This window comes from Lissotriton helveticus, chromosome 2_1, assembly GCF_964261635.1.
Source record: "Lissotriton helveticus chromosome 2_1, aLisHel1.1, whole genome shotgun sequence".
In the NCBI taxonomy this organism is placed as follows: Eukaryota; Metazoa; Chordata; class Amphibia; order Caudata; family Salamandridae; genus Lissotriton; species Lissotriton helveticus.
This window is the reverse complement of record NC_136059.1, coordinates 2,009,356,991-2,010,510,423: the sequence shown is the minus strand read 5'-3', so window position 1 is coordinate 2,010,510,423 and position 1,153,433 is coordinate 2,009,356,991. Positions and strand designations below refer to the sequence as shown.

Sequence of the window (1,153,433 nt, the reverse complement as noted above, 5' to 3'; positions counted from 1 at the left end):
TCTCTTCGCCCTGTTCATCTGCTGCAATGTGCAATGTCCATGCCTGTGCTCCATACAGGAAACATTCCATAGCCTGTAGGCATCCAAGACACCTGAAGGAATCTCCATTGAAGTGAAGGAGTCACTTCCCTGCATTTGCAGGCACCGTAACCAATCTGACCGGTCTGCCTAGCCTGGGCTCCCACGGACTCTGTAAGCTGTAAGGTTCAACAACATAGGTAGTTGTTCTTTACTTCCCTTGAGGCCTTCCCTATCCTATGAGCCGCAGGAACCGAACCCCTGTGTACTATGTTGACTTGCAGCTGCAAAGGCTTGTTTGCTTTCTTCCACCAAGATCTTCAGGCTCCAAGTAGCCCCAACCTCACACATCTCCAGTGACCAAGATCTTTGTCCTCTCCACATCACTTGCACCGTGGGCCTGCATTTTTGGTGAGCTGCTTCAGGTCCTCTGTGACTCTAGTGCCTTCAGCCTGTGTGTCCTCTTGAGAGTTACCTTTAAATTCTTTTGGGCTCCCCTGATTGCTGAGGACCTGCCCTGACTCCCTGCTTGTGATGAGTCTCCTGGACCTTGCTGGTTCCAACATTGTACCTTCTGCAATTTCCTCATTGGTTGCAGTTTCCAAGGCTTGTTGGTGCTGCCGCCGGACACCCACGTGGTACAGCGTGTGTACAGCTCCTGGTCTTCCACAACATTGCCTAGTCCACACAGCTGCAGTTGCAAGGTCACCATCAGCTCCCCGACATCGTTGGACATTCGTCTTCTGTGCCTCTTGGTTACTCCTGAGTGGCATAGACTATGTCCCCTCTGCTTGCAGGTTCTTCACATCTTGATTCCACCTTTGGGTTCCACTGGACACTTTCACCTTCTCCAGCAGTGGCCTCTTCCTGAAGTCCTCCATTGGGTTTGACTGCGATTTCCAAGGCCATTCACACCTATGCACCCGGCTTCTCTGGTGCAAGTGACCTGGTTACTAGGGTATCCATGGGTGGGGTGACTCTCCAACCTTCTGTCGTCTAAGGGGTTTCATCAGGGTCCACAGGGAAGGGTCTTTCTCCTTTAAAATTGCAACCACAACTTACCCATTGACTTGCATTGATCCCACAGCTGTGTTCCCACTCTTCACATGGCCTCCGTGGGGCTCCTGGTTACTTTCCTTGGGTGGTTCCTTGGGTCCCTTGAACTTCTAAGTCTTCGGGGTATAGTCTTAACTTGAGTTGTGGTTAGCATATCACTGTTTTAGCATATCGTTTGGTCTCCTCCTGGTGACCACTGTGTATTCTGTGCTACTTACATGTTTTGATTGTAAAGTATTGTGTGTATTGTGTATATCTCCGGCTAGGAGATATCTGAATGTGTTAGTAAATTTCTTATAATACATTCATATTTTTATAAATACTCTGTGTGGTTCTTTTTCATTTAATCTATACCTATAAAATTATGTTTTGGTAAAACAAGCTGATTGCACTCCTCTGGACTAAGCCTGAAGGCTGCTCTCCACAGCTACCACTTAGATAGCTTTCTAAGGCTGTCTAAGACCACTAAAGTCACCATAAGGGTGGTGCAGGGTGCACATTTACATAAGTGTGCATCATATACCAGGCCAACCTCTCACAGATGGTATCTCCTATTTGGATTCTACAGAGTCCCCCACTTCTGGAATTATAGACATTTTCAGCTTTGTTACATGTAGTAAAATCCTGGCATAGAAACTTCAAGGTTGCATCCTCTATGCTGCTAACATTGCTTGGACGCCTATGGACTTTTCTGATGTTGAATGTAGAAAGCATGTTTACCTGCCATGTGAACTAGAAATGGAAAATATTTTCTTGCAGCGGAATTGTTCGGCATTGCTATAGGTGCAGATAAAAGTCAAGCTTTTGCTATGAAACAGTTAAGAGAGTGAAATATTAAAATATACACAAGCAGCCAAATCAGCGCCATAATGGAAATTGGATTTCTCAGTAAGTAGGCTGAACTTTTCATGGACTATACCAGCAAACGTGACATGGCTAATATGATTTAAAAGAGAATAAAAAATAACAAGGGGCTGCCATTGTTAAGCAGTATGAAAAATGCAATTTGGATCAAGTAACAATAGTTAGACCTTATTAAGACTTTTGCAGACCACTATGCAAGTTGATTTTGGGATCTGGGAAAAAACCTTGGTAGTTGCATGGGAACACCCATGCAACGTGGATTGAACATCTATTTGGCACAAAGTAAAGCAACACAGCAAATAATTAAGGCACTCAAGGCCACTCAAGGTGGCCTTGCGTGGGTTCAAAAATTAAATTTTTGAGTTACGTCGTTCGTGCACCATGTTGATTGGTGCAAGAGTGACGCAACGGGGCTTGTAAATATGCCCCTATACATTCAGATTACAATCCACAGATTGGAAATAACCCAACCAGCATCTACTTTTAATAGGAAGGTAAGTTAAAGGTGGCCAACCTATGGATCACTGTGGTAATGTATAGTTATAATTTCATATATCACATTTCTGGTCACACTAATACCATAACACTGCAGCAGTGTGTAACATACAGCTTTTACATTCACATAAGACATATCTGCTACAAGGACAAGGGCTGTCCATTACCAGTACTGTGCAGTCACTAAATCAGCCATCAGTAAATTAATTGGCATTGAATAACTGAAGAGATCTGTCACAGATTACGGGTCAATAGGAAGACTTTAATATAGTACACAACTGCAGGTCCCAAATAACTGCACATTGTGGCTGCTTCTTTATATCTCCCAATGACGTTCAGATATGGGATAATAGTAACAATGAACTTTCCAGAAGATCTCTTCATTTGTGTCTCCCTCTAACCATGCTAGCACAAGCCCACTATAGAAAAAAATCAGATTGGACAACCCAGTGCAGTAACCAGCTAAGCAGACTATAATCATATGAAATACCAGAAATGGACCTGCAGAGATTTTCAAAAGCTGCCTGCACACTGAAAAACCATTAACTGAGCATCTGTTTCTCTCACACCTCATCATCGACCACATTGCTACGTGCTGTGTTCCATAACATAAGAACCACAGCTTGGCAGTCATCGTGCACAGCATTGAAACACTTTCCACATAGGATCACAAAACAATGACAACACCGTTCCAAGCACACACACCATATTTAGCCTAGCTTGCTGACCATGTACATAAGCACTTAAATGCCACATAAAGGGGTAGACATATTATACAAATGCTGCAATATAATTTGTACAACACCAAGATTTGCTTTGATCCTATTAAAACCTTTATTTCCATAACACTTCAAAATTCCAAAATAAAATGTGCTTAATTTGTGCTTTTATAACTGTTGATATATGTTGCAATATTTGTACAGTTGCTTTACACCCATTTACATTTCTGGTGTATTATAAACAAATTGCATTCTGCAGTCTTTCTTTTCAAACTCCCTGGTAGGTGGGCCACTGGAATTATGCAATTCTGCAGCTGCAGCATTTTGCACATAATTATGAATTTGCTACTTTTGCCACATAATCCATCATGTACTGCAGAATCTCAAGGACGCGGCAGGACAAGGTAAGTGGTTTTATAGTTATTTCATAAATTATTGTAAGCATTTAGGGAGGGCGGGAGGGAGGCGGGTGTCGGGCAACTTCGCTACGCCCACGAAGTGGGCGTAGTGTTGCCTGCTTCGCATACTTTGCATAGGGCGAAGTAGGCAACACTACGCCCACTTCGTGGGCGTAGAAAAGTTGCCCGCCCACCCTTATTTAAGAGTGACTTATTTGAACTTTCTTATGCAGTGAATCATATATTGAAAACGGGTGTACATCTGCAAAATGTTTCGGCAAAGGAATTTATGGATAAAGTACGGCAGAAAGATAATGTTTTGGAATCTCAGCTAATTAATCTCATACCATGTCAGCGTGGTACTAATGAGTACTGGTACCGTCGTCATGGAGAACTTAAATGTTTGCTAAGGAACTTAGGAACCCCTACATGGTTCCTTACTCTAAGCTGTGCTGAATATGCTTGGGATGATTTACTTCAATTTCTTCGAGAAGGAAATCCAAATATACTAAATATTAAATACAACCACCTGGAGAATTGTGCTCTTTGGATCCAGTTAATGTATGCAGGTATTTCAATCATAGATTCGAAGCTATGATGTATTTTATCATCAATAAAAAAATCCTCCTCTTGGAGAGGTTTTGAAATTTCTTTTGGAGAAAGGAGTATCAAGCAAGAGGTGCTCCTCACATACATATGCTAATATGGATCAAAGATGCTCCAAAATTTGGAACTGAGTCAGATGATACTGTGCTGTCTTTTATTGAAGAATATGCTACATGTGATATACCCAAAAGTACACAAGATAAGGACTTAAGACAACAAGTCTTACGATTCCAAAGCTATTGTTGTGGGAAATACTGTCGTCGAAAGTACAAATCTAAGGACAAGTTCTACACCAAATGTCATTTTGGATTTCCACGTCCTGTAATATCGAAAGGAAGAGTGAACCGTTTTATGTCATCTTTGCGACATACTATCACAAGAAAGTCTCCAAAAAATACCTATAACTTAAAAAGAAATGAAGAGTCAAAATACATAAATGATTACAACCCAGTCATTTTCTCCATGTGGAATGCTAACATGGACATTCAATATGTTGTAGACAATTCCATTGCTGTTGCTCGATATGTAACATCCTACATAACAAAATCAGAAAAGACAGAATTGAGGGAGATGTGGGAAGAGATTTCCCACGAGAAGAGTCTAAGTAAGAAATTATATAGTTACAATTTCAAGATGTTATCTCATCAAGAAATTGGAGCGTATGAATGTTCAGATCGCTTATCATCTGCAAGTGTTTACCCCAAATCTAGAAGAATCATTTGGGTGAGTTCAGGTCTTGCTGCAACATGAAATCGAGTACTTAAATCTGTACAAGAAATTAAATATTTAGCTGAAAAAGAGCCAGAAAGTACAGATAATTTGAAAACAAATATGTTGGATACATATTATCCAAATAGAAGTCATCATCTTGAAAACATGTGTCTCTATGAAGTGCTTCAAATCTATGGGGCCAATCATGATAGCGGATAATCCGCATTCTCCGGGCCGGCGGAAGCCACCGCCGGCCCGGAGGGTACGGATTATCCGCTGCGGACTGGAAAAAGACCCCCCGCCAGATTAGGATGGCTGGAGGATATTTTTTCCGTCCACTGCTTTTCCGCCGCGGTCTCCTTCCGACCGCAGCGGAAAAGCTCTAACATGGCTGGCGGTGTCTATCAGACACCGCCAGGCATATTAGGATGTCGGGGGTCCTATGCCTTTCCACGGCTTACCCCCCTGCCTTTGCGTGCACGAAGCGGCAGGCACCGCGCGGTGCCTGCCGCTTTGTGCATGCAAATGCACTGCATTCATTTTTAACCTTGCGGCGGGTGCTGCTTCAAGCAGCACCCGCCGCAATGTTAAAAATAGAAGATGTGACCGCCAGCGTGGCGGTCACATCCTAATTTGCACGGAGGGACCGCCGCTGCCCCTGCGGACGGTCCCTCCACCTCTGGGGTCCGCCATCCTAATAGGGCCCTATATTTTTTAACGGAATGTTATAGAAAACATCAATAATGGTATATATGCTGTGGCTGGTTCTGAAGGATGTTTGGTGAAACAAAGAAAAGGACATTTGATTAATCACCGTAAACTGAGTTGCGAAACTCCGGACAAAAGGGAATTTTACTATTTATCTCTTTTGCAACTTTTCAAGCCGTGGCGTTCAGAATTGGAATTACTTAGAGATTTTCCGAGCTATGAAGATTCGTTCAACGCTAGTAAAGATACTATAGAATGTCCTGTTTTTGCTAATTATGTGAAAATGTTGAACAAAGAAATTGAGCAAGAAGCTACAATTGCAGCTGAGATTGCTAGAGACAGTTCCCAAGACAGTCAAACTTCTGCTCCGTTGAGTCAGGACCCACTAGGAGAACCAATTGTTCAAAATGAAGCAGCAACTGCTATGGAAGAGGTGGAAACAGCAATGTATCAAGCTCAAGAAGATGTAACAAACTTAGGAAACTTGGAAGAACAACTAAATGTTGAGCAGAAACAAATATATGAGCAAGTGAGAAAACAGATTGACCATGGATAACTTCATGAGAAGAAAAAGTGCTCTTGCTCATCATTTGAACCTATCCGAATGTACGTGAGTGGACAACATGGAACAGGCAAAAGTTTTTGAATTAAAGTAATCACATCTTTTCTACAGAAAACAACTGAGTCGAATTTGTCTTGTGTTGTCACTGCTCCAACTTGATTAGCAGCCCACAATATAAAAGGAATTACTTTACATCGTTTATTAATGCTACCAGTAGAGCATGAAAACAAATTAGAATACCACAAGCTATCTGGAGAAGCTTGCGTGAAGTTTCAAGAGTCTTGAGGAAAATGAAACTTCTCATTATTGATGAGGTAAGCATGGTATCAAACTTAATGCTTGCCTTTGTGCATTTAAGAACGCAGCAAATTCTTAAAACCGAGTATGACGGATTATTTGGAGGAAAACACGTCATCGTTTTTGGAGATCTTCTACAACTTACTCCTGTAAAAGGAACACCAGTGTTTAAAACACTGGCGCATGAAGATACCAGAAAGTCTTTGGGGAGCATTGGAAATGTAAAAATGTGGTCATATTTTGAGTATAAGGAACTTATTACAAATATGCGACAGGCAAATGATGCTGATTATGGTACTATTCTTCAAGATATAAGAATTGGAAAAGTGACTATACATGGCAAAGAAGCTTTACAGAGACAATTACTTTCTAATTTGTTTCCAAATGAAAATATTGTCCCAGAGAAAATATATATGAGAATTGCAGAAAACAAATCTGTAATCTGCTTAATGCCAACACTGCGTGAATGTTCTCTATCCAATGAAGAAATGTTAAAGTTGGAAAATGAAGAAATTATAAAATTGGAAGCTATTGATAAAATAGAACATGAAGGAATCACTATTATTTTGACTGAAAAGTTGAAGAGAAATTGGATTCTGTAGAGAAATCGATAAGTAAAAATGCTGGTGCAAAAAAGAATTTATTTGCATGTGTAAACTGTAGGGTATTTTACGACTTAATTTGCATGTGGAAAAAGGTTTAGTAAATGGAGCAATGGGTAAAATTGTTGATTTTGCTAATTATGTAAATAGAGATGGTATAGAATTTTTGAAAATCAAATTTGATTAAATTGAAGAAGTGTAACAATTTAGTCGCTGTTCAGCTCGGTTTTTGCCTGTAAAAGATTTGTATGTTTGCAGAAAACAGTTCCCTATTTCTTTGGCGTATGCAGTGACCATTCATAAATCTCAAGGTTTAAGTGTAGATAGTGCTTTAGTAAATATTGGAAGTACTGTGTTTAGAGACGGTATGGCATATGTTGCTTTGTCTCGAGTGAGAACTTTATCTGATTGTACTTGATTGATTTTGATGAGACAAAGATTAGTGCAGATGCAAGTTGTGTGAAAGAGTATGATAGGTTAAGAAGAGAATAGGCACCCAATCTAGGTCAATATCCAGTATTTGAAAAGTGTGTGGTAGGTAGAAAAAGAAGATTTGAGAATATCTGTAGTGAAGCTTTAGAGAAAGAAAAAAACCAAGGGGGCATATTACCAAGGGCCATTATCGCCGCCTTAGCAGGACTTTTTCCCGCTAAAGCGGCGATAATTTTATCGCCCTATTACCTAGCTGTCGCTAAAACCAGTTAGCGACCGCTAGTAGGAGATAGCGAGCATCTGGGGGCCCCTTTGCATGTCAGTGATATATATCGCTAATGACATGCAAAGTGGGCGTGCCAAGATGTTAGCGACTGGAAACAGTCGCTAATATCACTATCTCCAATTATCAACAAAGCCTTACTTTTGGAAATATTTGCGCTAAGCGCGAATATCTCCAAAAGCTAATGCCTGCCCAGAGCAGTTCTTAGCCATGTTATCCAATGGAAGGTGGATAACATGGCTAAGAGCACTGTCACGATAATGCATGAATATCGATGATTTTCCAGCGATATTCATGGATTTCGCTATATTTTTACCGCTTTTGAGATAAACCTTGATAATATCAAGGTATCTCAGCGGTAAAAATCGTTGGAGCGCGGCGATATAATTTTAGCCGCTAACCATGCATAGCGATAATTATCGCTATTGCTTGGTAATATGCCCCAAGATGAAGTTGTGATTGGAGGCAAAAAGAAAAAGGACAGTGTTGAAGAGAATGTTGGTTATCAGTTTGAAAATAGTTCTGGTGTCAACTGCTATGCTAATGTAGTTATTAATGTTGTTTTTTTTCTTGAAAGTTTGCAACAACAAATTGTCGAAAATCGGGAAAAAAGATTCTGTTCGTTGTTGTATTCTGTTTATGAGAAATGTAGTAGTGATAAAAGTAAAATACAAAGTGTTTCTTATATTCATCTGGTTCTACTCAATTTACGCAGAACATTCAGCAAGATTGTCAGGAATTTCTAATGTATATGCTTGTTGTATTGGAAGATGAAGGTATAGATATTGAATACCTTTTTGGCCTTTCTTATAAATGGCAACATGACTGTGAAAATTGTTTGTTTACATGTAGCAGTGACATTGACAGTGAAAGATTAATATATTTGACTTTACCTGACTGTGAATCAGTGTCGTTTAACAATCTATTTAGAGGAGCAAGTCAAAACATGGAATGTAGCCAGTGTAAATCAGAAATGTCATCAACATTATTTATACAAAGATATGGACAGTATGTAATTTTAATGCTGCCACGTTGTAGAGCTGATGGAAGAAAATTGGAATCTTTAATTACTGCTGTTAAGGTAGGATGCACTGGTGTTCTAGAGTACTTTGTAAGTGAGGGTGAGGAGCTTAAAGGTGATCCTCTTGTTGACGTAGAGCCAGTGTAGGTGTCTCAGGTGGTGGGGGATGTGGCTGCGCCTGGGGACATTGATGATCAGTCGGGCAGAGGTGTTCTGGAGTTGTTGAACTCGTTGTAGGTGTTTGTCCGAGTTGAGATTTAGAAAGTTGATTCTTATGCAATTGGTTACGTCTTTCGGTGGTGTGTGGCTCCTTGTTGAGGGAGATGAGTTCAGTGTCGTTGCCTTAGCAGATAATGTTCAGGTTGTGATGGTGTACCATTTGTGTAAGGGTGCCATGTAGATGTTGAATAGCGTCAAGTTGAGGGATGAGCCCAGGGGGGCATTGCAAATAATGTCTGTGGTTTTCGATCTGAAAGGTGGGAGACGGATGCTGAGGATTACTATTGAGGAACTTCTTTACTAAGAATTTGAGATATACTATTTGGCCATGTGGAAAAGTATATAAAACTAATAAGGACTATTTGTTGTATATTTTCTCAGCATATATTTAAAAGTAACTTTGTTTACAGTGTATGAAAATGAATGATAGTGTTTTGGTATTTTAAGATTCTTTGAGATATCTCATAGTTACGTAAGAAATTGTTTGAAAAAAAACATTTAGCATATGTTTTATTTCAAATTTATCGATTCTTACTGTAATGTTACAAGAATAAATTTATTATTATTAAATAATAATGGTTTGAGACACTCTGCTTGTAGAATTGTAACCATTCAGCTACTACCCAAGTACTCATTGTGCAAAGTGGGCATTAGGGTATGGACTGTTTCAAACCCTTATAGACTACGTATGTATTTTTCTATGCACTGGCAAACTTGTCTTTTATAGCTTCTATTCCCCAGTCTGTATCATTAGACTGTCAAGAAATACTCTCACACTACTCTTTCAATGTTGTAGTGAGCCATTCCGCAGTATGTGATTATCTATACACTGTTCTAAAAATGAACCTTGTATACATTCAACGACACACTCTCCTTGCAGAATTATAATAATTTAGCCAGTACCTAATTAGTCATGGTGCAAAGTGGGCCTTGGGGCATGGACTGCTTCAAACGCCTATAGACTATGTGTGTACTGTTCTATGCACCACCAAACTTGTGTGTTGTACCTTGTATTCCCCAGTCTGTATCCTTATACTTCCAGCAAACTCTCTGTGATTGCCGATTCATTTTTGTACTGAGCTATTCCGTAAAATGTGCTTATCTATGTACTGTGCAAAAAAGGAAGCTCTTATAGATTCACTCATGCACTCTCCTTGCAAAACTGTAATCATGCAGTCAGTACGCAAGTAATTATGGAACAAAGTTGGTCTTAGGCCATGCACTGTTTTAAACCCCTATAGACTATGCTTGCAGTGTTCTCTGCACCTGAAAACTTGTATTTTATACCTTCAATTTCCCCAGTCTGCATCTTTATACTTCCAGCAAACACTCTGTGATTGCTTATTCAGTATTGTACTGAGCTATTCAGTAGAATGTGCTTATCTATGCACTGTGATAAAAATAAAGCTCTTATAAATTCAGTCATACACTCTCCTTGCAGAACTGTAATCATGTAATCAGTACCCAAGTAATTTTAGTATTTTAGTGAGTCATGCAGCAGTATGTTCTTATGTATGCACTGTTCTAACAGTGAACGTGCTATATATTCAGCCAGACAGTCTTCTTGTGGAACTGTAAGCATTTAGTTGGTTCCCAAGTACTCATGCACCAAAGTAGGCCTTAGGGCATAAACTGCTTCAAATCCCTATAGACTATGCATCCACTGTTCTATACACCGGCAAGCTTGCCTTTTATACCTTCAAATCCCCAGTCTGTATTGTTACAGTTTCATCAAACACTTTCACACTACTGTTTCAGTATTGAAATGAATCATAGAGCAGTAAGTGCTTATCTATACATTGTTCTAAAAGTGAAGCTGCTTTTTCAAGCAGGTGCAAGGTTTTGACGCAGCATAAGCCGAAAAGTGACTGGATGAAACCTTATAGACTTCACTAAGTCACTTTTAGGAGGCGTTCAAACGCCAGAACACTCCCCCCCCCTGCACAGGAAAGCCTCCTTCTGGCGCAGGGTTTTACAATGTCAGATAATGTCTTCCCTTAATATGTGCATTAAATACATAAATATATGTTTTTGAACAATTAGAAACTTTCGTGCCGAACGGGGCCCCGTATATGCCGTCACACGGAAACGTGGATGCGACACGTAACATCAAAGCGCATGCGTAACGTATGCCCGAGTACGCGCATATTACGATTTACGGTACAAAGTGTGGTGCGATCACGGTACGCGTACGGTACGATTAACCAAAAAAAAAAACAATGAAAAAGGAATCATATAGAATTTAATTTTATTATATTGAAAAAAAAAAACAGTAATAAAAAAACGTTTTGCATTTACTTTTGTTATTATTTTTACATAAAAAAATTTAACTTAAAAAATAAAATAAATATAAGTATTTGTAATAAAAATTTAGGGAATTAGTATAAAAAGAAAGAAACATAATAATTAATACATTTAAAAATTATCATTTACAAAACCTTTGAAATTCACTAAAAAAACATAGGTTTGAGCCACGTTATAGTTAGGAATTAGCATTTAAAAAACCCTACAAATTCACTGAAAAAAAACATAGGTTTCACACACGTTATAGTTAGGAATTAGCATTTAAAAAATCTTGCAATTATATTGAAAAAACTATAGGTTTCACACATGTTATAGTTAGCTGGACATTTCACTCATACAAAACCATTGAAATTCCCCCGTTATATTTAGTTCAGCTAACTATAACTCTCGCGCCCGCAATGCACTGCTGATGATGTCACATATTGCATCACTCATGACATGGTCAGTGACATCACTCATGACATCACTGCTGAGCAGGGGAAGGCAGAAAAATAGGCATCTTGTCACAGGGAGGTGTGACCACCTCCAAGACAGGATTTAGTGTATTGGGGCGGGTGGGGGCACTTGCCAGTGCCACATAGTCTGCGTGCAGGGCACATTTGGTGCCCTCCATGCATAGTCCAGTTGAAACCAGTTCAGGAAGCCGGTGGCTCTTGTGAAATTGGACAAAGGACAGGGGAGTATCCTCCCCCTTGTCCCGCCCCTCCTTGAGGAGGGACTCCTGGATCATCTCAACCCTTTTCTTAGGGTTTTTAAGGATTTACCTGAGGGTGGTTCCCTAGATTCATCGTGGGACATGATCCAATTCAGACACCACTTCAGCTTCGACAGTCTGGGAATTGTGGACATCACTGGACTTGGCTCTGGGATGCAACCAGGAAGACTCCTGCTGCACCTTATCTCTTCGCCCTGTTCATCTGCTGCAATGTGCAATGTCCATGCCTGTGCTCCATACAGGAAACATTCCATGGCCTGTAGGCATCCAAGACACCTGAAGGAATCTCCATTGAAGTGAAGGAGTCACTTCCCTGCATTTGCAGGCACCGTAACCAATCTGACCGGTCTGCCTAGCCTGGGCTCCCACGGACTCTGTAAGCTGTAAGGTTCAACAACACAGGTAGTGGTTCTTTACTTCCCTTGAGGCCTTCCCTATCCTATGAGCCGCAGGAACCGAACCCCTGTGTACTATGTTGACTTGCAGCTGCAAAGGCTTGTTTGCTTTCTTCCACCAAGATCTTCAGGCTCTAATTAGCCCCAACCTCACACATCTCCAGTGACCAAGATCTTTGTCCTCTCCACATCACTTGCACCGTGGGCCTGCATTTTTGGTGAGCTGCTTCAGGTCCTCTGTGACTCCAGTGCCTTCAGCCTGTGTGTCCTCTTGAGAGTTACCTTTATATTCTTTTGGTCTCCCCTGATTGCTGAGGACCTGCCCTGACTCCCTGCTTGTGATGAGTCTCCTGGACCTTGCTGGTTCCAACATTGTACCTTCTGCAATTTCCTCATTGGTTGCAGTTTCCAAGGCTTGTTGGTGCTGCCGCCGGACACCCACGTGGTACAGCGTGTGTACAACTCCTGGTCTTCCACAACATTGCCTAGTCCACACAGCTGCAGTTGCAAGGTCACCATCAGCTCCCCGACATCGTTGGACATTCGTCTTCTGTGCCTCTTGGTTACTCCTGAGTGGCATAGACTATGTCCCCTCTGCTTGCAGGTTCTTCACATCTTGATTCCACCTTTGGGTTCCACTGGACACTTTTACCTTCTCCAGCAGTGGCCTCTTCCTGAAGTCCTCCATTGGGTTCGACTGCGATTTCCAAGGCCATTTCACACCTATGCACCCGGCTTCTCTGGTGCAAGTGACCTGGTTTCTAAGGTATCCATGGGTGGGGTGGCTCTCCAACCTTCTGTCGTCTAGAGGGTTTCTTCAGGGTCCACAGGGAAGGGTCTTTCTCCTTTAAAATTGCAACCACAACTTACCCATTGACTTGCATTGATCCCACAGCTGTGTTCCCACTCTTCACATGGCCTCCGTGGGGCTCCTGGTTACTTTCCTTGGGTGGTTCCTTGGGTCCCTTGCACTTCTACGTCTTCGGGGTATAGTCTTAACTTGAGTTGTGGTTAGCATATCATTGTTTTAGCATATCGCTTGGTCTCCTCCTGGTGACCACTGTGTATTCTGTGCTACTTACATGTTTCAATTGTAAAGTATTGTGTGTATTGTGTATATCTCCGGCTAGGAGATATCTGAATGTGTTAGTGAATTTCTTATAATACATTCATATTTTTATAAATACTCTGTTTGGTTCTTTTTCATTTAATCTATACCTATAAAATTATGTTTTGGTAAAACAAGCTGATTGCACTCCTTCTGGACTAAGCCTGAAGGCTGCTCTCCACAGCTACCACTGAGATAGCTTTCCAAGGCTGTCTAAGACCACTAAAGTCACCATAAGGGTGGTGCAGGGTGCACATTTACATAAGTGTGCATCATATACCAGGCCAACCTCTCACAGATGGTATCTCCCATTTGGATTCTACAGAGTCCCCCACTTCTGGAATTATAGACATTTTCAGCTTTGTTACATGTAGTAAAATCCTGGCATAGAAACTTCAAGGTTGCATCCTCCATGCTGCTAACATTGCTTGGACGCCTATGGACTTTTCTGATGTTGAATGTAGGAAGCATGTTTACCTGCCATGTGAACTAGAAATGGAAAATATTTTCTTGCAGCGGAATTGTTCGGCATTGCTATAGGTGCAGATAAAAGTCAAGCTTTTGCTATGAAACAGTTAAGATTGTGAAATATTAAAATATACACAAGCAGCCAAATCATCGCCATAATGGAAATTGGATTTCTCAGTAAGTAGGCTGAACTTTTCATGGACTATACCAGCAAACATGACATGGCTAATATGATTTAAAAGAGAATAAAAAATAACAAGGGGCTGCCATTGTTAAGCAGTATGAAAAATGCAATTTGGATCAAGTAACAATAGTTAGACCTTATTAAGACTTTTGCAGACCACTATGCAAGTTGATTTTGGGATCTGGGAAAAAACCTTGGTAGTTGCATGGGAACACCCATGCAACGTGGATTGAACATCTATTTGGCACAAAGTAAGGCAACACAGCAAATAATGAAGGCACTCAAGGCCACTCAAGGTGGCCTTGCGTGGGTTCAAAAATTACATTTTTGAGTTACGTCGTTCGTGCACCATGTTCATTGGTGCAAGAGTGACGCAACGGGGCTTGTAAATATGCCCCTATATCTTCGGATTACAATCCACAGATTGGAAATAACCCAACCAGCATCTACTTTTAATAGGAAGGTAAGTTAAAGTTGGCCAGCCTATGGATCACTGTGGTAATGCATAGTTAGAATTTCATATATCACATTTCTGGTCACACTAATACCATAACACTGCAGCAGTGTGTAACATACAGCTTTTACATTCACATAAGACATATCTGCTACAAGGACAAGGGCTGTCCATTACCTGTACCGTGCAGTCACTAAACCAGCCATCAGTAAATTAATTGGCATTGAATAACTGAAGAGATCTGTCACAGATTACGGGTCAATAGGAAGACTTTAATATAGTACACAACTGCAGGTCCCAAATAACTGCACATTGTGGCTGCTTCTTTATATCTCCCAATGACATTCAAATATGGGATAATAGTAACAATGCACTTTCCAGAAGATCTCTTCATTTGTGTCTCCCTCTAACCATGCTAGCACAAGCCCACTATAGAAAAAAATCAGATTGGACAACCCAGTGCAGTAACCAGCTAAGCAGACTATAATCATATGAAATACCAGAAATGGACCTGCAGAGATTTTCAAAAGCTGCCTGCACACTGAAAAACCATTAACTGAGCATCTGTTTCTCTCACACATCATCGACCACATTGCTACGTGCTGTGTTCCATAACATAAGAACCACAGCTTGGCAGTCATCGTGCACAACATTGAAAAACTTTCCACATAGGATCACAAAACAATGACAACACCGTTCCAAGCACACACACCATATTTAGTCTAGCTTGCTGACCATGTACATAAGCACTTAAATGCCACATAAAGGGGTAGACATGTTATACAGATGCTGCAATATAATTTGTACAACACCAAGATTTGCTTTGATCCTATTAAAACCTTTATTTCCATAACACTTCAAAATTCCAAAATAAAATGTGCTCAATTTGTGCTTTTATAACTGTTGATATATGTTGCAATATTTGTACAGTTGCTTGACACCCATTTACATTTCTGGTGTATTATAAACAAATTGCATTCTGCAGTCTTTCTTTTCAAACTCCCTGGTAGCTGGGCCACTGGAATTATGCAATTCTGCAGCTGCAGCATTTTGCACATAATTATGAAGTTGCTACTTTTGCCACATAATCCATCATGTACTGCAGAATCTCGAGATTTTCTGAAAAAATAGTTTCTAGCTCAAATGGTCCAAAAGGTACTAAAAATGCAGAAACACATGCTGCTGCTCAGTAGAAGGCCCTTCACAAAGGTTGACTGCTCACCTTTCAGTTATGTATAGGTGTATTTCGATATGGAACTGGTACTAATGATGTCAAACCTTTGCTCAGATAGTGATAAATTTCAAAAATGAAAAAATTATGACGTAATACTATAACAAAATGTGGTGCAATAAAGAGACATAATTTGTGTTTTCTTGCTGCATTATTTAGTAAAACTTGCTTCATAGTCCATTGTATCTACATCATGTTAAGATGCTCATGGCACTTCTACCATCGGATCTCCACATTCCCATCCTCTTTACTGCCTCAGGGTGAAGCCATGCCAGGAGGGTGATGTTGGAATTTATGCATGTGAAATGGACCAATAAGAAGATGGATGCCTCCTGGGGACTGATCATTAGGAATCTGTGCATTGCAGACACTTGAGACCACCAATCATACCTCCTTGATTCCCTTTACCGTCTTGTGATGCTCCAGTAAATTAGTATAAGGATAGCAATCAAGGTTTGGCCTCCCATTACAAATTCAAATTCCTTCACATTTACAGAGCGTTTTGAGCTTTTACATTTTTGTGAATAGTTGTGTACCCCCTGAGGGCACTGTATGTCTCAGAGTTCTGTGCCCCCCCCCAAGTTAAGAACTGTTGCATTAGAATGTTAATCAGTGACATCAGCTGAGGGGAGGTCTGAGCAGTTTTACTGGTATTACGTGTTTTAAACATGCAATAGTGCTACTTCAGTTGGTAATGCAAATATGTGTTAGAATTAGATTACAGTCCTTGACTCTGACAGAAAGGAGGCTACTGTGTTTTCTGGAACAAATGCAATAGGCAACCACCAGCCTGAATTAATGTGGCCCCTTGTTAACCCAGACCTACAATTTTTGGAAGTAAAGTCAGTCACTTGGAATGAGTATGTCAGCGCAAGTACCCAGATACTATTGCTGTGTTGCTAAATATTTGGCTGAGAATTATAAACTCTGGTCTTGTTGCTATTTTTGGCTAATGTGAGGCTCAACCTCATGGCTTTGAGATTATGGAGCAAATTTACAGGAATTTGGCATAGGGCAGGGAAGCAAGTCATCTTACTGTGCTGCCCTGTGTCAAAGGGAAAGGGCAGGAATGCACCATACTTATCTAATAGAGTGCATTCTTATCCTTTCCCCCTGCACTGGCCCTGTTTTGGCAGCCTAGCACCAAAGTGTGCACCCTTCCACCATGAAGCAAGGGTGCCTGTGTTGTTGGCAGGAAGTTTTTTGTGTATGAAGGGGCCCTTCCCGCACAAAAGCAATCCTTGGAGGCTTTTTCCTCTCACCCTTTACATAGAAAAAAGGAAACAATGTGGAGAAATAAAGTTCTTTATGCTTGTTGTGCCTTCCTGGGAAGGTGTAAGGTTTTGGCGTATCCCCAGGTATACATGTTCTTGTAAATCTGGGGAATGTGTCAAAGTCCACTGGTGTTGCATAGGAACACCCACCGCATCAAGGCTCTCGGTGCATAATTTGACTTGAATAGGGTTTTAGTCAAATGGGAGGAGGGAACACCTTTGTAATAGAGGTGATTTTTTAGTTTTCATACACATCTCACATGTAGTATATTTTACAATGATATTCATTATTTAGACCAAAGGTTCACAGTATTTGGAATAACTATATAATTAAGAGAAGTGCGACAGCTTTAGGTTACTTGTAATATGTGTTTTTACCATTTTCTTTGGTTTTATATTGTACACGTTTTTAGTTTGTTTAACATTGTTTTTGCTGCATTTTCTCTATGTGTGTAATTACTATTTATGAACTGAACAGTATCTCAAGAAAATTGTGAAGTAAGTTTAGTAAATTCTTCATTTTATCTTTATAATTGCATTGGAAACTACTTGGATCTACTGTTCGCTTACAAGACACAACATTAGGCATTCTTGGTTTGTGAGCAAAATTAAATGCAAATGCCAAGTTTATAATCTACTATTTGAATTTGGTCTAAACATAGGCTTCTCAAATAAACTATAGACAGAAACTATTGTAAACTTGACACCTTCCAAATAAATAAAAAAAAATCCAGCTGAGTACATGAAAAGGAAACATTCATTTGTGGCAGCAGGAAAATGTCGCGCTGGTCATTTAAAATGGATAACGGAGATGCCTCATCATTGCCGTGCTTACTAAAATGTAAACTTTGAAACTCTCACTGTTTACTGAATCAAATGCTTGAAGCATTTAAATGCACTGCAAAAAAAGCTACAAATAGCGTGCAGAACCATAGATTGTTGGCAGAAATCGACTTCCTTTCAGTGGTGTCACTCATATGTAAATCGCAATTTTCTATTCATCCTGCTCCCGAGATAGCAAAAGATGACAAAAGAAAACCTGTTCCTACTTTAAGCAACAATTATGTGGGTGGTTTTATCATGAACTATATTGGGAAATCATTGCTCTGCTTTAGAATGTATATGGTTTAATCACCATCAATGATGCTTCTTAACATGAGGCCACATGACCTGTGCTGCTGTTGACACACATTTTATTTGCTGTCAAAATGCTTTTATTAATAAAGTACAATGTTACGTTCAATAAAACATGTTTGAATGCTAAATGTGTAGCTGATCATCATACTTAACTGTTATATGCCTGCAAATGAATAAAAGTGCTGATTGATGTTAGACTAACTGTGGATGCCATGTTAAATGAAAAATAATACATTAACATTGAAAGGCCTGTTTATCACGATGAATAGTTGTTTGAGCACCATGTTTTTTTAATTTCAAATGCTGTATTTTTCCAGAAGCCTTCTGGTAGCTAGTGAAAAGGTGTTTGTTATGTATTATACAACTGATAATGGAAAGGGGCGACCATTCGGTCCCCCCGAACGTATGGTGGAGTACCACGATCCCCCCGGGAAGCCATCTTGGGCGGGAGGCGAGTCTCGGCTGGTATGCCCGAAGCGGCGTAGCCGGGGCGCGCCTTTTTCCGCCCTGGAGTGGGTTGTCCTAGACACTGACGCACTCGGCCACGCCCTCGGTGGCGGGCGGGGGTGGGTTGACGCCCGCCCCGAAGACGGATAAAAGAAGCAACAAGCCAAGAAAACATCCTCTCGTTCCTGTGCTCTGAAGCTGCACCTCCCCACTGCACGTGAGCTCAAGACGGAACGAAGAGCCAATTTTGAGCGTTGTAATCTTTCTTTTTGTCTTACAGATATCCGTCTGGGAATGCCTAAGAAAGTCGGACAGCGGGTCAGTACCGATCAGATGCTCCGCATGCTCATGAAGGAGGTAGCCGATTTGAAGAAGCAGATGGCGGCTACGAACGGGGAGGGAGGACCGAAACGGCCTTTGCCGGGAGTAGTTCCCGGTGGGAGAGGCAAGAGGTCCAGAAAGGGGACGCTTGGGGGTGAAACTCCGGTCCCTGATACCCCACTTGAGGAGCCAACCCCGGTGCCGAAGGGGGGGAATCCGATCCCCGTGGTGGTCACCCCCGTGACCAGGGAGGATATGCCTCCCGAGTTAGCGGCACAATTGGCAGCGTGGTTGGGAAAAGAAGACGAGGGCACCACGGCTGACGACGCCCGGGCAGTAATGAGACAACTGCGGGAATCTAGGGAGGCTGGGAAGACACCAGCTTCTGTTACCCCGCCAGTTACGGCGGCGGAAAATGCAACGGGCCCAGTTTCGGCGGCAAAATGCAGCTTCTGGTTCAGGTAAGCGGCCATTGCCGATCGCGGGGGAAGGGTCTGTACCTTCACGAAGGGAGAAGGTGGCTCAGCATGTTCCACTGGAAATTAAGGAAAAGATTTGGGCGAATAAGTATGTTAATATTTTTTCTTTGCTTACCGACCATTACGAGATGGAGCATGTTAAGAGCCAAAAGGAGCTCATGCATCCGAGTGTTTGGCGCGCAAAAATGGCCGCCTTTAAGGTTGACGAAAACATTGGTACTTGGGGCAGAGCGTGGGGCATTTTTACCTCCATCATGGGTGAGCGCAGGCCCGAGTTGCTGACCGAGTTGCCTATTTATCAATCGCGTATCATGGAGTACTCCGTAGCGTATGGGGGCAATCAGTGGTTCTGCTATGACAATATTTTTAGAAAAGCTAAGGAACATGACCCAGTTTTGACTTGGGATTGTTACGACTCCGTGTCATGGCAAAAAATGGAGAGTACTGGAATGTTAAAAGTACCATTGTCAGGGAGTAGCGGGGGTGAATCTTCCCGCCAATACTCTGGGACACCCTTTCGGACGGGTACAGGTAGCGAGTACCACTCGAAGACGAGTGGCAACGCAGGTAAAAGGGGAATCTGTTGGAATTTTAACAGAGGTAAATGTACGAGGCCCCAGGGGTCGTGCAAGTTCAGACATGAATGTGGGGGGTGTGGGCAGCCATCCCATCCTGAGTCCATGTGCAGAGCCAAAACGGGTGATAACAGTGGTAAGGGAAGCGCCAAACAGGTCTGAAATAGTCCGAGGGGCGACTATACCTACTCCGATTGATACCATGGCAATGATTCCTTGGCTCAGTGAATACCCGGATCATGCTTCCGCTGGGGTGTTGCGGAACGGGTTTTCATATGGTTTCCGCATCCCAGTGGGGGATTTTCAGGGTGTAGCTAACTGTACGAATCAATTATCGGTCCTACAGCATTCGGCTGTGGTACAGGCAAAGATTGGGAAGGAGGTGACTCGAGGTCGTGTCGCCGGTCCATTTGACTTGCCACCGGTTGATAATTTTGTTTGTTCCCCTCTAGGGGTGGTCCCCAAGAAGGACCCGGGTGAGTTTCGGCTGATACATAACTTGTCAGCCCCACGTGGTCTTTCCGTGAATGATGCGATAGACCCGGAAGTATGTTCGGTGCGGTACGCATCTTTCGATGAGGCCGTCGCCATGTTGCATCGCCTGGGGCCCGGGGCGCTGATGGCAAAATCAGATATCGAGTCAGCGTTCCGGTTGCTCCCGGTACACCCAGACGATCAGCGTCTCCTTGGTTTTAGGTTTCAGGGTCGCTATTACATGGACAGATGCATGCCAATGGGATGTTCTATATCTTGTGCCTATTTTGAAATGTTCAGTTGTTTTTTGCAATGGGTCTTCACAAAAAAGACGGGTTTTCAACATGTTATGCATTATCTCGATGATTTTTTGTTCTTGGGGGCAACCGGGGATCCAGAATGTGGACAGGCTTTAAATGAATTTTGTGTCTTGATGAACCAATTTGGTGTGCCATTGGCGCCAGGTAAAACCGTGGGTCCCTCGACTTCCCTCGAGTTTCTGGGGATCGAGCTCGACTCGGTAGAGGGTTGTTTTCGACTACCAAGAGATAAGGTTTTGAAATTCAGGGCATCCCTTGAAACATGTATCAGTGAGACTAAAGTAAAACTGCATCAATTACAACAAGTGGTGGGCCAGTTGAATTTTGCCCTGAGAGTAATGCCGATGGCCCGCCCCTTTTCCCGCTCGATTGCACAAGCCATGGTCGGCCTGAAGGAGGGCCATCACCGCACGAGGCTCTCGTTAGAGGTTCGCCAGGACATGCGCATTTGGTTGGCATTTCTGGCGGATTTCAATGGTCGAATTGTCTGGATAAAACCGGCGGTGTCCTCTGAGGAGCTGGGGCTGTGGACAGATTCGGCGGGGAGTATAGGTTTTGGCGCCATATTCGGCACACAATGGTCGGCTCAAAAATGGCCGTCATGGTGGCATGAGTGCGGATTGACGAGGAACATTGCTTTTCTCGAACTTTTCCCTATTTTGGTGGCCCTGAAAACTTGGCCTGAGGGGTTCCGGGATCAGTCTGTGGTGTTTTGGTCTGACAACATGACCGTGGTAGAGTGTATCAATAGTCAGGCAGCACGTTGCAAATGGATGCTGAGACTGCTTAAAGAAATTGTGTTATTGTGCATGCAGTTGAATGTGCTCTTTAGGGCAAGACATGTCCCGGGGGTATTGAACCAAGCGGCTGATGCGCTTTCTCGTTTCCGTATGCAGGCCTTCTGGGGTTTTCTGCCCGCAGCGGACCCGGTGGCAGCACCCTTTCCCGAAGCTCTCTGGTCTCTCGGTGCCCCGAACTACAAAACCTCGTGGGAGAGAGTTTAGCGCCCAGGACAAGGAAGGCATACGAAGGGGCGTTCCGTTCCTATTGGTCCTTTTTGGGTTCTGCTAGGGGGGAGCTTTGGGGCCAGGAGGAGCTTGTCGTTAAATTTTTGCTGTCTTTACATCAGGCAGGCAAATCAGTAGCTACGGCCCAGAGGCATCGGGCCGCCATTTCCTTTATGGCAAGGGCTCATGGGATCCAGGACCCGACAGCGTCTTTCGTAGTCCAGAAAGCGCTACGGGGGTGGCAACGCCTGGAGGGTCGCAAAGCAGATGAGAGGCGCCCGATAGGTCTGGATAGGTTGGCCCTGTTATTTTCCGTACTCCCGGCAACGTGTTCATCACAGTATGAGACAGTGTTATTCCGAGCCGCTTTTGCGCTAGCATTCCATGGGGCTATGCGGGTAAGCGAACTAGTGGCGAGGAACAAGCGGGATACGATGGGGGGATTGTGCCAAGAGCACGTTCAGGTCAAGGGGGAGACAATGACTGTCTCGTTTGTCAGGTCCAAAACCGATCAGGGTGCGTTTGGGGACTGCATAATCATACAGAGGATTCCCGGGTCCCCCATGTGCCCTGTGGTTTGCATAGAGGAATATTTAGCGCAGAGAGTGGCATCATGGGGGGGACCTTTTTGAGACACGCTGACACCACCCCACTGACAAGGTTTCAGTTCCAGCGGGTGCTTGCGATGTCGATTTCGGCCGCGGGCTTGAACCCCGGCGAGTTTGGGACCCATTCTTTTCGGATAGGGGCTGCTACAGAGGCTACAGCCAGGGGTCTGAGTGTAGAAGAAGTAAAACGTGTAGGGCGTTGGTCTTCGAACTGTTATAAAAGGTATGTGCGGTTGCACATGTTATGAAGCTGTAATGATGTACTCACGCTTCTTGTTTTGTTTGGTTTTCAGTTGCGCAAGCCTACGAGGCGGGGCGGACTGTGCAGTCGACCCGACACATGGGGACCAGCGGTCAGACATCACCGGCTGGGAAAAAGGAGGTGTGGGTCGTGGGCCACTCATACGTGAGGCGTGCCGCGGACGTATTCAAAGCAGGTGACATGATTCACGTGGCTGGGGAATACGGGTACAGTGTGTCCTTCTACGGAAAGGGCGGGCTCTGTATTGACCAGTTTCAATCCTTTTTCGAGGATTTGTTAGGGCGGACAAGGTCACCGCCGTCTATAATCATAGTTCATCTTGGGGGCAACGATTTGGTGGCCACTGGTAGACGACTTCTTCTTGAGGCAATGCTTTCCACAGTAAGTTGGTTGGCAAGGAGAGTTCCAGGGTGCACAATTGCATGGTCCCACATGATCCCACGAAAAGTGTGGCGGGGGGCTATTTCTGTTTCTGCTCTGAATCATTCAGTAAGGAAAATAAATAACAAAGTGAGTAGATTGTTTCGTTCAAGTACTCTGCATTCTGTCTCACATGGTTGTATCAGAGGGGACAGTATGTATTTGGGGGACGGTGTTCATTTGTCCCGGGTGGGGAATGAGTTACTCATAGGGGACCTCATAGCTTGGTTAAAAAGTTTATAACATGACCTTTAGGCAGGAGTTGTTGTGGGGGGTCCGGATAGCCGGTCAACTATCCGGCCTGTGGCGGTAAGGTCATGATCGGTGAGCAGTAATTGGAAGATCCCTATGGGGGGGCGTCACCCATTACGGATGGGAGCGCTCGGGGGAGGTGGCCATTGGCCCCTCAACGGGGAGGCGGTCCCGTCTAAGGATAGGCCGCCGGAAGGAAAGGAAAGGTGGTCAAGGCCCCTTCCTGGATAGGAGGGGCTACGGGCCCTCCTGGGGAATTTCCCGGGGCCAGGACATCTGCGACGGCAGATGGGTAAGTTGTGTGGGGTTCGGGAGGGGGTTTACGCTACCTCTTAGACACCTCACACGAGTCCTCGGACGACCGTTAAATGGCGTCGAGTTCATTGGGGCCCCCGTCAAGTCCAAGGGAAATTGGTAGATGCACTTGAGGTACGCCTCTGTGCGGTTGGTCCTCTCACAAGTGAGGGTTGTATTTCTGGTTTAGGGATCTGACACCGGTTACGACCTTGCCGTTGGCCCTTAACGTTAGGATGTACAATTTCAAGTCAAATGTTTTGTAGGATGTTGGATCGGCTAGGAGAATCTTTGTATTAGAGATCTGTTAAGGTTAGCCAAACATCGTAATGTGGAAATGAAATTGTACATAATATGAAACTGTTATTTTAATGTTTTTGATTTTGTTTCATATTTTAATAAATACGGCCGGGAGGGTCACTCCCTCCCGCCTTCCAAAAGTTCAGAACCGTTTCGGTTTCCCATCCTTGGGGATTGTGTCGAGAGGGGGTGGCGGGTATCTCAGCCATATGGAAAGGGGCGACCATTCGGTCCCCCCGAACGTATGGTGGAGTACCACGATCCCCCCGGGAAGCCATCTTGGGCGGGAGGCGAGTCTCGGCTGGTATGCCCGAAGCGGCGTAGCCGGGGCGCGCCTTTTTCCGCCCTGGAGTGGGTTGTCCTAGACACTGACGCACTCGGCCACGCCCTCGGTGGCGGGCGGGGGTGGGTTGACGCCCGCCCCGAAGACGGATAAAAGAAGCAACAAGCCAAGAAAACATCCTCTCATTCCTGTGCTCTGAAGCTGCACCTCCCCACTGCACGTGAGCTCAAGACGGAACGAAGAGCCAATTTTGACCCACCCACCAGCCCCTGAGGACAGCTAGTTGTTTTGAAATAAAGTTTTGATGTGGTAACTCTATTTTCTTACAGGTTGTGACGATTGTCGTGATAATTTTTTGAGTATGCAATAAAGATGGTCACTTTCAGTATGTTGTGCAAATAAAGGATTTTGCAGTGGTGTTGATCAGTAATCATGCCTTTAATAGGCTATAATTGTTTCGTGATTTAGTAATTTAGGTAGATTTGTCGTATTTATTGTCGGGCAGTAAGGTCATGATCGGTGAGCAGTAATTGGAAGATCCCTATGGGGGGGCGTCACCCATTACGGATGGGAGCGCTCGGGGGAGGTGGCCATTGGCCCCTCAACGGGGAGGCGGTCCCGTCTAAGGATAGGCCGCCGGAAGGAAAGGAAAGGTGGTCAAGGCCCCTTCCTGGATAGGAGGGGCTACGGGCCCTCCTGGGGAATTTCCCGGGGCCAGGACATCTGCGACGGCAGATGGGTAAGTTGTGTGGGGTTCGGGAGGGGGTTTACGCTACCTCTTAGACACCTCACACGAGTCCTCGGACGACCGTTAAATGGCGTCGAGTTCATTGGGGCCCCCGTCAAGTCCAAGGGAAATTGGTAGATGCACTTGAGGTACGCCTCTGTGCGGTTGGTCCTCTCACAAGTGAGGGTTGTATTTCTGGTTTAGGGATCTGACACCGGTTACGACCTTGCCGTTGGCCCTTAACGTTAGGATGTACAATTTCAAGTCAAATGTTTTGTAGGATGTTGGATCGGCTAGGAGAATCTTTGTATTAGAGATCTGTTAAGGTTAGCCAAACATCGTAATGTGGAAATGAAATTGTACATAATATGAAACTGTTATTTTAATGTTTTTGATTTTGTTTCATATTTTAATAAATACGGCCGGGAGGGTCACTCCCTACCGCCTTCCAAAAGTTCAGAACCGTTTCGGTTTCCCATCCTTGGGGATTGTGTCGAGAGGGGGTGGCGGGTATCTCAGCCATATGAGTTCTCACCAGGAGAAGAGGAGTTGACCGGAAGAATGATTCATGGGAAGAACTGTCTTTACCGCAAAACATCAATGATGTAACTTTGCCTGACTCAATGTCTCAATGTCTGAAGGCTATTGTGCCCCTCTGAGAAAATGGGAGATTGCTGATGTTCTTTTGGAGGATGAAGAAGAGGACAGAAAATAATGTTGCAATCCAGAATTTGTGTTTTTATATTTGTGCCTGTTCCAAGAGTAGGATAGGACTCGTTCCCAGACTCTCTGACAAGAGACTCTTCATGTAAGACTACTTTATTCAGATTTTATTAAACATTGACTGCTGACATGTTTGACCTGAGAATACTTTCAGCCTATAATGCCAAGACTTCATGATTTATGCTCATCACAGCTCCTTACTGAGTTTCTGAACCAACACCTTTTTTTTCTCATTATTCCAAACTATTTAGAATAGGGAATTTTCCTTTATGGAACAAGTTTACTTTATTATTACTATATTACCTGTGATTTAAACAATCATTTTGTTCTATTTTATAATCAAATATCGATTGTTGGATCATATTAACTTTTAGTGTTGAAACATATGGATTAAAATCAAATAAACAGATTTATGAAATGCTAAAAGAATTAAAACTAAAACCCTATAACTCACACTAACTTTCTTTATTGACTGAACTAAAAGTATTTATTGATGTATTGTTATATAGATGATTGCTCCTCACTCTTCTTTGTTTATGAACAAAGGCCCATAAGACAAGTGGCGTGTGTTATTTAATGATTTTATTCAAAGGTTCAGCCCTATAAAATCCTGCTCCCTCAAGTGGTAGTGAGAGGATGGTTTAGGTCACAAGACAGAGGAGCTGAAAAATGTGCCCCAATTTAGAATTGCCCATGTCAAGTCCAAAGCTTGAACCTGAACATTGAAGGAGTTGTGGTTTTGAAGGCAGTTGCCATGGTGTAGGTGTGAGTATCAATAGGATATGCATCAAAATTGTTTAATTAAGAGAGTGTCATTGTGTTGAAGTTGTGTATTTGTGTTATGGTAAACCCGTTGTGTTAGTTGTGTTTGTGTTGAGATGTTGAGCAGTTCAAGTTGTTTTCCGACTCAAAGAAGTCCAAGATCCCTGGATAGTTGAAATTGTGGTGTAATTTGTCTGCTAAGGATTGTGCTGCAGATCTAGTGAGGTACCATTGACTACACAATTAAGATAGGGACAATACCAATTGTTCTGATTACACTAATATTAATTGGTATTAGTGTAACCGGCTGCACAAAAGCTATATCAGTCAAGGTGATTTTACACTTGTCAATTTTTCCTCAGTGTGTTTATGTGTGAGTAGGAAAGTCAGAGGTAGTTAAAACCTTATTACTGATTGTGTCTTGTATGATTTGTCTATTTTGAATTCTTTAGCATAGAAGACAAAGTCATCTGTTTATTGTGCTTGCTTAGAATTATAGAATTTGTGTATGAGAAAAGTGCAAAGGAGGATGAACCTGTGCAAAGAGTGAAGAATTACGTCAGAGTGTGCCACACTGGGATAAGTCAGTTGGTGTGAAGTGCCGCACTGATATTGGTTGATGAGTCATCAATGAAAGAAAACAAGGTGACAGGGTTCACAACTTGTTGCCTGGACACCTCAACAACATTTTCAAACATTGAGAGAAGGGAGAAGAATTGTTGTTACGACACCAATCACACAGGGAGTGAAAGACCATTTGATTATTGATTTTTCTCCTAAGGTTTTAAGAAACTTTGAAAAATAAAAGGGTGACAGAAAGTGAAACCTTTGGATGTTCCCAAATTAAAGATGGAATTAGAAGAGATTATTAGAGGATGCCTAGCCATTTCAAATTTGATTTCAATACTAGGATACTCAATTGTTATATCTGAGTAAAGAGATCACAAGACTTATGGCTACCACCCATCACAAATTAACTGAATTGGTAGGAAAATATAAGGTGGATCTTCCTAAGAATGTTCCTTTACAAAAAAGCTTCAGGGCACCACTAGATGATGAAGCTATTGTGACAATGAGGTCTTCAGGGATGAGATTACACATTGAGTAATTGATAACGTGCTATCATAAATGGTGCTATTTTGACAGGTTAGAGAGTAAGTGGGCAAAGAAACAGGGAAATAAAAAGAAACAATCAAATAGCATAGAAACAAATGGTAAACCACCACCACTACCCCAGATAAAGATATGGCTTTAACCTTTCCTAAGAGGGAAATACAAGGTGGAGGGCGTGTTCATGTACTGTGAAGTAGTGGTGATCTTGCAACATTTACGAACAATTTTCCAAAGCGGAGAGAGAATCCCAAGCATACTTAAATACTTTCTTCATCATTGTGGTACAGAGTGATCTGAGGGCTGAATGCAGGATAGCTGTCCAATGGGCTGAATGCAATATAGCTGTGCAATGGCCACCTACTGAGCCACCAAGCGATGTGCATACTCTTGCAGCTTCACCTGTGTTAATGACCAAGTATGGTGAGGTGATTACCTTTTTGAAAGGAAAAGTGTTCTAATGAGAGTCATTGATTGGCTAAAGAGCAATAGAACTACAGAAGATTGATTGTTAAAGGAGTTAAAACAGCATAGTGGACAAGAAAATCCCAAAAAGGGAGATATGGGAAGTTTTGTGTCACAGTTCATCCTTGGATTGCAATCAGAGATCAGTACACACATCCAACAGAATGTCATTTGTTTGCAGACAAACCCTTTAGATGAGACCCTGAGGTATAGAAAATACAGTAATGATAAACGAGAAATAATGAAATATAGGACACTTGGAGAGAAATGTATGCTTGCAGCAAACAAAGCTGGCTCAAAAGGGGTTTCAGAATCAATCATATGGAGGAAATGTCATTAGAATGCAAGGTGTTGGTTTACAGGTTGGAAGTTAAATTGCACAGGGCAGTGTTGGTGTTTCACAGGGTATAGGTCGAGGTGTACTGGTTGATCAAAATTCAGTGATAGACATTGCAATGTTAAAGAAATAGACTCCTCGTCATTATTGTAAAAGGCTTAGGCAATGAAAGACAGAGTGTAGACAAAATCCAAATTAAGTGAGCTGTGATGGACGACTGCAAGGGAAAATCAAATACAGATGCACAATGTTCCAATTTAGGCTCCAGTCCAATGAATGAAGATGCCAACACAATCACAAGTCCCATAATGCAGGTTCCACAAACTCCAATGGCCCCACAGAACATTGGTCATCCTCGATTATGTGTTAATCAAGTATCAAGAGCTAATTCAAATCCATTCCAAAATCACAACCTATTTAAAAAATGTCCTATGTTGGAAATTGAGAGTCTGAATTCTGACAACTCACAATGGCGGTGCCTGAGTAGGAGCGAATATTGGGTACTTGGTGCAGACTTAGAGTTAGATCAAGTTGTTCTATTAGATCAAAGTGGACCATTTGTAGAATGAGAGGTTAATGGCCATCAAGTGTAATTTCTCTTCCATGCAGGAGCTACCCATTCCACAGTTAGAACAGTGGAAATCCCAGACCTACCCCTCTTGTGAAAGAAGATCTAAGTTATAGGTACCACACATAAACAAATAACTAATCCTACTAAGTGCCTGTAAAACTAGATTTATTTGACAAAAAATATCTATTTGTGGTATGTGATTCAAGTCCTGTAAATCTGTTAGGGAGAGATCTTTTGTGCAAGTTAAATTGTGCTATTAATTGCACACCAGATGGTGTTAAAGTTCAAACATATGATGAATATGTGGAATTTAAAATGGCCAGACAAGGAACAGCAGCAGGATTATATCCTTTGAGAGTGATAGAGGGCTGACTTCCTGATTTTAGATATACTGTAACAAGTGTATGGGATTTTGTAAAGGTGTAGAGCCCGTCCAAATCACAATAAACCAAAATGCCATTTTTTAAGAACATCATCTTACAATCTAATACCAGATACAGTGGCTGGAATAACTCCAGTGATTGAAAATATGTTAAAACAAGGATCCTGAAGAAAATTGCCAGAAGTCCTTGCAATTCACCTATTATGGGTTTACCAATAGAAAAAAACGGATTGTACAGGACCTTCCAAAAAATAAACAACATAGTTGTTCTATTTTTTCCTGTTGTACGGAATCCAGCTACAATACTATTTCAAATTCCCTGCCCTGCAGAGTGGTTTACTGTTGTGGATCATGGTAATGCTTTCTTCTCTATTTCATTGCATGAGGACAGTAGATGTCTTTTCTCATTTGTGGTTAGAGATAGAGTTTAGGCATGGTTTTGAGATCCACAAGGGTATACAGAAAGTCTTTTAACTAGATCTTGAAAAATAATTGTTTGACTCTGCAGATGTCTTGCAATTCAGTACTGGTGCAGTACATTGATGGCCTGCTTGTGGCATAAAGTATGCAAAAAGCCTGTAAACAGGACGCAATTACATCTGGCTGAGTGCGGACCCAAGGTGTCTCTGAGCAAGTTACAATACTGTCAATAAGAAGTCCTAGATTTAAGACATATCATTGAGCAGGGAATCAGAAAGGTGTCACAGGAGAGAATAGAGAAAATTCTAAAGATGAGCTTGCCCAGGACTCAGAGAGCAGTCAGAATCTTCTTGGGAATGGTTGGTTACTGTAGACAGTGGATACCAAACTTTACTGTAGTGGCCAAGCCTTTACTGAGGCTGATTCCCAAAGATGTGCCTGACCCGCTTCCATGGGGCAACAATTGTGGGAGAGAGGACTGTGCTCCTCTTACAGTCATTGTCCCTTATTTGGTGGAGATATTGCTCACCCATACAAAAACACAGTATGTGACAAACAACAGTCTTGCAAAGTACGAACAACAAATACTTGCTTCTGATAACATTGTTTAAAAAAGGTGTTGAACATTCAATCCAGCTACATTGTTACCATTGCATGAAAATTAAATTGATGGGGATGAACCTGAATATGACTGCCTAGATGTCACAGACTCATGTACCAAGTAAAGACCAGACAGTAAAGATGAACCTCTCAATGAGCCCAACGAAGTAACTTTTGTGGACAGGCTCATGTTTTAGAGATAATGAAGAAAATTTGAGAGCAGCTTATGCTATCTGCAGAATTCAAGAAGTAGTGCAAGCCACCGAGCTTTGAGGTTTTACCTTGGCACAAGTGGCAGATTTATTTGCCTTTGCAAGAGCTTGTTGTCTTGTAGCTCAATTGAAAGTGACTATATTTACAGATAGTCAATACAGCTTAGGTATAGTCGGTCAATTTGGGCAGTTGTGGTCACAAAGGGGATTTAATAAATCATCAGGCTCCCCCATTAGAAATGGGAAATACATATTGAAATGATTGTAAGCTTTGCAGCTACCCCAAGAGATTGCAATAGTTAAACGTGCAGCTCACAAAAGTGGCAATGACTATGCCACTGTTGGAAATCGATATGCACAGCATTGTGCACTTCTGACATGCACATTTAATGAAGAATATACAAATGAATCTGTAGAAGACAGTATGTTTTCATTTTTGTTGTCAGTAGCTCACACTTGGGAAGAAATCAAGAGACTACAGTACGAAGTTTCAAAGGCAAACAGCAAGGGTGGGTTAGCACAGGATGTGTTAGAAATGCAAAGGACATTTGGTTTACAGCTGATGTAAGTCCAGGGTTGCCAGATAATTTTCTGCTCCCCATGACACAATATTTCCATGGTCCTGCACACATTGGAAGGGACGCAATGGTTAGACTGTTTAGGTACAACTGGTTCTGGGCTGAGAAATATCCTTGTTATAGTGGTATTTTCTGCCAATGGGCGGACGCCTATTCAATGCGGATGAATGACAGTATGGCTGTAGATAAGCTGTTGTTCCTTGAACTCATTCCGCGGTTCAGATTCCCAGTTTCTCTAGAATCAGATCAAAGGAATCGTTTCAATTGTGAAGTATTTAGAATGCTGCGTGTGGCTCTTCAAGTGGAACAGAGATTACACTTTAGCTATCGTCCTTAGGCTTCGGGGAAAGAGGATCAGCTAAACAGGATGTTTAAGTCTCGTTTGGCCAAAGTCTGTCCATCCACTTTGCTGAAATGTCCTGAAGATTCACCACTGGTTTTGATGTGTCTTGGAAGTGCCCCTGACATGAGAATAGGATTATCACTACACAAAATCCTCATGGGTCGTGCTATGAGACTGCCTGCTATGCCTGCAAATGTGCTTGTCAACATCACAGATGGCATGATGCTTAATAACTGCAAGGGATTGGCTGATGTGGTGCATTCTGTTTTTCACCAGGTTGGAGCTGACCTTGCCAGTCACATCAGGAGCAGTGCCACGACCTTAACTCAGGTCTCTGGGTTTCGAAGAAAACACATCTATGAAAATCTTGCCTGGAGCCAATGTGGAAAGGCACTGAACTGATATCAGAAACATTTGTGCCTCCATGATACTCGGCACTAAAAAACAACATTGACTAAAAACAAATTTCTGAAACAAATATTACAATCAGTAACTTGACAAACACTATTTAGTGAATTTAAAATTGAATTAATTTCCATGACAAATGATGAACTGTGATTGAAGCCGGGAAAATAAGGGAATAAAATAAATGAAATTGACAATAAACAGTTAATTAAAGTGAATAAAAAAGAATTAAGAAGAATTCCCTAGGGCCAAAGTTGCAGTAGAAGAGTAGGGATAACACATTTAGAAGAAGATGGAGTAGGACTAGGGATGCTTCACAAAGATGTTTGTATATAAACTGAATTAAATAACTATAAGTTGATCATCACAGGTTTTGCATGGTTACAGAAGTAGAAGACAAGACAGAATATTGAATCTGCTTGCTGCGATATTGTACTTAAGGTCTGATTGTAGATAAACATGTCTATCCTTGACAAAGATAAATGTAGAGTAGGGATTATTGTCACGTTAATAGTTGTTACATTAGCAATAATATTCCTTTTAGTTGGAATTAGTTTTATACCAGAGATAGAAGCACTGAGGCCTACAACTGAATCTATGATGCCTGCACACGCAATAGATGAGGCAAAATTAAAAGCTCTGTTTATTGACTATTAAAAAAAAGAGCTTTTGACTGATGTTTGTTCTAGATTATTTCAGGAATACACTCAAGTTTTAGATACTAAAGACATCTATATTTGTGCACAGTTACCTTCGTAAGCCGCAGAATAAAAGACATATTATCACATTCCACTGTCATATGCAGTTACATGTAGTATCTTACTGAGTTCTTTTTATAGACAGGAATGTTTTGAATGTTATTATCGTTCCAATTATGGCATGATCTTTTCTAAAGTTCCTTTTCAGAAAAGAATGAATCCTCACCCACAAGCAAAGGATATGGAAGTTGCATGATATTTATTTACATCACCACAGTTAGAGACACTGTGAAGGCATAGAAGAATAATGTAACCTGCTTATTGAGGCCATTATAAAAAACGTTTGTTTTAACATTGGAGCGAAGAAGAGCTCTCATTTTTCATAGTGTAACTTTAATTTTGGGTAAACCATTTTCAAGAAGAAAATGGTTTACCCAAAATTAAAGTTACAAAGATGACAAAATTGGTATCAGTTTAGAAAGAGACACATTGGGATTACTAATTGTGAACACAAATTCGAAATTATGGGAGGACCTGTTCAAATTTTAACTCGGGAAGAGAAAGTTATTCCTGGAGTTTATTTTGTGTGTGGACAGGATGCCTATTTTCAGTTGCCTATAGATTGGTTCAGTGTTTGCTCTTTAGCTTTGCTATTACCTAAGATGGATCATGTAAATAGCAAAGATGCCTTAACAATGATACCACCCCATTGACACCCATGTACTACAAACAGTGGGACACAATTAGTGGGAGATATTTTTGGCACAATCATACCACCTGTAGAAGTAGCCTTAAATTATGAGAAAATCTGAAAGCTATCAACAGTAGTAGATGATTGGCTATTGATACATCTGGTGCTTTGCTGGCAGCTAACACAGAATTTGAACTTATTAGATCAATGGTCTCCCCATATTGAACAGCTTTAGACATATTGCTAGACGAGAAAGGTAGAGTATGCAAAATGCTGAAAGCTCAATATTGCTGCTCGTACATTCCTGACGATAGTAAAAGATGAAGAAATTTGCAAAGAACATTTCTAACCTGAACTCTGAATTTGAACCTTTAGAAACCATTTATGTATTATGCAAATTAGGCAAAGAAGCTTCTTTCATTGGCAACTTCTTTGCAACAGTAAGTGGAGGACTCTTTAGGGTGATTCAAAGACCAATACTAATCATTGATATTTGCCTCAGGAGAATTAGAAATGGAAGACTGAAAGAATAGATAGTGTAAAAAATTGAAGGGAATTTATAACCTGAAAATAAAAAGGATGATTCAACGGAAATTGAGAGGGCACTGGTGAAATTGTGTTGGTTTTTTAACCATTAGAGGGGGGAAAGTGTTGACACAAATTTATTCACTTGTGGTAGATCATCATACTTAACTGTAATAGACCTGTACATGAATCAAATTACTAATTTAAGTTAGACTAACTGTCGATGCCATGGTTTTTTATTTTTTTATTTATTTATTAAACTTCTTCTCCCCTTTTTTTACAGAGCACGTCATCATAATAAACTGTACATATAAAAGTAAATAACATATAATCCATTGCACATGTAAAGACAGGAAAAAAAACAATTACAAAACATACTTTGGAGGATATACCAATATCAAATGCTAATCAGACAATGTAGTCATAATATAATACCCATAAATAAACCTAAGCCCGAACTTCCTGTCTTGTTTTCCAGTTATTGATAGGCTCCCAGATTTGCTTCCCCAATCTTCTACTCCTTTTACCCTTCCTTGCATAGATTCCTTTCTCCAAATTATAAACCGAAAGCAATCTAGCCAACCATTGATGGAATGTAGGTGGAGTTTTATCAAACCATGCCGCAGCAATACAGATTCGTAATACTGCCATTGCCAAAAACATAAAATAAGATGCCGGATTGTCGGAGCCATCCCTATCTACCCCAAGCAGAATTCTTGTTGGCGTAAGGGTGATATCAATTCCCAGTGATCTCCCTAGGAAGGCATCTATAGCTCTATGGAGTGGCTGCAGCTGCGGGCAAGTGTCAAGGACATGCACTATCTCAGCATCTGAGCTATCACATCGGGGTCAAGTAGTGGCCGCTGTACTTCGCCACTGTGCAATCCTAGCAGGTGTATAGTTTAGTGAATAGATTGTTTTAAAATGCTGGGCCTGAAGTGCAACCGAGCAAAGAATGTTTTGCCCTAATCCTAATGAAATTTGAAAACATATATGTCCTATCCCCAACTTCCCAGCCCACTTGCTCTCATATTTCCCAAGGTTATCCTTCTTAATCAGAATTATTTCAGCATAAAGTCTTTTAATCGTGCAGCAAGCCCTTCCCTAAATAATTTCCATGATTGCATTTTTACCAAATCCAGCAGAGCCACTTTTTTTAGTAGTTAAAAAACTCCTAACTTGTAGATACTTAAAAAAGTTTCTTGTCTCAACTCCATAGCCCGACTGGATATCAGCAAACTGACACATCCCATCCATCCCCATCAAATCCCCCACCTTAGTGATCCCTCGCCGCCCCCAGTCTGCAAAAACAGATTCTGCAGATATTTCCACTGGGAGGGTGTGATTCCTATATAATCGAATATATGCATGGAACCTTCCCAGTCCACATTTTTTCCTAAATGATAACCATATTTTGTGTGCCGCAATCAGCGTCTTAAACTTGATTCTTTTAAAATAACTGGGGTCTGTATATTTCAAAAAGACATTATCTACCTCCCCTCCAAGCGGTAGGGAGTATATAGCAATAGAGCCTATAGTATCTTCTACTTCCGACCCTATACCCCCTAATAGTTCAGACATATACTGCAAGGCTACTGCCCAGTAGTACATTTTCAGATCGGAGACACCCCAGCCTCTTCTCTCCCCGGGAAGTACCATATATCATAGAGCCCTTCTAGTCTTCCCTTGTGCCCAAATAAATCTATTTATTACCTGTAACAAACCATTTAGTCTCAAATGTGAGTGGGATTGCCCTAAAAAGATAAAGGAACTTTGGCAAGAGTATCATTTTAATAACATTAGTACGTCCTACTATAGAGAGGTGAAGGTTATGCAACCTATCCAAGTCATTCTCTGCCTTATTTATAATAGGTTCTATGTTTGATTCCACAATTTTATCCAAATTCGCTGAAATTCTAACCCCTAAGTATACTCCAGATTCCACTACTCGCTTATCCGAATATTCTGTCTTCATTAATTATCTGCTTCTTGGGTACATTCAGGGCATATCCAGAAATTTGGCCAAAAGCTACGGCTTCCAACTCCACCTCAGTTATGGCCTCTGTAGGTGCCGGGGTACGAATTGCCACATCGTCGGCATATGCCAAGATTTTACATTCTCCACCAGGGGTCCTTATAGGAGGAATCCTATCGTTTGCTTGCAACCTGCGGATCAAAGGGTCTATATACAAAGCAAAAAGTAGTGGCGAACACGGGCAGCCCTGTCTGTGCCCCGTTTGATCTGCAAGGGCATCGTATGGCCAGTGTTCAGTTCACGCAGACACGAGCTGAGGGGGCTATATATAATGCATGAAGAGCTTTAATAAAGCCTAGTCCGACTCCATACCATCTTACAGTGGACCAGAGGTAGTCCCAGGAGACCCGATCAAAAGCTTTCTCAGCATCCAGTAACATAACTGCCATCGGGACTCCTGGAACCTCTGTGGCATCAAATAAGGTGATAACTCTGCGAATATGTTGTGTCTTGCCCCTTCCTGGAACAAAACCATGCTGAGTGGTACTAACCATTATATCTATAACTTTTGCAAGCCTAACTGCAAGAGCCTTGGAGTAGATTTTTGGCATTAAAATTTGTCAGCGTTATTGGCCTATAAGACCCCGGCACTGTGGATGACTTACCCTTTTTTAGAATAACTACAATATCTGCTCCTGCCCAAGAAGTAGGGACAGATGCCCCAGTTTGAGCCTGTTGTATCGTAGCAATCAAGTCAGAAGAGATCTCGTCATGAAAAGTATCATAGAATTCTATTGGGATTTGGTCAGGCCCTGCCGCCTTACCTGACGGTAGACTTGCCAAAGCGGCAAGAATCACTTCTACCTTCAAGGGGGCGTCTAAGCCTCTCTACTCTCCTGAGAAAGAAATGGGGCTGAAATATCACTAAGGTATGATTGAGCCTCCAAGAGACCCTTTAATGGTTCCTCATCATACAATGTCTCATAAAAGTGCCTAAAGACCTCGCGGATGCCATCCGAGCCCGTATGCAGTTGCCTCGAGCCATCACTAATCCCTTTAACCTCGCCTAGAGCTGCTTTTTGCCTTGCACGAACATCTAATGTGTGCCCCACACGCTCGCTCAATTCATAACATTGTTCTCTTTTGGCTAAGTATGCGCTAGCCACCTTACTAGATATGTTCTCCTGTGGTTCTGCTTTTGCCCTGGCCAGTTTAATAAGTGCCTGATCCAAAGATTAACCTGCTGCCGAAAGCAAGACCAAATCCTCCTCAGCCTCTACAAGGACCTTGGCCAGTTCTGTGGCCGTAAGACGTTCCTGCCTTTGTCTGAACAGACTAAAACTTAGTGTTTCACCTCGAATGCCTGCCTTAAAGGCATCCCAAGAAATCCCGGGGGAAGTGCTGCCTCTATTAATTTCCCATATCCTTTAATCCAGTTTCTCATATGTGGAATATAGTTCTCATTCTTTAATAATCCCCGTTCAAATGTCCACATACGCTCATACCTAATTTCCTTTACAGTATCTAATGGGAGTATTAAAGGATTATAGTCGGAGACAATTCGAGCCAGTTTTTCTACCTGGGAATTTGCCAGCAGACAGTGGGATACCAAAAAATAATCCAATCTAACGCATATTTTATGAGGGGCTGAATAATAGGCAGTCCCAGAATCGCTAGGGTTCAGGTGCATCCACACTTCTGCCAATACATTATTCCTCGCTAGGCTCAGAATTGCGCGGCAAACTTTCTTCTTCCGACCCTGGTAGCTCTCAGTCGGACCCATGCCCAAACCTCCAGCCCCATTGATATTGAAATCCCCACAGAGAATTACATGTGGGGCCCATGTTGCTAATTCTAAATCTAAAAAAATCAAATATTTCCGGTCATCCTCAGTAGATTTGTATATAGACCCCAAAGTAACCCAATCCCCATCAATCATACACTCTATTAATGCCCACCTACCCCACTGATCCTCAAGCTTCTTCCTGACCCCCATATTTTTTAATCTAGACAGTATTGCCACCCCTCTAGTTTTAGCCCCTGCGCTTTGAGTGGGCTAACAAATGAAACCCCAGCTGTTCTAATAAGAGACCCTTGTTCATCTCAATGTGCGTCTCCTGTAGACAAACACAATCGGCCTGCCATGTTTTCAGTAGTACCTAAACCCGTTGTCTCTTAAGTTGGTCATTCAGGCCATACACATTAATTGTAACTATTTGTTTATGCATTTAAAATACATTCGGTGCCAGTCCTAACCATTTAACCGGCAAAAACATAGACAAGCTCCTACTGTCATCTCCTGGTCCTCCAATACCCATCTCCCCAGTCATTTCATTCTGTATACTTCAACATGTGCATTCCCTACAAACCCCATGTCTGTGTGTGGTGTGCCCTGTGTCCTTACTCACCCCTTCTCCCCTCCCACCCCCCTCCCACAGAGCCCTCCACCCCTTACAGGCAAATAGGTCAATCCTGATCTATGTGTGACAGCTGTAGGCCATAGTGAGTCGTGTGTCCCGCCCCTACCTTCATAACCAACCTAACCTGATGCTGTGGCCCCCCACTATTTCACTATTTTGCTGTTTGTTCTATCTATAGCTCATTATACAACCTATATTTTATCTCAGTTCGAGATTGGTGCCCCTTTTTTCCTTCCTCTCCTTTAGTTCTGCCTAATATGCTTGGGCTTTGATTTCCGAGAAGAACATCCTAACTTGCCCGTTGACCAACACTTTCAGGCGAGAAGGAAAGAACAAAAAGGCCTCGCAGCCCAAGTTCTTAATGGCACGTATCAGTTGTCTTAACCACCATCACCTCTCGACCGTGGCGTGACAAAAGTCTGGGCGGGCGAAGAATGTCATACCCTCAAATGAGCGCCTAGCCTCGGGTTTTGCTTTGTCCATGACCTCATGTCGGAGAAGATAGTTCGATAAACACAGAGAATCCAACCAAGAATGGGAGGGGAGGGGAGTGTTATCAACGTGTGTTGAAGCACTCAGTGTTTTGAAAAATACCCCTCACACACCAAAAGGCCCCTTGGTGTCATGCTTCATCATCGGGGTCTTCGCACCCCTCTATCGGGATGCGGCGTGCTGCGACCTACGACTACGCGGGAGCACTAATAGTAAAGACTATGTGTGGTGTTGGTGTGTGGGGTGTCTTAGGTTAAGTGAGTGGTGGGATGTGGTGAAAAAATTAAAAAATACCTGGCGCATGAGTTTGAGGAAAAATTTATTCTGAACTCTGGCTGGTATTATTAAAAGAAGTGCAAAGTGAGGTCAGGGCTGTTATATTAGGGAACAGGACCTCTGGTGTGCGTTGTCGACATGTTTCGGAGCCAAGCTAAATGACCTAAACTGGACAATTATCGAGCAACTACCCTCTGAAGCTGGGCTCTTCCAGAAGGAACAGAGATGGGTTTTCAGGCTTGGAACCCATATAATTGGGCTTAATGACGATGTACCGTGGACCCAATTGACCAATGACCAATGACCGGTGAAACGGTCCTTCAAGTATGTCAGAAAATAGAACTTCAATTAATAAATATCTCTGAAATTGAAGACTATTATAACTAAGCAGATAAATACAGCGCGACCACAATCATATGTCTGAAGTAACTCAATCGGGATACTTCTGAGACCAAAACAATGAAGTTTTATAAACCAGCCTCAATAAGAAAGATATTGCCCCATTGAAAGCGCAGACAGTACTGAAAGGACCGCCGGAACCTAAGAAGCACATGCGCGATAATCAGTGTCTGTCAGAAATGACAATAGCAATCGCGCATGCGCCATTTATCACTGGCGTGCGCATGCGCGAGTGATCAGTTACCATACGCCTACGGGGAGAATCACCAGACGCCTATGCCATGTCATTACATGACGGAGAGACATGCGCGAGGCTTGGCAAATTAGCGGGCGTTCCAAACATGGGCATCTATCAATTAACATGGAGCGGAACACCCATGTTAGGAAACACAGATACTTCCGCCCATTAAGAAACAGGGTATAAATAGCATGACCACTGGTCTACCATTCAGAACCAGCGGAGCAGCGTGTGGGGGTAGACGGTGTCCATAGCGTCCTGTAATCGTGAGTAATCCACAGACTGATCAATTAAGACCATCCTCCTAAAACCAAAGTGAGTAAGAATGAGTTATTAAATCTTACATCATTCTTCCCAACAGATTGCAAAAATAGCAACACCCCAGACGTTCTCTATGCTCATGAGGCAAAAAAGCAAGCTTCAAAAGTATGACCAACAATAACTCTAAGTACCAGTACATGTGTGTTCTATGTTGTGAGTGTTGTGAGTCTTTTTTCCTTCCACAGGCTTTAAAACAAGCATAATGGTAAGGTTCCAGGTGACTGCACCTGCTTGAACTACCCGCTACAAGGGTAACCAATGTTGTTTTCTCCTTTTTGTCTTTCTGCAGGTCATTGTACTTGTAGCAGACCGCTGTAGGCACACTTAGCCTATATTTTCGTCACTTTTCTGTATAATACACTTTTTAATTTTAGAAAAACGTGAGTAAGGTGGGGAGGTTGTGCCCCCGTCCTGAAGAAGGAGCTTGGCTCCGAAACATGTCGACAACGCACACCAGAGGTCCTGTTCCCTAATATAACAGCCCTGACCTCACTTTGCACTTCTTTTAATAATACCAGCCAGAGTTCAGAATAAATTTTTCCTCAAACTCATGCGCCAGGTATTTTTTAATTTTTTCACCACATCCCACCACTCACTTAACCTAAGACACCCCACACACCAACACCACACATAGTCTTTACTATTAGTGCTCCCGCGTAGTCGTAGGTCGCAGCACGCCGCATCCCGATAGAGGGGTGCGAAGACCCCGATGATGAAGCATGACACCAAGGGGCCTTTTGGTGTGTGAGGGGTATTTTTCAAAACACTGAGTGCTTCAACACACGTTGATAACACTCCCCTCCCCTCCCATTCTTGGTTGGATTCTCTGTGTTTATCTAAGTATCCCAGTGGAGCAAGAATCCAGTCGTTTCGCTCTACCTCCCTTCTTTGTTTTTGACGGAGAAGATAGTTCCCCACATAAACAAGAATAGCTCTGGGCCTTTCAGACTGGGATGCAGCATATCCTTTCTTTTGCGTCAGGAAGAACCAGTGCGCACGTTGCACCTCGCTGTCCTAGTTCCATGTTGATAATTCCGGAAAAGCCCCCCTCAGCAGAGAGATAACAAATGCCCGGATATCCTGCCCCTCTACACCCTTCGCCACACCCAGAAGTCTAGTATTGTTCCGGACGTCTTCAGCAGCCTTCTCCTGTGCTTCCTTAAAAGCCTGCCATTTGCTGACATCATCCTCAAGTTTCCCTGTCCTTTACTCTACTAGCGTAACTCTGCCTGCAACATCTGCGTAAAGTTTATTCATCTTCCTTTATGAACCTTGTATTTTTTTTGGTTGCTTGTTTGGCCCTCCGACTTTCTGTCCTGGCCTCCCCCTGCATTTGCTTCAGGGTGTTATATAACAAGTCCGAAGTGGGGGCCTGCGGCGGGCTGGTAGGATTCTGTTGTGAGCTCTCAAACCTTTCTTCTTGACTGGCCGAGTAATCCCAGTCCAGTTTTTTAACCACCTCTGCTTGTGATGGGCTTCCTGTCAATTTGGATTAGAACGGGATCTGTTTTTCGTGGCTTTACACGCTGGATGGCTGGCACCGCCTGAACTGAAGCACTTTCTTCGGGCGAGTATTCAGAATCAAAATCCCCCGAAAAGCTATCCTCACTCAAAACCGAGGATCCTGAATCATCATTCAGGGAAAAGAAACAATCATCATTAGGGGAGCCTGGCATTGAGCTAGGAAATCCCACCTTCTGCCCCTGAGTAGGGGCAGCCAGCCCTGCAGGTGAATGTGCCAGCGGAATCAAACTTAGTTCCCCAGGGAGAGTCTCATGCCCAACAGCAGCAACCACAGCATTAGGGCCAACCATTTTATCTGAACTTGTGCACATAATGTCCAGCCCAGATCCCTCGTTGATAGCCAGAGGAGCAGCCCACGCGCCGGATGCCCATACCACTTCCGATCGCTTCCCGTACCTGCACTTCTTGTGTAGCCTTGGGTACCACATCAATCATTTGTGTCCCCTGTGAGGGTTGTTCAGGCTGGGGGTCAGAGGGAGCAGCCCCCACGCTCTGGAAAACTGTACCGCCGTCTGACGCCTCTCGTGGCTGATCCTCTAGCTCCACTGTCTGAGAAGACTGCTCATCCGCCTGCTCGGCACTCAGCTCGCTTTATCCCTCTGTCAATCCGAGAGCACGCTGCATCTGTGTGTCATCCAAGAGTTTAGTATGCCTGGCTTCGCCAGCCTCGGCTTTCCCTGGAGCATCCTCCGCCATGGAGAATGATTCAAGTAAGGTGAGCTGCCGGAGCGGGTTTTCTTTACTTTTAGTATTTCCATTTTGCTGGTTCTTTGCACCTTTACGAGCAGTGGCAGCGAAAGCGGTTGGGTTGTCCTTATCTTCGGTAGTACTTTCAATGCCTTCGGCTGCCTCTGTGTTCTTGGCAGCCAGTCTTCTTGCCTGCTCGGCGCATCGCAAGTCAGGTCCCGGAGTGGGAGTCGGTGCTGCATCATCTTTTTGCACCTCCTTGTGCATCAATGCCTCTTTCTGCTCTTTCGAAGCCTTGAGCCCTTTCGGTGGCATACTGGTCTGAAGGCTGAAATGACAGGGGACCCTTAGTGATTTTGCCACGAAATTCATGACTCGTTGATGGAGCCTGCCCTGCTGTTTTCCAAAACCATATGCCCAATTCAATAAGTGCCGCAGAAAAGTAGAACCAGCCAGCATACTACAGCATCCTAGCGTCCTGGCATCTCAGGGAGGGGAGAAGAGTGCGACTACTCCCTACGGCCGGTCAGCGGCCATCTTTTTCGATGCCATGTTAACTGAAATATAATACACTTACATTGAAAGGCCTTTTTTTCATATTGGATAGTTGTTTGTGTACAATGTTTTTCTTATTTCAAATGCTGTATTTTTCCAGAAGCCTTCTGTTAGCCAGCAAATAGGTATTTGTTATGCCTTAGACAACTGATAGTGAGTTTTCAACAGGAGAAGAGGAGGTGACTGGACAGATAATGCATGGAAGGAACTGTCTGGATCGCAGAATGTCAATGATGTAACTTTTCAAGATTAAATGGCTGAAAGCCTTTTGTGCCCCTATGAGAAAATGGGAGTGTGCTTTTTCCCAGGAGTTTGCTGATATTCAGTTTGAGGATGAAGTAGACAGAAGAAAATAATGTGTCTATATCAATATGTGTTCCTGGAGTTGGATAGGATTCCTTCAACAACTCTCTGATTGGACACTCACCTTTGAGTTTCTGATGCCATTGCTTTTTGTGAGACTGCTGTTTTAGATTTTAATAAAAATTGACTTTTAATATCTTCTATCTGAGCATGCTTTCCAGCCTATAATCCCATGGCTTTATGCTTGTACATAGATTTATTTCTCATCAGAGCTCTTTATTGGCTTTCTGAACTGGCAACTTTTTATCTCATTATTAGAAATTTTTTAGAATAGGAAACTTTCCTTTGTGGAACATGATTGCTTTATTATTTCTATACTAACTGTGAATTTAACAAAAATGTCGTTCTATTTTATTTTTAAATATCAATTGATGGTTCATATTAACATGTAATGCTGAAATCTAGGGATTAGAATCAAATAAATAGATGAAAGAATTAAAAAATTCAAAACAAAACCCTTTAACTCACACTGTTTTTATTGACTGAACTAAAAGTCTTTAATGATTTCTTGTTGAGTAGATGTTTGCTCCTCACTTCTCTTTATTGACTAGCAAAGGTCCATTCGACTAGTGAAGTTTGAATATAGGAAACCCTGCTCCCTCACAGCCCATCTCCCTTTCCACCATAACCTCTATTGTGCAAAATATGCTCTAACTCTTCAGGGCATGTTTGCCCAGGTAACCTTACCAGGGGCGGTATTACAGAAGTGCCCTGGGGGCGTAATAGGTGTTAGTGCCAACTTTGTGCAGTACAGGGGCACTTTAGTATTAAAGAAGAGGTGATAGATGTTTGTGCAGCCCCTTCTGTAATACAGATAATGCTGGCACACATATAGTGCTAGCGCTATAACAAGAGGGCATTCCCTCTAATGCATGGGGGCATGGCCCCATGCACATGAGGGTTGCCTCCGCACCCGTGCCGTATTTTAGATGCAGGCGCAGAGGCAAAGAAGCTGTCAGGAGGCACACTGGCAGTGTCTCCTCTGAAGGCTGCCCTCTGGAAGGGGGAACAGGGATCCTATGGAGACCCCAGACATCCCTTTCCTGGTGGGTGCAGTCACTCACTGCACCAGCCTGCAAGGGGATCTCTAATCCCCCTTAAAAGTGCAGACAGGTTGCCGGCTGCACAGTGACACACAGAGCGTCTGCTTCAAAGATTTTCCACCTGAATGCGCTGACCCCAGGGCAGCACAGGTTCTCAGCTGCCCTGGGGGCAGCACAGGTTCGCAGCTGCCTTGGGGGCAATGCATTTAATATAACAGGGAGCACTTTCCCTGTTCAATCAATCAATCAGGTCATTTGTAGAGCGCACTACTCACCCGTAGGGTCTCAAGGCGCTGGGGGGGGGGGGGGGTGCCGCTACTGCTCGAACAGCCAGGTCTTGAGCTTCCTCCTGAAGGAGAGGTGGTCTCGGGTCAGGCGCAGATTGGTCGGAAGTGAGTTCCAGGTCTTGGCGGCCAGGTAGGAGAAGGATCTTCCTCCTGTTGTCGCTCTTCGGATGCGGGGGACGGCAGCGAGGGCGTGGTTGGTTGATCTGAGGAGGCGCTTGGGAGTGTAGAAGTTGATCCGGTTGTTGAGGTAGGTCGGGCCTTGGTCGTGTAGGGCTTTGTGCGCGTGGGTGAGGAGACGGAAGATGATTCTCTTGTTGACCGGGAGCCAGTGCAGATCTCTCAGGTGTCCGGAGATGTGGCTGCGTCGGGGGATGTCGAGGATGAGTCTCGCCGAGGCGTTCTGGATCCGCTGGAGTCTCTTCTGGAGTTTGCAGCAGGCTACCTGTTTAAAGGTAAACTGAGGTGCAAAAAGGAAAAACGGGCCCTATACATAATACAGCCTCCTGATGTCCAAAGAAAGGATGTACTCATCTAGTTTCGACTAGCAGCAGACATAGCAGATACTATCCCATAGCTTCACTGCAGTCTTGATCAATAATAGTGCTCTGGGACTTTACACAGCTGGAGACTCCCGCAGGGTAACCATGTACTATCAAAGTATGTTTAAGTTGAATTGGATTGAGTAGAATTCAACTTAATGCTTCCACTAAGAGCAGAAAGAAGACAGTGGTCGAACTGGTGAATACTGGTTACATCATAGTACAGAATATCATATTACATTTCATATCACATCATGCCCTCAACCCATATACTCTTTTTTTTTACAGAAATAGTGCACTTCCTCCAAATGTTTTCCTGCATTTTACTGGCAATATCTCATTGGCAACCTACTAAAGGAAAGTGCTAAAGGGAGTTATATAAAAATGTTCTTGTACGGGTGCTCTCATGGCACAAACCATTGTGTCAGTTTACTTTCCATTGAAAAACTCTTAGGCACACTGCAAAACTGAACAATGCCATGCAATTTCCAGCTCAATCCTTAGTAAATCTAGGTCTAAGTAACAACTACATAAGGCACAAATTTGCAATTACCATAGGCAGCTTGGATCTGCAAAACTGCACTCGTAAGATTTGATATTTTTCTCAACTGCAATACATTCTTGATATATTCTTTATATATATATATATATATATATATATATATATATATATATATATATATATATATCTATATATATATATATATATATATATATATATATATTACCTACTGGCGGTCGAAAGTAGGTAGTTATAGTTAGGACCTAGTTTCCATAGGAAATCTGCATCATTCTATTGGGAATAACTTTGGCGTTGATGGACGGAATTGGCTGAAGTTCTCCACGAAAATGGACAGCTCCGCTCTGCTCCATCTCTGAAAGTTTGGGGGGCATTCGTCAAGCGGGGGCCGAGATAAAAGGGGGGTTCCAAAACGTGTTTTCCCCATGTTAATTTCCATAGGGCGGTTGGACTCACTTTTAGCCCGAACGGCTGAATGGATTTCCACCAAACTTGGCAAAATTGTAGGGACTGGTAGCCCGATGTGCCTTTGCTATGTCTCAAGATATGTGCTACAGTGGATTTCGAGTAATTTAGGTTAAAAAAATATATATATCTATAAGTGCGCCCCGGTACGCGCACCAGGGCGCGCACCGGGGCGCGTACCAGCGCGCTACGCGAGTTCGCGAGCGGAAAGCTGATTGGCTCTCGGGTGTCTGTCAACATTCCAAACAGTCCGGAGCGGCCGCCATCTTGTGTCTCGGTAGGATCAAGACACAAGAGGTGTCAAAAACAAAGGGGGAAATGACCAAAAGGGGGCAGAGTAGACCCCACCTGACCCCCTAGGTTTGATTTACACAGGGGTAGCGCCCGGCACGCGTACCAGGGAGCGTACCGGGGAGCGTACCATGGAGAAAAAAGAATGACAGAGTTTTAAAAAATGTAGCAATTTTTATAAATTGGAGGTAGTTCTAAAAAGAACTGTTTTTTTATTCTTTTTGTTGTTTTATATATTTTTATTGTTTTTTGAATTTTTTTTACTTTTTTTGGCTTTTATGAACAATTTTATATTGTTTTTTGTAATTTTTATGGGGACAAACAAAAAACAGGGAATTGTAAATGGCTCAACTGGAGCAAAAAAAATCTGAAAAAAATTAAGGTTTCTTTCTGCAGTTGTGGTTGTCTCCAGCACGGTTGATGAATTTGATGCTTTGCTCCCCATAGGAAATTGTTGTCCCGCAAAATATACAAACTATTTTGTAATCTCCAAACAGGCGTTGGATGTTTCGAGCCATCTCCCTTGTCTCTGGACCCAATGGAGTGGGTTGTTTGCTTTTTGAGGTGCTCGGAGAAGATTGGGGAGGGTTTCTGGTCAGTTCTCTGACCTCTGCCGCAGCATAGTTGTTTGGGTGCCTGCGTTGCATGTGGCGAAGCATTGTATGGTTCCCAAATGAATATTTTTTTGCAGGGTTCCCCCTGGAAAGTACAGTGCCACAGATGAGACATGTCACCTTTTTAGCATTTACTTTCTTTGCACCCCTTGGGATTTTAAAAAACTCCCACACAAAGTGCTCCTTAGGTTTATAGGGGGTATTATCTTCAGGCAGAAACTGCCTCTCCTCCTCCTCCTCCTCCTCCTCTTCTCCTTCTTCACCACCGCTGTGGTGTTGTGGTGGTCCTTGTGGTGGTGCTGGTGGTGGTGGTGGTTGAGATGATCCTGCTGCTGCTGCTACTGTAGCCATTTCTCAGGTCTGCAAACAGGTCTTCCTCAGTCAAAGTACAAAGTAAGAATGAGGAAAAAAGGTGGGGGCTTTTATCATTTGGAAAAAAAACTGCTCTGAACCAATGAAAAGTTTTATATTCAACTAACATGACGCGACACGCTTACGCTACGCGCCCTGGTGCGCGCCCGGGGGCGCTTACGTAGCGCGATCGTATGTGCTTGGGCGCTTACAGATGCGCTTACGCCGTGCGTCATAAGACGCATCACGCGGCTACGCGATACGTCACGATGATGTTTTCGTTCGCGGAAATAGCTCTAACAGGACGCTCACCGGTACGCGCACTGGGGCGCGCCGCAAGACTGCGCTTACCGGTGCGCTCACCGGTACGTGCACCGGGAGCGCTCTAGGGCAAAAAAGAAAAAAATAAATAAACATGAACAATATACGTAAAAAACAATAGTATTACATAAATATACAATATAGGATTCATTATAAAAAATATTATATTTCATAGCTATAGAAATTAGCTATTATAAAACCTATGAAATTCACTGAAAAAACCATAGGTTTCACACAAGTTATAGTTAGGAATTAGCATTTAAAAAACTTAATAAATTCACTGAAAAAACCATAGGTTTGACACCAGTTATAGTTAGCTGGAAATTTTACTGACATAAAACCATTGAAATTCCCACGTTATAGTTAGTTGGACTCACTATAACTCGCGCGCCCGCAATGCACTGCTGATGATGTCACATATTACATCATTCATGACATGGTTAGTGACATCACTGATGACATCACTGATGACATCTCAAATGACATCACTGATGACATCTCAAATGACATCACTGATGACATCACTGATGACATCTCAATTGACATCACTGATGACATCATCCAGTGTCTGTGTGTTTCTGTAAAGTTAAAATATGTTTTACATATTGAAGAGTGAGTGTATGTATGAGTGTCTGGATGAAGGATTTAGTAGGTGCGTGACTGACTGTATGAGTGAGTGATTAAATGTGTCTTAGTGAATGCATGGGTTAGTGACTAAACTGTCTGAATGTTAACATCATTATGTTTGTAGTTGTGTAAGCTGCTGCATGTGAGAGTTGTCATATATAAATGACTATATATAACAGCCTGTGATTGCATAAGTGACTGTATCTATCAATATGTACTTGTATCAGTGATTGTAAAAGACAGTAAGTATGTGTTAGTCTATGTTTAAATAAGCAAGGTTTTGTGTGTATAACTGTATAGTTGTGGAAATGGGAGTGTGATTGATTCTTTACATGACTGACTAGGTGTATGAGTAACTCCATGGATGAGTGGCAGTGTGTGAGTCTCTGTATAGGTGTATGAGTGCATATGTTGGTCTTGTATTGATGAGTGACTGTATGTATTAAAGATTGTATGGGTGAATGAGTGGATGTGTGTGTAGACCTAGTAATCAGATTCAAAATACTTTATTCGGTTAAAAAGACAAAAATAACCATAAAAGTAGCATATAGAAAATACAGTTTACACAGGGAGTCATGTATTCATTTTTTTAAAATACCTATGTACAATAAGGAGGTTAGTTCATTAGAATCGATTTACGGCATTTAAAAATAGATTTAAAAAATTCACCCATTGAGGCTACCATAAAAACAGTTTCCAGTTTCTGGCACTCTAAAAACGCTAAGCGACATCTTCGTAAATTTAAGTCTTTAAGAATCGGGATGATACATTTCTTTCGCGCAAAGGTATAAAATTTACAAAAGAATAAAATATGAATATCAGACTGTGGGGAAACATCATCACATGGGCAAAAGGGTAATTCTTTCAGCCAACAATTCATCACGGGAAAAGACAAGACTCTAAAAACAATATTGAGTCTAAACCGAGTTAAAAGGAAACGTTCGTGATTGGACATATATAGGGACAGGTAAGGCTGTAATTTATCTCCGCATAAAATATCCTGATGGGCAGAGACAGTCTTTTTCCTTGCCTCCTCTAAATGTCTTTTATCCTTGAGATGAGCAATACACAGATTTTTCAAGTCTCTTCTCGATATGTATGCCATAGTTGGTGGGTCCTCAAAATATTGAACACAATTCATTTCACTGAGAAAGTCCTTGACATAACATATCCATTTAGAATCATTAATATTGTCCAATACTAAAACGTCCCTTAAAATAGCCCGATTAACCAAACATTCATCATTTGTCCACACCCTATGCCATAGGAGGATGGGTTGAATCTTAATAGTATCAGTAACATAAATTACTCCCAACTCAACATGGCAAATCATAGTTGCAGTACTTTCAGGTACAGACAGTATGTGGCGTAAAAATTTATTTTCCATGGTTTGAATTTTGCTAATGTTAGAGTAACCCCACAGCCCTGATCCATAGGTAGCAACTGCCAAGCAGGTTGCCCTATAAATAGTTAAAATCTCTTTTATGGGTTTTTTCCCTAGTTTTCTCATAAAACATTTTAAGGCCATAATAGTTTTGGAAAACAACAAAGATCTAGCCTGGATTGCACTAGTCCATGAACCACTTTCGTGGAACAGAATTCGCAAATAGGGAAAAGTGGAGGTTTTTTCCAGGGGATTGGAATTTATAAAAATAGGTTTCAAACGCTTATTTGATCTCGGCCCACAAAACATGGACAGTGTTTTTGAACAATTTATTTTTAGATCTAAACCAAGCATGAAACTATTAAAAGAGGAAACCAAAATTTGTAACGCCATTGGGGTTCGTGCCATCAAAACGGCATCGTCCGCGTACATCAAGGCTGAGACAGGCCTTCCACCCACCATAGGCATGTCCCTACCCTCCTGCACGAGTCGTTTCTCAAAGCCATTTATGTATAGCAAAAATAAAAATGGGGCTAAAACACACCCTTGGCGTACACCCCGGCCAATCCCAAACTGTCTTGTGCATTCACCATTTTTCCCAAAACGGACACTAGCATTGGCCCCAGAATATAGGTCTCGCAAGAAGCAGATAATAGCATTGTCAACCCCCAATTCAGTCATAATTGACCACAATTTACTGTGTGAAACACAGTCAAAAGCTGACGATAAGTCAACAAATGTGAGGTATAGACGTTGTTTTTTAACTGCTACATACTTCTGCTGCAGGATTAACAGATTCAATCCCTGCTCTATCGTTCCTAAACCTCTTTGAAACCCAAATTGGAAATCACATAACACCCCGTTCTCTTCTGACCAGATTCGCAATTTGTCTAAAACAACTCTCCCTAAAATTTTAATTGAGGAGTCCAATAAAGAAATTGGCCTATAACACATGCAATTCTGCCTGTCACCTTTCTTGAATATCGGGACTATGATTGATGTAAGCCAGGTAGGAACTAAGCCCTTAGCCAGAGCAACATTAAAAAGCTGGACAAGCAGAGGCCCCCATAGATCAGTATTGGCCTTGTAGAGATCTGCTGGTATGCCATCTGGTCCAGCCGCCTTACCCCCTTTGGTTGCCTTTAAGCTCGCCAGAACTTCGGGCAAGGTTACGACCAGGACTTTAGTTGAATCTATGTTTGGGCACATAGAGTCCTGACTTATGTCACGGACTGGTTCCACAGCTTTATAGAGAGAGGAAAAGTGCGCCACCCACTCATCTTCAGGGATGGCGATTTCCATCCGCGCCTTTTTTTCATACAGTAACGGGGTATTAATTACCCTCCAAAAAGCTGCCGGATCCTTTGATTGTGAGGCCTCGCATAGATCGTCCCAGGCCTCTTTCCTTATTGCCACCTTCCTATCCTTCAATGCTATGTTATAGTCCCTCCTCAGGATTCTAATTTGATTTACATCCCGTGGTCTTTTATGGATCGCTTGTCTAAGCTTTGATAGGGCACTGGTACATTTATTATCAAACCATTTTCTATTGTACTTTAGGGAGTTTTTCTTTGCAACCCATAACGCCTCCTTGATTGCAATAGAAATAGTATAAAAATTATTTAAAATTTCATTACTGTCAGCATGCTCGTTGAGGCAGGTCAAAAAATTACTCCTGCACTTATTCACTAATTTAGATAGAAAATCTGCCGGGACCACTCTACTCCATTTAAGACTATATCCATTTTGGGTACCTAAAATCACGTCCGGCGCCTTGATATTGGGACCTGCTACATGGCCCACAAGAGAAAATAAATTTTCCATTTTTAGTACCTGTGGGTAGTGGTCACTTAGTGGTAAGTGCATGATACTAGAACTAATCAGTCTGCCCGCCGAGCTAGTTGTACAGAGACTAAAATCAATAATGGTCGAAGCCCCCCGCCCCACAAAAGTTGGAACAAATGGCATTGTGTGGTGGGCTAACTCATTCGTAAAACCCAAATCAAAATTAAAAATCATCTCATTCAATGAATCACCTAGAAGGGTATGTTCAAAATGCGTCAAGCTAATGTCCTGCTCCAACATCAAACCACAAATACCCTTCTGACCCTTTTTGCACAAAGAGCAATTAAAATCACCCCCCCATAATACCATGACTTCACCCTTTTTTTCCTCAAGAGTATTCTGTATATCTGCACTTATGTTAACAAAAACATCCTTAATTACGCTACTTGAACAGTTATTGTAAAAGTTAAAAAGAACAATCGTTGGACCCTTCCTTGTATCAATAACAATTTTCTGGTAATAACTGGAACCAGGAAGAAAAGTAATTTTATCAGTAACTAGGAGATTCGATATATACACGGAGAGTCCCCCCTTTGGTCTTCCGTGTACTCCTCCCACTGCAGGTGTAAAATAAGTGCATGTGAGAGTTGTCATATATAAATGACTATATATAACAGCCTGTGATTGCATAAGTGACTGTATCTATCAATATGTACTTGTATCAGTGATTGTAAAAGACAGTAAGTATGTGTTAGTCTATGTTTAAATAAGCAAGGTTTTGTGTGTATAACTGTATAGTTGTGGAAATGGGAGTGTGATTGATTCTTTACATGACTGACTAGGTGTATGAGTAACTCCATGGATGAGTGGCAGTGTGTGAGTCTCTGTATAGGTGTATGAGTGCATATGTTGGTCTTGTATTGATGAGTGACTGTATGTATTAAAGATTGTATGGGTGAATGAGTGGATGTGTGTGTAGACCTAGTAATCAGTGAGTGCGTATGTGGTAAGTGGTTTTACTGTGTCAATGGTTTCAGGAATGGTAGTTGTATTTAACACTAGGTGTATCATGTGTTAGATTAGAGTGTGAGGAGGTGTATTGTATTATCACATGGATGATGTCATCAGTGATGTCACTAACCATGTCATGAATGATGTAATATGTGACATCTTCAGCAGTGCATTGCGGGTGCGCGAGTTATAGTGAGTCCAACTAACTATAACGTGGGAATTTCAATGGTTTTATGTCAGTAAAATTTCCAGCTAACTATAACTGGTGTCAAACCTATGATTTTTTCAGTGAATTTAATAGGTTTTTTAAATGCTAATTCCTAACTATAACTGGTGTGAAACCTATGGTTTTTTCAGTGAATATATATATATTTGCAAATCATAGATTGCACGTAGCCCGCAAATGAATTACTTCCACCTAGCATCCTTGTTAGCAAACTTGAATTATCTCTCAGTTAACATTTTCTTCCTATTTATACACAACCCCAATGCTTTATGCACTGTGCTCCACTGCTTCTTCAGGGTGGTGGGGGCTCAATAAATACAAAAATAAAAATGTAAGTTCATTAATTGCTTAGTATTTAAAAATGTTTTAGGATCAGACACTCCATATGGCTGACATCTCCACAAGGGCATGCAGTCTATTATCCTCTCTTGCTCCAGTTTGCAATTTACTGCACAGTCTTCTTTGTTTCAGTAAATGCCTGCACGTTAATATCCTGTCAGCAGTAATACAATAATTAGCTTTATGAGTTAGTGCAGCTACAAGTTGACCTCAGCTGCTATGGAGGAGGTAATTTTCCTCACTGTACATTGCTCAGCTTGAAGTATCTCAAATGTGTCTGAAGGCCCAGAATGACTGTTCACTTCTACTCAAAAGATGGCTGTCCAAAGTACATCTCTGGATAAGTAGAGGAATCTTCTCAAACCTAATCATCTGCAAAGAAAATTGATAGTGGAAACACACAAGACCAGGTTCTTAAACCCAAGGAAGATTATTTTTGGACTTTGCAGTGACGTAAATCATGGAAGTCAACTTCTACATTGCCCAGGGGAGGCTTAGATATAGGACACAATGTTTGACCTAAATGACATCACCAGACGTGGTGTGACAGGACATGGTGTCATCTGTATGTATATGGCACTGAGGGAGCCATTGGACATGTAGAAAATTGTTTCTGAAATCCTTAAGGCAAAAGTAAATATCACTGTTCAGAACCATGTCACAGAAGCTCTAAGCTACTGTTATTAACTGCTCTATTACATAAATCCACACCTTATTTGCACCAACCATTTCTGACATAACTTCTATCAATGTTCTACAAATGCTCACACATAGCTATATTTATTTAAATGCTGAATATATTTGAATTGAAAACTGAAGAACAAAATGTATCTAAAATTCCTTTAACATAGATGTTTTCCTTAATGTATACTTGGTTTCTTTAAGCATATGTGAAAAAGAACTGCACAGTACCATCTGTGAAAGTCATCGAGAAGACCGTCAACAAACAACTGACCACCTTCCTCGAGGACAGAACCCTGATGGACAATGGGGAAACAGCCGCCCTCATCCTCCTAGACATCTCAGCAGCCTTCAACACCGTATGCCACCGCACTCTACTACACCGACTCAACAACACGGGCATCCAGGGGAAGGCCCTGGAATGGATCTCCTCATTCCTCACCGGCAGAACCCATAGAGTCCGACTCCCCCCCCTTCCGCTCCCCAGCGACAGAAATCATCTGCGGCATACCCCAATGTTCCTCACTCTGCTCTACACTCTTTAACATCTACATGAGCCCCATCGCCACCATCGCACGGAAACACAACATCAACATAATCCCCTACGCCGATGACACCCAGCTGATACTCTCCCTCACCAAGGACCCAGCCACCTCCAAATCAAACTTACAGGAAGGAATGAAAGAAGTAGCAGACTGGATGAAGCACAACCGTCTCAAACTCAACTCTGACAAGATGGAGGTCCTCATCCTCGGACCATCCCCCTCGGCTTGGGATGACTCCTGGTGGCCCCCAGCGCTGGGCACCGCACCGACACCCACAGACCAGGCACACAACCTGGGCTTCATCCTAGACTCCTCGCTCACAATGACCAAACAAGTCAACGCCGTCTCATCCTCATGCTTCAACACCCTACGCACGCTCCGGAAGATCTTCCGATGGATCCCCACCGAAACCAGAAAAACTGTCACCCAGGCCCTCGTCACCAACCGACTGGACTACGGTAACGCCCTCTACGCAGGAACAACCGCCAAACTCCAGAACCGCCTCCAGTGCACACAAAACGCCTCCGCACGACTCATCCTCAACATTCCCCGCCGCAACCACATCTCTACACACCTGAGAAATCTTCACTGGCTCCCCGTCAGCAAAAGGATCACGTTCAGACTGCTCACCCACGCACACAAAGCACTTCACAACTTGGGACCTGAATACCTCAACAACGGACTCACGTTCTACACCCCCACCCGCCAGCTGCGGTCCACCAACCTCGCCCTCGCCATCATCCCACGGATCCACAGAGCCACCACTGGAGGAAGATCCTTCTCCTACCTCGCAGCAAAGACCTGTAACTCCCTCCCCACTCACCTCCAACTGACCCAGGACCACCACAGCTTCAGGAAGCACCTCAAGACCTGGCTCTTCGAGCAGTAGCAGCACCCCCTCCCCCAGCGCCTTGAGACCCTCACGGGTGAGTAGCGTGCTCTACAAATTCTATGATTGATTGATTGATCTGTTAGTAATAAACAAAAAACTAAATTTACAACACTCATAATAGGACTGGCACTCACCAAAAGCCTTCAGTAGTGGGTTTCAATTGAAACATGAATCAGTAGCCCTCCCAGTGCATTGTGGTTAATGTTGCACATCTTTGCAAAGTTGCAATTCTTAAAGTGAAGGAAAGCTTGATGACTAATAATTTCTTCCAATATTTCTTTTTCTTAGCTTGAAAACTATCAGTTTATTTTAGTACTGCTTTGAGTGGATCAGCATAGAGGTTGTTTCATATAAATTGTTCCTGACGTGAATGGTTCACACCAAAGGGGGAAAACTCTTTTAGCTACATACTGTTTGTCACACATAAGAAGGCACTGGCCTTTTAACCCTTTCGGTGCTCATGACGGCCCCCGGTCGTCATGAGTCATGGTGGGTGTGTGTGCATGATGGCCGGGGGCTGTCAGAACCACACCCAAGAATGGAACGTCCAGCACCACGGCGGAATTTGCGCCGCAGCCAAGGTGTTAATGGTATGCTGCAAACAAATTTGCCACTCGATACCTGCTGTGCTCCACTAAAGATCTTATGAAGAGCAAAACACGTATCTTGGGTCAAGTAAAATGATTTATTTTTGAAGAGGGCTTTGATCAATTGGAAGAACGGCAGCTCTACAAAGATGGGCCATATTGACCAGAATACAGTGGGAGGGCTATTGAGTGTAGTTTCACCTTAAATTCCCAGTTGAAGGATATTGGTGAATGCCAGTCCAGTTTGGAGTGGAAGAAAGGGTCAAAGTGGATGGTGAAAGAACTGGTGATCTTCTGTGCCAGAGATACAGTGCTAAAATTCTCGAACTTGAATGCTGATTTTCTCTATCTTTTCATCTATTGCTGGCATCTACTGTTTCAGGGAATTGGCTGTCCCAGTTTGGCTGTTCTTAATCAACTTTATCTCTGAGAGTAAGTTTCTTAAAAGGTGTAATACCACGTTTTCTGTACCTCCTGGATTGACAGAGCAGCTAGTTGTAGTCTCTTGTCCTACAGTGCCTTTTGGTATCTTCGGATTGTCACCCTCTTACTGTTGTGAAGATGCTGGTGAACAGCAAACCCCTACTTTCTTATTTTATGTTGTGTTTGAGTTATGCTCATGAGTGTAATATAAAGATGAATACACACAGTATAGTGTGAAAGAAGGTTTATTGATACCCAACAGTTAGGCAAGTTGTTCCAATCAAGACCAAGTAATAACTGATCCCAACACCCTCACATCACATTCCAATGTAATGACATAGGTACATTCTTGGCAAGGAATGTACATAATTAAAGGAGAAACTACAACACATTTCCCTTATTATAATAACAAAAACAAAAAGAATGAAGACAAGGAAAAACAAAAGGAAAAAACAAGAAGAACAGAAAACAAAAGAACAATTCACTTTGAGCAGTAATCCTGAAGATACAAAGGAGGTCTTCTAACTCTTGTGCTAGTGCTGCGAAAAGGAACATTCTGAGGTAAGTGATTGGAATCCCTCATCCCAAACGGAGGAATCAACCTGTCGCCCCTGAACAATTCACCATGGACAATGTTTAATTCATCCCTCACATTCCAGTACCCCTTGGCAGTATCAGGAACTTCCTTCAGAATAGGCCAACCATTGACCGTGGATTCCAGTACAAATTCTCTGGCCGGATCACTCGAAAAACTATCCTTCCATTCTACTTCATTCAATGCAGATTCCCTCACCCACGAAACAACAGGTGGCTCAGAATCATACAAGACCAACTTATCAAGGGGCGATCTAGAGAGGAAATCAGTAGGAATGTTTTTGAGTCCAGGTAAATACTCTACACAAAAATTGTATTCCATGAGTCCTTCGACCCATCTCCTGATCCTTGGAGTGGTACACTCTACATTCCTACAGGAAAATAACTGCACAAGAGGTATGTGGTCAGACTTGACAACAAAAGGTAAACCCCATAAGTAAAACTTGAAGTGCCTGATAGCCCAAAAACAAGCAAGGGCTTCACGCTCTATAACTGAATAGCGCTCCTCGGCACCCTTCAGAGAACGTGAGGCGAAACCAATGACTTTCTCCGAACCATCCACCAACTGAGAAAGAACAGCCCCCAAACCACGTAAAATCGCGTCAGTGGACAGAATTGTTTTCCTGTGTACATCGAAATGCCCCAAAGTTGGCATCTTCGCGATCTGAGACTTAACAGTTTCAAAAGCTAACGAGCATTCTTTGTCCCAATTGAAAACCGCGCCCTTCTTTAAAAGCAGTCTAATAGGCTGCATAACGCTAGCAAAATTAGGGATAAATTTAGAGTAATACTCAGACAAACCATTAAAAGATTTCACTTGATTTTTGTTAGAAGGGGTTTGAGCTTGAAGAATAGCCTCTGCCAGATCAATTTTGGGACTGATACCTTCCCCAGATATATTGTGCCCCAAATAAGATACCGATTTGACTCTGAACTTGCATTTCTTACGTTTCAAAGTCAAACCAGATTCCTTGAGCCTAGCTAAAACTCCAAAAAGAACATCACCATGCCTGTCAATATCACTTCCGTACACAAGAATGTCGTCCTGAAAGAATAAGACGGAATCAATTCCAGATAAAACGTTCTTCATGATCCTCTGAAAACATGCAGCTGCACTAGCCAGCCCAAAAGGCATTCTGATAAATCTGTAAGCACCAATGGGAGTCACAAATGACGTTAGATGCCTTGATCCCTCACCTAACAAGACTTGGTAGTATGCTGCAAATAAGTCCATAACACTAAAAATAGTAGCCCCAGCCAACCTAGTCAAAATCTCATTAATATTAGGCAAAGGCTGCCTGTCCACCCACATTGAACTATTTAGACTCCTGAGGTCCACACACATCCTAATCTTGGTACCCTTATCCTTAGGTGCCAAAACAATTGGTGCAAGCCAATTTGAGCATTCAATTTCTTCCACCACACCCAACTTTAACAATACCAGAATTTATCACTAATAAGGGTGTACAATGAAGCAGAATCAGCTAGAACAGGAACAACCTTGTTGGCAATGTGAATGTCACAAGAGGGCATGACCACAATATCATCATCCACTTGATTCACTCCGTTAACAATATCATTCTGTGAATCAGTAATGCAATAAATAGAATCTTGAGAGTACTCTACTTCGTCATCTACAAAATTAACTTTGCTGTTTTTACACATTCTAGCGTAATGACCTTTTTTACCACAGTTCCTACAAAAAGTACTTTTAGCAAAACAGTTTGGGTAATTTGGTCCATGTTTCTCACTTCCACATCTGGGACATCTAAATTTATTTTCTCTGTTAAAGCTGTAATTTTGTCTGGGTTTCTCAGTCTTTAAAGATGGTTTCTCTAACTTTGAAGGAATTTTGCTTACAGCAGCCACACTCATTTCAGGTTGAAACATTTGTCGATTCTCCTTGTTAATATTGGAAACAGGATCAGACTGAGTAGGACCCTTCCTAATCTCTTTGACCCAAGTAGAGGTATGCTCAACACTTTCAACGATAAGTATGGTTTCTTTCAAATTTGGATTTTTGGACAAGAGTTTTTCCTGGATCTTCAGATCATTAGTGCAACGAACCAGTCGATCACGAATGAGAGAATCAGTTAACAGTTCAAATTCGCAAGCTTGTGCAAGAGATTTAAGAGCTGCCACGTAGTTTCCAACCCTTTCAGTCTTTCCTTGTGTACGCATAAAAAACTTGTGTCTCTCCATTACAACATTAATACGTGCACCAAAATGGTTTTTCAAGAGTAGTTCACTCATTTCATATACATTAGAAGGTTCACCAGCCCCTCTACCAATAGGTATGGGATCCAAACTATCGTAGATGTTTCTTCCTTCAATACCTAAATTGTTCAACAAAACAGCCTGTTTCCTGATTGCAGAAAACTTTTCACCACCAATAGCCAGGAGATAAGAGTCAAAAATTGGTTTCAATTTTTTCCATGGCAAAATTGGTTCACCCTGTTCACTCAAAAACTGAGGCGGTTGGTTCATCCCACTTGCAGAAGAAGACATCCTGAAAAAGAAAAGTTAACTAACCAAGCTAGCACAACAATTTAAAAAAATTGAAGGAAAAATTAATAAATTGAAAATGAGAAAATGAAATCTGCTAAATTTTCCTTCTGAAGGAAGAAAAAGTCACAAAATCAACTGTAGGAAAAATAGTCACACAATCCACTGTATTTTCTTTGTACTTCCTTTTCCTTGCAAACAGTATTGATTCCTTCAATATTCAAAAAAGAAAAATTAATCTGTATTCCTTTTCATTTTTTACTTTCTGCATACCTTTGAATAGATAATCTTTACCACCTCTCACCGTTTCCTTGGTCGAATTCGCGCAGAAACAGTCAAAATGCGGTTCGAAACATCCAAAAACTTGCCTCATATAAGAAATGCGAGTGAAAATAAGAATATCCTCGCTAGATGCGTGTAAAACAGTATGCGCGTCACTATTGAGCATGCGCGTGAAGTCAGGAGACGTCGTGTGACGAGCTGCGTGCCTACTTCCCAATACGTCACATAAACAAAGATTCTCGAGGTACAGTTTGTACGGCTAAAGGAAATGCGCCTGCTTCCAAAGGCGTCACACAAACAAAGACGCTCGAGGCACAGTTCGTACAGCTCGTGGGGAATTTAAAAAATGCAGCGAAGAAGGTAGGCACTTTTTAAGCAAATTATAACTTGCACAACGTACTTGCCAAAAATAGTTTCACCGCTTTAGGAGCTGCTCCCGCTTCTCTCGTTACACTCGCTTCAGTCGATAAATCCACTTCAGATTTAAATTTCCTTCGTTTTCAAAAACATGCCGTTTCAGAAATTTCTTAGTTGCGAGTCACGCAGGGTTCTTCAACACCTGTTAGGTCCATCGTCGCTAGTAATATAAAGATGAATACACACAGTATAGTGTCAAAGAAGGTTTATTGACACCCAACAGTGAGCCAAGTTGTTCCAATCAAGACCAAGTAATAACTGATCCCAACACCCTCACATCACATTCCAATGTAATGACATAGGTACATTCTTGGCAAGGAATGTACATAATTAAAGGAGAAACTACAACAGAGTGTTCCATATAAAAATGCATTTGAGCAGAACTCTAAATGACGGTTATGTGTGGACAGTTGGTTGCAGCTTGTAGAGAAGGAGGTTGTGCTGTTCTTTGTCTCCCGCAGCATCTTGTGTTACCACGTATCTATGAGTAAATCTTGCATGGAAAACTTAACTGCCTATATTGTCTTTCACCTCTGGCGATGAATGACATAGCAAATCCATGTTGGAGTCCTGAATTCATTCTTCCAAGCCATGATTCTGTTATGTAGAGGGATCTACATTGTAACCTTTTCTGGCGGCACATCATTACTGATGTAGGCAGGAGACAACGCATTTGACGGTAACATTTTGGGTGTGGGGGTGGAGTTTCCCCTAGTGGGTTTTTGTATGTGCATGTCATGTTGACTGGCAACCTTTTTCCCTTGGTCTCAGACTTGGCAATACACACACCATTTGCCTTGGCATACTGATTCTCTTACCTACATACCACGTTGCCTGGCGGCCATGTTGTTGTGGTTACAGACATGGAACTGCACAAGCTATTCACTTTGATATATATATTTAGTGCATTTCACGTCTATTACCTGCCATTTTAATTGGTCTTGAGAACGGTGATATGCACGCCAGGCAAGCTTTGGTCACAAATATGGCGATATGCATACCATTTGCTTTGCCATACATATTTTGTGTCTTTCACGTCTGAGAACGGCAATACGCACCCCAGGCATAAGTGTCCTTGTATGTCACTTGGCGACCATTATACATTTCAATTGTAGACATAAGAGCACCATTACTTTTTGGAAGAACTTTGATTTTCAATTTATGGTGGTACGCACACACATTTTGCAATTGTCGAATAACACATTCTCAGATATATGTACACTATGTAAACAACTGTACATCATTAATTCTACTGTATTTCACAGCAAATAGCTTCTGTTCTTCTGCAGGCACGGCCCGTGCAGGGCGTTATACCGGGGCGGTGACGTCAGGTGGGGGAGGGTCAGGGTGGGGGGTTGTAAAATGCGGGATATGGACCATTACAGGTAAGTACTGAAAAAAAAAACGAATTTTGTTGCCCGCGCTGCATCACATTTGGCGATGCAGCGCAGGTAACGATATTCTTTTTTTTTTTCCGGTACTTACCTGTAATGGTCCATATCCCGCATTTTACAACCCCCCACCATGACCCTCCCTCGCCTGACGTCACCGCCCCGGTATAACGCCCTGCACGGGCCGTGCCTGTTCTTCTGTGCAATTATCTGTGGAGCATAGTTTGTTATGCTTACTGGATCCTGAGTTTAAATTGTATACTGGCATTATATTAGTATTACATAAGACATTACACTACTAATACATAATGATTTCATTATAGCTACGTTTCTATTTTTTGTTTATTAGTTGCACTATTATTATTAGCATTATGCAAACTATCAATCCAACTTCACCACTTTGGCAACTGCCTGGTGACCCACTAATTAAATGGAAAGAGTGGTTCAGGGTATTTAATGCATAGTTAGGAGTTAAAGAGGGGTTAAGATTCAGGCCCAAAAGGAAAAAATGGGTCTTAGAGCATTCCTTAGGGTAAGAAGATCAGAATATTTGTGAGCATCTGCCTAAAATAGTGAATGATGATTCTTAGAGGAATACTCGGAGGCTGTTTGATGCTTGGACACAAATTCTGATAAATCACCCAATTTAACTGTAAAAATCACTAATTCTTTTCACAAGAACAATCTAGAGCAGAATCTATGGATATGTATGAAGCATCTTTAGGAGTGTTAGCAGTGAAATGTGGATTTAGAATTTTGCTGATCAGTCAATTAGGGATCAATTAGTTACTAGATGCTTCAACAAAAATTTCAAGAAGGTCTTTTGACTTATTAGAACCCATCCGTTGAAGAAACTATTGGAATACCCAACAGCACCCAAGATTGCAAAGAATATTTGAAAGAAATTGGCAAAGAGTTATCTGATACTCTTCTCCTTGTTAAAAATTAGAAGGCTGGTTTCCCTAACACTGGTCCACAACAAAAACATAAAGACGCAAGTGATTCCACATGTTTCAGGTGTGTGTCTAAAATGCTATATGGATTGATGGGCATCCTCTTTCCAAGACTGATGTAATTTTTTGGATCGTCTATATTTTCCAAATTGGGCTTACACTCCTCATGTCATCAGCTTGTTCTCATTAAGGAGTCCAGGCATTTTGCTGCTTTTGTAACTACGAATGGTGTTTTTTAGTTCTGTAGAGTACCATTTGGTTTGGCTTCAGTGGCTTCTACTTTTCAGAGAGCGATTGAGGCTGTGCGAAGTCGTATTCCTGGTATTTCCATTTTTCAAGATGATGTGCAAGACCTTTGCACAGATGAATTTGAACACAATAACAGGTTTAAAAAGGTGTTAAAAGCCATGGCTGGAAAAGGTTTAAAATTGAGAAAATAAAAATCTGTATTCGGAGTAAAAGAGGTTGAATACTTGGGACATGTAGTGTCGTGCAAACCATCATTGATGTAGCCAAACCCAAAGATCACGAGGAACTGTGCATTTTCATGAGCATGTGTGAAATTTATGCAAAGTTCATCCAGAATTTTGTGTTGATTGCAGAAACTTTATTAAGGTTATTAAAAAAGGAGTACCAAGTTTGCTTGGGTGTAGAGCGGCGATATGCTTTTGATGTTATCAAGAAGAAATTTAGTGCTGCTCCTTTACTGAGTCCTTTTCTGTTGGAGGGGGGAGATGTGTATTACAGTAGATGCCAGCACTGTGGGGGTTGGAGCTGCATTAACACAGTAATGTCCAGGTAAAAAAAAACACTTCAAATGTTCAAATGATATGTATCGGGTACTCATTTTGTTATTAGAACGGATCATAACCTATTGATTCCCATTTAGTGTGGTTCCAATGTCAATAACAGTAGTGCTACACTTAAATTCATTAGATATATCTAGAAACTTTTGGAGCATCATTTTGAAGTCATACACATCCCGGGAGAGAAGAACAAGAAGGCGGATTGTTTTTCATGTCTTCCGGTTTTATTGGAACCTGATGTGTTATTAACCAGGCTGAAGAGGATGTGAAATGTTTGGTGGCTAATATTTATTTAATGTTAAAAAGGACTACCGTTTAATTTAGAAATGACCGCCAAGTTGGTAGTAATTTCTCAAGCATTGGCAAGAACCGCCATCTCTGTCCAATGGAGCCCTGCACCAAACAGTTTTAAAAAAAATAAAAAATCCAGAAGCATAGGAAAATACAAAATAAAATCATCTGTTCGCCATGGGATTAATCTTCAATGGCGAGGGCAGGATTTCGCAGTTTACACTGCCCCTTAATGCTAGGGTTTTCCAGGCAGTGAAAGGCAGGGAAAACTGGCCCCCATAACGACCCTGTGGGAGTGCAGTTTCCGCTCGCTTGCCTGTTTGTTGTGCGGCTTCTCCGGCCACTTCGCCACCACGCCTCGCGGCCCCCGCTCCGCGGGTGCCGCTCGAAGGTGAGAGACTTTCCTGGGGAACCAGCCCCGGCTTCTGGACGTGCTAAGGAGCACCAACGCCGCTTCAGGGACTTCACAGCAGGACAGTTTGCACTGAGGCGGGACTGCGAGGACCAGCGTGCCCAGCGGCGCTGATCGGCCGCAGCTGGTCCTCTTCCCGCCCCCTCCACTTATTCATTTCCCTGATAAGCAGTCATAGCAACGCGCACGCGGGACGCGCGCGGGGCAAGGGCCGGGGCGAAGACCGGGCAAAGAGCGGGCCGTTTGAGGCCGTTCGAGTACGGCAGAGTCCGGCCTAGGCCCACCCCCCCGGTCGATTAGAAGGCCATTGAAAATGCCACTAAGATCAGGGAAGGAACGTACTGTCCAAATCAACACCACCAAGGGCGTCGTCTCTGGCCCCCTTGATGCCTTCATAACACGGGCCACTGGAATCCTGGAAAAGGAAATCTCCATGGTAGAGAAAAGACTCTCAATAGACCTTATTTGTGGAAAGCGATCATCACTGGGGGCCCGAGCATTATCCATCTCCTCTGCGCCCTCCGCTCCACATGCTGCCTTTAACTGCGTCCATACTACCTCTACGGACGCAATAGTCCATCTAGAAAACATAGGGGGTAGTATAACAGGGGATATACCAAGGGAAGAAAGGCCTAGTATAGACGCTTCCCAATGTAGCCAGGGGGATCGGGATGATGATAATGACTCATTGATCAGTGGGGAGTCGGATTTTAGCCAGCCTTCCGGATGTCTTCCCCTTAATCATTCTCACATGTCCAACTCTGCCGAAATCATTAACCATCCTATACACAATTCTGGCCCCAACACTAAAAATAGAAAGATGGACTCTAGATTGTCGGGGGAAAGAGACTTAAAAATCTGCAAAGTAAACAAAGTTCAAGATGGTGGGATCCAGGGGTCCGAGCTCCCCCCAAACCCCTTAATACCCTCTGTATTTAATAACATGTTATGTCCTTCCCTTTCGGCATTGGGCTCTTCAAGCACCTGCCCTATGTGCCTTAATAGTGACGAAGTTTTGCTAGCTAAAATGGAGGCCATGTTTAAAACATTACTCTTACCAGTCCTGGAGCGGACTAGGCTCATGACCTCAAAAATTGATAGTATGGAGGTTCTGATCAATTCAAACCATACGATGCTACAAACACTACTTGGTCCTAATACTACGGGTGCCATTAAAACTTTAGTATCTACTAAGGCCATTAGTAATAACAATATGGAAAAAGGTAAATCTATCCCTAATAAAACCATAGGAATGAATAGTACCACACTTAAGGGGGGCGAAAAACTTAATACTACATCTTCCAAATCAGGAGCTAGCATTCACGCCCAGGTACCAAAGCCCCAATCGAAACCAGCGGCTAAACAAAATAGTGGTGGGAGCCAAATAATGGGTCCTCCCCCACAACCTACTTTAAATCTTCCCCACCCAAGTACCCCTAGAGTCCAACGTACCGCCCCCACCAACAACAGGAATGGGGGACGTAAAAGACCAACCATCCCTAGTGTTGATTTACCACCAGAGGCAGCCCAACATACCATCGTTTTGACAGGTGTAGCACCATTAAAACCGGGTGCCAGGGAGTCATATGGCGACCTCCGCAATAAAATCATCTTTTGGTTGAATAAAAATCGCCCATTACCCCCCTCCACTCCCACGGAGATATTATATGCGAGGAGAGTGGACTGGGTGGGGCCGGAATCAAAAGACTTAGAAGGAGATTGTATCCTTATCTCGTTTAAAGATTCGTGGGTGGTAGATGCCATCAGACGAGAACCAAGGTTTGCAAGGCAGGGGGATGTACAAACACTAGCCTTATCATACTTTTATCCGCATAGGCAAATACCCCTTCAATCCTACCCTTTATTTCGTAAGGACCCTACAGTAAGACACCCCCTGGCATTAACACCGCTTGACTGCCAGCGCCCCTTTCTCTTTAACCATTTTGGCCCCCTCTCTGGCCTTGAGGCTATTGATTGACTCAACGATCCATCTAGTGAGTCTCTGTTTGGAAGCGCAGTAGCCAAAGAGCCTATTGAGCATAGCATGGTGTGCCCAAATCAAACCAGCAATCGAGTAGATGAGGAAGTAGGTCAAGCCTCTCTGTTATCTAGCCCTCTACTATATGTAGGTGTCCAGGGGATCTCGACTAAGGATAATCTTATAGTACCAGCGGATCATGCTAAGCATATAGTGGTTAAAGACGATAAAGGGACGTCTTATGGATTTGTACAGCCCTTACACCCTTCATTAATGGAAAATCTGAAAGACCACTTGAAAATCCTGTCCTGGAACATAGCGGGTATCAAGGCTCGCCTTGCTTCTACAGACTGGTCGAACTTTATGGACACTTATGACATTATACTGTTGCAGGAAACGTGGGCAACGGAGCCTGTTCACAAGCTGGGCTATATTAACTTTTTCAAACCTGCAACCAAAGGGGGCAAAGGGCGGGCTTCAGGCGGTTTGCTGATTTGGGTGAAACAATCCTTGGGCTTTTATCCAACCGAACTCCCTGTGGAGAACCTGGATCTCCTCTCCATCATACTAAACAAAGGGAATAATCAAATCATGAACATTGTTAACATCTATGCTAGAGGTCTGCCTGGTGGTCGAAGCCCACCATTGTTGAACTCTATTGACCATATAATTACGAAAATGGACAGAGGCATTATTACTATCCTTGTTGGCGATCTAAATTGCACTATAGAACCTTTGTTTGATATGGGAGACACTTGGACTATGGCAGACGATTCTGTATGGGGTGTTCCGGACTTACAAGTGGATAAGAGGGCAAAAGCAACAGAGGCGGCAGTATCCTGGATGGCATTTTGTTTACAAAATGGGTTCCGTGCATGTAACGGTCGCTCTGCCTCGGATATCAAAGGAAATTGCACCTTTGACAATGGGCTGAGGCAGAGCCGCATTGATTACATCTTATTGAACATGGAACATTGGTTATCATTAATAGACATGGCAGTTCTACAGCGACCGGAAAGTGACCACAACCCGCTGTCATTGTCGTTGAAGACACCAGGTCTAAATAGACAGGAGGAGCCATCTGTCACTTACACAGGTGACGTCCTACTCACCAATGACAGGAGGAGATTGAAGTGGTCCCGGGTCTTGGAAGATGAGTGTCTACTGGACAACATTAATGTTGTGGTTGAAAATGCGCTTAATGTAATGTCGCAAATAGATTTGATGGGGGTGGATCCTGGACTAGCTAACAATGTGATGGGAGTTCATACTAAATGCTTTGACCACTTAAAAACACTTATTTCCCTACCATGTGGAAGTGCTCCTACTTAAACAAATCCATTGCCCCAAAAATGGTACAATAGGAAATGTAGGGAGGCACATGCAGCTCTCATCTCAGCCATTAAATCCCGGGACATGGTTGGAGTGAAAGCTGCAAGGTTCAATTACAAGAAGATTCTTAGAGAATCGAAACGGGAGTGGGAGGATAAGTTTTGGTCAGACCTCCTGGAGGCATCCTCCACTAACAACCAGAAAAGGTTTTGGGATTTGGTTAAATGGGGAAAAAACGCGGACTCTTCTACCCCGGGAAATAATGTGCCCCTTGAGGATTGGGTATCGTTCTACTCGGCCCAATTTAGAGCTGATGACTACGATGCTACAAATCCCTTAGGTAATGCACTCTTGCTGACCCCCCTAAGCGAAAAGCTCACCTTCACAGTTGCTGAGGTTGAGCTAGCCTTGGCATCGACCCTCAGAGGGAAAGCCCCAGGTATGGATCTGATCCCGGCAGACTTATTTAAATCTAATCCTGCCTTGTGGCTCCCTTATATAACTAGGATAGCTAACACCTTGGCCCTTGGAGCCACGGTCCCGAATTCATGGAAAGGGGCCGAAATTGTTCCAATTTACAAAAAGGGCGATAAATCCATCCCAGGCAACTACCGCCCTATTAGTTTGATCGATTCGATTCAAAAGATAGTGGCACGCATGGTTTTAGGACGGGTCCAGGGATGGATTGAAACAGAGAATATCCTGTCACCCATGCAGGCGGGCTTCAGATCAGGGATGAGCACCATAGATCAGGTTTTTAGATTCTGCCTGATCTATTGGAAGGAGGTGTGGCTCGGCGGCGGCACCATCTATGCTGCATTCATTGATCTGAAGTCCGCCTTCGATCTAGTGCCAAGGTCCAAGCTATGGGGTGTTCTTGAAAGCCTGGGGTGCCCATTAGAACTTTTAGACCTCATTGTTAGACTCCATGAGGACAACTTTGCGAGGGTGAGATGGGGGGGCCAGGGACAAGTGACGGAGACATTTCCTGTAACTCGAGGTGTCCGCCAGGGGTGTGTCCTGGCCCCAACCCTCTTCCTCCTCTTCATCGATCAAGTTGTCAAGTTTTTTACGGACACCCCCACTGATGCACCAATGCTGGCTGGGATGAGATTTACTTTACTCATCTTCGCAGATGACACTTTAATCCTCTCAAAAACGCGTAGCGGACTTCAGCGGGCTCTCGACCGCTTTGAGGAGTACTGTGCCATCAACAATTTGGTAGTCAATGTGGGGAAAACAAAGTTTATGGTTTTTACAAAAAACCATCCAGTTCGTAGTTCAGTGAGGATGAATGGAGTAAACCTTGAGCAGGTCGATACCATGACCTATTTAGGGGTTACCCTCGATAGTCGCCTAAGATGGAAGGACCAGATTAATATACAACATCTTAAACTTGCCAGGCTGACTGGTTGTCTTATCAAAGAGCAAAAGGAGTCAATTACAAAGCGGGTCCTCCCAGCCCTTAAGATCTATGATGTTAAAATCTCTACAGCCATTTTGTATGGCGCGGATCTGTGGGGCCACATGGACTTGCTTAATTTGTTCAAAATCCAATGCAGATTCCTTCGAAATTTAGTAGGCCTCCCGCAGTCAACACCCTCGATTCCCCTCTGTTTGGACCTTGGTTCCCCACCTATTAATGAGATGGCTAGATTTAGGCTAGTGGCACTGTGGAGACGGATATGGACATCTCCAGATTTATCACTCTTTGCGAAAGAACTTGCGGAGGTCAGGTCCATTAGGGGCTCAGGGAAAATACCATGGCTTTCTGCTGTTAAATCTATCCTTAATGATATGGGCCTGGAACACCTTTGGACATCCCCTCAATCCAATGCCTTTCCTTCCAAAGATGAGTTCAAATCCTTGTACTGGGCCACAACCCGCGTAAAAAGAGTTCTGCTTTCTAATCATAACAGCCTTACAGGCAGGTTCTTAACATTCAAACTTGACCTAGAGAGAGAGCCATATTGGGATGTAATAACCCGTCCGTTAGACAAGAAGCTGTATCATCAGTTTAGAGTGGGCGCTTTGCCCTTAAACGCTTTTTTAAGCAAATGGTCTACAGGGTTATCGCCCTACTGTACATGCTGCCCAGGTCATACTGAATCTGAAGGACATTTTCTTTTTGCTTGCCCAAGGTACGGTGCACCCCGAAAGAAATGGCTAAAACCTTTGTTCCAAAAACTACCTTTTAAAACATCAATGGAAGCCATACGGGTGCTTAGGACTAACACCTCTGAACTCTTTGTAGTAACTCTGGCAAAATATTTGGGATGGGCCTGGCTCCTAAGGCTAAAAAACAGCATGCCTTAGTCCTAAGGACCAAGATGTTCTAAAATTGATCATAATCTGTTTGACCATGTTTTTGCCAACTGTTCCATGACTTAGCTGCATCATCTATACCCCTTTCTTTTCCTTCCCATACAAAAGGCCCGCTTACAAAGAACTTGAATTGCAATGTTTTCTTTTTAACTTAATTTTACCTTTTTTATAAAATAATCAGGTATTTTTATTAATTGAAATTGAATTTAATCCGGTTTTATCCATTTGTCTTAAATGTTCCTCTTTTTGAATATTTTTCTTTTAATTTGGTGTTTAATCTTTCTTATAGTGTTGCTTTTCCTGTTTTTTTTTTTTTTTTTCTTTCTTGTTTAAATTGAATCAGTCAAATTCTTTTGTATTTTAATGCGTCTTTTATGATTTGTTAAAAAACGAATCAAAGACTTTAAAACCTGAAACCTGGCTTCTGAGTCCACCCATCTAAATTTAGTTGGCAGAATTAGAGGTTTGTCTCTGACAGTGCTTACTCAACAGTCTGCCAGAGGGAATTAATCACTGCAAGATGGAATAGTCACCTCCATGATTAAACCTATTGTCTGCCCACATCTAAATTGGGTGGGTGGACCACATTCTTGCCAGTAAGGATACTCCATTGCTGTTGCAACAGAGTATCCTTATTGACAAGAATTAAAGCAGTCCCCTAACTATGAAATAAATCTTGAATTAATGAAACTATATTAAATGAAATGAAAACTATTTTTCTGATGTTTAGTGTTACAAATACATCCCCACCTTCTGAAAAAATATAGTATGCACCAATAGCTATAAAAATTGATGTATAGGCTGAATTAAATTGAATTTAGTTACATTTTAATAAGTATTGTTGTTAAATTAATTTTTAAATTCAAAATATATTACAATATTTTCAATTAAATATGCACTATTTTATTTATTGTTCAACATTAAAGTATTTTAAAAAGTGTTTTTACCTATGTTGAACAATGTAAATTATTTTAACAAAACATCTTATAGGGTTTTATTTATTCCCCTATCTCCATTATTTTCTAACGGAGAGTGTTGCATTACCAGTAATTGGCCATATTTGATTCTGGACTTACTACTGTTTTATCTAGTAAATTTACACTTGAATTGTGTGACTAATCAAGTAGTAGTAAACTTTCTCAGAAGTGTAAATTACTCAAAAGTGTAAATTACGTTTGTGAATGGAAAGCATTTGAGTCTTGAAGCTATTCAAATTAAGCTGGTTTTGAGTCATCAACCCTTGCACATTATCGTGTTTCAACCTTTAACAATTGTCAGGATGATATGAAAATTATCAACATAGATAACAGAGTGAAATCAAATAATTAGTTTGGTTTGGCCTATGGACCCCTGTAAAGGTTAAAAGGTAAGGGAGATAAGAACTGATTACAGGAGGACCACACATGGTGGTGTCTTTGGATCTCAGACATTTTGACTCTCATGAAGTGCTCCGACAGAAAATGTTGGAACCTAGAATGAACTGTTCCAACATACATTTTAGCAGGTCTGGTGATACAAGGCATCTAAAGCTGCAAACAGGGCTAATAAAACCACACAGGAGGCATGTCTTGATCAACACAGCTTCATATATCGTTCACAAGAGCTTTCCAGTACACATTCGGTGCAACATCCAGAACAAAACCCTGCGTGGGCTGGATGAAGTACTTTTTGTGATTCAGTAAAACAGGAAAGCTGAATGAATTGCAGACTCAAGTATTTTATACAGATAGGGAAGTCAAGAGTTTGATTTTAGACAGATAGGCAAGGCAGGAGTTTGGTCTAGATTTAGCCAGCGATTACAGTATTTTTTAGAAAGCAGGTTTACCACCTGTGCTTTTATTTAAATCTCTTTGTTCATTTACTTAATTCAATGAATAATTAAAAAAATAGGCTGGACATGAAATGTGACACTGACAATATTTTGTTAGGCATTTTATCTAAAAAAGAATCAATACCTGAACCAGGTAATTTCCATATCTTTGTCAAGGCTTATTAATTAAAGTGAAGTGAGTGAAGCCATTTTTTTTTTGTACAACATCAAAAGTATTAAGACTTGGATCATATGTAAGGGAATCTTCATTAGTCATATCTGTTTCTGCATAATTAACAGCAAGAAGATTGCATTTAAAAAATCGAGAAGCACAGAGGAGAAGGTTAGGGCGAACATACCCAGCACCAGTCGTTATGACGTATTATGGCTGCAGTTTTGTTGTTTGAACTAGGTGCAATTGGTCCAGGACGTGACCTTCATGCACCCCAAAGGGTGGCATACAACCCCCCAAAAAGCAGATTTAAACAGAGATGGCCCTGCACTCAAAGCAACATATAAGTAATTAAGCAATGCAATTAGTGTCCGAAGTCCAACACAGAGAAATGAAGTTATATCTTCCAAAAAGAAAGAGTGTCAGTCAGCGTTTTGGTTGTAGAAAATGATTCCTTTTATTCTTTGATTCCAATAGAAACTTCTTTAAAAATACAGCACACAAAGGACAAGACAGCTGATGTGTTTCGTCCCCCTTGGGACTTCTTCAGGGCTTTATGATTATACGGCATATATCATATGCTCTTTGGGATATTTTCCCTATATAAACAAAGACACGCAAACTAATAGTGACGCAAGTGGATGAAATATGTATCTCCCAGAAATTAGTAGTGGTGTCCGGTATAACTTCATTTCTCTGTGCTGGACTTTGGACACTAATTGAATTTATTAACCACTTATATGTTGCTTTGAGTGCAGGGCCATCTCTGTTTAAATATAAATTTAAAAAACCGACCAAGGTTCAATTAGTTGCAGTGCTTTTCCTTTAAGATCATGTACTTTTGAGCTATTAAGAGGTTTTGCATTTTTGCTGTTTGCATTGCTTTTTTATAATCACTATTAAGTGTAAGCCAGCCTGGTTTGGGCTCGGATGAATAGCTGCAATACCAAACAGGTCCTAATGAGAGCTGTTTGTTTCTCCTTGAGCTAAGGTCTTCAGATTACAGATTTCATTTAGATAAAGGCATTTGACTTGTCAGGGGACCAACTCTTCAATAGCCATTGTGAGCTACTAATTATAATTAGCCAAAGGTCATTAGGATTGTTTGTGAAATTGGTATGGGGCCCTGTTGGCTGAAGTCTCTCTGCAAATTTGTTAAACTCCAGTTTGTTCCATTTTACAAACTTGAAGGGTGGTCACTCGTTTAGGTTGTACTGGGGCAGTTTTTAACATAGACCAACTAAATGGTAGAACAAAATAGCCCGTGGCACAGAATAAGGATGATTTGTACAAATGCTACTTTCACAACATTTTGTATCTGGGATATACGTGTCATATATGAGGTTTTGACGACGGGAGCACCGCAAGGAATCTTGCTGTCCTGCCCTACCTCAAAAGAAAAGGGCAGGATTGCGCTGTATCTATAAGATACGGTCCATTCTTGTCCTTTTCCCCAGCGCCAGTGCACAATGGGCTGCCATGCTACAACACACGCACCCTTGCAGCATGGTGCAAGGGTGCCTGCGTTGCAAGGCTGATTTATTTTGCGTAGGAAGGGACCCCTTCCTGCCTAGAATCAATCAATTGAGGCAATTTTCTCTTTCTATGAGTGTTGCAGAATGCAGCACACACAGAAAGTGGAAAAAACGAGGAGAAATTACAACATTTCTCCTTGTTGTGCCTCCCGAACCCCACCCTTGGGATGGTGTTAGATTCTGATGCATTCCCAAGTTTAAGATTTCTCGTAAATCTGGGAATGTGTCAGATTCCATGGGTGTTGCACAGGAACACCCACGGAAGGCCTCTTTCACGCAGTGTTCTGCATGAAAGGGGCATATATTTACAAGGCCATGAAAAGCCACGTAAAGTGACTATAAGTGGCCTTGTAAATATGTCGGAGCACATTGCGCCACCCGAACATCTGCGGCTATGTTATAGTTAAGTAGGACAAGGGCTTCTCTAACTGTTATCTGCACTGTGTTATTTAGAACATCGAACACCAACATTTAAATATGAGCACTTAGTGAAAAAAGCGATTCTGTGCGATTAACTCCTGGTAGTTGTTACCATAAAAGTACATGCCTTGATTGCTTCAGCATGCACACTAGTCTAACATGGAAAAGGCCTAAAACAGAATGAATAGCCTTTTTTTATTTGTTGATTAATTATAGATAGTCTACAAGCTTGTTTGCCTTCACTTCATGCCCAATTTCAGTACATACTTTCATAGTCTCATTAATATGACTCATACTTTTCAACATCCAGATGCAACATTAATGACGCATTCATATCTTCTCTTCTCAAACATCCCTCCAGCTTGCTAGCAATGTATGGAGTTGAGGCTGCTCTGTGTTATTCCTTGAAGTGATCCAGGAGATGCTGTGACTGATACAACTCCTGTGTGAGGCTCCACTATGGACAGATCCTCTGCGGGACTGTTCATTAATTGAAATCATTCAGTATTCTAGTTATCCCCTCCTGTTACAAGGAAACTAGAAGGCACATTTTTCAAAAGTGCAAATGAAGACTTTGTTTGATGATTTCACTAGTGTGAAGCCGTACATTTCCTGGGAAATGATAATATTTAATCTCAGCTGCGGTCGGTAGGGGAGTACCTGCCGGGGCGGTGACGTGGGGAGGGGGAGGGGGAGGGGCAGGGTGGGGGTTAGTAATGTATGGATAATGGAGGTTTGCAGGTAAGTAAACATTTAAATAAATCAAACGAATTTTGTTGCGCGCACTGCATCCCCAAATGCAATGCAGTGCGCGCAACGAAATTAGTTTGATTTATTTAAATGTTTACTTACCTGCAAACCTCCATTATCCATACATTACTAACCCCCACCCTGCCCCTCCCACTCCCCACGTCACCGCCCGGCAGGTACTCTCCTACCGACCGCGGCTGTTTAATCTAATATGGAATCTGGGGCAAATAATGCAGTTTGATATGCATATTGATATGTTGAATATGTATTATCTTTCGGAAAAGTAGTAAAAGCAGAGCTGTTTGGCAAATAAGTTTCAGTGGCATAGACGGTCACTTACATTTGGGTTTTCCATAATGTTTAAAAACAATTTATTAAGTAGGTTAAATTTTTACAGTGGCATCCTTCAATGCATGAGAAAGGGTTTTAATCTCTGTAATTAAAACATTTCTCCTCATTGAGCACCTCTAATCCCACCCCTGGGGTGGCGTTAGATTCTAGGTTTACGTTTTCTTGTAAATATGGGAATGCGTCAAATTCCATGAGGGTTGCACGGGAACGCCTCTTTCATGCAGTGTTCTAAAGTGACTTTACATGGCCTTGAAAATATGTCATGGCACATTGCGCCACCGGAACATCAAAAAAGTACCGCTCCCTCCCATGCATCAAGGCAGTAGTTGCCTCCTCAAGAGAATCGGCTTTACCAAACTCCAAGGAGAAGATGGCTGGTTGCAAACTGAGCCTTAAAATATATGTTTAGGTTGGTAATAAACAAATAGTTGTAATCGTAAACACAACAACAAAGGATACATTATTGCATTAAACATTCACATATTCAGGGACTCATAATTCTGAATTTAGGAAAAAAGCAATATTGCATGCTATGCTTAGAAGTATTCCAAAATAAAACTGAGAATAAGATCTTAGCAATATTTCACTGACACTTAAAAGAAAGAGTGAGACCCATGTATGTCATAAATTTGTACCAAGGATGTCCATTGAGTTTATGGGACATGCAAAGTCCTAGGCCTCGCCCTATGTAGCAGTTCAGGCAAATGAAATGCCACTTTAACCAATTAATTGTAGATATAAATCATTTTCAGAGAGCATTACTCTGAAGAGAGGTTGATTAATAACCAGTTAGATCAATGATTTATGATCCACAAGAATCCAATATATTTTTTGAGGATTCCTGCTGAGGTCTAAGGCCTTTACAATTTTAGAAACAGGTCAAACACTCATGTTGAAAGAAATGTGGTCCAGCGTAGATTCTTCTGGAGTTTAGAAAAATTCCAACTGGTTAACCCTCCTCATGTTTAAAGTAGTATGCTCCACCGCAGCTTGGCCCAGATTTACGAACACCTTGCATTGCCATTGCATCACGCAAGATGGCAGAAGGCAACGCAAGGGCTTCAGTTCATTTTCGAACCATGCAAAGCCACCATGTATGGTTCTCCATGGCTTGGGAAAACCATAGATGTCAAGGTTTCAGATTGCTTATGTGTGGCATTTCCATGGTTTCAATGCACTTATGAGTGACATTTAACTGCTGTATGTGTGCCACTGGGAGTGACACTTTTTCACAAGTAAAATCAAGCACTAAAGTCCATTGAAAGAGGAAAATATCAAAAATTACAACCAATAAAGCAACGAGAAGCTCTAAAAATACATTGTATCAAATGCAAAACTCCTGAAACAGAAAGTCACTTACCTACAGCCTCTTTTTAAGATGACAATACTGAAAAACAGTTGAGCGCCATCATCCTTTGCAATTAAAACAAACCGTGAGAACATTTGCAGTGGGCCTGTGGAGCCATTAGCTTAGCCTGACATGACATCAATTGGCGATCAACACTACTTAATAGGCACTGAGTAGGTTGTAGAGACCAGTGTGTCTCAACATATAATTACATTAAGAATAACTAGTCTTTGGTTTTCAGTAACATATAATTAAAAATGGCAGGCCAGTCTAGTAAATTTAGGCTCAAGCTGCAGAGGTGAATGAAATTCAGTGCAGAGAAAACGCATGACTCACCTCGCTAGTCTATGCCACCGTAGTCTATGCTTAAGAAATATGTCTTCATGAATGTGCCCTTGCCCTGAATGTCTTCCAAGCTCTTCTGCTGTGCTGGGCAGTGGGGCCAAAAGGTTTCAGCAGCAGCTCTTTAATGTAAGCATAAGAGCAGCAGACGGTCCAGTCCTGAGCTGTCAGAAAGTTCACCTGTGTCCATCAGCCAGCCAGATCACATAGGAAATTTCTCCCCCAACCCCCAAACCCTGCCAAGCCTGGACTTGAACAGAAAAATAGTCTGGAAACCAAAACAAAAGTGGCCCCAATTAGAAAATTTAACAGCTAAGAGTGACCCTCATTAGCAAATTGGGGCACTTTTGAAGTTGTCAAAACATGCTATATAGGAATTTTTCAAGGTATAGGAGACTGCATGCATGTATGCTTGCTGTAAATCAAAATTTGTGGCAATATCATGAAAATAAAAAGTAAACATCGACATACCAAACCCAACAGGCCTGTAAACAACCAAAATATCAGCCCACAATGTGTCCTGTCACATCTACTCTTCAGAGGCATTGCTGGCAGCGGGTGAGGAAATGAAAAAGAAACTGCCTCCTGCTCATCATGTAGGTGTTTTCCAATCACTCCGTGCATTTGAACTTGCTGCAGGCAAGGACTGGTTTGGTGTAATATCAGGGAAATCAGCAGTAAAACCCTGGTGCAACAGACCCAACAAGCCTACAACAGCCAAAAAAATCAGCCTACACCAGTTAGGTTTCAAATTCATCATTCATAATATTAACCTTAGAAGTAGACAATTTACACGCACATACAATGGCAGAAGCCGCTGGTCTCATATTCCACAAGGCTCTGCAGCAAACCCTGGTGGAACTTCAGGTCACCAGTTACATAATGGTTTCTACTGAATCCACGTCCTTACACCACTTTTTTAGACATGTGCCTAACTCTTCTGGAGTTAATTGCAGTTGATTCATGCCCAAATTATGTCAGTGACTGGGATAAGATAAGTGGTATATTTGTTTACCCAGCAGAATTTATCTTGTTTTTCTTGTCAGTGGATATAAAAGGTTTCCAAAACTAGAGATGTGCAGGTGTATCAGGTAGAAGTGCTTGTAGTTGGTCACCTTTGGATTTTTCAGCACAGACCATTTCAAATAATGGTTCTTCAATCAGTCATCCATTATTCTCCAAGTGACCCACTGGGAACAAGGGCAGTCAAAGGAAACACGTTCTTTAGCAGCCTGTGAGTTGTCAGATATGTGCTGCCATAGAACTTGTTCCCTTTGGCTGCCTAGACATCTTTTCACAGAAACAGCAGTTGATTGACTTGTACTATGATGCTCTCAAATTCAGGCCTGGGCACATCCGAGCTACACCGTGCAGCAGAAGCAATAACAACAGCTCCCTCCCCCGCCCCCCTGCCATCAACCCCTCCCTCCACTACCCCCCCACACACACAGGAAGATGCTCTTATCCAAACACTCTTATAGGAATGCCCTGCTGTTGTGCTTTCAAACTCTAGGCACGAAAAAGTGCACACACTTTCTCGACACTGTTCAAAGGAAACAAGTTTGTGACCGGTTTCCAGAAATCTCTGGCGTTTATGTAATATTTTCTAGATTATTATTTTTTGTAGAGCGTTAGCTGTGGCCAGAAGCTGCTTCACAGTGCTTGCTCCAGCAATTAAGAGAGTTCCCAAACTCTGTGATGTCATACCAAACTCTATGAATTATACTACACAGCAAGCGGGCACGGAAATAACATTACAGTTCATTGGCATGTCTGATTGTGAGTTAAGGTCACATCCTATTTGCTTCAGCATATTAGCAGACGGGAAACGTCGTTTACAATGCGGTGTTGACACCGCACGACCTTTTCCACGCAGCTTTACAACGCAAGTCGTTACTACGACTTGCGCTGGATGGCGCTGTGGGATAAGGAATGTTCTAATTTTATATTCCAACACCTTCCCTACTGTTACGGGGACTGGTGTTGGAATATAAAGTTATAAAATTCCTAAATCCGTGCCCTCCAACGCAAGTCGTTGTAACGACTTGCGTTGTAAAATCTGCGATGTCAAGTACCGCGATCTAAAAGATCGCGTTGTACTGACATACATCCTTAGCAGACAGTACTAGCACCGGGCTCGGTGCATACATAAAGCTCCTCATTGAGCACACCTTGCACACTTGGGGTATTCAAGGCACTTTAAACGTGTGAATAATGCATTTTAATACAGTGATGCGGATACCACGTTAAAATGGGTTAGTCTAATGCCTGATGCATGGTACTCGTCAGGGCTGTAAATGAGGAGTAACACATGGTAGTACGCACAAGTGGTTGCCTTGCATCACTCTGCCCTGGAAAGGCGTTCCGTGGGTGGAGTGTGGGTATTACCAAGCATCCACCCATCGATTTTGATGCATTTCCAAATTTAGGGCCCCATTAGGATGGTGGGCGGATCGCCCCTGCCGGGCCAGCGGTAGCCACCACTAGCCTCCGTCATATTAGGATGGCTGGGGGGTCCGCGGCGGATGGAAAGACCGTCTGCCACTTTTCCGCCGGTCAACACGTCGACAGGGTGGAAAACATGTATAATATGGTGGCGGTGTCTGCAAGACACTGCCATCCATATTATGATGATGGCGGCAATTGGCCTTTCCATGGCGGTGATGCCGCATTGGAGAGGCATGCAATCTTCTGTGTTGGGGGCCCATTGTGGGCCCCTGGGGTGTTGGGGGTGCACTTGGGGGGTACCCAGGGTAACCCCAACATTTGCATGCACAAGGTGGCAAGCACTGCACGGTGCCTGTCGCATTGTACATGCAAATGCACAACATGCAGTTTTTACATTGCGGCGGGTGCTGCTTGCAGCACCGCCTGCCGCAATGTAAAATATGCAGGATGTGCCAGCCAGATTGGCTGGCGCATCGTGATCGGCACAGCGGGAACGCCGCTCCCCTGGCGGGCAGCCCCACATATCATTAAAGTGGCGCCTGACTTTGTCCGCCCGCCCTCGTAATGATGCCCTAACTAAGGCTAAAAAACCTGGAAATGCATCAAAATGCTACATCTTCCCTCCTAAGGGGTAACACGGTGAAATATGTTTATTTTTGCTTGTTTTTTCGTCTTTCTACATGTGCTGCACTTTGCAGCACATGTAGAAATAGTAAAAAGCCTCAGAGGATTGTTTCTGTGCAGGAATTTGCCCCTTCCTGCACTAAAACAATCTTCGCTGTAATGCAGGAACTCTTTCACCATAGAGCAAGGGTGTCCACATTGGCGCTAGGCTGCACTAAGTTCACAGGGGAGGGAGAGAGCAGGAATGCGCCATATCTTAGCAAATATGACACATTCCTGCCCTTTACTTGTCACACAATGCTAGGCTACACTAAGTAAACAGGGGAGGGAGAGAGCGGGAATGCACCATATCTTAGTTAGACAACACAGTTTGACTTTCTGCGTTGCATTGCATGACTTTTTAGAAATCTGCTTCTGTCAGACTCTTAAAAATCTTACCTTCATAATTTACATATATATATATACATATATATATGTTCACCGTTTACTTGCACGGGAACAGAGATGCTTAGTTTCCAAATCCTACCTGGCAATGTTCCAGAGGTCAATTTAAAACAGAACCCCTAGTCCATTCCCATGGGGGAAGGGGAAATTGGATAAATTAACAAAAGAGAAGAGACTGGTCCGGGTAGCTTCCTCTAACTCCTGGTCTGTCCCGCAGACTGGTTCTTAGATGAGGAAACCTAGAAATGGAATTGCACAGTTAAGCTTTTACTCCTGACTTTCTTCCTAACTCTAAAGGTTCTAGAATTTTCACCTACCCTTATCTCCCAGATTCTGTGTCTCTCTTCTATTCTTTTTCTTGATGTATTTCTAAGTTGTTTCTATTGTTCTCTTGGGTAGTAGATTTTATCTGCAAAAGAATTTATCTTTAATTTCTGCAACTCACTTCAGTGGGTCTATTTACCTAATTATTATTCTACCCCTACTTACTTCACTACTGTTCTTCTCTCTCTTATCTATTCATTTCCAGTTGTTGGGTGTCTCTTTTTATTCTGGCTTTACTCTCCCTTTTTTCTAGAACACAAAACTTCTGTTAGACTCTTATTAATGCCTCCTAACACTATAGTATTTCTCTCTCTTTCTCCCTACTTACTTGCGCTCACTTGGACTGTATTTTTCTACTGCCTTTATATCTTGTTCTTGTCTCAATGAAAGTATTAAACCTGCTTTTCGTTATTGACTTCTTTTCTTTCTTTTCAGGAATAATATCTCCGTATACTTCAAACGAGTGTTCTATGAGGTAAGTGTTCTAGCCTTAGTCCATAGGTTCAATGGACTAATAACATTATGTACTCTAAATTGTATTGTTCACTTAGCTTGTGTTATCCGCATGCTCCTGCTCCAGGTCTAGATATGAACTTGCCGACCGTTGTCTTCTATAGGGTTTTTCAGCTGTCTGACGTTCCTTCAGAGTAGCGACTTAGTCATTTGTATTCCGTTTTCTTCCTTTCCTATTCTAACTCTCTTATACCTTAACTAGAATTTGAATTTTTAAATTATCACAGAATTATTGCCTAAAATACTTCGACGAAACTCTTCTCCTCACAAAGGGCTGCTGCTCAGGTTGAAAACTCGGTGAAGTGCGCACTTCCGACGTTGCTCGCGCATCACCAAGATTCCCCGCAGCTCTGGATCAAAAGACTAGACCGCTCCTTGAGTTTTCGGCTCGGCAGCCATCTTGGTATGCCGATTCTGAACTAGTCCTGTCCATGAGCCTATCTCCCGTGTCTTTTGGCTCTCATGTCTCTGCGCTGCACCAGTGATCGTCGCTAATCGTGCTGAGGTCCTGACAGTACCCCCCAACAAGGAAGATTCCTTCTTCCTTGGTTTCATGGGAAAGCGTTGGTGAAATGACTTAATCATTCTGGGAGCATGAACATCTTCTGACTGCTCCCAGGATCGCTCCTCTGGACCGTAAACCTTCCAGTCAATCAGATAATATAATTTACCTTGTGGAATTTTAGAGTCTAAAATTTCCTTGACTTCAAACTCGGTCCCTGACTCTAGCTGAATAGGTTTAGGAGGTGAACTTGTCCGCAATTCTGAATTCGCCTTTTTCAACAAGGAAACATGAAAGACAGGATGAATTTTAAACTTAGTAGGTAGACCTAATCGATAAGTGACTGGATTCACCTTTTCTTCAATTGGGTATGGGCCAATAAACCTGGGTTGAAATTTTCTATTTCCTTTTAGCCTCAAGTTTTTTGTGCTCAACCAAACCTGATCTCCTTTGTTCAAGGGGGGGGCTTCTCGTCTCTTTTTATCAGCATAGCCTTTATACCTTTGCTTAGCTAGTTCTAGGTTCTCTCTAGCCTCCTGATGGACCTGCTCTAGATGAGAAACTATGTCGCTAACCGCTGGGACTGTTACATCAGTTTGCCTAATGGTTGAATTTGGATGTCTACCAAAATTCAGATAAAATGGGGAATAACCTGTAGACACATTTTTAGCGTTGTTATAGGCAAACTCTGCTGCCCATAAGTAATCAGACCAGTTTCCATCTTGCTTTAAAAGGAGTAATCTTAAGTACTGTTCCAGCTCCTGGTTCACCCTCCTTGTTTGACCATCTGTTTCCGGATGATAACTAGTGGAGTATCTGACTTCTGTATCCAAACCCTCCATGAAGGCTTTCCTGAAATGTGATAAAAACTTGGATCCTCTGTCTGAAATAACTATTTTTGGAATTCCATGTATCTTTACAATTTGTGCGCTAAACTGGGTTGCTAGTTGTTTTGCTGTGGGAACCCCTTTTAAGGCTGTAAAATATGCCATCTTTGAAAATGCGTCCACTACCACCAATATTGTGTTGTAACCTTGACTAAGGGGCAAATCTACGATAAGATCTAGTGTAACCGTATGCCATGGATAAGGGGGTGTGGGTAAGGGTTGGAGTAACCCCTTTTTAGCCAGCCTCTCCGATTTTCCCTGAGCACAAATCTCACAAGTCTTTACGTAGTTCTCAATGTCTTTATTCATGTCTGGCCACCAATAATGCCGCTTAATTAATTCTTCAGTTTTAGCTTCTCCTTTCTGTCCTGCCAAAGCATCGTCGTGACATTCTTGCATTACTTGTTGTTGCAATTCTTTAGTAGGTATGTATAGACTTTTGTTATAGTAGGGCAGTTGCTGGATGATTTCTCTATCTGTTCCTTCCTTGATCCAATCCTGCATCTCTTCTGGACTCATTATTTCAGAAATTTTTGTTTCCAGATTTATTGAAGTCGTGGCTCCTATTATTTTCGTACTAGGAATGAAGGTCTGTTCTTCCACATGATTTCTTAAATTTTCTGTATCCATTCTTGATAGAGCATCAGCCTTCCTATTTTGAGCTCATGGCCTATAGGTGATCACAAAATCGTAATCGGCAAAATACAACGACAACCGCAATTGCCTTGGTGTGAGTGTTCTTGCAGTTTTCAGGAATTTCAAGTTACGATGGTCTGTGAACACGGTCACTTGATGACGAGCTCCCATGAGATAATGTCTCCATTCCTTGATTGCGTCTTTTATAGCCAATAACTCTTTTTTCTTTATGGTATAATTGGTTTCTGCTGGAGATAATTTTCTCGATCTATATGCAACAGGATGGAGTTGTCCGGTCACCTTGTGTCTTTGCGACAGTACTCCTCCGACAGCTTGATCTGACGCATCTGTTTCCACATAGAAAGGTTCTGAGGGGTCAGCATGTTGCAGGATTGGAGCTGTGGTGAAGTCCTTCTTCAAAGATTGAAAGGCCTTTTCATACTCCGTTGACCATTCAAATTTATTTCCTTTCCTTAACAGTCGTGTGTTGGGGTTAACACAAATCCCAACAACTCTACTTGAGTTACGATAAAGGCACATTTTTCTAGCTTCACGAATAGCTTGTTCTCTTTTAACTTCTGCAACACGCCTTTCACTTGTCCTTGATGATCGCTCTCATCAGAGGAGTAGATCAGTATGTCATCGATGTATACAATCACACACTGCTCGAGGAACTCTTTCAGGACATCGTTGATGAAATGCTGAAAGGCAGCTGGGGCATTACACAATCCATATGGCATGACCTGCTATTCGAATAATCCAAATCTTGTTCTGAAGGCCGTCGTCCACTCGTCGCCTTCACACATCCGCACAAGATGGAATGCCCCTCTCAGGTCCAATTTGGTGTAGATTTTCGCCCCTTTTACTTGGTCTAAAAGGACGGAAATGAGGGGTAGCGGGTATCGATTCTTCTTTGTGATTTTAATAATAGCTCTATAATCGATGCACGTCCGCAAATCCCCTTCCTTTTTTGGCACGAAAAACAGAGGCGAAGATACTGGAGATTGTGAATGCCGAATGAACCCATTGGCCAAATATTTATCTAAATATTCCTTCAAATGATGGTGCTCCTTCTCTGTCAAGGCGTACACGCGACTGCACGGTAAATTTGAGCCTGGTTCAATTTCTATTTTGCAGTCGTACACCCGATGGGGTGGGAGTTGTTCTGCCTCAGCTTCGCTAAACACCTCCTCAAATTCTCTGTATTCTTCGGGAATTTTTTGGGCACTAATTACGCACACTGAAGTTTCCGCTGCACATAATGAAAGGGCTGGATTGCATTCTTGGATTCTTTCCTCTCCTCCAAAACAGTTCTCGAGACAATATTCCGAATTAATTTCTATTGTTCTGGTGCTCCAGTTGATGGTGGGGTTGTGTTCGGTAAGCCATGGTAGACCGAGGATCAGTTGAAACTGGGGAGCATCAATTAAGTTAAAGTGAATCTTCTCTTCATGACCTCCACTAAAAATTAGCCTTATTTGTTCCGTATGGCTCACTATTGGTCCAGAAGATAGATTTGTTCCGTCTACTGCCCGAACCGGTTCACTCTTGAGTTTCTTTATTGCTTGAATGCCAACTCGGTCTGAAAATTTTAGGTCGCAAAAATTCCCGGTAGCTCCGGAGTCAATCATCACCGAAACCTCTGTCAGGGTTTTATGTCGAAATTTGACCATCATGGATAAAATCAGATGCGGAGCCGAGGACTGTAGCGTATTTGCTATTTGATGTTTATCTGGAGTCGTCTTTTGATTCGCACCCACCTGTTCAACTCCGTCCACAGGTGGTGCCGCTAGTTTTCCTTCGGCTTATAAACTGTCTTCGGCTTCTTCGGGCAATTTCTGACAAAATGTCCTCTCTAACCACAATACATGCACAAATTACTGGACCTTCTTTTTTCTTTCTCTTCCTTTGTCAACGGCCCTCTTATCGTTCCAATTTGCATTGGCTCAACTCCTTGTTGTCCTTCCGTACTTCTGACATTTTCTGATCGAGCTCTGTCGAACCTTGGAACCAAAGGCCTGAAATCTTTTCTTCTTTCGCCTTTCCTTTCTCCTTGACGAAAATCTATTTCTAGTACTAAATCCACTAGCTCTGAAATTTCTGTTGGTCTATTTGGTATCTGGGCCAACGTATCCTTAAGCTCATCCCGTAGACCGCGATGAAACACTGCAGCTCTTTTACTTTCTGGCCAATCAGTTTGTTAAATTGGGCCAGGTAGGCTACTAGGTCTCTATTTCCCTGCCGTAAGTCAAGAAGCTCATTATCAACCGCTTGGGATATCCTACTTCGATCAAAGATTCGGAGGAACTCTTGTTTAAATTCTTCGTAATTCCGCAGCAGAGGATCATCTCTGGTAACCAGGGGCATCGACCAAGACGCAGCGTCGCCACTTAAAAAAGACAACACAAAGGCTACTCTAGATTGAGCATCTGGGAAAATCGAAGGGCGGCACATAAAGTGTAGAGAACATTGTGTAATGAAGATTTGGGCCTTTTGTGGATCTCCACTAAATCGTTCTGGGGCAGCTAGTGGAATGAAGGGTGATAGGGAGTGAATTCTTTGTGTGGTCAGTCTGTTTGCACTCTCTAAGGTAGAATCTACATTGGTGATGTCATCAGTGATGTCACTGACCATGTCATGAATGATGTAATATGTGACATCATCAGCAGTGGATTGCGGGTGCGCAATATATAGTTAGTGCAACTAACTATATATGGAATTTCAATGGTTTTGTGTGAGTAAAATAAGGTTTTTTAAATGCTAATTCCTAACTATATATGGTCTATAACCTATGGTTTTTTCAGTGAATTTTCAAGGTTTTGTAAATGCTAATTCCTAACTATATATGGTCTATAACCTATGGTTTTTTCAGTGAATTTCAATGGTTTTTTAATAGCAAATATCATAAGCTGTCGAATGTCAAGTACGTGGTAAGAATTTTTTTTTTCGTGTTTATGCACACTGATCTGCTTTGATTGCTGCCCCCCACCCCTCATTTCTATTAGGAGTACTCTCTCTTTGCAGATAGTGAAGGGTAGTTAACGCAGCCCTTTCCCCCTTTGTAATCCGTCGTGCCTGCTTCTCTCTCCATTTGATTGATTGTTCTCTTTGGTTCATTCTCTATTTACAAACAAGCACAGAGTCGCAATACTCTGTTTAGTCTTTGCAGATAGCGAAAAATCGTGTAAAAAAACAAAAGGAATCGAGCAAAATCAGTAGGCCACTAATGGGATCTCTTTTGACCTCGCTAAAATAGAAACATTAGGAACAACCTGTTGAAAATAGCAATGCGTATGTATATAAGCGGCGTTCATTTGTGTTCACAGTACCCCTTGTTGATTGTTTCAATCGAGCATTGAATTGTTCGAAGTTAATTCTCTTAACGATCTTCTCTACCTGCAAACGAGGAAGAATAGGAATATTCTATCTCCCTTTGCAGATAGTGAAGGGTAGGTAACGCAAGCCTTTAACACGTCGTACCTATTTCATTCCTCATTGATTGATTGATTGTCCGAACATTGACTGTTTGGGAATTAGTTCTTTTTGGAGGTATTCCCTGTTTGCAAATAAACGTAGGAAAATCTTTGCAAGTAGTGAAAGGGTACGTAATGCGGACCGTTCTCCCCCGTTGTAATCTGTCATGCCTATCTACTCCCCACTGATTGATGCACCTTTTTCACCCGGACCATTTACTAGAGATACGTCATCTGGCCCGACCAGAGAGCACCCCTAGTGAAAAGGACATATGCAATAATAACGAAGTGATCACTGTATCCTGTTAACAGAAACTTTACCATGAAACAACCTGGAAAGAAAAAAATAGGAAAACGAAAATCAGTAGGCCACTGATGAACATGAACTTTTATTAAACAACGAACAAAGAAACGATAACATAACGTAATGATAAAACCTATTAATGTCCTAGAAACAAGAAAACGTTAAAATATGCCAGTGGTGAGAGACCAGAAAAACAGTAAGAGAAACCAAATCACCCCTCGCTGTCCCACCGCCTGCCACGCCAAAAAAATCGATAGACTAGGGAAAATGCAAGTCAGTAGAACATCCACCCCCACTCTGGAAACTTCCAAGGTGGGGCAGGGTTCCGGCTACGCCCAGCCGGGAGCAGCCCATATAAGGCAGGTCCTGCTGCCACGCCTCGGCCAGGAGATCCTAACGTAGGGTGTAGCCGGAGGAGAGGCCGAGACCAGCGGGACCCGGCCAGGGGATTGCCTTTACAACGCTGAACAGTTGCAGGGGGGGGGAATGTCTCCTCGACCCTCCCCTCTCTCTCCCAGTCCGGCCGCGGTGGCCCTTGAGAGTTGCAGGTAGTCCCGCCACATGCTCTTCCGGTCCGACCACCAACGGTCGGGGGGCCGAGGCCGACGGGATCCGGCTGCAGCCGATAAACCAAGAAACCCGTTCATGGGGCCAGAGCCAGGGGCGTCCGGCCGACATCCACCGGAAGCCCGGCCCGAAGACGGACGGGACACTTCTTTCTTTTATAATGGCTGCGACAACACTGGAGGGGGATGTCTTGCACATGCCTCCGACCCCCCCCTCGTCCTCATCGCCTGGTCCGGCCATAACAAATCTCAAGCGAGACGCCGTGGGGTGCACTGGGAGGGAGAGACGGTGCGAACAGGCCTCTCCCGCCTCCCCAGGTGGAGGCTTCCCAGCTGCACCCTCAGCGCTCCAGGCGGTGGCATCCTAACAACTACAGTGCTGCACAGTTTCGGAACGACCTAGATAACGGTTCTTCCACTGTGGCCATGCTGCAACGTCTCGCCCGGCAGGGTGGAGCCCGTCCGCTCATGTGACCCCGCGATCGCCGGTAGCTGCCGAACTCTCAAAATGGCGGTCGACCTGGCAAGAGCGGGCCCAACATAAAGAAATGGCCCGGTCACTGGTTGACTCCACCACCGTAGTCCTCCACGACCTTGAAGATTCTAGAGGAGCCGCGGGAGTCTCCGACCCCCGATGGGGAATGACTGCCATGATCGCCCGTGGAGTGACGAAACTGTATCCGCGGGACGTCGGCGCTCCCATGCTGGCGCCAGCCTCACTTTGAATTACTACAATCCTGCAGACCTTACTTCCGGTGAAAGCACAGTGTGACCCGGTAGGAAAAATTATTGCACCCCCTCCCCTTTTTGACTGATAGTTCAAACCACCGATCCTTTCCTTTGCCCTTTTAACGGAACTTTGGACTGCCTCCCCCTCTTTTACATTTTCTAGAGAAAACAAAACATTAACCACTACATTAGCATAGCAGTTGACACCAGAACTGTTTTCAAATTGAAAACCAACAACATCTTCAACAGAATCCTTTTTGTTTCTGCTGTGACCCTGCTACAGCACAGGCATTGTCCCCAGCAGTAATTCTGCAATGCCGGTAAGAATAGCTGTGGTGCCTACTGGACTCACTCACCCCCGCGGCGCCCCACGCCGTTTTTTGCTGGGCGGCAACTTACTAGACATCACTTTCGTGCCATCTAGATTTCAGCGCGTTCTGCTGCCTTGGAACTATTCGCACAACAGACCGCTACTGACAAGAATATTTCATTATTGGTGCTGTCAATTTCAATAAATCTATTGGATAATTAAAAAGAAATTGCCACGGTCTCTTCGTTGTTTAAATGTTTTTACTGTTTTTGTTTTGTTGTATATATTTATATGTTATTAAAGTTTTATATTCCTACTACTTTGTTGGAGTGCTATATATTTTTAATGTGACACATAATTGTAAAAACTTTGATGTACAAAGAGTCATTCCTGGAATCTTCCGCTTCAGGCTCGGTCCCCTCCCCAATCACAATACAGGATGGTTTTCAGATAGTAGGAACGCGTGTGCTGTGACGGATCACATCGGGTGTGGGCCTTGATCTACTATAACTCCTTTGAAGAGGGGTGATTCTTTACAGCTGGGGCCATAAACTACATCTGCAGGGCTAGCTGATAGCCTAGGACCGGCCTGGACATTCGGACACAGAGGAAGAGGAGTGTCAGAGGGTGCGGTAGTGAATAGGGCGAAAGGGAGGTGTCGGGCGGGCACAGAGTGTGATTCTCAGGGAAGAGCAGCGCAGATGGGGGAAGGTTTATTGCCCATGCATAAGACAGAGAGCGGTGGTGACCAGTGCCTGGGGGAGATGCTTACGAGGGTGAGGAGCCATGCTACGAATCGACAGCGTGCAGAGAGTGGGTCTGGTCAAGACATCTAAAATGGCTGCCGTGCACGACAAAAGTGTGGCATTTCAAAAAAGGCAAGATGGCGCAGACAATGTTTTTCAACACTTCCTCATTTCCTTCGAATCGAACGTTAACAGACGTTGGGGCATATTACCAAAGTTAAGCGATATTTATCGCTAACGATGCTTACCAACCAATTTTTTACCACTAAGCATCGTCAGAAATTATCGAAGATAAACCTTACTATTATCAAGGTTTATCGCAAATGCGATAATAAACGGCCGCAATGCATGAATATCGCTAAAAAGTCAGCGATATTCATGCATTACCGAGCTAATACTCTTAGCCATGTTATCCACCTCCCATTGGATAACATGGCTAAGAACTGCTCAGGGCAGGTGTTACTTTTTGGAGATATTCGCGCTTAGCGCGAATATCTCCAAAAGTTGGTAATAGGAGATAGATATCTTGCATGTTGTAATGCAAGTTATTGTGGTATATGGAACTCATACCATAATCTCTCAGGAAAGCAGAAACTGATCCTTTTGGGACCGCCTAAAAAGGCCTAGGGGGTGAGGAGTACTCTACTTTGCCCCCTTTTCACGTTCCGAACTATTTTATTTTACTCTCTTCTGTAATTACACAAAATACCAGCGATAAGATGCATCGGAGACACACAGTGAGAGAAAGGAGGCCGGAGATGAAGAAGACATGTCAAATACACATTGGAGATAATATAGTGGCAGAAGGGAAGTAAATATGAGTAAACTTACCATGTAACATAAAAATGTTGCACTCTATACTATAAGTCTCATTTTATACTACAATCACTTCGCTACAACCTCATAAATTAAAAATAAAAATAAATAATGTCTCAAACAATTTTTGATTTCTAAATATAAATTTATTCTTCAGAATTTTCTAAATTTGAAACAACTAGTAACATGTCCTCATCAGTAATTTCCTCTTCAATCATCTCATCTGGAATCTCCTCATTAAAAGTCTGCAATGATGATTCTTGTAACTCTATGGTCTCCAAACACTCGATAAATTCGCCATCAAGAGATTGATCAAAAAAATCATTCAAGTCATCTCCTCCTTCTGACAATATTTCATTATTGGTGCTGTCCATTTCAATCAATGTAGTGGAATCATTCAAGTCATCTCCTCGTGACAATATTTCATTATTGGTGCTCTCAATTTCAATCAATGTAGTGGAATCATTCAAGTCATCTCCTCCTTGTGACAATATTTCATTATTGGTGCTGTCCATTTCAATCAATCTAATGGAATCATACAAGCCATCTCCTCCTTGTGACAATATTTCATTATTGGTGCTCTCAATTTCAATCAATGTAGTGGAATCATTCAAGTCATCTCCTTGTGACAATATTTCATTCTTGGTGCTGTCCATTTCAATCAATCTAATGGAATCATACAAGTCATGTCCTCCTTGTGACAATATTTCATTATTGGTGCTCTCAATTTCAATCAATGTAGTGGACAATTCAAAAGAAATTGCCACGGTCTCTTCATTGTGAGCCATTTTATTTTGAAATTGCTTGCTGTAAATTGCAGAAAAAAATAATCACTTTCATTTATCGTTTTTAGTAATACATAATATAAAACTAACTTCATCAAGTATTTAGTATAACAGAAGGACTGCAAATAAATAACAGAAAACATTTTTCAAATTATCTTCAAGTGTACAACATAGTTCCCCTTACAAATTAACAACCCACCTTTTTAAAAGTAGCAGAAGTGTTAGTACTGTGTAAATCAAACACCAGAAATTCACCACCAAAAATTCCTCACAAATGTACCTCAGACAGTAGTATCACAAAATGGCTGTGGTTTCCTCTCATTTGACATATATACATAACCAATTAACTTTCATCACACACAAATACAAAACCAAAGTAACATTTTAATTGGTTCTAAATTTCAACACTTTCAAATGTGTTTTCCCCATGCAATTTTCCATAGGACATTTACATACGTCTACAGCCTGAATGGCTGAACGGAATTACACCAAACTTGGCAAAATGGTACATCAAACCTAAGAGGTCAGGAATGATCTACTATGCCCCCTTATGGTCATTTCCCCCTTCGCTTTGGCCTCCTCTTGTCTCTCAATCCTACCGAGGGACAAGATGGCGGCCGCTACGGACTGTTTGGAATGTTGACAGACGCCGGAGAACCAATCAGCTTCGCAAAGCTCCGTAACGCGAAAAGTACGCGAAGCGGAGCGCTGTTACAGATATATATCTTTTTTTCAACGTTAATTTCTCAAAATCCACTGGAGCACATATATTGAGACCTAGCAAAGGCACATCGGGCTACCAGTCCCTAATATTTTGCCAAGTTTCGTGCAAATCCATTCAGCCGTTCGATTATTATTATTTTGTTTTTTTTTTGCCCCGCGGGGCCCTTTTAAAACCTCCACATCAAACCTAGGGGGTCAGCGAGGATCTACTATGCCCCCTTATAGTTATTTCCCCCTTTGTTTTGACCTCCTCTTGTCTCTCGATCCTACCGAGAGACAAGATGGCGGCCGCTACGGACTGTTTGGAATGTTGACAGACGCCGGAGAACCAATCAGCTTCGCTTCACAAAGCTCCGTTGCGCGAAAAGTCCGCGAACCAGAGCGCTAACCGGTCCGCTGTTACAGATATATATCTTTTTTTAAACGTTAATTTCTCAAAATCCACTGGAGCACATATATTGAGACCTACAAAAGGCACATCGGGCTACCAGTCCCTACAATTTTGCCAAGTTTCGTGCAAATCCATTCAGCCGTTCGGGCTAAAAGTGAGGCCAACCGCCCTATGGAAAACTCAATGTTAAAAACACGTTTTGGGACCCCCCTTTTTTCTCGGCCCCCACTGGACGAACCCCCCCCAAATTTTCAAGGGCTGCTCAGAAACAAAATGTGCCATTTTCCTGAAAATTTCAGCCGATTCCGTCCACAAACGCCAAAGTTATTAGACATAGAATTTTCAAAAAACCCATAGAGAAAAAATCCTAACTATATATACCTACTGGCGACCGCCAGTAGGTAATATATATATATATATATATATTCACTGAAAAAACCCTAGGTTATAGACCATATATAGTTAGGAATTAGCATTTACAAAACCTTGAAAATTCACTGAAAAAACCATAGGTTATAGACCATATATAGTTAGGAATTAGCATTTAAAAAACCTTTTTTTACTCACACAAAACCATTGAAATTCCATATATAGTTAGTAGTACTAACTATATATCGCGCACCCGCAATCCACTGCTGATCATGTCACATATTACATCATTCATGACATGGTCAGTGACATCACTGATGACATCACTGATGACATCTCAAATGACATCACTGATGACATCACTGATGACATCTCAAATGACATCACTGATGACATCACTTATGACATCTCAAATGACATCACTGATGACATCACTGATGACAACATCCAGTGACTGTGTATTTCTGTAAAGTTAAAATATGTCTTACATATTGAAGAATGAGTGGATGTAGAAGTGTCTGGATGAAGGATTTAGTAGGTGAATGACTGACTGTATGAGTGAGTGGTTAAATGTGTCTCACTGAGTGCATGGGTTAGTGACTGAACTGTGTTAATTTGTGCATCATTATGTTTGTTGTACTGTAAACTGCTGCATGTGTTGATCAGTAGCTATATGAGTAAGTATATGGGTTATTGATTGGTTGCTCAAGTATTTGTATGGGAGACTGAGTGTGTGTGTGGGTGGCTGGGAAGTGTATGACTCTGTGCATAGATGTGTGAGCAGTTGATTCACTAGATGTATGGGTTCAAAAGTGCACGTGGAAACAGCTGTATGGGTGGTTGACTGTGTGCATCAGTGTATTGGTGAGTGAATGGATATCTCAGTGCTACATGTCAAAGTAAGTACATATGTAAAACACAGTACATGTGAGAGTTGGCATATATAAATAACTGTGCATAAGAGCCAGTGAATGTGTGAGTGGCTGTATGGATGATTGTGAACTTGTATCAGGGATTGTAAAAGAGAGTAAATATGTGTTAGTATATGTTTGAATAAGTAAGGTGTGTATAACTGTATAGTTGAGGAAATGGAAGTGTGATTGATTCTTTGCATGACTGACTAGGTGTATAAGTAACTCCATGGATGAGTGACAGTCTGTGAGTGTCTGTTTACACTGAGTGTATCTAAGGTTATATTAGAGTCTGAAGAGGTTCATCGTATTATCACATGAATGATGTCATCAGTGATGTGATCAGTAATGTCAAATGAGATGTCATCAGTGATGTCATTTGAGATGTCATCAGTGATGTCATCAGTGATGTCATTTGAGATGTCATCAGTGATGTCATCAGTGATGTCATTTGAGATGTCATCAGTGATGTCATCAGTGATGTCACTGACCATGTCATGAATGATGTAATATGTGACATGATCAGCAGTGGATTGCGGGTGCGCGATATATAGTTAGTACTACTAACTATATATGGAATTTCAATGGTTTTGTGTGAGTAAAAAAAGGTTTTTTAAATGCTAATTCCTAACTATATATGGTCTATAACCTATGGTTTTTTCAGTGAATTTTCAAGGTTTTGTAAATGCTAATTCCTAACTATATATGGTCTATAACCTATGGTTTTTTCAGTGAATTTCAATGTTTTTTTAATAGCAAATATCATAAGCTGTCGAATGTCAAGTACGTGGTAAGAAAAAACATTTTCGTGTTTATGCACACTGATCTGCTTTGAATGCTGCCCCCCCCCTCATTTCTATTAGGAGTACTCTCCCTTTGCAGATAGTGAAGGGTAGTTAACGCAGGTCTTTGCCCCCGTTGTAATCCGTCGTGCCTGCTTCTCTCTCCATTTGATTGATTGTTATCCAAGCATTTACTGTTTTAGAATTGGTTCTCTTTGGTTCATTCGCTATTTACAAACAAGCACAGAGTCGCAATACTCTATTTAGTCTTTGCAGATAGCGAAAAATCGTGTAAAAAAACAAAAGGAATCGAGCAAAATCAGTAGGCCACTAATGGGATCTCTTTTTGACCTCGCTAAAATAGAAACATTAGGAACAACCCCTCATGAGAAATACGAAACTAGTGAGATGAACTGAACTCCACACCATGATGGCTGCAAGACAGCTCGGCTCCGCCACCCACCCCGCCCAAAATAACGATAAACTCTATGCAAATATTACAAATATATACAACACACCAGCAAAGTAACAGGGTAAAACATTTTATTAAATAACTATTTACATAACTATTTTATACTTTTTGTTGCCCGATCCGGCTAGCTCAATCGATCGAGCATGAAACTCATGCACTCTGATGGTTCAAAGTTTTGAGGAGTGCTTGTAACACTGTCTGAAGCCTATTTGCACTTGCTTCAGCTCCACTATTCTTAATGTAAGTGGGGGCTGTTTGAGGAGGTGACTGCATTTGAAAACAATGTGATGCGGTGCCACCCTGAACCGCTTGACGGAGGCCCCCGAGGGACGGTGTCATGGCGCGGACTCGGAGGGGGCTCTTGGCTCCGGCCCCCTCCCCAAGTCGTGTTGCCCTGGTGTGGCCTGAGATCGCCCCGGACATAGGTGGCCGGCTTCCGGGGTCAAGCGGAACTTTTTGCCTTTTGGTGACTCTTCCATTCTTCACCTTGTCCCACAATCCGTTTCACCTAAAGACACGCTGTAGTGGGGCGCCCCTTTTCCGTTTCAGTTGCCATTCAGCCCGCTTTTGCTACACTGTGCCTCTTCCGCTATTCAGCTGTTTACCGCCCGCTCTTTCGACTACAGCGTCTCGCTCACCATGTACTTGAGTTGCTCCCGCTCTTGCGGTGCAGCGATAGGCGGCTGCCACAGGACTCTCAAAATGGCGGCCGGCTCTTCAGATTTGGGCGTGGTCCACTAAAATGGGCCTGCGACACCTTGGAACTCGGACGCTTGTCTGCTAGAGCTTGGGCTCCATTCTCGAAAGCGTCCCCTCAGCCTTGAAGATTCTACAAAAGTCTTGGGGGCCCCCGACTCCCACAGGCTTCTGGTGGGGAGCGCCTAGCATGATTGCTCGTGGAATGGCCATGACGGAGCTACGAAATGGTGGTGCTCTCATGCTAACGCCAGCTTCAGTCTGAAACATCCAGAAACACTGTAGACTACCAATTCGATCAGTTCCGGTAGCGCCCCAACGTGACCCGGTAGAGAAGAACTTGCCCTCCCCTCTTTGACTGATGGTTCTTGTTGCCTGCCCCTTCTGTTGTCATTTAACAGAACTATTTAGCCTGCTGAAAGGGGTTGTGTTCCGACCGCTGGTTGGTGGAGACATTTTGACTATATTCTGGACCTGCGTTGTCGCGTAATGCGTCATATGACGCGCCGCGTTAGCGCACCCGGAAGTGCTCCGGAGCGCGAAGCGCAGCTTCCCGGAAGCGATCCGGGGCGCAGCGCGCAGCGCGTAACGTAAGCATAACAGGTCATGTGACTTGTTAATAAAACTTTTCATTGGTTCATTTTACCTTTCTTATTCTAATGATGAAAGGCTTGGTCATATGACCTAAAAATTACGCTTTTTATTACTTTCGAACATTATTTTTTCTTAAACATATGTTATAATGTTCCAGGCTAATGCACTTTCCCGGAAAATTTACAACTGTCCTGCAAGTAAAATATATTCCTTTTTCGAGAAAAAGGGCGTTTCTTCGTCCCATGACGGAGCCGTTGAGCAAAAGAGGCTCGGCCTGCTGTCTTAGTCGCCGATACGCCTGAATATCAGATTCTTATCGATCACTTTATGTTGCAGGAGTAGAAAACACAACAGCCCTCGACCATTTATCTTTACTGCGTTCCTGCGTATTATACCTTTTACCCTTCATGTAATTGGACTGCTTTATTTCACTTGCCTTTTACTGATTCTAAAACAGTGACTATTATTAAAAACTTTACCAATGTAAAAACTACTACCATGTTTTCTTTTAAAAACCTTTATTGTGAAAACGTCAGTATACAAATACGGGCCTATAACCACGTGGGCCGGCCACGGAGCAAACTGTAATCGTATATGATGAGTAGACATTTACACTGTAGAGGAACGTAACGGGCGGGCCATTAGGTTGCAAGAACTAAGGTGTCTAACAGTTGCGGAATCGGTGGACGTACATTTAATAATTAAAATACGACAGAGCCAGTTACAATAAAATTATCTAGATATACATTTGCGGGCAAGTACCATGGGTGACGTTAATTCGAACTTTCAATAGTACAGTAATCAATAACAAATCAGAACTTAATATCAATAGGGATGTCGAAATATTCAATCAATTCTCGTCCCCGCCCGCCATGTGCTTCAAAACTGCATACGTATCTCGTGATTTCAAGGTTCTGCAACCAGTACACAACAAGGAGTTACGAGTCCCATTTATTCCGGCGCCATTTTGGGCGAGGACGGGCAGGTCCAGGATATAGTCAAAATGTCTCTACCAACCATCGACTATGATGATGTTCATATGCTGTATTTATTAGAGTAACACTCATCTGTCCACATGAAATTAATTTGCCACAATCTAAACATGTCATTTTAATCTTTCCAAAGTTCTTCTAAATATTTGGGACCGTTTCCCTTGCCTCTGATGCTGTCAGTGCCACTTCTTTGGTGAATGTACTGGCAGATCGGGGGTTCTCCTCCAAATCTCTCTTTTATGCAGCACTATAATTAATCGGTGCCACCTCTCCATAGTATAGTTACCATAACTATATTTTTTTTCGGTTCCTCTGGAGAGTACATCGTGGCAGATGAGGCGTGTAATGTACCGGGCATTTACCTTTTTTTGCATGTAGAGGAAAGGAAAAAAAATTCGAGCGTCCGAGTTCTAAGGTGTCCCAGGGCCATTTTAGTGGACCAGGCCCAAATCCAAAGAACAGGCCGCCATTTTGAGAGTCCTGTTGCAGCCGCCTGTCGCTGTAGCATCAAGAGCAGCCGAAACTCAGCTGAATGGCAACTGAAACGGTAAAGGGGCGCCCCACTACAGCAGACGAGCCTCCACCTGGGAAGGCCCGTTCACGCCGCCTCCTCCCCCCCCCCCTTCGGGCACCCCACGCCGTTATTCGGAGCAGGATTGTAGGATGGCCACACCAGTGCGGCAACTTGCTAGACACCACCTCGGTGCCAACTGAATCTCAGCGCCTTGTGGTGTCTTCTATTCAGAAAATATTGTTGTGCTGCCTTCGACCTATTCGCCGCAAGTGCGCACGCAACTCAGCTGCATAGCGAGTGAAACACCAAGGGGCGCCCCACTGCAGCCGAGGAACCTTCATCTTGGGGGCGACGCACAGCATCACATTGCTTTCCAATGCAGTCAGATCCTCAAACAACCCCCACTGACTGACGCGAACTCACAGGCCAACGGAGCGCCCCACGCCGACTTTCGGCGCAGCATTGTAGGATGGCCACACCAGTGCGGCAACTTGCTAGACACCACCTCGGTGCCATCCGGATCTTGGCGCGTTGCGCTGCCTTTGGCCCTATTCGCACATCGGTCCGCTACTGACGCCACCTCACAGGCCAACGGGGCGCCCCACGCCGACTTTCAGCATTGTAGGATGGCCACACCAGTGCGGCAACTTGCTAGACATCACCTCGGTGCCATCCGGATCTTGGCGCGTTGTGCTGCCTTCGGCCTATTCGCACATCAGTCCGCTACTGACGCGAACTCACAGGCCAGCGGAGCGCCCCACGCCGACTTTCAGCATTGTAGGATGGCCACACCAGTGCGGCAACTTGCTAGACACCACCTCGGTGCCATCCGGATCTTGGCGCGTTGTGCTGCCTTCGGCCTATTCGCACATCGGTCCGCTACTGACGCGAACTCACAGGCCAACGGATTTTCTACGCTTTTTATACCCTATGCCGCATAACAGGTCATGTGACTTGTTTATAAAACTTTTCATTGGTTCATTTTACTTTTGGTTTCCTAATGATGGAAGGCTTGAACATATGACCTAAAAACAACACTTTTCATTGGATGAAAACTTTTTTTTTTCCCAAACGATGAAAGCCCCACCTTGTTTCTGGATGTTTCAGACTGAAGCTGGCGTCAGCATGAGAGCACCACCATCTCGTGGCTCCGTCGTGATCATTCCGCGAGCAATCATGGCAGCCGCTCCCCACCGGAAGCCTGCAGGAGTCGGGGGCCCCCAAGACTTTTGTAGAATCCTCAAGGCTGAGGGGACGCTTTCGAGAATGGGGTCCAAGACCTAGCAGACAAGCGTCCGATTTCCAAGGTGTCCCAGGGCCATTTCAGTGGACCAGGCCCAAAAAGGAAAGAGCCTGCCGCCATTTTGAGAGTCCTGTGGCAGCCGCCTATCGCTGCACCGCAAGAGTGGGCGCAACTCAGCTGAATGGCGGATTTTGACACAGTGTACCAAAAGCGGACGGAATGGCAACTGAAACGGTAAAGGGGCGCCCCACTACAGCAGACGAGCCTCCACCTGGGGAGGCCCGTTCACGCCGCCTCACCCCCCCCCGGGGCGCCCCACGCCGTTATTCGGAGCAGCATTGTAGGATACCAAAACCAGTGCGGCAACTTACTGGACATCACCTGGGTGCCATCCACATCTCAGCGTGTTCTGCTGCCTTGGGACTATTCGCACAACAGACCGCTACTGACGACCCACCCCCCGGGACGCCCCACGCCGTTATTCGGAGCAGCATTGTAGGATACCCAAAACCAGTGCGGCACCCAGGCAACATCACCTGGGTGCCATCCACAACTCAGGACGTTGTGCTGCCTTGGGACTATTCGCACAACCGACCGCTACTGACCATTGTTCCTTCTTTTTTCCTAAAAATTTTAAATGTTTTTACTGTTTTTGTTGCGTTGTATATATTTATAAGTTATTAAAGTTTTATAATCCTACTACTTTGTTGGAGTGCTATATATTTTTAATGTGACACATAATTGTAAAAACTTTGATGTATAGTATTTATAAGTTATTAAAGTTTTATAATCCTACTACTTTGTTGGAGTGCTATATATTTTTAATGTGACACATAATTGTAAAAACTTTGATGAATAGGTTCAGCGCTGGGATACCCCTCGGGGTGACTACGCGCTTTAGAAATCTTTAAATAAATAAATGTACAAAGAGGCATCCCTGGAATCTTCCGCTTCAGGCTCGGTCCCCTCCCCAATCACAATACAGGATGGTTTTCAGATAGTAGGAACGCATGTGGTGTGACGGATCTCATCGGGTGTGGGCCTTGATCTACTATAACTCCTTTGAAGAGGGGTGATTCTTTACAGCTGGGGCCATAAACTACATCTGTAGGGCTACCTGATAGCCTGGGACCGGCCTGGACAATCGGACACAGAGGAAGAGGAGTGTCAGAGGGTGCGGTAGTGAATAGGGCGAAAGGGAGGTGTCGGGCGGGCACAGGGTGTGATTCTCCGGGAAGAACAGCGCAGATGGGGGGAGGTTTATTGCCCATGCATAAGACAGAGAGCGGGGGTGACCAGTGCCTGGGGGAGATGCTTGCGAGGGTGGGGAGCCATGCTAAGGATCGACAGCGTGCAGAGAGTGGGTCTGGTCAAGGCATCGAAAATGGCTTCTGTGCACGACAAAAGTGTGGCATTTGAAAAAAGGCAAGATGGCGCAGACAATGTTTTTCAACACTTCCTGATTTCCTTCGAATCGAACGTTAACAGACGTTATCTCTCCCACACTACCGGTCCCCCTGGGCTTAAACGCCGAGATGGTAGGGACTGCATCCCGTGGAGATAGGCCGAGACGTCACTCAGCAGAAAAAAAAGAAAAAAAGTCTATAAACATACAATAAGTTAAAAGTCAATCATTCTTGTTTCCTTGTAGTACGCTCCCCAGTCCGCTTCCCGTTACGCTAACCGGGCGATTTTTTTTTTTTTTTTTTTGCCCCACGGAACCCTTTTAAAGCCTCCACATCAAACCTATGGGGTCAGGAAGGATCTACTATGCCCCCTTATGGTCATTTGCCTCTTCGCTTTGGCCTCCTCTTGTCTCTCGATCCTACCGAGAGACAAGATGGCGGCCGCTCCGTACTGTTTGGAATGTTTACAGACACCGGAGAGCCAATCAGCTTCGCTTCACAAAGCTCCGTAACGCGAAAAGTACGCGAAACGGAGCGCTACCCGGGACACTGTCACAGATATATATCTTTTTTTGAACGTTATTTTCTCAAAATCCACTGCAGCACATATATTGAGACCCAGCAAAGGCACATCGGGCTACCGGTCCCTACAATTTTGCCAAGTTTCATGCAAATCCATTCACCCGTTCGATTTTTTTTTTTTTTTTTTTGCCCCGCGGGGCCATTTTAAAACCTCCACATCAAACCTAGGGGGTCAGGGAGGATCTACTATGCCCCCTTATGGTCATTTGCCCCTTCGCTTTGGCCTCCTCTTGTCTCTCGATCCTACCGAGAGACAAGATGGCGGCCGCTACGGACTGTTTGGAATGTTTACAGACGCGGGAGAACCAATCAGCTTCGCTTCGCAAAGCTCCGTAACGCGAAAAGTACGCGAAGCGGAGCGCTGCCCGGTGCGCTGTTACAGATATATATCTTTTTTGAACGTTAATTTCTCAAAATCCACTGGAGCACATATATTGAGACCTAGCAAAGGCACATCGGGCTAACAGTCCCTACAATTTTGCCAAGTTTCGTGCAAATCCATTCAGCCGTTCGGGCTAAAAGTGAGGCCAACCGCCCTATGGAAATTAACATGGGAAAAACGCGTTTTGGGACCCCCCTTTTTTCTCGGCCCCCCCTTGACAAACCCCCCCCAAATTTTCAGGGGCTGCTCAGAAACAAAATGTTCCATTTTCCTGAAAATGTCTGCCAATTCCGTCCACAAACGCCAAAGTTATTAGACATAGAATTTTCAAAAATCCCATAGGGAAAAAATCCTAACTATATATACCTACTGGCGACCGCCAGTAGGTAATATATATACATATATATATGTTCACCATTTACTTGCACTGGAACAGAGATGCTTAATCCAACCTGGCAATGTTCCAGGGGTCAATTTAAAACTGAATCCCGAGTCCATTCCCATGGGGGAAGGGGAAATTGGATAAAATAACAAAAGAGAAGAGACTGGTCCGGGTAGCTTCCTCTAACTCCTGGTCTGTCCCGCAGACTAGTTCTTAGATGAGGAAACCTAGACATGGAATTGCACAGTTAAGCTTTTACTCCTGACTTTCTTCCTAACTCTAAAGGTTCTAGAATTTTCACCTACCCTTATCTCCCAGATTCTGTGCCTCTCTTCTATTCTTTTTCTTGATGTATTTCTAAGTTGTTTCGATTGTTCTCTTGGGTAGTGGATTTTATCTGCAAAAGAATGTATCTTTAATTTCTGCAACTTACTTCAGTGGGTCTATTTACCTAATTATTATTCTACCCCTACTTACTTCACTACTGTTCTTCTCTCTCTTATCTATTCATTTCCAGTTGTTGGGTGTCTCTTTTTTTTCTGGCTTTACTCTCGCTTTGTTCTAGAACACAAAACTTCTGTTAGACTCTTATTAATACCTCCTAACACTATAGTATTTCTCTCTTTCTCCCTACTTACTTGCGCTCACTTGGACTGTATTTTTCTACTGCCTTTATATCTTGTTCTTGTCTCAATGAAAGTATTAAGCCTGCTTTTTGTTATTGACTTCTTTTCTTTCTTTTCAGGAATAATATCTCTGTATACTTCAAACGAGTTTTCTACAAGGTAAGTGTTGTATCCTTAGTCCCTAGGTTCAATGGACTAATAACATTATGTACTCTAAATTGTATTGTTCACTTAGCTTCTGTTATCCGCATGCTCCTGCTCCAGGTCTAGATATGAACTTGCCGACCGTTGTCTTCTATAGGGTTTTTCAGCTGTCGGACGTTCCTTCAGAGTCGCGACTTAGTCATTTGTATTCCGTTTTCTTCCTTTCCTATTCTAACTCTCTTGTACCTTAACTAGAATTTGAATTTTTAAATTATCACAGAATTATTGCCTAAAATACTTTGACGAAACTCTTCTCCTCACAAAGGGCTGCTTCTCGGGTTGAAAACTCTGTGAATTGCGCACTTCCGACGTTGCTCGCGCATCACCAAGATTCCCCGCAGCTCTGGATCAAAAGACTAGACCGCTCCTTGAGTTTTCGGCTCGGCAGCCATCTTGGTATGCTGATTCTGAACTAGTCCTGTCCATGAGCCTATCTCCATTGTCTTTTGGCTCTCATGTCTCTGCGCTGCACCAGTGATCGTCGCTAATCGTGCTGAGGTCCTGACAGTCTCCTGGCATCAGGCACAGGGTGCAAGTGGATGGTAAAACAGAACTCAGTGCTTGAGTCTGAAATATTTTTTGGGTGGGTACATGTGACTTATTCTTGTAGTAGATAAACCCTTGAATAAAGACATGTCTACTACTGTCTTAATACTTACTGCTGCTATAATTGGGCCGGGAAATATTGCAGTTGTAATTGCAGCTCCTTTATGTCTCTGTCATACTTTCCCATCTGCACGTCACCTTTCTCTCTGGTCCTCCGCGGTCTCAGTGTTTAAGCGGAGATAGTCGTTGGTTTTAGCTTACTTCCGGGTTGACAAATAAGCCCGCCCCTTTTGGAGAGGTTTACAGTCTAGGTGCTATATTCCTTACGAGAGTCACCTATGTTAGACCGATAGGAACACAGACGTACAGCAGACCCGTGCGGCAGGCACGCTGCTGGTGCATGGAAAGTGCGCCAAAGGCAAGTCCGTCTGCGCCCGCCCATCCCCGAATGGTGCCAGGTGCCAGACACTCTGCCTCTTTGATTAGAGATGCAGTCACTACACTAAATTATGTTATTACTCAATCGGACTCCACCATCTTAATCCCAAAACCTGGTATTCTGTCTTCTCATTCCAGTGCCTCACTGGTCATTTTCTTTCCATTTTGGAAGGTCCAATTTCCTGCCCTCACTATAAATGTTCCTGTTTCGTGAATTCTGACACCTCCCTAAGCTCATACATTAACAGAGACTTAAGACCTACAAACCCAATTTTAGAATGTAATTACCTTTCCCCCTCAGATTCTTATACCCTCAAACTATATTCTATAATATTAGATCTATGGCAACGCACTCAACGGAACTCTGGGATTTGCTAACTTCCCTTTCTCCGGACCTGTGTTACCTAACACAAGCAAGGCTGAATGAGGCAGCTTTACCATGTATCCCTTTAGCTCTCCCAAAGCCATATCAGCTGCTTAAACTGGATAGAGATTCCTGGCCAGGTGGAGGTGTGGCAACTGCCTTCTAAGACACAGTAAAAGGAGTTGTTATTGAGCGTCAGTTAGCTGAATGGGTGAAAATATGTATGATCAGAATCGAGCTTTCAGCTACAGATTTCTGGAAGGGTGTGCTAATTTACAGTCTCCCTGGAGCAAAGAAATATTTTAGTCACCACTTAGTGGAATATATCACTCCTCATGTTTTGGCATTTAACAATTGTTTAATTCTGGGTGATTTTGATTTTCACGCAGAAGACATTCTAAAATATGAGGTAGCACTTCGCCTGGCTGATATGGAGATGCTAGGTCTGAAACAGGTAGTGGTGGGACATGCAGACTCGGCCCGCCAGACCTTAGACTTCATCTTTACTAATTCGCAGGAGCTTAGAAGTGAACTCCCTTTACTGCTTTTCTGGCCTGATCATTATTTGATTAGCATTCAAATTCCAAAAATAAATGAACTGATTGACATTAACAAGATGCCCTGTCTCCTTTGCCAAGGCTTGTCTCCTCCTGTATCTTCCTGTAATGCAAATATGGAGAATACTCTGGGAAACGTTCAGAATTCTTTTTCCCAGGTACTAGACCAAATTGCTCCTCTGAGACAGAACCCTGCCACTCCTAACACAAATGGTGCACCTTGGTTTTCGGCTGACCTAAAATTGGTGAAATCCAAGTGCAGAAGATTGGAAAGGTGCTGGTGAAGGACTAAAGATCCCACAGATAAAAAAGAATTAAATCTGCTCGTGAAGAAATATTCTAATCAAAAAGGCCCATAAAAACTTCCTTATAAATCAAATCAATCAAGCAGGCAATTCCACAAAAATTCTCTTTAGATTCCTTAATGAGTTTATTAAACCTAATGTGCACATATGATCCCAGCCTCATGAGAGTTATGCAACCTATTAGCTAATTTCTTTGAAGAAAAGATTATTAATTCATATGTTAATTTTCTCCAAACTGGGAGTCAACTTAATAGTCTTCCTGATTTTGACATGCCTTCTCCTAAGGCCACTTTTCATCTGGAAAGTGTTGTACCTTGTACTTTGGAGCAAATCCAGAGGCTGTTAGAGACTGCCCAATCAGGATCACCCCTGGATCTGTGTCCGCCCAAGTTCATGGCAGGTGTCTCCACCCTCCTTGTACTCAGCCTTAGTCCTTATCAACTGGAAAACTGCACTAGTCTTCCCCATCTTGAAAAAGCCAAAAGCTGACCCCAATATTGCTTCTAATTTTTTCCCATCTCGCAGCATCCTCTCCTCAGTAAACTTTTGCAGACTAATATAAATAAGCACCTTTCTGCATTTTTTGAAGATCACAGGCTCTTTGATCTGTCACAGAGATGACATTAGTTTGTGTCACTGACACTATTAGATCCCTGGATGACATTGGGGTCTGCAACAAAGCTCTTAAATTGTTTGTTGGCTTTTTGATAGCCCATTTTCAAACCATTTCCTTGAAATCCTTTAAATCACGCAGGCTACCAGTCAGGTAAGGAGCACCGCAGAGGTCTAAATTTAGTCCCACATTGTTTAATGTTTATGTTACCCCTTTGTAACAAATCGTCAAGACATGTGGTTTTGAGATATCATTTATGATGATGACACACAGCTGGTCATCTCCTTTGGCCCCGATGTGGAAGGGGTGAAAGTCCACTTCTCTGATTGCACGTGAAGGATCGCTTCCAGGATGTCTAGCAACTGCCTGCAATTTAAGAGAGACAAAACCGAAATACTCTTATTCTGGGAAGCCCAACAACTATGGGAGTCGGATTGGTGGCCATTCGAATTAGAACCACCCTATCCCCAACACAAGTAGTTAAAAACCTTGGAGTAAAGCTTGACATGTCTTTCATCATTGAAGAACATGTTTCGACCCTTTACAGAAACTGTTTTGCTACCATGTGACTACTAAAACCATTTCCATGGCTTCCTGCTACCTCTGTAAAAATCCTAGTTCAAGCCTAATTACAAGTTGTCTCGACTATGGAAATGCTTTACGTGCCAGTGCAAACGAGACTTTACTATCTTAATTGCAGGTGGGTCAGAATAGTACAGCCAGACTGGTGTGTAATCTACCACGGGCTCTCCCTCTGCCCCAATACTTCACTAACTACACTGGCTACCAATAAGTAAAAGACAACATTTTAAGATGTGCTGTCTTACCCATAAAACCCTGAACTGTAAGGTTCCAATCTGCTTACAAAATAAAATCAGTTATTGTCAACCGACTAGAGTGCTGAGATCTACAGACAAAGACCTTCTTCAAATTCCATGAAGTCATACTTTCAGATTTGGAGGGGGGTCTTTTTCCTCTCTGGCCCATTTCTACTGGAATAAACATCCCCATACTATTGACATATGCAGAGAGCCGGGTGAGTTTAAAAAACTCCTAAAAACTTGGCTGTTTTAGTCAGTTTTTTGCTAGTCGTATATTTCAGCAAAAGCGCCGAGATATTCCTTCGGGGATGATTCGTTGTAGGAGAGCATAACATGACAAAGCATAACAATTCCATGTGCAAACTATGAGTTCTACAAGACATAGAGCCTGATTTAGATCTCGGCGGATAGGTTACTCCATCTGCCGAAATATAAATCCCATTATATCCAATGGGAGATATAATTCGTTGGACGGAATATCTGACAGCATTGTGATGGATTAACCCATCCAACAAGATCTAAATAAGGCCCTTAGTCAAATTATTCACAGCCAAATCTCTGTTAATCAGGCCTGTAGTGTTTGGGGTGGATCAGGTATTCTGAGGAAACTAACAGCAGCCTCACCACCCGAAAGTCAGTAGGAGGATAGGAAATTATTAGAATGTGAAGTTATGACCTTCGCTGTGGGTCAGGGAAACATTTGTAAGCCAAAATGTTATTCCAGAAATATTGTGTGATATACAAATTGTGCCTTAAATAAAGTTTCCAAAAATGCCATTTAAATAGGTGCAGATTTTCTATAATTAACTTAAATGGGGCAACAGTTTTGTAAAAAATATTAAGGCTGCAATATATCAGGCAATCTTTTGATCCCACACCCAAGAAATAGAAGGATCACTGAAACAATATCGACAGACCGGATATCGACTACCCAAAATATCGAAGCAAAATTATCGACTACAAAAATATTGACTACCAATACTTAAACAAGTAACTAAACAAATATCGGCTTTACAATATCGCAACAAAAAAAATCGATTAGAACATAATCAAACCCAAAAATATATCGCAATCAAAATATATCGACTTTCAACAAATATAGAGACATAAGATAAAATATCGAAAACAAAAATATAGAGTACTAAAATATCGCAAAAAAAAAATATCGACTTCTCTATAGATCACAAATAACACAACATATAACGAAAAAAACATCGTAAATAGTAACATAACTCACCATAATTATATAAAAATGAATATACTATAATCATTGAGTAAATAAACATCAAGAAAATTATAAACAGTAAAAATTCGAAAATATAATACATTCACATAATTTTAATATATAAAACATTATACATCTCACACTATAAAAGAATTATAAAAAAAGATAGAAAAAAAGGCTCCACCATAAAAAAAACATTAATTGGCGTCTTGCATATAAGGCACATAACTACCAAAACAATTCGAACACTCTCAAGCAACCAATAAAAAACACCAAATAATTATGCAGTCCAATGAAAACAACCAACACATTATAGAAAGACTATAAAAAGAAAGAAAATACACAACTAGATAACACTTTACGCCACCAAACGTGAAGAAGGGGAAACTCTGCCAGATTTTCACCAGAAGAGAATCCTGCTACATTTAAAAATGGGATACACAAAAGAAAAGTAAGTGCCACTACCTTATAACTTCTTACCATGTCGTGCAGATATATCAAAATTACCGAAAAAAAGGCCAACTTCTACAACTCTATCAACTCTAAAACAAAAGTAAGTATTTAAACTAAAATAACAGAGAGAACTTTTAAACATAAAACTATCAAGAAAACGTCCTTATGCAAAAAAATCCAGTAATACAAAATAGAGCATATACAATAAATCTCATTTTCTTTTCCCAACAGAACCATCGACAAAATAAAGAGAAGTAAAGCATCCAAACACACAGCACAGCCCTCCAAGCAACTAAGAAAGAGGTACAGATATAGTTAAAATGTTATAAATGCAAATGATTAACCTAGAAACCATACTAAATATCTCTATGCAACATTTATTTACTGTAGAAAGAAAAAATAAACATGACTGAAGGGGCCACATTTTTAACTTCACAGAAAGGAAAAATGCTTTTATGTTATATGGGCTATATATATACACAAAAAAAGCAGCATGAACTGAAAGTGTTTTGGAAATGCAGCAAATACTACTCTAATAAATGCTATGGTCGAGCTATAACACACGAAACAACTGTAACCAATACGACAGAACATAACCACCCTCCCAACGTGACAGAAATAGAAATTAGACAAATGCTTGACTCACTAAAAGAAGCAAGTACTAGCACAGACCTACCTTCTACAACTATCCTTAAAGAACACCTAAACGTTCTCCCCCAACATGCATCAAGCCAATTACCTTCCATTGAATCTCTAAAAAGGACAATAGCTAGGTAAAAAAGAACAACTTCCGCTACTCCACCTGCCCCAAAAACCTTTGAGCAAGTCCAAATTCCCCCTGAACTGAGAATAACTCATAGTAACAAACCTTTCATCCTGTATGACAATACATCTAATGAAAAAAGAATTATAATGTTTGCTACAGCAGACAATATGGTGAAATTACACCAATGTGAAACATTGGATGATGGATGCTACATTTTCAGTATGCCCTAAACCTTTCTATCAACTATACACCATCCATGGACACTGTCAGAAATGCAATATTCCCTTCATATATAGCCTACTGCCCAACGAACAGCAAACAACCTATGTTGAGCTCCTAAATAAAATAAAAGAACAAACCAATAATTACTTCCCCCAAGAAATTATCATTGACTTTGAGAAAGCAATGGTAAATTCAGTTCTAAAAACCTACCCTCACACAGCAATCCAAGGTTGCTACTACCACTTCAACCAATGTATATGGAAACATATACAAAAATCTGCCCTAAGCTCCCAATACTGCAATGACAGCACTTTTGCCTACCAGGTTAAAAAAATTATTGCCCTAGCCTATGTTCCTGTAACAGACGTAGCAGAACATTACAACCTACTAATAGATAGCCCCTATTATTAAAAAAACTAAACAAAATTAAGCCCTCTAATAGATTACTTCAAAGACACATGGGTAGGAAGGCTACACAGATCAGGACATAGAAGACAACATAAATTTCAAATTCCCTGGTGGAACGTCTACCTAAGTACATTAATTAAACAGGCTAAAAGTAACAACACAGTTAAAGGATGGCACAATGCTTTCCAAGCAACTACAGGCAGAGGTACCCCTACACTACATAAACTACTCCAATTGTTACAAAAGGAACAAAGTTATCAAGAACTCCGAATGGACCAATCTGTAACACTAATTGGCCCTAAGCTAACTAAACAAACTAAAAAAAATGTATAATACCTTACAAGACCAAGTAAACCTATACCCAACTACCAGAGGCCTACAATATCTGTCTATGATAGCAAAAACAATTCTTTAAACATATCTAACATACCTATACTGAGCAAATATTAAGCATAAAATATATATAAAGATACATGTTAGAAACTGTAACAAAATTGTCAAATACATTTAATACATTTTATTTAAATATATATCTTATATATATTTTATTTAAATATATATAAATATATATCTGAACAGTTTTCTTATCATTTTTGACATATAACATAAAATATTTAAACAAATAAAATGACAATCCCACCCAAAAAATAAATAAATAAAACTTACTCGCTTTGTTGCTGAAGACAAACCTTTGTAACGGAAGAAATCCTTCCATAGTAGTAAGTCATCCAAACAATCCAAAGGAACCCATAAAAAAATGCAAAAATGCAAACAAATCCAAAACGATTCTTCTCCAATACCATCCAGTCGAGAAACCTTTAAAAACCTGAAAATAGTTAGCTTAAATAAAAAAACGCTCCTAGGAAACCAAATGTAAAAAATAAAAGTAAAAACACATCCATAACGATTTTTCTCCAAAATCGATCCAACGATAAACCATTAAAAACCCAAAAATAGTTTATTAATTACAGAAACGCTCCTTGAAAATGCAAAAATTTTAGAAAGTGTGTTTAAAAAAGAAAAAATAATATTCTATACACTTCTTAGAAAAAAAAATGCAATCTTCTCCCAAAAACAACATCCACATGAAGTACCTGAAAAATAGAAATAAAACATACCCACTTACACACAATGCACCCCAACATACATTTTCAAACATTATTAAACATTATACATATCATTTAATTAACATTTCTAACCCTATTCCTACCTCAACCTAGTAGGCCCAAAACGAGTAAAACGGAACCAAACAAAAAACGTAACTACCGCCTAAAACACACACATCCGACAAGTACCCAACTCTAGAAAACCTATACACACTCCACAAACACTCAAACTATATATCTAACTTAAATAAAATACTTAAAAATAAAGGTACCCTTCCTTACGCGACGCAGCCTCCAACCACGAGCTCTTCAAAGTCGAAATGACCCAAAATAACATTACGCGGTTACAAAATAGTCCCTCACAAACAAATAGTCCCATTCTTATTAACATTAAATAATCTCCTAAAATTATTTAATATATGTTTCAGTCAATATTGTCAAACTATTATATTTTTTTGAATTAAAATAAAATCTAACAATGTTAAAAAATTATTTACAATGTCCTATGTTATTCTGAAATACTTTATATTAATCAAACAAACATTTACTTTAATAAACAATACTTACATGACTGTATGAATGTGAAATACTGTAATACATGTTACTATTATTTACTCTTTATATGTACAAATAATGTACCTAAAAACATTTGGGGGCCCATTAGGATGTCGGGCGGATTGCCCCTGCCAGGATGGCGGTAGCCACCGCCGGCCTGGCGGGGGCAATCTGCCCGACATCCACTCTCAAATGCCCCCCCCACCATATTAGTATGGCGGGGGGGCCACGGCGGGCGGAAAGACCGTCCTCCGCTTTCCCGCCCCGGTCGCCTTTCGGCCGGGGCGGAAAAGGATTAATGTGGTGGCGGTGTCTAATAGACACTGCCAGCCATAATATGATGGGCCAAATCAGGATGCCTTTCCGTGGCGGCGATGCCGCCACGGAAAGGCATGCGGTCTTCACCCTGCGGGCCCCCAGAGTGAAGGAGGGGTGGGGGTTGCATACGGGGGGTACCTGTGGTACCCCCCAGGCATTTGCATAAACAAAGCGGCAGGCACCACGCGGTGCCTGCCACTTTCTTTATGCAAATGCACGCATACATTTTTGACATTGAGGCGGGCGGAGCAGTGAGCACTGCCCGCCACAATGTTAAAAAAGGGGGGTGCGCCCGCCACTGTGGCGGGCACATCCTAATGCAAACATCGGGACCCCCGCCCTTAAGCCGGGCGGTCCCGTTTTCCGCAAGGGTGACGGGCGGCATCCTAATGGGGGCCTATCTGTCTAATAACTCTTTACCTCTGTAACAATTATTATTATTAATATTTTATATATTAATAATAATAATGTCTTGGGAAAAATACAATTGTAAATTATATATCAATGTGAGCAATACCTACTTTTTTCCTGATATATATATATATATGAATATGTTTGAATATACAGACACTGTATTATAAAAATATTTTTTAAAAATTCTATACGACAGTAATAAATGTGAATTAAACAAACAAATGTACACTGAATAAATGATACTTTTCTTAAAAATTATTGTATTAAAAATGTGTCTGCAATAAAAATCAATTTTTACCAATATACAACTGTAATTATAATACAAATATGTTACTACACTATATATCATCAAAATAAAAATGTGTACTTAACAGTGAAAAATGTCAATAAAATTACTTTCTCATTTTATTACCCTCTTATGGACATAATAAAATCTTTAAAACATGCTTTGAGTCTGATTAATTTAATTTCACTTACTGTCAATTATAATAAATAATTAAGATTGTTTAAATAAATTTTACTGTATGTTATGTATTTAAATACTGTAAATATCATTGTATTTATTTACCTCTCACATTACTATTCTTATATTTACTATAAGTACTTTTAACACATAAACGTATACATAAATATAACTACTTACTTACATACTCCTAAAACACAAAGGGGTCGATTCCGGAAAACCGCTCCGAATAGCCGTACGTTTTTTTTTCCAATACGAATCGTACCCTGCAACGTCCCCCGTACGTACGACGAAGTATGATTCGTACCAGGAGCTGGACTTCGTACGCATTGTACAGAGACCGTACGAATCAAACCCCCATACGAATCTCCCTCGGAACCCGCTGTACGCGACATCCGTACGGTTCGCGGCTGGTTTCTCCGACCCAGCAAGTACGATTTGTGTCGGGTACGCACCGTACATCGTTTTTTTTACGGGAGCCGAAAGCATCCGGAGAAGCAGAGTTCGCCTCGAAAAAGGTATGGAAAGCCCCGATCGCAGGGATATGGTGCGTACCCCTGCGATCATTGGGTGTACGCACCGTACCCTGCGATCATGGGGTATACGCACCGTACCCCATGTTCGCTGGGTGTACGGTGCGTACACCCTGCGATCGCGGGGTACGGTGCGTACACCCTGCGATCGCGGGGTACGGTGCGTACAGTCCATGATCAGAGGTGTACGGTGCATACCCCTGCGATCATGGGGTGTAGGGACCATACGGTGTGTATGTGATTGTGTACTTTTCAATACGAATCGGCCTTACCTGACGTGGACCGTACGATTCGCGTCCTCATACCCCGGTCCGGATCGTACTCGTCGGGTCGTACGGCATGTTTACGATTCGTACGGAGAGGGCTCCGGATACGAATCGTACGGACGTTTTTTTCCAGGATCGGAAGTGACGCCTAAATATAAACACTACTAACAACTAAACACAACACACATATAATGTAATATTACCAATCCCAAAAACACAAAGTCTTAAAACACAATAAACACCACACATATATCACATTCAATTCCTCCACTACAAATTAAAAACCTAAAACATAGCTCCTCATAATACACATATAATTCACAACGCTTTGTCCACCCTACAAAAACTCTCAAAAGGTGCTGGACAGTAAACCCTAATAATGTACTATTCTTACTACACCAAATATAAACTCTGAGTAGGTGCTGGACAGTAAACCCATCTAATTTACTATTCCCACTCCACAAATTATATTCTCACAAAAGGTGCTGGACACTAAACACATATAAATTACTATTCCCACTCCACCAAGTATATACTCTGGCAAGGTGCTGGACAGTCAACCCATAGAAATTACTTTTTCCACTCCACCAAGTATAAAGTCAGGGAAGGTGCTGGACACTAAACCTATATAATTTACTATTCCCACTCCCCCAAGTATAAAGTCAGGGAAGGTGCTGGACACTAAACCCATATAATTTACTATTCCCACTCCGCCAAGTATAAAGTCAGGGAAGGTGCTGGACACTAAACCCATATAAATTACTATTCCCACTCCACCAAGTATAAAGTCAGGGAAGGTGCTGGACACTAAACCCATATAATTTACTATTCCCACTCCACCAAGTATAAAGTCAGGGAAGGTGCTGGACACTAAACCCATCTAAATTACTATTCCCACTCCACCAAGTATATACTCTGAGAAGGTGCTTGATACTAAACACATATAAATTACTATTCCCACTTCAACAAGTATAAAGTCAGTGAAGGTGCTGGACACTAAACCCATATAATTTACTATTCCCACTCCACCAAGTTTAAAGTCAGAGAAAGTGCTGAACACTAAATCCATCTAAATTACTATTCCCACTCCACCAAGTATACACTCTGGAAATGTGCTGGACACTAAACCCATCTAAATTACTATTCCCACTCCACCAAGTATATACTCTGACAAGGTGCTGGACAGTCAACCCATACAAATTACTATTCCCACTCCACCGAGTATAAAGTCAGGGAAGGTGCTGGACACTAAACCCATATAAATTACTATTCCCACTCCACCAAGTATATACTCTGAGAAAGTGCTTGACACTAAACCCATATAAATTACTATTCCCACTCCAACAAGTATATACTCTTGAAAGGTACTGGATAGTAAACACATTCAAATTAGTATTTCCACTCCACCAATTATATACTCTAGGAAGGTGCTAGACAGTAAAACCATATAATTTATTATTCCCAACTCCACCAAGTATATACTCTAAGAATGTGCAGGACAATAAACCCATATAATGAACCTTCATAAATATTACATACCTCTTGCATCGCAATTAAAAAAATATATAAAACATAATTAAAATTCAAAATTAAAAATAAAAATTACTGTTAATTTTTTAATTTTGTATCATTATTATATATTTTTTTTAAATATATTTCAAATAATTTTACATGATTTTTTAATACTTAGTACCTCTTTAATTAATTACAAACAATATTGTAAAAAAAATGTAAATTAAAATTACATAATAACATTATTTTTCACAAAACTTAACAAAAAAAAGAATTATGTTAAATTATTGCCAAATGTTACACAATTCTTAAAAACATATAACTTTATTCACACTTAAATGAATTTTTACATTTTGATATTTTAAAATTTAAAATTTTTGTAAAACTTATTTAAAATTTTTAATTTGAAAAATTAAATGTGAAAATGTAATTGAAAAAACATACTATTACACTAAAAGCACACAAAACCCCCAAAATAAATGTCAAAATTGTAATTTTTATATTTAAAAAAAAATATGTAGTAAAACATTTTTAATTTTTAATTAAAATTCACATTTCCTAAATTAAAAATTCTAAATAAACAATGTTTATATAAAAAACAAAACATTTTTTAAAACAATTAAATTTTAAAATTAAAGAAAATACAAACCCTACACGCCTAAAAACAGAAATAACACCCCTAAAACAAAAACAATTTTCAATTTCTTCAAAAATTAACATTTTACATTTCAAAATAAAATTCACATATTTTAACACACTCCCCACCCATTTCCCCTAAAAACACACATCCCACCCCTAAAATATAGACAATTTTTTTTATAAATATTTAAAAAATCCCCACCCTATTCCCCTACAAATCCACAACCCGCCACTAAAACATATTAATAATTCAATAAAAAAAAATCCCATTTTTAAAACACTCCCCACCCTATTCCCCTAAAAACCCACAACCCGCCCCTAAAACATATTAAAAATTTAAATTTAAATAAATAATTTAAAAAACTGCCATCCTCATATATTTTAAAACACGCCTCACCCTATTCCCCTATAAACACACAACCCGCCCCTAAAACATACAATTTGTCAAAAAATAAAAAAAACATTTTAAAAATTAAAATATATAATTTAACACACTCCCCACCCTAGTACCCTAAAAACTAAGATCTCGCTGCTAAAATGTATTATACATGTTTTTAAAATAATTACAAAATTTAAAATATTTATAAAAATGTAAATTAAAAAAATACATATATATTTAATTTTATGAATTAACAAACATCATTTTTTTTATAAACACTTAACTTTTTCGACATTATGAACAGTTTATATTTCACACATCGATATTCTGACACTCTATATTTTGCCTTTCGATATTCTAACACTCTATATTTTAAGTTTCAATATTTTTAACTAACAAAAAAACGATATTTTAAACAGTCGATATTAACTACTCGATATTTCTAACTTCGATATATATATATATTTTTTAAATCGATAAAACTTACCTCGATATTACTTTCCTCGATAGTACTGCCATCTCGATATTACTAGGTCGATATTCTGTCCCGTCGATAAAAATAACTCGATATCTAGACTGCAGACCGAAATAGAATGAAGTGCCTGGTTAGATTAGAAATCCAGTGAAACAAATAGCAGCTATAACCACCACAGTAGTCATAGAGGGTCATGATGGAACGCCTCACTCCTTCCTAGAAATCAGGGGTGGAGAGCAGTGGCTTAGCTAGACCATTTGCCACCCCTCGACAGGTGTAGGTAAGAGCAGGGGATGGCAAAGGTCCCTGCGTTTGCTGCCCAGCAACGGCTGCAGGTAAGAACAGGGGTTCCGCCGTCCCCAAAACTCGTTCCGCCTGGGGTGGCCCCCACTGCCCCCGCCTTGTTACGTCACTGGTGGAGAATAAACTGCTGGAATAAACAGCATTCATTATGAGTAGCAACAAGAAATGTTAGGAAAGAAGTCACTCCATTCTCTTCGAAACCTAATACATTTATCATAAAGTAGCACATTACGCTTCTTTTCTAATAAGGATATCGAATAAGCGAGTTCAAATATCTTCTATTGTAGTCATCTTGCAACAAAAGAAGCAATATTCTCGCTCTTTCATATATTCATGTTTATGTGAGTAATCATTGTATGTTGAAATCTTCATCTCATCACATTTCCAGCAAATCTCTACAGCTGTAACTAGAAGAATATGTATGAGTTTTGGCAGTCCCTATTGACCATCATGGTTTTAATTCTTCTTTGCAAAATGATGCATTCTAATCAAATCTGTTTAAATTAACCCTTCGGGTCTGCCGTTCGTCCTGTCAATAACTTGCCTACGGGGATAAAAAGTCATGACCTGCTGACACTCAGTAAATCTGCACCACTAATAAGGGATTGCAAAAGAGCTGTTACGTATCTTTGGCTTTATGTATGCTTGTTCTGTATTTCTGACCTCTTTTCTTGCACTATACCGAATGACTACTTAAAATTTCGAAATAACCTTACAGAGCAGTCCCTGCTCTCGTTTCTGGCCCTTGCGCCAGTGCTTCATTCGAGCTGCTGGTTGCAGGTGGTGCCCACAGGCACTCATGTTTGAGGACCAATACTTCTTTTTTCTCATTATAAACAAATCGACATCATTCACATTTTGGAAATTACAAAAGCATAAATGATATATCGATAATTTTTCAAATGTCCAAATAGTTAAATGCAGAAACTGAACACACTATAATATGTGGCCATGTTTACGGTTTAGACAGTGAAATATGATCGATATATCATTTATGCTTTTGTGAATTCCAATATGTAAATAATGCCTATTTTTTCATAATAAGTAAAACATACACTATTTGACTAATTCACTTGTTGGTGTCAATAATTTCTATTGTTGATACTGTTCCTATACTCCCTACAATTTATTCTTTATGCCTATGTAACGTGTCAGCTGGATAAACTTTAATTCCTGGGTGAGATTAGCGAAGGGCCATTTATCAGTTTATCCATTTCTTTATTCTGAACTTCTTTTTCCTCAATAGTCTTTGACCCAGAGAAAGAGACAGAAACACACAAGCACTGGCGTTGCCAATAGGTTTCGCATTTGGAAAGTTGGAGCTATTGGTTTTGTAAATGACATTTTATATTTATATATTGTTATTGACAATGCCAATAACGATATATAAATATAAAATGTCATTTACAAAACAAATAGCTCCAACTTTCCAAATGCGAAACCTATTGGCAACGCCAGTGCTTGTTACCCTTTCTGTTGATAAAGAACAGGCCGAATAGTTCCAGCATTTATGCTGTTCTGAAAAGCACAACTTTCGAATGCAGTGACCGGTTTCCATGGGTGGCCACTTCATGCGCTCACTGACAATTTCCAGGCGCGCCTATGTGTTTTAATGCCGCATTACAGACTTAAGTGTTTACTTGTGTGGGCGCACGAGGAATATGGGCTCTGTAAGATTACTTTTGTCTGATGACAGGTCTGTGGCCAGAGTTCAGTTACAGGGACTCCTAGTGGCAGAATCGGGGTTGACACCATCCAGCAACAATTTACAAAGCTCGATTGAAAAACTTGGCAGCTTAGGTCTGTGTTGTGTTAACATAAATTGTGCAGCGCCTTCTGCAATTAGTGTAGCACGGCATCGCTATGGGGGCTTACTAACCCCCTATAACAACCCAAGCTGTTACACCGCTAAGTACACTTTAAGAGAAGACAACGACATGACAGTTCCAAGCCGGAGTCTGAGTTACCTCAATTCACACCAATGGAGCACTGAATGTGCCTTTTCGGTGCCCATTGCCGGCGTATTAACATCTATGAATGTCTATTCTGTTACTTGCACTGGGATTCCCGCATTGACATGTCCACAATTTTCTGCATTTCGCTAGTGTGTTTGCCTCGTCTCTCCGGAATGTAAACTCACGGGAAGCCTTCTTTTACAGAATACATATTTTACCCCATCCCTTACCCTATTGAACGTCGTTTCAGCCGACATATGGTCACTGAGCTGGTCAGCTAATGTTTAAGTCCTCATGCAAGGTCTGGGCGCAGCAGACTTCGGACTGTACTTTCACAGCCTGGCACAGGTCGCCGCGGCACAAAATAGTTGTAGGACACCGGCAGAGAAATTCAAGGCAGAAGGAGGGTGAGGTGGGCACAGAAACGCCCCTGCATGTAGCAGCGGAAGGGCTTCGCGCCCTCGACCACATAGCTGCCAAGGTTTCAGATTGCTATGTGTGACAATTTCATAATCCCAGTGTAATTATGAGTTACATTTCAACAACTATGAGTGACACTGCCTCGCAAGCAAATTCAAGCAATGAAGACAAAGGAAACATAAATATCAGAAATAAAAGACATGACGAGCGTCTCATACCCACACACCCATGTAGCCTGTGGTTTACTTTAAAGGTATTGGAACGTTTTTCCGACCTCAACGTTATAAGCAACGGCCTATACCTTGAACTGACTGTAGGATGTGAGAAGCTTCAAAGAACAACTGTACTTTTCAATTCAACTTTGAAATTAAAATTATGAAGTCGTAAGCATGACTAGAAAATCAATATTTTCGCATCAGACACAAAAGCTAATATGAGTCCCTCTCTCATTTGAGCCAGTAGGCCAGCACGTCAGAAAGGTTGGACCTGGGAAATAACTGCCTTGTCTATGCATCAACAATACATATCTCGGAATTCAGAATTAAAGCAGATGGAACATTTTAGCTGTTTTATCTTATGCCCGTAGCTACTGACAGTCCAGGGGGATTTCCGTTACACTTTCAAAGCCGACACCTGGTTCCCATTTATACATCAAAAACATGTGCTGAAAGGAAGTATTTCTGCGAACCTCGCTGCCCCTGTAGTAGCTGCACACTTTTCCGACCGGGACCATTAAGCAGTGTGATTTAAACAATTAAATCAATAGATGAGCATTGCCCCCGGGGTCAGTGTACGTCCGCCCGTTATTATTAACGAGTTTCACGGCTTCTCTGGTCAAGCACCCAACACCTACCAGCAGTAAAAAAAAATCACAGCCCCCCACCCCCACCCTTTCTTCTCTCTTCCCATCTCAAACTACCTCACGCGAGGGCATGATGTCTGACCCCTGGATTTTATTTTCTCGCAGACTAACGCGTTTTATGTATACTCTCTCAAACCGACTCCGGGGCGCATCCGTGTGCCCGGTTCCACACATGGAAAAGGTCAGTCTGCCGAAGCAAAACACAGATGTATTATAGCGCGTGTTTTACATTTCACCCTAACCGCAGGCCGTATGCAATCCTGACTCTTTTCCGCGTTGTACCGAAGGCATTAAATAGAAGGATGTCCTTTGAAATGCTAAGTTACTTTTCTCGTGCCTCTGTTTTCATTTCCACCTCAAAGGTTGCGTAGCAGCGCTGCATCACTCCAAAAGAAAGCAGTTTTGAAAACCCAAATAACTATATTGCTGCTTGTTAAAACCACAAGAGGGAATTATGCGGCTCATAATGACGCTTTCGGTTTTCTCTTTATTATTGTCGTCGCTGTTCATTCAGCCTCGCCATCTGTGAACAGGCATGAGCAGCTCCGCGCCGTACCTTCCCGCTGAGGCTGCGCCGTACCAGCTTGATTGCTTCACTGCGGATCTGACCTATCTCCCCAGCCGGTGAAGGCGTACTGCACTGCACTGCACCGGGAGAGATCCCCGAGGCCGCGCCGCATCAAGAGGAGCTGCCCTGTACAACGCGTACAGGCTGCTCCATGTGGCATTTCCGCCCCAGATCTCCCTAAAGCTTCGCGTCGAAGGGACACCTACGCCCGGACACAGACAGCGTCCCTGAAAGCCCGCAGAGCCCCTCGGAGGCCCCGCTCCAGCGCCGCCCGTCTTGACGCCGTAACGAGCCGGACCCACATCAGGCGCCCTGCTGAGCCCTGTCCCGGTCTACCGCTGTCCCCCCGCATTTGTCCACGACAACCCCTACCAAGGTACTGTACAGTGTGTGCTCGAGGGCGCAGGTCCACCCCTCGTGAAACCTGTTGCTGGATGTTAACCCCTTGCAGGGCCGAGTAATCTGCCAATGCCCCAGTAACACACAGCGGACGAATAGGCTTACCTCATGGCCTCGTAGACGCTGCTCGGAAAGCACAGCGTCCTGTAGGGATTCGGGGGCGTGCTCTCCCCTTCCTATTGGCTGGAAGGTAAAATTCCAGCCAATGGGAAGAGGAGAGGGCGGGACTTAAAAAAAGACCCAGAAACGCCCCCGAATCGCGTCAAGGCGGGCCCTGAACTCAGTGACGCTCCTCTCCTCCAATGGCTGGCCAGCATTTACGAGGCCAGCCAATCGAGAAGAGGGGCGTGTTCAGGCCCCCATACTACAGACATAAGATTTCGGCTCCGCCCACTGCTACGCAGTGGGACGGTAGCCGAAACCTAAAAAGGGGGAAAAAGAGGAAAGAGAAAGATGTAAAAACAGTGACAAAGGGGGTAAAAGCAGGGATGTAAAAGAGATTGAAATAAAAGGGTAGGGGCTAAGTAGTGGTGGATTAAAGATGCCTGAGATGGATTCCAAAACTATTCAGCTTGGGTTTTGGGGGAAATTCAGGCAATGCTTTTATGAAGTTCACCTTCTCATTTTAGGTGGATTTTGTGACCAAGTCCAAAGTTCTAGGAGGAGAAGCTCAGGAGCGTCCCGGATTAGACGGGAGCAGCGTGCTGAGGGTCTTGGAAATGTGCACAAAGATGAAGGGGACCATTTGAAACACTGCACTGAGGGACTTGCAGGTAAGTTCGGCAGGTCTCCTTAGAGGGAGCAGGTTGCAAGGGCCTGGGCACCATGAGAGCAGAGCTGCTTAGTTGGTGCTGGGGCTGGTGGGGCTGAGTGCAGAGCGTAAAGGTCAGCCAGGCGTTGTGCGTCTTGAGGTCCTCGCGATCACAAGCAGGAAACTTGGAGAGGTGATCTCGGGACAGTTGTTCTATGTAGGAAGTGGGCCTCGGGTATCTCAATGACCCTCGATGGGTGCTTGCCTCTGGTGCTTTGGGAGTCCGGAGGGGACTCTTTTTTATTGGTGTTTGACATTGGGAGTGCTGTACCCTGTTTATTAGTACGCCACGGCTCATGTAGGTCCTGGTATCTCCAACCTTAGTGAGGAGACAGATCTGACCCTGTAGTGTGTTTATCTAGGTACCTATATTGATACTCCTATTTCTGACCCTTGTCCGGTACGATACCAACCCTCCAGCCTTCTAAATCCCAGGTACTGAACTGACTAACCCCTTACAGAGAATTCTTAAGTCAGATTCTTGGCAAAGCAAACTTAACTTAAACTGCTACTTACTTACTCCCTCCCAAGTATTAGGCTTAGGTCAGGTACACCGGGGTAGGCGTAGTTAGAAGCACCAGTTGAGTACGATTAGTCAATGTATATATGTATGTATATCTTTTATCCATTTTAGTATCATATGGCTAAGAAACCATATAAATGCTTTTACAGTATTATTTTATAATTCTGTTTTTACTGTATGCACTTCACTTAACTTTAAGTATTGCAATAATAGCGATTCATTTCTCTTGTATGAGAAAAGAGACTGATCAATAAATCACATCTTTTATTGAACCACGCCCATCTCTTATTTCTCTACAAACTGGTGAAACTAAGAATGCACGTACTGACCTGAGTAAAATAAGTTGTCTTTTGTTTTCACACGACTCTAGAGATATACTCTTGATTAGGGGAGAGCAAAGTTGTCATGTTCTATGGTTGTCAGAAACTAAATCCCTTCTTGTCTATCCAGGGAGGTTAAACTCCTCCTTGCCTATTCGAGAAAGTTTCTAGTGAACTCTGAGCTAGCTGGCACACATAACTTTAAGTCTAATATCGTCAGCAGAAGACCTAGTTAACCACAGTCCTACGTCTATACTATTGAAGATATTATTCCAATGCGCAGAGCCTATTGGGAAAATAGGAACTACACTACAACCCTTCAGAGCGGTTGTACTTTTTCTTGCTTTGGTGCTGCATTGAGATCATGAAAACGTGAGCAATATTTTATTAGCAGTTGGAATATCCTGGGGAATTCTTGACTCCTACACTGACTCATTTATGTGTATCAAACAACTACTGAAGCTGGAACAGAGATGGATCCACCGTCTGTCAAGTACCACGAAGGGATTGAACGAAGAAATCCTATGGACTTCTCTGACGTAGACCCTACCTGTTCGGCACACACCTCTCATCGCCCACGGGATTACTAGGTTCGCAAAAGTCCATTGAACTGGACTTGCTCGTTGATGTGATAAACAGTACAGGGGAAGCAAACTATGGGGCCGATTATGATGGCGGACGGACCTGCGTCCGTCCGCCACCCCAGAGGTGGAGGGACCGTCCGCAGGGGCTGCAGCGGCGGTCACATCCCCTATATTTAACATTGTGGCGGATGCTACTTAAAGCAGCACCCGCCGCAAGGTTAAATCTGCATGTTTTCATTTGCATGCACGAAGCGGCAGGCACCGCGTGGTGCCTGCCGCTTCGTGCATGCAAAGGCAGGGGGGTACCATAGGTACCCCCCATGTGCACCCCCGACCCCCAACACCCCTGAGGGCCCGCAACGGGCCCCATACTCAAAACACCACATGCTTTTCTACGGCGGAAAACCCGCCGGGGAAAAGCATGTCTCCGCCGGCATCCTAATATGGCTGGTGGTGTCTGATAGACACCGCCGCCATATTAGAGCTTTTCCGCCGCGGTCGGAAGGCGACTGCGGCGGAAAAGTGGCGGATGGAAACATGACCCCCCAGCCATCCTAATCTGGCGGGGGCCTTTTCTGTGTCGGCAGTGGTGAATCCGCATCCTCCGGGCCGGCGGTGGCTTCCGCCGGTCTGGAGGATGCGGATTCACCGCGATCCTAATCGGGCCCTAAATATGCTCCACCTTTTGAAACACGAAAATGAGTTGGTGTATGAGCCAGGAATTCCCCAGGATATTCCAACTGCCACAAAAATATTGCTTACTTTTTGCTTACTTTTTCCAAGTATTCAAAAACTGATACCCCTTGTGATAACATAATCCCCTTGAGAAACGTTTTAATCACAGAAGATTCAATTGCCTTTTAATACTAACAACACACAATAATAAAAACAACATTTGTTTCTTTCTTGAAAAAAACGATATTGTCCAGAATACAATAAAAAAATGGACACTGCCTTCTGTTTTAAACATTGCTCCTTTGTGAGAGCTATGCAATTAGATAGACTTGAATTCTGTATCAATACAATATGACATGCCTTTCTCCTAAATAAACTACACTGTGACCACTAAAGACAGAAACCAGTACCAACACATGGTGGGGATGAAATAATCACAAGGAGACCGAACTAGCTAAGAGTCTAGGGTTATTTGATCCCTCTTTGGCTACCCCGTTGTTCTGAAGAACGGGTCAGGTTACCCAACAAAAGATTAAATAATAACAAAGTCTTGAAGCTGGACCTACATGTTCCAGCATGCCGTTAATGGCTTACGGACACAACCTGATGACATAATAGACATGAAGGAGATAGAATGTTTAAAACGGACCGCCGACGCAAAACCTGTCATTCCATGGTGGTCGGAGCGGAACCACCGAGGTAATCCTGTGGTGCCTTGGTCTTTGACAAAGTAAGTGAAAGTTTGATTGTGAGACAGAGGGTCGGGCCGCCGGTTCATTCCTGACATGCCGCCGTCCCTCCATTTGGTTGCCAGAAGGACACCTGCTGTCAAAAAGAAGGGGACTAAATTCTTAAGAACTCAAGTGAAAAAGAGAATAATTTCTTACTTAAATGATGCACGAATGACACAAGATGGCTAAATGTGATACCGTGAGTTCGGGGTGGGAACCAGGTACAACACTTCGGAGGCTGGGGTTGGGTGAGCTTAGGAATTCATAATTATACGAAATATAGACATAATATGGATATGAGTACAGATTGCTCAGCCCATGGTAAAATGGAAGTGGGCTCTCTGCTACCGCTGTTGTAACTGCCAGAGCAAAAGAAGGCTCCATCCAAAAAGAACGATAAGGAGAAAGAAAACAAAGTTTTTTTAGAAAAATACAAAATAAATAGTAAAGTATCATGAATGCAAACCATCACGCAGGCCATCGGTTATAAACTTATATGCTCGTTCTCTCCCTTCAAGTGTGTGACTACAAGACGGCACCACCTACACGATCCGCGTGACCCTTGACAAATACACCAGAGGATAAGAGAAGAAAGATAGGGTATGACTGACACAGTATGTGAGGAGATTGTAAAGGTAATTTCACAACGTAGACCTTTCACCCTAGGTCTGGACCTAGAGTTTATCACGCAATAAAGACCAAAACACAAAAACATAGTATTACATTCACAATAGGAGCACCATATTTATTGTTTAAAAAAACGGAAATAGAAAGGAAGAATGCTGTCAGGTTTGATGACTGTGGATTAATGACACCGATGATTTTTAGAGAATGGTCCAACACTATAGGTGGTTGAGATGCATGAAAGTAATTAGGATGGTTAGGGAAGTAAAATCTGTCTCACTATATTTTTCTGTTTTAGAAAATCTTTTGGAAACAAAACCAAAACAAAAGAGAGCATTAGGCCTCCCAAATGTGCATGTGTGTGTGCACAATACACAGCAGGGATACAAAAAGACCCAACTGGGCTTCTTTAAAGGGTCGAAACATGTTGGCATAGTAAAAATGTTTTAATTGAATAATTGATTTCAATAAAACCCAAATATTCATGTTTTTGGCTATACCCCAGGTACCCTCTCAATAAAGCAGAAAGCTTAGGGTATACCTAGAGGTATTTTTAAATGATCACTTAAATTAGCACTCTTCTGGATACATGCTTATCAAGTTTTGCTTTATCTAAGAACTCCCACTCTATCTATGGGTGAGCCGACCCGGGTAGTATGATCTTACCCGGTGTGGATAGGAACCAATGATGAAGCATGTCACGATAAGTGAGTGAGGCATCTACTTCAATATCTTTGGATATCCAAAACTTGTAGGACAGAGCAGAAACTAAATCCAACTTCCTGACAAAAACAGGAAATCAAACGTTTCTTAGCAGAAATTTCAGAGTGTACGCATTGACAGTGGTAGAGTGCAACTGATCCGACTTTCTCTCGCTCACCATAGTGAAAAAGAGTTCCCAATGGCTACCTATCTTTATGGTATTTATACCCTCTAGTGGCCACTTCCTGTGGGAAGAGGCACTACCCTGACCCTGATAGGATGTTTTCCTACAATCCTAAGATGGTGTAATTTCAAAAGTGGGGGTCACCTCATCTGTCCCACCCTATGGGGGGTGTAAGATAAGTGGGGACCCACCTCCTAATCTAAATCATTTTTTCGCCTTTCATCCTGCCAAAAGTGGAGTAGGAAAGAGGGCTTGGCTTCCCCATTATCCGGAAGTTCCTGGATTGGATTTCCCGTCCACCAAGGCCATTCTGTCCTAGAGGAGGTTTGGAACCCCCTTCATGCAAAGTAGGCTTTGCTTCTGTCCTCTGAGAGTGCTGATCTCATCCTATGAAGTCAGAAACATGTCTGGTAGTGGCAGGCTGGCAAAAACAAGTTAGGAACCACACCAGTGCTTGGTAGATTCTCAGGGGACCCTTTAAAGGGTCAACTATTTGAATGTATTTATAAACCCACCACTGGCATCAGTGAGGATATTTTTAGACAAGATGTTTGGTATCAAACACCATAGGAATCAATGAAGCCCTCATGGAGCTTTGAAACTCATATTGATATGATCCAGCCCATGTACTCTACATAGCTTCCCTGTGCACTTACGCAATCTCAGAATAGACTGGACATTTTAGGGGCGTATCTGCTCATGGTGATATACCCTCACATAGGATATATCTTGCAACAATTGTCCTTAGGGAAGCAATATATACATCAACAAATGAAACATAGACCGTGATAGGTACTATATTTATGCAATGTCCATCCGGCCAAGAAATTTAGGGGCCGATTAGGATTGCGGACGGAAACTGGTTCCGTCCGCCAAGGAAGCGGCCAAGATACTCCGGACCGCTCCGCGGAGAAACCTCCATAGCAATTAGGATGAAAATGGGACTAAAGTCCGACCGCAGCGGATGGACCACATCAAACTCCGTCCGCGGTGAACGGAGTACACCGGAGACCGCCGCAAGCGGACGGAACCTAAGTAACACCCACCGCCGCGGACGAACATGACCGCCGGAACAGCCACAACCACCGCAATACCAGCGAAGGCTCCGTGGCAGCGATTAGGATAACGCACCTCCATCCACAGCCGCAGCGGAAACAATGCAACGAGAAACTGTGCATCCCAGCGGAAGGGCAACACGAACAACATCCCTACCGTCAAACCAATGGCAAAATGTCTGACGGAAGTTTATAGAAAACACACGAAACAGGACTACCACCCACCTGAAACACCCACACCAATCACAAGCCACAATGACATCCCCCCAAGCAACTACTAATCCACACTAGTCAACACACCCACCTAGCACCTGACTGCCAACAACCATTGGGACACAACCACGACACAGACTATAAAATTACTCCCACCCACTACCACAATCCTTTGCATCACAGCATAGCTGCTAGCAAGAGGCCCGAGACGACGGACAGCAGACACAAATTGCACACATACAACCACCACCCAAACACACCCACCACACAAACACCCACCACACCATTCCTACACACCACACACCTGCACCTCCCAAACCAATAAACCCACACCTTGAGCACCACACACCATGGCACCCAAGAAAAACCCGAAATTCACGGAGACAGGGTTGAAGGTCATGGTGGATGAAATCATCCGTGTTGAACCCCACTTATTCGGGACACTAGTCCAGCAGACCACCGTGGCCAACAAAAATCACATGTGGGACAGGATAGTAACTCGGGTGAATGTGTCAGGGACCGTGCCAAGGACAAAGCACGAGATCCAGAGGCGGTGGCATGATCTAAAAACCAGGGTCAAAGGCATCCGTGCTAAAAACCATCTGCGAGCACATCACACTGGCGGCGGCACACCCCCGGAGCCCATACCCTATACTGATTGGGAGGAAAAGGTGCTGGGCATACTGCACCCAGAGAGCCTGGAAGGAATTGAGGAAGGAGAGGAGGCTGGTAAGTACAAACCAAGCACCACGAGCACATAGACATGGCCTGCCTCACACAACTGAGAAGAAAAAGCTCCCAGGCTCTAACCCATGCATGTGGGCTACATACTCACCAAAATGTAAACGACTCCCAACAGGCCCCCATGTCCACAGGGAGGGTGGTGGAGGGTGGGGTGTGTGAGAGAGGTCACAACTACAACTCCTAACAGGCCCCCATGTCCACAGGGAGGGTGGTGGTGTGTGGGGTGTGTGAGAGAGGATAGTACTACAACTCCCAACAGGCCCCCATGTCCACAGGGAGGGTGGTGGTGGGTGGGGTGTGTGCAAGAGGTCACAACTACAACTCCCAACAGGCCCCAATGTCCACAGGGAGGGTGGTGGAGGGTGGGGTGTGTGAAAGAGGATAGCACTACAACTCCCAACAGGCCCCCATGTCCACAGGGAGGGTGGTGGTGGGCGGGGTGTGTGCGAGAGGTCACAACTACAACTCCCAACAGGCCCCCATGTCCACAGGGAGGGTGGTGGTGTGTGGGGTGTGTGAGAGAGGATAGTACTACAACTCCCAACAGGCCCCCATGTCCACAGGGAGGGTGGTGGTGTGTGGGGTGTGTGCGAGAGGTCACAACTACAACTCCCAACAGGCCCCCATGTCCACAGGGAGGGTGGTGGTGTGTGGGGTGTGTGAGAGAGGATAGTACTACAACTCCCAACAGGCCCCCATGTCCACAGGGAGGGTGGTGGTGTGTGGGGTGTGTGCGAGAGGTCACAACTACAAATCCCAACAGGCCACCATGTCCACAGGGAGGGTGGTGGTGTGTGGGGTGTGTGCGAGAGGTCACAACTACAACTCCCAACAGGCCCCCATGTCCACAGGGAGGGTGGTGGTGTGTGGGGTGTATGCGAGAGGTCACAACTACAACTCCCAACAGGCCCCCATGTCCACAGGGAGGGTGGTGGAGGGTGGGGTGTGTGAGAGAGGTCACAACTATAACTCCCAACAGGCCCCCATGTCCACAGGGAGGGTGGTGGAGGGTGGTGTGTGTGAGAGAGGATAGTACTACAACTCACAACAGGCTCCCATGTCTACAGGGAGGGTGGTGGTGTGTGGGGTGTGTGAGAGAGGATAGTACTACAACTCCCAACCGGCCCCCATGTCCACAGGGAGGGTGGTGGAGGGTGGGGTGTGTGCGAGAGGTCACAACTACAACTCCCAACAGGCCCCCATGTCCACAGGGAGGGTGGTGGTGTGTGGGGTGTGTGAGAGAGGATAGTACTACAACTCCCAACATGCCCCATGTCCACAGGGAGGGTGGTGGAGGGAGGGGTGTGTGAGAGAGGATAGTACTACAACTCCCAACAGGCCCCCATGTCCACAGGGAGGGTGGTGGTGGGTGGGGTGTGTGCGAGAGGTCACAACTACAACTCCCAAAAGGCCCCCATGTCCACATGGAGGGTGGTGGAGGGAGGGGTGTGTGAGAGAGGATAGTACTACAACTCCCAACAGGCCCCCATGTCCACAGGGAGGGTGGTGGTGGGTGGGTTGTGTGCGAGAGGTCACAACTACAACTCCCAACAGGCCCCCATGTCCACAGGGAGGGTGGTGGTGTGTGGGGTATGTGAGAGAGGATAGTACTACAACTCCCAAAAGGCCCCCATGTCCACAGGGAAGGTGGTGGTGTGTGGGGTGTGTGCGAGAGGTCACAACTACAACTCCCAACAGGCCCCCATGTCCACAGGGAGGGTGGTGGTGTGTGGGGTGTGTGAGAGAGGATAGTACTACAACTCCCAACAGGCCCCCATGTCCACAGGGAGGGTGGTGGTGGGTGCGGTGTGTGCGAGAGGTCACAACTACAACTCCCAACAGGCACCCATGTCCACAGGGAGGGTGATGGAGGGTGGGGTGTGTGAAAGAGGATAGTACTACAACTCCCAACAGGCCCCCATGTCCACAGGGAGGGTGGTGGTGGGTGGGGTGTGTGTGATAGGTCACAACTACAACTCCCAACAGGCCCCCATGTCCACAGGGAGGGTGGTGGTGTGTGGGGTGTGTGAGAGAGGATAGTACTACAACTCCCAACATGCCCCATGTCCACAGGGAGGGTGGTGGAGGGAGGGGTGTGTGAGAGAGGATAGTACTACAACTCCCAACAGGCCCCCATGTCCACAGGGAGGGTGGTGGTGGGTGGGGTGTGTGCGAGAGGTCACAACTACAACTCCCAACAGGCCCCCATGTCCACATGGAGGGTGGTGGAGGGAGGGGTGTGTGAGAGAGGATAGTACTACAACTCCCAACAGGCCCCCATGTCCACAGGGAGGGTGGTGGTGGGTGGGTTGTGTGCGAGAGGTCACAACTACAACTCCCAACAGGCCCCCATGTCCACAGGGAGGGTGGTGGTGTGTGGGGTGTGTGAGAGAGGATAGTACTACAACTCCCAACAGGCCCCCATATCCACAGGGAGGGTGGTGGTGTGTGGGGTGTGTGAGAGAGGATAGTACTACAACTCCCAACAGGCCCCCATGTCCACAGGGAGGGTGGTGGTGGGTGCGGTGTGTGCGAGAGGTCACAACTACAACTCCCAACAGGCACCCATGTCCACAGGGAGGGTGATGGAGGGTGGGGTGTGTGAAAGAGGATAGTACTACAACTCCCAACAGGCCCCCATGTCCACAGGGAGGGTGGTGGTGGGTGGGGTGTGTGCGAGAGGTCACAACTACAACTCCCAACAGGCCCCCATGTCCACAGGGAGGGTGGTGGAGGGTGGGGTGTGTGAGAGAGGTCACAACTATAACTCCCAACAGGCCCCCATGTCCACAGGGAGGGTGGTGGAGGGTGGTGTGTATGAGAGAGGATAGTACTACAACTCCCAACAGGCCCCCATGTCCACAGGGAGGGTGGTGGAGGGTGGGGTGTGTGAGAGAGGATAGTACTACAACTCCCAACAGGCCCCCATGTCCACAGGGAGGGTGGTGGTGGGTGGGGTGTGTGCGAGAGGTCACAACTACAACTCCCAACAGGCCCCCATGTCCACAGGGAGGGTGGTGGAGGGTGGTGTGTGTGAGAGAGGATAGTACTACAACTCCCAACAGGCCCCCATGTCCAGAGGGAGGGTGGTGGAGGGTGGGGTGTTTGAGAGAGGATAGTACTACAACTCCCATCAGGCCCCCATGTCCACAGGGAGGGTGGTGGAGGATGGGGTGTGTGAGAGAGGACACTGAAAAGTAATATATGGCAAACAAAACATGTCATGTCCAAAGTATTGATCATCAAAATCTTGTCCCTCAGTTGAATGCAATTTGACAGGTGAAACCAGCAACCCGCCGCAACACTCTCCTCACTCACATCCAGGACTCTCCTGGGACGATGCCACAGCCAGCTCCGGTGCGGAGGAGGGAGCGGGCCAATGCAAGGTGCCAGGGCCATCTGGCTCACTGGAAATCGCTGCCTCAACAACCGTGGCCTGTGTCACTCCTGCAAGACCTGCCACAGTGAGCTGTAGACCCACCACCACCACCACCTCCACCACCACCATTACCACCACTCCTGCCTGTGCCACCCTGCCTGACCCATCGCAAGATGCAGGGCCATCAACATCCCAGCCAAGCAGGGAGAGTGGATGGGAAAGGAGAGAGCCGAGGCAACATCCCCCAGCAGGAGTACCTCACACCGGCGAGCTGGGGAAGGACACCCACCCCATCCTGGCGCTGAGACACTGGAAGCCCTAGGCAGAGTCCAGGCTTCCTATGAGCGTGGGCAGGGACAGGCTGATCGTGCCCACCAGGACTCGGTTGATAACACCATGTGTTGCAGTCCATTGACAGCCGCCTTGGCCAAATAGTGGACCTCCTGGGCCAGCACTCATCACTGTGGAGGGAATGGTTAGACCGCAAACCCCCCCCTCAACCAAGTGTCCAGCCGCCACGGTCAGCAACGCCACCGCCACCTGTGCCCCTGGACACGGATGTGGCCCCTGAGCAACCTGCCCCACAAGCTGACTCCGTACCGGCTCCAAGACGGAGGGGCCGTCCGAGGCTGGATGGAGGTGAGAGCAGTGGAGATGCTCCAGCTTATAGTAAGTTATGGCATAAATATACAAAAAAGGATCCTAAAAATCAATGGCCACTGATAGGTTCTTTTGATAAAAATAAAATAAAAACACTAGAAGCAGCTGTAAAAATAAACAAGGCAACGCCCACTATGCTCGATAGTATTGGCATGTGGCGCAAAGAAGCAGAACATCGCAGGAAAAGAGAGGATGCGAAAATAGTGAAAGAGTTACGAAAAACAGCCCATCTGGCCGCAAAAGAACTAGATGAAGAAATAAGAAGAAGAGAGGAAGTTAGACAAACGCAAGAATCAGGACTGGCAGGCCAATGCCCTGTCAGGACCACCTCCGCGCTCTACCCGGAGATGCCCTCCAAACAGCGGGCAAATGACGAGTTACTACTCGGTCCTCCAATTATCTACATGCCTCCTCCTTATGCTCCCAGCCAGCCTCTAGCACAACACTCACCAGCCCAAAGTGCAGGTATGGGTGACTCTAGCGCTAGTGCCCCGGCTCTTACGGCCTTCGCACCAGCCGCATTGGTAACAACAGCAGATGAACATGAGACTAGCAGGCACCTAACAGCCAGACCAAATAGGTTGAGCAAAGATGAGCGGGATGGAATCGACAAGATAGCAAAAACATTGGTAGAACGGAAGGAGAGCGAGGAATATACGATGAATATGCATAATTCACATGCCGGTAGTCACAGACGGCATTTCATTTTGCGGTTCAGCTACCACACCCTGAACGCGTATGAGGATAGGTACCAGAATAAAGGTCCTGCTAAATTGACGGCTCTATATAGAAGGGTCGATGTTGGAGATGGAACTGAGGGCGATGTGACGGACCTCTTCATGCAAACGCTTGAGGTCTTCCGCCACCTCGCGGAACAGAAACCAGAGGTCAAGATCACAGTCCCTGAGACGATTGAGCCCTCAGTAGAAGCAGCCAACACGATGATGCCCATCAGAGAAGCCGCCCCCTATTGGGTTCCCCCAAGAGGTCAGGGAACAAACGATGATATCAACCACGCAGATGCAAAAGGGAGGGTTGTGTACAACTGGGTTTACCAACCATGGGATCGGCAAGATATTTTAACCTTTAGGCAAACCCTGCCCGATCTGCGAAAGAACCCTACGGCATTTTATACAGAACTAGGCACAGCCTTGGGCTCAACCATAATGACTCTAGCGGACATTGATTTGTTTTTTGGGTTGTGTCTGCCGGCTGATGTGTGGAAGCAAATCCGGAAAGCCGATCACACAGACCTGTTCGGACACACCTGGAAACAACTCGATGACCTAGATAGGCAACGAGAGCCCGGAAAGAAACCTGTAAAAGACATACTGGAACTCCCCGACAAAATAGTGCAGAAGCTAAAGACGTTGATCCCAGAAAAGAAGGTAGACTGGTCGGTAGTCACGGCTTGTCGCCAGAAGCCTCAGGAAGATGTATCAGAATACTTCTCACGATTTGAAACAGTGTTCTCCGACTACAGTGGCCAAGATATGACCACCGCAACCGGACAACACCTATTCGTGCAAAACTACGTAAAGGGGCTATCGCAAGAGGTCTCCCAAAAGTTACAAACTAGCGAGAGTAGTTGGGGAGCCTCTAAACCTGCAGCTATCCTTCAGATGGCTCAGTATTACGAACATCAAAAGAACAAGAACGAAAGGGCAACTGAGAAAAAGAAAAAGGACTTAAAGGAACGAGTAATGATTGCTCAACTGCAGGGAGTGACTACAGGAAGGGAACGGTATAGGGGAAACTACCAGTCGAATGCCCCTAGGAATTCGGCCCCTAGAGACCGCAACCCCACACCTGGCGCTCCACGAACCGACCTCGATGAGAACCAGTGTGCATTTTGCAAAGAATTTGGGCACTGGAAGTCTCAATGCCTGGCCCTTCGGGAAATGATTAGAAATAAAGAAACAAGGGACATGACCAATGGCTCCAAATCTGGAGGGCAAGGACGAGGGCAGACCCGCGACACCACCAATGACCGATCTGACAGACCAAACACATTTGACCGCCCCCGACAGAATCAGTGCCAACAGTCCGACTGCAACAATGCTCACGACTCTGCATAGGACTGCCAGGGGCAAGGGAGGGATCCAGTTGAGCTCTGTGTTGACCAGCAAGGTCCTTACGTCACTGCTAAGGTCCTGGGTACAAAGTCTCCATTTTTGGTAGACACTGGAGCGACACGTAGTGTATTATCAAAACGACTGATTCCAAGGGCACCCTTGTCTGGCTCACACATTACCTCGATAGGTTTCGATGGAACGCCCTCCACTAATCCCCTGTCTGTACCTATCTTCTTTGACCTAGGAAGCAATCCCACTGACACAACGTTTCTGCTCTCCTCCAGCTCCCCTGACGCCATTATGGGTATTGATTTACTGAAACATTTCCGAGCTACTATTAGGTGTTCCCCGGATGGAGTCCGAGTCATCCTGTACGACAACCCGAGCATGTCCAGACCCCACCCCGCACGACATATGTACGCCATAACAGATGCTGACCTATCCTTGCTCGATACTCTACCCCTGTACCTCTGGGTCAGAAACGACTCGGATGTAGGACGAATGATGATCGATCCTGTACACATAACTGTTCGACCAGATGCAATACTCCTGAAACTCCCACAGTACCGGATATCGCCCGAAGGCGAGAAGGCATTGGTAGCGATTATTCAGTCCTTGGTAGATGCAGGAGTGGTAGAGGAAGTGGTTAGTAATGTCTGCAATAGCCCTATCCTACCCATTGTTAAGAAGCAAGGTGAGGGAGATGAGAAAGCGTACCGCTTCATCATCGACCTGCGAGAAATCAACAAAGTGGTGGTGCCACAGTACCCCGTAGTCTCAGACATCGCCACCATCCTGACTCTCATCCCGTCCACTGCCACCACCTTCACCGTTATAGATCTTAAAAGTGCATTTTTCTCTATCCCCATCCATCCAGACAGCCGTTATCTCTTCGGCTTCACTTTAAAAAACCGTTCGTACCGATTTTGTAGAGCTCCCCAGGGCTACACTGAAAGTCCCAGCATTTACAGCCAGGCCCTCAAAAGACAGCTGGACGCCGTCCAGCTACCAGATGGAGTGGTGTTGATCCAATATGTTGACGATATCCTTTTGGCGGCCGACACCACTCCACTTGCAATCACAGCCACTATCCAACTCTTGCACTTTCTTGCGGAGAATGGCCACAAAGTCTCCAAAAAGAAACTGCAGTTCTGTCAGCCCCAAGTAACATACCTAGGCCACCTCCTGTCCAAAGAAGGGAGAAAACTTACGCCCGACCGAATCCAAACCATCCTAGACACCCCCATTCCAAAAACACAGAAGCAAGTCCGTTCATTAGTGGGCCTTACTTCTTTTTGCCGACAATGGTTACCAAATTTCAGTCTCATTATAAAACCCCTACTCTCCCTGTTGGCCAAAGATGTTCCGTTCCCACTCCCTTGGACTCCCGAATGCCAAGCATCCTTTAAGGAGTTGCGGGATGCCCTTTGCTCGGCACCCGTTCTAGGAACACCAGATTACTCCAAGCCCTTCTCCCTCTTCACTCACGAAAGGGAGGGATGCGCATTGTCTGTTCTAACTCAGCCCATCGGCGCCAAACAACGCCCTTGTGCCTACTTCTCTGCCACTCTTGATCCAGTCGCCAGAGCTCTACCTGCCTGCCTTCGAGCAGTAGCCGCTGCTGCTGTCTCTATCCGCCAGAGTAAGGGAATTGTGCTTTCAAACTCCCTCACGGTATTAGTACCCCATGCAGTTGACACCCTTTTGAACCAGACTAAGACTCAACATCTGACTAGCGCACGACTAACAGGGTACGAATTGACTCTACTTGCACCCCACATCACCCTGAAGAGATGCACGACATTGAACCCTGCTACACTGTTACCCTTGCCCGAAAATTACCCCGATGTGCCCCCTATACACGACTGTGTGACCCTCACGGACGAACAGACTAGGAGTAGAGTTGACCTCCGAGACATTGCTTTTACAGATCCTGATGGAGAACTATGGGTAGATGGCTCTTGTATCAAACTCCCAGACGGCACCACTTCTGCTGCCTATGCGGTGACGACAGCTCGAACAGTAGTTGAAACCGCTCGCATCACACAACGATCCGCACAGGCAGCAGAACTAATTGCCCTCACGCGAGCATGTATCATAGCAGCAGGAACCACGACAAACATTTACACGGACAGCCAGTACGCCTTCGGGGTGGTTCATCATTTTGGGCTCCTGTGGAGGGAAAGGGGATTCCTGACGTCCCACGGTACACCCATCCTTCACGGAGATTTAGTCTCCGCCCTGATTGAAGCAGTTCTTCTCCCCAGACAATTAGCAGTGATCAAATGCCAGGCACACAAGAAGGTGACAGATTTAGTTGGACAGGGAAACGCACTAGCCGACACCACCGCCCGAACCACAGCTGAGAATAGGACAACGACACGCATGTATGTGACCAGGTCACAAGCAGAAAAATGGACCGACGCTAGGGAAACAATCAGGGACATCCAATCGACCAGCACACCACACGAATTGACTGAGTGGGCGCGGGTGGGTCTAAGGGACGATGAAGGCTGCTGGCGGACAAAAGACACGAACAAATGGTTGCTGCCTGATGCATATTTGATCGCCATACTGACAATGGCACACTCCCCTGCACACATAGGCTCTGCCCCCATGATTGAACTCATTTCCAAAGTTTGGCACAACAACAAGATCCCTGACTCGGCCAAACGTCTAGTCCAGCAGTGCCTCATCTGCTTACAACACAACCCCGGGAAAGGAACTGTGGTACCCCGGGGAGGGTTTGGGATTCCCGACCACTCCTTTGAGGTCCTTCAGATGGATTACATCCAGCTAGAGAGGTGCCAAGGCTTGAAGTACGTATTGGTCATTGTATGTGCCTTCAGCAAATGGGTGGAAGCCTATCCGACCCGTGATAACACTGCCATGACTACTGCCAAAGTACTACTGAAAGAGTTTTTCCCTCGCTACGGCCTTTGTCGAATTCTATGGAGCGACAATGGCCCCCACTTCGTAGCTGAAGTTATCCAACTAATCCTGAAGGGGTTGGGGGTAAAACAAAGATTCCACGCAGTCTTCCACCCCCAATCTGCTGGCCTGGTTGAACGACACAACGCTACACTGAAACTGAAACTGTCAAAAATAGTGGCCACCACCGGACTTAAGTGGCCAGATGCCCTTCCACTGGCATTACTATCGATGCGCTCCACTCCCACTAAGCACCACTTGACCCCCTACGAAGTTGTGTTTGGGCGGCCTATGAACCTCTGGACTGCCCCCAAATCGACCTCCATTCACGACGTCCCCGACGTCCTGCTGTCAGATTATTTGTGCAAATTAACTAAAACATTGTCTGTCATTCATCAACAGGTGCAGCAGGCCATCCCCGATGCTTCCAGGGGTCCCGGTCACGATATCCAGCCGGGGGACTACATCCTAATCCGGAACTTTCAACGAGCGAAGAGTCTGGAACCCCGGTGGACGGGCCCCTGGCAAGTACTGATCACCACTCGGACGGCTCTTCGAGTGGAGGGGAAAAAGAACTGGCTGCATGCACACCACTGCAAGAAAGTTTCCTCGACCCTGGCCACGACAGACAACGTCAGCACCCAAGAAGAGCTCCTGAACAAAGACCGACCATCACTGAACTGCTATCCTGATACCGAGGCACTTGAACTTGCAAAACACTCTGATCCCACTGTGCCATCCCGAGAAGGGTATTTCCTGCGTCGAAAGGAGGGAGCTTCGGCTAAGTAGGCCACTGACTAAGTTAAAAATCTCAGAACGGTGACCCAAAGCAACCAAGGGTTACCCGGAGAGAAGCTAAACGAAGATTGTGGTTCTGCCCACTACCGAGCACCTTGAAGTTGAAGATGATGGAAGCGCCAGATAAGAAGATGATGGAAGCGCCAGAAAAGAAGACGTCGGAAGCAACAGGAAATACCCACTACAGGAACCCAAAGACTGACAATTTGCACAAATCTAAGACAATCGCTTTCTTCATTGTCTTCCTCTTTTGCCTCCTCCTCATGACTTCCTTCTGGATCTTGGAGGAAAGCACACCCGCTCACCAGATGTTGCCAACCACTGTCCAGCCAACCACGAAAGAGCACCACCTGATCACCCTTTCACCTCAGCTCCGAGAAAGGCGTAGGGAGTTCTGGAACAATTCTTTCGTACAACTGTTGCACCAGCACAACCTTGCTGCAAATGCCACGAACTGCTGGATCTGTGGGTTGCTCCCACATGCTACCGGACACTCCATCCCCTTCATCCCCTCTCCTTTCTCAGTTCACGGCTCCTGCCTCGCCTGGTTGATCCTCATGCAGGAAAGCCACAAGGACAACGCCACTTCTGGTCAAACCGTGTCACACTTCTACTATGGGTTCTGGCTGAACAAGACAGGAAAGCCCTTTTGTCCTGCAATTTCAGGTTCAACCTTCCTTACGAACATCCCTGCCAAAGAAAGAGTCGAAATGCAAGTGCTCCACAATCCAGCCAGACCCACCTTCTCCCACCTGCGGAAACAAACGGCTGCCACCCTGACCGTGGCCCTGTCTGTCATCAATGTCACAGGACTCGTATGCCTCGAAGGATAAGGAACGCAGCTGGTGGGTCACAGTTCTTGTCGCATCACCAAAACATTGGTCTCAGCTGACCCCCCCACCTTTGTTGCTTCCCCGAATATGTACTTTGTTTGTGGCACCAAAGCTTACACTTGGCTCCCAAGAGGCTGGAGGGGTACATGCTACATCGCCTTCATTCTTCCTCCCACATATGTGGCTTCAGCCAACCACCACCGGCAAAAGCGTGCCGGAGATGTTGAACAAGCCGACTCCACCGGAGCACAGTTCCTGGATGCAGCAAAGGGACTTGTTCCTCTGTGGGGACCAATGGCAAATAGCCGCGCTATCCGACACCTGACTCAGGCATTAGAAACAACCATTAACATCACCGCTGGCATCCTTGCTAACAACACGGCTGAGCTTCAGGCCGACCGCCTGGTGGCTCTTCAAAACCGTCTTGTTCTAGATGTGGTTCTGGCCGACCGCGGAGGTGCATGCCGCATCATCGGCTCCAGCTGTTGCACCTACGTGCCAGATAACTCACCTTCAGTCTACAAAGCAATCGAACACCTCCAGAGACTGTCCTTGGAGGTTCACCAGGAGCAGGAAGGATGGTCGCTTGGAGGCTGGTTCTGGGACACTTTGAAGAACTGGGGGTGGAGATTGTTCACGTTTTTATTGATACCAATCATGATACTGTGTGGGTGTTGTTTAGGTATTCAATGTTTACCATCTTTATGTGCACTCATTTCCAACTGTATGTGCCCAAAGACTTTGAACTTTAAAACTGAGCACATGAGTCCCCTATACGAGATAGAGGTGCGTGGTCTCATGGGAATCGATCTGAACTGACAAGCTGGCGAGACATGTTAAAGGGAGGACTGTGGAATTTTAGTTCGTGTACTGAACATTATCTACGCCATCTTGCAGACTCACGTATGAACACACACGACAGCCATTTTAGGTACCACGGTCTCCCTGTTCACGATCGCCCGTCAGCACACTTCCCTGAAACTTGCAAGTCTTCCCCGCGCACCCTGGCTGCCCCCGCACTCACATGCACAAGTCATGAACCCTCCCCTCCCATGACTCTGTCTCAAGGAATCACACCCCGCGCCTGACCAACACCTCCTTTCCGTCCATGAATACCCCTCCTTTGATGACCCCTTCCTCTGAGCCCGACTGCCTGTACGAACCGCTGGTCATCCCTTAGCCCGAGGATACAGTTTATTGCCCATTACTGTATTCACTCGCCTCTCCTGAAAGGAGCCACTATTGATCACGACCTCCCCATCCCCTGAGATTCGATCAGGCGCACACATTCCAAAGGAATCGGCAGAACACTCAGCTGCGTGATGGCCCCTCCCAATCATATGAGGGGAAAGGGCCTCTACTGTTGTCATGTGTTGGAATGGGCCGGAACTGGGGGGGGAGGGGATTGCCGGTGATGTCGTTCTCATACTTCACAATGTCCCTGTTGTAATAAAGGACGTTCACATGCCTTAAACCAGTGTATAAAAGACCAGGTCTCAAAGAGGTTGGAGAGCACCTCGAGACGATACCTTGTTGTCTGATCTGATGTGTTCCACTCCGACGGAATAAACTTGTTTCCTGTCTTCCTGTCTCCAGCGCCTGCCTCTTTATTGAATAACTTCGTATGGTATTAGAGGCGTTTTACGCCGGGCAAATTTAACTTAGGAAACATCTACTGAAATCGCCTGACCATTTTGAATTGATCGTTAACAGTTGGCCTGCACCTCCCCCGCGGAAGGCGTGCACCACCATGGTGGCGCCACTGATTGAACATTGTTGCAAAAGATGCAACCGTCGCGGAAGTGCGCACGTGCGGTTGCCGATGTGTGTCCGTGACGGCATGTGCACAGGCAGCCAATGGGAAGAGGTAACGCGGGGCACGTATGCGCCATCGACAATGGCGGAAACAGTGCACTGCCACACCAGGGCCTTTTCGAATGAGGCATCCAGGGGGAACCAATAGCTGGCCACGTGTGCCACTGACATGGGCTCTGGGCCCTATATATGTGTGACTTTCACAAGCACACATTCACTGCTTTGATCCAGTGCTGCCTGTGACCATCACCTCGACCTGCTGCTGCTGAGCTGACCAACGACTGCTGCCTGTGACCATCACCTCGACCTGCTGCTGCTGAGCTGACCAACGGCTGCTGCCTGTGACCATCACCTCGACCTGCTGCTGCTGAGCTGACCAACAGCTGCTGCTGTTGTGCCACAGTCCAGGACCTAGCCATGCAGGGAGTGCGAGAGACCCGGTGGCGTCCCTTCACCACAGCGGAGCTGGATGTCCTTGTGGACGGTGTGCTCAGCCACTACCAACGGCTCTACGGTGCGCCCGGACAGGTGGTAAGTACAGTGGTGTACATGTTGTTGGTCATGAGGTGTTCTGTGGCTCCTGTCTTCTGCAGGCCTGGCGGTGTGCTGTGGGACCTTTACATGTGTAGTGCTGAGCATCCTTGCATGTTGAAACGTGTTACTACGATGTTTGTGCATGTCATACTGTCCACTTACGTTGCCCTCTTGTCTCCCATCATGGCAGGTAAAGCTGCACCATCGCAAGGTCGTGTGGAGGACGATAGCACGTGATGTACGGGCTGTGGAGGGGTTCAATAAACGACACACACACTGCCACAAGTGCTGGGACGACATCTCCAGGCTTAGCAAGAATGTGTTGGAGATGACACTGGGGATGATTCCAAGATCTACACGTCTGGCCCGCCGCACCATGACCCCTCTTATGCACCGTATCATTGCTGTGACGCATCCTGACCTGTCCACCCAGCTGAGTGGGGAACCTCAGCAAACTAGCGGTGAGCAGATTGTATGTGTATGTTACTTGGGCCTGTAATGCATGTATTGCTGCTCAGACACAGTAGTGGCTTCCGTGGTGCGTATGTTCATCTGAAATACCATGCTGGTGCCATTAGCGGAGTAGGCGTTGGCATCCATGTCCGACTGGTGGACAGCCCACTTGCTTGGTAGTTGAGGGTTCCAGGACATCCCGTTGAGGTCTGTGGTCCCATGGCATGACATGTGTGCAGATAGTAGGGGTGGGACGTGTGCAGGATGTGTGCTACATGTACAATGTATGTAATGGAATCCTAGATCTGTTGTCCTTCATTACGTGAGTGTGGCACTTACTCACACAGCGTTTCTCTCTATTTCAGCTTTGGCAGAGGGCACTGACCCACAGACGACGGAGATGAGTGGTGGCAATGCTTCCGAATCAGAGGTCACACACACGCAGACTGACACTGAAGAGGGCAGCCACGGAGAGGGGGACAGGACCGTCCCTGAGGACTCACATGTGGAAACACCATCGCCCTCATCCTCAGAAAGTGTTGGTGAGTCCGCACTGTTGGCACAGACAGGGAGTGGGCAATCAACACCTTCAGTCGGGACACAGCACACAGGGCCCACACTGCCACCCACTGCAACATGTACTGCTCGTGCTCGCCAGAGGAGGGGGAGCAGAGTTGCCTTCGGTGCAGGAACCGCCGCCCCTGCCCCAGTTACACAAAGTGCACTTTGTGCAGAGGCTGTTGATCTGCTGCGACAGCTGTGTGTAGGGCAGACCAACATGATCAATGCATTCCAAGACTACGATAGGAAGTTGGGGCAGGTGGTGGCATTCATGGAGGGGATGCATGGCGATGTTGCTGGTCTCCACAGAACTGGTCAGTCATTGGCGAACACTGTGTCCTCAGCCATTGTACAGTCGCATAGACAGGGTGCTACCTCTGTACAACCATCCACACCACTTGATGTTACAGGGGAGAGTGAGTCTTCAGATCAGGCCTCTTATTCTGGTTATTACACTAGGAGCAGCCACAGGTAGCACGGCAGGGCACAGAGGGCACAGACACCATCCCCTAAGCCTGTGATCTCTTTATCCGAAGACGACGTGTCCAACACTGGAGTTGACAGACAGGATCATGTAGGGGTGTGTATGGAAATTGATTCACATGCTACACAGCCATCCCCACACCAAAGTGACTCCCAAGCCAAGGCCACCTCCCAAGAGCAGGGACACTCCCAAGGACAAGGACAGTACCAAGGAAAGGGCACCTCCCAAGAGCAGGAACACTCCCAAGGACAAGGACAGTACCAAGGAAAGGCCACCTCCCAAGAGCAGGGACACTCCCAAGGACAAGGACAGTACCAAGGAAAGGCCACCTCCCAAGAGCAGGGACACTCCCAAGGACAGTATCAAGGAAAGGCTACTTCCCAAGAGCAGGGACACTCCCAAGGACAAGGACAGTAGCCAGGAAAGGGCACCTCCCAAGAGCAGGGACACTCCCAAGGACAAGGACAGTAGCAAGGAAAGGGCACCTCCCAAGATCAGGGACACTCCCAAGGACAAGGACAGTACCAAGGAAAGGGCACCTCCCAAGAGCAGGGACACACTCCTGTTTCTGGTGCTGGCGGTGTGTCTGGGTTTATGGCACATGTGTCAGTCACCACAGCTGTGGCTGTGTCTCACACTCCTGTTTCTGGTGCTGGCGGTGTGTCTGGGTCTAGGGCTCATGTGTCAGTCAGTAGATCGGTGGCTGTGTCTCACACTCCTGTTGCTGGTGCTGGCGGTGTGTCCGAGGTGAATTGTTCAAGCACTCCACCAGATTCTGTGGTGTGAGGTCTAGTTGCCATCAGTCACATGTCATTTAAGTTTGTGTGTAGATTGACGAATGTAACCACGTAGGTTTTATTAATCTCCTTGTGACGGGTCGCTTGACACACGTACTTGGGTAGCCTCTGATGTACCTGCTCTGTTGTCCACAATGCCCTGTTGCTGTTCTGATACTGCATTCTGCCCTCTCACGTGCTGCCTCTGATGTACCTGCTCTGTTGTCCACAATGCCCTGTTGCTGTTCTGATACTGCATTCTGCCCTCTCACGTGCTGCCTCTGATGTACCTGCTCTGTTGTCCACAATGCCCTGTTGCTGTTCTGATACTGCATTCTGCCCTCTCACGTGCTGCCAATGATGTACCTGCTCTGTTGGGCACAATGCCCTGTTGCTGTTCTGATACTGCATTCTGCCCTCTCACGTGCTGCCAATGATGTACCTGCTCTGTTGGGCACAATGCCCTGTTGCTGTTCTGATACTGCATTCTGCCCTCTCACGTGCTGCCAATGATGTACATGCTGTGTTGGGCACAATGCCCTGTTGCTGTTCTGATACTGCATTCTGCCCTCTCACGTGCTGCCAATGATGTACCTGCTCTGTTGGGCACAATGCCCTGTTGCTGTTCTGATACTGCATCCTGCCCTCTCACATGCTGCCTCTGATGTACCTGCTCTGTTGTCCACAATGCCCTGTTGCTGTTCTGATACTGCATTCTGCCCTCTCACATGCTGCCAATGATGTACCTGCTCTGTTGGGCACAATGCCCTGTTGCTGTTCTGATACTGCATTCTGCCCTCTCACGTGCTGCCAATGATGTACATGCTGTGTTGGGCACAATGCCCTGTTGCTGTTCTGATACTGCATTCTGCCCTCTCACGTGCTGCCAATGATGTACCTGCTCTGTTGGGCACAATGCCCTGTTGCTGTTCTGATACTGCATCCTGCCCTCTCACATGCTGCCTCTGATGTACCTGCTCTGTTGTCCACAATGCCCTGTTGCTGTTCTGATACTGCATTCTGCCCTCTCACATGCTGCCAATGATGTACCTGCTCTGTTGGGCACAATGCCCTGTTGCTGTTCTGATACTGCATTCTGCCCTCTCACGTGCTGCCTCTGATGTACCTGCTCTGTTGTCCACAATGCCGTGTTGCTGTTGTGATACTGCATTCTGCCCTCTCACGTGCTGCCAATGATGTACCTGCTCTGTTGGGCAAAATGCCCTGTTGCTGTTGTGATACTCCATTCTGCCCTCTCACGTGCTGCCTCTGATGTACCTGTTCAGTGCAATGGACTGTTGATGCACTTAGCCCCTCTCATGTGCTGCCTCTGATGGACCTGTTCAGTGCAATGGACTGTTGATGCACTTAGCCCCTCTCACGTGCTGCCTCTGATGTACCTGCTCTGTTGTCCACAATGCCCTGTTGCTGTTCTGATACTGCATTCTGCCCTCTCACGTGCTGCCAATGATGTACCTGCTCTGTTGGGCACAATGCCCTGTTGCTGTTCTGATACTGCATTCTGCCCTCTCACGTGCTGCCTCTGATGTACCTGCTCTGTTGTCCACAATGCCCTGTTGCTGTTCTGATACTGCATTCTGCCCTCTCACGTGCTGCCAATGATGTACCTGCTCTGTTGGGCACAATGCCCTGTTGCTGTTGTGATACTGCATTCTGCCCTCTCACGTGCTGCCTCTGATGTACCTGCTCTGCTGGGCACAATGCCCTGTTGCTGTTCTGATACTGCATTCTGCCCTCTCACGTGCTGCCTCTAACGTACATGATATGTTGTACCCAGTGCCCATGCTCTTGGATATTCTGATATTATGCACCTATTATGTTGAATAAAGCTAATAAATCATGTTTTGTGGTTTGTCGCTGTCATTCCTGGTTGTGTACTTCAATTGTGTATATTTTGGTGCGTTCGTCAATATATTTCCTGTGACATGACACTCCCCCTCCCAACGTCACAGCCCTGCCAGGTACTCCCCTTCCGGCAGTAAATGGTGTGTAGCGTACCTGCGTCGTCGTCGATGATGGTCCATGACTTGCTGGCGGAGGATCGCGAAGAGTATCGGAAAAGCGTGTAGCGCTGGGTCCATGTGGGCGAGCTGCTTGTGGTGGGTATCTTCGCAATGTGTGGTTTGTTAGCTGTGGAGAATCCGCCATGTTCAGGCAGGTTGTTTTTCCGCAGCGGTTTTATGTGTGTTTTCCGCCATCGTGATTTGGGACACGGTCGGAGACGCCATTCCGTACGGCGGTGTCTCTGGATTGGTTACGTCCGCCGCGGGGTCGGGTGTAATTCCGCGGCGGTGCGTTCTTTTCCGCCGCGTACGGAGTTTTGACAGTTTTTCCCATCCTAATATGGCGGTCGGACTGTCCGCGGCAGGCGGACGGAAAAGGGCTTTTTCCGCCTACTCCAGGACGGCGGTCGTCCTTCCGTCCGCCCTCCTAATGAGCCCCTTAATGTGCACAATCAAGTCACTTAAATATAGTTTCAGCAAAGACAACACAAGAGCGGGACGCAATCCTGCATCCAGTACAGAAAGAAAACAAACAGATAAATAACAAACAAAAAGATTTTCAGGCAAAACAAAAAATGGAAGCTAGGTTTAATCAAAGAATGAGCAAGCTATCCACAATAACAACTACACTCAATTGAACACAATGGTTATGCGTGGAGCGATTGAAGCGGTGGGATCATCATCAGGACTATTTGATGAAATGCCTGAATGTACAAACAATGCCTGTATAGGAGGAAAAGGAGAGAAAAAGGTGAAAAAAAACCTGTCATAAGCTGTGATAAAGTAAGCTTAATGCAGTCAGCCAACACCACTACTGAATGAATTAGGTGTGACTAGGAGAAAAGGATGACACATGTGAGGCGCAAGGCAACCAAAAGAGGTCCGTGGCGCGACTAAGTGAGGCCGGAGTTTAACTGGAAGTGATATATAATTGCGGCCGAGTGCTTGATGGCATGATGTTGTACAATCTAGTGAAAAAGGTGAATTTATACCGGTGTACCTCAATAGCACAGACGTGAGGATGGCGTCTATGTTTCATGAATACATGGGTATACAATATGAATAGCCAAGTGATGTAGCGGAAGCACGGGCAACATTGTCAGCGGGGAATTAAGGTGCATAATTGATTGTGAGCCAGTTAAAAATTAACACGAGCCTACACCACTGAGGGAATGGATGGAGTGAAAGTCATGTGGTGGAAATAAGGTGCATAGTCACACAGGAGCCAAAATTAGCCAAAATCTGCAATGCACGAACCTCCTGGCATCTCAAAGCATGCCTAAATCCAAAGGGTTTAATGCAGCTAGGACGATGACTCTGAGAATAAACGACAGGAAACCACAGGGTCAATGCCGGGATGTGCAAGTGGAAAACTGGAGACGCGGTGAAACCGGCATGGAAAATTACCTGGTCTTGGCGGATGTCCGGGATCAATTGGTATAAGGGAGCGGGGCAGTGATGCCGGTAGAGCAGGAGGTAGCGGGCTAGGGACAGGAACGGTACGAATTGACCGTTTTTCTGTCCGGTCTATCTGGAAGGGAAAAGTAATGCACGGGTCAAGGGGTGCCCAATAACGATGACACTAAGTGAGTAAGGAGTGAGGGGCTGGCGTGGTTAGACTTACCGATGGAGCTGGCGGCGAGGTGCAGCCTTCGGTTCCAAGCGCGATGGCAGGAATTCTACCTACTCGGGCGTGCGCATACAAAATATATTGTGTGACGTGAGCAAAAAACGGCAGCCATGTTAGGTCAGTGTTAAGAATAGAGAGCTAGGAAAGACTGGAGGCATAGGATAAAGTCCTCCCTGCCTAAGGGCTAAAGACTTGCAGTAGGGGTCACTTACCTTTACTTTATGCAGTGTAAGGTAGACATGGCACACAGGGCTGTGTGCCATGTTGACTCTTCGGATTTCTCTGCACCATGACACACAGTCTGCAATAACAGAGTGCATAGAATAGGAGAGATGTCCCTGGGGTGGCACAGCCAGTGATGCAGCCCCAGAGGACCTTCTTTAGTACCCATGCCATAAGTACCATTTACTAGGAACTAACAGGGGTAATTGACGCTGTGCCAATTGTGATGAATATTTAGGGAAGGAACCCTGGTACTCAGAAACTGGACAGCAGGAACCCAATGTTCACACAAAACCCCAAAAGTAGCAGAAACAGATTTGCAGGACTATTCTAAAGTGTAAGGTTTTCTAGAGGAACTATAAGAAGTTCCCATTTCTGCAAGTCAAAATGTAAACTTCAAATGTATTTCAAATATTTTAATTCATTCATCATAGAGCAACAATTTCAGCTGCATTTCCTGCATCTTCCATTGCTGGAAATAGCTTTACTACTGCTGCTCATGGGACTAACAATCTTCATGTATTCAGGATGGGAAACCACCTCTGCAAGGATTTGAAATACCCACAAATTGGACAAGTTGTAGAAAAAATATATAATTATTATAGTTATTAATATTTGAATAGCATAGACCTAGACACATGGAATACTTTATAAAAGAAATACAATGGAGAATAAGTAGCAAACGTAATAACAATAACAACATGGTAAGGTTAAATACAGCTGTGATGATCACATGAATATTTTGACTTTCTCATAGGATTTGTGCAAGTGAGGTTTCAGATTTTTGATATCAGGTTACTAATAAGTCTGAAATCCTCAGGCAATCTGTTACAAAGTCTTGGTCTAGATATGAGAAGAATTGACTCTGTATTTAGGAATTTCCTACTTTTGTGATTTCTAAGGTCAGCTGTGATGTGTGTCTGGTACTTCTGTTTCTTCCTGGGATCAATGGTTGTCTTTCACCTGAATAGGCAGCCCAACATGTAGGTCTTTGAGCATAATCATGCTCATTTGTGATTTATGGCCTCTAGTAGGAAACTGTGAAGTAAACTAAAGATGAGAGTGATATATTCTGTTTTTGCTACTTCACCAAAATGGTCTCCAACATGTAGTATGGTTCTCAGAGTGGCTACATTGATTTGTGAAAACCTGCAAGTAAAGCACGGCCACCATCAAGGTGTGAGAGGACCAAGGAATTATCAGTGGTCCTGAAATTCTGGTTGAGAGTGATACCTATGTAAGTTAATTTTACTAGCCTGTTGTGAACTGGAGGTGATGTTTGTGTGGTGGGAAGAATAGGTATTTTATTTCAGCTTGGTTTAGCTTAAGGGTGTTCATCAATTTTGAAAGATAGTCTAGGAATAATTTTAGGGGAGTGATAACTCATACATTTGACATTCTATAGTAGAGTTGAGTGTGCAATGATTCTGTGGTGTTATGTATTTAGTGTGAAGCATCTGTTCAAAAGGTTCAATAAAAATGATTGAACAGAAGTGATTAAAGATTATATCCTTGAGGGACACCACAGCAAAGTGTAGAGTATGCAATCTAAGAGAGGGTTTACAATTTAGGTTAAGGATAGGAACCATATTAGAACTGGTCCTTCCTTTCCCATTCCTAGGGGTATGATGTTATGTAGTGTTCAATGGTCAATGATACTGAATGCTACTGAAGATTCAAATATCATCAGAACTGGTGTTTCTCCTCTATCCAAAGTACTTATGTTTAGTAGGATAGCTTGGTCTGTGCTGCCTTTTAAACTGACCCTAGAATGGAAGGAATTTGCAAATTCTTGTTTAAGAAGTGAATGATAAATTGGTTAGGTGCCTTTAAAAGAGTAGCAGCATTTTACATTTGAGGAAATCAAGTGTAAAAACTCAACATTCTTTACTCTAAATCTGAGACCTTGATTATGCTGCAGTCACTGCTACTGTAAAGCACACTTAAGTAGAACTATGGTGTATAAATAATTGTGCAAATCAGGCTCTTAGTTGAAGACGTGTGTGAGAAAGGGCAGGGTTAATACTAATTTTGCCTTGCTATGCATGCTTAAGACTTTATACTTGATATGTTGCTGCATGGGGGTACATTGTTAGTGATCATGAACATACTATTTATGTTGCCATCTTAATCAGTTATTATATATATATATATATATATATATATATATATATATATATATATTAACTGAAAAAACCATAGGTTATAGACCATATATAGTTAGGAATTAGCATTTAAAAAACCTTTTTTTACTCACACAAAACCATTGAAATTCAATATATAGTTAGTTGTACTAACTATATATCGCGCACCCGCAATCCACTGCTGATCATGTCACATATTACATCATTCATGACATGGTCAGTGACATCACTGATGACATCACTGATGACATCTCAAATGACATCACTGATGACATCACTGATGACATCTCAAATGACATCACTGATGACATCACTGATGACATCATCCAGTGACTGTGTGTTTCTGTAAAGTTTAAACATGTTTTACATATTGAAAAATGAGTAGATGTAGAAGTGTCTAAATAAAAGATTTAGTAGGTGCGTGACTGACTGTATGAGTGAGTGATTAAATGTGTCTCACTGAGTGCATGGGTTAGTGACTAAACTGTCTTAATTTGTGCATCATTATGTCTGTTGTTCTGTAAACTGCTGCATGTGTTGATCAGTAGCTATATGAGTAACTATATGGGTTATTGATTGATTGTCCAAGTATTTGTATGGGAGACTGAGTGTGTGTGTGTGGGTGGCTGGGAGGTGTATGACTCTGTGCATAGATGTGTGAGCAGTTGATTCACTAGATGTATGGGTTCAAAAGTGCATGTAGAAACACCTGTATGGGCGGTTGACTGAGTGCATTGGTGAGTGAATGGATATCTCAGTGCTACATGTCAAAGTAAGTACATATGTAAAACACAGTACATGTGACAGTTGACATATATAAATAACTGTGCATAAGAGCCAGTGAATGTGTGAGTGGCTGTATTGATCATTGTGAACTTGTATCAGGCATTGTAAAAGAGAGTAAATATGTGTTAGTATATGTTTGAATAAGTAAGGTGTGTATAACTGTATAGTTGAGGAAATGGAGGTGTGATTGTTTCTTTGCATGACTGACTAGGTGTGTGAGTAACTCCATGGATGAGTGACAGTCTGTGAGTGTCTGTTTACACTGAGTGTATCTAAGGTTATATTAGAGTCTGAAGAGGTTCATCGTATTATCATATGAATGATGTCATCAGTGATGTCATCAGTGATGTCATTTGAGATGTCATCAGTGATGTCATCAATTATGTCATTTGAGATGTCATTTGAGATGTCATCAGTGATGTCATCAGTGATGTCATTTGAGATGTCATCAGTGATGTCATCAGTGATGTCACTGACCATGTCATGAATGATGTAATATGTGACATGATCAGCAGTGGATTGCGGGTGCGCGATATATAGTTAGTACAACTAACTATATATGGAATTTCAATGGTTTTGTGTGAGTAAAAAAAGGTTTTTTAAATGCTAATTCCTAACTATATATGGTCTATAACCTATGGTTTTTTCAGTGAATTTCAATGGTTTTTTATTAGCAAATAACAAAAGCTTTAAAATGTATTTTTCTTTAAATCAAAAAATATATTTTACATGTTTTTAATACTTTTTTTTTAAATTATATTTTTTGTTTCGCTCCCGGTACGCGAACCGGTTAGCTTCCCGTTAGCGCAATTTGGTGCCGCGACCCGGTCCGCGAACCGGTAAACGTTCCGTTTGCGCAACTGCTGCGTTAGAAAACAACATCGTGACGCGTCGCGTCAGCGTGACGTATCGCGTTGTCGCGTAATACGTCATATGACGCGCCAAGGTAGCGTACCCGGAAGCGAACTGGTACGCGAACCGAGGCGCGAAGCGCTGCTTCCCGGAAGCGATCTGGGACGCGGCCCAAAGCGCGTAACGTAAACACAACAAGTCATGTGACTCGGTAATAACACTTTTCATTGGTTCATTTCACTTTTGGTTTCCTAATGATGTAAGACTACGTCATGTGCCCTAAAAGTAACACTTTTCATTGGTTTAGAACTATTGTTTTTCCCAAATGATGAAAACCCCTCCTTCTTTCCTCACTCTGACTTTCATCTTTGTGAGAGAAAGACCCTTTGTTATTAGTGAGCAATGGCTTCATTAGTAGCTTCAGCTGGTGCTTCCCCACCACCTCCACCACATCCAAAGAAGAGAGGACCACCTGCTGAAGTTATTATTCAGCAAGAGGAGGAAGAAGAGGAAGAGCAGCAAGAGAGGCAATTTTTGCGTGAGGAGCCCAGAAGGTCTCATGTGAAAGTAAATTATATTTGGCAATTTTTTAGTTATCCCCAGGGCCAAATCAAGTCAAGTCAATGCACGGTATGTAACTTGCCTTATATGTAAAGAAAGCCTGTCCAGAGGCACCGAGAAGAAGTACAGTTACGGCAATTACACGATGCATCGCCATATGAGTAGGTGGCATCCTAACAACTACAGTGCTGCGCAGTTACGTGACCAGCAAGATAATCCTCCTTCTATGGCCAGAAGATCAGTTGTGCCGGAAGTGACGGGACCAGAGGCGAGGGAGTTGGTCCCAAATATTCAGATGAAATTCGGGGAAGTGAAACAAGTGTGCGTGCATTGCAATGGGTTCATTTGCTACAGAGAAAGTAGCATCACTCTGATCAACAGAGCTATCGACAATCATGATTGTCCGAAACGCCCCAGACAATAAATTCTTTTTTTTTTTGTTGCTCCTGTTGAGCCCTTTACAATGAATCGTTTTCGTTTCCCCCCCCCCCAAAAAACCAAAAAATATATAAAACTGTTCAGAAAATACAAAAAAAGTAAAAAAATGTTCAGAAAAATAATAAAAAATATATAAAACAACAAAAACAATAAAAAAAAAGTTCTTTTCAGAACTACCTCCCTGTTATAAAATATTGGTAGAATATTTGGAACTCTGCCAACCTCTATTTCTTTTGGTTCGCTTCCCCGTTCGCTCTCCGGTACGCGAACCGGGAGCGAACCCAAAAAATTTTTTTTTAAAAAAAGAAGAGTAATTATAAGGGAAGGAAACAGACAGTTATGTTAACAGAAAGACAGCTATAGGGAGTAAAGTAGAGATACTGTTTAATAGATCTATTTACTGAAGAATAGATTTAAGAGAGTATAATTGTGAAAAACAAAATAGATAAGGAACTGAGAAAAAAAAAGAGAGTAGAAGAATAACAAACAAGAGTTTCTTAGAGAATGTGAATGAATAATCAAATTAAGATTAAAACATCGGAATAACAGAGAGAAAAAAACACAATGCAGAAAAGAAGAAGTAACAGAAAAGGAATGATTGAAACAGCAAAGAAATGTAAATAACATAGGGGCATATTATCAACATAGGTGATAAAAATGTTGCTGCTTTTATCAGCAGAAATCTGACACTAAAGACGCTTTTGCGGCAGGTTTCTGCCAATAATTACTGCTTTTATCGGCAGAAAACTGCCGCTAAAGCCGCTTTTCTGGAAGAAAACTGCTGCTAAAGCCACTTTTGCGGCAGTTTTCTGCCGATAAAAACACTGATAAATGTATTGCCTGTGTTGATAATATGCCCCTTACTGTGCTTGAACTACAGAGAGAAAGCATAATGAACAAGTAGTGAAAGAGTGATCAGTCAGAAACAGTGAGAGTAATAGAGACAGAGTGAGTGAACAAGAGTGACGAAGTATGAGAAGAGAGGGACTGACAAAAATAGTGGAAGGAGTAGAGTAAGTAAGTAATAGAGAAAGGATTGAGAGAAGTAGCAAAGGCAGGAAAGTGAGGGTTAAAGAAATGAAGTAGTGAAACTAATAGAAGTTAAATGTGATAGAAATGTAACGAAAAGAGTACAAAACATTTACCTTATAATTGTCGTTAACTTAGTCACTTGTAATTTTTATACTTTCAATCTGTGAGAGAGAGAACAAACATTTGAAAAATATTAAAACATGTATTTAAAAATTAGAAAAGACAAGGGAAAAGATTGAAGGACAAACAGTTTTTCAATAACTTTGACACTTACAGAAGCCTCTGCTTCTCCATGCCCCTACACAGTCCTAAAAATATACATTTTAAACTAACAGTATCTTGATGCAGATGAAGTGAGACCTATCTTGCAATATGGTGCATCTTTTGCACTGCTGCTGTCTCACAACAGTGATGCAATGGCAGCGCAAAAGAGGTGCAAAGCCATCATAAAATTGCCCTTAACATTTTAAATAATTGTTTCAGGATGCCAATAAGATGTGTCCTATCCAGAGGTTTGTTTCAGGTGAGGCCTACTCAGGGTTCCAAATGAAATTTCGAGTTGTTGAAGAGTACAGAGGAGATAATACATGTGAAGGCCTACCAATGAAGTAAGTCATGTCCAGTTCACTCTTGAACAAAGGCCAGACCTCTTCTGTGTCCGTGGACAGACCTAAACTTCATCTGCACAATGTCATTCATAAACTTATGAAACACAGGTGATGTAATTGAAAAATGTGGAGTTTCTTTTCCTCATTTCACAATCACATCACCTGTGTTGCCTTTGGTTAGGTATCTATGGTGCAGATGGAGTCTAGCATATCAAAGAGTACATAGAAGTTGAGCAGTATATACAACAATTTTGACATTTACAGAAGACTTAGCTTCTTATCTTGTTGGAGATGAAGTCAGGCCTGTCTTGCAACATGGTGCATCTTTTGCATCACTGCTGCATCGGTTTCATGTGGCACGGGTTTTTTACAGCATGACACATCTGCCTAGATGCATCAATTTGTAATTTTGTCGCCTCATAGCAAATCTTTTGCACCGCCGCTGCATCACAAAAGTGACGCACAGTGGCGCAAAAGAGGCATACACCTATCATAAATCTGTCCCTAACATTTGAAATGATTGATTCAGGATGATGATAAGGTGTGGCCTCTCCAGAGGTTTGTTTAAGGTGAGGCCTACTCAGGATTGCATATCAAATTTATGCTTGTTGAAGAATACAGAGGAGATAATACATGTGAAGGCCTACCAATGAAGTAAGTGATGTCCACTTCACTCTTGAACAAAGGCCAGACCTCTTCTATGTCCGTGGACAGACCTAAACTTCATCTGCACAATGTCATTCGTAAACTTAGGAAACACAGGTGATGTAATTGAAAAATGTGGAGTTTCTTTTCCTCATTTCACAATCACATCACCTGTGTTGCCTTTGCTTAGGTATCTCATAGTGCAGATGTAGTCCAGCATATGAAACAGTACCCAGAAGTGCAGCACTGCATGCAACAACTTTCACACTTACAAAAGCTTCAGCTTGTGCATGCCCCCTACACAGTGCTAATTATATACATTTTAAACTGATGGTATCTTGCTGGAGATTAACTGAAACCTATCTTGCAACATGGTGCATCTTTTACACAAAAGTGACCCACAGCGGAGCAAAAGAGGCGCACGGCCATCATAAATCTGACCCTAACATTTTAAATGATTGTTTCAAGATGCCGATAAGGTGTAACCTATCCACAGATTTGTTTCAGGTAAGTCCTACTCAGAGTTGCAGATGAAATTTAGGTTTGTTGAAGAATACAGAGGAGATAAGACATGTGCAGGCCTACCAACGAAGTGAGTCATGTCCACTGCACTCTTGAACAAATGTCAGACCTCCTCTGTCTCCAGGAACAGGCCTAAACCTCATCTACACAATGTGATGTGTAATGTTAGGAAACACAGGTAATATAATTGAAAAACGTGCAATTTTTTTTGCTCATTCCACAATCATATCACCTGTGTTTCCTTTGCTTAGGTATCTCATTGTGGAAATGTAGTCTATCATATGAAAGACTACGTAGAATATGAGCATTGTATGCAACAACTTTGACACTTACAGAAGCCTCACCTTCTCCATGCCTCCTACACAGTTCTACATGTACATCATAAATGCAAACAGTACAGAATTAATTATACATGTTAAATGGTTTATTTTTGCTGTTCTCAGAATGTATCAAATTTCACTAAAAACAGTGACTTGAAGGTATTCATCATATAACAGCGGGGAAAAAAAAACACAATCAAAATGATTGTGTTTAAAAAACCCATACAACATAACAAATCAGAATTCAGAACTCCTTAAAGTTAACTTACTTTCCATGACGTCGAAGGATGTCCTATGAACAGCTTACACTCTGTTGTGCTGTTATTACTTTCAGCCCGCCACTTTCTGAAAGAAAACCTCCATCGTTTTGAAAAATATGTTACATACAATAAATGACTTCTCGCTCTCTACCACACGTTTCCACAAGGCCAAATCATGTCAGAGCCATTTATAACTCTTGGAATTCTTGTAAGCCAATCCCGTCATGTTGTATTTCCGCAACTTTCAGAATTAAAATGTTGAAGATCATTTTCACAATCCTGGACTACTAATATCTTACCCTTCTTGCTCACTCATGTTCTACATTTCCTATGACACTGATACTGCTTACTATGAAGCAGACTTACACTACCTCTATGACTACTACAATTATTTAATTCTCTACATCACTTTTAATCACAAAGCAATATAAAACAGTAGACAGCATTGCAGACTTACATTCCCTCTACTCCATGGTTTGATTGGCTGCTTGAATTAGCTTATAAAAAGAAATAGTTTTTCTGAACTCATTCAAAGTGCAGTTATTTTTCCAGGACGTCCAGTGTTATGGTAAGAAGTTATGTCTCTGTACTACACTTATCCTCAAGGCCAAATCGTGTAGGAGCCATTAGAACTTCTTGAAATTCCTCAGAGCACATCCCGAGATTCTTTCCCTAAAATTTTGGTTTTAAAAACACCAGGTAAGAATTTTTAAGGTCATACGGCAATTTTTTGGGGAAAATTAAAACAGAATCGTTGCAGAATGACCAGCCATTTCTAGACTTTAAATAAGCTGTGTAATGTCCTGATGTTATTGAAGGACCGTCATGATATATAATTGCTACAGTTACAAAAGTCCTTCCTGATATTGACAACTGTGAAGCCACAACATTTTTAATTAAAGTTGTCAATTTTGTTCCATCAGGCCTACATCGTTGGAACATTAAAATGACATACTGGCCATATGTTCGTATAAATAATGTGGACAACTTTTCAGATTTACATTGGCTACATTCCATGTTGTGATCATCTGCTTTTACTAGCTTATTAAAGGAGACTGATTTACTGTCTGGCAAAGTTAAATATATAAATCGTTCTGAGTCTACACTAGTAGTACTTGATTCCCTACAGTTCTCGCAGTCATGCTGCCATTGATAAGAAAGCCCAAACAGCTGATCTACATCTACACCTTCAGCATGCAATACATCAAGCATATACATTAAAAACTCCTGACAATCTTGCTGAATATTTTGAGAGAATTGTGTTTGGCCTGAACATCTGTCTAACAGATTTCGAATTTCAGACACACTTTCTATTTTTGTTCTATCAGTGCTACATTTCTCTAACACAGAATTTAACAAACTGCAAAATCTTTGATCAGAATTGACCACAATCTCTTCTTTTACATTTTCTAGAGAAAACAAAACATTAACCACTACATTAGCATAGCAGTTGACACCAGAACTGTTTTCAAATTGAAAACCAACAACATCTTCAACAGAATCCTTTTTGTTTCTGCTTATAATTTCAGGTTCATCGACTTTTCGTCTTTTTGCTACAACCTCCCTAGTATTGGTCACATTTCTTCGTTTCCGGCCTACCACACGTTTCTCAAACAAAGGATATTGAGGCAAATGTGGCGCATACTCTCTTCTCAACCTATTGTATTCCTTAACACAATCTAGATCCGCACAAATGTTTGTGACATCACACTCAATCAAGTACAATCCCGATAAAGTTCTAACTCTTGACAATGCCACATATGCCATACCCTCCTTGAACACAGAACTGCCAATATTCACCAATGCACTGTCTACACTTAAACCTTGCGATTTATGGATTGTCACTGCATATGCCAAGCAAACAGGAAACTGCTTACGGCGAACATATAAGTCTTTTACAAGCAAAAATCTAGCAGAACAACGACCAATTAGCTGTACTTCCTCAATGCCATCAAATTTAATTTTTAAAAATTCAATTCCATCTCTATTTCTGTATTTCACAAAATCAACAACATTACCCATTGATCCATTTACCAGACCTCTTTCAACATGTAAATTCCTTCTTAAAATTATACGGCAGTTTAAGCACACATTCAGAGTCTTTTCAAAACCTGCAGTTTTAGATATAGTCTTCTCTAATGAATCCAATTTGGATTTCAAATTCTCAGACAAAATAATTGTTGATCCCATATGCTCTACTCTGTCAATAGCTTCCAGTTTCACAATCTCTTGGTTTTCTAAATGCAATATTTTGTTGTTGAAGATGGCACATTCTGCAAGAGATGGCATCAAACATATTCCAGATTTCTTCTCAGTAATTTTCTGAAAAATATTCTCAGGCACAACATCTTGTTCTGGATATAAATTTGACAGTAATCGTGCATGTAAAGCTTCTTTCCCATGCTCGGTCACTTTTCCAATTCTAACATCTTGTAGAATATTCTTGTAAACTTCATCCTTCGCCTGACGCATATTTTCATGCAGTTCAGCATAATTGAAGTTTAACCATATATTGACGTTGCCAATGCTCCCTAGGCACTTCCTGGTATCTTCATGCGTGAGCATTTTGAACACAGGTTGCCCTTTCACTGGTGTCAGCTGCAGAAGATCTCCGAAAACAATGATGTGTTTGCCACCAAATAACACATCATACTCTGTTTTGAGAACTTCTTGCATTCTCAAATGCACGAAGGCAAGCATGACATTGGAAACCATGCTTACTTCGTCAATGATAAGAAGTTTCATTTTCCTCAAGATTCTTGAAACTTCACAACAAGCATCTCCAGATAGCTTGTGATATTGTAATTTGTTGTCATGCTCCACTGGCAGCATCAGTAAACGATGTAAAGTAATCCCTTTAATGTTATGTGCTGCCAGTCCAGTTGGAGCGGTGACAACACAAGACAGCGATGACTCAGTCCTTTCCTGCAAATAACATGAAATTGCTTTAATGAGGAAACTTTTTCCAGTTCCCGCTTCTCCACTCACGTACAGTCGGACAGGCTTCAACGACGTACATGAGCACTCTTTCTTCTCATGACTTAATCCATGATCAATTTGCATGGTAACTTCGTCATATATTTTCCTCTGCTCAACGTTGAGTTGTCTTTCCAAGTCTTCTAAGTTAACCGCATCCTCCTGAGCATGTGCCATGGCTCTTTCCACTTCATTCATGGCAGTGGCAGCTTCATTTTCGATAACAGGTCCTCCTAGTGGATCCTGACTCAATGAAGCAGAACTCTGACTGTCCTGAGAACTGTCTCTGGCAATCTCGGCTGCAATCGTTGCTTCCTGCTCGATTTCCGCATTCAACATTTCTACATATTTGGGAAAAGCAGGACATTCTATGGTCTGCTTGGCGGCAGTGAAAGAGTCTTCGTAACAGAGGAAATCTCCAAGCAGTTCCTCTTCTGCACGCCAAGGCTTGAAAAGTTGCAAAAGTGCTAAATAGAAAAACTCCTTTTTTTCAGGAGATTCGCCACTCAATTTTCGATGGTTTACCAAGTGGCATTTTCTTTGCTTGACCAGACATCCCTCACTTCCAATTACAGCATACACTCCTTTCTCAGTATCTTCTTTGATGTTCCACTTGAATATGTAATTTTGAAGAACCTCATACAGACAAACATTCTCGAGGTGACTGCTTCGATTTGGATAATATGTATCCAACATGTTGGTCTTCAAAATGTCGGTACTGTTTGGCTCCTTTTCCGCCAAATACTCAATTTCCCGCACAGGTTTCAGAACTCGATTACGCGTTGCAGCAAGACCAAGACTCGCCCAAACGATACTCCTAGATTTGGCATAGAGACTTGCTGAAGACAACCGGTCAGAACATTCGTAAGCTCCGATTTCTCGATGCGACAACATCTTCAGACTGAAACTGTACAACTTCTTACTGAGGCTCTTTTCATGGGAAATGTCCTCCCACATATCCTTCAATTCTGTCTTCTCTTTTTTGGTGATGTAAGATGTCACATACCGAGCCACAGCCATACAGTTATCAGCCACAAACTGTATATCCATGTTAGCATTCCACATGGACAAAATCACTGGGTTGTAGTCGTTGATGTACTTGGACTCTTCGTTCCTCTTCAAATTGTATGTGTTTTTCAGTGATTTCTTCATCACATTATGTCGCAGCGAAGACATCAAACTGTTTACTCTTCCTTTAGAAATCACCGGTCGTGGAAACCCGAAACGACATTTGGTGTAGAACTTGTCCTTGTTTCGGAATTTACGACGACAGTACTTTCCACAACGATGGCTTTGGAAACGTAGAACTTTTTCTCTTAGGCTTTTCTTCTCCTTTGCGTTTGGAACAGCACACGTAGAATACTGTTGTATGAAACTCATCACTGAGTCTTCTGGATCAGTTCCAAATTTAGGTGCATCCTTGAGCCACAACAGCATATGTATGTGAGGAGCACCTCTTGCTTGGTACTCCTTTCTCCAGAAGAAATCCAACACCTCTCCAAGAGGTGGATTCTTCTTATTCATGATGAAAGACATCATAGCTTCAAATCTATGATTGAAGTACCGGCATACATTGACTGGATCCAAAGAACACAGTTCTCCGGGTGTCTTGAATTCGATGTTTTCGATGTTTCCATTTGCCTCTCGTAGAAATTCAAGTAAGTCTTCCCAGCCATACTCGGCACAGCTCAGAGTGAGGAACCATGTGGGACTTCCTAAGTTCCTCAGCATACATTTTAAATCACCATGACGACGGTACCAGTACTCATTAGTACCACGCTGACACGCCATGAGATTAATCAGGTGAGAATCCAAAATACTGTCTTGGACATTGACTTTATCCATAAAGTCACTTGCCGAGATGTTTTGCATGTGTATACCACTTTTCAAGATGTGGTTCACTGCATATGACAGTCCAGACAGATCGCTTTCAAACAGGAGATGAAACAAATAGGGAATACATTGTCGAAACCTAGCATCTCCTGCATACAATCGCAAAGTCCGGTATTCAGAAGCAGGAATTTGATGAGGTCGCTCATCATATCTTCCTCCCTGACCTGTTGGAAAAAGCTGTGGGAAACACCGAGCTTCCAAACTTTCCTCCCAAACACTAATGGGACTCCCTTTGGCTTGTTTCATTTGAAACAACTCAATAGCATTCCCCATGACTTCCTTGGAATGCAAAGGATGAACACTATAATGTTCATATATTTCTTCACTAGTAGAGGGTTCTAATTTCTCAATTTGACCAGCACACAAATCGCTATCCTCTTCCTCACTTACTTCCTCTTCTGCAACATATATATTCTTATAGTACTTATTATTTTTTTTCAAATACAATGTTGCCTTTTTGACTTTCCTAACATCCACTAAATCTTGCCATATTTTCTGATTCTTTGTCGGAACCCCATTAACTAAGATAACCAGAGGGTCCTCTTCCACTTTTTCTACTCCAATTGTGTTAATGTTTTTCTTCCATTCTAGAGGCAAATAAACAACTCTTCCCTTTAATCCTCTCTGTAAATCTGATGGAGGCAATTTCCCTGTCTTTGGCTCCATTCTTACAATAGCCTGAAAGGGATGGATACTTTGAATCAAAATAGATTCATAAGTATTTAAATCCTTCAATTCAGAAGGAATCTCAACCAATTCCAGATTATTATGAACTGCTCTAGCAGGCATCTGGTTTTGATTTAATTTGTTATAACAATAAGTACACACACGTTGATCCGATCCCAAATCAAAACAATTTTCTACCATCAAGTATGTTGTGAAATCATTCCATTCACTATTATTTTCCCTTTCACTTTTTGCATATAAATCCACTAACTTAGTCTGATTCTTATAATAAGTGCGTCGACAACACACACAAGTGAAATTAGGCCTCTCACTTGCTTTCACCTGAAACGTCGCAATTTCCCTCTGAAAATTATCTGTACTGGAAACCTGTACACTATCTTCCACATTACCTTCTTCTTCTTGGTCAATTTCAACATTCTCCTCTTTACTTCCAAAGTAACAAAACTCAATTTCTTCACAAATATTCTTCACATCTATTTCAGAACCATGCAAAAGAGCAGCGCATAATTGTTTAAGCATAATTGCTGGACTCTTAGCATAATACAACATTCTAACTAATTTCCTCACTTTATTATGATGCACTGCTAGCATCCTGAAATGATGAAAAACACTCTGGCATACTCTCCTGGAAAGACAAGCCAGTGAATGACCATGCAAACCTGTCACTTCTCTCACTCTGCAAGGATCTAATTCTTGCAACAACTTCATTTTCTGCTTCAAACTTTTCTTATTAAATGTCCGTACAAAATCACAAAGCAAATTGATGGAATCCTGTCGCACACTGCAAATACTACTACACTTCCAGGTGTACACAGGACCCTTAGGACGTCTTCCTAAAACCTCATTACCTAACACCTCTTCTGTCTCTGTTGTCACAAGTTTTTCTTTTTCAACTGCACAACCATCTTTCACTTCATAAGCTCGACCACTGGTGTCAACTGCATGCACCAAATCATTATCCTGGAAATAACTCTCCTCATTAAAAAATGCCTCACAACTTGAACTATGCATCCATTCTCCGGAAAAAACTTCACAAAAATTACTACGATTAACTATTCTCTTCCATCTACTATTTCTTTTGAAATCATAAATTGCCTTGTTTAGCTTCCTAATTCTATTGATTATCAAAATAAATAACTTACGTTTAATTTCAAATGCCTGATCAATAACTTTCTCAACTTTTTTTTTTCTCTTATAAAAAACAACTTTCTGTTGACCTTTCTTAATAATTTTTTAACAAATTGCCAATTATCCTGTTGCGGAACATTCGTTTACGAATGTCCCTAATCTGTTGTTTCCTTCTACTATCATGCACAGAGTTATCTCTTGCTCTAGTAGTAACATTTTTGATTGGCCTTTCCTTTCCGTTTAAAATGCTTCTCTTTTTCTGGACTGAAACATTTTCTGTAGTAATATTTTTTTTACTACAAATATTTCTTATGAATGTTTTTGTGCTCTTACCCGGTGCTTTCTTGGTGACTTGACAAGTTTTTTTGGTAGAGGACTGCTGCATTATTTCATGTACCTGCTGTCTTTGACGTTTTGCAGCCTTTTTAAGTCTATCCTTGGTTGGCATGCTGAAATCTTGAAATGATATGCAGTTGAATCTGTGGTAAAATATAATAAAAAATTTTATTAACCACTATTACCAAACAGTAAATCAATAACAGTCATCAAAAACTTAACACACTACTTGACATTTTTTCATTGAACATTTTTTAGTGCTTTGGCAAATATATAATACACAAATAGCAGAAAAGAAATAGAATTCTTCTTCATTTTACCTCTACTATTTTATATGTGATTCTGATCTAATTTTATGAGCATATTTTAATATTTTATTGAAGACACTAGACATAACCTGTTTTTAAAGGTGTTTTTAATTATAAATCAAACGGTTTACATTTTTACTTTTCATTTATTATAAATTTTAAAAATAAATTTTTATAGTTCCATAGGCTCAAGCACGTCAGCTTCCCAACCTATGTCATACAATTCTGACAAATCGGCATCCTCATCATGTTCTTCATCATCCTGAGAATTTAAATCATCCAATGGATCTACTTCCACTGACGTTTCAATTACAAGTTCAATGATAAAGTCATAATCAACTGATTGCTGATTGTCACTCATGGTTGATGTTGTCGTTATCTTTAAAGAAAGAGAACAACAATGAGATGTTGCAGAGTAAGAGACAAATCTCAGAGATTATAATAGTAAAATTGTTTAACAAGAGTAACATTTTGCAGCTATTATTTAGCCATGACCAGCGATGCTGAGGAGGTAAGGCCTATGTCCAAGTTTTCAGTGAACAGGACTCATCTCTTCTTAACCTTGGATAAGCCTCACCAACTCTGTGTCCCCTGCTCATACTTAAATGTAAAGGGGCAGATTTATGTTAACTGACGCATTCCCAGGGATGCACCAGTTAATGTGCACCGCTGCTCTGCCACCCACGGTGTGCCGCATTTACAATGTGGAGCACCATTGAGTGAAAACAGCACAGATGCGTCACGCATCTGTGCCGCAAAAGCAGCACATTGCAGGAATCACGTCGTAAGCGCAACATGTCTACTGCAATGCACAGGAGCAAGCCACACATTGCATGGTGCATCACTCCTTATGCCTGTTTCAAACAGGCGTAATGATTTGATTCAGCAATGCTATAAAGCTGAGTCAGTGAAATCTTCTAAATTTCACTGTGTTAGTTTTACAGGGCTTTCTTGCAAATTAATGCATACCTTGCAACAAAACACCTATATGAAAACTGACGCAGGTTTCATGTGGCACAGGACTTTACAGCATGACACATCTGCCTAGATGCATCAATTTTTAAATATGTCGCCACATAGCCAATCTTTTGCACCGCCGCTGCGTCACAAAAGTGACGCACAGTGGCGCAAAAGAGGCATACACCTGTCATAAATCTGTCCCTAGCATTTTAAATGATTAATTCAGGATGACGATAAGGTGTGGCCTATCCAGAGGTTTGTTTAAGGTGAGGCAAAGTCACAAAAAAAAAACTCCAGCAATGCGCCACCTTTACGGCACAGATGCGTCACGCATCTGTGCCGTTTTTGCCCCATGGTGCGCCGCATTGTAAATGCAGCGCACCATGGGTGGCGGAACAGCAGCGCAGGATGACTGGCACATCCCTGGGGATGCACCAGTCATCATAAATCTATCCCTAAGCTTCTTATCTTGTTGGAGATGAAGTGAGGCCTGTCTTGCAACATGGTGCATCTTTTGCATCACTGCTGCATCGGTTTATGTGGCACAGTTTTTTTACAGCATGACACATCTTCCTAGATGCATCAATTTGTAATTTTGTCGCCACATAGCAAATCTTTTGCACCGCCACTGCGTCACAAAAGTGACGCACAGTGGCGCAAAAGAGGCATACACCTATCATAAATCTGTCCCTAGCATTTTAAATGATTAATTCAGGATGACGATAAGGTGTGGCCTATCCAGAGGTTTGTTTAAGGTGAGGCCTACCTACATTCATGGGGAAATGACTCAAAATGTCCTTAAGACACATGAAAGCGTTTTTTGATTGCCTTTGCAGCATTTTTGGGTCACTTTTAACATCGCTATGTAACTCAAACAATCAAAATCTAAATTTTCCAAGCACAGGTGCGAGCATATTTACAAGGAATTTGCACCACGGGGAAAGGTCTTACATTAAAATGGGAAAAATAACACCAGAGACACTCAAATGCCTTATAAAGAAGCATACACCATTATGGCCTTGTCATAAATTTTAAAAGCATTCCTTTTCCTCAAAAAAGATTTTCAAGTCTTAATTTGAAAACACTGCACATGGGGAAATGACTGAAAATGTCCTTAAGACACATGAAAGCGTTTTTTGATTGCCTTTGCAGCATTTTTGGGTCACTTTTAACATGGCTATGTAACTCAAACAATCAAAATCTAAATTTTCCAAGCACAGGTGCGAGCATATTTACCAGGAATTTGCACCACGGGGAAAGGTCTTACATTAAAATGGGAAAAATAACACCAGAGACACTCAAATGCCTTATAAAGAAGCATACACCATTATGTCCTTGTCATAAATTTTAAAAGCATTCCTTTTCCTCAAAAACGATTTTCAAGTCTTAATTTGAAAACACTGCACATGGGGAAATGACTGAAAATGTCCTTAAGACACATGAAAGCGTTTTTTGATTGCCTTTGCAGCATTTTTGGGTCACTTTTAACATGGCTATGTAACTCAAACAATCAAAATCTAAATTTTCCAAGCACAGGTGCGAGCATATTTACAAGGAATTTGCACCACGGGGAAAGGTCTTACATTAAAATGGGAAAAATAACACCAGAGACACTCAAATGCCTTATAAAGAAGCATACACCATTATGTCCTTGTCATAAATTTTAAAAGCATTCCTTTTCCTCAAAAACGATTTTCAAGTCTTAATTTGAAAACACTGCACATGAGGAAATGACTGAAAATGTCCTTAAGACACATGAAAGCGTTTTTTGATTGCCTTTGCAGCATTTTTGGGTCACTTTTAACATGGCTATGTAACTCAAACAATCAAAATCTAAATTTTCCAAGCACAGGTGCGAGCATATTTACAAGGAATTTGCACCACGGGGAAAGGTCTTACATTAAAATGGGAAAAATAACATCAGAGACACTCAAATGCCTTATAAAGAAGCATACACCATTATGTCCTTGTCATAAATTTTAAAAGCATCCCTTTTCCTCAAAAACGATTTTCAAGTCATAATTTGAAAACACTGCACATGGGGAAATGACTTAAAATGTCCTTAAGACACATGAAAGCGTTTTTTGATTGCCTTTGCAGCATTTTTGGGTCACTTTTAACATGGCTATGTAACTACACTCAAATGCCTTATGAAGAAGCAGACACCATTATGTCCTTGTCATAAATTTTGAAAGCATTCCTTTTCCTCAAAAACGATTTTCAAGTCATAATTTGAAAACACTGCACAGCTCCTATGCACAAAAACACCCTGTCAGTACTAATACTTCACATTTTCTCAAATTACAATTTCTCAAAGAAACAAAATCTATTTGTAAAACACTTGAGACAAAGCAACATTTTAAAAACACAACTTTCTTCATAATTTTCTCCTTAAAGCACACTATTCTCTATCTAAATTAAATAAATCTTTTCTCACCTTGGCAAATACTTTATGAGTTTCAAAACAGTCTCAGAAACACACCAATTTGTCTTTAGCAGAGCAAAAGGTATGCACACCAGAGGCTGGAACCAACAATGGCACAGAAATGCTGAAATTCATCACACATATCTCTCATGTCACCCAATCAAAACTCTTCCCTCACTTTTTTCAAATCAAAACCCTTCCCCCCTCTGCCCTCTCTGCCTTTTTTGCATAGCAACCACCTCCTGGAAGACCTCTGGTGTTTGCAAATTCACACAACAATGTTTCAATTGAACTCTGAACTCTCAGTGCACCTGCATATCCAGTGCAATCTTTCATTTAATGATTTTTTATTGACCATTCAAAATACATCTTTCAAAGAACTCATCCATGCACCCTAACTTTCTGTTTTCAGCAATCAAAATCCACCAATCACTGTTACTGCTTCATTAACACAGAAACTCCACAGTTTTTTTCATTTTAAACTCTTATTTTTTCAACTGCCATTTCATTGCCACACTTCATCTGACTGCAGCAGAACCTTCTCTCACCATGTTTTCTGTCTGGATTGTTGAACATAGTTACATCTATTGGGCTCAGAGGTATGCTGAGAACAGAAATTTACCTAACCTCAATTTACAAGATGTGGAAATTAAGTGGTTTGGCCACAGAGGATTAAAATGTCACCAATTGATACCATTGGTGAAAACCTTTATGCATTTGCCAAAACCTGACAGGTTAATTGTGCACTGTGGAGGTAATGATTTGGGCACTTTGACTGGGGTAGGTCTGGAAATGCTTTTAAAGGACACCTTTGAGCAATTAATGGCACTTTTTCCTCAAACTGCCTTGGTATATTCAAATATATGCCAAAGACAGAAATGGAGGTGGTCGAACCAATTTTGTCCACAAATTGAGAAGTCGAGGAAGCATGTAAACAAATCTGTTTCAGCTTACATGAGAGACCATGGAATGGGCTCCATGTACAGCAATAACTTGCGTTACTACATGCAAGATATCTACAGAGGAGATGGAGTTCACCTCTCAGATGAGGGCAACAGAGTTTTCATTTTGAATTTAAGACTGTGCATTGGTACCTACTTATAAGTACCTAAATGTACCATAAACCCAAAAGCTCTTCTCAGAGCTACCCTACATCTGATCACTCACAATTATTATTTTACTCTAACTGTGTTCACTAATTTTCAACAAAGTACGCTCCCCGGGGCGCTACCCGGTACGCGAACCGGAAGCTAACCTCGCGAAATTTTTAAAAAAAATGTTTTTTTTTCGCACATATGGGCCTCCTCAGCCACCCTCAGAAAAACTAGGGGGTCAAGATAAGTCTACCGTGCCCCCTTCTACCCATTCTGAACATTATTTGCCCTCCATCTTGTATCTTAATTCGACCGAAACACAAAATGGTGGACTCCCGTAACGCTTCAGGTTCGCGTACCGGGGCGCTCGCCAGTTCGCGTACGGGGGCGCTCCCCGGGAAGCGCTCCATCAAAAAAGGTGGGAAAGTAATTTACAGAAAAACGACTGGAGACACTTTCACCAAATATAGATTAGCTCATACTACATACCAATCCCTACCATTTTCACAAATTTGATTGAAATTCCATTTAGCCATTTAGCCTGTAGACCTTTCTAAATACCGTGAGGTAAATTACTTCACAGAACACATCTGAAGTGTTGGAATTGACAACCAATGAAAATGTTACTTTCATTTTCTACTTTTTTTACCTGACATTTGATTCGTTATATACCTGAACATATTTAAAGGAAGAGAAGGGAACACAGCCATTTTGACTACTACTTCCTGGTGTACATTTCAATTGGATTTTCACTAATCACTTCAACTTCTTTGTAAAGGTAAGTTGTTATTTTAAAAACTGAAGTATATTGTGCACTATCAGTTAATATGGTAAACTTTTTCTGATAGTTATATACTATCCCTCTGTAGTAGTTATAGATTTAAATAGACTTCTCTGTTATAGTTATGGATGGAGTTAGGTTTCTCTTGTATAATTATGAATTTACTTACTTTAAATCACATACACTTTTTTATGTTCCTACTTCCAGTCTGATACTATACACTGCCCAAAGATAAATTCACTGATAAAAACTGCCTATCTAAAATTAATCCCCACAGTGCCCTATCTCTACTAATATATATTTTTTTTATCCAAATTTCAGGCAACATGGAAGGCGAACAGAAAGTTTCATTTCAAATTGTCCTGCAAGAGAGCAGCCAAGAATTAATTGATCCAAATTATATAGAATTTATGGATGAAACTTGGGACCAAGAACTACTGCAATGTGTGCAAGCAGTAGATGACCTCCTTCAAAATGAGGACATTTTACACACTCAGAGATTACAAGCTATGTTCAATGAAAATAACGACATTTCAGACAGTGAAATGTTAGAAATGTTATTACATTTTGAAACACAATCACAATAATAAATAATTGCTTAAAAAATAAAGAAATTAAAAAATAATCAACAAAACCAACAATCAATTAACATACAGTATTTGAAAAGTCTATCATTCTTTTTTCCTTATAGTACGCTCCCCAGAACGCTTCCCGGTTCGCGGACCGGGCGCTCCCCACGCAAAAAAACAAAAAAACATTATTTTTTTTTTGCCCTGCGGGGCCCTTTTAAAACCTCCACATCAAACCTAGGGGGTCAGGGAGGATCTACTATGCTCCCTTATGGTCATTTCCCCCTTTGTTTTGGCCTCCTCTTGTCTCTCGAGCCTACCGAGAGACAAGATGGCGGCCACTCCGGACTGTTTAGAATGTTGACAGACACCGGAGAGCCAATCAGCTTCGCTACGCGAAGTTCCGTTACGCGTCAAGTACGCGAACCGGAGCGCTGCCCGGAGCGCGCTTACAGATATATATCTTTTTTTGAACGTTAATTTCTCAAAATCCACTGGAGCACATATATTGAGACCTAGCAAAGGCACATCGGGCTAACAGTCCCTACAATTTTGCCAAGTTTCGTGCAAATCCATTCAGCCGTTCGGCCTAAAAGTGAGGCCAACCGCCCTATGGAAATTAACATGGGAAAAACGCGTTTTGGGACCCCCCTTTATTCTCGGCCCCCCCTTGACAAACACCCCCCAAATTTCCATTGGCTGCTCAGAAACAAAATGTTCCATTTTCCTGAAAATTTCAGCCAATTCCGTCCACAAACGCCAAAGTTATTAGACATAGAATTTTCAAAAATCCCATAGAGAAAAAATCCTAACTATATATACCTACTGGCGACCGCCAGTAGGTAATATATATATATATATATATATATATATTATATATATATATATATATATATATATATATATATATATATATATATATATATATATATATATATATATATATTGTGGAAGCAACTTGTCCTGTCGCAGCGGGTGCACAATCCAGTGGGTGCCTGCGGCGAGACCAGGGCAGTGTCTCGGATTAAATCAATACCAAGAAATTAAATCGCAGCACACTTCTTGGTTGTTTAGCAGTTATTTATTTCCAAACGTGACAACTCCTACGCGTTTCGAACCGTAGTTCCTGTTCACGGCAGTGTTTGGTCACTAGTCCCTTTTCACTTTTCATTTTTATATCAAGGCATGCAAACATTTTACTAGTGCATCCTGGACCTCGTAGTTTTAGAACATATACATTGCCTGGGACTGCAAATTCTGTTGTTTTGCATTGTGGGCGGTTTGTCCAAAGCATTGGGGATCGTCCATTGATCTCGTATCGAAGAGCGCCGAATCTTTCTGACCATCTAGTTCGAAGCCACTTTGAATTGAAAAAAACAGTATCTTGGTTTGACATCAGGAAAAGAGGCTTTAGTAAATGTATGACATGCAAAGCCTGCAAAATAGGCCGGAACATCAAGAATCTCCAAGATCCAGGAGGCAAAAACTTTGAAATTAAGATGAGCATTACATGTGAATCTTCGTATGTCGTCTACATGCTGCAATGCTTTTGTGGAAAGGCTTACATTGGCAGCACGACGTGCCCCCTCAAAATACGGATCTTGCAACATATCCGCGCCATTCAGAATGGGGATTTTACATATGCAATAGCCAAACATATGGCCAGTCACGAAGGAAAAACTTGGCTGGACGTAAAATATTTTGGACTAGCAAGTTTCCAACTGCATGAAAGAGGGGGAAACCGGACACAAAAATTGAGACGACTTGAATCGAAACTAATAATAAGGTTCAAAACCAAACAGCCGGCTGGCTTGAACGGAGATGAAGAATTGTATGTTCATTTGTGACATAATGCTGAGAGACATTAAGAAACTGAAAAAATTGGAACAATATGATAATCCAGTTATATTGTGCATGATTGTTGATATCGATTGTAAGGAACCCCCTTCTCTTTAGTAACCTATATTGGGAGATTGAAAAAATGTACAGGTGGGTGGATATAACAACGGGGACTCGGGGCACTCAGCCCTTTATTGTTGGTGACACTAAGTCTAAAGTTATTTGCACGATCACCCGTCGGGTAAATTGACGTCTGATCTATGCTGTTCGTGTAAATCACGAATAAACATAAGCGACTGTTTAAAAATAATGTACACCGCTTATAGTGCAGTAACGAATCACATACCCTGTTGGACAAACCGCCCACAATGCAAAACAACAGAATTTGCAATCCCAGGCAATGTATAATGTTCTAAAACTACGAGGTCCAGGATGCACTAGTAAAATGTTTGCATGCCTTGATATAAAAATGAAAAGTGAAAAGGGACTAGTGACCAAACACTGCCGTGAACAGGAACTACGGTTCAAAACGCATAGGAGTTGTCACGTTTGGAAATAAATAACTGCTAAACAACCAAGAAGTGTGCCACGATTTAATTTCTTGGTATTGATATATATATATATATATGCAGCTCCACTCGTCCCTCTTTGCAGAAACGATAACGCACTCCTGGGGGTTATTTTCTGAAAGCAATCCTTTATTCGGCTTCAGGACAAGAAAACAGACGCGTTTCAGACATCACGTCCTTCGTCAGTGTTTACATGCGCCACATTCCCCAGCACAATATATACAATACACTCTCTGTTTCATGAAAAGGAAAGATGGACAGCTCGTTCTACATCCAAAAGGGGCAGCCATTACTGAGTGGGTTATACTTCACACAATCGCATATTTACATTGTGTTGTTTACCAGATGTTATACTCATGCCGGTTTGGCTGTTAAAGTAAATTAAATCTCGCCGTGTATCGGCATGTAAATGGCATTTCAGAAGCCCTATTTACAGATATTTACAATGTATATACAAGATTCAACCCCGTTATTCAAATACTATGATCAACTACTGTGATCGGATCCTCGTTGTTGGGGAATTAAATGTCTTCCATCATTTATTGATCAACCATAAATTCATAAGATATAAATTAAATTAATTAATTAATTCCCTAGTCGGTGAAATTTAATCAAATCCAGCCGTGTATCGGCACGTCACCGACTGGTACACCTAGGACAGGACCACAGTATAAATGAACCAACACCTTTCTAACACAATTAATTCCTCATGGTTTCCAAGTTCAACAAATCGTTTCTCCCGCTATACTGTTACAAATCAAGCTCACATAATTCGGCCATAAATCAATATTTACAGATTCACAATTATATGATCAATCACAATTTCACATTGAAATGCTTTAAATCAACATCAACGTATCCTTTACTCTTCAGACAATGTTGGACCTAATGGTCTGAAATTTCATTTTAATCATGTGGATATGTATGGAGATAGAGGGAGCCTAACCACAGGATCTATCTATCTGGTTGGAAGAAAGAAATATTTCAATGGAGAGGAATAAATCTTGAAAAATTAAGCAGAGGAAAGTTAGGAATATGAGCGAGTGAGGAAGAAAAGAAGAAAAAGAAAAAGAAAAAGAAAAAGTAAAGAGAAGGGCAAGGAAATGAGAGAATAAAGGCAGGACCAAAATAACGAAACAACGTTATAAGGAATAAAATATGGAATATGCATGGAATAGGCATAAGGAGGACAGGGTACAACAAGAAACGGGAGAGGTCGTGGTCAGGACAATATGTCTGCAAGTAAATTAGTTCTTAGTTCATTGAATTCTACTTGCATGTCCCAATTTGAAAACAGACTTTCCATATAATCTGATTATCTCCCCAGGTGTACCCCAAGTTCCTCTCCAATGTTAAGCCCGCCCGGCTGTTTTGTCTGCATGTCAATTATGTGACGCGATTCTAATCTGCGTAGGCGTAATAATCTGTCCCCCCCTCTGGTATTCGATGGTACGTGGTCTAAACCAAAGTATTGGAGTAATTCTCGATTGCTATGGTGGACTTGGGCAAAGTGCCTCGCCACAGGGTAGGACACATCCTTATTCATTATGGCCCGTTGATGTTCTAAGACTCGCATCTTAACCCCATTAATCGTACTCCCTATATACTTGAGACCACAGGGACACATAAGACAATATACCACATATGGTGTTGTACAGGTGATAAAATGCTTGATCTTTTTCGGTTGGGCTAGACCTGGAATAGAGTAAGAGAGCACCCTCCGGCTGTTTTCGTATGCGCGGCATTTCCCACACGGGAAAAATCCCGCCATGTCTCTCAACGTACTCTGTCCGGTTGTTTTAATTGGTGAGAGTTGGCTGTGGACTAGCATATCTTTTATAGATCTTGATTTACGGAAAGTGCTGAGCGGTCTGTCTGGAACATCGCATCCAATCACTGGATCCGTCCGTAATATATGCCAACTTTTTGAGAGCATACCCCTAAGAGCATTAGCCCCATCTGAAAATGTAGTGATCATCCTAAATTTATTTGCAGTGTCAGAGTCTTCCACTCTTTTAGGGCTGGATCCCAGAAGTTGTGATCTGGGAATCCATGTCACTTTTTTGAGGGTTCGAGCTAGCATGTCTTGATCATACCCTCTCAGACGGAACCTCTGTATGCTCTCATCTGCTGCTTTCCTGAAATCCACATCACGGGAGCAGTTTCTTTTAAGCCTCAGTAATTCGCCGTATGGTATGCTTTTTACTAGGCTAGGTGGATGACTGCTTTCAGCATGTAATATGCTGTTCCCTGCCGTCGGTTTTCTATAGAGGGCAGTCTGTAGTTTGTTCTCACTAACAAAAACTCTAAGGTCCAGGTAATGTACTTCCTTATTACTGATTTCCGATGTAAATTTCAGATTAAGATCGTTACTGTTGAGATCCACGATAAATTTATTCGCTTCTGTGGAGGAGCCCCTCCATATTACAAACAAGTCATCAATGTAACGACACCACATCACGATGTTTTCTGCCCATTTGCTGTTATGTCCGGCGAGGGCCACCTGCTCCTCCCACCAGCCAACGAATAAATTCGCGTAGCTGGGGGCGAAGCAGGTTCCCATCGCTGTCCCTGAGATTTGCTTAAACATTGTACTTTGAAAAAAAAAGATGTTATTTTGTAAACAAAACTCTAGCATCTCAATTATCATTGTACCATGCTCTCGGTATTTTCCTGATCTCATATCAAGGAAGTATTTAACAGCCTCAACCCCCTTGTCATGCTGTATGCAAGTGTACAGGCTAGTGATGTCTAGAGTAATGAGCAAGAATGAGTTGTCCCATGTGATGTGTTCAATTTGTTCGATGAAGTGTTTCGTGTCTCTTACATACGATTTTAAATCCACAACAAAATTTGATAGAAAAGAGTCAATGTAAATCGATAAGTTCTCCGTCAATCCCCCCTTGGATGACACGATAGGTCGTCCAGGAGGGTTAACCAGATCTTTATGAACTTTTGGAAGTTGATAAAATGTAGGTGTGACAGGCTCTGGATTCCGTAGAAACAAAAATTCATTCATATCCAGCATAGATTTATTACACCATTTCGTCAACAGATCATGATATGACTTTCTACTTAGTTCATATTCCTCTTAACTGGTAACAAGATAATTGTCTTGATTTTCTAACTGTCGAAGAGATTCTTGGCAGTATTGGTCTCTGGATAGTAGAACAATGTTCCCACCTTTATCAGATGGTTTCAGAATGATCTTTTCATTCTTCTCAATATTGTCCAGGGCAGATATTTGTTCCTTGGTCAAATTGTTTTTGCTTTTCCAGTTCACTCCTTTGTTGGCATTAGTTCGAAATTTTACTAGATCCTGGATCACGGCCTCTGAGAAGGTATCTATAGCGTTGTATGGCATTTGGGGGTTAAACTGTGAAGGTGCTCGAAAGTTCGTGAGGGGTGATTGTTGTTCTACAATGGTTTGAATTCCAATTGTTTGAGTTTGTTCCTCCCTAAGTTCTTCCAGTACTTGGACTGAATTCAAGTCCCTTACAGTTAACACGTCAGTGATTTGTTCAATTACTCTCTTCTTTGGTTTACGTGAGTCCGCGACACATGGTTTAGTTTTATGAAATTTGTGCAGTTTAATTTTCCTGATTAATTTAAACAGGTCAATCCTTGTTTGTGTAAATTCAAGTCGGTCGCTGGGGCAGTAGCTGAGGCCCATTTGCAAGGTGTTTTTCTCAACCTCAGTTAGATCCTGGTTGGTTAAATTGATGATGGTTAGATTTTCGTTACAATCTACCACCTGTTGCCCTTCTTGCGGGTGTTGTAATTCATCACCTTGCCTCTTCCTCTTCCTCTGCCAGCCGCCCCTCCGGGTTTGTCGTCGTCTTCTGGGGGTTTGGTCTTTCCCCCTCTCAGCCACGTCTTCTGGATGAGATTGAACTCCAAGTGAAAAGGGTTCTTCCGCAGTTGGCTTGCGGTTCCTTGTTCCTCGTCTGCGGAGGGCTCCTCATCTGTAACACTTGATTCAGAGGTTGCTGCTTCAACAGCTGGCTCTGTGACCTGTTTTTTGTTCTTATTTTTCATGGCTGCTCTAATACCATCATATTTTTTAGAAAATGTTAGTATTCTTCCCTGAGCGTAATCCCGCTCATCCCGCTCAAATTTCTCCTGTTTTCGTGATCTTATTTTTAACTCATATTTCATCAACCTCTTCTTCATATCCTCTCTTAGTTGCTGTACTCTGTTTTGGTCCTCTTCCTTTGAAAGCTCCTTCTTCAGGGAGGCAATTTCTTCAAGAGCTTTTGTTCGATCGCTCCAGGCAAATTTCACAAGTAGGTCCAGCATTGCTTTACAAGATGCTGCTATTAATTCTGCCCATTGCTCCAGTAACATGGGGTCCAGGTTTTCATAAGCCGGAACCGTATATATTCTGAGCCCTCTAGGGACTCTATCTACATCCATGTAATTCTGTAGTGAGGTGGCCTCCCACCATTTTCTGATCTCCTTTTCACTACTGTAACGAGGTAGGGACGGGAGGCCGGGATGACTGGTGGACCCCTGATCATAATTCCCCTCCTTCCCCACAGACTGGCACCTCGAGGGAAGACTGGGGAATACAGCCGGTGACAGACGAAGGAAACGATACCGGCTCCTTTAAGTGGGCGTATGATAACTACACCGTTCCAATTTGTTAAATAGCGTTATAGGGGTATTATGGGACTTTGTCCCTTCACCCCCCTGGATAGGTGTGGTCCGTACATTGGGTGTTCTCCTCTTGAAAATGTCCAATGCCGCCTCGCGGCGGTCCGTTTCATCACACATCTTGTCCCAGATTTCCTGCCGACGCGGGAACTTCACCGCGTTTAGCTCTCCATAACCCCCTCGCCCTGCTTGGCTATCAGTCAGACTGCAATGTTTGTTAAGAAAATGAGAGGGACTCACGTTTCGTTATTCGCTCCCAGCGCGACCGTGTTGCACGTCTCCTCTCTTTCTCCTCGCTGACTGTGCCTTTGCGGTGCCCCGGTACACGTAACTTCCAGCTCCAAAAGTGTACCAAGATTCCCGAGGCACTCACGGGCGGGTGTCGTTTGCGCGTCGGTACAAACGCGTAAAATATGCAGCTCCACTCGTCCCTCTTTGCAGAAACGATAACGCACTCCCGGGGGTTATTTTCTGAAAGCAATCCTTTATTCGGCTTCAGGACAAGAAAACAGACGCGTTTCAGACATCACGTCCTTCGTCAGTGTTTACATGCGCCGCATTCCCCAGCACAATATATACAATACACTCTCTGTTTCATGAAAAGGAAAGATGGACAGCTCGTTCTACATCCAAAAGGGGCAGCCATTACTGAGTGGGTTATACTTCACACAATCGCATATTTACATTGTGTTGTTTACCAGATGTTATACTCATGCCGGTTTGGCTGTTAAAGTAAATTAAATCTCGCCGTGTATCGGCATGTAAATGGCATTTCAGAAGCCCTATTTACAGATATTTACAATGTATATACAAGATTCAACCCCGTTATTCAAATACTATGATCAACTACTGTGATCGGATCCTCGTATATATATATCCATTCGAAATCCAGTATACGAGAGAAAAGAACTCACTGGAGCCGTGGCCTCCTAATTCAGAAAGATGCTTTATTAACAACGGGTGCCCAACGCGTTTCGGAGTTACTTCACTCCTTGATCACGGGTAATGTTTTGCAAGTGAATTTACATTTTTAAAGGTACAGTGGTTCTCTTTTTCATAAACATAGAAGAAACATTTCGGGAAACATTTCACAGAGTAAAGTTTTGACAGAAAATTAACTTTGAATTAATGAGCATTTTAGCAGCGATTTAAAAAATATAATAGTGGAAATCAGAAAAAGCAATTTGTACTTTATATGTGAGTCCAAAAGGGCATTTTGCAAATTGTATTGTCCCCAAGTGGGGTTGCCTACTTTCAAAAAGAAATACGCATCATTCTGTAGTCTCTATCAAATCAATCACGCCCCAGCTTGTAATTCTTAATCTTCAGAAAAAAAAAATATGGATCCTAATTGCATTATCTTCCCACAAAATAATGGATGAGTTCCAATTCCATCAAATCAAATGCATTGATTTAAAGCCCATCTTCTCATCTGTAACAAAACCATAATATTTACAATTATTAAAAATAAAAACCACTGTGTGTAACACAAAAAGTGAAAAAAGAAACTTGATAAAAACATTAAAAGCAAAGAACAACAGCGTAGAGGTACGGTTCAGGTTAGTTCATTCCTTATCTCAGGTGTATTGCCATTTCCTCGTCCTGATTTAACCCAAAAGGGTTCATGGTATTATTCTTAATTATCATTCTAGATTCCAGTTTGCGTAACTCCAATAACCGATTCCCTCCCCTTTCCTTTAGAGGGACCGAGTCTAACACACAAAAATTTAACACATTTTGGTTTTGTTTGTGTGTTGTGCTGAAATGGCGGGCAACTGGGTACTGTTTATCATTATTGGTGATAGCTCTTAGATGTTCAAGGATGCGTAATTTGACCTTTTTGATAGTGCTGCCTATATAGAATAGGTTGCATGGACACTTTAATGCATATACTGCATACTCGTTTTACAATTAAAGTGTCTCATAATTTTGAATCAGGTTTTTCTGAACAGAGTTCTATTGATTTACAGTTAGTACTAAATCTGCACGCCTTGCATTTGGTGCATGTATAGAAACCTTGTATCGGATTGGCTTTCTTAGTATCTTTAATCGAACATGTCATAAGGGTGTCCTTAAGAGATCTATTTTTCCTGAATGTTAGTGAAGGGAAGTTGGCAATACTTTCTTTTAGACCTTCATCTAACTTCAAAATTTCCCCAAATTTAATCAGGCTCCTCCGTACTTCCCACGATTGTGTATTGTACGTAGTTATGAACCTAATCTGACTGTTCGATTTTTCAGGGGGTTTATTGTTAAAAAGGTCTTCTCTTTGAACTTTGGATACCTTCTCAACAGCTGCATTAATGGTGTCAGTAATGTAACCCCTTTCGCCAAATCTCTGTAGCATTACCTTCTTTTCTTCTTCAAAATCCCTCTCTGTATTACAGTTCCGTTTGGCCCTCAAAAGTTCGCCATACGGGATACTGTTAATCAGATTCCTGGGGTGGCAGCTCTGGGCTAGTAGTTTGCTCTCAATTGTGTTTCCTGCTATTCTCAAATTTAGATCTAGAAATTGAATTTCATTCGTGCTCATCTCACAAGTAAATTGTAAGTTTAGAGCGTTCTCATTAAGCCTCTGTACGAATTCTTCTGCCTGACTTTGGTCACCATCCCAGATACAGAAGATGTCATTAATGTACCTGACCCAGAGGACGACGTGACATATATATTACCTACTGGCGGTCGCCAGTAGGTATATATAGTTAGGATTTTTTCTCTATGGGTTTTTTGAAAATTCTATGTCTAATAACTTTGGCGTTTGTGGACGGAATTGGCTGAAATTTTCAGGAAAATGGCACATTTTGTTTCTGAGCAGCCCTTGAAAATTTGGGGGGGGTTCGTCAAGGGGGGGCCGAGAAAAAAGGGGGGTCCCAAAACGTGTTTTTAACATTGAGTTTTCCATAGGGCGGTTGGCCTCACTTTTAGCCCGAACGGCTGAATGGATTTGCACGAAACTTGGCAAAATTGTAGGGACTGGTAGCCCGATGTGCCTTTTGTAGGTCTCAATATATGTGCTCCAGTGGATTTTGAGAAATTAACGTTTAAAAAAAGATATATATCTGTAACAGCGGACCGGGCAGCGTCCTAGGACGCGTACTTTTCGCGCAACGGAGCTTTGTGAAGCGAAGCTGATTGGTTCTCCGGCGTCTGTCAACATTCCAAACAGTCCGTAGCGGCCGCCATCTTGTCTCTCGGTAGGATCGAGAGACAAGAGGAGGCCAAAGCGAAGGGGCAAATGACCATAAGGGGGAATAGTAGATCCTCGCTGACCCCCTAGGTTTGATGTGGAGGTTTTAAAAGGGCCCCGCGGGGCAAAAAAAAATAATAATAATAATAATCGAACACCTGAATGGATTTGCACGAAACTTGGCAAAATATTAGGGACTGGTAGCCCGATGTGCCTTTGCTAGGTCTCAATATATGTGCTCCAGTGGATTTTGAGAAATTAACGTTCAAAAAAAGATATATATCTGTAACAGCGCTCCGCTTCGCGTACTTTTCGCGTTACGGAGCTTTGCGAAGCTGATTGGTTCTCCGGCGTCTGTCAACATTCCAAACAGTCCGTAGCGGCCGCCATCTTGTCTCTCGGTAGGATTGAGAGACAAGAGGAGGCCAAAGCGAAGGGGGAAATGACCATAAGGGGGCATAGTAGATCCTTCCTGACCTCTTAGGTTTGATGTACCATTTTGCCAAGTTTGGTGTAATTCCGTTCAGCCATTCAGGCTGTAGACGTATGTAAATGTCCTATGGAAAATTGCATGGGGAAAACACATTTGAAAGTGTTGAAATTTAGAACCAATTAAAATGTTACTTTGGTTTTGTATTTGTGTGTGATGAAAGTTAATTGGTTATGTATATATGTCAAATGAGAGGAAACCACAGCCATTTTGTGATACTACTGTCTGAGGTACATTTGTGAGGAATTTTTGGTGGTGAATTTCTGGTGTTTGATTTACACAGTACTAACACTTCTGCTACTTTTAAAAAGGTGAGTTGTTAATTTGTAAGGGGAACTATGTTGTACACTTGAAGATAATTTGAAAAATGTTTTCTGTTATTTATTTGCAGTCCTTCTGTTATACTAAATACTTGATGAAGTTAGTTTTATATTATGTATTACTAAAAACGATAAATGAAAGTGATTATTTTTTTCTGCAATTTACAGCAAGCAATTTCAAAATAAAATGGCTCACAATGAAGAGACCGTGGCAATTTCTTTTGAATTGTCCACTACATTGATTGAAATTGAGAGCACCAATAATGAAATATTGTCACAAGGAGGACATGACTTGTATGATTCCATTAGATTGATTGAAATGGACAGCACCAAGAATGAAATATTGTCACAAGGAGATGACTTGAATGATTCCACTACATTGATTGAAATTGAGAGCACCAATAATGAAATATTGTCACAAGGAGGAGATGGCTTGTATGATTCCATTAGATTGATTGAAATGGACAGGACCAATAATGAAATATTGTCACAAGGAGGAGATGACTTGAATGATTCCACTACATTGATTGAAATTGAGAGCACCAATAATGAAATATTGTCACGAGGAGATGACTTGAATGATTCCACTACATTGATTGAAATGGACAGCACCAATAATGAAATATTGTCAGAAGGAGGAGATGACTTGAATGATTTTTTTGATCAATCTCTTGATGGCGAATTTATCGAGTGTTTGGAGACCATAGAGTTACAAGAATCATCATTGCAGACTTTTAATGAGGAGATTCCAGATGAGATGATTGAAGAGGAAATTACTGATGAGGACATGTTACTAGTTGTTTCAAATTTAGAAAATTTTGAAGAATAAATTTATATTTAGAAATCAAAAATTGTTTGAGACATTATTTATTTTTATTTTTAATTTATGAGGTTGTAGCGAAGTGATTGTAGTATAAAATGAGACTTATAGTATAGAGTGCAACATTTTTATGTTACATGGTAAGTTTACTCATATTTACTTCCCTTCTGCCACTATATTATCTCCAATGTGTATTTGACATGTCTTCTTCATCTCCGGCCTCCTTTCTCTCACTGTGTGTCTCCGATGCATCTTATCGCTGGTATTTTGTGTAATTACAGAAGAGAGTAAAATAAAATAGTTCGGAACGTGAAAAGGGGGCAAAGTAGAGTACTCCTCACCCCCTAGGCCTTTTTAGGCGGTCCCAAAAGGATCAGTTTCTGCTTTCCTGAGAGATTATGGTATGAGTTCCATATACCACAATAACTTGCATTACAACATGCAAGATATCTATCTCCTATTACCAACTTTTGGAGATATTCGCGCTAAGCGCGAATATCTCCAAAAAGTAACACCTGCCCTGAGCAGTTCTTAGCCATGTTATCCAATGGGAGGTGGATAACATGGCTAAGAGTATTAGCTCGGTAATGCATGAATATCGCTGAGTTTTTAGCGATATTCATGCATTGCGGCCGTTTATTATCGCATTTGCGATAAACCTTGATAATAGTAAGGTTTATCTTCGATAATTTCTGACGATGCTTAGTGGTAAAAAATTGGTTGGTAAGCATCGTTAGCGATAAATATCGCTTAACTTTGGTAATATGCCCCAACGTCTGTTAACGTTCGATTCGAAGGAAATGAGGAAGTGTTGAAAAACATTGTCTGCGCCATCTTGCCTTTTTTGAAATGCCACACTTTTGTCGTGCACGGCAGCCATTTTAGATGTCTTGACCAGACCCACTCTCTGCACGCTGTCGATTCGTAGCATGGCTCCTCACCCTCGCAAGCATCTTCCCCAGGCACTGGTCACCCCCGCTCTCTGTCTTATGCATGGGCAATAAACCTCCCCCCATCTGCGCTGCTCTTCCCTGAGAATCACACTGTGCCCGCCCGACACCTCCCTTTCGCCCTATTCACTACCGCACCCTGTGACACTCCTCTTCCTCTGTGTCCGATTGTCCAGGCTATCAGCTAGCCCTGCAGATGTAGTTTATGGCCCCAGCTGTAAAGAATCACCCCTCTTCAAAGGAGTTATAGTAGATCAAGGCCCACACCCGATGAGATCCGTCACACCACACGTGTTCCTACTATCTGAAAACTATCCTGTATTGTGATTGGGGAGGGGACCGAGCCTGAAGCGGAAGATTCCAGGAATGACTCTTTGTACATCAAAGTTTTTACAATTATGTGTCACATAAAAAATATATAGCACTCCAACAAAGTAGTAGGAATATAAAACTTTAATAACATATAAATATATACAACAAAACAAAAACAGTAAAAACATTTAAACAACGAAGAGACCGTGGCAATTTATTTTGAATTATCCAATAGATTTATTGAAATTGACAGCACCAATAATGAAATATTCTTGTCAGTAGCGGTCTGTTGTGCGAATAGTTCCAAGGCAGCAGAACGCGCTGAAATCTGGATGTCACGAAGGTGATGTCTAGCAAGTTGCCGCCCAGCAAATAACGGCGTGGGGCGCCGCGGGGGTGAGTGAGTCCAGTAGGCACCACAGCTATTCTTACCGGCATTGCAGAATTACTGCTGGGGACAATGCCTGTGCTGGAGCAGGGTCACAGCAGAAACAAAAAGGATTCTGTTGAAGATGTTGTTGGTTTTCAATTTGAAAACAGTTCTGGTGTCAACTGCTATGCTAATGTAGTGGTTAATGTTTTGTTTTCTCTAGAAAATGTAAAAGAGGGGGAGGCAGTCCAAAGTTCCGTTAAAAGGGCAAAGGAAAGGATCGGTGGTTTGAACTATCAGTCAAAAAGGGGAGGGGGTGCAACAATTTTTCCTACCGGGTCACACTGTGCTTTCACCGGAAGTGAGGTCTGCAGGATTCTAGTAATTCAAAGTGAGGCTGGCGCCGACGTCCCGCGGATACAGTTTCGTCACTCCACGGGTGATCATGGCAGTCATTCCCCATCGGGGGTGGGAGACTCCCGCGGCTCCTCTAGAATCTTCAAGGTCGTGGAGGACTACGGTGGTGGAGTCAACCAGTGACCGGGCCATTTCTTTATGCTGGGCCCGCTCTTGCCAGGTCGACCGCCATTTTGAGAGTTCGGTAGCTACTGGCGATCGCGGGGTCAAATGAACGGACGGGCTCCACCCTGCCGGGCGAGACGTTGCAGCATGGCCACAGTGGAAGAACTCTTTTCCGGGCGCCTGGACCGCTGAGGGTGCAGCTGGGAAGCCTACACTGGGGAGGCGGGAGAGGCCTGTTCGCACCGTCTCTCCCTCCCAGTGCACCCCACGGCGTCTCGCTTGAGATTTGTTATGGCCGGACCAGGCGATGAGGACGAGGGGGGGGTCGGAGGCATGTGCAAGACATCCCCCCCCAGTGTTGTCGCAGCCATTATAAAAGAAAGAAGTGTCCCGTCCGTCTTCGGGCCGGGCTTCCGGTGGATGTCGGCCGGACGCCCCTGGCTCTGGCCCCATGAACGGGTTTCTTGGTTTATCGGCTGCAGCCGGATTCCGTCGGCCTCGGCCCCCCGACCGTTGGTGGCCGGACCGGAAGAGCATGTGGCGGGACTACCTGCAACTCTCAAGGGCCACCGCGGCCGGACTGGGAGAGAGAGGGGAGGGTCGAGGAGACATTCCCCCCCCCCTGCAACTGTTCAGCGTTGTAAAGGCAATCCCCTGGCCGGGTCCCGTTGGTCTCGGCCTCTCCTCCGGCTACACCCTACGTTAGGATCTCCTGGCCGAGGCGTGGCAGCAGGACCTGCCTTATATGGGCTGCTCCCGGCTGGGCGTAGCCGGAACCCTGCCCCACCTTGGAAGTTTCCAGAGTGGGGGCGGATGTTCTACTGACTTGCATTTTCCCTAGTCTATCGATTTTTTTGGCGTGGCAGGCGGTGGGACAGCGAGGGGTGATTTGGTTTCTCTTACTGTTTTTCTGGTCTCTCACCACTGGCATATTTTAACGTTTTCTTGTTTCTAGGACATTAATAGGTTTTATCATTACGTTATGTTATCGTTTCTTTGTTCGTTGTTTAATAAAAGTTCATGTTCATCAGTGGCCTACTGATTTTCGTTTTCCTATTCTTTTCTTTCCAGGTTGTTTCATGCTAAAGTTTCTGTTAACAGGATACAGTGATCACTTCGTTATTATTGCATATGTCCTTTTCACTAGGGGTGCTCTCTGGTCGGGCCAGATGACGTATGTCTAGTAAATGGTCCGGGTGAAACAGGTGCATCAATCAGTGGGGATAGGCATGATAGATTACAACGGGGGAGAAAGGTCCGCATTACGTACCCTTTCACTACTTGCAAAGATTTTCCTACGTTTATTTGCAAACAGGGAATACCTCCAAAAAGAACTAATTCCCAAACAGTCAATGTTCGGACAATCAATCAATCAATGAGGAATGAAATAGGTACGACGTGTTAAAGGCTTGCGTTACCTACCCTTCACTATCTGCAAAGGGAGAGAGAATATTCCTATTCTTCCTCGTTTGCAGGTAGAGAAGATCCTTAAGAGAATTAACATCGAACAATTCAATGCTCGATTGAAACAATCAACAAGGGGTACTGTGAACACAAATGAACGCCGCTTATGTACATACGCATTGCTATTTTCAACAGGTTGTTCCTAATGTTTCTATTTTAGCGAGGTCAAAAAGAGATCCCATTAGTGGCCTACTGATTTTGCTCGATTCCTTTTGTTTTTTTACACGATTTTTCGCTATCTGCAAAGACTAAACAGAGTATTGCGACTCTGTGCTTGTTTGTAAATAGAGAATGAACCAAAGAGAACAATCAATCAAATGGAGAGAGAAGCAGGCACGACGGATTACAAAGGGGGAAAGGGCTGCGTTAACTACCCTTCACTATCTGCAAAGAGAGAGTACTCCTAATAGAAATGAGGGGTGGGGGGCAGCAATCAAAGCAGATCAGTGTGCATAAACACGAAAAAAAAAATTCTTACCACGTACTTGACATTCGACAGCTTATGATATTTGCTATTAAAAAACCATTGAAATTCACTGAAAAAACCATAGGTTATAGACCATATATAGTTAGGAATTAGCATTTACAAAACCTTGAAAATTCACTGAAAAAACCATAGGTTATAGACCATATATAGTTAGGAATTAGCATTTAAAAAACCTTATTTTACTCACACAAAACCATTGAAATTCCATATATAGTTAGTTGCACTAACTATATATTGCGCACCCGCAATCCACTGCTGATGATGTCACATATTACATCATTCATGACATGGTCAGTGACATCACTGATGACATCACTGATGACATCTCAAATGACATCACTGATGACATCTCATTTGACATCAATGACCACATCACTGATGATATCATTCATGTGACAATACAATGCATCTCCTCACATTTTAATATAACCTCTGTTTCACCCAGTGTTAAAAACAGAGTATAATTTTTGAAACCATTGACACACCAATACTAGTTACTACATACGTACTCACTGATTCCTACGTCTACACACACATTCACTCATTCACCCATACAATCATTCATACATACAATCACTCATGTTTACAACACAATCATATGCACTCATACACCTATACAGACACTCACACTCTGCCACTCATCCATGGAGTTACTCACACACCTAGTCAGTCCTGTAAAGAATCAATCACACTTCCATTTTCTACTCTATACAGTTAAACATAGAGCACCTTACGTTTTCAACCATATACTAACACATACTTACTCTCTTATACAATCATTGATACAAGTACACATTGATCTGTACAGAGTCACACACCTCCCATCCAGCCACACACACACTCAGTCTCCCATGCAAATACTTGGGCAATCAATCAATAACCCATATAGTTACTCATATAGCTACTGATCAACACATGCAGCAGTTTACAGAACAACAGACATAATGATGCACAAATTAAGACAGTTTAGTCACTAACCCATGCACTCAGTGAGACACATTTAATCACTCACTCATACATTCAGTCATGCACCTACTAAATCCTTCGTCCAGACACTTATACATCCACTCATTCTTCAATATGTAAGACATATTTTAACTTTACAGAAACATAGTCACTGGATGTTGTCATCAGTGATGTCACTGACCATGTCATGAATGATGTAATATGTGACATCATCAGCAGTGGATTGCGGGTGCGCAATATATAGTTAGTGCAACTAACTATATATGGAATTTCAATGGTTTTGTGTGAGTAAAATAAGGTTTTTTAAATGCTAATTCCTAACTATATATGGTCTATAACCTATGGTTTTTTCAGTGAATTTTCAAGGTTTTGTAAATGCTAATTCCTAACTATATATGGTCTATAACCTATGGTTTTTTCAGTGAATATATATATGTATATATGTATTACCTACTGGCGGTCGCCAGTAGGTAGTTATAGTTAGGACCTAGTTTCCATAGGAAATCTGCAACATTCTATTGAAAATAACTTTGGCTTCGGTTGATTAATCTTCGTGAATTTCTCAAAGAAGATGGCCCGCTCCGCTCCGCTTCTTCCCTAAAAGTTTTGGGGGGATTCGTGAAGTGGGGGCTGAGAAAAAAGGGGGGTACCGCCTGAATGGCTGAAAGGAATTACATGAAATTTGGCAAAATGGTAGAGTCTGTTTCGCAGATCGGCCTTTTGTTTAAATGGTGTAAATCCTTTCAGTAGTTGTTGGGAAAATTAAGTTTAAAAAATGTTATATATCTATCTGCGCGCACCGTGCGCGCACCTATGTGTGTGCGAGCTGAATTCTGATTTGCTGTCTGTCAACATTCGAATCGTTCGAAATCAGGAAGTGCTGGGCACCATCTTGTCTTCGAGGCAGGAGGGAGCCCCCATAAAAAGTGGGAAACATGAGAAGGGGCCAGGGTGGAGACCCCCTGACCCCCTAGGCCTTCTGAGGGGTTCCTGAAAGGACCCCAAAGGTCCAGATTTTATTTTATTTTTTTGAAAAAATCGGGAGGTGCGCGCACGGTGCACGCTCCCCACGAGATAGAAGAGTTTTGAAAACTAAAGTGGAGAACGTGAAAAGGAGGCAGAGTAGAGTCTCCCTGACCCTCTAGGCTTTCTCAGGGGGTCCCTGAAGGACCCCGAAGGTTACAAAATACTTTTTTTTTAAAAAAGTCGCGAGGTGCGCGCACGTTGCGCGCACCAAACAGCCGCCATTTTGTGTCGTTTCAGAAGAGAGTGAAAAAAGAAAGCGGAGAACGTGGTGAAGGAGGCAGTGAAGAGACTCCCTGACCCCCTAGCCTTCTGAGGGTGTCCCTGAAGGACCCTGAAGGGCACAAAAAACTATTTTTTTTCCCAAACAAAAGTCGCGAGGTGCTCGCACGTTCTGCGCACAAAACTTCCGCCATTTTGTGTAGTTTCAGAAGAGAGTGAAAAATGAAAGAGGAGACTGTGGTGAAGGAGGCAGTGAAGAGACTCCCTGAACCCCTAGCCTTCTGAGGGTGTCCCTGAAGGACCCTGAAGGGCACAAAAAAAACGTTGCGCCCACCAAACAGCCGCCTTTTTGTGTAGTTTCAGAAGAGAGTGAAAAATGAAAGCGGAGAACGCGGTGAAGGAGGCAGTGAAGAGACTCCCTGACCCCCTAGACCTTCTCGAGGGGTCCCTGAAGGACCCCGAAGGGCAAAAAAAAGTTTTTTATTTTTTTTTAAAAATCGCGAGGTGTGCGCACGGTGTGTGCACATCAGAAAAAAACAAAAAAAATACAGTTAAATAACAAGTTAGAGTGTTTAGATTTTGGTTGGCTCTAAAAAGAGCCGTTGTGTTCATTGAGTGTTTTTTGTACCTATAAGTAAGTACTGATGCAGAGTCTAAAGTTTAAAAGGAAGACTCTATTCCCCTCATCTGTGTAATGTACACCATCTCTCCTATAGATGCCTTGCATGTTGTAACGCAAGTTGTTGTGATAAATAGAAGCCATACCATAGTCTCTGAGGAAAGCAGAAACAGATTTATTCACATGTTTCCTTGTTTTCTCAATCTGTGGACAAAAATGCTTGGACCAGTTCCATTTTTGCCTTTGACATATATTAGAATATACCAAGGCAGTTTTTGGAAAAAGTGACATCAATTGCCCAAAGGTGTTCTTTAAAAGCATTTCCAGACCTACCCCAGTCAAAGTGCCCAGGTCATGCAACCACAGTGCACAATTATGAGGTCAGGGTGTGGTAGATGCATAAAGGATTTTACCAATGGTATCAATTGGTGTCATCTCAATCCTCTCTGGTCAATCCACATAATATCCACATTTGGTAAATCAAGGTTGTGAAAGCATCTATTTGCAGCATACCGTTCACTCCAGAAAACATAGCTATGTCCTACTATCCAGACTTTGAGCATCTTGAAGGCAGATCTGATTGTACTCAGATGGGCTGTGGAAATGAAATGGCAGTTTGAAAGTAGGAGTTTAGAAAAAATGTGGTTGAGATTCAGTGCACTTGAATAACAAGAAATGATTGGTGGTTTCTGATAATTTAAGATTGAAAACTAGGGTGCTTCCTATTGTTTTTTAAAAGGAATAATACTATAGGTTTAGAAAAAGTGATTGAAAAGAACATCACACAGGATAAGCTGGTTTATTGAGAGGTCAAACACAACTGCTAGTTTGGTTTGCAACATTGAGAGATTAACTTTTCACCTTTTGAATTCAGTTAGGTGGTCTATGGAGAGTTACCATGGTAACAGGCAGAGAGAGCAGTGGGGGAAGGTTGAACATTATGTGTGTTTGAAAGTGTTGAAATGTACAACCAATTAAAATGTTAGTTTGGTTTTGAATTTGTGTGGGAAGAAATTTCATTGGGTATGTACAGAGATATGTGTGTTTAATGAGATTGAATCAGTGCCATTTGTGGTTGCAGTGTCTGAGGTACATTTCAGAGATTCTGCTTAAGAAACTCTGGTGTGTGATTGACACTGTTCTAAATCTTCAAAAGCATTTTTAAAGGTGAGTTATTAATTTGTAAGGGGATATATGTGGTGTACTGTAAGTTAATAATTAAAATGTGTTGTAATGTGGAAGTTACTCACTTTCCCTGTCTTTCATTCTCTCTCACTGTCTTTCTTTCTGTCCACCACTGTTCTTTTTCCTTCTTTTTTTTCTATAAATCCTTCTGTTTTACTTACTCCTTTTTCCTTTTTCTTAATATTCTTTTTTTTATCATTCTCCTTTCCTTACTCTCATATCTTTTTCCTCACTGGCATTATCCCTTTCCTTTACTCCTATTTTCTATCTCCCTTTCTCAATTTGATTTACTTTTTTTTTGTTTATTCCTTCCCTCTTATTGTCTCTCTCTTTCTCTCTCCCTCACCCTTGCTCTCTTTATACAACACTACTAGCAAGACCCCCTCCTCCCCCCTTTCACTGTAGTATTCATTTGACTGAATTGAAGGATTTCTGTTATGTGTCTAAGGTCACAGTGTGAGTCTCATGTTTGGATGTAATGCTGAAAAAAGAGTAATGCTGTAAATTGGAAATGTATTTTGAAAATGACTCATGTTTCTGCACTGTATTGTAGTTCTGAAATAGATAGGTTGTGTTCTGTCTCTTACACTTTTTCGTGTGGTAAATGTGTTGTGGTACAAAGTTTGGTTTTAAACATTTTGTCCAAGATCACACTGAGTGTCTGTGTAAATTTAAGAATTATATTTGCACCCTTTTGTATAATCTCTTCTGTCTCTCCTCATAGAGTACCTCTCTCTGCTTATACTGTATTCTTTCTTCTGATATTGTGTCTCATGTTTATAGATAGGTAGATACATAGATAGGCTGTGTTCTGTCTCTTAAACGTTTTTGTGTGGTAAATATGTTTTGGAAAAATGTATGGTTTTAAACTTTTTGTCCAGGATCACAGTGAGTGTCTGTGTAAAATAAAGAATGATATTTGCACCTTTTTGTATAATCTCCCCTGTCTCTCCTTACAGTCTACCTCTCTCGGTTTATCTCATTTTCTGTCTGTACCAACCCTCTCCCACTGCCTGCATCCTCTTATGTGTATCTGCAGAGACCTATTATGATATGGGTGCTGGTGTGTATTAGACAGCGTTTGTATGTTAAATCTTTTCCTGCTCTGTCTGTAATCTTGCACCCTCAGTGTGTATCATGTTATCTTTGTCTTTACTAACTCTCCCTGTGTATGCTCCAATTAGCCTCTGCATGTAACATTGTTCTCACTGTTTCCAGTATTTCTTCTCTGTTGTACCATGTTATCCTCTGTGTGTACCATGTCTGTGTCTGCTTGCATTATCTGAGTCTCTGCTTGAACCATCTCACCCTCTCTCTGCACCATGTTTTCTCTGACTGCACCATTTCTTCTTCTGCCTGTAGCCCTGCATCATTTATCCTCTGATTGTACCAGTTTACTCACTGCCTGCAGTATCTCATTTTCTGTCTGCTCCAACCCTCTTCTTTTGCTTGCACTGTTTCATGTGCCTCTGTAGATATGGCTGCTGGTGTGTGTTAGACAGCGCTTATATGTTAAATCTTTTCCTTCACAGTCTGTAGTCTTGCACCCTCTGTGTGTACCATTTTGTCTCTGTTTGTACTTTTTCTCCCTCTGTGTGGTAACTCACCTACATCATGAAGTGGGCCATGGTTTAGGTGATGTAGTTGTAGAAAGTCCTATGCAGTATGTGTTTCAGGCGTCTTAATTTTCAAATTGGGTTTATGCTGTGCAATTTAGATGCTGGGTGTGTTGTTGAAATGCTAAAGCAACTGTGTCTGTAGCATGTAGTAATCATTTCAGTGAATTTGATTTCTACATTCTCAGTCCCACCTTAAGTCACTAAACTGGTTTAAGTTCACTTCATTGTGGTAAATCCTGAAACTCCATTCCTAGAAAAATATTAAAACCTCTTGCAACACAACTGCAGTGTTGTAAATCCTAAAAGATTATTTCCAGAAAGACTCCCTTTCATTGTAGTACTCATTTTACTGAATTGGAATGGATAGTGTTGTCTCTTAAAGGTTTTTCTGTGGTATATGCGTTTTGGTGAAATCTATGGTTTTAACATTTTTGACTAAGATCACACTATCTGTGTAAATTAAAGAATAATATTTGCTTTTTTTGTATAATCTCACCTGTGTCTCCTCACAGTCTATTTCTCTCTGATTATCTCATTTTCTGTCTGCACCAACCCTCTCCCACTGTCTGCACCTTGTCATGTGTATCTGTAGAGGCCTATTATGATATGGTTGCTGGTGTGTATTAGACAGCGCTTATATGTTAAATCTATTCCTTCTCTGTCTGTAGTCTTGCACCCTCTGTGTGTACCATTTTATCTCTGTCTTTACTAACTTTCCCTGTGTATGCTCCAATTAGCCTCTGCATGTAACATTTCTCTCACTGTTTCCAGTATTTCTTCTCTGTTGTACCATTTTATCCTCTGTGTGTACCATGTCTGTGTCTGCTTGCACTATCTGTGTCTGTGCTTGAACCATCTAATCCTCTCTCTGCACCACCTTTTCTCTGACTGCACTATATTTTCCTCTGCCTGTAGCCCTGCATCATCTATCCTCTGATTGTACCAGTTTACTCTCTGCCTGCAGTATCTAATTTTGTGTCTGCACCAACCCTCTCCTACTACCTGCATCCTTTCATGTGCATCTGCAGAGGCTTATTATGACATTGTTGTTGGTGTGTGTTAGACAGCGCTTACATGTGAAATCTTTTTCTTCTCTGTCTGTAGTTTTGCACTCTTTCTGTGTACTATTTTATGTCTGTCTTTAGTAACTCTCCCTGTGTGTGCTAAATCACCTAAATCATGCACTGAGTCATAGTTTAGGTGATGTAGTTGTAGAAAGTCCTATGCAGTATGTGTTTCAGGCGTCATCATTTTCACATTGGGTTTATGCTGTGCAATTTAGATGCTGGGTATGCCGTTGAAATGGAAAAGCAACTGTGTCTGTAGTATGTAGTAATCATTTCAGTGAATTTTCATTTGTACATTCTCAATGCAACCTTAATTCAGTACACTGCTTTAGGTCCAGTTCATTGTTCTAAACCCTGAAACTCCATTCCTAGAAAAATATTCAAAACTCTTGCAACACAACTTCAGTGTTTTCATTAAATGTTGGTATAGAAATAGTGCTGTGAATTGGAAAAGATAGTGCAGAAAGAGGGTGAAATGTTTCAAGTGGAGACACAGATAGTGCAAGCAGACACAGACATGGTACACACAGAGGTTAAATGTTGGAGTGCTATAGGCAGAGGTACAGATAGTGCATGCAGACACAGACATGGTACACACAGAGCGTTGATGGTGTAGGGCTGCAGGCAGAGGGACAGATGGTGCAGTCACAGAAAAGATGGTGCAGAGAGAGGGTGAGATGGTTCAAGCAGAGACTCAGATAGTACAAGCAGACACAGACATGGTACACACTGAGAATAGAAGATGGAGGGCTGTAGGCAGAGGGACAGATAGTGCAAGGAGATACAGACTTGGTATACACAGAGGATAGGTGGTGTAGGGCTGCAGGCAGAGGGACAGATGGTGCAGTCACAGAAAAGATGGTGCAGAGAGAGTGTGAGATGGTTTAAGCAGAGACTCAGATAGTGCAAGCAGACACAGACATGGAACACACAGCGTATTGATGGTGGAGTGCTGTAGGCAGAGGTATAGATAGTAGAAGCTGACACAGACATGGTACATACAGAGCATTGATGGTGTAGGGCTGCAGGCAGAGGGACAGATGGTGCAGTCACAGAAAAGATGGTGCAGAGAGAGGGTGAGATGGTTCAAGCAGAGACTCAGATAGTGCAAGAAGACATAAACATGGTATACACAGAGGATAGATCGTGGAGTACTGTAGGCAGAGGGACAGATAGTGCAAGCAGACACAGACATGGTACACAGAGAGCGTTGATGGTGTAGGGCTGCAGGCAGAGGGATAGATGGTGCAGTCACAGAAAAGATGGTGCAGAGAGAGGGTGAGATGCTTCAAGCAGAGAGTCAGATAGTGCAAGCAGACACAGACATGGTACACACAGAGGATAGATGGTGGAGTTCTGTAGGTAGAGGGACAGATAGTACAAGCAGATACAGACATGGTACACACAGAGGATAGGTGGTGTAGGGCTGCAGGCAGAGGGACATATGGTGAGTCACAGAAAACTTGGTACAGAGTGAGGGTGAGATGGTTCAAGCAGAGACTCAGATAGTGCAAGCAGACACAAACATGGTACACACTGAGGATAGAAGATGGAGGGCTGTAGGCATAGGGACAGATAGTGCAAGCAGATAGAGACATGGTACACACAGAGGGTAGATGGTGTAGGGCTGCAGGCAGAGGGCCAGATGGTGCAGTCATGGAAAAGATGGTGCAGAGAGAGGGTGAGATGGGTCAAGCAGAGACTCAGATAGTGCAAGCATACACAGACATGGTACACACTGAGGAAACAAGATGGAGGGCTGTAGGTATAGGGACAGATAGTGCAAGCAGATACAGACATGGTACACACAGTGGATAGATGGTGTAGGGCTGCAGGCAGAGGCACAGATGGTGCAAAAAATGCCTGAAAGAATATTCCCGGCAAGACTTCCTTTGATTGTAGTAATCATTTTACTAAATTGGAAGGGATAGTGTTATGTGTGTAAGATCACAGTGTGAGTCTGTTTTCATTTAAGAGGAAGGTGGCAGATTAATTTGCGTAGTTAGTGTGTTTAAAAATATGGGAATATATGTGCTTATGAAATTGATTAAGGTAGTTTTTATTATCTAATAGTGAAAACGATATAATTAATTGTTTATATTTTTTTGCAAGCACCAGCAACATTATTATATTGGTGCAATGGAAGAGCATCAAGAGAACGTTGCTTTGAATTTTGAGATCTCAGGCGAATTAATAGAGGATGTCAAAGATGGACCTTTTCCAGAGGAAATTGATATTGAAAATGAAGATTTCTTTGATGAGAGTTTGGACAGTGTTTTTGTGGAAGCGGTAGAAGATTTTGAATTTGAAGATGGTAATTTTGTATTTGATGAAAATGAAATACAGGATAAAGTCATGTTGGAAGTTTTATTGGAATATGAAGTGTTTCATGAATATATTTATAAATTATAATTAAAAACTATTCGAGTGAGTCTTTTTGTAGTATTGTAATAATTTGGATCGTTGATGTGTTTTAAAAAATGGGAATAGATGTTCTGATGACGTGTGTTAGGGTTTAGGGTATGTAGTATTAAAAACTGCTATGCAGTATGTCTGTCAGGCCTGTTAATTTGGAAATAGTCTCCATGCTGTGTACTGAAGATCGTGGCTGTGCTGTAGAAATGCCATAGACAAAGAGATGGTACACACGGAAGAGAGATGGTGCAGGCAGAGACACAGATAGTGCAAGCAGAGACAGAGATGGTACACACAGAGAATAGATGGTATAGGGCTGCAGGCAGAGGGAGAGATAGTGGAAGCCGACACAGACATGGTACACACAGAGTATAGATGGTATAGAGTTTCAGGCAGAGGGACAGATAGTGGAAGCAGACACAGAGATGATACAGATAGAGGATAGATGGTGCAGGCAGAGACACAGATAGTGGGAGCAGACACAGAGATGGTATACACAGAAGAGAGACGGTGCAGGCAGAGACACAGATAGTGGAAGCAGACGCAGAGATGGTACAAACAGAGGATAGATGGTGCAGGCAGAGGGAGAGATAGTGGAAGCAGGCATAGAGATGGTACACACAGAAGAGAGATGGTGCAGGCAGAGACACAGATAGTGGAACCAGACACAGAGATGGTACACACAGAGGATAGATGGTGCAGGCAAAGACACAGATAGTGGGAGCAGACACAGAAATGGTACACACTGAAGAGAGATGGTGCAGGCAGAGACACTGATAGTGGAAGCAGACAGAGAGGTGGTACATGCAGAGAATAGATGGTGCAGGCAGAGACACAGATAGTTGAAGCAGACATAGAGATGGTACACACAGAGAATAGATGGTGCAGGCAGAGATACAGATAGTAGGAGCAGACACAGATATGGTACACACGGAAGAGAGATGGTGCAGGCAGAGACACAGATAGTGGAAGCAGACACAGAGATGGTGCACACAGAGGATAGATGGTACAGGCAGAGACACAGATTGTGGAAGCAGACACAGAGATGGTACACACAGAGGATAGATGGTGCAGGGCTGCAGGTCGAGGAACAGATGTTGTAGTCACAGAAAAGATGTTGCAGAGAAAGGGTGAGATGGTTCAAGCAGAGACACAGATAGTGCAAGCACACATAGACGTGGTGCACACACAGGATAGATGGTGCAGAGCTGCAGGCAGAGACTGTATGATTTGCTACTTTGCTCAGACACTGTTGCTGTACCTTCAACTTTATTATGAAGTGAATCATTGTTTACATCATGTAGTTGTTGTAATTGCTATGTAGTATGTTAGTAGTGGTCTATAACATGTTTTTTTTTACTTCACAATAGATTTAAAGAAAAGACTAAAGAAAATCAAGATGCCTACTAAAGAGGTGAAGAGAAGAAAGTATAAAAAGACTTACTTTTCCAAGACTACACAATTATAAGATGCATCCAGACAACATTGTACAGAGAAAAAGAAGAATGCTCCTGGTAAGAAAACCAAGGATTTTCTAAGGAAATTAACTGTAAGGACAAAAAATACGGATAATGTGGCAAAGATGAATAAATCTTCAAAAACAACGAAAAGAAAAGTATTAGAAAGAAAAGAAGGTGGAAAAGTGTGTGGCAATGAGAACATCTTTAGTAATAGACGAAGGAGTCAATTTGTTGAAATTCGTAAGAGAATGATTTATAACAGAATTATCTTAAATTTATTGAAAAGTGGAGATTTCTAAAAGGAAAACTGCTTTTTATAAGCAAAAAAAATAGTCGAAGGTATTGTGGATGAAGCGTTAGAATTAAAAAAGAAATGATATATTTTAGTAATCAATAGACTTCGTACACTAGACAAGGCAATTCATGTTTTGAAAGGGAAAAGTAAGTGGAAAAGACTAATTAATAGAACTCATTTTTGTAATGTTTTTTCTGGAGAATGGAAGCATAGTTCAAGTTCTGAGCCATTTTTTAACGAAGAGAGTTACTTTCAGATTAATGATTTGTTGCATGCAGTTGACACCAGTAATCGAGCATATGAGGTGAAGGACGGTCGTCCGATTGAAAAAGAGAAAATTGTACCAAGAAATGCAGAAGAGGTGTTAGCTGATGAAGTTTTAGGGAGACGTCCTAAGGCTCCAGTGTACACTTGGAATTGTAGTAGTATTTGTAGTGTACGTCAGGATTCAATAGATTTTTTCCACAATTTCTTACGTAAGTATAGTAAGAAAAGTATTAAACAGAAGATTAAGATGTTGCAATAATTAGACCCCTGCCTAGTGAGAGAAAAAACAGGTTTGCAAGGTCATTCACTGGCTTGTCTTTCTAAAAAAGTATGTCAGAGTGTTTTTCACCATTTTAGGATGTTAGCAGTGCATCATACTGAAGTGAGGAAATTAGTGAGAAGGTTGTATTATGCAAAAAGTCCAGCACTTAAGCTGAAACAGTTAAACAGTGCTCTTTTACATGGATTTGTATTAGATGTAAAGAACATTTGTGAAGAAATTGAGGTTAGTTATTTTTCTGAAAAAGAGGGCAGTGCAGGAACTGATACAGTAATAGAAGGAAATGTGGATGAAGTTGTTTAAAATTTTGGTACAGAGAATTTTGATCAAGAAATTACAAGGTTTAAGGTCACTTCAGGAGAAAGGCCCAATTTTTCTTGCATTTGTTGTAGAAGAATTCATTATAAAAATCAGACCAGGTTAGTTGATCTATATTTAAAAAGTAAAAAGGAGAATAATAATGAGTGGAAGGAATTTGCAACTTATTTGTTGGTAGAGAATTGTTTTGATTTGGGTTCTGATCAACGTATTTGTAAATATTGTTATAAAAAAATAAATGAAAACAAAATGCCAGCTAGAGCTGTATATAATAATCTTGAGTTGGTAAATATTCCTTGTGAACTGATGGATTTAAATACTTATGCGTCTCTTCTGATTCAATGTGTGCATCCATTTCAGGCTATTGTCCGTATAAAGCCTATTACAGGGAAATTGCCTCCTTCAGATTTATTGAGAGGTTTAAAGGGAAGAGTTGTATAGTTACCTCTAAATATAAAGAAAAATACTGAAACAATTGGTGTAGAAAATGTGGAAGAGGAACCTCTAGTTATTCTAGTTAATGGCGTTCCTACAAAGAGTAAGAAAATCTTCAAAAATTAGTGGATGTTAGGAAAGTCAAAAAGGCAACGTTGTATTTGGTAAAAAACAATCAATACTACAAAAATGTATATGTAGAAGAAGAGAAAACAACTGTAGAGGAGGACAGTGATTTCTCAGCTGGACAAATTGAAAAAGTGGATGTGTCCAGAAGTGAACAAATCTACGAACATTACAGTGTTCATCCACTGCATTCCAAAGAAGTAATGGGGAATGCTATTGAGTTATTCCAAATGAAAGAAGCAAAAGGAAGTCCCATTAGTGTATGGGAAGAAAGCTTGGAAGCTCGTAGTTTTCCTCAGTTATTTCCAACAGGACAAGGTGGACGATATGATGACCGACCCGTGCAGATACCAGCATCTGAATACCGGACAACAAGATTATATGCAGAAGATCCAAGGTTTTGTCAATGTATTCCATATTTGTTTCACCTTCTGTTTGAGAGTGACTTGTCTGGACTTTCTTATGCAGTGAACCACATACTAAAAAGTGGAGTACATCTGCCGAATGTTTCGGCAAGGGACTTTATGAATAAAGTCCTACAGAATGTCACTGTTTTGGAATCTCAGCTAATTAATCTGATGGCATGTCAGCGTGGTACTAACGAGTATTGGTACCGTCGTCATGGGGAATTGAAATGTATGTTAAGAAACTTAGGAACTCCTACATGGTTCCTTACTGTAAGCTGTGCTGAGTATGCTTGGGAAGATTTACTTCAATTTCTTCGAGAGGCAAATGCAAACATAGAAAATATAGAATACAAAACACCTGGAGAATTGTGCTCTTTGGATCCAGTTAATGTATGCAGGTATTTCAATCATAGATTTGAAGCTATGATGTCTTTTATAACAAACAAAAAAATCCTCCTCTTGGAGAGGTTCTGGATTTCTTTTGGAGAAAGGAGTATCAAGTATCAAGCAAGAGGTGCTAATCACAAACATATGCTGCTATGGATCAAAGATGCCCCCAAATTCGGAACAGATTCAGATGATACATGTGCTGTACCAAAAAGTACAGAAGAAAAGAATTTAAGACAACAAGTCTTACGATTTCAAACCCATCGTTGTGGAAAGTACTGTCGTCGAAAATACAAATCTAAGGATAAGTTCTACACAAAATGTCGTTTTGGATTTCCACGTCCAGTAATATTGAAAGGAAGAGTGAACAATTTTATGTCATCTTTGCGACATACTGTGACAAGAAAATCACCGAAAAATACGTACAACTTAAGGACAAACGAAGAGTTAAAATACATAAATGACTATAACCCAGTCATTTTGTCAATGTGGAATGCTAACATGGACATTCAATATGTTGCAGACAACTCTATTGCTGTGGCTCGATATGTTACATCTTACATGACGAAATCTGAGAAGACAGAACTAAAGGAAATGTGTGAGTAAATTTCTCATGAAAAGAGCCTAAGTAAGAAATTGTACAGCTACAGTTTGAGGATTTTGTCTCATCGAGAAATTGGAGCATATGAATGTTCAGATCGCTTATCATCTGCAAGTCTATATGCCAAATCTAGAACAATTATTTGGGTGAGTTTAGGACTTGCAAGAACACGAAACCGAGTTTTGAAATCTGTACAAGAAATTGAGTATTTAGCAGAGAAATACCCAAACAGTACAGATATTTTGAAAACAAATATGTTGGATACATACTATCCAAATAGAAGTAATCATCTTGAGAAAGTTTGTCTCTATGAAGTACTGCAAAGCTATATTTTTAAGAGGAATATTTCAGAAGATATTAATAAAGGAGTATATGCTGTGATTGGATCTGAAGGTTGTCTGTTGAAACAAAGAAAAGGACATTTGATTAATCATCAAAAACAGAGTATGATGTGTTTTTTGGAGAGAAACACATCATCGTTTTTGGAGATCTACTACAGCTAACACCTGTGATAGGACAACCAGTGTTTAAAACTGTTACACATGAAGATACCAGAAAGTGCCTGGGAAGCATTGGAAATGTTAATATATGGTTATATTTCAAATACACAGAACTGACTCAAAATATGCGACAGGCAAAGGATGCTGATTAGAAAAGTATTCTTGAAGATATAAGAATTGGAAAAGTAAGTGAACATGGGAAAGAAGCTCTACAGGCACGATTACTTTCTAATATGGTACCAAAGGAAAATGCTGGTGAAGAAAATATATATAGAAAAATTGCAGAAAATAAATCAGTAATATGCTTGATGCCAACTCTGCAAGAATGTGGAATCTTCAATGAAAAAATGTTGAAGTTAGAAAATGAAGAAATTATAAAATTGAAAGCTATTGATAGAATAGAGCATGAAGGATCTACTATTATTTTGTCAGAAAAGTTGAAGTCTTAATTGGATTCTTTAGACAAGTCAATATCTAAAACAGCTGGTTTAGAAAAGAATCTATATGTATGTTTAAATTGTTGGATCATTTTACAACGTAATTTAGATGTGGAAAGAGGTTTAGTAAATGGAGCAATGGGTCATGTTGTTGATTTTGTGAATTATCCAAATAGAGATAAGATTGAAATTATTAAAATCAAATTTGATTAAATTGAAGAAGTTCAACAATTGTGTCGTTGTTCAACTCGATTTTTGCTTGTAAAAGATTCATATGTACGCCGAAAACAGTTTCCTGTTTGTTTGGCATATGCAGTGACTATTCATAAATCTCAAGGTTTAAGTGTAGATAGTGCTTTGGTAAATATCGGAAGTACTGTGTTAAAGGAAGGTATGGCATATGTTGATTTATCTCGAGTCAGAACTTTATCTGGATTATATTCGATTGATTTTGATGAGACAAAGATTAGTGCAGATCTGAATTGTGTGAAAGAGTATAATAGGTTAAGAAGAGAATATGCTCCAAATTTACCTCAATATCATTTATTTGAAAAGGTTGTGGTACGTTGAAAAAGAAGATTGGAGAAAAATTGTAGTGAGGTTGTAGAGAAAAGAAAAAAACTAGATGAACCAGTAATTGCAAAGAAAAAGAAAAAGGATAGTATTGAAGAGGTTGTTGGTTTTCAGTTTGAAAACAGTTCTGGTGTCAACTGCTATGCTAATGTAGTGGTTAATGTTGTTTTTTTCTTCAAACTTTACAGCAACAGATTGTTGATAATCGGGATGAAAGATTTTGTTGTTTGATGAATTCTGTGTTTGAGAAATGTAGCAGTGATAAAACAAAAATAGAAAGTGTTTCTGATATTCGAAATGTTTTAGATATATGTTCTGGAGTAAATCAATTTTCACAAAATATTCAGCAAGATTGTCAGGAATTTCCTATGTATATGCTTGTTGTATTGGAAGACGAATGTATATATATTGAAAATATATTCAGTGTATCTTATAAATGGTAACATGACTGTGATAATTGTTTGTTTTCAAGTAGTACTCAAATAGACACAGAAAGATTTATATATTTGACATTACCAGACTGCAAATCAGTGACTTTTAATAATCTAGTTAGAGAAGCAAATCAAAACATGGTCTGTACTCAGTGTAACTCAGAAATGTTATCAACATTATTTATACAAAGATATGGACAGTATGTAATTGTAATGCTCCAACGATGCAGACCTGATGGAACAAAATTGACAACTTTAATTAAAAAGTTTGTGGCTTCTCAAATATCAATTTCAGGAAGAACTTTTGTAACTGTAGCAATTATTTTCCATGATGGTTCTTCTACAACATCAGGACATTATACAGCATACTTAAAATGTGCAAAAGTCTGGACTTATTGTAATGACACTGAATTAACTTTTAAACAACGTTTGCCTTTTGACTTACCAAATTCTTACCTAGTGTTTTTGAAACCCAAATTTTAGGGAAAACAATTGGCCTAGGAAGATTAGTGCTGCAAAAAAAGTTTAATCTGCTGCTGTGAATTACTTTGTAAGTCAGGGTGATAAAGATAAATAAAAAAACTTAAACGTGTCATAGAGGTAGTGTAAGTGTATCATATAGTGAGGGATATGAGAATTACATGAAATGCTGATCATAGGTGAGGCAGAGGTGTTTTAGATTTGTTGTTGTTGTTGGGGAGGTTGGTGAAATTTTTTATTCCCTTGAAGAGATTTCTTTTAATGGTATACAGCTCCTTGGTGAAATAAAGGATGAGCAGAGTGTGATCAACATACCATATGATGTTGAGGTTCTGATAGCATGCTATTTATTTAAGGTTCTATGTTCATGATAAATACTATTGGGTGGAGGTATAACCATTGTTAGATGGACCAAAAGATGTGGGTGCTTTTGTTTCAGAAGGTCGGGAGACGGATGCTTAAGAGTACTATCACGTAACTCCCAAACTAAGTATTTCACAGATACTATTTGGCCATGAGGAATAGTATCACAAACAAACGACTATTTCGGGTAAATTTTGTTAGCATATGTTTGGATATTAGTTTATTTAGAGTGTATAAGAAATAAGTAGTAATGTTTTGTTACTTTGTGATTGTTCTTCACATTGTTTACTTAGATAAGAAATTGCGGTTTGAAAAATACATTCAAGACATGTTTTTTTCTAATTGTTACATTGTGAATGAAAATGTTGTATGGGTTTTTTAAACACAATCTTTTTGATTGTGTTTTTTTTGCCCGCTGTGATATGATGAGTTGTATTGAACTCACTGTTTTTAGTGAAATTCAATATATTCTGAGAACAGCAAAATAAAATATATAACATATTGTACAAATTATTTTGTATTTTGTATTGTGAAAAATATATTATAACTCAATTGTTTCTTCTTTTCCACAGATATTATATTTAGGTAAGTACGAGAAACAAAAAATACTTTTTTATTTTTTTTTACTTCTATTTCTCTCTATCCTTTCTTAACTGACTATCTTATTTCTTCACCTTTCCTCATGTTACTCCTCTTCCCTCATTCTACTTACTCCCCTTCATTCCCCTTTACTCTGCCTCTGTCACCATCAGTACTGTACTTTCACCTTTACTCATGTTGTTTAACTCCCTCTTTCCTCTGTCTGTTACTCACTTCTCTTTCCTAACTTCCTCCATCACTACTGTTGTCTTGCTGTATCAATCAGTCTCTTGTCACTGCCCCATTACTCTTTTTCCTTCATATGATCACTGAGTGACCTTCACTCATTCCACTTCTTTCACTTCCTCACTCTCTTTTGCTCACTGCCCTTTTCTACATTTGTGTCTAAGTCTGTTCCTCTGTGTCAGTTAGTATAACTGATTTACTACTTCACAGTCTGTCACTCTCCCTCTGTTTCTTTCTTGTACTGTCTCATTCTCTCTCCACCAGTGTTCCTTTTGTTTTCTCTCTCTTTCCTTACATTCTTCTCTCTGACTTACTTCTTTTTCCTTTCTCTTAATATTTGTTTTTTCCTTCACTGTCTTTCTCTCACTGTTATATACCTTCCCTCACTATCCCTACACTTCATGTTCTCTTCTCTCTGCATCACTCTCATTCCATTTCTCTTGCACCCATTCCCTCACTCTTCCTCACACTCTTTTGCTTACTCCATCCGTCAATTCCTTTCCCTTAATCTCATTTCCTCTATCCCTTTTGGTAACTCTCATTCCTTTAGTCTCTTACTCCTTTCAGTCCATCACCCAGTTCCTCTCTTCCTCTGTGTTTCTCCCTCACCCTTCCTTTATTTCCCTTTCTGATTTTTTTCACTTGTACTTTCTTTTGTATTATGAATAAATTTGTTTGTAATTTATTTTTTTCTTGTGTTCTACAGATACTATATTTATGGAAAATAATTCTATTAAGCTGTCATGTATGACAAACAGAAAAATAATTTTTCTTCATTCTCTTACTTGTGTTTCTCTCTTTCTTCTTCTTTAATGTCTTTCTTAATGTTCTTCCTCTAATCGTCTAACTTTCCTTTTCTCATTCTAATTATTGCCCTTGATTCACTTTTATAGTTTTTTGTGACTATGAGTACTGTGGGTTTTCAGTCAGTCACCTTGCCCTACTCCTTGTTTACCCTGTCTGTCTCTCACTTCTCTTTCCTATGTTCCTACATCACTATCTATGTGTTACTTTGTCATTTAGTCTCTTCTCACTCCCCCTTACTCTCTTTCCATAACATTAACTCTCACTGATCTTCACTTACTCCATTTCTGTTACTCCTTCACTCCCTTTTGCTCAATTCTCTTCCTTTATTCCTTCCCTCAGTTACCTTTCCTCCATCTGTTTCTAAATCTCTTTTTCTGTGTTAGTCACTGTAACTGATTTACTCCTTTACACCCCGTCATTCTCCTTTTGTTTGTCTCTTTTACTGTGTTCCTCTCTCTTCATTACTCTTTCTTTTATTTTGTTTCTCTCTTTCTATAAATATGCTTATTTTTGATCCACTCCTTTTCCCTTAATCTTATATTCCTTCCTTCACTGTTACTGCCCTTTATTTAATCTAAGTCCTTTTTCACACTTCATGTTTTCCTCACTATATATCCAACTTTGTCTTTACTCTCTCTGTTTCTCAATTCCCTTTCTATCTTCCTCCATTACTACCTTTGTCTTGCTGTATCACTCAGTGTCTTCTTAGTCTCTCCTTACTCATTTTTCTTCACATTATCTCTCATTCTCATTCACTCACTCCCCTCACTTTGTTTACCGCACTCTGTCCGGCAGTCCCTATTCGTTACTCCTCTTTGCTCATTCATTTTTCTTAAGTCCCATTTGTTTAGTCCCACACTTCCTTTCACTCCTTTTCTATTTTCCTTTCTCCCTCTATCTCAGTCAGTCTAAGTGCCTTACTCCCTCTCAGTCACTTCCTGTCCGTCTCTTTCTCTCTAACTCTCCCTCTCTCTTTCTCTCCCTCACCCTTCCTGTCTTTCTCTTTCTGTTTCCTTCATTCTTACTTTAACCCTTAGTGCTCTTTCTTCTCTCTTAATGTTGTTCCTTCTCTTGCTTTGTCTTTTGTCACCTGTCTACCCCTTTTCTCAGTGTTACTGCCTTTCACTCACTTAGTAGTTTTCCCTCAGTCACCTTGTCTCACTCTCCTTTTCTCACTCCCTCACTCCATCTCATTTACTCCCCTTCACTTATTCTTTCCCTCTTTTTTTCATCTATTTTTATCTCCCTTTTTCACTCTGTGTCACTGAGACTCACTGGCTCACTCCTTCTCAGTTGTTTGCTCTCCCTCTCCCTGTCTCTCACTCTGTCCTTCTCTCTCCTTTACCCTTAAACTCCTATTCTCTCTCTTTCTATCACTCTTGTTCTTTTCCTCAATCATTATTCCTATCTCCTAATTTTGTTCCTTCTCATTCATTTTTCTTTTCTCTTCCTCATACTACTTCCGTAACTATCACTGTTGTTCAATGACCATCATTCACTTTCTCTCTCTGCACTTCATCCTATCTGTATTTTTCACCACTTTACTTTCCCGCTCCTTTTTTGTCACTCTCTCTCTCTCACTGTGCTTCTGTCACTCCCTTTCCCTTACTTTCTTTCCTTTATTCCTCTTTCATTACACCCTTACTCCATCTCACTTACTCACTTTCGTTTACTGCCTCTCTCACTTTTTTTTCTCTCTGTCTACCTCTGTCTTACTCACTGTAACTGCTTTACTGATTCTTACTTTACAAATAATAAAGAATATTATTGCACAAGTTGCTTTGGAGATGGACATTGGTGAAAAGTGGCCAGATATTTACAGCAGTCGATGAAGGGGATGCTCCTGTAGATGAAGTGCTGGGAACAACAACTGGAAGGTTCACTGCAAGGGTTTGGGTAGATGCCCTTGCATAATTGTTAGAATGTACATTTTTACTGTTTTTACATGTGTAATCAATGTGTGTATAGTAAAAGTCTAGTGTTTCTTTTGGTGTGCTCTAGATATGACACTACCACACATTTTGCAGGTGAATTGTGGTGGATTTACTTTCTAGTGCCCCTCTAGAAAGGTGGAAAACTTCCAGATAAACGACACCTTGGTGTTCTTCAATAAACTCCACATCTGAGTCAGATGATAAAGTTTATTTACTCCCCCATTCTCCTTAACTCGATTTCTCTATCCGTTTCTTTTTCTGTCTTACTGAATGTAACTGCTTTACTCCATCTCCATCTCAGTCACTCACTCTCCCTCTTTTTCTCTCTCACTCTATCTCTGTCTTTCTCTCTCTATCACTCTTCCTCTCTTTCCGTTTCTGTTTCCTTCACTTCTACTTTTTTCTATTATGAAATATATATTATACCCAAGTTTTTCTTTTGTTTCATAGATAGTATTTTTTTTTTAAATAGTATAAAGTTGTCATTATTTGGAAGGTAAGTTTGATAAACAAAAAATACTTTTTCATCACTCCCTTATTTTTCTTTCTCTCTTTCACTTTCTTTAATCTCTCTCTTACTAACCTTCATTTTCTGATCTTACTGTGCTTATGTCGTTGTTATTACTGCCCTTTATTCACCTCTACACTGTTATTCTCTCCAAAAGTACTTTTCCTTTACAATAACTGACCTTGTGTAACTCCCTCTTTCCACTGCTTGTCCCTCACTTTTCTTTTCTATCTTCCTCAATCACTACCTTGTGTTGCTGTATCTTTCAATGTTAGCTCACTCCCCCTTTATTCTTTTTCTATTACATCCTCCCTCACTAACCTTCAGTCACTCCACTTCTCTCACTTATTCACTCCCTTTTGCTCACTTTCCTTCCTTTATTCCCTCCTTCGCTCCCCTTTCCTCCATCTGTCTCTAAGTCTCTTCCTCTGTTTTAGTAACTGTTTTATTTCCCTCTATCTGTGTCTGCGTACACTATCTGTGTCTCTGCTTGAACCATCTCACCCTCTCTCTGCACCATCTTTTCTGTGACTGCACCATCTGTCCCTCTGCCTACAGCCCTACACAGCCTATCCTCTGTGTGCACCATGTCTGTATCTGCTTGCACTATCTGTCCCTCTGCCTACAGCACTGCATCTTCTATCCTCAGTGTGTACCATGTCTGTGTCTGCTAACACTATCTGAGTCTCTGCTTGAACCATCTCACCCTCTCTCTGCACCATCTTTTCTGTGACCGCACCATCTCTCCCTCTGTCTGCAATCCTACACCATCAACGCTCTGTGTGTACCATGTCTGTGTCTGCTTGCACTATCTGTCCCTCTGCCTACAGCCCTGCATCTTCTATCCTCAGTGTGTACCATGTCTGTGTCTGCTCACACTATCTGAGTCTCTGCTTGAACCATCTCACCCTCTCTCTGCACCATCTTTTCTGTGACTGCACCATCTGTCCCTCTTTCTGCAGCCCTACACCATCTACCCTCTGTGTGTACCATGTCTGTATCTGCTTACACTATCTGTCCCTCTGCCTACAGCCTCCCACTATCTATCCCCTGTGTGTACCATGTCTGAGTCTGCTTGCACTATCTGATTCTCTGCTTGAACCATCTCGCCCTCTCTCTGCACCATCTTTTCTGTGATGGCACCATCTGTCCCTCTGCATGCAGCCCTACACCATCTACCCTCTGAGTGTACAATGTCTGTATCTGCCTACACTATCTGCCCCTCTGCCTACAGCACTCCACCATCTATCCTCTGTGTATACCATGTCTGTGTCTGCTTGCACTATCTGATTTTCTGCTTGAACCATCTCACCCTCTCTCTGCACCATCTTTTCTGTGACTGCACCATTTGTCCCTCTGCCTGCAGCCCTATACCATCAACGCTCTGTGTGTACCATGACTGTGTCTGCTTGCACTATCTGTACCTCTGCCTATAGCACTCCTCCATCTATCCTCAGTGTGTACCATGTCTGTGTCTGCTTGCACTATCTGAGTCTCTGCTTGAACCATCTCACCCTCTCTCTGCATCATCTTTTCTGTAACTGCACCATCTATCTCTCTGCCTGCAGCCCTACACCATCAATGCTCTGTGTGTACCATGTCTGTGTCTGCTTGCACTATCTGTCCCTATGCCTACAGCCCTCCATCTTGTATCCTCAGTGTGTGCCATGCTTGTGAGTGTTTGCACTATCTGAGTCTCTGCTTGAACCATCTCACCCTCTCTCTGCACCATCTTTTCTGTGACTGCACCACCTGTCCCTCTGCCTGCAGCCCTACACAACCTATCCTCTGTGTGTACCATGTCTGTATCTGCTTGCACTATCTGTCCCTCTGCCTAAAGACCTCCATCTTCTATCCTCAGTGTGTACCATGTCTGTGTCTACTTACACTATCTGAGTCTCTGCTTGAACCATCTCACCCTCTCTCTGCACCATCTTTTCTGTGACCGCACCATCTCTCCCTCTGTCTGCAACCCTACACCATCAACGCTCTGTGTGCACCATGTCTGTGTCTGCTTGCACTATCTGTCCCTCTGCCTACAGCACTCCACCATCTGAGTCTCTGCTTGAACCATCTCACCCTCTCTCTGCACCATCTTTTCTGTGACTGCACCATCTGTCCCTCTGCCTGCAGCCCTACACCATCTACCCTCTGTGTGTACCATGTCTGTATCTGCTTGCACTACCTGTCCCTATGCCTACAGCCCTCCATCTTCTATCCTCAGTATGTACCATGTCTGTGTCTGCTTGCACTATCTGAGTCTCTGCTTGAACCATCTCACCCTCTCTCTGCACCAACTTTTCTGTGACTCACCATATGTCCCTCTGCCTGCAGCCCTACACCACCTATCCTCTGTGTGTACCATGTCTGTATCAGCTTGCACTATCTGTACCTCTGCCTACAGCCCTCCACCATCTATCCTCTGTGTGTACCATGTTTATGTCTGCTTGCACTATCTGAGTCTCTGCTTGAACCATCTCACCCTCTCTCTGCACCATCTTTTCTGTGACTGCACCATCTGTCCCTCTGCCTGCAGCCGTACACCATCAACGCTCTGTGTGTACCATGTCTGTATCTGCTTGCACTATCTGTCCCTCTGCCTACGGCACTCCACTAGCTATCCTCAGTGTGTATCTGCTTGCACTATCTGTCCCTCTGCCTACAGCACTCCACTATCTATCCTCAGTGTGTACCATGTGTGTGTCTACTTGCACTACCTCACTCTCTGCTTGAACCATCACACCCTCTCTCTGCACCATCTTTTCTGTGACTGCACCATCTGTCCCTCTGCCTGCAGCCGTACACCCTCAACGCTCTGTGTGTACCATGTCTGTATCTGCTTGCACTATCTGTCCCTCTGCCTATAGCCCTCCATCTTCTATCATCAGTGTGTACCATGTCTGTGTCTGCTTGCACTATCTGAGTCTCTGCTTGAACCATCTCACTCTCTCTCTGCACCATCTTTTCTGTGACTGCACCATCTGACCCTCTGCCTGCAGCCCTACACCATCAACGCTCTGTATGTACCACGTCTGTGTCTGCTTCCACTATATATACCTCTGCCTACAGCACTCCACCATCAATACTCTGTGTATACCATGTCTGTGTCTGCTTGCACTATCTGAGTCTCTGCTTGAACCATCTCACCCTCTCTCTGCACCATCTTTTCTGTGACTGCACCATCTGTCCCTCAGCCTGCAGCCCTACACCATCTACCCTCTGTATGTAACACGTCTATGTCTGCTTGCACTATCTGTCCCTCTGCCTACAGTACTCCACCATCTATCCTCTGTGTATACCATGTGTATGTCTGTTTGCACTATCTGAGTCTCTGCTTGAACCATCTCACCCTCTCTCTGCACCATCTTTTCTGTGACTGCACCATCTGTCCCTCTGCCTGCAGCCGTACACCATCAATGCTCTGTGTGCACCATGTCTCTGTCTGCTTGCACTATCTGTCCCTCGGCCTACAGCACTCCACCATCTATCCTCTGTGTGTACCATGTTTATGTATGCTTGCACTATCTGAGTCTCTGCTTGAACCATCTCACCCTCTCTCTGCACCATCTTTTCTGTGACTGCACCATCTGTCCCTCTGCCTGCAGCCGTACACCATCAACGCTCTGTGTGTACCATGTCTGTATCTGCTCGCACTATCTGTCCCTCTGCCTATAGCCCTCCATCTTCAATCATCAGTGTGTACCATGTCTGTGTCTGCTTGTACTATCTGAGTCTCTGCTTGAACCATCTCACCCTCTCTCTGCACCATCTTTTCTGTGACTGCACCATCTGTCCCTCTGCCTGCAGCCGTACACCATCAACGCTCTGTGTGTACCATGTCTGTATCTGCTTGCACTATCTGTCCCTCTGCCTGTAGCCCTCCATCTTCAATCATCAGTGTGTACCATGTCTGTGTCTGCTTGCACTATCTGAGTCTCTGCTTGAACCATCTCACTCTCTCTCTGCACCATCTTTTCTGTGACTGCACCATCTGTCCCTCTGCCTACAGCACTCCACTATCTATCCTCAGTGTGTATCTGCTTGCACTATCTGTCCCTCTGCCTACAGCACTCCCCTATCTATCCTCAGTGTGTACCATGTCTGTGTCTGCTTGCACTACCTGACTCTCTGCTTGAACCATCTCACCCTCTCTCTGCACCATCTTTTCTGTGACTGCACCATCTGTCCCTCTGCCTGGAGCCGTACACCCTCAACGCTCTGTGTGTACCATGTCTGTATCTGCTTGCACTATCTGAGTCTCTGCTTGAACCATCTCACTCTCTCTCTGCACCATCTTTTCTGTGACTGCACCATCTGACCCTCTGCCTGCAGCCCTACACCATCAACGCTCTGTATGTACCATGTCTGTGTCTGCTTCCACTATATATACCTCTGCCTACAGCACTCCACCATCAATACTCTGTGTGTACCATGTCTGTGTCTGCTTGCACTATCTGAGTCTCTGCTTGAACCATCTCACCCTCTCTCTGCACCATCTTTTCTGTGACTGCACCATCTGTCCCTCAGCCTGCAGCCCTACACCATCTACCCTCTGTATGTAACACGTCTATGTCTGCTTGCACTATCTGTCCCTCTGCCTACAGTACTCCACCATCTATCCTCTGTGTATACAATGTGTATGTCTGTTTGCACTATCTGAGTCTCTGCTTGAACCATCTCACCCTCTCTCTGCACCATCTTTTCTGTGACTGCACCATCTGTCCCTCTGCCTGCAGCCGTACACCATCAATGCTCTGTGTGTACCATGTCTGTGTCTGCTTGTACTATCTGTCCCTCTGCCTACAGCACTCCACCATATATCCTCTGTGTGTACCATGTCTGTGTCTGCTTGCACTATCTGAGTGTCTGCTTGAACCATCTCACCCTCTCTCTGCACCTACTTTTCTGTGACTGCACCATCTGTCCCTCTCCCTGCAGCCCTACACCATCTACCCTCCGTGTGTAACATGTCTATATCTGCTTGCACTATTTCTCCCTCTGCCTATAGCCCTCCATCTTCTATCCTCAGTGTTTACCATGTCTGTGTCTGCTTGCACTATCTGAGTCTCTGCTTGAACCATCTCACGCTCTCTCTGCACCATCTTTTCTGTGACTGCACCATCTGTCCCTCTGTCTGCAGCCCCACACCATCAACGCTCTGTGTGTACCATGTCTGTATCTGCATGCACTATCTGTCCCTCTGCCTACAGCATTCCACCATCTATCCTCTGTGTATACCATGTCTGTGTCTGCTTGCACTATCTGAGTCTCTGCTTGAACCATCTCACCCTCTCTCTGCACCATCTTTTCTGTGACTCACCATATGTCCCTCTACCTGCAGTTTGTCTCTTTCACTGTCTCTGTCTGTCTTCACTATTTTTCCTTTTCTTGTCTGTCTTTCCGTAAATAGATGTCTCTCACATACTTCTTTTTCCTTTCTCTTATTCTGCTTCTTTTTCCATCACTGCTCTCCCCTCACTCTTATATCCCTTCCCTCACTGTCACTGCCCTTCACTCAATGTCACTCCTCTTCTCCCACTTCATGTTGTCCTCTCTGTGCATCACTTCCATTTCCTTTTCTCCTGCTCCCTTTCCCTCAGTCCCCCTCAGTTTCTTTTCCTTACTCCATCCGTGAATCCTCTTTCTCTTATTTCCGTTTCCTCATTTCCTTTTGCTAACTCCCATTCTTTTAGTCTCTCACTCATCTTCTCTACATTTTTCTATCCCTCTCTCGCTGTGTCTCACTTGCCTTTCCTCCTGTCTGTATATCACCTCTCTTGTATTTTCCACTCTGTTTCCCTCACTCTCCCTAACTCTCCTTCACTCATTTAAATCCTCAGACCCATTATCTCTCTACGCTTTCATAAGTCCATCCATTCCCTCACTCAATTTTTCTCTTACTCACCCCCCCCCACTTCTCACTTTCACTTACCTCCCTTTTTTCATTCTCATACCCATTCCCTCACCATCATTTCACTTCTCTTACCTTCACTCCCCTTACCATACTCTATTTCCCTCTCTCGGTCTGTTACTCCCGTTCCCTGTGTCTGCCCCCGCTCTACTTCTCTCACTCTCCCTCCTTCACTCTCTTTTCCTTAGTGCCCTTCCCTTACTTTTTCACTCTCCCTAACTCACTCCCCTACCCTTAGTCCCCTTCTTTCAGTCATTCTTTGATTCCCTTTTCCTCACTCACCATACTCCCCTTTCCTCACTCATTCCTTTAGTCCCTTCCTCCCGTTCACTCTGTTATTTCAGTCATTCATTTATACACTACACATTCATTCAAAAAATGTATGACACAGTGTGTTAGAAATACAGCTCTTTTTGGAGAAGTGAGTTAGTTCTGAAAAGACTTTTTTTTGGTTTTGTTGTTTTAAATATTTTTTTGTGAAAGTTTTATATATTTTTTTCTTTTAAAACAGGAACAACAAACTGGAATGGCAAAACTGTTCAACAAGAACAAAGTAAATCAAAAATTAAAAAAAATCACTCTTTGCTGCATTTGTGCTCTCTAATTCTAATATCTACTAGATTAACACTTTGCTCTCCATAGCAAATAATTTCATTGCAGTTAGTGCAGGAAATATACACTTTTCTGAAATTTGGATGTATGTCCAGTTCTGTTGTACTAGGAGATTGTATTCCTGATGATGTGCTTGGTACAGCAGGTGGAAGTTCCTTAGCTTTTTCTCTGGTCGCTGCACGAGCATAGTTTCTAGGATGTATTTGTTTAATGTGCCGAATCATAGTATGAATACTAAAGCTGTATTTCTTCTTCGGATCTCCTCTGGACAAAACACTTCCACATAGCACGCAGGTCACTTTGGGGGCATTTACCTTTTTTAGCCCCTCTGGTATTGTAAAAAATTGCCAAATGAAAGATATTTTTTTTTCTCTTTCGGTGGCTCCACAAGGACAGATTGGATATCACTGTCTGATGAGGACTCCTGTGCCATCTTCACAGTTCAAATGAACAGGATGTATGCAGAGGTGCTTCTCCAAAGAAGTGAAAGAGATAGTGAGAGAAGTGGGTGGGGTGTTTGAACATTCTAGAATAGAAACTGCCATAAACCAATGAAAAGTGGTGTTTTCAAGTCGCATGACTTGACGTGCGCGCAACGTGCGCGCACGCATGCGCACATGGTGCACGCACACCGCTTCAAAATGGCGTCTTGCTCGATTTCCTAAAAAGTTACAAAACACAAAAAGAAGGCACAGGAGAGAGTCCCTGGCCCCCTGGGCTTACTCAGGAAAGGCTTCCTTATGCAAAGAAAAACATCCATTTCTTTGCATATACAGCTATACACACACCACTACACTTACTTTCACAGAAACGTACACATATTTACTCTCTTAAACAATCAATTACAAAAACACATACTAATTTACACAGGTACTCTTCCAAACTGTCACATATACTCAAATATATACATCAATACTCACATATACTAGTTTAAAACATATGTAGTCACTCTTGAATACACTATTGAGACAGTCATTCACTCGATAATCCACGCATACAAACAATCATCCATGCATACAGTCTTGCACACATGGTTTCTTCAAAACACATAGAAACAGTGAGTCACTCATTCATGCATCTGTGCGCTAAGTAATATCCCCCACTGCATCATACAGACATTCATACTGATATTCAAAAAAACGACTAATAACCATATACACTCTCATGCAACTACTCAGCAACCCATGCAGCTACTTATTTACAAAGTGAGACACTGATACACATATTGACATTTTTAAATATTACTTGCTAATATATATATATTCACTAAGATACATTTAATAAGTCGGTTAACCAATCAATTTTACAAAAAAACATCCATATAGACACTTATTTACCCATTTATTCTTCCATCGACCTTTAGATATACATATAAAAAACATTTTTATTTTTCAAAAAGACCATGTCATGAGTTATGTAATACGTGACGTCATCAGCAGTGCATTGCGGTCGCGCGTGTTATAGTTAGCTGAACTAACTATAACGGGGGAATTTCAAAGGTTTTGTATGAGTGAAATGTCCAGCTAACTATAACATGTGTGAAACCTATAGTTTTTTTCAGTGAATTTACAAGGTTTTTTAAATGCTAATTCCTAACTATAACATGTGTGAAACCTATTTTTTTTCTGTGAATTTGCAGGGCTTTTTAAATGCTAATTCCTAACTATAACGTGTGTGAAACCTATGTTTTTTCAGTCTATATATATATATATTCACTGAAAAAACCATAGGTTATAGACCATATATAGTTAGGAATTAGCATTTACAAAACCTTGAAAATTCACTGAAAAAACCATAGGTTATAGACCATATATAGTTAGGAATTAGCATTTAAAAAACCTTATTTTAATCACACAAAACCATTGAAATTCCATATATAGTTAGTTGCACTAACTATATATCGCGCACCCGCAATCCACTGCTGATCATGTCACATATTACATCATTCATGACATGGTCAGTGACATCACTGATGACATCACTGATGACATCTCAAATGACATCACTGATGACATCACTGATGACATCTCAAATGACATCACTGATGACATCACTGATGACAACATCCAGTGACTGTATGTTTCTGTAAAGTTAAAATATGTCTTACATAATGAAGAATGAGTGGATGTGTAAGTGTCTGGATGAAGGATTTAGTAGGTGCATGACTGACTGTATGAGTGAGTGAATAAATGTGTGTCACTGAGTGCATGGGTTAGTGACTAAACTGTCTTAATTTGTGCATCATTATGTCTGTTGTTCTGTAAACTGCTGCATGTGTTGATCAGTAGCTATATGAGTAACTATATGGGTTATTGATTAGTTGCCCAAGTATTTGTATGGGAGACTGAGTGTGTGTGTGTGGGTGGCTGGGAGGTGTATGACTCTGTGCATAGATGTGTGAGCAGTTGATTCACTAGATGTATGGGTTCAAAAGTGCATGTAGAAACACCTGTATGGGCGGTTGACTGAGTGCATAGGTGAGTGAATGGATATCTCAGTGCTACATGTCAAAGTAAGTACATATGTAAAACACAGTACATGTGACAGTTGACATATATAAATAACTGTGCATAAGAGCCAGTGAATGTGTGAGTGGCTGTATGGATCATTGTGAACTTGTATCAGGCATTGTAAAAGAGAGTAAATATGTGTTAGTATATGTTTAAATAAGTAAGGTGTGTATAACTGTATAGTTGAGGAAATGGAGGTGTGATTGATTCTTTGCATGACTGACTAGGTGTGTGAGTAACTCCATGGATGAGTGACAGTCTGTGAGTGTCTGTTTACACTGAGTATATCTAAAGTTATATTAGAGTCTGAAGAGGTTCATCGTATTATCACATGAATGATGTCATCAGTGATGTGATCAGTAATGTCAAATGAGATGTCATCAGTAATGTCATCAGTGATGTCATTTGAGATGTCATCAGTGATGTCATCAGTGATGTCATTTGAGATGTCATCAGTGATGTCATCAGTGATGTCACTGACCATGTCATGAATGATGTAATATGTGACATGATCAGCAGTGGATTGCGGGTGCGCGATATATAGTTAGTGCAACTAACTATATATGGAATTTCAATGGTTTTGTGTGAGTAAAATAAGGTTTTTTAAATGCTAATTCCTAACTATATATGGTCTATAACCTATGTTTTTTTCAGTGAATTTTCAAGGTTTTGTAAATGCTAATTCCTAACTATATATGGTCTATAACCTATGGTTTTTTCAGTGAATTTCAATGGTTTTTTAATAGCAAATATCATAAGCTGTCGAATGTCAAGTACGTGGTAAGTAAAAACATTTTCGTGTTTATGCACACTGATCTGCTTTGAATGCTGCCCCCCACCCCTCATTTCTATTAGGAGTACTCTCTCTTTGCAGATAGTGAAGGGTAGTTAACGCAGGCCTTTGCCCCCGTTGTAATCCGTCGTGCCTGCTTCTCTCTCCATTTGATTGATTGTTCTCTTTGGTTCATTCTCTATTTACAAACAAGCACAGAGTCGCAATACTCTGTTTAGTCTTTGCAGATAGCGAAAAATCGTGTAAAAAAACAAAAGGAATCGAGCAAAATCAGTAGGCCACTAATGGGATCTCTTTTTGACCTCCCTAAAATAGAAACATTAGGAACAACCTGTTGATAATACCAATGTGTATGTACATAAGCGGCGTTCATTTGTGTTCACAGTACCCCTTGTTGATTGTTTGAATCGACCATTGAATTGTTCGAAGTTGGTTCTCTTAAGAATCTTCTCTGCCTGCAAACGAGGAAGAATAGGAATATTCTCTTTCCCTTTGCAGATAGTGAAGGGTAGGTAACGCAAACCTTTAACACGTCGTGCCTATTTCGTTCCTCATTGATTGATTGTTTCCCCAAACATTGACTGTTTGGGAATTGGTTCTTTTTGGAGGTATTCCCTGTTTGCAAATATACGTAGGAAAATCTTTGCAAATAGTGAAAGGGTACGTAATGCGGACCTTTCTCCCCCGTTGTAATCTGTCATGCCTATCTACTCCCCACTGATTGATGCACCTGTTTCACCCGGACCATTTACTAGAGATACGTCATCTGGCCCGACCAGAGAGCACCCCTAGTGAAAAGGACATATGCAATAATAACGAAGTGATCACTGTATCCTGTTAACAGAAACTTTAGCATGAAACAACCTGGAAAGAAAAGAATAGGAAAACGAAAATCAGTAGGCCACTGATGAACATGAACTTTTATTAAACAACGAACAAAGAAACGATAACACAACGTAATGATAAAACCTATTAATGTCCTAGAAACAAGAAAACGTTAGAAATATGCCAGTGGTGAGAGACCAGAAAAACAGTAAGAGAAACTAAATCACCCCTCGCTGTCCCACCGCCTGCCACGCCAAAAAAATCGATAGACTAGGGAAAATGCAAGTCAGTAGAACATCCGCCCCCACTCTGGAAACTTCCAAGGTGGGGCAGGGTTGCGGCTACGCCCAGCCGGGAGCAGCCCATATAAGGCGGGTCCTGCTGCCACGCCTCGGCCAGGAGATCCTAACGTAGGGTGTAGCCGGAGGAGAGGCCGAGGCCAGTGGGACCCGGCCAGGGGATTGCCTTTACAACGCTGAAGAGTTGCAGGGGGGGGAATGTCTCCTCGACCCTCCCCTCTCTCTCCCAGTCCGGCCGCGGTGGCCCTTGAGAGTTTCAGGTAGTCCCGCCACATGCTCTTCCGGTCCGGCCACCAACGGTCGGGGGGCGAGGCCGACGGGATCCGGCTGCAGCCGATAAACCAAGGAACCCGTTCGTGGGGCCAGAGCCAGGGGCGTCCGGCCGACATCCACCGGAAGCCCGGCCCAAAGACGGACGGGACATTTTTTCTTTTCTCCTTCGTAATAGCAGCGGCAACACGCCAGGCACCACTTCTTTCTTCAAAAATGGCTTTGACAACACTGGGGGGGATGTCTTGCACATGCCTCCGACCCCCCCCCGTCCTCATCGCCACCGGCCATAACAAATGTCAAGCGGGGCGCCGTGGGGTGCACTGGGAGGGAGAGACGGTGCGAACAGGCCTCTCCCGCCTCCTCAGGTGAAGGCTTCCCAGCTGCACCCTCAGCGCTCCAGGCGCCCCGAAAAGTGTTCGTCCACTGTGGCGATGCTGCAACGTCTCGCCGGGCAGGGTGGAGCCCGTCCGCTCATGTGACCCCGCGATCGCCGGTAGCTGCCGAACTCTCAAAATGGCGATCGACCTGGCAAGAGCGGGCCCAGCATGAAGAAATGGCCCGGTCACTGGTTGACTCCACCACCGTAGTCCTCCACGACCTTGAAGATTCTACAGGAGCCGCGGGAGTCTCCGACCCCCGATGGGGAATGACTGCCATGATCCCCGTGGAGTGACGAAACTGTATTCGCGGGACGTCGGCGCTCCCATGCTGGCGCCAGCCTCACTTTGAATTACTAGAATCCTGCAGACCTCAGTTCCGGTGAAAGCACAGTGTGACCCGGTAGGAAAAATTGTTGCACCCCCTCCCCTTTTGAAGTGATAGTTCAAACCACCGATCCTTTCCTTTGCCCTTTTAACGGAACTTTGGACTGCCTCCCCCTCTTTTACATTTTCTAGAGAAAACAAAACATTAACCACTACATTACCATAGCAGTTGACACCAGAACTGTTTTCAAATTGAAAACCAACAACATCTTCAACAGAATCCTTTTTGTTTCTGCTGTGACCCTGCTACAGCACAGGCATTGTCCCCAGCAGTAATTCTGCAATGCCGGTAAGAATAGCTGTGGTGCCTACTGGACTCACTCACCCCCGCGGCGCCCCACGCCGTTATTTGCTGGGCGGCAACTTACTAGACATCACTTTCGTGCCATCTAGATTTCAGCGCGTTCTGCTGCCTTGGAACTATTCGCACAACAGACTGCTACTGACGACCCACCCCCAGGCAACATCTTCTGAATTTTCATAATTTGAAAGAACTAGTAACATGTCCTCATCAGGAATTCAAAAGAAATTGCCACGGTCTCTTCGTTGTTTAAATGTTTTTACTGTTTTTGTTTTGTTGTATATATTTATATAAAAGAACAAGAAAATGCCCATTGAGGCTTACATGAATTGTGACTTGCCTGTAGTTTACATCAACACAGAGACAGATACCCACAATATGTGGTGCATGTTAATAGACTGCTGATGGATACGCGCCATATGGAAATGTTGTAAATATATGATGATTGTTTGAAATAGTCACAGGAATTTTTTACACCATGTGGTATCATGTAACTTAACTCATTACTCTTTTCTTATTTAAGAATGTGACTTTTCCAGAATGCGCGAGGAAAATCCATATGTGTAAATATATGAATTGCATGCACTGTTACAGAGAAGATTTTCTCTTTCTCCACGCAAGTCGGGTATTCAATGATTTATTCTTTGCGAGTTTCTTTTTAAATTGTTTTTGAGCACGAGCACTTTATTTATCGCCATTACTCTCCATGTATGAACGTAAAGAATAGCATTTTGCACCTTACAAGATGTCTGCCATTATCAGTATTAACTGTCGGCTCAGTCCTCTTTTGATGTTAATGGAGAGGGGGAGATATAATGGCGTATGCACTTTATCACATTGACACTGAGGAAGCCGTTTCTCGGCGAAACGCGTTTGTCTTTTCCTGGGGCAGGGGGTCTGCTATTAAATCCTTGAAACATCTACAGTTTGGAGTGCCGTCTGCTTTCTACGATATCCAGTGAGCGTGCGTTGATATTTATATGTTATTAAAGTTTTATATTCCTACTACTTTGTTGGAGTGCTATATATTTTTAATGTGACACATAATTGTAAAAACTTTGATGTACAAAGAGTCATTCCTAGAATCTTCCGCTTCAGGCTCGGTCCCCTCCCCAATCACAATACAGGATGGTTTTCAGATAGTAGGAACACGTGTGGTGTGACGGATCTCATCGGGTGTGGGCCTTGATCTACTATAACTCCTTTGAAGAGGGCTGATTCTTTACAGCTGGAGCCATAAACTACATCTGCAGGGCTAGCTGATAGCCTGGACAATCGGACACAGAGGAAGAGGAGTGTCAGAGGGTGCGGTAGTGAATAGGGCGAAAGGGAGGTGTCGGGCGGGCACAGAGTGTGATTCTCAGGGAAGAGCAACGCAGATGGGGGGAGGTTTATTGCCCATGCATAAGACAGAGAGCGGGGGTGACCAGTGCCTGGGGAAGATGCTTGCGAGGGTGGGGAGCCATGCTACGAATCGACAGCGTGCAGAGAGTGGGTCTGGTCAAGGCATCTAAAATGGCTGCCGTGCACGACAAAAGTGTGGCATTTCAAAAAAGGCAAGATGGCACAAACAATGTTTTTCAACACTTCCTCATTTCCTTCGAATCGAACGTTAACAGACGTTGGTGCATATTACCAAAGTTAAGCGATATTTATCGCTAACGATGCTTACCAACGAATTTTTTACCGCTAAGCATCGTCAGAAATTATCGAAGATAAACCTTGCTATTATCAAGGTTTATCGCAAATGCAATAAAAAACGGCCGCAATGCATGAATATCGCTAAAAAGTCAGCGATATTCATGCATTACCGAGCTAATGCTCTTAGCCATGTTATCCACCTCCCATTGGATAACATGGCTAAGAACTGCTCAGGGCAGGTGTTACTTTTTGGAGATATTCGCGCTTAGCGCGAATATCTCCAAAAGTTGGTAATAGGAGATATATATCTTGCATGTTGTAATACAAATTATTGTGGTATATGGAACTCATACCATAATCTCTCAGGAAAGCAGAAACTGATCCTTTTGGGACCGCCTGAGAAGGCCTAGGGGGTGAGGGGTACTCTACTTTGCCCCCTTTTCACGTTCCGAACTATTTTATTTTACTCTCTTCTGTAATTACACAAAATAGCAGCGATAAGATGCATCAGAGACACACAGTGAGAGAAAGGAGGCCGGAGATGAAGAAGAGATGTCAAATACACATTGGAGATAATATAGTGGGAGAAGGGAAGTAAATATGAGTAAACTTACCATGTAACATAAAAATGCTGCACTCTATACTATAAGTCTCATTTTATACTACAATCACTTCGCTACAACCTCATAAATTAAAAATAAAAATGAATAATGTCTCAAACAATTTTTGATTTCTAAATATAAATTTATTCTTCAGAATTTTCTAAATTTGAAAGAACTAGTAACATGTCCTCATCAGCAATTTCCTCTTCAATCATCTCATCTGGAATCTCCTCATTAAAAGTCTGCAATGATGATTCTTGTAACTCTATGGTCTCCAAACATTCGATAAATTCGCCATCAACAGATTGATCAAAAAAATCATTCAAGTCATCTCCTCCTTGTGACAATATTTCATTATTGGTGCTGTCAATTTCAATCAATGTAGTGGAATCATTCAAGTCATCTCCTCCTTGTGACAATATTTCATTATTGGTGCTGTCAATTTCAATCAATGTAGTGGAATCATTCAAGTCATCTCCTCGTGACAATATTTCATTATTGGTGCTCTCAATTTCAATCAATGTAGTGGAATCATTCAAGTCATCTCCTCCTTGTGACAATATTTCATTATTGGTGCTGTCAATTTCAAATAATCTAATGAAATCATACAAGTCATCTCCTCCTTGTGACAATATTTCATTATTGGTGCTCTCAATTTCAATCAATGTAGTGCACAATGCAAAAGAAATTGCCACGGTCTCTTCATTGTGAGCCATTTTATTTTGAAATTGCTTGCTGTAAATTGCAGAAAAAAATAATCACTTTCATTTATCGTTTTTAGTAATACATAATATAAAACTAACTTTATCAAGTATTTAGTATAACAGAAGGACTGCAAATAAATAACAGAAAACATTTTTCAAATTATCTTCAAGTGTACAACATAGTTCCCCTTACAAATTAACAACTTACCTTTTTAAAAGTAGGAGAAGTGTTAGTACTGTGTAAATCAAACACCAGAAATTCACCACCAAAAATTCCTCACAAATGTATCTCAGACAGTAGTATCACAAAATGGCTGTGGTTTCCTCTCATTTGAGATATATACATAACCAATTAACTTTCATCACACACAAATACAAAACCAAAGTAACATTTTAATTGGTTCTAAATTTCAACACTTTCAAATGTGTTTTCCCCATGCAATTTTCCATAGGACATTTACATACGTCTACAGCCTGAATGGCTGAACGGAATTACACCAAACTTGGCAAAATGGTACATCAAACCTAAGAGGTCAGGAAGGATCTACTATGCCCCCTTATGGTCATTTGCCCCTTCGCTTTGGCCTCCTCTTGTCTCTCGATCCTACCGAGAGACAAGATGGCGGCCGCTACGGACTGTTTGTAATGTTGACAGACGCCGGAGAACCAATCAGCTTCGCAAAGCTCCGTAACGCGAAAAGTACGCGAAGCGGAGCGCTGTTACAGATATATATCTTTTTTTGAACGTTAATTTCTCAAAATCCACTGGAGCACATATATTGTTATTGTTATTATGGGTTTATATAGCGCCGGGTCACCTACAGGTCTCAGGGCGCTTTGACCACAGAACATAACAACCGAGAAAGAGAAGGGGTGGGGTGCCTAAGCTGGACTAAGTGCTGTTCGGAACAAGCTGGTCTTCAAGGCTTTCCTGAAGCGGAGTAGATTCTCCTCCTTTCGGAGTGTTTCAGGCAGGGCATTCCAAAGCTTCGGTAATACAACCGAAAAAGATCTCCCACCCATTGTGGCCAGCTTAAAACGAGGACATACAAGGAGTTTGGCATCAGAGGACCTGAGATTTCTTTCTGGTCTGTATATCTCGATCCGTTCCTTGATGTAGGTCGGGGCCTTCCCGTAGATGGCTTTGTGGGCTATGCAGAGGCCTTTGAAAACAGACCTCTGTCCAGTTGGTAGCCAATGTAGATCTTTTAATAGTGGAGAGGCATGCGTTCTCCGCGGGAGATTGAAGATAAGTCTTGCGGCGTCATTTAAGACTACCTGAAGTCTGTTTGTTAGTATTTTTGGCAGGCCTAGGTAGAGCGCATTGCCGTAATCTAATCTTGACACTATAGTGGCCGAGACCACTGTGCGTAGCATCGACTGGGAGAGAAGAGGGACCAGTTTACGCAGCTGTCTTAGAAGACCTGTACAAGTGCCAACCACGGTGGAAACCTGGTTGGTCATTGAGAGGCCACTGTCCAGTTTAATGCCCAGACTTTTAACCGTGGCTGCCGGCTGTGGGGTTGGGCCCAGCTCCTGGGGCCAGTACAAATCGCTCCAGGAGGTGCATTTAGATGGTATTATCAGCACCTCTGTCTTTTCCGGATTGATTTTGAGCTGGTTGATGGACATCCAGTGGACCGTGTATCGGAGTATATCTTGCGCATGCAACTGGGCATGTGTTGTATCATCTATGCCCAGCAGCAGCTGTGTGTCATCAGCATAGTTGAATACTCGACAGCCCATTCCCGCTAGTGTGTTAATCAGGGGCTGCAGATAAATGTTAAACAGGAGTGGGGAAAGTGCTGAGCCCTGGGGGACGCCACAAGTCAGACTTCCCACTCCTGATACACTATCTCCCATCTGGATTCTCTGCGTTCTCCCAGATAGAAATGATTCCAGCCACTGAAGGGCTAGACCCTGGATCCCAAACCCAGCCAGCCTGTTCAGCAGGATGGGGTGGCTGACAGTATCGAACGCCGCCGATAGGTCTAACAAAATCAGGGCGCTCGGTCTTTTACTGTCAGCCATCCTTCTGAGCTCATCCAGCACCGAGAGCATGACCAACTCGGTGCTGTGGTGTGCACGAAAGCCTGCCTGCCTCTCATGGAGTAGATGGTTAGACTCCAGATAGCTAGACAGAGATTTAAGTACATGCTGTTCGAGTACTTTAGACAAGAAGGGCAGCTGGGATATGGGTCGATAGTTTTTTAAAGCATTAGGATCTCCCCCCACTTTTTTTAACAGTGGCCTTACACGAGCTTCCTTGAAGCCAGTTGGGAGCCTGCCAGTGCTCAGGGATTTATTGAGTGTGGCTAAGATATGGTTCTCTAGGATTGGGCCTGCCAAGCAAAAAATGCTTGGGGGGCATGGATCTGCAGGGGAGCCGGACTTCGTCTTTCTCATCAGTGACTCAAGGGTTAGTGGATCCATGGGGGGAAATGATAATAAGCAGCTAACCGTTGGCTCTAAATCGATGTACTGCTCAATTAAACTGCACCCCGTGCTTTTTATTTCACGCCTAATAATGTCAACTTTATCCAGAAAATATTTCTGGAAGGTGTCACAGTCTATGCTACTTTCTGCATCTTGGGCTCTTTTTGTAAGTTCTTTCAGAATTTTGAATGTTTCCTTTTGAACATTATTCGCCTTATTTATACGGACCTCGTAGAAAGCAGCTTTAGTTGTCTGGATAGATTTTTTATAGCTACGGAACGCCGTTTTGTATTGTTCGCAAGTGGCTATATCCTTATTCCTTCTCCAGTTTCTCTCTGTGTTACGCAGGGCCTTCCTTTGGTCCCTCAAAGCAGATGTAAACCAAGGGGCTCCCTTTTTCCCACTATTTTTTGTCTGGGGTTTCTCAGGGGCTATCTGATCAATGGCCTTTACCAGATAGTCCATCATGTTTTTACAATCCTGATCTACATCTTGGTTAAGCATTATTGGCTGGGCAATTCCTCTAAGTGATGTAGTCAGCGTATCTTGGTCTACGTTTTTCCACTGACGAGTCAGTCTAGTTTTAGGTACTGGACGTGAGGGTATGGTGTCCAAAGGGATATCACAGTAGATCAGATGGTGATCTGACCACATACAGGGAAGGATTCCAACTAGTGCCACCCTGGGATGATATTGAGACCTAGCAAAGGCACATCGGGCTACTAGTCCCTAATATTTTGCCAAGTTTCGTGCAAATCCATTCAGCCGTTCGATTATTGACATTTAGATACGTCTACAGCCTGAATGGCTGAACGGAATTACACCAAACTTGGCAAAATGGTACATCAAACCTAAGAGGTCAGGGAGGATCTACTATGCCCCCTTATGGTCATTTGCCCCTTCGCTTTGGCCTCCTCTTGTCTCTCGATCCTACCGAGAGACAAGATGGCGGCCGCTACGGACTGTTTGGAATGTTTACAGACGCCGGAGAACCAATCAGCTTCGCTTCACAAAGCTCCGTTGCGCGAAAAGTACGCGAACTGGAGCGCTGCCCGGTCCGCTGTTACAGATATATATCTTTTTTTAAACATTAATTTCTCAAAATCCACTGTAGCACATATATTGAGACCTACAAAAGGCACATCGGGCTACCAGTCCCTACAATTTTGCCAAGTTTCGTGCAAATCCATTCAGCCGTTCGGGCTAAAAGTGAGGCCAACCGCCCTATGGAAAACTCAATGTTAAAAACACGTTTTGGGACCCCCCTTTTTTCTCGACCCCCCCTGGACGAACCCCCCCCCAATTTTCAGGGGCTGCTCAGAAACAAAATGAGCCATTTTCCTGAAAATTTCAGCCAATTCCGTCCACAAACGCCAAAGGTATTAGACATAGAATTTTCAAAAATCCCATAGAGAAAAAATCCTAACTATATATACCTACTGGCGACCGCCAGTAGGTAATATATATATATATATATATATATATATATATATATATATATATATATATATATATGTATATATATATATATATATCAATCACACAACTCTTGGCGTGCTCAAGCCACTTTAGCAGCGGGCTCACGGCGGGGTCGCCGTCCCCTCAAAATTACTCACACTCCTGGTGCAGATAGTCAATATTAAATTCCAAAGACCAGAACCGGAGCCCAAATATCGTTCAGTGCTGTATTTATTGGCACACGGATAAACAAACCCTATGCGTTTCGAAGCGTTAAGCTTCTTGCTCACGGGTACATTTGTTAAAGCGGCCATTCCATTTAAAGTGACAGGTTTCAAAACGTTAAGTGCACGTGATTACACCGACATAGAAAAGTTACTCTGTAGCAATTGCAAATTCACATCATTTTAGCAATGTTGCTTTTCAGAGAATGGTATCTATCTTCCCAGTTCTCACTTTTCAAAACGAAAATAAGGCTGACAGCATACATTTTGCACAGCTAATGTTGCATTATAGTGATATTACGCCCTAGTGGGCAAACAATATGTCAGTTATCAAAAAAGCATAACTCAACATTTTACATGTCCTGTAATTATTTCACCATATTTAGTGACCATATATTCAAATTATTTAGCTGATTCAGCAGAAATTCGATTTTAGTGTTGTTGAACCCAAGTGGGTTATTATAGTTCAACTGTAGATTTTCCTCTCCATCTGAAAAAATAAAAACGGAGTACTTTATTTAACTATGTCAATGAAGTTGCTGTGAGTATAAAAACATTAAAATATATACAGAATGGAAATATTTTAGAAAATTAGGCAGTTAATTAGACATTACATTACGTTTACAAATGAACTGAAAGTTCTTCCCCCATGTTGTGTCCTTCGGGCTGCATTGTGTTGTACCTGATGATGTAACGGGATTCCAATCTGCGGAGTTCCAATAGTCTATTACCCCCCCGTACTTTCTGTTCTACACAGTCAATTACGTAGAATTTCAAAAGATTGGAGTTCTGTTGGTGTTCAGCTAAGAAATGCCTGGCTACAGGATATTGCGGATTAGCATTTTTAATGGTCCTCAAATGTTCCAATGCCCTTAGTCTGGCTTTCTTGGTGGTCATGCCAATATAAAATTTGTCACAAGGACATTGTAGTGCATACACTGCGAATTCAGTGTTACACCCCACCCTTTTGTTGATTTTATGGTCTGCTTGGTCTTTACATAGTTTTACAGTTTTACACTTGTGGCTATTTTTACAGGCCTTGCATTTAGTACAAGGGAAAAACCCCATGATGTTGTCAGATTTACACGGTTCCTTAATTATGGCATTGCTTAAGTTGTCTTTAAGCGATTTTGCTTTCTTAAAAGTGATGGATGGTTTTTCATTAAGTACCTCTTTGAGATCGTCATCCAAACGGAGAATGCTCCAATACTTGTTCAGACTTCTCCTTAGTTGCCATGATTGATTATCAAAGCCTGTGATGAATCTGATTTGTTCAGAATTCTCACGATTTTTGGGTACTAACAGATCTTTCCGTTGCATTTGATTAACTTTGGCTTTGGCTTGATCAATTACAGATTTGCTATATCCTCTTTCTTCAAACCTGTGACACATAATGTTCTTCTCCCTGTCATAACCTGCTTGTGTGCTGCAATTCCGCTTTGCTCGAATCAGCTCCCCCAGAGGTATACTCCGTATTAAATTCTGGGGATGGCAGCTTCCTGCGTGTAATACACTATTACCTGCAGTAGGCTTACGGAACAAAGAACTGATAAGCTTTCCATCCTTCACCTCAAGAGTTACATCTAAAAACTCTAATTTTTCTGCACTCATTTGACTCGTGAATTGTAAATTCAACGAGTTATCATTGAGTAACAGTTCGAATTCCTTCGCCTGATCACCTGTTCCACTCCACACACAAAAAATATCATCGATATAACGGACCCAGAGCACAACATGGTCGGTGAAGTGGGAGATGTTACTCACCACTTGCTCCTCCCACCAGCCCAGGTAAATACCTGCGAAATACCTGCGAAGCTGGGGGCGAAGCAACTTCCCATCGATGTGCCCTGGGTCTGCTGGTACATTTGTTTGTTGAAAATAAAAAAATTGTTTTTTAAACAAATCTCAATCATGTCTAATAACATGTGAGTGTGGAGTAGATAAGACATTGATCTACCTCACTATAATGCAACATTAGCTGTGCAAAATGTATGCTGTCAGCCTTATTTTCGTTTTGAAAAGTGAGAACTGGGAAGATAGATACCATTCTCTGAAAAGCAACATTGCTAAAATGATGTGAATTTGCAATTGCTACAGAGTAACTTTTCTATGTCGGTGTAATCACGTGCACTTAACGTTTTGAAACCTGTCACTTTAAATGGAATGGCCGCTTTAACAAATGTACCCGTGAGCAAGAAGCTTAACGCTTCGAAACGCGTAGGGTTTGTTTATCCGTGTGCCAATAAATACAGCACTGAACGATATTTGGGCTCCGGTTCTGGTCTTTGGAATTTAATATTGACTATCTGCACCAGGAGTGTGAGTAATTTTGAGGGGACGGCGACCCCGCCGTGAGCCCGCTGCTAAAGTGGCTTGAGCACGCCAAGAGTTGTGTGATTGATGTCAAAAGAAACGCTCTTGCCCGCCAGGAAAATCACTTAAACGGCTTCCGAAAAGCGAGAGGGATTCCCTGCATTCTCCGGACACCGCGCTTGGAGCCGATCGAGTCGGCTGACTACGAGGCTTCAAAAAACGTGAGTGAGGATTGAAACAGGGCGCGCCTCCTATACGGAATAACCGAACGAAGTTAGCAACTTGGGATTTCCTGGGCAATACAGCTGTAGGTTCAGTGCGATCGGTGAAGCACAGGCTGCACACCGAAAAGTATCTTGATGGCGGAAACACGGAATAGTAAAAGAAAAGAGGCAGCACAAAAACTATTCGGAAACAATGGAACTGAAAACAGCGCGGATGCGCTACCAGCCGAACCAAGGGTGGATGATGTTAAAAAAATATGGGACACGTTGTGGAAAGTGTTAAAACGTGAACAATCAAAGTGGTGGGAGGCAGCTGCCCTCACAAAATACGTGGAATGCAATAGAATTCCGCGTGGCCTTCGCATTTTTATAATTCCTACTTTTCAGAAACCCGACCCTGATTTAATTGACAAATGGATGAAGAACAACCATTCCTGTTCAATGAACATGCTCCACATGCTCATTGAAGATGCAGAGAAGGAAGTTGTAAAGCTAAATGCTGAGAGTGAAACCCTGATAACGAAATTAAAGGAAAAATACAATGAAAGTGAGTTTTTGTTGGAAATGACCAAAATGGAAAAAAGGCTTGAAAAAATTGAGGAGGAAATAAAAGCAAAAAAGCAAAGAAAATTCCATAGAGACGAAATGGATTACAAAAAGGGACAAATTCTGACTTTTGCAAAAAAATTTGATGCTTTGCGTGGTTCAACGAAAACACCAAAGAAAGCTAAGACTGACGTGAATAAAACACCAGCTCAGGAAGAAACAGAAGTTGAAGGTATCACTCCGCTGGCACAATCGGATGGAGAGAGTGAAAGTGATACTTCGGATATACTGGAACCACAAAATGGTAAGGAACGCATTTTAAACGAGGTAGCCCTCTTGGCTCGTGGACGCCAAACCCCACCAAGAGGGCGTGGAAGAGGCGGCAAAGGAGGCAAAGGAGCAAGAGGAGGATTGGCAAAAGCAAGTGGAACAGCGAGCCCTGTGGGAATGGTAACAAGGGGCAAACAGGCAAGAAAATGAATGGACACGAAGATAAAACTGTGGTAAATCTTTCTAATCACACTTTATCACCTGAACAGTTATATGTTTTATCACGAGGCCTTTCCTTTTGTCCCACTGCCAAGTTTAAATTCACTGATGCGCGAATAGATTTGTTTCGCTTCACTAGAAAGCTTAAGCTTAGAAAATGGTTCGCCAGTAAACCACATTTAAAACAAGACATAATTGTGCAAAAGAAAAGTACTTTGAATATTAATGATGCGGAGACATTACAAATAGTGCATGAACTGGCAGATTGTGAAGAGATCTTAGAGGATCCGGTTCTAAACCTTCTCAATGTTAATATTGACATTGGGGCCAGCAGTGCAAGTAATTTCAAGCCTAAATCTTTATTTGTTCCTCAAATTCACAATAACAGCATTGAATGTTTTGAGAAGGGGATGATTGGGGAAATGAGAAAGATTGAAAAACATGCCCCACATTTAAATTTCAATTTGAATAAAAAACAGTATATGGCGTTGCAAGATATGAGAGATTGGACAGACGTTGTAATAAAAAACTCCGATAAAGGAGGCAACGTCGTTATTTGGCCTTTGGACATGTATCTTAAAGAAGGCCTCTTGCAACTGAATAACTGTGATAATTATAAAATTTCAAACATTCAGGAGTTTAATGTATCTAAGCAAATGTATATCTGTAAACTGTCAGATTGGAAAGACAGTGGAATAATTGAGGATGATGAATATAAGTATTTGTTATGCAAATATCCAAGAATTCCGGCACTTTATCTACTCCCTAAGTTGCACAAAAATATTAGGGAGCCCCCGGGAAGGCCCATTGTATCATCAAATGGTAGCCTATTGGAAAATACTTCCCGTTATACAGATCATTTTCTCCAGCCACTTGTTCAAGCCCTTCCTTCTTTTATCAGGGACACATCTGATTTTTTGAGGGTAATTAATGAATTGACATGGAATGAAAAGTATTTGATGATTAGCTTTGATGTCATGAGTTTGTACACATGCATACCACACAATTTGGGCATTGATGCATGTAAGTAATTCTTACGAGGTAGATCAATGTCTTATCTACTCCACACTCACATGTTATTAGACATGATTGAGATTTGTTTAAAAAACAATTTTTTTATTTTCAACAAACAAATGTACCAGCAGACCCAGGGCACATCGATGGGAAGTTGCTTCGCCCCCAGCTTCGCAGGTATTTACCTGGGCTGGTGGGAGGAGCAAGTGGTGAGTAACATCTCCCACTTCACCGACCATGTTGTGCTCTGGGTCCGTTATATCGATGATATTTTTTGTGTGTGGAGTGGAACAGGTGATCAGGCGAAGGAATTCGAACTGTTACTCAATGATAACTCGTTGAATTTACAATTCACGAGTCAAATGAGTGCAGAAAAATTAGAGTTTTTAGATGTAACTCTTGAGGTGAAGGATGGAAAGCTTATCAGTTCTTTGTTCCGTAAGCCTACTGCAGGTAATAGTGTATTACACGCAGGAAGCTGCCATCCCCAGAATTTAATACGGAGTATACCTCTGGGGGAGCTGATTCGAGCAAAGCGGAATTGCAGCACACAAGCAGGTTATGACAGGGAGAAGAACATTATGTGTCACAGGTTTGAAGAAAGAGGATATAGCAAATCTGTAATTGATCAAGCCAAAGCCAAAGTTAATCAAATGCAACGGAAAGATCTGTTAGTACCCAAAAATCGTGAGAATTCTGAACAAATCAGATTCATCACAGGCTTTGATAATCAATCATGGCAACTAAGGAGAAGTCTGAACAAGTATTGGAGTATTCTCCATTTGGATGACGATCTCAAAGAGGTACTTAATGAAAAACCATCCATCACTTTTAAGAAAGCAAAATCGCTTAAAGACAACTTAAGCAATGCCATAATTAAGGAACCGTGTAAATCTGACAACATCATGGGGTTCTTCCCTTGTACTAAATGCAAGGCCTGTAAAAATAGCCACAAGTGTAAAACTGTAAAACTATGTAAAGACCAAGCAGACCATAAAATCAACAAAAGGGTGGGGTGTAACACTGAATTCGCAGTGTATGCACTACAATGTCCTTGTGACAAATTTTATATTGGCATGACCACCAAGAAAGCCAGACTAAGGGCATTGGAACATTTGAGGGCCATTAAAAATGCTAATCCGCAATATCCTGTAGCCAGGCATTTCTTAGCTGAACACCAACAGAACCCCAATCTTTTGAAATTCTACGTAATTGACTGTGTAGAACAGAAAGTACGGGGGGGTAATAGACTATTGGAACTCCGCAGATTGGAATCCCGTTACATCATCAGGTACAACACAATGCAGCCCGAAGGACACAACATGGGGGAAGAACTTTCAGTTCATTTGTAAACGTAATGTAATGTCTAATTAACTGCCTAATTTTCTAAAATATTTCCATTCTGTATATATTTTAATGTTTTTATACTCGCAGCAACTTCATTGACATAGTTAAATAAAGTACTCCGTTTTTTATTTTTTCAGATGGAGAGGAAAATCTACAGTTGAACTATAATAACCCACTTGGGTTCAACAACACTAAAATCGAATTTCTGCTGAATCAGCTAAATAATTTGAATATATGGTCACTAAATATGGTGAAATAATTACAGGACATGTAAAATGTTGAGTTATGCTTTTTTGATAACTGACATATTGTTTGCCCACTAGGGCGTAATATCACTATAATGCAACATTAGCTGTGCAAAATGTATGCTGTCAGCCTTATTTTCGTTTTGAAAAGTGAGAACTGGGAAGATAGATACCATTCTCTGAAAAGCAACATTGCTAAAATGATGTGAATTTGCAATTGCTACAGAGTAACTTTTCTATGTCGGTGTAATCACGTGCACTTAACGTTTTGAAACCTGTCACTTTAAATGGAATGGCCGCTTTAACAAATGTACCCGTGAGCAAGAAGCTTAACGCTTCGAAACGCGTAGGGTTTGTTTATCCGTGTGCCAATAAATACAGCACTGAACGATATTTGGGCTCCGGTTCTGGTCTTTGGAATTTAATATTGACTATCTGCACCAGGAGTGTGAGTAATATATATATATATATATATATATATATATATATATATATATATATATGAAAAACAACCTTTCTCCTTGAAGAAGGGAAACGAGCCGCTACCTCAGCAGTAAAGGAATTTATTTATTGGTGAAATTGGTTAGGCATTCCTGACGCGTTTCAGTCCCCATGGACTTTTCTCAAAGGATTGCGCCTATTAGTTACGTGCAGCAGAATTCCACAAGCTTGCTGATTTGTAAAAAAGTTCCGCCCTTGTTTTTTCGCGGGCTGCCTCAGTGGGTCAATCTGTCATCTTGGCTCGCAGGACCGGCGTTGAATAAATCCTTTTCCTCCAGTGGTGTAATGTGGAATCACTTCCTTTGAAGACGGAGTGTCTTATAGGTCCTGTGACGTCGATGGCAATCAGATTTGCTGTTCGAAGGTTTGGCTGGGACTTGTAGTTTCATGTTGCACAGTTCATTGGGGTATTGTAAATTAAAAGAAAGTTCATTTCGTTTTTCCTTTTTTCCTGGCTGACTCCATTGCATGCCTCCTTTGAAAGGCTGCCTGGACACCATCCCGAAGCCAGTCTTCGGGGTCACCTGCTGAACCCTATTCGTTTGCACGAGTCATCCTGAATGGTTCATTTGCGGGCAGCTGTGGTGCGCTTTGCTGGTGGTGCGATCCTCATGGCTGAACCACGCCATATTTATGAAAAACAACCTTTCTCCTTGAAGAAGGGAAACGAGCCGCTACCTCAGCAGTAAAGGAATTTATTTATTGGTGAAATTGGTTAGGCATTCCTGACGCGTTTCAGTCCCCATGGACTTTTCGCAAAGGATTGCGCCTATTAGTTACGTGCAGCAGAATTCCACAAGCTTGCTGATTTGTAAAAAAGTTCCGCCCTTGTTTTTTCGCGGGCTGCCTCAGTGGGTCAATCTGTCATCTTGGCTCGCAGGACCGGCGTTGAATAAATCCATTTCCTCCAGTGGTGTAATGTGGAATCACTTCCTTTGAAGACGGAGTGTCTTATAGGTCCTGTGACATCGATGGCAATCAGATTTGCTGTTCGAAGGTTTGGCTGGGACTTGTAGTTTCATGTTGCACAGTTCATTGGGGTATTGTAAATTAAAAGAAAGTTCATTTCGTTTTTCCTTTTTTCCTGGCTGACTCCATTGCATGCCTCCTTTGAAAGGCTGCCTGGACACCATCCCGAAGCCAGTCTTCGGGGTCACCTGCTGAACCCTATTCGTTTGCACGAGTCATCCTGAATGGTTCATTTGCGGGCAGCTGTGGTGTGCTTTGCTGGTGGTGCGATCCTCATGGCTGAACCACGCCATATTTATGAAAAACAACCTTTCTCCTTGAAGAAGGGAAACGAGCTGCTACCTCAGCAGTAAAGGAATTTATTTATTGGTGAAATTGGTTAGGCATTCCTGACGCGTTTCAGTCCCCATGGACTTTTCTCAAAGGATTGCGCCTATTAGTTACGTGCAGCAGAATTCCACAAGCTTGCTGATTTGTAAAAAAGTTCCGCCCTTGTTTTTTCGCGGGCTGCCTCAGTGGGTCAATCTGTCATCTTGGCTCGCAGGACCGGCGTTGAATAAATCCATTTCCTCCAGTGGTGTAATGTGGAATCACTTCCTTTGAAGACAGAGTGTCTTATAGGTCCTGTGACGTCGATGGCAATCAGATTTGCTGTTCGAAGGTTTGGCTGGGACTTGTAGTTTCATGTTGCACAGTTCATTGGGGTATTGTAAATTAAAAGAAAGTTCATTTCGTTTTTCCTTTTTTCCTGGCTGACTCCATTGCATGCCTCCTTTGAAAGGCTGCCTGGACACCATCCCGAAGCCAGTCTTCGGGGTCACCTGCTGAACCCTATTCGTTTGCACGAGTCAACCTGAATGGTTCATTTGCGGGCAGCTGTGGTGCGCTATTACCTACTGGCGGTCCATAGGAAATCCGTAACACTCCATTGGGAATAACTTTGGCGTTGATGGATGGAATTGGCTGAATTTCTCCAAGAAAATGGCCAGCTCCGCTCCGCTACTTCCCTGAAAGTTTGGGGGGATTCGTCAAGCGGGGGCCAAGATAAAAGGGGGGTCCCAAAACGTATTTTCCCCATGTTAATTTCCATAGGGCGGTTGGACTCACTTTTAGCCCGAACGGCTGAATGGATTTCCACCAAACTTGGCAAAATTGTAGGGACTGGTAGCCCGATGTGCCTTTGCTTTGTCTCAAGTTATGTGCTCCAGTGGATTTTGAGTAATGTAGGTTCAAAAAAATATATATATCTATAAGCGCGCCCCGGTACGCGTACCGGAAGCGCTCCAGCGCACACCGCGAGTTCACGAGCGGAAAGCTGATTTGCTTTCGGGTGTCTGTCAACATTCCAAACAGTCCGGAGCGGCCGCCATCTTGTGTCTCGGTAGGAACGAGACACAAGATGTGGCAAAAACAAAGGGGGAAATGACCAAAAGGGGGCAGGGTAGAGCCCCCCTGATCCCCTAGGTTTGATGTGGGTGCCATAAAAGGGCCCCGCGGGGCAAAAAAAAAGCGGGGGGAGCGCTCGGTGCGTGCACCGGGGAGCGTACCGGGGAGCGTATTTGGTGAAAAATTGTGAAAAAAGTTAGTGTAAAATAATCATTTTCAGTGATCAGAGGTAGGGTAGCTCTGAAATGAGCTTTTGGGTTCTGTGGCTGATTTAGGTACCTACAAGTACATCCCACACACACCCACACGCACACACCCCACACACACACCCACACACACCCACACACACACTCCTCACACACACACACCCATACATCCCACACACACACACACCCCACACACATAACCCTCACACCCCCACACCCACACACACCTTACACACCCACACCTCCACCTACATCCAAACACCCCACACACCCACACCCACACCCACACACACACCTCACCCCCCACACACAAACACACCTCACAGACACACCCCACACATCCCCCCGCCACACCTCACAACCCCCCCACACACACACCTCTGACACACACCCCACACACACACACACACACCACACACACACCTCTCTCACACCCACACACACACCCACACACACCCACACACCGCCCCCACACACACACACCCCCCTCACAGCCACACATCCCAGCCACACCCACACACCCCACATACACACCATACACACACCCCCACACTGCCAAACACACTCCCACACACACCCACACACCCCATATACACACCCCACACACACCCACATATCCTACACACACAAACACACCCCACAGACACACCCACCCACACACACACACACACACCCACACATCCCACACACCCACACACACACTCCTCACACACACACACCCACACATCCCCCCCACACACACACACACATCCCACACACATACCCCCCACACCCACACACCCCCCACACAAACCTCACACACCCACACCTCCACCCACACCCAAACACCCCACACACCCACACCCACACCCTACACACCCACCCCACACACCCCACACCCCCCCACCCACACACACACCTCACCCCCCCACACACACACACACCTCACAGACACACCCCACACATCCCCCAAACACACCTCACCCCCCCACACACACACCTCTGACACCCCCCCCACACACACACACTCACCACACACACACCTCACACACACACACACCCACACACTCCTCACACACACACACACACACACACATCCCACACACACACACACACACACACCACACACATACCCCCCACACCCACACACCCCCCACACATACCCACACTTCCACCCATACCCAAACACCCCACACACCCACATCCACACAGACACCTTACACCCCCACACCCCCACCCACATCCACACACCCCACACACCCCCACCCACACACACCTCAACCCCCCCACACACACACACCTCACAGACACACCCCACACATCCCCCCATCACCACCCCCCCACACACACACCTCTGACACACACCCCCCCACACACACACACACCACACACATACCTCTCACACACACACACACACCCACACACACCCCACCCCCCACACACCCACACACACCCCCCACACACACCCACACACACACCCCACACACACACCCACACATCCTACACACACACTCCACACACATACCCCCCACACACACACACCCCACACCCCCCACACACACACACACACTCATTATTTTTATTTTATTTTTTTGAGGGGGTGCGCGCCCTGGTACACGTACAGGTACACGTACCGGTATGCGTACCCTGGAGAAAAAAGAAAGACAGAGTTTTTTGGAGGTAGTTCTGAAAATAACAGTTTTTTTATTCTTTTTGTTGTTTTATAATTTTTTTTATTGTTTTTTTTGAACATTTTTACTTTTTTTTGGCTTTTCTGAACAATTTTATATTTTTTTGTAGTTTTTCTGGGGTCAAACAAAACACAGGGAATTGCAAACAGCTCAACTGGAGCAAAAAAAAATCGAAAAAAATTCAAGTTGCTTGCTGCAGTGATGGTTGTCTGCAGCTCGATTGAGTAAAGTGATGCTTTGCTCACCATATGAAATTGTTTTGTTGCAATATATGCAAACAAATTTAAATTTTGCAAACCTGGTTTGTACATTAGGGACCATCTCCCTAGCCTCTGCACCCGATGGAGTGGGTTGATTGGAGGCGCTTGAAGAAGAAGGATGGGGAGGGTTCCTGGTCAGTTCCCTGACCTCTGCTGCCGAATAATTGTTCGGGTGCTTCCTCTGCATATGTCGAATCATAGTGTGGTTCCCAAAAGAGTACTTCTTCTTCGGGTTCCCTCTTGACAGTTGTTTGCCACAGATGAGGCAAGTCACCTTAGCTGCATTCACTTTTTTTGCACCCCTTGGCATCGTGGAAAAATGTCACTGACCATGTCATGAGTGATGTAATATGTGACGTCATCAGCAGTGCATTGCACGCGCAAGCTATAGTGAGTCCAACTAACTATAACGTGGGAATTTCAATGGTTTTATTCCAGTAAAATTTCCAGCTAACTATAACTGGTGTGAAACCTATGGTTTTTTCAGTGATATATATATATATATTCACTGAAAAAACATAGGTTTCAGGGGTGTTATAGTTAGCTGGACATTTCACTCGTACAAAACTATTGAAAATCCACCGTTATAGTTAGTTCATCTAACTATAACTCGCGTGCCCGCAATGCACTGCTGATGACGTCACGTATTACATCACTCATGACATGGTCAGTGACATCACTCATGACATCACTGATGACATCTCAAATGACATCACTGATTAAATCACTGATGACATCATCCATTGAATGTGTGTTTTTCTGAATATTAAAAATGTTTTATATATGTATATCTCAAGGTCGATGGAAGAATAAGTGGCTATATAAGTGTCTAAATGGATGATTTTGTTTTGTAAAATTGATTGTATAATGGACTGATTAAGTGTATCTTAGTCAATACATGGGTTAGTGAGTAATGTTTAAATATGTAAATATCTGTATCAGTCTCTCACTTTGTGTATAAGTGACTGCATGGGTTGGTGAGTAGCTACATGAGTGTCTATATAGATTATTAATTGGTTTTTCAGGTATCAGTATGAGTGTCTGAGTGCCTGTATGGTTCAGTGGGGGTATTGCTTAGTGCATAGATGCATGAATGAGTGCGTCACTGTTTGTATGTGTTGAGACAGTATGTGTGCAGGACTATATAGGTGGATGAGTGTGTTTATGGGTGTGTTAGTGATTGAATGACTGTCTCAATAGTGTCTTTATGTGTAACTACATATGTTTTAAACTAGTATATGTGAGTTTTGGTGTAAATAAGTGAGTATATGTGAGAGTGAGAGATTGGTAGAGTTCTTGTATAAATTAGTCTGTGTTTCTATAAATTATTGTTTAAGAGAGTAAGTACCTGTGAGTTTCTGTACTAGTAAGTGTGGTGGTGTGTGTATAACTGTATATGCAATTTAATGGATGTTTGATACTTTGTTTACATGTGTGACTGTGTGTGATGAACTCTATGGATGAGTGTCATTGGGTAACAGGATGTATATGTGTATGAGTACATATGATGAGGGAGTACATGGATGAGAATCTGTATAGGACTGTTGGTGAATGAGTGGATGTGTGTGTAGATCTTGGAATTACTAAATAAATGTCTTGTAAGTGGTATTGGTATGTCCATTGTTTGGAAAATCTTATTTTCTATTTTTGAGTGTGTGTCTCAAAGGTTATATTAGGGTGAGAGGAGGTCTGCCACTCTATCATAAGGATGATGTCATCAGTGATGTCATTTGAGATGTCATCAGTGATGTCATGAGTGATATCACTGACCATGTCATGAGTGATGTGATATGTGACGTCATCAGCAGTGCATTGCGGGCGCGCAAGTTATAGTCAGCTGAAATACCTATAACGGTGGAATTTCAATGGTTTTGTACGAGTGAGATGTCCAGCTAACTATAACACCCCTGAAACCTATGTTTTTTTCAGTGAATTTCTAAGGTTTTTTAAAGGATAATTCCTAACTATAACCTTTCTGAAACCTATGTTTTTTTCAGTGAATTTCAAAGGTTTGTTAAAAGATAATTCCTTAGTATAATCTGCCTGAAACCTATGGTTTTTTTCAGTGATTCTGAAAGATTTTTTCAATTACAATTTTTAAATGTGTTAACTGTTATATTTATTTCTTTGATACTTGATTTACTACATTTTTTTGATCTATTTATTTTTAGATATCTTATTTTTTAGATTACATTACACATTTGTTTTTAAATAATATATATATTTTTTTAAAATATTTTTTAAAATATTTTTATAATATATTTTGTATTCTTTTTTTTCAAGTTTTTTGAGGCATCGCGCAAGCAAGAAGCCCCTTTTTGTCAACTACTGCGCGGAACGTAGCCGCGATTTTACAATTGCTCTGCAGGATCCACGTAGGGTGTGCGATAGGTGCGTATTTTCATGCGCAATCGCTATGCGACCCGTACGTGACTTCAGGGGCATACGCAACATATACGTAACACAGCACAACACAGCACAACACGCGCGCGCGTTTCCGCATGACGTCATCTACGTGTTCAATGCGGTGGGCGCGCGACTTCCGCGAAATGTTTTCCAGATACAAAAAGATATATATATATATATATTTAATAAAAATATTAAGGCAAAAAAATAATAATATTCTTTTAGTTTTAATAAACTTATATTACTTTTAAATGCAATTTTGTGCTGTCGCGCTAGGTGCGTGCTGCATGTACACACCCAACGCGGATCCCATGTGACCAAAAAAAAGAGAATTGATTGGTTTATAACACTTGCTGTTCTAACTATTGAAGAACCCTACACATTTTAATTACTCTTCTTATACCTTCCTTAGGAGAAGACCTGTTTCTTCATTGTAAACCTGAATTCCTTTTTTGGAGACAAAAATGGCTACACCACTGCAAGAATCATCTGATTCTGATGATTTTGTTGCAGAACAATTTCTACCAGAACCTCCCCCTCCCGAAAGATACACTTCCATCGTATGGTAATTGTTACCCCTACACTAACATGCACTTACCCTACTGATGCACCCCCGTGGAGTTAGAATAGTAATTGTTACCCCTACACTAACCTGCACTTGCTCTACAGATGCACCCCCATGGAGTTAGAATACTAATTGTTACCCCTACACTAACCTGCACTTACCCTACAGATGCACCCTGCTCTCTCTTTCAAAATCCAAACCAGATTTACAACACCCTTGCACCACTTTTCAATCGAAGCCCATGTTCACACCAGAACATGGATTTCTATTGGAATTCACAAGACCATATTATCAAGCCCATTAAAACGGCGATAATCTTTATCGCCTTGCTTGATAATATGCCCCTTGGTTTGGATTTTGAAAGACAGAGCAGTGAAAACTGTTCTCACTTTCAAAATACAAACCAGATTGCTTTTCAACATGCAAGTTAGCATCTCCCCCATGTGGAAAAGTAATGCCGGCTCCCGAAGGACACGAGGAGCCGGTGGGACGTGGGGGCATTGCGACTCCACCCACGGTCCCCAACATTTTTTATAAGGATCCCCGGGAATATTAGAAATTACTGACAGGGGCAATTTTTTTACGGTAAAATTAGAAGCCGCGCACCAAGCACAGTGCTCAGTGCGGCCCCCTGGTGTGCACACGCTGGATGCATGGCTCATAATCTGTAGGGTGCACAACTCCAGTGCCTTTGGTGCACAACTTCTACACGTTTGGGAGCCGGCATTGCTTTTCCACATGGAAATCTACTAACATGCAGCTCCCCATGAGGAAAAGCAATCTGATTTAGATTTTGAAAGAGAGAACAGATTTCCTTGCTGTGGGAGGGCGGGATAGACACCTCGGGACACTGCAGGAGCCGGCCCTCCCACAATACATAAAGCCCCTGGGAGTGGTGGTCTCAGGAGCTTTGGAGACATTGCAGCCCCCCCAAACAATTTGTTTTGTAGCCCGGGGGGGTAACGGGGCCCTCGAGTGCTCATGGAGGGGGACCAGGCTGTCCCCCTCCCGCAATACATAAAGCCCCAGGGTTGGTGGTCCCCGTGACTTTTGGGACCTTAGACCCCTCCCCCCACCATTTTTCTCTGGACCCCCATAACATGTTATAATATCACCCCCGGTATTTAGCCCCCCCAGGGGCTAATTATAAAAAAAGCTCTGTTTCATTTTTTTTTTTTTTATTGCAGAGTCCGCACACCCTACACGCACCTGCCGAGTCTTTAAAAAAAAAAAATTGTGGGACCCCCTAAGCAGGTCTAGAGAGTAAAAGTATTTCTACCCTGCCCCCTGTCTACATTTTGCACACATATTCCACTGACTTCTTAAGCCTTGCTTCTACCAAGGCACAAACTGCTGCCAACAGTTCCTGGTTTCGAATGTTGACAACCACTTGACAGCCAATTAGCATTCAGCGCTTGAATGGAAGGGTGCACTTATGGTGCACTCATAGTGCGCTCAGGGTGCGCGGATCCACCGTGGCTATAGATATATAAAGGCTTTTAACTGTCATTTTCTCAGGAACTACTGAACAGATTGACACCATTTAAGCAAAAGGCACACGTCTGAAATGAGGAGTACATCTTTGCCAAATTTGGCGTAATTCCGTTCAGCAGTTCGGGCTGTAGCTGTGGCTAAATGTCCTATGGGAAATTGCATGGGGAGAACACGTCTTGGGAACCCCCTTTTTTCTCGGCCCCTGCTTAACGAATCATTGTGAAACTTTCAGGATAGGAGCAGACCAGAGCTGGCCAAAAGTTCCAAACATTTCGCAAAGATTCAACAATCTGTGCCAAAGTTATTGGGAATAGAATGTTGCGGATTTCCTATGGATAATAGGTCCTAACTATAACTACCTACTGGCGATTGCCAGTAAGTTATATATATATATATATATATATATTCACTGAAAAAACCATAGGTTATAGACCATATATAGTTAGGAATTAGCATTTACAAAACCTTGAAAATTCACTGAAAAAACCATAGGATATAGACCATATATAGTTAGGAATTAGCATTTAAAAAACCTTATTTTACTCACACAAAACCATTGAAATTCCATATATAGTTAGTTGCACTAACTATATATCGCGCACCCGCAATCCACTGCTGATGATGTCACATATTACATCATTCATGACATGGTCAGTGACATCACTGATGACATCACTGATGACATCTCAAATGACATCACGGATGACATCACTGATGACATCTCATTTGACATCAATGACCACATCACTGATGATATCATTCATGTGACAATACAATGCATCTCCTCACATTTTAATATAACCTCTGTTACACTCAGTGTTAAATACAGAGTATAATTTTTGAAACCATTGACACACCAATACTAGTTACTACATACGCACTCACTGATTCCTACGTCTACACACACATTCACTCATTCACCCATACAATCATTCATACATACAATCAATCATCTTTACAACACTATCATATGCACTCATACACCTATACAGACACTCACACTCTGCCACTCATCCATGGAGTTACTCACACACCTAGTCAGTCCTGTAAAGAATCAATCACACTTCCATTTTCTAATCTATACAGTTAAATATAGAGCACCTTACGTTTTCAACCATATACTAACACATACTTAGTCTCTTATACAATCATTGATACAAGTACACATTGATCTGCACAGAGTCACACACCTCCCAGCCAGCCACACACACACTCAGTCTCCCATGCAAATACTTGGGCAATCAATCAATAACCCATATAGTTACTCATATAGCTACTGATCAACACATGCTGCAGTTTACAGAACAACAGACATAATGATGCACAAATTAAGACAGTTTAGTCACTAACCCATGCACTCAGTGAGACACATTTAATCACTCACTCATACATTCAGTCATGCACCTACTAAATCCTTCGTCCAGACACTTATACTTCCACTCATTCTTCAATATGTAAGACATATTTTAACTTTACAGAAACACACAGTCACTGGATGTTGTCATCAGTGATGTCATCAGTGATGTCATTTGAGATGTCATCAGTGATGTCATCAGTGATGTCACTGACCATGTCATGAATGATGTAATATGTGACATCATCAGCAGTGGATTGCGGGTGCGCGATATATAGTTAGTGCAACTAACTATATATGGAATTTCAATGGTTTTGTGTGAGTAAAATAAGGTTTTTTAAATGCTAATTCCTAACTATATATGGTCTATAACCTATGGTTTTTTCAGTGAATTTTCAAGGTTTTGTAAATGCTAATTCCTAACTATATATGGTCTATAACCTATGGTTTTTTCAGTGAATTTCATTGGTTTTTTAAAAGCTAATATCTGTAGCTGTAAAATGTATTCTTATTTAAATCCAAAAATATATTTTATATGTTTATTAATATATATGTTTTTTTTTTTTGTTTCGCTCCCGGTTCGCGAACCGGGAAGCTTTCCGTTAGCTCAATTTGATGCCGCGACCCGGTCCGCGAACCGGTAAACGTTCCGTTAGCGCAACTGCCGCGTTAGAAATCAACATCGTGACGCGTCGCGGAAGCGCGACGTATCACGTTGTCGCGTAATGCGTCTTATGACGCGCTGCGTTAGCGCACCCGGAAGTGCTCCGGTACGCGAACCGAGGCGCGAAGCGCAGCGACCCGGAAGCGATCCAGGGCGCGTTCCGCAGCGCGTAACATAAGCGTGAGAGGTCATGTGACTTGTTAATAAAACTTTTCATTGGTTCATTTAACTTTTGGTTTCATAATCATGTATGTCTAGGTCAGGTGACCTAAAAATAACACTTTTCATTGGTTTAGAACTATTGTTTTTCCCAAATGATGAAAACCCCTCCTTCTTTCCTCACTCTGACTTTCATCATTGTGAGAGGAAGACCTTTATTCATAGTAGAGCAATGGCTTCAGTACTTGCTTCAGCTGGTGCACCCCCACCACCACCTCCACCTCCTCATGGGAAGAGAGGACCACCTCCCCAGGTCATCACCAACACAGAGGAGGAAGAGGAAGAAATAGAGGAAGAGGAGAGAGAAGGACCACAGTTCTTGGAAGAGGTGCCCCGAGTTTCCCATAGGAAAGCCAGTTTCATTTGGCAGTTTTTTTCAATCCCTCCTGGGCAGAAGAAAGTGAATGCGAGGTATGTCACCTGCCTCATTTGCAAAGAGAAATTATCAAGAGGGACTGATAAAAAGTATAGCTATGGGAACTATACCATGCATAGGCACATGAACAGGTGGCATCCACTCAATTACAGCCGGGCGGAAATTCGTGACATGGAACAAAACCCAACAGCAACTCCTGTGGCCAGGTCAACATCGTTAATATCATTGACAGCAGCAGAGGCACGGGAAACCGTGCCAAACATCCAGGAGAATTTTGGGCATATGAAATATACTTGTCTGCACTGTGGTGCATTGATATCATGTGGTAACATGAGTATTAATTCCATCAACCTGGCTTATAACAATCATAATTGCCCTAACCGCCCCAGACAGTAATTTTTTTTTTGCTCCTGTTGAGCCCTTTTCAATGCCTGTTTTTTGTTGTTTCCCCCCCCAAAAAAACCAAAAAAAATATAAAATTGTTCAAAAAATACAAAAAAAACAAAAAATGTTCAAAAAATAAAAAAATAATATAAAACAACAAAAACATTAAAAAAAAAGTTCTTTTCAGAACTACCTCCCCTTTCAAAAAAAATTGCTAGAATGTTTAGTACTCTGGCAAGCTCTATTTCTTTTAGTTCGCTTCCCAGTTCGCTTCCCGGTTCGCGAACCGGGAGCGAACCCAAAAATAAAAAAAAATAAAAAAAAGAAGAGTAAGTATAAGGAAAGTAAACAGAGAGTGATGTTAAAAGAAAGACAGCTATAGGGAGTAAACCAGAGATACTGTTTAATAGATCTATTTACCGAAGAAAAGACGGAAGAGGGTATAATTGTGGAAAACAAAATAGATAAGGAAGTGAAAGAAAAAAAGAGAGTAGAACAATAACAAAGAAGAGTTTCTTGGAGAATGTGAGTGAATGTTCAAAATAAGATTAAAACATGGGGAATAACAGAGAGAAAAAATAGAAAACAGAAAACAAAAAATAACAGAAAAAGATTCATTGAAACAGCAAAGAAATGTAAATAACATAGAGCCATATCATCAACATAGGCAATAAAAGTTTTGCAGCTTTTATCGGCAGAAATATGTCACCAAAGCCGCTTTTGCGGCAGAAAACTGCCGCTAAAACCACTTTTGCACCAGTTTTCTGCCAATAAAAACAGCAATAATTTTATTGGCTGTGTTCATAATATGCCCCTTAGTGTGCTTCAACTACACAGAGAAAGCATTATGAACAAGTAGTGAAAAAGTGATCAGTCAAAGACACTAAGAGTAATAGAGACGGAGTGAGTGAACAAGAGTGAGGAACTATGAGAAGAGAGGAACTGAGAAAAAGAGTGGAAGGAGTTGAGTAAGTAGGTAATAGAGAAAGGAATGAGGAAAGTAGCAAAGGCAGGAAACTGAGGGTTAAAGAAATGAAGCTGCGGAACTAATAGTAGGTGAATGTGATAGAAATGTAACGAAAAGAATATCTTATATATAATTGTCGTTAAATTACTCACTTTTTGTTTTTATACTTTCAATCTGTGAAAGAGAGAACAAACATTTGAAAAATATTAAAACATGTATTTAAAAATTACAAAAGACAAGGGAAAAGATTGAAGGACAAACTGTTTTTCAACAACTTTGACACTGACAAGAGCTTCTGCTTCTCCAGGCCCCCTACACAGTCCTAAAGATATACATTTTAAACTAACAGTATCTTGATGCAGATGAAGTGAGGCCTATCTTAAAACATGGTGCATCTTTTGCACTGCTGTTGTCTCAGAAAAGTGTCGCAAGACACTAACATTTTAAATGATTGCTTCAGGATGCCAATAAGATGTGTCCTATCCAGAGGTTTGTTTGAGGTGAGACCTACTCAGGGTTCCAAATGAAATTTCGAGTTGTTTGAAGAGAACAGAGGACATAATACATGTGAAGGCCTACCAATGAAGTAAGTCATGTCCACTTCACTCTTGAACAAAGGCCAGACCTCTTCTGTGTCCGTGGACAGACCTAAAGTTCATCTGCACAATGTCATTCATAAACTTAGGAAACACAAGTGATGTAATTGAAAAATGTGGAGTTTCTTTTCCTCATTTCACAATCACATCACCTGTGTTGCCTTTGCTTAGGTATCTCATAGTGCAGATGTAGTCCAGCATATTAAACAGTACCTAGAAGTGCAGCACTGCATGCAACAACTTTGACACTTATAAAAGGTTTTGCTTCTGCATGCCCCCTACACAATGCTAATTATATACATTTTAAACTGATGGTATCTTGCTGGAGATGAACTGAAACCTATCTTGCAACATGGTGCATCTTTTACACAAAAGTGACCCACAATGGAGCAAAAGAGGCGCACGGCGACCATAAATCTGACCCTAATATTTTAAATGATTGTTTCAAGATGCCAATAAGGTGTAACCTATCCACAGATTTGTTTCAGGTAAGTCCTATTCAGGGTTGCAGATGGAATTTAGGTTTGTTGAAGAATACAGAGAAGATAATACATGTGGAGGCCTACCAACGAAGTGAGTAATGTCCACTGCACTCTTGAACAAATGTCAGACCTCCTCTGTCTCCAGGAACAGGCCTAAACCTCATCTACACAATGTGGTGTGTAATGTTAGGAAACACAGGTAATATAATTGAAAAACATGCAAATTTGTTTGCTCATTCCACAATCATAAGACCTGTGTTTCCTTTGCTTAGGTATCTCATTGTGGAAATGTAGTCTATCATATGAAAGACTACGTAGAATATGAGCACTGTATGCAAGAACTTTGACACTTACAGAAGCCTCTCCTTCTCCATGCCTCCTACACAGTTCTAAATGTACATCATAAATGGAAACAGTACAGAATTAATTATACATGTTAAATGGTTTATTTTTGCTGTTCTCAGAATGTATCAAATTTCACTAAAAACAGTGACTTGAAGGTATTCATCATATAACAGCGGGGGAAAAAAAACACAATCAAAATGATTGTGTTTAAAAAACCCATACAACATAACAAATCAGAATTCAGAACTCCTTAAAGTTAACTTACTTTCCATGACGTCAAAAGATGTCCTATGAACAGCTTACACTCTGTTGTGCTGTTATTACTTTCAGCCCGCCACTTTCTGAAAGAAAACCTCCATCGTTTTGAAAAACATGTTACATACAATAAATGACGTCTTGCTCTCTACCACAAGTTTCCACAAGGCCAAATCTTGTCAGAGCCATTTATAACTCTTGGATTTCTTGTAAGCCAATCCCGTCATTTGGCATTTCCGCAACTTTCAGAATTAAAATGTTGAAGATCATTTTCACAATCCTGGACTAGTAATATCTTCCCCTTCTTCCTCAGTCATGTTCTACATTTCCTATGACACTGATACTGCTTACTATGAAGCAGACTTACACTACCTCTATGACTACTACAATTATTTAATTCTCTACATCACTTTTAATCACAAAGCAATGTAAAACAGTAGACAGCATTGCAGACTTACATTCCCTCTACTCTATGTTTTGATTGGCTGCTTCAATTAGCTTATAAAAAGAAATAGTTTTTCTGAACTCATTCAAAGTGCACTTATTTCTCCATGACGTCCAGTCTTATCGTTAGAAGTTATGTCTCTGAACTACACTTATCCTCAAGGCCAAATCGTGTAGGAGCCATTAGAACTTCTTGAAATTCCTCAGAGCACATCCCGAGATTCTTTCCCTAAAATTTTGGTTTTAAAAACACCAGGTAAGAGTTTTTAAGGTCATACGGCAATTTTTTTTTGAAAATTAAAACAGAATCATTGCAGAATGACCAGCCATTTCTAGACTTTAAATAAGCTGTGTAATGTCCTGATGTTGTTGAAGGACCGTCATGATATATAATTGCTGCAGTTACAAAAGTCCTTCCTGATATTGACAACTGCGAAGCCACAAAATTTTTAATTAAAGTTGTCAATTTTGTTCCATCAGGCCTACATCGTTGGAACATTAAAATGACATCCTGGCCATATGTTCGTATAAATAATGTGGACATCATTTCAGATTTACATTGGCTACACTCCATGTTGTGATCAGCTGCTTTTACTAGCTTATTAAAGGAGACTGATTTACTGTCTGGCAAAGTTAAATATATAAATCTTTTTTTTTTTTTTTTTTTTTTTTTTAAATATCTTTATTCAGACAAAGTTTTTCCCCCCCCAAATTTTTCTTTTACATCCGGTGTGTTTACAGCATTACATAGTCATTTGCAACAAATACAGATTTGTATTACCAAACAAATAAACAAAACAGCAGATAAGAAAATAAAAAAGTAAACAAAGCAAAAGGGAAGAGAACCAAAATACATATTCAAGCCATCCAAGAAGAGAGGCATCCAAGACCACCAGTCTTCAAAATAATACGTCCTGCGTTCTCTCCATAAACCTTATAGAGTTAACAAATTTCTCAGCTGCCATCAGAGACAAATTTCCTGCATTTCCATTTCTCAATAGGTAGCCATATCTTATCACCCAGAGCTTTTGCCTTCCTTCCTCTTCTATCATATATGGCCCTCTCCAGGTTATATGTAGATAGTAGTCTAGCTACCCACGTTTGGAATGTCGGTGCTGTTTTCTCCTTCCATGCTTTGGCTACAATTATCCTAAATACTGCAGTGACCATGAATAAAAATTCTGGATAGGTTGTATTTACATCTAGGCTTACCCCCAAGATTATCAGCTCCTCAGTTAATTTTGTTTGTATTCCCAGTGATTTATCCAAAAACTCTTCTATCGCCAGTTTACAGTTGTGGACAGTTTGCAAACATATGTGTTATATTAGCCTCTGTAGAGTTACACCTTGGACACGTTATTCCAGAGGAGCCGCCCCAACTGGCTATTCTGGCTGGTGTGAAATATAATGAATAGACTGTTTTATAATGTTGAGTTTGAAGCGTCGCTGAGCATAAAATAGTTCGACCATAATCTAAAGAAGTTTGTAAATCTTCCGGTCGAGCCTTTACCTGTTCTCTCCATTTATTACTGTATTTTTCTCTATCGTCTATCTTATAGACTTGGAGCTCTGCATACAGCTGTCTTATTGAGCATGCCAGGCTGCTTCCCAGGTATTCCATTACCCTACAGCTCTTCATCCCTCCTACACCCCCTGTTTTTGTGTGAAAGTAACTCCTCACTTGGAGGTATTTAAAGAAATTATTCCCAGCTATGTTATATCTTTGCTGTATATTTTGGAATGTTAAAATTACCCCCTCTGCATCCATTAGGTCCCCCAGTTTCTTAATCCCTTTTACATCCCATTCCCTCATAACTGTGTCACGGAAGATTTCCATTGGAAGATCGTTGTTCATATAAAGCCTTAAATACCTGTTATACCTTCCCAGTCCCAGTCTTTTCCTTATTGCCTTCCAGACTTTATAAATCGCACTCAGGGTCTTAAATTTTGTATGCTTAAAATATGCGAAGTCCACTGTTGTTACTAAGGCGTTTTCTGCCACTTTACCTAAGAGGGCTTCATATACATTAGCCGGACCCTTTCTTCCCCCCTCCTCCTCCTGAGCGCTTCCACCTAATAGTCCTTTGGAGTATTGAAGAGCTGTTGCCCAATAATAGAATCTAAAGTCAGGTGCTCCCCAACCTCCCCTTTCTCGTGAAAGAGTTAAAAAACGGTATGCCCTACGTGTCTTCCCCTGTGCCCAAATTAGTTTATTAATTACTGATTCTATTTTATTAAACCATATCCCTTCAATAAAAAGTGGAATTGCCCTGAACAAATATAAAAATTTCGGAAAAGTAACCATTTTGACAAAATTAATTCTACCCATGAGAGTCAAGTGTAAGTTATTGACCCTCTCCAAATTGGTTTTGACTTTGTCTAATAATGGTTCCATATTTATCTCTACTAACTTTCCCAAATCCGCTGTCACCTTAATACCCAGGTATTTTGTGTCTGAGACAACTCTTACATCTAAAAATGTACTATGTCTATTCTGAACTATTTGTGTTTTTCCCTTATTTATTGAATATCCCGATACCTCTCCAAATTTTCTTGCCTCCTGTTCTATCTCAGCCAATGACTCCTCTGGTGTAGGTGTTATAACAGCCACGTCGTCTGCGTAAGCAAATATTTTATACTTCTTTCCATGCAATAAGACTGGCTTAATCCGCCTATTTTTTGTAAGTCTTCTCAGATAAGGATCTAAATAGATTGCGAATAATAGAGGTGAAGCTGGACATCCCTGCCTAGTTCCCCGTCTGATCTGTACTGCGTTGGAATATGATCTATTAATGCGTATCCTGGCACTAGGATGTTTATATAGTGCCTGAATTGCGGTTATATACCCTCGACCAATACCAGCCCACTCCATAGCCTTCCATAGGTAGACCCAAGAGACCCTGTCAAAAGCCTTCTCAGCATCCAAAAAGATAGCCGCGACAGGGTCCCCCGAGGCTGCCTCAGCATCCAGAATGGTAATTAGCTGTCTAATATGTTCGGTAGTTCCTTTCCCGGGTATAAACCCATGCTGCATGGGGCACACCACCCTCTCTATCACCTTACTCAGTCTATTAGCCAATGCCTTTGAGAATATTTTTGCATCGGCATTGAGCAGAGTGATAGGTCTGTAAGAACCCGGCTCAGTGGGGGATTTATCTTTTTTTAATATAACAATTATATCAGCGCCCGCCCAAGATTGGGGAACTATTCTACCTCCCTGTGCCAAGCAGCAAATTGACCAAATATCTTTAGCTAATGTCTCCCAAAAAGTTTTATAAAACTCTACCGGGATCTGATCCTGGCCTGTTGCTTTACCAGAGGGTAAGCTAAATATTGCGTCCCTTATCTCCTGCACCGTTAGCTGCATATCCAATTTGTCCCTTTCTTCTATGCTCAATCCCTCTTGCAGGCTTTCCCTTAGATATTCCAGGCTTTTCAGCTCTATCTCTCCATCATTTTTATCCTGGTCATAAAGCCTCTCATAAAATCTTCTAAACACCTCCTGTACCTCCTCAACTTTATTAACAGTTACTCCGTTGTCGTCCTTAATTTCTTTAATCTCACCTGCAGCTAACGATTGCCTAGTTCTTATTGCAAGCAGGTGCCCCACCCTCTCGTTGTATTCATAGCATTTTTCTTTATTTGCTAGGTATTTTCTTGCTGTTTTTTGTGCCAAGGTGATCCCTGTTTCCGCCTTTTGCGCCTCTATAGCCACTAGTATCTGATCGATGGGCTCTCGTCTTTCTATTGCATCTAATAGCATCTTCTCCAGCTCGATCAGAGTTCTAATTTCCTCTTCCACCATTTCTTTTTCTTCTTTATTTCTTCGTAATGTATAACTCAGTGTCTCTCCTCTTATTCCCGCTTTAAAACTATCCCAAACCATGTCTGCCGAGGCTGAGTATCTATTTATATCCCAAAATTGAGTCATCCAATCTTTCATCCTTGCAATATAGTCTTCTTCTTTCAGCAAACCTCTCTCAAATGTCCATATTGATTTAGCTTTCCCTACTTTTTGTGTCGATGCTAGGCTTAATACCAACGGATTATGATCCGACATTATTCTTGGAAGACATTCTATTTTAGCCCTGCTAACTAAAGAGCTAGAGATAAGGAAGTAGTCCAGTCGAGCTACTGTTTGATGGGGTGCTGAGTAAAAAGTACTGCCAGTGCCTAATGGGTTAAATTCCAGCCATATATCCACCAGCGAGTTATATCTAGCGAGGTTTAGTACAGCTTTATACACCTTTTTTTTCCTTCCCTGATATCTACCTCCACTTGCCTCTAATATTCCATTCAGCCCATTGATATTGAGATCCCCACAACAGATCACTGGCTCTGGCCACAAGGCCAACTCCCTGTCAATAAAATCTACTAATGCCGGATCATCTTCATTTGGACCATATAGCGAGACCAAAGTACATCTTCCCATGGCTGTTTCTATGTCTAGTATCACCCATCTTCCATCAGAATCCTCTTTTTTCTTTTTAATTTGGGCTACTCCTTTTCTGGCCAGAATTGCCACCCCCTTATGTCTTCCCTCTTGACCTGTACTAGCAAGAATCTCAAATCCCATTTGGCCAAGTAGAAACTTTTCTTCAGCTGCTATGTGTGTTTCCTGTATACAGGTTATATCTATATTCCAGTATCGCAGCAATGAAGATAGCTTCTGTCTTTTTTCCATATTATTTAGCCCGCAGATGTTAATCGACATTATCCTAACTGCCATAATTCAGATTTAGAACTTGCCAGCTCCACATCCACTTTTTTGACTTTTTGTCTTTTTCTATGCATTCTTTAAGTGTTACACACCAAACTTTACAAATCTGTATTTTTTTAAACCACCACCTTACACCCATGACTTCTTCCCTTCCCTCTCCCCCCCCCTTGACGCCCCCCACCACGAAAGCCCCCCCTCTATGACAGGCAAATAGGTCATCCCTGACCTATGCGTGTCCGCTTAGCACTGTAGAGTCGCCCCCCCTCCCCTGCCCTCTTATCGCCTACTACATTTTCTTGTCAGGCATAATCAGGTACCCTTCATTATTTTCTCCTGGCCCCTCTTTGTTCTTGTAGTTCTGTCAAAAATTCCCCCGCTTTTATTTCAGAAAAGAACATTCTAGTGCGACCTGCGACTATGACCTTCAATTTCGCTGGGAACATTAAGTATGCCTCTGCTCCATGGGACTTAAACTCATTAATCAGTTGTCTTAGCCTCCAACGCCTCTCCACTGTTATGTGGCAAAAGTCGGGTCTTGCAAAAAAAGTTACCCCATCCACTGATTTTTTGGCGTCAGGCCTGGCTCTCTCCATAAGCTCTTGTCTTGCCAGGTAGTTCCCAAAAAATACGAGCATAGCCCTGGGTAGTGTTCCTGAGCCTTCCTTATGATTTTTCTTTCCAAAGAGTGGATACCTATGGGCCCTCTGCACCTCCTGTTCCCAGTTCCATGGTACCTCCGGGAATGCTCCCTTTAGCAGCTTAACAACAAAACCTCTGGGATCTTGTCCCTCAATCCCTTCCTCAATTCCCAGGAGTCTAGCATTGTTGCGTCTCTGGCGATTCTCCAAATCCTCCACCTTCCACTGTAGATCTTCCATGGCCTTATTCTGTCCCTCTTTGGTCGCTTGCCACTCATTTACTTCGTCCTCTAAGCGGCCAGTTCTTTCCTCCACTTCAATGACTCTTTCCTCTACCTCTTCAAATTTTTTATTTATTTTCCTAATTGAGGCTTGGATTTTTTTTGTGTCGTGTCTGGCTCTTCGGCTTTCCGCCCTTGCCTCCATTTGTATTTGTTTCAATGTGGCAAACATCAAGTCCAGCTTCCCCCCCTCATTTGGTGTCTCTTTTTCATCCTCCTTGTATAAACTAGAGGTAGCGGAATAGTCCCATACAAGCCTGTTAGTTGTTCCCTTATGCATGTTCTGTGGGGAGCCTGCTCTTCTTGCTGCAGATTTACGCTTCTTTTGCGTGCTTCTCCCTCTAGAAGTGTCGCTATCCTCAGAGCTTGAAAGTGAGCCTAACATGTCATTTTCCTCCTCGCTACTTGCAAGTGTTGGCTCTGATTCTGACTCTGTTTCCTCTGGGACAGAAAAGAAACCATCGCCATCAGCCACTTCAGCCCCATCAATGCAGACTGCCCCTTCCATATTGCCATCGTATGTCTCCTGCACAGTAGCCTCTTTGCCTTTGGCTTGTAGCTGCTCTCCCCTGATTTCATCCTCTACCTCTTTAAGGGCTTCCAGCATTTGCCCTGTATTCGATATCAAAACCCCACAACTTGCCTCTCTCACCTTTTGAGCCTTTTGAGCCGGGTCGTAGTCCTGCAGTGCCAGCGTCTGTCCATTCTCCAAAGCGCCGCCGTCTGACTGTGCCTGAGCTGCCGTCTGGTGTTCCAACGCGGGAAGCGTGAGCTCCGTAGGTTCTGGTTGCTTGGCAACGCTTTGGCTTGCGTCCTCGAGGACGTTCTGCGCTACTCCTGCGGGCGGTTTGACAGGCGCGTCTTGCCGAGATCCTGGAACTCCAGGGCTTTCCGATGCCTCCGCTCTCACCTTGGCACCAAAAGCCTCGGACACTAGAGGCTGCCGATACACGGTATCACTCCTCTTTCTTTCCGCCGCATCTCGTATCGCTGGCGCGTTGGTAGCGCTTCTCAAGTCTTTGTTTTGATTTGTCATTTTCTCTTTTTCGCCGGCTTTCTCCAGCTTTCTTAGTTGTGTCTTAGTTACGGTGGAGACCGTGGGGGTTACCTTTTTGTTATTAGTTGGCACTTTTGTTTTAGGGATAGCGCCTGATTTGCTCGAATCCTTTTGAAATGATTCCTTGCTTGTAACGCTTGTAGTGCTCGACATGGATAACTGTTGGGCTTTTTCTTTTCCTCGTGTGGCCATACCTGCAGTCAATACCTTAAAGATTCTGAAGTACCACGATTTTGTTTTCTTGACTAGATTTGCCAAGTTAATAAAGCCTCCGCGGTAGATCGAGACTGTAGATTGCATCCTGTTTGTGGTTCTCCATTAGCGCCTGGATTCTTTTCCCAACAGCAGGAGAGGGGTCTAGGTGCGACTTACTCCCACAGTGCCTCGGCGGCCATCTTGCCCCCTACGTTTCTTTAAAATGACATACTGGCCATATGTTCGTATAAATAATGTTGACATCATTTCAGATTTACATTGGCTACACTCCATGTTGTGATCAGCTGCTTTTACTAGCTTATTAAAGGACACTGATTTACTGTCTGGCAAAGTTAAATATATAAATCTTTCTGAGTCTACACTAGTAGTACTTGATTCCCTACAGTTCTCGCAGTCATGCTGCCATTGATAAGAAAGCCCAAACAGCTGATCTACATCTACACCTTCAGCATGCAATACATCAAGCATATACATTAAAAACTCCTGACAATCTTGCTGAATATTTTGAGAGAATTGTGTTTGGCCTGAACATCTGTCTAACAGATTTCGAATTTCAGACACACTTTCTATGTTTGTTCTATCAGTGCTACATTTTTCTAAGACAGAATTTAACAAACTGCAAAATCTTTGATCAGAATTGACCACAATCTCTTCTTTTACATTTTCTAGAGAAAACAAAACATTAACCACTACATTAGCATAGCAGTTGACACCAGAAACTGTTTTCAAATTGAAAACCAACAACATCTTCAACAGAATCCTTTTTGTTTCTGCTTATAATTTCAGGTTCATCGACTTTTCGTCTTTTTGCTACAACCTCACCAGTATTGGTCACATTTCTTCGTTTCCGGCCTACCACACGTTTCTCAAACAAAGGATATTGAGGCAAATGTGGCGCATACTCTCTTCTTAACCTATTGTATTCCTTAACACAATCTAGATCCGCACAAATGCTTGTGACATCACACTCAATCAAGTACAATCCCGATAAAGTTCTAACTCGTGACAATGCCACATATGCCATACCCTCCTTGAACACAGAACTGCCAATATTCACCAATGCACTGTCTACACTTAAACCTTGCGATTTATGGATTGTCACCGCATATGCCAAGCAAACAGGAAACTGCTTACGGCGAACATATAAGTCTTTTACAAGCAAAAATCTAGCAGAACAACGACCAATTAGCTGTACTTCCTCAATGCCATCAAATTTAATTTTTAAAAATTCAATTCCATCTCTATTTCTGTATTTTACAAAATCAACAACATTACCCATTGATCCATTTACCAGACCTCTTTCAACATGTAAATTCCTTCTTAAAATTATACGGCAGTTCAAGCACACATTCAGAGTCTTTTCAAAACCTGCAGTTTTAGATATACTCTTCTCTAATGAATCCAATTTTGTTTTCAGATTCTCAGACAAAATAATTGTTGATCCCATATGCTCTACTCTGTCAATAGCTTCCAGTTTCACAATCTCTTGCTTTTCTAAATGCAACATTTTGTTGTTGAATTTGGCACATTCTGCAAGAGTTGGCATCAAACATATTCCAGATTTCTTCTCAGTAATTTTCTGAAAAATATTCTCAGGCACAACATCTTGTTCTGGATATAAATTTGACAGTAATCGTGCATGTAAAGCTTCTTTCCCATGCTCGGTCACTTTTCCAATTCTAACATCTTGTAGAATAGTCTTGTAAACTTCATCCTTCGCCTGATGCATATTTTCATGCAGTTCAGCATAATTGAAGTTTAACCATATATTGACGTTGCCAATGCTGCCTAGGCACTTCCTGGTATCTTCATGCGTGAGCCTTTTGTACACAGGTTGCCCTTTCACTGGTGTCAGCTGCAGAAGATCTCCGAAAACAATGATGTGTTTGCCACCAAATAACACATCATACTCTGTTTTGAGAACTTCTTGCATTCTCAAATGCACAAAGGCAAGCATGACATTGGAAACCATGCTTACTTCGTCAATGATAAGAAGTTTCATTTTCCTCAAGATTCTTGAAACTTCAAAACAAGCATCTCCAGATAGCTTGTGATATTGTAATTTGTTGTCATGCTCCACTGGCAGCATCAGTAAACGATGTAAAGTAATCCCTTTAATGTTATGTGCTGCCAGTCCAGTTGGAGCGATGACAACACAAGACAGGGATGACTCTGTCCTTTCCTGCAAATAACATGAAATTGCTTTAATAAGGAAACTTTTTCCAGTTCCCGCTTCTCCACTCACGTACAGTCGGACAGGCTTCAACGACGTACATGAGCACTCTTTCTTGTCATGACTTAATCCATGATCAATTTGCATGGTAACTTCGTCATATATTTTCCTCTGCTCAACGTTGAGTTGTCTTTCCAACTCTTCTAAGTTAACCGCATCCTCCTGAGCATGTGCCATGGCTCTTTCCACTTCATTCATAGCAGTGGCAGCTTCATTTTCGATAACAGGTCCTCCTAGTGGATCCTGACTCAATGAAGCAGAACTCTGACTGTCCTGAGAACTGTCTCTGGCAATCTCGGCTGCAATCATTGCTTCCTGCTCAATTTCCGCATTCAACATTTCTACATATTTGGGAAAAGCAGGACATTCTATGGTCTCCTTGGCGGCATTGAAAGAGTCTTCGTAACAGAGAAAATCTCCAAGCAGTTCCTCTTCTGCACGCCAAGGCTTGAAAAGTTGCAAAAGTGCTAAATAGAAAAACTCCTTTTTTTCAGGAGATTCGCCACTCAATTTCCGATGGTTTACCAAGTGGCATTTTCTTTGCTTGACCAGACATCCCTCACTTCCTATTACAGCATACACTCCTTTCTCAGTATCTTCTTTGATGTTCCTCTTGAATATGTAATTTTGAAGAACCTCATACAGACAAACATTCTCGAGGTGAATGCTTCGATTTGGATAATATGTATCCAACATGTTGGTCTTCAAAATGTCGGTACTGTTTGGCTCCTTTTCCGCCAAATACTCAATTTCCCGCACAGGTTTGAGAACTCGATTACGCGTTGCAGCAAGACCAAGACTCGCCCAAACGATACTCCTGGACTTGGCATAGAGACTTGCTGAAGACAACCGGTCAGAACATTCGTACGCTCCAATTTCTCGATGCGACAACATCTTCAGACTGAAACTGTACAACTTCTTGCTGAGGCTCTTTTCATGGGAAATGTCCTCCCACATATCCTTCAATTCTGTCTTCTCTTTTTTGGTGATGTAAGACGTCACATACCGAGCCACAGCCATACAGTTATCAGGCACAAACTGTATATCCATGTTAGCATTCCACATGGACAAAATCACCGGGTTGTAGTCGTTGATGTACTTGGACTCTTTGTTCCTCTTCAAATTGTATGTGTTTTTAGGTGTTTTTTTCATCACATTATGTCGCAGCGAAGACATCAAACTGTTTACTCTTCCTTTAGAAATCACCGGTCGTGGAAAGCCGAAACGACATTTGGTGTAGAACTTGTCCTTGTTTCGGAATTTACGACGACAGTACTTTCCACATCGATGGCTTTGGAAACGCAGAACTTTTTCTCTTAGGCTTTTCTTCTCCTTTGCGTTTGGAACAGCACACGTAGAATACTGTTGTATAAAACTCATCACTGAGTCTTCTGGATCCGTTCCAAATTTAGGTGCATCCTTGATCCACAGCAACATATGTATATGAGGAGCACCTCTGGCTTGGTACTCCTTTCTCCAGAAGAAATCCAACACCTCTCCAAGAGGTGGATTCTTCTTATTCATGATGAAAGACATCATAGCTTCAAATCTATGATTGAAGTACCTACATACATTGACTGGATCCAAAGAGCACAGTTCTCCGGGTGTCTTGAATTCGATGTTTTCTACGTTAGCATTTGCCTCTCGTAGAAATTCAAGTAAGTCTTCCCAGCCATATTCGGCACAGCTCAGAGTGAGGAACCATGTGGGAGTTCCTAAGTTCCTCAGCATACATTTTAAATCACCATGACGACGGTACCAGTACTCATTAGTACCACGCTGACACGCCATGAGATTAATCAGGTGAGAATCCAAAATACTGTCTTGGACATTGACTTTATCCATAAAGTCACTTGCCGAGATGTTTTGCATGTGTATACCACTTTTCAAGATGTGGTTCACTGCATATGACAGTCCAGACAGATCGCTTTCAAACAGGAGATGAAACAAATAAGGAATGCATTGTCGAAACCTAGCATCTCCTGCATACAATCGCAAAGTCCGGTATTCAGAAGCAGGAATTTGATGAGGTCGCTCATCATATCTTCCTCCCTGACCTGTTGGAAAAAGCTGTGGGAAACACCGAGCTTCCAAACTTTCCTCCCAAACACTAATGGGACTCCCTTTGGCTTGTTTCATTTGAAACAACTCAATAGCATTCCCCATGACTTCCTTGGAATGCAAAGGATGAACACTATAATGTTCATATATTTTTTCACTAGTAGAGGGTTCTACTTTCTCAATTTGACCAGCACACAAATCGCTATCCTCTTCCTCACTTACTTCCTCTTCTGCAACATATACATTCTTATAGTATTTATTATTTTTATTCAAATACAATGTTGCCTTTTTAACTTTCCTAACATCCACTAAATCTTGCCATATTTTCTTATTCTTTGTCGGAACCCCATTAACTAAGATAACCAGAGGTTCCTCTTCCACTTTTTCTACTCCAATTGTGTTAATGTTTTTCTTCAAATCTAGAGGCAAATAAACAACTCTTCCCTTTAATCCTCTCTGTAAATCTGATGGAGGCAATTTCCCTGTCTTTGGCTCCATTCTTACAATAGCCTGAAAGGGATGGATACTTTGAATCAAAATAGATTCATAAGTATTTAAATCCTTCAATTCAGAAGGAATCTCAACCAATTCCAGATTATTATGAACTGCTCTAGCAGGCATCTGGTTTTGATTTAATTTGCAACAACAATAAGTACACACACGTTGATCCAATCCCAAATCAAAACAATTTTCTGCCATCAAGTATGTTGCGAAATCCTTCCATTCACTATTATTTTCCCTTTCACTTTTTGCATATAAATCCACTAACTTAGTCTGATTCTTATAATAAGTGCGTCGACAACACACACAAGTGAAATTTGGCCTCTCACTTGATTTGACCTGAAACGTCGCAATTTCCCTCTGGAAATTATCTGTACTGGAAACGTGTACACTATCTTCCACATTACCCGCTTCTTCTTGGTCAATTTCAACATTCTCCTCTTTACTTCCAAAGTAACAAAACTCAATTTCTTCACATATATTCTTCACATCTATTTCAGAACCATGCAAAAGAGCAGCGCATAATTGTTTAAGCATAATTGCTGGACTCTTAGCATAATACAACATTCTAACTAATTTCCTCACTTTATTATGATGCACTGCTAGCATCCTGAAATGATGAAAAACACTCTGGCATACTCTCCTGGAAGGACAAGCCAGTGAATGACCATGCAAACCTGTCACTTCTCTCACTCTGCAAGGATCTAATTCTTGCAACAACCTCATTTTCTGCTTCAAACTTTTCTTATTAAATGACCATACAAAATCACAAAGCAAATTGATGGAATCCTGTCGCACACTGCAAATACTACTACACTTCCAGGTGTACACAGGACCCTTAGCACGTCTTCCTAAAACCTCATTACCTAACACCTCTTCTGCCTCTGTTGTCACAAGTTTTTCTTTTTCAACTGGACAACCATCTTTCACTTCATAAGCTCGACCACTGGTGTCAACTGCATGCACCAAATCATTATCCTGGAAATAACTCTCCTCATTAAAAAATGCCTCACAGCTTGAACTATGCATCCATTCTCCAGAGAAAACTTCACAAAAATTACTACGATTAACTATTCTCTTCCATCTACTATTTCTTTTGAAATCATAAATTGCCTTGTTTAGCTTCCTAATTCTATTGATTATCAAAATAAATAACTTACGTTTAATTTCAAATGCCTGATCAATAACTTTCTCAACTTTTTTTTTTCTCTTATAAAAAACCACTTTCTGTTGACCTTTCTTAATATTTTTTAACAAATTGCCAATTATCCTGTTGCGGAACATTCGTTTACGAATGTCCCTAAACTGTTGTTTCCTTCTACTATCATGCACAGAGTTATCTCTTGCTCTAGCAGTAACATTTTTCATTGGCCTTTCCTTTCCGTTTGAATTGCTTCTCTTTTTCTGGACTGAAACATTTTCTGTAGTAATATTTTTTTTACTACAAATATTTCTTAGGAATGTTTTTGTACTCTTACCCGGTGCTTTCTTGGTGACTTGACAAATCTTTTTGTTAGAGGACTGCTGCTTATTTTTCATTAACCTGCTGTCTTTGACGTTTTGCAGCCTTTCTCACTCTTTCTTTGGTTGGCATGCTGAAATCTTGAAATGATCTGCAGTTGAATCTGTGGTAAAATATAATAAAAAATGTTATTAACCACTATTACCCAACAGTAAATCAATAACAGTAATCAAAAACTTAAAACACTACTTGACATTTTTACATAGAAGATTTTTTAGTGCTTGGCAAATTTAGAATACAGAAATAGCTGAAAAGAAATGGAACTTATATTCATGTTACCTGTGCTATTTTATATGTGAATCTGATCTAATTTTATGAGCATATTTTAATATTTTATTGAAGACACTACACATAACCTGTTTTTGAAGGTGTCTTTATTTTTAAATTAAACGGTTTACATTTTTACTTTTTATTTATTATACATTTTTAAAATAAATGTTTATAGTTCCATAGGCTCAAGCACGTCAGCTTCCCATCCTATGTCATATAATTCGGACAAATCTGCATCCTCATCACGTTCTTCTTCATCCTCAGGATTTAAATCATCCAAGGGATCAACATCCACTGATGTTTCAATTACGAGTTCAATGATGAGGTCAAAATCAACTGATTGCTGATTGTCGCTCATGTTGATGTTGTCTTTATCTTTAAAGAAAGATAACAACAATGAGATGTTGCAGAGTAAGAGACAAATCTCAGAGATTATAATAGTAAAATTGTTTAACAAGAGTAACATTTTGCAGCTATTATATAGCCATGTCCAACGATGCTGAGCAGGTGAAGCCTATGTCTAATTTTTCAGTGAACAGGACTCATCTCTTCTTAACCTTGGATAAGCCTCCCCGACTCTGTGTCCCCTGCACATACTTAAATGTAAAGGGGCAGATTTATGTTAAATGGCACATCCCCAGGCATGCACCAGTTAACGTGCACCGCTGCTCTGCCACTCATGGTGTGCCGCATTTACAATCAGATAGGAGAAAGCTACGTCAAAACCCTGCGCCTGCTTGAAGCAGGCATAGGTCTTGACGCAACATTGTGGAGATGGGGCACCCCTGAGCCTTGCTGGAGCTGAATCACACTTGCGATACAACTCCAGCAATGCGCCACCTTTACGGCACAGATGCGTCACGCATCTGTGCCATTTTTGCCCCATGCTGCGCCGCATTGTAAATGCAGCACACCATGGGTGGCGGAACAGCAGCGCAGGATGACTAGCACATCCCTGGTGATGCGCCAGTCATCATAAATCTATCCCTAAGCTTCTTATCTTGTTAGAGATGAACCGCCATATGTATCATCAAACTATTTTGCATTTCCTAAATAGCGAATTTTAAGGGATAAATAGCAATTCTTTACCATTCCTAATTTGCGATGAGCAAATTGCTAATTGCAAATTACCCATTCATTTCCATGGGCCAGGAGGCCCATAGGAATGAAGGTGCAATTTGCGATTAGCAATTAGCTCATCGCAAATTAGGAATTTTTCCAAAGGTGCAGGGGTGTCTCAAGAACACCCTGCTGCACCCCTGAAAAAGAAATGTGGGGGCATATGGCGCACATACATGCCCTAAGGGCATGTATGGGCGTCATATGGCACCTTTTGTTTTTTGGAAAAAAAGCTTTTTGAAAAGAATTCGCAAATTACCACCAACTTGAAGTTGGTGGTAATTTGCAAATCCTTAATGGCATTTTTTGCATATTTTTTGTTTGATACATTGCATTTAAGGAATCGCAAAATTTGCAAATCCTTCAGTACAATCGCAAAATAAGGAATAGCAATTTTTGCTATTCCTTATTTTGCATCAAACTTGTTTGATACATACCATTTGTCTAATTAGCATTCGCAAAGGCCGAAATTCGTAGAATTTTGACCTTTGCGAATGCTAATTAGCTTGATACATATGGCCCCAAGTGAGGCCTGTCTTGCAACATGGTGCATCTTTTGCATCACTGCTGCATCGGTTTCATGTGGCACGTTTTTTTTACACCATGACACATCTGCCTAAATGCATCAATTTGTAATGTTGTCGCCTCATAGCAAATCTTTTGCACCGCCGCTGCATCAGAAAAGTGACGCACAGTGGCGCAAAAGAGGCATACACCTATCATAAATCTGTCCCTAGCATTTTAAATGATTAATTCAGGATGACGATAAGGTGTGGCCTATCCAGAGGTTTGTTTAAGGTGAGGCCTACTCAGGATTGCAGATGAAAGTTACGCTTGATGAAGAATACAGAGGAGATAATACATGTAAAGCTCTACCAATGAAGTAAGTGATGTCCACTTCATTGCGCCAGTCATCATAAATGTATCCCTAAGCTTCTTATCTTGTTACAGATGAACCGCCATATGTAGCATCAAACTATTTTGCATTTCCTAAATAGCGAATTTTAAGGAATAAATAGCGATTCTTTACCATTCCTAATTTGCGATGAGCAAATTGCTAATTGCAAATTACCCATTCATTTCCATGGGCCAGGAGGCCCATAGGAATGAAGGTGCAATTTGCGATTAGCAATTAGCTCATCGCAAATTAGGAATTTTTCCAAAGGTGCAGGGGTGTCTCAAGAACACCCTGCTGCACCCCTGAAAAAGAAATTTGGGGGCATATGGCGCACATAAATTTTAACAACATTCCTTTACCTCAAAAACGATTTTCAAGTCATAATTTGAAAACACTGCCCACGGGGAAATGACTTAAAATGTCCTTAAGACACATGAAAGTGTTTTTTTAAAGCCTTTGCAAGTTTTTGGGTCACTTTTAACATGGCTATGTAACTCAAACAGTCAAAATCTAAATTTACCATGCACAGGTGGGACCATATTTACAAGGAATGTGCCCCACAGGGAAAGGTCTTTTAATGTAATATGGGAAAAATGACATCAGAGACACTGAAATGCCTTATAAAGAAGCATACACCATTATATCCTTGTCATAAATTTACAAACCATTCCTTTTCCCCAAAAACGATTTTCAAATCATAATTTGAAAACACTGCACATGGGGAAATGACTTAAAATGTCCTTAAGACACATGAAAGCGTTTTTTGATTGCCTTTCCAGCATGGTTGGGTCACTTTTAACATGGCTATGTAACACAAACATTCAAAATCTAAATTTGCAATGCACAGGCGGGAGCATATTTACAAGGAATGTGCCCCACGGAGAAAGGTCTTTTAATGTAATATGGGAAAAATGACATCAGAGACACTGAAATGCTTTATAAAGAAGCATACACCATTATGTCCTTGTCATAAATTTAAAAACCATTCCTTTTCCCCAAAAACGATTTTCAAATCATAATTTCAAAACACTGCACATGGAGAAATGACTTAAAATGTCCTTAAGACACATAAAAGCGTTTTTTGATTGCCTTTGCAGCATGTTTGTGTCACTTTTAACATGGCTATGTAACGCAAACATTCAAAATCTAAATTTGCCATGCACAGATGGGAGCATATTTACAAGCAATTTGCTCCACAGAGAAAGGTCTTACATTAAAATGGGAAAAATAACATCAGAGACACTCAATTGCCTTATAATGAAGCATACACCATTATGTCCTTGTCATAAATATTATAACCATTCATTTTCCTCAAAAACGATTTTCAAGTCATAATTTGAAAAGACTCCACAGCTCCTATGCACAATAACACCCTGTCAGTACTAATACTTCACATTTTCTCCAATTACATTTTCTCAAAGAAACAAAATCTATTTGTAAAACACTTGAGACAAAGCAACATTTGAAGAACACAACTTTCTTCATAATTTTCTCCTTAAAGCACACTATTCTCTATCTAAATTAAAGAAATCTTTTCTCACCTTAGCAAATACTTTGAGTTTCAAAACAGTCTCAGAAACACACCAATTTGTCTTCAGCAGAGCAAAAGGTATGCACTAGAGAGTCTGCAGCTATCAAAAGCACAGAAATGCTGTAATTCTTCACACATATCTCTCATGTCACCCAATCAAAACTCTTCCCTCACTTTTTTTCAAATGAAAACCCTTCCCCCCCCCTCTGCCATTTCATGCCTTTTCTGCATGGCAACCACGTCTTGGAAGACCTCTGGTGTTTGCAAGTTCACACAACAATGTTGCAATTGAACTCTGAACTCTCAGTGCACCTCATATCCAGTGCATTCTTTCATTTAATGATTTTTTCTTGACCACTCAAAATACATCTTTCAAACAACTCATCCATGCACCCTAACTTTCTGTTTTCAGCAATCAAAATCCACCAATCACTGTTACTGCTTCATTAACACAGAAACTCTACAGTTTTTTTCATTTTAAACTCTTATTTTTTCAACTGCCATTTCATTGCCACACTTCATCTGACTGCAGGAGAACCTTCTCTCACCATGTTTTCTGTCTGGATTGTTGGACATAGTTACATCTATTGGGCTCAGAGGTATGCTGAGAACAGGAATTTACCTAACCTCAATTTACAAGATGTGGAAATTAAGTGGTTTGGCCACAGAGGATTAAAATGTCACCAATTGATACCATTGGTGAAAACCTTTATGCATTTGCCAAAACCTGACCTGTTAATTGTGCACTGTGGAGGTAATGATTTGGGCACTTTGACTGGGGTAGGTCTGGAAATGCTTTTAAAGGACACCTTTGAGCAATTGATGGCACTTTTTCCTCAGACTGCCTTGGTATATTCAAATATATGCCAAAGACAGAAATGGAGGTGGTCAAACCAATTTTGTCCACAAATTGAGAAGTCGAGGAAGCATGTAAACAAATCTGTTTCAGCTTACATGAGAGACCATGGAATGGGCTCCCTGTACAACAATAACTTGCGTTACTACATGCAAGATATCTACAGAGGAGATGGAGTTCACTTCTCAGATGAGGGCAACAGAATATTCATTCTGAATTTAAGACTGTGCATTGGTACCTACTTATAAGTACCTAAATGTACCATAAACCCAAAAGCTCTTCTCAGAGCTACCCTACATCTGATCACTCACAATTATTATTTTACTCTAACATTTTTCACTAATTTTCAACAAAGTACGCTCACATATGGGCCTCCTCAGCCACCCTCAGAAAACCTAGGGGGTCAAGATAAGTCTACCGTGCCCCCTTCTACCCATTCTGAACATTATTTGCCCTCCATCTTGTATCTTAATTCGACCGAAACACAAAATGGTGGACTCCCGTAACGCTTAAGGTTCGTGAACTGGGGCGCTCGCCAGTTCGTGTACCGGGTCGCTCCCTGGGAAGCGCACCATCAAAAAAGGTGGGAAAGTAGTTTACAGAAAAACGACTGGAGACAATTTCACCAAATATAGATTACCTCATACTACATACCAATGCCTACCATTTTCACAAATTTGATTGAAATTCCATTTAACCATTTAGCCTGTAGACCTCTCTAAATACCCTGAGGTAAATTACTTCACAAAACACATCTGAAGTGTTGGAATTGACAACCAATTAAAATGTTACTTTCATTTTCTACTTTTTTTACCTGACATTTGATTGGCTATGTACCTGAATATATATAAAGGAAGAGAGAGAAACACAGCCATTTTGACTACTACTTCCTGAACTACATTGCAAGATCATTTTCACTCACAACTTAAACTTCTTTTTAGAAGGTGAGATATTATTTTATAAATTTGAAAACATTTTCAGATAGTTATATACTATCCCTCTGTAAGAGTTAGACATTGAGAAAGGCTTCTTTATTATAATTATGGATTGATTTAGGTTTCTGTGGTATAATTATAAATTTACTTAGGCTTCTTCACAGGCACTTTTTAATAGTACTACTTCACGCCTGAAACCATACAGTGCCCATAGATTACTTCTCTGTTATAAACTCACAAGTACCTGTCTGAACTTAAACCCAACAGTGCCCTATCTCTACTGATATATTTATTTTTTATGCAAATTACAGCAATAAAATGGAAGGTGAGCAGAATGTTTCCTTCGAAATTGTTCTGGAGAACAACACAGAAAAAGATATTGAGGACAAAGATGACTCAGATTTCATGGATGAATCACGAGACCATGAATTAGTTCAATGTGTAGAATCTGTGGATCATTTACTTCATTATGATGACGGTCAAATGTGGGAACTTATGTTCACTCAACAAGAGGACATATCGGACAGTCAAATGCTAGACGTTCTATTAAATTTTGAAAAACAATCCGAAAAATATTATTGTATGTAATATTAAAAAATTGTTTGAGTCTTTAATCATTTTTATATGTAATTCATAAACTAGTTAAATGTTAGAAATGTTATTAAATTTTCAAACACAATCACAATAATAAATAATTGCTTAAAAAATAAAAAAAATTAAAAAATAATCAACAAAACCAACAATCAATTAACATACAGTATTTGAAAAGTCTATCATTCTTTTTTCCCTATAGTACGCTGCCCAGAACGCTTCCCGGTTCGCGAACCGGGCGCTACCCATGCAAAAAAACAATTTTTTATTTTTTTTGCCCCGCGGGGCCCTTTTAAAGCCTCCACATTAAACCTAGGGGGTCAGGGAGGATCTACTATGCCCCCTTATGGTCATTTCCCCCTTTGTTTTGGCCTCCTCTTGTCTCTCAATCCTACCGAGAGACAAGATGGCGGCCGCTCCGGACTGTTTAGAATGTTGACAGACACCGGAGAGCCAATCAGCTTCGCTACGCGAAGTTCCGTTACGCGTAAAGTCCGCGAACCGGAGCGCTGCCCGGTCCGCTGTTACAGATATATATCTTTTTTTGAACGTTAATTTCTCAAAATCCACTGAAGCACATATATTGAGACCTAGAAAAGGCACATCGGTCTACCAGTCCCTACAATTTTGCCAAGTTTTGTGGAAATCCATTCAGCCGTTCGGGCTAAAAGTGAGGCCAACCGCCCTATGGAAAACTCAATGTTAAAAACACGTTTTGGGACCCCCCTTTTTTCTCGGCCCCCCCTTGACGAACCCCCCCCCCCCCCAAATTTCCAGGGGCTGCTGTTGTTCCATTTTCCAGAAAATTTCAGCCAATTCCGTCCACAAACGCCAAAGTTATTAGACATAGAATTTTCAAAAATCCCATAGGGAAAAAATCCTAACTATATATACCTACTGGCGACCGCCAGTAGGTAATATATATATATATATATATTCACTGAAAAAACCATAGGTTATAGACCATATATAGTTTGGAATTAGCATTTACAAAACCTTGAAAATTCACTGAAAAAACCATAGGTTATAGACCATATATAGTTAGGAATTAGCATTTACAAAACCTTGAAAATTCACTGAAAAAACCATAGGTTATAGACCATATATAGTTAGGAATTAGCATTTAGAAAACCTTGAAAATTCACTGAAAAAACCATAGGTTATAGACCATATATAGTTAGTGAATTTCATTGGTTTTTTTAAAAGCTAATATCTATAGCTATAAAATGTATTCTTCTTTAAATCCAAAAATATATTTTATATGTTTATTAATAAATTTTTTTTTAATATTTTTTTTGTTTCGCTCCCGGTTCGCGAACCGGGAAGCTTTCCGTTAGCTCAATTTGATGCCGCGACCTGGTCCGCGAACCGGTAAACGTTCCGTTAGCGCAACTGCCGCGTTAGAAATCAACATCGTGACGCGTCGCGGAAGCGCGACGTATCACGTTGTCGTGTAATGCGTCTTATGACGCGCTGCGTTAGCGCACCCGCAGCGCGTAACATAAGCGTGAGAGGTCATGTGACTTGTTAATAAAACTTTTCATTGGTTCATTTAACTTTTGGTTTCATAATCATGTAAGGCTAGGTCAGGTGACCTAAAAATAACACTTTTCATTGGTTTAGAACTATTGTTTTTCCCAAATGATGAAAACCCCTCCTTCTTTCCTCACTCTGACTTTCATCTTTGTGAGAGGAAGACCTTATTTCATACTAGAGCAATGGCTTCAATGGTAGCTTCAGCTGGTGGACCCCCACCACCACCACCTCCTCATGGGAAGAGAGGACCACCTCCCCAGGTCATCACCAACACAGAGGAGGAAGAGGAAGAAATAGAGGAAGAGGAGAGAGAAGGACCACAGTTCTTGGAAGAGGTGTCCCGGGTTTCCCATAGGAAAGCCAGTTTCATTTGGCAGTTTTTTTCAATGCCTCCAGGCCAGAAAAAAGTGAATGCGAGGTATGTCACCTGCCTCATTTGCAAAGAAAAATTATCAAGAGGGACTGATAAAAAGTATAGCTATGGGAACTATACCATGCATAGGCACATGAGCAGGTGGCATCCACTCAATTACAGCCGGGCGGAAATAAGAGACATGGAACAGAACCCAACAGCAACTCCTGTGGCCAGGTCAACTTCGTTGATTTCTTTGACAGCAGCAGAGGCACGGGAAACCGTGCCAAACATCCAGGATAATTTTGGGCATATGAAGTTTACTTGTCTGCACTGCGGTGCATTGATATCATGTGGCAACATGAGTATCAATTCAATAAACCTAGCTTACAACAATCATAATTGCCCTAACCGCCCCACACAGTAATTTTTTTTTTGCTCCTGTTGAGCCCTTTTCAATGCCTGTTTTTTGTTGTTTTCCCCCCCCCAAAAAAACCAAAAAAAATATAAAATTGTTCAAAAAATACAAAAAAAACAAAAAATGTTCAAAAAATTAAAATAAAATATAAAACAACAAAAACATTAAAAAAAAGTTATTTTCAGAACTACCTCCCCTTTCAAAAAAAATTGCTAGAATGTTTAGCACTCTAGCAAGCTCTATTTCTTTTAGTTCGCTCCCAGTTCGCTTCCCGGTTCGCGAACCGGGAGCGAACCAAAATTTAAAAAAAAAAAAAAGAAGAATAAGTATAAGGAAAGTAAACAGAGAGTGATGTTAAAAGAAAGACAGCTATAGGGAGTAAACCAGAGATACTGTTTAATAGATCTATTTACCGAAGAAAAGACGGAAGAGGGTATAATTGTGGAAAACAAAATAGATAAGGAAGTGAAAGAAAAAAAAGAGAGTAGAACAATAACAAAGAAGAGTTTCTTGGAGAATGTGAGTGAATGTTCAAAATAAGATTAAAACATGGGGAATAACAGAGAGAAAAAATAGAAAACAGAAAACAAAAAATAACAGAAAAAGATTAATTGAAACAGCAAAGAAATGTAAATAACATAGAGCCATATCATCAACATAGGCAATAAAAGTTTTGCAGCTTTTATCGGCAGAAATATGTCACCAAAGCCGCTTTTGCGGCAGAAAACTGCCGCTAAAACCACTTTTGCACCAGTTTTCTGCCAATAAAAACAGCAATAATTTTATTGGCTGTGTTCATAATATGCCCCTTAGTGTGCTTCAACTACACAGAGAAAGCATTATGAACAAGTAGTGAAAAAGTGATCAGTCAAAGACACTAAGAGTAATAGAGACGGAGTGAGTGAACAAGAGTGAGGAACTATGAGAAGAGAGGGACTGAGAAAAGGAGTGGAAGGAGTTAAGTAAGTAGGTAAAAGAGAAGGGAATGAGGAAAGTAGCAAAGGCAGGAAACTGAGGGTTAAAGAAATAAAGCTGTGGAACTAATAGTAGGTGAATGTGATAGAAATGTAACGAAAAGAATACAAAACATTTACCTTATAATTGTCGTTAAATTACTCACTTTTTGTTTTTATACTTTCAATCTGTGAAAGAGAGAACAGACATTTGAAAAATATTAAAACATGTATTTAAAAATTACAAAAGACAAGGGGAAAGATTGAAGGACAAACAGTTTTTCAACAACTTTGACACTGACATAAGCTTCTGCTTCTCCAGGCCCCCTACACAGTCCTAAAGATATACATTTTAAACTAACAGTATCTTGATATAGATGAAGTGAGGCCTATCTTAAAACATGGTGCATCTTTTGCACTGCTGTTGTCTCAGAAAAGTGTCGCAAGACACTAACATTTTAAATGATTGCTTCAGGATGCCAATAAGATGTGTCCTATCCAGAGGTTTGTTTGAGGTGAGACCTACTCAGGGTTCCAAATGAAATTTCGAGTTGTTTGAAGAGAACAGAGGACATAATACATGTGGAGGCCTACCAACGAAGTGATTAATGTCCACTGCACTCTTGAACAAATGTCAGACCTCCTCTGTCTCCAGGAACAGGCCTAAACCTCATCTACACAATGTGGTGTGTAATGTTAGGAAACACAGGTAATATAATTGAAAAACGTGCAAATTTTTTTGCTCATTCCACAATCATATGACCTGTGTTTCCTTTGCTTAGGTATCTCATTGTGGAAATGTAGTCTATCATATGAAAGACTACGTAGAATATGAGCACTGTATGCAAGAACTTTGACACTTACAGAAGCCTCTCCTTCTCCATCCCTCCTACACAGTTCTAAATGTACATCATAAATGGAAACAGTACAGAATTAATTATACATGTTAAATGGTTTATTTTTGCTGTTCTCAGAATGTATCAAATTTCACTAAAAACAGTGACTTGAAGGTATTCATCATATAACAGCGGGGAAAAAAAAAACACAATCAAAATGATTGTGTTTAAAAAACCCATACAACATAACAAATCAGAATTCAGAACTCCTTAAAGTTAACTTACTTTCCATGACGTCAAAGGATGTCCTATGAACAGCTTACACTCTGTTGTGCTGTTATTACTTTCAGCCCGCCACTTTCTGAAAGAAAACCTCCATCGTTTTGAAAAACATGTTACATACAATAAATGACTTCTTGCTCTCTACCACAAGTTTCCACAAGGCCAAATCTTGTCAGAGCCATTTATAACTCTTGGATTTCTTGTAAGCCAATCCCGTCATTTGGCATTTCCGCAACTTTCAGAATTAAAATGTTGAAGATCATTTTCACAATCCTGGACTAGTAATATCTTCCCCTTCTTCCTCAGTCATGTTCTACATTTCCTATGACACTGATACTGCTTACTATGAAGCAGACTTACACTACCTCTATGACTACTACAATTATTTAATTCTCTACATCACTTTTAATCACAAAGCAATGTAAAACAGTAGACAGCATTGCAGACTTACATTCCCTCTACTCTATGTTTTGATTGGCTGCTTCAATTAGCTTATAAAAAGAAATAGTTTTTCTGAACTCATTCAAAGTGCACTTATTTCTCCATGACGTCCAGTCTTATGGTTAGAAGTTATGTCTCTGAACTACACTTATCCTCAAGGCCAAATCGTGTAGGAGCCATTAGAACTTCTTGAAATTCCTCAGAGCACATCCCAAGATTCTTTCCCTAAAATTTTGGTTTTAAAAACACCAGGTAAGAGTTTTTAAGGTCATACGGCAATTTTTTTTTTAAAATTAAAACAGAATCATTGCAGAATGACCAGCCATTTCTAGACTTTAAATAAGCTGTGTAATGTCCTGATGTTATTGAAGGACCGTCATGATATATAATTGCTGCAGTTACAAAAGTCCTTCCTGATATTGACAACTGCGAAGCCACAAAATTTTTAATTAAAGTTGTCAATTTTGTTCCATCAGGCCTACATCGTTGGAACATTAAAATGACATACTGGCCATATGTTTGTATAAATAATGTGGACATCATTTCAGATTTACATTGGCTACACTCCATGTTGTGATCAGCTGCTTTTACTAGCTTATTAAAGGAGACTGATTTACTGTCTGGCAAAGTTAAATATATAAATCTTTCTGAGTCTACACTAGTAGTACTTGATACCATACAGTTCTCGCAGTCATGCTGCCATTGATAAGAAAGCCCAAACAGCTGATCTACATCTACACCTTCAGCATGCAATACATCAAGGATATACATTAAAAACTCCTGACAATCTTGCTGAATATTTTGAGAGAATTGTGTTTGGCCTGAACATCTGTCTAACAGATTTCGAATTTCAGACACACTTTCTATGTTTGTTCTATCAGTGCTACATTTTTATAAGACAGAATTTAACAAACTGCAAAATCTTTGATCAGAATTGACCACAATCTCTTCTTTTACATTTTCTAGAGAAAACAAAACATTCACCACTACATTAGCATAGCAGTTGACACCAGAACTGTTTTCAAATTGAAAACCAACAACATCTTCAACAGAATCCTTTTTGTTTCTGCTTATAATTTCAGGTTCATCGACTTTTCGTCTTTTTGCTACAACCTCCCTAGTATTGGTCACATTTCTTCGTTTCCGGCCTACCACACGTTTCTCAAACAAAGGATATTGAGGCAAATGTGGCGCATACTCTCTTATTAACCTATTGTATTCCTTAACACAATCTAGATCGGCACAAATGTTTGTGACATCACACTCAATCAAGTACAATCCCGATAAAGTTCTAACTCGTGACAATGCCACATATGCCATACCCTCCTTAAACACAGAACTGCCAATATTCACCAATGCACTGTCTACACTTAAACCTTGCGATTTATGGATTGTCACCGCATATGCCAAGCAAACAGGAAACTGCTTACGGCGAACATATAAGTCTTTTACAAGCAAAAATCTAGCAGAACAACGACCAATTAGCTGTACTTCCTCAATGCCATCAAATTTAATTTTTAAAAATTCAATTCCATCTCTATTTCTGTATTTCACAAAATCAACAACATTACCCATTGATCCATTTACCAGACCTCTTTCAACATGTAAATTCCTTCTTAAAATTATACGGCAGTTCAAGCACACATTCAGAGTCTTTTCAAAACCTGCAGTTTTAGATATACTCTTCTCTAATGAATCCAATTTTGTTTTCAGATTCTCAGACAAAATAATTGTTGATCCCATATGCTCTACTCTGTCAATAGCTTCCAGTTTCACAATCTCTTGCTTTTCTAAATGCAACATTTGGTTGTTGAATTTGGCACATTCTGCAAGAGTTGGCATCAAACATATTCCAGATTTCTTCTCAGTAATTTTCTGAAAACTATTCTCAGGCACAACATCTTGTTCAGGATATAAATTTGACAGTAATCGTGCATGTAAAGCTTCTTTCCCATGCTCGGTCACTTTTCCAATTCTAACATCTTGTAGAATAGTCTTGTAAACTTCATCCTTCGCCTGACGCATATTTTCATGCAGTTCAGCATAATTGAAGTTTAACCATATATTGACGTTGCCAATGCTGCCTAGGCACTTCCTGGTATCTTCATGCGTGAGCATTTTGAACACAGGTTGCCCTTTCACTGGTGTCAGCTGCAGAAGATCTCCGAAAACAATGATGTGTTTGCCACCAAATAACACATCATACTCTGTTTTGAGAACTTCTTGCATTCTCAAATGCACAAAGGCAAGCATGACATTGGAAACCATGCTTACTTCGTCAATGATAAGAAGTTTCATTTTCCTCAAGATTCTTGAAACTTCAAAACAAGCGTCTCCAGATAGCTTGTGATATTGTAATTTGTTGTCATGCTCCACTGGCAGCATCAGTAAACGATGTAAAGTAATCCCTTTAATGTTATGTGCTGCCAGTCCAGTTGGAGCGGTGACAACACAAGACAGCGATGACTCTGTCCTTTCCTGCAAATAACATGAAATTACTTTAATAAGGAAACTTTTTCCAGTTCCCGCTTCTCCACTCACGTACAGTCGGACAGGCTTCAACGACGTACATGAGCACTCTTTCTTGTCATGACTTAATCCATGATCAATTTGCATGGTAACTTCGTCATATATTTTCCTCTGCTCAACGTTGAGTTGTCTTTCCAACTCTTCTAAGTTAACCGCATCCTCCTGAGCATGTGCCATGGCTCTTTCCACTTCATTCATAGCAGTGGCAGCTTCATTTTCGATAACAGGTCCTCCTAGTGGATCCTGACTCAATGAAGCAGAACTCTGACTGTCCTGAGAACTGTCTCTGGCAATCTCGGCTGCAATCATTGCTTCCTGCTCAATTTCCGCATTCAACATTTCTACATATTTGGGAAAAGCAGGACATTCTATGGTCTCCTTGGCGGCATTGAAAGAGTCTTCGTAACAGAGAAAATCTCCAAGCAGTTCCTCTTCTGCACGCCAAGGCTTGAAAAGTTGCAAAAGTGCTAAATAGAAAAACTCCTTTTTTTCAGGAGATTCGCCACTCAATTTTCGATGGTTTACCAAGTGGCATTTTCTTTGCTTGACCAGACCAGACATCCCTCACTTCCTATTACAGCATACACTCCTTTCTCAGTATCTTCTTTGATGTTCCTCTTGAATATGTGATTTTGAAGAACCTCATATAAACAAACATTCTCGAGGGGAATGCTTCGATTTGGATAATATGTATCCAACATGTTGGTCTTCAAAATGTCGGTACTGTTTGGCTCCTTTTCCGCCAAATACTCAATTTCCCGCACAGGTTTGAGAACTCGATTACGCGTTGCAGCAAGACCAAGACTCGCCCAAATGATACTCCTGGACTTGGCATAGAGACTTGCTGAAGACAACCGGTCAGAACATTCGTACGCTCCAATTTCTCGATGCGACAACATCTTCAGACTGAAACTGTACAACTTCTTGCTGAGGCTCTTTTCATGGGAAATGTCCTCCCACATATCCTTCAATTCTGTCTTCTCTTTTTTGGTGATGTAAGACGTCACATACCGAGCCACAGCCATACAGTTATCAGCCACAAACTGTATATCCATGTTAGCATTCCACATGGACAAAATCACCGGGTTGTAGTCGTTGATGTACTTGGACTCTTCGTTCCTCTTCAAATTGTATGTGTTTTTAGGTGACTTCTTCATCACATTATGTCGCAGCGAAGACATCAAACTGTTTACTCTTCCTTTAGAAATCACCGGTCGTGGAAAGCCGAAACGACATTTGGTGTAGAACTTGTCCTTGTTTCGGAATTTACGACGACAGTACTTTCCACATCGATGGCTTTGGAAACGCAGAACTTTTTATCTTAGGCTTTTCTTCTCCTTTGCGTTTGGAACAGCACACGTAGAATACTCTTGTATAAAACTCATCACTGAGTCTTCTGGATCCGTTCCAAATTTAGGTGCATCCTTGATCCACAGCAACATATGTATATGAGGAGCACCTCTTGCTTGGTACTCCTTTCTCCAGAAGAAATCCAACACCTCTCCAAGAGGTGGATTCTTCTTATTCATGATGAAAGACATCATAGCTTCAAATCTATGATTGAAGTACCTACATACATTGACTGGATCCAAAGAGCACAGTTCTCCGGGTGTCTTGAATTCGATGTTTTCTACGTTAGCATTTGCCTCTCGTAGAAATTCAAGTAAGTCTTCCCAGCCATACTCGGCACAGCTCAGAGTGAGGAACCATGTGGGAGTTCCTAAGTTCCTCAGCATACATTTTAAATCACCATGACGACGGTACCAGTACTCATTAGTACCACGCTGACACGCCATGAGATTAATAAGGTGAGAATCCAAAATACTGTCTTGGACATTGACTTTATCCATAAAGTCACTTGCCGAGATGTTTTGCATGTGTATACCACTTTTCAAGATGTGGTTCACTGCATATGACAGTCCAGACAGATCGCTTTCAAACAGGAGATGAAACAAATAGGGAATGCATTGTCGAAACCTAGCATCTCCTGCATACAATCGCAAAGTCCGGTATTCAGAAGCAGGAATTTGATGAGGTCGCTCATCATATCTTCCTCCCTGACCTGTTGGAAAAAGCTGTGGGAAACACCGAGCTTCCAAACTTTCCTCCCAAACACTAATGGGACTCCCTTTGGCTTGTTTCATTTGAAACAACTCAATAGCATTCCCCATGACTTCCTTGGAATGCAAAGGATGAACACTATAATGTTCATATATTTCTTCACTAGTAGAGGGTTCTACTTTCTCAATTTGACCAGCACACAAATCGCTATCCTCTTCCTCACTTACTTCCTCTTCTGCAACATATACATTCTTATAGTATTTATTATTTTTTTTCAAATACAATGTTGCCTTTTTAACTTTCCTAACATCCACTAAATCTTGCCATATTTTCTTATTCTTTGTCGGAACCCCATTAACTAAGATAACCAGAGGTTCCTCTTCCACTTTTTCTACTCCAATTGTGTTAATGTTTTTCTTCAAATCTAGAGGCAAATAAACAACTCTTCCCTTTAATCCTCTCTGTAAATGTGATGGAGGCAATTTCCCTGTCTTTGGCTCCATTCTTACAATAGCCTGAAAGGGATGGATACTTTGAATCAAAATAGATTCATAAGTATTTAAATCCTTCAATTCAGAAGGAATCTCAACCAATTCCAGATTATTATGAACTGCTCTAGCAGGCATCTGGTTTTGATTTAATTTGCAACAACAATAAGTACACACACGTTGATCCAATCCCAAATCAAAACAATTTTCTGCCATCAAGTATGTTGCGAAATCCTTCCATTCACTATTATTTTCCCTTTCACTTTTTGCATATAAATCCACTAACTTAGTCTGATTCTTATAATAAGTGCGTCGACAACACACACAAGTGAAATTTGGCCTCTCACTTGATTTGACCTGAAACATCGCAATTTCCCTCTGGAAATTATCTGTACTGGAAACCTGTACACTATCTTCCACATTACCCGCTTCTTCTTGGTCAATTTCAACATTCTCCTCTTTACTTCCAAAGTAACAAAACTCAATTTCTTCACATATATTCTTCACATCTATTTCAGAACCATGCAAAAGAGCAGCGCATAATTGTTTAAGCATAATTGCTGGACTCTTAGCATAATACAACATTCTAACTAATTTCCTCACTTTATTATGATGCACTGCTAGCATCCTGAAATGATGAAAAACACTCTGGCATACTCTCCTGGAAAGACAAGCCAGTGAATGACCATGCAAACCTGTCACTTCTCTCACTCTGCAAGGATCTAATTCTTGCAACAACCTCATTTTCTGCTTCAAACTTTTCTTATTAAATGACCGTACAAAATCACAAAGCAAATTGATGGAATCCTGTCGCACACTGCAAATACTACTACACTTCCAGGTGTACACAGGACCCTTAGCACGTCTTCCTAAAACCTCATTACCTAACACCTCTTCTGCCTCTGTTGTCACAAGTTTTTCTTTTTCAACTGGACAACCATCTTTCACTTCATAAGCACGACCACTGGTGTCAACTGCATGCACCAAATCATTATCCTGGAAATAACTCTCCTCATTAAAAAATGCCTCACAGCTTGAACTATGCATCCATTCTCCAGAAAAAACTTCACAAAAATTACTACGATTAACTATTCTCTTCCATCTACTATTTCTTTTGAAATCATAAATTGCCTTGTTTAGCTTCCTAATTCTATTGATTATCAAAATAAATAACTTACGTTTAATTTCAAATGCCTGATCAATAACTTTCTCAACTTTTTTTTTTCTCTTATAAAAAAGCACTTTCTGTTGACCTTTCTTAATATTTTTTAACAAATTGCCAATTATCCTGTTGCGGAACATTCGTTTACGAATGTCCCTAAACTGTTGTTTCCTTCTACTATCATGCACAGAGTTATCTCTTGCTCTAGCAGTAACATTTTTGATTGGCCTTTCCTTTCCGTTTGAATTGCTTCTCTTTTTCTGGACTGAAACATTTTCTGTAGTAATATTTTTTTTACTACAAATATTTCTTATGAATGTTTTTGTACTCTTACCCGGTGCTTTCTTGGTGACTTGACGATTTTTTTTGTAGAGGACTGCTGCTTTAAATGATGGACCTGCTGTCTTTGACGTTTTGTAGCCTTTCTCATTCTCTCCTTAGTTGGCAATCTCAAAATTTGAAATTATCTGCAGTTGAATCTGTGGTAAAATATAATAAAAAATGTTATTAACCACTATTACCAAACAGTAAATCAATAACAGTCAACAAAAACTTAACACACTACTTAACATTTTTACATATAATATTTTTTAGTGCTTTGGCAAATTTAGAATACAGAAATAGCAGAAAAGAAATGGAATTCTTCTTCATTTACCTGTCCTGTTTTATATGTGAATCTGATCTAATTTTATGAGCATATTTTAATATTTTATTGAAGACACTACACATAACCTGTTTTTGAAGGTGTGTTTAATTTAAAATTAAACAGTTTACATTTTTACTTTTCATTTATTGTAAATTTTAAAAATAAATGTTTATAGTTCCATAGGCTCAAGCAGGTCAGCTTCCCACCCTATGTCATATAATTCGGACAAATCTGCATCCTCATCACGTTCTTCTTCATCCTCAGGATTTAAATCATCCAAGGGATCAACATCCACTGATGTTTCAATTACGAGTTCAATGATGAGGTCGAAATCAACTGATTGCTGATTGTCGCTCATGTTGATGTTGTCTTTATCTTTAAAGAAAGATAACAACAATGAGATGTTGCAGAGTAAGAGACAAATCTCAGAGATTATAATAGTAAAATTGTTTAACAAGAGTAACATTTTGCAGCTATTATTTAGCCATGTCCAGCGATGCTGAGCAGGTGAAGCCTATGTCTAATTTTTCAGTGAACAGGACTCATCTCTTCTTAACCTTGGATAAGCCTCACCGACTCTGTGTCCCCTGCACATACTTAAATGTAAAGGGGCAGATTTATGTTAAATGGCACATCCCCAGGCATGCACCAGTTAACGTGCACCACTGCTCTGCCACCCATGGTGTGCCGCATTTACAATCAGATAGGAAAAAGCTGCGTCAAAACCCTGCGCCTGCTTTAAGCAGGCATAGGTCTTGACACAACATTGTGGAGATGGGGCACCCCTGAGCCTTGCTGGAGCTGCATCGCACTTGCGATACAACTCCAGCAATGCGCCACCTTTACGGCACAGATGCGTCACGCATCTGTGCCATTTGTGCCCCATGCTGCGCCGCATTGTAAATGCAGCACACCATGGGTGGCGGAACAGTGGCGCAGGATGACTGGCACATCCCTGGTGATGCGCCAGTCATCATAAATCTATCCCTAAGCTTCTTATCTTGTTACAGATGAACCGCCATATGTATCATCAAACTATTTTGCATTTCCTAAATAGCGAATTTTAAGGGATAAATAGCGATTCTTTACCATTCCTAATTTGCGATGAGCAAATTGCTAATTGCAAATTACCCATTCATTTCCATGGGCCAGGAGGCCCATAGGAATGAAGGTGCAATTTGCGATTAGCAATTAGCTCATCACAAATTAGGAATTTTTCCAAAGGTGCAGGGGTGTCTCAAGAACACCCTGCTGCACCCCTGAAAAAGAAATTTGGGGGCATATGACGCACATACATGCCCTAACGGCATGTATGTGCGTCATATGGCACCTTTTATTTTTTGGAAAAAAAGCTTTTTGAAAAGAATTCGCAAATTACCACCAACTAGAAGTTGGTGGTAGTTTGCAAATCCTTAATGGCAGTTTTTTGCATGTTTTTTGTTTGATACATTGCATTTAAGGAATGGCAAAATTTGCAAATCCTTCAGTGCATTCGCAAAATAAGTAATAGCAAATTTTGCTATTCCTTATTTTGCATCAAACTTGTTTGATACATACCATTTGTCTAATTAGCATTCGCAAAGGCCGAAATTCGCAGAATTTTGACCTTTCCGAATGGTAATTAGCTTGATACATATGGCCCCAAGTGAGGCCTGTCTTGCAACATGGTGCATCTTTTGCATCACTGCTGCATCGGTTTCATGTGGCACGTTTTTTTTACACCATGACACATCTGCCTAAATGCATCAATTTGTAATTTTGTCGCCTCATAGCAAATCTTTTGCACCACCGCTGCATCACAAAAGTGACGCACAGTGGTGCAAAAGAGGCATACACCTATCATAAATCTGTCCCTAGCATTTTAAATGATTAATTCAGGATGACGATAAGGTGTGGCCTATCCGGAGGTTTGTTTAAGGTGAGGCCTACTCAGGATTGCAGATTAAAGTTACGCTTGATGAAGAATACAGAGGAGATAATACATGTAAAGGCCTACCAATGAAGTAAGTAATGTCCACTTTATTGCGCCAGTCATCATAAATGTATCCCTAAGCTTCTTATCTTGTTACAGATGAACCACCATATGTATCATCAAACTATTTTGCATTTCCTAAATAGCGAATTTTAAGGAATAAATAGCGATTCTTTACCATTCCTAATTTGCAATGAGCAAATTGCTAATTGCAAATTACCCATTCATTTGCATGGGCCAGGAGGCCCATAGGAATGAAGGTGCAATTTGCGATTAGCAATTAGCTCATCGCAAATTAGGAATTTTTCCAAGGGTGCAGGGGTGTCTCAAGAACACCCTGCTGCACCCCTGAAAAAGAAATTTGGGGGCATATGGCGCACATACATGCCCTAAGGGCATGTATGGGCGTCATATGTCACCTTTTGTTTTTTGGAAAAAAAGCTTTTTGAAAAGAATTCGCAAATTACCACCAACTAGAAGTTGGTGGTAATTTGCAAATCCTTAATGGCATTTTTTGCATATTTTTTGTTTGATACATTGCATTTAAGGAATCGCAAAATTTGCAAATCCTTCAATGCAATCGCAAAATAAGGAATAGCACATTTTGAATTAATGACATTTTAAGTCATTTCCCCATGTACAGTGTTTTCAAATTATGATTTGAAAATCGTTTTTAGGGAAAAGGAATGGTTTGTAAATTTATGACAAGGACATAATGGTGTATGCTTCTTTATAAGGCATTTCAGTGTCTCTGATGTCATTTTTCCCATATTACATTAAAAGACCTTTCCCCGTGGAGCACATTCCTTGTAAATATGCTCCCACCTGTGCATGGTAAATTTAGATTTTGACTGTTTGAGTTACATAGCCATGTTAAAAGTGACCCAAAAAAAGTTGCAAAGGCTTAAAAAAAACACTTTCATGTGTCTTAAGGACATTTTAAGTCATTTCCCCGTGGGCAGTGTTTTGTAAGTGGCGCAAAAGAGGCATACACCTATCATAAATCTGTCCCTAGCATTTTAAATGATTAATTCAGGATGACGATAAGGTGTGGCCTATCCAGAGGTTTGTTTAAGGTGAGGCCTACTCAGGATTGCAGATTAAAGTTACGCTTGATGAAGAATACAGAGGAGATAATACATGTAAAGGCCTACCAATGAAGTAAGTAATGTCCAATTCATTGCGCCAGTCATCATAAATGTATCCCTAAGCTTCTTATCTTGTTACAGATGAACCGCCATATGTATCATCAAACTATTTTGCATTTCCTAAATAGCGAATTTTAAGGAATAAATAGCGATTCTTTACCATTCCTAATTTGCAATGAGCAAATTGCTAATTGCAAATTACCCATTCATTTCCATGGGCCAGGAGGCCCATAGGAATGAAGGTGCAATTTGCGATTAGCAATTAGCTCATCGCAAATTAGGAATTTTTCCAAGGGTGCAGGGGTGTCTCAAGAACACCCTGCTACACCCCTCAAAAAGAAATTTGGGGGTATATGGCGCACACACATGCCCTAAGGGCATGTATGGGCGTCATATGGCACCTTTTGTTTTTTGGAAAAAAAGCTTTTTGAAAAGAATTCGCAAATTACCACCAACTAGAAGTTGGTGGTAATTTGCAAATCCTTAATGGCATTTTTTGCATATTTTTTGTTTGATACATTGCATTTAAGAAATCACAAAATTTGCAAATCCTTCAGTGCAATCGCAAAATAAAGAATAGCAAATTTTGCTATTCCTTATTTTGCATCAAACTTGTTTGATACATACCATTTGTCTAATTAGCATTCGCAAAGGCCGAAATTCACAGAACTTCGACCTTTGCAAATGCTAATTAGCTTCATACATATGGCCCCAAGTGAGGCCTGTCTTGCAACATGGTGCATCTTTTGCATCACTGCTGCATCAGTTTCATGTGGCACGGTGTTTTTTACACCATGACACATCTGCCTAAATGCATCAATTTGTAATTTTGTCGCCTCATAGCAAATCTTTTGCACCGCCGCTGCATCACAAAAGTGACGCACAGTGGCGCAAAAGAGGCATACACCTATCATAAATCTGTCCCTTGCATTTTAAATGATTAATTCAGGATGACGATAAGGTGTGCCCTATCCAGAGGTTTGTTTAAGGTGAGGCCTACTCAGGATTGCAGATGAAAGTTACGCTTGAAGAAGAATACAGAGGAGATAATACATGTAAAGCTCTACCAATGAAGTAAGTGATGTCCACTTCATTGCGCCAGTCATCATAAATGTATCCCTAAGCTTCTTATCTTGTTAGAGATGAACCGCCATATGTATCATCAAACTATTTTGCATTTCCACAATAGCGAATTTTAAGGAATAAATAGCGATTCTTTACCATTCCTAATTTGCAATGAGCAAATTGCTAATTGCAAATTACCCATTCATTTCCATGGGCCAGGAGGCCCATAGGAATGAAGGTGCAATTTGCGATTAGCAATTAGCTCATCGCAAATTAGGAATTTTTCCAAAGGTGCAGGGGTGTCTCAAGAACACCCTGCTGCACCCCTGAAAAAGAAATTTGGGGGCATATGGCGCACATAAATTTTAACAACATTCCTTTACGTCAAAAACGATTTTCAAGTCATAATTTGAAAACACTGCACCCGGGGGGAAATGACTTAAAATGTCCTTAAGACACACGAAAGTGTTTTTTTAAAGCCTTTGCAAGTTTTTGGGTCACTTTTAACATGGCTATGTAACTCAAACAGTCAAAATCTAAATTTACCATGCACAGGTGGGACCATATTTACAAGGAATGTGCCCCACGGGGAAAAGTCTTTTAATGTAATATGGGAAAAATGACATCAGAGACACTGAAATGCCTTATAAAGAAGCATACACCATTATATCCTTGTCATAAATTTACAAACCATTCCTTTTCCCCAAAAACGATTTTCAAATCATAATTTGAAAACACTGCACATAGGGAAATGACTTAAAATGTCCTTAAGACACATGAAAGCGTTTTTTGATTGCCTTTCCAGCATGGTTGGGTCACTTTTAACATAGCTATGTAACACAAACATTCAAAATCTAAATTTGCCATGCACAGGTGGGAGCATATTTACAAGGAATGTGCCCCACGGGGAAAGGTCTTTTAATGTAATATGGGAAAAATGACATCAGAGACACTGAAATGCCTTATAAAGAAGCATACACCATTATATCCTTGTCAAAAATTTACAAACCATTCCTTTTCCCCAAAAACGATTTTCAAATCATAATTTGAAAACACTGCACATAGGGAAATGACTTAAAATGTCCTTAAGACACATAAAAGTGTTTTTTGATTGCCTTTGCAGCATGGTTGGGTCACTTTTAACATAGCTATGTAACACAATCATTCAAAATCTAAATTTGCCATGCACAGGTGGGAGCATATTTACAAGCAATATGCTCCACAGAGAAAGGTCTTACATTAAAATGGGAAAAATAACATCAGAGACACTCAATTGCCTTATAATGAAGCATACACCATTATGTCCTTGTCATAAATATTATAACCATTCATTTTCCTCAAAAACGATTTTCAAATCATAATTTGAAAAGACTCCACAGCTCATATGCACAATAACACCCTGTCAGTACTAATACTTCACATTTTCTCCAATTACATTTTCTCAAAGAAACAAAATCTATTTGTAAAACACTTGAGACAAAGCAACATTTGAAGAACACAACTTTCTTCATAATTTTCTCCTTAAAGCACACTATTCTCTATGTAAATTAAAGAAATCTTTTCTCACCTTAGCAAATACTTTGAGTTTCAAAACAGTCTCAGAAACACACCAATTTGTCTTCAGCAGAGCAAAAGGTATGCACTCCAGAGTCTGCAGCTATCAAAAGCACAGAAATGCTGTAATTCTTCACACATATCTCTCATGTCACCCAATCAAAACTCTTCCCTCACTTTTTTTCAAATGAAAACCCTTCCCCCCTCTGCCATTTCATGCCTTTTCTGCATGGCAACCACCTCTTGGAAGACTTCTGGTGTTTGCAAGTTCACACAACAATGTTGCAATTGAACTCTGAACTCTCAGTGCACCTCATATCCAGTGCATTCTTTCATTTAATGATTTTTTCTTGACCACTCAAAATACATCTTTCAAACAACTCATCCATGCACCCTAACTTTCTGTTTCCAGCAATCAAAATCCACCAATCACTGTTACTGCTTCATTAACACAGCAGGAGAACCATCTCTCACCATGTTTTCTGTCTGGATTGTTGGACATAGTTACATCTATTGGGCTCAGAGGTATGCTGAGAACAGGAATTTACCTAACCTCAATTTACAAGATGTGGAAATTAAGTGGTTTGGCCACAGAGGATTAAAATGTCACCAATTGATACCATTGGTGAAAACCTTTATGCATTTGCCAAAACCTGACCTGTTAATTGTGCACTGTGGAGGTAATGATTTGGGCACTTTGACTGGGGTAGGTCTGGAAATGCTTTTAAAGGACACCTTTGAGCAATTGATGGCACTTTTTCCTCAGACTGCCTTGGTATATTCAAATATATGCCAAAGACAGAAATGGAGGTGGTCAAACCAATTTTGTCCACAAATTGAGAAGTCGAGGAAGCATGTAAACAAATCTGTTTCAGCTTACATGAGAGACCATGGAATGGGCTCCCTGTACAACAATAACTTGCGTTTATACATGCAAGATATCTACAGAGGAGATGGAGTTCACTTCTCAGATGAGGGCAACAGAATTTTCATTCTGAATTTAAGACTGTGCATTGGTACCTACTTATAAGTACCTAAATGTACCATAAACCCAAAAGCTCTTCTCAGAGCTACCCTACATCTGATCACTCACAATTATTATTTTACTCTAACATTTTTCACTAATTTTTAACAAAGTATGCTCCCTGGGGCGCTTCCCGGTACGTGAACCGGGAGCTAACCTCGCTAAATTTTTTAAAAAATGTTTTTTTTTTCGCACATATGGGCCTCCTCAGCCAACCTCATAAAACCTAGGGGGTCAAGATAAGTCTACCGTGCCCCCTTCTACCCATTCTGAACATTATTTGCCCTCCATCTTGTATCTTAATTCGACCGAAACACAAAATGGTGGACTCCCGTAACGCTTAAGGTTCGCGAACCGGGGCGCTCACCAGTTCGCGTACCGGGTCGCTCCCTGGGAAGCGCACCATCAAAAAAGGTGGGAAAGTAGTTTACAGAAAAGCGACTGGAGACAATTTCACCAAATATAGATTAGCTCATACTACATACCAATGCCTACCATTTTCACAAATTTGATTGAAATTCCATTTAACCATTTAGCCTGTAGACCTCTCTAAATACCCTGAGGTAAATTACTTCACAAAACACATCTGAAGTGTTGGAATTGACAACCAATTAAAATGTTACTTTCATTTTCTACTTTTTTTACCTGACATTTGATTGGCTATGTACCTGAATATATATAAAGGAAGAGAGAGAAACACAGCCATTTTGACTACTACTTCCTGAACTACATTGCAAGATCATTTTCACTCACAACTTAAACTTCTTTTTAGAAGGTGAGATATTATTTTATAAATTTGAAAACATTTTCAGATAGTTATATACTATCCCTCTGTAAGAGTTAGACATTGAGAAAGGCTTCTTTATTATAATTATGGATTGATTTAGGTTTCTGTGGTATAATTATGAATTTACTTAGGCTTCTTCACAGGCACTTTTTAATAGTACTACTTCACGCCTGAAACCATACAGTGCCCATAGATTACTTCTCTGTTATAAACTCACAAGTACCTGTCTGAACTTAAACCCAACAGTGCCCTATCTCTACTGATATATTTATTTTTTATGCAAATTACAGCAATAAAATGGAAGGTGAGCAGAATGTTTCCTTCGAAATTGTTCTGGAGAACAACACAGAAATAGATATTGAGGACAATGATGACTCAGATTTCATGGATGAATCACGGGACCATGAATTAGTTTAATGTGTAGAATCTGTGGATCATTTACTTCATTATGATGACGGTCAAATGTGGGAACTTATGTTCACTCAACAAGAGGACATATCGGACAGTCAAATGCTAGACGTTCTATTAAATTTTGAAAAACAATCCGAAAAATAAAATTGTATGTACTATTAAAAAATTGTTTGAGTCTTTAATCATTTTTATATGTAATTCATAAACTAGTTAAATGTTAGAAATGTTATTAAATTTTCAAACACAATCACAATAATAAATAATTGCTTAAAAAATAAAAAAATAATCAACAAAACCAACTAAGCATGGGCGTAAAATCCGCTCCGCTCGCGGATTTTTCGGATTTTCGGCAAATTCGCAATCCGCGAACTCTCGCGAATTTGTCGAAAATCCGTGAATCCGCTCGCGGCGGATTTTTTGCTTGGTTGCGGCGCGCGGCGTGGTGCACGGCGTTCACTTTCCGTCATTTAGCGTTTGCCGAGTTGTTTTTCTTTGCGAGTGACGCGCCATTTTAGATCTTGCTGCGTGTTCCCGCGGGAGTTTAGCGCCCGCGAATACGTACTCGCGGCTTGCCACCTTGCACACCACACCTCGCGAGAGTTCGCAATTGCGAACACGTAGTTGCGGCGGAAAGGAACAATCTCGCACTTGCGAAATAGAGATTTTGCAATTTCGCACAAGAAAATCACCAGCAAACAGGATAAACCTTCAGAAAATTATGATTTTTATCAGAATCACTCCTCAGGTTGACATTTGCATGGCCTTTTTTTTTGCAAGGAGTCCATTTTGGGGGGGGGGAGGAAGGAAGTGCCCCACAGTCTCCAACTTCCTGTTCCTGTCCAGCAGGCTCCTCCCAGTGCTTTGTCCATCTCCTGGTCACTTTCATTTGAATCTGGAGCTGGAAGGATTACTTTTTGTGGGTGCTGCTGGATATTTGGATTTGAGGCCTTTTTGACTGTCTTTGGATCACTTTTGGATTAGAAATCAACTTTCACAAGTAAGTTTGTTTGGGGCATTACAGTTGCTGCAAGTAAAATTTTGGAACTTTTTCAGAACATTAAATAAATTATATTGTGGGTAGCCACAGTATCCAGTAGGACCAGGGTTGGTTAGGGGTGCATGATACAAATGTTTTGTTGAATTTAAACACCATTGAGGCCATGGATGGGCTGGGATTGTGCTGATTTTTGTCGTTTTTTTGGGCCTGCTGGTGGGGCCCTTTGCCCAGGGGTGGTGAGTGTTGCATGGGCCTAGTCTTTCTGTGGGGTCTCTTCTTGAATTTAAACATAATTGAGGCCATGGATGGGCTGGGATTGTGCTGATTTTATTGTTTTTTGTCGTTTTTGGGGGGGTGCTGGTGTGGCCTTTTGCCCAGGGGTGGTGGTGCATGGACTGAGTGTGCCTGTGGTGTGGTCTCACTCTCTTTAATGTAAACATCATGGATGGCATTGGATTGTGGTGATTTCTGGCTGTTTTTCTGTTTTTTGGGGGTGTACTGTTGATGTGGACTGGCCATGTGGGTGGTGGTGGTGGCCATCTTGAGTGCTGGCTGGTACAGGCAACATGTGCTTGGGGTGTAAGGGAGGGGCCATTTTGAGGAGAGGCAGTGTCTGAGGCCTGCACTTATTTTGCCTACTTTTCATCCATTATGCCCAGGGGTGGTGAGTGTTGCATGGGCCTAGTCTTTCTGTGGGGTGTCTTCTTAAATTTAAACATAATTGAGGCCATGGATGGGCTGGGATTGTGCTGATTTTATTGTTTTTTGTCGTTTTTGGGGGGGTGCTGGTGTGGCCTTTTGCCCAGGGGTGGTGGTGCATGGACTGAGTGTGCCTGTGGTGTGGTCTCACTCTCTTTAATGTAAACATCATGGATGGAATTGGATTGTGGTGATTTCTGGCTGTTTTTCTGTTTTTTGGGGGTGTACTGTTGATGTGGACTGGCCATGTGGGTGGTGGTGGTGGCCATCTTGAGTGCTGGCTGGTACAGGCAACATGTGCTTGGGGTGTAAGGGATGGGCCATTTTGAGGAGAGGCAGTGTCTGAGGCCTGCACTTATTTTGCCTACTTTTCATCCATTATGCCCAGGGGTAGTGAGTGTGCATGGGCCTAGTGTTTCTGAGGGGTGTCTTCTTGAATTTAAACACCATTGAGGCCATGGATGGGCTGGGATTGTGCTGATTTTATTGTTTTTTGTCGTTTTTGGGGGGGTGCTGGTGTGGCCTTTTGCCCAGGGGTGGTGGTGCATGGACTGAGTGTGCCTGTGGTGTGGTCTCACTCTCTTTAATGTAAACATCATGGATGGCATTGGATTGTGGTGATTTCTGGCTGTTTTTCTGTTTTTTGGGGGTGTACTGTTGATGTGGACTGGCCATGTGGGTGGTGGTGGTGGCCATCTTGAGTGCTGGCTGGTACAGGCAACATGTGCTTGGGGTGTAAGGGAGGGGCCATTTTGAGGAGAGGCAGTGTCTGAGGCCTGCACTTATTTTGCCTACTTTTCATCCATTATGCCCAGGGGTAGTGAGTGTGCATGGGCCTAGTGTTTCTGAGGGGTGTCTTCTTGAATTTAAACACCATTGAGGCCATGGATGGGCTGGGATTGTGCTGATTTTATTGTTTTTCGTCGTTTTTTTGGGCCTGCTGGTGGGGCCCTTTGGCCAGGGGTGGTGAGTGTTGCATGGGCCTAGTCTTTCTGTGGGGTGTCTTCTTGAATTTAAACATAATTGAGGCCATGGATGGGCTGGGATTGTGCTGATTTTATTGTTTTTTGTCGTTTTTGGGGGGGTGCTGGTGTGGCCTTTTGCCCAGGGGTGGTGGTGCATGGACTGAGTGTGCCTGTGGTGTGGTCTCACTCTCTTTAATGTAAACATCATGGATGGCATTGGATTGTGGTGATTTCTGGCTGTTTTTCTGTTTTTTGGGGGTGTACTGTTGATGTGGACTGGCCATGTGGGTGGTGGTGGTGGCCATCTTGAGTGCTGGCTGGTACAGGCAACATGTGCTTGGGGTGTAAGGGAGGGAGGGGCCATTTTGAGGAGAGGCAGTGTCTGAGGCCTGCACTTATTTTGCCTACTTTTCATCCATTATGCCCAGGGGTGGTGAGTGTTGCATGGGCCTAGTCTTTCTGTGGGGTGTCTTCTTGAATTTAAACATAATTGAGGCCATGGATGGGCTGGGATTGTGCTGATTTTATTGTTTTTTGTCGTTTTTGGGGGGGTGCTGGTGTGGCCTTTTGCCCAGGGGTGGTGGTGCATGGACTGAGTGTGCCTGTGGTGTGGTCTCACTCTCTTTAATGTAAACATCATGGATGGCATTGGATTGTGGTGATTTCTGGCTGTTTTTCTGTTTTTTGGGGGTGTACTGTTGATGTGGACTGGCCATGTGGGTGGTGGTGGTGGCCATCTTGAGTGCTGGCTGGTACAGGCAACATGTGCTTGGGGTGTAAGGGGCCATTTTGAGGAGAGGCAGTGTCTGAGGCCTGCACCTATTTTGCCTACTTTTCATCCATTATGCCCAGGGGTAGTGAGTGTTGCATACTTGCATGTCCCTAGTCTTTCTGTGGGGTGTCTTCAATGTAAACATCATGGATGGCATGGGATTGTGCTCATTTTTCTGTGTTTTGTCGATTTTTTGGGGTGTATAACTGAACTGATGTTCCTCTGTCTTCCATTGCTTTTAGGTGCACAAGAAGACTCAAGAGAACCACCAGTGCCAGGAAGAAGTCCTGCAGCGGTGTGTGCAGCATAACGTCACGCGACGTCACGTCTGGACACAGAACCCTCTGCAACTCGTGCAACTGCTGCCTGCTGACCTGCTCTGAAGAAGATGGCCCCAAAAAAAGTAACCCGTAGCTCCTCTAGCAAGAAAGGTGCCAGTAAGGACCAGAAGAAGCAAGTTACCAAGGACACTGGTGTGCCGCCCGCCCCTTTTTTTGGGAGTAAAAAAAAAAGTATGCCTGCAGCAGCAGCAGCGGGATCTGCTGGGGACCAAGCTGGCAGCAGCACCCCCGCTTCATTGGGCTCAGTGCCACCACCACCACCACGCCAACTTAAGTCCAAGCCCTTGAGTGCTGCAGAGGCAGCCAGTATAGTTCTTCAATCACCATCGACCAGTGATGTTGGCTCATCGCAAGAAAGCAGCAGCAATGTCCCTCAATCAACACAGGTTGTTGTAGCTCATCTGACGAGTGTTGAACAACCACAGCCGCAACAACAATCACATGTGCAAGTACAAGCCCAAGTACATGTGGAAGGAGAGGCAGCGCAAGGAGATGCGCAAGCAGAGGTGCATGGAGGGTCACAAGTGCCCACAATAGTTGTTCCTCCCGAAGTAGGGGCACATCAGGAAATCGACAATCAAGGCGAGGTATCATTTGAGGAAGCCACTCCTCCTGATGATCCTTCATTGTCTTCCACACCCCTAGCAAGGAAGAGATCAAGGGTGGTGTCTACATCCTCTTCAAGCACACCTCCTTCTGATGATACGGATCAAACTTGGGAACCAGCACCACAGCCGTCTGAGAGTGAGGCACACCATGATCCAACAAAGGTAGTTAAGCGTAAAAGGAAGCTCGTCCAAAGTCTCAGAGTTATGGAGTGTGATGAGGCTCAACAAGAAGTGGCGGATACTGCTGCTGATGAAGACTCTGCCAACGACGACCCAGTCATCATAAAGGTCACTGCAGCCCCAGCGGGCATGCAGCAAACAGACATTTTGACCCTAGCCCGAAGAGCTGCTGAGCGTGATGATGATGATGTTGTCGATGAGGAGGCAGTGGAAACACCACAATCATTGGAGTTAAGTAGTACACCAACTCGTCCCGCTTCCATATTTCTTTCTGGCAAGAAGAGACCTCCGTCAACCTCGACCTTAATTAGTGGCGGTGAAAGTGCAAAACGTACAAAAGTTGGGCAATCCAGATCCTCCACTTCATCTGGCATTAGCTTCATGACCACCACCACCAGTATCGCCGCCTCCTCCAGGTCCCACAGACACTTCAAGTCCCCAGTTTGGGACTTCTTTACTGTTTGTCCAAAAAATCCAAAGTTTGCCATTTGTACCCTTTGTAAGCTTGCAGTTAGTCGTGGTAAGTCAGGTACCAACTATGGTACCGGCGGCCAGAGAGGTCATCTTGAGAGAAAGCACACTGTCAGATGGTTTGCGCACCTAGATGCGATCAAGAAAGGGCAAATTCAAGGAAACGTTGATGTTTCATCTGATGATGACGAGGAGGAAGAAGACGTGTCAAACACTTCCCTTACACCCAGTACCCCTGTCAGCAGCACACCCAATGTGAGGCACACTAAGAGTGTTGGAGCGAGTGAGACACCAACGCACAAAAGTTCACCAGCGAGCAAAATTGGGTCAACGAAGTCATTATCAGCCCGTAAATGCTTGGTCCAGGGCAACATTAGAACAATGCTTACTTCAGACGTGCCATATGAACGCAACCACCCACTGACGCGTCTGTATAACACTAAGCTGGCTAAAATGCTAGCTGTGGACCTTCTACCTTTTTCTTTTGTAGAAGCGGTAGGTTTTCTTGAATTAGTGGCAACGCTCTGCCCTAAATGGAAGGTTCCGAGCCGGTTCTATTTTGCCAGAGTTGCGGTTCCAGCACTACATGAAGATGTGCTGCAGGCGATTGTGGCAGCTTTGCAGAAGAGTGCTGTTCACACAATACATCTGACAACAGACATGTGGACCAGTGGCCCAGGCACTGATTACATGTGCATCACTGCACACTGGGTCTCTTTTTCAGGTGTTAAAGCAAAGCTAAACGCAGGTGTTGACCCGGACAAAGTTTTCAAAGCTGCTCGGAAACATGCAACACTAGCCATGTTTGGCTTGGAGAAAAGTCACACAGCAGAAAACCTTTTGGAAGAGTTTAACAAAAATGTCTTGACAATGCTATCCCCCCTAAAACGCAAGATTGGTTATGTTTCCACGGATAATGGCGCCAATGTAGTTAAGGCCATGTTCATGGGTGACCATGTTAGAGTGCCGTGTTTGGCGCACTGTATCAACCTGGTAGTTCAAAAATTCTTGAGTGATAAACAGAGTCCAGCGTTCGAGGTAATGGCCACCTGCCGCAAAATGTGCAACCATTTCAGCCATTCTTTTAAGGCCCGGAAGCATCTGCGGAGACTGCTACTTCAACGTGGAATGCCAGTGAAAGCACTCATCCAGGAGGTGGCAACACGTTGGAACTCAACCTTCTACATGCTTGAGCGTCTGTATGAGCAGTATACGGTACTCGATCACTATTTCTTCACAGAGGGTACATCTCAGAAGGAGGACCTGCGGATGAGTGCGGCGCAATGGGACATAGTTAAAAGCCTGACAGACATGCTTCGTCCTTTTGAGTTCTTCACGCGTGCAGTCAGCCAGGAGGACTGTAATTTGGGAAAAGCTATCCCATTGTTGTGCATGCTGGAGCACCAACTGATGGCGGTGTCTTCTGAGTTTGAAAAAGATGAAAAAAAAAAGACCATTTTATTTTGTCTGAGAAATTATTAGAGCGCCTACGTGGTGATGAACGTCTTCAAAAGATCAAGTCAGATCAGCATTACATTTGTGCTACTATTCTGGATCCACGCTACAAAAAGGCGCTGGCAGGCGAAGCATTCTTTCCTTTTGCTGATGCAGATGTTCAAAAATACAAACATTGGTTAGCCTGGTCAGCCAAGAGGTTTGAAAAAGAACGGCAGGTTATTGAAGGAGAAGCCAGTACATCAGCATCAGCATCAGCAGGCCATCCCCAGTCACAAGAATCCACTTCTGCACCTGTGGCTGGGGCACAAGTGACCTCTCAGCCGTTAAAGACACCGGCAACTGGATCATCTGCACCACACACAATGACAACACTAACAGTGGCTGCGGAGGAGGATTGGCTAAGTTTGATGGGGTATGGTTCTCGAAAAAATGTCACAGGCACAGCAAAAAGTAAGCAAAGTGGAGGAACAGTTGATGACCTTGAGTCGATGGTGCAGGACTATCTGAATGACTCAACAGAGGTCTTCCTTAATGATGAGCCATTGCAGTATTGGCATGGCAAAAAACAATTGTGGCCACAGCTCTTCAACCTGGCTATAAACTATTTGTCTTGCCCACTCGCAAGTGTGTCTTCTGAACGTGTTTTCAGTGCTGCTGGTGGCATTGTAACTCCCAAACGGAGCCGCCTCTCGCCCAAAAATGTGGAGCGGCTGACAATGATCAAGATGAATCAGCACCTCATACCACCAGATTACAAAGTACGAGAAAGCACGCCGCTTGAAGACGAGGAGGACGGCAACGTAGATGAGGGGATTTTTTCTCTGTTCGGTGGCACTGACCTCATCCAGCCTGAATTCGCAGAGTATGATGACGAAATCTTGTTCTTATTCCCTGACACCGAGCCCTGAAAATGAGACAATCAATCAAGAACTTTCTTTTTCGTCCTTATTCACTTTTATTCCTGTGTGCTTTGTGTCTCTCTTTCTTTGTTTTGCACAGTTAATTTAATTCAAACTTTAATCACCTAATCCCAAAAACAAGACCATCATCAGAACTGTCTTCACTTGTTTGCTTATTGATTTGAAGGTGCCGCAGTCTACTTTCCTCAGGTTCACAAGTTCTGAAGAACATGCTCCTCTATCCTCCTCCTCCAGACTGCGATTTCCCTCCAAGCAGAGTGCTGGATTACGCCCAATGAAGAAAGACTCAGCACTTGTGGGGGTGTTGTACTTCTTTGCGGGTGAGTTGACGGATTTGGGCCCATTGCTGTGAAGCTCTAATAATGGACAAAAGTGTTTTGGACCAAATATGAGGTGGAAATTTCTTGCCATTTTTGCTGACTTGCTTGACTTTGAGGTGCTCTTTGGCGGGGTTCCGGGTGTTTGTGGGTAATTTTTGTTGTCTGTCGAAGCACTGCTGCGAGCCTGCGACAGTCTAATCTTGATTGCATTTGCTTTTCAGGAAATCCGTGCTGGAAAACAGGAGTTATGATGATTGATGATGATGATGATGACCTAGCTGCACAGCGCCGCGTTTGGACCGAAGGCCGAGAGACATTGTAAGTATGAGATTTAGCTTTTTCGCTGTTTGGGGGTGTTGTCGGGTGTTTTTTTGCGGGTGGGTTGGCGGGTCTTGCCTGGGGCATTCCTGGGAAGGTCTAATACCGGATAGAAGTGTTTTCGACAAAATCCATAAGGAACAGCCTTTTTTTTGCTATTTCTTCTGACATCTTGCTCAATGTAGCGTTTTGGGGGGCTTCCTGCTGTTCGTGGGTGGGTTGCGGCCGGGGTCTCTGTCGAAGCACTGCTGCGACAGTCTAATCTTGATTGCATTTGCTTTTCAGGAAATCCGTGGTGGAAAACAGGAGTTATGATGATTGATGATGATGATGATGACCTAGCTGCACAGCGCCGCGTTTGGACCGAAGGCCGAGAGACATTGTAAGTATGAGATTTAGCTTTTTCGCTGTTTGGGGGTGTTGTCGGGTGTTTTTTTGCGGGTGGGTTGGCGGGTCTTGCCTGGGGCATTCCTGGGAAGGTCTAATACCGGATAGAAGTTTGTTGGACAAAATCCATAAGGAAACACCAGTTTTGGCACTTTTTGTAAGTTAGGGTTCGTTAGGGTTAGCCCTAGCAGCAGGATTGCATGTGTTTCGGGGGGTTCTATTGCAACGCAGTTCTGTTGTTGTAGAGCACTGTTGGAGCGATGCTGGCTATGGATACTTTTGCTTGCTTGCAAGTGGTTTGAATACAATCCACGGTCTGTATTTGGGCCTACTGTTACTTTCAAAGTACGTTTTGTAACCATTTTTCTGCTAGGCATCGTTTTTGGAGATCTGATTGGGGTTCTTCTACATTTTTGCGACTGGCTTTAGTAAGGGTCTTGGTGGGAGCATTGCTGGGAAGGTCAAATTTTGTTCTAAAACACAGTAGTACACCTACCTTGAGGGGAAAGATCCGCTATAATATTTTGGCCATACTTATTGATCCTTAAAAAGGTGACTCAGACAGAGCACGCAATTTCAAAAATATTGTACTGTCTATTAGGGAAATCAAAGTGTCACTTTTTGAACCACACAGCGTACATACCTTTTATTTATTTATCAGTGGTATTGTAATAGCACTTCCTGTTTTCCGTTCAATAATTACAGGCCGGGTTTCAGTCAACATCCGCCAGGCAGGCAGTGGACAGGGTGTCTTCTGTCAGTGGTCACCACATTGATGGACGAAGCGTCAGCTGGAATGGAGGAGTGCCGCCAATAAGAGGAATTGTTTGCTGCATGCAACTTACTTACCAAATTCAACAGGACAACTCCAACAACATACGCAATACAGATACAGTATCCATTGTTGTCTTTTATTCTATGAGTGTGACTGCATGTGCTTACCTTTAGTTTGTAACCAAAGATTGTCTGTATCTTCAATTATTGTTTGTCCATGCTCTGCTTTTTTTTTCTTCTCTCAACAAAACCTACCCAAAAAGAAACCCCCATTCCCATCCATTTTACAAACCCTAACCCTCTTCCCCCGGGCTGTGTTGTTTTGCTTGATGTCTGACTAAAATGACATCAATAATTCCACACACTTGCTGGGGAGGATAAGGTCATAGCAACAGGCTGGTGAAGGAATACGAGGATATCTTCTAGACTTACTCAGCTTCAGTACTATATCTTCTAGTAGTAGTAGCCAATGTCAAATAAATTCAACGCAAGTACTAGTTATACTTGCAAGCAAATACTTTACCATTTGTTAGGCTACATTATGGCACTGTTCTAGTGTACTGTCACCTGCTATTTTCTCGATCGTACCGTAACCGTTGTAATGCTACAGTAAGGAGGACAAACAAGGTTTCGTTTTCTTTTTTTCCATAGGCATGCAACTGCCACTGTGTCACACCACTAGTACCACCGCAATGAGGAAATGTCACCCGCCCAGGATTGACAACGTTAATCCCCATTTCACCTGGAGCCAGCCCTGGGCCTAGCCCTAATTTCTAACACAAATTACAGGTAAAATAAGCGTTTGGTGGGAGGTAGTATAATGGAGTATTATTTCGGAGTAGACAAGAGATTGACGGTTGTACTACTAAAGTCCTACGACTGTTCAGGAAAACAAAGTTACTGTTACACCCCCGCCCCCCACCCACCAGACTGAAAAGCAGTAAAAAACAGGTATGGTCAGATAAAGTTTAAAAATATATTTATTTAGCCCTAACAAAATAATCTCCCTCACCCACCCTAACCCCAACGATTGTCTCTGAAACGTCCCAAAACGATCCCAACTCCCAAATCCCACCCCCCAAAAGTCTATAAAAAAGGGGCAAGGGACACTCCACTACTGGAGGGTGCTGGTGCTGGTGCATGATGCGGCATGGGCATCATACTCCTTGCGGAGGGTGGCAAGCTCGGAGCGGAGGCCCTTAACCAAGTTCTTATACTTCAGGACCTCCTGCTACAGGTTGGACATGCGGACTCGTAGGCGGCGTTGGCGGTCCTTGCAGCTCCTGTGGGGGGCAGCTGGTATTTCGGTTGCTTGGCGGTGGCGGTCATCTTTCTTAGCCCGGCTCGGTCCTGCTGGCTTAGTCACGGAGGAGGATGCAGTGGTCACAGTCGAGGATGTCGTTGTTGCCCCGCTCGACTGCGTGTCCTCCTCCTCCTCCAGGGCCACCAGCCGCCGATATTCGGCGACAGTGGCCTCCAGCCTCCATTGCCGGGCCAATCTAGCCTGCTCCCTCCTTGTTGTTGATTTGGAAGGAGCAACTATATGAAGAAAGAAAGACATAGTCTGTAACCAATGCTCCTTATTAATAACACAAAGTGATTGAGCCGAAAGTTGGGTCACAGAGTACAAGTAGCAAATTGAAAGCACAGTACATAACTATTGAGGACAGTATCTATGTAACCTCCCACTTCTGCATCCTTGCTCTAACATTAGTGGTAGTTTAATGAACAAATTCTACGACCACTATGGACTTCCATTACAGTCGACTATGACAGTACACCAGTCTTATTCTTCTTCTTCTCTCTTGTTTAGGGAAATTGTTACGTTATCTTATGCAAGCCGGCAGAATGACATGGACAGCACAGTGAACTTGCACCCGAGAAAAAAAGTTGCACACCATGATGAGTGAGACAGACTTGCGTTACTGTACCGGTCCAGTACATGCAGGTGGTGAAGCTATTACTTTTCTATTACGGGTGGCACTGAGAATACTCTGTTACAAGGGCTACTGCTTAATTAATTTACCTTTCACCCTACAGTGCAAATGAGTACTAGAAAAGAAAAATGAAGAAGCTAACTAATTTGATTATCTATCACTTCACATGGGACGTATTTGATGACATATGAGATGACTTTAGGTGCTTTGCTTAATATTGAGTGAACAGTGATACACCCACACATGAATGACGTACTACAAGTAAACTAAAGTTATTAAGAGAGGTACGGAGTGTCCACCGTAATAACCAGATATATGCTGTAATTGCAAACGCAATACAAAGTACTGCTACTATTCATGGTAGTATTGGACACATTTACAATTTCTTTTCCTTGCCTTCCCTGCACTGGAACGGACGTGCGGGTGCGGTGGTACATGCTCTTCAAGGTAACACTTACTTCACCTGGCGACCATCTACTCTCTCTAGATACACATGTGCTATCTAAGACTCAGAGAATACCATGCTCCGGGCATCCATTCAGTCAAAGTATACGCACACATACAGTTTCTGTTTCACCCACCCAGGCTGCTGTCCTTCCACCCATCCTTGCTTCATCATTGACCCAGCCATGCACCATACCATATTCTTTCCTTCCCAGCCACCTCGGGGGCCAAGCAAACACATATCGTTCTTCTTTGCCAGCCATCATACAAGTTCGCGTCCCACTTACTTACACCCTTCTTTCGCTTTTCGTTCATCCCATCCATCACGTTCGTCTAAGAACTTATTGGGATTCTTCTCACCAAAAACTTCACAGCTAAGTCGAAGTACATTTCGAGGAGGCTACTACCTGGTTGATTTGTAATTGTAATACACCCGTGCAGAAAGCACACTATGCAGTCTTCAATCTCAATAAGTAAGGAATATATAGCTTACCTGTTTCCGCCACCACCGTTTGAACCCCCACAGGACCGTCCGCCGGCTCTTGCACCGCCTCCTCCCCAGAGTCCTCCGAGTCCTCGCCCAACACAGCCACCTCCGCGCTGGCCCCGTCACCAGATGTTACACCTACGAAGTACATTTAAGAATGTTAGAATACACCACTCACTACTATATAATATTTGGTCTAGGAGAAATGTTAAAAAAACAGAATACAATGTAATAATTTGTGACTGTCTACTCCATAGTAAAAATGTCCCATTTTCCAGGGAAGGCTGTTGTCTTGCTGCACTTTTATGCACAACTGATGAATGCTTGCTTTTGATTTTTAACACGCACCACTTTTTCTCCTAACAGACAGAAGCTTGACTCCTAAGAACACGACCAGGATCAAGTTCAAACCAGGTGAGAGCGCGGCTCGACCACAAGAAATGTGTCCAATTTATCGTAAGCACTAACCACTTTTCCATTTTCAGTTAAATAGTTTTATGACAAAGTAGATTTTAATAAATGTGTTTACTTTTAATAAAGCTTTTAAACTTAAATAGACTCTGTGGTTTTTGTTCCTCCAGACTAGAGTGGATGAGCTAAAGGTTTTGGAATTTTTGCAAGCATGAGTGCCTCTGACACTTCTTGACTGTGCTGTGACTCCGTACTACTCTCTTGTCCTGCGTACGATAATCTAGAGATCATTGGGGATCTATAATCGGTGACTTCGGGAGCTGAATGACTCTGCCACACTATCTAGTCAGTAAGGAGACAGTGCATAGAGGTATTGCTGAATATAATGGGAGTCCAATGGAATTGCCAAATGTCCAATCTTAGTTAGCTACACAGACAGACTAATAAGAATAGTCTAGTAATACCACAGGGAGTCATATTCGAGGCAGGATAAGAATTTATATCCAGTCTACAAGAAGATCAAAGACGATTTAGAAAAAATCGAATGAGGAACGCTAGGAAAAAATAGGTACTGTTTATTAAAATGTAAACTTACTGGGGCCAGCAAAGGAGCCCTCGCCTGCCCGATCCTGGCCTGCATCCTCAGCACCCTCCTCCTGTGTCCTCTTGCCCTTGGGGGGAGCTGATGTACAACATGAAAGAAAGAAAAACCAGAAAACATGAATGAGATTTTTCAACCAAATCAAACATTTCAAAAGAACAATAACAAAATATTTTGGAAAAATAGCAAATAGATAGACAACTATTCCACGGGATCTATCTCATGTGGTATACTACGTTATTCGTATTGCCTGATTTGCGGAACGTTGACTTAGAAAGTTCCTATGTAACTCAATAAACAGACTACTAAAGAGGTTTGCCTAGGCCTGGCACTGCAGGCAGCAGTGCGCAGCACGCGAAGTGACAGACAAAGTCCATCCTGCTTGCAGATCAGTGAATACTCAAACTATCAATCCACCCGCCACCACCGCCACTATTTCTTCTTATAGCCATGTGTCTAAAGGAAGGACTGGACTTCAGTCTGTTGGGGCTGATTTAGAAGTCCCTTGCGGAAGTTGCGGCTCATTTTCCTCCATTGTTGCGTGCCTTTTGTGACGCAACGGCAGAACAAAAGACTCGCCATGGTGTTGGTGCGGCGTATATATTAAAAAAAAACACATATGGGCATATGGGCGATGCATCACGTTGTAAAGCCCTGCGCCATCAGGGGGCGTTCCGGCGCAAGGGAGGGCGTACCTGCGCAGGAACGAATCCTAAAAGTGGCTGAGGGAAATCTACAAGATGTCAATCAGTCACTTTTAGGACAATGATGCATGACTCAAACCCTGCGCGCTTGAAGCCGACGTACGGCTTGATGCAGCATTGGGGAGATAGGGTACCCCAGAGCATTGCTGGAGCTGCGCCATCGTTGGCACGCAACTCCAGCAATGCGCTGCCTTTACGGCACAGATGCGTAAGGCTTCTGTGACGTTTTGGGCCAATGGGTGGTGGTGGCATGGCACACAATTACTGCCGCATCCCTGCTACTTTGCAGGGATGGGCCGGTAATTGAAAATATGACCCTTACTGTCTAGCATTACGCAGTTCTTATCTTTACACTACACTCATACATAATTTCTCAGGCCAATGAAATGCTTCTGAACACAACATACAAAACAAAGAAGCATAGTAGCAAGCAAGGCTACTGAGAAGGAGAGCAGTGCACCTGAAATGCATACAAGATTTTGAAATATAATTTACCTCAATGTAATCGGCAGCATTATTGCTCTTGGTAAAGAACAAAGATTTGCAAATAACAGAGCAGGATAAAACAGAGTAGTAAATGTACTACTACTACTACTCACCAAGCCCGGGGACCTCTACGCCGAGCGCGTCCAGCAAGTCCCGCTCCCGGTCCATGACATCGGTCCAGCGGTGGGTGGCCTGGTTATATGTGCGCCGGACCCCAGAGATCTTGTACATGGCCCGGCACACCTTCTCCCACCGCTTGCGACGCTCCCGGATGCCATAGCCAGTCGCGATCTTGCCGCCTCCCAGGATCGTCTTGGGGAGGCGGCGCTGGACGTGGAAGATCAGTGCCGCCACTTCCTCCGCGCTGAAGATCTCCCTCGGGACCACTTGCTCCCCCCTTAAACGCCCGCACGGGAGCCGGGCACGGGGTGCGGGACCCTTCCCCTTCTCAGGGTGCTTCCCGGCTCCATTTACCATGGTCTGGGCAGAAATAGAGTTAAATGATAAACAAGAAATAGAATAGTGAAGAAGAAAAGAAAAGAGTTTAAAAAAGTAGTTTAAAAGTAACTAAAAGCTGCAGAAAACACAAAAATATAGAGCTAGAAAAATAGAGGGATAGATAATAAGTAAAATTAGATCAAAAAAACTTCAAACAAGCAAAGGATGGCAGAGATTGAGAGAGGATAGAGAAAGCATGCCCAGAACCATAGCAATGAATGAGAAACAAGATGGCCGCGCCCGTTCACGACCGCGTGGGTAAGTTCGCGCGAGATTTTCCTTGCGAGTACGCCCGAAATTGTACTAGCGAGCAGCACACTTTGCGAGATTACACATAGCGGCCGGAAACGGAATAACGTCACGCCAACAAGATGGCCGCGCCCGTGTACGACCGATAGGGTAACTTGGCAAACGTATAGCTAGAAGCGCCTCGCGAACACGCGCAAGATCACGCGAACATACACGTCGCACAAAAAACAATTTTGTATTCGCACGTATTCGCGGCTTCCGAAATCGATCTCGCACGGATTCGAGCCCCAAAAAACGCGCGAAATTGCAGAAAAAAACGATTTTAGCTAAACTGAAAGCAATGAGCAGGTGCAAAAGTTCAAACTTAACATTAGTAACATTCAAGGTAGTGCTTCCTGAGGGGCCCCTCCAGAGTTTGCAACTATTCTATGACCCTGCTTTGACCCAAACAGCAGGCTCATAGAATAGCTACAAGTAGACCATAAAGGTCCTGTGAAAAAAAATTTCACTGCAACAAAAAGCAAATTACAGATAAGGAAGGAAGCAGGTGCCAGCCAGACTGGAAGTTTCAAAATTACTGACACATTAATGACCCACAAATTAATTGATGGCAGTTGAAGAAGGGCAGGTGTGCTTGCTTTTTTCAACCACCATAATCTATAGTGATAAATAAACCTAATGGGTGGCAGTGAGGATGTACCAGAGGGTGGCATGGGTGTCCCAGAGGGTGGCAGTGGTGAAACAGAGGGTGCTGTGAACCTGTGATGATAAACCAGACGTAGAAACAACATAGTCGCGGCCGTTGCGAGCCGAAAAGTAAGTTCGCAATTGCGAACTTGTCCCAAAATCGGCGTGAACGCGCGCCAACACAAAAAACGGGAAAATCCGCAAATCCGCTAGAGTTCGCGGATCTTCGCGGATTGCGAATCCGTAAATCCGCAAGTTCGCGTACGCGAGATCCGCTAGATCCGCCCATGCTTAAAACCAACAATCAATTAACATACAGTATTTGAAAAGTCTATCATTCTTTTTTCCTTATAGTACGCTGCCCAGAACGCTTCCCGGTTCGCGAACCGGGCGCTACCCACGCAAAAAAAACAAATTTTTATTTTTTATTTTTTTGCCCCGCGGGGCCCTTTTAAAGCCTCCACATTAAACCTAGGGGGTCAGGGAGGATCTACTATGCCCCCTTATGGTCATTTCCCCCTTTGTTTTGGCCTCCTCTTGTCTCTCGATCCTACCGAGAGACAAGATGGCGGCCGCTCCGGACTGTTTAGAATGTTGACAGACACCGGAGAGCCAATCAGCTTCGCTTCGCGAAGTTCCGTTACGCGTAAAGTCCGCGAACCGGAGCGCTGCCCAGAGCGCGCTTACAGATATATATCTTTTTTTAAACGTTAATTTCTCAAAATCCACTGAAGCACATATATTGAGACCTAGCAAAGGCACATCGGGCTACCAGTCCCTACAATTTTGCCAAGTTTCGTGGAAATCCATTCAGCCGTTCGGGCTAAAAGTGAGGCCAACCGCCCTATGGAAAACTCAATGTTAAAAACACGTTTTGGGACCCCCCTTTTTTCTCGGCCCCCCCTTGACAAACCCCCCCCAAATTTCCAGGGGCTGCTCAGAAACAAAATGTTCCATTTTCCAGAAAATTTCAGCCAATTCCGTCCACAAACGCCAAAGTTATTAGACATAGAATTTTCAAAAATCCCATAGGGAAAAAATCCTAACTATATATACCTACTGGCGACCGCCAGTAGGTAATATATATATATATATATTCACTGAAAAAACCATAGGTTATAGACCATATATAGTTAGGAATTAGCATTTAAAAAACCTTATTTTACTCACACAAAACCATTGAAATTCCATATATAGTTAGTTGCACTAACTATATATCGCGCACCCGCAATCCACTGCTGATCATGTCACATATTACATCATTCATGACATGGTCAGTGACATCACTGATGACATCACTGATGACATCTCAAATGACATCACTGATGAGATCACTGATGACGTCATCCAGTGACTGTGTGTTTCTGTAAAGTTTAAATATGTTTTACATATTGAAGAATGAGTAGATGTATAAGTGTCTGGACGAAGGATTTAGTAGGTGCATGACTGAATGTATGAGTGAGTGATTAAATGTGTCTCACTGAGTGCATGGGTTAGTGACTAAACTGTCTTAATTTGTGCATCATTATGTCTGTTGTTCTGTAAACTGCTGCATGTGTTGATCATTAGCTATACGAGAGGCTATATGTGTTATTAATTGGTTGCCCAAGTATTTCTATGGCAGATTGAGTTTGTGTGGGGGTGGCTGGAAGGTGTGTGACTCTATGCATAGATGTGTGAGCAGTTTATTCACTAGGTGTATGAGTTCAAGAGTGCATGTGGAAACAGCTACATGGGCAGTTGACTGTGTGCATGAGTGTATTGATGAGTGAATGGATATCTCAATGCTACATGTCATAGTAAGTACATATGTAAAACACAGTACATGTGAGAGTTGGCATATATAAATAACTGTGCATGAGAGCCACTGAATGAGTGAGTGGTTGTATCGATCATTGTGAACTTGTATCAGGGATTGTATAAGAGAGTAAATATGTGTTAGTATATGTTTCAATAAGTAAGGTGTGTTTAACTGTATAGTTGAAGAAATGGAGGTGAGATTGTTTCTTTGCATGACTGACTGGGTGTGTGAGTAACTCCATGGATGAGTGGCAGTGTGTGAGTGTCTGTATACACTGAGTGTATCTAAGGTTATATTAGAGTCTGAAGAGGTTTATCGTATTAGCACAAGAATGATGTCAAATGAGATGTCATCAGTGATGTCATCAGTGATGTCATTTGAGATGTCATCGGTGATGTCATCAGTGATGTCACTGACCATGTCATGAATGATGTAATATGTGACATGATCAGCAGTGGATTGCGGGTGCGCGATATATAGTTAGTGCAACTAACTATATATGGAATTTCAATGGTTTTGTGTGAGTAAAATAAGGTTTTTTAAATGCTAATTCCTAACTATATATGGTCTATAACCTATGGTTTTTTCAGTGAATTTTCAAGGTTTTGTAAATGCTAATTCCTAACTATATATGGTCTATAACCTATGGTTTTTTCAGTGAATTTCAATGGTTTTTTAATAGCAAATATCATAAGCTGTCGAATATCAAGTACGTGGTAAGTGAAAACATTTTCGTGTTTATGCACACTGATCTGCTTTGAATGGTGCCCCCCCCCTCATTTCTATTAGGAGTACTCTCTCTATGCAGATAGTGAAAGGTAGTTAACGCAGGCCTTTGCCCCCGTTGTAATCCGTCGTGCCTGCTTCTCTCTCCATTTGATTGATTGTTATCCAAGTATTTACTGTTTTAGAATTAGTTCTCTTTGGTTCATTTTCTATTTACAAACAAACACAGAGTCGCAATACTCTGTTTAGTCTTTGCAGATAACGAAAAATCGTGTAAAAAAAAAGAAAAGGAATCGAGCAAAATCAGTAGGCCACTAATGGGATCTCTTTTTGACCTCGCTAAAATAGAAACATTAGGAACAACCCCTCATGACAAATACAAAACTAGTGAGATGAACTGAACTCCACACAATGATGGCTGCAAAACAGCTCGGCTCCGCCACCCACCCCGCCCAAAATAACGATAAAGAGCGGCTGCCATGATTGGTTGCGGAATGGCCACAACGGAGCTACGAAATGGTGGTGCTCTCATGCTAACCCCAGCTTCAGTCTGAAACATCCAGAAACACTGTAGACTACCAATTCGATCAGTTCCGGTAGCGCCCCAATGTAACCCGGTAGAGAAGAACTAGCCCTCCCCTCTTTGACTGATGGTTCTTGTTGCCTGTCCCTTCTGTTGTCATTTAACAGAACTATTTAGCCTGCTGAAAGGGGTTGTGTTTCGACCGCTGGTTGGTGGAGACATTTTGACTATATTCTGGACCTGCGTTGTCGCGTAATGCGTCATATGACGCGCCGCGTTAGCGCATCCGGAAGTCATCCGGGGCGCGCAGCGCGTAACGTAAGCATAACAAGTCATGTGACTTGTTAATAAAACTTTTCATTGGTTCATTTTACTTTTCTTATTCTAATGATGAAAGCCTTGGTCATATCACCTAAAAATTACGCTTTTAATTACTTTCGAACATTATTTTTTCTTAAATATATGTTATAATGTTCCAGGCTAATGTACTTTCCCGGAAATTTTACAACTGTCCTGCAAGTAAAATATATTCTTTTTTCGAGAAAAAGAGCGTTTCTTCGTCCCATGACGGAGCCGTTGAGCAAAAGAGGGTCGACCTGCTGTCTTAGTCGCCGATACGCCTGAATATGAGATTCTTATCGATCACTTTATGTTGCAGGAATAGAAAACACAACAGCCCTTGACCATTTATCTTTACTGCGTTCCTTCGTATTATACCTTTTACCCTTCATGTAATTGGTCTGCTTTATTTCACTTGCCTTTTAATGATTCTAAAACAGTGACTATTATTAAAAACTTTACCAATGTATATACTACTACCATGTTTTCTTTTAAAAACCTTTATTGTGAAAATTTCATTATACAAATACGAGCCTATAACCACGTGGGCCTGCCACGGAGCAAACTGTAATCGTATATGATGAATAGACATTTACACTGTAGAGGAACGTAACGGGCGGGCCATTAGGTTGCAAGAACTAAGGTGTCTAACAGTTACGGAATCGGTGGACGTACATTTTATAATTAAAATACGACAGGGCCAGTTACAATAAAATTATCTAGATATACATTTGCGGGCAAGTACCATGGGTGACGTTAATTCGAATTTTCAACAGTACAGTAATCAATAACACATCAGAACTTAATATCAATAGGGATGTCGAAATATTCAATCAATTCTCGTCCCCGCCCGCCATGTGCTTCAAAACTGCATACGTATCTCGTGATTTCAAGGTTCTGCAACCAGTACACAACAAGGAGTTACGAGTCCCATTTATTCCGGCGCCATTTTGGGCGAGGACGGGCAGGTCCAGGATATAGTCAAAATGTCTCTACCAACCATCGACTATGATGATGTTCATATGCTGTATTTATTAGAGTAACACTCATCTGTCCACATGAAATTAATTTACCACAATCTAAACATGTCATTTTAATCTTTCCAAAGTTCTTCTAAATATTTGGGACCGTTTCCCTTGCCTCTGAAGCTCTCAGTGCCACTTCTTTGATGAATGTACTAGCAGGTCAGGGGTTCTCCTCCAAATCTCTCTTTTATGCAGCACTATAATTAATTGGTGCCACCTCTCCATATGACGATGCATGGTATAGTTACCACAACTATATTTTTTTTCGGTTCCTCTGGAGAGTTCATCGTGGCAGATGAAGCGTGTAACGTACCGGGCATTTACCTTTTTTGCATGTACAGGAAAGGAAAAAAAAATCGAGCGTCCGAGTTCTAAGGTGTCCCAGGGCCATTTTAGTGGACCAGGCCCAAATCCAAAGAACAGGCCGCCATTTTGAGAGTCCTCTTGCAGCCGCCTGTCGCTGTAGCATCAAGAGCAGCCGAAACTCAGCTGAATGGCAACTGAAACGGTAAATGGGCGCCCCACTACATTTCAGCATTGTAGGATGACCACACCAGTACAGCAACTTGCTAGACATCACCTCGGTGCCATCCGGATCTCGGCGCCCCACTGCAGATGAAGTGCCTCTCAACTATGAAACCACCACGGTGACATCCGGATCTTGGCGCGTTGTGCTGCCTTCGGCCTATTCGCACATCGGTCCGCTACTGACGCCATCTCACAGGCTAATGGGGTGACCCACGCCGAGTTTCAGCATTGTAGGATGACCACACCAACTTGCTAGACATCACCTCGGTGCCATCCGAATCTTGGCATCTCAACGCCTAGTGGTATCTTCCATACAGAAAATATTGTTACGCTGCCTTTGGCCCCATTCGCACATCAGTCCGCAACTTAGACATCACCTCGGTGCCATCCGGATCTTGGCATCTCAGCGCCTTGTGGTGTCAGTCAGAAAATATTGTTGCGCTGCCTTTGGCCCCATTCGCACATCAGTCCTCTACTGACACCATCTCACAGGCCAATAGGGCGCCCCACGCCGACTTTTACCATTGTACGATGGCCACACCAGTGGCACAACTTGCTAGACATCACCTCGGTGCCATCCGAATCTTGGCATCTCAACGCCTAGTGGTATCTTCCATACAGAAAATCTTGTTACGCTACCTTTGGCCCCATTCGCACATCGGTCCGCAACTTAGACATCACCTCGGTGCCATCCGGATCTTGGCATCTCAGCGCCTTGTGGTGTATTCTCTTCAGAAAATATTGTTGAGCTGCCTTTGGCCCCATTCGCACATCGGTCCGCAACTTAGACATCACCTCGGTGCCATCCGGATCTTGGCATCTCAGCGCCTTGTGGTGTCTTCTACTCCGAAAATATTGTAGAAAATATTGTTGCGCTGCCTTTGGCCCCATTCACACATCAGTCCGCTACTGACACCATCTCACAGGCCAACAGGGCGCCCCACGCCGACTTTTACCATTGTACGATGGCCACACCAGTGCCACAACTTGCTAGACACCACCTCGGTGCCATCCGGATCTTGGCATCTCAGCGCCTTGTGGTGTCTTCAAATCAGAAAATATTGTTGCGCTGCCTTTGGCCCCATTCGCACATCGGTCCGCTACTGACGCCATCTCACAGGCCAACGGGGCGCCCCACGCCGACTTTCAACATTGTAGGATGGCCACAGAAGTGCGACAACTTACTAGACACCACCTCGGTGCCATCCGGATCTTGGCGCGTTGTGCTGCCTTCGGCCTATTCGCACATCGGTCCGCTACTGACGCAAACTCACAGGCCAACGGGGCGCCCCACGCCGACTTTCAGCATTGTAGGATGGCCACACCAGTGCGGCAACTTGCTACACACCACCTCGGTGCCATCCGGATCTTGGCATCTCAGCGCCTAGTGGTGTCTTCTATTCCGAAAATATTGTTGCGCTGCCTTCGGGCCCATTCACACATCGGTCCGCTACTGACGCCATCTCACAGTCCAACGGGGCGCCCCACGCCGACTTTCAGCATTGTAGGATGGCCACACCAGTGCGGCAACTTACTAGACACCACCTCGGTGCCATCCGGATCTTGGCGCGTTGTGCTACCTTCGGCCTATTCGCACATCGGTCCGCTACTGACGCAAACTCACAGGCCAACGGGGCGCCCCACGCCGACTTTCAGCATTGTTGGATGGCCACACCAGTGCGGCAACTTACTAGACACCACCTCGGTGCCATCCGGATCTTGGCGCGTTGTGCTGCCTTCGGCCTATTCGCACATCGGTCCGCTACTGACGCAAACTCACAGGCCAACGGGGCGCCCCATGCCGACTTTCAGCATTGTAGGATGGCCACACCAGTGCTGCAACTTGCTGGACACCACCTCGGTGCCATCCGGATCTTGGCGCGTTGTGTTGCCTTCGGCCTATTCGCACATCGGTCCGCTACTGACGCCGCCTCACGTGCCAACGTATTTTCTCCGCATTTTACACCCTATGCCGCATAACAGGTCATGTGACTTGTTTATAAAACTTTTCATTGGTTCATTTTACTTTTGGTTTCCTAATGATGGAAGGCTTGATCATGTGACCTAAAAACAACACTTTTCATTGGATGAAAACTTTTTTTTTTTCCCAAACGATGAAAGCCCCACCTTGTTTCTGGATGTTTCAGACTGAAGCTGGCGTCAGCATGAGAGCACCACCATCTCGTAGCTCAGTCGTGGTCATTCCGCGAGCAATCATGGCAGCCGCTCCCCACCAGAAGCCTGCAGGAGTCGGAGCCCCCAAAACTTTTGATGAATTCTCAAGGCGGAGGGGACGCTTTCGAGAATGGGGTCCAAGACCTAGCAGACAAGCGTCCGATTTCCAAGGTGTCCCAGGGCCATTTCAGTGGACCAGGCCCAAAAAGGAAAGAGCCTGCCGCCATTTTGAGAGTCCTGTGACAGCCGCCTATCGCTGCACCGCAAGAGTGGGCGCAACTCAGCTGAATTGCGGCTTTTGACACAGTGGACCAAAAACGGACGGAATGGCAACTGAAACGGTAAAGGGGCGCCCCACTACAACAGATGACACTCCACCTGGAGAGGCCCGTTCACGCCGCCTCCCCCGGGGCGCCCCACGCCGTTATTCGGAGCAGCATTGTAGGATACCAAAACCAGTGCGGCAACTTACTGGACATCACCTTGGTGCCATCGTTCTGCTGCCTTGGAACTATTCGCGCAACAGTTTGCTACTGATGACCCACCCCCCGCGACGCCCCATGCCGTTATTTGCTGGGTGGCAACTTACTAGACATCACTTTCGTGTCATCTAGATTTCAGCGCGTTCTGCTGCCTTGGAACTATTCGCACAACAGTTTGCTACTGATGACCCACCCCCCGCGACGCCCCACGCCGGAAATCTGGACGTTGTGCTGCGTTGGGACTATTCGCACAGCCGACCGCTACTTCGTTGTTTTTCCCTAAAAATGTTTATATGTTATTACTATTTTTGTTTTCTTGTATATATTTATAAATTATTAAAGTTTTATAATCTTACTATTTTGTCGGAGTGCTATATATTTTTAATGTGACACATAATTGTAAAAACTTTGATGTACAAAGAGTCATCCCTGGAATCTTCCGCTTCAGGCTCGGTCCCCTCCCCAATCACAATACAGGATGGTTTTCAGATAATAGCAACGCTTCTGCTGTGACGGATCTCATCGAGTGTGGGCCTTGATCTACTATAACTCCTTTGAAGAGGGGTGATTCTTTACAGCTGTGGCCATAAACTACATCTGCAGGGCTAGCTGATACCCTAGGACCAGCCTGGACAATCGGACACAGAGGAAAAGGAGTGTCAGAGGGTGCGGTAGTGAATAGGGCGAAAGGGAGGTGTCGGGCGGGCACAGGGTGTGATTCTCAGGGAAGAGCAGCGCAGATGGGGGGAGGTTTATTACCCATGCATAAGACAGAGAGCGGGGGTGACCACTGCCTGGGGGAGATGCTTGCGAGGGTGGGGAGGCATGCTAAGGATCGACAGCGTGCACAGAGTGGGTCTGGTCAAGGCATCTAAAATGGCTGCCGTGCACGACAAAAGTGTGGCATTTGAAAAAAGACAAGATGGCGCAGACAATGTTTTTCAACACTTCCTGATTTCCTTCGAATCGAACGTTAACAGACGTTGGGGCATATTACCAAAGTTAAGCGATATTTATCCCTAACGATGCTTAGCAACGATTTTTTTACCGTCAGAAATTATCGCAGATAAACCTTGCTATTATCAAGGTTTATCGGAAATACGATAAAAAACGACCGCAATGCATTAATATCGCTGAAAACTCAGCGATATTCATGCATTACCGAGCTAATGCTCTTAGCCATGTTATCCACCTCCCATTGGATAACATGGCTAAGAACTGCTCAGGGCAGGTGGTAGCTTTTGGAGATATTCGCGCTTATCTCGAATATTTCCAAAAGTTGATAATAGGAGATAGCGATGTTAGCGACTGTTTCCAGTCGCTAACATCTTGGCATGCCCACTTTGCATGTCATTAGTGATAAATATCACTCACATGCAAAGTGGGGCCCAAGATGGTCGCTATCTTCTACTAGCCGTCGCTAACTGGTGTTAGCAACAGCTAGGTAATACACATATAATTTTATCTCCGCGAAGCGGAGCGCTGTTACAGATATATATCTTGTTTCTGAACGTTAATTTCTCAAAATGCACTGAAGCACATATATTGAGACCTAGCAAAGGCACATCGGGCTACCAGTCCCTACAATTTTGCCAAGTTTCGTGCAAATCCATTCAGCTGTTCGATCCTACCGAGAGACAAGATGGCGGCCGCTACGGACTGTTTGGAATGTTTACAGACACCGGAGAGCCAATCAGCTTCGCTTCGCAAAGCTCCGTAACGCGAAAAGTACGCGAAGCGGTGCGCTGTTACAGATATATATCTTTTTTTGAACGTTAATTTCTCAAAATCCACTGGAGCACATATATTGAGATCTAGCAAAGGCACATCGGGCTACCAGTCCCTACAATTTTGCCAAGTTTCGTGCAAATCCATTCAGCTGTTCGATTATTATTATTTTTATTTTTTTTTGCCCCGCGGGGCCCTTTTAAAACCTCCACATCAAACCTAGGGGGTGAGCAACAATGTACTATGCCCCCTTATGGTCATTTGCCCCTTCGCTTTGGCCTCCTCTTGTCTCTCGATCCTACCGAGAGACAAGATGGCGGCCGCTACGGACTGTTTGGAATGTTGACAGACGCCGGAGAACCAATCAGCTTCGCTTCACAAAGCTCCGCTGCGCGAAAAGTACGCGTCCTGGGGCGCTGCCCGGTCCGCTGTTACAGATATATATCTTTTTTTAAACGTTAATTTCTCAAAATCCACTGGAGCACATATATTGAGACCTACAAAAGGCACATCGGGCTACCAGTCCCTACAATTTTGCCAAGTTTCGTGCAAATCCATTCAGCCGTTCGGGCTAAAAGTGAGGCCAACCGCCCTATGGAAATTAACATGGGAAAAACGCGTTTTGGGACCCCCCTTTTTTCTTGGCCCCCCCTTGACGAACCCCCCCAAAATTTTCAGGGGCTGCTCAGAAACAAAATGTGCCATTTTCCTGAAAATTTCAGCCAATTCCGTCCACAAACGCCAAAGTTATTAGACATAGAATTTTCAAAAATCCCATAGGGAAAAAATCCTAACTATATATACCTACTGGCGACCGCCAGTAGGTAATATATATATATATATATAATATGGCCATAACTAACCAACTTTCTAATACATTTAATATCAAATGTTAACAGAAAAGTAAAGTTAAAATTCGAAAACATGCATATAACGAACAAAAATCTAATCTAGTTAAAGTATTAAAATTAACATATAAAATCCAGTTTCACTCAATATACAAATTATATTATATATTTTGTATATATGTTATATATATATACATATATATACACAATTTAACAAAATTACAAAAGTGATATTAGTTATCACAAAATAAATATAAAGTCAAACACATAATCATTAATTAAATACATCTTATAAATATAAAATATAATTTCAAATAAAAGTAAATGTTTCTAAAAATAATATACATATCTAAAAATATAAAAAATGAAAACACATAAAAGTAAATAACAATATAAAAATAATTAACATAAAACTAACCAACATAGGGGAAAGTGTTGATTTTCAAAGGGGTTAGATTTACTAATCTCACTCCAGTAGTAGAGAAAGCATTGGACTTTATAGAGGGCACATTTACTATTCTCACTCAAGAGTAAGAAACAGTAGGGAAAGCGCTGAACATCAGCAGGTTTAGATTTACTTTTCCCACTTCAATCCAAGCAACAGTAGAGAAAGTGTTGGACTACTGAGAGGATATATTTACTATACCCACTACACGGTATGCAACAGAAGGGAAAGTGTTGGACTTCAAAGGTATACATTTCACTACTTTTGCTCTGGTCTAAGCAACATTGAGTACGTTTTGAATTTCAGAGGGGTTATATTTATGAATACCACTCCAGTCTAAGAAACAGTAGGGAAAGTGTTTGACTTTGGATGAGTTAGATTTACTGTTCCCACTCCAGTCTATGTGACAGTGGGGTAAGTGTTGAACTTTGGAGGGGTTAGATATATCATTCTAACAGTAAATCTAAGCAATAATAGGGAACATGTTTGACTTCAAAGATGTTATATTCACTAATCCCACTCAAATACATGCAACAATGGGGAAAATGATGGACATCATAGTGGTTAGATTTACCATTCTCACTCTAGTCTAAGTAACATTAGGGAAAGCTTTGAACTTCAGGGAGTTTTATGTTTTATTCCAACTCTAGACCAAGCAACGATAGGGAGAGTGCTAGACTTCAGAGGGGTTAGATTTTCTATTTCCACTCTAGTCCAAGCAACAGTAGGAAATGTGTTGGACTTCATAGGGATTACATATACAATTCCAACTCATAATCATTTTATAGACAATATTTAAATACCTAACTATGGAAATTTATCAAATCATATCTTATATAAAACATATACTTTATATACTTAAAAAACAAACAATTTGTCAGAAATATAAAACTTTAAATTAGGTAAAATTAGATACATTTATTTCCCTACAACTCCATACATCTTCAAACACTGAAAAACAAATAATAAATAAGTCAATATTTAAATTAAAATGTTACTTAAATAAAGCAAATAAGATGAAAGAAATAACAAATACAATTTAAAACAACATTAAAAACATGTAGAAAAAAGTATTGAATAATTAATTCAAAGCAAATAATTGAAACATACATAAATAATATAAATGAAATAATAAAGAATTCCAATTAATATAAAAAATAATATAATTTGAATAACTTCCCACCCTACTCCCCTACAGATCCAACAGTCTGCTACTATGATATACATTACTAGCAAAAGTATAAACCATTAATTACAAAATATCTTTTAAAAAATAATAATAATTATACTAAAAATACTAATACCCAAAATTAATATACATTTATTTAATACTAAAAAGATATTCATTATATAAAAGTGACCAATATTAAATACATCAATCGTCTTCAGTACAATATTGTAGACAAAAGCAAATGGTATTCTTATCTTAGATATCTATTCAATGATAGTTTGGTAGTGACAATATTTTGACACAATATTCATGTCACACAATATTTTAAAATTGATATTTGTGTCATTCACCATCATTTTGTCTTTACAAAAATAGATGTAATCTCTTACTTCCCTTTGCACAAAGTTTGAATTTTTGGAGCTGTACTTAGGTATGTCGGTTGAGCTTAATTTTCTTTAGTCGGACTAGTTGATGTTATTAATACGACACCCATAAGGAGGGGGGGCGTGACTTGCGCGCCGCTGTAACATGGCGGGTCGCGCTTGAGCTCTGGGGTGACAAAGGCCGGCAAGGCAGATTACGGTCCCCACCTTCAGTGTTCTTCTTCAGAAACCGGAGCTTTTGTTGCCGGAAGATGCGGTGAGCAGTTTGTGCTGTTCTTCGCTGCTCCCGCTGTCCGGATTGAGTGTCCCTTCGCTGCGGTGCCATTCTCCTCAAGATTATCGCGGTCGGCCGCCATTTTCTGTTAAGGTGTTGCCGCTCGCGTCTATCTCCCGACGCTGCGCATTTTGCTGGAGACCTGCGCTGTCCTTTACCGCAGAGGTGTTCCTTCACCAACATAGTGCCTGGGTCTCCCTGCAAGGGATTCTTCATTTTAAATTATGGAATTTTAATGCAGTAGAGACTTTTGGTCCCCACACAAGACAGGCTTCTTTATGATGGTGATACATGACCTGCTATAGAAGGTGAGCAGTCTGTGTTTTTTTTTTGCTGCCTCCTCTGCATGGTTTGAAGATCCTTACGTTGTGGCTCCCCTCGCCGTAATATTTTCGTCATTTTGTGTTCTCGAGAATTTCTGGACATCATTGTGGAGGTGATATTAATGACTGTGGTTCCTGGGTCTTTCTGAAGGAGACCTCCTCTGTCTCAGACGGCTAATGGAGCTCCAATGAAGACCTCATTTTCAGTCATGTGGAACTGTGCTGCGTTGGTCCTCCACAAAATGGCGGAATCTGTATTTTGAGTGCAATGCTGTTGCTGCTTTTGTCTAACAGGTGCCTGCTGACATGTTTTCACTAAGTTGTCTCACTGGCGACATTATGTTGGGATCTTCTCTGTAAATCAGTCAGTATTTGGTCCTATACTGCGTAAATACTATATTTTAGGGTACTCCTTTTGTTTTGTGAAGTATCTGGAGCTCTTCTCTTCCATACTCTAATGGCTGACAACATGGGCCTTTCTCCCAAATCCAAGGACTTGAAGGGTAACCTTAAACGATCTAAGCAAACTTCTCCTACTCCAGAGCTATCTCAGAAAGATGCTGGTACTACGTTGGATACTATTTTGTCTCGTTTAAACGCTGTTCATGACATTGCGCAGTCGACCAAAACTAACACTGACTTACTTCAAGTTGAGGTTGCAGCAATCAGAAATGACTTTAAATCCCTATCACTTCGTGTTTCTGCTGCTGAATCAAAGATAAGTACTGAAATTGAACGAGCTCATCGAGTTCCTACCTTCCGGTCTAAATCTTCCTCTCATCCTAGAGCGGTGATTTTTAAACATCTGCGTCATCAACACTCTGAGCAAATCCTAGCTCACATGAGGAAGATCAAAGCGGTTACTTGGGAGGGCCACAAGATTGCTATTTCCCAAGTTTTTGCTAGAGACAATGTTATCAGGCAGAAAGGTTTTCTTAATCTACGAAGATGACTATTTGATATGAACATTCCGTTCTCCTTTGCTGGTCCTTCAAGATTTTGTATAACTTTTACAGGTCGCACTCAGATCTTCTATGAGCCTTCGGATCTTTCCACCTTCCTGGATAATCAGATTGAATCCCAGATGGATTCTGCACCTTCTCCTGGTCCCTCTGGTTCCTGAGTGTTCTTTGAAGAGTTTTTTTTTTTTTTCATTCTTCTTGGCTTGGTCTGTTTTCTCCTTTATGATGTATTCCGTTTATTCTTAGGTCGTTCTTTGTCTTTCTTTTTCTGAGATTTTGTTAATATGTTTCTTACTTCATGTGTTTAATTTCTTTTTCTGTTCCTGTGTATGTATCCCTCTGTGGTGGTTATGTTTCTTTGTTTTTAGACTGTTTGCTGTTTAAGACTTGCTGTATGCTATTCCTATGGTTTTTATTCTTTTTGTTATGTAGCTGTTATATGATGGGTTCTTCGGTTGTCATGTTTTCAATCTTTTTTTTTATTCCAGGTTCTTTTCTCTGTTCTGTTGTAGTTTGTTTATTTCTACCTTTTTGTTTCTCTTTTCTTCTCTTGAGGTCCTGGTAATATGTTTTTTAATTTTTGTGTTTCATTCTTTTTCCATTAGGTGATTCTCTACATCTGTCTTTATTTGTCTTCATGTGAGTATAACATTAGTTTCTATTCCATGCCGTTCTTATTCTTGTTGTTTTGGTTTTATATTTCTTGTTTTGTATTGGTTATTCTTCTGATTAATATATTGCAATGTGAATCAATTGTTCTTTTGTTATCTGTTTACGGTTTGTGAGATATGAAGTAATATCTCTTTAGTTTTCATGGTCAATTGATGAACTTCTATTTATTTCTATTTATGGGTAGAGTTTTTTTTTTAAGCTAATATTTCTGATGTTATGCATTACGACTTAGCTTTTAACTGTTTTTATGAACTTACTCTATAGCTTTTTCTATTGTTGTTGGTCTCTGTTTTCGCCGAGTTTGCTCTTCTCTTCCTTATCACTGGATATATTTGCGCAGTCCAGGGTAGGGGCAATCTCCGATACAATCTTTCCTTCCTCTTCTTCCCTGGTTGGTGGGGCTCCTACTCTTTGGGAATTTCCGCCGCTTTCCTGTCCAACATCATTGGATTTTCTCACCAAACTAAAATCAGGCTCTCCTTTGGACCCCTGTCCGGCCAAATTTTTAGCTAGAATGGTGGAAGTGATAAATCCCACAATAAACCCGGTCCTCAATCTATCTCTCAGCAAGGGAGTGGTCCCTCTAGCCTGGCAGCAAGCCCTGATCATACCGCTTCTAAAAAGCCCAATCTGGATCCGGCGGAACACGCCAACTATAGGCCTATCTCCCTTCTGCCAGCTTTAGCCAAAGTCGTGGAGAAATTTGTACACTCCTCCCTCTCCAACTTCCTTGAGTCCAATCACATTCTGCATTGCACCCAATCCGGCTTCCGCACCAACATGAGCACGGAGACAGCGCTACTAGAAGTAACGGAGGCAATCAAGGAGGTTTTGGACGTAGGGGGCAAGGCGAGGCTGGTGATGCTTGACCTGTCGGCGGCCTTTGACACCGTCCCCCACACTGGTCTCCTCTCAAGACTCAGTGATATCGGTCTGCGGGGGACGGTGTTCAGCTGGTTTAAGTCCTTTCTTGCGGGCCGGCGTCAAACGGTCTGGGCCCCTCCTTTCTCTGCCGCGGTGCCGCCATTAGAGGTGGGAGTTTCTCAGGGCTCTATTTTGAGCCCGACTCTCTTTAACATCTTTATGGCCCCCCTGGCGGCACTGGCGGAGTCGTTTGGTGCCCAGATCGTGTCGTACGCTGACGACACCCAGCTCCTTTTCACTTGTGAGAAGGGGTCTGATTTCGACGGGGAGAGCATCAGAGGCTGCCTTGGGGTGGTGTTTAAGTGGTTCCTGCAAAACAGCCTTAAGTGCAACTCGGATAAGTCTGAGGTGCTCTTTTTTGGCTGTCGGTTCGATCCCGGGTGGCAGTCTTGGTGGCCTGTGGACATGTTCCCTCCATTGGCTGCTTCTGCCGTGGCCAAGAACCTTGGAGTAAAAATTGATAATAATCTCTCATTGAAGCCCCAGATTCTTGGCCTAGCTGGGAAATGTTTTGGCCTTCTTAAAATGCTCCCAAAATTTCTTTCTCTGCTCTCGCAGGTGCATAGAAAAACCAAGGTGCAGGCTCTAATTGGGTCTCGCCTTGATTACGCCAACGTCCTGTACCTCGGATTGCCAGAGTATCTTCTCCAACGCCTGCAGATAGTTCAAAATTCGGCTGCCCATGCCCTCTTTGGCCTCCATCGGAGAGCCAGAGTCTCTGGTCTCCTGAAGACTCTTCATTGGCTCCCCATCCGGAAACGAATCATTTTTAAGGCACTTACTCTGGCCTTCAAGGCTCTCCATGACACTGGCGGCAAATACATCCAACGGCGGTTGGCCTTCTATCAGCCTTCTAGATCTCTGAGGTCAGCATCGTTGGCTTTAGCCTCAGTCCCTGTTATCAGGAGAGCACGGATCGGAGGTCGGTCGTTTAGATGTCTGGCGCCTCAATTGTGGAACACCCTGCCTGTGTCTTTGAGAAGGACTACCAACTTGTTAGCCTTCAGGAAGGATTTAAAATCTTGGCTGTTTGTTCAGTAGTGCCTGCTTCCCTTCTGTGCCAGGACACTCCTCGGAGTAGCTGAGCGCTATACAAAACATCCCCTAACATAACATAACATAACATATACTTCTGTATTGCCATATCGTGTATTTGCGAATTTCTCATATGATTTTTTCCTGATTCTCCTTCTCTCTCCCTTTATGGTATGGCGTGATGGGTTCTTAGTTCTTTTTCCTTGTTGACCTTCTGCTCACCTCTCCATGTTACCCCTTCGTATGGATTTGGTCCCTTTTAGACCTCCCCTGGTGGGTCTCTTTCTTCTTGTCGTCCTGTTTCTTTTTTCCGGTTCTCTTTCTTCTCTTTCTCTCTTTTTCTCTTTTATATCTCCTCTTCCCTTCTTTCTTTTCCTGGATGTCCTGTACAGTTTATTATCTGTGGTGTCTTTCATGTTGCTGTGTATGTGTTGTTTTTTGCTTTTGGTTTCTCTTCTTTTCTATCAGTGTTTAGTGGATTTTATGTTCTTCTGTTTTTATGCCTGGATTGAACGTATTGTCCCTTAATGTACGTGGATTGAATCACCCAGTGAAAAGGGCTAAGATTTTAGAATATTGCAAGCATCTTTCTACAGGTTTAGTGGTACTACAGGAAACGAAAATATCTTACAAGGAAGCTTTGTTATTGAGGAAAGAATGGGTTCTTGATGTGGTGTGCTCTGATGCCTCTGGTAAAAAGAATGGAGTGATAACATTAATCTCTAAAAATTCAGGGTTGTCTGTAGTTTCTGCAGAACATGATTTGGAAGGGTGATGGCTGCTGTCCCAATTTTCTAATGGCTCTCTTGATCTTTACGTGATTAATATTTATGCTCCAAATAGTGACGATCCTTTGTTCTGGCGGGTCGATCACCAAAAAATTGTCTGAGGTTCCTCATAAGGGTAATCTGATAGTAGGTGGAGATTTAAATCTTCCTATGGACCCGATTTTAGATAGACAATCTGCTTTTAAATTCCGTCCCCCTAGAGCTCACAAACAGATGATCAATATGTGTGATTCTGCTAATCTTCAAGACCTGCAGCGCCTACATAACCCTACTGGAAGCGATTTTTATTTTTTTATCTTTGTCTCACTCTAGCTTTTCTCGTATTGATTATCTTTTAGTCCACTCAGCTCTTTTACAAGTTTTGTCGTCTCCTTACATCCATCCTGTTCTTGTTTCTGATCATGCTGCGGTATCTTTTTCTCTCCTCAATCTTATTGCCAAGAAGGAACCTCGTACCTGGAGGTTAAATATGGAAATTCTGCATGATCAGACTGAGGTTGCGGCTTTGAATGCGGAGATTGATGATTATTTTTCTGATAATGAGGGCTCAGTCAGTTCTACAATAGTTTTGTGGGATGCTTTTAAGTGTATGCCTAGAGGACAAATTATTAAACGTATGGCAAGGAGGAATGCTGAAATTAAAAAAGAACTTACAGACTTAGCTGATGATATTAAGAGACAAGAGTCTCTCTATCGCCATTCTAAAGACAAACAATTAAGAATTTGAAATATTCCTTCAATACTATTGTTACTAAAAGAGCTCACATTGGGGTTCAAGCTCAGATATCCAAACGTTTACTTTTGGAAAACCGTTCAGGTAAGATTTTGGCAGCAACATTAAAATTTCAGGATTCTAACCTTAGGTCTTCTCAGATTTCTTGTATTACTGATAGTTCTGGTATCAAGAAATTTCACACTAAGGAGATTCTTGAGGTTTTTCGTGATGTTTATAGCAAATTGTACACTCCTCTTAAACCATCCTCATTTGATCAATGTCAACAATTTTTGAAGACGCTTCCTATTCAGACTGTTTCGGACAATGACGGTATGAAGCTGGGAGGTTCGATTACTGCTGAGGAGATTGTACATGCAATTAAAGCCACACGCTCGGGGAAGGCTCCGGGACCTGATGGATATCCCATCATGTTCTATAAGACCTTTCTTACTTCTGTTGTCCCTCGCCTTAAAACTGTCTTTGACACTTTTATATCATCAGGTTCGGTTTCGTGTTCTGCTGCTGATGCAACTATCGTAGTGATACCAAAAGAAGGCAAGGACCACTCGGATCCTAAGAATTTTCGCCCCATATCCCTCCTCAATTTGGAGGCAAAGCTCTTCGCTAAAATCTTGGCCAAACGTTTGGAATCCTTTATCCCACTGCCTATTCATCCATCTCAGACGGGCTTTGTTAAAGGACGGCTAGCTAGAGATAATATTCATACCTTTTGCCACATCTTAGGGAAAGCAAAATTGTCTACCCTTCCGGCAGCTGCTCTTGCTCTTGATGCCGTTTAGGCATTTGACAATGTTTCTTGGCCTTTTCTACATGCTGTGCTTTGTGCCCATAATCTTGGTGATTCTTTTGTCAATATGGTTATGTCCTTATATACACATCCGAGAGTGAATATCAGAGTTAATGGTGTTACGTCCTCGTTCTTTAATCTTTGTCAAGGCACTAGACAAGAGTGCCCCTTATCACCTCTTTTGTTTTTATTGTCTATTGATCCACTTCTGCGGTTAATTTATCTTCATCAAGATATTAAAGGTTTTAATTTTGGTTCACACTGCATCAAAACAACCGCTTATGCAGATGATGTACTTATTTTTCTGATGATATCGTTTCTGCAATTCCTGCTATTTCGGATACTATTAAAGTTTTTTCCAGTGTTTCTGGGTATTCCCTTAATAAAGACAAAACTGAGCTGTTCCCGCTCAATGCTGATTGTTTTCCAGCTCATATGGGGAATGTTGGCTTTAAATGGCAATCGAAGCAGATTAAGTATTTAGGGATTTGGTTTCGTAGTACTCTTTATGACACTGTAGCTTATAACGAGGCTCAAACCTTACTCAAAATTTGTCAACTTTTAGATACGTGGTCTCCTAAATATATTTCCTGGTGGGAATGCCTTCAAACTATAAAAATGATAATAACGCCCATTATTAATTTTGTATCTTCTATGATTCCTATTAGGCTTTCTTCATCTTCTTTTCATGAAATTGATTCTCTCACCTCTAAGGGCTAGATGTAGGTAATTCTCATTTACTGACTCTAGAATACCGAATTTTACCGATTCGGTAAATGACATGTAGTTAAAAATTTGGGGCCCATAGGAATCAGTGTCAATTACCGAATCGGTAAATACCGATTCGGTAAAAATACCGAATTTGCAAGGGGGACAGGGTGTCACTTTGACACCCTGGAGCACCCCTGATTCTGGCTTGTGACACACATACATGCCCTTAGGGCGTGTATGTGTGCCACATGACACAGGTGTACATGCACAGATGTGCATTAACACAGGAATTCGTTATTTACCACCAAATAGTATTTGGTGGTAAATAACGAATCAGTAAGGGCCTGTGCCACCTACATGTAGATTTACCGATTCAGTAAATATACCGATTCAGTATTTTACCGAATCTGTAAATTTACATATTCGGTAAATATACCGATTTGTCACATTTTCAGGCCCCTACATCTCCATTTGCCTTCCTACATCTGGCCCAAAGTTCCTTTTTAGCGATAAGAGAGTTAGAATTGCTTATAGGTTTTTGAGGAAAACCTACTATATGGGTGGCTGTAATTTCCCCAATTGGGAGAAATATCAAGTGGCTTTCTTAGCCTCTCAAGGTGCCCTTTGGTTCTCCTCAGATACTCCCCACACGCCCTCTTGGGTGTTGATTGAACAAGACCTTTCTTCCCCCTTACCTTCCTCCTCTTTCTTAACTACATCCACGTTGTCTATTCCGTTTTCTCGTTCCATTATCTTAGACACCATTGCAGCGGTGACAACTATTGATAAGAAAGTCTCTATGCCAATTCATAAATCTAGGTGGTCCTCTTTATGGCGCAACTCTAAAATCAAAATTGCTATTGATTCCAATTTAATGACTTATTGGGCTAATAAAGGAATTATGTTGGTTCATCATCTTTATGATGCCAATAATGATCCATTACTTTTTTCTTCCTTAGCTCAACAGTTTTCTCTTACTAATTTGGATTTTTATACCTTTTTAAAAATAAAAGTTGCTCTTGCTAAGCTGCGTCTTTATTCAGTCTTACCTACTATAGCTCTATTACAATTGTGGATTAGAGCTGGTCATGTGGCTTCTAGAATTTATAATTTTTTGTCTTCCAAACCTCCTGTCTTGACTACTGGTACTCAACAGAAATGGTTGCATCATTTTGATCCTGCTCTTACCTCGCATATCTCCTCAGATACTTGGCAGTTGATTGGAAGGCTTTCTCTTCGTAACAAAATTGCCCCTTCAATCTAAATTTTTCTCTCTTAATCTATTACACTGGACTCTAGCACGCTTGCATTCTCTTGGTCTTAAGGAAGATGATCTTTGTTGGAGTTGTGGTTTGGCTACAGGTAATTATTCTCATATGTTTTTTGAGTGCTCTTTAATCCAGGCCCTTTTGGGATTTAGTCCATAAACATCTAATGTTAATATTTAAGATTCACTTTCAGCTCTCCTTTACCATGGTTTTGTTGGGCCCATGGGCCTCACCTATTCCATTACCTCTGAACCCTTTAGATTTGCAAATACTAGACCTACTATTGTCAATTGCGGTGAAAATTATCCTTATGGAATGGAAATCATTTCATTCTATCTCTTATCATACTTGGTGGGCGTGGGTATCTTTTTTACGTGGTGCACATACCTCGGTAGATGAGGCTCATCTCTCTCCCTCTATTTCTAGTAGAGTTTGGAGAGCTTTAGCTGAATATATGGATTTGCTTCAAAGGAATTGGTGGAGCAATATCCCTTTGTGGCATCTATATGATTATTGTTATTTCTTTTATTTTGTAGTGTTACAGGAGATCCTTCCTTCCTCCCTTCCTCCCTTCCCTCTTCCCTCTCCCCCCCATGATTTTCTTTCTTTTTCTTTTTCTTTATGTCTTCAACTTTATATCTTTCTCTTTTTTCTTTTTTCTCTCCCTATTCAATTTTCTTTATCATAGTGATACTTTTGACTTTTATTATGCTTCCTGGTTGTTCTTCTTTTCTCTCTCTTTGCAACACATTGATGAAATGGTTGGAGGAGCTATATGAGACATATTTATATTTTTAGCTGATACCTTGTATTTCTTTTTTGATCAATTGTATCACTTTCTTATTATATTTAACTTTTTATATGCTTCTTTGCAAAACGAATAAAATTGTAAGACACCCATAAGGAGTTTGCCGTAGACCCTACTCACAAGGAGTTTCCTATTCCCATTACTTTGACAGACAGATGGCTTTTTGTCCTAATGAGACCTGCGGATTGCTGACTAGGGTCAGAATGTATCACCAAGATTTTAGATATTTTCTGGGTGGAGCTGCCATTATTTCAACTCACTTTTTATACTTTATCACTTCTCACTGCACTGTCAGCAACATTCGTCTGGATGTCCTCTACCATATATCAAATGAATATTGAAATAAGTTGCATTTGAAATATAGGGCCTGAATATGACTTTGGCAGTCTGGGAATAGGTCACCATGCCAGTGACCCGTTCCCAGACCACCAAAGTCGACTGCCACCCGCCCGCCAGATTATGAGTTTCCGCGTTGTATGGCAGGCAGGTGATGCAGTGGAAGTGCCTGAGGCCATTCCTGCACAGCATGGACTGTGCAGTCTATGCCATGAAGGAAAGGGTGTGCATGCAGACAATATGTGCCCCCCTGCATGTTTCCTGATCGCCAGCCTATTTATGGCAGGCTCACTGGGAGTGGGGAAACTCACAATATGCTTGGTGGTGCTGTAGCGGCACCACCAAGCATATTGATTCCACAGACCACTGCAAGACAACCAGAGATCTGACAGTTGCTTAGTCCCCTGGGGGTCCGACTGTCATACTCATAATATGGTGGTCGGACCACTAGGGTGGTGGTCTCCGACTGCCACCATACCCCACCAGAAGTTTGACGGTCCTATGGACAACCAAACACCTAATTGGGCCCTAAGTCTTGTCTCTGTGTGTGCCCCTCTTTTTTTTATTATTCTACAGTCTTAACTATAACTGATAGCCGAGGAGATATTGTTTTTCGGTGAGACAGCTAAATGAAATTCATTATGGCTCCTGCAGGGATTAAGTAATATCATATTGCAAACCCAAGTACTCAAAGGCCCTTTTGGTTCTTGTAGAGTTCACTATTTCATTCCTTCTACTTGGTGACATCAACCTACATCTTTCCATGACTTACATGCTCTTCAAATTAATATAATTTCTGACTCATTCTTTCTATCTCATGTTTGTTCTCATACCCACAATATTAGCAGCGTTTTTAACCTTATCTTCACCTTTCTTCCTTCCAGTCTGATTCATCTCCTGTTCTACTCTATTTTCCACCATCTAACCACGTTTGACCTTATGCTTACCTATTCTTCCTTCTCTTCTAGTTCCTCTCCTCATCTACTCTATCTTCAACCATCTGATCACTTTCTTTTTTCTTCACCTTTCTCTTGCTCTCCTATTTCTCTGGTTCCCACATATAGCAAACATCAATTAATCTGCCATAACCTACACTGAATTACCCAGGTTTTTACATGTGCCAAGAAATATTGACGACACCCTGTAAATTTCCTTTGACCTCCTCGTACTATATGTATAACTGCCTATGTTATGCAGAGGAAGAAATTGACATATTTCACGGATCCGTGACACCAAATCTGGATAAGAACAAAGTGAGATGTCTAAATGTCTTTGTCACTTCTCTCTTGGGGTAGTTCATGAATTGATGAATTCTTGAATCTATTAGACACCGTCACCATATTACGTTTTTTTTCGCCCCGGCCGCAAAGCGACCGGGGTGGAAAAGCGGCGGACGGTCTTTCCGTCCGACGCGGTCCCACCCCGCCATACTAATATCGCGGGTGGCATTTGGGAGTGGATGTCGGGTGGATTGCCCCCGCCAGGCCGGCAGTGGCTACCGCCAGCCTGGCGGGGGCAATCTGCCCAACATCCTAATGGGCCACAAAGTGTCCTGTTTCCCAAGAGCTGGTATGAGTGGTCAGAACATTAACCTAATGATGTTCTTTTAGAAATTCCTAAATTAGATCTCCCATTCCCGGGAGCTATTCATCAGCAACCTTAGTTTTGTAAGCAAACCTGGAGAACTCTTTGTTGTAGGTAGTTTATTTCTTATTTCTTAGAGAGTCTGCAACAAATAAGCAAATGGTTTAGCTTCTGACACCACCTTCCCAAGAAATGGGGTATCTGCAACATTCTTAGTAATATCAAGAAATATTCTGTAAGACAACTCTCAGCAGCTTATTCAGTGTCTCATAAAAATGATGGTATGGTAACAATGATGTAGCCAATTCCCTAGAGGTCTAGTCTTGTTTAAGCATCTAGTTGTCTTTCTTGACAATTCCATTCAATTGCACCGGCGAAGAGATGTTAGAATAGCAGTTGTAGCAGCAAATGGATTTGCGGCATACACTAGACCATTGCTCAAACCTCTCTGCTGGCTGCAAACAATTGCAAGAATAGAGAGTCTACGTCAGAGCCCTCTGCATGACTCACAAGATCCTCTATGACCTTGGTCCTCGAATCTTGAGCGATCTGTGCTCTTTGTACCTGCCTGCATGGGCATTGCGCTCTGCAGATCTGCATCTGGCTCGTGTACCACGGGTGCACAGGACAAGAGCAGGGGGCACTCAATTAGGGCACTGGCGCCTGCCATCTGGAACTCCATCCCACTTGCCGCCCGCAACTCTCAAGACCACTGGATCTTTAGGAAATTGAGCAAGACATGGCTATCTTGCAGATACTAGCTTCCTCGCTATTCGCTTTGCTAGATATATTGCTGGGATGCCATGTTGCTGGGGCATCTGTGCGCTCTATAAATTCACATAACATATGATCGGTCAAGCCAGGGTAGTCTTTTGAGTAGATACCTGACTGGAATACAGAACATTGATCAACTGCAACTCGGATGGATAAATACTGATGGACTCTAGAAAAGAGATGGATGTGACCAGGATAAACAGTATCACTCAGACTATCTGTGTATGTGAGTGGGCCTGACACTGGTAGAAGGCTATATTTGTTGGAAAAAAACAAACTTGCAGTATATATTTTATAAAAAAGCTTTGGGCCTTTATGGTTCCCACTATTATTGAGGTAGCATACATAACACAGCACTTAAGCCTGCATGGGTAGATGCAATGCCCTCATGAGCTGCTACTTTCATGACGTCCATACTTAATGTCTCATTTAGTGCCTGTCTATCTCCAATACCTGGCATGGAAACCATTAAAACATTGACATGTATTTAGATGAAGAAGCACTTAGATGAACAGCTCACTGGGTGTGTATCCCCTTGTTAGGTTGTTTGCTTGCCTTGGTGATAGATGCATCGACCTTAGATTGACTAATAACTGCAACATTAGACCTCTCAACCACTGTCTTAGCAACTAAATCAGCTGCACAATTACCTTTAACAATAATGGTTTCGCTTTTATGGCCCATTGTGAGATCTATGAGGACCAATGGCAGCTTATCCTGCAGGGCAGCAACCATTCCTGAAAGCTGCTTGGTTTTAATCGGTTTGCCTTTTGAATCTCTGATTCCATGTATGGGCCAGTGAGGTAGGTCAGTATGAGATAGAAAATGATAAAGACACAGACCTCTTGGTGTCCTTTGATGTCGAGAGTTTATATACCTCGATACCCCAGATGGATACCCTTGAAGTGGTGGAGGCCCTTTTAGCTGAGAGAGAGCTAAACACCATAACCCCAGTCAGGTTGATAATGACATTGGCAACCTTGGCCATGGCTGAGAACTTCTTTCAGTATGAAGACTCACTCTATTTGCAAATTAGCGGGACTAGTATGGGCAGTGTTTTTGCCCCTAGTCTCGCTAATCTGTACGTGCATAGATTTGAGCAAGACCACATCTTCACAGACACCAACACCTTCGCAGGCTGCTTGCGCCTGTGGAAGCGCTACATCGATGATGTCCTAGCAGTGTGGCGAGGTACTGTGGATGAACTTAAGAACTTCCATAAATGGCTGAATGAGAGAAATCGATTCCTAAAGTTCACAATGGAATACAGCAAACAACAACTGGCGTTTCTAGACCTTTTAATTACATCTACTCCTACAGGCCTAGAATCAGAATTATATCGAAAACCCATGGCAAGAAACTCATTACTTAGCTACGAAAGTTGCCACCCGAAAGCGCTGCGGGACAATTCCTGCGAATACAAAGGAACTGTTCAACTAAATCTGCTTTCGAGACCCACGCTAAGAGCCTGGAAACAGATTTGATAGTCAAAAAATATCCTAAACGCCTGATCCAGAAATCCAAAAAAAGAGCCTCTAATAACAACAGAGAGAGCTTGTTAGAAATCGTGCCTCCTAAACCTTATCAGGAACGAATAACCTGTGTCAATAATTTCTGCACCCAGTCCAACCAGATCCAAAAGATAGTGAGGAAACACTGGAGCATTTTAAATAGAGGTACAGATACCATACCTGCTCCCTTATTCGCATGCAAGAGAGGACAAAATCTTAGGGACCAATTAGTCCACACAAGACCTAAATGCGAGATTCCGCGAGCTATAGGGACTCCATGGGATATGCCAGCAGCCAGAGGTCATCATCCCTGTGGCAATTGTGCGGCTTGCCCACAAACATCCAAATCGCTGACTATTGACATTGGTACGGGCCGACCATGGCAACAACAAAGGTTTACCAATTGTAATAGTACCAATCTTGTGTACTTGATCACATGTCCCTGCAATAAAAAGTATGTAGGGATGACAACCCGCAGAGTCAAAGTGCGCATCTCAGAACATAAAAGTTCAATTAGATGCTCAAAACAGTCAACAAGAATGACTAATCATTTTATAGAAGTACGACATACACCTACAGACCTGCGCTGGACAGTACTCGAGCAGCCACTGATTCCATCCCACATAACAGATGTGAGTACCTTTCTATTCAGACGGGAACAGAAATGGGTATACAGGTTACAGACTGACAAAACTGGACTCAATGAGGATATTCCTTGGATGTCACTATAACACATGCATTGATAGATTACATGAGTTTGTAAATATTCGTGATTTCTGAAAATTCATCTGGCACACTGGGGTTTGGACAAATCCATTTCGTAAAATACACAGTGTTTGATAGCACTCCGTGAGTGACTATACTTGCTTTAGGAAATTATTGATGTCACAAGGTCTCGACCTTGCTATGGATCAATATAGCTACCACCTGTCTCTGCTATATGACATTACTATACGACAAAATTAGTTTTTTCCCCCCGATTTTTACATAATTTTTACATAATGCCTTAGCCTACAAGAAAAATAGTAAGCTACATGACGAAGTAAATGTTCGTCATTAATAGCAATTATAACTATGTATTTTGTTTGACACATAAAGGATGATGCCATGAGAAATGCTGAGCAATCTTATGGCTGCCGCCAATGTCTGCATAACACTATCATAGGTGAGAGTGCTAAGTCCACACAAGAATAGAACATTGGTTTACTCCCTCATTCAATAATCACGCAATAACGTTATGCTTCTCGTAGGAATGAGGTGGGGACATACTAACACTGACCTAAGAGCAACAAACTACATTTCCCAGCCTCCTATGTGGCGGCAAGGGATCACGTCATTGTATACGCAAACGGGCCAATCCCATTAAGCAATATAATGGCCGTTGCCTGTCCATCTGGTACCTCCCCACAGACAGCCCAGAAGGACGTCCGGAGTACTGACGGACAGGTAAGCACCAACGTGGGCCGAAATGCAAGCATTCGAACTATTAGCGCGAACTGTTCTCAGTGTAGATTAACGATGTTGACATCCAGGGTGGACACACCAGTGGCTGCCTCTTGCCACTCAGCATCCACGATGGCGAAATGCTAAGCGTATGACCATCGATCCGTTATAATCACGAGAGAGTAAGATCGACAGTGACAAACGCCTACATACCAATAATAGTGGCCGCACTGATTTGATATGCGCAGCACCACCAATACAGACAAAACGTTTCTACAAACCTAATTGGTAATGATTCCTCAGTCGGGTTTCTCAATGGTTGGCGCGCTGGGACATTTAACTGAGACATGATAAGTACATCGAGGGTCAGTCAAATGCACTCGTGAAAAGTTAACATAGTCGGACGTATGAAAGTCTATAAGCGATTCTTGTGTAGCTTTGAGGTTCTTCTTTTGATCCTCGTCTTCTTTCTACCTAACTAGAGCGGTGCTCCGTTTTACCTGCGCTGTGGCCAGGTGAGGTGGGGCTACATTCTCCTACCATTTAGGTGAGTGTCAATGTATTAAAAGTTGATACACTCTTACGGTATATTACTCAAGATTACCATGACATATTGTAATGTCCAGCCTTGATTTGATCAATGAATCATGAAGGAATTATGTGATATATATACACCACTAATGTTGAGTATGTTTTTCTTGTATTTTTCTTGTATGTTTCTGTCTGTCTATTCACTCTAACACTTTGGCACACATTGGACCCCAAAAACAGGAGAATTTCAGGTGATAAAAAATTCTTTTTTACACTTATTTCACAATATTTGAGCAGTAGTATACATGGTCCTGATGAAGCAGTAGGAGACCTGAGGGCCCCGGTTAACTGCAGAAACATGTCGACCTAATACCTATTCTAGTAGTTATTTGTTAATACTACTACTTGCACTGTTTTTTTAAAACTTGGGAATAAGGAGGTGCCTATTAAAAATATTTTTCCTCCTTATTACTCAATTTTACACATTTCACTCTAATCACTTATGATTTTCACTAGTTAGCACTGCTACTCAGTTACCACTTGATACCCAGTAAGATCATACTGACACTGGGACATACCAGTGAGATTCGGCTAAGCCTGGCCAAATCTTCTGAGGGTACGAGTATCTACCTTGATGGTGAAGGCTCCCAGATGATGTAGGGCGGTACAGGTTGGTAATCTGATGGGAATTTTCTTTGCACAGAGAAAGTACCCGAGGTTTGATTTCGCTGTTTATCATTTACAGTTGAGGTCACCCATTGACAGACACATACAATATAGTTCCCTTCTTGACCCATTGTTACATTGTTGTTGGTAGGTATACATGTATAGGGACAGTAACAATGGCCGGTCGTTAAATATTCCCTAGGACCCCCCCTTTTTTCTTGTAATTAAGGTCAGTATGTCACCATGTACACAAAAGTCTAAATCTGACACTATTAGTTTTAAAACTGAAGGATCTGACTTCTAAAGGGCTAGCGGGAAGGCTTGTATTTGTGAAATCTGAATATTAAGAGTCGCCTGATGTTTCAGTGTGAGTTTGTACTCTTGGTATCTCCATCTTGGAAAACGCCCGGAAATGCACATCATTCAGCAGAATGCTTCTGCTTCGCACCCACTGCTGGCTGAATGGATCCATCAGTATAGAACATACTTTTCTGTTCATGTGTGGGTAGCATGTGTGGAGTTTGTGGCGTTGCATCTTGGTATGGCATACATTCTTGCGACCATGTTATTGAATGTGCCTTTTAGGCATCACAGGAGTGTCCTCCCCCATTTTGTTTCTCCAGGGCACTTTGGTGTCATAGGCTCTTACTTTTAATATGAGCATGTGTTTTCCGTGTAGATTAACTAATGTAAAAAGTGGGAGAGTACAATATCAGTCCTAAATATTGGAATGCAATTATAATGACTTCTATATCAAGCTTGAGGTGCTACTTCAAATGGGCTTGAATCTACATTTCACAGGCGGCATCCATTCCTTATGCCAAACTGATTGGTTCTTTCATAATGCGAGTGCTTCCTTAAGAAACCACTATTGAGCATAATTAGTCTAAAGCTATTCCAGTATTGTAGGGAAAATTACTTCAACTATAACTTCCATCCTATCATCCTCAGCTACAATGATATTATGTGCCTTTAATAGGTGTGATCAGAAAGCCATTTTATTAGTGCATAAAACGTCACGTTCTATTTTAAACTTTGTGTTATGTCAAGTGAATTTAAGTGACAGTCCGGTGTTTCAAGTTGAATGAATTTATAAGTTGGTATTGTAACCTGAAGTTCTTGGAGAGACTGGAGGAAAAACCTGAGCTGGTCTGTACTGTCTAGTAACACCCCCACAATGTTGTGCTATCTCCAAATTATTAGGGTCATATGCAGTAGATTTCCCAAATTCCATAATAAAACTATGGCCTTTTTTGGGAGAAAAAAAAGGTGTCTCTCGCTCTTTCTCTAGAGAGTAAAGCTCATGTAGACGACACTATTACAAAAACATGTCATAGTATACCTTAGCATGCAGGTGTTACATAGAGTGCCGTCTTGAGTCCTGCAACCAGTAAACCCAAACAAAAAAGCTTGAAATATTACAGTACATTACATAATTACCTATTATACACTATTTGACTCCCTATCATGTGTATCAGAATGAGTGTAAACATTACAACAAATTTAGCAAGCCATAGACGTTTGTGTTTGTGCCCGTGGTTTGCAACATCTGTTGTCTAAACTGCCTGTGGACTGACATGGGTTCATGTAGCACTGGTTGGTCTGTTGTGCAGTTCAAGTTTCATGTAAGGGATATGGCATTTAGCCAGGATATTTTGCAATTTTGCAACCGTGGCATTTTCGACAAAATTATGGATTTGCTGCAGTTCCCACATAATCTACCTTACCTGCTTTATAATCTGCAGATTTTAACAGGAAAAAAGGTATCTTGCATTGTGCATCTATTGCCCAGGTCTGCGACGTGAGCACGTGAACCCACTGGCGTATAGACTGCCTTATAATCTGACAGCACATTATACTACATCATCCAAAAAATTCCCCCACTCTAAGATGGTGCCACGATGGTATCTTAATCTTGGATTAGTACAGCGGGGATATATTAGCAAATTAGACCAGCTACACAAATATATATATAATATATTTAGTTATATCTCACACTAAGTAACAGTGTGGCTCACTGTAGGAGGAATTTGGCGCTAGGACGATTGATTGTAGTCAAGTGAGAAAGAAGGAAATCGTCCCCCGGCCCCATTCCAATATGGCGCCACCGTTCAACGTAGGAACGTATCCCTGTGCGCATGCGCGAACAATCACGTGACCGGACCCTCGCCGGCGAACTTTAAATACAAACGCCAGCAAGAGCGCGGTGTTCCTGGGATGATACATGGTCCTGGTTCCGTAATGTACGGTGAGGAGTCGGGGGTTCAGATGGATGCATGAAGCGGTAGTATTATATAGGCAGTCACATTAAGTGACGTCGTAACTAGCGATTGATAAAGAAATCAAGAAGTTGAGTGGTGTGCATTACGTTCGGGTGCCTTGAGCCCCACATATGGTAAATGGCACGATGATGACGTTATGCATTTGGCCCTGAGAGCCTGGAACCTTCCTGGATCACACCCGGTGAGGGTTGCCTGGGGCCCCATGTCAAAATACCACTGCATAACATACCATTGTATAACAGAAATTAGCGCTGCTGTTGAACCTCGATTCCTAAGTGCTGGCTGTTTCAAAAATTTCAAATAATTCTTTTTCACTTCCCATAGATTGATATCTCAATCGTTTTTAAGCGAATCGGAGTGTGATTCGGTCAGGCGGTATGAGATGCCCATGCTGGCCTGGGGTAATTATAGAGAATTATAGTTATATTTGTAACCATTACTCAATTGTGGAGACCTAATAATTTACATTGCCCATGGGGTGTGTCTCTGGTTTTTTAATCTCTCGACTCAACAGTGTCCAGAAAGGATGTTCCAAAAATTGGTGCAGTGACCCAGTGTTGAATACCCTGATGAATCTGCCGAAATTATTGGGGCAGTGAAACATGTCGGTATCAGGTACTGGTAGGCGATATTAAGCTACCAACCTACTTTTTTAACTCATCAGTACACACTAAAACGAAGAATAAAGTAATTGAGTGGGTGTGTCTGTTGATTTTATGTCACTCTGTCCTTTATGAGTTAATGTTGTAAAAGTTTTTATTTTGCACCTTTACACGCATTTCATTTTATGTGTTGTACCTAGTTTGTTTTCTTTTTGGGACTGGAAGGCAACCGATGATGAGAAAGGGGCATTGAGTTGGTAACATCTGCCAACATCCCCGAGGGTTGTTCGCCCGTGAGGTGCCTTCCGCTCCACCACACATTTTCTCTTAGTTTTGTGCACATGTGGTTGAGTGTGGATACATGTACTGCCGGTAAAGAAGGCAGACATTTGTTGGACATTGTCCTGGACACTGTTTGAGTTGAGAACTCCGTAACCTGTTTGGAACAATAGTCTATGGGGACAATAAGACATTAGAGGATCTATACCCCACTGCGATAGATAGCAGGGGTCTACTCTGGTATGTTTGAAAAAATACAACCTGAGTTATTTATACTCATGTCTGTTAAATGTATTAATTGTCCCAGGTATAGGGATCTTGTTGTAGATTGATTGCTTAGAGTGGAGGGCGATCCCTTATATACCTTTCCGTTCCCTCTTGGCTCCTTTTTGTTACTATATCTTGCTCAAACGTATCAAAAGTTACTCAAAACATACCAACAGGTGTTTCTGCACAGTGGAAGGCCATTCACACATGTGGACTGGTCATCTTTCTGTTGCTGATTGCTGTGTCTGGGTGTCAGACAGGCACTAATGAGGTGAAACCTTTATCCATCTCTGTCAAAATGTCAAAATAATGAGCTAATACTATTACAAAATGTGGCGCATCATGCCACATAATTTGTCTTTTCTTGCTGCATAATTTAGTAAACCATGCTGCATAAAGTATTCTCCCCCCTGCATAATTTCCATGGCCCTGCAATTAGCCTGCTAAAACTGGCCAAGAATGACTTTTTTAAGTAAATGGTGCAGCAACACCCAAGCAAACCTCTGGGTATGTTTAAAAGCAATGCTCTCGTGAGAAGCTTCTATGGTAGAGCAGGGGGCTCCTATTTCATCTGATGAAGGGACATTTGCCCATATTTCAATAGATGTTTCCATATTGATACTGTGTGTGGCTTCTCAGGGCAATCGACTTACCAAGTCCCACAGAATGGATGCAATTATCACACTGCAAAGAAATCTTGGTTGCATTTGGTAGATTTACTAATCTACGTCGTGGAGCAGAATAAATGGATGGCGTGCCATGAGCCAATTTCCATGGCTTACCTGAGATTTGATACATACAGGGAATGTAAATAGACCTGTCAGAAATAGGCTGATTATAGATGGATTTCTCGTACCCTTTCACTTGAATCAGTACACACAAAAACATCAGGAGTAGTGGTAATATAGACTTATATTAGAAGTCAACCTAGTACAAAATATATCTGAAACAAATATGGCAAATACAAACCTGCAATATCATCCATAACAACAAGTCACTTACTTTCCATAATGTTCTTGCTGATAGATACTTGTGAATATCCATAAGAGCCATACTGGATCCAGAAACTCAAAAACAGCGGTCCTGTGCACTGGTAGGTAGTGCTGTGTCAATCTGAGTTGACTTCATTCCACCCCGGAAGAGATGAACAGAGACACATGTAGGCAGCAAACATGCATGCTGTTGTTAGGTTTTTTTTTGTAAGCTTGTCCACGCCCTCATATGCAGAGCCCATCAGCAAATTGGAAGGACCACTGTGCAGAATCCTAAACTGGAACCTTTTTAGATGGGAAAAGTAGCCATTCCACAGAATAGGGAGGTGGGTGGGTGGTGAGGAATCTGTGGTTATATTTCCATCAGGAAGGTAACTTATTTTGATGGATACTTTCAACCGCAGATTCCTCACCTTGTGAATAGATACAAAAATAATACCTACCAAGTTGATAGGTCTGTGGAATGGCTCAGATCAAAATGTCCAACAGAGCCAAACAGGTGAAATGGCCATTTCAGCAAACCTGATTGTCAAAATAATAATTCCTAAGGAATATGTGCACTGATGCCTAAGAAGCAGCCTGAAAGATATCTAGGGCAGGCACTTCACATGACAACACAATGGTAGCAGCCTTGGTTCAGATGGAATGAGCCATTAGACCTTCTAGAGGGTGCTTCTTAGCCAGTGCGTAGCAGATCTCAATACAGAGGACTAGCCATCTGGAGATGGTCTGATTTTGCCCCGCCTTGCCTTTCTTTGTTTCCAAGAATCCCACAAAGAGCTGATTGCCCACTTGACTGTCTCTAGCACAATCCATGTAGTCTCTTTTGGGATCCAATCAATTAAGTTTCTCCTCCTCTATCTCAGGGTGAGGCAGAGTAAACAATGTTGGAAGTGTGATGGTTTGGCCAACATGAAAAGGTGAAACGTAGGAACGAAGATCGAGGTCTCAACACTAGTTTGTCTGGTAAAACGGTGATATAAGGTGGCTAGATTGAAAGGCACTGAAGGCCATGAATGTGTCAAGAAATACCATATTCAAGGTCAAGAGGCACAATGGATACTTCTGCTCGACAGGGGCATACATTAAAGTAGGAGGAAATGGTATCTTCGATCATACTAAAAGTGACAGCTGTCCCACCCCGGAAATAAGGTCACTTCCGTAGCTGGGGCTTTTTGGCCCCTGGGAGCCCGGCCCAGATGTGACATCACATCCAGATCACATGACTGTGTCGGTCGTGTGACTTGTGCGGTGGTCACATGGGGTGTAACATCACCTTAGTCATGTGACCTGTGGGCTGCTCACGTGGAGTGTGATATCACCTTACCAGGTGGTCTGTCACATGGAGTGTGACATCACCTTAGCAATGTGACCTGTGGGGTGGTGATGTGGGGTGTGACATCAACTTAGTCATGTGACCTTGTGGGGTGGTCACAATGGAACCCTGACCTGGAAGAGCATGAGTTCTTGGTTGTGACATCAGGTTAGTCAGCTGACCACCCTGAAGAGCAAGTGACTATGATGTGATGTAGGGGCAGATGTCCCTTTTTGCTGTCCAAGCAAGCCTGTGCATGTTGAGCCTTCTGTTCACTCTGTTATTATGCATGATCTTGGTAGGTGATCTCTTTTTTCAGGTTGGAACACACTGTGCCTGATACTTGTAATATACATGCATAATTGGGTGCCCCAGCTTGATTGGGGCTGAGGGAGACAGAGAAAGAAGGTGAGGGAAAGAGAGCGGGAGAGAAAAAATGAAACAGATGCAGAGGAAGAGAAAGAGAGGGAGAGAGAAAGAGAGAAAGAGAGAAGCACAGAGGTAGAGGGAGGCAGAAAGAGAGGCAGAGAGAGAAACAGAGAGAGAGAGAGAGAGAGAGAGAGAAAGACAGTGTGAGAGAGGCATAGAGAGAAAACCAGAGGGAAAGAGATTGAGAGAGACATATACAGAGGGAGAGAAAGAGATGGAGAGAGAAAGACAGAAGCACCGAGGTAGAGACAGATGGAAAGAGAAAGAGAGAGAGGGACAGAGAGAGAGAGAGACAGAGAGTGAGCTAGAGGAACTCAGTGAGAGAGAGGGAAGTGGGGTGGTCTGCAGTGGTTTTACAAGCATCTTTTAATCAAATCTGTTTTTTGTTTGTTGTGCAGCTTGTACAACCATCACAGTGGTGGAACACCTAGGAACTACTTGCCTACGCAACAGGTGCAGATATGTGTTTAGGTCTGCGTAGCTCTGATTCCATTACGAACCTTAAACTTGCACCATCCCGCATGTAACAATCCACATATTGATGCACAGATTGAGGAGCTATTTGACATCCTTACTTCAGCGAAGGAGGGACACACACCTCCCAGTTTAAACAGCATTCTGTGCAACCTTCCGCTTACAGGTACATAACACAATCTTGTTTCCTAAAGTTCTGTAAAAGTGCTCTTGTGTATCTTTGCCTCCCTATGCTCAACATCTAGGCACCGAGACAACGATGATAGAGAGTTTATTATGATGACAATAACACTGTGCATTTCTGCTGCTCTGTGATTTATCTATACACAGATGCTAGCTCTGAGCATTGGATATTTGAATGTGCCCTTCCTAATCTGCCTAGGGCACCTACCTATAGTATCAGCACACTGCTGCTGGGTGCAGATCTATTCAGGCAAGCAAGTGACATGCGCAGGTTTGTTTTGCCTCTAGGGGCCATATTTATCCTGTTTTTACACAGATAAACACAGCAAGACACCTTGCTGCACTACACTCCGATGTGGAAGGGAAAAAATCCTTCGAAAAAGTCATAGCTCTACAACACAAACAGAATTGAATTTCCCTCTTCATTCTCAAACGTAAAGTTTACTTAAGTTTAACCGTGGTTGCTGCTTGATTAGAAGAAAAGTCTTGAGGAACTATTGAGATTTGGCCCTGAAGAATTATTCAGAATATACCCAGGTTATAGAGAACACCTATCTTATCTGGCGGGTCCTGATGAAGGTGGTTTCCATCGCTGTTCAATCCCACCGAAAAGCGTTGACCGAGTCCTTTTAAAATCCCACCAATCAGAGTGGTTACATATTGGGCAACAGAGATAACAGCTAATAGATGTGTTTATAAACCTAGATATGTGAAGTTGTGAATGTGAAAGAGTGAGAGTGGTGTGTGTGGTACTGTTCTCTACTTGGTGATATATGTATAGGGGTTCAGGAATAATGAATTGTGGATTTTGAATAATTTCTTGATATTTATGATGTAATTTTGATATGAAAGAAAACTTTTTTTAAAGAATCATGAAAAAAGAAAATTCTAAATGAAGAAGTAATCTCAAAAATAAAAATAATGAAAAAGTAAAACAATTGTGTTGTATTGATATGATAATGCCTGTATAATTGGAGTACTTACCCTGAAAAATGAATAGGTCTCGAGGGAGCTTTTTCTATTGTGTTTGCTCTTGTTTTCTCCTCTTCTCCCTGACCTTAAAGAAATTGCTTTAGAGGGGGTCCCCCAAATTCTTTACTTGCTACACTCCGATGTGCTCCATAGAAGGGAAAGTGCTGGAATGCTCTGTACTACCAAGATATGTTGCTTCCTTCTCTCTCTGTGTGCTGTCCCACTTTTGGCTTCTTAGCGTCAACGAAGGCACCATTACACCATGATGCAAGGGTGTCTGCGTTGCAGACAGGATTGATTTTGTGCAGGAAGAGACACCTTCTTGCACAAAAACAATCCTCTGAGGCATTTGTGCAGAATGCAGCACATGTGGAAACATTTCTCCTTGGGATACCTCAGTGGGCAGGTGTAGCATTTTGAAGCATTCCCAGGTCCACCACTCATGGTAAATTTAGGAAGTTGCCAAAATCCATGGGTGGATGAGTGGGAACACCCATTCTCCACCCATGGAATGCCCCTGGGGCAGTGTAATGGAAGGCAGCAACTTGCGCTGCCTTGCGTTACTCCAGATTTGCCAAACCCTCAGTACAAGGTGCACTTGAGTGGCTTCATAAATCTAATTCAAGGTTTTGTGTCCCCTTATGTGGTGCAAGAGCGACGCAAAAACCTTTGATGAATATGCCTCCAGGTGAGCCATGTTTCTTATGACCAAGTCAGTTATTGTTGGAGTAGTGCCAGATTGCAGTGAAATCATCAATTGCTTATATGTATAAAAGTTTCACCATGATGATGAGGTGTAGTGATACCTTTTGGGCAAATAATTGTCTTCATTGCTGTGATACTTGTTATTTCGGTATGCTTTGAGGAGTGTTGAACAGTGGTGAAGTTTTTAATCTACCTGTTTGGTTAAACAATAACATGAGCATGGCTTTTTGGTTCTTGTTAAGTCATGTGGCTCATCTCATGTTGTGATCATGGAGGTTCATCCAACTCTGTGGCTTCCACTTCGCATGGTTTTGTAGAGTCCCAGCATCCTCCTTCTGCCATACCATGCACATGGAAGGAACAATTAATTCTCTGGTTACTTAGGCAAGCCAAACAATGTACTTGTTGTAGAGAATATCCAATGACCTTGTCCCACTAACAAGATCAATTTCTTAATATATATCAGCCTTTTCATTTAAATAGTGTATAACCAAGCCCAATACATTTTGTTAGGCTAAACTACTAAGTGCAGTCTACCCTGGTTTTTCCAATTTCCAATTGTTGCCTTGCATGGCCGTTTTTAAATATATATATATATATATATCTTTATGCTGCATTGCTGTTCAATCCATGCATGATAATATGATCAATTACAGTAGAGCAGTCCAAGTGGTCCTGTGTTTATTCTAGTCAGCCAGGCTGTATTCTCATTTATCCACATTGTGTTTTCAAAAGGCTCCAATCAACTTAGGTGCACCTGATTTCAGTGCATCCAAACATAGACAACCTGGATTGAATGTGCTTGGGACTTAAAACATCCAACACTGGCGAGGCAGTTGGTTAAGTATTTGCAGAGCACGTAAAACACTGTTAGCTTAAGAGTGGGATAAAATGGTGGCGCATCTCATAAAAGCGGAGAGATTTCTACGTACCAGTAATCTACACCCAATGAAAAACGAGGTCAGCTCCTGATTTATTGAGTTTGCACAATCCAGATATTGCTTACCAAGCGTTATTCTGTTGGCAGCTCTGATATTGAAGTTATTGTCGACAGTGAAAAAATCAGTCTTTGTAAATGAGAGATTGGGCTATGACAACATTTAAATTAAAGAAACCGTCGCTCACACTGGGAGTTTCTGTCAAATGTCAAAGCTGTACATGCACATATTGCTTACTGACAGAAAGTCTAGACTTCTGTTAGAGTTTAATTCGCAGTGACAGCAAAATCGATCAGTAAGTCCCGTCGGACAGCAGTGAGTGCTGAGAGTGACATAATCTGTACTTTCACCCCACATCCACGCGTGCATCCTCGGATGAACTTTTCTCTTTATCGTGTATCTAAGAGCTTTGCGAAGTGACTTCGTTACCAACTTGTGTATTTGTAACCTTATATTGCAATGAAAATAGTCTTATAGTGGTGATTTCTAAAGTGATACTTCACATGCACTTCACTCCAGAACTTGTCTTTTTTTAGAAATAGGACATGCCAAAATGCTGGAAAATAGTATAATAATGGGTTTTAGGCTCCCATTAGGTCAGTTTAATTTCTTTCTCTGCAGTATTGGCCTCAATCACACCACCAGTAATCGTTACAGCGGACAATAATTTCACTGTCACCGTATGTTCCATTTTGCTATACCATGGAGGGACTAATGAATAGGATAGGAGTCACTGCGCGCATGCACTGCGAAGCACCATATACCAAAACGATGGAGGTCAAGGGTGAGTTCAGCACACAGCAGCAGACCCTTAAATAATTGAGCCTGTAGGTCTCACTCCAGGGATACAGGTTAAAAGTAACTGTTCACTCCTACCGATTACTGCATGGTGTGCTGTCACCATCTCACTCGTGCTGCTCAACACCTGGTAAAGGGAATAGCCTTTCACCACTATGAAGGTAGCGCTTGGGACGCCCCTTCTGGTTCATTAAGAGTGCATGCTATGAGACAGGGCTATGTTATGGTGATCCGTGTTTGCATGAACCGTGTTTGCATATGACAAGAAAAACCAGCATAAGGGATTCAGATAGCAGTGTAGTTGGAGAATTTAGTGCAGGGGTGCACGTCCATCAACATGCGAGGGACCTCACAACCTCACTCCAGGGTTATAGCATTTTCTACGTGTAGTAAATACCCAACATATTCTGCCTAACTAATAATAAGGACTAAGGAGTCCTAATCAAGTTAGCTGTTGTGGCTTACAACAAAAAATCCAGCAAGGTTTTTAACAGATAGGGTTCCGGAGTCTGACAAAGTTGTGCTAAAAACCAATCAGTATCCAACTGTCTCTGTAAGGTTGCCAAATGGAAAACAACCTCTCCTTTCATCTACCCAGGCAAATTGCTTGAGTAGATCTCTAACATATTAAGGATTTATTTTCTTCAAATTTGCAACATGTAGCAAATATTCTAACAAGGGTTTATCACTCTCCAAACTACCCTCTAATTTGAAAAAACGGTTGGTCAGTTCTTTCAATGGTTAGGAGAAGGACCTGCCAGAGCTGGGTAACATAGTGGTCTTCACTGAGGGCAACTAGCATGCTACATTGTGATGTGATAATAATCATAGTCTTACTCAATGTTAGATCTTTATGAATAACTATTTCCTTATTTTTTTTCCAAGTTCCACTTTTCTTAGCCTCACTTTTGAGTGAAGGATTTACTATGCTTATTGATATTTTTTTTAATTTTGGAAGTTTGTCCATACACACAGTTTATAAGCACTCCCAAACTTCAATCTGACTCCTTTCCCTTCTGGAAATGATTGGACATTTACCCATCCCATGTCCTTCCAGGATGATCTGCCCTGATTTGGCGAGGGTCATGAGGAAGAGGTTTCTCCACGGACAAAAATGTCCCACAGATAAGGAAAAAAGAGTGTGTTTGAACATGGTGCGCCATTCCCCATTGCGAAATTCCATGCTACATAGAAAATTGATGTTCTTTTAATCTTTAAATTATGTCAGTTTACCAAACATCTCTCTCAAGTTGACCTCACCAAGGACACATTTTCCGCTATATATTTTGAGAGAGAAGTAAATTGTGTTGCAAGTAAATGTCTCTTGCACATTACTTTAAACTGTACTCCTTTCAATTTTTCACATTGGCCCCTGTACTCCGTGGCTGCTTAAAGCACATACATTACTAAAACTAAGCATGGACACTTTTTCTATAAATGGGCAGTGGCTGCCTACTCATGCTCTGATGCAAAGTAAACTGTCTCAATATTAAATAAGTACTTAACTTCTCTTCATGTTGCATGCTGATACTGGGGTTTCTACTTGTCAGAGTATGCACTGTTAGACCTGGCACCTTGGCGTGGGTCTCCCTTCCATTTTTTGCTGTTGCCTAATGTGTTTTTGCTGGTGATAGATGCTTTGGGTACTGTGCTACTGCTGTCCAGTGCCACAGTGCAAGTGCTCCCTGTTATAAATTGATTTATTTATTAGTGATTCCATGATTGGCTGATTTGGTTTATTGGTCAGACCCTAGTACAGTGCACTGAGTGTGCCCAGTGCATGTAAACCAAATGCTGCTAGTGGGCTTGCAGCACTGGTTGTACTACCCACAGAAGCAGCCTGTAAAGTATGTCTCAGGTCTGCCATTGCAGAGCCTGTGCGCAGTCTGGTACTGCCATGTTGACTGGGCACGTGCAGCCACTTGCCCGTCCCTAAACCTTCCCTTTCCTTCCTATCAGACACCCCTATTGTAGGCCCAAGGGCAGGGTGCATTGTAACTATAAGGTAGGACAAGCCCTGATGTGTGTGGCATGTCCTAATAGTGAATTACAGCCATTTGTGTTTTTCACTATTGCAAGGCTACCAATTCCCCACAGGCCAGAAGGGGCAGTTTGATTATTACCTCTTATAATCCTAACTGACTCGGGAAACTAGGTAAAAATTCGAGTTTAGTATGCCTGAACTCAGAATGATAAAATACATCTTTTAGTGCAGTTGGTTTTAACATTCTGTGTTTGAAAATACCACTTTTAGAAAGTAGGTATTTTCTTGTCTAACTATCCAAGCCTGGCTCTGCTAAGTTGTGTAACACTTGTCTGGAGTTTGAGTGACAGGGGCTGGGGGATTCCAGGAGACAGGGTGAGTCAGCCCAGTGGTGAATAGAGAGATCTGCATCTAGATGGGAGGGAGGAGTTGCACCTGAGACCTGAATAGGACTGTGCCTGCATTCCACAATGCTGGCTCCACCCCCTATGGTGCGTCTGATGTCTCTGCCCAGCATTGTGAAAGGAAAGAAGGAGTCATGTCAACAGAGTGCTCCAGGACTGACCAGAACTGGTTTAGACTAGGCAAAGGCGTCTCTGCCTTCAGAGAACAAAGAGAAACTGTGTATAAAAGAGGGGACCCAAACCACAGAGAATTAGATCACTTTTGGGAAACAAGAAGAAACCTTTCCCGAGGTGCGGAACCGGAGAGACTGAGGAGAGACTTTCCCTAAGCTGAAGTGCTGCATGTGGGATTGGCATGCAGTGGTTGCCTGACTGCCAAAGAAAGGAGAGAGGAACGTTGTGTGTACTTTCATCAGCTTGTAAGGATCTCCAAGGGCTTGAGAAAAGAGCTTACCTCCTGCTGAAGTCTCAGGGACAACAGACTTCACCCCCCAGCTCCCCAATAGTTCTTTGGAAGTGCCTGCAGTTGTGGAGGACTTTTCTTTAAAAATCTTTTTATTGCAAAAACAGCTCACATATAGACATTAGGACCTCTCATAAGACGCAAGACATGCAAAACATAGGAAAATGGAAAGGAAGTACAGCAACAAGAACATCTATTGAGCCCAGTTAACCTACGAAGCTCCCTCCACGCCTGACAGTGCTGCATGAACAAGCCTATGTTAAGAAGAAAAAACAAAAAGAAGATCCAACCCCTCCGCCCCCACCCCCACACCATTCCCCCGCATACCCCCATACCACCACCCACGTTCCAGGTTTAGAGCCCCCCCTGTCTACACACCCATCCACTTCAAGCATCTCAGGAACTGACCTGTGACAAGCGCAACAAACGCAAATATCGGGGGCATGTCACCTCTCTAAATTCTGTAGCCAGCAGGGACAAGAACGTCTGCCACAGTTCTGCATACTTGGCCCCTTCCCCTGCCTTGATTAGTGATAACTTTTACATACCCAGAACTGACCAAAGGCGATGCAACCAACCTTGGAATGTGGGGATATGCTGGGTGCGCCAAAAGGCCAGCACGTTCTGCACGGCGGAGCCCAATGCAAGAGCGATCAGTCTACCCCTGCGTGATTTCAACGGGTAGGTGATAGCATTAGGCAAACCTAACAATATGTAGGCAGGGAACTTTGGGACTTAAGTGTGCGTCTATCTCATCAAGGACCGTCTTCCAGTACCCCTGTCACAAAAAAGGGACAACGTACCCCTCTCCCCACATCCCCGCCAGCAGGAGACCTCCCTTGTGTGATCCATCTCGTGCAACCACTCAGGCGTGTTGTACCAGTATGTCACCAATTTAGTGAAGGTGTCTGTCAACCCCATATGATAGGCAGATTGCAAAGCTCGGTAGTAGATGCCCTCCCATTCCTTGGTGCTTAACACCTGCCCCAGGTCCCTCTCCCAGCGGGCCCTTCCTGAGTTATAAATGCGTGAGTACCGATCTAGTAGCATGCGGTATAAGTCCGATATGAGCCATTTATCCGCCTTCCGCGTAATTAGCCAATATTCATAAGGAATCTGCCCCTCCCTGACTTGGGCATTAAGTGCCCAGTGACGCACCTGCAGATATCAAAGCCGTTTCCGGCAAGCCATACTCCCGTATCAAATTCTCGAAGGGTGCCACTCCCTCCCCTGTATATAAGTGGAACAGAAATCTACACCCCGCTGGGCGCCACCAGGCGAAAGCCTGGATGTCTCGCCCAGGCCCAATATCCGGGTTCTCCAACAACGGCGTAAGGGGAGACTGAAATCTCGTCAAGTCGTGTTTCGTGCTGGTCTGGTCCCATACCTCCAACGGGACTCTCATGTTAAACGAGGCATACAGGTAGGGAGGTCAGTGCTGTCTACGGAGGAAAGGAACCTCCTGTAACGGGCGGCCCGCCACTGCCTGATCCTGAAAGAGGGGCAATGTTTTTCTGACTCCCACCTGCTCCACTCCACCAGGGTCCGGAGTTGGGCCGCAATGATATAGAGCATCAGGTCAGGCAGACCTCGGCCTCCCTTCTCTGGCGGCAACATTCTTGGACGCTTACCGTTCCAAATGCTCCAACTGTGTTTGGCGGACCCAACCCTCGGGGGGACGAAGTGGAATGATGAGGAATATGTACAGGATTTGCGGAAGAATGGTCATCTTTATGGCAGCTACTCTACCCAGCCAAGAAAGCGGGAGGTATCTCCATCTACCCAATTCCGTACGGAGTGTCTAACGAAGCCCGGCGTAATTGATACGTACCGTGTCATGCAATGTGACCGCCAATTGAATCCCCAGGTACGGGATAGCCTCCGACGCCCAGTGGAAGGGGAAGCGCTCATGCAAGTAGGCTCTGGTGTGCCCCTCGAGTGAGAGGTCCAACCCCACCGATTTCATCATGTTAACTTTAAAGCCCGCCACACCAGCAAACTTTTCCAGAATCTCCACACAGGCCGGCAGAGAATCACTAGGGGAGGCCAGGGATAGGAGGACATCGTCCGCATATAAGCTGATCTAATGCACGAATGCACCAAACTTAATCCCCTTCACTCTCTGGTCTGCTCGCATTGCCTGCGCCAACGGCTCAATATAGAACGCAAAGAGCGGAGGCGACAATGGGCACCCCTGCCATGTCCCCCGTTCAATGGGAAAACAGGGTTAAGAAGGAGCACCCGTTGACTCATACTGTCGCCGTGGGGAAGGTGTAACAATTCAGGACCCAGGTTCGAAACTTCACTCCTATCCCCGCCTTAGTCAGGTCTTGCTCCAAATATGGCCAATGGACCCGATCAAACGCTTTTTCGGCGTCGATCGCGAGCATCATGTATTCCCCTGATGTCCGCATAGCCTTCTCTATCAAGTGCAGGGCCCTCTTGGTATTGTCAGCAGTTTGACGCTCCGGAATAAACCTTGCCTGGTCTGGTTCAATCAGCCCCTGCATGAGTGGAGCCAGCCTCGCTGCCAGGATGCTAGTATAGAGTTTGAGATCGACATTAAGGAGGGAAAGGGGGCGATAGGCTCCACACTGCGTGCGGTCCTTCCCCGGTTTAGGGATGACCGATATGGTGCTGTCTAATAAGTCACGTGGGATTGCGCCAGTCTCCGCAAACGAGTTAAATAGGGCAGTCAGTAACGGTGCTATCTGAGGACAGAACGTTTTGTAAAAAAATGCTTTAAAACCGTCCGGCCCCGGAGCCTTCACCAATTTAAGACGCGAGATCACCGATATCACCTCCTCGGGACGGATCTTGCTGTCCAGGAGATCCGCTTGGTCTTTTGACAAAGCAGGGAGATGAACGGGCTCTAGGAAAGCTTCGCCGTCGGTGGGGTCAAGATGCACCCCTGCATAGAGGAAGTTATAGAAGTCGCTAAAGGCCTTTGCTATGTCACCGTCTTCGGTAGCTCGCCCCCCGCCCCGTGTGACAATCTCCTGTACCATGTGTCGCTGTTGAGTTTCCTGGAGTGCACGCCCCAACAGGCGCCCGCACCTGTCCCCCCCAGTGTAGTACATGTGCCGTACTCTCAGGGACGCGAATTTTGCCCTATCCTGATCAAGTGCAGCCAGCTGCTGTCTCGCCAGACGAAGCTGCTTCCATTCCCGAGGTGTGCCAGTTCTTTGGTGCATCTGTTCCAGTTCTCGCGTCCGTAATGTGAGCTCTTCGCATTTGCGGGCCCTCTCTGTGTTTTCCGCCGCCGAGACCACGATAAATTCGCCTCACAATACCGCCTTCAGTGCCGCCCAGTGTGTGGCCAAGGAGGTGTCTGAGGTGTGGTTATGTGATAAATAACCTGTAATGGCCCCTTTGATTTTCTCTACAGTGTCCTTACGGTGGAGCAGCGTGTCACGCAACCTCCAACAACGCGCAGCCCTAGTCACCGGCGGGAAGGAAAACACCACTGAGAGCGGTCAATGGTCTGAAAGCGCCACAGCCCCCATCTCTACTTCTGTCGCAAGCGCCTTAAGGGATGTGGAAGATAAAAAGTAGTCCAGCTGCGTATAGGTTTTATGGGCATTAGAATAATATGAATATTCCCTGACTCCCGGGTGAAAGCTGCACCAGAGATCCACCATCCCCAACTCCTCCAGTCTGGCCAACCCCCCTCCTGATAAAGCTCCTGCTTGTGTGGAGCGCTGCCCCGATCTATCCAGTAAGTTATCGAACACCAGGTTTAGGTCCCCCCCAACCAAGACGTGCCTATCAGATGTCGCAGCCGCCTCACTAAGCGCCTGGTGGAAAAACTGCTCCTGACCCACGTTAGGTGCATTAACAGTGCAAACTGTAAATGGAACTTCCCCCAGGGAAAATCTATAGGAGAGCAGTCTCCCTCGTATCTCGGCTACCTTCTGTAACACCTTCCTCCTGAAGTGCTAGGCCACTAGTATCGCCACCCCCGCCGTCTTAGTGGGGCCTGAGGAGAAGAATTGGAATGGAAAGCTGCATGATTTCATCCTATGACAATCTTTGGATAATAAGTGCGTTTCCTGGAGAAGACAAATATTAGCTTTTGAGTTCTCTAGAAACGATAGAACTGCCCTCCGCTTCACGGGATTGTTGAGGCCCCGGACATTTAAAGTGAGAAGACGTAATTCAGTCGCTGGCATAGTTAAACACTAATCCTGTACCTTCTGTGTCCCAGCTCTGCAATGCTCCTGTGGCATATCTAGCCCCGAGGAGCTGTATATTCTGCCAAGGGCCACCCCTCCAGCACCACCGATCAAACAACAGGAACCCCCTTCTACCGCTCACATACAAGCACTCATGGACCTGGACCCCACCCTTCCCATAGTCGTTAGGTTCTCCCAGGATGTCCCTGAACATCCCCTGTAAGAAGCTCGTGATATTGTCCCCTTCTGTGTTGGATGGAACGCCTCGGACCCTGATGTTGTTCCTCCAAGAACGATTCTCGAGGTCCTCCGCATGCGCCTGGAGGTCTACCTGTTGCTCTTTCAGGCGGATAACTTCTTGCTGCAGCTGGTCGATCTCCTCGCTCCTGGATTGTGTTGTTTCCTCCACCGCTGCCACCCGTTCACCCAGCCCATCTACATCTCGCCTTAACTCGCGGTGCTCCCCGGCCATTTCTTGTTTTAGCGCTTGGAAGTCCTCCCTTAGGGAATTGAATAAAGTTTCCAGGAATTATTTCGTGATGGGCATCTCTTCTTCCCCCGACCCCGGGGTCCCACTCTTCACTGCCTGTGGTGTGGATGAGGGGCTCTTCTCCCCTTTAGGAGTGCCCTTAGCCAACATTTCTGTGATGGAGCGTCTGCCTCGGCATTCAACGTTGGCCATGGTTTACCGTCTCCCCCTCCTCAGTGTCGCTTTCACTTTCTGCCGGACAGGGGAAAGTGCGTGGCTCGTTGTCTCCCCACCCCACCTGTGTACAGCCTCAGCTAGGTTCCTCAAAGGCCTCCCCGGAGTGACAGTGCCCACGGGCTGGTGCGGTCGCCGCTGTGGCGGGGAGAATAAGGGCAGGTACCCCTTTTAGCAGTTCGGACTGGGCTTCAGGAGTTGCCCGCGCCGAGATGAAAGGTGGTGCCCAGAGGAGCTTCTCAGTGTCGCCTTCCCGTATGCCCTCAGGCGCCGCAGGGGGTGCACGGGGACACAACCTCCCCCGCTCTCCTCACCTCGCAGACCGTTGGACCGGGTCCCAGGCAAAGGAAGGTATCCATTTAGGTCTAGGCCCCAGTCTCTCGGATGTCCGCTCTGGGTCCCGTGGCTCATCCCTGACTCCTCTGGTTCCTCCTCCAGCCACTCGCCTTTTGTTACCTGGCCCGGCGTGCTATAAGGAGTGCCAGTCCGGCAAGGCCACGTGCATCTCTTCCGGGCATGGCCGCTAAGCCACAGGCTCTGTTTTCATGCCCGCCGCTGCCTGATCTCCGCCGCCCCGTCTGCGGCCCTCTGCTGCAGTCCGGCAGTCTTGAGTCCTGCCACTCCGTCACCTCATCTCGCCTCTCTAGGTCCGCTGTGTGGGGGATTTGGGCCGGGCCAGGACCAAGCCGATGGGTGTTCTAGGCGCTAGGCCACAAAGCCAGAGGCTCAGGCGTTGCGTTGCCCCCGGCCAGGCCGCCCGGGATGCCGCAGGCAGACCCCTCCGCCGAGTCGCACAGAAGGCGGGGGGGGTGCGCTGTAGGGTGTCTGATTCCAGTTGTAGGCACTGCCAGGCAACGCAGATTGTGTGTTGTGCCTCTCAATCCGACCGGGCCGGAGCCCACATGGCTCCCATGTGTTGCCCTATGCTCCCGCTTCTCGTCAGCAGAACGTCTTGTGTGCCGGGCAGGCCTCATCAGTCCCACAACGCCAGGTCTGGCACTGCTTGCGTTGGCCCCTGCTCCCAGGGCTTGCGCGGGTGAGGGACTGTCCTATATCCCAGTGCCCCTCAAAGGTGAGGTCTCTGCGCTCCTTCCTCGCCTCACCGCTCCTCCCCAAAGCTGGCACTGGCCGTGGGCAGGCCATGCTAGGCCCCGGGCCGGGGGCTCAATTTTCGCGCCACCTGCGCCTCGTGGTTGCCACCGCTGGCTCGGCCTGCTGCTCCTCACCTCTATGGCAGGGACGCTGCAGCCGCTCACCTCGATGCTGGCGGTCTTCCGCTGCCCGCCGGGTGGGTGGCACCTAGCTCTGGTTCGCGCTCTATGGGACAGAGCGCTGATGCACCAGCTCGCGGTCACCAGGACTAGGCCCCGATCCCGGGCCTCGATTTCTGTGCCTCCCGGCGTGCACCACCGGCGCCTCCCACTGTGTGCTCCGCTCGTCGTAGCTTGCGCCGGGCGCCACCGGCACTCCGAGGTAACCTGGTCCCAGCAGGTATCACCGGGCACGTGCCCGTCAGAGGGGGGTCACCTGGTGGGTTGCTGTGGGTTGGACTCGTAGCTTGCACTCGACGGGCTCAGCCGCCATTTCCTCGTCGCCGCAGCCTGGGCGCTCTCTGCGAGTGAAGTGGTGGCCCCCGGCGACTACTGCACCGTTGCTCGACCCCAAAGAAGCTTTTGTCAGTCACCCCGTCACATCTGGGCAAGGTGCACGTCAAACTGGGGGTTCGAAAAGCTAATTAAGGGGCCTAAAGGGGATCCAGGATGGGGAGCCTCCAGCACAAGCGTCCTCTCAGGCCGCCATATTAGCCACACCCCTCTATGTTGGAATCGAAGCCAGAAGCGAGCGGGTTTTACTAGTCCATGTAAATGTAAATGTTTTGTACTTGTATAGCGCACAGCTACCCGCAGTGGGTTTCCCGGCGCTTGTACGAATACCGCAAGGGAACCCTTCCTGGCTTTCCCTGTGAAGTGTCCACTCCTGGGCACCCCCATGGTGCAGACCAGGCATCCCTCACGTTGTGGGGGCCGTTATGGAGACTAAGCAAGCTAGTGCCCAGAGTTGCAGCGCGGGACCCATGATCAGAATAGGCACTGAGGCGAGAATATCCGGTCAGGGGAATTAATGAGGCCGAGACCCGCTGACGCGGGAATTGAACCCTGGTCCCTGGCCAGAGCTCTGCATCGAGGTCTGCCTGCTCTAACCATTGAGCCACACTTCTCCACTCTGTATATGCCCCGGAGATCCCCCTGGGCATGTGCACGGCCCTCCCGCATGGAGGGGATTGGTCAGCGTTGGCCGGTTGGGAGGACCTTGGGGTCCACATGTTAGGAGATTTATACAGGGGTGGAGCCCTCTTGCCATTCCGGGAGTTGCAGAGTGCCTTTGAGTTGCCAAGGGGGGATTATTTATTACACTCTGCCCTTGTTGCAGGGATTCAGAAACAATGGAGGATGGGGCTATCGGAGCCCCCGACCTCGCTGGGCTGCCAATATGTCACTATGGCAGCCGGCATGTTTAAAGCGCTAACCTGTTTATATAGGCGATTATCGACGGAGAGGCTACCGCCCCTGGCCACGTTGAGAGTTAAATGGGAGGAGGACCTTGGCAAACCCATACCTGAGACGACGTGGCCTCAGTTGTTGAGAAGGACTTGGAAGGGTACGCGCAATGCCAGGTTTCAACTGGTCCAATTTTTTACTTTGCATAGGGCTTATTTAACACCGGTAAAAATCTTACAGTATTTCGGGGGAACTCAATAGAGATGCCCTAGGTGTAACGCAGATGGTGCAGATTTCGGTCACATGTTTTGGTCTTGTACGGGACTAGGGCCTTACTGGACAGAAGTGGTGACGTGTTTGAACCGGGTGACGGAGCGTACACTGGAGGTGGAAATGGGCACTTGTCTTTTGCTTTGGTTCCCGCACACTCCCAATACTAAAATTACAAGCAAGTTCTACGACCTGGGGCTGATAATGGCAAAGAGGGAACTTACTATGCTTTGGAAATCAAGGACGGGGCCTAGTTTCCAGAGATGGAGGGCGAGTTTTTTTAATTGGGCGGTTCGACTGCAACTAGCTAGGCGTACTGCTAATGACAAAGAAATGGAGGCAGCGAGGTCGTGGGGTGCCTTAGTAGCAGAGCTCCAGGCTCCGGTAGATGAACAGGAAGAGGACGATGGTGACACACGAATAACACACAGGGAGGGAGCTGAAATGGGGCACACTGAGGAGAACAACGAAGATGGGGACACCCAAGCGCGCACTTAGAGGAATCAACCTGCACGTTCTGGGCTAGGAAAAGCTGTGATTGAAGAGCTGAGGCACAAGACAAGCAGGGTCGGACTCTGGCATTCCCTGCGGCTTCGAGATCGTTTATGCTGTCTTATCCGGTACATCTATGTTGGATGATTTTGCGCAGTGGGAGGTTTGATTTGTGAGATGGTGCTAAGTAAGAAAGGGCACACTGACGGGTGGGGTGGGGGTAGAGAGGGAGGGGGAGGGGGATACTATGAAAAGAATGTTGAGAACTGATTTATCCTGGCACTCAGTTGTATCTGAGACCATTTATGAAAATGGTCTGAAGTGGATTATTGGAGCGAAGTGTATGTTGAATGACGAAAACAATAAAAATTCTTGTTAAAAACTAAAAATATTAGCCACACCCCCGTGTAGGACTTTTTAAGGAACTACACATGGCAAGGAGCGAGAAGTGTGACTCACGAGCAAGAAGCGTGATGCCGAACTGCCGCTGCCACTTCACAACATGAGAGCGCCTCGCATCACCGGAGAAGAGGATCGACGTCGCAGCAAACGCCGCCGCATCATTAGGAAGCGTGTTGCAGGGCCTGTCGAGGTCCAGAAGAACCACTGAATCATCGCAGGGTCCAGGAAGCGCCTCGCATCGTCGGAGAAGAGGATCGATGTCGCAGCAGATGCCGCCTCATTTTATTTATTTATTTTATGCGTTTTTATATAGCGCAGACTTTATCCAAAGGTGTCAGAGCGCTTCACAATAGGAACAGTAGTGAAACATGAGGAAAAATTACAAGTCAACATGTTACAAGAGCAACAGGTGGTTAAAATGGGTGTGATGTGGTTGCTTCTTTTGGCCCCATATATGAAACGAGCTGCTAAATGGAGAACAGATTTAAGGGGGGACAGGTGAGATTTGGGGAGGCCAGTAAGAAGAGAGTTGCAGTACTCCAGTCTGGAGAGAACCAGCAATTGGACCAGGGTTTTAAGGTCATGCTCCAGGAAGACGCGACAAATCTCCATAAGAAGGCGCAGTTGGTATCGAGCAGACTTTGCAATGGAATTAATGTGGGAGAGTAGATTGAGTTTTGTGTCAAGTATGAGACCAAGGGATTTTGCGCTGGCGACAATTATGGGTTTATTGTTAAGTAGATTCATCTGATCCATCCATGATTGAACGGGGGGAGGAGAAAGTGAGGAGGAGAGGAGGAGGAATTCATCGTTGAGAAGAGAATCGATGTTGCAGCAGATGCCGCCGCATTACTGGGAAGCGTGTCGGAGGGCCTGTCGTGGCTCGCAACGTATCGCACCTAGAAGAAGACATCTTTATTTCTTTGCACCAAAACTTCATCGCATCACGGCGTTGCTCGCCGCATCGCCACAGAAGCGCAGTAAGGAACCAACGCATCACCTTTCCTGCAACACTTTCATTTTATTGCGTTACGCATCTTAAGGTACTTTGACTAAAAGTGTCGCATTTTAAGATCTAAAGAGAACTAAGCAAATTCTACCATCTTAAGCATAGTATTGTGGATTTTTGTTGTTTGTGGTCCTGTGTTAAATCTATATAAAATATACATATTTTTAATATACAACTTGTGTGGTGTCCATCTGTAGTGTTGTCACTGAGTTACCCAATGTGTACACACTGCCTCTTGATATAAGCTTGTCTGCTCGTCCCAAGCTACCAAGGGGGTGGGCAGGGGTTACTTTAGGAGTGTACTCCCTTACCCTGACTAGATGCAAGGGTCCCTATTTGTCACAGGTACCTACCTGTGCCAACTAGAGACCCCCGAATCTAACATGTACCATGTACAAACAGGAACCACTACTCTAGTCAAGGTAAGGTAGAAACACACTAAAAGATAATCTGTGCTCACCCCTGGTAGCTTGGCACAGAGCAGCCAGGCTTGTCTAAAGAGGTAATGTGTAAAGTACTTATACAATGCGCACACACAGTAACTCAATAAAAGCACCACAAACATACTTCACACAGAGTTTGAAAAATAGATCATATGTTTATGAGTAAAACCATACCAAAATGACAAACATCCAATAAGTAGAACCGAAGTTAAGAATTTTTAAAGGATACATCAAAAAGTAGTGCTTAGAAGCAAATAGCGCTTAGGGATTGCTTGAGATCGTGCTGGACCGGAATTAATCCAAAGATCAGGCTGACGGCGCTGGAGGGCAGGCTGGCTACAGGACTCACACAGGTCCTGCTGAAACATTACCTTGGATTGAGCAACCGTTAACGTCAGAGACTCGTTGCATTGGTTCTGATCTGCCAGGCAATGAAGGCTTAGTTGACGAAACCCTTTACATTTCAGGCACTGCATCATCGTCATTGAGCCACACTTTCCGTCGTCATCAGGCAGCGCAGTCCGTCGAAGCAATTTTCATCAAGCAGCTCCTGCGTCAGGGTTGATGGGCAATACGTCAGTTCCGGTCAGAGCAAAGTGAAAACTTTGATTGCTCTGTATAGCAGAAGACATCTTTCAAGGACCCAGGACTGTAGTGGCACCACTTGGCAGGGCAGGAGTCACAGTAGCAAGAGCCCAGGTGCTGCTGTAGAGTTGAAGGAAGTCTTTGATGGCACTGAGACTTCATAGCAGGAGGCATTCCAGCAAGCATTTGGAGTCACCCTGGGTTCAAGTGAGATGGATCCAGTTCTTGTCCTCAGCAGGGCAGAGATCAGCAGACAGCAGGGCAGCACAGCAAAGCAGAAAAGCAGTTCTTCCAGAGCAGCAGACAAGCTGAGTGGCACATCAATCTTTACTCCTGGAAGAGTTCTTCACAAGTCCAGAAGTGTACTGTCTTGGTAGTATGAGATGCCCAATACTTATGCCCAGTTGTGCTTTTGAAGTGGGGGTAACTTCAAAGTGGGCAGAGGTCCCCCTTTCTTCCCAGTCCTGGCTCCAGGCTATCAGTAGGAGGTAATCAGCCCTTTTGCGGGGAAACAGGACACTGCCTATTCAGATGTGTCAGCTCCCCCTCCCTCTTCCTGCCCAGGAAGAGCTATCATAATACAGATGAATATGGATTAGTTCTCGGTCACATCACACCTCCTGTGTTTGTGGCTGTCACCCACTCCAGATGTGTGTTGCAGACAGGCTACACAGCACACAGAGCAGTAAGATCAGACAAATGCCCACTTTCTAAAAGTGGTATTTCTGAAATAGTAATGTTAAATGCAACTTTACCTTTAATTATGGCTTGTCATTACCATTCCAAAGATATGAAACATGATACAGCTATTCCTTTCTAATCAGGAATTAAAACTTAAAAGTGTTTAAGGAATTCCAAATGCTAGCCTATGGAGGAGTAGGCCTCACAGTAGGAAAACATGAATTGAGCTGTTTGACACTACTAGGACATGCACAACTTACCAGTACATGTCCTAGCTTTTACTTACACAGCACCCTGCCTTAGGGTTACCTATGGCCTTCCTTAGGGGTTCACTTATGTGAAATAATGAGGACGTTAAGGCTTGGTAATACTTTAAGGCTTTTTCTACTTTGTATGTGTACTGCAACAACACCAACAACTTTATTCGATTTGATAGACAAACCATAAAAGCATATAAATAACAATCATTAAAAAAGGGATATTTCACAGGAATACATTTGGCTAAAACTTGATTAAGAAAAATTGTGGTTTACATTATTCCATCTCTTAATGTGTATCACAGGGGTAGTATAAGTACATCATGGATTACAGTCCCCCCTCGTTAATCGTAGCTGTAGGGCGGTTCTTAAGAAATGTATCACACAAAACAGAGTAAAAACATTGGTTGACAACTTTAAAAACAACAAGGCTACCCATGCCTGCCTAAATCTGGCTTTCCTTAAAAGGTCCTTCAAAAACATTTTCCTAGGGTAGGCATAATACGGGCAGAGTAAAACTAGATGAAGGGTATCCTGTGGAGACCTACTGTCGCAGCCACAGGGCCCTCTATCTTCTGCCTTTATAATAAAACCTGCCAGAACTGCCAGTAAATGATTGATACAATTTAATCTAAAATGAGTAATCATAAACCTATCATGAACACTTGTCTTTAGTGTTAGATATGGTTCTATACCCTGAGATGTTTTGACCAAAACATGATCTTGCACTGATTGTTTCTCCAGTTCCATAGCTTCGGGCTGCGCCATGGCAAATTTTAAATATATCGCTTTAATGTCACCCTTATCTTTTGACCTTATTGTCTCCGGTTTATAAAACAGGTCTGTGCGCCCTAAATTAACAAAAGAATCCCTGACATATTTTATCCATGGAATTTTCCACGCGTATTCTAAGGAGAGACAATCCTGCATTACCAGCCTTGTCAAACCCACCTCTGCATTGGTCCAGATCTTCAGCCAGCAGACTAAGGGCTTCACTCCCACCATATCTAATATGTACCTAACTCCCAGTTCTTCGTGTACACTGAATGCCGGGGTGCTATGAGGGACCTTAAGTATCCGCCTTAAATACTTATTCTCTTCCCTTTGCAGGTTAATAGTCTTAACAAATCCACACATCTCGCTTCCATACACAACTTTGGCACAACAGATGGTATTATATCATTTTAAAATCAAGCCTGGTGTCCAATACCCTAGCCTCTGTGCAAAATTTTCGATTGAACCTGTGTACCTGTTCAGAGTCAGACACTTTTTCTCTATTAAGTGTTTAAAGTTCAGGCAATTATCAAAAAACATATTCAGATATGCAAAAGCTGGAACTTTGCCTAAGGTGCATGAGCCAATGCTGTAATTATAAGATTTACTAGGCTTCTTTCCCATCTCCATAACATAAGATTTTGCGAGGTTTGAAGACATGTCCAGGTTACCCATTAATTTCATAAAACCGTCGATTAGAAGCTGCAAACTGTGTTGGGTGCGGGCCAGTAGCACTGCGTTGTCTGCGTAAAGCAGAACCGGGACTGTTCTCTCGCCTATTCTCGGTAGATCTGCCTCAATCTTACGCAAAGTGGCATCAAGACCATTGATATGTATGGTAAACAAAAACGGGCCTAAAATGCATCCTTGTCTGATCCCACTAGAACACTTAAAATAATCTGTTTACTTCCCCTCCTGCGTGTATCTTACAGCAGCTGTCGTATTGGAGTGTAATGACTGAAGGATGTTTATTATTGCTATGTCTACCCCAAGGTCCCTCATTAAAGCCCACAATTTGGTTCGATTCACACGGTTGAAGGCCGCGGTGAGGTCCATGAAGGCTAGGTAAAGTGCCCCAGCCTTCACTACAGTATATTTTGCGGTGATAAGGTACAGGTTAAGACATTGATCTACTTTTATACAAAACAATGTGGGCAGTGGACCTTCCGGTAAAGGATTTGGCGCGTGGACTATTGAGACGCCAGCTGGGGGTCCTACATTTTGACCCCGACAGGTTACTGCCTTTACATAATTGGGAACTGAAAGTCAACTGAGGATTTAGAAGTCTGACTAAAGTAACGGTGCAGGACGTGCACGTTACGGTATCCAAGGTTAGTGCCATACGGAAAATAGAAAATATCAAGCATATCGAAAATCATGATGAAGAAATAGAAATACTTTCCAAGAGATACATCCGTTGAAATCATAAGGTATACGTTACATCGTTAATAGATATTTTGAAATAATTGGCAAGAAATAGTCTATTTGTGAAGAACGAAAAAACAAAATAAACGAAGAAAAAACAGATAAAACGAAAATCCTTGATTCTGGACCCACTTCGTTTGTTATTTACCGACGTTGGGTGAACACACTTGCATCCCATCTCAACATTTAGTGCGCCCTGAAGAAGTTCCGCTTGACGGAACGAAACGCGTTGGCTGGTACCTTAATGGATTATTAAAGGAATTTTGAACTTTTTGGCATTTACGGATACAGCGTCTTTCATTTTGAAACATCCTTGCCTATAGACTTTATCAACCACATATGGTGGAGATCTAAAATTTGTTGGCGGTGCATTTCAAAGTTTGGTATAATACATTGATCTACTGTAGATTTCCATGGACGAAACCCATATTGGGCGTCCAAGATAATTTGTGTCTACTCTGCCCAGTCCATCAACCTGTTTAAGATCACCCACCCCAGGACCTTTTTACTGCCACATCTATCAGAGATATTGGTCATAGCAATGTGGGCTGTCACTATTGCCCTTCTTAAAGATTGGCACAATGATTGCAGATGACCAGGATGCTGGCATAGTGGTATTTATTGCTGAGTTTAAAACCCTAGTTAGTAATGGGGACGGACCTCCGTGTTGGACTGAAAGAGATCAGGTGGGATCCTGTCTGGCCCCGCAACCTTATTCCTCATCAAACCCTCTATTCATAACGTTACTTCATTCAGTGAGAAGACAACAGGGTAACTACTTGGTCGTACAATTAAGGTCTGCTGTTTATCCTGACTAGGGAGATTGTTATACAAACAGTGAAAATGCTGCTGCCATTGTATGTGTACTATATACCATGCATCTACAAGAGCTAGCTGCATGTGTGCTTGTGAATTGCGCAATACATGAAGGATGTAGTGCTGTAAAATACATGTATGCTGGATGCATATTCTGGATGTATGTGTGCCTGTTAATGGTACAATGCATGTAATACTCTGGGTTCCAATTTGGGAGACCCAGGGCTGCATGGTGAAACATGAGGAGAGGCGATAGAGGGATTACCCCAGACAGATGTGGGCATTGCTGCATTCCTGTTAGTTGGGTGGAAAACACTGGAGCAAAGGAGAGCCAGGCTCTCCAGTACACTTCAAATGGTGTTCTTTGATTCAGAGAGAGGTCATAAGGAAGGGCCCTTGACACCTCTCGGGAAGGAGATTGGGCTGATAAGAGAATCATAAAGACAAGGGGTGAGGTGTAGGGGTATCCTTTTGATACACATATCACTGTGGTTGACATCCAGGTGTGAACCCCAACGTCACTCCCCAAGGCCTGTGTTGTGGGGCTATCAGATTTGGAGCCACTACTGCTGTAACAGACTACCTTCAGGAGGAAAAGAGAACATAGGAGTGGGCACTTCAAAAGGAAGCAGACCCCCAACATAAACTTTAAAGACTCAGGGCCTCTTTTACAAAAAACTGGCAATGGCAACGCTGCAAGTCTTTTTGCTGTGCTGCCCTATGCCAATTTGAAAGGGCAGGATTGTACAGCATTTACGAGATACAGTGCATTCCTGTCCTTTTAGCCAGTGCCGGTGCACAATTTGGTGCCTAGCTCCAATGTAGGTGCAAATGTGTTTGCGTTGTTGCATTATTGTTTTTGTGCAGGAAGGGGCACCTTCCTGTACAAACATCATCCATGGAGGTGTTTTTTTCATTCTGTGTGTGCTAAAGAATGCAGCACACATGGAAAGAGAAAAAAATTAGAAAAGAAAACATCTGAGAAGCGCAAGATGTTGGTGCTGCCGCAGATTTATGTCATATTGCAAATCTGGGGGAGCATCAAAATCTATGGGTATTGAGTGGGAACACCCACCGCAGCATCCACGGGATGAGTCGTTGACGCAGAGTAAGGCAAGGCAGTGCTTTGCGCTGGCTTGCCTAACTATATAGCTATGAGGCCAAGCAAAGTCATGCAGTGTGGCTTTGTGATGTCTCAAAGATATGATTGAGAGGGCTGTGCTACTGGAGCATCAAAAAAAGTGATGCAGGACTCTTGTAATTAAGCCCCTTAGACTCTAAATCACATGTGATGTCTGAAAATGGACTACAAGAAAGGGAGCTTGTGCCCTCAAAAATTGTCAACTGTCTATCAGTCAGTCAGGATGTGCGTGGAGGAGAAACTCTGCCAGACTGCTGCCTGTAACCAGGATTGGGGGCCAATGGTTGCTCGTCTCCAAGCTGGCTGGTAGGACATCACCCTGGAATCCAAGCACCACCTGCTTTGGAGCCAGGAACACTAGCACCTGCCTGTTTGCAAAGACCAGTATGCCCATGAGTAAGAAGAGAGCGTTAGAGGGAGCGGGGTTCAGAGGGGAATCCTGGTGAGTGAATCCCCATAGCGAGGTGTGAGGAGAAGACTGCTACTCCATTCAGGATGTTGCCTGTGTGCAGGGGAAGTCAGTGCCCCTTGTATGCCATGTGGGATCACCATGAAGAGTATTGTTGTGCCAAGCAGGTCATAGCCTGTGTGTGATTATAAGCCTATTGCCCCGTATGCCATGTGGAGCCACCGCGAAGAGAGCCACTGTGCCGATCAGAGCGTGTGTGCAGTCGAAGGACAGTCGTCCCATGCTACCACTGAGAGTCATGTGCTTAAGGGTTACTTAGCCCATTTGCTCAGGATTCATTGTAGGTCGGGTCCAGGGACATCAGGAGTAAAAATCCTCAACCTCAATGGTTGGGCGTAGTAACCTCTACTTGCCGCAAGGACCTTTGAACATTATTCTGACAGAGGTTATTTATCATGTGTGATTAATATATTCTATTTTTTAACTTGAAAATGAGAAATAACACTTGAAATCGATATTTATCAAATTCAATGTTTTGAAGGCCTAAGTGCCCTATTCACAAACATATTGGAGTAATAAAGTAGCATTCCAACAGTCCTCTTTTATGTACTCCTACATGTTTTTTGTGAATTGCCCCTAAAACATCTAAAATGGGTCAAAATGGGGATATTCAAGGAATATTCATATTCACTTCTTACAAATAGGAAAGATGGCGCTGTCTTTATACTTTTACTAATGGGGACGTTTCTGGATCACACACTCCTGCCAAGAATGTGTACAACTGTACTCCTGTAGTAATACTTCCTGTGCTCCTAAGTGCTTCTGTGTGAATCAGCACAAAAACTGTCTAGTGCTGCCGTTTTCAAAGCAGGCAAAGGATGTCTCCATTGAAGAAGATAGAAGGTCTTACAGGGGAAGCAGGGTGACACAGTACCGTGATTTTTCTGTACACGTCTCCATATGCATGCACAATCCAGGAGTCATCCTGGAGAATTTATCACAGCATCAACATTACCATTAATTTGTGGCAAAAACAAAACAATCTCAAAGGTTGTTTAACAAATGTAGTTTTCCACTTTGGGGACTTGCAGGCCTCTATGGCTCGTTTATCATGAGTCTCTGGTGTCTTGCCAAGCCACAGATGAATGCATTCTAAAGCGATTCGCTGGAGCCGAGCCACCGTGCAGCGTGGGTAAATCATTAAATGGATGTGGACAGTACTTCTCGCCCAGCACGCTGTGACTGATTTAAAGAGCACAGAAACCTTCGTGTCAATATTGATGAAGTTGGGCCACAATAAGACCGGCTAAGTGGGTTGTTTTAGATATCTACAGATGTGTTGTATTAGCGATTAGAAACATCGATAATTGGGTGATATCAGTCAGTTTGTTGTTTACGTCGCTCAGTAGCTGTACAATGAAAATGTGAACGTTATTCACTGATTATCCATCTTCATTTTCATCGGAAGTCATTTTCAATTTACGGACAGTCTTTTCAAATACACCCGTGTTATAACCGTTTCCGTGCTGTAACTAACTACACAGGTGAAAGTAATTATTATATTTTTTAATGCCCCAGTACTAATATTTGATGTAGCGCAATAGCTTGGTTGCTGGGCTGCCTTGCGTCAACGGAAGCGAGAACTAAGCGCCATACCGACTAAGATATGGCCACTTTTTATTGTTTCTTTTCCCAGGCTCTGGCGCAATTTTGGCTGCTATGTAATTCTTCCAGCCCTAAAAGTATCCTTTAAAAGCGTTTCCTACTTTATAGGTGTGTTGTGCAATCCAGCACACAAGCAAATTTAGAGAAATAAAACATTTCTCCTTGTTAATCCTGCCTCTAGAAGGTGTAAGGTTTCAGTGCAAATCCCTGTCTATGAAAGTTAGTGGATAGGAATTTGCATCAAAACCCTTGGATGGGTGGATGGGAATTCACTTGTACCACCGATGGAGCGCCCCCTTGATGAAAGTAGCACTTTAGTAATCTCACAAAGACATATATGCACATGCAATGTGTGCTTAGATTTGTGTATATACTATCATCTGTATAGTTCCTATTGGTATTCACACACAAGATGAATAGAATTTGTAGTTTTTGTATATGTGTGCATGCTTGCGTGTGTCTGTGTGTGTGTGTGTGTATGGATAGCTAGCAATCCCCGTTGTAGTCATGGATTGGCATGTAAAAATAAGGAACATTTACATCTTCTTCTGCATGCATAAATCTTGCAACTGTTTATGCTACTCAATGTAAATTGTGTAGTTCCAATATTGCACCGCAGACACATACACTGTCCAATATTTTGAATGGAGCTAATAAAGCAGGTACAGTGTAATACACATCGAAACAACTCCCAACCTCTGCCCTCTTCCCATTGTGCTTCATAACAATGCTATACAAAAGGGGGTGGTGATGGACGGAGTATCTGAATCAATGAAACACTCACACCCAGTCAAAAGATCTGGGTTTGATCCAACACCGTTCTTTAGCCCACTCTGCCACCCCAGTTCAAACATGGCTATATGCAAATCAGTCTGACCCTGTGCCTCATGGGAACAGTCCAGCCCGAACTGCCAAGCCATGTCTTCCCTGGACCGGAAACAATCTTCAGAGGACCGGTTTCTGGCATTCCAGCCGTCTTCAGCCTGCCTTGCTTGAATCCAGTGGCAAAGTGAGCAAGGGACTCACGTCTGAGCATACCCTGCCACACTTATGGTGGCCAAAAGCGGTACAAAAGGGGGTGGTGATGGTCATAACAATGCTAGGCAGAAGCAAGAGCTTCCGATGATGCAAGTCAACAGAAAGGGTAGCTTAGCAAAGCAAAAGTCAGACAGTGATAAAGCTTCTGGAAGGCCACTATCAGCCAACTTCATAGTCTACATCCACTCATCCTCAGTGGGGCAGTGACTGGCCATTTGGCAGGAGGTCACCGACAAGGTGAGTGCCGTGAGGGAGGTAAAATGCATCATAAAGGAGATACAAAAATAGACATGGGTGAATGAAAAGAGGAATGAGTAAGATAACAATGCCAGACGCATAGGATTATTCTTGGCATCAGGCATACCGTGCCACCAGCTAGATGGCTTGAGTGTCCTGGGACTACTCTTCTTAAGCTAAGAAATCTTCGCACATAAGACTTAGTACAAGTGTCTGTCACTGCTCATGGTTTCAAACCTTCAAAATGGATGAGAGCAAGCCTCAGGGCCTTGTGTCCAGCCACGGTCGGTAGTGGGTTGACCTGCAGGGTGGTGACGTGGGGTGGGGGAGGGGCAGGGTGGGGGGTAGTAATGTATGGATTACAGAGTTTTACAGGTAAGTAAACATACAAATAAAGAAAACGAATTTTGTTGCGTGCACTGCATCACCAAATGCGATGCAGTGCACGCAACAAAATTTGTTTTATTTATTTATATGTTTACTTACCTGTAAAACTTCGTAATCCATACATTACTACCCCCCACCTGTCCCTCCCCCTCCACACGTCACCGCCCTGCAGGTCATCCCACTACCGACCACGGCTGCTTGTGTCACATGTATAATACAAGAGTTTCACATAAACAAAAGTAGCAGTACAAATGTGTTAGAAATGGGGGTCTCTAGTTGGCAGTGGCTTTCACCCTGTCCAAGTAAGGACCCTTACTCGCCACTTGCTAGCTTGGCAGAGCAGTCAGGTTTATCCCAGAGACAATGTATAAGCGTTTAGGCAACACACACACACACCAGTGACAAAATAAATGCACCAAAAAAGAGACACCACACAGTAGTATATAAAAATACGTATCTGTATTGCGTATAGATATAGCTCAAAACAACATAAACCAATAGTCACTTTGCCAACCAGGCAATTTTCATAACATCACGGTTAGTGAAATAAGATAACGAGTTATATGTTGCACATGTCACTAAAACACCATCACTGTACATATTATGCAGATCCTGAAATAATACTTGTTATCCTGTCACAACAAAGCATAAATCAACACATATCATAACACCACGGCATAAATGCAGCAGTTAAGTTAGATAGATCACATAGAATCATAAATACTGTGCCTACCTGGCAATCCTGCATTAGTACTCGTTATCCTGACTGTGCAAGGCATAAACACGGCAAGCTTCCTCACATCAGGGCCCAAATATACAACAGTTTATGAAATAAATCCCACAAATCATCACTTGTCACCATAACAGCATAAATCACCAAATATACCCATGAGAATATAGGTTGCTGTGCATGGTAATACAGTAAACAATCACCAAGGGTAGGGCCCAGAGCTCCTTTGTGCATATTCCATGGGATACAGTCGTTTTCAGCTTCCTTACTCAAGAACGCAGGGGCCTCCATCGAGGACTCTCCCTGGAATTGCCATCACTGTCAAACAAATGGCCCCAAGGTAGGAGCTACCAAAAGGGGGGACACCTGTATTGTAGATTTACGAGAGGCCTTGCAGGGTCCTCCCACGCGAAGAGTGGTCAAAGGCAGCTGCCGGTGAACATACGGTGCAGTTGCTACCAAATCCAGCCTTTCACTGGAACCACACCGCTCACCTGGGCAAAGCTGCTCGCGACGGAGTGCAATACTTCCCACTGCCTATTCCACGGGGACAGTGGATATCTCCGCAGGAACCCCTTGGAGCCGTGCAGGAAGCACCGGTGTGTCAGGCGGCCTCGGGGGACGCAGGCCTGAAGTCATGGCAAAAGCTCTTGGATCTGTGAAGGCGAAAATGGGGCTGCCAACCAGACACTCAGTGTGGAGTTTCTCGAGCGGCACAGGGCTTGATCAGGAGCCAGCTGAGCATGCTGCACACACGCTGGCCAGGGCACCCACTACTCCCAAGGAACTGCAAGGCACTGGGGCACATGCTGCTCTAGTGGCCGATAGAAGCGCTTTACACTCCTAATTTTGAGCAGACTGCCACCAATGAAGCATTCACACGCGCTGACTGCAGGGAAAGTATCAAGTAATCTCTGTTCGCTAAGCTTGGCACAAGTAGAGTTGTCAAATTCAGCACTCACTGTGCACTGATGTAGCAAGAGCCAACGGTATTCAGACAGAATATCAAGTTGGAAATGTCGACTTACACAAATATCGAGTTGGAAATATCATAACACAGAATTATCGACAGCAATAATATTGTGGTCAAGAATATCGAATTTAAGGTAAGAAATATAGTTTTCAGAAACATAGAAGTCATTACAATTGCAAAAATATAATTGTTTAAAATATCGATTTTTTTAAATAGTGGCATGTATTTTAGTTTATATTTTAAATATATGAGATGTATGTTTTTTGTATTGTTTACGTCTTTTAATATATGTGTTAATTTGTTAGTAGTTATCAATTTTAATTTAACTACATTTTTCATTTCTGAGTTCTGTAGTGGGTTATGGGTTTATAGGGGAATAGGGTGCGAAGTAATTTAATTATAAGTAATTAATGATTATTTTTTTATTTATTAATATTTATTTAATTGATATTCTATAGTGTAAATTGTGGAAAGTCATTTATTTGTAATTAATTATTAATTGGTTGTTAATTAATATTGAATAATTAATTCATAATTAATTATGGTAATGTGTAAGTTGTTTTAGGTGCGGGTTGTGGGTTTTATATGGGTAACGGGTGGGAAGTAATTTGATTCATTAATACTTAGTTGTTAATTTAAATGAATTCATTGATTGAAAATTAATTATGGAAATTGTGTAATTAATTATTGGTGCGGCTTCTGGGGTTTATGGGGCAAAGGGTGGGAATAAATGTATGTTTCATTAATTAATAATTAGTTGCTAATTTATATTAATTAATCGATTGTAAATTAATTATGCAAATTGTGTAATTTTATGTGCGTGTTGTGGGGTTTATAGGGTAAAGGGTGGGAAGTAATTTATGTTAAATTAATCAATAATTATTTGTTAATTATTGTTAAATAATGAATGCAAAATTATGTATGGAAATGGTGTAATTAATTTTAGGTGTGGGTTGTGGGGTTTATAGGGGTAAAGGGTGGAAAGTAATTTATGTTTAATTAATTAATAATTAGTTTATCATTAATATTGATTAATTAATTGATATTTAACCACTTTGCTGCGGCGCACATTTCCCCGCTATGTGTGTAGGTTTTACTTTTATATTTTTTTTGTTAATATTTTGCTTGTTTTTAATTTTAAAGTGACTAGAGTGAGAATATTAATTGTTACTCCTCCGCAATCCAACACTTTCCCTACTGTTGCACTCATTGAAGTGGGATAAGAAAGTTTTTACCACCCGTTATCCAACACTTTCCCTACTGTTGCACTGACTGAAGTGGGAAATTTAAGTTTAAAGATTTTTAAATAGTTTAATGTTTTAATATATAACGCTCTGAATAAAAATGATATACTTTTTGCACTAAGCTGTGGTCTGTGCCTGTGATATGCAGTGCAGTGAGATTGGGAATGAGGAGCGGAGAAGCCTTTGATATATCGGCTGACTTGGTCTTCTCGGATGCACATGGACCCCTCTCACATTTTGGGCCAAGCGGAGATGAAATCAAACCCGACGAGGAGAAAGTCAGAAACAAAGCACTCTATAAGGAGGATTGACCACAGAGGCCCCCCAACAGCACTACTGTCCTCCCATCGTGACTTGTGAGGTTTGGGTCGAAGGACGCAGAAATCGCAGTCAACTCTGAGGTAGGGACAGTGCTTAGAGTCGGGTGATGAGGTGTGCATTAGATGTGGGTAGTGCGCACTAAACAGATACTCCGATTCCTCTAACTTAAATATTTTAAACAGAGAATCAAAATGTCTGCCGACACGCTGTGGGACTGGGAAGCAGCAGCTATAGAAATGTTTAACAATGCCCCCAACTATAAGTTCAGAATTACAGATGAATGACAGAGCACAAGGTAGAAATACAAGTAGTCTAAAAGAAATGATGAAAAAAATTGAAAAGTTAATGAAACAAGAGCAATCTAAACTGGGGCGCAAATATCTCTGCAGTGCTACTTAAATGTGGGGAGAATCCCCTGGGGATTAAGAATTCTCATTGCCCCCAGCTACGAAAATCCCAACTCCACCATGATGAAGGAAGGGGCAGAGTGCAATTTGGAATCTTTAAGAAGGCTTCTCCAGATCTTGGTTAAATGTGCGGAATTGGAACACAGAGATCTACAGAAACAGCATGGTCAGCGACTGGCTGCCGCCCCCCCCCAATCCGGCACCCAACACCCAGAAACGTGGACATGAGACTTCTTTACTTTTTGGAAGGCGGGGGCTAGTCCCCCGGCCGTATTTATTAAGATATGACATTAAAAAAGGTTTTAATTGCATGGTCAACAATTATACAAAAATCAGCAGGACATTAGATACAAATATCGTCAACAAGTTTGAGAGGCTAACCTTAACAAAACTCTAATACATGTTGTTTCCTAACCGAATCTAAGATCCTCATCTTGATTTCTGTACATTTCTGGCCATATGGCAAGGTCGCTAACCGGTGTCAGGTCCTACAAGCTGCGCCTCACCTAGAGCTGTGCGCATGCGCAGTCGTGCCCCGGGAATTGCCCGGTCTACGCCGTGAACTCCATTTACCCACTAAAGGAGGGCCCTTACTCTGCGCCATCCGGTGACGTCATGAGTATACGCGCGCGGGGTGGCTACCAGCCTAAGGAAAGCGTGACTACTCCGACCCGCGCCCCTTTGAAGCATCAATTACCTTGCCCCTGGAGTTCTAGGAGTGGCCCAAAGGCCCCTCCCCCTGGGCGGGAACCTCCATAGGATGATGCCCGCCCCCTCAGACCTTAAATATGTGCCCACCGGTCATGACCTTACCGCATGCCCCATACCTAATAAATACGACGACCTATGGGAAAAAATTCTAAAGGACAGCTACACTGGCTAATAAATAACAGTATCAACGTAAAGCTACAAAGGGAAAAAAGGCCTAAACACACTTGGCATCAAAGCAAAAGCACTTCACACACAGTTCGCTAAAAAGGGGAAAAATTCCTAAACCACATCACATCATCACAATATACCGACCCGATCAAGTTCAATTACGTATGTAAGACATGTTAACAGTATACTAGCAAAATTCCGCTCAAACCAGACATAGTGGAGCCACAAGTCTTTTGTTCCAGGGATGGTGGGTGGGAAAACAAAGAAGCCCCGAGCGCGGGGCACACCGTGTTGTGAGGGAGCATCCAGGGACAAGGGGGTCTCCTGGGCGCTCCCCGCCTCTTTATTCCCAAGGGGCCAGGCGGGGGGGCAACGCCCCCCCGCCCCACCCCTCCAGTAGCCCGTCCCCCCTGACCCGGACCTTCTCCACTGGTATCCGGGTCAGGGAGGTCGCCGGCCAATCGGTGGTGGGTCGCGCCCAAGGGCCCGCCCCCACCACCGAGAGGCACAAAGGGGGGAAGGGGGGGAAGCGGTCGCCGCGCCGCCATGCGGGCGGGGGGGCCGAGGGCCCCCCTTTTCACATGGTCAGCGACTGGCTGCCGCCCCCCCCCCCAATCCGGCACCCAACACCCAGAAACGTGGACATGAGACTTCTTTACTTTTTGGAAGGCGGGGGCTAGTCCCCCGGCCGTATTTATTAAGATATGAAATTAAAAAAGGTTTTAATTGCATGGTCAACAATTATACAAAAATCAGCAGGACATTAGATACAAATATCGTCAACAAGTTTGAGAGGCTAACCTTAACAAAACTCTAATACATGTTGTTTCCTAACCGAATCTAACATCCTCATCTTGATTTCTGTACATTTCTGGCCATATGGCAAGGTCGCTAACCGGTGTCAGGTCCTACAAGCTGCGCCTCACCTAGAGCTGTGCGCATGCGCAGTCGTGTCCCGGGAATTGCCCGGTCTACGCCGTGAACTCCATTTACCCACTAAAGGAGGGCCCTTACTCTGCGCCATCCGGTGAAGTCATGAGTATATGCGCGCGGGGTGGCTACCAGCCTAAGGAAAGCGTGACTACTCCGACCCGCGCCCCTTTGAAGCATCAATTACCTTGCCCCTGGAGTTCTAGGAGTGGCCCAAAGGCCCCTCCCCCTGGGCGGGAACCTCCATAGGATGATGCCCGCCCCCTCAGACCTTAAATATGTGCTCACCGGTCATGACCTTACCGCCACAGGCCAGCATTGTTAACCGACGATCTGGCCTTCCCCCTCTAGACCCTACCTCAGGAACGCGCTTGTTTGGCAAACCCCTCCAACCAGGCCCAGATATTGTCCGACCACAAGACATTCCCCGCTCCGTTCAAGTGAACTCCATCCCCCAAGTAATACCGTTCTCCCCAGATACACCCATGAGGTATCGTTTGCAAAAGGGGGGCTCGAAACAGCTTGTCCAACTGTGTGTTGATCCTCTTTACCGAGTGATTCAACGCTCTGACCGAATCCCCCCCGCCACTGCCATCGGGGTATGATTAGCGACCATACTACCGTGCAACCGGGCAGGTCCTGGCTATCCACCCCGCAGTTGAGATAATCTCTTCAATCAGAATGCGCCTTCCCAGTTTGGCCAAATCATTCTCCCCCAGGTGAAGTATCACCACTGACGGGGGGAATTGCCGGCGCGCCAACAGTCCCTGGAAGAAGTCCCTAAACTGGTTGAGACATAAACCCCCTCTCCCGAAGAATAAGATGTCAAACCCCAGTCGTGCAGCCCTTTTCTTACGGTCACCTGAAATAAAAACACATTCGGCCCGTCTCACATAGGAGTGACCCACAATCCAAACAATTTTTTTTTAGTTTATCCTGATCGTTGGTCCACGCCGGTGTAGGTCATTGCTGCCCGACGGCAAATTCCTCCCCTGCGTAACAGGTCTGAGAAACTGCAAGAAAGCGGAAACAAACCAGGCGTGAGTACCATCTAATCACAACATGTCAATTCGTACATATCGTTTGTAGCATTCTGAGGACCACCTCCCAATTTTCTTCACTCTCTCCACTGGGAGGCCCCCTGCTACCGCCTCTGTTGCTGCCCCAATTCTAAAGGAATGAGAGCCAAACTCTTTAGGGTCAAGACCTGTTTTTCTGACCACCAGCTCCAATACCCTCCTGAACTGGTACTTGGTCAAGGGGGTACCGTCGGCGTGACAGAGCAGTGCCCTGCCCGCTGCGCCCACCAGCCGCCCATGAAATAATTCCACGTGCCTCACTGGGCAGCAAGGGTTGGCGGGGGCCCGGTGGAGCACTATGGTGTGACCCCGTGACTCCTGGTCGGTCTTTGACTTCTGAATGGTCACCCACATGGTGTCCTCCTTTATCCTTACACCCGCCCTTTGTACGCCGCCCTGTAGGTCTGACTTGGACCCTGCCACTAGTTCACTAATTCTCAGTGCCCCATAGAATGCCAAGGAGAATGCTGCTTTGAAAAGAAGTACCTCCCACTCCGAGCTACAAACAGTGTCCAGCGCGCCCAGTAAAGCCGTCAGCCGTGCTAGCCCGATGGGCCTTCTCTTATCTTTATGATGCCCTTGTAAACGGCGCCAACCCCTCAAAGCCTTACGCACCATAAAGGTGTTAGTGGGATCACGCAAGCCCCTAGCTTGAGCAAAGAATGATACCGCTGCCCTATGCCTGTTTGCAGCTGCCACTGAGCGTCCTTCCTTATGCATCCATTCTAAATAGGCCGCAAAGCCATCTTCCTGTGCCCATAGCACCTCCCATTGCTGACCCAAGAAAGCACAGTAAGACAAAAACGCCCCTTCATAAGCCGTCTTGGTCCTGGGGGCTAAGCTAGCAACCACGAGGTCCTGTAATCTGGGGCACCAATCTGCCAAAGCACTGCTGGGAAGTGCGCTGGCGAGGGGTCTGCTGTAGGAAGATGTTCCCTGAAAACCTGCATTTTGAAGCGAGAGAGGGAGTCAGCTGCATTGTTCAGAATACCAGGGACATGCTTGGCCTTAAAAACTACATTCCATCTTAAGCACTGCAACACAATTTCTTTCATCAGACGAAGTATGAAAGGACATCGTGCCCCCTGTTGGTTTATACATTACACTACTGTCATGTTGTCTGACCAAAACACCACTGATTGATTACATAGGTGTTCGGGCCAGACCTTCAATGCCACCCATATTGGGAAGAGTTCCAGGAAGCCAATATTAGTGGTCAGACCCCATGTTCAAATAAACAAGAGAAATCCAACATTTAGTGGGAAAAGGAGAGTGATCAATGGATATTGAAGCACTCAGTGTTTGTGAAAATACCCCTCACACACCAAAAGGCCCCTTGGTGTCATGCTTCATCATCGGGGTCTTCGCACCCCTCTATCGGGATGCGGCGTGCTGCGACCGACGACTACGAGGGAGCACTTACAAAGTTGGCTATGTGTGGTGTACAGTGTGTGGGTTGTGTTACAAGTGAGTAGGGAGTGTTGTGAAAAGTTTTAAAAGGTACCTGGCACTAGAGCGGAAAAGAAAAAAAGTTTTATTCTGTGCTCTGGCTGGTACCGTTAAAAAGAAAGTGCAGGGCGAGGTCAATCTGTTGTATTAATGAACAGGACCTCTGATGTGCTTATGTGTCGACATGTTTCGGAGACAGGCTCCTTCTTCAGGACAGGGGCACAAACTCCCTTCCCTACTCACGTCTTTTGTTACGTAAAACTGTGTATTTACAGAAAAGTGAATTTTACTTTAAATAGGCTAAGTGTGCCTACAGCGGTCTGCTACAAGCACAATGACCTGTAGAAAGACAAAAAAAGAGAGATTTGCCTAATGGTTACCCATGTAACGGGTAGTTCATGCAGGTGCAGTCACCTGGAACCTCACCATTTGCTTAGCGATAAGCTTCCATAAAAAAGACTCACTACACATACAACATAAAACATATAGAGCACTAGGATTTTTTGTAAACCTGAAATTCGTACTTGTGAAGCTTGGTTGTGGGCTTCATGAGCAAGATAGGAGCGTCGGGGTGTTGCTCCAATGGCAATCTGCAGTAGAGGATGAAGTGGCCATTACTAATCATTCTTTAACACTTACTTCCGTGGATGGTTAGAGATGATCGTGGCAGAATGGTACTCCTTTGGTGTTATACTCACATAGTAAGGACGCTCAGATCGCCGCCTTACCCCGTCCGCAGCTCCGCTGGTTGTGGAGTTGCTAGCGGTTTAGGCTATTTATAGGCTTTTTCGTTAATTGGGCGGAAAGGAAACTCATCCCATGTTTGGGTATTCCGCTGTGTGGCCATACAGGGCGCCTGTATGTTCCAGATGCGCTGACATGGGATAAGTGTCTGCAGGCGCTGGAGGTATTTCGCTGCGCATGCGCGTTAGCCTGCCACTGTTCAGCGGCGCATGCGCTGTTGGGAGTGTCTCGTTTTGTGCGCACGCGCATTTGACACACGCATCTCTTGTGCGCTGTCTCCAGTGCGCTTGTGAACATGAGCCCGGTATCCAGTGACTGTCAGATGTGATGAAGTCACAGACGTTCTCATTGTCTGGGTATCACACACGGACAACGATGGCAGATATAAATAAATGAATGAAATAAATTAAGAGTCAATGTCCATTTCTTCATTTGTAGTTGTAATTCGGCGGACACAGTTGTGTGGACTGGGAACCAGTTGTAGTTCGGTTTTTCGCTGGGTTCGTTCATTGGGTGGTCTTTTACGTGGATAATTGACTCCACGGGACATCGTCGTTGAGCCCGTTCAGATGGGTCCCCAGACGGAACACCCATCGCTGTTCTTTCTGAAAAAGGCCCACCTCAGAGGGTAATTGTTCGATGATAGTCCATTTTAAATCATTCACACAGTGTTCGGATGTCAAGTAATGTGCGTCCACACAACCAACCATAAGTGTTAAGGGACACTTTCCATGTGGTAACTGCAGTAGCTGCCATCTGACTGACAAAAGCACGAGACTCAGCTTCAGCAACGGCACCACATGGGAACAAAGAAGGTTCACAAATTGTAACTCCAAAAACGTGATCTACCTCATCACGTGCCCGTGCAACCTCGAGTATGTAGGCATGACTACACGAGCCGTAAAGACAAGAATGAACGAACACAAGAGTAATGTACGGTGTAAAAAAAGCACCACAAAAATGGCCACACATTACTTGACATCCGAACACTGTGTGAATGATTTAAAATGGACTATCATCGAACAATTACCCTCTGAGGTGGGCCTTTTTCAGAAAGAACAGCGATGGGTGTTCCGTCTGGGGACCCATCTGAACGGGCTCAACGACGATGTCCCGTGGAGTCAATTATCCACGTAAAAGACCACCCAATGAACGAACCCAGCGAAAAACCGAACTACAACTGGTTCCCAGTCCACACAACTGTGTCCGCCGAATTACAACTACAAATGAAGAAATGGACATTGACTCTTAATTTATTTCATTCATTTATTTATATCTGCCATCGTTGTCCGTGTGTGATACCCAGACAATGAGAACGTCTGTGACTTCATCACATCTGACAGTCACTGGATACCGGGCTCATGTTCACAAGCGCACTGGAGACAGCGCACAAGAGATGCGTGTGTCAAATGCGCGTGCGCACAAAACGAGACACTCCCAACAGCGCATGCGCCGCTGAACAGTGGCAGGCTAACGCGCATGCGCAGCGAAATACCTCCAGCGCCTGCAGACACTTATCCCATGTCAGCGCATCTGGAACATACAGGCGCCCTGTATGGCCACACAGCGGAATACCCAAACATGGGATGAGTTTCCTTTCCGCCCAATTAACGAAAAAGCCTATAAATAGCCTAAACCGCTAGCAACTCCACAACCAGCGGAGCAGCGGACGGGGTAAGGCGGCGATCTGAGCGTCCTTACTATGTGAGTATAACACCAAAGGAGTACCATTCTGCCACGATCATCTCTAACCATCCACGGAAGTAAGTGTTAAAGAATGATTAGTAATGGCCACTTCATCCTCTACTGCAGATTGCCATTGGAGCAACACCCCGACGCTCCTATCTTGCTCATGAAGCCCACAACCAAGCTTCACAAGTACGAATTTCAGGTTTACAATAAATCCTAGTGCTCTATATGTTTTATGTTGTATGTGTAGTGAGTCTTTTTTATGGAAGCTTATCGCTAAGCAAATGGTGAGGTTCCAGGTGACTGCACCTGCATGAACTACCCGTTACATGGGTAACCATTAGGCAAATCTCTCTTTTTTTGTCTTTCTACAGGTCATTGTGCTTGTAGCAGACCGCTGTAGGCACACTTAGCCTATTTAAAGTAAAATTCACTTTTCTGTAAATACACAGTTTTACGTAACAAAAGACGTGAGTAGGGAAGGGAGTTTGTGCCCCTGTCCTGAAGAAGGAGCCTGTCTCCGAAACATGTCGACACATAAGCACATCAGAGGTCCTGTTCATTAATACAACAGATTGACCTCGCCCTGCACTTTCTTTTTAACGGTACCAGCCAGAGCACAGAATAAAACTTTTTTTCTTTTCCGCTCTAGTGCCAGGTACCTTTTAAAACTTTTCACAACACTCCCTACTCACTTGTAACACAACCCACACACTGTACACCACACATAGCCAACTTTGTAAGTGCTCCCTCGTAGTCGTCGGTCGCAGCACGCCGCATCCCGATAGAGGGGTGCGAAGACCCCGATGATGAAGCATGACACCAAGGGGCCTTTTGGTGTGTGAGGGGTATTTTCACAAACACTGAGTGCTTCAATATCCATTGATCACTCTCCTTTTCCCACTAAATGTTGGATTTCTCTTGTTTATTTGAATACCCAGTGGAGCATAAATCCAACGATTAGCTCTACCTCCCCCTCTTGTTTTTGATACAGACCCCATGTTCTCCATACCTCTGGCCACCGTTGAGCGACCCACTTGTTCCCTAGGATGGGGTCATATATTGTCTTCGCCAGTCACTGAAACTTCTGCCAGGAAACTGGTTTGAGAAGAGAATACCTCTTTTAAACAGCTTTCGTGAAATTTTTCTCTCGTACTAGTATGCCGTCCAAGTGGTAATGCAACACGTGCGTGGCGTCCATTAAATTAGAGTAACATAACATTTTAAATGTCATGAGCCTTAACCTATAAAAGCATTTCACCCGGCATTAATATTAGCATGCACAGATTTGGGGCTTAGTCAAAAAATGTTCAATTTTGAAATAATAGATATGACATTTTCCTTCAATCACGCTATGAGGGGTGAGTTTCACCACCGTGGGAAATATGCAGTTTATATTAGTTAGGGAGTACGTGAAGGTTTGTAAATAGGTGTGAATCTCCACAAGGTTGCATCTGGGCACACAGGCACTACGTTATAATGGCCTGTAAAACTGGGTTTGTATACATTGTTGACCATGCAATTAAAAAACCTTTTTTAATTTCATATCTTAATAAATACGGCCGGGGGACTAGCCCCCGCCTTCCAAAGATAAAGAAGCCTCATGTTCATGTTTCTGGGTGTTGGGTGCCGGATTGGGAGGGGGCGGCAGCCAGTCGCTGACCATGTGAAAAGGGGGGCCCTCGGGAATAAATTTATGTTTCATTAATTAATAATTAGTTGCTAATTTATATTAATTAATTGATTGTAAATTAATTATGCAAATTGTGTAATTTTATGTGCGTGTTGTGGGGTTTATAGGGTAAAGGGTGGGAAGTAATTTATGTTAAATTAATCAATAATTATTTGTTAATTATTGTTAAATAATGAATGCAAAATTATGTATGGAAATGGTGTAATTAATTTTAGGTGTGGGTTGTGGGGTTTATAGGGGTAAAGGGTGGAAAGTAATTTATGTTTAATTAATTAATAATTAGTTTATCATTAATATTGATTAATTAATTGATATTTAACCGCTTTGCTGCGGCGCACATTTCCCCGCTGTGTGTGTAGGTTTTACTTTTATATTTTTTTTGTTAATATTTTGCTTGTTTTTAATTTTAAAGTGACTAGAGTGAGAATATTAATTGTTACTCCTCCGCAATCCAACACTTTCCCTACTGTTGCACTCATTGAAGTGGGATAAGAAAGTTTTTACCACCCGTTATCCAACACTTTCCCTACTGTTGCACTGACTGAAGTGGGAAATTTAAGTTTAAAGATTTTTAAATAGTTTAATGTTTTAATATATAACGCTCTGAATAAAAATGATATACTTTTTGCACTAAGCTGTGGTCTGTGCCTGTGATATGCAGTGCAGTGAGATTGGGAATGAGGAGCGGAGAAGCCTTTGATATATCGGCTGACTTGGTCTTCTCGGATGCACATGGACCCCTCTCACATTTTGGGCCAAGCGGAGATGAAATCAAACCCGACGAGGAGAAAGTCAGAAACAAAGCACTCTATAAGGAGGATTGACCACAGAGGCCCCCCAACAGCACTACTGTCCTCCCATCGTGACTTGTGAGGTTTGGGTCGAAGGACGCAGAAATCGCAGTCAACTCTGAGGTAGGGACAGTGCTTAGAGTCGGGTGATGAGGTGTGCATTAGATGTGGGTAGTGCGCACTAAACAGATACTCCGATTCCTCTAACTTAAATATTTTAAACAGAGAATCAAAATGTCTGCCGACACGCTGTGGGACTGGGAAGCAGCAGCTATAGAAATGTTTAACAATGCCCCCAACTATAAGTTCAGAATTACAGATGAATGACAGAGCACAAGGTAGAAATACAAGTAGTCTAAAAGAAATGATGAAAAAAATTGAAAAGTTAATGAAACAAGAGCAATCTAAATGGGGGCGCAAATATCTCTGCAGTGCTACTTAAATGTGGGGAGAATCCCCTGGGGATTAAGAATTCTCATTGCCCCCAGCTACGAAAATCCCAACTCCACCATGATGAAGGAAGGGGCAGAGTGCAATTTGGAATCTTTAAGAAGGCTGCTCCAGATCTTGGTTAAATATGCGGAATTGGAACACAGAGATCTACAGAAACAGATAGATGCGCTGAATTAAAAACCTGATCAAATCGGACCAATTGAAAGTACAACTAAAATGAGAGATGAAATGACCAATACATTTCAGCGAGATAAAGCTGATTACGAAAATGGACAGACTTTTACCTAAGCTAGAAGGTGTCAATCAACTGAAGAGATGTCATTTTCAAGCCACGACAGGCGACAAACATTGCATCCAAGAACGATGAAAAACAAAATGCGAAAGGCGAAAAGCGCAGCGGCAACGAACAACCTAACAAAATATAGCCTGTGGGCAGATAGAACGCACATGAATTTAAATCAAAAGCAAATGCAAAAGAAGATCTAGGACAATACAACCTGGTGCATATCAATTTAAATGAGGCAGAAGCACAGCTACTATCCCTAGGTCTGTCTGAGCAGTTTTAACTACGCACAAACAAGGATGGGCTTGTATCAATTTGTCCGTAAATTAAAGTTGAAAACATTTTGGCTCCAGCACAATTCAAATATCAATATCAACGAATGCAAATTGACAAATGTGCATCACAAGAAACTAGTTCAACAATTTCGGAAATACCATTGCTGAGAGAGTTACAACAACTTCAAAATGAAAATGAAATATCAGGTTCCCAAAGTGAGCCTCGCAGCCACTCAACAACGTTAGATATTTGCCTAAGCCCTAATTCCAATGCACACATTTTGACACCTTTCAAACTAAAATCTTCATTTACTCCAATTATGATTCGAGACTTCATTGACATATTCAATGAACAAATATTAGAGCACATCAAAAATAGAAATCATCGAACTCTAAGGATAAAGTCAAGATCTAGGAAGAGAAATTATCAATATCAACAACTGATAGACAAGCTAACAAAGATCAACCAAATTCGACAAAGGAGGAAATATTGTCATCTGGACCAAGCAAGATTATATGCAAGAGGCACTACCACAGTTAAGTGACAAAGACTGTTACAGAAAAAGTAATGTTCTAGCAGCTCGTGCAATATATAATGAGTACTATGCAAAGTTATTAGCCTGGAAAAGCGCAAGTTTCATCTATATAGAAGAGCACACATTTCTCAAAAATGACAACCCAATAATACCAGTGAAATATTTCATACCAAAACAAAAACCATGTAAAACCTCTAGGAAGACCAATAATATCTGCAAGAAAAAGTCCCTTATAAAACACCTCGCAATACGAAGACTATTTTTTGCAGGAACATGTACAAAGTGTCTGCAAAGTTTCAGTACTCCGTCCTTCATCTCCATGTGCTTGCTTTGTTCGCGGTAAGTTGGCAGGGTATGCCCAGACATGCGTCCCATGCTCACTTTGCCACTGGATTCAAGCTAGCCTGGCTGACGAGGGGTGCTACCCCAAAACAAGTCCCATGATCCTTTTTACCGGTCCAGGGAAGACATGGATTGGCAGTTAGGTCTGAACTGTTCCCATGAAGCACAGGGTCAAGACTGATTTGCATATAGCTGTGTCTGAACTGGGGTGGCAAAGTGAGCTAAAGAACGATGATTCATTCAACCCAGATCAGTGACTGGGGGTAAGTATCTGAAAAGTTTCAGCACTCCGTCCATCATCTCCCTGTGTTTACTTTCTAAAATTGGCATTTCAAAAGTATTAATGAAAAATCCAGCTTCACCAATAAGCAGGATTTATCGCCACTATTCCTAAAATATCAAACATGGCAACGCTACTCCTTTCAGATCAGAAATTACCACTGACCATCAATCAGGGAATTCCCAATGCAAACCTATAAGAGAAACAGCTCTCACATAGTCAAAAAACAAAGTCTGTTTGTCACTACCAAGACATGCCACAAAACAAAGGCACACGTCCTACCTTTTACCTACACTGCAGCATGCCCATAGTCCTACCTGGGGCTTACTTTAGGGGTGACCTATGTGTAGTAAAAGGGGAGTTTCAGGCTTGGCAAGTAACTTTAAAAGCAAAGTCACTGTGGCAGTAAACCCCGCACGCAGGCCCTTCAGTGGCAGAGGCCTCAGACAGGATAGAAAGGCTACTTTTGTGGGTGGTGCAAGCAGTGATGCAGACCCACTAGTAGCATTTAATTTACAGGCCTGAGTATGTAGAATACCACTGTACAAGGGACTTATAGGTAAATTGCGAGAGCCCTAACAGACAACAACAGAGGCGACAAGAAGCAAGGCGTGTCCCTCCCAAAACGAAGCCCAACGACGAAGCGAACACGCCAGATCGAACCGACCTAAGGCGGGGAAGCCTCCAAGCAACGCACAGTAACCACTGCGAACGCTCGCAACAAGGAAGAGGCTGCCCGCCAGGACCAACCTGCGAACGGCAAACAGAGAAGGCAGGACGCCAGAAGGGGAGAGCATATAAGCAGGGAAGCTGCCGAGGAAAGGGGGGTACGCCGCGAAGCACCGAAGGCGAGTAGAGGCAAGAGACCTCAAGAGGCTGGCGGAGTCCAAGACAAGAACACGCGTCGTCAAGGGGCCATGCAGGTTCCGGGATAGCACCCTGACTGCACCAAACAACCAAAGCGCCAAAGAGGTGAAGGGACCAAAAGCCGATTCTGCCAAACATCAACAAAAAGAAGGGAGGCCTCAAACACACCAGGTTAGAAGAGGTTTTGACGCCATGACGGGGAAAGACGAAAAAAAAGTCGCAAATGACCCCAAAAAAAGCAAGAACGACACTCCTGATTCGCCAGCAAAGAGACATGACAGCCATGGCAACGAAACTATAACGCTAGACACACTACTGAGGAAGATAACGGAAGGAAACGATCTAACGAAGGCCACAAAAAAGACAGTAGACAATATCCAGATGGAACTGATAGCAATCAGAGCTGAGCAAAGCAAGGCCAACGGCAGGATCGATGAGGCGGAGAAAAGCATAAGCCAGCTGGAAGACCGCTCTAGCGTGACACACAAGGACCTGGGTTTGGTGATAAAGAGGACCACAACATTACAGAGAACGATGGCGGAGCAAGAGGACAGAAGCCGCAAAGGGATTGTCAGACTTTTGGGAGTGCCTGAAGAAGAAGAAGAAACACCAGGGGCATGTGCCCTAATGCTAGAGACCATAATCCCCAAGCTGACCGGCCTAAGCTTTGACAGGCCGTTCGAAATCGTCAAAGCCTACCGCATACCAGTGAAGAAACAAGCGAACAGCAACACCCCCAGACCAATAATATGCAAGCCGCTACGAGATAACCACACGGATGCAATCTTCGCTGTGGCCAGGAAAGGACGCCCAATGTTGATGAACGGGAAGAAGGTAACAATCACCCAAGACTTCTCTAGGATCACAGTAGAAGTGAGGAAAGGTTTCCTAACCCTGCGAGAACAACTGCGCAAAAAAAAACATTACCTTCACTTTCGCAGGCCCGTCCAAAATGAGAATAACGGACAGGCACGGAAGTAGAATTTTCGACGACCCCAACGACCTACATAGATACCTACAAGGCCCTGCACCAGAGGAAATGGAGCTACCAAGCCCAGGAGCAAAGCGAAGAGCGTCCTCAGACGGAGCCGACGGAGAGGAAGAATGAAGAATGAGCAAATGCAACACAATTGGTACTTAAACGAACATATCTACCTCACACAAACACACATAACCTCAACCGCATCTACCTCCAGGGGAGCCACCTACTTGCTAGATACTTTTTAATACTCTATGTTGTATTTCTGATGATAGTTTTACTGTCTGCAAAGAGTGTATTACAGAGTAAACTCTCTCCATATAGTTAACAGCATTAACAGTAGCCACGTTTCTACTCATATCCACTTCATTTCTCAGTGTATGTTCAGAGGCTTTTAGAGGTTTGATACAGGTAAAGATTATCTGTAGTAGTGTATTAGTTATGTAACAGAGCTTGAGAATCTGGGGGAATTTGATTTTCCCGGAACTGTTGCATACAGATTGAACAAAGTGTGCGGGATAGGTTACCCTTTCACCTGGGGTTCATAGTCAACATGAACTCGGCTACCCAGGAAGTGTATGGTATAGGGTCAATGTTGCACATAACATAAACTTGTTTTACCTATGGGAGGTGTATGTATGAAAGTAGTAGAGGTGCTTCATTTTATTCTGAGCTGTTTTGCACTTACTTTCATATCTCTAATGCAATATATGTTTATAGATCAATGTGAACAAAAGAAGCTTGGATGATGTCATCAGTGATATCATCAGTGATGTCATTTGAGATGTCATGAGTGAAGTGATGGAACATAGTATGAGTGATGCAATATGTGAGGCCTTAAGCAATGCATATATACATCCCTGCAGGCCCCCATCCCACAGGGCTGCCAATATATTTATATTAAAGGGGACAAAGCAGGTGCCTCCCTCAATCTATAATGGCCCTATGGATCCCATCTCCTGGGGCTGTAACTTATTTTAAAGGGGAGGGAGCGCACAATCCTATTCCTGAGCAGTATTCGGCCTGAGGGACCTAATTCTACTCATCAGTTAAAGGTGCGTGCCCCAGTAGCCACCCAGGGGACCCATTAAGAGCCCCAGGGCCTTCATGGAGCTAGCTGGTTCCCTGCATGGTGCACGAGTCGGAATTGCTCCAAGGAGCAGCTAATTATGCTGCTTTTTCTGTGCGGGAGCAATCTGTTGATCTGTTTCCCTGCCCTTATCAGTGTGGGCAGGGAAGCAGAACTCAAGTCTGCTCCCAGCTGGTGGGAGTAGACGTTGTGTCTTCTCTTGTTTGGCAGCAGATTGAAAAATGCTGTGGCCAGGTGGGAGCAAATACAAGTTTCCCCGCCTGTGCTGGTGAGGGCAAGAAAACCATTGTGTCTCGGGATTGACCTCCCTGGGACACAGCAAGTGAGACAGTCCCAGGGTATGGAGTCCCAAAGGTCTTTTAAAGGCTTTGGGTGGAGAGGTCATCCCCTTGAAAAATACTGTGGGCACCAGGGGATGGTGTTCCCAGACCAGATACAGCTCAATGAGGGGGGGGCTGCATTCCCCCTCCTGTAAATAATAAAATTTGGCTTGCAGCAGATGGGATATATATATCCAAAATAAGCCCACGTGGAAGTGGAAGGCAGTGGATTTATTCCTTCATAAGCTCTGTGAGAGGGTGCATGAGTGGCTTTATGGGTTTTAGAAGAATCTGTGAGTGGCACTATCGGCCACATGCATCATTATAGGATTTTGCAATTCCTAAATAGCGAAAATTAAGGAATCGCAATTTAGGAATTGCAAAATCCTATGCATCAAGAAATAATTTTCGGTATTTGCGATTCCTTAATTGCGAATCACAATTAAGGAATGGCATCACATTGATTCCTATGGGCCTAGAGGCCCATAGGAATCAATGCCTTTTTGCACTTTTTTATTTTGCGAATCCCATTTTTTTGATGCATTTCAAGGGTGCTGAGGGGGGTCCAAAGGACCCCCCCTGCACCCTTGAAATGTTTTTTTAAGTGCAAGTTTCACACACACATGTCCAAAGGACATGTGTGTGTGTAACATGACACTTTCAAAAATGCTTATTTGAGCATTTTTGAAAGTTTTCGCAAATTAACACGAGGGTCAACCTCGTGTTAATTTGCACCTCCTATTTCAGAATTCGCAATTTTGAAAACAATCATGCATTGCATTTAAGGAATCGCACAAATGCGATTCCTTAAATGCAATCGCATTTTTAGGAAATGCTAAAAATTGCGGGTTCAGAATAATTGTTTCATGCATACCAAAAACTGATTTTGGAATCGCAAACGGCCGAATTTTCCGATTCGCACCGTTTGCGACTCCAAAATCGTTTGATGCATGTGGCAGTATGTGTTTGTGAGTGGGTGTGTCAGTGGCTGAGTGGGTCTGTGAGTGGGTGTGTCAGTATCTTTGTGAGTCTTTGACTGGGCCTCTGAATTGTGCTATGGGTCCGTGGGTAGACGTTCAAGTAGTTGTGCATGTCTGTGAGTAGCTGTGTCTGTGCTGCTATAGGTCTGTGGGGGTGGGGGTTGAGTCCTGCTTTGGGTTGGTGAGTGTGTCTCTTTATGTGTTTGAATGTTCATTGGACATTTGCATACTTAGGGTATTTACAATGGAGAACTATGCACTTTGATCCTATGAGGGAACATCAATAAAGAGTATCTGAGTGGATCTGCAAGTGGGTACATCAGTGTCGGTGTGGGTCTGTGAGTAGGTTCAAAAGTCTGTGAGTGGGTCTGTGAGGGAATTTGTGGGTCTTGGAGTGGGACTGTCAGTGGGTGTGTGAGTCCTAAGTAGGTCTGGAAGTGGGTGCATGAGTCTCTAAGTAAAATGGTAGCTCATCTTCTAGCCAATCCGCCTTCTAACTTCCCGGAAGACAATCCGGATGCCATCTGCAAGGAACTAACTGACAGACTTAGACAGGCCACTGATCATGTGGCGCCAGCACGAAGGATGAACCTAGTGGATAGAGGACCCGGGGCCCCTTGGTACAATGAATCTCTTAGGGAGAAGAAGAGGGCTTTACGTAAAGTGCAGAGAGCTTGGCGCAGAACCTATAATATAAATGCCCGGAGTTCTTATATACAGGAACTAGCGAGCTATAAAAAGGCGATTACATCTAGGAAGGCTGAATTTTATGAGGAGAGGATTGTTATAGCTAAGGATCCTCAAAAAGAAATCTTTAGAGTCCTAATGGAACTCAGGAAAACTAAGGAGCAGAGTCCAGAGTTCACACAAGAGGACTGTCAAAAATTCCAAAATTTCTTTTCCAGTAAGATCACAGACCTCATATCGGAAATTGCTCTCACCCCCACGTTTGACTGCCCCTCACAGCCTACTCCAGCCAAGAAACCAGTGGACATCTCACTAACCACTTTACCCTTGATAACGAAGGATAGGCTGACACTGCTCCTGGGGCGGGTTAAGTCGGGCTCCCAGGCTGACCCATGTCCACCAGAAGTGTTCAAACTGGCAATGCCGGGTATAGAAGAAGAGGTTTTGACTCTCCTTAACGCATCTCTACAACTAGGACAAGTTCCGTTGGCCTTTAAGGAGGCCCGGTTGATCCCACTGCTAAAAAAAACGGGGGCTGATGTGAAATGCTTGAAAAACTTCAGGCCAATTTCCCAAATACCATTCCTGGCCAAAGTAGTAGAGCAACATGTACTTTCTGATCTTGCTGACCATCTGGAGAGGAATGCCTTGTTGGAACCGAATCAGGCTGGGTTTCGTGCTAATCATAGCACGGAGCTAGTGATGCTATCCATTCTGGATGAGCTGAGGAACAGGGCAGATAGAAAAATTCCAGGTGCCCTGGTGCTGTTAGACCTCTCCGCGGCATTTGATACCGTTTGTCATAAACAACTTTTGTCGCGGTTGAGGGAATTCGGCATTCAGGGCACAGCACATGCCTGGTTCGCTTCCTTCTTGCAAGGGAGGATGCAGAGAGTACAGCTCGGAGACCTGTTCTCCACTACAACATCGATTACCTGTGGAGTGCCGCAGGGGTCCGCCCTTTCACCCCTTTAATTCAACATCTATTTACAGCCTCTGATCTCACTGCTTAATCAGATGGATTGCCAGGTTTACAATTACGCTGACGACACCCAAATTGTCATCCAAATGGAGGACGAGCCAGGGGCGTTTGCGAGATTACAAAATATTCTTAAGCGTACAGCCAATTGGATGTCCATGAGTTCGCTAAAAATCAATCCTGACAAGACCGAGGTGTTGCCAATCACTGTTGCGGGCAACCCTTGGAATGATGGCTTCTGGCCAAGAGAACTAGGGACACCCCCAGAACCAGCGGTGGTAGTAAAAAGCCTGGGTATCCATGTGGATGGCAAGCTATCCATGCAGAAACAAGTCACGGCGGTGGTGGGAACCTGTGTTGGCCTTCTCCGACAACTAAGAAAAATCTCTTCATTATTGTCCTTCTCAACTTTGAGGCGTGCGGTCTCTGCTATGATCTTAGCGAGGCTGGATTATGGCAATTCGCTATATATAGGCCTGCCTCAAAAACTTCTGAACAAGTTGTAAGTTGTCATGAATGACGCTGCAAGGCTCATCTTTAAGAAACCGAGGAATACGCATGCATCCCCCCTCATGCGTGAGCTGCACTGGCTGCCAGTGAGGCAGAGGGTATTGTTTAAAGGGCTCTGCATTGCACACAAATCCTTATACGGAAAGGCGCCAGGGTATCTGAAGGCCCGCCTGACTTCCGATAGGCCTGGTAGGATGTTAAGATCGTCGGAAGCTACTCTCCTCACCCAACCACGTTTTAGGCTGGCCACAGTTGGTGGCCGCGCTATCTCTATTACCCTTCCAGCAGCCTGGAACAAGCTACCAGTGGAATTACGGAAAGAAACCAACCTGCTGTGCTTTCGGAAGAAGTTAAAAACTGTGCTCTTCCAACAAGCCTGGATGGGGCTGTAAACTCTCGAATGGCCCCCTGAATGTCTGTTGTGCGTACCTGACAAAGCGCTTAGAGACCCCGGGTTATAACGCGCTATATAAATCGAAATAAATAAATAAATAAATATCAGTGAGTGGGTGCATTAGTCTCTGAGTGCCTCAGTGAGTACGTGCTTGAGTCTCTGAGTGCATCTGCAAGTGGGTGCATGAGTACCTGAATGGGTCTGTGGTTGGTGCACCTGTGTATCAGTGTATCTGTGAGTGGATGCATGAATCTGTGCCTGGGTTGATTACTCTCTGAGTGTATATTTGAGTGGGTGCATCATTGTCAGAGTGGGTCTGTGATGGTTTTTGTTTTGCTGATATTTGTGAATTTGCCACAATGTTACATGGTAGTTGTGACAAATTCCTGAATCTCTTGCTAAAATTCTTTGTTTGTGAAATATTGTGGACTTGTGGAGTTCCTGAAAGATCCTTACATATCTCCCATGGGGTCAGGATCCCTTATACCAAGTTGTGCCATTTGATTTTAGCCACGGGGACTATGCGGATACACTAAATTGGCAGTCACAACTCTCTGCTCGGGTTGTGGCCAACCAATCGCAACATTCTCATTGGCACACTCATTCACGATTCATTGCAAATTCTCTGTGAATTATCCGCTATCACAATTATACAAATTTGAATTTCCTTACATTTTTCAACAGCTAGTGAATGGATTTACTCCAAATAACAAAATGTGCAGTCTGCGGACCAAAAGCTAGCTTTCTTCCAATTTTTCTGTAATTCTCTCCAGCGGTTCAGACTGTAGTCATGTTGAAAGCCCTTATGGGAATTAAAATGGGAAATACACTTTTTCGGGCACCCCCTGTTTGTCAGACCCAGCTTGACGGATAGCCCTATAATTATATACTGGTGACTGCTAGATGGTAATACATGCATATATATTCACGGAAAAAACCCCAAGGTTACAGGGAGATTAAAGTTAGACTCACATTTCACTCATACAAAACTAGTGAAATCCAGCAGTTGTAGTTGTCTGAGCTAACTATAACTTACGCCCTGCAATGCACTGCTTATGACCTCACATATTAAATAACTCATGACATGGTCAGTGACATAACTGATGAAATCACTAAAGGCATCTCAAATGACATCACTGATAACCCCCCCAACACCTGGAAACCAGCGATTGACAAATGAACAACCCTCACCACCGAAGACACACTGAAGACACTGAAGTCAATCCACTCAGGGACCCCAAAGAACCCCTGTCCCCATCACATCTTCAACAGAGCCACCGACACCATCGCACCCATGCTGCGCCACACCATCAACTGCTCCCGGGTGACCGCCTTGTTCCCCGATGACTGGAAACACACCAAAGTCAACCCCCTCCTAAAGAAACCCTCAGCGAACCCCACTGACCTCAAAAACTACAGACCCATCTCCCTGCTCCTGTTCCCTGCTAAAGTCATTGAGAAAGCCATCAACAGCCAACTCGCCACATTCATCGAACAACACAAAATCCTCGACTCCTCCCAATCTGGCTTCAGAAAAAAAACACAGTATGGAAACCGACTTCCTCCCCGCAACAGATGACATCCACAACCTACTGGACAAAGGAGAAACAGCATTCCTCATCCTCCCGACCGCTCAGCGGCGTTCAACTCAGTCTCCCACCGCACCCTAATATGGAGACTCACCAACGCAGGAATCCAGGACAAGGCCCTCGACTGGATCTACTCTTTCCTCTCCGGCAGAACGCAGCGGGTCAGACTCCCCCCTTTCCTCTCAGACCCTATACCTACCACCTGCAGAGTCCCCCAGGGCTCCTCCCTCAGCCCGACGTTCTTCAACATCTACATGACTCCACTCGTCACCATTGTCAGAACCTACGGACTCAACATTGTGTCATATGCAGATGACACCCAACTCATCCTCTCCCTATCCAACAAACCCAACACCGCCAGACAAAACTTTCAAGAAGGCATGGAAGCCATCCCTAAATGGATTAAAAACTGTTTCATACAGCTAAACACCAACAAAACAAAAGTACTCATCATGGGCCAAAACCCCGATGCCTGGAGCAACACCTTGTGGCCCCCGGCCCTCGAAAACCCACCAACCCCCACCGACCACACACGCAACCTGAGAATTATCATGGACTCCGAGCCTAAATTGGACCACCAGATCAATTCTGTCTCATCTTCCTGCTTCCACACCCTCTGCCTCCTTCTTAAGACCTTCAAATGGATCTCCCTCGAACATCAAAAGACAGTCACTCACGCCCTGGCCACCATCAGACTCGACTACGGCAACACACTCTACGACAGAATAAACAAAAACCTCATCTGCAAGCTACAGAACATCCAGAACGCTGCCGCAAGACTGGTCCTCAACCTGCCAAAACACTGCCACATCGCCCAGCACCTGCGCACACTCCACTGGCTCCCTGTCGAGGCGAGAATCACCTTCAAAATACTCACCCAGGCAAACTAGGCCCTCCACCGCACCGGACCAGCATACCTGAACAGCCGACTCAAATTCCACACACCCCAAAGGACCCTTCAATCAGCCCAGCTCTCCTACGCCGTGGTACCCCGCACCAGAAAGACCAGATCGGGAGGCCGCTCCTTCACCTTCTTCGCAGTCAAAGCATGGAACACCCTTCTGCTCCACCTCAGACAGACAACATCGCTCCCCATCTTCTCAAGAAACCTCAAAACCTGGCTCTTTAACAGACCCCCTCCTTGATGGAATGGAACCTGCATCCCCCTACCCCTAGCGCCTTGAGACCCTTACGGGTGAGTAGTCGCTCTTAACAAACCCCTGATTGATTGATTGATAACATCTTCAAGTAAGGTTTTCTAAGAGTTTATGAATGTCAACCATATATACTAGCCTACCACAAAAGGTAAATCAATTTATTAGTTGTACTGCTAACGAGTGATGCTATTTCTTGCATATGTGATCTCAGTGGCTGCGTGACTGTCTGTATCAGTATTTGAGTGGGTGTCTGAGTGGCTGTATGGGTTTGTGAGTGCATGAATGAGTGACTGTATGGGTGAGTGAGTGGGTTTCTGATTAGCCCTGTGGGTGTTTGGCTGTTATATGGGTGTGTGCGTGGGTGTCTGAGTTGCTGTGTGGGTGTGTGAGTGGGTGTGTCACTGGTTTTATGGGTGTGCCAGGGGGTTTGTGAGTGGTGGTATGGGCATGTGAGTGGGTCTTCTGAGTGACTGTAAGGTTGTATAAGTGGGTGTGTGAATAGCTGTGCAGGTGAGTGAGTAGCTGTGAGAGTGGCTATATGGGTGTGTGAGTGGCTGTATGGGTGTCTCGTGGCTGTATGGGTGAGTGTGGGGCTGTGTCAGTGGCTGTATGGGTGGGTGTGCAAGTGGCTGTACGGGTGAGCGAGTGGTGTCTGAATGGCTCTATGATTGAGTTAATGGGTGTGTAAGTGAGTATTTGGGTAAGTGAGTGGCTGTTTGAGTGGGTGTTTGGGTAAGTGAGTTTGTGTGTGAGTGGTTGTACTGGAGAGTGAGTATCTGAATGGCTACATGGGTGAGTGAGCAGATATGGGAGTGCTCGTATAGATGTGTGAATGGGTATGTTTGTGATTATGTGGGTGAGTGCGTGAGGGCTTGTATGGTTGAGTGAATGGCTGTGTTGAGTGGCTGTGAGGGTGAGTGACTGGTTGTTGGAGTGGCTGTATGGGTGAGTGATTGGTTGTATAAGTGGTTGCATGAGTGATTGAGTGGGATGTGAGTGGCTCTATGGAGGAGTGAGTGGTTTTGTGGGTAATTTTATGCCTCATCCTTTACCCCTGAATACCAGGAGATGGACGACGAGGGAGGCTGGGAAGGGTCTGAGGAGCCTCTGGCACGTGAGTGCCAGTCATTTCAGGACTGGACACAGGAACTAGGGGAAGCCTAGTTTGGGTAAGTGAGTTTGTGTGTGAGTGGTTGTACTGGAGAGTGAGTATCTGAATGGTTATATGGGTGAGTGAGCGGATATGGGAGTGCTCGTATAGATGTGTGAATGGGTATGTTTGTGATTATGTGGGTGAGTGTGTGAGGGCTTGTATGGTTGAGTGAATGGCTGTGTTGAGTGGCTGTGAGGGTGAGTGACTGGTTGTTGGAGTGGCTGTATGGGTGAGTGATTTTTTGTATAAGTGGTTGCATGAGTCATTGAGTGGGATGTGAGTGGCTCTATAGAGGAGTGAGTAGTTTTGAGGGTACTTTTATGGGTATGTGAGTGGTTGTGTGGGTATTTGAGTAGATGTATGAGAGGTTGTAAAGGGGTGTGAGTGGTTCTGTGGATGGTATAATAAGTGATATCATCAGTGATGACATTTGAGGTGTCATCAGTGATTTCAGGAGTGATGTCATTAACCATGTCATGAATGATGTAATATGTGAGGTCATAAGCAGTGCATCGCTGGGAAGTAAGTTATAGTTAGCTCAGGTAACTAAATGCTGAATTTCTCTGGTTTTGTTTAGTGAAATCTGAGCCTAACTTTAACGTCCCTGTAACCTTTGTTTTTTACACTAAATTTCTAAGGTTTTTTAAATTCTAGTTCCTAAATTGAACGTCTCTGTAACCTGAGTTTTGACAGTTTTCTACATTTTATTTCCTAATTGTAACCTTTAACCTTTGAGAGTGGGTGTGTGAATGGCTGAATAAGTAGGGTAGTGGATGAGTGAGTGGGTGTTTGAATGTCTGAGTGGGTCTATCGGTGGTTGTGTGATTCTCAGAGTGGGTCTGTGGGTGGGTCCGTAAGTGTCTGAGTGGGTACATGAGTCTGAGTGGGTCTGTGAATGGTAAGTAGACCTGGACAAAAATGTCCACTCCGGTCAAGGAGTTCGGCAACTCTGTGTTATGCAAAAAATGTAGCATTACTGGTAAACTTGGTCCTCCATAAGGTTTCTTATTGTTTTTCTGCCATAGGTGAGCGTGATCGAGCACGAGCGACTATGGCTGCAACCTGTTGTACACCAGGAGGCCTGGGCCCTTTGCAGAGTGGTTGAGAAAGGGATTGAGGTCTCCAAAGATGTCTCAGAAATCCAGCTGTGCGGAACATACTTGTGGCAAAAATAGGGTTTCTTGGCTCCCAACGTCCCACAGCAGCCAAAGGGACATCCTCCCTCAATCAGTATTGCACCAGGAGGTCCTTGTGCCGAGTGGTTGAGAAAGAGAGGCAGGATCCCTGAAGACATTTTAGCAATCCAGCTGTGGGGAACTTACTTGCCACAATTATAGGGGTTCTTGGCCCCCAACGACTCTCAGCAGCCAGGAGGACTATATCAGCCCACCAGTAGTGCGCCAGGAGGCTCCTGTGCAGAGTGTTTGAGAAAAGAGGCGAGGCCTTTGAGCACGTCTCAGCAATCCCTCTGTGGGGGACTTATTGTTTTGACAATAGGGGTTCATGGCCCCCATCGACCCTCGGCAGCCAAGAGGACCTCATCCCCTACCTGTAGTACACCGGCAGGCCACTGTGCAGAGTGGTTGAGAAAGGGGGCAGGGCCTCAGACAAAGTCTCAGCAATCTGGCTTTGGGAGACTTACTTGTGGTTAAAATAGGGGTTCTTGGCCACCCCAAGACCCTCAGCAGCCAGTGGGACTTAATTCCCCAACCAAGAGTACTCTAGGAGGCTCCTTTACAGAGTGGTTGGGAAAAGGGATGGGGCCTTCGACAACGTCTCAGCAGTCCCACTGTGGTGGAATTATTTGTAGCAACAATAGGGGTTTTGCCCCCACCGACCCTCGGCAGCCAAGGAGACTTCATCCCCCAACTAGTAGTGCACCAGGAGGCCCCTCTTCAGAATGGTTGAGAAAGGGGATGGGCCTCTGATTACTTCTCAGCTATCAGCTGTTGGGGAATTACTTGTCACAACAATTGGGGTTCTTTGCCCTCAACGACCCTCAGCAGCCAAGTGAACTTCATCCCCCAACCAATAGGGCAACAGGATGCCCCTTTGCAGAGCAGTTGAGAAAGGGAATGAGGCTTCTGATGATGTTTCATCAATGTGGCTATGGGGGACTTACTTATGGCGACAATAGGGTTTTTTGGACCCAATGACCCTCAGCAGCCAAGAGGACTTCATCCCCGAACCAGTAGTGTACCAGAAGTCCCCTTTGCAGAGTGGTTGAGAAAGGGGGTGGAGCCTCCAATGTTGTCTGAACAATCAGGCTTTGGGGGACTTACTTGTCACAAGAGTAGCAGTTTTTTGCCCCAACGACCCTTAGTATCCATGGGGACTTCATCCCCCAAACAGTAGCGCACCAGGATGCGCATTTGCAGAGTGTTTTAGAAAGGGGGTGGAGCCTCCGACGTGGTCTTCAGAATCCCACCCTGCATTATACCATGGGGAGGAAAAACCCATCCCCCAGGGCCCTGCCTTTTTTGCAATGGGGAGAGGGGCCACACGGCTGTCTCACGGGGCTGATTTCAGCCCTGTGGACCCCATCACCTGGGGCCTGGCCATGGTTTGCTGGGTGCCCGAGGGCATGCAGTTTGCACTGGGAGTGCAGGGAGCCTGAATGCCCCTGATGTTCCTGGCAGTTCCCCCCTCCTGCAGGAGACACCATTGCTTTAACACAGAGGGAACTGGTAAACGTGCAGCTTCCTGTGTGTGAAAGCAATTTGTCTATTTCACTGTTCGCTTGACAGCAGGCATGGAAACAGACAAATGCTCCGCTTCAAGCAAGTGTGAGCATTTCTCTGCTCTCCCTTGCTAAAAGCAGAGTGTTTGCTATGGCCTAGCTGGAGTAGTTAAAGAACCTGCCAAACCATAGCAAAAAGATATGTCGGTTGGGCACCCCGGACATAGCAGGAATCAGACCTCTGGAGTGGCAGTCCCCAGGGCTATTTATGGCTCCCAGAGTGTGGGTGAGTCGCCCCTCTCCTTTGAAGTAGTAGGGCCTACACCGGGGAGGTGGCTGTACCCATTTAAGAACTTCAATTTGGCCCCCGGGAGGTGGTGCTCTTCGAGGCCCAAGGGGATGCATGTGCCCACATTACAAAGAAAATAGCCTCATCGGGGAGGCAGTCCCAGAGGAATGGGGCAGTCCATGAGGTCCCTGATTTATTTCGCATTAGCCCCAGGGAGGTGGTGGTCCCTGGGGCACAAGAGGGAACCCATGAGTGCCCCTCCTTTATCAGAGCTGGTGTTTCTTTTAAAATCAATTGAGCAGGAGCGCATCTATAGCGTGGATCCCACCAAAAAATGATTTTTTTGCCCTGGCAGGGTCCCAATTGGCCTAGGGTGTCAGGGTATATCCACCCTACACCTTCACTTTTTTATGTTTTATGTTGTCTGAAGCCAAGTGCCACAATGACTGCCAACATTTTCTGGTTTGAAGTGTTGGCAGCCAATGAGATTTCAGCACGGGGACTGTCGGATCCTTGGAGGATCCACATACCTATATATACAATTTTTTTTCTTAATAACAATATCAATGAAACATTTATTTTCCTAACACAAACTTTCAAAATTCTAAAGTTATAGTTAGAACTTTCATTTACAATTTATCCACCACCTTTGAATTAATATAAGTAGTGGACCTTATTACACACTATTTTTAGCTCACTGACCAGACTCATCACTCCCAGGACATAGTTGTTTCCCAGCATGCACTAACGCGGGCAGGGAAACCTGTGCTTGCACTTGCTTGGCTGGAGCTATTTCAAAGCTCCCGTCAAGTATGAAGTCTGCTCCATGCTGGCAGGAGCTTTAATAATGCTCCCGCCAGCTGGGAGCAGCCTTCATATCTGTTTCCCTGCCCACACTGATGCGGATAGGGAAACATGTCTGAAAATTGCTTGAGCACACAGGGAGCAGCATTTGTAGCTGTCTCTGCAGGCAGGATCAATGCAGCTTTCACAGTATGCAGAGAGCCAGCTGGGGGCTTACTTCTCCCCGAGTGACTACCATCAAAGGTATGATATGTGCCCTTGGTGGGCACCAGGGTATCCACCCTTAGTTGGGCCAGGACTCGGGGGATGGGGCCCCTGGGCCAAAATTGGCCCAGGCCTAGAGGATAGGATAGGATAGGATAGTATTTATAGAACCCACTAAACAAGAAGGTGTCCAGGCGCTAGGCGAGCAGAAGTGAGGCTAGCAGCAGCCAGCTAAGAGGCAAAGAAACAAGTCTTCCGAAGTTTCCTGAAGACTGGAAGCAAGTCAACTGTGGTAATATAAGGGGGCAGGGAGTTCCAGAGTTTAGCAGCTGCCGCAGAGAATGAGCGGCCACCCCATTTGGACCTGTGAAATCTGGGAGAGACAAGTTTCTTATGAGTGGAGGAGCTCAAGGCTCGCCTTGGAGTGTACCACTGAAACATGGTTTTTAGGTGTGGTGAGCCTTTGCTATGCATTGCTTTGTACACCAAGTTCAGAGCCTTGAAAAAGATGCGCTTCCTGATGGGAAGCCAGTGCAAGGCACTGATACCTTCACTGGCGGAATGGTGTTTCGGGATGTTAAGGACCAGCCTTGCCACTGTGTTTTGCACCACCTGGAGTTTCTTCAGGGAACTTCTGCTGATATTAAGGTACAAAGCATTGCAGTAGTCTAACCGGGAGGTGGCTACTGCAATGGTGGTGGACTGATGTAGCTCCAAAGGGATAAACAGCAGAACTGTCTTCAAAATTTTAAGGCTGTAAAAGCAGGTACTGACTGTTCAGTTCACCTGGGTGTCAAAAGACAGGCCCTCGTCAAAGAGGACACCCGGATTCTTAGCCATTTTGACCGGAACAGGATAGGGTGCCATGGGCCAAATTCATCCTTAAGAGGGGAGCTGCGTGCCCCCTATCACTTAAGAATATATCCAGGCCTCAGGAGATGGGGTCCCCAGGACTGAAGTCGACCCAGGGAGGAGCGCTGCTTGCCCCCCTCCCATATAGATATAAAGTTGGGCTTAGGGGGCTGAGGTCTCTGTTGCCAAAATTGGCCCGGTAAGGGGGGCCATGGATTGGCTACCTTTGGGAGGTTGGCCCCAGGGACTGGCCACAAGCCAGGCCTTGTGGCCAACCCCTGCTGCATACAATCAAAGTTTGTGCCTCGTGTCAGCTGTATGCGGGGTAGACAGCTACAGGGCCTGGCCACTCCGTATGCAATGTGGAGTGGGACACATGCAGTGGTTGGCTGCAGGGCCTTGGGTCCTGCCAGGGTCTTGTGGCCAACCCCCCTGGGCACTCACAGCCAACAACTGTGGGTGGCAGTGGTTGGATTAGCATATAGTAATTATATAATACTTTACAATTAAAAAAAACTAGAATTTCACTGAAAAAACTAAAGCTTATCCTAGTCCCAAGATGACCGCCAGCACTTCCTGGTTGAGGTGTTGGCAGCCAATCAGATCTCAGATGTAACTTTAGCAAATAGTCTTGTAGAATGTGCAACAATGGGATAAGTTGCCTCATTGTACAATCCTCCATGCTTACTTCCCTTGTTGAAGAATATTTATTTATTTAAGAAATTTATAGAGCGCAGAGCGCGCATCTACCCAAAAGGCTCTCTCTGCACTAGAGGCAGACAGTAGCAAGAGACACAGTGAACTGCCAGGTGGCAATGGCTCAGTCAGTGTGGTTGAAGAGCATAGTTTTTGGTTCTTACAAAAGGTGAGCAGTGAGTCACAGTTTCTGAGAGCTACCGGAAGTGAATTTCAGCGTTTTGGTCCTAAAAAGGAGAAAGAGCGCCCCTTAATACGGGCTCTACAAAACCTGGGTGTGGTAAACAAGACAAGGTTAGCTGATCTCAGCAATCGGGGACTCCAGATCTTGGATATAAGAGGGGGCGAGACCATGTCTAGTTCGAAACATGTAACATAAGGCCTTACATTTCTCAACCTTCAGCCAGTACAATTTGTGGAGTATGGGAGAGATGGAAGCATATCTCTGTAGCCAGAAAAGATGGCGGGCGGCAGCATTCTGGATAATCTGTAAGCGATGAATCAAGGATTTATCAGCGCCCAGACACAGTACATTCCGATAGTCCAATATGGACCTTACGAAGGCCTGCAGCACAGTATTCCAGGAAGCTTGGTGACCTGCAGTTTCAGGGAGAGATTCTCGTCAATGATGAAACTGAGATTCTTAACGTTATCAGCTGGCGCGGGTAGAGGCCCCAGTATGATGGGCCATTGGTTAACTCCCCAAAGTTCTGGGTTATTTCATAGGAACAGGACTTTGGTTTTATTGCCATTGAGTTTAATGGCATTTATGCTCATCCAGAGGGCGACGTTGAGCAGGCCTTTTCTGAGTGGGGAAGAATCTTTGTTTTGAGCATCTGATAATGAGAAAATAATCCGATAGTCATCCACGTTCGAAAGTACGGTGAGACCAGACTCTTCAATCATTTTCATCAAGGGACAAAGGTAAATGTTAAAAAGCAAAGGGCTCAGTATGGATCCCTGAGGAACCCCCGAGGACAGTGTTAGGGTCGTAGAGGTGTTATTTGCTGATGAGACCTGAAATATTCGATCTTTCAGAAAAGAAGATAACCACTTCAAGGCAATGCCAGCAATGCCTAAAGCCTCCATTCTATCCAAAAGAATGGAAAGCCGCACTTAAATCCAGGCGGAACACAGAATGGGGAGTTCCAACCGTTAGGGAATTTCTGTATGAGGCCTCTTACAGAGACTCTATTAGCATACTGAATGATCCTCAACTGCTTCTGGGCTTTGAAGGAGCTGCTGAAATGATTGCAACTCCTGTGACAGATGGTCAGTATATTGTTGACCACACCTTCATTTCTGAGGAAGCCCTACACAACTAGGTTGCTGCAACGAACTAAACATAAGACTCTGAATTATGCTTCATCAACCATATCTTTGACATTATTCTTGCCATTGTCAGTGGCACTGAGCCCAATGCTGAGACCGCTAGGTTGGAGCCATTCCTTTACTTTGGTACATTTCCAGGCTGTTGGCAGCTGCATGTAGTTTCTCTATGGAGAGCAGTGCAACTTTTACATGGTGCCAAATGCCTTGAAAATTATCAGTGGTGCTGATACAAGTGGATAGCCATTGCTAAGCCCCCTTGAAACAGACTCAAGGCCTCATTTATGAAATGTTGCTATAAGGCACGCCAGCAGGTCTTCCTGATGTGCTGCTCCACGGCAAAAGAAAATGGCAGGAATGCACCATATCTATCAGATATGGCGCATTCCTGTCCTTTTCCCCTGTGCTGGCACACAATGGGCTGCCGTGCGCCAACACAGGCACCTTTGCACCATGGTGCAAGGGTTCCTGATTTGCAGGGATGATTATTTTTGTACTGGAAAGGAAACCTTCCTGTACAAAAATATTCACAAGGGGCTTTTTCCTCTTTCTATGTGTGCTGCACAATGCAGCACACATAGAAAAAGGGAAAATGAGGGGAAATAAAGATATTTCTCCTTGTTGTGCCTCCCTTACTGTAGTGTAGTTCCATTATCCCTGATAGGCTCTGCGCATTGGAATAATATACACTATAGTTTTGACATAGGACTGAGGTAAGTATGTCTCTATCGAGTACATTAAACTTAATTACTTGTGTGTGCCAGCTAACTCAGAGGTCACTAGAAACGTCTCAAATAAACAAGAAGGGATTTGTTTCTGACAACTGCATAAACATGACAACTTTGTTTCCCTTAGAATCGGAACAGTCTCAGAATCGTGGAAACAATAGATAACAGGTTCACTCAGTCAATCGTGCATGCTTCGTTTCTACAGAGTTTACACAGAAATATGTAGACGGGCGTTTAAATAAAAAGGGTTTATTGAACAGTCTTATTTCTCATGCAAGAGATATGAACTGCTACAATCGTAAGACAGAATGAGACGTATAATATGTACAGCGTTAGCAGTAAGATGAAATAATACTGCAATAGCATAGTTTGTAGATATGACATATATTCATAAAAATACATACATAAATAACACAGGTTAAAATGTGAATACTCATCTGGTGCTTCTAGCTAGTTCTACTCCAGTGTACCTAACCTAAGTGTAGTATGAGGTAAGAAGTAGGTGCTGTTTGTCTATAGTCTAGTTTAGCTTATAATTTAGATTGGTGTTGCCAAGATTTGCCAAAAGTCCCTCTACGTTCTAGTCCGCTCCATACCTTAGACTAAGAGAGGTTGGAATCTCTTTCCGGGTCTCGATCTCTAACACCCAGCAAGAGGAGTCAGAAACACTAGAGCTGGATTCTCTGCGAGGAAGATGATAGCGTCTGGTCAGTGCGTCAGGCGGGGACTCGACTTCCTTCCGAACTTGCCGTGGCGAGCCGTGTCGCGCAAGTATGCAGCCGAACCATGGTTTGCCATGGCAAGTAAAGGTATATTTATACGTTGAATGTGTTTAGGAATGCCAGTATTGACATAAAAGTTGGGCAGAAGAACGTCATGAATTAACCCCTAAGGAATAGATGTTCATGCATAACAAATGAGTTCTTGGAGAAATTAATAATCCAACTAAGGGGAAGTCCTAAAGGCTTAAGAGTCTGGTTTTCCAAAAAGTCAATGTGACGTTGATGGACAGATGTAGGTGGCCATGCCTGGATTTGGTTAGCATGGATAATGCCTAAATAAGGGTAGAATTTCTATGCCTAAATAAGGGCAATGTGAATTGTGCCTATATAAGGGCATAAATCGGGAAACCTATATACGGTATCTAAATCAACACACAACACCCACTCCACTTTCGTATGAACGACATTACTAAATTCCAAACATGCTAAACATATCTAAAATATAGCTACACATGGATTGCTAAAAACATGTCTAAAATACATTGTAAGAAATGCATTAAACATTGTTGCTATGCAATGGTGCTGTACATATTAAAGCAATGTTTCCTTCCAAGCATATATTTACAGCAAAAGCTAAATGAATGACCATAAAAGATATACACATGAAATGGCTCGTAAATACAGAAGAAAAAAGCTGAAACCATTTCATGTCAAGTTACATGAAACAATTGTTATTGACAAGGTGACATATTGTCTCTGAAAATGTTTCAAAGAATTCTGTCCTCTACGAATAGTTCTACTGTAATCAGATTACTTGTGCCATGGAAAGAAAAATTCAAATTTTGAAAAAAAAAAATTAATCGTAGGAAAAAATTCCAAGTTTAGTCTTTGTTTTGAAAAAGGAGTCTTCCCGGTACACTGTGTGCTGAATCAAAAGCCAGTGTATGGGGGATGGAGAAAACATGAAATCTTCTAATCCTGTAGACAAAAAATCATCCACCGTTGTAGGTGAAAGTTGGATTACCTAATTTAGAAGACTAACCATATATAGATGTGAAGCATCGCCGTCAGCATTGGTCGCATCAGCAATGTTCGTATTGGATGTTACCTGCGCTCCTGTTGTTTCCTCTCGTACCTCAGCTGTAGCAATTTGCGTCTGTGAGATCTCAATGAATGCTGTCATCAGGATTGGTAGCCACTGGGGACAACACAGAGCATGGGCCGTTACCGGGTCCAGCAGAGTATCAATATCCGTTGGCATGACTGATGGGAGTGTTACACAGATGTCTAGCATGCATTCTTCACCGCAAAGCAGGCAGCGTAGAACAACTAAGAGGCAATCTTGCCAGATTGCTCTGAATGACAGAAACCATGTGGAATTTAATTCTCGTAGACGAGGTAAACCTAATATTTGGACGATGCGCTCACGACACTTCATCTCCAATAGATCTCTCTCTATGGTGCTTGGAGTGATGCTGGTGATTTGGCTTGCTGTATCGTAGCAGTAGGAGAAAAAACAGGATCCCTGCAATGAGTAGTAAAAGTAGTGGCAGTCCGCCAAACACAGAGTGCATGAAGTCGGGAAGTATTACGAGGACTGCTTGAAAAGGGGCAAACAGTCCTGGACACACGTTCTTAAATACATGTACAATACAGCTCGAATCAGACATGTTTAAGATACGTTCCAACATTTCTTAGAAATGTATAGGGTAGTTTGTATTTGAAAAGGCTTGTAACTTGGCTGAAGTCCTTGCGACTTGTAGATCAAATGTTTTTTTGGACGAGGTCAGTGGCATTATTTGTTGCAAAAGAATGGCTTTCATTCTGCCTAGAGCATCAATTCGTATAGAAGACATGTTCACTGAAGGGCATAAAGATGACTCCCTGACTGTCTTGATCTGAGGGAACAAGACTTGCATACTGCAAGTGACCCGAGATGTAACCGTTTTTACATATGCGATGCCTGGCAACATGCCACAGCAGCTGTGATCATTCAACATTATGTAACTTCAATTCGAAAGTTGGCCAAAAATTGAATTAATCACTGCAGCTGGTGAACCTTGCAGGTAGCAGGATAGGTTTGTAGTGGAACCATCGCAGGACCGGTGTAAATTAATACACTGACATAGGAGAGAACCGCTTAGTGCTTTTTCATGTTTGTACCGCAAAGAAACACTTCACCCCCCCACTCCAACATCTGTGTGTGTAAGGTAAATCCCAGGATGTCTTGATGTATTTTCAACCCAACCTTTCTGTGGTGATCTGTACTGCTGTGATGTCACCCATTGGATTCATTGGATTCCTATGTACTGAACATTCCTCCCCAGTGTTCCCTGTTTTGGCAGTTGCAGCTGCTCTGTCTTTCCCTCAAGCTGGACGGCTCTTTCCTCCTGAATGAATAAATCTCCATCAACTAATTCCTGCTTCCGCCTCATCTTTACATTGGCGACGGAGGATGGGATGCGGTTCTTCAGCTGCTGTTTCAAAACAACTTCGTTAAGGAAAACATTTTGAAATTCAGGATTTTTTTCTCTTACTACGATCTTCACGGCCATGTGAGTACATTTACTAATTATTCCTTCTGCAAGAGCCGTCGCAGCCTCTGAACTCCTTTCATTTTTATTGGCCCTGCTACAATTTTTGCCAATTGAACTCATTTGCGCGTTTCCTAACGGCGCTTCACCCGGTTTTGTACAATCTACTTTACTTTCTGCGCAAGCCCGCACTGCTTCCACCTGACTCCCGCAAGACTTTCCTACCACGTTTTGCCACGATTTAAAGACTTTCCTACCTCCACCTTCGTCTTCTCCACGCTGTGTGCTCTCCCTCCGTTTGCTCTTCCTCCCTCGGGCTGCGCCTCAGAATGATGACGTGGTAGAATCTTCACATCGAACGTCGTCAAGCTATCCAGCGTCTTCACGCAGCACGCATTCCTGTCACCATGGAAACTTAGACGCTCTTCCTGCGTGTCATTCACTGCTTGTCTTCGACGTCCCACGTCTTCACGTCATAAAGCCTTCAATTTCTGCATTCCAGTTTTCATTGTCTTTGCCGGGTTTCTCAACTGCAACACGTCATAAAGGTCTCTCCTTGCCGTGTATAGCTGATCAGCCTTTGAGCCTTTTCCTTCGCTGATTCAGCCTCCTGCACCTTACTTCACTCATTTACGCTGATGTGCACAGCTCAAGCACAGTTTAAACAGCGTTGGGTTAAGCACATTTTGAATCATTTACTCCTCTTCACGCTGATGTGCTCAGTTTTTTTTCATACCCACTACAAAAGTAAAACTACAACTTCGCGCTGATGCGCACAGCCTTTACCATTTTTACCAACGTTTGCACACTGATGAGCACAGCATCTGATGCACACAGTCTTTACTCTTTCTACCAACATTTACACGCTGATGTGCACAGCATCTGCACGCTGACGTGCACAGCATCTACAACATCTGCACGCTGATGTGCACAGCATCTGCACGCTGACGTGCACAGTATCTACACGCTGAACAGCATCAATACACTACTTTTGCATAATAATGTGCACATCATCTTTATCACGCTGAAGTGCACAGCTTCTGCACTCTATTGGGCACAGTTTACATTTATTTTTTTTTCTCACATTTACATTTTTGTTTTAAGTTGTTTCTTGAATTTAAACCTTTCAATTTTAAGGGAAAATAGAAAATATCATAATGCAAAGTGTTTCTCCTCCAGCTCCATTCCTTCAGACTCCCGGAGATCCTCCCCTTGAATGGAAGCTTTGGTTAAGATCTTTCATGGCCTACTTAGGTGCAATTGACGGTCTTAGGTATCGTGCAGAAAGGAAAAAGAGCTTAATGTATTACCATCTTGGTGTAGAAGGCCAGAATGTTTTCGATCATCTTCCTCCTTATGTTCCACCCTCTGGTGAAGCTCCTGATGAATTCGACATAGCTATAGCCAAATTGGACAAGTATTTTGTTAAAACTAAAAATATGGTTGTACATCGTTACAAATTCTTTACCAGGGCTCAAAAACCTGAAGAAAGCATTGATACGTTTGTTACTGCTTTGAAAATACTTGCTTCTAAATGCGAATTTGACAATTTCACTTCTCAACTTATTAGGGATCAACTTGTTGCTCGTTGCTCTTGTAAACAAATTCAAGGGAAATTATTATCCTGCAAAGATCCTTTTCTTGATAAAGCTATTGACATAGCTAAAAGTATTGAAACATCTTTGGAGGATTCCAAACAATTAGAAGTTTCTCTCTCTAATACTTCCATTTCTAGTGCAGTTTCCACTAAAACTCCTACTCCTGTTAAGACTTCTAATTTTGTTCCTCGTGATTCACGTGGTTATTTTAGAAGAATGGGAAATACCAGTACTAGGAGACCTTTCATGCCCAATAGACAATTCAGTCAAAGTACTTTTTGCTTTAGATGCGGTTCTTCTTACCATGTTTCTAACTTCAAAAATTGTCCTGCCGTCAATCAACAATGCAGTCAATGTGGCAAAAATGGCCATTTTTCTAAGGTCTGCATGAGAGGTAGAAGAGGTAATGTGCGTTGTGTTATGAATGAGAATGAATCTTCCCCTGATTTAAATTCCATTGAACATTCAACTGAATATCCGGAGTGTGATGTAACCAATCAGGAATATGTAGTTGTTGTGAAAGACAATGATGTTGTTAGTCATACCTTTCGTGTTCCTGATCCTGAAGTTGATGCCATTATTGAAAAACATCATGTGCAACTTCTTGTTGACACCGGTGCTCGCATCACTATAGTCTCACACGAAAAATATTCTCACTTCTGGCAAGACAAGTATTTGCTTCCTCCTGATGTTCTTTCTGTAGCCTTTGAAGGAAGTAGAATTAACCTTTTAGGTTATTTCTGGGCCGAAATTTCCATTTTTGGGAAATTTATTAAAGGGAAAGTTTATGTTGCCAAGCGAGGCATCAATGTTCTAGGTCTCATTCACCAGGCAGAATTCAGTATTACCATCAAACCTGGTTTACCTAATCCTGTATTTATTGAAGAATGCAATCTTCCTTGTTCTATGTCTTCATCTTCTGCCCCTGTTTGCAATATTATGAATGACAAATTGTGGGAACACAAATATAAAAAAGTTTTTGAAGATCGTCTGGGTAAGATCACTAACTTTCAACACTTTATCAAAGTCAAAGATGACATTACCCCAGTTAAACACAAACTCAGAAATGTCCCACTCAGTATCAGAGAGGATCTATCCAAACATTTAAAATCATTATGCGAACAAGGAATTATCGAGAAAGTAGAATCAACATTATGGCTTTCTCCCATTGTTCTTGCAAGAAAAAGGTCTGGTGACCTTAGGATGTGTGTGGATTTACGCAGTCTCAATCAGGTTATCTGGGTTGATGGCTTTCCCCTTCCTCGTATTGAAGACTTAATAGCACGAGTAGGGTCATCTACGTGGTTTTCAAAATTTGATCTAAAGGCGGCTTACCACCAGATTGAGTTGCATCCTCTCTCACGACACCTCACTGCCTTCGTAACACCTGATGGTGTTTTCCAATTTCGTCGCCTCCCTTTCGGGTTGGCTTCTGCCGCCGCTGTTTTTCAGCGTATCATGTCCGAAATGTTTGAGGAACTCTCCAATGTAGTCGTCTTCCAAGATGACATTCTTATTTTCACTCAAACTGAGAGCGAACATGATAAAGTTATTGACCAAGTTTTTCGTATTCTAGAACAAAGAGGTGTGACCTTACAGAAGAGTAAGTGTATTTTCAAAACCAGAGAAGTAGAATATCTTGGTCATACCATTTCTGAAAGTGGCATCAAGCCAAGATCAGGTCTAGTGAAAAGCATCATTGAAGCTCCCGCTCCTTCCAACAAAGAGCAGCTATTGTCCTTCCTTGGCCTTTGTGAGTTTTATTCAAAATTCATGAGAGACTATGCCAAGACCACTGAATGTTTTAGACTTTTATTGAAAAAGGGTGCCACCTTCAGCTGGTCTGAGGAGTGTCAAAACGGCTTTCAACTCATTAAAGAGCACATTACCAACGCTCCTGCTCTTCAACCTTTTAATAGCAATAGAGAAACTTTTGTCACTGTTGATGCCTGCGAATATGGCTTAGGAGCTGTTCTTTCTCAGGTGGCCTATGGTAAAGAATTTACTGTCGGATTTGCCTCCAGGACTCTCCGTCCTGTTGAAAGAAAATATTCCGTTATAGAGAAGGAACTGCTTGCTTGTGCTTGGAGTGTTGAGAAATTCAAGTCTTACTTATGGGGTAGACCGTTCATTCTTCAAACTGACCATCGTCCCCTTGTTGATATCTTATCAGGCAGAAACACCAATCGCACCACTGCACGATTGGCTAGACTTTCCACTAAACTATTGGAATTCAACTTCCAAGCCATCTTTATCCCGGGTGGTAAAAACAAGCGGGCTGACTGTTTGTCCAGGTCAAGAACCTGATGAAAATGATTGTGAAACTGACATTGAGGAATGTTTTGTGGCCAATATTTCTCGAAGTTCTATTTCTTTTGCTGAATGTGATTGGATCAAGGCTGTTGAAAATGATGCCATTCTCAAAGATGTTATCTCTTTCATACAAAAAGGTTGGCCCAAAGAAAAATCCCTCTCTCCTGAACTTCAAATTTATTGGAAAATTAATTCAGAACTTTCTTTGGAAAATGGCAAAATTGTTAGGGGTGATAAATTCATTCCCCCTTCTGTGTACAGAGAGAAAAGTATTGCTGATGCACATTATGGACATCTAGGAGCCACCATTACCAAAAGAAATGTCAGATCGAATTTTTGGTGGCCAAGGATGGACAACCAGATTGTCGAAACCATCAAACTTTGTTCACGTTGCAACACTAGTGACAAAGTTCTCATTTTAGAAGGTGTTTGTGATTCTGTTGTTTCCCCTCCCGCTAGAGCTTGGCAAAAAATTGGTCTGGACTTTTTGGGTCCATTCCATGTCCTTCCCAACACTTCCAAATATTTTTTAGTTCTTGTTGATCATCTTTCCAGGTGGGTTGAAGTTGAACCCATCAATATTCCCAACTCTAAGAGTGTTATCGATTGTTTAAGCAGAATCTTTCTCAGGGAGGGTTGTCCGGAAGAAATTCTCACCGACAACGGAGTACAATTCATTTCTAAGGAAATGGGTGTTTTCTTGAATAATTGCTGTATTAAACATACCAGAACTCCGTTGTACCATCCCCAGAGCAATGGCAAAACTGAGAGATTTAATAGAGTTATTGTTGAATGTGTGCAAGCTGCTTTCAGATCGAATAACTGTATCTTTCAAGCTGTAAAAGATCTTATATGGTCTTATCGGATTTCTCCCCATGTTGCCACGGGCTTTTCTCCTTTCGAATTGATGAGAGGAAGAAAAGCTTGCTCCCAAGCTTTCCCCTTTTGGATGGTCAAAAGTCTCCACCGTGGCTGTGATTTATAAGAAGTGTGGGAGTGTGCCAATAAAAAATCTTCTGGTTCTGGTTCTCTGCCTTGCTATGTGGAGTCAGGAAAAAAGTCTTCCCACAACATTCACGCTGGTGACTGGGTCAGAATCAAGAATCCTGTCATAGTCAAGAAAGGTTTTTCAAAGTTTCTTGAATCCCAACAAGTTGTTGATGTTCGCAAAAATGCTGTCAAACTGTCTAATGGCAATTGGTGGAGCACTTCTCGGGTTGCTAAAGATCCTTCCCGTGCAACTGCTTCCCCGTCAAATTTCAATGTTGGTAATGGCTTAGTTGAAGATTCGGATGTTAATATTGGTAATTGTTTAAGGAAAAGTTCTAGGGCAACTATTAGGCCTAACAAATATCGTGATTTCATCTGATTTACTTTTCCTTATTGCTTTTCTATGTTCTCAAGATTGTTTTTTTTATAAAAGGGGGGAGGTGTGTGGTGATCTGTACTGCTGTGATGTCACCCATTGGATTCATTGGATTCCTATGTACTGAACATTCCTCCCCAGTGTTCCCTGTTTTGGCAGTTGCAGCTGCTCTGTCTTTCCCTCAAGCTGGACGGCTCTTTCCTCCTGAATGAATAAATCTCCATCAACTAATTCCTGCTTCCGCCTCATCTTTACACTTTCATATTTGCCTGCTGGTATATGTTTTAGGCAATATTGAAAATGGAAAGTTGTAACAGGCAGAGTAAATTTAGCATGTATTATCCACTCAGTTGCTGTTTGTCAGCCACCGTGAATGGTAATTTTTCCAGTTTTTCAATGGTCAGCACCGTATAGTCTGCTCCCCTTTGTGCCAGTTTTACCTGTTTATCAGTGAGATTGAATTCTGAAAACAGTGACGTAGTGTTGATTAAACGCCAAGGCACATAGCCTGCATGCAGGTTTTGTAGCGTCCAGCCTAATAGCATGATAGAACGTAGCTGACACTGACCATGTTGCAGCATGACCAAGTCTTGTTCCATAATGTCTATGGCAGAAGATACAATGCTGTCCCATGAATATATCCTGGAGTTGTTAACCCATTGTCTACTACAGCGAGAGATTTCTCTAAATTCATTCAATCAATTTCTCGTATTCTTTCTGCAGTTTCTGCTTGGTTAACCTTCCATATTTCATTATAAGCAGCGTAGATACCGGCATACATGAAACGTTTTTGATGCGGTTTTCTTGGATGTAGCAAGCATTCTCTAAGGTCTGCGCCTTCTTTAAGTAAAGATAAGTGTTGCTTCACATCCTCTAGTGTAGCTTTCTGTAGCCAATCAAGGCAAAGTTTCCCTACACTGTATTTTGTTACTACCCCTGGATGCTGTCTTTGAACATAGCGTGGGTTGGCTTATTGATAGTGAAACCCTGTGTTTTGTTCAGGAATCGATCTTGACAGTTGTTTGTGTCTGTGGGCCAGAGCAACCATTTGTTCCAATCTGGATCTGATCTGTTGTGATGCAAAATATTATGTATGTTGATCTCCCCCTGTGTAGTGCTATTACTTGCAGGTGCAGGTATGGACGGAGTGTTCATGTCTTTGATCTTGGCTATCCCAAGGTAAGGCGTTTGTTGGACAGTGTCATTCAAAAACATAATTTGCTCAGAGAAGATACAGGCTCTAAACAAAGCGTCTACCCCCTGCAGCTGCCAATCTTTTGTACCCCAGACAGTTTTTGTCTCAATGTTGTCTTTCCAAAAGTCAAAACCCTGTCTTGACTGTTGGGCAATAAAGCTGCAGAATAAATCTGTTTTGTATTGTTAACATACTTTTTGTACCTGTCTTGTTCACATCTTTAAAGAAAAAAGTTTCTGGATTTGACAAGTTGAACCCTGAAAAAAATGGACATTTCTTTGCAAAAGTTTTTGAGCTACCCTTTGGAGGAGTAGGACAATGTTCCCATTAGTTATACATAAATACATTTCTAGGTGATGCAGTTTTATGCAAGAAATGATGACCATAATGGTTATAACAATACATTTCTTAATAGTCTGATGAACCCTCTAAATATTCATGATTTGTGAATACTGCAGACATTTCTAGATCAGACATCATGTTATTGACAGTCTTGAATTCCCAATCATCAGAAAAGGTACTAGAGGTAATGAAGTCACTTAATGAAATTTTAAATAAGTGTAGAATCTTCAGAAGTTCCGACGGGCCAAAAATGTCATATTCAGTTCTGTCCCAAACTATACCATCTGGTAGAGGAATGGCTGTGATGTTCACTGCTGACAAGTCCCTTGCTTCACGATGGGATGATTTGTGTGGCTGGAGAAGTAAGTTCACTCTTTTACTTGCTGTGTCCATTTAAATATATCTCCCATTTATCAGCATACCCAGAGTTATTACCAGAGCTAACCAAAGTAGAAAGAAGAATATTTCTGAAACAATACATTGTTCAATCCATGGTGAAACCAGATAAGTCTTTTTCAGGAGATGGTAAAAGTCTGTTGCGCGTTCTTTGAAAGTTCTTTGTGCTGGTGTAGTTTCAGGTTCGCTGGGATCCTCAGAAAACGTATCAAAGTTAATGAAATAGCCAGAGGAAGTTCTGTCAATGGTTGGAGTTGCATCAGGATTCGTTGAAATCGCTGGAACCAGTTGATCACATGTTACTTCGTTGTAGACAGGTGTATCAGGACAAACTGTTATTTGGGTATTAAGAGGGACGAGTTCAATAGCTTTCTTGCATAGTCCTTCATTTCTCACTGTATAATCATCAAAGGTGATGAGTCTCTCAATTTGAACCTCTTGGATTGTAGCTAGCAGAGTGCGTCTGCTACATTGTCGGAGTTCACTTGGCCTACTGCTTAGTATCGGCCACATACTGTGGTTTGATCAGGGCGATGGACACATCTTTTTACCAGCAAGGGGCGGCAAAGTACTGTTCTTGTTCCGTGGATTGCCGGGACAGGTACTGGTTGTCTGTAAGAAGGCCCAAATTCCTTCTTGTCCACAATCTTTTATCAAACTAGATCACCAAGCTTTGGGGTCCAGACAGGCCTTGCTAGGACGGTTGGTTTTTCCCCAGTGGTGGTTGGCTTCAGGAACATGTTGCATTGTTTCAATCTTAGTTCATTTAAGTCCTGTAAAGCAGCCAAACGATCTTTGATTTCAAACTTTTTATTTTCCAAAACTATGCCTTTCATATCAAGGTCCAGTCTCAGCATTCTAGTCCCAAATAGGACCTCATATGGAGTGACACCCCTAGAGAACTTCTCGGCAAATTGTTTAATGAGCGATGGACCCCATAAAGATGTTTGACCCACCCATCACCCGAACCTAATACCCTAGCTGTTATAAACTGCTTTATGTTCCGGTTTTTTCTTTCCACAACAGAATTTCCCTCAGGATGGAATGGAGAAGAATACTGCAATACTACGCCCAAACTGGCCATGGCTTCTTTGTAAGCTCGAGAGCAAAACGCAGTGCCCTGGTCAGAGTGTAGTGTGCCAATTGCGTATGTGCCGATAAAGACTCACAAATCTATTTTAACAGTTTGAGTGTCCACCGAGCTCTGAGGCCACATACAAAGGAACCTTGAGCATGAATCCACTGCGACCATGATATATTTATAGTTACCATTCCTTTGTAAGGGACTGCATTGGTTCAGGTAAACACACGCTAATGGTTTATCTGAGATTAACAGGGGCGTCTGCGCAGGACGTTTCACGGTAGAGACTTTCATCTTTTGGCATATTTCACATTCCAAAACATAGGCCTAGATATATCAAGCCGTTTGTGAATCGCTAAGGCCGAAATTCGCAGAATTTCGGCCTTTGCGAATCGCAAACGGTCTATTTGCATGTTTTGCATCAAAAATTCGTAAATTAAGGAATCTCAAAAAAATGCGATTCCTTATTTTGCCATAGCATTTAAGGAATCGCAATTTTAAGATTCCTTAAATGCTATGTATGTAGCATTTTTGAATTGCGATTTTTGGTTAAGAAATCGCAAATTACCACCAACTTGTAGTTGATTGTAATTTGCGAATTCTTTAAAAAATGCACAATTTGGCATTTTTGAAGGTGGCATGTGACGCACACACATGCTCATAGGGCATGTATGTGCGCCATATGCACACACATGTACATTTCAAGGGTGCAGCAGGGTGTCCTTGAGACACCCCTGCACCCTTGAAATTATTCTCAATTTGCGATTAGCAAATTGCGAATCACAAATTGAGATTAATTTCACAATCATTCCTATGGGCCTCCTGGCCTATAGAAATGCATGGGAAATTATTCCTTAATTGCAAATTCGCAATTTACGAATTCGCAAATAAGGAAGATTAAGAAATCGTTAAAAAATAGCGATTTTCTACATATATTCAATTTTGCGATTTCTACATAGCGATTCCTTAAAAATCGGTATTTAGAAATCTCAAAATTGAATGTTGATACATCTGCCCCATAGTTTCTGGTCAGTTTCCTAATGCCAGGCCACCCGTATCTCTGTTTTAACAACGATACTGTGGCGGAAACACCTGCATGAGCAGAGGCTAAATCCCTTCATGTGCTGCTAGCATTAGTCCTAATCTATGTTCCACGTTTGGTATTAATCAAGAAATAACAGGAATTACCTGCCTAAAGAATATTTAAGGCCTAGAACTAGGTCCTATAGTATTAAGGTAACCACCTCTGAACCCACAGGAACCATTCTCAACACATTGTTACAAAATTAGAAAAGGTTTCTTTTATTCATGGGTAAATGCAATTATTCAATGCTCTTAACATCATAGAGATACATACAATTTCATATCGTGATTTATCATTTCATACGGGACTTATTTAAGCATAACATTACAACATCCCACACGCCAACCACAACATTTATACCAACATGCATACACATCTCATCACACAACGCACACAACTCCAGAGTAGTGTCATTGCCAGTAATTGATCTGAGAGTAATTGATGGAACAATCCCAGATTACACAGGTCATCGCCAGATGGAAAAAAAAAACGCCAACGCGCGTTTCGGTGTGGGGCCCTAGCCGGGGCTCCACCTTCATCTGGGCGGGAGTGAGGAAGGGCAGAGGGGACGGAATCACTGCGGAAAAAAAAATATATACATACTTAAGATCAGACACCTGCCTACTTTTAATCATGAATGGTAAAAAGGAAGGGCGGGGAGTTCAGAGGGGTAAGAAACATAAAAACATGATAAGGTTTAATCAAAGAACAGGACACCAGTTGATCCACATGTAAATATACACTTAGTTCAATTTCTAACATGTTGACAAAAAATATACATGCCTGACATCTGTTGTGCTGCAGTGGCTTAATCATATTCCAACATACATGCAATAACAAAAAGGTGAAAAAGGAAAAATAAGGAAAATGGATTTTTAAAAGTGCAGGGAAGAGGCCCAAGGGTGTATATAGTAGTGACTGGCTGTACCAAAGTGACAAACATCAGCTAAAAAAAGTGAGTCTTGATGTGAGGAGTGACCATTCAGACGATACCATTGAAAAACCACTGAAGATACGAGAATAAAATAAAAAGGAAAGAAAAAGAGAAATGGAACCATACCTATTCAAAAGAATGTTTTAGGTCAAATGTCCAGGATGAAGTGAACAATCGTAGAACTAAAACTGGAAGACCACATGAGATGAGGCTGCCTGTAGGAAAGTACAAGAGAAAGTGCAAGGTGCCAACAGTCAAGGTTAAGGCCAAGAAGAGCTCAGGATGAGTAAAATTCTTAAAGTCAGATGTCATACCAGGGAATCACTTGAATAAGGAGTGACTGATGGATGGGCGGGACTAAAAGCCCCCTGCAATTTCCCTGACGTAAACAGCGTCAAAGCAATTCGAAGGGGTCTCCTAAAAGATACCACAAATGGAGACCGAGGCAGCGTAAGTAAGCATATCGGGGCGGCAATATTTTGATAGTTAAAATTAATATCTGCCCTATGGTAGGTTACGGCAAAGGGAGCCCGTCCCTGTTATACATACCAGCACACGTAAAAACAGGATGAGGACACTGGATAGAACCAACTCAGCCAGAAAACTTCCAGGGCAAAGTTTATGAGACGAAGGAGACCGTTGGCGATGCAAGGATCTAAAAAGCACGAAAAGAAACAAGTCGCCTGTTTAGAGGTGGAAGGGAACACCTAAGGGGTCCAAGGATATATATTGAGGGGTAGTTTGACTTTTAAATATCCACCGGGCTAAAGGTGCGGGAGGTGAGCATCATAAGAATGACTAGCAAGATGTGGACATATGAGGCGACATTATCCTAATACACGGTCAACTAGGCCATATTTAGCGCAAGAGGTGGTGGTGAGACCCCAGCAGGAAACTAACAGGGAGGCTCTTATCCCATGGGCTAATATGGAACACCTTTGGAACTAGCCCGGGTATCCCACGGCAAACATGTGGCCAAGTAGGGCGACTACGCTCCATGACGGCTGAATAAAAATATATAGGAGAGCATGCCATTTATCTGACTGATAGCACGAGGGGCAAAAGGTTTTCCTCCTGGGTCCAAGGATAGGATAGACGCAGCAGCGTGGCTTGTGCGACGTATTCAGTATATCGGAATTCCGTTTCCTTTTGAATAGTGCGCCCAGAGCAATCGCAGGTAGGGGGCCCGGAAGGACATAGAGATAGACGACAGACTACTGCTCCATGTGCCTCTAGTTTTTAAGATTACTGTGGCAGCCATTCTAGGATGGATAGGGAAGTAGCCAGTCCCATAATAAATGACTAAGGTGTCAGACCGACCACAGATAGCTACATCAGAATGCATATGTAAAACAAAAAGGTGCCGAATAAATAAGATCAAGGGAAACCCGTGAGGGAAAAGAAACCCGGTTAAAACATAAAACAATTGACAACAAAGTGCGAATAACAGTGTTAGTTCCCCAGCTATGGAACAGCCTGCCTGGGATGCTGCGCGGGGAAGGAAATCTGTTACAATTCAGAAAGAGCTTAAAAACGCTACTGTTCAGTAGAAGTTTGAGCATAGTATAATCCAGCTTCGGTCTCTGCTTCCACCCTGTTATGTTATTGTCTGTTGCCATCTTTCCTAGCGCTTAGAGACCTGCAGGCGATTAGGCGCGATATAAAATTATATTAACAATAACAATAACAATAACAACATAGAAGAAACAAAAAATGATATATATAATATACAGTAATATCAGGTCTGAAAGTCACTGGATACAATCATAGGTCACAGGGCATTATTCATACATGCCTGACATGCCCGACATGGGACTGCTAAAGACGGGAAATCCCACGCAGGTACCCACTCCTCCTACCGTTTCATGGAGAGATTCTAGGAGGGGAGGTCCTAGGTCCTAGGTCACCGGAGTGAGCCTGAGGCTCGGAGTGGTCCCCAGCCGGGAATTCACTGCGTGATGGCATTTACCCAGTGACATTCCTCATTGAGGCCCTGCTGCACACTGTTGAGGAAATAGATCCAGAAGACCTCTCTCTTCCTGCCTAGCATCGTGGTGTCAGAGCCAGGGGAGACCTGTATCTTTTCCAAAATGGACCATTTAAGGTCCTTCTCAGAGTGGTTATTCTGGTGCCAATGGGCTACAATGGGGGGGCGATACCTTGCGGTACATTGTTCGCATCAATTGTTTATGAGTATTTGAGTGAAAGTCCTTTAGGTAGCAGGCAGTATTATTTCACTGTCTATTTTTGTTTTTGAACAAGTGATTGCAGCTACGGAAGCCGTTTGCACAGCCCCTTTCGCGGCTGTATCAGCCAATGAATTCCCTTCAACGTAAACGCCATCACATTGATGACTCAGCGTGTGTATCACGTGAGTGTTTTGTAGTCCGTTTCGCAACTGAACTACTTGTTCCCAAAGCATTTTATGCTTGATTGTGCCACCTTTTGCATCTTTGAAACCATTTCGAAGCCGATTCTGTAAATATTAATTATATGATTGAACAAAGTAAAAAGAGAATCGCACACTATCAGTGTAGGGAATTCACAATCCGTATTTTCAAGTGTCATTTGGAATGCTAGTAGTTCAGCTCCCTGAGCTGTACAATCTCCTAGAGATTGTGTTTTTGTGACCATTGGTCTGAATTTGCCATTGCGCATACAACCTTTAACGATTGCGCATGCTGCACTATAAGCTTGCTTACCCCCCGTAGCGGGTTGTGCAGATCCGTCAGTATAAATTATGAATTCATATTGGTCAAGAGGGAGAATTTCGGTAGGGAGAGGACCAATGTTCCCTCTAATTTTTTTCCTCTGTGTGCGGCAGTGTAAGGTCTTTGTGCACTGCAGCCCAGGCTATGAGCGCCGGGAACCAGACCGCGCGTGTGGGTGCAGCGCCAAATATCACTCCAAATATTTGCTTTAAAAAGTGAAATGACGGAGCATTTCCACACCTGCAGCATCACATGAAGGGTATGAAGGGTATAAAGGCAGGTGTTCAATTTAGATACACACACCATGACATGAATTGGTTACACAGGCAAGTACCTTTGGGTTTAGAAAAGCATAGGACTCCAATGATGGTACCTTAAAATTTTACTAAAGATCCTCAACTCGAGCACTATTCATAGGGTGGGAAAATGTTGGGAGCCTATACAAGATCACATATATACAATACACATGGATATTGCACAAGAATAATCTGGTTGTTGGTGGCTTGGAGACGCCTTTAAATACACAAAGTGCAAGCACTGGGTTAGCCTCACAACGACCCCAGAGCATTTTCTTATTTTCCGGCTCCTGAAACTACTGAGCTTAAACACGGAGTTACATAAAAACATGTCTCAATACTGCCTCGCGCATTGGCTTGCAATGCCAAAGGAGTGCGCAGTAATTACAAGGAGACTGACCCAGCATCACCCATCTTGTCAATGAGTTTCCTTACACAGTGTTAGAACACCCTTTCAAGCACTAATACAGTAAATTGTATACATGGCTGTCTGGTCCTAAGTGTAGGTGTTGGAAATCTGACTGCGGAGAGCAATTGGAGTATATGAGCAGAGTCAATATCATTCAATATCTAAAATGCAATCTACTTATGTACATACTGAGCAGATGGTAAATGCCAATGCAGAACCCTGATTGTCTGGTGTGCTTGACGGTGGAGAGCTGTAGGAAATAAAATCTTGTGTAGGAAGATGGCATCTACAGACGTGCAATTTGGCCCCACATGAGGCAAGATCATATTAGGCAGTCACGGGCAGCTTCTCAATTTGAGTGGAGGAGCGTCGCCCCACAAGTCCCAGAGCTGAAAAATAAAATGTAATAAAGCTTATTTATTATTGTTTTCTTTTTCAGCAACCCGTCCCTAACTAAATGTCAGGATCAGGTAAGGCTAGTGTTGCTGAGTGTCAGCAGCAGGGAGCTGAGTGTCAGCAGCAGGGAGCTGTGCGCTTTAAAATGTGTATGGCTGTCTTTGTACGGCCAGCCAGAAATGCACATTTTAAAGATCTCTAACCTAGCTGTTTTAGACAGCTGGGTTAGAGAAAGCGCAGGCCTTCAGTGCTCTGAGGAATGCTGAGAGAGCCTGCTCTATCCAATCCTGTTGTTGCTTTCATGCTGTGAAAGCAGCACCAGTATTGGGTAGTGCAATTTCCTGCAACCGGAGCTTCCTGGAAGACACCCAAGGGAGGAGGACGTTGCACTGCGGAGGTAAGTGTATTTCTTTTATTTATTTGGTTGTTTTTGAAAACCCCACCACCCTCGGTACAAGCCAGCCGCCACTGGAAGCAATAGTAGGAATATGCAAAGAACGAGTCATCATTAAACAAATTCTAGAAAAGAGACCAAGGCTGAGGAGTCCAATAGAAAAGAAAATTTCCTGAAAAAAGAACAAGCCCATTGACCGTTCAGATAGAAGTTATAGCGCTCAGAGTGGACCATCCTACTTTCGGTGGAAATGTACCATGCACACTGGTAAGCCAAATGGCAACTTGATAAAAACAGGTTCAAGAATAAAACTACCTTACAAAATGCTTTAAGAGGTAACTGCGCTGGAAGAAAATGGTCTACCCACTTGGACACTCTGCCATATGTCGGCGGTCGTTTAGTGAATTGCATAACTCTTTTCATTCACAAATAGACTAGAAACATAGGAGCATCTATTGAAAATCTCAGGTGTCTCTTCTGCTATTACAGGGCTCTTCGACCTCCAATAGCCTCAACAGATGAGGAAGGCTTCTAAAAAATATCAAACATTACAAGGGTTCTATAGGGTATGTTTAGGGATGAGTGTATCCGAACAGCAAAGGAAGAACTTTAACTTTCAATAAGAAATTAAGCATATCCTAATCAGTTGACTCACTGCTGCTCTAATAAAGATATCACTGGTTTCCTGAATGCAGTGGCAGCTGGTTGTCTTTGAAAGTGATGGAGTAAAATACTTACACTGAACTCCAGCGATTAAGTCTGACTTCTTGTGGGGACTTTGTAGTAGGGTTTTTTTTACTCTGAAAATGGTTTTAAAAAGGGGGTTAAATAGTGCATTTTAAAGCAAAAAAAACAAAGGTTCTATAGGGGCGATGATGAAATATTCCAGTACTTTCATGGTCTGCCTCAGCCCCCTCAGTCATCCTCCTGTCAGCTTCAGGGGAAGCTGGTGATCTGAAGTAGACACTGGTGACCTGACATGCGCCCTGCAGTGTTTCTGCAAAAAAACAATAGTGCCATGAACACTGATAAAAAAATGTAGAGAAAATATGAGCAGTGGCCAGGGACAAAATGTGGCGACTTATAGGTGGCAAGCATTGACATTAATTGGTCCTAACAATTGCTTCTGCAGAATAATAAAAGTGCCTCTACTTTGAATTAAAGTGCTGATGCCTCCAAGCAAGCAAAGTAAGTGAGCCGAACCCTCAATAGAACAGCTTCCTTGTCTCTTCCATCCATGCACCTATCTATTCATTTTTTCACCCTTCCATCCAACTACTTGCATCCACTATTTCACCTTTAGATTCTGTCATCCATTCATTCTTTCATCCATCATTCAAACTTTCCACATTCTATCCATTTATCCATCCAATTTGCCATCCATCTATTATGCCATCCATCTGCTCATCCAGCCAGTCTAAAAACCAACCATCCACTCTGCCACCCATCGATTCATTCACTCTGCCATCCTCCTCCACCATCCATCCTCCACTCTGTTATTTTACCATCACCTCTGCCATTCATCATTCAACTGCTATCCTTTCATCAATTCATTAACTGTTCCATTCATCCACTCGGCCATCCATCAACCTACTCTGCCATCCATCCATCCTCCTATCCTCTCTTCCATCCAGCCATCAATCCACTCTGTCATTCACCCTCTCTGCCATCCACTCCGCCACCCATTCACCATCCTTATACTCTGCCACCCATCCATTCATCAACTCTTCTATCTATCCATTCAACCACCCATCCACTCTGCCATTCAGTCATCCATCAATCCATCTACTCTGCTATTCATCCACTCTGCCATGCATCAATACCCTCTGCCATCCATCCATTCTGCCATCCATCTGCTCATTCATCCATAAATGCATCCAGCTCTGCCATCCATCCTGCCATTCATTCCACACTGCTATCCAATCATGCATTCAGTCACTTTGCCTTTAATCCATTCACACTGCCACGCATCCATCCATTTACTTTGCCATCCACCCATACATGTATTCACTTTGCCATCCATCTATTCACCCTGCCATCCTTTCATCATCCATCCACTATGACTTCCATTCACAGATCTTTTTGCCCACTCATCCATCACTTTACTCTATCCTCCTTTCAGCTGTCCCTCCACCTATTTATTCACTCAACGATGCATCCCCTTGCTCTGCCATCCTTTCACTTGTCCATCTACCTATCCATTCACTCACACGCCCATCCACCCATCCCTTTACTTTACTATACTTTCATGTGTCCATCCATCATCATTCAGTTCTTCTTTCACCCCCTCATTCATCCACATATCCATTCATCCTCCTACTCCTTCATCCCTACTTCCTTTTTTTCACCCTTTTCTTGCAACATTCCTTCTTTCTTTCTTTCCATGTTCTACTTACCCAGCTGTCGGTTTTCGTCGCCCCTGCTTGCTATTTTATTCAGGCTGTATCCTGCATTAAGGATGAGCTTATGACTGCCGAGTCTTATACAGAAGTAGCCCATAAAGAACGACAGCCGTACGTGTGGGGGTGGTGGATGTACATCACATTCAGTGACTATGTGCCCAAATAAATCCTGGGCTGGCCGCCAGTGCCACGCAGCTGCCACCAGCCGCAACCAAAATTGTGATGCCTGGGGCGGACCGCTCCCACCGCTTCCCCCCCCCGGCACCCCCTAGCTACGCTAGTGTTCTTGTTAACTGCAGTGCACACCGGCGCTGGAATTAACAAGAATACTATCTGACAGGCCCACATTCAGCCCGCAGCTGCCCACTATTAGCTAAAGAACTGCAGGGTCAAACACAACGTGTGCTTTCAGATGATTCTGAAACCACACATTGTGTATGACCCTGCATTCCTTTTGCTGATAGTGCGGGGCTGAATGTGCGCCTTTGACATAGTATTCTTGTTAATTTCAGCACCCGTATGCACTGCAATAAGCATGAGTACTATTTCAAAGGCGCATATTCAGCCCCGTAGATGCCCACTATTCGCGCAGGAAAGTAGTCAAACACAACTTGTTTTTTCAGAATCATCTGAAAAGAACACGTCGCCCTTTAGATTGCCACATTCCTTTTCTTATAGTGCAGATTGTGGGTCTTTAAAAGTATTCATGTTAATCACAGCACATGATGGCACTGTGATTAACATGAATACTTTCACAAAGGCCCACAATCTGCCCCGCAGTGCACTATTAAGAAAAAAAAGGCAGCAGGCGCCACTTGCTCGTAAACCCGAGCCTTCCCTACCCATACAGGGCATAAGGGAGATACTTTCCTGGCTCGGCTGTGTCTTCTTCACTCTTGTCTCCAGCTCTGCCTCCTAAAATCTGGCAATTACCATTTTTCGCGCCGCTCACCTTTCGTTTTAAAGCTGTGTTATGTGTGTGCGCTCTACAATTGGGACACTGCGCGCTCGGGGTGACTTCAGTGCGCGCGCGCTCACCCGCGCACGTTCTTGGGAACAGTGAAGAGGACATTCGTGTTCGTATTACAGGAATGCTTGTGTTTTCAAATAAGGATCAAAAACATATTCAACATCAATTGCAGCAAGTGAATGAACCCATTGTTTCTATCTTGGATGTAAAGCTTTCGCCTTTAGAATGCTAACTTTTGTTATGGCCTCTAAGGCTGGTACAGGAGTTACGACAATAATGCGTTTCTCTTGTGCTAGGGCTCTTTCTTTTGCTACAGCGGTTTGAACTGCTGTCAGATTTTTGGGTGTTGATGTATATTTCATTTCTGCTTGCATGTACAAATGTGATTTGTACGCAATTGGTACTTTTTCACCTTCGTTAAAAGTTAAGTAGGTGAATCTGCATTGATCCGGAATGATTCGGATCACTAAGATGCATTCGGTTACGCGTGTTTGTAAGTGTTATGTTGCTAAAATTTCAGCTTGAAGTGAACGCAGGATATCTGTGTGTTACTGTGTCCAATGTGTGATTTTAAAATCAGGTTTGATTAATTTGTAGAGAGGTTTAACCCTTTCTACGTAGTTTAGAATGAATGTTCTTCCTAAATTCAGAAAACCTAAAATCGACTGTAAGTTTCTCATCATTTTAAGGGGTTGGAGCAGCCCACACGTTTCTAAAAAGTTGGCTGCCAGGCTTTTGCCTTCACTTGAAAGTTCATATTCTAGGAAAAAGACATTGAGATGGGAAATTCTTGATTTTTTTTAATTGAATTTATAACCCTCAGCAGCAAAGCCCAGTATAATGGTGTTCACCCTGTTCAAGTGCCTGTTCAGGTCATCGTCTGTCAGATAGATATCATCAACATATGACAATGCCTCGTCATCATAAATTTGTAGTAACTCTGTTACCCTTGCTGAGAATAACCCCGGACTATTCCTGAATCCTTGTGGGAGATGACAGAATTGACCCTGGGTCCCTATTATTGAGAAAACTGTCAAATACCAACTATCAGGTGCTATGTTTTGTCAACAGAAACCGTTAGAATGTGGTTTTATATTTTTTAGCACAATGTTATTCATTAATGCTGTACTATGTGCATTTTGCAACAAGAGTTTAAGTCTGGAAACAGGAAACAAAGGATTCTGCATGTTTCAATCAACGCTTGGTATTCAAGTTGATCTAATATCTCCCTGACCTGTTTTTTTCGCTTTTTGCTTAATTGGGTACTGCCTCCGTGCAGTTAGTTGATTTTTTTACTGGATTTTGCGGTGAGGTGAATCCTCATCCCATCCTACATGATTTTTGTATAATGCTGGTGCTTGGGTGATAGTCCATTTCCTGGCATAAGTATATTTTAAATGTACTGGAACATGGTTGGAGAAGGCTGGCATAATGATGTCTTCGCCATGTGGGCACTCCCTGACAAATTCTGGTGGCCAGTCCTGTTCTGCTAGAAGTATGTCATAACCTTTCGAAAGATGCTCCAAAAGAGTGCTTTCACTTTTCCTGGTATGTCCCCCTCCATCTGGAGTGTTATTTCATATAACCCATGTGGAGAGCTAACTCTGGTGTCTACAGTCTCATCTTGAATGTCTTCATTCAGGTCCACTGTCTCCAGAAGTCCCTTCAGGGTCTGGCGAGCTATTGTTACTTCTGCTGCACTGTCCAGCATTGTCTGAGCCCATTCTCCATTCTTGAGTTGTGTTCTCAGAATCCTTGGCATGTCTGATCTTCAGACCTGCTACCTTCTTCTTGGAGAATGGAGGTTTTGGTTTGTTTGTCTGAATATGTTGATCGTCTTTGGACTTCACACGTTCTTCTTTTTGGTCTGACCGTCCTCTTCTTTTGGATGTCTCTGACGATATCAGAAAGGTATGAGAGGAATGTGTATCAGTATCTTGATACCTGTCAGGTTTTCTTAAATTATCCCTATTCCTGCGGTTATACCTCCTTTCAGAGGGATCCTTTTCAGGAGACCTACCTCGGGATTGAGAATGTTTCTCTTTCGAATGTTGTTTGTTATTTTCCCACTACTTTTTAGAAGAGGTAGGATTGCGTTTAATAGAGTCCTTCTCGGGACCCCCAGACAGTTGTGGTTTAACTGGTTTACCACCCAAATTGTCTCTGCCTAATTCTTGATAGGATTTTCCAATTATTCTGGCTTTTTCTTGTGGTTGTTCTGTTACATCAAATTCCCTTAATTTCTGGCGGATTGCCACTGATGCTGCTTCTCCTTTAATATTAGATAACATTATTGTTGAGACCTGGTCGAAATTTTTCAGTAACTTCATACCTAAATTCAGAGCAGGCTTTGCCCCGTGTTCGTTTTGAATCTGTTTCAGGACGTTAGGTATTACCGCCATAGACGGAACACCATGTGTTTTAGTATAGATAGCAGGAAAGACTGTGCCCCAAGTGGTGAAGTCTTCCAGATGTGGTGTTATGCCCATTGGTAAAAAGATTGTTAGAATTCTGTGTTTATCATAAAGGCTGGTATTAGGAAATACTGCTTCGATTTGAGTAATTTTTTGAGCTATCCAGAATGGAATTTGTTCACGTTTGTGGGCATTTTACCCATGACTGCGTGTAACGTCTGTGGTGTGATTTTTAGCGCATTCCCCTGGTGAGAGGTTTCTCTTGGAATAGCTATTGTTGGTTGGACTGTGAAAGTCTGCATGACATATTGAACCAATTGTCTATATATTTTGATTAACTATTTGAGTTGAGCAAGTAATTCTTAATTTGACATTTCTTCGATGTCAGGACGAGGTGTGTAGCCGGCTCCTGGTCTACCTAGTGGACCGAGCCTGGTAATGTGATTTCAATGCTTTAAGGCGCTTTTAATCCAGAGATTATGCTCCTGGTATGTGAGTGGAATTTCAATATCCTCAAAAGGAATATATTTATCAGGTGGATCATCTTCTTTGTAGAAGTGAAACGTTTTAGTTATTGGATGTGATTTAGGGAATATTATCCATGAGTAGAGTACCTCTGTCTGGTGAGATTCATGTGCCTCTATCACAAAAGATTCCCTACCACCTCTTGGTGTTAGACCATGTTTTATAAGTTTTAGAGTGATGGCTCTACTTAAATTTGGAGCAATGATTATTGCATTTTCATCGGTTTCATTAAAATCTGTAAAATCAAAAGCTACAGCGGCATTGACGGGTACAGCTTCGTTGTTAATGCCATCTCCGGTCATTGTTTAATGAAAGTTGTAAAGCAATTTTCAAGGGAACAAAGATAAGGTGCAGAATAATTTGGAGTCCCAACTTTACTACTCCTAAACTGAGAAAAATCCTAACCTTAAGGCTTTCGGTATTCACAGAAGGCATTTAGGAGTCTTAAAGTTACGACTCCTAACTTCTGTGAATACCGAAATGAGTAAGTGCCTTCTGTGAATACCAAAATGGTAGTAAGTTTAGGATTTTGTCTTAAGTTAGTTCTGTGAATCGGGTCCATTGTATCTTTAAACGTTGAACAAACCAAACAGCTAATACATAGGAGTTTTGTCCTACTCAGCTAAGGCGGATATTTATCCCTATCCACTCCAGATGTCTTATGGAGTATTATGAGTAGGGGTCTCTGAGAAAAGCACGACTGAGTTACTTCAGTATCTAGCATTAAATTAGTGCCTTACCAAACTGTTTGGCGCCATGTAGTATAGTTCCTATATCCCTGATAGGCTCTGCGCATTGGAATAATGTACACTATAGTTTTGAGACAGGTCTGAAGTCAGTATGTCTCTATCAAGTACATGATTAAACTTAATTACTTGTGTGTGCCAGCTAACTCAGAGGTCACTAGAAACTTCTCGAATAAACAAGAAGGGATTCATTTCTGACAACCGCATCAACATGACAACTTTTTTTCCTTAGAATCGGAAAAGTCTTAGAATTGTGGAAATAATAGATAACAGTTTCACTCAGTCAATCGTGCATGCTTCATGCTCCAAGGGCCTGTGAGAGAGCTGGCTCCCTGTTATGAAGTCCCAGGAACAAAAGGACTTCACCCCCAGCTTCCCTGAACTCTACTGAGAGAGTTCTGTCCTTCCTGGAGTGCGTGGCCCATGTTTGGTGCCTCTGGAAGTTGTACCTGTGTTGGGGAACTGGAAATCAAGCTTTTAAAGACTTTGCTGCTGAAAATCTATCGCAAACCCCACCCGGGCGAGAAAATTCCCGCCGCTACGAAGACCGAGATCGTCGCAGTACCTGTCGCTGCTGCCTGAAGACGTCGCACCATTCGTTAGCGGAAAGATTTCCGCCGCTGCAAATATCGTCGCAGAGCCTGTCATCACTGGGTTAAATCATCGCATCACATCTCTGCGGGGATCGCCGCAGAGTCATCGCATTGAGGAGCTGCGAGAGAAAGATCGCCGCTGGACCGCGCATCGTCGCCCCGGAGGTCATCACAACACCGGAGAATCATCGCATCGTGCCTTTGCGGGAGAAAACGTCCTACAGAACCTACGCACCGGAATCCATACAAGTGGCCTTCCTCCCCATACAGACCGGATTTGTTGCAACATGCCTGCTGCTGCAGCAGGGCTGTCGCTAACGCCTCCCTAGGGTCTCAGGAGCAACGCATCGCTTGTTTTTCACCGCTACAGCTTCTGTGCTTGGAACTTTTTATCGCTAACAAAGGTACTGTGGCTAAACGTGACGCAACTGTGATATTTTCACGCAACTGTGGATTATTTTATCGCTAAACCTAAGAACTCTTTTGAACCATATTCTTGTATGTTGGATTTTTGTCGTTTTGGTCTTGTGTAGTTTAGATTAAATACCTTTATTTTTCTAAACTGTTGTGGAGTCAGTTTGTGGTGTTTTCACTGTGTTACTGTGAGTTTTGGTACAAATACTTTACACATTGCCTTTGATAAGCCTGACTGCTTTTGCCAAGCTGCCAAGGGGGTGAGCAGAGGTTATCTAAAGAGTGTTTCCTCCTTACCCTGACTAGAAGCAAGGGTCCCTATTTGGACAGTGGTACCTACCTCTGCCAACTAGAGACCCCCATTTCTAACATTTCTAGTCCGCTCCATACCTTAGAATGAGAGAGGTTGGAATCTCTTTCCGGGTCTCGATCTCTAACACCCTGCAAGGGGAGTCAGAAACACTGGAGCTGGATTCTCTACGAGGAAGATGACAGCGTCTGGTCAGTGCGTCAGGCAGGGACTCGACTTCCTTCTGAACTTGCCGTGGCGAGCCGTGTCGTGCACATATGCAGCCAAACAGTGGTTTGCCATGGCAAGTGAAGGTATATTTATACCTTGAAGGTGTTTAGGAATGCCAGTATTGACGTAAAAGTCGGGCAGAAGAACGTCATGAATGAACACCTAAGGAATAGATGTTCATGCATAATAAATAAGTTCTTGGAGAAATCAATAATCCAAGCAAGGGGAAGTCCTAAAGGCTTAAGAGTCTGGTTTTCCAAGAACTCATTGTGACGTTGATGGACAGATGTAGGTGGCCATGCCTGTATTTGGTTAGCATGGCTAATGCCTAAATAAGGGTAGGCTTTCTAAGCCTAAATAAGGGCAATATGAATTGTGCCTATTTAAGGGCATTAAATCGGGAAAACTATATACGATATCTAAATCGACACACATCATTACGCCTCCCCTGGGAAGGCGTACGATTTTGATGCTGCCTCAGATTTACGATTTCTTGTAAATCTGGGGCAGTGTTAAAAAGCCATGGATTTTGCTGGGAACTCCCCCAGCAACACCCATTGCAGGCCCCTTTAATGTAGAACACTGCTTTAAAGGAATCAATATTCATCAGGCAGCAATAAGCCAAAAAAGTGGCTTAGTGCTGCCTGATAAATAGCACGCAGGCTTCTGCGCCAGGGAACATCACAAAAAGTGACTTTCCAGCGGCGCAAGGGGCTCATAAATGAGGCCCACAGTGTATAGTGATACATATGTAGTGTGTGGCTTGTTATTTGGTCCACATGTCTGTCATGAGGTAGTTAACCTAAACCTCGCTCTGCTTCATTGCTTTGCTAACTAATTTCAGCTCTTGATGGTGTAGTGTAACACTGGCACAGCAACAGTTGAGAAATAGGTCTGGCTTGGAACCTTCCATTTTGGACAGAGAGTTGTCACAAATTTCTTGCAACAAAGAAAAAGAGAGGAAGTCAAGTGCTAACATTTTGTCCAGCTTTCCATTGTATAAATGGAGCAGCTCAATAGGACCATTGTACAATGACCCCTTGAAGAAGATAGATTTAAGGGTGAGTTGTTGAGGCAGTTGTTTTCTTAGTGAGGATACCACCTCAAGTCATCTACAGGGAGGAAGGTAAGCTGCTTGGATGCTTTGGGGTTACTATACTCCTCTTTTCCGTGTACCATGCTGAGTTTTCTGTGGGTGATGACTTAACTGACAGCGATAATGCTTCTTCTGGAAATGGTGAAATGTTCTTCTTACCCACCTTCACACCTTTCAGTTCAATGACCTCTCTGTCCAACAGCAATCCTTTTGAGGAGGTCTTCACACACACAATTGCATAGATTGAAAACAAGCCAGACAATGTGTTATGTTCATAAGTAATACAGCTCAATGCAAAAGAAAAAACAAAAATAGAGTGAGAAAAAAGGGTATGAAAACTGTCCTTTGGCATTCTCGTCATCATTTAATTTCCGAAAAGCAGGAACAGTTCTATTGTCTTTTACGCTTTAGAAACGGTTTGAACTAAGTTCCCTTTTTAGCACTTGGTGATGGGGTCATGTAAACTCCATGATATCCAGGGGTCTTTACTTTTACCTTTAAAGATGAGGCCACTGTAACAGCATAGATGTGTTCATTGTGTTATTTCTTTGGTTTAGCACCAGATGACGAGAAAGATGGACATTTGGACTGGAACATGTATTGTAGATTCAGAGAATCCAAGGCAGGTGACGTCCCTTGCATATTAGCTCTGATTTACATCATCTGTTGAAGCATTGAAGCGGTTTTTGGCTCAAATGCTTGAAGAGTTACTTACCCATCAAATTGTGCATATTTCATAATTGGTAACTGTAATGCACAGCAGTAGGCATGTGCAATGTTAGTGAACTTAGGAATAGTTTCACATTGATTGACTCCATGAAGCCAGTTCCGATTTCTTGCAGACAAGTTACACATCAAATGACTGATCTTACTTGCGAGGCACCCAATTTGTGGAAGGACAGTGGGGCATATCCACAAGAACATGTGACAACCATCGCAAAAGTAACTTAACGCAACTCTCCACATTGCAGTCCATCGCAGGAAAATTATGCTGTGTTAACCAAGTATTCACAACATGGCAGTACCATGTGATAGACTTCAGATAATGTGTTAAATGACTGTGTTAAATTCAACGCCACGCCGCTAAAATGCGAAACACTAATGCAAAAAAAGCAACGATGAGGCCAATCACAATACAAAAAGCAGCAAAAACCAGTGGCAGGCCTGCAAATCCCAGGCTTCTGGTGGGAAAATGCACTATAAAAGCTACAATAGCAACACACCAGAAACAATCTAAAGTGCATAGCAACATGGATGCACCCTGACCGAGGCCAACATGAACCCCACACGCCCCACAGACCACCAGCAAGGAACAACGGTGTTGGGGAAGGCCAGGGAGAAGAGGGAGAAGAAGACAGGGTGCATTCAGCAGCAAAACCAGATCAGTGTCACGGAGGTGACAGAACACTACCATCAACTGACCCACAATTAGACTACAGTGAATGCAGTTCAAGTGTCGAGGAGGACAAGAGGTGCTGGCATGATGTCCAAACCAGGCACAAAGCTGCTGCCAACAGGAAGGCAGCAAGGGCGACAGCTGGTGGGAGTCCTGCACCACAGGAGAAGCTGGAGGAAACGGAGGCCACAGTCAACAGTGTGTCTACATGAGCCCCCTCGCGGCCATCGCACGCCAACACAACCTGAACATAATCTCCTACGCCGACGACACCCAGCTGATCCTCTCCCTGACCAACGACCCCGCCGCCGCCAGAGCCAACCTGCACGAAGGGATGAAAGAGGTAGCCGAGTGGATGACGACCAGCCGCCTGAAACTGAACTCAGACAAGACGGAGGTCCTCATCCTGGGCTCCTCCCCCTCCGCCTGGGACGACTCCTGGTGGCCTCCAGCCCTGGGCACCGCACCCAAACCGACAGACCACGCACGGAACCTGGGCTTCATCCTGGACTCCTCCCTCTCCATGACCAGACAAGTCAACTACGTCTCCTCGGCTTGCTTCAACATCCTACGCATGCTACGAAAGATCTTCTGGTGGATCCCCACCGAGACCAGGAAGACCGTCACCCAGGCCCTCGTCACCAGCCGACTGGACTACGGCAACGCCCTCTACGCCGGGACCACCGCCAAGCTCCAGAAGAGACTCCAGCGGATCCAGAACGCCTCTGCCAGACTCATCCTCGACATCCCACGAACCAGCCACATCTCCGGACATCTGAGAGACCTGCATTGGCTCCCCGTCAACAAAAGACTCACCTTCCGCCTCCTCACCCACGCACACAAAGCTCTACACGACCAAGGCCCGAGCTACCTCAACAACCGAATCAACTTCTACGCTCCCAAACGCCACCTCCGATCAGCCAACCACGCCCTCGCCGCCGTCCCCCGCATCCGAAGAGCAACGACAGGAGGAAGGTCCTTCTCCTACCTGGCCGCCAAGACCTGGAACTCCCTCCCGACCGACCTGCGCCTGACCCAAGACCACCTCTCCTTCAGGAAGAAGCTGAAGACCTGGCTGTTCGAGCAGTAACGGCACCCCCCTCCCCCCAGCGCCTTGAGACCCTACGGGTAAGTAGTGCGCTCTATAAATGTCCTTGATTGATTGATTGATGGAGATGGTGCAAGGAGTCAGGAGTGCAGACACAGCTCGGGAGGACCTGACACAACATCAACAGGGGGAGGGACTGGGGGAGATGGGCACAATGGCAAACATGCACAATGATGTGTAGCACCCTGCACACCCACAATGACCCTGGATCATGCTGCTCCTCCCAGTCACAATGTACATTGTCATACAGTCTGCATGTAAACAAGAACAATGCGCCAACATACATGTCAACACAATATCAACATGCATCTCCCCTTCACATTTCAGAGGGACACCTCCAGCAGAGCACAGAAGACCACACATCAGTGATGCCGGGTGGATCACCAAACCTTCAACACCAACACCCTACAACAGCCAATGGACATTCCACGCAACCCACCCCATGGGCCAGATCAGCCAAGCTACTCAGAGAAAACACAGACCCTGCAACAGACCACACAGCAGGAAGCACCCTGGGAGCATGGCTGGCTCCCAATACTTCACCGACCCACACATGGCATTCCAATGCCAGGTGTCAGAATGCCAAAAAAGAGGTGGCCGAACAGGTGCGGGTGGGGTACGAATGCATGGAAGGCAAACTAGATCACATATGTGGGTGCCCATTATCCTTCAGGGACCACCTACACCCCACAAAGAAGACCAACACTTCCATAGACACATGCAGAAGCACATTCCCAGTACAGAACCACGCCCATGAGCACGCAAATATCAGTCACACACCCTCATTGGCTCTGGGTACGATGGCCCAGTCCACTCCACTTACGAATTGAGTGGGTGATGACAAAGTTACATCTCCAAGCTCTAACCTACTGCCTGCCATAACATGTCTGCGTCCGCTGTACACAGCACATTGTAATTTGGTAGGCCCCAGGGCCCTCATGCATACAACAAGACCTCAGGGACACATGCAGATATTATGTTGAACTGGCTCCAGGCACGTGCTCCCAACCCCCTTATTGGCAGGGCCACATGTACAGTGACACCTGTGCTGGATGTGTGTGGGGTGAGTGTAAGCCAGTCCGCACAGAGTGCTTGGTGCTGGGGACAACCTGAACAGTGGACACCAGTGCAACCAAAACAGAGAAACCTGCATAACAGAGTCAACTGCTGAGCAACATGGAGGGAGCCAGAGGTCACCCAACATGCAAACAGAAGTGTCCGTGAGTTGCAGTGCACTGAGGTTTGGCCACTAGAGCTGAGCGCGCTCATGTGATAAACATTACTAGGATTGTGTCCTTTCGGGATATTCCTGATGCAGACGCAGTGGGGTGTGTTAGACCTGCATAATCTACCACATCAACGTCCCAGGTCTCCCACACTGCCTGAGGTGACATTGTTGTGTAACCTCTCCATAGCACAAAACTCAATCAGTAACGGTCCATGGGTTGTGCTGCACTGAGTTAGTGGCACCTGGAGTGCTGAGCAGGGTAACAGGCAGATGATGGCACCCACAACAGGTGTGAGCAACTCCGTTAGTCTGCCAGTACCACTGTTTCGACTCTGGCAGATGGCAGTGGAGGTGGTCCTGTTGATGGTGGCGTGTGCCTCCTGCGGTGTTGCCATGTCCGGGCCAGTCAGGAATCGATTAGATGTGTGAGCCCTGGTGGACCGCAGTTGAGGCCAGAGGCAGCGGACAGTGCAGGGCCACAGATACATGGCGTTGACGACCCCAAGGCCATCGTCTCAGGGGCCATCAAATATTGAATCAAACAGGGCCGCTGACTTGAGCTGCAAAGAGTTAGTGGCCCCGGATGCACAACGGCCAGCACAGGCACACCGCCACAGGCCGTTCACGGCGATGGTGTTGGCCTCATGGCGGGGTGAGAAGTGCCACCCTGGCAGAGATGCTGGGCATTCTGGAAGAGGACCATGCCCAGAGTTACGTGCCTTTTAGTCACACCCCTATGCTGGTCTGGAGTACGCCGGGCCAGCCCACTCCACTCACACTTCCGGGGGGGACGTAACAAGCTACATTTACGCAATCTTCCCCACTGGCTGGGGTGACATGGTTGCATCCAGTTGCATCCACTGTCCACTACTCTCCATATACCAGTGGGGTATGTCGACATGGATATGTGTGTGGTCTGCATACTGCAGTATGTCCAGCACAACCATGCCATACTTGGCATTGTGTACATTCTCATTCATGGTCACTTGCCTCTTTCGCACAAAGGAGTGAGTGACCTATTGGATTTAACCATTAAGCTGCACTTATAAATGTGAGACTGTTTTGTGTGTAACAGACAAATTCATATGGTTTTTGTTGGCTCTAGGACTCTGTGCACTTTTCCACTGCTAACCAGTGCTGAAGTGCTTGTGCACTTTACCTAACACATTGTAACACTGCCTTATATCCAACTGGCATATTTAATTTACTTATAAGTCCCTAGTAAATTGTACTACATGTGCTCAGGGCCTGTAAATTAAATGCTACTAATGTGCCACTCATTTAACCCCTTCAGCGCTAATGACAAGGGTAACTCGTCATGGACTTTCCATTGATTTCAATGGAAAGTCAATGGGAAGAAGAGGGAGTACCTTAGCAGCCAAGTGGTTAAGTAGCCCTTTTAAACATGTCTCAGTCCTGCCATTGTAGAGCCTGTGAGTGCAGTTTCAACCTGCCATGTCGTCCTGACTGAATAAACCTTTTGCCAGGCCAAAACCTTCCTTTTTAATACAATTAAGTCACCCATAATGGAAGGCCCTGGACAGCCCTAAGGGCAGGGTGCAATGTATCTAAAACGTTGGAAATGTTCTTTTTAAGTTCTACAGGTTCTGGTAATTAAAAGCTCTTAAATTCATTTTTCACTAATGCATGGCCCATCTCTCCCATAGGATAACATTGGAGTTTCCTTATTGCATTGTGTAAGTGTAATTTCGAAATGGGAAGAGATAACTATTTCATGTTTGGTATCTCTGGAATCCTAATTTAAAATCCAAACCTATGGTGAAGTCTGTATTTGAATTACAAATCTGGAAATGCCACTTTTAGAAAGTTGGCATTTTCTTGCCTTATCTATTTGGTGCCTGAAGCCCATCTCTAGTTACATGACTGGGTATAGTTAGAAGTTGGGCTTGGGGTATTCTTCTTAGACAGTCACACACAATGGGAGTTTAGGTGTGACTGTATGGTCATCACTGACAGGATGAGAGGGAGGAGCTGGGTCCAACCTCCCTCACACCTGAATAGGCTGTATCCTGCCTCTACACAAAGGGTTGCAGTCCCCCTGTAGTTACTCTGGAACCAGGGCAGGGAAGGCAGGGCATCTGTGCACTTCAAAGACAAGCATCCAGAAGCTTCTCCTTATTTCAAAGGCACAACTGTGTATAAAAGAAGGACCTCAGACACCACCACTTCAGTATACTTCTGGACCTGTGTATACTCTGTTAGGAAAAAGGACTGTTGTGCTGCTATAAGGACTGCCCCCCTGCTGGACTGCACTCTGCTGGACTCCTGCTATGCTGTGCTGACCTGCTGCCCTCTTGCCTGGGTGAGGACTGGACCGACATCTTTTGACCCCAGAACCTAGAGTGACTCCAAGGGCTACTTGCCTGTCCTCCTGATCTGAAGTCTCAGGGACATAACAGGCTTCTGACAACCTCGAATCTGCATCTGTAAGTCTTCCCTGCCAAGTGGTGCCTCCCCAGTCCTGAACCCTTGCAAGTGGCCCTAAGGTGCTTTAACAGCCTCTGTGGAAACAGGGAACCGAATCACCCCCTCTGCTGCGTGGCACAACCCTTCAGCAGAACCGATGGATCCCGGCTGATGCATGGATTGGACATGTTGCAAAGACCTGCACTGCCGTTGCAACACGCAATGCCTTCGGAACCACCACTGCATGATGACTTGTCGGCAGCCTTGTCGATGACGTCAGACTCCGCATCAGAGTCTCGCAACTCTTTGGAGCCGATGCATCGCCCTGACTGCATGCCCTATCTGATCTGTCGGCCGCTTTTGACACCGTGCCCCATGATAGACTCCTACAGAGACTGAGAGAGTGTGGAGTGGGGGGCATGGTGTTAGAATGGTTCTCTTCCTTTTTGGAAGACAGAAGCCTGGAGGTCTGGACTCCCCCTTTTCCTCCTACATGCCTCCCATGAAGGTTGGTGTCCCCCAAGGGTCTATCTTAAGCCCACTGTTGTTCAATATGTATATGGCTCCCCTCGCTCCTTTGGTAGAAGACGCAGGTGCAACAATTATAATCTATGCTGATGCAACTGAGCTGTTGTTTACCTGTAAAAAGGGAGAGGATTTTGATGGAGAGAGGATTAATAACTGTCTAAGAAAGGTCTTTGCCTGGTTCAGATGCAATCAGCTACAGTGCAATCCTGAGAAGTCCGAAGTGATTCTCTTTGGATCGTTTGTCCCGGATGCTTGGAGGCAATCGTGGCCCACAGATATGACACCTCCGCAGACTTCTGCAGGCGTAGTGAGAAATCTAGGGGTAAAAATGGATGACTCACTTGACATGAAAAAACAAGACCAATCGGTAGCAGGAATCTGCCATGGCATTCTGAAAATGCTCCGGAGATTTCTGCCGCTCCTGTCGCTTTCTCATAGAAGGACGGTGGTCAAAGCTCTCATTACCTCAAGGTTGGACTACGCAAATGTCCTCTATTTGGGCCTTCCGGAGTGTCTATGAAGTAAACTTCAAGTTGTCCAGAATGTTGCAGCTCGAGCCATTCACATGCTAGGCCGCAGAGCATGGATCTCTCCCAATTTAAAGAACCTACACTGGCTTCCCATTTGTCGCAGAATCCAGTTCAAGGCTCTGGCACTGGCCTTTAAAGCTATGCATGACACTGGAGCACATTATATTAGGAGACGAATGACCTTTTACACGCCCGGTAGACATCTAAGCTCATCCCAACAGCAGCTAATGAGGGTGGCCAAATTTGCATGCTCACGCAGAGGTGGTCATTCATTTCAAGTACAGGTAGCACATCTTTGGAATAAGCTACCTACCACAATTAGACAACTCACAGATATATGGCTTTTTAGGAAACATCTTAAAACCTGGTTATTCCAGCAATAATTAATCCTGAGAGTCAGTCCTGATTTCGGTAGTGTTTTGTTCTGCTGAGCGCCGGGACACTCGATTGAGTAGCTGTGCGCTTTACACATATGCAATAACATAACATAACATCCAGACTCCACATCGCAATTCTCTTCAGCAAAATCCTCAACGTCGATGCAGGACATCACACCGCAGCCTCACCGCATCTCAGAACTGACACATTGCTTCAGCTGTGCGGTTCATCTTCGACAAAGATTCTTTCCAATCTACTCAACCAGGACTTAAGATACTTTGTTAAGTAGGCCTAACTGGGTCCCTGTAGTTGGCCTGTGCTCCATTGTGGCCATCCAGCCTAAACTTTAAAAGTCAGTATCTCCGGTTATACTAATTGGGTGTTTTTCATTTTGGTCTTGTTTTATTTATCAAATGAAGCTCTACCTTGATATTTTAGTGTGGGAACTGTTTGTGTGGTTTTTTCACTGTGTTACTGTTGAAGTGCTGAACAAATACTTTACACATTGCCTCCAAGTTAAGCCTGACACCTATCTGCTAAGCTACAAGAGATTTGAGGACAGGTTAATTTGGGGTTTGCTTGTGCCTTTACCCTGACTAGGATTGTGGTTGCTGCTTGTTCAAGGCACACACCTCAGTCAACCAGTATACCAATTTTAAACACATGTGATATGTGAGTCTTCTGCTACAGAAAGGGGGGCATCTTCTATTTCTTCAGAACTTATTAGGGTATAGATGGGTTCTTTTTTAGCCATGATTCTTTGTAGTGAAGCAGAATGTAGGGCTCAAAAATGCCCTCTCAATGAGCTGTCAAGCTGCATTATTAGATTTCAGCATTCATGGCCCTATTTTAGCTTGTAATAGCCCGTAACTAAGCCTGTCCATGTTGTAGGAGATTTAGGTCTTCTTTAATAAGATCAAGTGCTTATGGAATACATTAATTTGGAGAATATATGCATGCCACTCTCATCACTTTCAATGTGATTTGCATTATTTCTGTCAATTTCTCAAATTCCTTCTAGTGCTTCTTTTTATGAGTATCTCATTATAGATGGCATAACCTGCTGCAAATATGAGGTACTTAATTTAAACTGGGTGTGGGCCCAGGAGGAAGCCATTGAAATCTATTGTTTAACTAATTGAGGACAGATGCTCCTTCACAGTCATGAGGCTAGAAAACGCTAACCATCATTTGAACAGCTTACCCACACTGTATATCGTGATTCTTACAGATGTATATTCGGCATACCTACAATCAGGGCGATTATCTAAAGGACTGGGAGTTTTGGAACAAAATTGTTTCATGCATATATCAATATCAATTGACCAAAGCTATCCCTTTGGGATTTAACATGGTTGAATTGTAGGTGCCATTCTGAATCATTTAATTTAGTTTGGAATCTGTATTTTATTCTTTTCTTTTCCATTTTGGAAACTTGGTCAAATTTAATTTTGGAATTGAGGGTTTGCTGAAATCTCTAATTTAACTAAATCTTAGAAAAGTAGTATGCCAGACAGGTTTGTTCAGAAAAATACTTTTGGAATTATGCATCCTGTAAGTAAGGCTTCTTTGCCCTGAATATATCACAATGTGGTTCTCCAAATACTTGTTTCTTTAATATTTTCCTTACACTGCAAGATAGTCAACAGATTTGTGGGAATACATTAGTTTGTGTTTGGTAATCAGGTTCTTTTGTGGCTTTTCATATTTTTGTAAATGATAGAACTCTTTTGGATTTGATTTGTTAAAGGTATTAAAATAAGGACATTTCTTTTGGAAATTGGGGTGGCTATTCCTGGGTGGAGCTTTGCAATGCTCCCAGTTAGTCTAATTACATATTTCTCTGGTCTGCTAGTTCCTTGTATGCAATGATGACCAAAGTGGTAGAAAGAAACCATTTGCTTATGATTGTCACAATTTAAATAATAATCTTCCTAGCCTACTGTTGTAGATGCCTGAAGGTTCTCCAACATTTTTTAACAGGATTTATGTCCTATTAATCTGAAAAGGAAGCAGGTATTATAATATCATCAATAGTCATTTTTAAGTCATAGGGTATATCTAGAATCTAACTAGGTCCCATGATCTGATAAGGAACCTTTTCTAAACTGTGCTGTCTATCACAGGATATGCAGTGATGTTCACAGCATGGTGATCCCAGTGTGCTCTGTAAGAAAAAGAATGTGGTTGCAGTTTTTGAACAAACGGAAATGGCATACCATGGTGGAATGAGATACTTGCCATGAAATCAGTAGCCAGCAGAGATCCAGCAGTGACATTTAGCAACTGTAGAGTGTGTTGTTACTCCATATAATTCAAAGTCAGAATAACTTTCATAAAGTGTTATTTCTTGCACAGGTATCATTTAATTTAATTTGAGTCATTTGGGGGCTTATAGTAAGCCTTAGAAACAGTGGAACCCATTAGGATTGTCAAAATCTCAGTAATATGTTTATCTGTGAAAGCTGGGACTTAGTGTAAGACTGGAGAGATACTGAACTCAATGAAGCCCTTAGATAGGGACTTGATATGACAGTGTTGCTGCTCTCTTCATTCTTTTTTTTGGTAGTTTCAGCAGAGTAGGGATACGTTGTAAGGGTCTACTCTGTACTCTGATGTGGGCTCAACAGAATCGGCTACACAGTACTTTTTAATGTGATTGATGGACATCTTCCTGTTTTGTTTAGAGCCAGGCTATGGAGGCCCGATTAAAGTGTGTGTGCCTTTTACCACAAGAACTGGAATTGGTATCTGTATGATGGCCCAAACACTGGTTTATCCAGGACATTGTCTTGAACTAGTTTGTCAACCTTTGAGGGCCACCCATCAGCAGCTGTAGGAACCTTATCCTCACCAGTGGATGAGTCAAAATGCTTATAATTAGATAGCTTGTCTCTGATCTCTTGGATGCTGTGGAAGACATTAAAATGTTGGTCATGGTCAAATTCTTTTTCTTTGGTCACTTTTCCAAAATTATCAGAATTAGGGACATACATAGATATTCCAAAGAGGATCTCATATGGAGGGACATCACTTAATACTCCTCTAAACAGATTATTTAATATTTTCTGAACTCCCTACAGATTATGTAGCCAACTCAGTCCAGTACTTATTACCCTAGCAGTCTAGTTTGCTTAAGTATAACTTTGAACCTCTATATTAACCTGTGTGCTCAGCTTCAAATGGGTGCGTGTAATGCAGATATATTACCAGAGTAGAGATAGCATCCCTAAACTCCTTTGCAGCAAACACAGGGCCATTGTCTGTATGAAAGGTTGGACTGCACTCATTGCTTAAAGGCACTGCAAGTCTTTCATGACTCCACAAGCTTATTAATTCCTTTGCGGCCAAACCCACAGAAATCAGGAGCATGAATCAACACCAACTACAATATACCTATTTACTGGGTTGATGGACCAGGTATGATCCAGATAAATTCCCCCCCAAATGGTAATGGGAAAATGCACTGGTCTTGGAAGAGTAGAGTGTGTTGGCAGATGTTACATTGCTGTACATATTTTTAGTTTATTTAGGCAGATAAGGCCAACAGTATCTCTCTTGCGGCACTCATACCTGGTGAGCAGACACCATCCCTTCGTGAGCTGCCTTAAGTCTAATCTAACCTGCTTATTAGAAATTTGTCTATCTCTCATTCCAAGTAATTACGCCATCGGAGTATTATCTTCATGGAAGGTGTAAGACTTTTTGAATGGAAAAGTGACCAAAGTCTTTTTACATTTAGCTGTTGCTTGTATAGCTGCCACGTCTGTAATGATCTTGGTTTGATATCTGACTATTGTTGCTACTTTACAAGTATGAAGTGCTACCTTTGGAGCTAAGGCGGCTGCCCGGTCCCCTTTAGCATGAATTCCCTCACTTCTATGGGCCAGGATATGTTGAACATGGACCAAAGGAAGCTTGTCTTTTAAGACAGTTACCTTTCCCCAGAGCTGTTCATTTTTAATTGGTTTTGCTATTTAATCTCTGAAGTCAATCGATTGCCAATGTGCTCTATTGACATTTTACCCTTGCATACACAAGGAGTAATCCCACAATAGTGTGGGAACTGCTGGATCAGTCTTCTGTAATGCAACCAATGAGGCATGTATTTCGGCGTGCTGTACAAAGTAACCACGAAAGGTTTAGTAAGGCTATGTAGACATTTGAATTTGCTGTTGTCATCATTCCCTGCCCTGCAAGCTGCAAGAGTATCTCCCTTTAGTCCTGACAAAATACAAAAGGGTGTGCAGAGATACCTGTTTAGAAGTTATTCCTTTAGTCCTCAATGGGTAGGATATTGAAAGTTTGTGGTATATTTTGTGTATATTGTGCAACATCTTGTATGCAGAGTCCATTCATACTCAACTGTTATATCAACATCACTTAAAGACTCTGCCCACTGCATCCAACGCAGATGTAGAGCACAAGAATTAGGAGTGCTTGCTTTTGTCGCTGCTTCCATTGTAGGAATAGGTGAAACTATAAGTAATAGTTTCCATTGCGCCAAAGGCAGTCTTTTAAAATGGTGGTCTGCATCTCAGTAAGAATTATGAGGCAAAGCTTGTTTCAGCTGTAGAATACAATGGTAATTAGTAAGCCATAGGGACTGTCTGTACTTCATTGTAAACTATTTCTATGTAGCCCAAAAAACTGAGAACAATTCAAATAACTAGATACAGTTTGTTATTCCTAGTCTGTAAATATTTAACCTCTTACATGGCTGCTTGGAGTCCATTGAAGAAAGTTTTGTGTTTTCCAGTCCAATGTTTTTCAGAAAATGTGGGAGAAATTTGAGTGTACAAGAGCTATACTAGCTCAAGACAGTTTGGCAACTAAGTCTTTTCGAAGTTAAAAAATACCATTTGGAATTGTAAATTTCTTAACATATTAGGGGGCTGTAACGTGGCAAACTTTTCCAAGAAGTCTGAAGCCAGAACCTAGTCTTGCTGCACAATTCATATCCAATGAAAATCACATTCAAGTAAGCAATTTTATATTTTGGGATTTTTAAAGTTTACTTTGTAGCCATGTGTGGTCAGTATTGGCACTGTCTGGTCCACAGTATTCAGGTTATATTCTAAATAATTGTTTGGGATGTCATCAATGTAAGACAGCACCTTGGGATCTTTCAGATTTCTACAATGCATGCTGCAAATAAAACAAGACTATTCTTTTAGTTCATCAATAATTATGTAAAACAGAATTGAATGCCGTTAAAAGAGAAAATGGTTACTCACTTTTAGGTGCTATGTTTTGACTGAGACGGCAATGGAAATATCCATGGTTGTTGTATACATTTTCTATAACAGGATCATCCTGAGGCCTGTGCTATGATTGTTTTTTGAGCATATGTGTGTCTGTGTTAGTTTAAGTTCCTAAATTCTATGCCTATTCTACATGATCCATCAGGTTTTAGGACCTGAAAAAGTGGGGTGTTGATTTACAACTACAAGGCACTATGATGTCATGATATTGCAGATGATCTAAGATAGCTTTTATGTTGCATTTTGCATCTGGCTTCATAAGATATTGAGCTTGTTTTTTGGGGCTCACTCAGTAAAGGAATGACAAGTGAAATAGATTCTTTATCCCACACCATTTGGTTTCTACACAGCACTAGACCATGTTTCACAGCCAATTCGCATGCATATTTTCCCATGAAGGCTTTGGGTATGAAGGTGAAAAATGCTAACAGTATTGCCTCCACTTTTCGAGCAAGCCCCTTATAATGACTGAGGCGAGTCAACCTCTGCCAGAATGATGAATGAAGCATCTGATAAATGTGGCCAGAATATTACTTTAATTTAGCATGGCATTATCCCACTCAATTTGCAGTGTTATATTATAAACCCTGTCTGAGGGTTTACAGGTTCATCTTCAACCTGAGTATATTCTTCAGCCAGATTCATCACCAGAAGCTCTCAAAGAGACTGGTGAACTATTATCGCTTCTACTGCGCTATTCAGTAGTGATGTAACCCAAGTCCCATCTCACAGAAGTATCTGTAGTTTTCAGAGAATGTTTATTAGCTAATTTGGCTCCTTTTTTAAAAAAAAGTGAGGCTTGAGGCCGAACCTTTTTCTTTCTCCTTTTCACTAACTTCAGCTTCATGTTCTAATTCACTATTGTGCTTGATATTCTTGTCTTTCCTGTGGTACTCCAGTCTGTCCAGTCCTCGCTGCGCTTATATTTCCTGAAAAGAATGAGAAGAATGGCTTTCAGAATGCTGATACCGATGTGGTTTTTATCACAGTCCTTTCAAACTGTAATCACCCTGGCTAGACTCCTGAGTTGACAGAGATACAGTCTTTTTTCTTCTGTTTTACTTTCCATTTCGTTTTAGACTCTAGTGTAGTTTGTTCTTTACCAGAGCACTCAGTCTAATTTTTTGTTTTGAGATGTGGTTTGAAGGCTCATGATCTCAAGGCCAACAAATGTATTTATTTCATAGATTATTTTAGGTAAATTCAAGTTACGCTCTTGAACAGGGACTGCAGTGAGTTTCTGGCATAAAGTGAAAGCAGCTGCTTCAGTGTTGAATTTGCTTAGAATGACTAAGGAAAGTTTTTCAAAATTACCCATTAGTTTCATTCCTATGTCTAGATCTGGAGCAGCTCCATGCTCATTCTGTACTTGTATTAGTACATCAGGTAATACCGCCAACAATGGTGTGCCATGCATAGTAGTGTAGATGCATGCAAATATATTTCAACAGATGTTACACTCCTCTAAGGATGGCATCATCCCAGGAGGAAGGCATTTAGTCAGAATGATATGCTTGTCTTGGGGTGTTGTATGAGGATAGACTGCTTCCAGCTGCTTGGAATTGCGAGCGATCCAGAAGACACTTTCCCCCAATTGTATAGGCACTTTCGGCCACATGCATCATTGTTGCCGTTTGCGATTTCTTAATTGCGAAAATTAAGGATTCGCAATTAAGAATTCGCAAACGGCTATGCATCAAGAAATCGCAATTTTTTTTGCGATTTCTTAAATTTCCTTAATTGCGATTCACAATTTGCGAATCGCAATTAAGGAATCCCTTCCCATTGATTCCTATGGTCCTAGAGGCCCATAGGAATGAATGGGAAGCCAATCTCATTTTGCGATTCGCAATTAAGGAATCGCACAATGAGAATGCTATTTCAAGGGTGCAGGGGGGTCCAAAGGACCCCCCCCTCCACCCCTGAAATTTAACTTTAAGAACATTTTTCACACACACATGCCCCAAGGGCATGTGTGTGTGTAAAATGAAACTTTGAAAAATGCACTTTTGTGCATATTTCAAAGTTTTCGCAAATTACCATGAAGGTGAACTTCATGGTAATTTACTTCTCCCTATTTGCGAATTCGCAATTTCTAAAGTGTGATGCATTGCATTTAAGAAATCGCAAATTGCGATTTCTTAAATGCAATCGCAATTTAAGAAATCGCAACATAATTGCGATTCCTTAAATTGCGAAAAAATAAAAAAACATGATGCATCCCAAAAAAGGAAATTGCATTCGCAAACGGCCAAATTTTGCGATTCGCACCATTTGCGAATGCAATTTACCTTGATGCATGTGGCCGTTTGACCATAATAATTTGTATAGTCTGTGAATGGATTGCCTATATGGTAACCTGTGACTGTGGTGCAGGCCCTACTGTGACAGCTTCTGTTGCTATGCTTTGCAGTACATGATGTCTGAGTTGTCTAAATAGGGCAACTTCTTGATTAAATAAACGTACTCCCGCCCCAAGCCGTAATTTTGATGGATTTAGAAAAAGGTATACCTAGGCAATACAGGCAAGATGTCCCCTTCATTACTAAGGTGACCCAAACTGATTTTCTGAGGTTTTTGGGGTAAGTGACCATCAAACCAGTTTTGGTGTTCTTTGTAGGTCAAAATGACCTCCAAGTCATGATATGCTTGACACAACATCTATAGGCTCAAACTCCATCTTGAGTAAAAATGTGCAAAAGCATATACCGCATGTGTATGAAGCACAAAAGTTGTAGCATCCACCCCTTTATCTTTGAGATGCTGTGTAAGTGCTGCCCTGCAATATAGCCCTATGACAACAGGGCCTGCCCTGGTTAAAGAACATACGGCCACATGCATCATTGTAGGATTTTGCATTTCCTAAATTGCGAAAATTAAGGAATCGCAATTTAGGAATTGCAAAATCCTATGCATCAAGAAATCCTAAAAGTTTTTAGGATTTCTTAATTTTCGGTATTTGCGATTGCGAATCGCTATTAAGGAATGGCATTACATTGATTCCTATGGGCCTAGAGGCCCATAGGAATCAATGCCTTTTTGCACTTTTTATTTTGCGAATCCCATTTTTTTGATGCATTGCAAGGGTGCAGGGGGGTCCAAAGGACCCCCCCTGCACCCTTGAAATGTATTTTTTAGTGCAAGTTTCAAACACACATGTCCAAAGGACATGTGTGTGTGTAACATGTCACTTTCAAAAATGCATTTTTTAGCTTTTTTCCAAAATTTCGCAAATTAACACGAGGGTCAACCTCGTGTTAATTTGCACTTCCTATTTCCTAATTCGCATTTTTTAAAAAATTCATGCATTGCATTTAAGGAATCGCACAAATGCGATTCCTTAAATGCAATCGCATTTTTAAGAAATGCAAAAATAGCGAGTTTTCATAAATGATTTCATGCATCCCAAAAAGTGATTTTGGAATCGCAAACGGCCGATTTTTCCGAATCGCACCGTTTGCGACTTCAAAATCACTTGATGCATGTGGGTGATAGTCAATTAACATGAGATACAAAATTCAGAAACCACACAGGGAGAATGCCCTTTTAGGAGCCAAGCATGACGAACCTATTTAACCTGAATGAGGAGACCAATATTAGAATGAACATCTCTGTATGTTTGTTATAATTATTTTTTGAGTGTCATCAAAACCTACTCAATAGTCCAGATAATTTGTGTCCATTGTCATGATCTGTGGGCCTCCACTCAAAGCCTCAGGGGTTGGATTTCTAACCCTCTGGTGCAAGGATTTAGTTTGATGCACCAACACAAATTAGAAATGTAAATGTAAATTGTAAATTGATACTTGTACTCCCGTTGGACTGTGACCAATACACATCCTACTAAGCAATACATTGCTGTTGGTGTTTTATGGTCACAATTAGTCACTTTTGATGAGTGCAGAGGTACAGCACAACTCCAAACCTTCTTTCGTAAATAAATAACATGCTCAAAAGAGCACCAAGAGATAGAGAACACAACTTTAAAATGTTTATTTTTAAAATCCAACTCTAGTGCATAAAGTATGAACGGTAACCACACAGAATGTGAAAATAAATGCAGCAATGCAAGATTTGCCCAGTGAAAACACTATGAACATTCCTAACATGGGGGTCGATTACGATGAAATGAAATGAAAATGAGTTTTATAGAGCGCGTCTAGCTGCCGGGGGGCGTCCAAGCGCTGAATGCAAACCATTTGTGTTATCAGCTGAATTAGTGAGCAGAACAGAAACAAACTATTTATTGAACAAGAAAGTTTTCAAATGTTTCCTAAAAGAGGTAAGGTCCGAGTTGGACCTTAAATAAAAAGGTAAACTGTTCCAAAGCCTAGCCACATTCAGGGAAAAAGAGCGACCTCCTGATCTAGCCCGTTTGACCTTAGGCACAACAGCACGTAAAGCATTGGTAGACCGTAGCTGTCTGCCAGGAAGGTAGGGGGTGATTAGGGGGCGACTGATCACTGGGCCAGTTTCCCAGAAAGACCGGTGGGCGACACAGAGAGATTTGAAGCTGATCCTGTCCTTCACCGGGAGCCAGTGCAGTCTTGTTAGTCCTGGTTTCACAGATGTCCTGCGAGGGATTTGAAGCAGGGTCCGAGCCGCACAGTTTTGAATCACCTGTAGCTTCTTTAGAGTGAAATCTGGGGCCCCGAGATAAAGCGAATTTCCAAAATCCAACCAGGTACGATGGCGGAAGAAAGGACGACCGCCGGCCTGGAGTAGGCGGGAAATCCCTTTTTCCCTTCCGCTTGCCGTGGGCACTCCGTCCGCCATATTAGGATGGGAAACACTGTCAAAAGTCCGTATGCGGCGGAAGAGCACGCACCGCCGCGGAAGTACACCCGACCCCACGGCGGACGTCACCAATCCAGAGACACCGCCGTACGGAATGACGTCTCCGACCGTCCTCTAAATCACGATGGCGGAAAACACACATCAAATCGCTGCGGAAAAACAACCTGCCTGAGCACGTCGGATTCACCACAGCGGAGATACAATACATTGCAGAGATACCCACCACAAGCAGATCGCCGTCATGGACCCAGTGCTACACGCATTTCCGATACTCTTCGTGCACCACCACCTGCAAGTCATGGCCCATCGGCGACGACGGCGCAGGTACGCCAATACACCAATTGAAGTCGGAAGGGGAATACCTGCCAGGGCTGTGACGTAGGGAGGGGGAGTGTCATGTTTGAGAAACTGCATGTACGATCGCACCAATATAGCAACAATTCAAGTACACAACCAGGAATGACAACGACAAACCACGAGACATGATTGACTTGCTTTATTAAACAGAATAGGGGTATAATCGTACACTACCCAAGAGCATGGGCACTGGGTACAACAGGGCAGGTACATCTGATGCAGCACATGAGGGCACAAAGCAGTATCAGAACAGCAACAGGGCAGTGTTTACAACAGAGCAGGTACATCAGAGGCAGCACGTGAGAGGGCACAATGCAGTATCATAACAGCAACAGGGCAGTGTTTACAACAGAGCAGGTACATCAGAGCCAGCACATGAGGGCACAATGCAGTATCATAACAGCAACAGGGCAGTGTTTACAGCAGAGCAGGTACATCAGAGCCAGCACATGAGGGCACAATGCAGTATCAGAACAGCAACAGGGCAGTGTTAACAACAGAGCAGGTACATCAGAGCCAGCACATGAGGGCACAATGCAGTATCAGAACAGCAATAGGGCAGTGTTTACAACAGAGCAGGTACATCAGAGGCAGCACGTGAGAGGGCACAATGCAGTATCATAACAGCAACAGGGCAGTGTTTACAACAGAGCAGGTACATCAGAGCCAGCACATGAGGGCACAATGCAGTATCAGAACAGCAACAGGGCAGTGTTTACAACAGAGCAGGTACATCAGAGGCAGCAGGTGAGAGGGCACAATGCAGTATCAGAACAGCAACAGGGCAGTGTTTACAACATAGCAGGTACATCAGAGCCAGCACATGAGGGCACAATGCAGTATCAGAACAGCAACAGGGCAGGCTTTACAACAGAGCAGGTACATCAGAGCCAGCACATGAGAGGGGCCAAGTGCATCAACTGTCCATGGCACAGAACAGGTACATCTGAAGCAGCACATGAGAGGGGCCAAGTGCATCAACAGTCCATGGCACAGAACAGGTACATCTGAAGCAGCACATGAGAGGGGCCAAGTGCATCAACAGTCCATGGCACAGAACAGGTACATCTGAAGCAGCACATGAGAGGGGCCAAGTGCATCAACAGTTCATGGCAGTGAACATAGCAGGTATCATCAGAGGCAGCACGTGAGAGGGGCAATGTGCATCAACAGTCCATGGCAAGGCACAGGTACATCAGAGGCAGCACGTGAGAGGGGCAATGTACATCAACAGTCCATGGCACAGAACAGGTACATCTGAAGCAGCACATGAGAGGGGCCAAGTGCATCAACAGTCCATGGCACAGAACAGGTACATCTGAAGCAGCACATGAGAGGGGCCAAGTGCATTACCAGTTCATAGCACAGAACAGGTACATCTGAAGCAGCACATGAGAGGGGCCAAGTGCATCAACAGTCCATGGCACAGAACAGGTACATCTGAAGCAGCACATGAGAGGGGCCAAGTGCATCAACAGTCCATGGCAAGGCACAGGTACATCTGAAGCAGCACATGAGAGGGGCAAGGTGCATCAACAGTCCATGGCACAGAACAGGTACATCTGAAGCAGCACATGAGAGGGGCCAAGTGCATCAACAGTCCATGGCACAGAACAGGTACATCTGAAGCAGCACATGAGAGGGGCCAAGTGCATCAACAGTCCATGGCACAGAACAGGTACATCTGAAGCAGCACGTGAGAGGGGCCAAGTGCATCAACAGTCCATGGCAAGGCACAGGTACATCTGAAGCAGCACATGAGAGGGGCAAGGTGCATCAATAGTCCACGGCACAGAACAGGTACATCTGAAGCAACACCTGAGAGGGGCCAAGTGCATCAACAGTTCATGGCAGTGAACATAGCAGGTACATCAGAGGCAGCACGTGAGAGGGCACAATGCAGTATCATAACAGCAACAGGGCAGTCTTTACAACAGAGCAGGTACATCAGAGCCAGCACATGAGGGCACAATGCAGTATCAGAACAGCAACAGGGCAGTGTTTACAACAGAGCAGGTACATCAGAGGCAGCACATGAGAGGGCACAATGCAGTATCAGAACAGCAACAGGGCAGTGTTTACAACAGAGCAGGTACATCAGAGCCAGCACATGAGGGCACAATGCAGTATCAGAACAGCAACAGGGCAGTGTTTACAACAGAGCAGGTACATTAGAGGCAGCACGTGAGAGGACACAATGCAGTATCATAACAGCAACAGGGCAGTGTTTACAACAGAGCAGGTATATCAGAGCCAGCACATGAGGGCACAATGCAGTATCAGAACAGCAACAGGGCAGTCTTTACAACAGAGCAGGTACATCAGAGCCAGCACATGTGAGGGGCCAAGTGCATCAACAGTCCATGGCACAGAACAGGTACATCAGAACCAGCACATGAGAGGGGCAATGTGCATCAACAGTCCATGGCACAGAACAGGTACATCAGAGGAAACACAAGTACGTGGGTCAAGCGCCCCGGCCCAAGGACTGTAACAATGCTAGGGTGGTTACAATGGACAATCGAGACACAAAGTCAAATTACATGTGAGTGATGGGAGCTACACCTCACAGCACAGAATCTGGTGGACTGCTTGAACTAGTCGCCTCGGACACACTGCCAGCACCAGACACAGGAGTGTGAAACACAGCCACAGCTCTAGTGACAGACACATGAGCCATAGACCCAGACACACTGCCAGCACCAGACACAGGAGTGTGAGACGCAGCCACAGCTCTAGTGACTGACACATAAGCCATAGACCCAGACACACTGCCAGCACCAGAAACAGGAGTGTGAGACACAGCCACAGATGTAGTGACTGACACATGAGCCATAGACCCAGACACATTGCCAGCACCAGAAACAGGAGTGTGAGACACAGCCGCAGCTCGAGTGCCTGACACATGAGCCATACACCCAGACACATTGCCAGCACCAGAAACAGGAGTGTGAGACACAGCCACAGCTCGAGTGACTGACACATGAGCCATAGACCCAGACACATTGCCAGCATCAGAAACAGGAGTGTGAGACACAGCCACAGCTCTAGTGACTGACACATGAGCCATAGACCCAGACACACTGCCAGGACATGTCCCTGTACACTGACCAACAAATACCATGCCAGCATCTGACATATGAGAGTGGCTGACACACACAGTGCCAGTACCTGACACAGGAGAGGGCACAACTGACACAGTGCTACTACATGATGCATGACAGCGAACAACAGACACAGTGCCACTATCTGACACATGAGAGTGAACGGCAGCTGACCCACTAGGACCACTGAAATGATGAGCCACAGGGCTGTATGGGCCAGGAGGCAGGGTGGCTCTGGGAGCTGGGGACAGCTGGACTGGAGCGACATTGGGGTGTTCAGGTCTCACTGGTGTGTGTCTCCGTTTTTTGGTGAAATGTAGGGGCACCCTGGATATGATTGGACTGGTAAGTGGTGTGGCCTCATCAGATATCAAAGAAGGATCATGTGCTTGTGTTGGTCTGCTCTCTGGGGACGTGCTGGACCCTGCTTGACGTTTGCTGTGGCCCTGCCTTCTGCCCTCTGCATCATGTGTAATGGGGGATGCAACAACATTGTACTCCTTATTCTGCTTCTGTGGGGTGTGGATGGGAGTTGAGGTATGTGGGGACTCCACTGCTGACACTTGTGTTTTACATTCCTTCAACAACATCAGCCTCATGGCAGCCAGGGGTGATGTATGCCTGTCCTTGATGGACTTCGTGTCCATGGGAGAACCCTTGGCCCTGGGATGTGCCTTGGACGTAGGAGGTGTCCTGTCTCTGGAATGTCCCTGATCCCTGGGCGGTGCCCTGTCCCTTGGATCAGACTTGTCCATTGTAGTGTACCTGTCCTTTGAAGTGTCCTTGCCCTTGGGAGTGTCCCTGCTCTTGGGAGTTGCCCTTTCCTTTGTAGTGTCCTTGCCCTTGGGAGTGTCCCTGCTCTTGGGAGTTGCCCTTTCCTTTGAAGTGTCCTTGTCCTTGTGAGTGTCCCTGCTCCTGGGAGGTGCCCTACCCTTTGAAGCGTCCTTGTCCTTGGGAGTGTCCCTGCTCTTGGGAGGTGCCCTATCCTTTGAAGCGACCTTGTCCTTGGGAGTGTCCCTGCTCTTGGGAGATGCCCTTTCCTGTGTAGAGTCCTTTTCCTTGGGAGTGTCCCTGCTCTTGTGAGGTGCCTGTTCCTGTGTAGAGTCCTTGTCCTTGGGAGTGTCCCTGCTCTTGTGAGGTGCCCTTTCCTGTGTAGAGTCCTTGTCCTTGGGAGTGTCCCTGGAATTGGGAGGTGCCCTTTTCTTTGTAGTGTCCTTGTCCTTGGGAGTGTCCCTGGACTTGGGAGGTGCCCTTTCCTTTGTAGTGTCCTTGTCCTTGGGAGTGTCCCTGGACTTGGAAGGTGCCCTTGCCTTGGGAGTACCTTTTGAGGGGGATGCGTCTGTTACATGTGAATCACTTTCCCCCAACACCCCTTGATGATCCTGTGTGTCAACTACAGTGTAGCTCATGTCATGATGTCTGAAAGATTTCCCTGGCCTAGGGGATGGCGTTTGTGCCCTCCGTGCCCTGCCTTGCTGCCTGTGGCTGCTTCTAGTGCAATACCCCAAAAATGACGCCTGGTCTGAAATTTCACTCTGCCCTGAGACATCTAGCGGTGTGGATGGGGGAACAGAAGCAGCACCCTGTCCATGCGACTGAAGAATGGCTGAAGACACAGTGTTTGCTAATGACTGAACTGTTCTGTGGAGACCAGCAACATCGCCATGCATCCCCTCCATGAATGCTACCACCTGCCCCAACTTCCTATCGTGGTCTTGGAATGCATTGATCATGTTGGTCTGCCCTACACACAGCTGTCGCAGCAGATCAACAGCCTCAGCACAAAGTGCACTTTGTGGCACTGGGGCAGGGGCAGCGGTGCCTGCACCGAAGGCAACTCTGCTCCCCTACTCTGGCGAGCACGAGCAGTACTTGTTGCAGTTGGTGGCAGTGTGGGCCCTGTGTGCTGTGTACCGACTGAAGGTGTTGATTGCCCACTCCCTGTCTGTGACAACAGTGCTAACTCACCCACACTGTCTGAGGCTGAGCACGATGGTCTCTCCACATGTGAGTCCTCAGGGACGGTTCTGTCCCCCTCTCCGGGGCTGCCCCCTTCAGTGTCCGTCTGCGTGTGTGTCATCTCGGATCCGGATGCATTGCCACCACTCATCTCCGTCGTCTGTGTGTCAGTGCCCTCGGCCAGAGCTGGAAGAGAGGGAAGAGATGTTAACATAAGTGCCAGACTCACGTACTGAAGGTTACAAATTCACACCTTTCCTTACAGTCGATTGACATGTAGCTCACATCCTGCACACGGACCACCCCTACCAGACATTCTCATATCAAAGAACCGGGGTGCCTGTGAAACATGTACATCATAGAAACAGGGCAAGTGCATGCAGACCACCACACATGTCATGCCATGGGACCACAGACCTAAACGGCATGTCCTGGAACCCTCAACTACAAATCAACTGGCATGTCCACCTGGCGGAAATGGGTGCTAACGCTCACTCCGCTAATGGCACCAACATGCAATAGCTGCAAAACATAAGCACCACGGATGTCACAACTGTGTCTAAGCACCAATACATGCATGCACTCACAAGTTACAGACACATACAGTCTGCGTACCGCTAGTTTGCTGTTGATCCCCTCTCAGCCGGGCGGACAGGTCAGGATGCGTCACAGCAATTATACGGTGCATCAGAGGGGTCATGGTGCGTCGGGCAAGGTGGCTTGATCTTGGAATAATCCCCAGTGTCATCTCCGCAACATTCTTGCTGAGCCTGGATATGTCATCCTAGCGCTTGTGGCAGTGTGTGTGTCGTCTATTGCACACCCCCACTGCCCATACATCACGTGCTATGGTCCTCCACACGGCCTTGCGAAGGTGCAGCTTGACCTACCATGATGGGAGACAAGAGGGGAATGTCAGTGGACAGTTTGACATTCACAAACATCGTAGAAACACGTATCTTCATGCAGCCATGCTCAGTACAACACATGTGAAGGTCCCACAGCACACCGCCAAGCTTGCAGAAGACAGGAGTCAGTGACCACCTCATGCCAACCAACATGTTATCCACTGCACTTACCTCCTGTCCGGGTGCACTGTAGAGCCGTTCATAGTGACTTAGCACACCGTCCACAAGGACATCCATCTCCGCTGCGGTGAAGGGACGAGACCGGATCTCTCGCACTCTCTGCATGGCAAGGTCCAGGACTGTGTCACAACACCAGCAGTTGTTGGATAGCTCAGGAGCAGCAGGTCGAGGTGACGGTCGCAGGCAGCAGTTGTTGGATAGCTCAGGAGCAGCAGGTCGAGGTGACGGTTGCAGGCAGCAGTGGCTGGTAGCAGTGAATGTGTGCAGAAGAAATTCACACATATATAGGGCCCTGAGCTCATATCTGTGGCACACGTCTGCAGCAATTGGTTTTCCCTGGATGCATCTTTCAAAATGAGCCAATGACTCGCCTTGGTGTGGCGGTGCACGGCTTCTGCTATTTTTGAATGCGCATACGCGCCCCGCGTAACCTGTTTCCATTGGCTACATGTGCACGGACCGTCACGGTCACACACCTGCAACGGCATGTGCACGCTACCGCGACGGTGCATCATTTGAAAATTATCAGTCACTGGCGACGCTATGGCGGTGCACGCATTCCGCGGGGGAGGTGCAGGCTAACACATACAGTTGAACCCCCCCCTTACAGTCACATAGCGTCACCCACCACCAGTCCTGGACGGTCACACACCGCCAGTCCTGGCTGGTCACCCACCACCAGTCCTGGCCGATCACTCACCACCAGTCCTAGCTGGTCACACACCGCCAGTCCTGGCTGGTCACACACCGCCGGTCCTGTCTGGTCACACACCACCATTCCTGGCCGGTCACCCACCGCCAGTCCTGGCCGGTCACACACCGCCAGTCCTGGCCGGTCACCCACCACCAGTCCTGGCTGGTCACCCACCACCAGTCCTGGCCGGTCACACCCCGCCAGTCCTGGCCGGTCACACACCGGCGGTCCTGTACGGTCACACACCGCCAGCACCCGGCGGTGGGTCACCGACCAGCACCGGCGGTGTGTGACCGGCCAGCACCCGGCGGTGGGTCACCGACCAGCACCCAGCGGTGGGTGACAGGCCAGGACCGGCGGTGTGTGACCAGCCAGGACCGGCGGCCTGCGGTGGGTGCTGCAATGTGACTGTAAGGGGGGTATCAACTGTCATTTCGAATTGCTTTTTCGAATGTGTGTGTTCGCCTGCACCGTCCCCGCGGAATGTGTCGCAGTCGCTGGCCATAGCGACGCCAGTGACTGATTATTTTCAAATGATGCACCGTCGCGGTAGTGCGCACATGCGTTTTGCGGGGTGTGCCCGGGATGGTTCTTGACCATACAGCACATGTCATGCTTAATTGCTGTGTCAACGATCATCTTCTGTGTTGGAGGAAGGCGTCCCCAAATGGTGAATGTACACACACTGCATGTCTCCGCACACATGTAATGTTCATAGTTGTACATGTGTGTCAGGACATGTCCGGAATGTTGCAAGAATAATGATGTCAAGTCAATGGCCTGTGTCCACGTGTGACATCCATGTCCATTTGTTGCATGTGTGCTCATACTGTTGACCTTGCCAGTGGTTAACAAAGGCTAGTGATGTGCACCCAAGTTGTGTCAGATGTGCATGTCGACGTGTTGACGTCTTTGTTTTGCGGACACACGTTTCCATTGGTACACATCTACACAGTACGTCAAGGGTGTGTACCCACATTTAGAAGCTGTTGTGAGTGTGTGGTTTGTGTGTGCAAGTAACAATGATGGGAGTGTACATGCATTCTGTGTATACGTGTCTGTTGTTGTGTGCCCATGCACGTCATGTGAGGATGCCCAGTATTGCAGGTGGGGTCATGGGTGCATGCAGACAAGGAGGGAGTGTTCCATGTTCGTGTTGTGTGCACGTACATGTGTGTCTGTGTGGACGCTTGTCTACATTTGGGCCGTCAGACTAGTGTTGTTGCTAGATATTTCAACATGTGTGCACGTTACATTGGACATGTGTGCACACAGGATGTTGTTTGTGAGTGAACATTGTGTGTGTAGTTAGCTGTATTGCCTTAGATATTGGTCACGTCACACATATAATCACTGTCTGCAACATGTATTGTTTGCATTGTGTTGGTCAAGATGTGATAGTGTGGCACAGCTATGCGTTGTTGGTCAATTGACATCTGCTACCATCTACTCCCACACAGGAGGGATACAAATGTGCATCCACCATACACTGTGCTGGAGGACATGGTTAACGAGGAGGTGATCCGCAAATTCCGGCTGGATCGACGTAGATTGCTGGAGCTTGTAGCCCAATTTTCACCTCATCTGCAGCCACGCAGGACATATCCAGGAGCTATTACACCCACAGCAAAGGTGATGGCGGCCCTTCACTTCTTTGCAACTGGCACTTTCCAGTACACAATTGGTCATACCGGGGGGATGTCCCAATCCATGTTCAGCATGGTACTGCGGGATGTTCTAAATGCCATGATGCTTTACAGGGATGATTACATCCATTTCCCACGGCCGGCAGAGTTGGCAGCAGTCAAAGGGGACTTCTATGCCTTGGCCCAGATACCACACATAGTGGTTTCCATTGATGGCACACATATTGGTCTCATTCCTCCCCAGGCACGTGAATCTGTATATAGGAATCGAAAGCACTACCATTCCATCAACGTGCAAGTGGTGTGCCTGGCTGACAACATCATCTCACATGTGTGTGCCAGATTTACCGGCTCCGCCCATGACTCACACATCCTGCGGAGAAGCATTGTCCCCCAACTGATGGCTAATCTGCAGCCAGAACGTGCGTGGCTTGAAGGTGAGTGTGCTGAGAGGACAATTGTGTTGTCAGTGTGTTGTGAGGACAATTGTGTTGTATGTGTGGCATGGTGTTGCCACCAATCGTGGTAATGATATTTGTGTCTGTTATCCCCCCACCTAGGCGACTCTGCATACCCAAACCGGCCGTGGCTGCTGAGCCCCATACGGAATCCTACTACCCCTGGTGAAATGTGTTATAATGATGCCCATGGGAGGACACGTCGAGTGATAGAACGTACTTTTGGACTGCTGAAGTCTAGGTTTCGCTGCCTTGATAAAACCGGAGGGGCCCTGCCATACTCACCAGGCAAAGTCTGCAAAATCGTGATTGCCTGCTGCATGCTCCACAACCTGGCCTTGCGAAATAACATTGAACTGATCGTGGACCCTGAAGACCAACAGGTTGCTCCGCCTCCCATCCCACCCATGTCCACTGATGAAGATAGTGGGGAGGAAGAAGGTGTGGACCAGAGGCATCAGCTCATTGATCGATATTTTGCTTGAATGTAACTAGCTACCTCTTGTGCAGCTAGACAATGCGTGATGGATGTTTGCTGGTGATGTGTGGGTGTGCTGTGTCTATGCTGCCTGTTCTGGTATGTTCTGTTAGCAGATATGTGTGTGAGATGTTGTACATGCAATGCTCCCTGATGTGTGTCCTGTGATCCAGTGAATTGGTGATGAGTGTGGTTTGAGGGATGTTGCAGTACATTGTGTTGTGATGGGTGTGAATCACTTTCCTGACCTGTGCTTGTTGTTCTGTCATTTTCCCTAGGTCACCCCCACAGTGGCATGATTCTCCAGAACATTGATCCCTGCACCTGGTAATGGCAATTTCTTAGACAAACATGTGATTAAAACATGGAGGTCACACAGCATAGAGTGTTAACGTGGTGTTTATATACAGGTTGTGGATTGATGTTGGTGCATATTTACAAGTAGGTGTTGGGGAGAAGTGAGAGTTGAAGGTCATGGCAGATGAAAACACCGTGGGGACACCACATTGTGTGATGTCCACCTAGTCCAACAGACGTGTGCCAATGCTTGGCATTGTGGGGCAGGATAGTTGACAGGGTGAATGGCAGTCTCAAGGAAGGGTGAAGTCACTGGCGGCCCCTCTTCCAGCGGGTAGATGGTGCACTTCCACTGCTCTCAGCTGCATCCAGCCTCTGACGGCCCCTCCGTCTTGGAACCGGAGCGGAGACAGCTGTGGGGGCAGGTTGGTCAGGGTCCACCTCCCTGTCCATGGCCTCAGGTGATGGTGGCGGTGGTGTTGGTGACCTGTCCCGCTGAGCAGTTGGGTGAGGGGGTGGTGGTGTGGCGCGGGATAACCAATGCCTCCACAGAGCAGTTTGCTGGCCCATGAGGTCCACAATTTGGCCAATCCGTGTGTCAATTGACCGCAAAAGCTGGCTGTTCTCTTGCGAGTCTTGGTGGGCCCGATCGGACTGGCCCTGCGACCGCTCACAGGAGGCATTGACTCTGGCGATGGCTTCCAGGGTCTCAGCCCCAGGATGGGGTGGATCTCCTTCCCGAGCTCGACGAGCAACTACAGTCCTGGTTGTGAGCTGTGGCCTCACCTGTGTCCTCTCCCGCCCACTCTCCCTGCTAGCCTGGGATGTCGATGGGCCATCATCGGGCGATGGGTCAGGCAGGGTGGCATAGGCAGGAGTGATGGTGGTGGTGGTGTTGGTGGTGGTAGCTGCACAGTTCACAATGGCAGGTGTTGGTGTAGTGACACAGGTCACCGTGGTGGAGGCCGGCATGTCCTGGGAGCCTGATGGACCTGGGACTCTGCTTGGGCCAGCTTCGTCCTCTGCACCCGAGCTGTCAATTGGATCATCCCCGGAGAGTCCTGGGAGTGAAGGGGGCGACTGGTGCTGGCGGCTGCTGCTTTCGCCGGTTAAGTTGCGATCACCTGAGGGACAAGAGTTTAAAAATTAATGCTGTGAACATGACATGTTTTTTGTAGCAACATTACAAATCACTATGGAATCAGGACACCCCCCACCCACCAACAACCTCCCTGTCGACATGGGGGCCTGTTGGCAGTTGTAGTGCTGGTCCCTCACACCCCCACCACCCTCCCTGTAGACATGGGGGACTGTTGGGAGTTGTAGTGCTGGTCTCTCACACCCCCCACCCATCACCACCCTCCCTGTAGACATGGGGGCCTGTTGGGAGTTGTAGTGCTGGTCTCTCACGATCCCCACCCACCACCACCCTCCCTGTCGACATGGGGGCCTGTTGGGAGTTGTGGTGCTGGTCTCTCACACACCCAACCCACCTCTCTCACACACCCCACCCACCTCTCTCACACCCCACACTCCCCACCACCCTCCCTGTAGACATGGGGGCCTGCTGGGAGTTGTACTGCTGGTCTCTCATACCCCCCACCCACCACCACCCTCCCTGTAGACATGGGGGCCTGTTGGGAGTTGTGGTGCTGGTCTCTCACACACCCCAACCACCTCTCCCACACACCCCATCCACCACCACCCTCTCTGTAGACATGGGGGCCTGTTGGGAGTTGTAGTGCTGGTCTCTAACACACCCCACCCACCTCTCTCACATCCCCCACCCACCACCACCCTCCCTGTAAACATGGAGGCCTGTTGGGTATTGTAGTGCTGGTCTCTCACACCCCCCACCCACCACCACCCTCCCTGTCGACATGGGGGCCTGTTGGGAGTTGTGGTGCTGGTCTCCCACACACCCCACCCACCTCTCTCATACCCCCCACCCACCACCACCCTCCCTGTAGACATGGGGGCCTGTTGGGAGATGTAGTGCTGGTCTCTCACACCCCCACCCAACACCACCCTCCCTGTAGACATGGGGGCCTGTTGGGAGTTGTGGTGCTGTCTCTCACACACCCCACCCACCTCTCTCACACACCCACCCACCTCCATCCTCCCTGTATACATGGAGGCCTGTTGGGAGTTGTGGTGCTGGTCTCTCACACACCCCACCCACCTCTTTCACACCCCCCACCCACCACCACCCTCCCTGTAGACATGGGGGCCTGTTGGGAGTTGTAGTGCTGGTCTCTCACAACCCCCACCCACCACCACCCTCCCTGTCGACATGGAGGCCTGTTGGGAGTTGTAGTGCTGGTCTCTCACACATCCCACCCACCACCACCCTCCCTGTAGACATGCGGGCCTGTTGGGACTTGTGGTGCTGGTCTCTCACACACCCCACCCCCCTCTCTCACACCCCCCACCCACCACCACCCTCCCTGTAGACATGGGGGCCTGTTGGGAATTGTAGTGCTGGTCTCTCACCCCCCCAACCACCACCACCCTCCCTGTAGACATGGGGGCCTGTTGGGAGTTGTAGTGCTGGTCTCTCACACACCCCACCCACCACCACCCTCCCTGTCGACATGGGGGCCCGTTGGGAGTTGTAGTGCTGGTCTCTCACACACCCCACCCCACCCACATCTCTCATCCCCCCACCCACCACCACCCCCTCTGTAGACATGGGGGCCTGTTGGGAGTTGTAGTGCTGGTCTCTCACACCCCCCACCCACCACCACCCTCCCTGTCGACATGGGGGCCTGTTGGGAGTTGTATTGATGGTTTCTCACACACCCCACCAACCACCACCCTCCCTGTAGACATGGGGGCCTGTTGGGAGCTGTGGTGCTGGTCTCCCACACACCCCACCCACCTCTCTCACACCCCCACCCACCACCACCCTCCCTGTTGACATGGGGGCCTGTTGGGAGTTGCAGTGCTGGTCTCTCACCCCCCACCCACCATGACCCTCCCTGTAGACATGGGGGCCTGTTGGAAGTTTTAGTGCTGGTCTCTCACACACCCCACCCCCCTCTCTCACACCCCCACCCACCACCACCCTCCCTGTTGACATGGGGGCCTGTTGGGAGTTGAATTGATGGTCTCTCACACACCCCACCAACCACCACCCTCCCTGAAGACATGGGGGCCTGTTGGGAGCTGTGGTGCTGGTCTCTCACACACCCCACCCACCTCTCTCATACACCCCACCCACCACCACCCTCCGTGTCGACATGGGGGCCTGTTGGGAGTTGTAGTGCTAGTCTCTCACACACCCCACCCACCACCACCCTCCCTGTAGACATGGGGGCCTGTTGGGAGTTGTGGTGCTGGTCTCTCACACACCCCACCCACCTCTCTCACACACCCACCCACCACCACCCTCCCTGTAGACATGGGGGCCTGTTGGGAGTTGTGGTGCTGGTCTCTCACACACCCCACCCACCTCTCTCACACCCCCCACCCACCACCACCCTCCCTGTAGACATGGGGGCCTGTTGGGGGTTGTAGTGCTTATCTCTCACACCCCCCACACACCACCACCCTCCCTGTCGACATGGGGGCCTGTTGGGGGTTGTGGTGCTGGTCTCTCACACACCCCACCCACCACCACCCTCCCTGTCGACATGGGGGCCTGTTGGGAGTTGTAGTGCTGGTCTCTCACACACCCCACCTACCACCACCCTCCCTGTAGACATGGGGGCCTGTTGGGAGTTGTGGTGCTGGTCTCTCACACACCCCACACACCTCTCTCACACACCCCACACACCACCACCCTCCCTGTAGACATGGGGGCCTGTTGGGAGTTGTAGTGCTGGTCTCTCACACCCCCCACCTACCCCCACCCTCCCTGAAGACATGGGGGCCTGTTGGGAGTTGTAGTGCTGGTCTCTCACACACCCCACCCACCACCACCCTCCCTGTCGACATGCGGCCTGTTGGGAGTTGTAGTGCTGGTCTCTCACACACCCCACCCACTACCACCCTCCCTGTAGACATGGGGGCCTGTTGGGAGTTGTGGTGCTGGTCTCTCACACACCCCACCCACCTCTCTCACACCCCCCACCCACCACCACCCTCCCTGTAGACATGGGGGCCTGTTGGGAGTTGTAGTGCTGGTCTCTCACACCCCTCACCCACCACTGCCCTCCCTGTAGACATGGGGGCCTGTTGGGAGTTGTAGTGCTGGTCTCTCATACACCCCACCCACCACCACCTTCCCTGTCGACATGGGGGCCTGTTGGGAGTTGTAGTGCTAGTCTCTCAAACACCCCACCCACCACCACCTTCCCTGTCGACATGGGGGCCTGTTGGGAGTTGTAGTGCTAGTCTCGCACACACCCCACCCACCACCACCCTCCCTGTAGACATGGGGGCCTGTTGGGAGTTGTGGTGCTGGTCTCTCACACACCCCACCCACCTCTCTCACACCCCCTACCCACCACCACCCTCCCTGTAGACATGGGGGCCTGTTGGGAGTTGTAGTGCTGGTCTCTCACACCCCCCACCCACCACCACCCTCCCTGTAGACATGGGGGCCTGTTGGGAGTTGTGGTGCTGGTCTCTCACACACCCCACCCACCACCACCCTCCCTGTCGACATGGGGGCCTGTTGGGAGTTGTAGTGCTGGTCTCTCACACACCCCACCCACCTCTCTCACACACCCACCCACCACCACCCTCCCTGTAGACATGGGGGCCTGTTGGGAGTTGTGGTGCTGGTCTCTCACACACCCCACCCACCTCTCTGACACCCCCCACCCACCACCACCCTCCCTGTAGACATGGGGGCCTGTTGGGAGTTGTAGTGCTGGTCTCTCATACCCCCCACCCACCCCCACCCTCCCTGTAGACATGGGGGCCTGTTGGGAGTTGTAGTGCTGGTCTCTCACACACCCCACCCACTACCACCCTCCCTGTCGACATGGGGGCCTGTTGGGAGTTGTAGTGCTGGTCTCTCACACACCCCACCCACCTCTCTCACACCCCCCAACCACCACCACCCTCCCTGTAGACATAGGGGCCTGTTGAGAGTTGTAGTGCTGGTCTCTCACACCCCCCACCCACTACCACCCTCCCTGTAGACATAGGGGCCAGTTGGGAGTTGTAGTGCTGGTCTCTCACACACCCCACCCACCACCACCCTCCCTGTCGACATGGGGGCCTGTTGGGAGTTGTAGTGCTGGTCTCTCACACACCCCACCCACCTATCTCACCCCCCCCACCCACCACCACCCTTCCTGTAGACATGGGGGCCTGTTGGGAGTTGTAGTGCTGGTCTCTCACACCCCGCACCCACCACCACCCTACCTGTAGACATGGGGCCCTGTTGGGAGTATTAGTGCTGGTCTCTCACACACCCCACCCACCACCACCCTCACAGTCGACATGGGGGCCTGTTGGGAGTTGTAGTGCTGGTCTCTCACACACCCCACCCACCTCTCTCACACCCCCCACCCACCACCACCCTCCCTGTAGACATGGGGGCCTGTTGGGAGTTGTAGTGCTGGTCTCTCACACACCCCACCCACCACCACCCTCCCTGTAGACATGGGGGCCTCTTGGGAGTTGTGGTGCTGGCTGCTTTGACAACATGCAAGGCTGGGAAGGCAGGAGGCAACAATTGTGTTTGGTCATGGTGGGTGCATTGGAGCCCAGGACTTCAAATGTGGGTGACTATGTGGCACACATGCATGGATTGTGGAAAGGGAGATGTGTGTTGGCAGTTGTGCAAGGCAGACCATGGCGGTGTGATAGTGGTCATTGATTTGTACTTACCAGCCTCCAGTCCCTCCTCGATTCCTTCCAGGCTCTCAGGGTGCAGTATGCCCAGCACCTTCTCCTCCCATTCTGCAAATGGTATGGGCTCCGGGGGAGTGCCACCGCCAGTGTGGTGTGCCCACAGGTTGTGTTTCGCCCTGATGCCTTTAACCCTTGACTTGAGGTCATGCCACCGCCTCTGGATCTCGTGTTTGGTGCGTGGCACGGTCCCTGACACATTCACTCTGGTCACTATCCTGTCCCACATGTTGTTTTTGGTTGCCAAGGTGGTCTGCTGGACTAGGGTGCCGAAAAGATGTGGTTCGACACTGATGATTTCATCCACCATGACCTTCAACTCACTGTCTGTGAACTTGGGGTTTTTCTTGGGTGCCATGGTGTGTGATGTGCAAGGTGTGTGTCTGGTGGGGTGGGGTGTGCAGGTGTGTGGTGTGTAGGGATGGTGTTGTGGGTGTTTGTGTGGTGGGTGTGTCTGTGTGCAGGTTGTATGTATGTTTGTGTGTGTCTGCTGTTCGTGGTTGTGTGGCTCTTGCTTGCAGCTATGCTGTGATGCAAAGGACTGTGGTAGTGGGAGGGATTCATTGTATACTCTGTGTGGTGGGGGTGTCCCAATGGTTGTTAGCAATCAGGTGTTCTGTGGGTGTGGTGTTTTTGGTGCAATTTTTCGGTGCTTGGGGGAGTGTCATTGGGGCGTGTAGTTGCTGGGGGTGGGTGTTTCAGGTGTTTGGTTGTCCTGTTTAGTGTGTTTTCTATTTACTTCCGTCTGCCATTTTGTAGTCGGTTTGACGGCAGGGATGGTGTTTGTGTGGTCCTTCCGCAGTCATGGTCCGATTGGCGATGCATTGTTTCCGCGGTGGTCGAAGACTGTGGTGAGTTCCGTTGGTTTGCGTTATCCTAATCGCGCAGCCGGACCCTCCGCAGGTATGGCGGCGGTTGGGCCTGTTCCCGCGGTCATGTTCGTCCGCGGCGGAGGGTGTTTCTTTGGAACCGTCCGCTTAAGGCGGTCTTTGGTGTGCTCCGTCCGCAGCGGACGGTGTTTGTTATGATCCGTCCGCCGCGGTCGGAGTTTCTTGACATAAACATCCTAATCGCAACCGCGGATTCTCCGCGGTGCGGTCGGGAGTGATTTTGCCGCGACCATGGCGGACGGTACATATTTCCGTCTGCCATCCTAATAGGCCTCATGGTTAGCACACTCCTAGCAGTCTAACATCCTATTGATACTACTAAACAAAAATTTAGAAGAAGCAGAAAATAAAAAGCCTATAAATTAGGTTTCTTAGAATGGATTGCACAGCATATCTTACTTAGTAAGAAATAGCTGTTTAGCTAATCTGTGTCACAGCCCTTGCCCAGGAATGATAGCCAGTGTCATGTGGAAAGCCACTAATCTGCGTCACTCTCAGATGCCCAGACCGGAACCAGACTGAGGCTGGTTTGCAACAAACCAGCATGACCTCTGGCCTGACAGTTCGCTTGCAAAGCCTCTCCAAACTATGACCAAATACAAGTGTTTTGTATGACTCTAGTGACGTAACGAAACTTGAGGGGGCCCCCCTGCAAAGTACAGGGAGAGGGGCCCCCTCCGAACTCACGTGGGAGCTCTCAGGCCAGAGTACTGTCCTGAGGGGGGCCCCTGGAGACCAGGCCCATCTACACTGCGGGAGCTGTGGGACCTTTGTTACGCCACTGCAGAGGTCTCTGGCCTTTGGCAGAGTACCAGTTCCATGTCAATCATTTGCAGCTTTGTGCAATCTGGCTGGGTCTGAAAGTGTTCCTTAAGACCATCATGTCCTCAGAGACAACATGACCGCCATGTGTTATTGCAACATGCTAAGAGAAGTGGGGTCCAGTATTCTGTGCCATGAGGCTTTGCACGTTTGTAGATTGCTGGACTAGCACCAGATCTTTCTTTGTACCAGATCTTTCTTTGTACCAGATCTTTCTTTGCACCAATAACCTGAAAAGGTCCCTGAATGCCAGAACTGACCAGATGTTGGCTGGTCTACCATGAACGGCATCTCCCTCTAGAGGCAGAAATAGGCACCATCAAACGGGTCTCTTGTAAGGGAATGACAGGCCTGGCTAGATCTGTTTGCTACCATCAAGAACACATCATGTTAGGATGTGGGAGGTATGTCTTCAAGAATGTGAGAGGTTAGGCTGGCATATGATGTCCACTAGTTCTAGTGGGCACCTTGCACCAGTCTAATCGACCCTTATTGATGGTGGTTGTAAAGTCAACCTTATAGAAAGCTATCCTAGTGGTAGCATGGACCAGCAGTCATCAGGCTAAGACTTCAGAGAGCGTATTAGGCAAGTTGTTTTACCAATTATAATCCCTTGAGTACCAAATGAAAGGACACCACACAAGGTATATATCATATATATATATATTTATTCTAAACACAGCCCCTCTGCACTCTTTATGAAGTCAGAGGTAAAAATACAATACAAGTCACTGAGTTAATATACGATAAGTTGCACAGAATACGTTATGCCCTAGGGGCCTCACAAATCATATACTAAGATAGTGGTATACGAACCACGAGAGAATTAGAAAGCAGGCCTAGGGCCTGTGGAATCGCTTGGGCTACTCTAAACAACCAAAGGTTAGGAAGTAGGAGGCTCACGGAAGACGCTTGCAGTATCTAAACACAGATGCGGGTTACCATTGACTTTCTAAACGTAAAAGTTACAAATATACAATTTAAGGACACTTCCGGATGGACTAGGATGGAACCCTTTTAAAGTAAGACACTTCGAGAGTCAAGACCCACGGGAGCACCGGAGTACTCGTGTTACCTCACCCAGGGAAGCCGGGTGCATAGGTGTCTTTTCGTGTCGGGTTTCGTCGTCGTTTTCAATGGAGAGCTGCATAGAAGTGCTGCAGGCGACCAGTGGAAAAGTGTCCGGGTGGATCCAAGTGTGGATCGAATATCTGAAGAACCTGAAAGCAGAAGGGACCGAGTGTGGGTCACTAGCCAGTGACCTGGAAGGAACCAGGAAGAAACCAGGCGATGTTAGGTGATTTCAGGTGAAGAAGTCGAGTTTGTCTCCTCAACCACGAGGCCTAGGAGGCATTGACGATGACCAGGCAATGGATTCGAGCTGTCCCACGATGTATCTAGTTGACTGCTGTGTCGGTATCCGGATTGTACCCAACAAGCCTTGGCAACCGCAACCCAGGCAGGATGTCGAGATTGGCTCTGTTGCAGACCGGCAAGGTCTGTGGCACTTCTTCTTTGCAAGGAAGCTGGAGCATGCCTGGAGCAACCAGGAAAGCAAGTTTGTTGTAAAGAATTGTCTTCAGGGGGCTCACTAGCCAACGGGTAAGGAACCGGAAAGACGCATCAAGCTCAAATGCCAAAGCGGGGCCCACGGGACACTCATGGAGTGTGGGGGCCTGGGCTTCGGTGCAAATAGTGCTCGGGCTGGGGCTTTAAGCACCCCAAAGCACAACTTCAAGATACCTCGTAGAAGGAGTGCAGCTTGCAAAATGCAGGATGTCCAGGAGTTCCGGTCCCACGTCTCTCTTGTCTGCCACGTGTCTCAGCTTTGCTGTGGATGTGGCTCGGGTCAGAGATGTCTGGAAGTCCAAGTCCTGTGTCGCAGATTCTTCGGGATCCAGCAGGAGCCACGAAAATGCAGACCAGCAAAGTTGCTGTTGGTGCCTGTTTGAACCGTGTGGTCACTCCTTGACCACAAGGGAGATGTCTTCCATCTTCCAGTCGAAATGGAATGTTGAAGGTCCAGAATTCTGTATCAAAGTTTCGTCCAGGGTAATCTAAAGTCCTAGGGACACAGCTCCTATACTTATACTGAGTTTAGGGGCTGGACTTTACTTAAGGTCCCTCCTATGGGTGGACCTGGGAAGGGGGTGGGTACACCCCTTTCCCTTTGTCCAGTTTCACGCCAGAGCTGGGGCAGAATGCCCCAGCAACCGGTTTGAACTGGAAAATGCATGGCGCACCTTGTGTGCCCCAGGCAGTGTCTGGAAAGCATTCACTGAATGTAACCCTCCCTGCCTCAATACACAAAAGCCTGTCTGGGGAGGTGTGGACAGGAAACCTATTGTCCAGGCCTCCCCTGCCGGAGTTTCTTCCAGCAAAAGGAGGTCAGACTCGTGTCTGTGGCAGCAGCATCCATTTTGTGATGCTGAGGCTCTGTTTAACTTTAACCGGGTAAACCAGTAACTACATGTCTTCTCCCTCTAGAAAGGTGGAATGCTACCCCCGCCACCAGGACTGGAGGGGAGGTAGTATTCTAAAGTGTTTGACACCTTACACGACATGTTTTGATAAAGCCAAACCAAAGTTCGCATTAACCGCGAGGATTATAATGCACTTAAGAGTATATGGTATGGCTATATCATAGAACAGCTATAAGGAGATTGTTCCGAATGCTGCAGAGGGGCTCAGCTCATGCTAGGGCACCCTCTCACATAAAACCAAGCACTCTGCCTCCAGGATTGTTAAGGCCTGCCATAGGAGTGACTTATAGGTGTATATGTGTCTATATGTATAAATAGATATATGTATACTATATCTAAGTAAGGGGTGATTACACCACCATACCCAAGCTGTGTGAACAGACCTGTGGTGTCAGTTTGGAAGGCAAACCAGGGGTGGCACAATACATGCTGCAGCCCCTGGTAGGCCTAAGTTGCACCTATGCCCTGGGTACCTATGGTACACTATACAGGGGCTCACAAGGGTGACCCAGTAACCAATCTGGTATGTACCTAAAGTACATGGTATCAATTTAGAGAGAGAACAGCTGGGCTGTGGGTCTGATTGGCAGGGCCACAGCACAAGTCAAAAAAAAAAAAAGAATCACAGCAAAAAGTGGGGGTAACCATAGGAAGCAGACCCTACTCTCCTACAAAGAATACCATAAATGAAAAACAAATACAACTGAAAAGCAGAGAGCCTTATGTTCAAGGTAGATGTGTTCCTTTATCCCAGACACTTTTAGAATGGAATCACCTGATCACAGTTAGTGACTGATGTGACATATGGCCCCAACAGTGCACAGTGCATGAAGAGAACAGGTGGCAGATAGGGTTAGCATCTTTCACAGAAAAAATATAGTACCTATTTGTATTCATGCAGCTGTTTATTCTGGTTAGAGTCAAGCGCTGCTCAGTGAAAAAGAAATTCTCAGTATTATTTTGCACCATCTCAATTATTCATCTGTTTGCTTCAATAATCATTTATAAATTAGTTAGACTGCTTTCAATTATTTGTAACCTTTTTTTCCCGTATGATTGTTGTTTTAGGTTTATATTTCAAATGGAAAACGTCTCCTAACACTAGTTTTCCCATTTTTTTTATTGGCATAGAAACAAAACACGGCAAGGTGAGTACCCTAGCGAGGAGAGTGTGTTGAGTAACATAGAGGTGTCAGATACTTAGGTCTCTTTGTGGGTGCCCCTGCACTGAGTGTGGTGTCCCGCCTGAATGACTGTGCTTCAGAATGAATTCCAAGAGGCCATAGCTGTCTCATCATAAAGATGGAAGTCTGGTTTCTAGAATCTATAAATAAATATGTTGCATCACGAGTACGGGGTTGGGCTTCTAAAAAGCTTGAGGCCTGGGGAAGAATGACCCACCTGTCCTAGTCCTCCCTCCCCATTCTGATGGGCCCACGCGCACACGTGCATCTATCTACCTGACTGCGCGAGAAAGGGTGCGGCTGCGACGCTCGTGAGACAGCGGACTGTCAGCAGTGCTCGTCTGTCTCCTGAGATAAACTCCCACCCCCGCTTGTCCTTCGTCACAGGCATCTCTTTCGCCCTGCCATTTAAGCACTGGAAGGGGCAAGAGGAGAAAAACCGAAAATGGTGACATTGTGACCATGAAACATTAAAGAGATCATAAAAGTTAACTTTCAGAAGTCCTTAAAATGGCTGCATACAAAGCTCAGCCAGTCTGCCTGTGAGCTCTACAAATGAAAATGCTTATGATATGGTGTAAATTATTCAGAAGACATTCTAACTTGAGCCCCAGTCCAGTAGAAATCTTCCCTATCCCAACCTTTTCCACAAAGCCTTCTTGAGTAAAAGGCGGCAGGAGGGTCCTCTAGGCTGGATTGGGCCATCTCAAATACCAGAGAACTGTGGCGAAACGCAACGCGGCCTGTACTTTCTCCTGGAACACTAGGTACATAAAGATCAACATCCCCTCCTCCTCTCTCAGCAGGACACGTCTCTAACTGGGCACCCTACAGCTCTCCCAGCACTCCATGCCTCTCCTAACTCTGCCTTCAGCTCTCCTGGTCCCAAGTGCACCCTGCTTGAGAAGCTCTCCCTGGGCTCAGCCAGCCTGGGCAGCATTCCTTGTCCATCTATGGCAAGCGCAGCCTGGATCACGGGTGGCAGGGGCTGGCCTGGAACCCAGAGTATCTGGTTGTGCCCTCACCTGGAGCTCTAAGAGACTAGGGGCCATATGTAGGTAAATACTATTTACCGATTCTAAAATACCCAATTTTACCGATTCGGTATTTTAGAACCGGTAAATGGTATGTAGGTATAGATTCGGTAATTTTTGCAGAATCGGTAAAATTCGGTAAATACCGATTCGGTATTTACCGATTCAGTATTCCCCATTCATTCTCAGTGGCCCTGAGGCCCATAGGAGTGAATGGGAATTACTGATTCAGTAAATACCGAATCGATAATAGGGGGCACATATTCAAGGGTGGCAGGGTATCACATTGACACCCTGTTGCACCCCTGAATCATGCATGTGTGCACATGTGGCACACATACATGCCCTAAGGGCATGTATGTCTGCCACATCGCACTGTTGTAAAAGGTTTTAGATATTTACCACCAACTTGTAGTTGGTGGTAAATAACGAATCCTTAACTCAGAAAAGCACTAACTTGAGTGCTCCCTACATTACGGATTCGGTAACTTACTGAATCGGTATGTTAAGAATTCGGTAATTTGCTGATTCATTAAGTTACCGATTTGGTAAAATACCGAATCCTACAATCATGCCACCTACATTCCAAATGCCAAATGCCAGTCGATAACGGCCGAAATTCGGTAGTTTTGGCCGTTACGGACCGGTATTGGGCCTCCTACATATGGCCCTAGGTGAGCTAAGCCCGGTTTTGACAGTCAAGTTTGGCCAGGTCTGGGCCTGCCAGAGTCTAGCTGTGGTCTGGCCCGAGTTTGACAAGAGACGTTTTAAGGTATGCAGAGTGGGTTAGTGCCCAGGACAGCACCTTGCAAGGGCCCTGGTAAAGTGAATGGGACAGTCTAAGTTCCTACCTTTATAAAGCTGCTCATAAAAATCAGCTTAATTTTCTAATCCAACAGCCGAGCATGCATAATGGAAGCATGGCACCAGATTTACTGAGGGCTCATGCTGGGGCAAATTTGTGCAAAGTGATGCAAAGCAGTGCAAAATCTTGCAAGGGCATTTAATTTCAAGTGTGCCCTTTTCTCAGTATAACTGGTGCTTTATGCTGCTTTGCACCATTTTGCATCAACTGGGTGTGAGGTGGGTGTAACTTGGATGGATTAGTGTCACCCTGTCTACTACACTCATCTCTCAATATACCCAATAGAACTCACTCAACTTCATCTCCCTCTAACTCTTTCTCATGACCTCGCCCCTCTCTCTATCACATTCTGTGGCTACTTGTATAGTTGTGACTCCTGACCCCCTCTCTCTACCTCAGTTCTCTCTACCTCATCACTCTTGCTGTACCTCATTAGTCTATTTCCATCTGAACACCCGGTATCTCTTCTCCATCTACTTCACTCCTGACATAACCTCCTCTCAGTCTTTATCCCACCTCTCTATTTCTCTCTTAATGCCTCTCCAATCCTCCTGCAACCCCTTTTCTCTATCATCAACTCCTATCTCTTTCTCTCTCTGACACTCTCTCTAGACCCCCTTCTCCAATTCAACTCACCCCCTTCCACCACAACAATCTCATCCTGTTTCTTTATAGATCTCCACCTCGCCATCTCTTCCTCTCACAACTCTCTACTTTGTATAAACCTCATCTCTTTCTCAGTTTCACTTATGCCTCTCAACTTCCTCTTTTTGTTCCACTCCAGATACCTCGTTCTACCCTTTATCCTTCTCTCTACCTTTTGTTTTCCCCACTACTCTTTACCCAACCCACTTGTTTATATTTCTTTTCAGTTTGTTCTCTACTTTCCTTCTGTTTTTCATCCAGTCTCTCCGTTTTTATGTACATCTCCCGCTAATTCACCTCTTTTCCGCCATCGTCTCTTTCTCCTCCCCTGGAGTACTGCACTTCTCTGTCTCTATTTCCTCTCCCTATCTTTATCTATTTCTACAACACTCTTTTAAAACGTTGCCTATTTCTCTACCTACATCTTCCTCTTTCTACCATTCCTTATCTTTGCTTCTGGTTGCCTCACCTTTCTCTATTTACTTTTTTTCTGTTCTTACCCCATATCTTTTCTTTCTACATCATCTCTAACTCTACTCCTTTCTCCTGCTACACATCTCTCCCTAGATCTCTTTTTCACATTTGTGTCCATCCTGCTTTGTCCCATTTCTCCTACTCAGCGGGGTCAACGTTAAATGTCTAACAAGAGAAGTGTACACATATGAAGAGGAAGGGACAAGGAAGGGGGAAATAACGTAGGAAAAAAGTGATTACATTTTAAGCTGTGACGGTCAAAATCCTCAAATCAGCACTTTGATATTCACTGTTGCAGATAGAACGGCAATAGCGAATGGGTGGAATATTTGCGATTACATATATATTCTAACTAAAGCTACAATTTCATGCACCACGTGCATATATATTGACCCAGGCACTACAAATCCATCAGCTGTTCCTGTGTATGAAATGGCCGAGCTGGCCTCAGCCCGGACTAGGACAGGGCCTGGCCTGATGCTGATAAAGACTTCTAGGTGGGGTCAGCCTAGCTATAACAGAATATAGCTGCAGCCTAACAAAGTCTGGCCTCTGAATTTGGCCGATTTTAGGGCTGGGGGTTAGTGCAGAATCTAGCTGGTGGGGCCTGGCCTAGTCGGTGAGCTTCAGCTCGAGCTATGGGGAACTCCATTTTATTTGTTTTGTTTTTTGTTTAGCGCAAATTCGACCTGAATGTATCAGGGCGCTTTACATGAGCACCAGTTGCATTACAGCTTGAGCCTCTCGCCAAGATTTAAACCTGGTTCCTCAGCTTCATGGCTGGCCGCTCTGGCCATTTCACCACATCCTAGTCTGGCCACTGCTGCAGGGTCCCACAGAAGTACAACTCACTAATGAATGTGTGGATGAAAGGCAGTGAGCACATGTTGAGCAGCTATGGTGATGTTCCAGCTTGCGAGCATCACTCGTTAAAAGGACCGGACGCCACATAGTCTGGCTCGAGGTCAAGCCCGTTGCTGCTCAGCCCTACCTTGTATCCTCAGCTCCTGGGGCTCTCTCGGGCTCTTGCGCAGTCGGTGACCATGGAAGGTCGGGTGTTCGGGTCTCTGCGCTGTCAGGCCTCCACTGTACCTCAGATGCTCCCACCGGGACCCGTAGCGTCGTGTGTGCGCCGTGTGCACCATTTAATTCATGAATAAAATAAAATAAAATAAATAAAAAATGAAGAGGCTTGCTGGCTGAGTGAGGGGAGGGCCTCTGCCTGGAGCAAGTACATGATAAAAAATAGACGAGATATTTAAATGGGCCCTGTCACCCTGTTCATGACACAAGGCAGCATGCCACTCATTTTTACTTTAACCTACCAAACTGCCTTACTTGTTCTGTAATATTACCATACTGTCACACTTGCATTATGCCACCCTGCCACTCAGCAGTCTCACAGTAATAGTCATCACAACAGGGCTGTGCAGCCACAGGGGGAGGTGTGAATAGCAAGCCTAGCAGCATATATACTTTGCTATAGGTAGGTTATTGGTTGTGCAATTTGTCTAATGATAATGGGTTTTAACATAATGTCCAAGAAGCTCTGTGTAATGTTTTCCTAATTGCGCCTTAGATATGTGACTGTTAGAGTATAACTATGTTAGAGTACAAATTATAAGTATGTCTAAAATTAGTAATTGTTTTTCAAGTATGGAATGCCAGTGAAATTGTATGAAAGGATGCTGAATTTTTTTCACAAAGAAAAAATATGCATGCTTCACAATTGCGTAATATGGGTCAAAAACATTTGCATGCAATCATTTGTCCCTGTGCAACATATGGGATTTTGGATGGGTCAGTATGTGTTTTAGGCTCAGATCTCTACAGAATTCTCATTCACAAATAAACACATTTCTGAATGTGTCCGTAGGGCAAACTTGTTTCATGCAGCACTACCACAGGTGAACAAACAGTGGTGACAGAAACCTTCTTTGCCAGCATGACAAACCCTGTACTTTGTTGCTTATGTAAGCCATGAATAGCATAGTATAGAGTCATTGGAAGAGCAATTTATGTTATTTTTAGCTTTGGCTTAAAGCAGATTCACCTGTCTAGTGGCCAGACCTATTGTTGCCAATATGCATTGAGTGGGCTTGGAGTTAGCTCCTTGCTCGTGAATGGATGGCTTTCCTGTTCCTAAATAATAGGATGTACTCTTTATTTATGTATTTGCCCATTCAGGAAGTTTTTGGTTTTACAGTGATCTGTTTGGTTGACATTTGTCCTTCCACCTTCTGCATATATGGAACTACTTTTTATTTTAATTTAGGACTCTTTCTTTCTCCCTCTCTCGTGTGCTGCTCCTCTTTCGTGTCCTTCAGCTCTTGATATTACTCTCCAACTGTCCCAGCTTGTATGCTGCTTGCCTTGTCCCCGTCCCCTAACCCTCTAATGGTCTCCCACAAATTTTTGACCATCCCTCTCCCAAGTCTTGAGCAGGGCTCTGCCAAATGTTGCCTTTCAGGAAGGCAGACTTCAATATCCCATATGGGGTGTACAGTAGCACTCACTCACAAGCCTCTCGGTGTGGGCTCTACAGGTATGTTCAGCAAGCGATCCGAATGGCTCATTCTCTGACATAAGGACAGATTTACTAATACTTCGTGCTGGGTTTGCATCACAAAGGTGATGCAAACTGGTGCAAAGTGTTGAATCGGGATTTACTTTCCAGCCCGCTTGAGCTGGAAAGTGGCCCTAAAGTAATGCAATGTAGGATAAATTGATACATTGCATTTTTACTTTGGACATTCCCATGCAACCACCTATGGGCTTTGAAGCAAATCGCTGTCTATTAACATTTGTAGACTGAGATTTGCATCAACTATTTACTCCTCCTCGAAGCAAGCATAAAAATGAGAAAAGCTTTCCTTTTTAGGGCTCGCTGCGAAAAGCGCGCGAAAGCGCGCTCTCGCAGAGAGCACTATAGCTGTCGGCTCAGCCGACAACGAGGGGCGACAGGAGCAGGCCACGCGCACATTAAGGAGCATGGCAGAGTCGGATTCTGACGCGTGCCTTGGGATTGGGTCGCACGCGTCAGAATCCGACTCTGCCATGCTCCGTAGGTTTCAGTTTCGTTTTGACCATCTGCACGACGCGACCGAGCAGATAGTTAGTACCCAGCACGTTCCTTCAGTTGCTGGCGAGGATGCAGTGTCGTGAGACCACCGCTAGGGCGCTGCCGATACTGTCTGAGAATATCGTGATTCTCTCCGCCGAAAACAGCAGGCCACGCTCTGTTCCTGGAAGTTTCTTTGGGAAAACGGAGGTGCGCAGTGCCGGGAGGTTCCCTTCTAGACCTCATTCGGGACAATTCACTCCGGTAAGCGTTCCATGAGCACACACAGGCCACAGCCGCTTTTTCAGTATGGCGGGCTGTGCCTAATAATGCTGGCGGTGCAAACAGGTGGTCGGGGGCATGGCCTTTGTCCTGGGGGCTGCTCCAGGAGGCGTTGAGGGCTCGCTTTCCCCCCGCTAAAGGGAGACAGGGGGGGGTCCCTTGCCCGCAGGGCACGTGGTGTCTTATTTAGCTGCTTCAGGACACTGCTGGCAGGACGCTCCTCGCAGGGCACCGAGAGAAGGTACACAAGGGGGGTTCACAGTTAGCAATTTTTCTGCAGCGTTTGGGGTGTCACGGGTAGGTTGCTGCGGGGGCATGTGCAGAGGGACAGCCGCAGGGCCTTACCGCTGGACGTTAAAATCTTTGTCCTGTTGTCTTCTGCCCCGACTTCCCCTAATCGTGCTGGCAGCAGGTGTGATATAGGGTGACTCTGGCTCGCAGATAGCAGCAGGGCGGCTTGTCGACCTTGAAGTTCCCGGGGCTGCTGCTTTGCATGCGTACCGCACAGGCCTTCCTAGCGCTGCGGGCTGTACTCTGCTTTTCCGGCGCTAGATGCATAGGTGCAGAAGTGTGTTCCACATATGCCACTGCAGTAAAGATAACAATCTTTGCTACGAGCCTAATTTGCACTTTATTAACCCGTCTCTGTCTCCTTTCCCAACACTTCCAGAAACTATTCAAACTTATCATACTCGCCCAGACTGCTTGGCTCCCTTCTTTTTCTGATAAAAAAACGCGTGAATACATTACAATTAGCTTTAAGGCAATTTTACCCTTTGTGATAATCTAAAACATCTTTTGACAAAATGGAGTTGCTTTGTTTTTTTGCTTGCTTTGGTGCATTTAATAAATGTATTTATTTATTTTAAAAATATGTTTACAATTTGCTGTTATGGAAATTGAAGTAGAGGATGTGGCATAATAGCCAAAGCCGCTGACTTTAGTGCTGGGGAACAAAGTCCGCATTTCGGGGTCAGCTCAACATCTTGTTTTTTTAATGGCTACTGCATCATGACGTACACGTCATCACACTGGTGTCACTGGAGCGTGTTGACAGATACATGCACATGTGAGATGGTGACGCCAGATACATGCACATGCGAGATGGGCATGTGCTTATTTTCTTTGTTTTTTGGGCATTTTTTGGAAATGCCTCGTCGTTGGAAAACAAGCACTTTTTTATTTTTGCTCATTCACAACAACATAGGCGAAACAATTGACATAGCTAGAGATCGAGTTGTGCCTTTGGCTAAACCTATTGCACTTGCCAATTATTCATATTACTGCTGCCAAGAAGGACCACGTAAAGTGGGATAAGTTCAGCCAGTTCAGCCCTTTTTTTATACAACAGCTCTTTGCATGCTGCGATTTATTAACCTATACTTACGATGTTAACAGTGAAACTACAAGTCCCAGCATGCAGTGTGCTTTTGGCTATAAAGCTAGACCTGGCTGAGACCTCATATGTGATATTGGGCAACATTGTAGCTGTGTTGACCTCAGAATCAAGGTGACGCATACAGTGTTAGTATGCAGATTACCACATATGAACACTAATTTTGCTTTATTGCCAAATTTAAGCACCCGCAACTTAATCTTTGACTCTTCAATCTGGGTCACCCTCACACACCCTCACACTCCCTCATCCTCACCCTCACACCCCCTCATCCTCACCCTCACACACCCTCGCCCTCACATCCCCTCATCCCCCTCACCCTCACACACCCCCACACACCTCCACACCCCTCAACCTCACACCCCCTCAACCTCACACCCCCTCAACCTCACACCCCCTCACCCTCACATACCCTCATCCTCAAACCCCCTCACACCCCCTCACCCTTACCCTCACACCCCCTCACCCTTACCCTCACCCTCACAAACACTCACTCACCCTCTCTCACCCTCACACACACACTCAGTTTATTTTTTTATAGAGTTTTATATAGCGCGAACTAGACCTGAACTGAATCGGGTATCAGAGCGCTTTACATAGCACCAGTTACGTTACACGAGGACACGCATTCATTTTAGGCACGGGGAGATTAAGTGATTTGCCCAGAATCACAGGAGGTTTTTGGCGTCGTTACCGAGACTCGAACCCAGATCCCCAGGTCCGATGTCGAGCACCCTAGCCGTTAGGCCAGCTCCTCTCACCCTCTCACCCTCACACCCCCTCTCCCCCTCGCACCCCCTCTCACCCTCACACACCCCCTCACCCACCCTCTCACCCCCACTTACCCTCTCACCCTCACTTACCCTCTCACCCTCACTTACCCTCTCACCCTCACACACCCTCTTACCCTCACACACCCTCTCACCCTCACACACCCCCTCACCCTCACACACCCACTCACCCTCACCCACCCTCTCACCCTCATACACCCTCTCACCCTCACACACCCCCTCACCCTCACACACCCCCTCACCCTCACACAGTCCCCTCACCCCCTCACACCCCCTCATCCACACCCTCACACCCCCTCATCCTCACATCCCCTCACCCATCCTCACACCCCCTCACCCTTACACCCCCTCACCCTCACACCCCCACACCCCCTTGCACCCCTCACACCCTCACACCCCCTCACACCCCCTCCCCTCACACCCCCTCACCTCCCTCATCCACACACCCTCACTCTCACGCCCCCTCACCCTCACACACCCTCACCCTAACACCCCCTCATCCCCCCTCACCCTCACACCCTCTCACCCTCACACCCCCTCACCTTCACACCCCTTCATCCTCACTCACACCCTCAGACCCCCTCACCCTCACCCTCACTCACCCTCTCACCCATGCTCACCCACCCTTTCACCCTCACCCTCACTCACCCTCACCCTCACAGAACCTCTCACCCACCCCTTCACTCTCACACACACCCTCACTCTCACACACACCCTTACCCTCACACACTCTCACCCTCACACACCATCACCCTCTCACACCCCCTCACCCTCACCCACTCACACCCCCTCACCCTCACCCTTTCACGCCCTCACTCTCACACCCGCACCACCTCACACCCTCACTCTCACACACCCTCACTCTCACACACCCTCACTCTCACACACCCTCACTCTCACATACCCTCACTCACACACCCTCACTCTCACACACCCTCACTCTCACACACCCTCACTCTCACATACCCTCACCCTCTCACACACCCTCACCCTCTCACACACCCTCACCCTCTCACACACCTCTACCACTCTACCGTCCTCACTCTACCACTCTACCGCCCTCACTCTACCACTCTACCGCCCTCACTCTACCACTCTACCGCCCTCACTCTACCACTCTACCGCCCTCACTCTACCGCCCTCACTCACTCTACCACCCTCAGTCACTCTACCGCCCTCACTCACTCTACCGCCCTCACTCACTCTACCGCCCTCACTCACTCTACCGCCCTCACTCACTCTACCTATCTATCGCCCTCCCTCACTCGATCTATCTATCGCCCTCCCTCACTCGATCTATTAATCTATCGCCCTCCCTCACTCTATCTATCTATCGCCCTCCCTCACTCTATCTATCTATCGCCCTCCCTCACTCGATCTATCTATCGCCCTCCCTCACTCGATCTATCTATCGCCCTCCCTCTATATCGATAGCCCTCACTCCCTCTATCTATCGCCCTCACTCTCTCTATCTATCGTCCTCACTCACTCTATCTATCGCCCTCATTCACTCTATCTATCGCCCTCACTCACTCTATCTATCGCACCACCACAGCATCATTCAGGGGTACCACAGCATCACTCAGCACCACCACAGCATCACTCAGGGGCACCACAGCATCACTCAGGGGCACCACAACATTAATATGCGCTACCACAGCATCACTGAACGCTACAGCATCACTCGTCGCCACCACAGTATCAATCTGTGCAACCATTCAACATCAACTGGTTCAAATATGTTCTCTCAATGTTTCAAGCTTTATTACAAATGTCACAAAGATGTTAATATTTCACTTCTGTTCTTGGATTTTCGTCACAATAAAATACACTGAACATAATCCTCACAAAGGTTATTTACAAAAGTTTAAGCTATTGCCATTATACATTACAATAACTTTTATTTAAGTATTATTTATTTAAAAAAATTAAAAGCCATTGTTATTTGTAATATCAATACATCTAAGTCACGTAAATACAAAACATGTTGCATTACAAATGCTATAGGTGTCACATTTGCAAAAGATAAAAGTATTGGCATTGTAAATGACAAAGCTATTAATTTCGCTATTTTCAAAACCAACACATAAATAAAAAAATTGTCATTTACAAGACCAATAGCTCAAACTTTCATAATGCGATACCTATTGCATTGCAAATGCTTGTTTAAAAACTTCCCCAACTTTGGATCTGTGCTATACTGTACAGCACACATATAGATTTGGAATAGTGTTAAACGATGTGTAAGCATAGCATCATGTAATGAAAGGTACACTTCCAGTACAAAACCTTTGCTAGACATCACAGACACAGCCGAGCACGATGGTGTAAGGGTGTGTGCATGTCGCAAGGCAGCCAAAAGTGCACCAGCGGAGAGAAATTGTGCAATAGCTTAGCAGATATAGCATTCTCCTGTTCTATCTTTTCACACAAAGTAATGAAAAAACTTTAGTTAATGCATTTCACGCGCTGTGTTACATGAATTGTTAGTAAGTTTTCCCTCTAGTGCAGTGCTATTTTACCCGATTCCCTGGAGTGGGGGAGGGGGAAACAAGAACCCAGATTTGCGTCAGAGCAGCTCCTCATCTTTAACACAGAGAGCAGTTTGAAGTGCAGAGAGCTTTCAATCCAATTAGTAACTTCTTGCCCCGCCCCCTTTCGGTGCATAGTGATTCTCTTCCCACATCACAATGTCCTCACAGGTCCATCCTGAGCAGTAAAAGAGGTGCCTATCTATGGTTGGGAAGGAAGCATTGCATAGCAGGAGCGGCCATGCAAAATATAGCTTCAAGGACACAGTCGACCTCAGAAATGATAACAGGGAATGTGGAGACCTGCAGATAAACAACACCAAGGGCCATATTATCAAGAACGGCGATAAAATTATCATTCAGCCTTTCATGTTTCGGACTGTAAAGGTTACAGAAACTTCTCCTTTTGAGAAATTAGTAAGTAGGACATTTGCCTTCTAGAAATTCAGAGCATATTACTATAGCAATAGTTCAGTTAATGATCAAGCTTCTTTATAAACTGGTACACATTTTCGACAGTGAATAAAGGCTAGCGAGGAGAATGTGTGCATTAAAAGTCCATGAGTATTACAAAGGTTGGGTAAAAACCAGCTGCGGCTCTTGCAGGTAAGAGCGGTGGGGCCGGGTTGGGGGGGCATTCGACAAACGACCACGAGGGAAAAACAAATGAATAATTAATTTCCCTCATATTTGTCTGTCGAAATCCCCCACCCCAACCGGCCCCACCGCTCATACCTGCTGAGACCGCGGGTGGTAAAAACAAACTACATTCAGGTCTGCACTATATACATTAAAAGTGTTATCCTATTATTATTCATTCAGGCGCCTTGCCAAGATCCTGATGAGATAGCAGAGACTTACTATTTTCAGGATATTTTTCACCAGGCTGGTCCATTTTGCTAAGATTCACAAAAATTGCCCCTCTCCTTTCTTCTGCCATTCCAGGAAATCACCTTCAAACCAAAAGTGAAATCCTACGACCTTCATACCATACAGATTCCCAAAACTGTGTTTGGTTTACAGTCAGAGTCCCTGTAATTTTCGGAAAGGAGGACCAAATTATGTGTCAGAGTTGAAGAGATTATGAGACATTTCAGTGTTCCAGTGCAATTTCTTGTTTAACTTTAAATTAAAGTTCCACCAGCGATTTTAGAACAGTAAATAAAGAATGGCTGCATCATGTTGCAAAGGCACACGTGTCACGACTCATGGATATGTATCAGCCGCTGTCTTGAGTTACCTTTTCTTTAAAACACTTTCAAATCCAAGATGGTCAGCCATGCGTCCATATACTTGCATATGGGTTGTGATGTCATGACGCATGTGTGCGTACGCCTAGTGATGCTCTGGTAACGATTTTGGCATTAGCTAATGCCAATTCAAACAACCATTGGCAAAACCATTAGCTCAGCCCAATGCAGCAGAGATATATTGCAATCACAAAATCAACAGTAATCCTAACTCTTTGGCTCAAAGAATTAATTTCTTAATTGCATGGTGTCCTTTTCTATATTAAGTGGACGTTCCAAAAAAGTGTTGACCCAATTTCTTTTTGAAATGCTATGCACTTTTAAGATTGGATGGTGTAGCAGTATAAAGATCCAAGCCCAATGTCCCTTTCAAAAATGTTCAGCAACTTGCATTGTACAAGACATTAAAATCTGTTGGAATAAGTCATTCTTACAAATAAATATATATTTTAAAATTAGAGCATTTAAATATATTTATTTTCAACTTCAACGATTTTGGTCAAAACTATCAATCATAGACATGAAAAGTCAAGAAATACATTTCATGATCAATGGAAGTTAATAGGAATTCAATCTGCAAAAAAGTCGCTGGATATAATAATTTAAATTCTATCACTTATGTTGCAATAAAAGCTCACAGAATGGCAATATCTCCGATGAGGGAAACTCGCAAATTTACTTTAAGTGTCAGATAGATCTGTCATCATATAGGACAACTATTTTGTGGTTTTGTGTATATTACGCCAACATTTTTAGCAGACTGAGAAATCACTGTCATGTGGAAGTACAGTCATTCTTTCAGCATAATCCTAATTTATTGCATCCATGTCACGCAGTTGTTAGTTGAGGATAAGTTATTGATTTGTTTAGCTATTAGAGGTTTACAAACTGCAGACCTTGGGGCATATCTACAAGGGAATGGTGCAACGAGGCAGCACATTTTGCAGCGCTGCATCATTTAAAAACACACACGGATGCACTGTATTTACAATACGGATACAGCACATCCCTTTGTTTAAAAAAGCTGCAAATCACCAACACAGACACCCTTGGGACATAGTGCAAGAGCCCCTGCTTGCCAGGGGAATGATTGTTTATGTGCAGGAAGGTATGCCTTCCTGCACATAAACAATCAATAATGGCGATTTGCTACTTCTATGTGTGCTGCATTTTGCAGCAAACATAGAAGTAGCAAATCATAATTATTTAATGATTGTTTATGTGCTTTCTAAATATGGTGTAGGGCAATGTGCCACTGAAACGTCTTAAAAAGTGACGTTCCGGTGGCGTAATCCTCTTGTAAATATGCCTCCTTGTTTGTGAACCCAACTGTCTGAAGAATTTTCCCACGGCATTCAGGCACTGTTGAAATTAGAATAGATATGGATTCAGTCTACTGCTCTTTGGTATTTTTCCAATTTCTCTCAAGCAGTTTTCCTCCATTCATTTTAAGTTTGTGCAGCATTTATTTTACAACATTAAGAGAGCTGCACAGTTTGCTTATAGATAACTGTACACCAAGGTTTTACACTATTACACATTGCATAGAAAATAAAAATGACACAACTGAAACAAAAACAATTTCACATTTATTGCAAAAACACAAAAAATCGGAGATGTATACCTTTAAATATAGTGTAAAAAACATCTCAAACAAGAGCCGTATATTTTATTGGTTATAGAATCCTAATCCTTGTGATTATTCTGTGCAATTTATTGTAGAATAGGGACATTGGTGTTCACATTGCCAAATATAAATGTCACAACTAATTACAGCATACAATTAAATAATACAATAATATGCTACAAAGAGTTCAAGATAGCAATAATCACAATGCCAGGTAGTTTTTATTTTAAAAGGTAAAGTTTAATTTAAAATATAATTAAAATGAATTTTATTAACTGCCTCAAAAATACACAACATTTTAAGTGACATTATTATTAATTCCCAATAGAAGCATACATTTGAAATTAGCAGCATTTAGAATAATGTGTGTGGTTCAGCATGCACAGGAAGTACCTTAGGGTATTTTCTAACTCGTATATTGTTGAATGGTGTGTTTGGATACAATGTGTCTCAGAGGAAAGTGTTTTGAAACAGAGAGGGTTCAAATTCCAATACAATACTATATGATAGCCATCATTATGACTGATCATTTTGCTATGCTCTATTTCTTTCCATTTTTCTGTTGATGCTGTTGAACAAGTGTCTACTAATCTTGTAAATGTATAGTTATGCGATACAAAAATAATATCAAACTTAACACTACACTAAAGTAAATTAAATCTCTCAATATACATTCATTGATTAAATATACCTAAACGTGTGTGTTGCATGGACGTAATGTTTCTTTTTTTAAGCTTGAGCCTCAAATAAATGTTTGGGGAGTGATTTTTCATGCCCCTCTTACAGAAATGATTAGTGGCCTTACAAATGTGTTACAGGAGCATAGTTGAAGTCATCAGCCCACATTCTACTGCATGGCAAAGTCACAGCTAGCTTGGGACCGAATTACAAACCATTTTGCATATATGAACAAAGCGCAGGATTAAAGAATGATCACATTCCCAATCATATTAATTGTGATTTTTCGTCATTCACAAATTTACAACTAAGGAGTGTTTGCTGCAATAGTCAGTGACCAGCACTAACAGGAAAATTCAGTGTACCCACAAGCACGGACGTTTGCAGTCATTCATGCATCGTTTAAAGGCTATTTTTCTCTTAGGAAATCCCCAGAAATACACTCCTGTCTAAGAAGGAATTGGAGTGCTTCCAGTGCGAGCCTGTAGAGGATCCAGAGTATCATCAATAGGGAGACAGATCAGGTTTCTTTATTTGGAAACTCCCCATAACGGAAAAAAGTTACATTTGGAAGCTTGCATCTGTATCAAATTTATACCTGTCGGTGGGATATCCACATGCATGCATTTTACACACTGATGTACTGATGCAAATCTGAAGTACATCCAGGGTCCTTGGTGAAGAATACAAAAATCTATTACAAATATAGGAGTAACGCATTGTGAATTGAGTCCTTATATATTCAAGTCTGACGTTATTTTGTAGTCTTTAAGAAGAATATTTAACAGTGCCTTACTTTAGGAGTCACAGTGGGTAACCTAGTTGGTAAAACAACTCAATTGGGAGTATATGGTTAGTGAATAGTAATTGTTGGATCAATTAATATGTGCTACATAGTTTAGGTTTAAAGATTACTTATCTTTTCTAATGTGTGTAGTTCAATTTGTTTTGGAGCACACTGGGCTTGATTCACAAAGGAGGTGCTGTGAAGGCAAGGAATATTTTCCCTTATGAGAGAGTCCATGTTAGGAGCACATTTACAACTTTGACGGTATTCAAACAGAGTCCCAGATGTAGTCTTGGAAATCAGTGACAGCACTCAAATATGTAAGTATTTCTGAATGTACAACTGTAACCATGTGTACAACTATGCAAGTGCAATTTAACTGAAATGTACATTAGCACATTGATTGTTGTGTTACTTTCGCCACAGGGAACATGTTCCACATAGACAGGCCCCTAGCCTTACACCACCAAGAGATTAGGGGTCATATTAGCAAGAACCTCGTTAGAATTATAGCAGTTTTAGCAGCAGGAAACTGCCCACAAAACTACTTGTATGTTTTCACCAATTTATACAGGAGGACCCTTCAAGAAGTATCACAAACCCACCCCAACAAATGCATTTGCTAATTCATAAATGCCATTATACTGACAAATATCTGTATTTGCAAATCCCATTTGTTAGGGTAACATTTCACAATTTTATCCTTGCAAATATCTAACTGAGGACACTTTAAGAATATTGCTCAGTATCTTTTGCCATGTTAATTTATTGAGAAGAATTTCTATCAAATGTTTGTATTAGACTTAAAACATATATGAAGGACAAGTAGTATTATTTAATATATGTAACATATACCAGTCTTAAAGGGAAATGTGGCATTCGTTCTTGAGGAACTTACAGGTGCGAGGCAAAAAAGTATTTTTGAATTTTTTTAAGAAGCCTTCTTAATAGTATTAATGATAACTCCTCAGTGGTGTAAACTGGAGATATAACTTCCATTCTATATGTCCTGATCTTGTAGATGAATGTTCAAGACTTATCTCAGAAATGTATTCCCACTATTGAAATTGCATGACGATATGTGCTACTGGGTAGAAGGCAATGATCACAGAGAGTACTCCTAATTACTAGCCTTGCTTGAGACATGACCCAGGAGATTTTGCAGTAAAGCCCACCAACAGGATCAATCACTCATTCAGGATTACAAGAGTTATTATCCAAAACACAAAGGGGCTGATTTGCATGGAGTTCTCATGGGAAGAAATGTCCGGTATCATTTTCCAAGAGCCCTCAAGCAATTACCATTTACACATGGAGCATTTCCATGGGGGGAAATGTTTACAAAAGAAACATAACGTTTGTTTTGACTGGAGTTTTGATTACATCTGTGGGTGTTCCCTCCATGTTAGCACCCTGGAAACATATTTTTCACCTGCTCTTAACAGACGTAAGCCTGTGTGTGTTTTGAAGGTTGAAAAACATCTGCAAGGGATATGTCATACCCCACATAACTAGAGTGTGTGGGTGTTAACATACATTTGTAGGTACAACCTCTTAAAAGCAGCCACATTGCTGCCACTGGCTCTAAAATTGCAACTAGAGAAATTTCTACACACAAGTACAAAGATTTTGGGCCTAGACCTCACTGTGCCACAGAACTGAAGTTGCACCTTCGGATTGAGGCCACGCAAGGTTAAATGTCAAAATAAGCCTGAGGTGCACATCTTCTCATTCAGAAGAGATCAGGCCTAGCTGGAATATTCCACTTGTGATGGCACCATTGCTAATGAAGATATTGCAGATGATTTTTGTAAAAGTAGTGTGAGCAAAAAGACAATCAACTGCAATGTGGTATAGGGTTGTGAACAGTGACTGCATTTATTCCAAACATCACTTAATGCTATAACATATGACTCTTGTTGTATCTCACTGATGAAAACCAAGTACTCTGGGGTTACTTGAATTCATGTTCAGAAGGGAAAAGTCTCACAGTTGGGACATGACAAATTCTGATTTGCAAACGATTTCTGCCCTTATGTAGTAGCACGCTGAGCAAAACGTAATGGTTTAGAATGAGGCCCAAAGTAACTATCACATTACCTGAGCTTAATTCAAATATTCCACCAATCAGTTTGATTTTCTCAGTACAATACTAAACTCAACATGGTTCACCACACCAACTGCTCAGCTTGTCTCATTTTCCGACTGCTGCAATATTGTATTAAGATAAGCAGAGAGGTCAAAGCCATGCTGATCTAAGAGGAGGCAGTACATTCTAAATGAAGGTCGAGAAACATGCATTACCTGGAACTGGGTCTCTTTTTCCAAATGTTCATTCTTTATTGTATAAACATGAGTTATTCTGCTGCAGTTCAGCAGACCTTGCAGTTTTCTGGCAATAAACTTTAAATGAAAATTCACACCACAATCGCACTCAAAGTCACATCAGCTACCCAAATGGATCATGCCACCAAAACAAGAAACTGTAAAAAAGCTATGGTTGTATGTGATTCTAGTTTTAAAGATACTTAAACTTTCTCCATAAAGTTGTTTTGCAAGAATGTAAAATCAATCGTGGTGAATGCTATTTATGTAAAAAAATTGTGTAATGCTATTTTTTGCCAGAATCACATGAATCACTTGCTTCCCTTGTTTGCCCTTCACCCGGATTCAATTTTCCTGCTGAATTACTCATCATTTTTCTTCCGCCATGTTCCCTCACTAAGCCGGTTCCGCCCTCTTCTTCCTAAACTAACTTTCTTCTGTATTCCTTTCCTACACTTCTGCATATTCCTTAGTATCCGGGTGTCTATACACACTAGTACCTGTACATCTACCAATTCCAAAAATTGGTTTTTAAAATTAATTGTAATCTCCATGCAGCTCGACATATGTGCTAGTACATCAACTGTCATCAATACTGTATTAACACCTTCGGTGCTCATGGCGAGCTCAGCTCGTCATGAGGTACAAGTGGCTGTGCTCATGACGAGCTGAGCTCGTCATGACTGCCGCGGCACTCCCACGCAGGGATAATTTCCCCGCTGTGCTGAGCGTTCTATGAAAAAAGGCCGCACCGCGGGGGAATTAGCCCTGCGGTGAAGGAGTTAAATCGACTATTGCCTACATATTAGTACCTTTACCATGCCCTATACCATAGCACCCATTACTCTACATACCATTATAACTATTTCCCTGATTCTACCCAACTAAATGTACCTGTACGTATATGATAAGATTTTGAACTCTACCGCTTCCCTAGAACTTATAGCCCATTGCTACTCTACTACCTCAATTACATCGATACCCTAATGTGCCTACTCATGCCCATACCCTTTTGTCACATTACTTTGCCGTCTTTCTCATTCCTGGCCTTTTTATTCAATTGTAGATCTTCTGTCTTTTTCTTGCCCCCCCCACATATGTTACAATTTCTGGAAGCTTTATCTGCCTGTGTTAGTCATGCTGGTCGTATCAATTGTCTTCCCCTCATAAATTAGAGAGAGCCAAGCCTAAAAAGCTTGGGAGAATGAAAGTCTATCCTTCAAACTGAAAGCTGCCCAGGAATAAAGCAATGGATTGTCTTGAAGAGGAGAAAACACATACTTGCTCTTCATTGTCAGAAGGTATAATTGTATACCAAATGTACCATGTTTTCCAGTGAAACTCAATGGAGAATATGATTGTGCTCGACACTGTACCTAACGTTTTCATATTCTTCAAGTTTCAGACTTGTAAATTACTACATTCATCTCTAATTGTTAGGCCTATTCTGGCTCCCTCGGTGTGTTCCTTCATAGACTAATACTCTAGGTGCTACTATGTCACCTTCACAGACTAAGGGATACGTACACACGTGATGTACGGGTACAGAGCAGGCTAAATAGTAACCGGGAACACAGATAATCGGCATTCCCGCGCTAGAGTGAGAAGGAGACAGACACGGACAGCGTTTTTTTAAAAAAAGTTAACAAATCAAGGACACAACGCCTTCCTCATCCCACCTCATCCCACCTCCTGTATAACTAACGAGTACAGAGATCGAAGGAACTTCATTATATTGTCTGAGTCGGCCGACCAGCAGTAGTATTCAAACAGGACCAGTTCTCCAAGCTGAGCCTAGGTCCGCAAAAGGCTGTCCTACATCTACACAGTCCTGATGAAGACCCACTCCGGATGCGCAAAATCAGCGCATCGCTCCCAGGGTCGAAACGTCGACGCATTCCCTTCTTGCACGAACCAACTAATAAAAAATCCTCTAGGACCCAATAATTAATTGATGTACCTACTGGATTATTGTACATATAGTTGTCATCGCCAATAAGTCCATGAATTGACAATTTTATATGTTGTTTTGATTGTGTAACAGTACTGCACAGAATTCACGTGCTTTGTATGTTTTATGTTTTATGTTTGGACAGTAACATGAATACTTTGATTCAAATACAAAGAATATGAAGGTGTATGAGTAAAATTTCACTTACATTTAGCTTTTTGGTCAGTGTGTTTGATTATACTGGTATAGATACCACTGTCTTTGTATCCTCATTAGGGACGAAGTGTACAAATAACGCAATTGGAATACTATATTACTGTGTATTTCCGTCCGACAGAACCATTATTATTCATTGTATTACCCACCCAGGTTCTGAGGGTTACAGGGTCACCCCATTACATGTAATGGACTAGGGGAATATCCTTTACAACGCAACTTTTACAATGCACTACCATTACGACGCAACTTTTACAACGCAAACTATTACAGCGCATAGCGCTGGGGGGCGCTCTAGGATACGGAATAAGTTTAATGTACTATCCAACACCTTCCCTACTATCCACGGGGACTGGAGTTGGAATAGTAAATTAAACTATTCACTATCCAGCGCCTAAAAACACTATGATGCGTTGTAACGTCATACATCCAATGGACTGTGTCACCTTCAGCCTACAAGCCATTCCCTGCATAACTCCAAGGACAAAGCACTATGCTGCAGAGCATCTCTTCAACCAGTGCATTATGCAGGGGTAGAGTAGCACTATGAGGCTGCTATGAAGCCCAGGTCCAGAAGATAACTCTGAAACAGCAAACAAACCTGTTTACAAACGACAGGAAAGGGGGATTCTGGGAGTAGCCGTCATTTTTATACGGATCATCGGATAGGGATCATCGGAGGAAGGGTTGGGCTGTTCTGTCGATAGAAGATCCTGTCTGAGATTTAGAATTCACATATTTGTTTAAAAATAGAACCAAGGAAAGAGACAAAAAGATAAAGCTCAGTACTGCACTTCAATAACCTCATGATATAAGATGAAGCATTACTGAAATGTACCTCTTAATTCCTCTTCATAATGGCATTCTCAATTCAGACCGTTCCAACTAGCCTGCAGAGAGGTATCTGTCATCATTAAGAGCAATTAGAAATGCAGTATGAAGGAAGTAAAAAAACACTAACCTCTTGGAGGTTTATAAATTGCATTATCATTAAATAACTAATAAACATTTCATTTTGGTTCTTTCCAACAGCACGAACTCAAATATTTGAGCACATTATTGCATGACTTTTCTTTGTTTTACCAGGAACTAAAACAATGTTAATGGCCCCTCACTAATGCATTTTGAGGAATCAAACGTAATTTTTACAGGCTGAAAGATGTTTTACACTTGATCAACCAACTCCGAAAAGCAGAAAAATAAATAGTGCTCTCTGGAACATCTTATATTTTCAGTTCTATATTGCTATAGCCCATAAATATCCCAAATTTTTCATTTGAGACGTAAAATGAAATCTCCTCTCCTTACATTGGTGATTCGCTCTCACTTATTGAAACCCGTCTCTGATAACTAGTGACAGAATTAGAAATAGTCTCAAAATAAATCCCGAAATCAGTTTAACAATTCACTCCGGCTACAGGACCTTCTAACAAAACTTTCTCTTTTCTAAACTCTATTTTTTCTAGTTTACCTAGATTGTCTTGTCATTGAAAGCTACTTTTAACATTACTTACCATTCTCACAAACACTTTCTACATCTCTTTGCAATATTGTAATGTTGTACCATAAAACTTTTAATTCTCCAAGACATCCTAGTTTCTGACATAAAAATACGTTTACTTTTATTGAAAACTATCTTCACGTCTGAATAATTTCAGCAATTAACATCCCTGAACTAGCTTTATGATATTAGATCACTTAATGGTAAAATAACTGTGGGGCATATTACCAAGCAATAGCTGTAATTATCGCTATTGCTGGGTTAGAGACAAAAATTTACAGCTGAGCTGCGGCGATTTTTATCGCAGATAAACCTTGGTATTACCAAGGTTTATTGCAAATGCGATAAAAATCGGCCGCAATGCATGATTATCACTGAAAAGTCAGCGATATTCATGCATTACCGAGCTAATGCTCTTAGCCATGTTATCCACCTCCCATTGGATAACATGGCTAAGAACTGCTCAGGGCAGGTGTAAGCTTTTGGCGATATTCGCGCTTAGCGCGAATATCTCCAAAAGTTGGTAATAGGAGATAGCGATGTTAGCGACTGTTTCCAGTCGCTAACATCTTGGCACGCCCACTTTGCATGTCATTAGTGATAAATATCACTGACATGCAAAGTGGGGCCCAAGATGGTCGCTATCTCCTACTAGCAGTCGCTAACTGGTGTTGGCGACAGCTAGGGAATAGTGAGATCATTTTATCTCCGCTTTCTTGGCTTTTAAAGCCAAAAAAGCGGAGATAAAACCCCTTGATAATATGCCCCTGTGTATTTAACTTCATGATTCGTTACGCCTCTCGCGGTCTTCACCACCACTATGAATCAGGTATCTGACTCTGGTGCAGCACTAAAATGGCCAACATTGGTGGTTTGGAACACAACTTCTGCTCCTCAGAGGTGTCTGCTTCTATAGCTTTAGAAATCTGCCGCCTCCATTTGATACAACTCATTCCATTGCAATGTTTTAGCATAGGATGCTGCGGAGATTTCTCCCCCTGTTGTCTGAGGAGCACAGGAGGCTGACGGTACAGGCTCTGATTGGGTCCAGGTTGGATTACTCTAACATTCTCTACTTGGGCCTACCAGAATACTTGTTGCAGCGGCTCCAAGTGGTGCAGAACGCGGCCGCAAGAGCTATTTTTGGCTTAAATAGGCGGGCTAGTGCAACGGGGTTGTTGAAGACATTGCACTGGCTTCCAGTTCGGAAACGGATTGCCTTTAAGGCTCTGACCTTGGCTTATAAGGCCCTTCATGCGGTGGGAGCAAAATATCTTCAAAAGAGAATGACTTTTTATTATCCAACTCGCTCCTTGAGGTCTGAGTCTCTGCTCCTGGCGGTTGTCCCGCGAGTGAAGAAAGCCCGCTTGGGTGACCGCTCCTTCGGTTTACTTGCACCACAGCTGTGGAACTCCCTGCCGCTTTCGCTGCGGGGAGCAACCAGCTTACTGGCTTTTAGAAAGGATCTTAAGACGTGGCTGTTCACTCAGTAGACGTTATTTTGTCTGCTTTTTAGGTCTTCACTGTTCTGTCCCCCTCTTTTAAACGTGTTATGTTATTATGATGCAGCATTCCTTTACCAAAAGCGCCGGGATACTCTTTTTGAGTCGCCGTGCGCTATACAAAAGATTAAATAACATAACATAACATAACATACTTGAGCTAATTCCAGAAGCGAATCCATTCAAGCAGATCTTTTTAATTCTAGGTTACGACCTCCAGATTCAACCAACTCATGATTGGTGAGTTAAGGGGTGTGCTATAGATGGGTCTTCTTTCAAATAAACATGGGGCTGCGCATTGAGCTGGTGGAGAACACAGGTATGTACACTGAACAGCTCATAGTGGACACCCAATTATCACAACATCTTGTCAATAGATGACGCATTTCATCTGAGAAACTCAATGTGTACGTCATTCATTTGTTTCTAAAACTAACTCTATCAAAGAATAATAATTCTTATTTCTGAGGATTTCGCTCATTTCTCTGTCTCTTCTCTTTTGTTTTCTTGTTGCGCGTCAAAATCTTACCACCACTGGGATCATTGTACTGCGTTTTGCACAGTTCTGCTTTCTGTTAAACCGATTTAATGTAAAACATGTGTGGGCTATTTATTCCTACCCCAATCTATTTCTTCCCATTAGGCTTTACTTTTCTAATCATATTATAATTATTTGTTAAGCTTGTCATAGATATTGAAGGTAGATATTGAATTCTCTATTTCAATTTGTTTTGTTTTGGAGGCGTGGTTGTTGTACACATTACCTGCATATAAATTCTCTCAAGTTTGCCTCATCAGTCAGGCCATGCTACCAAGTGTGAGCATACATTACCTTTGTTAAAACCTTCCTGTTTATCTTTGTGGGACAGATTTTGGCTCGATGCCCAGCATGCTGCTTTCAGGTGGATTCTAAAATTTCTTGAGATGCAAAGAGCAACCAAAATGATTTTGATACGAAACCCAAAAATAAACTAATGATCATGTGCAAAAGACCATGTTATGAATGAATAGATGCTACTGACTGGGACATCTGGGTAAGAGCACTGTCCTGAATGAATCTTAGGCGTTATAGGGTTTTGTGCCATAAATGCCCACACTGATACTTATTTAACCATAACTTGTAATACGTTAGGTTGGAGCAAAATTACACAATTATTCTAATTATTTGTACATAAAAGGGCATACGTATGTGCATGCAGAAATGTTGAAATATTTATATTTTGAGGGTCATGTGTGTGAAATACAACATATAGCTAGGTAATCAGAAATTCACAAACAATTATACTGTAGGCAAAGCATACTAGATGCTGCAGAATATTAAGTCACATATTTGTATTACCTGTATTAAGTATTTTCTTAAAGCTGTGATCTTTAAGTAGTTGGTGTTACACCGCCTGGCATTTTAATAGTGGCATTGGGTATCTGTTGTTTCCTTTTCACGAAGTGCATTAAAGTGCTTTCATATATACGGTTAAACCTTCTTTATACATGTAAAAAATAGGTTTTTACAAAGTTGCATTTGACAATGCAAAATAACATCTATCCCTTTGATTTGCCAAAGAAATTAGCATTTGCAGCATCAAAACTTTTCGTTTGGAAGCAAATCTTTGAATTTTTTCCCTGATGGTAAGCATCTAGAAAGTAACAGATCCCAGGAATGTCACTGGGGAAGTCTGGCGGTAACTCCTCTCTGGAGCGGGGTGTAAACTGGAATCCTTGGAAGTCTTTGAGTAGTCTGCAAAGAAATGAAAAAGAGCTATTAGAACAGGAGTTAATCTTAAACTACAAATCTACACTTTTTCACTTCATTTGTTAACATGCAGGATGGTGAAAAAAACAAATGATTGTTTGCACCATATATTTGGTCAAAGTGTGAATCATTTGAACACGGATTGGCCGGCAGAGAATTGCCTTTGACATATCTCAATCTTTTTTACCGACATCTATTTCATGTAGCAAAAACCAGTTAACATGAATAGCTATCAGCGTACATCCCGATGTATCCATATTCCACAAAGAAGAAAGAAGATCACTACAATATACAAGCCAATGTAGAAGTTGGGCAACTGTGATTCTTTATTGATAACGAAATCCAAATGGAAAACGTTTTATCAGAAATCAGAATTTGTATTTGTGAGTACAGTAGAAATTTAATAACACTTTAAGCTTCTGTAAATCTATTCAAATCAAGATAAATCTTTTCCAAACTCAAATTCCCAGAGAGAATTGATTACTTGATCTGCACTATTTTGGTTTTGATTGTGGCAAAGTCTTTGGCAAAGCAAAACGGAGCTACCATATGGGCATTTAGGAAAGCAGCCCATATTTCATGTATAAATCCCAGGCCACAAAAAAAAGTGGCATAAGAATAGGTTCATGTTTTGGTAAAAAACACAGTGGCCCATATGTTTCAAACTACTTTTGGTTCACACAACCAGCACAACTGATTTCGCCTCATTATAAAGTGCTTCATCGACTCATAATGAGTAGTAAGTTCTAAGAAAATGAAATTACAATGTTATACAATTGAACAGTGTTAGAAATTGGGGTCTCTAGTTGGCAATGGTTGGTACCTTTGTCCAAGTAGGGAACCTTCTTCCTAGTCAGGGTACGGGGGATACACTTATAAAATAACCCCTGCACACCCCCTTGGTAGCTTGGCCTGAGCAGACAGGCTTATCCCAGAGGCAGTGTGTAGAGGATTTGTGAATACATACAGTAATACAGTGAAAACCCTACAAATGGACACCACACCTCTTTAGAAAAATAAGTAATCTTTATCTAAATCAAAACAAGACCAAAAACGACAAAAATCCACAATACAGTTATAAAGATATGATTCTTTAAAGGTAGAAACAGTTATGTTCCACTTTTACACAAATACCTTGGATGCTTTGAAAAAATGCAAGCAAAAAGACTCACAGGGAAGGTGATGCGTCAGTTCCTTATTTATACTCAGGAAAAGTGATGAGTTGGTTCCTTGCTCCGGGGGAGATGACGCGTCGGTTCCTTACTGCTGCGCAGGGGAGGTGATGCATCGGTTCTTTACCAGAAAGGAGGTGATGCGTTGGTTTCTTACTGCATGGGGAGGTGATGAGTCGGTTTTTTACTGTGTACCCTAATGATGCGACAGACTTGACGCTTTCATGCGATGCATGACAATCCGGTACGATGCAATGCGTAAAGACCTGGGATGTACTCCAATGTTTTCAGCTGCGTCCCCTTGATGCATCGGTTCTTCCACAACAGGGCCTGCATTAGAATCGGTGGGGTGATCTCGGACGTTGGAGATCAGTGCACAGGATGAGTCGCACTGCAGACGTTGCGTGAATTCTTCGGCGGCAGGGATGCATCAGATAATGCTTCTCACACCGTTGTGAAGCGCTGGAAACAGGCGATGCATCAGTTTTCACAGTTCTTGCAGTTTCCAGTTCCTAAACAAATTCCAGAGGTCCAGAACTCTGGCAGGCACCTCTGAACAGGTCACAACTCCCAGAAAAGGAGTTCAGGGGGAACTGGGGATGAAGTATGTGTGTCCCTGAGACGTCAGAACAGGAGCCAAGCTCTATTTCAAGCTCCTGGAGACCTTCCTCAAGGAGGGAGCACAGCACACAGCACACAGCAAAGTCCACTGCACCCATCCCCAGACAGCAAACAGCACAGGGGCATTATTCCTCCTCAGTTTCTCCAGCTCTTCTCCTTGGCAAAGGTTCCTCTTGATTCGCAGCAGTGATCTAAAAGTCTGGTGTCTGGGCATCTCTTTTTATAATACAAATTCCTTTGTTCTCTGTGGCAGAGAAGCTCTTTGCCCAGCCAAAACTAGTTCTGTACTCTCTGGACCAGAGTCCTTGCAGGAGGTGGAGTCAGCATTGTCTAAGGCAGACCAGGCCAATTCAGGTGCAAAAGGAATCTCCTCCCCTTACTCTGAATACAGCCCAGGTCCATTTAGCCCAGCCCTGACTCACTCTGGAAAGGCAGAACACACCTAACCCCCCCAAGTGGCTGTCTGAACAGAATGCACATCCCCAGCCCCTGTCACTCCAAATCCAGACTGTCAATACACCACCGAGCAGAGGCACAGTGGATGGTTAGCAGGGCTGGACTGGCTACCGGGCGTTTTGGTGGGCTGCAAAGCTGGAGGACGATTTCACTGCGGTGGGGGCTGATTTTGCAGATGGGGATCTGTTTGTACTTCTAAATAAAGAAAGCAAAACAAATTATTTTAAAGCATACTTTAAAACCATTTGGTTTTGCATTGTTTACTTAGAAATGCCCAGTAGCCAGTTCAGCTCTGATGGTTAGGCAAGAAAATAACTACTTTCTAAGAGTGGTATTTTCAAACTCAGAATGTAAAAATCACCTTCACTAAAAGATGCCTCTCAACATTCTGAGTTCAGGCATATCAAACTTTATTTTCCGATCTGGTTCCCATGGGCAGTAATACTCATAAGAGGTTATGAAGAAACGCCCCATTCTATTCTATGGGACAGAAAGCCTTACAATAGTGAAAACAAATTAGAAGTATTTCACTATCAGGACATGCCTCACACATAAGGGCATGTCCTACCTTTCACATAACTGCACCCTGCCCACAGGAGTACCTTTGGTCTATCTTAGGGGTGACTAGCATGTAAGAAAAGGGAAGGTTGGGGCCTGGTAAGTGGGTGCACTTGACTGTCGTATGTGCGCACACCCTTTTTAAAGCAGGTTTATATTTGATTCTGCAATGACTTGTACTACTGGTTTATCAGTGTTAGTTAGTATGTGCTTAGCGTGCTGGTCAGGGATGAGGCTCCCTACCTCATATAACAATTGTAATTATAGCAAGTGTACAGGATCACTATTGACCTGGCCGCTCAGCTTGGGGATTCATCCAACAGGATTAACAAGTTTATTCTTGAGTGTACATACAATAGAAATGTGTTCAAATCAATTACACTGTGATTTTTATTGTTGTGGGTAATTTCAAGTGGGGACAGCTTGTAGCCTTTGACCATGGCCAGCATCATGTCCCTACGCCTCCTGGTGCTGAGGTTTGGTGAGGTGCATGAAGATTTGGGAGCAGGAAGTAGCCTGCAGTGGCATGCAGCACCTCAACCGTACGAGAGATCCAACTGGCCACCTTCATCAAAGAAAACGCCATCTTCGACCCCTCCCAGTCCAGATTTTGCAGCAACCACAGCACTGAGACTGCCTTCCTTGCCACCACATCCGCATGCTACTCGACCAGGGCCAAACTGCGGCCCTCATCCTACTAGACCTCTCCGAAGCCTTCGACACCGTCTCCCACCGGACTCTTGCAGCCAGACTCCACGACGCCAGTATACAGAGACCTGCCCTTGAATGGATCCACTCCTTTCTCTAAGGCAGAACCCAAAGGATCAGACTCCCTCCCTTCCTCTCCCGAACCTACTGTGATCAACTGCGGAGTACCCCAGGGATCCTCGCTCAGCTCCACACTCTTCAACATCTACATGGCCCCCCTCGCCGCCATCATCAGAAAGCATGGGCTCAGCATAGTATCTTACGCCAACGACACCCAGCTCATCCTCTCTCTCATTAAGTACCCCGAAGACACCAGACTCAGCTTCCAAGAGGGAATGAAAGACGTTGCGGCCTGGATGAGCAACAGCTGCCTAAATCTCAACTCGGAGAAGACAGAGGTACCTGTCCTCAGACCCTCCCCCACTGTGTGGGACAGCTCCTGGTGGCCCCCTGCCCTCGGAAATCCACCCACCCCAACGGACCACGCCTGGAACCTCGGCATCATCCTAGACGCATCCCTCACCTTGACCCGCCAGATCAATGCCGTCGCCTCCACCAGCTTCAACTCCCTCCACATCCTCCGCAAGACCCTCAAGTGGATCCCCCCGAATGCAGAAAGACCATCACCCACGCACTCATAACTAGCAGATTGGACTACGGCAACACCCTCTATGCCAGAATCAACAAAAACCTTCTACACAAACGCCAAACCTTCCAGAACACCGCAGCCAGACTTGTCCTTGGAAAACCACGATACAAGCACATGACCCAGCACCTACGAGACCTCCAATGGCTCCCCATCGAGAAGAGAGTGACCTTGAAGCTACTCATCCATGCCTACAAATCCCTCCACAACATCGGACCCAAATACCTCAACGAGTCTCCTTCCACGTACCCAAAAAGAACGCCCGCCCTGCCGACCTCGCCCTGGCAGAAACCACACGCATCGGTAGAACCAGAGCAGGTAGAAGAGCCTTCTCCTACGTCACAGCAAAGACCTGGAACGAGCTCTCAGTCAGCATCAGATGCTCCCCCACTCTGCACACATTCAGGAAGTGCCTCAATACCTGGCTCTTCGACTGATCCGGAGCTGTACCCCCACCCCCAGACCCCTTGAAACCCTCACAGGTGAGTAGCGTGCTTTATAAACCCTTGATTGATTGATTGATTGATTGACCCATATGACAACTGGGTTTAAGACCTGCCTTCTGGCCATGCTTATGCGTCTTGACCTTAGGCCCAGCAATGTACAGCCTTCCACTGTTCTCAACAAGATCTGGGCACAACCCGTGTCATCTTACCACAACCTGTGCCTCGTCTCTGTGATGATAACCCACTGCATGAAGCATTCCTAGGATCATTATGGCCTTTAATAACACATTCCATCCTTGCTAAAGAGCTTTGGTGTACCAACACAAATTCCGTTCAACCTTTCCTATAGGAGAGGGAAGAACAGGTTACCCCATTCCAAATCTTCCCATGGTACCATGGAGGGTTATGACTGCATCCTTCAAATTCCCCCAAACCTTGTCCAAGGGTCTGGAAGAGTTAAGTTTGCTATTGCCTTACAATTTCCAAACCCCATTGTCTTACACATGAAGTGATTAGAACTTAGCCAGCTTCATTAGCTTCCAACGGACAAGGAAAGGATTTCTGGATAACTCTACCATTTTTTCAAATCATATCTCAGGACTAACTTCCACAGCCGTGTCAATAACTTACAAGGGAAAGCATTTCTCACACTTCTATGCAAATGACCGGAGTATGATATCTGCAGATATGGGACACTGGCACAGCTGACAGGCATCTCGTCTCTGGAGAAAAGTGACATAAGGCTGTTGTCAGTTCATACTGGGGTGTAATCCTGCAAACAAATGGTAGGAGAAGGTCAGCCCAGACAGTTGTTATCTGCTCCATTGTCCTTTCACAATAGACAGAGCAGAACCACTAGTACATCTACAGCCATAACACTGTAGAGAACAGCAATGTACCAAGTAATCTTTCTGCTATTGATATTGAGAAGGTGACGTCCTACAGATGTTAACTGTTGCAGAACATAAGCCAGTGAAGCTGACTGTCTCCTTGAGAGAAGCAATATACTGCTGTGAATTATCAATACCTGCATTGCACTATGAGCAAACTGTTGATGAAATGGCAAGAAAGTGGTATGCCAAAACATTTAAAACAGCACCCATAAAAAGCTAAAATGCTTGGTGGAGCTTGATCATCACTTCAGGGCATTGCAGCCACAACTGTATTCATAGGTTAACCGCTGAGCTACTTACCAGGGTAGCACGTGATGGTTTTTACTGCTACCTTCATTTAAGAGAGGGACCTGTGCTCCAGTCTCTAAGTGAAGGAAATGCATGCAAACTTCGTTTTGATGTGAATACGAGTCCCCCTGCAGGGAAGATGCAATTTCAGCTTCATACTGCTAACTGCCTGAAATCATTAATATGCTAGAATGAGTTACTATTCTGCTGAGCCTGTAACGTCTGTCTAACCTGAAGGATGTTTCTGCTGTCCATGACCTGAGATTATCATACTGTGTAATTTATCCTTTTCTTATCCTACGCCTTTGAAATATATTCCATGGGCTAATTCAGAGACAGGAACACATCTTCATTCAGTTGGTACAGGCCATGAATGATGCTGTAAGACCAAACTCCTATGATTTCCTCCTCTCCTCCTGGACATTTTACCAGCAAAAACCTGGTGAAACAGAGGTTGAAAATACTGAAAATTAGTCATTACAATGGGAATTAGGCACAAAAAATCTAATTCCCAATATAATTGTACATTTCTGAGGATTCATTGTGGCCTACCACAATATTTCATCACTTTGGATTTAGTAATCTCTGTAGTATTGCTCACTAAAGGTGCGGGAATATTGCATTGTTATTCTCAGGCCACTCAGAGGGTCTGAGTCAGTAAATTATGTACAATCTGTGGGTTAATGGCAAAGTAAAAAATGAATAACAGGAAAGAGAAATGAAGGAATGTTGGTAGACCTGGCATCCTTGACGTGGTTTTCCTTGACTTTTTGCCTCTACCTCCTGTGTTTTTGATGCTGTGCTTAGATGCTTTGGGCACTTTGCCACTGCTGATCAGTGTATAAAGTGCAAGTGCTCCCTGTATACATTGTTATTCGGATTGGTTCTCCCTGATTGGCATATTTGTTTTAATAGTAGGACCCTAGTAAAGTGAACTAAGTGTACCAGCGCTGGTAAATCAAATACTACTAGTGGGCCTGCAGCAATGATTGTGCCACCCACATGAGTAGCCCTAAAAAGATGTCTCAGGTCTGCCACCACAGGGCCTGTGTGCAGTTCGTTAACTACCATGGTGACCTAATAAAGTGCACCCACTTGCCAGGCCCTACCCTTCCCTTTTCTTACATGTTAGTCACCCCTAGGGTAGGCCCAAGGTACCCCTGTGGGCAGGGTGCAGTGTATGTGAACGGTAAGACATGCCCTGATGTGTGTGGCATGTCCTGATAGTGAAATACTGCCAATTTCATATTTCACTATTAAAAGGCTATCTGGCCCATAGGAAAGCATGGGAGTTCATTTCTAACATCTTATAATATAACTTCCCATATGGACCAGATAGGGGAAAAAATGTTTAGTATGTCTGAACTCAGAATCTAAAGATGCATCTTTTATTGAAAGAGATTTTTACATTCTGTGTTTAAAAATACCACTTTTAGAAAGTAGGTATTTTCTTGTTTGGGCATCCAGTGTGCCTCTGCTAGGATATGTATTGACTGTCTGGTTTTGGAGTGGCAGGGGCTGGCGATGTGCAGTAGCTCCAGAGAGTTTGATGAGTCAAGGCTGGGCTGAATAGACCTGGGCTGCATTTAGAGTAGGGGGAGGAGTTTCCTTTCGCACCTGAATGGTAATGGTCTGCCAAAGACAATGCAGTCTCTGCCTCCTTCCAGGCAGCTGCACTGAGGGAAAAGAAGTGGTTCTGGCTCGGCACAGGACTTCTCTGCCACCAGAGAACAAAGGATTTTGCTGTATAAAAGGTGGGGCCCAGACCCCGGGATTTTACACTACTTTGTGAATCAAGAGAACCTTTGCAAGGAGAAAAGCTGGAGAAACTGGACGAGGAGTACTGACCCTTTGCTGTGTGCTGTCTGGGGTTGGCTTGCAGTAGCTGATTCTGCTAAGGGAAGGAAATGGACTTTGCTGTGTGTTGCGTCCCCCCCTGCTTGAGAGGAGTATCCAAGGGCTTGTGCGTGCCGGCCTCCTGTTGTAGGAAACTCAGGGACCTCAAAGTTTCCAAGTACCTTTGCTTGCTTAATCAGACTGCACTGTGTGTGTACACTCGCACTGCGCTCTGTGCACCTTGACCTCCGTGAATCCTGAAAGCGTTCAGCGTTCCTGCATCTCACTGCTCCAGGTTTGGCTTCCTCCATGTTACCCCTGGGAACCTGACGTGCTCCCTCAGAGGATGAGGCAGTTTGAAAGGAGTTACCCGGTCTTTGGCTCCGGCCTGAGTTCGGGGCCAAAGCTCTGTTGCCGTGGGAGCAGCTCAGCCAGGCTGCAAAGTGTTACCTAGCAACAGGATTCCCTCACCGTAGGGAAGCCGCAATTGAGTAACCCTGCCCAGCAGCATATCACCTCGAAGTGGATGTATGTCGTTACTACGCATGCATTTACAACGCATGCCTTTACGACGCAACTTTTACAACGCAAGTCGTTACAACGACTTGCGTTGGAGGCGCTGGATAGTGAATAGTTTAATTTACTATTCCAACTCCAGTCCCCGTGGGTAGTAGGGAAAGTAGGGAAGGAGTTGGATAGTAAATTAAACTATTCCCTATCCTGGAGCGCCCCCCAGCGCAAGTCGTTGTAATGACTTGCGTTGAAAAAGTTGCGTCGAAAAGGCACAGCGTTGTAAAAGTTGCGTAGAAAACGCTGTTCCCCCCTCAAAGCGCCAGGTAGCGAGGACGGGCTCCCTTCAGGAATGAGCTGCTGAGTTTCCCCGCTCCTCAACATGGACTCACCACACGGTTATCAGCCCGGGGATCAGAGGAGCCTAAAGCTTGTGTCTCCTGTTACCTCTGGATCAAGCAAAGCTTCTTCCCACTGGCAGGGTTACTGCCTAAGGCACCAGCAGGTGCGTGAGGAGTGACGCAGAGGGCTAGACCAGCCCCTGCAGGTGGTGGCGATGTACTCTCCCAGTCAGGGCCTCAACAAGTATCGGAGAGCCCGGAGGTGCACAGGGACAAAGGACTACCACCCAGGTAATGCTCAGTTCTGCGGACTGAGCCGCGATGCCCTGTTCTTTCACACAACCAGGAGGGGTTGTAGAAATAAGTTCTTTTTTTACCTATGTGATCAGTGTCAGCTGGGAGCAACTTTTATAATACAAAGGACACATATTTTTACCTATGTGATCAGTGGCAGCTGGGGGCACCTTTTAGGATACAAAGGGCACGTGCTGTTACCTATGTGATTATTGGATCCTAATGCATTTTTGGAACACGATATATAAAATGTGTGACTCATTGATACTACTGCATTTTCTAAATAATACAAAGGCTATATTTTTTTACATACCTTAGTGTGGGGTTTCATTTGTGGTGTGCCTACTGTGATATTGGTGCGTGTGTGTTGTGCAAACGATTTACACATTGCCTCTGGGATAAGGCTGACTGCTCTACCAAGCTACCAAGGGGGTGAGCAGGTGTTATCTTCAGGATGTGACTCACTTGCCCTGACTAGAGTGCTGGTTTTTGCCTGGCTTAGGGGCATGCTTTAGCCAACCAGAAATCTAATTTCTAACAAATGTGTTTTTTGTCAAATATTTCCTTTGTTAAAAAAATTGGGTTACTGGTTGAGAGAGTGGAAGATTTACTCAGGCAACAATCACAATCCTTGTCCGGGAGAACCACAGAAAGCCACTTAATTTACCTATGCTTAATCTCTGGTAGCTTGGTGCAAAGCAATTAGGCTTGATTTAGAGGTAATGTGTAAAGTATTTATGCAGCACACAAACAGTATTAAAGTGAAAACACAACACAACAACAACCCAAACCAATTAAGAAGAATAGACAAACGTTTAATAGATAAAATTATATAAGAACACAAAATTCCAATCAGTAGAACTGGAGATGTTGGATTTTAAGGTTTTTTGTAAAAATACCCTAAACGGTGCAAAGCACCAACTGTGGTCATCTGGTCTCGCTGGACCGAGGCAAAGTCTCAAATTCAGGTAATGGAGCACAGACCGAATTCGGACAGCTGAGAGTTGCACCTTATGTCCTTTTTTTCCTCGCAATATTAAATAGCGAGCTTGACAAGAGGTATCAGGTATCAGAGCACTTTACATGAGCACCAGTTGCATTACACAAGGACACATTCATTTTTTGTTAGGCACAGGGAGATTAAGTGATTTGTTCAGAATCACAGGATGTTGAGCTTCATTGGCGAGACTTGAACCTGGTTCCCCAGATTTGAGATGGACCGCCCTAGCATTTAGGCTACATCCTCTCCCCAATGTCCAATGTACCAATGTCCTTGGTGCTAGCTCTGCACTGTGATGCTTTTCGAGGCTTCATGTTGCACTGCGTTGGTTCCGAAAAAGCTCTCAGCTGTGTGGTAAGCCTATGCAAAGATTCCGATGAAGCTCTTTGCGGGCCTTTGCATTGTGGTGCGTTGGCTCCAGTAAAACTTTCAGCTTTGCAGCAAGGCTTTGCGAGTCTTTGGTCGCTCTGAGTCGGTTTCGAATGAAGATCTCAGCTGTGCGGTGAGACTTTGGGTGGCCTTGCGTCGCTCTGTACCAGTATGGATGAATCCTTCACCTGTGTGGTGAGGCTATGCAGGGCTTCACTGCATTTCAGATTTGATGGAACCTTCAGTTAGGCAAAGAGGAGATCCGTTGAATGCCAGCCAAGGGTCCAGGGACCCTAGAGGCACTTCTTGGGGATCAGGACTCACTCCATCAGAAGTCACCAAGAGAGCGCAGGCAGGTCCAGTTGCAGCACGTTATCTGGGCAGTTGCAGGGTGACCTCTGAAGCTTGTGCTCCTGCAGCTCACACAGGTGGTCAGCCAACTAACCCTTGTAGTTACTCGGGGTAGCATGGGATAAAGGCATGTAGGTCAAATTTTCCTTCACTGACACCAAGGCAGTTCTTCAAGCAGCAGGGCTGTCCTTATGTAACTTGCACAGGTACAGGAGTGTTCTAATGAGTGGCTTTGGATGTCCAATATTTATACCTGGTGCCAGCCTTTGTACGGGAGAACTCCCTGTCCTACCCCCACATCTGGTTCCTGAAAGTTCTTCTCCTGTCAAGGCTTCAAACTATCTGTGGTGACAAAAGGCAGGGGAGGCCAAGTGTCAGGTTCATTTGTGTGTGCAAGAAGCAAGCCCTTCATAGTGTAAGTGAGGCTGGTTTCAGCCCATCCCCAGTCATCCTGCCAGGATGGACCATCATGTCCGCATCTAACCCCCATTGTGTTACTGTTTGGAGGCAGTACACTGGTGGAGCCACTGGCATAATTCATATGTGTAGATATCAAGGTACATGGCATTAGATTGAGGGGGGATACAAAGACGACCTGCAGTTATCTGTGGACGATATGCTATTATACATCTGGAGACCCTAAAAACCATCTCACACCTAACAATAATCCTGACCATCTACGGGGATGCATCAGGTCTGAAGGTGAACTGGGGGAAGTCAATGATTGTCCTGCTATAAGACAGATCACAACTGGTGACCTTAGATACAGTGCCTTAGAATGGCGGTAGACAACTTTAAGATACCTTGGAAGGATGGTGCCCTTTCACATCAATGCTAATGGTAGCTAAACAGAACCTTACTGCTAGCAAAAGTAAAAGAGGACATGAAGAAGAGGTCTTCCTTGCTGCTCTCCATGGAAGGCCAGGGAGTCTTGTTTAAAATGATCTCTTTTACTGGATTTTTCTACGTCCTCCAAAATCATCCTTCCCAACTTCGTTTATTCTGGATCTTCAAAATTAAATTGCCACCTTCTTATGGGCCAGGACAACACCCTGAGTCTCATTTGAAAAGTGGTGCCTCTCACCATATGACTTGAGACTGGATTGAGTACACATCAAACTATACTACTGAACCTTATAGATGGTCAACATCAATGTTTTGCATTGTGCAGATAGAAACAATCCGGCTCACAGCCTAGAGGTGTAACTCCTTAATCTACATGGTATACTCATCTTACGTTCTAACAGAGCCCCGCCTTTCTCATTGATCCCTGTTACAAATCTATCCATCCTCTGTTCCTTTTGGACAGACTATAGAGGATCCAGTCAGCGGCGGCCAAGTTAGTTCTAGGGCTGCCCAGAAGGTCCTCTCTTCCGCGGCCTTGGCAGAATTGCACTGGCTCCCTTTGAGACAGAGAGTTCAGTTCAAGTCTCTCTGCCTTGTCTTTAAAGCCCGTCATGGGCTGGGTCCTGTGCTCATGTTGAACAAATTTGAATGGTATGTCCCTATGAGAAGTCTCCGCTTCTCATCGGCGAGATTGGTGAAGGTACCGAGGTTTAGGAAAGTCAGTTCAGGTGGTAGATCTTTTAGTGTGGCAGCGGACAAACTTTGGAACGAACTCCCGTGGAAGATTAGACAAATTAGGGAGTCCCTCCCGTTTAGAAGGAGTTTGAAAACTTGGTTGTTCCCCAAGACATAGTTTGCCTGCCTACGGTTCTGACACACTCTTTGCCTGTACTCTGAGTTGCTTAGCGCCAGGATGCCTGTAAGGTGATAGCGCGCTCTATAAGTTAAATAAATAAAATAAAATGAAAATCTGATGGTATGCTGCCCTATTAAACTGTTCAGTACTGTTACAGATCAAACACCCCCCACCCCCGTGGCAGGGTGTATGGCTGGGCGAGACATCTAAATTTGTGGGCTTTCAGAGCTGGCACTTAACTGAAATCTCCACAATCGGGGATGTCTGGGTGGGCAATCACATTAAGGCCTTCCAAAAGTTGATGGCTTAACCTCCACCCCATCAAATGTTGTCACTACCTGCAACTAAGCCACACACTTGAAACCTATAAAGATCGGTTGCAATCACTCCCTGTTAGAAATGGGGTTTTTGGTTGTCTAGGGTATGTACCAAAGCCTGACAGAACCCAACACTCTAGTCTGGGTACAGGAGTTACACACCCAAGATAACCCCTTCGTAGCTTGGCAGAGCAGTCAGGCTTATCCCAGAGGCAATATGTAAAGTGTTTGCAACACACACACACACACACCAGTGACACAATAAATACATCACAAAAGAGACTCCACACAGTAGTATATAAAGATATATCTCATATTTCATATAAACATAGACCACAATCATATAACCCATGAAACACTTTGCCAACTAGGCAACTGTCATAACATCACAGTTAGTGCAATTAAAATGAATACTTTTAGGTTGCACACATCATAAAAGAACCATCACAGTACATATTATGCAGGTCCTGAAACAGTACTCATTGTTCTAACATTGCAAGGTATAAAAAAACATGCATCCATGAATCAGGAGCAGTAATGCAGCAGATTAGGCATACATAAATCATGGCAGCTGAGCACACCATGACAGTCCTGGAAATGTGAGGAAAAACAACACGTCAGGGACCTCAATATGGAGCAGTTAGATTATGAAGAGAAAAACACAGGAACCCCCATATTCAAAGCTTTCACTGAATACCGACTCAATCACATAGGATACAGCTCCCTGTGCCCCTATTACTGACAATGAGGTGATGGATACACCAGTGTGTGCCCAGAGGCATTTGAGCCTCTACTATGGGTTATATGTAATTTCAGAAGTGTTCTCTAAATGAGGCCAGTTCCAAATCAGGGCCCCCATCCCAGGTTCGCCCTGAAATGCCCACAAAAGCAAGGAATAAGTGGCCCCCCAGGTATGTGCAGGCACGGGAGAAGGTACTTACTGCCTACTTCGAAGGGACAACCTCGCTGGATCCACCGTGTGTGTCAGCCTATGGCAGCTGCCCACTAGCACGTGGGGCAGTTGCAATATCCCAAACTGTAATCTCAACCTGGCTCAATCTAGGTCATGCACATACATCCTGTGCATACAGTGCGGGGTGGCCTGCAGGTCCGAATACCCACAGCGGACCTCGCGGGGCTCCACCAAGCAGCACCGTCTCTTCTTTGTTGCCCTCTCTGGACTCCGAGCAGTTGATAATGTTGGAGACCTCTCCTGGTCTCAGGCAGGGGCGCCTCGTGGAGGCAAGGATTTCAGACCACAGCTCGCACAAGGGACCTCCCTAAATCTCTACTGTCTGCACCAAGTCGGAAACCAGCTGCCCACTGGGATGACAGCCTGCTCGATCTGGACCACGGTGCCGATCCGGTCGGTTGGGCATGCCAGTCGGCAAAGGAGTTCAGCACTCCTCAGCTATTGCTCACTGATTAGAACGGCCGGTCCTGGAAGTCGTAACAGAGTGGGGTTTCCTGCTTTCCTTCAGTGACAAGTCTTGGTCAGATTCTTGGGAGCAAAACAAAGTAATTTCAGTGTGCCACTTCAAAAGAGGAGCAGGACCCAGAACAAGTTAGCCTGCATTTACAGTGGGGAATAAAGCAAATATTCAAATTAACAATAACTACAAAAGAAGAATGGGATAAGCGTTGATGTTTCAGTATCTATTCTTGCATATCACCAAGACCATCTTCAGGACGAATGTTAATCTTGAGAATTTTTTTGACCCCTTGGTTAAACAATCAAGTGAGAAAATATATTCTCATGGTAGATTTCTTTAGAAGGCAGATTTGGGCAAATCTTTAACATGAATTGGCCTCACGGGTAAGAAAGGAAATGAATTCCTTGTTCAACATTGCCATGGCATCTGTCTGACGCCACGTTGATATAGAATAAAGAATTCATTAATTTGTTTTGTCTTGAGTTCTGAATCCTATGTTCAGGACAGATTCAGCCTCTTGAAGATGGATAATTATACACTAACAATCAGGATACTTTTGTATGTTTAACTTATGTTGTCTGTTGTCATTGTACGTTCCATTTGCTCAGCTTTTTCACTCTCTTCAGGCTCCTTCTACCACATGACATGGCGATGCCCAGCTATCAGTTCATACTGGCTTACTGTCAGTGGGACTCTGAGCTGGGTGGTGGGGACCCGCCTAGATGTGGGGCCCATGGTAGCAGCAATGGGATTCATGGACAACTTAATGGGCACACGCCCCTCTCATGCACTAATAGCTATAGGCTGTCTGGTTGCAAAGAAAGATCTGGTGAGGCACTGGTGGGCGGGTCATTCTCCATCCATCCAAGAGTCAACCAGGAGAATGGATCATTGTGCAGCAAATTGGTTTATACAGAGAGAAAGAAAGATATGTGATAAGATCTGGACACCCTCGACTCGGGGGTTGGGACCTCCAGATAATTATGAGGACACTTAATAAACTGGCCCTGGGGGGGGGTAACGTTGTCAAGAAGCTAGCGGGGATACAGGGGTTATAGCAAGGCAGCTTCCTTCGAATTCTCGATTGGAGATGTGAAAGGGGGGATACATGTAACCAATGGTACCAGAAAGTACTGGCATGCTATGTACTGTAATTTCAGTCTCCAGAAAATGTATTTAAGAAGGTATAAATAAATAAAAGGCTGAGCAACAGAAAGCAAAAATTTGTTGGGTGACCTTGCAAAAAGGGACAGGTCAAACACTTTGGATAACAACTGTTGCTAAATTTCTTCGAGAGGAGGACCCTCCAAAGCACCCTTGTCAGTCACACACTTGTTCAAGAGGTCCTTTGTAATTATCTGGGGTACTCCTACACAAATGCCTTCAAAGCCCATTGCATTTTCTTTGAATGTGTATTACAGAATTTACTGTTAGGAACCTCTTTGTCAATGTGTTGTTGGGAGAGACTCCTACTCGTCAAATTATCATAGGAGGAGAAGGCATGATCACTTTGCTTACTCAGTCACATGCATGGTAAGAATGTAAGCTTGAGTAGTGTGAAAGTTCATCAGTCTCCACTGATCAGAACAAAGTATAAATAGTAGAGGTGTGCGAGCCACTGACAGCTCGAGCTAGACTAGAGTCTGAAGCCTGACAATGGCTCAGATCGAGGTCCTGTGAGTTTAGGCTATCAGGGGCTGTATTATGCATTCAAATTGTTTGCACTGGGCACATCTATTAAAAGATGCGCCCGGTGTAAACAATGAAAGTGAGCCCTGTTACGATGAATGCGCTGCCACCAGTACCACCAGTGCATTTGCAAACTTGCACTCCCATGGGGACAGCGCATTCATGTGAAAAAAACGGGGCGGCTGCTTGCAGCTGCTCTGTGCTTTCGCAGTGCAGGTGGCACCCGGCCACACTTTTATGGGGGATTAGAGGTCCCCTTGCAGGCGGGTGCAGGCGGCGGGTGCAGTGACTGCACTTGCCTGCAAGGAGATGTCTGGGGGTCCTATCCCCATTCAGTGGGCTGCTCTCAGGGGGCACACTCACTGAATGTGCGCCCCCGGACAGCTTCCTTGTCTCTGCACCCGCGTCTGTAATACTGTGCAGGCGCAGAGGCACAGGGATTCCCTCATTTGCATTAGGCACCCCCGCATGCAAACAAGGGAATGCCCCCTGAAGACAGCGCTGGCTTTTTACGTGCGCCACTGCTATCAGTATCACTGAAGGGGACGCACAATTGTCTGTGCACCTTTCTGTTATACTAAGTGCATGCAAAGTAGACGCAAATGCCCGCTGCACCCCGAGGGCACTTACAGTAATACAAAACTATCACTTTATGCCGACGATATAGTAATTTACACCAGTGATCCAGCAAATGCCTTCCCCATTGTGGTTGAGAAGGCCAAAGAATTTGGAAGTATATCGGGCTACGATATTAACGCTGAGAAGACTGAGCTTATGACGTGGAATATTGCCAATCCAGGCGTTGGGGTGGCATCCTCAATCCGTTACCTCGGAGTTAAAGTCACACAAGACATTGACACCCTAGCAAAAGTGAATTTAGATTTGATCTTCCAAGAATGTAGGGCGCTATTGAAATCCTGGGCGGGCCTTCAACTATCAATCTTCGGGAAAGTCAATATTGTAAAAATGTCTATCCTTCCAAAATTGACTTTTATTTTCAATTCTATCCCCTTGGCTTTTGATTCCAAGCAACTTCTTAAGTGCCAGCAAGAAATCAATTCTTTTATTTGGGGCAATAAAGCTACTAGGTTGGCTTGGAAAAAATTAAGGAGGAGGAGGGAAAAAGGTGGGCCTGCCCTCCCAGATTTGCAGTACTATTCTTGGGCATTCCAGCTCTCTCACTCAAGAATGCTCTTGAAGGCACCAGATCTTTCTTCAAATGGGAGACTGTTTAAAGCAATGCTGGTAGGGGCAAACCTCCCGCTAGATGGGTTTCTATTTAAGTTTGGAGACCGAAAGTTCTTCAAAAAGGTGAGGCTCAAGATTCTTTCAACATTATTGAAGTTGTGGGTGCAAATTAAACGTAGAGTGGGGCTTGCATACTTTTCTAATTATGCTCATATATGGGACTCTCCTGGGCTCCCATTATGTTTACAAGACACCCTGGCTACTCCTCTAATTACAGCTGGGTTCTCAAAATGGGGTGAATTGATATCTGGAGGTATCTTGATAGAGTGGGAGGAGCTTAGGGAGAAAGTAGGGCCGACTATGTCAAGATTTAAGTATATACAAATTAGTAGTTGGGCCAGAGAATTAATTAGGAAAATTCCTAACATCGGGAGATTTAGCCCCCTAGAACAACATCTTGTAGAAAAACAGACAGGAGGTAAGGAGGTGGCCTTTTGGTATTGGTCCATATTGGAAGAGATAGATGGGGATTTCAAGCTGCCAATGGAGCTATAGGGGAGTGAAATCGTGTCAGCAGATGAGGACTTGTGGATTAAATATTTTTCTCTTCTGTACAAATTAGTTAAACCTGCTTGGCTTAGACGAAACCATCTGTTTACTTTACACCGTGCGTATCTCTCCCCTTTACGCCTATCTAAATATCAGGACGGGAAATGCTGTAATAAATGCCAACTACCAGCAGCCTCAGATACTCATATGTTTTGGGAATGCCCCCACATATCTGTTTTTTGGAAGGAGATCAAAACCACTCTAGATTTAATTCTCAAGACCAACATTTCTTTAACACTACAATCTGTTATTTTTGGGTTTGATCAAAACATCATTGGGGCATCGCGGTCCTTTTTATTTTATGCTATTTTATTGGCAAGACGGCAGATATGTATGCACTGGGTGGATACCATCCCTCCCAATCACTCCGCTTGGCTAATCTCACTCTATGAGACATCTAAGACAGATTTGGAAAGAACTTGCAGTGTCCAGAGCCTCACATTTTGGAAACTTTTGAAAGATTGGAAGTAAAGCTTTCTTCGTCTCCTTGGGTTTTTTTTTTTCTCTTCCCCCCCCCCCCCCCAAAGATCCGATGATTATGCCCATCTACTCCATGGTTCAGTATATATATTGGTCTGCCCCGACTTCGCTATTCATATACTGGCCCTACTGGCATGAAGTTGCCTAGGGGAACGTTAATAGGTGTATTGTATCTCCCATCTACTCGTAATAACTTCTGCCTGGATTGTGTAGTGGCTCAATCCCCAGGGCCTTGCTCCTAATGGCAGTGAAGTGGTTGGGTTGTCTTACTTGCACCTAAGGAACGTGTGTCGGGCAGATGAGGATTAAAAAAAAATTAAAAAAAATTTTAAAAAACCTATCACTTTTAAAAAGTACTTCTCACTGCAGTGTTTAAATGTGGCTTATTATTTTTAAAGCTTTCATTTGTTAAAGAAATATGTTTTTTTGAATTTTGATGAGACATTACCATATTGTACGTTAATTGTGTTGTATGATTTACATAGTAAATATTTTCAGGGCTCGGCTCATGCATGGGCTCTATGATCCGTGCCAGACCTTTGGCTCTGCCCAGGCTCGTGATCTCCCTGTTAATTTGTTGGACGGATGGTCACTCTGACCGATCTTGATCTATTTTAATCTATGTCAGATGTGGCATCATCCCCTCTATACACTCATTCAACTTGTCTAAATGCTTGCATAACATCCACAGGATCATGCACACGTATATTATGCACGCAACTTGCTGCTTGTACGATAGGTCAATAAACCCATGCACAGAGGTGGACGAGACACTGATTGCTTGACCCAGGATTCAGCCTGAAGCCTGGCTCTGGATCCTCACACTCCTGTTGGCACCTGGTGCCCATAAGCCGAGCTTCATTATGGCGTCTGCCTGCTTCTTTTCCTGTACTTGGGATGTGGTGTTATGGCCAGAGCTGGTGACTTTGAAACTAGAAAACGAATTTCAGTGTCAAAACTTGCGCATGTAAAAGTAATAAAGTTTCTGAAGAGACTTTGATATTTTATTAACAGGAGTTGGCCTAACGGCTAGGGCGCTCGACCTCGGACCTCGGACCTGGGTTCAAGTCTCGGTAACGACGCCAAAAAACCTCCTGTGATTCTGGGCAAATCACTTAATCTCCCCGTGCCTAAAATGAATGCGTGTCCTCATGTAGCGTAACTGGTGCTCTGTAAAGCGCTCTGATACCGGATTCAGTTCCGGTCTAGTTCGCGCTATATAAAACTCTGCAAAAAAAAAATAAATTACATAACGTTGTCTGTGTGATTTACATAGCAAACATGTACAGGGCTCGGCTCGAGCACGTTTCTGGCTCAGCTCTCACTGTTAATTTTTTGGCTCGCCCACCTCTGTCCATATGTGCTCACTCCATGATTTGCACTCATATTGATTCACTTCATGCATGCCAAAGAACATTGCTAGGCATGGATGTTAACAAGCTTTGGAATGATGCACTACTTGCATAGAGACTGCATCCCTTCCAGAAAGGGAGATACCGAATTATTATTCAAGCATACGTGTACACTCTGACGTTTTTGTTTTATTGAACGTACGCATATTCCAGTAAGACTCAAGTCAACAGCATTTTGTTACATTTAAAGGGCGCAGAAGGTACAAGGTATGAAAAAACCGATAATACTGCGCACAGGATGTGAAAATAAAATGAACAGCATACACCTACTAATCACAGCGAAAGTAAAGAATCTGGGACGTATTGTATTACTGCTGCCTTGTTTTGTACAACATGTGAACTTTCAGTGCAAAAACGGGAAGAGAACATGCCTACACTTAAAAAAAAATACATGCGACAAGCCAAACACCTGCTTGCAGGGTACAAGTGCAAAATTCCTCTAACGCAATCTGATTTTCTTGATACTCCCGTACACAGATCCATAAAAACATAAAATGCATTCACCTACATTAATGCCTGGAGATCGTCCCAGGTCCAATATAACTCAATTCATGAGTCTAACTGGAAGAGAACCTCTAGAGACAGTCTTTTGTACCCCTTCAGTATTGCATCCTCCCCTGCCTGCTAGCTATGTATGTGCAATATATAATCCAGTACATATATGTAGGGACAGGACGACTACACTAATTTAGAATGAGTCTTACCATGGCACACTATTTTGCTTTTGTTGTTTTTCAATAATCGGCTGTGATTGATCGAGGACCGGAGTCTCTTTAGTGTATTTTTGGTTTGGTGGCACACATTTCTAGAATGGTCGCATAGCATCACATGACCACTCTTAATGCCAGCTGCATCACTGAGCATCAGCAGTCACAGAAGGCGCGTCAGTGAATCATACAGGTTCCATTGACTCGGGAATTTACATATTTAATCACAATTAAGAGCTGATTGACTGTTGTTCTCCACCGCCGCTGTAGAGCACTCGAGGTTGCTTTAGAGATGATAATTTGGCCGTAGTGGCGCAGCTGTGTGGTAAACTTGCTGCTCCGACCTCATATGACTCGAGGATCATTATTTGTTCGCACAGCTGCACTTTAAGGAAATCAGCCGCTTTTTAGGAACATACATTGCTGAGAACTAGGTGCTCAAAGATGCAGATCTTGTGTGTTGAATTGAAAACAGCAACGTTTCACTCTTCCCTGGCAATGTCAGCGCTGGAAATGTGGAAGCTACTCTGAAGTATGCACTCAAATTATCCGCTTCCAAGATAAGTAGGTAGCTTTAGGACGTCACTTCCAGATGCAGCTTCTAATTTTGGTTCTGGTTGTCTCGGCTCAAGAGAACGTGGGAGTGATCAAGAAGAGGGTTCTGCACTGCTGTGTCTGTCCAAATGTTGTTTGTGCGTCCTTAGCACGTATAACCCACAACGTTTTATAGAGCAAGAACAACTGTACTAACAATGCAAAAAGGGAGCAAAGTAGGAAATAAAGCTGCTTTTAACTTCCACCACGGAGCGCCAAGAGGAGTGGGTGAACATCGGCTGAAAACGGCTGTGTTCCAGGTACACCTCATTGGTGCAAGGAAGAAACTGTCCGCAGGTTTTTCCTGAACTGGTTCAAGCAGCCACTGAAGCTATAAGAGGTGGTGATGTATAAGCAATGAGGACCACTGAAAAACAAGGTGATCTGTAAGTTTAGAATAGATTGTTGTGAAAGGTGTAGGGAGGAGCCTACTTGAAATGTGCGATGGATAGTGTAATAAAACAGCACCGCACGGGGAACTGAATATAGTTAGAGTATTTTAAAAACAGAGGGCCATATGTACAAAGACTGGTGATAACTACCGCTAACACTAGTTAGCAGCAGTTTTCTCACCGCCGTGTACCGCTGAAAACTATCACCTTGTTAGCTACGTATTTACTAGACATCACTACGTGGCAATAGTTTCAGGGATCAGCGGTGAAAACATTAGCGTGATTGCGATAGGAATTCCGGCGTTAGCAGGCGAAAACTAACGAAAGGCCTATTAGTTGCAAAAAATGCATGTTAGTCAGCCCAACATGAGTTTTGTTCGCCTCTATAAACAATGGAATGCAGACTGGAGCAGCCAGGGCCAAGTGCAGCACAGATCAACAAACCCCTCAAGCCCCCCAACATCCAGGATGACCTGCCAGAGTCCCAGGGGAAGAGGAAATGCAGAGCTACATCCATGAAAGGAGGCGCATCGCAGTGCAACACCAGTGATGCATCACTTCTCATTGCACACTCTTCGCAACACCATGGCATCCAAAACCTTGAAAGCGCAGACAGTCCCTGGGGCCCGGAGGCCTCACTGGTCCTGCGTCTGGAGCCTGGATGCCTCGCTGGTCCTGCGTCTGGAGCCTGGGTGCCTCGCTGGTCCTGCGTCGGGAGCCTGGATGCCTCTCTGTACCTCTGTACCTCCGTCTGGAGCCTGGGTGCCCTGCTGGACCTGCATCTGGAGACTGGATGCCTTGCTGGACCTGAGTCTGGAGCCTGGAGTGGGATGCGGAGGTGCTGTGGACCCGATGAGCCATGGCAGTAGACATTGACGCACGGCGATCGCCCTTACCTGGTGGTAAAGTCTGCAGGTCGCATAGAGACACGTTGCTGCCCTGTATGACAAGATCGCCTTGAGCCCCTTGGAGCAGTGAATGGTAGATGGGCTCCTGCGCACCAACGTAGGGAGGTCTGCATCGCATACTATGATTCATCACTACACCGGGGTGCACGGAGAAGATTACCAAAGGTGGGCGGCACCTCTCTGCATAACAGGCCGGATGAAGTTGCGCTGGCTGGACGCTGTGGAGGGTGATACCCCTGAGCTGCGCCGAACCTCTGTGGCAGGAGCACTGCAACTTCACTTCTAAGGGGGCCCTGCTGCATCACCTGCAACGGGAGGTTCCCCAGCGGCGACTGCTGCACCCAGGCTTGTGAAATCCCACCTGGCTGAGGCTCCTTCTGGCTGATTCACAGATTTGGGGAGAGTGCAGCTGATTGCACCACGGTGTCAATGTCCAGGTAAGGAGAAGGTGGGCCTCGTAGCAGAGGAGGACCGGGGGTCCAGCTGCCCAAGCCTAGAACCTGGTGTGATGCACGCCCAGTGGCAGCTCATCTGAAATGACAGAAGAGCATCACCCCACTGCTTTCAAGCTGTGCATCAAGATGAAAAATCCTCACATGATGATAACTTTCTGATGTTATCGTGTTATGTTTCCTTTTCGGGCGGGAAGGTGGGAAAGGTTGCTCCACTCTCGGAGCAGGGCAGGGGCGGAGTGGTATGCCCACTCAGGTGCGCAATGAATGTTTGGTCGGCCTGCTCAGGCCACCCAAAGCAGTCATGCGCACTTCCCTGTTCGCAATGCAGACTGCATTAAATCCTGCATGGAGAACATGCCCACCCCTCCAGCCCCTTGCTGAATGCCTTGTCACAGCGCTCAAGAACAATTCCAATGCCGCATTGCATCGTTGTGATTGGCTTAGGGGAGGGAGCCTGCTGCCTACTTCCTGTTCCTGGAAGTAGACTCAGGAGAGCAGGAGAAATGAAGACACAGGACCCAGCCTCGAGATAAGGTTTCATTCATTAAAATATTTACAACACCCGCTCACACACACCTCCGTGTACCTGCCCCATCCAGTGTCCTCTCCTGCATTTCTCACCTCCCAGCTGTCCAGTCCTCCCCGTAGCACTTCTCAATGGCAGCCGCTGTACGCCCATGTGAAGCAGGCATACCACTGGTGTGCCAATGGTATATATGACGTTAAAAGGCATACATTCCATTGCATTCCATTACAATGCATACTAATACTATGCGTATTGCAACAATAGGGAAAGTGCTGGATATCGGAGATGAAAAAATTACTATTCCCACATCAGTGAGTGCAACCCTATAACTAACCCTTGCACCCCAAAACACACCCTGTACCCTAGAAATCATCTTTGACCTCCAAAAACACACCCAGAAATTCCTCTCTAACTCCAAAGCACAACATAAAATTCTTATTTGACCCCAAAACACACCCCGAATTTCATTTTTAACCTCATAATACACCCCAAATTTAATCTCTGACCCCAGAAACCCATACCCACCGTGAAACTTAAAAATCTCTATTACTAACCTCACAATGCAGGAATGGCATGCGATGTAAAGGCACCTACGGTGTTGAAGTTGCGTTGTACAGGCATTATGATGTAATGCCTGCATTGTAATGGACGTCTCCCATGCAAAGGTAAGCCATAGGCAAGCCTGTCTGTGTCCGTCTGGCCTTGGACCGCGCTTAGCACCAAGGACCCTTCCTCTCGGACACTCCACCACAACCACAACAACGCCAGCTCCCTCCTCGCCATAAACTTTGGGCACCAAATGGCCTGCCAGGATCAGCATCTGCTCCGGACTGGCCATCGCTATTGCCATCACTGATGGCTACTAAATCATCGGCAAAGACCACTCCGACCATCCAGGAGGAGGCATCGTCATCAGCTACAGAAGCACACTCCGACTGACCAAGCACTCTAATGACCCAATGGTGGCCATGGAACACCTCAACTTCCAGATCCAGACCAACCCCAAACCAATCCTTTGCGGCACCCTCATCTGCAGGCCCCTCGGGTCATGGACCCCCATTTCCCGAAACCATTGTAGACCTCATTGCACCCCAGGCTCACCCATCCACCGACTATATCCTACTCGGTGAACACTAGTTCCACCTGGACAACCCCAGTGACCAGAACACCACCCCTTCCTGGGGAAGCTCGCCAACATCAGACTCAAGCAGCGAGTCACCGCACCAAGCCACATAGCAGGACACATGGTCGAGCACGTCTCCACTGCCAGCGGGAACTTCAACTACAGCCAAACCACGGGCTCTCCTGGACCAAACATCATTGTATACATCACGCCTTCACCATGCGCACCATACACTACCATCATTGTTCCCCCTCGCAGCTGGATCAAGGCCACCGAAGAACTTCTTGTCAACTCCCTCAGCACCAGGACTCCGCCAACGCTTACAGACAATAACACAGCAGCGCGCAAATGCCACTGATGGATCTCCAACTGCGCCAACACCCTGGCACCCCTCAAGAAAAGACCATGCAAAATCCAGCACCATATTGCGCCGTATTAGTACAGTTATGCATGAAAGCATATGCGTGACCTTCTGAAGCTCTGTGCCACATCATACCTGCATCAGGTATGATGTATGAAGGATGTGTGTTCCCATGCAACAAGGCCTCATAGGAGTGGTACATTGAAATCCATCAGATTTCACTGCGACTATTGTAGGACGGCACTGCGTCAGAACCTTACACATGCCTGATGGGAGGCGTAAGGGTGATGCAGTGCCACAGGGATAGGCTTGCCCCATGGATTGCTGGAGTTGCGTCATGCTTGTGACAGAACTGCAGCAATGCGTGACTTTAGCGCTGACAGATACATCAGGATTCCAGACGTATCTGTCATTACTTGCAACATGGAGCGCTGTCCAGTGAATACAGCACAAACGTTTATTGTCACAGCGCTGCAACACTCTTCATGACTGAGGCCCAGGACTGTGCCCTATCTTATTGAAGGTGCACCTTCCTACCCAGTAGTTTTGTCACAGGGCAGTGCAGCAACATTGCTTGCAGCACCATCCAGCACCAACACCTTCTGGAATGAGCCCCCAAGTGTTATCTCCATTTTTAAGACCAGCTAGTATCTGGTCTTAAAAAACTGCCTCTAACTGCAGTTAGAGGCAGTTTTATTGGTTTCCCAAACTTCAAGGAATACCTTGTAAATATCACGAAGTGGGATTAGCGGCCGTTTTTGCACGGAACGCCTCCCTAACTGAGGTTAGGCAGGCAGTTGATCCTATAGTGGAATATCAGGAGTTGTGCGATAACATCTCGATCTTCTCCCATTCAAAGATCGTGGACATCTACAGCTCCCTTGAATCCCTTAATCTTGGTATGGCCCCTCCCACTAATGCTGCCCCTGCCAGAGGTCGGAGCTCGGCTGGTGCTGTCCCTTCGAGTTTCCTGTCCTTCCCCCCTCTTACTCCTGAGCTCACAAACCAGCTTCTTGATAACCACCCACCGCCTACTTCACCTACCTCACCCACACCCCTCGCCCACAAACACGCCCACACTTTGAATGCCATCCCACTCATTAGCACAGCAGAAACTTCCAACAACGCTAGTATATCCCCCCCCTCGATACCCTGCCCGCTTTCCAGCTCACTACTCAACCATTCACCAATGGCTCTCACCACCAACCCCATCCCCAATACACCTCCTGACCTGACTTTATCCACCCTCCAACAAGTCAAAGAGGATATTCTGCAAATCAAAAAAGATGTCCACGCAATCAAAGACCTTCTCTCCTCACAGCCCAGTCTACCTCCCACCATCCCCCTACCCTACAAACGACGCACCCTCCCTACATACCCTCGCCTCCGACGACACCCGCGCTGGCCGACTATCCCCGTTCGCAATAACTCCCACCGCCCCCGTCGTGTCCTCAACCCATTATCGGACCGCGACCTATGCTCTCTCCTTCGCTCTTATGGCCCAGGTCCGGTAAAACACATATCCAACACGCACATCCCCATACCCACAATTCTTACAAACCCTCTGAGGCCCCCAACACTCAACAACAGAGGTTCCGTCCCTAACAACCTCAGAAAAGTTCCCCTCACACTAGAAAGCTCGACCACCCTTCTCTCTCCCAAACTCAAATGCATCCTACTCAACTGCAGATCAGCTCAGAGACACTCCTCCGACATCGCGGATCTCGTCTCAGCTATGGATCTGGACCTAGCCATTCTAACGGAAACGTGGCTTACTGAAGCCTCTACCCCGATAATGGACATACTAGTCCCCCCCAATTATCACATCATTAGGCTGGACAGGTCTCCTGGCAAGACGGGCGGGGGAATTGCATGCATTTTTAGGAGCAACCTCTCCGTTACTAAAGTCACCTCCCCCTCCCTTTCCTCCTGTGAACTCCTCTGCCTCGACATCTCCAGCGAGGGCAAACAAGTTTGTGCTTTACATCTCATCTATCACCCGCCTGGTGACAATCTCATATTCACCCAACAACTCATGGACATGATCACTTCCAATGCCGGTCGGCAGACCACCCAAGTCTACCTGGGTGATTTCAATCTCCACTGGAACGATCAGAAAGACACAGTGGTGAATAGTCTCAAAACTTTCCTTAATGCGCTTGACCTCACCCAAATATGCGATAGACCAACACACGACAAAGGCTCGATACTCGATCTCATCATTGCCAAAGAGAACTCTACACAACTGGAGGCGATTCTACCCTGCGACTGGTCAGATCACCACATTATCACCTTCTTTATCAATGAAAAAGTTAAACCTAACCCGGCTCAACCAATCAAATCTAAAACATGGAAAAGGGACATGAAGAATCTTAACCCCTCTACCCTGCCTCCTCACATCGGCAATCTCCTCCTTCCCCCTTCAGGTGCCTCGGATGTTCAATCACTGACCGACCACTACCTTGACTCTATGAATACAATAGTCAATGAAGTCGCCCCACTGCAACTGAAGAGAGTCTCCACCAAAATTTCTAACCCCTGGTATGATGATAGGCTCAATGACGACAGGCGTACTATGCGAATGGCAGAGCGCACCTGGAGATCGGACCCTTCAGCACTGCACCTCAAAAGGCTTAAGAACAAGAGAAATGCCTACTTCAGGAAAATAAAGCGCACAAAATCGGACTTCTTTAGCCGCCAGTTGGACCAAGCAAAAAACAGGCCAAGAAAGCTGTTCGAACTAATCAAGACCCAAACAAAGACACTACCCTTACAATCAAACAGCACAACAAGCGACGCCCCACACTGTGAAGCCCTCTCTGCTTTCTTTAAGCTAAAGACTGACAACATAAGAAATGACCTCATCATGGATGTACGCCGATTCCCCAACCACACCAGAATGGCTAACACTCAACCTAAAAACAAGGCATCTTGGCTGTACTTCGATACCTATTCGGAAGAAGCAATACACAAACTGCTCTGCACCTTGAAGCCCTCTAATCACATCACAGACCCGCTACCTGCTAATGCTGTAAAAGACTTCATTCCCTTGCTTCTCCCTCTCTGGACCAAAATCGTCAACAGCTCCCTGCAACAAGGCCTCATTCCAGACTCCCTCAAGGTGGGGCAAGTTACGCCTATACTCAAGAAACCTACAGCTCATCCGTCTGACCTAAACAATTACCGGCCCATCACCAATATCCCCACCCTGGCCAAACTGCTGGAGAAATGTGTCCAACTCCAACTAACAAAGCACATTGACCAATTTGACCTCCTCAACCCTCATCAATCAGGCTTCCGAGCGAAACATAGCACGGAAACAGCTATGACACACATAATTGATGACGCCCTTCAAATTCTTGATCGCAATGAGTCCTGCCTCCTCATCCTTCTTGACCTCTCGTCAGCATTTGACACGGTCAAACATGAGAACTTGCTGGAGCTGCTAAGCACTAGAATGGGTATATCGGGAACTGTTCTCAAATGGTTCTCGTCCTTCCTTCACAACCGGTCTCAGAAGTTCAAGATCGACAATGTGCTATCTACACCTGTGCCTGCAGACCTAGGTGTCCCACAAGGATCCTCCCTCTCCCCCACACTGTTCAACCTCGTCATGGAACCGCTCGCCACCTTGCTCCAAGCCTCCAATGTCCAATTCCATATGTACGCCGACGACACACAACTTTACCTAAAGCTACAATCCCCGGAAGATATCAAACAGCTGAATTCCACGCTTATTAACACTCAATCTTGGCTGGCCGATAATCACCTCAAACTAAATGCTCTGAAAACTGAGTTCCTACTCATCTCACCCCCGGCGAAAATTTCCACCACCCAAACCTGGCTTAACAACCTAACAGCACTCAATGTCCATCCTACCATCGTGGATTCGGCGAAATCCCTAGGCATCACACTCGACGCCAAGCTCAACATGCAGCAGCACGTTAGCAAAGCCACAAAAGCAGCTAATTTCCAAATCAACACACTGAGGAAAATTAAACCCTTCCTCCCTGCCGAAGACTTCCAAACTGCTGTACAAGCTTTAGTCATCCCTCGAATAGACTACGGAATTGTGACCCTCAGCGGACTCCCGCTATCCACAACAGCACCCTTAAGAGCCTCCCTGAACGCTGCCGCGAGACTCATTACTGGCTCAAGAAAGCATTCGCATATATCCCCAGACTTAAAGTCTCTAAAATGGCTGCCTTTTGAAGCCAGAATACAGCTAAAAATTGCAGTTATGACACACGCGGCCGTGCACCACAATGCACCCAACTACCTCGCTCAAAAGTTGTCCATATCAGGAGGTTCAAGAACCAATAGAAGTACAAAAAATCTACTCCTGAAACCTCGTAGATTCAGGAAAGAGAAAACATACAAGCGCTCCTTCTTGGGAGTTTGAAGATGAGTCTAGCCGCGTCGTTTAAGACCACCTGCAATCTGTTGATTAAAGTTTTTGGTAGTCCCAGGTAGAGCGCATTTCCATAATCAACCCTCGATAGTATGGTGGCAGAAACTACCGTGCGAAGCATTGACTGGGAAAGAAGTGGAACTAATTTGCGCAGCTGCCTTATGAGGCCAGTGCAGGTTCCAACCACAGTGGAGATCTGACTGACCATTGAGAGGGCACTGTCTATCTTAATGCCTAGACTTTTGACTGCGTCGGCTGGCTTAGGGGTCGAGCCCAATTCCTGAGGCCAATATAGGTCACTCCAGGGCGAGCAGTTTGATGAAACTATCAGCACCTCGGTTTTTTCGGGGTTTATTTTTAGGAGGTTCGTGGACATCCAATGGACTGTATATCTGAGCACCTCCTGTGCGTGTGACTGAGCCTGTATAGTGTTGTCTATGCTCAACAGTAACTGTGTATCGTCGGCATAATTGAACACACGGCAGCCCATTTCAGCTAGTGTGTTTATCAGAGGTTGAAGATATAGGTTGAACAGGAGTGGGGACAATGCTGAGCCCTGGGGGACTACACATGTCAGGTCTCCCACTCCTGATATCCTATCTCCCAGCTGGATCCTCTGTGTTCTCCCGGATAGAAAAGATTCCAACCATCGGTAGGCTGAAGCCCGAACCCCAAAACCGGCCAACCTGTCCAAAAGTAGGCTATGGCTGACAGTATCGAACGCCGCTGAAAGATCTAGTAATATCAGGGCGCTCGGTTTTTTCCTGTCAGCCATCCCTCTGAGCTCGTCCAGCACCGAGAGCATAACTAACTCGGTGCTGTGAGGTGCACAGAAACCTGCCTGCATCTCATGGAGAAGATGGTTGGATTCCAGGAATGATGCCAGGGATTTCAGCACATGTTGCTCGAGCACTTTTGACAGGAATGGTAGCTGGGAAATGGGCCTGTAGTTTTTCAGGACTTTGGTGTCTGCCCCGGCTTTTTTTAGTAGTGGTTTCACTCGTGCTTCTTTGAAGCTAGTAGGAAGCCGTCCAGTAACTAATGATTTATTTAGTATAGTTTGTATGTGATCCTCTAAACTGGGGCGGGCTAAGCAGAACACACTCGGGGGGCATGGATCTGCTGGGGAGCCAGACTTTGTCTTCCTCATCAGGGATTCAAGGATTAATGGGTCAATCGGGGGGAAATTTGACATAGGGATTCCTGCCGGATTTATGACAGCCTGTTGCTCAATGGGATCAACAACCGTACTTTTTATTTCTTGTAAAATGATGTCGACCTTTTCCAGAAAGTATTTCTGGAAGGTGTCGCAGCTAATATTGGTTTCATTTCATTTCATTTCAATCTTTATTCGGTCTAAAAAACCTTGTAAGATACAATACATTCAATCATAATACATCACATTACAATATATTGTATAATAATAAAATGACAATGGTAAAAATATCAACACATTTCCCTTGCATAGAATACCTAAAATTCAATTCATTTCCAGTCATTCACTTGGGGTTGGCTACATCTTAATTGGCCCCTCTAGTATACAGAACACTAAATGTACAAGATAATAAAACAATAAATTAACATTTGGTTTTTTTGTTAAAAAAGATACACATCAGGACAGTAAAGCAAACATCAATTTAGCAGCTGACGGATGACTCAATAACATGGTAAAATAGCCTTATTTCATTAGGTTTTTAAGTTTTTCATCCTCCTAATCAAGGCTACACATAAAAGAAAACAACTTATGCTGAACACAATCGGTTGTGCAGTGTCTCCCTTAAAAATTCTCAATCCAACCGTAATATGTCTGAGGCCTAACCTTTTGTAGATTGGCTTAAGCCATTTTTTCCTGGCTCTAAGGTATGCTGGGCATATAAATAAAACATGAGACTCATTCTCTTTCTGTCTCATCTCACATAGCTCACATATATCAGAGCCGGCAACCCCAGCCAACCCCTTGTTACAGTTCCAGCTAGTTGTCCTTTCTTTTAGTTGCAGGATACCATACCGGAACTTCAGATATAGGCTTTTGGCCAATGGAGGGTGGATTTCATCCATAAGGGGCTCTAATTGCATAGACATTTTGATTTCAAAAAATTTCGTGGTTAGGGTCCCTGTTCTAGAGTTGGATAACACTGAATCTCTAATATAGTCCCAGTATTTTTGCTTTAGGGTTTTTTTTAGCTATTTGTGAGGGAATCAGGGTCAAACCAGAACTCACTTAGCCCCAGTTTTTCAAACCATTTTTTGACGTACTCTAACCATGGCAAATAAGTAGTATTCCTTATAGCCAATATCTCTTTCAATGCTTCTCTATAATCGGCCAGTTCCTCGACGGACCATAAACGGATCCAATAGAGGAGCGGACGAAGAGAAGCATAGTCATCTGTACGTCGAAAATTGAGATCCCATAGTACGGGTGTCAATGGTGTTGACCCGGGTATCCCTAAGAGTTGCCTAATGAAAGAATTTTCCCTCACTCGAAAAGTATCTTTTAAAGCATAGGCCCAGAGGTCCGCGCCATAAAGTGAGGACGATTGCACTTTGTATTTAAATAATTCAATGGCTGGTGAGACTGCTTTAAAATGGCTATTCTTATGCCTCTTCAAAATCGGACACTGATTTTGGGTCAGCCTTAGTTTCAAATTGTGTTTTCCATGTAACGTGGCTGTCTAAAATAATACCCAGGTATTTAAAATTTGGGACTTCTTCAATAGGTTCGTTATTTATCTTAAAAACCTTGTTAAGGGTTGATTGCCATAACTTTTGTTTTTGAGGAATTAATTTCCAGTTCCTTGTCATGACAATACAAACTAAATCTATTTAAAAGGTTTTGTAGCCCCCTCAGTGTCTCGGAAATTAAAATAGTGTCGTCTGCAAATAAAAGTGCCGGAACGGCTTGCCCACTCAATTTGGGAGAGTCATGCTCGCAGCCCAAAAGAGTATCTGGAATGTCATTGACGTATAAAGAGAATAAGGTAGGTGCCATTACGCACCCTTGCCTTACCCCTTTTGCTATTTTTATTTTCTCACTGACTTCTCCATTTGGTCCCCATCTAACTCGTGCATAATTATTCTCATGTAGTCTAATTAAAATTTGAAGGATATTCATAGGGACGCCCATCTTACTTAGTGTCTTCCATAGGGCTACCCTTGGAACCATGTCAAAAGCTGCCTTCAAATCAACAAAAGCCACGTATATGTGGGAACTTCTTATAATCGTATATTTCCAGACTAAACATAAAAATCTAAAAACCTGGTCTATAGTGCTTATCTTTGGTCTAAAACCTGCCTGATATTTTGTGTAGATAGAGTGTTCTTCAATCCAAGAGGAAAGCCGACGAAGAACCTGTCTGGCAAAAATTTTTTGCAACACGTCAATTAGGCTGATAGGCCGATAATGCGAAGGATTTGACCTATCGCCCTTCTTGAACAGTGTTACGATCTCCGCCCCCTTCCATGTTTCTGGAACTGGAGCTCCTCGGGCAATATCAATAGATAGTAAATTGATATAAGGAGCCCAGATATAGTTTTCATGTTTCCAAAGATCACCTGGAATTTTATCAGGGCCTGGCGCTTTCCCTGGCTTAACTGCCTTGATTGCTAAGATTGTTTCTGTCAAAGAGAAAACAAGAGGTGTGTCAAGCACTGCATGAGGAACCTGCGAAATATCCCAGCTTTCAATCCCGCTTGGGCTTTCACAGGAATATAGCGAGGTAAAGTGCTCGACCCATGTTTTCTCCTCTAAGAATTTATCTTTGCATTCAGTCACCCCCCTGGTGCCTCTGGCAATGAGGCTCCAAAAGGAGGTCTGATTTTTGCACTTACATGCATCCAACAAATCTGACCAAACCCTTTCATCCCACTCCTTTTTGGCCATTAGCAAAGTTATTTTATACAGGGCTCTCTTTGTTCTCACAGTATCCACTGAATCCCCCCTAACCGCTGTAATTAACTCAGTTTTGGCTTTTCGGCATTCCTGGTTGTACCAAGTAGTCCCTGTTTGTTTACTCTTTTGGGCGTTGTATCGTCTTTTTACCGCCTTGGACAGGATCTCGCCAAGTTGGTTAATTAAATGTTCATGGGATTCTATCAAACGAAGATCGTGGATAACAGTACTATTCCCTAAGAGAGCAGACATATGCCTCCCAAAAACATTATAGATTTGGCTAATGATTTTTGTGTTATCTAATACCACTGGCCACTTCAGAGATCTACGGTTATTTGCCACTAGAGGGTCCTGTGGCAGCAAAGCTGTACTGGTAACATTTTTATCAAGGTTTTAAAGGTCTGCGTTTGGACAGATAAAATCAAGGGATAATGGTCGCTTTCTATGCGATCATCTACCATTAAATCGATGGTCAAGGGCCATAAATTCACAGATACTAACAGGTAATCTAGATGGCTAGGGTTCGCCCCTCTAGTAAATGTTGGTTTGCTGGGGCAATCTGATGGCAACCGCCCATTACAGGCGCGCAGGCCTGACTCTAGGGTCAAGTTCAGTAGTTGTAAGGCACTCACTGTACAGGGTGCTTTATGATTTGTGTCAACTGAGGGGATATTGTTGGCGCTGTCCTCATCTTTATAGATGTCTTCTAAACCTATTATAGGTTCAAAACCTCTGTTGAAGTCACCACCTATAATCATTTTTGCATTTTGATCAAACCCCGCCACAATATTGCTCAGGTGGGTTATAACTGGTGATTCTTTACATGATCGATGCGGTCTACTGTAGATATTGATCACGTAGGTGGTGCAACCCGTAGTGTTTTTTAACTCAAGCAATAAAAGGTCTGGATTATTTGTATCAATTTGCTTAAAGGACAGGCCTCCTGTAATTTTCACCCAGATTGTTAAACCGCCAGAAGGTCTTCCCCCATTTGTATTTACTGCGGGGATGAAAAAGGATCTATAGCCAACCTTGAAATAATTCTCGAGCCCCCAGGTTTCCTGAAACATAATTAAATCTCCACTAGCCAGATAATCATGCCAGGCCGGATCAGAAAGATTTTTTTTCAAACCTGCAATGTTCCAACAGATAATTTTTGTTGATCCTACAACGTCTAGTTTCTCTTTTACCTGCTGAATTATTGGTAATCCATTTACATCTAGATGTGCTGTTTGTACCCTTGTATCAACAGGATGCGCTAACTGGTTAGAATTTTTGGTAAGTGCAGTTTGCTTTAGTGCAACTTCAGGAGCCAAACCTAAATATGTATGGTCTACGCCACATGACATTGACAGAGCCCCTCCATCAAGTCAATCGCAATCGGCTAGACCAGCTAGGGCCTCAAACCTGTTTGAGGTACTGACTCCCCAATTATAACATGGGGCCCCAAAACCCCAATCATTTGCAGGTACATTCCATCTGGGTGCAGGTGTGATAGGAAAAGGTAGATTCTGGTGGGTGCCCGGCCATCCTCTATTATAGTTCCCATTGCCTATGGGTGCTGGGGTATTAGGATACAATAGATTCTGCTGCATGCCTGGCCATCCTCCATTATAGTTAACATCACCTAAGATCCCACGGTTGTTAGTTGGTATGCCAAGCCCTCGTCTACCCATTGGGTCCCAGTTTTGCCCTAGGGTAATGTGATGGGGAGTATTTTGTTGGTTTACTTGCCATGGGCCAACCCTATTTTTGGGGGCATAATTCATATCAAGCATTGTAGGTCTCCCACCCCATCCATTATCTCTCGCCAGCCAAGCTGGCTTCAAAGACTTATGTTTGTTGGCCTTTTGCAACTCGTTATAAAAAAACTCTAATGTAAGGGGGATTATAGAACTACTTCTTCTTTGTGGTGGAAGTATATTGGATAGAATGTCAGGGAGAGCAGCTGGAGTTGAAAAGTTTAATATCACACAGTCACCCTTCCATTTTTTTTGCTTTTTTCCTATCCATCCAATCCTCCTTACCATTTTAATTTCGTCAGCCAGCCGTTGTTCTCCCCCCTGTGCCATCTGCATATTATTTGTCAGCCAATATAGGGCCTTGCTTTTTAGTGATGTGGCTGACTCAATTTGACCCGGTTGTAAAATTGGTGTGTTGGCTAATACTAACACCAATGGTGATGCTTCGACTACAAATTGTGTGGAATTTTCCTCAAATGTAGGAGGCACTATAACATGAGGTGGGTCAATCAATTGGACAGTTGGGGTTTCTAGTGGCAGGTCATTTGTAATATGGCCAGTTTGTGGGCATTCTGGAAGAGTTGGCCCTAAATATTGGTTTCCGTATCTTGGGTTCTTTTGGTTAGTTCCGTGAGGATTTTAAATGTTTCTTTCTGGACATTACCCACCTTATTTATGCGGTTTTCATAGAATGTGGCTTTGGTGTCCTGAATACATTTTTTATAAGTACGGAGCGACTTCTTGTATTGTTCACAAGTCTCGACATCTTTTTTCTTCCTCCAGTTTCTCTCCATATTTCGTAGAGTCTTTCTATGCTCCCTCAGAGCAGGTGTGAACCAGGGGGCTCCCTTTCTGCCACTATTCGCTCTTTGGAGCTTCTCGGGTGTGATCTGATCAATAGCTTTAGTCAGATAGCCCATCATATCCTTACAATCCAGATCTACATCCCTATCAGATGCTATGGGTTGGACAATTTCCGTGAGTGTCGTGGTCAGTGTTTGTAGATCTACATTTTTCCACTGACGAATCATTTTAGTTTTTGATGGTAGGTGTAGAGACTTTGCATCTATAGGAATGTCACAGTAGATCAGATGATGATCTGACCAGATACAGGGGAGGTTTTTCACTAATGTCACCTTGGGATCTGTGGTCCATATTAGGCCGAGAATGTGACCTTTTATATGCGTAGGGGTATTGTGGGGTCCCACAGGGCTCTTCACTGAGTCCTTTATTATTCAACATCTATGTGACCCCACTTGCCAGGGTAGTTAGGTCTTTTGGGTTGGAAGTACTGCCGTACGCTGACGACACCCAAATAATGGTTTCCCTTACGTAGCCCATGAAGGAATCCGGTTTGAACTTCAGGAACTGCATGGAGGCTGTGTCACAGTGGATGGTACAGAACTTCCTGAAGCTAAACGGGGAGAAAACAGAGGTGCTGATATTTGGGGGTAGTCAGGATATCTGGTCAAACGATTGGTGGCCTGCCTCTCTTGGAGACTGCCCTCCTCCCCGTCAGTTTGCTAAGAACCTAGGGGTGTTGACGGATACTACTCTTTCCTTTGCCCGGCAGGTCACTAGGACTGTCTCCACCTGTTGTGGTATTATTAGGGTCCTTAGAAAAATTGCCCACTATCTCTCCCCTGATGCTCGGAAACAGGCCACTGTGGCATTAGTTTCCTCAAGACTGGACTACTGCAGTGCCCTTTATGTGGGCATTAATAAAAGCCTTATACACCGTCTCCAGATGGTCCAGAACGCGGCGGCAAGGATGGTCTTAAATCTACCTAGACTGGCCTCAGCCACAGCAACTTGGAGAAGCCTACACTGGCTTCCCATTGAGTCCAGGATTTCTTTTAAGATTCTTTGTCTTGCCCATGGGGCCCTCCACGGTACAGGTGCTGAGGGTCTTAGGTCACTTATCCATCTCTACTCTCCTAGTCGATCCCTCCGCTCCTCTAATAAAAATCTTCTTGCGGTCCCTAGGTTTGCAAAAGCGAAATGGGGAGGTAGAGCTTTTATTACGGTTGTTCCCATGCTGTGGACCTCCCTTCCTCTAGAACTCCGAGGGCAACCTTCACTTGCCTTGTTTCGCAAAGCATTGAAAACTTGGCTTTTTTCTGAAGTGTATCTGTAAAAGTCCTCACTGGTGTCTATACACTACTTGACCTATTTAGGTGCCTTGATGCCCTTGGGCTAAGTTGCGCGATATAAGACTTCCTTCATTCATTCATTCATTCATTCAGCGACAGCTTGTATATATGGCCATAAAATATCGCTGCAATTACTTCAAAAAAGTGCAGCTAAGGCTGCATTAACTCCTTTTACATATGCCACAGAGTGTTGGTGGCTTAAAGGTGGTGGTGGTCTGGTAGATTTTCAACTTTCTTCTGATGGCCACTCTGTTTGCCTTTGAGCTGATACCAGAGCGAGAGGTGGGGGGCAGGGTTCCTGAACTGGGCAGGGACGTCGAACTTATTTCATACTGTTGCATTGTCTGGGGTCCAAGAGTGACGCAACACTAAAGTTAGATTTATCAACCCATGCAAGGCCACCTTGCAAAGCAACCTGAGTGGTTTGATAAATCTAGAGTAACCCAAAGCAGTACAGATCGCGGTGTTACGTTACAATGCTAATGCAGGGAGGCATTCTATGGGTGGAGCGTCGGTGCTTCCATGCATTCAACCATGGATTTTGGCACATAGCCGGATTTACCATTACTGACAGACCTGGAAATGTGTTAAAATGCTATGCATCCCCAGTGGAGGTGTAACGGGGAGAATTGTTTTTATTTCTCCTCGTCTTTCTTCTGTGCTGCATTCTGTAGCACATATGGAAAGAGAGAAATGCCTCAGAGGATTTTTTTGTGTGCAAGAATGGGCCGCTTCCTGCACAAAAACAATCCTGTCTGCCACGCAGGCACCCTTGCACCATGGTGCAAGGGTGCCAGTGTAGGCGCTAGGCAGCACATTGTGTGTCATTGCATGGAAAAGACAGAAATGTGACGTATAATGTTAAATACAGCATATTTCTGCCCTTTCCCTTTCACACAGCACAGCATGGCGGCTTGCTGCCCTGACCTGGTTGAAAGTTTGATAAATTTACCCCACAATATATATTTATTAGTGAAGGTGATTGGACATCATGTGCTCTAAATAGAAATGAAGAGAGGATTTACATACATATGTTGCTTGGGCGAGAATTTCGTAGTGAAAGAATCCATAGCAGAAACTCCCTTCCTGAGACCTCCGTTATACAAGGCCAATTTTTGTTGTGCATGGAGTTTTTTTTAAAAACAAACTTAAATGCAGTACAGTTCGGCTGATTCGTCAAACTCTTGCAACATGTCCTGCTTTGTACTCAAAGATTTCCTATATCGTGATTATGGGAATTTCAAGTAACAATTTATGTGAAACATTCATATGGGGCAAGGGAGTAAAAAGGCAGAAGGAACACTTCTTGAAGTTACTCTCCAGCCCATGCTGCCCTTTCTGAGGAGTTCTCGTGAAATGGGGTTGATGTTACGTACTGAGACAAACACTGTGTTCTTCTGTTCTCAAGCCCTGTTCTCAGCGAAATGCACGCACACTCCTTTTAACAAAAGAAAACAACCTCTGAAAAAAAAAAGTAAGTGACACATTCTGCTTCATCAGCAATTCTGGGTAACAGCGTACTAGGTGATCTCAGCAACAAAGTAAATTATGTCATGACATCACTAATAACTCCCCAAATGAGTAGAAACCATCACTTAAATAGCACCTTGAAATGTTTTCTAAATGTTCTCATATAGGGCCAGATGTACGACCCTATTTTGCATGTGCAAACGGGTTTGCAAACCGTTTGCACATGCAAAATCTAATAGGGCCATGTACAATGCCTATTTAGCGAGATGCCATTTTTTTCCGACTCGCTAAATAGGAATTGCGAGTCGCTATTAGGAAGGGGTGTTCCAAGGGTGTCACTTCCTATTAGCGAGTCTTAAGCCCAAGTAAGAATTTTTTTGAGACCACAAAACACTCACAATTTACCGCCCTCTTCAAGAGTGTGGTAAAGCACTTGCAAATGGGTAGGGGTCCCCAGGGGACCACTTCCCCTTTGGGAATGCAGGGCATAATATTTTTTAGGGCAGGCAGTGGTCCCAGGGACCAATACCTGCCCTTAAAAAATGAAACAAAAATGTTTCATATTTCTTTTTTTAAATGCATCCCGTTTTCCTTTAAGGAAAAAGGGCTGCATTTTTTTAACTGCTTTATTTAAAAGCAGTCCCAGACATGGTCAGCTGAGCCCAGCAGGCCACATTACCTGGGAGGGCCAGCCATTCCTAATGGGGGCGCAAATTCCGAGTGCCTCATTAATATGCAAGAGGCATGCAATTTGCGACCACATTGGGAATCGCAAACAGCGTCTAAGACACTGTTGTACATCCCAATTTGTGACTCGCAAATTGCTTGGTTGTACATCTGGCCCTTAGTCTGAAAATACCAGCTTGACATGCTTTAGTAAGTGAACGCATTTGTCTGCAAACATCAGCTTTTCTGTTTCTTAGAATTCACAATTACCTCCTAAAATACCAGTATTTCAGTAACAGCAAAAAAGCTCATCCCGTGACAAAAATCAGCTGGTTCTCCTGTTATATATACTATAAAGCATGGACATGATCGAGTTATTGCAAAGTATTCCAGCTGATGCCCAAAAGAGTAGAAAAATAGGTATTTAGCCTGTTAAAGGTAAGTTTCATAGTCAGTGAAGGAGAATGGACAAGCAGGTTTAGATGGAACAGCAGTCTCACCCCTAAACTCCAATCTATCAGTAGTAATTTGAGGAGAGAATCCTGAGTGCCAAAGCAGTCTCACCCCTAGGCTCCAATTTATCAGAAGTAATTTGAGGAGAGAGGCCTGAGTGCCAAAGCAGTCTCACCCCTAGGCTCCAATTTATCAATAGTAATTTGAGGAGAGATGCCTGAATGCTTTCAGAGAAAGGTGGCATTTGATTAAAGAGCTACCCCCATCAATTGCCTCGGACAAAGAAGCCAATCCCACACAATGGCTTCCATGTGTTCTAGGGTAGAACAGTGTCTCATCTCAGTAGGGATTTAAGCAGATGTAATATAATACATGTCCCACAATGCAGAGCATTTACACTCATTCTACAGCTAGGAAACGAGTAAGACTAGATGATGAGATTGATGTAATAGATATTTAATAATCATGCTGTTAATTTCTTGACAATACAATCCCAAATTGACCTCTTTGTTACCTCCGAAACTGAAGCAATCGACAAGTGAAATCATGCTATACTAATACCAATTCAGGCCAACATGTTTCCAGATCTAAAATCCTTATCGGGAATGAACAAAAACTTTCACAATAGGAAATGTCCATTTCCTGAGTTTGTCACCTGGAAAAGTGTGTACATCTCTGTAGTGGTCATGGAGAATTGGGGTGATCTGTTATAAACTCTGCCCTAGCCATGCGAAGTAGGTCCCGGCCTCTGGGTGGCAACCAAGAATTTCCTTGCTGCCAGACTGCTCTTTGCCATTGAAATCAATTGCGCATTGCTCCTGCAATTATTTATGCCTGATTCCTGATTATATTTATATCGTAGCACTATACTGCTAAACTGTGCATTAATCATTATTCAATTGTGCATTGCTGCCTTTGCCTGCTTAATTTATTTGTGCCTGATTGTGCCGGTGCCACTGCCCACTTCATAGCCATTATTAAGGTTGTGCCCCAATCTCGTCCTGTTTGGCTTTTGGCTTGCTGCCATTTTGTTGTTTGTTGTTGTGCCTCCCAGCCCGGCTCTCCACCCCGCTCCTGCCTCCCAGCTGCTCCTCCCTCCCACTGAAAGTTTAGGCTCTACCCTCCAGAGCAAGCGCTGTGACCGTCCTGAGTTCCTCAGAAGCGGTCGCTCCTCACGCTGCTCCCTGCTCAGAATTGGGTATTGTAGCGCTATACTGCCAGACTGCTCTTTGCCATTGAAATCAATTGCGCATTGCTCGCATTGCTCCTGCAATTATTTGTGCCTGATTCCTGATTATATTTATATCGTAGCGCTATACTGCTAAACTGCGCATTAATCATTATTCAGTTGTGCATTGCTGCCTTTTCCTGCTTAATTTATTTGTGCCTGATTGTGCCGGTGCCACTGCCCACTTCATAGCCATTATTAAGGTTGTGCCCCAATCTCGTCCTGTTTGGCTTTTGGCTTGCTGCCATTTTGTTGTTTGTTGTTGTGCCTCCCAGCCCGGCTCTCCACCCCGCTCCCGCCTCCCAGCTGCTCCTCCCTCCCACTGAAAGTTTAGGCTCTACCCTCCAGAGCAAGCGCTGTGACCGTCCTGAGTTCCTCAGAAGCGGTCGCTCCTCACGCTGCTCCCTGCTCAGAATTGGGTATCGTAGCGCTATACTGCCAGACTGCTCTTTGCCATTGAAATCAATTGCGCATTGCTCGCATTGCTCCTGCAATTATTTGTGCCTGATTCCTGATTATATTTATATCGTAGCGCTATACTGCTAAACTGCGCATTACTCATTATTCAATTGTGCATTGCTGCCTTTGCCTGCTTAATTTATTTGTGCCTGATTGTGCCGGTGCCACTGCCCACTTCATAGCCATTATTAAGGTTGTGCCCCAATCTCGTCCTGTTTGGCTTTTGGCTTGCTGCCATTTTGTTGTTTGTTGTTGTGCCTCCCAGCCCGGCTCTCCACCCCGCTCCCGCCTCCCAGCTGCTCCTCCCTCGCTCCGCCCCCCTCCACTATCCACATATGACAGGCGCATTTGCGCGCAGCGTTCACGCGCACGAACGCGCCCTATGCGAGCCAAAGGTGCGCCAAAGGTAAGCCCGTCTACGCCTGTCCGCGCCTGGACCGCGCCCGGCGCCATACCCCCTGGCCCCCACAAAATCCACTCCACCCGCATAACGTACGACGCCACAACCCTCTCAGCACTTAACACCGGCCGACTCCCACACTGCTACCAATCCGCCCCAGGACACACCCATGGACCCTTCAACTGCCACTCCTGCAAGTTCGACTGCATCAGGACCCACACCAAATCCACAAACTCCAAACAGAGCTCTGACACTAACCACCTGAAGTGCATCCTGCTCAACACCCGCTCGGTCCACAGACACACCATTGAACTTTGGAACCTATTCGACACCACATCGCCGGACGTCGCCTTTCTTACAGAAACCTGGATGAACGCCTCATCAACACCCGACATCGCCATAGCCCTCCCGGACGGCTACAAGATCATCCGAAAGGACCGCATCAACCAAACAGGAGGAGGCATCGCCATCGTCCATAAGAACACCATCCGCATCACAACCAGTTCCGATGATAACCTCACAGCCGCTGAACACCTTCACTTCCAGATCCACACCGACCCCAAAACCACACTCAGAGGCACCCTCATCTACAGGCCACCAGGTCCCCGCACACAATTCAGCAAAGACATCACTGACTTCATCAGCCCACACGCCCTCCCCTCCGAGGACTACATTCTACTGGGAGACCTCAACTTCCACCTGAAAAAGAAAAACAATAGCAACACCACCACCCTTCTGGACAACCTCGCCAATATCGGACTCAAACAACTTGTTGATACCCCCACCCACTATGCCGGGCACACGCTTGACCCAATCTTCACCTCCAGCAAGCACATCTCCTTTAATCACACCACAGCTCTCCATTGGACGGACCACAGCTGCGTTCACTTCAACTACAAAAAGACTACGACCCACAATCACCCACAACCAATTCCCCGCAGAAACTGGAACAAAATTACCACCAACCAGCTCTTCACATCGCTTCACCAAAACCCTCCTGCCAAACCATCGGACCCAAACCAAGCAGCCACCAACCTCGCACAATGGATCACCCACAGCGCTGACGAATTAGCACCCTTGAAAAACCATCAAATCAAGCAAGGCAGCAAAAAAGCCCCCTGGTTCAATGATGACCTTAAGAAATCCAAGAAGATCTGTCGCACCCTCGAGAAAGCCTGGCGAAAAAACCCTACCACTGACAACCTGACCACCTTCAAGAACGCCACCCGCAAATACCACCAACTGATCCGATCCACCAAGAAATCTGCATTCAAGGATCGACTCGACAACAACGCCCACAACAGCAAGGAACTATTCAACATCATCAAAGAGTTTACCAACCCCACCGTCGGCACCAACGACATCACTCTCTCCCAAGACCTCTGCGACTCTCTAGCCTCGTTCTTCCACAACAATCGCTGACATACATAACAGCTTTGGAGACCAGTCCACCCCACCCACCTCCGAACTTAAACCCCCCTCCATCAACCTTTGCGCCTGGAACCCAATCACCACTGAGGACACCATCCGCCTGATGAACACCATCCACTCAGGATCGCCAACCGACCCATGTCCCCACCACATTTTCAACAAAGCAGACTCCATTATCGCACCCCATCTCCGAAACGTCATCAACTGCTCCTTCAACTCCGCTACCTTCCCGGAAAGCTGGAAACATGCCGAACTCAGCGCCCTCTTGAAGAAACCCACAGCAGACCCCACTGAACTTAAGAACTACCGCCCCATTTCGCTTCTCCCATTCCCGGCCAAAGTCATTGAGAAAGCCGTCAACAGTCAGCTCGCCGCCTCCCTCGAATCCAACAAATCCCTCGACCCTTCACAGTCCGGCTTCCGAGCCAAACACAGCACCGAGACCGCCCTCATCGCAGCAACAGACGACATTCGAACTCTACTGGACAATGAAGAAACAGCTGCCCTCATCCTACTTGACCTCTCCGCAGCCTTCGACACAGTCTGTCATAGCACCCTTATACAACACCTCAGCAACGTCGGAATACAAGGAAAAGCATTGGACTGGATCATCTCGTTCCTCACCGGAAGAACCCAGAGAGTCCACCCCACCCACCTCCGAACTTAAACCCCCCTCCATCAATCTTTGCGCCTGGAACCCAATCACCACTGAGGACACCATCCGCCTGATGAACACCATCCACTCAGGATCGCCAACCGACCCATGTCCCCACCACATTTTCAACAAAGCAGACTCCATTATCGCACCCCATCTCCGAAACGTCATCAACTGCTCCTTCAACTCCGCTACCTTCCCGGAAAGCTGGAAACATGCCGAACTCAGCGCCCTCTTGAAGAAACCCACAGCAGACCCCACTGAACTTAAGAACTACCGCCCCATTTCGCTCCTCCCATTCCCGGCCAAAGTCATTGAGAAAGCCGTCAACAGTCAGCTCGCCACCTCCCTCGAATCCAACAAATCCCTCGACCCTTCACAGTCCGGCTTCCGAGCCAAACACAGCACCGAGACCGCCCTCATCGCAGCAACAGACGACATTCGAACTCTACTGGACAACGAAGAAACAGCTGCCCTCATCCTACTTGACCTCTCCGCAGCCTTCGACACAGTCTGTCATAGCACCCTTATACAACACCTCAGCAACGTCGGAATACAAGGAAAAGCATTGGACTGGATCATCTCGTTCCTCACCGGAAGAACCCAGAGAGTCCGCCTCCCCCCTTTTAGATCAGAGGCCACCGAAGTCATCTGCGGCGTACCACAAGGATCATCACTCAGTCCCACCCTCTTCAACGTATACATGAGTCCCCTCGCATTCATCGCGCGCCAACACAACCTCAACATCATCTCCTACGCTGACGACACCCAGCTGATCCTCTCCCTCACTAAAGACCCAAACACCGCCAAAACCAACCTACGCGAAGTGATGAAAGAAGTAGCCGAGTGGATGAAGAACAGCGTTTAAAACTGAACTCGGACAAAACGGAAGTCCTCATCTTAGGATCATCCCCTCCGCCTGGGACGACTCATGGTGGCCACCGGCCCTGGGAACCGCACCCATACCAACAGACCACGCACGTAACCTGGGCTTCATCCTGGACTCCTCCCTCTCGATGACCAGACAAGTCAACGCCGTCTCATCATCATGCTTCAACATCCTACGTATGCTTAAAAAAATCTTCCGTTGGATCCCCACCGAAACAAGAAAGACGGTCACCCATGCACTGGTCACAAGTCGACTGGACTACAGAAACACCCTTTACGCCGGAACCACAGCCAAACTACAGAAAAAACTCCAACGCATCCAAAACGCCTCAGCCAGACTCATCCTAGACATCCCCCGCCAAGCTCACATTTCCGGTCACCTGAAAGACCTCCACTGGCTCCCCGTCAACAAGAGAATAACGTTCCGTCTCCTCACCCATGCACACAAAGCCCTCTACGACCTAGGACCCGAATACCTCAACACACGCCTGTCCTTTTACACCCCCACCCGCCAACTACGATCGTCCAATCAAGCCCTCGCCGCAATTCCACGCATCCAAAGATCCACCATGGGGGGGAAGATCCTTTTCCTACTTAGTGGCCAAAACCTGGAATTCTCTCCCCACCCACCTCCGCCTTACACAGAACCACCTCTCCTTCAGAAAACAACTAAAAACCTGGATATTCGATAAGTAAAGTACCCCCCCTCCCTCAAGTGCCTTGAGACCCTCTGGGTGAGTAGTGCGCTATACAAATTTCAAACTTATTTATTTTTATTTATTTATTCAAAGTTTTGTATAGCGCGAACAGGATCCTTACAGATATCAGAGCGCTTCACAAAGACAGGGTAGGGGCAGTAGGAGTGAACAGAGATAATGGGAGCAGTATAGTAGTCACTAACATGGTAGGGTAATAATAACAAACATAAACATATCAATATACAATCAGGTAAACAAGTAATATAAGACGGTACAGGTCATTGATCCCACAACAGAGTTGTTCAGGTACACCTTGGGTGTGTGGATGGCTTATACCAATGTCTTAGTGTAGAGAGAACACTGAGTGGGGGCATCGGGAGAGTGAGTCAGAAAACCAACGTGTATCATATATTGGTCGGTAGAAAGAGAGTAACGTAGTAGTGACACCATCAATTTAGAAGTATAGTGCCAGAGGACAAGGGGAGCAGTGATACAAAGCAATGCAGAGTCTCTGATCCAGCACCAATACGGTTCAGGAGATCTTGGCCAGGAGGATGGTTTTCACCTCTTTCGTGAAGAGTGCAGTGGAGGAGATCAGCCTGGTTTCAGGAGGGAGCGCATTCCAGATCCTGGGTGCCATTCCTGAGAAGGAGCGCTTGTATGTTTTCTCTTTCCGGAATCTACGAGGTTTCAGGAGTAGATTTTTTGTACTTCTATTGGATCTCGAACCTCCTGATATAGACAACTTTTGAGCGAGGTAGTTGGGTGCATTGTGGTGTACGGCCGCGTGTGTCATAACTGCAATTTTTAGCTGTATTCTGGCTTCAAAAGGCAGCCATTTTAGAGACTTTAAGTCTGGGGATATATGCGAATGTTTTCTTGAGCCAGTAATGAGTCTCGCTGCAGCGTTCAGGGAGGCTCTTAAGGGTGCAGTTGTGGATAGCGGGAGTCTGCTGAGGGCCACAATTCCGTAGTCTATTCGAGGGATGACTAAAGCTTGTACCGCAGTTTGGAAGTCTTCAGCAGGGAGGAAGGGTTTAATTTTCCTCAATGTGTTGATTTGGAAATTAGCTGCTTTTGTGGCTTTGCTAATGTGCTGCTGCATGTTGAGCTTGGCGTCGAGTGTGATGCCTAGGGATTTCGCCGAATACACGATGGTAGGTTGGACATTGAGTGCTGATAGGTTATTGAGCCAGGTTTGGGTGGTGGAAATTTTCGCCGGGGGTGAGATGAGTAGGAACTCGGTTTTCAGAGCATTTAGTTTGAGGTGATTATCGGCCAGCCAAGATTGGGTGTTAATAAGCGTGGAATTCAGATGTTTGATATCTTCCGGGGATTGTAGCTTTAGGTAGAGTTGTGTGTCGTCGGCGTACATATGGAATTGGACATTGGAAGCTTGGAGCAATGTGGCGAGCGGTTCCATGACGAGGTTGAACAGTGTGGGGAAGAGGGAGGATCCTTGTGGAACACCTAGATCTGCAGGCACAGGTGTAGATAGCACATTGTCGATCTAGAACTTCTGTGACCGGTTGTGAAGGAAGGACGAAAACCATTTGAGAACAGTTCCCGCTAGACCCATTCTAGTGCTAAGCAGCTCCAGCAAGTTCTCATGTTTGACCGTGTCAAATGCTGACGAGAGGTCAAGAAGGATGAGGAGGCAGGACTCATTGCGATCAAGAATTTGGAGGGCGTCATCAATTATGTGTGTCATAGCTGTTTCCGTGCTATGTTTCGCTCGGAAGCCTGATTGATGAGGGTTGAGGAGGTCAAATTGGTCAATGTGTTTAGTTAGTTGTAGTTGGACACATTTTTCCAGCAGTTTGGCCAGGGTGGGGATATTGGTGATAGGACGGTAATTGTTCAGGTCAGACGGGTCAGCTGTAGGTTTCTTGAGTATAGGCGTGACTTGCCCCACCTTGAGGGAGTCCGGAATGAGGCCTTGTTGCAGGGAGCTGTTGATGATTTTGGTCCAGAGAGGGAGGAGCAAGGGGATGAAGTCTTTTACAGCATTAGCAGGTAGAGGGTCTGTGAGGTGATTAGAGGGCTTCAAGGTGCAGAGCAGTTTGTGTATTGCTTCTTCCGAGTAGGTATCGAAGTACAGCCAAGATGCCTTGTTTTTAGGTTGAGTGTAAGACATTCTGGTGTGGTTGGGGAATCGACTTACATCCATGATTAGGTCATTTCTTATGTTGTCAGTCTTTAGCTTAAAGAAAGCAGAGAAGGCTTCACAGTGTGGGGTGTCGCTTGTTGTGCTGTTTGATTGCAGGGGTTGTGTCTTTGTTTGGGTCTTGATTAGTTCGAACAGCTTTCTTGGCCTGTTTTTTGCTTGGTCCAACTGGCGGCTAAAGAAGTCCGCCTTTGTGCGCTTTATTTTCCTGAAGTAGGCATTTCTCTTGTTCTTAAGCCTTTTGAGGTGCAGTGCTGAAGGGTCCGATCTCCAGGTGCGCTCTGCCATTCGCATAGTACGCCTGTCGTCATTGAGTCTATCATCATTCCAGGGGTTAGAAGATTTGTTGGAGACTCTCTTCAGTTGCAGTGGGGCGACTTCATTGACTATTGTATTCATAGAGTCAAGGTAGTGGTCCATCAGTGATTGAACATCCGAGGCACCTGAAGGGGGAAGGAGGACTTGAACTTGAACTTTCAAGAATCGCATGCATTTTATGCCAGATTAAGTCAATATTCTAAGTCAAACACCTTAACCAGGCATCAAAAAGACATTGAGCCATGTAATCAGCATGTTGTGCAGATTCTGCTCCCACCATTCTTTTTTGTTTCACAATTACCTTACCAAGAGTAGCTACTGAAACCGTAACTGGAGATCAAAACTTCATTTGATTTTATATTTCACTGGAACAAACCTGAAGACATTTTAATTGCATTGCCATCTTACTAAATGTGTTCTGCCCTCAACTTGACATTGGTAACATGAATCCTACTCTGGCCTGGACTTTGGTTATGCAGGCCTAAATGGAACTCCACATTCGCCCTCTTCTGGGTAAATGCTCAAGCATCACAATAAGTGAACAGAGTCTTCTTATTCCTCATCAACCTCTCTTGATCAATATAAAGCTGCATTAAAAGATTCCATTGGCGAGTTCTTTCTCCTTGAAGGTTTGGGTGAATTTTTGGCTATCTCAGGAAGAATCTGGAGTTTACATCAGTGAAGTCTGAACCTTGCACCATTGGTGCTCTTTTTCAGCAGTTCCAAAGGATCAAATTAGACATATTCTCATCCACCAGCTGATTAATAGCTTGATTAGTGCAAAATAAAACAAAATGGTACCTGCATGTCCAGATTCCTTTCCTCCTTGGATGACCTGGAGGTTTAAGGTGGATTCACTAGTAGCTAACCTGATTGGCAAGTCTTCATCCTTGGGGGAGGATACTGTGTTTTCAGAAACTTCAGATCACAAGTTGGGTGGGCATTCCCAGAACGCTGGGTTGTTTCTAGAAAATATGCTACCTGTGGCTTGCACTCACGTACAAAAGATTTGCCGAAACTGTCTTTGGCTTTTTGATAGTGAGGATTTCACTGAACCTTTGGACAGGCAAGCATTCTACAAGGAACCAGACTGTAAAGTAGTGAGTATACCAAGAACCTCATCTTCAGAGAACAAATGAAGACTTTCGGATGATAATGGAAAGTTGCAGTCTTTATCAAAGTCTAGAAAGCAAGAATTACATATATGGCACATTTGAGCAATGTTGTCAAGAATATCCTAATCATTTTCTAGAAAAGAAAGAGCCAGACCATCACAAATGGCTTGTAAGAGGTTGGTTGACACTGATGCACTCAAGTCTTCCAAATTGGAAGCCAACCTGGAATAAAGCACTGGTAGAGTGAACCGCATGTGAAGCTATATTACCACACAAAGTGGCCTTCTTAAAGGTTAGAAAGTATTAATAGCTTTTCAACTCCAAGCGATGGGCTAAGTGGCCTTGCTCCAAGTAAAACAGATGCAAAGCAGATCAGCTTGCTGTATGTTGTAAAGGATCACATTGCAACGTTGTTTTTGTGGAAGTATTGTTTTATTCAGGATCAGAGATCGAGCGTGACTTTCCTCTTTGCCAGTTTCTCACAACTGTCAAAGACTGGAACGCCACTGCTCCCCTGCCAACAAAGGAATTCCCAAACATTCTAAAGTCCTTCAAAGGACCACATTACAACACACAACCATATTTCAACATAGAATCACACTAAAACATATCCTCCTACTTTCATAACACAAGTTATTCAGAGGAAGTATAACCTAGAATTACACTCAAGAAAACTTTAAAAGAAAAACTAATGACATGATATAATACAAATTTACCCCCAACCGCCAATCATTTCAAACAAAACTTTATGAAGCAAAACATATCTAACATAATTTAAAACCAATGACTTATCTCACATAATCTCGCAAAGAAATGGGAGTTTTTTTTGGTCTTTAAGCTTTTGTAGTTCCAGAAGTCATGTCCCAACTTCTTAGATCCCTTTGAACAGTTTCACGAATTCTACATTCACCCGCCTCATATGGGGATTGCATTTTATCAGACAGTGATGCCGAAATTGAATGATTCTTATCCCCCATCAGCATGAAGCTGCTGCACTCGTCATCTTTCTCACCACCCTTGACTTTGCACTCCTGTGATCCAACTTTGCCACTTAACCACAATTCCACATTTCACCATTTTCCAACACCAAACAGATTTCTTTAACTCAAAATGGTCCACGTAACTTACACATGCTTTTGACTGGTAGCCCTGGTTTGATTTTCACCCAGTTACCTAGTAAAATTTTGCTTTTGCTCCTACCTTCCATCTCAGTTTTTTTCCTTGAGTCCTCCTCTCCACCATGTTAGGTGATATCATCTTCCACCCTTAATGAGCTCTTTCAACCAGAATGTTATCAATGTGGTACTAGGCTTCCTACCCCACATTAAAAAGAAGGTTGAGGCATTCACAGTGGTATTCTCTGTTCTGTAATGTGCCCAACCCAGGTCAGAAACGTTCCTTTTTACACCTAAGTTGTCGACTAATGCCAAATGAATAGCCCCTTTGGCCAATCTGTTGACGCTTTCAACAATTTTATTCGCTTGAGGATTGTATAAAGTGGTGCGTGCATGTTTAACTCCATAGGATCATAACATCTATCCTCATCAATCAGTCAATCAATCAATCATTTGTAAAGCGCACTACATACCTGCGAGGATCTCAAGGCGTTGGGGGCCGCTACTGATCAAACAGCCAGGTCATGAGTATCCTCCTGAAGGTCAGCAGCTCTTGGGTCTGTCATAGGCTCAGTGGGAGGGTGTTCCAGGTCTTAGCGGCGAGGTGGCAGAAGGATCTCCTGCTGGTGGTTGTTCTTCAGATGCGCGGGACGGTGGCGAGTGAGAGGTCGGCGGAGCTTAGCTGGCGGTTGGGGATGTAGAAGAAGAGCTGTCTGTTGAGGTAGGCTGGGCCGGTCTTGTGGTGTGCTTTGTGTGCGATGATGAGGAGCTTGAAGGATATCCTCTTGTTGACGGGGAGCCAGTGCAGGTTTCTCAAGTGGAGGGTGATGTGGCTGTGTCGTGGTACGTCGAGGATCAGTTGTGCCGAGGCGTTTTGGATGCCTTGTAGTCGTTTGATGAGCTTGGTCGGGGCTCCCGCATAGAGAGCATTTCCGTAGTCATGTCTGCTGCTGATGAGGGCCTGGGTGACTGTCTTTCTTGTATCTGTCAGGGTCCATCTGTAGATCTTGCGGAGCATGCGGAGGGTGTTAAAGCAGGAGGAGGAGACGGCGCTGACTTGCTTGGTCATTGAGAGCATTGAGTCGAGGATGATTCCCAGGTTGCGTACGTGGTCGGTGGGTGTCGGGGCTGCCCCCAGTGCCGTCGGCCACCAGGAGTCGTCCCAGGCTGAATGGTTGAAGCCGAGGATGAGGACCTCCGTCTTGTGCAAGTTCAGCTTCAGACGGCTGATCTTCATCCAGTCGGCGACGGCCTTCATTCCTTCGTTGAGGTTGGCTTTGGCGGTGATGGGGTCCTTGGTGAAGGAGAGGATCGGTTGAGTGTCATCGGCGTAGGAGATTATGTTGAGGTCGTGCTGTTGGGCGACGTGTGTGAGCGGGGCCATGTAAATGTTGAACAGTGTCGGGCTGAGGGAGGATCCCTGGGGATGAGTTGTCAGTTAGGTACCATTGCCCATTATCGAACGCTCTGGGAATCCTTCATCCTTAAATATTTCTGCCGAGACTCTTATCATGGATGTTGTAGGTATTTCCAACATGAATTTCACAACTAGCCACCTTGAATGCACATGAACCAAAATGAGTGCAAATCTGTGTTTATGTCTAACACCAAACATGGAACCAACAAAGTCAGCTCACAATATTCCAAACTTGCACAGGGTTAAGTATGGTTCTAAAATCCGTTTGCCTTCTAACCTTCAACCTTTTCTCACTCTCTATACATACATCACACCCTTCGCCCAATGCACCACATCCTCATCAATGCCTGGCCACCAAAATTCTGCTCTCAGCCTTTTCTTGGTTAACGTTGCCCTAAATGTCCTTAATGAGCAATGTCAAATAGTTTAATTCTGACTCACACAGTGGTACCATTTTCTCACCTTGTATCAAACATTTGTAACCTACTAATGGAAATTCGTCCAACACCTTTCCATATGGCCTTAACCCCTTGCATGCTGGGGTTATTCCCCCGCTGTGCTGGGGGGAGGGAGGCGGCACGCACAGCGCCCCAGTGCTCATGACGAGCTCAGCTCGTCATGACCACACCAGTTTTCGTGGAACGTTCAGCACAGCAGGGGAATTAGCCCAGCGTGCGAGCGTTCTAGGGCTCATGACGAGCTTAGCTCGTCATGGGCACCGGAGCACCGTGCCTCATGACGAGCTGAGCTCGTCATGAGCATACAACGGGTTAAAGCTGTCAGCAACGTGCTCTCCCTTCGTCCACCTTTCAACACCATTTCATTTGAATTTTTTTTTTCAAAACTTCATCTCCAATCATGGCTTCACTCCACTCCTCATTGCTCATTGTTCCCGAACTCCATTGCACCACATCCCTTACACTTGCCACAGCACCTTCCTTCTCACTCCTAATTATTGCCTCCTTGTCCACCCATTACCAATCCAATGGCAACCGTGAGTAACAGTCCGCTTGTACATTTCTCCATCCATGTATATGCTCAACAGTGTAGTTATACTCCTGTAACCTAGCAGTCAGTCTGGCTATTCTGGCTGAACCTTTGCCAGCACTTTTTTTAAACAAAATCTTCAAAAGTGGCTTGAAATCAGTATGGAGTTTAATTTGATTTCACCTCATATATTATGAAGTGCTCCAAACCCTAGCTGCTAGCACCTCCCTCTCAATTACTGAATAGTGATTTTCAGTGGATGTCAAGGAACATGATGCAAATACATTGGGGAGAGGAGTTGTCCTAACGGCTAGGGCGGTCCGTCTCAAATCTGGAGAACCAGGTTCGAGTTTCAGCAATGACGCTGAACATCCTGTGATTCTGGACAATTCACTTAATCTCCCCGTGCCTAACAGAAAATGAATGTGTCCTCATGTAATGCAACTGGTGCTATGAAAGGCGCTCTGATACCCGATACCTTTGGGTCAAGTTGGCGCTATATAAAAATCTGTTAAAAGAAATACAACTGTCTTTTCTGTGGGCCCAGGAAATTTTGATAAGACAGCCCCATTTCACTTGCAAGTGCATCCACTGTGTCCCCAGACTTATATATAGTGTCACATGGTACCAAAATCCCCGCCTCACACACTTCTTCTTTGATGTTATCAAAACAAGCTTTTTGTGGAGCACCTCAAGAAAAGTTTACACCTATTCTCAATAAAATTCTTGATTCTCGAGTAGTACCCGATCAAACATAGAAAGATCTTAATTGGTCCTTACCATGTGGTGCTGGTGCCTTCTTGATTGCAGCCGACAGATCTTTCTTAGGTTTAATCCCATCTGCAGATACTCAATTTCCTTAGCCAAGAAAGCACATTTTTCTTTCCTTAATGACCTATTATTTCAATGTCTATCCTGACTTTGACATGAAATTGCACCTCTCCCCCCAAAAAATAATTTGTCATCTTGAAAATACGTCAGTCATAAATCTCTGGAAGACACTTGCTACTGAACACAGCCCAAAGCGCTATTCTCATAAATTCTAAAGCGCCTTACATGGCTATGAATACGTAAAAGATTTGGAATCTTCATGAAACTTTACTTGGTGGTAGGCATGTTTAGATCCAACTTAGAGAAAAATCTTCTTCCATTGATATTAATTAATTTATGTTGAAAAGTTGTCTGCAACAACATTCTGAATTAGGCATCTTAAGTCTACACAAAATCTGAGTTTGCCATCCGCTTTGTGCATGATGACTGCTGGAGAGATCTAATTTGACATATCCACAGGTTCTGTAACCCAACTCTCCAACATATCTACAGGCAGGTTTTTTTTTACCTCATCCCTGACCATTATAGGTACTCTTCTGACCTTGTGTTGTACTGGAATCACTCCTTGTTTTAGTTTTATCCTACTAGTGTATCCTTTAAATTGTCCCATGCCCTTACAAAAAAACATTCTCTGCCTCCTTGATGACATCCTGCAACATAAACTCTTCTACTAGCATGATTTGATTGGGAGCATGAGGATTCATTATAATGTGCAAATAAAATTGGTGAACCCATCCTAGAATTGGCGCACCAGATTCTGCCACACATACCTTCCCCCATGCTGCTTCCTCCAAATGGAATGTCTGCAAAACATGTAGCCTATAATATTAATCTTTTCACCATGAAATCTGTCCAGGTCACTATGTTTGGGGAGCAACCTCACATGCTGCCATTCTGACACAAATTTACTTTTGGGTATAATGGTGTATAGGGACACTGAATCAATCCTTAGATCAACTTGTTTTCCTCGCAGTAAAAATTCAGCCTTTGATTTCTACCAGGAAAATTGTCCTCTGCCTCAACATATAAGATACTATCTACCCCTACACTTATGGTTTCAGGAATTACCTAATTAGGAAACAATGGTATTTTCCCTCTTGAACAAAATGTCCATTTCGCCTGTATTTCCTACACTCCTTTTCTGTTGCAAAACAACTTTTTGCCTCTGTAGTATGATCACTCCTACCACACATTTTACTTGAAGTTTTGTTATTCGGTAACCCTTTTCATGACTTGTTAGTAACCGCGGTGGCTGCTACCACTACCTCACACATCGTTATGTCTACTGCTGACACTTCACCTTTCACGTCCATCCTATCTATTTCTCTCATGCACAATTAAGATTCTTCAATAATTTTGCTATTTGAAAAGCATCCTTCAATGTTGGGTTTTTAGCGGCAACAACCTTTCTTGCATTTCCTACTTCTACACTGCAGTATTAATTGGTCTTGAATCATTTAATGCATCAGGGGCCCAGATTGACGTTTTATGGACAATTCACGTAGCCTGGAAATAAAGTCATCAATAGGCCCTCCTGCCCATTGTGGTTGGGTATAAAATGTGTGTCTCCTCATGACTACATTTATACTCTTTGCAAAACTCAGATGTAGTTTCTTCAGTGTTTTTTGACTGTAAACATGTGTGTCAGGTTGACCCTCTACAATTGGTAATACTGGGAAATAGTTAAATGAGTGTTGTCCCTATTTCCATATGGCATTCAGTAATGTTGCCCTATTTCTGTTTGGGCAAAACTCCTGCCCGTCTAATTCCTCAAGATAATTGTCAACATACATATTTCCACTCCTCCCACTCAATTGCTGGATCTCCAGGTAGAGCCAAGAATGGAGGAGATGGTGTTGTTGAAGAGATATCCATAGTAGAAATTATCCAATAATATATTGCAAGTGCAATGAAATAGTGGAAGTGAAGGTTTGAACACTTTTGTTTAAGAATCAAGCCTGAGGGTCTTTCCTTTTATTTTTCATTTTGACCCAGAAGAGTTTTTGAAGTGTCTTTGCTCTAATTGTTCAGTGAGGAGCTACAACTGTGAAAACAGTTGACAAGACTGCAGAAGCTCGAAATGGAAATCAATAGAATCAAATGAGAATCTCCTCCTTTTAATTTTATCTCAAGGATAATCTGCTGTAAGCAATTAACAAATCCTTCTGCTGCTTTACAAAGAGGCAGGCAGCAGCGGCATTTGACAGGGTACATGCAAAGCATGTGCAAAAGCCTATCAGCACTGAACACATTCAGTGGACATGAGCTTTGTTTATTTTATCGTTCTCGCACACAAACTATGCCTCTGCACAATTTGGAAGGTGTGTACGTAGACATTCATAGAGCATGAGCAGAGTGTGATATTGCCAATGGCTGAAGTGTGCCTTGCCACAACTGAGAAGGTGCACATGACATTCTGTCAAGAATTCACAGAGAGTGAGCAGAGCATGAGATCCCTGATGGCAGAGTCTTTCATCGCACGTGGATCTGTGCCCCGCATACTCTGCAATTTGCATGCGGGGAGGCGGGGCCTGACAAAACTGTCAAGTGCTCAGCATGTGTTGCATAATAAATCAAAGGCAGTTATACTTACACTACTACATGCTTAATTCAATGTTTATTTGTGTTTTACTATCAAGATGTCAGCATACTCTTTAAGCTTAAGCGCTTTCTCACTTGCACGTTTTTATATAAATACAGTGGGTTGTCTAGCGCTTCTTCAATTGTGTGCTATTATAGAAATACAGCCGGTTGGCTAGACTATACTTTCAGCTTTTCCTCAATTTCCACCTTGCTGGTTAGTTTTACTGTTTGGCACACATATTTCTGCTGTGCACTGACCGTGCACAAGCATGTATCTACAGCATTTACCTCCCAAACTGTTTATTTACTCTGGTTAGAATACTTCATCGCCTGTGCATTTTTCTTCGGGGCACTTCACTTCACCTTGTTCTTGACTTCGCCTCACCTCAGGTACAGTTAGCTTCTTGAGCATCACTTCAAATTAGCAATGTCACTCAAATTAGCAATGTCACTGATTCTGTGTTGTCTCTCTCTGTTTCAACATGCTAGATGCCATACCTATGGCTGTTAGGTTTACAATGATTCTTGGAAATCAATCTGTGACCTAAAGGTCTGCAAGGGAAGAACTGGCAACTCGTTGGGAATATGTTGTGAAAGATCACACTGCAATGTTGTTTTTGGGGAAGAATTGAATTATTCAGGATCAGAGATTGAGTGTGACTTCCCTCTTTGCAAGTTCCTCACAACTGTCAAAGACGGGACGCTGCTGCTCCCATGCCAGCAAAGGAATTCCCAAGCATTCTAAAGTCCTTCAAATGACCACATTACAACATCGGACAATACTACAACATATAACCATATTACAACACTGTACTTTAAGACATTTCCTTCTGTTCCTGGGGTAAATTTGGGATTGTTTACTGTTTACAAAGTTTTAGATCTGATTGCAGAGGTGAAGAGTTGATCAATGTTTCGGTGAGTCAGATATTAAAATAATCATATATCTCAGATCACACGAGAAACTAAAGGGTTTCCACCATGAAATAAAAATATCACAACTTCGGATAACATTAAGTTTATTACACGGGTGCAGTGTTCTAATCCCCCATGAGGCTATACCCCTGAGAGTGTATATTAATTGCCAAGAAAAAATGGTAAGCCAGTGGTCAGTCAATAGAAGGGGGAGGATTAGAGGTATTTTGACTAAATTGGAGGAGAAGAATATCAGGTTTAAAGGCTTGCAACATGGGTATGACTTATGAAGAACTGAGTGAGACATTGACAGAGCTTGACTTTCAAGAAATCCCCATTCTTACCATAAGAAAAAGTGGATTTTTTGTTGGGATTGAGGGTAATCCACCACAAGTAATAATGGCACTATTCTTGTTAGGTTCAGTAAAGGTTTCTGTAATTTAAACCTGATCTCAGCCCCTGGAAACTATGGCACACACCAGACAGGCTTAATGTAGGAAAATGCATAAAGCATTTAGAAGTACCAAAGCAGTTGCAATGTCAAAAACGCTTAAAAAGTTTTTTTTCTTTAAACTAAAAAGTTCAAAGAAAAAAATGACAAAAAATCCAATATGGGGAACTGGAGATATTAGTTTTTACATTTTCAAATAATAATACAGTCAAAAAGGCGCAAGGTGCCAACCTTGGGCAGCAGATCGCAGTTGACAGGGACAAGGGAAAGGTTTGAGGATGAAACGCTGGTTTGGTACACAGGTCAGGTTGGTCCAGTCCCAAAGTTACGCTCACACTTAGAAGATTTTCAAGAAGGTAGAGTCCTCAGCGGGGCAAGGTTGCAGGCTGGATCTGAAGGCAGGCTCATCAAGGATGGATTGAAAATAGAGGAGTGTGCGGTGAAGCCAAGGAAAAATGCGGGAAAAGCTCAGAGCAAAAAGAGTCCATAGTACGTTCCCAAGAATTTGGATTCCTCAGCCGGCAAAGGATGCAGGCTGTAGCCAAAGAGGGTTAGACTTTATCAGATGTCTGCCCACATCAGACCAGCTGAAATGGATTTGCTGCTGCAGAGAAGAATGTAGAGGGAGCTGTGGTGCAGAGTAAAACATAGAGAGAGCTGCGGTGATGTGATGCCCACTGACAATACACCCTCTGCAGATCAGCTGGCAGGTTGGTCTCGGTGACGCAATGGTTCTCTGAGCAAAAAATGGCAACATTTTTCAAAGTCCTAGATTTTTAGGTTTAGGCAGGAGGAGTACACTCTGACACCAGCCAGGGGTTCCTGGACCTCCGGAACAGCACTTGGGGATCAGTACTCACTCCAACAGAAGCCACCAGCAGGGTCCTCAGCAGGTCTAGCTAAACATTGTCAGGTGGGCTCTTCTATGAAAGTGAGCCTCTTGCAACTTTTTTGTCCCTGTAGCCTAAAAGTGTATGTGTCTTTGACCTGGGTGTTAGTGGGATTAGGTCAGCCCTTAAGGTTCTCATCACAAGTCTCAACAGAAGGTGCAATCCTTCTTCTGTTTTCCACGGGTCCAGCAGTGATCTGAAGAGGGTGCCAGGGTGCCACATTTATGCTTGGCTCTAGTATGTGGATGTGGGTGACTCCGGGCACCTCTGGAACCAATATGGAAAAGGTTCCCCGGGTTAACCTTACCCACCTTTGCATCAGGTCCTCTGTGCCCAACTACAAATAATCCTACAGTGACCCACTCTCCTTAAAACCACGATCGCAGAACATTTCATCCTTTGTGCAGAGCTACGGTGCCCACCCTAGAGGTAAAGCCAAAGAAATGAGAAACCACTCCTCTGTGATCACTAAAAACTGTTTTGGGGTAGCTCCTCTCCCTCTGGGATTGGTGCCTGGCTGGTAAGATGGACAAAAAATGGGCAAACCCACGAGTTAGTTACATCTGACTGTGACAAAGTAGGCCTCTTTAAAGATAATTAAGCTCCTAGGCACTGCCCAGAAGGTCATCCTTTCAGAGGAACCAAAAACGTCCCACACCTAAGGCTTCTGTCTCAGTTCTGAGAGCAAGTTTAACACCTCATAAAGGAGCTATTCAGCTTCTGAGTGACAGTTGGAAGCTCGTGCTAATGGGATTCTGGAGGTTTTAGGCAAGCAAAACCTGACTTTTTAAAAGTACAGATTGTAAAATATTTAATACAAATCTGACTTTACCAATTAATTGGATTTTTAGGAAATGGTTAATGAGTTCATGAATAAACTTGTTATGTGGTTCCTAAGCAGAGATAAAATTATATATTATTAACTCCTAATTCTTTCCTTTACAACAGCTAAACGTACTATAGTCAAAATAGCTTTTGAGTCCTAATCACTGTAACCAACATATTATACATTAAACTTTTCCACGTCCTACTTTTAAATATCATGCACCATTGGTCATTAGGGACAATTTAGGGGTAACATTAATTTTAAAAGGAGTGTTTAGGTATATCAAAGAGGCTATTTTGACAAGTCAAATTTGCATTTGAATCCTGCACAGCCAGGCTACAGGTAGCAAGCTTGCAGTCATATTTTGCATTGTCACTTTCATGGAGGCACAAGATTTGCTGCAGTTCAGGAGTGATAATAACTTACAGCCCCTGAGAACACCTTTACCATGTACTAGGGATATATAGGTAAGTTAAATGTGCAATTAGGAGTAAAAACAATGTTAATATGTTTTATGGGTCAGAGCACTTGCACTGAGCACAGATTAGCATAGTCCCAGTGCTCAGAGTCAAACAAACAGCAGCGTCAGTCCAAACAATTGGGGTGATCATGCAAAAAGAGGCATTTCACTAACATGAGGGATTATCAGTCCAAATGTTAAAGTCTCCTAAAACAATTGTCTTATCTCCCGTTATAGTCACAGCACTCATTCAATTAACCCCTTCGATGCTTGTGACGGAACCGTTCCGTCATCAGTCACGGCTGAGCTGTGCTGATGACGGAACGGTTCCGTCACGACCGCACCCTGTTCTGGAATGTCCAGCACAGGGGCGGAATCGGCGCCTCACGGAAGCGGTTAAAAAAGTTGTCCAGGAAAGTTGTGAAGTATGGACAACATGTATACTAGGACAAAACTGAGTGTGATAATTGGGGGGACCAGCACTTCCTCCATAGTGAGGTCTGCAACCTCACGGAGAATGGCTTTTACATATGATTTAAAAACCTATGGGAACCTCATCTCCCCTCTTGGAGCTTCAACTACATAGAAGAATGGAATAATCTTCTGGAATGGCAAGTGCAGTATAAGGACGTGATGCTTCATTAGGCCAAGTCTCCAATTAAAAAGCATGGTCAGGGAAGTAGTCTGTAAGCAAAGAGTAAATCTCTCACTTGAGTTTCATATGGGAGTGAGTACTAAGATGAACTGGTTTCAATTTTTGGTTAAAAGAGGGGCCTTCTAATCACCATACTTTAAACTATATAGTGAGTTTGGATCCTAATGCAAGGAGGAGCATATCCCGCTGGTCTTCGCACAGACTGGTGCAGGTATGCTTGCTCTGGAATGCCAAAGACAAACCTTTTGAATGCATCAGCTGCACTGATGAAGAGTAGTGGCTGTGTTTAAGTAGGTGTTTGCTCACCAGCACATCAGACCAACCTCTACCTGCCTTGGCTTCTGAAAGTAGAGAACAGATATAGAAGAAAACCTATCAAAGGGAATCAAGGGAAATGAAGTGAGAATGTGCTTAGACTCACACCCAAGTCAGAGAGCGGCTATATAACAGTGCAGCACAAATCTGAAATTAGAGGTTTTTTTATTAAACAAGGAAAATTGACTCCAGCCATAGTTTGAAAGTAAAAACACTACCATAATTTGGAGCAGTGACAACCCACAACCCTGGTTCCTGGTGAAATATCTCCTGTTCCACTATGGATAGATGTGCCCCTGTCACCCCTAGTTATTGATGAGACACTGGAAGGAACAGGGCATTCAAAATTATTCCCTACCAGAATTGCCCTTAGAAGGAGTACAAGTAGCAGGTTTCCAAGCCTCCAATGATCAAAAAAGCCTGCCTGTCCTGAGAATCTACATCAGACTACACGCTGATTCACTCTTTTGCCTTTCCAACAGGGCTTGCAGATTCTCCTGATGCGGCTCTTATAAGCATAAATTCCAGGACAAGAAGTAGTTCCACAAAGGGTTCTTCAAGCACCCAACTGTTTCACTTCCTGCCAAGGATTGGGTCAGAGATCAGCTGGCTCCATCGCAGAGAGGAAATCTCGTTCACTAAGAGACTTATCTTCTTATTTCGCTACAGGGTGTTGTTAGAAACAGTTAGAACATTGAGAGCTCATTGCTGCATCCAGACATAGGTAAAGCTTTTTCCTAGTGGCCCTCTTCAACAAGTGGGTTTTCTCCATGGTTCCAGCAACTTTGACTCCCCCTCCGTTCACCCTCTTGACTCTCCAGAGGCTAAGGTTAAAAGCTGTGCCCTTGAGAGTTCAGGGCACCTCTGACAGAGTTTTCTAGAGTAGTGACCTTGCAGGGATCGAGCTTAGTGGATTCCAGAAATCGTGCAGGGATTCCACCGTGAGGCATGTACCCACCATTTAACTTGGTGTGTTAGCCTGTGGTGGATTGCATGTCCTTAGCATTGTGAATAGTTCAGTCATTTTTGTTCTTGTTCAGTTATTTTTGTATGGTTTTGATAAGTGCATGGCGGTTTCCATCTTTAGGGTTCAATGGGCAACCAACAAGGCTTGAATGCAACCTTGGGGTTGTTTGAAGGACTTGGGGCTTTATGCATTACATTTGTTCCTAGGATGTCCTCCTATGCATCTCCCTTTCTTGCTAGTTGCTCGGCCTGCAACCTTCTCCTTTTGAACCTTTAGAGGCGGCGTCTTTATTTTTTTTAAACTAAACAAATAAGAGAGTTGAGTTAACTGCTTTGTGTGCCACCCTATCTTCGGGCTTTTTCTGACAGGGTAAACCTGAGGCTAGGTGCAGACGTCATTCCTAGAATCCATCCTAAACTGAACCCTTAGCATAAGATTTGCTCTTCCTTCCATCTTCCCTGCACCCATTTCAGAGAACCTTAGCTCTCTGCACTCTGTAAAACCACAGGACTAACTTCAGATACCGGGTAAGGACTGGAAATATTACCTGTGTGATTCGTTGTTTGGCAACTTTAATTCTGCTAGGAAGTGTCCTAAGCCTTCTGGGACTTTGCTTAGTAGGTGGATCAGGTCTGCCATTTCTTCAGCCAAAGCTTCTGCGGGTACTGAATTTCCTATGTGCCCGAGGGCAATGTCTCCCCATGGGTAAAGGCTGTGGGGTGTCTGCTTCTGGTATTTCAGGGCTGCCTCATGGAATGTGCTTTCTACTTTGATTCTCCATTACTGTCTCCAAGTAAGTAGCAACAGGGAGATGGATTTTCGGTCCAATGTGTTGTCCTCTGTCCTTGCCTTCACTGTTTATTTTGTTGTACCGCTGCATTAAACATTCATGTCTGTTTTGCAAAGTGGCCCCTCAAGGTAATTTCCAATTACACAATTCTTCATTGCCCCTGGCGGTAATCTTCTTCATCCCATTCCTTGTTCCCCTTCCCTCATGCCTGACTGGTATTACATCCAACCAGATTAGTAAAATTGCAAAGATCTTAAAAACTGTTCTCAATGGTAGCAGGGAAGTTAACAAGTAACTGCATTAGGAATACTTAGCTAACCATTTATCGGATGAAAAATTAACTTTTTTTATGCCAATCAAAACCCCTACTTATAAAAGCATTAGCGCACTTAACTGATGTTTTTATGCATACCTTATGACAAATTCGAGAATTTAGATCTCGTTATACTCATGGAAACTACCAATCAATCCTATGCCTGTTTCTATCTCTATCTTTAGCACTAGTTAAATAAATGTCACTTTATGTGAAATAGCTGTAGCAGCCTGCCTTTATGTCCTAATGCCCAATCTTCTCCATCTTCAATTAATTAGCTTTACGGATCTGTTTGATACAAGGAGCACACAATTAGCTGAATGAATTACATTTTCCATTAGGCTGTTTGAGCACAAATAGGTTGTCATTAAGCCATTCCCTACTAGGCATATCATGGTACCTTCCATAGTCTTGCACATGCCTGATCACTCATATAGGTGATTATAGTAAAATAAAAATCGAAATATAATGTATATAGCTATGTGTAGCACAAATCTGTTACTGTTGCACCTTTAGGCACCACAAACCTAGTGTAAAATCAGACACTCCCCAAAACGTTGTTGCACAATTGGCAAAGATTTTTAGCAATCTGTTTCTGAATGCACAGGGCCAAACGTTTTGAAAAAGCATAGCCTGCAAGCCCATACACACAAAAAGTATATATATCAGTAATATGTACTATAAATAAATATGCCTGTACAAAAAATGTGATCTGTTTGAAATTTCTAAATCCCACCACATTCTTTAGTCATCTATCATATGCCTCCATGTATTTCCTTTTAAACCTTCAGTACCAACATATTTGGGGACTAGTATCTGCTTCAGAGTGAGCACCAGCAGCATGTTGAACTTTTTATACTGAGATAAAAATGGATGGAACTAAGGCCCACATGCATCAAGCATTTTTGTAGTCGCAAACGGTGCGATTCCTTAAAATCGGCCGTTTGCGAATGCAAAAGTGCTGTTTGGGATGCATCATGCCATTTTAGAAGTCGCATCTTTTTTACGATTTCTAAAATTGCGTTAGCATATAAGAAATCGCAATTGTGCGATTTCTTAAATGCTATGCATCATTACAGAAAAATGTGCTATTTTTAAAATTGGAAGTGCAAATTACCACGAAGTTCAACTTCGTGGTAATTTGCGAAATTGTTTAAAAATGCACAAAAATGCATTTTTTAAACTGTTAAGCTACAGACACACATGTCCTTAGGACATGTGTGTATGTAACTTATGCTGAAAAGTACATTTCATGGGTGCAGGGGGGGGGTCATTTTGACCCACCTCTCCACCCTTGAAATGCATTGATGAATTGCAATTGCACATTGTGAATTCGCAATTCCCATTCATTCCTATGGGCATTTTGGCCCATAGGAATGAATGGGAATTGTGAATTCGCAATTGAAAATGTGCATTTTTTTTGCAAATCGGTAAAAATAGCGATTTTTACCGAATTGCAAAAAAAAAGCAAAGATATTCATGCATAGGCTTTTGCGATTTCTAAATTGCGAATCGTTATTTTTCGCAATTTAGAACTCACAAAAGCCGATATTGATGCATGTGGGCCTATATGTGTGGAGATTATGGTCTTCAGTCAATATTTCTAGATACTACTCTTTTTTATAACTCACAAATCCCTACTGACGTTACCATTGCCTAGCAAAAGCAGTCAGGCTTATCTTAGAGGCAATGTGTAAAGTATTTATGCAGCACTTTAAACAGTAATAAAGTGAAACACAACACAAAAAAATCACACACCAATTTAGAAAAATTAAGTAATAGTAAGTTAATAAAACAATATAAATCCAGTTAGAACAACCAAAGATATGCAATTTTAAAGATTTAAGTGAGAATAACACCAAAAAGCACAAAGTGCCAATTGTGAAAATCTGGTCATGCTGGACTGAGATAAAGTCACAAATTCAAATGACTATGATGGAGCACTGGCCGGCTATAGAGACAGAGTTAGGCCCACTGAACAAGAGTACTTTAAATCCTGATTGCGGAGAGATGCGGAATCCTGATTTGAAGATGCGCCATGCATCGGTATATTTTAGGAGCAGGGAAGCTGCGATGCGAGGCCCTGCATCATCGTCAAGGATACCATTGATGGGGGGCTTGGGATGTAAAATGTAAATGTAAATGTGGGTGTACTTGTAAAGCGCACTGCGACTCCATGGAGTATCCTGGCGCTGAAGACCGCTGGGGAACCCGTCCTGGTTTTCCCTGTGAGATGGTCCCTTTCTGGGTATCTCCAAGGTGAAACCAGGCATCCCCGGCGTCTGTGGGGGGCCGTTGTAGAGATGAGGCAAGCTTAATGCCCAGAGTTGCCGAGTGTGTTCCCTGGTTAGAGTCAGCACCAAGGCGAGAATTATCGAGTCCGTTTTTACCCTGGTCCACGACCCTGCCGCGTCGGGAATTGAACCCTGGTCCCGGGCCGTTCTCTGCTTACGGGTCTGCTGCCTCTAACCAGTGAGCCACACCACTCCTGCCTGGAGATGCACTGCACACAGGATGGATCCGAAGAAGCTGCAGTGCTTGTAATGTAGAGTCCTGAATCATAGTTGTGGATGCCATCAATAAGGGACTTGTGATGTGAAGGCAAGCATCAAGGATATGTCGCACATTGATAGTTACTAGAAGGCAGGGATGCGAAGGCCTGTGCCCGAGATGAACCACACAGTACTGCTGATGTGGAGTATGGTGAGGCCTCATGCAGTGACTCCAATTCAGAGTATTTGATTGCCAATGCGTTGCACTACTGCTCTGATGAATTGGTCTGCTTGGATCACATTTGGGCCTGGCATAGCACCTTCAGGCCCAATTCCAAGGCTCCAGAACTGGGGTGGCACCACATGGGAGGGTAGGACTCACAGCTGGCTAAGTTCAGGTGATGGGAGGTAGATGGAGGAAGCCTGTTCTGACCCTAAGGTTTCTGATCAGGAGGCCAGTAAGCCCTAAAATCTACTCTAGTGGTCCTGGTTTCAAGATGCAAGACTAGTCCTTCATTCTGACAGGAGTGTTACAAGATAGCAGAGTGGCAGTTCTTCTTGCAGTAGAGCAGCACACACAGCAATCCTTCCACTACATCATCCACCGGTCCACATGTGTACTGAAGAGTTGGGGTCTGAGGTCCAATATTTATACCTGGTACTCACTTTGTAGTAGAAGAAGCTTCTAGAGGTTTCCACTTACTCAAGGTTCATGGAATTTCCTGCCTCTTTTCCCTGGCCACAGATTGTTTGGAGTCACAACAGACTAGAGTCAAACCCCTTTGTGAGAGTGCTCATGCAGGGTCTTTGTGCTGTGGTGCAAGGGTACCTGCGGTAGCGCTAAGTTGCCAAAAGGGTGCAAGGGAAAGGACAGGAATGCACCATGTTGCCTGAAATACAGCACATTCCTGCCCTTTCCTTGTGATGCACGCACAGCAAGGTAACTTGCGTGCAGCACGGTATTAGTTTTTCATAAATAGTGCCCTTGCTATTTGGCACATTGGTGTTTAATTGCATCATTCATCTGCTACTTAGTAGAGCTTCGGGCACCAGCACTCTTTCATTAAAAAATTAAACACTAAGTATATCCAGTGCTATATAGCACTAAAGTGTTAGTAAAACATATAAGTTATTAGATTATAAGCAGCCACATTCTGAGATGCCAATTTAATTCAACCATTGAGCTATACAAAATGAGTAAATGCTCCACTCAGAATTATGAACACTCGGATCAACCATTTGAAAAGCGATTTCAAATGTTTGTCAATGTCTATCCAATGCCAAAAAAACACTCTTTACATATTGAATGAGCCAATAAATACATCAGTCATATTTGCTTCCTCTTTAAAAACGTCCAACCTCACAACCTATTGGTCCTTACTGTAGCAAAATGACCTTGCTCAATAGTTTTAACTTTCTATTTGTAATGATATAAATATACTATTCTCAGCTTCTTGCTCTCTGCCATTTCTGTTAAACACTCATGTACGAGAGTTTATTTCCTGTACAATTTAAGGACATTCTGTTTGATTAAATGTCATTTTGCAATCCCAGCACTAAATTCGAATATGTGCATTCTAAGCAGACCAACAGGTTTTGGATGCTCGAAGTTCCCCTTGTACAAGAGTTCATTTCCTGTAAAATTTAAGGACATTCTGTTTAATTCAATGTAATTTTGCAATCCCAGCACTAAATTCGAATATGTGCATTTGCCTCTAAGCAGACCAACAGATTTTGAATGCTTGAAGTTTCCGTCAGCATGATACAGGCGGTAGGCGATATATCAACCACACTATGGCCGTCTGCCCTCACTATGGCACCCCAAAAAGGCGAAATAGAACGAGTGCAGTGACATCATCATGAGGTTCACAGAATGATTGATTTGTGGCAGAGGCAAATTATTGTGGGACAGTCCAGGCTGTGTCGATCGTACACCTCTTTCCTGGGGAGATAGGGGAACTCAGCCAAAACAGGGAGAAGGTTGTGGCAGTTTCAGCTGCTCGGAGGTGTTGATACAAGTTAAATGGGATGACACAGTCTTGGCTTTCTGGTACTCAGCTTCCATGGGTGAGATTGCTCAGATGTTGACTGGCATGTTACTGAGGATGCAGCAGAAGAGCTTTTATGCAGCAGGCGCTGAATTAGAATACAGGTGAACTGTCCCCATCTGCTCTGCTGCACATCAGTTGTCTGCACCCGAAAGAGTCAGAGACAGTGCACTGGTTCATCAAAAAATGCCTACTTTTACCTGTGTGTTTGTACATGCTTCTAAAGTAGTAGAAGCGTTAACTATTCAGCAGTGGCCTTTGGCTCCAAGGTTGCACCCCTGTGTCCGTATTATGGAAAGTGCACCCCTGCGGAACTTTGGTAATACAGAAAGGGCTGCAGACGCATGTGCGGCCATTCCTGTAATGCAGATTGTGTTGATGCACATATAGCACCAGTGCTATCATTAGAGGGTGTTCCCTCATTTGCAAGGTGGTGTGGTCCCAGGTAAATGAGCGAATTCTTTGTCTCTGCATCCTTGCTTGAGGTTCTTTAATTTTGACTACATCTTACATTTGTCATCAATTTGTGTTGCCTTTACACAGGCTGCTCTATTCATGAAGTGTCTCTGCCCTTTGGACTGCAACGTGTTGAAAACCCCCCTCTGTCCTTGCTTTGAAATCAATCTCAGACACCAGCTGGCCTAACTGCATACAGACATGTCCTGCCATTACTGATTGACCTATAGGTGCTGTAATTAATTTACTTGTGGGTTGGGCAATAACACGACGTAAGGGGGACGTTCTGGTTATATGATGCTTTATTGAATGTTCTCCTATTGGCTAATATTTTGCAGATCTTGTATGTCCATATTAGGTATTTTGCATGCTTGCAGAAGCTAGGACTGCCCTTTTCTTTTATGCTGAGTTTGTAACCCTAAGCATATAAAAGGCCTCTATGTTTTGTACTCTTTAGACTGCCTCATTCAGTTGCTAAGGCTTCTGTGTGACGTAGTCTCACTCATTTGAGTTTAATAAAAATGTTCTCTTTATATTCCAGCTTCTGTGTCAGATTCTTCTTTTGTATTAGTGAGACCCCTGAGAATGAAGATTACAGTTCTTCAAATGGCGCCCAATGTGGGGCTTCATCAGAGAAGTGACTTTCTGAAGGAGTGATCTTGTCAGGAGACTGAAATCTACTGAGGAGGACAGGACGGGATTCTACTACTCTGTGCACAAGCATTTTGGAGATTCTTTGTCTTTGCAGCCCAGTATATTTCTGATCTTCCTGATTTTGATCCTCCACATGATGTCACTCCTGACTGAGAACCTTTTTGGCGTGAGTATTCTAAAAAAGGACCGTTAGGTCATTTAAAACTTGGCAGTTAGAAATTGGACAATCTTTTGATTGGTAAGAGTAAGGTAGTTTAGTAACGCTTACTGTAGCTTTGGAACTTTGGAATTTGTGTTGGCCAACTTTTGATTTGTATGGATTTGATATGCAAATTGCAATTTGTGTAGACAGGTACTGAGGAGATTTTTCTCTATCTGGTTTTGGTGAACGGTGCACGTACGAAAAGTACATTAAGCACTACTTTGATTATAATATTGTATATTCTACAATATTTTTGGCATGCCTGTTTCAAAGCTCACATAGAGGAATGTGTTGCTTTATTTGGAAGGTACCATAGTGCGATGTGAAATTAATTAGCCGGCTCTCCTAGAAGGAATACTTAAATAGGTGTAGGTATACAAACATATTTCTTCCTTGGTGATTCTGTATCCCCAGGGAATTAAAATTTGGACATAATACATACAAGGATACTTTGTTGTGTGCAATTTTATGAATGAAGATATGCAGAGCGATTTTTGGTGTTCTGCCAGCCAAAGCTAGTGAATTGAGTGTGTTTTGGCTTCTTGGATATGTAGCAGACTGTTTTTGCAGTCTTTTGGAACACAATTGAGAAGTGTTTCTTGTAAATATGACTTACAACCACTGTTCCCAATAACGTGCGCGCGTGGGCGCGCGCCCACGTCTGTAGTATGAAGCACGCAGTGCTGTGTGTGGAGCACGCACACACACAGCACATCAATCAACAACATTCAGCGCGGCTGCTTTTAAAAGCGGGCGGCGCGAAACCGGGTATTTCTTTAATGTGTGCTTTTGTTTAAAGTACTCATGTTAATTGCAGCGCCGTCACAAGCTGCAATTAACATGAACACTTTAAACAGAAGCAAACAATGTGCCCATCACCCTGGAGCTGCGCTCTATTATGAAAAGAAATGCAGCAACTCTACAAACACGATGCGTGCTTTTCACGTCGTGTTTGTAGAGTTGCTGCATTTCTTTTCTTAACAGAGCTGGGCTGCAGGCTGATTGTGGGGCTTTGTTAAAAATTTCAGATTAATTACAGCCCCAGACGGGCGCTGTGATTAACCTGAAATCTACTGTCAGTCTTATCGTGAAAAATCAAGGAACGTTTGGTGATACACGAAGAACGTGGAATAACAATAAAGGGACGTTTGGTGATACACGAAGAACGTGGAATAACAATAATAAAATGTTTGAACAAGAAGAGTTTGGAACAATTTCTCACTGGCTGTGCGATTGGTGATGGAGCGCCTTGCCGTTTCAATTGTATTTGCATTATGTTAACGAGCTTTGAGGTGAGGCATGTGCCCAGTCTGCACGCGAAAGTAGAAAAGCATGGAAGAAAAAACGAAACCAGTTTGAATATAGAAAACACAGAGAAAATTTCGATGTGCATTCTGCTACCCCCATAACTGCATTCAATGAATTAATTCTTGCCTCGCTTGCAGTTTGCCCCCAATTTAAGAACGATTTATTTGGACCACTAGATTACATCATCACAATAAAGACTGCTTTGAATTCATGAAAAGGAAGTACTAAGTCATCTGTGGACAGTCCTTTAGGGACTGTGGTTGATAAATACACTGGAGAACAAACGTATACACTTTTCGGCCACTTATGTTTTGTTTTTTGTTTTTTTAAAAATTCATGTATGATGCAGTAATTAAGCAGTTTATTTACGAGATTGTACACCATTCATCTTTTGTGTTAGACTATTAGCCAAATAAAGAGGGCTAGATTGAATTAAGGAATTGTGGGTCACGTAGTTCTCTGGGAAACTTAGTTGCAAGCAATTAGCATATTGTTCATTGGGAACATAATTGGAAACACGAGTGAGAAGGTAAAACGTAGGAGTGGAGGAATGTGGGCGTAACTTTAATGGAAGGGAGTTGAAGGTAATCAGAATGGGGAAGTGAGAGAGTTACGTAGGGGCAAGGGTTTAAATTGTGAACAAGGGGAGGAGTCAGCTGCTCGAGCATCTGTTTGTGTAAAACAGGCATTAAGATGGAAACCTTTGGTATTGCAAGGATTAAGGATGGAGTTAGAGCAGGTATGAGGATAAGAACGAGTCTAGGGGAGCTATTACAGAGTTCAGCAGTTAGTGGTAGTGTTTTGGACACAACTAAAATCCTTGAGTGAGGGAGTGAAGGTATGGTTTTTTTTGTATGGTTATAATGGGATAGGGCATATTTTTGCGGTTGAGGTTTCGCTTGATTATGCGGTTTAGTATGGCAGGTTTAATATCGAGGCTGGTGTAGGGGAGGTTGCTGCGTTCAGGGAAGACTCGACATGCGTATTTTATTTATTTCTGGCAAGCGGTGAGAGTTTGAAGTAGGTAAACTGTTGTGTTAAGCATGCAGAAAAAATGAGTGGAAAAGAGTTTAGCCTATCTGCACATGAATGACAAAAAATATCAACAGAATTGATTTAAGGGATGCATTTGTGTATAACATCAGAGTTTGTTGACATGAGATTAATAGAGGTTGTATTTTCATTTTGATTTAACAGCTACCCCTGACGAAGGGCACTAAGAAGGCCGAAATGCATTGGGACATTATCAAAAAAGAAATGTTGCTGCTTATTATGAATTTCGTAACCCCACGTGTTGCAATAAAAGGCCCGGATAGGCATAATTGCTTCATATGAAACAAAAGGGGTCTACTGTCAGTCTTATCGTGAAAAATCAAGAGACATTTGGTGATACATGAAGAACGTGGAATAACAATAATAAAATATTTGAACAAGAAGAGTTTGGAACAATTTCTCACTGGCTGTGCGATTGGTGATGGAGCGCCTTGCCGTTTCAATTGTATTTGCATTATGTTAACGTGCTTTGAGGTGAGGCATGTGCCCAGTCTGCACGCGAAAGTAGAAAAGCATGGAAGAAAAAACGAAACAAGTTTAAATATGGAAAACACAGAGAAAATTTCGGTGTGCATTCTGCTACCCCCATAACTGCACTTCTGAAGCATTGCCATACTACACTTGCTGTCTTCTCCGACATATCTTTTGTCCTTTTTTTTCTTCCACTCCCCAGCTGCTCTCGCCATCTCCTTCTCTTCTTTTTCTTCTTCCTCATATCAATCCCGCTCCACGTTTACTCACTTTCTCCTTCTCCCCATCCCATTCTTGTCTCCATTTCCCTCTCACTGCCTGTTCTTTGCCTTCTCTCTTACCGGTTTTCCATTCTCCTTTCTCCCTCCCAGTTCTCCAAAGCCTCTGGCTACCTTTCTTTCTGTCCCTCTCTTACCAATTTCTCCATACCCCTTCCCCATTTCTCGTCTTTGCGCCCTGACTTTTTTCTACTTTGTTCCTCTCTACCCCTTTCTCTGCCACTAAATCTTATTTCTCACGAGTCTCCTCTCCTTTTCCTTCAGGCTATGTTACAATTTTAAAAACACAGACTGTCTGGTGGCCTTTAGTGTCCCGGCTTGGGATACGCCGAGCAAGATAGCGACTAGTATTAAATCTGGCTTGCCTAAAGATCCTGCGCAGGCTAAAGTTTTAAGGGGTAGCACTGAGACTTTGGAGCCATATATCAGACACTTGTTAGAGCTCTCTTTTAGCTCAGGTAGGGTGCCGAAAACATGGAAGGAGGCAGTGGTGCTCCCTTTGAAAAAAAAGGTGAACATCAGTATGGAGCAGTGAAACAACCTGCTCCCCATCTCGCTTTTACCCTACTTCGCCAAGATTGCGGAGAAAGCTGTTAATCAACAACTGACAGCCCATATTGACACTCATAAGCTGCTCCGTCCCATGCAATCTGGCTTCCATGCACTCCACTGGATGAGGGTCAAACGGCGGCACTCATTTTACCTGACTTAAGTGCCTCATTTGGTACTGTAGCGCATCACACTTTGCTGCAGTGTCTGAATAGGGGAGGAGTGGCTGGTAAGGCGTGGGAATAGCTGGAATCCTTTCTTCATGTTGGTAGTTTCCAAGTAGCACAGGGACCATATAGGTCAAAAGCTATAAGCCTGAAGCAAGGGTTCCCTCAATGGTCCAGCCATAGCCCGACCCTTTTTAATCTTTATGTGGCGCCAGTGGCAGAGATTACGATACATATTGGGTGGAAGTAGTGTCATATGCAGACGACACTCATCTGGTTGTGGCTTTGGCACAGCCAGCTAAGAGTGCAGCCAGTAATTTCACCTCTTGTTTACAAGAACTGGTTGTCTGGATGGCTGGCAACGGTCTCCGATTGAACTGTGATAAAACCGAGGTGCTGATTGTTGGGAAGGCGCCGTCAGTATGGACTTCGGCGTGGTGGCCTCAGACGCGTGGCCCTCTACCCTCACCCAGTGAACAAGTCAGGAACCTGGGGGTATGGATTGACTCTAAAACCTCATTCGAGTACCACACTAGACGAGTTGCAGGCACCTGTTTTGGCATCTTGCGGGGCCTCAGGAAGACTTTGGATCAACAGCTAGGAAACCCTTAGTCCATGCCTTGGTCATCACTTCGAGGCTAGACTATGATAATGCCCTCTATTTGGGAGCAAATGTGAGGTGCATCCAGAGGTTCAGCGCATACAGAATGCGGCAGCTCATCTGGTGTTGATGCTGCCAAAGAGAGCTCCCTCTAAGAAAGCTCTGGAGATGCTACACTAGCTGCCAGTGAGAGAACGGGTGCAGTTCAAAGCCCTATGTGTGAGTCATCGGATCACACAGGGAAAAGGGCCCTGTTATCTCCAGAACCTGCTAACCCTATACAATCTGACCCGGAAATTGAGATCTTTGCGGGACGGGACAGGTTAAGGTCCCTAAGATCAGAAGAGCGAGTATGGGAGGGCGCTTGTTTTGCTTTCTGACAGCACAACAATGCAACAGATTACCTCTGATGCTTTGGTTGGAAACCTTAGAGCTGGCTTTTCTTAAAGAGCTGGAAACCTACTTATTCCATAGGGGGTAGGCCAGTGAGGTTTGTCCGGGGGAATGGGATATATGATGGCAAGGGAGGCTGTGCTAGGCTGGTACTACAGCGCGGGGACACACTGGTCAGGGTAACCATGCACTTTATAAGCTCAGTTTACCTACTTACTTACATCCAACTATCTCTGAATATTACATGGAAGCACATTTAGAATTTGGACCAGTGTGCCTCTGCAGTGTCGGTGACCTGGCCAAAAAGGACATGAAAAAGCTGAAATAAATCCAAAGCTGTTCAAATCAGTGGCCCCGGAAATAAGTTTGGCCCTGGCACTCAAAATCCTTAAGATGTCCCTGTGCATTTGTTAAAGTTTTCATGGTAATCGCAGCACCCATCATGAGCTGCAATTAACATGAAAACCTTAACAAATGCTTACAATCACCCCACAGCCCAACCCTATTATGAAAAGAAATGCAGCAACAGAGCTGCCAATTTTTCCAATTGCAATGTGGGATGTTTTCATACTTTCAACGTAATTATTAGTGCCATTTGAACAAGGCCCGCTTTAGTGCTGGTGGCGCCTGCTGTGACCGTGTATGTTGGCGACCCAATGACCACCTCAGCCACGGATATTCTCATTACCAACCTTTAACAGTGACCCTCAAGTCTCCAAAACCCCTTATTCTTTCATATTTATATTGTTTAATAGCGCCACACATGCCAGTGTAAGGTGTTAAGCACTTTACATCACATACACATTACACAGAGGCACTGAATCATAGTGTGTAAATCAATGTATAGGAAATGTTACATCAGACAGAGGAATAAAATGTATTTTCCTAACAGAGCTGGGCTGCTAGGGTTTTAAGCAAACGTTTGTAGTGATATTTGGCGCTGCACACACGCGCGCTGTGTTTCCTGGCGCACATAGCCACGGCTGAAGCGCACAGAGACCCTACACTGCCGCACACAGAGGAAAAAAATTAGAGGGAACATTGCTTACAACGAGTATTTACAAATGGTTTGGTTTAAGTACAGTCTGTGGGCTGTCCTTTGTTTCTGTTCTGAGTATTGGTTTGTGGGTTAAATGTGTGTTTAAATGTCTATGTGGTTTTCTCATTAGTGCAATTTCTGTAAGTGAATAGCGATGGCGCTATTCACGAAATGCATGGCTAAAGCGTGCCATATTGTGTGTCTTGAGTGTTTAACCCCTTTCTGATTATGTCTGAAATGAGCTTAAATGTGTGCTTGTGTTTCTTTTTGATGTTTTCAGTCTATTAAGCAAAATGTCTAAATGCTTAAAAACTAAAATGTAAATTCACATTCACTAGGAATAAAAAAGCCCCAAAAACAAAATTGGGTGTTTTGCAAAAAATAAATAAACTTACAGCATTTTCCTTAGATACATTGTATTAGATATTAACAGGCAAACACATCATCTGAATACATTGGACCTTGCTGTATTGCACACGCATTTTGAAACTTGAAATGTCTTAGTTTTAGTTTTAAATAGACAGCCACAGTGCTTATGTTACAAACATTGGGAGACAAGCTAAATAAACAGGAATATTTATTCAGCCAGGACTTTGCCCTCAGTTGCACGGGTGAAACTTTGCATTTCAGAATGTTGTTTTAAAAAGGTTCCAAAACTAAGGTTCATTATTTTGTATTATAGGAATACATTTCAATTAAGGGTTTTCCTCTCTTTAAGCATTTCTGTAAGCATATTCTTGGCTCTGTTGCTAAATAATAATTAACCCATGTAATGAAGAAACATTTAAGAAGAAAGAAACAGTAACAGATGCTGAAACAAGATAAGGCAAGTGCAAGGAAACTAAAAAGTTAACGATGTCTTGAACATTGATTGGCAATCTCAGATAAAGATCTATCAGAGAAATTGGCTTTGTGAGGTCAGTTTCGGGTGAAGAGGTCAGTTTCTTACAGTTTATTTCAGAGTAAATCTGGTTAATGTGTACCACCTTGTTCACCAGGCTATCTTTGCAGGCCTACATGGCACAGATCAAAAAAAAGAAAAGAAAATTAAGTCAGATTCGAGGAATTACAGAGCCTTAATATGTGGAATTATCAAAAATGATTGGGTTATAAAAATAAGTGCTACAAAATTCGTTTTTTACTATTCATGAAGCTTAATACTTATACTGTGACCTCCTAGCATTATAATTTAATTTAAGTTATGTTATACTGCATAATGAGGACATTAGCATATAGAATTTCACTTGGCGCAGGCGTGAAAAACTCATTTTTCTCAGGATTTGCATGAGATATGTCTAATGTCCAATCTCTGCAATTTGTATAGAACACTCTGAAGATGATTAATAAGTAATGCAATTGTGGATCTTTATTTTTAAGTGCCCCAAATATCAAAGTCGAATTTGGGTAAAATTTGGGCATTTTTGCCATTTACAATAGCTTTAAAGTGCTTTAGGCTTCAGTAAATGCATACATTTAGGTATAATACAAATGTGCAGGTTGTTCCCATTTGGGTTTGCTTTTAAATGGCTCAGTGAGCCAATGTGCCTGGTGCAGAGGTTTGAGTTTAATATCAGGGTGGAAGGTTTTAACTTTTGCAGGACCTAACTGAGACCTTCATCCATTTAAGGTTGATGAAATGAGTACCATTGCAAACAAGCATTTGTTCTAAAAACTGGTATGTGTGTTATTATGTTTTGCGAATTATTCACAGTAACTGTTTTAATAATCTAAGTATAGAAATAAATTGTAGCCCCTAACAGGAGTAATATATATATCATGTGTTTTTAAATAGGGTTGGTTATTGCAGGTTAGAAAGAGTTGGGAAGGTTTTTTGTCTTTTTCAGCCTTAGAGTGAGGAAGAGATAGAGGGCCGAGGAGCCCGCAAGGCAGATTTTGACCTTAGGGTCAGTGAAGTAGGATAGGAATAAGTGTAAACAGATTGAGAAATCATTGCTTGGAAAAGCAGGGCCTCAAAGGGTGTTGGCGCACGGGACACGCAGAGTGTCTGTGAAAGAGTTTTTGGGACGTCACAATTAAGGTGGTTTAGCATGTTTTCAAAAGATGGTTGGTTACAGTTGATATTTTGTGTGTTATGTGCAGTGTCAGCAATATGTTGAAAAAGATGTTTTTTTTTTATTATGACTTCTTTTGAAAAGAAATGTTTGTGCGTTTTACATATTTTTGCATTTTATCCTTTTATGAATTGTTCCTGCTGGTCCTGTGTGTCAGAAGCGACAGTCCTGTGTGTCAGAAGTGACACAGTAAGTTGTGTTTGACAGCCAAATCTCCACTAACTGGTGATCTGCTGTCAAAAGGAGGGTGAGGATTTTAAGCCTGACAAATTAAGCAGGCCTGAATATTCTGTTTTGGGCTGCAGGTTCACAGTGCATAAAGTGCATGCAATGGTGTTGTGTGTTACCGCTTATTTACATATGCTATTGTACTTTGTCTATGCTTTTTGTGCTTGATATACAGCGCGTATATCTGATGGCTTGGCATATGTGTTTTTTTTTATTTTATGCAGGTTTTTGTTTTATGTTGCTGCTTTAGATACTATTACAAGTTCACCTGTGTTGTGAAGGGTTCTACATGACGATGTATATCGCTGCACAACAGTTGGGTGAATTTGCGCTGATACTAAATTTCACAGATATGATTTTTCGTGCTGTGAACAAGACAGACAACACTTCACCAGTGTATGTCAAATTTGGCTATATAGTATTGAAGTAAAATAAAAGAGATATACAGGATCAAAGTGTGTCACCTGCTGTTAGTCACGCTACTGCCCCCCTTCCCTCAAGGAACAGGAAGCCCTAAATTTATGTATCCTGATTGGACGTAAGGATAAATTATAGATTTGTGACTCTTGTACATGGTGACCTAATTTCTATATTACATTAGACAGTTTTGTTCTGCTTCCTAAGTAGTGTATGGCTTTGTACCATAAAGGAAACAAGGCATCATTTTTCCCTGAAGAAAGAACTGGAACATTAGCTGAGGTTACCGTATATGGTTTAGCGGCCAGTGGTAGAGTTAAAATTTGAGAACTATTTTTGATTTTTGTTCACCCAAGTAATTCCTTGTTCTTCCTATAGATTTTTCTTTTGTTACTTCTCCCCTGACCGATGTCGCATTGTGGCTAGCTATTGGGGTTTTTAGCTGTGTCCTAGTCCCATTTCTCTTTTCCATATTCCTTTCACCAGTTAGCCTTTTTATTATTTTTGTATTGTTCAGGTTCACACTTCCAGATTGCAGTAATGTACCAGAGACACCCATATTATGTATAATTCCCTTTTGTATGACCAGACTGGTTTTCAAGAATTTTCTTTAGGCCTACTCTGATGTTTTCCAGTCAGACTGTCAGGGTAGTGATGGACTGGTTAACTGACTCAATACTATAGTAAGATGAGTTTTCCACCTCAATAGGAGACACCTTATGGTTTTTTTAATATGACACATTCAATGCCTATTCTAATTTGGTTTTTAGTTCCTTTTTTCTGCTGCTTTAATTTTTGGTGGATTAGATGTGTTCCAAATCATGGAAATACCAGGACTCTCTAGTTCTTTTCTTTTGTTTCCACATTTTGATCATTCGCTTTTGTATTGCATAGTCCACCTGATGCACAATTATTAAAGGGAGGTATCTACATGTCCCTGATAATATGTATTATGCGATTTCTCTTTTGAGGTGTTGTAGATAAGGAATTAGGGAACACCTATATGTAATCATTGAGAGAAAAAAAATGTGTTTGCCCCATTAGACAATGCCACCATGTGTGAGGACATCCATTCAGATAGAATTCCCATGTCGCTATCTACCCTTAGATGGAAGAGGATATGCTCTCACATGGAAACCCAATTAAAGAGGCTAGAGGCACTGTTTTGCCTACTGCCTTTGTCTTTGTATTGCCTTTGAGAATGACAGTGTATTCTAGACCAGAAATGTCCCATGACGTATGGCCACTCCTTTAAAGATTGCAGGCCACTTGCTTGCAGTCCCCTTGTTATACAATGAACTGGTTTTGTACTTAATTGAAGGAAACTAACAACTGTGTCACATTTCCTACGTCACTAGGTTCTGCGGGATTAAGTCATATTAACCTGCGGAACTCACCCACAAACCCATCAGTGACAGCTAACAGATGAAAAGTCCCAGCACCCAGACAGCGATCGCCAGCGTGCCATCAATGGTATCTCCAAAGTATTGTGCTTGCTTCATCAGAAGGCGTTGAACATTAGAAAAGAAGGAGGAGCTGGTTTTGCCACAGAACGAGAGTTTCAGTGCAAAAGAGCACCATGTCATGTGCTGGTAACCTCTGACAGTGTGCAGTCCCTTGAGCCCTTTGGCCTGAGTTTTGGCCACACACCCCCTTTTCTTTGCTCCAACGGAAGTGCAGTGCACCGGAGGATCCAGGATTGGCAAAAGGCACTACATTGTGGTACCTATGATTAAATGAAAGAGCAGCCTGAGCATCCTCTGACACTGAATAGAGAGTGTTGGAGCCTGAAAGTGTTGCTGAGAGTGACAGTCTGTTGCTCTTTCCCGATTAATAGTACTTGGGTCTGCCTGAGATGATCTGTGCCCATGACTAACGAAGAGCACAATATCTGTAGTGCCTGCAGCACAGGAAATATATTGGTGCACTGCATTGAGACATTGAGACTTTCAAGTGAGCTGTGAGTGTTTACCAGGAAGGCACTCCAACGGATACTGAGTAGCACCATTTTCATGAAAGGCCTGAATGAAGAGGCCCATGCGGAAGAAAACAACAGAAGCAGATTTGATGGACAATAGAAGCCTGCCAGAGAGGCTTCGACGGACTCTGGGTATTTCCCGTGCGACTGCATAGAATGGGTGTTAGGAGCCCTGAACATGTTTGCAAAATAATTTTAGGATTTGCCTGTGTAATGGCAAAAGGAGGGTCTGAGGTTCTTTAATTTTGACTCCATCTTACATTTGTCATCAATTTGTGTTGCCTTTACACAGGCTGCTCTATTCATGAAGTGTCTCTGCCCTTTGGACTGCAACGTGTTGAAAACCCCCTCTGTCCTTGCTTTGAAATCAATCTCAGACACCAGCTGGCCTAACTGCATACAGACATGTCCTGCCATTACTGATTGACCTATAGGTGCTGTAATTAATTTACTTGTGGGTTGGGCAGAAACACGACGTAAGGGGGACGTTCTGGTTATATGATGCTTTTTTGAATGTTCTCCTATTGGCTAATATTTTGCAGATCTTGTATGTCCATATTAGGTATTTTGCATGCTTGCAGTAGCTAGGACTGCCCTTTTCTTTTATGCTGAGTTTGTGTTGGACCTCATGGCGTGGTCCTACCCCTCCCGCATGGCGGGCCCAGGACGACAGCGGCCCTCCACCCAGCATCAGGCAGCCCTTTTGCCTGACACTGCACGTCCCAACATTGTTGGTCCGGTCACCATCCCGGACCCCCACTACCGGCCTGGCTCCATCATGGGCGCCTCACGACCTAAGCACGAGGCCGCGCCCGACTCCATCTTGGGCCCACCACGTCACGACCACGTGGCCTCGGCCCCGGCCCAGGCCCCAGCGAAGCCCAGACATCGAGGCACCAAGATCCACCCAGGTGGTCGAGTGGCCACTCGCCAGATCCCGGAGAAAAGGGAGTTTCGATGGCCCTCCAGCCGTCCCCGGACGCCTGGCTTTGATCGCCCTCCGGCCTCCCTGGGCGCTGGCCCCACCCCCCTGCTGGGTGTCTGGACACCATCATCCCCGCCCCTCTGACCCCCAGGCGCGAGGGTCCGGACATTAATTATGTGCTTATATAGCGCTGGAATCACTCCCGAAGGGGTACCTCCGCGCTTCGACCGCTGCGAAACCCTTCCTGGCTTCCCTGAGAGATGGACCCTTAATGGGTATCTCCAGGGTGAGACCAGGCATCCCCGGCGGTCTGGTGGGGCCGTTAGTGAAGATGAGGCAAGCTAGTGCCCAGAGTTGCCGAGTGTGATCGCTGATCAGAGTGGGCACCGAGGCGAGAGAATTATCGAGTCCGCTGACCCTGGTCCAGAAACCTGCCGCGTCGGGAATCGAACCCTGGTCCCGGGCCGTCCTCTGCTCTCGGGTCTGCCGCCTCTAACCAGTGAGCCACACTACTCCACATCAAAGGACTCCAGTCCTATATCTGGGCCAGCCCTGGATTAGGACGCCAGTTGTATCCTGGACTGGGAGCCCTGCTGACGCTGTCACGGCCAACACCAGAAGAACTCATTGCCTGTAACCTGAAGAGACCCTGAGAGCCTGCTGGCGCTGCCGCGGCCCACCTTTGCTGCACCATCTTGAGAGCCTGCTGGCGCTGCTGCGGCTGAACCATCTGGAGAGCCTGCTGGCGCTGCCGCGGCTGAACCATCTTGAGAGCCTGCTGGCGCTGCCGCGGCTGAACCGTCTTGAGAGCCTGCTGGCGCTGCCGTGGCTGAACCATCTTGAGAGCCTGCTGGCGCTGCCGCGGCTGAACCATCTTGAGAGCCTGCTGGTGCTGCCGCGGCCTCCTCTCCGTTAAGACCACCTGTCGAGTCCTGCTGGCGCTGCCGCGGCTCGACCTCTCGGAACCCCCGGCTCGAGGATTGAGAGCTGTACGCAGGGTCTCCCTTCCTGTATCCATACCGAGACTGTCCCGCTACCCTGTCCCTTTTACGAGACTCTACAGATCCCTCGATCTGCCTGTATATACCGCTGAGACCCAGCAACTTTTATTCTTGATAAAGCCTAAGAACTTAACCTCTTGTGTGGTGTCCGTTTGTAGTGTGGTGGTTACCCTGCTGTACGATCCTAGGAGAAGACCCTCACCCAGGAGGCCTCTCGATAACGCTCGGCTACTTCTCGACAGAGGGGTGGACCTAGGGGTGGTCATTCAGACATCTTCTGCCTCCCCCAGGATCGCCTTTCTAACATTGGTGGCAAGCGACGGGATCCGAGCCGACGCAGATCGTACAAAGGATTCACTCGCTACCAAGAAAAACACACTACGACCATGACTACGCAAGAGACAAGACCGACTACGGAATTCCAGAAAGAAAAAATGGAAGATTACAGTCACAAAGAATTAAAACAATTCTGCAAAGATCTGGGCATCGCTACCACTGGGCTAAGCACCAAGGAAGACTTTAAATCAGCCCTACAAGCATGGGTGAACACCGATGATACACCACCCCGGAATGAAGACAACCCGGGCCCGAGCGGACGCCTGGAGACCGACACGACCCCAGCGGGGGAGAGACCCGCCAATCCAGGCACGAGCCCCCACGAAGATGCCCGAGAGCGAGAGAGGAACCGGCTCCACGAGTTGGAGCTCGCCCGACTCCGGCTGGATGGAGAACTACAGCTGGAGGAAAGGAAAATCGCACTCGAGCAACGACGGCTAGAAGGAGACCTGGGAAAGAAGAGAAGACAAAGAGACCTCGATGAAAAGAGACTCATGCTCGAGCATGAGCGCGGCCTAAAAGAACTAGAACTCAAGGCCAAAACGAATGATGCCAACGACTCCGGGGGCAAGACCTCGCCCCCGCCCTTGGACACAAAGGTGCACATACCCAAGGATGTCGTCAAGGAATATTACAAGAACGACGACATCCAACAGTGGTTCAAAGCCTACGAGGTCGCCATGACCGCCCATCGAGTACCCCTCAAGGACTGGGGCGCCGGCCTGTGGGGGAAGTTCGTCAATGAGGGGAGAGACGCCCTCCTAGAGCTCCCCGACGCCGAGATGACCTCGTACGAGCACATGAAAACCGCTCTCCTCACTCGCTATGGACTCACCCCCGAGATGTACCGGCAGCGATTCCGAGACTGTAAAAAAATCCCCGGTACCACTTGGGTGGAATACGTGAACTTTTACAGCAGAGCCTTCGAGGGGTGGATCAAAGGCAGCAAGGTCACCACCTACCAGCAGTTGGTCGACCTCATTATATGGGAACATTTGTCCAACATCTGCTTCATCGAACTCCGGCAGCACCTCCTCGACAGCAAACTGACTGAGCCCCGGAAACTCGCTATCGAGGCGGATAGATGGGTGAGCACCCGAGTCCCCCGGAGTCCGATGGGAGACTATGGCGGGGATCCCCGGGATCCACTGACCCTGGGGCGGCGGAGGAGGCCGGAGCAGGGGACGAGACACCCCCACGGGGTCCTCCCCTACCTCCACTTCACCAGCCCTGGGCCGAAGGGGGTTCCCCTAGCCCGACCCGGGCCCCGCCCGAATGTGACGTGCCACAGATGCCAGCGACAGGGTCACTACGCGAATGACCCCCTCTGCCCGATGAACCAGCGACCCGGCACCACCGGTCCTCCCAACCGCCAGATCGCGGCCGCCGCCCTGGGGGAAGAAAGAGGCGAGGAAGACGACAACGACCACGAACAGGCCGAGTGGGAGCCCGCCGCCATGATCTTGGCATGCCTGGGTGATCGAGACATGGTCCCCCGAGAACCGATTCCAGGCAACACCCAGAAATATCGCCAATGGGTCACCATCAACGGCCGCCGGGCCGAAGCCCTCCGAGACACTGGAGCCAGCGTAACAGCGGTCCGACGCCACTTGGTGACCCCAGAGCAAGTTCTCCCCAATATCATGTGCCCGGTGCGGACGGCGGACAACTCCGAGAGTTTGTGCCAGATGGCCCGCATCCCCTTCGAATGGGGACGGGTGTCGGGTATACTGAAGGTGACCGTCCGGGACGATGCCCCCGTGGACTGCCTCCTCGCGAACGACCTGGAAAGTTCCCCCTGGGCCAGCGTCGAGCGGAGAGAGCATCTGGGGATGCTAGGCCTTCCAGAGTGGGTCTGTGCGACCACCCGCTCCATGTCCGCCCGAGCCTTCGCCCCACCGGAGGATTCTCCGACCGAGGAACCAGAGTGGCCCGCACTGCCACCGCCCGCCGTCCCCGAGGACGCCGACCTTGAACCTGGCCCCCAGGGGCCCAACCATGAAGACCTCACCGAGCTCGGCCACCTTCCAGAACTAGCTCAATGGCGCCAAGAAGGTGGCCCCACCCGCGAACAATTCCGGCAGGAACAGAAAACCTGTCCCTCCCTCGAGGGGATCCGACAACAAGCTGCCACTCAAGCCGCCCCTCGGGGTCCCACTGGGTCTATTGGGACCACGACCTTCTCTACAGCGAGCAGAAAGTTGCCGAACTAGGGGGCCAGCCGAGTACTGGTCGTTCCCCTCCGTTTCAGAGACTTCCTCTTGAACTTGGCACACGACGTGCCCCTCGCCGGGCACCTGGGGCAGGATAAAACTTACAGCCGCCTGGTGACCCATTTCTACTGGCCGAAGATGCGCAACGATGTGCACAACCACTGCCGATCCTGTCCGACGTGTCAAGCCAGCGGGAAGAGCGGGGGAAAAGTCAAGGCCCCACTCCAGCCCTTTCCTGTGGTCACCACCCCCTTCGAGAGAGTGGGGATCGACATTGTGGGACCCTTGGACCCCCGCACCTCTCAGGGGCACCGCTTCATCCTCGTTCTGGTGGACCATGCCACCCGCTATCCTGAGGCCATCCCCCTCCGGACCATCACGGCCCCCTTAGTAGGCCGAGCACTGATGGGGATCTTCTCCAGAGTCGGCTTCCCCCGAGAAGTCGTGAGTGATCGGGGTACAAACTTTATCTCCAAGCATATGCGATCCCTGTGGCAACAGTGCGGGGTCACATATAAGTTCACCACCCCGTATCACCCCCAAGGAAATGGACTTGTAGAACTGTTTAACCGAACACTGAAGGGGATGATCCAAGGCTTAGACGAGCCCCTACAACGCAGATGGGACGTCCTGCTGCCCTGCCTCCTGTTTGCGTATCGAGAGATACCCCAGAAGTCCCTGGGGTTCAGCCCCTTCGAACTATTCTATGGGCACCCGGTCCAAGGCCCCCTCAGCCTGGTCAAAGAAGGCTGGGAGACGGCTGTCCGAGGTGCCCCACCAGATGTCTACCAGTACCTCCTGACACTCCGCAACCAGACTCGGAAGTTCCAGGAACTTGCCGAGGCCAACCTCGTGGCCAGTCAGGAGGAAATGAAACGCTGGTATGACCAGAATGCCTCATCCATCGAATTCGAGCCAGGCCAGCAAGTCTGGGTCATGTCCCCGGTTGAACCTTGCGCCCTCCAGGACAAATGGACGGGGCCCTTCAAAGTGGTGGAGCGCACGAGCCCCGTCACTTACCTGGTGGACCTGGAATCCCCCCGGAACCCCCTCCGGGTTCTGCACGCTAACTGGCTCAAGCCACACTTCGCCCGCACGGAACTAAGTCTGCTGCTAGCGACCGATGACGGAGCTGAAGACGACTCCGAACCCGTACCAGATCTCATGAGCATCACCGAGAAGGACGGCTCCGTCGAAGGGGTCACGCTCTCCTCTACCCTGACCCCAGAACAGCACCAAGACTGCCGGGAGCTGCTGGGGCAATTTGCAGACCTGTTTTCCCTCACCCCTGGAGTCACCCGGTGGTGTGTCCACGATGTGGACACCGGAGACAACCCGCCTGTAAGACACCGAGCTTTTCGAGTGCCCGACCGAGTTCGGGCCTGCATTCAATCCGAAGTGGCCAAGATGCTAGCTCTGGGGGTAGTCGAACCCTCCGACAGTCCCTGGGCCAGTCCGGTTGTCCTGGTCCCCAAAGCCACCGTCCCTGGCACATCCCCGGAGCTCCGGTTCTGTGTTGACTACCGGGGGCTGAATGCAGTCACCCGGACCGACGCTCATCCCATCCCCCCGGGCGGAAGAAATGATCGATCGCCTGGGGGCCGCCAAATATCTCAGCATCTTCGACCTCACGGCGGGGTATTGGCAGATCGGCCTCACCCCTGGAGCACAAGAGCGATCGGCCTTCTCGACCCCTGATGGCCACTACCACTTCAAAGTGATGCCCTTCGGCATGAAAAACGCATCGGCCACCTTCCAGAGACTCGTGAACCGGGTACTGGCCGGACTAGAAGAATTCAGTGCCGCCTATCTCGACGACATTGCGGTGTACAGCCGCCACTGGGGTGAGCACCTGACCCACCTCCGGGAGGTCCTGTCGGCCCTCCGACGGGCCGGACTAACAATAAAGGCCAGCAAGTGCCAGATCGGCCAAGGGTCCGTGACGTATCTGGGACACCAAGTGGGGAGCGGCCTGGTGGCTCCCCTCCAGCCAAAGGTTGACGCCATCCGGGCCTGGGAGCCCCCGATCACCCAAACGGATGTCCGAGCCTTCCTGGGGCTCACAGGATACTATCGGCGCTTCATAAAAGACTATGGAAGCATTGTGGGGCCCCTCACAGAACTGACCTCCAAGAGGCTACCCCAAGAGGTGCGCTGGACCCCAGAGGGCCAAACAGCCTTCGAGGCTCTAAAGACTGCCATGTGCACCGCCCCTGTGCTCCAGGCCCCCGACTACAGCCGAGAGTTTGTGGTCCAAACCGACGCCTCGGAGCACGGCATTGGGGCGGTCCTCTCACAAGTGAACCCTGAGGGAATCTACCTTCCCGTTGCCTTCATCAGCCGGCGGCTGCTGGCCAGAGAACAGCGCTGGAGCACCATCGAGTGGGAAGCCTTCGCGGTCGTGTGGGCACTAAAGAAGCTCCGACCCTACCTCTTCGGCACCCACTTCCCGGTCCAGACCGACCACCGGCCCCTGCGGTGGTTGATGCAGATGCGGGGAGAAAACCCGAAACTGTTGCGATGGTCCATCTCCCTGCAAGGGATGGACTTCACTGTGGAGCATCGCCCCGGCAACGACCACGCCAATGCTGACGGCCTGTGTCGATTCTTCCGCCTCGGCGAGGAGAATCCCCAAGAAGATGGGTGACTCTCCCCTGCCTTCAGCTGGGGGGGATGCGTGTTGGACCCGGCCTCATGGCGTGGTCCTACCCCTCCCGCATGGCAGGCCCAGGACGACATCGGCCCTCCACCCAGCATCGGGCAGCCCTTTTGCCCGACACTGCACGTCCCAACATTGTTGGTCCGGTCACCATCCCGGACCCCCACTACCGGCCTGGCTCCATCATGGGCCCCTCACGACCTAAGCACGAGGCCGCGCCCGACTCCATGTTGGGCCCACCACGTCACGACCACGTGGCCTCGGCCCCGGCCCAGGCCCCAGGGAAGCCCAGACATCGAGGCACCAAGATCCACCCAGGTGGTCGAGTGGCCTCTCGCCAGATCCCGGAGAAAAGGGAGTTTCGATGGCCCTCCAGCCGTCCCCGAACGCCTGGCTTCGATCGCCCTCCGGCCTCCCTGGGCGCTGGCCCCACCCCCCTTCTGGGTGTCTGGACACCATCATCCCGGCCCCTCTGACCCCCAGGCGCGAGGGTCCAGACATCAAAGGACTCCAGTCCTATATCTGGGCCAGCCCTGGATTAGGACGCCAGTTGTATCCTGGACTGGAAGCCCTGCTGACGCTGTCACGGCCAACACCAGAAGAACTCATTGCCTGTAACCTGAAGAGACCCTGAGAGCCTGCTGGCGCTGCCGCGGCCCACCTTTGCTGCACCATCTTGAGAGCCTGCTGGCGCTGCCGCGGCTGAACCATCTGGAGAGCCTGCTGGCGCTGCCGCCGCTGAACCATCTTGAGAGCCTGCTGGCGCTGCCGCGGCTGAACCGTCTTGAGAGCCTGCTGGCGCTGCCGCGGCTGAACCATCTTGAGAGCCTGCTGGCGCTGCCGCGGCTGAACCATCTTGAGAGCCTGCTGGCGCTGCCGCGGCCTCCTCTCCGTTAAGACCACCTGTCGAGTCCTGCTGGCGCTGCCGCGGCTCGACCTCTCGGAACCCCCGGCTCGAGGATTGAGAGCTGTGCGCAGGGTCTCCCTTCCTGTATCCATACCGAGACTGTCCCGCTACCCTGTCCCTTTTACGAGACTCTACAGATCCCTCGATCTGCCTGTATATACCGCTAAGACCCAGCAACCTTTATTCTTGATAAAGCCTAAGAACTTAACCTCTTGTGTGGTGTCCGTTTGTAGTGTGGTGGTTACCCTGCTGTACGATCCTAGGAGAGGACCCTCATCCAGGAGGCCTCTCGATAACGCTCGGCTACTTCTCGACGGAGGGGTGGACCTAGGGGTGGTCAGTCAGACATCTTCTGCCTCCCCCAGGATCGCCTTTCTAACAGTTTGTAACCCTAAGCATATAAAAGGCCTCTGTGTTTTGTACTCTTTAGACTGCCTCATTCAGTTGCTAAGGCTTCTGTGTGACGTAGTCTCACTCATTTGAGTTTAATAAAAATGTTCTCTTTATATTCCAGCTTCTGTGTCAGATTCTTCTTTTGTATTAGTGAGACCCCTGAGAATGAAGATTACAGTTCTTCACGCTGTAATATAGACGCGGATGGAGATGCAAAGAAGATGTTAGAAGGCGCACTGACAGTGCACCACCTAAAATCTGGCACACTGTCAGTACGCACCCAATAACAGCCCTCTGGAGGGAGGAAAAGGGGTCCTATGGACCCCGTAGACATCCTCTTACAGGCAGGCGCAATCACTCACTGCACCCGCCTGCAAGGGTGAAATTCTATCGTGAAATGTTATTGTGTACCTTAGGCAAAAAGGTACAACGCGGGGAAAACTGCAATATTTGTAGCATTAAAATGACTTGTCATCACCTGCTGCTATTTGTTTTACGTGTTTTCAATGTGACTGTCTTTTCTGCATCATTCATCTGAGAGTCCTTTTCCCCCAATGACTTGAACACAGTGTGCCCTATTACAGAACAATCACAACCAGCACTAAATTGTTGGCAAGCCAAAAAAGCTATTAGAGTAGAAGGTAAACCTGGTGCTATGGTCATTAAATATTGTCAACAGTGATAGGGAATTAGAAATAACACTCATGTGCAATGCATTATCGTTTGGCTGAGATTACCGGCCTTCTTCTGCTACTAGAAACCTTTCCAGTAACTCTGTGAAAGAACATGGTGTAGCATGGGCTAAATCAAGAAATACTGATACACTACAGCTATACTTCCGTCCTCCACCTCTCTCTCAATAACTACGATTAGGATAAGTGTGAAGTTACAATGTAAAGATTTTAGCAAATGACACAGTTTATCAGCTTTGCTTACATGCACTAGGTAATTGTAGCTGAAAGACTGTCCATCCAACTCTGGAAGCAACCTTACACTATACACCCTCCCAAGAGATCTCCTGGTAAAACTGTTACCAAATTATTCAGTTGTACTTTTCCTGACCTACTAAGATCCTAGCCTTGCATTCATCATACACACAAAACCATTTGAATGCAAAGCTTACCTAATGTTCCATGCTTCCATTTGTGTTTTATTACATCATGCACAGACCTCATTAAATTATGCCATACTTTACATTATTTCAATTATTTCCCAGTACATGACAATCAAGTAAACCATCAGCCACAAACACGATGGCTACAAATGACTGTCACGTAAGTTGCTAAGTCTTCCCAAAAATATTTTCACAGAATTGTTAAATTTGACATTGACCACTTGTGAGGCTTTTTGTCATTAAACCAAGAAGCATGATCCAGTATAAGGCATATTATCACATTTGAATATGAACGGCAACCATCAAACCGCAAACACAATGAAAAAACACCACGGACAGCATGCAGTTTATTGCCATACAAAAGTAATCTTGATCAGGTATGTTGTTTAGTACATCAACAATCACACCAATCTATTGGAATCTATGATTCTAACACTGACCACCAAAAAGACCAGGATTATTAAAATAGTTATGAAATAGCTTAAATGAAAATCTTTACAACCCAGCACTCTTTTGGCACATACTCTGCCTGCGCCCAGTGACTGACACATGAAACCATGGCCTTACAGGACTGTTACTACTGCTATAATCTAAGGAAGCATTGCAAACACCAAATGAATACAGAAAAGAAAACAAACAAATGGTACTTTAAGAGAAAAAAATGCGTATTGTCTAAACGTGACACTGACTCATCTATTGCTCTCGATAAATAAATTAATATATATATATATATATATATATATATATATATATATATATATATATATATATATATATATATATATATATATATATATATATATGTTTTTTTATTTGCATTTTCTAATTTGACATCTGCATCTACTCACATGCAACCTTTACACACATATGTAGTGTTGGAACCTTTCAAGGCAGCTGGCAATGCAAGTGTGCGCTGAACAACTCACCAAATGAGGTTCTGTAAAAACACAGATGCTCGTTAGGCAGTCAATGGATTTCAGTCAGGGTTTATCCTTCGATTTCTCAGAGGGTGGCGCAAGTAAACAGTGACTGCAGTAAGTGTGCTTTCAGAACTGCTAATGCTATACCACCCGGTACTTGAAACGAAAGGCACAGTACATACATAACCCACCTCAACCCGTTCTCGGGTTGCTTTGCAAAAGCATGCCTCGTACTGTCACATTCTGCCTCATGCATAACGCTGTGGCGGTACCTGTAAGTCGTTGGACTGACGTTTATCTTCCGGGGGACGCTGCAAGACTCAAATTTGTTGGCCAATGTGACGTTGTTCCCAAAGAGACAATAACGTGGCATTTGCACGCCAACGACTCCAGCGAAGACAGACCCGGAATGCAAACCAATGCGCATCTAAATAAGAGAAACACGAAAGATTAGATTATTGGCAACCCCCAGCCACTGTGCGCACTAAGTTAAAACACTGACAGCTGTTTATTTAAAGAGCTTGATCTGACTGAGCAGCGCTAATGACGCATGACCCACAGGAGCCAAGTCTGAGTGGATTACAGAATGCTACCCAGGCTGGTGCATGTGCTTGCCTTCTCTGCTGATTCTTCTACCATATGCTTAGTGGTTTGATTTGTATTTACTTCGGTGACTTATTCGCAGAAGAATTAGTACATACGGAATAAGACTGACTGGGGCCTGGCTAGTGTACCGCACACTGTATGATGGACACGAAGGGCATAGTTACTGAACAATCACACAGCGCAGAGCGGCAAAGTCGCTGCACTGGATTGAGCTAGTGGGAGAGAACATTGCCAAGCTATATCTTCTAAGACATGGTGCTGTCGCCCTTTTCCCCAACACTGACCACAAACAGGCTGCCTAGCACCACTTTTGCCCCACAGTGCAAATGTGTGTGTGCCATGTGTAGCATAGGTTTTGTCCAGCTAAGGCACCATTCCAGTACAAAATACTATTCCTACACCAACTTATACACTTTTCCCACATGGTATGTGTGCTGTACTGATCAGCCAACATCCAATCTGTGAAACATTAGGAGAAATAAACATATTGGTTCTTGGTGACACCTGCCTTGAGAAGGTGTTATATTTTCGTGAAAACCCCACATCTACGATTGTTTGTTGAATGGGTTTTGTGTCAGAAACCATGGGTGGTAGCGTGAGAACACCGAGATACCATGCATTGGAAGCATCCTTAATGCACATTACATGGAGGCACAGTAGCACAAAACGCTATTTGCATTATATGTAGGGCTACTTTCCACTGCAAAAATGTTTTACACTGTGGATGCTTCATCAACAGTTTTTAGCAATTTGCGCCACTTTCTGTAACTTTGCACTGGTGCAAATTGTTGATAAATCTGCCCTCAAGGGTATCAGTCTTATAATGCCAATCGCTTTATTGGAGTAAAAGGGCCAAGGACTTGAGAGAATGTTTTCTGAGAATAAAAACACATTTGCTTCTGTTTTTAATACTTTTCTTTGACAGCTGAGCTAAGCAACAAAAATCGCTTTTCGCTGTATTACAATCAATGATAAATGTTTAGTACAGTACTTTTTCAATAATGTGCATCTTTTTTCTGCACAGATATGCTTTTTTATACAATATATTATAAAAACTTACTTTTACTAAAAAATAAAAACCTAACAAATTGAAAGACACTATTAGTGCACAAACTTGTGTCCTTGCTCGCACTCATGCAAGCTTCCAGGGGTTCTTTTACAATTGCTCTTATGCCTCCGGTCTAGTGACCAGTAGCTCACAACATGCACCAGCCTGCTCTTTATGGGTTCTTGAACGCATTAATTCTTCATGCAGGGAACCGGATCCATCTCAGAGGAGCGGACCGCTTGGCGCTGCAGTACCCTCCCTGGAAAGCATCATCAAGGGGGCTATGGGAAGCTATGGACAAGGCCTTTGACTCGTACGAGCCCACATAAGAAACCGACCCGAAAACTCTTGCTGTAGGGCACAAGGTCATACCTACCTCGCTAGGTGGGGAATAATAAGCAACGGGCATGTCGGATACTAAGAGCTTCTCTTTTGTTAAGTCAGGATGGTATATACCTATTCTTGCCGTTCTATCCTCTTGCTCTCGTTTATTTCTAACTTTCCTATACTTTTCCTACTTATTCCTACTCCTCTACCAAAATCGAGCCAGCAAGGGGAGAACCACACAACATGTACTGTACTACTGTGACTATGCCAAAGGTGGTTAACCCATTTACCAGCTTTATGTTTCTTGTATATACTTTATATAAAAAAATTAATTAAAAAAAAAAGAAACCCAAGGGCTCCTTTCATCAAATATGTGACGAGGTTGTTGACTTGCTTGTAATCTCGTGTGTGGTGATGTCGTGCCAGAAGACATACATTTAGTCATTGTAGAGCATTGTCTATGCCTCAGGCACCACAAAAGTCACCCCAGGAACTTTGCTGCAGTTTGGTGAAAGCTGTCTTGAATCATTTAAAATGACAGGCGTACTACTGTATCAAATATTGCTTAGTAGAGAAATATAAACGATTAAAAAATAAATTGTTTCTCGACAGTTCTGGTCGGGGAAAACAATTTGGATCATTGCTATTCTCTGTCTTGAAGTAAAGACTCTTCCCACATGCCTTCAGAATCGGCTCTGACTTCGCTTTATTATCTGCTTAACTTTTAGAGAAATTACTGCAGGGACACTGTAGGATTTACCAAAACATAAAGTAAACCCAATGGCCCTTTTGCAATGAACACAATATCAATACGATCAAGAACAACGAGTAAAACAGTAACTATACATATTATTAGAACACACAGAGGCAGATTTATGGATCAAGAATAGTTTAGCCTGTTTCCTTATCACTTTCTAGTGTCATGGCCACCATGTAAGACCTGGAAGAGAATCAACTAGCCATAACAAACCGAAGGTGGATTAGAATGTATTGAAAGATGTCTTTGCAGGATGGCAGACGAGTTGCAGGAGGTATAAGGTGGCTTCTTGCTTACCACTATACTCCACATGGCTGCAGTGAGTTAAAAGAGCTCATGCTGAACAACACATTTTCAGGATGGAACGGATACCAGATGGATACAGTTATTAAGGAGAGAGAGTCAGGCGACTAGAGTGAGTGCTATTACTTTGTAGCCAACGGAAATCACACTGCCTCAATCCAAACCCAGCAGCCAATTCTATGGACCTTGAAATGATTTTAGATACTTTTGGTGACAGGTTGGACTTTACTCTTGACAGTAGTTCCATGAACCCTTCCGGTGCTGATGATGGAACCACTCCGTCATCAGCTGCGGTGGCGCTGTGCTGATGACGGAGCGGTTCCGTCATGGCCCGCTCGCTGCGCCTGCGCGGCGCGGATTCCGCGCCTGCGCTGGGCGTTCCATTGAGCGGGCGAGGCCATGACGGAACCGCTCCGTCATGAGCACAGCCTAACCGCGGCTGGTGACGGAGCGGTTCCGTCACCAGCATGCGCCTGCCGCGCGGCCGCTCCTTAGCACTGCGGCGGAATAGCCGCCGCAGCGATGTGGTTAAACATAAAAAAAAAATGAATACATGGTTCTTGCCTTACCTCCTACTCGCCAAATTGCAAATTCATCTCTTAAATGGCTACGTTGTGAATCATGATCACCCAAAGGTGAAAGGCTGCTGACTTTAGAATTTCAGAACTTGTAAGAATTATTCAGCTTTTACTCTACCATTATGTGTAAGGACCTCTTTAAAGTGATATCTGAAATCTATTCACTGTACAATCCTGCTACAGCCACTACGGCTTCACCTAAATTCTGACAATGTCTTCTGAAGCAGATTTAGAGCAGTTTTGAATTGCTGCATGCCATCATGACCAAGTATCAAAGTTCATTGCAACCCAAAGCTGAGGCTTTATCCCCTCATTTTGGCCAACTTTAGTTTCTCTGGAACCTAAAACTGGTTCATTTTAGTTCAGCTTTTATTTATTTATTTTATTTAACAGTTTTATATAGCGCCCCATCACAAAGGACAGTATTAGGGCACTCGAGATTTGAAAACAATGTTGCACAGTTTCATAATAACACAAGTTATATGATTTTGAAATGTTATAGCACGGTACTGGGCAACAACAGAATAATTCCTAATTTTTACACAAACAGAAAATGTGTGGTTTTACATAAATCTTGAAGGACGAAAGAGAAGGGTTGAGGAGGAAGAGAGTTAAAATGCAACAGCTGTTACTGATGATATTAGTTTTGTGGTTTTACACTTGTAAATATTGGTAATTCAAAGTTAAACAGCTCCTCCTTCCGAGACCTCTTTCCAAGGATAGGTTGGCTTATTTAGGATGAAAAACTGTATTGGCTAGGGAGCAAATTTGACACTTTCTTCAATGGGAAGGCAAGGTTGGATTTACTGGCCACTTTAAGGCAATATTACACTCAACAGTCAGACTTATATCTTCAACAAGAAAGTTCGATCGCATCATTTCAAGTTATATTTTTTCAATGCACAGAGCTTGGTTAGGTATGACTATTGATGACTACATCTAATCACACATGGCGACAAATGGAGTCATACCTAACTAAATCCTGCACATTTGACAAATTTAGGGCATTATTCACAGTTTTTCAGAGAGGGATATCTGCTAATGAGTGGCATTCTTAGTATGGCAAATTGGTGGATGTCTGTATCTGCCCAACACTAACCATCAGTGTTTGTTCAACACCCTCTTTAAAATATATATGGATAGACGGCAGGCTTATTGGCTTCATCGGTAGACGAGTACATCAACACATATAAAGTAGACCTACCGACTTTGTCAAAATGTCACCAATAAGTATGCAGACTGTTAGAAATTGGGGTTTCTGGTTGGCAGAGGAATGCACCCTGTCAGGCTGGAACCACAATCTACGTCAGGGTAGGTCACAACACAACCTAAATTATGCTGTGCTCAACCTCTTGTAGATTGACAAAGAGCAGTCAGGCTTAAATTAAAAGGCAATGTGTAAAGTATTTGTGCCACACTTCATACAACAACACAGTGAAAACACACCAGACTCCATACCAGGTAAAAAAAAAAATATATGATTTTTATAAATGACACAAGACGAAAACAATGAAAATCCATCCAGTAGAAGTCGAGATATGAATTGTTAAAGATTAAATGCAAAATATAGCAATTGGAAGCAAGTAGTGCCTGAAGGGTTAATTGGTCACACAGCGCCGGGACAAAGTCAAGAGTTCAGGCCGACCGCAATGGAGCGTGGGCCGGACACAGGAGCAAGAGTACCTTGACCCTGCTCGCAGCATCAAGATGTGTTGTTGATACACACATAGTTGAGGTGTTGTGCCGAATTTCTCCATGCAATTGTGGCAATGTGTCGATTCCATGAGTGGAGTATCGTTTCTGAAGTGCAGCCGTTGAGAATTCAGTGCACCAGGTTTCTTCACTCTGTAGAGGCGATGCATTGATCTTCTCCACGCAGTGGCGGTGATGCATCGATTCCAAAGTGGTTGTTCTGAATGGGATGTGCCTGTCCGTTTCCAGCAACAGCGGAAATGCATTGATTCTGCTCTTGAAACAGAGGATGCGTCGGTTTCACTGGAGCAAGCCCCTAGATCCATTTCCAAGGGTTCATGACTGGGGCGGCACCACTTGGCAGGGAAGACTCACAAGCAGATGAGCCTAAGGGTTAGAACAAGAGGGTTCTAAGTCATTTGTGTCCCTGAGACATTAGGCAACAGGAGGCAATCCAGCAAGCCCATGGAGTCACTCAGGGTTAAAGCGATGCAGGTCCAGTCCTTCTCACCCAGGCAGAGAGAGAGCAGCAGTGTAACACAGCAAGGCAAGAGTTCGGCAAACAGAAGTCACAGCAGAGTTGCAGTCTCTGAGCAGAATATAGTGATCACAGGTCCAGAAGTGTACTGATTTGGTACCGCAAGTGGTTCAGTACTTATACCCAGTGGTGCCTTTGAAGTGAGGAGGACTTAAAAAAAAACTTTGAAGTGCACAGACATTCTCCCTTCCTCCCCTGGCTCCTGGCACACTACAGCATGGTAATCAATCCCTTGTGTGGGGACAGGACACAGCCCTTTCCGGTGTAAGTATCAGCTCCTCCCTCCCATTCTGCTCAGGATGGCCCTTCTGTGTGCAGATGACCACTCAGGCACACATACCCTTCCTTTTAGTGTGTATGTCTAGAGGGAGTGTAGGAAGCCAGCTGTCACACACACCAGACATGTATTCCAGAGACAGGCAGACAGCACCAAATGGCGAAAGCAAGTAAATGCCAACTTTCTAAAAGGGCATTTGCTAAATTGGAAATTAAAATCCAACTTCGCCATGCGTTGCGATTTTAAATTGTGAGTTCAGTGATACTATACCTGAAACGTCATCTCTTCACAATTGGGAGTTACACTTAAAAGATTTAATAAGGTATTCCCAATGTTATCTTATGGGAGAGATAGGTCTTGCAGCTGTGAAAAACGCCCTACCCTGTGGGTTACACAGGTCCTACCTTAGGGGTGACTTATACTATCAAAAGAGAAGGTTTAGGCCTGAGAAGAGTGTTTACTTGCTAGGAAAACATGGCCTTGTGAAACTGCACACACAGGCTCTGCAATGACAGGCCTGAGACATGGTTAAGGGGCTACTTATGTGGGTGGCGCAATCAGTGATGCAGGCCCACTAGTAGCATATAATTTGCAGGCACTGGGCATGTAGTACCCTTTACAAGAGACTTACAAGAACATGAAATATGCCAATTGGAGATGAACCAATATTATGTTTAGGGGAGAGAGCACAAGCACTGTAGCACTGGTTAGCAATGGTAAAGTGCACAGAGTCCTAAAGCCAGCAAAAACAAGGTAAGAAAAATAGAGGGAGGCAGGCAAAAGGTGGGGGAAGACCACCCGAGGCTGCCAGGTCTAACACAGACTTACTGGCTTTGTCAAAGAATTTGCACACTAAAATAGGAAAGGCAGGACTATTGGCGTTAGCATGAGGTTAGCACATCAACCTATACAAAACAAACATATTGACTTTGTCAAAAATTCAACCCAATAATTTTGCAAGAGCAAGCTGTTCCTGCAAAAACTAATATTTTGCAGGAACTGCTATTGCATTTTGTCTACAACTTAACACAATAATTTATCAATAGCCATATGTCTTTTAAGTACACAAAGGAAAATGCATTACAAATATTTTACCAAACAAAGTTCAAAATAAAGCTATTTTATTCCAAACAACCATGAAAGTGTGTTTGAGTCTTAATTTAACAAACTTCAGACCACAAAACTCAGCCAAAGAACCAACCACAAGAGTTGCCTGCACTCTGGCTGAAGAAAACGGAGGCAAAGGGCTTGATTACTATTGCTATGCTGCAACACTATCAAAGTCGTCCGCGCACCGCCCGCCAGATTAGGAGCTTAATCCTATTCTGGCTGGTGGTGCTTTGGCGGTGCCACAGTGGTGTGTTTCTAAGGCTCATATTTGAGCCTTAGAAAGGCATCGCAATGGGAGTGACAAAGCGCGTTTCTGAACGGCATGGACTGTGCAGTCCATGCTATGCAGGAACAGGGGGTGCATACAAACAGGGGGGCACACCATGTGCCCTGTGGAGGCCCCCTTCTCACCACTACCCTTTGCATGGCGGGCTTACTGCCATGAAAAGGAGGGCGCTGAGGCAACTCCTAATATGCTTGGCTGAAGCAACTCCTAATAGCACTACCAGCATACTGCTGCCTCAGACTGCTGCTCCACTACAGCGGGATCACAAATCCCCGGTGGTTGCAATGGTCCAGTGGCGGTCCGACCCCCACATTTGTAATACTGCCGGAAGTCCCACAGTGCGGTGGTCATTAGACCGCCTCTGTGATGACCGCCGTAGTCGTAATAAGGCCCTAGGTGTTCTTTTTAAACTTTGCTGTGCTTCTGTCAACCTCCTACAGCATGTTTAAAAGTATAGGTGGTGCCACTGCCCCTTCTTGGTGCACCTTAAGCAAAATTGTTTTAAAAAAATTCCCAAGCAGAGCATTATGATTCACTCCCGGGAAGGAGCAGTGAATTCTCAACTAGAGCCATTGCTGCTTCAATAATAAAGTGGCAAGGCTGCTTTTTTAATATTCATTTGAGAATCCTTTCTCACCCAGGCCACCCCGGTCAAAAAGAAAATAGCGTTAGGAGCCCAGGCCTGGCTGTACCCAATCCAGTGTGGTGGGAGCCCTGGGCCTTAAAATGGCTCAGTCTTCCCAAATGCTGCTTGTGCCGACTCTCTAGGCCCTGGCCCACCATGATGGTTTAAAATAGGAAAAGAGTGGGATACCATCATGTTGCTTTTGTAATTTTATCAGGGATCCTCTGCGTATGAGGCAAGAGGGGTACAGAAAGAGGCAGGAGCAGTGCAGAAGGAGGAAGAGAAGTGCAGAAAGAAACAACAGAGGTGTAGAAAGAGGCAAGAGAAGTGTAGAAAGAGGCAAGAAAGATGCAGAAACAGACAGGAGAGGTGCAGAAAGAGGGAACAGGGGTGCAGAAAGAGCCAAGAGGGATACAGGAAAAGGCAAGTGAGGTGCAGAAAGAGGCAACCTAGGTGCTTAAAGAGGAAAGAGATCTGCAGAAAGAGGCAAGAGAGGTGCAGAAAGAAGCAAGTACCAATTTAACACCCACATTTAGCAATAAGTAACAGGTGACCATTCTAAGTTTGCAAAGGGCCTTCCACCATACTGTTATACTTGTCGCTGCATTTTTGGTAATGTTTGAGCAAGAAAAAAGGCTTTTTTGTTCAAATCTGCAGATTAGGCAGCAGATGATGGATTATGTGGCTAATGCGAAAAATGTATAATTGTGCGAAATTCGGTGCAGCCAAACAGTCACATAATTCTAGTGGCCCTGCTCATACCTCAGAAGGGCTCCTCACTTATTCCTTCTTTTTTGTCTCATAGAGTTCATAATTTAGCTTCTATGGATACGAGGAAGAGTAAACCTGAGGTTACCACTCCACAACACAGTGTACCATACCACATAATTACTCTCCATAACACATAATCCCACTCTCCATAATTCCTATACACTAAATTCCACATACTTTCTATCCACATAATTTCACTGCACAACATAACACATAATTCCACTACACACAAAGTACATCCACTCCACTCCAAAAAACATTAGTAAAAAACTTTTAGATTTAAAATGCCAATAGCTCTAACTCTTGCAAATGCGAGACCTATTACATTACAAATGCTTTTTTAACTGGTAGTCACGTTTGCAGAGTGGTGGAGAAAGGGGGATTAGCCTCCAACCAGCGTTCAGGAATTCTGCTGTGTAGGACTTACAGGAGGTACCGGGAGGGCTTCTTGGCTCCCAAAGTCCCTCAGGAGTAAAGTGGACTTTATCCCCCAACCAGTACTGTGCCAGGAGACTTATTTGCAGAGTGTTGGAAAAAGAGGGGGGCGTTGACTAAAAAACCTCTTAGCAATCCCACTGTGTGAGACTTAGTGGAGGTAACAGGAGAGGTAGTTGGCCCCCTCCTATTAGCTCCAGTAAGTCCCACAGAGGAGCATTGCTAAGTTCTCATAGTAGGCCACGCCCACTTTCCCCACCACTCTGCAAACGCGCTCCCTGGAGCACTCTTGCATGGGGAGTAAAGTCCAATTCGTTGGTGGGGGTCCTTAGGGGCCAACTAGCCTACCTGTTACCTCCACTAAAACCCACACAGTGGGATAGCTGACAAAGTGGACACACAACATGCCCCCTTTGTCCACCACTATGCAAACGCGCCTCCTGGCATGCTATTGGTTGAGAGGTGAAGTCCCCTTGCTTATGAGGGTCCCTGGAGGCCAACTAGCCCTCCTGCTACCTCCAGTAAGCCCCACACAGCTGGATTGCTGAGAGTAGTCTGAGGCTACGCCTTCTTTTTACACCCTCTGCAAACGCACCACCTGGCACACCGCTGCTCGTTCACTTTAGTCCTGAGGTCCTCAGGACACAAGAGGACCTTATCGCCCCACCAGCAGTGCTACAAGAGGGCCGTTTGCAGAGTGGTATAGAAAGGGGCATGGCCTCGGTCCACCTCTTAGCAATCCCACTGTGAGGGGCTTACTGGAGGTACCTGATGGGCTAGTTGGCCCTGAGGGTCCCTCCGAATTCAAGGGGACTTAATCCCCAAATTAGAACATGCCAGTAGGTGTGTTTGCAGAGTGGTACGGGGGCGAGGCCTCTGGTGAAATGACATTTTTTGTTTGTTTTTGTTAGAACGGAAGCTGTGTGCCCCCTTCTCTTAATATTTTTGGGGCCTTGGGAACCCCATCACCCAGGGCCTAGCCAGCCTTTTCCATTTTTTTTTCACGAGGGGGCCACGTGGTCCCCCAACTGAGGCCTTTATCGGTCCGGGGCATTGCCTCGTTTTTTTTATTATTAAATATTTGACAGAGGGGGTGGCGTGGCCCCCGTCCCTTATTTATTTATTAAGCAATTTGTATTGCGCGTACTCAACCCGAAGGTGTCAAGGCGCCTATCCAAAAAGATCAGCAAATTACAACAGCACTGCTACAGGTAGGCACGCACAAAGAGATGAGTCTTTAGGGCAGATCTAAAGGCTTGAAGAGTGGGGAGAGACCTTACCTCAAGAGGGAGAGCATTCCACCATTTAGGGGCCAGATTGGAAAAGGCCTTGCCACCCCATCTGGTCTTCCGGACACGAGGAACGGAGAGGAGGAGTCTGTTAGAGGAACGAAGGTTCCTACCGGGATTATAACGGGACAGGATGCATCCAATCCCAGTGGGGCTGGTTTTAGCTAAGGCCTTATAGACCATGCACATAGACTTGAAAAGGATGCGGTCCGCAACGGGGAGCCAGTGCAGCTGCTTCCGAGCCGCGGTGGCAGAGGCACGTTGGGGTAGATCGAGAACAAATCTGGCCGCTGCGTTCTGAACCACCTGCAAGCGCTGCAGCTGGCACTTGTTAAGTCCAGCATACAGCGCATTGCAATAGTCCAGACGCGAGCCCAGCAGGGCAACAGCCAGTTGCTTTCTTGCCTGTAAGGACAGGTAGTGCCTGATTTTCCTAAGGATGTGGATGATCCCCCAGCAGGTCGATACAGTCCTGTTGACCTGTTGGCACATGCTAAGGATAGGATCGATCATGACCCCCAGGTTTTTAGCTGAGGATGTAGGATCCGGACAGGCACCCAAAGACTCCGGCCACCATTCGGCGGACCAAATGTCCTCCCTTCCTCCAAACACCATCACCTCAGTCTTCTCCCCGTTCAGTTTCAATGAATTGTGAATCATCCATTGGCCGACTGCCTCCATACAAGATCTAAAGTTGGCGGCAGTCGACGTAACTGATTGGGAGAGAGAGACGAGGATCTGGGTGTCGTCCGCATAGGAGACTACCTCCATCCCATAAGATCTAATAAGTCTGGCAAGGGGGGTCACATAGATATTAAAAAGGGTAGGACTAAGCGCTGACCCTTGAGGGACCCCACAATGCACAGACAAGGATGGAGATAGAAACTGACCCAGCATCACCCTTTGCTCTCTATGATCGAGAAAAGAGGAAAGGAGTCCCAGGGCCGCCCCCCGCACTCCAATATCCCTCAGTCGAGATGTTAAGACTGAGGGAGAAAGGGTATCGAAAGCAGCCGTGAGATCAAGGAGGATCAGGAGGGAGGTCTGTCCCCCATCAACCCGCGTGCGGATGTTATCAAGCACTATGGTGAGGGCAGACTCGGTGCTGTGTTCCCTCCTGAATCCATGCTGGGAAAGATCCAGGCATCCGGAGTTCTCCACAAAGGAAGCAAGATGTTTGTTTAGGTGGGCTTCTAACATCTTTGCGGGAGCCGGGAGCAGCGAAATGGGGCGAAAGTTTTTTAAAACCCCAGGGTCAAGAGATGACTTCTTGAGCAGAGGTTTTACCACAGCATTTTTCCACTGCTGGGGAAAAACGCCCTCCTCCATCGCCCTGTTCATGATGTCAACCAGAGGGGGAAGGAGGGATTCTCTGCACTGCTTTAGGATCTTTAGCGGACATACATCTAGCGGAGATCCAGATTTGGTTTTGGCAAGGAGGATCTCAAGATCGTGGTAGGAGAGAGGGGGAAAAAAATCAAGACCCATGGACCGAGGAGAAACGGCGCCGTTAGAATCCAAAATAGCGGGCACCGAGGGCATAGTGGTAGAGGATTTGAGGGATTCCAAAGCACTGTGAATGTCCAGTATTTTGGACTGAAAGAAAGAGGCTATTTCGTTGCAGAGCCCCTGGGAGGCAACCACCGGGTCTGGGGTCTGGAGAGAAGTGAGGGAATCAACGATTCTGAAAAGCTCTTTAGGAGACGAAAGTGAGGAAGTGAGGGCCGTAAAGTAGTCCTGTTTGTTCTTAATCACTTCCAGTTTATATTTTTTAAGCAAGATCTTATGTGCTTCTCTGTCCTTAAAATTCCAGCTAGAGTGCCATAAGCGCTCTTGTCTCCTTACTTGTTGTCTAAAGAGCCTTAGTTGTTCGGAGAACCAGGGAGCTGAGGGTCTTTTCCTGGCTGTATAGCAGGACCTAGCAGGAGCCAGAAGATCCAAGGCCTCCAAAATGGTCTTTTCATATTGTGAGACCGCCGATGAAACGTCCCTGGGCCACTTCTAGCCCCTGGGATCCCATCCCCCGGGGCTGGCCCTCAGGATGGGGACCACGGGGGAGCCCCAATGCCCCTGCGGTCCCTGCCGGCTCCCCTCCTCCTGCGGGAGCCGGCATTGCTTTTGGGCAGAAGGAGCTGCTAACATGCAGCTCCCCTTGTCGAAAAGCAATTCTGCTTTGCTTCTTGGAAGCGAGAGCAGGTTTTTTGCTCTCGCTTCGAAGAAGCAAAGCAATGTTTGCTATGGCAGGGCGGGAGCCGTGCTCCTGCCCTGCCATAGTAAACAGCAATGTCCCAGGGGTGGGCACTGCTGTGGGGGGGTGCCAGTCCCCAGGGACATAGAGGGACTCCCAACTGATTTAAGCCTTGTGGAGGTGGTGGTTCCTGGGGCCTGGGGCTCCGCAACGGACACCCGTATTTAAATAATTAGTGCCCCGGGGATGTGGTGGTCCCCAGGGAAGTGTGGGTGGGCCCCCCATGCATTTATTTATAGTGGAGGCGGTCCCTAGGGTTGAGTGCCCCTGCACATTCTAGATGAAGCCCCGGGGAGGTGGCAGTCCCGGGGGCTGCACGGGCCCCTGTGGGCCCCCGCTACATAATTAGGTATTGCCCCTGGGACCTGGCCCACCTGGCGGCTTATAAAAAACCTGTGCTTCGGATCTTAGCTTATTTTTTTTTTACATGCTTTTTTATACCCTGGGAGCTCTCGTGGGACCCCCTGAGGAGGCCTAGTGGGTCATGGTGTTTTTTATCCTTTTTTGTACTGATTTCTTGTGACACAGTTTTTCTGAGTCACAAGATGGCTGCCAACACATTCTGGTTTGGAGTGTTGACAGCTAATCAGACTGAAGCTCTTACTCGGGAGGATTCATAAATCCTCCTCGGTGGACAGATATCTATGTTTTTATTTTTGAATTTCTCAGCAACTACTGAACAGATTTACACCATTTTAAAAATGAGCACTCTTTCTGAACCTAGACCTACCTTTTTGCCAAATGTTGTGTAATTCCGTTCATCAGTTCCGGCTGTAGCTTTAACTAAAGTTTCTATGGAAATAAACATGGGGAAAACGTGTTTTGGGGGTCCACTTTTTTCTCGGCCCACACTGGACGAATCACCCCAAAATTTTCAAGACAGGAGCTGACCTGAGTATTCCATTATTTTTGAAAATTTCGCAAAGATTCGTGAAACTGCGTCAAGGATAAAAGCTTTTTGAATAGAAACAAGGTTGGGCAAGTTACGGCGTTCTTACAGAAATGCTGCCTTTAATGTTGCGTTTCTCCCAACACTGCCCCGGTTGTACTGGTAGCTCAGAAATGCTGCCTTTGTAAGAAAGAACGCTGTCCTTCACGGACGACAATTCACCCCGCTGCCCTCGTGGGAAAGAATGCTGCACTTGACTGGCTTTCACAACAAGATGCCCCCGCTATACTGGTATCCCAAAAATTACTGCTTTCAGGTTTGAGGAGAAGAGTTCAGCTCCTGAGAGCGGCTCTGGTACCGCAGCACATCAGCTGTGCTGGGACGGGCCGTCGGGAAGGACCTGGCATGGAGGCTCTACTGACCGGGACAATGCCTCTCTCCCACCCCGCCCAGGTAATTGCACACAGTAGCTCTGGACCAGAGTCTGGGCGGTTACCTGGGGGGGTTGCCTCATCGTCTCTGCTCCTCCCGCTGGATGTCTTACGGGCCTGCCTCGTCACCAACAGTTGTTCTCCCGTGGCAGAGTCGGTTGTTCGTGGCGCCTCTCACTTGCTGGTCTCAGCGCGGCGATGACGCTCTGCAGGGCCGTTCCTCCTACAGCAATGCTGCCTCAGGAATGCTTCTTCGTTGCCAGGCAACCCTCCGACTCTGCTCCAGCTGGAGCGCCGCTCCTCCTCCCAGCGAACCCGGCCCCGGGCAGTTGGCACGGGTAGGAGTGGTGAACTCATAGTATGCACACAACACTTCTGGGAATCGGGGGCCGGTGGTGACAAAATACCGGCCCTCAGTGCTTCACTCAGGTCACGGGCAGGCGGTGGCAATACCTGCAGCGCTCACGATGCTTCCTAGTAGACAGGTGGGCAGGCAAGGCAGGTTTCACAGCGGCACCAGCAATGTCCTGAGGGCACACAATTATCCCCAGAGACAGCAGAGCACGGTGCAGGTCGAGTTTCAGGAGTTTTGGCAAAACTTTTGTATCCCTGAGTTTCCAACAGGAGGCCAGCTCTTCGCAGGCCCTTGGAGACAGTTATACTTCAGAGGGGGCAAAGCACAGCTCCTCTTCAAGTAGCGGGACACAGCACGCAACAGAAAGTCCCTTGGTCTTCTTCCTCAGCAACAACAGCAACTGCGGGTCAGCCCCCAGACACACAGCAATGCCAACACTTTTCCTCAGTCTTCTTCAGCTGTTCTTCATTGGCAGGGATTCCTCCTTGATCACGAAGTTTCCTAGTCTAAAGTTTAGTGGTTTCAGCTCAGATATTTATACCCCAAAAGTCTTTGTTCTTCATGTGTGAGGGGTCCTGGACCCAGTCAAACCAGTTCTGTGTGCACTCTGCCAGTGTACGTCTTCTTCCTTTGTAAGTGTGGGCCAGGGCTATCAGACACACCGCAGGAGGTGGAGCCAGCATTATGGAAGGCGGGCACAGTCCTATTCAGACCCAGGTGCTATTCCTAAAAAAATTTCTACATGCAGATAGGTCTATTCAGCCTGGTGCTGACTCAACCAGCCTCCTGGAGCAACCCCAGCCCCTGTCACTCACAAACCAGACAGTCAATTCACAAACAGGCAGAGGAACACAGAGTGCTATTTCCAAACACTGCATTTAAGAACAATCCTCCCTAAAAGATGTGTTATGAAATTCTGAGTTCAGGGATACCAGATTCCCAATTTCTATCTTGCTGCTATGGGAAGATATGCAGATACACATGTTACACATAATTCCCTATTCTATCCTATGGGCAAGCTAGCCTTTCAATAGTGAAAAACAAAATTGCTAGTATTTCACTATCAGGACATGTTGCCCACACTAGACCAATCCCTACCTTTCACATACACTGCACCCTGCCCAGGGGGTTCCTTGGGCCTACCATAGAGGTGTCCAATGTGTAAGAAAAGGGAAGGGTGAGGCCTGGCAAGTGTGTACACTTGGTCAGGACAACATGGCAGTTAACAAACTGAGCACAGGCACTGCGGTGGCAGGCCTGGGACCTCTTTTCAGCGCTACTCATGTGGGTGGCACAATCAGTGCTGCAAGCCCACTAGTAGCATTTGAATTACCAGCCCTGGCACACTCAGTGCACTTTACTAGGGACCTACTGGTAAAACAAATATGCCAATCGTGGATAACCAATTACAATAACAATTTACACAGAGAGCATTTGCACTGTAGCACTGATCAGCAGTGATAAAGTGCCAAGGGTCCTGTAGCCAACAACCACAGGTCAGGAAAAACAAAGGAGGAAGAAGCAACACATTTGGGGATAACCCTGCAAAAACAGCCATTTCCAACAAATGTACTGTATGGCATTTCACTTTAGAAAAATACATTATGTGCCACTCTATTACATGACACTACAGTGTACGTCACTAGATCCTATGCTTCTATAGTTAGCCCTACTGAATTGTATTACACTCTACTGTATGCTACTCCACTATATGCCACTGCAATGTACATCTCAAGACTTATTAAACTCTACATTATGACATTTAATTGTGCCCTTCTCCACTGTATGTCAATACACGTTAGGCTACTCCAGTATTCGCTCTTGCACCGTACCCTATTACACTGTACACCACTGTACTATTCCACTCTGCATCACTGAACTGTACAGCACTCCACTATAAACCAGTCTACTTTATGCAATTGTGCTTAAAAACACTACATTGTACGACACTCGACTTTACTTAAGCCCACTCTACATCCATAAACTGTAGAAACAGCACACCTGGTGGTTGTTCTAGTGGGGTGATTGAGCTCTAAGGCAGTACACAAATATTATTGAGTAGACTTAGGTGTAAATGCGGGGCAAAATGCTAGGGAGAACCGCCCCTCTCCCTAGATTGTGGTAAACAACAGACAATGAACTCAAAGGGCCCTGCACATGCTAGTAGTACATAGACTTAAGTTAGTACAGTGGTGAGTGTAGGAAAGAAAGAAACACTATTCATCCACTGCTCTGTGTGGTTCCAGGAGTTATAGCCCTTGTTGTGCGTTCCTTCGTACAGAGTCTTAGTCTAGCCAACATGTGTTTCGTCGATACCATGAAATACACAGCAACTTCTTCTGGGCTAAATTCCTATGCTTGAGGTCCTTATTGCCGGTTGTACTTCTGTCCTGAAGGTAAATAGATGGCCTCATAAGTACCAGAGACTGGAGTTCCATTTAATTAAAGTTTTCTCATGAAGCAGATTCTATATTCTGTGTGGCAGGTGAATATTTAGAATATGCAGCTACTGGTTATTACGAAAACCCTATTCATAGAGTTGTGGCTGTAAGCCAGTATTAGTTGTGTGGCCGCTGGTCATCCGATCCGGTAAAGCAGCTGGTGAAGTCTCCCGCATGTGAGAGGGACTGCCCACCTGCATCACAGCAGCTCAATATAACATAGTCAACAGTCACCTTAATACCTATGGGATCCTGAAATCATCAATGATGAAGAGCAGAAAATCCTGTCTTCTGAAATTTGCAACAGAAAGACAAATTCAACAAAGTATATCTTCCAAGGCTATTTCTGTGTTGCTTTCAAAGCATGGTGTCTGACACTTGCCTTTGAAAATCACACATTTTGCAAATTTCACATATAAGTAACTATACAAGTGACCCATTCTCTGAAGATGTGACTCATGTTGCTACTAATTTATGATATTTGAATTTCTGTACTGATACAGATTTATCAAGCACAAGGTGTTTGTAACTCAAGATCTACAAACATTCAACATTTTAAGATGAAGGTGACAGTTCAATCTTAGTAAGTCTGGAGTACAAAGCAACAAAATATCCACAGTTTGCTGGAGGAGTTTCTAGTTCTACAGAAGTCCATATATTTAATGACAAAACTGGGAGAATTTTGCACATCCTTTAGAAATATACCAATCCCCTTCCCTGACCAAGCACCTTTAATATTAATCTAGATAAAATATTCTGCCTGACTCAGATGGGGTGCTGATGGCATACATAAGCTTGCAAAATATCCTGCCAATAGGCAGACCCAAGATGATATTTGTGCTGGGGTATCTCAATGCTGCAATTATTCTTTACAGAGGTACTATATATGGGATATGGTAGGTTTGCTAGATGAGGAAACGCATATGGGCTTATTTTGATGTCTGGTGGACTTGGGCCTGACACCGTTACAGAAATGGGACCGACTGACCTCCAGTCAGTGGTCCTAATGGCCTAATCACAATGCGAACACACATAGTGCAGTCGCATTGTGGAAAAGTAAATTTTGCCATGTTCTGTGTCCCTACGCGTCATCCATCATATGTTATGTGTGCATGATTAAATATGCATATGCATTCCCCATGTTCGATTCAAGACGCAATTACAGTTGTGTCCACCTCTAGTATGTCAGTTTCCAGTTCTCGTGAATACTACGTATATCAGGCCTATGTAAAGCTACGTTGCCACGTTTCTCAGTGTGCACGTTATTCCATTTTAAAGTCCCCGTTTCTAGGCCTCAAAAGGGCCCGGACATCAGATTCAGCTCCTGTCTCCTGAAACTTCGCTGAGGAGCGATACAGCCCCCACCTGTATCCTCGACCCTTCACTTACTTCCTGCCTCGCAGTGCCCGGCTCACCCTGGCTCAGCCTCTGAGTCTGCCAAGAATATGTTATGATTCCAGTTATCAGTCCAGTCCTCCTTCTCTGCATTCCTAAAGCTACTGAATCGCATCGATAGTTTCCGTCATTGTCTAGCCTTCACGTCTCCACGTTAGAGAAATACTGCATTTAATGATCACACACTACATGTAGAATAATGCATGGTCCAGTCTTAGAATCAAGTTAGCCTTTCCCCTCCTAACTTCTAGTTTATATCAACATGTTCTCTAAACATCAGATACTAGATACTGCTTAGGTACATGTCGCCCTGACTCTCCAGACTTCAGTCTCTGCTCCTAGCACAGAGTTCATAGCCCCCAGCTTCTCCTAGTGATACGTCATTGCTAGTTTGCGCGCACCATCAGGTTAGAGGTCCCGGCTCCTTAGGTAGCCCCCTCCATGGTTTCCGCCCCATTCATGACATATTCTGTTACGTTTGCATCACATGTCCATGTATACGCCCTGTTACACCTCTTTTCACCCCTATCTTTCGCGACTGCTACGCGTCACACCTTCTGCTCCACCCACTGCTACGCCTATTGCAATGTAATGATATGTGTTTGCGTTATGTATATATGCTCATGCACTGTTATTAAAAAAGTCATCCTTTTCCTTGTCCCGATCCTGACACCAGCAGCGCTGCTGGGCCCTGCCATCCTATTCCTATGCAGGTTGTCCTGTTCCTGTCCTTTATGCTGTAATAAACCTGCAAAACTCCTACTACCTCGAATTTTGACTCTTATTTATTGAGCTATCTGTTATTCATTTATGCATTCAAAAATAGGGTATTATTTATTTATTTACCACATAATGGCGCCCGAACAGGTACTTGCCCTTTCCCCACGCGTCGGTGAAGCCACGCCGACCCCCTGACCCTCTGCAGTCGTGACGGAACTCTTCTGCGCACCGGCAGATATTTCTGCTTCAAGTATCCCTCAGGCCCACGGAGGAGACGGAGGAGGCGGTCCAGCATCCAACGAGACGGTGGAGGAACGCGGCGAGTCCCGACCAGAGCCCAAGCCAAGAGTCCAAGGTCCGAGGTATCCGGAGGCCCACCCGTAACTGAAGTCCGAAGTTCGTCGTCCGTCGTCGTAGCAGTCCAGTCCAGTCCGAGGCCTTCCGTTCTTGCTGCCCGGTGAGTACCGTTACTGGGGTGGTATCTAGACAGGGTCAATCTAATTGACTCTGGCCCGTGGGTTGGTGGTACACAGACCCACAAACGAAGTGTCCACTTCGGTGGATGCGGGTCCTGACGTGTCTCTTTATGAGACCGGTAAGTTTCGTACTGTTTCAGCAGTGCATCTAGTTCCTGTTCTAGTCAGTTCTGTTCTCGAGAAAATTCATGTATTCTGTGTTCCGTATTCCAGGTAGTATTCTGTTCGAACTGTTATTTTTAAATGTTCTTCATGTATTTTAATGTCGTGGTATGAATGGGGAATAAGTATCGTGTTTATTGTGTATTATATTGTGTCTAGATTATAGTTCAGTCATGCCGCTCTTTTCGAAATTACGTCAGTTAAAAACCAGAAAGGGTCTGCTGGAAGCAGCAGTTCCAGTTCCGCCTAGGGACAGTCCAGGTCATTTTATGTATCAGAAGCATGGCATAAGCGCCATATTGTATCTAGATTTATGGGTAGAGTATACCAAACAGTTAGAAGAAAAGTATAGATGGCCCGTATCGGGTACATGGGATGCCGAATGCATCATGCGAGTAGAAGAAGCATTATGGAAAAAGAAAGCCAGACAGTCACAGAAAGATGCCATCGAGTTATGGCGCAAAGAAGCTCATAAAAGAACTGAAAAGGAAATCAGAAAGTCAGAATTAAGTAGAGAATCCTTAGAACGAGCACAAGAAAAAGAACTAATCGAGATAGGTGAACAAGTCAAAGCCGAACAGTCAGACAGACAGAGGCATGTCCTTATTAGGGGTATGTATCCTCTCCTTGCCGAGGGCTTGCCAAAAGCGACCCCAGAGGCATCCAGTAATTTCCCGCCACCATTAGTTCCGACCAAGCTACGTCACAAACAGACCGCAGCTGATATTTTTATTTCGTCCTATTTGGACGACACAGTCCCAGAATATGCAAATCCTGTTCGCGCTCCGCCAGTCCCTGTAAATCAGGCACTTCCCGCTCCTCCAGACACCGGAGTACCTGTTACGGTACCCCCGGTCCAGCCCGCCATACAAGTCCAGCCTACATTTCCATTTCCCACTCTGCCAGGACGAAGAGCCTCAGTAGACAACTCTAGTTTAGGGGCCGCAGGGGGAGGTACTCCTCAAACCCCGCCGCCACACAAGCGTTTAACGACAGCCGAATTACATGCACAAGCGTCCCAGCGTACGCCCAGACATCAGACTGTAGCAGAAATAAGAAAATCCCTTGCCGAATGCGGCTATGATCCAGTCCCAGGCGAGGATAATATGGTTTTATATTCATTCCGCGTAAGAAAGGTGGCCGAGTATCTAGTCACCTTACCGAATATGAAAGAAGATCTAGACAGAATATATCGTTTCATCCGTACAGGGGATGATCCAGAAAGTATTAGCGAGGCCATGTCTCAAAGGAAAGCCGAGATCCAGCTCATGATATTAAAGTTTCTGATCAATTGTCTAATAAGAGAACAAGATTACCCGTCTAAAGATCCGGCTGAAATGAGAACCCTGACAAGGTGGAGTGATAATATAGCCGAGGGTAAGCACAAGACCGTCGGTGCTATGGAGAGTATGTACAAGAAAATCCGTAAAGAAATAATAAAATTACACGAACAGCGTAAAGCAGCACAAGTAAGCGAGAAAGAAAGTAACTCTGATACTGAAGAGGTAGAGGACGAGAATCCCGCCAGAATAGCGTATGTAGGAAAATCTAGATTTCCAGATCGCCATTTACGCCTAGAACACAAGTCTATTTTTCATTCTCCAGCACCAGAACAAGGTTCTCTAGAACAAGTATTCCAAGCTACCGATCACATTCTGAAATCACGAATCGGTTACAGTGAGTTAAGTACCATGCATGAACAAGAACTAGCCCGATCAGCAGTCCGATGGATTACTGATTCTACCACTTTTCCAGACGAAATAGTGGCACAGATGTTTCTGAAAATGCCCCCAGCCGAACAACGACTGGCGGGTATGTATATGATTCAGCACCTCATTACATTGTATGAGGGTCAGCACTCCGATCCAGGCCCGTTACATGATGTCCTGAACGAGTTACTCCAGTATAGATGGAAAGGTCTAGGTACCGATTTAATTAGTGTCATTCTAGAACAGCGTCACAAATATAGAACGTTTTTGAATCCGCATTTTGTTCCTGCCTCACCCCCAGAAGGTAAACCATTTTACATGGAGAGACAGAATCCGTTACGAGAAGTCCACCCAGTCAGAGGAACGGGTGGCGAACTAGAACGAGTGTTTGTTTACACTCCGATTACAAAGATGGAACTCCTCGAGATGAAGAAATTAATTCCCTGTCATGACAAAGATCCAGCAGGGTTCCATAGAGAATTAAAAGACATGCTCCGTATGGGAGAATACAGGTATCCAGATATAATTAAAATGTTAAAGGTTCTGCTGCCCGCAGGGGTGTATGAAAAGCTCAAGGAAAAAGAATGGGAGGTGGGGGAGAAAAAGATCGATTGGGCAGTTCTAGAAGCTGAAGATAAGGCACGAGTACCAGGTACCGGTCTTGGAGATAAATGTAAAGAATTACCGGAATTATTAATACAAGTTTTACCCAGATTATTGACAACTAGAAAAGAAGACTGGGATGCAATCTCAGCCTGTAAACAGAAACAAGACGAAGATATTAGTGATTTTTATTCTAGATTTGAAAAATGTTTTAGCATCAACAGTGGCCTCAAGACAAGTAGTGAGTCATACCCTCACCTTTTTGTTACTAAATTAGTCGAGAATTCAAGCCCACAAATTAAAAATCGAGTTTTGAAAGTCGAAAGTACCTGGCAAGCTAATACCCCGTCCCAGATGTTGCAGATGCTTCAATACCACCAGAATAGAATCAGGGAAGAACAAGAACACGAGAGAAAACGTATGAAAGACACGAAAATGAAAGTACTAGTTGCACAATCTGTTCCTCAAGACAGTCAGAAGAGGGGTCCGAATCAAGCCAGTCATCCTGCAGCTCCCGTTAAAGGGAATTGCAATTATTGTAAACAGCCAGGTCATTTTATAAATGAGTGTGCAGTTCTGAAACACAACATAGCTACTGGTAAGACTAAAGAAAGACCACGTCCGCCTAGACAAGAACAAGTTTCACAGATTCCTCAGCCACAGAATGCACCACAGACAGTTACCGCACCGCAGCCTATTGCTGCAACACAGCACGTTACACAGCAGATGTACCAGTATGCACAGTCTGAGTATCCAGAGTACCAGCAGTATTCATGAAACAGCCTAGAGAGGGAGGTAGGCTTGCCTCTCATCGAGATACCTGTAGATCAAGAAGGTCCCTATGTTCACAGTCAAGTATTAGGGAAAGACAGAAAGTTTTTGATTGATACAGGGGCAAGTAGGACCACAATTAGTCACGCCGAAGTTCCAGGGGCTCCGCTCTCAGGCTCAAGAAATGTTTCCCTTGGATTTTCAGGAAAACCCATTGTAAATGAAATATCAAAGCCAGTTACTCTAGAAGTAGGTCCATTGTCCCGCACTACTGATCTGTTACTTACTAAGTCATGTCCAGAAAATCTATTAGGCATTAAAACACTGAAAGAGTTAGGTGCAGTTATATGCTGTTCCCCAGAGGGAATACGATTGTTCCTACGTGACTTTAAGGGTCACTATGTATTACGAGATTTTGATTCAAGACTGTCTAATGTTCCACAGCATCTATGGGCGCAAGGTCCAACTGATGTAGGTTACATGCAAATTACACCCTATCGTGTGACTCTCAAGCCAGGTGTAGTGTTACCACGAATCAGACAGTACAGATTGCCACCTGAGGCTGTAGCAGCCTTATCCAAAATTATTGACGAGCTCATGGCTCAAGGAGTGGTTGTAGAAACTGACTCCAATGTATGTAATTCTCCGATCATTCCAGTCATGAAACGTACTGATCCAAATGCACCCCCAGTATATCGATTAGTGATTGACCTACGAGAGCTTAATAAATGTATTATTCCGCAGTACCCAGTTGTCCCAGACATCTCTTCCCTATTAACGGCCATTGATTCCGAAGCCACGTTCTTCACTGTCATAGACCTCAAGAACGCATTTTTCAGTGTTCCTATTCATCCAGACAGCCAGTTCCTTTTCGGATTTTGTTTAAATGGAAGGAGCTATATGTTCACACGCGCTCCTCAAGGTTTCACAGAAAGTCCTAGTATTTACAGTCAAGCACTCAAGAGACAACTAGACAACATTCACATGCCAACTGACACTGCCCTGCTCCAGTATGTCGATGATCTACTGATCACAGCCCGTTCTGAACGTGCTTGCGAGCAAGCATCCCTTACAGTCTTGTATTTCCTAGCCGAGATGGGGCACAAGGTGTCCCCTTCTAAGCTTCAATTCTGTGTCCAGCAAGTGGTCTACTTAGGACACTTGCTGTCCAAGAGGGGTAGGCAGTTGACACCAGACCGTATCCAGTTAATAGCGAGTCTTCCTCAGCCCAAGACCCAGAAGGAGGTACGTGCTTTTATCGGCCTCACTTCTTACTGCAGACAATGGATTCCTCAGTATGCATTTCTAGCCAAACCACTGATACAGTTAACGACACAGGAGGCAGCCGTATCGACTGTCCTCCCTTGGACATCTGAACATACACTTAGTTTCAATGAGTTAAAGAAAGCCCTATGCCAAGCTCCAGTTCTAGCGACACCGAACTACAGTAAGCCTTTTACACTTTTCGTCACTGAACGTGAAGGTACAGCATTATATGTTCTCACACAAGATCAAGCAGGACAATACAAGCCCTGTGCTTATTTTTCGAGCACATTAGATCCTGTAGCCCAGGCTCTGCCTGCGTGCCTCAAGTCAGTTGCAGCCACAGCACTAGCTATCAGACAAAGTGATTCCATAGTCTTAGGACATACCTTGACAGTACAAGTTCCACACTCTGTGGAAGTTCTTTTAAACCGAACACAAACTCAGCACTTGACAATTGCACGTTTAACAGGTTATGAATTGACACTGTTCCAGCCACACATAGAAATCAGACGCTGCAACATCCTTAATCCTGCTACACTGTTACCATCAGTTACTTCGAATCCTGACCCACATGACTGTGTGGAAGTAGTTAACATTACGACAAAGCCAAGACAAGATCTGACAGATACTCCGTTACCAGACCCCGACCTGACACTTTATGTGGATGGTTCATGTATGAGAACTAGTACAGGAGAACTAGTCGCCGCGTATGCAGTGACTACTGACACCGAAGTTATTGAAACACACCGTATTGACACCCTGTCTGCTCAAGCAGCCGAGCTAGTTGCTCTGACACAAGCCTGCATACACGCCAAGAACTTGAAAGTTAATGTTTACACAGATTCACGCTACGCATTTGGAGTCGTCCACGACTTCGGAGTGCTCTGGCAGGAGAGAGGTTTCATGACTTCTCATGGAACCAAGATTCAGCATGGTCTCCTTATTCAAGCTCTGTTAGACGCAATACATTTACCGACATCCATTGCTATCATGAAATGCAAAGCACATACGAAAGTTACTGACATTATTTCCCAAGGTAATGATCTAGCAGATCGCACAGCCAAGCTTACAGCACAGACTCCAGACATTCAAGTTAATCCGACACAGACACATACTCCAGATCCGACTACATGTATGACAGTTAAGGACCCTACACAAGATGTCATAGATATCCAGTTACATGCTACTCCCGAAGAAATCAAGAAATGGTCCGAACAAGGAGGGGTCCAGACAGATCAAGGATGGTTAACAAAGGGTAGAGCCACATGGTTTCTCCCCGACTCTATGGTTCAAGTCATTATTAATACCGCACATAGTCCAGCACATTTAGGAGAAAAAGCTATGTTAGACAGTATCCAGAACATTTGGTTCAACAAGCATTTACGAGCTGCAGCCAAGCAGAAAGTCCGTACCTGTATGATATGTTGTCAGTTTAATCCAGGAAAAAGTGTTCCGGTGGAACAAGGTGGATTCCAGCCCCCTGACCACCCTTTTGAAGTCCTCCAGATGGATTATATTCAGATGGAGCGATGTCGAGGTTTCAAGTATGTCCTTGTAGTTGTATGCGCTTTGTCCAGGTGGACAGAAGCATATCCAGTCCCAGATTACACAGCCGCGACCACTGCCAAGCAGTTGGTTCGTGAGTTCTTCCCCCGTTATGGACTCCCTAGAGTCGTATATTCTGACAACGGCCAGCCATTCTCATCTGAGTTGATGAAACATGTTTCCCTTTTCTTGGGGTACCAGTGGAAGTTCCATTGTGTACGCCATCCTGAAGCAGCCGGTCTCGTAGAGAGACATAACCAGACCCTGAAAATCCGAATTGCCAAAGTGTGTAAAGAGAAAGGTGTGGACTGGCTAGTAGCTCTGCCAGTCGCTTTATTTTATATGCGCATGGTCGCACATTCCAGATCAGGTCTGTCCCCGTATGAGGTCGTATTCGGCCGCCCCCCAAATATGTGGGGTACTCCTAGACCCCGAAGTATTACCGATGTTTCAAGTAATATGCTGACAGATTACCTAGCTTCCTTGATGTCTGCCCTCAACTCATGTCGTTCACAGGTTGCCGCCGCATTTCCAGATAATACCGAGGTGGCACTGCATGAAATCGTTCCAGGATCCATGGTGTTGGTGAGGAATTTTGACAGATCAAGTCCGCTGGAGCCTCGCTGGAAAGAGCCCCGACAGGTCCTCCTCACCACCCGTACAGCCGTGAAGTTGGAAGGTCGCAAAGGCTGGGTACACCTTTCTCATGTAAAACAATTTAATGGACTGAAACCCGTCTTAAAGAACATTTCCCAGGATTTGAAGGATTGCCAAAGCATTGTTCTCAAGGACTGTCCCGCAAAAGACATTGCTACAAACCCTCCCCTGTTAGAGAAAACTCCGCAACAGGAGTATAAATTCAAGTTAAGGTCTAGTAAAATAAGTCAGTCAGTTTGATTGTCTAAGTCCTCCCCTAGGTGAAACGGTTAGACTGTTTCTGACATGTATAAAATAGACCCCCATAGTGAGAGAGTTAGTCAAAACTCAATCCGATGTATCGTTTTTCTATGTTTCATATTGTTTCTCAGCATTATGATTTCCTGCACCAGTTATGCATTTTTCTTGTATCTCCCAGTTCTTCATGTAAATAAGTCTGCTAATGCTACAGTAGAGCACACGTTTAGTGATCTGCCTCCTCATGAACTCTCTTACCGCCTCGCTATGCGAAATAACTCATTCATCCGCATGTTACATTACTCACACCAGTCCAGCAATGCCACTAATTGTCGGGTGTGTGGTCGACTCCCCCCTTTCCAGACACCGAAGGGAGTTCTGCCACTTTTTCCTTATCCATTCTCACATAATGGTTCGTGTGGAGCATGGTCCACGTTAACGTCATCCTCAACAGATATGTCTTTTCTTAACAGTACATGTTTTCCAGACAAGCAAGGTCTCCCCCACAGAACCGGGTTAGATCTAGAAAATGAAGTGTATAATTTAGGTAACTATTCTTCGAATTTCATGGTCCTGAATGTTCAGTCTGATACTACTCCAGACTTACCTGCTATTTCAGTACTGCCAGTCAAAGGTGAATTATGTGTCCGAAATAATGGTTCCGTACATGTAGGACATAGTGATTGTACTACTATTGTCAAGTATAGTGACAGTGGGAAATCTATTTTCAAAGCTTCACGTCATTCTTATTTTATTTGTGGTCAAACTGCATATGTTCGTCTGCCCCTCGGTTGGGAGGGAACCTGTTACATTGCCTTCCTACTGCCACCTGTTTTCCTAGCCCCACCTGATTATCATAGAAACACACATCTAGTACACGTTAGACATAGAAGGGAGTCCCCAATTGTCGATTATACTGAAACTGCTCTAGAACAGTATACAGATTTCAACAGAGGTTTCTTCTTCTTTATAGGACCTATCCAGAATAGTAAGCTAATCCGTAGGTTAACCAGAACCCTTGAAGCTGTAGTAAATGAGACTGCCTCTGCTCTAGGTAATTTAACTGAAGAGCAATCTGCTATGAGATTTGTCGTTTTACAGAATCGTCTCGTCCTTGACGTCATACTGGCCGATAGGGGCGGGGCCTGTAGAGTCATCGGATCTAGTTGCTGCATTTTCATTCCAAATAACGCGCCGTCTGTTTATTCAGCTATAACCAGACTCCATAAAATTGCCCATCTGATACACCAAGATCCAGGCACCTGGACATGGTCCGGTTGGTTCTGGAATATAATTTCCGCCTGGGGATGGAAAGTCTTGTCTTTTCTAGGTATTACAGTAGCGATCATATTCAGCTGCTGCCTCTGTATACAATGTGGCCCTGCGATTTGCGGCATCTGTGCTACCTCTTGTATTCCTAGTCCCAAGCCCCGTTCTAAATCCCGTTCCAGGATAATTCGAGACGAGCAAATGATACTGTATGAAATGATAGATGGTATCATGAATATTGATGTTTCCTGATGGAAACGTAGTGACAAGGAGGGAATGTGGAAAAGTAAATTTTGCCATGTTCTGTGTCCCTACGCGTCATCCATCATATGTTATGTGTGCATGATTAAATATGCATATGCATTCCCCATGTTCGATTCAAGACGCAATTACAGTTGTGTCCACCTCTAGTATGTCAGTTTCCAGTTCTCGTGAATACTACGTATATCAGGCCTATGTAAAGCTACGTTGCCACGTTTCTCAGTGTGCACGTTATTCCATTTTAAAGTCCCCGTTTCTAGGCCTCAAAAGGGCCCGGACATCAGATTCAGCTCCTGTCTCCTGAAACTTCGCTGAGGAGCGATACAGCCCCCACCTGTATCCTCGACCCTTCACTTACTTCCTGCCTCGCAGTGCCCGGCTCACCCTGGCTCAGCCTCTGAGTCTGCCAAGAATATGTTATGATTCCAGTTATCAGTCCAGTCCTCCTTCTCTGCATTCCTAAAGCTACTGAATCGCATCGATAGTTTCCGTCATTGTCTAGCCTTCACGTCTCCACGTTAGAGAAATACTGCATTTAATGATCACGCACTACATGTAGAATAATGCATGGTCCAGTCTTAGAATCAAGTTAGCCTTTCCCCTCCTAACTTCTAGTTTATATCAACATGTTCTCTAAACATCAGATACTAGATACTGCTTAGGTACATGTCGCCCTGACTCTCCAGACTTCAGTCTCTGCTCCTAGCACAGAGTTCATAGCCCCCAGCTTCTCCTAGTGATACGTCATTGCTAGTTTGCGCGCACCATCAGGTTAGAGGTCCCGGCTCCTTAGGTAGCCCCCTCCATGGTTTCCGCCCCATTCATGACATATTCTGTTACGTTTGCATCACATGTCCATGTATACGCCCTGTTACACCTCTTTTCACCCCTATCTTTCGCGACTGCTACGCGTCACACCTTCTGCTCCACCCACTGCTACGCCTATTGCAATGTAATGATATGTGTTTGCGTTATGTATATATGCTCATGCACTGTTATTAAAAAAGTCATCCTTTTCCTTGTCCCGATCCTGACACCAGCAGCGCTGCTGGGCCCTGCCATCCTATTCCTATGCAGGTTGTCCTGTTCCTGTCCTTTATGCTGTAATAAACCTGCAAAACTCCTACTACCTCGAATTTTGACTCTTATTTATTGAGCTATCTGTTATTCATTTATGCATTCAAAAATAGGGTATTATTTATTTATTTACCACAGCATACTCCCATTCCTCTATGGGAGCTCATGTTATGGCCATAAACCAGCGGCATACCAAGCTCCCATAGAGTAAAGGGAGTCTGTGTTCATCCTTGCACCCTGTGGCAGGCACATCAAGGTGCCTGTCACAAGGTGCATGGATCAACAAGGGGTCACTTGTGGCACTCCCTCTGCCCCTAACTGGAGGACAAAAACAGAAGAAGTCCTGCTAGGGGCCCCCAAACATGCTTCTGACAGGGTTTCCATGTCGGCAAGGCCAGCATGGAGAGCCTGCAGGAAACCGTGCATCGTAATTCAGAAGGCAGAAATGCCTTCCATCCGGGTTATGGGCCAGCCTCCGACTGGCAGACGGGCTCCTGGAGCCCATCAGAAGCCAGCCAGAATGACTGCCCGGTTTCAATTATGACCGGCTGTATTGTAATTAAATGGTCGGGATTGAAACCGATGATCTTGGTTGTAAGGCCTCTGACCTAAGGTCGGAGGCTTTACGGACGAGATCGTAACTGAGCCCATAATATTTGTTATTACACCATCTTGTGAGTTGCTGGATTATTGTCAGGCACTGTGAAGACCCTATACCTCACACACTCAGGGAATGGCTTGGTGAATACAGGACACCTATTATTTTGAGTCATTCCATAGTTCAAAATGCAATTCATTTGTTAATTCAATTGCACCAGACCTTCATATGGTGATTTTTTTTGGCATTAGTATCTGCCCCAATGCACTGCTCATTATCTCAAACCTGATGCACAGATGACATGCCAAATTATTAATCTTGTTCAGGATTATCAGCCTTGTCGTTCTCTCAGGTCCTCTAACCAAGCCAATCTTGTAGTTCCCAGAATTCGTTTGGCAAAAATGGGTGGCCGCTCATTTGCCCATTTGGGGCCGAAGATGTGGAATGCTCTCCCACTGGCGCTAAAAATGGAGACTAATCTTCTTATTTTTCGCAAAAAATTGAAAACTTTGTTGTTTAACTGATCACTGCTCTGTGTACTCTTTACTCAGCAATTACCTGTCTTCTTCTTCAGTCTGTCCCTGGCGCCGGGAAACCCATTACGGGTAGCTGTGCGCAATATAAATATAATAATAAATAAAAAAAAAAAAAAATAAAAAATAAAGGCAAACTCACCATTTGGCCCAATTGTTGCTGAACACGGAATTCAGCCCAAAGGAATTTGGCCTGCAGCCATGTCCCGCACCCAACCTCATGTGCTAGAAACCTTGATGTGCATGGCCTTTGATCCACTTACATAAGGAGTGGCCACAGGGCCTGCATAGACCCTCCCCACCAACCAATATTTGAAAATAGTACCCTGTGACCAGGCCTTGGATATAAACTACAGAAGATGTAAATGGTGAAGCGATATTTGAGGTCGCCAGTGATTTGTGATGTCATCTGTATCATTGTGTGAGAGGCCATAAGTGCTTAGTGGAAACTATGGAATATCTAGGTTGTTTTCACCATTTATGGTGTCTACCAAGATTCTAGTATGAAGTAAAGAACCATACTAAATGTTTACTTGGGGTTTTTCTCACCACAAGTAAATTATTTGATTGGTGTTTGAGAAATGTGGGTTTTATTATCATAATGACAGACCCCAAACCGCTATGCAAATCGTAACCATTTTCATGGTTCGCTCTGTTTATGCAGCAATTGAATGCCAACTTGTACTGTGGTGTATTTAATGTATGCTCCAAGGAAAACTCATCCCCCATTGTGCGTCACAATCTGTAGAATTATTAATATCGATAAGAGGTGCAAAAAAGATTTTCTTGGCATCTGCAGATTGTGCTGCAAATTATGTGGCAAGTGTGGGAAATAAATAATTATACAGTAAATGCTGCATCGACAAAATATAATTATTTGAACTTCGCTGACCATTGTTAATTTTTTAGATCAATAGTCTTTTCATAAACAGTAACATTCTAATTCCGATGAGTGCCTATTGTAAAGTCTACTTTGAAGAAAACAGTTTGAACAATTTCTCTCTTCAACAGACCTATCCTGTTTTTTAACAAATCATTGAGTGTTTTTCTGCCAAATTCTACATTCCTGAGTACATAATTAAATATTGTGCTCTTCTTTTTACAGAAGCAATAAAACTGTTTAAAACAACATTTTCCTTATAATATTTCATAAATATTTCGCTACGAGAAAAAAATCGATATTTCTATGTATTTTCCCGAATTATGCATGTTACATAAACATACTTTGGGCCTTATTCACATAGGTAAACCTAGACCTTTGTGGAAGTGTCCGCTTGTTCAGTATTCACAAAACTGTAATATAATAGTAAGTTTGGGCAGAGAACTTCACACGTAAAAAGAGAGGCCAGTCCTATCTTTGTATGTTTGGAGTTTTGCGCCCAACTGTGGAGTCTCTGCACTCATAAACGTACTATTTAAATACAATGTTGTGCATATTGAAAAAGAGTAACCTTACACAAACGTGTACGTTTTTCTTTTTTAATCACACCTATAATATGTAACACAATATAGTTGTTCTAATGTTACTCCAAAGCCTAAGAAAGCTTAACATTTTTCCATGTATGGTACCTATGCGAACCACAACTCAGGCCCCTGCCCGATGGAAAGGTAAAAGGGTCCATATCTTCCTTTTAAAGAGAGGGAAATGTCTGTCAAATGTAATGATGATTTGTCAAAAGATGGCGTATTTGTTAGCAACTTACCACTTTTGAGAATTGCAAACATATCTCACAAAAGGCAAGGATATCTCTACATTTTAATATTACGGAATGAATTTCCACCAAATCAAAAAAGCACGCAATCTGAGTGACGTCCTGCTTTCATGACAAGATTAGTGTAAATCTGTTTCAGTGGATTTTGTTGTAGTGGAGAGCAAATTTTCCTATGGAAAATTGAATAGGAAATGTATATTTTTTTACACGCTTAACCATGAAGTTGATTGACATATGGCTTTTGATTGAGAAGTAACATTTGACAAATGGGACAACATGGTGATTTGTTCAAATGAAGTCTAAACATCAATTTTATGTATTATATAAAATTGTATTGATAGTGAGTTTTAAATGTATGTACTTGTATGGATCACAAAAAAAAATTGAATAAAGTTTTATGATGATGATGACAGGCTTAACTTTTTTAAGTCCAGCACAAATCTGTGCAAGGGTAAACATCACTTACAACGAAACTTTTACAACGCACTACCATTACAACGCGGTCATTACAACGCAAACTATTACAACGTATTGCACTGGGGGGCGCTCTAGGATAGGGAATAGGTTAATTTACTATCCAATAACCTTCCCTAGTGTCCACGGGGACTGGAGTTGGAATAGTAAATTAAACTATTCACTATCCAACACCCAAAAGCGCTATGCGTTGTAATGGTATGCGATGTAAAAACCGCGTTGTAAAGGCAGGCGTTGTAATAGCCTGCGTTGTAACGTCATACATCCCTGTGCAAGCAGAACCCTAGCCACTTTTACTGATCATGTGCAACATTTAGGGCAAATTCAAATGCCAATAAAGTTATTAGCATTTCAAAAATGCTTTGTGTTTGGAAAGTGCTGCTGAACCATAACTACAGAGCCACTATCACGGGCTCTGCTATGTGTGTGTTTGTATTTGTGTGTGTATGTGAGTGATATATACATAGATATTGCACATGCATAAACAATAGAAAGTTGCTTTCCACATATATTTAATATTTTATTACTTTGGAATTCAGACTGACCTTGAGGGGTTCTCCATGAGGAGACATCACTTCATCCGATAGTTCCATCATCTTCAGAGCCATCAAGGCAACCTGTACTGCATGAGTCTCGCTTTCTTTATGTAACCCTCCAGCCACACAATAAGCATCTCCAATGGTCTCCACCTAAATGATTTAAAAGTCTCCATTCAGATGGGGTATGTGAGATTTAGCAAACATGATGATCTGAACTTGTGTGGGTGCTGGAAATGTATTAAAAGAGACATTCAACAACTGCACGTTTACAATATTAGAAGACAACCTCCTAGCTGTAGATTAATTATAATGACAATACAAAGACATTCATGCGCACTCACTGTTGTCTTTGAAATTAACAATGTTCTGAGTATCTTGGTGCCATCACTTTAGGATTAAACATTACAGAATTGTATTCAGGTGATATTGAAATGAGTAGCTAGACCATGTCTGCACCATGTTAAAACATTAAATCGTCTCAGTATCTGCAGCTACTGTACTACTTCTGCTTCAGATTAGACTAGAGCGGATATTGATTAAGTTGGGAGACTCTATCTCCGAGCACAATCCCATATTCAGAGGAAATGTATGTATTTTATTGATAAAAAAAGTTGCACTCTCAGAAAGGAATCACATACATATTGAAATGTATACAGACATTATTGCCCTCATTTATGAGGCCCCTACCAGGACTACTGTGCCGCCGAAACATCACTTTCTTGATGTTCTGGTTGCACAATGTGCCACTAGCATATTCATAAGGCCACGTAAAGCCACGTTACGTGGCTTTTCATTGATCATAAACATGTGCCCCTTTCATGCAGAAAACTGTGTGAAAGGGGAGTTCCATGGGTGTTGCTGGGGGCCTTCCCAGCAACATCCATGGCTTTTTGGCACTACCCCAGATATATGAGAAATCTTAAGTATGAGGCAGCGACAAAAGCTTACGCCTCGGGGAGGTGTAAGGGAGGCACAAAGAGGAGAAATATCTTCATTTCTCCTTATTTTTCCTCTTTCTATGTATGTATGGGGGTTTCTCTTCCTACCCAAAATAATCATTCATGCAACGCTGGCACCCTGCACCATGGTGCAAAGGTGCCTGCGTTGGCGCACGGCAGCCCATTGTGCACAGGCGCAGGGGAAAAGGACAGGAATACCACGTACCTTATAAATACTGTTCATTCCTGCCCTTTTCTCTAGCAGTATGGCAGCGCAGCAGCAAGGCATGCTGCACTGTCCTACAGCAAAAAGCCCATAAATTAGGCCCTTTATGTCTATGGCAATATATTGGACCTTTTATCTTACATATCATCGCTAAGCAGGAAGTCCAGGCAAAATTAGCGATGATAAAATGCAGTCAGTCTACTTGAGCGTCTGGGCTCAATGGCCGTGCAGTTGTCTCATTTACATTATTTCCTTTCTACTATGCTATGTGGCTCTCTGTTATGTATTTTAATATGTGCTACCCTGCAAATTGAGTAATAGTCCTTCTGCGTTCTGCTGCGGTACCTGCAATAGGACTACTCATTTTATGTCTAGTCTCTGATAATAGTACTTTTCATCTTCATCATGTTACACATATTTTTCAATTAATTTACATATGTTTTTCCTCCGACACTAAAATGCATTTAGCAAGAATATAGTCTGACAGAAATATTGTGTCCTAAATATTGTTTACAAAAATATTGTCTCTTTGGGTGTAGATGTACCTTTATTAACTCCAAATTAAATTGACAGGATATCACTGTTGGAGGATACTAGAAAATTGGACCCCGGGCAGCTTAGTAGCTCTCTGGCGGCCTCCCGGCCCTCCCTTCTGGGGGACCTGGAGGATAATCTGGTACTGTTTGCTGACTGGATTTCAAGCTCAGTCGCAACTCTGTTGGTACCATGTCAGCCTAGGCTGAGGAGAGAGTCCACCTCTAAGCCTTGGTTCACTCCTGAGCTGAGGACTTTGAAACATGCGTGCAAAGTATTGGAGAGAGTATGGCGCTCCAGGGGCTACAGCTCCACTGACAAACACGCCCTGCGAGCCAAACAAAAACTCTAATATGCGGCTATTGGAGTGGCCGAAGGCCAGTATTATTCTGCTCGCATTGTTCGGGCTAACAATAATTCAAAAGAAATGTTTGCTATTGTGCAGAACTTATTAGCCCCTACCGCCCAGGTGGCGGGGGCTCCTATCTCTGAGACTTGGTGCAACACTCTGGCGAAATTTGTTAAGGACAAAATAACTAGCATACAAGAGATGTTTTCAACTTCTCCTAGGAAGTTTATAGGTGGGTTGTTGACTTGGCCGATGGTAGCATCTGGCTCTATCTTCTCCACGTTTAGATCAGTTGACCTGCCCAGTTCTCTCAGAATCCTCAAGGCACTAAAGTTGGGCTCACCCAACGACCTGTGTGCAGCCAGGCTTCTGTCTGATGTGGCAGACACAATCAATCCTGAAGTGAATTTAATGATTAATCAGTCGGTTCGAGACGCGCATGTTTCAATGCTTTGGAAGCAGGCGTTGATTCTTCCCCTCCTCAAAAAGTCGCCCCGGGATCCTCTGCTACCTGAGAACTACTGCCCTATCTCGCTCCTACCTAGTTTGGCCAAGGTTTGTGAAAAGGTGGTCACATCCCAACTTACCAACTATGTTGAGATGTCATGCCTGCTCCATCCAGCACAATCGGGCTTCCGTGTTCGTATAGCACAGTGTCAGCATTGTTAGAGGTGTCAGAGGCGATTTGGCAGTGTTTGAATGATGGCGGGAGAGCTGCTTTGGTTATGGTAGATCTTGTGGCAGCATTCGACACTGTACCCCACTCCTTGCTCCTTGGCCGTCTATCAGAGAAAGGGATTTCTGGCTCAGCCCTGCAGTGGATCAGGTCCTTCTTGGAGGGTCGGTCACAGCAGGTCTGGCTTCCTTCGTGCCTCTGTGCCTATGCAGGTGTCCACTGGTGTGCCACAGGGTTCATCACTTAGCCCCCTGCTCTTTAACATCTATGTGACTCTGCTGGTTTATCTTGCGGAGTCATTAGGGGCCAAAGTGATGGCTTACGTTGACGACACCCAGCTTCTGTTTTCATGGAGCAAGGAGGATGACTCGGTGACGGCGGCCCAATATTGTCTGTCTTCGGTTTTTCAGTGGCTCTCAAACGCTCAGCTGAAATGCAATGAAGGAAGTTCTTAAGTCTTTACGGCCCGTTCACAACGGACTTCAAAGAAAGGCTCTGGCCTCTCGGTTTTCCCCGACCAACTGCGGACAAAGGCACCGCAAAAAACCTTGGCGTCTGGTTCGATGAAAACCTGAATTTTTCCACACAAGTGAAGAGGCTGGCCGGTACCTGCTTTGGGACCTTAAAAATCTTGAGGAAGTTTCTTCCTCTTCTGCCAGGCAGTGCCAGAGAGACTGTGGTCCGTGTCCTTATTCTGTCCAAATTGGACTATGCCAATGGCCTTTTAGTCGGCAGTCTGGGTTTTCTTACTAAGAAATTGCAAGTTGACCAAAACTCGGCGGCCAGACTTCTTCTGGGCTTGACTTCAAGGCATAGTTTTCGCACCCACCTGCGTTCCTTGCATTGGCTCCCAGTTGAATCGTGTCTGAAAGTTAAAATGCTAACTATCGCACATCGGGCCCTTTATGGGCTATGCCCCATTTACCTGCAGAAGAGGTTTTCTTTTTATACACCAGGAAGACAGCTGCGTTTGTCTGCTCAGCTGTTGATACAAACCCCCAGTTTAAAGCGCCAAAGACTTGGCGGGAATTCCTTTGTGCGCGAAGCCAGTCTGGCTTGGAAAACGCTGCCCTTGGCTGTTCGGGACTCCCAGGACCCATTGTTGTTTAAGAAAAAATGTAAAACGCTGCTTTTCTAATCTCGGATTTGTGTGCATCTATTCCTCTCTGAAACTAGCGCCTGGACACTTTCGAGTACCTGTGCGCATAACATAACAGAAAATGATGTTCTGTTACCACACTTTCACCTTCTCAAAATGAGCACTCCAAAATCAGCTTATTACTTTACTTGATAATGAGGTTGATTTATTTGTCATGATTTTAGAGGGAACTGGTAGGATGGGAAGATAAATTCACATTGGTAGCGTGTCATCAGAAAGGATTTTGACTGGGATGCGATACAATGGAAAACATCATGGTTTTATCCTTCATCAGCAATCTAGGTCAAAATGAAGCCATACAGTGTATGTTTTATTGACTTCAAGCCTACAATATCGTGTACGAAGTTTTTGTAACACAGAAGTGGGATAATTGGGACATGCCACCAACCTTGCTGAATACAGACAAATCCTTACATAATAGCCATATCACATTGAGGCAAACAAATAACATTTCTGAAAGTATTTTTAGCAAAATGTGGTTACCTTAGCACCAGTGTTTTATAGCGTATACACAGACAAATATGAGTAATGCTCTGGCAGAGTATGCGATTATCTTAGATCAGACTAAAGTTTGTCCTTTAGACACACATATGTTTGCCATAAATATCAACTTTTGAAAGGATGGCAGTTGATTCCAAGACAACCAGGTGGCTGCATGTGTTTCCTATTACAGGTGGTGGGGCTTTGGGTCAATCAGCAGGACAGTTTTTCGTTGTAATGAGGTCAACTTTAAAAATAATTTCACTAACATATTTTTTACCTTAAAACTGCTCCTGCCTTCTCTGAAGGCTGATTCTATAGTGACGGCCAATAAAGCCACATTTCTTCCATTATTAGTTTATGTACTAACTGTCTCTCCCACTAAAAATGGTTTAATCTAGCATCTGTCTGCTGCAGTCACAATTATAGGCTCAAATTCATTTAGATTGCAACATATGAGCAAAACTTTAGCCCGTGATTCTCAGTTTAGAAAACGATGCTTCATAGTTGTATCTGCTCCTCCAAACTCCATGAAAATACAGGATCCCTGAAACAACTTGTCTGGGGTGAGGTAATGTAGTTAGAGCAGAAGATGTCCAATTCATGATCAACTAATTGATGCTACTGCTGCGACCTGGGGTTGGAGGGCGGTTGTCTGAGCTGAATATCACATTTCCAATAAAAGTGTGGTCGAGGACAACAGTGGTGGGGAGGTCATTTGAGCCAGATTTCTAAAAGTCTTCTGCCAAATGCAATTCTTTGCATTTGATCAGCACTTATACTATGGATAATTTCCAAATACACCTGTAAATAGCTGTGGCAAACACAGGTAGGTCCAAGCATATACATTTTAGGTTTCTGAAACTGAGTTAGCATAATTCAAGAAGAACAATAATCAGATGCTACTGATTAGTGCAACAAGTTGTCTTTGTATTTACACAACAGAATCAACAGCACCTATTCGATTTTTTGGCCAGACATGATCAACGAACACATGCTCTGGTTAAGGCTTGCTTTTTATTAATGCAGATATTCATTCATAGAGGGAAGTACAACTCCTCTATATGCGTGGGTACTGTGAGTGGTCTGAGGGCTGTGACAGTTTGGACACGGTTCTAAACTTTTGTAAAATAAAAAATTTGGGAATTTGGGTGGGGTCAAAATCTGCAGGAGTGGAACTCAACTCTAATTTCAAGACTACTCAAAACAACACGACTCTTTGATTTATTTTTTATTTTTGCCCTGAAGGTTGGGAGACTTTGTTTCACAATGTTCTCATAGAACTCTGATAGTTACTGATTGTGATTTAATTGAAAATGCAATCTGTATTACAATACATTTTTGGCCCGACCAAGATTAACAAGGTTTTGTTTTTGTAAGGTATGGCCATGGTGAATGGGGAAATGTTGTTTAATTGTATTTTTCTTTTATGTATAATGACTTTAAGAAATCAATCATGTTAAGAATTAATACATTCAAGCATTTTAACTCATGCCATGCACGTTAGGTATTTATCAGCACAATTTGTACAACAATATTAGTATCCCTCCCAGAACCGATTGCGTCAACTAAAACTTCATCTTAGTTATGCAAGGTTTGACTTTCACTAAGGGTTGTCTGAACTGGAATTCGGGCCCCAACACTTAAGCGTCAAAGTACAGGTTGTTGTAGCCCCACACAACCCCACTGAATACGCTGGTTAATGTGACGTCCGTGCTTTCTGGGTTACTAACAGTCCCTTAAAAACTGGTCTGGGATGCAGGGGTAATTCAAACCCAATTTCGCTCTTCAGAATATCACACCAAGTGTTTTATTTAAACTGTTTCATCCTGTCCCTTAGCACATGTGAAATAACCACACAGAATATTACCAAAGCAGCACTAATGCATGTCACTAACAATGACAATATTATGAACATTTATAACATGGCCAAAACGTCATTTGGCAACCTTACACCAGAAAAACTACTTCTATGCAATATCCTATGAGAGAATGGAATAGCTTAGCCTGCATCTAAAAGTTTCTTAGGATTCAGTGCACTGCATACATGTTTACAGCAAAAAGTTGTAATTATCATTAGGCTGGAGAGAGTGTTCCCTTGAAACAAAATGATACATGAGCTGGGCTCTGCTCCTCTCCTCGCGGTGTGGTTTTAGCTCTCAGCATAGGAATAGATACTGCGTCGGTACAGCAGTCGGACAACATCTGTCAGGATCTTATCCAGGATCTCATGCATTAACCTGGGGCGGAGGACGTCTCTACCTCAGGGGCAACTTAATGTGCCACCAAATGTTATCTTATCTGAGGAATTTCTATTAAATTCCGGACATGATGACAATATGATGGTTTTAAGAGGGACCAGTATCAACCAGTATATCAAAAATGTCAATTCAGACTACATTGTTTATGCTATACTCGCTATCTGACCTTGAAATACAGGTGCCACAGCACTTGTCTGAGACAGATTTCGCATTAGGTGTTTTGTCAATGTCATTGTCTTGATGATTTAACACTTTCAAAGGTTCTTTAAAAGACAAGGGCAGACAGCATTTAGGTCAAAGGAACACAGGCCAATGATCAGTCTTGGCCTACTCAAAATGGAGTCTGACCTTAGAGTCTTTTCATCAAAACACTGTGCATAGATACAGGAATAGATTACGAGATCACATTTAGTAATTTGTGATGTTACATCAGAGATGAACTAATAGAAAACAAGCAGATGTGGTGTGGATTAATTGCAGTGCGGGCAACAGAGTGTGAATTAGAAGGAGTATGTGAGTTATTAGAGTTGTTTTGTATGTTGGAAAGAATGTGATCACTTGTAGTTCTTCTAGGAATCGGATCCACTGTAGGACATTTTGGAGGCTGAAAGACCAGAATATGGATGAGGTGCGTGAGGGTTTAGGTGGAGCTAATAAATTGAGCTTTGCTATTTGTGGGTCTGACACTCTGAACATCCAACATCATGGGTCATTGTATAATATCACCATTAATTTATTTACAATAACACCGCTCGTTCAGTTTCATGTTATCATCAAAGCTTTCAGATCTTTTGTACATTTTTAAAGGGCTGCACTTCTTTTTGCTTATATAAATAACGCCTGCCTATGCCTCCGTAACATGCATGACATGGAGAACATCATGCTTTCTGTACAGCGCACTGGTAAAATAGCAGCAATTCTTAAACAAGAAGAGAACATACTTCAAAGAAGAAAGTGATTAAGCAAAGAGATAAAACAGATGCAATCATTTTGTGTTTGAATTTGCAAAGAAGAGCCATCAGTCAGGTACGGATAGAAACTTGCATCCACTACAGCGGACAGAACTAGACGAGCCACTATAGCTGGGGGAAATATGAGTGGCAATCTACCACATTGCCAGGAATAAGACCATGGGGTGCCGATTGAGTAATACGCCACTCTCTCTGCTCAGAGACAACCCAAAATCTGCTGATATGTTCATCGAGGCCAAGGCGCGGGGACTCATTGATTCTAGTCCTTCCAAAGCCAGGCAAGGACCCACTTGATGTTCACACCTACTGTCCCCTCTCCTTGCTAGACCTAGACTGCAAGATATTGAGTAGAGTACAAGGGAACCGTTTGCTCCCTATCATCCACTCGCTTGGCCATGTCCATCAATCTGGATTAGTACCGGAAAACAGCATGCTTATTAATATATGGTCTTTGTTGCACCTGCTGTACGGCACCCCAGCTGATGACTTTTCTCATGTGGAGGTGTAATTAGATACTGAGAAGGCATTTAACACCCTGAGCTGGGTCTTTAACTCTTACTACGATCGGGTTTAGTCCTGTTATCTTGGGTTGTGTCCACACTGTCTACACTGACCCATTAGCACAAGTGAAGACTGGCCAAATGATCACTGACAGCTTCGATATTTAAAGAGGCACGAGTGGGCTGCCCATTATCCCCTTTCATTTTTGCCCTGGTCATGGAACCAGTAGCCTGCTACCTGTGCCAACGGGAGTCAGACTGGGGCATCCCCGAGCAGGGCATACACCACATCATCTCGTTAAATGCAGAGGATGCTCTGGTCCACCTATGGGATGTGGGGACCACCCTTCTGGCCTCTTGCATCTATTAGATGACTTTTGAAATATATCAGGCCTACCAGTAAATTGGGCCAACCCCTGTTTGTTTCCCCTATCGACAAGACACGGCTCTGCTTGGCGTTGACCCCAAAGGGACTCGTCTTCAATGATGCTACAACACCTTCAAATACCTGGAGGTCCAAATTTACCACACAGAAAAGGACCTTAAAGAGGGCAACCAACATTGAAAGGCAGTTGTCTCTATCCACCAGTCACTGTCTTCCTGGCGTTTATTGCCTTTGTCCGAGGTGGGTCGTGTCGCGGTCTACAAAATGTAATTTTTGCCTCGACTGCTCTACTATTTTTTGGCCCTTCCAATTGTGCTCTCAAAAAGTTTCTTCCGTGAACTTAATGGATTACTCCTTGAGCTGATTTGGAGTGAGGGTTGATGCGAGTCACATTGATTACGTTAGAGAACCCACTGACAGAGGGCAGGCTCGGGAGGCTAACTTCAAACTCTTCTATGCAGCGGCACAACTGCAGTGGTCGATGGCCTAGTTGAGCACTTCAGCCGGCCCTGAGTTACTACTTATTCGCGAGGTGTTTTGTGGTGTGGAGATCTACATATAGTTGTCTGATGCCACTGTCCGCCCCAGCATGAGAAGAGACAGATGTTGGTGGCCTGTGCCTGTTGGTTTGTGCACCGGAGATGCTCCCACCTCCCATACTCACTTGAGATTGCCATCTGGCAGTGCAGTAATTGTTGCCCATAGCATAGTGTGCCAAAACTGCACCCTGGAGGGACACAAGGGTCGAGAAACTAGGGGAACCTTACAATGAAGGAACTGTCATGTCGTGTCCAAGATGTCATGGACACTTATGGACTGAGTATTGGGCAGTTTTTAACCTCCATGCGCTGTAGGTAATGTGGAACACCGGGGATGGAGAGTCTCCTATGCAGCTGTGCTGAATACGCTGTTGTGTTCTGATGGCACACGGTACGCCATCACTACACTTTACACTTCACTTAATATTGCTCCTCCGGTCCACATGGTTAAGGCACGTGCCAGGTGGGATAGAGTACTGCAGCAGCGTCTATCAGAAGCAGATTGGACCCGGGCTCTCCAGCTGGTGAAGAGGCTATCCCATTGCCCACTGTTCCATTTCACACAGTTCAATTATGTACACCACACTTACCTCTCTCCCCAGTGCATCAAGCACATGTTCATGGAAATATACCCTTGTACTATACTGTAAACTACAGGACACAAGGATCTACCACATGGTATGGGACTGTCCAGTGCTGCATCGAGTCTGGCAGGCGGAAACCGCTGTGGTGTCTGAGATGGTAGACCCTGATCTTACGCCCACACCTGAATCCTGCCTGCTGGTTCTATGCCCCCAAATAAAAGGAGACAGACATTTTCGGTGAATCATTGACCTGGCCTTAGTATTGCTTAAACGTCAGGTGGCCATTGCATTGAAGGCCCTGCCCCTCAGTGCTAGCTTACTGTATTATTGACATAAAGCTGGGCAGAATACCGCACTCTAAAGCTGCTTCAAATGAGAGGGGCATTCCTGCACAGGTGGGGAATGCTGGTAGACCTTACTGCTTAACGTAGAAGCCAAAAACAATGTGTTTTCACAGTGATTAGTGCCTACATGATCCAGACATAGGCTTGTGGCCCTATGATCACAGTTATGATGATAACCCCCAGGCCAGCTTGTGAGTCTCCAAGGATCCGTAGGTGTAAAGTCAGTCCATAACGCGCTCATTATGGGATACACATTAGGATCTGCCACTTTGAGTCATTACCACCAGCCCCCCATGTACGAGCCTCCGCCCCCCACAAGATACAGTCTGACTCTTCCTTTTTTATTTTCTTTCATGTTGTGAACTGTTGTTCATATGTTTGCTGTTGAAATGTTCTCGTTGGGCATCCCGGTGATGGTGGCAATGCCAATTCGCTGATGAATCTTGAATGTAAAATGTAATGCTTTATTATACTCTGATCCACACAAGCAGCTGTTGTACCATTTGTAAAAATGTAATAAACACATTTAAAAACCAAAAATAGATAGATGGAAACTTTTGGTAAAAGAATGGTTTGAGAAAAGCAGAGCAAAGAGCAACTTCTTGTGGTGGTTATAGATAGATAATTATTTTCAATATTACCTGGGATAGGGAAAGCATAAGAACGAGAATCTTGATAGAGGCAAGTAAATGAGGGAATCATATTTTAAGGAGGTTTGGGTGAGTGATGTAGTTGCAAGTGATTTTGTTAGGAGTATCCCAAACCCTCTTCCCTTAAAGGTTGAGAGATGTGTATGGGTTAAAATGGCATCACATGTATTGAGGGCTACTGGTGTTGTTGGTATGTATTGACTTTCTGATACCATATTATGTTTTATAAATACAACATTCGTACATTTCTAGCAAAACACGATTAAGGATTGAGGTACCTATTAGAAAAAACGCATTGGTAAACACAAAGGGGCATATTTACAAGAAACTGACGCATCTTTGAGTTAGAGCAGATTGTGTCAGTTTCCCTGCGCCTGCATGCAAAACCCTTGCGCCACCATGGATGTGTCATATTTACAATACGGCGCACTACGGCACAAGGATTGACAGATATGTCAGAAATTCTGACGCATCTGTGGGTGCAAAAATCACACATTGCTGGAGTTGTGTCGCAGCACGATGCAACTCCAGCAATGCATGGGGAGGCCTATATTTGTTGTGCTGCGTCACGTCTTACGCCTGCTCCAAGTAGGCGTACAGTTTTGACGCAGTGGCGGCCTAGAAGTGGCCTCACTTCTACAAGGCTTTCCTGAGTGGGAATGCCCACCCTGCTTACAAAGTACCTGTCGCAGGTATAATGTGGCGCAGGGCTTTACAATGTGACGTATCTCCCTAGATGCGTCACGATGTAAATGGGCACAACATGGCGCACAGTTTAAGCAACATCGGCGCAAAAATGTCGCACAGGGCTTGTAAATCTGCCCCAAAAGGTTTATTTTATTTATTTTATTTTGCGTGTTTGTAGAGCGCTAGAATAGACTCCCAGGGGAGTATCTCCGCGCTGTATGACTGCCGAACCTGCAGGAGATCGAGTTACATAACTGCAATCCAATTCTGAAACTGTGTGGTTAGACCTGGAACAAGAACGTCTTCAGCTTTTTTCTGAAGGCCAGATGATTTTCAAGCTGCCTAAGCTGGAGGGGGAGGCCATTCCAAATCTTCGGTCCCCTTACCGACAGAGCCTTACCCCCTTGCCTTGCCCGCTTGATCCTAGGAATCGTAAGAAGCAATTGATCACTGGACCGTAGAGCACGGGAAGGGACATACGGCACAAACTTGTCTGCCAGATAAGAGGGACCCAAACCATGAAGTCCTTTATGTACCGTACAACAGATCTTAAAGATGACTCTCTGACGAATGGAGAGCCAATGAAGCCTGGCAAGAAGTGGTTTTGATGGTGTTCTGGGAGGAGCATTTACAACCAGCCTAGCTGCAGTGTTCTGCACGACCTGTAACCTGTCCAGATCCTCCTCATTAGCTGACAACAAGAGGCCATTACAATAGTCGAGACGACTGATAACCAGCGCCTGGACCAGGGTCTTTCTAATGGTGTCTGGAAGCAATGGAAAAACTCTGCGCAGCAGTCCTATAGTTCGAAAACAGGACCCAACAAGGTTGGTAACATGCTGCTTCAGGCTGAGTTCTTGTTCCAGACGGACCCCTAGGTTCTTGACTATCTGCTTAGGCTCAGGGACTGGGCCTAGGTCTAAAGGCCACCAGTCAGGAGCCCAGCAGATCTTAGCCTCACCGAAGAGCATAACCTCTGTCTTTGAAACATTGCACTGCAACATGTTCAAAGACATCCATTGGGAAACTGCTCTCATCCCCTCAGAGAAAGAATGTAATAACTCTGGAGTTAGGTGGCCAAAGGGAAAGAGCAGCTGGGTATCGTCAGCATATGACACTGGGCAAAAACCAAAGGCTCTCAGGATATTCGCCAGGGGGGCCACATAGATGTTAAATAATGTGGGGCTCAAACAAGAGCCCTGTGGCACCCCCTTAGTAATCCTGGTCTCCTTGGATCGAAAATCTCCCATGGTGACACATTGGGTTCGATCCAAAAGGAAGCTCTTTAGCCAAGCCAGTGCCATGCCCCCTAGTCCACTCTCAGTCAGACGCTCGACCAAAATTTCATGTGAGATGGTATCAAAAGCTGCCGATAGATCTAGCAGCACCAGGACGGCTGATGTTCCTTTGTCCTGGAGCATGCGTAGATCATCGGTAATCGACAGCAATGCTGTTTCCGTGCTGTATTTTGGTCTAAAGCCCGACTGAGATGGATCTAGTGCACCAGTGTGTTCCAGGTGATTAGACAGGTGCTTGTTGACGTGCTTTTCTATGAGCTTTCCCATGAATGGTAAAAGGGAAATGGGTCTCAAATTGGTCATGTCAGCCCACGCAGTGGCGGTATTCTTGCGGATGGGTCGCACTTGGGCTCTCTTCCACTCTAAAGGGACACAGCCTGTGTCCAAAGAGAGGTTGACCAAACTTTGGATTTCTGGTGCTAATATGCTCCTCACTGAAATCATCACTCTCGGTGGAAGCTGATCCATAGGACTCCCACTTTTTATAGTTATAATGAGTCCCTCCACTTCAGCCAAAGTGATGTTGGGAAAATTTGTCAAAGTGGGGGCGAGGACCTTTTTACTCGCTGGGACCACAGTGGGAAAGATAACATGTCCAATGGAGGCTATGGAGGCATGAATCTTTTCATAGATGGGTTCAATCTTGTTCGTGAAGAAGCAAGAAATATCGTCACAAAGTTGTTGAGATGAAGTGTCAACACTCTCACATGCTGCCGGCTTCAAGAAGGAGTTCAGTATCTGGTAAAGCGTCCTCGGCGCATTTCCTACCGCCTCTAATTGTGAGGTGATGCACTGGCAAGATTATAATGGATATTTAAAAAAAGTATTCTTGCATCCTTATGCTACAAAAATAAAAACGTACATTTAGTTATTATTTTTTGTGAAAGAGACAAAAATAAATAAAGACCTAACCTACAATGTTACAATGCCACTTAATTAATTCCCAAACGCACCTTCAAAAAGGAGATGGGAAATAAATCACCATCTAACTGGGCACCTGAAGTGCAAGCATAGTAAATAGAGAACATCTAAAGATAAAAAATAAATGAGTACAATTGGCATTTTGAACAAGTTACTTACTTAAGCCCAAATAACTCTTTTTAGGTGAATGTGAAAAATGTGCAGAGGATTTTTGCAGTGATAGGAGCCAAAGGACAACAAGCACTGGCAAAGCCAACAGGTCTGCTGTTGTGCGCCAGCCTTTTGCCAATTCTTGTTTTGTTTTGTCATGGCTTCTGCAAAACCTGGAAACTACTGGACGTGTCTCAATCTAAAAAAAACATTGCCTATGGGCAAACATGTTTTTCTGGTCCCAGAAACACACATTTTATTAATACTCCATGGCACTATGCTGTAATTCATATTAAAGTTATCCAAAAAGAAAGAGTGAGAAAGAAAGCAAGAAACAATAAAGAAAGAAAGAAAGACGCTAAGAAAGAAAGAGAGAAGGAAGGAAGGACAGGAATCGAGGAAGGAAAGCAAGAAAGAAGGAAAGCAAGAAAGATGGAATGAAAGCAGGAAAAAAGGAATGAAAGCAAGAAAGATCGAAAGAAAGAATGATGGCAAGAAAAAAGGCGAGAGAGAAAGAAAGCAAAAAAGAATGAATTACAGAGAAAAGAAAGCAAGAAAAAGGAAATCAAAAAGGAAAGTAGGAATGAAAGAATGAATGCAAAAAGGAAAGGAAGAAAGAATTAATAGAAGTAGCAATGATAGAAAAAAGAAAAGCAAGAAAGAAGGAATGCAGGCAAAAAGAAAAAAGTCAAGAGAAGGAATGAAAGAAAAAAGAAAAGAAAGGAGTGAAACAATAAAAGAAAAAAGGAACAAAAAGGAAAGACAAAAGATGGAAGGAAAGATGAATAAAAGAAAGAAAGCAATAACAAAGAAAACAACGAAACAACGAAAGAAGAAGAAAATAAAGTGTTACAAGTACTGCAAATTAAACAGGATGAAGGCTGTTTTTTTTCCTGTGCAAAGTTTATTACAGCACCATTTGTGAAAATAAGTCTAGAATAAACGAGTTTTGTAGAATTTTCTGCTTATGAATTCACATGTATAATAATTAAGCTTTTGATAACTTAATACAGGACAGTTTCAAACTGACACAATGCTGTGAAATACCAGCAGTCAGATAAAAGGCATGCCAAAAGGAATTCACCACAGTATTAGCAGGAGAGAGGTACTGATCATGTGTAGATTGTGGCCTGTGCTCACTTCTGGTATAAAACTCCCTGCGGTCACGTCAAACTCTACTCACAAAGTCAACATCAAAGTAATACATTAAAAACGAAAATATTAGCATAGAAGGGATCTAGTTTGTGTGAGGTTGTGCTCCTCGAGAAGGAGAACAATAGTCATTCAAAGTGAAGTTATCCAGTGGCTGAAGTGGGCTGACCTTCTACCGCTTGCTGTATGCTGTAGTGGGCGGAAACAAAATGTGAATTACACACCAGCAGACCAATGGAAGAGGAATACTGGCTGAAGGCCCCTTTAAATAAGTATAATGTACATATATATTTTAAAAAATCAAAAAGTCTTGGCTAATGCCAGACCTAAAAAGGGGCTGAGACATTGCCCTGTGATGTATGCTGCAATGGGTAGATGGAAACATATAAATGGAAGTTTAACAAACCAATAGATGTTTTAAATTATGTATTATTCTTTCATGAAAACAATAGTCTGGTGAGACAGCTGTCTTAAAGGCAAAACCTAAAAAAGGGGGACTGACAAAAGAGTTTCACTCTTTTCATTCATAATTAACACACTCCTTTTATCTATACAGAGTTCTTTCCATTTTCCCTCCAAGGCTAAAGTGAAATACACTATTTATGGCAGCAAGCTGGCTTAGTGTTTACATAGCTTGTCGATGATATCTGCAATTATCTCCAGGTCACAACTTCTAATACTTGTATAGTCAACTCATACTTTCGCCATTGATTGTTAGCTAGAATCCTCAGAGAAATGGTTTAAGTGCTGCAAAAAAGCCCATGTAAAATTAATTTAGCATTTGTTCCATAAAATTTTATTTTTCAGACTTCATATTCGGTGACAGAACCAGCACACATTTGCAATTCTGTAGCTACGCTGGCGCGGTGGGAATCAACGTGTAATTATCGAAATGATAAACATTACACCTCGACCCGCAAGTAATGTGTGTTTGCTTCCAAAATCAATGAGGCAAGTAATACAAAATCTGATTAATATTGTCTAAGGAACAACAGGTCAATATAGAACCAATTAATCAAACTTATACTTGTCTCGAATGGCTGTGTAACAAACACACTCGCATCGCAAACTACAGCAATGCTAATAAGTAATAAAATAAGCATCATATATAAACACAATGCTCTCATTTTACTGATAGTATTATTGTCTTTGTCTAATTTTTATTTTCTAGGATGAATAAATAATCCTTGGGGAAATTGTTTAGGTTTACTTGTTTGGTGCTTTCCCTGAAAGTGTATTTCAACATCACTATGACCAAACGTTCTTAGCAATCTACAGTGCTTGTCCATGGACTCATTCATAAATAAGTAATTCTACATGACCTAGTGGGACGGATAGAGGGAGGAATTTACTGCACCCAATACATTTCAATACCCCGGGGTTAAATTAATTTCAGGATGCTGTATATAACCCCAATTATACATTTTCACCTTACAATTAGTCAAAACCTGAACAATTAATAAATAAAGAACCAAATTCCTCATGTTTTGACTTTTTGACTTTTTTCAAGGCCTTTTCTGCAGGTTTTGAACATGTGACCTGGCAAAATCTGTCGGGAATAATTATAACAGAGTTAGAATTTCTAATCCCTGTTGGGGCCTCAGTTTACAAAGGGATTCGTATTTAGGGGCACATGCATCAAGCACGCATTTTGCAATTTCTAAATAGTGAATTTTACCAATTTGCTATTTAGAAATCGCAAAATGCAATGCATGTAGGAATCACAAAAAAACCTCAATAACTGAAAATCCCTTAATTGCAAGTCGCAAAATGCGAGTCGCAATTAAGGAATTGATTCCCATCCACTCCTATGGGACTAGAGGCCCATAGGAATCAATGGGAATTGCATGCACATGAAGGCTATCCTGCATTACAAGTGCATTATAGCCTATGTCACTTGCAATATGGCGGTCAAGATATATGTTAAATTTGTGACGGAGTAGCCCATCCGCCTAAGTCTAAATCAGGCCCATAGTATCTATGAGGTATGCACATATATGTGATGTGATGTGTTCAAGCACTGCTAAGACAGATGCTTTGAGCTCCACCTCCTATCAGTGAGGACTGAGAATTTCTTTTCACTGAATTTTAAAGGTCTATCGAAGATGTTTTTAATTTTATTTTCAGGCAGTATTTACACATTTCTAGAGCTGGATGCGTCAAAGAACATAAATGTTATAGCCTTCTTGTCAAACCAATATACAATTGTAGAGGGGTTGTTCCATGAGGAGGTTATCATACACCAAAATGACCAAAATCAGGGCAAGTTCTGGACGTTTGCCTTAAATGAGAATGTGCTTTGGAGGACAAGTCTGAGCAGTTTATAGTAGGCATAGAATATTGACATCTCCAAAGTAAATGCTAGTTCCAATTTGAAATTATTTTTAAATCACTCCCTATGGCCAAGGTGTGAGGCTAGATCACAAAACATTTTTGACTTACGCTTTTTCATGTTCTTGGTAAGTTAAGGAACTGCTTGCTCCAGTATTGTATCATGAAAAGAGGATTCTGGAGGTGGTAAACAAGCAATATGTGTTCAGGACTGCTGTGCACGCTTGCTGCATATTTATTCTGGTGGGGATGTGTTGTGTGCTGCTGTACTGCAATGTGATTTTGTTCTGTTTTACTGTGGTTGATGTGTTACATTCTGTTTTGACTATTTTGCTGTTAAACTTAAATGCGAAGTTATGAATGGTGTTGTTATTTTGCTTTGAGTATTGTATTGTGTTACGGTCTGTTGCTTACTTTATATAAGATTTGTCAAGTTATTAATGGTACTATGTTTGTTAGTGTACACAAAAGAAATTTGAATGATCTCAAGTACTTCATCATAGATGCAGTACCTAAAAACATCAGGGGTGGCAACCGAGAAAAACAATTGAGACAGCTGGAAAGTAAATATATTTTACTCTTAGATACCAGGATCCCGAATGTGATGAACACAGGGGAGGACTTGCATTGTTTTTTATAACATAAGCACAGTACAATCAGGTTAATGTATCGATTGGTTCATTGACCGTGTGTATCTAGTTTTAGCTTCAGGTTTTCTATGCTGGCATCATCCCCGTTTACAACTGATAATGTCTAATTTCTGCCACCCCGTCATCCAGTGAGTAAGAGTCCCCTGCATTTTGAGTCCGGTGCTCAGTAGACTCATATAGATCCCAAGTAACCCTATACAAATCTAATTATTGAGGGGGTATTTGCTTCAATGGGCAAAATGTTCTATTAGAAAAGGGCACTATGCCACAATATTCCGACCTGTAATTTGTTGCCATTTTGAATCCCAATTTGCACATATGCGTAGATTGTATAGTTATTGCTTATACTATTATAACATGTGGATCATCATTACAATGATTCTGAACGTGTTTTCTTTCAATGTTTCCCTGTTTATAGTGATACAATTTTAGACTTGGAAAATGTTATGTTGTAACCATATCTATTTCCAAGTTCGCAATTATTTTGCACTATGCACTTATTTGCAATTTATTATAGATCACTTGCACTAGCACTTTCAGATTGTGCGTGGGCCATCGATGTTAAATTTTACAGCTTTGTATATAGACGTTTGTAAGATATATGGATTTTAAACTAGATGCACATTCGTGAGGAAGTCGATGTGGTTGTACATAATATTTATATTATTGTATTTCCTTCATGAGATTTTATGCTGATAAGTAATATTTAACCATAATGAAATAGTGTCTATACTGGTTTATTTGTTAATGGGTCATTTACCATTAGATTCGATTAATGAGAGCATTCATTCACCACATCGTATGCAAATAGATTTTCTTTTGAATTTGGGTGTTTTATAATATGTTTTCTATGTCTATGCACTGTTCACGTCCAGCCACTGATCGTGCACAGTATTTAATCACTGTTATTGGTTCCGATTGTCATGTGAACAAGGCTACAGTGACATAGCCGAAACGCGTCATGCTGGGGACAAGGGGTCAATAAACCACCTTTGAATCTATCTCAAGCGCTTTTTTGTGGTCTGTTCCTGTGTTGGAGGCGGAAACCAGGTCAGTCTGGCAGGAGTTGGGATCGTATATATATATATATATATATATATATATATATATATATATATATATATATATATATATATATCAAACACACGTTTGCCTGTAATGAGGAGCCCTCCGCAGGTGAATGTTCATGAGGCTTTTATTTTGATGGTCGAAGACAAACAAAACAGCAGGTTGTCACACCAGAATTCAAAGTCCATCCGACACGTTTCGTGCCGTGAGGCACTTCTTCATAGGAACCGGGCTTGTGATCAGCTCTGTTGCTCCGGCCGTCTTGAGAAACCACACTAAGGGCCTCATTACGATTGCGGATTTCCCGCATCCACCGGGCCGGCGGAAGCCACCGCCGGCCCGGAGGATGCAGGAAATCCGCCGGGGAGCCTTGCAAGACCCACCGCCATATTAGGATGGCTGGTGGGTCTTACTATCTGTCCGCCGCTAATCCGCCGCGGGCGGATTCCGCTCGCGGCGGAAAAGCATTAACATGGCTGGCGGTGTCTATCAGACACCGCCAGCCATATTAGGATGACAGCGGAAAGATGCCTTTACACGGCGGCATTTCCGCCGTGTAAAGGCATACGGAATTGTGTTTGGGGGCCCATTGCGGGCCCCCAGGGGTGAAGGGGGGTGGGGGGTGCACATGGGGGGTACCTATGGTACCCCCCTGCATATGCCTGCACAAAGCGGCAGGCACCGCGAGGTGCCTGCCGCTATGTGCATGCAAATGCACAACTTACTTTTTTATCGTTGCGGCGGGTGCTGCTTCAAGCAGCACCCGCAGCAATGATAAAAATACAGGATGTGACCGCCAGGGTGGCGGTCACATCCTAATTTGCACGGAGGGACCGCCGCAGCCCATGCAGCCGGTCCCTCCACCTCTGGGATGGCGGACGGACACAAGTCCGTCCGCCATCCTAATCGGCCCCTATATATCTTTCCCCCGACCTGAGTGGGCGTGGCCTCCCGCGTGGCCTGTTGGTCTTTGTGGTTCCTTGTGTCTAACTCCAGTGAGGGGCCGAGCCTTTCGCTTATCCAAAGTAATTACCCGAGTGGGTTGTGAGAACAAATCTGCAGTGTTGCACGCCGTTAAAATCTTCCATCAGCTCACACCTGCTCCTATTGCCGAGACGCTGCTTGACATCCCGACAGGACTGCACCTCAGCACAGCGGGGTTCTTCTCGCAGCTCATTCGGTGCCGCTGAAACATCAAACACACGTTTGCCTGTAATGAGGAGCCCTTCGCAGGTGAATGTTCATGAGGCTTTTATTTTGATGGTCAAAGACAAACAAAACAGCAGGTTGTCACATCAGAATTCAAAGTCCATCCGACGCGTTTCGTGCCGTGAGGCACTTCTTCATAGGAACCGGGCTTGTGATCAGCTCTGTTGCTCCGGCCGCCTTGAGAAACCACACTATATATCTTTCCCCCACCCTGAGTGGGCGTGGCCACCCACGTGGCCTGTTGGTCTTTGTGGTTCCTTGTGTCTAACTCCAGTGAGTGGCCGAGCCTTTCGCTTATCCAAAGTAATTACACCAGTGGGTTGTGAGAACAAATCTGCAGTGTTGTTCGCCGTTAAAATCTTCCATCAGCTCACACCTGCTCCTATTGCCGAGATGCCGCTTGACATCCCGACAGGACAGCACCTCTGCACAGCGGGGCTCTTCTCACGGCTCAGGCGGTGCCGCTGAAACATCAAACACACGTTTGCCTGTAATGAGGAGCCCTCCGCAGGTGAATGTTCATGAGGCTTTTATTTTGATGGTCGAAGACAAACAAAACAGCAGGTTGTCACACCAGAATTCAAAGTCCATCCGACTCGTTTCGTGCCGTGAGGCACTTCTTCATAGGAACCGGGCTTGAGATCAGCTCTGTTGCTCCGGCCGTCTTGAGAAACCACACTCTAAATCTTTCCCCCGTCCTGAGTGTGCGTGGCCACCCGCTTGGCCTGTTGGTCTTTGTGGTTCCTTGTGTCTAACTCCAGTGAGTGGCCGAGCCTTTCGCTTATCCAAAGTAATTACCCCAGTGGGTTGTGAGAACAAATCTGCAGTGTTGCACGCCGTTAAAATCTTCCATCAGCTCACACCTGCTCCTATTGCCGAGACGCCGCTTGACATCCCGACAGGACTGCACCTCAGCACAGCGGGGCTCTTCTCGCGGCTCAGGCGGTGCCGCTGAAACATCAAACACACGTTTGCCTGTAATGAGAAGCCTTCCGCAGGTGAATGTTCATGAGGCTTTTATTTTGATGGTCGAAGACAAACAAAACAGCAGGTTGTCACACCAGAATTCAAAGTCCATCCGACGCGTTTCGTGCCGTGAGGCACTACTTCATAGGAACCGGGCTTGTGATCAGCTCTGTTGCTCCGGCCGTCTCTAGAAACCACACTCTAAATCTTTCCCCCGCCCTGAGTGGGCGTGGCCACCCGCTTGGCCTGTTGGTCTTTGTGGTTCCTTGTGTCTAACTCCAGTGAGTGGCCGAGCCTTTCGCTTATCCAAAGTAATTACCCCAGTGGGTTGTGAGAACAAATCTGCAGTGTTGCACGCCGTTAAAATCTTCAATCAGCTCACACCTGCTCCTATTGCCGAGACGCCGCTTGACATCCCGACAGGACTGCACCGCAGCACAGCCGGGCTCTTCTCGCGGCTCAGGCGGTGCCGCTGAAACATCAAACACACGTTTGCCTGTAATGAGGAGCCTTCCGCAGGTGAATGTTCATGAGGCTTTTATTTTGATGGTCGAAGACAAACAAAACAGCAGGTTGTCACACCAGAATTCAAAGTCCATCCGACGCGTTTCGTGCCGTGAGGCACTTCGTCATAGGAACCGGGCTTGTGATCAGCTCTGTTGCTCCGGCCGTCTTGAGAAACCACACTATATATCTTTCCCCCGCCCTGAGTGGGCGTGGCCACCCGCGTGGCCTGTTGGTCTTTGTGGTTCCTTGTGTCTAACTCCAGTGAGTGGCCGAGCCTTTCGCTTATCCAAAGTAATTACCCCAGTGGGTTGTGAGAACAAATCTGCAGTGTTGCACGCTGTTAAAATCTTCCATCAGCTCACACCTGCTCCTATTGCCGAGACGCCGCTTGACATCCCAACAGGACTGCACCTCAGCACAGCGGGGCTCTTCTCGCGGCTCAGGCAGTGCCACTGAAACATCAAACACACGTTTGCCTGTAATGAGGAGCCCTCCGCAGGTGATTGTTCATGAGGCTTTTATTTTGATGGTCGAAGACAAACAAAACAGCAGGTTGTCACACCAGAATTCAAAGTCCATCCGACGCGTTTCGTGCCGTGAGGCACTACTTCATAGGAACCGGGCTTGTGATCAGCTCTGTTGCTCCGGCCGTCTTGAGAAACCACACTCTAAATCTTTCCCCCGCCCTGAGTGGGCGTGGCCACCCGCTTGGCCTGTTGGTCTTTGTGGTTCCTTGTGTCTAACTCCAGTGAGTGGCCGAGCCTTTCGCTTATCCAAAGTAATTACCCCAGTGGGTTGTGAGAACAAATCTGCAGTGTTGCACGCCGTTAAAATCTTTAATCAGCTCATACCTGCTCCTATTGCCGAGACGCCGCTTGACATCCCGACAGGACTGCACCGCAGAACAGCGGGGCTCTTCTCGCGGCTCAGGCGGTGCCGCTGAAACATGAAACACACGTTTGCCTGTAATGAGGAGCCTTCCGCAGGTGAATGTTCATGAGGCTTTTATTTTGATGGTCGAAGACAAACAAAACAGCAGGTTGTCACACCAGAATTCAAAGTCCATCCGACGCGTTTCGTGCCGTGAGGCACTTCGTCATAGGAACCGGGCTTGTGATCAACTCTGTTGCTCCGGCCGTCTTGAGAAACCACACTATATATCTTTCCCCCGCCCTGAGTGGGCGTGGCCACCCGCGTGGCCTGTTGGTCTTTGTGGTTCCTTGTGTCTAACTCCAGTGAGTGGCCGAGCCTTTCGCTTATCCAAAGTAATTACCCCAGTGGGTTGTGAGAACAAATCTGCAGTGTTGCACGCTGTTAAAATCTTCCATCAGCTCACACCTGCTCCTATTGCCGAGACGCCGCTTGACATCCCGACAGGACTGCACCTCAGCACAGCGGGGCTCTTCTCGCGGCTCAGGCGGTGCCTCTGAAACATCAAACACACGTTTGCCTGTAATTAAGGCACTACAGTAACCATCAGGCCATGGGGATGGCCACGCCCAACCGGGCGGGGACTGAAGTACTTATTCAATGCTTTAAAAAACTGCTGTGTAACTCAGCTGGCATTTGCTCGCAGCCCATGAAGAAGTATGGACAGTATGAAACGCGTCGGCAGCAGTTTATCGTGTGAGGCTGTCCTGCTGTTTGAATATTGTTTTTTCTGCAAGAAATTTGAAAGCGGAATGAAATCGACTTGAGGTGGCTCCCTTACAGCAGGCCACTTGTGTTGGATTTGTTGTGCGGCCCCGCCTGAGCCGCGAGGGGTGCCCCGCCATGCGCTGGTGTGGTTCAGCTGCGATGCCTTCCTGCGTTGCAGCTTACAGAGCAAGTCGGCTGATTGCGGAAATATGATACGACATGACGAACAGTTTGACAAGTCATCACTACCCACTTGGGATTTAATTTTGCAAAAAAGACAGCAAGTACACGACGTCTCACGGGAGTAAAATTGAGGCACTACAGTAACCATCAGGCCATGGGGATGGCCACGCCCAACCGGGCGGGGACTGAAGTACTTATTCAATGCTTTAAAAAACTGCCGTGTAACTCAGCTGGCATTTGCTCGCAGCCCATTAAGAAGTACGGACAGTATGAAACGCGTCGGCAGCAGTTTATCGTGTGAGGCTGTCCTGCTGTTTGAATATTGTTTTTTCTGCAATAAATTTGAAAGCGGAGTGAAATCGACTTGAGGTGGCTCCGTTACAGCGGACAACTTGTGTTGGATTTGTAGTGCGGGCCCGCCTGAGTCGCGAGGGGTGCCCCGCCATGCCCTGGTGTGGTTCGGCTGCGACGCCATCCTGCGTTGCAGCTTACAGAGCAAGTCGGCTGATTGCGGAAATATGATACAACATGACGAACAGTTTGACAAGTCATCACTACCCACTTGGGATTTAATATTGCAAAAAAGACAGCAAGTACACGTCATCTCACGGGAGTAAAATTAAGGCACTTCAGTAACCATCACTCCATGGGGATGGCCACGCCCAACCGGGCGGGGACTGAAGTACTTATTCAATGCTTTAAAAAACTGCTGTGTAACTCAGCTGGCATTTGCTCGCAGCCCATGAAGAAGTGCGGACAGTATGAAACACGTCTGCAGCAGTTTATCGTGTGAGGCTGTCCTGCTGTTTGAATATTGGTTTTTCTGCAATAAATTTGAAAGCGGAATGAAATCGACTTGAGGTGGCTCCCTTACAGCAGGCAACTTGTGTTGGATATATATATATATATATATATATATATATATATATATATGGCCTTATACAATTACAACGTACCACTGCGCATCGGAGGTTTATTGTTAACACTTTATATAACCATTTAAATACACTGTTTGTACAGTACATGTTCATCTTAATGGATGTTCTTGGCTCATAGAAAGGTAGCAGCAGACTAAGGGCATTATTACTAGGTTAGGCGGACTCACATCGGCCGACACCATTGCGGATTAGGAACCACCCGACATTAGGTCGGCGGTTCTGACCGTAATATTTGGATGTGACCACCCACAGGGCAGTCGGAAGGTTCCATTATTCAAAGGAAGTTAGTGTGGTGGGCGGAAAAGGACAGATGCACAGGCTTCCATTGAAACAAATATGTTTTTAAACATCCCTGCACCGTGGGGCAGGCACCTGAGAGCCAGGAGTGAAGGGGGCCCTTATATGTGCCTCCGATGTCACTTTCTGACAGCCTATCCATGTCGGAAAGTCCAACATGGAATGCCTGGTGTAGGAAGGTGGAATCCGACTGCATGGTTACCCCCCCCCCCCCCCTTTTTTCCTGGTGTTTTGATGGTTTTAGACATAGTTTGGCTGGGATCCAGTTATTCAGGGCCCCAGCCTATCTGCTTTCCTCTCTAAATTGATTGTATATACTTTAGGTACACTCCAGATTGGTTAGTGGGTTACCCTTGTGAGTCCCTAGTATATGGTACCTTAGGTATCAAGGGCATAGGTACCCCAGAGGCCTACCGGGGGCTGAAGCATGTATTATGCCACCCCTGGGAAGCCTTCAAAAATGGCACCACAGGTCTGCTACTGCAGCCTGGGTAAGGTGGTACTTATACCCCTTACTAAGATATAGAATACCTATATCTACCTTTACATACAGGCACATATAAACCTATAAGTCACTCCTATAGCAGGCCTTGACAATCCTGAAGGCAGAGTGTGTGGTTTTGTGTGAGAGGGTGCCCAAGCATGAGTTGAGCCCCTCTGCAGCTTTTGGAATCACTTCCTTATAGCTATTCTGTGATACAGCCATACCATATACTCTTAAGTGCATTATAACCTTGCGGTAAATGCTATCTATGGAATTGCTGCATCAAAACATGTCGTGTTTGGTGTCAAACATTTTGGAATCCTCGCCCCCCACCCCCGCCAGTTCTGGCGGCAGGGGTAGAATTCCTCCCTTGTAGAGACATGTACACACTTACCTGACCGGTAATAGTTTAAAAGAGATAGAGTTTAAAAGAGCCCCAGCATCACAATATGGATGCTGCTTCCACAGACATGAGTCTGCCCTCTTGCTGTTGGATGAAACTCCAGCAGGGGAGGCCTGGACAATAGGTTTCCTGTCCAGGGAGGTGTAACCTCCCCCCCCAGACAGGCTTTAAACTGGGGCAGTGTGGGTACATTCATCCCCCCCCCAGACAGTGCCTGGGGCACACAAGGTGTCCCTGTGCATACCCCAGTTCAAACCTGTAGCAGGGGCGCTCAGCCCTTGCTCTGGTGCGAAACTGGACAAAGGGGAAGGGGTGTAACCACCCCCTCCCCAGGTCCTCCCATAGACCTTAGAGTTAGTCCATCCCCTAAACGTAGTATAAGTATAGGCACCCAGTCCCTAGGACTTTAGATTACCCTGGACAAAACTCTGCAACATATATCCTGGAACTTCTACATTCTATTTCAACAAGAAGACGGAAGGATCTCCTTTGGGGTCAAGGAGTGACTCCCCTATTCAAACAGGCATCAAAGACGCATCTTGCCGGTCTGCATTTTCAAGGCTCCCGCCGGATCCTGAAGAATCGGCAACACAGGACATGGACTTCCAGACATATCTGAGGTTGACACGAGATCTCAGCAAAGCTGAGACCTGTAGCCATCACGAGAGACGTGGGACCTGAACTCTTGGACACCAGGCACATTTGTCAGTGCACCTACTTCCCGAGGTTTCCCGAAGTTGTGCATTGGGCTACTCGTAGTCCAAGCCCTGAGCACCATCTGCACTGAAGATTGTGGGCCTACACTCCACCAGTGTTCTGTGGGCCAGCTTCTAGCATTTCTGCTCGAGGCCCCTTTGCGATCCCTGGTCCGTCGACTGGTGGGTCCCCACGAAGGTAACTCTTTTATTTCTTGGGCTTCCTTGGTTGCTCCAGACGAGCCCTGACTCCCCTCCAAAGGGTGAGTCCCTCAGACCTGGCTGGTCTGCTCCGAAGCCAATCTTTGCATTCTGCATGGGTTGCTGTTGCCTAAGCTTGTTTTGTCTAATCCGGATACCGATGCTGCAGCACTCGACATCTGATGTGGGACAGCTCGAATCCAGCTCCTGGTTGTCGTTGACACCTCCTGGTCTCCGTGGCTGAAGAGTCAAGCTTCACCTCCTGCACCTGATGTCAGCCAACATCGGTGGGCATCTTTTTACTGCTTCCCTGGTCACTGGCAAGTGACCCAGACTCTGTCCTCTCTGCTTTCAGGTTCTTCAGATCTTCAATCCACCCTTGGTTCCATCCGGGCACTTTTCATCTGGTCACCTGCAGCACTTCTTTGCAGCTCTCCATAGAAAACGACGACGAAACCCGACAGGAAAATACACCTATGCACCTGGCTTCCCTAGGTGAGGTAACACGAGTACTTGGGTGCTCCCGTGGGTCTTGGCTCTCAAACTGTCCAGCACTGAAGGGGTTTGTTCCTAGTCCACTCCTAAGTGTCCATAATCTTTAAAAATCTAATCGCAACTTTCACCTTAGAAGTCAATGGTGATTCGCGGCTGTGTTTAGACACTGCACGCGTTCCCCGTGGGTCTCCTGCGTCCCTACTTTGGGTGGTTCCTGGTTGCCCCAGTGGTTCTACAGGCCCTAGGCCTTGTCTCCATGTTCACAGCGGTACTTATACCACTTTATTAGTATATGGTTTGTGAGGCCCCTAGAGCAAAACGTATACTGTGCTAATTTGCTGTCTGCTAAATAAGTTTACTTTGTGTACTTTCGCCTCAAGCCTCAAAAAGAGACTAGAGGGATGTGTTTAGAATAAATACATATATATTTTATATATAGCTGGACCTGGTGTGGTTGTCCTTTAATTTGTTCATTAACAAGATTATAGACTGGTAAAACAAGCTGCTTTACATTCCTTCAAGACTTAGCCTGAAGGTTGCTCTCCACAGCTACCACTAGGATAGCTTTCTATAAAGGTTGTCTTTAAACCTACCATCAATAAGGGTCGTTTGGACTGGTGCAAGGTGCTCACTAGAATAGTGGACAGCATATGCCAGGCCAACTTCTCACAACTGGCAGAAACCAACTTCATCATTTTGACGGCGGAGCCCTTGTCATTAAGGGTATATGAAGGGTTTCCAATGCATCGATGGGCTCCTTGAACCCATCGGAAAGCGTTGGAACATCCCTCCACTTGCTGCCTCCGACAGCAGAAAATGTTGGTTGCAGTCCGACCACCATCGTAATCGGGCCCAAAGTGTCTAAACAATCAGGATTTACAGATGCGCAGCAAAGAGACACATTCTGAGGAATCTCTTAACCCCTCCTATGCTCATGACGAGCTAAGCTCATCATGAGTCACGGTTCTCGTGAGCTCATGACGAGGTGAGCTCGTCAGGGCCGTTAGAACGCTTACACGCAGGGATTATTCCCCTGCTGTGCTGAGCGTTCTATTGAAACGGGCGTGGTCGTGACGAGCTCAGCTCGTCATGAGCACACGAGAATCGTGGCTCATGACGAGCTGAGCTCGTCATGAGCACCGGGGCCCTGTGTGCGCCCCCTCCCCCCAGCACAGCAGGGGAATCGGGCCAGCAGCGAAGGGGTTAAAGTGTCAGATAACAGGCATTAGGTGAAGATGTTGGGAATAAAATGCTGAATAGGACTGCTTTCTATAACTACTACAGATGTCTCTGTGTGCAATACAGATGACATTACAAATGCATGATCCTGTATAGGAAGCTATTGTACCTTCTGAACTTTCAAGACAGCATAAACAGTTCAGAGCCCCTCCTTAACAACCTAAACGTGGCACTGTTTAGAACCTGCTGATGCAGCAAAAAGAATCTGACAGACAAAAATAAAGAACATAAACACAATTAAACACAAGGAGATGGAGCGCTGGAGCGTTGAAACTTTTCAGACACTCACCACCAGACACCGATCTGGGTTGAATCCATCATCGTTCTTTATCTCACTTCGCCACGTCACTTCAGACCCAGCTATACGCAAATCAGTCTTGACACTGTGCCTCATGGGAACAGTCCAGATGGAACTGCTAAGCCAGGTCCTCCCTGGCCTGGAAACAAGCATTCTGGGGCTGAGTTTGGGGCATCACCCCATCTCAGCCAGGATATCTTGAATCCAGTGACACAGTGAGCCCGGAACCCACATCTGGGTATACCCAGCACACGTAGGTCAAGAAAGCAAAAGACACACAGATGATGGATGGAATGCAGAAAACATCAACCATTCACCTCCAGTCAAAAGATCTGGGTTTAATCCATTGTTCTTTTGCTAACCATGCCACCCCAGTTTAGACACAGCCATTTGCAAATCAGTCTTGACCCTGTGCCTCATGGGAACAGTCAAGCCCGAACTGACAAGCCAGGTCCTCCCTGGACCAGAAACAAGCATCCTGGGTCCGGTTTCAGGGCATCACCCCATATCAGCCAGGCTTGCTTGAATCCAGTGACACAGTGAGCGTGGGGCCATGTCTGGGCATACCCAGCGCACTTAGGGCAAGAAAGAAATTTGGCTATGGGTAGCCGGGTGCTTCCAGCTATTTCCTGCTGCTGGTGGAGACAGGAAGAGGATAGAGGAGAGGTGGCAACCCCCCAACCCTGCCTCACTTACCCACCCATCCCGACACTCACGATTGGTAGCAGGCGCTACTGGGCAAAAATCGAATCAAGGCAAAACAATTCAGAGTGCAAGAGAGTGCTTTACATAGAATGAAGTAATAATAATAATAATAATCCACATTTGTAAAGTGCACAATCACCCGTAAGGGTCTCTAGGCGCTGGGGGCCGTCGGGAAGATTAAGCAAGCTATTGCCCAGAGTCACATGGTGCTGGGCTAACCTGCCGCCGGAGCCGGGGATCGAACCCTGATCCCCAGATTCCAGCGTCAGTCGCCCTGGCCGCGGCGCCACACCTCTCCCACTAGTAAGCTAATGTACATAAGATGACATACACCTCTCATGCTATAAGGTCGATAGGATGGGGAAACAGAGGGTTTCCATATAAGTAAGGAAAAGAAAGAAGATCATATAGGATGATGTTCAGAGTTAATAATTAAGCAGTGATGATTAATACATTTATTTGCACACATAGGGGACAGTTAGTGCACAAAAAATGCCACCTGCACCCACAAAAAAAGGATCAAGATTAACTGAATAGGGCTGCGAATTTTGCAGTACAAATGGAAAGTGGTATATCATTCTGGTTTGGGTACATTTGTGCTGTCTCACCTGTGGGATTGATGTAGATACACGGGTGTTACTAGGGGAGAAAGTGTCACATTCATTGCAAATGCTGGGAATGCACACAACAGTCCCCGCCGGTGCAGGTAAAGCGGTGGGGGCAGTGGAGCAGGGCAGGGGGAAGTCGACATATGACGGAATGTTTTTTATTTATTTTATTTTATTTATTCCGTCATCTGTCGATTAACCCCCTATCACCCCGCCACCGCCCCGCCCCACCATGCTTACCTGCGCCAGCCACAGCTGGCACATAAGGGCATTGCTTTCTGAGTATTTACAATCAATCTAAATACATTTCACGTCTTAATTATGCACATAAATTAGCACCGAAACAATAGGAATTAGTAGCACAGAATAAAAGGTAAGGCCCATGGAAAATGCCTAATTCGGGAGCACTGAGGAAAGCATGTTTTTACGAACCAGAATAATAAAAAAAAATGAAAAGCTGTACCATGCATTTGTTGACATGATCGGTACTTGCTTTTTACATACAATGCTCTCCCATACTGCCTTCCTCCTCTTTCCTTATATGCTGAATTGTAATGAAACACACTTCTCTAACATTAGTTAAAAGTGAAAGGCACAGATACCTTTAAGGGTAAAAATTGTGCTACATATAAAATACAGATAAATACATGTATATGACCTTATGGCAATAGAATTTCTGTTCTGCAGACAATCCACCCTTGTAAGTTTGGAGCTGAGAGGCAGGCAGGTAAGAAATAAAAAAAATCTAACATTTCCAGGTATATGCCCAGCAGTTTCGCTTAGCATTTTGTTAACTCAAAAAAGGAGTTTATCTACATAATTGATAGGTGCATGCAGCCATATGCTTGGATGTACCGATCTGAATTCTGCCGGTGACTAATACTTTGATCTTGCATCTCCTTTTCCCATAACTCAAATAAAATTAAGAGTTTACCTGCATTTCTTTTGTTATTACAGGTAACTCGCTATTAAATAGTATCAGAAGCTCCAACTTTAATGGCTCTGTGTATTTTGCACTTCAATGGAGCCTTTCATAGATGCATTTTGCATCAAGTAAAGAAGTACTTCTGTAGTACTCGTTTACATACTCTTATATGCTTTAGTGAATTAATCTCAAAACATCTAAAATGGGAATATTCAGTGAATATTGATGAACAGCTAGTAGAAATAGAAAGAACAGCTCCCCTTGGCACTTGCACTAATTGGAAGTTGGACTTTTCAGGGCGGATCTGCAAAGGAATATATAAGTTCATCAACAAGAACTCCTGTACCACTGCTTCCCTTACTCATAAATGCTTATGTGAATATGCGCTTTTATACTCTTTGCCTATAACAGTCTCCATGCAGTATTTATTCCTAAAGCACAGATATCACAATGGAAGTTGCCTGATTTAGGGTTCAGAATGCCTGCACTCTAAGTTTAGAGATGTTTGCAGGACCAGAGGAAATCTCTAATAATGGACAGGAACTGCAGTAAAGGTCGTTCCTGTCAATGAGTTAAAAGTTCGATGGACGGCTCCATCAAACGTGACACCAATCAAACTTTTAATTTGTTTCTATTTCTTCAAAAACAAAACACCAAAAGGGATTTTGTTTAAAAAAAAAAAACTAATGACCCCCACACTATGAGAGTGTTCTCCCATGGTGTACAGATATTTAAACATTTTTAATATCCCTAAGCACTAGTTTTTTCACAGCGGCAAGAGATAGTAAAACTTGACCATTCGACTGCCCACTCAAAATAGGGTGGGTGGTCAAAAGGCCAAACCTCTGACTGCCCTCACTTCATCGGGCTGTTGGAGGGGGTATGTCAGTGATAGAGATGGAGTAATCTCAGTCACTGGCATAGGTAAGGTCCGCCCAACTGGAAATAAATCTGATGGACCTTGGGTTTGGTGGAGGGGACTCCATTGCCGCTGCAACAGTGTACTCTCTCCACCAAACTCTCAGCTCCACATTCTTTGTGACTTACTGATTCAAGACTGCCACTCACCCACCTTACAGTATCTACTGCTGTTAGTCACTACATTTTCTTTAATTTTCTTTAATCTACATTTTGTTTACAATTATTCCTTTAGTTTGCTCCTAATAAGCTACTTCATGTCACTCTATAAAGTACACATTTGATGGCAAGTTTGTGTCAATATGTAACATAAATCAAAGTGATGAAACAAATGTTCACTACCTTGTAGACATCGAGATCTCCACACTGGTAATCAAAGCGCGTGTACAACTCATTGAGCATGGTGATGACCTGCATGGGCGAGCACTGGGAACAGATTGCAGTGAATCCCACAATGTCAGAGAAGAGCATGGTGACCTGGCTGAACTTCTTAGCTTGCACCGTTTGTCCCTGCCACAGCTGCTGAGCAACTTCACCAGGAAATATAGAGAAGAGCAAGTCAACAGTCTTCTTCTTTTCCTCTTCAAGGGCTTGGTGGGCCATTTCCAGTGTCTCTTTAATCTTTCCTAATCTTTTCTTCAGCCCATCTTGAGCTCTGGCCTGTTCGCCTATCAGGACAACATCCCTCATGGCGTTGTGGATAGGAATATCTGACAAGTATAATCCACGTCCTGTGAAGTCTTCTAATTTATCTACACAGGGAGATCCCAGAAACAGAATAGCGCTGGATTCAAAAACATAGATCATCTGGCCTTTCAGATCCATAACCTGAGAATAAAGCAAGAACAGACATTATTCATACAAGTGCCATGTGTAGGGTAGTGACAGGGTCCATATTTTGGAGCGTCACAAAAAATAGTTGATCATTGGGATTGTTAAATTACAGAACAGCATTTTATAAGCAAATCTAAAGCAGTGATCCCATATTCTTGATAGCCAGCTGAATACTGAAGCCTTATCTACTAGATATGCATTTTGTGGCAGGAAACTCAATGTGGTATTTTGTATATATATGCTTTTGTTTTACATTATTACCAAAAGTTGCTGCATTATTTTCTAATCATTCGAAGAATTTAGTTAAAATTATAATACAAAATACTAATGTTATTCCTATTCTTCAACAACTCGTGGTGGTGTATCAGATATTCTACCCAGCTACTCTCAATCATGTTTGCTTCTTTTATTATCTACCAGTGTTCATAAGAGAGACTGGGAATTGTATTCCTCAAGAATTGGTTGTATCATTGAAACTGTTTAAAATCCCTCTTATTTACAGAATTTGCAGATACCTACATAGCCTAATTTGTGTGTGGTGTACTCATTGCAAATCTGGGTGATTCTCAGTCCCTTTCGTGCATTTTAACATTAGGCAACATCTTCTTGGACTAAGTATCATCCTGATGGAGAATATAGGTGAGCTATTTTTTCAGGACACTTGAATTATGTATCATGCTACTTCAGGAAAGTAGGTTAAGGGAGGCTTATCATCACTGCTTACCCTATTACAGTAAAGCAGTATCTTTTCCCAAGTCACCAAGGTGTCTGTTCTGGCCCTCCCGTTACATTATCATAATAGAGTACTTCCCCTTCCAGTTCCATGCAATAAATAACCCTCCCTACCCACTGCTTGAAATTTCTAGCTCTAAGTGACTTCCAATTTAGTGCTATGAACCTTCAGGCAATCAAAAAGGCTAGGTTCATAATTCTATTACCTGAATTTCTACTTCATGGGCTGAATGATCAAAGCGTAGACATGGGTTCCTGGCTTTAAGATCTCTGCCATTTGAAATGTGCATTCCTATGTGTCAATGACCCTCCCCCAGAACCGTTTTATATTCAAGCAAGATCAGGCCATATGATAGAACTCTACATTTAGGCGCAAAGAACCTGTGGCAATTAGCTGTAATCGAAGGATACATCATGGATATCTCTCCAAGGGAGGAACATCCTAAGCAAAAAATGTAATTATTGCAATTGGAATCTCATATTTATATGTAGCTTAGAGGTTTGTGGTAGAATCAACGTACAGACTGTGTCTGTCAAGTCTGATCCCATGTCCTGTGACGTTGATCCCTTAAGTCCAGTAAAACAGTCTGTGCATTGGAAAGTGGTTCTTTATAAACTATTGTCAAAACCTTACTTTCTGTCCCTACTGCAACATCAACAAGGTACTACATATAAGAGATTCAGCTGTCATTCTGATCCATCCTTCTTTGCAAGAGTAAGCCAATTATTGTTCATTTTAGGTAGGGTGCAGGACATTGGGTTTGTGGTTAAGGGGATTGTATTGTAACTGTACTACTACTAAACTGAGAAAAATCCTAATTTTAAGAATTCTGTTATTCACAGAAGGCATTTAGGAGTCTAAAAGTTAGGAGTCCTAACTTTACTACTACTAAACTGAGAACAATCCTAAAGACTTTCCGTTTTCACAGAAGGCATTTGGGAGTCTTAAAGTTAGGAGTCCTAACTTTACTACTCCTAAACTGAGAAAAATCCTAATTTTAGGACTTTCGGTATTCACAGAAGGCATTTAGGAGTCCTAAAGTTAGGACTCCTAACTTCTGTGAATACCGAAATGAGTAAGTGCCTTCTGTGAATACCAAAATGAGTAACTGCCTTCTGTGAATACCAAAATGGTAGTAAGTTTAGCATTTTGTCTTGTAAGTTCTGTGAATCGGGCCCTTACTATCTAACATTCTTGCATATGATGAACCAGATGTTTACTACCAACAGTTATCTGTGAGAAGATCAAACTTCAGTAATCAATCTGCTTTAATATATGCAGGGGTTTGGCCTGCCATCACAGTATTTAGAGAGGTGATGTCTTCACTCATACACTCACCAAAATGTGGATGAAACCATTAATTAACAAGAGCTAGAGTGCCATCAGGTATCTTGTGAACTTTGAGAAGAACCTGAGTGCATGACGGTATTGGTGAAATTGAACATTCTTAAAATCATGCCACTACCATATAATTAATCACTGTATTCTTTACCTCACAAAAATAGTAAAATAAGTTAATTTGTTCAGGCTATTCAATTCTTCGATTTCTGTTTGGCTTGTTTTGATTTCTATTTGAGCCTGACATTCTTCATGGACCATGTGCCATGGTCTTCCATATTTCTGCAAATTCTTCACCATCTCCCATACAAACTATGGGACACTTCTTCGAATGTGATTCACAATCACACACTGCATTGTAAATAGTCCTTATTCTACTGTTGAACTCTGTTGATCTCAAAATCATTGGGGGATGATCGTGATACTATACTTTGGTTCAAGTCAACATCAGTTCATCTTTTACCCATATTGCAACTGGTTTCCGAGAACAATACTTTTTTTTTGGTTTGGTTCTTGTAAGTAGTAACTTTACAAACAGTTTATAAAATTTTGGGAAAATTCAAATCCTTAATAGTCTCTATAAGTCAACAACAATATTTTGTCACAGAACAGTGTCTAATGAAGAAAAATAACTAGGATGTTGGTGAGAGCTGACAAAGCAACTATTGTTCTCTGATAAAGGTACTATAAAACACCTTTGGGCACTCCAGCTAAACGCCTAAATTTTGCCTTAAGCAGTTCATTCCTGTATCACCTATCCAACCTTCCACTTTTGCTCAATATTTCTTCTAGTCTTTATTAGTGCTCCTATCGATATAACACACGTTATTTATTTTCAGAAGGGGAAGTCATCAATGCATCTTATTGTGTTTTCTTTCCTTCGTGAAAATAGATGTTCAGTGGTTTTACAGCTCATATACTGTCAATCATGAACCACTTTCTGTCAAGAATTCTTGTAACTATTTCCTGATACTCTGTGTTCATGATGTTGTCAACAGATCCTGCCATTTTTAAACAGCTGAGCTAGAATATTGGAGCTCCAAGGACAAACAGATTTTCATTTGTCCATGCAACAAATCCCCAAGGATTGCAACCTTCCAGGAAAAATCGAGATCGGCCACCAAACATTCATGTTTACTATTTGCCACTTCCTTGCACTTGTATCATATCAGGAGATCATCTCTGTGCAGGGGGACAGAACAGTGTCTTCCAGTTCTCAGGGGGCTACAAGGAGGCTGAAAATGCACCAAGACACAATGCTACCTGCTCATCTACTTAATGCAAGCTCAGGGACAAACAGGTGAACCACGTAGCCCAGGACTGCAGTCAAAAGGCTTGTTACTATAATATGCATTTCTGTGTTCAAATGATGCAAGCCACTGATCTGGAAAAAAGAGCGCTCCAGATACAAACATGTTTGTGAAAATCACTAAGGAAAGTTTAATGTAGGTTATTTGGTATACATGCACGAATATTTGCTATATCAAGGAGGAATGCTGAATTAGTTCAAACAGTAGGAATTATTTTAAAATGTACATTTAATCTATATTACAAATACAAAGTGATATGAAGAAATATTGTGTTCAGTAATAATACACATAACTAAGACATTCAAAATGTAATTAGTGACACTTGACACTAGATAAACCCAGTGTCTACTTAAAACATGTTTAACAAGGGATATACTGACGTAGGTGTCTTTTCTTGTGCTTTCTTGGTAATATTTATTATTCAAAACTTCACAGTTGCACCTGTGAACATCACCTACCATGTGAGAACTGATGTCGTTGGAATTCTGTCATTCTCCATAAATCAATGATTATAATAAGGAGAGCGTGAACACAGAGGGCAACCTCAAGAAGCCTGACATTAAACTAGAAGCTTTTGAGTCCAAAAAGAACAGTTGCACTGCATTCCACATAAATACAGCAAACCCCAGCAAGGAGAAGTGGAAGTAATGTATCACCTGCAACAGTAATTGGAGGATCTGGGCTAAAATCCCGGAACAACATCGAATTGATAGGAGTCCTCGATCTTCCGGAAGGACTGGGTATGAAAAAAATAAATGAGACGTTTTTGACTATTTTCATAGGTTTGGACACAAATGAGTGAAGGCCTACAGATTCCAGAGAACTTCATATAAAGAAGGATGGGTCTTTCATATTATTTCATCCAAAACGGGAACGAAGTGACGCTCCACTCCAAGGTGCACTGCTGAATACGTAATTCTTTCATAAAGAATGCATACACTTATCTATTGCTTATCAGTTTTTAATCCATGTACTCCAATTGTATTCACAAAATCACATTTTCATTCTCCAATCACATCTGAGAAAGCCCGAAATGCATTGGGTCAATTAAGATACACTGTAATGGACGACTATGTATTCTCTCGTGCTCCATAGAAAGGCCCGGATGGGCATATCTGCCGCATTTGAAGGGATTACGTACCATCTCACATGTGAATGGAGAATGAAACTGTGATTTTGTGAATACAATTGGAGTACATGGATTAAAAACTGATAAGCAATAGATAAGTGTATGGATTCTTTGTGAAAGAATTACCTATTCAGCAGTGTGCCTAGGAGTGGAGCGTCACCTTGTTCCCGTTTTGGATGTATTATCATGTGCATGCCGATCGGGCAGAGCACACGACTAAAGGCTGCACGCGATAATCAAATAAACTTGTCACCTAAAGTTATGAAGATAAGTAGTTTCAACAAAGGTGTGCATTCTGTCTCTCTCATTTTTCTGATCTTTCATATTATTACCATGATGAGGGTTGGAATGGACTATATGGATATCAAGCAGTGCCCGAAGGGCTGGTTTGATAGATCGGTGTGTGGGACGGTTTTTAGCAGTTTGATGGCCTGTTTTAAAGGACAGGTGGGCTGGTTTTAACTGTTGATTCCCCTGTTTTTCCCACACATACTGCCTGCAGCAAACACAAATGTATGCAATCTCGCATACCTTGTAAAATACCCATACATCCAGGGGCAGATTTAAAAGTCCCCTGCACCACCAGTACGTCACTTTCTGTGACATACTGGGGGCCTATTTTACTGCTCCATATTTACAAGGACAGGAAAAGCCACCCTGCGTGGCTTTTCCTGTCCTTGTAAATATGGCCCCTTTACACGCAGCACTTTGCGCGAAAGGGGTGTTCCATGGATGTTGCTGTGGGTGATTCCACCCAGGACCCATGAAACCAGACACATTTCCAGATTTACGAGGAATCGTAAATCTGGAAATGTGTCTGAATGCTTCACCTCCCCGGGGGAGGCGTAGGAAGGCGCAACAAGGAGAAACTTTTTCATTTCTCCTTGTTTTTCCTCTTTCAATGCGTGCTGCATTCTACAGCACACATTGAAAGAGGAAAATGCCTGTATTGATTGTTTTTGTGCAGGAAGATGCCCCTTCCTGCACAAAATCAATATCCCCACGACCCAGGCATCCTTGCACCATGGTGCAAGGGTGCCAGCGCCGGCGCATGGCAGCTGTTTGTGCGCCAGCGCAGGGGAGAGAACCGGAATGCAACATATTATTGTAAACATATTGCATTCCTGTGCTTTGGAAGTGCTGTAGCATGGCGCAGTTAAAAGGTCTTGCGATGCCGCACTGCGGCACTTCCTCGTAAATCTGCCACCCAGTCATTAAGGACAAGATTTACGGTCTTCTGATGCAGGGCAGGGCAGTGCTGCACGTCACCTTGCTAAGTGGCAAAAGTGCAGGAAGGGGCGCCATCTTGCACAAAAGCAGTCCTGGGAGGCTTATTCCTCTTTCTATGTATGCTGCAGAAATCAGCACACATAGAAAGAGGGCACGATGAGAAGAAATTGAGATATTTCTCCTTGTTGCGCTGCCCATGGGGAGGCATAAGGTTTTGGTGCATCCCCAGTTTTACAGGCTCTTGCAAATCTGGGGATGTGTCAAAATTAATGAGTGTTGCGTGGGAACATCCACGCAACACCCATCGAACGCCTTCCTAATTCAGAGTAAAGCAACACAGCAATTTGCGCTGCCTAGGGTTACTTCATAACAACGTGGCCATTCAAAGGCATGCACAGTGGCTTTGTGTGGCCTCATACATATGGTTTCAAGGTTTGTGACGCCCTTAACGGCAGCGTAAGCTTCTCACAAAGATTCCCCAAAGAGTTAAAAACTGTCCTGATTTACAAATGTGGGCCACTGTTCCAGCCGCGGCTGGTAGTAGGTGTAACTGCAGGGCGGTGACGTGGGGAAGGGGGAGGGCAGGGCGGGGGGTAGTAATGTATGGATTACAGACTTTAACAGGTAAGTAAACATTTAAATAAATAAAACGAATTTCGTTGTGCGCACTGCATCGCAGTTAGTGATGCAGTGCACAAAATTCGTTTTATTTATTTATATGTTTACTTACCTGGTAATGTCCGTAATCCATACATTACTTCCACCCACCCTGCACCTCCCCCTCCCCACGTAACCGCAAATCAGTTACACCTACTACCGGCCGTGGCTGCACTGTTCTAGCTATTTGATTAGCTAACGGGGCTGCTTTTATTTTTGTATACGGGCCGATTTTTTCCCAGTACAACTCTGACCATGATTCCAGTAACTGCATTACCGCAACTAATTGTTATGAGATTGTTATGAGATTATAGCAAATTCTACTTTAATGGGGAAAAAACGTAACGCCGAAGCTTTTCAAAATGTTTATGCACTTTATAACATACAACATTAATACTAATGCGCATATGTGGTATTTCCACATATCTTGGGGTGGTAATACCAATCAATCTTTCAAACTAAAAAACAAATGTTAAATGCACGGAAGTTCTCTGATGGTACATTTGCCATGCATTTCTCCACTTCTGCAATGTCTTGATAAGGGTTTATGGGTGGAAGTGATGGATGCCAAGACAAAGGCAGAGGAACATGATGGATGAATTATTAAAAGGTGGGGAAAGTAAAAGCCTAACGTTTCTTAAGAAATGCAACAAGTAGAAAGGATCATTCTTGAAAGAGAGATGCCAATTTTGGTATGTTCTCTCTGATCATGTGGTGTTGAAAAATGAAAGGAGAGGAATTGTCATAAACACTTGAGGTTGAGTCTCACAGTATGCATTGCCGGAGGGACCCAGAGTAGCCACAGAAAGTACATGGCAGCTCTTAGTTCAGGTAGTTGTTAAATTGCTACACTGCGTCAGTTCAAATAAGGATACTTGATACATTTTAATAATCTGAAACTAAGAAATAACATAGCTTTACAAAGGATTTAAACAGAAAAATATATTTCAAGTTTTACCTAAATGTGTTTAGGATGTTTTGCGCAGAGACGGTATTCTATTCTACTGTTATGCTCAAAATTCTTATGCATAATTGATTAAATCGCATCTTCTTAGAAAACCTTTATGTTAGAACCTACTTTGCAATGGATGCTGTGCTTGCGAATAGGTATTTTTGTGTTTTCAAACGCTTAGTGTTGTTTCTTATCTTTTATCTTCAATTTCTGAACTTGGATGTGCTGTGCCAGGGTAGCATCATTTAGCTTTTTTCGGCTCACAAGACAAAATGTGTTTCTGAAAAATCACTTTTACCATCCAGATCATTGCATGTGTATAGTACAGCATCTGATAAACCCAATGTGGACGTTCTTCAGGTCATAAAATATACCTTGTAAAGAGAAGGATTACAGCATAATCGCATTTCGGAAGCAAGTCAAAAAATAATGATGCACAGGACATCAATTACTTTCCTCACCTTTGAAGGCACTTCCAGCGTGTTTCCCCATCTTTTGACTCTGATGGTAAATTGCATATTCAGCATGGTCATGATCCCACTGAAGGTGCAGCCTATCTTAGGAGAGTGGATTTCAAAATACTCATCAAAGACAGTCTTTCCTGGAAAGTCTCTCTTGTTCAGAAGCCTCTTGATGCCATTGCCGATCTGCACCACCACCATGTCCTTGTCAAACATGAAGTGGAAAGGAAAGGTCTTACAGAACAAAGAGGCTGGGATCACCACTGAGGATTGTGGTCGGCAGGGAGATAGGGAAGGCTTTGTGTTCTTCATGTGCACTGAGTAGAGCAAGTAGGGCTGGTTAATGAATTCACTGCCATCGTTATTGAAGCAAGCAGGCACCCACCGTACTTCCACCTCCGTCTCATACAGAACATGAGCAGCCGCTTTGATAATGCCGGGGAAGATCAATGCTGTGATTTGTTTGGGGAAAAAGTAATACACATTTAAGAAATCTTGATCCTTTTCTAGGCAAAGTATAGATGCCCCCTCTAGATCTTTGCCTTCCTCTGCTCCGTGGCTCTGGCCACTCTGCTTTAGGTGAGTGGTAAAACTGTTCAAGAAGTCCTTCAGGCTTCCCCCAACAACTTCCAAGACGTGCTCATCTTCTTCGTAGCACAGACTGAAGAGCTCTTCACCAAGGGTTTCTTTGACGATCTCCACTGGAACACCTGCAAATGCACAGAAATTTTGTTTACACATTTAAAGTCTCAACAGCAAAATAAGATTAAAATGAAGACAAAGCCCTCCTGGAAATCACTTTGGGAAGAACAGTAAAAGTGACTTAAAAATCGGGAAAAAGTTAACTTAAATATTTACTATTTCAAAACTAAAACCATTTTATTGCCAAGTCCTATTTGCTAGGTGAAAAGAACAAACCGCACAGTCCTACCTGTGGCAAACCAGCTTGCGCTTTCTTTGCTATCTTGAATCGGGGGAGAAAATGGGACCCCAAAAACATCTGTATTAAACACATAACAGAACGCTGTAGAATGAGAGCCCAATTTATAGAGCCATTTAAGCAAGTTAGTCTGTCTCATGCCGGGGACCATAATCACAAAATGTCATAAATGCGTTTATTAACCCATAAGTATGTGTTATTGCTAGGACCGGTTGAAATTTCAATTACGCTGGTATAATTAGGATTATTTTGGGAATTTTATGTTAAGCTTGTTATGCAGGCTTTTACCATTTACAGCATTGCACCAGGTAACTTAATTATGCAGCGTTGATGGCACAATTATAGCGCAGGAACCTGTGCTTAAGTTGAGCAGGTGCTTTCTGATGCTTGGCACGGGCACTTAATTGTCAATATCAATGCTTGTGACAGTATGCCATTTGGTGGCACTGTTTGTCTAATACAGAGACGAGCACAACAGCAGTTGGTTATTAATTTAACATACCTTAAAATGGCTGTTACCTGCCTTTCAAGCCATTCCTACAGCTTTGGGGGCCTGGAACAGTCTGAATTGTCACAGTTGTATGGTTTCATGGGGAATGGTTGTGTTGGTACTGTCATAGTTGGCGGTATCAAGAGCAATGGGCTGGTGCAAGCTGCAGTGGCCTCATGACAAGGGCCCTTTCACTTATTTTTCCACAAATTAAGTATTGGCAGGAACAAAACAAATACCCAGAATGCGATTGGCAGTATTTTGTAATTGTATAGCTATTTTGTTTAGCAGGAAATGCACTCTCACATCAATTCTGTGCTACAATATACCACTGAATGCGATATTTGGATTTTGTGTAATTATGTCATAATATTTTAGTATTTTGCGTAATCACACTAAAACAAATTACACAATTTTTGGACACCCCTTTTTACATGAGTAAATCCTACTAAGGGCATGGGGAGTGTGCATGGTAGCTGGTTTCTCCATAGGAAAAATGTTTCTTCTTTATGGATTAAAAAAGTGCCACTGCAGAAATACGATGGCATTTCAGTGTGTGTACTTACAATTATGAAATTGTAAATGCCTTCGCACTTGTATGCAAAGTAATAACGTAATTCACAAAGTTTTTCCTAAAGGATGCCTGAAAACGTGCCACTCACGTAGCTTTCTGGGCAAGTTTCTAGAAAGCTTTGCGAATTCTTAAACATTGCAAATTTGTAATCATCCAAGTGCTTGCCAATATGATTTTTTTTCTGAATTGGTCCTGAGAGTCAGGATTTATTTGCTGCCCATTACTTACTAAGGACTAGATTTATAATCTCGTGAAAAGAAAATTTCACAGTGAGGGCGACGGAGTAAATTACTTATTTTAGAAATGACCTCCAAGCAGGAAGAAATTTCCTAAAGCATTGCCTGGAACCACCGTCAAGGGGTTCCTGTCAATGCTTTTTTGCAGTTTGGTGCAAGGCTCTGTCAACTTGACGGAGCCCTGCACCAAACTGTTTTCTTTTTTAAAAGAAAATACAAAATCAGGGTCTTCTTTTTGGAAATAAAAAATAAAACACTCCCCTCGCCGTGGGCCCATGGGCAGAAATAGAGCTCTGCTTCTGACAGCCCGTACTCCACAGGGCCATCGGAGGGGTTTAATCACAGCGGAGACGGAGCAGTCTCCACCCTGTTTAAACCAGACAATCTCCCACCATATTTGATCGAAATGTGGTGGGCGGATCATTATTATGGTGGTTAGCATACTCTGTCATCGATGTGACGGAGTATGCTCAATGCCAACATATAAATCAGGCCCTTAGTTAAATGTGAAATATCTGTCAGGAGGATCTTAAGATAGAGAAATACTATGAGGTTGAAAATGTGCTGTTTTTTCCTAATATGATTAGCCAGAAACAGACAATGTTCCTGACTCAAATGTATTTCTCTCTCCTACTGTGTATCAGTCTGTGTCACAGTGACATAATAAGACTGGTTAATCATTACAGTCCTTTGTGTGAGGCTAAAGTCACACTTCCCATGTGACTAAGTTTGGTTATTTTTAATGGATATTCTTTTCTGTGAAATGAAATGAAATGAAATAAAAAGGAGATTTATAAAGCGCAATACAATTACCAGAAGGTGTCAGGGCACTAGCTCATCTAGTAAAGAAGTGCCGTAAGGTTTTAATTTCAGAATCAGAGACTTAACAGACATGTTTTTAATGCTTTCCTGAAGACCAACCAGTGAGTTTTGTTGTTTAACCTCTGGGTGAGAGAGTTCCAAAGTCTGGCCATACCGACCAGAAAGCTTCTCCCACCCCAGGAATTTTTCCTGAACGTAGGGATCACCAAATTATAGGACTCAGTTGAGCATAAATGGTGCATTGGAGCGCACCGACGGAGGTGCTGCTTAAAAAAGGTTGGACCTGTGTCATGGGTAGCCTTAAAAGCTATGCAAAGAGCCTTGAACTCGATACGTCTCTTTACTGGTAGCCAGTATAATTCATTTAGCACAGAAGAAACAGTTTTATGTTTGGGAATATCTAGTAGAATGCACAAAGTGGCATTTTGCATAATCTGTAGTTTGTTCAAGCATTTGGTCCTGAGGTTGATGAAAAGACCGTTGCAATAATCAGCCCTGGACAAAATCAGCGCAGAGATCACCAGCTTGCGTAAATTAATAAGAATGAATGGAAGGGTTTTTCTAAATAGTTTTAATGTATAAAATGATACTGAGGTGACCTGACTTTCAAATGTGAGCTTGAAGTCAAAGATGACTCCCAAGTTTTTTACTTTAGTTGTAGGGGCTGCCAAAGAGCCCAGTTCCGATGTCCAGAAAGCTGGGGACCAAAAAGTACTTTTGCTGACCTAGAGTAGGACTTGCGTTTTGTTAGAATTCAATTTCAGACAGTTGGTGGCCATCCAGTCACCAACTTGACGGAGGCACCTAAAGAACTATGATGCTGTGTCCGAAGGCAAGCCTGTCACTGATACCACAATTTGGGTATCGTCAGCATAGGAAATTGCTGAAAATCCCAAGGACCTAATCAGCTGTGCCAGGGGCACAAAGTAGATATTAAAACGGGTCAGGCCCAACGATGAGCCCTGGGGTACCCACACGGTAATGTAAAATAGGGTGACTTAAATTCAGAGAGAGCTACAAACTGTTCTCTGCCAGACAGAAAAGATCTGAATAAGGTGAGAGCATTACCTTTCATGCCTAGCCTCTCCAGGCATTCCATTCATTTTGTAAGGCTTACAGAATTGAATGCGGCAGAGAGGTCAAGCAGCACAAGTGCTGCTTTTCCCCCTGAATCAACTGTCTGCCTGATCTCTTCTGATGCTGAGATCAATGCCAGTTCCGTGCTGTGGTGCTTTCTAAAGCCAAACTGGGTGGCAACCAGAAAAGTATGTTTCCAGATGTCGTCCGATATTGTTACATTCATGGCCTTCTCGACCATTTTAGGAGACAAGGGGGGTCTAGAGATGGGACGATAGTTGTTAGGATCCGTAACAACCTAAGTAAGCTTTCTTTAAAAGAGGGAGGACTGAGGCTAATTTCCAGTTGATTTGAAATGTGCCTGAGGAAAATATTTGGTTAAAAATGGGAGATAGATGAGAGGCAATTACTTATAGTAGAAAATGAAAAAAATTAGGGGGGCATGGGTCTAAAGGGGATCCAGATTTGGTAGACAAAAGTAAATTAATGACCTGATCTGAGGTCAGGGGTGGGAAGGAGAGTAGTTATGGAGGATCAATAGATTTTAAAAAGGCTAAAGATACTACCTCTTCCCTGTTAGAAGTGGATGGCATATCTTGAGAAGAGGGAGCACTTTGAGACATGAACATAGAGACACCACTGTAAACTGATCTGACTTCATCCTGAAAGAAAGTGGCTAAGGTCTTACAGAAAGTCTGACTTACTGGTGGGTTGGCTATTTCGGGAGGTTTGGCCAGTTCTTTTACTGTGACGAATAGTTTTTTAGATGAATTTTTTGTTGCACTTATGGCTGTGGTGAAATAGCGTGTCTTCTCCTCATGCATTAACTTTTTATAGTTTAACAAAGATTGCTTGAAGGCCATTTTGTCATTCGTATCATAACGAGATCTACATTTCCTTTCAAGTTGGCAGCAGTTTTGTTTCTGAAGTTTAAGATATTTAGTATACCAGGGTTCAAGCGTCTTGATCATTGATTAGTGGTGGATTTTTCAGATAAAACCTGGTCAATTGAGCTGCGAAGCCACTGCTCAAAGGCAACTGCTGCTGCGTTGGGCTCATTATTACTCCTAAGAGGATTCTGTGCCAGGGAGCATTCTAAGGTTTCCTTAACAATATTGTTCCATGGACGGTACCGTCTATTCTTCAAATTCTCTGATCCCAAATGATGAAGAGAAAGGGAGAACATGACAGCTTTGTGGTCTGACCAGGTAAGCGGGAGTGACGAGAGACATTGTATAGCATTTTAATGGGAAAATATTCCGTCAAGCAAGTGCCCTGCAGAGTGGGTACTACCAGTTACTTGCTGAGTAAGTCCCAAACTAATCATGATGTCAGTAAAATGTGTTGCATCCCTATCTAACGGATCCTCCAAGTGTAAATTCAAATCACCCAAGAGTGTGAAATCCGGCCCCTGATATATCACATCCAAGGATAGACCAACAGTGTTTTAGGAAACCTGCCCTGTGACCAGGAGGACGATAAAATAATAAATCATTAAAAGTATAGCGATTGTCAATGGAAATCTTGAACAGTGTGGATTCCAGGGTTGACAAATTATTTTCAGCAGTAAATGTCCCTTTCCAGTTACTTCGATAGATTATGGCCAGCCCACTCACTTTTTTTCCAACTCAGTTTGGTTTAAAAAATGCCATACCAAGTTGGAACGTCAATGGCTACATCTGTGCATTACCTAACTCAAGATGTGGATGGCCATACACATCACTGGTTTTGCTGATCTAGTACATCATTTTTCTAGGAAAACAGTTCACATTTGTTTTGCGACTGCACATTACTTTAGAGACAAATTGAACAACTGTTGTTATCAAAGCCCTTTTGCTGTACTTTACCGATAAACAGTCCTACCCAGGCTATCAATATGATGTTATTTATCCAGGGATTAGAAAATTCAACATATACTATAATAGATGGGTACTATTGCATCATAAGGACATTTGTCATCAAAGTATCTTGAGTGACTTCAGATAGACAAGGCGAAAGAAGCTCAAGTTGTCTATTATGTCACTCAGAATCCTGATGGGAACTAATTTTGAGTTTATATATTCATATGCTATTGCCAAGGAAAATATTATGCGAGCATCAATCGATTATTATATGATCTACAACACACATCATTTTATCCATTTACAGGCAATGTCTAGTATTTGTGATTGCTTCTCATACAAATATTGCTGTCTCTCTAAAATACTTTTTTTTAATGATTTATTGTTCAGTACATAGTTTACAAAAAGAAAGCAAATCATTTTCTTTGAAAATTATAACATATATGAGGCCTCCTGGGTTTCATAAGAACATCTCCATATGTTGTAACATAGGAGGCCAAATTTTCAACCCCAATTGTTTCTTCCGCATAGATTTTGTGGGATACAAACTGTATTCCAGATTAAAAACATTGAAGAACTTTGCACGCCATATTTTGAATGTTGGTGCCTCTGATTGAAGCCACATAGAAGCAACACAAAGTCTAGCAACAGCAATAGCCATAAATATAAGATAACGAAACGGGTAGTAGCTCTGAATGGAATCAGAGCCTTCCCACACACCTAAAAGCATAATCTCTCTAGAGATATACACATTGATCCCCGTGATCTGTGACAAAAATTCTGAAATGCTCCTTACAAACTGTTTTAAAGCTAAACAATCAAAGAATACGTGCACTATGTCAGCTTTCTCCGCCAGTGCGAACCAGTAATAGCTGCTCCCAAAAGCAAAATCCCTAGAGACACAAAAAACAGAGAGCCAGCTTCACTTAAATTGTCTCAGTCTCAGTTTCTGTCCAGCACAAAGACAAATTTGGAAAGGAAAAGAAAGCAAGGTATTAGAACTGACCAAATTCTCTTATTCCACTCCACCGTCAGAGGGACCGGAGTCCGTCTGACATCGCTCTGGAAATGGAACCAAAAAACCTCCTGCCGTTGGTTCCAGACCAGCTATTAGGATGCGGCCAAACCCTGTTTGGTCGCAATCCTATACTTTGCTATGGGAGCATGCATTCCAAACAGAATCCATGCTCTCATAGCAAAGAGTAGAGGTGCAGTTCATCTCTGCACCCCGTGACATACACCTCAAGGTGCCTACCACCGGGTGAAGGGATCAACAGGGGGGCACCATAGGTGACCCTAGGCCGCCATTTGGCGGCCTTGCACATATGGGGGTCCTGTTGGAGGCCACAAAAGATAGTTTCCCAATACCTTTCTGTGTCAGAAAGACCGGCACGGAAGGGCATTGGGAAACTGCCATTGTAATCCCTCAGCCAGAAAGAGCAGGCCTAGGGATTACTGCAGGCCTTCCGAATGGTAGACAGGCTCTCCAAGCCCATCATTGGTCATACGGAACTTCTGTTTGAAATAATTTCCAACCGACTCGATCAAAATGAGTTGGTCGGAAAGTATTACAAACAGGAGATTACGATGCGGTAAGGACGGCTCGGATTGAGGGTCGGAGCCATTCCTTACCGCCTCGCAATCGGACCCTTAGTTGTAAATTGGGGGAGAGTAGGCAGAAGGGCTAGAAAATGGGGAATACTTACTACCAAATGGGATGGGGTTAGGGAGAAGTATTGAGGGGTCTAGAGAGGAGCAGATACCCACCCTCAAAAGAGTAAGCCCATTGACATTCACAAAGTGCACTTCTAAAGTTACTAGAGCCAAAAAGGACCCATAACAGTAGTAAATGCTCTACAGCTCAGATATGGATTAAGTCAGGCAACACACATGGCTAACCCTTAGTACCAAAACATTCTTCCACAGAAAATAACTTAATCAGAGACTTAAAACTGAATCTCACAGTAAATAATATTAAAATAAGTTAATTTTGTTCGTCTTTGTAAAAATACATATACATTTAATTTAATGTTAAAAAATATTTCATGATTAAATATGTTATCAATTGTTTTTACGTTTTAAAATATATATTTTTTAGAATAATTAAATTAATTTCAATTCATTCTACTTATACATGTTTGTAATTTTTAAAACACAGTAAATGAATATAAACATTTTGCTTTAGGTGGGATTTGGTTTAATAAAACTTTATACATTATTTTAATTTAATTTATTTAAGTTAATGAAATATGTCATTCAAAATTCAATTAGTGTTTTAAATTTAGTTCTACATATATACTAAATATGTACAATTCATTGGCATTTAGATTAAACAAAACTTTTTTACGATATTTAAGTTTTTTTTAATGTTTTATATTTTTCCTTCACTTTACAATGGAGCGATCTCTGCCTCAGTGGCGGAGAGCTCCATCTACATGTGAAAAGTTACAAGTAGTAACTTTAAACTCATAAATGTGGCTCCACCCCATGGTTCAGGGGGCAAAGACATCATTTCACACTTTGCAGTAAATTTACTCTTGGAAATGGTGAATAACCAAAAGTAAGAATTATACTAGATAATGTAAGGGTACATTTACATGTGTAGATGTATTCACATGTAAATGTACCTCTGTGATAGACCCCTTGGAATACATATTATGACATTGAGCACCCACTGAGGAACCCAGAGATGGGTATTCATTATCAGTGAAAGGAATGCTGGCAGAATGAGGTTACTTGTTACACCAATGTCTGGGGAAAGGGATGCCATGAATGGGTGACCCTGTTCCCAGCATTCACAGGTGTGCAGCCCAATGCTTTGCTTTACATTAGCTCATAATACACTGTGTCCCAAGCTCTCTGGATGCAAACCTTCAGATCCTATTGCCCTTAAGAGTATGGCTGCTTCGCAACCAGTAGATTGAGATAGAAAGATTTCAAGATGTGGTTGTTTGGGGAGTATGGAATCCATGGAGTGTTCATTTTCCAAACATAATGTATGGGGGACCAGGACTCCCTATGATGCTTGGATAAGTTTGATGGGGGTTGCCTGGACTTACTGGATGATGGCATTGCTCGGTAAGAGACAGCCTACAAGCAGCCTTAGTTGGATTTATTCCCCAGGTGTCCAAGAGGCGGGGGATATCACCTTCTTGTGATTTGTATCTTATAAAACTCTCTACATTCTGAAGTTTATGCTTTCTGGCTCTCCTACCCTTTCTGAATGTTGTTTAAGTGAAGAGTGAGACAGGGAGACATGGTGAGGTTACACACCTCAAAGGCAGGGTACAAGATAGCTTGGTCCTGTTTGCATTGTTGGCCCTATATTTTAAACAGTCAAAAGGAGTGCATCAAATGACACGGTATTTATTTATTCCATGATGTACTGAGCTCAGAAATGTAGCCCACTGTGCAGTCTATGCACTTGACACTATGTAGCTACCAACTTGCTTCTTTATCACAGGGCAATCCTACACCCAGAAACTCTCCTAGATCATCCATACCAATTATTTATGTTAGACACAACTCTTTGCAACATTTTGAGCAGAAAACGGATCCAAGCCATCTGGCTGGTGGAACGTGTTCCATATCAATATCAAGTCACACTTGCATAATGCCTTACAGCAGCAGTACCTATTAGGCACACATACTGACTCCCCATGCACACAGCATGGCTACAAGCCATCTTGCTAGCTAAGCATTGTCAGCTCAATGTCACAGCCATTGCAAACTATGGTCACAGATGGTCTTAAAGAACTATTCAAATTAGACACAACCCCTGACACTATGATGTCCACAAAATGTATTTAAGGCATACATTAGCTATATGTTTGAAATCCCAATTTGACAGCAATTTACCTTACACTGACATGTCTATATTGTCTCACCAATCCACATCCCAATGATCCTATGGAAGGTACATTAAACTTATCACAGCCACGTATACATATATAGGATTTAAAGCCACATAATGGGTAAAAATGCCTCAAAAAACAACAATGACCTGAAGCTGAACATCGTACACTGTTCACCCTAGCAGAATTAAAAGAATAATAATGCACTTCAGCACGCACATCCATGCACATAATGCTACACATTCATCCATAATATTATTTAGCCAGAAACTATCGAATACATTCCATTAGTAAACAATACACATGCATACTTCAACCTTGCCAGCCCCTGTCCAGTATGATACACTTCTGCACAATATGAAAATCAAGCAAATCCAATATCAACAGATCAAAGACAATTCAAGGACTGTATAGCGAGTGCATATTCCAAAAGTGCTTTGGTCAATGCAAGGGGTTGGAATGTGCCACATAAATGCACTTAATGTAACATAAATCAATATTTGTTGAATTTTGTTTCAGTGCATCAATGCTGATGTTTATGGTTTTTTACTTGTAAAAGGCAGGCTGCAGAATTAATTTACTTATAGGTGCAGGAGAACATTGTGAATAAGATAGTACATAATAATTGGATCAAACTCCAATAAAGAAGGAAGGAATCTGCATAAGAAAACAGGGAAGAAAATGAAATAGTAGATGCAAGAAAGAGTGGGGCTTGTATACTTGCAATACATTTTCTTATCTGAAGGGAGGCAGCTGTTCCTCTAGTCCTTTGCTTTTTTCTTTCTAGGCTTGGATTAGTGTCATTCTACCATTGTAAGACCGATCCTCGGTGCCCCAATTGTGATTTAAGAAAGCCCTGTGTAAGTCATATTGGCTAAGACAACACATGAATTAGTCACAATTACATCTATTTTAGATTTGCTAGGCTGTGTGGGGCAAGAACAATGACAACATACTGTTGTGTAGGAATCTAGGACCCTAGTGTAATTTTCATGCTCATATATAGGTATAAATTAGCCAATCCTTATATAGGCACAGAAATCATTACCATATTTTGGCTGAGCCTATGCAGCCCAAATACGGCATGGCTACTTCCACTAAGTTCTGAGAATCAACAACGATTTCTTAGAAAAACCCGCCTTCAGCAGCTAGGGACTTCCCCTTGCCTGAATACTAATTTATCTAGGAAATCATGGAGTTTTCAAAGAACTGAGTCTTTGATGACGTTATCATGTCCAATCATACGTCAAACTCGACACCTTCAAGGTATAAATATGCGTACATTTGCCCAGACAAACACACAGTGGTTTGGAGCAGTTTGACTATCTACTTGCCCGACGCGCCCTGCAGCAGCAAGTCCTGAAGGAAGCCGACCCTCCAGCTGACGCACTGAGAGACGCTTTCTTTTCTCCTGCCAAGAAATCCAGCTCCAGTGTTTCCAGGCTACCCTTGCGGGTTGCTGGGAAATCGAGTCCTAAGAGAGAGATACAAGACCTCCTTCATTCTAAAACCAAGGCACAGAGCTGATTAGACCCGTAGGGAATTCTTGGAATAGATTCTTGGTAAAGAATACTAAAACTTAAGCTACAACTCACTTACTTCTTCCCTTGTTCTTGGCCTTGGCTAGGTACACCGGGGTAGGCGTATTTTAGAAGCACCAGTTGAGTACTTTTAGTCATTATTATATGTTGTTCCTCGACCTTGCTGAGGAAGTGACAGAAAGGTAGGACTCCTTCTTACTCCAGAAAAATCGGCGGCCATCTTAAAAGTGAGCCCTGCCTTGCTGAGGATTGGACAGAGAAATAGGACTCTTTCTTCCTCCTTTTGTTGTTGTCCCTTGACCTTACTGAGGAATTGACAGAAAGATAGGACTCTTTCTTCCTCCTCAAAAAAAAAAAATCAAGCGGCCATCTTAGAAGTGAGCCCTGTCTTGCTGAAGAATTGACAGAGAAATAGGACTCTTTCTTCCTCCACAAAATTGGTGGTCATCTTGGAATTGAGCCCTGCCTTACTAGACATTGCAAAATGACTCGCTCCTAAATTTTTGCTAGTTGCATTTATTGTATGTTGCATCCATTTTTGTTTATTTGTTATTGTACGCATCCTGCTCTTATAGCACTGGGAATTGCTTGTTGTTCCTCATGTTACACGTTACACCTATTTTATTTTTCCCATATTTGGTTATGGTTTTTTGGTTATGTTATTTTGCACAATAGGATTTGCATATCTGCCCGAATTGCTTTATGTTCCTCATGTTACATTTTTATTTCGGCTTGTCTATATACCATTTTTGGCTATTATACTATTCTACACAACTGGTGCTTATGCCTGCTCGAATTGCTTTCTGTTCTTCATGTTTGGTTTTTCATCTGCCCTATATATCCCAGCTCTGGCAGTTTAAATGTTCCCTCGCCCCCCCTCTCCTAACTCATTCCTCTACTCCTTATGGTTGTCCCTGCTCCGATTGTTTTGCATATTTAACTTTAGCACGCTGCCCAGCTTCACCCACTCCCCTCACGATTGCTCATTATTTAGACTATGTTTCTTATGTATTTTCTCGGTATACTTTGCCCCTCCCGCTGTCTGCCTGCACTCTCTCCTCTTAATGTCTAAGCCTGCTCTGGACTAACTTCACCCGATGGGCTGAGCCTGCTTTGGCTTAACGTCATCCTACTACCCCCCACTCCCTCATTTCAGTATCCTGTCCTGTGATTTATAGGGTCTAACTTATCTGCCCCTACTTCCTCGCCCTATATTCCTACTCATGTCGCCTCGCTCGCTTCCCTCCACTACCGCAGCCTCACCCATCTCTAAAATAGGCCCTAACTCTTGGTCTATGCGTTACCCCTCTCATCTCTCCAAACATGGTAAGAAAACCTTCAAGCACAAATTTCTCTGTCTTTGACCACAAACCTTATTTGCGGACCATCATAATAACCTTAACTCCTCCATTATCACAAACTACATCTTCTACACCAAACGCACTTCCAAATAGAAAAGCCTCTTTCTCCGTCACCTCCCCATCACTAATTTCCGCAATATCCCATACGGGTTGAAACTCTCCACGACTCCCTCCCCTTCTTTTCCGGGTGAAATCGATATATCTCCATCTTTAAATCCGGAAACATTCTTATCCAAGCTTCTGAGAATCACCTACACATCTTTGAACAACACTTTAGCTCTCTATCACAATCTGTCCCGGCCCCCGATCTCCCCTCTTAGCCACCCCCAACATAGAGCTCCCTCCTCTCCCACCCAACTCCATCACCCTTTCCCAACAACACCCGACCCCCGTCCCTTTCAGTATAACTAATAATGATCCCCCACCTCTCCCTCCACTTTTATCCCCTCCTTCCACTTCACATTCCCCATCCCCAAACTAGCAGACTACCCTCAATCTCCACTTAACACCCTCGCCCATAACATTACAACTTGTTATGACACCCATGTCCCCTTATCCCCCTACATCTCCCAATCCTTGAATGTCTCCATGCCCTCCAATAAACTAGTCACCCTTTCATCCCCCTCAATATCTGACCCCCCCTCCACTCCCATCACATCCCTTAAATCACTTCTACTCCCTGACTCCCCCACGCCTACTCAGGCCCCCTCCCAAACCACCAATATCCAATGTGTGGCCTTGCGTTCACCTCCTGACGATCACCTCTCGGTCAATCCACCCTCAACCCCCTCCCTTTCCAATACCTCAGCAACTCCTCCAGCTTCACCTACCCACCCTCTTTACCCCCTTTTTCTAACTACTCTCTCTTTGACCCCTCCCGATTCCTCTAATTTGCATATATCCCCTGATACCCCATCGCCTACTCAGGCTCTCTCCCTAACCCCTAACTTCCTATGCGCAACCACTCTCGCTCCTCCAAGCGATCACCGCTTAATCAATCCCCCCACATCTTCAACCTTATCCAACCCCTCAGGCACTCCTCCAGACTCAACTACCCACCCCCTCACATCCCCCTATTCTACCATTTCTCTCTCCTCTACCCTCCTCCCTCCCTCTAACTCTCACTCTCCCGCACTCCCTGATGCACTTCATCATCTATCCACCCGCGTAAACGCCTCTCACCCCCCCAACTCCACCCCCTCCTCCAACGTCAACCACCAGGCACACTCCTTTGCCCCTTCTATCATCCCTCATCTCACCAGGTACCCCACCCCTTACTGGCTTTCTACCTTATTCACCTATCGACCCTCCTGAACTGAAGACCTCTCCTATGCCTATTCCTGATACTCCCCCTACCTCCATAAATGATCCACCGCCTCACTACAATAACCCCCTCTTCCCCCCTCCAGGCTTTCCCCCCCTTCCGCCCCATGCTATCCCCACCTTGATAACCCTTATCCTACCAATCTCTTTAACTTAACCAATACACTTTTCGCCTCAATTCCTACCAAATCACTCCTTAAAGTTGAGCTTCTCCTTTCGTCCCTCGTCTTAGAACTCACCTCACTCAGAAGTTATATCTCTCTCCTTCTTAAAGCCCATCATCTGAGCCTGTCCACACTTCAATGATATCACAAAGCACTGAGCCGTTGCAAAACGGCACTCATCTCAATCCGCCTTCAAACAGTCCACCGATTGTACTGACCAACACCGGCACCCCTCATCTCCCCTGTAGATCCACTGCCCGTGATATACACAATGAATGCTCCATAAGCATCCCACCCTACAACCCAACACATCCTCCCCGCCTCATCCTGATATTCGCATCCTAACCTCGGGATCCAACCCTTCTAGTATCCCCCCTGGCTCCCCCTCTCCTCCCTCGCCCTCCATCCCACATCTATCTACTATACCTGTTCTCTTAAGAACGAACAGACTCCCCCCTCACCCGACTTCTCGTAGACCCCCCCAACTACTTAGACCTATCCCCCTGCCTCCCACCCTCCCTCCTGTCCCCTCTCCCCTCCGCTGCATGTTTATAAACTGTAGATCCGCCTCATGTCACGCTACTGAGATTGCAGAAACAATTCTCAGTGAAAACATTCACATTGCATTCCTTACTGAAACCTGGCTCTCCGCCCACTCCACCCCTATCCTCGCCTTGCTTGTCCCTCCAGGCTTCGCTATTATCAGGAAGGATAGAATCGAACAATTAGGGGAGGCCTTGCCCTTATCTATAAGGAGAATCTCAACATATCACCCGTCCAGCTCCCAGACCCTTCGTCCTTTGAATACCTTTGTGCTGACCTCTCTTTCCCACCACACGGCTACACACCATCAACCACTCCCTGGGAAATTGCCTCCCCTTTACCGAAAAGATGACTGATCTTATTATCCAAGCATCGATCTCCCACTCCAAGAATCTCTTCTTGGGTGATTACAACATCCACTGGAACAAAAATGATGACCCTGCGGTCGCCCCTTTTAATGAAACCCTAGACATCACTGACCTGTCTCAACTCTGCCTTGACCCCACACACAACAAAGGCGCCACCCTTGATGCTATCTTGACGAACAAGGATATTGCCTCACTTTCTAATATACTTCCTGTAGATTGGTCGGATCACCACCTCATCCTCTTCACCTTGAACAGCCCCATTACTCCCTCCGCCCCCATTAGTACTCTTCCCATGAAACCCACTTGAAACCTTCGTCTCATTCCACCTGGCGAATTGGAATCCACAATTAAAACACACTTACTCCCCCCCCCTCTCTTAGCACCAATGACCTCACTGATCACTACAACAACTCCATTCGTGATGCCCTCGGTCTAATTGCCCCTATGAAACTCAAAAAACAAAAAAACATCCCTCACAAGTACTGGTTCAATGACGGCCTAAATAATGAAAGACGGGCACTCAGACAATCAGAACGCGCTTGGAGAAGTCATCCCTCCTCTGATAACCTGACACTACTGAGAACCAACATAGCCCTTTACAAAAAGCATATCTTCAACGAAAAAGCTGCCTTCCTCCGGTCTCAACTTGACCAAGCCAAAAACTGTCCCAGAGAACTGTTTAACATTGTTAAAAAACAAACTTCCTCTGGCCCTCCTAAACTACCTGCCTCTGTGGAAAGATGCAAAGTAATTGCCAGTTTCTTTTCGAATAAAGTCAACACCATTGAACTATCCTTCTCTTCCCCTCCTCTTTCTCTCCAACCGCCCTCCATCCAATTAACCCACCCTAATATTCCCAATTCACCTTCTTCTGCCTCCCCCTCCTCTCACCCAACAACTTCCCCCATCCAACTCACCCTCACTAACATGCCCAACTCAATGATCTCCTACTTCCCCCCTCGCCTCGACCCCGCCCAACCCCTCCCTACTCTCACCCAGCCTGGCTCATCCCCGACCATTTCCCTTCCGAAAAACAACACTTCATGGAGCATATTTAACCCAATTTCTGAAACTACTATCATCAACATTATCTCTAAACTCAAACCATCCTCACATTCCAATGATCCTCTCCCCGCCTATTTAGTTCAAGAACTCAAATACATCATTGCCCCAATATGGACCGATATCATCAACTCCTCACTTTCTTCTGGCTGCGTTCCAGCCTCCCTCCAGCTAAGTCAAATCTCCCCCCTCCTTAACAAGCATTTGCAATGCAATAGGTCTCGCATTATTAAAGTTTAAGCTATTGGTGTTGCATTATTTAGCAATGCCAATAGCACAAACTTTAATAATGCGAGACCTATTGCATTGCAAATGCTGCTGAGCACCGGCATGACCCCGCCCACCAGGTTCAACATGCTGTGATTCTGGGCAAGTCACTTAATCTCACCGTGCCTAAAAAAATGAAACCAAATGGATTTGCCTCTTGGGTAGTGTAACTGGTGCTCTTTTAAAGTGCTCCAATCAGCAATTCGTGCTATATAAAACTGCAAAAAAAAAGAAAAACAAAGTTCTTGGGTAATGCCAGACTCATCAGAGGTTGGGAGATGCACGGATATCTTCTTATTCCTTTGAAAAGAAATATAGAAAAAGTTTGGACACCCAACATATTTTTATCAGTCCTGAAAATGGAAACCAAAAGTTCTTAACGGGTCTACGGGTGTCTGTCAACAGAACAAACGGAAAATCTATGTACAAAAATACCACGTACGTAAACCGTACAGTGTACGTGGATTTAATGTAATATTATCAGACAGAGTTACAGTGAAACCGAAAGCAGCTCTCAGGACTGGGCTGCGACTGAGGGCGGGGGCTGCCCGCGCATGCGTGCTTTTTCCTGGAGAGGGAGCCCCGGCGCTAAGGCAGCTGAAGTCCCGGGTCCCGTCCCGAGTGACCACCAGCGCTGTGGAGCTCCCACGCCGACACACACCCAATGGCTGCCGAGGGAGAGAGGGACACGGACGAGGCAGAAAGAGCACGGTGAGTGGGAGGGGGGGTTGTATCTGTGTGTGTGTGCGCGCCCGTGAGTGGTGGGGGTGCGTGCGTGGCTGTGTGTGTGGGGGGGGTGCATGTGCGTGTGTGGCTGTGTGTGCGTGCGCTTGTATGTGCCTGCGTCTGTGTGTGTGCCTGCCTGCGTGTGTGCCTGACTGCGTGTTTAGGTGAGAATCACAGGCAGGGGATGTGCACGGCGACGTGCGCGCCCTCGAAGGCAAATCGGAGACGGCAGAGGCTCGTGCTTGTACACCGTCTCACATTCCCCCAGACACGCCAGCAAAAGATCTTTCGCAGACAAAAGCATGCTTCGCATGCTTTTTAGGTCTGCTCGACCTAAAAACCCCACTGCTGACCCTAAGGATCTGAACAATATACGCCCTATCTCCAACCTTCCCTTCTTCTCTAAAGCCCTTGAAAAATGTGTTCTGTCTCAGCTTGATAACCATATCTTCTCCTTCAATCTTCTTGATGTTTTCCAATCTGGTTTTAGGAAGGGATGCAGCACCGAAACAGCGATGCTCAATATCACCGATGACATTCATCGCTCTCTTGACAAAGGCGAATCCTCACTGCTAATCCTCCTTGATCTATCGGCTGCCTTTGATACTGTACACCATCCCACCCTGCTTAACACCATAAAAGATCGCTTTGGTTTTGAAGGCGCTGTCCTCAAATGGTTCTCTTCCTTCCTCCAGAATAGATCACAACAAATTAAGCTCAGTCATTGTCTATCTAAACCTCAACCTGTCGCTCTCGGGGTCCCCCAAGGGTCTATCCTCTCTCCTACCCTTTTCAACCTCTTTATGGAACCCCTCACTCTCATTCTCAAACAAGCCAAAATCAGTTACCACCTCTACACCGACGGTACCCAATTATACTACAAGATTAAATCCCACAATGACATCCTTCACCTCAATGACACTCTGCTGAAAGTTCAAGCCTGGTTCCATCTGAACGATCTCAAACTTAATCCTAAAAAAACAGAAATCATCCTTTTCACCCCAAACACATTTCCCTCCCCATTCAACTTTGGATCAAAGACATCAAAGCACTTAATGGCTCCCTCTCCACCTCCAACTCTGTCAAATCCCTTGGTATCAGCATCAATCAGAATCTGACTCTCATCCCACACATTAAAAACACAGCCAAAAGTGCTCTCTTCACCCTGCACCACCTCAAAAAAGATAAACCCTTCATTCCAGCTCATGTTTTCAAAATCGTTGTTCAATCTCTTGTCCTATCCAGAATTGACTATGGTAACACCACTCTGGCTGGAACCCCCAAAGACCACCTGAAACCGATTAAATCGGTCCTCAACCCAGCCTCCAGACTTATTTCAGACTGTACAAAATTTGACCACATCTCTCCTGTCCTCAAAAATCTAAACTGGCTCCCAATTGAAGGTCGATCTACCTACAAGATTGCTTGCATTACGCACAAAGTTCTTCACCAAGACACCCCTTCTTACCTTTCAAGTAAACTACAAAAAGCAGGGACCACTAGACACCTGAGAAGTACAAACTCTCTTGTCCTTATCCCTCCTAAACTGAAATGTAAAAAGACCCAATCCCGTGCTTTCTCAGGTAATGCCCCCACAATCTGGAACTCACTTCCCAAAGACCTTCTCTGCAACCCCTCCTACCCTCTCTTCAAAAAAAGACTCAAAGTACTTCTCCTCAATAAATATTGGGACTCTTAATGTTCATCGATCCTGAACCGGCTCCACACCCTTCTTCTATAGGTCGCTCTGTTACCCCTCTCCCCCTTCCATCTCATCCTCCCCCACCTCTTCATCCTCACTAGCGCTATTCTCAACTCTCCTCTACTTTCTGCTTGCATTACCCCTATCACCTTCTTAAAGCATTGCTCTTTTTTTTCTGTTCTCTTTCAACTGTAGATTGAATTTAATATGTTCCTGTGTTATCACTATGTAAAGCGCTCTGATACTCTCGGGTCCAGCAGCGCTATATAAAACCTTTTAAGTAAATAAATAAATACATTTTATATGGCTTAGAAAGCATACCATGCTTTTACAGTACTACTTTATAATACTTTTCGTATTATATGCCTTGTATTTTATAACCAGTATTACGATTGTAGCAGTACATTTCTTATGCTTGAGAAAGAAGACTGTTCAATAAATATTTTTTATTGAAAACGCCCGTCTCCCTATTTCTCAGCACTGCTGGTGAAACGAAGCATGCCCGATTGACTGAGTAAAATAGCTATCTATTGTTTCCGCGACTCTAGAGATTGATTTCTTATTCTTGGGAAACAAAGTTGTCATGTTTATGCGGTTGTCAGAAACGAATCCCTTCTTGTGAATTCGAGAAAGTTTCTAGTGACCTCTGAGCTAGCTGGCACTCACAATTAAGTCTAATATATTCGGTAGAGACCTAGTCGACCTCAGTCCTATGTCTAAGCTACAGGATATATTATTCCAATGCGCAGACCCTAATGGGAATATAGGAACTACACTACATGGCGCCCAACGTTTGGTAAGGCAATAATTTAACGCTAGATACTAGAGTAACTCAGTCGTGCTTTTCACACAGACCCCTTTTTTCCCGTAAAAACTCCAAAAGATGTCTGGAGTGGGTTAAAGGATAATATCCACCAAAACTGAATAGGAGGAAAAATCCTATGTATTAGTTTTTGGTTTGTTCAATGTTGAAGGATACAGTGTTCCAAAATATTGTGCACCTAATCTTTGTTTCCTTGAAACGTGTTCTGCAAACTCTTCAGTCAACAAAATAATGAATAGTGACGAAGAATTAGCTGAAGCTGCAGCTCAAGCAGTTTTAGATGACAGAAAAATTTCCTACAGAATGACCCGGATGTTATAATCATCCTGGTAAATGTAAGGCGCCCTACCACATGAAAATCACATAACCAGGCTTGGTCCACTAGGTAGACCAGGAGCAACATGGCCGGTACTAGCCAGCTATACACCACATCCTGACATAGACAATATGACAGGTCCAGAACTGTTAGTACAGCTAAAACATTTAATTAAAATACATAGAGAATTGATTCAATAGGTCATGCGGACCTTAACAGTCCAACCTACTGTTAGGATTCCAAAGCAAACCTCTCACCAGGGGGACACAAAAAATCACACCACAGACTACACAATCAGTCATTGGTAAATTACCAGCAAAAAGGGAACACATTTCGTTCTGGTTAGCTCAAAAAATTACTCAAATTGAGGCAGTATTCCCTGATAGTACACCTCATGAGAAACACAGAATTCTGACAATCTGTTTACCAATGGGGATAGCACCACACGTAGAGGACTGCGACACTTGGGGTACAGTCTTTGCTTCAATCTACACAAAAACATGTGGTGTCCCGTCTATGGCGGTAATACCAGACGTTCTGAGACAGATTCTAAATGAATACGGTCCAGAACCGGCATTGAATCTTGGTGTGAAATTACTGAAAGATTTCAAACAGGTCTCAGCTATACTATTAGCCAACATCAAAGGTGAAGCAGCATCTGTGGAAATCCGCCAAAAGCTAAAATAAACAGATATTACTGAGCAACCATATGAGCTTGCCAGAATTATTGAAAAATCCTATGAAGAACTAGGTAGAGATAGTTTGGGTGGGAAACCATTAAAACCACAACTAACAGAAAATCCTGAAAAAGTTTTTATTAAAAATAATCTCACTACTCCTAAAAAGAAGTGGGAAAACACAAAACAAACACTTCCTAAAGAGAAGCATTCCCCGTCCAGAGGAAGATCTCCCCAACGGGTAGGTAGGTCTCCCCAACGGGAACCCCCTGAAAAGAGGTGCTACCTCAGAAATAGGGATAACTTAAGAAAACCTGATAGATATCAAGATACTGATACACGTTCCTCTCGTACCTTTCAGACTTCCTCGCAGAAATCAGAATGAAGAGGATGATCAGAACAAAAAGAAGAACGCATGAAGTCCAAAGACGAACAGCACGTTCCAAAAAATAAGAAAACTCAATTCACCAAGAAGAAGGTAGCAAGTGTAAAGATCAGACATGCCGAGGATCTTGAGGACACAACTCAAGAACAGGGAATTTGCCCAGACAATACTAGACAGCGCAGCAGAAATAACCATAGTTCGCAAGATCCTGAAGGATCATCTGGAGACAGTGGACTTGAATGAATGCATTCAAGTTGAAACTGCCGACACCAGGGTTAGTGTACCCCACAAGTTATATGAAGTAACACTCCGGATGAAGGGGGACATAACTAGGAAAATAAAAGCACTCTTTTGGGAGAAGCTATCTAAGGGTTGTGACATTATTCTAGCTGAACAAGACTGGCCGCCTGAATTTGTCAGGGAGTCCCACATGGCGAAGAGATAATTATGCCAACCTTCTCTAATCACATTCCAATTCATAAAAAAATACACCTATGCCAGAAAATGGGCTGTAGCCCAGGCTCCAGCATTATACAAAAATCACGTAGGATGGGATGAGGATTCTACTCACCATAAAATCCAGTTAATAAATCAACCTACTGCACAAAGGCAGTATCCACTTAAGCAAGAAGCAAAAAAACAAGTCAGGGAGATCTTAGATCAACTTGCATACCGAGGGGAGATTGAAACATGCACCTCATCAATGAACAATCCTTTGTTTCCTGTCTCCAAACCAGACAATACATATCGTCTAGTTTTGGACTACAGACACTGACAAGTAGTGCAGCAGCAGCTATTATTAGGTGTTATTGGGCATACCCCTGCCTCCTTAGAGACACCACTTTCTACCCCTTGCCTCTGTTGCTAAAGAGTTAACTGAGCAGTGTTCATGGAAACACAAGTTTCATGTTTTTATGAACCCTGTCAGTGCACAGGTCAGGGGGGGAGGGGGCTGACGTGGATGAGGAACAATCCAGCTACAGTGTTTTTTCAAAATACAACATTCTGTAGCTGAGCGCCTGGATAGCACATATGAGGGGAGTAGTTCATCTATGATCTCCCTGAGGCCATTCAGGAGCCACACAGTGCAACAGGGGCAAGATCCCACGCACCGTCCCAGCTTCTTATAGGGCTGCGCTTCCAGTCCTATCAATAAGCTGGGAGAGGGATTGAAGTGGGACTTACCCTTTTCAAACCTGACCCTTCTGCTCTGGCTGGCACCTCATTGTGAATTATGGTTTGCTTGTTCCAATATCCAGTGCCAGATTCCTGCTCTGCTGCTGCCATAGAACCTTTGAGTTGCCATCTAAGGTAGCAAGAAAGTAAAACAAATGTTGTTTCTCTGTTCATGTGTGTGTATGTGTGAGTGTGTTGGTGAGTGATTGACAGCGACTGAGATTGAGTTAGAATAAGCTTGAATGTTTTTGAGATTCTCAATGAGAATGAAAGTGAGTGGGAATCTGAGTTTCAGAGAGTGTATGAATAAGTGTAAGTGTGTAGGGAATGGGTAAGACATTTGAGTGCATTATAAGCAGTAAGTGATTGGAGATTATGAGAGGGCGTGGAAGGGTATTAGTTGTATGAACTATTAATGGTGCAGCATGTTAAGTTGCACCAGGGCACAGTCACTGAGTGTGAAAAGATATGTATGTGTTTGTGAGTGTGAGAACCAGTGCGCATGAGTATGTTTGTTTGTAACTGTTAGTGCAAGTGAGTGTTTGTTACAGTGTTAGGGGGGAGGAGAGTGATTGCAAGAGGGAGTGAGTATGAGTGAGTGAGAGTGAGTTTGATTGTGTTTGCGAATGTGAGCATGCCAAAGGCTATAGCATAGTCAAAATAATGCTGGGCTTATGGCGGCACCCAAGGTAACATGCTGCTGCTGGCATACTGAAAATAAGTATTGCCATAAGAAAGGACATCCATGTCAAAAGACAGGCTCCATACTTCTAGAAGTAATTTTTGGCATGTCCCCTGTGGGAAAATGCTGGTTATTGCATGCCAGAGGAAATTCTTGTCATGGAGACACCCAGGTCAAAATGGTTTCACAGGGGCTTTGGAGGTCATTCTTTGCATAAGGGAGGGCACACAATAAATGCTTGACATAAAGGGGCACCTACGGCAAAATGCTGGTGTTGGCATACTGGAGACAATTTGATGCCTTACAGATGGCAGCCATGGCATGTTGGGGCCGCTGGGCGGGCTGGGGGAAGTAAACCATTTTAAAACGTGAGTGGAAATATTCTGGTACTGGAATAGTGTATGTAATTATTGGCATGGGGTTCCCATAACAAAATGGTGGCAATGGCACAATGAAGTTAATTCAAATTATAAATACAACTCTCAAGGCAAATTTACAAAAAAAGGGTGAAACCCATGCAAGTTTTACACCCGTCCACTTTTAAAGATCGCCAGCTGCCACAAAAGTAGTGTGATATTTGTTTGACATAGAGGATTATGTTGATAAGATTTGTATGATGAAGACAGACTGTGCACCTTGTATGAATGCAGCAAGGTCCTCTACAGTTTCACTTTGTCTTTTTGAGGAACATTGAAAATTAGTGCCAGGCAGAGTAGAACTCTTGCTTCTTTTGCAGAATCTGACCAACAATTTGTTTCAAGTTTCTTCTCTGAACAACCAATTGTCCCGTTGGATTTTAGCAATGTATCTTTTTTATCCAAATTGCATCCACTACAAAATTAAATAGCACCCAGACTAGAACATTTGCGTCTTGCTAACCAACCAGAATCCTCTCCTTGCAGCTAAAGCTTCCATTGCTGGGCAATAAAGTGATCATTCTGTGGCTGCCTGCTCCCGGCTCATTAGGAAGGCCTTGATCCTGTTTCTAGCATCCCAACCACAGCTCACCTCCACTGAACGTTGCTTGTGCTTCTTGGAAAGCTGCAGGGGCAGCTCTTTCATAAGAAGCTGCTCTGCTTTCACTCTGTGCCGGTCTCTCCCCTACCTTGTCAAGGGGGATATACAACATCAATATTCACAGTGTGACCTTAGAAACTATATGGTATGACATTTTCAAGAAGATGTTTTTCCCATGTGTAATGTGTGCAAAATGTGAACATTTCATAATAATTATTGCATTACAGGTTTTAAAAAAAATCATACTTTTTTAGTCCTAGATTGTGCACAGGATGGTTACTAGGAAACATCGGAGTCTCATTGAAAACTTTTGGTGCATTGGTAAAAGAAATGATTTGATGTTGTGTCTTCTGAGTGCATCTCCAAATCATAGATGTCTTAGCCAATATGGTTTTCATGGGTACAACTGCGTGAAAAGTGTTCTCTTAAAGTCACCATATAGATGTCCTGTAATAGGGTATGTTGGAAGTATATAATATTATCATATGTTAACATCTAGTAAGCAATACTGGTATTTGTCAAATATAAAAATATTTCTCTGTTTAAGATCCAAGTTCCTGCCTGTGTAATATAAGAGATGGTCCCCAAAAGACAACTGGATTGTATTTGACCCATGCAGCCTAAGGGTCATGTTGTATTGCAAAATAATTCACTTGTTGGGGAGATAAATGCTAAAATAATACCTAAACAATTAAACAAATTAATACAGCCTTCTTAAACGAAAAGCTATTTGTAAGCACAAAAAATATGTGGTATGTAATGGTTACCTAAGTTTGAGGATAGCGCAGTCTTCATCATTGAGAACCAAAACTATAACACCTATCTACTCGTCAAAAAGGAAACATATCATTGCTGGTTTAGAATCTGCATTCAATGATTACATTTGGAAATGCTGAAAAATTCTCAAAACCTTCAGCTGAATCTAGACACTCATTTTAAATTGCAATCAATATATGAGATATTTGATTGAGTTTACATTGTACCCAATCATCAATAGTAACTATTTGCTTATGAACTGATACAATCACAATTCATGCATGTTTCAAGGACCAGACATAGTGAGGTAGGTTCTCTCTAGTTTTCTTCTTGATTGCCCCAAGAAATGGAGACTCCTTCCAATACCCACGCTGTCACCCTGCACAGTACTATGCATTGGAAAGATGTCACGTTTTTCTTTAATAAGGTCCTGGCTCACAAAGGAAAAGCCACAAGGAAGAAAAACCCTTCAGTGCAATAATACCTGCTTTTAACTGTAGTTAATAGTTGATGCAGAAATTAATATGGAAGGCACCAATAAACGGAACCAAAATTACCCTGCACTCACTTGAGAAAAGCCCAGTGTTAAGTCTTCCCAAAAGGATCCTGCTCCAGAAAAAGAGAGCCAAGAATCAGGGGGAAAAGAATACTGGAAATTAATGTGCATCGTTCTTTAACCCCAAAACAGGAAGTTTGTATGTTGTTGCAATCCTATTCTGAGAGTGAGTCCAATTCTGAGATTCAGGACAGGAAGATGCAGCATGTTTTTATGATTTAAAAGAAAGTTTAGCCACACACGACCACTGTGAATCCTAATTGATTATAATAACTACTAGATGAGACACCAGAGCTAGTTTGGAATTGCATTGTTCCAGGATAAAAAACATTCATAGCATTTAATGCATCTGATATAATGTAAAATTGTACCTGCTGAAGCTGATTGTTCGATTACAACAGATTCAAAGTCTTCTCTTTGTACGGAGCTTCCCCACATACCATGACAACTTAAATTAAGGAAAGGGGATCTGTAGTAAGATAGAAGAAAATAAGTTGTAAATGTGCATGATACAGTGAAATTACAGTAATACATCCAGCTCACATCAGCATGTAGGGAAAGTATTGAGAAGGGATACAATTGCTAAAAAAAAATAAGAAAATCAATTTTGATCATATGTTAAAAAAGTATAAAATATCAGTGAAAAAATGTACATGTTAAGACCTGTTAGTATTTGATATATTGTTAAGACATGTACAAACCTGCCAACAAATTTGACACATAACATCACTCATAAATACATAACGGGGATAGGGGAACACTGACAGAAGTGGTATGCCAGTGCCCATTAGAAAATTGACGAGGTGTGGACAGGAGTACAGATTTTAGACACATTTGCAACATGGTGGTATTTTATGTAACAACAACAACACTGCCAGTGGGGTTAATATGCATCCTGGAGTGGTCAATGCAAATGACACCTACTGGCTTGACACTTCTAGACAGCTTATAGTTCAAGCAGCGCCATAAAATTGCCTCTTAAAATACAGCCAACTGGGAAAAGATATTATATATCTGTATCCTGTTGCAGGGTGATAAAGGTCTTGACATGCTGCCACCTATTGCCACAAGTAGTTTTGTGCTGCTCTAAATGAGAGCTGCCATTACACGGGTATCAAGGTGACAAAGAAAATCCTTTTATCATTAACATAAGACAGACAAAGTTATTTATAGTCATTTGTTTCTAACAGGCAACACTCTTCCAGTGGTACAATATGCTGCTTTCCTATGTGTTGTTATGTTACGAAGATATGTAAAATGCACGGTACAGGTGTGAGTCTAGCCAAGCCCTGGTGTGATTACCCGAAGAGCCAGGTTTTCAGCATCTTGCCGAATTCAAGAAGGGAGGGGGAGGCTTGGATATGTGGCAGCAGGTCATTCTACGAGTTTGAATTGTGCTTGATTGTGTGTGGTAGCCCGTGTAGCCTATTGAGATAAGGTGAGATGTGCTTGTGGCCTGAGAAGTTTAGACTGATTCTGGCTGGCAGGTTCTGAATGGTCAGCAGCCTCCTGGTTAGATCCGAGCATAGAGGGTCTTCATGTAGGCCAACTTGCTAATGAGAAGGGCGTGGGTGACAATTTTTCTTCGAGTTGGTTGGGAGCCAATTGAAATTATTACTTAGCATTTTAAGGGTGTGGAAGCATAAGGCAGTGATGGTGTTGACTTGGGCGGTCATATAAAGTTTGCAGTGGATGATGATCCTGAGGCTGTTGGCGTGGGTAGTGGAGGTGGTGTCCGTTCTAACTCTGACAGCCACCAAGTGGAATCCCATGATGAGCTTTTCACGAACATCACAACTTCGGTCTTGTCAGTGTCCAGCTTTAGACAGCTGGACTTCATCCATTTGGCGATTTTGGTCATACACGCTGTGAACTTGCTGTGAGGTTCCGGGCATCTCAGATAAAGGGTGCCAGGCTGACTGACTCCGTCCTGCCAGTCAGGAACGAGCACACCCTGCAGAGCACTGACCTTGTATTCCGATGTCGTGCAGGCGTTGGATGAGGATGGGGAGTGAGACTATGTCAAACACCACAGACAAGTCCAGACAGGTCAGGAGGATTATTCCTCTCTGTCCATGTTCATGCGGATGCCATCTGTTTTGGCATCTGTGGTGGCCATTTTTCGGTAGTAATATTGGGTCTGAATCCAGACTTGGTAATGTAAGTTGTTGGGTAGGAAACCGCTAAGGGTTTCTTAAGCAAGGGGAGGACAGTTGCTAATTTCCAGGAATCTAGTAGGTCACTCAGGAGATAGAGGTGTTCAGAATGGGTGTGAGCACAGTGCTGTTGGGTAGAAGTCCTCTTGAGTAGAAGTAGTGGTGACAAATATCCAATAAGGCCCCACAGTGGAGAGATTTCAGGGTAGTGGTGGTTTCATCCTGGGTGATGATGGGCCATGAGGTAAGTGCTCAGGTGAAGCACAATATTATCTAATATGGTCAATGGCTTATAAGCCCAAAGGATTTTACCTCCATAAATAATTATTATGCATGTTTGATTATTTGAAAACAAAATTGTTGGTTGATTCAAGATCAGAAATTGGGTGAGTAGAAAGTGACCTCTCTTTTACCAAGAGCCATGTTACACATTTCTTTTCGTATTATGGGCAACTATATCCATCATTATATAAAACACAGCACATGGGACCGCGTAGTCCCTATTTAGAGTGAGGAGCCAATTGAACAATTGCTCTCTTATGTTTATAAATTAATTCTTATCCATCAAAAGCACATTTATATAACACATATTGCAATTGGCAAAATATTAGTGCATACGCACTACAAATAAAACATACTTATTATCACCAGCTTCAACTGGAAAAATACATCTATTTACAGATTTGTTGATGTTCTTGCCATTACTAAATACCCAGTTTTTAAAAGCTATGGCTATAGTTTCATTTTCAACAGAAAACAGCCTTCCAGAAAACAGCTAACATGATTCATGGTTACTACATTCTGCGTCTTTGCGGCTGTGTACACAGATTCAAACAAAATTCTGTATTTAAAAATTTACAGTTACATTAAGAGATACATTTAGACAACATGACAAACATTTATTAAATATCAGCGGTAGTACTAAGATGCATGATAAAGGAAAGTTATAACCTGCTCTACTTAGTCACTTAATGAGATCATTATATTGAAATATCTATAGCTGCACTCCAGCACTTGCTAACACAAGATTAAACAATCTCATTGGTTTTCACTGTTGGTCTTGAGGAATATAAGAACCAGGAAACTCATGTCTAGGTAGATATGTTATACATTAGTATTGAGACCAATCTAAAATGCACATTTGAAGTATACATATAAAATTTTCTTAGCCAGAATTATAAAAGTACCATGGGATCTTGCCTGACGTTGATACAAGAATATTTATACATTAATTGCCAATGAACGTTATGAATTTCTAAAGAGATTAGAGTCTCTCTTCTAATCTATTCTACATAATTGACATTCATGGTAACTAAAGGAGTACAACAAATGTACTTGATGACATGGAGAAGTGTGGCTCACTGGTTAGAGCAGGCAAACCCTGAAGCAGAGGTCAGACCCGGGACCAGGGTTCAATTCCCGACGCGGCAGGGTCTCGAGCTCAAATGTCCACGGACCCGATAATTCTCGCTTCGGTGCCTGACCTAATCATGGGTTCACACTCTGCAACTCTGGGCATTAAGCTTGCTTAATCTCCACAACGGCCCCCCGTGGCGGGATGCCTGGCTTTCACCTTGGGGATGCCCTGTAGGGGCTATCTCACAGGGAAAAGCCAGGACGGGTTCCCAAGGCAAAGCGCTTAGAGAACCCTGGGTTATAAGCGCTATATAAATCCATACATACATTTCCCTTATTCTGATCCCTATCTTGGATAACAGTAACTACTATATAGACAATTAATATGACAAAAACGAATAACTTCTAAACAGACTATACCTTCAAATGTTCATATTTAGTTAGTAGTTTACTCACGCCAAAGTTCAAAGATACATTGGCTCAAGTGAAAATATATAATACAAGTCATAAAATGTAAGTGGGATAATACACAGAAAGAGATGATACCAAATTTGAAATACATTCACATTACATGATTTTCAAAGATTAGAAGCTGCTGATATTTTTGCAACATAAAATAACCTCAGTAGATATCCTTTGTAGAATGAGCGTAATTTGCAAGAAACAAAGCTCTCTGGATTTATAATAAATAAGGTGTGCTATAATACTTCTATCAAACATAAGGTGTAGTTTTTTTTAATTATATTTAATGCCTATAGTAAGGATGAATTGAAAAACAAATAACAGAACACTTTTTCACAGTAACCCCAAATTATTGTCATATTATAAATCAATGACTACATAGAGGAAGATGATTTGCAGCATATAACATACGATTTAACAAAATATGAATAGTCTATGGAACATTTCCTTAACAGTTCAGCATACCCGGAGGGGTGGCGGGAGCATGGCCACACTTAAGATAGCCATTGGATGATGAGCCTCCAGCACAACCCCTACACCAATATCTGTAATCAGGTGCCCCAGGTGGTCTTGCTCTTTTGGCGTTGGAAGCCTGATTTGCAGAAGGGGTGGGGACCCCAAGGAGCATTTTTACAGTGACTCAGAGGTTTGCTGCAGTCCCGGACTTATTGCTGTGCAGAAGGCAAGGGTAGGGGCACACCAGACCCCAGTACCGTCCCAGCAGCTCTAGACTTTCGGTCCAGAGAGGGGCAGAAGAGGTAACACAGTGACCCTGCACTACTCTGAGATGACCAGCATGCCCCTCTTTTCCCCCTGTGTTAGCAACGTGACTTATAGAAGGGATAGAGACCCCAAAGAGAGACCTCTCAGTGGCTCAGGTGCTTGCCTTGGGCCTTGATTTCGTACTACCCAGAAGCGAGGAAGAGTGCAAATCAGGCCCTAACCATGGTCATGTAAGCTAGACCAGCATCTCTGAATGATTGTGCCTGGGAGAAACCAAAGCAGCACAAAAGGAGCTGCGATGATCCATGCCTGGATTTTGGACATGAACCACCAAGTTATCGTTGCTCTGTGGCATAGATCTGCATGCTGGCCAGGGTCACGTTCGGGCTGTGACTGTCCTCTGAGCCCAGGCAGCCTCAAGAAGCTGTGAAGGGTTGGCAAGGTGAGGCTGGTGTCGTTTTTCTGATATCCCTGGGGGACTGCCTTATTAGGACCCCGTACATAGCTGCAAGAAGGTTCCTCCTGTGCCCAGGTAGCCACTAAGCTCCATGACCCATAAGTCAGGGTGCTCTGCTCAAAACCTTGCCTCCAAGTACTGGAATAGAGGAGCAAAGCAAAACAATGATCTGCAGACAAGTGAAAAATTCAGAACAGGCATTATAGGAGGCCTCAAAGTCATCCTGTAAGCCCATCCTTGAATGGTGCTGACTTATTCCTAATTGGCCCCCCATCCAGACTTGGAGAGCCTGCGCTGGGTAACCCTGGGCACTACTGTGGAGAATCCTGCTGATTACCTCAGACATATTTTTCTTTTTCTCCTGCCAAGAGAGATAGATGCACCCAGCAATTCTGAAGGGTCCAACTCAGCTCAGGTCTATGGGAGTGGATGTGAATGCGTTGAAAGGACAACTGGAGATGACTGACCGGTGGATTATAGGCCAGGTCAATAAAGTGGCAGTGCTGGAGAGGGAACCAGATCTGTGGCAGGAATTATGGCTCTTGAGGAGGAAGCTGACAGATGTGGAAGATTACAGCAGACAGAACAATGTTTTGCATCCTGGGGGTGCCAGAGGGGATGGAGTCAGATGACAACAAGGGTTTCCTCACTACCTTCCTTCCTGAGCTCAGTGACCTAAAATTCCCGCCTCTCCTAGAATTCCAAAGAGTCCAACAGATCCAAAATGGAAGGCACAGCCTGGGCTAATGCTGCAGCCAATCATCGCTTGTGTACTATGACACCAACAGCCTGTCAGCTCGTATTGGCAGCAAAATGGAACAATGGCAATTCTTGTAATAGGACATCAAGATTTACATAACTCCGGACTATCCTGATGGAACCAATCACGGAAGGAAACAATTGGACATTCTATGTGGCCTCTTCAAACCTGCTACAATGTTGCCCACAATCAATGATGACAACCGAAAAATTACAGAGCCAGACGAACTTGAGCAATATTAAGACATGTTGGCCTGTAAGGAAATGGGCAATTCGAATTCTCTAACTGCCCCAGTGCCCATGGCAATGCCCGGGACATCAGATATGTCAGCCTTTCCAAAGAAACGAGAGGCACCTGGAATAAGCATCAACGATTGAAGTCTGTACTAAGGGGATGGAAGAGAAAGGGAAGCAAAGACTCTTCTGCTGTGGCTGACAAGTCCCATTTCCCCTTGAAGGTGTAGGAAGAAGGACGTCTGGGTTAGCCTAGGGGGCTATCGACCGGCGGGCCGGCTAAAGCCTTTGTGACAGTGTCAAGGATAAGATTCCTCTCGGCCTGCCACCTCTGGGTCAAAACAGCAAAGATGGGAGAGGGGTTGTGACCTAAGAGCAGGGAATGCTAATGTGACTTTCCACGTCATCGGGATGATTCGGCCAACAGATCCTCCTTAACTATAATGTATAGGACCACTTTTGCCATATGAAGGGCCAATGGTATTCACCACGAATATATATACAGCAGATTGGTTGGCATTTATGGAGGGAAGCTGGGCAAAAGGCCACGCATTCAACGCTTAAGGGGAGACACCACTCGTTGTTGGTAACTGGGTGGATACCATATAATCGAGTTCTTAGTTTACACACATTTTTGTTCACCCTAGGGTTGGCTATAGTTTAGCCCTACCCTTTCTCTCTTGCACTGTTTGACTGTCATCAGGGTCATATATTTGTGAGAGTGTAGATACAGCCTGTAAGGCTATATTTCTACTTGCATCGTATCTTTTAAACCCCCCTAACCCTCCTCTGCCTTTTACGCCAGGCCTGACTTGATGTTTAATCAGACTATCAGAACCAAAAATATAATGGGACAAAATAGTGTGTGCCAAGAACATCAAAAATATCATGAAGGTAAGTTTCAATAGTTAACTAAAGTTTTACAATATTTATCTTCACATACATGTACCTTGGCGATATATATATTTTCAAAATACGTAGATGGGGTGTTAAGAATAGTAAATCTTTACTTACTATCTGCATTTACCCTCTCGATATTTTGGTCTTTGATATTTTTTACATGATATTCTGTCCACATAATATTTTTGGTTCCGATATTCTGGCAGTGATCTGCCTGACCCGGCTGTCAAACTGCCTGCACCTCTCTGGTGCCAATTGCACATGCTGTGCCTATGGTGCTTATGGTGCATATTGGACTGGTTACACTCTCAACTCCCACCTCCCAACCTCATAACACCACTGGGCTACGTCTATCTCCCTGTCACCTCTTAAAGTGGTGCCACACCTTTATTGCAGGCCACTGCCATCTTTAGTGAGCAATGATGGATAGCCATCGGCCCAAATGCCTACACCTTATATCGATCAATGTGAATAGCTTCACCTATTTCACTTAACAGACACATGTCCTCCTGTAAATAGACACTAAACCTTCTGACCTAGCAGGATACATAGTTCAGCTAACCACCCAAAGAAGAGTGGTGTTGTACTCATGCTTAGGAAGGCGCTTCATCTCCGATCCACAAAACCTGGGGGGATGAAGGAGGAGGTTATGTTTATGTTTATGCAAAGGTCAGTCTTGTGGACTTGACACTGGTGATGGGTTTGGTCTATTCCTCCAACATGGCTGCTTTCTCTCTTCACTGTCCCGACTGTTTGTTGAATTTGGATGCACTATGCTACTGGTGGGAGGAGATTGGAGTCTGGCTATTAACTTCTAAATAGATAGGACATGGGGGTATGAAAAGCGAGAGCCTGTGCACTGCTCATAGATGTTGTCTCGGACTTTGGCCTGATGGACATGTGGCTCCCAACCTACCATGGAGGAAGACAATACACTTTTGTTTCGACGGTACATGACTTCTACTCACAAATTGATTCCTTTCTCACAAACCACTCATGCTGATGGCCCTGAGGGATTGTGAGATACTAGAGGGAGGAATAGCAGACCATGCACCAGTGCTCTTAGAGTTAGATTTGGGACATGTGACCTTGGCAACGAAATGCTGGTGCTTGAACATGCCCCACTACAACTGCAAGTGGACAGACAGCAGCTGACTGCTCATTTGCGACAATACTTGGTTGACAATTGTCATTGGTTTCTTCTGATCAAATACTCTGGGCAGCTGGGAAGGCAGTTATACGGGCTGACCTAATGAGAGATTCTGCTATCTGCAAAGGGGAACTCTGTGAGAAGCAGCAAAGATTATAGTAGAAAGTGCCAGATCTGACACAGCAATACACCGATACATTATCACAGACTCTACGACAGCTCAAACAAGCAAAAAAGATTGGAATGCTCTCTTTACATTAATGATTGAATATGCCCTATTGCGCTTAAAATTGAGACATTTTGAGCAGAGTGAGAAGGCAGGCAGTTTGCTGGCGGCACAAATCCATCATGGGCAGCAGATCTTGCCATACCGGCAAATCATGACCAGACTGGTCATCTGGTCATGTACCTGCTGCAGATAGGGAACTCCTTAGCTCATTACTTGGGAGCCCTGTTCAGTGCTGAAGCACCAGATGACCCACTTGGTGAACTAGAATTCCTGGACGGCGTCCACCTCCTGACTCTCTCTAGGGTGCCAAGGAACTGCTAAACGGGGACATGATGGTAGAAGAGATAGCCATGGGTATCTCCGATACACTATACAGCAAAGCAACTGGCAATGCCACTACTAAGATTTTCAAAGCAGTAGAGGAGCATAATAAAATTTGATTATACTATGCCTCATTCCAAAGGCTGGTAAGGACCTCATTCAGTGTGCCAGCTAGTTCCCGATTCCAGTCCTTAACACATACATGAAGCGCTGGCTGCGGTGCTAGCGATCGTGCTCAAGAGGGTTTGGCAAAGCTTGAGATATCATTTGCAGGTGGGATTTGTTCAGGATCAGTCATCCAGAAACCACATTCGTAACCTCTTTGAATGTACTGTGGCAAGTGAGAAATGACGAATACGAGAAGATCTTGCTCTCCCTTGATATCGAGAATGTATTTGACCAGGTCAAGCGGGGCTATCTGTTCTGATCATTAGAAAGGGCGGCTCTGGGTTTTTGGGCCAAATTCTGATTTCTATTGCAAGGCTATCTGTTCTCCATAGGCCAGAATGAGCAGTTAGATTATTACATTTTATAATCCTAGCTGACTCAGGGAACATGGTAGAAATTCGAGTTTAGCATGCATGAACTCAGAATGATAAAATACATATTTTAGTGAAGTTGGTTTTAACATTTTGTGTTTGAAAATACCTCTTTTAGAAAGTAGGTATTTTCTTGTCTAACTATCCAAAGCCTGTCTCTGCTAGGTTGTGTATTCCATGTCTGGAGTTTGAGTGACAGGGCTGGGGGATTTCAGGAGACAGAATGCGTCTGCCCAGTGGTGAATATAGAGATCTGCGTCTAGATGGGAGGGAGGAGTTGCACCTAGGACCTGAATAGGACTGTGCCTGCCCCCCACAGTGCTGGCTCCACCCTCTGTGGTGCGTCTGATGTCTCTGACCTGCACTGTGAAAGGAGAGAAGAACTCATGTCAACAAAGAACTCCGGGGCTGTACATTCCCTCCACAATGCTGGCTCCACCTCCTGTGGGGTGTCTGATGTTTCTGCTCTGCACTGTGAAACGATACAAGGAGTAATGTAAACAGAGTGCTGCAGAACTGGTTTGGACTGGGCAAAGGCCCCTCTGCCTTCAGAGGACAAAGGATTTTGGGCTATAAATATTGGGACCCTGATTCCAAGAAATTAGATCACTTTTGGACAACAAGGAGAAACCTTTGTTGAGGAGAGGAATCCAAAGAAACTGAGGAGAGACTATCCCTAAGCTGAAGTGCTGCTTGGGGGATTGGCCTGCAGTGGTTGCCTGACTGCCAAAAAAAAAGGAGAAAGAACTTTGTGTGCTTTATTTTCAAATTGTGAAGGATCTCCAAGGGCTTGGAACAGAGCTTGCCTCCTACTGAAGTCTCAGGGACAACACACTGCAAACCCCAGCTCCCCAGAGTTCTTTGGAAGTGCCTGCTGCTGTTTTTTGGCCTTCTGAGGGACTGCGTGTCGCAAGGAGCTGGAAGCGCGACTCAACGAGGAAGAAGCGTGTCGCCGTCGCTGCCATCGCATCGTGAAAGTCGGCGCTGTAGCTGTCGTATTGCACCACATCGAGAGAAGCGTCTTGCAACAAAGTGGAAGTGTGTCACCGTCGCTGTTGCTGCCGGCGCATCGTGAAGGTCAGCGCTGTAGCTGTCGTATTGCACCGCATCAGGAGAAGTGTCTCGCAATGAAGGAGAAGCGTGTCACCATCGCTGCTGCTACCGTCGCATCTTGGATGTCGCCGCTGTAGCTGTTGTATTGCACCGCATCAAGAAAAGCGCCTCGCATCCACGGAGAAGCGCGCTGCTTTCGGAGTTGCTGCCGTCGCATCTTGGATGTCACCGCTGTAGTTGTCACATTGGACGGAAGCCTCTCGCAACGTCAGAGAAGAGTGCCGCAGCCAAGGCTGTTGCCGTTACACCGCAGAACAAGGGTGTCGCCACTGCAGATGATACATCGAACCTAGACTTCTCGCATCCTTGGAGAAGCGTGCCGCATCTGGACGATCTTCACGTCTTTATTTCTTTGCACCGGAACTTTGCCGCATTTCCATCTCGGCAACACTTTTGTTGTGGAAGCGCAACGCATCGTAAGGTACATTGACGCAAAGTGTCGCATCTTAAGAATGAACTGAACTAAGCTAAAACTACCATTTTTAAGTATAGTATTGTGGATTTCCGTTGTTTAATGGTCTTGTGTTAAGTCTATATAAAGAATACTTATTTTTTATATAAACTTTATGTGATGTCCATTTGTAGTGTTGTCACTGGGTTACTGTATGTGGTCACAAATGCTTTACACACTGCCTCTGAGATAAGCCTGCCTGCTCGTGCCAAGCTACCAAGGGGGTGAGCAGGGGTTATTTTAGGAGTTTATCCCATTACCCTGACTAGAGGCAAGGGTCCCTATTTGTCACAAGTACCTACATGTGCCAACTAAAGACCCCCAAATCTAACAGGGAAGAAGGTCCATAAAGCTAACCTCTGTCGCGTTCCTCAAACTCTCGATAGGCTTCATGGGACAAGACGCATATGCAAGAGAAGTTACCTGCCACTGGTATAATCTAACACACTAATAAAAGGAGCTTCTGCAGCGAAAGCTTCCTTAGAAACACACTCTGATGCGTTAATCAAAGTCTCATAAGTCATTAGCCCAGTGCTACTCCCTAAATGAACCCAGAGTACGACAACAGCATGTGATGAATCTAAATCACAGCCAATCATTTTAGTCAAAAATACATAAAGGGAGTGAATAAGAAGAAAACTTAATTGTCCAAGCCACTGAAGGAACACATCTACAAATAAGGAAAGCACAATGTAGTGTGCACTAGAGGACAGAATAGCTATAAACTAAAGTTGTAAGTTGAGTAAAGATATCCATACAGGTATATGTGGATCTATGGAAGGTTAATATGCCAAACAACAACAAAAAGGCATCTGACAGAAAACGAACATTATGCAATATAGTGTGCGATTTACTGTAAATATTGAAATCCTGCTGCAGCTCAACCCTTTATTTTTTTTCTTTAGTACTCTGAGGGGGATATTTACAAGGAAGTGGCGGGGAGAGGCGTTAGCCTTCTTGGCCTGACGCCTCTCTCCGTGTCTAGGGAAACGCAAGGCTGCACCATATTCACAAGAATATGGTGCAACATTGTGTTTCCCTCTGCAAGGGCGTCATGTTTAACAACTTAGCACCAATGCAGGCACCCTTGCACCTGAGTGCAAGGGTGTCTGTGTGCAGGGGAGGATTGTTTATGTGTTGGAATGTGTCCCTTCCTGCACATAAACAATCCTAAATGCAATTCTCTCACTTTCATGTGTGCTGCCTTATTCAGCACACATGAAGGTGACAGAATGGCATTTTCATAAAAGGTTTGTTTATGTACAGGAAGGGACATCCACGTTACGTGGATTAACACTGCCTTGTAAATAAGGCGAGCCCTGTATCGCCATCACAACGTCACTGAAAGTGGCATTGTGGTGGCAACAGGGGCTTGCGAATATGCCCCTGAGTGTCTCTGTGGAAATATAATCTTATATTGCTAATACTTTAAGGTTAATCTTCTCCTGGACCTGTACGTCATTAAGTGCCCTGACATGTTTTGTAATAAAATGTCGATGTTTTCATCTTATCGATTTGAAGTGCCTGTTAACCTCAATATGCTTGCTAAATTTCACGACTCTAGTAGGCCGAAAAGCCATTTCATTTGCACATTTTCCTGCATCTCGTAGTAAAGCGCAACTTCGCTTTTGATGTTATCAATCAGAAGTGTGATTTCAAGAAATTAATTAATTCAGCCCTGCGTTCATGTAAATGTAGCTTAGGTTCAAGGACCTCTCACATTTTCTCCATTAGAAAAATTACCCGCATGCTCATTAGATATTTTTTGCTGAAGTAAAATGTTTCGGTGACGTGTTTAAGTCCTATAGATTTGCACTGAAGGATAACTGTATAAAAACTGTCCAGAACTGCATCCATTTTTATCATTATAAGCTACAACTAAACTTTCTGGGTGGGACCGTTGCACAGTTGAAATGATTTGGTTTGTCTTGGTGTGTTTTGACCCGATTACAATCTTTGTTGTCAAGTTCAAGTTGTATTTATTCGATCTTCTGAGTCCATACCATAAAAGATACACTAAATAAAAAAGGCATACTACATTATAGACAGCACATGATAAAAGATAGCACCCACATTAAAAAATATATATTTATAAACACAGATGTCTTGCTATGCAACGAATAAGGTGACAAGGCAAAATAACTAATGTAGCAGCAGATAAAGTGACAGTGCAAAAATACTAGATCCAGAGTTAGCATCAAGGAGGCAGATGAATAAAAATGCATAAAAATAAGCATCAGTGATGAGCATAAGAGAATCACTTCACGAATTGAGATATTTATAAAAACACTACAATACTTTTTGTGGCAATAATTAGTAAAGATTGACATCAGCAATGGACTTTCAAAAAGACATTGCAAATGCAAAGATTAATAAAATCACGAAGGTGCTTATGTATCAGAACAACATGCTCTTTCTCTCAGCTAAAGTGCACTTAAAAAAACTCGCAATTGCAAAGCAGACAAACCAATCATTAAGTTGCTGTAGGTAAAAAAGGGCCGCTTTATACTTGGTAAATTTATGTCTGCGCAGTAGCGCTAATGAAAATTTCGTAGTAATGGGGAGCTAAATTTGACAAAAAAAGACAACATGTAAAATAGTTTGGCTCGATTGCTCTTCACATTGACAGATGGCAACAGTGTCAGGCAAATACTGGCCATGCAAAGGAAAGAGTCCAGCCTGAATCTTGTCAACAGGTTTCTTTCATAGACCTCAGTCACGTATACTAAATATGGAGCAATTGTTGAGTTAGCTTGAATAAGAAAAGAATCTCTAACTGAGGGTTTAATCACTTCCAATAATTCCTAAGAGGTTTGTTTGTGCTTACAAAAACTATCCAGTACCCACTTCTGTCCCCTTTTCCAATTAACTCTAAGTGCTCATACAGTGAGGCACAGCCAAGTGCCAAAAAGCAAGTTTTAATATATTGGAGCCAAGGGATGGTCAGGCCACGGGCACAACTTAAACAGTCTCTAATAACAGCCCGGGTAAAATCAGCTTCTTTGTTGGACCAGATTGAACACCAAAGAGCTAAAGGGGCAGCATTAATTGTGTCTTGGACTTAGTCCATGCCTAGCTTCAGATGAAGGGAGACATGCATATGTTAAAATCGACAGGCATTTGCGGTTGTATATCTTTAATATTGGAGCAATGGGCTTTTTACCAATAGACATGGTAAGCGAAAAAGTGGTGCCTCCAGCTTGTGTATATCGGGTTATTCTGTTTTTTACACAGGTAATCCACGAATAACCTTCATCAATCTCTAGGCCTAGATAAGGGAAGGAACTGACCCTCTCCATTGGTTTGCCCTCTATGTTTAGGCTACGGGTTTAAGTCGTTTTTTGAACCACATATCAGTGTAAAGTTTTTCTTGTATTTGGCTCCAAGCCCAGTTCCTTCATAAAACTGACAGAGCTGGCAATATATTTCTTACGACCTTTCGCAGTCCTTGCCGGGAGGACTGCATCGTCAGCATATAAAAGAGCACTGGCATGGCCTTATTCTCCACATATGAAATGTCTGCCCCAACCGAAACTAAAGTATTCTCCAGATCATTAGTATAGAGAAGGAATAGGAGTGGGGCAAGGACGCAGCATTGGCGCAACCCGCGATTGATGCTGAACGGTTCTGTACATTCACCGCCACCACCAAACCTAACTGAAGCAGAAAGGTCATGATGGAGATGCATTAAGAATGTAACCAGACCCGAATCAACACCCATGTTTTCTAAGATGACCCACAACTTTGAGAGGGATACGTAATCAAATGCACTTGACAGATCCATATATGAAAAGTGAGTGGAAGTGTCAAGTCCCTTTCTGAACCCATTCTGGCTAGGAGCAAGTATGCGGTTGGCACTAATCCAGTCCAGTAAGTGGTCCAAAACGACTCTCCAAAAATTTTAATAGAGGAATCCAAAAGAGATATCTGGCAGTAGCATTCAACGTCATGCAGATTTCCTTTTTTAAACACAGGCCCGAATACAGATGAAAGCCACAACCTTGGCACTCCTCACTGCAAATGAAATTAAAAACTGAAGTGAGCATTGGGTCTTCCTTGAATAAATCAAGTGGAATGCCATCTGGCCCCTGAGCCTTCTTGCCTCTGCTATTAGTGAAGTAGTGTGGCTCACTGGTTAGAGGCGGCAGACCCGAGAGCAGAGGACGGCCCGGGACCAGGGTTCGATTCCCGGCGCGGCAGGTTTCTGGACCAGGGTCAGCGGACTCGATAATTCTCTCGCCTCGGTGCCCACTCTGATCAGCGATCACACTCGGCAACTCTGGGCATTAGCTTGCCTCATCTTCACTAACGGCCCCACCAGACCGCCGGGGATGCCTGGTCTCACCCTGGAGATACCCATTAAGGGACCATCTCTCAGGGAAGCCAGGAAGGGTTTCGCAGCGGTCGAAGCGCCTTGGGACCCTACGGGTAAGTAGTGCGCTATATAAATGCCTATACATACATACATACATATTAGCAATTGCTTTAAATACATCCTCTTCATTAAAAACAAGGTTTGGGCATATTATAATCATCTGTGCAGGGACATCATCAGCCCTGCAATCAGAGGAATACAATCCAGCATAATGTGCCACCCATGTCTCGAATGTGGACAGTTACCTTGTCAATAAGTCAAAGGTTGTTGGGGATAGGGGCGGAGGGTGCCCCAATTTAGCGTTAAAATCCCCCGCCACCAACAGCTTAAGGGGGCATTTCACCCGGGCCTCTCTCTCCACCAGCATGTCAATCACTACAAAAAGACCTCGAAAATGACAGTCAACCTTGGACGAGAAGTTGTTATTATAGAAATTTACCAGATAGATCTTATGAGTATCTTTCCAATTAAGATAAAAGGCGAGCGCCTGACCCTACTCCTGAAAACACGGTACAATTGAGCAGCTAATATTAACTTTAAACCAGGCAGTCAAGCTACATTTAGTTCTGCAAGATAGAGATGGAGTCATGGGCAAGCTAAAGCACATAAAGTCATCAAATACAATTTTGTTTGCCTCCCAGGTTTCCTGCATGAATACTATGTCGTAGGTCACAATTAAAAATCGCCATTCGTCAATCTGGATTTTGGAGGCTAAACCCGCAATGTTCAAGCTTAAAAAATGTAAGCTAGCATTGTCTATTGGGCCTTCATCCATACTCCTGCGGAATGGAGATTCTGTGTAGAGATAGTAGACAGATGGACAGCAGAAATTGGACTGACGGATACCCTGTCATTATTTAAAGCACTGGGCCCTGTATAGGAATGGTTCTGGAAAGGGGTAGTATACGGTTGGCCAACAGAGATGGGACTATCAAGTGCCCCACCCTTCTCCAAGGGTCTGGACCCCATGGGCAGAAATTTCTGTAAGTGATTGGAGGGCATTAGGGCAACAGAAATTAGCCTATCAAATACCACACCTTTATCCTGTAGACAAGAGCAAACACGCTCCTCACTGAACCGTCAATCAATATCCTCCAACCCGGCCAAGGCAGAGAATCTATAATTCAGGGAGAGTATCGCTTGGGAAGGGGGGGGCCTGCGCAGTGCACTCATTTGCAAAATAAAACTGCCAGGAGTACAGGGTCGATTAGCGAGGTGTTGATAAAAAAAGCCAAGTGGCACTATCTTGACAGAGATAGATTTAACCGTTCCTATACTAGCTTTATGCAGTATTTCATGAACAAAGTAAAGTACTAGGGGAGAAGGAGGAATGAGAGACTAGGTCGTCCTCCAAAGACTTACTATACAACCAAGAATCCAAGTTGCTGAATTTGTAGACCTCGCTCAAGTTGTGGCAACTGACCTGTGTGGTCAGTGGTGCCTACCAAGAAAGAAAAATTTCTTTCTAGTGTCCCCTCACTCACCGGGTCTTTATGTACATCATCTTGAGAAAACTAAGATCCTGAATGATAACAACCCTTACAGACACCATATCAGCGTGTGGAAACGTTATATTGATGACGTTCTGGTCATATGGAATGGAAAGGAGAATGAGGCAACTCAGTTTTTCGGGTGGCTAAACCAACAAGACAGATTTTTAAAGTTCACCAATACCATGAGTAGGTCCACCTTGGTCTTTTTGGATCTTAACATTCTGGCAAGCGATGGTAAATTAACAACAACCACGCACTTTAAGCCCACAGCGAGAAACTGTTTACTAACCTATGAAAGCTTTCACCCGAGACATTTGAAACAGAACCTGCCCTTTGGACAATTCCTAAGGCTCAGGAGAAACTGCTCGGAGAAGAATGACTATCTCAAGCAAGCAGATGATCTAAGTATCAAACTAAAAGAAAGGCATTACCCAACCAAGCTTATCAACAACGCGAAGAAGAGGGCGGGTAACAACCACAGGGATGCACTTTTGGAACCAAAAGAAAGAACTGTGGCAGACGTCAGAAGACCAATCTGCATTACAACATTTGACAAGGTGTCAGACCAGATGACGAGAATTGTGAAGAAACACTGGTCAATTGTCAACAGTGGCAACTTGACTATACCGATACCAATGTTTAGCCATCGTCGGGGCAAAAATCTGAAAGACCATCTAGTCCACACTCGCCCAAAACCGACAACATCCACAAACAGACTCCAACCACTACCAGCGGGACACTACCCTTGCAACAACTGTAGTGTGTGTCATTTAACATCTACCACAAAGACCATCACTTTCAATGACAATACCATGTGGCATTTGAAACAAATGTCCAACTGCAACACTAGTGGTGTAGTGTACTTGATAACGTGTGTATGTAACCTACATTATGTTGGGATGAAAACAAGAAAAGTCAGCACACGAATTGTGGAGCACAGGAGTAATATCCGGTGTAAACGGGCCACCACACGTATGACTAATCATTTTTTGGAGAAAAATCACACACCCAATGATATGACCTGGGTGGTTCTAGAGATTGTGAAAACCAGGGAAAATCAAGAAAGAGTCCTCCACGAACGTGAACAAAGATGGGTGTTCAAATTACGTACAGACACCAATGGACTGAACGATGATATACCGTGGGGTGCGTACATAAACTAAACTGAATCCTTTAGTAAGTTAAACCTTGATTGTTATCCACTAAAAATCACAGACAGGATAACGAGCAGATATACATCACTGTAAGTATTACTGTAAGAACCCTTTCTTTCAGCCTAGTCATTAAACTAACGCAGTGACGATCCCTTAGGCGTTATACCAACAAGTGCCTTTACCCAACATCGTCCATCAAACATGATGGGCACTACTGTGATATGAGATCACAATTCCATATATTATGGTTCCCCTTTTTTCAGGCTTCTTATCATCTAATGCCTTCATTTAATATCCTGTACCAGACGGAATGGGCACCACTGTGATATAATCCCCCAACTCCATCCACTAATACCTCTCCATTGAAAATGGGTTAAAATGATTGAAAATCATAATAACTGGATGAGGAGATGCTCACACGTGGCCTACCCGTATTACCGCTCAGAATAATTGCATTTTGATTGCTTATGAACCATATAACAATTTTTTACCAGTCATTTGGCATCTGACCATATTGATAACCCCTCTAATGTTCCGTAACTAGACTTTGAAAAATTTGCTGGGTCTATAATTAATTTTTCTCGATATCTAACGTTATACCTGGAAAAATGTAAGTATTTCCAAGTAATTATGAACGTTCGTCATGGCCGCTTTATAGCAGTCCCGAACCTACTTTCCTGGAGCATCTGACGTGGCGCCGACTGATATCCTCCTAAGATGGCCGCCACCTATTCGCGGTCTAGTGGCCCGATGTGCAAACCCGGAAGCTCGCTTCTGATTTAAGAACGCGAACGCCGGTCATTGGGTAAGATGCGGTCCTGAGGGGAGCTGTTTGTAGGTATTTCCTCGCGTTTTCACGAAGAAGGAAGTAGGTAGAACGCTAGACAGAATCAAGCCGATATTAAAACGATGGTTTATTTAGACATGGAGTGAGGCTGTGAATACTTACCGATATCTCGCTCTCTCTATCTGCCTCATTAACCCCATATCGGTTATCCAGCATTGAGTCCATTTGGTGAAAACGAACCCTTAGAGAGACCATGAAGTGCCATTGAGCACAGCATCAAGTAAATATCATGAAACAGTTATTTTCTGGCCTACACTGTATTTATGCTTCTGTGTTATATGTGTCTATCATCCTGGTCACATTAAGTTCTGTCTTGTTCATTTGTGTGAATTCACAACCACTTTTTTTGTAAATACCATAATGTATTGCGCAATATGAGAGCCTGCACGCACCACTATGGTGCAAACCTTCACCATAGCACATGAGGCGTGCGTCATGAGAAGACACGATGTGATCCTCCTCATAAGGGAGCTATAAAACGCTACTAATGATGTGCTTTTTATTCACAGTTTTTGGAAAAGCCAAAAAACGTATGTATTCTATTATGAATGCATGCTTTATATTTGTATTATTTTAAGTATCACAGTCTAATTAAAGACCCAGGAGTGGCATATGTAGGGCTGGTCCCTACATGGTCCTGAAGAAATGCTAGGGGTAGCATGAAACATGTAGACCTTTCACTGAACCAATCCCCATTATAGGTTGGTTATTAGTGATCTCACCCCACTTTTAATATACCTGACTAGGAGCAAAATAAAGGTATTGAGGCCCACTAATCACGGTATTCTTAATTCACCCACACCCACTCCATCACCTTGCACTAAACATAGTCTCTCACATGAAAGTGCTCCTGCGTAGTTCGCGAGTCGTAGCACGCCCCTTTTCGTAGAGAACTGGGAGGGCCCCAATTATGAAGCATGTCACCGTGGGGAAACCCCGGTGAGTGAGGGGACACTAGAAAGACATTTTTCTTTCTTGGTAGGCACCACTGACCACACAGGTCAGTTGCCACAACTTGAGCTAGGTCTACGAATTCAGCAACTTGGATTCTTGGTTGTATACTATTTCATGAACAACCATAGGATTGCGAAAATTAACCACAATGACGTACCCAATGTGCCCCCTTCTCCCACCACCAATCCCCCCTCACGTCGTGCCACCAAAATCTCCTTTGATATGTCCCAATTGCCGGCAAAGTTGTTATTCAACCAGTGAATACATTTATTCATTAATCCCCTGGTGGATTCCATATTATTCACTGCGAGCCTGGGGGCATTGTTCAGAGCAACAACGTAAGGAGCAGATGCAGGGGGGAGAACAATCACAGGTAAGGGGGCCTGGCGTAGAGCACGGGTTACAGGTTATTTTACAGATAATTTGACTGGTGGGTGGTGTACATCCATGCTCTGGGCAGATTTAATAGGCGATACATCAGTGGTCAAATACTGAGTACAAACAAAAGTCCAGAGATCCAAGGGCAGTTTAGCTTCAATTTTGGCTAGTCGTTCGGTAATGGGACGAAATTTGGAGTCCAAAAGATCACCAATGCACTTACTCAGTTTGCTCCAAGTATTTCCATTTTCCACCGTTATGTCCTCAATCAATTCATCATTGCCAGCCCTGATACGTGAAGCTATTTTGCTGTTGCACGGTTTCTAGGCTTTGTTGGTTTAACAGTTTTCCTCCTACTCTTAGCCTTTGGGCCACACTCGCCATCAGAATTCACAGTGCTGATCACCACCCTCCTGGCGCCGAGAACCCAGCCCCCATATAAGCTGTGGTGGCACCCAAATTTTGACATATCTCCACGAGAGAAACGTAGCCTGATGGAACCGCAGATGGGCCTATTGCAATACGTACACCCTACAGCGGTGAAGGCACAGAAGAGCTTTGGTTAAAAGGCATGGTGACGTTACCTTCAGTATTGAGTGAAAGACTACGTTCCACCAGTCGAAGTTCATTGGTAACCATGTCCACAGCCCAAGTTAGATAATTGTCGATAGTCAAACGGGTGCAGGGTGGAGGTAGCACACTGGAGACACTTAAAGCACCCTTCCTCTTACCAATATTTAAAGACTAAGTAAGCTAAAATAAAGCAAGTCAGGAGAAAGCCGAGAAAACTAGACAGAGAATGAACAAGAAGCCACAGAACTCAGGGCGTGAACCTAGGGGAAAAATATTGGAGGGGGGGAGGGGGATAGAACACAGTACCTCGTGTTGGCCTGCCAAAAAACTCAGACAAAACACAAGTCTTGATGAATCCTGGAACAAGACTAAGAGGGGCCCAGCCCAGCCTCCTCTGGGCTCTGATGGGCGCAGATGGGCCCGCCCTTGGCCAGGGCACACCCTTACACGTTCCGGGCTGCAGGAGTGCACTGGCGCATTTGTGGTGTCAAGTGCATGGCCCCGCCCCTTTCATGTGGCGCCTTGTGCTGGGGGACCGAGCCCCACCCCAGCGAGGAAAGCAGAAATGCTGCGGGCATGCTGGAGCGGCAGGAGCGATACTGCCGGTAAGTTTATAATTATTTTTTTTTATAATTCTTTTTATTATAAAACAAATCGACATTACATATCATTTTGCGACATGAGCAAGAGATTATACATCATCCAATTTTCCAACCTGAGTTACAGTGAATCAATTCCCAATATACAAAACAGGACAATTATGGGGTTTCTAGAGTCTCATCACTGTTCAGGGGAGCTGGCAGGATACAGATATCTCCTCTATACAAGTTCCAGGGCCCGCACACTTTGCTACACTTCCCGGGTCACCCCCTGGCCACATATACAGATTTTTCCCGGAACATGCACCAGTCCAAATCTTCCTTCTAGCATTGACGCTTGGTGGGCCCCAGATTTTGTGCTATGTTCCTTTTAGCCAACATGAGTGCCAGGGTCACCCATTGCTTCGTATAAGAGGTTGGGTCTGTCAGCTCCCAAATGTTTAGAAGGCACCTGCGGGCTTCGGGCTGCAGGTCGATTGTAAGTCACGGAGGGTGTGATGTAAAACCCGCCAGTATGATTGTATATGCACCCATTCCCATATTATGTGGATAAAGGTACCCAACTCCCCACACCCACGCCTGCACTCACCACTATCCGTTCTGCCCATCTGGACCAAACCTGGCCCGGTGATGTAAATTCTGTGCAGAATCTTTAGCTGCTCCAGCGTAGCCTTGCTTGGACTGCCAGTTCCCTTGGGGAGGAGACTGCTGCTGCCAGTCTTCATCGTCCAGTTCTAGTACATCTCTAACCCATTTTTCTTTAAGGGACTGGAGTAGGTCATCCATATCATCAATTTTTTGTAAATCAGCGAGATAGACCGCTCGGGAAGATGGCCATATAATATCCTATCCTCTAGAGGTGATGCATCGGGTGGCGATGGTCTGCTAGTGAGGTGAGTCTGGAGTGCTATAATATCTATAATACTCAGTGTCAGACAGATTATATTGCCATTGGAGAGTGGCGAATGGGAGGTTTGTGCCCCGAACCAGAGGTCCTTAATCTGGGAAATACCAATAAGGACCCACTTATCGAACCCTTTAGTTTGCCTGGGGCTCCCCAGCTTTTTGGAGTTCCAGAGGGGAGTAGCCAGAGTAAGCCTGCGATCCCATCCCAGTTGCTTGGTCACTTCATGCCACATGTGAACTGAGTGTGCGGTCGAACCCGTGAGGGGGGTACCTACGGGGTTTGAAATAGAGTGCTCTACTACAGTCCCCACCTGGGAGGAGCCATCTATCCATGGCTTATCCTGGGTCATCAGGATGACCGTACAACCCCTCGTATATTGCGGCCAGATGGGCTGCCCAATAGTACTTCCTAATGTCTGAGAGACTAATGCCGCCATCGTACCAGTTGAGGGTGAGTTTAGCGAATGCAATCCAAAGTTTCCGTGCCATAAGAGGGTTCTCTGCAGAGTTTCTATCCCTTTAAAATATGACTTGGGAACTGGGTCCATTGAATTCTGGAGGGTGTAGAGAAAGCGTGGCAAAGCCATCAATTTATAAAAAACGGGACGTGTAATCACAAGACAATCATCCCTGCTGCAACTAGACAGGTTTGCCCATGTTTTTACCCGCACTTAGCACTGTCTGATAGATATCCGCACCAGTAAGAAGTAGACAACTGTTGTTATCCTTTTTAAAAAACTAACTCTGAAGGAGAGGGGTCTTTAGGGAGGGCTCTCTGAGAGGCAGTATTTTCACCACGAGCTGTTGGCTACATTTTAAATAAGCTGAGAGATTGAAAGACGTTTAAAGCACTCAGCTACTGTAAACTACACCGCATCCCCGCTCCCCGCTAAGTCGCCTAATTCCCCGGTCCACCACGGAGTGTTCCGCTTGTGTGGAGGGAAACGGCGCTAGGAGGCAGGGCACTGGGCAAAGGTCAGGAGGCGGGGACACTGACTACATTAGTCACATGGCAGAGCAAACGCGCAGCGACCAGTAATCACAAGACAATCATCCCTGCTGCAACAAGGCAGGATTGCGCATGTTTTTACCCGCACGTAGCACTTTCTGATAGATATCCGCACCAGTAAGTAGTAGATAACTGTTGTTATCTTTTTTTAAAAACTGACTCTGAAGGAGAGGGGTCTTTAGGGAGCGCTCTCTGAGACGCAGTATTTTCATGGCGAGCTGTTGGCTACTTTTTAAATAAGCGGCAAGATTGAAAGACTTTTAAAGCACCCAACTACTGTAAAGTACGCCGCAGCCCCTCTCCCTAGCTAAGTCGCCTAATTCCCCAGTCCACCACGGAGTGTTCCGCTTGTGTGGAGGGAAACAGTTCTAGGAGGCGGGGCACTGGACAAAGGTCAGGAGGCGGAGACACTGACTACATTAGTCGCATGGCAGCGTGAACGCATAGTGACTAGTAATCACAAGAGAATCATCCCTGCTGCAACAAGACAGGATTGCGCATATTTGTACCCGCACTTGGCACTTTCTGATAGATATGCGCACCAGTAAATAGTAGACAACTGTTGTTATCCTTTTTGAAAAACTGACTCTGAAGGAGAGGGGTCTTTAGGGAGCGCTCTCTGAGAGGCAGTATTTTCACCGCGAGCTGTTGGCTATTTTTGAAATAAGCAGCGAGACTGAAAGACTTTTAAAGCACTCACCTACTGTAAACTACGCCGCATCCCTGCTCCCCCGCTAAGTCGCCTAATTCCCCGGTCCACCACGGAGTGTTCCGCTTGTGTCAAGGGAAACAGCGCTAGGAGGCGGGGCACTGGGCAAAGGTCAGGAGGCGGAGACACTGACTAAATTAGTCGGATGGCAGCGCAGAGGCGCAGCGACTAGTAATCACAAGACAATCATCCCTGCTGCAACAAGACAGGATCGCGTATATTTTACCCGCACTTGGCGCTTTCTGATAGATATCCGCACCAGTAAGTAGTAGACAACTGTTGTTATCCTTTTTGAAAAACTGACTCTGAAGGAGAGGGGTCTTTAGGCAGCACTCTCTGAGAGGCAGTATTTTCACCGCAAGCTGTTGGCTACTTTTTAAATAAGCGGCGAGATTGAAAGACTTTTAAAGCAGTCACCTACTCTAAACTACGCCATATCCCGGCACCCCCGCTAAGTCGCCTAATTCCCGGTCCACCACTGAGTGTTCCGCTTGTGTGGAGGGAAACAACGCTAGGAGGCGGGGCACTGGGCAAAGGTCAGGAGGCAGAGACAATGACTACATTAGTCGCATGGCAGCGCGGACGTGCAGTGGACGTGCGCAGCGGTTGCGCCGCAGGCGTGCTGAAGGCGCGCCTTAGGAAAACCCGACAGCGCCCATCTGAGCCTGGCCAGGAGCAGGGGCCAGAACCCCTGGACCAAGTGCAAGGCGTTTGGCATACTCAGAGCACCATTTAAAATCACTTTGGAAGCCGATCAATGAGAAATGCAAACACCGCATTAAGCCAACCTCAAGTAGCAAAACCTGCACCAATTGCCCTTTTACACTGCACTTCCCAGGGCAGCGCCTGACTAATAAAGAGAGCAATTTGGAAATAAAGCTACTTCTACTGAATTGTAGGTCCTTGCCAAAACACCACCTAGAAATGAATATCCTACTTACTGAATAACAGTCTGAAACACTATTCCTGGCAGAAACTTGGATGCACAAAGATGCAGACCCAGATGTGGTGCAAGCGCTTCCCCCAGGACATTATATATTGAGGAAAGATAGGACACCCCGGAAGGGAGGGGGAATTGCTATCATCCTTAAAGACCATGTAAAAGGACGCATCGAACCAGATATGATACGAGACTGCGAGAGCATGGGTTTTGCCCTCATATTCACCCCTACATGCTCCCTATCAGGAAATGTAATATACAGACCCCCCTGGCCCATGTGGAATGTTTATAGACTCCCTCACCGACACAGTTGCAATGAGGGCAAACACGGCTGCCAATTTTACCATCCTAGGAGACCTAAATTTACAGCTGTAGGACCCCAATTAAGGCGATCCACACAACCTCATACTCAATAAGCAGGCATTACAACTCAAGCAAATAGTAACACGCCCAACCCATAACAAAGGCCACATACTAGACCCAGTCTTTTAAAACTTAGACAATACATCAATAAACAACCCTTCCCCAGTCCCTTGGTCAGACCATTTTTTAATACCAATTATCTGAAAGATATCAAGGACTCCTCCAAACAACCAGCCCCAAAGACTTGGGACCGACCATGGGCAAAACTAGAGCCCGAAGTCTGGGCCAATACCCTTGAAACCACCAACCCTATAATTAATCCCGATCCCACCAAAGCACGATACATTTAATGAATGGATCACAACATCCGTAGACGCCACTATACCATACAATTGGAGCTTGAAGAAACCCACCGAAAAGAAACTTCCATGGTACACCCCAAAAATAAGAGAGACCAAGCAAAAATGCAAAAGACTGTAGAGGGCATGGAGGAGGGACTATAACCCAGAGAAAAAACATAAATATAAAGAGGCCCTAAAATGATACCAGACATAAACCAAAAGAGCCCAGGCTCAATACTACAAGAAAAAATTAACCAGGCAGCCAACGCACCGAGCGACATCGCCAGAATAGCAAAACAACTATCTCTCTGCCCCTAGCCAGAAAGGCACTCAGATTCAGTCCCCCAGTGATGTAGGGAAGATTTTTAATACCAAAATCCTTAACACATACAACGCCTTCCCTCTGCCTCAGCAAACGGAATACCCTAGTACCAAAGAGGAAAGTAATACGAAGGGAGCAAATTTTCTGAGCGACCTCCCAAAAATAAATATGACCACCCTATCCACACTCTTCACAAAAGTTAAATCGGGATCACCATTTGATCCAGCCCCAGCGCACCTGCTACATAAGGTAAAGGGAACCATACTTCCTACACTATTGGAAGTCTCAACCTGTCCCTAGCTACTGCGACAGTACCATCAAGCTGGAAACCTGCCATGGTCAAAGCACTCTTTTTTTTTTTTTTTTTTTAAAGACCTTTATTGTGCAAAAGTAGTATACAGGTACGGGCCCACAACCAGTCCGGCTGGCCTCGAAATCAGATCAAAGCACATACGGCAACAATAATACAGCTCAGCAGTCCCCAAAGACAGAAAACAGCAAACATTACAAATGTCATTTATATCGGATGCGATCACTGAGCGCAGGAGTTAATAAGGTCCATTTTTAAATTAAAGTATAGTACAGGAAGGATCAGAGACCAGATAGTCCATTGAAGACACGTAGTGGGCAATGCGCACAGAAGGATGTCCAAAAACGGAGAATCATAATCGGAGGAGCGGTACAGAACCACCTTAATCAGGATAAAGAGGCATACAGTCAAATTTCGTATCGGGCAATACCCACCCCATATACATATACAACCCCGTGAATGTAAACGTGGACCCCAAAAGAGACAGAACAGGCAAGCAACTCTACACCTAGCCTCCATACTGACCCAGAAAACGAGGAAAGAAAGAGAAGACAAAGAAAAAGGGGAAATAATGGAGATAATGGCCCATAGAAACTAAAAAGGACTAAACAACCCCCCCCTACCCCCCCACCCTACACGCATGCAGAGGCTATGGCCTACCCCCCCCTTGCAGTGTGCCTATCGCCCGAAAATGAGTACCCGAAATATAGACAAAGAAAGAGAAAGAAGAAAAAGAAAGAAAAAGTTACATAAAACGGCAGGAGGTACATACATGTACACACACACAGGCTCCCGTCTCCCCAGCCAAGAAGGTACATTCTACCCCAGAAACCACAGCAGCAACAGTAATCGGTAATGCGATAAAAATGGGGAGAGGCAACCTAAACTGCGCAGAGAAGTGTAGCGTAGAAATACACCAACCCGCTCCTCCGCTAGCCATACAGATGTCACACAGTAAAGAAATCACCTAGCCTTGGCCCGATCTTGTGGGTCCCCCGAGGGATGTCCGCCCAGTAAAGCCCGCTTCAGCCGACATAAAGGAACAAAATGGCCACAGAAGGTAAAAGAGCAACATGCAAATGCAAATGGGACGCCACAGACTACCAACAAAGTCATCTTCACTCATGACCATCACCCCCAATACCACCCCAAAATACTTTTGCCATAGCCAGAATACAGGGGCGAGGAGAGAAGAGGCAGTCACCGGAGCCAACAGTCGCTGAGGCAATGTCTGGGCCACTTGCAGCGATACGATGGGCGAGGTCACCATTTCCTGCCGAGAGAGGAACCCTTCAGTGTAGCAGAAGCATACGGATGTTTGTCCACAAGCATCAGCACAGTCCGGGATCTGCAAGACTCCTCCGCACTCGAGTGCGACCACAGTACCTCCCTCAAAGACAGTGAGGGGCAAATCCTCGCACCCCCAGGAGCCATCCGATCGCGATCGTTCCAGTGTGGACACAAGATCGTCAAGCTTACTTCCCAACACACGGGATCCTTCCTCCCAATCGGACTGCAGGGCAATAAGAGCAGCAAGAATATCACCGCAAAGCAGCGCAGGCTGTGTGTCCCACCATACAGCATCGCTCGGCAAACCGCAGTCCCCATCCCACTGTGCTTCAGTAGGCAGGGCGATGTCCTGCCTTTCAATCAGGCAATCATCAAACGGGGCTATCCGGGAGGGAGAATGAAGACAAGGCAGGGACGAGTCCGGCTCGGGTAGATTGCAGTGCGATACTCGGGGGCCGTCACAACACACACCCAAGGAGCGATCTCCCCTCCGAGTCAGCAATGGCAGCGAATTCGGGAGCGGCCCGCGAAGATCGGGCAGAATAGCAGACATAGCTCACCCTCAGCGCTCCACTCGTAAACAGTATGATAACCGAGCCCCCACTTCGAGGGTATAAGCCGGCAGTGTCGTGTTGCAATCAGCTCCCCAGCGATGAATTTTCCCTCAGCAGTCACTTCGGTCCGGCGAACCGGCACCACCCAGGCTCAGCTGGCCGCTGTTGACACACTAGCACCCGGCCATGTTTCGTGGTTGAGGTCCCGGCTCCAGGGCCGCAAATCTATTTCGTGGATTTCTCCGGCTACAGGGCCGTCAGAGGCGTCAGGATAGCGCGAGTGATGTCTGCGCGCATTCACCGTCACCCCGCCGCTGGTCAATCACAGGAGTACAAGCAGGATGTCCGTGCGGGGCTCGGAGGCTTGGGGAGCCGGGAGCCTACGCTTCCATTCAGGTCGCCATCTTGGCTCCTCCGGTCAAAGCACTCTTAAAGAAGCCCAACCTAAATCCAGAAACCTGGAGCAACTAACGCCCGGTATCACTGCTCCCCCTGGTCAGTAAGATTCTGGAAAAGCGCTTAAACACCTCCCTCACCAACTACCTTGAAGTCTATAAGATTCTACACACTTCCCAGACAGGGTTCCGTCCCAACCACGGTACAGAGACAGCTCGGATAACAGTGACTGAGTAATCAAGGAAGGTCCTCGACTTAGGGGGAACGGTGGCACTCATCCTACTTGATCTGAATGCCGCATTTGACACTGTACATCATGGCACTTTACTAACAGTCGCAACCAGCGCTGGGATGCCTAAGGGTAGCCAAGCGCAATACCAAGAATCGATTTAATAATAATAACGGCCTTACCTAATAAAGAGAGCGGCAGAGACTTCTAGTGGTTGATATCCTCTTTCAATCTCTGAATGGATGGTAGGAGATTACTGGTGAACCGTAGCGTAGCGTTTAATGTAATCTATGTCTGGAAGCCTTTCGGAAGAGCCTGCGGTTTGACATGCAGGACATAAATCATGGATTTAGACCAGTTATGGTAAATCCGGAATATCTGCCAAATATTGCAACAATATCTAGTAGGCATATCAGGGAGGCCCTCGGAGATGTCAGATACAGCAGCACATAGTCCGCATATAGTGAAATCTGGTTCTCCCAGTCTGGGGGCCAGCGCATACCGCAAATCATTGGGTCTCCGCGGAACGACGCCGCCAATGGTTCCTACGCCAGGGCGAAGAGGAGCGGGGACAGGGGACATTCTTGAAGTGGTGTTCCGCGGCTAAGCTCAAACGTCACTGACTTGCGATTGTTCACAACAACTTGGGCCATAGGTTTAGAATATAACAACCGGATCAAGCTGACATACTGGGGTCCGAATAACATTATAATTTTTTATATATGTTTAGGTCTGTTACAAGAATTTAAATGATGTTGTTTGTTAGAAAACATTTGGCAACCTACAGCCTTTCCTTTTTACACTTTCTGCACCCCAGCAATATTGCCAATTGAATCATATTACATAAATCCAAATACATCATTTTAAATGAACAGCAGTTTGCCCTAAAACACTGCCTGACACCTAACCTCTGCTCTGAGCAACTATTAGAACATTGGAAAGTTGACAGCTCCATTGAAGACAATGGAGCAGCAGTGGCCTATGTGAACTGGTATAGGCCCGCTGCTCTCAACATTCAAATGTCCTAAAACAAAGCCTCTGCCTTTCTCTTTCCCTTGCCTCTTGAAAACATATTAATTAAGCAGAGGAAAAATAAAGGATTTGGCCATGCAGGAGGACACACGCAGCCTTCTCCCTCCCCCTTCCTGCAGCTCAGTGGCTCTAGGGCTTTAGATGGAGGGAGGGGTGAATGCTGCTCATCTCCTGGGTCTCTCTGGCTTGGCTGAACTACAAAAAACAGTTCAGCAAGCTCGGGAGAACCAGGCGTTGAGTTCTGCCCTTTTTCACAGCTCTTGCTGTTAATGTTAAAAAAATAACAGCCATGGCTCTTTGCATGGCTGTTAGCTGTAGAACACTCACAGCAATAGCAGTGAACAAAGGCCTGAGACCCGTCGGGGATTTTTATTGCCTTAGGCTCGGTGATGCCTTTGTTTTGCAAATTAGAACATTCCGCCCTGATGGGGCAGAATGTTGTGACAGCTTTATAGCTATACCGGCCTATAAAGGCCCACTCCCATGTTAAAGGCCCTTGTCTTCAGCCTGGCTCTTTAATGCAGGAGTGGGCCTATAATGGCTGATATGACCAGCTACAGTGGACTATAAAGCTATATTAGGACATTGGAACGTTGAAAGCTCCATTGAAAACAATGGAGTAGCTCTGGGCTTATAATGGCTGGTATAAACCCGGAGCTTCAACATTCCAATGTTTCTTTGAGGGTGTGAACAAAGGCTTCAGGGAGACTGAGGGGATTTCAATCCCTTCGTATTGCCTGAAACCTTTGTTTAATTTGTTAGAACATTCTGCCCCCTTGTGGCAGAATGTTCTAATAGCCTTAAAACTCTTCTTAGCAGGGCTATACTGGCTATTAAAGTCCCGCTGCTATGTTAAAGTCCCCCCGCCTTCGGCTCGGGCCTTTAATAGCCGGTATAGCCCGCTACGGCGGGCTATAAGGTTATATTAGAACATTGGAATGCTGAGCGTCCCTTGAAGACAATGACGTAGCTCTGGGCTTCTCATGCTGGATATAAGCCCGGAGCCCCAAAAATCCAATGTCTGTCTTTCACAACAGCTGTGAACAAAGGCCTCAAGTAGCCTGAGGGGATTACAACTCCCTCAGGCTCTGTGAGGACTTTGTTTGACTAATTTTAACATTATACACTGGTGGGGCGGAATGCTCTAAGCCTTTTAGCCCACTGAAGCTGGGGTATACCGGCCATTAAAGGCCTGCTCTCTTGTTAAAGGCCTGAGCCGAGGTAGAGTGGGTCTTTAATGCCTATTACAGCCTGCTAAGGTGGGCTATAAGTCTATGATGACCAGGATAAAATACAGTTAATGGAAGCTTTATTGCTCGTTCGCCTTCTGAAGTCCTGCAAGATTACCTTGAGGTTTCTGCAGCACCGTCAGCAGCCTTATTTCCAACTCCCCTGCAATCAACACAGGAGCAACGATCAATCCCAAATCTGAGATGGACCACACTCTAATCTCATTATCAGCTATTTCCCAATGCAACCACACAAAATTAAACCTATCCACTTGGCTAACCAACAACTGGGTATTCACTGTCATAAACAAGCCATGTTCCTCTTTTACTGCTAACCTAAAAGCTCTTCTCCATCTTCTTTACCTCAAAATCTCACAAATACTGAACATAATGGGACCCTGTTGGACCTGGCCCTTTGAGCAGGGTTATTCCCAAACCTTTTGCCTTCCTCCTGTATTTTGTCTGAACTGTTTTTGTTGGTTTTCTCACTCTGGGTACTTTACCACTGCTAATCAGTGCTAAAGGGCATGTTCTCTCTCTTGTAAATTTGGTAAGATTGGTCTACACCTGTTTGGCATATTTAATGTATGTGTAAGACCCTTGTACAGAGGTATCCTATATACCCAATGCCTGTTAATGAAATGCTACTGGTGGGTATGCAGCGCTGTTTGCACCATTCACAGACGTAGCCTTTCAAACTGGTCTCAGGCCTCTGCCACTGCGGGGCCTGCCTGCACAGTTTACTGCCACGGTGATATAGCATTTCTCCCCTTTTACAACATATAAGTCACCCCTAAGGTAGGCCCTAGCTAGCACTATGGGCAGAGTGCTGTGTAGGTAAAAGGTAGGACATGTGCCTTAGCCGTGTGGCATATCCTGGTAGTGACAAAGAGCCTATTTGGTTCTTACTGCTGTGAAGCCTGCTTGTCTCATAGGTTTGCATTGGGATTTCCCTGATATATTTTTCAGTGGTCATTTCTGATCTGAAGGGACTAGCGCTGCCATGTTTGGTATAGTGGTGAAACATCACTCTTACTGGTATTGGTGGATATTTACTACTATTTTACAAATGCCACTTTTAGAAAGTAGGCATTTCTCTGTTCTAATAACTCTTATGTGTCTTGCAGCCTGACTCCAATCCACATGTAGGGCAGAGTGACAGCTCAGCTTGTGCATACTTCCCAGGTAGCTATCAAACAGGGTTCAACAGGGTTGCATCTGCATTCATCTGCATTTTGAATTGTCTTCCTGGGCTTGGAGAGTGAGAGGCATTGAGACTTTACATTTGTATAGGTTGTATCCTGCACTCACACAAAGGGCTTGTTCACCCCCTGCTGATGTCTGGAGCCAGTGCAAGGGTGGAGGGAAACTCCTGGGACTTACCAGATCTTGCTGGATCCTTCTCCCCCCTTGTAGAAGCAAGGCATCAGAGGCTCTGACCCCACATTCTTGGAGCACTTTTTTGGAGTACGCCAGGGGGCCTGGAAGAAGCTATGCTGGCGTAAAGGCTTCTGCGCTGAAAGGAATGCCCCATCTTTCTGTGCTGACTGTTCCGAGGAACTACTGCCCTGCTTTATTGTGCTGCCCTGATGCCTGCTGACCTTTGCTCTGCCAAGTAGAGCTACACATTGCTCCTCAAAGTGATTCAGGGACTGTGTGGACTTGTAACAGGAAGGCTGATTGACTGCCAGGAGGACCCGATGTGCTGGCCTTCCTGCATACACCTTGCTGGTGTGCCACAGTGCTCTGTAAACAGTGTGTGGTGAGTGCTTTGAATTCACCTTTTTTTAGTGAGCGCCAAAGGCCGCCTCTGGTTTCCTTGGGGGGTAACCAGACTACCAGGAGTTCTGCCTAGCAAGGAGGCCCCAGCCACAACAACTCATGCTGGGCTGAGTCAGGGCCGTGGCTCAGGCCCTCAGTGGCTGAACGTTAGGATCAGACAAAGTAGGGCACCGGCAGCACTGCAGTTCTGCAAAAGTGGAGCAATGCTGAAGTGAATCTCCCCAGCGGCCTTGGGTGGCTGGGTGTCGTACCAGGCGGCCCATGAGGATCGACACGGACCCTGTGAGTAAATGGATGGCTGGCTCCTCCTGCAACCATGCACAAACCACCCTTGACTTGACCCAAGTGGTCCTGGCATCATTGCACAGTGCTCTTCCCTAGGAGGGGGAACAACTGCCTCTATGCCAAAACTTACCCTCAGGACTTGTGAAGCTCTTTGTCCATTATTGGGTAATGGGCAATTCCGGTGCCAAGTTCTGCCAGGCTCATAAATGATTCTACTCTGAAGCCCCTAAGAAGAGGCTATATGATTTATCTGCATTCATTCCAGAGGGATTCATCTTTCTACCAGTCTTGCTAGGATTACCGTAGCTCCCCTAAGAGGAGCGCAGGGATTCCTGTAGGATTGTTGATCTGATGGGCTTATGGTGACTTTTTGTTTTGTGTGATTTATATGATACAGTGATACCCTGTGATTGATATATTACGCTCCAGCTGCTCTGTTACATCTCATGCCTTGATGTAATTTGTTTTTGATGTTTGCATTTCCCAGCGTGCACAGTATAGTCGACCCATGTGCTTTTGTCCTAACCTGGTGCATTACCTGCCACAAGTCTTTACTGTAATCATAATGGATGTCACTTGGATGGCTACAGTATTGCCAGTATGCGTACAGGTTGAGAGTATTTTGATGACATGTGCAGCTTTTAAGTGGCTACTGTAGTACACTACTTATGTTATGACAACTGCCCGATTGGCAAGGAAATATCATGATCTGTGTGCCTAGTGGTACAGTGATTTATGTAAATGTGGTCTATGTTTTTATATGCATTTCTTTGTGACACATGCCTAGTGGCCCCGTGATTTATGTGACTATGTTCTAATGTGATTTTATGCATAATACAAAGGATATTTCTTTCTATATCTCTGTGGGATGTCTCCATTGTGGGGTATTCATTGTGTCGCTGGGGTGAAGCTATTGCGCAAATGCTTTACACATTGCCTCTGGGGATAAGTCTGACTGCTCTATGCCAAGCTACTGGGGGTGAGCACAGGTTATCTATGGTGGGTAACTTACTCAACCAGACTAGAGGGGTGGGTTCTGTCTGACTTAGGTGCATACCCTAGTCAACCAGAAACCCATTTCAAACAGACCCCTTATCTCAAAAAACGTCAGGCAGCTGAGAAGAAGGACAGCTAGTGGTTTACTCTAAATCTGGCAAACATGAAAACAGAGGGTGGAAAATTGGAATGGTTGTTGGTGGAGAACATCCTAATCATTGACTGGCTGACTGGGAGGTGCACAAGGCTCATAAGGACATAGAGTAAGAACGATGGCCCAAAAGTAAATAAAACTTAAATTAATCTGGCATCCAGAAAACAAGGAATTTTTCAACAGTTTCAAATAATTCACTGATCCAGAGAAAGGAATGCTTTTATGACCGGTTTGATCCCATCCCTTTTAATCTTACATTGTGACCAATCCATTTGGAAATCTCACATTTACCAACAAGACAGCAAGTCTATACATGAGAGAAGATGCATGCAAGTGGTTCAGTTGGTGACTGGTCACAGCTGACCGTGGTTCTAATCAAAGATACGTCATTTACCACATTACGCATTCCGGGACACTTTACTTTGACTTCAACCATCTTGCAGGAACATGTTAATAATAAATATATAAATATATGACAAGGAAAAACTAGGAGTGTGGTTTGGACACTAGTGGATGGACCGCAGAGGAGTGCACGCATAGACAGAGAAACCTCACTTCCAGGTGGGGATCACTAAAGCCTTCATTGCAATAGTTGGTGTGGTGGTTGCAGAGAAGGCTGTGAATTGTGCCAAGCAGGCACCAGCTTTCTCGTGTCCACTTGGAAAAGTATTTTGTTTTCCAAAAATAAACCTCCTGATATTGGGATTTGTACTGGAAAACAAAAAATAGATAGCCAGTGGTAAGTTCTCTTCATGCACTTCAGGACCACATGTCCACCATGCCTTGCCTGGAAGACCTGGGCTCAAAAATCAAATGACTGTTGCCCTACGCTAAATATGAAGGGACAATTGTCACTGTGAAATGGTGGTCTAGAGGCAGAAGGCACCAGATCAATGATTAACACTAGCAGACCAAGCTAGGCTCCACCAAAGCAAACCTTTCTAAATGTGATGAGGAAATGTGAGTTTGATGGTGAAGGAGAACCAACAATTTGTTGCATTTTTTCCAAACTCTCGAATTCTCAATGCGTCCCTATATCTGCATTACATTAGAATCAGAATGCCATCTGTTCTCTTGAACTGTACGGTTGACAAATGATTTTAGCCCAAATTGTTCATGGAATACTCAGTAGCCTGTCAAAGGTGCATGGGCCCTAATGCCAACAAATAAATGGGCACTGCAGTCCCCCAGTTGTGTAGTAAATACCAATCGGGGTTAGGGTGCTATGGAAATCCACACCCAGGAACCAGGTGCTACGGCATCCACTGCACTAATGACAGCCACACTTATAGGTGTATCAATGCTAAACATCCTGGTGGTGCTTCCTGGCACTATCTTGAACCTAAAAATTAAATGAGGTGATAGCGCGCCACTCGGCAAGGTCAGAACATTTTTAAAACTTGATTTGCACTGTTGTATTTTTAAAACTTGGTTTTAAGAATTGTATTCTCTGTTTTATTGCTTTTTAAAACCGACGCTTGTCTGCGCGTTTCTCATACTTTTCCCGCTGGACCTGGTCCACCGCAGCGTTATGCTGTTTGTGTGGAGGGACGTGGCTCCACCCTCCTCCCTTCATTTCCGCTTCGAGGGGCACTACATAAGCAGCATGGGTTCCCGGCCACAGAGCGTGAGGTGACAGCGCGCCACTTAGCAAGGTCACCATTGCTTTAAAACTTTATTTGCACTGTTTTATTTTTAAAACTTGGTTTTAAGAATTATATTCTCTGTTTTATTGCTTTTTAAAACTGAAGCTTACCTGCACATTTCTCATACTTTTCCCGTCATCCCCAGTCCACCGCAGCGTTCTGCTGTTTGTATGGAGGGACGTGGCTACACCCTCCTCCCCTCATTTCTGCTTCCGGGGGCACTACATAAGCAGCATGGGTGAACAGCAGGCGCACCACCGGTGTGCCAAAGGCAAGCCTGTCTGCGTCTGTACGCGCCAGTTTGTCGTCAGACGCCAGACATGCTGTCAATTCAGATAAAATGAGGTACACGTATGATCGGAATGAGCTGCTTACAATTAAGATGCGAGTGTGCAGGTGCAAACAATCTAATCTGTATGGTCTAGAGGGTCCTTTTGGCTGCATATGGTGTGGTTTTGTGTTTGCCATCCCGGAAAAGCCCAGCAGCCCCCCTCTGAGTTATTCCACAACAATTTTCCACCTTAATTGCCACTCTCTAGCCAAAAACTTTGCTGATGTGCATCAACTCCTGGAAGCTGAGTCCCCCGACGTTCTGTTTCTTACAGAGACCTGGGTCTCGGATGACATGGTCACAGAGCAAGTGCTCGAACTCCCGGAAGACTATAAGATACATACCCTAAACAGGGTAACGAGAGGCGGGGGTATTGCGTTTTTTAAAAAAAACGGCTACCTTTGCTCTTTTATAAAGGTTGCGGGTGTGAATGTGCCTATTTTAAAATCGCCCTTAATCCCAACTACACCTTGACAGGTTTACTAATCTATCGACCCCCGGGTCCCTCTAAATTGTTCAGGGAAGCTCTTTCTGAGACTGTCAATGCTCTGGTCGTCAATGTCTCTAATTTCACAGTCACTGGGGATCTTAACTTGCATCTGGATAATCACTCTGACCCCGAAGTGACTAATTTTTTTGCCGATCATGCAGCTTGTCAGCTCGATCAACGGGCCTCAGGCCCAACGCACTCAGCTGACAACCTATTGGACCTAGTGTTTACTAATATACCTTCCCTCACTGTCCGACTCCCTGTTCTGATGATTTGGTCGGATCATTATCTAGTCCCCAATTCCATCCTGGACATTACGCCTGTGCGTATTTTAGTGAAAACGTTTTCTCTCAAACGCCCCAGCATAAACTGAACTGGGACCAATTCGAAACCCACCTCTCAGATACCTCCCCAGCTTTCTCAGCGGACCCCTAAGAGGCTAATTCGGTCTTCTACAACTGGATCAGCCAGCCCTTGGATAGCCTTATTCTAGCTAAATTGTCCATGAATCGTCGCCCCAAATCTAACCCATGGTACAATACCAAATTAGCTGCCTTGCGTAAAAAATGAAAAATGCTGGAGAGAACTTGGAGAAGGAATTATGATCCGACCTCTAAGGAGTACCACCGGGCTGCTGTTAGAAGATATCACAGGGCCATCCAAGTTGAGCGTGCAGCATATTATGCTGAGCAAATCAGCCAGAGTACTAACCCAGCGAAGAGAATCTTCTCAATAGTCTCAGACCTTAAAACCCAGAAATACGCCGTAGAACCACTGATCACCTCCGATCAGCAGTGTGAAGAGCTTGCTGCCTTCTTTGTTAGGAAGGTAGAAGACATTTATAAATGCTTCCCTATGGTCCAACCAGGCCACCCTGAGGCCTCTTGCAATCACATCAAGGCTACACTAGAGGCTTTTTCTCCTATTCCTCTGTATCTATTGATCACCCTTTGCTCTAAAGTCAAGTCGGGCTCTCCAGTCGATCCTCTGAAGCCTGACCAATTTCGGAAAAACCTACTCACTATCCTTCGCCCTTTGGAACAGGTGATCAATGGGTCCCTCAGCCTAGCGGTCGTGCCTACAGCTTGGAAGCAGGCCAGGGTGATACCGCTGCTCAAAAAGCCTTCCTTAGACACTAAAAAGCCAGAAAACGTCTGGACAATCTCCCTGCTACCATGGACTGCAAAGTTAACAGAAGCCTACGTTAACTCTCTCCTCACAGAACATCTAAACTCCAATAACAGGCTCCACCCTTCCCAAAATGATTTGAGCCCCAGCCACAGTACAGAGTCAGCGCTCTTGGCCGTGACTGAACATCTCTGACAAGCTTTAGATGCTGGGCAGACGTCGGCACTGATCCTTCTGGATCTTAGAGCCGGGTTAGACAAGGTGTGCCAACGCCATTTTGTTACGACGCCTGGAGAAGGCGGGAGTGTCTGGCTCAGCCTTGAAGTGGCTGGCATCTTTCCATGTGGACAGGATGTTTCAAGTAAATGATCCCCCCTTTACCTTTAGCATCTTTCCCATAATACAAGGGGTACACAGGGCTCTTCCATGAGCCCTCTGCTTTTCAACCTATACGTTCAACCTCTGGCTGGAGTAGTCAAGAGCAGTGGGCTGACCATGGTCTCCTATGCCAATGGGACACAGTTGGTGGTGGCTCTCTCGAGCGACTCCAAGCAGGACGCTGTGAAATTCCAAGGTGAACTTGCTGCAGTCGCCGAGTGGATGACCGCCAACTGTTTCCAACTCAATGCCAACAAGTCGGAGGTGTTGTTGGTGGGAAAGGACCATGGCCTATGGAATGAGCTCTGGTGGCCCAAGAGCCTAGGCACTGCCCCTGCCACCATGCAAGCTGTGAAGAATCTTGGGGTCTGGATGAATGCCTCGCTTAACTTTCAGACTCAAACTAAAAAGGTGACGGGAACTTGCTTTGGATTGTTGCGAGGACTCAAACCCATCCTGGGTTTCTTTGATGCCCTTGCTAGGCAGATCATCATCCAGGCCCTGATCATGTCAAGACTTGATTACGCCAGTTCACTGTATCTGGGTGCTAGCAAGGCTGTAATACGGAGGCTTCAGAGAGTTCAGGATGCGGCCGCAAGATCTCTCCTCGGTCTGCTCAGTGTCTAGCGCCATTTGCTATCTCCACTGGTTGACTATGGCTAGGCGAATTGAGTTTAAGGATCTCTGTATGGCCTTCAAAACCCTGAAACTGGCATCTTCGGAAATCATGACCGACCTGCTTCTACCCTATGCCCCCTCCCGCCAGCTTTGCTCCATGGGACAATACCTGGTGGTGGTCCCCCGAGTTAGGAGGGTTTGTGCCGGAGGTCATTCCTTTTGGAACAGAGTGGCCATCCTTTGGAATTCCTTGCCGGCCTACATTCGGGGGCTTAATAATTATCTCGAGTTCAGGAAAGTAATAAAAACCTTTCTCTTCCCCACTCCGTAGGTCTCCCCTTGCCCTTTTCTGAGTTGCCACCTCACTGCTGTTCAGCACTGGGATGCCTCTTTGCTGGGGCAGCTGTTGTGCTTTAGAAATCCGCTAACATAACATAACATAGGCAAACAATCAAGTAGCATATACATAATGAAGTGTTCCATTGACACTCGTGCTCCTATAGTTTGACTTGACCATATTACTAGCACTGTAGAGTCTTCAGGCAATAATATGTTATTGCTGTGCCATAGAATTTCAGATGTAATTCCATGGGTGGAAATCTTCTCTCATCCATGAAGGCCAAGCAAGCCTCTAGTGGGGAGATGTGTTTTATTGTCTGGGTTGATGACAGTTGTTTGACCTGGGTTCAGACCTTGCCTCTCCTATTTGTCCACTTAAGTGATCACAAACAATTCTCATTATCTTCCAGCAATTCTTCATCAAACTTTGACTCAGAGCAAGAGAGGGAAAGGCAGAAAACAGGTGAAAAGAAAGGAACAGTGACAAATAGAGAAAGTAGAAATAAAAAAGAACCGTGGAAGAAACAAACAGAAAAACTGTGACAAATGGAGAATGCAGGAATCAAAAAGGGCCTACAAGTCTGAGATAAAGAGACAAAAAGTGTAGGGTAGAAGAACTAGGCATTGGGAAGAATAAAGGACAAGCTTAGATTCTAGCTCTGCAACCCTGAGTTTGGCACCACACATGTAGTTTTGTGAAAAAACCTCTGTGCATCTGTACTTATTTCCGGAACCTCGTTTCCTTCATACACCAAAATATGGAACACTTACAAACATTTTGATATTAAAAACTATATAACAAGCTGGACATTTAACGTTTTTTAAGTTATTACCACTCTCTTCATGAAAGGTACACCTTAGCAGCCAAATGATACTAAAAAAGAGAGTGGACCACAGAAAGTGATACTAATAAGTAAAGCAAACTACCAAACTAGAATACATCATATTTTATATATGATGTCTGTAGTAATATCAGTGCTTGTAGTTTATTCAAAATATAAGAGTTGTGGAAATATGTTAGGACCTCCTCTACAGCAATACAGTAAACCTTTTTTTCCAGAACGTGACTTTTAGCACCGCTGTTCATGCCCTTGTACTCTTTCATATGGTTGGCTGTAATTCCCTGCCCTATAGCCTTCCAGGATCTCAATTGGCATTCCTTAATGGCATCCCAGAGGCTTCAGTATGTCTCGTCCTAGACCTGAAGAAAAATGATCACACCATCCCATCCTTATGGAACTTGGTTGGCTTTCTTTGCCAACACACACCAGCTTCGGTTGTATGGCATTACAACGCGGGTTTTTACCCCGCGTGCCATTACAACGCTGTTTTTACAATGCAAGTCGGTACAACGTAAGCGCTGGATAGTGGAATAGTTTAATTTTCTATTCCAACTCCAGCCCACGTTACAGTAGGGAAGGTGTTGGAATAGAAAATTAAACTATTCCCTATCCAACAGGGCCCTCTAGCGCAAGTCGTTGTAAAAGCAGCATTGTAATAGCAGCGCGGGGTAAGGCCCACGTTGTTATGGCTGTTCTCCCCAGCTTCAATACCAGCTGCAACATTCACAAAGCCATCACAACCAGCACCGTCACATATGATGCAGACCAGCTCTGGTGGTTCTTACACACCTGCGCCCAGGACACCATCAGACTGCAGATTAAGAAGTGTGTTGTAATGCAAGTCTGGTAGCTGAGAAGTAATTTTAGAAGATGATTTATTTAGTCTTAGTTGCAGATAAGTACATGCATAGGTAGGTCCTTAGGGTAGCCCCACCAGGAGCAGCCTCCCTGCTGCTCATCCCATACTGCAACTGCCACTCTCCACCTCACAGGCACACAAACATTCCCTTGCATCACCCCCACTCCAACATTCCACACAGCACATTCACATTGACTGAACAGCAAGGTCCAGAACACCAGAGAAGATGCATATTAAAGTACATATGACATAAAAAAAGTGTTTAAAAAACGGATAAACCACAGAAGCATGCCTTTTCCATCTATGCACACAGTATCTTGAACAAGATCCTCATGTCCATCAGGACCACCCCAACAATGCTCCAATTTAGGAAAGAGTTGAAGAGCCACCTCTTTAAAGGACACTACATCACAATACATAAACAGTCCACAATCTAGCTAACTCGCCTATCTTTTATTGACTTTATGCTTGTCTTCGACCCTGAGCCTTTACATTATGGCAATAGTTTCACACTATAGAAATACCACATGTATGCATTCATGCAATAGGGTTAATGCATCAGTATTACAAAAACATTGCAATTTCACAACTGTATAGAGTGAGACTATATTTAGGGAAACAGGACCCATTCCTCTCTTTTAAGATGAACACAGTACTAGGAAAATCACATCAATTCCAAATAAATCACTGATGTGATTTGAAAAATGGCAATAATCAGATACATTTACCATGAGACTCACAATGGTAATGTAGTGTGTGTTGATAATGTGATGCTCTGAATATTGAATGTTAACTAGGCTTCTATTTGACAGTGTGCTAAATCTTTTTAAAGTGAATGAAACATTTTTTGACACTTTGAATGTTTTGAGGAAAACAGTATGTCAGGGGTTTCGAACATCATATTTTTAGCAAGATTCAGGGCTATTTTGATTATTCTCCTTATGCAGAAATTGTGAAAACTAAAAGTGTCCAAATGGCAGTATGCAAACAAATATTTTTTTCTTACCTGCTTTCCTTTGATTTGTGCCTTGCTAGTGTTCTTTGTAAAGCCCGATGAAGTCTTTCAACCTAAAACAGAAGTAAAACCAGCTTGTAAAAATTGTTATAGCATTTGAAAATTGTTCTTGAAATGTTTTTGTTCTAATGATGTATACAGCTTAAACTGATGGAGTTGCACCAAAATGAGTACCTAGGTTATTTAGAAGTCTAAACAATACTATCAATAGTTATGCTACATTTTCGTGTGGTACACCATTATTTTATAACATGGACGCACTTTATTGTGTTCTATTCAATTTCTCCTGCTCATTCCCCCCTACCAATCAGTAGCCCTCTGCAAAGCCACCACTCCCTTTGTTTCCACAGAGCATCGATTAGATTACTTCAATGTACTAGCATTGTATAAGATCTTGTTAGAAAGTGTGTATTGTGAATGAGGCTTTTATGATGTCCTCAAAAGTAAAACTTTCAAGGACTTCTGCTGTAACTTCGATGAAGACTTGTTAGTTCTATGAGCCACTGTTCATGAATGTCTAAATTGCAATATACATCACTGGAGTGCAGTTGCTGAGGAAGCAATGAAAGAGTTCTATAACACAAAAGGGCCGCTGGGTCTGATAAAAGATAGGGGCGGCGTGCAGGAGTGTACCTTTTATAGGACGGTTTCCCTCACCCACCCGAGGATGGCATGCTTTATCATTGGGTAACATCCTCGAAATGCAAACCTGGTCACAGAGTGGACTACAACCCCCTCTCTGAGAGGGAGGCACTCAGGGATGTTTTAAGTGTGAGATGAGAAGTATACTAAAACCTATAGATGAGCGGAGTGTGGTGAAGGCAGTGCAAAGTTTTGTGAGGGTGAATGTGAGTTAAAACGAACTCAAAAGGATACCAAAAACTTTATGTGGAGTATGCCTCTCTATATTTAACAGAGACATACACAACCATAAGAAGGTATTATGAACCAGTGGTTGGAGTGAATCGTCACTCAGATATGGTCCCACCAGTATGTGTGTTACCTGCTATGTCAGGTAGCCCTTTTGTGTTATAGGACTTTTTCGATGGGGAGTTGTCCCCTGTTGGTCTTTAAATCTCCTCAGGCCCTCTTTGTGTGATGAAGCAATGAAAGAGTTATCTTACCTTAAGAAAATGGGTTAGTTCTAAATAGTTTATGTTTTTTATTCTATTCACATTGTTGTTCCTGATTTTCCAAATGCAACCATAACCATGATCATGCGGATGTTGCAGAATCTATTAATAGATTGTGTGAGTTCTCTATAAAACCTCTGGGATCTAGTGTTTTGCTGGATTACTTTGCTATTTTACTTTTAGGTGCCTTCAAATGGACTATTAAGAGCTTATGTTACGTTATGTTAAACTAAGTTTATATAGCGCACGGCTACTCTAAAAGAGTGTCCCGGCGCTTTCCACAGGCAGCTCCATACAGAATAACATAACAGGAAAGCAAATACAGAGAACAGACAAAACGAAACCCACCCAAAAGAAACTAGAGATTAAAAAGCCAGGTCTTCAGGCTCTTCCTAAACTGAAGCAGATTGGGGGTACTGCGTAGCGCCAGTGGAAGACTGTTCCACAGCTGGGGGGCCTTATAGCTGAAGGAACGGCCCCCAGTGCGGGCCTTCCTCACACGCGGAACCACAGCTGTAAAAAGAGATTCAGACCGCAGCGAGCGGGTTGGGCGATAGAAGGCCAACCTACGCCTTAGGTACCCAGCCCCTGAGCCAAAAAGTGCTTTGTGCATCAGCGTCAGGGATTTAAACATAATCCGCTTCCGGATGGGCAACCAGTGGAGCATTTGCAGCAGCCCAGAAGCTCGTGCTCGCCTATGCAAACCAAAAATGGCACGGGCAGCAGAGTTTTGAGCCACCTGCAGGCGCTGGACTAGGTAGTCGGGGAGGCTAAGAAAAAGGGCGTTGGCATAATCCAACCTGGATCCGATAAGCGCCTGGACGGCAATTCGCCTATGCTCCGCAGAGAGCAGTGGAAGAAACTTGCGGAGCATTTTCAGAATGCCGAAACAGGTGCCGGCCAGACCCAGGACATGCGCTCTCAGCGAAAGCTTATTGTCCAGTTTAACCCCAAGATTTTTGGCGACCAATGATGACTGTGCAGGAGGGCACATTTCAGACGGCCACCATAGCTGCCACTCAGGGTCGGTGACACAGCCGAAGAATAAGACCTCCGACTTACTGGAGTTGGCCTTCAGGCTGTTCCGCTGGAGCCAATCGAATACCATGCCCAGACAACCCCGGATATTCTCTCCATCAAATGCTAGATCTTTACCGCAAGTGAAGAGGAGTTGCGTGTCATCGGCGTAGGACACGATCTGGGCCCCATAAGCCTCCACCGCCGCCGCCAGAGGGGACATATAGATGTTAAACAACGACGGGCTCAACACAGAACCCTGTGGAACCCCGACTCCCAAAGGCGGCATCTCGGCGGAGCTCTGGGAAACCCAGACCGTCTGGCGGCGGCCTTCCAAAAAGGATGTAAACCATTTGAACACCGTCCCCCTGATGCCGATGTCATGGAGCCTGGCGAGGAGCGCCTCATGGGGGACGGTGTCAAAGGCCGCCGACAGGTCCAACATGACTAACATGGCCTTGCCACCAACATCCAAGGTCTCCCTGATGATCTCTGAGACCTCCAACAACGCCGTTTCCGTGCTAAAATTAGGACGGAATCCGGATTGGGAAGGATGGAGCAGATTATTAGTTTCAAGAAAGCTCGACAAGACACCATGGACATGTTTTTCAGTGATCTTCGCCAGAGCCGGGAGAAGTGAAATTGGCCTGTAGTTGGCCAAAACATCGGCATCAAGACCAGGCTTTTTCAGGAGGGGGACCACCATCGCCCTTTTCCAGGTGCGAGGAACACTCCCCTCCCTCAGAGAGGCATTGAGGATGGGATTAACCAGGGGATTCACCACCGCCGCCATCTCCGCCAAAAATTTGGCAGGGCAGGGGTCAAGTGGCGAGAGGTCAGGGAGATTGGCAAGCTGAGCTTCATAAAGTATGCTTTCTCATGGACCACTGGCATGGTTCTGTCCTCTGAGCTGCATTTTGTGGCCCGACTCACCAGGTAACCCTCTTTGAGTGTCCCGGGTGCAAGAGGTGGAAATGTAGCCCTGAGGCCCAAACTTGACATTGTTTTGGATCACAGGTGAAGGAGGTGTACGCATCTAAGGAGTAAGACACATTCACCAAGAAGGCAGTGCTGACACTGTTATAACACCTGAGTGGAACCTGACAGTTGCTTTGACTGCTTACTCTGTTTCCTGGGAATGCACGTATCCCCGCTCTTTGTGGAGCCTTAAAAAAGATCCCATGTTTCACTGATATTTCAGAGCCTTGTGGAGACGTTAGGCTTTAGATGCAGTATATATAACAGAGAAGAGAGCAGGTAGGATAGAGATAGGAGAGAGGCTGTAGAGTGAAAGATAGCATGCATTTCCAAATGTTTCCACCAGCATGAGTACAGCTAAATTCATAATGATTGTAGATTCTGCTCCTCTGGATTTGGTCATGAGGTATCTCTGTTGGAGGAACTTTACAGAGATTTGCATTTACTTCAGAAGGTCCCCAACTCCTCCTTAGGATAATAAAACAAAACTGTCTGGGGCACACAAACACATCTGGTCAAAATACAGATTAAGAGGAGAACTCTGAAGATCCTATCCTCCCCAAATTAACATCTTCGTCAGGATCTGACAAAATCTTGGAGAGACATTTCTGATAGTATCAGCAGTGGAGAAGACAGTGACATGGATCAATTACCAAGTGAAAAGTACAAAGAACAAAATTAAGGGACTGAATCACGAAGATGCAGGTCCAGAATCCTGTGTCAGAGTTTCAAAAGTAGAAATCCTTTAGGGAGCGTGGCATAGCCTCAGTTACACATTTGAAATTCAAAATGGAGGAATGAAAGAATGGTGCAAGGGTCTCCAAGATGAGTATCCTGTGTGGTCCTGATTGTGCGGTTGATGAAACCTTGCTTTTGGAATCCTTTATCCCTGGTATGTGAGATTACACTATTGGTACCATGTCAGTGGTAAGGATGCCCACCACATATTCACAAATGCCATACCACTGAGGAAGCAATTGCTCCAACTTGTAAAACTTTTTTCATCACAATAGGTGTGGTGGCTTCAGTTTAACACCCTGAGTAACTATGGTTAATTTTCGATATAGCAGCGTGGATTTCACAGCGCCAAAGGCAGCATGGAGATTCTTGGATGTGATGAAAGAATCCATGAATCCACAAGTGTCCCAGTGGCACTACATAATTCATTGTGCAGTCTTTCTTTTCTCTGCTTGCCAGTAGGATCAAACTATTGTTTGGCAGGGTATACGTCAGAGCATCTTATTGATGTGACAGTACTTTAATATACCAAGTTCTTAATGCTGTGCATCATTGCAGACTAACCCCAACACAGTTCCCCCATATACCCTCCTTAGCTCCAAGTTGTTTTGAACATAAGAGACAGACTTTAACAATGAGTTTCAATTATTTCTCACTTTTATATGAAAACCATATACCTCTGTCTTTTATGATTTCACAGTAGAATATGTGTTTTATTTTGATGCCTTAAATACATTGCAAATTAAATATAGTGTAGACTCTTGGAAGTTTAAAGCAATAATGAACCATGATAAAATATTTAAGAAACAATATGCTTAAAGTATTATTCAACATGCCTAAGTAAATTTGCAATCAGAAAGGAGCAAACGCTTTATTGTGATTGCACTTTTTTAAAAACTATTTTGCCATTTACATGACACCCGGACTTCTGTGGTATAAGGGTGCTTTACAATAAAACTTTCAAAAGTAACAGGGTACATCGAGATGGGGAGGAAGACCATCATAATCGTTAATAAACATAAAGATAAATGGAGACGAGCATGAGAAAGACATCGTCAGTTCTTTGCAAAACATTATATAAGTGTTGTTTGAAAAGGGGAGCCTTCACATGTTTTCGGAAGGAGGTGTAATGTGTAAAGGTTCTGAAGGCTAGAGGGAGAGAGTTTTAGATTGATGTGGCTGAACTTGAGAAAGACTTTATTTGAGCAGTAGGGGTTCTTATCTTTGGGGTGTGAAGTTGGATCAGTTTTGACATGTTAGACCACTTTTACCACTAGAAATCTTCAGCAAATCTGTAAGGTATGAAAGGAATATTTCCAAGGATGGCCCTGTGGACTAGGCAATAGATTCTGAATTTATTCCTGGCTGAAATAGGCAGCCACAGTAGTTCATCAAGCAAAAGAGATAAGCCAGCTTTGCCTAATGCTGTTAATAAAGTACCTCTGGTGTTAATAGGTGGATAGGCCAGAATAAGAGGTGGAAGAGATCAACAATTCCATTTACCATTGACATCAATTACAATATCCTTTGGCCAGAAAAGGATACAATGGATCTGAGAGGTCTGCAGATTTTTCTCATGCTTTAAGGTTAGTACTAAATTGACAATTATCATTTTCTAGTGATGACAGTAGAGATATTTACTGTATACTACTGAGAGAACTGCCTTTTGCACTGATCACCTAAGCTGAGTTTGCAAAGACCCTCATTAGCCAATGTTACTCACATAAACATAATTCCGGGAGGGTTTCTAGACATAAGACCATCTGTTCATGCCTGATTTTATTGAATAGAGTGATCACTTACTGGAAACATCCAAAAGGAATTCATCATCTCTTTAAGTTTTATACGGTGTAAGACCGAAGACTTTAACAAAGCAGAGAAGGCAGAACATAGTGAGCAATTCCATTATCAGAGCTTATTTTTGCAGGAGTGAATTCTATCATGGATCACAAAGTGATCGAAAGTGTGCTACTGTGGTGTCTCATTTTAGAACATCGTGGGCTTCAAATGTCTGATTTCTCTTTCAAAATGCTAGACATTTTTCAGGCATTATGACTAAGAGGACTTTCTCTAGGGTAGTCCTTTTGAAGGTTAAAAGAGATGATCTGAAATGGATTGCTTGGAACAAGTATATTCCAATTTTATTTCGGAAACATATTTCAGTTCAAAGATAAAGATGAATTTAACAATTCCAAATAGAAACAGGATGATTTTGAACCAGTGCAAGTGAAAAGATGCACAAACATTTCCTAATTACATAGAATGCATTGGTGCCTATACAACGATGGGATACAATTCGGACCACCCAAGGAAAGCAAAATGCATTTTTTATCTTTTTACAGTGTTAGCCGTCCCACAAGCTAATGTAAAAAAACAATATATCACATTAATAGTAATATTAGATACAGAAAGGGGCATTTGGTCAGCTTTCTGTAGCTATGATCTTGTTTGTGAGACTCATTCTCATTCTACATCAGCACACAGGATAGTAATTGCGTAAACCTACTGTCAATTATGTTGAGTGATAGCATTTTACCTCCATGTAAAAGTCTAAGATTTGATTAAACATCAAGAGCGCGCAATTACTTCAGCACTAGTGAATTTTTTGTTCATCCATTGCTGTGGCAATATTGGAAAGGAAATTATAGTGCAAACTCTTGTGTTTGGAAACAGTTAAATGTAATTATCTGCAGTGTTTTCCGTACAAAATTAATTATATGTGAGTGTGCTAGTGTTGCACTGCAAGCAAATACATTTTTATTTTTTGCCTTTTAAAAGACTGAATATTATTTTTAACAACAGCCTTTTTTAAGAAGAGGCTCAAACAATCTTACTAAATGTCTTGCGAGAAACTATACTTCATAATAAGATATAGATATTTTGGATTGTTCAATATTACTTTAGGAACCTGGCACGAAAATCATTGGATCAATCCTCATTTTGAGCAGCCTCTCAAAATCAGTTTGAGGTCTAATTTAACTCGTTTGTAAAATATACTAGTTGTGTCCTCAGCCGGCCAGTGAGCTCATTCATTTATTCTCCATGAATGCAGAGATGTGTTACACGTTAGGCTACATGAATCCACACTCTCCTGCTTAAAGAGACCCTGCTATAAATTAGCCATGTTATCGAAGCCACAACGAAGTTGGATTACAGAACTCACTGTTCCGATTCATTCATTAATTCATTAATTACCTTTGTGTAGTGGCGCGCACTAGTCTATGCACGTCACGTATCTACGTGACGTGCGGCGGCCATTTTGGGCGCGCTGCGCGCGCAGCGCAGAGACAGGACTGCGAGCCGAGGGAACGGAGCGCTGGCTCGGCGCTCTTCAGGGATAGCCATAAATTCAAATAAAGAACCGTTGTTAACTAATTCTGAGTCAGCGGTTTCATTGTGAGGCACACCTTTACAGTGGCGACGAGGTCGGGATTCGACCAAAAGAAAAAAAAAACAGATAAAGGAAAAAAAAACGGATGGCAACACACCTACCACGTGGCTGAGGGAGACACTGCAAGTCCCATCCACACAGGCACAGGGAGCCAGCAGAGAACCTTAGGCAACCAGTGCCACCCAGGTTGAAGAGGGACTTGCCAGCTGAGTAGCAACCCAGTGCAGCGCCACTGGGGGGAACCACCAGGACTGCGAGCACCACAGGAGGTATTGTACCCTGAAGAGCGCGGCAGAGCCATTTTCACCCACACAAACAAATAAAAAACAGAGAGACCCCGCAGTAGCCAGACAGCGTGCCGCACCCAGCCCACGCTATCCACAGAGAGGTCAGACCTGGCTACCTTAAAGGAGGGTGAGGGGGCTGACACTGAAGGTCCCCAAGAACAGACCAAGAAAGAAGAAATAGATAGCACCCCAGGGAGTCCCACAGGAAAGGGAAACAGAACGACGACGGCCAAGGAGGAGAAAATGAGCGCTCCAGCGGGATACGCTATTGCACCAGTCCAGTTCCTCCCGAAACCAGGAGAACCACTGATGAAGTGGGAGGACTGGCGCGAATACATCAACAACTTCATAGAGGTCCTAGAGGACGAGAATGAAGAAACTTTCAAACCCAACAGAAAAAAACGTATATTATTACTCAACCTAGGGCCTGAAGGACTCAGGATATATAAAAGCTTGGTACCCAAACAGAGAGATGGCTCAGACGATGATGTGTACGCCCATGCGATCGACGACCTGAATGAACATTATCGGCCCACGGTATGTGTGTCGGTCGACAGATTCAACTTCCAGCAGAGAAAACAACGGGCTGGAGAGTCGATTGAGGAATATGTAGCGGCCCTGAAGAAACTAGCGGCCACGTGCAGGTATGGCCTGTGGGAGGAAGAGTTTATCAAAGACCAAATAGTAATGCACACCTCCAGCACGAACGTCCAGGACGAGCTATGGGCAAGTGGGGATACCACACTCAAGGATGTAATGGTCATTGTCAAGAGGGCTGAACTCGCGCGGAGGTGCGCTGACGCAACCAAGAAAGAACAGCCATCCACGGCCATGGTAAACAGGATACAGGAAGAAGAACCCCGCAAGGATCAGAGGTACAGAGGTGCTACGTCGAAGGGTTCCAACAAATGGCAGGGCAACTCCGGATCGCAAAAGAAACAGGATGGGAGCGGCAACAAGAGAACGTGCTACAGGTGTGGGAGCTGGTCCCATGAGGCACACGACAGAAGATGCCCTGCGTTTAGGGCCAAGTGTCTACACTGTGGCATCATCGGCCACTACGAGAAAGTGTGCCGGAAGAAAATGTCTAAGAGCGTGGTGAAATATGTAGACCAGGAAGAAGAGAACAAGGAAGAGACGGAAGAGGAAGAAGTCATCACCGTGCTATGCATATACGACCAAATCATGTGTGTAGATGGAAAAAGGACGAATAAACCCGTGTTGGAAATGAAGATGGGAGGAGTAACCATCAGTGTAGTGGCGGATACAGGCTCCCCCTACACGATAATACAAAGAGCAGTGTGGGAGGAAACATTCCGACCAAAGATTGGACCGGAGTTGGAGAAATTGGACATCCGACCAGTCACATATAATGGCGATCGTATCCCAATGGTGGGGTATAGACTCTTGAAGTTTGAGTTCAGAGGCAGATCAGCGTTATGCAAACTGTACATCTCAGAGAGAGGACCGTCCGTCTTAGGGTGGCTGGACCAGGGCGACCTGGGAATCAAGTTAGACCCAGGAGGCAAAGAACAGATCTTGCTCACGGAACCAGACACATGGCCCAATCTCACCAAGTGGAAGGAGGAATACCCAAGAGTGTTTGGAGGCACGGTGGGGAAGCTTGAAAGATTCCAACATAAGATCGTGCTCAAGGAGGACGCCGTCCCAGTTGCCCATAAAGTGAGGAATATACCCATAGCGGTAAGAGAGGCAGTCCAAAAGGAGCTTCAGGAATTGGAGAGTAAGGGGATAATCGAGCCCATCACCTGCGCAGAGTGGCTCGCACCCTTGGTTGTAGTCATGAAGCCGAATGGAAAGGTCCGGCTCTGCGTCGACCTGAGAGAGCTAAATAAGAACATTGTTGTAGAAAAATTTCCCCTCCCAAGGATCGACGAAATGCTAGCAAAGACCCGAGGAGTCAAATGGTACTCCACCATCGATTTGACCTCTGCGTACCACCAAGTAGTATTGCACCCAGACAGCAGAAAACTCACGTCTTTCATCACCCCATTCGGATGCTACCAGTTCTGTCGCATGCCGTTCGGACTGGCCTCGGCGGCTGCGGTATTCCAAAGGTTAATGCACCAACTGTTTAAGAACTCACCTGGCATCCAGTATTTCCAGGACGACATTCTGGTAATGGGGCGAGATAGGATGGACCACGATCAGAAACTAGGGAGAGTGTTGAAGACCCTGGAAAGCAAAGGCCTCACGGCTGAATGGACCAAATGCCGCTTGGGATTAGAATCGGTGACATACCTAGGTCATGAGATTGGGGCACAGGGCATCACACCAAAAGCAGACAATGTGAAGGCAATCGCTGAAGCTCCGCCCCCCACCAACAAGGAGGAAGTCAGGTCGTTTTTGGGTATGGCTGAGTATTACAGCAAGTTTGTGGTACACTTTGCCTCCAAAACGCATGAAATGAGGTTGCTGACCAGAGAAAGCACCAGTTTTGAATGGACACCTGAGGCACAAAAGGAGTTTGATACCATTAAGAGAGATGTTACAGGAGCAGTGCCACTGAGAGGATATGACCCGCAGGGTGCTACCGTGCTCACAACTGATGCCAGCGACAAGGGCCTGGGAGCAGTGCTCATGCAAGATCGAGGTCAAGGTCGGATGGAGACTATCAGTTTTGCATCCAGGGCACTGACGGCCACGGAATGCAAGTACAGCGTGATCGAAAAGGAGATGCTGGCGGTAGTGTGGGCCACAGCAAGATTTCGGCAGTTCCTGTGGGGCACCAGATTCCTGCTCAGGACGGATCATAAGCCTTTGGTAAAGGTGCTAACATAGAGTGGGCATGCCAACGCCACACCCAGGATTTCGAAGATGTCCCTAAAGCTACTCGAATTCAGATATGACGTGGAGTACATCCCAGGAAATCGCAACCGAGTAGCTGATTATCTGAGCAGGGCAGCAGCAATGGAGCCTGGAGAAGAAGACCCTGCAGACCAAAGGGAACTGGTGGCCCTGGTGGGGGATCAAGGCAAAGTTATCAGCTACCAGGAGTGGGCTGAAGAATATGAGGAGGACAGCGTGTTGAAGGAGGTGAAGAAGTACATCCTCACGGGATGGCCGGACAAGAAGCACATGAGCGAGGATGTCAAGCCCTACTATGAAGTCAGAGAAGAGTTGTCAGTGGGGGACAAAGGAGTGTTCACATACAGAGGGGACAAGGTAATCCCTCCGAGAAAACTCGTGAACCAGTTACTGGACTTGTTACATGAAGGCCATCTAGGCATTGGGAAGCTGAAGTCAAGGGCCAAACAAAATTACTGGTGGCCAGGCATGGATATGAGAGCGGAGAGGCATGTCAGAGAATGCCCGCAATGCCAGGGGGCGGACAAGTCACTCAAGCCCCTGCGCCCTGCGTTAGGACAGTTCGAAACCCCGCAGAACCCGTGGGAAGAACTGTCAATAGACATATTGGGACCCATCCTTGATAGCCAGGGCACTCAGAAGTATGTATGTGTCCTCATGGATCGTTATTCCAAATGGCCTGAGTTGAAGGTGGACGAGACCATGGACACGGAGAACATCCTGAAATTTCTGTCGGACACTTTCGTGAGGGAAGGCATACCCAAGTCCATCTTGAGCGATAATGGCCCCCAAGTCACGTCTGAAAAATGGAATAGCTTCATGAAAAGGAACGGCATAGCCATCAAACACACAGCGATCTACCATCCCGCTGGTAACGGCTTGGTGGAACGGTTTAACCGAGTGGTGATGGGTGCAGTACAAGCAGCAATTTCCTGCAATAAAGATTGGGAGAAAGCCATAGAGAACATGGTATGGGCCTACAGGATTACACCGACAGGAACTGGATATAGCCCTTTTCAGATCCTGAGAGGGCGAGAGCCATTCACACATGACAATCGGATTTGGAAAGAGAAGGTCATCACCAGCGAATGGTCCCCGGCGGTGGTACGTGCTAACTTAGAAAAAGCACAATTGGTATATACCAACCACTACAACAAACGGAGGAATGTAAAGGGGACAAGGTTGGAAAAGGATGAGTGGGTAAGAGTAAAGTTAGCAACATTACAGAAGAAGGGAGACAGCAAATACAGCAGGCCCATGCAAGTTAAGGAGGTGTACGATCGAGCGGCCTTGTTGAGTGACGGCAACGTGTGGTCCCAAGATCGCATGGCCAGGTGTAACAAAGTTCTGCAATGGGATCAACATGGAGCCGAGTGGGAAGATGGAGAAGAGCTGAATGCAGAAGGGGAGCAAGGTGTTGGCGAGCAAAATGAAGAAGGAAGTGGTAGAGACGAACTAAGAGAGGAAAGAAGGAACATAGAGGAGAACAGGGTTGGACAGAGAGAGGAAAGAAGTGATGAGGTGCCGAGTCAAAGGTCCCAGGAGAGTTCTACCCAGGTGACCAGAAGCGGAAGATCTGTGGTGAGACCAGCCAGGTTTCAAGATTTTGAGATGGACATTTGAACTGTAAGTGACTATCATACTGTTTGGAAAAAAGGGAGATATGTAGTGGCGCGCACTAGTCTATGCACGTCACGTATCTACGTGACGTGCGGCGGCCATTTTGGGCGCGCTGCGCGCGCAGCGCAGAGACAGGACTGCGAGCCGAGGGAACGGAGCGCTGGCTCGGCGCTCTTCAGGGATAGCCATAAATTCAAATAAAGAACCGTTGTTAACTAATTCTGAGTCAGCGGTTTCATTGTGAGGCACACCTTTACACTTTGGAGGAATGCAACAAACTCAAAGTGTGCTGTTTAACTTTCAAAGTGATTCACCACCAATGACCTCATTGAAAAAAGAACTTTGCTAGACCAAACAAGCAAGGCAGTACAGTCAATGAATCATAACACTCTATTGATCAGCAGTAAAAGTATTACAATGAGAAAATAATTACGAAGTAGTTAAGAGATAGGAGTTAACATTTTTCTGACCAAATCCTTAGATTAGTACTTTTCTAAAGAAATAGCTTGTCTTTAGAGAAGCAATATATCTATGCCTTGGAATACATACGGAATAAATATACAGATCTCATACCTCTTCTTATTTTTTAAAGTACCCAAAATGAAATAAGGCAAGCATTATTCCACAGGATTATGAGCATCATTACAACATTAATATCTAGATACGTTCACTTCATTCATAGATAAAGGCACAAGGAACAAAACACCATATTGTGCTGAAATATCACAAATATCACACAAGTACGTGGGCAAGTGTATCATTTCCAATTCTTTACAAAAAACTGCATGCAGTATTTCTAATCTCATACTTACATTTGGGGGCTGAATATGATGTTGGTCGGAAAGCCTCCGACCAACAGTCAGATTCCCCTAGACCTGATGGCAATCATCCACCGGACTCGGTTGGAAACAATTCCAACCAACAGATTACGATGCTCGCGGTCAGGAGGGGAACCGTTCGGTCATTCTGAATCGGTTCCGACATTCGGTGAGTCCGAGTCGGTCAGAGAAAATTCGTAGAGCTCAACAAACAGCGTTTCTTACCAACAGATTACGATGTCAGATTCCAACAGCCTTTCTGATTCAGTCTGTCCAACATGAAAAGGCTGTGGGAAACTGACTTTAGGGGCCCCTAGCAGGCCCCCTTCATCCTGAGTCCGCCGATTTGGGGTCAAGGGACCTCCTATGTAAACCCATACACAGTATGGCAGGCACAATGGGGTGCCTGTGACAGGGTGCACTGTTTTTCACAGAAACCCATTTTCACCATAGGCACCTGTGTTGTTGGTCTGAACACAGCCTCCTATTGAAGTCAATGGGAGTCCTTTCAAAGCATCATAATCGGTCATCGGAACCGCTGATCGCAAAATCGGTCCGAACCAAATCCGACAAGGAGTCAGGCGATTTACTTTCCAACCGACATCATAATGAGGCCCATAATTGTCTGTCATTTAGCTAGCATTTACAACATAGAATTGCCTGGGTAAGTCATATTTAATAGAAAAATACATATTAGCAATGAGTTTTTTTTACTGCAGCTCTCAAAATCGATAAAAAATGGCAGTATTTTCATGCCAGCTGGATAGTCATGAATTGAGTAATAATTCCAGGATATTCCTTTGTTTGAAGTATTTCTGAATAGTATAATATACCTCTCCAATTACTAAAAGATGCAACTTTCATGCATACATTCAAATCTGGAACAGCCTATGGCCCTTTAAAGTGAACAGTAACTTCTCAATTCTCAATCAGACCACATCGTGGCACAAAAGAAAAATGGGTTCAAAGGTATTCTATCATAAATGCCACTTATTTCTTATTCACTATATATCAGCTGTCATGGTTATGTTTCAGTCTCTAGTTGATGAACTCAAACTGGTGGCAATTACTGAAGAACTTAAACTTTTGCACTCTGTTATTATGGATTTAGGCTCATTATTAGGAGGGATTTTCCAGGACAACATTCCATGAATATGGAAAGGGTTTTATGCGTAGCTGTCTTAGCGGTAGTTACCAATGATTGTATCATTAATGAAAAGGAGAAGTAAAGTTTCATCATGTCTTGGCCTGTCTGTGTCTAAATTATATGTTTATAAGAATATATACAGAGCATTAGTAAATAAATTAAAAACTGGTGCTTCTTGATCTGCCTGCTGCCTTTGACACTGTCTCTCATAGGTGGCAGAGGAACATCCCTTGCCTGGATCTCATACTACATCAGTAATTGTCCCCAAGCTGTATGAATGGGTTCTTTTACATCCACTTTCCAAATACTGATGACTAGGGTCCTGCAAGGCTCTGCCTTAAGCCCCACACTGTTAAACAGCTATGTTAAATATCTTGCAAAAGGTAGTTATTCTTTTGGATTTACATTTATGATATATTCCAATGATACGCAGATCTACAGCTCCATAGGCAAATCAGCCATTGACAAATTCCATATTTTAATCTTAGCAGTCACTCAGTGAATGGAAGATTGAAATACAGAACACTGAACTTCTCATCTTTCTGGCCCTGGCTAACCCACTTCTCTCATATTTGGCAACTGGCCCTCAAACCAGGGCTGCAAACCCAATCCCGTTACTTTTGTTTGGGACCTCAGCTTTATTCTGGACATCAAACTCTCCTTTTTAGGGCAGTACAGTAAGTTATCTTTCACCTGCTTCCTTCTATTATCTAGATCTGGGTTAAATCATCAATCTTTTGCTCACCATGCCACCCCAGTTTTGACCCAGCCATATACAAATCAGTCTTGACCCTGTGCCTAATGGGAACAGTCTAGACCGAAATGCCAAGCCAGGTCCTCCCTGCACTGGAGTCAAGCATCCTGGGACCGGTTTATGGGTATAACCCTTCATCAGCCAGGCTAGCTTGATTTCAGTGGCACAGTGAGCAAGAGACTCACGTCTGGGCAGACCCATGCCACATAGGGTAAAAAGTGCTACGCAAACAAATGATGGACGGAATGCTGAATAAATCATACATTCACCCTCAGTCAAGAGATCTTTAAATCCTAAGCCTAGAGCAAACTCAAATGTTCAGGCAGCTCTGATCAATGTTCAGTCATTGGCTATACATGATGTCCACAGTTTTGATTTCTTGTGTGATTTTAATGCAGATGTCTTTTTTTTAACAGAAATGTGGCTATCCGAATCATCAAGCCTGGCCATCTTTGCTGCGATTCCTTAAGGATACAAAATGCTCAACAGAGACTGCTCTCATGGTTGAAGAGGGGTGGTAGCCTTGATCTACAAGGACAACATGGTCAGCTCAGCACTCCCAATAGTGAGTCTGGAGGGTGCAAATGCACTTGGTTTCTGCCTTTCTCTTTCCTCTCATCAATCCTTGGTGGGGATTTTATTACACAGAGCTCCAAGCCCTGCCGGCCCATTTCTCAACTCTTTGTGTAATGCCTTAGCCCTGTTGGTGCTGAGATACTTCCACTTCATCCTATTGAGTGACATTACCCTTAACGTGTGTCATGCTTGCTGGAACACGTGTGATCAGTGGACTTCTGAAATCGCTGTTCTCGCTTCACATGCATGCTGATCCTGAGTGAAGTCGTTTTGCATTCCAGCCTCGGACTTGATATTCCTCTTCCGGGTCATATCCTATATACTTTTGGGTTCAGGTTTCCGTCGACCCAGCGTCGGTCGTCCTTCATCCGGCTTCCCTCCTAGATGAGCAGTCGCTTCCTGGTCTCGGGTTTCTGTTCTCTGCACTCCAGGCAGTTTTCCTGTGTTTGTCTCGACATCGGCAAGTCATCTTCAGCACGCTGTGCTACATTTCTAACTCCTGTGAAAAGTCCTACGGTAACAGCGTTTTCTGCGCTGAATTAATTTCCTACTGCACTCTTACTTAATGTAAACTCTGAGTCTGTGGAGATCTAGTTTTTCTAGTTGTGTTTAGTGCTGAGCATTCCTGATAGTAAGGAAATTCCCAGTAAGTCTGCCTGGAGCAATGTAGATTGTCTACAGCCCTTATAGTGCATATCACACTCTTCAAGATATTTCTAAGAACAAGATTTATATAATTTCAAGTCACCATTTCTTTTTAGCCCTGAACACCCCTTTGCCCACACCAGGTTTCAGAATTAACAGAAGAAGGGAATTATTCAGATATTGCTCCTGCCTGACTCGTCCTATCCTTGTGTGGGGTGCATCGTGGGATCCGTTTCCTTCCTTTGTTTTTTCCCTTCTTCCCTGGTTTATTGCTGTTACTTTGACACTGATGGGTACTACTGGTGAACCTGGGAAGTTTGGGACCTTTTCACCCATTGCATGGCGTTCCTGCGGAAATGTGAGTAGAATCGACAATATGGACAAACAGGAGGATCCGGAGATGATTTTCCTTTGGAAGTACATCCTCACTAGCTCTGTCTCAATGTGTTCCTAGACCCACGCACCAAACAGGACATGTGCTGTATCAGATATTTTCGATTAGACCACTAGAGATGGAGTCTCCCATCCCAAAAGTTTGGACGGATCAGTAGCTGTTTAAATTCAAATGGGTGAATTTGGGGAAAGCCCAACTGCATGGTGCAACAGTATCCCATGTCTCTAGAGTGTTTCACAAAATTCAGCCAGGAAAGATCATTAAAGCACTCCTTCTTTCTCGGGTGATGTTGAAAGAGATGTAAACCTCCTGGCTGGTTGGATTGAGACAACTGCCAGGGAACTGGCACTTAAAACTTCACAGTCAATACGTAGAGATAAGCCAGCTTGTCTTTGGTCTATGGAGAGGGCAAAAGACAGTGTAAGTCATGTAAAGACAGTGGAGCAAAATCTCTCCAATGCTAAAACAAGGTAATAAAAGGTCTAAAGAAAAATAAGTCCAGAGATCTCTTCAAAATTGTGTAAAGGTATTTGTTCCCCTGTTCCCAGCTTAAGGCGTCAGGAACCCTCAGCTGAATGATGCAAATAGCTAGCACACTACTTCCAGAATATGATCACCAGCATTCAAACTAGTCTCTCCTCTCGTATGAAATCAGAGGAGATTATGCTGGATAGACTGCCAGTGGATGCAACACACTTGCCCTCTGTGTCCTTGTCCAAGTTTGAAACGATGTCCCTGGAAGATTCTTTTACGGCATCTGTTGTCTAAAATAGGGATCCACAGTGGATATGTGCCCTCCCAGCATTTTGGTGCTAGGGGCGGGTGTCATTAATCCCCGGGCTAACAAACTTCTAAATTAGCCTTTATCAGCCACTCTGGTGCCTATGGCATGGAAACAGGCTAAACTCTTACCTCTGTTGAAGAAACCCCAGGAAGACCCAGATGAGCCATCATATTACAGACCGATATATTTGCTCCCAGTCTTATCTAAAGTTTTAGAGAAACTTGTTAATCTGCAGCTTTCTCAATATCTTCTTCACTGAGCCTTTCTGGATTGTGGCCCATTTTTAGCACTGAGATGGTTCTTTTTGAGATGGCAGACTTTATCAGAGGTACGATAGATGTCAGAGGAAAGGCGGTGTTAATTATGTTACAGCTGTCCACATCCTTTGAAATGATACCCCACACTGCACTCCTTACCTGGCTTCAATCAATTGGGGTTGAGGGTCTAGCACTGGGCTGGCTGACTTCCTTCCGGGAGGGACGAGGACAAGAGGTCTAGATACCTCCCTTTTCCTATGGATTTTGGGAATTTAGGAGATTCATACGGCTTGGCCCTGAGCCACACATTATTCAACATTTACCTTACCCCATCACCACTACTTGCCAAAGCCCTGGGAGCAAATAAAATATTGTATGCTGATGACACCCAGCTACTTTTCACCTGGGACAGGGACTCTTGTTTTCCGGGGAACAATATTAAAATATGTCTTGCAGCCGTTTTTATGTGGCTCTCTCAACACCAGCTCAAAGTTACTGCAGAAAAGACCAAACTGCTGTTCTTTGACATGGAGACACCTGAGACCTGGTAGGGTTTTTTGGCCTACGTATGCCCCCCCCACATAGGTGGCAGCCGAGTTCAGTAAAAAATGTGGGCATCCAATTTGATAGTTGGAGGTGCAGAGCGCCAGGATATAAGTGCCTTTTCATTCATTCATTTACTCGTATCTTCCCATTACAGAGCTGGCCATAGAGAAGCAACGGTTATTTTAGGTACATTCGTGTAACATACATTGGTTAATTCTTTAGTTCCCTTTATTTATCAAGCAGCTGAAAATATTTTACACTATGTTGCTTCTTCTGTATGTGCAACTGGGTTTTTCATGTTTTTTGTGCACCAGTTCAAACTTTCTGCAAAAGATCCCTAAAAAAGTCTGTAACATTGCTCAGTTCATCTAATCGTAGCAAAGGTGCCAGTTAACGATTTGGAGTGAATATACTTTCTCCTTACTGTAGCATCCTGCTACAAATGAATACAGACAATTGGGCTAATGTCTCAGGAGCTTTATTTGGTACATCTGCTACCTTCCCTGTCCCTACTCTATCTGCCCTCATCCTGTCCCTGCTCCTCCTCTTCCTTTCCCTGACCACCTAACTCCTCCCACCCATCTACTAGACTGCTAACATAACATCTCCCCCTTTCTTAACAAAATAAACAATGTATGCAATTAAATCTCTTCTATGAGTCTCTTTGGCCGCTGAACAGTGCGGCGGGGCCTTGCGTCCATCTCACCAGAGTTCTCCTCCATCGGAGGTACATTCAGCGGGCCCAGATCATCCAAAGCGTCCCGTTCAGAGTCAGCGGGGTTTAGTGCTTCCGAGTGATCAGTTACTAGTCCGGGGGTATCTCGTGAATACTTCTTAAAGTGAGACACATTCCTCGTGACTTTGCGGGAGTCTGATTCCGCTGTCAGCATGGTGCCTTTCTGTCGGGTGACCAGTAATGGTTCATCGCGGAACCGACAGTCTGTTTTCTTCTGCTGGTCTTGCTTCACTAGTACGTAGTCTCCTTCATGTACCGAGGGAGACCTCGCTCTTCGCTTGGTGTCTGCATATACTTTCATCTTGTCTTTGTGACGTTTGTCCATGTCCGCCATCTCTAGATGAATGTGGGCGGGTGATATCGCCCGTAAGGCTCCATCCCAGGTTGGGATCCGGTTTCTCATGGGGCGGCCTAACATTAGGGTGGCAGGACACTTGCCAGTGGTCGAATGAGGAGTTGTCCTGTAAGCTCGGAGGACCTCATTCAGGGCAACTTGTAGGTCCTTTTTTTCAGCACACGCTTGTTGAAATGTTTTCTTGACTGTGGCCATGAAGCGTTCCACAGTGCCATTTGCTTGTGGCCAGAGGGGTGTGATTTTTCTGTGATGGAAGTCTAAGTGTTGGGCATATTCATCAAACTCATGGCCATTGAAAGGTGGACCATTGTCTGTCTTTACCACTCTAGGAACACCCAAGGTCGCAAATAGTTCATCCAGTACCTTGAGGGTGCTGGCAGCACCAGTGGAGGGCACAAACTGAGCAAATGGGAAGCGAGAATACTCATCGACAATGACGATCACATATTTGCCAGAAGATAAGGGTCCGTAGAAGTCCACGGCAATTTCTTGCCACACTCCGGCCGGTAAGGGAGTCATCTGCAATGGGGCTGGTGGATCACCTTTGCTTGTCAATTGGCACGGGTGGCAGTCTTTCAGGGTGGACTCTACCATTTGGTCGAGCAAAGGAAACCACACACGTTCCCTGAGTGCTCGTTTAGTGGACACAACTCCCCGGTGACCTTCATGGGCAAGGTCAATGACACCTTGCTGTAGACTGCCGGGGATCACGATTCGCTGTCCTCGCAATATAAGTCCGTCCGATGTTACTGACAGTTCATCATGGACATGTCGGAATGCTTGGAGTTCCTGCTTGATGTTCTGCTCACTGTCGTCGTCCGAAGGGTCATGTCTCCACCTGTTGGTTCTGATCTTGTGGAGAATCTTCTGGAGGACGGCATCCTGCATGGTGGCGTCACGGATTGCATTCATGGGAATGGCGGGAGGCAGCGCTTGTCCGACTACAAAGTGGATATATTCCTCCGCAATGGAAGGGCGAGAATCAGTTGATGCTGGTGGATGTCGAGACATGTAGTCTGCCGGGTTCTCAGACTTTCCTGGCTTGTGGACGATCGTGAAGGTATATTCCTGGAGCCTTAAGCCCCACCTCTCAATCCTGGGGGGCATCTTTGACCGTGGGTTGCCATAGATGGTGACCAGCGCCTGGTGATCTGTGATTAGGGTAAAGTGCTTGCCGTAGAGAAAGACATGAAAGTGTTCACATGCCCAGACCACAGCAAGGCTTTCCTTCTCAGGCTGAGAGTACGCTTTTTCAGGATCGGACAGACTTCGGCTGGCATAGGCAACTATCCTCCTCTGGTCCGAGTCACGATCATATTGTGCCAGAATGGCCCCCAACCCTACGGGGCTGGCATCAACGGTGACTTCAGTCATGCGTCTTGGGTTGAAATAGGAAAGGTTGTCGGCCGACTCCACGGCCCGCTTAATTTCATTGAATGCTTGCTCACACTGAGGTGTCCATTCAAAGGGTTGTCCTTGCTTGGTCAAGGTGCGGAGCGGGTGGCTGATGGTCGCATAATCCCGAATGTACCGAGCACAATAGCTGGCCATTCCCAGAAATGAGCGCAGGTCGCTGACGTCCTGAGGACATTTGGCATTGTTCAGGGATGCTACTTTTTCCGGGTCAGGCTTCATTCCCGCTCCTGAAAAGATGTGACCAAAGAACTTTAACGTTGACTGATGAAATTCGCATTTGTCCTTGTTCAGGGTCAGGTTTGCATCAAGTAGGGCGTGACAGACACGGTTGAGTGCAATGTCGTGCTCATGGGTGTCAGAACCGTATACAAGGATGTCATCGCTATAATTGAGCGTATTGGGGATGTGGTGGATGGTCTGTCGGATAGCCTCCTGGAAGATTTCGGCAGCCGAGGACACACCAAAGCTCAATCGCTTGTACCGGAAGAGTCCCAGGTGTGTAGCGAAAGTCGTGATGGGGCGTGATTGGGCATCCAGCTCTAGTTGGTGATCGCCCTTGTTGAGGTCTAATTTTGAGAAGACTGTGGCTCCGTTGAGTGCCGAGATCATGTCACATAGAAGTGGCCCTGGATGGCGTTCACGTTCTATTGCGGTGTTGGGTACTCGCATGTCAACACATAGTCTTACTTTACCGGCAGTGCCCTTTTTGGGTACGACTACCACCGGTGAGACCCATGGGGTTGGGCCATCTGTGCGTTCAATGATGTCGGCAGCCAGGAGGTCATTGATTTCCTCTTCAACAGCCTTTTGGAGGTGGAACGGAACCCGCCGGGGGTGTTGAGCAACGGGCTTGATCTGTTTGTTGACATGCAGATGTATCTGACGGTCTTTCAATTTCCCCAGGCCGAGGAAAAGGCGAGGAAAACGGTCGACAATGTTCTGGTAGTCACAGACTTTGAAAAGGATCTCCACAAGACGGAGACGCTCTGCAGTCGGCAGGCTCAGCAGACAGTCAGCTTCAGGGCCCTTGATGACGTGAATGACTGCGTCAATGGTAACATTGTCATGTGCAAGAGTCGTCGGGAATTTGCCAAGACACTGCAGAGGCTTCCTCGACATCCAGGTGAAAACCCGTACAGGTGCATGAGTGAGGGTTGGCTTGGGGCGCATCCTTTCATACTCGGTAACTGGGATGTAGTTCAGCGAAGCTCCGCTGTCCATGACAAATTTAGTGTCGTGATTGCCCACTTTGATATGTAGCCGAGGGTATTTTTTTAGCTGATCTGGGTCTGCAATCATATAAGCGCGGTGGGTCGTGTATTCAGAGTCTGGAGATGAGGACCTGGAGCCTCGGGACGGAGATCTGCGCTCCCAGCGCGATTTGTGTGACTCTCTGCTCGAGTGGGTCGAGCTGGAAGATCCTGTGTCTTTGTCGTTGACGGCCCTGATGTGGTGTTTCCTGGTGCTCGATCGAGGTGACCTGCCAGCGCCGCTTCGCCTCTCTTTGTTGTACTCGCCACACATCGCTTCGAAATGGTTCGTCCGACCACATTTCCGGCACCGCTTGCCCATGGCAGGGCAGACGTCCACATGAGGGTAGTCATACCCACATCTGTAGCACCTCCTCGCTCTCTCTGGTCTCTTCTCTCTCCGGCCGGTGTCTCGCCGTCTGTGATCTGTTCGCCTCGAGCGAGAGGACGGTCGCGATGTCCAGCGTGTGTCTCTCGAGGATTTTCGCCTGCTACCACGGTCGTGCACACGGTGTGCGCGCTCATCGCTCACTTTGCGCCCGGATTCAATTGTGGCAGCGTGTTCCTCCGCTTGGTCGTAGACGCGGTTGAGCTCCTCAATGTCGTCCAGTTCCTGCGGCTTCCTCAGCAGCCGTCGTCTGAGGGATTCAGAATGGCACCCCTCTATGATCTGTGATTTAATGGCGGCGTCGGTGGAAAAATTGTCGAAGTCGCAGTGCCTTGACAGTCGCCGCAGTCGAGTGATGAATGTGCACATGGTCTCATCTTTCCCTTGGCGTGCCTGATGGAAAGCATGGCGCTCGTAGTCCACATTCCTCTTGTGGAGGAATCTTTTGTTCAGTGCGTCACGCACTTTGTCGTACGTCCCAGTATCTGCAGCCGGGAGATCCTTGATGAGCTTACTTATTTCACGCCCTGCCAGATTCCGGAGGGCGATTAGCTTGTCCTTGTCGGTGGTCACCTTGGACCCTTCAAGGTAGTCTTCGAAGTCCTCGAGCCACTCTTGCCACTTGGGGCCCATACTCCCACCTGTGGTTAGGGTGACTGGCTCCGGGGCCCTCAAGTGCGACCCTCCTGCGAAGAGAGGCTTGACCTCATTTCGTTGCGGTGAAGTTGACATCGTGGGGTCGCAGAGTGTTGTGGGCGCGAGTCAGTGCTTGATTGGTGTCTTTTAACACTGCGTGTTTGCGTGCACTTGTCGAAGTTTGTATGTTTCCTCTCGACAATGCTTGTTTGGTGTTGCTCGCCAAGGCTTGTTTGGGTCTGCGCGCCAATGCTTGTTTGCTTGGTCCTGACAATGCTTGTTTCTTTTCTGGTGGCCAATGCTTGTTTGTTTGCAGCAGTCAATGCTTGTTTGCTTGTTTCTTGGCAATGCTTGTTTCTTTGCTAGGTGCCTGACTTCAAAATGGCCGCTCTGCAATGACCAGAGGTCCAGTCCTGAAGCTTGCCTGACTTCACGATGGCCGCCATCACTGCAACACACGAGGCTTGCTCTCCAGGCTCATTCACTCCAGGCCACTCAGGACTCACTGGCGGTTGGCTCCAGGGGTAGGTCACGCCAGAATTTGCTTCTCTTCGGCCACTGTGGTCATCAGGTGAGGTTGGGGTGGGCTCCCAACTCACTTTCGCAGTTCCCGCTCTCCTGCGCCGACGGAATGCCAAACCTCACGCATCGGGCGTGAGGTTTTCCGACCTTTAACGGCGCCCGGGCTGGAATCGTGGTGCGCTCGGCGGCACTCGAGGGCAGCACGTCGCGGACGATGTCCGCTGCTCTGGGGCACTTCTTCCTCGTTTTCTGGGAGTACTACAGGGTCGGGGTGGGCTCCCGATCCCTGTATGCAGGCAGCTTACCCAGGGCACACGCTTCCGGCGTGAGACGCGTTTTAACGCGATTGGCTTCTGGGTGCTCGAGCGATTCAGCGCTCGTTTCTGTGGCCCTTCTCAGCTCCCTCACGGACTCTGGAGGGGCGATTTCAGCAGCTGCTGGCTTCGTCCTTCAGGCGGCAGCGTGGCCCCACTCGGCAGCGTTTTCCTCGGCGCTGCTTGGGGACAGGGACAGGGTGTTGCAGGCAGTGGGTTTATGATCCCACCCTCGTCGCCAGTTGTAGCATCCTGCTACAAATGAATACAGACAATTGGGCTAATGTCTCAGGAGCTTTATTTGGTACATCTGCTACCTTCCCTGTCCCTACTCTATCTGCCCTCATCCTGTCCCTGCTCCTCCTCTTCCTTTCCCTGACCACCTAACTCCTCCCACCCATCTACTAGACTGCTAACATAACACTTACCTCTACATTAATGCTCGGGAAAAGCTTCTCTGATAGTTTAGATGGCGCATCGGCAATGACGTCATTGCTGATGTACCTTCTAAGTTACAAGAAAAGCTGTTACAATTGTATTGGGACATATATATTTTCACTAGAAAGACATTAAATAAGATAAACATCTATATATTGAGCCTGTTGTTGAACATAATGAAACACTAGAATGCATGCATATGTTTTGACTATAAGATGATGTGGTTACATTGACATTTGGAAATATAAAATGGCCTTTTTTCATAAGGTAGCACCGACGCACTGAGCTAGAAAAGCTTTTTAAAAGCTTGTGTACCAGGAATGCAACTATCCGTTACTCGTGTAAAATGATTCACAATGTTCTCACTGGATCAGACGGCATGCATTTGGCATAGAGAGTCAACAGTTATTATATCAACTTAAGTAAAGTTCTGTAAAGCACCAGTGCTAAATAGGCTGAACGTGGTTTATAAAAGTCAAATTAGGAGTATGTTAAAGGGTTTCTATACATTATTTGTAAGCATTTGGTGTGTAAAGAAAACAATTGGCTTCCCCTCTTGATCTTTTAATTCACATTCCAGGCTGTTTTGTTAATCATTCTGTTGTTTTTACATGCACTTAAAGGTCACAAAAAATAAGTTTAATTCAGAAGTAGAATACATGAATAGACTTAGGGTCTTATTAAAAGTTTGCAGGTCCTTCTGTTGGCCTGCCACCGCCACACCAACAGGAGGACTGCCAAGCTTGTTGTGTGCCCACCCACCGGATTACGAGAGTAAACCAGTGGTGGGTGGGTGGTGCTGCAGCGTTCGTGGTGGCAGCTGTGTAAGGCTCATAGGAGAGCCTTCACAGCAGACCGCTGCCATGACAGCACATTCCAGAATGGTGTGGCAGCCACTGCCACTGCAAGTAAGGCGGTAATAAGGACAGCCATGCTTTTCATAAGGCCCTTAGGATGCGTTTTGTTGAATGCTAAGAGGCCGCTTCCAATCTCTAACTTATTCACACATTAATAATAAATAATAATAATAATATGAAATTTATAATGCGCTCAGCTTACCCGGGGGCATCCCGGCGCAACAGACCAGAAGGAGAGACTCAGCTAATCACTACTATGGAAACAAGTGGGTCTTAAGAAGTTTCCTGAATGGTAGGATCTGGGGCTCTGAGCGAATCTTGAGGGGCAGAGAGTTCCAAAGAGAGGCCACTTGCACAGAGAAGCGCCTGCCCCCAGAACGAGCTATTCTTACTCTCGCTAACTGCAAAAGGTGTTTTTGGTCCGAGCGCAGCAGACGTGGAGGTTTGTAAGGACGGGCCATGTTAGCAAGGATGGGGGGGCCTTTGCCATGTAAAATTTTGTGGGCTGTACATAGCGCTTTAAATTTCACCCGCTCCTTCACGGGGAGCCAATGAAGCGCTTTAAGGGCCGGAGCAGCAGATTGCCTTCTGGGAACATCCATAAGGACTCTTGCAGCTGCGTTTTGCACCTGTTGGAGGGTTTTGAAGGTCGCTTCGGGGGCACCGAGAAACAACGCATTCCCATAATCGAGCCTCGATAGAATCAGGCCACGTATCAACAGCTTCCTTGCTGGATCAGGGAGCAGAGGTAGCACCTTTCGGGCTGATCTCAGTAAACCAAAGCAAACCCCTGCGGTCTTCCTGGCATGAGTCCTGAAGGACAGGTCTTCTTCCAACCATACTCCCAAGGACTTGATCTCCTTCTTGGGGGATGGTGGGTCACCAAGAGACCTGGGCCAGCAGCTCGCAATAGTGGAGGGGCTGGAATTGCCCAGGAGCATCAGCTCGGTTTTACCTCCATTAAGCTTTAGGGCGGAGATAGACATCCAACGATAAACATTGGCAAGGCAGTCGTGTAACACCTCAGGTTGTTCCGCCAGCTGAGTGAGGCCCACCACCAGCTGAGTATCATCAGCGTAACTGATGATCTTCACCCCTGAAGGGGCGACCACTCTTTCAAGTGGAGTCATATATATACTAAATAGGGTAGGGCTCAGCGATGAGCCCTGCGGGACTCCACATTGAAGAGGGATTAGGGTAGATTGCTCTGACCCTTCCCAGACTTGGTAGAAACGGTCAGAGAGAAAAGATCCCAACCATTTCAGGGCCGTCCCTGAGACACCTACCTCTGACAGACGTTGGAGGAGCACCTGATGACTCACGGTGTCAAAGGCAGCACTCAAGTCCAGGAGGATCACTGCCACTGACCCTCCTGAATCTAGAGTGCTCCTTGCCTCCTCCACTACTGCCAACAAGGCAGTGTCTGTTCCATGGCCGGGGCGGAAACCAGTCTGGGAATCTCCTAGCAGGTGGTTAGACTCAAGATGGTGAGAGAGCTGACGGTTGACCAACTTCTCTGCAATTTTAGAAAATCCAGGCAGAAGTGAAATTGGCCTGAAGTTGGTCAAGTTGGATGAATCTAGTCCTGGTTTTTTCAATAGGGCTTTCACCACAGCCTTTTTCCATCTCTGGGGCACTATGCCCTGGGCGAGTGAAAGGTTCAAGAGATCAGTCAGAGGAGTTGACAAGGTGTTAGCCACGAGCTTAAGATGTTTTATGGGAACTGGGTCACTCGGGGAGCCGCTCTTCATCTCCAACAGGACTTTTATCACCTCCTCTTCCGAGAAGGGGCCCAAAGATGCTAACTCAATCGGGCGACCTGTGAGGCTAGTAACCGGTTCATGGCTTTGAGGAATAGTGGGTAGGGAGGATAAGATTTTCTCTATTTTTGAATGGAAGAAGCTGGCCAGTTCCTCACATTTTTCTTTGGGATTATCATACAGCACTGGAGGGACTGGGGCTTTCAAAAGTTCCTTGAAGATTTTAAACGATTCTCCAGAAGAATTGCTTGCTCTCTCAATCCTGTCGCTAAAGAAAATCTTTTTAGCGTCCTTCAGTGCGCTTTTGTATTTCCTCAACTCCCTTTTGTAATTGGCCCGGCTTTCTTCCATCTGCTCTCTCCTCCAAGCACGTTCAAGCCTTTTACAAGAGGTTCTGATGCACCTAAGTTCGGGGGTATACCAGGGGGCAGAGCCAATTCTTCTCTCCCTGACAAGCCTCCTTTTATTCGGGATCAATAAGTCCAAAGAGTTAGTCAGCCATTCGCCCAGGAGCTGATCAGCGATGTTAGGGTCATCTACGGGGTGAGGGCAGGTTCTAGCTAGTTCTTCCGCCCAACTGTCCACCGGGAGCTTCGACCAGAGTCGTTCCACAGTATGTTGTCTTGGTGCGGGGTCTCTACGGTTCCCCAGCAACCAGCTAAACGGAATAAGATGGTGATCGGTCCAGGGGAGAGCCAACATCTGGAGAGCCTGTAGGTTCGCAGAGTTAGCAAAAACCGCGTCAAGCTGATGACCTCTAATATGAGTAGTTCCCATATTAACGAGATGTAAGTCCAGTGCCCCGAGCGAACTTAGAAAATCCCTTGCTACTACGTCATTGGGGTCGTCAAAATGAAAGTTAAAGTCCCCAAGAATGACAAAATTGGAAGAGGCAGCAGCCTGTGGGATAACAGCCTCCATGAAAGAATCCACGAAGTTCCCTAGCGTAGCGGGAGGCCTATACACCAGGAGGCCAGATATTGAGACAGTAAAGGAAACGCGAAGGGTAAACTGACAACTTTCAGCGTTGTTGATGCCGCAGTCTACTGCTTTGCATAAGAATATGTCTCTGTAGACAATGGCCACTCCACCCCCACATTAAGACAGTTCTTTTAGCTGCTCTAGTTTGGCAGTTTGGCAGATGGGTCACTCCATCACAAACATGACAGATATCCTGAGAGTAACTCATCTACCATACTCACCAAATCAGCCACAATTATATAGCTATATGGCATCACTTCCAATGTGGCATTAGTTAAGAAAAAGCACATATATAACATGCATTAGTGGATAAACGCAGCTCCATTGTAACTGGCTTCCTATTGCTTGCAGTGTGTTAGAACTGGGATTTCTGGTCAGCTAGGGTATGCACCTATACCAGGCAGAACCCACCACTCTAGTCAGGGTAAGTTGCACATCAAAGATAACCCCTGCTCACTCCCTTGATAGCTTTGCACAGAGTAGTCAGGCTTCACCCAGAGGCAATGTGTAAAGTATTTGTACAGACACACAGACAAATAAACACACACACACACACACACCCACACATGCACACACACACAGTAACACAGTAAAAACACTACAAAAGGACTCCACCCCAGTTTTTAACACTGGCCAATATTGTTTTGAATTAAACAAGACCAAAACGACAAAAATCTAACATACATAAATTGAGATATCACTTTTTAAAGATTAAGTCAAGTGTAGCTTTAAGAAAACAAAAACATCTCTTGGGTCCTGGTTGATGTCCATGACTCAACAGTTAACGAAACATTGATGAAGCAAAGGGCCAGTTACAGAGTTGGACAGACCCTACTACAGTATCTTGGAGGCGACATGAAAAAACAAAGACGATGAAAAAACACAGAAGAGGTGAGGCGTCGGGGAAGCTCGTGTGGCATTGGTTGTTTAGTGCTGCAGGGGAGGTGAGACATCAGGTCCATACTTCTGGGCAGGGGAGGTGATGCGTCAGTTTCTTAATGCTGCAGGGGAAGTGATGCTGTGGTTGCAGTAGAGTTTCTTACTGTAGAGTGGAGAAGATGAGGTGTCGAGAGACAAGCCACATGGCTTCGGTTTCACGGCGTTAATGCCGGACCAGGTCACAGGTGTTGGAGTCGGAGTCATGAGTCATGGACTTCGGTGGTGCAATGTGCAAGACTCATGTCGTGAAGGAGCTTCAAAGGCACAATGAAGTCATTGGAGCTCGTGGTGCAAGTTGCAGTTGGTGCATTGACTGGGACCACGGCTTCGATGCAGGCAGCGGCGCAGATTCAGAGTTACAGACAAGTGCCGGTTCTGAAGTCGATTAAAGTTGCAGACAAGTGCCAGTTCTGAAGTCAATTAGCGTTAATGCATTAGTTTCTTCTTAGAAGCACCCCAAACTCACTTTCAATGGCCCAAGAACTGGAATTGGCAAGGAGGACTCCCCAGGAGAGGTGCCCAGGGGTTGCAGGTAAGTCTTTAATGGCCATGAGAATTCTTAACAGGAGGCAACCTCACCTCGAGCGCTTAGAGAACCTTGGATGCAGGTTGTAGAAAGCAAAACCCAGTCCTTTCACTCCCAGGACAGAAGCAGTGGAGAGTAGGACAACACAGTAAAGCAAACAGCAAAGTGTCAGTCCCTCATGACAACTATCCAGCTCGTCTTTCTGGCAGAATGTCCTCAAACTAGATGTGTTTTGAGTATATGGTGTCAGAGGTCCAGTACGTATACCAATTTCAGCCTTTGAAGTGGGCAAACTTCAAGGAAAGTCTTTGTAGTGCAAAAGACCCTGCCTTTCCCTGCCCTGGCTCCAGACTTTCTATAGGGGGTGGCGACATCTTTGTGAGCGACAGGCACAGCCCTATTCAGGTGTCAGTGTCAACTCCTCCCACCACTGTAGCTTAGGAAGGCCCATCACCCTGGTGATGGGCTATCAGGATATGCAGGGCACACCTCAAGCTCCCTTTGGGTGACTGTCCACAGTGAATGCACAAGCAGCCCAACTGTCATTTTCACACATATGTGTATTAAGAGGCAGGCAGAGGCACACAATGGTTAAAGTAGGAGTAGGAAGCTAAAAGGTAGTAAAGCTTGTAAATGGGTAACCCGCCTCTTCATTCTCCAGAAGACTTACACTAAATTGTGTATCTTTGTTTGCATGTGGCAGTGGTCATCTGTATCAAAGTCTGATTCTACAGTTACCTATCGATCAACTTGAAAATCAATTTGGCCTCTAATCCAGTCTGCATGTGACCCCCCATTCATAAGGTTCAGTGACTTAATATCAAGGGACATAATACAGAATGCCCAAAATATCGACTCCAAAATATCGAAGGACAAAATATAGAATCCCTATCTACAAACAGGTAAGTACTAAAATATCGAATCCAAAATATAGTTTGTTAAAAATATAGTTAACTAAAATAATTTAAATATATTAAAAATGATATAACATTAATTAAGTATTAAAAACAATAAAATAAAACTTTCTTAAAATAATGTAAAAAATCTTAAAATATAAAAATAATAAATGTAATGTAAAAAAAAGTAGAGTATTTGTTGGATAGCAAGTGGGTAAAAATTACTATTCCCACTCCAGTGAGTGCAATAGTAGGGAAAGCGTTGGATAGCGGAGGGGTAAATATTACTATTCCCACTCCAAAGAGTGCAACAGTAGGGAAAGCGTTGGATAGCGGAGCGGTAAAAATTACTATTCCCACTCTAGAGAGTGCAACAGTAGGGAAAGCTTTGGATAGCGTAGGGGTAGAAATTAATATTAACACTCCAGTGAGTGCAACAGTAGGGAAAACTTTGGATAGCGGAGGGGTAAAAATTACTATTCCACTCCAAAGACTGCAACAGTAGGGAAAGCGTTGGATAGCAGGGGGGTAAAAATGACTATTCCCACTCCAGAGAGTGCAACAGTAGGGAAAGCGTTGGATAGCGGGAGGGTAAAAATTACTATTCCCACTCCAGTGAGTGCAACAGTAGGGAAAACGTTGGATAGCGTAGAGGTAAAAATGACTATTCCCACTCCAGTGAGTATAACAGTAGGGAAAGGGTTGGATAGTGGAGGGGTAAAATTACTATTCCCACTCCAGAGAGTGCAACAGTAGGGAAAGCGTTGGATAGCGGGAGGGTAAAAATAACTATTCCCACTCCAGTGAGTGCAACAGTAGGGAAAGTATTGGATAGCGTAGGGGTAAAAATTACTATACCCACTCCAGTGAGTGCAACAGTAGAGAAAGCATTGGATAGCGTAGGGGTAAAAATTACTATTCCCACTCCAGAGAGTGCAACAGTAGGGTAAGTAATGATTTAATATGAAAATAAAATTAAATTAATTATCAATACCAATAAAAAAAATTACCAATTAATAAAAATTAATTACCAATTAAAACATTTATTACCAATTCATTTTTTATTACTAATTAATAAAAATGAATTACTAATTGATATAAAAGAATTACCAATTAATAATTATCAACTAATTATCAATACATATAAATAAAAATCATTTTTAACTTTATTACAATTAAATCACTTCCCACCCTATTCCCCTATAAATCCACAACCCGCTCTAAAAAAATACAATTACCATAATTATCAATTAATCAATAAATAAAAATTATTTACCAATTGTAAAAGGTAATTACCAATTAATAAAAAGTTATTACCAATTAATAAAAATAATTACCAATTACAAATTAATTACCAATCAATTAATTATCAATACATATAAATAAAAATTAATATTTAATGTGCTATAATTAAATTACTTCCCACCCTATTCCCCTATAAACCCACAACCCGCTACTGAATTAAATTACGCAAAAATTAAATTACATAACATTCATTACTTTAAAAAATGAAACATACAAAATTAATACATAATTTTAATACATATACTACCATACATAACACTAAAAAAAAATCGATATTATGGAAATCGATATTTTAAATGAGATATTATGGAATTCGATATTTCATACCCTAAATTTGATATTCTGGGCTATCTATATTTTAGTAATTCGATATTTTGGGCTATCTATATTTTTGATTCAATAATTTGGGCAGTCTATATTTTGGAATCGATATTTAGGGTGTTTACCCTTTCATAGTTGTGCCTGTATATCCGTCTCTCTGTTTCTTCATTTCAGTGTGTTTGTCTGCCTAAATGTCTTTCAGTTTTACAACTGTGCCTGGTACTAATTTGAGGAGCCATACATTTGGAAGTAGACAGCACAGTTCTGAGTTTATGTTCTCACCACTTGGAGAGGTCATACCATTCTGGAGTTAGTGCTCAGTGTAGGGGTTGTCATCTATACAACTCAGACAGAATTAAAGATTGTGCAGCCAGATGGGACTTTAGAAGTGAAGTACAGTGAGTATTCGAGCAGCACAATAAATGTTGGGATTTTTAAAAATATTTTCTCCAGGGCTCCAGAGGGAAATGCCGGAAAAAGTATGCAATTAGCAGTTCCTCAGTATTGAACTGGATTTCAGCTCAAAGATTCCTTCACCTTTGAAAAAAAAACAGCAAAAACCCATTCTTTATGGGACTTAGAACCCAAACCGCTTCAGGTGTCTAGCCTTTGGTTCCACTTGTGGGACACCCCCGCGCCGCACGGCCACCAGCTGCTGCGTGTGCCCCTCCGCTGTGCCCTGCCTCGCGGCCTGCCTCGCTGCCTGTTTTGACAGTCATTTGTGCTTGTTTCTGCTTCTTTTAGTCTTTCCCCGTGTTTAGCCTGTTTTAACTGTAAATTGTGCTTGTTTCTGCTTCTTTTAGTCTTTCCCCGTGTTTAGCCTGTTTTAACTGTAAATTGTGCTTGTTTTCTGCTTATTTTAGTCTTTCCCCGTGTTTAGCCTGTTTTAACTGTAAATTGTGCTTGTTTCTGCTTATTTTAGTCTTTCCCCGTGTTTAGCCTTTTTAACTGTAAATTGTGCATGTTTCGCCGCCCCCCGTCCTGTTTCCCGCCTCCCTCGCCGCCCCCGCTTCCCGCCACCACCGCCGACCCCGCCCTTCTTCTCCTTGTGTTCCCTCCCCGCTCCCGCCTCCCAGCTGCCCCGCCCACCCGCGCACTTCGCCTTAAATGGCGACCGTGCGAACGCGCAGCGTTGACGCGCAGCGGGCGCGCGGATTGTGCGCCGAAGGCGCGCCAAAGGTAAGCCCGTCTGCGCCCGTCCGCGCCTGGACCGCGCCCAGTGCCAGGACCCCTGGCCCCCACCGACGGAAGCCGACCCGACGAACCTACAGCGCCGCCGATCTCATCGCACTCAACACCGGCCGCATCCCAGGATGTCACCGAGCCGCCCCGAAGCACACCCACGGACCCTTCAGCTGCCACGCCTGCAAGTTCACCTGCATCCGGACCTTCCATGCACCCGCCAAGCCGAACTCCAGCAGCAACCACCTCAAGTGCATCCTGCTCAACACCCGCTCCGTCCACAGACACGCCGTAGAACTCTGGAACCTCCTCGACACCACCGCCCCCGACGTTGCCTTCCTCACCGAGACCTGGATGAACGCCTCCTCAGCGCCCGACATCGCCATCGCCATCCCAGAGGGCTACAAGATCACCCGGAGGGACCGCACCACCAACCAGACGGGAGGAGGCATCGCCATCATCCACAGAGACACCATCCGCATCACGACCAACACCGACGACACCCTCACCACCGCTGAACACCTGCACTTCCAGATCCACACCAACCCGAACACCACCCTCAGAGGCACCCTGATCTACCGACCCCCGGGACCACGCACACGATTCAGCGAGGACATCGCCGACTTCGTCAGCCCACACGCTCTCCCCTCCGCCGACTACATCCTCCTGGGGGACCTCAACTTCCACCTGGAGAACAACAACGACCGCAACACCATCAGCCTGCTCGACAACCTCGCCAACCTCGGACTCAAGCAACTGGTGACCACCCCCACCCACCTCGCCGGACACACACTCGACGCCGTCTTCTCATCCAGCAAAGACATCACCTTCAGCCACGCAACAGGACTCCACTGGACTGACCACAGCTGCGTCCACTTCACCTTCAGAAGAACGACGATCCACCACCACCAGCAACAGGTTGCCCGAAGAAGCTGGAACAAGATCACAGCCGACCAGCTCACCGCCTCCCTGAGCCAGCACCCTCCCGCCAACTCAGCGAACCCCAGCCAGGCCGCCGACAACCTCGCGAAGTGGATCAATGACTGCGCGGACGAACTCGCCCCTCTGAGAACCCCACCCAGCAGACCCGGCAGCAGAAAAACACCATGGTTCACCGACGAACTCAAGAGCTCCAAGAAGAACTGTCGAGTCCTCGAGAAAGCCTGGAGACGAGAACCAACGACGGACAACATGACCACCCTCAAGCTCGCCACCCGGATACACCACCAACTGATTCGCGCCACCAAGAAAAATACTTACAAGGATCGACTGGACAACAACGCACACAACTGCAAGGAACTCTTCAACATCGTGAAAGAGCTCTCCAACCCCAACGCTGGAAACAATGACATCACCCCGTCGCAAGACCTCTGCAACTCCCTCGCGTCCTACTTCCACAACAAAATCACGGACATACACAACAGCTTCAACAACCAACCAACGCAGGCCACAACCACAACGACGCCACCCACCACCACCCTCCGCACCTGGACCCCGATCAGCACCGAAGACACCATCCGCACCATGAACTCCATCCATTCCGGATCTCCGACTGACCCCTGCCCTCACCACGTCTTCAACAAGGCCGACGCTGTCATCGCACCCCACCTGCGGGACATCATCAACACCTCCTTCGACACCGCCACCCTCCCTGAGAGCTGGAAGCACGCCGAACTCAGCGCTCTTCTCAAGAAACCCACTGCAGACCCCACCAACCTCAAGAACTACCGTCCCATCTCGCTCCTCCCGTTCCCGGCCAAAGTCATCGAGAAGACCGTCAACAAACAGCTGGCCGCCTTCCTCGAGACGAATGGATCCCTCGACCCCTCACAGTCGGGCTTCCGAGCGAACCACAGCACCGAGACCGCCCTCATCGCTGCCACCGATGACCTTCGAACTCTGATGGACAACGGAGAAACAGCGGCCCTCATCCTCCTGGACCTCTCCGCGGCTTTCGACACTGTCTGCCACCGCACCCTAGTACAGCGCCTCGGCAACATCGGAATCCAGGAGAAGGCACTGGAATGGATCACCTCCTTCCTCGACGGAAGAACACAGAGAGTCCGCCTACCACCGTACAAGTCAGAGGCCACCAAAGTCATCTGCGGCGTCCCTCAAGGATCCTCACTGAGCCCCACCCTCTTCAACGTCTACATGAGCCCCCTCGCGGCCATCGCACGCCAACACAACCTCAACATAATCTCCTACGCCGACGACACCCAGCTGATCCTCTCCCTGACCAACGACCCCGCCACCGCCAGAGCCAACCTGCACGAAGGGATGAAAGATGTAGCCGAATGGATGACGACCAGCCGCCTGAAACTGAACTCGGACAAGACGGAGGTCCTCATCCTGGGCTCCTCGCCCTCCGCCTGGGACGACTCCTGGTGGCCCCCCGCCCTGGGCACCTCACCCAAACCGACGGACCACGCACGCAACCTGGGCTTCATCCTGGACTCCTCCCTCTCCACGACCAGACAAGTAAACGCCGTCTCCTCGTCTTGCTTCAACATCCTGCGCATGCTACGTAAGATCTTCCGGTGGATCCCCACCGAGACGCGGCAGACGGTCACCCAGGCCCTCGTCACCAGCCGACTGGACTACGGCAACGCCCTCTACGCCGGAACCACGGCCAAACTCCAGAAGAGACTCCAACGGATCCAGAACGCCTCGGCCAGACTCATCCTCGACATCCCCCGACGCAGCCACATCTCCGGACACCTGAGGGATCTGCACTGGCTCCCGGTCAACAAGAGAATCACCTTCCGTCTCCTCACCCACGCGCACAAAGCCCTACACGACCAAGGCCCGAGCTACCTCAACAACCGGATCAACTTCTACACTCCCAAGCGCCTCCTCAGATCAACCAACCACGCCATCGCCGCCGTCCCCCGCATCCGAAGAGCGACAACAGGAGGAAGATCCTTCTCCTACCTGGCTGCCAAGACCTGGAACTCACTCCCGACCGACCTGCGCCTGACCCAAGACCACCTCTCCTTCAGGAAGAAGCTCAAGACCTGGCTGTTCGAGCAGTAAACGGCACCCCCCCCACCCAGCGCCTTGAGACCCTACGGGTGAGTAGTGCGCTCTATAAATGACCTGATTGATTGATTGATTGATGGTGGCAGTCACAATTTCAGCAGTGTCCTACTTGGGGAGGATTTGCCTTCTCAAAAAGTGTCAAAGCCCCATTCGAAGTTGGGAGATAGTAACACTTTTCTTCAAAAAAGTGACAAACTCTCTTTCTGATGTGGAACTTAAAAAAGTTTTTAAACTTTCTGACTTCCTGATTTTCACCAGGACTAATTAACTTAGTGTATCTAACCTGGGCTCCTTCATGACCAGCCTCAAATCACGCCTTGGTTCCAGTGTACCACGAGTATTCAGTACCATTGGTGCTTTGCACTTTTTAATGCTACTTTTCCTTAAAACATTACAAATGCATATCTCCCTTTTGAATTTTTGTCATTTTAGTGTAATTTGGTTTATTAAACTTAACTCGATTTTCCTATTTTGGTTTGGAATTTGTTTTGCTTGGTGTTGAGACTTTATTTCTGATTTGGTCCTGCATGAATACTTTGCACATTGCCCCAAATGAAGCCTGTTTGCTCTGTGCCATAGCCACTAGGGGATTTAACTCATGTTAAATTAGTGGCTTTGGGAAGTGTTATAATTCCTTAAGGTGGCACACACTCGGCCCAAATAACAATTCACTTTCTTACAATGACTGAAGAAAAAAGGTCAAGGATGGAATGAAACGGGATTTTGCATATAGCTACTAATTGCATACAGAGTAAGGATAGGATTGCCAAGGAGACTTAGGTATTCTCTTCCAAAGTGGAGTTGATTTGATCGCTCTCAGGAGAGAACAGAAATTGAGAGACTGGTGAAACGCTACTCTTTTTTTCATCTAGTCTGTATTTTTCTCTGCAGAGAATTAACTACCTACACATGAAGCCTGCACCATCCCTGCAACCATTCTCAATGCTTCCATTAATCCTACTTTCATCTGTCTCTCCATCAAAGTGTACCAGAATTCGTTTTGTCTGTTAATGCATGCATGCATGTTAAACGTGTGCGCAAAATTGCATGCACGTATAGCTATACAAATATCATTATGACTGTAACCATGTTTGGTCAGATTTCTGTGTCCATTTTTTTGTGGGTGCTTTGAACACAAGTATGTCTGTTGGTTCATGTGTATGGATGCCTGGAGTTATGTTAGCCATGTACCCTCCACTTTTATGTCTGCCAACATATTGTCCCTCCTTCTTACTATCTGCCTCACCATGTGCGCCTTTTTGTGTGTTGTCTGTGAACTGATGTGTGTCTCTATTCATTCTGGCAATGAATATGTGTCTCTAAGTGTGTTGTTGATGTATATGGATGTTGTCTATCTATATCCTTGTGTGGATGTTTGTTGGTTTAAGTGTCTTGTGTATTGTAGGTGTGTTGTGTGTGGCCATATATGTCCCCTTGTGTATATTGTGGGCCTTTAGAGGTGTTTATGTGTGGTGTCAGTAAACGCATGTATGTCGCCGTTATTATTTGTTGTCTGTGTACATGGGTATTTGTGCTGGACTCTGTGTATACGTTTTGCCTGCTTGTCATTGTATGACGGTCCCTGTTGTGATGTATTCCTATAGGTTCTGTATCGATCCCCCTATTCCTGACCCTGTTCTGGTTAACAAGTTAACTAGCAGCCATCCCATGATGCAGAAACCGTTATCTGATTAAGCCACACCACGGCACAGGAACGCGTTATCTGATTAGGTCATAACGCTTGCCATCTAATTAGACAAGCAATATTCCTCCAGCCCCTGATAAGGCATACGGAGTTCTCAAAACAAATCAAACCTATGACAACCTGGGAAAAACCCTGCGGCCATTGTTTTGATTTCACCGAGAACTTCAGCAAAAGAATGTGCTAACGACCAGTTCGTATGACGTCCTTATTGAAGTATCTATGTCCATCCTTACGTCAATCTCGGCACCTTACAGGTATAAATATTACCGATATTGCCTTAAGCAAACACACGCGGTGGTGACGAGATCGGAGCAGCGAGACTTGCCGAAGCCCAGCAGAGAGCGAAGCCCGCCGGCGCTGCCCCGCCTTCCTGACGCGCTGAGAACGAGACGCTGCCTTTCTCCTGCCGAGAAATCCAGCTCCGGCGCTTCCGAGCAGCCCTTGCAGGCAGCCTGGAATATCGAGACCAAAGATGAGAGATACCATCCCTCAACCATCCTAGATTCAAGGTACAGAACTGAATAACCCCATGCAGAGAATTCTTGAATCAGTCACTTGGCAAAACAAACTTAACTTAAACTGCTACTTTCTATCCCCGCCCACGTATTAGGCTTAGGTCAGGTACACTGGGGTAGGCGTAGTTAGAAGCACCAGTTGAGTACGATTAGTCAAATGTTTATATGTATGTATCTATTTTATCCATTTTAAACCACCATATGGCTTAGAAACCATATAAATGTTTTTACAGTATTATTTTATACTTCTGCTTTTATTGTATGCACTTTACTTAACCATAAGTATTGCAATAATATCGATTCATTTCTCTTGTACGAGAAAAGAGACTGATAAATAAATAACATCTTTTATTGAACACGCCCGTCTCTTCCTTTTCTCTACAAACTGGTGAAACTAAGAATGCACGTACTGACTGAGTAAAATAAGTTGTCTTTTGTTTTCACACGACTCTAGAGATACACTCTTGATTAGGGGAGAGCAAAGTTGTCATGTTCAATGGTTGTCAGAAACTAAATCCCTTCTTGTCTATCCAGGGAGGTTCAACTCCTCCTTGCCTATTCGAGAAAGTTTCTAGTGAACTCTGAGCTAGCTGGCAAACCCAAAACTTTAAGTCTAATATCGACAATAGAAGACCTAGTTAACGTCTGGTCTAGGACTATACTATTGAAGGTATTATTCCAATGCGCAGAGCCTATTGGGATAATAGGAACTACACTACATGGCGCCCAACGTTTGGAAAGGCGATAAAACTAACGCAAGACATTAGAGTAACTCAGTCGTGCTATTTCACTCAGACCCTTTTTTCCCATAATACTCCAAAGACGTCTGGAGTGGGTGAAAGGTAATATCAGCCAAACCTCGCAGGAGGAAACTCCTATGTATGGTTCTTGGTTTAGTCAACGTTGAAGGATACACTGTTTCAAAATAATGTGCATCTAATCTTTGTTTCCGTAAGAAACCTGATCTGCAAACAAACAGAAAAACCTTCCTGTCGGTAAAATGGTAGACAGTGATGATGAAAGAGAGAGAGTTAGATTAGCAGCTGAACTAATAGAAGCTGATAATACTATGCATGAAGCGGACCCGGATATAAAACTCATCCCGGTCAACATAAGAAGATCTATAACGTTAAAACTTATAGACAATGGACTGACACCAAGAGGTGGTACAGTCATATTCGTAATTGAGGCACACGAATATCGGCAGACAGAGGTATTCTATTCATGGATAAACTTTCCAGCAGCAAATGCTGTAACGAAGGAGTTCCACTATTATAAAATAGAGGAACCTCCTAATGAGTACACTCCTTTCGAGGAAGTAGAAGTACCACTTAAATTCCAAGAGCACCTGCTCTTGTTTAATGGCGCCCTAAAACATAATAATCACATCACCAGGCTCGGTCCACTAGGTAGACCAGGAGCAACGTGGCCGGTCCTAGCCGGATACACACCACATCCAGACATCGAAAGAATGTCTGCAGCAGATGTTTTAGTACAACTAAAACAATTAATTAACAGATATAGCAGACCAACCAGCTGAAATTGCCAGAATTATAGAAAAATCCTATGAAGAACTAGGTAGAGATAGTTTGGGTGGAATACCAGTGAAGCCCCAACTAATTGAAAGTCCTGAAAAAATATTTATTAAAAATAATCTAAACAGTCAAAAGAAGAACTGGGATGGAAACAAACAATCCAATCCAAAAGAAAAAAGATTCCAGTCCAGAGGAAGGTCTCCTCGGCGGAGAGAAAGATCTCCGGACCAAGGACCCAAGTCTCCCCAAAGGGAGCCCTCTGTGAAAAGATACAACCTTAGAAATAGGGATAACATAAAGAAACCGGATAGATATCAAGATTTTGATACACGTCCCTCTCAATCTTTTCAGACTTCCTCGCAGAAATCGGAAAGAAGAGGACGATCGGAACCCAGGGAAGGGCACGTCAAGTCCAAAGACAAGGAACCTGCTCATCCAAATAAAAAATTACAGTTTCCAAAGAAGAAGGTAGCCAGCATTAAAGTATTCAACAATGCCGAGAATACTGAGGACACAGCTCAGACAATGCTAGACAGCGCAGCAGAAGTGAGCATAGCACGCAAAGTCCTTATGAATCATCTGGAGACAGTGGACACGAATGAATACATTCAAGTGGAAACTGCAGACACCAGAGTTAGCAAACCTCACAAAATATATGAAATAACTTTACGTATAGAAGGGGATAAGACTAGAAAAATAAGGGGCCTTTTTTGGGATAATCTCTCCAAGGGCTATGACATCCTTCTAGCTGAAAAAGATTGGCTACCAGAGTTTGTCAGGGAGTGCCCACATGGCGAAGAAATAATTATGCCTGCCTTCTCAAACCATATTCCAATTCATAAAAAATATACACTTGCAAGAAAGTGGGCAGTAGCTCAAGCTCCTGCTTTATATAAAAATCATGTGGGATGGGATGAGGAATCTCCTCCACACAAAATCCAGCTAAAATCACAACCTACTGCACAAAGGCAGTATCCAATCAAGCAAGAAGCTAAAAAACAGGTAAAAGAAATTCTAGATCAACTAGAATACCAGGGGGTGATTGAAACTTGCACCTCACAAAGGAACAACCCTTTGTTTCCTGTCTCCAAACCAGACAACTCATATCGTCTAGTTTTGGATTACAGACACCTTAACTCATGTTGCAAAACTTTTGGAGTACAAAACTCGCATAGTGCTGCACTAATGAATAACATAGTGCGCAAACAATATAAAAAAAACATTAGACATCTATAATGAATTCTTTTGTCAAAATATAGCACCAGAGAGCAGATACTTGTCTGCGTTCTCAATAAATGGCGCTCAAAAAGAATTCTGTCGGTTACCCCAGGGGTACAAGAACAGCCCAGGATTATTCTCAGCGAGGGTAACAGAGTTACTACAAACCTATGATGACGAAGCATTATCTTATGTCGACGACATATACCTAACAGATGATGACTTGGATACTCACTTGAAGAGAGTGAACACCATAATACTTGGGTTCGCAGCAGAGGGTTACAAATTCAACTTTAAAAAATCTAGAATTGCCCATCTAACAGTCCTGTTCTTAGGATATGAGTTATCAAGTGAAGGCAAAAGCCTGGCTGACAATTTCCTAGAGAAATGTGCCGTACTCCAAGCACCTAGAGAACACTAAAAAACCTACAGTCAATTCTAGGTTTCCTAAATTTCGGAAGAACATACATTGCAAATTACGCAGAAAGGGTCAAACCCCTTTATGATCTAATAAAACCAGATTTAAAAAAAAACAATTGGACTCAAAAACACACAGATATTCTGAGATCCTTACAAACAGATATGTTAATTAAAACAAAATTAGAAACACGTGATAACACATGCAACCTTGTGATTCGAGTCATCCCAGGAAGATGCGGATTCACATACCTGACCTCTAATGAGGGAGAAAAGGTACCTATTGCATTCAAATCACACTTGTACACAGAAGCTGAAAAGAAATTCAACATTAAAGAAAACATTGTTCATGCAGTTCAAACCGCAATAGCTAGAGAAAAAGATAAAGCTGACGGTAGACGTATCACAGTCAGAACAGCAGAATCAGCCTTTGAGGCATTAACAACCCTGTGTAATTTACCAACAACAGCATTGAATCCGGAATGGATACAATGGGTGAATTCCATTACAATGGACAAAGTAAAATACTACTTTGATCCAGAACTAGAGGAACTAAAATTTCTAGAATATGAAAGAATATTCCCTCTGCCAATCGACATTCTGCCATTGCGACAGTACGCTTGTGTAATCTATACAGATGGACATGCTCAACCATCCGTTTGGGGAGAACAAGCATACAACCCCACATGTGAGATTACAAAAGAAGTGTGGCGCGGAGGTATACTAAGACCTCTATTAACAAAAACACACTCAGTAGAAACTAATTCAGAACAACAGACTGAAATAATAGCATTGAAAATGGCGCTAGATAATGCAGATCGCGAATTCCCGACACTCATAGTGTCCGATTCATATTACTGCGTCAAATCATATAACAACGATTTACAGAAATGGATTCAAAACGGTTACAAAGATGACACAGGTGCAACAATAAAGCAAAAAATGCTCTGGGAACAAATAGTTCTGTTACAGAAAGAACTACCAAAGACTCACGTGATACACTCACTGAGTCATCAGCGTGATGCCGTTCACGTTGCAGGGAATTCATTGGCTGAGAAAGCCACAGCGGTAGCAACTGAATCGGCTTCCGTAGCTAGGAAAAAGCGTACAGTGAAATACATTGACGGTGAAACAATGCTGGCGGTGAAAACGTCATCAAAAGGCGACTGCTCAGCGTTACCGATCAGTTACCCACTCAAATATACATACATAATCAATGCGAACTCCGTTCCTTTTGCTCGAATCCCTGGAGTGGGGGATAGAGTGATTCCAAACATGGACAGGAGAGACTTGTTAATAGCAGACGCACATATGGGCGAGGGTCTCAGACACCTCAAACTAAAAGATTCTCTGGAAGAATTACAATCAGTATACTGGTGGCCAGGCATGAGCCTGCAGCATCACATTTTTGTAAAAAAATGCCCGGGCTGCAACAGAGATCGCAGCGGCGAGAGGAACGGGGTAATACCATGGCGTTTCACTCAATAAGGGCTAAACAATAATCAGTAAAACCGGTGTAAATAATGCGTCCCATTAACAAACAAAGACTAGTTTCCACTTATAATGTAGACCCCAGCACTCGGCTGACGTCGGGACTGTTATACAAAGATTTGCGAGTCTAAATGGCATATACGCTAGGAGCATGCTACGTTTGACCAATGTTTTCACTTTAGCCCTCAAGCTTGTGGGGAAGCACGGCCAAATGAGCATAGCGAAGCGGGATTCTTCTCACTTCCTTCCTGAGGGATACGGGATGGTGTAAAGAAAAAACCAAGGCATAAAGCTGTCTATAACAGAAAGGATATTAGGTTCGGGAGCTGGGTGGGTCAAACATCTAATAAGTGTCCAACGTAGTCTAAACAACTTGCCAAGAAATTCTCTGAAGGGATTCAGTCCGTACGAATTGTTGTTTGGAACTAGGATGTTAGTCTTAGATCTTGACAGTCAGACTTCAGTGGTCAAAGAAAAAGGCTTTGATATCAAAGACCGTTTGGCTATTTTGCAGGACTTAAACGAAACAGGAAAAGACCTGAGCAACATAAAGTTGAAACAGCAGCCAACAACCACTGAAGAACCACCACCTGTCCCAGCAAGACCTGTCTGGATTCCAAAAGTCGGGGATCTAGTCAGAGAAAAGATCGCGGTAAAGAAGGAATTTGGGCCTTCTTACAGAAAAGCAGTTCCTGTCTTGTCCATCAACGGGACAAGATCAGTTGTACTACCGCTGCTTGCTGGTAAAAAGGAGAACCGAGTTGTATCCATCGACCTGGTAAAACCACAATCATGTGGCCGATAACAAACAGTAGGCCAAGTGGACTCCCGATAAGTAGTAGAACACCAAGGTTTGCTACAAGTACAGAGGTGCTAACTAAAAGGCTAATCACATTCGAAACGCCTACAGAACAACAACAAGGACTATGCAACAATGCAATGGACCTCACACCTCTGAAAACCCAAATAAAAACATTTAGTAGAGACACACCAACCTACAATGAAGTAACAAATGAATATGCTGAAGCTGCAAGAAACAGTAATCCTGAAGCAATTGGAACAATAGACAGAACGGCATCCGGCTACTTCATAAACTTCAATGATTCCTCTGAAGACCTCAGTGAATCAAAGACACAGCCATCAACAAAAACCCTTAAAGACAAAGCTAAGGAACTTTTGAAACAACTGAAAGAAACCTATCTGATTTCTCCATGGATTGAATTTTGGGTGTCCTTTGGTGTATTTATCCTCATACTTTGGCTCATCATGATACTATGTTTGGGACGCTTCATTGAGGGAAAATATGCAAAAATGGACACAGCAAGCCAGAAAATCAACTTGATCCTCAAGCCACACACGTCTTCACACGTCGAGAAAAGAGAACTTTCTTCAGTCAACTTCACAGCCAATCCTATACCGGGTGGGGTAGCATGGGACAATACTGACTATGAAATTCATGGTCCGGTTGAAATCCTCAAATATCCACACCAAATCAAGATCTCGTTGAGTGACTTTGTAAAACCAAACTCATTTGCTGATGATTGGGACTTTGAAAGTATTAATGACATGATGTCTGACCTAGTGATGTCTGCTAAATTTACCAAACATGATTATTTGCAGGGTTCGTCTAATTATGATAGTATGTACTGCTACAACCACTATGGTAACCATTTTCTACATAAATCTGCACAACCTAGAAATGTTTTAAATTATAATCAATGGGAACATTGTGCAACCCCTCCAAAAGGAAGCTCAAGAACCGTTTATGACAAATATTCATATTTTTCAGGGTTCAATACAAGTAAAGCTGAAACATTTTATTTTAAATTGTCAAATAAGACAGGAACAAAAACCATGCTTACAAACACAAAATTGATATATTCGGACTCATTTTTTGAACAGATGAATACATTTGGTTTTGATTATTGGGACAAAAATGTGGAAGCAAAAAGTGTTTGGGGTACAAGAGAATGGCAAGTTCAGGGTATAGAATCATTGTTTAGAGCCTGCATGATCCCAGAACAAATTATATTCTTGAATGACACTATTCAACAAACTACCTGTCTTGGATTAGCCAAAATCAAAGACTTAAATAAACCGTCTATTCCAAAGCCAACTATGAACAGCAATAACTCTACAGATGAAGAGATAGACGTAAACTATGTATTAAACCAAAACAGAACAAATCCTGATTGGAAACAATGGTTAATCTGGCCCACAGATACTAATAACTGTCAAGACAGATTCCTGAACAAAACACAGGGGTTCACATTGACCAGGCCAGACCCTAGATATTCCCAAAGACAACACCCAGGGATAATCACCACCTACAGTGTGGGAAAACTCTGCCTTTCATGGCTACAAACTTCCACACTGACAGAAATTAAGCAACACCTAACTTTACTTACTGATGGTGCTGACTTGCGTGATTTCATTATGGGACCGCGCAAACAGCGTCAAAAACGCTTCATAGCAGCCTCTATATATGCAGCTTACAACGAGGCCTGGAAGATAACTCAAATTGAGACAGCAGAAAGTATACGGGAAATTGACCGTATTAATTTGGAAAAATCGCTTTCTGTAGTGGACAATGGGTTAATGACTCTGCCCTCCAGAATTTTTTCATTGGACAGTATTGTGTCTTCAGCAATCGACATAATATCGCAAGACTTACTGTTGTTACAACACGGTCAGTCTCAATTGCGTTCTATTGTACAGCTTGGCTGGACGTTACAAAACCTGCGTTCAGGCTATGTGCCTTGGCGTTTAATCAACACAACGTCACTATTCAATATCTTTAACCTTACTGATAAACAAATCAGTATGGCACAGAAGGGTGCTGATTATACAATCCTGAGCATTGAGAAACTCGAGAGATTACCATTGACAATGTCGGAACGACCTGTCATTGAATGGATAATACATGGGATAATTAATATTCCAATATCGACTTTCAGGTTTCAATACTGCCAAAAATATATACAGGCTGGCATGTTCGAAAAATTGGGAAAAGGGTACATTAAGACAACATGGAACTTGCCCTATTCACATGCATGTGTCAGTAATAAAGGACAGAAAGTGTTTCTTAGTGGCAATAATTGTGCGATGTCACTAAGCGGTACACTTCTGTGTAATGGAATTAGTTTGCATGGAGCCTGTGAAGGGAACTCAAATAACCTTTCATGTCACCAGCTAGGCGCACCTGCAACAGAGATAGAACCATTCTTTAAAAGACTCTATAACGGGAGTTACGTTCTAATTGTGGATCGCAGATGTTGTAGTCTACTGCCCGGGGTTCCTTATCTCGTAAGTACGACTGCGAAGGTCATGTGCTGTGGGCGCTTATTGTTCCCCAGCTCCTTTCCAGACAGGGAGGCAAGGGCATGGCCTAACTTGAAAATTACTTCTATTCGAGTTGATACTTTAAGCAGAATGAAAACAGTGCTTCTTCAGACGCCGACCAGGCTCACGTCATCAAAAGAAACGTATGATCTCCTAGTCGCAAGGACGACTGCAGAGATTCACTCATTGCTATCAACTAATTCCCCCATACATTTCGCAGAAATCCTGAATGAAATCTTAAATATTTCTGAAACCAGTGGAGTCTCAAATGTATTTAAGACAGTATTTTCGATGGCATTAACACCATTCAAAGCCATACTGGGTATTTTTCCAGACTTCGTCCATTCGATTTTTGGCGGACTTCCCCTCATTTTGGGACTAATTGCAGGAATCCTATTCTTAGTCCTTATATTTCGTTATGGCAAACCATGTCACAGACAAAACACCTGCGACAAGGGAAGAAACAATCCGAGCCATTGGATACCGGGACCGGATATCAAAAATCCTGGGACTAACCTGGCTTAGAGACCTGAACATGACTTGGTTTCTTTCATTTCGGCCGATATGGCAAAGATGTGTTTTACCTGTACTAAGGTGCATGCTGTGCGGAGAAGAATGCGTGTTGGACACCTGTCTGACGCTACAATCGGATGCGCCAATGGATGCAGAAACATTGTTGGGTCCGGTAACGGCTCATGCATTGTGCTGCCCTCAACGGCTGCCAATCCTGATGACGGCATTCGTGGAAACTTCACCACTACGATTGAGGGGTAGTGAAGTTCAAGATGAAAGCAGCATCGATCAGGTACGACCTTCTGTCAGCAATACTAATCAAAACGTCAATGGAGACAATCATGCACACGAATGCATGGTTACATCTTTTTCCGAGTTAGTGGAACTCTCACAGGAAGCTGTTGACAGCTTTTTCAGCAGTCTCAATGATATGATGTTCTCACCAGAGCAGAAATAATGACTCTTGAACAGGCTAGCACACGGCGTTCCCGACACCTTGAATTTGGCCTTCAACTTTAATAATAAAGTAAGCAAGATCAACATTTCCTCCAGTCCACGGACAGCAATTTTTTTAGCAGCCCCAAAATATTTTTTTTACGATTTTTCGGGACACTGATCTTCTGCTTAAAGTAAGAACTATTCTTAAAGAACTAATTTCTGTTTTTGGAAACTTCATAGACATTAGCTGCCCGCTGGTATGTTCGTAAATGTTTTTTGAACTGTGATGAAGTGGTCTCGAACCTTTCTTCTGTATTAAGAGTCATTTCATGTGTAATTCTCATATACAAATTAGTAATAATGTATACATATGCGTGATTACTTTAGCATTATTCTACAGCTTGAGTGCATATAGTACATGTGACAAATTTTTTTTCTCCCGTATATTACATAATTTCGAAATGCATTATGTGTATTTTGGGGTGGTAAGGTATACACGATACTCTACAGTGTGTTTTACTATGCCTAGATTCGTAAATATGGCCATAGTTAGCGTGGAGTGGGTGTGATGTATTCCTATAGGTTCTGTATCGATCCCCCTATTCCTGACCCTGTTCTGGTTAACAAGTTAACTAGCAGCCATCCCATGATGCAGAAACCGTTATCTGATTAAGCCACACCACGGCACAGGTACGCGTTATCTGATTAGGTCATAACGCTTGCCATCTAATTAGACAAGCAATATTCCTCCAGCCCCTGATAAGGCATACGGAGTTCTCAAAACAAATCAAACCTATGACAACCTGGGAAAAACCCTGCGGCCATTGTTTTGATTTCACCGAGAACTTCAGCAAAAGAATGTGCTAACGACCAGTTCGTATGACATCCTTATTGACGTATCTATGTCCATCCTTACGTCAATCTCGGCACCTTACAGGTATAAATATTACCGATATTGCCTTAAGCAAACACACGCGGTGGTGACGAGATCGGAGCAGCGAGACTTGCCGAAGCCCAGCAGAGAGCGAAGCCCGCCGGCGCTGCCCCGCCTTCCTGACGCGCTGAGAACGAGACGCTGCCTTTCTCCTGCCGAGAAATCCAGCTCCGGCGCTTCCGAGCAGCCCTTGCAGGCAGCCTGGAATATCGAGACCAAAGATGAGAGATACCATCCCTCAACCATCCTAGATTCAAGGTACAGAACTGAATAACCCCTTGCAGAGAATTCTTGAATCAGTCACTTGGCAAAACAAACTTAACTTAAACTGCTACTTTCTATCCCCGCCCACGTATTAGGCTTAGGTCAGGTACACTGGGGTAGGCGTAGTTAGAAGCACCAGTTGAGTACGATTAGTCAAATGTTTATATGTATGTATCTATTTTATCCATTTTAAACCACCATATGGCTTAGAAACCATATAAATGTTTTTACAGTATTATTTTATACTTCTGCTTTTATTGTATGCACTTTACTTAACCATAAGTATTGCAATAATATCGATTCATTTCTCTTGTACGAGAAAAGAGACTGATCAATAAATAACATCTTTTATTGAACACGCCCGTCTCTTCCTTTTCTCTACAAACTGGTGAAACTAAGAATGCACGTACTGACTGAGTAAAATAAGTTGTCTTTTGTTTTCACACGACTCTAGAGATACACTCTTGATTAGGGGAGAGCAAAGTTGTCATGTTCTATGGTTGTCAGAAACTAAATCCCTTCTTGTCTATCCAGGGAGGTTCAACTCCTCCTTGCCTATTCGAGAAAGTGTCTAGTGAACTCTGAGCTAGCTGGCAAACCCAAAACTTTAAGTCTAATATCGACAATAGAAGACCTAGTTAACGTCTGGTCTAGGACTATACTATTGAAGGTATTATTCCAATGCGCAGAGCCTATTGGGATAATAGGAACTACACTACACTGTAAATCTATTGAGTTTATGAATGTGTGCCTAAATATTTGTTTGAACATGTGTGTTAAACCCTGTGTGTCTATGAGTCTGAGTACTTGTCTGAGGGTTAGTGTATTTGTTGGTTTGTGTGTATGTGGGAATTCATGTCTATTGGTTTACATACACGTGACTTTAGTTGTTCTGGAGTGTGTTTGTTAGTTTGTGTGCGTGGATGTCATTACGTTGTAGATTCAGGAGTGTGGGGATGGGTGTGAAGGTTTATAGGTGTGCATTCTGTCTGCATGTTTGCATATATGAGCTGTCTAAATTGAATTTATGCACATATGCAATGCATCACTGTGTGTATATGCTAGTCAAAGGCAAACATATGCCTGCTATCCCATCCCTGATCTTCTGCAGCTATGCTTGGTTCTCAGAACTAATTTATAAGTACATTAGGCTCCCTCAGCTGGTTGGATCTAGAGACAGGAGCTTCTCATTAACACCTAAAGCTTATTTCAGTGCAGGAAGGCCATTTAGGTAATTATGCAAGCAGGTTCATGTGTAACACTGTTTTATCCACAGTGTTATTAGGTAGCAGTCCTAAGATAAAGTCAGAGCGTGCCTCAAGGAAGAGTTGTGTATATAATATATCATACAATCTAAAATTAAACTAATGCATGTTACATTGGGCTGGGAATGTTGGTGTCACAATGCACAATGAAGAAAGGCTTTAAAATGATCTAGATGGGAATTACAAGCCTATGACACAATGGCAGACAAAGAAGTGAAAGAAGAAGTTCAAGTTTAATTGTCAAGCCATTGGACGCTATGTTGAGTAACCATGACACATATAGAAATATGTATTTTAATATAAAGATGAAACATATGGTTATAATCTTTCTAACAGCAAGACTGGATATTTCCAGAGCAGGGCTGAATCACAACTGCCCAAATACGCAGATTATTCTGTTCTAATGGATGGAAAAGGTATTACACTGAAAACATGTGACATGAGTGCAGTTATTGCTTAGCCAATCTGTTAAATAAAAGATGAATGTAAATAGGTTTGCAGAAGACAACCAAAAGAAACAGTGGCTACCATTTATATATCGAGAGCATTTCTATTAATATTTGTCAAACCTTCCAGACGCTGGTTACCCTAAGGTCAACAGATTATATCATCTGTCATATACCATTTTCATGCCTCTAGGCACTTTAGCACTGTGGCCCAGTGTAAAGTGTGGGAGCGCTCTGAGTGTGTATGGTGAGATTGGCCTGCCCTCCCATTGGAATACATGGGGGATATGTGTGTCCATGGTAATTCCTGGTATGAGTGGAGTGCAGGGGCGAGTTTAGTACGTAGGTACTCGTGAGAATAAATGCTGCGCAATGGTGTGCGCAGATTTATGGTGACTGGTGGAGAAATGCCACTTTTAGAAGTTGGCATTTCTGTGTGCTGTCTGTCTGTCTGCCTGATGTGAATTGCATGTCTGGCTTGTGATTAACAGGATCTGAGAGGTGTGGGTGGCTCCAGGAGACAGGGTGAGTCAGCCCAGTGGTGAATAGAGAGTTCTGCATCTAGATGGGAGGGAGTAGTTGCACCTGGGACCTGAATAGGGCTGTGCCTTCCCTCCTCAATGCTGGCTCCGCCCCTTGTGGTGCGGCTGATCACTAAGCCCCCACCTAACAATAGGGAAGAGGAGCCTGGTAAACAGAGTGCTCCAAAACCAGTTGCATCTGGTTTCGCCAGCCCTGTGCTGGGACACAAAGGAAAATGTCTTATAAAAGAAGGGGTTGTGACCCCATGACAATGTTGTGCTGTTCCTGACTTGAGGGGGGCCTGCTGCTGCTGCTGGGCTCCAAGAGGAACTTCCTCTAGGGACTGCCTCCCTTCAGGAGGACCCTGTGAGCTGGCATGCCTGAGCCAAGCCTTTGCCCCCCCTCCTCCTGAAGGGCTTTCCCTGTATTGGGGAGGGGGCTGGAGACTTTGCCCCTGGGCGCACTTTCCCTGTATTGGGGAGGGGGCTGGAGACTTTGCCCTGGTGCTTGGAGAGCGCTTCTGCTTTTTATTTGCAGCGCTGGGCTGCTGCCTGGGAATTCAAATAGCGGGTGCCTACCCCGCTGTATGCTAATTTTTCAACTGGGTGCCCACCCCACATATGTGCACCCCAAGCGGGTGCCCACCCAGCATCTTTGGCACTTTTTGGCATATTTACGAGTGGGTGCCACCCCACATTGCTGTGTACTCTGCGGGTGCCCACCCCGCATCTCTGCCGTGGAGTCACTGCTGCAGCCCAGAAGTTGCAGAAACGTTGCTGGGCCGCTGTCGCCACGACCCTGAAGCGAGGCGGCCCTGCCTGGTTGTGGGCGGGCCGCGTGACGTGAGGCAAAAGCAGTCAGGGAGCCTCGCGGACTCCAGAACGAAGTCCCTGTCCCGAGACGGGGGACCGGGTGAAGCGAGGCACATTGTAAGAGCGGGGCTCCCGTGAGTGAGGGAAGCCCCGGAGACCCAGTTGTGCTGGCCGCCTCTCCAGAAACCCTGATGCCCGCGGGAGGTAGCAGCGTGACGCACGCAGGGCTCCGTGTGGTGAGTGAGCCATGCAGGTTGAGGAGACCAGGCGAAGAGCAACGTTGCCACCTGAGACCAGAGGAAAGGATCAGAGGTGCCCCGTGAGCCCGGTGAGTTGGGCTCAGCTGCATGGTGGATTGGGGGAGTGTCGAGGCACATTGTCGGTGCTCGCCCCCCTGGGCCAGTGCGTGGGTGATTCTTTTTAGCTGCCCCACCTGATAGCTGGCAGCTGCAACGTGTAGTGTTTATCGATCCTCACAGTTGCACCGCCGTTGCAGGCAACTGCATCTTCGGGCATTTGTATTTTATTCACCGCATTCCCGGAGGAGTCCCCGCAGGGGCCCCAGGTTGATTAGGCACCTGTAGTGCCAGTGCTGTTTTGTCCTCTCCAGCTGCCCTGCAAGAACGTAGACAGCTGCAACGTGGGGCATTTTTGGTGATAGAGTCCCAGAGAGGGGCTCAGGAGGCACGCTGGTGCCAGGGCTTATGGTTAAAGCTGCTCAGCAATTAGTGGGCAGCTGCCACGTTTAGGCTGTGCATTTGCGCACTTTTGGACATAGGGCTTTGGGGCTCCTGAGAGAAGCCAGTTGGCCTGGGGCCAGTTCCAGTGTGTGGTGTCCCCGATTGGGTCACACTGTGGGTATGCTCATGTGGTCTATCCTAAGGTGATTCATGTGGTCTGTGCTAAGGTGATTCATGTGGTCTCTGCTAATGTGATTCATGCCTGACAGGATTTAGGCATCCTATATTTTATGTCACAGGATCTAGTTCTCAGTTCAGTATTTCGCCAGTCGTTACTGGTTGTGCTCTTCATTTACTATTTGTGCTACATTTAGAATTGGTGATTTGTGATGGTTTTGACAGTGGCCCCATTGGCCCTGTCATGTGTACATAATCCCCTGTAAATACTGCCTAGTGCCAGTTGACATAGTGTACATTGTGTGATTATGATCTAATGTGTTTATGACAATGCAAAGGCTATTTTTGATATAACCTTGTGTGGAGTAGCTTTTGTGGTGGGCCTAGTGTGTTGCTGCTGGGTGGGTGTTGCGCAAACACTTTACACATTCACACTGGGATAAGCCTGACTGCTCGTGCCAAGCTATCAAGGGGGTGCGCAGGGGTTATCTTTGGCGTGTAACTCCCTTGCCCTGACTAGAGTGGTGGTCTCTGCCTGGCTTTGGCGCAAGCCTTAGCCAACCAGAGATCCCATTTCTAACAGAGTCCAACTACATAAAAGACAACACCCCTGACCCAGTCCTAACAACCTCATCATCAATCAACTGCTTTATCCAAATACTAGTAGACAGAACAAAACACACCTCTATGCTCATATCCCTCCTTCAAATGGTTCAGATACAATATGGTCAATCCAAACAAGTCCAACAAGAATTGTCCTACTTCACAGACCTCCCCATGCTCTCTCTCCAACAAAATTTCGCCATCCTAACAACTGAGTCCCATCCTGAAACAAAGCTAACCAACTCTTTAATGCCTAAAATTCTACATTAAAAACAATGCCACAATGAAAATCTGACTCAAGTTCTCTGGAATCCATTACTGCCATTTCCACCCTGCTCCCGGATGTACACAGAGTTTTCTCGCCACACGTCAGATCGAATCCACGCGTTCATTTACCGTCCAGGTAACCGGCCTTTCATTTCTTTACTTTTCACCCCTTCCCTCTCGGTATGCCTAGTCTTCCATTTATAGCCATTTTGTTTTACCCTGTAGGAGAATTCCACACAGGAAGCAGTGATTTTCCGGCATGAATCGAACATTCTAAAATATCCACTAGGGTCTCCTCCGACATTCACAGGTACTTTGGAATAACTCTCTCCTACATTTTGCTCTTTTGTTCCACTACACCGGAATATTTATAGACCCCGTGTCCTATCTTGTGGTCCGCTGCTTGTTATCTGGAACACACCGGGCTTACTTTAAATAAGGTCAGACCTATTTCCCCGATGCTATATTATGCGTATTCCATCCATGTAGATTGTGTACCCTACCCATGGTGTGCCTATCATCTTCAGTCAATCAATCAATCAAGAAATTTGTATAGCGCGCTACTCACCCGGAGGGTCTCAAGGCGCTTGGGGGAGAGGGGTCGGCTACTGCTCGGACAGCCAGGTCTTGAGTTGCTTCCTGAAGGAGAGGTGGTCTTGGGTAAGACGGAGGTGGATGTGGAGGGAGTTCCAAGTCTTGGCTGCCAGGTAGGAGAAGGATCTTCCTCCCATGGTGGCTCTTTGAATGCGTGGAACGGCGGCGAGGGCGTGGCTGGTCGATCGTAGCTGGCGGGTGGGAGTGTAGAAGGTCAGGCGGTTGTTGAGGTACCTGGGGCCCAGGTCATGGAGGGCCTTGTGTGCGTGGGTGAGGAGTCGGAACGTGATTCTCTTGCTGACGGGGAGCCAGTGCAGGTCTCTCAGGTGTCCGGAGATGTGGCTGTGTCGGGGGATGTCCAGGATGAATCGTGCGGAGGCGTTCTGGATGCGTTGGAGTCTTTTCTGCAATTTGGCTGTGGTTCCGGTGTAGAGGGTGTTTCCGTAGTCCAGTCGGCTGGTGACGAGTGCCTGGGTGACCGTCTTCCTGGTTTCGGTGGGGATCCATCGGAAGATCTTTCGGAGCATGTGTAAGATGTTGAAACACGATGATGAGACGGCGTTGACTTGTCTGGTCATCGAGAGGGAGGAGTCCAGGATGAAGCCCAGGTTGCGTGCGTGGTCCGTTGGTTTGGGTGCGCTGCCCAGGGCAGGGGGCCGCCAGGAGGATCCAAGGATGAGGACTTCTGTCTTGTCTGAGTTCAGTTTCAGGCGGCTGTTCATCATCCACTCGGCTACGTCTTTCATCCCTTCGTGTAGGTTGGTTCTGGCGGTGGCTGGGTCATTGGTGAGGGAGAGTATCAGATGGGTGTCATCGGCGTAGGAGATGATGTTGAGGTTGTGTTGGTGTGCGATGGCTGCGAGGGGGCTCATGTAGACGTTGAAGAGGGTGGGGCTGAGTGATGATCCTTGTGGTACGCCGCAGATTACTTCGGTGGCCTCGGATCTGAACGGCGGGAGGCGGACTCTCTGGGTTCTTCCGGCGAGGAACGAGATGATCCACTCCAGTGCCTTCTCTTGGATTCCAATGTTGTTTAGGCGTTGTACTAGGGTGCGGTGGCAGACAGTATCGAACGCTGCGGAGAGGTTCAGGAGGATGAGGGCCGCTGTTTCCCCCTTGTCGAGCAGGGCTCGGATGTCGTCAGTGGCTGCGATGAGGGCGGTCTCGGTGCTATTGTTGGCTCGGAAGCCGAACTGCGAGTGGTCGAGGGATCCGTTCATCTCGAGGAAGGCGGCAAGCTGTCTGTTGAGGGTCTTCTCGATGACTTTGGTAGGAAACGGGAGGAGCGAGATGGGGCGGTAGTTCTTGAGGTCGGTGGGGTCTGCTGATGGTTTCTTCAGGAGGGCGCTGAGTTCGGCATGCTTCCAGCTCTCCGGGAAGGTGGCGGTGTTGAAGGAGCAGTTGATGATGTCCCGGAGTTGGGGTGCGATGACGGAGTCGGCCTTGTTGAAGACGTGGTGGGGGCATGGGTCGGTTGGCGATCCAGAGTGGATGGTGTTCATCGTATGGATGGTGTCTTCGGTGCTGACCGGGGTCCAGGCGCGGAGGGTGGTGGTGGGGGGGCGTAGGTTCTGTGGTTGGGAGCGTGGTCTGTGCGCCAAAGCTGTTGTGTATGTCTGCGATCTTTCTGTGGAAGAACGAGGCGAGTTGGTCGCAGAGATCTTGTGAGGCAGTGATGTCGTTGTTTCCGGCGCTGGGGTTGGAGAGCTCTTTGACGATGCTGAAGAGTTCCTTGCTGTTGTGTGCCTTGTTGTCTAGTCGATCCTTGAATGCTGTCTTCTTGGTGGTGTGGATCAGCTGGTGGTGTTTGCGGGTGGCGTGCTTGAGTGCGGTCATGTTGTCTGTAGTCGGGTTTTTTCGCCAGGCTTTATCGAGGGTACGGCAGTTCTTCTTGGAGTTCTTGAGGTCGTCGTTGAACCAGGAGGTTTTCTTGCTGCCGGTCCCGCTGGGGTGGTTTTTCAGGGGTGCGAGGTCGCCAGCGCAGTTGGTGATCCACTGTGTGAGGTTGTTGGCTGCATGGTTGAGGTCCGTTGATCTGGCGGGAGGGTTCTGGTTCAGTGATGTGGTGAGCTGGTTGGTGGTGATCTTGTTCCAGCTTCTGCGGGGAACCTGTTGCGGGTGGTGGTGAGTCGTGGTCCTTCTGAAGCTGAAGTGGACACAGCTGTTGTCTGTCCAGTGGAGTCCGGTGGAGTGGCTGAAGGAGATGTACTTGCTGGAGGAGAAGACTGGGTCGAGCGTGTGTCCGGCGTAGTGGGTGGGGGTGTTCACCAGTTGCTTGAGTCCGAGGTTGGCGAGGTTGTCTAGCAGGGTGGTGGTGTTGTTATCGTTGTTGTTCTCCAGGTGGAAGTTGAGGTCCCCTAGGAGGATGTAGTCAGTGGAGGGGAGGGAGTGTGGGCTGATGAAGTCTGCGATGTCTTCGCTGAATTGTGTGCGGGGTCCTGGGGGTCTGTAGATGAGGGTGCCTCTGAGTGTGGTCTTGGGGTCGGTGTGTATCTGGAAGTGAAGATGTTCGGCGGCTGTGAGGGTGTCGTCGGAGTTGGTCGTGATGCGGATGGTGTTCTTGTGGACGATGGTGATGCCTCCTCCTGTCTGGTTGACGCGGTCCCTCCGGGTGATCTTGTATCCGTCGGGGATGGCGATGGCGATGTCGGGTGCTGAGGAGGCGTTCATCCAAGTTTCCGTGAGGAAGGCGACGTCTGGAGATGTGGTGTCGAGCAGGTTCCATAGTTCCACGGCGTGTCTGTGGACGGAGCGGGTGTTGAGCAGGATGCACTTCAGGTGGTTGCTGCTGGTGCTCGGCTTGGCGTGGGCCGTGCTGGTCCGGATGCAGGAGAAATTGCAGGATTGGCAGGTGAAGTGTCCGTGGGTGCGTCCTGGGGTGGCTCGGTGGCAGCCGGGGATCCGGCCGGTGTTGAGTGCGTTGAGGGTGGCGGCGTCGTACGTCCGGCGGGTAGGATGGCATCTGCGGGGGCCAGGGGGTCTGGTGCTGGGCGCAGTCCAGGCGCGGACAGGCGCAGACGGGCTTGCCTTTGGCGCGCCTTCGGCGCACATTCAGGGGAACCGCTGCGCATGAACTCTGCGCGTACGCACGGACTCTGCCATAAATGGAGAGTGGAGGGCGGAGCGAGGGAGGAGCAGCTGGGAGGCGGGATCGGAGTGGGGAGTGGGGAGGGGAGCGGTGCGGTGCGGTGATGCTGGAGGGAATGGGGGTGGGGCCGCGGGGGAGCAGCGGCAGGGAGCGGGGAGCGGGGTGGAGCAGCGGGAGAGAAACGGCGGTGGAGGCACACAAAAGCAATCAGGGGCACAACAGAGGACGAGATAAATACAATTACTGGCACAATACAATTACTGGAAAAGTACAATCACTGGCACAATACAATTACTGGAAAAATACAATTACTGGCACAACGAGATGAGGGGCACAACAGTGAGGCAGATACGAATGGGCAGCGGCAGCAGCAAACGGAGACCGGGCAGGTGGAGCGACCGGCTCTGACCAGGTCAGGTTACGGACTTTTTTCTTCCGTTTCATTAACTCCCAGTACCGACACGAGTTTAGAGATCAATGTATATTATTGTCTGTTCTTTATTCAAGGAGGAAATACTTGGAACTTCACTTCTGAACATACTTCTTTGCTCAGAATAGACTTGAACAGCCCTTCACATTGGATCCAAATCGTCTCTCCCCATCTTGGTCGACACCATAGACAGGTAAATGGTGCGTTGATACATTCTAACGGTGCTGTTCGGTCATAATTAATAGACCGCCCATGACTTTGGTGCCATTAATTTTCATGGACCTCATACCTCTTTTATCTCTTATATAAATTTAGATGTCGGCAATAGATTCCATTACCTTTCTCTCTCCCACAAACAGATAAGCGGAACAGCGAGGTCTACCTCACTTCTCTCCCGCATCCATTGTGTCCAGCTGAATTGATTTGAGACGTGTATTTCTATTTCTTTTAAGAACCCAAGATAACCTAGCAATGCTGTGCTTCGAGGTGTGTACACCTACCTCTCCTTTTTTCTATCAGGGCATGATCCTTTCTATATCGACTTCAACTCTGACTTCTTACTTAGGGTTATAAGGTACTTATAAAGACTGTCTCTTGGCTTTTGATGAATGATGTAAGCTCACCTGTTTCAGTATGCATGCTTGAACTTTGACCTTCTACTTAGGGTTATAAAGTACTTATAGAGATTATTTCTTATCTATTGATGAATGATGTGAGCTTACTTGTCCCAGTACGTATGAACGAACACAGCCTTGCCCATTATTATGACCTGGAATTGTGGTCCACAGTGTATATATTTTTTATCTTTCGTACTTTCACCTTTCACCCACAGATATGCCTCGTCAGCCCTCATTGAGACCATAGATTATCTGATACATTGATTTTACACAACAAATTGGCATCTCTTGAAGACCGCGCAGATTAATGGAATGAAGACATGCACCCTGATGAAGGAATTTCCTAAATAATTGTTTTTTCCGAAACGCGCGTCAGCGCTTTTTTTCCTAATGTATGATGAAATGATGTCTTGATTGAGTATGAATGTATGTATTGTATGATAGTGAGCCTGTGGTTGACTGATTGAATGACTGAACTGTGTGTCATGTTTTTTATTGCTCTATTAGCTTTTGGGCTGATGTTCTTTTTGTCTCCTGCACCATTTCATGAAATTTTTATGTATTAGAAGTTGATTAACATGACTATTCTCTTGTGTGCATTGTTATAAGAATCTTATCAAAAATGATTATTTAAAAATAAACTTTCTAAAGTAAAATAGATATTCTGTGGGTGTTTGGTTGATTCCATTTGCTTGTTCCTTATTATTCGGGGATGCCCCTTTTCATGTTTTTGCAATACGTTTCTTCCCTGGTGGGTTGCTCCCCTAGTCTTTACTCTGTTTAGGTTTTCTATCGTTTACTTGCATTATTCCCGGCACATTGCCGTGAGGGATTCTGTAGCTTTTAGCTCTTGGTCCCAGGAGCAAGTCAGTGTTATTTGTTTGCAGACTTGTTTGGGCCTTCTGGTCATTTGTTTCTATAACTTTCTGCTATACTTCCTTCCATTTCTTTGAATTTCTTTTGGTGGCTTTACTACATCGTTCTTCACCTTCACACTGAGATGGATGCCATTAAAACTTTTGGCTTTAGTGAGGAGGACTTCACCTGACTATTAGGACCTTCCACTTCCTCTGAACGCCCCTTTTTACTCAACAAGGGATCTAATGATGAGTGGCTCAAACTTCTACATCTAAAGAAGAAAGCAAGAAGGACAAATGCCGAATTTATGATCCAGTATCTCAAAGCAGGAGTCATACCCAATGGTCTCCGAGTTAGAAATATCCCGGGACTATTTGTAGAGATTCGATTATTTCTCGAGAGATGGTCCCTTATTGCAAATCGATGCTCAAGGGACCTAATGTTACTCATTATTGACACTGCCAGAGAGGTGGTATCAGGTCTCCTCAAAGAGTTTGCTGAAATGGAGGAATCCCTCCTCAAAAATAATGCGGTGGAGAATGCTAAACAAAAATTGGAGGAAGTTAACCTTGAGCTTGATTCATTCAATGATTATATTATCCGAAGAAAAACAGACAAGCTGAAAAAAGATATCCGGTATTTCTCAGAGGAGAAGGTATACCCATATCTTAATACCCAATATTATTCCACTAGAGACACCAACCAACAAGGGGACCAACAACACTGGTCTAATAGAAAGATTCGTACCTTCTCTGACACATCTGAGTCAGAGAATGAAGGAGGGTCCAGCTCCACTGACAATTTCTCGAACAGACGGGCACAATTTGATGGTCCACAACGATCTAACAGTTTTTTAGGGAACCGCCGAGGCACCACCCGGGTCAGGTTCAGACCCCAGGAAAGAACACGAGATCAGTACCTAGACAATCAGGAACGGGGGAGACATCAATATCCAGAGAATCCACCTCGTTTTTTGGAAACAAGGAGGAATCAATATTGGAGGGAATGAAAGCTCCTCTCCTCTCTGACCTCATCCCCATTTTCAACCTGTCAAAAAAAACCTTAGATAAGAGCACCACTGACCTTTTATCGCGTGGACTCTCTTTTGTCCCCAGTGCCCCCTTTAATGCCTTTGAATTGAATAAAGACGTACAAGCCTTCTTTCGGAAAATTAGGTTGAGGAAATTCTTCTCGGGCCAAGACACACTACCTAATAACAACATCTCTGGCTTTAGACCCACCTCTGTGTTTACACCTACCTTGGACCAGGTTGGTCCCGAGGTGGGCATATTTGAGAAGAGTGTATATGCTAAAATCCAAAGCATGACCAAATTTGTTCCCAAACCTTCTTATAATTTGAACTACGATGAGTATCAAGCCCTTAAAAACTGTCCTTCGACCATACGCTCACTGTTAAACCTAGCGACAAAGGCGGGGGGATTGCTATCCTTGATAGCCTTGACTATAAGGAACAAATCCTCTTCATGCTCAACCGCCCTGAACACTACCGTAGGGTGACCTCTTATCCATCTACAAGAATCAAGACAGAGATCCTCAATATAACATATGCTGCGCTGCAACAAGGCTCTATTTGCAATCAGGAATTTGACTTTCTGAATAAAACCTTCTTTAAAATTCCGGTTCTATATGGGGTTCCAAAAATGCATAAAGATCTACAAACTCCTCCTTACCGACCCATTGTGTCAACTATTGGGTCACTAACGGAACCCCTGTCCAAATTTGTGGACGCTTGCCTTCTGCCCATCATCTGCCGCCTCCCGCCTATGTACGCGATACTGGTCATCTCATTACTGAGATTGAGGGCCTTGACTTCAACATTGATACCGACATACTAGTTTCGATGGACATAGAGGCATTGTACACAAACATTCCGCAGGAGGGTGCCTTAGAGGCAGTCAAGAAGATGCTGGATGGTTCTGATTGCCCATCAGAGAAACTCTTTATCCTGGAATGCCTGGCCATTGTTCTCAAAGAAAATTACTTTGAGTTTGACAAAGTGATCTACCAACAAGTGCTTGGCATTAGTATGGGTGCCGCTTGTGCCCCCAATGTGGCTAATGCATATATGGGAGCCTTTGAAGAAAGATTCACCTATATAACGAGATTGCGCCTTTCTTTGAAAATGTCACCAACTACAATCGCTTTATAGATGATATCTTCTTCATTTGGAAGGGCCCACAGGAACAACTTGATGAATTTATCATGTGGATCAACCTTTGTGATCCACATTTGAAATTCAGTGCCAACACCAGTTCTATGAGAATTGAATTCCTTGATGTATGGATTCAAATAAAAAACCAGCAGATTGAAGTTTCCCTTGACACCAAACCGACTGCGCGCAATACTCTCCTCCTCTACGATAGTTTCCATCCGCGGAGTAAAAGAAATAGTATACCTTTCGGTCAGTTTTTAAGACTCCGCCGGAATTGTACGGATATCAGAAATTTTGAAACTCATGCCTCTCAACTCAAAAATAAGCTCCTGGACAGGGGCTACCCTCACAGATTGATAAGGGATTCCTACAAGAGGGCCAAATATTTTAACCGCGAAGTCCTCCTGAGCCCCAAAGATGAGAAGGAGGAACACAACCTAGTGATTGTCACTACACATTCGAACTTCAATAATAAACTTAGATCCATCATTAAATCACAATGGCATATTCTAAACACAGACAAGACAGTTGAACAACTTAACAAACCCATTTTTGCTTTTAGACGGAACAAAAATCTGAGAAATGCCCTGGTTAGGGCAAATCTCCCTGAGACACCGGGCTTAAGCCAGAGAAGTATTACCGGCACCAACCCAATAACTGGAAGCCATAGGTGTGGCGGCTGCCACGCGTGCGATCATGTCACGACCATCCCCGAAATTACATGGGGAAAAAGAAAAATCAAATTTAAAGAAATGACAAACTGTCGAACCAGCAATGTCATTTATCTTCTTCTCTGTCCCTGCTCCAAAGGATACGTTGGCGAGACTGGTAGAGAATTCAGAATACGCTTTTCTGAACACAAATCGTCCATTAGAAAATCACATGCAGGTGCACCATTGGTAGCCTACTGGAAAGACATGAAACACTCCCTGGAGGATCTCAAATGGCTCATTTTGGAGCATATACATTGCCCCCCCAATGGTAATGCTGATGCTCTTAGAGGCAAAAGAGAAGTGTTTTGGATTTTCACCCTTAACACTGCAACCACAGGTTTAGATGAAAATTTACCGCGGGAAAACGCGATCATCTGAATATTTCTAAGGTCTCCCTTTTTGCCATTAGACTAGAACTAGTCTGTCATCTATGTCTATGACATCTGATTCTCGAGTAATCAGCAGAACATTTCTTCGCCGAAATGTTTTTAGCATCTATTCGGGCTCTTTTTCTTTCCTTAATTCTTCCTTTTTAAATTAAACTCTATTTTTTTAAGACTCGCTTTCTTCCACATTTCCTTTTGGGGCACGACGGCTCACTCGTATGGCCGCCATTTTTTCGCTTCCGCTTATCCTCGAGTAGTGCTCTAGTCTTTCGATTCAGCACAGACCCCAGGTGTTCCATATGAGGTTCCAAACAAATGGTACTTACGCGAGAGCATTTTCTCCGACTTTCATTGCCACCCTGCTTCCGGATGTACACGGAGGTTTCTCGCCACACATCAGATCGAATCCACGCGTTCATTTACCGTCCAGGTAACCGGCCTTTCATTTCTTTACTTTTCACCCCTTCCCTCTCGGTATGCCTAGTCTTCCATGTATAGCCATTTTCTTTTACCCTGTAGGAGAATTCCACACAGGAAGCAGTGATTTTCCGGCATGAATCGAACATTCTAAAATATCCACTAGGGTCTCCTCCGACATTCACAGGTACTTTGGAATAACTCTCTCCTTTAACATTTTGCTCTTTTGTTCCACTACACCGGAATATTTATAGACCCCGTGTCCTATCTTGTGGTCCGCTGCTTGTTATCTGGAACACACCGGGCTTGCTTTAAATAAGGTCAGACCTATTTCCCCGATGCTAAATTATGCGTATTCCATCCATGTAGATTGTGTACACTACCCATGGTGTGCCTATCATCTTCGCAGTTATGGACTTTTTTCTTCCGTATCATTAACTCCCAGTACCAACACGAGATTAGGGATCAATGTATATTATTGTCTGTTCTTTATTCAAGGAGGAAATACTTGGAACTTCACTTCTGAACATACTTCTTCGCTCAGAATAGACTTGAACAGCCCTTCACATTGGATCCAAATCGTCTCTCCCCATCTTGGTCGACACCATAGACAGGTAAATAGTGCATTGCTACATTCTAACGGTGCTGTTCGGTCATAATTAATAGACCGCCCATGACTTTGGTGCCATTAATTTTCATGGACCTCATACCTCTTTTATCTCTTATATATATTTAGATGTCGGCAATAGATTCCATTACCTTTCTCTCTCCCACAAACAGATAAGCTGAACAGCGAGGTCTACCTCACTTCTCTCCCGCATCCATTGTGTCCAGCTGAATTGATTTGAGACTTGTATTTCTATTTCTTTTAAGAACCCAAGATACACCTAGCAACGCTGTGCTTCGAGGTGTGTACACCTACCTCTCCTTTTTTCTATCAGGGCATGATCCTTTCTATATCGACTTCAACTCTGACTTCTTACTTAGGGTTATAAGGTACTTATAAAGACTCTCTCTTGGCTTTTGATGAATGATGTAAGCTCACCTGTTTCAGTATGCATGCTTGAACTTTGACCTTCTACTTAGGGTTATAAGGTACTTATAGAGACTATTTCTTATCTCTTGATGAATGATGTGAGCTTACTTGTCCCAGTACGCATGAACGAACACAGCCTTGCCCATTATTATGACCTGGAATTGTGGTCCACAGTGTATATATTTTTTATCTTTCGTACTTTCCCCTTTCACCCACAGATATGCCTCGTCAGCCCTCATTGAGACCATAGATTATCTGATAAATTGATTTTACACTACAAATTGGCATCTCTTGAAGACCAAAACCAAAACAGTTAGAAAGAGGGTCCAAGAGATATATAGTTTAAAGACCCACACCTGATTTTATCCCCAGCTCCTACTTAATGTACAACACACGAAACACAGGGGTCTACCAGCTAAGTTCTAAAGCTGAACTGTCGCAACCGAGTCCACAGGATCTCAGAGTGTATGTATCACATAGAGACAGCGTATTACTGAAAAAAGAGAGAAAGGGGTGAACACTACATGCATAGAAGAGACCGGTACATCATAGGTTATTCGTATATGGCTGATTAATCCAAAACAGTTAGTATAGGGTTTCCATCAAATAGACTCAATGATCAGTCCTATCATTTGGCCACACCCTGGTGCATATTAGGCTGGTCCCCTGATCAATGGGACAAACAACACCACACCTTATTGCTGTTTTAGGATTTGGTCCACCAAAATAAACAAACTGTCCATGATGACTGATAAACAAGTGCAACAGAAAAATGAGTGACTTAAAATAGGATGGGATGTCCTCCTTCTAACAACTGTATTCTGCAGACAAGACACGCCTCCTAATTAAAAAACCAGAACAGTGCAAAAAAGACAGTGACAAATATCTGTCTACAAATGGGCCAACATGTTTCTGCCTAACGGGTATTTAATCCCTTGGCATTCATCAGGGCCTCTGCTCTTATAATAGTTGCACTCCTAGTAGTGGAATAAAGAAATCACCACCATCACCAGAAAAAAAGTATGATAAAACTGGTTGGAAACGGTACAACCTGTAACAGCCATGGACATTAACCCTCCAATTCACTTTGGCTACTGTGAATTCCTTAATGGTAGGGGAATAGACCTCACCTCACCTGGACTCTGCTCAGGTTGTAGGAGGCCCCGCACTTTCCGTCGGTACCTCAACCTCCCATCTGAGGCTTAGAAGGAGGACATTCCATCCTATTTTAAGTCACTCATTTTTCTGTTGCACTTGTTTATTTTACCATCAAAAGATCAGTCATCATGGACGGTTTGTTTATTTTGGTGGACCAAATCCTAAAACAGCAATAAGGTGCGGTGTTGTTTGTCCCATTGATCAGGGGACCAGCCTAATATGCACCAGGGTTTGGCCAAATGATAGGACTGATCATTGAGTCTATTTGATGGAAACCCTATACTAACTGTTTTGGATTAATCAGCCATATACGAATAACCTATGATGTACCAGTCTCTTCTATGCATGTAGTGTTCACCTCTTTCTCTCTTTTTTCAGTAATACGCTGTCTCTATGTGATACATACACTCTGAGATCCTGTGGACTCGGTTGCGACAGTGCAGCTTTAGAACTTAGCTGGTAGACCCCCTGTGTTTCGTGTGTTGTACATCTCTTGAAGACCGCCCAGACTAATGGAATGAAGACATGCGCCCTGATGAAGGACTTTCCTAAATAATTGTTTTTTCTGAAACGCGCGGCGGCGCTTTTTTTCCTAATGTATGATGAAATGATGTCTTGATTGAGTATGAATGTATGTATTGTATGATAGTGAGCCTGTGGTTGACTGATTGAATGACTGAACTGTGTGTAATGTTTTTTATTGCTCTATTAGCTTTTGGGCTGATGTTCTTTTTGTCTCCTGCACCATTTCATGAAATTTTTATGTATTAGAAGTTGATTAACATGACTATTCTCTTGTGTGCATTGTTATAAGAATCTTATCAAAAATGATTATATAAAAATAAACATCCTAAAGTAAAATAAATATTCTGTGGGTGTTTGGTTGATTCCATTTGCTTGTTCCTTATTATTCGGGAATGCCCCTTTTCATGTTTTTGCAATACGTTTCTTCCCTGGTGCATTGCTCCCCTAGCCTTTACTCTTTTTAGGTTTTCAGGGTCCCTCTATCGTTTACTTGCATCCATTACTGCCATTGCCACAACAACAACAACAAACACCAATGCTTCAAGCAAGTAAAGAAATGGAGGAGGGTAAAGTCCCTATATGACTTAAAACAAATCAAAACATGCAGCAATCCACATTACAAAAGTGAAATTAACCAATGTTACATTCTTGAAAGCATCTTCAGTCCTCAGCCATTTGATTTCACATTCCACCAGCGAAGACAGTGCTATTCACCAATGTTTCCCTAATTGACAGAGGGGAAAAACAAGATTATATATATTTCACACTAGCAGCACAGAACAGGCTACCACCCGATTTCCCTCTCCACAATACAATACCCCAAACAGACCACCATGGAAGCACTTTGAAGAATGGGCGTTATCCACATATTCACAGCCCTCAATGCTTCCACTTATGATGGCAGCTTTTTACCATCAAACTGATATGAATGTCCTTTCTGGAGAAGCACTCCTCCTCAACAATGTTAACCCGACGTTCACTAAAAGGCATTATAATCAACATACCAAAACCTGTAAAGGTTTTTCCACATTTGACAACCTCACCAGCGACAGATCCTTCACAGGCTTACCACTCCATAAAGAGATCATCTAGAATGTTGTCTCTGTTCCGTGCAATGGTCAAAGGGGATGAAGGTAACCTCCACAACTATGATACCAAATTCAGACTTAATTGCAACACAGAGATCGAAATGAACTAAGTGATGGATGAAACCATTCACATCATGGCAATGGTGCTTCTTGCCTCTTTTTTTAATTTTAAATATATTCTTATTGACTATGTTCACTGTTACATACATTTGTAAGCCAGAAACAATAAAATAATTACAAACACACCAGCTCAGTGATCACTTGTCTGAAATTCCAATATTCTATGCCGATTGTATCACAGTTTGCATTCCTTTCCTGCTGTGTCTCTGTACCACAACATAATCAAATTAGTTCTGTCACCCAACTACCCTATTGCTACACGCCTTTCAGCAAGGACCAGCGCCAACTGCAAAACATTCGATTGCATTTTCTTGCCCCTAAATGGCTTTATGATTGCCAGTACGCACTGTGCCTGATCTTCTTCGGGAGCAATACCAGTCATCACCTTCAACTGTGGCACTATCACCATCTAGAAAGCATGCACTTTGGGTCATAGTCACCCCAAATGCAGGAAAAATCCCTCATCTGCCTCTCACCTCGGGCAGGCAGCAGCCCTGAACCTGCACATCCTACTCAGTTTACTGGGAGTCAGGTACGTATGGTGAACATAGTTAAAGTGCATCAACTTGAACCTGGTGTTGCATGAGACCCTTTTCACTAATGCACAGGTCATCTGCCACTCTTAGTCAGCCAATGGGACATCCAATTCACCAATCCAGGCCGGGCGGGCCTTTGGTTTAGTATCAACTCTGTTTTTTTAAAGGCCTTGTAAAATAGAGATACTAGGTGGCGGGCCGCACAGACAGTTAGTATCACGTGCAACATCTCAGTCTGTTGGAGTGTCTCCAGGAGCTCCATCCAAATCTCCTGTGCCGTTCTCGCAATCTTGGCATACTGCAAGACTTGGCCCTTCCCAACGGAAAAGGCCTCACAAGCCTCCGCAAAGGCAAGGAACCGCTCCCCAGGATACAAGTCTCTCAGTGTTTAACGGCCCTCCTCTCTCCAACATGCAAGTGACATATTCACACTGATGTGCCTGAACGGCATCACTATCCATACGACCAACTCTCGGGAAAAAGGGGGCTTCTTCAATACCCTGCTGATCATCCTCTTCCAGATCTCAGCGGACTTTCAACCTATATTTGGGAATTGGTCAGCCACTCGCGAACCCTCATAAGCAACTCCATTTGTGGGGTGCCTCCACAGGTCTGCGACAACAAACGTTTCTCCCAGTTAAACTCTTCTGCAGCCCAGTGCCCCAAATGTTGAGCTTAGTGGCTTGAAGTAGTATAGTTCGAGGTCAGGCAGGCCCATTAAGCCTTCCTAAAAGTCCAATTTAAGTACCGGCAGCGCAACTATGCTGCTTTTCCCCACCCACACTAAAGATGTCAAGAGGCTGTCTTGCATCCCGAAGACGTCACGCGATAGCATGTGCAGTGAGTTCTGAATTATATATAGGAATCTGGGCAAGAAGACAATCTTTGCTTCCGCTATTCGTCCCTCTACCGACAGTGGCAGCACGTTCCAAAACCAAGTCGTCTACATGATTCTTGCCTCTTTATCCAGTGCATCCTCCGGGCAGCCTTTATCAAAGTAAAAAATCAGGCCCTGAATGGCAGCATGAAAACTGCATGGGACATCAATTTGTCCTTATGGACAATTTACAATCACAAAAACATATCACTGATCACTTGCTGAATATCTATGGAAACTACTGCCTGATCATTTCAGCCTTTACCTAGAAACCTTAGTTAGTTAGAAATGGGAAAAAATAACAAAATCCTTTAATACGCTAATGTCACAAAAGTCTGCTTGAATGTCTCAGCTGACAAAGACACTGGACAAGACAGAACTTGCCTTTCTCTGATACAGGAATAAATTAAACTATAACATAATTTTTCTTCTTCACAGCCAGCAAAAGACATGCCCAGATCTAAGAATGGCAATAAAACAATACACATCTCAGCTATTCATAAACAACAAATCACTTTCAAGACGCACATTGATAAACATGCAAAAATAGAATCCGGTCAGGTCATGGTGCCATAGAAAGCAAATGTCCTACCTCCAAGAACTGATTTCCGAATGACAGTCACAGCCCATACTCAGTCCTACGTCCACCACTGAAGGGGGTCCCTGTATATTGCTGCTGCCCCATCAAAGGACTGAATTCATATGACCTGAACATTACTACTAAGAAGCATCAAGAACTTCTGCTACTATGAATTTGGGAAAACATTCAAACTAAAACTCAAAAAACAACAAAAGCCCAACTCTTTCAAAGAAAATCATATTAACCTTTTATAAACAAACTTTTAGTTTATTACATCCAGAGTCGATCAGCAGAATCCTCACTTTCCATTTATTTAAATCTTGGATTAATGTAAAGCATCTAAAGTTGTTCCACCCACCACTCAAAGCTTGTCCAGATGCACTTTTGCTTCGTACATCTTTGTTTTTTTTCCTGGTAGGTTCACATGTTATAAATATCAACATGTATTGCATGGAAATCACATATCCAGTTAGTGGTGCATGTAACAAATAGTTGGAATAAGCAAACTAAAATCCTTGGCAGTCTTAAATACGCAAGAAAATAAATAATTATGCAGAAGTGGTGAATACACTGGCAGTGAGACATAGCATAGTAAAAATGAAAGAAACATGTCTACAATATAATAAAGTAACATTTTTCCACAATACGCAGTGCTGGTGTTATCATTTATTAGTTTCCCCTGATTTAAGTATAACAGACAGAACATTTTAGGTAAAACTGAAACACTACCATGAAATCTGAAATTGAGTATGCCCTGTCCCTTTCCCTTTCTCCAGGAGTTAAACTCTGCCTGATTATTAACTTGGCAAATTCTGTAGAGAAAAGTCATGGTCTTAGGCCTCTCTTTCTCAGCATTGTGGGTTGGATTTCAAACTAGATTTCATTTTCATGTTTCTAAAATAAATAAACAGCAACCAGCGTCATTAGTAAGCATTATAGCCTGCTCCTGGTGGCTATACCAGTTGTTAAAGGCCCCGAACCTGAGTTAGGGTCATTCTCCCGCATGGTGAGGTGCTATAACAAGAGAGAGAGAGAGAGAGAACCTTTGAGAATTTGCGTAGCCCGAGGCAGAAGGTCTGTCAGGGTAATAGAACATTCCTCCCACTGATAGTGGAATATTCTAAGATTAAATGGGAGAAACAAAAAGACAAGCATTGAAATGTTGGAGCAGGAGGCTCTAAGTTGCTCCATAGTCTTTGGTGGAGCTCCCAATACTCCAGTGCTCCAATATATGGAATATAGTACCCCCTGCAGTAGATACAATTTTATTGCAATTCACCAATGTGTTCTAATGCTCAATGGAGGAATGAGGCAGATGGTCAAGTTGCTTTTTAAGGTCAAGGAAATGCAAGGTGACACCCCCTTCCCAGGCAGGCCTCTCTTTCTGACTCCTTGGAGTGTTCCCATTTCCTTGCACGGGGTCATATTCCTGTCTTGGCAGCATCAGCTGCAGGCTGTGAGCCAGGGCACAGGAAAGGCTGGGGCACCTCTAAGGTAGCCACCTTGGTGCATGCCACATAAAATCTGATGTGGAAAACATGTCCGATTTGATGATACAAGTCATCTGATACCAAACATGATACTTTACTGTGGGACCATAATATAGCTGGCAAGACCGGGTTGCCCAGGTGCCAGCCCATGTTATCCTATGGCCCCCTGAACACTTATAGCAGGGGAGGGGAATTCCTATCGCCCGACGCCCGAGACATCTAGATTTCTTGCAAGGGCAAGAAGTTTTAATGTCTGTTTTGTCCGAAGGACAAGAAGACTGTGCACTGTAGTAATCAAGACACCTGACGGAAACAAAGTGCTTTATATGAGATGCAGTCACATTACACAGGGATTCATATTTTATTTTTAGGCACGGGGAGATTAAAAGATTTGACCAGACCCACAGGATGTTGAACAGACACGGAGAACCAAACCTGGTTCCCCAGCTCCGAAGTCGGACGCTCCGGCTGTGAGGCAGCATCGTCTCCTTTGAATTTGAATATGAGTATGAATATGTTCAAATTGGCAGGTTTAAACACAAATTGCCCAGCGCTGTCAGCTGAGAGGTTTTTGTCGGTCTCCACGCAGCTTTCCAGGCTCCTCTTCTGGCTCTTTCAATCCTTAGAGCAAGAGGGAAACATGATGCAGCTTCTGCAGTCCGAGAACAGCCACAGCATTGGCGGGTAAGAGCCTGGCGGACCCTGCTCTCACCTGGGCTCTCTGTTCACCCTTTCGATGCGCTGCCCGTGGGCCTCTCAGATACAGCCCTCAGCCATCAGGTCGCAACCCACTCACTCGCATTTGAGTCCTGGAGTAAAGTAATTCACGGGCCCCTCTTTTCGCACACTGCTTTCCCTCTGCACGTATCTGGTGCATGTGCTCCCCACTGGGCTCACCTGCAGCCCCTGCTCCCTGCCCCTGGACATCTCATGTTACAACCAGGGTGTACATTAAAGCTCCGGCCAGTACTTCCATTTCCATGAGCCTCTCACATTTCACACGGTGCCTGCCTTTATCTCTCCGCATGGCTTATCTGGCCCTTTGACCCTTAATTTCAATTAAGTAACGTTACCAAAACCTTGCATTTAAAATTGTCAGGGACTTCACATGCTTTTCTGTGCAGCAGTAAGCGTGACTTTAGGGATGCACTCGGGCGCTAAACTAAGGGTGATCTCTTTAATTTAACACATGCCCAGGATCACACAAAGTGGTTAAGTGGTTGTGATTGGAGGCTCAGCGCCCTCGTGTGGCAGCTGATAATAAAGCCACATTTCCTTAAGAGCCTGGCGCATTGTGTGCCTACATAAGGCAGAAATGTACTTCAAATGTACTGGGAGGGGTAATTAAAGCAGCATGTACGGCTGGACAGTGTGTTTATGCAGTGTACAGAAACGTGTTTCTTAAAAATAGATAGGAAAGTACACTGCGTTGAGAAGGTAATGTAAATGTTTCCAAAGAAAATGTACCTATAGAACCCCGAATTCTCTTTCCCAGCTACATCTTGCAATGAAGCTGAACATGAAATTACACCACAGATCCAATACTTTTACTCCCAGGCAGTCAAGGAAGGACGTTTTTTCTGCTGTAAAGTAATCCTATGCAAAACAAATAAATACACCACATGGAAAAGTTCCAGTTAGAAGCTGCTTAAAGCAGAAACAGCTAACTTTGCAAACCTCTCAGGAGAGGCAGCAGAAGCAATTGAATGTGTACTTATGCTGTGTGTCAGCCGGCATAAATTACAAACTAACCAACTATAGAACATCCTCTACTTGCTACTTAACACCCTAACCACCTCAAGCTATGTCTACCACCCTTACCTTCTCCTGTTTGCAGTCTCAGAACTTGTCTTTTTTCTAATTCCCTGCTCACCCATCTCCTTTCTCTTGCTGTGTCTAAAGTCTCTGCCATTGGTACAGTTTACCGTTGTGACCCAATCTAACCCCCATGCTGTATTTCTTACCCAATCAAAGCCCCCTTATTTCTTGCTTTTTATGTATATCCTTATACATCTCTAACTAACTTTGGCTCCCTTCCTTTGCTCTCAAACTACCAGGGTAAACCACTATTCATCCACTTCCCTGCTGCCTTCCCTTCTTTCTGCCCTCTACCAACCATCTAGTTCCCTGTGTTTCTCATCTCCCTTTTCTGTTAAACGCAAAACCATCTCTCTTCTTTAAAAATCAGCATAACCCTAGCTTTGTTGTATTCCCTACCCTTATTCCATAAGTGGTTCCTTCTTTAGGACCTCTGTCATATTTAGCTGTTAACTAATGGGCCATCCGTGGTTCCCACTTTAACCCCCACCTAAGGGCATCGCTGCCTTCCTCTTCAACTCCTACTTCCTCCTGCCCACCCTGTTACATCGCTGCCACCCTGTGTACCTCCTCCCTCAGGACATCACTACATCCCTCCGTAATCCACCCTGCACCCCACTCCCCCCCCCCCCGATATATCACTGGCTCTCCATGTAACCTCTTGATCGTCACTGACTCCCACAGTAATGCTGATGTGAATGTTTGTAAATGTTGTTACCTCTGTCATACATGTGATGGAGGGTTTTCCGTGTTCTGGTGTCAGGGCGTGCTTAGAACATGTTACACCTGGAGGACACTGACAGGTGCTTCATTTTAAAAATCTTGTGTACAGTGCACCGGTGCAACACTTGCCTCAGTGGTCTCTATTGACTTGTTCTCTGGCTGCTGTCCTGAGGGAGACACCTACGGATTTGCGAAGTATTAATCACATACTGGGGAGGTTATCGATTTTTGGAGGTTGAATACTGGGGCAGCCACCTCCATATTAACCGCATGACAAAGGTGACTGTCACATTTACTGTGAGTTCATTCTTTTTATCCTATTTTTCCATTCCTCCTTCTTCTTTTGCAAATGTCTGACTTTTTATGCTGTCTTTCTAACACCCAACTATGTAACTCTTTCTTTAAGTTGCCATTGATTTTTGACCCTATTCCATCACCTATCATTCCTTTCTGTCTATCTGCAGACTTATGAGTTGGCTTTCCGGGACAAAATGATGGTTGAGCACATCCGGATAGCACAAAGTAAAAACTATTCATAAGTTGTTGTTTCTGGTCAAAATCCTCTGTGTCTGCGCCTATGTCCTTTCAAAAGGCCCCCACAATTTGCTAGAGTACTCTCGAGCCTCCATCTGAAAAAATGGAGAAAGTTTTGAAAACAAACAAGTTAATTCTTCCGTCTTTTGTCATCAGGCCCCGGAGATCTTTTTATGCTAGATTTGTCCTGCCAGTCACATTATTCATGGTTCTCCCTGGATATCTGCTTATACCACAGTGTACTTTATTAAAACATGCCAGGCTTGGTTCTAGCTGATTTATGACAATCTTTTATATTCATTGTAACTATCTTTTACAAAAATATACGTCATGTCAATATGCAATATTGATTTACCAGTATAGCATACACCGGGTAAAGTGTAATTTCGGATTCCTGTATGCTCCCTCTGTGGACATTGTTCTCCCAATGCTTCAGCACTAGGATGCCTAAAATGCACTTTCTAAGATCAAACGTACAATGTTGGTGGTCGGTTTAACTGATTTAGGTAAGACAAGTAGATTTCTTAGCAGGACAAGTAGTTTTCTGCACAATTTTGTCCACTGGACAAGTACATTTTTTAAACAATTCCACACCCCTGTTATAGTAACCTTAAATGGAATGATGCTATTATAGGGACATATAAGCTTGCACTTATATGTCCACACATGTAATATAATGCACCCTGCCGCCTGGGCTCAGGGGGCCTACCTTAGTGGTGAGTGATATATATTAAAAATAGTGCTGTGACCTTGCCACTCATGGTAAAGGCAAAGTCAAATTTGAGCAGGTTGGCTACTCATGCAGTCTGCAATAGCCGGACTGCTGGGTCACTCAGGGTGGAACAATTAGTGCTTTAGGCCTTGGTGATCCCTTTTAATCCCATGTCCTCGGTACCACTGGTACCACTTACGAGGGACTTATAAGGAGATTAAAGTCCCTGCCAACTGCGGTTACCAATTCACATGCATCATATTTTAGAGAGAGAGCACTGGCAGGGTCCTGAATGGCAGGCCCTAGTGCACTTTCAGAGTCATAGCCATCAGCATTGGGGAAAATATGTGGGGGTGATCATACAAAAAGACACTTTAGAACATTAACCCAATAACGCCTCAGAGGGTACATACCTAATCTTAAACCACAGGGGATTTCCTGTTGCATTTCTACAAGGGACACATCTGGGCCAGGCTGAGTGTAAAGTTTGATGAAAGACATTGAGTGGGCAGGTGTATTACACAACCTTTTCAATGTACACAAGTGGTAAAATGATCTGGATCAAAGCCAGCACAACATTCACAACATCACTAAGACAGCTGACCCAGGACAATGATTTGTCACGGTGGCGAGCCAACTCTCTTGTGACTTCCTGCCAATGATCTTTTCCTAAGCCCCAAAGTCAGCACAGGTAAACTTCCTTAGCAAGGTATCTAAATATTTTTTCAGCACAATGTATGTCCTACTCATGTGGGAATGTAATTGTAACTGCGTGACTAGCATTTAGAGTGTGAGGGAACTTAATATGAATGAAACTCTGGGCACTGCTTAACATTTGAAGTCAACTACACCGATGGGACATGGCAATCCAATTTTACTAGGCTGGTCATGACTTGCAATACCCCACTTGACACATTTCTATACTCACGACAAATATGCTGGATGATACATGATGCAGATTACATGTGCAGAACATTCTCTGATCAGATACCATTATTATTCACAGAGTGGGAACAGCCCTTAACCTAGAAACCGACTTGATGCTTAGAGCCAAACACTCTACAAGATACAGCATACAGGGGTACAATTAGAGATGAAAAAATAAACCACTTTGGGGGAAAATGCACCTGTGTTGAGTGGGAGGCATTTAAGGTGGGGATACGTGACATTGTATCAAGATCAAAATGTAGCAAAGATGATACTTAATAGCAAGGCAAAAACGCCAGAGGATAAAATCAGGAAGCAGAGAACAAATAGCGATGCTTACCAGTATAGATGGTGAAGCAGTCCTAAATAACTAATAAAGGAATATGCATCCTCCATGGAGAATTTAGGAAGCTTAAACGTCAGGGACTATGTCACCAAACAACATCAAGAGGGGGTTAAGATTGGTGGATTTCTGGCCTGTCTCACACTGACAGACATTAATAAGCAACTGGAATAGCCCCAGTATAGAAAAAATCACAGCATACTGACATTAATAACATATCTGAAGAACGTTATTCTGACATATATGGCTCCAGATAAAACACCCAGGCAAAACAGAGAAAAACAAACTGGCAAAATGAGGTTATAATAAAATCAATTTCAATCAGTACATATAGAACACACGAAAAAGAGCAAAAACAACAATAAAATGTGATAACGTATAACATCTAATTATAAAAGTATTTTTGATATAGACATGTTCAGTATTTCATAAAGAGCAAATATTTTTAAAAGATCAAACAAACATAAATTTCTTAATCACAATAATACACAAAAAATCCTGGGAGGTAATAAACTTTTGATAATTCCCAGAATTAATTGAAGGAATTGAAGACTGTCGACCCGTTTCGACACAAACAGTGTGTCTTCATCAGGACAATTTCAGGTGATTTCTAAAATTTAAAGAAATAATAATTTAAAACGCTCTTTCTCATGTACAATAAACAAGTATTCTGATAGCTAGTTGACATAATTATGTTCTATTCTTGATGCCAGATGGTTGATGCTTTAAATTGTTGATACCGTTTAAGAAAGATTCCCTACTGTAATAAATACATATATACATATATATATATACAATAATTACAATCCTATTACATAATATCCATCAGCGAGAAAAATCAATAATAGACAGCAGTGAGAATTCAAAAAGAAGAAAGAGGAGTAAATAGAAACAGGGACTGGTGCTAGACAACCCTTTTAAAGTCTAGTCTAAATGCTCGATGTTTATAATGAACGATTTGAAAACTTTCTCGCTGATGAATATTATGTAATAGGATTGTAATTATTGTATATATATATATGTATCGCGCTCAATTTCCTCAGAGATTTGTTCGAAAATCAGCACTCGTAGACAGAAGGGTAATGCCTTTCCTCGGGTTTATTGTTACAGTGTCAACAGACGCGTTTCAGCTACAAGCCTTCGTCAGTGTTGTCAACGCGCGCCTGGCAACCAAAGCTCAGCTATTAACTGACTGGGCGGAACACACTGCTAATTACTGTGAAGGTACACTACACATACTGGTCAAGTACGCTTGGAGCGATCGACGAAAAGCTCTAGCGGAAATAGCACTAACAGAGGACGAAATCCAGAAAGAAGGAGATGCGGACACAATAGCGGCACTGAGGGAACAGATGAAGAGTAGATTAACTAAGTACGAAGAAAAAATTAAAACCAGAAAACAAGAGAAATATGCTAGAGATGAGAGCGACTACCTGCAGGGGAGAGTGCTAACCTTCGCAAGGAAATATGATGCACCCAGAAAGGAGGTAATACGCAAACAGACTCTGGGAACAGTCTCACCAGAAGTCACATCAGAATCAGATGTAACGGACAACGAAGCGGCGGGGAGCAACCCAAGAAGACCAGCATCAGAAAAGGCGAAAGGCGGTCAACCTCCCTCGCCTCCCCTTTTTCACCGCGAATGCGATGTGATACGCCAGGCTTGGCTGCGTGGAGGCAAGGTGAAACCACCAGAAAAACCAAACGAAGGACCCGCAGGGCCGGAGGCGGCCGGAAGAGGAAAAGGGCAAACGTGGAGAGGCAAGAAAAAGACCCACAAACGCTAAGTTCAAAAGACAGCCTCACTGTGGTGAATCTCACTCAGAGACATTTAACTAAACCGGAAGAACAACTTCTAAGTTTGGGCCTGAGTTTCTGCCCCAATAATAAGAACGAATACACCCAAACCAGGATCGACCTATACAGTTTTATTAGAAAACTGAAGCTGCACAAGTACCACAAACTAAGAGTAGCAACCAAAGGTCCTGCAGTAACTACTAAAAGAATGACAGCCACGGACACATTATCATGTGATGATATAAGGGGCATTGACACTCTGTTCAATCTGAGACTTGAGCAATCAACACAGCACGAAACAATAATTGAAAAAGCTAAGCAGCATAACATTGAACAAGAAAGGGAGGAAAGCACCTTCAAAACAGCCTCAACCTTTTGTCCAGTAATGCCGTGGGATGCAATTGATGCATTCTCAGAAACGGTACTCAAAGATCTGGTGGTTTTGAGGGGGAACCAAAGAAACCGAAAATCCAATTGGAAGGATAATTTAACTACACAAGAAAGAAAAGCACTTAAAGCCCTGCAGGAAGACGACGATATTATTATAAAGCCCTCTGACAAGGGAGGTAATGTCGTGTTATTAACCCGGGAATACTATCATAAGGAAGCAGTCAGACAACTCTCAGACAGTAATTACTACCACAAGATTGAGATGGACAAATACAAAGAGAGCATCATGCAATATGAAGAACTAGTGAACAAATGGTATAAGAGATCAATGTTGGGGAGCGATGAAAACATCTTTCTACGGAGCAATAACCCGACTATACCGACATTTTATCACTTACCAAAGCTGCATAAGAATGCCACTGAACCACCAGGGAGGCCAATTGTATCTTCAATCCAAGGGCTAACAGAAAACATGTCGAAGTTTATCGACAGTTACCTTTATCCCCTGGTGACGGAACTGAAATCGCATATAAAAGATACTAAGGACTTTCTAGGCAAAATAGAGGATCTTGTCTGGGACCCCACATATCTGATAATGGTATTGGACATTACCAGTTTATATACCAACATCAAGCACGAACTGGGGCTAACCGCGATTGAACACTTTTTGAACAAAAGACCGGCAAGATATGCACTGCACAACTGTATGCTCTTGGAGTTTGTTGAATTCTGCCTTGCCAATAACATCTTCCTGTTCGATGACCAACTGTACTCTCAGGTGTCTGGGACTGCGATGGGCACTTGCTTTGCTCCCAGCTACGCGAATTTATTCGTGGGCTGGTGGGAGGAGCGAGTGCCCATGGCACTTGAGAAAGGCGAACAAGTGGCAGGCAGAGTGGTGAGGTGGTACCGGTATATTGATGACCTCTTCATCGTGTGGCAGGGGACGATGGAGACGGCCCGTCAGTATACCGAGGTCCTGAACAGCAACACCTGTAACTTGCACTTCTCTGGGACGGTAAGTCCGGTGGCAGCGGACTATCTCGATCTGAGAGTGTTTGTGAGTGAAGGCAAACTGCACACCTCACTCTACCGGAAACCAACGGCCGGAAACTCCACGCTGATGGCAAACAGCAATCATCCAACAAAACTCATCCAAAGTATCCCGTATGGGGAGCTACTGAGGCTGAAAAGGAACAGTAGCAGGAATGAGGACTTCGAAGTGGCAGCAAAAGACTGTATTGAAAGATTTACTGTGAGAGGGTACAACACTCAGGCACTTACTAAAACTCTAACAAGAGTAAGAAAAATACCGAGAGGAACCCTACTACAGCCAAAAGCGAATAAGGAGACAGATACCGGTGGAAAATTCAGGATGATTACACCCTATTGCACTGAGTCACAAAATCTGAGAAGAATCTTCGCAAAAAACTGGCATGTACTCCTGACGGATCCAGTAATCAAAGAGGATATCCCTCCTAAACCCTTGATAACTTTCCGCAAAGCACGGTCACTGAAAGACAACTTGGTGAAGAGCCACTATGAAAAAAAGAAACCAAAAGCTGGTGGACTGGCGGAAATGAAGGGGTTCTTCCCATGCGGCAAATGTAAAGCCTGCGCAGGGAGTAGAAGGATCTTATCGTATTGGGTGGCAGGGGCGGAGATGAGTAGACCCATCAAGAAATTTCTCACATGTAGCACACCTTATGCGGTATACTGCCTTGTCTGTCCATGCGGCCTTCGATATGTGGGCAGCACAATTCACCCCCTGAAGATCAGAATTCTGGAGCATCAGCGTGCCATTGAAAGAGTGGATCCAGCCTATCCAGTTGCAAGACACTTTTGTGAAAAACACAATAAGGATAGGAAAAAACTTCAATACTTTGGCCTTGATTTCATTCCAGCAAACATCAGGGGAGGCGATAGGCTGAAACAGCTCAGACGCCTTGAATCGAGGTACATAATCGATATGATGACCAAGGCACCACTGGGGCTGAACAGTGGGGAAGAACTCGCAGTACATCTGGGCAAACAATAATATCGATTGGAAGAACTGAATGACGCTAGACGGGCATTAATCGAATGTCAGGGTTATAATGGAGATCTTATGGAGAAAGGATGACGAATATCCCTGACTAGAATTGATGATTTGAACCCAATCTAGCTTGAATTCTAAAGACATATTGGGAAATGAAGAAAAATATGTATGAACTTATTTTCCATGTAAATGTTACTTAGTTTCACTATTCTTGATTTAAACCTTAGTGCTGAATCGGATGTCATGCATCAGTATAAGAACGGGTACAAGCTACTGAGGGATGTATTGCTTTATTATTATTATATTTTTTTCAAGCGCGGCAAGCATAGACGTAGTCCAAGACTGGGTCGTAATTGGGTGGTGCCCCCCTCTTTCATCCTAGATACAGGGGCTTGCCAGTCATCTATAAGAATCCCCATTATGGGGTGACCTGCCGATACACGGCAACACAAAGACTTACGAATGGTTTCATCGTTAAATGTTAATCTTTAATATAAAATATTATGGATGGCAAATAACACAGGCAAGTATTAAAACCCCTACACTAGGATGTATGGCCGATACACGGCTATATGCTACGCAAAGTATGGAATGGCATACATGCTATCATAGCATTTGCACATTCCAAGATGGCGCGACCCATAACGTACCAGTCCTTCTTCTAATGTGAATAGGGTCACATGACATCCCTTTAAATGCTTTGGTTGCCAGGCGCGCGTTGACAACACTGACGAAGGCTTGTAGCTGAAACGCGTCTGTTGACACTGTAACAATAAACCCGAGGAAAGGCATTACCCTTCTGTCTACGAGTGCTGATTTTCGAACAAATCTCTGAGGAAATTGAGCGCGATACTAGTGCGGGGCCCCGCCGCCGCAGACTGCACCCACTCGCGAGTGACCCGTCTTCCAAACGGCAGGGAAACAGAGCGTTGTATATATATATGTATATATGTACTTATTACAGTAGGGAATCTTTCTTAAACGGTATCAACAATTTAAAGCATCAACCATCTGGCATCAAGAATAGAACATAATTATGTCTACTAGCTATCAGAATACTTGTTTATTGTACATAAGAAAGAGCGTTTTAAATTATTATTTCTTTAAATTTCAGAAATCACCTGAAATTGTCCTGATGAAGACACACTGTTTGTGTCGAAACGCGTCGACAGTCTTCAATTCCTTCAATTAATTCTGGGAATTATCAAAAGTTTATTACCTCCCAGGATTTTTTGTGTATTATTGTGATTAAGAAATTTATGTTTGTTTGATCTTTTAAAAATATTTGCTCTTTATGAAATACTGAACATGTCTATATCAAAAATACTTTTATAATTAAATTTTATACGTTATCACATTTTATTGTTGTTGTTGCTCTTTTTCGTGTGTTCTATATGTACTGATTGAAATTGATTTTATTATAATCTCATTTTGCCAGATTGTTTTTCTCTGTTTTGCCTGGGTGTTTTACCTTGCTTTCAACTGCTTTACCCTGACCCAGGAAATTTATCCAATTCAGGGGGTCCCTGTTTTAACTCTAGAATATATGGCTCCAGAGTCATTGCAAGCCACCAAAACTTACAATTTTGTGTAGTACACGTGAGTGAGAACACTTAAGAAAGAGCACAGTGATGATTTGTATGCCTTGTTCATATTTGGGGAGGCCTGTACCGTGATGTGAATCCTAGTAGCGGGTAAGACACGATACTCAGATAGCATTCATGCTGAATTTGACAGTATACATAGTGATATCTTGGTTCCCGGTCTAGTGGAAATGTATAAAGCTGTCGGACAGGAAGGTGGTCTACTCAGAACAATAAAGAAGTTGTGTTTTTATGCTGCATCAACCAGACAGAGACACGTTAGATAAGAACGCTCAATATTATTGTTGAACTTAAAGTTTTTAAAATACTCATGAAAATGAACACGTCAAAAATACCGTAGTTCCTCCCAGTGTTAGTGGACCCAGATCTAAGTTGGTTGTCATTTGCCATAATACCGTCTTAGATTTGCACAGACTTTTTCATGTTATAGCTAACACTTCGAAGGGATACTCTGAACAACCGGGGCCTGTTGGACTTGGAGAAGGCCTCTGATATGATTAATAGGGACTACCAGTTAAGTGTTGTCAGGGCATGGCATTTGTTGAGATGATGATAGACTGGAGCAAATTCCTCTCTACAAATCCTATGTCACGTGTTCACACTGAAAAAGTAATACAGGGGCAGCGGGATGAAGGATGAGACATAGGTGGCACTTATTTCTCTTACTGTTTGCGCTAGCCATGGAACAATTTTGTTGTAATATGAGAGGAGAAAAGCCAATGATTATGCTACCTCATTGTCCCTATTTTTTTGTGAATATGCAAGTCCTTATCTTGATAAAACTGTTCAATTGAATCTATTCTCCTCTAACTGAGTGGTTGTGGAGCACAAACAGCAGGAAGGTGGGGCTACACAAATTCCATTATCTACATCTAGTATATTTGACCACAAAGTGGTCAAGTAAATTCTATATAAGAATACTTCTCTGTTTCATTGCGCTGCTTTCTATGTGAAAGCACGAGTTGCCCTTGAGTCACTTTCTTGCACGAGTGCATGCTGCTGCTCGTGTAACTTAAGCCTACCGCCAGGTGCACATGGACCGATATGGATGCCTGATAGCTGAGCAATCTGTGGGCCTTCATAACCCTCTGCCAGCAAAACCCGGTAGTGCTGATGAGGCCCAAATATTTCCTCTTTAAGGAGTGGATTGAGGGTTCGGGAACCACCATCACCTGCTAAAACATCCCCAACTCATACCCCCACAGAAGCAACAAAGCAGGGAAATGCAAAACCTGAAGAGCCTTCAAACAAGAGGAGCGACCTGAGCCAGATATTGAGGAGAACTATGTTGAAACGTATAATGAGGGAGTGATCGACTCAGACACTGATAAGAAGATGGGAGATGACAGCACAAAGGTAACAGTTGGAGATGAATTTACTAGATGTCACTGGGACAGACTCACCGCTGTAATATGGCGTGGATCTGTAAAAATGGGTCTGCCTACTGGAAAATTATAAAAAAAGAACAATTTCTGACTAATGGGTAAAACTGACCCAACAACTCTGAGGCATTGTGCCCAGGCCCAAGAACAGGGAAGGAAGATAGATTCACTGATTTTGAGTTATTACTGGCCAACAGAATAATAGCAATGAAGTGGGCATCTGGTGTGACACTCCCAGTATCTACTTGGTAAGTTGACTTAAAGAAACCATTGCGAAAGCAGTGAAAGTAATCACTATACAACAGAGAGAGACACTAATGTAAACAACCAAAATTGGCAGACCTACACTGTATACTTCTAAAATTAAAATCTGAAAAGTCAGATGAGCGTTCCCCCTTAAATTGGAAATGCTCTCTCCATCTTAATTGGCAAAAAATTACAAATTCAATCTGAGAAGATATATTGTGATAGATAATACTTAAATGTAAGGGGAGAAGACTGTATTTGATTGCAGTAAACCTAAAAGGGGGTGAAAAGTGAAAAAAAGATGAACAGGAAAAAAAAGTACATGACAGTGTCACCACTGACATGTTGACCAAAGTAAACACACACTCTGCTCAGTAGCAAGTGTAGCATTCATAGTGTTGTAAGGACTATATCTAATGCTCTAGATGTCTTTTCAAATATTTCAGTTTTTCTCTATGATTGATATTTGCTTTGAGAAGAAATATTAAATGTCTATAAAGAATTATGAAAAAGACTTTGTAGTTTCAAGACTTCTCTGATTATATCAAAGAAAATGTAGTGGGTACAGCTATGATATAAGTTGTTCCACTCTTTAAAATGATACCAGGCCACATCCCTTTAAGACCAAGACAGAGTGGGTTGTGTTGACGATCAGACAGCCAACACTTGCTTTCTTCAAATAACTCTTAATCTTGTCAAGGGTAGCTGACCTGATGTGATTTCACCATCACGCCTGTATGTGCCAGTGACGCGAAAAAACCATTATTCTAGTTACAGTTCCTGCAAACCCAATAATCAAAATTAAGAACAATTCCTTACCCTCAGACATACTGCCCCCAGAACTAATGACATCTTACATATGTCCACTGACCAAAAAGAATAATCAGGAGCCAGCCGAGCTGGATATCTCCAGAATATACGCAAATAGCTTGCTCCTTGAAAAAGAGCAGCATTCATCCTTCTTAGACTTTCTTAAAGAAATCAAATTACTGTAAGATCTCCATCCTGAATGTCCTGTTGACCACCGTGGATATTAATGTCCTGGTTATACTTCTTCCACTTCAATTGACACAGCCTACCACTCCTGCCTACAGGACTTGACATCAGGCCCACTACTGGTCATTTACATTAGTGTTTCTGTAAATGAGATTGGAAACAGTAGCGCCCTAATGTATTAAATTTGTCTTGAAAATGTTCATTGTCAACCAGGCTTTTTTGACCTCAGACGGGAAATTCCTATAGGCTTGGCTAAAAGTCAAATAAGTGTGGTGCTCACAAACCTTTACAGTTAGTTTCCTACCCTGGAAGCAAATGCAAATGTAATTCAGCAAATAGTTGATGTAGGAATGTTTAGAGAATGGGAAAAGAAAAGGGTTATTTTCGAATTTTACAGAAAATCAGAAAAAGACTTTTGTTCCCAGGAACTATTGTTTTTCATATGGAGAAAAACATAAATAAAACTATTGGGAAATCTGCCTCAGGTTGGCGTCTGGGCATACGTCTGGAAATCAATGAGAAGAGTAGACCTACAGGGCCAGTGCCTTGACATTTTTTTGCGATTTACAAGAGATGTATTACTATAAGCCAATAAAGTCCTTTTTTTGGTCAGCTAGAGTTACAATGCTCTGTGTGAAGAGAAACTGTATAAATGCAGAAGGGATGAAGAGAGCAAAATCGCTAAATTGGTTCTATCTGGTGATCACAATTTAAGCTGAACTTCCTTGTGGCTTCTATCAAAGCCTGTATAACATATTTTCAAGGTAAGGTCGATTCCTACAGCATCAACGTAAATTCACCAGTTGCCATGAAATGTTTGCAGAAAGATAATTAGAGAGAACAGTATGAAAAATTGTCTCTAACTCGTCATGTGAGGTGGGTGAAACACAAGTTGGTTCATAAAACAGCGAGGAGAGTACATCTATTTCTTTATTGCTAATAACTGTTGTCACCTCAAACAAAATTTATGATAGGGAGTATTTATGAAATGGCAAGCCCATCATCGCAGGAGAGAAGCGAGTTCGTACAATTTTTAAAACGATCTGGAGTCACACAAGACCTTGTCTCTAAGTGTGTTAGATTGCTTTCGAAAGATCTACCTCATTCAGTTGGGTAGTAAATGCATCAACGAGAATGAAATGCTTGTGGAGTTGGTTTTTGACTGAAAAACGAACAGTGTTTAAGATCAAAGAGAACATCAGTCTTCTTGTTAGGAAAGCTTAAAGAATGTACCACTTGATGTCAAAGAAGTGCAAGTACCCTTCTTTGTAGTGGCATTGTCATGATCGCTCTCCGTCCTTTCAGGTACACGAACAATGAAGCACTTTCAGCAGCAACACTGCTGATGTCCCTTACTAACACCAGAAGTGGGTGCATGCTCTGTATCAGAAATGCAGCTTTTCAAGCCTTCTAGACTTTGTACACAGACAGAGAGGAGCAGTCAAGGCTTAGCTCATAGTTGGTGGTAGAGATGAGTTTGCAATGAATAGTGAAAGTGCAACCAGATGGTAGTTTTCGTTAATACACTACACTCTAATTATATTTCAAAATGTATGAATATATTTACAGTATGAACAGAAATGGTAAATACACTCTCAAAACACTATAGAATAATAATGCAGCATAGTTAAGTGATAGCACTAAGGTGCCAGAATGCAACAATGACATACTGAAAATTCATAAAAATTCGAACCAGCAGACAAAAGTAATGCTGTTAGGTTACCAATCGAATGTTCCGAACAATATTCTAAATGTAAACTGGCGATAACTACCTGATCTCGAACATGAAACGTGAAATGGTATATAGAACTCCTCTCACAAAAATGTAGTTACTCTGTTAAAAAACTTTGCAACTTTACTATTCACAGTCCTACTGATGTGATCACAAACATAAACAAATGGCTAAAGCTATAGCGAAGCACCATGTCAGATAAACACTGCAACTGTGACTATGAAAATGAAACAAGAAATGTTTCAGACTTTGGAAGTGGAATGGAGTTGGAAGAGAAACCTATCATTGGTTTTGAATTAGGTAGCGTTGTTCCCTTAAAGTGAGGCTATCTGATAGCGTCTGGGCGCTAGAGACTTCGGTTAAGAGGTTACACTCCAAGGAACAACAAAACTTGATTATGAAATGGGAAATACCACAGACTGAAATATAAGTGCAATGGTGTGGGAGCCCAAAAGGACGCAAAGCACACCCTATGACAACTCAGATCCTTCTTGCTATGGATAGCGTGCAGGTCAACAGGTGGCTGAACCCTGCACCCAAATCAAGGGAGATAACAAAAAGATGGTACAGCCTGGACGTGCGCTCAACACGAAGAGTTGCCACTCGGCTTAACTGCACTCATAGCAGCTGCAATGCTTAATTTCTAATAAAAACAAAATGAGTGCCAGTGCCCAGAGCTGTTCTCAGAAGCACCATGCTGAATAAGAAGGCTGCACAGTCTTGAATCCACCTCATCCATCTTTTACCCTCGTTCCAAACACCCCTTCCCCTTTATCTCTCTCTTTCAGGTTCCTCCTTTCTCCGTTTGTGACGGTTTTTCCATCTTTCTCGTCCCCCTTCGTTCCCCTTTGTGTGTTTTTCCCTCTTGTGTTCTCAAGAAATGTCTGATAATGAAAAGTGATTTCTGGACCCCAAAAATAAGTGGCATTCTACAATGATGAGTGCCAGGGATTTCCACAGGCAATCACCAGCTCAAAATAAGCACTGAGCAGTTGGTTCTTAAGATAACCTCCCTCTAGTATCTAGAAGACGGTAGAGAGGGTTGCAAGCCATATCCTGGGACTTATTGGGCTGGCAGTGTCTTCTTCAGAAGCAGAACTTTAGTAGGGATTGTTTCCAACCAAGTGAAAATGGGCAGAACTCATCTCTATGATACCGTGGCACAAAAGCAGCAAGGAGCAAGCTGGTCTAGCTTTAAGAAGGTTTTTGATAAGCTGGAGGCAAGTCCTACCAGTTAATCGGCATCTCACTGGGAGGGAAAACAGCCATTACAACTCAACTGTTACCACACATGCATTTACCAGGCATGTGTTGCAACGCATGTACCTTTACCATGCATAGCCTTTACCACACATTGTTTTACAATGTATATGCCTTTACCACGCATGCCTTTACAACTATTTAACGTTGTAAAGGTATGCATGGTAAGGGCATATACTTGGTGAAGGTGCAGGTGTTTTATAAGGCCATATGTGTGGCACAGCTGTGGCATGGTTAAGGCTATAGTCGTAAGAGGAAACGGAGAGACCCTTTCGCTTCCTTATATGACCTGCGCTACGCCTGACGAGATGCCTCATTGCGGGTGAGACAAGGGGGATTATGTCGGCCAGAGGGGGGCTGTTTTAGGGCTTTTGGGGGGAAAGCGGGTACAGTTTTAGGGATTTAGGTTATTTTTAAAAAGGGCAAAGGTGGGTTCATTCTAGTTTCCCCTTTTAAGGCTCAGGGCAGGGGTCAGGTATTTGTAAAAAAGGGCTGGGGGCAAGGGGGGATCGTGACAGGGACCGGCTTTAGGGCTCAGGGCAGGGAAAACCTTCACCATGCATATGACTTTAACATTTATACTTTTACAACGAAATTCTTTCTAAAAGCATGTGTGGCAAATTTGTTAGAAAGTGCATGGTAAAAGTTATGCGTGGTAAAGGCATTCACGTTGTAACGCACGAGTGGTAAAGGCATGTGCGGCAACGGAATGCATTGTTCTGTCATAAAACCCACTGAAAGACTTAATAACTGCATACTTAAACTTCTAAGATCCATTCTCAGGGGTGCACTTGTTGCCTTCTTTCCAGAATGCCCGCTCTTTTCCATAGCAATTCTAATTCCACCAGGAAAAAAATGTGTATTCGGAGAAAATGTCTCATGAAGGCAAACCAAAAGGGTGGGTGAGTTGGTGTGGCACTTGCCATTTGTAAGCAGCGTCTAGGCTCAGCCTTGCAAACAGCCTTCTTACAAATATTAAGATGCTCGCACTCAGTCAAGGGTAAGCTTTCTGACAGGTGAACTGCTAGTGACCTAAAACTTTCTTCCTTATCTAGAAATTCTGATATCAATGATCATAACTCCAAAACCTGTGCAAATAATGTTGGCAAATAATCATAGACATACATAAATGCACAAATGGGTCCCATCAGGCCAAGGCCACTGGGATTATTTATTTAAAAAGGAGCACAGAGGGGAAAAAAACAGGTCGCCCTCCACTCAAAATTCATCCATACACCAAGACCTGGTCTCTGAGGCGCCTATTTTCAGATTAATATCTATAAAACGTTTGGAAAATACTGTAGTTTTCTACTTTATATCCACTCCTCTTTTACCTTTTTCATCAGGTAGTTGCACAACGTTTTCCGCATCTAATTAAAATCAATTTTTCAATTGACAGTCTCCCAAAAGATAAACACTGAAGTATTTTCAACTAGACTTTGTGTACATTCAGCACCAAAGTGATTTCCTGAATAAGCAGGTATACGTAGTGAGAAACACAAAAATATTTGTGAATAACATTAAACAAAAACAAAAAAAGTGTCAAAGGACAAAATGACCCCTCAAGTGCGCACAACCAACGGGGTCACTGGTAGGTTCTCACCAGTTGTGCCCACTTTTATCATCATCGGTGGTCATTTTGTCCAAAAGAAAAAGGTGTCCAAAAGAAACTAAGAAGTACTTAGGTGCAGTGAAGTGAAAGGATCACATCACACGTTGTGACCGAAAGTGATTAAAATTGACAAAAACACGCTTATCACAATCGCTTTATTATTTCCTGAGTGTATTCTGTCAAATTAAAATAGGCAGGTTGCTATTCCTGCACACCATTTCCAACGCCAACATGTTGCTTTGCCTCAGTCATTTTTGGGCAAATTCTTCAGGGCCAGACACTTCGCCAAAGCACCCGTGTTGGACACACCGTTATGGTAGACCTCAAATAACCTCTGTCTCTCGTACCAGCTTTTTAGTTGAGGTCAAATTGAACACTCCTCATGAGTCCTCCTGTTGGATTGACAATTCGATTGTAATGTCAATCACCCAGGGCCTTATGGAGCGTGAGGCCCCGGGTTATCTACCTCATGAAAAAGGAAAAAGAGGAGTGGATGTAAAGTAGAAAACTACAGTAATTTGCATACGTTTTATAAAAACTAATCTGAAAATAGGCGCCTCGGAGACCAGGTCTTGGTGTATAGATGCACTGGGATTATTTAACAAATGCAGGTCAGAAACATCTCACAAGGGAGCATCTTCTTCAACCAAACCATGTTATTGATGCTGCCAGCCAGGGCTATGCAGAGGTAGTCGAGGGCTAGTAAAGGTTAAAGGGTTCCTCATGGTCAAATGCCTCACAAATGTTTCCTCTTTACAACCATGGTGCAGCAGTTTATTTTCATTGTAAACTACAATTGAGCGAAACGACACGGAAATGCTATACGAGCAACATTACTGTTAGAAACAGCATCGTAATGTCTAGGCTTTCAGAGGATCCAGTTAATTAGATAATTTTCATTAACAATGAATATTTAACATAGGCACATTTCTAGCTGTGTCTGACAATGACCTAAATTAACTCGCAGACTAATCACAGTTGAAGAACCGCTAGGAAGCCTCATGTCTTGATAGGGTATCGTTATGTAAAACAATCTCATTGACGAAAATAGGAACCACAGATTCTTGAGAAAAGGTCAAAGACCAAGGGAGGAATTCACTTCTTAATGCGGATGCAAAACGCTTTTAACAGGGAAGACATGAAACTGCAGAACCCTCTAACCTGTCCATAACTAACTGTCTACGCATACGAAGTGGATGCAACTATGGAGTGTGGAGAGTGGAGAAGTGTGGCTCAATGGTTAGAGCGGCAGACCCTGATGCGGAGGTCTAGCCCGGGACCAGGGTTCAATTCCCCGCCTCGGCGGGTCTTGGGCTCAAAAATTCCACGGACCTGATAATTCTCGCCTCGTGCCTATTCCAATCATGGAGTCCCACTCTGCAACTCTGGGCAATAGCTTGCTTAATCTCCACAACGGCCCCCACAACGCTAAGGATGCCTGGCCTCCACCTTGGGAGTGCCCATGAGTGGACACCTCACAGGGAAAGCCAGGATGGGTTCCACAGCGGTATTCGTACAAGCGCCTTGAGACCCTTGCGGGTGAGTAGTGCGCTCTACAAGTGCCAAAAAATGTATTTACTATAGAAAGTGCTACAGTGCAGGCAGATGAGGCGGGAATCAAAAGCAGAGATGAAAGTAATAATTTCGGATTTTTAGCAACTTTCGGATTCCTGACCTGTACATCTCATTCTGTCGTTTTTAAATCAGCCCACCTTTCCAGTCACATCTTCTTGTACTCAGTTGAAAGGTACAAAATATTTGTGTTTCCCTGTGTTGAGATAGGTAGCAATGCTTTTCAATGCATTCGTCTGTAGTCACATTAGCCACAAAAGTTTCACATTACTGTTGCCAGACAGTTAGATGATTGTTAAAAATTCCGTTTAAGGTTCTAATATAATGACACCTTAAATACAAGTTGCTCTCAATATTCTAATGCTGTCAGATCCAGTTTAAGGGGGCCACAGGGCAGACAAGGGTCCCAACAATTGTGGTTAAGGTTGTTAGCCACTGGTGTTCTGGGGTCTCTCCAAATGGGTCAAGAATAACGCTTCCCGTTCTTGACAAAAAAAAATGGGTGAGCAGTTACAACCTTCTCAGGGAGGTAGAACTCCAGAGCCAACCAATAGTCTTGATAACATAAAGTCCAAGTTAATGCTTTTGTTTAGATTTTTATTTGATTTTTACCAAGAGTCAGAATAATCAATACAGTCACTTACATATACAAAGTATCTCCAGATAATGAAAAAAGGAAATAAGATGATATGGAGGAAAGTTAAGGTTAGAATGATAGATTAATTATAGGATAACCCAAGTGACCAGGAGAGAAATGACCAAAACAATCGACTATGACCAATGTCAATGTGACCACATTTTCCCCACTTTTTTAACTGAGCGAGGATCACTAGCTTTGGCAATTGAAGTTTCACATTTGCAGATTTGGCGAAGCATAGTATAAAAATTCGGACACCTTGGGAGGTATAGGGTCAATCCATGCCCTTGCAAATCATAGACGAGCGCTAACTATTATAATCATAACTAATGCCCTCAGGCTGGGAGACAATCCAGCTTTATTACCAAATGTGATTTCCTTATAACTCAGGTTGATTTTAATCCAAACACACACTGAAATCAATTCAAAGAAGCTGTCCCAATAACCATGAAGCATGGGTAGTTAAAGTACATGTGTACTATATCTGAGGCATAAAGCTTGTACTTGGGGCAGTATGAGCGCTCTGAAGTCCCACCGCACCCTGGTCGAGCTGATTGATCTAAAGTAGCTACTGCATCCTTTACCTCAGCAGTCCTAACTGAAGTCCTCAGGTGTTTGTTTCACTTTAAATCAAGTTGAGTACTATCGCAAGTAACGAGAGAGAAGGTCAGTCATTACTACGTCGTTACTATACTTACGGTCATAAACAATATATTCCCTCACCTGCAAATATTTATAAAAGAGGTACTGCAAGAGCCCAAATACAGCCTGTAGGGAAGTAAATGCCCAGAAGCCATGCCTATCATACAGCTGTCTCAAGTTGACTATGCCCGCCTAACCCCAAGGTAGCCCTACATTGTCATGAAATATGTCGGGGAATACAGGGTTGCCCAAAAGCAGAATCAATGAATGTACAGTTGGTAAAGAAATCCTTGTACAGATTTCTCGCCAAATTGTCACTATGTCCCTTACTACTTTAAACCTTACCCGCTTAGAGTAGATGGAATCCATTAATTTATGCAAAGAGAATCGGAATTCCATACTTAATGTTAATTGCTACCCATATGCAATCGGCCCAGCCTTGTTTCCAAGCAATAAACTTCGAATACGGCCAGTAAATGATGCCCAGAAAAATAGCTTAAAGTCTGTAGTCTAAATCCCCCCTGTCTATAGAGTAACTTCAGGAAGCGAATGACATGCCTAGGTCTCCTATAGCCCCATATAAAACTACTAATTGCCCCATCCAATCGTTTAAAGAAAGAATCTGTAACTCTAAGTGGAACAAAACAAATACAGAAACTTTGGAAGCATATTCATTTTAACAATATTACATCTACCTTAGATGCTCAAAGGGTGTGTGTGCCATTGTCGCGATTACACTACAACTCTTTTCATAAGAGAATTATAATTAAGTGGAATAATATTTTCCATGCGACTAGACAAGCGTATGCCGAGATACATAGCAGTGTCTGCTACCCCTATCAAAGGGGTATGTGACTTGAAATTTAAAATGACCTGCGTCTTTGAGAGGTGCAACTTATATCCGGTGAAGGAAGCAAATTGTTCAGCCTCCTTGGATATTATATTGACAGCATGATTCAGGCTACTGGCAAAAACAGCGACATCATCAGCGTAAGCCATTATTTTCAGATCAATACCATTCAACAGGACAGGTTGTATGTCTTTCTTTCATTTCAAGTGCCTTATATAAGGTTCAATGTAGAGGGCAAATAGCAGTCGAGAAAGTGGACAGCCCTGCCATGTGCCCTGTCCTATTGAAAAGGAAGAAGACGAATGGCCGCTAATCAATACCTTAGCAACCGGGTTCTTATTAAGCTTCAGTAAAAGTGTAATAAAGCGGGTGCCTATCCCACATATATCAATGATCAGCCAAAGTGCTTCCCAATTAACCCGATCAAAAGCCTTCTCAGCGTCCATCATGATCATACCTATTTTATCCTTAGTTTACCAGCCACATCAAACACCGCGATCACAGTATTGATATGTACCGTGGTGTCTTTATCAGGGATAAACCCATGTTGTTGTTCTGAGAGCACATTATGCATAACTGGAGCGAGACGCAGGGCTAGAATTGGAGAGAAAATCTTTGTGTCATGTTTATCAAGGAGATGGACCGATAAGAGCTCCGTTCCTCAGGAGGTTTGTCTTTGAGAAAAACAACAATTTAGTATATCCCGATGATAGCGCGGCAGCCTCTATGTTACTAATAGCAGTTACCAAATCAAAGAACTCTAGTGCTAGAATATCTATTAACATTTTATAGATTTCTAACTGTATTGAATCCTCCTCGGCTGCTTTTCCTGAAGGTAAAGCATTTATAGCTATCTCATCCAACCAAAGGCTAATTTACCCCTCCAGGGCCTGTTGCTGTTGGAAATCAATTCGGGACATACCACACTCCTGCAGGTATTTGCCTGCAGCCTGATAGTTGTTGATGTCAGACCTATGGTGCCGTTTTTGATAGAATATGGCAAATTGTTCCATAATTGATTGAGGGGTTATGTATACTACACCGCTTTCCCTTATAATCTAACAAATAGTGTTATTTGCTTTTTTATTTGAAATCTGGTAATCCAGCAAACACCCCACATTTTACCCATACTCGTATTGGGAAGCCATGTATTCTGATAAATGGCATCCACCCTCTCCTTTAGCCCCCTATGAAGCGTTTGTCGTTTCTCAATTAACTTCAGATGTAGGAACTGGTCATACCGGTCTCTTAAGAAAATTGCCTGTGCATGATCTTTTTCCAGATCCAAGCACTCCTGCCGAATTTGGGCTTCCCCTAGCTATTTGCCCCTGTTTTGAGCCAAAATAAACTGAAGAGTCACCCCTGTATATGCTTTCATCCAGTCCCAGACTGTTGCAATCGAAGCAGTTCCTTTATTATTTACTTTATAGTCTAAAAGTATGTGCTTCATATAACCCTAATATTCCATATTGGCAAGCAATTTTCGAGGAAATACAAACAGTTGTCGATAGTCCCTTCCCTCTATTGACCTTGAATAAGTAGAAGCTCGTAGTGGGAATGTCGCAGAGCTGTACTATAGCCCATCTGCCCCTGCTATCAGAAGCATTTCTCAAAGTCCTAGCAGCTAGTTTCCTAGTTTTCATTATGGCAACTCCCTGTATAGACACTGTTTGAGAAGAGCATATAAGTGGTTCATAACTCAACTGCTTCAATAATTTTAGATCTTTGAATGCCAAAAGAGTTTGTTACTCCAGCAATTCTTGGCTTATGTGCTACTAGTTCTTCACAAATTAGTTGTTGCTCCCTCACCTGATTTAGGTCCACCACATTCCAACACATTAATTGTAAAGTAGTCAAAACTATCCCAGCTGTCCGACCTTACAGCCTAGCCACCATCTCATACTGCTGACCACCCTCCTCTCGGTGTTATATGCTGGATACAATTTCAAATTATTCTGACTCCTAAGACTGCCCCACCTCCTCTTACCACGAAATACACAAACCGTTTAACATGAACATCCACCAGTGCCCCGGAAGCACTCTAACCCAGCCCATCCCACCCTGTAACTGTGAAAGGGAATCATCCACCCCCTTTTGCTATCAGTTGCTTTGACAGACCTCAAGAAGCGCTGTGCAGACCACCCCCATGCCCCCATAACCCCCACCTACACCTACATCGCATCCCTACCACCCACTATATATTAATATATTTTTTTTAAACCCCTATTTTTTTTTTTAAATAATCATGAAAGATGCCCCACACCAGTAAAGCCAGTCATGTCCCTGAACCCTTTGGTGCCCCACTTCCCCACTCTGATTACACATTAAGAGTAGAATTAAGAGGAAGACTGTGAAGTCCCTTGTCGCCATTGGGTGAGGGCTTGTGAAGCTTCAAATTCTGTATGAAAAACCTGTGGCTGTCCATTCTTGATGACCTTCAATCGCGCTGGCTACTCTAAAAACACCTATGCCCCAATAACTTTTAGTGGATCTATTAGCTGGTGCATCTTCCAACGTTTATCCATTGTTGTATTACAAAGATCCGAAAGGATGTAGATAGACAAGGAGTCAAATAACAATGGAACTGTTGGATGGGCTTAAAAATAAATTGACTGCCGCAAGAGAAAATTCCCAATGTAGGTGAGAATGGGGCGAGGGTAAGGGTGCTTGAAGTTCACTATTTAGATAGTGTACAGAGGTAGTCTATGAGCACGCTGAATTTGGGAGTCCATGTCCCAGTCTGCCAAATCCGGGAGAGCTTTCTGCAATTGACTAACAACAAGGGCCTGAATATCATTGCCTTCTTTTCCTTCTGGTATTCCGAATAACCTATTGTTATGCCAACGTTGCCTGTTCTCCAGATCCTCAATTTTATTTTGGAGTATGCAAGTTGGTGTTCTTTCTCTGTAATTGCTTTAGTTGTTGCTGTATCAGCCTCCTCTGCACCTGCTACTCCTTGATGGAGCTCAGCCACATCCAAAGGTAGACTAGCCATTTTACTGATGATTTACGTTAAAACCTGCCACATATTTTATTAATCTCTTTAATTTGAGCGTAGTGTTCCAAAGCCTCAGCTCTTTGAGTCTGTAAGAGCTGGAGGATAGCTGAAAATGAGGGCTTCATTGCATCCATTAAATCCCCCTTATCTGCCATCCTCTTCCCATCTACAGCTGAATTAACAGGAGAGATACCACGATATACTGAGCAGCTTGGAAAATCCAGGGGACCATCAGTCACATATCCGAGTCTGATTGCAGGGCTCAGAGTCTCACTAGCATTAGAGCTGGTGTCAGTTACCGATTGTGCTGCATCCCTCAATGGGTACAGGTGGGGCTGGAGGGCAGAACCACTTTTGGATAGCCTTGAGATCAAGCCCTTCACCTCTCAAGTGACTCACTTCTGAAGTGGGCTCTCCTTAGACCCGGCGTGGAACGAAAGAAGCTAAGATCAGGGCAGCGAGCTTGCTGAGATTTCCAAACGCCATGAAAAGTTTTCTCAATCTTCGTTTCAACCTGCCTCTTTCTTGGTGGGGGGCCCTCTTTCTTAATACCCTCATCCTCTTGTGATAGAAAGCCGTTGGGTGTCAACTGAAGAGGGTCCCGCAATATTTTTAGTCAAATTACCTCACTACTCATAGCCACTTCACTTAACTCAGAGCTCTTGCTGTAAGAATGTGCCCCCCACACTACTTTCCCCACAGGTTGCCATGACAGACCCTGGGATTGCTGTAATTTTAATACATGACTGTGGGCTCACAGGTTTCAAACCCATTGTTACCTCTCTGCCTACATTTTGGAATTCACTCAGCCCAACCCCATCTGCCTGTTCCGAAGTTTATTGAGCCCAGAGTCTACCAGGGAAGAATTGCAATCATTCTCAGGCAAAGTCAAATCCTTCTTATTATTATTCAGAGCACCTAGTTCCAGGCTAGAGCTTACATCAGTGCCATATGTAAGGTTTTTACCTTTCTGGAAATTAAATGCTTACTGCCGGAAAAGAGAGTTATGCTCCTAGCCTGCTGCCCCTTTGTCCTCTGACACAGCACTCAGAAGTATGTCCACCAGCGAGCACTCAATGGCTCCTGGATTACCCGCCTATAGAAGATCACTTGCACCACTTTATTGAAGCACTCTGAGTATGGGACGAACGACCCTTGTGCCAGTGGCTTTCTGCTCGGGCGGTTCCTCAGTTCTTCCTCCTCGGTGCTATCGGCTGTATGTTGTGATTCAGCAGGCTCTGAATTTTGGATTCCGCAGCCCCATTGGCTGCCACGCTGCTCGTTCAACCACGGGAGAGCCATAGCTGGTCTCAGCTTTCCCCAATTTGACGAGATGCAGGTGTTAGCACTGCAGAAGCAGACGCGGTGGGGAGTGAACAGTTCAGCGAGTAAAGCTGAGCCAGCAGCAATCGACCCTGCTCTGGGGCAGACAACAGCCACTGCATGCAAAGTTATTGCCCCCTACAATTCGGCACAGGTGAATATTACTTTATGCTGCCCCCACAGGTTCAAATGCATAATCAGTTTGCCTTTTCTTTCCCAGTTATTAATGAAGGTAGAAAATCCCTGTGCTTGAGACATAGCGCTTGTTACGGCCTCTGAGTTAAGACTGCAGGTAGAGGACCAAGTTACCTGCTTGTTAGATCTGCAACAATCGTGGTCATAAGGATGTATGCCTTCATCATGTGCAGAAGCCTCCTTACAAAATCAGAGTTTTTCAGACCTATGCAGCTCAGCGTGCCCTGTAGTAGTCACTGATCTTCACTAGCTGAGGGCCTCCACTAGGAAAAATGTAGAAAAGTCATATGGAAAGTCAGTTGCAGCCCGCACCAGACTGATTGATCCATTAGAATGTGCTCCTATACGTTGCAGCCTTCCTACGCCAATTTGCTTTACTTAAAAGGTGAAACAGCTTCATCCTTCATCAGGAATTGTAGCACCAGTTGTTACCACAATAGTGGTTACATTTGTGTAGACTCTTGGGTGCATATCTCAGCAGGAATAATGGAGAGAGAAAAGGAAACCCACTCACAGCACAGATCACTCCAGGCTTCGGTCTTTCAAGGAGTCTGCTTTCTCCAACTGTTACTCATGCAACAAACACACAGGGGTTTTCCTATTTGACAGTCACTTATTCTGCAGGGCCAGACAGACTACTTTCATATTTCAGTGGGCAGGCAGGCTTCCAGACACAAGGGAGAACCTCAACTCATTTTGCAGAAATTGTAGATTTCAGGTGACATCCCCTCACTTCTGAGAAATGGGTGTCAGGCAGATACCAGCCCTGGTTAGACAGCAGATCTTCGGTCACTCTGTGTATCACTCCTTGCCTTGATCATGTAGCAATTGGAACTAGAACCAAGTGGGATGGTTTGGATCCCGCTTTTATACAAAACGTCTAGACTGTGTATATTAATAGACTGTCTCATGTTTCAGAAATGGGTTGGGTTATTTCTTTTTCAGACATAATTTCCAGAATGCTCTCAAGACACAAATGTTGTTGCAAATGGATGCCTCTCACAGGAGGTAACAATGGGTCTGACTCCACACAAGAAGTACCAAAACCAAGGACATTATAAAATATGAGCTCTCTGTGCCTGGCTATTAGTCTTCTTGAAGCACGAATCCAGACGAAACAAAAACAGTAGGCCTGATCTAAAAAACCCCCCTTGAACAGCAGAAAATGCAGTCCCAGCTCTGACTTTTACCTGTAACCAAATTGCAGTGCTGAGTAAGAATTTAACAGCAGCCCCTTGCTAAGAAAGCCTTTGTGGAATTTATACTTGTAGTCCTGTCTCCAATCTCCTTACTTCAGTATCTGAATCTCCATTCATCGGTCACAGAAATGCAACTTGTGCAATTACAAACCAGGTGCATCCACATTGGTTCCCACTGGCATCAGTACTCTGACTCACACACACAGAGTCCTACTAATATACGTGCATCACATGCGCACATGCACACTAGATGTCAGTGCAACATTCAGGGTTTTATATAAAAGTGGAATTTTAATAGGAGGGGTCATTACATTACACTCTCGCTGACACAGTGAAAAGGATCTACTCAAATAATAAATAATCAAACACTGTATCCTGGCTCCACTGTCTTCAGTGACGTATCCAAAACAAAATTGTACTGGACATGCATGGTGTCCCCCTCCAGGTCACAGGACATGTTCTGAACCTCATATTATCATGGACAGGCCTAGGTCTCTACACACATGCTAGATTAACATGACACGAGGACCACAATAAAATGTATGCTACCAGGTTCACATGCAGTCAGGCACTAAGGGCAGGTATACCCATTTACCATGCAGAGGACATTCGTGTCCCAACAGATAGTGAAATGCACAAGCACAGGATCGTCATACCAAATGCAGCTCACAGGAATTCCAAGGGCATGTGCGGGAGTAAATATCTTCAACCACCTTGCCCTGATTTAATCCCTAAAATCAGAAGAGACAACTGACACCAACAACTAAATCCAGGGGGGGGAGAGGGAGGAGAGAAGGGCTAGAGAGGGAGGAGAGAGGGGGGAAGAGATGGGGAAGAGAGCGAGGAGAGAGGAGAGAGAGAGAGGGAGAGAGAGAGAGAGAGAGAGAGAGAGAGAGATTCACTGAAAAAAACATAGGTTTCAAGCAGGTTATAGTTTGGAATTAGCATTTAAAAAAACCTTAGCAATTCACTGAAACAACCATAGGTTTTAGGGCTGTTATAGTTAGCTGGACATTTCACTCATACAAAACCATTGAAATTCTTCCGTTATAGTTAGTTGTACTAACTGTAACTCTCGCGCCTGCAATCCACTGGTGATGATGTCACATATCGATACAAAAGGGGATGATGGACGGAGCGTTTGAACAAATCAAACACTCACCCCCAGTCAACTGATCTGGGTTTAATCCATCACCATTCTTTAGTTCACTCAGCCACCCCCGTTCAGACATGGCTATATGCAAATCAGTCTGACCCTGTGCCTCATGGGAACAGTCCAGCCCGAACTGCCAAGCCATGTCTTCCCTGGACCGGAAACAAGCATCCTGGGACCGGTTTCGGATTCATAATCCTCATCAGCCAGGCTATCTTGAATCCAGTGGCCAAGTGAACAAGGGACTCACGTCTGAGCATACCCTGCCACACTCAGGGCGAACAAAGCTATACAAAAGGGGATGATGGACGTAACGTTTGAACAAATCAAACACTCACCCCCAGTCAACTGATCTGGGTTTAATCCATCACCATTCTTTAATTAACTCAGCCACCCCAGTTCAGACATGGCTATATGCAAATCAGTCTGACTCTGTGCCTCATGGGAACAGTCCAGCCCGAACTGCCAAGCCATGTCTTCCCTGGACCGGAAACAAGCATCCTGGGACCGGTTTCGGATTCGTAATCCTCATCAGCCAGGCTATCTTGAATCCAGTGGCCAAGTGAACAAGGGACTCACGTCTGAGCATACCCTGCCACACTCAGGGCGAACAAAGCAATACAAAAGGGGATGATGGACGGAGCGTTTGAACAAATCAAACACTCACCCCCAGTCAACTGATCTGGGTTTAATCCATCACCATTCTTTAGTTCACTCAGCCACCCCAGTTCAGACATGGCTATATGCAAATCAGTCTGACCCTGTGCCTCATGAGAGCAGTCCAGCCCGAACTGCCAAGCCATGTCTTCCCTGGACCGGAAACAAGCATCCTGGGACCGGTTTCGGATTCATAATCCTCATCAGCCAGGCTATCTTGAATCCAGTGGCCAAGTGAACAAGGGACTCACGTCTGAGCATACCCTGCCACACTCAGGGCAAACAAAGCGATACAAAAGGGGATGATGGACGGAGCGTTTGAACAAATCAAACACACACCCCCAGTCAACTGATCTGGGTTTAATCCATCACCATTCTTTAGTTCACTCAGCCAACCCAGTTCATACATGGCTATATGCAAATCAGTCTGACCCTGTGCCTCATGGGAACAGTCCAGCCCGAACTGCCAAGCCATGTCTTCCCTGGACCGGAAACAAGCATCCTGGGACCGGTTTCGGATTCATAATCCTCATCAGCCAGGCTATCTTGAATCCAGTGGCCAAGTGAACAAGGGACTCACGTCTGAGCATACCCTGCCACACTCAGGGCGAACAAAGCGATACAAAAGGGGATGATGGATAGAGCGTTTGAACAAATCAAACACTCAGCCCCAGTCAACTGATCTGGGTTTAATCCATCACCATTCTTTAGTTCACTCAGCCACCCCAGTTCAGACATGGCTATATGCAAATCAGTCTGACCCTGTGCCTCATGGGAACGGTCCAGCCCGAACTGCCAAGCCATGTCTTCCCTGGACCGGAAACAAGCATCCTGGGATCGGTTTCGGATTCATAATCCTCATCAGCCAGGCTATCTTGAATCCAGTGGCCAAGTGAACAAGGGACTGACGTCTGATCATACCCTGCCACACTCAGGGCGACCAAAGCGATACAAAAGGGGATGATGGACGGAGAGTTTGAACAAATCAAACACTCACCCCCAGTCAACTGATCTGGGTTTAATCCATCACCATTTTTTAGTTCACTCGGCCACCCTGCTTTTGGCCGCCATAAGTGTGGCAGGGTATGCTCAGACTTGAGTCCCTTGCTCACTTTGCCACTGGATTCAAGCAAGCCGGGCTGAAGACGGCTGTAATGCCAGAAACCGGTCCTCGGAAGCTTGTTTCCGGTCCAGGGAAGGCATGGCTTGGCAGTTCGGGCTGGACTGTTCCGATGAGGCACAGGGTCAGACTGATTTGCATATAGCCATGTCTGAACTGGGGTGGCAGAGTGGGCTAAAGAACGGTGATGGATTAAACCCAGATCTTTTGACTGGGTGTGAGTGTTTGATTGGTTTAGATGCTCCGTCCATTACCAACCCCTTTTGTACCGCTTTTGGCCGCCATAAGTGTGGCAGGGTATGCTCAGACGTGAGTCCCTTGCTCACTTTGCCACTGGATTCAATCAAGCCGGGCTGAAGACGGCTGTAATGCCAGAAACCGGTCCTCGGAAGCTTGTTTCCGGTCCAGGGAAGGCATGGCTTGGCAGTTCGGGCTGGACTGTTCCCATGAGGCACAGGGTCAGACTGATTTGCATATAGCCATGTCTGAACTGGGGTGGCAGAGTGGGCTAAAGAACGGTGATGGATTAAACCCAGATCTTTTGACTGGGTGTGAGTGTTTGATTGGTTCAGATGCTCCGTCTATTACCACCCCCTTTTGTACCGCTTTTGACCGCCATAAGTGTGGCAGGGTATGCTCAGACGTGAGTCCCTTGCTCACTTTGCCACTGGATTCAAGCAAGCCGGGCTGAAGACGGCTGTAATGCCAGAAACCGGTCCTCGGAAGCTTGTTTCCGGTCCAGGGAAGGCATGGCTTGGCAGTTCGGGCTGGACTGTTCCCATGAGGCACAGGGTCAGACTGATTTGCATATAGCCATGTCTGAACTGGGGTGGCAGAGTGGGCTAAAGAACGGTGATGGATTAAACCCAGATCTTTTGACTGGGTGTGAGTGTTTGATTGGTTCAGATGCTCCGTCCATTACCACCCCCTTTTGTACTGCTTTTGGCCGCCATAAGTGTGGCAGGGTATGCTCAGACGTGAGTCCCTTGCTCACTTTGCCACTGGATTCAAGCTAGCCGGGCTGAAGACGGCTGTAATGCCAGAAACCGGTCCTCGGTAGCTTGTTTCCGGTCCAGGGAAGGCATGGCTTGGCAGTTCGGGCTGGACTGTTCCCATGAGGCACAGGGTCAGACTGATTTGCATATAGCCATGTCTGAGCTGGGGTGGCAGAGTGGGCTAAAGAACGGTGATGGATTAAACCCACATCTTTTGAATGGGTGTGAGTGTTTGATTGGTTCAGATGCTCCGTCCATTACCAACCCCTTTTGTACCGCTTTTGGCCGCCATAAGTGTGGCAGGGTATGCTCAGACGTGAGTCCCTTGCTCACTTTGCCACTGGATTCAAGCAAGCCGGGCTGAAGACGGCTGTAATGCCAGAAACCAGTCCTCGGAACCTTGTTTCCGGTCCAGGAAAGGCATGGCTTGGCAGTTCGGGCTGGACTGTTCCCATGAGGCACAGGGTCGGACTGATTTGCATATAGCCATGTCTGGACTGGGGTGGCAGAGTGGGCTAAAGAACGGTGATGGATTAAACCCAGATCTTTTGACTGGGTGTGAGTGTTTGATTGGTTCAGATGCTCCGTCCATTACCACCCCCTTTTGTACCGCTTTTGGCCGCCATAAGTGTGGCAGGGTATGCTCAGATGTGAGTCCCTTGCTCACTTTGCCACTGGATTCAATCAAGCCGGGCTGAAGACGGCTGTAATGCCAGAAACCGGTCCTCGGAAGCTTGTTTCCGGTCCAGGGAAGGCATGGCTTGGCAGTTCGGGCTGGACTGTTCCCATGAGGCACAGGGTCAGACTGATTTACATATAGCCATGTCTGAACTGGGGTGGCAGAGTGGGCTAAAGAACGGTGATGGATTAAACCCAGATCTTTTGACTGGGTGTAAGTGTTTGATTGGTTCAGATGCTCCGTCCATTACCACCCCATTTTGTACCGCTTTTGGCCGCCATAAGTGTGGCAGGGTATGCTCAGACGTGAGTCCCTTGCTCACTTTGCCACTGGATTCAAGCAAGCCGGGCTGAAGACGGCTGTAATGCCAGAAACCGGTCCTCGGAAGCTTGTTTCCGGTCCAGGGAAAGCATGGCTTGGCAGTTCGGGCTGGACTGTTCCCATGAGGCACAGGGTCAGACTGATTTGCATATAGCCATGTCTGAACTGGGGTGGCAGAGTGGGCTAAAGAACGTTGATGGATTAAACCCAGATCTTTTGACTGAGTGTGAGTGTTTGATTGGTTCAGATGCTCCGTCCATTACCACCCCCTTTTGTACTGCTTTTGGCCGCCATAAGTGTGGCAGGGTATGCTCAGACGTGAGTCCCTTGCTCACTTTGCCACTGGATTCAAACTAGCCGGGCTGAAGACGGCTGTAATGCCAGAAACCGGTCCTCGGAAGCTTGTTTCCGGTCCAGGGAAGGCATGGCTTGGCAGTTCGGTCTGGACTGTTCCCATGAGGCACAGGGTCAGACTGATTTGCATATAGCCATGTCTGAACTGGGGTGGCAGAGTGGGCTAAAGAACAGTGATGGATTAAACCCAGATCTTTTGACTGGGTGTGAGTGTTTGATTGGTTCAGATGCTCCGTCCATTACCACCCCCTTTTGTACCGCTTTTGGCCGCCATAAGTGTGGCAGGGTATGCTCAGACGTGAATCCCTTGCTCACTTTGCCACTGGATTCAAGCAGGCCGGGCTGAAGACGGCTGTAATGCCAGAAACCGGTCCTCGGAAGCTTGTTTCCGGTCCAGGGAAGGCATGGCTTGGCAGTTCGGGCTGGACTGTTCCCATGAGGCACAGGGTCAGACTGATTTGCATATAGCCATGTCTGAACTGGGGTGGCAGAGTGGGCTAAAGAACGGTGATGGATTAAACCCAGATCTTTTGACTGGGTGTGAGTGTTTGATTGGTTCAGATGCTCCGTCCATTACCACCCCCTTTTGTACCGCTTTTGGCCGCCATAAGTGTGGCAGGGTATGCTCAGACGTGAGTCCCTTGCTCACTTTGCCACTGGATTCAAGCAAGCCGGGCTGAAGACGGCTGTAATGCCAGAAACCGGTCCTCGGAACCTTGTTTCCGGTCCAGGGAAAGCATGGCTTGGCAGTTCGGGCTGGACTGTTCCCATGAGGCACAGGGTCAGACTGATTTGCATATAGCCATGTCTGAACTGGGGTGGCAGAGTGGGCTAAAGAACGGTGATGGATTAAACCCAGATCTTTTGACTGGGTGTGAGTGTTTGATTGGTTCAGATGCTCCGTCCATTACCACCCCCTTTTGTACTGCTTTTGGCCGCCATAAGTGTGGCAGGGTATGCTCAGACGTGAGTCCCTTGCTCACTTTGCCACTGGATTCAAACTAGCCGGGCTGAAGACGGCTGTAATGCCAGAAACCGGTCCTCGGAAGCTTGTTTCCGGTCCAGGGAAGGCATGGCTTGGCAGTTCGGGCTGGACTGTTCCCATGAGGCACAGGGTCAGACTGATTTGCATATAGCCATGTCTGAACTGGGGTGGCAGAGTGGGCTAAAGAACAGTGATGGATTAAACCCAGATCTTTTGACTGGGTGTGAGTGTTTGATTGGTTCAGATGCTCCGTCCATTACCACCCCTTTTGTACCGCTTTTGGCCGCCATAAGTGTGGCAGGGTATGCTCAGACATGAGTCCCTTGCTCACTTTGCCACTGGGTTCAAGCAAGCCAGGCTGAAGACGGCTGAAATGCCAGAAACCGGTCCTCGGAAGCTTGTTTCCGGTCCAGGGAAGGCATGGCTTGGCAGTTCGGGCTGGACTGTTCCCATGAGGCACAGGGTCAGACTGATTTGCATATAGCCATGTCTGAACTGGGGTGGCAGAGTGGGCTAAAGAACGGTGATGGATAAACCCAGATCTTTTGACTGGGTGTGAGTGTTTGATTGGTTCAGATGCTCCGTCCATTACCACCCCCTTTTGTACCGCTTTTGGCCGCCATAAGTGTGGCAGGGTATGCTCAGACGTGAGTACCTTGCTCACTTTGCCACTGGATTCAAGCAAGCCGGGCTGAAGACGACTGTAATGCAAGAAACCGGTCCTCGGAAGCTTGTTTCCGGTCCAGGGAAGGCATGGCTTGGCAGTTTGGGCTGGACTGTTCCCATGAGGCACAGGGTCAGACTGATTTGCATATAGCCATGTCTGAACTGGGGTGGCAGAGTGGGCTAAAGAACGGTGATGGATTAAACCCAGATCTTTTGACTGGGTGTGAGTGTTTGATTGGTTCAGATGCTCCGTCCATTACCACCCCCTTTTGTACCGCTTTTGGCCGCCATAATTGTGGCAGGGTATGCTCAGACGTGAGTCCCTTGCTCACTTTGCCACTGGATTCAAGCAAGCCGGGCTGAAGACGGCTGTAATGCCAGAAACCGGTCCTCGGAAGCTTGTTTCCTGTCCAGGGAAGGCATGGCTTGGCAGTTCGGGCTGGACTGTTCCCATGAGGCACAGGGTCAGACTGATTTGCATATAGCCATGTCTGAACTGGGGTGGCAGAGTGGGCTAAAGAACGGTGATGGATTAAACCCAGATCTTTTGACTGGGTGTGAGTGTTTGATTGGTTCAGATGCTCCGTCCATTACCACCCCCTTTTGTACCGATGATGTCACATATTACATCATTCATGACATGATCAGTGACATCACTGATGACATCTCAAATCACATCACTGATGACATAATCCAGTGAATGTGGTTTGGTTCCATATGTCACTTTATATTATAAATATAGCAATCTGAATTGAAGAATGAGTGGTTGTATAAGTGTCTGGATGGAGGATTTAGTAGCAGTGTGATTAACTGTTTACATGACTAATTAATAGCGTCTCACTAAATATATTGGATAGGGAATAAACTGGGTGAATATCTATATTATTTTCTCAGTTGTTGTGAAAACTGCTGCACCATTTAGTTACTAGCAATGCAAAAGTGTATATTAGTTATTGATTAATTAACTGATTATCAGTATGGAAGAGTGAATGTGTGTATGGTTCGGTGGTGAGTGTGTGACCGCCCAAAGCTGTGTCAATAGTTGATTCAGAGTTATATGACGTTAAGACTACATGTTATAAAAATTGTTTGGGTGGGTGAATGTGTATATAGATGTGCTGATGAGCAAATATATCTCTCAATGGTACATGTCCAACAAAGTAGAATAATAAAAGGCAGTATATGTGACATTTGTTCTATATAAATAAGTCTACATAAGACTCAGTGATTGCATGAGTGACTGTATGGATCAACATAAACTTGTAATAGTGATTTTATAACACACTAAGCATTAGTTACTATTTATATGAATAAAAGAAGCGGTGTTTGTATAAGTATGTAGCTGAGTAAATATAAGTATGATCCATTGTTTGCATAAGTGAGTACAATGACTGCATAAGTAAATAGAATGTGTGCTGGTGAGTAATGTCAATATAGGTGTATAAGTATATTTGATAGTGTTCTATTGGTCATTGACAGCATGTATGAGTGAATCTATAGGTAATTGATTACATGTTTGTGTAGTTCTAGGAATGACTGAGTGGGTTTTTAGATACTTGTATTGGTGTGTCAAATGATTCAAATATGGTACTCTGTATTTTTCAGTGAGTGATGAAAGATTATAGTAGTGGAAGATGAGGTGTATTTGATTGTCACGTGGATGATGTCATAAGTGATGTCATCAGTGATGTCATCAGTGATGTCACTGACCATGTCATGAATGATGTAATATGTGACATCATCACCAGTGGATTGCGGGTGCGAGAGTTACAGTTAGTACAACTAACTATAACGGAGGAATTTAAATGGTTTTGTATGAGTGAAATGTCCAGCTAACTATAAGTCCCCTAAAACCTATGGGTTTTTTCAGTGAATTTCTAAGGTTTTTTAAATGCTAATTCCTAACTATAACCTGCTTGAAACCTATGTTTTTTTCAGTGAATTTCGAAGGTTTTTTAAATGATAATTCCAAAGTATAACCTGTCTGAAACCCAAGGTTTTTTTCAGTGATTTTGAAAGATTTATTCAATAACAATTTTTAAATCTATTAATTGTTTTATTTATTCATTTGATACTGATTTACATTTTTTTTTAAATATATTCATGTTTTAGATATCTTATTTTTAAGATTACATTATACATTTTTAATATATATATATATTTTTTAAAATGTAATATATATATATATATATATATATATTATATTTTTAAAAATATCTTTAGAATATTTACTGTTTTCTTTTTTTACAAATGTTTTGAGCAGTCCCGCACCCAAAGCACACCTCTCTCAATTGCTGTGCAGAACTTAGCTGCCATTTTACAATTGTTCTGTAGGATGCGCGTAGAGTGTACATATTTTCATGCGCGATTGCTATGCAACCCGTACGTGACTTGAAGCGCATACACAACATACACGTATCACGCCACACCACATGCGTGAGTTTCCGCATGACATCATGTACATGTTCAACGCGGTGAGCGCGCGACTTCCGCAACATTTTTCGATATAAAAAGAGATATATATATGTATTTAATATAAATATTAAGGAGAAAAAATATTATTCTTTTAGTTTTAATAAACTTTTATTACTTTTAAATGCAATTTGGAGAAGTCGCACTAGATGCGTGCTGCGTGTACGAACGCGAATCCCATGTGATTTCATTGGTTTATAACACTTACTGTTCTAACTATTGAAGAACCCCACCCATTTCAATTACTCTTCTTAGACCTTCCTTACGAGAAGACCTATCCGGAAAAGAACGTCACTTTTTGTTCACTGGAAACCTGAACTTCTTTTTTGGATTAAAAAATGGCTACACCACTGCAAGAATCATCTGATTCTGATGATTTTGTTACTAAACAATTTCTACCAGAACCTTACCCTCCCAAAAGATACACATGCATCGTATGGAAATTTTTTACTTTTCCAGAGGGGCAAAAGAAATGTAATGCCACCAAAGTAACATGCAAGATTTGCCAGGCAGCACTGTCCAGAGGAGATCCAAACAAGAAATACTCCTGTGGCACTGCTAGTAAGCGCAAACACCTCCAATCCATGCATCCTGTGAACTATGCTTACAAAGAATGTAGAAGACTGCGCCAAAATATACCTCTACCACTGGCAGTACCAAGTACCTCTGCAGCATTACCTTCAACATCACGACCAGACATATGTCCCCAATTCGTGAAAGTTAGAATGAACTGCGTGAACTGCAATTGTTTAATTTGTTATGGGGAGCAATCAATAGACCTAGTTTGCAGAGCAATTTATAACCATAAATGCTAGTTTTTTTTTTATTCCCTCAAAGTTCATGCTTTTGTTTGTCCAGTTATCTTTTTTTTCTTTCTAAAAAAACCAAAAAATCGTTCGAAAAATCAAAAAAATATATAAAAGTACAAAAACAAAAAAAAGTTATTTTCAGAACTAACTACTCTGGTTAAAGAAATAGCTAAATGTACATGCTAGTGTGTGAAAGTTTACATAAATGTATGTATACTGCATAATTCAGTAAAGAATACATTTGTCATATATGGTGAATGTATAACTGCAGAACTATAGGGAAGTGCTGTAGCATGACACTGTAAGCTCTTTAGCTACAGCGTGCTGAGCTACTTCCGAAGGACAGAGATGCTCCATATGTACATAAATATATTGAAAGTCTGTCCTTCCCTCTGCACTGCTGTTTAAACTGCAAGCATGTGTTGATACACGCACCCTTACACCATAGTGCAACAATATCTGTGTCGTGTGGAGTTTGCTTTTGTGCAGGAAGACACACCTTCCTGCACAAAACAATCAGTGAAGACATTTTTCTCCTTCAATGTATGCTGTGCATTGTAGCGTATATTGTAAGAAAAAAATGAGGAGAAATGAAAAAAATTGTACGACAGATTTACAAGCTCTGTGCACCACCGGTACGCCACTTGTTGTGACGTACCGGTTGCGCAGGTAGCTCCTCCATATTTACAAGGAGACAAAAAGTTACCCTGCATAACTTTTCCTTTCCTTCTAAAAACAGCCCCTTCATACGCAACTCTTTAAGTATATATATATTACAACATTCATGACATGATTAGTGACATCACTGATAACATCACTGATGACATGTCATATGACATCACTTATGACATCACTGATGACAGAATCCAGTGAATGTGGTTTGGTTTGTTATTTAAATATGTATTATATATAAAGCAATCTGCAATGAAGAATGGATATAAACAAAAATCTGGGTAAAGAATTTGGTAGCAGTGTGATTGATTGTTTACTGAATAATTTATAGTGTCTCATTAAATATATTGGATAGTGACTAAACTGTGTGAATATCTGTATTACTGTGTCAATTGTTCTGTAAACTGCTGCACCAGTTGGTTACTACCTACGTGAAAATCTATACTACTTACTGATTAGGTAACTGAGTATTTGTATGGGAGAGTGAATGTGTGTGTGGGTCGCTGGGGGGTGTCTGACTGCCCACAGATGTGTGAATAGTTGATTCAGTAGGTTTATGACGTTAAGACTACATGTTATAACAATTGTTTGGGTGAGTTAATATCTTTATGGGTGTGGTAATGAGCAAATATCTCTCTCAATGCTCAATGTACAATGAAGTACAAAAATAAAAGTCACTGTGTGTGACAATTGTTGTATATAAAGAAGTATACATATAACTAAGTGATTGCATCAGTAACTGTATGGATAACTGTATACTTGTAATAGTGACTTATAACACTAACTATGAGTTACTATCTAAGTGCTGTTTGTATAAGTGTTAGGGGTAGTGTTTTAGGGTAGGGTAGTGGTGTTTGTATACTGAATGGATTGTGCTGGGGATAGATTTAGTGTTTAAGGTAGTGCATTGGTCTTTGTGTAGAGCAGGGGGCTGTGTTGGTGGTAGATTTAGCATTTAGAGTAGTACACTGGTGTTTGTGTAGTGTAGGGTGTCGTGCTGAGGGTAGTGTTTTAAGGTTTAGAATAGTGCAGTGGTGTTCATCTACTGTAGGGGATAGTGTTTTAGGGTTTAAAGAAGTGCAGTGGTGTTTATGTACTATAGAAGTTCATGCAGAGAGTAGTGTTTTAAGGTTTAGGATAGTGTAGTAGTGTTTGTGAAGTGTAGGGTTTGTGCTGGGGGTAAGTATTAACATTACACTATGACCACTCAAAGCACAATTATCACTACTAACCACCAAAAAATCCCAGGTGAAGGTATCAGCAGAATGCTAGGAAAACGTTTTATCAATATTAAATGCTTCTAATTAAGTAAATTTCAAATCATCACATGCAGTGTCCCAAAAATGATATTACCACAAGAGTGAGTCTCACCAACTTACATTTAAAGTGGAAAAACATGTTTCATGTAACAGACCCATAGGCCAACGCTGCAGCTTCCACATGCTTCAACAGCCTCCACATACTCAGCAAGACCTTCAAATAGACCCAACCCCCGAGTCAAGGAAGACCATCACCCAAGCACTCATTACCAGCAGGCTGGACTATGGGAACGCCCTCTATACCAGAATCAACAAATTTCTACTCCATAAACTTCAGACTGTCCAGAACACCGCAGCCGGACTCATCCTCAGCATCCCACAACAAAACATTACCCAGCATAAACGAGCACTCTACTTGCTCCGTGTCAGAAAATGAGTGACCTTCAAGCTGCTCACACACACCTATAAAGCCCTCCAGAACACCGGACTCCAATACCTCAATCTCCTTCTACACCCCCAAAAGAAACCTCCACTCCACTGACCAGGCCTTGGCCGAAATTCTCTGTATCCACAGAACCAGACTGGAGGCACACCCTTCTCCTACATCATGGTCAAGACCTGAAATGAACTCCCCCTCAGCATCAGTGAATCCCCACACTGAAAGCATTCAGGAAGACCCATAAGACCTGGCTTTTCGAATCACCAAAGCTGCACAAATCCCCCTCACATACCCCCCAGTGCCTGTAAACCCTCACAGGTGAGTACTGTGCTCTATACATCCCTAATTGATTAATTGATACGCCACCACAGTGTGTGTTTGAGTGTTATCAACAGGCCCTGCCATTCGTTTGCCTGACTGTATCTCTTAAGGGTAGTGACATGAGCAGTACTACCTTCTTTAATATAAACAGAATCTATGAGATTGGCTTGTGTTTTGGCTTCACCTCTGAGAGCTACATTCAGAGTGCTGGTGAGCTATCAGTAGCTCCAGAGCTACTAGTTGGAGACCCCTGGTATGTAGGGGGAAATTGTAGTCCTGAAGCACAAATGTGAAGGTTATTACACAACTACATGCATAATACTTAGCACTTTGAATCTCTACATTCCCTAAATCCTGGCTCACTGCATGAATATATGCTTACTGACTGAATGATTACATTAATATAAATAAAGACACTGGGTGAATTCTTAATTGGTTCATTTTTACTTTAGTGAATGAATTACTACATGGTACTGAAAAACTCATTTTGAAATTGCAACAGCAGTCACACTGTGTTTGCTGGAGTATATAGATAGTGACTGGGGAATTGTAGGCCTAAAGCAGAAGTGTGAAGCCGGTTACACCACTAAATTCATAATGCATAGTAGTTTGAAGCAGTGCATACCCTAAAGCCTGGCTTACTGCAAGAGTGTACGTACTTATGTAACTGCAAACACATCAACAAACCAAATCATTCTCTCTCAATTTTGCCAAATGGACATTGATTCATAGTGTGATTCTAGCTAAATAACAGTAACCCTTGCAGTGTATAAAAAAAGATTACAAATATTAGATAAATAAATGTATTAAAACTCGCAGTAATGGAATTAAATAAATTAATAGTCGGATATAAATTAGAATACTCAAAGTTTAATAGAAAGTATTTCTGGCACGGGATACAAGGAAAACAGGGATTTAGGGTAATGAAGAATAATAACAAAAGTTTTACAAAAAAAGGGAAGTTACTACAATGATAATTCGAAAAAAAAGGGGAATGAATGTTAATACTCGTATTAAAATAAAAGTAACCTATAGAAATGTTTTAATAAGAAAAACAAATTTAAATAAAGCATTTTAGAAATTATACAAAAGTTAAAAAGTATGGAAAGAGGCATGTTTACATAAACATGTGACACACTAAAACAGAGGAAATGAGAACACCTGTCGACTGCAAAACGTGACATAAAAGTGGGAGGAGCAATAAATGTATCCCATAGAGTGTTAAGTAAGCAAAAACTATAAAAACCAAACCCGTGGGAAAGTTAGTTTTGTTTTAAAGAATTAATACGGGCGAAGAAACTACGAGCAAGGTAATGATTCGGGGCTGCGGAAGCATCTTGAGAATATCTTTCATTTCCTCAGCGGGAACAGATTGTTAATGTATATTTAAAAATACATAAAACATTGTGTCCCCTCCAGAGGAGTTGGATGAATTTCGACGGAGGAAGGAAAGAATATCGAAGAGAGGTAAATTATCTACATGAGTATATGTTTGATATTTCTAAAAAAAAGAAAGCAAAAAAATTTAAATGATTATAGAATGTGGAATGATTAAGTTTAAATGTAATATAATAACATGTTTACAAAGCAGCCATTACAAGAAATATAAGTTAATTAACGAATTACTACGTGTAAAGTAATAATTTGGAGGGAAACTATCATCTTGAATTTAACTTTCATTTCCACAGAGGGATCATATAGTTAATGTATATTTTAATTTATATGACATTTAACAGAGGATTTCAAAACATAATAAATAATATGTTTTTTTAGTATGCAAGTATTTCTTAATGATTGAAAAATGTAGTATAAATAAAGTATTGATGAAAAAACGAAATACTTTGGAATAAAAGAGAATACTCTTTATCTTCTAGAGTGAAAATGGGCTAAAAGTATTTTTATTGAGTAGTGCTTTCTCCTATTTTCACACATGAAAACAGGGGGATTATCTTTGCAAGCACTTGTTTTGAAAAAAATAATATAATTGTGGCTTCAAATGTTAATATTTATTTACATTTTTGAAAATGTTAAATGTAATATTAAGATGAAATGTACATACAAAAAGAAAGATGAAGTAGTGAGGGAGTGTTTGTCGTAGCACTTCTATTCTACTTTATCTGAAAGTAAAAAAAGCCCAAACTTTTTAAATAAAAATGATGGGGCAACACTTATATAATGTAAACATAAGGAATGAGTGCTTATGATAAAATAAAAAAAATGTGGTCCAACATGTGATACCAATAATTGAAAAAAATGATTTTGCATTTCACCCATGTGATGAATATAAAAGACTCAGTAAAAATATTTTTAAAACTTGTGCATTTTTCTTTCAAGGATGGTTTGAAGAATTATACATTTAATGAAAGGACAAAGTACTCCATGCTAAAGGAGAAAAGTCAGCACAATTATGATAGAATAGAAAATAGAATATTTTTTTAAATACCTTCACAGTCAACAAACTCGTAAGCACAGTAGACAGTTTAAATCAAAAACACCATATTATCAAGGAGGGTTTGAAATGCATTGCAAAATGGGCTACATACATGCTAAGGGTAATGTAACGTCACATAGAAAAAACAAGCCAATCAACATTAAGATCAGGAAGGTAGAGTTAACCACACAACAGCCAATCAAAAGTTTTTCAAAATCTGCACAAGGAAACGGATTGGTCGGTAATACGTCTTCTTCACAACCAAAGAAAAAGAGGTGTAGAAAGTTTCTGATTTTAACATACGAGCAAATCAGATGACCTTGCAAGTATACGCAGCAAGAGGCAACCATCACCCCTACACTAACATGCACTTACCCTACAGATGCACCCCCCTGGGCCTTAGAATAGTAATTGTTACCCCTACACTAACCTGCCCTTACCCTACTGATGCACCCTGCTCTCTCTTTCAAAATCCAAACCAGATTGACAAGACCCTTGCACCACTTTCGCGTCACTTTTCCCATCTTAAAAATAATGCGGGGAGCCGGCGGGACCATGGAGACATTGTGCCTACCCCCACGATCCCGAACATTTTTAAGACACGGGGGGATACGGGGCTATTTTTTTAACGGAAAAAGTAAAAGTTGTACACCCAGAGCAGAGCTCAGTGCGGCCCCCCTGGTGTTCACGCGCTGGAAGCACGACTCGTAATCTGTAGGCTGCGAATCAGGTAACCACTAACTGTTGAATTTTAGGCTCTAATGTTGTGTCCTACATGGTAAGGACTACTATTATGTTTAGAAACTGGACTATAAGGTAGAGTGAGGGTGCACAGTAATGGTGTGCTTGTTGCAGGGACCATATACATGTCTTGATATACTTGTCCTACCTGGGATGTTATGACTAATGTCTTCAGGATGTTTTCTTTTCTGTGCAGCTGGTAAGGATTTGCTTTAGTGGACTAATGGTGGTATTTATGACCATTGCCTTTTGGCAAAGTGAAAATGATCTACATATTATACGGCAAGGGCCTCGTGGCACAGTGTTTTGTGTAATTGTGGGCTTATGTGGCTTATGTGCATCTGTATGACAAGCGCCTAGTGGCGCAGTGATTTATGTGGTGTGGTCTACTATGCTTTACATACTCCAAAGTGATTTATGGTCTAATGTGTTTCTACGTATGAATACAAAGGATATTTTTGATATAACCTTGTGTGCAGTCACTTTTGTAGTGTTCCTAGTGTGTCACTAGTGTATATGTGTGCGTGTGTGTGTGTTGCAAAAACTCTTTCCACATTGCTTTTAGGATAAGCCTGACTGCTCTGCCAAGCTACCAAGGGTGTGTGCAGGGGTTATCTTGGGTGTGTAACTTCCTTATGCTGACTAGAGTGGCAGGTTCTGCCTCGCTTAGGTGTATACCCTAGCCAACCTGAACCCCATTTCTAACAAATATTAAGCATATAGTTTTAGTTTCTTCAATGATGTCAACAATCCTTTTAACAGTTTCTTTTATGTTGTGTTACTTCACACAAGTCACAAAATGTTTCCTTTTTCTTCTGCTAAAACTTCCTTATTTAACTTCAAACTGGAAGGGTGTCCTTGAACAAAAGCAAAATCAAAAACGAGTAATGTCCGGCTAGTGCACTATTCTGAGGTCCATGTAATTGGCAAAAAATAGTTGAAGCGTTGAGTGGCAGTCAGAGAACAATGGGTGCAGGCATGGCAAGGAAGGTGTGGTGACGTCAACTGAACTACCAGCCAAGTTCCAGGATTTAAGGTTCTAGAAGAGAGGTTGCAAGACCCCAGCTTCCATGTGACATAGTCTGGGTAGCTCTTGTCGCAAGTGGCAGGGCTCAGAAGCCACAGGTGGTGCCTGCCGGGAAACACAGCTTTCTCTTCAAATGGATTTATGAAGCCAAGCGAGTGGCCACATTTTGAATGTGGTATTTGTAGTTAGGCATGCAAGTAGAGAGTGCTGCCTGCCAATTAGAAGCTAGTCTTCGGCAAGAAAAGGACAGAAACAGAGGCCCTTAATATGCAGTCCTTTTACAAACAAAAAAATTATACCAGACATTTGAGCAGAAATGAGAACAGCAGGAAACAGAGGTTTTTAATTGCTCGGCATTGTAAAACTAGTCCGCTGCTGTTGCACATACAAAACAAAAAATACCAGAAACAGAGGCCTTTAATTGATTACTCAACAGTGCATGTTGTTTTAACGAAAATACCAGGCACTTGTACTTCATTAAACATACTTGTTTACAGTTTGCCATGCTTTCTAAATTGAACAGTCAGCAGAGCATGCAAAATAAAGTACATAGCCGAGTACATGGCACCTTCCTTGTTGGAAAATAGTGATGACTATGGTAAAGATACAGCACAAGCAGAGCAGGGTATGAAAGTGTGTCTCCTTTAGGTGTCCTTCATCACAGCAAAAATGACTCACTGTGGAAAAAGTTTCCATTGGCAAGGTGGGATTGAGAGACAGTCTTGAGAAGTTTACATGTTCATTAGCTGCCTTAGCTCCACAAATATCCTTTTTCACAGATCTTGACAAATGCATGCAACAATTCTTGCTGTAAGCTTTGTCAGATTGAGTTAAGATCCAGTAGCCATACTTTCCCACCACACCCTTTCCAAGAACATCAATAATGTCACTAACCTGATCACATTAAAAGCTGCCCTAAAGGCCCATAAGTTTGATCATATTAAAAGCCGCCCTACAAGCCTACAAGTCAACCAGTTATCATCCTGTCAGCATTCCCCCAAGTAATCCACCCCTTGTAAACTTGGACTCTGGACCCCTTGCAGATTTTGACATCAAAATGCCAAAATCCAATCGGTTAAACGGGAGATATGCAATTGCAAAGATTTAAGGTAAATATATCATTTAAAAGCACAAAGCGCCAATTGAAGTCATACTGGACCGTGGGGAGAGTCACAAGCTCAGGCAGACCATAATCGAGTGTTACAGAGACCAGTTAGTCCTACTGAAAAAATTCCTTTTCCAAAACTCTGAAGATTCCAGTTTGTGGCAGAGGAGGCAGCGAGGAGAGGGAAGATGGTCGTCACTATAGTGCAAAGATCCTGTTGGGCGTCATGGACTGTGGTTGCTGGAGCTTCGCATTGGTGGTCTCCGCTAGCTGTCGATGCTGTAGCGCGAAGTGCAGATCTCGACTTGCTAGTGGTTGCTGTACCATGAGTTCTTGTGTCCACCGGAGCTTCAAATTACCGATCATCGTGGACGGTGAGGTCCATGCACAAAGGGGCCCGTTCGCTGTCGCAAAGAGCCCAAAACTTGAGGATTTAATCTTTTATTCACAGGAGGATCTCAACTGATGCCAGCCGAAAGCACAGGACCTGGGGAGGCACCTCTTGGGGATCAGGAACTCACTTGAGCAGAGGCCAGTAGGGCTTAGACAGTTCCAGTTCAGTAGGTCAGCTTGGCAACTGCAGAGAGATCTCCAGAGCTTCTTGTGTCCCTTTAGCTCAGAAAAGGAGATCAGCCAGCCACCTGACTCTTGGAATCACTCTGCCTGGGATGAAGGGTGCAGGTCCAGTCTTCCTTCTCATAGTGCAGGATAGGCCTCAAGCAGCAGTGTAAAACGTTGGCAGCTGGTCAGGCCTTCTTCTGTAGTATCCACAGGTCCAGGAGTGATCTTAAGAGTGGGTCAGAGAACTCTATTTTTATACCTCTAGCCAGCTTTGAAGTAGAAGAAACTTCTGGATCCCAGGATGTCTGGGGTGGCAACAGGCTAGTGTGAAGTCCTTCGTGAATGTGCTGATGCAGCTTCTTTGAATCATAAGTGGTGGTGTACACAACTCCCTCCTCCCATCCTGTCAGGATGGCCCATCCTGCCAACAGCTAGTTCCACTTTGTGTAACTGTCTGGGCGGAATGCACAAAGGCCAACTGCCAACTAGACCTTATCATGTAACAGGATACATGCAGCAGGCATCAAATGACAACTTTCTAAAAGTGGCATTTTCAGAATTGTGGCATAAAGTCGGACGTTACAGTTGAAGAGGATTTTATATTACAATTTTTAGGCATTAAAGATGACATTTCAACTTGTCCACAAACTAAAGTTATCACTTATGAAATGTAATAAGGTAACCCAATGTTATTGTATGGGAGAGGCGTGCCTCATAGTAGTAAAAAACGAATTTAGGAGTTTTTCACTACCTGGACATGTAAAACTTAGAAGTGCATATCCAACTTTTTAAATACGATGCCGCCTGACCTATGGGCTGTTTAGGGCCTACGATAGGGGTGATTGATATTTGTTAAAAAGGCAGTTTTAGACATGAAAAAAGGTTTGGTTTATTTTGCCAGGGCAAATTGGCAGTTTAAAACTGCACACAGGCTGCAATTGCAGGCCTTAGACATGTTTTAAAAAGCTACAATTGAATGGGTGGCACAATAAGTGCTGCAGGCCCACTAGTAGCATTTAATTTACAGGTCCTGTGTACATGTAGTACCACTTGACCAAGGACTTATGATTAAATATTCCACATACCAATTGGGGGTAAGCCTATTTTACCATGTTTAAAGGCAAGAGAACAAGCCCTTTAGCGCTGATTAGCTGAGGTAAAGTGCACAGTCTTAAGGCCAACAAACACAAATTCAGCAAAACAGGAGGAGATAAGTTAAACATTTGGGGGAAGATCACCATACGACTGACAGGTATAACACCTGTCTAACAACGTATAAAAGAAAGATATGATCATGAGCACTAGGAAGTAGAAACTACAAAGCAATGCAATAATTGTTCAAGACTATATTTGCAGCCACAGTTGAAAAGTGTGGAGTCATCACTGTGTAAGAGAAGATAAATCTGCCAGCTTACTAGGGGAAAGTGAATGATGGTGATGATGTCCTCTATGCAAGGCCCTCACAGTCATAAGGCAGTGACACAAATTTCACAGTATTTGAAACTCTGCTGAAGAATCTGTGTCAGGGCTACAGGGAGCGGGAAAAATCTGGTCTCTGTGGATGGAAAGGCCTGTGCCAGTGGAGGAGAATAATGCTTCTTCAATCTTTAAGCCTTGAGAGTAATACATTTTTTTTTGTTTTTGGTCAAAATCAGAAATCTTATAAATAAAAAAAGTTTAAGTTGCGCTGAGCCATTTGAGTGGAAATAAAATGGGACAAAATTAATGTGATGATTATGAAGGAGAGAAGAACAGCGCGGTCATGATTAAGAAGTAGATTATGGCCTCCATTATAAGTCACTCAGAAAAGTATCCCCAAGGAGAACCATACTTTAAGCAACTCAAAATGGTCCACTGTTTCCAGACCTGAATTTCCTGGGAAGGTAAACTTAGAACAGTTTTCCTAAGTGAAGAAAACTTGACGTGGAGAGGGGCTGCACAGCAGAGGCACATCTTGGCTTCCGCCCACCCTCAGCAGATCCTCACAGAGGCTGCAGCATCTTCACTCCTTGTGGCCCTCTCAGATACCGGCACAACACCACTAAATCACAAAGGGCTTACAGCACATATTTATCACTTTTTCAAAGTAAGTGTTCTATGTCTATGCTAAACTCTTGTGAACTCTTGTGAACCTACTTAAAAGGGCCTGGTTAAATCAGGAACATCAGGTTACTTTCCAATCAGGGGACTTTAACTTGTAATACCTCAAAACTCACGGGGATATACCAGCCAGTATCATTAATTTTAACTCCTGTATCTCTCCCCACATTTAACTGACAAATCAATATGGGGGCATTACCCAGGAGAACTGAGGGTCAGGATACATATATTGATTGTCTAGTGGAAATTATTCAGATTGTGATTCTTTTCTTCAACAAGGGAACTGCGCAATCCACTAATTAAGCCTTTAACATATAAGGTTAAGCCTCTCTCTTTTTCTTGCAATCCCTTTATCTTCCTCTCTCTCTGTCACACAAAAGCAAACACATTCTTACCAAGCCTCCCAGAGGAACTAGAGTATAGGGCTAGCTGAACTTTCGGCAGGCCCCTAAGGTAATAACTAGATGCTCCAGAATTACATTTTATTTTACAACAAAGAATCTCCTGATATGAGACAAGATAAAGGAAAGGGATAAAAAGTTGGAATTAATGGTTGATCCTGAATAGAGAAAATGATATTCAACCTTTAAAATGGTCTATGCTTTATTGCTCTCTTCCTTTTACTTCTGAGACTAGCCACCTAAATTTGGTGATAGTTGCTGTTTTAACTCAGAGAATCTTTATAAGATTGCTCTATCACTCTTCATAACTAAAATGTTGAGGGACTTCTACAAAAGTTAACTGAAAATATTGGGGTACGTAATTCAAGGCAGAATGTTTCTTGATAAACACTGGGAATGGTAATTTATATTTGTTTTCAATAACTGTCAGTTCAAAACATTGCAACCACAAAAGGAACAATAATGCAGAGTCCAAGCTAAATTATAAAAGTAGTAACTATTAACATAATACCATTAAATTGTGAAAACAAACATTTAAAGAAAATTTGATAAAAATTGGTGTAACTATTTTTGATAAAATTCAAGGGGGAAGTCATTGACACAAATATCATTGTGAACACAAATGTATGAGAAATGTACGAGAAATGGTTGAAAAATTTGTGTCACCCTCAGTATATTTAAAAACGGGAAAGATTATGGTGACTTGACTGGAAAAGCTCAGACTGCAGTACTGCATCTTTCTAACACAGCTCTGCAGCAAACAGTGAAATGCATTGACAGGAACCACCATGACAGCGGTTCCTGCCAATGTCTTTATCACTGACTGCCTGCTTGGTCACCATTTATAAATTAGGTGAGAGGCCTCTCCACGATGGGGATGGTCTAATTTACTCCATCCCCGTGGTGAATAGCAGGCTGCCTGCCAAATATAAATCTGGGCCAAAGTCATAAAATGTATTGTGACTTCTTTCAGACAATTTCAAATTCTCTCAGACATTTCATCGATTTAGAAGCTCTCGGAATTCTTTAATTGTTGATATGTCACATAATGAGGCTGATGAGAGTTTTGGAATCTTGTATCTTGCTTGTGGTAGCTTTTAAATGGTTGAAAAGATTAGTGCAACATGTGATATAAAGGGATGTCAACAACGCAGAGGCACTATTTGTGCACACCACCTCCTCCTCGAAACTACAAATAAAATGGCCCTCCAAAACAGAATCAATGCCAAAGCAAACAATAGCAAACAACTCTGCTCCATCGCCAAGGAGTTCTCCAGTCCCAACAGCGAGACCACAGAAGTCCCACCCTCCTAAGACCTCTGCAACAAACACCCAAGAACCGCTGATCACTCGCTCCACCACAATCCGCGAAGACGATGCCCCCCGAGATCCTGCTCAACTGGACCACTCTCTCCACAGATGACACTCTCAAGACCATAAAGAGCATTCATTCTGGAGCACAAACCACTGCCCGCACCACATCTTCCACAAGGCCACCACCTCCATTGCCCCTGAATTATGCCACACCATCAACCCCTCCATCGAGACCGCCACCTTCTACGATGACTGGAAATACGCTGAGATCAACCCTCATGCCTTTTAACGATGTGAAATGCCAATTACAGAGCTATGCCAGAGAAGCAGTTCTAGCCACTAATGACTCTTGGGAGGATGCTAAGGCCTATATCGATCTTTAAAATAATGATAGCATTGTATTAGAACTACTGTAATACCCAGAGGCCTACTCTCAACTTTCATATCTAGTGCTGTAAATCATTCAATACTTGAGAACTATAGATAAAGAATATACAATACGTGTTCTGTATTTTAGTGGATAAAAACCACATAATAAATTAGCAAATCCATTGAATAAATGAACAATGCAAAATTGTAACACAGATCTATTAACGCCTTAACCGCGGCCGTTTTTCCACCGCCGGGAGCACTAGGGAGGGAGTGCTCCCGTCGGCCAACGGGAGCACGGAAGGGGTTAACAGTTATGCTTTGAAGTTAAGTGGTATATATAGAAAATATTTTACAATTCTGTTTCTCCTTTTTATTTAAAATACCAAACGGGAAGCTGTAGGTACAGTCATAAAGGCCATTGTGCAACATGCCACACTGTACAAAGCACAAATAAGAATCCACTGAGTGACACTCACAAAACATCGTTGTTGAAAATACGTGACATAAAACAAAACTGTTGCGTGCATAAGCTAATGAGGATATTGCATGACTGCAAGGATAGCACCTTAGTTGACTCCCTACACATCAACACCAACCCTGCACTTTCTTGGATTCAAAATATCTGCAACGGCGGGGGTTGAGCATTTGCATGTAAAAAGAACAGCATGCTTGGCGCGATCACGTTCACAACCCATACCAGAAACCTACCAAGCTCCATACTCTGGAATTACACGAATTAAATGAAATCTAGCATGCAGATGAACACTGGAGAGGTAAGTGGAGCATGGATTAAAATGTGTACAGACCTCAACCCCGAAATACTTCTATGTTGCTTTTAGGTTCAACTTCATAGTCGCATCCCTTGAGCAAAAAATCAAGGGCCTCATTTATTAGGCCACTTGCGCCACTGGAACGTCACTTTTTGTAACGTTCCTTGTCGCAGGAGCCTGCTCCATATTTACAAGGCAGGACTAAGCCACTTTCTTTGGCTTCATGCTGTCTCGTAAATATGGTTCCCTCGAACTCAGTTTTCTGCAAGAAAGGGGCATGCAATGGGTGTTGCTGGGAGTGTTCCCAGCAACATCCATGGCTTTTTGACACTGACCCAGATTTACGAGAAATCGTGAATCTGAGGAAGCGCCAAAAACATACGCCTCCCATGGGAGGCGTAAGGGAGACACAACAAGGAGAAATATATTTTTTTCTCCTCGTTTTTCCTTTTTCTATGCGTGTTGAAGTCTGCAACACACATAGAAAGAGGAAAAAGCCTCTTGTGATTGTTTTTGTGCAGAAAGGTTTTCCTTCCTTCACAAAAAAAGTTATTTTTTTGTGCTCTGTTGCAGGGAATGATTGTTTACGAGCATGGAGGTTGCCTTCTTGCAAATAAACAATCATTAATTACTCTTAATTTGCTCTTTCTATGTGTGCTGCCGAATGCAGCACAAATTTAAAAAAAAGCAAAAACAAGGAGAAATAAAAAAAAATGTTTTTCCTCGTTGAACCATTTTAAACACAGAATGTAAAAATCACCCTCACTAAAAGATGCATTTTAACTTTCTGAGTTCAGGCATACTAAACTTGTGTTTTCTACCTTGTTCCCAGGGCCAATTATGTCTATAAGATGTTATAAACAAACTCCTCAATCTGTCCTATGGGAACAGGTAGCCTTGCAACAGTGAAAAACGAAATTAGCAGTAATTTACTATCAGGACATGCCCAACACACCAGGACAAGTCCTACCTTTTACATACATTGCATCCTGCCCACAGGTGTACCTTGGGCCTACCTTAGGGGTGTCTAACATGTAGAAAAGGGAAGATTTAGGGACTGGCAAGTGTGTACACTTGCCAAGTTGGCACAGCAGTCTCAGACTCCACACAGGCTCTGCAATCGCTGGCCAGAGTTACATTTTGCAGGCTGCTTCTGCGGGTGGCCCAATCAGTGCTGCAGCCCACTAGCAGCATTTGATTTACAGGCGCTGGGCTGACACAGTGCACCATACTAGAGTCTGACAAGTAAATCAAATATGCCAGTCATGGAATCACTAACATATAACCACAATTTACAAAGGGAGCGCTTGCACTTTGTCACTGTACAGCAGTGGCAAAGTGCCCAAAGCAGCTTGACCAGCAAAACCGAATCCAACACACAGCAAAAATACAGGAGGTAACTGCAAAAAATGGTAGGGAGACCCACGCTACTGGTGCCAGGTTTACCAGTATTGAAACAGCCAATGGGGTCATTCAATACTGGTACCCTACCCCATCGCGCCTGTATAGGGTTAACCCAGAACCTAATCAGGACTGTTGGAGAGGGTGTGGATCAAATTGCTTCACATTTTGTGGGATTGTCCTAAAAGGTCAGAATATTGATCTCAAATATTAGATGACATAGATTTGCACCTAGACACACAGCTCCCTAGATTTCCTACATATTTAATCTTGGGGCTTCCCAACCACTCACCTTCCCCTTGTAGTCCGGACGAGGGAGAGAAATAGGATTAGCCCTAGGTGCTGCTCTTCAGAATATCCTTACACATTGGGCAACAAGCCGTATTCTCATACACTTGAGCTGGCTCCACTGCCTCTTGTACATTCCGGAAATTAAAAAATTCACACTCTCACTTACTAATCAGACTACACCGTTTTCACAGCTCTGGAGAACATTTTTACCCTTTCATCAAAAGAATTCCAGGAACCTACGTGCCTGACATATCTTGCCATACTGTGCTTGATGGAGCTTGCCCCCTCAGTCCCTGCCATACTCATTCCTAAAGTTCTTGCTCCTTTTTCTTGACAATTGTCCGTCTTGCATAGAGTTCCAAGGGTGGGAGGGTGGTAAAATGTTAAGATTTAGTATGTTATTTTCAAGGGCAATGCCAATAGAAATTACATACATTGAGTGTTGCGCAGCTCCTGGATTGCTCAACTTGGCACTAAACTTGAACATTTGAATACAAGATTTGAACCATAAGTTAAGCTTGACTGCTTTTGTGAAAAACTACCAGAGGGTTAAACACAGGTCATATAGTGACATTTGTGGCTCACCCTTGAAGGATTGTGGTCGTTGCCTGAGTGGGGCTTCCACCCCCTTAACCAATAACCTAACTTCTTACACCGGGGATTATACAGAGGTCATTCCGCTTTGCATTTACTTGTAATGAGGGCTTAAGATTTCATTTAGATGCATGCTTCTATACAGGCAGTACGCACCTGTTAGAATAGGTGGTCCATACTTGGTAGGGCCACAGCCTCTGACCAACTAGGGACCCTCTCCTCTAGTCAAGGCAAGGTGGATGTACGTCAAAAGATAATCCCTGCTCACCCCCTTGGTAGCTTGGCAGAGCAGACAGGCTTATCTCCAGGGCAATGTGTAAAGTATTTGCACAGACACCTTCAGTAATTATAATGGAGACCACAAACGGACACCACACAGGTCTGATATAAAAAATAATATGTTTATATATTGTTAGGCAGACTTAAAACGGACATAAACCACCATAAAATAGGCTTCTTGAAACAAAAGTATTCTTCGTATGGAAAGTGTTCTTGAAACGTAAAATGAGTCTGTTGCAAAAGATTGGGCAAATCAGAATGCACCCCGAGCAGTCTTTGGATGAAAAGGACTGCGCCGCTCTTCATGGGGACCCTGGGCACGGGGGTGCGTAGGCATACAATGCCCCCATGAAATGTACCTCGTGACGATTACCCTGGTGATGGTCCAAACAATGACTTCCTCTTAGCCTGGTACCGCACTTCATCCTGATGCCGGTACGGGCTTCCCAGGAGGGCTCGGCGATCGATTCCTTCAGTGCCGGCCGGCGGGAGCCATCCACGCACTACTCGTACCCCTCTCCTCCCAGGTGGACAAGCGCTCGTCCAAAGCCCACACTCGAGCGTTACCTGGGGGGGAACAGCAGGCAGGTCGGCTCCCGGCTTCCTGGAGACACGCAGCTCGGGCCAGACGCGCAGGCCAATCCCAGCGCGGCTCTCGGATGACGCGGCGGGCCGCCAGCCAACCGCAGCACGGCTTTCTGATGACGCGGCGGGCCGCCAGCCAACCGCAGCGCGGTTCCAGGGAATCCGAGCGGTGAGGTCAGAGCCCGCCGTCCAATCCCAGCGCGGCGATTTGGGCGAGCCTCCCCTCTTCTTCTCGGCTCCTGGTGCCTCGCAGATCTCGGTGCTGGGGGCCCCGGGGGGTGCCGGGTTTTCTCGGGCAGAGTCAGGGGCCCACGGCGCTCATGTTTAGTGGCAGGAGGGCGGCCTCCGGGGCTCTGGCAATGCTTTCTGAAGTTTGAGCTTGGGGAGAGAGGATACGAGCCCGCGAGCTCCCGCATGGCAGCTTTCAGGATTTCAAATGCTGTCTGACAGGCATCAGTCCAGATCACCTTTTTGGGCTGTTTGTTGGAAGTCAGTCCTGTCAAGGGGGCCACAATGGTGCCATACCCTTTGACAAACCTCCTGTAATACCCGGTGAGTCCCAAAAAGGCTCTCACCTCTGTCTGGGTCTTGGGGGCTCCCAATCCAGAATGGTATCAATCTTTGCCTGTAGGGGCGCCACTTGGCCGCTCCCCACCTTGTGTCCCAAGTACACCACAGATCCCTGCCCTATCTGGCACTTACTGGCCTTGATAGTGAGGCCTGCATTCTGCAGAGCTTTCAACACTTCCCAGAGATGTTGCAGGTGCTCCTCCCAAAGGGAGCTGAACACAGCAGTGTCATCCAGGTACGCGGCGCTGAATTGCTCCAGTCCGGACAATACCCGGTTGACCAGTCGCTGGAAGGTGGCAGGGGCGTTTTTCAAACCAAAGGGCATGACTCTGAACTGGAAGTGCCCCTCTGGGGTTGAAAACGCTGACCTCTCCTTTTCCCCCTCCGTTAGGGCAATCTGCCAGTACCCCGAAGTCAAATCAAATGTACTGAGATACTTGGCAGCCCCCAGCTGATCCACAAGCTCATCAGCTCGGGGGATGGGGTGTGCGTCAGTCTTGGTGACCGCATTGAGCCCGCGGTAGTCCACACAAAATCTGAGTTCCGGGGTGGCACCGGGCGCAGCAGCCTTTGGTACTAAGACCACCGGACTAGCCCACGGGCTGCTGGATGACTCAATCACCCCTAGCGCCAACATCTTGGAAACCTCTTCCTTGATGCTGACCCTGACTTTGTCAGCGACCCTGTAAAATTTCTGTTTCACAGGGGGGCTATCTCCAGTGTCCACATCATGGACGCACCAATTGGTGACTCCTGGGGTCAGGGAAAACAGGGATGCAAACTGACCCAACACATGGCGACAGTCTCCCTGCTGTTCTGGGGTCAGGGGTCAGGGTGGGGGAGAGAACCACTCCATCCACTGACCCATCTTGTTCCTTGGCTGCCAGGAGGTCAGGAAGAGGATCACTCTCCTCCTCCATCCCATCATCTGTAGCAAGGAGCATTGTGACATCCGATCTCCCAAAGTGTGGTTTGAGGCAGTTCACATGCAGGACCCTCAAAGGGTTCCTGGGAGACTGGAAGTTAACCAGGTAGGTTACATCGCTCTTGCGCTCCACCACCTCATACGGCCCAGTCCACTTATCTTGGAGCGCACAAGGCTCCACTGGTGCCATCACCCACACCTTCTGCCCAGGTTGAAATTCGACCAGAGTGGCATTCTGGTCATACCATCTTTTCATTTCTTCCTGGCTGGCTTCTAGGTTCGCCTGAGCGAGTTTCCTGAAGCGTTGAGTCTGGTTGCGGAAGGCCAGCACATAGCTGAACACATCCTGAGGGGTCTTACCATGGGATTTCTCCCAACCCTCCTTCACCAGACTCAGAGGTCCTCTCACAGGGTGACCGTACAGAAGCTCAAAGGGGCTGAACCCTAAAGACTTCTGGGGCACCTCTCTGTAGGCAAACAACAGGCTGGGTAGGAAGACGTCCCACTTCTGCCTCATGGGCTCCGTGAGGCCCATTATCATGCCTTTGAGGGTCAGGTTGAATCTCTCCACCAGACCATTCCCTTGAGGGTGGTAAGGAGTGGGGAACTTATAAGTCACCCCACACTCCTCCCACAACGACTTCATGTACTTAGAGATGAAGTTGGTCCCCCTGTCAGATACCACCTCCCTGGGAAATCCCACACGGGAGAAGATCCCCATCAATGCACGGCCCACCACAGGGGCTGTGATTGTCCGGAGAGGGACAGCGTCCGGGTACCGGGTGGCATGGTCCACCAAGACCAGGATGAACCTGTTGCCTAGGGCTGTCTTGGGTTCCAGAGGCCCCACAATGTCTATGCCCACCCGCTCAAAAGGGGTGCTAACCACGGGAAAGGGTTGGAGGGGTGCCTTGCACCTTCCTCCACTCTTGCCACTGGCCTGGCAAGTCTGACAAGTCCTACAAAAAGTTCCCACGTGCTTCTTCATCTGGGGCCAGTAAAAGTGGGTGACAAGCCGTTGAAAGGTCTTGTCTTGCCCCAGATGTCCTGAGAGAGGCACGTCATGAGCCAGACCCAGTAAGAAGGTCCTGAAGCGCTCGGGCACCACCAGCACATGGGCTGCACCGGGCTCAATGACCTTAGGCTCACTATACAACAACCCATCTTCCCAGTAAATGAGATGGTGTTTGGACTCTCCACCTGCTGCCTGGTCTGCAGCCTGTTGCCGCATACCAATAAGAGAAGGGCACTCTTTCTGCTCCTTGCAGAACTCCTCCCTGGAGGGACCCCCTTCTTGCTGCCAATGGGTCAGCTCAGGCAAGTCTCCCAGTTCGGCTACCTGTTCCCCTGTAGGTACCAGAGCATCCCCCTCCGGGTCTGCCTCCTCCTGGACCGTGGGAACGGCCGGGGCTGGTTTCCCACGCCCCCTGCCCTTCCTCCTCTGGGCAGGTACCTGGGCCACTGTTTCAGGCTCCAAGTCTGCTTTGCCACCCTCGCTGGCGGCCATGGACCGAGTGGTCGCACAGGCCCACTCAGGCCAACCCAACATCTCCAGATGCACCTGCCGTTCCACCTCCCTCCAGGGGGAACTCTCCAGGTCATTGCCTAGCAGACAGTCTACTGGCATGGAAGGCCTCACAACAACTCTAAAGGGACCTGAGACCCCCCCACTCAAAGGGAACTTGCGCCACTTTGCAGAGGCGCACAGAGTTGTCAGCTGACACTACCGGGTGTAACACATCTGGGATAACCTGCTCCTCAGAGACCCACTGACAACTGACAGATGTCACACTGGCTCCCGTATCTCTGAGAGCCTCCACCCTCCTCCCGTTGATAGTCACCCACTGCCTGTACTTTTTAGTGTTTTCAGGCAGGTAGGTTTCCTGGAACATCTCTTGGTCTCCTAAAGAGACCAGGGTCATCACTGCCAGCTCCTCCCCCCCACTAGGTACTAACTCATCCCCCAAGGTTACACTCACCAAACCGGGTTTGGGAGCAACAGGGGGTGCTGGGGACTTCTTGGGGCACCTAAGGGAAATGTGACCATTCCCATTGCAGTGGTACCACCTAATGGGACCTTGAAAGGTACGCCCACCCTTAGGGGGTGGTGGTGCCTGAGACTGGGGGGCCGGGTACTCCTTTCCAGCTGAACTGTTTTGGGGCCCTTTAGGGAACTCCTTCTTGTTACCTGTGTCCCCCCCACTCTTCTGCTGGGGACCCTGTCCAACTTTGGCTGTGGTACCCACGATCCCCTTGTGGACCCTGGTGCTGGTCCAGCGGTCCGCCTTCTTAGCAAGCTCCCTGGGATCAGTTAACTTACTATCCAAAAGATGCTGGTGCAGCTCTGGAACACATAGACTGCTCAAGTGCTCCCAACTAATTAAATGGAACAATCCCTCATAATCAGTTGCCTTGCTGCCCTTTATCCAACCTTCCAATGTACTCGTATACAGGTTCACACACTCCACCCATGTACTGGACTCTAACTTTTTAAAGTTCCTAAACTTCTGTCTATACTGCTCTGGGGTAAGCCCATACCTGAGGCATAGGGCCTCCTTCATATGGGGGTAGGTCATTTTGCCTGCTAATTCTAAGGGTGAGAGGACATCCCTCCCAAAAGCCTCAAAATGTTTCCACAAGCCCGCCCCCCAATCCTCCATAGGCACCTTACTCATCTTAAGAGCAATCTCATAGGCTGTGAACCACGCATGGATATCCTCCCCCCTCTGAAAATTCTGGACTATATCCTTGGGGAGGTATACCCTATGCCCATGCACTGGCTGTGCGCTGCCACCATTCGAACCGGACTCCCACTGTTTAGCTTTTAGTTCCAGTTCTCTCATGCTCACCTCATGGGCCAGAAGTAACTTCCTTTCTTCCATCTGGACCTTGAGCCTCAGGACTTCTAGCTCATGTTCCCGCGCTCTCTGGTTCTCTTGAATTTCCTCCGGGGAGAGACCCCTGCTGGAAGGGTTGCTGCCCGCCTTTGCGGTTGATCTGTTCAGTGGTAGATCATTTGATCCAAAGCCATTCCTTTGTGGATTCTCCTTCTCTTCCTCACCTGTCCCCGCGGCCTCCTTGGCCTCCCACCAGACCCTTAAGGCTTCCTGCAGCTCGTCCATTCTAGAGCCGCTTTTAATGGAGCACCCAAAGTCTCTGCAGTACTTCCTGAGAGCATCCTTGTGATAGGAAGACAGATCTCCAATGTCAAAATCAACTTCTCCCTTTGTACTGGTTTCCTTCTCACTTGGCGCCTTTTCACTGGGCGGAGACATGGTGCTTCACTGGGATTCAAAAATAGAACCAGGAGCCAATGATTCGGTATGTGGTTATGTAGGTCTGCACTAAACTAGTGGTGCTCACCAATCACTGTAGGTCAGGCGCAAACACACGTCCTCATCCCACCGCTACACCACCAATGTTAGAATTGGGGGTCCATACTTGGTAGGGCCACGGCCTCTGACCAACTAGGGACCCTCTCCTCTAGTCAAGGCAAGGTGGATGTACGTCAAAAGATAATCCCTGCTCACCCCCTTGGTAGCTTGGCAGAGCAGACAGGCTTATCTCCAGGGCAATGTGTAAAGTATTTGCACCAACACCTTCAGTAATTATAATGGAGACCACAAACGGACACCACACAGGTCTGATATAAAAAATAATATTTTTATATATTGTTAGGCAGACTTAAAACGGACATAAACCACCATAAAATAGGCTTCTTGAAACAAAAGTATTCTTCGTATGGAAAGTGTTCTTGAAACGTAAAATGAGTCTGTTGCAAAAGATTGGGCAACTCAGAATGCACCCCGAGCAGTCTTTGGATAAAAAGGACTGCCCCGCTCTTCATGGGGACCCTGGGCACGGGGGTGCGTAGGCATACAATGCCCCCATGAAATGTACCTCGTGACGATTACCCTGGTGATGGTCCAAACAATGACTTCCTCTTAGCCCAGTACCGCACTTCACCCTGATGCCTTTACGGGCTTCCCAGGAGGGCTCGGCGATCGATTGCTTCAGTGCCGGCCGGCACCAGCAATCCACGCACTACTCGTACCCCTCTCCTCCCAGGTGGACACGCGCTCGTCCAAAGCCCACACTCGAGCGTTACCTGGGGGGAACAGCAGGCAGGTTGGCTCCCGGCTTCCTGGTGACACGCAGCTCGGGCCAGACGCGCTGGGCCAATGCCAGACGCACTGGGCCAATCCCAGCGCGGCTCTCGGATGACGCGGCGGGCCGCCATCCGACCACAGTGCGGCTTTCTGATGACGCGGCGGGCCGCCAGCCAACCGCAGCGAGGCTCCAGGGAATCCCAGCAGTGAGGTCAGAGCCCGCCGTCCAATCCCAGCGCGGCGATTTGGGCGAGCCTCCCCTCTTCTTCTCGGCTCCCGGTGCCTCGCAGATCTCGGTGCTGGGGGCCCCGGGGGGTGCCGGGTTTTCTCGGGCAGAGTCAGGGGCCCACGGAGCTCCTGTTTAGTGGCAGGAGGGCGGCCTCCGGGGCTCTGGCGATGCCTTATGAAGTTTGAGCTTGAGGAGAGAGGATACGAGCCCGCGAGCTCCCGCAGCACCCTCTCTCTCGGCAAATGCAAGTCACCAACACGGCATTTCCCCGCACACAGCAAGGAGGGGGGGGGGGAAAGGCGATGACCACGGCAGAGTTTCTTTGTCCCTGGACTCTGGGGCCAGGAGGCTAGCTCTTCTTCTAGCCCTTGGAGAGTTCTTCTCAGCAGGAGGGGGACAAAGCACACAGCACAGTCCCAACGGCCCCTCTTAGGCAGGACAAGACAAGACAGCAGGTCAGCTTCCAGACACACAGCAATGGCAGCACTGTTCCTGGGGTCTTTTTACGGTGTCCTCGTCAGCAGGGACGCTCCTCTTCAGTCGGAAGTAGTCTGAGTCTAATGTACACAGGTCTTTCCTTTATACAGAAAATTGTCTTTGATGCCTTTGAGGTTTTTGTGATTTAAGCACGGGTCACCCTTGTCCAGACTCTGGCGGCAGGAGTCTCTCGGTCCTGGGGAATCTTTCCCTTTGAAGCAGGGAGGCAGGGACATCCGTCACCCAGCAGACAGGGGAGCCGGTATCGTAAAGGCAGGGCACAGCCCAGCACCACTCCTCCCCCTAACCTTCAGGGACAGCCAGCTATCATCCCACTGCTGGAGCTTTCCCAGACCCTGTCACACTCCCTCTAACTCGCACACCCAGGCAGGCCCACAGGCAGACTGGACAAGGAATTAGCCACTTTCTAAAAGTGCTATTTTCAGACACAACATTTAAAAACCACCCATGCTAACAGATGTATTATGGATTTCTGAATCCAGAGAAACCAGGTTTGGATTTTCTATCTTGTTGGGGGAAGATAGGCAGGCAACCATGGGCCCCCACCCCCCCTCATTCTGTCCTATGGGCAAGGTAGCCTTGCTAAAGTGAAAAACGAATTTGGCAGTAATCCACAACTGCAGCATGTCCCTTACATCTGTACAGGCCCTACTAGGAGTACTTGCACTTTGGCACTGATCAGCAGTGGCAAAGTGACCAAAGCATCTAAACCAGCAAAAATGTAATCCAGCATAGAGTCAAAAACATAGGAGGTAGAGATTAGAAATTAAGGGGAAACCACGCCAAGGATGCCAGGTCTAACAGTACCCAGCAAGGCGGTTATTGCATGTCCATGTGGACATGACACCAGTGCAAATAATGGAACATCTTGGTTTTTATGTGCATCTGCTGCACTCAGAGCCAGCTTTAGAGGCAGTGCAACTGGTGCAGCCTCGCCTGGTGCTGACCTCAGTGGGCGCTGTGTTTAAACTTATGTTTTTAAAAGCACTTGCTGTAGAGTTTCTAATGCACACAGCAGTTTTCAGGCAGCAATAAAAGCTCAATATACCTCTGGTGATTAATGTTCCTGCTGCAGAGAGATCGAGTTTTGTCTAGTGGCAGTTTAAGCCATCAAAAATACCAGAGAGGGTTAACCTGCCTGCTGGAAAGAACGCGTACCATGCAGATCACAGAACTATATTTATGTGGATAGCTCAGTGGATTACTGCTTTCGTCACAGAGATTCTTTTGTTACAGCAGTTCAAAAGTTGCAATTCCAATATAAGCTTATCAATTAGTATAAAAGAGCTGTATGCAAATTGCAAAATATAGGTTAGGACATTATCTTTTTTTTACCGTAACCTTTCATCATCTATTCCTAAACTTGCTAAAAAGGGTTAATTTCATTCTGATTAGTAAAGCCTACCCCAATCAATGCTTTAAAACAGTTTAAATGTATGCGAGAGAGGGGCTATGGCGGGAAGAGGGGCACTCTTGGAGGCTGGTAGTGAGGGAATCTGTGAACGAGGTGAATAGGCGGGGTAGTGCCAACAAAGATTCTCAGCCTTTGCTGCAACAGCACGTTCATATTTGGAATTGCAAAAGGTGCCTTGAGGCCCACTGTATATAGCAAGGCTGTTTTATATTACAGACAAAACAGCAGGGGCAATAGTTTCAGTAAAGCGGACCCTTATAATCACCCTCCTCCAAATGTTGGGTCGTTTACTGCCTGTCTGTATACCTTAGTGGTGGAGGACGCTGCTCGAGAAGATTATGTTGCAATTAGAATTTACGTCAATTCAACCCCCAGACACATGCAGACGGTAAAACTGGGATTTCGGAACGCCCAGTGTTCTTTCACGGCGTGCCTGTGCAGTTACATTTTGTTATTTTCTGTCTCTCATTGGTGCTGTTTGGGAGTAATGGCAAAGTATCAGTTTATTTTTAGCAACATTTCTTCACTGTTGATATCTTTAGTTGTAATATACAGCAGCACTGTACGTGATGTACCTGCTGCGAAAACCTGCTTTGCAAGTTTTGCAGCACATTTTATCATCCTGGTCGTATTGTTGGTAATTTAAATTTGTCTTTCGGAATCACTTCTGGGCTAAGGGCAATGCACTATTTTATTTAAAAACATTCATTATTGCCACTGTGACTCTCACGCATGAGTACATCGGTAGAATTGATATAAATAAACTGCATCAGAGACAGACGGGCAAATGGGTTATCTAAAAGAATGTAAAAAAAAGAAAGTTATTTTCAATACATTATTCAACTGTCCGAGCATTTCGAACATATGTGCACCGAAAGTTATTAAAAATATGAAGTTAACATGCCTGCGAGGTGCTGCCTCGGGTTAAGCCTGGGCCATGGTGATGCCAGTTACGGCAGTGCCTTAGACCTTCTAGTCGTGATACACAATGAAGGAGAAAGGCAAAAATAATAGGGGCTGGCTTACTTGGATTTTACTTGTAGTGACAGAAGTGCTTGCAGTGTGTGGGGACATGTATGCCATCATGCCTTTTGATTTAAACATCCAGGTGACCGTATGTTATTCCTCTGTGGCCCCCACATCTGTGAGACCACAGGAGGTGCTCTATACCCTGGGGAAACAGCAGCCAGATTCAAAAAATGTATGAGACAGGTGGACAACTGGATGTAGATTAAATGTCAAAAAATTAAATGGAGAACACAGAGGTCCTTCCCCTGGGCAACAACCCCTCCTTTTGGTCACCAAGTTGGTGGCCACATGAACTGGGCTCATTGCTCGTTGCTCATTGCTCATTGTAGTTACAGGATTCACCTTATCCAAATTGGACTATGGCAATGCTCTCTTTCTTAACATCCAACAGAGATTTCTTTATAAATTTAGAACGCTTCAGAACACCCAAACATCAATTTGAATCTGAAGTCCTGGCCTGGCTTCACCGGCTTCCCATTAAAAAAAAATGAATTCAAGGCTCTATGCATTGCTTTCGAGGCATTACACAATTCTGGGCCAGAATTGTGACAAAAAAATTCTGATGGTTCACTCTGTCTAGAAAGGTCAGATCCTCCACAGTCAAACTCCTAGTGGTCTACAAGTTCAAACTGGCTTAATGGGGAGGCAGAAGCATTATTGTGAGAACTGCTAAACTCTGGCATTCTCTTCCTTTGCAACTGAAGGAAAGTCAGAATCTCTTTTCTTTCAGGAAATCACTCAAAACGTAGCTTTTTAATAATTCATGTAGCAGCTCCATCAATGGTCAGACGCAGCACCATGATGTATCAGCACATTCGAGCACTCAATCAATCATGTGCTAGACGTAGGATGCACCATGAGTCCACATCTTTCCATACTAGGACGTGGCTACGGCCCCCTCACCAGACCACCAGGGGCACAGATAGTTGGTAGCAAGTTAGATCCTAAAGAGGGACTTTCGAGAGCTATCTACTGTCCCTACTGCAGGGAAAAACCACTTGGTCTCTGATAACTGTGGTCCTGCTCTACTCCATCAGTGTGTGTTGTATGCTTGGGAACCAATTTGGCATTTGATGGGCATGAAGAAGGTTGCCTTCAGCAAAGATACATAGCAGGGAGTACAGAACGGTGGTGCCCTGGACAGGGGAATTTATATTCAAATTTCAAATCTTTATTTCGATCGATTGATCATAAAAGATGTACAATAGACACATCATTTAAATTTTTTTAAAAGAAAGTGTTAAAACAAGAATAACAATATATCAAAACGAAGGATTTCCAGGAGTCTCCTGCCATCTTTGCATACCGGGATCGGGTATGCCACATCGCTGTTAGAAATTTGGCCAGAGCGAACACTGTTGGCGGGGATAAGTCTGTCTTTAAAACTCTGAATGCAGGAAGGAAAGTTTTAAAACCCAGATTTTTGAGCAGTGGGACCAGCCAATGTCGTCTGCCTTTATGGTAGGCTTGACGGAAGAAGATGACATGTACTTCATTCTCCTTAGTATGGGCACAAGCAGGGCACATCTCAATAGAAGACTGTCCCGCCCATGCTTTGGTAAAGTTTTTAGAGGGAGAGTCCCATACCTCCATTGCAGGAATAGTTTCCTTGTTAAAGCGGGAGCCATGCCATCCAAGACACTTTCAAAGTTATATGAGTCTTTAAGTACAGTGAAACGATGTATCAGAGAACCCTCTCGTGTACTGGTCAGGACTCGGGTAAGCATGTTTTCATTGTATGCTCTGGAGAGCGCTTTCCTTGGGATCCTGGTACTCGTGCTTTCTGGGTGTGACCACAGTTCTGGTATTCCAAGGGTCTCGCATAATGTCTTGATGTAATGTAACCAAGGAATCTTAGTGGCGTTGGGTAATGTTAAAAATTCCTGCAACTCAGCTCGATAGGAGATGAGGTCTTGGCTACTCCAAATACGACGCCATAATGTTTGGGGTTTGAGCCCTAATTCTTCTGTGATGGGCCTCAAAGCCAAGTCCAGTCTCAGAGGGAGGAGTGGGGTGCTAGGTGGGAGGGCAGTCAGCTGCCTTATGAATTTATTTTCCGTCACCTGCAGGTTAGAGGATGAGGTATAACCCCACATCTCTCCCCCGTAGATTACAGCACCCCGCACCTGTGTTTTGTAAATTTGAATAGCGGGGGTCAAGGGGCGGAAAATTGACTTGGACGCTATTCTCATAATGCCCCCTACCTTCTGGGCCAGCTTCATGTTAGCTTTAATCTGGTGAGCCCCCCACGTCAGCTTTTGGTTTAGGGTTATCCCCAAATACTCTATGGTATAAACCCTTTCCAAACGTACTGAACCAAGTAGGGGATTTGGACGCTTTGTGTACTTGGGATTTAGGATCATAAATTTGGTTTTTTGGGGGTTAATTTCGAGGCCCCTTTCTGTGCAGAAATCTAGGAAGCCATCCAGCACTCAATTTTGGGGCATCATTGTTGGCAATCCCGGTCAGGTGTGCGATTACCCCGTTCACGAAGAGGCAGAACAGGGTAGGTGCGAGCACACAACCCTGCCTCACCCCTCTGCGAACGGGGAATCTGTCAGTTAGTTTCCCGCTTCTCCCACATCTGACCCTTGCGAAGTTGTTATGATGTAATTTGATCAAGATTGCAAGGATGTCTTTCGGGACGCCTAGTTCTACCATTACCTCCCACAATTTTGTTCTTGGCACTAAATCGAAGGCGGCACGTAGGTCCACAAAGACCGTGTACAAAGTGCCGCCCTCGATGAGTGCCGTCCTCCAATATATAAGATTTAATCTAAATAATTGGTCAATAGTGGAGACACCCCGCCTGAATCCTGCCTGATACGGGCTGAGAGTGTCCGTTTCCTCCAGCCAGTTCTGCAAGCGATCCAATATTAATCTACCAAAAAGCTTCTGTGAGACATCTATGAGGCTTATGGGGCGGTAGTTGGCTGGGAGCAGAGGGGATCCCTTTTTAAATATTGGGACCACCTCAGCGCCCAGCCAAGTATCGGAAACCTCCATACCCCTAAGAACCGCATTAAATATCAGCAGGAGATACGGTGCCCATATCTCAGGTTCCTGCTTGAAGAGATCTCCAGGGACCCCATCCAGCCCTGGTGCTTTTCCTCCTGCCAGCCCCGCAATTACAGCACGGACTTCTTTTTCCGTGAAAGGTTCACCCTCCTGACTACTCAGAATAATGCAATTAGTATTGTTTTGGGACGCATCCTCCATTGCGTATAGGGATTGATAGTGCTCCTGCCATATGCCAGGGGCAATATTAGGTTCAATAGCCGAGGGGAGATCTTCTGTCCCATGGTTAACCAATCGCCAGAATTTACGTGAGTTTTTATTGGCTAATGCCCCGGAGAGGTCTTCCCAGTGTTTTTCACCGGCTTCCCATTAAAAAAAAATGAATTCAAGGCTCTATGCATTGCTCTCAAGGCATTACACAATTCTGGGCCAGAATTGTGACAAAAAAATTCTGGTGGTACACTCTGTCTAGAAAGGTCAGATCCTCCACAGTCAAACTCCTAGTGGTCTACAAGTTCAAACTGGCTTAATGGGGAGGCAGAAGCATTATTGTGAGAACTGCTAAACTCTGGCATTCTCTTCCTTTGCAACTGAAGGAAAGTCAGAATCTCTTTTCTTTCAGGAAATCACTCAAAACGTAGCTTTTTAATAATTCATGTAGCAGCTCCATCAATGGTCAGACGCAGCACCATGATGTATCAGCACATTCGAGCACTCAATCAATCATGTGCTAGACTTAGGATGCACCATGAGTCCACATCTTTCCATACTAGGACGTGGCTACTGCCCCTTCACCAGACCACCAGGGGCACAGATAGTTGGTAGCAAGTTAGATCCTAAAAAGGGACTTTCGAGAGCTATCTACTGTCCCTACTGCAGGGAAAAACCACTTGGTCTCTGATAACTGTGGTCCTGCTCTACTCCATCAGTGTGTGTTGTATGCTTGGGAACCAATTTGGCATTTGATGGGCATGAAGAAGGTTGCCTTCAGCAAAGATACATAGCAGGGAGTACAGAACGGTGGTGCCCTGGATATAGGAATTAATATTGGTTATGGTGAGCGTAGAATTCAAGCAGTCCCTGTGGATGCACCTAGGATGGTTTCACCCTTTTCTGGTTCTAAGCTGCAATTTACATTTTGTCTAGGGCCTGAGATGGACACAAACCCAAAAATTATACTAGTCTCATTGAATTAGCAGTTCTCCTTATAGGGTTGCCTGGAAATAAACATCACCTACTCATTCACATATTTTGTTCATCTGTGGCCTCAAACCTTGTTGCACTGCTAAAAACTGGCTTGGAATCACACCTATCAGGGTGTATCCACCACCGTCATTAGCATTAGAATCCCTGTTTTCCTGACCACTGCGCACCCACCGTTCCACTCTATTATGAAAGTAGCAGAAAGGAAGCTTACCAACATGTTAGTTAGGGCTTCTGGCATTATGATTATAACAGTTTTACTTGCTGCAGAACCTTACTTAACTGCAGTTTAAGATTGAGACTGGCACCTAAAGAAAATAGGCTTAAATAGAAGTTCTTCTGTACCAGTAGAGAGGGACATCTCTCCAGAAAAAGGACCTAGAAGGTTGTTGTTTTTCCCAATGCAGGGAACAGTCCACGGACTTTTGTGGAAGCCCTGATTGTGCGACCTGACCTCATAGAAGATTGTCGATATTTGCTAACACTGATGAAAAATTGAAAAAGCCCATATTTTTAAAACACAATATTGTCAAGACTGTTTGAAATGCGATTTTTTCAAATGAAAATTATGGATGTAATGTGTGTCTTAGCTAGATATTAATGATTTTAAAACGCCTCCTCTTCTCAAAATGACACCTCTGTCATGGGTTACTATGCCGAAAAAGGACATTTTCTGTGCTTGATGTGTGGTGTGCTAAAATGCCAAGCAAATAAAATGTTCAAGTGTATTGAATCAGTTTGTGAATGCCTGCTGATTGTTTTGGTTGCAACCTGAACTACAAACATTTAATGCTAATAATAGAAAGAATTATGTGCTGTGTAACGTTGACACTACCGATTTACTTACCCACACTTCCTACGGTGATTCAAAGGATTCCATCCAAAAGAGGTACAGAAGGAATTGATTTTGTTTTCAATAGGTAATAAGGAAGTTATCAGAGTAAAACAAGCGAAGACACCATCTATGATAAGTATGCAGTAGAAGAAACTGAATATAGGTACCAGGAGTCAAATAGATGCCTATAACTCCAGTTCTGCACTGACAGAGGGAGAATGGACAAGCAAAAAGCCATCTGTGGGTATTGCTTTGGGCACACATGTATACATTGCTGTGAACTGGGAGGGTGTGATTTCTGTACTAACGCCTATAGCTAGGTGAGGTGAAGGTACAGTTTTTCAAAACACTGCTGGTATCAAGCACTGCTGCTGCCCCAATATTTAATGGTGTGAGAGTAATACGGTGTGATAAAGTACAGATTAGTAGCTAGTTAAGCTATAAGAAACCTTGTGCTGACATATTTTCCATTGGGGTATTGGTTTTTCGTCAAGTAACATTATGGTAATAATAACAACTATGGGAGAAATATGATTGGGAAATGAGGTGTTACATAAAGTCTGTTGTTCATCCAACTGTTTCACTGAGAAGGGGTTCACAGCACTTAAAACTGTGACACCGTATTATCCATTTTTAAAATTATGCTTGAAAAAAAGGTAATCGAGTTAAGTGGCCTTCATACAGTACGGGCTGTACTTTTTAGCAGAGACTCAAGCAGAGTCTTCCATAGTGTTGCTTTCAACATCTAATCTCTAAAATGTTACTTTCCAGAATGTCTTGTTGGCAATGTGATAAAGGATATGTTACAACGTTATCTCGTTTTTCCTCACCATTTGCCAAAATATAATGTCAAAAGTGAGACAGATGGAGCGCCATAAGGCAAGAGTCTTATGTTTAATTAACAGTAATGGAGAATGGCTCTGGATATAAAAGTCTGATTTTGACATCAGTGAAGTAACTTTACGTTTTGATAGGAAATGTGTAATTCAAACAAGAAAATTTGATTCTTTTGATATTGTCGTAAAAGAATATGTAATTCGAACAGAAGATTGGCTGATGTGTAGATCATTCTCTCATTCTTGGGCTGGCAATACGTTTACTGAGGATAGACATTCTTTCGCTGCAATTCGAAATCAGAGGTTATTTAGTAGTTCTATACATGTAGTGGATGATTCCATTCATGGAATATTGCTGGAGGCTTCAGATCCAAGGATGACAAATGTAATCACTTATTTATTGAAATATGTTTCAACCTGTATACAGGAATCGTTGAACTGAACCTGTAACATTTGTATTAGTCTTTGCAGATCGTGCACTGAAATCAAAGAGAGGAAAAACAAAGGGGGTGGGGGTTTGTTAATCATGTGCTGTAGAAAATTGAAGTAGTTGGAGTATGAAGTGGTATTATTAAGAGGGATCGTCTTAAAGTCAGAATTAGGTGGGAATACCATGGGGTTGTTATTATTATGCATTCAACATCTACTTGTAATTGATGTAGTCCAGAGTGGTTCAAATATCTATCACTGATTGATATACAGTGTTTGACAGCTGTGTACAGCGAGATATGCATATTCAAAAAGCAATTGTTTTCTTCAATCAGCAGATGATTTTTTTATAGATGCTTTGAACTCATGCTGTGGAATGGTTCACGCAATAATTTTGCCTCAAAAAATGAACAAACATGTTTTTGTTGTGCCCGAATCACTCTACACAAGTTAAGTTTGTTTAAACAGGAGATTTGCATCTCGTATACCTGCCCAGCATCCACAAGTCAAAAAATGTATTTGACTATACTTTTATAAACTATTCATTTTTGAGAAATTGTCTTATTATAAAATTGATGCATGAATCGTAATGGACCATCTTGTTAAAATCCTAACAATTCAGCTTGCAATTTAATTGTATAAACACAAAATGAAGGGTCCTGTGTTTGAAATTAAAGATATACATGGTAATAAATTGACAGTCGATTTTCAGGAACCTCTCTACAAGGGGAAACAGCCATTACAACGCGGCTGTTACTTCGCAGGCCGTTACGTCGCATGCATTACAACGCATGCGACGTAACCATGCGTACACTTTACGACGCGGGCCATTACGTCGCATGCGCATTTAAAACGCATGTGATGTAATGGCATCGGAGCACAGATAGCAACGCAGGAACCGGGAGCAGAGACTCGGTGACACTGGGAACGGGAATGGACCACGAGGAAGGAGAGAAGTAAGTGGAATTAGGGTTTAGTGTAGTCTCAGGTGGTAGTAGTGTAGGCGCTAGGGCGCAGGGTAGTGTCAGGGGGTTGTAGTGTATGCTAGTGTTTTAGAGTTTAGGGCTTAGGGTAGTGTAAGGCGGTTGTAGTGTATGCTAGGGTTTAATACTTTAGGGCATAGGGTAGTGTCAGGGGGTTGTAGTGTATGGTATTGGTTTAGGCTTTAGGGTTGTGTAAGCAGGTCCGGGACAGACTGTACGTAGGGGTACGGTCGTGTTTTGAGTACTGTTTTGGGGTAGTTTTAAATTATGTACTGTAGGGTATTACTGTGGACTGTGTGTTTGTAGGGTAGTGTGTTAGTGTTTGGGGGATATTTAGGCATTTAAATACATGCGGGAAAGTTGAGTTCGATGTAAAGGCATATAGTATGCATTTCAAAGGAAATGCGAACTAATGCCATGCGTTGAAAAAACATGCGTTGTGACGGTACATGCGAACTAAAAACCACGTTGTAAAAGCACGCGTTGTTTTGGTTTGCGATGTATCATCATACATCCCTCTACAAGTGGTCTATAGAACAGGAATCAAGCCTGCAGGATGCAATAGATGAAAGTGATATATACATATATATATAAACACACACACACACACATATATATATCATGTTGGATCAGTATTGTATTTAGCTAAACTGAAATGAAGCAGTGTTTAAAAAAAAAGTCCATCCAATAAAGAGTCCTTTAAATTCCACATTAATCTTGTCACATTTGCTGCTCTTGAAAGACAGAAGTCAAAAGTCAGGCTCTGTCGTCTGATAAATTGTTGCTTATTTTTTAACATAGTGATTAGCATTTACAAATGTTTCTCACTGCAATCAGAGAAAGAAAAGTAAAGTGAATTATGTGACAATCTTGCTGGGATACAGGGAGTGTGAAGGAAAGGCTGTAAGAAGTCATTTTTTGCATAACACAGCAAAATGTAATTACATGTAATGAACTGTACACTTTCAGCAGTTAAGAAAGCAGAAATGAAGCACATTTTCTGTAATTCTGAAGATGAAAACAAATAATGTATTCGAATCAAAGAAATCAAGACACTTTAGTTGATGATGCACAAATCATAAATATTCACTGTAACCCAATTTCAACACACCATCATTTCTGTGCAATGTAGTTTTAACAGTAAAACTGTATTTCTGTGTTAAGTTAGCAGCCATTTTTAATGGCAAATGTGGTGAATGTAAATGCGCTACCACACGATTGTCATAGCGTAAGCCAGTAATGTGCTAACATGAAAAGACTAATGTTGCAGGCTGGACTGAGGGATATCTGACGTTCATCAAAGGGGCAGAGTATATTATATTGTCTTGGTTTAAAAAGGAAATATTTAGGTTTATGCATTTGGCTCCTTCAGTCCAGTTCCATGATCAGGTGTAATCAATATCAAGTTTCTTGACAGTACTAAGGCTCAGCACACACACCATGAACCATAGTGAGAAGTAAGGCTACACATGGCATGTGTAGCCAAAAGGCCGGTTTGTGACATAGTGTTACATGTATTTGTGTTGACATGCATCACATTGGCCTCACTTCTGCCCACACATACCTTTACAGTAAGGTGTACAGAGGACAATTGTGAGACCTTTGTTTTTGATCATGCGGCACTAAGTTTCTAATGTGTAGTATACATGATGGTACTGCTGTTTGCCACTGAAGTACCATTATACTTCATTGGGTAATGAAGTGCTCCCTTAATACTCCTACCTTTCCAAGAGTAGCTACTTACGGGTCAATATTTACACTCCATCAGTATTCCACAGTAATCAAAGGAAAAAAGTGGGAAGGTCACACCACAATATACATTCACTCTAAAGTGGCCCATTCACATTTATATTCAATGGATCAAATTCAAAATTCAAAAGTCCAGAAAACTGTACATATTTCTAAAAGATGTTCTTTATTTCATCTCACAACATGATGAAAAGTACAATCAACGCATTTCATTCCAGAAGACAAACAGGACTTCTTCAGGGCAAGATTGGAGTCATCTAAATCAGTCAATTTTCATAATTTCAAACAGCACCAGTGATGTTTAATCAATCCACCTGCACCCTGTCCAATATATCCTTGTCAAACCAAAACCCAGCAAAAAGTCTCTTCTTTGGTAAAATCGATGCTCTGTGAAGTGACTTCTGTGTCACTCCTTAGGTTGTATTGTGATACATCCTGAGGAGTGACATGGAAGTCTCTGTTTTTATAATCAAAACTAAGAGTCCCTTGTCTGGTGAGACCGGCACTCTGTGAAGAGACTTCTTGTTGCTCCTTAGGTTGTAGCGCCACGTTTTTGAAATCATGAAAATGTACTGATTTAGATGAATCTAATCTGATTCTGAGAAAAATCCTGTTTGCTTTCTGGGAAAACATGTGTTGGCTGTACTTTCCATCATGTTGTGAGAAGAAATAAAGAACCTCTTTTAGAAATATTTACAATTTTCTGGACTCTTGGATTTTGAAATTGATCCATTGAATATTAATGTGAACGGACCCTATTAGAGTGTATTTAGTTGTGGGGTGCTCTTCCCACTTTTTTCTCATGATGTATTGTTAGTCTTGTCAGTCTTAAGGTGTTCTACCCCCAAACTTTTAGCCTTCTTCCTTCATTTTTTCCAATCTAATTTTTTCTGGCCTTAGGTCTCTGAGCACTTTACCATTCCCAACCAATGCAGTGTTAACTGCCACTTTGACCAGGCAAAATAAACCTTTTGCCAGGTCCAAACCTTCCCCTTTTATACAAATAAGTCACCCCTTGAGTAGGCCCCGATAGCCCAGAGGGCATGGTGTAATGTATTTAAAAGGTAGGGCACTTTAAAATTTTACATGGCCAGGAAGTGAAAAATTCTTCAATTCTTTTTTCACTAAGGCAAGTCCTACATCTCCCATAGACTAACATTGGATTTCCCAATTTCACTTCATAAATTGTAATTTCAATATGGGAACAGGTGACCAGTTCACGTTTGGTGTCTTTGGAATTATTATGAAAAATCCTAACTTACGGTTAAGTCGGATATTAAATTTCAATTTTGAAAATGCCACTTTTAGAAAGTTGCCATTTTGCTGCCATAGCTATTTAGTGCATGTAGCCTGAGCCTGGGTTACATGACTGGGTGTAACTGACAGCTGAGATTTTTGTATTTCTCCAAGACAGCCACACACAATGTGGAGCTTAGATATGGCTGGATGGGCTATCACTGTCAGAATGGGAGGGAGTAGCTGGGCCCAGCCCAACTTACACATGAATAGGCTATGTCCTGCCTCCACACATAGGGCTGCATATCCCATATATTTCTCCCCCACTTCGAATGTATAACGGGGTATAAATAGTCAACCTCAGACCTCACCACTTCAGTACATTTCTGGACCTGTGGATACTCTGCCAGGAAGAAGGACTGCTGTGCTACATTAGGACTGCCACTCTGCTCGACTGCTGCCCTGCTGGACGTCTGCCTTGCTGTGCTTAACTGCTGCTTGTGCCCTCTTGCCTGAATGAGAAGTACTGGACCTGCATTTTCGCACCCAGGACCCCAGAGTGACTTCAAGGGCTAGTTGGCTCGCCTCCTGATTTGAAGCCTCAGCGACACAAGGGGCTTTCAAAAACTTTGCTCCTGCACCTGGACTCTGCCATCTGTGAGTCTACCTTGCCAAGTGGTGCCACCCCATTCCTATGCCCTTGGAAGTGGACCTAAGGTGCTCTGCCAGCCTCTGTGGATCCAGCGTAACTGACGCATCTCCTCTGCTGCATGGAGCAAACCTGAGCAGAACCCACCCATTGCCGCTGCAGCCTGGATCGGATCTGCTGCATAGAACCCACATGGTAGCCCTTTGCCGCATCAGAAACACAGCTGCGTATTTCATCCTCAACTCAGGTCTTCACATCACTTATCAATGGCAGCCTCGATGACGAACTCCACATCGCAGCTTATCCGAACCGATGCATCGCCCTGACTCTGTGATGCTTCCTCAATGCAGGACTTCGCATTTCAGGCCCTTGTTGATGGGATCTTTGACGATGACACAGAGCTGTACATTAAAACTTTGCACACATCTCGGAACCGGCCTACCTTGAAATGCACAATGAGGATCCTCACAATGTTCTGCAAACCAGGAACTAGGGTACTCTGTTTAGCGGGCCTAACATGTGACTTTGTACTGGTCTGGCACAACCAGATATCCGCAGTTGGCACTTTACGCCTTTTGATGCTATTTTTACTAAAATCTGAATTGAATACCTTCAGTTCTATTAATTGGATTTTTGTAATTTTAGTCTTCTTTTATTTATAAAAAATACTTTATTTTTCTAAATCTGATGTGGGCTCCATTTTTGGTAAGTTTTCACTGTGTTACTCTTTGAAGTGGTATTCAGAATCTTGAAAAAATATTGAGATGCAAAAATATTAAGTTGCAAATATCATGATGCACAAATATCATGTGCAAAAATATCATTGTCAAGAATATCGATTTTAAGGGATGTAATATCCATGTTGAAAATATCTGTTGTGCATATCATTTACAAAAATATAATTGTCAATAATATCGTTTTTTAATTATTCCTATGTATTTGAGTATATATTTTAATTGTATATGTTATACTTTGTCTGTATAATTATTGTTAATGTAGTATGTACATTTTTAGTTGTTTTTAAATGTAATTTAATAGTTGGTTATTTTTAGTACTATTGCGCGTTGTGGAGTCTATAGGGGTACAGGGTGGGAAGTAAATTTAGTATAATAAAAAATTATTTTTTCATTATTATTAATTATTTAATTGATAATTGTTACTTCCGCATTTTTCTTCTTATTACGTTAGGTTGTGGGGCTTGTGGGTGCATAGGCTGGGAAGTCATTTAATCATAATTAATCAATGGACTTTTAATTCTCATTAATTATTTAAATGATAATTATGTATATTGTGTGATTGATTTAATATTTTATTTGTTTTTGGTGTGAGTTGTAGGTTGTGTAGCGGTAAAGGGCATGAAGGAAATTGATTATAATATTTAAGGTTACTTAATAATTAATAATTTTTTATTGATAAATAATTATGCAAATTGTGTAATTAAGATATGTCTTAAGTTACATTTTGAGGTATGGGTTGTTGGGTTTGTAGGGTAAAGGGTGGGAAATTCGTTAAGTATAATTATTTTAATATTAGTTAGTTGCTATTAATTGTTTAATTGATAATTAATTATGTAAATAATGTAATGTATGTGTGCATTGTTGCATTTGTAGGGATTACTGTTGGGAAGTTAATTAAATATAATTGATGTATTATTAGTTCATTACTACTAATTGCTTAATTGATAATTAATTACAATTTTTAAATAAAAATTAAACATTTGCAATTATTATAATTTTTAAGATACATTTTAGGTGTTTGTTGTTTAGTTTGTAAAGGTACAGGGTACCTCCCGGTGCCTGTCACCTTGTGCATGACAATGCACAACATGAATTCCCAGCATTGTGGCGGGTGGTGCTGTGAGCACCGCCGGACACAATGCTGGGAATGGAGGATGCCACAGTGGCGGTGGCATCCTAATTGCCGGTGCGGGACCGCTGCACCGCTGGCGGCCGGTCACTGCACCGCTAGGGTGGCGGGCAGACCAAAGTCTGCCCGCCATCCTAATAGGCCCCTAAGTGTTTTATTTAATTATATTAATAATATTTGTTTTTATTTAAAATATGTATTAAACATTGTAATAAATGAGTAATTGTGTATATTTTTTAAACAAAATTATGTATATTTATATATAAATATTTATATTACTTGTAATTTAATGTAATTGTGAAAATAGTTTATTTGTTTTAAGTGAATTACCCTCTCTACTGTTGTGTAGAGTAGAGTGGTAATGGTAAAGGTTAACCCTCCCCAATCCAATACTTTCTCTACTGTTGCACAGACTGGAGTGGGATTAGTAAACTTTTACACCTCCTGAGTCCAGCACTTTCCTTACTGTTGCACACACTCAAGTGGGAATAGTAAACTTTACCCCTCCTCAATTCAATACTTTCCCTACTGTTTCAAAGACTGGAATGGGAATAGTAAATGTTACCTCTCCACAATCCAACACTTTCCCTACTGTTGCACCGACTTGAGTGGGAGTAGTAAATTGTTACCCTCCTGAGTCCAACCCTTTCTGTACTGTTGCACCAATTTGAGTGGGAATAGTACATTTTACTCCTCTGCAATCCAACACTTTCCTTACTGTTGCACCGACTGGAGCGGGAATAGTAACTTTTACCCCTCCTGAGTCCAATGCTTTCCCTACTGTTGCACAGACTGGAGTGGAAATAGTAAATTTGACCCCTCCTGAGTTTAATGCTTTACTTACTGTTGCACACCCTACAGTGAGAATAGTACATTTTACCAATCGAGTGGGATTAGTATATATATTATTCCTACTATTTATAGTTTTGGATAAATTTATAATATTATGATGTTTATGTGTATTTAAAATGATATCATTTTTAATCAGTAATGTGTGTAATATGTGATATATTTTTAATAAAATGTAATGTTTTATATTGTTTTCTTTTTTATGTGTAATTATATTGGTATGTTTTTAAAATTGTTTCCAGCTTATCTATTATGGTTTTTAATGTATTGTGTGTATGTACACATATATATGTATGTATGTATATATATATATATATATATTCACTGAAAAAACTATAGGTTTCACACACGTTATAGTTAGGAATTAGCATTTAAAAAACCTTAGAAATTCCCTGAAAAAACCATAGGCTTCACACATGTTATAGTTAGGAATTAGCATTTAAAAAACCTTGCAAATTTACTGAAAAAAACAGAGGTTTCACACATGTTATAGTTAGCTGGACATTTCCCTCATACAAAACCATTGAAATTCCCCCGTTATAGTTAGTTCAGCTAACTATAACCCGCGCGCCCGCAATGCACTGCTAATGACGTCACATATTACATCACTCATGACATGGTCAGTGACATTTTACACATTTTTTCTTCCATCGACCTTTAGATATACATATATAAAAAATATTTATTTTTCAGAAAGACACACATTCACTGGATGATGTCATCAGTGATGTCATCACTGATGTCATCAGTGATGTCATGAGTAATGTAACCATGTCACCAAAGATGCTGGAAAAAAACGAATGAAAAAACACCGACAAGACACCAAATATAGTTTCTACAGAAGTCACAAGGCCAATGCTTATAACTTCTAAAAAGTAAGCTAACCCCCTACTCGAGGACGCATTAAAGATAGTCTAAATTAACTCCCTAAAATTCTGGGGCACGTCTGTATTTAATAAACCATACACTTCTGTGCGGGTGTTTGCTACATGAAGGACAAATGTTTCTCTAGCAGATGTAAGAACGATCTCTTTTTGAGACTATAGCGCTCTTATACGGCTCATTTGGTTGACTCTTCTTTCAAGGTCGGAATCGACGGCCAGATGGAAACATCCAGCTTCCCATACAGAGGAGTAAACACAGCTTTTTTATAGCAAACCACACGCTCAGTTACCGTAATCATGTAAGCGATGCCTGCTAACATCGCACAATAAGCCACACAGCTGAATCGGATCTCCAATAAGTGACCACTTCTAACTATTCTCATAGCGCGCCCCGTGCTCTGATTTGACAGTGAGAGAGTGATCGCACCATAGTTTCTACTGCTAATCATTCTCAGCATACGCTACGAATACGATAAAACGGCGATAATTTTAACACGGGTCCTTGATAGAATGCCCCGAATTTCGTAGCGCGCCCTGCATCGCAAAATGCGATGCAGGGCACGGAACGAAGGGGCATATTATCAACAACATAAGGCGATACATTATCGCCGCTTTTATCGGCAGGAAACTGCCGATAAAGCGGCGATAATGGGCTTGATAATAGGCCCTTGTAAATTTCCATCGCAGCCCAGGTTCTGGTGTTAACCTGGGATGCTATGGGAATTCACAAGGGCATATTATCAAGGCCATTATTGCCGCTTTATCAGCAGTTTCCTGCTGATAAAACCGGCGATAATGTTTTGTCTTATGTTGTTGATAATATGACCCGAAATGTGTTTTATTAATGTAATTGTTTACTTACCTACAATCATCCAGATTCCGTTATCGCCCCCCACCCTGCCCCTCCCCCACCCTGCCTGTCCCACCGCAACTCCCTCTCTTTTTATTAATGTTGGGAGGGTGGGCTTGATAATACGTCCTTGTTAATTCCCATAGAAGCCTATGTTCTGGTGTTAACATGGGCTTCTATGGGAATTAACAGGGGCTTATTATCAAGACCATTTTTGACATTTTATTGGCAGTTTCCTGCCCTTAAAACATCGATAATTTTAACACCGATCCTTGATAATATGCCCATCAGTGCCATATTATCAGTAAAGGCGATACATTATCACCGCTTCTATCGGCAGGAAACTGCCGCTGAAACGGCAATAATGGGCTTGATAATAGGCCCTTGTAAATTCCCATAGCAGCCCAGGTTCTAGTGTTAACCTGGGATTCTATGGCAATTCACAAGGATATATTATCAAGACCATTATCACCGCTTTACCGGCAGTTTCCTGCCGATAAAAGCGGCGATAATGTATCGCCCTTTATTGATAATATGAAAGAACGTGGAGGCAGCACCAATCTTGAAGTAAATCAACAAGCCCAAAGTTTTTTATCAAAAAATATATTTTTCTTTTTTTATTTTCGTATTTTCAAAGTGCACAGGACAGCCAACGCGTTTCGCTCCCCAACCATGATTATCGTGATGCGAAGCGACGTATGTGCAGTCCTCGATAAGCTGCTAATACACACGTGCTTCAAAGGGTTATATCAGCGTGACGGCCCACGACGGATTTTTTTTTTGGGGGGGGGGAAATCCGTCGTGGGCCGTCACGCTGATATAACCCTTTGAAGCACGTGTGTATTAGCTTCGCATTACGATAACCCTATGGATAATAATATTTACCTAATGGGATAATCTGATATGCTAATCGTTTGAATAATTTGACGGCCCTCTACGCTTTGGATACCTCTATTCTACTTGGAACCTTCTACTAGTACATGTACCATTATAGTGGCCAGCTCTTTCTTCAATTTGATTGCACAACTGTAGGAGAACCATCTATTAAAATTGCCCTGACGAAGCTCCCATGGTTGGGGAGCGAAACGCGTTGGCTGTCCTGTGCACTTTGAAAATACGAAAAGAAAAAAGAAAAATATATTTTTTGATAAAAAACTTTGGGCTTGTTGATTTACTTCAAGATTGGTGCTGCCTCCACGTTCTTTCAAATTTTCTATCTGGAATTCCAGTGGGACCGAACCACAGCAGGTCCTGGAGGTTGACAGCACAATAAGACTGAATATTCGAAGGGACTTTTGGAAATTCGAAGTGCTTGCCTGTTGATCCGCTGTGGAGCTTCTTTTTTGTACTTTATTGATAATATGACCCATAATCCCTTAATGTACAGAGAGACACAAACTGATATTAAACAAATAAAACATAACAGCATGCATTATAGCAAAACACATTTACTACTATAAAACGTTGAACAATGGACGAATATAGGGGCATATTATCAACACAGGCGATAACATTATCGTTGCTTTATCGGCAGTTTTCTACCCATAAAGCGGCAATAATATTATTGCCTGTCTTGATATACCCCATAATTCCTTAATGTACGAAAATGCACCGCACACACTCCCATACAACTTATTAACTCACCTTTCAAATTGATTTGTAGATTAAGAAAAATACCACTCACACAGTGGATATTCTTGTACAGAATCTCTCTAGTTCCGTGTTTGCAGCAGAACCGTCAAATGGAAAATTTTCCCCTCTCATTTTACACATACATACATATCAATAACCAATAAAAAATCCTGCACACATTAATTCAAAACAAAACACACATTTCTATTGATTTAACATTCCAAACCTTTCCAGCTGACATAACTTTCCACCCTACCCCCAACAGATCATGCAAAAGTCAACTGTCATTAGAGGTCAAAAGTTCAGCACTGTATAAAACACTGCTCCTCAACAAATTTAGACTATGGATAAGCACTTACTTATAAGTACCAATAAAGCAAAAACGTCTCATTACAAGCAACAAAGATATAAACACATAAACTTGATAAATATCTGTAAAAGATTTATTTTTAATTCATTTTTCTTGCTTACGTACGCTTATGGAACAACTTCCAAAATTCGCACTGTACGCGCACAATAAATATACATTAAAAAAAAATAGCATACATCACTCATTTTTTACAATCACCGGACACCCCATCCACCAAGCCTCAAATATAACGTTCAAGACCGTAGGTAGAGCCCCAAATCCACCACGGTACCAGCCGGCTCCCTGCATCATTCGGGAGCCGGAATTGCTTTTGGTCAGAGAAACTACCTTACATACTGCTCTCTCAGACGAAAAACAATCTGCTTTCCTACTTCAAGGAGAACTCTCGCCCAACCATAGCAAACAGCAGACTCCCACGAATAGGCACCCTATAACACTGCAACAGCCGACCCTCGGAGACGGTGCTCCCCAGGGCCATCAAAGGCTCAACAAAGGCCATCAAAGATTTTGAACTTGGACATCATTGTAAATCCCCAGAGCAGTCCTACGGGATCAGGAAGTCCTATAGCAAATAGCAAACTTTTCCGATCAAACTACACACTCAATCTACACACATACACAAATAAATAAAAAATCACATTTATTCCCACATTAAATTCAAAACGAAACACATTTATATTGCTTGAACTTTTGCGCCCTTTCCAACTGACAAAACTTTCAACCCTTCCTCCATTCCACAATCTGCCAGTTACCATAGAAACACTGCAGGGAACACCTAACTCAGCACACAGGAGAAAAGTTCATCATACATTGTTGCAAATCAAAACGGCAAGTGTGCTTCACTTGAGAATATACCAGCTTATTTTATGTAACGTTCTTTGCTAACACTTATTCTTAACCAATAAAAATCAGCCTTTTAAAACACAGAAACATTCATCGTAGCTTAGTGCAGAATGTTCTCGAACAACTAGTTTTTTAAAACTGCATGTTGTCCACCATTTTAGAAAAAAATCTCACTTTTCAAACTGCCACTTCATTTACAGAGACCTTCATAGTGCATCCAGACCTCTCTTCAAGATGCTTACAGTGTGGATTTCCGAGCACCCCATCCCCCGGGGCTCAAATCTAACATTGCGGACCGTGGGAACAGCTGCAAGGCCTCCACGATCCCAGCCGGCTCCCCACTTCCTGCGGTAGCCGACATTGCTATTCCTCACAGAGAGCAGCTTACATGCTTCCGTTCTAATTTCAAACATGATTTCAACAGTTTGTTTTACATTTTATAAAATAATATAGTACTGCACGCTAAAGCAGAAAAGTCAGCACAATTATTATAGAATACAAAATAGAAAAAATATATATATACTTCTACACTCAACAAACTCGTAACCAGAGTACACAGTTTAATTTAAAAAACACCCTACCACAACTAGTTTTTCAAACGTATTGTACAATAAAATGCGTCACAAAATAGGTCACATACATGGTGACTCTATAACATCACATAGAAAACAGAAGGCCACTCTTACGCTACCAGGAAAACACAACAAAAGTACGAGGCCCAAACTTCCATTGTAGTGATTTCTTAGTTGCAGGTCTAGTTGTCAGATCGACACGCACACTCCCTCATGGCTGGTATACACCCACACCACACCCATTCAGCGCATCCGTCACTACACACGTGACCCTATCTATAAAAAAGACGGAGCGCACGTGTTGTACGCCATTTTAGAGTTGTTCCCAAAGCACCGAACAAAGGGCCCACTACCATATGAGTGGCCTCTTAGGTCACTGTGTTAGTGGTGCCCGAAGCACTGAGCGGGTGAAGAACCTGCAATGATGATGATGGTGGGAGCACGAGTATGTCGTGAGCCATAGAGGTATCAAGACTCGGCAACACGTATGAGACTTCTTTGTTGAAGATCGTGACTACATCATGAAGAAACTCGTTTCCACAAAAGGCGAGCAGTGACACTTGAGTACGCATCAGAAGGAGTCAAAGGGTTGTAGCTGACTACATACAAAAATGTGACTTAATATTTTAGACAAACGCTCTCCTATATAATGTATTAATTTACATATTTAATTATTTTTCCCAATAGCAGTAAAGTTTTTATAATCGCTGAAATGTCCGGAATATATTCACGCAACTCAGTTTACGATAACTAATCAAAATGTTCTTTTGTTTCCTTCAGCAAACATCCTTCAGAACCAACCACAGCCTATCGAGCAACAGCAATGGAATTGTCTGCAACGTATTGAATATACTTTGACGTATAGAAGCAGAGTTCAAGTCGAGTGGTGAACTCCGGTGGTCGCACTGTTTATACAAGGTAAGCACAGCAGCCTACATATACAATGCCTTCATAGCAATGCATTAGAAATAAATTGGCATATTTACAATGCCGTTATGCCACTTTTGCATCAGTAACATAGTAGGCCCTTCCATATAAACACCACTTGAACGCAGCACCATAACAAGTGAAATGTTACAGGTACACTGCACTCGTAAAACTATAGTGTTACCTTTATTTGAGAAAGAAGAGAGGGCCATATTATCAATCCTTGGCGACAAAATTATCGCCACTTTATCGGCAGGAAAGTACCGCTAAAGTGGCGATAATGGGTTTGATAATATGCTCTATGGAATTCCAATCGAAGCTCATGTTAGATGAGAATGACATCGAACATGAGCTTCGATTGGAATTCCATAGAGCATATTATCAAACCCATTATCGCCACTTTAGCGGCACTTTCCTGCCGATAAAGTGGCGATAATTTAGTCGCCCAGGCTTGATAATGTGGCCCAGAGTGCGTAGTGTACAGCAGCTTCTCTGTAAAATCAGATAGGTTACAACAGTCTGACAAACCAATCCACAACCTTATTACGCCACTTTTGAGTCACTTTTAACATGGGTAAAGTGACGCAAGGAGCTTGTAAATCTACATCTGACTTTTCAAGAAACAATCTCAACACCAGACTCTGCGACACAGTTTTAATGTTGTTTTCTCTCTCTTTCTCTCTCTCACTCTCTGTGACATCATTTCTCTTTCTCTCCTAAACTAATAGACACTGCTGTCTGCTTGGACGTGTAGAAGAACAGCCCAACTCAAGTTGTGAATTCAACTGGCCGAAGTGTTTGACCGCACTATTTATACAACGGTAAGCATAGAGGCCTAGATCTAGAAAGCCTTCATTGCAAACCATTAGAAATAAGTCGGCATAACGGGCGTCAGTAACGCAGTAGGCACTTCCATAGAGACACCACTTGAACGCGGCACTATAACAAGTGAAATGTACCAAGTACACTGCACTCGTAAAACTGTAGTGTTACCCTTATATGTGACAGGAGAGACGGCCATATTATCAAGCCTTGGTGACAAAATTATCGCCACTTTAGGGGCACTTTCCTGCCGATAAAGTGGCGATAATTTTGTCGCCCAGGCTAGATATTATGGCCCAGAGTGCGTAGTGAACAGCACCTTCTCTGTAAAATCTATAATTACCTCCGAGCAGTGATAACAGGTAGGTTACAACAGTCTGACAAACCAATCCACAACCTTATTACGCCACTTTTGAGTCACTTTTAACATGGGTAAAGTGACGCAAGGAGCTTGTAAATCTACATCTGACTTTTCAAGAAACAATCTCAACACCAGACTCTGCGACACAGTTTTAATCTTGTTTTCTCTCTCTTTCTCTCTCTCACTCTCTGTGACATCATTTCTCTTTCTCTCTTAAACTAATAGACACTGCTGTCTACTTGGACGTGTAGAAGAACAGCCCAACTTACATTGTGAATTCAACTGGCCGAAGCGTTTGGCCGCACTGTTTATACAACGGTAAGCACAGAGGCCTAGATCTACTAAGCCTTCATTGCAAACCATTAGAAATAAGTCGGCATAACGGGCGTCAGTAACGCAGTAGGCACTTCCATATAGACACCACTTGAACGCGGCACTATAACAAGTGAAATGTACCAAGTACACAGCACTCGTAAAACTGTAGTGTTACCTTTATTTGTGAAAGGAGAGAGGGCCATATTATCAAGCCTTGGCGACAAAATTATCGCCACTTTATCGGCAGGAAAGTACCGCTAAAGTGGCGATAATGGGTTTGATAATATGCTCTATGGAATTCCAATCGAAGCTCATGTTAGATGAGCAGGACATCTAACATGAGCTTCGATTGGAATTCCAGCACAGAGGCCTAGATCTACAAAGCCTTCATACCAATGCATTAGAAATAAGTCGGCATAACGGGTGTCAGTAACGCAGTAGGCACTTCCATATAGACACCACTTGAAAGCGGCAGTATAACAGAACTGAAATGTACGAGGCACACTGCACACGTAAAACAGTAGATTTAACAAAACTTGTAATGCTTCAGCTCATTTACTCACATCTACATAATTCTAAACACTAATTATTTTTTTTTGCAGATTACCAATCGGACATCTTTTGGAGTCCATTTAACAATTTGTTTATAATATTGTTTGTTGTTAAAGTTATTTTTCTAGTTGCTTCTAATATAGTTATAATTGAGGTTCGTTTACGTTTATTGTTTTAATAAAAGTTAATTAAAAGAACAACATACTTCTTTTATTTAGTGAGGGGGGGTATGACGGTCCACAATAAAAATAATGTTGAAATACTATAGTAAGATATTCAAGACTAGGATTGAAAACTACTGAGTTCCAAGTAACAGATATAATAAAAAATAACGGTGAAAAACTACTAAAATGGCGGTGGACGGAGTACGTAATCAACGTTTGGCGCCTCGACACTACCTTTCTATTAAATATAGAAAAAATATGATTATTAATATATTACAAAAGTACAGCAGCGGATGACACACACGACCCGGGAAAAGAAAGCGACAAATGTACTACCTGAAATAAAGAAAGGTTTGCTTGTTGAACTTGAAGAAAAAGAAAAAAACGTGGGCTTCGAAACGAGTCTGCGCATGCGTAGAGAGTACGACTGCTACACAAAAAAAAGGAAAGTTTTACATACTATAATAGAAATGAAGGGGCATATTATCAACAAAAGACGATACAATATAACTGTTTTTATCGGCAGGAAACTGCCGATAAAGCAGCAGTAATGGGGTTGATAATAGGCCCTAGTTAAAGTCCCATAGCAGCCCAGGTTCTGATGTTAACCTGGGCTGCTATGGGTATTCACAAGGGCATATTATCAAGCCCGTTATCGCCGCTTTATCGGCAGTTTCCTGCCGATAAAAGCGGTGATAATGTATCGCCTTTTGTTGATAATATGTCCCATTGCCCTTTGTTTTGACCAGTAAACTTAGGTGCATATTATCAAGGACCGGTGTTAAAATTATCGCCTTATTATTGGCAGGAAACTGCCGATTAAAACGGCGATAATGAGCTTGATAATATGGCCTTGTTATTTCCCATAGAAGCCCATGCTAACACCAGAACATAGGCTTCTATGGGAATTAACAAGTACGAATTATCAAGCCCATCCTCCCAACATTAATAAAAAAAAACAGAAAATGCAGGTACCCGGAGCTGGAGGGTCATTTTTACATATTACTTCCCTAGAAAGGTGATGTTTCCAGCGACGTGTACGGGGAGAGAGAGAAAGCTCAAAACATTTTTTTTTTAAAAGACCCGAGGGGTGCCGCTCCCCGAGACTGCGGGGAGTAGGACCGTAACACCCCCCTGCATACTTCAAAATAAAACCAGAGGAGTGCCGTTCCCCAGTGCTCGGGGCACCTTACAAGCCCCCATTATGCAAAAAAATTGCCCCTGTAATTTGCCCCCCCGGGACCTAATGAATACAACGGGCTTCTAGTTTTTTTTCACCTTTCCCACCGCGTACAAATACTGCACGAGTACTCCGCCATTTTTTATTTTAAAAAAAATAAAAAAGTGAGCCTAAAGATCCATGTACCACCCCCTGACCAAGACTATAGGGTCAGAATGTTTCTAGCCTGCCCCCTTCCCTTATTTCTCAACTTTATTTTACTGTTTTCTTGTGACTCGGTTCTACCGAGGCACAAGATGGCCGTCAACACTTCCTGGTTTCGAGTGTTGACAGACAGTTCACAGCCAATAAGCATGCAGCTCGCGCTCATAATTTAACGGATTTCCGTACGCGTGCTGCACTCCGTCTCTAGATATCGCTATGATTTTACTTCTAATTTTCTCAGAAACTACTCAACGGATTTACACCATTTAACAAAAAGCACAATCTGCGAACCGAACTCTACCTCTCTGCCAAATTTCGTGTAATTCCGTTCAGCCGTTCGGGCTTTAGCCCTGGCTAAATGTCCCTCTGGAAAATTGCATGGGGAAAACACGTTTTGGGACCCCTCTTTTTTCTCGGCCCCAACTTGACGAATCACCCCCAAACTTTCAGGGAAAGAGCGGAACCGAGCAGGCCATTTTCTTGGAGAAATTCATGAAGATTCGTCCACCGGCGTCAAAGTTATTCCAAGTATAATGTTGTGGATTTCCTATGGAAACTAGGTCCTAACTATAACTACCTACTGGCGGCCGCCAGTAGGTAATATATATACATTGGCAGCCACTATGAAAGGGTGGGTTTTGACACTGTTAAACCCTTGGACCCCAACACAGCTTTAGTCAACAGGTTCACCCTGGTGTTGGTGGACCACAACACCCACTGCCCAGAGGCCATCCCTCTGAGGTTGGTTACTGCTTCTGCATTAGCCAGGACCCTGATGGGGAATTTTACATGTGTGGGATTCCCCAAAGAGGTACTATCTGACAGAGGCCCTAACTTCTTGTCAGTGTACATGAAGCGATGTGGGATGAGTCTGGAGTAACTTATAAGTTCTCCACACCCTATCACTCTCAAACCCACAGTCTTGTAGAGTGACTGAACAAGACCCTAAAGGGCATGATAATGGGGCTCCTTGACCCCATAAGGCGTAAGTGGGATGTCTTCCTGCCATGCCTTCTCATTGCCTACAGGGAGTTTCCACAGAAGGGGTTTGGGTTTAGCCCGTCTATGGCCACCCTGTTAGGGGACCTCTTAGCATTGTGAGAGAGGAGTGGAAACAAGCTCCCATGAAACCCCCTATGGTTGTAGTCAGCTACATACTGGCTCTCCACAACCAGATGCATCACTTTGAGAAGAAGACAAAAAGCAATTTTGTGGCAACTTAAGAAGTTATGATGCTCTGGTATAATCAGCAGGCTAGTCTGACCGCATTTTTTGGGGCTGAGGAGAGCGCCCCAAGGCTTTATTGTTGGGTGCCTGGGCCCATCCAGGGCACCCACAACGTCTACTTAATTGGGCCAGCAAAGGAGCACCAAGACCCAAATGCCGCCAGATAGGTCCCCAGCCAGCATCATACTGTGTGCTGGCAGGAGCCAACTCCATTATCTTGCTCCTGTACGGATAGGAGCAGCTTTCTTCACTGCTTCGACAGGGCAGGAGCAAAGTAGTGTTCCCTGTCCAGGAGAATGCAGGCTGAGAATAGATTTCTATTCCCTGCCCGCAGTTTCCCGGGCAGGGAACTGCAGTGTCCTGGGGCATGAGGTCCGCAGAACACTGCAATGGAGCTCTAAGGCATGGGGTCTGATCTTCAGGGAAGGAGGTCCCAGGCATGCCCCACTCCCCAAAAAACATACACCGGCCAAGGAGGATAGGGCCTCCTGGGCCTCTTTAAGGCTGTGTGCCCTCTCTAAATTTTATAAATAACAGCCCCAGGGAATGGGGTCCCCAAGGCCTCCTTGAGTTTAAGGGAAGGTACTGCATGTACCTCCCCATCATAGAAATACCAGCTTGGGGGATGGGGTCCCGGGGCCGTATGAAGGTTAGGAAAAGGAGGCCAAACCTCCCCTTCATGAAACCCAACAATGCACTGCCCCCTGGTCCACCCAGCAAGGAGGGGCATTTATGAAATTGCAGGGAGACCGCTGTATTTTTTGTTTGCCACAGATCTAAGGATCCTACACGGATCTGAGGTACCACAAAAAAAAATTCCATTCTTGGCATCCAAGAGGTTTTTTATGGGATCCCCCACTAGGCGGGGGAAGGGACTCCCTAAACTGCCACCCATATGTTTGTTTTATGTTTTTTAGACAACAGGGGACTGAGTCGCCTCGTCCTAAGATTGCTGCTGCTACATCTTTGTTGATGTGGAGGCAGCCAATCAGATCTTATATCAAGATGTATTCGTTCCGCTGATCCTCTGTGGAATGAAATGTACAGTTTTTGAACTTTCATTTTTTTAAACTACTGAACAGATTTACAAACAAAAAGCAAAATTTCTGGACCAATATCTAGCTTTCCGCAAAAGCTGGTGTACATTCCGTTCTGCAGCTTTTGCGGTATCACTGTCCAATTTTCCTATGTAAAAATGAATGGAGAAAATGTCTTTTTGGACACCCTCTTTTTCTCAGCTGCTGCTTGACAAGTCACCCCAAAACTATTCAGTAAGGAGCCGAGATGGATAAGACTTTGTATTTCTAAAGTTCTGTGAAAATATCTCAAATGGCAGTAAATGTATAAGCAAACTAAAAGATGCTTTTCAAATGGAAACTATGTCCTAACTATCTGTAAAGGACCGCCTGCAGGCTCATCATGGTCCTTGAAGTTGGAAGTGCTCGTTATTACTCTGTGCTTGACTTAAAGATTTCCCATAAGATGGTCATTCATAGATTCTATTGTGCTGTTACTGCTTTTTTCTTTTGGGTACGTTTCTGGGCCGGGTTGGAAGCCAGCACTTTATTGAAGTTTGGTACAATTACTTAACCACTAATAGAATTGACTTTGTGTGGGAAGGGCCTACGAAACATGGTGGATGTGGTTTTTTCATCTGAGTCTATTACTTCAGTAATTGGACACTGCTTTAGTCTTGAAAAAGTCCTGTGGAAAAAACGTGTGACGGCTCGTTCCATGGTAAAGTTATGCATACCATGTGAAGAATTGGGTGGCAAATAAACAGAAGAAATTTAAAATTACCTACCATCACATTTTACTCTCTTACCAAGGATTCCTGATTAACATAAGAATATGTGCTTCTTTGTCCGGTTGCCTACATTCAGGCTGCAATGACATGTCTGGGACTTGTTTTAAGGGGTTACTTAAGTGATCGGCACGAAATGTGCTGCAGGCCCACAAGTAGAATTTAATTTACAGGCCCTGGGTATCTGGCATACCACATTATGAAGGACGTTTAAAAAAAATGAACTTGCCAATCAATTATTAGCCAATTTTCCCATGTTTAGGGGAGTGAGCACAAGCACTTTAGCACTGGTTAGCAGTTGTAAAATGCACAGAGTCCTGAGGTCAACAAAAACAAATTCAGCAAAATAGGAGGGTTGAAGGCAAAAGGTTTGGGGGTGACCCTGCAGTAAGGATCACGTTCAGCACTCTCGGTTTGGTTTAAATGAGGACCTCCATAAAATAGCTTTCTCCTTCAGCTGGGCAGGTATGTTTTCACCTTTTGTCTACATTTCTCACTATCTTCTACTGAGTAAATACCCAGGACCTAATTTGTGTGACTAAGCCTGGTAGTACTCCTAGTTTAGGTAATGCAGATGTAAGACAGAGTACTCTTGACATGCATGTGAACTCCACGAGTACTACAGGAAAAAGTCCCACCTACTCAGCAAAAAATTTTTGAATTGGACAGTATGTTTGTTGTCTTGTTTGTCTTCGTGGATGAGGATAGATGTATATGTTAAAATGTTAATGTTAAAATACATTTATTAAGCGCTCGTACGCCCAAGGGCTTCATGGCGCTGTAGGAAGGAGCGTAACAGAGCAATCACGGTAAAGATGAGGCAGCTCAGTAATGCGCCTGCGAGAAGAGCCAGGTTTTCAAGGAGTGTCTAAAACTGAGGATGTTATCATTCAGTTTGAGATCAAGGGGGAGAGAGTTCCAGAAGGCAGCTGCAAGATGGTCAAAGCAGCTGCCTCCGAGACGTTTCCTCTTATAGGAAGGGACGATCAAAAGGGATTTGTGGATGGACCGGAGATTACGGGAAGGGCTGTATCTTTTGAATAGATCTCTAATGAATAAGGGGCCAGAGTCATGTAGAGACTTAAATAAGATGCAATATATGACCTTCTTTGCTTGTTTGGGCAATATATTATTCTAGTAATCTTAATCTATTTAATTTATTGACAAAAGACAGCATCCAACAATCACTCTAACAATGAAGACAGATACATGTCGGGTCCAATTCACTAATAGTCTGCAGTGACTTGCTCTTGTAACTTTCCTGCCTTAATCCATCAGCAAACCAGGAGTACTACAAGTGTACATCACACATACTCAAAGCAAAACATTTATGAATAAGGCAAATATTATGCTGCCGAATATACAGAAGGTCAGGGAATATAACTTGGAAGCAAATCCTAGTTGAGCCTAGACGTTTAATCTTTGTCTGTCGCTTTATTGCTCTGAACAGTGTACTATACAAAAAGCTCAACGTTTTTTGACTTTCAATCCCAGAGAAAGGGTTAAAATTGTTAGAATGGTATGAAAGGACGATTTGAATCAAAATATAGCATCAATGTTTCTGCTACTAACCTGTTAATGTCTATTTATAGCAAATCAGTTAAAGCTGAATGAAACTATGGTAACAGAATGTGTCGCTAAAAATTATTTTTTATCATGTCACTAGGGCACAACAATGTTCGTGCTTCTAGTTCTTTCTAAAGAAGATGCAGGTGGATAAAATAACAGAGAAGAGTTTGAGTAAAAGAAGCAGGAATAAAAACACTTAAAGGTGATGAGTGCTACAGAGAAGCGGATAGCACATAGGACAGAAGAGCCTTTAAAGATGACAGTCTCAGCTAACACTATCATTATCTTCCTTGTTCGACTAAAAGTCCAACATGTAAACTCTGCAAATGACTAGACAACTGCAATTGCTTATACACTTAGGCTTCAGACAGCATGATGAGGTAGCTACATAGACCACTGTGGAGGCAAGTCTACTGCTAGGCACCCACAAGAAAAAATATTACCTACACTCAAATGCCCTTACACCTACTGATCACAAGGCAACATATTGCTTTTGAAGAGACTTGTTTGAAAAATCAATTATGAGCAAGATCCATTTTCTTTAAAAAATGTCACATTTATTCTAGTATCTGTAAATATTAAGTGGAGCCGAAATGGAAAAAACTATTTTTTTACATGGGACTTGGAAAATAATTGCATTAGTAATTCTTTTCACTGAAGGTGTTGAGCTTTGGCTTTAGCAATACTGATGAATCCATTTTCGTCAGTATTTGTCACATGACCCAGGGAATGCGTGTTATAAACACAAGTTAGTTACTTCACAGCATATTAAACAATATATTAAAAAGAAGGGCAAGCCCAAACCTAAGAAGTGACCAGGTTATGCGTAAAAACAACCTTAATTTGTGGCCTCTCACCAATAATCCCAATATGAGAGGACCTGAAATGGAAACCTAAAATTGAAATTGTGTGAAGATGATGGAATCAGTGGAAAAAAATAAACAAGAACCAGCACTTAAGAGAGAGGAAGCTTTGTAGGTATTTTATTATGCAGTGGTCTGAAAGTGGAAGCATAGGACCTATGAGAAATAAGAAGAATGTGTGGGCACAAATTGGGTGAAATTATTAGGAACATGGACTGTGTGTTTATAACTGTTGTGAGAAATTGGATTACTGGTTGAGGGGGTGAAACTCTTCTCAAGCAGCAACCAAAATTCTTCTCATGGTGAAGTCGTAAGCAAGCCCCACATTAACTAGTGCTCAACAACTGGGTAGCTTGGCACAGAGAAGTCAGGTGTATCTGAGAGGCAATGTATGAAGTATTTGTGAAACACTTCAAACAGTACAACAGTAAAAACACATCATAAAAGGAGCCCACAACAGAGTTAGAAACATAGAGTGATTTTTAATAAATAAAACAAGAGCTGAATGACAAATATCCAATTAGTAGAACCAGAGAAATATTCAATTGTAAAGATGTTAGTACAAATAGCGCCAAATGGCTGTAAACCTCAGCTTTGAATATCTGGACGCGCTAGACCAGGACAAAGTAACAAGTTCATGCAGACTGCAATGGAGCGCAGGCCAGCTACAGGGACCCAGTTAGGCCTGCTTCCCTTTCAATCCTGGTTTGGGGAATGTTGCAAGGCTCTGCGTCAAAGATGCATCATGCAGCTGAAGCGATGTGTCAGTTACGAGATGCGGCGAGGCTGCAGTGTGATGTTCTGTTACATTGTCTTCAAAGATCCCATCATGGAGGGTTTGTGGTGTGAGGTCCAAAGTCGAGGATGCATCGCGCTGTGGAATGAAGTGCCTGCTCTGAGGAGCTGCGACTCTGAGATGCGGAGACCGGCATCGTTATCGAGGATGCCTTGAAGAGAGATGAGCCGGCCTGTGCTGAGGATACGTCGTGCAGCAGCGGTTCTGAACATTATGCAGGCTGCTGCGGCAATGCGAGACTTTGCAACAAGTCCAATCCACATAGCGGCAGAGATGCGTTGGATCTAATGGGGGTAGCGTAGCAGAGCAGATACATCAGTTCTGCTGGAGCCACAGAGGCTGGAAAAGCACCTTAGGCCCACTTCCAAGGATGGCACTACTTGGAAGGGTAGACTCACAGATGGCAGTGTCCAGGTGCAGGGCTGTCGGAGCCTGCTTTCCCTGAGGCTCAAGTCAAGAGGCCAGCCAACTAGCCCTTGGAGTCACTCTGAGGTTCTGGGTTCCCGAGATGTAGGTCCAGTCCTTCTCACCTAGGCAAGAGGGCAGCAGTCAGCACAGCAAAGCAAGAGTACCGCAGAGTGCTGTCCCGCAGAGTAGCAGTCCTTCCGCAGCAAAGCAGTCCTTCTTCCTGGCAGAGTATTCTCCAGGTCCTGAAGTGGTGGTGTCTGAGGTCCAGTTTTAATACCCAATTGTGCCTTTGAAGTTGGGGAGAATCTAGAGGTTTCCCTTTGAAGTCCCAGGCATCATGCCTTCCCCGTCATGGCTCCATACTAACTACAGGGGGTATGCAGTCCTTTGTGTGGAGGCAGGACATAGCCTATTCACATGTAAGTAGGGCAGTGTATAGCTCCTCGCACCCATCCTGCCAGTGATGGCTTATTCAGACACACCTAAGCTCTCTATTGTGCGCTGCTGTCTAGGATGATTACATGAAGCCTGCATGTCACCAGACAGGCTACAGGTACTAAATGGCTAAGGCAGAAAAATACTGACTTTTTTAAAATGGCATTTTCAAAACTGTAATTTAAAATATGACTTCACTATAAGTAGGATTTTAAATTTGGATTCCAGATACTCCAAACATGAACTGGTTACCTATTCCCATTTGGAAATTGCACTATACAATATAATAAGGTAACGCCAATGTTATCCTATGGGAGAGGTATGCCTTGTAGTAGTAAAAACCAAATGTAAGGGTTTTTCACTACCAGGATAAAAACAACGTAAAAAGCATATGTCTTTACATATCAAATAAAGTGCACCCTGCCATCTGGGCAGACCAGGGCCTTCCCTCCGGGTCACCTGTATGTATTAAAAATGAAGGTTTGAGCCTGGCAAAAAAAGTTTATTTTGCCAGGTTGAAATGGCACTTCAAACTGCACATACAAGCTGCAAAGGCAGGCCTGAGATATGTTTAAAGGGCTACTTGAGTAGGTGGCACAATGAGTGCTGCAGGCCTGCTAGTAACATTTGATTTACAGGCCCTGGGTACATGTAGAACCACTTTATTAGGGACACCTAAGTAAATTAAATATGCCAATTAGGAATGAGACAGTGCTATCATGTTTTAAGGAGGGTGCACAAACACTTTAGCACTGGTTAGCAGTAGTAAGGTGTGCAGAACACAAAGGCCAGCAAAAATGGAGGAAGAACTGGAAGACAAATAGTTTGGGGGAAGACCATCTTAAGGCTTTCAGGTCTAACAATTGTTCAAATTACACTTGGACCAGATCATATTATACAAAGGTGATGTAGTATAACTTTGGTACAGCTGACAGATAAATTGTGTTTTTGAACCAGTTGTTCAGTGCAAATATAATGTTGATACCGAACGAACTGATGTAAATGTTAGTGCAATACTACATTTTACTGGCTTCACTCACTGCAGTCTCTTCTCAAACCCTGAAAACATTTGTAGTCTATAACTTTGAGAGAAAAATAGAGGCAGCACAGGGTCACCCTGCCAAACACTGAAGATTTACACATACTTCTAATGAGGGACAAATTTATAGTATATATAAAAATAGGGATAAAGAAGAGACTATGGGCTATAGCAGTCCAGCATTCAAGATTTACTTTGCATAAGATTCGGGGCCAGATGTAGGTGATCTCAATTTACCTATTCTTAAATACTGAATTTTACCGATTCGGTATTTAAGAGTAGGTGAATGGGATGTAGATAATTTTTAGGAAAAAATTACCGAATCAGTAAGATTTGGTAATTAAGAATCGGTATTTACCGATTCGGTAAATACCGATTCAGTAATTCCCATTCATTCCTATGGGCCTGGAGGCCCATTGGAATGAATGGGAATTACTGATTCAGTATTTACCGATTCGGTAAATACCGACTCGGTAATAGGGGGAACACTTTCAAGGGTGGCAGGGTGTCACTTTGACACCCTGTTGCACCCCTGAATTGTGCATGGGTGCACATGTGGCACACACACATGCCCTAAGGGCGTGTATGTCTGCCACATGGCACTGTCATTAAATGCAAAAAAATTGCTTTTTTTAGGGTTTTCGTAATTTACCACCAACTTGTAATTGGTGGTAAATAACGAATCCTTACAGGTGAAAAGCACTCACTTGAGTGCTTTCTACATTTCAGATTAGGTAATTTACCGAATCGGTATTTAAGAATTAGGTAATTTACCGAATTCTTAAATACCGATTCCGTAAATTACCGAATTTGAAATGTAGCCACCTACATCCCAAATGCCTAATACCGGTCGGTAACAGCCGAAATTCGGTAATTTCGGCGTTACCGACCGGTATTAGGGTTCCTACATCTGGCCCTCAGTGTTGTAATTTGTCTTTATCTATTTAAATCCCACTATATATTGTATTCCTCTTTATTCTGCCTATTATCGGTTTGAATTTCCAATAAGAGTTTATTGTCCAAAGGATTAGCATCATCTTTCTTAATCCTGAACGATGGCTACCTTTGCACATTATAATTATGAATATTTCTCAGTTGTCGAATCTGATCTTTTCCATTTCTTAAATAAAAATCACCTGCATGCAGATGTGAATAATACCTCTAAAGTCTACCACTGGTGGCAAGAAACAGTTTGGACGAAGTGAGTATAACATTCTAAGTGCATGAACATGTAATGGGAGTGTGCTAAACATTATGGGGCCGATTAGGATGGCGGACGGACTTGCGTCCGTCCGCCACCCCTGAGTAGGAGGGACCGACCGCATGGGCAGCGGCGGTCCCTCCATGGCAATTAGGATGTGACCGCCACCCTGGCGGTCACATCCTGTATGTTTTACATTGCGGCGGGTGCGGCTTCAAGCAGCACCCGCCGCAATGTAAAAAACGAAAGCTGTGCATTTGCATGCACAAAGCGGCAGGCACCGTGCGGTGCCTGCCGCTTCGTGCACGCAAAGGCAGGGGGGTACCATAGGTACCCCCCATGTGCACCCCCCACGCAACCTTCACCCAGGGGGCCGCAACGGGCCCCCAAAGTGATTGTCCGTATGCTTTTCCACGGCGGAAAAGCCGCCGCGGAAAAGCATTACTTTCCCTACATCCTAATATGGCTGGCGGTGTCTGATAGACACCGCCTGCCATGTTAGTGCTTTTCCCCCGTGGTCGCCTTCCGACCGCGGCGGAAAAGCCGCGGGCAGATTTTGAGACCCACCAGCCATCCTGATTTGGCGGTGGGTCTTTCAGGCCTCCTCGGCGGATTTCCCGCATACTCCGGGCCGGCGGTGGCTTCCGCCGGCCCGGAGTATGCGGGAAATCCGCCATCATAATGACCCCCTAAGTCTTCAAAAAGCAGGTTTATATGATATAATGGTTCAGGTTTTCTTGTCTAGGTCGCAGAGGAAAATAAATTACCAGAATCAGTCATGTAAGCTCGATTACAGAGATTGCATTGGTGTTGTGCAATTTTGCATCATGGATCGCGCACATTCTGTTGTTCTTTGACAGTATTCGAATTATTGTACTCGGGCCCATGCGTAGGAAAGCTGTGTACTGTATTTTATCACATTAAAAATAATTGCATTTTGCCATTCAATTCAAAAGCTATTAAGGGCTACAGGTGTGAACGAAGAGGAGTCTGGAGATCAGGGGCCAGAAATACAATGGGCCTTGTACAACTGCAGCACATGTACTGCACGAATTTGCAGAGCTTGCAAGGGACACAATAGTGAAGTCAAAAGGGCTTTATGAACTTCTACACCCACAGCGAAATTCCTTACAGATCTCTAGGCCAACGAAGTGATAGGGAGGTGTTTCTTGTTTTCATGCTTTGAAAAGTTACGAACTGACAAGGGCAGTTACTAATCATTTGCAAAGTGGATGCTATGTAACAGATTCCACTGTACAAGTCACAGCAGAGGGCATCGGGGGAGAAGAGAGTGTGGAAATGGACTGCTACCTGCTCCACTGGTACCAGTTTCACTATCTTTTGAAACTGTCATACTGTTTCCTATCAAAACCAGAGCTGCAATTCCTACACACAGAGAAAGAAAATTCACGGCTGAAAATCCGCTTTTCTTTGCAGACCTCCATCTTTTATTTCGAATCCTTTGGCAAAGATACACAGCATTAATTCTGACCCATGAATAATTGTGAAACAGGATCTCGGCGAATTCAGCACAGTGTAAAGAGTTGGTGGTGTCTCAGCATAGATGCTGTGCACAGCACTACGGTGAGAAAATGTCTGAAAGTGTTTTGGGACCCAGGTCTCACGTTTGCGGCTGACTGTGACAATTAGGTGTTTCTGCGAGCTAATTAGAGAAGCCACAATTAGTGTGTCCTGTTGGCAATTGGGACATGACTGTCTCTGAGTAACAGTAGTGTCCACGGTGCACAATGGCAGAGACTGTGATGATTGACAGGGCCTGCAGTTTTTTTTATTGGTTTTGTGCCTGTGGAGAACTGACTGAACATGCCTGAAATGTGAAAGGAGGTGGATTGTACCTTTCCTTCTGAAGGTACTTGGCATGGAAGGGTCCAATTAAGTGTATTCTTGGGAAGATTAGTGGGTGACATGACAGCACTAGGTTGACATGCAAATCCAGTAGGCCGATTCCTTGGACATCTTCAGTCCAGTGATATGCAGTTAAGGGCATGGCTGGGGATGGAGATAAGCTCGTAGAATCCAAAGCACCTGCTTTGATCCTAAAGAGGGGTGTTTGTGATGGGAAATATTAATGATATATTATCCTTAGACTCAAGCATCATGGTGGTTGTAGTTACACTGATTTCGATATAAGCAGCAAAACAGTCTGTGCTATGTCCCTTCTGTATTAGGCACAGGGCAGTAATAAAGAACTGTGAGTGATAGGCGTCTTTATCCAAAGGGTATCATTATTTCCTGTTTGGGAACAAACCAGCTTAATGCTCTATTTCAATACATAATGAGGTTAGAATGGTTTGGGCCAAGTCTATCCATCCACACGCACTCACACACACACACACACACACACATCAACTACCACCTTCACTATGGACTCCTACATTTGAGCTCTCTTTTATGGGTTGCCCAGGATGGTACCACTGGGACACCCAACCACACATGATAGGCAAGGAGTAGGTGGGTACTAACAAAGGGGAACAAGCGGCTACACATTCTTTACTGTGACGTATCAGTGATTGGGGGATGCTTGAAGGTGGGCACATTTTTCTCAATTTTATCTAATTTGTTAGGCACATAAACTCTTTGTTTCATTTTGAACACAAAATCTGACATATTTCTTGGGTCCGTGTAGATCAGGCACAGAAGCCTAAATCTAGTTACACTGCAGTTTTCTTTCTCATGGCATACCGCGAATATCCTTTAAAACTGACTGCCTTTTGGATTTGACAGCCCATTACGTATTTCTGATGAAGGTGGTTGTAGGACGTTTTACCAAGCAAACTGTTTTGCATAAAATCACCCAGGCTGTACGCTGCATTTTTATTTTTTATTCTATATAAAGTATTGCTTTTTTCATCAGTGTTTTAGGTGTAATAGCAAGTACATAGACAGGACTAGCTCACTGAATCAGAGGCGAGGCTTCTAAGACACCTTGAATACAAATTTGTCAGCAAAGCAAGCAACATTTTCCTTCACTGATGAAATATTTATTTGATAGTTTTGTGTATTATCCCCTGATTAACAATTTAAATAATATCCTTGAGCAACGGAAAATCTCCGAATTACATTATTGAAATGTTTATATAAAATGAATATTTTTGGCACATGCAAACTTGGTTTCACTTGCCAAGCAAAAGTAGATACATATTTTTAAGAAATCACAAATAAGTTGTCACTACAGAAAGTTGAATTCTCACATCTGTATCTGCTAACGCCATCCATGTCTGATAATGTATCTGTGATGCTCTGTAAAAATGTCACATTTTTGATGAGCTAAATTGAGTGTGGAAGATATAGATGTTAATCTCTAGCTGCCACAGGTGATAACAGAGCTGAAATTGCAGTTCAGCTAGCTCTTTGCTGATCCTTTGATTGAAGCTGAAAATAGATTTAACTACAAGGATGAAAACATCAAACCAATTTCAAAAGGTTTGGAGCCTACTGCTCGCTAACTTTTGAGTTGAAAATGTGCTCTTTGGTTAGACTGTGAAGATTTTTGTAGGAATCTGAATCCTAGTTGAAAAAAAGCCATAATAATGGTATTAGAAGGGAGGATCAGAAACCTTGGAAAGAATATTACAATGCCACTTACATGAAATATAATGGTGCATCTTTAATAAAACAATCATAGTGCCTTCCACATAAGCACATCAATGATTATCACTCCATACGATAAGCAAATCTATATTTAATCAGTAAAAATGAAAGTCCATCTATACATTTCGCATTAATTATCTGAAACAATAAAGCGGCATATATAGTAGACACACCTCAGTAATACGCTTCTGATAGATGATGTGTGGGTGATGGGTTCAACAGCTGGCTGGATAATGAGTACAGGACCCACTGCCTGTGCTGCCAAAGGGGAAGTCTAAATCAAAGTTGCCATTGCATCAGGAGGGGCCAGCTTTGCTGTTAGGGAGTGAGGTGCTTCGTAGTGCTGAAGTGACTCCCACTGTGCAGGATGTGCCAGGTGAAACCCTGGGCTAAAGGTGGGCCCGTCTTGTGCCCGTCATCGACCGTAGGAGGTCGAGCTGGGCAACCCTTTACGTTGGACCAATTGTGCCCCTGGACTGACTCTCTCGATTTGCCTGGGCATAAGGATAACCGTGAGTAGATTTACATTGGGAACTACGATTTTTATCCTTGATGCTTCTCTAGACCTTATGTACTAGTCCTCTGCCTTTTTTCTCCCCTGCTTTGGCTCAACATTTCTTTGGACTTTGGGGCAGGTCCTTACACCTGGCACGCAGAACTTTCCACACTACTTGGTTGCTCACATTTCACTCAATCTGCGCTACTGCTGCCTTGGTCTACTATTTTAGTTACTTCTTTTGGTTTTTTAAATGGGAAAGACAACATATCCCTCCACTTTGGCCAAACCAAAATCCCCTGGCAAGTAACGTACTCCAATACGTTTATGATGAGTCTTTTATTGTATAGTTAATAAAAACCATTTCAAAAAGTAAGAATACATCAATTTAAAATTGGTCAATATGCGTGCAAAATTTAAATATAAAAAACACTAATAAAATACATATTGGAGAAATTATCACTGAACTACATAATCCGATTTTATGTTAGTTCTTTACATAAAATGTCACTTTTTCACAGACTTAATCTCGATTTAGATAGATCCCTTAACTGGTGAGAAACAGCGGATGCAACTCTTCTTTCTCACAATCGAGGTAAATTTAGTTCAGTCTACTACGAGTTATAAAAGACCTTCGACTGGGGGAGAATAGCGATGCAGCTTCTTAATTGATTGTGGGTGCAAAGTTCTTATTACTTCTTTGTTCTACACCATGATCTTCTTACATGGTTGCAATACAGAGTTCTTATAGCTTCTTTATGTTACAGTGTTATCAGAATTTTTAAGGCTCTTTACTGTGACACCTTTTTTATTCTCGAACTTCAAATCAAACTTAACTGATCTGCAGATTAATTGTGGATCTGCTGTACACAGGACTTGTATAATGGCTGAGCGACAAGTACGTATTCCATGTTCATTATACTTTGCCTTTAACCAGTGCCGACGTTCCTGGTCCAGTGCTGGACAGATGCAAAATAGGTGGATGAAGTCTTGTTTTGCGGCACTGCATAATTCACACTCCTTGGAGTCTGATTTCCTCCAATCCGGTTGATCTGCATTTGTTGGCAAGTTACCCATTCTTAAGCTGAGGTATTTCAGTTTGATATATGGTGAAAAGGAGAACCCGAGATAGGCTGCAGGTTTGGACGTGTTGTATGATTGAATTATCATCCAGGCATGCGCACGTTGACTAAGGATTGACTTGTCGTTGATCAACGAGTGCCGGTTTGCCGCCTTTTTGACAACTTGCTTGAATGAAGGGACCGGAAGTTTGGTTTGCCATAATGAAGCGAGTTCGGTAGTGACGAGGGATAATTTTAGAAACTTGGTGTACTGAGAGTTGAGACTATTTTGCATGGCCTCCCACATGGCAGAGTTCATTTCTGGTTCCCTTTACTCCAATAATTAACCACATAACTGGAGCTATGGGAGCTATTGAGGAAGAAATTACGAGCATTGAAGAGAGACTCACTATATGTTGCCAAGGCCCGATGGACGGTTTAACTGAGGACTGATTACAAGCTATGACCTTAGCAAATCTCTTAGGTCTGTTGTAATAAATGGGGCAAAGGGTTGTAGTCAAGATATTCCAGTTTGTATATCTCCATCTAACCCTGTATCTCAACCACCTTTAAAACGTATGAAGACACCTGAGCTTGCTCTAAAGTTTCAGATTGCAGCTCCTTTAATGGGTCAACAATATTTACGAAGACCAAGGCTCCAACCAGACCAACTAACATTAAGCCTAGGTCTACAGCCACAGTCCTTAGGGCATTGTCGTACAACTTTAAAAGGTTGTTCTCCATGGTTCAAACAATATCTCAACTGGTATTATTATGAAAGGCGATTAGACATGTAAGCATCAAGCATTAGGTGAACAGAGACAAGGAGACTCAATTAGTAGTTTTTAGAAACCTGCTCATGGCATCGTATAATTAAAGAACAAGAATTGTTGTATACAGTTGTAGCAGCACTGTATGTAAACAAATAACAAACAACCCAAATTGGACTTGGTGCTCTAAATGTGTAAGTGACACAAGAAGTGGCGACGCAAGTGACAATTGTGATCAGCAGGAATGGCGCATGGTGTGAAGGTGCTTGAATATATACAGTGTATCAAGTGAACAATGTGGCTCAAATCAATGAATTCTAATGCAGGTATCTTGGAAGATTTGACGGATTATTTAACCGAGCCACTCTGGGAGAAGCGCCATCTAATGTGCTGAATGGTCTACGACGTTTCGATCCTCTTTGGTCAGGATCATCTTCAGGACCGGGTTGTCATTAAAAACGGTGCTGGTGGGTTCCGGAGCGGCCAAGGCGGCTCAGATGAGTGGTGGGCAGGCGGCGTTAAAGGAGAACCTGGCTGAGGACTTAAATCTCTTAGCGGGTGCCAATCAACTCCGGGCTTCAGTGGGGAAAAAACAATTGTGCCGGAGTAGAGGGATTCCGCGGGCAGTGCCCGCATACTCGGAAATCTCAGGCTGAATGAATGCAGCAGCGGAAAAGGCACGGATTCACCTAGTATGTGGTATGTGGTAAGTTTTTAACCTTGGGGTTAGGCTGAGGAAAGGGACCCAGGGATTCTGGCCACCAGGCTGAGGACCGAATTGAGGGCTGCTTGCCAAGGATCAGGACCTCCATCTTAACTGCATTTAATTTTAGGCAGTTAAGGTCCATCCACTGGGATTCCTCAGACAAGCAGGCCTTCAAAGTCACAGTAGCAGCAGCTGAGTTTTGGTGCCGAACGATTGAGTGTCATCGGCGTAAGATATTATTTCAAAGCCTTGTCGCACAATAATGTCTGACAGGGGGTGGATGTACAAGTCAAAAAGGGTAGGGCTCAGTGAGGAACCCTGTGAATCTCCCCGAGGCAAACAAACCACCTTGGAGCAGAAAGGCTTCTGGAGGACCTGGAAAGTGTGGTTTCCCAGGAATGATTCCATTCACCTTAGGACTTTATAACCGACACATAACTCCATTACCGAACCACAAGACGTTCATGGGCATGGTGTCAAAAGCCACACTTTTGTCCAGTATCAGGAAAGCTGTAGTGTCCCCATTATCCACCGACTGGCACATGGACTCTGAGGCTAACAAAATGGCCGACTCGGTGCTGTAACGGGATGGAAACCAGATTGTGTACTATGTAGAAGATCCCATTCCTCAATGACACCTGACACTTGCAGGTTGATATCTTTTTCAGCTTTTTTAGATAAAAGGGGAAAGAGGGAGATGGGCCTATAATTCTCTGACTTAGCAGGATCAAGAGAGGGCTGCCTCAAAGGAACTGTTAAGCAATTCCATAAACACAGGAAGAAGTTCCACAGTGACCTGCTCCATGTCACCAGGGGTGACCAGGTGAAAAGGAGAACCCGGCTCGACAACATAATACAACATACTTTGTGGACAGACAGTTAATATATATTGCTAAATATAACTATTGAAATGTTGGTCATTATTATTTCACACCTCCCCCTGTGAACCTATCCATTTCATTCAAGAACAAAAGTCCTACTGAAATTGGAAAAGTATGACACAGCAATCGCTGGTATTGTGCAAGAATGCCATCAATCAGAAGAAAATTCCACCACTCCTGCCGGGCCACTGCAGCCACTAACAGAGAGGAAGTTGACATACCGTATTGCTGGGGTAAGGAGGCAAAGAGAACAAGAACGAGCATAGAGATTGTTGAGAGACATTTTTCGTTGGTTTAATACAGAGATAGCCGACAACAAGGCAGCAATTCCCTGATGACTTGGGTTTGTATTGCCTCCCCTACTGTTTGTATAAAAACAAGACTTCTTTGGGGGTATACACTATTACCAGCCCCCTAAATGTTAACCCGCAAGTGATGCATTCAAATTCATATCCTTTACGAACTAAAAGTCACATGAAAGGGGAAAAGTTTGATAACAGTGGCTCCTCTCTCTCCCAGTACCACTGAAGCAGCCACCATGCTCATGCCATCCTTAACTTTCAGTGTCCATCAGTGTGCTGGTTCTTGACTGTTCCCATGTGGAACAGCGTCAAGACTGATGTGCTTATGGCTGGGTCCAAACTGGGGTGGTGTGGTGAGCAAAAGAACAATGGATTAATCCCAGATCTTTTTTGACTGGAGGTGAATGTTTACATTGTTCTTCATTTTGTCCATCATTTGTCTCTTTTGCTCATGCCTGGTACAGCCAATATGCTCTGCAAATTCAATTTCAGCTTCACTGCAATAACAGGATACTGATTTCCAGCTGTCCTGGCTTCCAGGTTGCCTACATTTTTTTGGGACCTTCCGTTTCCATCCCCCCCAACATCCCATCACCTCCTGTTCCTCACTACACTTGGTATTCTGGATTTTACTACCTGCCACCCTGCCTCTCCCCCGCCCTGCGTCACTGCCTGGCAGCGCTCCCTCCAGGAGCCACTACTGTTGAAATCAGTGAATGGATGAATGTTAACTCAATGAAACTTAATGGGGATAAAACTGAGCTCCTTTGCTTTGCGTCAGGTAGAATCCCATGACACTTCTACAAAATGTATGGCCTCTTTATTAGGAGGAGGCGCTACGTCCTTCAGATTCAGTTCGTAACCTTGAGGTTGTGTTTGACAATAAACTGTTTCCAGAGAATCACACGCATGCATGTGCTTTGTGTTACTTTGTAGTCTTAGGAAGGTTTTGCCCCCAATCCAGGACTATGGTGGTGCAGAGTGTTATACTGAGCCGAATTGACTATTGTAACGCCCTACTTCTTGGAGTCCTGAATATGTCATTAAGCGACTTGTACAGAGTGCAATTAGCCGTGGCTAAATTGGCACTGAATAGATCTCGTAGGTCTTTGGCCAGTGATGCCTTGCAGGAATTGCACTGGCTTCCGCTGAAGCATAGGATAACGTTGAAGGTCATGTGTATTATTTTCAAGGCTCTACAAGGATATGGACCTGTGCCTCTGCTACGTATATTTTAAAGATACAATCCTCCAAGATCTCGACGATCAAGAACTGCAAACCTTGTCTGTATCCACAAGTACTGAAGATCAAGACGAGGGGGCTTGTCATTTCAGTAAAAGCGGCTCAGATATGGGATGAGCTTCTGTACATACTAAGGGCTTCATTGGAGCTGTTACATTTTCAGAATGGCTTTGAAGACCTGGCTCTTCCCAAAGTAAATTCCAGTGTCAATCGTAAATTGGTATGTGCACTCTTAGCAAGATAAGTTCCTTGCAGGCTAGCACCAGAATACCAGTTTTGGTGACAGTTCAGCGCGTTATAAATACTATAAATAAATAAACTTCTGACTTAAAACTCATAAGGCCACTTAGTGTTAGTGAGAACTCATATAATCTACAGATGGCCAGATCAGAATTTGTCTAAACAGCAACTACTAAGTTACTAACAGACAATATTAACCAAATAAGAAGGATGGGAATTGATGAATTGAATGTACAGAAAACATATTGTGGACAACACCCTACATTAAACCCCTCTCAACTGTGACCCTAGGTCCGCAGCAACAACTGCTCTCTCTAAAACAATAACATGTAAAATAGTATACACAATCTAACAATTACCAATTATTTGCTTGCGGGAGATCCGGCAACAAAATAGCTTCTTCGACTATGTAATTGATGGACCAGCAAAGCAATCAAAGATAACTTAAGGTCTTCATTAATAGAAAATGATGCATGTTATTTTCAATTGTCTTCATGTCCACAAGGGTCACTACTCATAAAGTAACACTTAGTCAGAGTATCTTAATTAGCTCCAGACAAACATCGCTGACAAATCAGGCACTTCAGTCACTAAATTTAGGTAGCATTACAGCAAACCAGTGGCTGCAGTGAACAAAATCTTGGTAAAAGTCCATGAAGAAACTGAATACATTCTTTAGAAATCAAGATTCATACTGCTTTTCCAAGATGGTGACTGCAGTTCAAGATCTTGTTGTATACATAGTCATGACTCTTGCAAGAGCTTGTTTGATGTGGCATGTGTTGTAATGGTGCTGTGATGTAGTGGGTGCTCTAACCAAAGAATATTTGTTTGGAAGAGTTTGGTGCAAGCATTTGGTTATGGCCGGTTGGGGATAATCGACCAGTTCTGTGCTTCACTGCGACTTGTGGTAAATATTAGAATTTCACAATGGTGTCTTCCAGTATGTGGTGAAGAGAGAAAAAGAGTCCTTTGGCTGGATTTTGAGTGAGTGAGGGAAAATAGGAGTGGAACTGAATGAGAACAAAATGCTACCTGTGTATTCCTTCTCCTTAAGAGTTACCTAAATGATGTGCAGTGCATTTACCCAGCCTCTTCCAGCACTGCCAATCACCTGTGGCACTAATTCATTTTTCTACACTTTACCACATACCAGCAAGCTGAGCAATATACGTCCCATTTAACAGATTTTAAAAATGAACAATAAATAACTTTGACAGTTCTTGCTCAGGAGGGCATGGCAAGGATGACACCTTGCATAGCTGCCTCACGATGAGGCTCCATTCAAATTTGGGGCCATCTACACTTATCCTGGCATTTCTTGCTCAATAGGTCCATCATCTGCTGGTGCGGGACCCCTTACCGATGGATAGCCTATCTACAGATCCTGGCTCCCACCTGGGAAGACAAGAGATGGCGAGGGAAAGATTGATGAGGATGGAGCCTGCAGGATCCAGCTCGCTCTCACTGCTGTTCCCGGTGCCTGCAGCAGAGCAACATCATTGGAGCTGGTGAGGCCCCATCACGCCTAATAAGTCAGCACATTTAATAGCAGAGGCAAAGTCTGTGGTTCTTCACCCCGGGGCACCAGTAAATGGGCCAACAGAGTCTATGGTAACACCGCCATTCCTACGACCCTGAACGGCTGAGGCCTGTGTGCTGCTTCGTACCGGGAGCAGCTTCCAGAAAGGGCAAATGGCCCGCCTGAATTTTTACTGTTAACTTCATAAGGGCCGCCGCAGACGTCGGGCAGACTGGCACACCCTTTCATTGCCAGAGAGGCTGGGCCTCTGAGGGAGGTCAGAGGTCTTGGATTGAAGAACACTGAAGCGCGGCCCGCGCTATACAGAAGAGGCCGCGGTGAGTGCAGCTGCTTCAGGAGTGCACCAGCTGCTGATCTTCCCAATGCGCTACTGTTTGCCGAGCAGAGGCTGCCTAAAAGAATCTGTAAAGGGGTTTGCAATGAGGCCTAGGAGACCTGTGATGAGGCCCTGAAGTCCAGAGTCACACTGGTGAGTGCTGTGGATGGCCTAAGAGGGGGAGGTGCACAGTATATTCTCCCCCACCACTTCTTGGGTAGCTCATTCTGTGTACAATATAAAAGGGGTACACCAGACTTATCCCAAAAATGCCACTCTGGTGTTGTGCTGCTGGGTGATGTGCTCAGGTTGATAAACTTTGCACTAGCCTCCCATGCTGTGGGACCCCCATTGCCACCCTCTCCCCTGAAATCAGTGAGTTTCCATCACTTTTAGGTGCCTGGTGTTGCCAACTGTTTCACTATTGGAAGGTGGGCTGCAGTGATTGTGCAGAGAGTGCATACAACACCATCCTCTTACCCTGAGGAGCGAGAACTTCCTATCGCAAACACCAAGGCAACAGAAGCTGTAACCATTGGACTTAGACTCCCCATAATCACATTTCTTGGGATCCCAGGTGGCAGCTGCTGGGACATGGCCCGACCGAAGGTCTACAAACCTCGTCTCCAGAAATTGGTCATGGCCATGGTGTCAGCACTTCTGTTCCGGTGGACCCGATTCACTAGTTGGAATGCACTCTAGAAAAATATATACAGGAATGTTTAATAAGGTCCTACAAGCTACACTTGACTCCAAAACTGCCATAAAGGTCCAACTTGGGGAATACAAATTGAAACTGGGTTACTGTGAGTGGACCAAGCCAAACTCACAGCATGGGTGGATGAAGCAAAATCCTCCCTGACCTCAATCAGACCCTCCCTGACGGTCATGTTAGACCAACTGAAAACTGTGCAAACTGAAGTGCAGGACCTGAAAGCAAGCGCGGAAGATACAGAAGGGTGCTCACAGCACAATAATGTCTGTTTTATAGGTTTTCCTGAAGGGTCCGGATGTTGAACTTTTCCTTGAGGATTGACTGACGACAACTGTCCTAGCCACCAAGATCCCAATGTTTTTCTCAATTGAGAGGGTGCATAGGATTCCTGGTTGTTCACCCTCCTGCCCCTGGGGCCTTACCACGTCCAAACATAGCATGCCCCTCACTTTCAGGGACAGGGATATTCTGCCCCAAATGTTGAGAGCAAAGGGACCCTGGACTTTCATTGGCAACACCATCACATCATATCCAGACTACACAGTGAGGGTTCAGACACATCACAACACTTTTGAGGCGATTAAGGCACATCTACACACCTTGAGAATATTATACCCACTGCTATTCTCTGCCAATCTGCGAGTTATGGACGTGACCCTTTTTTCCCACCCCAGGAGGAGGCCTGGTTTTAGCTGCACTCTAAGGGGGGTACATTAACCACAGGAGGCTTCTGGTGATGGCTTGTGGGAATGGTATGATGGGAGGCCCAAACACCGCCTTTGCAGACCAAGATCCCACCCTACAGAGGAACAAGCTGCTCAAGATCAAGCGTGGGTGGTGGCAGAGGTCCCTACTTAAAGCACCAACAGATTTCAGGTCCTGTCCCCAAACACAGGCCAGGACTTGGAGTTGGGAGCCTAGCTTCAGTGAATTCTGGAAGGAACTTCCCGATTACGCCAATGGGATCACCTTGCAGAGAGATACCATATCTGTGATACTACTCTGATGGTAAGTGCTACGAGACACTGAACTGCTTGCTGAGAACGAGTGGATAGGGACATAGAAGTTCCCAGTTGTCTCTTTGTAGAAGTGTGGGACTCTAGTGACACGAGCTCTGCGGTTGGATCACTGGTGAACTGTTGTTTTTCACTCCACTGGTCTTGGCATGGTCCTTAAGAGACTTCCAAATGAACTTTTTAGCTTTGAAGGTTTATACTACATGCTTATTGGACTGTTTGGAATATTGTGACATGATGTCTGTTAGCGTCTAAGCCAGAAGTACCAAGCTAGAAGTAGGGGAGTTGTTGTTTTGTTACAGTTTTGCATGTTTGCTCTTAATAGATTTGGGGTCAATGGGAGGAGGTTGGAGGTCTCAGCAGGTATTGCAGAGGGGCTCCTTATAGGTCCCTGGTCATGGAGTAGTTCTGTATCTCAATGGCCACCACAGTGTGCTGATTTTGAACATCTGAGGCATGGTGACCCCTGTGAAGTGACACAAGGTATATGCACACCTCAAGAGTAGGTACACCAACATTGCATGCCTCCAAGAGATGCACCTCACCATTGTGGAACTTGAGAAGGTTGCCAGGCATTGGAGTGCACAGATATTTGGGACTGGGTCCTCTGCATTTGCTTAAGGGGTTTTGATATGGATTGCCCTGGGGGTGTCCTTTCTGAAGAGTAGGGCAGTGGTGGATGTAGATGGCCAATATGTGATGCTGCAGGGAGCCCTGGTTGGTCGACCCCTCTCAGTGATATCCCTTTATGTGCCAACAGGGCGAGTTCTTTCACACTTTGTCTACAACTATGTTGACAGAGCCCCAAGCTCTGGGAATTTGGGGGTAGAACCTTCAATTGCAAACTTTGCACTGATATGGATCGTTCTATAACCCCTCTCCCAGGTACAACGAGTATACAGGGCATTAGACACTTTAAACAGTGGAATGCGATATCGCATTTGCTTGATATCTGGTGACTAGGCCACACTGAGGAAACAGAATTCTCCTATTATGCTCCAGGGCACGAGGTAGACACTAGACTGGACTGTATCCTCTGCACTGCAGAATTCTGGCCCCTGGTGCACAGCTCCGAATATTTGAGCTGGGCCATATCGGACCACAGTCCACTCAAGGTTAAGTTTCATTGGGGAGGAACTCGGACATTGATATCGATGTGGCGGTTGCAGACAGAGGCCCTCCACAAGGCAGTCGACAAGGACACAGTCATTGCACACCTCCTACATAACTTTGTAGAGAACGAGGGCTCGTGGGGTCTCAGGGAGTAGACTGGGATGCCATGAAGGTCGTCTTGCGAGGTCAGTGTATTAAATTGTTTGGGGGAGCAAATTCACCTCTACTCCACAGTGTGTCAGAGCTAGAGTCACACTTGAAGAGTACTGAAATTGCAGCGGTGACACTGCTCGAGGCACAAACATGTCTGACAGAGCTCCATCGTCAATATCTTGACAAATTGAAATGATTGAATAACTATAAAGCTTCACTGGCTTGTCAACATGCAGACAGTGACGAACCAGAGTGTGTGCTGGTGTGGTTGCTGCATTCGGCAATCCACAGAACTCTTAAATGTGCGATTCGTAACTTCGCTGGCCATCCAGTGAATACCCAAGCAGGTTTTAATGAGTTTTTTGCCCATTATTATGAGAAATTGTAATCTCCCCAGCTGGAACCCACTCCAGAGCGCATGAGGGACTCTATCCACGAATACACCATCCTTTACCTGACACCTTTGCAAATACTGGAATTGGAGCAACCCTTGCAAATAGACGAGATCCAAATTGCAATCTGTTAAATGGGTCAAAGTAAGATCCCTGGAAAAGATGGGTTCACTGTGGAATATTTTGCAATGTTTAGAGCTACCCTCCCCCTAAGTTTCTTAAAATCTACCTGGAAAGACCATCAACACAGTACACTACCTGACTCCCTATGAGAGGCCCTAATACTAGTACTGCCTAAATCTGGAAAAGATCCCCTTGATTTGGCCTCTTATCGCCAGTTGTCAATGTTAAACATTGATTATAAAATGTTTAGCAAGGTACTTGCCAGTAGGATGCTTCCTTTGCTCCGATCGTTGGTTCACCCAGATCAGTGTGGGTTTATTCGTTATTGAGCGATCCACTATAACACACAGCATTTGTGTAACATTAAGGGTGCCTTGATGGAAACTGCTCACCTCTCAGTGGCAGTCTCCTTAGATTTTGAAAAGGCATTTGCCACCCTCAGGTGGTCCTTTTTGATGCTGGTCTTGGAGGCCATGTGGATGGGGCCCGAGTTTCTCGGATGGGTTAAGTTGCTCTATACAGAGCCACGGGCAAGGGGGCGAACAGGTCGTGATATATCCTGCCAGTTCGCAATCCGGAGATGTACCCGTCAGCGATGTGCTCTATTGCTCATTGCCTTGTGCTGGCAATGGTGCCCCTTGCCACACAGCAAACAACCAAGGGACCTGATTGGGTCATATTGGCAATTGTGGAAGGACACCCTATCTCCCTTTATGTGGATGATGTAATGGTGTACATATGGGACCACGTGTGCACCCTGCTGGCCCTACTGAGCTCTATGACTTACTAGATATTTTGACAAAATAACAGACTTTAGAATTAACTGGGGGAAGTCCTGTAAGAGGGAGCATAATGACCAGTAGGTCTGGAGCCTGATTGGCTGCCTTGGTGCTTTGAAACCTTTTGATATCTGTTGGCTGAAAACATACCACACTGTCAGGGATCTCCTGGATGGCAATCATGATAAGGCCCTGACATAGATGCATCAGTCCTTGGGGTTTTGAACATGCTTGTCCTTATTGCCCATGGGCTGAACATATATAGCCGAGATGATCATTCTCCCACAGCTTTTATACTTTTTCATGGCAATACTGGCAATGCCGATCAGAACCTTTTTTAAAGACCTACGAGGGTTTATGTCTGACTTGATTTGGGGTTGTGCTCGGAAATGGGTGTCGATCCACTGTTAGAGGGTGGCTTTGGGGCACCTCACACTTTGCTTTGCAGCGATGCAATGGCCCATGAGGTGGCTGACTGGAGGCATAATGGGACAAAGTAGGTCAATTTAGGATGGTGACACTGGCGTGTTGGACTGGCTGCTCTAAAGCGGGGGCCAAACTAGAGGTCTGGGCAGACTAGTGCATGTAGCTTAGCTCTGCTATAATAGCTATATCCAGCCCAGGTGCCTCCCCTCATCATTCTGATCTACCTGACATATATACTGTTTATGCTGAAGTTATATGCCCATACATCTACTGCCGCTCTTTTTGCACTAGTCAGAAGTTTGTACTTATGTGTTATTCTTTTAGTTTTTATACATTATTGGCTGCTCTTCTACTGCATTTGTCGTAATGGCTTGATTTGCTATGCTATCCCATTGGGACAACACATTGTCATTTATAATGTTTTATTCTTCCTTTGCCATATGCTTGTGTGTTATGTCACCGTAAATATTTTTGATGTCAACCTCAATGTTGATATTTTATTTGCCATATATTTGACTTGCTGGCGTACTTTATAAAATGCCAATAAAGAAATATATTTTTTTGAAAGGCAGTTGTTGCTCATGCTCTAAGTCATTTATTCCTTGTTGGCTGTCTTTACAGCATTTGCTGCCATACTGAGTCTGTCCAGCATATGTCTTTAGATTTGTTTTACTTTTCTAATCTAAATCAAAGATTTCTCTGCTGTAGTCATCAGTATGATTCTGTCAAGCCCTTCCTTCATAGTACCAGTAAATGGAATATACTTTTAAAGCTGCATATCAGGGGAGCAAACCTGTTACTCCCAAGCCTGAGCATAGGGACAAAGATTAGAGAGAAGAGGTGTTGTGTTGAGGTATTTAACTGTTATCTTGGCACGGACCCATTGATTCTGTTCTAGAGTTCTAGGGTCAGTGCTGTGCTACCATGGGCAATTGGTGGTTGGAGACGGGCTGGAGCAGATGTATTCTGGTGGTGCTTCTTTATGTGCTATTAAACTTTGTTTTTCACATTTATGGACTTCGGATCGGATCATCTTTAACAATTTAGCGATGAGGCACCACCGTATGGACCAATGTGTGCATCTTTCTTGTCGGAATTTTTTTGGGGGGGATTTCGGGCTGTCTACCGCTTTGCTTTACTTCCAGCCATCTTATTGCTTGCACAATTGTCTGTTGGTACTTCACCGCCTGCAGCTTTATGAACTATGGATCATCTTTAACAAGAGGGCACAGAGGGATGGAAAAGATTATACTGGGGAAAACATTAGAGCAGTGGGAGATGCTGGGTTGAAAACAATAAGAAGGCGGCCCACAAGAAAGGAGGAAGAGAAGACAGTGGGCGAGGAGGGAGATAAAGCAAAACTTTGGGGAGGATGCAAGAGATAATGGAGACGAGAGGGTGACTGGAGATAAGTGATGTTAAATAACGGCTACAGAATGGAAAAGAGTGGTACTTAAATTGGAGAGAGGCAGAGGAAAAGACGCTAAAACGTGGACACCTTGTATAGACTCATTTTTATACTGTGACATTTTTAGTAAATTACTGGATTAATGATGGAGGGAGGAGAATGCTGTAGAGTGGATGCTCTGTCCATCACCACCCCCTTTTGTACCGCTTTGGCCGCCATAAGTGTGGCAGGGTATGCTCAGACGTGAGTCCCTTGCTCACTTTGCCATTGGATTCAAGCAAGCCGGGCTGAAGATGGCTGTAATGCCAGAAACCGGTCCACGGAAGCTTGTTTCTGGTCCACGGAAGGCATGGCTTGGCAGTTCGGGCTGGACTGTTCCCATGAGGCACAGGGTCAGACTGATTTGCATATAGCCATGTCTGAACTGGGGTGGCAGAGTGGGCTAAAGAACGGTGATGGATCAAACCCAGATCTTTTGACTGGGTGTGAGTGTTTGATTGGTTCGGATGCTCCGTCCATCACCACCCCCTTTTGTACCGTAGAGTGGATATAAGCAGGATATTCTATTCTAAATGCCTAGAGCTAGAATGCTTTATAGACAACTTCTAAGTTGTATGCATGAGTAAGGCGATCTCCAAATTGTGTGTGGTATGTGGAGTACTTAAGAGGTGTGGTTTGTTACATTGTTCAGACAGTTACAATACAAACCGGGGGTAGCTTACAAAATAAACACTATTACATCTGCCTAGCTCTCAGTTTGTTAGAGAGTGTCACTCATAAGGTCACACATAAGACGCTGAAATGTCACTCTGAAAGCATGAAAATGTTACTCCTAACCACACCGAAAACTGGACAGATCTGCTCTTCTATTCTGCTGTGTCCATTGTTCAGTGCTTGTGGCTGAAACATTCCAATGAGACCTGCCTCATACCAAAGCAGGTGTCCAACATCCAGTGTTCAAATAGTAAAACAAATGGGCAGCAAAAATTCCTCACTCAAGACAGTAACTGGAACTCTCAAACAACTGTAGTGTACCTGCAAATTGGTTCTTTAAGAGAGGATACAAGATTCTAAGAATTAGATCAAGCACTATGGAATGGAAGCCACCTTAAAAAATCTGGTCAGCCTGTCCAGATGAAATTCAGGAAGAGAGTGAAACTATTATATTTCATATCTATTTAGAGGTGCTTTATGCATGACTCCGGGATGGCTCTTCCATTTACAAAATTCTTTTACTATTCAGATGCTCGATTAAGTGTCTCCAAAGACTGACGTTTTGCGATTCCTGGATCAAACGTTTGCATTGGTGTTTAAAAAAGTTAAAAAGTTATCAAAGTGATTTAGAGAATTATAGGGATATGCACATTACAAATTAACTGTTTATTTGTAAAATATAGTACAATGCATTGTATTTAAGAGCAAATTTGGAATGTTTATATGAGGTTTAAATTTGGTTTGCTCCCAGTAGGTACCAATTGTTGGACTTAAATGGTGGGTTTGTCAATTATGAAATGCAAGGATATAGGCATTAGTTCATGTCCTAGTTAGAGACAGAGATGTTTGCCTAACCTCTGAGGAGGTTTTATCTTCAATGATGAATATGCCATCAGTCAATATTTGCTATAAGTTAAAGAGTTAAAATTGTGAAGTAATTAATGATGAATCCGCTAATGTATGTCATAGGAAAAATACTTTCTTGGGTCATTTTTAAAACTTTTTTAAGGACTTTAATACAACTGACATGGATTCATTATGAGCTTCTTAAGAATCAAGAATGCAAATCGTTACCCTCTTAATTTATGTTTGTTTTTGGTAAAACTGTTATGAAGTTCTCTTCCTCCTCTAACTGTAAACGTGTCATTGTACTTTAACTATGCTTTATGTGAGCTATTGTTATTATGGGGCCATCAGAGAACTGAAAGCACAAGGTCTCCCTAGAGTTACAGGGTTAATTGTTTTCTGATTAAATTGTAATATGTTTTTCATAAGGATATTAAATGAGGAAATCTTGTAAGGGGTAACATAGGTTGGACGTTGCATCTTATCCAAAATGAATCACTGTATCTTATTAATGATTTTATGTGCATTGAATTTCTGGATTGTATTTTGGCTTTTTATTTGAGCATCTGTAGTGCTGATTTTATATTTGAAATGTAATGTCTCTGTGGATTCACTTCGATAAATAAAAATAGAAACTATATTTCAGTTAGAACATGCGAGATCTCTCACTCTCCCATCAATACTTGCTTGGATGCAATTTGATTGTTTAGGCTTTTAAAAATGTTTTCATTAAACATAAAAATATTAAACAAACTGGTTGTGATATGTGTTACAACTACATGACAGACTGCTTTTAAATATTAATAAGCAAATATTAAACACACTTCCAAATATAATATAGTCAAAATCGAAAAGATCTTTTTCACAAAAGGGTGCGTTTGAAAACACCGCAAAAGAGAGATACAAAAAAACTTCATCCACGGAAGCATGCATTCCCAGGAGAATAACACTTGACCAAACCCAAGGAAAGCATCTCTGGAGCTTGAGCTGTTCTGGAGAAAAAGACAATATTACACAAACAGAGGAAATAACAGTTTCTACTAATTCCTTCTATAAACATACTGAAGGCAAGAGCTTTGTATTTATAGGACAATCAGGACTAAACGTTTTTCAAACATACAGATCAGGAGCCAGGGAACTGAAGTGCATACTTCCAGAATGGAACAATGTCCAATTTCGGGGGTACGTTTGGTTGTCTTTATTTTGAGGAAATTACGGGACGTTTGAAAAGCAAAGCTGAGTTTCAGATATAGGAAAAATCTCACATTAAAAAGAAAGAAGAAGGAAAAATTGGTTGAGCGTCACATGCCAATTCGACCCCAATCTCACATGAAGTGAGTGCAGTATTCCTAAATACAATTTACTGTATGTTACTGGTATTATTGCAATATGTATCATATATTCATTGCACCATATGATAGGGAATTAGAACATCAATCCATCAAGAAAGTGGGATAACATCTGTGGGTTCAATTCTTTCTGTGAAAAAAGCTTTAAAATGTAGTCTTAGGTGTAACAGTGTGAGCGTAACACATTTAAAACCCTGCGTTTTTTCTAGCAATCTGCCAGGAAGAAACGCAGCTATATTTTACTTCATTACATTTATTTGTACATTTTCTTTTTTTCCGAATATAAGAAAATGCCATGCCATTGCGTTGCTAAGGAATCTTGTTGTCTACTGGTCCCCTGCACACCTTTCATTCGCTTTTCCACAATAAGCTAAACATGTGCTAATTAATATTATGAACAAGAACAATAACAACTATTGCCACCCATCACTACATCATGTGCTTCAGGGATGGGTTAAACAACTGCTGTTGAATGCACCACTGATCCCTACAGTACCTGCACCATGCAGCCTTGCTTAACAGAAGATGTTCACCAATGTAATAAGTGAGAACATCCACCAATATGCATATCTTTAATATAGCCGCTCTGCTTTACATAGCCTCAATTTCTAAAACATTTTACACAAGGCAAGTTCAGCATATTTCAGAATGTTTGGAATTCTATCTATAGTCACAATCACTAGTTGTAGATGATACTTAGAGAGTTCCCAGCAATAGCATTGAAAGAGGGTCGCCAAATGTCTGAAACCATAGTCAGGTGGGCCTGCACCCTCTCTCCTGCTCCCTTCATACCTATTGCCATTGATTGTATTATTATGTACAATCATCACCGTTTAATATGTTACATTATTAAAAAATCTTCTAGCACTGACACTGTGGTAGACTTCATAGATAGGGGTAGTCTGCCTAGATCAGGCCTCTAGCTACTTCTCTACCCCTCGCCCCCCACCGGTGGAGTGGAAGCTAAATGGTACACAGGTTTGCAGTTGCAACTAATCTGCAGGCTGTCCTTGTGTGGGGGAGGGTGTTATGTCCTCAGAGGATCCTGTAAGCATGTCCAACTGAGATCATTCTTTATATCCCCTCACTCTCCAAGGTTCTCAACTATGCCAGTTATTGCACCACCATTTCTTTTGCAAGGAAAAATAGCGATGCAGGCCCAGTGTGGCTGATGTCTGCAAATAAGCTCTAGTCCCAGCTGCTGGCTGTCTCTGCCCTTCTCTTCAGAGTTTTCACAGCCCAATTTTCGGGATCAGGTCTGAAGTGGCCAGAAGGCGAAAAAGTTTTTGCTCCTTAACTGTGCACTTGTCAATGCTTCTCTCCCCATGGTCACCAGGTAGCCCACTCCTGTGTGCTCACTCGGCCTCCAACAGGAGGTTATGGCTTCATTGTGGCAGGTTTGTAGGTGTTTCACTCAGAAGAAACCAGGCCTAGCTCCCCTCTCAAAAGGATGATTGTTTAAACTTTTATCTGTGCATGTGTGTATCAGCTGCCATTGCTGTGTGAGTGGGAAAGGAGAACAATGGATCCCTATGCCCTATGCCTCTCATCAGAAAGAAAGTGGCTAAAATGGAAAATGTAAGGGGGCGTACAAAAGGACTATCCCTGACTAGGCCCACTGACCCCCTACCTCATACTCTACCCTCTAAACTATTTGGATACTCTAAACCACACAATATTGTTACATCCCAAAACTGTATTATACATCTCTAAAAACTTCACATCTATCTCATACTTACATTGAAATGCATCCAGCAAGTTATCTTGAGCTAAGAACTTGGTGGACTGGGTTAATATCCATTAACTAGAAGGGTCTAAAGTGAAAATAATGCATTAAGTCTATTACAATCCAATCCTCTAAAGATGCAGATGACAAAGAGAGCTCATTTAAGTGTACAGGGTACTGGTAAATCTATACCCATATACTTGCAGCCAGCGAGCCACCTAAACAAAACAGAGAGGAGAAAGAGGTGAAACAGCCCATACTAAGGAGAGCAGCATGGTTGTCACTGCTATGACTCACAGGGTTATCTGCAACAAACTTGTGGTTGCAAACTAAACCAAATGTGCCCAGAGGGGCCTGCTGCTTTGCAGAAAGAAGAAATGCTTTGAAATTCCCCTAATTACCTCTTTGGTGAACGTAGAGACCAGGAACAAAAGAAAAATGGTAATTTCTATGAAAGTTTGCAAATAAAAGTTTCGAACACAAGATTGATGTATTTACCTTCATTTTATCAAGAAACACAGAGATAGAAAGCCTGCTATAAAGAAGCAGATGGGATAATCTGAGAGAAGGGTCTTGTGAGGAGTATGGCATGAAACAAAATTGGTATGTCTCCAACTCCACCACCAACAATAGTGTGCCCTTTATCCTCAGAGATATGACTATATAATGTAGAGAAAACAACAGGCCAGACAAAGGAATGAGAGTTCCTGAATATTGTAATTTCCTAGAGTCATGTAGACACCAGGACCCACAAAGGTTACTGGAGGATGGTATGGCATGTTCTTTTTAAAAAGTGCATGGAGGAAAGAAACTCTATACAAAACACATCCAATGTGTATGGATGCACTGTCAATCATTGCCAGTGATATACTGCTTACTTGCTAAGTACTGTGAAACCAAGATGGAGCTCCATTGAAGCTCAGGGATAATTACCATCAACCCAGACCTGCATGAACCCTGTTACAGTACTTCCTCACTTAGAGGTGCATGGTGCCAATTTCGTCAAGTCAAACAATAAGGTTTATTCCCTGTTCAGGGTCCACTGGCCTGTCCTGGTGTTGATGCTGACCATACCCCGTTGGAAGCCTCTAGCCAACCCAAGATACGTGGCCCAAAAAAGCATTTACCCCTCACCAACGCCTAGTAGAAGGCTGCTTAACAGCCAGGAACTGACTGGTGAATTGTGACTGACAAGCACACTCACTTCCTACATCCATATTTGCACCTGCTTGTTCGGTAACTACAAGAGCCCTCGCCAATGTTGCCCCACCCTGATGTTAACTTGCCTCTACCATTTGGTAAGTACACACAAGCCATTCATCAGCATAAAACGGACCCATGTTAGACCAAGTGTTTAAGAGCTACACTAGGGGGCTCCCAGATCCGGTTTTGTAGTGCAGAAGGTTAGTTTCTAGTTGGCATGTACACTAACCAGATCCCGACAGCTCAAAAAGGCTAGAATGTCAGTTCACACATAGATTGCCATTGTGGGTCGGACAGTCATCTTCTGCCTGCAGTACCAAAATCTGTTTCCCTGGTTGGTGGAATTCTTCATTCTTATTCTTTTAAATATTGTACACGTTTAACCATTCACACCATCAACTTTGAGCTGGACCATGACATCTTAAAGGTGCTGAGACAGTCAAGAAGGCTTGGAGGCTAAAGTTTCATCGCAGATTGTGTCCTGTCTGCTGGCAAATCCTGCAAGTCCTTGATAATGCTAAGTTGTCCCCCCTTCTTTGACCCGTGGAAGAATCTTGAAATCTAGAGAAATTTCTATAAAGAGAAGGAAAACGATTAGAGGTGTGATTTAGGGTTCAGCTGACAAACCAAACGTATTCCTGGCTTCTCCAAAAACAGATAGAGGCCCTTGTAGTGTCACATGAGTTAGCAATGACAAAACCTTTTGGCTCCTGATGGACTCCCTAGACCTGTGACGTTAAGTCTTAGAGTGTAGTGAATTGAATGCAGGTTTAATATGTGAGGTTCGCTGTTACATGCAGATGAATAAAGACATGTTATACTAAGCTCCTTGTGTGGCATAGTCATGTATGGGTACCCAGGCTGGGCAGGAGGCTACAATTATTAGTGGGTACCCAGGCTGGGTATGATGCTGCAATTGACTTCGAGATCAGGGATAAGTACCCCGAAGATCGACAGTTCTCTACAAAGAGTTTGCTGTGGTCCAGCAAGCTACTCATGCAAGCCACATGTGCCTCTATCGAATTGCCAAATTTATGTTTGACATATGTGGAGTCAAAGGAGCATTTGAAGATAACGAATGACTCACTAAGAAGTCTACACATCTTTGGCCAAGAACCTGCTGGTAAGGGTATAAAGAGAGGTACCACACCACTACACAACCTAAAGCTCCACATAATACAGAGTGATAATGTTCAAGGCGTATACAACAAGGTTCTGAGAGAGCAGTAAATAGCTACAGCAAATTGCAAGATAATGCTGCAATTAGAAGCGCTGTGAGGCAGAGCTCAATCAGGTGTCAGAAAGTAAAAAGAGACACATAAAAGCAAGGCGTTTGAGATACAAGAAACAGTCATCTGCTTACCAGAACTGAGTAAAGAAAATCATCATATCATAGCATTGGGGAAAGTGGCCCCAGAAAAAGTTCCTGGGGTTGTGTTTAGTGAACCGTCCATACTTGAAGAAGCACACCAACAAAGCTGCAGAGTGAGGCACAGAATAACTCCTGAGGTATTTGAAGATTAGAAAGCCGAGAAAGGCAATTGGAATAGTAGAAGGCTGCTTTTCCAATAGAGACCAACAGAGAAGCCATGTGTCCTGTAATTACCAAAGATGACCAAGGCCAGCAAGTCGCAAGGACTTAGAGATAGTTTCCATAAACATGATGACCATGCAGTGTCAGAAAGAACACTACTTTCCACCTCAGAAAGTTCCACCAATGGTTATAATGCTGCCGCCTTTCTAAAACCACCATCACCTTTCGATACCACCAAAAAGCAGAATATTGGCGACAAATGACTGCTGGCTGGAGACATTTGATGATTTTGTTGCAGGTTTAACTTTGAAAGCAGGATTTTTTTATGTTACGCTCTTTCTTTGGCATGGCCAGGTACTGTTCTAGATACATATGAGATTTTGCCACTGCATGTGCTCCATTGAGATGTTTGAAAAAAATTAATTTTTCATTTCATTGGTCACATAACTGCGAGTACAATTTCTAGAGAATCAAACAAGCTATTGAGAGTGCTACTGAAGTGGCATACTTTGATCCAGAGCTTCATACAGAGGTTATTGTTGACACTAGCCCAGTTGGGTTAGGCACAAACCTTGCACAGCACAGCGGATACCCAAATGTCAAAGACATATTGTGGCATGTGCCAGCAGAGGTTTGTCTCAAACAGAACATGCTTATTCACAACCCGAGAAAGAAAGTTTAGCAGTGGTGTGGGCTTGTGACTATTTCCACATATTCTTATGTGGAAAGCCATTTATGACTGTGACAAATCATTAAGCATTGAGGAACATCTTTGGCAATCCAAAGGCCAAGATACCTCCTCACATTAAAAGTTGGGCTCTACGATTACAAGAATACAACTACACCATAATGCATCATCCAGGGAAAGATCAAAACCCTGCCAACCACTTCTCATGAGTGCCTCTGCAGTGCCATGGTACCCCTTCCAAGACGGCTGAAGCCTACATAAATTTCACTGTGAAATCAAGCACACCCACTGTCATTTTTTGGGAAACAATTGTCACTGGCATGAGTCAAGATTCTTACATGTTAGGACTAAAAGACATTATTACACATTAGTCATGGAACCAGCACACTCCACGTCTTACCAGTGAATGTGAATACAAGGTGTTTAAGAATGTCAAATATGAACTGTTCATTTCTCAATAAGTTGTTACTGAGAGGTTTGAGAATTGTTATTCCAGGGAGTCTGAGACAACACATAATTGAAGTGGCCCATGAAGGACATTGTGGAATTGTTGCCACAGAACGAGCTCTCTGAGACAGAGTCTGGTTTCCTCATCTCGATGAGAGAGTTGAAAGAGAATTAAAGGCCTGTCATCTATGCATCAGCCTTTCCTTGAAAACCACTCAATGCAACCTAGACATGTCAGATATGCCAAAGCATTCATGGCAATGAATTGCCAATGACTTCTTCGGTCCTCTTGACAAAGGACATCAACTATGGTGATTGTTGATGAATGCTCCTGTTTCCATTAATAAAAGGTCTCTCATCCATCACTCAGTAAAGAGTCATCGAGAGATTAGATGACATTGTCGTGACATGGGGTGTTCCTGTTATCTTTAAATCTGACAATGGCCCACCTTTCAACAGTCAAAAATTCAGAGACTTTCTCTGTCATGTTAATGTAAAGCATCAGAAGCACACACCTCTTTGGCCACAGGCCAATGGCCTTGTCAAATGTTTCATGACTACTCTTAAGAAAGCTGTTCAGTGTGCTGTAATGGAAATGCTCGACCTTAAAACTGTTTTGAAATCTACTCTTCGGGTTTAGCATTCGACCACTCACTCGATCACAGGTGAAAGCCCTGATGTTTGAGAGAGCCATAATGACCAAGTTACCCCAATGGGTCAACAAACGATCAAGTAATGAGGAAGAGACCCGTATAAACGATTTGGATGATAAAAGGAAAATAAAGGCCTATGCAGACAAGCACCAACATGCTAGAGTCATTGCATTAGCTAGAAAAGGTGGAGTGCTTGCCTGTCAGCCTAGAAAGCGTAAATTCAATGCTAAGCCGTTTCATGTTGTGCCCAGCAAAGGACCCATGATGACTACCCAATGTCCTGGAAGTCCACTAGGCGAGATTCCTCACATTTCTGACATGTGGCTAATCACTCATCAGGCACTGATGTCAATGTAGAGGCTGGGTCTGAAAGGCCAATTGAAAACTCCTGACTGCTATTGCTCCTCCATCGCTAAAACAGATCGGGGACACTTGCATTGCCTGTCCCCAGTTTCTAATGACACCATCAGGACGTGTGATCTGAGTGCCACAAAAATGTATAGAAGAGCTATAATTGTATATGTATTTGTAAAACAATCATCATTTTTTATTAAACAGAGGGGGAGATGTAGTGTCATGTGAGTTAGCAATAGTGGAATCCTTTGGCTCCTGATGAATGCTGCGGACGTGTGACGTAAGTGTTAGAGCATAGTGAACTGAATGCAGATTTCGAATGTAGAGTTCGCTGTTAAACGCAGATGAATGAAGATGTGTTGTACAAAACTCCATTTGTGGTATAGTCACTACCATGTAACCATGCTGGGAAGGATGCTACAGCCCTGATACTTTAATCCCTTGTCTTCCTTGCCAAACCTGCCACCCACTTCTTTGTTTTAATTTTCTTTAAAGGAGTCAACATGTGTGATTTTTCCATAAAGTGTTCAGTATGCTAGAAATGGTGGATCAGAAACTATTATTTACATTCTTTAACTTAATGTCATTCTATTTTACAGAAGTGCAATTAAAATAAACTTGCGCGATTTAGAGCTTCTTGGAAGGAATAAAGCCCACAAGATGAAATTCTACATTTTCTTGACTATACCACCAGAGAAAGATGAGTTAAATATAATGCCAATCTCAAACTTCAAAGAACTCTACAGACATGAGGAGGCCAAAATAGCCATTTTAAGTGGAAGTCATTTCGTAATTGATTATGTTAGCCGCCCTGTCCTTTAATAAGTTTGGCCCATTTATTGGAGATGTCTTGTTGGTCCTTTCTCTATTTGTAATCCCACACCTATAATCACCAAAAATGTGCTACATGTGGACCACCTCATTCAAATACTATTTTAGTGACAATGAAAACGCCTAACAAAAGCTTACCAAGAACCCTTGGAATAACGAAAAGTATTTAGATCGGGATCAGCTTATTTCTCAAAAGCATTGACAAGGTCAGCCTGACCTAACCTCAGTTTTAGTGGTTTTGAAACAAATTTCTCTAAGAATATGCAAAAAAACACAAAATGTAGAGCGAAGTGGCTTGCATCTCTTGTATGAAGAAGAGCAATTTTTAATTATCACAAGGCATTTCCTGCAAGCTGATAAAGCTGTAGGCCAGCATTGTCAAGCTCTGACCGGAACACCGGTGAACACTTTGAGGATTTTTTTTATTTGGCACCACCATTGGTAGTTAAGACAGCAAATGAGTACTTACCTTGAACTCTAGGAATGTGTCTCCAATAATCTATATAAACACTATTCATGTCCTGGTGTTTGAGGGAGATCAAATAATAAATAATATTAGGAAAAATTGTTAAAAGGGTCATTTAGATTTAGGGGAGTGGGGCAACTGAACTTGAAAGTCAGAGATCCAGCCTTTGACATAGCCTGGCCCCTGACTCAAGAGTTTTCTGCTACGTTGGTGCAACATTTTAACCTAAAGTACCCAGCCGACACAAAAGAACTTTTGGTAAAATATCATAACAGACCGCACACCCTGGCAAATCTAACTTCTACTTTCTGGCTACCACGTTATATGCATTTCGCTCTTGTTCGATACTCGCGGTAAACATAGGCATACTTAATTTTAAAAAGAAAATGATACATTCACTATAAAACCATTTCAGGCTTTCAAAAGAGCAAAATCAACAAACCTTCTTTTCTCCTAGCAAGAACTGCATTAATTGAGTATGGGGTGATATTTCGCACTTTATTCCATACCTAGAAACTCGAAAAATAAACGTATCCTCGTCAAGCAAAGCCACGTTCATATGTACTCAAATTATAAGTGGGTTTATACTTTTAATTTTTATTGCCTACTTACATTTTTATAGTCCATTACAATGTGTAAAATTAAAAGCAGTAGAGAACAGCTGGGCGCCATAACATTCCACCAAAAAAGTAAAGTAATCCATATCGTAAATATTTGAACAATCAGCCCAGCCAAACCAAGAAAACCTAGGCAAAGGGTTCTAAAGACACGCACAGTAAATTGGCAGCTATTTCATTCCCGGCCGCGCGCAAAGGGCTATGACATTTTAAGATGCCTTCTAAAAGAAGCATTTCTTACCTCAGGAAAGATTAACTTGCGGATGCTCTCTGCCAGCGAGTGCAGATACACGCGCGTCCTGCTGGTCTTCCGTTGCGGTAGGTTTTCCGCGCTTTCTTTCTCACCGACATCTGTGCAGATGGGGAGAGCTGCCCCGGAACTAATTGGCACTTCAGCACCCTCGTCCTCGTGCTCCTCCGAGTCCTGACTTTGTGTTAGCCGAGAGAAGGGGCACTCCCCAGTGATCTTCAAGTCTTTCAGCTTTGTGCAGAACATGCTGTACGATGTGAAGAACAGCAAATTAAAAGCAACCTAGCCCTTGATTTACACTTATCGGGAGGTGGATGGAGTCATATCAGTGTCAACAGGAACCCTCACTGTGAAGTGTCAAGCACAACACAATATCTTCGTCATTAATGCAGAGATGTCTGTTATTATAGGCCGTCAGAGGTGTACAACATGGCGCCAGGTCCTGATTTCTTTGAGTGTTACCGAGTTTATTGTTTGGCATAGACATCAAGGGTTTGATGCTCGTAGGTCGCATTCAGGAGGTATACGAAGTGCAGCAGAACAGCACACCCGCCTGCAGTCATCCTGCCTATCACAAGATCTTAATGGAATCCGTTCAACTCCTGCACGCAAGATCAGCCAAACTCCAGAGCAGGTCAATTAAAGGTTGTTAATCCACAGGTTGTTGTAGTCTATTCTGATGTCAGCTTAAAATTCTGTAAACAAAAAGAAGAAAACAATTCACTCAAGTGTTGAACATTGCTGCCAAAATTCCTATAGAATGTAGTTGTCAGCTTACATACAAGTGAATAAAGGTGTGCGACAGTAACTGTAAAACAACCTCAATAACAACTATGGGGACATCCAAGCATCAAACACAAACAACTCATTGGACAGAACTCCACTCTCAAGTATCTCCATCAAAAAGAACACATTAGATAGTACATCTGACACACACATTTACCTCCACCCATCCATCAACACGCTCGGAACATCATCACTTGCATGGAAAAGGGCATGTCTTCTGATATAGCCTATATTTAAGAAAGTGACAAAGCCCCTCATTTGCACCACCTTGACACCAAATAATCCACAGGTAATTGAATAAGAATAGGACCGAAATAGATGGCCAGAAGACAGTACACAAAAACACTATATAAGATTTTGGATTAGACTTCGAACTATGTCAGAAAGGTTTAGAAATTGACTAAGACTGCTGAAAGTGCGCTAGGCAATAATCTATGCAGCTGGGAGTTCCATATAGAGGTAATAACATAACATAGCATAACAACATCAGCACATAACATATAAAACAAAGGCAAATAGAACCTCATTGAATAAAACTTGTTTTCTAATTTCACTACCCATCTAATGTGCTATTGAAAGAAAAATCCTCATTCTTAGATCTTTCTACGCTTTAAAAGGCATTGCTTAGAATACTCATTTCTGATGCAATAAGTGCTGGTGAAATAATTATGTTGCTGGAGCTCAGGCCCACTCAAATATGTCAAATATGCTTTGCTGGATCTAGTGGTCAGAGACATAAATGGACAAAAGATGGTATGTTGTGCAATACATATAAATACTAAACAACAGAACTAATCAAATGCAGGTTCGTTCTTGCATGTTCAATACTTTAAGGAGATAAGAGGAGAAATGCTTTGATGAGCATTCATGCATGCATTGCATATTCAAAACAGTGAAGAGTAACACAGTTAATGTTAAATTACATTTATAGAGCGCTAATCACCCAAAGGTCTCTAAGCGCTGTATCTCAGTGTACATTATGAAATACACTTATATTTAAATCGCTGTCTGTAGTGGCACCATCTATTATCGATATTGCATGAAACTGAACGCTTTTCATTAGACACAAACCATGCACAAGCATATTATACCTTCACATTCTTTCTGTTCAGAGAACTAACACTAAAGCTGTGTTTTTGCCAGAGAATAAAGATATTTAGCCAATGTGACACTCAATGTCCAAAACAACCAAGCAAAAAAAGTAAACAATGTAAAGAAAGGGGAAAGAACCAGTCATGTGGTCTGACAGGACCCCATCTTTAGGGAGAAGGGAGGTTTTAACCCAGCAAAAGTGCACAAAGAAACCCAATGGGAATATATACCCCCTGGTATAAGCCTAACCTAACTTCAAAGCCATAGAAGAAGTCTGAAAAAACTCACACACCACCATCCTGAATGTAACACCATCTAAACTAAAACACCCTCATTCTGAGTAGCCCAATATTTAAGCATGGTCAAATGGTCCTGGGAAACAATAGAGCAAGATACATTTTGTCTCCAATGCACTTTCACCTCCCCATTCAGTTTTCGACTTTATGAAGAGGGACATATGTCGATAATGGAGTTTGTGCATTCGAATTCCCATCATTATCCCTCTTTCACACCAGCTTCCCACTGCACATTTGACTACATTTATCCTGTCAAAATCTGTACAGGAATACAAATCTCAGATGTGGTAATTTTGAATAACTTGTAATGATAAATCAAATTAATTAAAATTAAAAATTAAATTGGGATTTCTAAAGCACACTCAAACCCTCGGGTATCTTGGTACTGAAAACTCCAGGGGGAAAAAGAAGGGTGGTAAAACACCAGACAACAGTGAGGCTCACGAGAAATGAGGAAGCATATTCAGACTAATTATAAAAAAGCAAGGTTTTAAGCGATTGTGGATGGGGTAGTGGGTAGGAGCTGTCATCTATACACTTCCACACCACAAAGCTCTGCTTGAGCATACTCACAAATGGTTTGTCATTAGTATTTTGTGTCCCCAGACATTTGGGGCTAAGACAGGGAGGAAGGGGATGCCTGACCCCTCAGGGGGTGGAAGACTCTAGAAACCTTTCCTACATCAAAGTGGACACCAGGTATAAATATTGGACCCTTAGACCCACTCTTCAGTACACATCTGGACCTTTGGAAGACTAAGGAGAAGGACTGCTGTGAAGCATTACTGCAAAAAGGGCCGCCAATCTGCCGTCCTGCTGACCTTCTGCCTGAATGAGAAGTACTGAACCTGCATCCTGAACCCAGACACCACAGAGATGACTCAAAGGGCTAATAGGCTGGCCTCCGATCAGAGCCTCAGGGACAAAACAGGCTCTGACACCCTTGAGACGGGGAACATGGACTCTGCCAGTTGTGAGTCCTGTCCTCATCTTAGAAGCGGGCCTGAAGGTCCTCTTCTTGGAAGTGGGCCTGAAGATGCTCTGCCAGCCCCATTGGGGTTCCCCCAGAACCGATGCAATGAAACATATCCCCTTGCAAGACTCTGTATCAGAACTGCGGCATGATGCATCCTGATGCAGGACATTGCATTGCAGCTCCTCAAAACTGCCGCTGTGCGACACATCGCCACCTATGGACGTCACCTCACCATCGCAGGACCTCAGAACCTCTGCTGCATGACTTATCTCCACTGAAGGACCCTGCATCGACTCAGCAGCACGATGCATCCTCAATGCGGGACTTTACATTACTCTGCAACCAGCATTGCTTTGTTCAGCGGGCCTAACTTGGTCTTTGGCATGCAGTGCCTCAAGGTTGGCCTGAACTTGTGCCTTTTTCCCATCCAGCACTAACAGGTAACCACAGTTGGAGCTTTGTTCTTTTTGCTACTATTTTCACTTAAATCTTTAAAACTCCATTTCAACTATATAGGTTTTTGTTGTTTTGGCCGCAAGTTATTTACTAAATTGTACTCTAAGGGGCCGATTCCGATATCGCTCGGAAGGGCTCGGAACGTGATTCGGCCGGAAAAAGTACAATCCGTACGCGTGTTTTCCGCACGACTCGTACTGCTGTAAGAGGAAGCAAGTACGATGGGAGAACTGCAAAATCACCGACCGAATCATTTCCGGGTCTGAACCGCTCTGTTCGCCTCGTCCGTAAGCAATCTGTGCCGTGCAATGGAGGAGATTTCCAAACGAGCCAGTACGATGCATGCATTGAAAAGCCCGATCGGGCCGAAGTTTCTGGCGTGCAAAACGTCCGGGAAGCTGCCTTTGGGGATCCGCGTCGGTCCCCCGTCACCCGCAGCCTTACGACTCAGACACAGAGGTAGACCCAAGGGTCTCTCCAACACAGGCATGCATGGTGCAGATGGCACTGACAAGTACCCACTGTAGGGGGCACCCTTGTGCGAGACGTACCCATTCAGTCAATGGGAGCCCATGTACGCGTCGTACGACCGGCTCCCATTGACTTCTATGGGAGTCCGATCGAACCGAGTCCGGCAGCATGCGGCCGCATTGTACTCGATCAGTCGGACTGCCGGAGTCCGGCTCGTTCGGAAAACACTCTGGTTTGGGCTAGGTCGGAGAGCTTTGCGACCCAGATCGGAATCGGTCCCTAAGTTGTTAAATTGGTGTGGGATTTTGATTTTGTTTTTGCTTGATTACTGTTTGACGTACTGCATAAATACTTTACATATTGCCTCTAAGTTAAGCATGAATAGTTTGTGCCAAGCTACCAGTTTAAGCAAAGCTTGATTTGGGGTTTGCTTGTGAATTCAACTTGACAGAAATTGTGATGGCTGCTTGAGCAGGGTTTCACCCCCCCTCAACCAGTAACTCAATTTCTTCCACCTCTCTATTACCCTTTTTGTCTATTTCCATCTTCTTCTTGCTCTTTCTTTCTTTACTGTCATGTTTTACTCTTTCTCTTACTTGCCTTCTCTGTCCCTTGTTTTCTCTCTTTCATACCTGTTCACACGTTTTCCCTTTCACACTCTAAATGGTCCATTCTCTCTCTGGTTCTTACTTTCTATCTCTAACAATCTGTCTGTCTATATTTTTCTCTCCTTGGCTCTGGCTCTACCCGTCTCTCAATATACGCCTATGTTTGGACATATGTAACAATATTCTGTATTTCATAGGTATTTATTACAGTGCCTATTGCCACTCTGACTTTTCTTAATTCAACTAATTGTGTTTCCATTACTTTATTTGTACTTTTCTATTAGTTCATTAGACTTAATCAGTCATCCTCATTTCTATTAAAGAAACGCCTGATGCCTAAATATCTTTTAAAGTCAGAGTAGTTCTGTACGGTAAATGATATTAAGTATGATCTATCAGAAACTAGAATTTATTTTGCTAATAATGAATCCCAATACGTCCCTTCCAATCTCTGAAGCTCAGAAGGTTAAACAAATCTTCACAGAATGCATGACAGATTGTGGATACAATAGAGGGTGAACAACCGTTTCAACGCAACTTTTACCACAAACTACCTTTACAACGCATTTTTTACAACGCAGGATCCTTTACAACGAATGCCTTTACAACGCATGATATTACATCGCAGATGCCTTTACAACGCATGCCATTACAACGTAAGTATAGGTAAGTATATAATTATAATTAAAAATGTATTTTTTTAAAAATAATTAAATATTAATTTTTTAATGTATATTAAAAAAAATAACATTTATAAAAAATATTAAGTTAAGTAATTTTATTATTAATTACCATGTTTACCCCTACACTATCCAGCACTTACCCTACTATTTCACCCCCCTGGAGTTAGAATAGTAATTTTTATCCCTACACTATCCAGCACTTACCCTACTATTTCACCCCCCTGGAGTTAGAATAGTAATTTTTACCCTACACTATCCAGCACTTACCCTACTATTACACCCCCCTGGAGTTAGAATAGTAATTTTTACCCCTACACTATCCTGCACTTACCCTACTATTACACCCCCCTGGAGTTAGAATAGTAATTTTTACCCCTACACTATCCAGCACTTACCCTACTATTACACCCCCCTGGAGTTAGAATAGTAATTTTTACCCCTACACTATCCAGCACTTACCCTACTATTACACCCCCCTGGAGTTAGAATATTAATTTTTACCCCTACACTATCCAGCACTTACCCTACTATTACACCCCCCTGGAGTTAGAATAGTATTTTTTACCCCTACACTATCCAGCACTTACCCTACTATTACACCCCCCTGGAGTTAGAATAGTAATTTTTACCCCTACAGTATCCAGCATTTACCCTACTATTTCACCCCTATGAAGTTAGAATATTGTTTTAAAAGACCTACATAATTTTATAAAAATATATATATATATAAAATAAAAAATAAGATAAATAAAGTAAAATATTAATTAAATTAAATTAAATTAATTTTAATTAATTTAATGTTTTAATAATATTATATACTTACCTATACGTAGGTTGTAATGGCATGCGTTGTAAAGGCATCTGTGATGTAATATCATGCGTTGTAAAGGATCCTGCATTGTAATAAATGCGTTGTAAAGGTAGTCGTTGTAAAAGTATGCGTCGTAACGTCATACATCCCAATAGAGAGCAAGTGAACTGCTGCAGTAGTGATTTCCACAGAGAATTGCTCAATGGCTATGGATAAACCCATTCTGGGGCATGAAAGATTATGCCCAAAAAGGCATTGGGCATTTCAAATTGTACAACATTCCATACTAATGGCAAAGTGGTAGTTACAAGACATTTTGTACAGCCATAGGACGTTTCACATTTTCCATACCTAAAATAATAAAACTGAATGAGTACATTCTTTGCCTAATATCCCCCTAAGCATACACTTATTTGAAATCATGTTTTATGTCTCAGTACTAACTCCAACTTTTTTACTTTGGGCAGTCTTTAGCAGTTCCCTTTAACAAAGTCATATGCCTTCTGTGAACATAAAATAACACTGGGTACTTTGAAAAAGGTATAAAAGAGCATAGCCAGAAACCTTCTAAGATGATATATTGTGACCCTTACAGATATAAAACTGTCTGAATCCAGGCAAACCAACCTAGACATCAACTGCAGTAGTCTTTTGGTCACACGTTTAGACAAAAGTTTATTACACAGCTGTACGGTATTTATTTTCTGATCACTTGCAGTTGACTTCCTTATCACTTGATATAAGCTATTTGTAATTTACAATAATTCACCATACCAAACTTATATAAAAATGCCTCACCGCCTCCTCCTCCTTCCGCTCTCGCCATTTCTCCTAACAGCCTGCCCCAAGCTGACTCCTCTGGTTTGACAAGTAGCATCCGGATGCTTTTAAACTGGAATGCTGCTGCATATAGCCTAACATCAGGAAGGGCTAGCCCACCTTTCTTTAATCTGCGTCTGAGTTTTTTCCATGCCAATCGGACCACTTTATCTCCCCACACAAAGCTGCCAATCTTGCCCTGCACCTTACTTAGGCTTTTTTTCGTGAAGGTTAATGGTATAGAGGAAAATAAGTAAGACAGCTTAGGAAGAATGACCATCTTTACCAAATTGTTTTTTCCATAAATGGTTAAGGGAAGGTTTCTCCATCTACTGAAGAGGCTTTCTATTTCTTTAATGACTCTGTTGAGATTAATCTGAGGTATTTTTTTCCAAATCCTTGACAATATAGATCCCCAGATATCTCAGCTCTGCGCTGACCCTTCCTGTCCACTCCAAGTTCCAGCACATCACCTCTGTCTTTGTTTTATTAACTAAATACCCAGATAGGGATCCAAATTCCCCCATAAGCTCCTCTACCCTCAGAATCACCGCCTCAGGGTCACTCATGTACAGTATTAGATCATCTGCATAGAGGGCTATTTTAGAACTATATCGTTCAGATCTGAAGGGATGAATTAAATCGTACAATCTCATTGCCTGTGCCAGTGGTTCCATATATACATTAAATAAAAGGGGTGAGATCGGACAGCCCTGCCTGGTCCCTCTCTGGATATTGAAGCTCGATGTTAGTAGCCCATTTAGAAGGATTCGGGAGTAGGCACCCTGGTAACAGTTCTGCAAGGTTTGGATAAAGATGGAACCGAACTCCATTGCCTTCAGAACCTCCCAAAGGTACACCCAACAGACTCTATCAAAAGCCTTGGCTGCGTCTAAAGCGACTACGGCCAAGAGTTCAGTCCTCTGAATGGCCAGATCTATACTGCCTATTAAGAGCTGCGTCTGCTCCTGAATATGTCTTCCTGCAACAAATCCTTTCTGATCCGAGTGTATCAACTCGGATCAACTCAAAAGGAGGAGGAGGAGGCGGTGAGGCATTTTTATATAAGTTTGGATCTCCAAATTTTTTTAAGCGGGTACGTCCGAAGGTTTTGAGGGTGGCCTTGGAGCTATGGTATAGGCTTAGATGTAGCTGGGGCATAGGATATTATTCTGACAATGCCCCTGTTTGGGATGCATCGGGAACACCGGGATGCCTCAGAGACAGTTTGGCGTTGCCTATAAGAAGGGCGGCCATCACTACTTGGGCCGAGCTAGTAGACTCTGGGGGGATACACCCATGGGAATACCTAAGAGCAAAGATTGGGCCAGGGTTCTCTAGATTCAAATACCTACAGTTGGTGTCATGGTATGACACAGAAAAGGGGGAAGTTAGTGGGAATGGGGAGATTGAAGGGCTGTGGCAATCCACCCTCCCAATTAAGAAGGAAATCTCAGTCTGGTATAACAACTTGATGGCAGTTAAAGATCTTGAGGTCCCCCTTTAGTGGTGGTGTGGACTCAAACCCCCCTTGGGTCATCAATAGAGTCCTTTTATGAGCCCTCATTAAATGTCTTGTATAAATATGTCAAACCTGCCTGTTTGAAAAAAAACACACTTCTTCGTCATCAACAGACTTTATTATATTCCCGCAAAGATCGCCAAGTTTGCCCCAGAACCACCCCCCAAATGCCCAAGATGTCTGCTACCCCTAGCTAATGACCTACATGTCTACTTAGCGTGTCCAGAACTGGCAACATTTCGGACAGAGGTGGGCGACACTATTCGAGATATTTTTAACACCAATATTGATATCAACATGTCACTGGTATTTATTGGAGATGATGGCCGATTCCGTCAGACCCTCTCTCAGAAAAACAGAGGTTTATTCATTTACTTGGTATTGCTGGCCCGGAGGGAAATCTGTAACAAGTGGAAAGATCCCCTACCACCAAAAAGGGGGGACTGGCTCAAGGCCTCATTTGCCATGGCCCATCTGGATTATGAGAGCGCAGAAGATAAGCCATTAAACATCTGGCATCCTTTTGTGAGTTGGGGCCAAAATTTAAGATTAATATAATTGGTCTAATGATTACACCAATTTCCCTCACAAAAAAGGATCGGTCGGACGACCCAAGCGAGTGCGGTAAGCCGGAAGGGCCACAGATCGCAAGAGCGGCTTCGTAAGATCCGCAGAGGCTAGAAAGGTGAGATGAGGACCAAAAAAAAATTAAAAAAATAAAAATAATTCACCATACCAACGTATGATCACCCTAGAAGTGAGCACCACACATTTGAAACATTTACATTTATATATTTATGAAATGTGGATTGTTTGTGCTGTATCTATTAGATCTGAAGTTTTTAATTCTTGCCAGATCAAAATCAAGCTTCAAGGCTCAAAAATAGTAAACAAATTGTACAAATCAGTAAGCTAAATACAGCACAACAAACAATAGATACCTTACAATATAAGAAAAAATCATAAACATACCAATACCCTATAGACATCTCCAGGCAGTAGAGAATATTCAAGCCCTACCCTGCTACACAGTACAAAATGTAGTACAGTACCTGTACTAACAGAGGGATGCCTCCTGAAGAAGTAATTTTCAGTTTGGAACACAATTGAATGACACAGCTATGGAGGAAACTGGTTCCAAACATATTCCCCCACTATGCTCAGTAGCCTACCTCCAGATTTCTCATGCCACCATTTGTAAAGCACCAGTTGGTGTGAGGTGAGGAAACCTAATACCCTAGGATCCTGTTATATATCTATGGTCAGTTTTACAAATATTAAGTTTCCTAAATTCATGCTTTTTATTATCTTTACGATGAACATTGAGTGTGTTATAAACAGAAATATTTAGGCTGTTTCATCACTAGCAGTGATTGATATTATTTCTGGAGAGACATTACCACTGAAATAATATTTGAAATTTCCTACCAAACATATGTTTCCCAGCACCCACTATTACTCGTACAAATAATTACCTGGTGTAATGGGTTGCCTTATTTTTGTAAACATACTGAAGTGTGATAGCAAAGACTGGTTTGAACAATAAAAAATAAGTTCTCCTGAATTTAGTACGTAGATATAATGCATTGTCATAAAATTTATATAATTCAGACTTAAGAGCATATATGTTGGTAGGTATGATGGACTTATTGACATGTGCACCATTCAGAATAGCAGGTCTTCGATCTCATTCTGTTTTTGCTTTCCTCACCTTAAAATTACGACTCTTATGAATGACAGTTGAACAGGCCAATGGATAAAGGGGAAGGATCCAAAATCTTTGGATGTATGTATCTGTGTAAACATATTTTTTATAGCTCGTTTTAATGACACAAAGCATGACAACAACTAAAACTCATCTAGGCCACACCTAAAAGGGGAATTTTTTTACGTAGAAAACTCAATTTATGTTCCCACCTGCATCACTTAGAAACATTGGCGCTTAAGTGACATTAGCAGCTACGTACCACAAGAAGGATTCCCTTTGTTATTTTAGCTTGACCTGAAAAGGGTGCGTACGTGAAAAATCAAATTAGCAGTTTTATTCACATCAATGTGTAGATAGAGGTAAAGCATGGGTTACATAAACATTCTTCCTATTTTTACAGGCGTTTGGTTTGAGTTGAGACCCAGCTTTCATATGAGCACTTTTTAAATGTACTGAAGTTAAATACATTTGGTAGTGAACCAGGAAAATATCTTTCTTTACCACATAACAATTTTATTTTTAGAATTCTGAAGTCTGAGACTGCATTGGTTTGGAGGAATGTATATCTGAGAGGCGTTTGTTTCAGAAATCTAGATTATAAGGAATTACAAGAACACATAAACTGTCCAGTACATTTTTGAGGATTTAAAGAGAGCAATATCATGCTTCTTGCAGGTTTTGATTTAAGGATTTTTCCGACACAATATTGAGTTGCATTTGTATCACATTCCTCCTACTGTAAGCCATTAAATATCTAAACATTGAAGTATATGTTGCAGGATAAAAAGGTGCCCTATCAAAGCAAATTCCTCTGCCTGTCTGTTGTCTGATCAACAGGACACATTTTTACCTGAAAGAGAGGAGGATTTGAGGAATAGGTTATCTGCCACACTCCTTCCAACCCCCATATCTTCATGCCCTGGTGCTGAACTAAATTTGTATAATCTAAAAGAGAATAAAATGGTGCACTACTGATATCACAGCATTGCCCCACTCATACTTTTCAGTGTAACAGTTCAAGGAGCTTAAGCAATAGTTATGAGCATGTCTTTTTGGTTTGCAACCTGATCTTTTTACTTTACACTATCAGATAATTGTTGCGGTGTTTGAAGTATCTCATGCCACGTGGCTGAACAACACTATTGTACAAATTGCAGAGTGGTTTCACCTCCTTCCTTCAGTACAGCCCGTAGATTCATAGATTGTATGTTCAAGCAAAGCCTCTTTCAAGTTAGGGTTTACCATTTTCAGTGACTCCAGGGATACATTTAATCCATAATATACTATGCCCTTTAAAAGAGAGACCCTTAAAGAGATAGGATATATAAAAATATCAAAAACAAAAACAATTGGAACTAAAGAATTGACATTTGTGGCATCATTTTAAGGTGTTATTGTCTATTTCTTAAACAATAACACATATGAATAGCTGGAAAAAAGAAAAAAGTATGCCTTTCCATTAATTTCTTTTGTTGAGGACTTGACCTAAATGTGGAGCAATATTTGAAATCACTTTATCACCATGCACCAATACGTGCCATTTTCTCAGGTGTACTATTGTGAAATCCGCCAAACCTGCTCACCAAATCGCAGCCTAAAACCTTTAATTTGAGAAATGGAAAATACATTTCTTAAAGCTTTAGTTCAAATACAACAGAAATCATGATAATGGACTGACCCTAACAAACACAAAAATACTGTAGGATTTACTGATCGATCATAACTATAATGCTAACTTTTTGACAGAAGAAAACTGGATAGCCTTTTGTACCAATGCTCCTTGAAACTAGACAAATATAAGGCCAAATCAGCAAATATTCAAACTCCCTCTCCACAAAAAAAGGAATTTTCTCTTCAATACATGTTTTGATTTTAAAAGCGAGTCTGGAAACATGCTTCTCAATTCTTCACTAAAATCACCCATTTCAGATCTTAAACATTTAATTTACTTCACCTTAGACATTTAAATTCACAGGTTTTTAGGGATGTAAACAAACACAGTCAAAGAGAAATTAATCAGTGGCCCTGTCAATATTCAACCCAGCCAGATGGTTAGAACCCTACCTTAGTCTTATGTTCAATAAAAGTATCTAAGCAGAAGCTAACTGTGGTATTATGTTATTGGAGAGTGGGATGGATGGGATATTACTATCCAGAAACACCAAACAACAATCTAAACAAAATTATCACAACCTTTACTTTGCACAGAATTTCTGTTAAAAATAACATTGGTGAATTCATATTAAATTACTACAATGTATGGAAAGGAAATAGTTCCATTGATGACAGAATTAATTTCCAAAGTTCTTTAAAGTCAAAGGAATGCAACAAAAACATATTTTGCGGTATGTATTATATCAACTATTTCTTTAGTGCCCATAATAATGACATACAATGACTCTCATTCTCTCCTTACTTTCACATGAAAACGGTTTTAGAAATACTGTTCTCCACACATTCATTTCTCAACCACAAAGTGCTAAACAGTGCACTATTTGACTGAAATCTTTTGGTGATCTCCACAATCATCACTTAGTTTATTTATTCTTCATAAGTCTCCAACATGAAAAGAAGTACTTTCATTAGCAGTCATCAGCCATGTGAGGATTGTGAGGATCGCTGAAAGATTTCAGTGAAATTGTCAGTATTATTTTCATGTCCTTTTTTGCAAAGAAGTGTATTCAGCATGTTGGGGGCCTTTGTTATACCAAAACAGAGATTTTTAGTGTTTTTTCATCACTGAACCATAACTAATCATTAGTTTTGTTTTTTCATGAATGCTTTTTTATAAGATATACTGTATCCAGCGTTTCACACACCTATCAAACTCAATCTACTGCACGCACACAATCCACCAAAGTGTGGGATGCAGATCCTGCACCTTGGCTATGTCTTGAATCCAACCCGCGAGTGTGGTACACCCAATCTACTCCTATTTTCAGCCAAAAACTGAGTAGCAAGTGATTTTTTCTCACTTCAATATATTTTTTTGCCACTTTGAATCACATGAAAAAATTCATGAGCTTTAAGGTTGCAAAAAAAAATATTGAAGTCAGTCATCAGGCAACCACATTCTTTAGAAGTTCCAATGTAAATGTACATACCAGTTTTTGGCTAGCGGGTTTAAATAGCTTAGATATATCTACATTTTAACATTTCTTTTCCCATTCAACACATTGTTCGAATGCTAATATTTCATAAACTAGTGAAAAAATGTAAAATCAATCAAAAAGAAAAACATGCTGTTTGACTAGAGTTATATTTCCATGCCAGAATTGGTAAAAAAAACATTCAGTGGTTTTTGCTTTAGCGAATAGCAACATTTCCTATGAGAGCTTAGATGGAAAATGCCGAATTGTGTACCACCCCCACTTTCAGCTTTTCTGCCTGAAATATGATGGCATGCCAAAACTCAGCCACTTTTCCCAGGAATGTGAAAACATTCATGCATTTGTGTCAAACACCACCAAAGTTATCCTCAATTCATAAAATAAATTTTTAATGAAAAGTGAAACTTAACTATACCTATAGAGTCACTATCTGAGACAATGAAAAACTATAGTTAAAGTGAAAGTAAAGTTAAACTAACATTTGCTAGTTATGGTTACGAACATTGCATCTGGTTTGCAAGTTATGTTTTGTATGGCTAGTTAGCTTCTGATGGAATACGTGTTAAGCATAAATGGCAAATTTCTGTGTAATTTTACTTCTAATTCCTAACCATATATATTTTTGAACTGTTTTTTTTTAAATGAATTACAGAGGTTATCCTATACATAATCTCCATAACACTGTCAAATGTTCAATTCTAAAAATGTTAATGTTTATTTGCAATGAAATCATTTAATATGCCACATGCGTGCACAGGTCCCTACTGAAACATTTTCACTGGTTTCATCTTTTACAGGAGGATGACACTTTCTTCATTTCAGCTTTTCCAGAAATCATGGGTGTTAGAGTCAGTACTCTAGGTGCGAGACAAAGAGAGACGGTGGGCTCCAGTGAGAACTATTTTCTTATATCATATTCCAGTGCTTAGTCTTTCTTTCCATACCAATGCATTATTTCAGTTGAAATCATCTTTATTTTTTTACATGGTAGAAATGCCAGATAAATAGGCTGCAATAGATAATTCAGAAAGTAATCAAACTTTTTTCAGTTCCTTCAGAAACTAATATTAATTATTAGTGCTAGACTTTTTCCAACATTAGCAAAACAATTCTTTCAAAATTTGACTTTTCCGCATACATCACTCAAGCACAACTCGGACTGTGTATCTATTCTCTTAAGAGTACTTGTGATGGAAAGAGGGCGTGCATGGAATGCAATGGAATTGGATTTGGAAAGCTTGTGGCTACCCGGGGGCGTCCCAGCGCTGAGCTTGTGGAGTTGGCTAGGGAACAGAGGGGACCTAGGGGAAAATGCAAGTTGTCAGGAGTTAGCGGAATTTCAGTAGGTTGGCTTCTCTTCGAAAGTTGAGGGGGAGGGAGTTCCAAAGCTTGGAAGCGTTATAGGAGAAGCGGCGTCCACCTGACCGTGCCTTTTTGATTCTGTAAGTGTTTGCAGGAAGAGGTGGTCAGATCGTAGCTTTCTATTGGCCTTAAGTACCTACATCCCTCAATGACTGTGAAGTATGAAAATATTTATTATTTATTTAAAATACTTTATATAGCGCCGACATGACCCCTGGGGGTATCAGAGCGCTTTACAATTTATCAATCACAAAAGGTACAGGAGGTAGTAACAATAAACAACATACAATCATAACAGTCAAATAGAAAACAAGGGTGAGGAGAGCGTGTCCTAGATTGCCTGGAATGCTGGGGTCCAGGGGCAGAAATGTCATCATCAGTAGCACTTTAGCTTCCTTTTTGAAAGAAGCAGGGGAGGTAATCAATTTCATTTCAGGGGACAGGGAATTCCAGATACTCTGGGCGATACCCAAGAAAGCTTGATGTGAGTATTCTTTTTACAGAATTTCTGTGGCTTCACTAGTAAGGTGCAGCCACTTCTAGATGATCTAGAGCCACCAGAGAGCTCAAATCTTTGTGCGAGATATATTGGGGTATTCAAATGTAAGGCTTTGGGTGTCATGCATACAATTTTTCATTGTATCCTTGCTTCATATTGGAACCAAATTAGGGATTTCAGGTCAGGTGTGATATGATTGTATCTTAGAGAGCCTTTGATGATCCTTGCAGCAGAGTGGTGGGAGGCCCATAGTGGAGCCACCTCAGATCTATGAAGTTCGCAGAGGCTTGCACTTCCATAATCCATCTTAGAAATCACTAGAGCTTGCACTGCCACCTTGAAGTCATGGTGGGGGGAGGTTTTATTTTCCTTAAGATACTCAGGTGGAAGGTCGCTCCTTTGGTGAGAGCATTAATGTGCTTCTGCATGTTCAAACTCTTATCTAGCATTATTCCCAATGAGCTTGTAGAATCAATGATGTGTGGCATGCAATTAAGAGGTGTTAGTTCATTCATCTACTCTTCGATGGTTGGCGACTCTTTGGGTGGGGCGTTTAAGAGGAATTCCATTTTAAGAGTGTTTAATTTAAGGTTATGAACTTTGAGTTTTCTGTAGAGCTGAGTTGAGGTGCCTGATGTCCTCAGGGTAGGAGACTTTAAGGTGCAGTTGGGTGTCATCGGCATACATGTGATCATGGATGTTGGATAGTTTCAAAGTTTCTGTTAAAGGCTCCATGAACAAGTTGAAGAGAATGGGTGAAAGCGTGGACATCTGTGGTACCACAGAGTGACTGGTGAGGGATTACACAGAGACTAGTTCTTCTTCAACCTTTGGGTTCTATTGTGGAGAAATGAGGAGAACCAATTTAGAACGGGCCCAAAAAGTCCATCCTGTGTTCCAACAGGTTGATAAGGCGGTGATGTTTAACCGTATCAAAAGCTGACAATTGGTCACACAAGTGGGGTATCATTTTTCTCGGGAGACCAAGGGGAATGCTGGGTGATAGGAAATTTGTGCCTGTGTGGTAATCCTACAACTTACCCACACAGAAATGTGATGAAAATGTGACTTTGTAAGTAAATTTTAGGTTTGCAGGGGATTCTGGATAAGCAAACGCTAGGGGATCCATGCAAGCCACACTGCCAGCCAAGATTCAGTACACGCACACCACCATCCATGCACACCACCAGCCAAGCGCCATCCACACACACCGCAGACAAGCGCCATCCATGACCACAATCAGCCAAGCACTATCCATGCACACCACCAACCAAGCATCACCCACATACATCGCCAGCCAAGCACACCAAAGGAGCACCTCTGAGGGGTGTGCGCTTGGTGGCGTTGCAGGAGTTCATAGGAGCATGCTACGTTCTGGACAGGAAGGCAGCGGCAAGGTTCATGGAGGGGAAACTTGGCAGGGCATCATACGAAATTTACTAGTTGTTCAGTGATTAAGGTTCTAATGCTATAGTGGAGGATACATACTTGTTAGGGAGGTGGAAATAGTGGAATAGTGGAGGTTAAATACTTATGAAGCTGGAGGAAAAGGGATGCATCCAAATTGTTGCTGAGATGGGGAATGTGAAGGTGCAGCTCAGGTAGACTAGAGTGGGAGGGGTGACGAGCAACCGACTGGGCCCAAATGTCCACCTCTAAAAGCGCTCATCTTCCTCTCGCTAACTTTCCATTACAGATCGATGAATCATGAGCCATCAAAATAGTTGAAAGGCAAAGCAGATGCCATGGTCAAGCACTGGTACTCAGGGGTATCACCTCTTGGTGCACAGCCATCATGTACAGGGAACATCAATCAGACACATTTTAAAATACATTTGAAGCACTCCTGTTAGTTAGAACCTTTTAAAGTGTGTTTACTATTCCATCAAAGAATACACCAATACACTTCCTCCTCCTCATATCACATCTAGTGTAAGCTTCATTAAGAAGGAATGAGTGTGGGACATCAGAGTGGGTAGACTGCAGCGGGAAATGTTTTCCTATATTGAGTTATAGCACTCAGTCTTTCTTCCAGGATCTTCTATGCCAGAGATTTATGGTAGTTAAAGTCATCTTTATAGTTTTCCATCATACAAATGACTGTGCATTTATCAATATTTTGCAAAGACGAAAAAAAGACATACACACTTCATAGATGCCTGTGAAATAATAATTGCATCATCATAATGAGCCCCCCCTAATTCCTCTGCAAAGATTTACTATTGTTGAAACCAGTGCTAATGCATTGGGGTACTGAGCCGGGGGGGGGCTGATTTCTATGGAAGAGTACAGAGCACAAATCTTAGACTTTTAAAATGCAAACAAGGTACAAGTTCTACTTCTTTGGAGATTGGTTTTGGCTGACTGTGCGATGTGTTCTTCATGGAGACCTGGGTGTTTTCTGTCCTACCTAGAGAAGAGTTGCTGCATGTCTTATTTAACCTTTTTGGCCACCTTATTTAACCTTCAGCACAGTTTATTTAGACACTTTTTCAGGTATTTGAAAAGAATAACTGGGCAATGACTGGGACTCTTGGAATGGTTCATGATAAGCAGCAACTAGAAGGTATTGTTTAGAATACTCATTTCTGATGCAATAAGTGCTGGTGAAATAATTATGTTGCTGGAGCTCAGGTCCACTCAAATATGTCAAATATGCTTTGCTGGATCTAGTGGTCAGAGACATAAATGGACAAAAGGTGGTATGTTGTGCAATACATATAAATACTCAGAACTAAACAAATGCAGGTTCGTTCATGCATGTTCGATACTTTAAGGAGATAAGAGGAGCAATACTTTGATGAGCATTCATGCAAGCATTGCATATTCAAAACAGTGAAGAGTTACACAGTGTTTCTCAGTGTACCTTATGAAATACACTTATATTTAAATCGCTGTCTGTAGTGGCACCATCTATTATCGATATTGCATGAAATTGAATGCTTTTCATTAGACACAAACCATGCACAAGCATATTGTACCTCCACATTCTTCCTGTTCAGAGAACTAACACTACAGCTGCTGTTTTTGCCAGGGAAAAAAGATATTTAGCAAATGTAACACTCAATGCCCAAAACAACCAAGCAAAAAAAGTAAACAATATAAAGAAAGGGGAAAGAATCAGTCATGTGGTCTGAAAGGACCCCATCTTAGGGGGAAGGAAGGTTTTAACCCAGCAAAAGTGCACAAAGAAACCCAATGGGAATATATACCCCCTGGTATAAGCCTAACCTACCTCAAAGCCATAGAAGAAGTCTGAAAAAACTCACACACCACCATCCTGAATGTAACTCTATCTAAACTAAAACACCCTCATTCTGAGTAGCTCAATATTTAAGCATGGTCAAATGGTCCTGGGAAACAATAGAGCAAGGTGCATTTTGTCTCCAATGCTCTTTCACCTCCCCATTCAGTTTTCCACTTTAGGATGAGGGACATATGTCGATTATGGAGTTTGTGCATTCAAATACCCATCATTATTCCTCTTTCACACCAGCTTCCCACTGCACATTTGACTACATTTGTCCTGTAAAGATCTGTACGGGAATAAATATCTCAGATGTGGTAATTTTGAACAACTTGTAATGATAAATCAAATTAATTAAAATTAAAAATTAAATTGGGATTTCTAAAGCGCACTCAAACCCTCGGGTATCTAGGGGCTGAAAACTCCAGGGGGAAAAAGAAGGGTGGCCAAACACCAGACAACAGTGAGGCTCCCGGGAAATGAAGAAGCATATTTAGACTAATTATAAAAAAGCCAGGTTTTAAGCGATTGTGGATGGGGGTGGAGGGTAGGAGCTGTCACCTATCACACTTCCACACCACAAAGCTCTGCTTGAGCATACTCACAAAGGGTTTGCCATTAGTATTTTGTGTCTCCAGACAATTGGGGCTACAGGAAGGGGATGCCTGACCCCTCAGGGGGGTGGAAGACTCTATAAACTTTTCCTACATCAAAGTGCGCACCAGGTATAAATATTGGACCCTTAGACCCACTCTTCAGTACACATATGGACCTTTGGAAGACTAAGGAGAGGGACTGATGTGATGCTTTGCTGCAAAAAGGGCTGCCAATCTGCCGTCCTGCTGACCCTCTGCCTGAATGAGAAGTACTGAACCTGCATCCTGAACCCAGATACCACAGAGATGACTCAAAGGGCTAATAGGCTGGCCTCCTGATCAGAGCCTCAGGGACAAAACAGGCTCTTACACCCTTGAGCGCAGGAACCTGGACTCTGCCAGCTGTGAATCCTGTACTCCTCTCAGAAGTGGGCCTGAAGGTCCTCTTCTTGGAAGTGGGCCTGAAGGTGCTCTACCAGCCCCACTGGGGTTCCCCCAGAACCGATGCAATGAGACATATCACCTTGCAAGACTCTGTATCAGAACTGCGGCATGATGCATCCTGATGCAGGACATTGCATTGCAGCTCCTCAAAACTGCAGCTGTGCGACACATATCCACCTATGGACCTCGCCTCACCATCACAGGACCTCAGAACCTCTGCTGCATGACTTATCTCCACTGAAGGACCCTGCTTCGACTCTGCAGCACGATGCATCCTCAACACTGGACTTTACATTACTCTACAAACAGCATTGAAAGTACTTTGTTTAGCGGGCCTAACTTGGTCTTTGGCTTGCAGTGCCTCGAGGTTTGCCTGAAATTGTGCCTTTTTCCCATCCAGCACCAACAGGTAACCACAGTTGGAGCTTTTTTTTGTTGTTGTTGCTATTTTCACTTCAATCTTTAAAACTCCAGTTCAACTATATAGATTTTTGTTATTTTGGTAGCAAATTATTCACTAAATTGTACTCTAAGGGGCCGATTCCGATATTGCTTGGAAGGGCTCCGAACGTGATCCGGCCAGAAAAATTACGAGTCATACGCGTGTTTTCCGCACGACTCGTACAGCTGTGCAAGCAAGCAAGTACGATGCGAGAACCGCAAAATCACCGACCAAATCGTTTCCAGGTCTGATCCGCTCTGTTCGCCTCATCCGTAAGCAATCCGTGCTGTGAAATGGAGGTGATTTCTGATGAAGCCAGTACGATGCACGCATCGGACAGCCGGATCGAGCCGGAGTTTCCGGCTCGCAAAACGTCCGGGAAGCTGCCTGTGGGGGTCCGCGTTAGACCCCCGTCACACGCAGCCTTACGACTCGGACACAGGGGTAGACCCAAGGGTCTCCCCAACACAGGCATGTATGGTGCAGATGGCACTGACACGTATCCACTGTAGGGGGCGCCTTTGTGCAAGACGTACCCATTCAGTCAATGGGAGCCCATGTAGGCGTCGTACAACCGGCTCCCTTTGACTTCTATGGAAGTCCGACTGAACCGAGTCCTGCAGCATGCAGTCGCATTGTACTCGCTCAGTCGGTTTGCAGGAGTCCTGCTTGATCGGAAAACACTCCGGTTCCGGCTCGGTCGGAGAGCTTTCCGACCCAGATCCGAATCAGCCCCTAAGTTAAGTGCTGCATAAATACTTTACATATTGCCTCTAAGTTAAGCATGACTGGTTTGTGCCAAGCTACCAGTTTAAGCAAAGGTTGATTTGTGGTTTGCTTGTGAATTCAACTTGACAGAAATGTTGGCGGCTGCTTGAGCAGGATTTCACCCCCCCTCTCAACCAGTAACTCAATTTCTTCCACCTCTCTATTAACCTTTTTGTCTATTTCCATCTTCTTCTTGCTCTTTCTTTCTTTACTTTCATGTTTCACTCTTTCTCTTACTTGCCTTCTCTGTCCCCAGTTTTCTCTCTTTCATACCTGTTCACACGTTTTCCCTTTCACACTCTAAATGGTCCATTCTCTCTCTGGCTCCTACTTTCTATCTCTAACAATCTGTCTGTCTGTCTTTTTCTCTCCTTTCCTCTGGCTCTACCTATCTCCCAATATACGCCTATGTGTGGACATATATAACAATATTCTGTATTTCATAGGTGTTTATTACAGTGCATATTGCCATTCTGATTTTTTTTAATTCAACTAATTGTGTTTCCATTACTTTATTTGTACTATTCTATTAGTTCATTATACTGAAGCAGTCATCCTCATTTCTAATGATTGAACACCTGATGCCTAAATATCTTTTAAAGTCAGAGTAGTTCTGAACTGTACATGATATTAAGTATGATCTATCTGAAACTAGAATTTATTTTGCTAAGGAGGAATCCCAATACGTCCCTTCCAACCTCTGAAGCTCAGAAGGTAAAACAAATCTTCACAGAATGCATGACAGATTGTGGATACAATAGAGAGCAAGTGAACTGCTGTGTTAGTGATTTCCACAGGGGAATTGCTCAATGGCTATGAATAGACCCATTCTGGGGCATGAAAGATTATGCCCAAAAAGGAATTGGGCATTTCAAATTGTAAAAAATGTCATACTAATGGCAAAGTGGTAGTTTCTTGACATTTTGTACAGCCATAGGACGCTTCACATTTTCAATACCTAAAATAGTAAAACTGAATGAGTACATTCTTTGCATAATATCCCCCTAAGCATACACTTATTTGAAATCATGTTTTATGTCTCAGTACTAACTCCAACTTTTTTACTTTGGCCATCTTTAGCAGTTCCCTTTACCAAAGTCATATGCCTTCTGTGAGCCTAACATAAAATAACACATGGTACTTTGAACAAGGTATAACAGAGCATAGCCAGAAACCTTCTAAGATGATATATAGTGACCTTTATAGATATAAAACTCTCTGAATCCAGGAGAACCAACCTAGACATCAACTGCAGTAGTCTTTTGTTCACATATTTAGACAAAAATGTATTACATAGCTGTGTTGTATTTATTTTCTGATCACTTGCAGTTGATTTCCTTATCACTTGATGTAAGCTTCAGTTGTAATTTACAATAATTCACTATATTAATGTATGATCACCATAGACGTGAGCACCACACATTTGAAACATTTATATTTGTATATTTATGAAATGTGGATTGATTGTGCTGTATCTATTAGATCTGAAGTTCTTAAATCTTGCCAGATCAAAATCAACCTTCAAGGCGCAAAAATATTAAACAAATTGTACAAATCAGTAAGCTAAATATAGCACAGCAAACAATATATACCTTACAATATAATACAAAATCATAAAAATGCCAATACTCTATAGACATCTCCTGGCAGTAGAGAATATTCAAGCCCTACCTTGCTACATAGTACAAAATGTAGTACAGTACCTGCACTAACAGAGGGATGCCTCCTGAAGAAGTAATTCTCAGTTTGGAACAGAATTGAATGACACAGCTATGGAGGAAACTGGTTCCAAACATATTCCCCCACTATCCTCAGTAGTCCACCTCCCGATTTCTCATGCCGCCATTTGTGAAGCACCAGTTGGTGTCAGGTGAGGAAACCTAAAACCCTAGAATCTTGTTGATAGTGAAAGTGAGTGGGCACAGTATATATCTATGGTCAGTTTTACAAATATTACGTTTCCTAAATTCAAGCTTCTTATTATCTTTACGATGAATATTGAGTGTGTTATAAACAGAAATAATTAGGCTGTTTCATCACTAGCAGTGATTGATATTATTTCTGGAGAGAACATAGAGACATTACCACTGAAATAATATTTGAAATTTCCTACCAAACATATGTTTCTCAGCACCCACTATTAGTTGTACAATTAATTACCTGGTGTAATGGGTTGCTTTATTTTTGTAAACATACTGAAGTGAGAAAGCAAAGACTGGTTTGAACAATAAAAAATAAGTTCTCGTGAATTTAGTACGGAGATAAAACGCATTGTCAACAATTTAGATAATTCAGACAAGAGCATATATGTTGGTCAGTATGATGGAATTATTGACACATGCACTATTCAGAATAGTAGGTCTTCGATCTCATTCTGTTTTTGCTTTCCTCACCTTAAAATTAATATTCTTATGAGTGACAGTTGAACAGGCCAATGGATAAAGGGGAAGGATCTAAAATCCTTGGATGTATATATCTGTGTAAACATATTTTTTATGGCTCGTTTTAATGACACAAAGCATCACAACAACTAAAACTGGTCTAGGCCACACCTAAAAAGGGAATTTTTATATGTAGAAAACTCAATTTATGTTCGCACCTGCATCACTTAGAAACATTGGCACTTTAGTGACATTAGCAGCTACGTACCACAAGAAGGATTCCCTTTGTTATTTTAGCTTGACCTGAAAAGGGTGCGTACATGAAAAAGCAAATTAGCAGTTTTATTCAGATCAATGTGTAGATAGAGGTAAAGCATGGGTTACATAAACATTCTGCCTATTGTTACCGGCGTTTGGTTTGAGTTGAGACCCAGCTTCCATATGAGCACTTTTTAAATGTACTGAAGTTAAATACATTTGGTAGTGAACCAGGAAAATATCTTTCTTTACCACATAACAATTTTATTTTTAGAATTCTGAAGTCTGAGACTGCATTGGTTTGGAGGAATGTATATCTGAGAGGCGTTTGTTTCAGAAATCTAGATTATAAGGAATTACAAGAACACATAAACTGTCCAGTACATTTCTGAGGATTTAAAGAGAGCAATATCTTTGCTTCTTGCAGGTTTCGATTTAAGGATTTCCCGACACATAATTCAACAATATTTGGAAACATAGCATGCTTATTTCATATCTCTCCTCATACTTAACATGGCTCACCATTAAATGTACATAGTAAAATGAGCAAGGCTCAGTAACAATATTGAGTTGCATTTGTACCACATTCATCCTACTGTAAGCCATTAAATATCTAAACATTGAAGTATATGTTGCAGTGTAAAAAGGTGCTCTATCAAAGCAAGTTTCTCTTCCTGTCTGTTGTCTGATCAACAGGACACATTTTTACCTGAAACAGAGGAGGATTTGAGGAATAGGTTCTCTGCCACACTCCTTCCAACCCCATATGTTCATGCCCTGTTGCTGAACTAAATGTGTATAATCTAAAAGAGAATAAAATGGTGCACTACTGATACAAGAGCAATTCCACACACATACTTTTCAGTGTAAGTGTTCAAGGAGCTTAAGCATTAGTTATGAGCAAGTCTTTTTGGTATGCAACCTGATCCTTTTACTTTACACTATCAGATAATTGTTGCCATGCTTGAAGTATCTCATGCCACGTGGCTGAACAACACTATTGTACAAATTGCAGAGTGGTTTCACCTCCTTCCTTCAGTACAGCCCGTAGATTCACAGATTGTATGTTCAAGCAAAGCCTCTTGCAAGTTAGGGTTTACCATTTTCAGTGACTCCAGGGATACATTTAATCCATAATCTACTATGCCCTTTAAAAGAGAGCCTTAAAGAGATAGGATATATCAAAATATCAAAAACAAAAATAAAACTATTGAAAATAAAGAATTGACATTTGTGGCATCATGTTAAGGTGTTATTGTCAATTCAATTCAAATGACTTTATTTCGATTCCACAAAGGAATCATAAAAGTATACACCAATATAAAATACATGAATTGTAATAATAAACCACGATACATATTTACATATTTCGGGTTTTCAATACATTAAAAGTGTTATTGTCTATTTCTTAAACAATAACACAAATAAATAGCTGGAAGAAAGAATACAAGTATGCCTTTGCATTAATTTTGTTTGTTGAGGACTTGACCTAATTGTGGTGCAATATTTGAAATCACTATATCCCCATGCACTAATACGTGTCATTTTCTCAGGTGTACTATTGTGAAATCCGCCAAAACTGCTCACTGAATCAAAACCCAAAAACCTTTAGTTTGAAAAATGGAAAATACATTTCTTAAAGCTTTAGTTCCAATACAACAGAAATCATGATAATGGACTGACCCTAACAAACACAAAGCTACTGTGGGATTTACTGATCAATCATAACTATAATGCTAACTTTCATAACTATAATGCTAACTTTTTGACAGAAGAAAACGGGATACCCTTTTGTACCAATGCTCCTTGAAACTAGACAAATATAAGGCCAAATAAGCAAATATTCATACTCCCTCTCCATAAGAAAAAGGAATTTTCTCTTCAATACATGTTTTGATGAATTTCCCAAGTCCTAAAAGCGAGTCTGAAACATGCTTCTCTATTGTTCACTAAATCACCCATTGCAGATCTTAAACATTTAATTTACTTCACCTTACACATTTGAATTCACAGTTTTTAGGCATGTAAACAAACACAGTCAAAGAGAAATGAATCAGTGGCCCTGTCAATATTCAACCCACCCAGATGGTTAGACCCCTACCTCAGTCTTGTGTTCAATAAACGTTACTAAGCAGAAGCTGACTGTGGGATTATGTTGTGTGGGAGTGTGATGGATGGGATATTACTATCCAGAAACACCAAACTATAATCTAAACAAAATTACCACAACCTTTACTTTGCACAAAATTTCTGTTAAAAATTACATTGGTGTATTCATATTAAATTACTACAATGTATGGAAAGGAAATAGTTCCATTGATGACAGAATTCATTTCCAAAGTTCTTTGAATCAAAGGAACGCAACAAAACCATATTTTCCAGTATGTATTATATCAACTGTTTCTTTAGTGCCCATAATAAAGACATACAATGTCTCTCATTCTCTCCTTACTTTCACATGAAAACGGTTTTAGAAATACTGTTCTCCACACATTAATTTCACAACCACAAAGTGCTAAACAGTGCACTATTTGACTGAAATCTTTGGGTGATCTCCACAATCATCACTTAGTTTATTTATTCTTCATAAGTCTCCAACATGAAAAGAAGTACTTTTATTAGAAGCCATCAGCCATGTGAGGATTGTGAGGATTGTGAGGATCGCTGAAAGATTTCAGTGAAAATATCAGTATTATTTTCATGTCCTTTTGGCAAAGAAATGTATTCAGCATGTTGGGGGCCTTTGTTATACCAAAACAGAGACTTTGTGTGTTTTATCCTCACTGAACTATAACTAATCATTAGCTGTGTTTTTTCATGAATGCTTTTATAAGATATACTGTATCCAACGTTCCACACACCTATCAAACTCAATCTACTGCACGCACACAATCCACCAAAGTGTTGGATGCAGATCCTGCACCTTGGCTATGTCTTGAATGCACTACTAATAAGAAGGGGGACCCTTGACAAGATACAGGCATGTGAGCAAGGGAAATAAAAATAACCAACAACAAGGAGGTACCTGCCCAATACTTTCAATTGAGGCTCTAGAAAAGGTTCCAGATACTAAAGGCCACCCACCGGAGCGGATCAGAGCTGAAACAAACACTCACATGGAGTTATTAGAAACAATTGAACATTTTATTTTTTTCTTTATCAAAAAAGAAGAAATAAATACAAAGTCAAATCACATATAAATAAAACATGACTCAATAGGTCATGTCCCACACACCAGATTCGCACATAACACTCATACTGTCATACACACCAAGACTCATCGTTACACCTCAAACATCACATATGCAATTCACATCACCAATTACATCAAGATATATACAACAGCCAGTGGATGATTCGATGACGAGTGGGAAAAAGTCATCCGGGGGAAGGGGTGAATACAATTCAGCTGACCCCGCACAAACAACGCTAACGCGTGTTTCGGTGTATCACCCCAGTCGGGGCTACACCTTCATCAGGGCGAAGATGGATAGGAAATGTGGGACAGTGAACCTGCAAGCATAAAAAAGGGGAATATATACATTCAAGATGATTAACATTACTAGCAGCCTGACAATTCTATCTAAACCCAAATTCAAAAGCTACATGATAGGCTCCGGGGAGACCAAATAAGTATATATACATAATGTTTACGCAGATTTAATGAGACTTGAATAATGTGCAAAAAAACATAGGTAAGAACAATAACACAGAATGGATATGATCCAGAAACTTAGATTTTTAAGGTGGCGAGCACAAATCATTTTAAGAGGTACCAACCACCAGCAATAGAGGGAGACTCCAACTCAGTGTGTATTAAAGCAAAAAGAAAACGTAAAAAAGAATAACACACGAAAGAAGCTTAGACACTCCCTTAAAGCTTTTTACCTTCAATATAGATAATGAATATAGCAAGAGCAGAGGGGGGGGGGGGGGCAAGAATAACTTGATAGAGGGAAAAGAAGGAAATTCCGAATACCGAGTATGTAAGAGAGGGGGCATGGAGTAGACACGCCTAGAAAAGATAAGGGCAATAATGCTAGAAGGGCGGGATATATATCCACCGAAGCCAATAAAACGGTCGTTCACTTTCAGAACATATCCAGTTCTAAGAGAGTGGGGACTATAAATCTGGAGAGAGTTCCAAACCACACTATTCCTCGTTGAGAAGCAAGACTCAACTAAAAAAGGTAAGGAGATAGGTAATATAGGAAGGAAAGGTCCTAGAAGCAGGGTAGAAAAGCTCCTCTAATTAGCAAAGGTAATAAGAATAATATGGCTATGTCTATACTTCCATAGCAAACTCCAGGATCCGGTATACAGAAACCTCGACAACAGAAGAAAAATAGAAGGAATATAAAATTATTAGCCCACGCGCACACTTGCAAGGTAAATACAATAAAAGAAGCTTCTCATATGTCGGTATAAATTGTGAAAGGAATATCTAAAACCCTGTATCTATACATGTAGGTCCACCCGTAACCTGAATATTAAAAGGGCAAATAAGTCCAGGGAAGAGCATTACCGGGATGGTTTAAAAGAAAGGCGAGTATTATGTAGAATTAAACCTGGAGTGAGTGCGAATAGAAATAAATTTTTGGGGAAAACATGTCAAATGCCCGCTTTACTTATTTAGGTTGACACGGAACCTGAAGCACATCAGCTAAAAGTCAGGAGATTCACCCCACATTTATTTGAAAGGAAGGAGAAGAGCTCCTAGAGGTGAGAATGCATGAAGTGACTGTGTGAGTCCATACTTGAAACCATCACTAAAATGTAACGGAGGAATTAGAAAACCTTCCCTGTTTGATCTAATGTAAAATCTTCGTAAAGCATGTTGGGAAGAGACAAAATGTGGCCATTAAGGGCAGACCTATCAAATAAAGAAAGGATGGTAAATGTCGTTTGAAAGTTTTTAAATTTAAAAGTCATGAAGTCATGAAGGATAAAATAAATATATTCGGCCTATAATGATAAAAAAAGTCTCTTTAGCAGTCCACTCTGGTTGATATCTATCTCTCTATATACAGAAGGATATCCTTAACTTTGGAAACGATGACCCCAAGATTTGTCCTGTCTTGAAGAAGGTGTAATGATATCCATGTTTTTGACACCGAAACGCGTCGACGCACTAGTCCGAGAACAGAATCCAAGTATAGCCCAGGGAACAACAGATATCCATAAATTATTGGTACTGTAGCCCTTATAAATGAATATAGAAAGGCTTTTTTGGATCAAGTGATCTTATAGCAAGAATACTCTGAGCTACACAAAGAAGGGGGTTTGTTTCTTGTCTTTAGATTAATTGATACATTATGATTATGTGATGATTATTTTTCTGCCTAAGTTTTTATTTCTGAGCAATTGATGTACTGTAATTTTGGAATGAATAGATTTATTCCCAGTTTTTAATTTAATCTGTATGTACCGTATGAGATACGGTGAGTAGTCCTACTGAAGGTTATGTACTGTAAAATCTCGACAATGTTTTAATTATGTATGTTTTCAGGAAGCTTTTCTGAATTTTAATGTGTTTGTGGAGGAGAATGCTCACTTCCACGTTTTATGAACAAATAAAGAAGACTGTAAACGTTACATTTTAGTGCCGGAATTCAAGATTTATTTTATCTATAATAAGGTAATGTAGGTGTATGTGAAAAATAACACACAAGAGAGTGAGTAATAAAAGTAGTATTTCCAGGGATTTCCCTTTGACTTTTTGTATAGAGAACCAGTGCCAAATGTAGAAAGAAGGGGGCAGGCAGTAGGTGTATAACATGAACCAGCCCCACATACAGAGCACAGAATTCGCATTTACTACTCAATCGCATACCCGTCGTTAGAGATGCACCAAAAACGGTTGATTATTTTCAAAAGCAAGGGGCTAGTAAGAGCCCAAGCGGATAAGACTCCCCAGCGGGACTCTATAAGAAAAGGATATAGACCAGAACATACATTCTGACCTGCTCATAAAATATCCTTAAGAAGGAGGGGGGGAAGCAAGGAGGAAGGAAGGTCCTACCGAAACTGATTACAAACCCCTCAAAAGGCATACAATGCGGAATAACCTACCCAGCAGTTTCCAGGGGGTCCTTCTCCGCAGCAAACAATATACTTCCTCCAAGGGATCACAGGAATATCAAGTCTCACAGAATTCTTAGAGCGACTACCGTGTCACAGGATAAGTGACTTGGGCAACAGGATCATCACCTAAGCCACACACAAAGAAATGTTTTGTTTATGTGCAAAAAACAACAACCAGTTCAACAGTGTCTAACATGTGAAACTATTTGCAAACGTCACATGTCCCTGGCATGGTAGCCCACTGTGGCGCCAAAAAAGACAAGGGAATCCAGGGACACGTGAGGGCATAGGTAGTCCAGGGTATAAAGCGAGGAGCCTGTATACATGAGTAAAAGCCTAGGCCAAGGATGCGAGGATATGGTTCAGAAAAAGAGTCGGAGCACCTTCGCAGGAAAACTCTAGAAACTGCCCATATGAGCAACGAGAGGATAGTACATGCCATATCGTTAAGCGCCAGTTCCTAAAAAACAAACAACCATATGCCCTAAGATAGGGGTGGACAAAGCAGGGGACATGACCATGAGTTATAAGTCTATTTAGTTAACACGGGGAACCCAACAATAAGCGGTGCAGCAGTACACTTGACATGCCTCCCACTCCCGACACTAAAACTGGAGGCATAAACTAATGAGCCCCCGACGGCCCACAAGAATATTCGGCTGTATGAAAAAGAGGGCGGCAAAGAAAATACTTAAAAGGCATCACCCCCATTATATGAGCAAGCCGAGGTCAACCACCAGCTTCCCGCTTACCAGGTAAAAAGGTGGGCAGAGTCGTCACCAGTCAGGGATTCTCAATCGCACACGGCCGGAAGGGTGTCCCCGGATGAGGGCATCACGCCGACATCACATCGGTTCAGGGTTATATACAGGATGGACTCAATCAGGAGACGTGATGGAGCGTCACGTTAGTAAACGTAAAGGGAGGACTGCTACAGGGGGAGGAAACACAGTCACTATGAAATAATAATCCACATTTGTAAAGCGCACAATCACCCGTAAGGGTCTCTAGGCGCTGGGGGCCGTCGGGAAGATTAAGCAAGCTATTGCCCAGAGTCACATGGTGCTGGGCTAACCTGCCACTGGTGCCGGGGATCGAACCCTGATCCCCAGATTCCAGCGTCAGTCGCCCTGGCCGCGGCGCCACACATCTCACTATCAAGGTTCAAACAGATTGAATAAACGTATGAATTGGGACTTGCGGGCTAATACATAACTAAGAGAAGGCTCCTAGGTCCCCTTATCAGAGGATAAGTTAAAACACAGGAAGTAAATGTAATCTGTATAGGGGGTCCAAACAGGTCAAGGGAACCAAGAACCAGGAAGCCAAAAGGATCAGGGGCACGGGACAAGGGATTCATGAACGTGGACTGGAAATCCCTGTCATGCAGGGTTAGCACACAAAGGGACCAGTTAAATAATGGCTTTCTGCCAGGGTCAATTTTCGTTAAGGCCTTTTTTCACAGCATCCAGAAAGTATATCCAGAAAACCTCTCTTTTTTTGCGAATGGCAGAAGGATTTTGTCCAGGATATACCGGGATCCTTTCCAATATCGACCATTTCAAATCGCTCTCAGAGTGGTTTTTCTCCAAACAATGGGAGACTAGGGGTGCCAACAGTTTCTTAATTCGAATATTGGACCTGTGTTCCCCAATCCTGGTTCGACACTCCTGTCCAGTTTCTCCAAAATATATGAGGTCAGAAAGACACTTAATGATGTAAATGATGTTGGAGGTGCGCCAGCTAGTCATTTTCACAAGACAGATGGTACGCTCAGAAGTTATAATGGTGTCACCCACCATGGCATTGGGGCAGGCCTGACAATTGGCACATCGATGGTTGCCTTTAATGGGGCCCAGGCCACAAATGGCTTTTTGGAGGGGGATGGGGGTCCAATAATTTCCTGCAAACAAGGTGGTTCTTCAAGTTCCTTTTTCTCTTGAAGGCAAAAATAGGTTTGGGAAGATGCTCTTCATCATTGCCCAAATTGAGAAGGTGCCTGCAGGAATTAATGGCCTGTCTCAATTTGTGGTTGAGGTTAGAATGTCTGGTCACACATACCAGTTTGTCCATGGATTCCTTTTCTCTGGGCATGAACATAGATTCACGATTAAAGTACCTTGCCCTTTTGAAAGAATCCTTGATCAGTTTATGGGTGTAACCACGATGCACAAGTTTTTCTTTTAGGATATACATTGTTGAAGGAAGTCTTTAAAGTCCGAGCAGTTCCTTCGGATCTTAAGGAACTGACTAAATGGTATACTGTCCCTCTGGCAGCGAGGATCGTAGCTGCCATACTGCAATAAGGTGTTTCTCGCAGTAGGTTTCGTAAACAGGGACAGATATATCTCATTTTGGCGATGTTCAATCCAGATGTCAAGATACTCCACTCTACAGTTGCTGGAGTGGGCAGTGAACTTCAAATTGCTATCAGCTGCATTTAGCCAGAGAACGCATCTAAAGAGTCCTGGCCCCCCTTCCATATACAAAAGAAGTCATCAATAAATCAAGACCAAGCTCGAACATTTTCATGGAAGGGGGCCATCTCATTATAGATGTTAACTTGCTCGAAATGTCCCATGTATAGGCAAGCTATATTAGGGCGAACAAAGCCCCCATGCTTACTCCCTGAATTTGCTGGAAGTAACAGTTATTGAACTCAGAGTAGTTCTCACTGAGTACCACTTCAAGGCACTGGATGATGAAGGGGGCATTGCTGATTTCAAGCTCAGACAGAGAGGATCTTATGCATGACCCTCAAGGCTCCTTTCTGCGGTATGTTGGTATACAGAGACTCAAAGTCCAATGTAACCAAGAGTTCTCTGTCTTCTTGATAGGGGTTCCCTCAACGTTGGCGATGAAACCGCCTGTGTCCTTCACAAAGGACTCCAAACAGTTGACCAAATGTTTTAAAAAACAATCAACGTATTTGGAGAGGGGCTCCATCGCAGACCAGATGATAGATACAATGGGCCTTAGGCGGGGGGCCATGCACATTCTTATGAGTCTTCGGGACCCCATAGATGATAGGCATGCGAGTGAAGCTGGGGGTCAGGAATTAAGCTTCCTTAGAACAGATGAATCCCATTTCCACAGCTCGTTCAACCATAGTAAGAATACATAGTTTCAGGGCGGTTTCAGGATTCCTGGCAATTCTCTTGTAATGTTTAGTCGAGGAAAGAAGAGAATTCATTTTCTCCACATAAGTGGGGGTTGTAGTTAGGATCATAATTGGGCATCATAATTACTTGGCCCCTCACCATCCGAGTCTGTGGTGTCCAAGAAGGTCGTCAACCGTCTGTTGCCCCATCTGGGGGTGCCGCCCTGAGAATTGTGGTCGTTCGAACTGGTATAAAAATTGGTGGCCAGATAGGGATAGGCACGTTCTTGTGTAAATAACCGAATATCCTTCCTGAACTTCTTGTTTTTTCTTTTTAAGAGATAGTCCGATAAGGAGTGCAGTTCTAAACATATTTCCTCCAACTTCTTTTTACCCAATTCAACCGAGTTATCTTGCTTCAACTTTTCTATATGTTTTATTTATATGTGATTTGACTTTGTATTTAATTCTTATTCATACATCCATGAAATGTTCCTTATTTATTTGATAAAAAAAAAAAATTATCCATTGTTTCTAATAACTCCATGTGAGTGTTTGTTTCAGCTCAGATCTGCTCCAGTGGGTGGCATTTAGTATCTGGACCCTCTTCTAGGGCCTCAATTGAAAGTATTGGGCAGGTACCTCCTTGTTGTTGTATGTCTTGAATCCAACCCTCGAGCGTGGTCCACCCAATCTATTCCTATTTTCGGTAAAAAAATGAGTAGCAAGTGATTTTTTCTCACTTCAATATATTTTTTTAGCCACTTTGAATCACATGAATATGCAAAAACTCTTGAGGTTTTGCAAATTCATGAGCTTTAAAGTTGCAAAAAATATATATATATTGAAGTAAGTCATCAGGTAACCACATTCTTTAGAAGTTCCAATGTGAATGAATGAACATACCAGTTTTTGGCTCGCGGGTTTAAACAGCTTAAATATATCTACATTTTGACGTTTCTTTTCCCATTCAACGCATTGTTCGAATGCTAATGTTTCATAAACTAGTGAAGAAATGTAAAATCAATCAAAAATAAAAACATGCTGTTTGACTAGAGTTATATTTCCATGCCAGGATTGGTAAAAAACATTTAGAGTGACATGCATCAACAAACCGTTTAGCGATTCCTTATTAGCGATTTTTAAGGAATCGCAAATAAGGAATCGCAAAACGGGATGCATCAAGAAAATAGCTAATTTATAAGGAATCGGTAAAAATTGCAGAAAAAATAGCGATATCGAAAATAACGAATTCGCTATTAGCGAAATCGCAAATTGCGATTTCGCAAATAGCGAGGTCGCACGTTGATGCATATTGATGATGTCAGAACCAGGAACTGTGCCCTCCAAGCCTCATTCTGAAACAGGAAGTGTGCTCTGAGAGCCTCATTTTCACTCCAGGAGCATTGAGAGAGGAGGGAGCTGGTACTGGGAGCAGGAGAGGAGTGTGTCTCATTCATAAAACCTGTGAGGTACACAAAATGGAGCCTGCAGAAACTGTTGAGGACTCTCAAAGTGGCAGAAAAAGAAAACTTAAGTTTTCAGAAACAGAAATTGAAGCCCTGATTGAGGGAGTTGTACACAGCAATGAGAAGCTGTTTGGGAAGGCTTCTCTCAAGGTGCCTGAGCAGGAGAAAAGGAGAATATGGCTCATGATACAAAGCAGAGTGAACGCTATTGGGGTTACTCAACGTACCACCAATGAACTTAAAAAAAGGTGGTATGATTTGCGCAGTAGGGCCAAGGCGTGCATCGCAGATCGCTTGAAGGAAGCACTACTAACTGGAGGAGGGACACCACCACACACCGGAAATACTCCCATGGAGGATTTGATTGAGAGCACAATCCCGAAAGAAGCTGTTGTCGGTGTGACGCATCTGGATACCTCCGGAGCAGCACACACGTCCCAAGGTAAGAGGAATGCATGTGTACATTGTCCCTATCACTGCAGTGTGAATGGTAGCTCTGCATAGCGCACACGCAAGTAGTGAAACATTAACATCACTTTCAATAGTATAGCAAGTGCATCATGGGGGATGTAGTTTGGTCAAGCAGTTCCAGTTACAGACACACATATTAATTTAACCAATTCCAAAAGAGTAGTAACTCTGCCAAAGTATAAATGTTTATTCATGTAACAACAGTCACATAACTAAAAAGCATACATTAATGCTGTTGTGCACTGTTTAACCTCACAGATGCAGAACATGATGTCCAGGAAATCCAGCTCAGCAGCGCCTCTGAACCTGATAACACACCAGCTTCGAAAAGCATCCAATCACGTGTCCCACAATCACGTAGGACACCTGTCCAAAGTTTGGTACCATATCCCACAGATGATGAGGCTGATGGGGCACCTCATGTCAGCAACCCACGAAGTACTTCCGCCACATGTAGATCATCCTTCAACCGGAGAGCCAATTCAAGGTTGACAAGGAGACAACGCAGAGCACGAAGGCCACAACAGGTGGAACAGTTGACTGATGTCTGGGGTGGCTTGGAGGGACAGATGCTGCGGTCACATCGCCTGCAGGCAAAAAACACTAGATTGATCAAGGCCGAAATTGCCAAAATGTCAGTTAACCTAGCCGTGTTTGCCACTAGTCTCCAGGAAATGACAAGAGTCATGCATGAGGGTCAAATAGCACACAATGCACAGCATCAAGAGCTCATGCAGCAACTGAAAATGCAAGTGGCGTCCAATAACACACTGGCCACAGCAACAGCTATGTTGTCACGTAGAATTTCAACAATGCATACCGAAATGTCCCATGATAATAGTGATGTTGCCACAGGATTACAGCACGTCACTAACGTAGTAGAGATGGAGACTGCATCTACAAGTGGTGAAAACATCCCTGCACCAAATGTAATCAGTGAGGGTGCCTCAGGCATGATCAATACACCAATGCCAATTGTCAATGAGGCTAGACGGTCCAAACGCTGTGCCATCCCATCCAGACCCAGCCTAGGGCAAGAAGATGCTGCTGCCGAGAGGCGTCTCGGTGTTAGGGGCAAGAAACGCTAGGCTGCCATGCACAAATCCTGTTGAGCTGGTGAATGAACCATTCTCACATTGTGACCTCATCACTGACTGACAAGTATTTTAATTTATTTTGAATCAGTAAATGTTGTTGGCAACAAAAGTGTGCCCAAAGTCACTTGTAAAGTGCGCCTCTGTTTACAGGTCACATATTCTTATAATTAAAAATTACTTTGCAAATCATACTGTCTGCGTGTCATCATTACTCGCCTTAAAAGTAATTTTGTGTGATCTCCATTCTGCGTCTGCCTCCTTCTGCTGCGTCAGATCCTTGTTGGGCACGTTGGTGAAGGATTGGCTGGTTTTCATCCTCAGAGTCACTGTCAGAAAGCTCAATTTCCAGGCCTCCCTTTGTCGCTATGTTGTGCAGCATGCAACATGCTGCCACAATTTTGCAGCATTGCTCTGGGTTGTATTTCATAGCACCTCCTGTCTTATGTAGGCGTCTGAATCTGCTCTTTAGTAGACCAAATGTTCTCTCTATCACATTCCTCGTTGAGATATGCGCTGCATTGTATCTTCTTTGGGCGGCTGTTGCAGGATTGAGATATGGTGTCATGAGGTAATTGCGCAAGGCGTATGCGCTGTCGCCTACATGTGAGAAAAGAAAATATGTGAACTATGAGTTTCAGATATGCATTTGTGACAAGTTTGCAATGCTGTGTGGCACATATTTACCTAGCAAATGTCCCTCTCCAAAGTCTCCCCTTGCAAGTCGGGTCTGCATGCCACTTTGCCTGAAGATGAATGCATCATGTGCACTGCCAGGAAATTGCGCTACAATGTCTGGTGTTATGGTTTTGGCATTACATACAACCTGAATGTTAAGGGAATGGTAGCATTTCCTATTTCTATACAAATATTCCTGTGTGGCTGGGGGACATATTGCAACATGGGTTCAATCTATACATCCAATTACTTGTGGGAAGCCAGCTATCTGATAAAATTCCAGCTTAGTCTTAGCTAGGTCATGGGCTGAGGTTGGAAAACGTATATGTGCATGGATCCGGGACATCATGGCATCAAGGAACGCTTTCAATATTCTTGATAATGCACTTTGTGAGACACCTCCGGCTACTGCAATTACTCCCTGAAAACTGCCTGATGCCAGTAGGTGTAGGCAACATAATATTTGTACGTGCGTTGGGATAGCTTGGGTCCTATGTGTCTGTCGTTGAAGAATGGGGTCCAATTCATTAATTAGATCAATTATCATTTGTCCATTGAGCCTATACTTATCGTATATTTCGTCATCCTGCTGGCCAAGCAAAGTTATGCGCACTCTGAATATGCGTTCATTGATTCGCCTCCTTCTCTGTCGAGCACCTAGCAGCCGCATCCTCCTCGCCATCAGGTACAGACCAGCCATTTTGAGCTCTGGGGCCTTGTGTGGGTGTGTCTTATACATTTTCAGTTGGTTACCAGGTGTTTCAGGTTAGATTTTTATTTTTACCACCTGGTTGAGTCCCTTCTTAATTTGCATGTGCAAAAATGTGATTTTTAGAGAAAATCGCTATTAGCGATTTTTCATGCATATCAATAGCGATTCCTTATTTGCGAATCGGTAAATGCGATTCGCAGTTAAGGAATCGCACTTGTATTCTCAGAATAATTTTACCTTTTTCTCTATTTTAGCGAAAAATTACCGAATTTCACTAATATATGGATGATGCATTTCTACACTGCCAATTGCGAGTGCTATTGCTCTGAAATAGCGATTCGCATCATTTGCGAATTCGCTAACGCTTGATGCATGTGCCCGTTAGTGGTTTTTGCTTTAGCGAATAGCAACATTTCCTATGAGAGCTTAGATGGAAAATGCCGAATTTTGTACCACCCCCCTTTCAGCTTTTCTGCGTGAAATATGACGGCATGCCAAACCTCAGCGACTTTTCCCAGGAATGTGAAAACCTTCATGCATGTGTGTCAAACACCACCAAAGTTATCCTCAATTCAAAAAATACATTTTTAATGAAAAGTGAAACTTAACTATACCTATAGAGTTACTATCCCAGACAATGAAAAACTACAGTTAAAGTGAAAGTGAAGTTAAACTAACATTTGCTAGTTATGTTTACGAACATTGCATCTGGTTTGCAAGTTATGTTTTGTATGGCTAGTTAGCTTGTGATGGAATACGTGTTAACCATAAATGGCAAATTTCAGTGTGTTTTTACTTCGAATTCCCAATCATATGTATGTTTTAACTGTATTTTTAAATGAATTACAGAGGTTTTCCTAAACATAATCTGCATAACACTGTCAAATGTTGAATTCTAAAACATGTTAATGTTTATTTGCCATGAAATCATTTAATATGCCACATGCGTGCACAGTTCCCTACTGAAACATTTTCACTGGTTTCATCTTTTACAGGAGGATGACACTTTCTTCATTTCAGCTTTTCCAGAATTCATGGGTGTTAGAGTCAGTACTCTAGGTGCGAGACAAAGAGAGACGGTGGGCTCCAGTGACAACTATTTTCTGATATCATTTTTCCAGTGCTTAGTATTTCTTTCAATACCAATGCATTCTTTCAGTTGAAATCATCTTTATGGTTTTACATGGTGGAAACGCCAGATAAATAGGCTGCAATAGATAATTCAGAAAGTAATCAAACTTTTTTCAGTTCCTTCAGAAACTAATATTAATTATTAGTGCTAGACAAATCTTTTAAAATTTGACTTTTCAGCTTACATCACTCAAGCACAACTCGGGCTGCGCATCTATACTCTTAGGAGTGCTTATGATGAAAAGAGGGCGTACATAAGTACCTATGTCCCTCAATGACTGTGAGGTATGAAAATATTTATTAATTTATTTTAAATGCTTTATACTGCGCCGACATGACCCCTGGGGGTATCAGAGCGCTTTACAATTTAGCAATCACGAAAGGTACAGGAGGTAGTAACAATAAACAACATACAATCATAACAGTCAAATAAAAAACAAGGGTGACGAGAGCGTGTCCTAGAGTACCTGGAATGCTGGGGTTCTAGGTGCAGAAATGGCATCATCAGTAGCACTTTAGCTTCCTTTTTGAAAGAAGCAGGGGAGGTATTCAATTTCATTTCAGGGGACAGGGGATTCCGGATTCTCTGGGTGATACCCAGGAAAGCTTGATGTGAGTATTCTTTTTACAGAATTTCTGTGGCTTCCCTAGGAAGGTGCTGCCACTTCCAGAAATCTAGAGCTACCAGAGAGCTCAAATCTTTGTGTGCTATATATTGGGGAGTTCAAATGTAAGGCTTTGGGTATCATGCATACAATTTTTCATTGTATCCTTGCTTCATATTGGAGCCAAAAAAGGGATTTCAGGTCAGGTGTGATATGATTGTTTTTTTAGAGCCTGTGATGATCCTTGCAGCAGAGTGGTGGGAGGCCCATAGTGGAGCCATCTCAGATCTAGGAAGTTCGCAGAGGGCTGCGCTTCCATAATCCAGCTTAGAATTCATTAGGGCTTGCACTTCAACCTTGAAGTCATGGTGGGGGGAGGATTTATTTTCCTTAAGATACTCAGGTGGAAGGTCGCTCCTTTGGTGAGAGCATTAATGTGCTTCTGCATGTTCAAACTCTTATCTAGCATTATTCCCAATGAGCTTGTGGAGTCAATGATGTGTGGCATGAAATTAAGAACAGTTGGTTCATTCATCCACTCTTCGATGGCTGGCGACTCTTTGGGTGGGGTGTTTAAGAGGAATTCCATTTTAAGAGTGTTTAATTTAAGGTGATGAACTTTAAGTTTTCTGTAGAGCTGAGTTGAGGGACCTGATGTCCTCAGGGTAGGAGACTTTCAGGTACAGTTGGGTGTCATAGGCATACATGTGATAGTTGATGCTGGATAGTTTCAAAGTTTCTGCTAAAGGCTCCATGAACAAGTTGAAGAGAATGGGCGAAAGCATGGATCCCTGTGGTATCCCAGAGTGACTGGTGAGGGATTAGACAGAGACTAGTTCACCTTCAACCTTTGGGTTCTATTGTACAGAAATGAGGAGAACCAATTTAGAACGGGCCCAGAAAGTCCATCCTGTGTTCCAATAGGTTGATAAGGCAGTGATGTTTAACCGTATCAAAAGCTGACAATTGGTCACCCAAGTGGAGTATTCATTTTTTCGGGAGACCATGGGGAATGCTGGGTGATAGTAAATCTGTGCCTGCGTGGTGATCCTACAACTTACCCACACAGAAATGTGCTGAAAATGTGACTTTTTAAGTAAATTTGAGGTTTTGAAGGGGATTCTGGGTAAGAAAACGCTAGGGGATCCATGCAGGCCACACTGCCAGCCAAGATTCAGTACAAGCACACCATCATCCATTCACACCACCAGCCAAGCGCCATCCACGCACACCGCCAGCCAAGCACGATCCAAGACCACAATCAGCCAAGCACTATCCACGCACAACACCAACCAAGCATCACCCACATACAATGCCAGCCGAGCACCATCCCCCTACACCACCAGCAAAGCAGGGCCAGACTGGGAACTGCAAACAGCCCTGGCAGATTGCCGCTCAATAGGCCTGAGGGGGAGGGGGGGGGTTTGGGGGGGTCATGCTAGTAAAAAGCACCGCTTTTGTTACTGGGGGCCGACATTGCAGCACTGCTGCAAAACCAGTCCCCAGTGACAGAACTGGCCTCTACAGCCAGAAAACCGCCCCCACCCCTATGGCCCACAGAGGAAACAAACAGTGCCTGCTATGGTCAGTCCGGCCTGCAGCCAAGCACCAATCCATGCACACTGTCAGTCAAGCACCAGTCCACATACACCGTCAGCAAGAACCACTCCACACACATCACCAGGCAAGTACCAATCTACACACACCTTCATCAAGCACGAGTCCACACCAACCATTAGCCAAGTGCAAGTCCACACACACAGCCAGCAAAATGCCAGTACACACAGACTGTCAGCCAAACTCCAGTTCACACACACAACGTTTTCCTGGTTTCTAGTGGTTTTCTGCCCCTGCTTGGGGGCAGATGACTCTAAGAATATTATTGAAATAGCCAGAATGTGTACCTAAATGAGGGAAGCGCCCTTGCTTATGAGGCTTCTCCCTCACATACACCAATACATATACCTGGCACCCCGGGGGTGGCAGATATGGGCCTATTGCCTGCGACTTTGTATTCCGTATACCTGCTAAAGGAGCACCTCTGAGGGGTGTGGGCATGGTGGCGTTGCAGGAGTTCAGAGGAGCATGCTAGGTTCTGGACAGGAAGGCAGCGGCAAGATTCATGGAGGGAAAACTTGGCAGGGCATCATAAAAAATTTACTAGTCATTCAGTGATTAAGGTTCTAATGCTATAGTGGAGGATACATACTTGTTAGGGAGGTGGAAATAGTGGAATAGTGGAGGTTAAATACTTATGAAGCTGGAGGAAAAGGGATGCATCCAAATTGTTGCTGAGATGGAGAATGTGAAGGTGCAGCTCAGGTACACTAGAGTGGGAGGGGTGACGAGCAACCAACTGGGCCCAAATGTCTACCTCTAAAAGCGCGCATCTTCCTCTCGCTGACTTTCCAATTACAGATCAATGAATCGTGAGCCATCAAAATAGATGAAAGGCAAAGCAGATGTCATGGTCAAGCACCGGTACTCAGGGGTATCACCTCTTGGTGCGCAGCCATCATGTACTGGGAAACATCAATCAGACAAATTTTAAAATACATTTCAAGCACTCTTGTTAGTTAGAACCTTTTAAAGTGTGTTTACCATTCCATCAAAGAATACACCAATACACTGCCTCCTCCTCATATCACAGCTAGTTTAAGCTTTATTAGGAAGGAATGAGTGTGGGACATCAGGGCAAGTGCTCCAAGTGAAAGGCAATGAGAATGGGTAGATTGCAGCGGGACATGTTTTCCTATATTGAGTTATAGAACTCAGTCTTTCTTCCAGGATCTTCTATGCCAGAGATTTATGGTAGATAAAGTCATCCTTGTAGTTTTCCATCATACAAATGGCTGTGCATTGATCAATATTTTGCAAAGACACAAAAAAAAGACATACGCACTTCATAGATGACTGTGAAATAAGAATTTCATCATCATAATGAGCCCCCCCCCTAATTCCTCTGCAAAGATTTACTATTGTTGAAACCAGTGCTGATGCATTGGGGTACTGAGCACGGGGCGGGGTATTTAAAAGAATAACTGGGCAATGACTGGGACTCTTGGAATGGTTCATGATAAGCAGCAACTAGAAGAATGATGGCAGCATTTTTATGTTGGATTGGAGGAGCTAGGCTCACCTGGTCCCCCTCTAGGCTTCTCAGGTGGGTGGTGCACTCCGGTTACACTCCAGGGTGTTATAGTGCAGGAGCTTATGGGGCAAAGCAAATAGAATGGTTAGCAGAATAGGGTGTGAGTGGGGACCTTTTTGTGCACATCAAACCCAGGGGCAGGGCAGAATGTTTAGTGTCTGTCTAGATGCATATACAATAGGGTGGATTTGTGGTAGAATTTTTCATTTAAAGCATCTCTCACTGGTTAGCGTGTTTTGAATGGGATGTCTAAAGTAAATAAGGTGGTTGAGGCTTTATGGGTCCTACATGAGGAATATAGGGGCCGCCTGGTTAAGGAGGGCATGTTGGGGCAGGCCTGGGTAGTTCTTTTGCTGCCTAAATGAGTTTGTGCAGAGAGGCGGTCACTGCGGTGATCCCGGCATGCTCTCCTCTGCGGCTGAGAGGAAAGAAATGCTAATAAAAAAGGTACTTCTGGGAGGTGGGTTGTGAGCCTACCTGAAACATGTGAAGAAGTAGTTGAGAAGCATTTCAAGGCACCAGCAACGATGAAGAAAGGGTGGTGAGTCTATTCCGCCGCAGAGGAGTCTCCCTTAATGAACTGGTAGACAGGAAAGGGTGGGGAGTGCTTGTGAGAAAGTGCCCGGTGTGTGGAGGCAGTCAGCAGGGGGCAGGATCTCTGCTGAAAACTGACGTATTATGTCACAGACCCGAAAAAAGACAGTTACCAGTGCTCAATATGGCTCCCCTTTACAGAATTTGGCTGAAGCAACCAAGAAGCAATAAGTGGAATATTACTAAAACTTCTGCAGTGCGTCCAGTTGGACAAATTACTGAAACTCCAATATTTGAAAGGCACATAGTGGACAGACATTTCAGTCCGATGATTAACAGGGTTCAAACATGGGAGATAGATGATAGAGACTTGACATTCAGACAATCAAATGTTATAGGGGATACTTTGAGTATTTGTAAAAGTTAAAGGGATCCCTAATGTTAAGTTGGTTTCAGTACTGAAGAGGATATTGGTTTAGGTCAGTAATTTCTGTTTCCAAATAAATGTGACAAAGTAGGACAGGAATAGTCCAGAGCGACTGGAGGGGCTTCTGGGTGTGTTGTGCTGTCCAGACTGGGCGGTCTGCATGGAAAACTGATATCATTGCTGACACTGGAAGTCAGCAATATTTTCAGACAAAGGACAGGTCCATAGTAACCTGCAGATACCGTTCCGAAAAGAAGGAAGAGTCCGGAGTGACCCTCCTGACAATGAGAGCAACAGATTCCTTCTTGCATGGATAATGGTGAAGTGGGAGATGAGGAGGTGCAGAGTATGAGTGATGGGGCACTGGGCTGCGATGCAGCAGGTTTGGAGGAGGAGTTATTGGACTATGATGAATTATCATTGGAGAGGGTGAAATTGTGGATGAGGTCCAGGATGCGAACATAAAGAATCCCGAAACAGTAAATCGGGATTGGTGTTAACAGTGGAAGGAGTACTGGTGTTTTCCAGGCTTATTAGAGAGGAAGGAAAAAATGGTAAGGGACATCATGTGCAGCAGCCAGGTGATTCCAAGAAAAATACATGCTCGACTTACATTGCAACCAGGTAAGCGCTTTATTAAGTTGCATGGGGAAAGGCAGGTTTTGGGGGTAGTATCAGTGGGTGTTGGCAATAGTCTGATTAAAGACGCATCTGTGGAAGATACAGGTAAGATGGGAAGGAGGGGAAGAATGGTTCTGAGAAACCTCATGATGACAATGGCTAGGATGCTACGGCAATTCCAAAAGAAGATGGTATTGATGGGAAGACAGTGGTGTGGTGAACAAAAAAGATAACATACCTGGGGTTTTAGAGGAAAGCAATAAAACAAAAAAGCTGCCATTCAAGGGTATATCAATGTATTTGAGGGTGGATTTTAGATCCGCAATGAAGGAAAGAATTTTGAAGAGGGAATTTGTGTATGCCTTTAAGTTATTACACATAGATGTGCAGGCTAAGGGAGGTTATAAGTAGGAAGAATAGGAATTAGCAAATTGACCTAGGGAGCAACAATAGGTGAGAATTGGAAATCTGCATTTTTGATTGATCGCAATGTGTTTGGCGAATGCCATTATGAGCGATGTGCTGCGTTGTTGAAAATTATGGATGTATTCAGGAAAGCTCAAATAGATTATAGTGGTTTTTCATGGCTTCAATACGAAGAGGAATTTAGAGCAAGATTGGAGGGTACTCCAGAGACGGTAGGGAGTGAGACAGGCAACAAATTATGGATGCAGTAGTTGAGATCAGCTAGCCCAGTTCAAGGGTTGCACATGGACAGCGGTCAGCCTTTATAATAAAAGCCTTTTAGGGACACCCCACCAAATTTGGGGTGACAAGGCCTTTTAGGGATGCCCCACCAAGTTTGGTGTGGATATTGCCGGGAGGGGACAATGGCCACAGAATGGGAGTTGCTGAACATTCAACAGGTGAAGTTGCACAAGACCCTAATGCAATTTCAGGTACGTTTGTGCCAACTGTGGTGGAAGGCACACAATTGCTCAATCTTTAAGTAATGTCCCGCTCGACTGGCAAGATGGCCACTATAAAGGGGAATAACAGGGGTAGAGGGCAACAACGGGTGGTGGTAAAAGGGACACTCCAATTGAGCTGGGCATTCTGAGTTACTGGTTGCATTTTTATCCATGTCAGAATGAAGCAAAATGTTTATTTTGGGATTTCACTGAAGGTTTTTGACAATGTTACCAGGGACCTAGACAGATGCGCTGGGCCAAAAATGTAAAATCAGTGGTGGTCAAATCAGAGTTGAAAAGGGAGAAATTGAGGAAAGAAGTGTGAAAAGGGAGAATAGAGGGTCTTTTTTCAGAATGACCATTGGAGAACGTCACTATTTCCACTCATCTTTCAAGGCCACAAGGTGAGTCAGTTAATGACCTCATAGCAGTGAAGCTGCAGTGTTGAGCTATTCATCAGTTGATGAGATTATCAAGCTGGTGAGACTGTGTGGACAGGGCCGGAAAGTCATACATTAAGTCAGATTTTAGGTTTCATCCAATACACCCAGACGATTCTTCCCTATTGGGGTTACAGTTTGATGGAAACATTTACATGGGTAGAATGTTGCATATAGGATGTTCAGTTTTTTGTTCTTTATTTGAAATGTGTAGTTAATTTCTTCAGTTGTTTATCCAATTCAAATATAGGGTTTGTTATATGACACATTATTTGATGATTTTTTGATGGCTTGAAAAGAAAAATCTGGAGTTTGCAAGAAGGCTCTTCAGCAGTACGGGGGTGCTTTCGGCCATGTAGAAAAAAAGGGAGGCCCACTTACAATTAATATATTTTTGGATACTGTATTTGATTTAGTACAGATGGAGGTTCTATTGCTACAGGACAAAGTGCAGACTTTGGTTGAATTGTTGGAGGAGGCACTAGTTTGCTGAAAGTTGGAAGTGAAACAACTACTAGGGCACTTACATTTATTTTGCTTGCAGAGTAGTCAGAGCAGGAAGACCATTTTGCAGATGGCTAGGTTTTTCAGTGGTTGGGGCACTTCTTCCACACCATAGAGACAGGCTCAACTCAAGTGTAAGGGAGGATTTTAAATAATTTAACAGAGTCACAATGTTATTTTGTGTTGTAATGCTTTATATCGATATCAAGAATTCCAAGCCTAACAACGGTAACAATGTAATGTAAATCCATTGTGGGTTCAGAAGAGAGGTACGACAAGCATTTGTATTACATGCACACCCAACAATGGCAGGGGGTGCAACCAATCTTACCGTAAGTCAATGATCTTTACAGATGAGAGCGAACAAGAAGAAAGGAAAAGGAAAATGTATCACAGGTTAGAGTCATAATGGGAAGAGTTTAGAGGGAGGAGGCAATGAGATTTTAGAACAGTGTGTGGGTTGGGAAGTTACAATGTATTAGAGTGGGTGTTTTAGTTTTGTAAGGCATTTTTCTGAGGGGTTTTGATATTATAATTTGTTGCCAGTCCGGTTCTAATAAAGTGGCCTTTTACCCTTATTCTAGTGTCGAGTGTCCTCTTTGAGCGTCGTCTTGCTCGATGTGCTATAGTGCACAAGTAGAAGCAGACTAAGTGAAATGTACGAGAGTTTAGAACATGCCTTTGGTGAGTTATAGCACAGACATAATGTGAATAAAACATTACTTGACATGTTAACAACAAAATTTACGTCAAATAATTTCGGGTAGGGCTTCAGTCTCTTGCATCTAGTTACACTGCACCCAAGTAGCATGGAGAGATATCTAAATGTGCATGTGTTGCTATTAACTTAACAGAGATGGTCAAGTTGGGAGCTTCATAGCCCTGAACAAGACAAAGTCTTGCGTCTGGCCTGGCTCTAACAGCAAATATCTAGCAAAGCTCTCAAATGACTTACAATGTAAATAATACAGCACCAGCCATGTAGAAATATGATGAAGTCTTTAAGACTGATAATGGGTTCTTTCTTGAATATATGTGTTTAATTTTAGTGCATACACTTATATCACTGCAGTGTGATCTGTTAAATGTATTGTAGTTTTTATAACATGAGCTTTTCCCCACCTAAAATACCCTCCCACCACTATTATGTGCAATATCAAGAGATATTAGTTTGTCATGTGCACTGTATACATGGCCAGTAATATTGCATGTGGGGGAACATTGTTGTTTACTAAATCATACGCAAATTCTTTTTTTTGTGTGTAAAGGAAGTGGATCTCCTCAGGGTCGATATCAAATGAGGCAGAATGAAGTAAAGTGGTTTGGGTTGGATCAAACAATGTAAGAAGGGAAACCTGATATAATAGGTCTACGAGCCAGGAAACCAAGCACAAGTGTGTACACATTTGTGTGCCTTACCATATGCACTATATTTGGATAGGTAATGATACACACCTTTGAAATGATTGCTATGGGCAGCTGAAGTAAAAACATTGTTGGAATCGGTCCATGATATCTGAGTGTCTAGCAACGTGTACAGCCCATTTGGCCTGATAATTTGATTGGGCTAAACTGATGCAAAACATTACAGAGGTGTCCTGTGCTGCAAGAGCTGTTTCAGTGGCAAGAAGCATCTTTGCAGCAACATTTAGCTGCCAGCACAACCTGCCTCCCAGAAGCTTCTTTTGCAGCTTTCAAAACATGCTCTCCTGTAATTAAGGGTGTGGCTTCCAACAAATAAACTACATTTTTGTGATTTCCATACTGTACCACCCAACCTGTATTTTGGTGCCTCTCTGGTCTTTCTGTTATTACATCCAGATATATAAAGCAAAACAACTGACATGCACCTAAAACCAACCAGGACTACAGGCTTTGACAGAGATTGCTTAAGATAAATGATAAATAATGAATTTGTTGTAAATAATGAATATTACAAATGTTTTAATTCTGAAATTATGAGATTGTGACACTTAGTAGCAAAGAATCACAATTGCAACCTTAATACATGACTATTGCTCTGTTCGCTTTGCAGAGAGGCCAAAGATTGGATGGCCATGTATAGAATACCTTTGTGATCCACTGTCAGGCACTGTGAGACACTTGCACTGCTTTCAACCTCAACTTCAGACCTCACAATCATGACCCGTTATAAACACCTGAAGGTGACTCAGTTTGAAGTATGCATATACATGAGTAATGTGGCTCAATAAAAAAATACAGAAACAGCAAAAACTCTTAAGGAATGGAAGATTAAGTGAAACACGTAAAATATAAACAGAAAATAAACTGCTGACATAGATTACAAATATATATATATATTTTACATTCAGTATTCAGAAATCGATCAGTGTTTTTTCCTGTGAAGTTAAGGACTTGATTATAGAGTCCAACGGGGGACTCACTTCTATTTTTAATTACTACTAGTTCTGAGACCTGGAGAGACCCAGCCCACTTAAAGTCCTGTGGTAGTCCATGAAGATCATCATTTGGGTGGAGGACAGGGAGTGAGAAGGGACACAAAAAAAGCATTATTCCCCTGGCTACCAAGGGCAAAGCCAGTCCTGTACAGCAACACCACACTCCTGTACAGCTTTCCTTAACAACTGTGACGTCTCAGTTCACATGATTAGTATGCAGGGGCGTCAGATAAATGATACTGTGCTAAACAAAAACAGAAAACAAAAAAATAGGAAGTGTGACGTTTTGGAATGATCACATCTAACACTTTGAGCAGCGGCATATCTTAGTCAGTGAGTTTCAGGGATGTGAATCTTAAATGCCCCAACTAAAGAAAAAAAGCAATGCTGCAGAAGAGTAGGGTCAGTACTGATTTGCATTAGCTAGGCCTCTGTGGCTGATTTAAAGGTTGGCAGACTGGTATGCTGTTGCATCAGTGACAAGGTACCCTCTCTGCCAAACTCAAGGTCCGCCCACCCAATTTGGAGTCAGGCGGACCACAAGTTTTACTCGGAGCTAAATTTACTGCATCATCGTAAAACTTTCTCAGATGGAGTAGGTGCCATCAGAGGTAAGTAATAACAAATTGAGAGAGAGGGAAAAGGACACTCTTGGTCCCCCTGTTAAATCTTGTAAAACAACAAAAGAGTGTCGTGAGAGAAGTGTGTACGCACTAGACACAGAGAAGAAATCTCCCTGAAGAAGTCACAGTGGAAATCAGCGGGGTTTTTTTTAGGAAGCCCTCACTCACCACCCTGGGTGGTGACATGCTTCATCATCGGGCCCAACAGGAGAAGCCGAATGCCTCCCTGGTGTGCTACAACGCCAGATTACTGCGGAGCAGATTCTTTGTGGCAAAAGTGTCAAAAAGAAATGTGAATTAAAAATGTCAGAAACTGTACCATACGGAAAAATATTTATTCAATGGTCAGTTTGACATAAGTAAAATATGTGTGGGAAGCACCTAGCGTCTCCTGCTACCGGACCCCGTTGATCCACGGGGTCCGGTAGAGGGAGACGCTGGGTGCAAAACGGGTGGCAAGCGTTGCGGGCGGTGTGCCATTGTCGCTTTCCCCCCCCTCCCGAGACCCATGTGGTGTGGATCTTGTGCATTACAAACAGTACAGGGACCTCAAATTGAAGGTTTCCCATCACTTTTGTTTGGTTTTTGCACTTTATTTTACACACTTGTTTTTAACATTCACGTCCTCTGGTAAGGGTGGGCCTTAGCGCGCCCATACCGCCGAGGTACACCACCTGACGGTCCTGATGAAAGCCCAGTAAATGACACATAGACGGGCAGAAACATGTTGACCCCACTTTAAGTGGAAACAACCGAGTCATTAACTGGTAAGTTTCCCACACATATTTTACTTATGTCAAACTGACCATTGAATAAAAAAAATTCCGTATGGTACAGTTTCTGACATTTTTAATTCACATTTCTTTTTGACACTTTTGCCACAAAGAACCTGCTTCGCAGTAATCTGGTGTTGTAGCACACCAGGGAGGCATTCGGCTTCTCCTGTTGGGCCCGATGATGAAGCATGTCACCACCCAGGATGGTGAGTGAGGGCTTCCTAAACCCCCCCCCGCTGATTTCCACTGTGACTTTTTCAGGGAGATTTCTTCTCTGTGTCTAGTGCTTACACACTGCCATCAGAGGTAAGCCATCTCACCATCCACCCTACATAGAGCTGACACTCTGATTTTTTTTAACTGTTAATAACCCTCTTTGGTGAGGGACAGTAGAAAAAGAAAAATGACCCCACCATCACTGGAGAAAACTTAATGGTGAGGGGGGTCATGCGTTTTTTTTCTTTCAAAAACAAGGGTTTTTTTGAAAAATAAAAACCATTGGAAAAGTTGGATGACCATCAAACTTTTCTTATATTGATGGGAACAACAATGACAATAGTTTTGGTGGGTCCTGCGGACATATCGTAATTTGGTAGGCAGAGTAAAGGCAGGGTAGCAGATGTAAAGTTCTCTGTCACCCTGTATGCCCATTCTCCGCCTGCCAGAACCTAAACCAGGCCCTCTGTCTAGTGTTGTATAGTGAGCAAAAAAGGGTTGTTTGGAATGCTATTCTGCATGATTGCTGGTGATTAGACTATTTGCCTGCATGCATTTGTCCCATCACATTTTTGGTGTTTCATTACCAATAGTTTGCCTAGGAACCCACAACTGGCACAGCTTTCCAAGTCTTCTACTGCCAATGTTTGGGAGTTAAAAAAAGTAGAAAATTGCTTTTTATATAAACTGGCCACTATATTTATTTATGTGCTTGATAAACCTCTTTGTAAAATCAGGACAACGAGAAATACCAACACAATATAGCAGACCGACTTAGAGTCCCTAAAACTAACTACCTAGCCAGAAAAGCATTTATCTGGGAGGTGTCACACCCTAAACACCCTAGTCATCCCCCTGAAGCTACGCCACTGCTTTTGCATTAAAACATGGATTGTTTGGTGCTGTTTTGACATGTCTTGCATTTTCTCTGCTTGCTTTGCTGACTGTCTGGTACAGTAACATTGCAAAAAAACATAGAACCCTTGAGACAGCTCATTTCAAAACAGTACAAAAAACAACCTACATATTTCACAGTAGATTACAATGAACAAATATGTATAACACACAAATAGGTTGACAATTGGAGCAGCGAGTAGCAGAGGAAAATCTACGTGCACATAATCTACGTGCTGCTTCCTCAGGAAAAAGGTGATGCTAAAAACAATTACTTTGTGCCAAGTTTAAGATCCGTGTGTACAATGAGTCATTTGAATTGGAAGCAACCAGAAGATGATATAATACATTTGATTGGTAGCCAAGCCAGTGAATTATAAAGCAATCTTTCAATTAAAATACCTTTAATATGCTGGACATTGTTCCTATAATAGTGTTAACTGACATGCTTCTCCTTCTAGTCTCCTTCCATCACCCATGGAAGTAAATGAGAAAAATAAACCTTCTTAATTAAAAGCATTTGGATGTTTCACAGAGGGTTTTTAGTTCCTCGAATATTATTTGACTGCAGTAATGTCCTGTACTGTTTGAGAAAGCCTCACCTCTGTGGGCTCCAGTTTCCATAGAAGGTATCTTTTTCCCAGCAGAGCAGCTCTCCGGGGGAAGAACCAAAGTTGAACTCTGACCTGGAGACGACAGATTTGCTACATGGGGTTGACATGTGGACAGGGCAGCAGCAGTACAGCTGAGAGAAAACAAAGGCTGAACATCCAGCCACGTGGATTGTGGAAAGGAGACAGCCCCAGGCTCTATGCGTGGTTCAGCTGGCTGTATGCACCAATAAAGCAGATGCCCTCAGCAAGTTGGTGGTTGCCATGGAGGAGATTCTTAAACATAGACAGTGCACTGTCCTGATGTGAGCAGCCATTTCTGGCTACAAATCATAGGTGGAAGAGGTTCCAGGTAATGAGGTCTTCTATAGTCTCATTGACCTGGTGATCATGCTGATAACCATCAAGGGCAATACAATACTGATGACCTGGAAAGTCTCTTCGACTCCTAGGAAATCGCTGTAAGGAGAACTGTATAGATGAAGCCTTCAACATTGCTATGACTTTAAAGAACACAGAGATTCTTGTAACCTAAGCAATGGATGAGAGAACTAGAGACAGTCAGAGAGTGGAAAGAGGAATAGGAATGGACGCCCGCCAGGTCTGAGGGACAAATTCAGATCTTCTCTCAAGGATTCATGATTCCACACATGCTCTAGCACAAAGGGTTAGATGGTATTCAGTCTTCGGAAGGCAGACAATGGTGCCCTCTTTTCCTGACCACTCCAGTCGTTCCAAACGTCCTCTCTTTTCTTTTAGTTGTGGTTCGGTATGGCAAGATATTGGGGGTCTATGGGTTTTGATCTCCCTGGCTGGAGTGATGTTCGTGGATGTTGGATTGTCAGCTGCCTCCAAACCATTTTTTCAAGATGCAGACTACTGACATTGATCTGTATGACGATGCATTGATTTGTCAGGCCAAGTAGCTATTACCTCTATACCATTCTTTAGGTTCCTGCCCACTCACAGCACACTCACTCCCCTCATACCTTTGAGTGCTTCCATTACTGTTCCCTGCCACTTCCTTGCACTCCTTTGGCTTGCATAGATGAATAGGGTGGGATTCATCACGTACCTTTACGGTTCATGGCAGCAGCAACAATGTACACTAGGACCATAATTGTTCTAACTCTCCACGCACTGCATAACATTTTAAGAAAATCATTACCTTACTGGGTTACCCAAAATTGTGGTGTGGCCTTAATACAAGAAAACACATCTTTCCCCCACAGAATGCAAAACATTTTGGCAATTCTGAATGGAAAAGATGATCTATGTACGCAAGTCATAACCCAACAACAATTGCTGTTCTAGGCCATCAAGCCATATGATGGGAGGTGTTACAATGCTACTTCAGGAGTTCCTACCAATGAGAATACAGTACGCACGGATACATTTATGGGACTAATATGTCTTTGCAAAACTTATGTTAGAACACACAGGGCCTGATTCACAAAGGTAAACATACACTTTAGTGTAAACTTATGATGGTTTTCTATTCACAAAAGGATTTGCAAATAGTATCTGTACAAGTGTGGAGTCAAGATACTACTTGGAAATCTCTTTACGAATAGCAAACAATTGTAAACTTACACGAAAGTGTAAGTTTACATTTGTGGATCAGACCCACAGTTATTATTGTCAGCTCAGCCTATGCTCCAGTTGGGGATAAACAGGACTCTATCACACACCATCTCTTCCTTTAGCAAGACGAGGTTACTCATAGGCGTGGACTGGAATATTACTATTGACCTGTTGCTGGACAGATCTGGCTTGCCAAATCAGTGCAGAATAAACAAAGATCACACCCAGGAGGCCAGGATTATACTTTACCCGCCTGCATCTGACAAACAAGAACATCCATCGCCTTTTTTCTTCTATATGCAAACCTAAAAAGATGCTTCTCACAGCCACGATTATTCTGTGTTGTGTTTCTGATCATGACTTAAGTGACCTGACTCTCGAACTTGGCTTGCTGTCAATTTGCAAGGGTCTTAGCATATGAATTTGGCTAAATTTAGCTGCGCTCCTTTGAGTAGTTGTGCTTAGACTCCAATGAAGGATCTGTAACTTTGGCACTGACATTATGAGCTGTGGGTAAACCATACATCAGAGAGGAATTGATGAGGGACTCTGCTACAGACAAAGAGAAGTCTATTGACTCAATGAATCTTCTCAAACAATAAAAAAAACGTACTGCCACCTACACTGATTAGCATTCACCACAGATCGGGAGATCCCTGACTAAATCAAAATAGGACTTGTAAACTACACTCAAACTCAGAAACAAACATTTTCAGAAGATTGTGAATGCCATTTGACTAATCCAGTAGAAATGACTTCAGAATTTTCTGTTTTTTATAGGAAACTTTAAAGCTCAGGCCAAGCCAACATGAATGAAACAGAGAACAACAAGTGAATTACCTTTGGTAATGCTTCTTCTGGTGGATACTCTATCTAACTGCATATTCCTCACTTTTACAATTTCCCGTGGTTCTAGACTGGACTTGGAAGTTTTTACAGCACACCTCCTGTGCAGCTACTCACCGTCCTTGTTCCGCCCTGGAGAGGACGGATGGGAGTCGCACAGAGGGTCCACTCCTATGAGCTGATTTAAGTTTTTTTGATTAACTCTTTGCACACCCTCAGAAATCGAGCACAATACAATTGTCAGTACCAGTGTGCAGATCTCTAAATTGTGACCTTCATAATGGTAAATAAAAAAAACACTCCACAGGGTGGGGAGGTGGGAGGGCAGTGAGGAACCAATGCAATGTGGAGGTGGAAGGGTAGTGAGGAATCTGTGATTAGATAGAGTATCCCCGATACAGAGTGTTACAGAAGGTAAGGAATTTATTCTTCTGATGTATACTTCTAGCAGCAGATTCTGCACCTTTAGAGGAGATGCCAAAACAGTATCTCACCAAGGTGAATAGTCCGTGGAGTGGGCCCAGACCAAAAAGTCCTGCAGGACTAAATGGGAGAAATGCCCATCCGATTGGAATTGGCTGTCAGGGCAGTAGTGCTCGGTGAACGTATGCACATATTCCCAAATTCCGGCCTGGCAGCAGCACTCTGCATGCTAACACAGTTGTAGCAGCCTAGGCCCCAGTGGATGAGCCCTCAAACCTTCCAGATGCTGCTTTTTAGTGAAAGCATAGTAGATCTTAATACAGAAAATAATCCACCTTAACAAAATCCTTTCCTGCACTGCCTTACCTTTCTTTGCCTATGAGAACCCTACAAAAAGCTGATCGTCTAGCTGATTGCCCATGGTGCAATCAATATAAAAGCTCAGGCTCTCTTGGGGTCCAGGTAAAGGAGTTTCTCTTCCTCTTCCAAGAAGTGAGGTAGGGCGTAGAGCATTGGGAAGATGATGGATGAACTGCCCAAAGGGAGAAGGTGTGACTACCTAAGGCAAAAATGCTGCTCTGGCCCTCAACATCAGTTTGTCTATAAAAATAAGTGGTGCAGGGGGGATGTACCAAGAGAGCTTGGAGCTCACTCTTGCAATGAGCTGAAGTGAATTCAATGAGGATGATGGCTTTGAGAGTCAGAAGATGCAACCATCAGCTTTGCATTGGCTCGATGGGGGTACACATGTGGAACATGAGGAGCAGATTAAGAAACTACACCACAAACATTGTGGGAAGGAACATGTGCATCAAATGTTAAATGATCTGCATCACAACATATGAAGTTTAACAAGGAGAGTTGGCTTGGCAAATGTAACTAACAAACAACCTTTAATGGTGCCCACTGCAAGACTTGCTGGACCAAAGATAAAACAAACAGCAAAAATTCCAGTCTACAAAATTGTCCCAGCAACCTGCATAAATAGGTTTTGCATAGGATCACCTGGCTGCAAGTATGACATCCACAACCTCAGGAGGTAGGTCAAACACATTCAACTGCTGCTGCTCAATCTCCACACATGCAGGTGTAGACTGCACAGCCTTCAGTGCAGAAACATGCCCTGCTACTGCAACAGAAGATCCTCCTGAAGCTGTAGCCTGATTAGAGGACAAATGCTCAAGCCCTGAGGATGTGTGTACCACACTCTTGTGGCCTGATTCAAAGCCACTAGGCTGACGAGTTCAGTTGCTCCTGCTCTTCCTCAGAACTATGGGCAGGATAGGTAGTGGCAGAAAAGCAACCTGGAGTCACATAGTCCACTCTAGCCTGAATGTGTCTCCCAGAGCAAAAGCATTCTTAGGAACTCCAATGTCCACAAGTTCTGACAATGCACATTCTTAATGGTAGCGAAAAGATCTAGCCTGGGATCTCCGCACTGTCAGAAAACATCTTGCAATCCCTGGAGATGCAACCACCATTGAGGATCCATCGGGCAGTGGGCATGGCCAAGCAAGATGGCTGACTAGACACTCCATGCAGAGCTCCTGTCGACACCCTTTAATCATTTTGTAATCCTGCAGCATTGGTCGCTACTGATGCCTGTAAACCTCCAGCAACGTCACACAGGATGGCTAGGAGAGCTGCCAAGGTGACTGGGGTGGTGTGGTAACAACAAAGGGTGCAGTGAGGGAATTGTCACCCCTGCATAGGAATCCTGAGCCGATGAATCAGGCCGTGCGTATAGAGTGGCAAGCCCCCTGAACACCGGCCGCTGAATATAGCCCTCCAGAGGGAGCTGCAGGTTGAGTGAGCACCATGACTGAGGCTTAAACCATTAGGGAGATACTAGAGAGTCCAAGAGCCATGACGTGTAGCTGCAGGAGCTCGGGCTGCACAATAGCATCCCCGTTGCGGGGTGTACTGCAGGTCGTGGAAGTCAGGGGAAGAGTGTCAGGAAACTAATACCCCTGAGAGACCTTAGGAGTGGCAGCGCCTGGAGGGGGCTCTGACTGGACCCGAGTGCAGAACCCTGGCATGTGGCGGGAGTGGAGGTCAGTGAGGTGGGGGTCTGTCGTGGGCCCCTGGGAGCCGAAGTGAAGAACATTCTGGGTGGGACAGTCAAGTGCCAGAGTGGTGAGATGCTGTGAGCTCTGGCATCATGGGCCTTCGAGCCCAACCAGACTACATGTGAGGGAAGGCCCCTGGGGACCAACTGCCAAAAGGAGCCTTCTGGGGGGAGCCGCAGGAGAATTCTGCCAGGTACACACTATGGTGCTGGGTGAGGGGTGTCAGCTGAGGCCCTGACTTCAGGAGATACACACAACACAGGCAGTGGGGCTTAGGAGGAGAGCGGCCTGGCTCTTAAGTACCCAGAGAGGCCTTGGGAGAAGTGGAGTCTGGGAGGGCTATATTACAGACCTGAGTGGGGGTCACTGGGGCGTGAAGAAGCAGGAAACTGTTAGGGCAGAAGACACGAGCCCAGCCCCCATGCTGGGTATTTGATTGACACTCAAGTGTGTGGCCAGAGAGGGCCTGGGAGTGGGCCTGCACCCTAAGACAGCAAGAACCCCTGAGAGTGAGTCAAGACGGTGGGCGACCACAAAAACTAGTGTGGGGCCTAGAACATATGGCTGCGGACCCTGCTGCCTCTGTGACCCTGACGAAGGTGGGTGCCCGTGGAGGCTACTAGGGCCCCCCTGTAGGGTTGAGCAAGGCACTAAGAGGGCACATGAATTGTACCTGAGAGCTATACTGATCAAATCTGCGAACCTCTGATAACTACACTGACTTGCCCGCAAGCCACTATGGGTAAATATATAATTGCCAGGTCAGCACAGGCAAACAAGTTTGTTATTTACTCGCACGTGCTCCAACTGGAGGAGTTGGCAGACGGTCAGGGGGCAAACACGTAGAATCTATAGATCAGGCTCTGACACTGGCAACCTTTTGGCAGCAATTCAGGAGTCACAAAATGAGCAGGAAGAATAAATGGACTCAGTGGGGATGCTTTCTGAACCGCAACAGGAGGTGCAGGTGTTGAAAGAGACAGTATCGATGCTCTGACAAAACCACAGCACAGCTGGAGGACAGAGTGAAGTCTTGAAGGGAAGATCACGATGAAACCATTTGCACTTTATAGGGTTCCCAGAGAAAGTGGTGGGGCAATCTGCTGAGCTATTTTTATAAGACTGAATTGCTAGTTTGCTGCGCCCCAACCGACTGTCCAAATGTTTTACTATTGTGCAAGCACATAGAGTGCTGGCCCCTCCACTGCATCCTGGCGTGCCCCTATGGCCATCATAGCTCTGCATGTTTAATTTCTGAGACCAGAACATCATACTACAATATGTCTGGGTAAACGTTTCCCACAGTTTGAGGGCAGGAATATTTCCATTTTCCCCAATTACACCAAAAAAGACAAGACCTGTGCAAATGCTACCTTACTGTCAAAAATCAACTTTGAGAAATACAGCTTGATGTACCCTGCAAAGCTGCGCGTTGTCCGTGAAGGGAAGTCACGGTTCTTTTACAGACTGGATGGATACTCTGGATGAGGCCTCTCTGCAAGGCAAACCTGGTCGGACACAGAATTGCCTGAGTGTGGTGAGACACTCAGGACTCATGGACGGACCACACTATCATCCCATTTGGATAATCCTGGGAAGTCTGGACAGACTGTAGTCTGCCCCAATGGTACCCTCATAGACATGAAGGAATCATTCTTAGAACAAAAAAGGGGACCGGGGCTCAGGTAGTGACAGTATGGAAGTGGGCCCACCTTGACCTAATATCTGTTCAGCGAAGCTGCCCTTGGGAGAGGTGGTGGCATTCTCTTGTGGGCCTATTTTTTATTCTTACCATATGGTAAGGTGTAATTGGAAGGCAACGGTATGAGAGTTCTCTGTTGTACGGCAAACTCTGTGAATATTTTATTGCATCGTCAATATGATGCGGTAAGCAGAAGTGAGGCTTGCGGTCGAGGGCGGTGAAGTTTGCAGCTCCCAATTGACTGTAGTTCTCTTGCAAAGCAAAGGGTACAGTTGAAGGGGGGTATTCTATCTTACATAAGTGTAAGGGGCAGTGGATGGTGTTTCCCAAACAGCTAGTTGCAGTGTTGGAATGTTTGCATGTGCTGGCCATAGGGGTGAGGGGCAGGGGGATTAATTTGTGGGTTTTTGCGATGTATTTTGTCTTTATTGTTTTGGGGCAGTCTGGCTGCTGTGTGGACAAAGGTAGAAGCAAAGGGACTGTGTGGGATGGAAAATGTGATGATAGATAATAAGATGAGACTGTTGTCATGGAGTGTAGGAGGATTGGGCTGCTCAAAAAAAAAGACGTAAAGTTTACGCCTACTCCTCATTTCTGGGTAGAATATGTGCTGCAGCAGCAAAAGAGATGGAGGGGCTATTTACACTCCACTTCCTATTCTGGCTTTGGAAGTGGTACACTGATTTGTTTGGCCCTGGGTGGTCCGTTCTGCCATATGAGTCAGAAAATTGATGAGGAGGGAAGATTTCATTTGTGATCCTGTTTGTGGCACTGAATGGTAGAGATGTGTGCTTGGTAAATCTCTGCACACCAAGTGTTCATTGTCTAAGGACCTACAGACAAGTAGCAGCTTCTGCGACTGAGTTCCTGGCTGCAGACATAATAATAGCAGGTGATTGCAACTGCGTTTGTGAATGGGGTAATAGATTGTACACATCCTAGACTTAACACCAAACCAGCAATGACTGGGGCTCTGCAGAACACCCTGAAGGGAATGGGGTTGATAGACATCTAGAAGGAAAGACACCCCGATGAAAGGTCATGCACATGTTACACACCTGATGCAGGGACCTATAGCAGACTGGACTACTGCTTTATCTCTGTTGCCCTTGCGCAGGGTGTGCGGAAGGTAAACCAGTTGGCTAGATACATCTAAGACGACTCTCCATTGCTGTTGGAATCCAAACCGGAGTGCACACACCTGGAAGTTCCATTTGGAAGCTCCATGTGATGCCCTCTTGAACTCAGTGCTTGCATCAACGGTGGTTGAGACGTTGACTCACTACTTCAAAGAATATTGGGGTAGTGCAGGGAGCAGGGCAGTTGACTGGGATGCCATGAAGGTGTTGATCTGAGGGTAGTGTGTGAAGATCACTTATGAGCTTACGGAACAGTTGAAACTAAGGTTAGGCAGACGAGGTTAGACTGTGCAAACTGGAGATGGAGCAGCCGGCTGACCCAGACAAACTTCTGGAATGGCAGCAGGGTAAAAGGAACTCCTAGACAACTGGAGCAGGCTGGAAACGTTTGTCCATATGACACATTGCCAGACGCTGTACGTTGGGGGAGATAAAGTGTGGGTTTTGCTTGCTCAACTGATTAAAGAAGCACCCCACTACTGTCTGTAAGAGATGACCACGCAGAGCTAGTTGCTATGCAACTGTCGATCTACAATGCATTTGTATCCCACTTATGTCAAATATATATGGCCCAGACAAAGGAATGTAGGGGAGGTGGGAAGACAGTATTTGGTAGGGGCAAAGATGACCTGCCTTTCCGAGGAAGACGGACAGGCCCTGAAGCCACCTGTAACCAAAGAGGAGTTGTTGAAGGCCATACGTGGCTTTAAAACAGCTAAATCTTCAGTGTGAGATGGACTACAAGCATAATTTATTCCAGAGGAATGTGGGCAATCTGGCAGACAAACTGTATGAGGTATATAACAAAGCCCTGAAGAAGAGGCGATCGTGGTAATGACCAAAACCTTGTAAAGACCTGACAGAGACCTCTTATTGCCTGCTCTCCATGTTAAATATTGGCATGAATATACTTAGGAAGGTGCTAGCTACGTGCCTTTTGGGTCACCTCCAGACAATGATACACTCGGATCAGTGTGGGTCTATCATGAAATGGACTTTTCCATGTGTATCATGCCCTGCACCTGCCGAATGATGCCTATGTTCTGACGTTTCTAGATGTCGAACAAGCGATTGACTCAGTGAACTAGAGTTATGTCTGGCTTATACATGAAAATGCAGGCGTGGGTGCTTGCTACATACAGTGGGTGAAACTCCTCTATACTGACCCAGGGGCGAAGGTGCTGACTAGGGGGATGACAACAGAAATGTTAGCCCTCCAAAGAGGTATGCTGTTATACGGTTCCCATTAAAAATGGTAGGACTGCATATTAGGAACTTCAGAATGTAGGGACAGAGTCCATCTACATCTTCAGAGCCTGTCAGCCTAATTCCTAGCTAGCTCACATTGCCTCACCCGAACCCCTAACCTTTTTGGTGTGGCAGGTCATGTTGGCAACTTCGAACAAGACACTGATCCCCAAGGGAATTGTGCAAACAAATCTTACCCTTTTATTGTTTATTTATGCATGAACATGGTAAACAGATACAAATAAAGGTTTAAATACATTTATTGAAACAATCGTAGTCTGGCATAGAAAGAATGAGCTGCAATTATTAGTCAGATAAAACAAATCAATGTAACCAGAATTAGGAACATGATGAACAATGTAGCCAACATTATGAACATGGTGAAAAGAATAAACAGTCCAACTGATTTCTATATATATATCTACCTATCACTAACCCTATTCTGACACCATAGTGGGTGTATCCTCTGCCTGATCTCATAGGTTAGACTGATTCCCCAGACTTTGATCATTTAGTCAGGAGATCGGCCTGAAGTGGGGTTGGTAATCCTTCTCTTGAGGATGGAAGATCAGCATCAGAAGAGCTGTGTGTCAAACATAGCCTTTGTTCCAGTGTTATATTCTATATAGGTACCATAATATAGACACCAGGACACTTGTGACTGGAGTGCCCCTCTGTCCTCTGAAGGCCAGTGCATATAATAAAAACCACTGTGTTAGTTGCACAGCTCTGAGGCAATGAAAATGTCTAGATGTTAGAAGCTGTCTCCAAACGGGCAACGCAAGCACTAGGATATCTTGCTCTGTGTTATTAGCCTTGAACAGAGTGTACTGATTAATTAGCGAAAAAGGCTTTCTACAAACAAGCCACATGTACAGCAGTTTCTCAGAATAATATTGTATAAGCATGAACTCATAAAGTAACATTGCTAAAACAATGTCAGGCTAAAACATGTCAAATGTAAAAGTAAAATAGAGAACCAAAGTGGGCCCAAGAAGGCCTCATGACAACACAACAGGAATGACCCCTGTGGCCATTACTGTTTGCACTGGCAATGGTGCCAATACTGCTGCGGGCATGTGGTAATTAAATTAAATCTCTTGACTCCAGGTCAATCACGCCATGTCTAAACTCTTCTCCCTTGGGATGTTAACCATGGGCGCACTGGAAGTTCGGCCAGCTACGGGCCTGCCCTCGGAGTCTGAATGCATGAGGTATCTGGAATCAGAGTTGCCCATATGGAACAAGACTTTATGAAAATTAACATCAGAAGGGTCATGGTGGATGGTATGCGTCCTGCTGCCACTGACGGGCAGAGCAACAGTGGTTAAAATGATGTTGCTCCCACAATGCCTATCTGCATTACAGGTTTTACAAAAACACAAGGGAAACCCATGAATTTCTAGGGACCAGGGGTACTCAATGCGCTAAGGAAAAGGAACCCTAAACAAACTGTTAGAAATGGGGGTCTCTAGTTCGGAATGGTTTTCATCTTTGTCCAAATAGAGACCCTTCCTTCCAGTCAGGATAAGGGGGAAACACTACTGAAATAATTCCAACTTACCCCCTTGGAAGTTTGGCATGAGGAGTCAGGCTTTTCTCTGAGGCAATGTGTAAAGCATTTGCACATAACAAACAGTACTACAATAAAAACACTATAAAAGGACACCATACCAGTTTTAGAAAACTAATCAATATTTATCTGTGCAAACAAGAAATACAGTAATCAAAAATATTCACTGTGCAAGAATGGCTTTAAATAAAATGCAGTTCCTTAAAGCTAGCAGCTTCGTCTGGGCCTACGTCAGTGCTGAAAACAACTGAATCCAACAGTTCCGGCTGACAGCATCCGCATCCAGCTTACCACGTTGGTGTGTGCTGGTCGCAGGAACTGGCGCAGTTGCGATGTAAAGCGTAGCAATGTGGCGTATGGTTCCCTCAATTCGCAGTGCAGGCAGCGGTTTGTTGACGGTCATCCAGCGGCATCGGTGAGACCAGGGCTGCAGTGCAAAGCGGGGCTGTGCTCGTTGTTGTGCCGATAGGTGACGGTGAAAGAGGCAGTGCCAGTTGATGGGAGCTGGCGTTGGTTAGCCTAGACTGCGTTGTGGGACTGGGGGTCCTTACTGTGTGACTTAAGAGCGTTGCCCCAAACCATGGGGCAGTCACAGGTGTCGAGGTCACTGTACAGCAACGTTGTTGGTGAGTCCAGGACGGCGTAGAGAAGTGAGGCAGTGCGGAGTGCAGTGCCCTCAGATCACGTTGCAAGCAGAGGCTCTGTGGCAGTGGCGGTCGTCGTCAGTAAGACCCGGGTTGTGGTGTGAAGTGCGGCGGTGCCTTCTGCGGTGCGTTCAGGACATGGAGCCAAATGCAGTGTCAGTGAAGGTGTTGGCTGCTTTTCCCCTCTGTGGCAAGTGAAACTGTATAGTTCCAGAAGTGGTACCTAGAGGTAAGTGAAGTCTTTGCTTGCCCTGAGACTTCGTGAACAGGAGGCAAACTCTATTTCAATCCCTTGGAGGCACTCAGCGACAAGTGAAGAAAGTTCAGTCCAGTCCTTTCACTGCCCAAGGCAGAAGCAGGCCCACCCATCAAAGCAACAACACTACAACGGGGCAGTACTCCTCCGGGCAGTTCTTCCAACTCTTCTTCCTGGCAGGTTAATTGACCCAAGCGAGTTCTCTGAAGGCTTTCATCTCCCTGATACTTCCAAAAGGAGGCAAGCTCTACTTTAAGCCCTTGGAGAAAACTCTAACAGCAGGATGATGAAAGTACAATCCAGTCCTTTCCCTGCCCAAAACAAAAGCACTATGTCCCAAATGGCATGTGTGTAGCAGCTTAAGACACAGACCGCACTGGGTGACATCAATGCCAAGCTGGCAAAAGAGAACATCTACTTGCAAAACACTTCAAAGATTTTTGACTCTCTGTCTGCAGGAGAAATGCAATAGAGTTGACTTTGCTGATGAAAGCTTGGACCAACAAACTCTCTGAGGTCGGGTGCTGCATAAGAAATCCTGAGTTTTCATGCTCCGCTCTGTAGTGTCTGGCTATCTACCTGTTCACCAGTGTGGAAGAGCAAGGCTTTGCTGAAGTACCAATAAGGGGTTTATTAAATGGAACAAAGGGCTCAAATGAGGCTATCCCAGGGTGCAAAACCTCAGTCAGAGCATTTGTCTTAACTTCGACTGTGCCTCATGGGAACAGTCCAGCCCGAACTGCCAAGCCAGGTCTTCCCTGAACCGGAAGCAGGCATCCTGGGACCGGTTTCTGGGTAACACCATTCATCAGCCCGGCTAGCAAAAAAACAATGGATTTAGGCCCAGATCTCTGTACTGGGGTGAATGTATGACATTGTTCTGCATTCTGTCCATCAATTGTTCTTTTTGCTAAATATAAATTGCCCCGCCATGCATATTTAATTTATGTGTATGGTGGTCCGTGAAACAGGCACATGGTGATAAAAAAACACAATATATAAGCAGTTACAGCATTTTAAAACTATAGTTGGTCGGTTCTCCGTCCGATAAAACAGAAGTGATGTATTAGGAGCACCAACCAATAAGGAGCCCAGAAATAACAGTAATGCATAAGTTAACCAATTGAAGGCAGGATTACACTTGATATACTGCTTACAGAAGTTCATGCAGACAGGGCATGCGCTCTGCCTAGGCTCAACCTAAAAAACGTCCTAAATCCGCAAAAAGAATGCAGACGCACAGGCAAAATTGTCCTTTGTGCAAATGTGCACATTATACCAATGGTTCGTTGATATCCAAAGATAGTTATGCACTAACCTGAGATTGTGTTTGCTTACTTGTTTGTTGAGCCATGCATGATTGAATATGTACTGTAATCTATGGCTATGTACAGGAAACAGGGCAAAGGATTGAATTGTAATTGCATTTATATATCGCTTACTAACCTTAACGAGGCGTTGAAGCGCTTTTTCGGCGAGTAGCACGCTACTCCAGAACCCATATAGGATTAGTGCTGAGTTAGTTTGGTGAAATATGAAAGTAATTTGAGTGGTGGATAGGTAAGTCAGTTATTTGGATTCAGAAGGATAGCGGAGGGATAGAAGAGGGAAAAAGGTTTGCATTTATATAGAGCTTATTACCCCTGATAGGGCGCTGAAGCACTTTTTTTGACGAGTAGCAAGGTACACCGGAACCCATCAAGGAATAGTGGTGAGTTAGTATAGTGAAATATGAAAATAATTTGAGTGGTGGATATTAATCAGTTATTTGACTTGAGAAGGATAGCGGAAGGATAGAAGAGGGAAAAAAGGTTTGCATTTATATAGCGCTTGTTACCCCTAATGGGGTGTTGAAGCCCTTTCTTGGCAGTATAACGCTACTCAGGAACCCATAAGTATTGGTGAGCCAGTCTGCCCAATAACAAAGTCAGCAGGCTGTATTACTTAAGTGAGACTGGCGTTTTAAATTAGTCATGGATTCGCGTTAGCTCCAGGATAACAGCTAGGTTTTTTCGAAACGTATTTAAGCCATGCAATATCGAGAATGTACACGTTTTTTAAAGCACTGTTTGGTGTAGGCAGTGAGCAGAACTTAACACATCAAGAAATTAAGGGTTACAAGACCTTATTCACCTATTTTCAGTCGTTGGTGTGTCACCCATTCCACCTTAACAAGATATGACGAGTTCTGTTATGGAAATTTAAGGTGCCGTGCAATACCTTTTTTTATGTTTGATAATAAAGTATTTTATCTGCAATCATTTTTAATGCACTGTTGCACTATCAGTTGTCAGCCAATACCCCTATGGCTGCATACACCTTCTTTTGAAAGGGTTTATGGTGGCAGATATACAAAATATAAGTGACAACAAAAATAAGAGCAGCCTTCACTGTAAAAATAAAAGCATCTAAATGTAGGTTACAATTTATCACAGTTAAAACTGGCATTATGATTTAGACTCCCTAGTAATGTTTTTGTTTTTTAAATAGTCTGTAATAATTTTTTGTGGATGAAGGCAGTACATCTAGACCACATCACAGTAAGACTTACACAGACACGTTACAACAAATATACATGTTACACATTAAATATCCCAACTCTCCCTTCCCCCTCAATAGACACCCTGGTAACATGCATCTAGAATCCCCTGTAGCGATCTCAAGCAATGTAATAAATAGACATTCTGACATAAATAGCTCACTGTTTTACAATACTTTTAGGGAATGAAAAATGTACGGACAACTAAAAGCTATCTATCACAAATAGTTTAATATGGCATTTTAGCCCACCACCAAAGGATATAATGGTTGTTAAAGTCCATGAACATCAATGGTATAACCCGAGGTGGAAGGGCTACAATTCTATCAGAACATTCCGCTCATGGAGGGTCGAATGTTTTATATTAAAAAGGGGAGAAACAAAAAAACTGTGAGCAGAATACCATTTTTGAGACACTCCATTATCTTGAGTTGAGCTCCCAATATATCAATAATACATTATGCAGTTACAATTGATGTTCTGCACAGGAGTTTGCTTTCCACACTCTCTGCTGATAACAGGTGTTGTGCTATACCAACCAAACTGCAAAAAAGCATTACATTAGAGTAGTAGTAGTAGTAATAGTAATGTAAATTATTTTTTACCAGTGCATGGTGCTCATGGCCACACACACAGTGAAGTTTCATTATATGTATAAATCTTGAAAACATTTTAGAATTCCAATTTCATACATTGTCCTCTCAGACATTGGTAAAGCTTCCCATAATTAGGTTGGCTTTAAGCTTCTACAAACAACAATATTGTTGTTATATATTAGAAAATATTTGCAAAACTACATATAGCAATGTCTAAATTGATTTCATTACAAGAACGGAGGCTACCATTATGCATATTTCTTTTAATGCAGTCCAAGCAGCTGCATACATCACAATGTCAGTCAGTCAGTCAAAACCACTTTATTCGATTAATAAAAATCATAAAAGTATGCTATACAATTTTGTTTCTATTAAAAATAGTATCAAAACATAAAATTCCATTAAAAACAGTAGAAAAACACTTTCATTGTAAAGGTCAGTTAATCACTGTTGATAAAATAATATAAACTAGTTTTCCGTCTCCTGTTGTGCTACCAGTCTAATCCTCCTATTCCTAATAGACGCGACAAGAAAACTTGCAACACCAAACATGGTTACAGGAGATTCCATTAATTGTAAAAACAATAAAGCAGGTTTAGACTGTATAAATGCATTCTCTTTCAATACTGGAAAGATAAACCTTTTTCTAGCTTCATGATACAGGGGACAAAAAAACATAAAATGCATGGTATCTTGAGGGGAGAAATCATCACATTTACAGACAGCCATATCCTCAGGCCTAGTCCAACCCTTTGAATCACCCAATACCAAATGAATCTGGTTGAAACGAAATTTTGTCAGTAGCCATCTATGAAAAGGGATCGTAACAATAGAAAGATACGATTGCATGGCTAATGACGAGATGAGCAGGAAGTGAGCCCTGACTGTGGGTTTAGTTAACTCTTCAGATTCCCGCTCTAGCTCACTGAGCTTGATGAAGTTTACTTTAATCCATTTGAGGTCAGCTTTACATAGACCTTCAGGATTGGAGAAAATCTCTGGGCGCCCCAATTTCCTTGTTATCATTTTAATATAGGACAGCCAGCGGATATCCCTCGTTTTATCTAAATTCATACAATCCTTCAGGATCTTATGATTCAGGGTAAGGTTCGAATTCAACCAGATTCTAATCCAGAGCAGTATTGGGGCCATGTTTATTATGTCTAAAATGTAGCCTACCCCCAACTCAAGGTGGACCGAATGGCTCGCTGTCGATTGTGGGAGGCCGAGGAGGGCACGAAGAAATTTGTTTTCTTCTCTTTGAATAAGGTCAGATATGATATAACCCCATATTGCGGCTCCGTACCTAGCAATAGATATTGTTTTTGCTTTGTATATTGCTAGGATTGCTTTGCACGTTTTCCCGCCCAATCTTTTGGCAAAACTTAGTATTGCCACTGAGGATCTTCTCACAGCTTTGACTTTAGTTGAGAGTTGCGGTGTCCAAAGACCTTTGTCATCAAAGACGACACCCAGGTAAGTAAACACTTTCACTCTTGAGATTGCTTCCTTGTTGCAATAAAAGTATTTGATGTTATTTTTCCTCTTGCCTAGAGACATGATATGAGATTTACCGTTATTAATCACAAGGTCCAGTGATTGCATAAAATCCCCGAAAGAGTCTAATAGTCTTTGTAGGCCAAGGGGGGTCCGAGCCAATAGAACGGCGTCATCCGCGTATAGGAGTACAGGAATGGACGTTCCTCCCATACGCGGAATATCTAGTGACGCTGTTAACAGGTTTTCTTCCAGGGCATTTATATATAAGGTAAATAACATGGGGGCCAAGATACATCCCTGACGCACCCCTCTGCCTGATTTAAAACTTGCAGTGCATTCCCCCTCCTGCCTCATCCTTATTGACGCTTTCAAGTCTCTATGTAGTTCGGCTAGAAAGTACGCCAGAGGCCGGTCAAGTCCGAGGCCCAGCAACATGGTCCACAGTCTTGATCTATTGACTAGATCAAAGGCTGTGGACAGATCCATAAAGCCCAGAAACATTGAACCCTCAGCTGCCTTTGTGTATTTAGAAACAATTAGATGTAAATTCAAACATTGGTCCTCCGTCCCCCTCCCAGATCTAAAGCCATACTGGGCGTTACATAAGATGTCTTTCTCCGTAGCCCAGTCTGTGATTTTTGCTAGAATAATCTTCCCTAAGATTTTAATTGACAAATCTAATAAAGATATTGGTCTATAACATCTGGGATCTCCCCTTTGGCCCTTCTTAAACACGGGGATTATGATTGATCGTGACCATGATTTTGGGAACCCTGTGGCGGCCGATGTGTTGAAAACATTTGTCAATATTTTTGCCCAGTATTTGGCATTAGTCTTATACATGTCCGAAGGTTCCAAAACAGAACATTAGAAAAAAGGTAATAGGCGTGAGCCATCAACAATCTGCCTCTTTTAAATCCGGCTCCGAGCAGATAAGTTGAACTTTACTTCTTGCTAATAACTTTTTTCTCTTTACCATTTTAAGGTACCTTTGGTGTGTGGCTTAACCCCACCCCCTTACCCCTGCCTCTAAACCGATCTCCAATTTACGGAGATCTCCTTCCCGCCTTTTCCCCAATTGTACCCCCTGCGTGAGCACCACCACCCTTCCTTAGCGGCAGCCAAAATAATGCATTTTTAACTATGTCTTTTGAACATTCACTGATAATGCCTTTTAAACTGCTTTATTGTAAGTAGTGAACGCCTTTCCTCTTGTTCACAATTAATGCTGTGCCTCGGAAGCAAATACTGTTTGAGGTAATGTATGCCAATTTATTCAATCGCTATCGTTTTTGGGTCATCCTACCCCAAATCGAGGCATGGGAAGACTCTGAATCTCCTCTGATTCAGTCTGCGGGCCTCAGCTGGGCCCTGCATCGCATAACGAACTAGAGGAAGGCTCCTTGGCAAAGGAGGTGCCAAGTCCTCCCGTTGCCAATAGTCTTTCTTCCCTGCATTCCTCTTCACCCGCATAGACAATCAGGCTCAAGGCCCGGCATTCCCATAGTGGCTGGCAGCAGCTGATTGCTGGAGCACGCAAGCGACTCGTAATTGCAATCAGTTGCTGCCAACATATCGGGATAAACGCAAGTCCCCAATTTAATGACCCTCGCCTAATAAAAAGAAAAAGGGAAATTACCAATATTATTTTTATGATCACTTAAAGCTCCTTATAACTACTATTTATAGGGGTTAAACCTGCTTCATACTCCTGCTGAGCCCTTAAGCAGTGAAGCTCTCGCAAGCTCGCTCTGTCTTTTAAAGGACTAAACACTAACAGCCTTATATTTTCAGTGCCCTTGACAAACCTCATTTTCTTAATCCACGCATACTACCACGCCATGTCTGACATTGATTCAGATGATGCTATTGCCCATACCCCTAACATGGATAATGAGGCCTTTAAAAAAATCATACATAAAGAAATGAGGTCCTGTATGCTCAAAACCTTGAGTCAGGTCATACCCTCCAAGAGGTCCTTCCCTTCCGAGGAAGATGAGGTTACAGAAATCTTAGGCCGGCACTACACCAACGATACCACTGAAATAAGGGGGAAAGACAAAAGAAAAAGAAAAATATCGATCAAACCACCCCCAACAACACGATGTGAGGTCCCAGCACCTTATCTATTCCTGGAGGTCTTAACACCTCAATTAATAATGGAGGTCTTCACACCTCAAACTCCCTGGGTGTCCCTAGCGGCACAACTCATACTGGTGTTCTTAGCGGCACAAAACATCTGGGTGTCCCTAGTGGTACAAAATATCATAGTGCTCATTACAATCCAGGAGATAATGACTTTAATGACGATGAGTCCTCAGACATTCCTGATGAATACATCCTAGACCTAGACGTGGACGACCAAGAATTTTACAGCCCTGAGGGGAACTCCCTTCGTCGTCAAAAGACAGTATCCTCAACCCCTTGGGCGAAGAAATGTTCTCCCCACTAAACTTAAGACACCCGAGAAGCTCCGAATGGTGGCCGCAGCATCATGTGGCCAAGTTCATCAAGAAATGGCTAAGAAACCTCTTAGAGAGAGACACTAAGAATATACTCAGAGCCGAGTGCTCAAGACCCTCAATCGAGGACAAAACCTGCCAGACTCCTAACCTGGACCCGGAGTTAATTGAATTCTTCTTTAAGCTTGGCAGAGATCAGAGAAAAGGTATGGAAAGATCCCTCAAAGGGTGTTAGGACCGCCTCCTTGACGTCCTGGGACCCTTAGTCAGAATCATAGAATCCGCTGAAAAAAGCCACATTAATGGCACACTCCTGAATACAGATTTGATCAGGGGATAGAGCCAGAGAGCTCTAATACTGCTGGGCAATGCCAACACCAGCCTCAATGCCGAGAGGAGAAGTGTCGTACTGACCAAAATCAACCCCAAACTAAGTGATATGGCAGACAGCGTGCCCTCGCGAAACCCAAAAGGCTTACTCTTCGGGGAGGACCTTATTAAATCTTAGGGAAAGTATGTCTCAACTTTTACGACCTTGGATAAGGCCCAACAAAATATGAGAAGAGTGTTTAACCCTAACCTTTTAGGTCGGGCTGGAAGAAGGGTCCTCTCTTCCGGCTGCTTCAATTAAAGGCCCTATTCAAGATCCCTTGGCTACGGAAGAGGCTATCAACCCAGCAACCCTCCCCAATTCTACCCCCAAAGAGGGAGAGGCCCTCGTAACAGAGGGTTTAGAACACGTGGATCCACCAACAACAAAAACCCACCAAGTGAGTACTCTTCCTCCTCCCCCTTCCCCTTCTTTCCCCCAAAAGGTAGGAGGCAGACTCAATTTCTTCTATCAGAATTGGAGATTGATTACTCAAGACATATGGGTACTAAACACCATAAAGGGCTTTATGATAGATTTTATAGAAACTCATACACAAATCTCTTTCCCGAGAGACATCCCTCTCACTCTAGATCAACAAAAAATAGTAGAGGAGGAGATCTCCTCCATGCTTCAGAAAGGAGCTATAACAGAGGTCCCACTGGAAGCCTTGAGATTTATAAGCACACTCTTTCTTGTAGAGAAAAAGGACAAAGGTTGGAGCCCTGTGATAAATTTATGGTAACTAAACAAATATTTAGTTTACAGATACTTCAAGATGGAGGAGGGACCTACTACTAGAGGGAGACTGGCTAGTCAAACTGGACATAAAAGATACATATTTCACCATCCCGATGGCCAAAATCCATCAAACGTTTCTCCAGTTCATGTGGAAAAACAACTTATATCAATTATAAGCACTCCCTTTCGATCTTTCCTCTGCCCCATGGTGCTTCACCAAGGTCATGAGAACAATCGCCTCATCCCTAAGAGAAAGATTTAGGAATTATACTTTGTGTTTTTTTTGGAAGTACTTACCTCTTTCTCTTTTCAGGTAACCTTTCATAACTGCGAGATGTCTGACTTTTGGATCCTCCTTCGTTTATCATTCTCCTTCGTGTTGACCACCTAAGGATCGTTTAGAAGATTAAAATCCGTGGACTTATTCTCTTCTCCACCACATTGAAAGAGGCATATTGTTGATGGCTCACGCCTATTAATTTGTTTCTAATGTTTTGTTCTGGAACCTTCTTACATTGTGATGTATGTAACTGCTTGGACTGTGTAATATATCAGGGACCCCCTGGAAAGGATAAAAATCCTGGGACAGGGAAATTGTTCAGTGTGAAAGTATATACCCAGGACTACAATTGTAAGGACAACCAAGGCTATTTCAACAGCAAATTTAAACAAGCATTTACAATGCAATGGTTTCGCCTTTGGAAAAGTTAGAGCTATTGGCATTGTAAATGACAAAATTTGTATTTATGTGTTGGTTTTGAAAATAGATAAATAAATGGCATTGTCATTTACATTGCCATTAGCTTAATCTCTGCAGTCACTCTGCACTCCCTAGCACTCTGCACTCCCTACTCTGCACTCCCTACTCTGCACTCCCTACTCTGCACTCCCTACTCTGCACTCCCTACTCTGCACTCCCTACTCTGCACACTCACTTTGCACTCTGCACTCACTAGTCTGCACTCACTAGTCTGCACACTCACTACTGTGCACTCACTACTCTGCACACTCACTACTCTGCACACTCACTACTCTGCACTCTGCAGTCCCTACTCTGCACTCTGCAGTCCCTACTCTGCACTCTGCAGTCCCTACTCTGCACTCTGCAGTCCCTACTCTGCACTCTGCACTCACTACTCTGCACACTCACTCTACACACTCACTCTGCACTCTGCCTTGCATCGCCTTGTGCAACATACAGACAACGCAACACCTTTTATAAATCCGGGCCTCGGTATTCAATTTTACACAGAAATCAACTCAGCAAACACATTCTGCAAAGTCTGCCTTCCATCCAACATAAACAGCTCCACGCCGACTGCTGCCCCACAGCATGCAAATTAAAAGGTCCACTGGATTGTGGAATAAGTGATTGACTCTGGACAGTCACCGAGGGCAAAGGAACTCAGCCACGCTGTCTTGTGACCAGCACAACACCGGGGATGCAAAATCAGCAGAGCAATACTTCCGCGAAAAGAAAGCCGTACAATTCCTGCCCGATTGTAGGAACGTGCCCGATTTCATACGCTATCCCTTTTCCCTGATGCGGCGGATATGTAAGAGTGCTATTTGCGTTATATTGAAAAACAAATATTAATAGCGTGTTCTTCACTGAGGGGTCTGGAGCTTCACTGTGCTCGACTCCAGAAGCCCCAAACTGATCCGCCGAATGCACACTCCTTATAATATTTCAACCACACAGTCGAAAACGCTCTCTGAAACTCACGACCGAGATAATACAACCTCAATAAAAACAAGAAAAGTGAAATGGCGCAGCCCACCCCTGCTCGGAGTAGGGAGCGGGTTGGGTCTGCGTCCTCACAGGGAGAGCGAGCAGGCTGGTGTGACGAAGGATGCCGGCCTGGAAAAAAAATGTACATCCGCCCACCGCCGCATGACGTGGTGGAAAGTCTAAAAATCTCAGGAACGCCCATGAATCTGCTCGCAGAATGACGAGCAGATCTCTGTTCCAATGGCTAGCCTCCGTTTATGGAGCTAGCCAATGGAACAGAGGGGCGGGACTATACACACATACTCTAGACAAAAGATTTCGCCTGCGCGAAACGCTGCTTGCGCAGCTTTCGACAGGCGAAACCTAAAAATAAGGGGTCACATCCAGAAAACGAGAATAAACCACGACTTCCCTGCTTAACTCGTGTGATCTTGGGCTACATGGCCAAAAGACATTAACATACCAAAGCCAATAGCTCTCCCATCAGTGAGACCTAGTATTGGCTTTGCCAATGCGCTTTAATTGTAAGAATAGCATATTGTTAATACTTGCTGCCATCCCTCCTCCCCCCCCCCACACACATTCAGCTGGTATTTTTCTAGGCAACACGAATACACGTCATCAACATAAAAAGACTGGGGAAAGGCTGAGTCAGCCTGCTGGGATTCGAACGCGTGCACTGCAGGTTGCACACTCATCTCGTGAAAGGCACAAACACCTGAATGCTGTATCTCGCTAGCAATGAAAGAAGCACAGAAGAGCAGAGGAATACATCACTTTTTCAGATCCAGGCTTTCTGGAGCGGTGGATGTAGGTCAGCGGTGCCATTTGAAGCCCTGGTTTCAGGGCGGATAATGCTCTCCACGCCCACATAATCCCGTGGAAGGAGCTGGTCCGATTAAAGACATTATTCCACTTGGGCCTGAGCGAGGGTACACGCAGCAGAGACGGGGTGGGGGGGTTGTAAAGAACGCCTGAGAGTGCGTCACAGAGCCAGGCTCGTGCCACGGAAACTGACGCTTGCTGGGCGCTAGCACAGTCGCACAACACCTTCCGGTTAATCAGATCTGTCTGTACCTGGCATCATCCTCGATTCTAAGTATTCGATGCAATAAATTGTATATTTTATGCAACTACTAGAAAAAAATGCATTGTGACGGCATGCCAGGTTCTGGATAATCGTGCCTCTGCAAGGCTGATAGTTCTAGGACGAAGTCAGTCACATGCAGCGTTCGAGGGAGTGTGCAGGTTTCGAGACAGCTTGCAACTCCTGAAAGAGGGTACGATTGAGGCGCAGCCAGTCATGTGTCCGGCTGGAAATCTGGACATTACGCGACAGTTCCCTTCTGAATGGCTTCTAAGGCTGGGGCCGAGCCATTCATATGTCCAAGTCACGGAGCTCTGAAGATATTGAGTCAGCCACTACCTGTGAATGGCTGATGGTTGGTCGCCCGTGGTAGTCTGAAAATTGTGTAATAGGCAACTGCCTGTGCAGGACAGGGAGGGCCCGAGGACGTATCTATCACTCGTCCACCTTGGGAACGCTGGAGATTCTGTGACAGGCTGCCGGCTGGTAGGGCTGGGGTAGAGTCCTTCACATGGCAGGCTCACCAGGCTGTGGTGGTAACTCCTGCGCTCCCTATAGGTAAGCCAGGTATAGTGCACTGTCTGGCACCACCGTGAATGCAGGGACCTAATTCTGTGCAGGGAGCCCTACGTATGCAGCTCTGTATATGCAAGCGGAGGAAGGGTGGGGGAGGGCAGATTCTGGAGTACAGGGCTAATGGAGCAGCAGATGGCCCACTCTGTCAGCCTCCCATCCCCCGGTCACACCGCGGGCAGAGGCGGCCAACCTGCTTTAAAATGGGGGGTTTGTGACGACCTCAAGGGAGGGTCAGTGGTCATCTGCAATGCGATTGACCCCTCCGCTTCGAAGGGCAACCCCCCGGAGGAGGGGTACACGCGTCCAGTCCACGATGACTTATTCGAGAGACTTAATTGGTTACTATAGCGCCACATTCTGCGTTCCTGCAGCTTCAGAGCGCTTTGATGCAGCACAGTACATACACAGAGGCATCGTGCGTGTACCGGAAGGAAGATGAACAGACAAGGGGTAATTCGGGACAAAGCAGAATTGCATATACCAATAGCCCATGACAATATATACAACGCAAGAGCATTCAAGTGTCTCATGAAGGATGTGGTGTAGCTAGGCCTTAGGCCGCCCTTGGCACCCCTCCGCATTGCTGCGGTGGCCGGATCTAAAAGCGGGGGAGTTCTGGCGATTCCTGTGGTCACAGGTAGGAGTGGGGGCGGTCGTAACCCCTTGCTACACTCCTGATCTGGCTCTTTTCACACTTCCTCAGCAGTTCACGTATGTGTGCATACCTATTACATACTTTGTCCTCTGATTCTTTTAGCTTGCTATGGGAAACCTCCACCTCTCTTACTAGCTTTGAAGATTGAATATTCATCGTGTTTACATCATTCTCAATCCACAACAATCTCCTCTTTAACTTACCAAGCCCAACCCCTCCCTTACTACTTTCAGATTGTTAGGAAAGTTGTTATTTGTCCCCAAATTATTTCAAACATTCTAGGTCCACCAAGGTATCAGCAACAGCCCTAGGTTCAATGCAGCTTCTGCCATAGCCTGAGACTCCTCATTCTAAACCACTTGCCTCCCCTTTGCAACGCTGTCCATAATAGTGGCTGCCGATTTGGGGGGACATTAAAGCAGGCTGTGGCTCTCACCCCTTGCCAGCACAAGTGGTCATAACTTAAGGTACAGTCAATCTAGATGCCTCGTAAGGGCTGACATGTTACATCCACAGATCACTAGAAATATCTTCTTAGAAATTGCACTTACACACATGCCAACGATTTTGATAAGTTAGGGTGGTGCACTGGCTCTTCCCTTCCCAAACCAGACATTTATTATCTGGCTTGCCCGTCTCTCTAGCAGAAAGCAATGATGTGAAAGACTGCAAACTTTTTCTCCGACCAGAGCTGCAGTTCCTTCTGTCCCCATTAGGATATTTGACACGAGTTGAAGTCCAAGTAGGCGCGCAAAAAAGGTAAAACCGTGTTCTTTCTCTTCCGGACGGTGATGGAATTTTCTTTCTGACATAGTGCACTCTTTACGGATCTTTAAATAAGAAATAATTTAAATAAAAAAGCCCCTCGTAATATGACCTGTAGAGCACCAATCACACTAGCCTCGCTTCCCCATTGGCTCCTCTTCCGGTGCATCACTGACCCACGAGACTGCAGCCCTCCCTGATAAAATACAATGCATACAATGCAGTGGCAGCGCAGCTATGTGACCTCAGGGTTGACCATCCATCACTGACAGTAGAAGCACCCTTCCTAGACGGGCCCCTCCCCCACTACCTATTTTATTTTAGGAGTTTTATATAGCGCTAGCTGGATCCGAGGGTATCAGAGCGCTTTACATCAAGTAAATTATGTCCAAATAGGCAGTACATAATATATTCAAACACGGGGGTCGCTACTAAACCAGAGGGTCGTGTCCCCCTCTCTACAGCTACAAACCTGTTGAAAACAGACGTTTTTTATTCAGGCTGAGACCCTAACTCTCAGCTGGCTATTCCTGAGTAAGTTTACACCGGATGGAAGCCACACTGGAGGCTCGCACCGCTCACCACGCGCCCCTGGAAGTGGAAAGACAGACACTGCTATGCACAAGTAGCGCCCACGGGCCGGTGCACGCACAAAAGTTGCGCGAACAGCTGCTAGCGCCTTACCATCTTGTTAATATCCATGGTGGGAAAATGCGCCGGAGTGAAGCGCGGTGACTGAAGCTGCACAGATGTGCTGTCCCAGCAGAGCGGCTCCTTCTCCCCAGCAGCCTGGTCTTTATCCCATCTGTTGAGCCCAGAGGCCCCGGAGCGCGCCCCGAAGCATCAGATGCGGGACGAGGGCGCGGGATGCCTGTCCCCTCCTCGCATGGGTACCGACAAGCGGCACCGACTCCCAGAGACACTGGGGTGTATTCAAGCGCCTCCTGCGAGGGGCTGCAGCTCTAGCCACTCGGGCCCTCTTCTTTCCTCTTGGGTGGGTCGGTCCCTATGCCATCTGTGGAGAGGGCAGACCCCAGCGACGGCCAGCAGGCTGCTCCGTGCCAGCCTCAGATGCGGTGACCCTCAGCACCGCGGCTCTCCGCTCCTCTCTGCCCACCGAGGGGGGCCCAGTTGGCATCTCACCCGCTGAACCAAAGGAGGCCGCCGAGGGTCCAAGCGTGGCCCCCTTGCACTGCCCCCGAGAGGGACCCGCTCACACGCCCATTGTCATGAACTAGCGGATGAGCCCCGACAGATCCCAAGATGCGGAGCATGCAACGATCCCTCCGCTCCTCAGGGCGCCACGGATGACTGGCGCCTAGAAACCGCTCCCGGCGCTGCCGAGGAGCACAGTGTCAGTCGCCTGGCTACCCGAGCCCTGTCTGAGCGGTTCATAATTTAAAACTGTTCACTTTTTGCTTGAAGTCAGAAGACTTTGATCCACTAAATAGCTAAACATTGTTGCTATGCAAACAGAACGTTTAACATCTGCAAGATGTATAGGCACTTTTATTTACATTTAAATTAAAACTGAAATGCATTTGTATTATGTTTCTGAAAGGTGTGCGCTACATCTGCGGAGGGCTATTGTTTATTCATGCTGCAAAGCCTTTGAAAATGTGCTAAAATGCTTCACACTCATTATAGAGATCCGCCACCCATGGATTAGGACTTTGATGTCACCAATCCTGCTTCAAAGGCTTCTTTCACTGCTATTAATCACAGGACAATTGTGTTGCAATTTGCACCATCGCTCGCACTGAAGTTAAAATTAATAGTAAGTACTACATGCTGTTGGAAAGCCTCTCACAAGGAGCCTTCTACATTTTTTGGGGTGAGTGGATTCAGAAAAAAACCCTAACTATTCACACGTTCTTGTGTTTTCAAAAAGCTATTAGGTTTAAGAAGTTTGGGAGAAAGTTTTGTGAGCATATACAAACAAGTCAGGTCCCGGGCCGGCCAGCCAATCACAGCGCGGCCCGGGGATGACGTCACGGGGGTTTCCCGGGCCGGCAGCCAATGACAGCGCGGCCCGGGACAAAGGATATCCACATGCCTTCTGCGGATATTCACTGTGACTTGCAGTTAGCAGACGGCAACATTTGCAAATAAATAACAAACGCATGTTATTTGCAGATCTGGGGTACCACTGTAGCCCCCAAACAGTGTAAAGTCTCCATAGGCACTTAGGGGTCGTGGGCTGCAGATCTCGACATGTCAGAGGCAAGTGTTTGATCGGGTTTTGCAATTAGTTGGTAGCTAATTGTAACCGCCAGCCCACTGCTAGGCAGATCATTTAATAACTATTGAGTATTGGACGGTTCTTTGCTTGGCTGGTGACATATCAAAGTAGCATGAAACTGAGTGCAGTCCGGAAACGCATTGCATTTATGCGGCACGTAGCCTCAGCAACAGAAAAGGGACAATTGTGTTGCAATTTGCACCATCGCTCGCACGGAAGTTAAAATTAATAGTAAGTACTACATGCTGTTGGAAAGCCTCTCACAAGGAGCATTCTACATTTTTTGGGGGTGAGTGGATTCAGAAAAAAACCCTAACTATTCACACGTTCTTGTGTTTTCAAAAAGCTATTAGGTTTAAGAAGTTTGGGAGAAAGTTTTGTGAGCATATACAAACAAGTCAGGTCCCGGGCCGGCCAGCCAATCACAGTGCGGCCCGGGAATGACGTCACGGGGGTGTCCCGGGCCGGCAGCCAATCGCAGCGCGGCCCGGGACAAAGGGGCGGGGCTTAAAAAAAGCACCAGAAACGCCCCCGAATCGCGTTTTCAAGAGAAAGCGCGATTGACAGCCTCTGTCTCCCAATGGCTAGCCTCCATTTATGGAGCTAGCCAATGATAGACAGAGGCGGGTCATCACCCGACATAGAACTCAAGAGGTTTTGCTAGCGCATGCGTACTTCGTACGCATTGCTAGGCAAAACCTAAAAAAGGGGTGAACACACAAAAAGAGTTTTTTTCTGATATTTAAGAATTTAATTTTAGTGATAAAACAATTGATCAATAACATATAACACAACAGATATATTCAATACACTTAATACAATATTTTCATTAATAAATTTCTTAAAAACGATATATGTTCTGGTTAATGTGCAGGTTTACGGATAAGGTCTTCCCAGATATTGTTGGGGGGCTGTTTATTTCAAATAAACAGCCCCCCAACAATATCTGGGAAGTATTAAGTGTATTGAATATATCTGTTGTGTTATATGTTATTGTCCTTACAATTGTAGGCCTGGGTATATACTTTCACACTGTAACTGCTTGGACTGCATTAAAAGAAATATGCATAATGTTAGCCTGTGGTTGTGGCGGACCTGTGCCCGTCGGTCACTGGACTCGGCCAGTCGGTCATGCGCACTTAAGGCTGTGCACTACACATTCACTCTACCTTGATAGAAGAGGCTGGACCAGCTAACGTAGCCTTCTGTGTCTTCACTGGGTTGCCGAGTTGCCTAGTCCATCAAATCCCAGCGCAGCTCTCATGCTTTTTGATCTAATAAATATCATAAGAGCTACATCGGCATTGGCTCTTTGCCAATCATGAGTTCCACTCTGCAACTCTGGGCAATAGCTTGCTTAATCTCCACAACGGCCCCAACAACGCTAGGATGCCTGGCTTCACCTTGGGGGTGCCCAGGAGTGGGCACTTCACAGGGAAAGACCAGGAAGGGTTCCTCAGCGGTATTCGTACAAGCGCCGAGATGCCACCGGGTAGTCGTGCGCTATACAAGTACCTCTACATTTACATTTACACATTTACATCAACCTTCAGGTTCTTGCGTGATCTGCTGGCGTTCTCTTCCTTCAGGTAGTGAGCGCGGACATATGAACTTAAGAAGTCCGTCCTGAAGCTGAGCTGTGTGCTACACGCCCGACACTTCAGACAAGTGAGGTATCTGCAACTGTAACTGTACTACTCATTTATAGAGATAGATTTATGTGAGATGGGTCTGGGGGCTGTAATTAATTATAATTACACCAGGAGTTGAAAAACCGCATAAAACAGCAATCGTAAGAAATGACTTTGAAATCCACATCTACACCATTGATAACAAGACATATAAAGCTGTCCTATATTCAGGATTTTTTTTTTCTTCAGAAGCACACTTAGTCCACCAGTGTGTACAATTTAGTGTGTGTCTGTAGCTTGGGCGTGACCATCTCTTTTATGTGCAATGGCATAAAATAACAAGCATTAGAAATGCAATCGGGCTCGGATTTATTTGAGTTTGAGCTAATGGCATTGTAAATGCCAATGTATTGTTGCTATGTGTTATGGAGTGTGTTCATGTGGTGTGTACTGTACTGCTAGTGATCTCCTTGTGAATGTGCGAATATTGCACCACTTGCCTGTGATGTCCTTCTTATGCACCGCCACTCTGCACCGCCACTCTGCACCGCCACTCTGCACCGCCACTCTGCACCGCCACTCTGCACCGCCACTTTGCACCACCGCACCGCCACTCTGCACCGCCACTCTGCACCGCCGCTCTTCCACTCTGCACCGCCACTCTGCACCGCCACTCTGCACCGCCACTCTGCACCGACACCGCACCGCCACTCTGCACCGCCACTCTGCACCACCACTCTGCACTCTGCACCGCCACTCTGCACCGCCACTGGCGCCAGGTGTTGCGCACCATGTCACAAGCATTGGGTGTCTCCCTCACACCTGAGCCCCGTAAATGCATCCTGAACATATGGGATCCCACAGACCTCACTCGACAGGGACAGACATGGGCTGCACTCGGTTTCATAGTGGCTAAAAGAGATATAGCGCAGAAATGGGGAGTGGCTACCCCCCCCCCCCATGCTGGCATTGTGGTGTAGCAATATGGATGTCATTATGGTGACGGAACGCACGGTCTATAAAACTAGGGGAAGCCCACGTAAATGGAATACACTATGGGCGCCTTGGAACACATGTAGGGGAGACATATGCGACTTACTACCGGAAGACGAAGCGGATAGTTCAGATGAGGAAGATATGGAGGCGTAATGATGCAGCATGTAGAAAGAATTATCTATTTCCACAAAAATTTATAATATGCGGACTGTCTTGAAAATAGTCAAAATGCTCAGCAGATATGGTCATGTAACCTACTGTCAGGTGCAGCATGTGCTTTCCTAAGTTATGATATTCAATCTCATTTGTGACTATGATCGTTGCTGATGATGTAACTGTTCTTATTAGAAATGTAATGCTGCAACGTATAGAAAGACTTGTCTATTTCCATAGAAAATATATGATATGTGGCCTGTTTCGAGAATATCCAAATTGCCTAACCGGAATGGTCATGTAACCAACTGTCAGATACAACGAATACCTATATATGTTATGGTGTTTGACAACATTTGTGATTATGATTATTGATGACGATGCAACTGTTTTTCTTTAATAAAATAATTTTTTTTTTAAAACAGCTGGATTTTCTTTTGAAAACAAAAAAAGTAATGACTCGCTTACCATGGGAGGTTTCTCCTGTGGCTTGGGGGGTCAATAATTTTTTTTTACTTGCACTTACTGCCACATGGAGTGGTGTGAAAGTAACATTTTCCCATGTCATCCCCCACTCTAAATAGGGCACGTGGACAAAATGGCCAAACCACTGGCGGCCCATAAGCCATCAGGGCGTCTGAGGAGTATGCCAGAGCAGTCTCCGTCCTTGACATTCTTAAATTGAGACCAACTCTAAATGAGGTGGATGAAACCTCAGAAGAAAGGGTAAACTCCATATACGTGAGAGACAGTCAGTGCATTATTCCTCCTGGATTCATACGCACAGGGAGAACTAAACAATAAAAAAAGCTCTCACATGAGCGCGTGGGAAACCCCAACATTGTCAATCATTTCTGTCATCCGAACACGGTATGATAAACCAGGCACTGTAGTCGTGGGCGTCACGTTGTGTATTTCACGGCACAGAAATGAAAGCCCACAACGGTAACCACATTCACATTCCAATACCTGCATCAAAGGCCACACAGTGATGAAAAGTGGCGAACAGCCCAATAATCATCTGCAGCTGCATACGTGCAAACGCGATTAATAAACCACATTATGAACATACTGTAGGCGATCACATGCGCTTTGCCGTGTGTTTTTGCAAGGACACTGATAGACTCGGTAAATTATACGGTAAAGCGTCCTTTGATAGAAAACATGTCTCTTCGCTAGAAAGCGCAGCTATAATGAAAAAGAGCCAGAGCTACTAACTTCTACAGAGGGAGGTGTGTGCAGCAGCCAGCCTCCTGGGTACCACTGGGAGGAGGAGAGCTGTGAAGAGCTCTCAGTGTCAACAACAGCTTAAGACACCCTTTCATTCCCTGAGGGTAGCACCTGCGACTGTCTACAAACACCGCCATTTGAGGTGGCAAGTGAGTCACGCTTAAAATAAACAAACTATGCCAATATCTGACTGTTTGTATATTATATCCTCTGAGATTGAATGTTCTCGTTTTCATCCCGAATGATCGCCGATTAACGTGTTGGTAATGAGCTAACGAACACAGCAGCACAGTGAAAGCAGACATTCATAAAAATACAAGATGCATAACAAATACGAGATGCATACTGGCGATTGCAATTGCATTTTACTTGAGCCTTCTACTGAAGCACACATCAACTTTAAAAATCAAAGTTATTAAACATGTGTTTAACCTTGTTCCTCTAAAATCCCATTGGGCATCTTTTTGTCACCCGAAGTAACAACAGCCTTCCGTTGTTTCCTGAACCTAAACGAAAGCCAGGCACACCGTTTTAATACACTGCATTAAAGAACTGAAGCATCGCAGCGCTATTTTGCAAAAATAAGATTCACAGACCAGGTGAGCCCCGTGAAGCTCTTTCTTCTCATCCTGAAAGCCGGCGAGCGCTGTATGTAACACGACTCCTCCAGCAGCCGCCAGCGAGCTGCCTCGCCTCACGCCGTAATACAGAATAACAAGGAAGCTGCGCGCTGAGCGCTGCAGAATTGTGAACGCGCCCGGCCATCTGTATTCACTAACGGAGGCTCCCTGACAGCTCCTAATTATAAGTTATGTACTTCTTTGCGCAAGCACGCACGAAATATGCCCAAAATGGCGGAACAAAACTACATTCACCCTATCACTTCAAGCCTATTAAAACGAAAACACAAGGAAGACGAATCACTGACCAGATGACAGAAAACCCTAAGGAATGTGTGGAATTTCTCTCTCCAAGGCCCTCTTCTTCTTTTTTTTCTCCTTTAACATTAGTTCTCTAACTCCTCCCCCAGGGGGAGGAGTCCGAGCCCTAAAAAGGGAACAGCACTTGTACGGCCTGTTTACAGCATGGGACAAATTGCGCACACCAGGCACATCCTAGTCGGGGTTCTTAAATCCCTGCAACTTTTAACGTCCAAGGAGACCATGTGCTGTCAAGGGGTTGGTTTTACCCAGACTCGGGCAAGGCAGCAAATAAGAAGTAAATAGGCCATGCTCAAGTGTGTGAGGTTTTATTGGGAGATGAGGGACAAGTTGTCTTCAGTAGCAACATGTTCCCTCTGCTGCACAGTGTTCTCTTTAATGGCAGCTAAAATAATTGCCAGCTTCACATTGCACGAAGCAGGCAAAGATTTTTAAAAACATTATGATAATTATGAATCATCGTACTGCGCATATCCCTCTGTATAAAACAAAAGAAATTGTAAATAGTACAGTTTGGCGCGGGAACCATTTATCGAGTGTGGTTCCTAAAAAGATAACAATTAAATATGCTTTGTGTTGACCTACTTTCACATGCCACCAAAATAACGTACCTTCGAAGAAGGTGGAAAAGATACTGCTGTTGATAAATGGGGAGGAGGAGCTGGAAAATGAAAAATGTATGGACCTAGTAGCCAGAAGCTTTAGAATGACTGAGCTATGAGGGGGAGGGGAGCTGGACCATAAGCCTTTTCTGGCAGTAGGTAGAATTGTGAGTGTATGTGGGAAACGAAAATTAAAATAGTTTGCACCAAGAGCCAGTCAAAGGTTAGCAAGACATGAGCCGGCAGGAATGTAACTCCTGTGCCTGGGGTGGGTAAAGGTGTTATCATACTTCAAAGTCTCAAAGCATTGGAAAAGGAAGAGCAAAATAGGAATCTCAGTGTATGATCACAGGGGTCTGGGTACCCAATTAAAGTCCAACAGCATGTATAAAAAGCAGTTAATTAACTTTGACAAAAGGCTAAATGTTATCCATCATTTACTGAATTAAGCTGTCTTAATATAGTGCTTACAATTTGCCTTCCCACCATTTTAGTTATGTGTGGGTTTACATTGATTTAAACCCACCTGTATACATTTGTCTGTCTAGTGAAAGTGGAGACAAAGTCATTCACTCTGAAACTCCCTTGGATCAGTTGGTGTCACACCATAGTGCCCACACCGCCATTCACTCCCGCCCGCTTGTACATATACACAATTCCAACCCAATGAAACTCTGGAGACATATTTATGGGAAAGAACTGCTGCAGGTTTATTTCATACAACACACGTAGCGAGGCCGTGCATGCTCGCCCGGGACAGCTGAACCTCCCCCCACCGCCCCGATCCCGTGCTCTTAAAAGGTGCGCCCGCCCGCACGCACAACTAGCGTGGCCACCTCTTCCTCCCCCCGTGTGTTCACCACCGGGGCCTCGTACAACCTGGTCATGCCCAGGGACAAGGCCGGGGGAGGGAGGGAAGAGAGCAGCACATACCTGGCTTTTAGTAGGAGAATACGCCGCGACGAAACGAAACAGCGCTTGAGCAGGAGAATACGCCGCGACGAAACGAAACAGCGCTTGAGCCGCGGGAGGACTGAGGTGGAAAGAGGCCGAGCCTTGGCCACCGCGGAAACTATATAGCGGGTTCGCTCCTCCCACAAGTGGGCCCTCCCCTGGCCGGTGAATGGTGGACGCGGGGAGGGGCGACCCATCGATGTCGGCTGGAGCTTGCCGGGTGGGACTAAAGCGCTGCCCCGCCCATGCCCCCCTGCAGGTCACGCGGTCAGCAGCAGTAGCGGCTCCTCGAGGGAGTGCTGCAGGTGGTGAGACTTGGGGGGTAGTAAACTCGGGAACTGGGCCGAACGGAGTTCAGCAAAGAAATAAATAAATTAAACAAATTACATTGCGCACGCTGCAACGCCATTTGCGTTGCAGCAGGCACAATGTAATTCGTTTTATTTATTTTTTATTTATGTACTTACCTCCGGTCTGCCGTATGCCGGAGTTTACTACCCCACACCCTGCCCCTCCCCACCCCGCCCACAACACTCCCACTACGAGCCGCTACTGCCCCCTACTTTGAACCATCAGAAATAGCTGCTATAGCTTCCTGCATAAGGATAATTCCCATAGGGGATTATTCACAATATGGATCGCCAATGGCAGTCGTGCAGTATATTTTATACTAAGGAGGAAAATATGATGCCCCTGATTCTCTCAAATTTGCGCTTTGCCTGCCATTTCTAAACCAGGCCAAAAATATCCGATGCTTTCCCCTTAGTAGTGACAGCCGTCCTGTATAACCATTCATAAAGCCCTCAATGATTTAGCACAAAGATGATTATCAACAACAAAAAAATACTCATTTAGTCATATATTTGAATTTGTTTTCTGTTTTACCGTAACTATAAAATGCTTTTGGCAATGATTTCTTGTGCATGCAAATATTGCCGACAACATGTGCCATCTCTGAGGTTAAGGTTAGCTATGTAATGTGCGGTATATGGGGCAGAAGGCTGTACAGACATACGTGACAAAACCGAAGGCATCCATAAACATACAGAAACAAAACTTTAAAGTGACATTACCAGAGTCAAGAGTACTTATCTTGCACACTGACAATCTATGATGCTAGTAATCAGTGCTGCATTTGTAATGGTATGAGTGCCATTGCCGAAAGCTGTGAAATTAAATGTCAGAATACCAAATACCAAGGCTGTGTAGTCTTAAACCCACCTTATTCTTTCTCCCTTTGTGACAGTTTTTCTGTTTTTGTTTTCTTCCGTCTTAACGCTTTGTTTTCCCTCGCTTCCTCTTGGTAAATGTCTGATGCAGAATAATAAGTGCTGGTCACCAAAAATGAGTGTCAGTGGCCAACGGCCCCGAAAGCGCTAGGATGCCAGGCCTCACCTTGGAGGTGCCCAGTAAGGGAGCATCTCACAGGGAAAGCCAGGAAGGGTTCAACAGCGGTATACAGCGCCAAGATACCTTTCAGGTGATAGTGCGCTTTACAAGTATACACACATTTTACATTTACAATTATACCAGCATCCCATGGCTCAAATAGGCACTGATGGCAATAATTATGAAAATATCTGGGTAAGGTACTGGAGCAGTGTAATTTTGGCCCCACCCTTGTTATTATTGTTTAGGCCACGTATACAAATATTAAGGGCCTTATGTATTCATGTAGTATAATGTGAGGAATGAAGTAAAGTGCACTTAAAGCTGTCTAAAAAGTGCATTGCAATGTAATCTCGACATTTATATATGTTCATACACTAAGGCTTTTCTTACAGTAACGAATTACAGTTTTCATGTATAATTATGTGTGTGTGGTTTAATGAAATTGATTAAGCTTCATGTATCTATTCCAAAGTATTGTGTTTACTTACATGATGGAAAGTAAATTCATTAAATTTGCATTTTATACTTACAACGTGAATGTATCTGTATTCAGGCAGTTACAATATGCATGAAATTCTTAGCTTTACTAACTTGACCAAAGGCCTTAAGCATTTGGGTTTCACAACGTTTAACCTTTAATGTGGATGTTTTTCTTGGTGCTGTGTTTTTCTTTCCTCTGTAGGTGACTGGAACGATGACCTAATGAATGGAGAAAGGGTCATTGTGGGAAAAGATAAGAAAGCCATGAAGGGAGTAAAGGGTGATAAAAATTAATGAGCAGAAGGGAGGACTACTGTCTGTGTGGAATACAGAGATAGAATCCAAGGTTGCTTTGAATACATGGATCAAAGAATAAGAATTGCCAGTGTGTCTGCTGAGAGGGTACTGCTTGAAGATTGGACCTTAGATACTGATATGGAGAGGTCTCTTGTGGGTATAACTAGGCAATGCTCTTTGGCTTGATTCGGAGACCCAGATGAGAGACACAGAGAGAAGGTCACAGGGGATTCTTCCAGACTAGGAAAGGTAAGAACTTCTAAGTGCTACTCTTGTTTTGTGGCTTTATGCTATGCAATACTCTTTTACTTTTGAAAAGTCTACGGACGTTTTCCTATGCTGATATCAGTGATTGATTTCAGAAAAAATAAGTGCTGGGGTTCTCGTCAGGAGGCAGCTTGCACCAGCCCATTTGCTCCTATTAGCACTGCCTATACCAGAACCAACCACTAACCATGAAACCGTACAAGTAGGGAGAGGATGTGACATAACGGCCAGAACTGCCACCTTTGCAGCTGGGGAACCAGGTCCGAGTCTCAGAGCAGGCTCAAAATCCTGTGAGTCTGGGCATATCGCCTAATCTACCTGGGTATACCAAAATGAACGTGTGCTTAACTGGTGCTCATGAAAAAGTGCTCCAATACCTTTGGGTCGGGTTTATGCTATAAGCGCTGGTGTTGACGACTAAGTGCTAATGCCAAGCACCGGATACCAGCGGCTCAAATTATTCACTGGCTGACACCTTTCTACTCCTTTAGATCTAATTGGGATTTCACTTAGTGTTTTTAGTGTAGGGTAGATACGAAATTAGAATTCCTTATGTTTTGTATACAGGAGCACTAAAACTTCAAATCTCATTACCATATTGTTTTTCTTATTCTCTGTGCAATACCTTCGCAAATCCTCCTTTGTTATTTACTATTGAGGATACAGCCAATTTAGTTTCCCTTTAATAATTCTGTATAGCTATGCAATAATTTCTGCGATTGGCTTATATCACTCTGGCTTTCAATTTGTAATAAATCCATACTTAATTCTACTTATCAACTCTGAGCTTTATTGTGTGTCTAAATGGTTTGCATTGCAATTGTGATTTGTACTGAACTTAACTTTTCATTCCTCAAGCACCCTAAAATGGTCAATTGCAGGGAGTAAGAAAAAAGGTCTAATCTCCTGTGCGTCAGTAGTACTTTGGTAAATCGTAAGTCATGATGAAGATATTAGGCATCAAGTCTACTGCTTAATGAACATTAAAATGTCTCGAAAGTTGTGCAACACGAAATAACAGTAACAAGACAAAATGTTGAATTCAAAATATAGAATTACCGAGATATCGAAGTCAAAATATAGAGGGGTCGATTCCGATCCGGTAAAAAAAAGTCCGTACGAATCATATCCGGAGCCGTCTCCGTACGACTCGTACACACGCCGTACGACCCGACGAGTACGATCCGGACCGGGGCATCAGGACGCGATCCGTACGATCCACGGCAGGTAAGGGCGATTCGTACGGAAAAGCGCACAAACACATTCACACCGTACGGTGCGTACCCCCCATGATCGCAGGGGTACGGCCCGTACACCCAGCGTACATGGGGCACGGTGTGTACCACTGCGATCATGGGGGTACGCACCGTACCACAGGTATGCTGGGTGTACGGGCCGTACCCCTGTGATCATGGGGGGTACGCACCGTACCCAGGGGGGGGGGCGTCCTGTACCTGTTTCGGCGCAAACTCTGCTTTTACGGCTGTTTTCAGCTCTGATAAAAAAAGGGTCGTACGGTGCGTCCCCGACACGTATCGTACTTGCTGGGTCGTAAAAACCAGCTGTGATGACGCATACAGCGGGTTCCGAGGGAGAATCGTACAGAGATTAGAGTCGTACAGTCTCGGTACAACTCGTATGGAGTATGGCTCCTGGTACCAATCGTACTTCGTCATATGTACGGGGGACGTTGCAGGGTACGATTCGTAGGGTAAAAACGCTCCGAACGGCAATTCGGAGCGGTTTTTCCCAAATCGGAATCGACCCCAGAATGGACAAAATATCGAATGGACAGAATATAGTGGTGAAAAATATCGAATTGAAGGTAATTAATTTAATATCGAATAGTAATTTTTACCCCTACGCTATCCAACGCTTTCCCTACTGTTGCACTCTCTGGAGTGGGAATAGTAATTTTTACCCCTACACTATCCAACGCTTTCCCTACTGTTGCACTCTCTGTAGTAGGAATACTAATTTTACCCCTACGCTATCCAACGCTTTCCCTACTGTTGCACTCTCTGGAGTGGGAATAGTAATTTTTACCCCTACGCTATCCAACGCTTTCCCTACTTTTGCACTAACTGGAGTGGTAATAGTAAATGTTATATTTATTATTTCATTAATTTTAAATTACTTTTAAGACATTTTTAAAAATTCGATATTTTAAATAACTATATTTTTAAAACGATATTTTTGTACTTACCTGTGTGTAGATAGCAATTCGATATTTTTGCATTCTATATTTTTTCTTCGATATTTTGGTAATTCTATATTTGTGAATTCGATATTATGTCAGTGATCCAGAAATAACACAAGAAGGAGAGAAATATTTAGAATACATTTCTGTCTTAGCCTAACTGTACCCTACTTAAGCCATTTTCTTGCTCATTCCTAAATAGCCAGCACGTTGTGCCCATCTCAGATAGTGAAGTGTGGTATGTATTGGCTTCAAGACGAGAAGATGACAAAATATTGCTCAGGCAAATACTTTATATCAGAGCACTTAATGTGAATCCCAGACAAGACGACTACATCAAAGGCAGCAAGATCAGTTCAAATATTACAAATAAAAAATAAATAAAGATATTCAATGGTTACCTAAAAGGAAGATCAAGAAGAAAAGTATAAATAGTTGGGGGTAGAAAACTGGAAAAAGTAGTCACTCAACAAGTGCTAAAAAAATTGTTCTGCCGATTCAATTCAGGTCTTTAAGCAGTCATGTATAGTTTGGCAAAGCAGGAGCCCCATTGTAAATCTGCCACACAACCTCACAGATCACCAATCCGATTTAAAGTTGGGATAAGTGCAGAGTATTTATAGTATTTATAGGCGGAGCCTCAGCTGACCAAACAAGCGAAACTCCTTGACCTATTGGCCCATCGGTAAATTGGTCTGAACATTTCTCTGACTGGGATCATTTTGCGACATATAGCAGCCGCAAGCAGGGAACTTCAATCAATTACACCCCTTCAGAGGTAGAGAACTCACTGCATGTATGAGACAGCGTCTGTTGCTGTACACGAATAAACTCCACCTTTGGGAGTTTGTGTAAAACAAACAGTTATGCTGTGTGAGGCAAAAACAACTTGATACCTGATTGGCATTTCTGTGAGCCAGGCAGGCTGGGATCTCATTAGGCTGTCCCTGGAGAGCACGGCCTCTGCTGACCTATCATCATGAGTTTTCACAGGCAGGGCCTATATGACTCTGGCCATATTAAAACAGATGGACTATTGCAAGAATTTGACACATGGAATTTACAATGTATGTCCTAGTTAGCGGCAAACTCATACATTAACCCCCATAGATGTGATGCTACATTTACAGATAATGGATTTTTGGGCATTTCCAAAATATTCTGGGAGTACTCCTGGGAAGCTACAATAGTTTCAGTTTCCAAGAAATAGTTCTAGATTCCTCTTGTGAATTCATAGTTACTCAAATGTGAGAACATTTTGCATGGGTCAGCGAAGCAAATTTGTAATTACACATATAATATATCTCACAGTGATGGATTTTTTTAATCTAAAAAGAAAATATTGTTAACACTAGATAGTCCCCCTCACCTAAACCCTTACCAATTTAGAGGAGATTCCCGTAATCATTCTAGATACATATCTACTCTGTATTTAATACTTCACTTTATAAAAATACATTTCTGAACATATCCTGGTAGAGATTGTTCCTTGCAAAGGTTTGTGGATTCAGACAAACTCACAGATTTCCTGCTTCCAACTACTTTGCAAAGCACTAATGCAACAAAGAATAAGGCAGCGGACCAAAGATTGCCACACCTATACTCTTTTCCAAGAAATGGGTATCAAATAATTTTGATTTCTATCCACGTGCACTCACTAAAGAGCACCTGCTTCTAAGGTGAAACCTTAACCAAGGGTCAGAGTGTTATACAAATTAGAGGTGCACCGCGTCGTTATTCATTTGAAAAGACTCCCATTCAAATTCTGAGTTGTGTCCAATTCTTCATTTTCTTTTTCTTAAAAGCATCACATATAAACAGCGCTGGGTTGTAAATCTAATGCGTCGCAATTTACTACATTGTAACATGTTTTAGACATAAAATAATGCATTGCAGTCCAAGTGTTACTTTAGCTACTCATAAGGGTTCGAAGAAAATGATGAAAGAATGATGATCTCAAATGTATTTCAGGGTCTAGATTACTCCGCACACTCTCTCCTGCAAATGCCCACTTTTAAGTGTTGCTTACTGATTTGCATCCTATTATAATTTCTCGAATCAACTTCAGTATCCATGGAGTCTTTAATTTGCTTTTCAAGGAAACATTCACAACGCTATTATTAATCAGTGAAATATGCTGCCTTATTTAAACCCCTTCAAATTGTGTTTATTAATTATCCCACTCAAATGCCCCTTGACTAATCCCATTAGTTGACAAGTGACAGGCAATGTGATTTCTGAGACTAGAGTCTGCTAAATGAAAACCTGTAAAACGACATCTGCTTACACACTGAGCTCGGAGTCTGAAAGGGTTTTTTGAAAAAAGAAAATTAATAGTCTGTGAATCACACAGTCAGTTGAACATCGGGTAGCCATGAAATCATAAGTGGACATAAGCTCATCAAGGACAGGCAAGACTCAAATGTGTAATCTGCTTTGTACCGGTTTGGGATATTGGACACATGATAAGAATAGAGAATAATAGGATGACCCAGTTTTATGTGGTAAAAAAGTCGGTATGGAGATCTCTTTTCTGTGAAGAATGACAGTTTCTGGGTCTCATTTACCTCCTGCTTTTTAGGAGGTAAGAGTCCCGGTTTACTCTAATTATGGCTGTCTTTACTAATCATCTGTGTAGGAGTCCTATTTTCTTTGCTTGAATTACAGCCCTTGGCACCCTTTCAACAACACTGGTTCCTTTAAAGCCTTCAAGTGCTATTGAAGCCATTATTCATACAGCATATGCACACGCTTGCAGTAGATGTGTTACAGAGTAAAGAGTTGTGGTATTGCCTCCTTCTGCGACATATGCCAACTTTCGCCCAATATCCCTTATTAATGGTATGGTCAAGATCTGCGCCACACTGCTAGCCACCCATCTCCAGCAGGTCCTCCACACCCTAATACATCCAGATCAATGTGCCTTTATGTCGACCCGCAGCATGAGACACTGCCTACCACGCTTACATGCGGCCCTAGCTCACCATCATCTTCTCCCACCCACCTTAGCCTTACTTTTTATTGACATTGAAAAGGCCTTTGATATGGTGTATTGGGAATACTTATGACTGTATTGGTGCGGGCCCCATTTCTGCAGCCTTGTCCGAGTCTTATACTCCAACCCCACAGTGAGATTGAACCATTGACTAATCTCAATGTAACGACGCTCAGCTGTGTGGGTGGAGATGGATTGGGGGTCATAAGGATCCCATAGAACTGTATGTCAGTGACATCCTTATTTATCTGGCAGACCCCGTGACAAGTGGGCCTCATTGTCTTTGCCTACTACAGTGCTTTGGGTTGGCATCAGTTCTCCGGGTGAACCCCTCTATATCGGTATTGGTACCCCTGGCCTTGACCCGGGACTACTTCGATTGGCAGGAAAATATTCTCATCCATCTCCTAAGCTTTAAATACCTGGATATATGGGTATCACTCCACACTGAACCTACCCGGTCTCTTAATCGCGGGCCTCTGACACAAAAGGCCAAATCAGACCTCACTGATTGGTAATCCCTCACTCTGATGTAATGGGGTGAATAGCTCTTTACAATATGATAGTCCCTCCAATATTTCTCTACATCTTTCAGAAGCTCCCACTCCTCCTGTCGCGGGCTTGGTTCCGGGCCCAGGACAGGGTTTTGACCTCCTTTCGGTGGAACAGATCCAGGCCAAGCCTCACCCTTGCACACTGCCAACAAGTCCCTTATGATGGTGGCTTAGGCATGGCCAATCCATACCTCTACTACCTAGCCTCTCGTCTCATTAATGATACATGACTGGTTCATTGTGGGTTGGTTGGATTCTGCCTACAGACTGGAATTATCCCTCCCAGGATTTCCTGTAATAATGGCCACGCTCTATGGATCCCTAATCCCACACAGCACTCCTTGGTGACAAAAATAGTCCTACTGGTTTGGAGAGCCGACCTACAACACACTCACTGGAACACAACACTCGTGCAACAACAACCCCTCTGGCATGGTACCTGGCTGCATTAGACAACAGTTCTGCTGGGCTTTGAGGAATGGGACCTTATTGGTGTGTCGCAGTTGGGTGATGTATGGTCGGGGACAAATATGCGATCTTCTCAGGAACTCCAAGACATCTACACCATGGCTGGCACACAATTCTACAAATATCTTCAACTGTGACACGCCTTTCAATCACATGTTTCTTAGGCTGATCTTCTCCCAGAGTTCATTCCGCTGGAATCCAACATCTCATGGGGGCATTGGACAAGGATGGGGTATCCAAAATCTACCGCACATTACTCATTAATGCCCCAGGCCCTTTGGACCACCTTAGAACCTGGTAGGGGGACTGGCTGGGTCTCCTTAAGGATGAACACTGGTGTGATGTACTGATGGTGTCTAGGGTCATCATCATCTCTTCCAGGCTGCAGCTGATTCCTATATATTACCTTCAAGTTGTGTACCTTTCTCCTGCTAATCTACTCCAAGCAGGTCTTCTCTCTTAGCCCACCTGTCCACAGGAACTAAAGTCCCCCTTCCCCCTTCGTGCTTTTGTTGGGAGTCCTTGATGAACTCTTAACCAGCCAGGCACCATGCATTTCAATTTTCTGACTTCTTTCCTATTCTATCTTGACAATTCCTTCACTTTGCCTTCCTTCCTTTTCTAAGTCTCACAGTTCTCTCACAGTGCAGTTTGAAGGAAAAGGGTTATCTGTAGAATAGTATATTACTCATGGGGAAATGGATACTTTTACAATACTGGTATCGGAGTAATTAATCAAAGACTATGTCTTGTTGAGAGCATAATTACAGGGACAATAGAAATGCCGACAAAGGTTTACAAAAACATTCAATCAATGTAATTAATTAATTCATAACTTGTTATTGTTGATATACAACTTTAAAGCTTGATCAAACAAGCCACCAATCACAATGAACCTTTTGATCCACTTTGCCAGTTTAGAAATGTAATTTTAAGCAGAGGAAATTCCATGAATGTAAAGCTCGACAGAGAGAAAGGTTATTGCCGTAGAAGCATCTTCAACAGTTTTGTGTACACAGGTTTCAGCTGAATGCAGATTACAGAAACTTGGGAACTTGTAAACAGGACAGTACAAGACATCGCCATTTTATTTTGTACCACAATGAGCGTTAACACATTAAACATTTTTCAGTTCTCGTCAAAGACACTTACAGTGATTTGTCCAAAATAAGAAAAATTCGGGCCAAGTAAAAAACAAAAAACAAAGGAATAAAACTCATATCTTCCGAACGCAATGTAACCAATTGAGCCACTGAGGAGGAGCCACGCACCGCCACCTTTGCTTGTTCGCTGCTTGCGGCTTGACCGTTTCGCTCTGCCACCTGCTACCTACCTATCGCCTGCAGCTTGTGACCCACCTGACACCTCTTCTCTTGTCGCTATACGTCCACTGCCTACCGGGCCGAACTGGACTGCACGGCGCCGCTTTGCGGGCGGCAAGGTGTGCCGGGAGTGTCGGAGGTGGAGGTTAACTCCTGGAGCCTCGGAGGTGCGTTGAGAGCTGCGGGGGGCCTGCATGGCCGTGCGGCTGTGTGGCCTGCGGGTTTTGGCCGATCACAGCTGCGGGAGATCGTGGGGACATGCAGGCCAGCTGAGTGTACATTCCGGTGCTGGACTTCCGTGCAGCCGGGCTCGAACGGTGCTGAAGGAATAACTGTGCCGGTCACTCAGGTCACGGCTTGCAATTTGTGGTCTGCTTCAAGGGTCCCCCTATATAGCAGTGTGGCCAGGGCTCGAGGAGTGCCAGGAGTTGGGCTCCATAAGTGGGAGTGTGCGAGAAAAGGAGTGTGTTCTCCCTACTGGAGGACACAGAGTGTAGTGCCTGGGTGCACCCGCGTAGGCACCCTAACTAGGTTGGGTGCAGCCTGTGGAGCCCTAGCGTGCCCTGCTCCTGTTCCCACTCCTGCTCTTATGCACTTTGCGCTCATGCTCTTTGCTCCACTCTGACCCGGCCCACTGCAATACACTGCCATGGGAGTGAGGACTGAGGATTGAACAGCCTTGGATCCCAGACCCCAGGACCTGCGGTACATGAGCAAGCAAGCAAGCACTAACAGTATTATTGCATCAGAATCAGCCTCAACCAGGAGGTTTTCACATGCAAGTCATTGTCATTTCCCCTGTCAGCTGGCTTCTCCAAACTTCAATCTTTGAATACGTTTTTGAGCATTGGGAGGGCAAAAGATAATCTTGTGCACATTACCCTGCTTTAGAAGCATATAAATCACTTACCACCCAGAGGAGGAGTCTGGGAAAGGGTGGTGGCAAAGGCAGTAATTAATAAAAATAAAAATAAATACATTTGTAAATTAAAAACACACACCAGAATGGGCAAACCAAATGGTACAGGTACAGGTTCTAGACCAAAGCCATTGACAAGGGGGCAAGCGCGGTTGGAATCTACTGCTACGGTGCAATCATCAACCTCAAACTTACATTTAACCAATAAGACAATTTGTTAATACTTTACGCCAACAACGCCAATGCCAGCAATGTCTGCTCAAAATCCATTAGGAAAAAGTATGTCATACCGCAGTGCATTAGTACACTCAACACCACAAACCGCTAATGGCCCGAATTACGAAACAGAAAGTCTAGATAGTGAGACACGGCTGCCCTACGGGAATAGTGTTGCAATGGAGAAAGACAGGCTAGAGCTGGGAGATTCAGAAGTTTTTGAAACAGCCACACGGCCCGAGTGTTCGGGTATACAGGAGAAAAGGCTTGAAGCCTTAGATCTTCCTTTGCTTGGGGAGAAAGAGCAAGATATACTGGGGCAAGTACATCAAGAAATATTGGAAATCTCATCGGTTTTAGAGCACACAGAAGTGCAGAGAGGGATACAAGAGGAATCAAATCATGGAAAATTGGAAGTCTTGGAAATATCGTCAACATTGGAGCAAACAAATAGAGTTAGCTAACAATGCGTGCAGAGGTTAAAACAGATTCACAAGCAGGGGGAGGGGACAACCAGCACAATTTGTCTCCGTCCCCGGCCCTGATACGGAGTTCATCAATAATTCAAAGCTTTGTTCTTGATCAAAATTTACTCTTGTTGCAGGAGGAATAGAGAGAGAACAGTCTCTCTGGAGATCAGAATTTGCTCCACTCCCCTGCCGAAACAAAATGTACACTCCACAATGGATGTTACAACCAAAATTCCCTGCTATCCTCAATAAATTCCACATTAGCAACAACCATCAACGTTTTTACATGGCAAACACAAAAATTGAAAACTCAAATGGACACTATACAGACACTTGCAATAGTCATGATTAACATCGAAGCTAAAATTAACATCTTAGACAAAAAGCTGGAATTGATGAGGTTGCAGCCAACTGCTAGGTGCTCATGCCTTCCAATTGTGGAGAAAAGTAGCACTTTGCCTGAAGTGCTAACGTCCATCATTATAGAACTAAAGCAAAGACAACAGGAAACCATAGTTCAGAGCCGTCAAAGAATAGTCGAAGGAACTGCAAAAGATGGCATACAAAATGACATGAATAGTCCGGCAGGTGCAATAATCGCCCCCAATGAGTTACGAACTGCAATGGTAGTGAGCACTGTAAACAATCCTGAGGGGGAAACCTGCTCAGCAGAAATTAATTCGACACTGACAAACACACAAGTCAGTAAACCAATTTTGTGCTCGGACATATCTTCACTAGCTTTGCAGTCGCCATCAGTTTCCCGTCAAAGCACATTATCTCCTGAGGAATCTGTAATCAATGAGAACGTGCATTGTAATAACAGTGGGGCCACAAATTTGAAGCATCCCATAGAACCGAGTAAAAATCTTTCAAGAAGGGCGAAGAAACGTCTGAAAAAACAGGCCAAAAACTTAAAAAAACAAAGAAAGGCAAAGGACTTACAACTGGGCGCTAGAGAATTTGTCGACGTTCGAACCGAAAAAACACCCGCAACAAAGGCTCCCACACAAAAGAACCTGGAACCACAGAAATGTTTTCCGATTTTCCAAAGGGAAAGCCAGGTGAAACATCAATCCATACCAAATAATCCTACATCCCAAACAATTTTGAATAGACCAGCCAACAATATGGAAGAGCAGTCACAGCACAAACTAGAAGTGACTCCGCAACTGGTCAGTATTGGCAGTCTGCATAAGGAACAGCATGAAGAAAATCATAGGAAAGTTCAGCAGACAGCATTAAATAGAGAAATGATAGTATCCATACCACTTAATAACAGTGAGTTTCAGGGGTCCCAAAAGCTAACAATGACCAAGATGTAACTCCAACAAACGTGCAACGATCTGCCGCATATTCTCTCGTGGCCAGCGAAACAGCACAAGGGTATAAAGAGAAGGATAATAACACAATCATTTTTACACCTGAATACACATCACGGGGAAGTTTGGACACATTAAACAGGTCCAACATTCTACAAATTTTTCATCATATCCCAGAGCTCTCTACCATCTCCAGAGAAGACCTCATCCAAGTACAATTTAAAATCTTGGACAACAATACAATCAGAGAGTCAACGATACTAAAATGGACCAAAGGCTCCATTGTACAAAAAATTATGAAAGAAAGAGATTGGTTCGCAAACTGGGCGATTAATGTTCACACTCCAGAAGAAGAGAAATACCCATTTATGCTAATAAGAGGATTGCATCCAAATTCAATACTGCGCCCACGAAAGTTCATTTTAAAAGGGACAAATTACGTCCCTCGCACAACAGCATTTCCCAACATAAAAATACAGTTTTTGCCCAAGTCCACTCAAACAAAGCACACAAGGAAATGGTTGCCTGAGCAATAACCCAGGCAACTTGCTCAAAGTAATCTCATGGAATTTTTACGGGCTAAAAGCTTCACTACATAATAAGGAAGTATTTGAATTCTTGCAGTCCATGGAACTGTTATGTCTGCAAGAAACTTGGTTGCTCGAACCAATGGCTATACCAGGCTTCATGGAATTTCAACAGCCTGCAAAAAAGCGTTATATATTTGGAAGACCGTCGGGGGGCTTATCAATATACACGCGAATTAGTAGCAATATAAAAATAAAACCTCAATTAAACACGGAGATGGTTCAGGCAGCCCTAGTGCAAGGATTGAAATTAAATGGACGCCTAATAAAGATCATTCTCCTGAACATTTACTTTAATAGCAATGAGGCCCCCAGACACAGTGACATGAACGCGCTAGTGGATACCCTTGAGGAACTACTGAGCAGTCAACCAAATTGTGGGATTGTAATGGCTGGAGATTTTAATACGAAAAATCTTGGAATGGAACCAGATGAAGCATTGCCCACAGATAAGGCTGGAATGCTGAGGAATAAATTCCTAAATATGCACAGATTAAAATCAACAAAAAAGTGATACGGTCCTAACAAAGATACACAGGGGCTGTCTAAATCAATAATTGATTATATTTTCACGTGTGGTCGCCTTGATGGGCAAGTGATGGACTTCCAAAAGCTTTCTATCACGACCAGTGACCATCTCCCACTTGCCATAACTATCACCCTACACACGGCCCGCCTTCAGATTATCACCTCCGTGGGTAATACCAGTGGGGAAGAAATGTATGTTTTGCCAAGGAGACTAAAGTGGACCAAACTAGATACAGCAGCCCTAAGAAGGTGGAAAAATAATTGCCTTGGATCTGCCGAAGATTTTACGGCAGGTAATATTAACCGCATGCGTGCGGGCGGAATTCCGCCCGTACGCTGGGTTTTGCGAAAGCGCACTTTACGTGACGAGCTGGGCTCGTCATGAGCGTGCGAGGAGGCTACGCCATGACGAGCCCAGCTCGTCATGAGCGTCGAAGGGGTTAATGAGTACTGGATTAAATTAACAACCATGGTATACCAACTTCTAAAAGGTAAAGAACACTCTCCCGTCTCTGTAGAAACATCTTGTCGCCAATTTCAACCATGATGAGAAAAAGTGGAGCAAAGTAAGAGGTCGCTCAGAATAGCCACACAGATCCATAAGCGAGACGGAAAATACGAAACATATCAAAATCAACTCCTAGCAAAGAAAATCCATAGGAAGAACGTGTGGGACTATAAAAGAAAATAACAAGATTCAGAGTGGCTACGTGTTTTTTACTTGCTAAACCCAAATAAACAGGCTGAATTCTGGCCATATATTAACAAGCTTTCTGGGCATGGCCGAGACAGGTATAATGCGGTTGCTAGTCACATATGGATAACCTATGTAACAACATTATATTGTAACGCACAAAATTTGACATCAGCACACAACCAAGAGCCCTTTATCATTACCGCTCTTCCCGAAACCCCAGTAGTATCCACAGAAGACAAACTTGGACCGGCGGTGGTAAAGAACCCATTAAAAATGGAGGTACCTCCAGAAGCCCCATCGTAGGGAATCGCGTGACAACAATCTTAAAAAACGTTAGAAAGGATGGGGCACCAGGCCCTAACGGATTACTAGGAGAACTGTTTAAAGAAGACTGCGATTTCTGGAGAAGCATACTCACGCTGCTCTAAATGCCCATAGGTGCAAATGGTTGTGCATTAGCTAATTTGCGATTACCTAATTTGTAATTGCAAATTAGGTAAAGCAAAGCTAAGGGTGCCTGGGGGCCTAAGACCCCCTAAACCTCCCCCCACCGCCCAAACAAAATGTGCACATATAAAGTGCACACATGCCCAATGGCCATGTGTGCACTACATGGCACTTCGAAAAATGCATTTTGGGGCTTTTTTTCAAAATTTGCAGATGGTTACCATTGACTTGAAGTTGATGGTAAATCCAGTTTGCATTTAGAAAATGCTTGGTACATGTACTAATGGAATCGCAAATAGCGATTCCCGATTTGTAGTCGCAATTTTAGGTCATAACTATTTTTGCTATGAAGCATTTCATACATTTTGAAAGGCTATTTTGCATTCACAAACAGTCGAAATTACCGATTTGCACATGTCCCCCTGGGTTCCCACCAGGGGCACCCACGGGGGACATGTTGGGTCCCAGCCGGCTCCCCGCATGATGCAGGAGCCGGTATTGCTCCCCCCCAGAGGGAGCAACTATTTATGCTTGCTCCCTTCGGGGTCTCAGGGACCTATTAGGGCTCAGGCTGGGGGGCAACATAGGCCTCCAATCTTCTTAATTACAAAACAACAATGGAGATGAGGTCCCCGGGGCAATCCCCTGGGACCTATAGAGTCTCAGGAAGAGGGAGCCATGTGGCCCACCTCCTGTCTTTCTTTACTTATCAGCCCCGAGGGATGGGGTCCCCGAGGCCTCTCAAGGCTTGGAGAAGGGTGGCCACATAACCCCATCTGTTTTTTATACTTTCACCCCCGGGGTTGGGGTCCCCAGGGCCTTTCAAGGCTAGGGGAGTGAGACAGTGCTCCCCCTTCCCTAATTAATATATCAGGCCCCAAAGGATGGGGTCCCTAGGTCCCAAAATAGGCTCAGGGAGTGGGCCCTACCCACGCCTCCTCCCCATATAGCCGTCACAGGCCCCGGGAGTCCAAGACCGAGGCTAGAATTATTCAATATGGGGAGGGGGATTACCTCCCCTTCGGTTCAGCTATACAGAGGGGTACCGACGGACAGAGCGGGCCTCATTAACTGAGCAGATGCCAGGTGAGGTGAGGCATACTCTCACACAAAGCTGGGAAAAAAATGACATCTCCTGTGATAACTAAAAGCAATATTCAACTCCGAATCACAGGCTCTGGTAGGATGTATCGTACCTATTACTAAGTATTTGATATATATTTTGTGCAAATTTTTTCGCAATATTTGCAGTAGCGCAGTTTACATCTGGTCCTGAAGAAAGCCTGATGTAAGACAACTATATGGCTGAAACATGTAGGCTATTTTTCCTCTATTGCTCAAGATAGTTATCCTTTCAAATTATCTGCATCTGGTTTTAATCTTGACACTAAGATAGCATTTATTAAAGTAATTTGTGTCTTGGTAGTCAATTTTAACTTTTCTGCACTTTTTCTTTACACTATTTTGCAGTGCAAATCATCAGCACCACTGAGCAAAATACTAAAGTGGTTGGATCTATATCTGGTAATGACTGTAATTTAGCTGTCCCTCTGGATAGGTGTGGGCTACAGCAGTCATATAAAATACAACCATTCCCAAGTGACGATGTTCCACCACTGTGGTGGGCTGATGGGATTTATTTTGTCTCAATGAATGGCGGTTTGCATTAACCCTGCTTTCTCTGTTTCTTTATCTCTCTTTGTCTTGACGTTCTTAGACCAGTAGTTCCCTTTTTGTTGTTTCAGAGGGGGATGCGTGGCCTCTTTCCCAATGCATTACAGGCCCCCGGAAGTCCCACCTCGGGCCAAAATTGGTCAACAAGGGAAGGTGTGCCATGCAGTCTGCCTCTTTGAGCCTCCTAAGGCCCCGGGGACCACATCCACAGGTAAAAGTAACGTTTAAGTTAGGTGATTTGACAGTGTGAACATTAAAGTTTTGAACTAATAAAACACAGAAATTCAACAGGTATAGTTAGCAGAGCTAACTATAACCTGTGCCCCTTCCATGCACTGCTTAAGACCTCACATATGACATCACTCATGACATGTTCTATGACATCATTTATGACATCACTGATGACATATAAAATTATCTTAATCATTAAGTGGAAAAGTAATATGGTAGTTAGCCGCCACAATCTAAAATATAAATCGAACATGCACACTCATCGGATAATGTCATCAGTGATGTCATGTGAGATGTCATCAGTAATTTCATATGTGAGGTCATGAGCAGTGCATGGTGGGGGAGCAAGTTATAGTTAGCTCTGATAACTATAACTGGAGTATTTCTGTTTTTTTTAGTTTAAAACATGAATGTTCACACTGACAAATTCACCTAACAATAACATTACTCCATTTCCAAGATTTTTGTTTAAAGAAAAACAAATACTTTTATTACACCTAACTACAATTCTACTTTAACCTATGTTTTTTTCAGTGAATTTCTATGTATTTTTTAAGTATACTAATTATTTTTGTGAGTGTATGTATGGTAGAATGACTTTAAAATATATGTTTTGTTTTGACATTATTTTAGTAAACGATTTTTTATTGTAACAAAACAGGATATGCATATTAAACAGATACATGTTCAATATAAGTTGTTTATTTGCTCACTTATTGTAACGGATATCAAGACATGTCACAAGCAATCGGTTTTTGAGATCTACTTTCAGAATTCTCTCTCATATTATGGGTATGTGGAGGGACTGGCCTCTCCTTTAAGACCTTTCTTTCAAATGTTGGTTGTGCATACTAGGATGTGTGGAGGAATTGACCTCTCTGCTGAGACCTCTTTCTAATTATAGGTGTGAGTAGTAGGGAGTGGGAAGGGTCTGGGCTCTGCTTTCATACCTCTCAGATAACAGGTGTGCATAGGAGAGTGTGTGGAGGGACTGGCCTCTGTGATGAGACCTCTCTCTGTAATGATAAGTGTGCATAGTAGGGTGTGAGGAGGGACTGGGCTCTGCTTTCAGACCTATCTCTCAGATGATGGGTGTGCATGGTAGGGTGTGTGGAGAGACTGACTTCTATGCGGAGACCTCTCGCTGTAATGATGAGTAGTAGGGCGTAGAGAGGGATTGGCCCCTTCTTTCAGACATCACTCTCAGAATACTCATGTGCATAGTAGAGAGTGGGGAGGGACAGCCCTCTCCTTTTAGACCTCTCTCTCAGATGACGGGTGTGCGTAGTAGAGTGTGTGGAGGGACAGGACTCTCTGCTGAGACATCTCTCTGTAATGAAGGGGTGTGTAGTAGGGTGTGGAAAGGGACTTGCCTCTCCTTTCAGATCTCTCTCTCAGATGACGGGTGTGCATAGTAGGGTGTGGGGAGGGACTGTCCTATCCTTTTAGATACTCTCGCACCGATGATGGGGTGTGTGTAGTCGGGTGTGTGGAGGGACTGCCTCTCTGCTGAAAACACTCTCTGTAATGATAGGTATGCACAGTAGGGTGTGGAGAAGGACTGGGCTCTCCATTCAGAACGATCTCTAAGATGACGGGTGTGTGTAGTAGGGTGTGTGGAGGGACTAGCCTCTCTGGTGAGGCCTCTCTCAGTAATGAAGGGTATGAGTAGTTGGGTGTGATGATGGACTGGCTTCTCCTTTCAGAACTCTTGTTTAGTTGACAGGTGTGCATAGTAAGGTGTGGGGAGGGATTGCCTGGTCCTTTCAGACCTCTCTCTCAAATGACGAGTGTGAGTAGTAGGGTGTGTGGTAGGACTGGCCTCTCTGCTGAGACCTCTCTCTGTAATGATACGTATGCATAGCAGGGTGTGGGGATGGACTGGACTCACCTTTCAGACCTCTATCCAGATGATGGTGAACATTGCAGGGTGTTTGGAAGAACCTTAACTCTACTCACAACTCTTCTCAATAGTAGAGCCTGATAAACACCATCTTCAGTGAGACTCTTTCATACTGTAACAAGTGTGCATAGCAGAGTGTATTCAATCATCACCTACTCCTTCCTACTTTTCACAATACAGCAAGAGTCTCGCAAGATTGTAACTTTTTTTTCAAAGATTTAACGTGCTAATCATCGCAGCACTTTTCTCTTACACACTCCCTCTAGAAAACAAGGACCACAGTGTGCATTCCTCTAATAGGGTGTATTGAGAACTCATCTACTCCTTTTTACTATTCGCGCTCCCGCGAGAGTCCGTGAGATCGTAAAAATGTTTTCATTTAAAAAAAATATACATTTATTGGCTTCACAGTAGTTATCCCTTCCACAGCCCCTCCACAGCCAGCAAACAGAACATCTACCCTGCTGCACTCTCCCAGGCTCCATGGCCTCCTGACCATCTTGCATGGTAACTGTGTGTCAGCAGAAGAGGCAAGGGTCAGACCACAGAAGGTCCAGGGGAACAATCAAGATTACCCCAGCCGGTCTATTCTCCAAGCGTTTCACAGAGAGCATGAAGAGGCTAGATCCACTGGCCATGGAGAGATCCATCATAGTCCAGTTATCAGCTGGAGTCAAAGTTCCAAATTCCATCCTTGCCATGGCTTCGGGTGGCTTCTAATTCCAACTAGGGCATCTTTCCACCGTCACTGCTCTCCTCCCAGGTCCAATGTCTGTTCATTTGTCTCTTTCATGTTCCGGGTGTTTTTTAGTGTGGGTGGAATGGTCTAGATGCCAGGCACGCCAGGCCAAACCTATGATGCCACATCCTGATGCCAACACTGCCCCAAATCTCTTGCCCACTATTCTGGGACAATGCAATATGGTAACTTTAAATTGTCTATGGAAGGAGCCCCCCTTAGAGCCTCAGCTCCACCCCTAGCTGGCACAGCTGCCTGAACCCTTCACAGCAAAAGTCTTCCTTTGTTGGCTCCAGAAGCCTAGCCCTTATTTGTTTTGTGGGCATGAGCTATCATGGCCAGGTGCAGTGTGACAAGCAAATTAACATATGCAAACTCTTCCTCTCCCTTCCTTTGCCAGAGACTGGGCCAACCACTGGCAATGCATCAATTGTGTGGAAAGGTCTTTGATCCTTCTACTGGGGAGCACAGTATTTAACTGGTCACAGTATGGGGGACAAAGGCCTGGAATCTGATTATGACCTGTGCCACGGAAATATCACAATTCTAAAAGTGTTACATTACAAAGAGCATAGATATGATGTTTGGGACTGCAAATCTATACTTGGAGTGCATGTGTAGTCCTAGTTTTGTTACCTCGCTGGATCCTGTAGGCCTAAGTAGCACAAAACTGTACATTATGGCAGATTTCACCTTTCATTTTTAATACATTGTAAGCATCACAGACCATCAGTAAGCACCTAGAACCTACACTATGAATGCCCATTTGAATTACAAAGTCCACCCCAGGTTAGTACCAATCCATGAAGAGTCCCATCTGCAGCAGGCTACCTGTGCACATATACTGGGCTGAACCCGATGGTAATCTCACATGTGTTACACATGCGCACACATTGGTGCTCAAGTGTAACCCAGTCCAGAGCCTCTTACCCTAGGTGCGCAGCAATGGCCTGATCTTAGAATTTCAGAGGAACAAGAGCAACCCATATGTTCATGTGAACTGGGTATTAAGTGTAAACTTATAACAAGTGTTCACATGAAACTAATTTCAGAAAACAATTTCTTATTGGCACAGAATAATTCTGTGTAGATTTAATCAAAAAAAGGAAGAATTAATAATAAAACAGAATACATATGCCATAATTGAATTAAAGAATGACTTATATAGCCACATTATTGCTGACATAGAACTCGGTTCAGCTTAACTGAGTTATTTAGTCTTGTTATAATACAAAATATGTTGGCGCAAACTGTTACAGTGAATAATGAAAAGAAATAAGTGATAAAAGAGCCCCAAGTAAAGTTACCATCACCCAACATGTAGAAAAGAGGTGGCGTTAGCGTGACATTGTATTTAAAAAAAGGTCATTGGTATATACATGGACGTCTGTATGATCACTTCACAATAAAAAATAAAAGAGGAGCAAATTGACTACTCACTGGTGCTTCAGCCTAGAGACTGAAACAAAAAATCTAAGGGCCATATCTACTAAAGCATTTTCCCGCAGACACAGAATGGGCAAAACCCTTTGATACATTTAGCCCTAATTGCAAAATCCATCACTGTCCCTTGCTGGGGTTATGAACGACAAAGGTTGCCTAGTTTTGACTAGATCTCATATCCCTTTCTTCCACTATCCTCTCCTGCATCCTCCCTTCGTCACTTTTTCGTTTTCTGTCTCCTTCTTCTGTATCCCGTTGTATTACCTTGGCCTCGTTTGCTCTTAGTAAAAGCCAGATGATGAAAAATCTGTTGCTGTCACAAAACATTAGTGCTGGTGCCAGGGCTGGCAATGGAAACAAATATAATCTGGAATACCAAAAATGAGGGGACAAGGAGTGGAGTCGTGAGAGGCAGAGTCACGAGGAGTGGAGTTTGACAGTCAACTTACACATTTATTTTTCCAAAGTCTGCCCCAAAGAAATTGGCAACAATGTGGCAGTAAATCAGTTCTGGCTTACTTAATGGGTCACATACAGACCGCGTTGTAAAATATGCTATACGTTAAGGACCCTGTTACAGAGATCTTTGTGTACTCTGCAATGTCTAGGATATAATAACAGTGAGGACACTCAGGTGGTTAATTAACTTGCTAGACACATCTGTGTGGAGATTAGTCAAAGGTGTGTCTCATTATAAAATAGTTTTAATGCACCTGCTGCAAGACAAAAGAAGTAGCATGCAGGTCGAGGATTCGTATTGTATATAAGCAGCTCAGTGGTTAATGGTTTTGGTCCAGGGATTCTTGTGCTACCTGCAGGTCACAAGTTATAATCCCTGTCATAGATCATTGATTATGAACCAGCATCAAGGAAATGTGTGAAAGTTGCAAAAAACTTATATTTTTTTCCTCAATCTTGTGTTAGTTTAGGCTTCATAAAAAGCAGACTTACTAGTAAGTGCAGTAGAGATGGTTATGGGCATAATTACTCATAGGCACAGATATGTTTAACCTCCCTACAGTGCATGCATATCTCTTATGTGCAGAGCACGGAGAACTCAGATACTGCCCCAAATCACGGTTCATAGCAGTGGTCGAAGTGGGGAAAAAAAAGTAGGGGAACTGTGGGTGGAGAATCAGGGGGCGGGAATAACCGAAGATTGAATCAGTGGGCGGAGTCAGGGGTGTGGCTAGAAATAGCAAAACATACCAATTTTTAGTACGTTTAGCATTTCACTGACCCGTTACAGCTTATAACGTTATTAATTAAAAGAATGGATATGTTTATTTGAGGTTTAATTCAGGAAAAAGCAAACACTCATAGGGAATACAGGTTTATGTAAAGCATGTGAAATATAAGCAGGAACAACATGTCACCTTAATGCTTTTACGCTCATTGTTCAGAAATCCATGATTATTTTTTGTCTCAAACATTGAGGTCATGAATGCAGGGCTCCTCCTATACAAATGTGTTAAGCAGGGCTCAGAAGAGAATGGGACTCTTCAGGAGAATCTAGACTCACGGAAACCCACAAAGGCTCCTTCATATTCATGTCAGCCAGCTAGCTGCTCAATCATAATATAGCCAAAAGAACAACTGGTGGGCAGAATGCAGAGCAATATCATACATTCACCCCAGTGCAGAGAGCTGGGCCTAAATCCATTGTTTATTTGCTCGCCATTCCAGTTTGGACCCATCCTTATGCAAATCAGTCTTGATCCTGCGCCCAATGAGAACAGTCTAGCCCGAACTGCCAGGCCAGGTCCTCCCTGGACTGGAAACAACATCCTAGGACCGGTTTCGGGCTTTCAGCCCTTATCAGCCAGGATAGCCTGATTCCAGTGGCATGGAGAGCATGGGACTCATGTCTGAGCATACCTGTCCCACTCGGGGTGACAAATGCAAAAAGAACAATTGATGGACAGAATGCAGAACAATGCGCCGAGACACCTCCGGGTATTTGTTGCGCATTACAAATCCAATAAACATAAACATAAACATAAACATGTCATACATTCACCCCAGTTCAGAGATCTGGGCTTAAATCCATCGTTTTTTGCTCACCATGCCATTCCAGTTTGGACCCAGCCATATGCAAATCAGTCTTGATCCTGCGCCCAATGTGAACAGTCCAGCCCGAACTGCCAGGCCATATGTATTCAAGTGTCCTTTCATTCGGGAAGTGAACACAAAGCAGTACCCACTGAACTATACACATAACATATTGCTCTTTGATATACATGGTACATGTTCTTTGCAGCAGGCATATTACCCCTCTTCACTACCTTAGATGAGTAAAACAGCCATTAGACAAAACATGCTCCCATCTCTCTCCAGCAGGTTCATTGATTACCAAAGTTATCTTGGCACTTGTATTGTTGACCGACACCTGCTGAATATACAAATAAGTTTGCAGTGTTTTTAAAACTCCTGCACTTGTACAAAACCCGTCCCCCCAAACTAAACTGGCCCCCTACCCTTCCAGTCGCCCTGGGAAACGCCTGCTCCTGCCCCATCACTGCTCCTGCCCCATCACTGCTCCTGCGCCCTTCACTGCTCCTGCGCCCTTCACTGCTCCTGCGCCCTTCACTGCTCCTGCGCCCTTCACTGCTCCTGCCCCCTTCACTGCTCCTGCCCCCTTCACTGCTCCTGCCCCCTTCACTGCTCCTGCCCCCTTCACTGCTCCTGCCCCCTTCACTGCTCCTGCGCCCTTCACTGCTCCTGTCCTTTCACCGCTCCTGTCCTTTCACCGCTCACACCCGGTTACTGCTCTAGCTCATGGCCCGTCACCTTCTCTGCCCCGTCACCTCTCCTGCCCCGTCACCTCTCCTGCCCAGTCACCTCTCCTGCACCATCACTTCTCCTGCCCCGTCACCTCTCCTGCCCTAGTACCTCTCCTTTCCTGTCGCCTCTTCTGTCCGGTCACTGCTCCTGCCCAGCTCACTTCACTCTGTGTACAACATTGACAAAGGTGTCAAGCAGTGCTGGCTGGTAAAGTTTGAAAGTGGCGGGGTGTAAAATGAAGACGCCAATTATCAATTAGTGAGCAAACATAAGTAGGCATAAGCTAAAGAGGAAGGGAGACATGGTATATTGTTGACTGGACAGGATAAGCCTGGTACCAATAGTGTAGCGTAAAATGAACAGTGTTATTAAACAAAAGAGAAAAAGTTAAAAAAGCTTGGTGCTGGGTACTTTTATGATACGTCTTATGGGTCTACCAGCACAATACTCTTGACAGGTCAAAACGTGTCATTGCTAGCTCTTTCAAATTATTCACAAAGAAACATTATTTTGCACTTCATGCGTTTAACGCAGTTCTCGCTCTTTTGCTCTGCAAAGCGATGAGAAGAAAGACTTTCAAATCACGTCATTTGGAAACACACACACAGCCTTTAACATTTCAGCCAGGGCAATGCCAAATACTTTAAACTCACCAGGGCCTGCATATGTTGACTTTCAGCCAAGCACAAAAAGACAGTAAAAAGGTTTGCATGTCATACAGACAATTCCAACCCTTCTCTTATAATGGTGTACAGATTCCTCGCTGCACTCCTGGCTCTTCTAATGCACCTCCGCAGGTTGCTAAAGGAAACAGCAGGCTGCGCGCACCACACGGTGGCACTTCACCAGTGCATCTGTTTCTAAGTTTTGAAACCCATTTCACTGGTGAAATTAAATCCTGACTAGAATAAATGTTAGCGTACAGCAGCACCATGAAGTGAGAGAAGGAAAACAGACATAGTGGCTGATATGTAGTCACTATGGTAACACGTAATTAAATTCGCACATGTGAGCCCCCTACTAAAAGTATGTGCCAGGAGTTGCTGATACAATTGTGCCACAGCATACTGTCTGCAAGATATCGACGGAGCTCACTTGGGGAGGCTGATCGGTGCTGAGGAAGTTGTTCTGCAATCACCTTCGGATAAAGTCTGCGCTACATAAAAATGCATTAAATTAAAAAAAAGATCGTGAAGATAACAAGCCACGCATTCACACTTATCTGTAGAACATTAACAGCGCCAGGGGCTAGATTCCGGGGTTGAGTTTGCCGCCTCCATCCACTAACCACACACACACTCTCACAACTCGTCACAAGGTAGCCACTGGTGTCAAGTTCCCCACAGTACCCTGCTTGGGGAAAGCTCATCTCTAATCATCAACTCTAATCTCAGGGCCACTGGATATGCTAAAGGCAGAGGGCGGCGCATTGTCATTCGAAAGAGGTAATCAGCCTCAATCGGAATGACAATGGGCCTCCTCGGTCTGTTTGAGTTCAGGGAGGGGCTGCTGCAGCCTCTGGAGTTCACAGAGAAGTGCAAGCAGCCCCTGGAAGCGAATGAAAAAAGTTTTAAAGTTGGACTATTCTTGCCGTCCCGGAAATCTTTTTTGAAAGCAAGAAGTAGGGGATCGGACTGAACAATTTTTTAGAAGTAGGGGCACGCCGTGCCCACCGATCCCCCCCCACTTCTACCACTGGTTCATAGCAAGCACCAGTGAAGTGACTAACTGCAAGCCTTTCTTTCCAAGATGGCACCGGCATCAAGGTGTTGAAGCTCCAATTATTCCAGTATGAGACTCACGCAAAGGAAGCGCTGATGGCTCTTTAAGTGAGGCATTTGTCTTGGGCACCAGCTGGAAATGAAAGCAAGAGTCCTGCTGCAGGTTGCTTCTCTAAACAGAAAGCATGCGCTACTGCCTTTTCCCCAGTGTTGGCATGTTGCACCAGGGCAAAATCAGCCCATGTTACTAGAACCTCCAGATCTGGCTCAATAATAATTTCCGGGGCCCAGGTCCAGGTTCCGGATTATCCCTCTCATTTCCAGCACCGCTGGTGCTCACCACTTGCAATCTCTGGCAAAATGGAGGTCTGCTTCCTACCCCTGCTCCTTCGGTTACTTGCATTTGCATAACCACATGATGACAGGCACACTGGAAACAAAGTACTATTAAAACTGCACCACAATTGAGTTGCAATGTTGCTAATTGCTCTAGTAAACTGCTCTGTAGCTGATGCTATGAGAATTTGTGTATTATGTATATATTGCTGCTACCTTAAAGGTGATTTCTGCACATGGGCACTTTATTTTGATGCTGCTAAAGAAATATACCTGAAAGTTGGTGATGCTTTGGGAAATAATGCATTTTTGCACATTGTCATGCAAGTATTGCTGCTGTTGCCAATGAAATGGAAAACATAACAACGTTTTTATCTTACTTTTAATGTGACTTTTATAATCATGACCATGTACGTGATTATGTGTGTACTTTTATGGCATAACGAAATATCCGAATAAAGATTATTGACTTGACTTGACTTGACTTGAGTTGCAATGTCAAACTCCCTTGCAAACTGCATACAGCTCACCATGAGTTATGCACATTGCTTTGCATGTCCTGGTGCACTCTATTTATCACCGAAGAGAGGGAAGGGGTAAAAGCAAAGTTTGGCTGGATATGAATTACAGTGCCATCAGAAGGATGCTGGGAGAGGCCACGAGCAGAATTATTTTCAGTTGCCACACCCAGCAGGCGTCGGTGTTTTAACCTTCAGAGGTCACGGAGTGCATCCATTGGGGATCTACTGCACTCACATACTGTTTAATACAACATCTTATGCACAGAAAACAAAACAAGTGTAACAAGCGGCAATTGTGCGTTGACAGACAGTTTCCCCCATTATCTCTCGAGGCAGCCTTTCTCTCAGCCTGGAAGCCGAGCGTGTCCCTCTTATGTGCAGGGGACAGATACCAAAGCCTTTTCCTTTTCCCCCACCAGCTGTACGAGAGTAGATAGGTGTGGTCAGGCTGTGCAGCTCCTTTGTGTCTTCAGAGCTGCGTTGTACCTCCGCCTCGGGGATGCGCTGTTGTGGCCTGCGCTGTGTGGCAGCGCAGGAACCAGCTGGGTGGCTGATAGGAAACCGTGTGCTGGGCAGAGGGTTTCTGCTGTACATCAGCACCGCTAGCAGCCTGAGCGAGGCTGTGCAGGTCACTGTTTCTGCACATTTGCCTCTCGGGTGGGTTGTAATTCTGAGCTGCTGAGTGGTGAAAGGAGGGTTGAGGGTAGCTAATGATTATACACGTTGTTAACACGTTAGCATGCCACGAACGCGTGCACTGTAAACATGTCCATCTTTAGTCTCCTGCCCTCTCTCGAGCAGTACAGCAGATGAAACCAAGACTAAAAATGTCGCCAGATAGTCGTTTGTAACAAAACGCTGCACAGTTTCCTTAAACGATCTGCCACAAGTTGCACTCTAGCAGCCAGCCTAAGGAGCTAGGCAACCAGAAGAATCCATTAACAGCTGGTAATGACCTTTTGGGTGCAATGTGAAAAAAAAGCTCCTACAAATGAGGCTTCTCTGTCTGTTAGGGACGCTTTAGACTTCATTTTTTTTATCAAGGAAGTAGGTTTCCTCTTTTTTGCCCTATTTGTCTGTGTCGTTCTGAAAATGTCCATATTTGTCATAATTGACATTGTCTCATCTCCTTACAAATTGCAATATTAAAGAAAGTGAATCTATGTTGTAAGCTGCCAGCGCGGCAATACGGCTGCGTGCACTCCTGTACTCCTCGGACTGCTGTAAAATAAATGTTATTCGCTCTCCCTTCGCCACTTCAGACTACCATCCCCCGCCATGTGCAAAGAGTGGCATGACAACCAATAGAGAGCTACCAGCCATGTCATTTTCATGATTAACTCACAGGTTTTGTACCCTGGAGCTAAAAACATGCTCAGCTTTTCTCACAATGAACAGTTTTATGTGCGCCCCCTGGTTTTTTCTCATCAGAGTAGAAACTTAAAGGTACAACTGTCAGTGAGTCAGTCAATAAAGCTTTATTCGACAATTTGTCATAAAAGCATAATCCATTACATAAAACACCCAGTATGAGGTACAACTGTTTCTCTACATATACCGTGCATGACTTCTGAAAAAGGCCCAGTGGGGCTGTGTGCCTAGAAGTCCTGCACAAGGGGAAGAGTAGAACCTATCAGGAGGTGGTGACAGGTGACACACTGAGGTGGTGACAGGTGACAGGTGAGCGGGCCTTGCATACCACAGATGTGGATTTTCAGGACCTCAATGTTAGGTATCCAAACTGCTGTAACTCTTCAAATCACGCCACACCACGAACTGTAATCTGTGATCCAGCGTCACCTTAACCTATCACAATGGCCTATGTACAGGGTCAGATCAACCAGATGACCCTGATGCCCTAAAAACATTTGCTGTAACTTTCTTAAGTGCTCTTTGGTCTCGGCATCACCCTATGTCAAATACTCAAATAAATGGAAAATATGAACTAAGGCTTTTGTTTGACCCTCACATCACTTATATGCAACTGTATGCAGACAGCCTCAGAAATCCTCTACCTGCTTTGAGACTTGGTAAGAACAGCAGAGCAAATACGTCTATTCAAGTGGGGCTTGACCTGTTGTTCCTGAATAGTAAGCGCTATTCAAAAGATTTTCTTTATTATAACTTTTGATATTGCGCACAGGGGACGTCCCTCAATTCGCTCATTAAAACAACAAAGAACAGCAGTGATTAAACGTTTCGTTTTCAATCTAAAATAAAGCAAACACATTTTGAAGCCGATAAAATACATAACCTAAAAGAATTTACACTCGGATATTTCCTGCTCTGACCACAATATTCAGAAGTATTACAATATCACCGAAGTGGGTGTATAAATTCTGATCTATCTATCTATCTATCTATCTATCTATCTATCTATCTATCTATCTATCTATCTATCTATCTATCTATCTATCTATCTATCTATCTATCTACAAGCAGTGAAATAATATGAAGCTAAATATTTAGAGGCTAAAAAAATGCAGAAAAAGAAGAAGCACACTTTCTTGGCAACCGACAATTCCGTGCAATCAAACATAAGTAGTAGAACAGATGACACCAATAAGTAATGCAGGATGCTGCAACCAGCACACAATCTGAGCACGCTTCTAAAATGTGTTTAATTAATATGGGAAATTATGTGTGTAGATAAGACAGGATAATTATTAAAATATATTCTAAATAGTCTACTAAAGGGAAGGACAATTGCTAAGGTGGGATTTGTTCAACTAAGAAGACAGTGGAGCAACTTTATTCATGATGTAGCCGTCTGTGCCCAATAATAGCCACTAACATTCATCTCTGTATTTTCCGCTGGCCAAGGTCTGCCTGTGTGCTGCAGCTACGAGGTTAACCGACATCACTGTCACATTGCAGGGAGAACACGTTATATATTGGATAACCTGCATGAACGTCTCTAACTATGCGGAACAGAACGCATATGCTATGCTTAAGCAGCCATAAAACTTTATGCTCCGAGATACAGGTCTGTGTTACGATACACCACAGGCGACGAGTACCGCTCAGATTAAACATAAAACACTCCTGTCATTACTGGGGACATTTCGAGTTATATATAGCTCGCTTGACTTTACACCTATATACGAGCCACGACATCCTGTTAGCAGCATCTTCGCCACGGTGTACTTCACAAACATGAAAGGGTTCCAACCATTCACGGAAAACCAGACCCAAAGTCAAACATACACATACTGCACTGCGGGGAGCACCGACAGAGACGTTAACAGGCCACACAAACGACGCACGGACGCAATATGCGCATAATACCGGTGCGAAGAAAAAGCCTCTTTTTCCTTGAACCGTGTTTTCTGGTTAGGTTTCTCACGCGTGTCCTTCAGTTCGGCATGTCTCCACACTCACAGAGCTACTAAGAATTCACTGTCCAATTACAGCAGCTTTGACACAACTACTTCGAGAAGGGGCGTGGGAGCCGAATTTTATTCGTGTAAATTTCCGTGCCCAGGTTGAGGAAGGAGCTAGGATAACACAGCTCAGCCGCCTTTGTCTGCGCTGCATCTCTGTATTGATTGTTTTCCAGCCTGGCATCGGGCGGCACACAGGAGACAGGCACCCTCGCGGTGCACTCCCTGCTGCCCTAGACATGTAATTAAAAGCCACCTTGCAGCAGGCTGCTCTCGAGGACAATCACTGAGGTTATGAATTGAGCAGCGCCTCGCACATTCCTACAGTGCTCCCGTATAGAAGTAACAGCGAAATGTTCACGCACACTCTGCATAGTACTTGAAGCTATATTTATTTCTGCTCCCGTCCCATAAACCACGCTTAGGCTAAAGCAGCAGTAATGTTAACATGCATGGTCTGATCTTGTTAGTTTTAATCCTTTCCCAAACACTCAGTGTGGGGGCTACTAACAGCAGCCGTCTGATTGACTGCACGTCACTGGAAGCACTTACCTTGAAAGGACCCGTGCACACTTTAAACGCTCCGTGCATTTCACAGACTGCATTCAAGCATCAGTTCCAGTGCATTCCGAAAAGATGGACTTCAGTGGTAGCATCGCCGACTCACTGTTTCTTGTTGCTTCACGCACTGCGAGCCGCTAGCGACTGGACTGATTTTTAGTTTCCCTTTCAAAGCCTCCCAGAGAAGCTTCCCTTAAAGGAGCAGTAACCGTATACATTGTTCACAAAGACAATTCAGAAAATCAACACATTTGTTTAGGTCTCCTCTGCAATTTTCAACAGTTAAATAGACGCTTTTATGCGGCATAGAAAATTCAAAAATATAACTGCTTGATAAAATTATCAGGACGTGGGCTCTGGATGGTTTTGCATTTGCAAGTATTTGTATTTATTATTAGTCTAAGATCTAACATAAAGTCTCAAGAGAAGAATGCCGGCTATAAGAAAATATTTTGTGACTTGCCAGAATTTGGGTAAAGATGAGGGTGAATTTATTCGTCCATTGACGTTGCCTTGGAAGGAGACTTAATTTAGGTTGGAGAAAAAACGAAGTTAAGAAATAGCAACAGTATAAACACACTTCTCCATTCCTTAATTATCATGACAGGAAACTACTCTGACAATGGAATAAAATTAGCCTCAAGCTGCGAGATACAAAGCCTGGATATTTGGCGCGTAATTTGGAACATAAAGCAATGACTTCCTCCAATGCACGTCGAGATGCTGCGCGGTAAGCCACTAACACGGTTACACCCACTTCGGTCTCACGTTCATCCAATTGCATGGTTGCCCATGGGTGCAAGCGTTGCCATTGACCGATAACTGCCCTGTTCTGACACCTTTCCATCTGAGATGTCTGGGGTTTTGCATTTCCCCCGCTTTCCTCTTTTCACCAGTTCTGTACATGTATGCTTGCACCTCAGCTGAACCATGACCCATGTTTCCGTGTCTTGACACTTGTAAAAGATTGCAAACACGGCTGTAGCCACGGGGGGCATTTGAGGGTTCGGCTACCCCCCAAATGATCTAGGCAGCTGAAACCGCATTTATGGAAATAGGTTTAGCTAAATACACTGCATTTACATTTAATGCATACAATCTAAAGTTGCACTGGAAGTAAAGATGAGGGGACGGGTGGGTGCTCCGGCACCCCCGAAATCACCATGCTGGAGTTCAATAGCCAGATGAGCAATACAAACCCCTTTAGATTTTTTTTTAATACACAACAACATTTAAATACTTCAAAATGAACTGTACACATTTTCAAAACAAATCAGCAGTTATGAAAGTGCGAAGGAAGCACAGTTTGTTTTGTAATTCTGAAGTGTAATGGAAACAAAGATTTTAATAGAATTAAACCAACTCTTTTGTGATGCACAACGGATGAATATTGTAGCGTATTGTATTGTATTGCAGCATTTCTATAGCACTTACCTCTCTTATGTGGGGCACTGTAGCCGTTTTCTACATGTGCAGCAAGCTAAGTCATATAGTCTGGGTGGTTGGAAGGGTTTTGTGTTTGCTTTGTGACCCTGTGTGAAGAGTATTTCAATGTTGTGCATAATGACCACCAAGGTGTGGTTATCGTGTTATGGGACGCTTAGTAGTGTGGTGGATGATGAGGTGTGAGAGAAACAGACACGCTGAATATGTTTTTTCAGTACACTGGCAGGTTTCAACTGCTCTGGACTCCCTTTATGGTATTTCCTATGATTATAGTCTGCCTAGCTAGTTACTTCACTGGGTTGTCCAGTCATAAACTTGGTATATAGTTGAGGGCCCGAGCTGGCAAGGTTAGTGGGAGTGAGAAGTGGAGACATCTGCTGGGATGATCATTGTTACTATCATCCCATATCTGAGTGTCATTGTGAGATGTAAAGGAGCAGCCATGGTGCATAGATATTTTGGGACCTGCAGCAAGCCATATCTCGCTGGCCTCCCCCGGGTGTCTACTTTCCAGAAATGTGTGGGTCGGGTAGGTTTCCCTAGATGGCCGCCGATCCCCGGGCTAAAAACTCATGTGAACCCCCTTGCAAAACCAGGTTGGTTTGTGATAGGTAATTTTGATGTCGCCTCATTAGGTTTTGGGCCCTTGCCTGTTGCGGGTCCTTGAGCCACCCACGCAAGTGAGGTAACATTTTTATTGAGAGACCTGGGGAAACGCTGGGTGGAAGGAAATTTGAGGATCCACGCAGATTCCAGAACTTTCCACCACAGAAATGTGAGGAAAATGTGTTTTCTTTTGTGAATTATTTAGGTTTCTAAGGGATTCTGGGTCACAGAACCTGGTGGGAGGCAGTTGAGTCACCCCATCCTGAATTCCCCTGGATGTCTAGTTTTCAAAAATGTATAGGTTTGCTAGGTTTCCCTCGGTGCTGACAGAGCTAGGGTTAAAAAACTACAAGTAGGCACTTTGCCAAAAAAGGGTCATTTTTCACTGCGAAATTGAGGTGCAACCACGTTGCGTTTTGTGCCATTTCCTGTTGCAGGCACTAGGCCGACCCACGCAAGTGAGGTACCATTTTTCTCAGAAGACTTTGGGGAACACGGGGCTGGTGAAAATTTGTTGATCCACGCTGATTCCAGAACTTTCCACCACAGAAATGTGAGGAAAATGTGTTTTTTTTTGTTAACTATTTTGGTTTACAAGGGATTCTGTGTAATAGAACCTGGTGGGAGGCAGTCGAGTCACCCCATCCTGAATTCCCCTGGGTAACTAGTTTTCAAAAATGTATAGGTTTCCTAGGTTTCCCTAGGTGCCGGCAGAGCTAGGGTTAAAAAACTACAGGCACTTTGCCAAAAAAGGGTCATTTTTCACTGCGAAATTGAGGTGCAACCACGTTGCGTTTTGCGCCGTTTCCTGTCGCAGGTACTAGGCCGACCTACGCAAGTAAGGTACTATTTTTCTCATGAGACTTTGGGGAACGCGGGGTGGGTGGAAATTTGTTGATCCATGCAGATTCCATAACTTTCCACCACAGAAATGTGAGGAAAATGTTTTTTTTGTCCATTTGTTAGGTTTGCAAGGGATTCTGGGTAACAGAACCTGGTGGGAGGCAGTCGAGTTACCCCATCCTGAATTTCCCTGGGTGTCTAGTTTTTAAAAATGTATAGGTTTGCTACGTTTCCCTAGGTGCGGGCAGAGCTAGGGTTTGAAAACTACAGGTAGGCACTTTGCCAAAAAAGGGTCATTTTTCACTGCGAAATTGAGGTACGACCACTGTGCGTTTTGCGCCGTTTCCTGTCGCAGGCACTAGGCTGACCCACGCAAGTGAGCTACCATTTTTCTCAGAAGACTTTGGGGAACGCAGGGCTGGTGGAAATTTGTTGATCCACGCAGATTCCAGAACTTTCCACCACAGAAATGTGAGGAAAATGTGTTTTTTTGTAAATTCTTTAGGTTTACAAGGGATTCTGGGTAACAGAACCTGGTGGGAGGCAGTCAAGTCACCCCATCCTGGATTCTCCTGGGTGTCTAGTTTCCAAAAATGTATAGGTTTGCTAGCTTTCCCTAGGTGCCGGCAGAGCTAGGGTTAAAAAACTACAGGTAGGAACTTTGCCAAAAAAGGGAGATTTTTCACTGCGAAATTGAGGTGCGACCACGTTACGTTTTGCGCCGTTTCCTGTCGCAGGTACTAGGCCGACCCACGCAAGTAAAGTACAATTTTTCTCATAAGACTTTGGGGAACGCGGGGTGGGTGGAAATTTGTTGATCCATGCAGATTCCTGAACTTTCCACCACAGAAATGTGAGGAAAATTATTTTTTTGGTCAATTTTTTAGGTTTGCAAGGGATTCTGGGTAACAGAACCTGGTGGGAGGCAGTCGAGTCACCCCATCCTTAATTCCCCTGGGTGTCTAGTTTTAAAAAATGTATAGGTTTGCTAGGTTTCCCTAGGTGCTGGCAGAGCTAGGGTTAAAAAACTACAGGTAGGCACTTTGCCAAAAAAGGGTCATTTTTCACTGCGAAATTGAGGTGCGACCACGTTGCGTTTTGCTCCGTTTCCTGTTGCAGGCACTAGGCCGACCCACGCAAGTGAGGTACCATTTTTCTCAGAAGACATTGGAGACCGTGGGATGGGTGCAAATTTGTTGATCCACACAGATTCCAGTACTTTCCACCACAGAAATGTGAGGAAAATTAGTTTTTTTGTCAATTTTTTAGGTTTGCAAGGGATTCTGGGTAACAGAACCTGGTGGGAGGCAGTCGAGTCACCCCATCCTTAATTTCCCTGGGTGTCTAGTTTTTAAAAACATATAGGTTTGCTAGCTTTCCCTAGGTGCCGGCAGAGCTAGGGTTAAAAAACTACAGGTAGGAACTTTGCCAAAAAAGGGTGATTTTTCACTGTGAAATTGAGGTGCGACCACGTTGCGTTTTGCGCCGTTTCCTGTCGCAGGTACTAGGCCGACCCACGCACGTAAAGTACCATTTTTCTCATAAGACTTTGGGGAACGCGGGGTGGGTGGAAATTTGTTGATCCATGCAGATTCCTGAACTTTCCACCACAGAAATGTGAGGAAAATGTATTTTTTTTGTCCATTTGTTAGGTTTGCAAGGGATTCTGGGTAACAGAACCTGGTGGGAGGCAGTCGAGTCACCCCATCCTGAATTTCCCTGGGTGTCTTATTTTTAAAAATGTATACGTTCGCTAGGTTTCCCTAGGTGCGGGCAGGGCTAGGGTTCAAAAACTACAGGTAGGCACTTTGCCAAAAAAGGGTCATTTTTCACTGCGAAATTGAGGTGCGACCACATTGCGTTTTGCGCCGTTTCCTGTCGCAGGCACTAGGCTGACCCACGCAAGTGAGGTACCATTTTTCTCAGAAGACTTTGGGGAACGTGGGGTGGGTGGAAATATGTTGATCCACACAGATTCCAGAACTTTCCACCACAGAAATGTGAGGAAAATGTGTTTTTTTTTGTCAATTTCTTAGGTTTACAAGGGATTCTGGGTAACAGAACCAGGTGGGAGGCCGTCAAGTCACCCCATCCTGGATTTCCCTGGGTGACTAGTTTCCAAAAATGTATAGGTTTGCTAGGTTTCCCTAGGTGCCGGCTGAGCTTGGGTACAAAAACTACAGCTAGGCACTATGCCAAAAAAGGGTCATTTTTCACTGCGAAAATTGAGGTGTGATCACGTTGTGTTTTGTGCCGTTTCCTGTCACAGGCACAAGGCTGACCCACACAAGCGAGGTACCCTTTTTTTCGGGAGACTTAGGGTAATTCATATTTGTAAATCAACTGTTATTACCTATTGAGTTTTTATGCATTTCTCCCTTCCAAATGAAAGACATTGTGTCAAAAAGCTGTCATTTTTGAAAAATTACCTATAATTCTCATGCTAGTATGAGTATTCCCAATTTTGAAAATGTGCAAATATGTACTGTTTCTAAACTCTATAATTTGTACCCATTTCAGAAATACATAGGTGTCTTTCATACCGATTTTTCCATGAATACATTTTCAAAGAATAATTGCTCTAAACCCGGAATGTAACAAAATACCATTGCAAGTTGATGCGCAGTTTTTGGCTCTGGGTTCGTCAGGTTCTTAGTGAACCTACAAGTCCTATATATCCCCACAACCAGGAAGGTCCAGCAAATGTAACGATATATTGCTTTCAAACAGCTGTCATAATTATAAGAAGTTACAGGTGAAAACGTTGACACAAAAGGCTGTGTTTTTTAACTAATTTACAATTTTTCCAATATTTAACTGTTAGTTTCTATAAAGAAACCTTCATGGATTTAGACAAATGACCCCTTTCTCAATTCAGAATTTTGTCTACTTTTCTAAAATGTATAGCTTTCCAGGATTCATTATTGCTTTCATATGCATTTTTACCATTAACTGGAAGGAGGTTGGAAGCACTAAAAATAGCAAAAATAGGCTATGTCCCAGAAAACTGCCAAAACTGTGTGAAAAATGTTGGTTCTCTGACAAAGGACTGTCATTCTCTAAATGCTGGGAAAATTGTGTTTTCAGCCCCATAAACCCTTTTTTGATAACATTTGCAGGGAAAAACCCAGAGCCTTTCATTTGCAGCCCGTTTTTCCCATTTTGTGGAAAAAAATAAAAAGTTTACTGTATTTTGCTTAATTTCTGGGACCCCTTCACAGGAAACCACAAACCCTGGGTACCTTTAGAATCCCCATGACGTTGGAAGAAAAGGACGCAAAATTGGCGTGGATACCTTATGTGGTTAAAAAGTTACAGGGGCCTAAGCACGCACTACCCCAAATAGCCAAAAAAAGGCTTAACACAGGAGGGGAAAAGGCCTAGCAGCGATGGGGTTAAAGGTGAAGCAGCATCAGTGGCAATCTGCCAAAAACTAAAAGAACTTGATGTAACTGAACAACCGTATGAACTGGCCATAATAATAGAAATATCCTATGAAGAACTAGGTAGAGATAGTTTGGTAGGGAAACAGGTAAAACCAGAACTAACAGAAAATCCTGAAAAAGTTTTTTTTTATCAAAAACACACTCACTACTCCTAAAAAGAAGAGGGAAAATACTAGACAGACACTTTTTAAAGACAAGCATTCTCAATCCAGAGGTAGGTCTCCTCAAAAGGAGCCCTCTGAAAAAGGGTATAGCCTCAAAAACAGGGATAATTTGAGAAAACCTGTTAGATATCAAGATACTGATACACGTTCCTCTCATACCTTTCAGACTTCCTCACAGAAATCCGAAATAAGAAGATGATCCAAAAACAAGGAAGAACGCATGAAGTCCAAAGAAGATCAATACGTTCCGAAAAATAAGAAAACTCAATTCACCAAAAAGAAGGTAGCAAGTCTAAAAATCAGACATGCCGAGGATCTTGAGGACACAACTCAAGAACGGGGAGTGGGCCCAGACAATGTTGGACAGGGCAGCAGAGGTTACCATAGCTCACAAGATCCTGAAGGAGCATCTTGAGACAGTGGACCTGAATGAATACATTCAGATAAAACTGCAGATACCAGGGTTAGTGTACCACATAAGTTATATGAAGTAACACTCCGAATAGAGGGGGACATAACTAGGAAAATAAAAACACTCTTTTGGGAAAAACTATTTAAGGGTTGTGACATTCTTCTGGCTGAAAAAGACTGGCCACCTGAATTTGTCAGGGAGTGCCCACATGGCGAAGAGATCATCATGCCAGCATTCTCAAATCATATTCCTATTCATAAAAAATACACTTATGCCAGAAAATGGGCTGTGGCCTAAGCTCCAGCATTATATATAAATCATGTGGGATGGGATGAGGATTCTACTCACCACAAGATACAGAATCAATCAACTACTCAGAAGCAGTATCCGATTAAACAAGAATCTAAAAAACAGGTCAGGGAATCCTAGATCAACTTGAATACCAAGGGGTGATTGAAACATGCGCCTTGTCCATGAACAATCCTTTGTTTCCTGTCTCCAACCAGACAATACATATCGTCTAGTTTTGGACTACAGACATTTAAATTCTTGTTGCAAAACCGTTGCAGTACAAAATGCACACAGTGCAGCACTGATGAATAACATAGTGCGCAAAAAATACAAAATGACATTAGATATTTCAAACGCAAAACACTGCACATGAAAGCAGGTACTTGACCGCTTTCTCAACTAATGGCAACACCACAACACTTTTGTCGCCTCCCCCAGGGATTCAAGAACAGTCCTGTATTATTTTCAGCCAGAGTAACAGAGTTACTACAAACGTACGATGATGAGGCATTATCTTATGTCGATGATATCTATCTTACAGACGATGATTTGGACAGGCACTTGACCAGGGTGAACACCATAATACTTGAATTTGCCTCAGAAGAGTACAAATTCAACTTTAAAAAATCAAGAATTGCCCACCTCAATGTCCTATTCTTGGGATACAAACTTTCAAGTGAAGGCAAAAGCCTTGCAGCAAACTTTTTAGAAAAATATGCGCTGCTCCAACCGCCAAAAATGCTGAAAAACTTACAGTCAGTTCTAGGATTCCTGAATTTCAGAAGAACGTACATTCTAAATTACTAATTAATCAAACCTGATTTCAAACCTACTAATTGAACTCAAAAACACACAGAAAGTATGCGTTCAGTGCAAACAGACATGTTAGCAAAAACACATTTACAAACATGCGTAAACGAACGCAACTTTGTAATCCGAATCATCCCATGGAGATGCGGATTCACGTACCTGACCTTTAATGAAGGTGAAAAGGTACCAATAGCTTACAAATCACACTTGTACACACAAGCTGAAATGAAATGCACTACAACAGAAAAAATTCTGACAGTGGTTCAAACTGCAGTAGCAAAGAGAGAGTCCTCGCGCAGGGAAAACGCATAAAAGTCGTTATTCCTGTACCTGCCTTAGAGGCAGTGACAAAGGCAAGCATTCCAAATGCAAAAGCTCTACATCCAAGATGGATACAATGGGTTAATTCCCTTGCTGTGACAGACGTTGAATATGTTTTTGACCCTTACTTGAAGACACAAGAATTTCTCGAATACGAACAAGAATGTCCTCTGCGCACTGAGATTCTGCCTCTAGAACAATACGGATGTATAATATATACAGACGGATCAGCACAGTCCGCAATTGGGGGAAAACAAGCTTACATTGCTGCGTGCGCGATTGTTAATGGTCGCTGGCTCGATGGTAAATTCAGACCTATTAGCACAAAAACTCAATCTCTAGGAGACTGTACAGCTCAGCGAGCTGAACTACAGGCTTTGAAGATGGCGCTTGAAAACACTGATCGCTAATTCCCCACACTCATAGTGTGCGATTCGTATTACTGCGTCCAATCTTACAATGAATATATGCAGAACTGGGTCAGAACGGTTTCAAATATGCAAAAGGTGGCACAATCAGGCATAAAATCCTTTGAGAACAAGTAGTTCTTTTATAGAAAGAACTACAAAAGACTCATGTGATTCATACACTGAGTCATCAGCGTGGTGACGTTCACGTTGGAGGGAATTCATTGGCTGATGAAGCCGCAAATGCAGCTTCCGTAGCTGCAATCACTCCTTCAAAGACAAAAAATAGACAACGAAATAATGCAAGCCGTCACTGCTTCAATAAAAGATAGTGGGAAAACATTACCAAAAGGCTTTCCACTCAAGTACTCATATATAACTGATGAAAATAATGTTCCTTTTGCTCAAATCCCTGGAGTGAGGGATAGAGTGATCCCAAACATGGAACATAGATTAGGACTGATCCTAGCAGCACATGAAGGGCTAGCCTCTGCACACGCAGGTGTTTCCGACACGGTGTCATTATTAAAGCAAAGATACTGGTGGCCGCGCATGAGGAAATAGACCGAAACTATGTTTTGGAATGTGAAATCTGCCAGAAAATGAAAGTTTCAACAGTGAAACGCCCGGCACAGATGCCCCTTCTAATTTCAGATAAACCATAAGTATGTGTTTACCTGGACCACTGTGGTCCCCTATAAAGGGATGGTATCTATAAATACATCATGGTCGCAGTGGATTTATGCTCAAGATTCATTTGGATGTGGCCTCAGTGCTCGGCTGACGCCCAAATTGTTAAAAAAGATTTGCGAGTCTTTATCGGCACATACGCAATCGGCATGCTACATTCTGACCAGGGTCCTGCTTTTAGCTCTCGGGCTTACAAGTAGGCAATGGCCAGCTTGGGCATTGCATTGCGGTACTCAAATCCATTCCATCCTGAGGAAAAATCGGTTGTGGAAAGAAAAAACTGTGACATAAAGCAATCTATAACAGCTACGGTATTAGGTTCGGGTGACGGGTGGGTTAAACATCTAATAAGTGTCCAACGTAGCCTTAATAACCTGCCAAGAATTTCTCTGGGTGGAATCACTCCATATGAAATCCTTTTTGGTACTAGAATGATGGTCGAAGACCTCGATCATCATACTTGAGTGGTGGAACAAAAACCCTTTGATATCAAAGATCGTTTGGCTGTTTTGCAGGACTTAAACGAAACAAGAAGAAATCTAAGCAACATCATACAAAAGCTAATGACCACTGAAGAAAAACCACCTGTCCCAGCAAGACCAGTCTGGATTCCAAAGATTGGGGATCTGGTCAGAGAGAAAATAGTAGATAAGAAGGAATTTGGACCTTCTTATATAAAACCAGTAACTGTACTAGCAGTCCACGGAATAAGAACAGTGTTACTGCCGCCCCTTGCTGGAAGAAAGGAGAACCGGTCCGTATCAATTGACCTGGTAAAACCCCACCATTTGGCCGATAATAAGTAGTAGGCCCAGCTTACAAATACATATAACTTGTATCACCATGGGCTGAATTTTGGATTGTGTTAGGTGTATTTTTTCTCCTACTGTGGCTCATTCTTGTTTTAAGTTTGGGAAAGCTGATAAATAGAAAATATAGTACAATGGACACAGCAAGTAAGAACATCAACTTGCTCCTGAAGCCACACAAATCATCTCATCTTGAACAACGAGACCTGTCATCAGTGAACATCACAGCCGTTCCTCTACCTGGTGGTATAGCATGGGATAGAACTGATTATGACATTTATGGCCCGGTTGAGCTGTTGAGGATTCCACACCAATTTAAGGTTTCCTTGAGTGATTTTATTTCACCGAGTACATTTTCTGATGATTGGGACTTTGAAACTGTTAATAACATGGTGGCAGACTTAGAAATGTCAGCAAAATTTGCAGAACATGAATACTTAGAAGGCTCATCAAATTATGAAGAAATGTATTGTTTTAATCATTTTGGTCATCATTATTTGCACAAATCTGCAAATCCTAGAAATGTTTTAACTTATAATCAATGGGAACATTGTCCAATGCCTCCAAAAGGTAGCTCTAAAACATTCTATGGAACATTTCCATACTTTACAGGTTTTAATGTCACAAATCCAGAAACCTTTTACTTTAAAAATGTTAATAAAACAGGCATGAAAAGTATGTCAAATAATAAACAGATTTATTCTGCGGCCTTTTATGCTCAAATGTCCGAATTAGGTTTTGACTTTTGGAAAGACAACATTGAGACAAAAACTGTCTGGGCCACAAAAGACTGGCAGGTACAAGGTTTAGAAGCATTGTTCAGAGCCTGAATCATCCCAGAACAAATACTGTTCTTAAATGAAAATGTTGAACAGACATCTTGTCTTGGCCTGGCTAAGATAAAAGATTTAAACAAACCATCCATACCTAAACCCACACCTGATAGTAATAGAACTACAGATGAGGAGGTAGACGTAAATTATATTTTTCATCAAAACAGAATTAATCCTGAATGGAAACAATGGTTAATCTAGCCCACAGACAAGAATAACTGTCAAGATAGATTCCTGAACAAGACACAAGGGTTTACAGTAACTAGGCCAGATCCAAGATATGTCTAGAGACAACATCCAGGGATAATAATAACTAACAGTGTAGGAAAACTGTGCCTTGAGTGGCTACAAAAATCCGCACTCCCAGATATAAAACAACACTTAACTTTACTTAAAGATGACTTTGATTTGAGAGAATTCTTACTGGGACCTCGCAAACAACGTCATAAACGTTTCATATACGCCGGTATATACGAGGCTTATAATGAAGCATGGAAAGTCACGCAAATGGAAACTGCAGATTGGATACAAGAAATTGATCGTATTAATTTAGAGAAAGCTCTCTCTGTAGTTGACAATGGTTTAACAACTCTGTCATCCAAAATTTATTCTTTTGACAGCATTGTATCCTCTGCCATAGACATAATGGAACAGGACTTGCTAATGTTACAACATGACTAGAACACTAAGGGAACTCAGGTTCTGTCCCCCTTCGAGCAGCACAGCCAACATTGCTTGAATGAATCCAATCAATCAAATCCTTTTTGTGAAACTTCAACTTATTCTTTTTTCATTTTTTCAATTAACTCTTCATCCCTTTCGTTCAATTTCTTCAATTCATTTTATCCATTTGATTCCAACGTGTAGATGGTTCATGCAAACATAGGAGACAAGAGGGTTTCCACATGTCATGTCTTTTGTTTAAAAGCACCCGATGTATTTCGGGATTAACCCTTCTTCAGGGGTGTCTATCCATACTAATATTATAAAGAGAGAGCCCAAACCTTTGAGGCGGATAATCTCAGTAACAACACCACCAATCACAACACCCAATACAGCGTTGGAAAGGGCAGTTGCAGCAGAAGGACATAGGCTATGCAGACGGCCACCATATACATTTTTTTAATATTGTTTTTATTAACTTTTCAAGAAACAGTGGTGTTCATCACAATCATACAGTGCAAGACATACAATTGTACCGTAGGACACCATATACATTTAAAAGGTAAAAGAACCGTGCCAGCGTGTGGGCGTGTCTGTGTTGTGCTGTGGGTGTGGGCTGGGGGCGTGACTAACGCTGGGGGCGTGTGGTACGGCCATCACATCGTGGGCTGTGGGAGTGTGCTGGGGGAGTGACAAATACTGGGGGCGTGACAAATGCTGGGGGCGTGTGTCCGCCCTTCATGCCATGTGAGTCGTACATACAAGCGCCAATTACGTTGCTGCGCAGCTCAAGGAGCACGCTGGGGGCGTGAGAAACGCTGGGGGCGTGTGTCCGGGCTTCATGCCATGTGAATGCAATTGCGCCGCATCAAGGGCACGCTGGGGGCGTGAGAAATGCTGGGGGCGTGTGCTACGTTCCGCCCTTCATGCCATGTGGGTCGTACATACAAGCGCCAATTACGTTGTTGCGCAGCATCAAGGGGCACGCTGGGGGCGTGACACGCTGGGGGCATGAGAAACGCTGGGGGCGTGTGTCTGGCCTTCATGCCATGTGAACGCAATTGCACCATATCAAGGGGCACGCTGGGGACGTGAGAAACGCTGGGGGCGTGTGCTACATTCCGCCCTTCATGCCATGTGGGTCCTACATTAATCAGAAGATCGTCTGCTGTGGCCGCGTGCTGGGGGCATGACAAACGCATTCAGCTGGAGGCCTGGTAAGTAACATTACTGCAGCTTCTCCTGCGCGCTGTTACTGAACTCTCTCATTCAACGAAATTAGATGTGCCTGCTACCAACAACCAGCGCTCTAGCCGGGCTCAGGCGGCGGATCAGCACACGAATTACACGCACCTGATAACATCAACCAGGGCAGCAGCTGGGCCTCAAGCGGGGAACACGCGCCTCCTAACATCAAACAGGCCTGCATCTGGGCCTCAAGCGGGGGAACACACAAATGAACGTGTCTGCAGGGACAATTACGGCAGCCTCTCCTACTCGCTGTCACTGAACTCTCTCATTAAACGGATTTACCCGCGGCTGATAACTCTCTCATTCAACGACATTACATGCGCCTGCTAACATCAACCAGGGCTGTATCCGGGCTCAGACGGCGGATCACTCCACCAATTGCACGCGCCTGCTAACATCAACCAGGGTTGCAGCTGGACCTTCTCCGTCCCTATTCTAATGAAACAAAAAATGTTGTCTACCGCAAGATTTTAAAATAAATTGCCCTTGCCAAATACACACATTACACACATTCTATTTCATACCCGGACAACGTCGGGACGGGCTGCTAGTTATGAAAATAAAACAATCCTTGTATGAGACTATCATCACAATTATTTACTCATTGAATGCACAATTCAATAAAAATTAGCACTATTTATAAATACACAGAGTATTTACCATGAAAGAGTTTAGCCAGGCTGCAATTATTACCATTTGTCTCGAAACGTTAATTATGCATGAAAAATAACGATCCCCTCCACAAACGCACACATCAATATACAATGCCGTATGGTTCCCTATTTCATTTAAAGCTCCTCTGGAATCCATTTAGCAATTCATACTTCTCATACCCTTGCCGTGACATATGATCTGTATCCATTATTTCACAACTCGGGCTATCAACATGCCGACTCATTTTGTAAAAGCGCCAAATCTTTGTGACACATCAAAATTTCTTCGTAGCCGCAGCTTACATGTCTTTCCTCGTGAACCCTTAACTCAACTATCCCACTCTATTTAACCTTTAAGTTACTCCTCCCCTCCTGCAGCCAGGTGGTATATCACGAGTTTTGAGTGCAAAGACTCCATTAAACGACGGACTTTGAATGTTAGAAACCCATACTGCATAGCGTGATTTAAACACATACTGCACATCCCAGAATGCTCCATCCTGCGCTTCTCTTGATATTACAAAGCTCCTTAATAGCTCTTCATACAAATAGAGAAGACCCACAATATCAACGGGAATGTTTCTAAAGCAACATAAACATTAACCCTCAAAAGTATAATTTCATTTCATCAGTTCATATCCATAAATGTAATGTCCTCTGCGCTCGCCTCTGAGTAAACACAGCTCATCTGTGACCGGAGAAAACCACCTCCTGTATAAATAGTCATTAAATCCATATTCGTTTGTTCCCTTTAAATGAAACTTGATTTTTGTTTGTTAACCCAATGGTGCAATCTCACCGAAGGATGGAAATTCTGGCAAAGAACATCAAAAGGGGGGTAAGATGCACATCGAAGTACCCCACTATAATCGTGAAACTTGTCTTATTTTTAAACTTGTTAAACTGTAGGGGCGTGCATGCCCGATTCGCGCTCTGTCCCATTGCGCTTTTTTACAATATAACTAGAACACTAAGGGAACTCAGGTTCGGTTCCCCTTCGAGCAGCACAGCGAACATTGCTTGAATTAATCCAATCAATCAAATCCTTTTTTCTGAAATTTCAACTTATTCTTTTTTTATTTTTCATTAATTAACTCTTCATTCCTTTCGTTCAATTTCTTCAATTCATTTAATCCATTCGAATCCAACGTGAAGATATTTCATGCAAACACAGGAGACAAGAGGGTTTCCACATGTCACGTCTTTTATTTAAAAAGGACCCGATGCATTTCGGGATTAACCCTTCTTCGGGGGTGTCTATAATGAAAATAAAACAATCCTTGTATGCGAACATCATCACAATTATTTACTCATTGAATGCATAATTCAATAAAAATTTGTTCCATTTATAATAACACAGAGGATTTACCATAAACAGTTTAGCCATGCTGCAATTATTACCATTTGTCTCGAAATGTTAATTATGCATGAAAAATCATGATCCCCTCCACAAGACGCACACATCAATATACAATGCCGTATGGTTTGCCTATTTCATTTAAAGCTCCTCTGGAATCCATTTAGCAACTCATACTTCTCATACCCTTACCGTGACATATGATCTGTATCCATTATTTCACAACTCGGGCTATCAATATGCCGGCTCGTTTTGTAAAAGCACCAAATCTTTGTGTCACATAAAAATTTCTTCATAGCCGCAGCTTACATGTCTTTAATTGTGAACCTTTAACTATCCCACTCTGTTTAACCTTTAAGTTACTCCTCCCTTCTTGCAGCCAGGTGGTATATCACGAGTTTTGATTGCAATGACTCCATTAAACTACGGACTTTGAATTTTAGAAGCCCATACTGCATAGCGTGATTTAAACACATACTGCACTTCCCAGAATGCCCCATCTGCGCTTCTCGTGATATTACAAAGCTCCTAAATAGCTCTTTATACAAATAGAGAAGACCCGCAATATCAACGTGAATTTTTCTAAAGCAACATAAGCATTAACCCTCAAAAGTATAATTTCATTTCATCAGTTCATATCCATAAATATAATGTCCTCTGCGCTCTCCTCTGAGTAACAACATGGCCAGTCTCAATTACGTTCCATAATGCTGCTAGGCTGAACGTTACAAAACCTTCGTTCTGGCTATGTGCCTTGGCATCTAATCAACACAACATCATTGTTTACTGTATTTAACCTCACAGATAAACAAATCTCTTTGGCAGAGAGGGGAGCAGACTATACGGTGCTGAGCATAGAAAAACTGGAGAGATTACCATTAGCCGTTTCTGAGAAACCATCCGTTGAATGGATAATACATGGCACCATCACGATACCAGTGACGATTTTCCAGTTTCAATATTGCTTAAAACACATACCAGCAGGCCTGTATGAAAGGTTGGGTAAGGGGTACATAAAGTCGACCAGGGATTTACCATACACACACAAATGTTGGAGTGGGGGAAAGGAGTGGTAAAAATTGCAAATCAACATTAAGCGGTACACTTCTATGTCAAGGCCTTAATTTACATGGAGCCTGTGAGGGTTCTTCAAACAACTTATCATGCCACCTGCAGGGTTCTCGGCAACAGTGATAGATCCAATTTTTAGGCAGCTTTCCAATGGAAGCTACATAATGCTGAATGGTCACAGCTATTGTGGAATAATGCCAGGGACAGCCTATCTCGTTAGTGTGTCAGCCAGGGTCACTTGTTGTATGTAAGTATTGTTTCCAGAAACTAAGACAGAAGGGGAGTCACCACTATGGCCTTCACTGAACATCTCTTCTATACAAATTGATACTTTAAGCAGAATGAAAACCATTCTTTTACAAAACAATGTGCCACTGACCTCGTCCAGAGAGACGTATGATCTGCAAGTTGCAAGGTCCTCTGCGGAGATACATGCCTTATTATCAACAAACTGCCCCATACATTTCACAGAAATGTTAGGTCGTATCTTAAACATGTCTGATACCAGTGGTATTATACATGTATTTAAGACAATTTTTTCGGGATTGTTAGCACCCTTTGAAGCAGTCCTCGGCATTTTTCCTAACTTTGTGCACTCTGTTTTCAGCGGCCTGCCTCTCATCTTGGGACTCAAAGCAGGGATACTATTTTTATTCCTTCTGTTTTGTTATGGCAAGTGCAGTCACCAGCGATACCCAAATTACCATGGAGAATGCTCTTCTGGCAATGCAGTATCATGAACGCATAACACAGATCCTTGGCTTGACTCGGTTCCTGTCATTCAGACCAATCTGGCAAGATTGCATCTTACCTGTTCTACGATGCCTGCTTTGTGGAGAGGAATGCGTGTTAGATATCTGTCTAACACTTCCATCAGCAATGCCAATGGATGTTGACACTTTACTGGGTCCGGTAACGGCTCATCAATCAATATACTTATAAAGTGCACTATTCACCCATTAGGGTCTCAAGGCGCTGGGGAGAGGTGGATGCTACTGGTCGAAAAGCCATGTTTTGAGGCATTTCCTGAAAGTTAGTAGGTCCTGGGTCTGGCATAGCTGGCATGGTAGAGAGTTCCAGGTTTTGGCAGCGAGGTGTGAGAAGGATCTTCCTCCGGCGGTGGTGCGGCGGATGCGGGGGATGGTGGTGAGAGCATGGTTGGTGGAGCGGGGATGGCATGTGGGAGCGTGGAAGGAAAGTCTGTTGTTGAGGTAGGCTGGACCAGTGTTGTAGAGAGCCTTGTGTGCGTGGGTCAGGAGCTTGAAGGTGATCCTTTTCGGTACGGGTAGCCAGTGTAGGTCTCTGAGGTGGGGGGAGATGTGGTTGCGGCGTGGGACATCAAGGATGAGGCAGACGGATGCGTTCTGGATATGTTGTAGCTTGGTTTGTAGCTTGGCCATTGTTCCTGCATATAGGGCATTGCCGTAATCCAATCGGCTGCTGACCAGGGCGTGGGTAACCGTTTTCCTGGTCTCTACGGGGATCCACTTGAAGATATTGCGAAGCATGCGGAGAATGTTGTAGCAGGAGGAGGAGTTTGCGTTGACCTGCTGAGTCATGCTGAGAGTGGAGTCCAAGATGTAGCCCAGGTTGGGAGCGTGGGTGGTGGGTGAGGGTGCAGTGCCTAGGGAGTTGGGTCACTAGAAGTCGTTGTATTGTGTTGCCCCCAACACTACCAATCCTGATGACGGCATTCATTGAGATCTCACCGGCAATTCCAGCTGTAGGTGTGATACGCGGACCAACAGGCAAACAGGTACCATCAACTATGAACATTGCTAATGCGACTGACGCTGACGGTGATGCTTCTCATCTGTGTACAATTGATCTACTTAATGAAGTGGTTCAACTTTCATCTACTGTGGTAGACGATTTCTTTGCCAGCCTAGACAAATTAATGTTTTCTCCTGACACCGAGAATATCTTTTGAAGTTATCACACAACATTCTTTCAACTCTGAAATTCGACCTTCACTTTTTCATAACGAAAGTTCTAACTTTGGAACTCTATTTTTTTTTTTACAAATTGATTTGGCCATTTTACAAACACAATGAACTTTGGCACAAAGCAATCTGCTTAAAGTAGAACTATTCTTAGAGAACAAGAATTCTTTTAAATACTTCCTAGGAACAATATTGACCTAATCCACAAACCAAAAGTTTGTATATTCTGCTATGAGATGGTCTCAACTTTTCTTCTGTAACTAAGAGCCATTTCTTAAATGTAAATTTCGTGATTCATCCGGTTAGCATTTCAAATATGATGTTATGCGCTTATGATGAAATCATTGCTTTTTAATGCGCTCAGTACAAATGCTCATTTTTTGTGTGCAACCATTTTAAATGCATTTTTTATGTATTTTTGGGTGGGATTGTCAACACATGCTTTAGCATATGTTTTAGTGCTTGAACTTAGTAATGTTGCACATGATAAACGTGGAGTTGGTGTTGTATAGCTTTTTAGGACCCTACTGTAAATTTACAGATTCATGCCCTTATATAGGTATTATATAGGCATAAATCACCATATCCTTATATAGGCATAGAAATCATAACCATATTTAGACATAGCTCAAGCAGTCCAAATACGGCAGGGCTACTTCCACTAGTTCCGAAAATCCACAATGATTTCTTGGAAAACTCAGCTTCAGCAGTTAGGGACTTCCCCTTGCTTGAATACTGACTTGTCCAAGAACTCATGGAGTTTTTAAAGAACTGAGACTCTTTGATGACATTAATATATCCACCTTTACATCAAAATCGGCACCTTCAAGGTATAAATATGCCCACACTTGCCTTAAAAAACACACAGTGGTTTGGAGCAGTTCGACTATCTACTTGCCCGACGCATCCTGCTACAGCAAGTGCCGAAGGAAGCGGACCCTCCAGCAGACGCACTGAGAGAGACGCTGTCTTTTCTCTTGCCGAGAAATCCAGCTCCAGTGTTTCCAAGCTACCCTTGCGGGTTGTTGGGAAATCGGGTCTTGAGCCTGACCTTCTTCATTCTAAACAAAGGTATGGAGCTGATTAGACCCTTAGAGAAATCTTGGATAGATTCTTGGCAAAGAATACTACATTTATACAATACTTCACTTACTCCTTCATCCTTCCCTCGTACTAAGCTTAGGTTAGGTGCATCGGGGTAGGTGTATTTTAGACGCACCAGTTGAGTACTTTTTAGCCTTTGTTATTTATGTATGTATTTAACTATTGTCTAGGAGCCATACAATGCTCTTACAGTATTATTTCATCCTACTCTTTTTACTGTACCCATTATACTTTGCAACCAGTATTAAGATTGTAGCAGTTCATTTCTTCTGCATGAGAAAGAAGACTGTTCAATAAATACTTTTATTGAAAAAGCCCGTCTTTCTACTTCTCTGCACCTCTGGTGAAACGAAGCATGCACGATTGACTGAGTAAAATATCTATCTATTGTTTCCACGACTCTGAAGATATGTTTTATCTTGGGGGAACAAAGTTGTCTTGTTTATGCGGTTGTCAGAAACTAAATCCCTTCTTGTGAACTCGAGAAAGTTTCTAGTGACCTCTGAGCTAGCTGGCACTCACAATTAAGTCTAATATATTTCGATAGAGACCTAGTAGACATAAGTCCTACGTCACATCTTTAGGATATATTATTCCAATACGAAGAGCCTATTGGGAATATAGGAAGTACACTATATGGCCTCACCGGTCATTCTATGCCCTCAGGAGCAGCCAATGATGGTCACCGCTTGGCCAGGATTGTGAGAGGATGATTTTTCCTTGATGAAGTGCAAGTGCAATGGGCATGATGAATTAAACAAGGTGCATTGTCCAAAGAAGACAGCTGGGTGTGACAACTTGTGCGAGCCTCTTGGGATCACCTTCGCATAGTGGGGTGCCCCAAGTGGGCTTCCCTTTATGATCATAGCCAATCACTGCCAAGACGCTTACCTAAAGAGTACAGTTCAGTACTTGTTAATCCGCTGCTTGCGATGCAAGCTTGGCGGGCGTACTGTTGGGCATCCTTTTTTCACCTTCAGCAGAAATTTGTGACATTTCAACTGAGGGTCTCCTGGATGTAAGCAGGCTTGCACCGCCTGCCATCGCAAGCATTTGCCTCTTTGATTAAAGTGAGTTTTTAACAACTGCCTCCTTTCTTCCGGTACCACTTCGCAGATGCAGTCAAGATGGAGCAGACCTTCCTTCCCAACACTACAAAGGCGGCAGATGTCAGAGAGGCCTTCTCGTAGTCAGGGGGGGGTGGCGGACTTTTGAGGGTAGCAGCCCCAGCCCATAGCTTAAATACTGCACCTTGACAAAGGCTAAATATCCAGTGGTAAAGTATTTTTGTGGTGCAAGATTTTTTCTGTCTGCACTTTGTTTGGTTGTCCTTTTTGCTGGCTCCAGTGACTGGCTTCAGCTGCAAATGCGTGCACAGCAATGCCTATCAATTTGACTTGTTTGAGGGAACATGGTGCTTCTTTTGCAATATTTGGCTTGCTCCTTTCTGTCTTCTTGATAAGTGTTGGCAGTGGCAGGAGGTTGCTCAAATTGGTAAGGCTGGGGTCCTCAATAAAGGACTATAGGTTTTCCCCATCTGGCAGTGGGGGCTGGGTGCAACCATATCCATTTGGCACTTATAAAATTGTCCTCTGCACTTGAAAGAATGCTAAGTTATGGGGACTGCTGTACACAATAGGTCTTGAGGAAAGCCTGTTTTTGCACGGATCAGATTGCATTCAAACCCATAGTATGTGTAAGATAATGGTCTCAGGGAAAAACCACCACCACATTCAAATCTTAGAAGGGATGAAAGCATCCATTTTTTCTGGCATCCTGTTGTTTTGGAGGAGGCTTTATGAGAAATGTTGTCATAACCACCTATAATGAGGGTAATTGTTTGTCGTTGTTAGGCCTGACATCCTTGGATGACACTGCTACAGACAAATTGCCTTCACCCTCTGTTTTTGCTGAACTCATTTTTGCTTAACAATCATACAAAAGATGGCCATCAAGGGGCAAATTCTCTATTGGTTCATCTATAATAGTATTTTTATTTACTATTGAGTTATTGCAATCGCTTTGCATATCTTACTCCTGAGATTCTATCCAAAGAAAATGCTCTAGACAGTTGTAACTCACTTTGTTCATATTTTTATTTTTATCATTATAAATTCATATCTTATATCCATGATTTCGTGCTTTACACTCTTTCATCATATGCATTTTTTTCAAACTGATTGACAACCCATATTGGTATTTGTTATGTTGGATCGTTCCTGTAGGTAGTCCACATGTGTTTACAGTTAACACCACCTCGAATATCCGCGAGGATTAACTAGTTGTTTATCTTGGGTTGATGTTTGTCGCAATAAATGTTTTTCATCCCTTGCGGACTCCTTGTATGTATGCAAAGTTGACACGTTTTGGTCTTTTTTTAGTTGCTGGCCTCTTCAGGACTGTATGAGGCGAATGTTCCTTTAAAATTTTTAAAATACCCTCGGTCAGAAGGCGTGTCTATTCGACACCTATGCATAAAGTTGCCAGTGGATTGTTCTAAAATATATAGCGAATTACCCATAATAATGTGCAAAAACTTATAAGTAAATCTTTTTTTTGAATATTTTAAGAAACAGACATTTTATATATGTGTATCACATAAAGTATTACACTCATGTGTGCACCAAAACTCTGACTCTATAGTGTGTGCATGCAACAGTCACACAACCATAATGCACAGTTCTCAAGTTTATGTGGATTTGTGCCACGTTCGTACTTTTTCTACTGGAGGATTGGCGGCATATTTCTTTCTTTCTCATGCGTGTCCATTTGGCCCCGTCACCAGGTTCTGCGCGAGTTAGAAACTGGAGGAGGGCACCACGAGCATCAATGCCATACTTTTTGGATTCGTATCTAGACCGACATTCTTCCCCTACTCGGGGCCCATCAGGCCATACCTTTGTTCAAAGAATCTAAAATAATAGGGAGGTGGTTATGACTTATTATGACACTGTCTGTTAAGTCATTGTTTCTATACAGTATTCCTGACTCATATATAAGTAGATAATTAATTAAATCCTACCACAAAAAGAGATACCTCTCGATAAAGTGACAAAGTCAATTACTCATCCGTCCTGGGGATATAATCGTCTACTCGTCAGACGCTCTAAAAGGATGCATCTAACTCCCATAGAAAAATCAACGAGACTGGGTCTAGTTTCATGCATTCAATTACAATATGATGCCGGTAATATATAAAGAGGATGACCATATTGTACTCACCGAGTAGGTCAGGATTGATCCTAACTTCACCGGACCTATACTCGGGACAGCTACATACGGGGGAATTCACCCCCCATGTTTAAAAGACTTCCAAACAGGAAGTGTCGACTTTCCAATTATCACACACTTCCAGACTCTAGTGAGTCAGCCAGTGCTATTGTAACGGACATCTTGTAGTGACGAATTCTACTAGGTATGGAGATGTATGATCGTTATATTGAGTCAAACATCTGCCTAGCATGCATCTATATCCCATCAAATTTTATGACTGAATCATGGTCGCCAACTTCAAGAAACATAGATGAACAGACTTTGTACAGCTGCCTTCTATAAATAAAAGTGTCCGCTCTCCTTACTAAAAGGCCATTTCGACGGGGAATGACTGGATGTGCCGGTCCTTTAACTTGTAACTCATCACCAAGTGTACTTATATCAAGGCCATCTACTGATCAGATGTCTGTTAAGTCAGGTTTAAATTCCTTTGCATGTACTGACATATATTCTTATGTCGCATCCACGTTTCAGCGTATCCATGCACCGATTTGTGTCTGTGTCATAAAATACTGTTACATTTGACACCAACTAAAATAATTGTTTAAACAGTCAAAAATTCAATATTTGCACAAAGAAAAATTACTGTTCGTTACAATCATGTGTCATACATTGTCTCAAAATTCCTAGTCACATCAATCAAATATCACAGTGTATATCCTTCTGTGACTAATATCTTATACCTCTTATAAATTTGTATTTAGAACCACGTGTTTTAATCACAATTATGAATGATGTACTGAATTATGGGAATCTAGAAATAGTTTCGCATATTCAACCTTTTTCTAGATTCTTTTCAATTTGCTACTCATGGATGACCTCCCCATTTTTTTGATGGGTTCTTACAGATAATATTTAGCATTTAGTTGTTAATCAATGCCCAAACCTCATCATTTTCATTTATCCGTTGTATAGCAGTGTGAAATAGTTCAATTAAACGGGCTTCCATTCTAAGGAGTGAATTCTAAATCCGATCTCCTTTGGTGGTTTCTGGGTCTTATAAATAGGACTAACCACTCTATATCATCTCATAGTGTGCCACCAATGGTGCACCATGTGTTTTGCATCTCATTCTTGACCGTTGTTGGAAGGTCCTGTTTTTTACAGGTAGTGTAGTTTGACACATTTGTGTATGACATGGGCATGTAATTGATAAAAAAAAATGGTGTTATAAGTTGCCATTGCAAACTGATTCAAAGTTATTCAGTTAACAGGAAAATGTTTGCAATTTTTAGTAAATTTGCATGGAATACATTTGCTACATTTATAATGTTCCATTACTGGCGGCAGTCCAAGACACTGTAGTCTTGATTGATCTTCTGTTCTTTTCACAGCTTTCACCAAATGTTGGTGAAGATTGTTATCTATTTTAAAGCAAATAGAGGCTTTCAAATCTTAAATGCATCCAACAGCTTAAATTAGAATTAACAATTTTCTTTGCTTAGTTAGACCACTGGAGAAAATGTAAGCACGCATGTCAATGGTGTTTTTTTAAATCTTATTTTAGGAGTTATCATGCTTTCGTGATGTGTGAACCATGCCCATTTTGTGGAGTCTGTAACATGCTTTTTAGGCTATCCCCTCTCTATTAACTTTTTGCTTAGTATTTCTCCATTCTTTTTTAGAACAATTGCAGGTATGTTTAGTGGGCACAATAGATGCCACCCAGGCCTAGTTGCCGAGACCTATGAGCTAGCTAGCTCCTGCTAGGAGCCCCCAAAGTCACTTTCAACAGCATTTCCTTGTCGGAAAGGCCGACATGGAAAGCTGCTGGAAAGTGTCATCATAAACCCGACAGCAGAGCCAAGGCTGGCTCGGCAGTCATTAGGGAATTATGGTGGCTTCCAATGCTCCGACGGGCTCCTTGAGGCCGTCAGAAGCGCAGCGGAATACTCCTGGATGTTTGCCTCTGACCGCCGCCATCAAAATCGCCATCGTTGGTCTCCAAATGTGTTTGTGTCCCCATAGATCCATTTCATGTATATGTTAAGAATTTCCGGGGCAAAGGCCCAGTCCATGGCCACTCCCTTGACCTGCAAAAGAGCTCATGTTGAATCCCCAAAAGCTTTTTGGGAGACAGGGGGGGCCTAGATTGAGTAGTAAACCAGTAAGCAGCACATGTGGTTGAATGAAGACTGCATCAAAAGCAGCGGTTCCTGTTAATCACCAACACAAAGCTCCAGCGAAGACTGGTTCTTCATGCTGCAACAATGACCATCTGTGACATCCATCTTGCTCCACCCACCGACACCGAAATGGCCCCCCTGGGGAGGCGTAAGGTCAAGGGGTACCACATTTATTCCTGGCAGTAGGTTGTCGGTGGGGGTTGACTACTGGCTCCTGCCTAACTAAAAGGAGATAAAGGTCCATATCCACGTTTGTAGCAGCTCTTATTTGTCCACTTGCAGACAGACACTACCACAATCCAGAGGTGTGGCAAGGGTAATGACCAGTGACCTCCACTTAAAATGAGTCACTTCAGCCCAGTTCTACTGGTAGGGTGTTTGGACAAAATATCGAGTTTGAAATATCAGAATACAGAAATATCGGAAGCAAATATTGTGATGAAAAAATATTGTGGGATATCATTGTCAAGAATATAATATTTTTAGTAAATAATATCATTTTGAATAATATTGTTGTCTTTAATATAATTTTTACTATTATAGTTGTAAAACATATAGTTCTTTCATTATTTTAACGTGTTTTAGTTAACATATTAATTTTAATGTGTATTATGGTTGTTATTATTTTTAAGGATGGAGTTTGTAATTTAAGATGTAGTTGTAAAACAATTTTTTATCAGTGATTTATTGTGTCATAGCTGGTTGTTAGGTTTGTAAGCGGACAGGGTGGGACGTTATTTAAATTGAAAATATGTTAAATTATTTGTTAATTTATTTTTATTTGTAATTAATTTGAACCATGTTATTAGTATTATGTAGATTAATGTTATTTAGTTTGATTATAAGTTATAGTAAGGTATATTTTAGTGGGTGGTGTTGGGTTTGTAAACGTTTAGGGTTGGAAGTTAATTAATTAAAAATGTCAATGAACTGATTGTTAATAGTGTACATAGTTTAATATTGATATATTTAAGTTATATTTCAGTTTTAGGTTGCTGGGTTTGTATGGGAATAGAGTGGGCAGTTGAATTAAATTAAATGTATTTTATCTCAATGCTATTTTTTGTAAAAAAAATACATTTGATTATTATTTATGTATATTACTTAACATATTGATTATGTTGTTCTATTTCATTTATTTAAAAAAGTTTTTTAGTTTTCATATGTTTATTAAACATACTTTTTAAGTCTGTGTTATCTTTTTAGGTGAGTAGGTTGCTCAAAAAATAAAAATACTTTTGATTCTTATATTCATTTCCTTCTAAATGTAATTTATTAAGTGGACATTAATTATGTTAAATGTGGTATATGTATATATATTTATATATAGTTATATATATATATATATATATATATATATATATATATTATCTATTACATATTCATATTTATTTAAAAAATGTACATTTTGTAACAGTAAGTGTTTTGGAAAATTTGTTTCTGAGATGATGTTTGTCACATACAATTAATTGGTTTTTATGTATACATTTATATTAAATGAGTAATTATTTGATTACTGTGTTTCTTTGTAGTTAGGAAAGGAGATATTGGTAATTTTATTTTTCTTTAGTTTGTAAGTTATATGTTAACTTTTTAAAAATAAATATATGTATGTATTTATATTTATGCTGTCATTTAATACTATTTTCTAGTAAGTGTTCATAATTGTTTACTATTTAATAGGATTTGCATTCATGTAGGCAGTCCTTTTTACTTCTTGTGGGAATAGTAAATCTATCCTTCCAACTTCCAACACTTTCCCTACTGTTGCTTAGACTAGAGTAGGAATACTAAATCTATTCTCTCCAAAGTGCAACACTATCCCAACTGTTGCTTAGACTGGAGTGAGAATAGTAAATATAACCCATCCAAAGTCCAATCCTTTTCCTACTGTTGCTTAGATGGGAGTGAGAAAAAGAAATATAACCCCTCTGAAGACCAACACTTTACCTACTGTTGAGCTGATTGAATTGGGAAAATGTAACCCCTCCTAAGTCCAACGCTTTCTCCACTGTTGCTTAGACTGAATTGGGAATAGTAAGTTAAACCCCTATGAAGTCCAACACTATGCTCACTGTTGTGCAGACTGAAGTAGGAATAGTAAATCTAACCACTCTGAATCCAACACCCTCCCTACTGCTGCAGAAACTAGAGTAGGAATAGTATATCTAAAATTCCAGGAGTCCAATACTTCTACTATTGGTTAAATAGATTTTATATTATTATTTGTTTATTTTTTTATATTTTAAATTTTTTGTTTTTATTAGAATTTTTGTTTAATGTTTATAGCATTTTTAATAAATGTGTTTTTTGGGGATCTAAATGTTAAATACTTTATATATGGGCTAAATTAATTATTATATTTTGTTACTGAACTGTTTATATTTTTTATGTTTTTTATTTGTGTATGTGTAGATGTATATTGCATTCACTTGGGAAATGTGTGTGTATTGGCCGACACGGGGGAAGGCTTTAAAGAATCCTCCAGTGATTCCTTTTCTTTTTCCCTTGGGGCAGGTGCAGAATCGCTTCCACGTCTGTCCCCGCCCGCCTCCCGCCCATCTGTGATGCCAGCACGCCGTGTGGCACGCTGATGTCACAAACCCCATGAACTGGCTTCAGAGAGCGGTTAAGGGCTGCTCCTGGTGATTTTTGTTGTTGTTCTGATGCCCCTTCCATGTTTGTGGCCTTTCGCAAACGGATTTGTGATCGTGGCGTACCTCGATCCGTGATCAGGAATTCCAGTAGGACCCACTAGGCCACCAGGGAGACCACAGCAGCACACTTTTTCTATCACCCACCGTTTCCCCAGGTCTCCCGATCAAAATGATACCTCACTTGTGTGGGTACCTAAATCAGAGTCAGCCTTAAACATCTAAAATGAAAACCTGAGGTGGGACCAATAAGGGTCAAAAAGCGAAATCGCCACCCTTTTGGGCCCTTCCCTGTCGCAGGCATTTGACCCACCCACACAAGTGAGGTAAAACTTTTATCAAGAGACCTTGTGGAATGCTGGGTGGTAAGAATTTGTGTCGGATGGGTGATCCCACAACTTTCCTATACAGAGATATGAGAAATGTTGACTTTTTAGCTAAATTTGAAGTTTGTAGGGGATTCTGGGTAAGAAAAATTTGGAGGATCCAAGCAAGCCACACCTCCCAGGACTCCCCTGGGTGTCTAGTTTTCATAAATGTCTGGTTCGGTAAGCTTCCCTAGATGGCCGTCTCTCAGAAATGCAAGGAAAATGTGTTTTTATAGGCAAAGTTTGAACTTTGCAGGGGATTCTTTGTAAATGAAAAAACCTGTTGAGAGCCACGCAAGTCCCCCCACCCAGGACACCCCCGGGAGTCTAGTTTTAAAAAAACATGCTCTTTGGTAGGTTTACCTAGGTTCAGGCTGAGCTGAGGCCCAAAATTCACAGCTACCCACATTTAAAAAAACACATAGTTTTCTAGTGGAAAAATGTGATGTGTTTATATTGTGTATGGCGCCTTTTCATGTCACGGTCATTTGGCTCACCCACACAAGTGAGACACTGTATTTTCAGGAGACTTGGGGGAACTCTGGGTGGTAGGAAATTTGTGACGGCTTGCAGATTCCAAATATGTTGTTAAGGAAAGTTTGAGATTGGCAGGGGTTTCTGGGTAAAGTACAGAGTAAGAGTCATGCAAGTCACCCCACCCTGGTGTCCCCTGGGTGTCTAGTTATAAAAAATGTGCTAGTTTGGCAGATATCTCTAGGTTCCAACTGAGCTGGGGCCCAACATCTACAGCTACCCAGATTGGAAATGTGTGGCTGCTTGCAGATTCCAGGATGTTTCCTCACAGAAATGCAAGGAAAATGTGTTTGTTAGGCAAAGTTTGAGGTTTGCAGGGGATTCTGGGTTAAATAAAATCTGGTGAGAGTCACATAATTCACCCCATCCTAGACTTCCTCTGCGGTACAGTTTCCAAAAATGTGCTGTTTTTGTAGGTTTCCCTAGGAATCAGCTGAGCAGGGGCCCAAAATCCACAGCTAACCTCATTGTACAAAACACATTGTTTTTCAGTGGAAAAATGTGATGTGTCTATGCTGGTTTTAGAGCCACTTCGTGTCGAGGGAAATATGTAGCTGTCTGCAGATTCTAGGAAGTTTCCTCACATAAATGCAAGAAAAAATAGTTTTATAAAGCAAAGTTTGAGCTTCATAGAGTATACTGGGTAGAAAAAAACGTGGTTAGATCCACACAATTTACCCCACCCTGGACTGCCCTGTGTGTCTACTTTTTAAAAATGTGCTGGTTTGTCCGGTTTCCCTTGGTGCTGACTGATAAGGGGCCTAAAGTTCACAGCTACCCTCATTGCAAAATAACACACCGTTTTCCAGTGGAAAAATGTGATGTGCCTACGATGCGTTTGGCACCCTTTAGTGTTGCTGGCATTTGGCCTACCCATGCAAGTGAGGCACAGAGAACAAAGATATTTTGGGGTATACATATTACACATGATTTAGATTACTTCAGGACTCAAGAGGAACCTTTGCCAATGAGAAGAGCTGAAGAGCTGTCAAGGGGAGTACTGCTCCTTTGTTGTGTGGGGTTGCTGTTTTTGCCAAAGAAAGGACAAAGACTCGAACTTTGCTGTGAACCTACTTGAAGAAGAACTCTAAGGGCCTGTGTGTGCTGGCCTCCTGTTCTGAATGAGCAGGTACACAAAAAACGTTGCCCCAACTCCCCTGAACTCTGTTGCTCTGTTGCTGACAGTTCTGACCTTCCAGGAGGTGCCTGTTTCAGCTGTGGGCCTCTGGAGGCTGTCCCTGCTGCTGTGAGCAATCAGGGACAACCAAGCAGAAATGAAGAAATTGATGCATCCCTCTTCTTTTGGCTGTTTTTATGACGCAGCTTTGCCGTGCAATAAGAATCTCCATGCATCACTGCACTGCTGCAGAACTGACGAAGCACCTGTTGTGGCTACATGCAACGATGCATTAAGGGATCACGGCTGAAGAAACCAATCTAGCGCTGTTCGAAGATGCCACATCGACCAGTGACGCACCCCGGATTTCCACGCATTGCACCTACACTGCAAGTTTTCCTGACGCATCATCCGCAGACCAGAATCATCTTGGAGTCAATGCATCACTTCCCCCTACAGAACGGATTCAACGCATCACTTCTCTTGTGTGCAGCAGAACTGTTGCATCGCCTCCCCAAGGTCTCAGGGACTGATGCATCTCTTTGTGACTCAATGCTTCCCATCTCTACAGTTGTTTGATCTTGTGAATTTTGAACCATCTACAGGTACTTTGTGTAGAGTGATCACACACGAGGGGTATATAGAGTACACGACTACAACAAAGGAAAATTCTCCAATTTGTGAAAACTGCCCTCACTCACATACCGAAGTATGTGACATGCTTCATCATAGGGCCTGCTACAAATGCCCTGGTGTAGCCACATCCAGGGCGTAGCATTAGGGAGGGGGAAAAAAATAATAAATTCCACGTCACAAAGACGTACAACACAGTCAGTCAATACGTACAACGAATAACATACATGAATGAGAGAACGTGTAAGTAAACACCTCGTGGATCTGATATAAGTGCGACGAAAAAAGTGCAGTTAGGATGTGATTAAAACTGATTAAGGGTGCCAATAAGGAGATAGTACAGTTACAGCAGTTTTGGCACAAGGAGAAGGGTGGGATACTCTTTTGGAACTGAAAAAGACTCAAGTAAAGACAATTCTCCATGGGGCTATTTTAACAGAATATCTAAGGGTTAACGCAGCCCCAAGGGGCCTTTTGGTCACTAACGAACCGCTTATTTTCCTTGAGGACGAGGAATTTCGAAGAGATTGGCCTTGGTGTCCTGGAAATGCACCAGAGACTGGCTGGCCTTAATTACCCGGACAGCCAAACGACTGGCAGACGCCCTCTTAATCAAAATTCAGGCGACGGAAGCGGGACTCCAAACTGACATCGTAATGACATCTTTCAATCATAAATTGGAACAAATTAACACCGAACTTGTAGAATACAGAGACCACCTGATCCATTCCAAAATCTCAAAACTTCAAAAAGATCTGAAGAATTTTTCAAGAGAAAAAGTATACCCATATACATCTAACGAATATGCCAAACAGAAGATGGCAGAGGGTAATAGGAATAACCAACAGGGCCGACCCCGCCAATATACCACTAGCAGCTCTAGCGAGGAGAGCGGAAATGAACAGCAACCCAAGAGAAGAGGACGAGGCCGTGGAAATTGGCGAGGCCCGAGACCACCTTTCTTCCACCAACCTTTCCAACTATACCCTAACCAGGCTTATAACTGGCCTATGATGGGATATCCACCCTCTGCTCCTTTCCAAAATCAAACCTACGACAACCAAAGTTTCCCAAATCCGAAATTTCAGAATCCCCAATTTCAGAACTTCCAGGGGTCTTTTTTAGGGAGAGGCCGGGGCAAGGGCCGAGGCAAACAAAAACCACCAACACGGGTGAATTGGTCCGATCAAGAACAAGAAATCACCCAACTGGTGACCAGGAGTATGGCACAGGGAACCACACCGAGCACGAGCCGCGACCCTCTCTAGTGGAGAACCTGTCAGGACACCCCTTAACTCCTATGGAGGAACGACTTCTGAATAAAGGACTGGGCTTCGTTCCCACCAATTACCCAGACCTCTTCACACTCCGACAAGATTTGGCTGTCTTTTTCCGCAATCTGAGATTGAAGGTATTCTTCGAAGATCGGAACCCAAACGAAGAAAACACTGGCGACACTCCATTTCGCCCGAAATCAACGTTTACACCACAACTGACCTTACTTCCCCCACAGATTGCGGCCTTTGAGGAAGCAGTGGTTCATGATTTGGAAACAGCAGATCTTAATAAATCGGGTCACTATTCTAATTTATCCAACTGTGAGAGAGAAGTACTGAGAACACTGGGGAGTAACAAAGAAATAATCCTGAAACCTGCGGATAAAAGGGGTGCGAGTGTAGTGATGGACGTAGATGCCTATCGTCAAGAATGCACCCGCCTTCTTGCTGACCCCAGGACATATAAAAAACTCAGAGAAGACCCCACAGATGAGATCTCCAGGGAGATTGTAAGCATGGTGGAAGAGGCAAGGACTAATGACTGGATCACTGAAAAGGAAGCAGAGTTTCTTGTAAACAAACATCCAAGGGTTCCTTACTTTTACTGTCTTCCGAAGATCCACAAAACAGCAAGACCCCCTCCAGGTAGACCGATTGTCTCCGGGATGGGATCTTTGCTTGAACCTCTTTCGCAATTTTGCGATTTTTTCTTGAAGCCAATGGTACAAGGCTTACCTACATACTTGAGGGACACCCTGGATATTTTAAATTTGTTGAAAGACGTTGCATTCGATCCTGACCACGAATTTCTGATAGGGCTTGATATAGAGGCCCTCTATACAAATATTCCACAACGAGAGACATTGAGGGTCCTCGTATCTTTACTTTTCGGGAGAGACTGGCCAAACGAAACCCCAAGGGCCTTCATCTTACACCTGGCCGAAATAGCCCTCACTAAAAACTTTTTGGAATTCGAGGGGGTATTGTACCTCCAAACCCATGGTACTTCTATGGGCAGTGTCTTTGCCCCCAGCCTAGCCGGACTTTATGTTGGAGCCTTAGAAGAACTCACAGTGCTAAACACGAGTGGTCCATGGACGAACAACTTGAGGTTGTGGAGACGTTATATAGATGACGTCTTAGTGATATGGAGGGGCGAGAGAACATCTGTTGATCTTTTTCTCGACTGGCTGAATGCCCAGAATTCGTTCCTCCATTTCACTTCGACCATCACCAAGACCAACCTACCTTTCCTGGACCTAGTGATCGAACCTAGTGGTGGCACCCTAAAAACGAAGGTCTTCCATAAACCTACGGATAAGAATGCCCTATTAGCTTTTGAGAGCTTTCATCCTCGCTCCTTACGGGAGAATTTACTAGTAGGCCAATTCTTCCGGATTCGGCGAAATTGTTCTGAAAGAGATGATTTCACTGAGGAGGCTAAAAATCTTACCTCGAGACTACAACAAAGGGGGTACCCCACTCGAGTCATCAAGAAAGCATGGAAAAGAGCGTTCAATGCAAACCGTGATGCACTATTGTCCAAAAACATGAGACCTCAGACCAAGAAACCGGTCTTTGTATCCACCTTCAATACGGCATCACAACAGATCAAAAAGCTGGTTTTGAGGAATTGGAAGATACTCAACACAGGGGGTTTGAAAATTGAGACACCCCTGTTCTAATTTAGACGCAGCCAGAATTTGAGAGATCTTCTTATACACACTAGACCCAGGGATCTGGGACTAGTAAGAGAAAACACCGCTGCAACAGGTCTACCTAAACTGACAGGACACACTCGTTGTGGTACATGCAGTGTCTGCCACTTGACGAACAATTCCACCTCAATTGATTTAGGACTCCACACTCCCTGGGAACAGAGATCAAACACCAATTGTAACTCCAGGGAGTAATTTACCTGCTCACTTGCCCCTGCCTAAAAATGTATGTAGGGATGACCAGTAGAAAAGTACCAACCAGAATTACGGAACACCGGAGTACAATAAGAAGTGGCAAAACAAACACCAAACTCACGGCTCATTTCTCTGAGAAAGGACACAGCACAGAAGATCTTAGATGGACCGTGATAGAGAAAATAAAACCCAGCAGACACCAAATAGATGACCAAAGAGTGTTACTGCAGCTAGAACAACGATGGGTTTACCGCTTAAGAAGCCACAAAGTGGGATTAAATGATGACATTCCGTGGCAGACACTGGGAAGACAACTATAAATCAATCAATCCCTCAAATTAAGCCATTGTCACTTCTGATTATCCACTCAGTTATTATATCTACTCTTTTCTTCACATCTAGTGGTTGTCTCCCCATGAATATTAACACACTTGGGACAACACAAAGGACACAATTATATAACCACAGCCAACATTTTTAACTAGGGGGTCACTGTAGCCATCACTACCCCGACAATGGGATTGGTTACTCTGCTCTAGAGAGGCATTATAAAGGATGTGCCTTAATTTATGGGGTCTCTTTAACCTTTACTACTTGTATACTGGGGATGGTTACTTTGCCCTGGTGAAACAGGATGATAGAGGTGTTCATGTGTGTATATATGTATGTTACTTATGTGTATGTATATGTACATGTACACCAGACATCACAGATCTCCGAAATGACCTGGACCACTGATATTTTGCAATAGAGTCCTGAGTACATCATCCTTGTCACCTATAATATGACTGGCTCAGGTGCGGACAAAGAGATCTGTAATCAGGGTTGGCTGCCATCTATTATAGCCAGTAGATCCCTTTATCACCATTTAATTGTGTAGAAAGAGATAACTAAGGTCGGGGCTATCTATGATCATCTACTGCCGGTAGACCCCTTCTTTACTACCTTTAAGTGACAAATACGCTTTGCATTCCAAAACACGAAATGGCCGGATTGCTCTTAATATCGGGTTTTCTGCTGTCATTATTTCCACTTTTGATAGCGCTTTGGGTTGTATATCATCTGCCGCAACCCCGGGGCATTTTCGCATTTGGACGGGATACCCGGCCAATACTACATCTCCCGACAGCCCCGCCATCTGGCCGCGTAGACGTCGGGACACTGGGACGCCAATGACGTCGGACGGCGGGGGCGGTTCGGGAAATGGTGGATCGGTAAATACAGGAAAGGACACCGCGTCTTTCATCTACGCGGTGTCATTAGGAACAGGATTACTTGGAGCAGGGACAGCCTAACTGAAAGGTAAGGTGATAAAGATAATTTCTTCTCCCTAAACTGGTGTGGTGCCCATCTGTGATGTTATCACTGTATTACTGTGTGTTTTGAGTACAAATACTTTGCACATTGCCTTTGGGATAAGCTTATCTGCTTGTGACAAGTTACCCAGGGGGAGAGCAGGGGTTATCTAAAGTGTGTATCCCCCTTACCCTGATTAGATGCAAGAGTCCCTATTTGGACAAAGGTACCTACCTCTGCTAACTAGAGACCCCAGTTTTTAACGCATTGGAATGGTCAAATACATGTGTTACTTCTCCACTGCGTTGCCTTAAATGTTAGGGAGATGTCATGTTCATTCCTATTTCCAAAATGCAACATATCAACACATCTAATGAGCTGCTCAAGTCTAGTACATGTATTGAATACCACCAAATGTCTTCTTAACAAGTTATATACCAACAAAACATATCACAATAGTAATCCCTGGATATTTGGTTTTTCTTAGGTCTCTACTTGCTGTGATACAAAACATTTGAATGTAGATAGCACACTTCCACCAATAACAATTTTCTCCTATATAGAACAGGTCGACCTGGCACAGCACCCGGGAGGAGCTCGGCCACCAAACAGACAAATAAGTACAGACCGGAGTGTGTCGAATAAGTTTGTGGTTAAAGCGATGGGAATATTCAAAAAGAAATATAAAAAGCATGGCAGGACCACCATTTTTATCATGGCGATTCGACCGGCCATGGAAAGGGAAAGTTTAATCCACTTTTCTACCTGTGCCGTGAGATGGTCTATTGCAGGGCCGTAATTACTTCAGGAGCACTACAATGTAAAAAAATGCCGAGGTATTTGGGGGAGTCGGTGCAACACTTCAGGGTTAACTTAAAATCTACCTGGGTAGTTGCTGGGGTCAGTGGAAACATTTCCGACTTAAACCCCAAATCGGACCACCTCATGGAAGAGCGGAGAAAGATTCTCCGCAGGTTTCCGTACAAATAGCATAACATCGTCAACATAAAATTAAGCATCAAGGGAACCTGTGTGAAACTGTAAACCACGATGGAGATGCCGCTCCTGTATGTGGCGCGCAAGGGGGTCCATGGCCACAATAAATAATAGGGGTGAGAGAGGGCACCCCTGTCTAGTGCCAGGTGTCAGGAGGAATTGAGTTGTGATTTTGCCATTTAATTTCAACCAGGCAACTGGGCCGGAACATAGCAGGCACACCAAATTTATAAAACTAATAGGGATACCCAGTTTCTGCATCACAGCATATAAAAAAGACCATTCCAGCTAATCAAAAGCCTTTTCTTTTCGGCATCAAGGAGAATGACTGCAGCTGGCAGTGTAGGCTCAATTTGATTCATTACTGAAAAAATAGCACGTAAGTTTTGCGAAGTAGATCTGCCAGGGACAAAACCTGCTTGAAACTGACATAATGCAGTATCTACAAGCAGTAGCTAATATTTTGGCTAGGATTTTATAGTCAGGATTGGGTAACGATAATTGTCTGTAAGACGAGCATTGGCGCAGTGATTTACCTGGCTTAAGCAGTAGTGTGACAATCGCTTCTTGCATAGTTGGAGAAAGAGACTCGTTCTGCAATACCTCATCATATAATTCTAATAATTTCAGGGCAATTAGTGATCGCAGCCCAATGGTTGAGTCTGTCTATGCTGATGACCTCATATGCCACGGGTTGATAAATAACTCACTTGCCTCCTGACACTACTGCTCTCAACACCTACTCCATTTTAGCTGCTGTTTGCCACCTTTGGAAGCAATCATGACAGGCCAAGCAGGTGTAAAGACCCCTGATGTTTCTCCAGAAGAGCTGGAGCAACTGGTAGACGAGATGCTTCCCCAGTATGGCCAACTCTATGACTTACCAGAGGAGCAGGTAACTATCGCACATACATATTTACTCAACTCCATCCTTTTCATTCCCACAGGCTACAATGTGCCTCTGGGTCCCAGAGTGAATTCAGATTACTGTTGTTACATTTTCCGGTCCCTACAAAGGACAATCATGCCATGTATTGTGTATCTAGTGTACTTTGTATACTTAACATCACCAGTGTGATGTGTGTTGTGTGTTAAGCTCTAGCATTGTTGCATGCATGTATCTATGCTTTTCAAGATACCTCTAGCATTGTTGCATGCATGTATCTATGCATGTATGCTTTTCAAGATACCTATGATATATTTGCTAATGAGAGCATGGTAAATGTACCAACAAATGTATAGGCTTTACAGCATGAACTGTGCATGTATACTGTTAGAAGCAGTTGAGGATGATGTTATTTATGTGTACCGTCCCACATATCACTCAGCCCAGTTCAGGGCTCCCCGAACTGTTGTCTGGAAGCTAACTATTGCTCATAGACCCCTTCAGAGTGCCACACAAGCTTTAAGGAACTTATCTGATGGCCACATGATGTACATGTATTTATTGAAGTGTTAGACATTTGAGGTTCATGTGAGATCAGTATACTCAGCCTACAGAGAGCAAGGCCTGCCAATGAGTTGTGCCCAATCTGGGCTATGGCCCAGGCTGGGGCAGAGATATTGTGCAATACAACCAATGCACGAGTAATCTCCCTGCGAACCTGCAGATCCGGATGTTCCCAAAATTAGTTGTTTGACTCAATAGTAGCCCTGATTACTTTTACATGGACTACATTTGGAATGTTGACAGACCTTTGTCAATGTGGGACATTTATTTATAAGAGTCCCCTTACTCCCACAGGTCTTTTGTCACTGTCCCATAATTAATGCTTGCATTGTTCAGGCCTATTGCATGTGCAACACATTAACAGTGCAGATCAGATAGATGGTTACTTCAGAAGAGATTTTGAAATGTGATTCACAAGCTTTGGTACAATCAAACAAGACATACAATGGTAAGTTGAATATCATCACTGTAACAGTGCTATGGTGCGTCCTATGATGGCAGCACATACCAAACAAACTCACACCAGACGTAGCATGCTACCCCATTAAGTAGTGTAGATGTCCACACATCCTCAGAGAGGAAGCTCTCTGTGACACCCATGCCATCCCTTTCATTTTGACCTAAGTCTTAGTATGCAGTCTAGACTATGGTACCAACCTGTATGAACCTTATGCATCAAGTAAATGAGCTTCGCTGTAAAGGTGTATACCCTTTAGAAGGTCATATTGGTGTGTTGTATTTCATAGTAGTTCACATCACAATGCACACAGGGTGTACCTTGGCTACATGATGTTAGCAGGCTGGCTTATTCAGCGTAGGTCATGACCAGGTTTGATGACAGTCAACAGATGAGTACAAAAGTGTGTATTCATATCTGAAAAGTGCTCAGCTTGTGAAAATGACACATGCAGTATGTTAACTATTGATTAATGTTTGTGACGGTGAATACAAAATGTGTGTCAACCGAACAGAAATCTTAATACGTGTAATTATAATCTGTGTTTTCATCTATTGTACCCATACAGGTCAATGCCCATCAGAAGCAATCCATTTGGAGAGCCATCGCCCGGAAAGTATGGACCCTGGGGTCTATCAGCAGTGCAATGCCCATTGCCGTGAGAAGTGGGAGCACCTAAGGCTCAGGACCCAGAAGATCTGGAGATCTACCTGTGGCTGCCCTCCCAAAGTGGACGGGGCATGCGGTGTACCTTGACCCCCCTAATGGCTCGCATACTGGCGGTGGCATACCCGTAGCTTGATGAGCAGTTGAGGGCCCAACAGCAGTGACAAGAGGGTGACATGTTACATTGCCAACTTTGTGTTTTAAACACAGGCATTTCCCCACCATTGGGGGTGGGCCACATGTGATGCACAATAAGAGTTGTTGTTTGTGCAGGTCTGGTAGTAGATGCCTGCTGATGTGCTTTGCCTATTGTCTCTCCGACCAAGAACACAGCAGAGTCCAGTTCACTACCAATTTACTTTTGTGAGCAGGCACATGTGTGAGTGAATACATTAATCAGCTCATGTTGTTTGATGATGTGGGAAATAATTGTACCAAACAGGTGACTTGTCTTAAGTGTGTGATCAGTGATCCTCCCTCACTACTGTGTCTCATGTTATGGTGGTCCTCTTACATGAGACATAGCATACAGTGCTCTTTGGATGCAGTAACTGAGCAATACTTCCCTTTGGTAAGTGAAGAACATACATTGACATCAGATAGCAAATCTCAATAGCGCCATCAGTATTAGTGCCTACATGTTGGCATGTGCACCTTTCCCTATTGTAGTAACATATGCACTACTGTTTCATACATGATCTACATTTCTTCAAAGGTTTATGTCTGATTCCAAGTATGTGCGTAAGCTAATCTGTATTTGACAATAGTTATTTGTGATGAGTATACAGTTCATGTGTTACCACAGACAGGACTGTGTAGATTTTGATGGATGAGTCACACATACCCTAAGCCATTACTCATTGTCATTAGTCAGGTCCAATTAAAAAAGCAATGAAAGACATGACAGGTAGACTTACAGTAATATCTCACAATGTGAATTTCCATGCCATTGAGTATTCAGTTATGTAAATTGCACGTGCTGACTTGCCAAGGCTCTTTCACTAACTAGTGACATGCATCATATGTGTATTATATGTGAGTGCCTACACTCAGCAATGCCATGAGATTTATGTTTGTGAGATAAAAAGGCACTGTGATGTGCTGTCCTATTAGGACACAGGTTACACCACCCCTTCTTGCAATGAAGATTACCTGAGCCTCAACAAACTTCAATGGTCTATTGCCTTTTAGGTGTGCAATGTAAGAATGATGTTCTCGCCAGTACTAATCTGAACTGGGGACATCCCTAGGCCTTGCTGAGTCATTATAATGTGGATATTTGTAGACACATTTCCCAGATATTTGGGCCAGATTGTCTCCAGTCCATTTTTCTGTGCTATATGTGAGGCATAGTGAAGTTACTTAAGCACAGCTTTTATGAGACTATTCTGATGGTGGACATATGAGAAATTTTCAATTAGGAAGTGTCAACAGTGTGAAATGAGCATTTCCATGTCACCTTCTTCCTGCTACTGTACATATCAGTGCAACATAGCTGTATTAGTTGACCATCGTTTCATCATGATGTGGTATTAGGTATATGACATATTGCCGATTGTAGGGCCTTTACGAAATAATGTGTCATTAGCATCCTATTTGATGACATGAGGTTATTAATGTATATTGTAAGAGCCAACCTACACAAGTTGATCACGTACCCTACATGATACAGGCGGATGAGTTTGGGAAAACTTTGCTCATGCAATTGAAGGTGTCTGAGTTTATGTTTACATGTAGCATGCTAATGTTGAAGCCAATATAGTGGACCTTGTAGCTGAAGTTTTTTGTACACTTTATTAATCTTCCGTGATCAAAGCTTTTGGCCAAGTGTGCTCTGGCACATGAAATAAACCTGTTTTCAATTTAATTTCTGCATCATCCCAGGCAAGAGGAGAAGACAGAGTCAACATCTTTGGGGAAGTAGCTGGTCACAGGGGTTTCTGTTGTGTAGGTTCAGAAATTGAGGGACCCAGTGACCGAGATGGTATAGGGAGTGCCACGGATGATGGAAGCTCGACTTCTTCTTCTACAGAGTCATCCTCCAGTGGACACTCCCTAGTGGTTGCGGAAAACACAGGACCTGTATCCATACCATCTTTGTCGCCACCCCCAGTTCCATTTCCACTCTCCCTGTTGCTCCCCACCCAGTTGGCCAGGCCTGCTCCCCAAAGAGGGGAACCGTTTCCTTTGCTCCCGGCACCTTAGCCCCTGTTACCCCCACTGCCCTGTGTTAGAAGGCTATTGATCTCCTGAGAAACATCTCTGTGGGTCAGATGGCACGACTGAAAGCCATCCAGGTGCAAGGAAGCCTACTGCAACTGACGGTGGCCTGCCTGGAAGGCCTCCATAGTGCTATATGTGTCCTAGAGAGATCTTTTCAGGATATGGTCTCATCCCTCAAAGCAGCGTTCCACCCATCCCAAACTTCCACCCCACCTCCTGCCTCTTTCCCATCCAAATTCCCTATCTGATGCCTGTCCCAATCACACTCACTCATATGCATACACACACTTCAACATCCCCAAGCGGCATATACATACAGAAACGTAAAAAACACAGAAGCTTATATCCACTCACATGACACTCACCCCCCTCACCACCCCCACCAACATAACCCCAGACACCACACCCACACCCACAGACTCATCCACAACACCTAGCGTTACAAAAGACAGCACACCCATACCCACAGGCCCATCCACAACACCTAACATAACAACCAACACCACATCCGAACCACTCGTCTCAACTGCAACACCCAGTATTACAATAGACATCACACCTGCACCCACAGACCCATCCACCACTGCCAGCATTACAGCAGACACAACACCCGCTCCCACAGACTCTTCCACCACCACCAGCATTACAACAGACACCACACTCACAGACCATTGACAAAACCCATCTTATCCAGCAGATCCACATCACACATCCCCAAAAAATGCAAACGCCTACACTCACCCACATATGAGACACCTACAAAACATGAACAAGAAACATCAGAGACACAGACACATGCACCGACAACACACCGACCCACACCTGACATGTCCACTCCCTCTACCTCCCAACACCTACTCTATTCCAAACATCCTGCCCATTTTCTTTGTGAAAGTGTGTTATTTGCCCTAGCCCTTATCCATGTCAAACCTGACACCCTCCCAAAGCCAGAAGGACAGCATCCAAACCCCAACCCATCCCTTACACATCTCAATCTACCCATGAGAAACCTGATCCCCCACGACTAAATCCAGCTGTACTCCAAAGAAAACTAAAACCAATGCTTCTCACACTGATAATTTGGAGTCCCATTTACCTGACATTACCTTTTAATGTGGGATATGTGTGATAGTCCATTACAGAGATTTAGCAGAAAAGGTGTGTTTTCGTTTCATGACACATCCACACAGATGTATGTTTGATATCACAACTAGACATAGCATGTGAGCAATTATGAGGGTATCACAGAGATCAACAGGTGTAATCTTGATGATGAGGTGCTGTTTTGTGACACAATTTAATGCACACATCACTATCCCTGATTATGAGATATACACATGTGTCACCTTTGGGAGAGTGTGCCAAAAAGGGCATAACTCAACTTTAATTGGATCATACATTGTGAACAATTCCGAACAGGGGCCAACAAAATATGTTTGGCCCAGGTACCGCAAACCCCTTGCCAGATCCATGGTGTGGCATCTATTTGCTGAAGAGTCTATAGCAATGGGAAATAGTATAGTTTACTGTTGGTTGCCACCATGTCGGTGTCAGTTTTGGACATAATTAATCAGGAGCAGCAGCAGCAGTACATGTACGATCGGCTCCATGGGAGCACACAATGTGTAAAGTTGAGTACAGGTGAGTTTCAGCCTTATATCCCTCTCTTTCTGCCAGGTCAGATGTGGTGGTTGGACTGCCACAGTCCTGTCTTCAGTAAAGCCCATCGTAATTTGGACGGTGGTAACATTGGCAGTCTGCCCTCTGACATATGCTTTGGATCATCCTGCCACCAAAGCAGTCAAGAAATCTTGACGGATGGACCGCAGTGGACTTTCATCTATGAAACCGCATTGTAATAGGGCACACCGACCGCCAACAGTGCAGTGGTGATTTCGAAATCATTTCCATGGTGGTCCCAAGACTGCCCTTAGTTAGTACTAAGCCCCACACCTAAACCAAAACTTAGTAGTAAAAAATAATTCAAATGTGAACTTATTTATTCTGACAAGCCACAAACATGCCTCCATTTACTTTGCAGACCACTGTAGTATGACATAAAAACACAAAATACAATGATGAATTAATTAAAATAAAAAAATGACTTTCAGTTTATTATTGTGTGTTATTAAAATTGTATTATATGTTAAAGCAGTTGTAAAAGAATATAACATTCTTGAAGAAAATATCCTTATAATTATCTTATTTTAAAATTTATATTATTTTGTAATTAGTTTGGTATACTTGGGATCTTTTTAAAAAGGAATTATAACAATTGCTAATTTGAGCTATTTTGTTGTTTAATAATCTTTTAAAAAATTAAATCACATTCTATTTATAGTTTTTTTTAACTAAATTTACTCAGATGTATTTCCTACTTGTTTACTAAAATTACTTCTAGGATCTTATTCATAATTTAGCAGGAGGCATGCCATCCTTCAGAGTGAAAAATTCCATTACGTCCACAAACCTCACTGCCTAATGCCCATCATATTTAGAGATCTCCTTTAGCTGGCAGAAATCCCTTTGTCTTCAGAGGAGCCATCACCACTACTGCTCATCTATATGCATTTTAAGTCTGCTTGGCCACAACATCTCATGCAAACCTAAGAAACCTTTTGTTTCTGTAAAAAAAATACCGATAACCATGACACCCTGGGAGGTTTCTTCCAGAGAGTTGCGGTCATTTGTCTTTGTTTTTGTTTTGGACTGCAAAACACTAAAAAAGGGAACATCAGTCCATCTGCTATTAATGGGGCAAATGATTTGATTCACTTACACTGACAGCCTTAAGTCAGTTGGGCTGTGAGTGTAAGGTTTCTGCCAGTGGAAGAAGAAGAGACACCAAGTGCAGAATCATGACTCTAAATAGAACGAGTGGACCCTTGGTTTGTCTGACACTCCTGTGCCTTTTTGTGTCAGAGTACCCAGTCCACCAAACTCTAAATCAAGCCCTTGGTATTTTCTTTAAGTTTATGTAAGATATTTAAACTGTTTAAACAGTATGTACAAATATTTTACAGTCAAATAATACATTCAATTTTACCAAGCCAGTGACGCAATAATCGATCTAATTTAACATATATTTTAGAGATTTGATTTACTAGTCTGAATGAAAGGCCAACAAACCTTTGAGTAACACATAATTTTGATGACTGCAGAATAACTGGGCACCACACAGCCCAAAAACACCACCAACCTGAACCAGGCTGTCTGCAGCTTCAACAACTGGATCACCAATGTCGCAGACCAAGTTTCCCCCCAAACCAGGCAAAACATACAGACCCGTCAAACAAACCTGTTGGTATAACCCGGAACTACGAACTTCAAAATTCAGATGCAAACAGCTGGAAAGAATACGGTGCACAAGCAAGAACTATGTCGATAGAGGATCATTCAAAGCAGCAATCAACGATTATCACCGACAGATCAAAGCCATGAAAAAAGAGGCACTCACCCGCAGAATCAACACCCGCTCCAACCAAGCCAAGGAACTCTTCACTATTGTCAGAGAATTCTTATGCCCATCAGCCACAGAAAAACACTATCTTAGCATCACAGGAAATCTGTGACGCCTAGGACAACCACTTCCACAACAAGATAGCAGCTGTAGGACTTGGCCTTTTTGGTTAAAGTTCCCCAAACTTTTTGTTTTCCCCTAGACCGTTTTCCTGACCTAGAAATGCCATTTTACATGCTTTGGGTACTTTGCCACTGCTGATCAGTGTCAAAGTACAGGAGTTTCCTATGTAAAATGTAATGGTGATTGGTAGGCCATGATTGGTATGTTTGCCTTACTAGTAAAAGTCCCTAGTGATGGGCACTCTGTGTGCAAGGGCTAGAAATGCAAGGATGCGCAGAGAGGAAAACCCAGGCCTTCAATGTAGGGCCTGCACGCAGATTGCTAAGTTAGAGTGTAGTCCTGACAAGTGCAACCACTTGTCAGTCCTGACTTTCCCTTTTACATAACCATGGGGAACCCATGTGGTAGGTACCTGGTAACCCCTGGGCAGAGTGCAGTGTATTAAAAGGCAGAACATTAACTGAGGTGGGTGTTATGTTCTGACAGTGAAAAACTCTACATTTCGTTTTTCACTGCTGAAAGGCCATTCTGTCCATAGGACAGAATGGGGGAAGCTGGGTGTTGTGTTTGTTAGCCTAGTTTCCTGTCAGTTTATATGGGCGAGGTGAAGTTTAGTATGTATGGACTCACAGTGTCATAATGCATCTTTCTGAAGGAGGTGGTTTTGTCACTGTGTGTTTATAAACCACTCTTTTAGAAAGTGGCTGAGTTCTGTGCTATGAGCATATTTGTGTGTCTCTGAAATGTGGATTGTCAGTCTGGAACTGAAAGGGGAGAGGAGCTGGGATAGGTCTTGACCCAGGGAGGGGTTGAGATGGCACCAGGCTACCCTGCATCTGGAGAGTAGGGGGAGGAGAGGCCCAGGAGGTGAAAAGGCCTGGGCTGGTACTATAAACCAATTGACCCAATTCCTGCTGAGTGATTAAGGATCCAGAACCCCAGTATCAAAGGGAGAGAGGTGACACTGGGAGGGAGACACCCAGAACTGATTTAGGGAGGGGCGGGGACCCCTGAGCACATACAAACTTCAAAGGGGTATAACTATGAGAGCTGAAACCCCTGAACGTTGGAATGAAACAGATGTGGATTGAGACTGAAAAGGCTTAGACTCATTCTGTGGTCAAGAGGAATCTCTGCTAAAGAAGGAACAACTGAAGAGACTGATGTGGATAGACCAATCCTTGCTTCATGATCTAGGGCTGGTCTGCAGTTTGCTGTTCTAACTAAGGAAGAGGCTGTTGAGACTGTGCTTGGAGGTGCTGGGTCCCCCTGCTTGAAGAAGACTGTGCTTTGTGCTGTGTCCTGTAACCCCAAGGGCCCGAGGTGAGCTATCTTCCTGTTTGGAAATACAGGATCATTAAAGTTTCTGGAGAAGTCCCAAGCAACGCGGTGTGCCCATGCTTTTTGCCGCTTGAGACCCTCAGAAGTTGTGCCTTGTGATCGAGGGCACGCAGGAGTAAGCTAAGTCTCAGATGCACAGAGTGTGTGTTGTTGTGCAGGTCAAGGCGTTGGTGAGAAGCGTCTGGTTGTGGTGTGCACAGGGAGACGAGGCTCAGCTCCGAAAATGCAAGGGTGCGTGTCGTGGTGCAACCCGGCTGTTGTTGAAGAGTGCTGGGGCTTTTAGGCACAAAAAGAAGTGAGTCCCGACGTGCAGAAGAGGTGAGACTAGGACCCGCAAGAGTGCATGTCGTAGTGCAGCCAGGGTGTTAGGGAAGAGCACCTGGACTTCCTGTGCACCGGGAGAAGAGGAGAGGCTCGAACATGCAAGGTGCATGTTGAGGTGCAAGCGAAGCGTTAGTGAAGAGTGCCAGATCGTCATGAGCACCAGAGAAGAGGCGAGTCTCGGACACGCGGTGTGCATGTCAAAGTGCAACCTGAGGTGCTAGTGATGAGTGCCTGGTTAAGGTGTGCAAAGAATTGAAGTAAAGTCTCCACAGTGCTGAGGGCGGGTCTTGGTGTGGACTGAGACCGCCAGAGTGAGGGCCAAGTCATTGGGGCCCACGGAGTCAATCAGCAGTGGCCCGGACCGGCAGCTACGGAAGAACTGAGATGCCGGCCCGAGTCCACTGCAGCCTGTGACGGAGTTCTGGATCAAGGCCCAAGTCGCTGACGTCGGGAAGGAGAGTGAGATCCCGCCCCCCCAGGTAACATGGATCATCACCTGGGGTGGGGTGCGGGCCCGGAGGGACACTCTCTCGGCCTCCCGCTTCAGTCAGATGTATGAGCAGTTACTTCAGCCCGGATCCCCCTGTACTGACCCAAGACGGGGCAGTACTGGGGCTGGAGTAGGAAGCATTACTTTTTATATCATCATTTCATCCATAACGGGGGCCCTGTTAATAGAGCACATAAAACTGTCATATTACACTTTGCAATATTGCTGCTAACGAACTATCGAACTGTCGTATGATACCTGACCTCATTTGTGCCATGACAAACATTATGCTGGGTCCGCTACGCACTGCGTTATTTCTCCCTTTCATTTTACCTGATTGTAATGTGGCGCATTGCATTATTTCTTCTGTACACAGTATGTGAGTATAACGTGGTACAGTGTACTATTTCTTCATTACACTGTACAGGATTGTAGAGTGACGCATTGCTTTGGTTCTTCCTGGGACAGGGCATGCTGGTGGTGATACGAATTGCATTATTCCTTCAATTGCAAAGTACATGACTGTGGGGCTACGTATCGCATTGTTTCTCTGTTGCACAGTATAAGAGAATATAGTTATGCAGTGCAGTATTGTTTCCTTTTGCAACATATGTGAATCTAGCAATAAGACTGGCCTAACCTTTTGGGAAACAATTAGAAGTGAGCTTAACTGTTGGTAAGAACCTGTGGTTGGGATTATAACCTACCAAACCACCGGAAAGACTACTACCCATTCTTATATGTTGATTTTGTATTGTGTGGTCATATCGTGTAATTGCTTATATAAAGATTATACTCATTTCATCAACACTCGTGTGGAGTCTATTTGTGATGACATCATGGGGTTACTGAGAGTGTGGTTGAACATACTAAATATTCGTGCCTTGGAGATAAGCCTGGTTGCTTGTGCCAAACTACTAAGGGGGTGAGCAGGGCTATCTCAGATGGTGTCCTTACTTAGCCTAACGTTGAAGCGAGGGGTCGGGGACGCACGCCTCCAGCATTTGGTGGTGGTGGTAAGCGACAGGGACCTCCACTTCCAACAGCAGCCATCTACAAAAATATCGCCCCGACTACCAGCCCCATCTTCCAGCAGTCAACCACCACAGCGGAATACCAGATCACCAAATGGAAACAACTCAGCACAACGGACACTTCATAGCGGATAAACACGATCCACTCAGGAGCACCAACCGACCCCTGCCCCCACCAACTTTTCAACCTCGGATTAGAGGAAATCAGCAGACAACTCACCGCCATTGTCAATGCCTCGCTAACCTGACACCTGAAAACAAGCTGATGTCAGACCACTCCTCAAGAAACCCTTGGCAGACCCCAGCGTTCACCAGATCTGCTGACCCATCTCACTGCTCCCCTTCCCTCCCAAATTCTCGGAGAAGGCCATTAACCTCCAACTCACTGAAAACATGGAGCAAAACAAACTTCTAAACCCCTCACAATCAGGCTTCAGAACTAACGACAGCTCTGAGACAGCCTTGATCACCCCAACAGATCGCATTCACACCCTACTGGACAGAGGAGAATCAACCACAGTGGCCCTGCTCGACCTCTCTGCAGTCTTCAACACTGTCTCCTACAACACTCTCATCAATCACCTTTAACACTACGGCATCATGGACAATGCTCTCAAATGGATGGTATCCATCCTCGCTGCATGCACCCAGTAGTCAGGCTCCCTCCTTTCATATCACAGGCCAACCACAACATTTGCAGAGTACCACAAAGATCATCCCTCAGCCCAACCCTCTTCAAAATCTACTTGACACCAATCGCAGACATTGTCAGATCACGCAACATAAACATAAGTTTCCATGCCAGCAACACCAAGCATATCCTATCACTCGCAGCTGACCCCACCTCAACTGAAACCAACTTCCGCAACTGTATGAAGAACATTTCAGCCGGGAAGAGGGACAACTGCCTTGAGGTCAACACAGACAAGACAGATGTCCTCATCTTCGGCAAGCACACCACCCAATGAAATGATTCCTGGTGGCCTTCAGAACTCAGACCCACCTTCACTCCAAAAGACCACACCTGGAACCACAGTATCATCCTCGATAGTGAACAATCCATGAACGATCAAGTCAGCACACTCCCCATCAACACCAGGAAAATAGTAACACAGGTCCTCGTCACCAGATGACTGAATGACGGCAATGCACTCTATGCCGACACCACCACCAAACTCATGCAAAGACTACAGGTGATACAGAACGCAGCGGCCAGACTGATTCTCAACCTGCTCAAGAGAAACCACATTACACAGCACCTGAAGAATCTCTACTGGCTCCCAGTCCTGAAGAGATACCATTTCAAGATCCTGACCCATGCTTACAAAGTCCTCCACAACCGAGGACCTGCCTACATGTACCAATGCCTGCAATTCCACCAGCCAAAAGTAACCTTCGCTCAGCAAACCTTTACCTCACAGAGATACCGTGCATATGACACAGCTGCACTGGACGATGCTCCTTCTCCCACCTCACCACCAAAGCCTGGAATTACCTAATCCTCCACCTCCACACTGCACCATCGTTGATCGCCTTCAGGAACGGACTCAAGACTTGGCTGTTCGACTGAGACCAGCAATAAGTGCCTGGATACTGTGGTATATAAATAAATAATACCGGATCTAGGTTTTACTGGACATAGTAATAACAGATAGCTCAATAAATAAGAGTCAAGATTCGAGGTAGTAGGAGTTTGCAGGTTTAATACAGCATAAAGGACAGGAACAGGACAACCTGCACAGGAATGGGATGGCAGCGCTGCCGGGGGCAGGATCAGGATCGGCGTAACATTTAATAACAGTACACAAGTATATATATACTAAAACAATTGCATTACAATACATACGATAGGCGGAGCAGTGGGTGTGGTCAATAGCAGTCGCGAAAGATAAGGGTGAAAGTAGGTGTAACAAGAGGCGTGTACATAGACATGTGATGTAAACGTAACAGAATATGTCATAAATGGGGCGGAAACATGGAGGGGCTACCTAAGGAGCCGGGACCTCTAACCTAATGGTGCGCGCAAACTGACAATGACGTGTTACTAGGAGAAGCTGGGGGCTATGAACTCTGTGCTAGGAGTAGAGACTGGAGTCTGGAGAGTCAGGGCGACATGTACCTAACCCTATCTAGTATCTGATGTTTAGAGGACATGTTGATATAAACTAAGAGTCAGGAGGGGAGAGGCTAACGGACTCTAAGACTGGAGCATGCATTATTCTACATGTAGTGCGTGATGAAGAATATGAAATGACCATTAAATGCAGTATTTCTCTTACATGGAGACGTAAAGGCTAGACTGTGACGGAAACTATTGATGCGATTCAGTAGCTTAGGAATGCAGAGAAGGAGGGCTGGACTGATAACTAGAATCATAACATACTCTTGGCAGACTCAGAGGCAGAGCCAGGCTGAGCCGGGCACTGTGAGGCAGGAAGTAAGTGAAGGGTCGAGGATACAGGTGGGGGCTGTATCGCTCCTCAGCGAGGGTTCAGGAGACAGGAGCTGAATCTGGTGTCCAGGCCCTTTTGAGGCCTAGAAACGGGGACTTTTCAATGAAATAACGTGTACACTGAGAAACGTGGCAACGTAACTTTACATAGGCCTGATATTCATAGTATTCACGAGAACTGGGAACTGACATACTAGAGATGGACACAACTATAATTGCGTCTTTAATCAAACATGGGGAATACATATGCATATCAATCATGCACACATAACATAAGATGGAGGACACGTAGGGACACAGAACATGGCAAAATTTTACTTTTCCACATTCCCTCCTTGTCACTACGTTTCCATCAGGAAACATCAATATTCATGATACCATCTATCATTTCATACAGTATCATCTGCTCGTCTCGAATTTTCTTGGAACGGGATTTAGAACGGGACTTGGGACTAGGAATACAAGAGGTAGCACAAATGCCGCAAATCGCAGGGCCACATTGTATACAGAGGCAGCAACTGAATATGATCGCTACTGCAATACCCAGAAATGACAATACTTTCCATCCCCAGGCGGAAATTATATTCCAGAACCAACCGGACCATGTCCAGGTGCCTGGATCTTGGTGTAACATATGGGCAATTTTATGGAGTCTGGTTATAGCTGAATAAACAGACGGCGCGTTATTAGGAATGAAAATGCAGCAACTAGATCCAATGACTCTACATGCCCCGCCCCTATCGGCCAGTATGACGTCAAGGACGAGACGATTCTGGAGCACGACAATTCTCATAAAGGATTGCTCCTCGGTTAAGTTACCTAGAGCAGAAGTAGTCTCAATCACTACTGCTTCGAGTGTTCTGGTTAATCTACGTATCAGTTTACTATTTACAACAGTGCCTAAGTAGGGGAAGACACCTTTATTGATATCTATGTATTGTTCTAGAGCAGTTTCAGTATAATCGACAATCGGGAGGTCTCTCTTGTGTCTAGTATGTACTAGGTGGGAATTCCTATGGTAGTCAGGTGGGGCTAAAAAAACTGGTGGCAGTAGGAAGGCAATGTAACAGGTTCCCTCCCAATCGAGGGGCAGACGAACATATGCGGTCTGACCACAAACGAAATAAGAATGACGTGAAGCTTTAAAAATAGATTTCCTACTGTCACTATACTTGACAATAGTAGTACAATCACTATGGCCTACATGTACGGAACCATTATTTCGGACACATAATTCACCTTTAACTGGTAGTACTGAGATAGCAGGTAAGTCTGGAGTAGTATCAGACTGAACATTCAGGACCATGAAATTCGAAGAATAATTACCCAAATTATAAACTTCATTTTCTAGATCTAACCCTGTTCTGTGTTCTTTGGGGAAGACCTTGCTTGTCTGGAAAACATGTACTGTTAAGAAAAGACATATCTGTTGAGGATGACGTTAACGTGGACCATGCTCCACACGAACCATTATGTGAAAATGGATAAGGAAAGAGTGGCAGAACTCCCTTCGGTGTCTGGAAAGGGGGGAGTCGACCACACACCCAACAATTAGTGGCATTGCTGGTCTGGTGTGAATAATGTAACATGCGGATAAAGGAATTATTACGCATAGCGAGACGATAAGAGAGTTCATGAGGAGGCAGATCACTAAACGTGTGCTCTACTGTAGCATTAGCAGACTTATTTACATGAGAAACTGGAAAATACAAATAAAATGCATAACCTGTGCAGGTAATCATAAGGCTGAAAAACAATATGAAACTTAGAAAAACGATACATCGGATTGAGTTTTGACTAACTCTCTCACTATGGGGGTCTATTATATACATGTCAGAAACCGGTCTAACCGTTTCACCTAGGGGAGGACTTAGACAATCAAACTGGCTGACTTATTTTACTAGACCTTAATTTGAGCTTATACTCCTGTTGCGGAGTTTTCTCTAACGGGGAGGGTTCAATATTATTGTCTTTTGCGGGACAGTCCTTAAGAATAGTACTTTGGCAGTCTTTAAGATCCTCGGAAATGTTCTTTGAAACAGGCTTCAATCCAAAAAATCTTTTCACATGTGACAGGTGGACCCAGCCCTTCCTGCCTTCCAGCTTGACGGCAGTACGGGTGGCCAGGAGGACCTGTCGGGGTTCCTTCCAGCGAGGCTCCAGCGGACTTGAACGATCAAAGTTCCGGACAAGAACCATGCATCCGGTAACGATGTCATGCGGTGCCACCTCGGTATTGTCTGGAAATGCGGCAGCAACCTGTGAACGACAAGAGTTGAGGGCAGACATCAAGGAAGCTAGGTAATCTGTCAGCATATTACTTGAAACATCGGTAATACTTCGAGGTCTAGGTGTACCCCACATGTTAGGGGGGCGGCCGAATACGACTTCATACGGGGACAGACCTGATCTGGAGTGTGCGACCATGCGCATATAAAATAAAGCGACTGGCAGAGCTACTAGCCAGTCCACACCTTTCTCTTTACAAATCTTGGCAATACGGATTTTCAAGGTTTGATTATGTCTCTCTACGAGACCGGCTGCTTCTGGATGGCGTACACAATGGAACTTCCACTGGTACCCTAACAAAAGGGAAACATGTTTCATCAACTCGGATGAGAATGGCTGGCCGTTATCAGAATATACGACTCTAGGGAGTCCATAACGGGGGAAGAACTCACGAACCAACTGCTTGGCAGTGGTCGCGGCTGTGTAATCTGGAACTGGATATGCCTCTGTCCACCTGGACAAAGCGCATACCACTACAAGGACATACTTGAAACCTCGACATCGCTCCATCTGAATATAATCCATTTGGAGGACTTCAAAAGGGTGGTCAGGGGGCTGGAAACCACCTTGTTCCACCGGGACACTTTTACCTGGATTAAACTGGCAACATATCATACAGGTACGGACTTTCTGCTTGGCTGCAGCTCGTAAATGCTTGTTGAACCAAATGTTCTGGATACTGTCTAACATAGCTTTTTCTCCTAAATGTGCTGGACTATGTGAGGTATTGATAATGACTTGAACCATGGAGTCGGGGAGAAACCATGTGGCTTTACCCTTCGTTACCCATCCCTGATCTGTCTGGACCCCTCCTTGTTCGGACCATTTCTTGATTTCATCGGGAGTAGCATGTAACTGGATATCTATGACATCTTGAGTAGGGTCCTTAACTGTCATACAGGTAGTCGGATCTGGAGTAGGTGTCTGTGTTGGATTAACTGGAATGTCTGGAGTCTGTACTGTAAGCTTGGCTGTGCGATCTGCTAGATCGTTACCTTGAGAAATAATGTCAGTAACTTTAGTGTGTGCCTTGCACTTCATGATAGCAATAGATGTCGGTAAGTGTATGGCATCTAACAGAGCTTGAATAAGGAGACCATGCTGAATCTTGGTTCCATGAGAAGTCATGAAACCTCTCTCCTGCCAGAGCACTCCGAAGTCGTGTACAACTCCAAATGCGTAGCGTGAATCTGTGTAAACATTAACTTTCAGGTTCTTAGCGTGTATGCAGGCTTGTGTCAGAGCAACTAGCTCTGCTGCTTGAGCAGACAGGGTGTCAATACGGTGTGTTTCAATAACTTCAGTGTCAGTAGTCACTGCATACGCGGCTACTAGTTCTCCTGTACTTGTTCTCATACATGAACCATCCACATAAAGTGTCAGGTCGGGGTCTGGTAATGGAATGTCTGTCAGATCTTGTCTTGGCTTTGTCATAATGTTAACTACTTCCACACAGTCGTGTGTGGCAGGATTTTAATTTACTGACGGTAACAGTGTAGCAGGATTTAGAACGTTGCAGCGTCTGATTTCTATGTGTGGCTGGAACAGTGTCAATTCATAACCTGTTAAACGTGCAATTGTCAAGTGCTGAGTCTGTGTTCGGTTTAAAAGAACTTCCACGGAATGTGGAACTTGTACTGTCAAGGAATGTCCTAATACTATGGAATCACTTTGTCTGATAGCTAGAGCTGTGGCTGCAACTGACTTGAGGCACGCAGGCAAAGCCTGGGCTACAGGATCTAATGTGCTCGAAAAATAAGCACAGGGCTTGTATTGTCCTGCTTGATCTTGTGTGAGAACAGATAATGCTGTACTTTCGCGTTCTGTGACGAAAAGTGTAAAAGGCTTACTGTAGTTCGGTGTAGCTAGAACAGGAGCTTGGCATAAAGCTTTCTTTAACTCATTGAAACTAAGTGTATGTTCAGATGTCCAAGGGAGGACAGTCGATACGGCTGCCTCCTGTGTCGTTAACTGTATCAGTGGTTTAGCTAGAAATGCATACTGAGGAATCCATTGTCTGCAATAAGAAGTAAGGCCGATAAAAGCACGTACCTCCTTCTGTGTCTTGGGCTGAGGAAGACTCGCTATTAACTGGATACGGTCTGGTGTCAACTGCCTACCCCACTTGGACAGCAAGTGGCCTAAATAGATCACTTGCTGGACACAGAATTGAAGCTTCGAAGGGGACACCTTGTGCCCCATCTCGGCGAGAAAATACAAGACTGTAAGTGATGCTCGCTCGCAAGCACGTTCAGAACGGGCTGTGATCAGTAGATCATCGACATACTGGAGCAGGGCAGTGTCAGTTGGCATGTGAATGTTGTCTAGTTGTCTCTTAAGTGCTTGACTGTAAATGCTAGGACTTTCTGTGAAACCTTGAGGAGCTCGTGTGAACATATAGCTCCTTCCATTTAAACAAAATCCGAAAAGAAACTGGCTGTCTGGATGAATGGGGACACTGAAAAACGCGTTCTTGAGGTCTATGACTTGTGAAAAATGAGGCTTCGGAATCAATGGCTGTCAATAGGGAAGAGATATCTGGGACGACTGGGTACTGGGGAATAATACATTTATTAAGTTCTCGTAGGTCAATCACTAATCGATATACTGGCGGTGCATTTGGATCAGTACGTTTCATGACTGGAATGATCGGAGAATTACATACATTGGAGTCAGTTTCTACAACTACTCCTTGAGCCATGAGCTCGTCAATAATTTTGGATAAGGCTGTTACAGCCTCAGGTGGCAGTCTGTACTGTCTGATTCGTGGTAACACTACACCTGGTTGAGAGTCACACGATGGGGTGTGATTTGCATATAACCTACATCAGTTGGACCTTGCGCCCATAGATGCTGCGGAACATTAGACAATCTCGGATCAAAATCTCGTAATACATAGTGACCCTTGAAGTCACGTAAGAACAGTCGTATTCCCTCTGGGGAGCAGCAAATAACTGCACCTAATTCTTTCAGTGTTTTAATGCCTAACAGATTTTCTGGACACGACTTTGTAAGTAACAGATCAGTAGTTCGGGACAATGGACCTACTTCTAGAGTAACTGGCTTAGATATCTCGTTTACAATAGGCTTTCCTGAAAATCCAAGGGAAACATTTCTAGAGCCTGAGAGCGGAGCCCCTGGAACTTCGGCGTGACTGATGGTCGTCCTACTTGCCCCTGTATCAATCAGAAACTTTCTGTCTTTCCCTAGTACTTGACTATGAACATAGGGACCTTCTTGATCTACAGGAATCTCGATGAGAGGCAAGCCTACCTCCCTCTCTAGGCTGTTTCATGAATATGGCTGATACTCTGGATACTCAGACTGTGCATACTGGTACATCTGCTGTGTAACATGCTGTGTTGCAGCAATAGGCTGCGGTGCTGGAACTGTCTGTTGTGCATTCTGTGGCTGAGAAATCTGTGAAACTTGTTCTTGTCTAGGCGGACGTGGTCTTTCTTTAGTCTTACCAGTGGCTATATTATGTTTCAGAACTGCACACTCGTTTATGAAATGACCTGGCTGTTTACAATAATTGCATGTCCCTTTAACGGGAGCTGCAGGATGACTGGCTTGATTCGGACCCCTCTTCTGACTGTCTTGAGGAACAGATTGTGCAACTAGTACTTTCATTTTCGTGTCTTTCATACGTTTTCTTTCATGATCTTGCTCTTCTCTGATTCTATTCTGGTGGTACTGAAGCATCTGTAACATCTGGGACGGGGTACTAGCTTGCCATGTACTTTCGACTTTCAGAACTCGATTCTTAACTTGTGGACTTGAATTCTCGACTAATTTAGTAACAAAGAGATGAGGGTATGACTCGCTACTTGTCTTGAGGCCACTGTTTATAATAAAACATTTTTCAAATCTAGAATAAAAATCACTAGTGTCTTCATCTTGTTTCTGTTTACAGGCTGAGATTGCATCCCAGTCTTCCTTTTTAGTTGCTAATAATCTGGGCAAAACTTGTATTAACAGTTCTGGTAATTCTTTACATTTCTCTCCAAGACCGGTACCTGGTACTCGTATCTTATCTTCAGCTTCTAGAACTGCCCAATCGATCTTTTTCTCTCCCACCTCCCAATCTTTTTCCTTGAGTTTCTCGTATACCCCTGCGGGCAACAGGACCTTTAACATTTTAATAATATCTGGATAAGTGTATTCTCCCATACGGAGCATGTCTTTTAATTCTCGGTGGAACCCTGCTGGATCTTTGTCATGGCAGGGAATTAATTTCTTCATCTCTAAGAGTTCCATCTTTGTAATCGGGGTGTAAACAAACACTCTTTGCATTTCACCATCTGTTGTCCTGACTGGGTGTACTTCTCGTAACGGATTCTGTCTATCTATGTAAAAGGGTTTACTTTCTGGGGGTGAGACATGAACAAAATGCGGGTTCAGAAACGTTCTATATTTGTGGCGCTGTTCTAGAATAACACTAATTAAATCGGTACCTAAACCTTTCCATCTATACTGGAGTAACTCGTTCAGGACATCATGTAACGGACCTGGATCAGAATGTTGACCCTCATACAATGTAATGAGGTGCTGGATCATATACATACCCACCAGTCGCTGCTCGGCTGGGGGCAATTTCAGGAACATTTGTGCCACTATTTCATCTGGAAAAGTGGTAGAATCAGTAATCCATCGGACTGCTGATCGGACTAGTTCTTGTTCATGCATAGTACTTAACTCACTGTAACCGATTCGTGATTTCAGAATGTGATCGGTAGCTTGAAATACTTGTTCTAGAGAACCTTGTTCTGGTGCTGGATGAGGAACAGTTTTCTTGTAGTCTAGACGTGAATGTCGGTCTGGAAATCTAGATTTTCCTACATACGCTATTCTAGTGGGATTCTCGTCCTCTACCTCTTCAGTAGAAGAGTCATTCTCTTTCTCGCTTACTTGTGCTGCTTTACGTTGTTCATGTAACTTTATTATTTCTTTACGAATTCTCTTGTACATACTCTCTATACTACTGATAGTCTTGTGCTTACCCTCGGCTATATTATCACTCCACCTTGTCAGGATTCTCATTTCGGCCGGATCTTTAGTCGGGTAGTCTTGTTCTCTTATTAGACAATTAATCAGAAACTTTAATATCATGAGCTGGATCTCAGCTTTCCTTTGAGACATGGCTTCGCCAATACTTTCTGGATCATCCCCTGTACGGATGAAACGATATATTCTGTCTAGATCTCCTTTCATATCTGGTAGGGTGTCTAAATACCCGGTCACCCGTCTTACACGGATGGAATATATTACTGTACTATCATCACCTGCAACCGGATCATAGTGGCATTCAGTAAGAGTTGGTTGGATATCTGCAACGGACTTAAATTTGGGCGTACGTTGTAACGCACATTCATGTAACTCGGCCAACGTTCTACGTTGGTGTGGTGGCGGGGTACCAGGAGGACCTCCTCCTGCGGCCCCTATGCTGGAATCGTCGACTGATACTCTTCGTGCTGGTAGAGTGGGAAATTGTAATGCAGGCTGAACCGGGGGTACCGTAACAGGTGCTCCGGTGTCTGGAGGAGCAGGATTTACATTATTTACAGGGACTGGCGGAACAGGATTTGCATATTCTGGAACCGTGTCGTCCAAGTAGGACGAAATAAAAATATCAGCTGCGGTCGGTTTGTGACGTAGCTTGGTCGGAACTAATGGTGGCGGAAAATTACTGGATGCCTCCGGGGTCGCTTTTGGCAAGCCCTCGGCAAGAAGAGGATACATACCCTTAATGAGGGCATGCCTCTGTCTATCTGACTGTTCAGTTTTGACTCGTTCACCTATCTCGATTAGTTCCCTTTCTTGGGCTCGTTCTAAGGATTCCCTACTTAATTCTGACCTTCTGATTTCCTTTTCGGTTCTTTTATGAGATTCTTTGCGCCATAACTCGATGGCATCTTTCTGTGACTGTCTGGCTTTCTTTTTCCATAATGCTTCTTCTACTCGCATGATGCACTCGGCATCCCATGTACCCGATACGGGCCATCTATACTTTTCTTCTAACTGTTTGGTATACTCTACCCATAAATCTAGATATAATATGGCACTTATGCCATGCTTCTGATACATAAAATGACCTGGACTGTCCCTAGGCGGGACAGGAACTGCTTCTTCTAACAGACCTTTTCTAGTTCTTACTGACGTAGTCTGGAAAATAACGGCATGACTGAACTGTAATCTAGACACAATACAATACACAATGAACACGATAATTACTCCACATTCATACCACGACATTAAAATACATGAAGAACATTTAAAATAACAGTTCGAACAGAATACTACCTGGAATACTGGAAACAGAATACATGAATTTCTCGAGAACAGAACTGACTAGAACAGAAACTAGATGTACTGCTAAAACAGTACGAAACTTACCGGTCTCATAAAGAGACACGTCAGGACCCGCATCCACCGAAGTGGACACTTCGTTTTTGGGTCTGTGTACCACCAACCCACGGACCAGAGTCAATTTAGATTGACCCTGTCTAGATACTACCCCAGCAATGGTACTCACCGGGCAGCAAGAACGGAAGGCCTCGGACTGGACTGGACTGCTTCGACGCCGGACAGACGAACTTCGGACTTCAGTTACGGGTGGGCCTCCGGATACCTCGGACCTTGGACTCTCGGCTTGGGCTCTGGTCGGGACTCGCCGCGTTCCTCCACCGCCTCGTCTGGATGCTGGACCGCCACCTCCGTCTCCTCCGTGGGCCTGAGGGATACTTGAAGCAGAAATATCTGCACGTGCACGGTATGGTTCCGTCACGGCTGCAGAGGGTCAGGGGGCCGGCGTGGCTTCACCGGCGCGTGGGGAAAGGGCAAGTCCCTGTTCGGGCGCCATTATGTGGTATATAAATAAATAATACCGGATCTAGGTTTTACTGGACATAGTAATAACAGATAGCTCAATAAATAAGAGTCAAGATTCGAGGTAGTAGGAGTTTGCAGGTTTAATACAGCATAAAGGACAGGAACAGGACAACCTGCACAGGAATGGGATGGCAGCGCTGCCGGGGGCAGGATCAGGATCGGCGTAACATTTAATAACAGTACACAAGTATATATATACTAAAACAATTGCATTACAATACATACGATAGGCGGAGCAGTGGGTGTGGTCAATAGCAGTCGCGAAAGATAAGGGTGAAAGTAGGTGTAACAAGAGGCGTGTACATAGACATGTGATGTAAACGTAACAGAATATGTCATAAATGGGGCGGAAACATGGAGGGGCTACCTAAGGAGCCGGGACCTCTAACCTAATGGTGCGCGCAAACTGACAATGACGTGTTACTAGGAGAAGCTGGGGGCTATGAACTCTGTGCTAGGAGTAGAGACTGGAGTCTGGAGAGTCAGGGCGACATGTACCTAACCCTATCTAGTATCTGATGTTTAGAGGACATGTTGATATAAACTAAGAGTCAGGAGGGGAGAGGCTAACGGACTCTAAGACTGGAGCATGCATTATTCTACATGTAGTGCGTGATGAAGAATATGAAATGACCATTAAATGCAGTATTTCTCTTACATGGAGACGTAAAGGCTAGACTGTGACGGAAACTATTGATGCGATTCAGTAGCTTAGGAATGCAGAGAAGGAGGGCTGGACTGATAACTAGAATCATAACATACTCTTGGCAGACTCAGAGGCAGAGCCAGGCTGAGCCGGGCACTGTGAGGCAGGAAGTAAGTGAAGGGTCGAGGATACAGGTCGGGGCTGTATCGCTCCTCAGCGAGGGTTCAGGAGACAGGAGCTGAATCTGGTGTCCAGGCCCTTTTGAGGCCTAGAAACAGGGACTTTTCAATGAAATAACGTGTACACTGAGAAACGTGGCAACGCAACTTTACATAGGCCTGATATTCATAGTATTCACGAGAACTGGGAACTGACATACTAGAGATGGACACAACTATAATTACGTCTTTAATCAAACATGGGGAATACATATGCATATCAATCATGCACACATAACATAAGATGGAGGACACGTAGGGACACAGAACATGGCAAAATTTTACTTTTCCACAATACCCCCCTGGGGTTAGAAGCCACACTCTATAAATACAACTTGATTGACTATTGTAACTCCAATGTCTATAAATAGCAGGGCCCACAAACATTGAGGCTATTGTAATTTTCTGTGGGACTGCACACAAATTATTCTAATTCTAAAGACTACTCACATTTTTGTAAATGCATATGTTTTAGAGAGTGAAGATTTACTATTAAAACTCCAAAGTCTACAATTATTGGGAACAGTGCATTCGTTTGTATGCTTAGGAAGTAGAGATGTATTATTCTAACAGACATTGGGGTATTACTATACATTTGGGGTAGGGGTACATGTTTCCTTTTCTACCTCTAAAAGTGCATAATTTGTATTCTCAACTCAATAAAAGGACTATATTTGTTGTGGTAATTGCATGTAGTTTAGGCAGTGTAGCTATATCATTAAAAATCAGAAGCATACAAAAATTAAAACATATATATTACATTTTACAATTTAAATAGGCTTCCTAAACATTAATGTATATTTTAATTTCCTTTTCAAAGTGTGGTTTAGTGCCTCATTTAGAACTTGAGAGATTGGGTCCAACTGTCACTTTTTCGTGGCCTGCCTCCTCAATCTAGATGCTGCCTGGTCACAGAAATGAATTCCGCCACAGTCCTGCTGACTCTGCCAGGATCTTTCTCCTGTGTCAACGGCATCAGAGGCAGAAGCGGCTTTCGGAGGGAGACCTGCCATGATTCCGTATGTCCAGATTATGATGCCCCTTCCTGTCGAGGAAACTATGGCGGGGAAACCTCCAAACTTGAGTTGGCAGAATCAAATAAAAAGATAACTCACCTTATTTTGGGGTCCCACCACCGATTCCATCTTGAACGCCATTGTCTGGGTCTTTCCCATACTGCCAGGATCTTAGATAGGTGTTTGTGGTGGGTGTGGGTTACATTCAATGCTGTGTGTATATTATTGGTGTGCAATGCTATATGTTAAAAATATTGGCAGGGTACATTACCTACATATGTATATTGACAGATGCATAACATATATGGGTATTGTTATGAAAAAAAGTAGTACTTACCTGTCTCCGCACCACCCTGGGTTCGCTGCGCTAGGACTCCGCCGCAGTACACTGCCGGCACAACAGGAACCTCTAAAGCAGCTTGGTGCAAACCTGTCAGCATGACAGCGATGGAATACTGTTAGCCAGCAGAGAAGACCGCCTCTGCAGCATTCTCATGTCTATTGAAGCAACATCTAAATAAGGTGCTTGGACAGCCATCCGATTGACAGAGTACTTGGGACGGCTGTGTGGGGGGATGGTGGTAATACCTCCAAGATCTAAATCAGTACTTTGATATCCAACCGTATATTCACAAACAAGCATAGGCTTAAATTGTAACTCAGGGGCTGATTACGAGGGCGGGTGGACTTGAGTCCGCCCGCCATCTTAGCGGGATCGGGACCGCCCACCTGTATGGCGGCCATCCAGCACCCCCATGTACGATGCGACTGCCCCCGTGGCGGTCTAATCCAGCAATTTAACATTGCGGCAGGTGCTGCTGGCTGCAGCACCCACCGCAATGTTAAATGGCCATGTCATGCATATCCATGCGGTGCCTGCCACCTCATGCATGGAAATGTAGAGGGTTACCATGGGTACCCCCCAGTGCACAACTGGCTGCCCCAACACAGAGGGGGCCTGCAGCATCGCCAGCCTTTCCTTGGTGGTTCCACCGACATGGAAAGGCTGGCTGATGCCAGCATTGTGATCGGGCGGGCGGTGCCTGCTAGGCATCACCTCCATATCCCCGGTCTTATCCACTTCGCCATGCAATTCTAACGATTGCCTGTGGTGGAAGCGTGGTGGGCGCTTGCGGAACTATTCCCCTGCCATCCTAATGTGGCAGGGAAAATAGGCATTCATATGGTGGAGGGACCGCCCCCATAGGCACGGCAGTGGCGGTCCTATCGCCATCATCATGACTTGTAAATTTGAATATTTTTTAAATGTTTATATTCATATTAACATTTATGTACCTATTTATCATAATTATCATAATATTCAGAATTAAATCATTCATACTTTATTTTCTGAATATATGTAATTCTTTTAGCTAGATTGATGTTAATTTATAAAAAAATTTAATTGATTAATGAGTTATTAAGTAGAGTTTTATATTTTAAAAATTAGAAACCCCCCAAAAAATTGCATATGATTTAAAAAGAATTATTTTATGCTTTATTATATTTCGCATTTATATATAATTCTAAATCTAAATTTATGTTTTATTTTCTTGAAATAATACATTGTAGCTTTTAAATGCCAAAAAACGTTAGCTTTATGAAGGTATTTTATATTTTGTACAGGCATTCAGAAATTCTAGAAAAGTAATACATTTTTTTGCCTGTCACCCTAGCCCCTTGTGAAACCTACGACCCCATTAACATATTCAAAAATTGATTAAAAAAATAAAAATAAAATATATTTGAAAATATAAAATTTAAATGGAACACTTTTTAGAAACAAAAAATAAAATGCTAAATACATTTTTAAAAAGTTACAATTACTTTTCTTAATACTCTATTTTATATGTCACTTAACAAGGACCATTGATGAGAGCATCTGCATTGTTGTTTCTTATTTTCAGAAATAAAATCCTGCTTTGGGATTTTCTTTTTGAAAATATTCTTTTTTAAGCTGTAATGTACAGTTATGTCATGTTTGACAGAGCCCTCCGGAAAAGTTGCAGTGCATTGGCAGGAATCGGAGGCATGGCGGTTCCTGTCATTGCTTGAAATGTTGGCTGGACTAGCGAACATTTCATAATTTGGGAAGTACTACCTCGGTCCGGTTGACGGAGTAATTTGCTCCATTACCCTGGTGGAGGACTGGCCACCTGCAAAATTATTTTAAATCAGGCTCTTAGTCTTGTATTGCAGATAGAGATATATATTACACATCCATGCCTTAGAGGAAACCTAGAATAGAGATACAAGAAGCCACGAGTAATTTCCTGTAGGTGCTGTAGCAGAAACTCAGTGGGAACAATATGTTGATACCAACTGCTTAGGTACCACACAAGAAATATGTAGGATTTTTTCACTTGATACCAATGATGAATGAAGCCATCAAAATTCACACTTTTACATGCTGTAAAAAGGGGCATGGCCTCTGAACACTTCTCTGCAACGCAGCTCCCTTGCGCATACTGGAGGTACCTGGTAGGCTAGTTGGCCCCCAGGGACCCTCAGGATTGATGAGGAAATAATTCCCCAACTTAAAACGCACCACAGGGCGTGTTTGCACACATGTCACCTCAGGACTCACCCCCTTCCTTCACCACTCTGCTAAAACTCCCCCTGGCGAGTTGTAAGTTGGGGAATTAATTCCCCTTGAATACTGAGGGTCCCTGGTGGCCAACTAGCCTACCAGGTACCTCCAGTATGCGCCAGGGAGCTGCATTGCAGAGAGGTGTTCAGAAGCCACGCCCCTTTTTAGACCTCTCTGCAACGCAGCTCTGTGGCGCTTACTGGAGGTACATAGTGGGCTACTTGGACCCTAGGGACCCTCAGGATTCAGGGAGACTTAATCTATCAACTTAAAATGGCCATAGGGCGTGTTTACACAGTGGTGAAGGGAGGGGATGGGGCTTGAGGTGACGTGTGCAAACACAGCCTGTGGTGCGTTTTAAGTTGGCGAAATAATTCCCCTTCAATCCTGAGGGCCCCTGCGGGCCAACTAGCCCACCAGGTGCTTCCTGTAAGTGCCACTGCGTTGTGTTGCAGCGAGGTGGTCGAGGCCGTGCCCCTTTTTACACCTCTCTGCAATGCAGCTCTGTGGCGCTTGCTGGACATACCTTGTGGGATAGTTGGACCCAAGGGACCCAAGGGACCCTCAGGATTGAAGGAGACTTCATTCCCTCAACTTAAAACGGCCACAGGGCGTCTTTGCACACATGTCATCTCAGGCCCCCCCTCCCTTCACCAGTGTGCAAACGCGCCCTGTGGCGTGTTTTAAGAGGTAGTTTTAATCCCCCTGCCCTATTATGTACTAGGGTCTTACATAGGTCATGCTCATCACAGGGGTACCCAACGCATAGTGTTCCCTAGTGTATGTAAGTGTGTTCACTGAATTCTAAGTGTATTTTAGCATAGCACTGGCTCTAGGCCTGGTTAGTCAGATTCAGTTATCACCAGTACCCGTCTGAAAATGTTGTTGGCACAGGAGGACGTTCTGCTCCTCTGTTGGTTCTTTCTGCACATCTCTTCTTCTTCCTGCACTTTTCATCGTCTTTGTGGACTTCTGTTGCTTCTTTCTGCATTTCTTTTTTTACTTTCTGTGTGTTGTTTCTTCTTTCATCACATGTCCTACCTCTGTAGGCATAGTTAGCAACTAGCATTTAAAAAACCTTTGAAACTTACTGAAAATATCATAGGTTTCAGGCATGGTATAGTTAGAAATTAGCATTTAAAAAACCTTAGAATTTCACTGAAAAAAACATTGGTTTCAGGCACGTTATAGTTAGAAATTAGCATTTTTAAAACCTTAGAAATCCACTGAAAAAAACATAGGTTTCAGGGGCGTTATAGTTAGTCCGACATTTCACTTGTAAAAAACCATGGAAATTCCCCTGTTATAGCCAGTTCAGGTAACTATAACTTGCGCGCCCGCAGTGCACTGCTGATGAAGTCACATATTACATCACTCATGACATGGCATGGTCAGTGACATCACTCATGACATCTCAAATGGCAGCACTGATGACATCACTGATGACATCATCCTTGTGATAAAGTGGCAGACCTCCTGTCACCCTAATATAACCTTTTATACACACACTCAAAAACACAAACTAACATCTTCAAAACAATGGACATACCAATACCAGTTACAACACATCTATTCAGTTACACCAAGATCTACAAACACATCCACTCATTCACCAACAGTCATATACTATCACTCATACATGTACTCACTCATCATATGTGCTCAAACACCTATGCCTCCTGTTACACACCAACACTCACCCATAGAGTTACTCACACACATAGTCACACATGCAAACAAAGTATCAAACATTCATTTACTTGCATATACAATTATACACACACACCACCACACTTACTTCTACAGAAACTTACACATACTTACTCTCTTGAACCATCACTTATACAAATACATACTTATTTATACAGGAACTCTTCCAATCTCTCACTCTCACATAGACTCACTTATATACACACATACTGACATATACTAGTTTAAAACATATGTAGTTACTCATAAAGACACTAGTGAAACAGTCATTCACTCACAAACACACCCATACACACACTCATCCACCCATACAGTTCTGCACACATACTGTCTTCAACACATACAGTGACTCACTCATTCATGCATCTGTGCACTAAGTAATACCACACAGACACTCACAAACTCATACTGATACTCAAAACAACAACTAATAACCCATATAGACACTCATGTAGCAACTCACCAACCCATGCAGTCATTTATACACAGTGAGAGACTGATACAGATATTTACATATTTAAACATTACTCGCTAACCCATGTATTCTCTAAGATACACTTAATCAGTCAGTTATACAATTGATTTTACAAAACAATGATCCATTTATACACTCAATCTTTAAACGAGAGCAAGAGGCAATACCACAAGTTTAAAATATTCTCATAAAAGGTGATAAAACTTGTACAAAATATTCCATTATAGGTGAAAACTCTTACACACCCATATACATTACAAACCAACACCAATAAAATGGCACTTATAATAAAACTTCTTATCACATTAAACCACTTTTCCTTTTCTTTAGATCAGGTATATAATTCATTGGTTTAAGATTCATAAAATCCTAAAAATTACTCCTTGCTTCTTAGAAGGCTCTGGACCGCCTTTATATATTTTCCTAGGGCAATAGCAATCTCGATAGTGGGCATTTCTGTTAGGAGGTTGGCCGCCTGTGCCCTTGTTCTTATATCGTATTTTAAAAATATTGGGCGCAGCCACAGTTTCCTCTGTTCTAATAATGTTAGGCAGTCAAGGAGGGTATGCACAAGGTCTCCTTTGGTGCCCAGGTTACACCTGCAGCACCCTTTATGATCTAACATTTTTGATTTAAGATCTTTATTTATCAACCATGGATTGATCGCAATCCGCAATCTTAATATCTCCTGCCTATAACAGCGATTTGGTAGGATATCTAAGTAGGGAAAACAGTTTTCATTTGACCAAGAGTTCATCATAAATTCTACTGATTTTTTCTTTGCCAGATAGCCCATATCAGTCTTTCTGGATACTTCCTTCCCATTAAATTTCAGCTCACTCTTAGTACAGACGATTTGTTGCATTTCCTGGCTCACCTCCGCCTTTAGCCTTTCACAAACCTGCACCATTCTTTCCCTACAAGCTTTTGCCCATTTTAGGTCACTATTTTGAATTTCTTCCCTACACCATTGTGCAACTTTTTGACCTTCTGTATCTTCCAATCGTTTCCAGAGTCTGATTACCGCAGTTTGTACTTGTGCCTCCCAAGACTTTGTTCCTATTTCTGTTCTTATTGCTTGGGCCATGGATGATTGTGGGAGAGATAAGAGGCTTTCAGGCATTTCCCTTCCACCAAGTCCCAGACTCCCTTACCGCTCAAATAAAGGATTTCTGCTCCGTAAAGGACTTGTGGGGGTATCATTGCGTTAAAAGCTTTTAATAGTGGACGGTGTGACAGATCCCCATAATCCCGATTAAACATTTTTAGTCCACAGATTGAAGTATGAGCTTTTGCTTTTTGGGCTTCCAGATGTGTACGCCAGTTTAGTGTCTTATCGAACCATATCCCTAGGTAACGGTATTCTTTGACCGTTTCCAGTTTAAGATCACCTAAATACCAATTAAACTTACTTGCCTTTTTACCAAAGCATAAAATCTTTGTTTTGTCTAGGTTTACTGTTAAGAATTTGCTAGCACACTATACATTAAATGAGTTCAACTTTCTTTGGAGGCCTATCTCGGTCTGGTCTACTATTACCAGATCGTCTGCATAAAGTAGACCGGGCACCTTTTTTCCGTCCATTCTGGGACTTGCGCTACCCTCAACCACTAAGTAGGCAGGTAGGTCTGACAGGAATATGGAGAATAACTGTGGGGCCAGAACACAACCCTGTCTCAAGCAGTTTGCAATGGGTATTTTTTGTGTCAATGACCCCACAGTATCCCTAATTACTTGGGCCCAGTTTCCTCGGTGTAGTTCTTTTATTATTGTCAGTAGGTCTTTGGGAATTTTTTCCTTCATTAATGTTTCCCATAGGCAGTGCCGATCTACTGAATCGAAAGCTACTCGGAAGTCAACGAAACAACAGCATAACTTGCCGCTTTGTTCTGTTGACTTCTTTGCCATTGCCCACAATGCGAAGCCGTGGTCCATCGTGGAGTGCCTCTCCCTAAATCCTCCCTGTTCTATGGGTACGATTTGAAACTCCTTAACCCATGCGTTAAGTCGGTTTAACACGATTTTTGAAAATACCTTCTCTCCTATATCTAGGAGATTAATCAGTCTGTAGTTTTGTGGTGCATCCATACTGCCTTTCTTATGGATTGGCCTGATTACTGCGCCCTTCCAATTTGGTGGCATTATGCCTTCTGATAGTATTATATGGAACATCCGGGCGAAGAATCTTGCCCACCACTTTACATCTGACTTTAATATTATTGCGGGAAGGTTGTCTGGGCCTGCCGCACGAGTTAGCTTTAGTTCTCTTATTATATGCTCTACTTGCTTTTCGTTAAACTCTGATTTAAGATCTTCAGATATTTCCTGCCACTTTCGGGGCACTACCTGTCCTCGAGGGACTCGTGCCCCATACAATTCCCTTATGTACTCCTCCCAGGCTGCCTCACTGACGACACATTTCATTTCTCCGTCTGTTGGACCAGACGCTGCCTTTACCATTTTCGAGAATTGTCTTAGATTTTTATCTTCAATTGCTTCTAACAGGTTTGACCAGCATTTCTCTTCATATGACCTTTTTGCATCATTTACCATTTTGTTAAATTCTGCTTTCAGCTTGTTTATACATTTATTTCTCTCTTGGGTGAAATTCTTTTTTTGCCTTCTTTGTGCTGCCCATATCACCCTTTTTTTTGATTGGCACTCGACAGTGAACCATTTTACTCGACTGACCGGGGGTTTTGTGCTATTCTTTTTATCCTTTTTTAATTCTATTCTTAGACATTGAACTACTTGGGCTATCTTCTCTATAAACCATTCCAAGTTTCTTCTCTCTAAATCTTCTGATTCAACTGTAATTTGCAGAGCCTTCAGTTTTTCCTGGTATTCCTCAGTGAGTCGTGTCGTTACACGTTTAGGGTGCTCGACATCCTGTGGGATCACTTTGTCTCTAGGCATCTTTCTTCCCCCAAATATCATTAAGTGCAGTGGATTATGGTCACTAAATTCTTTTTGGTCTATCTTGAATTCCCGTACTAGAGGGAAATTCCAAGCTGGCATAAACATGTAATCAATTGGACAATTCTGTAAACCTATTTTAAAGGTCTTCCCTGCTGGGCAATCTGTCTTCATTCTGCCATTCAGACATAGGAGACCCCTACCTCCTAGAACGTTTACTAATTCCGTCTCCTGTTTCGAGGGCTCACATACTGGAAAGCTAGCGTGGTTTATTCCATATACATCTAACAATTCTCTATTCCAGAGATCGGCCTTCTTTGGGTTAGCTAAACCCAAAGAAGGCCGATCTCTGGATTAAAATCCCCCATAATTATCAGTACATCTGATGCATATTTTTCTAATAAAAGGTCGACATCCTCTTTAAAATATCCCATCTCACTCTCATATTCTGCTGCATTATCCCACTGCATATAAACATTTATCACAGTCAACATGTTTGTGCTTCATTTCCAAGGTCAATAATTCTAATCTACAAGCCTGTAACCATTTACATTTAATTTTTAACGATGTTACTTCTCTCAATACTTTTGTTGAGACTAGAGTCATTAACACCCCCGATGGGCGACCAAATCTTTTTCTCGTGGCCGGACGGCTCAATTGTAGATATCCCTTGATGAGTGGGGTTTCGTCGCATGTCCAAGTCTCTTGTAGGCTGGCAATTTCCACTTTGTTTACTACTTCCTTTATATATTCTCACTTTAACTCATTGCCTAGGCCATTTACATTCCATGTTAAGAGACTTAGACATTGCGGCACCCCCCCATCCTATTCTACCTCACTTAAGCCACCCTCTTCAGCCCCTTCCTCCGTATATCTCTCGTTGGGGTCTCCCAAATAGCTTCTACTTAGACTCCAATTATCCCATGAGGCATCATTTCCTGTATTATTTATCACTATATTCATGCGGCTACAGTCTTCTTCGTTATCTCTTAACAACTTCACTTGTCTCCTCCCTAGACCTGCGTGGCAATCTAAAAAAGTACTGCCTGAGAGGACTTTTACTTCCCTCTCTGGTATTACCCTTATTCCCACTTGGGTTATCTCACTAGTAGCTTTTAGAATTGCCATTTTTACCAGGTCCGAGTGAAGTGACACTTTTGTTATTTCCTTACCCTTTTTATTTTCAACAAAGCCTACCTGCCTCAGATCGTTTGTGCTGATCCCACTCAGGCTACTGCATTTGGCGAATGCGGTTAGAATCTGCGCCCTATTTAGGGGGTTCATTTTTCTAACCATCTTTCCCCTTTGCACCACCTGTATCTGTTCCAGGTATACCCATTTATTGTTATCCACCTCTAACAATTTCTTGGGAGTTTCGTGTTTTAACTGACTACCCTTTGATCTCCCTGGGGCCATCCCTTTACTTTCCCCTCCTGCTGGTTCTCGAGGTTGTGAGCTGTCAACTCTTTGGCGATTTTTGGATTGTCCTGCGGATATCTTTACTTTCTGGTTTACGGTGTGGGTTGTTAGGGGTTTCTCCTTCAACTCCTTACTACTCCGCCTTTTCCTCGATACTATTGGGGTCTTAGTTATTTTAATCTCCGATTGCGAGGGTCCAATCAGTACATAGGTCGGAGCAAATGCATTTAGGCCTGACTGTGCATCCCCCTCCAGTTTCTTCCCTTTTCTCTTTGTTGATATGTTCGGGACCCGCTTCTTGCCTACCCTATTCCTAGTGGGGGCCACTACATACACACCACGCCTTTTTATCAGCATTGGGCGTCTGGAGATATATACATTATCTAATGCCTCTACAGATTCATTCACTATACTTTGTTCTATGTGCTGAGGGGAAGCTACTAGTTTTACCACGTTTGCCTCTGCAGATTCCTTCTCTACGCTTTCTTCTATGGGCTGGGGGGTAACTACTGGACTTCACATATTTGGCATTTGGCTCTTAATCCCCACCAATACCTCTTCAATCTTTTTTAAAGACAGTTTCTGAGCTTTCAACACTCCATTATTTGACAATGTTACTTCTAGAATTCCTTGTAATGTCTTCTGTAACATCAATATTAGATCCATCAACGAGGAAGAGGGCGTTACAGAGAGGTCCGAGTCCTGTGGGTTATTCCTTTCTGAATTGGCTTGACTTCCAGTTCTTATAGCGTCCTGCTCGTTTTTTTTTTTTTTGGCCATTTAGGTGCTGCAGAGCTTGATCTGGTGCACCTCCCCAGACAAAGCTCAGACTCTGACTTTCATTTCCTTTTTTCCCTTCATTTTCTGAGGATTGCAGCGAACACATTTTTGGCGATGATGAAAGACGAGGTGCTGCTATTTGAAGATTTTGACTCAAAAGGGTGAGGTTTATCAGTATAGGGCCCTCCCTTCCTTCCTCTATTTCTTCTTCGGGATATTCTCCCATTTCTTTCCTTATCTGATTCTCCTCCTCTACCCCCGTGTTTTCTCTGACCTCCGCGCCATTCTCCTCCTCATATTCCAAATTTATTATTGGCTCTGTAGATTTGTAGTGTTTCCCTACAAAGTCCTTTATAGACTTGGAGACTGCAGTGTTATCTTTCGGCTTTGAAGTGCAATCCCTTTTGGCTTTCGGGACATTTTTAATTGCCCTTTTTACTTTTCTTTTCTTGCGTCGCCCCTTGCTGTTGTCTATGGCGAAGGCCTGGCTTTCCTGGCTCTCTTCCAATGACACATTTATGCACTTATATACCCATTTATTCTTCAAACGAACTTAAGATATAGATATATAAAACATATTTAATTTTCCGAAAAACACACATTCACTGGATGATTTAATCAGTGATGTCATCAGTGATGTCATTTGAGATGTCATCAGTGATGTCATGAGTGATGTCACTGACCATGTCATGAGTGATGTAATGTGTGATGTCATCAGCAGTGCATAGCGGGCGCACAAATTATAGTTAGCTGAACTAACTATAACGGGGGAATTTCTATGGTTTTGTATGAGTGAAATGTCCAACTAACTATAACGCCCCTGAAACCTATGGTTTCTTCAGTGAATTTCTAAGGTTTATATATATACTTAAAATGTCATTCCTGATCCGAATGGTGTAATGTTGCCATGTTTGGTATGTTTAGAATGGTAGTGATAAATTATGCTTACTGGTGTAGTTGGATTTTACATTCATATTTTAGAAAATCCACTTTTAGAAAGTGGGCATTTCTCTGTACTTATGACTCTTTGTGCTTTGCAGCCTGACTCTAATCCGCCTTTGGGCCTGGGTGACAGCTACACTTTGTGTGTACTTTTCAGACAGCCATCACAGAGGAGGGGCTGGGTGTGACAGGGATTACACTTACATTCATCTACATACTGATGGTCTTCTTGGGCTGGGACAGGGAGAGGTTGGGCACAATTTACAATTGTATAGGCTGTCTCTTGCCCTCACACAAAGGGCTTATTTACCCCCTATGGATTTCTGGAGCCAGGGCTGGATTGAAAGGGAGTTTTGTGTCTAAGGTTTCTTGTGAAGTCACCCCCTACATCAAAGACATTTATGAGTATAAGTACAGGGGTTCTGACCCCATGATTTTAGAAACTACATAGAATTGTAACCAGATGCTGCTGGAACAGAGTGCTGCTGTGCTGCTAGGAGGAAGCTTAATTTGTAAAATATTAAGTGCCAAGGCTCGGACCAGGAGGCTACTGCAGCTTGCACCACCCACTGCCCTTGTCATCGCTGTCAAAACAACTACTACCCATCTCTCTCGCATTTAAATGTGACAGTTCAGATTATTCTAGGTCCCCAAAGCTAAAGGAATGTCTGGGGAGGCAGGTATTAGCAATTTTATTGTATATTGTATTCCTAAACAACCGTTGTTCTTCTCATTCCTGAATTAGATGAGCAGAGCCACTATTTAATAGCTTTGCTCCAAGGATGGTGTTGACAATTAGGTGCCGATGCCGAGCACCGGAAACCAATTAACTGCTGGTGCTCGGCTCCGAAAAGCACTGGCTCAAATTGAGCACTGCCGCCATCAGGACTACCTACTTTGTTGTGCTGGCCTGCTGCCTGTTGGATTGGTGGAGGTACTGCTTCTCTACTAAGGACCTGTATGTGCTGGCCGGCCTGCTGCTCCCTGTGCTCCCACCAAGTGTTCTCTCAGGAGCCCAATGCATGGGGAGCTCTGTGTACTGCTCCAGGTTCCTGCTAGTTCAGCACATGGTGAGCGCTGTTCTTTTCAGTCCATGTGGAGCTGAGATCGCTACTCGCTTGCCCCCAAAGTGTGCTGAACCCTTCTTTATTGGTGCTGCACCAACACTGTGAGGCCCGGTACTGTCTTTGGGTGCAAGTGCTCACTAGGCATTCCTTGGTTCCCCAGAGCTTCTTTTCTATCAGGAAAGAGGCATATGGATGCGGGAAAACCCCAGGAGGGGGCGAGAGTGAAGCAGAGGAACTCTGTTGATATCATAGGATGGGCAGAGTCTGACGGCCCAACGAAGATGCCGCTGGCCCTGCACCGAAGCCCACCGCCAACTGCTTTTGAGTCCCTCCTTGATACAGTGGACGCGTGGCCTGGATCAGGAGAGACCACGGTGGCACCGAGAAGGTACTGGGCTTGGCTGCTGTACAGCACATTCACAGGCAGCTGCAGTTGTGAATCGAGCACAGGGGCCGCAAGAAGTCTCCCATGTGATCTTGAAGTGTGCCCCCCCTGATTTCAAGGACGTATTTGGGGACACTTGATCTGTGGGGCACCTAGTCTAGAATTCAACAATACAGGACGGATCTTCCATGGAGGGCCCCGGTGAAGTGTTGCATTGAGAAATTCTTTTCAATCCCTGTATTATATGTAGTAGGCACACAGGGACTCCTGTGGTCTACGTTTTTAGTCCTATATATAATCAATGCACCAGGGCACACAAAGATTACTGTAACCTCACTAATATGGGCGCATGGGTTCCTGTGCCCACATGGGCTTATTGTTGCTGATGCATTTATGGTGATATTTTGTGATTCTGCTCTACTGGTGATATTTGGTGATGTATCTCATGCCTCTAACCTACGTAGTGCATTTCATGTCCTGGTGTTGTAATGTATGTCGTTTTGATTCTTGCACTGTCAGGATAATAAGTACTATCACATTATTTGCATAATATGCACAGTATTTATTGTTATCCTGTGTGGATTCTCTTTTGTGGTGTATTCACTGTGTTTCTGTGTAAGTGTGTCGTGCATTCCCTTTGCACACGGCCTCTGATGATAAGCCTGCCTGCTCTGTGCTAAACTACTAGAGGGTAAGCACAGGTTATTTGATGTGTAACTTACTTGCCCTGACTAGAGTGGTGGGTTCTGCCTGGCTTAGGTGCCTACTCTAGCCAATCAAAAACTAAATTTCTAGTTTTTCTGGTTTACTTGGTATATATTTTGAATATTAATATGTCTCAGCTCTTCTCTTAATGGAAATTAGATAATCTCTGATTACAATCCGTAAATTTCCCTTTGGGCATAATCGTGGATGTCAACTGTGGATCACACCTGTAGCAGCTGCTACGCTTGTGCTGCCCATTGATAAGCTTGGAATTTGGTCAGCTACAGGACCAGATAGTCAAGAGCACTTTTTGAACCTAGTTTGTAGTTTTCAGTCCTTGCCTCACGCTTATTTTCTCAGCAGGAAAATAAAATAAATTGTACTGAGGGGCTACGGTAGCAGTCTCAACCATGTGATGTTTCTTAGGGTCAAATGGTGAGTCATGTCACTTCTGCCATACCTGACACTTTAGTGAGTTGGCGTAGCGACCTCTTGTATGGGTCAGTAAATAGACAGCCATGAACCACCTTAGAGTCTTTGGCCAAACGCATTTTTTTAAATAGCTGGATTCTACTTCAGGACGCTGTTCATCCCCACTTAGAGCGCAATATGTAACAGATTTACAAACAACATAGACATTTATGCACATGTAGTTGTATGTGCATTTGATTTGTACAGTGTTTGTACTATTTTGTGATACATAACCTCTCTTCTGCCACCGTATTTTCGAGATAAAATTCAGATAGTTGTACATTTCTTGGTGCACCCACCTCTATAGTCCTTATACTTGTGGGTTTTTCATCAAGCTGATAATCCAAAGGTGTGGGGTAAGAGTAATTGTGCAATAACAGTTATTTTTTTTAACCTATTTTTTTAATATGGAGAATATCTTTGGAAAGATATGCCTACTTCTACGCTTCTGAAAAAAAATGGGAGGTTATTGGGCATTTTCTGAAACCATTGTAACACTCAAACCTACATGAAGCGAGTGTAAATATCGGAGTGCAATGAAGGTGGAGTAATGGCAGTGCACCTATTTGTAAGTGACTACAGCATTATGAGATTGCTGGTATTCCTCAAATGCACTCATGTTACAGACTTGGGTCCAATCAGACTCATTTGTAAAACCTGAGCTCAAACCTGGGTAGCTGTGGCTTTGAGCACTCAGACTTAAACAAAGGAACAAATGCAAAGCATTTAGAAGTACAAAAACAATGATATAGGAAAGTCAGTATCACACAGCATGAAAGTAATCAAGCACCAATTTATAAGAAATGGTCCTATTAAATGAATTTGTTTACATCAAAACAAACAAAATTGACCAGAGGATTCCGGAGGAAAGGGTTTTTATAAGTAAATCACAAATCAATGTTTTGTATGCAAAACTCCAACAAGCACTGTTAAGCAGAAAGTTTAGAAGCTTTGTAAAACTTTTACAAAGTTTTGTTTGTCTGTTCCGGCACACTTTGGGCAACCAACTAGAGCATGGAGGAGGTCAAGGGGGAAAGTAAGAGTCGTAGGATAGTTACCTTGTCACCAAAGCAGGCTCAAGTCTAGTTCCAGGCTCTATAGGTGAACTGCCATAGACTTCAATGGAGTTGACTTGATGCAAGGGATACAGGACGCTGAAGATGCTGTAAGATGCTGAGGATGCTGTGCGGTCAACAGGGCTCTTCCTGAGGCTAGTACTCAGTCCAAAGTCCGGGTGGGGTGACTTTGTCAACAGGGGTCAATATCCCTAGAAGTACTCTTTGTTCCACCAAATGTCTAGTTGCCGCTGGACTTCTGGTCTCTGGTCACAGAAAAACCATTGGTTCCCTTTGGTGAAGGCCAGTATCTGTCTTTGGTGACTAAATTTCACCCTGATGACTCTTTCAGGTCTAGCAGATCTTGATGCAATTTTTCAACATCTGGACTTAGTTGTTTGGGCCGCATGTCGGTGGTCAAAAACAGATCAAACAATTGTGGCTACTGACTGGCCAGGAAAAGATTCCTCATCTTTTGTGGCCCTGGTGCTGTAACAGGAAGTCAGACAACCCACTCTTCAAGTTTACTTCCCATGACTGGGGTTCAAGAGCAACCTTTCCATGAGCCAGGCACTACAGGCACAGTCGTCTCTTTGCTAGTCGAAGGATCAACAGGTGCAGTTCAGCAGTGTCTTTTGCCAGGTAGAGGGAACAACACGGTACAGACGACTGCATGGCAATCATTCTTCGGTTCTTTCTTCGATCAAAATTTAGGATTGAGGCAGGGATTGTAGGATGGACAGAGGAATGAATAACAAGCAGCCTTCGAATTTGACAACCCCAGCATTCGTCAGGGCTGGCGGCAGACCCCTTAGAAAACCTCTAACCACTCTATTTATTTGTTATTAACCGCATGCGTGCTAGCGGTTTTCCTGCTGCGCGCTGCGTTTTTTAAAAAGCCGCGTTGCATGATGAGCTCAGCTCGTCATCAGCGTGCGAGCGACGTAACTCATGACGAGCTGAGCTCGTCATGAGCGCCGAAGTGGTTAAGATTATCTAAACTAAGCTCTGACTGCCAAGGGCGGCTTCACCTGTACTAAAGACACAATTATAAATAAATACATAAAAAGATAAACAAAATTTCGATGTAATCGTGTCTGCTGTCATTTTATGTATTTTGCAATTCTAATCACCAATCTAAAACAGTCGGTACTGTTTGAATGTTGCATCAAGGACAAAATCGACTCGTACATAAAGTAAAAAAGAAAAGTCAACTTAAATGCTGCAAGCAATAGGTATTGCAACAACTTGGGCAAAGAGCAGGAGCGTCAGGCACAGTGATGAACAACCCCCCAATGGCATGAGAGCCCCTGAGTCTCCCCAATCTCATAGATATTCATTAACTTTCGGCTGAGTAGGGGCCATCTGAAGGCTTGGGCCCCCTGGGGGGGCTGCAGAGGTCTCCCATGTCCCTAGCAAAGGGTTTTAGATAGATTTAAACTGCAACACATTCAATATAACCTACAAATCAAGAACAACGCTCCTCAGTCAAAGAAGTTAGACAGCGGAATTAAGAATATATTGATGTGTTTGTTTAACATGATAAGAAAATACTTCAACATCTGTGTCATGTGGATCCATGGTATAACCCAGGGCCATTCCAGAGCACCTCCAGCAAGAGAGATTAACCTTCCTGACATGGTTTTAAATGAGATACAGCTCATGTGGTAGGCTCTTCCCACGGCTGACGTGATAATACGAAGGAGTATAGTGCAGCTGCTAAGAATTCCTTCTTCACACAAGAGAATGTTTTGAAGGATTATCTGTAGTTTGTGCGCCCCTGGGATGAAGGATTTATTAGACATTTATGGAAACCATTAAGATTTTAGTGGCTTTTACGAGGTTCACGTTGTATCATGATATTTGGTTAAGAGTTATCGTTCTGTGCTAAAAAGGAAGAAATACGTTTAGTCTTTGTAATGGATGAGTTGTAGATTGCCATATTAAGATATAAACACACGAAAAACCTCTTTCTGGAGCTTTTTGGACTAAGAGGCATTACAACTGTAATGGGTAAACTAAGACAGTTAAACATTTTTTTCTGTCAGACTGAAAGTCTGCTTCACTATTAAAAGGTTGGAAAAGAAACCTATTGAGGACCAGGTCCTGTTTATTAACTTAATTCATTTTTCTATCGAATCAATCAGCATCTAGGTATTAATAAAACGTTTTGTGATCATTTGAGCACTGCTATTACTTCACACATGTGGGGACAATATTTCCTAGATATTATGCATGTACATAATCATTGACTCAGTAAGGTAGATAAACAAATCTTCTGACACTCTGCCAGTGGGGCTTGGCAATGGGATAGGGGAACAGTGCATGCTGATGACAAGTCTTTGGACCGTCGGGAGTTACAGGCCTCAGACTGTGTCAAATATAGCCGTTTCCAGGGGTCTCTATGGACTAAAACCTAGTACAAAACCTCATTGATCACCAATAACACCTCCATAGCACTTGACTTTCAGGGTTGTGAAGTCGGCCAATCCAAAGCTTACTCAGGGAGGTGTTGGAGGTAGAGTATGAGACTTAATAAATACTCAATAAATCTTAATTACCAATCAACAAATTGCTTTCCACTTAGTGCTTAAGGTTAAGAAAACAAAAAGTACTTTAAAACTGCATGCAGTGGAACTATGTACTGTGCATACAATGCAGAAGGACATACTTATAGATAACCAAGGGAAAATAGCACCTATAGTGATTTGAGGACAGTCTCCTTAGGCAATGACATTGTCCTCTGGCCTATTGCAGGAAAATCGCAGTGAGGATTACTAGAGTGAATGGTGTAGGGATTAGTCTTTCCCTCAGTCACAGATTCAGTTTACTACCAGTAAAGTGCACAGTTCTCACCCTTTGGGGCCACAATACCATGCTATCTCTCAGTCCATTGTGGTATAATTTGTGGGAGCTTCCTGTGCAGGCAGCTCCTGCACCTGTCACTGTCAGCGGGAGCGGCTAATTTCTGGTTGTGTGTAGCCTGCTCTGGGATCACTGATATAATATTAATCCCAAAAATATCAGAAATTAAATATAACAAAAATATTCCCTACGTATACTTAACCATAAAAACCACCAATATCAAAAACACACATATTAAGTGTTAGAAATATCGATTTTTATACATATCAGAAACAAAACTATTGCAAAAAAAAATTGTTGGATGTATATAAGCATATAATATGCCAAGAATGTGGAATCAGAAATATATTGTGTACAATCTTATTGCCAAAATAATTAAATAATCCTTAATAAAAAGATAAAAAAACACTTTTTTACGTAAAAACAATTACTTTAAATAAACCCAAAACTTGTTATGATGAAGGGGGATGAAGGGGACTTCATCCCCACACTTAAAGCAGGCTAGGAGGCGCATTTGCAGAGTAGTGGAGAAAGGGGGTGATGCTCCAGAGAGTTGCCGGCTTCTGATTTTTTTTTATTTTAAGAAGGGGGAGCTGGGTGGCCCCCCCTTCCCTTGACCCTTTTGGGCCCCGGGGAGGCCCCGGGGACTCCATCCCCCAGGCCTGAGCCATTGTTTTAGTTTTTTAATTAAATGAAACCAGAGGGGGACTGCGCACCTCCTTCTGAGGCCAATTTCGGTCATGGGGACCTCATCCCCTGGGGCTAGGCCTTTATTTATACTTAATTTTTAAAAGGGGAGGGGGGCTGGCCATTTCTTTTTTTGTACCTTTTTCTTCCAAGGGAGGGGGGCCAAGCAGTCCACCTCCCAGGCTATTTCCGGCCAGGGTACCCCGTCTCCCGGGGCTAGGACTTTATTTTTTGCTGGTATATCGTTTTGGCACACTTTTCACACTGCAGATCAGCTGTAAAGCGCTGGTGCTCCTGTGGTAAATTGTGTTATGATTGGATGCGTGACTTACTTGTCAGTCCCCAATAAAGGGCACAGTGGGTGCAGGGGGCTTGTGAGTCAACTGCTACTTGTGGGCCTGCAGCACTGATTGTGCCACCCAAGTACGAAGCCCGAAAAAGGTATAAGTGAATGAAGTTGGGTATGCCTGAACTTAGCGTCTAAAGACACAGTCTTTAGCGAGGGTGTCCTTTTCATTCTGAGTTCAAAGAGGCCACTTTTAGAAAGTGGGTATTATTTTGCTTGGTCATCCCGTTTGCCTCTGTTGGAATGTGGATTGCCTGTCTGGTTTTTGGACGACAGATGGCTAGGAATCAGGATGGCTCCCGATAGTCTAGGTAGGTCAGCAAATGGCTAAATAGTCCTGGGTTACAATGGGGGAAGAGGCAGGAGATTTCCTTGCACCTCAAAGAGCCTGGTCTTCCTCTGACAAAGCAGTCTCCACCTCCTGCCAGGAATTCACACCAGAGAAGGCCCAACTAGTTCTGCCGGACTCCGACACCCTCTGCCTGGAAGATCAAAGGATTTTTGTGTACAAATACTGGGTCCCAGACTCGGGAACTTTGGAACTCATCTGGATCAAGAAGACTGCACAGAAGAACAGCCGGAAAAGCGGCTAAAAGGAACGACTGCTTTGCTGCGTGCTTTGTTGGGCTGACCTGCAGTGGCTGCTTCTGTCTTGGGCAGTGAAAGGCCTGGACTGGACTTTCTGCAACCGAATTGGTGAGATTCTCCAAGGGCTTGAAGTAGAGCTTGCCCCCTGTTCACGAAGTCTCAGGAACAGCAAAGACTTCAGGTTTTTTGACCCGCAGCACTAGGGACTGTGTGTTCTGTGCTGCAACCAGAAGAACGCCACTCAGCGACGCCTATGACAACCCTGCTGAACCCGTGTCCTGAAGGCACCGCAGAGGGCACCTTCACAACACCGCACCGCGACCCTGGTCTCACCGACAATGCCTGCTGACGCCATCACCGGGCCGCTGCTTGCTCTGTGACCTGTGGGCACCGCACTCCGCACTGCCTTGCTTCACGCCAAAGTTTTTGCACTGCAGAGGGCACCACCACCACGCAGGACCGTGACCCTGGTCTCAGCTATGATGCCTGCTGACGCCATCACTGAGCCTCTGTTCGCACCGCCACTTGTTGGCCCGCACTCTGCATCACCTCATTATACGACAACGGCATGACCTTCCTGACGCCACCACTTCCCGCAAAAATCAACGCCACTGCTTGCACTGTGGTTCGGGGGCACCACTAGTAAGTTTACACAATGCACCGCCCTCATCCCACACCGCAGCCGTGGCCCATCGGCGCCGGTGTCATCGGCTCTTGTTCGTCATCCGACGACTGCGCTTCAGCAATGACAACTCTGCTGCTTGCACCGTGACCTGCTATCACTGTGACGAGCACCCCCTCCATCTCAGACCGCGACCCTGGTCTCACCGACGATGCCATCTGACGCCCCCACCGAGTCGCTGCTCGCACCGCGACCTGGGGGCACTGCACGACACACCATTACACTTCACACCGCAGCACCTGATGCCTGTTGGCGCCAGCGCTCCGTATCCCATCAGTAAGGAGCTCGACCTGCAATGCAAGTGACTTCGAGGGACCCACCACTCTGCATCTCTGAAGGGTACTGTTTGCGGGTCTTCCCGACACAGTAGTTGGCCTGCGACCCCACGGTCAGCCAGAACTGTTTTGGGATTTGTATGCTCACGACACCTTGGAAGCCCTGATGGAGCTATCCTTACAAGGAACCCTTTTTAATCAATGTATTTTTGAGCTGCAAACTTTTAAGTATAGTATTGTGGATTTTCATTGTTTTTGGTCTTGTATTAATTATATAAAAAATATTGGATATTTTTCCAAACTGGTGTGGTGTCCTTTTGTTGTGCATTCACTGTCTTACTGTTGGTTCCGTGCAAATGCTTTACACACTGCCTCTAAATAAGCCTGGCTGCTCGTGCCAAGCTATCAAGGGGGTGAGCAGGGGTTATTTTAGACATGTAACTCCCTTATCCTGACTATAGTGGTGGTTTTTGCCTGACTCCGGCCCGCACCCTAGCCTACCAACAATCCCATTTCTGACAGTCCAAGTCTGTGCAAGAGTGGTGATGCATTGAGGGAGATGCACCAGTTCCAATCTTCCAACGTTGTTGCCAGAAAACAAGCTGTTGTAGCACTTTATATCGAATTCCAAGGGACCAGGACTGGATGGGCATCACTTGGCAGGGCAAGACCTGCAGCAAGCAAAGTCCAGTTACTTTTCCAGGTTGTTGAAAGGTCTTTGATGTCTCTGAGACTTAGAACAGGAGGCAAGCCAGCATGCTTTTGGAGTCACTCTGAGTTCAAGTGCGATGGGTCCAATCCTTCCTCAGCAGGGCAGAGGGTAGCAAGCAGCAGAGCAGCACAGCAGAAAAGCAGTTCCTACAGATCACCTGTCCATCAGAGTGGCAGTCCTTGTAGCAGCACAGCAGTCCTTCCTTCTGGCAGTGATCTTCACAGGTCCAGTAGTGTACTGAAGTGGTAGAGTCATAAGTTCAGTTCTTATACCCAGTAGTGTTTTTATAATTGGGGTGACTTCAGAGAAGAGCTTTGAAGTGCTCAGAGGTCCTCCCTCCCAGCTCTGGTACCAGACTCACTTCAGGGGGGTATGCAGTCCTTTGTGTGGGAACAGGACACAGCCTATTCAGTTACAAGTGTCAGCTCCTCCCTTTCATCCTGCCCAGGATAACCCATCAGGATGTGGATGGCCACTCAATCAAACCTAAGTTCCCTTTATGTGTGACTGTCTAGATGGAATGCACTAAGTTCAGCTGTCACCCACCCCGGATGTGTATTGGAGAAAGGCTGCATGCACACAGGGCTAAGAGGAGAGAAATGGCATCTTTCTAAAAGTGCTTTGTTTTTTAAAGGGTAATGATAAGTTTGACTTTACCAGTAAAGATGACTTATCATTACCATTCCAATGATATGACACATGATAGATCTACTCCTTCTCAATCAGGAATTAAATAGTAAAAGTGTAAGAAGCAATTCCCAATGTTACCCTGTGTGAGGGGTAGGCCTCTAATTAGTGAATATTGAATTTGGGTGTTTTTCAACAGCAGAACCTGTACAGCTTAAACGTACATGTCCAACCTTTTATTACACAGCTCCCTGCCCTATGGGCTACTTAGGGCCTAGCGTAGGGATGATATATGTAAAAAAAGGGAAGTTTAAGGCTTGGCAAGGGGTTTTAAAAACCAAGTAAACTTGGCAGTGTAAACTGCACTCACAGGCTCTGCAGTGGCAGTGGCCTGAGACATGTTTAACAGTCTACTTGTGTGGGTAGCACAATCAGTGCTGTAGGCCTACTAGCAGCATTTAATTTACAGTTCCTGGGAACATGGAGAGTGCTATACTAAGGACTTATAGGTAATTTAAATATGCCAATTGTGGATAAGTCTATCTAACCATGTATAGAGGAGAGAGTGCATGCACTTTAGCACTGAATTTCAGCGGTAAAGTGCTCAGAGTGCCAAAGCTAACAAAACATGTCCGAAAAAGAAGGGGAGAAAGGCAAAAAGTTTGGGATGATCCTTCACATAGAGCTTTTTTCCAACACTGATGGTAAAATGTGGTTAATACCCCTAATCAGAACCGATCTAGTCTTCTTTTTTGCAAAGTTTATTACTTGAGATCACTTATTCTCTTCTTACTTCCAACACTACCTATAGGAAGTTGGGGTTCGCTTTTATGATGCTAGTCAGGCACACACAATATGCACAAGCATTTACCACCTCTTACTTTACATGAGTTACATGAATTTGCATTTTAAATTAAATGGCAGATTTTTTAAAACAGTAAGGAAGAGCCAGGAGTTAGAAATATCAGGGACCAAAATGTAAAACATGGGAGTGCATGAGTAGCTGGGACTTATCACGTACTCCTGAGGCAATGGTTCGAAGCCAGTTATCTAATGGCAGGCCCATCCGTGAGTAGGAAGAATTAAGGGAAATATAGAGTAAGAGCAATGTAAGAAGTTTGAAATAGTAACTAAGCAGGTTTAACTCATCACTAGCTAGTGATCAGCCAGTCACTGGTTTGAACAGAGCACAGAATTGCCTCCAAGTTTTCAAAACAAATCTTGTGGAATGCATGTTTTTCAAGCAACTAGTATCCTGGTGGTTATGCTGTGTGGTTGCAGACAAAGGCTGCCTAAGGGCCTGATTACAACTTTGGCTGTCTTGCAGGGGGAGCTAACGCCTGATGCTAGACCACCGAAGCCATTCGCTCACCACCCCCCAGATTAGGAGTTTAACCTGGTCTGGCTGGAGGCGCTTTGGAGGTCCCACGGCGGTGCATTTCTAAGGCGCATATCTGAGCCTTAGAAAGGCACCGCAATGGGAGCGCAAAGCACGTTCCAAGATGGCATGGACTGTGCAGTCCATGCCATGCAGGAACTGGAGGTGCATGCACACAGGGGGCACAAAATGTTCCCCCACTGCATTCCAACCGTGGCTGATAGGCAAAAGGGCCCTGTAGGGCTCCATTAGTTTCCTCACTGTCACCCTTTTCATGGCAGACACACCTCCATGAAAAAGATGGATGTGAGGAAACTCTGAATAGCGGCACCGCCAACATATTGTGTCTCAAAACCGCTGCAACACTACCAAGGGATCATAGATTCCTGGAGGTTGCAATGGTCCTTTGGCGGTCCGACCACCAAACTTGTGATAAGGTGGTTGAACCACCGGTGCTGCGATAGGCACACCATAAGCGTGGGTTTGGCTCTCCATCAGACCTCCAAACTCATATTTAGGCCCTTTAGACTTTTTGTGCAATGGTGCACATCCACTTCAATGGGATGAAACAATTGCCTCACCTTCATGACTATGCTCTTTACTGCTTGTTTCTGTGCTGAATTGTAATTAAGGCTCCCTGTTTTCCGTTTTTACGGATTTTTACAGATAAATACAGGCAAATAACAATGTGTTTTCTGTCTACATTTATTATTAAAAGTGGATAAATACAGAAAATGTGCTTCTTTTAAGTGACTCTTCGTGCTGTCTTTTATGAATTATAGCCCAACAGCTGAGCAGATGGACAGCATGAAAAATAAAAAGAAATAGGATGAAATTTCTTTAAATAACTACGTGTCAACATACATTTGTGGTATAATGCTAATATTTACCAGTGGATGTACTGTTATGTAATATTTGGCAACTTAAATAGCTAAAACATAACAAACATCAAAGAATGAGTGCGTATCTATATTTTAAATAAATATGGAAATGTACAGTTTTACAACTACATTTATACGCAAAACACAAAATAAATATGGATAGAAACAGATAAAATGGCCAAAAAATAAATATGGATAAATACAGACGGAAATGTTAAACAAATCAATACCATAAACTGAGAGCCCAAATTGTAATGCTCCCTGTGTGGTCAGTTATGTTGATTAGTGTGTGGGACTAAGAATCTGGGCCAGATGTACGACCATTGATTTTTGCTAGTCTCAAATTGCGCCAAATTGCGACTCGCAATTTGCGACTCGCAAAATGAGTGTACAATAGTGTCACAGACACTGTTTACGATTCCCAATGGGGTCTCAAAATGAGAGGCTTATGAATATAAATGAGCCACTTGCAATTTGCGACCCCATGGGAATGGCTTGCCCTCCCAGGGATGGTTGCCTGCTGGGCTCTGCAGACCTCCATGTCTGGGACTGCTTTTAAATAAAGCAGTTTTTTTAATGCAGCCCATTTTCCTTAAAGGAAAACGGGATGCATTTAAAAAAAATTAAAATGAAATGTTTTCATTACATTTTTTAAGGGCAGGCAATAGTCCCTGGGACCACTGCCTGCCCCTAAAAAATATTTTCCCCTGCATTTACAAGGGGAAGGGGTCCCCTAGCGACTTCTTCCCTTTGAGAGTGCATTACTACCTTCATGAGGAGGGTGGTAATTTGCGAGTTTTTTGCAACCACAATTGGAGTCGCCAACCATTCATACACGGGGTTGTGGTTTCTATTAGGAAGGTAACGCCCCTTCCTAATAGCGACTCGCAATTCCAAAATAGCGAGTTGCAAATAAATTGCGACTCGCTATTTAGGAATTGTACATAGCCCTTTCACATTTTGCATGCGCAAACGGGTCGCAAACCCATTTGCGAATGCAAAATAGGGTCGTACATCTGGCCCTTAGTGCTTGTTACTAAATGTAGGGAAACTGAAAGTATGCTTTAGTATGGCCACAGCTTTCTTTGCTTAGTTAAAGATTTGTCGCATTTGCCACGTAATCCATCATTTGCTGCATAATTTGTAGATTTAAACAATAAATGGGGGTTCGACTTCAAACGGTTCAAAAACTGCAATGACGTCTGTTGTCAGCCCTTTACAAAGGTTGACTATCACCTATCTGTTGATTATTGCTATTTTTGGGTGTTATACTGGTACTAATGAGGTGCATCCAATGTCCAGACTGTGTTAACAAGTGTGAAAATGACAAAACAATGAAGTAATACTATCACAAAATGTGCCGCATTACGTAGCATATTTTGCCTTTTCTTGCTGCATAATTTACTCAAACCTGCAGCATAATTTGACCGTCCCCTGCTGCTTAATTCTCGTGTCCCTGACTATGTGGTGCCACTAAGTTCTGCTATTGTGGGGCCATATTGTCCATTTAGTGGATTTTTATGGAGTAGGGCTGTTAATACTTGTTACTGTGTGAGGCATTACTGCTAGTGACTGTCTGGGGTCATAAAAGCTGGTTAATAAGGAGTGCCTTTAAATCGATGTACCAAGAAGGTCATTACAGCTACTTGGGCATAGTTTTCCAGTTACTACCTGAGGCCATTGATGCAAACTACTTGGGTCCAATGAGGCATATAACGTCTTAGGCACATGATGCATAGCCCTCTAAAAAAACAGGGGGGCTCAACTTAGATCCAGGCATAGTTAGTCCATACCATATTTCCGGGGACATCCACATAACATAGTTTTTACATAGAATACTTCAAATAGAAATAATTTATATAGTCGGAGGTCATTCTTAAAATTGGGCATGGATCAAATCCTCCTGGATTTACACTTGACACTCCTGGTCTACGGCCACTGATGCATATACTGTATGAGACCATATGAAGGGACCATTGATGCAAGTTATTGCCTTACCCATAGATGCATGCTGCTGTCAGTGAGAAATGACACATTACGGTCAGGAAATGGAAGACGGGGAGGGTGGAGGAATGGTGCAAGTAAACATATGCAACGCGTGTATTGGTCAATGCAGGGATCGACACGTCTGTGCAGATGCCTGTGTTTTTGAGAGAGAATCGGACAATTTCAAACGTATTGCATTTGTAAATAAATAAGAGAGAAGTGTTGGTTCTAAGGTGACATCAAAATCTCGCTTTGGAAAATAGTATCAAATGCTATCTGTGTGCGTATTAAAAATAGAAATATTAGAAAACACCCCTTTCTGATCGTAAAGTTAATTCCTACAATTAAAATTCAACTTGTTTACCCTCTTATGGAGAAACATTTACTGCAATCAGGCTCCCACCTTCTAGCAAAATTGCTAATACACAGTGTAGACATGTTTAAAACCATCACACGAATTAAATGGTTAATGCGCTTTTAGTGTATGGTGAATATTCGTATGCTTTGTTGATCAATAAATGCTTCAACTTCATTCCGCTGCACTGGATGAAAGCATTGCATTGTCCCTTGTATCACTTTGCTTAATGGGGTTTTGTTTTCATGAAGCTGACTATTCAGTGTTCCCATGCTTTATAATCTGCTTTGACAGATTGCAATTTCCTAACATGTTTTCTTGAATTAGTTCTTGTAAATGTTATTTTCCTTCTGGCATGCTTACTGTAGTTGTGAAGAACTCTGATTGACAAAACAGTTATGTTGTAATTTGCTGGTGGTAGTTATTTGCAAAAAAACTCGGTTTCTGCACGATCTGCAGCTGAGCTTACTATGATATCTAGCTATTAGGAAAACAAGCTTGCAGATGTATAGGGCCATGTTATCTCTGCAAATAATTCACTGTACTCTGTTTTTGAAAATAAGGTGATTCTCAACACCATATTTGGCTTTCATTAACCCCTTAGCTGCTGAGTCATTTTTTACTCCTAGTGCAGAACCCTTACTTTATATTTGGGGACTTAGCACTTACACCTTCATATCTTTTTCTCCACTTTAAGGGGCTTATTATGAGTTTGTCAGTCTTCGGCTGTGACCGTCACTGCCGGGGTCCTAGGAAGACCGCCAAGCCTGTGGATCACGGGCCGCTGGATTATGAGTTTAATCCAGGGTGGGCAGGCGGTGCTGAGGTGTTTTCACGGTGGCGGTATGTTAGGCTCATAGGAGAGCCTAACAAGCATAGCACCGCCCTGAGAGAGCCTGCAGCACGTTACTACATGTACCATGTTGTGCATGCCACACCATGCAGGAACAAAGGTGCAATTTCAGGGGGGCACACACGTGCCCCCCTCACACACCCCCATATTCAGATTCGGCCGGGGGGCCCTGTCAGAGCCCCCTTGCCTGCATTTCAGCCACCCTTTTCCTGGCAGTGTCCCTGCCATGCAATGGGCCTTTAATATGAAGGTCATAACATACTCGGCATTGACACCATCACCATATTCAGGTCCTGCTACAGCAGGATCTTTGATACCGGTGAAGGTGGCAGTCCCACCGCCTCACCCATAATAGGGCAGACGGGTTGTGGGGGTTGGACCCCCACCGTGAGTACAGCCGTCCCAGGACCGCCCGTACCCATAATAAGCCCCAAAATATCCATGCCAAATTTGTGTCCAACCTACTTTCTGTTTGTGGTGGAGACAGGAGTGAAACCCAAGGATGACCTCAGAAATATATACATTTCTGAAAAGAGATACAATTCTGAATTCAGCAAAGGGCCATTTGTGTAAAGGTTTTGCAAAGAAACTAATCATTTATATAAATAAATATTATAAGTAAGCAGGAAAAAAAGACAATGGTGAAAATGTTTTCATCTGTCATTTTTTTATATAGGGTTTGCAGGTTCTCCAGAACTATGCAAAACTCTACTCAATACGCGAGCCAACCACTGAGCTTCAGATTATAATGATTTTTCATTGTGTACTTACCATACATCATATGGTAATATATAATCAATGAAAAATTGGTTTTAAAGGCAACCTATGTATTTCTGAAATGTGGGCAAGATACTGAGTTTAGGAATCGTGGTTATTTGTACACCTTTAAACTTAGGGTTACCCATATAATCATTTTATTCAGAGGGCATTTTGCAAAATGTCTTGTTTCTTGTACTTTGGTTTACATTTGGAAGACAAAAATGCAGAGAAATCTGGTTGGTAATAAATGTTCTACTACTCTGTTTTCCCACATATCTCCCGATAAATACAGTACCCCACTTGAGAGGTGGCAATTGTAGTGTTGTGGGAGTTAGCAATGATGGAACCCTTGTGGCTCCTGAAGTACTCAGTAGAACTGTGGCATAAGCGTTAGAGTGAAGCGAATGCAGGTTAAAAATGTTGAGTTCCTGTTACACACAGACAAATAAAGACATTTTAGGCTAAGTTCAGTGTGTGGTGTAGTCATTGGCATACCCAGGCTGTGGAGGACACTACAACTGGTGATAGGGAATAAGGAACCTGAAGATTGACAGTGCTCTCCCAGAGAGTTTGCTGTGGTCCAGCAAATTGCTTGTGCGTGCCATGTGTGCCTCCGTTGAAGTGCAGAATCAACTTTTGGAGTATGTGAAGTTCAGGTGCAGCTCCAGTCCATGTGAAGCATTTGAAGATAACGAAAGCTGCACTGAGAAAGGTACACATTGTTGGCCAAAAGCTTGCTGGTAAGGCTGTAAAGAGGGATGCTACGCTACTATGCCAACTAAACCTATGCATCATACCGAGTGATAAAGCTAAATGTGGATGCAACCAGATTTGAAAAAAGCAGCAAAGTGCAACATAACGTTGTGATCAGAAGTGCTGTGACTCAGAGATCAACCAGGTGTCAGACAGTACACAGACACGCCTAAAAGTAAAGTGAACCAGATACAAGAATAGGTCATCTGCTTATCAGAACTAATTAATGAGATTCTTCATACCACACCATTAGGTGAAGAAGTGCCTGGGGTTGTGTTCACAGAGCTGTCCATACCCGAAGCTAGACACCACCAAAGCTGCTGGATGGCACTTGAGAACAATTCCAAAGGTCTTCAGGAAGACCAAGAGGGAGGTCAACAGCCGCGGCCCGTGGAGGGAGTTAAGGTGGGGCAGGGAGGCGGGGAGGGGGAGGGGCAGGATGGGGTTGCCAAAAAACAGCATATAGAGAATTGCAGGTAAGTAAACAATGTAATTAATAAAACGAAATTCGTAGCACGCACTGCATCGCATTTTGCGATGTAATGCACGCTATGAAATTCGTTTCATTAATTAAATTGTTTACTTACCTGCAATTATCTATATGTCGCGGTCAAAGAGCACCAAATTACAGTGATTTATTTCCCTCCGCAAATGGAGAGGCATCCCCAAAGGGGGTGAACACCCAACCCCTGCTTTCATTCCATGGGGCCCAGATTTTGGTCCACTTCCCCGAACAACCCCTGCTTTCGTACACCGCTCTCTCTCAGCCTGCATGCACCAATCCATATCAGATTCCCAATCTGACCATTTTAATTCAATTCCACCTTTCCCAAACATGATATCATTGAGCGTTCCACTGGTTCAATGCCATGAGTTTCTCCCATTGTGGCAGTAGCCAAAAAGGACTATGAAGGAGCTGTACACACCTGAGTGGATATGCGTCACACAATATGGCATTTAAAAGAGACAAACATCCAGGTTTGCAGATTGCTGATAACAGAATTGAATGATGCGAAAGTATTCTCTTGCCTTGGTTTGAATAAAAGATATCATCAGTTGAAACTTGAGGAGAATTGCAGGTACATTATAACCTTTTCAACACATATTAGTCAGTCAGTCAGTCAGTCAGAAACCTTTATTCAATTCCAGATGAATCATAAAAGTTCACAAGGAAGACATACAATCATAAAATAAAACAATATTTACAAAAAAAACAAAAACATAAATAATATTTTTGCAGACAATAAAACACCCAATTACGTACTTTTACATTGCATATTGTTTCCTTGTTATAAAAACATTTTTTATAAAACTAAGCACAGAGCTACAAATGGAAGCGTTTGCTAGGGAATGTAAATAATTTAAACCCTCTCTATGGGATCGGAAACAATTTTCGTTTAAAATTGGTTTAAGAAAACGCACCCTAGGGTCTTTATATAATGCGCAAAATAACATAAGGTGCATAGTATTTTGTTGGGATGTGATTTTACAAGGACAGGAGGGTAGCCTCTCACACCACCCCACCTGTTTTGGAAAAGCCACAAGAAAGTGCAGTGTGCCTAAACGAAATCTAGTCATTAAAAAACGTGCATTTCCCTGTAAGCTAAAAGACAAATAAAATTGTTGCTGTTTTAAAAAAGGGGGGTCCGATCTATCTGAGGACCTAGAAGATATATTCAGCTCAGATCCAAAAGCTTCTTTTATGGACATTTTCATGTTCAGGTTTGTCTTAAAAATCTTCTAACCCTATTTATAAAAGGGGTGTTTAACATAGCGTAACCAGGGTACCGCCATTGCATTGTCTAGATTCATGCAATCTTTTAAGACAAGTCGGGAGAAATAAAGTTCCTCTGAAGACCAGATTTTCCCCCATAAAAACAGGGGTGCCATGTGTATTATATCTGTAATATAATCAATGCCCACCTCCGAGTGACAAAATGAGGTAGGCGAACTAGACGGGATAAATAAGAGTCTCTTCAAAAAATTGTTCTCAATTATTTGGATCTGTGTACTCTTTTGATATCCCCACACTCCTGCACCATAAGTTGCTCCTGACAGACATTTTGATTTGTATAGGGTTATCAGCTCGGCAACAGGCTTATGACCAAGTTTGGCCGCAAATCGAAACAGCCCCTCAATAACTCTTGAGATACTAAAAGTTGGTCCCAATTTAGGTTCGAATTAAACACATCCCCAGATAACTAAAGTTTTTTACCTTCTCAATAGCTATCCCATTCACTGTGTATTTTTGTGTTTTCGTTGATTTGGGCCTGCATACCATGACAAAGGATTTCTTATACTTCACCTTGAAATCTAGCGATGTCATATGTTCGGTGAAAGCTCCCACCCCCTGTGAGTCACTGCTAAGTGGCCTGGGGGGCACTTGTAGTGCCCCCCACACATCCATGCACTGTGTTGCCTGGCATGCGGTGCATGGGTGTGCACAATGTGCCCTTTTCTACTGTGGCTTGTACTGCAGCCCTTTTCCTGGAAGAAAAAAAAATGTTATGGCCACCTGCATGGCGGATGTATACTAATAGGGCAGGCAGAACGGCTAACTCATTGTTGGACAGTTCCTGCCCAAAATGCTGGCAGTTAGCGGCCTGACCGTCCGCCATCGTAATAAGGCCCTACGTTTTGGTATGTTATCATCTGCAGAGCTTTTTCAAGATGTAATTCAACATATCATACAGCCTGTCATGACTTCTTTCAATTATAGTTTTCGGAGCTACACAGAAGGAACACGATAAAGCTCTCAAGCAAGTCTGTTGCTTGCTTGCTGATGCAGGTTTAACTTTGAATGCTGAGAAATGTGAGTTCCATAGTACAAAATTAAAATTATTTGGCCATATCCTTTCTGATGGGGGCATGACACTGGATCCAGATAAAGTGCAAGCATTGTCAACTGCCAGTCCCCCACAAGATGTTTGCATGTTATGTTCATTCCTTGGCATGGTCATCTACTGTTCAAGATATAAATGAGACTTTGCCACTGTGAGTGCTCTGTTAAGTGAGTAAAGCTTCAAGAAAATTAAATAAGCTGTTGAGAATGCTACTGAAAAGGCATACTTTGATCCAAAGCTTCATACCGAGGTTGGTGTTGATGCTAGCCGGGTGGGGTTAGGTGCAATAGTTGCACAGCAGACTCCTGAATGCTAGACGTCATATTGTGGCATATGCAAGCAGAAGTTTGTCCCAATCTGAACGTGCTTCTTCACAACCAGAGAAAGAAAGCTTAGCAGTGGGCTTGTGAACATATACATGTGTTCTTAAATGTGAAGCATTTCACACATATGACAGATCATCGAGCATTATTGACCATCTTTGCCAATCCTCACATTGAACGTTGGGGTCTATGATTACAAGAATAGAACTACACAATTGTGCACCAAGCAGGAAAATATCAAAACCCTGCTAACTACTTCTCAAGAGTGCCTCTGCAGTGCCCCAGCAGCCCTTCAAAGACATCTGAAGCATACATAACTTTCATTGTAAAACCAAGCACGCCAGCTGCCATTTCATCACAGCCATGAGTCAAGATTGTGACATCTTAAAACTATAAGACATTATTATACATCAGTCTTGACACCAGCACCCTGACCTCTTACCAGTGACAGTGAGTACCAGAAATTTAAAAATGTCAAAGCTGAACTGTTCATTACTCAGGAGGGCATTATTCTAAGAGGTTTGAAAATTGTTATCCCGGAGAGTCTGCAACCACAGATAATTGAAGTGACCATTAAGGACATAGTGGAATAGTGGCCACAAAAAAATCTGTCCAAGCTGGAGTCTAGTTTCCACATCTCGATGAGAGAGTTCAAAGAGAATTGAAGACCTGTCAACTATGCAACTGCCTTTCATCAAAAACCACTCAACACACTTTAAACATGTCAGAGTTGCCAAAGCATGAATGAAAATGCATTACTTCGTCGGTCCTCTTGACAATGAACATCGCCCGATGTTGATTGTGGATGAAAACACCTGATTTCCATTGATAGAAGATCTCTCATCTATCACTCAAGAAAGAGTCATTGAGAGATTAGATGGCATCTACATGAAATGGGGTGTTCCTGCGATCTTAAAATCTGACACCGGCCTACCTTTCAACAGTTGATAATTCAGAGACTTTATCAGACATCTTAATGTGAAGCTTCAGAAGAGGATACCTCTGTGGCCACAGGTCAATGGCCTTGTTGAATGTTTCATGAGTACTCTTAAGGAAGCTGTTCAGCATGCTGTACTGGAAAAGCTCTAATTTAAAATTGTCTTGCATTCTAATCTTTGAGCTTACCGCTTGACTCCTCACTCGACCACAGGTGAAAGCCCTGTAACCTTGATGTTCAGCAGAGCCATAATGACCAAGTTACCTCAATGGACCACCAGAAGATCAAGTACTGAGGATGAAATTGGTGTAAATGACTTAGATGAAAAATGGAAACTGAAGGCCTATGCAGATAAGCGCAGACATGCAAAAGACATTATTTTCACTAGAGAAGATTGAGTATTTGTCTGTCAGTCCAGAAAATAGAAAGCTGATGCTCCCTTCGATGCTGAGCCCTTTCAAAGTATGACCAGTGAAGGAGACATGGTGACTGCCGAACTTTCTGGGAAGTCCATTACATGAGATCCCTCACATTTCCGACATGTGGCTCATCACTTGTCAGGCACTGATGTCAATGTAGAGACAGGGTCTAAAAGGACAAGTGAAAACCCCCTGACTGCTGTTGTTCCTACATCGCAATTGCAAGTCATGGACTCTTCTATTGCCTGTACCCAGTTTCCAAAGACACAGTCCGGACATGTGATCAAAGCGCCATGTAGACTCATTTAAGAGCTATGATTGTGTATATATTTGTTAAAAATGTTTTGTTTTTTATTTAACAGAGGTGGAGATGTAGTGTTGTGTGAGTTAGCAATGACAGAACTATTGTGTCTCCTGATGGACTCCATAGAACTGTGATGTAAGCGTTAGAGCGTAGCAAAATGAATGCAGGTTTAGAATGATGAGTTCGCGGTTACATGAAAGGTGAATAAAGATGTGGTATACTAAGCACTGTGTGTGGCATGGTCCTTGGAAAGGACCCTGCCTGGGGAGGAAGCTACAGTCACAACATATAATACCCCAAAAACATGACCTGGAGACATCACATTTCACCCAGCAGATAAGGTTTTTTTTTACAATGTGGGTGACTGTGGAATTTGGGCTCAGGTTTAGCCACCACCCAGGCAAGCCTATCAAACCAAGAAGTTTCTGAAACCTAGACACTCTAGGAGTCTAGTGGGGCCTGGCGTGCATGGATCCTCCTTTTTTTCCTACCCACAATGTCCTTTTCACCGAAAACTGTCAGAGAATATTCTGGAATATTTGGGGTTCCACAAATTTCCTACTTACGGTTGTCCCGCAACTGTCCTGATAAAAAATGGCACCATACTTGTTAAGGTGTGTCCAGGGGTTCCTAACAAGTAAAGTTCCAAAACACAAAATGAACAGGTCAAATTTTTGTACTCAACACTGACTCTTTTTTTAAATGTGGATATCTGTGGATTTCGGGCCTGTTCTTAGCCGCCACCAAGGGAAACTTAACAAGCCAAGACATTTCTAAATATTAGGCACCAAGGTGGTCTTGCTTGTGTGGGTTACTTTTTTTACCCAGACTTACAAACCTAAAGTTTGGCTAAAACATTTCTGTGTGGAAAAGTTATGGAACCTGTGGTGATCCGCAAATTTCTTACCACCACACATTCCCAAACTTGTACTGATGAAAACGGTACCTAGCTTGAGTGATTTGATCCAGCACCTTCAACAGGAACAGAATAAGCCAAGGACCACGTGAAGACCATGTAGATTTCAGAAGATCCTTATTTAGAACTATTCCTATCACGGGTGCTAGGCCCAGCTGCTCAAATGGTGCACCATTTTTACTGGGAGATGTGGGGGAACACTGGTGGTAAGAATGTTGTGGATCCCCACAGCTTCTTACATTTTCTGTCAGAGAAATTTGAACAAAATGTGTATTTTTATGCAAACTTTGAGGACAACATGGTATTATGAGTAAAGAAAATGTAGTGGGGTTCATGCAAATCATACATTTGCGAGCTTCCCTGGATGTCTAATTTTCAGAATCGCTTGCGTTTAGAATCTTTTCTTGGTTGCCACGAACTCTAATAGTGCAACCATTCAGCACGGCAAGTGAGATGAAATTGTGTTTTACCTCCTCTCCGCTGGCCCATATTTAGAAACTGCAATCAGAAGCATTGATATTTCCTCTGATTTTCCCTGGGGGAGGGTATGCATTAGTCCCCAAGGGAACAGAAATACTTTTAGGGCTTTAGGGGTGGAGGTGCAGGCCAATGTCAGGAGAGGCTGGCCCCACCCCATTACATATTTTAAAAATACTCTGGTATCTTTGGAACTTTCAATGCCCCCAAAGGGGCATGACAACTATGTTACCCCTATTGGGGTGGGAGTATGGAGCAATGGCACCAGGGTGTGGCACACCCACCTGTTTATTTGCCTCATTTTAATTTCTCTGGTGTCTAGTGGGATTTCTGCCCCTGACAGGGAGGCAGAAAACCTCCATTGCCTGTTCTTGAGAGGAGGGGGGGTATTGACCGTTGCCAGAGTGGGCCTCCCCATCTTTTTGTTTTGACCCCATTTTGAAACCTCTGGTATCTAGGGGCTTTCTATCCACACATGGCAGATTGCGGACAAAACGTCCAACTTGCCCCCCAGGGGTAGCAGAAAGGCTGTGCTGCCCCCTTAAATGCCCAATATCTATGTGGCCCCTCTTGCCAGGGTGGTAATATCATTGGGTTAGAAGTTTTGTCTTATGCTGATGACACTCAAAATATGGTCTCTATCACTGACAGTGTGGAAGCATCAGCATCAACTTTTAAAAACTGTATGCAGGCAGTGGCCTCCTGGATGGTAGAGAACTATTTAAAACTCAATGGTGAAAAAACAGAGGTTTTAATGTTTGGAAACCATCAGGACATTTGGTCAGTCACCTGGTGGCCGGACACACTTGGTCCTTGCCCCTGTCCTGGCCTCAGTGCCAAAAATGTGGGCATCTTAATTGACAACTCTCTTTCCTTGGGCCTCAAACTCAATAGGTCAGTCTCTACCTGCTTTGCAATAATAAGGATTCTCAGTAAGATCTCTCAATTTCTATCCTTCTCTGCCCTAAAACAGGCCACAGTAGCCCTTGTGTTGTCTAGATTAGACTACTGTAATGCCCGTTATCTGGGTATTAACAAGGGGCTAGTGCATCAACTTCAGCTTGCACAGAATGCTGCTGCCAGGCTGGTGATGGGTTTTCCCAAAAATCACTCAGTCTCGGCCACTATCAGGAATCTGCACTTGCTTCCGCTTGATCGTAGAATTGTATTCAAAGCCCTCTGCTTGGGTAATAAGACTCTCTACAACACAGGGTCAGACGGCATTAAGAAACTATTTCAGAGAAATGTCCCCACCAAGCAGTTAAGATCGGCTAGATGAACTTGCTGATAGTCCCAAGTTTTAGGAAAGCTAGTTGGGGAGGTAGAGCCTTCTCTGTTTCTGTGGCCAAACATTGGAATTCCCTCCCTCTTTCAATCTCGGTTCTGGACTCTCACCCTCTCTTTCGCAAAACCTTGAAGACCTGGCTTTTTACTCTCTCTACTCTGTCAGCTATGTATATATGTGCACCTTTGTTCTCAGCTCTGTTGTCCTCTTTCCGCAGCTCCTTGAAGCCCCTGGGCTCAGTTTGCGCTTTGTGAAGCTTATATTCAATCATTCATTGGTGTTGCTATATGGGCCAATGCCAGCATGGGCAAGACCCATCCCTTCCAGATATTTGACATGAAGCATCCCTAGAGTCTAGTCGGGGCTGATTGGGGACACACCCTCAATCTGTCTCCCAGGTGGGTCAGAAAGACTGTATTGCCCCCATTTACAAGTGAGCAAAGCCCTATGTCAGGCTGGGCCACACCCACCCCTTAATTGTTTGGAGAAGAGGAAGACCCATGCCCCAGGGGTTGCTCACCTACTCCAAAGACTTCCTCACTGTCTATTACATTGATTGATGCTTGTGTATTGCCATCTCAGGGTGGTACCCAAACAGGGATCGACTAGGTAGATGCAGTGCTGGAAAGGGGACATTCTGCCATTTCCAACTCTGCCTCTCTCACACTGTTCAGTGCAGGGAAGGCAGAGTTAAACCAGTGCCAGTAGGTACCAATAGAGCCCAAAGTTTCACTTTTCATTTGTGACGTCACTATGACAAACAGTGTGCGAACACCACAGATAAAAGTGCTAAATGGTGGAGTCTGCTTTACCCCCACCCAAAAAAGTAAACCTCTGTTTTTATGATAAGTTAGTAGATGTATAGAGCATGACTTGCTTTTCCATATGGAGGGTACTTGTGCAAGAGCTGCACAGCAAATGTGTCTGGTGGGTTGATGAAGTGGAGGCAGTGGTTGAGGTAGGAACATCCAGTGTTGAGCAGAGCCTTGAATGCATGTGTGAGATGCTTGAACTGCCAACATTTCTGGACCCGGAGCCAGTGCAGCTGTCTTAGGTGGGGAGTAATGTGGGTACATCGAAGGAGCTCCAGGGTGAGTCTGATAGCAGAGGTCTGGAGTCTTTCGAGGAGGTGGGCTGGTATTCCTGTATAGAGTGTGCTGCCATAGTCCATTCTGCTTGTGATAAGGACCTGGCTGATGGTGCAGCTTGAGTTTTTGGGGAGCCACTTAAAGATCTTGTGTAGCATGCACAGGATGAAGAAGCAGGAGAATGTGATTGGTGGCTTGTGGGGCCATGGTACGTTTGCTGTACTGATGGAAACAGAGGTTCCTTTTATCCCTCCACAGCGTCAACCATTAGATGATGGCAGTGTGGACATCGGCCAACGGCCGCAGGATAGGGATTCAATTAAAACAATAATGATCTCTTTGTTTTACTAAAACTGGGTTAAGAAAAGTGAAGATCATTGTTCCAGTCCCAAAAAACAAAAGCTACGGAATGTATTCTAACCACCACATTATATAGGAAAACTAGACTGAGTAACTGGAGCAAAGCACAAATATAAGATTTCCGGCTTTTTGCACTTAAGAGGGCAATAATATTCATGATTTTGCCATTGAGCTTAGTGTTTGGTACAGGCAGAAAATCCCACTGAGAGGCAGGTCTACAGATAAAGATTCATGACAGATTATGCTACCTTCTGTACTGATTATGCTCCAGGAACTAATAAAGTGTATGCAAACAATAGGAGTTCTATTGGTCCGTCTAAGACGATAACCTGATACTGGTTTGTTTTTGCATAAAATATTGCTTTTATTTTTCCATTCCTGCACAATATATTACTTTTATTTTCCCTTCTTTTCTGTTCCATAAGGTGACAAATACATTCTAATACTATAGCTCTATTTTACTGTATTTACCTTAAATATAGGAATACAAATGTTCTGCTATTGGTGCGTTATACACTTTCTAGTAACCTGTTATGCCTTTTTTTATTTTATGTATATTAAAAATAAACGAGAACAGCCTTCATGCAAATGTATCAAAATGACCTACAACATCACATATTTTCACTTTATATTATTCGTTTTTGCATTTAATTTTCAATAAACTAAGGGCCCGATGTAGGTCGGTCGGTAACGGCCGAAAATCGGTATTTTCGGCCGTTACCGATCGGAATAGAGACAACGGGATGTAGGAGGCCGAAATCCTGCGAAATCGGCGATTTTACCGAATCGGAAAGTCACCGAGTCGGTCGGATTCCGAATCGGAAAAAATTAGGAATCGGAAAAATTCTCCGATTCGGTAGATTACCTAATCGGAGATTTTTCCGATTCCTACTTTTTTCCGATTCGGAATCCGACCGACTCGGTGACTTTCCGAATCGGTAAAATCGCCAAATTGGTATATATTCCGAATCGGTGAAAATCCGATTCCATGCGAAAAGCCTAAGATTGAGATGTAGGTAAGCACTGAAATACCGATTTTGCTCCAAATTCGGTATTTCAGAGTCGGAAATTACCATGGATTGGAATCAGGTGGTAACCAGGTGCAACCTATAAAAAAGGACCCAAAATGCAGTTCTACTTGCAACATGGCAGCTTTCTATGTCATAGCAAGACGGCTACGGCTACAGCAGGAAGGAGAGAGGGAATGGCAGAGAGAGGAGCAGGTGTACAGGCAGAGGGTGACCCTGTGCATGCTGACAGATCCAGAGATCCTACAGAGGTACAGGCTGGAGGCAGACACCATCAGAGACCTCATCAGGGACCTCCAACCCCTGTTGCAGCACCCCACCCCAAGGGCACACGCAATCCCTGTGCAGGTGCAGGTGCTATGCTGCCTACACCTGCTGGCGTCTGGCAGCTATCAAAGGGTAGTTGCTGTGGCAGGAGGGGTGACCCAGAGCAGCCTGTCAAGGTTCTTCCACAAGTTCCTTGATGCCATGATCCAGAGGATGGACCACTACATTTCCTTCCCTTCCACCCATGCAGAACTGGCACAGACAAAAGCTGAATCCTATCAGATGGCAAGATTCCCCCACATCATTGGCTGCATAGATGGCACACACATACCGATTTGCCCCCCTGCTGACACCGAATACGTATACCGCAATCGGAAGTCACGGCACACCATAAATGTGCAAGTGATATGCAATGCCAAGTGTGTGATCACTGACCTGGTTGCAAAGTTTCCGGGGAGTACCCACGACTCCTATATCTTCCAGAGTAGCGGAATTTATGCACGGCTGATGGCAGGGGAATTTGGCGAAGGATACCTCCTAGGTAAGACACAGTGTCAGACCCCCATAACCAAAATTGCAGTGTGAAATACATGTATGCATGTGAGTAATGTTACCCCTTCTCCTTCTAGGCGACAGTGCATATGCCCTACGCTCGTTCATTCTCACCCCTTACCTCAACCCCTCAACACCCAGCCAAAGGAGGTACAACCGTGCCCACAAAAGCACGAGGAACGTAGTGGAAAGGACCTTTGGCATCTGGAAGAGCAGGTTCAGATGTCTGCACAAGAGCGGAGGTGCAAGGCAATATACCCCCATCACCTGCTGCAAGATTATTGCTGTCTGTGCAATGTTGCACAACCTTGCAGTCAGGAAAGGCACTGAGGTAGAGTTATCCGACTACGAGGACCCTGACGATGACAATGCTGTGCCACTACCACTACCTGCTGGAGTCTCTGCACCATCTGACGGCAGATACAGGCGTCAGGAGATCACAGACAACTATTTCTGAGTGAGTACAGATGCACAAACAGGTCAATGTATGTTTTCAGAAATTAAATTTAATAATGTTGCATCAACGTTACTGCACTGATGTGCAACAAAAGAAAAGTTAAACAAGAAGGGGTAGGAATGTCCAATGTCCGGGTTGCCTCACCCGCAGTGGCAGTCCTATTTTTTGCTGCGCTTAGCAGGCCCACTGGGATGAGCCTCACCCCCTTCTGAATGCCCTGCAGCCCCAGCTGAGCGCCTGCTGCTCCGGCGCGGCTCTGACGCAGCGCTGGCCGGGCTGCTGCGGCTGCTGCTGTCCCCAGCCTCGCCCAGGACGGGATTCACTACGGTGTTGGAGATGAGTAGTGTCTCCATGGCGGTTGTAATACGGCCCATGCCCCTAGTGACCTCGGACATGTTCTGTGTGAGGCTGGCCTCCATGTTTGCCCCACGTTGGCATAGCTGGGCAGTCGCAGCCGCAAGGCGGTTGAGTGACCTGTTCGTGACTCGTGCATCCCTGCGACGACTCAGCTCATGGTCATCCAACCTGTTGCAGAGCTGGGTGATGGCAGTGGTCATTCGGCCAATTGATGTCGCTATTTCCTTGTTGCTGTCAACGAAGGTCTTGAAGCCCTGTGTCATCTCACCCATCTGCAGGTTGTGCAGGCGCAACTGGCGATGGCAGGCCAGGATGGATTTCGCCTGCATCCTCTGTATCGTGACCATGCTGGTCTCCAGCCCTGCGAAGACGCTGCCTCCCGGTGCTGGTATTGGGCTGCTGGTAGCACGTGGCCTACGTGGAATTCTGCTGCCCTGCTGTGTGTGCTCTGGTGACGCTGGTGTCACGGGGTCTTGTGCAGGAGCCTGACCCGCTGCCCCCTCCATGATGACTAATGGAGCTACTATTCTCCTCCGGGCCGGGGAAGTGGCAGGTGCAGGGTGGCTCTGTGGTGGTGTGTTCTCCGGGGAGAATACCAATGAGGGCGACTGAGACTGAGACAGTCGGGGGGAGTGTGGAGTTGTGAGGGTATGTCCAGTGTCCTCCTCATTTGCCAGGGCACAGCTGTTGTCCTCCTCCTCCTGTGCTGCTGCACTGGTGCTTGCCACCGCCGCACTGGCTGTTGGTGCTGGAGCTGGTGCTGGAGCTGATGCTGCTCCCCCGCCTGATGGTGCCCCTAGGTACAAAGAAGCATTTGTCAAGTGGGTGCTAATGTGTTCCAGTCACAACTATTAAAGCATTGCACATCTCATTACAAACACGTTGATGCTGTATTACAGTTATTTATCTCATGCTTCTGCTGTGGCATTTTTGGTAACTTTTGCAGAGTAAATTTAGCAAGATGCATTGCTCATGTCTGTTGCTAGCAGTACTGGCCTGGGGTTTGGCTGTGCATTGGGTCTGTAGGGGAGGTGTCTGGTATGGTGTGTCAAGTTGCGCATGCTTCTTACCTGTAGCTGTAGCTCGGGATGAGCTATCCAGGTCCCCAATTCCCACGACACTGGCCCTCTCGATGGTGGTCGCCACTAGTTCCTCCAGCTGAGTGAGGGGTGGCGCACGGTTTGTTCCTCCTCCAGTGAGTCCAGCCTGCTTGTGCAGGTCGGCCAGTTTGCGCTTGGTCACGCCACGGATGTCATAAAACCTCTTCTTGAGGTCGTCTAGGCTCCTGTGGGTGACACCAACTGCATTCACTTTCTCCCCGATGTCGATCCACAGCCTCCTCTTGGTGCTCTCCGGAACAGTGAGGGACAGCCTTCCATATAGCTGGGTGTGCACCCTCACCACCTCCTCCACCAAAGTTTGCAGCTCCATGGTGCTGAATTTTGGATTGCGCTTACGCGCTGCCTTCTGGCTCTCTGTGCTGGTGTCCATGTCTCACAGGGATCCTGCTCACAATGCTGCTCTCTCTGTGTTTGCTCAGCTCAGGCAGCTTTCCAGAAAGTTCTGATGAGTTGCACCTGCCTGGGTTGCCACACCCTGTGGGGGAGGGTGCTTACAGCTCATTGGATGATGTCTTCAGTGTCACTCAACCTGCTCGGCAAAACGGCATTCTCCGAATCGGTATTTTCCGATTCGGTATTTTCCGAATGTGTTCGGTAAATACCGATTCGGAATGTATAATGCCTTCCTATTGGCCTTTCGGCCCATGGGGCGTATTTATAATTCCGATTCGGCGTTTACCGATTCGGTTGGTTCCGCATTTTTTTTTTCCGATTCGGACTTGCCCGACCCGGCCTATACCGAATCGGTAGTTGGCGAATCGGTACGTATCGACTCTTGATACCGAATGCTACCGATTCGGTATTTTTCCGATGATTATTTCCTACATATCATTTTCCGATTTTGAAATACCGATTCGGTACGGATCGGTATTTTAAAATCGGTAAATGCGTTTTACCTACATCGGGCCCCTAGTTCCTTATTTCTGGAAAAATATAAATCACCATGTAAAAAATGAAATTATAACAACAATTGGAATATTTACTGTTCAAACATAGAACCACTATGTACACACTCAATTCCAAGCCCACATTCACGAAGGCATATTTCACTGGTTTTCCATCTACATCATGGCATGTAGAAAGTAGCCCTAGTGATGAAAATTAATTTTCTTCTGAATAATACTACACCATAATCACATCATATTAAATGGGACGAAATCCAAGGTATGGAAGGCAGTTAGTAGACCAGACCGTGGTTTTCACTGAAAGTTTGGGAATACACATAAACACATCAGTTTGTGAGCATTCACAAACGTATCCATGTTGAAGCATGGATCCCCTGACAGAATGCACTTCCGTCGCATGATAAGCCAAGCAGGTATGCAGTCTTTCCCGGCGCGAGCTACTGGCAGGATGCACAGTTCCCTCGCTTGAAATGTCAGTCGGGTAACGCAATCGATCAGGGAGTGAGTCGCAGAAATAATATGCTTCCGTCATTTGAAATGTGAGGCAGGTAGCGCAGTCTGTCGGGCTGTGAAGCATTAACAAGATGCACCTTCCTCATTTGTAATGCCAAACTAGTAACACAGTATGTCAAGGTATGATGACCCGATGACAGACTGCGCTTCCCTTGCTTGAAATTGCCGGGCTGGGATACTTGGCTTTAAACACGGACAATTAGTGCTTCCCGCACATGACATTCCAGACTGGGAGCACCAGCTTATGGGCTTGACAAATTGACATTAAACCCTTTTCTGACTTAGTGTGCCGTGAAGATAGTGCAGTCTGTTGGGGCACAAAGCGATGACAGCCTGTACTTTCCTGTTTTAAAATGCTTGATAGGTAGCGCAGCCTTTGGGGGCGTGAATGTCAATCAATCAACACTTGTATAGTGCAGCTCTGTCACCCCTGGGGACGCTGAGAGTGCTGCGATTCCCTCGAAAAGCCAGGTCTTGAGGTTCTTTCTGAAATCAGCCATGAAGGGTGCTGTTCGGAGATGCTGGAGCAGGTAGGAGAAGGAGAGGCTCCTGCCGTAATAGATCTGGATGGTGTGCGCGAGAGCGAGTGAGGTGAAGTACAGGTGTTTTGTGGGCAGATGGAAGTTCAGTCGATGGTTGATGTAGGACAGTCCTTGATGATGTAGGGCATTGCATGGGTGCATGAGGATCTTGAACTGGCATCTCTTCTGGATGGGGAGCTAGTGGATACCTCTGAGGTGGGGTATGATGTGGGTCCATTTGGGGAGGTCCAGGAAGAGTCTGGCTGTGGTGTTCTGATTCATCTGGAGTCTTCTGAGGAACTGGGTGGAAATTCTGGCATAGAGGTGGCTGGTGATAAGGGTCTAAGTGACAGTCTTTCTGGTGGTGATAGGGTTCCATCTGATGATTCTGTGGAGCATGCAAAGGATGTGGAAGCAGAATGAGGCAACTGCATTGACTTGTCGTTTTATGATCAGTTGGTTGTCGAGGATGATGCCAAGGTTGCATCCATAGTCAGTCAGTGTGGTTGTTGGTACAAGTTCTGCTGGCCACCAGCTGTGTTCCCATATGGAGGTGTTCTTCCCGAAGATCAGTACTTCTGTTTTGCAGAGTTGAGTTTGAGGCAGGTGTCATTGCGTTGCAGAAGTTGGATTTTTGCGTTGGTGGGGTCCTTGTTGAGTGAGAGGATTAGTTAAGTATCATCTGCATATGAGATTATGTTGATTCCTTAAGATCTGACGATATCTGCGAGGGGGATCATGTAGATCTTGAACAGGATGGAAATGAGGGATGATCCTTGGGGAACTCCGCATATGATGTTCTTGGGTGCGGAGGTGAAGGGAGGCAGTCAGATTCTCTGTGTGCTTCCTGTAAGGAAAGAGGTGATCCATTCGAGGGCGTTTTGCTGTATGCTGATGTTGTAGAGTCTGGCGATGAGGGTGTGCTTGGAGACGGTGTTGAAGGCAGCAGAAAGGTTGAGGAGGGCCAGAGCCACAGTTTCTCTGCGGTCGAGGAGAGTTCTGATGTCCTCTGTGGCAGCGATCAGCGCGGTCTCAGTGCTGTGGCTGGCAAGGAATCCTGATTCAGATGAGTTGAGTAGGTGGTTTTGTTCCAGGCATTTGGAGCTGTTTGATGATGGCTTTCCCAAGTACTTGGGTAGGGGAACAAGGAGATCAGTCAGTCATTTTTTAGGTTGCTGGGGTAGGCAGAGGGTTTCCTTTGAAGGGGCTTGACCTCTATGTGTTTCCATCTGTCCAAGAAGGTTGCTGTGGAGATGGAGGGGTTAAGGATGCTGGTGTGTTCCATGCTGATTGGTTCTGAGGATGAAGAGGTGGTGGTGCCAGGGATCGGTGGGTGCCCCAGAGTGGATGGACGACATGAGGGTTGTGGTGGTCTGAGTGGTGAGCGAAGACCAGGTGGTTATTATTCAGCTGGTGTTCGCTGGTTGGTTGGGGTTGTCTAGGCTGAGAATTTTGGGTTGGTAGTTGAAATTATTGTAGATGGTGGTAATCTTGCTGTGGATGTAGCCTGAGAGGGTGTTGCAGAGTGCTTGAGAGGGGTGGATAGAGTCCTCGGTGGCTGTTAGGTTGGAGAATACCTTGACTATTTTGCAGAGTTCCTTCGTGTGGTTGGCGCGATGTCGATGTGGGTAGTGATGGTTGCTCTCGTAGTACCTTGATGCACAGGTGCTAGTTTCTGAAGACTGCTTTGTGAGCGGCTCTCTCTGAGGGGTCCTTAGTGATATGCCATCGCTTCTCGAGTCAGTAGCAGTTGCACTTGGAGGCTCTGAGCTCTGGGGTGTACCAGCTGGTTTGTTTTGAGATTTTGTTGTCTCTTGCTGGTTTCTGCAGGGTGACTGTCGGCTCATTTTGTGATCCAGGAGGCAAAGTTCTGGACGGCCTGATCAAGGTCTGCTGAGGTATCAGGTTGTGTGATGCTGCGGGTCTGTGTCCAATGAATCTCGATTAACTTTCCCTAACAGCAGTGGGGGGCACTGTTATTCTTGGAGCTGGTATGATGAGAGTCAGAGATGGTAAGGTGAACGATGAAGTGGTTTGTCCAAGTTAGTTCTATGGCGTGGATACATTTGGTTCTGGCGCTGGAGGTGAAAATGGTGTTGAGTGTGTGTCCAGCTTTGTGCATGGGTTGAGTGACCAGTTGGGTGAGGTCAATATTATTCAGGCTCTCCAGGAGGATGGTAGAGTTGGCATTGTTGAGGTCATCGATGTGGAAATTGAGATTGCTGAATAGGGTGTAGTGGTGTGCCGTCGATGGCTAGGGCGCGATGAGGTTGGCGATGGTGTCACAGAAGGCTGGTCGGGGTCCTGGGGGTCTGTAAGCGAGGGTGCCTCTTATTGTGGTCTAAGCATCTGTCTGCTGTCGGAAGGTGAGGTGTTTCATGAGGGGCATTGGGTCGCCGTTAGTGATGGCGCATCAGGTAGTTTTCTTGAAGGTGATGGCAATTCCCCTGCATGTTTGTTGGTGTGCACATGGTGTATCATCTTGTAGCTATTGGGAGTGGGAGTGGCGATATGGAGGTTCGCGGTGGGGTTGAGCTACATTTAGATGATGAAGGCCACGGCAGGGGAGACGGTGGTGATGGTATCCCTGATTTCCTTGGTGTGTTTGCAGAGGGAGTGGGAGCTGAGCAGCATGCACTGGAGTGGTTCCAAGGGTCCTGGGGCAGAAGCTCCTTTGTGGTGTAGGGGTAGATGGCGGGAGGACCTGGAGTCCTGATGCGTGGCAAGGTCCAGGTGCAGACGGGTGCAGACGGGTGCAGACGGATTTGCCTTTGGTGCGCCAGTGGCACGCTCCTTGCGTGCATCTGCTGGATCCCAGGATGCTTGTTTCCGGTCCAGGGAGGACATGGCTTGGCAGTTCGGGCTGGACTGTTCCCATGAGGCACAGGGTCAGACTGATTTGCATATGGCCATGTCTGAACTGGGGTGGCAGAGTGAGCTAAAGAATGATGATGGATTAAACCCAGATCAGTTGACTGGGGGTGAGTGGTTGCAATGTTCAACACTCCGTCCATCATCCCCTTTGGTTTTTCATCTGTGTAATAATCGCAGTTCATGTTTCATTTACAAGGATTCGATCGTTTGAATAAACATTTTAAAATGCACTATTGTTTTTTGTCATACAAACTTGGGGCATGCAAAAGTGAACAATTTAAAGATTAGATCTGTTTCTATGTATTCCTTGGGAAGAAGAGTGGTCATGTTCAAGGTTATCAATAGCATCTACAACTATGGAGTTTTAGGAGTTTAGATGTGGTCCTGTGAGATAGCCGAACCATTTACTGATGATTTGAGTAGACTCAGTATATATATTGTAAATTTTGTTGACCAAATACACAGTCCTACTAAATTTGCAGGAACCATATAACAGGAAAATAGTTTTCCCCTAGTATTATTTATCACCGAAATGAGTAATCTGGCTTCTCTTGCTTTAGATAAAGGGCAAGTCATTTTCTTACTTTCTAGCTATGTTCATAACTTTTTCATTTCATCTGTATATGAGTATTTTCCTACAGAGTGGAGAATATGGAGTTCCCTTCAAATGTTAGTTTTGGTTTGACTCTTACATTTTTTATGCTTCAGAGGTTTGATACAGGGTGGTAAGCTGTGAAAAGCTTGTCTCTATTATCATTTGCCATTCCATAGATGCTTTGTGCTCAGATGCCCTCATCATGAAATCTCTGATATTATATTTACCATATAATACCATCTGATATTATATTTAGATGTCCATATAATTTCCTTGGAGGCTATGGAATTTTTACTAAATTCCAAATAGTTGTTTTAGGTTATTCTACAGTTTTCATTTTTTGTCTTTCAAGAAAGTAGACGCTGCATTCCATTCAACCGCATATTTTTTTATTTTGGTGCAACCAATCATAATTGAAGGTGGTGACATACATATCATCTTCTGCAGTTTCACATTCACATTAGTGGAGTGGTTCTTAACCTTTTGACTTCAGTGTCCCCCACTAAATCACTACTGGAAGCCAAGGACCCCTGCCTTAGCAATTTCCATGATTTGAACTTCACATTAATACACAAAAATAAAGAAACAAGCATATATATCAAACAGATACACAAATTATGAATGTAAGTTTTTTTCTAAAAGACGAAGAGATATGCTAGATGCTATCTATCTTTCTTTTCTTCTGTCTTTTTGTCAGCATGCACCAGTGCTTCTTCAATTGAGGCAACCAATGCTCCGTAGTAGATTCAGTTTGCTGTACCTGGGGTGCTCCCACAAATCAACATTATCGTGCCAACTTAATTTTTAACTTTCTATTTCATATCCCTTACAGTTACAAAAGCATTTTAAACCTGTCAGTTTTAAATGTAGCTTTTTTTCTCAATAAGTGCTTTATTAATCTACTGGCATTATTTACTTTTCTAGAGTTGCGAACCCCCTGAGAAGGTATTGCGCACCCCCAGGGGTCTGCGTCTCCAGGTTAAGAATCCTTGCCTTAGAGAGTTGCTCAAACTTAACGAGAAGTAATCTATTCTAGTCTCAGTACAATACATCCAGGAGAGAAGTGTGTAATTCCTGTCTATAGGATGAAGAAGGTGTCATGGATCCTGCAAGGATTGGTTTGAGTAGATTATGAAGTATGCCAGGATCATTGATATTCCACAGATGAGTATAACCTGACCGGACTAGGACTATATGAGTTGTAATGTGCCATTTTCATCCAACTAAGATCTGGAGTTGCCAAAGTTAACAAAGAATCTATGGATAGATGTTTTGACAAATGCATATTAACCAGATGACGGGGACCATGTCTTTGCAACACTGGCTGTCAGTTTCTTATGAAAGAGAATAGCTCCTCCTCCTATTTTATAGTCCAAAATACCAGGTCAAATATCAACCTTTTCACAGTGAGAGGGGGGATGACCCTTCATCAAACAGTCTCTCATTAGCGTGTCAGATCTCATCTTAAAGTTGTGAGTTTGTTGTTACCGAACAATACCTGATATTTTGGTCACCAAGTACACAAAGGTATTTTTGCATTTGATGTAGCCCGAAAGGCCATCAACACATTTAAGGACCGTGTCAAGAAATGTATTAAGAAATCTTTGATGATGGACATCAGAACAGTGTGGTCTAACCATTGTACAGTGCTTTGCGAGAGGCCTAAGCACAATGTGTTTTTTCTGCCAGAAGAACAGTCTTCTGATTTCACCAAAACTATGATTGAACTTGCCTAAGTACTAGTCTAGGATGATGAAGGGTTCAAATGGAGCTAGATTTTGTTTGGTACAAAGGGGGTGCAGCAGTAGAGTACAAAAAATAGTCAAGAAACACAAAAAACAAAATGTCTGACAAAGTGGTAAGAGTGCACCAGGAAGGGCAGAGTACTATGGATAGGCAAGTTTTACACTCAAGAGCTGTGTTTATACTCCTATGGTACAGTATTCCATAATAAATATCCTCATTGTGAGAGAAGAATGAAAGGCGCCACACGATTTGACCACATCAAAATGCAGCTGTCAAGACCATAATCAATGACAGGGAGGAACTTAAGTCTTCACGTGTGACCTTTAGAGGATTTTTTTTCTGTTTATCATTTTGTGTAACACAAGATCATAAACCAGAAAAACCATCCTCCAAAGGTCACACTTGAAGACTTAAGTTCCTCCCGAGGCTCAACCATTGAAAAGCCTCTCCTTGCAAGCCTCACTCTCAGAAACACAAGTTATGTACATGAGAGTGAGGCTTGCAAGGAGAGGCTTTTCAATGGTTGAGCCTCGATTTGGCAGAATGGTTCAAGTATCCAATCAATCAGGGAATTGTGAAGTGTGCTGCTCACCCCTGATGGTCTCAAGGTGCGGGGGTGCAGCTCCGGGTCAGTCCAAGAACCAGGTCTTGAGGCTTTTCCCGAAGGTGTGCAGAGTGGATCTGATGTTGATTGGAAGCTTGTTCCAGGTCTTTGCGGTGATGTAGGAGAAGGCTCTTCCACCCGTTCTTACTCTGTGGATGCACTGGGTTTTGGCAAGGATGAGGTCAGTGGATCAGAGTTTTCTCTTGGGTATGTGGAAGGAGATTCTTTCATTGAGATATTGGGGTCCGGTTTTGTGGAGGCATTTGTAGCCGTGGGTGAGTATTTTCAAGGGTACTCTCTTCTCACCTGGGAGCCAGTGGAGGTGTCGCATGTGTTGGGTTCATGTCGAGGGATGGCAAGGATGAGTCTGGCTGCGGTGTTCTGTATGGTCTGGAGCTTGCGGAGTAGTGATTTGTTGATTCCGGCGTAGAGGGTGTTTCCATAGTCCAGTCTTGTAGTTATGAGTGCGTGGGTGATGGTCTTTCTAGATTCGGGGGGATCCATTTGAAGGTCTTGTAAAGTATGCAGAGGGTGTTGAAACAGGTGAAGGCGACGGTATTGATCTGTCGGTTCATTGTGAGGGAAGAGTCAAGTGAGATTCTGAGGTTTCGGGCGTGGTCTATTGGGGTAGGGGGCTGCAGAGGTTAATGGGCCACAAGGTATTGTTCCATGCAGAGGGTGAGGGTCCGAGGGTGAGGTTTTTTGTCTTCTATGAGTTGAGCTTCAGGCAGCTGCTGCTCATCCAGAATGCAACGTCCTTCATTCCTTCCTGGAAGCTGAGTCTGGTGGTGTGTGGGTCCTTGGTGAGTGATAGGATGAGCTGGGTGTCATCAGTGTAGGATACTATGCTGATTCCATGTTGTTTGACGATGGCAGTGAGGTGGGCCATGTAGATGTTGAAGAGTGTGCGGCTAAGCGATGCTCTCTGGGGCACATGTCAGTAGATCTCTGTGGGTTTGGAGAGGAAAGGCGTGAGGCTGATTCTTTGGGTTCTGCCAGTGAGGAAGGAGCAAAGCCAGTCGATGATGGCTCCCTGTATGCCAGAGTTGAGGAGTCTGGTGGTGAGAGTGCGGTGGGAGACGGCGTCGAAGGTTGCAGAGAGGTCAAGCAAGATCAGGGCCACAGTGTGGTCTTGGTCAAGGTGGGTGCGGATGTCCTTTGTGGCAGTGATTAGGGTGGTCTTGGTGCTGTGGTTGCTGTGAAATCCGGATTGGGAGGGGTCGAGGATGGAGTTCTCTTTGATGAAATTCGTTAGTTGGATGTTGACGATCTTCTTGGTGACTTTGGCTGTGACGGGGAGGAGAGAGATGAGTCGAAGTTCTTGAAGTCCTTTCAGATCTGCTGAAGGGTTCTTGAGGAGGGGCCCTAACTTTTGCACATTTCCAACCATTGGGGAATGTGCCTGCTATAAGCTGGCGTTGACGGTGCATCGTATCTCAGGTGCTAGGTGGTGGCGGCTCTGTGGAAGATGAGTGGAGGGCAGGGGTCCATGGGGGCTCCTGATTGAATCTCTTTCACTGTTGATGAGGTATCTTCGGTGGTGACAGGGTTTCATGAGGAGATGGTAGGCTGGCTGTTATTGCTGGGGGGGAAGGGTTCAGTTTACGGAGTCTGTTTGTTGAAGTTATCATAGAGGGATCTTGTCTTCAGGTGGAAGTAGGAACCACATTTGTTGCAGAGGTCCTGGGAGGGTGTGACATCCATGGTTTCGGTGAGGGGCTTGGTGAATCCCTGAATGATGCTGAAGAGTTCCTTGGAGTTGCTGGCATTGGAATGGATTTTATTTAGGTTGAAGGACCTTTAGGTGGATCTGATGAGTTAGTGGCATTCAGTTATGGCATTCTTGTAGGTGGTGCAGTTTTTGAGGTTTGGCTGTTTCTCCATAGCTTCTCGAGATGTCTGCAGGTCAGTCTGGATTCTTGGAGGTCGGCGTTGAACCAGGTGGCCTTACCGGGGCGCTGTCTGTCTGGGTTGCGGGAGGGGGGCGAGCTTGTCTGCGCAGTTGGTGATCCATCTGTGAAGTTCTTTGGCTGCAGAGTTGGCGTTGGTTGAGGTGGGTGGGGGATTATTGAGGTGCTCCTCAGTGACCTTGCTCCAGCTCCTTCATGGAGGGCGCAGTGTAGGTTTGGGGGCGGTGGCTTTGAAAAAAGAAATTTGTACGCAGTGGTGGTCTGTCCAGGGGGTTGGGTAGTGTGGCTGAAGTTGATGTTGTTACCTCCTGTGAAGATGCAGTTGAGGGTGTGTCCTTCCTTGTGGATGGGGTGGTGACGAGTTGTTTCAGTCAAAGGTTGGCAAGGTTGTCCAGGGGGGTGGCAGATTTGGGGGCCGCTGAGGTTGTCAAGGTGGAAGTTGAGGTCTCTGATGAGTATTTACCCTGGGCGTAGTATGCGTAGTGGGGCTACGCGAAGCTACGTGAAGTGGGCATGATGCTACGCCCGCTCACGCGCTTCGCGTAGCCCCACTACGCGCCTTCCGCCTCCATCCCGCCCTCTTCTACATACATAATTTTAAGTAACTAGTAAAATAAAAGTACTTAAAAGCACTTACCTGGTCCGCGGCGTCCCGGGGCTCCCTCTTCTATTTTGCGCCGACTTCTCCCATCGAAATGCGCATGCGCGGCTGCCCGCACATGTGCATTTTCTTGCATGAAATGCGCATGCGCGGGTGGCCACGCATGCGCATTTCAATGGGATAAGTCGGCGCCAAATAGAAGAGGGAGCCCCGGAACGCCCCAGACCAGGTAAGTGCTTTTATGTACTTTTAGTTTACTAGTTACTTAAAATTATGTATGTAGAAGAGGGCGGGAGGGAGGTGGGTGGCAGGCAACTTCGCTCCGTCCACGGAGCGTGCGTAGTGTTGCCTACTACGCCTACTTTGCAAAATGCAAAGTAGGCAACCCTACGTACACTCCGTGGGAGGAGCATAATCTTACGCCCAGGGTTAATGAGTATGTAGTCCATGGAGGCAATGGCGTGGGGAGCAATAAGGTCGGCAATGGTAGTGGTTAACGAGGCTTGCGGTCCAGGGGGTCTGTAGGTGAGGGTGCCACATAGGGTCGTTCTGGGTCTGGTCTGGATCTGCAAAAATAGTTGAAAAAGTGGTGTTCAGTGGTGGATGGGGAGTTGCTCGTGCTGTCGGTGGAGAGTCAGAGGGTGGTCTTGTGTGCGATGGTGAGTCCTCCACTGGGTGGTTGGGGCAGTCCTTCCTCTGGATATTGTATCCGTCAAGGATGGCGGTGGTGATGTTGCTTTGAGAATAATTTCGCAGGAGTTGTCCCCAAAGTAGAGGTGATTGAGAGAATCCATTTTCCCATTGAGAATACCTGAATGGTGGGATACTGCTGAAAACACACACCATATTTGGGGGCACTGCCACAGATGTATCACAAGCCTTCACAGGGTCCAGAATCTCACACCCTTCTGCACTGTGATATCTCCCAGATGAATGCCCCAGCCCAGCAATGAGACACCTATAATTATGGTAGTCCCAATTGCGGAGGACAAAGGAATGATCTGAAAAAGATTGTTAGGTCACATCTCGACCGGTGCAGATCGAGAAGGAAAAAATTGTAGATCTTCCCTTACACCAAGAGTCCTCTAGCCACTGTGTTTTCGGGCACCAATTAAGAGGAGGGGTAAGGATAGATGTTGTGACAAATGCATATTAACCAGATGACAGGGACCATGTCTTTGCAACACTGGCTGTCAGTTTCTTATGAAAGAGAATAGCTCCTCCTCCTATTTTATAGTCCAAAATACCAGGACAGATATCAACCTTTTCACAGTGAGAGTGTGGTTCTGAAAATCTGGATTCATATAATAGTACTGGACTCGAGAATAAAGACTTCGTCGAAATAGGACGAATTTGGTATCAAAAGACCGAGAATGACGAGTAAATCATGTACATGTATTTTCGGCGTATTCGAGTGACGACTCCACCTCGAAATCGTCACTTACATTCTGAACCCTTAGCTCGCATTCACATGTTGCCCTTTACATAGGCCTTAATCCAGTTGAATTTGATTCCACAAGGACACATACTCCTTAATCGACTTCTCCCTGACCCCAGTACAAGTTAGAACCATTGCCCCAGGCCGAACTCGTTAGGTCAGTTCCCTCCCAGTGGCCGAGCAAGATAGCATCTAGGCTCAACCAGCCATAAAACCATTTGAGCACGCACACCTGCCATATCTCGCTCACATCTTTTTTCCACTCCTTTTCTTTACTTGTTTTATGATGGGGAGGTGACCGTTTTTATTGGGGTCCAGCGATATCTGATGAAATGTTGGGCCTTGCCGGATGATTTGTTATGGGCAGCACGACGTGAAATATGTACATGTCATCATGACTCTTCTTTTCTTTTGTAACCAGTAACTATAAACGACATACTACGAATTCGAAGAATGTTTGCCCAAGGCCAAATATCATGTATAAAGAGAGAAGCCTGACTTCGTGAAAGTGTGCAGTCTCCTGAGAACATACTCGTATTGTACTTCTAGGACCCTGTTACCTTGGTTGCAGCCAATAAACTAATCTTTGACTTCACCTCGAAGACTCTGAGTTTCTGTAGGTCTGACTCAGGAGAACCCGAGGTCTCTGGGTGTTGATTCCCTGACACCGCTGGGTTACCGGTTCTGTACCGGTTCTTAAAAACCCAGTACCTCAATTGGCGCCCAACGTTTGGGGCGATTCCAGTGGTACCAGTCAGCCTGAAGATCGTGAGGAGCTTTGTGTGGAAATTCCGGAGGAGGGCCCACCACCTCATCGACGCCTGCATGTCGACGTGGTCCGAAGGTCTTTGCTGCGAGGTTCCCCGCTTCCCGACGGCTACAAGGACTGCTGCCCTGGCTATCGCCCTGATGTTGGACCCTTGAAGTTTTCGGTAGAGCGAAACGCTGAGACGAGTCTTCTGGTGACGCCATCGATATTTTCAGTTAAGTATAAGTGGAGCGTCTCCCAGTCCTTAGTTGGACTTACTTTGTGGTATCTTTGGGATACAAAAGGTTTTGTATTGGTTCTTGCAAGCACCATAACCGAAGGACTTGTGTATTCACGAGAAATATCGTAATCGATAAATCCTTTGAAGTTTTGGAACTAGACTAGAGAGTGAGGATGCCTAGTCTTAGACTTGGGAATTGGTTTTGTCTTGGTAGTAATAATAGGGACTCCCGATTGGAGGACTCATGTCCGGTTCCTCCAGTTGGAACTCCGACTTACGAGCTATATGTTAAACATGGGGTAGGCCCCATCGTTTACAACGAAGTATGGATTAAATACACTAGGAAAGATGGTGTTTTAAAATGGCCCCAATATGGTAGCTTTGATTCTGAAATCTTAGACAACCTTGAAGTTAAACTCTTCAAAAAGAAAGCCCGGCCGGCGATGTTTGACTCTTTCCGCTTATGGCGCAAAGAAGCCAAACAAAAAGAAATTAAATTAGCCAAGAAAAATAAGAGAGAAGGAGGACTTTCGATAATGCAAGCTGCCGTGCAGTTTAAAGATAATGAAGAAGAGCAGATAAATGAGCAGTTGCACAGGCAACGTAAAATGGCAATAGATAAGTGTTATCCAGTTTTGCCGTCTCTTCAGCAAGAGGCAGCAAAAGAGCGTGGAAAAGACCCATTAATGTCGCAATTATTAACTTCACCACCACCCTATGCGCAGAATGCCACAGCACCCCCGCAACCCTTAGTTGCACAAGCTGCGCCTCCTACTCTTCCACAGCACCCACCAGCTGTTCTTCAGCTGGCTCCTACTTCTTCGGTGCAGCCTCCTCCTGGCCCACCGACCACTTCTGTTTCACCTGTGTTTTCTACGATTTTGCCTACTGTACTTTTTACATCTCCTAATGCTCCCTCTACGATTCTGTCTAGTACCACATCTATTTTCCCTGATACCTCTTCTGCCATCTCTACCCCCGCCTTATCTCACCCCGTTTCTCCATCTGTTTGTCCTTCAGTTTCACCTTCCATTCGGCAGAAAATGGCCAGCACTGTTACTAATCTTCTCTTACCTCTTTTCGGGTCGCCTGCTACGACCCCTAACATAGGAAGAAGACAGTTGCGAAGTCAACTGCCTGATTATCAAGAGAGAGATTCCCTGAATAGTTTAGCTCGGAAATGGGTCATGGACACTGCAAAATATGATGTACAGTCTGTCATGGAAGTCTTCCATCAATGGGAAGCAGCGACACAGAGATATGTTTTTGAACAGATGTGTGTCTTTCTTGGCGAGGATTTAGAAGACAATGATCAAGAATGCATCCCACAAGAGATGTGTCGTGTACGATTTAAGTTTGGAGAGGGTATGATTGTAGGTCTCGATGTGGAAGAGGCAGTTGAAATGTTATTATCATATCGAAGTAAGGGAAGCAGTTCTGGGTCACCATCGGAATCTAGTGCATCTAGTAGGAAAAAGGCACAACAATACCCTATGAGAGAAGTTCCCCCACAGTGGAGAGAGGGTGACGCGACCGCTGTCCCACCTGTCCTGCCACACTTTCACCGTGTATGGGTACATGTCCCATGGAAGCGAGCTGAAGTTTTAGCACTCAAACAAACATTACCAGATCCGCGTAAAAATCCTGCAGGGTACTATAAAGAATTGTCGCAAACTGCTGGGTCATGTATAATGAATTTGGCCGATATCGATATGTTATTCGGGAACGTTGTTCCACAGCCTTTATGGGGAAAAATTCGTCATGTAGATCATGACCAGGAATTAGGTGACACGTGGGCTAATATTACTGCTGCAGATGCACGACAAGTTGGTGGTGCCAAGCCTGAGCCTCTGATAGCAGAACTACCTGGTAGAATAGTAGATTACATGAAAACGATAATGCCTGCAATACGCGTAAATTGGGATAAGTTATCTGCATGCAAGCAAAAGAAAGAAGAAACTGTTTCAGATTTCTTCACCAGATTGGAAGAAACATTCATTGACCACAGCGGTCAAGATATGACCACAGAAGGTGGTCAGAGGTTGTTTGTCGATAAATTTGTGCACAATCTGCTTCCAGAATTGTGTAGGAAATTAAAAGATTCGGAAAGTACTTGGGCAGTCTCATCCTCAGCCCAGATATTAGCTACCGCACAATACTACGAGAATAGAGACAAAGATGAGAAAGATAAAATAGAGAAGAAAACTAGAGAACTCAAAACGAAGGTTTTGCTACAGCAAGCCTATCCGCCACGTGGTGGTGGTAATCAAAATAATAATGGTCAGAATCACTACCAGAATACTTTTCAGCAGCCTCAACAATATCAGAGAAACTTGCAAAGATTTGATTACACTCAACCCCGCGTAGGTCCTAACCAGTGTTTATATTGCAAACAGGAGGGTCATTACAAGTATAACTGTCCTGCCCTACCACAACGTACAAATGGAATTTCTGGTGTAAGAGGTCGCGGCAGTCAGCAAGCGCCTAGAGGTAGAGGGCGTGGAAACGCACCTCAGGACGCGCGTCCCCTTCCACCACAAAACTCTATGAACAGGTTTGATCAGCAAAATAACGTATCTGACAGGACAGCTCAATACTACGTTGATGAGTATTACACAGAAAATGAGCAGTGGGAAAATGAGGATTGCTAGGACAGCCATAGACGAAGAGAGGGAGTCGTTTCAGTTCCAGTAGATCAGAGCGGACCTTACGTTGAGGTGATTACATCAGGTGTGTCAGAACCTTTTCTGTTGGATACTGGTGCTACAAAGAGTTCTATTATGCACTCCAAACTCCCTGGCGCACCTTTGTCTGGCGGAATGAACGTTTCTGTAGGTTTTTCTGGCGCCCCGGTTAGAAATCCGATTTCTGACCCTTTATCTCTTTCTGTTGGTCCTTGTGAATTCGAAGCACCCCTTATTTTGACAACAGGTTGTGGTGAAAATTTGCTAGGATTAGATTTGCTAAAAAGATTGTATGCGACTTTGTACTGTTCTCCTTCAGGAGTACAACTTACTTTAGGTAAGAAAGTGGTTTCTCCCATGTATTTGTCGAGAAATGCACTTCCAGCAGAATTGTCGATTCTCCCAGATATTCTTTGGGCTACTGGTCCAAATGACGTAGGTCTTTTAGAAATTCCACCATATGTTGTAACATTGAAGTCGAATGTCAAAATGCCACGAATTCCCCAATACAGAATATCTAATGAGGGTGAAAAAGCTTTGCTAGCGATTGTTTACGAGTTGATTGAAAAAGACGTGATTGAAGAAACACGAGGCAATGTTTGCAATAGTCCTGTTCTGCCTGTTTTAAAACGAACTGACCCTTCTCAGCCACCTGTGTACAGATTCGTGATTGACCTTAGAGAGGTGAATAAAATTGTCGTACCACAATTCCCAGTCGTCCCCGACATTACCACATTATTGACTATGATTCCAGCCTCTGCCTCCTGGTTTTCGGTGATTGACCTGAAGAATGCTTTCTTCAGTATCCCGATTGCTGAGGAGAGCAGGGATATTTTCTCCTTTAGTTTAGGAGGTCGCAGTTTCCGCTTCAAACGCGCTCCTCAGGGCTACTGTGAAAGCCCCTCAATATACAGTCAAGCTCTGAAAGTCCAGCTTGACACAATTGTTTTGCCTAAAGGTGCCACTCTTGTACAGTACGTGGACGATTTGCTCATCGCTGCGGATACTGAGAAAATTTGTAAAATGGCCACGTTGTCATTATTGCGTCATCTATGTGATTTGCATCACAAGGTGTCACTTTCCAAGCTTCAATATTGCCGACAAGAAGTGACCTACTTAGGTCATCTCTTATCGAAGGAGGGAAGGAAACTGACCCCAGAAAGAATTCAGGCAATAGCAAAATTGAATGTGCCAAGAACACAGAGAGAAGTACGTGCTTTCTTGGGCATTACATCGTACTGTAGACAGTGGATTCCAAATTTTTCGTTATTAGCCAAACCCTTGGTGGCATTAACGTGTAAAAATACACCCAATCCCATTCCTTGGTCTGAAGAGTGTCAGAAAAGTTTTCTCGAATTACGCACAGCATTATGTTCGGCCCCTGTGTTAGGTAACCCCAACTACAGTAAGCCTTTCACATTATATGTCCACGAGAAGGAGGGCTGTGCATTGTCTGTGCTGACTCAGTTATTCGGAGATAGACAGCGGCCATGCGCCTATTTTTCGTCAACTTTGGATCCGGTAGCACGAGCATTGCCAAGTTGTTTAAGGGCCACAGCAGCAGCAGCTGTTTCTATTCGACAGTCTGCTGGTCTAGTAATGAATAATACACTAATCGTGATGGTCCCGCATGCAGTAGACACATTGTTAAATAGGACCAAGACACAGCACTTAACTAGTGCTCGACTGTCCAGTTATGAATTGACGCTACTAGCGAGCCATGTGCACATAAAAAGGTGCAGTACCTTGAACCTAGCCACATTGTTACCAATTGCAGAGGAATCGGATGCTTCAGAACAGCACGATTGTTTTCTTAGAACAGAGGAAGAGACGAAAGGGAGAGTTGATTTGTTCGACACTCCTCTTGCTGAATGTGATGGTACATTATGGGTGGATGGTTCATGCTTTAAGCTCCCGAATGGTAACGTGACTACAGCATATGCTGTCACAACTTTGCACACAGTCATTGAAACTGCGCGAATACCACATGGTTCAGCTCAAGCCGCTGAACTCGTGGCACTGACGAGAGCATGTGTGTTGTCTAAAGGAATGAAAGTGACTGTCTATACCGACAGCCAGTATGCTTTTGGAGTGGCTCACAGTTTTGGACGATTGTGGAGAGAACGTGGGTTCCTGACTTCGCATGGAGCTAAGATTCAGCATGGTCAGTTGGTGAATGAGCTTCTTGAATCACTGACGTTGCCCCTGCAAATAGCGATCGTAAAATGTAGTGCTCACAAGAAAGTGACTGATGATGTTGGTCGTGGAAATGCATTTGCTGATGAAACCGCTAGGGAAACTGCAAAGAATGTGATGAGCCGAATGTATGTTGCGAGCCCAGAAAGATGGACTGGTGATGTTGGAATATGTGAAGACACGATAGAAAGTGTGAAGTCCATCCAAGCTGAGGCCACGGAGAAAGAGTTAAGCATGTGGAAAGAAAGTACAGGGAGAATGGATGCAAATGGTTGTTGGATTGAATTGACAGAGCAACAGAGATGGATGTTACCCGATGCATATGTGCCTGCAGTGGTTACAATGGCTCATGGAATGGCCCATATCAGCGCGAAAGGGATTTGCGAGTTGTTGGCCCCAGTGTGGAAGAATTCAGGGATTCCCAAGTATGCAGAGAATGTTGTCAAGAATTGCATGGTATGTCTGAAGCACAATCCTGGTAGGGGAACCCCAACTCCAGCTGGTCATTTTGCACCTCCTACGTATCCGTTCGAGGTTTTGCAGCTAGATTTCATACACATGGAGAGGTGCAACAACTTAAAATACGTGCTCGTGGTTGTTTGTGCCTTCTCAAGATGGGTAGAAGCCTATCCCCTAAAAGACAATACTGCCTTGTCCACAGCGAAAGCCCTTGTAAAAGAGTTCTTCCCCAGGTTTGGAATGCCTAGAATGGTCTGGTCTGACAACGGAAGTGAATTTGTGGGTCATGTGATGAAAAGAGTGTGTGAAGGGCTAGGCATTAGGCAGAAGTTCCACGCTGCAAATCACCCCCAATCAGCTGGATTAGTGGAATGCTACAATGGCACGCTTAAACTTAAATTGGCCAAAATCCAAGCGAGCACAGGTCTTAAATGGCCTGACGCTCTACCCTTAGCACTCCTATCCACCAGAATGACTGTGCATTCGCGAGTGAAACTCAGCCCCTATGAAATAATCTTTGGTCGGCCAGCCAACATATGGGGAGTGCCTAGGCCCACGAAGTTTAGCGAGCTGCAACACCCTATTTTGCTTGACTATTTGTATGAATTGACGGCTAAATTGCGTGTTTTATATCAACAGGTCCACAACACCTTGCCTCCGGTCTCTGAGACACCGGGTCACTCCATTGACCCCGGTTCCTGGGTGCTTGTCCGCAACTTTCAAAGAACAAGAACAAGAAACGACCAGCCCAGATGGACCGGGCCTCACCTCGTCCTCCTGTCTACAAGGTCTGCTGTTAGGGTGGAGGGGAAGGCCAATTGGGTCCACGGGATCCATTGTAAGAAGGTACCCTTCCCTCTGCCACAAGACCAATGGGTCCGGAAAGGAGGCACTGACTCAGAGCGCACAACTGATGAACGTGTAAAAGAAGCTAACCCTGTCTGTGAAAGCGAGAACATTTTTCGAGAAACTGTGCCACCACCAGAACAATTGAACTCTGTGGAACCTGAACTACTATTTCTGGACCAGACAGTACCCGGGAAAAGACGCTACAATTTACGACCAAGAAAAACAGACTAAAGTAAAAGTGATTTCTTTTATGATCCGAGAGAAAAACCTGTGGACTAATAAAAATGTGTTTTTTCCCCAAATCCTATTTTTGAAAGTGCAGATCTCCCATCTAGGTAACTTGCTTATTTTAGGTTTTTTTCGAACCGCCATCCGGGTTCCGCTGCTAGGGTCGCGGTTGATTAAAGACTTTTGGGTGCAGCTGGACGTTAGGTCGCTGGTTCTGGTTGGTCCAAGGGAGTTGCCCTAGACCGGCGGAAGCATCCTTTAGCAGAGACAACCTACCACCGTGGGCAGCACCTTAGAGAGGATGGAGTTTCCTGATGTGGAGAGGCCTGCCAAACAAATGAACTTTAAGCAGAGATTTTTTAACACGATGACGAAGAGAAGTTCTATAATAGTGTGCATCTGTATGCTAGTCAGCGTAATGGTCTTTTTGATAAGCTATGTTTTATTCTCTTTTCATGTGACATTTGCGCCCACTACATCACCCATACCTCCTCCTACTGTTTCCTCTCATTCTTTCCACCCTTTGCCTGACCACGAATCAAATAGGAGATTAGAATTCATCAATAACTCCTTCGTTCAGTTATTACACCAACACCAACTTGTAATGAACGCAACTAACTGTTGGGTGTGTGGTCTCATGCCCCACACCACGGATAGAGGTATCCCCTATTTGGTCCTGCCATTTAGTCGCAATGGGTCAGTATGGGCATATAGGACAATGTTCATATATGCACGAGAAATCCAACCCCTACGTTCTGTAAAAGACAACCTCAAGACTAGCGCCCTAGTCAAAGGTATAGTTGACATGATCAAGGAAGTAACTTCTTACGAAGATACCCCGGATGATGAGATACTTGCATATGTAGGTTGGAACGTGACCGGATATGGCACTACATTAAGTGAGAAACAGCAAGCCAAGAGATCGTCCCCTATCTGGATCGTACCCCATCAAGGTCACCTGTGTCTGCAAGGTATTGGCAAGAATCCCAGAGCTCAGCTAGGGAAGAGTGTCTGTACAGAAACGTATGTTTTTGGATCTCAGACTTCCCCTGCGTTCTTAGCCGCTAAGGGTACTTATTTCATCTGCCATGATAGAGCCTATACATGGTTGCCCCCTGACTTCTCGGGCTCATGTTTTGTTTCATTCCTGTTACCTCCCACCTACACAGCAGCAGCGGATTACCATCGGACAAGGGTAGTTAGAGGTGTTTTGAGTAAAGAAGACACTGCAGGTCAAGAATTTGGTGACTTTGCAATGGGTTTTCTGCCGTTCTGGGGAGCCATGGCTAACAGCAGGAACATAAGGCAATTGACAAGGGTAGTTGAATCCACCGTGACTGAAACTGCTGGTGCCCTTAGTAACCTGACTGCTGAGCTCCAGTCGGATCGACTTATGACCCTTCAGAACCGGGTCGCTTTGGATGTAATACTTGCGGACCGAGGTGGAGTATGCAAATTGATCCATGTGGATAAAGGAGATTGGTCGTTAATGGGATGGTTCTGGGAACTGATATCTGCCTGGGGACGGAAAATTCTGATGGTCATTGGGATGGTCTTAGCCATTCTTTTCCTGTTCTGTCTATGCATACAGTGTGCTCCTGCAATATGTGGCCTCTGTGCTACATCATGTGTAAGGAAGTCTGTGTCAAGAAATGAACTCAGCACTAGAATGATGTTACAGCAACATCTCAATGACTTTAGGAATATATATCTGGACTCAGACTAACATGAGGATAGATTAATTGCCTATGTAAGGGCAAAAGGAGGGTCTGTGGTTCTGAAAATCTGGATTCATATAATAGTACTGGACTCGAGAATAAAAACTTCGTCGAAATAGGACGAATTTGGTATCAAAAGACCGAGAATGACGAGTACATCATGTACATGTATTTTCGGCGTATTCGAGTGACGACTCCACCTCGAAATCGTCACTTACATTCTGAACCCTTAGCTCGCATTCACATGTTGCCCTTTACATAGGCCTTAATCCAGTTGAATTTGATTCCACAAGGACACATACTCCTTAATCGACTTCTCCCTGACCCCAGTACAAGTTAGAACCATTGCCCCAGGCCGAACTCGTTAGGTCAGTTCCCTCCCAGTGGCCGAGCAAGATAGCATCTAGGCTCAACCAGCCATAAAACCATTTGAGAACGCACACCTGCCATATCTCGCTCACATCTTTTTTCCACTCCTTTTCTTTACTTGTTTTATGATGGTGCGGTGACCGTTTTTATTGGGGTCCAGCGATATCTGATGAAATGTTGGGCCTTGCCAGATGATTTGTTATGGGCAGCACGACGTGAAATATGTACATGTCATCATGACTCTGCTTTTCTTTTGTAACCAGTAACTATAAACGACATACTACGAATTCGAAGAATGTTTGCCCAAGGCCGAATATCATGTATAAAGAGAGAAGCCTGACTTCTTGAAAGTGTGCAGTCTCCTGAGAACATACCCGTATTGTACTTCTAGGACCCTGTTACCTTGGTTGCAGCCAATAAACTAATCTTTGACTTCACCTCGAAGACTCTGAGTTTCTGTAGGTCTGACTCAGGAGAACCCGAGGTCTCTGGGTGTTGATTCCCTGACACCGCTGGGTTACCGGTTCTGTACCGGTTCTTAAAAACCCAGTACCTCAAGAGGGGGGATGACCCTTCATCAAACAGTCTCTCATTAGCGTGTCAGATCTCATCTTAAAGTGGTGAGTTTGTTGTTACCGAACAATATCTGATATTTTGGTCACCAAGTACACAAAGGTATTTTTGCATTTGATGTAGCCCGAAAGGCCATCAACACATTTAAGGACCGTGTCAAGAACCGTATTAAGAAATCTTTGATGATGGACATCAGAACAGTGTGGTCTAACCATTGTACGGTGCTTTGCGAGAGGCCTAAGCACAATGTGTTTTTTCTGCCAGAAGAACAGTCTTCTGATTTCACCAAAACTATGATTGAACTTGCCTAAGTACTAGTCTAGGATGATGAAGGGTTCAAATGGAGCTAGATTTTGTTTGGTACAAAGGGGGTGCAGCAGTAGAGTACAAAAAATAGTCAAGAAACACAAAAAACAAAATGTCTGACAAAGTGGTAAGAGTGCACCAGGAAGGGCAGAGTACTATGGATAGGCAAGTTTTACACTCAAGAGCTGTGTTTATACTCCTATGGTACAGTATTCCATAATAAATATCCTCATTGTGAGAGAAGAATGAAAGGCGCCACACGATTTGACCACATCAAAATGCAGCTGTCAAGACCATAATCAATGACAGGGAGGAACTTAAGTCTTCACGTGTGACCTTTCGAGGATTTTTTTTCTGTTTATCATTTTGTGTAACACAAGATCATAAACCAGAAAAACCATCCTCCAAAGGTCACACTTGAAGACTTAAGTTCCTCCCGAGGCTCAACCATTGAAAAGCCTCTCCTTGCAAGCCTCACTCTCAGAAACACAAGGTATGTACATGAGAGTGAGGCTTGCAAGGAGAGGCTTTTCAATGGTTGAGCCTCGATTTGGCAGAATGGTTCAAGTATCCAATCAATCAGGGAATTGTGAAGCGTGCTACTCACCCCTGATGGTCTCAAGGTGCGGGGGTGCAGCTCCAGGTCAGTCCAAGAACCAGGTCTTGAGGCTTTTCCTGAAGGTGTGCAGATTGGATCTGATGTTGATCGGAAGCTTGATCAAGGTCTTTGCGGTGATGTAGGAGAAGGCTCTTCCACCCGTTCTTACTCTGTGGATGCACTGGGTTTTGGCAAGGATGAGGTCAGTGGATCAGAGGTTTCTCTTGGGTATGTGGAAGGAGATTCTTTCATTGAGATATTGGGGTCCGGTTTTGTGGAGGCATTTGTAGCCGTGGGTGAGTATTTTGAAGGTTACTCTCTTCTCACCTGGGAGCCAGTGGAGGTGTCGCATGTGTTGGGTTCATGTTGAGGGATGGCAAGGATGAGTCTGGCTTCGGTGTTCTGTATGATTTGTTGATTCCGGCGTAGAGGGTGTTTCCATAGTCCAGTCTTCTAGTTATGAGTGCGGGGGTGATGATCTTTCGAGGATGGAGTTCTCTTTGATGAAATTCGTTAGTTGGATGTTGACGATCTTCTTGGTGACTTTGGCTGTGACGGGGAGGAGAGAGATGAGTCGAAGTTCTTGAAGTCCTTTCAGATCTGCTGAAGGGTTCTTGAGGAGGAGCCTAACTTCTGCACATTTCCAAATTATTGGGGAATGTGCCTGCTATAAGCTGGCGTTGACGGTGCGTCGTAGCTCAGGTGCTAGGTGGTGGCGGCTCTGTGGAAGATGAGTGGAGGGCAGGGGTCCATGGGGGCTCCTGAGTGAATCTCTTTCACTGTTGATGAGGTATCTTCAGTTGTGACAGGGGTTCAGGTGGAGATGGTAGGCTGGCTGTTATTGCTGGGGGGAAGGGGTTCAGTTTACGGAGTCTGTTTGTTGAAGTTATCATAGAGGGATCTTATCTTCAGGTGGAAGTAGGAACCAAATTTGTTGCAGAGGTCCTGGGAGGGTGTGACATCCATGGTTTCGGTGAGGGGCTTAGTGAATCCCTGAATGATGTTGAAGAGTTCCTTGGAGTTGCTGGCGTTGGAATGGATTTTATTTAGGGTAAAGGACCTTTAGGTGGATCTGATGAGTTAGTGGCATTCAGTTATGGCATTCTTGTAGGTGGTGCAGTTTTTGAGGTTTGGCTGTTTCTCCATAGCTTCGGCGTTGAACCAGGTGGCCTTACCGGGGCGCTGTCTGTCTGGGTTGCGGCGGGGGGGGCGAGCTTGTCTGCGCAGTTGGTGATCCATCTGTGAAGTTCTTTGGCTGCAGAGTTGGCGTTGGGTCAGGTGGGTGGGGGATTATTGAGGTGCTCCTCAGTGACCTTGCTCCAGCTCCTTCATGGAGGGCGCAGTGTAGGTTTGGGGGCGGTGGCTTTGACAAAAGCAATTTGTACGCAGTTGTGGTCTGTCCAGGGGGTTGCGTAGTGTGGCTGAAGTTGATGTTGTTACCTCCTGTGAAGATGCGGCTGAGGGTGTGTCCTTCCTTGTGGATGGGGGTAGTGATGAGTTGTTTCAGTCCAAGGTTGGCAAGGTTGTCCAGGGGGGTGGCAGATTTGGGGGCCGCTGAGGTTGTCAAGGTGGAAGTTGAGGTCTTTGATGAGTATTTACCCTGGGTGTAGTATGCGTAGTGGGGCTACGCGAAGCTACGTGAAGTGGGCATGATGCTACTCCCGCTCACGCGCTTCGCGTAGCCCCACTATGCGCCTTCGGCCTCCATCCCGCCCTCTTCTACATACATAATTTTAAGTAACTAGTAAAGTAAAAGTACTTAAAAGCACTTACCTGGTCCGCGGCATCCCGGGGCTCCCTCTTCTATTTTGCGCCAACTTCTCCCATCGAAATGCGCATGCGCGGCCGCCCGCACATGTGCATTTTCTTGCATGAAATGCGCATGCGCGGGTGGCCGCGCATGCGCATTTTGATGGGATAAGTCGGCGCAAAATAGAAGAGGGAGCCCCGGGACGCCCCAGACCAGGTAAGTGCTTTTATGTACTTTTACTTTACTAGTTACTGAAAATTATGTATGTAGAAGAGGGCGGGAGGGAGGCGGGTGGCGGGCAACTTGGCGCCGTCCACAGAGCATGCGTAGTGTTGCCTACTACGCCTACTTTGCAAAATGCAAAGTAGGCAACCCTACGTACACTCTGTGGGCGGAGCATAGTCTTACGCCCAGGGTTAATGAGTATGTAGTCCATGGAGGCAATGGCGTGGGGAGCAATAACGTCGGCAATGGTAGTGGTGAACGAGGCTTGAGGTCCAGGGGGTCTGTAGGTGAGGGTGCCACATAGGGTTGTTCTGGGGCTGGTCTGGATCTGCAAAACTAGTTGAAAGAGAGGTTTTCAGTGGTGGATGGGGAGTTGCTCATGCTGTAGGTGGAGAGTCAGAGGGTGGTCTTGTGTGCGATGGTGAGTCCTCCACCTGGGTGGTTGGGGCAGTCCTTCCTCTGGATATTGTATCCGTCAAGGATGGCGGTGGTGATGTTGCTTTGAGAATAATTTCGCAGGAGTTGACCTCTAAGTAGAGGTGATTGAGAGAATCCATTTTCCCATTGAGAATACCTGTATGGTGGGATACTGCTGAAAACACGCACCATATTTGGGGCCACTGCCACAGATGTATCACAAGCCTTCACAGGGTCCAGAATCTCACACCCTTCTGCACTGTGATATCTCCCAGATAAATGCCCCAGCCCAGCAATGAGACACCTATAATTATGGCAGTCCCAATTGCGGAGGACAAAGGAATGATCTGCAAAAGATTGTTAGGTCACATCTCGACCGGTGCAGATCGAGAAGGAAAAAATTGTAGATCTTCCCTTACACCACTGCCACTAGCCACTGTGTTTTTGGGCACCAATTAAGAGGAGGGGTAAGGAGGGTAAAACAGGAAGGGGAGAGTGTAGTTCGGCAGATGAGCTGGATCACACATTAGTCCATTATGATCATCTCCTAATTGGTGGAGAAATGTGAAATCCTCCCATGCATTCTAGGTTAGTGATGTTTAGGCGTCAGCTAAAGACATTTTGAGGCAGCAGAAGTAGGGGAAAATAGCTGGGACTATATCTGCTTTTCTTGCTGGTGGTCAAGTCCCTTATATTCCTGTAATGAATGCTATTTTTGATGGGGTGTTTAAAATGGTTTCAAAGGTTGTTACTGATGGAAGTGGTATGCTCTGGAATATCCTCCAAACATTTGGTATTGTGAGTGGAGCGTACAGTAACTGCCATGGCCATGGATCAAGCCACAGTGTCCACAGATTCCAATCTGCACTTCAGGCTTTGTTTGGTGGCATCTACATCATCATTGACCAGATAATAATAATAATAATAACAATAACCGACTAAGCAGGCAAGAGGCATTCACAGTGCGGGGAGCTGAACTGCCAGAGGCAAAAGCTTTTTGTCCCGTAGAGTCTGACCTCAGTGGTTATCAGTCCATAGGGAAGGTATTCAGGGGCTAGTTTAGCAGACACTACTAAAGGCACCATACTCCATGAAGAACAATATGATGATAAAAACTATGAATCACTAGGCACCCATCTGTGTCATTGGGTAGTTCGATTTTGAACTGTAACACCTAAAAAGAATTTCTTCCAGGCAGCAAATATGGGCTCCCAAAAAGCTACATTAAACAATAGCAGAGGTTCTGAGGCTACAGAGGAGGATCCAAGGATTTAGGAGAAAATTTAACATTCTTCCTCAGAGGGGAGCAAATAAATTCCAATGCCTAACCTACTTTTTTTACCAACTAAGTGACTGAAGAGACTTCCTCTGTATGAGGCCCAGATATGTAAGGTCCCATACTCTAGCATTGCCTAAGCATCTGAATCTGATCCAAAAAGTGCCTTGGTCTTGTTAAATCTTTGTGTCCAGGGCAGATGCTTTACCAGAAGTCCATCATCAAAAAAGCATGTACATTTTCTTTTACCAGTCTGATATCAACCAACTTCAAAGTTGAAAATGGTGCCAAAATCGGGAAACATCCTTTACAACGGAACTTTTACAACGCAGTGCTTTCACAACGCAGGTTTTACAACGAAAACCATTACAACGCATTGCACTGGGGGGCGCTCTAGGATAGGGAATAGTTTTAATTTACTATCCAACACCTTCCCTACTATCCACGGGGACTGGAGTTGGAATAGTAAATGAAACTATTCACTATCCAGCACCCCAAAGTGCTATGCGTTGTAACAGCATGCGTTGTAAAAACTGCGTTGTAACAGCATGCGTGGTAAAAGCATGCGTTGTAATGTCATACATCTGCCAAAATCAGCTCATAAGGTAGAACTGGTGAGAGTCTTTACAGAAGAGAAAAATGCACACAATTTGGTGCCTTCAGAGGCATTGGCTAATAATGGAGCCTGTGGCGTACGTAGATGTGTGGCATCGTTTTGGGGTCAGACGTCGCTAGAACTGCTTAACGTCTAAGAGCTGGCCCTCCTTTGGATAGTGGTCCAGGGAGTATATGGGCATCCTGAAGATGTTCTGCATGGCCTTCTAAATGTAATTGACGCATGCAGCTCTTAGTTAGTGTAGACAGAAACGCCAGCTTCATCTTTTCCAAAATTTAGGGAAGAATGGAATTTTTCGTATGGTGTATTTTTATGGTAAACTTCCCTGGGATATTGGTCTCTCTCAAGACTTACCTGCAGGGGAGAGAGGTATCTTTAGCTTGCCCCTGATGGCTGTTTCCAAAAATGTCTTTGCTTTCCACCTTCTCATGTCCTTGGAGAATCGGTCCTGATCAAATCTGAGACAACACATACTGATATCATGCAGATTTGATGAGGTCATTTTCATATCATCTGCATCATGCTTTAAACCCAGAAACCTAAGGAGGAGACATTTGACCTAACCTCTGTTGAAACTGATCCATTTTCAGCAGTGAAGCACTTAGAGGAGCTCTGGATCTTTGTCAATGAGGTGCAGAAAAACAGAAACTGATATCAGTGCTCCAGACAGTGCCTTACATGTCTCGCTGACTTACATCTTGGGTGGGTAAGATCACAGCATGGGTCTCAGGGTGCTAACTTGCAATGTTGGAGAGCTAGTTCCGGAGAAAAAAATAGCAGGAGAAGTATACGTATCTCTCAGAGGTAAAAGAAACTAGGAGTGCTTGAAAGTAGTGAGCAGAATTGCCAAGAGGTGAAATTCATTTGCTTTCTCCCCAGCAAAATAGATTTGGGGTTGCTTCACAGGCCCAAAAAAAACATGACTCTAGAGATGGCCTGCCACCTGACAGGCAACTTACTAGTGCACTACTCTTTAAGTGTGATACTCTTTTAGCACTTTCCTGCAAAATATGACCCAGTTTTGGATCACCTAGACCCTTTGGGCAGTCATGCTTAGAGCCAATTTACTAATTTGAGACAGGAAACCTGGTAGACTAGAACTAAAGAACCACCTGTGCATTACATAAGGATTGAGCTTTCTGGGCCACTATCAGTCCTGTGAGACTTCCAGGATTATTTGTTTGTTTTTGAACTCTGATACTTTTATCACCGTGGATGGACACACTCAAGAATCCCACTATGGATATATATGAAGGCTTTATTTAAATCAATGTCCAAATATAGTGATGATATTATGTACAGATGTAACTATGGAAACAAATAATATAGTGGCAATGAAATTGATTAGTTTACAAAATATTTGGAAGAATGTCAACATAATGTAGGTAATTGTATTGATGATGGAACCAGTCTTTGTCAAGCAACCCGCCCTTCTAGCCCCCAGAGCTAAGCTGCCTTAACACCCAAAGTGCCTATGTGAGTTTCCTGAAATGGCCTCTAACCTGCATACCTTAACCGAACAAAAATCTATCTTGTGATTTTGTTCTCTGAGAAGGTCCCTCTCAGTCTTTCTGTCTCGATTGCGGCATTCTCAAGTAAGCCAATAAGGCCAGGCTGGATCCAGAAAGCTGATGGCCTTCACTGAGGATGGTTTCAGCTGAGCTCACATGAGCCAAATCTCCCACGAAGTTGAAGATTCCTCTCTGCCTAATATTTGTGTGCACCAGGCTTACATACACTTTTCCTTTCATTTTGAAAATGGCAGGCCCTGTAATGAATGCTATCAAATGCAAGAATTAACATATTAATAGTGTTGCAAATTCTCTCTATTCAATCACCCTTTAGAAAACATATGAACACATGCATATGAATTATTGATGAGCTATCAAATTATAATAAAGCAAATATTATTCTTTGTAAATGTACAAACAATACCGAAAATGGTTTTCCCATCTAGATATGAAAAATGTACACTCAAGTAAATGAATGAACAAATATATGAAATGCAATGGTGGTAACAAAGCAGAAAAAAATAAAGATTATGTCAAGTGCATGCACATGAACACTGATAAAACTTTCATTGGTAACATAGCAGCTACAGTACGGCCTGGGCAAACTCCCGCGCCGTACGCTCTAGCCTTCCAGTGTCTAGATAGATGGTGAATCTCTTGCGCCGCTGTCTTGTTGTATTCTGTTACCAGTGTCCTAATCTCTGTTAGTGTGGATTCGTTCAAGGGACTAGTGTACTCCTGTTCATACCTTTTTTTCTCCATCTCTATATGTTTCATGCATGACCTTAGTGCTTTTGAACCGCCAGACTGAAGCCCAATACAGGTTCCCCTGATGGTTGCCTTGAAGACTCCTCAAAGTGTGCCCGCGTCATCCACTGTGCCCACA

General features: G+C 43.8%; 1 protein-coding gene across 3 annotated transcripts; it reads right to left on the bottom strand.

The window, feature by feature from the left end:
* Positions 1 to 474,111: 474,111 nt before the first annotated feature.
* GUCY1A1 (guanylate cyclase 1 soluble subunit alpha 1) lies at positions 474,112 to 1,022,851 on the bottom strand. 3 transcript variants are annotated; one of them, XM_078676973.1, is made up of 9 exons: positions 1,022,685 to 1,022,851; positions 908,165 to 908,868; positions 713,736 to 713,797; positions 672,400 to 672,497; positions 646,750 to 647,459; positions 638,448 to 638,933; positions 606,550 to 606,693; positions 573,806 to 573,960; positions 474,112 to 484,604 (listed from the first exon to the last, which is right to left on the bottom strand). In XM_078676973.1, exons 2-9 carry the CDS (start codon positions 908,417 to 908,419, stop codon positions 484,409 to 484,411), a joined length of 2,106 nt encoding a protein of 701 aa, XP_078533099.1. In that variant the 5' UTR covers positions 908,420 to 908,868; positions 1,022,685 to 1,022,851; the 3' UTR covers positions 474,112 to 484,408. The 3 variants fall into 3 exon arrangements, with proteins under 3 accessions (XP_078533099.1, XP_078533101.1, XP_078533100.1); XM_078676975.1 differs by lacking the exon at positions 1,022,685 to 1,022,851 and adding an exon at positions 1,022,038 to 1,022,122; XM_078676974.1 differs by lacking the exon at positions 1,022,685 to 1,022,851 and adding an exon at positions 953,464 to 953,574.
* Positions 1,022,852 to 1,153,433: the final 130,582 nt, after the last annotated feature.

Coding starts and splice junctions, on each gene's coding strand:
- GUCY1A1 (XM_078676973.1), bottom strand. CDS start 908,419: ATGTTCTGCACAAAGCTGAAAGACTTGAAGATCACTGGGGAGTGCCCC. Junction 606,694..638,447: donor GAGATCTCGATGTCTACAAG/GTAGTGAACATT, acceptor TAAATCATTTAG/GTGGAGACCATTGGAGATGC. Junction 484,605..573,805: donor GTCAGTCCAACGACTTACAG/GTACCGCCACAG, acceptor ATTTCTTTGCAG/ACTACTCAAAGACTTCCAAG.